This window comes from Scyliorhinus canicula, chromosome 9 (assembly GCF_902713615.1).
Source record: "Scyliorhinus canicula chromosome 9, sScyCan1.1, whole genome shotgun sequence".
NCBI classification, from domain to species: domain Eukaryota; kingdom Metazoa; phylum Chordata; class Chondrichthyes; order Carcharhiniformes; family Scyliorhinidae; genus Scyliorhinus; species Scyliorhinus canicula.
The window spans coordinates 121,293,769-122,314,483 of NC_052154.1; the positions used below are offsets into that span (position 1 = coordinate 121,293,769).

A 1,020,715-nucleotide genomic window follows, 5' to 3' on the forward strand; every position below is an offset into this window, starting at 1 on the left:
AGGGGGTAAGAGGCAGGAGGGGGAAGAGGCACGGAGGGGGGAAGAGGCACGGAGGGGGGCAAGAGGCACGGAGGGGGGCAAGAGGCACGGAGGGGGGCAAGAGGCAGGAGGGGGGCAAGAGGCACGGAGGGGGGCAAGAGGCACGGAGGGGGGCAAGAGGCACGGAGGGGGGCAAGAGGCACGGGGGGGGGCAAGAGGCACGGAGGGGGGCAAGAGGCACGGAGGGGGGCAAGAGGCACGGAGGGGGGCAAGAGGCAGGAGGGGGGAAGAGGCACGGAGGGGGGCAAGAGGCACGGAGGGGGGCAAGAGGCACGGAGGGGGGCAAGAGGCACGGAGGGGGGCAAGAGGCACGGAGGGGGGCAAGAGGCACGGAGGGGGCAAGAGGCACGGAGGGGGCAAGAGGCACGGAGGGGGCAAGAGGCACGGGGGGGCAAGAGGCACGGAGGGGGCAAGAGGCACGGAGGGGGCAAGAGGCACGGAGGGGGCAAGAGGCACGGAGGGGGCAAGAGGCACGGAGGGGGCAAGAGGCACGGAGGGGGAGAGGCACGGAGGGGCAAGAGGCACGGGGGGCAAGAGGCACGGAGGGGGCAAGAGGCACGGAGGGGGCAAGAGGCACGGAGGGGGCAAGAGGCACGGAGGGGGCAAGAGGCACGGAGGGGGCAAGAGGCACGGAGGGGGCAAGAGGCACGGAGGGGCAGAGGCACGGAGGGGGCAAGAGGCACGGAGGGGGGCAAGAGGCACGGAGGGGGCAGAGCACGGAGGGGGCAGAGGCAGGAGGGGGCAAGAGGCACGGAGGGGCAAGAGGCACGGAGGGGGCAAGAGGCACGGAGGGGGCAAGAGGCACGGAGGGGGCAAGAGGCACGGAGGGGGCAAGAGGCACGGAGGGGGCAAGAGGCACGGAGGGGGCAAGAGGCACGGAGGGGGCAAGAGGCACGGAGGGGGCAAGAGGCACGGAGGGGGCAAGAGGCACGGAGGGGGCAAGAGGCACGGAGGGGGCAAGAGGCACGGAGGGGGCAAGAGGCACGGAGGGGGCAAGAGGCACGGAGGGGGGCAAGAGGCACGGAGGGGGCAAGAGGCACGGAGGGGGCAAGAGGCAAGGAGGGGGCAAGAGGCACGGAGGGGGCAAGAGGCACGGAGGGGGTAAGAGGCACGGAGGGGGTAAGAGGCACGGAGGGGGTAAGAGGCACGGAGGGGGTAAGAGGCACGGAGGGGGTAAGAGGCACGGAGGGGGTAAGAGGCACGGAGGGGGTAAGAGGCACGGAGGGGGTAAGAGGCACGGAGGGGGTAAGAGGCACGGAGGGGGTAAGAGGCACGGAAGGGGTAAGAGGCACGGAAGGGGTAAGAGGCACGGAGGGGGTAAGAGGCACGGAGGGGGTAAGAAGCACGTAGGGGGTAAGAAGCACAGAGGGGGTAAGAAGCACAGAGGGGGTAAGAAGCACAGAGGGGGTAAGAAGCACAGAGGGGGTAAGAAGCACAGAGGGGGTTGGGGATAAGAGGCAAGGAGGGGGCGTGAGAGGCATGGAGGGGGGTGGGAGGCCAGGGTTCAACAGAATCTTGAGAGACGTCACAATCTGGATCACACCCTCACTGGGCGAGATCCAGATTCACATTTCTAACTGGGTTATTAGGCTCATTTAAATTTATCCTTTCTGGGAACTAATGACCGCACCTGGGAGACCTCGCAATGGCATTGTTTCACACTGGTTTCCACACTCGTGATCCAGGCGTAATGGCACTTTTGGAGGGCTTGGACAGCACTGTGGTGAAGTGGGTTAGCACTGCTGTCTCACGGCACCGAGGTCCCAGGTTGGATCCCGGCTCTGGGTCACTGTCCGTGTGGAGTTTGCACATTCTCCCATGTCTGCGTGGGTTTCGCCCCCACAGCCAAAAAATGTGCAGGCTAGGTGGATTGGCCACCCTAAATTGCCCCTTAATTGGAAAAATGAATTGGGTACTCTAAATTTATAAAAGAAAAGAAAACAAATGAGCAAAGAGGCCGTAAAAGATGAAGTCAAATGATGTTGAAGTGAATATGGCAGCGTTAGACGGACATACTGACACCATTAACAACCTTATGGTGAATCAATGATAAGTGAGCTGACATTAAGCAAGAAATTTGGCATCCTTCCAAAAGGGCTCTCATCCAATAGTTAACGCATCATCTGCCACTTTAACATATATTTAAAAAGTCACCGACTTAAAACAATTTAAAAAACAATAGTACGTACCCGTTTCTGCAGGTTTCTTAGTTTTAGACTTCAGAGAAACAGTAGTACCAGACTGCTGCTTCTGTTTTGCCTTCTTCTCTCGCTTAGCTTGTTCCCGCTGCATCCTTTCCATGTACAGGGTCTTTAAGTCCAGCTTTGACTGAGAAACACAAGGAGCACAGTCTTGTGGCCCTTCCATTTCAGTAAGAGCCCGTTCTTCTGCTTTTTCCTGGGGAATCTGTGGGGCAGGATCGCTGGATATCGGGGGCATTTCCGGCCTCTTTTGGTCTGATTGGCCCTCAAGCTGCCTTTGCATTTCCAAGCAACCTGATTTAGCGACGACAATGAAGCGGTCTTTGCTTTCACCAGTACTAAAATGCTGAAGGCCAAGCTCTTCCGCTATCTGGTGGACCAACAACCGATCATGAGAATTCAAAGACGCTGGGAATTCAAACTTAGTCCTTGCGCAATCCTCGATAAAGTGCGTTATTTGTTCCTTAAGTTTCTCAGAATTATCTTTTACAACCATGGTTTTGGTGGTTTGCTCTAATATTCCAGCACCACCACCTTCTTTCTCTATCGAGGATCTACTGTCATTTGCAGCCTTTTTTTTACAAGCAGGCTTTTCAGTGGATCGGTTTTGTGTGTCTTTAGGTATTTTTGCAGTTGCTACATTCCTGTCGATGGTTGAACTCCCGCTATGTTTGCATACTGCTGAAGAATCTTTTGCTCTCCTTTGCTCGGCCTGAGGGGCTGGCCGGGAGTAATTTTCGGATACAATGTCGTCGCAGTACTCAAACGCAGTCCGCATTTCTCCGTGTTCAGTCATGTAGTCAGTCAGGGATTTCAAAAACGGGTGAGTGCTGACTGTGCGTACGTCACAGACCACCATCAAGTGGCGGCGCGCGCGAGTCACCGCGACATTTATTCTTCGGTCTTCAGCCAGGAAGCCCACCTCACCTGAACAACAGGATTCAAAATGTGATTAAACTGAACAAAATGGTTTGCCCGTGAGACAATGGGGCAGGGATTGGTCTAGGTAAGAAGCACTAAATTAATGGTTTTGCTTGAGTTGCATGATATACACAACATTTGATATTCAATTCTATTAAAGTCGATGGAACTGACAGTAGTGCAGAATGTACAACAGATGTGATACCATGTTAATATGAAAAAACATCCAGTTTGTGCTCGTACCCAATTAAAATACCTCATCATTTTTGAATACCTTTATTAAAACTCTACCAGATTATCCAAGGACACTGCGCTAGCTGTCAAATACAGATTGAACCTCCTTCCTTCCTGCTTCAGTTTTTCTGAACCGTAACCCAGTGTAACATTTCTTCATTTTCTACACCATCCCAATCTGTGAGGTTTAGTGCTAAACTATGCCAATTTAGGGATGGTTTTATTAAGTCGAGCATGTCCAAAAAACCTGCACATAGGACTTTGCAAATGTATTCCACGTAGAAACCTTTGACAGGGTAAACCTCAAGCACAGCAGTCTGCATTAACATATTGCTGTAGCACTCAAGTCATCACTTACTGGAACCTGCAGCCTGAACACAGAAAATGTAGAGATCTGCAGTTTAGTAGGTGAGCAAGAGTGGGGTAGTTGGAATAAAATGCGGATAAATGTGAGGTTATCCACTTTGGGTAGGAGGAACAGAGGCGCAGAGATTTTCTTAAATGGTGAGAGATTGGGAAGTATTAGGGATCTGGGTGTCCTTGTTTTTTAGTCACTGAAAGCTAACATGTCGGTGCAGAAAGCAATTATGGAGGTAAATGGTATCTTGGTTTTTATTGCAAGAGGATTTGAGTACAGGATGTCTTACTTCAATTATATAGAACCTTGTTTAGACCACACCCGGAGTATTGCATACAGTTTTGGTCTTTGCTCAGGAAGGATACACTTGCCACAGAGAGAGTGCAGCAATGGTTTACCAGACTAATTCCTGGGATGGCAGGACTGTCCTATGAGGAGAAATTCAGAAGACTGGGTCTGTGTTCTCGAGAGCTCTGATGACTGAGGGATGATCTCATTGAAACTTACAATATTCTTAAAGGGTTTAAACAGGTTTGATGTAGGAACGGTGGCTGGGATTCTCTGATCCCGCGCCGGGTCGGAGAATCGCCAGGGGGGGGGGGGGGCGCGGTGCAGCGGCCGACTGTTGAAAGCGGTCCCTCGGTGATTCTCCACGGTCGACAGGCCGAGTGCCCGTCGGCGTCGTTTGCGTATGGTCTTACCGGCGAGACCTCGGCATTCTGGCTGCGGGGGCCGTTGACTCCGGGGGTCCTATGCTCCTCTGCGCCGGGCCCTTGTATGTTCCTCCACGCCGGGCCCCGCCATATTGCCTGGGGGGTTGGCACGAAGACGGCCGTGGCGCACAGGCGCGGTCCCATGCCAGCTATGGCACGCATGCGCGGATTTGCACCGGCCGTGGCACGTGCAAGCGCGGATCTGCGCCGGGCTGGCTTTCGGCGCCGGAGAAGCACACCGCACTCCGCCACTGTTCTAGCCCCCGAGGAAGGAGTGAATGCCTGGGCCTGGAGGCCCTTTGACACCGGTGTCGCTTGCGCCTGTTTTGACGCCGGCGTCAACACTTGGCTGGGATTTCGGAGAATCCCGGCCCATGTTTCCCCTGGGTGGAGGGTTCAGAACCAGACAGTACAGTCTCAGAATAAGGGCAAAGCCATTTAAGACAGAGATGAGGAGGAATTACTTCTCTCAGAGGGTTGTGAATCTTTAGAGTGCCCAATTCCAAAGGGTTGCGGAAGATCAAGAATTGAGAATGTTCAAGACAGGGATCACAAGACAGGGATCACAACAAAAGCTTATGTCAGGGTGGTGGCCTCTGCCAGCAGTTTTTGCAAAAAGAAATTCCAATATTCTTTTCACTGAAATTTATGGGTAATTATAACAATACTGAATAAATACTGGGTTATTTCAATTCATTTATGTAATATCTAAAACCTACCCGAATACATTTTTAAATAATCATGTACAAATTCAAATGCCATTTTTGAAAACATTCAGTATTGTTTCCAATAAATGTTAAAATCTTTTACTTCTCCCTACCAAAGACTCATTGTTGTGTTCCTGAGGAATAGCCCTAAGTTTTCAATTAATATTCAGTGCCTCCAGTGAATCAGCAGTGATCAATAATGTGCAGCCGTCAGACGCGTTGAGTAGAGTCAACACAACTGCAACTTGTGCCAGACTCAGCCCGATTCAATTCAAGGTCATTCACCGGGCCCACATGACAATGGCCCGGATGAGCAGATTCTTTGGAGTGGAAGCCAGTTGTGCAAAGTGTGCAGGGGGGCCAGTGATCCATGTCCATATGCTCTGGGCATGTCCAAAGCTGAGGGGATTTTGGCAGGGGTTTGCTGAATTCATGTCCAAGGTGTTAAAAACAAGGGTGGCATTGAGTCCAGAGGTGGCGATTTTCAGGGTGTCGCAGGATCCGGGAATCCAGGAGGGGAAAGGCAGACGTTCTGGCCTTTGCTTCCCTGGTAGCCCGGAGACGGATATTACTAGCATGAAGGGACTCAAAGCCCCTGAAGTCGGAGACCTGGCTATCAGATATGGCTAGCTTTCTCTGTCTGGAGAAAATTAAGTTTGCCTTGAGAGGGTCACTGTTAGGGTTCGCCCGGAGGTGGCAACCATTCATCGACTTCTTTGCGGAGAATTAATCGTCAGCGGTGGGGGAGGGGTTAGGTTAGCGTAGATTAGGGGGTTAATTAATGGTGGGACCTGTTAGGGAAGGAGGTGGTATGTTTATATTTCCATGTGCATTGTATATATTGGGTTGTTACAATGCCAAAAAAAAACTCAATAAAATGTTTATTAAAAATAAATAATGTGCAGCCGTGAGTCGATCTCTGATCGAATGAATAATCCTGATTTATTACTGTGTGCCAGGGCCTGGAAACAACACATTCAAATTAACTTTACTCACCAAAACCAGGTTCGGAAGATTAACTTCACAATGAAGCATATGAACATTCGCTTTTTTAAATGGTGTGTTAGATTCACCCAACGCTGTTAGAAATATTAAAAATATATTGGCCCAGACCTTCCATTCTCCGATTGTCAGAGAATGGATGTACCCTGGAAGATGCGCGAGGGCAGGCATTTTCAAAGTGGGGGTCGCGACCAGTAGGTGGGTCACGGGCAGGCGTCGGGAGGGTTGTGGAGCCAGCCATCGTGTCGTTCCCGATCGCGGAAATTCCCGCGCAACGGCAGCAGCAGCTGGCTTTTAACAATGCTGGCTGCGGTTGGCTTTAAAAATGCCGGCGTGACTAGCTAAAAAAATGCCGGCACACTGCGCGTGCGTGTCCGCTCATTAGTGCGCGTGCAGCTCAGGAGTGTTGGGACCTGAACCCGGGGTCAAAGTGCGATCGCGGCATGCCGGTTGACTTAGTGGTGATCACCGATGATGAACAAGGCTATGACCTCGATCTGTTTTGCATCCCTAAACTAATGATCTGGAGAGAGTTTCTATTCCTCATGGTTTAATCATGGACAGAACTGAACGTTTGGCAAGGGATATAATGAAAGCATGGGAAATCATCACATCAGCGTCCTCTGTGTACTGAAGGTACAAGTTTCTGCTGACCTTTTATACTATATTAAAGCATTGAATCAAAACTGACCAGTCAATCCCAATGATGGCAGACTTTATCCGCTTGAACAGTTACTGCAATGATCAGTCAACAGGGGAGCTACTCAGAGTTCACGAACTGAGGTATGAAATCCACGCACTCCTCCTGTGAACCTGATTGGAGTGAGATCATGAGGACCAAGTAGGCTCACCTCCGCATTAGAGGTAAGAGAAAATGTGGGTCGCGAATGTTGGATGGCACGGGTCGCGAAGGTCGGCCGGCGTGGGTCGTGAAGATCGACCGACGTGGGTCACGAAGGTCGGCCGGCGTGGGTCACAGAGGTCAGCTGGCATGGGTCACAGAGGTCAGCCAGCGTGGGTCGTGGAGTTCAGCCGGCATGGGACGCGAAGGTTGGCCGGCGTGGGTCCCGAAAGTTGGCCAGTTGGTAAAAATGGGTCCCCGGAAAAGAAGTTTGAAATTCACTGCGATTGGGGACCCCTCTCATCTCAACACAAACTTTTATGTGGGAATTGACAAGGAAGTTTCAATTTCCAAATGGCAATGCACTAGTTCCCTGGGACCCCACAAAAAAGTCTGCAGCTCTCAGTCAAAAGTCGCACACTTCAGACAATTCTTCTTTACTTTTGACCTGGAAACAAAACATGTCTTACATCTGGGTAAGTACACAACTGGCCACCCCTGACTCTCCACAGTCAGATATAGACACACAAAGACTCTCGCACACACAAACGCGCGTACATGGATGCATACACAAAGACACATATGCACACAGACGCACAAACCCAGACTCGCACAAACACACAGCGCACGCACACACAGACGCAAGCGCACACAGACGCAAGCGCACACAGACACGCGCACACACAGCACACAGATGCACACACATAACCAGGCGCGCATACACAGATTGACGCATGCACACAGAAGCACGCACATAGACACGTGCACACACAGACGAACACACACAGATGAACGCGCACACCCATTTGTACACACAAACCCAGATGCATGCAGACACACACAGATGCATGCATGCACACCCACAAGCACGCACACACCCAGACGCACACACATAGACGCGTGCACACAGACGCATGCATACATACATGCGTGTACATACAGATGTACGCACACACCCAGACGCGTACACACATACACTGAGGCGTGCGCACACAGACGCACGCATTCTCACAGATGCGCACACACCCAGATGTGCCCACAGACTCAGGCACACTCACATGCGTGTACATACAGTTGCACACAGGCGCACGCACATCCGCATGCACACACTGAGATGCGATCACATACACAGGCGAGCGCGCACACATACACAGACGCGTACACAGATATGTACACATACACAGGCACACAAATAGACACGCACACAGACGTACGCAAGCACACACACGGACTCGCACTCAGGCGTGGGTACACACACTGACGCGTGCCCACACAAAGACGTGAACACACGATACACACAGACACGTGCGCATCCACGACAGTCGCGTGCACACATGACACACACGCACGCATGACACACAGACGCGCACGCACACACCCAGACACACGCACACACACTGACACAAGCGCACACAGATGCATGCACATACACGCGCGCACACACAAAGATGTGCACACAGACGTGTGCACCGATGCGCACACACACACAGATGCACGAGCATGCACAGACACATGCGCGCACACACAGATGCCCGCACACATTCAAGATGCACGCGTACACACAGAGGCGCACACACACAGACGCGTGCGCACGTGGATGCACCACGCACACACAGGCGCATGCACAAATATAGAGGCATGCACACACTCAGATGCGCACACAGAGTTATGGCACACAGACGTGCACACATACAGGCATGCACAGACACGGGAACACAGTTGTCTGCACGCACATATATGCACACACAGACAGACGCACATACAGACACACACGTGTACAGACAGATGCACACACAGATGTGGACACCCAGGCATGCACATACAGACACGTGTGTACACACAGATGTGCAGACAAATATGCACACACCGATGTCCACACAGACACACAGACATGAAATTTCGACTCCTCACTGACCTACCAATCCTCACTGACCTTCCAACACCGCTCTGACCCGAGCAGATCTGACCTCACCGCCCTACCCACTTATGTCACTCACACTCATTCTCTGACACACTGATGAGCTATTTGATTATGCAAAAGGCTTTTCAGTGTGTTAGGGAATGAAGACTTACCAGAATATGGCAGCTATATTGCTTGGGTTCCCCCATAAATCCTGCACTATAAGGAAGGACCTCCAGAACAGGTATGCTCCACATTCATGAAGAGGCTGAGGGTTCGAGGTCCAGGTCAGAAATGCTGAGCTCTAGCACTGTGTAAAAATAATACATTCCAGTCGCAATTTGACTGTGACTGCAACTCATCGGATGTGTAAAACATTACACCGAAGTGATGCAGCGTACAAAAAAGATCACACTCCTCCTAACATAGGACTATTGATTTTCATGTACTACTGTTTGTGTGTGTGTGTGTATGTGTGTGTGTATATGCCTCCTTTGTGGGTGGCACAGTGGTTAGCACTGTTGCGTAACAGTGTCAGGGACCTGGGATTCCCGGCCTGGCTCACTGTCTGTGCGGAGTTTGCATGTTCTCCCCATGTCTGTCTGGGTTTCCTCCCACAAGTCCTGAAAGCTATAGCAAGACTTCATCAGTTTTATGCTCCATCTCCATTGCAATAAAGGTCATTACTTGCTTTACCTGCATGCTAACGTTTTGTGACACTTTTCCGAAGATATACAGAACCCTCCATGCCACAGTATTTTGCAGTCTCTCACCATTTAAATACTATTCTGCTTTTCTATTCTTCTCACCAAAGTGGACAACCTAACATTATACTCCTCCCTCTGCCAGAGGGAGGCGGTGGCCTAGTGGTATTGTCGTTGGACTAGTAATTCAGCCAGCAATTTAGAATGGCCAATCCACCTAACCTGCACATCTTTGGACAGTGGGAGGAAACCGGAGCACCCGGAGGAAACCCATGCATGAGAGAACGTGCAGACTCCACACAGACAGTGACCCAAGCTGGGAATTGAACCTGGGATCCTGGAGCTGTGAAGCAACTATGCTGCCACTATGCTACTGTGCTGCCTTTCCGTACCGCCCTTGTCAACCTGCAGGTCTTAGGTAAACGCATCTATCCTGGATCCTAGTGTGGTTACAGAACTGAAATATCTATAATTGCAATGGGCCAGAATTTTACATCCATTCACGCCGGTGGGAATCTTTTGGTCCCGCCAACGGCGCACCCCTGCCATGGTTTCTTAGCGACTAGGGATGCATTGAACAGGAAACTCTGTTGACAAAGTTGGCCCCATTGAAACACGCGGGGGATGTGCAGAAAATGCTGCCCATGATCTTCTAAGTCCAGCTGCTGCAAGAAAAATGCCATGAACAAAAGAGTCTACTATATATTGCCTTCATGGATCTGACCAAGGTATTTGGGCTTATAGCCGAGGCAGCCTACTTAAGCTACTGGAGAAAACTGGGTGCCTGTGAGGCTGCTCTATTTTTTCCATGACAACATGATGGGTACGGTCAGCTATGACGGGGAAACATCAGAACTCTTTGAGATCGCAGTTGGTTTAACAGTATCTGCCACCAACACTCTTCGGGATATTTTTTTCTTTGCTGCTGTCATATACCCTCACGTCATCTACAGAGAGTGCATACTTACATACCAAAGGGCCAAAAAGCTGTTCTGCCCTGCTGTCCTCAGATTTAAGACAAAGATATGCCCAATCCTCACTAGAGTTGCTCGAGGCTGATGATGTCTTACGAATATTTTTTAAAAACATATTTTTATTCGCCATATTTTCATCATTTTCACCATACAAAAGAAAAACAGAAACAAGAACAATCCCAACAATATTTTTAAAAAGTCCCCCCCCAAACCCACACCCCCTCCAAAAGTCAATGGCAACCAACTCCTGAAAGTACACAATAAACAAACCCTAAAAATTGTAGAACCCCTCCTTCGCCCCCCTGAGCTCAAACTTCACCTTCTCCAGGGTCAAAACACCAGCAGGTTCCCCCCGCTACGCTGTGGTACAGGGTAGAGAGAATGACTTCCACTCCAGCAGGACCCGCCTACAAGCAATCAGCAGGGCGAAGGCTAAAACGTCTGCCTCCGCTTCCACCTGCAACTCAGGCCAGTCTGACACCCCAAAAATGGCTTCTAGGGGACCGGCTCCACATCCATGTGCAAGACTCCCGAGATTGTACTAAATACTGTCCTCCAAAACCTTTCCAGCTTCGGGCAGGACATATGAATGTGGTTTGCGGGGCCCTCCCACATTGTTGACAGGCATCCTCCACCCCCTCAAACAACCGGCTCATCTTTGATTTTGTGAGGTGCGCCCTAGGTACGACTTTCAACTGCATCAGCCCCAGCCTCGCACACCAAGTTGAGGCATTCACCCTCACACCACAATCCCTCCTTCATTGCACCCCCCCCCCCCCCCCCCCCCCTCCAGCTCCTCCTCTCATTTGGCCTTAATCTCCTCCAGGATCCTCCTCTTGATCGCCGAAACAACTCCCTCTCCAGCCCGCCAACTGACAGCACCACCTCTAGCAACGGGTAGGCCAGCACTATTGAGAAGGTCGGGTAAACCTTCCTTGTGAAATCCAGAGCCTGCAGTTACCTAAACCCTCCCCTCTGCACCAATCGATAATGCTCTCCCAAATCCTCCAAACTGGCGAACTGCCCCCCCCCCCCCCCCCCCCCCCCCACCCCCCCACAAATCCTTCATTTCCTTGCCTCCCCTCTCGTCCCATCTCCAAAACCTCGCATCCATCCTCCCCGGCTCGAACGCATGATTCCCTCTAATTGGCATCCCCCCCCTGACCCGGCCCTCAGCTTAAAATTGCTGCCTCAAACGTAGCCTTGACATCACTCGGCAGGACAAGTTCAGCAACTCAGAAGTCACAAAATATTCCGATTCCATCAGTATATACTCATTGCTAAGCCAACGATGTCTGCGCTGGCTTGAAAATGTTCATTTTCGTCCTTATACCAAAAAACCTTCTAGATGGCGAACTGGCCCCGAGTCACGACTTTCTGGGCATCTATACCTCCACTAGGGGGATATCAGAGAACGAGATAGGAAGACAGTGGCATTGACAATTGGGAGATATTTGCTGATGGCTATGATCTCTGGAGGCTGACTGCCTGGAGATGCATTGGAAGAGGCGAGTAGAAATGAAAAGCTCAGCTAGCCAATAGGAGGGTTCAGGGAAAACAGAGGCCAGTGAATGGTGCACCTTCTCAGCCCTCTGCAGCAAATGAGGCAGAGATTGCCATGCCAGAGTGGGGCTCCTGAGCGACACCTGGCAAAGTATAACACAGAGACGACCAACATGGTGCAAAACATTGCCTATACGAGATGAATGGCTGCCACAGTGCAACCGAATTGTCCAAAATGTCAAATGCCCTTGAGTATTCAGTCCCAGCCATGATCAAGTGGTTGCAACCACATTTCTGTAATGGCTATCATATAATATCTACTTATTCCATTTTGTGCTATCAATTCATCCACCTTGTTACAAATGCTGCGTGAATTCAGTAGAGACACTCATTCTGTCTTTTTTCCACTTTTCCCTACTTTTTGAGTTATCCAACGACCAACATTCTGAATTTTGCATCATTTTAGTAGATGTTTTGTGGCAGTCACGATGACACAGCACAAAATATGATGCTAAAATCTAAATTTCATAGAATTTACAGTGCAGAAGGAGGCCATTCGGTCCATCGGGTCTGCACCGGCTCTTGGAAAGAGCACCCTACCCAAGGTCAACACCTCCACCCTATCCCCATAACCCAGTAACCCCACCCAACACTAAGGGCAATTTTGGACACTAAGGGTAATTTATCATGGCCAATCCACCTAACCTGCACATCTTTGGACTGTGGGAGGAAACCAGAGCACCCGGAGGAAACCCACGCACACACGGGGAGAACGTGCAGACTCCGCACAGACAGTGACCCAAGCCGGGAATCGAACCTGGGACCCTGGAGCTGTGAAGCGATTGTGCTATCCACAATGCTACCGTGCTGCCCTTGAAGGTGATGTTCAAGTCTTTAAGTAAATTATCTACACTGGCATCTAGGAGCATCACAATAACTCCAGAAATACAATACAACATCAAAATTCATAATAGAGTCAACTTTTGTTGATAGCTAACTTGGGTAGACAATGGATTTTCATGATGGGATTTCATTCAAATACAAGCACTGAGTTACCTGTTCGAATTGCAGTGCTTATAGAATCATTGAATTTACAGTGCAGAAGACCATTCAGCCCATTGAATATGCACCAACCCATTAAAGTGCACCATACTTAAGCCCATGCCTCCATCTATCCCTGCAACCCAGTAACCCCACCTAACCTTTTGGATACGAAGGGGCAATTTAGCAAAGGCAATCCCACCTAACCTGCACATTTTTGGTCTGTGGGAGGAAACTGGAGCACCCAGAGGAAACCCACGCAGACAAGGGGAGAAAGTGTAAACTCCACACAGAGAGTCACCCTTATAGGCAGTTGGCTGTTGATGGTGGAAAATCAGACAAGACTGCTGCTTTTTAAATGGGCGAAGGGTTGTCCAACAAATTAGCCAGCAGAAAAGGAGAATGGTAGCTAAACATTAATAGTATTTTGCTCAGTCCGCCTCACACATCCGCACAGTCCTTTAACATGACAGACACTAACCAATCTTCTTGCAGAAGAAGTTGGCACACAATTGGAAGCAGTCTTCAAGAACAAGTGGGCAACTTGCCAAATGAGGGTGTGATGATGAACATTATTAGGCAAGGAAGGACATGTAGCACTGCAGTTAGGGAGTCCGAAAGCCATGCATGGTAGTGGCGATTGGGCGTTTTCTGTTTCTTTCCTCTTTCCATTCACTCTCCAGCTGACATACCATGAAAACGTTGATCAATGTGTCTACCGTTGGACGATGAATACACTTCAAAAATACTTAATTCATTGTAAAGTGTTTTGACCTATCGTGAGGTTGAGAAGGACGCTACATAAATGCAAGTACTTTGTTGATTGTGCATAGGTGGATTGGCCATGATAAATTGCCCGTAGTGTCCTAAAAAGTAAGGTTAAGTGGGGGGGGGGGGGGGGTTGGGTTACGGGTATAGGGTGGATACGTGGGTTTGAGTAGGGTGATCATTGCTCGGCACAACATCGAGGGCCGAAGGGCCTGTTCTGTGCTGTACTGTTCTATGTTCTATTATGAATATGCATAATACTCAAGTAATTATATACAAAGTAACTCAAACATCAATCAACTAATCCAAATTTAGCACTATATATGCTCCAAGATTGTAGATTCCTAAAAAAAATTGTCCTTTATCTATTCTTCAAGAAACATACAGCATCGTATTATATGTAACGCCAATAGCAGATACCTGTCCTGTTGGATCTCACAAGTGATAAAACAACAGCCTCTTTTTCTCTTCCTTGAAAACCATCAACAGACTTGATTTCCAACTCTGGATATTTGTTGGATAACTCTTTTCTCAGGAGTTGTACCTGTTTAACAAACAATCCCTTGTTAAAAAATGCAGTTCAGTTACAGCTTCTGTATTCAACACCATCCTCCTTCACCATAATCTGGCTCATCTACATAGAACATACTGTGCAGGAGGAGGCCATTCGGCCCATTGAGTCTGCACCGACCCACTTATGCCCTCACTTCCACCCTATCCCCGTAGCCCAATACCCCTCCTAACCTTTTTGGTCACTAAGAGCAATTTATCATGGCCAATCTACATCTCTTTTTTTAAATTCCTCTGTTCCGTCCCCAAACAAAAAAGCCAACCGGTTTCCATTTCTGATACACCACCCTTCAGCTGATCACCAGAATGAACACAAGAACAGTTTAGAGAGACCATGGTCCCGTTACTTTTAACAGGGAAGTATTTCTCACATATAACACTGCAAGATTGCGGAGTAAGGATGTGTCAAAGCTTTTTGTCTTGTAATTATCAGGACACTTTGCAAGAATACTAGATAAAGGGAAAACAACACTTTATACTGTATGAGAAGAGAATGGTTATTGTTTGGCAAGTGGACTCTGGTAGAGACATTGCCATGGAGAATGCACCAGTTGGACAACATTTGCTAAATAATCCTCAGTATGCTAAGAATTATGCTGAGAACCAATTTAAGATTGTTAGTCGGACTCGCAGTGTGGTGTACTTGTGTGTACTGGAAGCTACATAGATTAATGCACAAGGTCCTGTTCTTTGCAGACAGAAAGAACATGTACACATATTGCGCCTGTTCCAGCTAAACAAAATAAGTGACAGCCATTCACTGATTCATTCCACAGGGCACTGCCTTGACCAATTAATTGCCTGGTTTAAATTTCAATCAATGCCTGGCACATATCTGTTAGTTAACTGATGCATTCACCATGGCAACACCTCTACCAATCAGAGTCCACTTGCCAACCTACCAACATTCTCTTCTCATTCAATATAAATTACTGTTTTCCCCTTATGCTGGTATTCTTGCAAAGTGTCCAGATGAATTCAAGACAAAAAGCTTTGAAAGTCTCTTTTTCATCAATACTCAAGCTCTGTACTGCCAAACGACTACTGACAAGATTGGGAATCCACTTTATGAAGGATTTTGGTCATGAAGCCATGCATTAAAATTCTACTAGATAAGTAGGTGTGTTAGCTCCCTGTTGTCTGGTCTTCAGGACTGTATTAGGGGTTAGAGGTAAGAGTTCAGGTCATCAAAGAGCCAGATGCAGATATGTGTTGCTCTCTGCTGCATGTACACCGGTAGCACAGGATGGTATAACCATGGCTAATATTGTGCTGAGACCTGGAATCTGCCTCCAACATGCTGAGCTATGGCGATGATGTAATGCAGCAGTTAGAAAGCCTATCTTCATCCAACCTTCTCGTAGGGCGCCTCTTCAATTTCAGCAGTAGTGAAAGAGGGCATTATTTGCCTGCAGACCCATGTCTTAGATTTCCTGTCCCTCCATTTTTATCATTTACTTTGTGAACATTGTAGTGCTGCATTCGCTATGTATGTCTAGCCTCAGCAATGATAACCAACCAAATACTGAAAATTGGATGCAAACAGTATATTAATTTTTGGGTCAGTATACTGCCCCCTTCAAACCATTAGGGTACAAACTGCACCCATAATCAGAAAAACTAAGTATTGCATTAAAAACTCACATTCAGTTTTAATTATTTTTAAATTAAGATGTAACTTCTAAAATTTGAATGTTTCAAAATCAGAAATCAAATGGCTACTTTGCCTGTACAGAAACATTGGAAAACGATTAGGACATGTACCTGCAAATTGTATGGTGCTATCACAGCAACATCCTTAGGGCTGACACCAGCCTCAGTTAGGGCTTGAATATGCATTGCCACAATTTGAACTTCCCCTGGAATAAAAGTAGAATGAGTTATGACAGACTCAACTCTATCATCAATATATTTTCATTCACATTAATTGCTTTTATGAATGGATTCCAAGCTCCATGCTGAAGTTGGTGCATGCTGCCCAATATCTATCAATATAATAGTATAACTCAAAGACAGAACAACAGTACTTCTGCGATCAGACACTTATGTCTCTCCAATCTTTTCAAAAGGTGAGGAAACATCTGGCAAGGTGAGGGAAAATTTAAGAAAGTAAGCAGTTTACTTCATGCCAAGTAAGCCTATAGAGCACCAGTTATTTAATTCAACCAGGACAAATTGTGTCCATGCATTAATACAAAATAACAAACAGCTTCTGCTTCCTTGTACTGGTGGGTTATCAGGTTTGATTTAAATAGAATAACTACACTTCTGTATACTACAGTTCTATCTGGCAACAACTTGCCATTGCAGCTTTCTACTTAAATACCTCACTGACCATGGCACAGAATTTTGATTTCCTCACGATCACAATCCAAGAGACGGGTCTACTGAAGAGCCACTACCAATGATTTAGAACTAGGGATTTCTCAATCCAGCAGATGAGATGTTCCAAGTTTATAGTATTAGTGACAGCAGAATTAAATCTAATATTTTAGTCCCCTCCCGTATATTTCAAAATCTTGGCCTGGATTTTCCCAGTCCAGTGGAGACTAGATTACAGGATTCAAGTGGGGACAGGGAAATAAGAGGGATCCAAACCAGCCCACCCAGCATATTATCCAGAACTTTCCTGGGAGGTGGACAGTCAATTAGGATGGTGAAGGCCTCAAATAGAGGCAGAATCCACAGAGCTTTCCCACCAGCAGAGAGCCACTCTGGTCATGTGCAGAGGCCGCCAGCTAATTTGGGGTGCAAGAACAGAAAGACCCAAGAGTGTTTGTGCACAAATCTTTGAAAGTGGCAGGACAGGTTAACAAAGCATTAATGAAACATGGGATCCTGAGCTTCATAACTAGACAGTACAAAAGCTAAACATTTATAAAACAGAAGTTCTGCCCCCCAGCTAGGTATTATGTCTTATTCTGGGAACAACGCTACTTCGGAAAGGTGAAGGCTTTGGAGAGGGTACAGAAGAGATTTACAAGAATGCCTCAACAGTTGAAGGATTGGAGTTATATGGATAGATAGAGCAGCTGGAATTGCTTTCACAAGAGCAAAAAAGGCTGGGAGGAGATTTAATAGCGGTGTTTAAAATCTTGCAGGGTTTAGATAAGAGTAGATAAAATATATTGTTTCCAACGGCTGAGAGAGTGATAATCAGATGGTACAAATTTAGTGATTGGCAAAAGAGTCAGCATGAAGGAAAACATTTTAATGCAACAAGTGTTTAAAATTTGGAATGCATTGCCTGATAGTGTGGTGGTTGCAGATTCAACAGTAGCCCTCAAAAGGGAATTGGATAAATATTCGAAGACAAAATGTAGGGATACATGGAAATACTGACACTAATGGAATTGTTCGAAAGCGCCAGCACAAACTCAAGGCCAAATGGCCTCCTTTGTGCTGTAACATTCCACGATACCCTTTTCAGCATAAGATTTCGCACAGGAAGAAAATGCCCATCAAAAACCGCAAATGGTTGGCTCAGTTCACACTTGGTGCGTGGACCATTATAGGTTCAAAATAAAGCTGCCAAATTTGTGCACAAAGATATTTGGCTTGGCTGCATTAACTATCAAAAATTGGTGTGTGAAGGAGTTTTAACTCTAGCTATGGTAGATCTAACATAGAGGAGAAATATACTGTAAATGGCAAAACTCTTAGGAAGATAGAAAGTCAGAGCGATCTTGGCATGCAGATCCACAGATCATTGAAGGTGGCAACACAAGTGGACAAGGTAGTCAAGAAAGCATATGGAATGCTTGCCTTCATTGGATGGGGCATTGAGTATAAAAACTGGCAAGCTATGCTACAGTTGTATAGAACTTTGGTAAGGCTTTGGAACTTTGGAATATTGCGCACAATTCTGGTCTCCATACTATCAGAAAGATGTGGATGCTTTGGAAGGGTGCAGAGGAGGTTTACCAGGATGTTGCCTGGTCTATGCGGAGAGCCTGAATAGACTTGGACTGTTTTCATTAGAATGACGGAGGTTGAGGGATGACCTGATAGAGGTCTACAAGATTATGAGGGGCATGGATAGTGTGAATGGGCAGGCACTCTTTCCCAGGGTGGAGAAGTCAATCACCAGACGGCATAGGTTTAAGGTCCGTGGGGCAAAGTTTAGAGGAGGTGCGCGAGACAGGATTTTTTACACAGAGGGTGGTGAGTATCTGGAACACATTGCCAGGGGAGGCTGTGGAAGCAGATACATTAACGGCGCTCAAAAGACATCTTGACAAACACATGGATAGGATGGGTAGAGAGGGTTACAGCACAAGGAAGTGCTGAGGGTTTTGGCCAAAGTTTGCATCATGACCGGTACAGGTTTGGAGGGCCGAAGGGCCTGTTCCTGTGCTGTACTGTTATTTGACAGTCACTTTTGCAACAACTCAGTTGCATAGAAGAAAGCCATATCAGTGTGATTACTTCCAACCAATCACCAATCAAATAGCACCTTTATTTCCTTTAGATTGTTCATCTTCTTCATCAAGTTCAAGCAGACCACATCCTGAGGTGTCTATTAGAAGCATTGGAATCTTTGTCTCTTCTGTGGAAGCAACCCCAGGCAAATCCCTAAGAATTATGGGAGCAACAGTTAATAACACAGCAAAACTACAGCTGCATAAATATAGTCATCCATCACAAAGATTGTATTACTGGTACAGAGAAATCAGCCCACACAGAATAGTCAATAAAGATGATTAATTGGAGTACATGTCTATGTATGGGGTCTGCTTTACTAAAATTGCTACAGAAACATTCTGCTAGGATGCAATTAATTTTGGGGTAGTACTCATGTCTTGATTAGTCTTTGAAGCTTAGAAAGAATGAAAATAATTTCATCCTCCCTCCCACCTCCTCCTCAGTTCATCACCTCACAGTTGTCCGAGCTATTTTCAGAGAGGCATTTTGATCTAGTTCAATATTTTAACAGTTTGATATTACCAGAAAGACATTTTACAACTCTTGTTCAATCTCACTCTCAATTATATGTCTGTTGTGCACGCATACTTACTGAATAGCATTAGCTTTAAAAAATATTATCCAGACCTTGAATCAGGATTCTGATTTGTCAAAAGTCAACCAGATTACCAAGTGTCATTTTACACCACAAATAAACACGATTAAAAGTGGCAGGCTGCATCATTTTTTGTACATCAGCGGGAGGAGGTAAAGTCACAGCTGGGAGGATGGACCGTGGTTATATTTAGCAACTGATGTGTGCAAAGGCCACAAGTAAATGCAAGGCTTAAAATTAGCTCTGAGAAACTGCAGAACCAAGCTCCGCAGGTTAATAACTTAAAAACAACTCATATAGGAACACAGGAATAGAAATATGCCTGTTCCATCTTTACGAACTGAACATCTGAACAAACAATGTAATCTTCCTTGTGAGTGGATGACCACACAACTATTGTTATTTTTAACAAAATATTTTGGGGGAATATTGCATTATCCTATAAAGAAGGCTATGTCTGTTTGCATAAATGATTTAATTAAGCTGGAGAAAAAGTAATATAAACAACTTGTCTGGGAGAGTTGAGATGAGGGTAAAGGTGCTAAATTTGTAATAAGAGGCTATGGTGAACTGGACTTATAAGTTAATAGGGTAGGTTTAGAAAGATACATTAGGAGGTATATAGAAACTTAGCTTTTCAGTTGCTACATTTCAAAGGGGAGTAAGGAACCTTTACAACTTATTACAAATGTTGCAAGGGGAGATTATTAAATATTATTTAACCCAAAAGGGGAGGCAATAGGAAAAAATAAAGCTTTTTATATTTAGGAAAAGTTGAGTTCAAAAAAATGCTGAGGAGAATGGAAATGCAAGGGAAAAGGATATTTAAGGAAAGATGTGTTGAGCGTTGTTGGTGTGGAGAACAAATAGAACATAGAACGCTACAGCGCAGTACAGGCCCATCGGCCCACGATGTTGAACCGACATGGGAAGTCAAAAACTATAGGCCATCTAACCTACACTATGCCATTATCATCCATATGTTTATCCAATAAACTTTTAAATGCCCTCAATGTTGGCGAGTTCACTACTGTTGCAGGTAGGGCATTCCACGGCCTCACCACTCTTTGCGTAAAAAACCTACCTCTGACGTCTGTCCTATATCTATTACCCCTCAATTTAAGGCTATGTCCCCTCGTGCTAGCCACCTCCATCCGCGGGAGAAGGCTCTCACTGTCCACCCTATCTAACCCTCTGATCATTTTGTATGCCTCTATTAAGTCACCTCTTAACCTTCTTCTCTCTAACGAGAACAACCTCAAGTCCATCAGCCTTTCCTCATAAGATTTTCCCTCCATACCAGGCAACATCCTGGTAAATCTCCTCTGCACCCGTTCCAAAGCTTCCACGTCCTTCCTATAATGAGGTGACCAGAACTGTACGCAATACTCCAAATGCGGCCGTACCAGAGTTTTGTACAGCTGCAACATGACCTCATGGCTCCGGAACTCAATCCCTCTACCAATAAAGGCCAACACACCATAGGCCTTCTTCACAACCCTATCAACCTGGGTGGCAACTTTCAGGGATCTATGTACATGGACACCAAGATCCCTCTGCTCATCCACACTGCCAAGAATTTTACCATTAGCCAAATATTCCGCATTCCTGTTTTTCTTTCCAAAGTGAATCACCTCACACTTCTCTACATTAAACTCCATTTGCCACCTCTCAGCCCAGCTCTGCAGCTTATCTATGTCCCTCTGTAACCTGCAACATCCTTCCACACTGTCTACAACTCCACCGACTTTAGTGTCGTCTGCAAATTTACTCACCCAACCTTCTGTGCCCTCCTCTAGGTCATTTATAAAAATTACAAACAGCAACGACCCCAGAACAGATCCTTGTGGTACGCCACTCGTAACTGAACTCCATTCTGAACATTTGCCATCAACCACCACCCTCTGTCTTCTTTCAACTAGCCAATTTCTGATCCACATCTCTAAATCACCCTCGATTCCCAGCCTCCGTATTTTCTGCAATAGCCAACCGTGGGGAACCTTATCAAACGCTTTACTGAAATCCATATACACCACATCAACTGCTCTACCCTCGTCTACCTGTTCAGTCACCTTCTCAAAGAACTCGATAAGGTTTGTGAGGCATGACCTACTCTTCACAAAACCATGCTGACTATCCCTAATCATATTATTCCTATCTAGATGATTATAAATCGTATCTTTTATAATCCTCTCCAAGACTTTACCCACAACAGACGTGAGGCTCACCGGCCTATAGTTACCGGGGTTATCTCTACTCCCCTTCTTGAACAAAGGGACCACATTTGCTACCCTCCAATCCTCTGGCACTATTCCTGCAGCCAATGATGACATAAAAATCAAAGCCAAAGGCTCAGCAATCTCTTCCCTGGCTTCCCAGAGAATCCTAAGATAAATCCCATCAGGCCCCGGGGACTTATCTATTTTCACCTTGTCCAGAATTGCCAACACTTCTTCCCTACGCACCTCAATGCCATCTATTCTAATAGCCTGGGTCTCAGCATTCTCCTCCACAACATTATCTTTTTCCTGAGTGAATACTGACGAAAAGTATTCATTTAGTATCTCGCTTATCTCCTCAGCCTCCACACACAACTTCCCACCACTGTCCTTGACTGGCCCTACTCTTACCCTAGTCATTCTTTTATTCCTGACATACCTATAGAAAGCTTTTGGGTTTTCCTTGATCCTACCTGCCAAAGACTTCTCATGTCCCCTCCTTGCTCGTCTTAGCTCTTTGGGACCAATTCTGTGCTGAGAGGTGTAAAATCTGAAACGCCCATCAAGAAATCAGAAAAGTCTTTGGTTTCAGAAAGCATTCTTGTTTCTGAATTTTCTTGGATTTCCACAGCAGAGTGGAATTGAGTTGAGTAATCATGTGGTATACCTTCATGGCGGTACCAGCAGTTTTGCCTTGGGTAATGTTGCTCGATTTTTAGAGTTACAAATCTACAAGGGAGAGTTTCTAAGAGAGTGTATACTTGTGTGTTGTGACCAAGCGGGTTCTTTTGGGGAGGTTGTGAAAGACTGTTTTAACTGTGTAACTTTGATCTTATGTGCTTGAGTTTTTGTTTCTGAGGGATAAATCTTTTCATTGTTCAAATCCCAGAAGTGTAACTGTAATTCTATTCTCCTCGGATCAGCAGTTCGCTCTCTTGTTTCAGAATACAAAAAAGGGTTATGATCAGTAAGACAAGTTTTCTTCTGCGATTTGGCTTGCTGAGCAAATAACAACCGTCATGTTTGCAACGCTGTCCAGTGCTGTTCATTTCAATGCTGATCCCCAATTTTATTGCTTTGAGATCGCCAATGGTCATCCTCCAGTGCTGGACAATTTGACACTGCAGACCTAATATTTAGGATCATCAGTGTGTGAAGTTATACATTTTGACAGAAAGGGTGAGGAGAGGTCACATGAAGTAAATCAATATCAATACAGTCCAATAGAATTTTGAAGCTCGTCAAACTTGTGGCCATCAGGTAACCACATTCACCACATGACACAAGATATTCGCAACGTTAATAAAATACACAATCTTTTGAAAGCAAATTTGAGGTTTTAAAGCATCAGCAATCAGGACGAATACACTTCCTGCCAGAGCCAGAATACTTCAAAAGGGATTTGCAATCCATCTGCTTCACTAAGTAAGCCTGTTGTATACACTCTCAAAGAGTGGGACCATCTGTGAAGTGATATGTTCTGTTTCTGATGGTGCACTCCAATTTATTTAAATAATTTTGTTCAAGAGTAAACTGTCTCTATTTCATCAGAATTCATAAATTAGGAGACTCTGGGAAGGAAAATAATTACCAAATCTTTACATATTGGCTTTTGCGTTCAGACTCTTCCACTGCTTACGCTCTGTCGCCTGCCATTTCAGAACGCAATGTCGGGACAATGAATAGACTTTTGGCTCAAGACCAACCTCCTGTAATCTCTCTTTTTATGTTAGTGCCCTGTTCCTTTCAAAGGCACGTTTCAAGAAATCTAATAAGATGAAGTCAGAATATATTTGAACGGTGCCCCACCATCCCAGTTTGCTGGAAAGGCACATTTCAACCCTCATTGACAGCCAATTTCGGCGTCGGAGTCCATTCTCCGCCCGATTGCCAAACCCGATCCAAGATATAGAGCGTTATTTTCCAGAAAAATCTCAAAGCGTGGTAGCGAGCGCGAATTGCCGCGAGCTTCCCGGCACTCGACCCAGCGAGGCCGGCAACGCAATTCAACATTCATCGGTCCACTTAACGAGGCCTCACGGTATCTCGCCGCAAATGAAGGCTCGCCAGCTGATTCGCCGGATCGCACTCACCAGCACCCCGCTAAGGTTCAGCAACACATATGCTGCACTTGCTCAGCCATCCCCAGAAAGCCATCCCCAGAAAGCTTGCAATAATGGTGCCCAGGAGACCAGCTCCAAGATTCGGAGATGCTGACCTGGGGAGGCTGCTAGACGCCATGGAAGCCAGGAGAGATATCCTGTTACCCTGAGGGTCTGGGAGTCATCCACAAGGCAGCCAATACTGCCTGGGATTTGGTGGTGGCAGCTGTCAGCTTGAGGAGTGTGACTAGGAGGACAACAGTGCCAGAAAAAGGTGAACGACCTACACCGGGCAGGATGAGTGAGTAGATACCAAGGTCCCCCCCCCCCCCCCCCCCCCCCCCCCCCCCCACCACCCCCACCAATCCAGGCCACTCCACTCTCCGCAAATATTTGTGCAAATACATTTCCTTCACTCAAACCTCAAAGAATTTATCTTTATTATAATTTCCACGACAGATGCTAAATGCTTCTTCTCATGGGGGGCAGCCATGATCTTATTGAATGGTGGAACAGGTTCAAGAGCCAAATGGCCTCGTACTGTTTTTATTTATTGTGTTCTTATACTCTTAAAATGTTCAAAGGTTTTTCCACAGGAGCTTTATCAATCTAGCATTTGACCTAACAGGCCAGAATGGGAGGAGTGTAGAGTTGTATGAGGCAAGTAAGTTGGGAGGAAGTTACAGAAATAGGAAAAGGTGATGCCTTGAAGAGATTTAAAAAGGATATGAATTAAAAAACATGCAACATTGTTAACCAGCAGCTAATGCAGGTCAGTTAGCACAATGATAATGGGTGAACAGGACTTGGTGCAAGTTACGATACAGGCAGCAGGGTTTAGGATGAATTCACATTGATGGAGGGTGGAAGACAGGATGCCAACCAGGCACACTGGAACTGTTATAAACTGTATATTCTTCATCTTCCGGTTCGGAGGTAAAGTTATTGCCCTGAAATATTAACCATTTCTCTCTCCAGGGATATTGCCTGAGTGTTGCCAGGATTTTCTGCTTTCGTTTCATTATCATACTTACTTTAGCAAGTGTTCTGCCACCATCTTGTGAGCTGTGAGTCGTCCATAATACATCTGTTTGGAGGCCCATTGCATTATAGCATCGTGCATTCGATACTGTACAGTCAGCATTCTCACCACCTGTTCACCAAATCTCTGGATTAGCCGTTCCATCAAACTGAGTGATAGGCCATTAGCTGCAGCTCTGTTGGGAGTGTGCAAAGGACAGTTAAGCTGTGAACACCCAAAGATGACAGACAGATATATTCAATTAAGAACAGAGCACAACTCAATAACTTTTAGGATCATGCTAAATTTTCAAATTTGCTGATAATCTGCAAAACTAATCACACCTAAGAAAACTTACCAGACTCCATTAGATTGCAGAAGACATTGTGAAATAATTAAGCATTTTAAACTGAACACATTCAGTCACACAACTTTAATGGAGCTTTATTAAACGGTGTTTATGCGATGGAATACTTCCCTTTAACTCATCATCCAAAACGTTCCTGTACTTTGCAGCTGCTGCTGTGACAGGCTGATAATGTGAACTTTAACATCATCACCAAGTTAGCCGTGCAACAGCAAACCTCGATTTTTCTTCCCCCAATTTCTGTACAAAAGTTTTCAGTTTTACAACTAAACTTAAACTGTGACTGCCTGAAAGAGTTCTGCCCAACCCAACCAACACAGCCTCTAGTGAGGTCCTCCATGTGATATTAGGTGTGCACAGGCACTTACTTCCCCAGAAGATACTGCACCCTCAGCGTCAACCTATTTAGTTAAGGAAGGACAAATGGCTACTCCCAGAGCTTCCTAACGTTGCTCATAAACCAGAAAGTGCAAGGTTGCAGTCGTCATTTTTAATTCAGTCTTAAGGTATCGGTGGTGTTGGCAAGTCAGGCATTTGTTGCTCATCCCTAGTTGCTCTTGAGAAGGCACCGCAGTGCTTATGATGGAGGTACACCCTCGATATTTTTAGGTAGGGATTTCAAACGTTTTGACCTAGCAATGTCTTTCCAAGTTGAGATGAGGGGAAGGGAACTTCAAAGTGATACTGTTCCCATGTATCAGCTGACCCAAGTACTTCGACAAGGTGGAGGTAGTGGCTTTTGCATCCATGATGATTCAACCTCTCAAATTCCATGCGTCCGTCTGACGAGGTGTCTAACATTCACTCAGCACTTGTCGACAACGGGGATGAGGAGCTCACTATATGAATGAAAACCTATGCTCTATCACACAGCAACATAATTTTCTACTTTGAATTATCTGTTCCGATCCCTTTCCAGAAGACAGTGACTCATGCTGTGCTATGGTTCCAAAGGCACCAACAGTACCTCATCCATCGAATCACAGAACGGTTACAGCACAAAAGTCGACCATTCGGCCCATCCTGTCCATTTCAGCTCTCTACAACTCCCATGCCTTTCCCTGGTAGTCCTGCAAATTTTTTTTCTCAATATAATTATCCAATTCCCTTTTGAAAGCCACAATTAATGCTCCCTCCACCACCCTTCACACAGTGTATTCCAGATTCTAACCACCTGCTGCATAATAAAAGATTTTACTCATGGCTCGGTTATCTCTTTTGTCAATCCAGCCAGTCATTCTTTATCCGGAAGCTTGTAAAATGTACTTTGTAATCCATGTTAATCTTTAAACCCATGTATATTCATTTTTTCCAATTAAAGGGCAATTTAGCATATTCAATTCACCTACCCTGCACATCTTTGGATTGTGGGGGCAAAACCCACGCAAACACGGGGAGAATGTTCAAACTCCACACGGACAGTGACCCAGAGCCGGGATCGGACCTGGGACCTTGGCGCCGTGAGACTGCAGTGCTACTACTGCGCCACCGTGCTGCCCTCCATCATCCTTTTAAACATGGAAAGGACAGGAAATGGAAAGAAGAAAAGAAAGGAAATAGTCAAGAAAGAAATGGAACAGTTGGGAATAGTCAGGACATTTCACCTCAGGAAATTTCACCTTCACAAAGGAAATTGCTAAGGGTGGAAGTGGCATTCGGAAGTTTAAGCGTTTCCATTCTAACAAAGGGGGACATATTCGGGCAGAATGTTGGAAGTTAAATGAAGACCAGTTGCAGCTGTGGGAAAGAAAGCATCTGAAAACGAAATGGCTCTTAAAACTGTCGCAATGGTGCAGGTGAAATGTATTCCTTCAGAATCAATGAGAAAGGGAGATAAGTCTCAAGGTAGTTCAGAGCATTATTTGAGTACTGGTGAAGTAATTCAGGTATTGAAGTTTCTGAATGTTTTGTTTCAAATGGAGAACTTTTCCCTTACTCGTCTAACAAAATAAGTAAACAAAATAAACGTTTTGAGTGATAGTGGAGCAGATCAATCATTGATGATAGCTGATGGTGCAATTTGTATTCCAGGAGGTTTGATGAAAGAAACTGTATTAATAAGAATTACTGATGGAAGGAATGATCCTGTTTGTTTGTGTGAAGTTAATGTAAGAAGTAACTTTGTAAATTGGAGTTGCTATGGTGGGAATTATTGCTAAATTATCTATTGGAGGAATAGATTTCATCCGAGTTTATGATTTGGTTTGTGGAGACAGTAATGTGATGACAATTGATCATGGCGATCTTTTTCCACTGATCTGCTGCCAAGGTTACTGCAGCTGATCAGCAGACCCCTGACCAAATTCCTAGTGAGACTGTCTTTAGTATACCAGTATTTTTGATCATGGTGATTTCAACAAACCTTTGAAAACCAATGTGGAGAAAAATGAGGGGCGCGATTCTCCACAAATGCGGCGAATCATAAAGGTTGCCGTAAAACTGGACCCAAATCTCCCCCCCGGGTGGGGCTAGCAGCGGGACCCCGTGAAGCACGGCATCTCCCTTGGCCGCCCCGCGGACTGATCCTGCGGGGCGGCGGAGGGAGAAAGAGCGCGTCCGTTACGGACGCACTGCCCGCGATTGGTGGGCACCGACCGCGGGCCAATGCCCTCCTTGGCACGGCCGTTCCACGGCCGTGCCAATCGGGGCCCTGGATGCCCAGAACGGGCATGTTGCGGCCATTTTTACGACAGCAGCAAGCAGGTGTGTTTGATGCCGTAAAAACGGCCGTAAAGGCCTGGGAACTCGGCCCATCGGCCTGGGGAGAATCGCTGTTCGCCGTAAAAAACGGCGAGCAGCGATTCGTGTCGTGGGGCGGCCGTGGGGGGGAGAATAGCGGGAGGGCGTGAAAAATGTCAGGGACGCCCTCCCGCTATTCTCCGACCCGTCGTGGGCAGCGGAGAATCGCGCCCGAGACACTTTGTGCAGATAACAAGCAATTGAAGGAAAATCTGATTAACACAGAAAATCAACTTTCACGAATTAAAGAGGAGCTTGTGAGTGATAAAAGAGAATTGATGAGAACAAATTTGAATCAGTTCGGGTAAGTGGGACGTTTGACTGAGGAATTGGCAAAAGTTGATCTTCAGTTAAATATTGGTGAACTTCAAACACTTATGAAGTGGAAAATGCCTTGAACAAGAAAAGGAGGTTCTGGTAAATCAGAATAATTGGTTAAATGCAGAATTCAAAAACAAAACAATGGATTATTAGAACTTCGCCGCAAAAAGAAAATGAGTTTATTGAACTTCAAAGCAAAATGGAGGAATTGAAGATGGATGGTATGGAATGGCACAATTCGAAAGTTGTTCCCGATTAAAAACTCATTGTGAAATACTAATACAGATGAGCAAAAAAGAGATCCAAGTGATATTTCTCATGTATCAAAGTCAATAATGAACAATATGAAAGCAACTGAAGTACTTGCAAAATTGGAAATTACGAATTGTCAATCAAAAGTGCTGAAATTGCAAAGTGCTCTTTCTGAGTCAATGATCAGAGACTGTGATTTTAAAATGCTTGTCGGTGATACTACACAAGATATAGTAGTTGGAATAAAGGCAAGTATACAGTTGACCAAAGATCATTCAAACTCTACTGAGAATTGAACGAATGAGAATTATGATTCAACAGGATTGATCCTGTGATGGATTGATCTCGAGTTAGAACTTCTTGACAGATTCAGAAAGTTATTCCTGGCACAACTGAACAACGAGAAAGAAAGAAAGAATTCTGAGATCCAGAGAAAAAGGGTGTAAACTACAGAATATTAAATAAAATAGGTCCCTAATCGTGTTTTGGTTAGGTCGAAACAAAGAGGGCTTGTGATGTAATGACGTCCAGTTAAAACCAAACTCGCAGAGAATTAACCCTTGCCTGTTAACAGCTGAAGATGTATTTATGTTGCACAGGAATTGGGAATGACAACATTTTAGGTTTGAATTGTCAGACATACCAAGATTAATTAACCCACTTTGGCCCAATCAGAATAGATATTTTGTGTTTCGCTTTATAAGTAACTGCAAGTGGAACACGATTTGCTTCCAGAATGCGCGATGGGGGGGGGGGGGGGGGGGGGGGCAGACATCTCGCGGGAAGTTACGGAAGACAGGTTAGTTGAATGCGAGGTCGCATTCACCAGTCTTAAACAAGTCCTAGCAACAGCGTCGGCATTAGTGTTGCCACATTTGACTTGTCCCCTTCCACAAATCTAGCCATAATAATGGGAATCTACATTGCCGTACTGACCCAACAATATGGAAATTATAAGCGACCTGTAGCCTATTGCCTCAAACAAGAAATCAGCAGTTGCAGCTAGACGTAGGAAATCCATATAGAACAGTGCAGATTCTGAACATGGAAAGATTGAAAATGATCTCAGACTCCAGAAGGTCTCATTGGGGGGGGGGGGTGTCTATATTACTTAAATGAGTGGATTACAGTCGCAGTTAAGGACAAACTAAACAATCAAGTGGGATATATGAACATTGAAGAAAGGAATATGTAGGTGTTGTATAGATGGGAGTTTAGAAAGTAAATAAGTTCAGGAGAAGTGCCATTAGATGCCATTGTGACCCTGTCTGTCAAGGGCTACGGCGATACAAATGGAGAGTCAAGAACAAGGCGGGACAAATTAAAAGTGGAATCCACTTGATGGGTAACGAGAACAACGAAGATAGAAAATAATTGAATTTAAGGGGGTTTAAGACCATTTTTAAAAATACATAGAGTTTAGGTGGTTCCCTTGGATATAAGGACAGAACTTCTTTTGAGGAAGAGATGAACTAACATTAATGAAAATCTAAAAGACAACAACACCATATGAATTTCTGGGGTCTGAAGAAGCAATGTAATTTAGCAAATTACCTTAAAAATCAAGGGGCGAGAATCACTCCGGACTTTTTCCTCAAAGGTCCAGGGTGATTCTCTGTTTTCAAGGGGGTTAGCAGCGCCCTGGCGTGCATCCCGCAGCTCTGGCTGCCGGCGGGGCCCTGCAGTTACGCCCGTGCGACTGCCAATGCACACGGCGGCCATCCGCAGGTCCGCAAGTGTGCGCGGCAGCCGTCTTCACACCGGCCCCCGCGCAACCTGGCAGAGCTACAGGGGCCCGGCGCGGATGAACATAGGCCACCCCCGGTATGAGCGCGCCCACCGATCGGTAGCCCCGATCGTGGGCCTGGCCACCATGGAGGCCCCCCACCCCCGGAGTCAGATCCCCCCCCCCCCACCAGAACGGCCCATGCAGCCAGAATGCTGAGGTCCAGCAGGGTGGGACCATACGTGAACCATGCCGGCGGGACTCGGAGGGCCCTCGGCCAGACGAGCACGGAGAATCGTCATGGGGGGCGCTTTCAACGGCCCCCAACCAGCGCTGCGTCACCCGCGCGCGGGGCCTTGGCTAGACCACGAACTTCCGGCGTGAACGGCTATTCTCCGCCCCCGCGCCGGGCGCAACTCCAGCGCGGAGGGTCAGAGAATCCTGCCCAAGATGTCAGTTAAGTCAAAGAACCAACAATCAAAATGTTACTGCCTGGAATCAAATCGATGCTTTTTAAGATATTATGAAGGTATTTCATAGGATTGCAAACATTCTCCAGGGCACGTGATTGGGATAGGATTCAGTAATTGAGGGGAGACAATCGAGACAAGAAATTAATAACATAGCATCAGGTCAAGTTTTGTATGTTTTAAATGATTTGTGAGTTACAAAGACTGTGAAGACAGTCTAGTACTCACACTTTCAGGAGGAAACACAATAGAGTTAATAAACACAAACAGCAGTAGAGTTATTTTTGTGGTGCATCAAATGCCCACACAACCTCAGACTCAAGGTAGAGAAACCAATGTTAAATGTATTAAGTATGCCAACTCAATACAATTCTATACTGAATCCTGGGTCACAAAGGCATCCCATGACTCAGTCTTAGCATCATGCTCAAATTTGACAAAAGAAAACCAACATATGGCCTTAAGGCAGTGACGCAAGATGTCAAGTTTGAACAATCACTACGGGCACAGCCTATCTACCTCCCTCAACAATCCACGTCTCTCACAATTAAGTCCGTTGCGCTAAAGAAAATAAGTATTAAAACATTCAGTCTCATGGATTGAATTAGTGCAGTTTAACTTGTGGTGTTTAGGGAAGTGAAGTCATACTAATCAACCATTATTGATTTTGTAAGTTTAGAATTAAGCTCTCTAATTAACTCTTGTAATTCTTCAGTTTTGCAGATTACTGAATCACTGTTGATTTTATACAGATTTTGTGTACTGTTAAAGGTAAGAAACTCGTTCCAAATAAGCACGGAGAGAAGTCAGGGCAACCTTCCAATAACCTGTCCAAAAACAGAATGTGCAAAGACAAAGTTCAGAGGAAGCACACAACCGTCCAAACAACCTATCTACCAACCCTTCAGATGTGGGAGTTCACAAATTTCAAATTGGATGAACCAGCCATCACAGAACCCATCAAACCAGGCTGGAAGCATGTCTTCCTCAATACCAAGGAACTGGCAAGAGGTCAACAAAGTAGATTTCAAGGAGAGTCTTAAAAGGACAGTGAGATAAAGAGATGAGGTGAGAGTGAATGCCCTTGATTTCAAGGACGCATTTGTGAGAGTGTGGCATCAAGAAGACCGTGTAAAATTGAAATCAAAGGGAATCCGGGAGAAAAGCTCTCTACTGATAATGAGTCATACCAGGCATAAAGTAAGATGGTTGATCTGGGAGGGTTGTCGGGCGAGGAAGCCAGAGATAGGAAAGAGCAAGGCCATGGGAGAAATTGAATACAAGGATGAGAATTTTAAAATCAAGGCATGCTGGACCAGGACCCAAAGAAGGTCAGTGGGGATAATTGATGAATAGGATTGGTGTGAGTTAGGGCATGAGCAACAGGGTTTTGGATGAGTTCAAGTTAAAGAGGGTGGGAAATGGAAGGCTGGCCTTCAGTCTTGAGGTAATAAAGTCACGGAACAGGATTTCAGCGGTAGGTGAGCTGAGGATAAGGCAGACTGCTTCTGTTAGAGTTGCAAATAGGCAGTCTTAGCAATGGAGTAGGTATATGGTCAGGAGCTTATCCCAGAGTCAAATATGATGCCAAGATTGTGAACAATTTGGTTCAGCCGTAGACAGTAGCCAAGAAAAGGGAAGGAGTCTGAAACCAAAGAACAGAGTTTGTGGCAGGGATTTAAGACAATGTTTTCAGTCTTCCCAACACTTAATTGGAGAAAATTATGCAGCAGTAGGACTACCTTTATATTGGTTATAGAGCAGTGTTAGTAGAACTGGTTTGCAAAGTGTTGGCTCCAAAGTGGCAAATCTAATGTATTAGATTAGACCCAACTGGATTAGATACATCTGATAAAGCTAAATTGGGATTGCTGCTTACTGTGTATCACCCATGTGATGATAATAGGCACCGCCAGCATCTTGAAGGAAAAAGCAGGCAGCGCATTGGACACAGATTGATTTCAACTATGATAGAGTTTGAAGTTGTTGCATTCAGGGAGCACCAGTGGATTATGCATCTGTATAGATTTTCCAATCTGCCTTTGCATGCATTTTTGCACAATTAAATTTAAACAAGTTACTCATTTCTTCAGATTAGAATCAGGTTCAGAGCTGTGCTCTAATTTTTGTTCAAGTAACGTCTCTTTATGACCCCTGAAATGTTATTTTGCCAGGGGTATCCAATAAACTAGAGGGAATATGCAGACAAAGTTTGATGTGAGGGAGAGGGGTTTTGCTAGGTAGAGAGCCTCTCACTACTTTTAGTGCACTTACTTGTGTGAAATGATGGTTGGAGGAAGCTGTTTGTGGTCCCCTGCCAGGATGCATTTTGGGGCTTTCAGTAATGGTATCCAGCAACTTGCTTCCAGAGCTTGTGCACACTCATCAATCACCACAAGATCGAAATAGTCATTTGACAGGAGTTTTAATGGACCATCATTAGATGCACCTGGAAAACCCAAAGAGCAGAAGGGAATAGTAAAACTGTAACAGTGGATAAGCTGGACACATAAAGCAACTGATGTACTATACAACAATTCCATTATATTGAAAACCTGAATTCTTATCCTACCTTGAATTCATTATCAGAGAATTACAGACACTTTTGAGGTTCTCTTTATTTTTTAAATGGGCATCAACGATAGATACGTATACAGTTATTGTTGTAATGGTCTCCCCTCAGTAGCTCACAGTAACCTGCTGTTTTATATGTGTAGCCATCTGGGATGGCCACTTTCAGCATATAAAATGGACACTCGCAGAGCATACAGGGAAAATGGACAATGCAAAGTAAACAAGCAGGCACAGAGCCCGAATGTGTATTTGGGAAGACAGTCTGCAGACGTAACCAAAACTCTTGGCAATTTGCACATTGATGGCCCATCTCCAAGAAACAAAGAACTAGAGCTCAGGTAGCCGATACTGTCACAGACATTCCGGCGCCACTACCCCAACAAGAAGACACAAACAAAGCAAGGCCAATGGACACTTAGGACACGCCCAGCCATCAAGGCACCCGCCCCTTTATTGGCTCAGATCGATGCCAGTGATCAAGAAGCTGCCCAAATAATTGGTACTAAGTTTAATGCCCGCCTAAAAGCGCGCAATAAGAACGAGCCCTCACCATGTGTTCCCTCTCTTGGAATTGGCTCTCAATCAGAGAGACCCTTCCACCTGCACCACCAGAAGCAAGTAAGTTCAAGTTCAACGCTCGCTACCAGACGGACGACCTTAGCTGTGCTCCTGTTACCTCTTCGCACCCAACAGCCTCAGATCCGAACAACGGCCATTGTTCCTCTGACTGAAGCGGGCACCCGAAGTTAAGTATAGTGATAGATATACTTTAGCCTGTAGTGTTATTGTGCATGAGCAAATCATACTGTGTGTAAATAAAGCAGTATTGACTTTGAACTAACTAACTGGTGCATTGGCTCTTTGATCGGTATTCGGCTGAACCTTGTGGCGGTATCGAGAGATATCTAGAGACTCTGAAAGCATATTCATAATTAAGATTAAGAAAGACAACCTTATCAATCGCCATATTTAGAGCCACAAAAGAGAACAACATTATTGGCGACTCTGGTGGGACTCGACCAAGAAGTGACTTTGTCACTCCGAGAAAACCTAACTTTGAATTAGAAGTCCAATTGGAAAAAGTAAAAACCACAAGTGTAAGACCAGTATCAATCAAACCTCCAAGGTTCGGAAGTGTGTAATTTGCATGCGTACTAACAAGGGATATCAGGTAACCTCGATATATTTTGTTGCGTAAAACTGTCGGGAGTTTTGTAGACCGGAAAATAGCTTGAGCCGTACCCATGTTTGCATCACCGCTTTATTCCCCCCTATTCCAAATTTACGGTAGAAACCCAGAGATTACAGTAGAAACGGCAATGAAGGCAATGGAACGCCTTATACACTCCCAGGAATTCAAGATCACAGCGACCAATAGAGCAGAGCAGTGTCCCATATGGGAAGTGGAAATTCGGAAGTATCTAAAAGGGAAAGGATGGCCCCTTTGGAGGGAATTTTGTGCAAATGAAGAAACAGGTCCCGGAAGCATAGGACAGACTTGGTGGGATAACCTGACCGAGATTAACAAGAAAAACTTAGGAAAAGTTCGTAAGCCGATGGTAATCGTGTCCTGCTTGGCACAATTGCGAGGCACAGAGGAGGTCGCACAGATCAGGTCGTGAAGACGCTCCGCAGAGAGATTCAAGACAGAGAGAAGAATAGTGAGGGAGATGTTAGCGAGTGCGAGAAAGTTAACAGGCAACTTAGAGAGCAGTTAGCAGCGAAGGACAAGGAGATGGCGGATGCCAAACGGGCACACCAATGTTGTCTCGCTCACCTAAGCAGCTTTCAGTCCCAGTATGATATGGCCTACCAAGCACGCAACGCACAGTGTTGGGAAAAGAAGAAACAGAACTTCAAATCGAGCAATTAAAGAAACAATGTACCGATTTAAAGCAGCCCTACGAGCACTCAACAGTTCCACGAAGGAACAAAGGCAGAGTTTGGTCGACCACTCCAAATGCCGAAAGCAAATTGCAGACCTGCAATCCCTGCTCTCAGTACAAAATGGTTTCCAAGATACATTCGGACCCCAGCTAGGGGATCAGGAAAATGGCCCCGATTGGCAAGAGTTGAATGAAACTGCCCATCGCTATGTACATGGAACATATACTCAAGATAAAACCCAGAAAAGGAAAGCACCCCCACTCCCAACTGCACAGGTAGTGCACAATCCCATGAACCCGGTCACCACACAGCGCAGGGCCACACGACCACATTAACTGTCACCCAATTAAGGGACGCGTTTGACAAAATCGAACCATTCCAACCCACATCGGACCTGCACCATTATTTTGCAAAAGTTAAACAACAGGCGACCATGTACGGCCTGGACGAAAACGAGCAAGTTAAGCTTGCAGTTTTGAGCCTCGACCCCTCAATCGTGGCAGCGCTTCCCGACCCACAAAATGTAGGAGGAGGTACCCTTAAAGAAATGCATGCAGCGATCCTAGATGCGATCGGCTACAATAAGGGCGATCCCGTAGAAGGACTCAATAAATGTAGGCAGAAAAAGACCGAGCACCAACAGCATTTGCTGGACGCCTTTGGACCCACTTTACTGCAGTATTTGGAGTTAGTCCGCGCCCATTTGACACCAGTAAATATGGCCAAATGGACTTGTATCCTAGTCTCTCACGCAACCGATGCAGGACAGAGAGCTTGCGCCAATTATGATCCCTCAGACTATACGCATAATGAGAAATGGGTATTAAAGAGATTATCCCGAGCTTGGGAACAGACACTTTAAAGAGGGTCAGAATACGGAAAAGTAGAGGAAGAGCAGGCAGGTGCTAACATGCAGTCAGGACACATCAAAACCCCGCATGGGTAAACGAGGGAAGAAACAACCCACAGCAGCCTAAATCCCAAGAATGCTACAATTGTGGACAGTTAGGACATTACGCCCAAGAGTGCAATGCACCCAGAACCAGCAGCGAAACCAGCACGCAAATGCCCCAAAGAATAGGACCAAGCCCATTCACAGTGTTAGCGCCCGTTCCGAGAACGCAGACATGAACAGCACCGATTGGCGGTGTTCGGACTCCCCAACTTGGGTCTGCGACACGCTTTGGGACAAGTCCGGAAGACCAGTAGTAGCAGGCACTGTCAGGGAAAACCATCGAATTTCTTTGGGACACAGGAGGGTCCTGTACCACGCTAAATTCCTCCACAATGTTCCAATGGGATACATGGCCTACCACAGACACCATTACCCTCAGCGGCTTCACAGGGCACTTACAGCAGGGACACATTGCGGCCCCTGTGGCGATTCAGATAGGCAACATTAAGACGAAACACCCCGTTGTCCTAGTAGATCAACCCCAGACAGCCGAACACATTTTGGGAATACATTTTATGAGCTCCCACAATCTTTGTTCCTGTACCAGCCTCCCCGGACAGGCGCCGGAATGTGGCGACTAGGGGCTTTTCACAGTAACTTCATTGAAGCCTACTCATTATAATAAGCGATTTTCATTTTGTTCGACCCCGTCAATAAATGTATGTGGAGAATGGCAAAGGCAGCACAAGCCCCTGCCACGCTCACAGTTGGAGACTACGCTCACAGTTGGAGACTACGCACACAGGATTAGCGCAGTAGGAGACTTCTGGTTTGATTCACGAACCATTAGTCTGGACAAAGACATTAGAGATGTTTTACAGAAACACAAAGCAGCTTTTGACCAGCACAAGCACGACTGTGGCAAGATCGCTGGTTCAGTTAATATCACAGGGCCCGACCCCAAACCCCAAAAACAGTACGGTTTCCCCCAACAAGCAGAGGGAGAAATTGCAAAAGTCATCCGAAGTTTACTTGACCAAGGCGTACTTCGTTCAGTAGCCTCAACTAACAATGCCCCATTTTGGCCCGTCAGGAAATCCGATGGCTCATGGCGACTGACCATCGATTATAGGGAACTAAACAAAGTGACCCCATTAGCATCCTCCCACCGTAGCCACGAGTCCCGAGATAATGTTAAAACAGGGACTTCAAACAAAATTTTTCATGGTTTTGGACAACAGTAACGGCTTTTAGTCCATTCCATTGGATAAAGCGTGCCAATACAAATTTGCTTTCACCTTCCAGGGACGGCAATACACGTGGACGTGCCTACCACAAGGCCTCCACAACTCCCCCTCCATTTTCCACCGACAGTTGGCAAATGGATTAGCTAAATTTTCCCGACCCGTTTGCCTCATCCAGTATGTAGAAGACTTACTTCTACAGACGGACACTAAGGGAGAGCACACTGAATTATTAGGATTCCTTCACGAAATCGGATGTAAATTTAACCCCAAAAAGGCCCAGATTATGCAGGAAAAGGTCATTTATTTAGGTAAAATAATCACCCACGGCAAATGCGAGATCGAGCAGAAACACATTGACTCCATTGTTAAATTACCCTTGTCCCATAATGTTACAGCCCTCCGGTCATTCCTAAAACTGGTTGGCTACCGCAGGAACCACATAGACGGTTTTGCCATAAAGGCAGCCACTCTTTCCAAACTCATGAAAAAACAAGCCCCATGGAATTGGCTTCCACAGCACACGGATGCGTGGATGCATTAAAACGTGCCCCGAGCACAGCTCCCGCATTACAGGTCCCAGACGCGCTCGCCCCATACGCAATTGAGGTTGCAACCACTGACCGAACCCTTACGGCCGTGCTCCTCCAGGAAAGACACGATCGTTTAGGCCCTGTAGCATACGCCTCACAAGTTCTCGATCCGGTAGAGCAAGGATTTTCTGCCTGCGAAAGGCACTTGCTCGCAGTTTTTTGGGCTATTCAGTACTTTGCGTGCATAACAGGTTTCAACCCCGTAACCATTTTAACAGAGCACACCCCAACCCAACTTCTACTAGACGGTAGACTAAAGGATGGCACAGTCAGCCAAATTCGCGCAGCACGATGCACCCTACTCCTACAAGGACGGGACGTTACGATTAAAAGGACTAAGACACACACGTTTCTTACCCCCCCCCCTACCCCCCTTCAAAAATGGTTTTAAATATGTGTTGGTAGTGATCAACACCTTCACGAAATGGGTGGAAGCTTTTCCATCTAGGACTAACACGGCTAAAATGACAGCCAAGATTCTAACACAGCACATCTTCACAAGATGGGGATCAACCAAGGCTCACATTTCACAGGATGCATCATGAAAAATGTCCTCACAATTTTTGGCACATGACAAAAATTTCATATTGCCTATCACCCCCAATCAAGCGGAATGTAGAACGCATGAATAAAACCCTCAAAGCAACCCTTAGGAAAATGGTGTAACATACAATACAACATGGGACATAGTCCTCCCATTTGCACTCATGTTCACTAGGAACACGGTATCGACTTCGACAAGACACACCCCCCACACCCTCAAGACCAGACGACCCATGAAGGGAACAGAATACTTGTTAGGGCTTGATTTGGACAGCCCCACGGTCACCACCCTCACCCATGAGAAAGCAGTACAGCAGATCCTCGAAAACGTTAAAGCAGCCCAGCTCGCCGCAGCTGTTAGGCTTGGCACACGGAAAAAACAGAGTAAAGTATGTTTCAATAAAACGGTACACCCCACGGAATTTTCAATAGGACAGCAAGTCATGCTCTCCCTGTATAACCCCAGTTCATTTCTTTCCCCCAGATTCGCAGGACCCGACTCAATTTCAGGTAAAGTCAGCCCCTCCGTTTATAAGATCACTTATCCTAATGACAAGTCAGGATGGTTTCACATGAACCAGCTTAAGGCTTATGGCACACAGAGCAACTACTCCTACCACATCTCACTCGTAGCAGCAGACGAACGCGCCCCGCTCATGAACGACCTATTCCTACCCTCCCCCAACCAGTCCAGCCCGTCCTCGGACATCACTTCGACTCCACCCCCAGAGGCACGACTCCGCCGCTCCCTTCATTCGACCAGCACTGACAGCGACAGCGCCAGCACTGATACATTAGACCCCATGGAACCGCCACACGATTTGAATTCTGCACCAGGCCCCACTCCCAGCGACTCTGGACAGGATGCGTTCGACCCCTTCGAGACCACTTACATAAAAGCCCTGGAACCGGACCCACATCCCGATGATGATGGATTGCCCCATATGGCCTCCAACCTAGACACTAAGCATTAGCACCGCGATAATTCCTACAGACTCATCCGTAACGATGAGATGGACCCCACGTTGGCCCAGGCCGCCTTGGCACACCTACTTGAGTCACGAATTTGGCAACCGGGAGAAGATGATGACTCCGAGTCTGACTCCCACCAGCCCAGCTCCTTTGCGACTCTTTTTGCAATGGAACAATGAGGTGTCTAGATGATGGTAGAAAGGAACCGATTGAGATTTACGATGTCCTTCTTTCAGATGAAGCCTGCCCGTTTGGTTATTTTAGTTTGCTATTTTACATGTTGAACGTTTGTATTGTGTACGACCCCTTTGCTACAGCTTATTCATGGCCACACGCCAAATTTTGATGCAGTCACGACTACTCTTTTAATCTCCATGGCAGTTAAAGGAACAAGTTTGCCGGCAGAAACCAATTGATACAGTCATAACTACTCTTCTGATTCGACGGCAATCATAAGAGGCAGTTTATCCACGGTGAACACAAATTCTTTCCGTTCTTGTCTGGTCACCCAGGCAGTGGAGTAACGGTACTGGTCCCCGTCCTGCCCGAGGACCCCCATCTTTTCAGCTAAGCTCGGGTAGTGCACCTACGGCACTATTCACCTCCCTACCCGGGGATTCCACCCATTCTTGCCCCGCTGCAGCCCACACACATCTCATTCGGAGCTTTTATTTTGAAACTCTTTTACTGTTTCTTAGTTTTTGCTTTCCGGCAACCCTTAGGTCGCTCTCCCACATGCTATTTACATCCTCAAACACTTGGATGAGACAAGTGGCTGCTGGACAGAGAAATTGGCCGCCCACTCAGCGCATCGACCGCAGGCTACGAGATTGCTCGCACTGTGACAGTATTTCTTTTTCGGATGTCTTGTCCCCAAAAATATTTGGTTTTTAAAAAAATGAGGGAGTCACATATGGTGACAATTCTAATGGGAAATTGATGATAAAAGGAGAGACAGACAGATATACGAGATCTTAAACATGGTGATAACAGATATTATGCTTGTGTCCACAGGAAATCCAAAACACCAGAAGATAGAGGAAGACCAAGAGAAAAATGAAGACGAATATCATGATCTACCTTTGGATCATCGTGGGATCACTACAGTTGAGCGCAGAAGCGACCCCCCTGACCCACACCACACAGGCCATGAATGTTTCCCATCACTGCCATATACCACACCCAGAGACAGCCACTGAAACACCAACCTGGTGCTACAACCTTATAAAATGGTATTCCCTTTCATACATCGTAGCAGCCCTATTAGTGATAGCAATACTCTGTAGTATCATCCAGACACTGAGACTTCGGAAATGGCGAAGGAAAGCCTCCCGCACTCCGGTATACACACTTAGACCCCTTATTTTTGGACTCCAGCAAACCCCCTACTCTCTCTAAATGAATAAAGTGCATCAATTACCTTTTTGTTTGTTCCAATAAAGAAAGGATGTGAATTTTCTGTACTTGACTGACAAGATACAGAGAAATGTAATGCTGCTACTGTATAGTTTTACACTGTTTGTAAATACTTTTTATTGACTAAACAGCCTGAAGATAGTTTACACAAGGATAGTTAGAGGTTCCCGTATATAAAAGAAAAAAATGTAATTCATGCTTGAATGTTATAGTGCCCCTTAGAATTTTATAATGATATGATGTAAATAAAAGCAATTTACGTAAAGGTTCAAATCCATAGGACAGAGTAGGATAGGACCTGTCCTTGATTGCGGGTGCTCGGCTTGGGCAGAGGACAAAGAAGATTCAGTGATATGATCATTCACGCTTCGCGTTGAGGATCACAAGGAGGGAGTGTAGCTATCTGGGATGGCCACTTTCAGCATATAAAATGGACACTCGCAGAGCATACAGGGAAAATGGACAATGCAAAGTAAACAAGCAGGTACAGAGCCTGAATGTGTATTTGGGAAGACAGTCTGCAGACGTAACCAAAACTCTTGGCAATTTGCACATTGATGGCCCATCTCCGAGAAACAAAGAACTAGAGCTCAGGTAGCCGATACTGTCACAGACATTCCGGTGCCACTACCCCAACAAGACACAAACAAAGCAAGGCCAATGGACACTTAGGACACGCCCAGCCATCAAGGCACCCGCCCCTTTATTGGCTCAGATCGATGCCAGTGATCGAGAAGCTGCCCAATTATTTGGGACTACTTTTAAGACCGCCTAAAAGCGCACAAAGCCCCCATCTATGAGAAAGAGCCCTCGCCACGTGTTCCCTCTCTTGGAATTGGCTCTCAATCAGAGAGACCCTTCCACCTGCACCACCAGAAGCAAGTAAGTTCAAATTCAACGCTCGCTACCAGATGGACGACCTTAGCTGTGCTACTGTTACCTCTTCGAACCCAACAGCCTCAGTCTGAACAACGGCCATTGTTCCTCTGACCTAAGTGGGCACCCAAAGTTAAGTATAGGTGTTAGTGATAGATATATTTCAGCCTGTAGTGTTATTGTGCATGAGTAAATCATACTGTGTGCAAATAAAGTAGTATTGACTTTGAACTAACTAACTAACTGGCTCTTTGATCGGTATTCGGCTGAACCTTGTGGCGGTATCGAGATACCTGGCGACTCTGAAAGCATACTCATAATTAGGATTAAGGAAGGTGACCTTATTAATCACCATATTTAGAGCCACAAAAGGGAGCAACATATACCAATAGGTAAACAATTTCTTCAGAAAGTTACAATAATCTGCCATTCTGAAAACATAGCCCCCAGTCTTCATAATTTAGTGAAAGGACAGAGGGCAACATTGCTGGGCCATTTTCAAATCATGACATATGAGAAAGTGGAGCTTTGCAAAAGGTGCCTTAAAATTAAACATCACAATAATGGGTCAGCTTTGCACACTTCTTTGAATCAGAAGCTTGTGGTTTCAAATTCCACTTCAGGACTAAAGTACATACATTAAACCCACACTTTAATGTGGTACTGACCTGCACTGTCAAAGGTGCGTCTTTCAGATAAATATATTAATCAAGCCTCTATTTACACATCACAATTTAAAAAAAAATATTCCATTATGAGTTGTGGGCATCCTGAATTACTCCTGAGAAGGTTGTATGAGCCATTTTTTGAACCGCTACAGTTAATGTGGTGTTAATCCACTGAAAGTGCTGTTAGGAAAGGCGTTCCAAGATTTTGACCCAGCAACAGTGAAGAAATTGCAATATGGCTCCAAGTCAGTATGGTGTGTGACTTGGAGGGGAAGGTGGTGGCATTCCCACGCATCTGCTGCCCTTGTCCTTCTAGACCAGGGGTGGGCAAACTTTTCCGTGCAAGGGCCACATTCAGAAATTCACAATTCACAAAGGGCCGCATAGTATATTAAGTAAAATAATTACTTCACCCGGTTATGATTCTGGGCGCCTCATATAGAACATAGAACAGTACAGCACAGAACAGGCCCTTCGGCCCTCGATGTTGTGCCGAGCAATGATCACCCTACTCAAGTCAACGTATCCACCCTATACCAGTAAGTAACCCAACAGCCCCCGCCATTAACCTTAAAAAAAATTTAAAAAAAAAAAAAAAAAAATTTAAAAAAAGAATTTTTTTTTTTTAATGACTTGGTGGGCCGCAGAAATACCTTTGGCGGGCCGCATGCGGCCCGCGGGCCGTAGTTTGCCCACCCCTGTTCTAGACGTTAGAGGCCAAGGGTTCAGAAGGTACACTCGAAGAAGCCTACTGCAGTGCATCTTGCAGATGGTACACATTGCTCCCAATTTACATTGGTGGGGGAGGGGGTGAATGTTGAAGGTGGTGGTGGATGGTGTTCCAATCAAGTCAGCTGTTTTCTCCTGGATGGTGCTGAGCTTCTCGATTGTTGTTGGAGCTGCACCCATCCAGGCAAATGGAGAGTATTCCATAACGCTCCTGACTTGTACCTTGTATATAGTGGACAGGTATCAGGGAGACAGGAAGTGAGTTACTTGCCACATAATTCCCAGCCTCTGACCTGCTCTTGTCGCCACAGTATATTTATAGGTGGTTCAGTTAAGTTGACGATCAATGGTAACCCTTACGATATTGATAGTGTGGGAATAAGCAATGCTAATGCCACTGAATGTCATGGGAAGATGGTTAGATTCTCACTTGTTGGAGATGGTCATGCCTGGCACTTGTGTGGCACAAATGTGCCACTTGCACACTATCAGCCTAAGCATGAATGTTGTCCAGGTCTTGTTGCATTTGGACACGGACTGCTTCAGTATATGAGTCATGAGTGGCGCTGAACAAATCATCTGCGACCATCACCACTTGACCTGATGATGGAGGGAAGGTCATTGATAAAGTAGCTGAAGGTGATTGGGCCTAGGACATTAGATGGAGAAACTCCTGCATAAATGTCCCAGGACTGAGATAATTAACCTTCAACGACTACAACCATCTTCCTTTTTGCTCGGCATGACTTCAACCAGTGGGGAGTTTGCCCATTTATTTCCATTGACATCAATTTTGCTAGGGCTCCCTGATGCCACCTCAGTATGGATATTAAGGAAAAACAAAGTATTTTCAAAGAAGAAAATACAAAACACAACCAAAAAACAATTCTCCAAATCTTAAAACAAATAGAAAATGTTAGAATTCAGTAAGTCTGGAAGAACCTGGGACCTGAAATTTCAACAGCAGGTCTAGAAATGCTGACTGACCTACTGAGTAGTTCTATCTTTTTAATTTTTAGTTTTCAGTCCAAAAACATATTTACTGGCCATTCATCTCGCTGCCATTTGTGGGCTCTTGCTTTGTATAAAATGGCTGCCACATCAAGCTGAAAACAATTCGTTGCTTTTCAAAATAATCTGTTATTTATGAAACATTTGGTATTTTTCAGATATAGGGACAGACATTCGACTAATTCAAATTCTTTCCTGTAAGCTACAATTATTTTGTACACTTTAAATCTATAAAGCAGATTTTGAAAGAAGTACCATACAGCAAAAATAGAAATGCCTCTGATCACAGGCAATCTAATCAATTATGCCAATTACTATAATTCACATGCAATAAAGCCTTGAGAAATCCTACTGTCCTGTTTTCCCTCAATTTACCTTCGGTTCACAATGCTGCAGAATTGTGCATATTGGAAAATTTAAATCACAGTGTTTTGTGTGGAAAGCTTCCACATTGTGTTTGCTGGTTTACGAGGCTGATCCCAGGGATGAGGGCTTTGTCTTGTAAGGAAACATTGAGCTGGTTAGGCCTATACACGTTTGGAGTTTAGAATAATGAGAAGTCATTCTCCTGAAATGCATAAGATGTTGAGTAGACTTAACAGGGTAGATGCTGAGAGGATGTTTTCTCTTGTGGTTGAATCTAGAACTAGAGGGCATGATTTCATTTAAGAATAAGATGATAAGTAATTTCTACTGTGATAGGGTCATTGGTGTTTTGAATCCTCTTCCACAGACAGCAGTGGCTTGTCATAATAATAATAATTTTTATTAGTATCACAAGTAGGCTAACACTGCAATTAAGTTACTGTGAAAAGCCCCGAGTCTCCACATTCTGGCACATTCAGGTACATTGAGGGAGAATTCTGAATGTCCAATTCACCTAACAAGTACGTCTTTCGGAACTCGTGGGAAAAAAAACCAGAGCACCCAGAGGAAGCCCACGCAGATACGGGGAGAACGTGCAGCCTCCGCCTCCACACAGACAGTGACCCAGGCCAGGAATCGAACCCGGGTCCTTGACGCTATGAAGCAACAGTGCTAACCACTGTGTGACCATGCTTCCATCAAATATATTCACGGTTGAGTTAGGCAGATTTTTCATCCACCATGGAGTCAAGGGTTATTTGGGAGGGGTTGCAGGCAGGAGAGTGGAATTCAGCCATGATGCTATAGAATAGTCAAGCAGACCCAAGGGGCTAAACAGCCTACTTTCGCTTTTATATAAAGTTTGTGTAGCCTTGATCTTTGGGATGGATATATTGAGCAGAAAATCACTGTACAACATAAATTGCTGTAAATAAGGCTATTATTGGAGGGGGGAAATGTCAATTTAGAAACCTAAGCTGAGGGCCAAGGCTTCTAGTAAAAGACACCAAGATTGAAAAGAGTAAGAGAGAAGTTGTGACAGCCCAGGAAATAATGATTAGCTGATAGCAATTTTGAGTTTTTTTTGTAAAGACTAATCTAGGTAAAGAATTATCTAACTTTGAGATTGTGTGGAAAAGTGGAAAAATGGGGTTATTTAAGAAATCAAATGTTTTATCAATTAAATCCCTCGTTTGGCCTTTATTCCTTATGTGGTTTACCTGTGTTAGTTGCCAAGACAACACTGGCTTTTTTTAGTATTTGTACTATAGCTGTCTCCTCCCTTGCTCTCAGCTCCTTTTTCAAAGTCTTGATCTCACCACGAAAGTGCACCTTCTCTCCTCTCTCTTGTGCCTTTTTCAATTTCCCCTTTGAACAAAAAAAAGAGGTAATTATTTTTGCTCTCTGCATTGAACATAAAACTTGCAGAAAGTAAATCAGCTTTAGTAGTGCAAGGTTTATTTACTTATTTAGCGAATGCAAAATCCCTAAGCCAAGTATTTTCTTCTGATCCTTCTGTGTTGAGTGCAGACTGGCCTCTGCTGAGTCTGTGGATTGGGCATTCTTCTATGATATGGTGTATAGTTTGCTCCCTCCGACAAGCACGTTGGGGGCTGACACTAATGTCCCATCTGTGGAGGTTGTCAAGCAGGGGCCATGGCTGATCCTGAGCCTGTTAAAGGTGGACCATTCTTTCCTTGGAAGGTTATAACCAGGCAGCTGTTGGGTTGGGTTTGAGACCAGGTACTTGTTTGTAACATCCAATGGTTCCCATTCATTTGTCCAGGTGGAATTAGCATTGAAGTCCTATGTGTATGTGATGATCTTAACCAAACAGGGGCACTACTGTTGAGTATGAGAGTACGAGTGCTGTGGTTAGGAGGGTGGTGGCAGTAGCTCCCATGTTCAGCCGGCTAGTTATCGATCAAGTTGTTTCTGGCCTTGACCTTGGCCACATTTGTTTTTAGGTATTCTCGGAAGGTCAATGACCTATCTAAAGTCACTCCAAGGTATGTTGGGGTTGGGTGGTGCTTAACTTGTACCCATTCATTTTAATGTTAATGAGAGTAATGAGAGAGAATTATAAGACCATAAGACATAGGAGCGGAAGTAAGGCCATTCGGCCCATCGAGTCCACTCCACCATTCAATCATGGTTGATTTCAACTCCATTTACCCGCTCTCTCCCCATAGCCCTTAATTCCTCGAGAAATCAAGAATTTATCAATTTCTGTCTTAAAGACACTCAACGTCCCGGCCTCCACCGCCCTCTGTGGCAATGAATTCCACAGACCTACCACTCTCTGGCTGAAGAAATTTCTCCTCATCTCTGTTCTAAAGTGACTCCCTTTTATTCTAAGGCTGTGCCCCCGCGTCCTAGTCTCCCCTGCTAATGGAAACAACTTCCCTACGTCCATCCTATCCAAGCCATTCATTATCTTGTAAGTTTCTATTAGATCTCCCCTCAACCTCCTAAACTCCAATGAATATAATCCCACGATCCTCAGACGTTCATCGTATGTTAGTCCTACCATTCCTGGGATCATCCGTGTGAATCTCCGCTGGACCCGCTCCAGTGCCAGTATGTCCTTCCTGAGGTGTGGGGCCCAAAATTGCTCACAGTATTCTAAATGGGGCCTAACTAGTGCTTTATAAAGCCTCAGAAGTACATCCCTGCTTTTATATTCCAAGCCTCTTGAGATAAATGACAACATTACATTTGCTTTCTTAATTACGGACTCAACCTGCAAGTTTACCTTTAGAGAATCCTGGACTAGGACTCCCAAGTCCCTTTGCACTGTAGCATTATGAATTTTGTCACCGTTTAGAAAATAGTCCATGCCTCTATTCTTTTTTCCAAAGTGCAAGACCTCGCACTTGCCCACGTTGAATTTCATCAGCCACTACTTGGACCATTCTCCTAAACTGTCTAAATCTTTCTGCAGCCTCACCACCTCCTCAATACTACCTGCCCCTCCACCTATCTTTGTATCATCGGCAAACTTGGCCAGAATGCCCCCAGTCCCGTCATCTAGATCGTTAATATATAATCGTTAATATGTGGGTTCACTGAAAATTATATAATTTTTTAAAGTACAACTCCGCAAAAGATGTAAAACAAACCAAAGTGCAAATACAATCTAGTTAACTGTTGTGCAGGTACTCACAAAAGCCTGATCGATGTCCTTCCGGATATCCATTACTATTTGTGTGTTGTCACTGTGCGCCAACACAGCATCCAAAGAATGGCGATGTATGGACTCAAGGAGTCGTGCAGGGTGACCTAAACGCAAAACCTGTGCTTTAAATTGAGCCAGGCGTTCAACAAGGTTGTCAACAGCAATGTTGGATGGCGCACAGCACAGCACCTTGGAAAATTTAAAAAATCATCGATAAGACATTTTTTGACATCAGATCACGTAAACAGACTAATCAAATGAGAATCACAGGAATCACAAAAACTTTGCAAATATGCAAAGTGCATAAACATGTGATGTATTATGAGGTTTATTTTTATGAAACCAAGCCTGGTCAGATACACGTAATAATGCAAAGGCACAGACTTGCTGATGTATACTCCTAGCTCCACTTGTAGCTGATTTTAAAGTTGGAGAAACGTACAAAGCTACTCCAGAATTTCAATAAAATACAGAATTTCAACTATAAAATATGCTATAATAGTATCTTGGGGCTGGTTTAGCACACTGGGCTAAATCGCTGGCTTTTAAAGCAGACCAAGGCAGGCCAGCAGCACGGTTCAATTCCCGTACCAGCCTCCACGAACAGGCGCTGGAATGTGGCGACTAGGGGCTTTTCACAGTAACTTCATTTGAAGCCTACCCACGACAATAAGCGATTTTCATTTTCATTCATTTCATTTCTTGCTATGAGATGTAATTAGAATCAATGCGAGTGTGTGAAGTTGCAGTACTTACCTCCTAAACCCACAAGAACAAGTTGGTCGGGTCTGGTGCATCCAGGAGAAAGTGAATATTTAATGGTGTGATGAGTTATAATTACTGTCAATCATCATCTCTGGTCCTGAAAGCTTTAGACTGCATTCTCCGTCCAGCGATTCTGAAATCGCGAAACATGATCGGGTGTAGAATCAGGCGTGAGCCAAAATTCGAGGCTGGGCGCCAAAGGAATGGCATGCTCTGGTGTCTCGACAGCGGCATTAATGCATGGTCATGCCAAATGCACAAGAAAGGTCATTGGCATATCATTAACGGGCCTGATCCGGCATTCACGGGCCTCCTGCAATGCTCCGCCTCCACCAGGTGGAAGTACCGTTAGCGTGGTTCACTTGTGATATTTAAGGTTGGGGAACAGGCACCATGGCTGATGAGGGTGAGAGAGGAGAGGGAAGACATGGTCCCAAGGTTCAGCTGTGGAATGCCAGTCAGAGGCACCTGCGGGGGTGCTACCAGGGGATTGGCCAAAGGACCAGAGTGTATCCCCAAGACTGGAATGTCCAGGCACGTACCGTCACTGCCGCGGCCTGCAAGGCAGCCATTTGGCTGCACAAACCTACTGATGGGGCATCACACGACCCATCCAAGGAGGTCGCCCACAGCAGACCCCACAGAAGGGCGCAGGACAGGGGTCGCAGAGAGCTCCACGGTTATAGATTGAGCCAGCCACCAGTACACCTGCTGGCAGGGATGGGTGCCGGGGTCAGAGGCCTCCCCCACTCCAGTGCCAGGCACAGACGAGGCCAGGGGAGCGGTGCAGAGGGTGAAGCGTCAGGGGAAATGACATGGGCGCTGCAATACAGGCCACCACGGCCACCGTGTAGCCCGCTGGACCCAGATGGACACGGGGGTAACCACCATGCTAACATGTCTGCCCTTTTACCCCTGCAGAGAATGGATTGCTGTATCAACCAGGAGTGTTTGGCATCTGCCTAGACACAGTTGGGCATCGAAAAGGTATGCCGTGTTGGGTCACTGATCTGGTAGCCTCTACCATATCGTGCACTCACATATCTGGCTTTGCCTCCTGCTAGCCCCAGGGCCGACATCGTGGGTGGCCCTGCCTGCCCCAGAGGCCCTGGCCCGTGCCCCCAACAAGCACACCCTCTGCATTCAGCCTAGCCCATCCCTTACTCCCGTCAGAGCGTCAGTGAACAAGTGTTTAAATATTATGCCCTAGCCCCTATCGCTAACCTATATGCTTCACACATGCAAACTTAACTGGTGTCTAACTTTCTAGCCTTGCGTGTCCTAATGCTCTGTCTCAGTGGGTCCCCAGGCGGTACATCAGATGTGGAGGCGGTCTGCTGCGATGCAGCAGTGAACCTCAGTGTTGCCCTTAGGTGGGGGCATCTTCTTACCTGGAACAAAAGTGTGTGGGGAGAAGAGTGTTTGTATGTGGCTGCAGATTGTGCCAATTCCCACACCGGTGAGTTACAAGCCAGCGTTCAATGAAATTGCACTAGTTCCACGTGGCGCCTGTGCTAGTCCATTAGGGTGTCCTGAATCGCTCCAGGACCGGCACTCCTTTTGGGGCTAGAACTCAGTTGATTCAGTCTCAGCGTCAGCACATAGACTCTGAAATCTCATCCTTTAATTGAACTGGTGTTGAAGATTTGCTTTAAGTGTTAAAATAATTCTCAAAATTTTTCTTTCTGTCTAATCTAATTTATACTTCCTGATTAGACTTTGCATGGACAATGATGATTCTTCAATCTGATTGATTGAAGAGGAGTACTTTTTTGTTTTATTTCAGATTTCCTCCTCAGTTTTTTGCTTTTGGATTTGTGTCACCATTGTTTGTCTCGCTTACAGACAACACAGATCCCCTGCCGTGGGTGCTGCAACTGGTGTCAGTCCAGTAAACAGCAAGCACCATTCCTTCGCGGCTGGCTGCAAAATCCACGTCATTGCCTTACATAATAGGTTGGATAAATGAATCCCACACCACTCAACTCCTTTTGGTCACACCATCCCTTCCTATTAAGGTCAGCTGCGAACTGAGGACCACAATAATGTGCAGATCAGTAGGTTTTTAAAAAAACACAAAGCAAGTCATAATGATTTTGAACAAATTACCTGAAATGGTGGTGGAAGCATATTTAATATGAACTTTCAAAAGGGAATTAAATACACTTTGTTATCCCAGTTAACATCTGTTAACTGCTTTTTGTAGAACCAAATCACAATGATCAACATGCACATAACCACAACCACACAAAACCTGCCCTTGCCACTTTGGTTCTCGTCAGTACACTAAAAGAGATCAGCCATGATCTGATTGAATGGTGGAGCAGGCTCGAAGGGCTGAACTGCCTACTTCTGCTCCTAATTCCTATGTTCCTATGTTTGTTCCTAAAAGCAGTTTGGCTCGCTTTACTATCCATGCTCGAAATGAAGAAATCAATCTTTGTTTCAAATGATGAATCAGCTTCCACCTCATTTTTCCTGTATTTGGGGCAGCTTTTATCTTTGGGTGATTTGTTGTATGCGCTGGTTCAACAAATGCAATGCGTATTTAGTCAATGCATATTCATTAAAATAACTTTTCAGTTGCATTATTTTTTTTTAAAAAGCAATATAATTGTCACAAGCTATGGAATCTAGCATAGCGGAATGACCATCCTTTCTATACTTCCTTTTAATCAATCTCTTTTATTCTTTCATTCTTGATGTCTGCAATAAAATCTTTTTCAAAAAATGGCTGAAATATTCAGCACAAAAGGGGACTATTCAGCCCATCACATCAATGTTGACACTCAGGGATTCACTTAGTCTCATTCACCTGTACTTTTACGTACCCCTTTAACTTTTTCTTTTTGAAATATTTAAACACTTCACTTTTAAAAGCTATTATGCATTCTTCTTCCACAAAATGCCAGACTCTCAACTGTACAAAAGAATTCTTCCAACCTCTCCCTTTCCTTTTTGTTGGTCTTCAGTTTGGTTCCTGAATAACTTTTTAAAAAAAGTTAAAGTATTCTGAATGATTTCTAGTTGCATTTTTACCTTGGCTGGAATTCTCAGGCCGTTTGGATTCTCTTTACATGCCGGCAGCCTGCCCCCGCCCGCGGGTTTCCTAGGGGGTAGCTTCAATGGGAGTTCCCATTGACCAACAGCGGGAATTATGGGCGCGATTCTCGCAGACAGGGAGAAATCGTAAGGCTGGCGTCACATCCGGGCGGGTTTGACGCCAGCACCCCCCTCCCCGACCGGGAACCGATTCTGGTCCCCGGTCGGGGCTAGTATGCCGTGGCCGTGAACTCCGGCATCGCGGGCTTAACGAATTTCGTTAAGCCCTCTTGCCAGAATTTGCGCCGGCTGACGCGTCACATGACGTCAGCCGCACATGCGCGGATTGGAAGACTCCCACCCGCGCATGTGCGGATGATGTCATCGCGCATTTGCGCGAAACCCACGCATGCGCGGGCCGGGATGCCCCTCAGCCGCCCCGCGAAGTGATACAGCGGGGCGGCAGAGGGACAAAGAGTGCGCGGGCGTCGGACCCGCTGCCCGCGATCGGTGCCCACCGATCGCGGGCCCATGGCACCCTTGGCACGGCCGTGGTACTGCCGTGCCAATCGGTGCCATGGTTTTCAAAATCGGGACTTTACGGCCGTTTTTACGAACGGCCAGACCAGGTGTGTTTGCCGTTCATAAAAACGGCTGTAAAGGGCTTGGAACTCGGCCCATCGGCCAGCTGTGAATCGCTGCTCGCCGTAAAAAATCGGCGGCAGCGATTCGTATCGGGAGTCGGGCGTGCGTCGGACTAGCATGGCCGTCAAAATTTACGAACCCAGCTATTCTCCGCACCGTCGTGAGTGCGGAGAATTGCGCCCAGAGAATCTCGCTATGGGCAAATGGCACACCATGTAGAATCACGCAGCCGGGGCACCAGAAAATCTGGCCTCTTGTGTGTAATCCACATAAAATAATCCATGTACAATTCAAATAAGTATCCCCAATCATTGCCTCACCTTCAGACCTTGCTTTATAGCCTGTAGAATTATTTCTACAACTGTGGTCGTCTTTCCAGTGCCAGGAGGCCCATGGATAATTGCAACTTCCTTCTGTGAGAGTGCAAAATGTACTGCTTCCTTCTGAGAGTCATCCAGACAAGGGTTGTACAGCTCTGGGCTTTCTTAAGCAAAATAAACCAGCAATCAACACTTCTTATTAAGGGAAACAACTCACATGTACATACATGAATTCTATATATGCGTAACAAGAACCATGAATGCAGCTACAACTACCCTTCATTTCTGAAGCTTTCAACATCTTCATTCTATGGGGAGGTAAACAATGTATAGAAAAAAATTTAACGATTTCTCAGTTTCAGTATCATCCAGCCACCTGCGTGAGCTTGAAGCTGAACAATAAGAGAATGTAGGGTTACATTTCTGTAGAAAATTATAAGTTTCTACATTGAAAACTAAACTTGTCACAGCAGTCAGTAAACACATCCTTCATATGTTCTCAATGCCAGTGCAATGCAAAGCTAAAATAGAACTAAATCTTCATTTTCAAATTGTAAGGACAGCGAACAAATGTTGTGCAAGAAATTGGTCTTACTTAGATTTTCTGAGGGAGAACTAGGTTCTGAAGCACCAAACAGGACATCAATGAGATTAGAAGTAGGTCCAACATGATACTGGCTCAAGGCTTTTAAAGCACTGGAAATAAAATAATAAGTGAAGAAAAAAATTGAGTTGGCAGAGTCAGACCGTTTTACACACAAGTCTGAAACACAAAATAAAAATACAAATTAAGATATCACTTTATGGGGTGCAATGCAGAAAAGAATCTGACGTTTTATGAGAAAAAACTTTACATATTTCACATTAAGATGCTTTACACTGCTATTGAAGAAGAGGTAAGAGACAACATAAAACTAAAAAAAGAGTCATGGACAAGAATGCCTCAAAGTACTGATCCTGGTGAGTGGGAGAGATATGAAGAACAGCAAAGAGTGTCACATAGTAAGAGCTATGAAAAAGGTGCAGGAAAAGAATGTGCATGGGTTAACAAAATCAACATTGAAAAAATGACTAGTTTGAAAAAGTGGGAGGTTGAGAGCAATGTGAGCCCCTTATAAATTGTGGCATTAAGGATGAAAATAAAGAAATAATTAATTAGTAAATTACTTTGCATCGGTGTTTACAGTAGAGGAAGATGTTATGAAGAGGAAGGAGGATTTCTCAAGGAAACTATTATTAAAACCAAATACGGACAATTCATAGAAGAGACCAGGACACCACTGAACGAAACGCGACGGAAATAGGGGTAGGAATTAGGTATGGGAATAGGGGGAGTCCTCTGGATCGAGGCACTGCAAAGAGTCAACCTCGTGCGCAGGGTTAAGCCTGCTGCAGCTCAAGGTGGTGCACAGAATGCACCTAAGCAGGTCATGCATGAACGGATTCTTCCCAGAGGTGGAGGACAAATTTGAGCGGTGTCAGAGAGGCCCGACTAACGATACCCACATGTTCTGGTCCTACCCCAGACTCAATGGGTTCTGGACTTTTTCAAAGCCAGGATCAGGGTTGTATGGTTAAGATGGAACCATGCTCATTTGTGGCGGTCTTCGTAGTGTCAGAGCATCCCGAGCTCTTCACAGGGAAAGGAGCAGACACTCTAGCCTTCACCTCTGATTGCCCGGAGGAGACGTCTGCTAGGATGGAAGTCGGCAGCACCTCCCAGAGCCTCTCAATCAGTGGGTGCGAGGAGAGATTCCATGACACATAGAGAAAGTTTGCCAACCTCGGGAGGGGTGGGGGTGGAGAGATAGCCGCTGAGAAAAAGGGAAATACGCACTCAATACGGGGTGGTGGTGGTGGGGGGTGGGGGGGGGGAAAGAGAGACAGAGAGTAAGGCCCTACACCAGGAGGGACACAGGCTCCTCTCGTATGTAAGAAACTGGGGGAGCAGTGCAGCCTACCGACCCTCGAAAACGAAAGGTTCAACATGGCTCGCCCTGTCACGATAAATGTAAATACAACATTCTGTGTGTGTCTACCATTGCAGATGAGGAAATGTGACCGTGGGGACTGGCGTCACAGACATTGTGACAATCTGTAAATAATATGCTGTTTCGATTATTGTTGTTTTTTTCTTTTTTCTCTGTATGTTCTGTCTTTTGTTAAGTTTGATATTTTGTTAAAACTCCAATAATAATACTTTTTAAAAAGAAAATTTAAACAGGACAGGGGTCTCATCAAAATGAATGTAAGCTAACAAAATAGTAATAAAGAGAACTGAGATGTTAAGAGTGATAAATCCCCAAGACCAGATGGCTCGCATCTCAGGGGATGGAAGCATTCAGATACCTTAACTATGATCTTCCGGGAGCAGCACGGTGGCGCAGTGGTTAGATCCCGGCTCTGGTTCACTGTCTGTGTGGTGTTTGCACATTCTCCCCGTGTTTGCGTGGGTTTCGCCCCCCACAACCCAAAGATGTGCAGGGTAGGTGGATTGGCCACGCTAAATTGCCCCTTAGTTGGACAAAATGAATTGGGTACTTTAAATTTATTTTTAAAAACTATGACCGTCCAAAGTTCTCTTGACTCAGATATAATTCCTTTAGATTGGAAAATTGCACAAAGTTCCACTATTTAAGAAAGGTCGGGCAGAGAAACCAGGGCATTACAGACTTTTTTTTTAAATGAATATACGTGATGTGGGCATCACTGACAACAGTAATATTTATTGTCTGTCCCTAATTACCTTAGAAAAGGTGCTGATAAGCCATCTTATTGAACTGCTGCCGATTTTGTTGTGGAGATACACCCACATCAATTGAATTTGACCCAGGGATGATGAATGAATGGTGATGTACTTTCAAATTAGGGTAGTGCGTAGCTAGTATTCCCATGCAACTGCTGCTTTTGTCTTCTGGGTGGTAGAAGTCATAGGTTTATTCATGAGAAAGAGCATCAGCAAGTTCCAGGAGTCCATTTTGTAAATGGTACACACCACTGCCACATAGTTTGTTGTGGGTGGACCAAATGTTTAATGTGATGGATAGGGTGCCAATTAACTGGGCTATTTTGTCCTGGATATGAGTATTGTTGGAGCCTCATGGAGTGTGGCAAGTAGCGAGTATTCCACAACATACCTGACTTGTGCCTTGCAGATGGTGGGCAGGCTCTGAAGAGTCATAAGGTGAAATACTCGGCACAAAAATCCCAACCTTTGACCTGCTCTTGCAACCGCTGGATTTACGTGTCTGGCTCAGTTAAGTTCCTGGTCAAGGGTAACCTCTAAAGATATTGACAGTAGGATAATTCAGCAATGGTAATGCCATTGAATGTCAAGGGGAGATAGTTAGATTCTCTCCAGTTGCAAACGGACATTGCCTGGCACTTGTGTAACATGAATTTTGGCCTTGCATCCATTATCAAGAAATTACTGGAGTTTATGATTAAGGATGGAGCTATCGAACAATTTGAAAATTTTCAGATAATCAGAAAGGCCGAACATGGAACTGTAAAGAGTAGGTGATGCCCAATGAACCTAATTGAATTTGTTGAAGAGATTACTACAATAGCGGACAGTAGAAGGTCTATGGATGTTATTTATATGAAGTTCCAAAAGGAATTCAATAAAGTACCTCATAAGAATCTAGTAGCTGAAATTGAAATTATTGATCTAGCCAGGAGATTGTCTCCTGCTGTGAACCAGAGTAGGGACAATGGATCGATATTCTAATTGGCAAGATGTGACTCGTAACATCCCACAGAAATGTGATGTTGCAGCCTCAGGTAGTCACCGTATTTATTAACAAAATAGATCATGGTTTTTCAAACTCAGGGTCGCACTCGCGGGCGGGTCGTGGGCACGTGTCAGGAGTGTCACGGTGCGATTGGTCATTGAGTCCTCCCACCAGAAGTGGCAGTAGAGAGCAGGTCACGTGCCCCATACACTGATATCACGTTCTGGGCACAAAATCACCAAGCGGGGATTACTCCATTTTGTAGCTGCTAGCACGGAAGAACTGAAGATGGCTAATTTTGTAATAAGGAAAGAGGGCCAGAGACACAAGCATGCCAGAATCTCACAACTAAATCTGCTGGAGAGAGCTGTTCAGGAAAGAGCAGGTCAAAGCAGTGCTGGTGTGAGTTCCAGGGCCATTGGTGAATAAGCCATTAAGAAGAAGCTGAAATCAGGAACAAAGCATATAAAGATGATTTTTTTTGGTATGGCTTTATTAATTGTGCTAATGCAAATCAGGATGACGTGCCCGTGTGCGTTGCATGCAGGGAAGTACTGGCAAATGGAAGTTTAAAACCTTGAAAACGTTAAAGGCATCTGAAGACTAAGCATGGCAAGTTCGAGGACAAACCTCTTGAATGTTTTCAAAGGATGCAGTGGGAAATTGTCAGCTGAAGTCTTCAGCAGAAATGTTACATTGAAAGACAAAGCAAATGGTAGCTTACCGTGTAGCAAATGAGAACATTTCCCACACTATAGCAGAGAGATTAATTCTCCCTGCAGCAATAGACATACCGTATATACTCGCGTATCATGCGACTTTTGAAGACCTAAATTGTAACCTACATTTGGGGGGGTCGCATGATACGCGAGATACAAAATTCGCGGGTGTTTTACTTGCTGTTTTTTCTGATGGGAAGATGTTCAGCCACTTGACGTTTCCATTCATAAAAACGTGAATGGAAACGTCAAGTGGCTGAACATCTTCCCATCAGAATGCTGTGGTCAAAATCTGAAGAGTAGTATTCCTGGTCATATGGGTAGTTTATTCAATACATGGCCGTCTTTTTCCGATACAGAATTCGCGGGTGTTTTACTTGCCGTTTTTATGAATGGAAACGTCAAGTGGCAGAATGACGCTAGTAAAGCCAGCTGGAAAGCTGTTCGATTCGCGAACAGCTTTCACAACAGAATCCACTCTGCAGAATCCACAGACAATGATACCATTTGGAAGTTTTAGTTTGGGCATTAATTTCCAAAAAAGTGACTCGCATGATACATGAGATATAGCATAAAATCATGTTTTGGGGACGAAAATTTAGGGGTCGTATGATACGCAAGATCGCATGATACGCGAGTATATACGGTAGTTTGTACAGTCTTAGATGAGAGGTTAGCTGAAAAAGTGAAATGCATACCAGTTACCGATAACACAGCTGAATTTGTGATATGCTGAGAATTTAGAAGCCCAGTTTATTTCTCATTTAGAATCAGCACAGGAGTTCTCAATACAATTGGATGGAAGTACAGACATATCAAATTGTGCAACATTGCTAGTTTACATTAAGATTGTTTAGCACAATGAATTTGTTGAGGATTTGCTGTGCTGCCTGACATTATCAACAGCCATGCCTGGTGCAGAGATTTCTGAAGCATTAAATAGTTACGTGGTTGGAAAGTACAGGCTAAACTGGGTTTGTTGCAAAGGCATGGGTTGAAAACGTCGCCCGATGTGGGTCGTGAAGGTCGGCTGGCATGGGTTGCGAAGGCCTGCCGGTGTGGTTCCCAAACGATAGCCGGTTGGTTAAAAATAGGTTCCGGGCAAAGTCTTTTGAAAAACACGGACTTAGATGACTGGATATAGGACTAAATAGCCAAGTTTGTCAATAAGACAAATATAGTTGGCATTGAGGTGGAAGTATAAAATTAGTTTTTGATAGATTAAGTGAATTGGCAAAACTGTGACAAATGGATTTCAACATAGATAGGTATGAAGTTATCCACTTTGGACTGAAAAGGGATAGAGCAGAGTACTTTCTAAATGGTAAAAGACGAAAAGCAATGAAGGTCCAAAAAGATCGAGGGTCCAACAACATAGATTAAAATATCATGAACAGATATAGACAAAAACAACTTGTGGAATACCGGCCTTTATATCTCAAGGGCTAGAATAGAAGTGGTTAGCAGTCAGGCTACAACAATACAAAGTCCTCCGTAGACCATAACTAGAGTTATTTGAGCAGTACTGGGGATCACACCCTAGAAAGGATATAATGCCTTGGAGGGAGTGCCACGTTTTATTAGAATGATGCCTGGACTCCATGGGTCAAGTTACAAGCAGTGATTACACACATAAGGATTGCATTTCCTGGAATTTAGAAGATTATGGGATGACTTGACTGATGATTTCGAGATATTAAGGGAAACTAATAGAATAGAAATGAGTAACAATTTCCACTATGTAGTGAATCTAGGACTAGAGAACCAAGCCTGCAGCAGTGAAATTAGGAAAGATATCTACATCCAAAGAAGGGCAAAAGTTTGTATTCTGTAAATGGTAGTTGATGCTGTGTCAACTTTAATTTTAAACCTGAGATTGATAGATTTGTGTTAACCATATGTATCAAGGGATATGGGGTAATGCAGACCCATGGAATTTGGTAAGAGAACAACTGTGATCTCACTGAATGGTGGAACGAGATAAATGGCCTTGTTGTGTTCCTGTCTCCCTATGAAATTAGAATATAGATCTGAACTTGCTGCTGGTAGATTAGATTGATCCCAGCGTAATAATGCAAGGACCTTCAGCAATCTCTATGTGCACGTTGAAATATATTAACAGAGAAGAAATTATTCATTTCCATTCCTGCAAGCCTTTGTTATATTCCAGCTGAATCTAATGAGGAAAAAGTGAGCATTGCAAATGATCCTGGTATATATTGCTGATGCATTTAGCAGTTATCTGTCTTTAATTATTTTGCTGACAAAAAAAAACATTAATTAATTCACCTTTTAAGGAAAACACTGTTGAAGGTAAGATAAATTTTCCTTACTTTTTCAGTCTTTTGTAAGTGACATCATTAGCCAGTTTCAAAAGTTTATAGGAGCAGTTACTGTCGAAGTTTAACTTGTCACTGGGCTCATCGAAAGCTACAGTGATTGAGTTTTGCGTGATGCGCGTCACAATGCCAGATGCAAGTTGGTCCAATGGGGCGGAGCCTTGACTGTCATACAGACCCACAATATCCCCTGAACAACAACAACAAAGAATGTTAATTCATTTTCTTTACCCCTACCAAACCATTATCAATTCCACAATAAAGAAGTGTTTCACAAGCGGACTTACACTAGCGTACTTGCGCTGCAGCCATTCATGAAGGTGGTTTATCAACACATTTTCAATGGTAATTAGGGATGGCATCAAATGCTGGCCTTGCCAGTGATGCTCACATCCATAAATGTTGGCGTGTAGGTTGAGCTTTAAAACTCCAAAATTCTTCCCAAAAACGGATGTCAACTTATGTGCAGAGTATAAATTGAGAGTATAAACTCACACAAAACATCAAGTGGGCTGGCAGACATTTTTCCATTCTTTGTGAAGGTTTTTAATCTATTAACCACCTACTTATTCTATTCGGCATGAACATGATCCTTGAATGACATGTTGAGGTGCGCACCCAAAGGTTGAACTATGAAGTTAGACCCTGCTCCCAGCATAACTGCAATGTGGGCGTTACTTCTTTACAGGCGCCTCTTGATCTCATTGGTTATATGGGATTTGAACGTGTCCCACATTAGTAAACTGCAATCTTTATGCAGGCCATAATGACACCTATTCCACACAATATGGATCCTTAACTTTATTCCACCCTTGAGCACAGTGGCACAGTGGTTTGCACTGCTGCCTCACAGCACCAGGGACCCAGGTTGGATTCCGAGCTCGGGTGACTGTGGAGTTTGCAGATTCTCCCCATGTCTGCGTGGATTTTCCTTGGGTGCTCCAGTTTCCTCCCACAGTCCAAAGATGTGCAGGTTAGGTGGATCGGCCAGGATAAATTGCCCCCAAGTGTCCAAAGGTTGGGCGGGGTTACAGGGGTAGGGCAGGGGATTGGGCCTAGGTAGGGTGCTCTTTCAAAGGGTCCGTGCAGATCGAATGGGCCAAATGGCCTCCTTCTACACTGCAGGGATTCTAGGATTGATTCATCCGTATCAAACTGTTTTAATGGAAATGTCCCAGTTCCTGCAGAGAATCCAATTTTCATCATGATTTTATGTTTGAAAATTAACATCGGCTTTCATTTTGTTCCATCAGCCATGCAGGCTAGTATCACCGTGACTCTTATACTCTCACATCCTGTAATTTTCACCAGAACTGTTTTCAAACATTTCCACTCCACAGTTCAGTTGCTGGGCATATGTTGAAATTCACTGGCGCATCATCGGTGTTGCCGATGTGACTTCATGGGTACAATTGACTGTGCCTCAGCCTGATGAATCTTTTCAAATTGGTAATTTTGACATTGAGGTTTTTTCATAGACTCTAAGCAATCTTGGCCTTCTGTCTCAACACTTGCCATTTAGTTCCATAAACCAGCTGCGCCAACTAACTGTACTCTGGAATCTTTGCTGGACTCCGGGTTTAATTTGGCCCACTTAAGTGCGCATATTCACACTGCATTTCTGGTGATGAGGAGACTACTTTCGAGGGGCCTATTCCGATACATGCTTCCCAAGATCAGCCCAGTCACAGGCCCTGTTCTCATGGCGCATTTGGTCTTGGGCATCATCTTTAGGGTGGTTTCCTTCTTGTACGCTTCTCGCACCAGTTTTGGAATTCTTTCGCTGCAGCACAGTTATTTTAATGAATTAACAAATATTACGACTTTTAGCTTGTTTTGTTGGAAGACACATTCTTTATCATTTACCACATGGGGCTTTATCTGTGAGCATGACTAAAACTCCTGCACATCTTTGCAACACAGTCTATACAGTGTTATACGGCAAGTAAAATACTGAGGGTGAAGTACAGCACGAATGGCTGGAAAGGTTGGGGGTGGGGGTCAACTTACATGCCATGTATATGCAAAAACACGATTTTTGGGGCCAGCTTATGCGCTACATCACGTTATAAATCGCAATCTATGCTAACTAAAAGAAGCTCTAGTACAGTTAAAAATATTTGTTATGGCAAACAACTTGCTGCAACAGACTTCTGCAACTGACTACGAAGAACACACAGCTTGGCCATTTGACTTGCAACATTTTGAACTGCAGTTTCTAATTGCTTGTCGGGTACAGTGTCGAGTTGCAGTTTCAATTGCCATACTGTGGAGCCAGTGATCTCAGCAGTACACACAAGGGAAACTAAATAGTGCCTTAGTATCAGTCTGTGGGGAAGGGAAAAGAAAATACAATTCTGCGGATACTTGTTGCCACGGTCAACAGCTATGTTCACGGCAGCTCATTCGATTGAAAAAGAGAGAAGCTTATACAAAAAGTGCAAATTAATGTGGTTTGAAAATAAATGACTGGTGGCTGTACAAACAAGAGCTAGGAGGAGACCTGACTATTTAAGTAAATATGAAACCTGGAAAACATGTTGAAAATCTACACGCATGAAGTTGGCCATTTTGAAAACTTTGAGAAGAGTTGGAGAAGACTGGAAATTAATTATTGCAGTATTCTATATGATACACTTTCATTGCAATGAATGTGACAGTATCAAGAACAAATGAAACACACCAGAGCTAAAGTTATTGCTGGGTAGTGCCGCATTGGTCTCATGCCTCCTCGGTTCAAAGTTAACAAGAAAGCGTCCATATAATCCAGTTTTCTGGCTCACCACCTGAAGCTTCAGTAGACAGACACCACGCCGCTGGAGCTCTTTAACAGAGATGTTTTCCTGCCAGGCCCTAACAAACAATCACATGAAGATAAACTCTGTAAAATAGTCAACAACTTGCATGCATAGCACTTTTAAAGTAGTAAAATTTGCCAGGTGCTTCACAGCGACTGCTTCACAGGAGCACAGAAGCTTACAAGGGCTGTCAAAATCAACACAAAATATTTTTACAATTGCATTAGGAACAAGAGGATGGTCAGGTGTGATTTGGTTTCTAACCCAAGGTTTGAATGGAAATAGGTGAGAACATTGTAGATTTCATAGCTATGATCTTCCAAAGTTCTCTCAATTCAGGAATTGCTTCTTTGAAAAGGAAAATTGTGCACATCACTGATATTTAGGAAAGGAGAAGGAAAAATTACTAGAGTGTATATTTAAAGGTATTTAGGTCGACCCCCACCCCCAACCTTGAAAATTTCCAGCTGATCAGAATCAGCATGGACTTGTAATGAGTAAATAATGTCTCAGGATTCTGACTGAATTTTTTGAATAGGTCATTAAATTAGCAGACAGAGGAATAGCCATTGATATTATGTATATGATCTTCCAGTATGTTTTTGATAAGACCTCTCTGACAAGACTGTTAGCTGACTAAAGCTGAAGCTCATGGAATTGAAGATAATTCGGAAATTGGCTGCGTGACAGGAAACTGGGAAGAGGGATTCTGGGCAGGGGCGTTCCGCGCCAGGCCCAGAAATGGAGCAGAGTCTGGTTTTACAGCAGGGTCGTTATTGGCACAGCAAGTGCCGGGAAACACCTGGCTAAACGCACCCAAAACGGGACTCTGTTTCATTTCTGAGTAGATAGAAACAGACTATTTCTACTGGTTGGGGAGTCTTGGACTAGGAGTCATATTTTAAACATTGCAGACAGACCTTTCAGGTGTGAAATTAGGAAACAATTCCAAATGCAAAAGGTAGCAGGAGTTTGGAACTCTTCTTTCGCAAACAAAAATTGATTCCAGATCAATTGTTCATTTACTGTTATCCAAAGATATTCCGAGATATGGGACAGAGGCAGATGTATGGATTTCAATCACAGATCAGCTACAATCTCTTCAAATGTGGAATAAGTTCAATAAATAAATGGCCTACTGCTATTTCCGCATCTCTATAGAAATAGAACAAAGATCTGAATTTGGTGCTGGTCGATTAAATCGATCGAAGTGTAATAGTGCAGGGACCTTCTGCAATCTCGACATGTTTGTCTATGTGCATTAGCAGAGAAGCAGTCATTCATTTCTATTCCCCACCAAGCCTATATATGGCAACTCTTATCTAATAAGGATAAAAATATAAAAATAGCAATTTAAATACAGTATAAATGAACCTGGATAATATCACTGATTTACCAGGAATTTTTAACTTTATTGCTTAAAAAATAAAATACATTAATGCATTCGCTTCTTAAGGTGTAACGCTGTAGAAGATAAAATAAATCACGCTTACCCTATCAGTTTTTTTGTATTTGGGGTTTGGTCATAGGCCTCAATACTTGAACAGGTTTGAGAAACTAAATTGTCTATTTTTGTTCCTATGTGTTTTAGGGGAAAATTTTAGAGTTTATGACCTTGCAGTTTAAGGCACAGTTGCTAATGGTGGAGTGATTAAAGTCAGGAATGTGCAAGAGAGGGCAGCACAGTGGCACAGTGGTTAGCATTGCTGCCTACGGCGCTGAGGACCCGGGTTCGAATCCCGGCCCTGGGTCACTGTCCGTGTGGAGTTTGCACATTCTCCCCGTGTCTGCGTGGGTTTCACCCCCACAACCCAAAGATGTGCAGGTTAGGTGAATTGGCCACGCTAAATTGCCCCTTAATTGGAAAAAATAATTGGGTACTCTAAATTTATTTTAAAAAAGGAATGTGCAAGAGGCCAGAATTAGAGGAACACAGAAGGTAAAGGCGAGAGGAGGTTAAAGAGATAGGGAGGGACAAAGATGTAATACAAGTTGAAAAGAATGATTAATATTCTAAAATTGATGTAGAACTGGACGGGGCCCAATGTAGAACTGTGAGCAAAAGGTCGATGAACGAATGGAACTTAGTATGAATTGGGACATGAGTAGCAGAGCTTTGGATGAGCTGAAGTCCCATCATTACCTACCTCAGAAGAATTGACAGAAGTTTGGGCGAACTACAGTCCTATTGGAGAAAACGGTCACAATTCTAAACTGGACCACAGCTGTTTAAGGGTTGGAAGCCATTGTCTCAATACAAATATTCAACAAAACTTCCAAATGAACATATTTGTCACTAACTTCACAGTGTGGGTTATCTGTCGACTGCCTTCCATTTCGTAGGCATGTACTTTTTTAAAAAAATAATATTTTATGAAGATATTTGAAAATTTTTATAACAATAACAAAAACAATGAAATCAACATGGTAAAATAAATAGTTTCTTCCCCCCAGCCCAATCTTCACACACATCAACCATACAACAACAAACCCCACCCCCCTTGGAATACTGCACCTGCTGACATTTTTAATTTTCCCCATGAAAGTCGACGAACGGCTGCCACCTCCGGGAGAACTCTAACATTGACCCTCTTAAGACAAACTTTATTTTCTCAACACTGAGAAACCCAGCCATGTCACTAACCCATGTCTCTACACTTGGGGGCTTTGAGTCCCTCCACATTAATAAGATCCATCTCCGGGCTACCAGGGAGGCAAAGGCCAGGACATCGGCCTCTTTCGACCCCTGAACTCCGGGATCTTCTGACACTCCAAAGATCGTTCCCTCCGGACTCGGCACCACCCGTGTTGTTAGTACCATGGACATTGCCTTAGCAAAACCCTGCCAAAACCCTCTAAGCTTTGGGCATGCCCAAAACATGTGGACATGATTTGCTGAGCTTCCCGCGCACCTCACACACCTGCCCTCTCCCCCAAAAAACTTGCCCATTTTAGCCACTGTCATGTGTGCCCGGTCGACTACCTTAAATTGTGTCAGGCTAAGCCTGGTGCACGATAAGGAGCTATTAACCCTGCTTAGGGCATCCGCCCATAGACCTGCTTCTATCTCTCCTCCTAGCTCGTCCTCCCACTTGCCCTTAAGCTCTTCCACCGGAGTTTCCTCCGCCTCCGAAAGCTCCTGGTAAATATCCGATACCTTCCCCTCTCCCACCCAGGTACTGGAAGCTGCTCTATCTTGTATCCCCCGTGCGGCAGCAGCGGAAAGGCCGGCACCTGTTTTCTCAGGAAGTCACGCACCTGCCATACCTCAAACCATTCTCTACAGGCGATTTAAATTTATCCTCCAAAGCTTTCAAGCTGGGAATGCTCCCATCTAGAAATAGATCCCCCATCCTTGCAATTCCTGCCCTCTGCCAACTCCAGATCCCGCCATCCAGCCTACCCGGTCCAAACATGTGGTTGTTATAAATTGGGGTCCAAATCAATGCTCCCTCCACTCTCTTATATCTCCTCCACTGCCCCCAGATGCTCAGCTACTACCACCGGACTTATGGAGTATCGGGCCGGCGAGAACAGCAGAGGTGCCTTTACCAATGCTCCCAGACTGCTGTCTTTACATGACGCCGCCTCCATGCTGACCCCTCCCCCACTACCCACTTCCTAATCATGGCTATATTAGCCGCCCAGTCGTAATTGCAGAGGTTCGGCAGCGCCAACCCATTGTTCTTGAAAATACAGAAAAATGTGTCATTTGAAACATGGAAGTCTGGCAATATCTGGTTTGAGAGGATACAGGGAAAGATCCCACAAAAGTTTCATAGCAGCTTCAAAGAGCAGGGGTGTAAAATGCAGATTCTTGCTCACAAACAGGCTTAGCAAACACACAGGTTTCATGTGGTAAGCTAAAACAATGGCTCACACCTTCATGGAATGTAACTATCTCAGGAAGCATCTGAAAAAGCATGGATGAGAGTTTCAATTGCATTAAGTGACGAATGTTTAAAACAGGCAAGTCTTTCAAGTCATAACCAAGTTAAATTTTAGCATACAGCTAAAAGCAAAGTTTCACACCTTAACTGAAATAAACTCTCTTAGTAAACAGCTGGAAAGGATGGAAGATGCCCAGTCGAATTTGGTGTCAATTTTAAAGTGTAAAATTCTATGAACATCAAGTCAATTAAAAGAAAATTGGAGACGACCTGTCTACGAGAAACATAATTTAAGTCAAAATCAAAGGCAAAGTTATGAGCTGGGGACAATTGGAAAATTAAACGATTCGAAATCACAGAAATAAAAGTTAACTATTGAAACCAAAGCATTTTTTAATCAGATCTGAGAGGAGACGATATGCCCAAAATTAATAATTAGTTGTAGTAAGATGTTTACATCAAAGATACTTTTAAACTATCAAAGTGAAACAAGCCCATTTACAATAAAGTCGTTAAAACTTAATAACTCTTCGAAAGAGAATATAAACCACCGGAAGAAAGGGTAGAGCAGAGCCAGCTCTCACAGCTCGGTGCATGGGAAGAACAGGACACAGCAACCGAGTTCACCAGCGAATACAACTCAAGAAGACCAGAATTTAAAGAAGATTGAGTGTCGTGGGCCTGAAGGTCCCTTCAACCAACCAGCAGCCAAAAGCAAGATCTTTTTTCCTTTCTGTAAAGAAAGTGTTTGCAGCTTTTAAAAAGAAAAAATATAATAATAAAAATAACTTAACCTGAAAAAGTGGTTATTAGCTTACTTCACTTCCTTAATAACGCAGGACCCAGGACATCAATGCTATTAAGGGGTAAGTAGGTAAAATTCTTCGGTGAAGGTATGGGTTATACCGGGGGATAACTTGAAAAGATAGTTTGGCCTGAATAGCACCCACAGAAGCCTGCATTGGAGTCAGGGAGTGAGAATCCCTGTTTACCATTTAGAATATCGACCTTTTTTGGTATGGGGGAATTCTAAGAATAGTGGTGAGTTTTAACTTCACCACCCTCCCCCCGACTGCGCTCCAGCAACACTTTCTTCACTCGCAGGGTTTTACCCGCCCACACAATGCCCGAAATAACCTTATTCACCCGCTTGAAAAAGGCCTTCGGGGTGAAGATGGGGAGGCACTGAAAGACAAACAGAAATCTGGGGATTTCTGTCATTTTCACAGACTATCATTTTCATAGTCTGTACCCTCCCCGCCATTACTTACCCCATCCCCTCCAATGGGTCCGAAATGTACAAGAGCAGGTCATCTGCGTAGAGCGAGACCCGGTGCTCTATCCCCCCACCCCACCCCGCCCCACGAACCAGCCCTTTCCAGTTCCGAGAGGCTCTTAACGCCATGGCCAATGGCTCTATCAAACAGTAACGGGGAGAGGGGGCACCCTTGCCTCGTCCCTCGGTGTAGTTCAAACTACCCCGACCTCAGCCGGTTTGTGCACACACTCGCTACTGATGCCTGATAGAGCAACCGCACTCAGTCAATAAAGCCCTTACCAAACCCAAACCTTCCCAGCACCTCCCACAGATAATCCCACTCCACCTGATCAAAAGCCTTCTCCGCATGCATCATTACCACCACCTCCGCATCCTCCCCTTCTGAGGGCATCAGAATAACATTTAAAAGCCTTTGAACATTGGCCTTGAATTGCCTGCCCTTAACAAATCCAGTCTGCTCTTCCCCTATCACTCCCGGGACACAGTCCTCTATCCTTGTGGCCAATATCTTAGCCAGCAGTTTGGCATCCACATTCAGTAGAGAAATTGGTCTGTATGCGCGCATTGCTCCGGATCCTTCTCCTGTTTCAGGATCAATGAAATCGAGGCCTGCAACATTGTTGAAGGGAGGACTCCCTTCTCTTTTGCATTGTTAAATGTCCTCACCAGCAGTGGGCTCAATATCTCTGAAAACTTCTTACAGAATTCCACCAGTTAGCCGTCTGGCCCCGGGGCCTTACCCGACTGCATGTCCTCCAGCCCCTTGATTATTTCTTCATTCTCAATTGGGACCCCCAGCTTCTCCACCAGGCCCTCCTTCACCCTCGGGAACCTCAACTGATCCAGAAATTGCTTCATCCCCTCCACCCCAGCCAGGGGTTCCGACACACATAATTTACTATAAAAGTCCTTAAACACCTCGTTCACCCCCGCTGGGTCCAGGACAGTATTACTGTCTCTACTCTTTGCTTTACCTATCTCCCTGGCCGCCTCTCTTTTCCTGAGCTGATGTGCCAACATTCTGCTTGCCTTTTCCCCGTACTCATAATTCACGGCCCCCCCTTGCCTTCCTCAACTGTTCCACTGCTTTCCCTGTGGTCAACAGCCCAAACTGTAACCTCCGCCGCTCCCTCAGTAGACCTGCGTCCAGGGCCTCTGTGTATCTCCTGTCCACCTGGAGTATCTCCTCCACTAATCTATCCCTCTCAGCCCATTCCACCTTTTCTCTCTGGGCCTGTATAGAGATTAATTCCCCTCTGACTGCTGCATTCAAAGGTTCCCAGACCGTCGCTGCTGAGACCTCCCCCGTATCACTTGTTTCCAGGTAGTTCTGGATGGACTTGTTGACCCGCCTACGGACTGCTTCGTCTGCTAACAACCCCACATCCAGTCTCCACAGCGGGCGTTGCCCTCCCTCCACAATAACCCGTAGATGCACCCAGTGCGGGGCATGATCTGACACTGCGATTGCCGAATACTCAGTATCCACCACCTTCGGTATTAGCGCCCTGCTCAAAACAAAAAAGTTGGCGCGAGAGTATACCTTGTGGACATGTGAAACACGCGAGCCCTCTTGACCGGCCCATTCAGTCGTCTCACATTCCATGTGATCAGCCTGGACAGAGGGGCTTCCAACCCCCTGCTCCCCCGCCGACTAGCCATCACCCTTCTTCAGCCAGCCTCGAGCTTGCGCTCTCCACTTCCTCGAGTCCCCACTTGGGCTGTCGCTGTACATTTATCCCCTAGTAACAGTTCCTCTCCTGTCAGCAAAGAAGCTTCCCCCCCCCCCCCCCCCCCCCCCCCAAGCAACAACACTAAAAACCCAATCCCCCCCAAGTCAAACTCCAGCTTAACACCTGTTCAACCTGCCTCCTGCTTCATTTCTTTAATAAAGGTCCGTACTTCGTCTGGTGTTTCAAAGTAGAAGTCCCGTTCCTCATGTGTGACCCACAGGCGGGCTGGGTACAGCATCTCAAACTTCACCCCCTTCTCAAAGAGGGTAGTTTATGCCCGATTGAACCCAGCTCGCCTCTTGGCCAAATTCGCTCCCAGGTCCTGATAAATGCGCAACCCACAGTTCTCCCACTTGCTGCTCCGTTCTTTATAGGCCCACCTCAGAATGTGTTCCTTGTCCATGAAACGGTGAAAACGGCGGTTTGTGCGCTCTGGGCTTCCTCGCGAAGGTTCTGTGCGCTCTGTCCAATTCCAGAGGCCGAGGGAATGCCCCAGCCCCCATCAACTTCTCCAACATGTCCATCACACAGGCCCTTGCATCCGATCCCTCGCTGCCTTCAGGGAGGCCAACAATTCTGAGATTCTGCCTCCTAGACCTATTCTCCAGGTCCTCCAGCTTCTCTAGCATTCTTTTCTGGCAGTCGTTCATCATCCCCACCTTGCTTTCCAGCATGGTTATATACTCCTCGCGCTCAGACAACTTTTGTTCGACCACCTGGATCGCTCTCCCGTGAGTTTCCTGATTCTGAACCACTTGATCAATCGAAGCCTTAATCGGGACAAGTGTGTCCTTCTTCAGCTTGGCGAAGCAATCCTCGAAAAACTTCACCAGCTGCTCTGTCGACCACTGTGCCGTCTTCCCGCGGCCCTTGCCCTCCGCCATGCTGTCCTGTGTTACCAGCTCTGCTAGCGTCTCCCTTACTGGACTGTGTCGTCTCGCACGGCCACTTCTGGTCCAATTCTCCATACACAGGATGGGGATTTCTCCTTACTGTCTCACTCTTCACTGCTTTATCCCATAAAATCCTGAAAAAATGGGGGTAAAAGATCCAAAAGTCCGTTACAGGCGGGAGCTATCAAATGTGCGACCTACCCCTCCATGGCCTCCACCGGAAGTCGGCATGTACATTTTAAGATTTCTGCAGATGGCATTGAATAAGCGTTACATCAAATTGTAGAGCCCACAACAGCACATTGCAAACTGATCATAACTTTGTGCTTCTATGAATTACGAGCCTCTGTTCCACAAGCATTTAACACTAAAAACCTCCGAGTAGGCTGTTTGAAAGCAGTGCCATTACAGGGACAGATCAATATTTATAGCCATCAAGTATGTATACGAGCATTGCTATCATTTAGAAATCTACTGCAAATTATAGATAATGGGGCCAGAATCAATATAAAGTCTTCCACAAATAATAAACTCATGAATATACAACAAAGCTGGTGGACTTGAATAGAAATCCTTAGGTCAATGATTTTGGTTCTTGGACCAATTAAGTGGGAGGTATTGGCGAAACTAAACTGCTGCCTATAAATTATTCAATTATTGGTTAAATCTATAGATTGGGGCTCTGAGGCTGAATATCACATACTACAAACTCTTATATTAAAAGCAGGAGATGGAAGAGCAATGCTGGGAAAGTATACCTGGTCTCTTCAATCTCTGCCGCTCTTTCTTCTTGTAGTAGCTCTAGATTTTGAGACACAAAGATCTCCATTGCTGCACCTATACAAGAAGCAAGAAAAAGAAAATGGCAACAGTTAAAATTATAAGGAAAACTTCACTTCAAGTTACTTGTGTGAGAGGTAAGTAAGGCACTATTATTGCAATGACTTGCATTCAAATCTTTGATGGAAAATTAAAACTTCCAAAAATACTTTGCACACGCAAACAAGATTGGGAAAGTGTGACATGTCATAGCGGTAAAGATTAAGTGTGTACAAAAGCCTATCAAAATTGGAAGTTTGAGAAAGTTTCTGAATGGAGGAGAGAAAGGGAGAGGTGAAGCAATTTAGGGAGGAGATTATAGGGGATGGGGCTGAGGTAATTGAAGGTTTTGCCACCAAGAGGAGGGTGAAGGGAGTGACACCTGGGGAGGAGAACTCTGTGACAACGGGTCCATGTATGAAGAAAGGTGGCACAGATGTGGAGAAATAGCTAGTTATCTTAAAAATAAAAACACCCAAGAGTATGACTGCTCTGATAAGTACAAGAGTTCAGCAAACTCACCCGACATAAGACGTTGTGCAGGTAGGTGAAAGGTCTAAGCTTTATGTTATCCCAGAGGCATCCCAGGTTTACGTTACCCCAAGGGCATTTTACTACATTATTCACAAAACTTAATTCAACACATTAATGAGACAAGGCAGTTCATAAGCTAATCATAGTCATTAGCTCCGGGAGGGGACTTGCTCTAGTAAAAGACAACTCCTCAAAGAGAAACACCCTTCTACTTATTCAAAGCTATGAGCGACTGGATACCATTCAGGCTTGGGCTGATAAGTGATAAGTAACATATGTGTCAGGCAGTGACCAGCTCCAACAAGAGAGAATCTAACCATCTCCCCATGACATTCAACAGCATTGCCATTGTTGAATCCCTAACTATCAACATCCTAGGGTTTACTATTGACCAGAAACAGAAATGGACTCACCATATAATAAATACTGTGGGTAGAAGAGAAGGCCAGAGGCCGAGAATCTTGCAGAGACCAACTCCCGACTCCCCAAAGATTGTCTACCATCTACAAGGCACAAGTCAGGAGTGTGATGGAATACTCTCCACTTGTCTGGATGAGGAAAACTCCATCAATACTCAAGAAATTCAATACCATCCATGATAATGGAGCACACTTTATTGGCACCCACCACCTTTGACAACTATCCCCTCCATCACCAACTCACAGTGGTAGCAGTGCGTACCAGCTATAAAATGCAGTACAGCAATTTACCAAGGCTCCTTCAAAAGCACCTTCCAAACTGGTGACCTCCACCACCTAGAACAGGGGTGGGCAAACTTTTCCGTGCAAGGGCCACATTCAGAAATTCACAATTCACAAAGGGCCACATAGTATATTAAGTAAAATAATTACTTCACCCGGTTATGATTCTGGGCGCCTCATATAGAACATAGTACAGCACAGAACAGGCCCTTCGGCCCTCGACGTTGTGCCGAGCAATGATCACCCTACTCAAGTCAACGTATCCACCCTATACCAGTAAGTAACCCAACAGCCCCCCCCCCATTAACCTTAAAAAAAAATTAAAAAAAAAAAAAAATTTTAAAAAAAATTTTTTTTTTTTTTAATGACTTGGTGGGCCGCAGAAATACCTTTGGCGGGCGGGCCGTAGTTTGCCCACCCCTGACCTAGAAGAAGGGCAGCAGATGCATGGGAACACCAAGGCCTGCAAGCTTTTCTCCAAGTCACTTAACATCCCAACTTCAAACTACATCATCATTTCTGCAGTTGCTGGGTAAAAATCCTGGAAACTCCCTTCCTAGCTACATCTCATGGGCTGTAGCAGTTCAAGAAAACAGCTCACCATTACCCTCTTAAGGATATTTAGGGATGGGCAATAAAAATGCCCATGGCAGCCAGTTCAAATATACAAATCGGGTTTACCAGCATGTAGTTTTCAGGTATGTGACACATGCTACTCATTTGCTGCAGCCTTTAATAGCCTAAAAGGTCCTTAAAGGATCTCCAAGTTCACTATTCAAAGCACAATCCCTCGCATCTCCCCAGGGTTGGAGCCAGACAATTTCCCACAACTGGTGACTACAGAAAGGCATTCTCCTGACAGCATATGGAAGAGGCAGAGCCTGGAAATGCTGCAGGTCTCCTCGAGACAGCTTCAGTCAGGCAGTATGGCTACTAAAGGTATTCCGCACCCTTTCAAAAAGGACGCTCTCCAAAACTCTTTATTGATAGCACACAGGGCTAGAAAGCCTCAGCATGTCATGTGGGGTATTTTACAGGAAAGACACATTTAATATTGTTTCCAGTGGTACTGCTGTACAAGATGCCAGATTGTCACAAATGTCACAATGGCAGAAGTGCCACCTTCCTCCAAGAGGGAGGGTGCTGTATTGTCCTCTCATGATGACAATCAAGCACTTCATTGGAGAAGCGTCATGGATGTCTGGGATGACATGTCCATTATTGCCCATAAAATTTGATGCAAATTCGAGATTCACTGAAGAACAAAGGGTGTTTTATATGCAAAACGTGGTTCAGCTACACAAATGGAAGTTGCAAACATTCCCAGGGAGATTGCTTTCCCGAATCTTTCAAGCATTGCTTGTTGTCTTGCATGTTTGTTCAGGACAAATTTTTAATGGGACTGATTTTACGTCAAAGAAAAGAATACCCTTAAAATCCACGGAATCTTTCAGAGTTTATAACTGTAGTTTATTGCATTATTATATTTAATGAGGGCAAACAGACACACTATGGGTGGCCTTAACTTTTTGTTCATCCCAGGGATGTGCGTGCTGCTCGCCAGGCCAGCATTTATTGTGCATTCCAAACTGCCCTTGAGAAGGCATATGTCAGCTACTCTCTTGGACCAGTGAAGTCCATGTTGGATAGGCACTTCCGCAGTGCTGTTAGGGAGGGAGTTCCAGGTATGTGATTCAGTGATAATGAAGGAATGTTGATAATAATTAAAGTCTGGATAGTGTGCGGCTTGGAGGAAAATGTGCGGGTGGTAATGTTTGTCTACCGCCTTTGTCCTTTTAGGTGGTAGAGGTCACAGGTTTGGAACGTGCTGTCGAAGAACTTTAGTGAATTGATACAGCGCACTCTGTAGACAGTGCACAGTTAGGATACCCATGGAGACCGACAATTGGAAGCTTGAATTTCTATTCGAAAGTTAATAGCTGAAAAAATGACACAAGCTTTTATATTTTAAGCTGTTTACTGTAACAAAAGATGAACAGCTCTACTGACGAAACACTAGTTTTGTAGATTACATATAATATAAACCATAGAACAGAATGTTTCCCAACTTTTTAAACTTTATCACAACTGAAAAAAATACTTCACAGTTATGCGTTGCATTGTCTTTTAAGTAGACTTTAAATTCGCCAGAAATCAGTTCAAAACGGTTATTAACTCCTGAGGGTTTAATTCTGTTCTTTTCCTTTCTCTGCTCAGTAACATCTAATCCCCAGTACTGTCCTTCACAGTGAAAGTATTAATGGAGATCCCCATCCCTCTAGCTCAATCATAATAATAATAATTGCTTATTTTCACTAGTAGGCTTCAATGAAGTTACTGTGAAAAGCCCCTACTTTCCACATTCCGGCACCTGTTCGGTGAGGCCGGTACGGGAATTGAACCCGCGCTGCTGGCCTGGTTCTGTAGTACAAGCCAGCTATTTAGCCCACTGTGCTAAACCAGCCCATGGTTCAGCACCAATTGATGGCGAATCTTCCAGCTCCGTTCTAACTTCTCACAAGTTTGATCTTTTCAATCTGAATGCAAACTTCCACCCGCATTCTGGAATGGTGACCCTTAGACTTTGAGCCTCTTGCTGCTCTCTTTTATGGACCCTGACAGACTAACGTGTCTGTGATATTCAGTGATATTTCAGTGAAGTCTAGAACGGTATATCGCAATGGTTTCCTCTGTACCCTTCCCATCTCAAAACCCATCACTATGCAATGCGTATTACATAGGCTTTGTATCCAAATAAAATACTGATTAGCTATTTTTTAGGCCAGACAACCAGCAGGGTGCGCAAGGCTCTGCTGCAAGGATTCTTGCAAGTGTGACATGGAAGGCCCCAAGCATCGACTATCGCACCTGGGAGTCACACCAGCTGGCAAAAGAGGGAAATGGTGACACCTCCTGGGTCTAGCATGCACTACCTTGACAACCACTGGCTACAGCAGCTTAGAAACTGATGTCAATGCTGAAAACACTATTACACAACGTCACCTGGCAGCTTCCATTTACGACACTTGTAGCAGAACAAGCCTGTCAAGAATTGGTCTTCACAGCCATCAGCAAGTTGCACCAAATTAAGACACCCCAACTAAATTAGTTCCTTTCTGCATGTCCATCATTTCCCATAAATGGACAAATGCCAACTACTATTCTTTAGTCCCCAATTCTATTTTATAATGGAATTAATTTTTAAAGCACAACTGTCTACAAACTAACATTCTCAATACTTTCTGGGACTTTGAAGGCTCAGTCAATCCACTGTTATTACAGGGGTTGTTGCCGTTGTCTCCAAGCATGAACACCTTGTACCTTCTTCCCAGTAAACCAATCTCTGCCCCCTTTAACCTCTAGCCATCAAGCCATTCAGGATTGCTGTTGGCAGTCTTCAGAACAGGTCACATGACCCCTTCATTTTTACCTTAAAGACTCAATCTCTTCGCCCTGTGTTTGCGTGGGTTTCGCAAAGATGTGCAGGGTTGGTGAATTGGCCACACTAAATTGCCCCTTAATTGAAAAAAATGAATTGGGTGCTCTAAATTTATTTTTAAAAAGACTCAATCCCGAAACATAACATGATAAACCTCAAACTTGTAACAAGACTGCTGCCAATATACAACAATGATAGAGTAAGTGAATATTTGAGGGGTTGGATGGGATGCAGATCAATTGGGATGCTTTTTCCGGACTAGTATTGGGTTTCTTGAGTGTTGTTGAAGTTGTTCATCCTGGCAAGTGGAAAACATTCCATTATGCTCCTGACTTGTGCCTTGTGGATGGTGAATAGGTTTTGGAGAATCAAGACATGAGTTACTCTCCACAGAATTCCCGGCCTCTGACCTGCTCTCTTGTAGCTATAGTATTTATATGGCTGGCAGAGTTCAGTTTTTGGTTAATGGTAACCCATTCAATTCTAATTTTCTGAGGGAGAAATCGAAAGGGTTTTGAAGTTTGTCTTTTCTAGTTTTTAAACAGGCCAGTTCAAATATTGTGCAAGATTAATTATTGTATCACTATAACACCAAGTTCTGAGGATGGCTCTTGGACCCAAAACGTCAGGTGACTGGCTGACTTGCTCTTTCACAGTAACTACCTAACCGGTCTATCATTTCCAATTCTTTCTGTTTTTCGTTTCCAGGGAAATTAAAGGTGGACAAAAATTGTATCAGCCCGAGAAATTCATGCACCAAATACAACAGAGATGATACTAATTTGCTGTAACAGGACAGAGATAGGATAGCTGAATGGGCAAACAAGTGGGAGATGGAATTCAATACAGAAAAGTGTGAGGTTCGGCATTTAGGCAAAAGTAATCGGCTGAGGTAATATAGACCTCGTGCCACAGTTTGAAAGAGTGTGCAAGGACAGAGGGGGTCTGGATTTGCATTGATCAATGAAGATGACAGGTGGCATATTAAGGGAGTAGTTAGCAATGTATATGGAATCTTGGGCTTCATAAGTAGAGGCATTGAGTATTAAAGTAGCTTGGATGAACCTTTATATATTTTGGTTAAGCCACAGCTGGAGTAGGGGGTGTTCATTTTATGGTCCCACACTGTAGGAAGGACGTAAGACGTAAGAATGCTTGAGAGGGTGGAGAGGAGATTTACCAGAATTATTCAATGGATGGGGGACATTAGTTACAAGGAGAGGTTGGAGAAGCTGGAGCTGTGCCCTAGGAGCATAGAAACTAAAGAGAGATTTGGTAGAGGTTTTGTGCTTTGAGGATGATGTCTACTTTGGGCAGTGGGTTTTTTGCCATGGATCTTCTTATGACTGAACAAGCCAATTCTTGACCCACAGACCTTTGGACACATGGAGCATGATATTCCACAAGATAGTGGGATCTGAAGTCCAGGATTGTTTCTTTTTTCCTTCTCAGCCCCATTTGACCTCATCGTTAAGACATTCGGATACAGCTCGACAAACAAATTGTCACCACTTTGAATGATTGCGAACAAGCTCCAAGGGGTGTTTGATTTGATTTGATTTATTATTGTCACATGTATTAATATACTGTGAAAAGTATTGTCTCTTGCATGCTGTACAAACAATGCATACCGTAGATAGGGAAGGAAGGAGAGACTGCAGAATATAATGTTACAGTTATAGCAAGGTGTAGAGAAAAGATCAACTTGATACGAGGTAGGTCCATTCAAAAGTCTGATGGCAGCAGGGAAGAAGCTGTTCTTGAGTCGGTTGGTACGTGACCTCAAACTTTGGTATCTTTTTCCTGACGGAAGGTGGAAAAGAGTATGTCCGGGGTGCGTGGGGTCCTTAATTTTTTGGCTGCCTTTCTGAGGCAGCGGGAATTATATATAGTCAATGGATGGGAGGTTGGTTTGCGTGATGGACTGGGCTACATTCACGACCTTTTGTAGTTTCCTGCGGTCTTGGGCAGAGCAGGATCCATACCAAGCTGTGATACAACCAGAAAGAATGCTTTCTATGGTGCATCTGTAGAAGTTGGTGAGGGTCGTAGCTGACATGCCAAATTTCCTTAGTCTTCTGAGAAAGTAGAGTCGTTGGTGGGCTTTCTTAACTATAGTGTCGGCATGGGGGGAACCAGGACAGTCTGTTGGTGATCTGTACACCTAAAGACTTGAAGCTCTCGACCCTTTCTACTTCCTTCCCATTGATGTAGACAGGGGTATGTTCTCCACTACGCTTCCTGAAGTAGATGACAATCTCCTTCGTTTTGTTGGCATTGAGGGAGAGATTATTGTCGTCGCACCAGTTCACCAGATTCTCGATCTCATTCCGATACTCTGTCTCGTTAATGTTTGAAATCCGACCCACTACGGTGGTGTCATCAGCAAATTTGAAAATCGAGTTGGAGGGGAATTTGGCCACACAGTCATAGGTGGAAAAGGAGTATAGTAGCGGGCTGAGAACACAGCCTTGTGGGGCACCGGTGTTGAGGATGATCGTGGAGGAGGTGTCGTTGCCTATCTTTACTGATTGTGGCCTGTAGGTTAGAAAGTTCAGGATCCAGTCGCAGAGGGGGGAGCTGAGGCCAAGGCCACGGAGTTTGGTGATGAGTTTCGCAGGAATGATGGTGTTGAAGGCTGAGCTGTAGTCGATAAATAGCAGTCTGACATAGGTGTCTTTGTTATCTAGGTGTTCCAGGGTAGAGTGCAGGGCCATGGAGATGGTGTCTGCTATTGACCTGTTGCAGCGGTAGGCGAATTGTAGTGGATCAAGGCAATCTGGGAGGCTGGAGTTGATTCGTGCCTTGACTAACCTTTCGAAGCACTTCATGATGATGGATGTCAGCCACTGGACGATAGTCATTAAGGCACGCTGCTTGCCTTTTTTTGGTACAGGAATGATGGTCATCTTCTTGAAGCAGATAGGGACCTCAGATTGTTGTAAAGGGAGGTTGAAGATGTCTGCGAATACTTCCACCAGCTGATCCGCCCAAGACCCGAGTGCTCGTCTGGGTACCCCATCCGAGCCAGTGACTTTCCGTGGGTTGACCTTCAAAAAGGTTGCTCTGACGTCTGCAGTGGTGATCTCAGATACAAGTTCATCCGTGGCTTCTGGGGTGGAGGGCTCGCTCTCGCTGACCTCTTGCTCAAAGCTGGCATAGAATGCGTTGAGCTCATCAGGGAGGGGTGCGTTGGAGCCGGCGATTTTACATGCCTTCATCTTGTAGCCTGTTATGTCTTGCAGACCTTGCCAAAGACGGCGGGAATCCGTGTGGCTAGCCTGGGACTCAAGCTTGGTCCGGTACTGTCTTTTGGCATCTTTGATGGATTTCTTCACATCATATCTGGCTTTCTTGTAGATCAGGGTCGCCTGACTTGAACGCCTCAGACCTAGACTTCAGCAAGCAGTGGATATCCCTGTTCATCCAGGGTTTCCGGTTGGGAAACACGCGGATTTGCTTCTTTGGCACACAGTCCTCTACACACTTACCAATGAAGTCAGTTACTGTAGTGGCGTACTCGTTCAGGCTGGTCGCAGAGTATTTAAATACTGACCAGTCCACTGACTCTAAGCAGTCCTGTAGGAGATCATCCGATTCCTCAGACCAACAAAGCACAACTTTCTTTGACGGATTCTCCCGCTTCAGTTTTTGCTTATAGGCCGGGAGCAGGAGCACAGCCTTGTGGTCAGATTTGCCAAAGTGTGACCGGGCGATAGAGCGGAAGGCATGTTTGATATTTGTGTAGCAGTACTCCAGGATGTTTGGGCCTCTGGTGGAACAGACAACGTGTTGGTGGTAACTTGGTAGTATGCTCTTGAGCTTGGCCTGATTGAAGTCCCCAGCTACAATGAACAAGGCCTCAGGATGTTTCGTTTCAAGGCTATTTGTGGTGGTGAATATTTCGTCCAGTGCAATTTTCACATTCGCATGGGGTGGGATATAAACTGCCGTCAGGATAACGGAGCTGAACTACCGCGGAAGGTAGAAGGGGCGGCATTTTAGCGTCAGGTATTCTAGGTCCGGAGAGCAGGTGTACAGGATTAAAACAGATTTGGGAAAGGCAGGCAAGGATATAATATCCCTTTGACAAAGCTTTTGACAAAGAGTCATTGGGCTCGAAAGATTAGCTCTTTTCTCTCACTATAGATGCTGCCAGACCTGCTGATACTTTCCAGCATTTTCTTTTTGGTTTCAGATTCCAGCATCTACAGTAATTTGCTTTTATATAATATCCCTATCAGCTGAAGGGATTCAGATTTAAGGTTTAGGACAAGAGATGTATAGAGAATATGAGGAAGAACATTTTTTGTCAATGCAGCGAGTGGTAATGACCGGAACACTCTTTCAGGAGAGTGGTGAAAACAGACGATCGGTAATTTTAGTAATACAGAAGTCTGAGAACATGCATTAACAGATTCCAACAGCTTTCCCCCCCCCGCTGTTACGACATCTGAATGACCCTCTTATGGAATGAATTGATCTCTCTATGCAACTTCTCTACTGAGTGGCACTACACTCCATGGGCGGGATTCTCCAACCCACCGCTGGGGATGGCGTGAATCCCGCCCCGCCGCCAGCTGCCGGATTCTCCGGCATCGGTTTTTCGGCAGGGGTCAGGAATCGTGCCGCGCCAGTCGGGGGGCGTTGGCAGTGGCCCCCCCCGGTGATTCTCCGACCCGTGAGAGGCTGAGTGGCCGCCCGTTTTCGGCGGATCCCTCTGCCGTAAAATGCACTAGGTCCTTACCGGCGGGACCTGGCTCTGTGGACGGCCTGCAGAGACCTCGGGGAGACACGGGGGGGATCTGGCCCTGGGGGGTGCCCGCACGATGGCCTGGCCCACGATCGGGGCCCACCAATCCACAGGCGGACCTGTGCCGTGGGGGCACTCTTTCATTCTGCGCTGGCTGGTGTAACGGTCCGCCATGGCCGGTGCGGAGGATTCCGCACCTTCCAGGCAGCCAGATGCCAGAGTGGTTCACGCCACTCCTCGGCGCTGGTATGGCCCACCCCTTATGCTTCACCCAATGTCTATTAATACATGCTTGAAAATCTCAGCAAGTCTGGCAGCATCTGTAGGGAGAGAAAAGAGCTAACGTTTCATGTCCGATGACTCTAAGCAGCTTTGACAAAGAGTCGTCGGACTCGAAACGTTAGCTCTTTTCACTCCCTCCAGATGCTGCCAGACTTGCTGAGATTTTCCAGCATTTTCTCTTTCGTTTCAGATTCCAGTATCTGCAGTAATTTGCTTTTATTTTGTCTATTAATACATTGCGTATTTATCATATGTTATGTTTTTCACATATGGAACAATCTGTCTGGACTGTATACAGTACAATACTTTTCACTGTACCTCAGTACACGTGACAATAAATCAATTTTAATTTCAAAAGGAACCTGAATGGCCGCTTCAACAAAACAAACTTGCAGGACTACAGGGGTAGAAAGGGGTGTGGGTTTGACTGGATTACTTGACAGAGAGCCAGTATGAACCCGAGGGGCTGAATTAACTCGTTATGACTATATATGATGAATGAGTCATAAAATCATAACAGTAAGTGGGTTTTATGATCAAAAAGAGCAGATTAATATCCTGCACACTGTACAACATTGCCCACCATCATCACACATTCAGATTCATAATATCTATACAGCAGCCCTCAGGACTCCTGAAACCCGGCCTTCCGCCTCCCTCACTCACTCACTCACCCAGCTCTTACTCATGTCCGTCCTTCCATCTCTTCCCCATTCCTCACACTCCGGGTCCGTCCCTCTATTTCTTCCCCATTTCTCACACTTCAGGTCCGTCCCTCTATCTCTTCCCCATTCCTCACACTCCGGGTCCGCCTCTCTATCTCTTCCCCCACTCCGGCTCTGTCCATTTTTTTGTTTCCCCCGGAGCCGTGGCTGTTTTGCTCCCTGAGGCCCGGGAGGTGTTTCGATCAGGATGATGGCGTTGAACTGCGTGCGGCTTCTTGGCAGCTGGAGCCGAGTCGGGGCCTCCGGTAAGAGCGACGACGCAGGGCAGGTGGGATCGGACAGCCCTGGGATTCGGTGTTGGTTATAGTGTTGGGAAGCAGAGGGACATCCTGCCTGCTCTAGCCCCATGTAAAAATTGAAACCAGAAAATGCTGGAAATACTCAGCAGGCCCGGCAGCATCTGCGGAGAGGGAAACGAAGTTAACGCTTCGGTTCAATGACCTTTTCAGTAGAACTAGGAAATAGGTTTTATGTCAGAGGAAGAGGTTGGGTGGATGAAAAAAGGGAAAGCCTGGGATGTCGAGTCCTTCGTGGTGGCATCACTCTGCAAAGTAGCAGAGGTTGGTGGATAGGTGAGGACAAGGGGAATTAGTCATGGTTGTGGGAGGGAGGGGAAGGGATGAGAAGCAGGACATGATAGGGGTTCCTGTCAACCACCGTAAGGTGGGAGGGGGGTTGAGGGGCAATCCTCAGTTGAGGAAAAGGAAAAATGTGTCAGAAATGCCGGTACTGACGGATGCATGATCAGAACAGATGTGACAGAGAAACTTTGGAGAATTAAATGTAGTCCAAACAGCAAGCAGAGTGTGATGAGCCATAGTTGAACCAACGGTTGTTGTGAGTGTCAATGAGCTTGAGATGAACATGAACTACAACTTGGGGGGGGACAACAACACCTTTCATACTTTCATAACATCTCAAAGTGCTTTGCAGCAAATGATGTATTTTTGAAGTATAGTCACCATAGCGATGTCGGAAACATGGCAACCGACTTCCACATAGCAAGGTCACACAGCCAACAATACACAAATGACAAGATTATGTGTTTTAAATGTTGTTGAAGAATAAATACACTGGGAAACGACCCCACCCCTTAAAAATTGTGCCCTTGGGATCTACAGCATTCATCTCAGAGGGTGGACGAAAGCTTGGTTTAACATTTTGTCTGAAAGGTAGCACCAGTGACAGTGGAGCGACTCCCACAGCATTGGAGTATTATCCTGGATTGAGTGTTGCAGTCTCGAGTAGGACTGGACCCAGCAACCTATCTGACACAGAGGCCAGATGCCACCACTGAATCTAACAGTCCACTGTTTTATTAAAATTGTTTGCTGTTCATTGTTGAAATTGATGTTACTTGATGTTGGCCTTTATTGTGTCTATAGATTGATAGGTATAATTTCCACTATCTTCAGTTAATCCGTTTGCTATTTTAGCATCTGTAAGTTTATTCAGCAGTACTTTTCTTAGATTTTTAGAGCATTGAGATCCTGACCACCAAAACATTTGACACTATGATTTAGAGACCAGTGGATTGACGACAAAGCAAGTCGAGCAGGGACCTTGTTGTATGTTGTATCTCTGTGGGATCTCCAGGTAACTTAATGCATCCTTGATAAACATTTAAGGAAAAAGTGCTTCTCATTGCTTAAGCTCTGGGTTTTGGAGCTTGGGGAGCGACAGGAGTTACTGCAGTTCACTTGAAAGTCTCCATGAACATACATTCCAGGAATTGGACATCCTACAAAGGTGCAGGAGGTGAGGTAATGGGTGACTATCGGACACAGTAGGAGGAACACATAGGCAGTGAAGGAATTCCCCAAACTAGTGACATTGACTAATTATCCATTTTGATTATGGGGAGGAAGCTGACTCGGGGGTGGGGTTGGGGGGGTGGGGTTGGGGGGGTGGTGGGGGGTGGGAGTGGTGGGTTGGGGGGGGGGGGGAGAGGTTGGTGATGGGAGAATTGCTTGCACAAGATGCATGGGTTGCGCCTCAGCAAATCTTAAGAGTTTAACTGGCACTGGTGGAGAAGGTTTGAACTGACGTGGCAGGTTGATTGAAACGAGAATCTAGCAGAAATGAGAACTGAGGACAAAGAAATATAAACAGCAGTAAAATTAGAAATATCTCAACAATTGTAAGGTCCAGGTTAAAATGACACAGAAGGTATTATTTTATGTGTACCTCAATGTCGGTAGAATAACCAAGGTGCTTGATAATCTACAGATAGGTATTGTTACCTGAGGGTTATGACATGGTTGTATTGACAGAGACATGGCTCAGGCTAGTCCAAGACTGGATTCTTAATATTCCAGGTTATCAAGTTTTCAGGAGTGGCAGAGGAAGAAAAAGAGGAGGTGGGGTAACAACATTGATTAAATAGAATGTTATTGTTTTAAATTTGACATGATTCTAGGACTGAATCTATTTGCCTTGAGTTGAGGAACAGAGGGGAAGCTGTTCCATTTTTGGGATATTTTTATAGAGATCCAAACATTAAGAAGGAGATTGATGAGCAAAATGGTCAGAACATCTCTTAAGATGTAGAGTGCAAATTGAGTAGTAATATTAGAACGCTTTAATTGCCCTAACATAGAATGGGCAAATTATGCTGCTAAGGAGAACTTTTTTTCGATACACAGTAGACCTTAATCAATATGTCTCTGGTCCAACAAATTAGGCAGAGGTTTTGGGTCCGGTTGTGGGAAATTAAGTAGGTCAAGTAGGGTATGTTACAGTCGGAGATAATCTGGTTTTACAAAAGCCCTAATATAATTAGGTTTAGATTAATTATGGAAGGGGAGCAGAAAATATCACAGTTGGAAATGCCCAACTGAGGTAAAATTAGAGGTAGATTGTAAAAGATTGTAAAACAATAACGGGGCTATGGAAGACATGCAAAGAAGAGATAGTTCAGATACAAATTCGGCATATTCCTTTTGAAGGGAAAGGATAGAGCATCTTAGGCTAATAAGCCCTGAAATAAAAGGTAAAATAAAACAGAAAAAGGAGGCTTATGACAAGTGTCAGAAGCAAGATTCAGTTGATAGCCAGGAAGATTATGAAAAGAACAGGAAGAAATTGAAAAACGTAATGCGGAAAGCAAAGAGAGATTACAAGAAACGATTAGCAGGCAACTCTCAGCCTAAAACATTTTATGAACTTATAAGTGTAAGTGGTTTGCTGGGGAAAAGGGTGGGCCAATTAAGGACCCCAAGGAAAATCTTTGTGGAGTCAGAGGACATGACAAAAGCATTAAGTGAGTCCTTTACATCAGGATGTAAATGATATGAAAATTGCATTAAAAGAAGTTGTAGATAAGATAATGAACAGTCCCAGTGAAGATGTACATATCGACATTCTACAAAGTGCCGCACAGGAAGCTTATCAAGAAGATGGAAGCTGGCAAAAGTGCAGGATGGATACAAAATTGGAAGCAAATGGTAATGATCGATGGATGATTTTTAAGCTGGGAGTTGGTTTCCAGTCGTGTTCCCCAAGCTTCAGTTTTGGGTCTACTACTTGTAATTTGTCTGAAAGACACAAGTGTAGGCAGCAACATTATCAAGTTTGCAGATTAAGAAGTCTTAAAATACCAGGTTAAAGTCCAACAGGTTTATTTGGAATCACTAGCTCCTTCAACAGGTGACTCACCTCTGTTGTAAGACTTCTTACTGTGCCCACCCCGTCCAACGCCGGCATCTCCACATCAAATTTGTAGATAATATAGAATTTGGCAAAGTGGCATTCCGGACTTCAGGATGACATAGGCAGGATGGTGCAATGGGCAGAAGCATAGCAGGTGGAAGTCAATGCAGAGCAGTGTCAAGTGATGCACTTTAGGAGAATTAATTCATAAAGATGACACACTGTAAATGACACGATTTTGAAAAGTGCAGCTGAGCACTTTGATATACATCAAAACTTAAGTATAACCCAGCAAGTTGATAAGGTGGTTAAGAAGGCATATAGGGGGGACATCTGGTGGCGGTATGTAGGAGAAGGTCGCACATAAGGTAGCTCCTGCCAGAGTCCTTGTTTTTTGGCCCTTTTTGCCTGGTTCCCAGACGGAATTGGTTGGAAAACCCCGACCCATCTAATAGTATTTGAAGAAAGGATGTTGAAGGCCTTAAAAACGAATTGGAAAGAAGGGTATGAGTGGTAGTCCTTTGACGGAGCCTGAGAGTGCGAAGCTCACTGGGAGAACAGTGGGGGAGGTGACCTCGAAGGGTGTGGCTGCTCCCTTCATAGTAGAAACTACTGACATGGGTTATGCCAATTCAATTTGAAAAACAATTTGGTGAGCAGTTTGAAAGGCAAGGGAAGGAGATGATGGAGACCCTCAAAAAGTCTAATGAGGGAAATGCTGAGCCTGATAAAAGAGAAGTTGAGAAGGACTTTGGAGGCTGTGAGAGAGCATGCAGAGGTGCTTAAGGGAATGGAGGAGACCTTGTTGTGGAATATCAATCGGGTAATAACTTGTGAGAAGTCAAGATGCTGGTGGAGGAGAAGAGGAATAAAATCCTGAGGGCGAAGGTCGAGGACCTGGAGAATTGGTCGAGGAGACAGAACCGTAGGATCATAGGGTTGCCAGAGCGGGTAGAGGGCCCGGGGCCAACCGAGTACTTTGCTCAGATTTTTGCCCTCCTGAATTAGATAGGGTCCACCAGGCAAATGCCTGGCTCAATGAGCCAACACGGGCAGTGATAGTCTGTATCCACAGCTGCCAGAAGAAGGAGCGGGTCCTGAAATGGGCCGAAGAGAGTCACAATGTGAGGTGGAAAGGAAGCAACATCCAGATTTATCAAGATGTCGGGGCAAAGCTTGCAAAGAGGCATGTGGCCTTTTATAAGGTGACTTTGGCGCTGTATCAAGGTGGAGTGCTTTTTGGTGTGGTGTACCCGGCGAGGCTGAGAGTTACACATAACTCTTTTTAATTTAGCGTACCCCATTATTTTTTTTCCAATTAAGGGGCAATTTAGCATGGCAAATCTACCTAACCTGCACATCTTTAGGTTGTGGGGTGAGACCCATGCAAACATGGGGAGAATGTGCAAGCTCCACACAGTCAGTGACCCGGTGCCGGTATCTGAGAGTTACACTTTGGATTTGGGCCCTGGCGGGGGTTGCCTCACTACCAGTTAGATTTTAGCTAGTGAACAGGAGTGAGGTGGGGGTGAGGCTGCGGCCTGTTGGACCTGTTTGGACAAGTTTCGATGTGCGTAGCATGTTTCTTTGGTGGGGGGAGGAGGATGGTAAGGAGGCTGCAGTGTTCGATAGGAGGTAGTTTACAGGTTCTTGAGTTAATGGAGGGGTGTTCGAATGCTAATAGTGACCAGGAGTTTTTCTTTGTATCACCTTATAGGAGGGGCTAGCGGCCTACTTGAATGGGCCTTGATTTGAATTGCATTTTGAGGATAGATTGTTTTTCCTGACGGAAAGGCCTCCTCTGCCTGGGGTGAAGAAAGCTGAGTACTCGGTTATAGTCATTTCCGACCGAGCTCCACATTTAGTAGGCTTGGCATTGAGGTACGTCAGATTCAACGCCCAGCATGGAGGCTGGATTGGGGTTATTGGCAGACCTGGAGTTCTATGGACAGATATCGGGGGCGATAGACAATTAAGTGGGGTTTAATGGGAATGAGTCAGTCTCACCCTTTGGGAGGCCCTGAAATCAGTGATCAGAAGGGAGATCATATCGCAAAAAGGGCATGTAGATAGGGAGGAACGCCAAAAGTTGGTGGATGTCATTTTGGAAGTAGACCGCAGGTATTTGAATGACCGAACCCCAGAGCACCTGGCAAGCAGGAGAAAGCTGCAGATGCAGTTTGGCCTGTTATCCACAGATAAGGAGGTGCACCATCTGCGACGCTCGAGGGGAGTTCGTTTTGAATATGGGGAGAAGGCCAACCGTCTCTTGGCTTGCCAGTTAGGGCGGCCTCCCGAGAGATTATTCAGGTCGGAGACTTGCGTGGCCGGCTGTTGTTCGCTCTGGACAAAGTTAATGAATCATTTGAAACATTCTATAGGAACCTTTATAGGTCGGAGCCGCGGAAGGTCAGGTATGTCGGAGTTTTTAGAAGGCTTAGTTCCCGGAGGTGGGAAGGGCTGGAGGAGACTTGGGTATGGAGGAGGTCTCAATAACAATCGGGCGGATGCAAACAGGGTAGACCTCGGGGTAAGATGGGTTCTTGGTGGAGTTCGACAAGAAGTTTGCAGGACAGCTGGTGCCGTTATGAGTGGGAATGTTTGAAGACTCAGGAATAAGGGGTTCGCTGCCGGAGATGTTGATGCAACATTAATTTCATGTTTATTAAAGAAGGACAAGGACCTCGTACAATGTGGCTCATACCACTCTATCCCATTGCGCAACATTGATGCCAAGATACTGGCCAAGATGTTAGTGCTGCCGTTGGAACCATGTCTTCCTTAGGTTATTGGGGAAGATCAGATGGGTTTTGTCAAAGGCCAGCAATTGTCTAATGTGCGCCGATTGCTAAGTGTGGTGCTTACCCTGTTGGATGGGCCTATTCCAGAGGTAATCGTCACGTTGGATGCCTAAAAGGCATTTTATAGGGTAGAATAGGTTTTCTTTTTGTAGTTTTAGAGGTTAAACTCCACGTCTTTATACGTGAGGCTTGGTTTACAAGTTTTCAAGACACCAGACCAAGTCCAGAATGAGTAGTTTCTTTATTAGGGTGGAGGACAGGTGCTCAAAAGGTCTGGCTAACCACGCGCACATGTTCTGACCTTGTCCCAGGTTTGTGGGATTCTGTGACTCCTTCTTTAGCACCATGTCAGCAATTCTGAAGATTACGCTGGAGCTCCGTCCTTTAGTGGCCTTACGGGCTGTCAGACTTGTCGGAACTGCAGACAGGGGCAGGGGCCGGTGCCGGTGCCGTGGCCTTTGCCTCGCTGATTGCTCAGAGGCGACTGCTGGGGTGGAGGTTGGTGTCTCCATCTCGCGCTTCAGTGTGGCTGGGACACCTGATGGAGTTCCTATACCTCGAGAAAGCCAAGTACACCATGAGGGGAGGAATTGAGTGGTTTTACTGAAGATGGCAGCTGTTCATTGTTTATTTCAAGAAATTGGTCACGTTAGCTGTTTGGGGGCAGGGGGGTTAGGCTGTGTGAAGGTTCTGTTTTAAATATGTATTTGTGTTTATTCTTGTTAGTCTGTATTATATAAAATAAAAAATTTGAATACAAATATAAAAAAATAAGAAAGCATAAGGGTTACTTGGATTTAGAAACATAGGAATAGAATATAAAAGTCAAGAGATTATGCAAAGCTTTAAAAATGACTGATTAGGCCTCTGCTGAAATATTACGAACGGTTCTTAGATTCACACTTCAGGAAAGGTGGAAAGCCTTTGGAATAGGTACAGAAGAAGTTTCCCAGGATGTTACCGGGATGAGGGGCTTCAGTTGAGGAAATTAGGACTGTTTTCCTTGAGCAGTGGAGGTTAAGGGTGACTTAGCAGAGATTTACAAGATGACGAGTATAATTGGAGAAAATACACTCCCTCTGGCTAGTAACTAAATGTTATGTGCTCAAAATCATTCACAGGAAGAAGAGGATTTTTTTTTTTTTCTGTTAGTTGTCTGTATCTGGAATGTTCCCCCGAAAATGTGGTGAAGCCGATTCTGTAAATAATTTTAAAATGGAGCTGGCCTGGTACTTGAGAATGAGAAACTCATTGGGGACAAGAAGAGGGATGCAGGATGAAACATGAATTCTTCTTCAGAGAGCTAGCGCAGTAAGATGGGCAGGATGACCACTTGTGCTGTCCGTTTCCATAATTTTGTGTTTTGCAATCCACAGATCCATTATGATGCAAGACTTGCAATCCGTCTATTAAGCAAAATACATTTCAATTTATTCTGTATCTGTGGAGTTCCTTTCTTATGTGATCATGATGCCTATTGACAGCACATCCTCATGTGAGGGGCTGCATCTGGTTTCTGTCACCTCAGTCTGTTTTTGATGTTGTTTCTTCCACAATGTACATTGCTCTGCATGGAATATTTGGCATGGATCACCAACAATAGTCAAAGAAGCTTTGGGTGAAAATTCAACCCAGGTTTACTTGTGGGTTTGGCAAAATGTTCTATTCCAGAAAGGCAGGTGGTGGGACAGAATTGGACACACTTTACAAGCTTTTATTTACAAAGATGTGACAAACGTGTATCTCCGAAACCAACCAACACATTTTCAGTTTTCTTCTTTATATTTATACCATTTTGTGTTCAACCAATTAAACATTTTTCCTTTATATAGGAGCACAAGTGAATCCCCAATTACTGCTCCCTACATGAATACAATTGCACACTCGATTAATTTACAATTAAATAAAAAAGAGTAAATTCTGTATTAGAGGAATCTGGCACCAGAAGAGATCAACTAATTTTTTTTATTTCATAGCACTCCCCTGGATTGTTCTGACTGTGACAACCTTAATGGGAGATTAACACTGACACAACCTGTAAGGAAACCAGTGATATTTTATACTAAGTATGACTAGTTTCCTCATTAAGTGCTGGTTAGATGGGGTTACCGGGATAGGTGGGGGATTAGGCCGAGGTAGGGTGCTCTTTCAGAGGTTCGGTGCAGACACGATGGGTCGAATGGCCTCCTTTTGCACTATAGGGATTATATAGATAATCTATTCCGTAATAATTGTGCATTTTGTTTGATGTAATGTAACTTTTGTGGACTGTATTTTAGCACAATGGACTGGAATAAATTGAAGGTGTATTAGTCATAGAATAGAATCAAAGGAAAATACACCACAGGAGGTTGTCATTTAGCCCATTGAGTCTGTGTCAGCTCATTGATAAAACAATCCAATTAATCCCATTCCCCTGCATTCTCCCCGCAGCCCTGTAAAATTGTCCTTTCAGGTATTTATCCAATTCTGATTTGAATCTGCTTCTATCGTCTTTACAGGCAGTGCATTCCAATGTACAGTACATTTTCTTCTGTTGCGTCTTATCCTTCCGCCATATAAACAGTTTCTCCTTATTTACTCTATCAAATCTATCAAAGAGTTTTGAATGTTTCTATAAAATCTCATTTGTACCTCTCTGCTCGGTGGAGATCAACCCCAGATGCTCCAGTCTATTCAAGTTACTCATCCCTGATATCATTCTAGGAAGCTGCTCCTGGGCCTTGACATCCTTCCTAAATTGTGGTGCTGAGTCCTAACCAGTATTTCATAAAGGCTTAGCATAACTTCCTTGTTTTTGTAATAGTAAAGTTTCTCTAATAGTAATGCCTAGGATTTCCCAAGCTTTTGTGTGATGGCCAGTGTTATAGACAGTGCAGAAAATGAAACTGCACAGTATAGAAAATATTCTCTCTATAATGAACAGTCCTCCATCTTGAAGTTGGCCTCGGATGCCGGATGGGGAGATGGGGGGAAAAGTGAATAAAATCATTTAATTTTGAAAACAAAGACTTTGAACATTGTATTGGGCTGAAAGAAGCACAGTAAGTACTCAGATTTCAACAAAGGAAGACACAAAAATAGTAAATACTTTTTAGCATAAATGTTCCAAGAAGCAACAAAAACAGAACGTGTTGTATTCAAGCAAATGTGACTTAGCAATTGTTTACACAAATTCAAAAAAGCAGTTTTTGATTCAGATTTTATTTATGTACACTGTGTAACAAATACTATTCTCTTTTCTCAGTGTCTTCATTGTCATCTGCAGCAAGATACCAGAGTTCTCAAAGCAGTGTGATTCAGCCAAGGTAATCAGTCTTTTAGTCGCTACTTATAAGCCAGTGCCTCTCCACTGTTGTCCAGCTGGGTCGGACTGGTTCCATAGAATCTATAGAATCCCTACACTGCAGAAGGAGACCATTCAGCCCATCGTGTCTGCACCAACCTATTGAAAGAACACCCTAACTAGGCCCACATGACCACTCTACTCTCCTAACCCCATCTAACCTGCACACCCTGGACACTAAATGGCAATTTAACATGGCCAACCCACTTAATCTGCACATCTTTGGACTGTGGGAGGAAACCCATGCAAACAGTCAACCAAGGCCTGAATCGAACCCAGGTCCCTGGTGCTAAACACTGTGCCACCATTCCATTCTTGTCTATCTAATTATGGCCAAAGGATCACTTGCAACGGCTTCTCTTCCCAGTCCTGCACCATTGCTTCTGGTGTCCCTCAAGGATTCATCTTTGACCCACTCCTATTTCTCATCTACATGCTGCTTCTTGGCTACATCATCCAAAGTCATAGTGTTAGTTTTCACATGTACACTGATGGCCTCCTCTTTTACTTCACCAGCATTTCTTTCGACTCCTGCATTGTTGCTGAATTATGAACTGCTAATGCAACTTGCAGTACTGGATGAGTAGAAATGTCCTCCAACCGCATATTAAGGAAACTTGTTTTCAGTACCCACTCAAAACTGTTCCTTAGCTTGCAACCCTCCCAATCATCAGTCCGCTCCTCCTCCTAATTCATATATGTGAGTAGATAGATTCTTGATTTATAAGAGAGTCAAAGGGTATAAGGGGGTAGACAGGAAAGTGAAGTTAAGATCATGGAGGTAATGTTCTGTTGTTAATATTCTGCTGACACTCTGAAGTTGTCCATAAAAGAGTCTGCCAAAAAAAGTGAAAAATCAATCTAAATCCCAGAGATTAATTTGCAAAGCTTGACTAGTCCTCCTTGGCAGAGAAATGAGGGAGAGCCATAAATTGCATTCCACGGAAAGATGAGATCTGCCAAGCTCTTTTCAAATGGCAGAGCAGCCGTGAGGGGGCCGAATGGCCTGCCCCTGCTTCCAATTCATGTGTTTGTGGGAGAGTAAGCCATCTAGTCATAACATTGGTGTCACAGTTGATCCCAAGATGGCTCAAAGTCACACTTTGGAGCACTTTGAGAAGTTTCATTATTTTAATGGCACAAACAAGTTGTTGTTGTAATTATAGCCAATTATTCAGTGCACAGCAGGAGGAGGAATTATTTCCACTACCGGGTGAGTTAATAACTCACCAACACAGATTTAATACAATTGGCAAAAGAAGCAGAAGGGAATGATTTTTTGAAACAAAGAAAGATAAGGGGTAGAATTCTCTGATAATGGGGCTATGTCCCCACACCCGCGAGAAAACGGGCGTGAATCACTCTGGACTTAGCTGGAGAAAGTCAAGAGTGACTCTCTATTTTGAAGGGGGCTAGCAGGGCCCCGGAGTGGTCCACGCAGCTCCCGCTGCCAATATGGGGCCCTGCACTTCCGGTCGGAGGTCCGTGCATGCGTGCGGCAGCAACATGGCGGGCCCACAGAGCGGACCGGCCCCGAGAACAGGGACCCCGCCTCCCGGAGATCACGTGCGCCCGCTGATCGGTGAGCCTGGCCGCCCTAGAGGCCTCCCCCCGGTGACGGATCTCCCTCCCCCCCCCCCCCCCCCCCCCCCACCACCAGGGCGGCCGCGGACCGAGTCCACAGCCGCCACTCCGAGTGCCCGCCGGGTGGAACCATGAGTGAATCACACTGGCGGGAATTCGGCCTGTTGCCGGCGGAGAATCACCGCAGGGACCTCTTTCAATGGCCCCCAACCGGCGCCGCGTCGACTGCGCACGCGCGATTGGCTGTGATTCTCCGGTCCCCAGAGAATGGCGGGAGCGGCGTCGGACCTGATCGCGGGTCTGATGCCCATTCTTCGCCCCCTCGCCGAGAGCAATTGCAGCCGGAGGCTCAGAGAAACCCGGCCCGGGTCTGAATGCACTATCTGAAAGGATGGCAGAAGAAAATTCAATTATAACATTCAAAAGGAAATTGGACAAAGAATTGAAAGAGGAAATTTTACAGGGCTATCGGGAAAGAGCAGGATAATGGGACAAATTGGGGAGATCATTCAAAGACCGGGCATGATGGCCAATATGGCCATCTGACTTTCTCTGACTTATAAGGCTATGATATCTCAGGAGCAATGATGGGCTAATTTAACGTTCATTGTTTCTGAGATCTGTAACTCTGTTGTTCCATTTGCTTTGAGCTACACAAAACTGCAAGGAATGTGTACCCACTTTGTTCAAAATAAACTCCTTTTCTCCAAGGTGACTATTACTAATTGCTGCACCATATAGAGTGATTGGCAGTTGAAATCTCTTTGCTGTCTGTGCGCTTAGGTCAACAGCTTTTAAACCTTTCTTTGTGGGCCCCACTGTTACGACACCCGAGGTAGGATGTGGTCAATTCCAGCCTCCCATGACCCGGAGTCGCAACACAATTAAATTAACCAATAATTTGTAGAAAAATACCCAAAGTCGTTGGCCCTTGGCTGCCCAATAATTACAGTCAACAGGTTTGTAAGTTTAGAAACAGTATTTTTATTCATAACAAGAACTATAATAAAATATGCTGTAAATACAATTGGTTAACTGTCATCTAATTCCTAATCCCCCACTTTAACTCATCCCCTCCCACCCTCTATATGTGTGTGTATGTGTATATACACACAGACACAAGGCAGACAAACAAAGAGGGGAGGAGAGGGGTGAAAATAATAAGTAAAAGGAAAAAGAGTCTTTGTTTCAGATGGTTGTGTTTAAGCAGACCTTCTTCAAAGTAAGCTTTCAGGTCCATGTCCCTGTTTGCAGCCTAGAATAGTTTCACAGCAGATTCATTCTGTCAGGTTCTCTGTAGGTTTAGAAATACATCAACTCACAGCCTTTCTGGATAGAGAGGGGACAGGTCCTTGTCCCTGTGTGTCCAGGTGTCAAATCTGTTTTCCTTAGGTCTCTGGAAATCATCCCACTCAAGCAGGATCTGATCATCACCTGTTACCGGGCAGAATATAGCCTTTTGGTCAATTAATTGGTTCCCAGCCAACCAACTGAAATGAGTCCCACCCTATCGCTTGTGTACCACAAAGTCTATGTTCTGCTCTCCAAAGCTAGCAGCATCATATACTATGTTGCAACTTCTTAAATTCCTCATTCTCTCAGCAGCTTGACTTAAAGTAATGTCCATTAAGCATCCATGGATCAAAATGATAACAGCAAAAATGAAGGAAAAATAATGGAATCAACAGGAAGGATCCTTACACCACTATAAATATTGGCACAATTCGAGATGATGTATCTAGACCTAATTTCAGAAAGAGAAGGTCCTGAATTTTCTCAAACATACCTACCGTATGTGCAGGTTAGGTGGATTGGCCGTGCTAAATTGCCCGTAGTGTCCTAAAAAGTAAGGTTAAGGGGGAGTTGTTGGGTTACGGGTATAGGGTGGATATGTGGGTTTGAGTAGGGTGATCATTGCTCGGCACAACATCGAGGGCCGAAGGGCCTGTTCTGTGCTGTACTGTTCTATGTTCTAAACATGTTTCCAGTGCAAAGATCTGAGGAAGTTGTGACATGAATTACACTGATTTTCACAGTACTCTGTAATTTCATGTGGCCTTTGCACTGCTTCACCAGGACCCCCTCCAAAGTGCCATTTCCACATTCTTTCACATCAACCATGAGTGCAAATTTTTGGATTTACTTTCCACATCCAGTTGCGGCAAGAAATAATGGCAGAGGTGGGATGGAGAAGTCACTTGCGAACGGAGCAATTTATGGCTCTCACTTGTTTGTCTGCCGGGGGAGGAGCACCATTCAAGCTTTGCAACTTCATCTCTAGGGTTTAGATTGATTTTCCACTCGTTTTGGCGTACTCTTTTACTGAAATCTTCAAAATGTCAGTGGAATATTAACAATAGAACATTATTTCCATGTGAACTCTATCAGAGATGTGGCCACCGATAAAATTTGAACCATTAGTGAATCGGTGTAGAGGTAATTAAACACCAAAGATCAAACTGGGAGCAGTCAAGTCTGTGGTCGCTGTCCTGGAAGGTGCTGCACGTCACAGTCAATGCACCACAGTCCTTCTTCTTGGAGCATTCTTCTCATCAATCATTCACTCATGCCACTAATGAGGTCTCACATCGGGACAACTTGGACACGAAGAGTTATGGCACAACTTGTCACAGGCAGCAATTCAAGAGATTCCCAGCCAGTGTCAGCTCCCTAAAGGAGGAGAATTCAAAAAACATATTCCTTTTAGTGTCTGGTAACACAAAACACAGCCAGAAACTGAACAAATGAAATTGGATACAGAATTGCGGCAGAGGTAAGGTCGGCGTTTCAGATATTCATTCAGTTTGAAAGCCACTTACCATATATACCCGTGTAAAATTTGAATATTTGAGACCAATTATATAGGCTAATGTCATGAGGCCAACCTTTGCACAGGTACCATTTTTGAGATTAACATGCTTGATTTGACCCCCAATTTTAAAAAAATATATTTTTATTGGTATTTTCAATTGTACACAGTTGCATTTTATGTTTAATATATACAGTACGTGTGGTTCTTATACATACATTCTGCTACTTTCTATCTTGGTGCGCTTTCCTCCCCTCCCCCCTATCTCTCTCTCTCTCTCTCACTTCTCTTCCCCCCCTCGCCACCCCCCTTGGTACCCTCCCTGTTCGTTCAGGGTGTACTGCCCTCTGGCTTCTGCTCTCCCCTTTCCCCCTCTTTCCTTTGTGCTTTCTGCTGTGTCTGCCTTGTGGGTTTGCGGGGGGGGGGGACTTCCACCCCCTCGCCCTCCCTCTGTGGTGTTCCCCCGGGTTCCCTTCACTCTTCCTCCCCCTGCCCCCAGAGTTGTGTCTTCCTGTTTGTCTTCTCCCATCTCTTATTTTTTTCCCCTAGTTACTGTTGTCTTTGAACAGATCTTGGAACAGGCCGACGAATTGCCCCCATGCTTTGACGAATCCTTTCTCCGACCCTCAGATGGTATATTTGATCTTCTCCAAGTGGAGAAATTGGACCAGGTCTGCGAGCCAGTCTGCAGCTGTGGGTGGTGCTGCTGATGGCCAGCCAAGCAGGATTCTCCAGCGTGCAATTAGGGAAGCGAAAGTTAGGGTGTCGGCCCTCTTCCCTGTGTGTAGCTCTGGCTGCTCGGATACCCCGAAGATTGCCACTCTTTGGCATGGCTCTACCCTCACCCCCACAGCCTTGGACATTGGCTCGGAGAAGGCTGTCCAGAACCCAGCAAGTTTGGGACAGGCCCTAAACATGCGGGTGTGGTAGGCTGGGGCTCCCTGGCACCATTCACATTTATCCTCCATCTCCAGGAAGAAGCTGTTCATTCGGGTTCTGATTAGATGTGCTCTGTGCACCACTTTGAGCTGCATGAGGCTGAGCCTTGCAAAGGAGGAGGTGGAGTTTGCCCTGCTCAGTGTTTCGCTCCAGTGTCCCCAACCCACTTCTGTCCCCGGTTCGTCTCTCCATTTCCGTCTGGTCTCGTCCAGTGGTACTCGAGCCCTGTCCAGTAGTTGTCCATACATTTTCCCGCAGTTTCCCCCTTACTGTCCATGTTTATCAGGTCCTCTAGTAGTGTGGTCTCCAGGGCCCTGAGGTATCCTACTGTCTCTTTGCGGAGGAAGTGCTTTATTTGTAGGTGCCTAAGTTCTTGTCCTATTGATAGTTCCAGCTCCTCCGTCAGTTCTCCCAGTGTCACTAGCCCATATAAAAGTCCCTGACTGTCAGCCCCCCCCCCCCCCCCCCCCCCCCCCCCCCGGTCCTGCTTCCATTTTTTGAAGGTGGTGTCTTGCATGGCTGGTGGGAACTTGTGGTTTCCGCAGATGGGGGCCATGGGAGACATATTGGTCAGATCAAAATGTTGCCTCTTTGATTCCACGTCCTTAGTGTGGCTACCACCACTGGGCAGGTTGTGTACTTTGTCAGGGGGATGGGAGTGCTGCCGTGGTGAGAGCCTGGAGGGTCATCCCCTTGCAGAAGGCCACATCCATCCGCACCCATTCCATATTAGGTTCATGTACCCATCCCCTCATTCTTTCTGCAGTAGCTGCCCAGTGGTAATATTGCAGACTTGGTAAAGCCAGGCCACCTCTATCTCCGCCAGGCTGGTCAGAACCCACTTGTGGATCTGTGTCCAGTTCTTAACTATTTGGAAGCCCAGGAAGCGGAATTTGTTTTGGGCTAGTTTCAATGGGAGTCCCTCCAGCTCTGTCCCTCCCCGTTTGGGATTTACCGGGATTGACTCGCTCTTGCCCAGGTTAAGTTTGTAACCCAAAACAGTTCCAAACTATTTCAGGATCTGCATGATTGCTCTCAGTCGTTCCTGTGGTTTTGAGACAGCAGGTCATCTGCGTAGAGTGTGACTTTGTGCTCTCTGCCTCCCCTTTGGATTCCTTTCTAGAATTTTGCATCTCGCAGAGCGAATGCTAGGGCAAAGAGGAGTGGGAACAGTGGTCATCCCTGCCTTGTACCTCTGTGCAGCCTGTAAGTATTCAGAGCTAATTATGTTAGTTCGGACACTCGCTTTGGGAGCGTTATACAAGAGTTCACCCAGGCGGTGAATCTTGCTCCTAGCCCAAACCACTCCAGTATCTCTAGGTACTTCCATTCGACTCTGTCGAAGGCCTTTTCTGCGTTCAGGGAGACAATCACCTCGGGTGTTCTCTCCCTGGGGGGTTGTCATTATTACATTCATCAGCCGCCTGATGTTCACAGTGAGTTGCCTACCTTTTACAAAGCCCGTCTGGTCTTCTGCAACCACCTCTGGCACACAGTTCTCCAGTCTCTTGGCCAGGACCTTCGCGAGTATCTTCACGTCTACATTCAGTCATGAAGTGGGTCTATACAAGCCGCATTCCGCCGGGACATTGTCTTTTTTGGGTATCAATGATATCGTGGCCTGTGCTAGCGAGTCTGTGAATGGGTCCGGTCCCGGTGCTTTCCCCGCCTGCATGGAGCTGATGCTCTCCTTGATGTCTCCCAGATCTATTGGTGCTTCCTGTTCCTCCCACCTGTCCTCTCCCATAACTGGCATATCCAGTCCGTCAAGGAACTGTTTCATCCCCATCGAGGGGCTTGGAGGTGTACAGTTCTCGGTAAAAGGTCTTGAATGCTCGATTAACCTCTTTTGGTTCCGCTACCAGTCTGCCTCTGCTATCTTTTACCTGCGCTATTTCCCTTCGTGATTGCCTGCTTTCTCAGCTGGTGAGCCAGTAGCCTTTTCCATGTGCTTGTAAAAGGTCCCCCGTGTCTGGCAAAGCTGGTACACTGGTTTCCTAGTGGATAGCAGGTTAAAGTCCATTTGTAGCTTTTTCCTCTCTGCCAGCAGCTCCAAGGTCGGGGCCTCGGGAGTACTTTCTGTCGACCTCCAAGATGGAGTCGATCAGCTGTTGCCTGGCCACCCTCTCTTCCCTGTCTCTATAATTTCCCCTCTGATCACAGCCTTTAATGCTCCCTAGACTTGCCCAATTCTGGGGCTTGATCGGTCGGTCAGTGGATCCTGTACACAGTTAAAGTCGCCCCCCCATTATCAGTTGGTGTGTGTCGATGTTGGAGATTTCCGCCATGGTCTTTTTTATAAAGTCTGTGTCATCCCAGCTGGGCACACTTGCCAGGACTATAGACGCCTCGTCTAGGACACCGCTGACCGTCCTTGATCCATAACCGTCCTGGTCTCCATAAACCTCATCCTCTTACTAATCAGTATGGCTACTCCCCTGGCCCTCATCCTGTAACATGAATCATACGTCTGTCCCACCCAGCCCTTCCTTACCAGCAGTTGGTCCTTCTCCCTCAGGTGTGTCTCCTGCAGGAAGATTATGTCAGCCTTCAGGTTTTGGGCGAAGACTCTGGATCTTTTCGCCGGCCCGTTAAGTCCCCTTGCATTCCAAGTGACTATGCTGATGAGGGGCTTCTGACCCTCCCCTTCCTGTGGGATCAACTATACTTACGTGGTGCACACGTCCCTGCACTCTGGGGTTTCCCTTTGCTAGCTGGCAGTCCAAAATAACCGCAGTCACCGTTTTCACCATGAGGTCAGGCCCCTGCGCTCCGGAGTTTCCCTTTGTCCTGGGGCACTCAACAGTGCCACCAATGGTGTGTATGCCAAGTGGGTGCGCCTCTGCACTCCGAGTTTTCCTTTGTTTAGGGACCCTCCAAAGTGGCTGCTTACGGCACTATCTTGATTGCTTGGCCTGCTCCTTGCATGCCAAAGCCAATCTTGCTGCCAACTCTTTTCCCCTGTTCTGTCTCCTGTCTGTTCTGTGCAAATATCTGTTACCTGGCATTCTACCAATCTGAATTCTCTATTGCTCGGAATTCTTGGATTAAGTCTGTTTTTTGAATGGAGCGGTCAAATTCACCAATAATAGTAATCGGTGGCCTGAAGTCGCTCTGCAGCACCATCTCCTCTCAGCTTCACATACTCAATTTGCACACTTGCACACCTCTCGTCAGACCACAATACCCGCCAGATCATCCTGGAGGTTTCTCACTGTATGAAAACTCAGAACTCATCAGTTAACCAGCATATTTGATCAACCGGCACCTCTGATTCCGAGAGTGTGCCAGATAACAGAGATTTTCCTGTCTACACATTTCATCCAACACTTTAATTATGTACCATAATTAATTAACCACAGCACTTCACATTGAAATCATTCAGATCACCAACTGAATCACCAAACAATTCATGGCATGCCGAAGTCCATTATTTCATCCAAATTTCCAATGCAGCCCAATTGATATGCAATTTTCTCTCTATGTCGGATGACTAAAAAGTGGAATATAATGTTTTTAGTATCGAGTTCAGGTGGAAAACACTGAATTCATTCCAATTGCCTTGTTGAATATCATCATCATATGGATCTTCATTGTCACCATTGTTCGTGTTAATAATGGTAACTTTAGCATCGTCATTCTACAAGTAATCGTAGTCGGCATAGTTGAGTGCATTCGATATTCCACATTTTAGAAATGATTTTTGGACAATATTGGGATCTAACATGCATCTATGTCCCATTGACCTAATGTTACTGGTGAGGGTGCTTTCATATTTCTGCCTTTAGTGAATATTTTCCACCTTTTTTTTGGATACTGTTTTTGAGTGTATTTATACACATCTCCAAGGGCTGACTAGCACCAGTAAGATCGCTGGGAACAACTGCCTCATCAGTTTTGGTTGATCTCACATTGTGGTCTGTATCGTCGAACAAGATTTGAACATGTCCCAGATCAGCAAACATTTTTCTTTGCAGAGTCCTCAGATTCTCAAATTCCACACACGGTAGCACAGTAGTTAGCAAAGTTGTTTCACAGCTCCAGGGACCCAGGTTCGAGTCCGGCTTGGATCATTGTTGTCCCCGGAGTCTGCACGTTGTCCCCGTGTGTGCGTGGGTTTCCTCCAGGTGCTCCGGTTTCCTCCCACAGTCCAAAGATGTGCAGGTTAGGTGGATTGGCCATGCTAAATTGTCCTTAGTATCCAAGAAGATTAGGTGGGGTTACGGGGATAGGGTGGAGGCGTGGGCTTGTGTGGGGTGCTCTTACAAAGGGTCAGTGCAGACTCGATGGACCGAATAGCTTCCTTCTGCACTGTAAATTCTATCATTTATTTCTGCGACCCATTTCTTGCAGCCGCCTTTGTCCATCCAGCCATTCTCGTGAAAATGGATGACAACCCATTTCTGAAATTTCTCTTTGGGAAGAGCTTTGCACTTGGGTATCACCATCGACTTTAATTTTGTGCCATCAAGGTGGAATCTCTGTGAACCATGTCTTGTGGCTAGTCATCTTTACAAGGTCTTTTTTTTCAACAGTCTTGGAACAGCCTTGTTTGCTGGCATGTCAAAGTCCATCATTGTTTAATCCACATTTCCAATGCAACTCAATCGATATACAATTTTCTCTCTATGTCAAATGACAAAACGGTGAAATGTAATGTTGCTTTAGCATCGAGTTCAGGTAAACACTGTGAAGTTATCCGTTTTTGACTGAGTGCTAAATCATGCTTTTTCATGAATCTTGTGTGACACCTGAATTCTGGAATGCCATCTGACTTCACTTCTCTGAGGATGTAAAGTCAGATGACTCTGTGGATAATAATATGACCATTTTGCCGATGCTCGTTCTGCCACTTTTTACTCCAGATGAGGGCACTTGTATGGCCTACTGGCACATTTATTTTTTGGCATCTTTTCTAGTTCATTGGATACCTTTCTACAGTCTAATTATTTTCTGTGAAATATTAAACTCCCTTGCCAACATGCTAAGGGGAGGACAAGACATCCATGGCTGATGAAGGAAGTCAAGGACAGCATAAAAGCAAAAGGAAAAGCTTACAAATTGGCAAGGATTATTGAGAAGCCAGAGAATTGGGAAACCTTTAAAAGTGAGCAGAGGACAACTAAAAAAGCAACAAGGGGGGGAGAAGATGAAATATGAGTGTAAGCTAGCTAGTAATATAAAAGAAGATAGCAAGAGTTTTTTTTTCAATATATGAAAGGTAAGAGAGAGGCAAGAATAGACATTGGACCACTAGAAAATGTGACTGGAGAAGTAGTAATAGGAAACAAAGAAATGGCAGAGGAACTGAATAGTTATTTTGCATCAATCTTCACAGTAGAAGACACCAGTTGGATACCAGAACTTCAGGAGAATCAGGGGGCAGAGGTGAGTGTAGTGGCCATCACTGGGGAAACTGAAAGGCCTGAAGGTGGGTAAATCACCTGAACGTGATGCACTACACTCCAGAGTTCTGAAAGAGATAGCTGAGGAGATTGTGGAGACACTGATGGTGATCTTTCAGGATTCACTGGAGTCAGATCTTCGGATCATTCGGGAGGCGGAGGAGGTTATTGAGAGGAGTTATAGGGAGGTAGTCACACCTCAGGTAAAAGAAGAAGGTAGATGGGTTACCGTCAGGGGAGGGAGAGGGAACCAGCAGTCAGTGCAGGGATCCCCTGTGGTCGTTCCCCTCTATAACAAGTATACCGTTTTGGATACTGTTGCGGGGGACGACTTACCAGGGGTAAGCAATAGGGCACAGGTCTCTGGCACAGAGTCTGTCCCTGTTGCTCAGAAGGGAAGGGAGAAGAGGAACAGAGCACTTGTCATTGGGGACTCCATAGTTAGAGGAACAGACAGGAGGTTCTGTGGGAACAAAAGAGACTCACGGTTGGTGTGTTGCCTCCCAGGTGCCAGGGTTCGTGATGTCTCTGATTGTGTTTTTGGGATCCTTAAGGGGGAGGGGGAGCAGCCCCAAGTCGTGGTCCACATAGGTACCAACGACACAGGTAGGAAGAGAGATGGGGATTTGAGACAGAAATTCAGGGAGCTAGGGTGGAAGCTGAGAGCTAGAACAAACAGAGTTGTTATCTCTGGGTTGTTACCCGTGCCACGTGCTAGCGAAGTGAGAAATAAGGAGAGAGAGGAGTTGAACACGTGGCTACAGGGATGGTGCAGGAGGGAGGGTTTTGGTTTCCTGGATAATTGGGGCTCATTCTGGGGTAGGTGGGACCTCTACAAACAGGATGGTCTTCACCTGAACCAGAGGGGTACCAATATCCTGGGGGGGAGATTTGCTAGTGCTCTTCGGGGGGGTTTAAACTAATTCAGCAGGGGGATGGGAACCTAAATTGTAGTCCCAGTGTACAGGATGTTGAGAGTAGTGAGGTCAGGGATAGGGTTAACAGTTCGAAAGAGGGCACCGGCAAGCAGGACGCTGGTTTGAAGTGTGTCTACTTCAACGCCAGGAGCATCCGGAATAAGGTGGGTGAGCTTGCAGCATGGGTTGGTACCTGGGATTTCGATGTTGTGGCGATTTCGGAGACATGGGTAGAGCAGGGACAGGAATGGTTGTTGCAGGTTTCAGGATTTAGATGTTTCTGTAAGAACAGAGAAGATGGTAAAAGAGGGGGGGGTGTGGCATTGTTAATCAAGGAAAGTATTACGGCGGTAGAAAGGACGCTTGAGGACTCGTCTACTGAGGCAGTATGGGCCGAGGTTAGGAACAGTAGAGGAGAGGTCACCCTGTTGGGAGTTGTCTATAGACCTCCGAATAGTTCCAGAGATGTAGAGGAAAGGATTGCAAAGATGATTCTTGACAGGAGCGAGAGTAACAGGGTAGTTGTTATGGGGGACTTTAACTTTCCAAATATTGACTGGAAATACTATAGTTCGAGTACTATAGATGGATCAGTTTTTGTGCAGTGTGTGCAGGAGGGTTTTCTGACACAGTATGTAGACAGGCCAACAAGGGGCGAGGCCACATTGGATTTGGTACTGGGTAATGAACCCGGCCAGGTGTTAGATTTAGATGTAGGTGAGCACTTTGGTGATAGTGATCACAACTCGGTTATGTTTACTTTAGCAATGGGCAGGGATAGGTATATACCGCAAGGCAAGAATTATAGCTGGGGGAAAGGCAATTATGATGCTATTCGGCAAGATTTAGGATGTATAGGATGGGGAAGGAAACTGCAGGGGATGGGTACAATCGAAATGTGGAGCTTTTTCAAGGAACAGCTACTGCGTGTCCTTGATAAGTATGTACCTGTCAGGCAGGGAGGAAGTTGTCGAGCAAGGGAACCGTGGTTTACTAAGGAAGTTGAAGCACTTGTCAAGAGGAAGAAGAAGGCTTATGTTAGGATGAGACATGAAGGCTCAGTTAGGGCACTTGAGAGTTACAAGTTAGCCAGGAAGGACCTAAAGGGAGAGTTAAGAAGAGCGAGGAGAGGACACGAAAAGTCGTTGGCGGATAGGATCAAGGAAAACCCTAAGGCTTTCTATAGGTATATCAGGAACAAAAGAATGACTAGAGTAAGATTAGGGCCAATCAAAGATAGTAGTGGAAAGTTGTGTGTGGAATCAGAGGAGATAGGGGAAGCATTAAATGAATATTTTTCGTCAGTGTTTACACTGGAGAAAGACAATGTTGTCGAGGAGAACACTCAGGTTCAGTCGACCAGGCTAGATGGAATTGAGGTTCAAAAGGAGGAGGTGTTAGCAATTTTGGAAAATGTCAAAATAGATAAGTCCCCTGGGCCAGATGGGATTTATCCTAGGATTCTCTGGGAAGCCAGGGAGGAGATTGCAGAGCCTTTGTCCTTGATCTTTATGTCGTCTTTGTCGACAGGAATAGTGCCAGAAGACTGGAGGATAGCAAATGTTGTCCCCTTGTTCAAGAAGGGGAGTAGAGACAACCCTGGTAATTATAGACCTGTGAGCCTTACTTCGGTTGTGGGTAAAATGTTGGAAAAGGTTATAAGAGATAGGGTTTATAATCATCTTGAAAAGAACAAGTTGATTAGCGATACTCTACACGGTTTTGTGAAGGGTAGGTCATGCCTCACAAACCTTATTGAGTTTTTTGAGAAGGTGACCAAACAGGTGGATCAGGGTAAAGCTGTTGATGTGTGTATATGGATTTCAGTAAGGCGTTTGATAAGGTTCCCCACGGTAGGCTATTGCAGAAAATAAGGAAGTATGGAATTGAAGGTGATTTAGCGGTTTGGATCAGTAATTGGCTAGCTGAAAGAAGACAGAGGGTGGTGGTTGATGGCAAATGTTCATCCTGGAGTTCAGTTACTAGTGGTGTACCGCAAGGATCTGTTTTGGGGCCACTGCTGTTTGTCATTTTTATAAATGACCTGGAAGAGGGTGTAGAAGGATGGGTTAGTAAATTTGCAGATGACACAAAGGTCGGTGGAGTTGTGGATAGTGCTGAAGGATGTTATAGGATACAGAGGGACATAGATAAGCTGCAGAGCTGGGCTGAGAGGTGGCAGATGGAGTTTAATGCGGAAAAGTGTGAGGTGGTTCACTTTGGAAGGAGTAACAGGAATGCAGAGTACTGGGCTAATGGCAAGATTCTTGGTAGTGTAGATGAACAGAGAGATCTCGGCATCCAGGTACATAAATCCCTGAAAGTTGCCACCCAGGTTAATAGGGCTGTTAAGAAGGCATATGGTGTGCTAGCCTTTATAAGCAGGGGGATTGAGTTTCGGAACCACAAGGTCATGCTGCAGCTGTACATAACTCTGGTGCGGCCGCACCTGGAGTACTGCGTGCAGTTCTGGTCACCACATTATAGGAAGGATGTGGAAGCTTTGGAAAGGGTTCAGAGGAGATTTACTAGGATGTTGCCTGGTATGGAGGGAAGGTCTTACGAGGAAAGGCTCAGGGAATTGAGGTTGTTTTCGTTAGAGAGGAGAAGGCTGAGAGGTGACTTAATAGAGACATATAAGATAGTCAGAGGGTTAGATAGGGTGGACAGTGAGAGTCCTTTTCCTCGGATGGTGATGACCAACACGAGGGGACATAGCTTTAAATTGAGGGGTGATAGATATAGGACAGATGTCAGAGGCAGTTTCTTTACTCAGAGAGTAGTAGGGGTGTGGAACGCCCTGCCTGCAACAGTAGTAGACTCGCCAACTTTAAGGGCATTTAAGTGGTCACTGGATAGACATATGGATGAAAATGGAATAGTGTAGGTCAGATAGCTTCAGATGGTTTCACAGGTCGACGCAACATCGAGGGCCGAAGGGCCCGTACTGCGCTGTAGTGTTCTATGTTCTATGTTCTATGTTCAGGGAGGGTCCCAGAGGACTGGAAAGTGGCGAATGTAACACCACTGTTTAAGAAGGGAGGGAAGCAGAAGATGGAAAATTATAGGTCAGTTAGCCTGACTTCGGTCATTGGTAAGATTTTAGAGTCCATTATTAAAGATGAGATCGTGGAGTACTTGGAAATGCATGCTAAAATAGGACTGTCAGAACAGCTTGATCAAGGGGAGGTCATGATGACTAATCTGTTAGAATTCTTTGAGGTGGTCACAAGAAAGTTAAACATGGAGAACCAGTGGACGTGATCTATTGCCCTTGACAAGGTACCATATGGGAGGCTGTTAAATAGGGTAAGAGCCCATGGCGTTAAGGTAAAGATACTGGCATGGATAAAGGATTTGGCTGACTGGCAGAAGGCAGAGATTGGGGTAAAGGGGTCTTTTTCAGGATGGCAGCTGGTGACTCGTGGTGTGCCTCAAGGTTCAGTGTTGAGACCACAACTTTTCACAATATATATTAATGATCTAGAAGAAGGAACTGAGGGCACTGTTGCTAAGTTTGCAGATGATACAAAGATATGCAGAGGAACAGGTAGGATTGAGGAAGCAGGAAGGCTGCAGAACGACTTGGACAGGCTAGGAGAGTGGGCAAAGAAGTGGCAGATGGAATACAACGTGGAAAAGTACGGTTTTGCGCTTTGGTAGGAAGAATGGAGGCATAGAGTATTTTCTAAATGGGAAAAACGTAGGAAATCCGAAGCACAAAGGGACTTAGGTGACTATGTTCAAGATTCTCTTAAGGTTAACGTGCAGGTTCAGTCGGCAGTTAGGAAGGGAAATGCAATGTTGGCATTCATGTTGATAGGGCCAGAATACAAGACCAGGGGATGTACTTCTGAGGCTGTATAAGGCTCTGGTTAGACCCCATTTGTAGTATTGTGAGCAGTTTTGGACCCCATCGCTAAGGAAGGATGTGGTGGCCTTGGAAAGGACTCAGAGGAGGTTCACAATGATCCCTGGAATGAAGAGCTTGTCATATGAGGAACGGTTGAGGACTATGGGTCTGTACTCATTGGAGTTTAGAAGGATAAGGGGGAGATCTTATTGAAACTTACAGGATACTGAGAGGCCTAGATAAGGTGGACGTTAGAGGAATGTTTCCGTGAGTAGGGAAAACTAGAACCTGAGCCTGAGACTGAAGGAACGATCCTTTAAAACTGAGATGAGGAGGAATTTATTCTGCCAGTGGGTGGTAAATCTGTGGAACTCTTTGCCACAGAAGGCTGTGGAGGCCAAATCACTGAGTGCCTTTAAGACAGAGATAGATAGGTTCTTGATTAATAAGGGGATCGGGGTTATGGGAAGAAGGCAGAAGAATGGGGATGAGAAACATATCAGCCATGATTGAATGGTGGAGCAGACACGATGGGCAGAATGGCCTAATTCTGCTCTTATATCTTATGGTCTTCTATTGTAGACTTGATATTCTGTCTCAAAGGCATTGTGTTAGATAATGTGGTGCTTGTCCGTCGACTGTGAGATTGCCGCAAGAATTGGCAAAGGCAAACTCTGAAGGTTCCATGTGTGACTTTAGATTAATGAACCAAGATAATTACAGATAGGTAATTAATAAGCAAAATGCAAAAACTCAGGTGAATTTATATGCACAATTGACTTTAACATAAGTAAGTATCTACAGGTTGTGACAATGTTTTTAACACACACCATAGTAACGTATCACAGTGCCTGTAATCACTTCAAATTATTGAGAGAATATGGTTTATCCAATTAAGTTTAAAGATTATACATGTAGTATTTACCAGACCATCAGAAATAAAGCCTGTCAATTATTAATTGTAAGATCAATTGGTACTCCATCACAATGGCTTTGAATGCCATTGGTCTTAATAACTGTAAAATCATTTTTGAAAGCTTCACTGCAATACATGATTCATAAATTTTGTGTTTATAAGAAAGACTGTGTTCATTAAATTTACTGGTGACTTAATGTTTTTTGTCATTTTAAATTAAATCTAACAGAAAAGAAGCCATAACATCATTGTCAAAACCACCATGGTCTGAGGTTGAATTGCCAGATCCTGCAGAAGAGGCCAAACATCACATTGGTAAAATTTGAATTGATGCACTTTGGCATTATCTGATAGATTGTACCTTAATTGGAATGTCTGAAAGGCTTCCCTTGTACAACATTTCTGGGGTATAATCTGATAAAATATTCCCATAAAGCACTTGAGGCACAATCTCATATTAACAACCCCTGCCAACGCAGCACTTAGATGTAATTGAATATTCAATTCCTCATGACAAAATTGAAAAGGTAGCATTAGATTTGGCCCAAATAAGCTACTATGATTTGACAGACGTTGAGAAAGTTTCTAAAAGTCATATTTGCAGTCTATGGTGCCAAAAGGCTTGTTTGATCAGTTATCTCTGTTTTGTTTGCAGAGGTTGTACAGAATGTAAAGACTCTGATCTCCACAGGAGCATACGGCAGATTGTTTGCAGTCGTCCACTTTGCTAGTCGGCAATGGAAAGTAACCAATGAAGACTTGATCCTGATAGAAAATCATATTGAAGCAGACTGTGGAGACAGGATCAGGTTAGAGAAGGTAAAAGGATGAGAACGACCTTCTGAAAGTGTTCATCTAATTAGATAAAAAGTAACTTCATTATTGGGAGCTCTGATCATAATCTGATCAACAGCTTGTAGAGATTAAGTGCGTTATGATAAATGTTGATGTGGAGATGACAGCATTGGACTGGGGTGAGCACAGTAAGAAGTCTTACAACACCAGGTTAAAGTCCAACAGGTTTGATTTGAAACAGACCTGTTGGACTTTTACCTGATGTTGTAAGACTTCTTACTATGATAAATGTTGACATTGTCCTTGAGATGATTTTTTAAAAGATACGATGCATGCATTTTTTTTAGGTTCTGTTAGTTGGTGGAGATGACTTCACGTTAATCGGGCGACCGGTTCTTGGGTAAGATTTAGTTTATAAAAATCAAAAAGATGCATGAATACACTTAATTAATCATGTTTAGATCATCTAGATTAGATTATTTAGATTACCATGAAGAAGGCACCTTTAAATTTTGAAGTGTGTCGAGGAAGCGCTAAATAATGAAATGAGTTTGAATATGCAGAAATTGTTCTAACATATCTTTTTATTCCGCATCGTTCATATTTTCCCCCTCTGATTCCCCAAAGGGCATGTACTGTTCTGAATATGGGAGGAAAGGTCAAATATTTGTTCACAAGTCTTTACTCATGTTGAAGTGCTTGTTGGATTATTTGGGAGATGTAATTTGCAATTGTTTTAACTTTGCAATGGAGATCTGTTTTCTCGAAAGTGATTACTTTTTGTTACATAGGAGACTAGAGTAGAAACAGAGAGATGGACAGATTCTTTAGTCCTCCGGCTATGAGCATGAGTTGGAACCATTTCTGGGTCCCAACCCCACTCTAACCATTACAAGATCTTCCCAAACGCAGCCTCTGGGTCCACGTTCCAATTAGGGATGGTGCGCAGGTCCCTGAGGCTGCGTTTGGGAAGCAGTACTTCTATTTTTACAAAATAGAAAAGAAGTACTTCCACTGTCAGAGGAGGTGACTCCATCTTGGGATGCCCTTCGAAGAGCCATTAAATTAAACTAAATAAACAGTGGTTGCAGGTGCATGGAGGGGAAACACCTGGGGAATCTGGTGGGAAGGGAGCTGTTAATACGGGGGACCTTGTAGGCCCTCCAAGCCAGCCTCCAGACAGGCTGCCTCGAGGCAGTTGCCAGGCATAACATTCAGTGAGGTAGCCCGAGGATTCTGTCGGCATGCCCAATCAGTCTGGATATGGATACTAAACTATATAATGATGGATGAAGAAATTCTTGTATATTATAATTTATATTCTGTTGCAATAATGTTATTAAAAACCCAGTTTTAAATATATACAAGCAGTGTGCTTACTAAAGTTGTATTTAAGGTTTTGTAAAAGATGAGGTAATCATTCATTCCAACCACGTACTTGGTTACAGAGAAAGATCTAATGGAATTGTGCTTTGATTGCTGAACATTCCCTGGAGCGTAGATAATTTATGAGGGATTGTATTTAGTGGATACTTAGTGGGATACAGATGGTGTAATTAATGGAAGGAGCCAGGTCTGTCTGTAGTTTTGCAGTCTGTTATCGGATTCTAAGTTGATCAGCAGCTTTTCCAAATGTTGATAGACTGAGCAGAAGTGTATTGGATCTGCCCTTGAAAGGAACTCTCTAAAAGTATCTATATAGCTAAGCAAGTAACCTGTTTTGTTAACTTTATTTACAATTGGCATTTGAACTGCATTTGGTTGTTTCATTAAAATAATTGTAAAGCTATTTCTTTGATGTTAATGTCGTTAATTCTGTGTTTATATTAAAGTTTGTTTTGACATAAAACGTGCCTATTGATCAGAGTCATCTGGGGTGAAGTATTCTTTCCTCACAGTTTTACAAAATAGAAAAATTGTTTGGGGTTCTCATCCGGCATCCTAACAAAAGTTGGGGTCTGATCCAGTATCCTAACAACAAATTGGCTAGCTGCTGCTGCCAGGCAGGTAACCTCTGCAGGTGATAACTACCTCTGGCAACTTTGCCTGGAGGCGGAAAAGTGTTAGGTCAGTGGCCCGATGGGGTATTTCTCATTCCTCCCAGTTCCTCCTTGAAATCCAGCATGATTCCATCCACTAAGAGCCAACAGTTTGAATTTAACCATTGCTTTAGCAATAGAGAAGTATTTTGAGTTTGCAACAATACCCAATAGAGATTTTGATACACCTCCTAGGGTTTTGTAATTGGACATACATTTGTGGCCAGAGAAAGCAATTAGTGAAGCCTATGTAGCATCTGCATTAACCAAAACTCAAAGGTGACTTTTGGCCATCAAGTATGACTGATGGAGACATTTTAATGATTGGATACTCCCAAACTTAAAATCTGTAAACATTGAGAAAAGTTTTCTCCAGCTTGAAATGCTTACCGCTGCTGGTTAGAATGTATGCGCCTTTTAAGGGATTTGTTTGGTCTGATCACAACAGTGAGTATATTGTGACTTTGTGAGTCATGGTGAGCTCCTAAATCTGGTGTATTTCACTTCTTGTGAAGCTCCTGGAGAAATATTATTATGTTAAAGATGCAATATAAATGCAAGCTGTTGTTCTTAGGCGAGACCTCGTGAGAGTGGAGGCAACTGTCATTGAGAAGACAGAATCTTGGCCAAAGATACATTTCAGATTCAAACGGAGAAAGCGTTACCGGAGAACAAGGAGTAAGTATAGATCCTCAGTCGAGGATAATGTTAACAAGATTTTTGGTTTTGATATATTGTAGTAACAATTAGTGTTTTGTGTGGTATTTCGAAGAATCTCTCGCAAAAGGCAGTGTAGAGTTTAGTTTTGCTGCTTGTATCACTTCCTCAACGTACAAGAGTGTAAAATCCCTCTGCTGCTTTTATATAGCATATTTCTGTCACTTACTTTCAGCATGTGACATCATATATGAATGTGGGCACTATGAAGCAGCAACAATGATTCATTAACATTTTTTTCTGAGAAACCTCAATGCTAGCTGCATTCTTTTTACCGCTGAAAGTATTTTTTATGTTCCTCTCTTTTATGTGCCTTCCCGAACTTTGTTTGTAATAATTTTGTGCACTTTTGTATTGAATCTATTTATCCTCCCTCGTGGATTCCCTTGTTTGAAGCATTTTTCTTTCTTTACCTCGTTACGTTTCTGTTTTCTTTTGCTCCACATTCCTAACAGCATTATCCAATGCTGGGTTTATCATTTCTAAATCTGATTTTAATCCCTTAAAAGTTTTCAACAGCTATCATCAGGCTTTGTTTAAATTGAGTCGTCACACCTTTTTTTCTTCTTTCACAGTAAATGTGCAACCACAGACTGTTCTTCGGATCAACACAATTGAAATTGCTCCAGCTCTGGCTTGACAGTACAGACAGCTTCATATCATCCAAATGGTATTTGTCAAATCATGAGGTTAAAGTGAAAGGGCAGTGTTTGTCAAACCCAGGGATCCAGGCACAGGATCTGCATTACTATGGACTCTCAATCATGTGGTATTATTTAACATGGAGTTTGTTTCCAAGCACGAGTGTTGGTGTTTGAAGTTTTTCTGAAAGAATTTTGTGCTTGATCAATTATATCTTATGTTGAAAGAATGTACTTCATGTGAAAATAAATCTTTTTATCAAAACGATTCCAGGTGACCCTTTTAAACATTGTTAGGTAGCCGACCTACCATGGAGGGAGGACAGACTCACTTGTCCACCCACAGCACTATGGTAAGGATGCGGATGGAGCAAAATCTGCAAACCTTTATACTAGCATTGTTGCAAAAGAGTGTTGATGTCTCGTTTCATTGGAGTTCATGGGTCTCTGTCGGGCTGTGTAGTATTCTTCAAGAACCTAAATACTGAATGCCAGAAGGCTATTTAATTAGGTAAAGCTTGTCCGTGCATACACGTTCCAGCAGCAGCCACTTGAGCTGGAACTGTCTAACGTCTATGCAGTTTTTAATAGGGTGCCTCCTACTGCAAGTAGAGAAATACATAAATAGTTCTGTTAAAAAGGGATTAGTCCACGGGTTTTCAATGTGGGGGTCGCGATCCACAGATGGGTCTCGGGTCTCGGGCGGGTTTCCGAAGGGTCGCAGAGGCAGGATCCAATTGCTGCTCGTTATGCCTGTCAACAGCTAATGCAGTTTCCCAACAGCAGCATTCAGAAGTTGCAGGGAAAATTCTACCTAAAATGTCAGTTCAGTCCACTCCTTAAACAATTACAATGAGGACAGATTTGACAGTTAGGAATTCTAACTTATTGCACCAGATTCATGTTTATCAATTTTGCTCCTTTAATTATTTTGAAGAAGTAATTTTAGTGCACTGTAATTGGTTTCAGGGACATAGGAGCTGATGGTTGTACATTTATCAGGAAGATCACGCTAGAGTGAATGCAACTCAGGGGAAGTTAACGTCTGTAGGTGAGAACAGAATGGGGCTTCACAGCTTAAAATCCTTCCCTAATTTGTGCTCAGCATTTCTGTCCAGAAATGGAATAAAGCCGGGTGCTGATGAGTGAGGGGTGTTTAAGGTGGCATTTGATTAACCAACCAAATTGTTAAAGCACGGGAGGTAACTTCTGTATTGAAGAGACAGGAAAACTAGATGATTTTCATTCTCTCCCTTGTCAAGGAAGCTTTAGTGTCCCAACAATTGCCTAAACTCGGAAAAACTGGGGAAGCGAACGGGATAAGGATTTTGCAGGTCGGCCAGCGTGGGTCCTGAAGGTTGGCCAGTTGGCAAAAGGGTTCCCAGGAAAAAAAAGTTTGAAAAACACTGGATGAGTCAACATTTTCATGGGGGAGAAAAACAGACTGGTAAAAGCAATGAAATATCCATGATTCCAGTAACAAAGGAAATTGACTTGTTCAGCAACTGAAAAGCAGTGGGCCTGTTGATTATAGTTGCGTCACAACTATAATCTTTATTAGTGTCACAAGTAGGCTTACATTAACACTGCAATGAAGTTGCTGTGAAAATCCCCTAGTCGGCACACTCCGGCACCTGTTCGGGGACACTGAGGGGAATTCAGAATATCCAATTTACCTAACAAGGACTTGTGGGAGGAAACCGGAGCACCTGGAGGAAACCCACACAAACACCGGGAGAATGTGCAGATTCCACACAGACAGTGATCCAAGCCAGGAATCAAACCTGGATCCCTGGCGCTGTGAAGCAACAGTACTAACTATTGCTACTGTACCGCCCCCTATCCTAGTACTGACTTAAATTTCTAATTGGTTGCTAACTGTTGTATGCACCCTCAACGGTAAAGATGAAGGTATAATGGGGAAAAGGGAGTCATTATCATACTGTGGAACAACGGAAAAAATTAAATTCTAACCAAACTGAGAGAATTGAGAGGTGCAATGGTTCATTTGTCTCTGTTCAGTCATGGTCTTGAGGAGTAAACTAGCTGTTTTAAGACAAAAAAAATGTAATTAATGCTCTTTATTACTTTTCTACACTTTTAAAATAACGTTTTCAATAGGATCAGCCCCTTCTAAACAAGTTGAAGTAGAATAAACAAGAATCCATGGAATACATTTTCAATACTGTTCAATTTAGCATGTTACTATGTTAAAATAAAAGAACTTGGATTTATTTGGACCGTGTCACATCTGGAAGCGGATTGCAAAATCCAAACAGCAAATGAAATTAATACGAACCATTGAATCAATATTTGGCAGTGGTGATTCTGGAAGAAATGTTACGAAATGATTGGGACACAGAGAGCCCTCTGTTCTTCATATAGTGCCATAGGATCTGTAAGATCCATGAGAACAGGCCAGAACTTCTTCAGTATAATTCAAAATTGTATAACACACCAACCCCTCTTCCCTGCATTGAAGTATCAGCCAAGATTAGGTACTCCAGTGCTGGTTTGGGGTTTGAACTCTCAACCTCTTCTAACTCTTTCAATCGTATCAGGACAGAATGTAAACAGTCATTGAAACTTTTAAAAATTGAACATTGCCTGAATTTCCTGTCAGAGGATGATTCTAACATAAGGGCAATGTATTAATATAGACTTGGTACAGTCTTTATTTAAAAATGAAAAGTTTCCTAAAAATCAATAAGTATTCCTACATTATACACTTGTACCTAAATATAAATAGTCTTCCACACTTCAAAAAAAATCTACTGGTTGTATAGTGCTTTTGGAAATCTCCAAGGTGTGATAAGGTGCTAATAAATTCAAGTTCTTTTTTACAAAGATCAACACTAATATCCAACACAGCTAAAACGAAAGCATCTGAAAATATAAAAGATGACTGGCAACTAAATCCATGTTACTGTAAGTAGAGTCTTAATGTCTCTATGACAGTCACACAATGATTGTTTATTCCTGTTAAAGCGCAATGATATATTTCAAGTTTGAGGAAAGACATCACTTTCTGACAACTGCTAGATGGCACATATGAAACATTAAAATGAAAATACTTGAAACACTGAACAGTTAGTCAGGATTTGTGGAGACAGAATAATAGTTAACGTTTCTGAATTAAATATATTGGACCTGGAAAATTACCTCTTTGCCTACAATTGCTGCCTCTCTTGAGTTTCCAGCATTTTCTAATTTTATTTAAGGGTTACAGCATCTGCAGTATATTAGTTATCGTATATATGAAGCCTGCTATTTTCTGTAGAATTGCTGGGTCAACAACTGCTCATTGTTCATTATGCTTCAGATAAAGTAATTGATCGGGCAGGTTTGCATAGGGTGGAATTCTCTGGTTCAGAGACCAAATGCTGATGCCCGGTCTGAATCGCGGGAGTTCCACGGTCAGGAAGGGGGCGTCAGTCCCAGAACAATTCAGGACATACTAATAGGCCAGCACCGGCGCCACATGGAACAAGTGCAATTCCAATGCACGCCAGCATGTGATTCAACGGGATTGTGATTGTCACTCGAGAGGCTGTCGAGCCACAGCCGCATATAAGCATTCCTATCAGCACACACTCACATGTCAGCAAAGAAGATGGCACCTCGAAGAAAGGCACCGTGGTTCGCCGATGCAGAGCTCGAGACATTGCTGGATTCCATGGAGGAGAAGTAGGACACCCTGCTCCCTGGTGTGGAAAGAGGTTGCTGCCTGCTGATGCCAACCAGACCTGGGCAGAGGTCATGAGTGCCGTGGACCACACCGCGAGGGTCAGCCAGCAGTGCAGGAACAAGCTGCACAAACTCCTCAGGGCAGCCAGGGTGAATCACCATCACCGCCTCTCTGCCTCTGGCACCACCCCCCATCCCGTACACCCCATCACCCCCACCCCCTCCCACCCGCCCATGTGGCTCCCACAAGGTGGACCAGCAGGCAGTGCTGGGTGAGGATGGGCAACCCCCCCCCAGACCAGCCTGCGTGCGCCATTACCACCACCGTGCCCTTGGCACCACCACTCTGTCCCACACACCCATAACTCTCCACTCGCATCATCCCTCCCCCTGAGCACAATCGAACCCCACCCGTCAGCAGGCTGCTCACCACAGACCAACACCAATGCCGCTCACCATGGCCGCGTGCCCTGCACACACAGAGGCCACCAGCTTCAGACCCCTGTGCTGCCTGCATCACACTGTGCATTATCTGTCCGCACAGGAGACTGCGGCCCACAGCCATAGGAGAAGACCGGACAGGGCTCGCCTGACCTGGGGCCCCTCATCATCGCAGTGCAGAGGGCAATGGGCCTGGTCGGTGGGGTTGGAGAGCAGAGGTCAGCATCGGAGAACCAAGAGAGCCCGCAATGAAAAGCAATGTCCGTAAAGCACGTGAGCCAGCCCTTACCCCCACACCACACCTACCCGCAATCTAACAATGTGTCTTGTCTTTTGTCTTACCTGGTGCCGAGGCGGGTCTGTCTGATGTCCCACGCCCAGCTGCGACCCCGTGACTCACCAGCTGACGAGGCAGGGCCTGCTGGCGGCCCTAGCCGCAATCCCGCAACACCCTGGGGACAACCCTGACTTTTTACCATTGTTGTCGCCACACCCTTCACCACCCCAAGTAAAGTCGCCATAGACCGAGATGACCATAGGCTGCTTTACCCTTAGAGCTGACTGATGGTGGTTTAACCTGAGGATCGCCACACCTCAGGTGAGGGGCGAGGTTGAGAAGGCTGGCATTCAGAAATAACCTCAGCAATATGGGAAGTGAAACCACGCTGCTAGCCTTGTTCTCTATTACAAACCAGCTGCCTAGTCACAGGGGGATATGGCACAGTCCCTGTGCTCCATAGCATTGAGACCCTGGTTGAGACGAGAGTGGGTCTCCAGGACTGGTGGCGCCAGGTGACAGCGGAGCCCCGGGCGCATGCTCCAATCACCCTCTCCACCTGTCCCAAGTAATAGCCCGTTGACTATCGGGCACCTTGAGGGAGCAGGAGGTGATGGGGCCCGTGCCAGTGACTTCTGCAGGGCAGGTGCTGGTACACCACAGCGGCTCTGAATCCCCCCCCAAATGTCATTAGCACATCTGATGGGCAGCAGGCAGAACAGGGTGGCACCACCCCACCTGTGACACCTGCAAAACCTCCGGGCCCATCTCAGTCGCTCCAGAGGATGGGAAACGCAGCAGGCCGCCTCCACTTCTGATGTGCCACCTGGGGGACCAGCTAGAAGGAGCATTAGGACATGTAAAGTTATAGACACCAGTTAAGTTGGCACCAGTGAAGCACAAAGGTTAGCGTTAGGGGCTAGGGCATAATACTTGTAAATGGCACGAATAAACAGCTGTTCACCAACATTCCGAACTGCTTTGGTCCTCCGTCTTAAATGTGTGAGGAATGGGCTGGGTGCAGAGGGTCTGCCAGGTGGATGGGGGTGGGGTGGGGTGGGGTGGAGGGCAGTGGTGTGGAGTGCGGATGGTGGAGGAGGACACGGGCCAGGGCAGGGATCAGATTTGGTCAAATGAGATGCAGCACCAAACCTCATTGCACCGCGGGCCGTCATCATCCTCCATCCCCTGGACAAGACCCGCTGATACTGACAACCTAGGTCCAACATCCTGTTGAGAAGCTGGAGGGAAGCACAGAGGAGATGCAGATGGGCTGGTTTAGCACACTGGACCAAATCGCTGGCTTTTAAGGCAGACCAGCAGCACAGTTCAATTCCCGTACCAACCTCCCCGAACAGGCGCCGGAATGTGGCGACTAGGGGCTTTTCACAGTAACTTCATTTGAAGCCTATATATAACAATAAGCGATTTTCATTTCATTTTCAGATGCCAGAGTAGGAGAAGGGAGGCGCGGGCGTGGAGTGCAGGAATGGGGACAGGGGAGGGGGTGGTTTGCCTGGGGTGGGGTTTGTGGGGGTGTATGTGAGGGTTTGACGGGACAGTTGGCCTGCTGGTGTCCAGGCCGCCTAATCGCCTAATCGCCGAGCCTAGTAGTGATTAGGCTCTCTTGTGCGTGATGGTTCCTGTGGTTGATCCGGCCCCATATCCTGTCCATCCTGGCCCTCTTCCACATCCTCCTTGTCGGACGAGGCCCGGTGTTAATCACCCTGCTTGGGCATGTCAGCCCTCTGCTGGAGGACGCAGCAAGCCACCACATGTGGGAGACCCTCCTAGGGCTACACTGGAGGGCCCATCCACAGAGGTCTGGCACCTGACCGCATCTTCAGGAAGCCGGTGTACCACTCGATCATGCCCCTGGTTGCAGCATGCGCATTGTTATAGCGGTTCGTCAGTCTGGGACCTCCGGTTAGGTGCATTAGCTGCGACCGTAATGAATAATCTCTGTCGCCCAAGAACCAACCCTTCATCCAAGGGAGCACCTCAAAGGCTTCGATACTGTCAAGTCCGCCAAGATTTTTTTGTTTATAAACTTAGAGTATGATATAAATTATTTTTTTCCAATTAAGGGGCAAATTAACGTGGCCAATTCACCTACCCTGCACATTTTTGCGTTATGGGGGTAAAACTCGCAGACACGAGGAGAATGTGCAAACTCCACACGGACAGTTACCCGGGGCCAGGATCGAGCCCGGGTCCTCTGCGCCATAGGCAGCAGTGCTAACCACTGCACCACCCTGCCGCCCATGTACGGCAAGATGAACGCGTCACATACATTGCCTGGGTACTGGGCGTGGACATGCATCATTTGCAGCCGATGGCCATACACCAACTGCGCGTTCGTTGAGTGGAAGCCCTTCCGATTTGTGAAGCGCACCTCCTCAGAAGGTGGTGCTGGTAGGGGGACATGTCACCCCTTGGACCTGGGCATCCCAACGAAGGCAGCTAACTGAAGTATTGTGCTGCCCGGGTATACAGGGCCTCTTTGAACATGCAGCTGCACCTGTGTATGGAGGTCTGGGAGATTCCGGACAGATCGCCACTCGGTGCCTTGAAGGACCCCATGGCAAAGACGTTCTGGTCGACCGTCACCTTGACGGCCATCAGAGCCGAGTGTCCTCCACCATACCCCCACAGTTCAAAATGCTCCATAATCCGCCAAATATGCCGTCCGTTCTCCTTGGTCAGCTGGAGTCTTCGGCAACACATTCGGTCTAGCAGTTCCTCAATTGACAGGCGCTGCTGTTATACACGGGGCCTGATGTGGCGTTCCTTCCCATCTTCTCCTCGGCCTGTTAGAAGGCTACCTCTCCATCCACACCAGCTGACCCCTGCGTGCCTGGGGCAGGCCCCTGTTCTGCAGGGTCCTTACTGAGCAGCTCCTCCTCATGCAGCATCAATACATCCGCAAGGGCTGCAGCGGCCAGGCAGATGATGCCAACCATGAATACCGAACTCCATTAACTGCAGGGTGTGAAGGAAGACATGTTAGCATGGAGAGTACTCCCATGCCCACTCAGGTCCAATAGTCTACACAATGATCCTGACTAGCACTGCAGCCCCTGCCTGCGCCCCCGCATTCCCCCCCCCCCGCTCCCAATACCACCCGAGGCCCCTGTTTTGTGCCCTACTGTGCGGTCCTCTGTTGGTGAGCCATGTGATGCCTCACCAGCAGGGAGGTGGCACTATGCTCCATGCTTGGCGACGTGCATGCGGGCAGGGCCCACGGATGGGGCTCAGCCTCGGGGGTGGGCAGCTGCTTGGATCATAGATGCAGTCTGCTGTTGGTCCTTTGTATGACACACAAGTTGTGCCTACTTGTCTGGAGTGCAATGAGCAGGCAGGCCTCGGTGACAGCCGGTGGTCCTGCGGCGTGGACTAGCTGATGGTGTTACTGGCGGGACATCTGCCTTGCATGGGGTAGTGTGCCAGGGAAGATGCCAAAGGCCACAGTGCATGTGCCTGCCGGTCGAGGCACGTTCTGAAGCTCCCCTGCTGCCCCTAAAATGGAGCAATGCCTCGGATGGGTGCACTGAGGTGTGCTCGCACCTGGTGGGCCACAGACTGCGTTAGACCACCTCCATCCTGTTGATGGGTTGGCTGGGCTCTGAGAGTTCATGTGGGAGGTGACCTGGTGGGGATGGGGTACCTATACGCCCGGTGGCGCCTTGCACATGTACAGGACACAGTGGCCAGTCAGTGGAGGCTGCAGTAATGGTGGCCCCCTGCCCGGACACCCTGGTCCTGGCGAGGCACCCCAACGCCACGGTCCATCCCCTGGTCGCCCCCCTGCTCCCCAGACCTGGCATATATCTGCCAACTACCGGCAAAACTGGTGGCCCACATTGCGCTTTTGGGAACTTTACCCCCTTCAGCAACCGTGGCGCCTGTCCCGATTTTAAATACCACAAGTGAATCTCATCGTTGTCACTTCCACCTGGTAGAGGTGGAGCATTAAAGGAGGCAGAGACTACCGGGTCAGGCCCATTAATGACATGATAATGCATGCTACTGTATATTTAGCATGCCCACACCGTTATCGAGGCACGGGGGGGGTGGGGGGGGGGTGGGGGGGGGGGGGGGGCAACCCGGCAACCTCGATTTTCGGCTGACACCGTATTCTCCGCCCGATCGCGATTCGTAATTCTGGCATCGGAGAATCCCGCCCATAGGCTTTTTTGTGTGGCGTTGCAGCAGATGATGACTCAGGAGGACTATCAATCGGTAGGTAACCCACATCTACTTATAAAAATTAAAATATTCAGTCGGATGGAGTAAAGTATTTTTTAAATGAGGCCAGTGTTTTTAATTGTTTTTACTGTGAAATGCTATTTGTTCACAAATTTAATTGGACTATCGAATCTGTTATGTTATTGTGAGATTCCGTGAGGAAAATGTAAACTTTTTAAAGAAAAAATACATTTTTACCTGCTGCTCAAACTGTTCAGGTTCATTTTTATCCCCTATTTAAATTATTTTTGGTACAACATATTAAATAAATAATTTAAAAAGGTCTAAACCTTGTCTATAAATTAAATTTCAAATGTTGAAATAGACTCCCCATTACTTGTTAAGTATCTTTCCCGTGTAAACTTGGGGGGCACCAAAGGCAGTTTGCTGTGAAATTTTATTTAATTAACCTTTATTTAGCCAGATAAGTCAATTCAGAACAATAATGACCTGGCCAAGAGGCTAACCCCACAGCAACAGTATAATTCATTTAAACATTAAAAACAATAAAACACAAATTATCAGTGAAAGAGAATTGACAGTTTAGCAAGTACAAGTATCAGTCAACAGAGCCTTAACCCTTTGGCAAAAGACATCCAGGGTAATAAAATTAAGCAGCTTCACCTTTAGTTGTACATCGTTTCAGTCACTGTGCAGCCACAAACTAAAACGAGTTACGACCAAAGATTGCGCTAACCTTTTGAGTAACCAATTTGATCAAGTCACATGACCTCATTAAAGGAGGAGACAGTAACAAGCTTTTCAAATAAGGAGGTGTTTTCCTTAACAAGGTTTGATAAATTAACAGAAGCCAGCAGACTTGGCCCCTTGTGTGCAATGAGGACCAGTTAATCAGGGAGCCAAAACTACATTGTGTGCTCTTTCCTGGAGTCTCCAAAAGTTTCAAGAGGGCTCAATATATGTTGGCCTTTTATTAGAACTAATTTCACATTTTGTTCATTTAAGCAGCGTCAGTCACTAGAATTGTTCTCAAAAGATATATTCTACTAGGCTGCATACTAGATCTTATTAACATCCTAAAGGTATGCTACCAGTACATTATTGTAAAGTGAAGGAACAATGAATGTCATATACAAGTCAAGACTACCTTGAATATCTTTTGAAATCAGTAGATGCATTTGTGGAGCAGGTTACTGTTTCAGCAAACACACCTCTTGCCACAGGATATTAGTTTAGCATCATCGAATAATCTATACATTGAAAATGTAAATGCCCTAATTTAAACTGGTTTATTCATGAACGAATTCTACTTCATACATCAACAGCTGGAATAGGCAGCGCACTGTCAATTCTGCTGCCTTGTAGCAATATATAGTCATGTCAATTCTAAGGTCACATGTTTTAGAATGAATCTGTTATCAGGATCTTTACCACAGTGTGCTGCACAAAGGAGAAATTGGTGAGATACTGGGAACGAGGCACACATCAGTACAACACATACCAATAACAAAGGATTCAAAAGGCAAAAGTGGTTCAAAAGGCAAACGTGGTAAAACAAGAGCAAGTTCCTGTAGCTCAGAAATGTGGAGTGAGACCGCCAGTTCATTCAAGCACCTGTTCACTCTTGTGACTGTGGTGAGTAGTCCTTTATTCATATTCATTTGCAGCAGCCTTTTTTCTTGTTAGAGTCTTCATCTAAATGCAAAGCATCTTCTCTCTGTTTGTCTTCCTGCTCGCTCAGTAATCTGCAAGTAGTTTTTTTAAATGAAAATACAAACTACCAGTCATAGAATCAGAATTTACAGTACAGGAGGCCATTCGGCCTATCGGGTCTGCACCGGCACTTGGAAAGTGCACCCTACTTAAGCCCACACCTCCACCCTATCCCAGTAATCCCACGTAACCTTTTTGGACACTATGGGCAATTTATCATGGCCAATCCGCCTAACCTGCACATCTTTGGACTGTGGGAGGAAATTGGAGCAACCGGAGGAAACCTATGCAGACAATGGGAGGAAGTGCAGACTCCGCACAGACAGTGACCCAAGCCGGGAATCGAACCTGGGAAGCAATAGTGCTAACCAATGTGCTACTGTGCCACCCCATTCACCATTCCTCTGCATTTTTCAGTGTTTTATCAAGAGTATTTCTAACAACAATGTTCAAATTACTACCCATGCTCTTATTTCAGTAAAACACATTTTCATATTACATGCCTGCTGGTTGGGATTTTGAAATGTCTTGAAACAATTGTTACGCAATCCGCATTGTTTCCTGCACTATTTAATTATCAATTCACTGCAATTTGAATCATGGAATGCAAGTATAATTGGAGTTTTCATAACTTGGTCCGGTAATAGTGCAGGCTAAACTTTTCCCCATCATTTAAAGCACTTGTTAATAACCTATGTAGTTCACCAAGTTTTGGTCACCTGTCCTAATGTTCCCTTTGATTCAGTGTTAATTATCTTACTGACTGTGCTCCTGTGAAGTGCCTTGAAATGGCTGCTATTTTAAAGGTGTCATATAAAAGCAAGTGTTATAATCATACAGACTAGTATCCCAGCAGTTTGAATCAGGGGATGCATTTGCAAGTATAGTTTTTATCTGCCTTTACACACCCTGTCAATTAATGCTCAATCTGCTACTCCACATTTTGGTAAATGACTTGTCAACTTCACTAAATTAAATGTTCAGCCTCTGCATGGGACTGGAAAATTATCAGGTAGTTTGGACCCATACTTAGGATGGGATTTTCCTGTCATGCCTGTCCGAAACTGGAAATTTCACCCAAGATCAACAGACCTTTAAATTGTCCATCAAATATTCCTTCCTGCCACAATGATTCCCACTACAGGCGAGATGGGACGATTTACCCCTTGGAAGCTTAGTCAGCACAGACTCACACTCTGCACAACCACTTGTGTACAGGCCCTTCTCCCCTACTCCTGATCTCCTAGCGCAAGAAATTTCCCAGAAACCAAGAACAAAAGAAGGCTGCCTCAACAGTTGGACCTGCATATTCAACCTCTTGCGCACATTACTCCCAGCACAGATATGCTGAGAAATTTCAGGATGGAGCAGTGCAGTCTGCAATCAAAAGTGTACAGTGGCTTTATGAAACATATATAAATTAAAATACGTAAGTCTATTTACCATTAAAAGCAGCATTCAGTAATTTAACTCCCAAGCTGTCCTATACACACAAAGTTATTTAGATATTTAATTTGTTTGGAATGATCGAGGTGCAAAAGCTCCATTTTCATGAGTTACAGCAGGGTGTGCCTTCAACACTTTTTCATTCATTACCACATTGTAATGCTCACTCAGCTCTCGGCTGCCCTATAGGCTAAAGAATTTTGAAATGTTAGCATTTGATAACTCCCGAGTCAGAAGGCCATGTGTTCAGGTCCCATTCCGGAGACTTGAGGTCATAATCTTGGCTGATATTCTGGTAGTGCAGCAGTAGAGGGAATGTGTCACTGATGGAGGAGCCATCTTTCAAATGAGATATGTTGAGGCGATGCCTGCCCTCTCGGGTGGATGCAAAACAACCAATGATAACCTTTTAAGTGTTTGTCTATAGACTATGAAATGCTGGATAATCTTTATTCTTTCTTTTACTTCTTTACCAATGGAAAGTCTGACAGATACAGTGGAAGAACAGACAGATTTTAAACACTTTTATTTCTTTGAGCAAACATACTTTAAATGCACAATTAAGCCAAGGGAATAACAGAGAATTTACCTTGCGACATCCATCAGTGGTTCCATTATATTGTACCCTGATTTGGCACTGCATTCATAGAACACTGCATTGTATTCCTAATTTTAAAAAATAGTTTTGTTAATCACTTTTTATATGCGTGACATTGAAATCTGATTTCCACCTACAAGAAAATAAGGAAGTATGGAATTGAAGGTGATTTAGCGGTTTGGATCAGTAATTGGCTAGCTGAAAGAAGACAGAGGGTGGTGGTTGATGGCAAATGTTCATCCTGGAGTTCAGTTACTAGTGGTGTACCGCAAGGATCTGTTTTGGGGCCACTGCTGTTTGTCATTTTTATAAATGACCTGGAAGAGGGTGTAGAAGGATGGGTTAGTAAATTTGCAGATGACACGAAGGTCGGTGGAGTTGTGGATAGTGCTGAAGGATGTTGTAGGATACAGAGGGACATAGATAAGCTGCAGAGCTGGGCTGAGAGGTGGCAGATGGAGTTTAATGCGGAAAAGTGTGAGGTGGTTCACTTTGGAAGGAGTAACAGGAATGCAGAGTACTGGGCTAATGGCAAGATTCTTGGTAGTGTAGATGAACAGAGAGATCTCGGCATCCAGGTACATAAATCCCTGAAAGTTGCCACCCAGGTTAATAGGGCTGTTAAGAAGGCATATGGTGTGCTAGCCTTTTTCAGTAGGGGGATTGAGTTTTGGAGCCACAAGGTCATGCTGCAGCTGTACATAACTCTGGTGCGGCCGCACCTGGAGTACTGTGTGCAGTTCTGGTCACCACATTATAGGGAGGATGTGGAAGCTTTGGAAAGGGTTCAGAGGAGATTTACTAGGATGTTGCCTGGTATGGAGGGAAGGTCTTACGAGGAAAGGCTCAGGGAATTGAGGTTGTTTTCGTTAGAGAGGAGAAGGCTGAGAGGTGACTTAATAGAGACATATAAGATAGTCAGAGGGTTAGATAGGGTGGACAGTGAGAGTCTTTTTCCTCGGATGGTGATGACCAACACGAGGGGACATAGCTTTAAATTGAGGGGTGATAGAAATAGGACAGAAGTCAGAGGCAGTTTCTTTACTCAGAGAGTAGTAGGGGCGTGGACCGCCCTGCCTGCAACAGTAGTAAACTCGCCAACTTTAAGGGCATTTAAGTGGTCACTGGATAGACATATGGATGAAAATGGAATAGTGTAGGTCAGATAGGCTTCAGATGGTTTCACAGGTCGGCGCAACATCGAGGGCCGAAGGGCCCGTACTGCGCTGTAGTGTTCTATGTTCTATGTTCTATGTTCTATGAAAGAACACTTGTCATCCCCAAAAATACATTAGTATGCATGGGCCAAATGGCCTTTTCTTGTGCTGTACATCCTATATAATTCATGTGAAAGATGAGATCAAAATTCCAAGAGACTATTACTAAACTGTTTATACTTAAAGTGGTCAAAGGATATATTTTGAATCCAGTCATTTCCACCATGAGACTAGCTTATAATGTAGTTTCACCAAGTCAAGTTACATTACATAAAGAATACCGCTCAAGACAACCCAACATCATTGTCTCAGGCAACTAGGGATAAATATGGTCTTACCAGCAACATCATATCAGAGAACAAATATTTTTTTTAAATAACAGGATTAATCGTACCAAAATAATACAAGCCTTGTTGAATTCAAATACACGTGACTTGTAGCTTGCATCACTGCCAGCATCTTTATCAGATGCAGAAACAGGCAGTTTGCCCAACCAGTCTCTGCCAGTGTTTATGCTCCATATGAGCCTCCTCCCAATCCATATACCTCCTTTTTTTAAAAATAAATTTAGAGTACCCAATAAATTTTTTCCAATTAAGGGGCAATTTAGTGTGGCCAATCCACCTACCCTGCACATCTTTGGGTTGTGGGGGCGAAACCCATGCAAACACGGGGATAATGTGCAAACTCCACACAGACAGTGACTCAGAGCCGGGATCGAACCTGGGACCTCGGCGCCGTGAGGCTGCAGGGCTAACCCCTAACGCCACCGTGCTGCCCCCATATACCTCATCTAACCCTATCAACATAACCTGTCCCTTTCTCCCTAGTGCACTTCTCTACCTTCTCCTCCTCAAAGGCATCCACCTCAGTATTCTTCATCTCGCCATTCCATGTGGTACCAAGTTCCACGTTTTGCCTGAATTTCTTGAATTGTTAACAAAAATAGTCACAAAGTCACCTGTGTGCAGCGAGGTTTCTCTGATTGAAGTATGTCAATCACGCCTAATTAATTCCCTCAGCAGAACCATCTACAAATATGAATTTCATTCACTCCTGGTGACTTTTTTCAAAATAATGTATAAACAACACAGTAAATGTTTATTCCATGCTCATTATCTTGCCGCACTAGATTGATTGCTTCTGGCCTAATGGAAGCAATGACGACACCAGAGAAAGTTGCAAAATTCCACAGATATTTGTCATTTTACACCCAAAATAGTCAAACTAAGCAACACATTAAAAAATGGATTAAAGTGAAAGATTGGCCAGTCAACTGGAACCAATCCAGTCAATAATACCAACAGATTTAAATAACTGTCCCACAATTATTAATTGCAGAATAGATCATCCAAAATATGGTCGCAGACTTGAAGTAGACATTCTGCTTACCTCTGCTAACCTTTCACCATCTGCTTTTGACACCTGTCGTGGTTCATAATCTAGAGCATCTATCTTGTTGCCAAGTAGACAAATAGCTGCCCTCTCGTCCATTCCTTCCTGTTTAACCAGAAGAGTAAGAAGCTCCATGTAATATCATCCAAAATGGGAATAAAACAACAGGTAAATTTTAATGCAGAAGAGTTGAGTGAAGTGTCATGTGGTGCTCATTTCTCAGCGAGTAGGACACAGGTCCACGGTTTCCCATCAGTCAGATCTATATCCAGAGGATCTCCATTTCAGGATGGGTGGGGAGGTCGCTTGACCCCAGGAATGCAAGAAACCAGAGCAATGGATCACATGGCCTGTTGAACCTGCTCGGTCATTCAATGCAATCATGGCTGATTTGGGCTTCAACTCCACTTTCCTGCCCTCTTCCTTGATTCCCCGAGGGACCAAACGTCTTTTTTCTAGCCTTAAATATATTAAACTATGGAGAATCCACAATCCTCTGGGGTAGAGAATTCCAAAGATTCACAACCCTTTGAGTGAAGAAATGTTTCCTCAACCCAGTGGTGTGGGGGCAGCAATGGAAGAAAAATATATAAATTAGTACAATATTACAATCTATTCCAAGTTCTTTCTTCCAATCCACTCTTCAAGCTGGCTGTCTTGTGGCATTACCGTCTTTAACTCTGAGGCCTAGTTTTGAATCTAATACTTCCCAACAAAGACCAAAGTAAAGTACTGTGGATTCTGGAAATCTGAAATTGAAACCAAAAATGCTGACTCAGCAGGTCTGGCAGTGTCTGTACATAGAGAAACAGAGTTAACATTTCAGTTCAAAGACCTCCAGAATAGAAAGAAGGATGATAGAAATGTAAAAACAAAATACTGCAGATGCTGGAAATGTTCAGCACGTTTGGCAGCATCTGTGCAGAGAGCAACGACTCGAACTGGACCATCAGTGTTGAGTTCAGAAAGCAGTCAGTTGCCTAATGGAGAGATGAGGTGCCGTTCTTTCAGCTTATGTTGAGCTTCACTGGAACAGTACAGCAGGCTGAGGATAGAGATGTCCACATGACAGCAAGGTGGCGAATTAAAATGGCAAGCCACCGGAAGCTCAGGGTCATCCTTGCAGACTGATCGGAGGTGTTCACCCAAAGCGGTCACCCAATCTGCATTTGGTCTCCTCAATGCAGAGGGGAGGGTGCCAGCCTGGCAGTGCCAAGGATCTCGGGTGCCAGAGGGAGAGCCAGGGTGTTACCCTGCCCTGTCCCTGACCACCCAGGGATCTCCAATGACATGGGAAGTCCCCCAGCTGCTGTGACACTTGGTCCACATTTGTGGGGGGGCGATTATCATATCATAGAATTTACAGTGCAGTGCAGAAGGAGGCCATTCGGCCCATCGAGTCTTCACCGGCTCTTGGAAAGAGCACCCAACCCAAGGTCAACACCTCCACCCTATCCCCATAACCCAGTAACCCCACCCAACACTAAGGGCAATTTTGGACACTAAGGGCAATTTATCATGGCCAATCCACCTAACCTGCACATCTTTGGACTGTGGGAGGAAACCGGAGCACCCGGAGGAAACCCACGCACACACGGGAAGGATGTGCAGACTCGCCACAGACAGTGACCCAAGCCGGAATCGAACCTGGGACCCTGGACCTGTGAAGCAATTGTGCTATCCACAAGGCTACCGTGGTTAGATCTGAAACCGATTTGCGCCCGGCCCGGTTCCCGATTTCAGCGACGCGGCCATTGTGTGAAGAACACCATATAAGGTGCTCGGAGATACAGGTAGTGGTTCAAGGTCTTTGACAGTCCTCAGCCCAGCCACCACTTAGCAAAATGGTAGAGGAACTCAGCCCTTGATTATTGCATTATAAGAAGCTTGCCCTTTGACTTACAACTAAGATTAAAATCTCAATGGAGGGTGATCCATTGAATACAGAAGCTAGTGAGTTGGAAGATGAAGACAAGGGAATACTACCACAATTCTGAGAGGGAGGTGTACAGGGTGAGAGGGAGGGGTAAGGGGTGAGGGAAGTAGAGGAAATATGGCGGACACGGTGGAGGGCCCTGCCAATAGTCACAAAACACTCAAAATGGGAATTATGTGTGTAAGGCCCTCTCTACCACACATCAAAGAACATATTGCCGCACCAAATATTCTGCACCAGACTCTCTTCAAAGATAGCAGTTCAAAGGAAAAGCAAATAGACGTTTTCTTCGTGCAGCCACCCTTGGCAAAAAAAAGTGCTAAAGCATAACAAATCGTCACAAAGTGTTTTGTCAGTGTTTGAAGCACACTACCTGCACATTCACTCTCCTACCTGGACACTGGTCATCCAGTTCCTGACAGCAGTGAATGAAGTCTCAGAGGTGATGTCGTACACTACCAGCGCACCATCAGCTTTGCGGAAATACTGCTTGGTTATGCTGCGAAACCTTGATAAAACAAATCACAATGTGTTATGGCTGAACAAGAACAAGATCCCATGTTCAATTCCCGGCTTGGGTCACTGGCTCTGCGGAGTCTGCGCGTTCTCCCCGTGTCTCCGTGCGTTTCCTCTGGGTGCTCCGGTTTCCTCCCACAGTCCAAAGATGTGTAGGTTAGGTGGATTGGACATGCTAAATTGCCCTTAGTGTCCAAACAAAAAAAGGGTTAGGTGGGGTTGCGGGGATAGGGTGGAGATGTGGGGTGTTCTTTCCAGGGGTCGGTGCGGACTCGATGGGCCGGATGGCCTCCTTCTGCACTGTAAATTCTATGTCTGTGTCTATATTTTAAATCATGTGAGCATCACCACAGGCCATAAAGGAACAAACCAAGTACATAAAGCATTATATATTAAATGTATAAATTTATCATATCCAGTCTGTAGTCTCGCCTTGTTTTATGTCAGGGTATAACCCAGGATGAGATTACTACCTTGCCTCTAAAATATTGTTCTATATTTATATCAGGAAATGATAAAGTAGATGTGAGTGGATGAGATAAGCTAACACTGAGTTTCTAAGTTGGAATCTATTGGATTTTTCAGCTGAATATTTTAACACATCAGCTACAAATTTAAGATACACAGCTGCAGTTTAGAAAGGCTCAAGAGACATTGTAATTAGTTTTATGCTTAGCAATAAAGTTTTACTCGTGCACATTGCTCATTTACATTGTACAGTATGCAATAAGGCAGATGTTCAATGCCATTTATAGAGATACAATATATGTGAAGTTGAGGTTTTCATTCTGCCATGGCTCAGGTATGGATATTGGTCCATTTACTTGTTTTCGTATGCAGCTAGCATTACCACCAATTCTCCTCCTACCTACAATCTTCATGTTTACTTCCACATTCCCAAACAGGGAACTGGGTGCCCCGCCTCTCCTCCACGGCATCCAGCAGATTCTTGAGCTCCGCATCTGCAAAACGGGGTACTGCTCTTCGGAGTGCCATCTTTTTGGCTGGACTAAGTGTGTGTGGGGAGTGGAGTGCTTATATTCAGCTGCAGCTTGTCAGCCTCTTGAGTGCCTATTCCGACCCCGGCAAATCAGATGCCGTTTTGCACTGGAATTGCACTAGTCTCATGTAGCGCCGGTTCTAGCCCATTAACGGATCTTAATTGCTCCCGGAACCGGCGCTGCTTTTGGGGTTATAGAACACCACCAATTCAGTCCCGGCGTCAACACTTAGGGCAAGATTTTCCGCAAATGCGGAGAATCGTAAAGCCTGCCGTGGGACAGGCCGTGACCCACGGCAGCCTTCACGGCCACTTCCGGGGCCGATTCTCCCCCCCCCCCGGGCGGGGCTAGGAGCGCGGCCCCTGCGTCACGGCGGCGCGGCCTTGACGACGGTCGTCAAGGCCGCACGTCAAGCATCACGCCGGCTGACGCAGCTGATGACGTCGGCCGCGCATGCGCAGGTGGCTTCATCTTGCGGGGCGGCGGAGGGAAAAGAGTGCGTCCGTTACTGACGCACGGCCCGCGATCGGTGGGCACCGATCGCGGGCCTATGCCCCCCTGAAACGCATCTGCCGCCCGTTTCATGACGGCAACGAGCAGGTGTGTTTGCTGCCGTGTTGAAACGGGCGTGAAGGCCCAGCCGCTCGGCCCATCGGCCTCGGAGAATCGCCGCTCGACGGGGATTCGTGGCGTGGGTCGGGGGTGGGGGTGGGGGGGGGGGGGGGGAGAATAGCGGGAGGGCATGAGAAATGTCGGGAGGCCCTCCCGCTATTCTCCCACCTGGCGTGGGGGTCGGAGAATCGCGCCCTTAGTCTCTGAAACGAAGAATCCGGCTCTACATTTTTCACACTGATGTCACTATCTTGCTGCATCACAGCCTGTTATGGCAACTGCTCGGCCCAAGACTGTAAGAAACCAGAGAGTCGTGAACACAGCCCAGTCCATCACGCAAAACCACCTCTCATCCATTAACTCTGTCTACACCTCCCACTGCCTTGAGAAAGCGGGCAGCATAATCAAAGACCCCTCCGACCTAAATTATTCTCTCTTCCAACCTTTTCCGTCGGGCAGGAGATACAAAAGTCTGAGATCATGCACTAACAGGTTCAAAAGCAGCAGCTTACCCGCTGTTAGCAGATTCCTGAATGACCTTATGGACTGAACTGATCTCTTCACACATCTTCTCTGCTGAGTAATATTACACTCCGAATGCTTCACCCAATGCCTGTGATTATGTATTTATGTATGACTGTTTTTCATGTATGGAACGATTTTCTGGACTGGACGCAGAACAATACTTTGCACTGTATTGTACCTCGGTACATGTGACAAAAATAGAATCCATTGGAAAGAACAAGCATATCTGTCATAACACAAGTCTCCAATAACTGAGGGAAACCTTTGACTCTCCCCTTTATCAATAAGAATTCTCTCCCTCAATTCCTAGGGCTAATCAGAGGTGAGGGGGTTGAGGGTATGTTGCTTGTGGGGAAATATTAAAATTAAATTTTAAAATATTGCGACTGTGGGAAAATATACTGTGGGAACACATCAGCTTTTCGGAATCCAGACCACAAATGTGACAATGAAACAATGTATGCACAGCCAGCAAGTTAGATACAAGTATGAATGCTGGTATGGCGTGCCAATCAGATTTACAATTCAGAATTTGTAAGCCAATAGGGAGCAGAGAAGGGGCAGGACCAAAAACGTGCAGGTATAAAACCCTTTGTGCAAGCGGTATTCTGCTCTCTTTTTTCCCTTCCCATTGTTCTTTTTCTTTTGCCCTTCTAGGCCTTTTGTTTCTCTTGTTTATATTTGAAACTGTACTAACCATGTTTTGCAACAAATTCAATCTGAACCTACCACTGGACCATGACTCTTATTAGAAAATAAGAGATCCCACAATTTGGTGCTGCGAGCAGGGTCTCTGGAGGAAAAGGAACCAGAGATCTGGACGTCAGACGTATAGTGGGACCCGACGGTAAGGACACCACTTTATTAAATAAAGTCCTCAGCCATTGCTTAGACTCGGTAACACTCTTGCGCGACTTCAAACTCCTCCGGTTTGGTAGTCGGCTTAAGCCCCTACCCAACATCTGCATTTCGGCGGTATAGAGGATAGGTATACTGTCCCGATGAAAAGCCCCACAGCTTGAGTCCTCTAAAATAATTGGTATTATGGCAGAGGAAAAGAACAAGCAGTTGCCTACCACAGTCAAAGGCAGGCAGGCCCTGTCGGATATCTCCGAAGACGAGAACCTTCAGCAATTAAAAGAATATATAGAGCAGCAGTTTGACATATCCAAAACCTGTGCTGAGATTGAGCAAAAAATATGTTGCTTCCATGGGACAATGGTCCTTGGAAGATATTAAAAGGGTCTGGGAAAAACGACCCTTATGAAAGACCAACTGAAAGTTCTGCGCAAACATATCCAGAGGATGTCTGAACAATGCGTTTTGCTGCTGCGGAGAGAAAAATGTCATAATAAATTGATCAAATAAAGAATTAGTTGGGTTGTAGATGAAATACAAGCTTGTATTGATCTGAGTCATGCTCAGATTCTAAGCTTGCAGTTCGGCAATGATCCAATTTGAATTCTTCAAAGCAAGTTAAAGTGAAATGTTAAGATTTCTTTCAAATTTGGTGAAGTCGGTTTGAAGGAAAAATAAAGGATATAGGAAAATAAATTGGAGCACAAAATTTAACTATTTCAGGAGGCAATTGATTGGTTTTTAAATTGTCCAGAAATTTATGTGTCTAAATTACTCGACATAAGGTTTAACTGTTGGGAACTCAAATGATGCAGTTAAAAGTACAAAGTTTAAGCACACTCTGGAGGAATTTGGAATAAATGGGAGAATGTTATTGTGCTATCACATCACCCCTTCAGGACACAAAGCTTTTCTAGGTCATAATGAGTTTGGGTGAAAATGTCTTAGAGATCTGAGTTTGACAAAGGATAGGCGATGCCTGTGAAACAGATGTTGAATATTGGCTTAAATGAAAAAGATAAATGGATCAATGTAACCAACTAGACCGGGATATGAGATCTAAACTCCAAACCATGCAGGCAGGATAGAAACCCAAGGATCCCAACAACACACAAGATAGACAGTGTGCAAAATGTTACTACTATGGAAAGGAAGGCCACTGGGCCATGAGATGCAAAGAGAAAGGAAGAGGACGTCAGGGAAACATCCTGACACACAAACCAGGCACACCATCTGATGCCGATAACCTCTTGGAAAGACTCAAACAGCTTAAGCCACGGCAACAGATGGAGTTACTGGAGGTTGGAAGAAACTAGGGGAGCCGCCTTCGTGCTACCAGCATCTCTCCTGGCACTGCGCCAACATTAAGCAGATGGATTGTATATCACTACAAGGGTGGGTGATCAAGATGTAGACACTCTCTGGAGGAGCTGAAGGGTAAATGGGAGGAGGAGCTGGGTGAGGAGATTGAGGAGGGGACGTGGGCGGATGCCCTGGAGAGAGTGAATTCCTCCTCTTCCTGTGCGAGGCTTAGCCTCATACAGATCAAGGTGCTGCACAGGGCCCACATGACTGGGACGAGGATGAGTAGGTGTGCTAAGTGCTCGGGGAGCCCAGCGAACCACGCCCATGTGTTTTGGGCATGCCCAGCGCTGGGGGAGTTCTGGAAGGGGGTAGCAAGGACGGTGTCGAGAGTGGTAGGATCCAGGGTCAAGCCAGGCTGGGGACTTGCAATGTTTGGGGTTGCAGTGGAGCCGTGAGTGCAGGAGGCGAAAGAGGCCGGTGTTCTGGCCTTTGCGTCCCTAGTAGCCCGGCGGAGGATTTTGCTTCACTGGAAGGATGCGAGGCCCCCAAGTGTGGAGGCCTGGATCAATGATATGGCGGGGTTCATCAAATTGGAGAGGGTGAAATTTGCCCTGAGGGGATGAGTACAGGGGTTCTTTAGGCGGTGGCAGCCTTTCCTGGCAGAACGGTAGGAAAATAGGCCGGCAGCAGCAGCAACCCGGGGGTGGGGAGGGAGGGAGGAGGAAGGAGGGGGGGGGGGGGGAGGGGGGGGGGGGGGTTTGTTTCGGGGGAAGGGAGAAAAGTGTATATGTGTTTATTGAATATGCCGGGTGTTTATCTATTTCTTCTTTTTGTAGTTACGGAGGGGGGGGGGGGGGTTTGGTTTTGGGGGTTAGTGTGTTTTTCTTTTTGTTGTTGTTAATACTGGTTTCTTGTTGTTATTTTCTGTTTTGATATGTTTTGGAAAATCTCAATAAAAATTATTTTTTAAAAAAAGTTCTAGACACTCTCCTGGATACAGGGGCAGAATTAACATGTTTGCCCCTACGATATAAAAACGCTCGATGACAGGGTGCAAATTGCCCACGGGACTGGGGGCCATGGATTGGTAATCATAAGAACTCAACCTATGCTCATTGCACTTGACCCACACAAATTGACCACAGCAGTTTGGGTAGGCCCACTGGACCAAGCCCTTCTCGGCATGGATATCCTGAATCAATTGAATTCCTCATTGCATTTGAAGACAGCCAGGTAACATGCTCAATCAGAAATCTGAAGTAGGAGGAGTTGAAAGAACGCTCAATATGGGCCAAAGATAAGAATGCTTATGGCATACCCCGGATGGAACTGGCATCATTTAGTGGGATTGCCCCACCGTGCACTAAATACCCTATTAGCCAACCTTCATTGCTGGGATCTTGCCAGTCTTCCAACAGCTCCATATGGCCAGTACGGAAACCCAACTGGACTTGGCGTCCGACCGTCGATTACAATGTATTGATCAAAAGGCACCTTTGGTAGCCAACCCCTCCGCCATTTCTAATGCCCTAACGGTGGAACATAAATGGTTCTCGGTCAATTAAATGGCCAATGGATTTTGATCGGTGCCATTGGCACCTGAGGTTCAACCATGGTTCGCCTTTACCGTCCAACAGCAACAGTACAGCTGGACATGACTGCCATGACGGAATTTCACATGGCCTTAAAAAAAAAAACCATTTGAGGGAATTACCTACCATGCACTCCATGGTTATCCAGTTTGTGGATGATATTCTGTTGGCATCGAACACTAAAGAACAACACGAACAACACCTATGAAAATGATGCTAGGCCACCTCCACCTGAGAGGACATAAAGCCAGCGTTGCTAAAGCACAAATTGCCTAAGAAGAAGTTGTGTACCTGGGACAAAAGATTTTGGAAGGAAAGCGAGAACTTACCCAGGATAGGACCACAGCTATTCGGGCTGCCAAACAGCCCACTACTATCCAAGAACCCAAGTCATTTTTGGGTTTGTGTAACTTTAACCGAAATTGGATCGACTCCTACACATAGCTGGCTCAGCCATTGAATGATCTTAAAGGAGAAGCGGAAATTCAAGGAAGCTGTTGCCCTCACGGAAGAAGAACAAGAGGCCTTCATGAATCTAAAAAAGGCCTTGTGTTCGGCACTGAGGTCCCCTACTCCTGTCGGACTATTCCAACATTTGCAGGTCAACTATATCTCCCTTCCTTCATGTCAAGGATACACCAATGTTCTCCTGGTGGTTGGCAAGGTCTCAAGGTGGGTGGAAGCTGTTCTAACTAGAAAGGCCACAGCCAATCACATGGCCACGGTCCTTTAAGGATTACATTCCCCAATGGGGAGTCATGACCAGCATTGACTCTGACCAATGAAACTACTTTACAGGTGCTGTCTGCCAAGAAGTCTGTAGATTACTAAACATTACCTGGGACTTACATTGTCATCCTCATCACCCACAATCTTCAGGGCAAGTGGAACGAATGAACAGAACTCCACATCATCAGGAAGGAATGCCGTGGCCCCAGGCACTACCAATTGTCCTGTGCCATATTAGGGCAACTCCGAATGGAACTACAGTCCAAGACCATTTGAAATCATAACAGGGAGACCTACGTCTCTGCCAGGAACCATTCATTTGCGAAAAGCCGATTGTCACTTGATGAGTGATGCCTTATTAGAATATTGTCAGATTCTAACAAGTGCTATTAGTTCTGCTTCTCAACAGGAATCGGCGCCCTGGGGAGATCCACCAAGGGAAGACTCTTTATTGTCCCTGGAGTTTGGGTTTATGTGAAGAAAATACTTAAAGAACCTCTGGATGCCAAGTGGGAAGGACCCTATCAAGTGCTACTGACCACCCAAGCAGCTGCTAAAGTCCAAGGGAAGAAAGCTTGGATTCACGAATCTCACATTAAAACTTATGTTTAACCATATTATTACACCCGTTGCGTGCCTTTTAAGTTTTTGCATTCCTTGCTTTCCCTTGACCAACTATACCAGCTAGGCCATGCCCAGACAGGTTCCCAAGGAGTTAAATGTCAACACCTTCCTTTTACATGTCTTATATTTCTCTTGAATGTCTCAAGTGCATAGGTATGTTGGGTATGTACTTACATTCCCATCTAATCTAAGGGAGGCATTCTCTTGAGACGGCTGAATGGTATATCTTCCAGAACGTCTCCCGCTCATTCTCCTCCGATGAAGGGGGGGCGACCACATTTGCAAGGGATACTTACCTGATCAACGTAACAGGTAACATTGAAACATGGCAGTCAGCTGGTTATCCTTTGACTGCTTTTTTGGGGTGGTAACACCCTACTCACAATCAGAGCCATGGGCACCCATATATCGAACTTCCCAGAACCTCGAGTCAGAGAGGACCCATATACTTAATTATCAATCAGTCGGGGGGGGCGAGAGGTAGGATACAGTAATTGTGTTCACTATTTTGACATGAGCAAGGTACAGAAATGTGCTACATTACAGAGCAAACTATCACTAAGAGAGGGTTGACGTTGCCTCCCTATTGGCAGGTCTTTGCAATCTCACCAGTTGCAGCAACTTCTCCGAGACGGTGCCCTTCTTCACCTCTTAGAATGGTACTTCCTTTATCTGTGGCCAGAGGGCCTATCCCTGGCTACCAAGCTTTTGGGCGGGACCTTGTTATTTGGGGTACGTTGTTCTCTTTATTCATCATTCTCTCTCCCTCAGAGGATCTAAGATGAGGTGCACCATCACGGAGATGGAAAGATTCTTCTCCATCCTGGTCCCTTTTTATGGGACCTCTAAGCTGGCAAGGGAGTCCATTAACATTTTTTTTTTTTTTTTTTTTTTAAATTTAGAGTACCCAATTATTTTTATTTTTTTTTTTATTTTTTTTTATTTTCCAATTAAGGGGCAATTTAGCATGTCCAATCCACCTAACCTGCACATCTTTTGGGTTGTGGGGGCGAAACCCACGCAGACACGGGGAGAATGTGCAAACTCCACACAGACAGTGACCCAGGGCCGGGATTCGAACCCGGGTCCTCAGCGCCGTAGGCAGCAATGCTAACCACTGTGCCACCGTGCTGCCCCCGGGAGTCCATTAACATGACATCTCTCCTGGAAAAGGTGAGCAATGATACCTCTGAAGCCCTAATTAAAATAAATGCAGAAATGGCAGCCATTCATACCATGGCCCTGGAGAACCAAATGGCTCTTGACTACGTTCTTGCTGAAAAGGGAGGAACTTGTGCTTTGATAGGGGCAGAGCTCTGCACCTATATCCAAGACGGCTCAGAGGAAATTACTAATTTGGTGGAGCACATCCAAAAAGAGGTAGAGAAACTCAAACAACCACCATCCACCACCTTGTGGAGTTGTGCAACTGGATAGCTGGCCTCTATGGGAACCTCATTAGCTCAGGGCTTGATCTTATTCTTAATTATTATTCTTCTTCTGAGTTGTGTTTTTATGTTTATTAAGTGCTGCTGTAAACGATTAAAGCCCCTCCTAAGTTCATGCCTCTCAAGACTACCTGACATCCCCTCTTGCCAATAAGTGAGCTCCCTATAAAGGATTGTAAAAGTAGATCAGCTTGTCCATTCTAGTGTTGAAGGCTGTCCTTAAACAAAGGGACCATCAAAGACATATGTGATCAGTCAAGTTAAATCAGAAATCTAGTTGTGTTTGAATATTTTCCCTATAAGTGAAATGATAGTCAGAGCTGAGGGTGTTGGGGGTCAGTCACCTTTCTTGCCCAGCAGTGTCCCAAAGCTGTAATGCCACACGCGTTTTGTCTACGATCAAACTCTTCACTTGGAAATCGATGCCTAAAAATAGAAAGAAAAAAAAGTTAATTGAAAAGAATGGCACAGAAAAAACGATTTTAACACACTGTTAATCTCTAGAGAAATGATGGGCGGGATTGAATGGCTTCATCATGCCTGACTCAGTGGTGCCACAAGGCCATTAAATCTCGCGGGACGCCTCGCGAGATCTTGTTAGATCTCTCAATCTGGATCTAATCCTCACTGGGCGTGTTCCAGATTTGAATATTTAAATGCGCAGTTAGGCTCACTGAAATATCTCTGCACCAGAGTTTCCCAAGGCCAGGAATTGAACGTCCATGCCTGGGGAACCTCACCATTGTGCCATTTTGTACTGGTCCCACAAACGTGGGCCAGGCGTAACATTGCCTGAGGGGGTCAAACAGGCCATCGGAGGCCCCTGGGTGGTTGGGCTCTGCGCAGTGTGGTACCCTGCCACCTGGACACTGTCAGGGTACCCGGGTGGCACTGCAAGACTGGAAGAATGCTGCCAGCATGCCAGGCTGGCGGTGCCCAGGTGGCAGGTTCCCTGTGCCAAGGATAAGCCGGGTGTGTCCTATCCTTATGAAGTGGGATGAGGGGACTCGAGGACCCCCTAACAAATAAGTTGGTGGAGAGGTTCATGAGATTGGGGCGGCATTTAAAAATGGTCTTCCCAATCTGGTCCCGTGCTGACAAGTGAAGGTAAGTGCAGCCTCAGCCGTGTGTTGCTCGTTGATACCAAAAGAAAAGAGTCGCCTTTGATAGCAGGGTTGTTCTCGGCACTGCGGGGTCATTTTCGGCACTGTAGTGCCAAGGAACCCATTGCTGAATGCTCCCAAAACGAGATGCTACATTTGGTTCCCCTTTAAATCACTCCCAATATTGTCTGGTCATTTCAATGATCCAAATTTTATTCCTCAGGCAGACATAAAAGGATAGATAGATATAAAATGATGGAGGCACTGACAAGTCAAAACTCTTCGATGCTCTTTTATGTACTGATTGAAACATCCATGACAAATTTATTTTTATTAATTTGATGGAGCCATTTATTAAAACAGGATGCCTAAATATGACACTTAAATAAGAAATATGCATTTGTATGGCATTTTTCCAATACTTAAATATTTCCTATTCATGGAATTACTTTTTGAGGACTGGAGCTGGCAATTTATACACAATGGCAATGGCCTTTATATTATTATAAAAACATGACATGGTATATGTGGTGAAGATATGCTATTACAATTCACCACTGTACTGTTGTATTTTGTTGATGCCCTTGTGGGCTCTGCCCCCTCGGGGGTGGTATATAAACCTGTAAGCCTGTAGGCGGCACTCAGTACAGAGCAATCGCAGGCAGGCACAGATCTAGCGTATTAAAACTACTGTTCACTTCTACTCTTCGTCTCGTGTGAATTGATGGTCGCATCAATTTAACACGCTAAGCTATCGCAGTGGAAGCTGCCCTCAAACCTGACCAACTGGAACTCGACCCACAGGCAACCGAAGCCAAGGGGATCTGTTCACACTGGCTCCGCTACTTTGAGGCCTACCTCGCCTCATCCTCCTCGCCCGGCCTCACCGAGGCACAGAAGCTGAGCCTCCTCGACGCCCGGGTGAACCACAGAATCTCGGTACTAATTGATGCGATCGCGACCCTAAAGACATTATGTGAGGCCGGTGAATGAAGTGTTCGCGCGGCATCTCCTCATCACTCGTCGTCAATGCACCTCAGGAACTCGGTGATGACCGTCCGGGTCAATGGGCAGGAAACGCCCTGTCTGTTTGACTCTGGGAGCACGGAGCGCTTCATACATCCAGACACGGTAAGGCGCTGCTCTCTCCAGATTCCCGCCGCATCCCAAACAATCTCCCTCGCTTCCGGATCACATTTGGTGCAGGTCCAGGGCAAGAACGTCGAGTACGCCAATTTTAAACTTATGTCCTCCTGCATCTCTGCGCTCCTCTCTTGTTAGGACTGGATTTCCAGTGCAACCTCAGGAGCCTGACCCTGAAGTTCGGCAGGCCCCTACACGCTCTCAACGTATGTAGCCTCGCGACCCTTAAGGTCACCCCTCCCCTGCACTTGGCGAACCTCACCGCCGATTGTAAACCCGTCGCCACCAGGAGCAGGTGGTACAGTGCCCAGGACAGGACTTTTATCAAGTCAGAGGTCCAACGGCTCTTGAGGGAGGGGATCATAGAGGCCAGTAATAGCCCCTGGAGAGCCCAAGTGGTGGTCGTCAGGACCGGGGAAAAGAACGGGATGGTTGCAGACTACAGCCAAACCATAAATCAGTGCCTGCAACTCGATGCGTACCCCCTTCCCCATATAGCGGACATGGTGAATCAGATTGCACACTACCGGGTTTTCTCCATTGTAGATCTGAAGTCCACATACCACCAGCTTCCAATCCGCCCGGAAGACCGCCACTATGTGGCCTTTGAGGCAGACGGCCGCCTCTTCCCCTTTGGCGTCACCAACGAGGTCTCGGTCTTCCAAAGAACGATGGACTGAATGATGGGCTAGTGCGGGCTGCGGGTCACGTTCCCATACTTGGATAACATCACCATCTGCGCCCATGATCAGCACGACGCTAGCCTTCAGAAGTTCCTCCAAACCGCCCAAGCCCTCAATCTCACCTACAACAAAGAGAAATGTGTTTTCTGCCCAACCCGACTAGCCATCCTCGGCTATGTCGTGGAAAACGGAGTTCGAGGGCCCGACCCCAACCGCATGCGACCCCTCCTGCAACTCCCCCTCCCCAACTGCCCCAAGGCCCTGAAAAGATGCCTCGGGTTCTTTTCATATTACGCCCAGTGGGTCCCCAACTATGCGGACAAAGCCCGCCCACTTATCAAAGCCACCATCTTCCCCCCTGACGACTGAGGCCCGTCTGGCCTTCCCCCGCATCAAGGCAGACATTACCAAGGCCGTGATGCACACGGTGGACGAGTCCACGGTGGAGAGCGACGCGTCAGATGTCGCCCTAGCCTCTACCCTTAACCAGGCAGGCAGGCACGTGGCCTTTTTTTCCCGTACCCTCAACGTATCCGAGATTCGACACTGCTCGGTCGAAAAATGGAAGCTCAAGCCATTGTGGAAGCTGTGCGGCATTGGAGGCACTACCTGGCGATAGGAGGTTCACCCTCGTCACCGACCAACGGTCGGTAGCCTTTATGTTCAACAACACACAGCGGGGCAAAATCAAGAATGTTAAAATCTTGAGGTGGAGAATCGAACTCTCCACCTATAGTTACGATATTGTGTATCGTCCAGGGAAGCTCAACGAGCTCCCAGATGCCCTGTCCCGGGGTACATGCGCCAGTGCGCAAGATGACCGACTCCGGGCCATCCACAGTGACCTCTGGCACCCGGGGATCACCCGGCTTCTCCACTTCATCAAGGCCCGCAACCTGCCCTACTCCACCGAGGAGGTCAGGGCCATGACCAGGGACTGCCAAGTCTGCACGGAGTGCAAGCCGCACTTCTATCGGCCAGACAAGGCCCACCTGGTAAAGGCATCCGGCCCCTTTTGAGCACCTCAGCATCGATTTCAAAGGGCCCCTCTCCTCCACTGACTGCAATGCATATTTTCTTAACTTTGTTGATGAGTATACCGTGCCCCGACATGACCGCGGCCACTGTCATTAAGGCCCTGCATAGCATCTTCTCCCTGTTCGGTTTCCCCACTTACGTCCACAGTGACCGGGGCTCTTCGTTTATGAGCGACGAGCTGCGTCAGTACCAGCTCGGTAAGGGCATTGCCTCGAGCAGGACTACCAGCTACAACCCCCGGGGAAATGGACAGGTGGAGAGGGAGAACGCGACGGTATGCAAGGTCGTCCTTCTGGCCCTACGGTCTAGAAGTCTTCCAGTCTCCCGCTGGCAGGAGGTCCTCCTCGATGCACTCCACTCCATTAGGTCGCTCCTCTGCACAGCCACGAACTAGACCCCTCATGACCGCCTGTTTGTCTTCCCCAGGAAATCCACCTCCGGGGTCTCGCTTCTATCCTGGCTGATCACATCGGGCCCTGTCCTCCCCCGAAAGCACGTGAGGAGCCATAAGTCCGCCCCCTGGTCAAGAGGATCCAGCTCCTTCACGCCAACCCTCAGTATGCCTACGTGGCGCACCACGATGGCCGACAAGATACAGTCTCCCTCCGGGATCTGGCACCCACTGGTTCCCCTGCGACCATTACCTAGCCCCCCCCCCCCTCCCCCCCCCACCCCGGACACCGCCCCTACTTGGCCTACACCCTCTCTCCCCACCCCCATCGCCGACCTGCAGTGATGAAGCTCCAGACGATACGCTCCCGGAGTCAACAAGCCCAACACCCGTGCGTGCAGCAACAAGTTCAACACCTGTGCCCGCAGTGAAGCCGGAGCTGAGGCAATCACAGAGAACAATCATGGCACCAGACAGACTTGATTGTGAGCCTGCTTCACCCCTACTGGACTTCAACTTTTTAACACTGGGTGAATGTGGTGAATGTATTCTATTACAATTCACCACTGTACTGTTGTATTATGTTAATGCCCTTGTGGGCTCCGCCTGTGGCTCCACCCCCTCGGGGATGGTATATAAGCCTGTAGGCAGCACTCAGTACAGAGCAGTCGCAGGCAGGCACAGATCTAGCGTATTAAAACCACTGTTCACTTCTACTCTTCATCTCGTGTGAATTGATGGCCGCATCAGTATACAGCAGTGGTTCCTTCTGAATCATAAGGTGCTCAACCTAGCAGAAAGATTAATACAAGTGCAACATGGTGACCAGCCTTAGATCGTGCCACATGGCGTGAAATGACCCTTGACGTTTTGGTCAGTCCACAATGAAGCCACAGCGTAGAAGAGTGTCGAGTCACGGCATGGTGACTGCACAGGAAAGCTTTGAAGACAGTGGCGAGAGTTTTCAATTAAAAAGCTGAAGCAGATAGATCCCTTGCTGTTGTGTTTCTAACATAGGAAAACACATCACTTACGATTCATTGCAATCGTCTGCTCCTCTCAATTTGGAAGGCCCTGATAGGTCCTTCAGCTTTGAGAGACTAGCTGCCACGTAGAATTCAACAGAGAAACTGTCTCCGTGTCAATTAAAGCCCCTGGTGATCTGGGAGTGACTGTTGCCCCAGGGCTGGGTTCAGGGCACAGAGACAGTTCAGGCTCCTGTTTACCACCATGAAAATGAAAAATCAGTCCCGTGTCTTCATTAAGTATTCATTAAGTTTCCCTACTGAATTCTCAGCTTCCAAGTCAAAAAAGAGTATAGCCACACAGTCAGTTGACAGAATACTAACAGAAAAATATAATCTCTGAAGAATTCCAACCGGTGGTGAAACCATAGTTAAGATAAACCAAGAGCTATCCCCTCGAACACCAGTTTACATGAAGCAAATCTTGAGCTCATGCTCAGTAATGTACTGCATCACAAAGTGACAAGGCAGTTTGAGCCCTTCAATAATAATAATCTTTATTAGTGTCATGAGTAGGCTTACATTAACACTGCAATGAAGTTACTGTGGAAATCCCCTCGTCACCACACTCCGCCACCTGTTCGGTACACAGGGAGAATTCAGAATGTCCAATTCACCTAGCAGCATGTGTTTCAGGACTTGTGGGAGGAAACTGGAGCACCCGGAGGAAACCCACGCAGACACTGGGAGAACGTGCAGACTCCACAGTCACCCAAGCTGGGAATCGAACCTGGGACCCTACTGTTGTGAAGCAACAATGCTAACCACTATGCGAACATGCCGCTCAATTAGTCAACCTAACAGTTCCTAACACAACCTAGGGCAGTAAGCGAAGGGGAAACGTTTTGCCGAGCAGGGGGGCCATAATGGGAGTTGAGGGGGTATATAATTTATCAAACACTCTCAAACAGTTCAAGCAAGAGTGTTGATTGTCAATATGTAATCTCATCATTGTGCACTGTTCTGCACTTGTCTGACCCTCAACCCAGCCTTCCAGCTTCAGAGATGAGGTAAAGACAGTGGGCACGATCATATGGGCTCGTTGCATCCGACATGGGATGCATCAAGGCCATTAAATCTCACGAGAGGCCTCGCTGGATTTGTGAAGCTTGGGATGCCTCGGGAGATCTAATGAGATGTCCCGATTTGAATCTCGTCCTCACTAGTCAGGATCCAGATTTGTATATTTAAGTGAGCAGTAAGCCTAATTTTAATATGTCTGCACTGGAGTCTCCCAAGGCCCAGGATCGAATGCCCGTGCCTGGGAGACCTCACCATGGCAACGTTTAGCACTGTCCCACACAAACATGGGCCAGGCATAACAGCATCTTGGGGGTCTCCAAGACCATTGGAGCCCCCCTGGTGGTCAGCCTCTGGGTAGTGTGGTACCCTGGCAATCCCACTGTCATCTTGTCACTGCCAGGGTGCCAGGCTTGCAGTGCCAAGTTACTCGGGTTTCGGGTTGCCCATGCCGCCGATCAGGTCCGGAGGTGCCTTGCCTTTAAGAGGTGGGGTGAGAGGGGCTCAATAGCTGGCTTTTAAAGCATACCAAGGCAGGCCAGCAGCACGGTTCAATTCCCGTACCAGCCTTCGCGGACAGACGCCGGAATGTGGCGACTAGGGGCTTTTCACAGTAACTTCATTTGAAGCCTACTTGTGACAATAAGCAATTTTCATTTTCATTTCATTTCAGTTTCGTTGAAGCAGCTGAAGATAGTTGGAAGTAGGACTCTGCCCTGAGGAACTCCAGCACTGATGTCCTGGGACTGAAATGATTGACCTCCAACAACCACAACAATTTTCCTTTGATTTCTGTCTGACTGACTCCAACGAGTGAAGAGTTTTCCCTTCGATTCCCATTGACTTCAGTTTTGCTAGGGCTCCTTATTGCCACATTTAGTCAAATATATATGCCAAGGGCAGTCACTCTCACCTCACCGTATCTTATAAAATATTTAAAATTCATTAACCTTCCGTCTACCAATTCAAAAAATAAATCACAGCTCTCCAAAATTCACTCTGATTTTTCTTCAATGTTCCGGCTATTTATCAAAGTATAGGATTTCATGGGGATCATTTCTTTATCTTTTGGCTAAGTGACCCCACAGCTCCAGCTTCGGCCTTCCTGCAACTTCTGTGCAGTGGTTTCAAACATCAGAACCTTGATTTCCAATAGCCCGTCGCTATGGTTTCAAACTGTAACCAAGCTGATTACCTCCACAACTCCAACTGCAGCAAGGTTAACCGCCTTTCACTGGGAGGATTACTGGAGATTTCGTTCTTTAGCTTCTAGCTTAACAAATCCTCCAGTCATTTTTCGCCTTTCCAACTTTGTCTGAATCCCAGTTCTTCGTCACAGGTGTCATGCGCAATAGGTCAGTATTTACTCTACTTCTGGTGTGGATCTGGTTTTATCTCTCAACTTACAAGGTGCTGCAAGCTACATAAGACCCAAACTTGGCGCAGGCTCTTAGCTGCCACTTTTCCGAACATTAACCAGTCTTGTCTGCTGGCTATATTCTAACTGGCACAAAACAGACCTAATTCAAAATGAAGCATCTCTGTAAGCTCCACCCATCTTCATGGCAATCTGACATACACTGAGTTTTCAGGTAAAATTAACTACCTTTTCATTACAAAACTGTACTTTATTTTGGGAAACCATGTGAATAATTTATATACTCTATTGGAATAACTGCAGACGTCATGTCTCCAGTTCTTTAGTGAAGCAAGACCAAGAGCCATTTTGTGACTTTCACCCTTCATCCAGTCACACAAATTATCTTTTGAATTGTAATTACGTTAAGTATGTGTAGATTGCCAGCCTCTAGATATCCACCAAGGTTTTTTTCTCCCCAATGAAATTACATTCGCAATTTAGTTTAGAACTAAAGAGCTATACCTCTAAATCATATGAACTATGACATTAAGCATACATAACAATGGAGCGGCAAATATTGGCCAGGACACTGGGAAAAATAACCTTACTCTTCATGTTGGTGGATCCTTTCAACTTGCCAAAGCCCATCATTCCTGACCGAGAGGATTCTTCTTTGGGCGGCACGGTAGCACAGTGGTTAGCACTGCTGCTTCACAGCACTAGGGTCCCAGGTTCCATTCCCGGCTTGGGTCACTGTCTGTGCAGACTCTGCACATTGTCCCCGTGTCTGGGTGGGTTTCCCCAAGGTGCTCCGGTTTCCTCCCACAAGTCTTGAAAGACGTGTTTGTTTGGTAAATTAGACATTCTGAATTCTCCTTCAGTGTACCCGAACAGGCGCCGGAATGTGGCAACTAGGGGATTTTCACAGTAACATCATTGCAGTGTTAAGCCTACTTGTGACAATAGTAAAAGTTATTATTAAAAATAGTGTCCGGATCATTTATGTTCACGTGAAAGGCAGATGAAAGATTGATTTAAGGGGAGGAATTCTGCTCTCCCCACTGCAAAGATCAGAGGCTGGATTCTCCGATCCCCGATGCCGAAATCCCGTTCAGCAACGGGGCGGAGAATCCCCGATGAAGCCAAATCGGGGGTGGCGGTGCTATCGCGATGCTCTGCCTCATTAAAAGCGGTATACTCGGAGAGTACACCACATGCTGTATCCATGGCCTCCGAACATTGGCTGAGGCCCGCTCTGCGATGCTCCGTCCCCAACGGCTTGGGTCTCTCATGGTCTCACCCGTCGGAAACTCAGCATGGCAGCTGCGGACTCAGTCCAACGCCGCCACAAGTGGGGGAGGGCCAATCCGCGGGTAGGGGCGGCATATTCGGGGCTGGGGGCGCTGTGGTGGGGCGGTCCGAGCCCGCCGAAGGGGGGGGGACTATTACATGGATCCGTGAGAGGAATCCGCCGTCGTGTGCATGTGCAGCCACGGACCCAGCAACTCTCCAGGCCATATCGGCAACTAGAGCTGGGAGTTCTACACTGCCTGGCTGCTAGACCGCCCAGAACAGGGAATCAGCCATTTTGCGCCAGTTTTCCTGACGTAAAACACCACTGTTTTCACGCCGCTGTGGGGACTTAGTCTCCAGAACGGAGAATCAGCCCAAAGAATCCCAATCAGGTGGAGAATTCCGCATCAGGCCAAAATTGGGATTGTCACCAGGCGTTAGACTCGTCCCTAGTCTCGGGTCCTGCCACACCAGCCATAGCGGGCTTCCCACCCAGTACCATCAGGTAGGTGTAAACAGCTCATATGCATTCATTTGAAATCAATTAACGAGCTGGAAACCTGAATCCCCACCCCCTCCGTCATTCCACCCCCATAGTGCTCAAAACCCTCAGCGGGAACTCCACCAGGCGGGCTATGGTGCAAGTATTGATAAGCGCTGTCCTGCCAAAAGGAACCTGGAGGAGGGTCAAGGAGATGGCCCATTGTTCATGTGCCCCTCTGACACTGCCAGGCTCCAAGGGGCCTCGGAGTTGGGTGGGCTCAGGCTATGGGTAAGGAAGGGGTTGACCCCGAGACCCACCCCAGGGATGGGGCCTGAGTCTCGACTACCCCTTCCAGCTCTGGGCAACTTGAAGATCATGCTGATCTCAGCCCTCTGTTCAAGATCTTCATCCTGGTCTGATCTGTTCAAACTCTGAAGTCCCTCCTCACTCTGAACTGTTCTGCCTGACAGCTGGTGAGTGGGTCAGACAGTTCAGGGAAGATTCAAACCAAAGGACTTTCCCTTTCCTCACGTCTGTTCCCTCAGCCCTATACTTTTATAACTGCTGATATTTTAAAGTGTCAGAGCCTTCTTAGAAAGCCATTAGCTAGCCTTAACAATAATGCAGTTAGAAAAGAGGAAGTGAAAGCACTTAGTGTTTTTGAATTGGCCAGCAGCTATCAATCAGAACAAGATTGTTCATAAACATTGAGATTTAGATCAATGGAGGGTACTTCAGATGCATTCCAGCATAAAGAGAAAGATAAATTATCAAACCTCCTGCCTGCTGTTTTCAAGCCATTAAGCTGTCAATCAAAAGCTAGTTAAAGATACTGCACTGTGAAATTGAGTGAATGCTTAGCATTTCAAAGGATCTCAGGGGATTTCAAGGTTTTTCAATTGTTGTGGGCTTTCTAGAAAGGGTCTGACACTTCAAAAAGCAGCAGGATGATGGTTTTGAACAGAGGGATGCCCCCGATTACCATGCCAAGAGTGATCTTCAGGTTGCCCAGGACTGGAAGAAGCAGTCCAGACATGGGACCCCCATCCCTGGGGAGGATCCCGGGGTCAACCCTCCCTCTGTTGCCAGGCAGAGGCGAAGTGGGACATGAGCAATGGGCTGCCCCCCCTCCCTCAGGATCCAACCTGCCAGGCTAAAGTCAGGTCATCCTCATGCGTGCATGGTGTTGGCGAGTGTGAGCCGTTTTTCTGTGGTGGAGGGGGGCGGGGCAGCTTGCTCCTCCTTGAGGAGGGGTTGGGGATGCTCCCCTTGTCAGTAGGGGGGGGGTCAACAGTTGCTTTGTGGGGTGGGGGCTTGTCTCTGAACGCTAGGCTAGGGGTGCCCATTCAAAATGGCAGCCAGAGTCCAGTAAGTGGAGAGAAACCGGTTTGTTCGCCACTCTGCATAATTTAGCATGGCAAAGATATATGAATATTACCTTGTGGACATTCCTAGCACCAGCGGCCCTGATTCGCTACTCTTACTCTCTGAACCAGGGAATACCACCCAAGGTCTCATCAACAGGTGGCACTTTGGTTAGCATTGTTGCTTCACAGCACCAGGGTTTCAGTTTTGATTCCCTGCTTGGGTTACTGTCTGTGCAGAGTCTGCATTTTCTCCCCATGTCTGCATGGATTTCCTCCGGGTGCTCCATTTTCCTCCCACTAGTCCTGAAAGACTTGGACATTTAGACATTTTGAATGCTCCATCAGTGTACCTGAACAGGCGCCGGTGTGTGGCAACTGGTGGATTTTCACAGTAACTTCATTGCAGTGTTAATGTAAGCCTACTTCTGACAATAAGGATTATTATTATTATTTTGATGCTGCAGCACATCTTCAGAATTGCACTGGGGTATTAACCATGGAGTATCAATCTAGGTTTTGTGCCCAGGTTTCTGGAGTAGATCTTGAACCCACAACTGGTTGTTGCAAAATTCAGAGTACTACCACTCAGCCACAGCTGTCACCCCCTTTAATTTATGCACCTGTCATGAATAATTTTTATTCTTAAAGCTCTGAAATGAAGCTTCTCAATGTCTCTTTGGTGACTGCACTGCCCAGTATTATACAGGGTACATAAAGCTCTTGAGTTTGCATCAAGTCAGCTAATTGTTCATGCTCACAAAAAGAGCTGATTACTGCAGCCACAGCAAGAACAAAACTAACAAAACAGCTAGGCCCTAAAGTGTTACCATCGGATATTGTTTATAAATGCACAACACATTCATTGAAAATTCCTCTCTATTACTTATTTGGAAGACGTCCAACAATACACAGAGGACAGCAGCACGTTAGCATAGTGGTTAGCACTATGGCTTCACAGTGCCAAGGCCCCAGGTTCGATTCCCGTCTTGGGACACTGTCTGTGCGGAGCCTCCGCGTGTTTGCGTGGGTTTCCTCCGGGTGCTCCAGTTTCCTCCCACAAGTCCTGTAAGACGTGCTGTTAGGTAATTTGGACATTCTGAATTCTCCCTCTGTGTACCCGAACAGGCGCCGGAGTGTGGCGACTAGGGGCTTTTCACAATAACTTAATTGCAGTGTTAATGTAAGTCTACTTGTGACAATAAAGATTATAAAGAGTATATATAAGGAGGATGAATTTTGGACAAGTGCATTAAGCATTTGTCCAGCAGTATTGTGGTGCTGGGGCACCATTCCTGATTATTTAGCTGGAAAATGCTTATCTCTTGAGGGCATTTCATAAGGACAAAATGAGACTTAACTGTGACATAAGTAAAATAGCCTAAAGGCAAATAAAGTCTAGAAAGAAAGACTTATTTGATATAAGTGCCTTTCACGACCTCAGGCCACCCAAAGTGCTTTAGAGCTAATTAAATCCTTTTTGAAGTAAGTAGAAAACATGGCAGCCAATTTTCACATTGCAAGGTCACACAAGTGTGAGTGAAATAATAATTTGTTGGTTGAGGGATAGACACTCAACCGAACCCCAGGGGTAACATCCTGCTCTTCCTTGAATTATGTTGTGGTATCCTTTTGGTTTCTTGAAAGGGCAAAGGAGGTATTGGATTATTATCTTATCTGAAAGATGGTTCCTTTCACAGTGCAGCATTCCCTCAATTTTGAACTGAGGTGTTTGTGTTGATTAAGTGGGACCTACGATTATAGATGAAGAATGGCCATTTTGGTGGGACAGCTGTTGGAATAATACTCCAGTACAGTTCAACTCTTTCACAACAGAAAAAACAAGACAAGTTTTTTTTTATTAAGGTACACAGTTAAAAGTTCAATTTTTACCAATTGTGGCATTAATTTCTGTGAGAAATCGGTCATAGCAGAATCGATGGATAAAGGAGCTCTTTCCAACACCGGAGTTCCCAACAAACACCACTTTAAATATTCTGTCAGGGGAAGAGGCCAATGCCTCAGACTCCTGAATAAAAAGAACAAAAGAAGAATCAGATTACCTCCTTCATAATTCCATATCCCACCCATTTCCAGGTACCACAAATTTCTTCATAGTTCTGTAACCCACCCATTCCCAGTTCCGCTTACTTCTTCATAGTTCCATATCCCTCCCATTCCCAGGTACCTCTCATTTCTTCATAGTTCCATATCCCACCATTCCCAGGTACCGCTCACTTCTTCATAGTTCCATATCCCACCCATTCCCAGGTACCTCTCATTTCTTCATAGTTCCATATCCCACCCATTCCCAGGAACTGCTCATTCCTTCATAGTTCCATATCCCACCCATTCCCAAGCACAGCTCATTTCGTCATCCATTACCATTTCCAGATAACCCACATCTTTTCATAGACCCATATTTGTAAGCTTTGACAGCACAGACATTTACTGGATCATAGCTTAGCCGTCTTCATTTATTACATACCATACTTGTCCAACATTGAATGAGCACCAGAATCAAAATTTATATAAGCAATCTGCTGTGAGAGGAATACTTTCAGTTTTATACTAAGAGGAAGCCCAAAGCAAACATAGCAGAAAACACAATGAATCAAAGAACCTTGTAAAAGTAATTATTGCAATGCAATTGTCCCAATTGGTATTATTAAAAACACAACTAAAATGTAACATATCCATGTAAAAAGAAACAGATTGTGTTCCCCTATAAACTGATATATTGATGGGAAATTAAGACCAACTCAGATAAAAATTATCTCTGCTGGAATTTGACCTGAAGAAGAGAATAGTGAAGACCCAATAGCTCACGCAATAGACAACAACCTCCAAGTCAAAAGATAAGTCAAAAGTTCAGGAGCCAACATACACCATTGCCCATAGACGTTTTATTGGCCTTCGAATGAAAAGTTCCTCTCAACCAAAAAGAATTTTGCCCCTCTACAGACATCAGGGACCTGTGTGCCAGTGGGGTTGCTTGGTAATTTTTAAGACTTGTCAAACCATTAAATGGGTACTTGCACTGGAATAGGCAAACTCTAATTATTTTCAGGGGTACTTAAAAGTGTGTGTATCAAGTAAGTCCAGCAATTTGAACAATTCAATGTACTTTAATGGCGAGGTTTTCAGCAAGGTGACATTATCATGCAGCAGCTAGAGGAGCAAGGCAGCACAGACAGCAACTTGAAACCTATAAAATACTGTGGAGATGCTGGCGTTGGACTGGGGTGAGCACATAAGAAGTCTTACAACACCAGGTTATAGTCTAACGGGTCTGTTACAAATCACTAGCTTTCGGAGCACTGCTCCTTCCTCAGGTGAATGGAGAGGTAGGTTCCAGAAACACTTATATAGACAAAGTCAAAGAGGCAAGAAAATACTTTGAATGCGAGCATTTGCAAGTAATTAAGAACAAAGAACAAAGAAAACTATAGCACAGGAACAGGCCCTTCGGCCCTCCCAGCCTGCGCCGATCCAGATCCTTTATCTAAACCTGTCGCCTATTTTCCAAGGATCTACTTCCCTCTGTTCCCCGCCCGTTCATATATCTGTCTAGATGCATCTTAAATGATGCTATCGTGCCTGCCTCTACCACCCCCACTGGCAAAGCATTCCAGGCACCCACCACCCTCTGCGTAAAAAACTTTCCATGCACATCTCCCTTAAACTTTACCCCTCTCACCTTGAAATCATGACCCCTTGTAATTGACACCCCCACTCTTGGAAATAGCTTGTTGCTATCCACCCTGTCCATACTTCTCATAATTTTGTAGACCTCAATCAGGTCCCCCCTCAACCTCCATATTTCCAACAAAAACAATCCTAATCTACTGAACCTTTCTTCATAGCTAGCACCCTCCATACCAGGCAACATCCTGGTGAACCTCCTCTGCACCTTCTCTAAAGCATCCACATCCGTCTGGTAATATGGCGACCAGAACTGCACGCAGTATTCCAAATGTGGCCTAACCAAAGTCCTATACAACTGTAACATGACCTACCAACTCTTGTACTCAATACCCCGTCCGATGAAGGCAAGCATGCTGTATGCCTTCTTGACCACTCTATCAACCTGCGTTGTCACTTTCAGAGTACAATGGACCTGAACTCCCAGATCTCTCTGTACATCAATTTTCCCCAGGACTCTTCCATTGACCGTATAGTCCGCTCTTGAATTGGATCTTCCAAAATGCATCACCTCGCATTTGCCTGGATTGAACTCCATCTGCCATTTCTCTGCCCAACTCTCCAATCTATCAATATTTTGCTGTATTCGCTGACAGTCTCCCTCGCTATCTGCAACTGCACCAATCTTAGTATCATCTGCAAATTTGCTAATCAGACCACCTATACCTTCCTCCAGATCATTTATGTGTATCACAAACAACAGTGGTCCGAGCAAGGATCCCTGTGGAACACCACTAGTCACCCTTCTCCATTTTGAGACACTCCCTTCCACCACTACTCTCTGTCTCCTGTTGCCCAGCCAGTTCTTTATCCATCTAGCTAGTACACCCTGAACCCCATACGACTTCACTTTTTCCATCAACCTGCCATGGGAAACTTTACCAAACGCCTTACTGAAGTCCATGTATATGACATCTACAGCCCTTCCCTCATCAATTAACTTTGTCACTTCCTCAAAGAATTCTGTTATGTTTGTAAGACATGACCTTCCCTGCACAAAACCAAGCTGCCTATCACTGATAAGTCTATTTTCTTCCAAATGTGAATAGATCCTAACCCTCAGTATCTTTTCCAACAGTTTGCCTCCCACTGACGTCAAGATCACAGGTCTATAATTCCCTGGATTATCCCTACTACCCTTCTTAAACAAAAGGACAACATTAGCAATTCTCCAGTCCTCCGGGACCTCATTCGTGCTCAAGGATGCTGCAAAGATATCTGCTGGCCCCAGCTATTTCGTCCCTCGCTTCCCTCAGTAACCTGGGATAGATCCCATCCGGACCTGGGGACTTGTCCACCTTAATGCCTTTTAGAATACCCAAAACTTCCCCCCTTCCTTATGCCGACTTGACCTAGAGTATTTAAACATCCATCCCTAATCTCAACATCCGTCATGTCCCTCTCCTTGGTGAATACCGATGCAAAATACTCATTAAGACTCTCACCCATTTCCTCTGACTCCATGCATAAATTCCCTTTTGTCTTTGAGTGGGCCAATCCTTTCTCTAGTTACGCTCTTGCTCCTTATATACGAATAAAAGGCTTTGGGATTTTCCTTAACCTTGTTAGCCAAAGATATTTCATGACCCCTTTTAGCCCTCTTTATTGCGCGTTTGAGATTTGTCCTACTTTCCCGATATTCCTCCAAAGCTTCATCAGTTTTAAGTCGCCTAAATCTCATGTAGGCTTCCTTTTTCAACTTAGCTAGTCTCACAATTCCACCCATCTATCCCTCATTTTCACAGGGACATGTCTGTCCTGCACTCTAATCAACCTTTCCTTAAAAGACTCCCACATTTCAAATGTGGATTTATCCTTAAACAGCTGCTCCCAATCCACATTCCCTACCTCCTGCCGAATTTTGTTATACTTGGCCTTTCCCCAATTTAGCACTCTTCCTTTAGGACCACTCTCGTCTTTGTCCATGAGTATTCTAAAACTTACGGAATTGTGATCGCTATTCCCAAAGTAATTACCGACTGAAACTTCAACCACCTGGCCGGGATCATTCCCCAATACCAGGTCCAGTATGGCCCCTTCCCGAGTTGGACCATTTACATACTGCTCTAAAAAACTCTCCTGGATGCTCTTTACAAATACTGCTCCATCTACGCCTCCAACACTACATGAGTCCCATTCAATGTTGGGGAAGTTAAAATCTCCCATCACGACCACCCTATTGCTCCTACATTTTTCGATGCAGCTGGACACACTTCCCGCACATGAAGGAGTCAGGGGCATCGGCCATGTCCCTGAACTCCCACATTGAGCACGAGGAGCATAACACGGGTCTAGTATCTCCTGCCATTTTTACACTTTACCTTAACTGATTACAAATATATCAAATAATGAATAAGTGAAAGGAATAAAGATTTTACTTACCAATCACAATACTTACCAACACACAAAGAGTTAAATTTCTCCCAGCTACTGCTAATTGGAACACTTTCCTTACCAGCCAATCAGTTCACTGCTTTGATGTGATGTCACTCTTCAAATGTATCCCCAAAGCCCCTGTGGCCACTGTTAAAGCAGCTAATTTATATACTCACCGCTCGACTCTGTAGCTCCGCCCACTCCAACAGCTGAATTCCCGCCGAAAAGACTCGAAACCGCGAAACAGCTGGTTTAAATACTCACCACTCGACTCTGTAGCTCCGCCCACACCACCAGCTGAATTCCCGCCGAAAAGACCTTTAAGTCTTTACAGAGCCAGAGAGAGGGGTAACCCCAGGTTAAAGAGGTGTGAATTGTCTCAAGCCAGGACAGTTGTTAGGATTTCGCAAGCCTAGGCTAGATGGTGGGGAGTGAATGTAATGCGACATGAATCCAAGGTCCCGGTTGAGGCGCACCCCAGCTGGGATGTCTGGGATTCCCCGGCAGCATGGGGTAGCTTCAATGGGAAATCCCATTGACAGCGGCGGGAGCAGGGAATCCCACTGCAAGTGAACAGCGCGGCATCTCCCGTCATCAAGAAACACACGGCTGAAAGGCTGGAGAATCCGTCCATGAACATATTAAACAGCGGAGAAGACTTGAACGGCCAAATGGCCTACTCTTGCTCCTAGTTTCTATGTTTCTACATTCTTGATTGATGCATTTAACTGTGTATGTACGATCACTGGTTGCAGTATTGTCCAATTTACAGGTCTATAGCGATGAAAGCTATTTGCCTTACTGTTATTTTGACCACATCCAGCGCAAGGATTTTGTGTCAGTCACTTCACTTAGTTCTCTGCTGTGCGGCCTGGAAATTGAGAAAAATTGCCCAATATTGGAGGAGAGGCAAGATAGGATGTGGAGGGGAGAGGAGGGCTATGAATGGAAAGGAGAGAAGAGAAGGGAGGAAACAGAAGTATAGGAGAGCTGGCGAATGAAGTGGTAGAATGGAAATGAAAGAGGAGGCGAGAAGAGTGGGGAGCATTGGTGAGGAGGGTTAAAACAGAATCATGAATGAAGAGGTGAAAATAACAGGTGAAGTGCAGGGTTGAATGGGCAAGAAGTAATTCTAAATAGTGAATGGAGATAACAGCAGTGGAAAAACAAACGGCATGGAGATGAATCGAGAAGTGAGGAAATGAATGAATGGGAGAGAATGACCGAGGCGAGGCGAAGATTAAGAGGAGTGGGGATGAACTGAGGGGTTTGGAAAGGGGAGCTGTGGAGAGGAATGGAGAGGTATTCCTGCTACGCATGTTCTATGTGGAAGAGATTATTGGTTTCTAAGATTCAGTGAAAGAGGACTTAGGAAGTTGCTACAATTCATCTTGTATATGATACACACTGCAACTATGGTGTTCAGATACCAAGATTGCCAACATATGAATTAGGAGCAGGAATAGGTCATTTGGTCTTTTGAGCCTACTCCACCATTCAATAAGATCACTGCACACGGTTATTTCTTGATATCATGCGTAATGATTTGAATTTGCCTAAGATGGCATCTGTGATGGTGAGGACATCAATAGGGGGCAGGGCTGGACTATCCACATGGTATTTTTGGCTAATAAATGGAGACGAGCAGAGAGGCGGATAGAGAGGAGAGCAGAGACTACCGGAGACAAGAGGAGATAGGGAACGGTGAAGGGGAGCAGGGACGAGCAGAGAGGGGAGAGCGGAGGTGAGTATGGGGAGGCAAAGTGGATGTAGGAGTGGAGAAGACAGCAAGAAATGACTAAAGAAATAGTATTGGAAGAAATCAGAACCTTATTAGTAGGGATTTTTTAGACAAAAAACATGTTTATCCAATCTCAATTACAGAAGGGAAAAAACAGAAAAATAAATTTAACACTGCATATCAAGAGGATCATTAAATGGTATCATTAGATATACTGCATTATATTTGCCAAGAGATAACCAGACAAAGGACATGTACATGAAAGCTTCCAAGGCTATTGCCTTGTTAATACATTGCCTGTATTATCTGTTAATACATTGCCTGTATTATCTATTAATACATAGAGAAATATGTCCATTACAGAATCATAACATTTTGGGAATCTGGTACAGCTCCTAACCACAATGTACAACACTACAAAATTCACTTCTGAAATCATGGACTCGGCAGAACAAATGAAAACTTTGAATATCCCTAATCTTATTGCTGCTTCCCTATTCTTATTTTTTTGATAAAACTCTTGCATAAACAGTAGCTGAAACCGAGGCAACTACTTACTTTGGGCACGGGTTGCGCTGGAACAGTAAATTTAGGAACAATGGCCAACTTGTAAAGTACGGCTGCCCCTACTCACCGCTGTTTCTATGCCAATAGGCTGGCCTCTGGGTGAAAGTGGAGCCTCAGCCAATTCTTCATCTTCTTGTTCAGAGGCATGTAAAGGTAGTCCATCTGCCCTGCATCCTGCAGCCTCATCTGGCAGTCTTTGATCTTCTGTCAACTTTGGACTGCACGGCCCTCCAGCACCAGATTTGTCTATGCCCGTCTCCTTGGATACGTATTTACAGTTTTTCTTGCTGGGCTCCGATGTCACTTCCTCTGTAGTGATGAGAGATTGATCTGCAGCAACGAGCTGTCTGCGCAAAAGTCCATTTGTCACAGATACAGAAATGAAGACAGCAAAATCAAAACCAACTGACAGTAAATTTTTGGACCAAAATCAGAAACGCATTCCATGCAAGTAATTTAAAATAGAAGTCCAATTTAATGCATTTAATCTGAATGATTATTTGCTAATGCCAGACATTTCAATTTGTTTTACAAACAATATGTCCAAGAATAAGGATGATTTGACTATGGGAGTTTCACAGGAAACTTATGGAAAACTTGAAAGCATTTTGAAAGGGAATGGATGCGGGCCACCTTAGCTTGCTTAATTAAGGCAACAGCAGTAATGGCACGAAAACAAAATGAAGAGAAGCAGGGGGATCATACAACCAATCTGATTCAATTCTAGAGGAAACTCTGATGATCTCAAATTACCCACAGGTTCCTCACATAATACGTTCCTCTGAAATTACTCTTTAATGTGTGAGCCAAGAGGCGAGAACATTTATTTTAGGTGGATTAATAGAACTCAGTGAAATATTGGCGGCACCCCAGGGTCCCAGGAACGATTCCTGGCTTGGGTCACTGTCAGTGCAGAGTCTGCATGTTCTCTCTGTGTCTGCGTGGGTTTCCTCAGGGTGCTCTGGTTTCCTTCCACAAGTCCCGAAAGATGTGCTGTTAGGTAATTTGGATATTCTGAATTCTCTCTCCATGTACCCAAACAGGCGCCGGAATGTGCCGACTAGGGACTTTTCACAGTAACTTCATTGCAGTGTTAATATAAGCCTACTTGTGACAATAAAGATTAAACTATTCGTAACAAAAGCGCCGAAGGGTGTCCCTTCAAAATTGATAGGTTACTTGCAAATTAAAAGTCAAAAAGATATCAAAAAGCTGGGAATTCTGAACGTCGTGCTTAGTTTATCTGGTGTTTGATATTGTTGGTGATATTGAACCATTTAGAAATTAAGCTAGTCATTTGATTTTTGACCTCAATTTCTAGTATTCTTAGAGCAGAATGGTGAAAACAATAGTTTATTTTGAGTTGTCTGGCTCAGACCTTCCCACCCCTGGTTTATAGGTGTCAGGTGGATGGGCAAACATTTTCCAATCCATCCAATTTCTTGTTTGGAGGGGCGGACACGCTAAGCGTATGTATTTATGTTTTTTAAATATGCAAATAGCAAAGATGCACTATTGACGCATTTAAATTTAGCAATGTCCTGAACACCTGCTTGGCCTCTGTTACTATGGCAGTGAGGCAGGGCAGGCCTAAAGTTTTGCATTCAGAAAGCCTCCCAGGCCTACATGCACACGTCGATTTCCATTTTCAGCCAGACATCCTGCGAGGGCCAAGAAACCATCAATTGGCCTCTGGGAATGGGAGATCGCTTGAGATCAGGAGAATATCCTTGCACTAGGTCAGAATCTTCATGTTTTAGGGACGCACCCTATTTCCAAGAAAGCAGAACATTTGAACCACTGCATCTAAACTGGAATTATAGCCTTCAACCTTAAATTTAGACTCATTTGAATTTATGGCATATTTACAATCTTTATTTGTTTTATAGAAGTTAAAATTCAGAATAAAAAAGGTAATCAACAAACTGCCATAAAAAGTTTTAAATTATAATATCATCTCATGGAGCAACTACATTGATATTTCTAAAATTGAGTTCCCTCAAGAAAATATTCACAGGCATTTTATTTGAATTGACATTTATTAGCAGAGATTTAACAGGGTGTGTTCACTACATCCATGAGGTGGTGGGTAGTTTTCAGACACTGTAATATTCGGAACACCAAAGCTCTAAACAGCATAGGCCAGGGTAAGTTTGGGTATGCATTTACACCAACTCCCCCGCCCCCAGCAACCCCCATACTTCTCAAGTGACTGGGACATCCTGCTGAGCCACTGAGGCAAATCAGGTCCTAGGTACAATACCTAATCTACACCCAGTTAGCCAATGTCATCTTAAATGACATTAAATGACATCTTAGCACGGTGGGGTAAACAGCTGGCTTGTAAAGCAGACAAGGCCAGCACTGCAGGTTCAATTCCCGTACCAGCCTCCCTGAACAGGCCCCGGAATGTGGCGACTAGGGGCTTTTCACAGTGACTTCATTTGAAGCCTACTTGTGACAATAAGCGATTTTCATATGGCGAGTGAAACTACAACAATCGTGGTCTCGGTTCCAGTGTACCTAAAGAAAGTGTAAGGCATCAAGGGAAATCAGGTACTGTGCCTGTTTCTGAGCACCCCACAGTGTGCATGTGTCAGAATATGTTTCGTCATATTACCATGTTCAGTCAATATTGTCTGTGGTTCTCTGCCTAGCAGATAGTCCCAACATTCATTAATGTAAGAACCTGATAACAAGGGAACTCCTGTGCCATTTTGGAATGAGATAGTGACCCATTTTGTAACCTGCAAACCTCATGTCAAAGGGGAGCAGAATCCAGAACCATGCCAAAAAAAAACATTGGCCAGATTTTCTACTCTTTTTCTGGCGACGTAGAAAATCCAGCCAATAAATATTAGGGAGGGAAGGGGGAAGAGAAATTTAGCTAATTCAGTTTGTAAATCAGGTTGAGATATCTGGCAGTTGCTAACCCAACCAATATAGACCCAACCCATATTGTAGATAAGATGGATGAGGTAGGAATCTTTTGATTTAAAGTTTCAGTAATGCTACAGGAACAATTTTAAGAATTAGCCAGAAACCATCAAATCTGTCTGAACATCAAGGAGTTTATAGGACCTAAATAATAGTGCTACTGCAAAAAAACTCTGGTGACCTATTCAACCTGTTTGGCCAGGTTACGAACGGAGCTTTGTTGGGAATGGTCTAATCCTGCTCCATATTTCCATTTTTGTATTTCTAACTACACTAAAGTAGCCCCTACTCTACTACTGTGACGTTCCCTGCACAAACCTTTCATAAGTACTTTTCTTCACTATTCCATCTCCACCTAAAGTAGACTGATCCTGTCCTAAATGTGTTTCGCTTTGTCTCCTTAGCTATGGAAAGCTTGGGAAAACTTCATCCCATCTGGTCAGGCCCGGATCTGAACAGAAAAGGCAAGGGTAGCGTGTACTAACTGTAACTTCCAATCTCAAGAAAAGTGCCCAAACCTGAAAAAAAAAATCACACCTGAAGTAGTCAGCAGTCTTTTTACTCATGCATGTTTTCAGAATTTTCTGTTTTTGTTTCAAAGGACAGGGTCCAGCATTTTCCCGCCTGCGGCTGCGGCCAGCCACATGTCCGCTAACCTGGGAACAATCCCAGCAGCAGGAGGTGCTGAAAAGTCCCACCCAAAGTGACAGAGCTCTTGAGGAAATATGAAGCTGAACAGATAGAGAGATGGCTTTGTTAAAGATAAGTCATGTCTGGCTAATCTAGTTCAATTTTGAGGATGTCATCAATAAATTAGTCAAATTATTTCCTCTGACAGGGAGTCAAGAATGTCAGGACATGATAATGAGATTAGTGTCAGAACATTTAGGAGGAAAATCAAGAAGCATCTTTTCCGCACAAAATGATTCGGAAATCTGAAAATCTTTTCCTCAAAAGGCTATGGATGCTGGGATGATGAGAAAAAAATGGGAGCAGACTTGAGGGGTTGAATGTTTTACCTCCCTGTTCTATGATCCTAAAACTAGTGGGTGCTGGTTTTCTTAAAATGTTGCATTTATATTGTCTCCTTTTCCTATTCTTTCTGAAGGTGCTTACTCTCAAATGTCCCTTCCTTATTTTCACACAGTTTCCGTGTGGCTGCAAGTGCCATTCCACGACAAGAGGGTAAAATGGCGACCAGCACTCCAGCTTGTTCCATAACAATCCTTGGAGCCAGTCCCTATAAGCAGCTGAGAACAACCTGGGGGTCATGGTTACAAACTTCCCTCCCTTTGCATTTCACCCTGATGGTGCTGCAGAGTTTTGGAACTTGCTGTGCTGCTCCACAGTAGACATGACCCTATCTCCGACCACTTCCAAATTTAGCAGATCAGCAGAGAGCTCCCTTGAAAAATTTGCTAAATGTTCACTTGAAGAATGTTAAATGGTCTCCATTTTTGGCATCTTGGTTACATGGATCTATAAGCGCAAAGCCGTTAGGAAACAGCAAGCCTACACATTCATGAAATGTTCACAAGAATATCTCATGCAATACTTTGGATGAAGTAGCAGCAACTTTAGGAAACATCAGTGACTCCATCAATATGGGACACAATTCATTGCATGCATTTATATTTGCATTGGCAAGAGTCTAACCGTTTGACTGGCTTGTCCTCCACCAGGTAATTGCCTATCACTGAACCTCTCTTCAACAGAGGCTTTTTGCTGGGGGGGGCCTGAAAATCAAAATTAATCCAGAACAGTTAATCCCAGTAAGTCTGTGGTGGAAAAAGAAAGAAATAACATTATTATCAACAGACAACAATACATAAATAGTCACAGACCAAAAATAAATACTCTCAACATCCCAAAGCTTCTCGAAGACCTATCTACATATATTCAATCAGTCACTTCTTATTTTCTATGGGTACTGATTGTTGCAGAAAGGTTTTGTGCCACCAGAATAATGCCATTTAAAAAAGGACGGAATAGGTCACATCATCCTGGGAAGGAGGGCTGCCTGTGATCATTATTGTTGTTATACAAGTGGTTTTGACAATGTTTGGAAACAACGACATAATGAGGATGACATGAATGTCAAACTCTACCTTGGTGCGGAAACAAGTTGCGTGACATCATCAAGTTCTGCTGCTCTTCAAACAATAGGAGGGACATGGAAGAGAAATCGCCCACAGCTTGCCGGTGTATCTGATCACCAGTCCTTCTTCAAACACAGTTGCCAAAGCAAGAGTTTTAACAAGGCACATTTGGATGAACAATTTTCCCTCAGTCTATGTGCGGCAATAGATTTTTAAAACATTATTCCGCTGAGGTGACAAAGAATTCAGATCAAAATTTGGCATACAAAGCTGAGGAATGGGAGAGTAAATATTTTTTTTCAAAAACCCTGTGCCTCAGTTCTGCCTTTACTATAGTTCACAGATTGGTCATGGAGGTTAACACAACACAAATCCATACCTTCATGTCCCCCTCCCACTGAAAAACAAAGGGAGGACTGTGGAGAATGAGAAAGTCATAGTAACCCTTCAGTGGATTCATGGACACTAACAGCCACACACTGGCTGTTTACACCAGTTTAAAGCTCTCATTCTATTCAAAAAGTGTTTGGTTCTCTGGATTCGAGCATTATTATGCAAGTAAATCCGGGCAGTTGGAATAGGTGTTTGCTTTGGAAAAACATCACAATTTTTAAAATGGTGAGCATCACCATATGACATTGACATGATCAAAGAGTGCAAGAACATGACACCTCTCCAAGCCACTGGCTCAAGGCCAACACTGGCAAATACCTACAAAACAGACTCGTCGACTGGGAATGGTGATGGGACACAGATGAACAATGAAATAAACAGCACAGGGTATAACATACAAAGAAATACCAACATGTAAAGAAAATTGGCCCACTGCTGATAAACATGATGGAGACTCTGGGTTTGTTTTGTCCATTTCAAAATTAGGGCATTGGAGTAAAATACTGCAGATGCTGGAAATCTAAAATAAAAGCAGGAAATTCTGGAAATACTCATCAGGTCAGGAAGCATCTGTGTAGAGTGAAACAGAGCAAATATCTCAGGTTGTTGACCTGAGTTCTAGCACATTTAAGGATACCAGCTTCTAAAACATCTAACGATGGTGACAGCAATGATATTGGGTTTATTTTCCAATCCATCCAAATTTAATTTGGATATCTCGGAATCAATGACCGCCCCCAACACAAATTCCACACGTTCAATTCTCTGGAAACGTTCTCCATTTTAAATCAACGCCCTGTTGATAACATTTCATTAGAATGCCTTTTGGAACTCAGTCTTGACCGTCCATTATCCAATGTATAAAATCTTCTGAATCCTCAATTAGATCCCAGACTGTAATATGTTCTTGAGTTTCCATTATATTGTAGAGAAAATGGGCCTGATTTGAAGTCATTCAAAGTCCACCGACTTACACAGCGTTAAAATCAGACCCAACGTTCTGACTTTACACAGCCTCTGGAGAACCTTTCCTGTTGAAAGCACAACTTGGAAAATTTGACTATGAGCTGTGCACAATTAATTCTGACCATTAGTTTAAATGGCAAGAAAACATACAACGCAAGTACAGAAAGTTACCCCTTGTATCTAAATTGATTCCAATTCATAACTTCTTAACTTTGTCATTGTGCCAAGGATCGACTCTTCGATCTTTGAAATGAGCAGACGCCATTTTAAAGCATTTCTCTCATTTAATGATCGGGATTCTCTGGCCTCACAGACGCATGTTTCCCAACGGCGAGAGGCGGCGTGCCATTCGCTAGCAGTGAGATTCTCTGTTCCTACCACTGTCAATGGGATTTCCCATCGAGGCCACCCCATACCGCTGGGAAACCCACGGACGGGTTGTGCTGCTGGTGGAACCAGAGACTCCCACCACTCTGGAACTGTCCAAACATTCCGTTCAATATCTTATCTGGCTCGGTGTTGAATCTTCTCTAACACCCATGAAAGTTGCCACAGGAGGTTTACAACATTAAGGATGTTATATAAATGTAAATTGTGACTGTTGATAAGAGAATTCTATTGAAAACAGATCAAGATTTTACAGTACCACATGGAAGCTATGCTACAAGCGTGGCAAATTAAAAGAGATATTACACAGTTGTTGACATCAAAAATCTTTATTATCAAAAGCAGCATATTTGGGGATTTCCCTCAAATAATTTTACACATGGAAGTCTTCATTTATAAATCCTTCATCAAAATATGTACACGTTATGCCGTCCTTTGTAATTTAGTATTTTATGCAAATAAAATATAATCTAGTATAGTTTGAAAATTTAATGTGTTATGTCTAGAAATGAATAACATTTTAGCTATTAAATAAACAGCTTTATTTTCATCATATTTGACTGAATCAATTCATCATCACTGAGTGTTGACTGGACCAGTAGACATTGGGAATATGTTAATATACCAACTTTGTTAATGATGGTCGAAGCAGCTAAATCAGTTCTCTCTAATCATGGCGGGGAAGGGTAAAGATATAATTCCGAATTTTAAATATGTAAGATTTATGAGGTAGATTAAAGGATGTTCTTTATGCTGAAAGTCAGAATTTGAGAAAATTATTGCAAGCAGAAAAAAAAGCTGGGAAAAATGACATGCGCTGACCTAAGAGAAGGAACTCGCACTCCCTAGAGTTTGATGCCACAAAGTGCAATAGAGTCATGCTGTGTCAAACATAATTTATGAAAATATTCTCAGTAGATACCCTAGATCTCCAGATCATTTACTATAATACCTATTTGGAGTTAAGTATAATTAGTGCATAGACAGTCTCTACAGAAGGTTCTCAGAACATTCAAATTGTAACTAGCTAGGCAGAGAGCTCAGTCACTGAAAGTGGCTGCTGTGTACACATCTGGAACAAGTTCATCTTTAATGCACTGCTAGGATCTGTTTCACAGCTGAATGCCTGGATCTTAATGATAGGAATAGGCAAACAAATATTCATTAAGATATGCCCTTCATCAGTATAAGGGTGGGAATTAAGTATGTAAGAATTAATTGTTCACCATCTTAAAACTGGAAGTTATAATTTAACAGCTCCAGGATCTATATTAGAAAAATACATCCTCCTCTTTGGAACAACTGGGAGGAAAAAATAATTTTGTTTTCTCCAGGTGTCTTGTGGTTAGCACTGCTGCCTCACAGCGCCAATGAACTGGGTTCAATTCTGGTGGCCTTGGGTGACTGTGCGGAGTATGCTCTTTCTCCCCGTATCTGCGTGAATTTCCTCCGGGTGCACCAGTTTCCTCACACAGTGGGATGCACAGGAGGGTGCATCCAGCCTGATGACTGGGAAATCCTCAGTCAACACAGCTTCATCAGATGTGATAGTTACTGGCAGAGGGGCGGAGGAGCTGCTGCCATCCTCCAGAGCAACCCGAGAGGTGTTCTCAGTTGACATTCAGCTTCTCTACAAGCATGTGACACGTTAGGACCTCCCTGCTCACCATTGATGGACAGCCACCCAGCAGTGAGGTCAGGTGCCTCATCCACCTCACACAGGCAGTGACCGTGGCAGCCTAGCTGAAGGTGCACATTTATCAAGGCTTCCCTGCCTGGTGTCCTTGTCTCCAGGTCTTCACCATTTTCCTCCTTGGGCTGCTCATCAGTGCCATCAGTAGATTCATCCTCCACAGCATCTGAAGTTGCCTCGCAATCCTCGGCCTTCATTCGGTCCCCTTTGCCAGAGCCAGATTGTGAAGAGCGCAGCAGGCAATGACTATTAGTGACATATTCTCTGGAGGATACTGTAGTGCTCTGCCTCATTAGTCTCAGTCCAGGCAACTGAACTGCATCTTCAACAGCCCAATGGTCCTCTCTCCCACTGTCCTTGTGGAGTCGTGACTGTTGTTGCACCTCTCCTCTGCTGCAGTTGTTGTGTGCCAGAATGGAGTCATGAGCCACCTTTTCATGGGATAGCCCTGGTCACCCAGGAGCCCAGGTAGCACAGTGGTTAGCACGGCTGCCTCACGGTGCCAGGGACACTTCCGGCCTTGTGTCACTGTCTGTGTGGAGTTTGTATGTTCTCCCCGTGTCTCCGTGCGTTTGCTCTGGGTGCTCCGGTTTCCTCCCACAGTCTAAAGATGTGCAGGTTAGATGGATTGGCCATGCTAAATTAGCCCTTGGTGTCTAAAGATGTGCAGGTTAGGTTATGGGGTTTCGGGTATTAAGGGGACTGGACATGGGTAGAGTGCTCTTTCGAGGGGTTGGTGCAGACTTGATGAACCGAATGTTCTTCTGCACTGTAGGGATTCCATGATCTTATATGATCCAAACAAGCTGGAGCAATGATCAGCCTTGACACCTGTGTGTGTTGCATGATGTAAGCATCATGTGAGCTACCAGGGTAACGGGAACAAACTTGCAAGATGTATACCTTGTGGTTTCTGGTGACCTGAATGTTCATTGAGTGGAACCCTTTCCGGTTCATGAAGGTTCCCAGGCTCACCTGTAGGTGCCTTCATGACCACATGAGTGTAGTCAATGGCACCCTGAATGCGGGGGAAACCAGCAATCGCGGCAAACCCTCTGCTTCTCTCAGCCTGGCTGACCTCTTCTGGCTGGCAATGAATGAATGTCATGACCCGTCTGAAGAGAGTGGCATTAATTAACTTGACTTAACTGTGGGAAGCAGATTGGGTCACACTACACAGATCCTTCCACTAACCCCAGTGACGCAGAGGCAGAGGGCCACTGTGACCTTCAGAACCACTGGAATAGGTAGGCCATCGTGCAGTTGGATGTGACCTCCGGCCTAATCATCGGGTATATGGTTGTAACAGTGTCTCTAGCGAGGCAGAGCCTTCTTCGTAATGGACCTCGGACATATTGAGGTATTTGGTATGCTGTCTGTTGAGCTAAGAGACTGACAGTGTCTCCTGTGGACACTTCCACCTTGAGTTCCCTGCTGATCCTCACCATCTGTGTCTGTGACTCTCTTCCCACAGGTTGTACCCTGAGACACTGCCTGCCTCCTGCCCCTCTAGGCCCTCTCTTCCTTCTCAGAGGCAGTCGCACCAGCTGGATGTACAATCCCCGTGATCTGAAATGCACAAGTTCTACTTCATACACCTAAGGGTGCAGTCTGCTGAAATCTTCAGACAAAGATCGCAAGGAAAAGTATTCAAAAAGAAAGCTATCCACCCATAGAATGCACCAAAAATGACAGAGAAACCTCTCAAGTCACATAAATGTTGCAGCAAAAAACTTTTAATTTAAAGAGACAGAGTATTTGCTCCAGATGCCTTTTATCCCACCCTCGGATGAGAACTCGAGGAATGTGCATCAGTTGCCTGCTGGTGCGCCAAATGCAAAATCGCACTGACAATGTAAAATTCCTTCCAATTGATAAATGAATGGCCTTGACTGGCCGTTTAAGTATCGGCTGCATGCATCCAACTCCTGATGTGTGCATTAATATTGTCTGTAATATTGCACGCATGTACAATGATGTGGGGATGCTCGTCTGAGTTCAGTTCAGGCTTGTGTCCATTTTGCCATGTTAAATTCTGCCCCTTGTGTTTGTATACAACTTGTTTTTTGCCCTCTGAATTTTTTGTAGTTTCTTGGATCAAAAGTAATCAGCATAAGCAGCAACCACACAACTCTTATCTTCAACACAGCTCTGGTTGGAAAGAAGCAGTGCAAGGTATTCCTACTGGACAATTGCACCAGAATATTATGCATCAGCCCAAAGGTGACAAATATTCAACAATTAATGCTGAATTGTTGAGAAAAACTTTACCAGGACTGTAACCAACCACAGTGTGTAGAGAAAAGGCAAAAATTAAAATAGTTAACTTTTTCTCACCATGCAGACAGCAACTGAGACTGCTGTCGAAAGCAGATAGTGAATCAAAAACGCAATTCAGAATAAGGCTTTGAACACAGAACAGAATGGGGTCACAAGAAATCATCAAACCAGAATGGAAGGATATGCATCCAAGTTTCTTAAAGGGACAGAGTTATGAAGTGAAATTCTTCACTCCCGCAATAAGCATCGTCAATCAAATAATTCCTTGCTACAGTCTTCGCAAACAGAGGTGCAATATCTGTCCTGCCTTGGTATGGTCTATTGCTATGGTACGTTTATTTCAAAACTAGCTGCAACATTGGCACCATTACACCAGTTATTAAGGAAGAATCAGTGTTGGCAATGGAGGGAGCCTCCCGAGTTGTGAAGCATTAGTTGTCAAACCTCTTGGTGCATTTTGATCCAAGGAAACCAATCATACTAACATGTGGGGCGCGATTCTCCGCCCACCCATACCGGGTGGGAGAATAGCGGGAGGGCCTCCCGACATTTTTCACACCCTCCTGTGTGGAGTCTGCACGTCCTCCCCCTGTGTGCGTGGGTTTCCTCCGGATGCTCCGGTTTCCTCCCACAGTCCAAAGATGTGCGGGTTAGGTGGATTGGCCATGATAAATTGCCCGTAGTGTCCTAATAAAAGTCAGGTTAAGGGGGGGTTGTTGGGTTACGGGTACAGGGTGGATATGTGAGTTTGAGTAGGGTGATCATGGCTCGGCACAACATTGAGGGCCGAAGGGCCTGTTCTGTGCTGTACTGTTCTATGTTCTATGTCCTGCTATTCTCCCCCCCCGCCCCACGCCAAACCCACGCCACGAATTGCCACTCGCCGTTTTTTACGGCGAGCGGCGATTCTCCGAGGCCGATGGGCCGAGCGGCCAGGCCTTCACGCTCGTTTCAACACGGCAGCAAACACACCTGCTCGCTGCCGTCGTGAAACGGGCGCCAGATGCCCGTTTGGGGCATCTCGGGGCCCAATTGGCACGGCAGTACCACGGCCGTGCCAAGGGGGGCATAGGCCCACGATTGGTGCCCACCGATCGCGGGCCGTGTGTCCATAACGGACGCACTCTTTTCCCTCCACCGCCCCGCAAGATCAAACCGCCACGTCTTGCGGGGCGGCTGAGGGAAAAGACGGCAACTGCGCATGCGCGGGTTGGCGTTGTCCAACCTGCGCATGCGCAGCCGACATCATCGGCCGCGTCAGCCGGCGTGACGCTTGACGTGCGGCCTTGACGACCTAGCCACGCCCGGGGGGGAGAATCGGCCCCGGGAGTGGGCGTGAAGGCTGCCGTGGGTCACGGCCTGTCCCACGGCAGCCTTTACGATTCTCCGCATTTGCGGAGAATCTCGCCCGTGGTGTTTCCCCTTGCAGTATAGGGGCAATTTAATCCCACATAATGGTAGATGGTTCAGAGCATTCCATCATCTTTGCCTCAATGACCCTTTCTGAAGCTGAACAAAACTCTGCCCAGATTAAGAAGGAGGGCTTAGCAGTTATATTCGGTGTGAAAAAATTCCACTCAGTACGTGTACAGTCGGCGGTTCGACATCGAACCATAGATTATTGGGCCTGTTAAGGAAAGATAAGTCCATACCGCCCATAGCCTCATCAAGGGTGCAGTGTTGGCCCCTGCTATGGGAGGCTTGCAACAATGCATTTCAGCACCAACCCGGGATGCAAATTGCCAATACCGATGCATTAAGTCACCTGCCTCTACTCAAGAGCATTCCACCACCTCTGGTACCCCAGGGGATTCTAGCCCGACACTTTCTAGACACCCTGCTAGTGTCTGCAGGGCATATTTGCAGCTGGACCCAAACATAGAACATAGAACATAGAACATTACAGCGCAGTACAGGCCCTTCGGCCCACGCTGTTGCACCGTCCTGTGAAACCGTTCTAAAGCCCCTCTACACTATTCCCTTATCGTCCATATGCCTATCCAATGACCATTTGAATGCGTTTAGTGTTGGCGAGTCCACTACTGTTGCAGGCAGGGAATTCCACGCCCTTACTACTCTCTGAGTAAAGAACCTACCTCTGACATCTGTCCTATATCTATCTCCCCTCAATTTAAAACTATGTCCCCTCGTGCTGGACATCACCATCCGAGGGAAAAGGCTCTCGATGTCCACCCTATCTTTTTTTTTATAAATGTTTTTATTCAGTTTTCATATTTTATATTGAACAAATTACAAATTGTTAGGAGAGAGAAAAAAAAAACAAACACGCAAAAATTAACATACATATTTACAGGTAAGCATCTTCGTAGTAGTAACTGCGCCCCCCCCCCCCCCCCCCCCACAACATGTTTATTTAGTTTGGTTTTGGGCCTTAGCTAGCCATCGAACCCCCGTAGCGAACCTGTAGCCCCCCCCCCCCTCCCGCTACCTTCCCCCGACTATTCTTCCTCTTGTACATTGGCCACAAATAGGTCCCGGAACAGTTGCATGAATGGCTCCCACGTTCTGTGGAAGCCGTCGTCCGACCCTCGGATGGCAAATTTGATTTTCTCCATTTGGAGAGATTCCGAGAGGTCGGACAGCCAGTCCGCAGCTCTGGGCGGTGCTGCTGACCGCCAGCCAAACAGGATTCTACGGCAGGCGATCAGGGAGGCAAAGGCAAGGGCGTCCGCCCTCCTCCCCAGGAATAGATCTGGCTGTTCTGAAACCCCGAAGACCGCCACTATCGGGCATGGCTCCACCCTCACTCCCACCACTTTGGACATAACCTCGAAGAAGGCTGTCCAGTACTCCACGAGTCTGGGGCAAGACCAGAACGTGTGGGCGTGGTTGGCCGGGCCTCTTTGGCACCGTTCACATCTGTCTTCCACCTCCGGGAAGAACCTACTCATACGGGTTCTTGTTAAGTGGGCTCTATGTACCACTTTTAGTTGCGTCAGGCTGAGCCTTGCGCACGTGGAGGTGGAGTTGACCCTATGCAGTGCTTCGCTCCAGAGTCCCCACCCGATCTCCATCCCCAGGTCGTCCTCCCATTTCCTCCTTGTTGCGTCCAGTACGGTGTCGTCCCTATCTACCAGTCGGTCATACATGTCACTACAGTTCCCTTTCTCTAGGATACTTGCGTCCAGTAGGTCTTCCAGTAGTGTCTGTCGTGGCGGTTGTGGGTACGTCCTTGTCTCCTTTCGTAGGAAGTTTTTGAGCTGCAGGTACCGTAGCTCGTTCCCCCCAGCTAGCTGAAATTTCTCTGTCAGTTCGTCCAGTGTTGCGATCCTGTCGTCCGTGTATAGGTCCCTGACTGTCAGTGTCCCCCCGTCCTGCCTCCACCTTTTGAAGGTGGCGTCGGTCAGTGCTGGTTTGAACCTATGGTTGTTGCAGATGGGAGCCCTGTTCGACATTTTGGTCAGGCCAAGTTGCTGCCGCAGTTGGTTCCAGGATTGGAGGGTGGCTGTCACCACTGGGCTGCTGGAGTGTTTTTTGGGTGGGGATGGGAGTGCTGCCGTGGCAAGGGCCCGGAGGGAGGTTCCCATGCAGGAGGCCTCCTCCGCACGCACCCACTCAGCTTCTGGCTCCTGGATCCATCCCCTTACTCGCTCGGCTGTTGCTGCCCAGTGGTAGAATTGTAGATTCGGGAGGGCTAACCCTCCCCTGGTTTTTGTTTTTTGTAAGACCTTCTTTGGGATCCTAGCATTTTTACCCCCCCCCCCCCCCATACGAACGCCATGATGAGTTTGTCCAGCGCTTTGAAAAAGGCCTTGGGGATGTAGATCGGAATGGATCTAAGCAGGAAGAGGAACCTGGGCAGTACGTTCATTTTGATCGTCTGAACTCTCCCCGCGAGGGAGAGCGGGAGTGTGTTCCATCTTTGCAGGTCCTTTTTAACTTCCTCCGTCAGGCTGGTGAGGTTCCATTTGTGGATCCCTTTTCAGTCATGGGCTATTTGGATCCCCAGGTAGCGGAATTTATGTTGGGCTTGTTTGAACGGCAGCCCCTTTAGTGCTGCCCCCCCCCCCCTTGCGGGTGTACTGGGAAGATCTCACTTTTGCTCATGTTGAGTTTGTAGCCCGAGAAGGCTCCAAACTCTTTCAGGAGCGCGATGATTCCGTCCATGCTGCTTTGTGGGTCCGAGATATAGAGGAGCAGATCATCCGCATAGAGTGAGACTCTGTGCTCTCTACCTCCCCTTCGGATCCCCCTCCAATTTTTTGCTGCCCTGAGCGCGATTGCTAGCGGTTCAATTGCTAGTGCGAACAGCAGCGGGGACAGTGGGCATCCTTGTCTGGGGCCCCTGTGCAGCTGGAAGTATTGGGAGTTGGTATTGTTGGTCTGTACACTCGCCATGGGAGCGTTGTACAGGAGCTTTACCCAAGCGGTGAACCCTGTTCCAAGCCCGAACCGCTCCAGTACCTCTATGAGGTATTTCCACTCGACTCTGTCGAAGGCCTTTTCTGCGTCCAGTGAGACGATCACCTCTTGTGTTCTCTCCCCGGAGGGGGTCATTATCACGTTCAGCAGGCGCCTGATGTTCGCGGTCAGCTGTCTACCTTTGACAAAGCCCGTCTGGTCCTCTGTGACCACCTCAGGTACACAGTCTTCTAGCCTTTTGGCTAGGATTTTGGCGTCTGCATTCAGCAGAGATATGGGTCTGTATGACCCACATTCCGTTGGGTCTTTGTCTTTCTTAGGTATCAGCGAGATTGAGGCCTGTGCTAACGTGGGTGGCAACGTGCCCCTAGCTAGCGAGTCTGTGAACATCTCCCGCAGGTGCGGGGCCAGCGTTGTCGCAAATTTTTTGTAGAAGTCCGCCGGGAATCCGTCCGGTCCCGGCGCCTTCCCCGCCTGCATGGAGCTAATGCTCTCCATGATCTCTCCCAGTGCTAGTGGTGCTTCCAGATCCCGTTTTCTGCCCTCTCCCACAACTGGTATGTTCAGTCCGTCAAGAAACCGGTTCATCCCAGCCTTCCCCGTTGGGGGCTCTGAGGTGTACAGCTCTTGGTAGAAGGCCTTGAAGGTTTTGTTAATCCTCTCTGGTTCTGTTTCCAACGTGCCTCTGGTATCTCTGATTTGCGCAATTTCTCTGCTGGCTGCCTGCTTTCTCAGCTGGTGGGCCAACAGGCGGCTGGCTTTGTCTCCGTGTTCGTATAGGGCCCCGCGTGCCTGGCGGAGTTGGTGTACTGCTTTCCTGGTGGAGAGCAGGTCAAAGTTCCTTTGTAATTCTTTTCTCTCCGCCAGGAGTTCTACAGTCGGGGCCTCGGAGTATTTATGTGTCCACCCTATCTAATCATCTGATCATCTTGTATGCCTCAATTAAGTCCCCTCTTAACCTTCTTCTCTCTAACGAAACAGCTTCAAGTCCTTCAGCCTTTCCTCATATGATCTTGCCTCCATACCAGGCAACATTCTTGTAAATCTCCTCTGTACCCTTTCCAATGCTTCCACATCCTTCCTATAATGAGGCGACCAGAACTGCACACAATACTCCAAATGCAGCCGCACCAGAGTTTTGTACAACTGCAACATGACCTCATGACTCCGAAACTCAATTCCCCTACCAATAAAAGCTAACGCACCGTACGCCTTCTTAACAACCCTCTCAACCTGGCTGGCAACTTTCAGGGATCTATGGACATGGACACCGAGATCTCTCTGCTCGTCCACACTACCAAGAATCTTACCATTAGCCCAGTACTCTGCCTTCCTGTTATTCCTTCCAAAATGAATCACCTCACACTTTTCTGCATTAAACTCCATTTACCACCTGTCAGCCCAGCTCTGCAGCTTATCTATGTCCCTCTGTAACTTGTAACATCCTTCTGCACTGTCCACAACTCCACCGACGTTAGTGTCATCTGCAAATTTACTCACCCATCCTTCTACGCCCTCCTCCAGGTCATTTATTAAAATGACAAACAGCAACATACCCTATTCTTTTGAAGGTCAAATGATTGATACAGTCTGGCTGGCCGTTATGAGAAGTCTGAACAGCTGAGGCCCTACTTCCTTGTCAAGATGAGTTGATAAGTGAAGAATGTGATTCTGTGGGGTTCACGGATGGTAATCCCACCTCAGGCCCCTCCTTTAAGAGCTACACAACGCTCACCCAGGGCAGAAAAAGATGAAGATGTTGTGCAGTTACGTATGGTAGCCAGGCATAGACAAAGCCATTGAAGAACTAGTAAAACAGTGCAACCCCTGGCCAAATCAGCAATCTTTGCGCCTTCCGCCACACTTCACCCCGGGAATGGCCAGGTTGGCCATGGACCAGGGAAGCATTGATTACGCAGGCCCATTCCTGGGTAAGATATAAGTGGCTGTCGGTTCATAAGATGGGGACCACTACCTTGGTGGCCGCGGTAGATGCCATGCTCTGAGCGTTTGTCATTCATGGGCTTCCAGTGTCAATGTTTCGGGCAATGGCACCCCTTTCGCCGACAATGATTTCCAATGTTCTGTGAAAGCAAATGGCGTAAAATGTACAACAATAGCCTCCTAGCACCGGGTGTCGAACGGTCTGGCTGAGAGGGCCATTCAAACTTTCAAGAATGCCATAAAAAAGCAATCGATAAATCACTTCACCAGAGGTTGCCAAATTTTTTATTGTACAACTCAATCCTTCATTTAACCACGGGGCCACACCAGCTGAGCTGCTCATGGGCTGTCAGTTGAGAATCTGATTGGATCTTGTAGTTCCAAATTTGGCGGGGAGGGTGGAGGCACGTCAAGCCTCCCAGAAGAGTCATTAGTCAGAGCAGAGAGGTGATGGATCGTTCCAGGTGGGAGACCTGTTTTTGGTCCAGAATTTCGTTGCCAATTCGCCTTGGTTAGAAGGGTGGGTTGTGGCCCAGTTGGGACTGGTGTTATGTGGTCAATGCTAACAGAAAGACCGTCAAAAAGCACTTGATCACCTGAAAAGTCACGAGGTGGTGACCCACAATGGCAAATCCAGCAAGCATCATGAATACTCGTGCAATGCGGTCCAGCCAAGGGGAGCCAGGGATTCCTGTTTCACTTTGGTCTGTTGCATCTTTTGAGGTCATTGAGCCTAGTTTACCTGTCGCCGAAGTGGGCCCTCCTGAGGAGCAGCGACTGTGGAGCCTGTGGCTGGGCAAGAGGTCTGGGAGGACCCAGAGGTCTGAGAGCACCCAGAAGTCTGAGAAAATCCAGAGGTCTGAGAGGATCCAGAGGTCTCCAAACCGATTGGCTTCTTGACAGACACACTTTCCTTGGTTGTCCTTGTTAACCATTGTAACTTTTGTACAAAGTTTAGAGATAGCATGCTGAGGGACTCAAGGGAGGAGGGATGTGGGAACATGGCCTTTTTAAGGGGGCGGGCTCCATGGACCATGTGACTGGCTCGGGCCCATGTGCAGGAGCGTGCAAATCGCGGCCAATGGGAAGTTTGCGCGGGGCCCTGGGAGCAGGACCCAGGGCAGTGTCGACCAGGGAGCTGAAGTGCTAAGACCTTTGTATTGTGTGCTGTGCCTGTTATCTAACAACCTTCGCATTTCATCACTAAACCTCTTTATTTACTACTGGAAGCCTCCAGTATGTCGCGAGCTCACACAGCATCTTTCAAATTCAGTCAGTCATTTTGATGGAAGAATCTATAATTACTGCAGAGGGCAATAAAGTAAGTTATATACAAACTGAATAATTATTGCCCACAAAACACCTGTCGAAAATTAGATTAATTTTTTTCCCAGGAGTTTCTTGTAATGTCGCTCCTGGAGCTGTGAAATTAAAATAAGTCTTGTTTCAATTCAGTGAGTAATGGATTCCTACATCCTTCATTCCCACCCTTATACTGAAGAGCAGATTTCAAACAATATTTGTTTACCAATACCTTTGCACTAAAATCCAGACATTCAACTGTGAACTGGCGCTTAGAAGTGCTTAAGAGACGAACTTGTACTGGATGTTTGCACACCAGCCACTTTCAGAGGACACTTTTAGAGACAGCAAAGAGTTGGCAGAAACATTAATTTTGGACGTTGCATTCTGGTATCTCACTAACCTTCTAGCAATATAATCAATACTGAAACTATCTACAGCTCTGCATACACCCTTTCTCGTGTATCTGAGAACAGAGGCACTAATGCAGAGGTAGTGATAATGCACTTGACATCAGACTATTATCTTTCCAAACGGACCCTGTCCACAGTTTCCAAAAATAATGGACAAGATTCTTTGTCCCACCAGACCTGATTTCTGGCGTGATGCACCCGCCGGCAGCGGGATCCTCCATCCCGGCCGCCACCAATGGGGTTTCTATTGTGGCCACCCCCACACCGTCGGTAAATCGGCGGGCGTGAGTGCGCTGCCGGCGCAGCGGAGGATTCCGCCGACGGAGAATCCCGCCCAACATCTCTCCTTTTGGAAACTGTTAGGAAGGTGTAGGGAGGTGAAAAATAAATGTTATAAACAATTGCTCTTCTTGCAATACTTCTTCAAAAATCCAAAGCGTAAGGGAAGCAGGCCAGTTCAATTCCCGCACCAGCCTCCCCGGACAGGTGCCGAAATGTGGCGACTAGGGGCTTTTCACAGTAACTTCATTGAAGCCTACTCGTGACAATAAAGCGATTTTCATTTTTTTCATTAAGGGACTTAAAAGTAAGGTTTAGTAAGAAAATGACAACCCATAGTTAATAACTCAATTCGGATGCCATACTTATGATGGTCACCTAAACGACTCCCTAAACGAACAAAAGGATTAACTGCTCATGTCGACAAAACAAAACACTGTAGATGCAGAAGTCTGAAATAAAAACAGAAAATGCTGGAAATACTCAGCATATCAGGCAGCATCTATTGGGAGGAATGGAATTCATCTTTCAAGTTGATGATGACCTGAACAGGGCAATTAGGAATGGGCAACAAATGCTGGCCTTACCAATGACACCTACATCCCATCAAAGAATAAAAAGAATGTGGATGTTGTTTTCCATCTACCATTCAACATACACAAAATTTAATTATTTTTCATGTATACATAATTTGTATTGATACACCATTTTGTATGATGCATACAAATCATGCCAAAGCTCAATAGAAGTTCAAATCAGGAGGCATGTTGGTAAGATCAGAACCTTGATACCAAATTTGATATGCTGAACTTGCTAACGGTGTTTGTGACAATTTGCAATGCTTTTGCACATCCACGTGATACTTTATTTTAGCAAGGGAGGAAAAAAAGAGCCAGATTGAAAGAACAGTCCATTGTGTGATATGAGTCACCATGACTTACTGAATGGTATACAGTTGCCACTTTTCAAAAAGTGAAACCTTTTCTGCCCCCAAAGAATCTTAGGTGGGGAGAAAGGCTTGGATTCCTTGCTCTTGACTAGCAGTCATCTTTACTTTCACCTTACTCCCCTCTCCAGTAGAGTCCTGATCTCGTCACCACGCTGCTATTACCTTTCTGGACCTGTTAACATCACTGCAACCGCTTCCTACTCGCAGTCTCACCACGCTCCTTCTCCTCATGGTGGGAGCACCTGACCCAGTGCAGCTACCCCAACAATAAAGACAATGGCAAGAGGTGACTCCCACATTGTCACCCTGGCGACCACAACTTCTCTGCCCATCAGCAGTACCAGACCACAGGCACAATGGAAATGTGTTCAGGAAAGATTCCCTCTGCGAGTTCGGACAAATATTAGAAATACTTGACTATTCTGGAAAATAAACCTTCTATCAAGGTAACCACAATGCAACATGACCCTTATAGTGTGCAATGCGCATAGAGACAGCTCAGATGTGATGTGCACGCATCTCCAAATTCTATGTTCTGTGTAGAGGACAATAGGGAAACATCGGCAGGGACCAAGGGATGGATGGAGGCCAACTTCCAAAGTTTAGGAGGAAATCAATTTGAACTGATTCATCATCCAAGAGTTATCCAGGAACATACTGGTGAAAGAAAAATGGATTTTAATGGTCTCTAGTTACAGAAGGAAAAAATAAACAGCCGATAATGTTACTCTGGCTAAAATGTCTGTGTCATCCAAGGATGAACAGGAGCAGAAGTTCCACTGGGATATTATCCAGCTGGAATTGCCAGCTGCTCCTGCTGGCATGATCTCTTGATCCCACTGACGGCGGTCCCCCATCGTAGGTTCCCCGGCGAAGGGGGTGCCTACAACAGGAAACTCCATTGACAGTGGCGGGACCAGAGGTTCCTGCCACTGGCCAATGGGGGGTACACCTCTGTGTCAATACGCTTTAAACAAACATCAGTGCACCTATCTTTTAATACCCCCACTCCAACTGGCCTTTGATTGTTCTGCAAATTAGCCCACTTACTGTGTGCAAGATGAAGCAGGAGCTGAAGATAATAGCAAAATCTTTGACCTCACTTTGCAAAACCTTCATGTAACAGATGTTGAACAGGATTGGATTTCATCCTTCAAACAAATATGTGCACCCTCAAGATGCAGAATCCCATTGAATTAGTGCACACAACCAGCATTTTAAGATGTTCTGCTCATCTCTGCGCATTATATAAATATCACTTCTTGAGACTAAAGAGATTCTGTCTGCATGTTGTGTGTTTACATTTGTGAGAATGAAGCTATCTTAAAGCTGACTGGAATTAACCTGCTTATTGAGTCCAATTCTGTAAATAACCAGCAAACTAAATGAGTTGGCATTAATTAGTCATGCTGTTTGGTACCCACACAATGATACAGCTAAAAAGGTGTGGAGTTTGGCAGAACTTGTTTAGAGTGGCCCCAGGGAACATAGTGTGGACACACAGGAGGGCAGCAGCAGCAGCAGCAGCAGCAATTGTCACGTCTCTGCGCTACAACTCGATTTTTGAGACTAACCAGCTTCTTGGCTTCATAGGCATCTCTTTCGTCTCGGAGTTTCTTGTTCATCTCCCTGATTGAAAGAAAAAGGATGGATTTGCAGTCAGTGATCACAGACAGTGAATTATACTGGTGACACTCTACATAGTTAATCCCACTAATAGTGAACACTAACAAGTATTCAATGTTTATCTCTGCTGAGTTAATCTCAAGTAAAATCTCTATTTCAGATCCACATCCACTGTGTTGGTGTTAGCTTAAAAGTGTCAATACTCTTCTGAGTTAGATGGCTCCTAAGGTACAGGTGATCATCTGAACATGAAGGGTGAAATTTCACAGCCACAGCGAGGGTGGGGCCATAAAATGCAGCGAGCCTTTGACTTCAGGGAGACTGAAAAATCCCGCAGGTGGGAGGAGTTGTAAAATTCCACAAGCACTGCTTGATTCTATAAGACCCACACATTCTTTATTTAAGGACACAGTTAATCTATTACAGAGGTGCAGAGAAGAGAGGTTGCATGATCAGTCCACAGTATCTGACCTGGTTGGGTCATATGTCATTCATCCAACCGTAATGCCCTTGAAGAGTACACATCAAGCAGTTTCAGTACATATGCTACCGCAGCAAGCATATGCCTAGCTTCCTGCCATTAGAGCAATGACAGGGCGACTCCACTTGGACAGACTCTGCCAACATCACCATGAGAAGTGTAGCCCCTATCCCACAATGTATCTGTAATATGGATATGGAAGTAAATGGAGTTGAGGTATAAATCAACTGCGTTATAACGCAATAGCAGATTCCAACCGTGTCCCGTGCTCCTTGTCTCAATCTTCCTATGTTTCCAAATATGTACTTTGCTTGGTTCATTTATTTTCAAGTACAAAACAGAGAATATCAGTTTATTGCCAGAGTCGTGGCTAGGCCAGCATTCATTGCCCATCCCTAATTGCCCTTGAACTGACTGGCCAGCTAGACAAGAGGGCCATTTCAGGGGGCATTTAAGAGTCAACTACATTGCTATAGTTCTGGAGTCACATGTAGGTCAGGCTAGGTAAAGATGGCAGGTTTCCTTCCCTAAACAACATCAGTGAACGAGATGGGCGCTTACAACAGTCGGATTGGATTGGATTGGATTTGTTTATTGTCACGTGTACCGAGTTACATGAAAAGTATTTTTCTGCGACCAGCCCAACAGATCATTAAGTACATGAAAAGAAAAAGAAATGAAAGAAAATACATAATAGGGCAACATAAGGTGCACAATGTAACTCCATAAGCACTGGCATCGGATGAAACATAAAGGGATGTAGTGTTAATGAGGTCAGTCCATAAGAGGGTTGTTTAGGAGTCTGGTAACAGCGAGGAAGCTGTTTTTGACAATAGTTTCATGGTTTCAATCGACAATGGTTTCATGGGAGTCATTAGACTTTTCATTCCAGATTTCTATTAAATACAAATTCTACCATCTGCCAAAGTGTGATTTGAACCCAGGCCCCCACAGCATTACCCTGGGTATCTGGATTACTAGTCCAGTGACAAAACCCTATTTTGAGGTAGATCAAGTAACCAAGTAAACTAAATCAAACATACCGCGGGACAAATCAAAGGGACAGCCCCTTAAAGTGATACTGCCTCAAACAAAAACAAATCACAAATGAAACTTAAAACACACCAAAACATGATTAAGAGGGTTGATAATTCACCCTAGTCCCTGCAGTGCCCACCTCAACGGTGCCTGTGGGTTCCACATACTCCCTCTCCAGGGAAGAATGGAGCCGTTCTGCACAGTGACAGCGACAACAAAAGAATTGCAACTAAATACAACAGGAGCCTTGATTGTTTTAAGATACATGACTTTCATTGGCCAGCATGCAAAATAAACCAAGCTCTAACCATCGGAGCTAATCGCCCAGCTTTTTAAAATAATCCTCCTGGTGCTATGGTGGGATTTGAACCCAAATCCCCAGAGCAATACAGTGGATCTCTGGATTACCAGTCCAATGATGATACCACTACACCACCGCCATCACCCCCCCCCCCCCCCCCCCCCCCCCCCGGCTTGCATTAATATTTTACTAAATTTAATAAATGAGAGGACAAATACCTGAGCAGCAGTGAGAAAATAACCTACCAAATGTATTATCTATTGAAATAATCTCTTCTTTATTACAAGAATGAAGAAACATTATTGTAATTAATTTGCAATCATTTAGAAAATCAAACTTTGATGTTTGAGCTGTTATTTGGACTCTTGCCATAATTACCTGAGAAGTTCCAGCTGTCTCAGTAGACTTTCTCTTTCCTTTTGCATGTTCTTTGACACCTTCAGGACATCCCTGTTCAGAGAAAAACCTGCTTAATGGTTTCAAGATTTAATTTCTGAAGCGGATCAGCCTAACCAAATGAGAGCTCCATGGGGACCACCAGAGCCACGTTTGCTCACGTTGCAAGGAGTTACATTTGAATAGCACAGCAAGTATTCCCAGCTCTCCACTTCCACTATTGGCAGTTATCACTCACTATAGAAATACAACCAACCTCAACTAAGCAGTGGGGAGGTCTTGTGGTGCAATGGGTAGAGTTCCTGCCTCTGAGTTAGAAGCTCCAGGTTTGAGTCCCACCCCAGGACGTTATGATCAAGGAAGGTGCAATCATAATGTATAAAACCACAAAGTCCTTCCACACACACCAATGACTGGCGGTAAAAGTGGGAAAGACTCCCGGTCAGCTATTCTTGAAGCAGAACAGTGTAGCACCCCCCCCCCCCCCCCCCCCCCCTTCCCCCAAGCTGTAAGCCTTTGGCGACAGGCTAGCAACCTGTTCCAGGAAAGACCGCGCTGTAGGAACAGATGAAAGTCAACATTACGTGCCATTAATCATTAATCACCAAGCAAAATATCATAAAAGATTAATCACCAAGCTAAATAGCAATTGGGTCATATGATAATAAGTCTTGCTCCCAGAAATTCCCCAACGAAATAAAAGGATGTCTGGTGGACAGTGGCTAGCACTGCTGCCTCACAGCGCCAGGGACCCAGGTTCGATTCCAGACTTGGATGACTGTATGGATTTTTGCACATTCTCCCAGTGTCTGCATGGTTTCCTCCAGGTGCTCTCCCACAGTCCAAAGATGTGCAAGGTCGGTGGATTGGCCATGCTACATTGCCCTTCGTGTCCAGGGGCAAGTAGGTTAGGTTACAGGGTTATGGGGATAGAATGGGGGATTACACCTGGGTAGAGTGGTCTTTCAGAGTGCCGGTGCAGACTCGATGGTTTGAATGGCCTGCCTCTGAACTGTAAGCATTCTACGCACGCCGTATGTTTATAACTTGAATTTCTTGAAGCATCCCTCTATCAGAATTTAGAATCATATATAATTAAGAATTCTACAATATGTTAAGGATTCATGAGGTTTACAATGTGAAACTACAACCTGTTTAATGAGTACTATAACTCTTTCTTTTCAGTATAGATTACAAGATTGCATTGAAATATTATTTTGAATACTACTAAGTACAAATACAAACTATGTTAATTCCTCGAAGAATACTGACATGAATTTTTGCATCCAGTTAAAAATTTAAATGATCAATATATCCTAACAAACATTAAACATCTTATACTTACAATTCAAAGAACAATAGATACTCACACATCAAATCTTACTATGCCTGCAAAACTGCTAAAATTTATATCACACCGTGACGGTCCGGGCCCATTTCAAAGGGAACCAGAGTGGTGTCATTTGCATCTAATAATCCCAGGGTCAGTGGTCCCATTGCTAGCAGGGTCAGTGGTCTGCCTAGACAATGTCTTCCCAACTCCAGACCCTCAAAATGGACAACATTCTTTCAGCAATTAATGACTTGTTAACTCCAAATGCAAACGCATCGGAACTGAACCCTGCCACAAAGGAAAAACTGTAGAATTTGAGTTCTCGGACTCAAGAAATCACGTGAACTAATACTAATTTCTATGATCTTTTTTCTGTCACGTGTGTTGTGTGTGAGTGTTGTGTGTGTGTTGCGGACACTGGTCCCTTGGGTACCCAACGTTTTGTGTTAATCATAATGCAAATTTGCAGCAGATTATTAGTGAACTGGATCACACAAACTAAAGAGATTGGGAAACCACACCAACACATACTTTAAAAACAATTTAAACACCTTCTGCTTTAAACAGCCCATCTGTGGGTCATACATGAGGTACAGGACTTCTACTTCAAAACACCAGATGAAGTATGGACTTTTATTAAAGAAAGAAAGGCTGGAGGCGCTGAAGACTAAAAGACACTGAAGCCTTGGAGAGTACTGTGGTGGTGATTTGTTGTGCTGGGCTGTATTTGTGTAAGTATTGTTATGTGTAATAAGGGGCTATTTTGATGGCTAAAGTTAACTTTGTCTTGCAGAGGGCTGGTTAGAGGGGGGGGGTGGTCTTTGGGGCTGGTTCTGTTTTTGGGTGTGTTTTTTTTTTCTAAAGTGGCTGTTTCTTCACTGTTTTTTCTGATGTTTGTTTACTGGGGAATGTGATGCTTTTAATACGTTTGTCCAAGTGGGGGAAAGGGGAGAGAACAATGGGGAGACAAACTGTTTAGTGCCATGGGCGGGCGCTATCAAGTCAGCATGGGTTAGCTGACTCACGGAAGCACAGTGGGGGGTGAGCAGGTGTTAAGCTGGAGCTTGACTTGGGGGATTGGGTTTCTAGTGCTGTTGCTGGCTGGGGGGGGAGGGAGTGGGGGGGGAGCTGCTTTGCTGACAGGGGAGGAACTGTTACTGGGGGACAAATGGGAGGTCGGGAATGGTAACTGCCCGAGGGGGGGCTCGAGGATGCGGAGGGCACAAGTTAGTGGCTGGCCTAAAAAGGGTAATGGCTAGTTGGCGGCGGGCGGGGGTGGGGGCAGGCTGATTGCACGGAACATCAGAGGGTTGAATGGGCCGGTCAAGAGGGCTCGCGTGTTTGCGCATTTGTGGGGGCTGAAGGCAGATGTAGCAATGCTACAAGAGACACACCTAAAGGTTATAGGCTAGACGAGATTGAGAAAGGGGTGGGTTGGCCAAGAATTCTACTCAGGGTTGGACTCATGGACCTGGGGGGTAGCGATCTTGATCAACAAACGAGTGGCATTCGAGGCAGGGAGAATCGTGTCAGACAAGGAGGTCAGGTACATAATGGTGAGTGGGAAGCTGGAGGGGATGCGGATGGTACTCGTGAACATATACGGTCCAAATTGGGATGATGTGGAATTTATGAGGCGGGTGTTAGGTAAGATCCTAGACTTAGAGTTACATAACCTGATCATGGGAGGAGATTTTAACACAGTCATTGATCTGGAATTGGACTGGTCAAAATCCAGGACAGGGAGGAGGCCGGCTACGGCAAAGGAATTGAAGGGGTTTATGGATCAGATGGGGGGGTGTAGACCCAGGGAGGTTTGCACGGCCAAGGGCGAAGGGGTTTTCTTTTTTCTCACATGTCCACAAGGTATACTCTCGCAATGACTTTTTTGTTCTGAGCAGGGCGCTAATACCGGGGGTGGTGGATACTGAGTACTCGGCAATCGCAGTGTCGGATCATGCCCCACATTGGGTGGATCTACGGGTTAGTCTGGAGAGACTGGATGTGGTGTTCCTAGCGGATGAAGCAATCTGTGGGCGGGGTAAACTACCTGTAAACAAATGATATGGGGGAGGTCTCTGCAGCAACGGTTTGGGAAGCTTTGAAGACAGTGGTCAGAGTGGAATTAATCTCGACATGGGCCCACAGAGAAAAGGCGGAACGGGCTGAGAGGGATAGGTTAGTGGAGGAGATACTCCAGGTGGACAGGAGGTACTCGGAGGCCCCGGACGCAGGGCCTGTGGGAGCGGCAGAGGTTACAGGCGGAGTTTGGGCTGTTGACTACAGGGAAAGCAGTGGAACAGTTGAGGAAGGCAAGGGGGGCGATTTATGAGTATGGGAAAAAGGCAAGCAGAATGTTAGAGCACCAGCTCAGGAAAAGGTAGGCGGCCAGGGAGGTAGGAAAAGTAAAGAGTCGAGGCGGGAATACTGTCCTGGACCCAGTGGGGGTGAAAGAGGTGTTTAAGGACTTTTATAGTAAATTATATGAGACGGAACCCCCGGTTCGGGTGGAGGGGATGAGGCAGTTTTTGGATCATTTGAGGTTTCCGAGGGTGGATGAGTGGAAGGGCAGGGAGCCCCAATTGAGATTGAGGAAATAATCAAGGGGCTGAAAGGCATGCAGTCGGGCAAGGTCCCGAGGCCTGATGGCTATCTGGTGGAATTCTATAAGAGGTTTTCAGAGATATTGAGCCCACTGCTGGTGAGGACATTTAATGAAGCAAGAGAGAAGGGAGTCCTCCCCCCAACAATGCCGCAGGCCTTGATTTCAATGATCCTGAAACGGGAGAAGGATCCAGAGCAATGCGGGTCATACAGGCCAATTTCTCTACTGAATGTGGACACCAAACTGCTGGCTAAGATACAGTCCCGGGGGTGATAGGGGAAGATCAGATGGGATTTGTAACGGGCAGGCAACTCAAGACCAATGTACGAAGGCTTTTAAATGTTTTTATAATGCCCTCAGAATGAGAGGAGGCAGAGGTGGTGGTAGCAATGGATGCGGTGAAGGCTTTTGATCAGGTGGAGTGAGTGGAATTACCTGTGGGAGGCGCTGGAAAGGTTTGGGTTTGGTGAGGACTTTATTGACTGTGTGCAGTTGCTCTATCAGGCACCAGTAGCGAGTGTGCGTACGAACCGGCTAAGGTTGGGGTATTTTAAACTACACGAGGGACGAGGCAAGGGTGCGCCCTCTCCCTATTACTGTTTGCTCTGGCCTTAGAGCCATTGGCCATGGCATTAAGAGCCTCGAGGAACTGGAAAGGTGGAAAGGGCTGGTTCGGGGTGGGGGGGGGGGCACCAGGTCTCGCTTTACGCAGATCACCTGCTCTTGTATATTTCAGACCCTTTGGCGGGGACGGGAGATGTAATGCGAATCCTGGGGGAATTTGGCAATTTTTCAGGGTATAAATTGATCATGGGGAAAAGCGAGATGTTCGCGATCCAGGCAAGAGGACAGGAGAAGAGACTGGGAGAGCTGCCGCTTAGAATGATAGGAAAGCACTTTCAGTATCTGGGAATCCAGCTGGCCTGGGAATGGAAGGCACTGCACAAGTTAAACCTATCCCGGCTGGTGGAACAAATGGTAGGGGACTTTAAGAGATGGGACATGCTCCCGCTATCACTGGCGGGTAAGGTACAAACCGTGAAAATGACGGTCCTCCCCAGATTTCTGTTTGTCTTTCAGTGCCTCCCCATCCTCATCCCAAAGGCCTTTTTCAAGCGGGTGAATATGGTTATTTTGGGCTTTGTGTGGGCGGGTAAAACCCCGCGAGTGAAGAAAGTGTTGCTGGAGCGCAGTCGGGGGAGGGTGCGTTGGCGCTGCTGAACTTCTGCAATTACTACTGGGCGGCTAATATAGCCATGATTAGGAAATGGGTAATGGGGGGGAGGGGGGGGGGGGGGGGAGGTGTGGGAGCGAATGGAGGAGGCATCATGTAAAGACACAAGTTTGGGAGCGCTAATAACAGCACCTCTTCCGTTCTCATCGGTTTGTACCAGGTAGGCTGGATGGTGGGTTCCGGAGTTGGCAAAGGGCAGGAATTAGAAGGATGGGGGAATCTATTTATAGACCGGAGCTTCTCCACCTTGAAAGCCTTGGAGGATAAATTTGAATTGTCAGCAGGAAATGGTTTTAGGTATTTGCAGGTGCGAGACTTCCTGAGAAAGCAGGTTCCAGCCTTTCCGCTGCTGCTGCCATCACGGGGGATACAGGATAGAGTAGTATCCAGTACCTGGTTGGGAGAGGGGAAGGCATTGGATATTTACCAGGAGCTTTCGGAGGCGGAGGAAACTCCGGTGGTGGAGCTTAAGGGCAAGTGGGAGGACGAGCTAGGAGGAGAGATAGAGGCGGGTCTATGGCCGGATGCCCTAGGCAGGGTTAATACCTCCTCATCATGTGCCAGGCTTAGCCCGATACAATTTAAAGTATCCACCGGACGCACATGACAGTGGCGAGGATGAGCAAGTTTTTTGGGGTAGAGGACAGGTGTGCGAGGTGCGCGGGAAGCCCAGCAAATCATGTCCACATGTTTTGGGCATGCCCGAAGCTGTGAGGGTTTTGGCAGGGTTTCGTTAAGGCAATGTCCATGGTTAAATGATCAGTCGAAGCAAACACTAAAAAAGTCAGAGTGTTCCAGATGAATGCACATTTTAATCTCTTCACGGCAATAAATAAGTGACATTTAAGTGACAGCACAGACACATTTGGCATAGCACCCATTTCAGTTTTACTGTTGATCACGCTGAATAAAGAATTTCCATATACATAGTACTTCATTGTCACATCAAGTTGTGCCAGAGCTTCACATCGGATAAATAACTTTAGTAGTACAGCTTAAATACTGACCACCAGAAATCAATTTTACAATTCTGTTTTGTTTTCCAAACCTATTTTTTTTGTGACAAGATAGCTTTAAAGGAGAATCCTGCTTGGAAACCAGCAGGGCCCAAATAGACAGTGGACAGGAGGGGTGGTGAAAGGTGAAGAAATACTTGTTTCCTTTTTCTCTGAGGCAGTTGTTAAAAATCTAACCTCAAACCATAGACTACTTCAATGGGTAGTGACCTCGTTTCTCCTTGACAATGATTGGGAGCTGTCAATCATGTCCAAGAGCTCACCCTCGGGTTGTCAACTCTGACTGGATGTATTCCCAGAGGTTTCATAACATAATCTCCCCCACCCAATTGCCCTGTTCCTCACAAAGGCAATCCAATATGTTCAACCTCACAGTATCCCGTCTTCCCGCGATGAACAATTTTCCACAAAGCAAAGTTTTCATTTCCTGATTGCATGTTTCCTGATCGTCACTTAAACATTTGTTTTTTCCTCCCCCCTTCCTGGCCCATCACGAATAAGGTTTGTAACTATTAGACAGAATTGTTGAAAGAATTTGTTTTCAAATGCTCCTATAATTCTTCTCCCCAGGTTTGGTCCCAGCAATATCCTGAGGAATAGTATTGGATTTCCAGGGGTATCCTATCTGGTCACTGAATGACCAACAGAAATGAGGGTTGGGGAGACTACAAGATTTGAGGAAAGTACAGGAGCTATCCTGAATCCCACTGCAAGTAATACATGACTCAAAAGTATTTTGCCTATAAAACACGAGTAGTGAAGCGTCCCAGCCTACCTGGCTTTCTGCTGATGATCATACCGGGCCTCATCCTGGAGAACCTGTAGGTTGAATTGCGTAGTCTCCAAGTCCTTATTAGTCCTATCCAGCTGCTCCTGCAGGTCCTCATTCATTCGCCTCAACTTTTCATTCTGAATCCTAGTTTCTGTGTGTTCATAGTTAAACTCCTCAAGTTGATGTTCCAACTGCAAACGCAATCAGTCAGTCAGACAGGATTCTTTAGTGCAGTATGATAGAATTCATTTTTATTTAGTGACCTTCCCTTTTTTATTTCCCCAGCCTACCCATCTCTTGATCCTTCCCTGACTTGCTGTGGGTTTCTCCCTTCCTGATCTGCACCGAGTTAAGTTTCTAACTTACCACAGAGGGATCAGCAATCAAACACTGAGCCTTCTGGGCTGGTATGGCTGAGCCCTGCATTACACAGCATTTCTTTTAGCCAATTATGCCTATTGGAGACCAGCTGCAATGCATAAAGTCACATCATCTTCCATGGTCAGTGAGCACAGGTTGATAGGTGAATGCGATACGGTGTGAGTAAGAACATAAGGAGAAGATTTTACGATGGCTACACAAAGCATGTCCACCATCGACCGTGCAGAAGTCAGGAGTGTGATGGAATATTCTCTACCTGCCTGGATAAGTGCAAGTCAACAACACTCAAGATGCTCAACACCGTCCAGAACAAATTAACCAGCTTTAAGAGTCACTCCCTCAATCACCCGTGCATAATGACCGTAGTGCGCACCATGTAGGTATACTGCAACAACTGACTGAGGTGCCTTCAACAGCATCTTTCAGACCCATGACTACCACCACCTCAAAGAACATGTGCAGCAGGCACATTGAGAAGATTCCCTGAAAGCCATGCAAGGTCACCTCAATTTTAAAACTCTCACCTTTGTTTTCAAGTCCCTCCATGGCCCCCCTATCTCCATAGTCGCCTCCAGCACCACAGCCCCCTGTGATGCCAGCAGTCAGAGCTAGCATGGCAGCAGGCTGACTTTGTGTGAGAGCTGTCCAACGCCCACTGCAGCACACCGACTTTTGCCGGAAGGAGCTTACGCTGCACAGAAGCCAGGATTTTGGCCACCATACAAAAGAGATAGGGAGTATAATGAAGCATATAGTATGACAATGTCAGGTTGGTAATACACGAACCAGGCTGAATGTAGAAATTTCAGAGGGGAAGTGAAAAAAGAGAGTGAAAGAGAAAGTACGAGAAGGGAGTGTCAGCTGACATAAAAGCGAATTGGAATCCAAAAGTCTTCTCCAGGCATTAAATAGTTAAAAAGCAATGAGAGGAATGGAACTAATTAGGTAGATTTACACATGAGGCAGAGGGCACAGTTGAGGTACTAAAGAACACTTTGGCAGCATCTTCCTTGATAAAGATAGACGCAAAGTCACAATGAAAGAGGAGGTAGCTGTGATACTGGATGGAATAAAAATTAATGACGAGGAGACATTATAATAATAATCTTTTTATTGTCACAAGTAGACTTGCATTAACATTGCAATGAAGTTACTAGGAAAAGCCCCTAGTCGCCACATTCCAGCGCCTGTTCGGGTACACAGAGGGAGAATTCAGAATTCCCAGCCAGTACGGGGATTGAAAGGCTAGCTGCGTTTGAAGTTACTAAGTTGTCAGGACCAGATCAGTTGCATCTGAGGATTTGGAAAGATGGAAATTGTAGCGATACTGACCATAATCTTCCAACATTAGAAACAAGGGTGGTGCCAGAACTGCCAAATTGCAGATATTACACCTTGTTCAAAAGATTGTTGTAAGGGCAAGCCCAACAGTACAGGCCAGTCAGTTTAACCCCCACGGTAGGAAGAATTTAAGAAACTATAAGCTGGGCCAAAGTCACTTGCACAAAAGTCAATTAATTAGTGTGAACTGGCAAGGATTTGATGCCATCAAATTGTGTTCAACTAATTTGACTGAGTTTTTTGGTGAGTTAACGGAGAGGATTTTTGAGAATAATGCAGCTGGTGTGGTGTACATGAACTTCCAAAAGGTGTTTAATAAAGTGCTACCAAACAGGCTAGTCGACAAATTTGAAGCCCATGGAATACAAGGTACTGTGGGAACGTGGATGCAAAGTTGGCTGAATGACAGGAACCAATTGTGGTGAATGATTGCTTTTGACAGCAAGAATGATAGAATAGGGTTTACAGGGAATGGGCTCGGACCGCTGCTTTTCTTGATCTATATTAGCACAGCCTTGGGTCTATAAGGCACCATTTTGAAATTTGTAGATGACGCAAAACTTAGAATTATTGTAAACTGTGAGAAGCATAGAAAAACTTCAAGAGGACAGAGGCATACTAGTAGAATGGGCAGTCACCTGGGTGCGGTCCCCAGGCCAGCCAGGGGATAATGTGTGCGGGGTCGGGGGTTATTTGTGGCAGGGGATGGGTTGTGTGTGTGTGTGGGGGGGGGAGTCAACATTTGTGCACTGGAACAACGTTTAAAATTGGCGCCCTGATCTTCAAAATATACGTTGCTAGCAGGGCGGGCTCTGTCATGGGACCCGCCTCATGCTATTTTTTTCTCTATGTCCTGAATGGCGTTCCGTTTTTCCTGCCTGCTATCGGCCTTTGATGATATTCTGGAAATTTCCGCCGATAGTAGATTGATTTTAGAGCACAGTCTGAAGTGATACATTTAAGAATCAGGAGAGGCAATATAAAATAAAGGGTGTAATTCAAAAGAGGTATAGAAGCAGGGAGACCTGCAGGTATAACATTATGAAGATGACAGGGAAGGTTGAGAAAGTGGTCAATAAGGCATATGGTATTCTTGGCTTTATAAATAAAGGCATAGGGCGCAATCCATCGGCCACACTGGGACAGAAAAGCATCTCGTGCGGCGCAGCGTGGCCAATGAGCCAGGAGACCTTGCTTGCTGAATCTGCCCAGCTTGCAATGCTTCGCAAGATCCAACACAACCTCGCGAGACGTCGCGATGTGAATCCTGTCCATAATTGACAGGATCACATTTTGGCAAATCTGCATATCAGAGCAAGGCCTCACTCTAATATGCAGATTCCCGAGGTACCTGAGACTTTGGGATTCAAGGCCTCAGAGACCTTGGGAAAGCGCTGTTCAGCACTGGTCCCCACAAACAGGGATCAGACAGAACAGTATTCATGGGGGTCTCCCAGGGGATCAGAGGCCCCCAGCTGCATGCCGTTTGGGCAGGGTGGTGCCCTGGCACTTTTGGTGCCACCTGGGTACCCTGGCAGTGCCAACCTGGCATTTTGACAGTGCCACTTGGGTGCGAGTTAGGTACTGCCAGGGTAGCACTGCCAAGGTGCCAGGCTGACATTTTTTGCACATACGCGATTGGGCCAGGGTTGCCCAGCCTGTGTGATGGAGGGGGTGTGGGGCCTCCCATAGTATGCTTGGGCTGGGATGGGGGAGGTCAGGGATTATTTCGGAAGCCTCGGAGTTTGGGGCGCATTTAAAAATGTTCCAGCAAGTGGAGCACCCCACTATACAAAACAGTGCAATGTGCGGGCTCGACTGCGCAGTCTCTGTTCAGGCCCCTTATTCAAATCGAGTTGCGTTGAATAACCATGTGTTTCTTGTGCTAAACGTGCTCACTCAGGGACTTTGTTCCCTTTTAGGAGAATCGCGCCCAATGAGTACAAATGCAAAGAATTTATGATGAATCTTTCTAAAACACTGATATGGCCGCAACTAGAGTACTGTGTCCAATTCTGGGTACCTCCACTTTAGAAAGGAGGACTTTAGAGAGTGTGCAGAAAAGATTTACGACGACACCCAAACCGCTCGCCGGTGCAGTAAACGCCGCCAGGATGCCTCCTAAATTCGACCCCAACGAAATTAAAATCGTATACCTCCGATGCACTGGGGGTGAAGTTGGTGCAACCTCATCTCTGACCCCCAAGATTGGCCCACTGGGTCTGTCTCCCAAGAAGGTAGGAGATGACATTTCCAAGGCTACAGGTGACTGGAAAGGTCTGCGAATCACGATCAAGCTGACTATTCAGAACCGACAGGCGCAGATTGAGGTTGTTCCATCCGCCTCTGCTCTCATCATCAAGGCCCTGAAGGAACCACCCCGTGACAGGAAAAAGCAAAAGAACATTAAACACACTGGCAGCATCACGTTTGATGAGGTGGTTAGTATTACTCGACAGATGAGGCACCAGAACGGTGGCCAGGGAACTTTCAGGAACAGTGAAGGAAATCCTTGGAACTGCTCAGTCCATTGGTTGCAACATTGATAGCAAACACCCCCCACAGTATGATTGAGGATATCAGCCAGGGCAAGCTTGAGTGTCCTTCTAAATGAAGTGGAGGTGTAATAAAACTAATTACCAAATAAAGTTTTTTAAAAATGAAAAAAAAAAGATTTACGAGAATGGTTTCAGGGATAAGGGACTTCAGCTACATGGGTAGCTTGGAGAAGCTGGGGTTGCTTCCATCAGGAAAGGAATGCTGAAAGGAAACATGATAGAGGTATCAAAAATCCTGAGCGGCTCCAGTCAAAATAGATAGAGAAAAAACATTCTCATTGACAGAAAGGGTGAGAACTAGTGGGCAGCAATATAATGTGAATGGCCAAAGAAGCAATGATGACATGGCGAAAGCCTTGTTTTTAATGCAGAGCGCTGTTAAATCTGAAGCACAGTTGCCCAAGAGTGTGTTCGTGGCAGGTTCAATCATGGCTTTCAACAGGGAATTGTTCCAGCACCTGGAGAACAAAAAACATTTCAGGACAAAACGAAAAGGTAAGGCAAACGGGACTAGCTGAATTGTTCTTGCAGAGAAGCAGCACAGACATGACAGGCTGAATGGCCTCCTCATGCGTTGAAACCACTCAATGATTCAATGGTTGCACGAGCAGCACAATTGCACAATGGTTAGCACTGCTGCCTCACGGTGCCGAGGACACGGCCCCGAGTCACTGTCCGCGTGGAGTTTGCACATTCTCCCCGTGTCTGTGTGAGCCTCACCCCCAAAACCCAAAGATGTGCAGGCTAGGTGGATTGGCCATGCTAAATTGCCCCTCAATTGAAAAAAAATAATTGGGTACTCTAATTTTTTTTTAGTGTTTGATGGTTGTGTCCTCTGGTTCCATGCTGAAATGGATGGGCTCATGCTGAAAAGGATATGCGCCAAGGTCTGCACAAAGCCTTGTGCCAAGTTGGTGCCAGATTCCTCGATGCTCTTCATATTTCTTTCCAGCAGGCTGCCCGATGCACCAATGACTTTGTTGTGTACACCAATCAGCCTTCTTTTTTAGCTTAGTTCCTCACAGTCCTCATCTAAGTCCTGTCCAGCATGGCTCGTGCACTTCCTCACCCTCTGGCCAACTGGCCTGTACAGTTCTTGTGCCTGGGTCTGGACCCAGTACACTAATTGTGCCTGGTATCTCCTCTGTGATTCTGCCTCTATACTGACCTCTTAGATAGGAACTAAGATTGGTGCTAGTGACTGACTGTGAAATCATGCGGCTGTGTCTTCATCATCGCTGCCTTATTGCTTTTCTTCCACTTACTGTGCAGATTGCAACTTTGTGGGTGTGAGTGGAGAAAGCGATGAACATGAGGCTGTGGTGAAGGGAGAGGGGAACTTAAAAGAGATACATGCTTACACCTTTGCAACTTGCAAATCAGAGGAGATTGTGGGATGTGGGAGAAGTGGGATGAGAGAGGAAAGATTAGGAAGGAGTATACCATCATTAATTAATTAATTAATTTAGTCCTCTTGGTGTACACAGATCCAACAATGTTCCTTCCCATAATGGCCAGTACTGCCTCCTTCATGCGGATTAAGACATTCAATCACACCTCTTTCCCCTATGCTTAGCTCCTGCTGCTTCCAGCTGTGCACCACTTAGTGCTGCCAAAGGGAGGGAAGTGTGTTAGTGAATACTGTGCAATACATTCAGTGAAGTGACTCATATTTGACCAGCTGGCAATGTGGAGTTTGACCACAGTACCAAATGCTGAGAGTGAGCGAAACTGTGCATATTGAGTATGAGCCATGATTAATAGAGATTGTTGGTAAGTGAGTTATAGGGGTGTGTTGAATTAAGGAGTTTGTTAGGTTAAGTGTTTCAGTTGGTAGGATGCGGCATTTTGAAAGGCATTCGCTGATCTGGACAACCTTTTGGGAAGCCATTGAACTTTTGTGGCAATGCATCTAAGTCCTGGGGGGGGGTGGGGGGGGGGGGGGGGGGGGGGGGCAAAACCTCTAGCATTGATCTCCTTGGTACATGCACTTTCTGATGCTCCGAGATTGTTGTTTGTTTTACAGTTCTGTTGCAAGTCACCTACCTTTTAAGAAGTGTAGGCTACCTTAAGTATTGCAGGCTATCTTTAAGTAATGCTAACAAGTAGAAATATTGGGCCCTTTGCTGATGCATGCGACCAAAGAAGAGCATGATTATTGTTGGCCGCATTCAGCAATTAGTATAATGTACAGGCAGCACAATGTTGGCCTGCTGCCTGCATTATGTTGAATAGATATGGAGCAATCAGATAGCACATGCCCATTTTCAGAGGCTATCCAGTTTAGGTTCTTCTGTAACAAGTCAGTAATTTTCCTCTCATGTCAAAACTTGGTTAATAGGAGTGTCCTTGAAAGGACACAAAGAAAGTAAATGTCCACCTGGATATTAATTCACATCTCTATTATCTCAAATTTCTCACCATTCAACAGCTCAATTTCATTATCCCCTGTGGCAAATACTCAAACATTTCTAAGTAAACAACTTTATCGACTTAAATTAGAAAGTAGTTAGATGCGATTCACTGCTAATTAAATAATTGCCAAGTGCTGTTTCAGTTTTTGATTTCTAAGCTTTTGTTTCCATTGATGTTTCTCCCATTTCAGTCTTGGTCTCACACACGAGGCCATTCCATATCTGATTGCTCCTTCAGTCAGAGAGGCTGCAGCATCTTTTCCAGTTGTTTCACAGTACCCTCATACTGTGAAGCTATTGTGCTTTAAAGCAGGTAATTAAGGGATAAAATCTTCCTGACTTCACGCAGCTAATTATTCTTTCTTCCCCCAAACTTTATCTGGAGGGTGTTGGATTTTCCCTGGTGTATGATTCCATAGAGGGCAGCACGGTGGCACAGTGGTTAGCATTGCTGCCTACGGCGCTGAGGACCTGGGTTCGAATCCTGGCCCTGGGTCACTGTCCGTGAGGAGTTTGCACATTCTCCCCGTGTCTGCGTGGGTTTCGCCCCCACAACCCAAAGATGTGCAGGTTAGGTGGATTGGCCACGTTAAATTGCCCCTTAATTGGAAAAAGTAATTGGGTACTCTAAATTTATTTTTAAAAAGTGTATGATTCCATAGGAGTTAGTTGCCCTCTGGTTTCTTGCATAAGTGGTTAGTCTTCCCAGTATGAGCCAAACACTGGGTATTGCAAACCTTTTGCACCTGTGGCATGACAGTGTGTAAGGCTAGCCAGTTCTAATCCTAACCATATTCATTGGAATATAAGTGAAATACTGCAAATGCCGGAGATCTCAAAATGAAACAGAAAGTGATGCAAACTCAGCAGGTTCTGAAGAAGAAAACGTTAACTCGGTTTCTCACTCAATTGGAACTCAAGTGAATTTCATTCTGCCTTCCCTGAAAGCACTTTAACTGAAATCAGTTCATCCAACAACTTGCATTTATATATAGCTACTTTACTATATAGTAAAACACCCCAAAGTACTTAATAGGATTGATAAATAAACAAAATTTGGCATCAAGCCACAAAGAGATATTAGGGAAAGGTGACCAAATGCTTGGTCAGAAAGGTAGGTTTTGATAATTGTCTTAAAGCAGGAGAGAGGGCGAGAGAGGTGGAGAGGTTTACTTCCTGCACAGAAGTAAACCTAAGACTTTTGGATATTAATAACTGGATTGTTGCAACTGTATAATGTATGGTGTGACCGCACCTGGAGTACTGTGTACATTTTTGGTCTCCTTATTTGAGGAGGGATATAATTGCATTAGAGGTGGTTCAGCGGAGGTTCAGTAGATTGATTCCAGAGACGAGAGGGGTCTGTCTTATGAAGAGAGATTGAGCAGTTTAGGCATTTCTCTCTCCAGTTTAGAACAATGAAAGGAGGTCTAATTGAGGTATGTAAGATGATAAAAGGACTTGACAAATTCCAAAGTGACAAACATAGAGCAGATGTTGCCTCTTGTGGGGCAATCTAGACTGAGAGGATATGGGTAGCAGGTGTAATACAGAGACAGGGAGAAATTACTTCTATCAAAGGATCGGGAATTTGTGGAATTCACTCCCCAAGAGTGCAGTGGATGCCAGGACATTTGAGTAAATTTGAGGAGATAGACAGATTTTTAATGAATAACAGGTTGAAGGGTTATGGAGAACGCGTGGGAAAATGGAGTTGAGGCCGTGAGGAGATCAGCCACGATTGTATTGAATGGTGGAGCTGGCTCAAGAGGCTGAATTGCCTATTCCTCTACTGGTTTTTATGTTATGTATTTACAAAGTGAACCATTGGCTGCTTGAGTAATTTTAAAACCAAAGGATCATTTTCTCAGACCCCAATTAATTCATGAAGTAAATGGGCTGCCAGTTATTATAATTACGTAGACTGAGATGTGTTACTTCTGTAAAGGTCCAATGTGTTTTCAGTAATGCAATTCATTCACTGTTGTATCAAACATCAATTTCCGGCGTTTAATCACTTGTTTGGATCACCACCTCCAGCAGTCATAGATATCAATCAACAGGTTGCTTGTGACAATATCTGAGGCCCATCCAAGTATATAACAGTATACATTCCTTTTTAAGTGAATACATTACTGATGTTTCCACAGGAGTTACCTTGACCAAGAATGATGACAGCCCGTGAGACACTAGCAATGACCGACCCACTTTAGAGGTGGCACGACAGGATTCGGTAAAAATACTAAGATATTGATTTTGTTTTTAAGAAGAGCGGGCCTATAATGTGGAAGGGATTTGTTCAAATCATATTCTCAAAAGGTCCTTCTCAAAACCACTGGTAAGAAGAGCTTTGGAAACACAGGCTTTTATCACAGCAGGATTATCAGAGCACATAAATCAGAGCTCGAGGATGGTTTTGGGACCATCGATCGCAGGCCAGTCCCCTCCCGAGCACGGCCGTGGTGCTCACTCCCCTCTCTGCCCCCCACAAGCGCCAAACCAGCGTTTGGCACCATGTTCACGACGGCAGCGACCAGGTGTGGTTGCCGCCGTCGTGAACCGGTTGCAAACGGCAGGCTGCTCGGCCCATCCGTGTCGGAGAATCGCCGGTCGCCGTGAAAAACGGCGAGCGGCGATTCTTCCAAGCGGGAGGTGGGAGAATCGCGGGAGGCGCCAGGGGGGCGTGTTATGAGTCACCCGGCCCTCCCGCAATTCTCCCGCCCAGCGTGGGGAGCGGAGAATCGCGCCCAGTAGGTTTTGGACAGAGGCTAACATCTGCTTAGTAGAATTTTTAAGATGATTTGAGTGTGTTTAAGATGAATGATTTGTTGGTTAAAAAATATAATTATCAGTAATTAAGTCACATCTTTGCTCAACCAATTTGGTTTGCATTTCTCTTACAGTTAAATGCACAACTTGCCTCATGTTTTACAGCTAGCATTTGTTTCAAATAGAGGCGAGAGGCCTCATTCATATTTTATAGCTGTCAAAATCTTTAACGAGGTGAAGGAAAGGAATATCCAACAGTCCACAAAAGAGAAAGGAAAGATTGTAAATACTTACTAACACGGAAGAGACATTATTTAAAGCCCATTCTACAGAGGAGTATTGCTTTCAAAATACTTTAAATTTACTATTTTTACCTGAACAAAATGTTATTTTCCAAATCTGGCCGCAAGCAATTGAACCTCCACTTCTACTGTGCCCTCCCTCTATCACACAAACATTAGAAGCATCAACTAGGACTTGCACCTAGATACTTGCAGGCTTACCTCACTGGTAACAGTGGTATTGAGCACTGCCCAAAGAGAAGGAAAATAAAGCTGTGGTATTAACATAATGAAGGCAATGCAAGGGTTAATCAAATGTATACAGACAGCCACTCGAGGGAGCTAGTCCCATATGTATGTAAGGGGTAGGGGTAAGCCTTGTGGGTCAGAGAGATGACGAAGAGATAGAAGATAGTAAGGCATGAGAGAGAGAAAGCAGTTGTGTACTTGAGAGTTCTGCAGTTGGAGATAGCATAGTTTAATACAGTAACCTTCTACTTTAGGTGCGTGGGTTTCCTCCGGGTGCTCCGGTTTCCTCCCACAGTCCAAAGATGTGCGGGTTAGGTGGATTGGCCATGCTAAATTGCCCGTAGTGTCCTAAAAGGTAAGGTTAAGGGGGGGTTGTTGGATTACGGGTATAGGGTGGATACGTGGGTTTGAGTAGGGTGATCATTGCTCGGCACAACATCGAGGGCCGAAGGGCCTGTTCTGTGCTGTACTGTTCTATGTTCTATATAGTAAGTAGTGTAAATAAATTTATAGTTTTGTTTGTTAACAAGACTTGTTGTTCTTTGTTCAACACTACGCTTCCAAGCCATCCAGGTGAAGCAAAATGGTGAACAACATAAAGCATTCCTAGTTCATCTTCTCCTAACAAAATGACTATAAGACCTTGCCTTCGCTATTCTCTCAGCTGCACCAAAATGGCGGCATGGTGGCACAGTGGGGTGGCATGGTAGCACAGTGGTTAGCACTGTTGCTTCACAATGCCAGGGACCTGGGTTTGATTCCCAGCTTGGGTCACTGTCTGTGCTGAGTCTGCACGTTCTCCACGTGTCTGCGTGGGTTTCCAGTTTCCTCCCACAAGTACCAAAAGACGTACTGTTAGGTAATTTAGTCATTCTGAATTCTCCCTCTTTGTACCCGAACAGGAGCAGACATGTGACGACTAGGGGCTTTTCGCAGTAACTTAATTGCAGTGTTAATGTAAGCCTACTTGTGACAATAAAGATTATTCTATTCTTAAAAGCAGCCTTGATTCTGTTTCAACGTGTATCCATCTTAGCCAATACCTAACTATGCAATAACCAGAAGTATCCATTTGCAATCAGAATTGAATACTAAGTCTTTCAGTCATGCCCCAACATGCTCTATAAACGTTTGGAGGTAGACTGAGAAAAAATATAGTACGGCAAAGCCAGACATAAATAGTTAAGTTTCTTTATTATATACTCAACCAGGATTCTCCATTTGGGAGACTAAGGGCTATGTGGTGACATCATACTTGTGTTGTAATTCACCAACTGACCACTAGGAGTCTCATTAGTATATAAGTGAATGTTAGAGTCAGGTGGCCTCAGACTGACAGAAGAGCTGGAAGAGAGAGGTTTCTTGTGCATGATCATACTGTTATTCATCTGTTGACTTGTATATAGTTGACCCACAGTTAAACTTAATAAATAGTTTATAGGACTTCCGGTGGCGGCCATGGAATGAGAGGTCGCGTATTTGGTAGCTCCTGCTCGTGACGGACCGTTTGGACCTTTTCTCCCGAATTTTTCGGGATTTTGTTGGAAAAGCGGGGGAGTGAGACAGAGAGGAGAAATCCCCACCAGTATATGGAGGCGTGGATCAAAAGTCGTTATATAAAAAGAAATAGTCGAGCAAAGAAGGCGAGTGCAGAACCCGCAGCACTAGAAAGTATGGCAGAGGGGCATGATCCCTGTTTGGTGGCACAGTGGTCAACGGTACAGCCGGTGGAGTTCATTCATGAGAGCTTCGCCAAGCAAAAGAAGGAAGGGTTAGACCTGATTAGGGCAACGATCGATCGAGTGGAACAGGGGCTGGGAGCCCACGGACTGGCGATTCAGAAGGTAGAAGAGAAGGTGGCCGAGCACAAGGACTATTTAATCACGTTGGAGGCGGAGGTGGGTTTGATGAGGGACCACGAGAAAAAGCTGCAGGAGAAGGTGGAAGGCCTGGAGAACAGGTCCCAGAGACATAACCTGAGGATCGTCGACCTCCCGGAGGGCAGCAAGGGATCGGACGTAAGGGAGTATGTGGCGAGTATGCTGGAAAAGTTGATTGGGGATGGAGCGTTTGTTCGACCCTTGGAAGTGGACAGAGCGCATAGAGCACTTGCGAGTAATCCGCGAGTAAATGAACCGCCGAGGGCGATAGTGGTGCAAACGCACCGGTTGCTGGACATGGAACAGATTTGGCAGTGGGCCAAGCAGACACGGAGCTGCAAATGGGAGAACTGTGAGTTACGTATCTACCAGGACCTGAGTGCGGAACTGTCCAAAAGACGAGCTAGATTCAATAGGGTAAAATCATCCCTCTTCAAGAAGGGGGTAAAGTTTGGAATGTTATATCCAGTGCGTTTGTGGGTCACCTATGAAGGTCAGGAACATTATTTTGAAGTGCCGGACGAAGCGATGGATTTTGTCAAAGATAAAAGGCTGGCAGGTATTTGAGGGCATTGAACCTTGGGGGAGGCTATTGCGGTGTCGATTCTGTTAAAGTTATTTTTGTTTTGAACTGTAAGAATTTTTGGGCCATTGCTCAGATCTGTAAGTTAACTTTGTTCCAGTGGGGGAGGGTGGATAGATGATTTTCTTTTGTGTGGTTATTGGGGACTGTGATGTTTTAAATATGGATGTTCAAGCTACGGGAGAGGGAGGACATTAGGAGTTGGATGTCTGGTGCCATGGGCGGTGTCTACCAGGCTAGCTGGGTGGGCTAGCAGGTGATAAGTGTGTTAAGGGGGGGTTGGGACTGTGGTGCTGCTAATAGGGGTGGGTGAGGGCGGGGGGGTGGGGGGAGCTCCCGACTAGGCTGATCACATGGAATGTTAGAGGGCTGAATGGACTGGTTAAGAGGGCTCACGTGTTCGCGCATTTGAGGGGTTTGAAGGTGGACGTGGCAATGCTACAGAAGACACAGAGGGTAATAGATCAGACCAGATTGCGGAAGGGGTGGGTCAGCCAAGTGTTTCATTCAGGGTTGGACTCTAAGACTAGGGGGTCGCTATCCTGATCAACAAACGGATGGCATTTGAGACAAGGAAAATAGTGGTGGACGCGGAGGGTAGGTACATCATGGTGAGCGGGAAGTTGGAGGGGATGCCGGTGGTGCTTGTGAATATATACGCACCAAACTGGAACAATGTGGAATTTATGAGACGGGTGTCAGGGAAGTGTAGCCACCTAAGATGGACATTGGGCTACCAAAATGGAGAACTGCTAAGGCTGCAGGGAGAAAACAGTCTTAGTAAGGACAAGCAGTTTGCAGAAGGCTAATTAGGATTCTGCACGTACAAAACCAGTTTATGGCCAGGTGCAGGATCTCAGCTTAAGGTGTAAATGGCAACAACGATTTGCATAGTAATGAGGTGATCCAGATCTGGGCCCACACAATAGAAACATTTGGGTTTGAATGGATACTTTGAGTGGACGCCCAGACGAAACGGCACCAGAAGTATCCATCACAAAGAACCCTAGAGACCGCCCCACCCATCGAGAAGAGACCCTCAGATTGGGGGGTTTGGAAAATATCGATTCGGAGAAGACCCAATTTTGTTTTGCTCCGGCTCTGTTGTTTGGCTCCGACTCTCTGCTGTCTTCATCGCTTTGCTGATACATCGCATCCTGACTCCAGTTCCATCACCAGCCGTTGAGCACCAGCCATCGTTCAGTAAGTGCCAAAACAACGCTCGCTACGTGACCCAGGCATTGCTTATACTCTAGCCGACTATTAGTGAACAGAAGGTGCAGTCCAGAAAGGAACAAAGGCCTTGTCCCCTGACCTTGCTGGTTCCTACTTAGATAAGTATTTAGTCGTTTAATAGTAGAAATAAGTATTAGTCTTTAGCGTATGCATGCGTATTTATTATATTGGTTATAATAAATATCAATCGTTTGAACTTACTAATCGGTGTACAGTTTTATTACTTTGAACCTGACCTTGATATACTTGTGAGGTGTCTAAATACGGCACCTGGCGACTCCGAGCAGAATTACATACACAGAGCTGTAGTAGTGTTAAGCACACGGCCTTTAAACGGAGGCGGGTTAATACACTCCAATAAACGCATAATACACTCAAGTAAAACAGAAGATCCCGGACCTAGATTTGCATAAGCTGATCATGGGGGGGGGTACTTTAAATACGGTCATTGATGCAAGGTTGGACCGGTCGAGGTGAAGGACAGGGAGGGTGCCAGCCGTTGCAAAGGAACTAAAGGGAATCGTGGAGCAGCTGTGGGGGGTAGACCCATGGAGGTTCGGATGGCCAAGAGTGAAGGAGTTTTCTTTATTCTCCCATGTGCTCAAAGTATACTCCCGGATCGATTTTTTAAAATTTTGAGCAGGGATTTATTGGCGGGAGTGGCTGATACCGGGTATTCGGCGATTGCTGTGTCGGACCATGCCGCACATTGGATGGATTTACGGGTGAGCAAGGAGGGCGGTCAGCACCCGCAATGGAGACTGGACATGGGGCTGTTCGTGGATGAGGGGGTGTGTGGGCGAGCGAGGGAGTCCATCCAGAACTATCTGGAAATAAATGGCATGGAGGAAGTCTCGGCAGCAACGGTTTGAGAAGCGCCAAAGTCAGTGGTTAGGGGGGGGAGCTAATTTCGATACGGGCCTATATGGAAAAGGTGGAGCAAGCTGAGATAGATAGGCTGGTTGGGGACATACTCCAGGTATATAGGAGATATTTGGAAGTCGCGGAGGTAGGGCTATTGAAGGAGCGGCAGAGGCTACAGATGGAGTTTGGTCTGTTATCAACAGGGAAGGCGGTGGAGCAATTGAGGAAGGCAAGGGGGCTATGTACGAGTATGGAGAAAAGGTCAGCAGGATGCTTGCACACCAGCTGAAGAAAAGGGAGGCAGCCAGGGAGATAGGAATAGTTAAGGACAGAGGAGGGCACACAGTCTTGGACCCAGCAGGGGTGAACGGGATGTTTAAGGAGTTTTATAGCCAGCTATACGAGTCGGAACCCCCAACTGGGGTTATGGGGATGAGGCAGTTCCTGAGTGAGTTTAAGTTTCTGAAAGTGGAGGAAGGGTTGGCGGAGGGGTTGGGAGCCCCGATTGGAATTGAAGAAATAGTAGAGGGGCTGGAGGCCATGCAGTCGGGTAAGGAGCCGGGACTGAAGGGCTACCCAATGGAATTCTACAAGAAGTTCTCGGAGATCCTGGGCCTGCTGCTGGTGAGGGCATTTAATGAGGCAAGGGAGCGGGGTGTCCTTCCCCAAACAATGTCTCAGGCCTCGATCTCACTGATTCTGAAGCGGGAGAAGGACCCAGAGTTATGTGGGTCATACAGGCCAATCTCCCTATTGAATGTTGATGCTAAACTGTTGGCTAAAATCTTGGCCTCAAAGATAGAAGACTGTGTCCCGGAGGTGATAGGGGAAGACCAGGTGGTGTTTGTTAAGGACATGCAGCTAACAGCCAACTTTAGAAGGCTTGTAAATGTTATCATGATGCCCTCAGAGGGGAAGGAGATGGAGGTAGTGATCGCTATGGACGCAGAAAAGGCCTTTGACCGGGTGGAGTGGAATTATTTGTGAGAGGTGTTAGGACGGCTCAGGTTTGGGCAGGGCTTCATTGATTGGGTTCTGCTGCTGTACCAGGCACCAATAGCAAATGTATGAACGAATCGTCTGATGTCGGTGATGTGTTGGGTACTCTGGATCTGTGGAGACTGCGTTTACCCTAGCAGTAACACATACAGGCTACCAACAATTGAAATAGTACAACACTATTTTATTAAGCTTGGAACTGTTGAACATACTTTCACCGTGGGTCGACACTATGTTAGATTAAACTGAAGACCTATGCCTATCCTGAGCAGTCTAGACTATCAGCACATGGTGAAGATCTGTGCTACAAGCTGTGGGCTCTATCCTTCTCAGAGGCTGCATCCCGAATGAGTGGGAAAACTAGTGCCCTCTGGCTTTATAGTGGGCGTGCTCTAACTGGTGATTGGCTGCTGTAATGTGTGTGTTGATTGGTCTTGCAGTGTGTCAGTCAGTGTGTGTCTGCACCATTATATACTAATGTGTATATTATGACAGTCGGGGCTATTTTAAGCTGCACCAAGGGACAAGGCACGGGTGCCCCCTCTCCCTGCTGTTGTTTGCCCTGGTCATAGAGCCACTGGTGATGGCACTAAGAGCGTCTAGGGACTGGAAGGGAGTGATCGCAATCCAGAGGAGGATCGTGTGGGAGCGAGTGGAGGCGGCATCATGTAAGGACACAAGTCTGGGGGTATTGATAACGGCACCTCTGCCGTTCCTGTTGACACGGTACTCCACAAGCCCGTTGGTAGTGGCGGCCCTGAGAGTCTGGGGGCAGTGGAGGAAGCATGTGAGAGTGGAGAGAGCATCAGTTTGGGCTCCAATTTGTAACAATCATCGGTTTGTACCGGGAAAGCTGGATGGGGGGTTTCGGAGGTGGCAGAGAGCAGGGATCGAGAGGATGGGGGATTTATTTATAGATGGGAGCTTCCCCTGTTTGAAGTATTTAGAGGAGAAATTTGAATTGCCAGCAGGAAACGGATTCAGGTGTCAGCAAGCATGGGATTTTTTGCGAAGGCAGGTTTCGACTTTTCTGTTTCTACCACCACGGGAGGATACAGGACCAGGGTAGTTTCTAGAACAGGGGTGGGAGAGGGGAAGGTATCTGATATCTACAAAGAACTCATGGAGTCAGAGGTAACTCAGATAGAGGAGCTTAAGGGAAAATGGGAAGATGAGCTAGGGGAGAGATGAAGGCAGGTCTGTGGGCGGATGCCTTGAGTAGAGTCAATACGTCCTCACCATATGCCAAGCCCAGCCTGATACAATTTAAGGTGGTTCACCGGGCACACATAACGGTGGCCTGGATGAGCAAGTTTTTTGGGGTAGATACAGGTGTGTGAGGTGTACGGGGGGGGGGGGGGGGGGGGGGGGGGGGGGGGCAGCAAATCATGTCCATATGTCTTGGGCATGCCCGAAGCTTAGGGGATTCTGGGAGGGTTTTGCAGATGTCATGTCCAAGGTACTAAAAACACGGGTCCAGAGTCCAGAGGTGGCAATATTTGGACTGTTGGAAGATCCGTGAGTCCAGGGGCGAGAGAGGCTGACGTCTTGGCCTTAGCCTCCCTGATAGCCCGGAGACGGATATTGCTAGCGTGGAGGGACTCGAAGCCCCCGAAATCAGAGACCTGTGTTAGCGACATGGCGGTTTCTCAGTCTTGAGAAAATCAAGATTTCCCTAAGAGGGTCAATGCTGGGGTTCGTCTGGAGGTGGCAGCCATTTGTCGACTTCTTCGGGGAAAATTAACTGTCAGCAGAGGCAAAAAATTTAAAGAGAGTTAGGCTATTTTCTGTTTAGGGTAGGAGAGACTTGTTAGGGATGGAGATGATTTATGTAATATGTTTATATTTGGATTTGCATTGTTCACTGTTGTTGTTACTGTTATTATTATAAAATTACAAATACCTTAATAAAACATTTTCCGATCTTCCCTCCCACCCCAGTTTTGACCCCTCCCCAACCTTAGGGAGGCTGCTGGGAATATCCCTTCACCCTCTCCTCCTGGTCGTAATCCCGAGTGCACCCTCTGGCACCTGGGAACCTTGGCACTGGCACTCTGGCAGTACCACCCAGGCACCCTGGCAGTGCAGCGGCACCTTGTCCTGTTCCCGACCACCCGGGAGTCGCTCATGGTCTGGAAGCCCCCCCCCCCCCCCCCCCCCCCCCCCCCCCCAGGTGCCATTCCGACTGGCCTACATTTTTGAAAACCAGTACTAAATGGCGCCTTGGCAAGTTTTCCCAGGCGTAGGCATTAGGTCCGAGATACCGGGAAAATCCCACATAGACATATTTAAATGAGTAATTTAAATATGCTGATCAAGATCACGCTCAGTGAGGGAGTGATCTATTCGTGATGTCTCGCGAAATTCCATTAAAACTGGTGAGGCAGTTCGAATTTGCAAATCACGCGAAAGGCCTCTTGCGAGATTCAACAGCCTTGTCCCGACACCAAGTCAGGAACCGACGAGGTCGTTAAATCATGTTTAGCTCACTGGGCTAAATCTCTGGCTTTTAAAGCAGACCAAGGTAGGCCAGCAACACGGTTCAATTCCCATACCAGCCTCCCTGAACAGGCGCCGGAATGTGGCGACTAGGGGATTTTCACAGTAACATCATTGAAGCCTACTCGTGACAATAAGCAATTTTCATTTAATTTCATTTTTTTTTCATTGAGCACTCAGGACCTAAGACCAACAAAATGGATGTTTAGTGCTTACTGCAATAGGCTAACAAACATATTGGGCTGGGTTCTTCCGCCCTGACCACTGCAAGATCACCATGAGCGGGACGCGGACCATGTAAAGGTCCATTGACCTCGGGTGGACATTCCGGTCGCCTGGCGGGCACATCCGGATTATGCCGTCCATTGTTTACAGTTTTTGTGTTTCAATTTTAACATGTAGCCCAATTAACATTGTAGCCATCTTTCATCTGGGAACATGTAAAATAAAACACTTGTGAAGAGAAATTATTTTAAATTCCAACATGTTAAATGGAACTCTGTTTCTCCCCCTCCCACAAAATACTCTTTATTGTCAAACAAATCCCAAAGTGAGACTAATGAAAATGTATAAAGGACCGATGAACATTTATATAAGCCACATCATACCTTCTTCTGCTTTAGAATGATGCTTTCTAAGTCCTGCTCCTTACTTTTCAGTTCTTTCTGCAACTGATGGTTTCGATCGCTGTGCTTCCACACATCCTGTGGAGACATATAGCAAGAGCAAGTTAAAATGTGCACTAGATAGCCTTTCTTTGAATTCCTCCAGTAAAATTGAATTGGTTAAATACTCTGTCCTTGCTTGAAGTAACCATGTGCGCAATTCTCCCAACGGGAGACTAAGTGCCGACGCCGGAGTGAAACACTCCGGTTTTCACTTCGGCATCGGAGGCCGCTCCTCGCCCCCTATTCTCCCACCCCCAGAGGGCTAGGAGCGGCGCCGCGTCAATTTCACACGCCGGGCCTTGGCGCCGCGTCAAAGCGGCATCGCATAAATGACGCGGCCGGCGGCGCTTAAATGATGTCACCCGCACATGCGCAGGTTGGCCGGCGCCAACCCGCGCATGCGCAGTTGCAATCCTCCCTGCGGGCGCCCCACAAGACATAGAGCATTGATCTATTGATCTTGCGGGGCGGCAGAGGAAAAAGAGTGCGTCCTTTACAGACGCCGGCCCGCCGATCGGTGGGCACCGATCGCAGGCCAGACCCCTACTGAGCACCCCCCTGGTGCTCGATCCTCCCTTCCACCCCCCCCCTCCCACAGGCTGCACACGCAGCGTTCGCGTGCTGTTCACGCCGGCAACGACCAGGTCTGGTTGGCGGCGGCGTGAACCCGTCGGATTGGGCAGGCCGCTCGGCCCATGCGGGCCGGAGAATCGCCGCTCGCCTGTTAGAAACGGCGAGCAGCGATTCTCCGAGCGGCCTGTCGTGAAACGCGCACGCCGTTTTGGGGGGGGGGGGGTGGAAGAATTGCGTGCGGGTGCCAGGGCGGCGTGGCAGGAATCGCCCGGCACTCCCACAATTCTCCCGCCCGGCGTGGGGGTCGGAGAATCACGCCCCATATTTTTTAAATCAAATCCAGAGTCCTATTTGTGTATAGTAAAGTCCCACAAGCAAAAGTGAGATAAATGTCTAGATTATCTGCTTCACTAATGCTGTTTGAGGGTTTAAAATTGCTTAGGCCACCAGGGAGACCTCCTCTGCTTTTTAATATTTGGGTTAATTGACCATGCTAAATTGTCCCTTTGTGTGCAACGGTTAGGTGACTAATGAGATTGCAGGGGAGTGGGCCTAAGTAGAGTGCTTTTCAGAGGGTTGGTACAGACTTGGTTGGGCCGAATGGCCTCCTTCTGCACCGTAGGGATTCTATGAATACTGCCATGAAATCTTTGATGTTCACATGTCAGGCAGATGGGAGCCTCCTTTTCATCCAAAAGATGACAATCCAGCACACATTTAATGTTGTGTTTAGTTTGCGCACTCAGGACTCTGGAGTGAGAATTAAAGCAACAAACCTTTGGACTTTATCCTCCTTCATATCCGTTCTGTCAAGATATCTTTGGTTGCTTTCAAAATTCAAAGATTGGTTTTGGAAATAAAAAGGGAAATTACTGCAAAAATACTTCACTCCATTTGTCTCTCTCCTAGGGCGGCACGGTGGCGCAGTGGCTAACACTGGGATTATGGTGTTGGGGACCCGGGATTGATCCCGGCCCCGGGTCACTGTCTGTGTGGAGTTTGCACATTCTCCCTGTGTCTGCGTGGGCTCCACCCCCACAAGCCAAAGATGTGCAGGTTAGGTTGATTGGCCACACTAATTGCCCCTTAATTGGAGAAAAATAATTGGGTCCTCTAAAATTTAAAAAACAAATTGTCTCTCTCTTTCCCTTATATATGTATCATCAATTGGGGACTTCTGTTTCTCAAATGCATAAAGCTAAAGCTAATTTCTTAATCCAAGAAGTAAAAAAGGGGAGACAACAATTTGAATTTATAGCGCCTCTGAAATAATAAAATATTTCAAGAACAGTGAGTTAGTTAATCAATGGATCTCTCTACCATAACAGTCCCCTGTCACCCCCGTTTGATCACCCTCCACACCTCCCCCTACCCTTTCCCCATGCAATTCTCTCATCCACAGAATATCTGACACATTCAGTGTAATATTTTTATTAATTTATAGACTAGAAAACAATAGAACCAACAAGGTGTGCAATCAGAATGCTGCTACTATTTCTCACCGATTCTCTCATTTAAGAAAATGTTCACTATAAGTTGAAGTTTTCGCTCAATGCTTTTGAAATATATGCTTTCATTTTTCAAAATTATTTAAAGGAAAGCTACTGAGTAAAAGGTATTAAAGGCCAAAGAAAAATATTCCCATCATTACAGTTTACTGAATATTGCCAAGGCAACCCAGGGAATGAGGTACGCTGCACACACATATTGCACAATCCAAATTCAACCTCACAAATATCACAGCTCGGGACAAAATCATCAAGTCCTTACCACAGGCTTTTGGGAGAGATTGAATCCTTCAAAAACCTTTAGAGGGCGTTAAATGACAAAAAGACAATACAGCAGATAATTCTAACATGGTATTGTGAAAACACAATTTTGTGATCAGTATTATTTGCTTAAACCATTATTTTGGACTTTAGTATTTTCAGTTACTGAAAAAAGAGCAAATAATAAAAATAATTAATAATAAAGAAAATGTATTTTGAATGACTTGCGGGAACCCAGCAGTCAGATTCAGCAATCTCACTAAAAATAGCAGCTATTTTGAGTCACACAACACTTGTAACATCGACCCATCACAAGAATGCCTGCAAGACAAACAGGCAAGCATGAGTCTTGAACAAAACATATCTGCCATGTGACAAAATGAACATATATTGAATAGGTTTCTAAGGATGCGCCAAAGCATATGCTCATATCCAGAGTTCTGAGGGGATGAACTTTATTCGAGGTTGTTTAACAGAAATTAAAGGTGTATGAATTAACTGTGCCTCCAAAATAAAATAAGTTACCTGACTCAACAGCTTTTCTTTCTCTTTCTTAATCTGTTGCTCCATTTCTTCATATAAGTATCGTACTTCTCGGTCATGGTCACATTCCTTCCTGTATTTAAGGGAAAGAAAGGAGCTTCAGGGTAGAAAATAATGCATGCATACTTTCGCACTACTTGGGGCAAAAGGCCTATACTCAACAAAATGATTCATCTTGGAATAACTTTCTCTGACTTTAATGCAGAAATATTAGTGATGAACAAAGAAAATTGTATTTTAATTTAATGGTGGGAATGCAGAGAGGCAAGCGTACAGGCAGAAAGCCTAATCTTTCTTGAGTTTCTGACACCTTTGCATGACATTTCAATTCCCTTGCTATTTTCTCTCCTCATCTCATGAATTTAATGGTCTAAGTGCTCATACTTCCTTTGCCAGCCTGGAAGCTGGAAGCCAGCCAGGGGCTGGTTTAGCTCACTGGGCTAAATCGCTGGCTTTTAAAGCAGACCAAGCTGGCCAGCAGCACGGTTCGATTCCCGTAACAGCCTCCCCGGACAGGCACCGGAATGTGGCGACTAGGGTGTTTTCACAGTAACTTCATTGAAGCCTACTCGTGACAATAAGTGATTTTCATTTTTCATTTCAAGTGAGTATTAACTTCTGTGCCCATTCATTATGGGTGCAAAAGACATTGTGGGCTAATTCAATTCTGCTTTGCCTGGAACCTGTAAGTAAACATTCTACAATGGGGATTGCTTGATAATGGTCATGAACCAAGTCTTTGAATGCAAGGTGCAGTCTGTGCTTATTAATAACCGCAATTGATTACCGCTTCAATGCCTGTTCCATGGTTTCCTTGTCGTGCTGCACCTCCTGGATGTGCGTCGAAACTTTAGATAAAAACTGTTCAAAGTTAGCCAGCAGCTCAGGCTTGTCCCTCCTTAACCTGGTCCATAACTCCCTTACTTCATATTGACTGGAGGGGAAGAAAAGGAAGACTTTACAGAAACAGTACGTATCTAATATGAACTTGCTGCCTGAAAGAGTGGTGGAGGCAGAAACCCTCATAACATTGAAGTATTTAGATGTGCACTTGCAATGCCAAGGCACACAAGACTATGGGTGAAGTGCAGGAAAATGGGATTAGAATAGTTAGGTGATTGTTTTTGATCAGTGCAGATGCGATGGGCCGAAGAGCCTTTTCTGTGCTTTAGACCTCTATGACTAGATTGTTTACTTATCAATCCAATGCTATTAAATGAATGGATTACGTCAGTATTCAATTTCTAGATGTTGTCATCAATATATCATCAGAATATTCTATCAGAAACATTGGCACAGTGGTTAGCACTGCTGCTCCACAGCACCAGGGACCCGGGTTCAATTCTGACCCGTGTGTGGAGTCTGCACTGCCTGTGTGGAGTTTGCACATTCTCCCATGTATGTGTGGGTTTCCTCCAGGTGCTCCGGTTTCCTCCCACAGCCCAAAGATGTGCAGGTGAGGTGAACTGGCTATCCTAAATTGCTCCAACGGTTAAGGGAGTTACGGGATTAGGACGGCGGGGGGGGGGGGGGGGGGGGGGGGGGGGGGGTTGTGTGGCCGAGGTGGGGGGGTTGTGTGGCCGAGGTAGGGTGCTTTTTCAGAGGGTCTTGACTTGATGGGCCAAATGGTCTCCTTCTGCAGTGTAGGGATTCTATGATCAGCTACAGTAGTGTTGATCAGTCTATTAAATTGTTTAACCACATTATGTTTAGGCTGTGCTGTACTGCCCAAATTTTAAACTACATGTGTGGGTAACCCAATTGATGCAACAATAACCTTTCCTGCTCTGAACTTATTTATTTTATACATGGGCTTTCCCGATCTTTGAAGGCAGACTGAGCAAGCATTTGGCAGGACAAGGCCAGACACAAATCACACTTTGTGAGCAGAGAGGGCAACAGCTAATCAGATTCAAATGGGTGCACCTTTTCCATATCTAACCATACAATATTATGCATGTTCTTTAGCTTCCCCCATGAGTCACCTATCTTGACTTAAAATAACCCCTAACTAACCATATTCATTTTTCTCTTAACCTAACCAAAATGTACCGTTGCAACTTTTAATATCAAAACCTGACTAACCGTATCCTTTGTTAGGTCTAATTGCCTGTCATAGAACATAGAACATACAGTGCAGAAGGAGGCCATTCGGCCCATCGAGTCTGCACCGACCCATATTAAGCCCTCACTTCCACCCTATCCCCATAACCCCAATAACCCCTCCTAACCTTTTTGGACACTAAGGGCAATTTATCATGGCCAGTCCATCTGACCTGCACGTCTTTGGACTGTGGGAGGAAACCAGAGCACCCAGAGGAAACCCACGCAGACACGGGGAGAACGCGCAGACCCCAAGCCCCCTTACAGCATCCCCTCCCTTCCAGGACCCCCACCTGTCACCCACACAACCTCCCAAAGGTCCCTACTTACCTGCCCCGCACACCCCCCACGGGGAGAACGTGCAGACTCCACACAGACAGTGACCCAGCAGGGAATCGAACCTGGGACCCTGGCGCTGTGAAGCCATAGTGCTATCCACTTGTGCTATCATGCCACCCATTTGTCTTTCCATTGCTGCTTTTGTCACATCACCAACATATAAGGTGCAACCTGTCCACTGAATAAAGTAGTGCTCTACGGTTTTTGTTGTAATGCCTTGCGATTGGAAAATGAACAATGGCCAAACTTCAATAAATTTTCAGTGACAGCCACTTCAAGCCATATTGAATAATATACAAAATATGTTCTGCTGATCTTTGTGTATATTTACAGTCCTGGATCTGATTTTTCAGGATCTCACTATAAGCCTTGCGTATGTATATTCCCACCATCAGATTAGATTTAAGATTGTATCCTCCATCTCTCTCATCTACACAAGAGCTTTCCATCTCTCCCTCTCTCTAACCTATGTCTGTTCATTAACCTTTCGAACAAAACTATTACTTGATGAGAGTTTGTTCCTTCAGTGCCTGCGTGCCAGAGGAAGGCTATTCTACTCCCTGCTTCTAAAATACAGGTCCTCTGAGCTCACTCGGTTTTGTGCCTGATTAAGGGGTTGGGTCAAGTTGTATCAAGCATACTCAGAGAACAGACGTTGCTGCAGAGGAGTGAACACAAAGATGCTTTCATGAACATTTGCTCGGCAACCTGCTTTTGTTCTAATATGGAGATGCCGGCGTTGGACTGGGGTGAGCACCTCAGGAGAAAATGTCCCGAAGCGTGGTACATTGGCGAGACCATGCAGACGCTGCAACAATGAATGAACGGGCATCGCGCAACAATCACCAGGCAGGAATGTTCCCTTCCAGTCGGGGAACACTTCAGCAGTCAAGGGCATTCAGCCTCTGATCTCCGGGTAAGTGTTCTCCAAGGCGGCCTTCAGGACGCGCGACAACGCAGAATTGCCGAGCAGAAACCTATAGCCAAGTTTTGCACACATGAGTGCGGCCTCAACCGGGACCTGGGATTCATGTCGCATAACATGCCAGCAACTGATAGAAATGAGGCTATGACAGGTGAGGACCTTGAGAGGATTGTTATCACTAAGGAGGGAGTGATGGGCAAGCTAATGGGGCTAAAGGTAGACAAGTCTCCTGGCCCTGATGGAATGCATCCCAGAGTGCTAAAAGAGATGGCTAGGGAAATTGCAGATGCACTAGTGATAATTTACCGAAATTCACTAGACTCTGGGGTGGTCCCGGTGGATTGGAAATTAGCAAACGTGACGCCACTGTTTAAAAAAGGAGGTAGGCAGAAAGCAGGAAATTATAGGCCAGTGAGTTTAACTTCGGTAATAGGGAAGATGCTGGAATCTATCATCAAGGAAGAAATTGCGAGGCATCTGGATAGAAATTGTCCCATTGGGCAGACGCAGCATGGGTTCGTTAAAGGCAGGTCATGCCTAACTAATTTAGTGGAATTTTTTGAGGACATTACCAGTGCAGTAGATAACGGGGAGCCGATGGATGTGGTATATCTGGATTTCCAGAAAGCCTTTGACAAGGTGCCACACAAAAGGTTGCTGCATAACATAAAGATGCATGGCATTAAGGGTAAAGTAGTAGCATGGATAGAGGATTGGTTAATTAATAGAAAGCAAAGAGTTGGGATAAATGGGTGTTTCTCTGGTTGGCAATCAGTAGCTAGTGGTGTCCCTCAGGGATCCGTGTTGGGCCCACAATTGTTCACAATTTACATTGATGATTGGGGACCAAGGGCAATGTGTCCAAGTTTGCAGATGACACTAAGATGAGTGGTAAAGCGAAAAGTGCAGAGGATACTGGAAGTCTGCAGAGGGATTTGGATAGTATAAGTGAATGGGCTCGGGTCTGGCAGATGGAATACAATGTTGACAAATGTGAGGTTATCCATTTTGGTAGGAATAACAGCAAACGGGATTATTATTTAAACGATAAAATATTAAAGCATGCCGCCGTTCAGAGAGACTTGGGTGTGCTAGTGCATGAGTCACAGAAGGTTGGTTTACAAGTGCAACAGGTGATTAAGAAGGCAAATGGAATTTTGTCCTTCATTGCTAGAGGGATGGAGTTTAAGACTAGGGAGGTTATGTTGCAATTGTATAAGGTGTTAGTGCGGCCACACCTGGAGTATTGTGTTCAGTTTTGGTCTCCTACTTGAGAAAGGACGTACTGGCACTGGAGGGTGTGCAGAGGAGATTCACTAGGTTAATCCCAGAGCTGAAGGGGTTGGATTATGAGGAGAGGTTGAGTAGACTGGGACTGTACTCGTTGGAATTTAGAAGGATGAGGGGGGATCTTATAGAAACATTTAAAATTATGAAGGGAATAGATAGGATAGATGCGAGCAGGTTGTTTCCACTGGCGGGTGACAGCACAACTAGGGGGCATAGCCTCAAAATAAGGGGAAGTAGATTTAGGACTGAGTTTAGGAGGAACTTCTTCACCCAAAGGGTTGTGAATCTATGGAATTCCTTGCCCAGTGAAGCAGTTGAGGCTCCTTCATTACATGTTTTTAAGGTAAAGATAGATAGTTTTTTGAAGAATAAAGGGATTAAGGGTTATGGTGTTCGGGCCGGAAAGTGGAGCTGAGTCCACAAAAGATCAGCCATGATCTAATTGAATGGCGGAGCAGGCTCGAGGGGCCAGATGGCCTACTCCTGCTCCTAGTTCTTATGTTCTTATGTTCTTATGTACATTCACCCCCCACCATCTGGCATGGGCTTGCAAAATCCTACCAACTGTCCTGGCTTGAGACAATTCACACCTCTTTAACCTGGGGTTACCGCTATCTCTGGATCTGTAAAGACTTGTTTACCTGCAAATACTTGCATTCTAAGCATTGTCTGGTATCTTTGAATATGTGTATCTATATGTTTCTGGAACATACCTCTTCATTCACCTGAGGAAGGAGCAGTGCTCCAAAAGCTAGTATTTGAAACAAACCTGTTGGACTTGGTGCTTTTGTTTTGTAAACATTTTTGTTCCTCTTTGGGTCAACATTTCTGTAGAACTATAAATCTAAACAATACACTAACTACTGTTTTATTTTGATATAAAGGTAAAATTCCCATCATTCTTCATGAACACCGTGAAAGGTCAAAAAGGTCCATTCCTTATCCAATTGAGAAATTATGGGTCTTCAATTCACTGAATTGTGCTTGACGCAAGATTCCATTTGAAAGTCTACACCAAGTATGTTCTACGGACTACATATAATCGGTTTTTGAAAGTTTCCAATAACTTTCTTTCCTCTCTAACTTACAAATCATGCTCATCTCATTAAGAGTTTGACTCTGAACACCATTGAACGCAAGATACAAACAAACAGTCGAACAGAATTACAAAACACTTACTCCTCGAAGATCTGCGAAGCGCCGAGGGCTGCATCATGACACAAAATCGCTTCTCTTCCTCATCATCTATGATGTCCAGATCATCAGACCAGCCAGACTCGAACGTTTCCTCAAGCTTGGAGCTTTCTAGCCTTTCCATTGCTGGTGATACCTCGATGCCGAGGAATTGTCCTGTATTTCAGGAAATATCTTACAAGCTACTCACCAATGGATCAAAAAAACTCAAACTTGGACAAGCGAAGTCCTTTGGGCTCCTACTGGTCAGACAGTGGTTGAATTGAACATATTGGAACTGGTGTACTAAAGAGAAAGAACGAGCAGCAACTGGAAAATCCCGCTGCCGACCAAAGGCAAGCCACCTCTGCCACTGGAGAAGGGAGCGAGCAGCCTATGGTCCTTGGGGACTATGGCAGCCTTCTTTGGAGGTCAGTTATTTAGTATTGCGGAGAGATAAACTTTAAGAAAATTTTCCCTAAAGATCGGAATGCATTATTGACCTTTTCACTTTGTTACAAATGCTGGGCTTTACAAGACAGTTATGTTTTAGAATGTCTCCTTTAACTCCGAATATTCTGGATGAGCGGGATGGTGAGGTCATTCTAAACACCTTTGCATGGAAACAGGCATACGTGGTCTGCTTACCTTGGAGAAGAAACCACAACAGAAACCTTTTGAAATCAAAGGACAAGCTTTTGCATCTAGAGTACCTCACATAAAGAGGACAGCAGCTCTGTGTAGAGAGAGACAGAAAAGGAAATACTCCGGTGTGAAGGAACAAAACAGCTACTGTTGTGAAGAGCAAAGGCTGTTTTTGTGTTAGCAACCAAGCAGAATGCTTGTGAGAGCTGGTTTTCTGTTCGAAAAGAATGGGACAGAACAGGTGGGACTTTTGGAGATTTAAGGAACAAGGAAATACTGAGGTGGTCTTGCTGGTGAAAGTCAGTTCTGGAAAACTTGGGCTAAGTGGAACAATTTTCAAAAGCTTTGACCAAGTACAGCAAGGAGAAGTAAATCTGTTGGAAAGCTGGGGTAAGTCTAGACCTGTTCTTGTAATGCTGCACATCTGCCAAGGTACTGGGCATAGAAAATATTTGTAAGTAAAATGATAATGGCATGAATTAGTTAATGCAAAAGTTCCTTTCCTTTGTTGAGTTTATTGGATGCCTGCTAAATAATGTTGAGTTTAGTTTGTTCATTATAATACAAGTCCTAAAAAAATGAAATTGTGTCCTTTTATTATTACCATCGGTCGCTGGGAAATTCCCCTGTTAAAAAATTATTGATCTCTGTGGTGATCGTAACAACTTGCTTAATCTTCCCCATAGCAAGAGATGAAAGGGTTACAGTTGTAAGCAACCTACCCCAACTTCAGCAGCATGCAAATGAAAGTTAAACACGCACCCTAATATCACAACTAATTAGTTTTGAATCCACTCTGAGTGACATCAGGGACATTAAAGGAAAATTAGGATGAATTCAGAGCTGCCAGTGTTGCCAATGGTTTCCAGCCATCCTTATGTAACATTTCCTATTCAAAATATGCCTGCTATATCCACGCAGAACCTTTAATTATAACCTGTGTGGGAGTTGAAAGGATCGTTCCAATTATAAGAAGAATTGATTTGTAGCTGAGCAGTTCTATCCATAATATCTTTGTTTTCACTTAGAGGGTGAGTGCGCCTGCTTTTTATATAGAAGAGACAAAAGGTATAGTGGCTGCTGGTCTATTCCTCTCATTCTATCCTTTTAAATTCAATAAACCTCTTACCATAATTTATTATGGAACGATGAGGCTTGGTGGATATAACTATTTCTGTATCTGTCCCAATATTATTTTGACTTTATTTTAAAAAGAGTCCATGCATCCTCTATTTTCAGTATGCCTTCATTTCAATTACTAAGAAAATGTTGAACTCATCAGCTCTCTGGGGGAACACTTTCAACAATTTTGGGTGAAAAGCCACAAAGTACTTTCTGCCTAGAAGGAGCCCATTGTGATTGCATTGGCTCTTTGCTAAAGAAACCTAAAACTAACCTTATTTCCCTGACCATTACCATAGCCTTGAACATTTCTCAGCTTAAAATATCGACCCAGCTTTTTCCTCAGATGAAACAATGTTGACGATCTCAACAACACTTTGTTGCAAAGAATTCCACCTGAAGAGATTTCTCTTAATCTCAATGGCTGATGGCCCTTTGACATTGAAAGTGGGGCCATGAGCCAGCATTGTGTATTATAGCAACTGGATTTATTAAAACCCATTCCAACCCTTTTTATCCAGAGACCTAGATTGGAATTTAATGCCATTCTGGAGGTAGGAGGGTGCAGGGTGAGGACCTCACCACAAGTCCCTCTCCCCCCCCCCCCCCCCCCCCCCCCCCCCCCCCCCCGTTCAAGCTTAGAGTGGGAAGAATGGAGGGCAGTCTGCTCACTCTGAAGCCAATTGAGACCCTTACATAGCCACTTAACATGGTATTTTAGCAGGAGTAAGCAGGGGACTCAGCATGCAGGGAGACCACCCAGCAAACCCCAGCAGCTTTGCCTGTGGCCTAGTAGTGGGGGGGTTCTCAGGCACTCCATTCTCAATTGAGAGACCCAGCATCATAAAAGGAGGGCCCACTGAAAACCTCCCCCTGCCCTTATTTCCAACCAGTCTCCCCTCCCCAGAAATCCCATCCCTGTCACCCCCACCCCGCCCACAATCGCTTCCGAGGACCCTGCGCAGATCCTCAGGGTCTTCCCAAATGTACCGGCAGTAGTCATCTCTCCTGATGGCATTGCTGGTAATGGAAATCCTCCAGCCTCTCAGGGGAAGAATATGCACCCGAGACACAGCAGTGCAGCAATTAAATGACCCCCCGTGTATCCGGGAGCCCCAGTGGCATGGTTCCCACTGCAAATTAGGGACTTGATCTCGACAGGGCTTCAGGAAGTTGAGTCAGTGGGGTTACTACAGGTCTCCATTCCAGTGCTGGGGTCCCCGGCCACCTGTATACGTCCCACCATTAGAATCCAGTCTTCCGATTCTTGAGTGCATTGAAGATAAAGAGACATGGCTTATTTCAATCATAATACCATTGTCTCAATTTACAAGAGGGTTTGTGTTACATACCAAATCCCATGCTGAACTCTGCTGGTGTTAAGTAGCCATTGTTATCCTGATCCAGACTGTCGAAGACAGCTTCCAATTGTTCTGGGGTCAGAGGCAGTTCATTCTGTAATCTCTGTAACATTACAAAGCACAGTTCCACAAAATCAACACCAAAATAATCAACCGCATTGAAATAAATTATAACATAGTGCAAGGGCGCTTCAAACCATTCCTCATAATTAAGTGTTCAGTAAGTGTACACTTCAAATAGGAAAGAAGTATATGCACTTTAATGGCTTTGTAAACAGCTGGCTTGTAATGCAGTACAAGGCCAGCAGCGTAGGTTTAATTCCCATCCCGGCCTCCCCGAACAGGCACCGGAATGTGGCGACTAGGGACTTTTCACAGTAACTTAATTGAAGCCTACTTGTGACAATAAGCGATTATTATTATTATTTAGGAATAGACCTGCCGTTTACTTTTGTTGAAAATGTATTCCTGAAAAGAATTAATACTTTACGTCCAAATCATGTGCTGTATAATGGATTGCTGAAAAATAAAGTATTGCTTTGGCTAACCATCTCTTTTTCTCAATTTGCTCCTGCATTAGAAATTTGTGAAGCTTCTCTGCTTCCAGTCCCATGATCAGCACTGAGTCAGATTTAACCAATGTCTGTGATGGTAACAGTGGTGCATTATCCCCCTAGTTACCCTCCGCAACATCTAAACAGCCCTCGACATGGGCAAGCATATTTTTCCCCTTGAACACTTCTCCATTGTCCAGTTCAGTGGAATGGTCTTCACTTGGTTTTACTCATCCATCCAAATATAGCTAGAGCACCGCTACCAATCTTCTTGCCCTCCTCCACTCCCACATTGTCACCAGTCAGGTCCCAGGATCTACCCTCCACTTCCTCATCTACATAATTATCATTGGCGGGAGCTGCCAATATAAGGAGTGCTTCCACCTGTACACTGTAGATAGCCAGCTGTACTTCTCCATCATTTCTTTCAACCATTTATTCCTGGCTGAGCCACAATTTCTGCCAGCTATACATTTGAAGAACAAAATGATTGTCTTCAGCATCACCATATCCCCCAAAGTTTTACATCTTTGGCAGTGACACTCTCTCCTTCTGGAAATCATTCTGGAACCAAATCCCGACCCCCTGCACAAACTCTCCTCCATTGTGACCCATTGGGAGTCAATCCCTCTGACCCAGCTCCGCACCTTCTCCACATTTGCCGCCCAATAGTAATACATCAGATTCGGAAGACCCAAACCCCCTGCCTGCCTTCCCCTCTGTAGCAGCACCTTTCTAACTCTGGCCACCTTCCCTCCACATATGAACGAAGTAACCATTCCCTCAATTTCTCTGAAAAAAGCCTTTGGCAGGAAACTCGGCAGGCATTGGAAAATAAACAAAAATCGCGGCAACACATTCATTTTAACCGCCTGTGCCCGACCTGCCAGTGACAGAGGGAGACCATCCCACCTTGCCAGATCAGCTTTCACTCTCCCCATCAAACTAGAAATGTTGTACCTACAGAGCGCCCCCCTCCCACTCCCAGGAAACCTGCACCCCAGATACCTAAAGTGAGTCCCTGCCCTATGGAACAGCAGGCCCCCCACCCCTGCCCTCACCCCCGGCCGAGACACCACAAAATACTCACTCGTCTCGATTTAGTTTGTACCCCGAGAAAGACTCAAACACCCGAAGCAGCTCCAATAATCTCCCTATCGACACACTCGGTTCCAACACGTATAACAGCAAGTCGTCGGCATATAAGGACACCCTATGCTCTTTCCCCTCCCCCCCGCACTATTCCTTTCCATACCCCCAAACTTTTTAATGCGATAGCCAACGGCTCAATCACGAGTGCAAACAGCAGGGGGGACATAGGACATCCCTGCCTAGTCCCACGGTGGAGAGAAAAGTATCTCGAGCTGATGTTGTTCGTGCGGACACTCACACTCGGCTCCTTATATAGTAACTTTACCCAGTTCACAAATCTGGGTCCAATCCCAAACCGCTCCAGAACTGCCATCAAGAACCCCCATTCTACCCGGTCAAACGCCTTCTCAGCGTCCAATGCCACAACCACCTCTGTTTCCTTCCCCTCCGCCGGTGCCATAACGACGTTCAATACCCTTCTAATGTTTGAAAACAGCTGCCTCCCTCTCACGAACCCCGTCTGATCTTCACCTATCACCCTCGGGAGGCACTCCTCCAGCCTACCCGCCAGTACCTTTGCCAATACTTTTGCGTCCACATTCAGAAGTGATATGGGCCTATATGACCCACACTTCGTCGGGTCCTTATCTTTTTTTAAGCAACAGGGAAATCGATGCCTGCCCCAAAGTTTGTAGCAACACCCCTTTCCCTATCGTCTCTTCAAACATTCCCACCATCAGGGGTGCCAGCTTATCCTTGAATTTTTTAATAATATTCCACCGGAAACCCATCCGGCCCTGCCACCTTCCCCGACTGCATCCTCCCAATCGCATCTTCTAACTCCTGCTCCACTATCGCTCCTTCTAATGTACCCCTGTCCCCCTCCCCTAACCTCAGGTACTCCAACCCATCTATAAATTCCTGCATCTCCCTGTCTCCCCCAGGTGGCTCTGATCTGTAAAACCTCTCATAAAATTCTTCAAAAAACCTTGTTAATCAGATCCGGAGCCACCACCAACATTCCTGCCCTGTCCCTCACCGCTTACCACTGCCTCCCTCCGGAGCTGACCTGCTAACAGACACCTTAGCTCCATGCTCGTACACTGTACCCCTTGCTCGTCTCAGTTGGTGCACCGCCTTCCTGGTAGATAGTCGGTCAAAGTTCGCCTGTAGTTCCTTCCTCTTTTCCAACTTCGCTGGGTCCCCACCTTCTGTATAACTCCTACCTCCAACATCTCATCTATTACCCTCTGCCGCTCCAACCTCTCCTCTTTGTCCACCTTGGCCTTAAACGAGATCACCTCACCACTGCCTTAGAGCCTCCCAGATAACTGCCTTCGACACCTCACCCGTACAGTTGAAACCTACATATTCCTCAATTACCTTTTCAATTTTGTCACAGAACTCTTGGTTCCCCAAAGTCTCACATCTAATTTCCACCCCGGCTCTGCGCTACCCCCTTCCCCGTACCATATCTACCCAATGCGGAGCATGATCTGATACTGCAATTGCCGCAGTATTCCGGCCCCTTAACTCCAGCCAGCAAAGCCTTCCCACCATGAAAATGTCGATCCACGAGTATACCTTATGGACTGCTGAGAAAAACGAGTACTTCTATCCGTTCCCCTGGGTGCAGAACCCTCCAAGGGTCCACCCCATCCATTTCCACCTTTAGGCCCAGCTATGCCTTCCGCCACCCCGCTGATGGGACCTAGCGAGCGTGGCCGTAGACCTGTCCAACCTTGGCTCCGGCACCAATTCCAGTTCCCCCCCCCCCAACTATCAGTTCGGGTGGGTCCAAGTCCGGGGAATGGCCCCAAAACACCTTCTTTGCAAAATCCCACAATCGTGTCCAATTGGGACTGGGGGTACAACGTTAACATCGCGCACTAACCTCCCCTCCAGTGCCCCTGTCACAATCATATATCTACCCCCCTGATCTTCTCTGGAAACGTACTCTTTTGCTGACCATTACCGCTACCCCTCGAGCCTTCCGTCAAATCCAGCGTTAAAACACCTGATAACCTAGCGCTTTTTAAGTCTCTCCTGGGCCTTCACCACTCAGTGAGTCTCCTGTAGCATTGTTACATCAGCTTTCAAACTTTAAGATGCGGCAGCACCCTTTGACCGAACCACCTAACCCCCTCACGTTCCACGAGACTATTCTAAACTAGGGTTCTCTCACCCTCCCCCACCCTTCTTATCCACCATCATCATTACACTGGACCCTGCCCCACATGCCTGACCCACCCCTATCCATTATTAAAATGGTCCCCCCTTCACCCCCTCCCAAAAAACCCCCCCTACATTTCCTCTCAAAAAACATCTCCCGCATCAATCCCTCCCCCCCCCCCCCCCCCCCCCCCCCCCTTGCTTGCCTCGTAGGCCCATCGAAACCTGCTAACCAGGCTCCGATGTCCGCAGCCCTCCACTCACCTCACCTCTGTTCACTAGCCGACTTTAGTTAGCTAGCACGGATGGCTCCCCCCCGCCAAGGTACAGTCCCCGCCCACCCAGTCCCAGAGAAAAAAAAACAACAATCCAACCCATACAATTCACTAAAATAAGATATAGCCATCCCAACACAGAATGCTAATTAACCCAACCAATAACTTGAACTCTGTAACAATGTGAAATGAAGTAAATGAACAATACACGTCAATGAAAAGAAAGTTATAAAATTTATACATTTTCCAGCTCCCCAATCACAGTCCAGTCTCTCTTCCAGCTCCGCTCCTCACACCTGTCCCAAGCCTTCTGCCCTCACAAACGCCTCAGCCGCCTTCGCAGTCTCGAAATAAAGGCCTTTAGCATCATACGTCACCCTCAGCTTCGCCGGGTGTACCATACCACATCGCACCCCCTTGTTGTACAGTGCCACCTTCACTCGCCCGAACGCCGCTCGTCTTTTTGCCAACTCCACCGTCAAGTCCTGGTAGATCCGAACTCTAGCACCATCCCACTGCATCTCGCACTTCTGCTTCGCCCAGCTTAACACCCTCTCCTTCATGCAGTACTTATGGAAGCAGATCATTACTGCTCTTGGCGGCTCATTCACTTTGGGCTTCGTCCTTAATGACGGATGAGTTTGGTCCAGCTCATACAGGGAGGGGTTCTCACCCTCCCCCATCAACTCCGCCAACCTCTTATCGAAGTACTCTGTTGGCCTTGGACCCTGTTTCCCTTCGGGCAAGCCCACAATTCTCAGATTGTGCTGCCTCGAGCGGTTCTCCAAGTCCTCAAGCTTTGCTCGGAGTCCTCTGTTGGCCCCCCACCTCCCTCCGCAGCTCGTCCCCCATGGAGGTGAGCTAGTCACTGTGCCGTGACACGGCCTCCTCCACTTCCTTCATCTTCTCGCCCTGCTCTCTCACCTCAGCCGATGTCTTTGCCACAGCTACCCTCACCGGGGTGATTGCCCCCTCCACCAATGCGACCGCCATCTCCTTCTTCAAAGCCTCCATGTGCCTCGCAAACTGCTTTTCCAGCTCCACAGCCATCGCCTCGGTCATCTTCTCCACCGTAAGCAGTGGGGCCCCACCATGCGGTCCGGCACCCGCCATCTTGTCTGCACTTTTGGTGGTCCTCTCATTCAACAGCGAGCCCGCATTTCCTCCCTTCTTCAACTCTGCTTTTCGCATCCTTTAACGACTTATTATTTTTCCCTTTTTCTTTTCCCCGTTCTTTCCATCTTCAATCTTTTTCTCATGAAATAGCGACAAAAAATTCTTCCTTCAGGAACAAAAAAAATTTGACAGACTTTCTTTAAAATTTCTTTCTCTTCTTTTTTGTATTCCTCAAGAATTCCCCTGGGACTGGATTTCAGACTTCTTGGAACATTCTAGGCGGGAGCCACCTGATGTGGGACATCTCACCTACATCGCGCCCTGGCTTCGGGCCTGCCGCCACGACCTCCGTTTGGCTCCGCCCCCGCTGCTCCGACCTCCGCGTGCGCTGGGCCCGACGCCTCAGCACCAGCCGCCCGACACCCGCGCGGGTTTCCTTACCGGTTTTCAAACCGGCCCCGCTTGACACCCGGGACAGCCCCAAAGGCCGACAACAATCAGGGGGAGAGCGAAGAATCGGGGAAACCCCCGAAAGCGCCACAAATAGTGGCTACCAGCGGAGCTCCTCTCGATGCGGCCGACCCGCTCACAAACGCCACCGAAGTCATAGAGGCAATTACGGCAGCACTTTAAATCGGGGAGAGGGTCGTGGATGATACCATGGGCTGAATTCTCTGTTTCTGAGACTAAGTGTTGATGTCAACGGAGAATCCATGGACTTTTACGGCAGAAAAATCGCACCGCACCTGGATCGTTTCCGCTATCGTTGATAGGCTAGCACTGGTGCCGCGTGGAACGCACTCGATTCCACTGAAAAATGGTGTGGATATGCCGGTCCATGATCGATGATCAGGAGGCTGACAAGCTGCAGCTGCACATACACATTACACTCTCTACACACACCTATCCCAACTGAAAAGCTGGCACTGGTTGTGCTGGAGCACGCCCATCCAGCTGATGGGTCAGCCGGGGCCAGAGGGCACCTAGGGAGGTGCCCTGGGGGTGGGATACCTATATGACCCGTTATACCAGGTTCAAAGAGGGCTGTCAGCGGTGTGAGCAGTTGCATGGCTGCCTTGCCGGATGCGGCAATGGTCCTCCGTGTCCATCCACCCTGACCCCACAGCCCACCTCCTGGCCACCCCCATTACTCCCCCCCCCCCCCCCCCCGCCCTGGCATAAGCCCCCCAGCCAGCGGCACAACTGTCAGCAAACAAAGGCGATGTTGGACACCTTCCGTACCCCATATCTCTCCCTCAGCAGCCGCTACACCCGTTTCACAATTTTTAAAAACACAAGTGAACCACGTCGTTGGGAGTCGGAGAATCGCGGAGGCCCTGGAAAATACCAGGTCGGACCCTCTAATGATATGCAAATTGTGCCTACTGTACGTGCGGAGCGATGCCGTTTGAGGTAACGGAGAATCACAATTTGACATCAAATCTTCGCCAGCCAAGATTTTGGCGCAGGAAGCTACTCTCCGCCAAATCGCATTTCCTGATTTCAGCGTCGGCTAACGGATAATCGCGCCCCATATGTTTGAGCCGGGTAGGGTGGACGCCAGGTTTAGGGGATGGGAGGATAAGGGGGTGTCAGTAAGGGGATGTCAGTAATGGGAGATTTGTTCCTTGATTGGCGGTTTGCGAGTTGGGGGTGTTAATGGAGAAGTACGGTCCTGGGCAATCGGAAGCGTTCAGTTACTTGCAAGTCCAGAATTTTGCGAGGAAGGATTATTTGAGTTTTCCGCTTGCGCCACCCACGTTGTTGGTGGAGAGGATACTGTCGATGGCCAGGTCGGAGGAGGGCAAAACTTCAGGTATCTATGGGAGGCTGCTGGTGGAGGACGATGCCTTGCTAGAGGGGATTAAGGCAAAATGGGAAGAGGAGCTGGGGGATGAAGTGGAGGAGGGGGTGTGGTGTGAGGCCTTCAGGAGTGCGAATGCCACGTCATCCTGTGCGAGGTTCAGGCTCATCCAATTGAAGATGGTGCATTAAGCACACTTAACGAGGGCAAGGATGAATCGAGTGTTTGAGGGAGTAAAAGATAAGTGGGAGTGGTGTGGGAGGGACCCAGCGAATCACGTACATATGTTCTGGGCGTGTCTTTTGAAGAACAAACTTTTGGGGCTCTTTCTTTAGCACCATGTCGCCGATTTTAAACAGGGAGCTGGAGCCTGGTCCCCAAGAGGCCATATTCGGGGTGTCAGAGCTGCTGGAGTTGTTGGCAGGAGCAGGGGCAGATGTTTTAGCCTTCCATCTCGCCGATTGATCGCAGGCAGATTCTGGAGGTCAGCTTCTCCACCCAGTGCCTCAATGTGGCTGGGGGCCGCCCGGATTTTTTGTATTTGGAGAAAGTTAAATATATGCTGAGGGGGTCGATTGGGAGGTTCTATGTAAGATGGCAACCATTTGTTATGTACTTTAAAGAGCTGGTCGCGATAAACTGTTAGGGGGGAGGGGATAGGGGGTTCTGTTCTTGCTTTTGTGTTATGTTTTTGAATTTGTATATAAATTTTAAAAAGTTCAATAAAAACTTTGACAAAAAAAAATTTCAGCCCCAACCTTTAACCCCAAAACCTTCACCTGTGCCTCTACTAACTCCAGACACTATTCAGAATCTTTCCTGGTGGGCCTCCCATTATCAACCTTTGTAAACATCAGTAGATCCAAAGTAATGTGCCCATATCCCATCCCACAGAAATCCTGCTCACTGATCAACCTCCCCTCAGTGAAATTCAGTCGACCCTGGTCCCCCAATACCTCTAGTTTAAATTGTGTTCTTCCTATGGCCTTGCACACTCCCCATTTTGTAACCTTATCCAACCCCCAAACTTGTTTTTCACTGGTTCTGGGTGCTTGTGTAACTCTTCCCCTTTATCCCACTGTTTGCAGCCATGTCTTCAAACATCTGGATCGAAAGTCCCGGAATTCCAATTCTTTTTTTTTTAAATAATTTTTATTGAATTTTTCAAAATACAAACATTTTAACCCCCCCTACATTTACATTTAAATTATAACAAAACAAAGTCAAACCCCCCTACTTAACAAGAAAGAGAAAAAGAATCCCCCCCCCCCTACCCGCGCATTCCCCCCCCCCCCCCCCCCCCCCCCCCGCCGGCGAACCGACAGTCAGACCAACTTATCATTTCTAGCAGCGTCCTCGGGCAGGCCTTGCCCGTGCCACCGCCGCTACCGTACTTCCTTCGTCGTTTTCCCCCCTCCCCCCCCCCCCCTCCCCCCCCTCCCGCCCTCCCCTCCCCTCCCGGGTTGCTGCTGTCATGGCCTCAGTTTCTATCTCTGATCCAAGAGGTCTAGGAAGGGTTGCCATCGCCTGGAAAACCCCTGCACCGACCCTCTCAGGGCGAATTTGATCCTTTCCAATTGGATAAAGTTTGCCATGTCGTTTAACCAGGTGTTAACACTCGGAGGCCTTTCGTCCCTCCACTGAATCAGGATCCTCCTCCGAGCCACCAAGGACGCAAAGGCTAATATTCCAGCCTCCCTCGCCTCCTGTACCCCCGGTTCCACCCCAACCCCGAAGATCGCAAGTCCCCATCCTGGCTTGACCCTGGACCCCACCACTCTCGACACCGTCCCTGCCACCCCCTTCCAGAACTCCTCCAGTGCCGGACATGCCCAAAACATATGTGCATGATTCGCAGGGCTTCCCGAACATCTAATACACCTGTCTTCACCCCCGAAAAACCGACTCATCCTTGTCCCCGTCATGTGGGCTCTATGCAGTACCTTAAATTGAATGAGACTTAGTCGCGCACATGACGACGACGAGTTAACCCTCTCCAGGGCGTCTGCCCATGTCCCGTCCTCTATCTGTTCCCCCAGCTCTAACTCCCACTTATCTTTCAGCTCCTCTACTGGTACCTCCTCCACCTCCTGCATAATCTTATAGATGTCCGAGATCTTCCCCTCCCCGACCCAGACCCCTGATAGCACCCTCTCACTCACCCCCCTGTCGGGGAGCGCGGGGAACCCCGCTACCTGTCGTCTGGCAAATGCCTTCCGGAATTCCAATTCTATCAGCTCTGCCTCTCTCTCACCCTCTCCTTGATGAAAACTTTCCTCTTTGACCAAGATTCCAACAGTCCACTGCCTCTCCATAATGGTATTACACAATTCCCCTTCCATTAATGTCAAGTGCATTGGGACATTGCTCTACATTAAAAGTATTATGTAATTGCAAGTTGTTGGGGTGGCACAGTGGTGCAGTGGTTAGTACTGCTGTCTATGGTGCTGAGGACCCGGGTTCGATCCCGGCCCTGGGTCACTGTCCGTGTGGAGTTTGCACATTCTCCCCGTGTTTGTGTGGGTTTCACCCCCACAACCAAAGATGTGCAGGTTAGGTAGGATTAGCCACGCTAAACTGCCCCTTAATTGGAAAAAAAATAATTGGGTACTCGAAAAACATTTTTAAAAAGTAATTGCAAGTTGTTGTCAGTCATTCAACAAAAATGATAATAGAAAGCAATTGAACTTATTAAAAATTGTATTTATTCATGGGTTGTGGGAATGCTGGCTAGGCCAGCATTTATTGCTCATCCCCAATTGTACTCGAGAAGGTGGTGGTGAGCTGCCTTCTTGAACTGCTGTAAGCTGTATGAAGTAGGAACACTCACAGTGCTGTTAAGAACCGAGTTCCAGGACTTTGACTCAACGAGAATGAAGGAACAACAACATATTTCCAGGGTGGTGTGTGGATTGCTGAGGAACTTGCCCCTGATGGTGTTCCCATTCACCTCCTATTATTGTCCTTTTAGGTGGTAGCAGTTGCAGGTTCAGAAGGTTCTGTTGAAGGAACCTCGCTGAGTTACTGCAACGCATCTTGCAGGTGGTACACACTGCTGTCACTGTGCATTGGTGGTGGATCGGGTGCCAATCAAGTGGGCTTTGCCCTGGATGATGTCAAGCTTCTTGAAAGTCTTTGGAGCTGCACCCATCCAGGCAAGTGGAAAGTACCACAACACTCCTTGCAGATGGTTGAGAGGCTGTGGGAAGTCAGGAGTTACTCTCCTCAGAATTCCCAGCCCCTACTCCAGTAGCCACAGTATTTATATAGCTGCTCCATTTCAGTTTCTGATCAATGGTAATCCTGAGATCTTGATAGTGGGGGATTCAGCAATGGTAATGCAATTGAATGTCAAGGGATGATGGTTAACTATTATTAACCAACAGAAAGATGAGAAACAGCAGCAAAAGACGAATACTGTCAAATTTTGGATAAATTGGATAATTATTGGACATGTAATTTGTTAGTGGATCCTCTGAATCCCTGAACAGCAACACACTTGCAACCACTATATTTTATTTATATTTGTACAAACGTTATGAGCTGGCAGTAGAAATGTTACATTCACAACCCTCATACTAATGCTCCACACCTCAACAAGTACAAACACTGAAATTATATCTTCCTTCTTCCTACACCCCTAAAATGTTTCTCTCAAAGAGGTGACTCTCACTGTATTCTACCAGGCTCATGCAAAGCTGTGCACCTATTTGGTTCAATTAGATATTGGGCAATGGATTCACACTGAACAGTGTTAGGTGTGGTGGCTTCTGTAAAATTATGACTTTTAAGTTACACAGCAGAAAAAAACTATACAAAGATTCAGATGTGAAGGGTTGAAAAATAAACCTGTTTTATTTTAACTTTGTGACTTTTCTTTACCATTAAAATGTCGATGCCACACTGCAACAATACAACCTGCATAAGCGACACCTTGAGGCAGAATTCGTAAAAGAACAGAAAAAATTGGGCTGGAAACGCACATGTGGCTCTAAATCAGGAGGCTCTGGTTTTGAGCCTCACATCAAAGTTCACACTGAAGCACACATTGTGATGCAATGCTGAGGAAGTGCTGAAATCTCAGATGAAATGTTAAATTCAGGGCCTGAATTTTCAGGATGGCATGCGACAAGTACTCACCATCCTCAGAATCGGCAGGGAATACATCCCGGCTGACTCTAACAGTCCTGCTGTACTTTACATTCAATTAAGTATTCATTGTCAGCAGGTGGGACTGCCATAATCAGATTAGCTGACAGCTCACCAGCCCCTCTGGACATAGCACTGCCGGAGTCCCAGGACCGCACTTCAATCAAGTACCAGGGGTCTCGGGGTCGGGAAGGCATATGGGGTGGGCAGGCGATCTGTGCGTCAAGGAGTAGGCTGGGGGCAAGGGAAGGCCGAAGCTCCCAGGTTCCTGAGGAGAGGGAGCCCCAAATCTGATGGGGCCTTCCAATTGGAGTATAAAAGTTTTGGTCCAGGTCGTCATCAGTTGCTCTAAAAGTCCTGTAGCATTATTGTGGAAAGGTAGGGAGGTCTCCCAGCACCTTGATCAAAATGCTGCCTCAAAATGCTGCCTCATTATAAACCTAAAAACTGGCCCTTGATTTCACAGCTGTTTTGAGATTCCACTACACTGGAATATGTCACATATTTGTCTACTCAAAAGTATTTACTTCAAAAATAAATTTTATGTTATCTACTAACCACCACATGTAACAAAAATGAACGAAATGAAAAAAAACTGTCATTTGCAATGCACACAGAGCAATGCTCCTCCAGAAGAGAATACTGGAGTAGGTAGGTGAAATCAAGAAGCTATGGACAACCACATTTAAAAAGATAGAAGTGATAAATCCACATTTCTGACAGGCATTCTGAACTTCAATTAGATTCTAAATGATCACAACCCACTGTTTATTTAAGAATTGACTGTGGCCTCAATAGAGTCCCAGCTACCGCAAAGTGCTGGTAAATGGGATTAGCATGGGATTAAGGATAGTTATTATTGGGCACAGACTTGATGGGCCGAAGGGCCTTTTCTTCATGACTCTATAATATGACCGTTGCGGATGAGTACACATGCATTACAAGACACGGCAGGTCAGTCTTCATTGAACGGCATATCTGGTTTACAGGAGTACAGCTGTACAATGTACTAGACTCTGAACTGTGCCTGTATACACACATAGGAATAGTGCACTTTTACAAGTTATGTTGAGGATAGTTTGTAATTCATGTGATTGGCTCAACTTGAAAAACACACGGTGCAGGCCTGATGAAGAAAAGGCTTTTTACTCCTGAAGTGTAATTAGGTGAATTTAATAGCTTAAGCTGTTTACCAGAATCATTGTAAGATTCTCTCAAAAAGATGGACTATCTGGAGGTCACAGAGTTAGCTACTTGTAGTCTGGTTACCAAGAAGTCAGTTTGCTGTATTGGTGGACTTAATAAGGAGCAGGCTTGGAGACCTGACAATGTCGCAGTCTCCTACAAGGCACAGTGTCGCTATTCTTTCTCAGTAAGAAGTCTTACAACACCAGGTTAAAGTCCAACAGGTTTGTTTCAAACACGAGCTTTCGGAGCACGGCTCCTTCTTCAGGTGAATTCTTCAGATTCACCTGAAGAAGGAGCCGTGCTCCGAAAGCTCGTGTTTGAAACAAACCTGTTGGACTTTAACCTGGTGTTGTAAGACTTCTTACTGTGCTCACCCCAGTCCAACGCCGGCATCTCCACATCATGGCTATTCTTTCTGACGCTGCTGTTGTTGTTTTTGTGTCTTTTTGGAGACAACACTTAAAGATATAAATAAATAGGAAGACCAACACATCTGCCTCATCATTTAGTTTCTTGCAGGTCCCTTCCAAATATGGTGCAGGTCTTACCTTATCCATAGCTTGGATTATTATTTGCAGATATTAACCAGAGGGTTTGAGACAATTACGGTTTAGTTTCAGAACAATCCAATTAAGTCAGGCAATATCTCTTTTGATGGTTTCAGGAGATGGGTAGTGGCATCTCTAGTCTGCAATGTGCCATTTTCAGACAGTGTGGGAGTACATAAATCCACAGAATTCAAGTCAGACAACTTGTGGCAGCCATCCTTTTTGCAGCATTTTATTGTCCCTTTTGAAGAAGAGTCAGTTCCGGGGATTTCACAATGTGCACAGATTATGTTTAAAATGTTATGAATGGCTTCCGGTGTGGACCATGGACAAGGCAGCTCCTGCCAAAGGTTATAGAAAAGAGCTCTTTTTAATCAATACGGGGTGGAATTCTGATGAAAAGATGTAGGTGAATGTTGGAGGAGTACTTTCCCCCAGGAATGGCATGTCTCTTGGTTACCAGACCCGGCAGAAACAGTGAGGGATTTGGCTGGAGCTGCAGCAAAGACAAAAGCCTCTTCAAGCATGCAGGCGGGGGAAGGGTGAGCTTAAAGGCTTCAAATTGATTTGAGGGCCTTTATTAAAGCGAAAAGATCTTGCAAAGGCCATTGAAGAAGCGGTGACGAGACTTCTCATGGTCGCCATGGAGGAGTAGGTCGCGCATTCGGCAGCTCCCGTCTGGAATGGACTCTCGGACCTTTTTTCAGGAGTTTTCACGGACTTTTTGGGGCAGATTGGTGAAGCGAACACTTCCAAAAGGATTACCTCTCTGTTGTATGGATAGCTGGACCAGGAATGGCTGGGTGAAGCGTTTAATTCCCAACAGACAGAAGCGTGTGGAGCGGGCGCCGAGGCACGGCATGGCGGCCGGTATAGACCAGGGTGCATGGGCGCAGTGGGCACAGGAGCAACAGGAGTTCCTTAGGGGCTTCTTTGCTGATCTTAAAAAGGACATGCTGGCCTCGATGAAGGCATCAATAGACCAAATGATCGCAACTCAGGCAACACAAGGGAAAGCGATTCAAGAGATGGAGAAAAAGCTATCCGACCATGAGAATGAGTTGGTCGTATTGGCCCTTAAGGTGGAGGCGCAGGATGACCTCCATAAGAAGTGGCAGGAGAAGCTGGAGGACCTAGAAAACAGATCCAGGAGACAGAACTTGAGAAATGTGGGACTCCCCGAAGGTGTGGAGGGGTCGGATGAAGGAGCATTTGTATCCAAGATGCTGGAGACGCTGAGAGGGATGGGGGTATTCCCACGACCCCTGGAGCTGAACTTCCCCTCGCAAGAAAGCCCAAGGCGAATGAGCCGCCGAGGGCCATAGTGGTGAGATTTCATCGCTTCTCGGACAAGGGACTTGTCTTGTGGTGGGCAAAAAAAGAACGGAGCAGCAGGTGGGAGAACAGCGTGATACACATCTACCAGGACCTGGGTGCGGAGCTGACCAAGAGGCGGCTGGATTCAACCGGGTGAAGGTGACCCTCTTCAGCAAGGGTGTGAAATTTGGGATGCTACACCCAGCGAGGCTATGGGTCATGTACAAGGAATGGCATCACTATTTTGAGACGAAGGACGAGTCATGGTCATTCGTCAAACAAGAAAAGTTAGACTCGAATTAAAGGACAGTTAGGCTTTGGTGGAATGCGGCGGTGGGGCTGGGTAACACGGTACCATTGCTAATATCAGATTGTATACAATGTTGGGTGCATGTAAGGGCTGTGGTGGTGGCTGGAGGGTGCAGTGTTTCCAGTAAAGTTTTTGATACGGAGGGGGGACGGGCCCTGTACTTAGTGCGATTTTTCGGGAAGTGGAGCCTTGGTTCAACAAGTGTCTCCTCACGGAGCAATGTTAGTGTCTTCTGTTTATTTTTCATTTTGTATTACTATTTACTCATTGGGGCTGGAGAGGTAGTTTAATTGGTTTATTCATGTGGGAAGAGGGGTCCGGACAATGAGGCGACAGTCTGATCAGAGCAAGGGGCGGGAGCTTCCGGGGTCAGCATGGGTCAGCTGACTCTCAGGAGCATAGTGGGGGGTGAGCAAGTGCTCAGCTGGTGCTTGGCGGGGGGTTTTTGGTCGTGGGGCTGTTGAGGGGGGTGGGAGTGGATGCTGCTTTGTTGACAGAGGAGGTATCATTTTAAGGGGTACCAATTGAGGTCGGGGGCAGTGGCTCCTTGTGGGGACACTCGAGGAAGCGAAGGGCGTGGACTCAAGGTTAGCCAAAAAAGGGCGATGGCTAGTCGGCCGGGGGGTGTTAGCCTCCAGTGCAGGCTGATCATGTGGAATGTTAGGGGTTTGAATGGGCCGGTCAAAAGAGCGCGCGTGTTCGCCCATCTAAAGGGGTTAAAGGCAGACGTAGCAATGCTTCAGCAGACACATTTAAAGCTCGCAGATCATACGAGATTGAGAAAGGGATGGGTCGGCCAGGTGTTCCATTCAGGGCTGGATTCGAAGACCAGAGGGGTAGCAATTCTGATCAATAAGGGTGTGGCATTCGAGGCTGGGAGAATTGTGGCAGATAAGGGGGGCAGGTATATAATGGTGAGTGGAAAGTGGGAGGGGGTCCAGGTGGTGTTTGTGAAAGTCTATGCTCCGAATTGGGAAGATGTGGAATTTATGAGACGCATGCTAGGCAAAATCCCGGACTTAGAGTCACACCACCTGATCATGGGGGAGACTTTAACACAGTCATTGACCCCGAGCTGGACCGGTCGAATTCCAGGACAGGGAAGCGACCGGCAGTGGCTGGAGCAGATGGGGGGGTTTGGGGGGGAGTGGATCCCTGGAGGTTCGCGTGGCTGCGAGTGAACAAGTTCTCTCTTTTCTCCCACATTCTTAAGGTTTATTCCCACATAGACTTCTTTGTCTTGAGTGGGGCGTTAATCCCAAAGGTGGCGGGGACAGAATACTCAGCATTCACAGTCTCGGACCATGCACCGCACTGGGTGGACCTGCGGCTTAGTGAGGAGAGAGGGCAGCGCCCACTCTGGAGACTGAATGTGGGGCTGCTGGCGGACGAAGAGGTTTGCGGGCGGATTAGCAGGAACATCCAGGATTACCTGGAAACAAATGATACAGGTGAGGCAGCAGCGGCAACAGTCTGGGAGGCTCTGAAGGCAGTTGTCAGAGGGGAGCTCATCTCAATTCGATCCCATAGGGAAAAGTGAGAAAGAGCGGAGAGGAAGAGACTGGTGGAGGAGATACTCCGAGTGGACAGGAGATATGCGGAGGCCCCGAGGCGGGGCTACTGAGGGAGCGGCGGAGTCTGCAGGCGGAGTTTGAACTGCTGACCACAGGGAAAGCGGTAGCACAGCTGAGGAAGGATAGGGGGGCAGTCTATGTGTACGGCGAGAAAGCGATTAGAATGCTGGCACACCAACTGCGAAAGAGGGAGGCGGCCATGGAAATCGGGAAAGTAAAGAATAAGGAGGGTAACAAGGTAATGGATCCAGGGGGAGGTTAACGAAGTGGGTAAGGAGTTCTATAGTAAACTATACGAGTCGGAGCCCCTGACGGGAGCGGAAGGGATGAGGCAATTTTTGGACCAGTTGAGGTTTCCAAAGGTGGAAGAGGACCTGGTGGAGGGGCTGGGGGCCCCGAATGAATTGGAGGAGATTGTCAAGGGTACAGAGGGCATGCAATCGGGTAAAGCCCCGGGGTTGGACTATTACCAGGTAGAATTCTATGAGAAATTTTCGGAAATATTGAGCCCACTCCTGATGAGGACCTTTAATGAGGCTAGAGAGAAAGGAACCCTCCCCCCAACAATGTAACAGGCCTTAATCTCACTCATTCTTAAGGGAAGGACACGGAACGTTGTGGGTCATACAGGCCGATTTCATTTTTAAACGTGGATGCCAAATTGCTAGCTAAGATTCTGGCCACAGGAATCGAGGATTGCGTCCCAGGGGTGATAGAGGAAGATCAGCAGGGCCGGCCCAAGGTACCGGCAACTCGGACAGTCGCCCGGGGCGCCATGTGCTAGGGGGCGCCAGAGACTCGGGTCCCGCGCATGCGCAGTTGGGCCGGTGCCAACCAGCGCATGCGCGGCGGCCGCCCTCCCCCAGGGCGGCCCCTTCCGCCCCCCCACCCTCCGTCCCCCTTCCGTCCGCCCCCCTCAGCCCCGCCCCCTCACCCCCCCCCTCGGCCCACCCCCCCCCCTCCTCGCCCCCCCCCCCCCCCTCCTCGCCCCCCCCCCCCTCGGCCCGCCCCCCCCTCCTCGCCCCCCCCCCCCTCGGCCCGCCCCCCCTCGGCCTCTGCCCGGCCCCGGGCCCCCCCCTCGCCCCCTCCCTCAGCCCCCCCCCATCACCCCCTCCCTCGGCCCCCCCCTCCCTCGGCCCTGCCCCCCTCCCTCGGCCCCACCCCCCCAAAGGGCGCCGAAGTTCAGCTTGCCCGGGGCGCCAGCAACCCTAGGGCCGGCGCTGAAGACCAGACTGGGTTTGTTAAAGGCAGACAACTCAATACCAATGTCCGGAGACTTTTGAATATTATTATGATGCCCTCAGAGGGAGGGGAGGCGGAGGTGATAACAGCGATGGACGCAGAGAAAGCCTTTGACCGGGTGGAGTGGGAGTACTTGTGGGAAACGCTGGGAGGTTCGGGTTTGGTGAGGGCTTTATTGGCTGGGTGAAATTGCTATACCAGGCGCCTGTAGCAAGTGTATGTACAAACTGGCTGAGGTCGGGGTACTTTGAGCTTCACCGGGGAACAGGGCAGGGATGTCCCCTCTCCCCGTTACTATCTGGCCTGGCTATAGAACCACTACCTATGGCGCTGAGAGCCTCGAGGAACTGGAAGGGACTGGTTCGGGGGAGGGGGGTGGAACATCGGGTCTCGCTATACGCGGATGATTTGCTCCTGTACATTTCGGACTCTGTGGAGGGGATCGGGGAGGTTTTGCAGATCCTGAGGGATTTTAGTAGTTTTTCAGGGTACAAGCTGAACATGGGAAAGAGCCAGTTGTTTGTGATCCAGGCCAAGGGGCAGGGGGAGAGACTGAGGGTAGCATGGTGGTTAGCATAAATGCTTCACAGCTCCAGGGTCCCAGGTTCGATTCCCGGCTGGGTCACTGTCTGTGTGGAGTCTGCACGTCCTCCCCCTGTGTGCGTGGGTTTCCTCCGGGTTCTCCGGTTTCCTCCCACAGTCCAAAGATGTGCGGGTTAGGTGGATTGGCCATGCTAAATTGCCCGTAGTGTCCTAATAAAAGTAAGGTTAAGGGGGGGGGGTTGTTGGGTTACGGGTATAGTGTGGATACGTGGGTTTCAGTAGGGTGATCATGGCTTGGCACAACATTGAGGGCCGAAGGGCCTGTTCTGTGCTGTACTGTTCTATGTTCTATGTTCTATGAAAGAGCTGCCGTTCAGGATGGTAGAGAAAAGTTTTCATTACCTGGGTATACGGGTGGCCAGGAAATGGGATGTCCTGCACAGGCTCAACCTGACCAGATTGGTGGAGCAAATGGAAGGGGATTTTAAAAGGTGGGACATGCTCCCGCTGTCACTGGCAGGGAGGGTGCAGATCGTGAAACTGACTGTCCTCCCCAGATTTTTGTTCGTCTTTCAGTGCCTCCCCATCTTTATCCCTCAGGCCTTTTTTAAGCGGGTGAGTAGGATCATTTTGGGCTTGAGGTGGGTTGGTGGTGCCAAACTTTCGCAACTACTAACTACTACTGGGCGGCCAATATAGCTATGATTAGGAAGTGGGCAATGGGGGGTGTGGGGGCGGGGGCGGGGGGGGGGGGGGGGGGGCGTGGGAGCAGCTGGAGGCGGCGCCATGTAAAGGTTCTAGTCTGGGAGTTTTGATAACGGCTCATTTGCCGTTCTCGCCGACCCGTTACTCCACAAGTCCGGTGGTGGTGGCAACACTGCGGATCTGGGGACAGTGGAGAAGGCGCAAGAAGGTGGAGGGAGCGTCGGTCTGGACCCCGCTATGTGGTAACCACAGGATTGTCCTGGGTAGGATGGATGGTGGGTTCCAGAGCTGGCAGAGGGCAGGCATCAGAAGGATGGGAGATCTGTTCCTAGACGGAAGCTTTCCCAGTTTGAAGGCGCTAGAGGACAAATTTAATCTGCCGCCAGGAAACGCCTTTAAATATCTGCAAGTACGAGCCTTCCTGAAAAAAGTTTGTGGCCTTTCCGACGCTGCCACCACTGAGGATACTGGACAGGGTGGTCTCTGACACCTGGGCGGGGGAGGGGAAGGTGTCAGATATCTACCAGGACCTACAGGAGGTGGAGGAAACCCCGGTGAAGGAGTTCAAGGGCAAGAGGTAGGAGGAGCTAGGTGAGGAGCTGGAAGCGGGTCTGTGGGCAGAGGTCCTGGGCAGGGTTAATTCCTCCTCATCATGTGCCAGGCTCAGTCTAATTCAATTTAGGGTCGTCCACCGGGCACACACGACGGCAGCGAGAATGAGCAAGTTTTTGGGGGTAGAAGACAGTTGTATGAGGTGTAAGGGCAGCCCTGCAAACCATGTCCACATGTTTTGGGCATGCCCGGAGCTTAGAGAGTTCTGGCACGGGTTCGCGAGGGCAATATCTAAGGTGCTTAACACGCGGGTGGTGCCGAGTCCAGAGATAGCGATCTTTGGAGTGTCAGAAGACCCGGGAGCTCAGGGGATGAAAGAGGCCGACGTCTTGGCCTTTGCCTCCCTCATAGCCTGGAGACGGATTTTATTAATGTGGAGGGACTCAAAGCCTCCGAGTGTAGAGACTTGGGTTACCGACATGACTGGGTTTCTCAGCCTCGAGAAAATAAAGTTTGCCTTAAGAGGGCCTACGGTAGGGTTCCCTCGGAGGTGGCAGCCGTTCGTCGACTTTCTCGGGGAAAATTTAAATGTCAGCAGGAGCAGCAATCCATGGAGGGGGGGGGGGGGTTTGCTTCATTGGAATGGTGTGGGAAGACTGAGTCGCGTGCGGTAATGTCTATTTAATTGTTATTGTATATTCTCTTTTTGCACTATGTTAATGTTCACTCTAGTTAATTTTGTTATTATTTTTCTTTAAATAATTTTTATTGAAATTTTTACAAAATTTTTACAAAATATAAACATCTCAAGAACAATTCCCACCCAACTTCAAAAGCAATTACAAACTACAAACAAGAGAAAAAAACAAAAACAAAAGAACACCCAACGACAAAAGGGAAAGAGATAACACCCGCCACATCCCACAGACCCATTTACACAGTTCTCCCTCCCCCGATCCAAACCCCCCCCCTCCCCCCACCCCCCCAGGTTGCTGCTGCTGCCGGCCTACTTCCCTACCGTTCTGCCAGGAAGTCCAGGAAAGGCTGCCACCGCCTAAAGAACCCTTGTACTGATCCCCTCAGGACAAATTTCACCTTCTCCAATTTAATGAACCCCGCCATATCATTGATCCAGGCCTCCACGCTTGGGGGCCTCGCATCCTTCCACTGAAGAAGAATCTTCCACCGGGCTACTAGGTACGCAAAGGCCAGAACACCGGTCTCTTTCGCCTCCTGCACTCCTGGCTCCACTGCAACCCCAAAAATTGCGAGTCCCCAGCCTGGCTTGACCCTGGATCCCACCACCCTCGACACCGTCCTTGCTACCCCCTTCCAAAACCCCCCCAGCGCTGGGCACGCCCAAAACATATGGCCGTGGTTCGCTGGGCTCCCCGAGCATCTAGCACGCCTGTCTTCTCCCCCGAAAAACCTACTCATCCTCGTCCCAGTCATGTGGGCCCTATGCAGCACCTTGAACTGTATGAGGCTAAGCCTCGCACAGGAAGAGGAGGAATTCACTCTCTCCAGGGCATCTGCCCACGTCCCCTCCTCAATCTCCTCACCCAGCTCCCCTTCCCATTTACCCTTCAGTTCATCCACCGAGGCTTCGTCTACCTCCTGCATCACCCGGTATATGTCCGAAATCCTCCCTCCTCCAACCCACACCCCCGAGAGCAACCGATCCCGCACTCCTCGTGGGGGCAGCAAGGGGAACCCCTCCACCTGCTGCCTGGCATACGCCCTCACCTGCATGTACCTAAACATGTTCACCTGGGGGAGCCCAAACTTCCCCTCTAACTCCCCCAAGCTCGCAAACCTCCCCCCCACAAACAGGTCCTTCAGCCTCCTAACCCCTGCCCTGTGCCAGCCCAGGAATCCGCCATCAATGCTCCCTGGGACAAACCGATGGTTCCCCCGTATCAGGGCCTCCATCGAGCCCCCCACTTCTCCCCTATGCCGTCTCCATTGCCCCCATATTTTGAGGGTAGCCGCCACCACCGGGCCCGTGGTATACCTCGTTGGAGGGAGCAGCAACGGCACCGTTACCAGCGCCTCCAGGCTCGTGCCCACACATGACACCGCCTCCATCCTCTTCCATGCTGCCCCTTCCTCGTCCATTACCCACTTATGCACCATCGCTGCGTTGGCAGCCCAATAGTACCCACAGAGGTTGGGCAACGCCAGCCCCCCAAATCCCCCCCCATGCCTCATTCCAGGAACATTCTTTTCACCCTCAGAGTCCCATGCGCCCACACAAATCCCGTGATACTCCTGTTGACCCTCCTAAAAAAGGCCTTCGGGATAAGGCCTTCGGGATAAGCATGGAGAGGCACTGGAACAGGAACAAAAACCTCGGGAACACCGTCATCTTAACGGACTGCACCCTCCCCGCCAGTGACAGCGGTAACATATCCCACCTCTTAAACTCCTCCTCCATCTGCTCCACCAACCTTGTGAGGTTGAGCTTGTGCAGGGCCCCCCAACTCCCAGCCACCTGGACCCCTAGGTACCTAAAGCTCTTCCCTGCCTGCTTCAGTGGGAGCCTACCAATCCCCTCCTCTTGATCCCCCAGATGCACCACAAACAACTCACTCTTGCCCAGGTTCAACCTATACCCCGAGAAACCCCCAAATTCACTAAGAATCCTCATCACTTCCGGCATCCCCCCCACCGGGTGCGCCACATACAGCAACAGGTCGTCCGCATACAGCGACACTCGATGCTCCTCCCCACCCCGCACCAGGCCCCTCCAGTTCCCTGACTCCCTCAATGCCATGGCCAGGGGCTCAATCACCAACGCGAAGAGCAAGGGGGACAGGAGGCACCCCTGTCTCGTCCCCCGGTACAGCCGAAAGTACTCCGACCTCCTCCTATTTGTGGCTACACTCGCCATCGGGGCCTCATAGAGCAACCTCACCCAATGGATAAACCCCTCCCCAAACCCAAACCTCTCCAACACCTCCCACAGATACTCCCACTCAACCCTATCAAAGGCCTTCTCCGCATCCATTGCCACCACTATCTCCGCCTCCCCTTCCATGGCCGGCATCATAATGACATTGAGGAGCCTTCGCACGTTCGTATTCAACTGCCTTCCCTTCACAAACCCCGTCTGGTCCTCGTGAATGACCCCCGGCACGCAATCCTCTATTCTAGTGGCCAGGATCTTTGCCAGCAGCTTAGCGTCGGCGTTCAGCAGCGAAATCGGCCTATATGACCCGCACTGCAGAGGGTCCTTGTCCCGCTTCAGGATCAAGGAAATCAGCGCCTGTGACATAGTTGGGGGCAAAGCCCCCCCCTCCCTTGCCTCGTTAAAGGTCCGGACCAACAGGGGGCCCAACAGGTCCAAATACCTTCCCCGACTGCATGCTCCCTATCCCTTTGACCACCTCCTCCAGCTCGATCGGCGCCCCCAGTCCCTCCACCTGCTCCTCCTCCACCCTCGGGAATCGCAGCTTGTCCAAGAAGCGCCCCATTCCACCCCCCTCCACCGGGGGCTCCGACCGGTACAGTTCCCCATAGAAGTCTCTGAAGACCCCATTAACATCTACTCCCCTGCGCACCACCTTCCCAGCCTTATCCGTCACTCCCACAATCTCCCTGGCCGCGTCCCGCTTTCGGAGCTGGTGTGCCAGCATCCTGCTCGCCTTCTCCCCGTATTCATACACCGCCCCCTGTGCTTTCCTCCACTGAGCTTCCGCCTTTCTGGTAGTCAATAGGTCGAATCTGGCCTGAAGGCTACGCCTCTCCCCCAGCAATCCCTCCTCTTGAACCTCCGCATATCTCCTATGCACCCGCACCATCTCCCCTATCAGTCTCTCCCTCTCCCTCTGCTCCCCCCTCTCCCTATGGGTTCGGATGGAGATCAATTCCTCCCTCATCGCCGCCTTCAATGCCTCCCAGACCATCCCCACTCGGACCTCCCCGTTGTCATTGGCCTCAAGGTACCTCTCAATACACCCCCGAACCCTCTCGGCCACCTCCTCATCTGCCAGCAGTCCCACCTCCAAGCGCCAGAGCAGACGTTGGTCCCTCTCTTCCCCCAGCCCGAGGTCCACCCAGTGCGGGGCATGATCTGAAATGGCAATGGCGGAGTATTCCGCATCCTCCACCCTCGAAACCAACACCCTACCCAGGACAAAAAAATCAATCCTCGAGAAGGCCTTATGTACGTGGGAGAAAAACGAGTACTCCCTGGCCCTTGGCCTCGCAAACCTCCAGGGGTCCACCCCCCCCCCCCCACCTGGTCCATAAATCCCCTCAGCACCTTAGCCGCCGCCGGCCTCCTACCCGTCCGGGACTTGGACCGATCCAATGGGGGATCCAGTACTGTGTTGAAGTCCCCCCCCCCCATGATCAGGCCCCCCACCTCCAGGTCCGGAATGCGGCCCAACATACGCCGCATAAACCCCGCATCGTCCCAATTTGGGGCGTAAACATTCACCAACACCACCCGCTCCCCCTGCAGCTTGCCACTCACCATCACATATCTCCCGCCACTGTCAGCCACCACATTTAACGCCTCAAACGACACCTTCTCCCCCACCAGGATCGCCACCCCCCTACTCTTCTCATCCGGCCCTTCAGCCCCTTCAGGTGCGCAAATACCCGGGCCCGTTTGACCGGCCCATTCAGCCCCCTCACATTCCAGGTTATCAGCCAGATCAGAGGGCTCCCTGCCCCCCTCCCCTGCCGATTAGCCATACCCCATCCCTTGCCCACCCCCGGCCAGCGTCCCCTGCTCTGCCAGTTTCCCACGGCGGCAACTCCCCCCTGCGTCCTCCAGCTCCTTCCTGACCGTTTCAGCAGCAACCCTGTACCCCCCCCCCCAAGGTTAGGACCCCTCCTAGCCGCGCCCCTCCCTCCATAGCAATCCCGTGAGCCAGCTAACTTCTGCTGACTTAATTTTGTTATTATTGTTACTACCTTTGTATTATGAAAAATTCTGCAAAACCTTAATAAAAATATTTTTTGAAAAAAGGTTATGAATATTAGATGCCTTGATTGGGCATGAGATAATCCAGAGGTTGATTTTACTGCCGAGTGATCACCATTTTAGGAATTCAGCTGCTATATTTGGTTAAGGTCGAAAGCTGAGAAGTGTGCTTTGCTCGGTCAATTTTCAAATGATTGGCAGAATTCTTGCCAGTGAGATTGCAACCACTTAAAAAGAAACTTCATCTATTATCAGCGCTGCACAAGAAGGAGTGGATACTGAAAGGAACAAGTTGGGTAATCTATGGGCTCTCTAATTCAATTAGCATCTGCAGGAGAGCAGCAGTAAATTGGCTGCTAAGTGACACAGACTAGAATAGAAAAGACCCTAAGAAGAAACAAAATTAAAAGGGCAGCACGGTGGAGCAGTGGTTAGCCCTGCTGCCTCACGGTGCCGAGGTCCCAGGTTCGATCCCGGCCCTGGGTCACTGTCCGTGTGGAGTTTGCACATTCTTCCCGTGTCTACGTGGGTTTCGCCCCCACAACCCAAAGATGTGCAGGGTAGGTGGACTGGCCATGCTAAATTGCCCCTTAATTGAAAAGAATGAATTGAGTACTCTAAATTTATGAAAACAAAAAAAGAAACAAAATAACATAAAATGTTATTTTATTGTACATAAATGTACAATATATAGGAGCTAATGTTAATTGGGGAATTGCATTGAATTTCAAAGAATTTCTTAAACTTCTAAAACTGTTGGACAATAAGCTTAGTTCCGGTCTTAAAGAATCAACAGCATTTTTCCATATATAAAAAATATTGAACACGCTTTTTATGCCTTATATTTGTATCTTAATATTTTCTATATTTCTTTGTTCCCTTTCATATGCGGTATAATTCCACATTTAATTCACTTTGGCCATTCTTCTTATCAGCCAGGCCAGTAAAGTGTGAACTGATTATATGCCATAAGGGTGGATGGATGGAGGGCATGGTACAAGGGAGTCCTTATGGTTAAGCACAATCCTCCTCTCATCCATTTTGCTCACTCTTTTGTGCAGACGGCAATGGTTAAAAATGAGAAGCCTGGCTCATATTTTAAACTTTCCTTGGACTGTGACCACTTACGCCAATGGGAGCACTCCAACGCCACACCCACCAAGAAGAGCAAGCCCCCTCTCAAACCCTCACCTTTGGATTGACCCTACTGCCTTTTTGGTCTGTATAGGTCAGTACAACACCAGATACCGGACACTGAACCTCTAATTTTCTATTCATTACCAGGAGGATGAATTCAGGACTGGTTACAAATGGTGGTTAGCAATACTACCTCACAGCGACAGGGTCCCGGGTTTGATTCCGGCATTGGGTGACTGCTTATATGGAGTTTGCATGCTCTCCCCATGTCTGCGTGGGTTTCCTCCGGGTGCTCCAGTTTCCTCCCACAGTCCAACATGTGCAGGTGAGGTGGCCGTGATCAATGCTCAGAGTTATGGGGATCAGGCGGTGGAGTGGGCCTAGGTAGCGTGCTTTTTCGCAGGGTTGGTGCAGATCCGATGGGCCAAATGGCCTTCTTTTGCACTGTAGGGATTCTATAAATTCTTGTTACTAATTAGCAAGAAACAGACTGCACATTATATGATAGGTTGCAAATAATCAAAGGCTTAGAAGTAGTGTTATGAAGCAGAGCCAAAAAACCATACAGCATAGGAAGAAGCCATTTGGTGCAATGTGTCTGTTCTTGGTCTTTGAAAAAGCTAGGTAATTATTCCTTCTGCTCCTTCTCCCCGAGCTTTCTCCATAGCCCCCCAATTCTTTATATATTCAATTCCCATTTGGAAGTTATTGTTAAATCTGCTTCCACTAACCGTTCAGGCACTTTATTTTAGATCATTATACACTGCATTAAAAAAGATTCACATCTTTGCCCTGACTCATTTGTCTCCTCTGTTTAGTGACCCTCCTGTCAATGGAAAGAGCTGTGAAAAGCCCAGAGGATCAAACTGTGTTGCAAAATTACACTTGAACACCTCAGTTTTTAAAAAAAATTATTTAATTTGTTCATGAAATTTCTAATTATATTTTGAGTAATGTTGGCAGGCATATGCTGAGCAAGTGGTCATAAATGTGCAAGTGCATCCCCAAAAGAATATGAACCATTTTCATTCAATCAATTGCACGGTATCAGCAGTAGTGTCGAATCTGTCATATTCACAAACCAGAATATAACCAAAGGGGTCAGAAGATTTACATTCAGATTCTCGGTGTGACTTGTTGTTCATTTTTAAACCCCATCCCACCCTGAAATACCCAACAGACCATCCTAAAGAAGAAATCATTCCCTTTAATCGTACCTTAAAGACATTTATTCCATGCACTTCCCAATTTTACTGTCAATCTTAATTTAATTTCAACAACAACCTCTATTTTCATAGTACCTTTAACATAATAAAATATAAGATCATAAGATATAGGAGCACAATTAGGCCACTCGACCCATCGAGTCTACTCTGCCATTCAATCATGGCTGATATTTTTCTCATCCCCACTCTCCTGCCTTCTTCCCATAACCCCTGATCCACTTATTTGATCAAAAACCTATCTATCTCGGTCTTAAAGACACTTAGTAATTTGGCCTCTACAGCCTTCTACGGCATAAAGTTCCACAGATTCACCACACCACTCGCTGAAGAACATCCCTGTTTTGTTATGCACATACAGTGGGTAGAGCCTCAGTGTCTTCTTGTCGTTCACTTGAGTGTGGTAGACTGTCATAGTCTTCTTGCTGTGCACTTGAGTATGGCAGACTGTCATAATCTTCTGTTGTTCACTTGAGCATGGCAGACTTGCATTGTCTGCTGCTAGTTGCTCAGAGGAAGTTGCTAGACCCTCATGGTCTTGTTCATGCAAGGACTGCGCTCTGGAGTCTTGCGTTCCTTCAATCATGGAGTCTGTCCACGAGCTCGCTGTGTGGAGTCGGGGACTCTTTGCGGTGCGTGGACCACTCACTGTGTGGCAGCAGGCCGCTCTCTGTGGGCTTGTACCGCTCTCTGTCTCTTGGCATCAGGCCGCAGCATAATCCTGCTCTCACGAGTCGGGATGTCACATTTGCTGGGCTGAAGATTCCCCAATCCGAAGAACTCGTCGTCAGGGTCGTCAATGTACAACACGTCTAGTTGTGGTTCGGATTTGGTACTGGGGTAGCCACCTCCCAAGGTGAAATCTTCGTCTGAGTCGTTGTCTTCCAAGACCATATCATCACGTTTTGTGTCGGAGCTGGCATTGGGCTCGCGATGTCCAAAGAAGAATTCAAGGTCCGAGTCATAGTCTTCAAGGACTGTATCATCTCTACGGCAATGCTAGCTGCTTGTTGCAGGGTTCTGCGGAGGTTACTTTCAGCTACTGGTTGAATTTCAGGCATTGTGCTGTCATTCCAGGTGAAAGAATCGGGTTTTACGGTTTCAAAGCTTTTTTTCCGTGTTTTGGGACATTTCCCCTTTAAGTGGGCGTGGTCCGGGGCCTATGACGTCATGACGCGTGTGACATAGGTCGTAGGAAGCGATTGCACATGCGCATATCGCTGTACCTTTACTTGGGGCCTTTTTCGCAATTGCGGATGCGCGGCTACTCGGACCTTCCCGTTCTGTGCGCTCTTCGCGCAACTGCGCATGTGCATCAACTTTTCCAAGATGGCTGCAAATCAAAACTGCCATTCGTTGCTGCAAGCCTACCTCGTGGTGAGTTTTGCCACCTCTTTTACCATTTTATCTTGTATGTTCCTCGCAGAATTCTTGGAATTTGTCCAGGACTGCCTGAAAGTCGCTCTTGTTTTTCCCCTTTGAGTATTTGAAGGTCTGGAGGATTTCAGCTGCTTTTTTACCCACGATGGTAAGTAGAAGCTTTATTTTATCTGCATCCGCCACGCCATCTAGGTCGGACGCTACCAGGTAGATCTCGAATCTCTGCCCGAACACACGCCAGTTTTCACTGAGATTGCCTTGGTACCTGAGCTGCTGTGGAACCATAATCTTGAACATCATCTTGCCTGGCTGCTGTTGCTGTTTGTCACTGTTTGCTGAGTTGTAACTATATGGATTTAAACAGTTCACTCACTGGTACCATGTTTTGTTATGCTCTTGACGTAGCATAAGCTGCTTCCTTGATGTGCACTCTGACAAAGGAAGGTTCAGACTTGGAGATAGCTTTAACACATTTATTAAACTGTTAACAATTCTCCTACTTGGATTCGACTCTCCTGTTAATCCTGCTATAGCTACTCAGACTAACTAACCAGACTGCTACAATCCAGGTGGTGGGTGTGATGTGTTCAATCAACCCTGTGTACCCACTGAGAGAAAGATCATGTGTGCTGTGTCCTTATATATGGGTTGGTGTAATGCCCTCCTGTGGTAGTGTCACCTCTGTATCTGTCTTGAATGCCCATTGGCCGTGTCCTATCTTACTGGCCAATTGGTTGAATGTCTGTGTGTCAAGTCTCTGCTGCTCCCTCTAGTGTCTAGCTAGTCTACGTGTATTTACAGTGATGCATATCACCACAATCCCAAGGCTCTTCAGAAATATTACTAAGTAAATTTTGGAAGCCACATCTGGCAATGTGAGGGCAGATGGCCAAAACATTACTCAGAGGCAGATTTTAAGAAGCATCTTTTTTAAAAAATAAACTTAGAGAACCCATATAATGTTTTCCAATTAAGGGGCAATTTAGTGTGGCCAATCCACCTGGCTTGCACATCTTTGGGTTGTGGGGGCGAAACCCACGCAAACACGGGGAGAATGGGAAAACTCCACACGGACAGTGACCCAGAGTAGGGATCGAATCTGAGATCTCGGCACCGTGAGGCAGTAATGCTAACCACTGCACCATCATGCTGCCCCTTTAAGGAGCATCTTGAGGAAAGAAAAAGAAACAAAGAGTCAAAGACGTTTAGGAAGAGAATTCCAGAGCCTTTGGGCCTAAGGCCCAGGAGGCATTGGTGGAGCAATTAAGATTGGGGTTACTCAAGAGACCAGAATGAGTGGAGCTATCTTGGAGTTGTAGCTCTGGAACAGGCCAGAGACATGATGGGGTGAGGACATGGAGATAGTTGAAAGCAAGAATGAGATTTTTAATGTCATTCTTAATAGCATTGTTTGACCAGGAGTTAACGGGCACAGGGCTAACAGGGGAATGGGGACTTGGAGCGATACGAATGTGGGCAGGTATTTGGACGACTTTAAGTTTAAGGAGAGTAGAATGTCAGAGGCTAGCCAAATGTACATTGGTGTAGCTAAGTATGGGGCTAGCAAAGGCATGGGTGAGGGTCTGAGAGGATGCGCCAAGTCAGGGGCGAAGTAACAGAGGTCATAATAGACAGTCCCAGTGATAGCATGGATGCATGTTTGGAAACTCAACTCGGGGCCAATTCTGAAAACCAATCTGTAAACAGACACGTTTAGCCTCTGTAAATTAGCAGGCAGAGGGGTGAAGTCAGTAGCTGAAGAATGGAGTTCGTCACAGGGATCCAAAGATAATGGCTCCAGCCTTCTCAATATTTCACTGGAGGACATGTCTGCTCATCCAGCAGTGGATGCTGCACAAGCAGAGTGATTTAGCAACATTGGAAGATTGAAGAAAGGAATGGTGATGTAGAGTTGTACATCATCAATGTATATGTGAAAGCTAAACACTGCTTTTGAATGATGGTGCTGTGGGGCAACATCTGGTTGAGAATTAGGAGGGGACGAATGATCAATCCTTCTTTAATTAGTAAATGGCAAGTACTCAGACACTTATTGAACAATGTACCTGAATGTTGATATTCTAGAACAACCACTTCCTACCCAAACTATTCTGCATAACAAGCCTCACAATGTCCTGTGTTATGCATAACTACCAAATAATCCACCCGGAAAGAGAATTGCAGGGATCTATTTTTGTCACCCGCCCTGAACTAGGTGACCTGATCTCTTATTCCATCATGCCAAATCAGCCAGTAACTTACTTTTTTTCCTTTGTGAGCCTTATTGGTTAGCCAGGCCCTAGGCCTTACTTTAAAGGTGTATAAGGACCACTGTACTTTGTCAGTGTATCTCAGTGAGAGGTCTTTATTGAATTGCTCTTTAAGATGTCTGCCTCCAGAGGTAGCCTCATGGCATAGCCACACGAGAACAGAAAGCGGGGACGAAATTCTCTGAAAATGGGGCTATGTCCCAATGCCCGCGAGAAAACGGGCGCGAATCATTCTGGACATTCCTGGAGAAAGTCCAGAGTGATTCTCCATTTGGTAGAAGGCCAGCAGGGCCTTGGAGTGCTCCTCGCAGCTCCGGCTGCCGATACAAGGCCCTACACATCTGGCCACGGGTCCGAGAAATGTGGCCCGAACCCTCCCCCCCCGCCCGACATCGCGCGGCCTGCCGATTGGTAGCTCCCGATAGAGAGCCTGGCCGTCCTGGAGCCCCACCCCCACCAGGACAGCCGCAGACTGAGTCTGCAGCTGCCACTCTGAGCTCCCGCCGGTTGGAACCATGAGTGCACCACGCCGGCAGGAACCAGTTGTTGGTGGGAATAGAGGGATACGGACCCCGGAAGTGTAAAAGATTTTAATTTAGACGGGCAGCATGGTCAGCGCAGACTGGGAAGGCCGAAGGGCCTGTTCCTGAGCCGTACTTTTCTTTGATCTTTGTTCAATTGTCGCAGGGGCCTTTTTCAATGTAAAAGCTACGTTGAACTCGCGCGATTGCCGGAGAATCGCGGGGGCGGCGTCAAACCCGATCGCGGGTCTCACATCCAGAATCCCGGCCAGATGTGTCAATCGGTCTGGTTACATTTAAAAACCCAACCACCCTCTTTTTCATTTCAAACAAAAGATACAACTATAGCACTTTTCTTAGTGAACAAAAGACACCATTTTCTCGCCCGATCCTGTGTGACTGAATTCTCATTTACCCACTATACACTCACTGTTCTCATGCATTAACAATGGTTTGTTCTACAAAGCAGTTACTACACATGCATTGCACACATAGGACGGGGACTTCTTGTCTGGCCGATGGTACCTCCCCCACTGTGGGTTCCCTGGCAGCGGAGGATGCAAACAGAAAATCCCATTGATAGCAATGGGACCAGAAGATCCCACGGCCAGCCAAAGGCAGCTGCCTCCGCCGCGCAAAACATACTGTGATGGGGTGAATGGCGGGGGGCGGGGGGGGGGAGACCACCCACAGTCATTAAATTGTGCAGTCTCTTAATAGTCCATGTGCACACCGACATTGGTTGTACATCTGGGTGATGTTCCTTGTCCATAGAGGGTCATTCCAGTGGTACCTGTCACCTTGGTAATTTGCACCTTGGTAGTTCTGTACACTGTACAGCTGGTGAAATGCCTTCTCCCTGACTCGCCAATTGTGGTTAAGGAGCAGCTTCGCTAGTCGAGTACTGTATATGCTTTTGTATATCTGGTTTTGTTTTTTCAACTTCCACTGGAGTTGTCAACTGTGGAAGTGTAGGTCATTCTTTCCTCCTCGTACCATTATGCCATCAATGAAAGTTGTTTGTTTTGATCTCGTGCAGTTTGGTTCATTGAAGACTTCAGTTTATTGTGCGTTTTCAACAGTATACACTCAGCTCGAATTGTGCTCTTCAAATCTTCCAGTTCACCTTTGATGTGCACATTTTCCGGCAGAACTGTTTCATTTACTTTCTGCTCGTGCATTTCCTTGAACTGACATGGTCGGCAACCATCCTGTGGTTTATGTACATTTTGGCTGCCTCACTCTGAATTTTTTGTTGCCCCTTCTCTGTTGGCACATTCAGAGTTACAAGCCCAAGCCCCAGCTGAGGGGAGTGGCTGTTGCGTCCCATCTATGATCTGGAACTCAAACTTCCTTTTGCCATTACACTGGACTGTCAGACTAATTTGTCCTCTCAGCACGAGTACACTGCTGTTGTATAATCTCAATCTTACTTTCAAGGGCATAATTTTCAGATGGCCTGTTGAGCCACTTCACATATTCCCGTGAAGGTCATTATGTTGCATGACACACTAGTGTCTATTTGGCATTTCTTGTCTACCCAATGTTCTCTATTACTCTTTCTGCAGTCTTCATGGCAACAGTCACAAACTATTTGTAACCTACAGACTTGATTGAACAAAGCTCTTATATGGCATATAGTTATTCATCATTTTTTTTTTTTCCCTATGCATGCTTTCTTCCACAATATCTGCATCCTACCCTTTGTCTGCAATTGCTCCACTCTTTCAGCATAATGTTATCGCCTGATCTGCTCTGACACCAGCAAAATGTATCGCCTGATCTGCACTGACACATATATGCCCCAGCTGATCTTCTGCAGCTTCTGCATTTTGACATACGTTTTCTTTAGCATCGGTTTCTCATCTTTCTGTAGATTTGTACTCACCGAGGATTCTTATACATCTAAGACTAATATTTCCTTAATTAGATCTTTTAGTTGTCCAAATTAACATGATTCTGCCAGCCTCCATCACATATTGTTCGGTGGTCTCATTTTCATTCTGAACTCTAGCGTTGAATGCATATCATTCATATGTAACATTTACTCAGGGTTCAAAAAGGTGCTTTTCAAGGCAGTCAGAATTTCTGCTGTTTTCAGTGCTCATCAGTTATATTTACGGTGGTATACTCTTTGTAGCATTCCAGACCCAGCAATGTTAACAGTGTAGCTAATCTTATCAGTTCAAACTTGTTCATTAAATCAGTTGCAATCTTATAGCTTTGCCATTTTAAGCGGAAGAACTGTCTGTTTTACATGCATCACTTTTCAATTCAAATGGAGAAGGGAACGGAAAATTTAGTGCAGCCATTTTACTCAAACAGTAATTTACTTGCAGCCTTTGTCTGTGTTTCCTTTCTCCTTTTTCTGCAGCTCAGTGCTTTTCCTTTGTTCTATTTTAGTACCTTTCTGCAGATTTGAATGTTTGTGTGTGTCTTTCTTAGCTGTGTCTTCTCTCTTCATCCTGTATTCATTTGCAGCCTGTGTGCTATTTTATTTTGTCCTTTTTTTCAGATTTGAACCTGCATTTATGGGATCTCAGTGTCTTCTCTGCATCATTTCTGGGGTTCAACAATCTATCTTTTTCTTCACTTTCTGATACCATGTTCCGTGTATAAGGACAGCTGTTCTTCCTTGTTAAACAATCTTATTGCACACTAATTCATGAATTTGAATTAGCATGGTTTCCATTTGAGGATTTAATTAAAACTAGCTGTGGTACTACGATAGAGTCCCTTGAACCAATTCAGCATCAAATCTGTGTGCAATTTAATTGAATTAAAAAGGAACATGCTGGATGTTTAAATGTTTTGCAATGCCTTCACATTCTCTCTTCAGAGAAGGGCCAAACTCCCTTCAGTAGATCAGTGTTTATTATTATAAATGTATTCAGCACTCGGTCTAAGGCTGTCAGAGCTTATTAGCTGGGTTTTAGAAAGACTCTCGTGCTGCTGGAGTTTTACATTTTCATTTGGAATATTAGCTTGTAATCTCTCTCATCAGGTATCACTGCCTAATTACACAAAAGACTTATATATTTCAGGTTTACTCTACATGTTCTTTCCGGTTCAGCATCTCCAGACATGTCCTGCAAATTGAGAGCATACCTTGCTGCTCGTTTGACTAGACAGGATACAGCAAATGCTAAGGGAATATCTTCACTTCCGAATTCCTCCCTCAAGTTACATACCATTCCTGACAAGTTTGCATCACCATTCCTTTAGCACTGGATCAGAATCCTGGAATACCCATGTGGGAGTCCCGTCACCACAACGAGTGCAGCAGTCAGTTTTGCAAATAAAAAAGGATGCAAGACTTGTACAGTAAATATTACATGGACCACAATTCTATGGATGCACCTCATCAGACCTATGTAGACAACTTAAATATCTTTGGGCCATCGATAATGACCATTTTGAAATGTTTGTAACAATTCTTTGACTAAGGGCACGAACTACTGGCCTTGCCGTCCGCGAGAACAAGCAGGCCAGTTAGATAGTGGGAGAAGCCAAAATCGGGAACCACGCCAGGTGCTGATCGCTTTCCAATCTAACCTGCCCGCTCCCGTTGGCGAGATCAGGAAACCAATAATCCCCAATTAAGACCAATCTCCATCCAATTAATGGACCCCGTGTCGAATAACCTCCCATGATCTAACCGTCTCCCCAACGAGCAGTCATGTGGGCGCTGTTTAATACCCTTTTTTAAAAATATGAAGTTGGCAGAGTAGCAGCTGTGGGGATCTGAGGAGGTGGGTAGCCATCTTGGAAATCGGGCAGTCAACCCATGGGCACTGGGGCTGCTCCCTTTTTACCTTGGACTTAATTGCTGCTTTCTGGATTAAGGGGAGGAAGAAAGAAGGTAGTTGCCTTTCAGTCTCTTTTACCTAGACTGTGGCAAGGGGAGGATTTTGGCAGGCCTATAGCCGGGCTGAGGATGCAGGAGGGCTTGCTTGAGCGGTTTGTGGCTATTTTCCTTTTAAAAGGACTGTTTTGGATGTGTGGGGCACCTGTTAATGGCCCTCGTGTTCCTGTGGCCCAGTCCTTAGGCAGGCTGGTGATGGAAGATCAGATGCCGATACTCCAGGAGAGTAGGGGCAGCAGCCCGGCTTGACTGCGCAGCCCGGAGGTTGCGTCGGGACACTTTCATGGACTACCAGTGACATTTTATGTTCAGTGGCCATCTGCTGCTCCTGCTATGGAAGCCTTGCCGATGCTTGGAGTAAGGTTGGTTTGTGTTTCTTTCGGTGGTTGCTCTGTACAACGTGATGAACCTGTTCTGGGCTGAACTGTGCCTCTCCCGGGAAGGGTGGTATGTTGTTCTCTCTGTCCTCCGCCATGTTTGGTGTCCTCATTGTATTGTCTTCTGTATTTTAATACCATCAACAAACTAAAATATTCCCAAGTGGCTCCCTGTAGGCATACCAATCAGACTGAAAGGCCTGAACACTTTGCCTGAACTCCGGAGTCATCAAAACCACTGAGGCAGCAGGCAATATTCCAACACCCAGGAGCTGGGTCACAGCACTGGGGACAATTCCACGACCAGCGGGCGGGTGTGTGGGCCGGGGAGGGTACCAGCATCCGGTCCAAGTCACGGTCCGGGGGGGGGGGGGGGATATCTTGGGTCCATTTCCCAGGGGACCCTGTTGCGACTATATAAACTTTGACTTGGGCCAAGCACAAGATGCCCGGGCAGCAGGATTCTCCGCCATCGCCAGGCTGCCCCAGGTCCAGGGGGTAATATATGGCACGCTTGTCACCTTGCGTTCACCGGATAGTCCAGGTGTCATTAACAGGAAGGGATTCCACTCTCTGAACATCCAGCTTGCGTGTGACCACCACATGAAGATCATGCACGTGTGCGCTTGCTTCCCAGGGGGTATGCATTACAGCTACATCATGCGGCAATAGAAGATCCCCGGCATCTAGGTGGATGACCTCAAGCTGAACGGCTAGCTCTTGGTGGATAAGGGACACCCACTGAGGACCTGGCTGATGACGCCAATACAGAGGCCGGAGACCGATGCAGAGACCCGATATAATGAGGCCCACGTGGCTACCCGGTTGTCATTGAGCGGTGCATCGGAATGCTCAAAATGCGGTTCCGATGCCTCAACCACTCTGGTGGTGCCTGCAGTACACCCCTCACCCCCGGAGGGTCACCCGCTTTGTGTGGTCTGCTGTGTCCTCAATGTCAGTGATCTACAATCTTCCTCGCCCTCCGAGCTCTACTGCAATGTCTGGGTGTTTGCCCAGAATGCACATCAGAGGTGGAAGCAGCCTGCTGCCCATTGCATCTTGTGGTAGGCGTCCTCTAGAGGGCTTGGGACCAGAGGGCCCCCGCCACTTGCCGGTGGCACATGCATTGCCACCCTATTCACACATGACCCTGAGTCGTGCCATTGTTCGGGGGGGGGGGGAATGGGGGAGGGTGGACTTGGGAGGGCTAGTAACCACCATCATCTCCCTGTAGGGAGAGACTTTGGGTCAGTCTCCAGCACACCCTCCACCTAATCGGTGCCCATAGGGCCCTGGGGGTCAACTTGGAATGGAGGGACAGCTGAGTTGGGCTCCGACTGCCCTTGGAACATCTGGTTCTGCCAGCCCTGGTGGCTCCCCAATGTCTGCACCATGGTTTCGATACCCTCAGCGATGCTCCGCTGTGAGCGGGCGATGCTCTGCAGTGCCTTACCAATGTCCACTTGCGTCTGGGACATGTCCCCCAGTGACATGCTGCTGAGGCACCCAGCCATGGCCGCCACTGACTGAGCCACTCCTTGGACACTACCACTCACGACGCTGACGTTGTGCTCCAGGCTCTACATTGTGGTCACCACCCTACCAGTGTTGGCCCTAGTGCCACGAGTTGCCGGCGCTATCTCTGCGCCCATAGTCTTTGGAATCGGCTATTGAGGGACTGGTTTAGCACAGTAGGCTACACAGCTGGCTTGTAATGCAGAACAAGGCCAGCAGCGCGGGTTCAATTCCCGTATCGGCCTCCCCGAACAGGCACCGGAATTTGGCGACTGGAGGCTTTGCACAGTAACTTCATTGAAGCCTACTTGTGACGAGAAGCGATTATTACCTGTATTGTCACTGACATCCCACTCTGAATCTCACGGCCACACCCTATCGAGTTCATCAGCTCTGTGTAAACCTAGTCCAGTGGCTCAGCATCTGACTGGGACTCAGCTGGGAGCTGGGTCATGGAATCCAGCAGGCCTCAGACTGCTGCCTCCCCTGGATGTTCCTGGCTCCACCTGATGTGCATCAGCAACTGTGTGCTACTCACCAGTATGTGCCCCAGAAGCCTGACCAGTACTTCTGCCCACCAAGGTGTGTGTGTGTGTCCTGTGCTGGAGCGTGGAGATGACAACTGTGATGTGGTGGCATCCTTGGAGCTCTCTTCCGAGATGCTCCCATGGGAAGCTTTGATGGTGGCGGGGGGAGGGGGAAGCATGGCAGGGGACAGGTGTGGGCACCGACGCTGGTCACAGGTGGGGTGTGCTGGTGGATGCCAGGGTGTGCTATGGCATGTCGCAGTTTGCGCTGGGGGGAAGGGGGGGGGGGGGGGGGGGGCTGCGCGACTGTTGCCAGGAAGCCAATGCCAACTCACCGTGTGGTCAGGTGGAGGTTGATTAGCTTCTTCCGGCATGGAGTGGCGGTTCTCCTTGTCACACTCTGCCTCGCCCGTTGCCTCCCAGGCGGCATTGGTTGTCCTGTGGCTGACCCTCCGACCCCCCCAGGGGAACAGGATGTTCTATCTTGACTCCACCGCGTCCATTAGTCTGGTCAGGTTGGCATCCCCGAATTGTGGTGCAGGTCTGCGGGGTGGCATGGCTGCATGTTGTCTGGGATTTGTTATGCGGGATCAGTTTAAATGCTGCTCCCCCTTGTTAGCGGGGAGCTGCTGGGCGTGGTCCCACGAAATCAGCTGGCGGGACAGTAATTTGTCTCGTGAAACCCATGGGGCTCGATTAAATGGCCTAATTAACGTTAGATACCAGTGGCAACCTCACCTGGTCAGCTGTTAGGAAACTCCCAGGATTTCCCACTCACTACCACACTTAGAACAAATTTAGTTAGATCACGGCCTATATCGAAGAGTGCAGCATGTATGGATGTAGGAAACCTGAATATTACTACACTTTGTGCGATGGCCACTTGGAAATATTTGTAATGTTCTTGGAGATATTTTAACGAATAAAGTATATTTTTGCGAAACATAAGACAGCAACAAACTTTGGGCTAAGATCAATTGGAGGATCAAGCCTGAGGTCAAGTGTAAAGCCTGTTCTTGACAGCTTGGACCCAGTATGTGCCTTTTCATGGGGATCATGAATTGGATTCAACTTGAATTAGTTTTTGGAGCAAGCAAGGAGATGAATTACTGACTGGCCCAATCCACTCGGTGTATTAGCTTTCTAACGGTGAGAAAGGAATAATATTTGTAAAGGAGGGCAGCAGTCCAAAAAGAAAGTCCATCAGTTCTTTCACAGGGCAATGATCACAACCTTGGCAGCATTGCCCATTGGCAGGGTCTAATTTGAAACAATTATAGCTTGACCATCGATGATAATAAGACTCCTTGTTGCATGTATGGGATTCAATTGTGCACAGAGACAAATAAGCAGTCTAGTGAGAAAATTCAACTGCAAACAAAGATTTATTTTGCATGCAATGAGTGAACAAATGCAACTTCAAACCATTTCATGTTATTTTTTGATGCTTCAAAAGTAATAAGTGCACATTTTAGTCCATAACATCAGCCCTGACCCGGATTCATCTTCCAAATCAATATTCACTGTAATGATTTCAGAGGAAAAAAATCTCTGCTGACCATTTCAAATCCAGCCTGGTTTTCCCATGTGAAATAAGCAACAATATTGACTCGCCCCAACACACTGTGGAGGACTGACTCCTCAAGCAGCCAATCAAAACTGGAACCTCAAATCAAATTAGTGTGGACATTTGGAGTCTGCACGTCCTCCCCGTGTGTGCGTGGGTTTCCTCCGGGTGCTCCGGTTTCCTCCCACAGTCCAAAGATGTGCGGGTTAGGTGGATTGGCCAGGCTAAATTGCCCGTAATGTCCTAAAAAGTAAGGTTAAAGGGGGAGTTGTTGGGTTACGGGTATAGGGTGGATACGTGGGTTTGAGTGGGGTGATCATTGCTCGGCACAACATCGAGGGCCGAAGGGCCTGTTCTGTGCTGTACTGTTCTATGTTCTATGTTCTAAATGCCCCCTCCAAAGAGCTCTGATTTATTCAGCCGAGACACCGGTCTCGCTGTAGATTTATTCAAATATACTGGACACCAAGGATTTAAGATACAAGAGGACTTCAGGTGGCAGCCATGGAGTGAGTGGTCACACACAGGGCAGCTCTGGCTCGAAGGCGTTGGTTTGGGCATTTCATACCCGCTAGTGTGGTAGCTCCAGGAGGGAAGTCGTGCAGAAGGTGTAGAGGGAGAGGTTCTCCCCAGGATTGGTATGTCTACTGGCTACCAGACCTAGCAAAAGACAGTTAAAGAGGGGACCTGTGGTGCAGCAGCAATTTACCACTGGCAACAGGGCCTTCGCCAGTGGGGAAAGCCCCAGATGGAGCAGTTGATGGCCTTCATTAAGGAGGAATTTCACCAGTAAAGGAAGGAGATGCATAGCGACTGGCCGAAGTCCATTCAGCGAGCAGTAGCACTCTTGCGAGGATATTTAGACCATGTAGAGAAGTGCCTTGAGGCACAAGGGGTGTCGATGCGCGAGGTGGGGAAGGTGATATCTGACTAGAGCCATTGGATCATGTCTCTGGAGGTGGAGGTGATGATCTTGGGGATCTATCCAAGTCGCTGAGAGTGAAGGTTGAGGAGCATGACAACAGTTCAAGGTTGCAGAACCTGCAAATTGTAGGTTTGCCAGATGGTGTGGAAGGAACGAGCACCACAAAATATGTTGAGGATGTTGGCCGAGTTGGTGGATGAGAGGGTAAGGCCCCACAGGTGGACAGGGCCCTCAGATCTTTAAGGCAGATGCTGAGAGCATAGGAGCTGCCACAGGCGATGGTTGTTCAGTTGCACAAGTTCTTGGAAAAAGAGAAGATCCTACGATGGGCCAGGGAGAAGCGAGACTGTGAAAGGGAGGAGAATAGTGTCCAAATATACCAGGACATTGGCACGGAGCTGGCGAAGAGGCATGCTGGATTTAACAGGGCCAAGGCGGTGTTGAGATTCAGTTTGGGGAGCTGTACCCTACGATGGGGTTGCTGTCTGGGGGCATTCAGCTGTTTGCATAGGTTAAAGAGGGACTCATGGGGGGGGGGGGGTGGGGGGGGTGGGGGTGGGGGGTGGAGAGGTGTGAAGAGGTGTGTGCGGGAGCTGCCGTGCTAACAGGTAATGCTGGTGAACAGAGGTGGGGGAGGAAGCTACAAGAGGTGGCCAGGCGGAGGGATGGGTGGAATTGCGAAGTGGCAGTGTTGGAGACTGAGCGTGATCATAGGCGGAGGGGGGGGGGGGGGGGGGGGGGGGGGGGGGACTGAGCGTGATCATAGGCGGAGGGGGGGGGGGGTGGCATCTGGTATGGGCTCAGTTTAGGATGGTATATGAGGAGGGAGAGCTGAAGGGGGATGATGGCATATGGTACAGGGAGTGGAGGCTTAAGCCTCCAGTAAGATTTGTAACGTGGAACATCCGGGAGGTTAAATGGGCCGATTAAGAGGTCTTGGGGTTTTGCACACCTGAGGAGTTTGAAGGCTCAGGTGATCTTTTTACAGGAGGGATTTACTCCTTCTCACGTGTATAATGCGTGTTCGAGAATTCATTTCTTTGTGGTGAGTCAATTGATGTTGATGGGGTTGGTGGGGGTGGAGTTTGGCTTTCCAGCGGAGTTTTATAAGGCGTTCACGACAGAGTTGGCACCGCATTTGTTGGGGATGTTTAGTGAGACATTGGAGAAGGTGGAGCTGCCAGAGACACTGACACAGGTGTTGATCATGCCAATCCCAAAGAAGGGAAAGGATTTGGAGTGCGAGTCATAAAGGCCCATTTTGTTGTTGAACACAGACGTGGAAGGGCTGGCTAACATAGTGGCGGGGAGGATAGAGGGATGTGTGCTAGGGGTAGCCATTGAGGATCATACGGATTTTGCAAAAGGCCGGCTGCTCTCCAGTAACATCAGGAGGCTGTTAAATGTGGTCATGTCTCCACCGGGGGATGCGGGTGCTGGAGGTTATTGTCTCTATGGATGCAAAGAAAGTTTTTGATTGGGTGGCATGGATGAGTTTGCGATATTATGTAGGTTTGGGTTTGACCCAAAGTTTATAGTGTTGGTGCGTCTATGTAGCCCCTGTGGCAAGTGTATGTATAAAGTTCACAGAGTTTTGGACTGCACAGGGGTGTCCACTGTCACTATTGTTGTTCACGCTGGCAATTGAGCCCTTGGCGATGGCCCTTCGGGTGTCTGTGGAGTGGCAAGGGATGCGAGGAGGAGAGGGAGCACCGGGTGTCTCTGTAGGAGGACGACTTGCTTTTGTTTGTGTCGGGCCCTCTGGAGAGTATGGGTAGGATCATGGGAACATTGGAGAGGTTTGGGGCCTTCTCTGGGTACAAGTTAAATGTCGGGAAGAGTGAGGCGTTTCTGGTGAATGCAGCGGAGCGGGGGGCCAACTTGGGGGTGGCCATTCAAGATAGCTAGGGAAAGGTTCAGATATTTGGGGATTCAGGTGACAAGGGAATGGGCTACAATGTACAGATGGAATTTGACAACGTTGGTGGAGAAGATTAGTGGGGGGATTTTAAGAAATGGGATACATTACACTGAACACTGGCAGGGATGGTGCAGGTGGTAAAGATGAAAGTGCTGCCAAGGTTTGTGTTTGTTTTCCAGACCTTCCCAATCTTTCTCTCCAAGGCCTTCTTCCAGATATTAGAGATATTGATTTCAGAGTTTATATAGACAAAGTGCCACGGGTAAAGAGTGCCCTGCTACAGTGGCAGGGAAGGGGGTTGGTGCTGCCAAACCTACTGCACTACTATTGGACAGTGAATGTGGAGAAGGTGGGGGGGGGGGGTAAAAACTGGTGAGGATGGGGGATTGGTACTTGGAAGGGACATTTACAGGTCTGGGGCGGCATTCTCCCCTACCCGGCGTGACGGAGGGTGCCGGCGGAGGGGAGTAGCGCCAACCACTCAGGGGTCGGGCCTCCCCAAAGGTGGGGAATTCTCCCCACCATTGGGGGCCAGCCCCGCGCCGGAGCGGTTTGCAAAACCGGCACCCCCGGCAGCGGGGCTGGCCGAAAGGCTTTCGCCGGTCGACGCATGCGCCGACAGTGACGTCAGCGGCAGCTGGCCACTGACGTCAGTGCCGGCGCATGCGTGATGTCGGGTTCTCTTCCGCTTCCGCCATGGCGGCCGCGGAAGGAGAAAGAGTGTCGCCAGGGCACTGGCCCGGAGTCTGTCTGAGCGGGGTGCCCCGATCGCGGGCCAGGCCACCGTGGGGGCACCCCCCAGGGTTCGATCGCCCCCCGCCCCCCCCCCCACCCAAGGACCCCGGGGGCCCACTCGCGCTGCTGATCCCGCCGTTCCAGAGGTCGTTTAAACCTCGGTGACGGGAGAGGCCTCCCAGCGGTGGGACTTTGGCCCATCCGGGCCGGAGAATCACCGCAGGGGCCTCTCCGATCGGAGGGGCGAGATTTCGCCGCCGCCACTTTCCGGGTGGCGGAGAATCTCTGCCACGGCGGGGGCGGGATTTTAGGCGGCCCCAGGAGATTCTTCGACCCTGCTGGGGGTCGGAGAATTTCGCCCCTGGATGAGTTGTGGGAGACGTTTAAGTTGCCAAGGGAGAGTAAATTTAGATATATGCAGGTGAGGGATGTTATAGTGCTTGGGAGTAATATAAGTTACTCATTTGTTTATGCCGAGTTGAACTTAACTTTGATAATGATGAATACTCAAAGTCGTCCAGTGATAACAAATAATGTATTGAGTAACTAATCAATTAACTTGCGAGTTCCATTCTTTAATGTTTTTACTAGTAGTCAAATTAAACAAGATAGAATTAGATTAACTATATGATTATACTATACACTCTGAGCTTACTATACTTCCGTTCTGTAGCTACAACATACCCGAAGACAGCGGGAAAACAGATTGAGCTTGTTATATACTCCCTGTTAGTGTTGCCCTCTCGTGATCATCTGACTGTATTGACTGCACCTTAACCCTTCATGTATTTACATATACAGAGATCACTACAAGAGACTTTGCACAAAAGGAGTGGAGGATGTTTTTCAGGTTGCCGGAGTACGCCTTATTGGAGCAACTGCTGCTCCCGGATGAGGTGGGGGTGGGTAGGATTGGAGATATATACGGATGGTTGGGGGAGGGGGGGATGGCGAGGCTAGGGGGGTGCGCAGGTGGTGAGGATCAAGAACAAATGGGAGGAGGAGTTTGAAGGGGAATAGGCTGGGGACTGAGGTGTGAGGCGATGCGCTGGGTGAATTCAACCTCCTCCTGCACGAGGATGAGCTTGATTCAGTTCAAGACGGTGCACAGGGTACATATGACCCAGGCGAGGATGAGTGGGTTCTTCCAAAGGGTGGTTGATGAGTGCAAGAAGTGTGGGCGAGGGCCGGTAAATCATGTGCATATGTTCTGGGGTTGCGAGAAGCTGGAAAGGTACTGGGATGCGATGTTTGGGACATTATCTAAAATTGTGGGGGTGGGGGTCAGACCGGACCCTATGGTGGCGATCTTTGGGGAATCGTAAATTCCGGAGCTGCTGATGGGGAAATGGGGCCGATGTTGTGGCCTTCGCCTCTCTAATTGCCTAACAAAGGATCCTGTGAAATTGGAGGTCGGATACGCCGCCGGGGGTATCGGCCTGGCTGGGGGACTTGTACAAGTACAACTTTCTCCAGTTGAAAATATTAAATTTCAATTGAGGGGGGTCAGTGGACGGCTTCATGGCAATGCTTGAGGAACTGTTCATCACGGTGGGTGGGGAGATGGGGGGTAAAAGGGGAAAAATTGTACAAACTATGGGCTGTGAGTTTGTGGAGTGTGTTTTTACATAGAATTTACAGTGCAGGAGGCCATTCGGCCCATCGAGTCTGCACCGGCTCCTGGAAAGAGCACCCTACCCAAGGTTAACACCTCCACCCTATCCCCATAACCCAGTAACCCCACCCAACACTAAGGGCAATTTTGGACACTAAGGGCAATTTAGCATGGCCAATCCACCTAACCTGCACATCTTTGGACTGTGGGAGGAAACCGGAGCACCCGGAGGAAACCCATGCACACACGAGGAGGATGTGCAGACTCAGCACAGACAGTGACCCAAGCCGGAATCGAACCTGGGACCCTGGAGCTGTGAAGCGATTGTGCTATCCACAATGCTACCGCTATGTTACCGTTTTTTAACACGCTTGCAATAAAATACATTAAAAGGGTTAAGATACAAGGAGGCATTTAAAAACCAGGGTTATGCACAACACGCCTTTCAATTTATTTTTCTAATGCTCAACCTATTCATTTAAATGCATGGACCCTTAAATTGGTTTGCACAACAGCATTCTGAGGATGCACAGCTTAGAGTAAACATCGGCTATGTTCTGTAGAATTCAGAAAGTTACGAGGTGATTTGACTGAAATTTAAGATATTAAGGGGTACAGATTGGGAGAAACTATTTGCATTGGTTGAGGAGTCCAGGACCAGGCCTAAAATTTAGAGCCACATACTTCAGGAATGAAATTAGGATATATTTTTTAAACACATAAAGGTGACAGAAGTTTGGAACTCCAGCCCATAAATTGATGCAAGATCAATTGTTCGTTTTAAATCTGCAATTAATTGATTTATCAGCATAGGACATGAAATGACAAGGCAACGATGGGTAGATAATCAGCCATGATCTCATTGAATGCTGGATCAGGATTAGCTGGCCTCCTCCTGTTCCAATGTTCCAAAAGTCAACATTGTCAAAATGGGGATAATCAAAAAGCAATTTTCCTCTAATGCTCAGTAACATTGTTGTGCTAGTGAACCCTCCCCATTGAATCATTGAAAGATTATGGCACAGAAAGGGGCCACTTGGCCCATCATGTCTGTGCCAGCCAAAAAAATGATCGCCCAGCCAGCCTAACCCCAATTTCCAGCATTTGGCCTATAACCCTGCAGGTTACAGCACTGGAGGTGAATTTCCAGACACCTTTTAAATGAGTTGACTGTTTCTACCTGGACTACCCTTTCAGACAGTGATTTTCAGACTCCCATAACCCTCTGGGTGAAAAAACTGTTTCCTCATCATCCCTCTAATCTTTCTACCCATCTCTTTAAATCTATACCCCCAAGTCACTGATTTCTCTGCTAAATTAAATAGACCCTTCCACTTCATCCAAGTCCTTCACAACTTTAAATATCTCGATCAAATCTCCCAACGGCCTGCTCTGTTCCAAGGAGAACAACCCCCAGACTATCCAATCTTTTCTCAACAGCTGCGTGTTCACCATACCCTCCGACCTTTCCCTCTCTAAGGCTGAGCGTTCTGTTCTCAGCAAAGGACTCAGCTTTGTACCCTTACGTCCCCACCTCAATCAATTCCGGGCTCGACATGATGTTGAACTCTTCTTTCGTTACCTTTGTCTCCGTGCCCATTTCTTTGGGCAAGAATCCTCCCCCCGTTCCACTGATCCTTTCATGTGCCTCCAACATTCTGCCTCCATGTGGACCCCCATGCCGGGACAATTACCTGCTCTTGATCTTTTCATTGAGAACTGTCGACGGGACATTGGCCGTCTTACTTTTTCTGCCCCCCTCACCCATTCCAACCTCTCTCCTTCTGAACTTTCTGCTCTTCACTCTGTCAGGTCTAACCCCGACTTTGTCATCAAACCTGCTGACAAAGGGGGCGCTGTTGTCGTCTGGTGCACTGACCTCTACCTCGCAGAGGTTGAGCGCCAACTCTCAGATACTTCCTCTTACCTCCCCCTGGACCATGACCAGACCACTGAACATCAAACCATTATCTCCAACACCGTTAGTGACCTCATTTCCTCCGGTGCCTTCCCTCTACGGCTTCCAACTTCATAGTCCCCCAACCCCAGACAGCCCGCTTTTACCTACTTCCCAAAATCCACAAAAAGGACTGTCCCAGCAGGCCCATTGTGTCAGCTAGCTCCTGCCCCACCAAATTTATTTCCTCTTATCTTGACTCCATCCTCACTCCTCTGGTCCATTCCCTCCCCACCTACATCCGGGATTCCTCTGATGCCCTGCGTCATATTGACACTTCCAGTTCGTGGGCCCTAACCGCATTCTATTCACCATGGATATGCAATCCCTCTACACCTCCATCCCACACTAGGATGGCCTGAGAGCCCTTCGCTTCTTTCTCGAAAAGAGATCCGGACAATTCCCATCCACCAACACTCTCCTCTGCCTGGCTGAACTCGTTCTATCTCTCAACAACTTCTCCTTTAACTCATCTCACTTTCTCCAAATCAAAGGTGTAGCAATGGGTACCCACATGGGTCCTAGCTACGCTTGGCTTCTTATGGGGTATGTGGAACATTCCTTGTTCCAGGCCTATCCGGGCCCCCTGCCACAACTCCTTTACCGATACATTGATGACTATTTTGGTGCAGCATCATGCTCTCGCCCGGACCTGGAAAAATTCATCAACTTCGCTTCCAGTTTCCACCCCTCCATCACTTTCACCTGGTCCATCTCAGACACTTCCCTTCTTTTCCTTGATCTTTCTGTCTCCATTTCCAGCAATAGACTATCTACTAATATCCACTACAAGCCCACTGACTCCCACAGCTATCTGGACTACAGCTCTTCACACCCTACACCCTGTAAGGACTCCATCCCTTTCTCTCAACTCCTTCGCCTCCGTCGCATTTGTTCCGATGATGCCACTTTCCAAAATGGTGCTTCGAAAATCTGTTCCTTCTTCCTCGACCGTGATTTCCCACCTACAGGTGTGGACAGGGCCCTCAACAGCGTGCGGTCCATCTCCCGCACCACTACCCTCGCCCCCTCCACTCCCTCCCAGAACAAGGACAGAGTCCCCCTCGTTCTCACGTTTCATCCCACCAACCTCCGTATGCAAAGCATAATCCTCCGCCATTTTCGCCAACTCCAGCGTGATGCCAGCACCAAACACATCTTCCCTTCACTCCCTCTGTCAGCATTCTGCAGAGACCATTCCCTCTGAGACAGTCTAGTCCACTCCTCCACCATATCCAGTACCTCTCCCATCACCCATGGCACCTTCCCATGCAATCACAGAAGGTGTAACACCTGCCCCTTTACCTCTTCCATGTTTAACATTCCAGGCCCAAAACACTCATTCTAGGTTAAGCAGCGTTTCACTTGCACCTCTTTCAATTTGGTCTATTACATTCGCTGCTCCCAATGTGGTCTCCTCTATATCGGAGAGACCAAACGCAGACTGGGCGATCGCTTTGCTGAGCATCTTCGGTCTGTGCGCATTCAGGACCCTGACCTTCCTGTTGCTTGCCATTTTAACAAAAGACCCTGCTCCCATGCCCACATGTCTGTTCTTGGCCTGCTGCAATGTTCCAGTGAAGCGCAACGCAAACTGGAGGAACAACATCTCATCTTCCGGTTAGGCACGCTACAACCTTCCGGTCTGAACATCGAATTCAACAACTTCAGATGATAAGCCCCACCTTGACCCATTTGTTTTCATTTCATTTGAACTGTCTTTTACCATTTCTTTCTTTCCTGCACCTTTCTCCTCTTTGCTTTCCCCCTTCCCCTCCCCCACACCTACAGTTCATCCTCTGATGTTAGTTTCCCTGCTGTTTGACTTTTCACATCTTTTGTCCTCTCTGGGGACTGCCATTAACACTCTTTCCCCTTGGTTTCTGTGGCCATTAGCACCAAGTTTCCCTGGGTTTCTGTGGCCATGATTCATCTTTGATTCTCACTCCACAGTATAAATATTTCCCACTCTCTCTGTCTGTTAGCTTTGACAAAGAGTCATCGGACTCTTTTCTCTCCCTACAGATGCTGCCAGACCTGCTGAGATTTTCCAGCATTGTCCTGTTCGTTTCAGATTCCAGCATCCGCAGTAATTTGCTTTTATCCAGAGAGACAGGAGGTCCTGGGAGGATCTACCCACCCACCGACTCATTAGGTGTGACCACCCCCTACGTGACAGGGCTTACTACGTGGAAGATGCAGACAACTCCTACCAGCAGGTACACTACATGGCTGCACGAAGAGTAGTGCCAATCCAGATCTCCCTACGGATTAATGGACAGTCAATCTGCATGATCCTGATCTCCCTGTGGATTAATGGACACCCAATCTGCATGGGACTCGACATTGGAGCAGCAGTGTCGGTAGTCAGTTGGCGTATGTTCAACCCCATCCCGTCTGACTTTCTCTCACTGACCCTGTCGAATACAAACATGAGGCTGGCCACTTTTACAGGGGAACCGCTGGCAATAGCGGGTACTTCAACTGTTCCAGTTAAGTAAGGTCAACAGTCTGAAAAGCTTACTCTGGTGGAGGTTCACGGGAGCAGTCCGAACTTGATTGTGGCGTGACTGGCTATGCCACTTATGGTTAGGTTGGCAGTGTGTGTGCGCAACATGCACCCACATGGCCCTGAGGGAGTTCTGATGAAATTTCTATCAGTATTCCAGGATGGCTTGAGCACCATAAAAGGAGTCATGGCCCGAATACGTGTGGACCCCATGGTCCGACTGCACTACTTCTGCACCCAACCTGTCCCCTAGGCCTGATGACCCAAGGTGGACATTGAGTTGGACCGGATGGAGAACTTGGGCATCATCCACCCGGCGGTACAATTTTCCAACTGGGTGGCGCCGGTCGTGAAACCGGATGAAACCGTACACTTGTGTAGCGATTAAAATATGACATTACCTGGTTCCTCAGGTCAAGGACTGCTACACGAACCTCAACAGAGGGCGCACGTTTATGAAACTTGACATGAGTCATGCTTACCTCCAGTTGGTCCTGCCCCCCCCCCCCCCCCCGTTCAGATGTTTTGTAACAGTGAACATGCACAGGAGGCTATATGAATGCGCCCGCCTGCCCTTTGGGGTTTCCTCCACGTATGCGATATTCCAGTGAGTAATGGAGAACATCCTGCGAGACCTGCCCCGGGTGGCAGTCTATCTCAACAACATTCTGATCACGGGCTCCTCCAACTAAGAGCACCTGCAAAACCTGGCCAAGGTGCTGGAGTGTTTTGAGGCTGCTGGTGTCCACCTCCAGTGGGAGAAATGTGTATTCAACGCTGCCGAAGTAACGTACCTCGGCTACCGCGTAGACTGCCAAAACTTGCACCCGGTAGAAGAGAAGGTACAAGCAATTCGACAGTACACGAGAAGGTACAAGCAATTCGGGAAGGAGACCATTAGGGGAGTGGAGGAGTATTATAATTGTATTGAAATAAACCTTGTTCAGTAATTTCTACTGTATTCTATGCGTTCTGCCTACCATAGATTCGACAGAATGGTAAGCAACCAAGGCCACATATACATAATGCAAAGTTTCCAAGAAATATGGAACCATGCTATTTTTCACAGAAAGACCTCAACTGCATCAGAACATTACATTCTCCACATCATCATTGAATCCAATTAGATAGAAGTTCCCCCATAGACCTACAGGTACACAGCTGATGTGGGAACGATTTCATTCTGTGGTGTGCTCATTCCCATTGATGATTCATGTGCATTAATTATTCATTATCAGTCAGGAGAGCAATTTGAGATTTTAATAGATAGCTACAGCAGGGCAAAAGCCGTGCAGCAGGCGTTTCACCAGTCTTGTAATGTACAACTGCCTTTCTGGTTAATTACATGTAGGCGCAGGGCCCTCCAGCAGCTGCACACAGCATAATTGATCAACCTGCTTCAAGAAAGATGACATTGCTGGATTCTCCAGGCCCCCAGCTGTGTGTTTCTCAGCAGCACGCCATTCACTGGCGGTGGGATTACCTCTTCCCGCCACTTGTCAATGGGATTTCCCATTGAAGCCGCCCCACGCCGCTGAGAACCCACAGGTAAGGGAGCACTGGCAGCGGGAACAGAGAATCACAACAGGTGGAGAATTTTGGCCATAATCTATATAGAGATCTTTATGAAAAGGATTTCTGGGACAGCAGGGAAGGAAACAGGCTCTTTCAGTTGTTAATATACAATCAAATGAAAGCAGAAAGAGGTGCCATTGTGGTGGAGAACATGAGTCAGACATTAATGGCCCAGATCCTGCTATTAGTGGCGAAGGAATGGATTTCACTGTTCATATTGTGTGCAGGTATCCAAAGACTTTTGTGGGTTTGACAGCTGGGATTTTCACTAATTGGGTATCTGATTCAGTGTGGCACGCTCTACAAGGAATCTGTGATGTCCGTGAGCAGGGAAAGCAACAATCAGTCAGATTAAAGCAGTGTTTTTCAAACTTTTTTTCCGGGGACCCATTTTTACCAACCGGGCGACCTATGCAACCCACCATTTTTGCTTACCTTTAATGTGACAGGTGAGCCTGCTTGGTCCTCATGATTTCACTTGCTTTGTCATTCAATGTTACATTTCTGTATGAGTTTGTTCATCAGAGGTCCTGGATCTCACACCAGCACTACTTTGTCCTGCCGCGGACTCTTCTAGAAGCTCTCTCCAGCAGATTCAGTTGTGAAATCCTGGCCTGTTTGTGTCTCTGGCCCTCTCTTCCTTCTTCAGTTCTTCGCACAATCCTGCTGTTTGCTTGCTGGCAGCAGTAACACGGAGGAAGCTCTCCTCAGTAATTTTGTGCCCAGAGCACTTGACATGTGTGTACCGGGCACGTGACCTGCTCTCTGCCGCCGCTACTGGCGGGAAGACAATCGATTTTTAAAACAAATCTACGACGGGCCTACGCACTGCTACATCCAGCTGAGGGTGCTGATATTCTTTAAAGTCAGTCGCAGCCGACATGTGTAAAAGTCACGGCCGTCGGGCACTTCTTCCCACAATCGGGAACGTCGCGACTGATGGCTCTGCGACTCTCCCTGTACGTGCCCGTGACCCACCCACGGGTTACAACCCTGAGTTTGAAAATGACTGGATTAAAGAATACTCCTTCTGACTAGCAGACTGCAAACCAGGAAGATTTTTTCAAAAACTTGAAATTTAAATTACATTCAAATATTTGCACAGGAAACACTAAAATATTGCACAGGAAACACAAATGAAAATGGGCATGCAGATGGGATCAAGGGAGAGAGACATGGAGTGAGATTTTCCAACCCTTCCTGCTGGAAGCATCTCCTGGTCCCGCTGAAGGTGACCCTCTATGGCGGGTTCCCTTTTATAAGGACATGGGAAGTCCACACTGGGTAAGATAAGAACAAAGTTGCATTTACACAAAGGATATATACATTACCCACGAGTTGCCTACGGGGTTCCTCTCTGGTCGACCTTCTATGCGTTGGCTAATTGAGATACCTCGCCACTAGCGGGGAGCTCATATTCCGCAAGGAGCACAGGGAAGACCAGCATTCCCATCCTGTAGGTCCCATGTGGGATATTACACCAAAGTCTACGGCCGGACCAGAAAATCTGAAACCTTCATGCTCTTGCCTTACCTTGCACCAGGTCCCGTTCCCCATCACCTCAGCGCTCACTGACTTACATTGCTTAACTGGGAAGTCATGCCTCGATTTTATCATCCTAGTTTTAAAATCCTTCAATGGCCTTGCACCCCAATCTCCTTCAGCTACTCATCTCTCAGAAAAGATCTGTGATCAACTATTCCTGGCCTCCTTGCACATCACAGATTTTAAGACACTTCTTAAAAGCTACCTCTTTGACCAGGCACCTCAGTATGTGGCTCAATGTCACCTTTTATTCTATAACACTCCTGTAAGTGCAGTGGGATGTTTTATTAGTTGAAGGTGCTGCATAAATGCAAGCTGTTTATATGTCATAGTTCAGATCCTGAGAAAGCAACTTCAAAAAAGGTGATACACCGCTCTGTCAGCTTTAAAGGGTTAGTCCAATACCCACAATGTACACCATAAGACCATAAGACATAGGAGCAGAATTAGGCCACTTGGCCCATCGAGTCTGCTCCGCCATTCAATCATGGCTGGTATTTTCTCATCCCCATTCTCCTACCTTCTCCCCGTAACCCCTGATCCCCTTATTAATCAAGAACCTATCTACCTCGGTCTTAAAGACACACAGTGAATTGGCCTCCACAGCCTTCTGCGGCAAAGAGTTCCACAGATTCACCGCCCTCTGGCTGAAGAAATTCCTCCTCATCTCTGTTTTAAAGGATCGTCCCTTTAATCTGAGATGGTGTCCTCTGGTTCTAGTTTTTCCTACAAGTGGAAACATCCGCCACACATCCACTCTATCCAGGCCTCGCAGTATCTTGTACGTTTCAATAAGATCCCCTCTCATCCTTCTAAACTCCAACGAGTACAGACCCAGACTCCTCAAACGTTCCTCATATGACAAGTTCTTCATTCCAGGGATCATTCTTGTGAACCTCCTCTGGACCCTTTCCAAGGCCAGCACATCCTTCCTTAGATATGGAGCCCAAAACTGCTCACAGTACTTAAAATAGGGTCTGACCAGAGCATTATGCAGCCTCAGAAGTACATCCCTGGTCTTGTATTCTAGCCCTCTTGACATGAATGCTAACATTGCCTTCTTAACTGCTGACTGAACCTGCACATTAACCTTAAGAGAATCGTGAACAAGGACTCCCAAGTCCCTTTGTGCTTCTGCTTTCCAAAGCATTTCCCCATTTATAAAATAGTCTATGCCTAAATTCCTCGTTCCAAAGTGCATAACCTCACACTTTTCCACATTGTATTTCATTTGCCACTTCATTGCCCACTCTCCTAGCTTGTCCAAGTCCTTCTGCAGCCCCCTTGCTTTCTCAATACTACCTGTCCCTCTACAGATCTTTGTATCATCTGCAAACTTTGCAACAGTGCCTTCAGTACCTTCTTCCAGATCATTAATGTATATTGTAAAAGACCCCTGAGGCACACCACTAGTCGCCGGCTGCCATCCTGAAAAAGACCACTTTATCCCCACTCTTTGCCTTCTGCCAGTCAGCCAATCCTCTATCCATGCCAGGATCTTACCCTTAACACCATGGGCTTTTAACGGATTTAATAGTCTCCTAAGCAGCACCTTGTCAAAGGCCTTCAAGAAATCTAAATAAATCACGTCCACTGGTTCTCCTTTGTCGGACTTCCTTGTTACCTCCTCAAAGAACTCTAACGGATTTGTCAGACACAAACTCCCTTTGACAAAGCCGTGCTGATTCAGTCCTATTTTATCATGCACTTCCAAGTGCTTCGCGATCTCATCTTCAATAACAGACTCTAAAATCTTACCAATGACCGAAGCCTATAATTTCCCGTCTTCTGCCTCCCTCCCTTCTTAAACAGTGGTGTTACACTAGCCACCTTCCAGTCCTCTGGGATCCTTCCTGCCTCCAGTGATTCCTGAAAGATCATCACTAATGCCTCCACAATTTCCTCAGCTATCTCTTTTAGGACCCTGGGGTGTAGTCCATCTGGTCCAGATGACTTATCCACCTTCAGACCTTTCAGTTTCCCCAGAACCTTCTCCTTGGTAATGGTCACTGCACTCACCTCTGCCCCCTGGTTCTCCTGGAGCTTGGGCATCACTGCCCACACTGGTCTACATATGCTCAGCTGATCCTTGCTCTCCAGAAAATGCCAAACCACTTTTAGTTTTTACTTTATTTCTTAGAGCATTCAACATATAATCGCTTCAACGTGCTGCAGTTGTTCAGAAAGGCACACCACCATTAAGTCACCTTTAGAAAGATCACAAGGCCACACTTAAACAGTGGAAAAACCAGAATGCTCCAGAATATCTCAGTTCTGCTGCTGCCTCATGTCGCACCTGTCTTACACGTGATAATTCAAAGTAATTGCATGAACTAGGAATATTTGAAGTGTCCTGTAATCAACGCTAAGCAATATAACTAATAGTAAAGTGGGAAATTAGGATTAAATAAAACACATTTTTCAGATAATTTCCAATGACTTTCAACTGAAAATATAAGCAAAGATAGATGGAAAAATAATTTGGGAAAAAATGGGGATGAAAGCATTGCTAAATAGAATTTGAAGAGGCACTGGGTGAAATAATTTACATGCAAATACTAAGGCAGCTCAAAGCACATGAGCCTCATCAAAGCTGTACTTTTCTATTCAGTGACCTCTATTTAATAAATTCAGAACCAGACAATTGCTTCCCATGACGGAGTGTGCCGCACAGAATAGCTAACCTTTCTGAATGCATAATACAATCTCTGCAAATTAGTCTAATAAAGGTCTTCCAAATTGATAAATAATGGGCAGATGGAATTAGATCATATAAAATAAATGGTGTTTCTTCTGGTCTTTCGCTCCTGCAGAAATACAAACAACTATTACTTCATGATCAAATTAGAGTCTGCACTGCCCTTTAATTGGAAAAAAAGAATGAATACTTTAAAATTAAAAAAAAGTTAGAGTCTACAATATGGTTTAAATGCATTGCCAATGGCACAAAACATCACACAGGTGCAATAAAATGTGGTGAAACAGGTCAAGGTTAACCGCTGCCCTCAAACAAAGGGGCAACTTTTTACAGTGGGGCAGTCACCAATATTTGCTGACTTTCAAGTCAGGATGCATTGGCCTATAAAAGGGCAAATGAACCACTAGGTATGGTCGCAAGCTGAACAGGCATTTCAAATTACCACCTTTAGTTTTACGCCCCTCCCCCAGACCTCCGCTCTTTGCAAAATTAGGTCTTAATCAAAGCATCAATTTGGATACTGCAATAGTCGGAGTTGTTGGATGAGGTAAAGTGAGAGGGAAAATGAGCCTGGACTCTGGTAAACATGCTGGAAAACGCTGGATGTTATGACAGGATGAGGATGATTTTGTGATGCCCCCTGCTGTCAAATAGTATGGCTTTGTTCTTTTGTATAAACGGGAGTGGGAAATCAAACTGGGAAGTCAAAACTCACCAGTCAGGCTCACACATTAATGGCTACCCAAGGCAAAGTACTATACCACAGTGACTGTTAAGACATTTAGCTGCTGTTGTATAGCCAAAGGTTCTGCTCCTTTTCACCAACACCTTTATTTCAGTTCAACAAACTCTGCACCAAACTCTAAAGTCACATCACCTGACACAAAGGCCACCTGAAGCCCCTTTACATAGCAGTGTCAATTATTGGATACTTAACATAAATAAGACAACTAATTGGAATGTCTCTTAACCCATTATTTAACAAGTGACAGCAATATCTCCGAGACAGAAGCAGAGAGAGAAGAAAATAATCACTTTCTGATCAACCAATTTATTGGAAAGCTCTTTCAAGGGAACATTTTGGAGAACGATTTGCTTCCTATTAGCTTGGACAGGCATCTGAAACCTGACAGCCACTGGGCAGCTTTAGGAATATGTTGAAATAGATCACAACAAATAATCCTGACACCACAAATCACTGAAATGTATTCACCTCCCTATTCCCCAACAATTTAATGCATCAAAGCTGCATTATCTCATAACCAAACCAGTCTATTCAAGAAGGTCAAGCAGCATTTGTGGAGACAGAAACAGATGTAGCATTTCAAGTCAATAACCTTTCATCAGAACTGTGAGAACAGAGATGTCTTCAGCAAGGAAAGAGGGTGGAAGAAGAAGAAAAGGTAAAGAGCGGGATTCTGTAATCCCCCAGCTGCGTGTTTTCTGGCGGTGGGCCATTTGCTGGTGGTGGGATTCTCTCTTCCAGCCACTTGTCAATGGGATTTCCCATTGAAACCACCCCATGCCGCCGTGAAACCCATGGGCAGGGTTCCAGCAGGAAAAGGGAATCGTAATGTCTGGAGAATTCCGGCCAAAGTCTGTGATAGGGTGGAAGGCAAGGTTGATAATACAAGTTCAAAAGGGAGAAGTTATAGGACAGGTAAAGAAACAAAAATTGTGTCCAGAGGTGGTGTTAATAGCAGAAATGATGAACAGCTGCCATCCAGAAGCAAACAGAAAGAAAAATCAAGAGAAAAAAAAAAACCCGAAAAGAAGAAAGAAACAAAATGGTGGCCAATTATGACCTATAATCTGTTACGGACACCTGGTCATCTCTCAGCAGTGGCAAAGATATTGGACCAGAAAGTTTTAAAGTTTTAAGGTGGAGCAGAAACATCAATTCGTTCCACGAGTGATAACAATAGGGCTTGTGGCCGATTATGACCTATAATCTGTTACGGACGCCTGGTCATCTCTCAGCAGTGGCTAAGATAGTGGACCAGAACGTTTTTAAGTTTTAAGGCGGAGCAGAAAGATCAATTCATTCCAGGAGTGATAACAATAGGGCTTGGTTATTTTATAAACAAACTTTGTCAAAACAAAAAAACAAGAAACAATATTTAAACTTTTAAACTTCAACCCTAACAATAAAATATGATATGTAGTTTCTTAACCTTAACATGAGTTCCCATTAAACGCACTTCAAAAGGAACATGCAACTTTAATTCCATTTACACAGGAGGGCAAAGGTGACACTTGCATTTACAAAGCAATTTTTCTGCATTAGTGAAGTTCCTTCAGAGCCCTTTTTAACAGCCTGTCTCTGGGGCAGTTTGCTATGACCTTCTTCAGTGGTTTTTCAAATCCTTCTCCTCCCACCTGTCCAAACAGGATTACTTTTCTCTCTCTCTCTCTGAGTTCCACCCAGCCCCTCAAGCAAATATTCTCTCCTGGAGTGTCCAGACTTGAACCCATCATCATTATCTTGATGTTTTATTTCCCACTCCCGTTTATACAAAAGAACAAAGCCATACTATTGATGTGCAACAAACCTCCCATTTATGGATAAAAGAGGCCAGACTCTCTAATGGGCTAATGGCTGGTCAAACAAGAGTGTCCCAAAAGACAATGGATCTAGAGTGAATCATCTTGGCTGAACAGGGGCATCCTGTACATTCCCACTAATGAGGTTATGCCTGAATGGGACAAATTCAGGACAGGTGTCAGCATATCCCTCTGACTCAGTGCCAGCAGTTTTTTCCTCAGACTGCTTAACCACTAAATTGCCTCCATCATCTTCAATCCCATTTCTGGACCGAATTGCCAACCGACTCTCTCTCGTATGAAATCACTGAACTAATGTTGAGTTTTCAAGTGTCTAATCGAAGGACAAGGAGTTGTTCCTCGAGCTTACACGGGAGATTCATTGGACCGCCATTGGATCCTGACTGGAGGATTCTGAAGTCAGAAATAACAGAGTGGGAACAACGTGGAGCATTAAAATGAAATGAAAGGCTGCCAGTGCCCATCCAAAAAATCTGCTGCCAGTCAAAGCAAAGTGTTTGCAGCCAATAATAGCCCAACAAATTGGATTCCAGCCCTTGTACCACTATTAGTGGCAGTCGGACTGTCTGCTGCCCGTGGGTCACCGGGTTCCAATGATGTTCAGTTGTTCTCCAATATAATTGCCAATCTGGCCTTAAGTACGTGCAGATTTAATGGTAGGATTCCATGCAAAGCTGGTGGAAGGTGTGCTGATCGGTGATGGAGACAGGAGCCACTGTATCTATCTCCATTACTATGCCTGCTCTACCCAAATATGTGCCACTTTAAGGGCTGTGATGCAGTTCAACTGCATCATGTCATCCTCCTTAGGATGGGCCATGTGCAAGGCCCTGGCTTGAGGCAGCGTTATAGTCTGTCCAGGGCAATGTGTTCTTTGTCGATTCTTGCGGCTTTGTTGCCACACGTTCTGCAACCGCAAGCTTGGCAATGTCGCACTTACTCCCCATTGTCCTTCGGGGAGGTATCATGTTTGTCTGTGGTGGCCCTTGGCCATTGGGTCGGGATGCAGCATTGCCCAGTTGTTTGCTCTTTTGGCAGTAATCTGGTCAGAGAGCCTGAGGACACTGGATTCCAGTACAAGGGTTGACCAATACTATGGGTGCTGTAGTCCACGGACCCTAGGGAGTTCTTGAAACCCCTTCTCCACGATCTTGCAGGACTGCGCTAGTTCAATGGCTCGTTTCAAATCAAGTGTAGCAAATAACTTCCTCTGAATTGTCATATTATTTATCCCACCAACTGGTCTCGGAAAGGGATGGATCAAATTCACAATGCTCAGCCAGCCTTCGGAGTAGAGTTAAAAAGTCTGTAACTGACACCCTCCGTGTCTGCACAGCAGTAGTGAATCGGTATTGTTTCATAATCACGAACAGTTTCAGGGAACAACGGTTCGATACCAACTCCACAAATCTGTCAAATATTTTGAATCCGGGGCGGCCGGGTACATGAAGCTTTTAATTACGCCAAAGGTTGGGTTACCGCAGACAGTCAGGAGGACTACCCTGTCGGTCCTCTCCACTGATGCAGTTAGCCTGGAAAAAGTACCATGGAAAAAGTACCACATCCACTGAGCGTACTGGGCCCAATCTTCCAGGCCTGCGGAGAAGGCCTGTAACTTCCTAAAGAGCAGCATTTTTAAAAAGCATGCCCAACACATTGCTGCAGAGCAATATCCTAGACGCCCAGAATCAGAATCATGGGGTTGTTTTTTACCTCGTTGCCAGTATAAAGACCCAGGAAGTTGACTAGTCGGGTGAATGCAGGTTTATTCACAGTTAAATTAATTCAGCCCTTTGACAGCAAATGCACACACATTATTACTCCCATTCTGGACTACCAACATGCTCGTCTCTGTCATGGCTGATCTTTATACAAGATAATTATAAGCCCCAGCTGGGAAGGTCTCCACTCATGGGCAGGGAAGCTCATATTCCGAATCCCGTAGGGAGATCAACGAGAGTATCCCCGTGGACCTAATTCGTGGTTATTGCAGGAATGCTGAAAGTGGAACGGAGGAGAGGAGGACGGGATTTTCTGCCTCCCTCTCGCAGCAAGTTCTCCCGAGGTGGAGGCAGCTCATTAGCCGTCGATGGGTACTTCCGGTTCCGGCGACACCTATGCCGTTCTGATGGCTTGCCTGTCCCGCCGCCAGGGAATCTACTGCAGGGAGGGACCGCCTTTGGCAAGACTGAAAGGTCATGCTGGCTGGAAAGGCCAGAGAATGCCACCTGATGTGGTTACTGGTGGCAGAAGTGCAGTGTGACTGATGATGTAACCTTTCATACTAGTGTTTCCAATATTTCTCCCTTTGTCAGTGCGGAAGGATGTTGCAGGTTACAGAGGGACATAGATAAGCTGCAGAGCTGGGCTGAGAGGTGGCAAATTGAGTTTAATGTGGAGAAGTGTGAGGTGATTCCCTTTGGAAAGAATAACAGGAATGCGGAATATTTGGCTAATTGGCTAATGGTAAAATTCTTGGTAGTGTGGATGAGCAGAGGGATCTCGGTGTCCATGTACATAGATCCCTGAAAGTTGCCACCCAGGTTGATAGGGTTGTGAAGAAGGCCTATGGTGTGTTGGCCTTTATTGGTAGAGGGATTGAGTTCCGGAGCCATGAGGTCATGTTGCAGTTGTACAAAACTCTAGTACGGCCGCATTTGGAGTATTGCGTACAGTTCTGGTCGCCTCATTATAGGAAGGACGTGGAAGCTTTGGAACGGGTGCAGAGGAGATTTACCAGGATGTTGCCTGGTATGGAGGGAAAATCTTATGAGGAAAGGCTGATGGACTTGAGGTTGTTTTCGTTAGAGAGAAGAAGGTTAAGAGGTGACTTAATAGAGGCATACAAAATGATCAGAGGGTTAGATAGGGTGGACAGCGAGAGCCTTCTCCCGCGGATGGAGGTGGCTAGCACGAGGGGACATAGCCTTAAATTGAGGGGTAATAGATATAGGACAGAGGTCAGAGGTGGGTTTTTTACGCAAAGAGTGGTGAGGCCGTGGAATGCCCTACCTGCAACAGTAGTGAACTCGCCAACATTGAGGGCATTTAAAAGTTTATTGGATAAGCATATGGATGATAAGGGCATAGTGTAGGTTAGATGGCCTTTAGTTTTTTTCCATGTCGATGCAACATCGAGGGCCGAAGGGCCTGTACTGCGCTGTATCGTTCTATGTTCTATGTTCTATGTCCTCAACCAAGAATTTCCCCCCAATATGATTGACAAGACCTTTGACTGTATATTTTCCATGTCATGCATTTCAGCTTTCATTACTTCCCCTTACTCCCAGAACCACAATAGAGTCCCAATGTCCTCACCTTCCACCTTAAACTTACAAACCCGGTGACTGTGATTAATGGTCAGGCAAGGGCCAAAGATGTTGGATATTTTTATCAGAATTACTGGTTAATTCACTCGTGTTGTGACTCCGGGATGAGTGGGAGTGGAATTTACCGTGCACGTCCAGTGTGTCGTAACAACATGGAAAAACATAAAACCTTTGATAAGGGACTGTCCTGAAGATGTTTAAGTTAATCTCATTGTGGAAATAAAGGAATTCCTCACTTATATAGTAAGGAAAATGTTGCAGGTAAAGGACATTTAAGACACCTGGACCTGTATTAAGTCATCATCCAAGATAAGATTCAGTTGACATTCTCCAAAAGCAACATTGCAGCTATCGTTGAATCTAATTAACAAACTGCTCAGGGGAAAGGTCATTTTCACAACTGAAAAACATCAAGAATGAACTTGCAAGGACAGCTATTGGCCCGAAGCATCATGTAATAAACTTCGTAACTCATCCATGATTTTTCGCTCCAAAAATTACAAAGGAAAATGCTTTAGATGTTTAACTTCAATGTGACATAGATAGACACAGTTGTATAACTCCTTCTATTTATTAAGCTACTGATTTGTGTAACAGCATTTCTCTTAGTGTTAATTTTCCGTTAGTGTTAACAATAGGTTTTCATATATAATTAAGACTTCACTAAAATATTTTAATTTGTAATTATGATATAATGCAAATAGGTATTTTGTAAAATGTATTTTGTTTATATTTTCTGCCTTTTTTTGCCTTCGCTTTTGTATATATGCGAATATAAAGCTTTCAACATTTATATCTTCAGTGTTCTTTCTGAGAGAATAAAAAAGGATTATTTTTATTGTTTATACCTCTTAAGCTCGACACACAGCTAAGGACCTCAGCATGACTCAATCTGGTCCTGCCGGCTGGCCACCAGCTCTTGTATGTTCCAACATTGCCACACTACCCATTCAGGCACTGTGAAAACTGCAAAACAAGCTAGATTCAGCTCTGCAACTTGAAAATAGAAGCAATTCTTTGTAGGGTTATAATAAATGCAAAATACTGCAGATGCTGGGAATGTGCTGGAAATACTCAGCAGGTCTGGCAGCATCTGTGGAGAGAAACCGTTAACGTGTTGGGGTAGGTATGATCTCTTTGGAATGCCAATTCATTACAACTCATAACATTTTTTAAAATCAGCAATTAGATCAGCAGTAAATTCACATCTCAGCTTGGTAATGTGAAGGTTACAGTATTAGACAAGAAACTCCGGAACGGAGAGTTCAAATCCCACCAAAGGCAAGTTATAAAATAGAACCCCATAAATGTGCTCATTTGTGGGCTTGTGCCAGAGAAAAGGAAAATGAGCATAAAAGCTGCCAGGTTGCCTTCTCTCTGCCATTGACAGCTTATCTCTGTTCGTCAGACTCTCGCCGCGAACTCACAATGTCGTGGGTTCAAGTGCTACTTCAAGGCACTTGAGCACATCATGAAAGCTAGCCCTTTTAAGGGAGCACTGTGTTACCAGAGGAGCTATGTTTTGCAGAGGAGATGTGAACCAAGATGACCCATCGGCCTCTCAGTCAAGCGCTGACCTACTCTCACTATCAGTGGTTCGTTGCATTCACTGGAAGGGAGCCATGCATGCCGCACTGCCCGCCCCCCCCCCCCCCCCCCTCCTCCCCATCCCCACGGCCCTATATCCATCCAGAAGTTGGAAATGCCACACCAGTTAATTTCAGGTTACAAATTGATTATTGCAATTTACAGGAAATTGGAGATCCAAAAGCACCGTTCAACACAGTAACTGGTTACTAAATTCCACACCTTTTAAATTACACTTCTGCTGCAACAGTCAATGGTCCATGGTGTTTTGCACCACCAACAACTGCTCATATCAGCCCATTTCCAGAAACTCTGTGTTATGTCCTTCTTCCGTTAGCTCTTAGTCACCCCCCCCCCCCCCCCCACCCTGTTTAGATTACTCAGTCTGAGAGATCACAGGTAAATGGAACTGAGAGGTGAAATGCCAATCTGCTCTTCAATTGCTTGTCTCCTTAACTGTCCCTGACAATGTCCATTTCAAAGTGGATTGAGCACAGATAAGTTGTTGAGATCTCGGAAATGTGTCAGAGCACCATGAGCATGGAGCATTTACAGCAGTACCAGCAAGTCGGCAGCCGCCAGTCATCGTAAAGGTTTCTAGGCACATGTCTGGCACTGATCTTTTCTTGTTGGATGTTCTCCTTCACTCATGATACTGAATGATTCATGTTTTCTGTAGTCCTGACTAGTTAGCTTCACTTAGCTGTCAAGACTTCTCCATCACCCTTCACTAAATCACTTAGTGCAGCTCCTAGAGCTTCTATGCCTGTTCCCAATGCTACATACTTCCAGATATTGAATGCAACATTTGCCCAAGGCCTGTTCATTTCTGAATCAGACCCTAACCATCCACAATCTTACTGTGGATCATTCCATGGACAACATGGCTTTGACTGAAAGTTTCCTCATCGGCAGCAAAGCCTGGCCCATTACTCAAAGCTATGCGCCCAGCTATACTTTCCATCACCTGTTCCATCAAAATCATCATGCTGACAGCATAACGCCAATCACCCAAGACACAATTTGGTCTTTTCCTATTCCTCTGGCACCTCTCTGTGCCCAATCTTACCCTTATTTCCCAACCTCTTTCTGTCCTCAAGTCTCCGCACTGAAAGCCTGCTTAGCCAGTGATTTTCACCCAGCTTAATTTGCCTTTTATTCCCTCTATTCTGAATTCACTTCCCTTCCCATTCTCCCCAAAATTCAACCAGCATAGAAATTCTCCCGCTCAAATTCACAATCAACCTCTCGATGTTGCCATTTTGCACCTCTCAAAATCTCCATCACTCATCTGTCTGTATTGTCTAACCATTAGCAACCCAAAAGCATCAGTAAATTGTATCATAATGCAAATGTGATCCCGTCACCATCTGACCAGGAGTAGGAACAGAGTAATGTTACTTTCCTCCTTTCTCCACCTCAGATTATTAAAAAATCAGTAGCTAACTACAAATATTTGTAAAAACGTAATCCACAAACAAGGACTCAGATAGTCAAGGCTCACTGGCCATTAAAAACTGGTAGATATCCATCTCTCTTAATTATAATTTGCTCAGTAACTAATGCATAAATATCTGCAACGATTCCAGCTTCTTTCAATATCAGCTTTCGTCAGTAGATGTTTGTACACCTAGATATGTTTATTCCATAGTTAAATAATAAATAGAATCGTAGAATCCCTACAGTGCATAAGGCAGCCATTCGGCCCATTGAGTCTGCACCGATCCTCCCAAAGAACAGCCTACTAGGACTAATCCCCACCCTATCCCCAGGACCCCACCTAGCCTTTAGACACCAAGGGGAAATTTAGAATGGCCATTCCACCTAACCTGCACATCTTTGGACTGTGGGAGAAAACCGGAGAACCCAAAGGAAACCCATGCAGACCCAGGGAGAAAGTACAAATTCCACAGTCACCCAAGGCTGGAATCAAGCCCAGATCCCTGGCGCTGTGAGGCACTAGTGCTAAATACTGTGCACCGTGCTGCAAGGTGGTTGGATAAATCTCAGCTTGGCATCCTTGTGTTAAATTATTCTTCAGGTCAAGAGCATGGTTAGATATCATTTGTAGCTGTTGCTCTATTATAAAGTGGACTTGTGATTTTAATCTTCTGAAATGTTTTATTTCCGAAGTGATCCCTTAAAAAGTTAGAATAGCAAAATATTTGGATTTCGGATAAAAATATTTTGATAATCAAGGCTTGAAAATACATGAACACTATTAAACCCGTGGTACCTGTGGCTCTTTAGTGTATGTATGTAGTTAAACCAAAACCTGAATAAACCAGTTCAATTGGGCATTAGAATGCACCAGTTTTCATAATATACACCAGTATATCATGGTGCAGACACACACTGATGGACATACACTAGGACCAATCAACATGCACAACACCGCAGCCAATCATCAGTTAGAACATACGCACTATAAAGACAGAGGGCATCACTTTTCCCGCTCATTCTGGATGCTGCCTCTCAGAAGCACAAGAGCTCATCAAGTACAGTACAAACTCACACCACGTGCTGAGAGATTCAACTGGTTCGGACAGGCACAGGTCTCTAGTTAAACTAGCATCGTGTAAACCCAGTTATAGTATTTCTAGTATTTTATAAGAGTTAATAAAATAGTGTTGAACCTTCTTCAGTGTTGGTGGCATATGTCTGCTTCACGAGTCCACAGTGCCCAACACTTCACCAGTGTTTTGCCCTGCCAAGATATCACAATTATGGAAGAATGAACTTGCATTCATATAGTGTCTTTTAAGGCCTCAGCAGCCCAAAATCGGTTTAACAACCAGTGAATTCAATTGATATACAGCAAGATCCGACAAACAATAAATGAGATGAATGACCTTCAATCTATTAGTTTTTTGGTCCAGTGAAGAATTTTGGCCAGGGCACCAGGAGGCCTCTTCAAGAAAGTATCAGCCCTCCACCCAAGCAGGAAAACAGGGCCTTAATGTAACACCTTGAGAACAGTTTCAACAATTCAGTTCTGAAGCAGCAGCCGAGAATAACTACACCTAGATCGAATATTAGAGAGACTGAACATCTTTTCTTGGATAGGGTCGGCCATACACAATGGCAGAGACTGAAAGATACATTTCTGTCTTGTGGTCAATGCAGTGGTCAATGCAGTAACTAGTGTAACTCCAGAGCACAAGGCGTTTTTAGTTTAGGTCAGTCACAATCACACTTATGCAGCATTGATTTAATGAAGTGCTGCTCGGGAATTAATAACTCATCTCAGTTCTGTTACCTGCATAATGCTTATAAACAGCTTCCTTGTTTGAGGTCCTTGGAAGGTCTGGATTTGGGCCGAAATCCATGGCCTGGGTATTGTATGTGAGAACAAACAGGACAAATGTGAGGTATTTTGGGCTGTCTAGAGGAACAAGACAGGGATGTCCATTGTCACCATTGCTGTTCCGCTCCGAGCCGCAGGGGATTGTGAGGAGTGGGTGGGAGGGGGTGGGGGGGGGGGGGGGGGTAAAGAGCACATGGTTTCTCCATATGCCAATTTATGCTGTTATGATTTATTGTTGTATGTGATAAATCTACTGGAAAGTGGATTTCCCAGGGAACGGTCTGGGGCGGCATGCAAATTTGGAGGCCCTGCCATTCAAGGTGCTAAGGTTAGATTACAGGATTTAGGGATTCAGGTGGCGTATAACTGGGCCACCATGCACAAGTGGGGCATTATTGCAAATAAGGAGGTGGTATGTGGGGGGAAGCCGGGGGAAGGGGGCTGCTGGCGCTCCCTAACCTGCTGCATTATTATTGGGCGGCAAATGCTGAGAAGATGAGACAATAGTGGGTGGGAGGGGGGGAAGTGGGGTGGGACTGGATCCGGTTGGAGGAGGAATCTTGGAAGGGAGCGAATTTGAGGGCTCTGCCGATGGCCCCACTGCCTTTTTCCCCCTGCGGAAGTATAACAGCAGCCCAGTGGTGGAATCTTCATTTTAGATCTGGAATCAGTTGAGAGACATTTTAAATTAGGGCATATAAGTCCATAAGATATAGGAGCAGAATTAGGCCACTCGGCCCATCGAGTCTGCTCCGCCATTCAATCATGGCTGATATTTTTCTCATCCCCATTCTCCTACCTTCTCCCGAAAACTCCTGATCCCCTTATTAATCAACAACCTATCTATCTCTGTTTTAAAGACACTCAATGATTTGACCTCCACAGCCTTCTGCGGCAAAGGGTTCCACAGATTCACCAGTCTCTGGCTGAGGAAATTCCTCCTCATCTCTGTTTTAAAGGATCGTCCCTGTAATCTGAGATTGTGTCCTCTGCTTCTAGTTTTTCCTACAAGTGGAAACATTCTCTCCACATCCACTCTATATCCAGGCCACGCAGTATCCTATAAGTTTCAAGAAGGTCCCCCCTCATCCTTCTAAACTCCAAAGAGTACAGACCCAGAGTCCTCAACCATTCCTGATGTCGCAATTAACCCCATTGTGTGGAAACCATAGGTTTGTACTGGGGGGCAGGGAATGGAGAGTTGTACAGGAGATGGCGGGAGGAAGGGATAGAGCGGGTTAGGGACCTGTTTGCGGAGGGTAAGTTTGCAGAGTTGGAGGAAGTGCAAGAGAGCTTTGAGTTCCTGAGGAGGAGCAAGTTTAGATATTGGCAGGCGAGGGAATTTGCTCGGAAGGAGCTGCCCTCGTTTCCTCGATTATACGCTACTAGAGAAGTTGTTTGTCCTGGATGAGTAGGGGATGGGGGTGGAAAAAGAGGGAGGATTGGTGCTATCTATGGGTGGTTGGGAGAGAAGGGGTCAGCCCTATTGAGAGGAAGAATTGAGGATTAGAATAGGGTGGGGAATTTGGAGTGAGATAATGCATTGAATCAAGTCAACCTCCCGTGTGAGGATGGGCCTTATACAGTTCAAGGTGGTACATAGGGTTGTGAGTCAGACCGGGATGAGTGGGTTGTTCCCAGGAGTACAGGGTGTGCACGAGAGGTGTGGGAGGAGCCGGCGAACCATGTTCACATGTTCTGGGGGGTGAACAAAGTTGGGCAGATTCTGGGAGCTGGTGTTTTTTTATTAGAAAATATTTTATTGAGGCATTTATAATTTTAACAATTTTAAACATAAAATTTCAACAAAAACACCATAATATAACCAACCAACCCCCTGGGCACAAACCCCAGCTAACATGGCTTACATAAACAATTCCAGCTTCCCCAACCATCCCATTGTTGGTTCTCCTACCCTTACTCGTCTCTCCCATGCCTCCCCTTTAACCCCCTCCTCCCCCTCCCCTCCTGCTGACAGCTTAAGTTTTCTCAAAGAAGTCGATGAGCGGCTGCCACCTCCGGGCAAACCCCTGCAATGAACCCCTCAAGGCGAATTTAATTTTTTCGAGCCTGAGAAACCTCGCCATGTCGCTAACCCATGCTCCCGACTTCAGGGGCTCCGAGTCCCTCCACCCTAGTAAGATCCGTCTCCTGGCCTGTAGCCATCTAAGATGGCCACCTGCAAAGGACCATGGGAATTATGGCCAACCTAGGACTCAGACAGATACACAGTCTATGTGTATCTAAAACACAGGTAACCAGACCTGATCGAAACCCCTGCTCGTTTGCATTTTAATGGCCCATTTTCCCAGGACAACAGAACTCAATCAAGCAACCAGTATAGCCACAGACTGATTGGCGCCACTCCCCTTACTCAGAAAGCACAACTGCCAAGGTCAATGACCGCTAAGGACCCGGCCAGCTACCAAGGCACCCGCCCCTTTATTGGCCGAAATCGAAGAGAGTGATCAGAGCCCCGTCGAACTATTGGGTCCAAGGTTAAGGACCGCCCCAAAGAGCGCAAAATCCCAGAGGGATAAAAGAGAGCACAGCCCTGTGTTCTGTCTTTTTTTGGATCCGACCTGTGCCAGCCCAATTGCAGCAGGAACAGCCAGCCAAGTTCAAGACCAACGATCGCTACCTGATGGATGAGCCCAGCAGAGACAGAGCCACTTTCTTCAAACCAGACAAGTGAAATCCAGATAAAGGCCTTATCCGTTTTCACAATGCCAGTTGCCCTGAAGTTAAGTATAGGTTATTGTAGCTGATTGGTGTAGTTTAACTCATAGTAGATATTGTGTTTGCATTTTGAGATAACTCTTGTGTATGTGAATAAACCATCTTTTGAACTGGCTAACTGGTTGTGTGGTCATTTGATCGATATAAGGGAAGGTTTGTGGTTCACAAAGATAGATAGAAGTGCCCACAGTATTGGTGACGCTGTTGGGACCGAAACAGAGCAACAGGTCACCAGGGAGGCAAAGGACAGGACGTCGGCCTCTCTCAACCCCTGGGCTCCAGGATCTTCCGACACACCAAAGATCACCACCTCTGGAGACTCGGAACCACCGTCACTTGTATGACCTCTGACATGACGTCAAAAAACCCCTGCCAGAAACCCCTCAGCCTCAGACACACCCAAAACATATGGACATGGTTCGCAGGACACCCCGCACAGCGGCCACACCTATCCTCCACCCCCTCACACCTATCCTCCACCCCCTCAAAAGAACCTGCTCATCTGGGCCTCAGTCATGTGTGCCCTATGGACCACCTTAAACTGTATCAGGCTAAGCCTGGCGCACAACGAGGACCCACCAACTCTCCTCAGGGCCTCCTCCCATAACCCAGCCTTCAACCCCACCGAGCTCTTCTTTCCACTTTCTCTTCACCTCTCCCATCGAGGCTCCCTCCCCCTCCATCAGCTCCTTATGGATCTCGGAGACCCCCCCCCCCCCCCCCTCTCCTACTCCAGTTCTTGAGTGGAAGACTTTGTTTGAGAGTCTGTCAGGGGTTGAGGATGAGCTGCACCCTGTGGTGCAATCTTTGGGATGTCGGAGGCGCCGGGGCTGCAGGAAGAGAAGGGGATCAATATGGTGGCCTTCACCTTCCCGATTGGCCGGCAACGGATATTATTGAGTTGGAGGCCTGCTTCGCCGCTAGAAGTCATGGCTTGGTTGGGAGATCTGTATGAATTTCTAAGGCTGGAGAAGATAAGGTCCGTCCTTAGGGGGTGGAGGAGGGGTGTTATGTGCATTGGAGGCCGTTTCCATCCATATTTGAGGAACTGTTCATCATGCAGGTGAGGGATAATTGCACAATCTATATGTACTTTGTTTATTTTGTGGGTTTGGAATAAAATATGTATTTTTTTAAGTAAGTAGCTTCCTTGATTTAAAATAAAATGTCTTAAAATCTCCAAAGCTCTTTCTCTTTGAAGCAATAGATTGAGTTTGAAATTTAAACAAACGAGCACAAACAGAAAGGTATTAACAACTCTGCTTCTCGTTGTTTTTTTTTTAAAAAGGTGTGTGGGGTGGATTAAATATTGCCCAGAATACCAGAGATCTTTCCTGCACTTCAAGTAGTGCTATAAAATATTTCAAGTCTATTTGAGAGTGCAGACTTGCCTCCAATTCACGTCTCATCTTAAAGATAGCACTCCCTCAGTATTGAAAGTGTCAGCATAGATCCTGGACTTGAACCTCTGGTGTGGCACTTGAACTCACAACTTACATTCACCTGAGGAAGGAGCTGTTCTCCGAAAGCTCGTGTTTGAAACAAACCTGTTGGACTTTAACCTGGTGTTGTCAGACTTCTTACACAACTTACAAGACAGAGAGAAGAATGCTATCAACTGATCCAAGACGAAGACCTGGGACATACTGCACAATAAAAACTGTTAAATTTACACACGCTCCCGCTCTCTTAGCAGTGTAAGATTTCAAGAAGAATAATGCAGGATCGCAAACCTTCAACCAGAAACCTTTATAAATAATATTTGACATTTTTGATTTTTAAAATTGGTGTTGGCAGGAAAATGGGAATATAATAGTGAGCTCATTACCTGCATGTCCCGCTTAGTGATGAAGCCCTTCTCCTCTTTGTCACACAGCTGGAAGATCTCACGGGCCTTTTCCAGGGTCTCATGGTGAGTGCCTCGTCCATTTGGATTTGCCCTGGTGTCCCTGGAAGTCCCTCCCGAATTGGAATCATCTCCTCCTGTGGGCCAAACGTCAGCCCGGGTCTCGCGTTTCCTGGACATCATCTACGTGCTCCGCCAGCCCAGCAAACAGCACAGAGCTCCGTGAGCTCGCCACTGTGAGGGACAACAAAAAGGTGCCTATGTTTACATCATTCATTGAGGCTTCCTGATATTAAGTAGCATCACTTAGCAACAGCCCACTTAGTGCAGTTCTGAAGGTACTGTGAGTATTGCTGTTAAATCAGTCTTTTCTTTTGTCCAGCAGAGAAGGCGGGGAGAAATTAGGGAGCTGGCAATCGATGTTCTATATCAAGGCAAGCACAACAATTAGTGAGCCGGCAAACCGAGGAACAGAGGGCGAACATTTCGACCTTGTTTGCCATATAATTAAGTTGGCGGGTCAGCACTTTTAACTCCATCTACCTGCCTCAGTTCAGCTTCAGTCCTTCCCCAACAGCTTAGATTTTACATTTTCAATTGACTTAGCCAAAATAGGTTTCTGTAGGAGGTCGTTCAAGTTATCGCAACCCTTTATGTTTGCTGATATCGCCCCTGCGCCGCCTAACTTTAAATTTTGAGCTTGAGCTTCAAAGAGACAGAAAGAAACATGGAAACAGGTTATTCAGGAAAAGACGTCGTTGACAATCCTATCCAAATCTGATCCGACAATGCTACTGATGAGACCATCAATTCACGCGACATGGGGTTAGAAGTGAACAGTGGTTTTAATCGACTTACAACAGAGCCTGCCTGTGACAAGATGAACTCTTGATGAACTGGCAGGCAGGCTCACAACAGCAACCTTCATACTTCTGGTTAGGGGAGGAGCCATGGGCGGAGCCAAGTACAAGCTCCTCATCTCCCCCTATGGGTAGAGCCGCGCAACTACACATGATCTGATACAAGGTACAGGCTCAACACATGTTGTACAATACAGTGTGGATTATTAGTGTTTATAATTCACCACAGCTACAACCAAGGGCAAACCACACCATACTTACTGAAAGGGTTGACAATGCACAAGACAGAACCTATGAAAATTTTACATTCACACGCCTAAATGTTGACATGAGTGAGGTTTCATTGCTTACCATATGTAAAAGCTACTTCTATCCATTACCACTCACTTTAAACATAGAATAACTGGGGCTGGGTAAATTCTGTGGGCAGGCACCCTCCATTTTGTGGTGCTGTGAATGGTGGTAGTGCAGCCATATTGCTCTAAGTGCATTCAGTCAGTTTTTTAACGATTTAAGACGCACAAGAAATGGTTCAGAATACGGAATCCCAGCTGTGTGCCACAGTGTCACGTACTTTCGATATCAGATCCACACATCAAATCTAAATGCCAGGTTTGATAAACAGTCAAGGAGTCAATCACCAACTAGATCTCCCAGTGGCTCCACGAGTAGGTGTACAGACCAGGAACATCCTGATTCACTCCCTTGGAGCCGAGATGTTACGTTCGCTAATCATGGCCTGCACGTAGGGTGGACATTTGCTTCACCATATTCAGACATTTCTCCTAAACATGTGTGTGAGATCTCAACTGGTTGAACAGACGACCCACACTCACGATCTTGGCTGTTCCATTTGAAAGGAGCTACACACGGTAATAGGCATCTCTGGGCATTTAGCCCGATCAACAGACAGCAGCTTCAGGGGAAAAACGGAAGAGAAATCTGGGAAAGTCCACCTGTGGATTGGAGTATCCTTTAAGCTACGAGTGCAAGGGAAACAAAGGAAAGCAATCGATGATACCATGGATTCTACAATAATGGACACAGGAGAGTGAGAGAGATAGAGAGAGACACACACACACATACAGAGACTGCACAATACAACCTCTGAAAATACCAAAGCATCCTCCAACCAAGAAAGCATTTTCTGAAATTTCACCACTGGTCTAATGTATGCAACTTCACAAATTTGCACTGAGCAAGCTTGCACAATCAGCAATAGCTAACGACCAGATAATCTGATTTAGTGGCATCGGTTGAAGGTTAAATAAAAGCCAAGACACCAAAGGGAACTCCCCTACTTTTCTTCAGAATAATGGCATGAGAGTTTTCACATCAATCCCGGGGAGCTTGGGATATTTCCTTGGATACCACCTCCAGGAGTATCCCAATGTAGCCTCATCAAATTCTGTATAACGTTTAAATCTAAATTTAATTTAAAAAAATGAATAGTAACCTAAGAAACCAAATAAATATTTGTGAATTTCCACTTAATAGCCGTGAACAACATTGTGTGGTTTTGGGGCCGCAGACGGTCAGCGTTGGCTGTCATTGGCCCTCAGGGTAACCAGACGTGCAGATTAGTGCTGAAATCCTGACTTTGCAGTCGGTCACTCAGGGATCTGACACAAGAGTGCAATGTGGACCCCACCTTCCCAGTAATCATGGAAAACCGAGAGAATTTCAACTTTCCTGCTCCCACATCGCGGTTTCAAACCCCTTTGCACCTTGCTCAAGCAGGTGTAATTACATTTTTAAAAGCAATGTGATTAATAACATTTGGTGAACTAGCCCTTTGGACTGCAGTTAGTGATTAATTAGTTGATATTTGGATTTGGATTTTGTTTATTGTCACGTGTACCAAAGTACAGTGAAAAGTATTTTTCTGCGAGCAGCTGAACAGATCATTAAGTACATGAAAATATAATAAAAGAAAATACATAATAGGGTAACACAAGGTACACAACGTAACTACATAAACACCGGCATCGGGTGAAGCATACAGGGGTGTAGTGTTAATCAGATCATTCCATAAGAGGGTCGTTTAGGAGTCTGGTAACAGCGGGGAAGCAGCTGTTTTTGAGTCTGTTCTCAGACTTTTGTATCTCCTGCCCGATGGAAGAAGTTAGAAGAGTGAGAAAGCCGGGTGGGAGGGGTCTTTGATTATGCTGCCCGCTTTTTAAAAAAATAATCTTAAAGTTCGTCTAAACATTCTAGCTCCTACTTTTCCCAAGTGCATACCCCAACCAAGTTTCCAAATGAAAAAACTGCTTTCTCAATTATTTCATGGTACATGGGGTCACAAAGCTTGTCCTTGCCGTTTCCAGTGCCTCAGTCAATGGCCCAATGGTCTATCCATTTCAGACTTTTAGCAGTTTGACACAACTGAGGGGCTCACTAGGTCATTTCCGAGGGCAGTTAAGAGTCAACCACATTGATGTGGGTCCGGAGTCACATGTGGGCCAGACCAGGAAAAGAAGGCAGATTTCCCTCCAAAAAGGGCATTCGTGAACCAGATGGGTTATTTTTTTAAAACAACAACCGTTGTTAGCTACATGGTCATATTGCTGTGTTTTTACCTTTATATTCCATATGTATTTATGAATTTAAATTCCACCAGCCCCCCCTGACCAGGTTGGTCACATGGAATGTGAGAGGGCTGAATGGGCCGGTTGCGCGTGTTCGCGCATCTGAGGAGCTTGAAGACGGACGTGGCCATTTTGCAAGAGGTCAGGGACCAGACTAGGCTAAGGAAAGGGTGGGTGGGGCAAGTCTTTCATTCAGGATTAGGTACAAAGACGGGGGGTGGCGGTGCTGATAAGCAAGCGGGTGGCGTTTGAGATGGGGAATGTAGTTGCAGATTTGGGAGGAAGGTTTGTGATGGTGAGGGGGAAGCTGGAAGCCAGTGATCTTGGTGAACGTCTATGTCCCAAACTGGGATGTTGTTGTTTTCAAGGGGCGGGTGCTGGGGAATATCCCAGACCTGGACTCACACCGGTTGATTATGGGGTGGGGGTACTTTAACATGGTCGTTGAACCAGGTCTGGACCAGTCGAGCCCGCTGTCGGGGAGGGTGTTAGCTGTGATGAAGAAACTGAAGGGATCCATGGAGCGCATGGGAGGGGGGGGGGGGGGGGGCGCGTGGGGGTGAACCCGTGGAGGTTTGGGAGGCCGAAGGCGAAGGAATTCTCCTTCTCCCATATGCACAGGGTATATTCGAGTATCAATTATTTTGTGGTGAACAAGATGCTGTTGGCGGGGGTGGTTGACTCGGGGTACTTGGCGATTGTGGTCTCTGACCACCTGCCACATTGGGTGGACTTACAAGTGGACCGGAGTTTTGGCGGGGGGGGGGGGGGTGAAGCAGCGTATGCAGTGGAGGCTGGACCTCGGTTGCTAGTGAACAAGGTGTGAGAGCGGGTGTGGGCCGACATCCGGGGGTATGTGCAAATGAACGATGCGGGTGAGGTTTTAGACACCACACTATGGGAGGCCCTTAAGGCAGTGGTCAGCGGGGGCAAGGGGGGGTGTGGTTGATATGATCCAGATGCATAGGGAGAAGGAGGAGCGGGCAGAGATGGCAAGGCTGGTGGATGAGATTCCGCGGGTAGACAAGAGGTACTCGAAGGCCCTGGAGCCTGGGTTGTTGAAGGGGTGGCAGAAGCTTCAGATGGAGTTTGGGTTGGTGTCCACAGGGAAGGCAGTGGGGCACTTATGAAGGGCCAGTTGCGGCGGGCCAGAGGGCCTGTGTACGAGTACGGGGAGAAGTCAAGTAGGATGCTGGCTCACCAACGTCGGAAGCAGGAGGTGACAAGGGAGATCAGAAAAGTGAAGGGCGTGAGGTGAAGAGTGAAACTGCACCCGGTGGGGTGAATGGTGCTTTTGAGGAGTTTTAAAAGAAACGGAGACCCCGGCCCGGGAGGGTGGTGGTGGGGAGGAGGGGGGGACGTGGGAATGGGGGGATTCCTAGATGGTTTGGAGTTCCCCAAGGTGGAGGTGGGCCAGGTGGAGGGGCTGGGGGCCTCCTTTGAACTGGTGGAGGTTATAGAGGGTATGGGGGCGATGCAGGCAGGGAAGGCCCCAGGCCTGGATGGGATCCCTGTAGAATTTTATAAAACATTTTCCGGAGGTCTGGGGCTCCTGCTGGTAAGGGCATTCAGTGAGGCAAGGGATAAGGGGGAATTCCCCCCTACATTATCACAGGCTTCCATATCCCTAATATTAAAGGAGGAAAAAGACCCAGAGAAGTGTGGATCCTATCACCAGATATTGTTGTTAAATTGAGACGCCACACTACTGGCAAAGACATGGACCTTGCAGATTGAGGACTGTGTGCTGGGGGTGATAGGGGAAGACAGCTGGGGTTTGTAAAGGGGAGGAATCTGTCAGCGAATGTCAGGAAATTACCGAATGTGATAATGATGCTCCCGAAGGGACAGGATGTGGAGGTGGCGGTCGCAATGGATACGGAGAAGGCGTTTGATCGGGTGGAGTGGGAGTATTTGTGCAAAGTATTGGGACGGTTCGGGTTTGGGCAGGGGTTTGTGGACTGGGTCCGTTTGTTGTATAGGGCGCCGGTAGCGAGTGTACGGATAAATCGGGTAGGTTTGGGGTAGTTCAGGCTACACCATGGGACAAGGCCCACTGTCCCCCTTGTTCTTTGCCTTGGCAATAGTAGACACTGGCAATGGCGCTTAGAGCATCAAGGAGTTGGAGACAGATAGTGTGGGGTGGAGCATAGTGTCTCGCAAAATGCGGACGACCTGTTCCTTTATATCTCGGACCCTTTGGGAGGCATTGGGGGAATTTGAATATTCTCGGAGTTTGGCCAGTTTTCTGGGGAACTTGGGAAAGAGTGAAGGCTTCCCGATTGAGGCCAGAGGGCAGGAGAGGAGGTTTGGCGAGCTGCCATTCAGGGTGGTGAGGGTGAGCTATATATATTAGGCCATCCAGGTGGTGCAGGGATGGGAACAACTACGCAAATTGAATCTAGCGTTTGGTGGAACAGATTAGGGAGGATTTCAAGAGGTGGGATGAGCTCCCACTATCACTGAGGGGGGGGGGGGGGGGGGGGGGGGGGGGTTGCTGTCAGTAAAAATGATGCTACTCCCGAGGCTCTTATTTGTTTTTCTGAACCTCCCGAACTTCATCCCAAAATCATTTTTCAAAAAGGTTAAAGCTTTGATCTCGGGGTTTGAGTGGGCGGGAAAGTCTCTTTGGGTAAAGAAGGTGCTGTTGGAACCGGGGTCTGGGGTGGGGGCAGGGGGTGGGCTGGCCTGGAGAACTTTTACTGGGCAGCGAATATAGCCATGGTTAGGCAGTGGGTAGTGGGGGAGGTGTCAGTATGGGAGCGGATGGAGGCGGCTTCTTGCAGGGGCACAAGTTTAGGGCTTTGTTGACGACGCCTCTCGCCGGCCAGTAGCCCGGTAGCCCGGTAGTGGTGGCTGCCCTACAGGTGTGGGGACAGTGACAGACCCGGGAGTCCAGGGGGTGAGAGAGGCCGACGTTTTGGCCTTTGCTTCCCTGGTAGCCTGGAGACGGATTTTGCTGGAGTGGAGGGACTCTGCTCTGCCAAAGCCGGGGGTGTGGGTGAGCGACCTGGCGGAGTTCCTGAGACTGGAGAAAATTAAGTTCGGCTTAAGAGAGTCAGTTAATGTTGTTACCCGGAGATGGAAGCCGTTCATCAACTTCTTCAAAGAAAATGAGGTGTCATCATGGGGGGGGGGGGGGGGGGGGGGGGGGGGGCAGAAGATAAAGTGGTTAAAATGGGGAAGGCCGGATGGGTGGAGGGGAACAGCAGGGAGTTTGGGTCGTTCGGGTAGATATTTATTTGTTATGAGGTTTCTGTCTGTTCTTACCCTTGTGTTGGGTTGTTTAGTGTTTATACAAATGCCTTAATAAAAATATTTTTTTTTCAAATGCCACTTACCTCAGCGTTGAGAGTTTTCAACCCACCAGAAATCTCTTGGGTGACCTTCTGGTGGCACAGGTGTCAATGAGAGCAAGGCCTGAGCGAGGGCAGGCCATTGATAACAACTACCTGTGAGGGTAACCATTTTTAGTGGTTGTGAGAGTGGGGCTGACAGAGATTACAGAATTCCTGAATTCATTTTTAAAAGTGAATTGTCATGGGTTGTGGAAAGAGTCAGGCTGAAGGTTTGCCAAATACTCTTGCATAGGCCCTGACTGCACAATGACAGATGTAAAATACTCCCCCGTGCGATCCTACTTCTCCAAGTGAGACTTACCTTTCTGGGTCAACAGCAACATCTTGGCTTCATCATTGACTGAAACGCAGGCTATTCTGCCACAAGGTGGAGACCAGGACTTAAGTGTGAGTTCCGGAACAGAGCCCGCAGTGGAACCAGAAACTGGGTGCCACTGAAGAAAGACCCCGACACAGGAAGTCCCCGTTTAACGTTGACTCATTTAAACTGGTTGCATTTTAACATCCTTAATAGTATCAATATATCTGTTCAATATTGCCAGTTTCAATTTAATATCTTTTGACACAGACTGCTTCTGTGGCCCGCCTGCTCACGTGACTTTTCCCACAGTGCTTCCGCCTTCACCCTCAGTCCCGCTTTCTCCCGCCTCTCCCAGCTGTTGTGTTCTATGGTTTCCCTGATCATAAAGGCTCACATGTAATAAGTATTTATTCTTGACACGCAGAACGGTAACTATGCAATTCTATGTACAAACACTTATGTCTACGTTACTCTGAAGCTAAGGAGAGATGTGACTGTCCCATTGTCTGTCCTACCAAGTGCCCCTGTCTTGTCCACCCCCCCGGTACATATATATATGTCTCTATGGGTGTCTGGTTCCACCTCCTGGCCTGAGGTCATAACTGTCATTACATGTATTGATCAGTGGCTATGTGCACTGGTACTGTTATATACACAGATATGTACATTGGTGCAACTACGTACAGTTATACATAGATATGCCTGTGTCCATATCATCACACCAGCCTCTGTTCTTACCTTAATCCTCGGGGTCTTTCTTCAGTGGCACCCAGTTTCTGGTTCCACTGCTGGCTCTGTTCCGGAACTCACACTTAAGTCCTGGTCTCCACCTTGTGGCAGAGTTTGGTGGTTGCAGGTAGTCCCAGGATTTCAGCTGCTACTTGCACCAACCAACCTTCTGTCACTAGATGGACCCTGGTCAATTTATAAAGTACTTATAGGTGCACCCGTAATTTTTATTGTATTTTTTTTAATATTTAATGGTGTATTTTTTTCCCCCAAGTTATTTAAGCTATCACAGTGCTGCATATACATGGTACAGTATTTTAAATTGTAAATTGATTTTTTGATGAAGAAAAGTCCAAAGGAACCTAACTCTGACTTCGTAAAGTCACTTCAATTAAAGTTGTGGGGCTGGAGACTCCGATCCCCGATGCCAAAATTGCATTCGGCGATGGGGCGGAGAATCCCCCATGAAACCGAAATCGGGGGCGCGATGATCCACCACCTGAAAAGTGGCGTATCCACGGCCTCCGAGCGTTGGTTGAGGACCGCCCCGTGATGCTCCGTCCCCAACCGGCTGAGTTCCCAACGGCATGGATTGTGTGTGCTCTCACCCGTTGGGAACTCCATGGCAGCTGCAAACCCAGCGTGGTGGCTGTGGACTCAGTCCAGCGCCGCCACAGTCTGGGGAGGGATGATCCACAGTCAGTAAGGGCTTTATTCGGTGCTGGGGGCAGTGTGTTGGGGTGGTCCGGGGCACGTGAGCCGGCCGAAGGGGGGGAACTATTTTGCGGGCCATGTCGGCGAACAGCATCTGCCATGAAGCACGGCACGGCCGCTTCAGGCCATGCGCACGCACGGCCACGGACCCGGTAACTCTCCAGGCCGTATCGGCAGCAAGAGCTAGGGGTTCTACGCTGCCTGGCTGCTAGCAGCCACCCCCCTCGGGAACAGGGAATCAGTGGCCATTTTGCAGCAGTTTTCCTGGTGTAAAACGCCACCGTCTTTACACCAGATAGTCCCCAGAACGGAGAATGAAGCCCGTGGTCGAAGTGAGAACAGTGTCACCTAACTGTTCCTGGGAGGGGACTTCCGGTGTGCAGCATGGAGTGAGTGTGCACACAGAGACAGCTCCTGCCTAAGGTTGCAGAAAAGAGCTATTTTTTGGGCGGCATGGGTTGGAATTTCGATGAAAAGGCGTAGGTGAAGGTTCGAGGAGTACTTTCCCCCAGGAATAGGATGTTTCTTGGTTATCAGACCCTCAGAAACAGTGCAAGATTGGGCGGAAGCAGCAGCAAACAAAAGCCTCTGCAAGCAGGCAGGCGGGGGAAGGGCCAGCTTATAGGTCTCAAGCTGACTTGAGGGCCTTTATGAAAGCTGAATTCTAGCAGCAGTCGACGCTGTCCCGACGAATCCCAGTGGGGGAAGGTGTCTAGAGGAGCATTCCCCATAATTTATGGTGCTCACCCGGAGTGGGGCAAAGGAAAAAGCTGCAGCAGCTCCCCAAGAAAAGCAGGGGAAGAAAGACAAAATGGCGGCCGGCGGAACACCCGAGGACTGGTGGAAGTGGGCGCACGAGCAGCAAGCCTCTCTTCTGCGCTGTTTTGCGGAGCTGAAGGCTGAGTTGCTGGACTCCCTGAATGCGACTACCAACAGGCTGCTTGAGACCCAGACAGCCCAGGAGGTGGCCATTCAGGATTTGCAGCGGCAGGCCGCTGAGCGGGAGGAGGAGGCCGTGGTCCTCGTGGGGAAAGTGGAGTTGCACGAGGCACTTGACAAGAAGTGGCAAGACCGCTTGGAGGAGCTGGACGTTCGCACGAGGCGAAAGAATTTGAGGATCCTGGGCCTGGCGGAGGGGCCGGATCTCCCGTCGTACGTGACCACGATGTTGAGCTCGTTGATGGGAGCGGGGTCCTTCCATTTGCCCCTGGAGCTTGAGGGAGCTCACAGAGTGCTGGCCAGGAGGCCTAAGGCAAATCAACCCCCGCGGGCGGTGCTGGTGCGGTTCCATCGATTTAGTGACCGGGAGTGTGCGCTGCGCTGGGCCAAGAAAGAGAAGAGCAGCAAGTGGGAGAATTCAGTGGTGCGAATCTACCAGGACTGGAGTGCGGAGGTGGCAAAGCGGCGGGCCGGGTTCAACCGGACGAAGGTGGTGCTGCATGCCAAGCTGGTCAGATTTGGAATGCTGCAGCCTGCGCGTCTGTGGGTGACATATAAGGACCGGCACCACTACTTCGAGTCCACGGAGGAGGCGTGGACCTTTGTACAGGCGGAGAAGCTGGACTCGAACTAGGGTCTGGGGACACACTATGGCCGTTGCTGTTTTCGCTGTTGCTGTTCTTCAATTTTGACAGGTGTTATTTTTATGCTGGTTTTCTTTTTGCTCTGTTTCCGGGTGGGTTTGTCTGTTGGGTATGGGTGTGGGGAACGTTGGGGGTATGTGCTTTATATGTTCTCTTCTGTACGGGGCTGGGGGTTTGGGTGAAACTGGATTTTGAGGAGCTGCGTCAGAAGGGTGGGGTGTGGCAGTGTGAAAGCGCGGGCTTTCCTCTGGATGTCCGCGCTGCGGGGCGGGGGGGCGGAGCTGGAGGTGGGGGCGTGGCCTTCATTGGTTTTCTTTCCCCCGCTGAAGCAGTGCCAAGGAGGTGTGGCAAGAGGGGGATGACCCCATGCCGGGAGGAGATGGGTTTTGGCGGGAGTTGCCGGGTCAGCAGAAGTCAGCTGACTCACGGAAGTACCATGGAGGGTACTTCGCGGCTAGGAGGGGTCCTAGCCTGGGAGGGTGGGGGGGATACCGGGTTGCTGCTGGAATGGCTAGGAAGGAGCTGGTGTGGGCCGGGGGGGTAGAGGAGAGGCGTTATCGCCATGGGGAACGGGTCAGGCGGGGCGAGCTGGCCTGGGGCGAGCAGTCGATAAGCTATGGCTAGCCGGCGGGGGAGGGGAGCGGGTTGCCCTCTGATCCAGCTGATTACCTGGAACGTGAGGGGGCTGAATGGGCCGGTTAAGAGAACTAGGGTATTTTCTCATCTGAAGGGGCTGAAGGCGGACGTGGCTATGCTCCAGGAGACCCACTTGAAGGTTCGTCTGAGGAAGGGGTGGGGCAGGTTTTTCACTCAGGATTGGACACGAAGAACCGGGCGGTGGCGATTCTGGTGGGGAAGAGGGTGGCGTTCGAGGCGGCTGAGGTGGTGTCGGACAAGGAGGGCAGATATATTATGGTGAAGAGTAGGCTGCAGGGAGAGAAGATGGTGCTGGTTAATGTATATGCCCCGAATTGGGATGATGCCGGCTTCATGAGGCGCTTGTTGGGCCGCATTCCGGACCTGGAGGCAGGGGGCTTGATCATGGGGGGAGACTTTAACACAGTGCTGGATCCCCCACTGGACCGTTCCAGTTCAAGGACGGGTAGGAGACCGGCGGCGGCCAGAGTGCTGAGGGGGTTTATGGACCAGATGGGAGGGGTGGATCCCTGGAGGTTTGGGAGGCCGAGGGCGCGGGAGTATTCCTTTTTCTCCCATGTCCATAGGGTCTATTCCCGAATAGATTTTTTCATCCTGAGCAGGGGATTGATCCCGAAGGTGCAGGATGCAGAGTATTCGGCCATAGCGATTTCAGACCATGCTCTGCACTGGGTTGATCTGGAGATGGGGGAGGCGCGGGACCAGCGCCCGCTCTGGCGCCTGGATGTGGGGATGCTGGCTGATGAGGAGGTGTGTAGGAGGGTCCGGGAAAGTATTGAGGGGTATCTGGATACCAACGACACGGGGGAGGTCCGGGTGGGGATGGTCTGGGAGGCTCTGAAAGCAGTGATCCGGGGGGAGCTGATCTCCATCCGGGCCCATAGGGAAAGGAGGGAGAGGAAGGAGAGGGAGAGACTGGTGAGGGAGCTCCTGGATGTGGACAGGAGATACGCGGAGGCACCGGAGGAGGGGTTGCTGGGGGAACGGCGTAGTTTGCAGGCCAAATTTGACTTGTTGACCACCAGAAAGGCTGAGACACAGTGGAGGAGGTCGCAGGGCGCGGTATATGAGTATGGGGAGAAGGCGAGCAGGATGTTGGTGCATCAGCTCCGCAGGCGGGATGCGGCTAGGGAAATTGGTGGAGTGACAGATAGGGGTGGGAATGTAGTGCAGAAGGGGACAGAAGTAAATGGGGTCTTTAGGGACTTCTACAAGGAACTGTACCGGTCAGAACCTCCAATGGGGAGAGGGGGGATGGAGAGCTTCATGAACAGGCTATGTTTCCCAAGGGTTCAAGAGGAGCTGGTAGAGGGGCTGGGGGTGCCGATAGAGTTGGAGGAGCTAGTCAGGGGGATTGGACAAATGCCGTCAGGTAAGGCGCCGGGGCCAGACGGGTTCCCGGTGGAATTTTATAAAAAGTATGCGGATCTGGTGGGCCCCCTGTTGGTGCGAGCCTTCAATGAGGCATGGGGAGGGGGGGGGGGGGGGGCTTTGCCCCCGACGATGTCGCGGGCACTGATCTCTCTGATCCTGAAGCGGGATAAGGACCCCTTGCAGTGTGGATCATACAGGCCTATCTCGCTCCTCAATGTTGACGCTAAGTTGCTGGCGAAGATCCTGGCCACCAGGATAGAGGACTGTGTGCCAGGGGTGATACACGAGGATCAGACAGGATTTGTCAAGGGACGGCAGCTCAATACAAATGTGCGGAGACTGCTAAATGTTATTATGATGCCGGCAGTGGAGGGGGAGGCTGAGATAGTGGTGGCGCTGGATGCGGAGAAAGCGTTTGATAGAGTTGAGTGGGGGTACCTGTGGGAGGTGCTGGAGCGGTTCGGATTCGGGGAGGGATTCATCAAATGGGTGAGGCTGCTCTACGCGGCTCCGATGGCAAGTGTAGTTACCAATGGAAGGAGATCGGAGTACTTTAGGTTCTACCGTGGGACCAGGCAGGGGTGCCCCCTGTCCCCCTTGTTCTTTGCACTGGCGATTGAACCTTTGGCTATGGCGTTGAGGGAGTCAGGGAGATGGAGGGGTCTGGTGCGGGGTGGGGAGGAACATCGGGTATCGCTGTATGCAGACGACCTGCTGTTGTATGTGGCGGATCCAGAGGGGGGAACGCCGGGGGTGATGGGGCTGTTAGCGGAATTTGGGGGCTTCTCGGGCTAGAAGTTAAATTTAGGCAAGAGTGAGGTATTTGTAGTACACCTGGGCGATCAGGAGGAGGGAATTGGGAGACTCCCATTTAAGAGGGCAGTGAAGAGTTTCAGATACCTGGGGGTGCAGGTGGCCAGGAGTTGGGGGACTCTCCATAAGCTTAATTTTACCAGGCTGGTGGAGCAGATGGAGGAGGAATTTAAAAGGTGGGACATGGTGCCGCTATCATTGGCGGGTAGAGTGCAGTCCGTCAAAATGACGGTTCTCCCAAGGTCCTTGTTCCTTTTTCAGTGTTTGCCCATCTTTATCCCTAGGGCCTTTTTTAGAAGGGTGACTAGCAGCATCATGAGCTTTGTTTGGGCGCATGGGAACCCGAGGGTGAAGAGGGTCTTCTTGGAGCGGGACAGAGATGGGGGGGGCTAGCGTTACCCAATCTCTCGGGGTATTACTGGGCGGCCAACGTGTCGATGGTGCGTAAGTGGGTGATGGAGGGGGAGGGGGCAGCATGGAAACGGATGGAGAGGGCGTCCTGTGGGGATACAAGCCTGGGGGCCTTGGTAACGGCGGCGTGGCCGCTCCCTCCTATGAGGTATACCACGAGTCCGGTGGTGGCGGCTACCCTCAAGATTTGGGGGCAGTGGAGGCGACATAGGGGAGAAGTGGGGGGCTCGATGGAGGCTCCATTAAGGGGGAACCATAGGTTCGTCCCGGGGAACATTGATGGGGGATTTCAGGGTTGGCACAGAGCGGGCATCAGACAGCTGAGGGACCTGCTTATTGATGGGAGGTTTGCGAGTCTGGGGGAGTTGTAGGAGAAATTTGGGCTCCCCCGGGGAACATGTTCAGGTATCTGCAGGTAAAGGCATTTGCTAGGCGGCAGGTGGAGGGATTCCCTTCGCTTCCCGCGAGGGGGGTGATCGACAGGGTGCTTTCGGGGGTCTGGGTCGGAGAGGGGAAGATATCTGATATCTACAAGGTTATGCAGGAGGCGGAGGAGGCGTCAGTAGAGGAGCTGAAAGCTAAGTGGGAGGGGGAACTGGGGGAACAGATCGAAGACGGGACATGGGCTGATGCCCTAGAGAGGGTTAATTCTTCCTCCTCGTGTGCGCGGCTTAGCCTCATCCAATTCAAGGTGCTGCACCGGGCCCACATGACTGGGACGAGGATGAGTAGGTTCTTTGGGGGTGAAGACAGGTGTGTCAGGTGCTCGGGGAGTCCAGCGAACCATGCCCATATGTTCTGGGCATGCCCGGCACTGGAGGAGTTCTGGAAGGGGGTGGCGAGGACGGTGTCGAGGGTGGTGGGATCCAGGGTCAAGCCAGGATGGGGACTCGCGATTTTTGGGGTTGGGGTGGAGCCGGGAGTGCAGGAGGCGAAAGAGGCCGGTGTGCTGGCCTTTGCGTCCCTAGTAGCCCGGCGAAGGATCTTGCTACAATGGAAGGATGCGAGGCCCCCAAGCGTGGAGATCTGGATCAATGACATGGCGGGTTTCATTAAGCTAGAGAAGGTCAAATTCGCCCTGAGAGGGTCAGTACAAGGGTTCTTTAGGCGGTGGCAGCCTTTTCTCGACTTTCTGGCTCAACGATAGGGTACAGGGACAGTAGCAGCAGCAACCCGGGGGGAGGGGGGAAGGGGAGGGAAAAGGGGGAGGGGAGGGGGCAGACAATGACTATTTGTTTGTTTATTTAATTTTAATATATTTTTAAGTTCTTTTGTTGTTCATTGGGGTTGGGGGGATGTGATACATGCGTCGATACGGTCTGGGGGTGTCACAGTTATTATGGGTTATTTTGTTGCATTTCATTGTTTGTCGTTATGTTTTATATTTTCTGTAAAAAATTCCAATAAAAATTATATTTAAAAAAACTGTTCCTGGGAGTAGACCAACATGCAAATCGTTAGTGTATAAGCACTGAAACTCCATTTCCATCCCTTTGATACTTCATTTTGCCCTTCCCTTATTTTTTCCAATTAAGGGGCAATTTAGCATGGCCAATCCACCTAGCCTGCACATCTTTGGGTTGTGGGGGCAAAACCCATGCAAACACGGGGAGAATGTGCAAACTCCACACGGACAGTGACCCAGAGCCGGGATCGAACCTGGGACCTCGGCGCCGTGAGGCAACAGGGCTAACCCACTGCGTCACTGTGCTGTCTTGCCCTTCCCTTATAAAGATGATAATCCAGTTTTGGCTAATGCCTTTGAGGAAGAGTCAAGTGCTGCCAAAAATGCTCAAATCAAGCCTGAGTGAATGAAAGAACTATAGGAGTCAACACAGGGACATGGGGAAAGATTAATTTTGAAATAATCATTAAACACCACATCAAGAAACATTTCCTGATGCTATTAATAGAAATGAACAGGTTGATAATCCAACTACCATCCTATCGGAGGCACTCTTTTATGGTCAACCTGTGAAAATATTTAGGAAAAGTGATATTTAAGTTAGGAAATTAATATGTCAAAATAACAAAGAACAAAGAAAAATACAGCACAGGAACAGGCCCTTCGGCCCTCCAAGCCTGAGCTGACATGCTGCCCGTCTAAACTAAAATCTTCTACACTTCCGGGGTCCGTATCCCTCTATTCCCATCCTATTCATGTATTTATCAAGATGCCCCTTAAATATCACTATCGTCCCTGCTTCCGGCAGCGAGTTCCAGGCACCCCCCTCTGTGTAAAAAAACTTGCCTCGTACATCTCCTATAAACCTTGCCCCTCGCACCTTAAACCTATGCCCCCTAGTAATTGACCCCTCTACCCTGGGAAAAAGTCTCTGAATATCCACTCTGTCTATGCCCCTCATAATTTTGAAGACCTCTATCAGGTTGCCCCGAACCTCCATTGTTCCAGTGAGAGCAAACCAAGTTTATTCAACCGTTTCTCATAGCTAATGCCCTCCATACCAGGCAACATCCTGGTAAATATCTTCTGCACCCTCTCTGAAGCCTCCACATCCTTCTGGTAGGGCGGCACCAGAATTGAACACTATACTCCGAGTGTGGCCTAATTAAGGTTCTATACAGCTGCAACATGACTTACCAATTCTTATACTCAATGCCCCGGCCAATTAAGGCAAGCATGCCATATGCCTTCTTGACTACCTTCTCTACCTGTGTTGCCCCTTTCAGTGACCCGTGGACCTGCATACCTAGATCTTTCTGACTGTCAATACTCTTGTTTTTAAAAAAAATTTTAAAATAAATTTAGAGTGCCCAATTATTTTTTCCAATTAAGGGGCAATTTAACGTGGCCAATCCATCTAACCTGCACATCTTTCGGTTGTGGGGGCGAAAACCCACGCAGACACGGGGAGAATGTGCAAACTCCTCACAGACAGTGACCCAGGGCCGGGATTCGAACCCAGGTCCTCAGCACCGTAGGCAGCAATGCTAACCACTGTGCCACCGTGCTGCCCGACTGTCAATACTCTTGAGGGTTCTACCATTCACTGTATATTCCCTACCTGTATTAGACCTTCCAAAATGCATTACCTAACATTTGTCCGGATTAAACTCTATCTGCCATCTCTCCGCCCAAGTCTCCAAACGATCTAAATCGTGCTGCATCCTCTGACAGTCCTCATCGCTATCCGTAATTCTACCAACCTTTGTGTCATCCGCAAACTTACTAATCAGACCAGTTACATTTTCCTCCAAATCATTTATACATACCACGAACAGCAAAGGTTCCAGCACTGATCCCTGCAGAACACCACTAGTGACAGTCCTCCAATCAGAAAAGCACTCTTCCATTGCTACTCTCTGCCTTCTATGACCTAGCCAGTTCTGTGTCCACCTTGCCAGCTCACCTCTGATCCCGTGTGACTTCACCTTTTGTACCAGTCTGCTATGAGGGACCTTGTCAAAGGCCTTACTGAAGTCCATATGGATAACATCCACTGCCCTATCTGCATCAATCATCTTTGTGACCTCCTCGAAAAACTCTATCAAGTTAGTGAGACACAACCTCCCCTTCACAAAACCGTGCTGACTCTCACTAATACGACCCCTTGCTTCCAAATGGGAGTAGATCCCGTCTCGAAGAATTCTCTCCAGTAATTTCCCTACCACGGACGACCGGCCCGTAGTTCCCTGGATTATCCTTGCTACCCGTCTTAAACAAGGAACAACATTGGCTATTCACCAGTCCTTCGGGACATCACCTGAAGACAGTGAGGATCCAAAGATATCTGTCCAGGTCTCAGCAATTTCCTCTCTTGCCTTCTTCAGTATTCTGGGGTAGATCCCATCAGGCCCTGGGACTTATCCAACTTAATATTTTTCATAACGCCCACCATCTCATCTTTTTGGATCTCAATGTGACCCAGGTTATCTACACACCCTTCTCCAGACTCAACATCCACCAATTCCTTCTCTTTGGTGAACACTGATGCAAAGTATTCATTTAGTACCTTACCCATTTCCTCTGGCTCCACACATAGATTCCCTCCCCTGCCCTTCAGTGGGCCAACCCTTTCCCTGGCTACGCTCTTGCTTAACAGATAAAAATCTCCCAGTGTGCAGAGGCCATTAAAATCATTCAGTCACTCAAAAATCTATAACAAAACCATTGAACAAAGTCACACATGGGCACACACACATCATATAAAACAAAATGCATATCAGCATTGTACTCACATCTGCCTGAAATTCAGCTATTGTACATGCTGCATATTAACTAAGATTCATAATGGCTATTTTTGTTCTTCTTCACTCAAGAAACTTGAATCAGCTGTGTCCTACCTTGCTAACACAAGTCATTTTCTTTTTTTAAAAACTATTTTGTGAGGAAAACCAGGTCAGAATATGTTCATCAGAAAACTCAAGTCTGCGATTCATGAAACAATTTATTTTCATTAATTGTTCTTGGGAGGCAGATGCCAACACTGCCAAGCCCACAGTTATTGCCCTTTCAAAGTAGTGGTGGTGAGCGTTCTCCTTGAATCACTGCGGCCCTTGGAGCAATAGTGCACCCAAAATGCAATGGTTTGGTGATAGTTAACTTATGAGCATCTTATCTTGGCTCTCCTCCACATTATTTAAATTTCTAAACCAAATACATAGGAACTAGGGGAGGCGGGGTAGGGCACTTTTTATTTTAAAATGTCATTCATGACACTGATTATAAATCACCTCATTATCTTTCACTCGTGAGCTCCCTAGCTCACTCCAGATATAAATGAAATAGAGCTGGGGCAGCATGGTGACGCAGTGGTTAGCACTGCTGCTTCACAGCACCGAGGACCCAGGTTCAATCCTGGCCCCCTGTCACTGTCCGTGTGGGGTTTGCACATTCTACCAGTGTTCGCGTGGGTCTCACCCTCACAACGCAAAGATGTGCAGGGTTGGTGAATTGGCCATGCCAAATTGCCCATGCCAAATTGCCCCTTAATTGGAAAAAAAATAATCGGGTACTCTAAATTAATTTAAAAGAATAAATTAAATAGAGCCCAAGGTTTCTTTTATGACACTCTTGCACAAGCATTAAAGATATTGAATATTGTGGAGATTTTAAAATCCCAGACTGATGCAGCCATTTTAATCTTACAAACATCTCATGGAAGCATCTGAGGAACAATTGATTTGCCATCAATATGGTTGCAGGTGACTCAGCACTTTTCTTTTGTACAAATTGCTATTTGTTCTTGCAACCCAGACAATGCAGTGTTTATTGACCACCTTTTGTTGGCTTCAACGTCAGTCACATGGTGTAGGATTGGACTGGAGTTAGAGGCGTCTTTCCCGAATAACATTAATCAATCAATTGGATTTTCACAAAAATGTGTCAGGTTTATTGATTTTATTTTCACAACACATCATGACGGGATTTGAACACCGACATCGGGGTTGCTTGTCCGGCACTATAATCAATGGACCACCGCCAGGAGAACATGGCTGGTTTAGCTCAGTAGGCTAGACAGCTGGTTTGTGATGCAGGACAAGGCCAGCAATGTGGGTTCAATTCCCGTACCAGCTGAGAATTCTGAATTCTCCCTCCATGTACCCAAACAGGTTCCGGAATGTGGCGACCAGGGGCTTTTCACAGTAACTTCATTGCAGTGTTAATGTAAGCCTACTTGTGACAATAAAAGATTATCTGGGTCTGTTTAGCTCAGTGGGTTACACAGCTGGTTTGTAATGCAGAACAGCGCAGGTTCAATTCCCGTACCGGCTTACCTGAACAGGCGACAAAATGTGGCGACTAGTGGCTTATATCAGTAACTTCATACTTGTGACAATTAAAAAGATTATTATTATGTCTTGTGGGGTCAGTCCTGGTCAAAAATTCCTTTCTCACCAGAGTTAATTTGTGTTTTCGTTCAAAATGGAAGCATTACTGCCAGCTTCTGCATAACCCAGGCACTAGACGAGAATTGTAGCACAATGCCCACTGGTCGAGCAGTGAAGAGGCCCAGACTAGTACCCCAGAGAAACAAATTCAAATCCCACCAAATGAACCTGGGGAAATTTAAATTCAATTAATGAATAAATCTGGAATTAAAAAGCTAGTCTCAGTATTGATGCACATTTGATTCACCAATGCCCTTCAGGGAAGGAAATCTTTGGTCTGGCCTACATTCTACTCCAGACCCACAGCAATGTGGTTGCCCTCAGAAATACCCAGTAAGCCACTTAATTGTATTTCAGAAAAGTCGAAGAAGAATAAAACCAGATGGACCTTACAGCAGCGACCTGTTCAATTAGCCCTGCAAAATGTACTAATCATTAGCGTCTGAACTTGTGCCAAAGCTGGTAGAACTATCCCACTGACAGGTCAAGCAACAATCTGAAAGTGTTATTCACCAAATCACACCTTAAACCCTGATTCCACCATCATCATGATCCCAGATGTATCCTGCACCAGTGGCAAGACGGACCAACCAGAAGTGGCGGTTCAATGATATACAGACAGGAGGGAGAATGACATTGGCTGAGTATTTTCTGCTTATATTTTAGACTGCTTCTGGGGGGGGGGTCCAGCTTTCCTGGGTTTATTACAAGCAAGTAAAAGCCTGCCTCACCATATACCTTGCAAACTTCCCAAAACGTAGACAATTCTGGCTAAATGATAACAAAAACAACAACAGGCCACCAATTCAAGTCCGTTAAAAGAAAAGATGCATTTTATTCATGGGCAAATTTGAACAGGACATAAAAATGTTTTGATGTTTACACCCAAAGGAGCGGCAGCTACCGAGCAGTTTAAGAAATGCTCATTAGAAAGGTAATGATGCAATGCAACAAATTAACTTCGGACTAAAATTATCAACTGCATCTTGGGTTTTGTAAGTAAATCACTGCTAGGAATTGTGCAAACATAGTTTCAGGTGTCTTCCAAAAACAGATAGTCCCCATCATTCAACCATTAAGAGAGGGAGAAATCTGCTCTGGTGGTTGTGTGATGCAGCATCAATCCATTCTGAAAGGATGCATTATACGACAGCAACAAGGAGCAACCTTTTTGGCACATAAGGGATTGTGACAGCAAATTTATGCCTCCGACCATGTACCAATATATTTTTCTAATTTGTCAAAAAGAAAATCAAGTTTCTCCCATCACAGTATGTTCGCTATCATACATGCATCACCCTTCAAAAGGTGGAACAATCTTCGAACACAAACCTCTCCACATCAATATCCCTCAGGAGATGCAATTCAGACTGGACAAGATTGCTGGCATGATCAAACACGGAGAAAATTGACCAAATTCAGTGACTAAAGCCATCAGAAATATTCTGTCATAAAACCTCAAAAAATATATATTTCAAACCAGATACCCTGGTTTGTTGTTTTATCTAAATTTAGAGTATCCAATTCATTGTTTTTCCCCAATTAAGGAACAATTCAAAGTGGCCAATTCATCTAACCTGCACATCTTTAGGTTGTGGGGTGAGACCCACGCAGCAACAGGGAGAATGTGTAAACGCCACAGGGACAGTGACCCGGAGCCGGGATCGAACCCGGGTCCTCAGCGTCGTGAGGCAGCAGTGGTAACTACTGCACCACCTTGTCATGCGAGAATCGTTACTAAAAGCAGTTCAGTTCCCCTATCTCATCATGCTAGAAAAGGATTCTAAACTGCAGCCACCATTTGAGACTTTCTTCCATTTTGCCAACTGACAATCACAAAATAATCCAATTAAGAGAGGCCATTCAGCCCATCTTTGTCATCCATCCTGAAAGGGCCTCAAGTGCCTGCTAATTACACCTCAATCTGGGAGCTCATTTTACATTTATGAAGTTTCAAACTCAAGTTCTAAATTTGCCTTGCATCAGTTTGGATCAGTTTTGACCCATTTCGGCACTGCACAGCAGCAACCAACCGGTTAATACTTTAACATTTAATTGGGATATTTAAAAACATTCCTCAGCTGAAAGCTACTGGCATCAGATTTCAATGTCAGGTTGTCTGCTCAGCTTTTGCAAACAGCCAAATCTCAGAACAAATTTGCATTAAATTTCCCTCAAGATAACCTGTTTGTCCTTCAATTTAACAAATGAATGTGCTCTCACCCAAAACAATCCAGCATTTTGACAGCAGTATTGGTCCCCGATTCTGCCACAGTGTAGTCCCACAGAGCAACTTGTTCCTCTGAAGTGTGCACCCACCATTACCAGTGCCCGATCAAACCCACATTCCAACAGTAATGCAGGGACACCCAGCTGAAAGTAAAGAATTTGTAGGCTAACAGAAGGTGGTAGATATGATAAGGGAGTCTACCTAGAGATAACTGGAATGAGGGTATGGTAGCAGAGTGGCTATATCACTGGATTTATAATCCAAAGGTCAGGATGAATAATCTAGAGAGAAGTTCAAATCCCACCATGATCGGTGAGCAATTTAAATTCAGTCAACTAAATGAATCTGTAATGGTGGCTATGAAACGAATGGACTGCCATAATTGTCTGATTTACTAATGTACTTTTAAAGGAAGGAAATCCGGCACCCTAACCCGATCGGACTTCAAATGTGATTTCCATCCCACGGCAACATAGTTGGACTGACAGCAAACTAGACATACCAAACCACTACAACAACAAAAAAAATCTATTGCAAAATTGGACGGCCGCCTGGCATCAGCTTATGCACAAACACGACATGGGCACATCCTGCCTTTTTGATTCTGCTAAATGTCATCCTTATTAGCACCTGGATACAAAGCAACACTGGGAGAGTTATCTCACAGGCTGGCCAAGCTACTGCATGCCAATGTCATATTCACCAAGTCAGAGCTTTCAAACAATGTCCCGGACTCCTCCATCACCATCCCTGGGCAGGTCCTCTCCCACCAGCAGGACAGAATGACCAGAGGTGCTGGAACAGTGGTATACAGTTGGGAGGGAGTGGCTTAGGGAGTCCTCAACACTGACTCGGGCCCGCATGAAATTGCACTGCATCAGGTTAAACATAGCAAGTAAACCTACTGCCGATTACCGCCCACTACCCTGCCTCAGCTGATGCATCAATACTCCTCCACGCGGAGCACCATTTGGAAAAAGCAAGGAGGATAACAAGGGCACAGATTGTGTGCTGGGTGGGAAATTTCAATGCCCATCACTAAGATTACCTCACGAGCAGCACTATTGATCAAGCTGCCAAATCCTGAGGAATCTTGTTGCCAGTCTGAGCCTCAGAAAGGTGGCAGGAGAAGTTACAAGGGAAAGCCCCATTTGGCATCATCCTCACCAATGTACTTATCACAGATGTGGGCAAGATGTCTATGGTAGCAGTGACCACCTGCAGTCTTTGTGGAGACAAAGACCTTTCTTGATACTGAGGACAACTTCCACTGTGCTGTTTGGCAATTCAATCATGCCGCATAGGATAGATTTAGAACAGATCCAACCAGCCCTCAATGAGACTATTTTCACATCTCCTGGAGGCTAAACAGACAATGCTGACAAGAGGCCTGGGAGGTATCTCTCTTCCAACTAGAATAAAAAGAATAAAAATGGAGTGTTAACAGCTAAAGTAGCTATGGAGATCACCAGCGGTTCAGCAACATCAAATTGGCTAGAACTTGGGAAAAGGAAACTACTGCTACATGTTCTTGTCATCAATCACATCCCGATAAAATAGACACCCACGCATCAATGTAAGCTTTCCAAATGTAAACAGAGCTACATAGTGTACATGGGGTATGGCTAATTCTTTCAAATAGATTTTGGGTGTCAAGTGCTTGTGCAAGAGTTTGGTATTGTCCGTTTGATTTTGTGGTACAATAAATTGGGCTATGCGTATTCCAATTAGAATCCCTAAATGTTATTAGGAGGAAGAATAGGAACAAAGGGATGATAGACAGACAAGTTTTCATCAAAGGTCTCCTGCTATCATCCAAACTGCACAAAGAACGGGGACACAATGCCAGGGGAAAATAGCTAGAGTAAGGATTATGAAAGACATGCCAGAGGTATCTTCAAGGTGTACATCATGAACCTTGATGGGTTGTCATTGTGCTCCAGGACAATCCAATATACATCTCCCAGATCACTGGATTCTGCGGCAAATTGCATAATGCTATCACCCAATGAGGTATAATTATGCAGCGGGTGGGAAAAAGTGAATTGGGACCAGAGATGGTTTTTGATGTTTGAGTGAAAGTAAAGAAAGCAGTTAAGGGTTATCGTGTCACTGTATTGATATAGCTTCAATGGCATTATCATCGCTGGATCCTCCATAGTCAAAATCCAGGGTGTTACCATTGATCAGAAACTAAACTGGGCTAGCCATATTAATACTGTTGTTACCAGGGCAGGCCAAAGGTTAGGAATCCTAAGGCAATCCTAACAGACCTCCTGTCCCCCCCAAAGCCTGTCCACCATCTACAAGCCACATGTCAGGAGTGTAATGGGATACTCTCCACTTGCTTGGACGAGTGCAGCTCCGGCAACACTCAAGAAGCTCGACACCATCCATGACAAAGCAGTCCACTTGATTGCTCCCCTTCCACAAACATTCACATGTTATTGGGGGGTAGGTGGTATGTTATTGGGGTGATATGTTATTGGTGGGTAGGTGGGATGCATATTTGAGGTTACTATCAGATCAACCATGATCTTATCAAATGGCAGAGGAGGCCGGAGGGGCTGAATAGCCTAATCCTACTTCTTGTTCATATACTTTCAAACCCAGAAGAGGGCTGAATGCAACAAGGCTGCTGACCGTACATTATTTTCAGGGATTTAACCCTTTGCCTGCACCCATTCCTGCCTCCCTTTGCCTGGGAAATTCCCACTTCTGCCATCGGAAGGGAAAGAGCCATTTCCCATGCATCAATCTGATGAGCAAGAAAAACAAAAGATGCCAGATTTAGTACAGGAGCAGGGGTGCTTCTTTGTATTTATTCCTTCATTCTATTACTCCGTTAAAACATCCGGTTCTTTAGTATTCAGGAGTATCATCTTCCAGCTTTCAAATATATTCTGCAGTTTGATTATATTGTTCATCTGCGCATGACTGTAAACTGTTACCTTTAACCTTTATAAATGAAGCAATTAGCCAGCCACTAAAAGGGGATCCATAGGACAGTCTGCTACTTCAGCTGTCAATGGTCTTCCCACTCATAACTAGAAATAAAGCCAAATATATCACAGCATTGCACATGTGCCGTTTAGAAAACACTTATCAATGCTAGTACACTTAACCTCTCTGAGGAGGCAAAAAAAGCCCCAGAAAAATCAAGAACATTAATTTGGAGACAATTTCCATTGTATTGAAGGTTAGATTTCCATGTTACAATCAGCATGCAGGCAACATTTGAGAATAAATTTCCTATGTCTTTCTTTTGGGCAGCACGGTAGCATTGTGGATAGCACAATCGCTTCACAGCTCCAGGGTCCCAGGTTCGATTCCGGCTTGGGTCACTGTCTGTGCGGAGTCTGCACATCCTCCCCGTGTGTGCGTAGGTTTCCTCCGGGTGCTCCGGTTTCCTCCCACAGTCCAAAGATGTGCAGGTTAGGTGGATTGGCCATGATAAATTGCCCTTAGTGTCCAAAATTGCCCTTAGTGTTGGGTGGGGTTACTGGGTTATGGGGATAGGGCGGAGTTGTTGACCTTGGGTAGGGTGCTCTTTCCAAGAGCCGGTACAGACTCGATGGGCTGAATGGCCTCCTTCTGCACTGTAAATTCTATGATTTACCAAGTCTTAAAAGGAAAATTATGTTCCAGTCAACTCAAGAGACAGAGGACAAAGCTCTACGAATGCTCCTCACTGCATCTCAACCAACTGAGTTACTGCGTTTTGTGCTCGAAAAACTGCAGATCCAGAGCAACATGTGGCTTTTCTGCAGAATGTTCCACAATGCAACATCATAATGGGAATGACGGGCTGACGAAGCGCTCTCCATTCACACTGCTATCTCAAAGAGAGCTCTGAACTTATTCTCTGCTCGTGGACTGCCTCCAATTGACAAATTATGGACACAACATTGATATTTAGTCATCGAGAGGAAGAGGAGCATGGTTTAGTGTTAAGATATTCTTCAACCAAGAATTTTACACTTTTATCATCATGCATTTCTTAAGTAATCACTAGAAAATTTAGAAAGCAAATCTACACGTAGTTTATATACACACATACAGGAGCACCCATGTACACCAACACCCAATGGTGGAATTACCCAGTTGCTTGGAGTATCGAATTTAAACTTGGCAATTCATCAAACAGGCACTAGATATGAAATGGCTGAAGTCTGAGTGATTTATAAATTGGTGCAGTTATTTTAAGCTGCAGAAAATCCAGAAAATTGCATTAGTGAGCACCAGTTCTGATGGAGTTAACCTTGGAAGTAACCTTGGAGAGTTTAATATAGCAATTGTCAAAGCACACACGATACAGTAACCATTTATAACAAGGTATCTTCCAGTATCAGTCATGTAATGAAAGATTCAAAGACATTAAATTAATTGTTCTGTTGCATTGCCTGGGTGCATGTTCATGAAAGAGAGATAGGCATCATGAACAATGGTATAGAATGAAATGAGACATCCTGTTCTCCTCAAACAACAGTATCAGACTGAACTAAATGTTATTTCACCCACCCACCCCCCTCCCTCAACTATATTAATGAAACACCCTTGAGAACAAGAAGCGCTGGGTAAGATTCGGACATGTGCTGAGGAGGGCCCAAGAATGAAGACCGAAGGTTGCTCTGAGACAGACACCAACTGGGAAACTTAGATGAGGCAGGTGTTACAGGCCAGGGGGTAGAAACTCCAAAGTTATTGTGAAGTTCACCTGACTATAGCTTTTAATTGAATTTGGCTAGGATGAGCACAAGAACCTTCACTTCAGGTGTGATTCATCAGACTTCGCAGGCACTTTTATCAAAACAAAGTTTATTATAGGAATGTAGTTAACATATGTAAAACACAGAAAGAATTTATCAATTACAACATAAAGAAACGCAACAGCTGCAGTAATCTATGTATATAACATTTAATGAATCCCTCTGGGTAACTGTTCCTATTCAATACAAATTCCAATAAACCAAAACTCCTTTAAAGGGCATGGCCCAGCAGACTAATCTCAATTGAATGGGACTGGCCCTTTCCCTGAGATACAGCCTCCAACCTGATGTGTTATCTGTGTTGGTCTGACATCGACTGCAACTGGATGCAGTGAAACGAGAAACAGGCTTCCGACACAGGAGATGGTCCAACACTGTTTTATTCAACCTGTTGATTGCTGTACATAATCTGCTGTGGGTTGACACTCTATTAACCTAACTGATAACCTCCTACTGGCTTGGCCAGACTAGCTCTCTACCACATGGTGATGATGTTCATTGGCCTGTGCACTGTGACTATCTCCCTAGCCGCGCCCTGTGAGAGAGGAAGAGACTTAATGCCCTGTGGGCTTGATAGTGGTGGTGTCCTGTCTGGTGATTGGTTGTTCTGTGTCATGTGTGTTCATTGGTTATCCTGTGTGTTAATCACTGCCTGTCTGCACCTCATGATATACACGAGTGGATATTATGACACAACCAACAGATTCAAAAACTCCTTCCGAAAAGAAACTCTATCTTTACAGTTACTAAGGGAGTTTGCCACACCCAATGTGCTTTCAGTTCCCTGGAACAGCTTTTAAAATGAAAACAGGGGAACACTGCTTCTCTTCTGCAGTCCAAAGCAACAAAGCAAAACTGAAAGCCAAAAACCTAGGCCCCCCTCTCACCTGGGAGCCACAGCCCAGCTTCACCCACAAATGACATTACTGAAGCTGTGCTACAGGTCATGTGGCAAGACCAAAGCGTTCTTAAAGGGACACTCACATGACAGGTCAAAAACCACATGGCATAGGACTGTCTTGACTAGACTGGAAGGGATGGGTTTACATGGGGCAAGGCACAAGACAAGGAAGAACACTGTTGCAGATTTATGCCCCACCAGGAACAGGGTGAATAACTCACTAACTAATGGAACATCACCCAATTTTCCTCACCAACCAGTCACCATTAATATGCTGCTGCCTCCCACATTTTTTTCATTGACTACCTTGCTCGAGCTCCTCTAATTTGATGTCCACCACTGCCACAGTCCTCAAAAGGCTCTCATCAGTCACAAATTATATCCTGGGTGACTGTGACAAAAGGTAAACTATCCTCTATGTCTGCACCCTTTGGCACGGTTGACCACACCATCTACCCCAACACCTCTTCACTCTCGTCCAGTTGGGTGGGACTATACTGACCTGGCTCCATTCTAATCCAGTAGCAGCCAGGGCACAGGCTGCTAAGGCTCATCTTCCCCCTCATACAGCATTACATCTATATCCCCCTAGGATCTATCATTGTCAGTCTTCTATCTCTCAAATCTTTGTGCTGCCTCTCAGCAACATCATTCAAAAACACAATATTAACTTCCACATGTTACTCACAAGACCCAGTTCTACCCAATCACCACTTCTCTTAATCCCTCCAATAGCTCTTGTGAAACTGCTCGTCTGACATCCAGTCCTTGATGTGCAGAAATTCACTCCACTGTCCATGCCCAACACAAACTGTTCCCCAGCTACCAACGCCATCTCTCTGCCCGGCAACTGTCTGAGGCTGTTCGCAACCTTGCCGCCATATCTGACTCAGAGATGTACTTCCAACCACATCTGCAGCTAACATTTTTCACATAAAAGCAAAATGCTGAATATCTGAAATAAAAATAGAAAATGCTAGAAAAACACAGCAGAGGAGAGAAAAACAGAGTTAGCTGCCCGTCTCTGCTTCAGTGCTGAAGACGGGAAGGAATATGATGGGTTTTATACTGTTGGAAAGGGCTTGGAGGAAAATAGAGGGCAGGATTCTCCCAGCTCTTGGCCCAGCCGGAGAATCCCATGACCGGCCCAAGGAGCTCCGACGCCGGCACGCAGAGCAGAGAATTGGCACCATTGGCACCGGCGTGGTTGGCACGCGCCGGTGGCAGGCCGCTCTCCGCGGCCCCCCTGCGATTCTCCGGCCCGTATGGGCTGAGCGGCCGTAAAAAAGAAAAACTAGTCCCGCCTGCGCCGTTCTAGCCTGCTCTGAGCTGGCAGGACCTCGGCTTTGAAGGGTCAGGTGGCGGCCTGGGAGGGGGGGGGGGGGGGGGGGGGGGGGGGGGATCCGGGGGGGGGGGGACTTCCGATGTGGCTTGGCCTGTGATCGGGGCCCACCAATCGGCGGGCAGGTCTCTCTGGCTGGGGGCCTGCTTTTCTACGTGCCAGCCCCTGTAGCCGTGCAACATGTTGCGTCGGGGCTGGCGCGTTGAAGGAGGCCACTGCGCATGCTCGTGTTGACGCTAGCGCCTCTGCGCATGTGCGAGTTGGTGCATGCGCAGGAGCACCGGTGTGTTCTGGCGCATGCGCAGAACCGCTGCCGTGATCCCGCAGGGAATTTCCTCTCCGCGCCTGCCATCGCGGAGCTTTACACAGGCCGGCGCAGAGGGAAAGGGTGCCCCTATGGCACAGGCCCACCCGCAGATCGGTGGGCCCCGATCGCGGGCCAGGCCACTGTGGGGGCCCCCCTCCGGGGCTGGATCCCCCCACGCCCCCCAAGGACTCCGCAGGTCGCCTCAGAGCCAGGTCCCACCGGTATGGACCTTGTCCATTTGACTCCGGCGGGACCGGCCGAAAACGGCGGCTGCTCAGCCCATTGGGGCCCAGTGATTCGCCGGGGGGGTGGGGGTGGGGGTGGGGGGGGGGGGCATTGCCAACGGCCCCCGACCAGCGCGGCGTGATCCCCACCCCGCCAAAAAAAACAAACGGCACCAGAGAATTCGGCAGCCGGCGTCAGAGCAGGATTCACGCCGCCCCCTGGCGATTCTCCGACCCGGCGAGGGGGTTGGAGAATCCTGCCCGAGGGGTTTGTCGTATGGAGAGAGATTGAACAGTTTTAGAGTTTAGAAGAATGTGAAGGGATCAAATTGAGATCTACAAGATGATAAAAGGATGCTTCCTCTTGTGGTGAATTCTAGAATGAGAGGCCATTGTCTCAGGATAAATTTAAACAGAGTTGAGGAGAAACTTTCTCCCAAAGGGTGCAAATCTGTGGAATTCACGACCAGAGTGCAGTGGATGCTGGGACAGTCAGTAAATATAAGGAGTGAGACAGACGTTTAATTGGTAATGGGTTGAAGGGTTATGGAGAAGGCCAGGATCAGATCAGCAATGTTCGGATTGCAAACACGATGGGCCAAACAGTATGACCAGTGTTATGGGCCAGGGATTAGAAAACTCCAAAGTATATCATGGAGTTCACCTGACCGACAATTGTTTATTGATTTTGGTTACGATGAGCACAAGGGCCTACCTTTCAAGTGTTATTCAACAGAGCCTTAAGCACTTTTAATCAAAAACAAATTCCGTTAACATTTTTACAACCACACACAGTAAGCATTATTATCGACTACAAACATAAATATCCCACACAGCCACAGTACTCATGTATAATACTTAATAAATTTCCCCCTTAAGCTGTTTCAATTAATAACAGGATCCCATAAACCAGTGCCCCCTTTTCAAAGGTGTGGCCCAGCACACAGCACTCTTACTGTCTTTAAGACAAGCATATGGATACTCTTGTGTCCTTTCCAAAACAGCAGGTTTGAATTCCTTCCAGAAGGCAGTTATCTCTTTTAAGTTATCAAGCAGTTTGGGAACAGCTTTTCAAATGAGGATCGAGAGACACGACAAGACTTCTCGGTCTGAATCCAGCAGCCAAATGTGAAAACGAAAGCAAAAAACTCAGAGCCACAAACAAGCCCAAACCAAAGCGAAAGTAAAACTCAGAGCCACAGCCCAGCTCCACCCACACAATGACATCACTGAAGCCCTGAATAAGACAAAACATTTCTTAAAGGGGCACTCCCATGACACCAGTGTCAAATGCATCAACACTTCTCGTCTACGGTCCTCATGCACGCAGGCCACGCCTGGCTAAGACCACATATCGATTTCCCTGGCCCGTTTATCGGCTCCATGTTCTTGCTTATCAATGATACTCACTCCAAGAAATGCACAAAATGAAATCCACAAGCTCATCAGCAATGGTCGAGAAAATCCCCACCCATGGGTTGTCTGAGGTCCTGATCACAGATAATGGGACTGCTTTTACAAGTGAAGAACTTCAACATTTTATGAGGACCAACAACATTCAACATATTTGAACTGTCCCCTTCCATCCTGCTTTAAATGGACTGGCTAAGAGAGCCATCCAAACATTCAAGGCTGCCATGATAAAGCAGTCTTCAGCCCCTTTACAACTCCAGGCCTGGTTCCTACTCACCTATCGTGCCTCGCCTTACATCACCACAGGTGTTACACCCACCAGCTGCTAATGGGAAGGCGCTTTAGAATGCAATTGGACCTTACTTTTCCAAATTTGGTGAGGAGGGTGGAGGCAAAATTAAACAAAAAGAAAAGGCACCAATTTCAAAGAAAGTTGAAAGATTATTTGCTGTGGGTGATTTTGTTTACATGAAGAATTTCGGTGCTGACCCTAAGTGGGTCCCGGGAGCGATCATGACCAAAATAGGCCCAGTATCACACAAATAGAAATACAAGGGAGACGGTTGAAAAAAACACTTGAACCACTTAAGGAAAAGAGAACCACACACCCAACGAATGGAGCAAACTGGCCCGAGTTGATACGTCAGTGAGATGGATGCAGATGAAGGTAACGCTGCAGCAATGGGGGAATGGGGGGAATTACCTGTACGGATAGAACCTCACCTACTGAGAATCAGCCACATTGAGTGCCAAACAGCAGTCACCTCTATTGCTGAAGCACCAGTCAGTGAATTGCGTCACTGTCCTGACTGACTGACCCTGTAAGAGACTGTTTTGAGAGATTTGTACATTTTTGTAAATAGTTCCATAGTTATTTGAGAATATTAATCAGGGACTTAAAGGGGGACAGATGTTATAGTGTTCCCCTTTAAGGGAGGGGTGGCATGGATCTTTGGCCAATGGGGCCATAGCAGGTAAACCCTGGGGGCAGAGTGCGAGTTCCCAGTCAGTTAGGAGTTTGGAAACTTGGAATATGGTAGCTTTCACCTCACTCACTGTACATAGGAACAGTTTGTTAAAGTAAAAACTGTGTTAATCCATCTGGTGGTCGTCCATCTGTCAGGATATTACAAAAAACTTTATCAGAAACTAATGTGTACATAGTCAGACTTACAAGCAGCCTTTAGATCTTTTACCACCTAGAATGCTGCTTATCTGTCCTGTATCGAGGTAAACATAGTGAGTCTCAGAAGTTAAACAGAGAACTCATGACACTGCACTCCACCTTCCCAAGGCTTTATCATGTGTCACCACATAATCCGATCCTCATTATGCAGAGTATAAATGCTAGTAAACCATTTGATTGATTTATTGAATTGGTAAATGAAGAATGCTTGCTACAAACTGTTTATTCAAAATCATGTTAATAAAGGGAAAGGTTAGTGAAAGTAAACGTAGGCCCCTTAAAGGCAGAATAAATTATACTGGAGAATAAAGGAAATGGGAAAGACATTAAACAAGCACTTTATAGCAGTCTTCAAGTTGGAAGATACAAAACAAATCCTAGCAATAATGGGGAAGTAGAGTGAGGATGAGGATGAAGAAATTAGTAAGGGAAGTGATGGAGAAATTAATGTGACTAAAAGCCGATAAACCCACACACACAACCCCCCCCCCCCTCCCCCCCCCCCCGGTGCAATATCTGAATTGGTTACCACCGGGTTTGAACAACAACAACTATTTATTGGAACTATAACAGCATACAGAGCACGAGGAGGTGCCTACGACTTCTGCAGCTCAGGATCGAATCCACCAGGAAAGCCTGTGGGGCAGCACGGTGTTTAGCACTGCTGCCTCACAGCTCCAGGGACCCAGGTTCAATTCCGACTGTGGGTGAAGTTTGCACCAGGTTTCCTCCAGGTGCTCCGGTTTCCTCTCACTCTACAAATGTGCAGGTTAGGTGGATTGGCCGTGCTAAATTTCCCTTAGTGTCCAAAACAGTTAGGTGGGGTTACGGGATTACAGGGATAGGATGGAGGTGTGGACTTAAGTAGCCTGCTCTTTCCAAGGGCCAGTGCAGACTCGATGGGCCGATAGGCCTCCTTCTGCACTGCAAATTCGATGATTCAGACCCCGATGGGGTCTGGCCCGCGATCGGGGCCTACCGATTGGCGGGCCAGCCGCTCCCCGCACCCCCCCCCCCCCCACCCCCCCCCCCCCCCCCCCCCCCCCCCCCCCCCCCCCCCCCCCCCCCCCCCCCCCCCCCCCGGGCCTACTTTGTTGTGCGTCGGGCCCCAGAACCCCCACGCCATGTTGCGCGGGCCAGCGCGTTTTGTAAAGCCACCGCGCATGCGCGGGTTGGCGTGTTACCACTGCACGTGCGCGAGTTGGCACCGCCCCCAGTGCGTGCCAGGAAGTGAGGCTGGAGCGGCGTGAACTGCTGCAGCGCCGTGCTGGCCCCCTGTGGGTGCCAGAATCGTTAGTGCCCGCGCCCGTTTCGCACTGTCGTGAAACGTGACAGCGGACACTCTGTCCCGCGATCGGAGAATCGCGCCCGGATCTTCCAAAACACTTTAGATTTCAGAATTGTACCCAGATTGCAAAGTAGCATACAGAACTCCGTTATTTATGTCCAGTGTTTTTTTTTCCAATTTACACTTCCACAAACCTCTTGGGATATTTTTCCATGTTACGGGTGCCATATAAATGCAACATGTTGTTGTTGAAAGTAACCCAAGTAAAAATAAGTTTGGGCAATGTCAACTCAGTTCATAGCAAACACGCCCACAGGTAAACGTTGCTCTTAAATTGGCACAAACTGATATTAAGATGATCGATAACTCCCTACAAAACGGGGATTGGGTGGAATGTTGTTTTTACAGCCCACCCAGTATTGACTCAGTGAAGATTAAAATCATGTGGGATGTAAAAAAAAAAGTGTTTTGTAAAAAGTGTTGCACCCAGTCTCATCATCTTGTCGGGTGGAAGAGATTAAATTGCTCTTGGTGACTGATCTGGGATATGCAAACACGATACTGGTTCAGTAAAGGGGTTAACCACCGAATCAGATCTTTAACACCACTTTTGGCGGTGCTGGACCTCTCCTGAGAGGAATCAATGTCATCTCCAGCTGCCAATATGGACAAGTGTTCTATTCTCCAGGACCGCAATCAAATCAACCTTGTGAGGACAAAAATTCGAGTACAGCGTACTTAGCATCCCTCCGATTAAAGCTGCCTGGCTGGATACATTCTCATGTGAGTGACAGTCAACCTCACAACTGAGAATCCGAGCCAATCTGCTCTGGGGGCCCCCAAGCATCCAATGATTCACAGCTCGCTGGAGATTTTCCAGACTTCAATTAATTTGTTCTGAAGCCAGAACGGTTGATAGATTATTTGTCATGGTCATTCATCAGCAGTGGATTTCCCAGCCATTTGTGATTATAAATGAGAAGATTTCATGCTGGCAATAGCGCAGAACTTTCCCACTGTAGCGCATTCCTCTGAAGTTGCTGTTACAAATCTCTTTCCTGCTCCTCAAGGTACTGATCCATTCCCTTTGAAATTCACTATCATCACCCACCTCCCCAAAAAACCCACTCCTGATTGTTGTCTTAACCACTGCCCAATTTAAAACCTCCCACTCTTTTTTTTATAAATTTAGAGTACACAATTAATTTTTTCCAATTAAGGGGCAATTTAGCATGGCCAATCCATCTACCCTGCACATTTTTGGGTTGTGGGGGCGAAACCCATGCAGACATAGGGAGAATGTGCAAACTCCACACGGACAGTGACCCAGAGCCGGGATCGAACCTGGGACCTCAGTGCCATGAGGCAACTGTGCTCACCACTGCGCCACCGTGCTGCCTACCTCCCATTCTATTTGAAAGGCCTTGAATGTGCCAATGTGTCTCCCATATCTTTGCAAAATGTTGCCACATTTTTTAACTGGCCCAATTAGATTCCCACCCCTAAATGACAGTCAGAAATTACATTCTGTGTAACTGCGGCCATTGTATCAGAGAAGCCAGAGCTGATGGAGGGTAGGAGGGCCGATGTCATGGCCTTCATCTCTCCGATTGCCCGGTGAAGATTTCTGCTGGAGTGGCGGTCAGCAGCACCGTCGGGAGTGGCGGGTGGGCTGTGGACTTATACCACTTTCTTTGGTTGGAAAAGATTAAGTACGAATTGAGTGGTTCAGCAGAGGGTTTCAAGGCAAGGTGGGGAATATTTGTGGCAGTGTTTGAGGAGTTGTTCATCATGGGGGTGGTGAGAAAGGGGAATAAAATATTAAAAACTTTAAATCCATGAAGGTCCCACCTGCTGAAACTTGCTCCTTGCCCAAGCTGTGGTGACCCTCAGGCTAAATCACCACCAGTCAGCTTTCTCTCTCTCAAAAGGACACATCAGCCTATGGTCTCCAAGGAGTATGGCAACTTTCATTTCAGTTTCACACGCACCTCCCCCACCTTCCCTGATGGCTCCAGCAATCCGACATTCGTGTTAATAGCATAAAAAATCCTACAGTTGACCACATGATGATATGTAGTGATATACAACTGTGTTAGTCAAAATTGGCAAAGTTGCACAGGCCGCTCTTAATTAGTAACTGCGACAGTAGAAATTTGAGCAGCAGGCAGCTTCTTAACCAAGATAAGCAGTTAAAGGAGGCTTGCATACCTCTTATTGGTAGAAAACAAAATTTTGCAACAAATATTACCTTCCACTGTCACAAATTAGGGCCACTCTCTTAATACTTGCTTTAAATGAGACTTGTGGTAAAAAGTTAAAATTTGCCCTGTTTGGGAGGCGAGCAGCTAGTAACAAGGACATTCTTGCTTTTAAGAGCGAGAAAAAGCAGAACGAGAAAGGGACAGAAAAAGATAAAGAGAGATTTGCCTGCTAGATTTAAAGTGGCGCTACAAAAGCCATGGACCCCAATATTTCCAGCTGCTTGTCAGCTTAATTGAAATTGTTTTCATCCCGTGACTATCACAGCAGTATCAGACTATTAAAAGGACTTCAGTGGCCTGCCCATGACCACCGAATTCGGCAGCCACAAATTTGCTTTGTTCTCCCCACCCCCAACCCAACAGTTGTACTTAAAATTACGTATCCCCACACCTTCAATGGGTTCGTTCAAAAAGACAATACAAAACTGACCTTAGTACGATCATGTTGGATTGAAAGTGCAACACCATTCCAACATTCAGCTTTAATTCAGAACAGTTTTGAGCATTTTGTTTGCTTGAGCCTTTGATTTGGGTGTGTTCAACCAAAGGACTTAACAAGTTTAGCAAAGCTTGTATATCTTTAGGTGTTCATCAAGGACTCAGGTCCAGGAGCACTGGCAATGCAGAGAGCCACGTGTCACTGATAAATATTTTTCTTTTGGGAAGAACTGCAAATGAACAATGATACGGACACCTCCCGAATAATCAACAGGCATAACTCCTCCGTGGTAATTGGTTACCACACAAGACATTCCTCTTCAACCTAATTTAGAGTTATTTAACCCTGAAACTATCTACAAGACTAAGGACAGATTCAGAGGAAATTTAATTAGATTGTTTTCAACATTTAAAACAATTTGCCCTTGGGCTTTTAAGAAATATTTTATTGAAGGCATTTTTAATACATACAAAAATACAAAAGCCAAACCTCTACAAGAGGTAACAAAAGCAAAAACCTACTTTCCATCTCGCCCTGCACCCCCCAGCCCTCCTGTCACCCCAAGCCCGCCTCCTTCTCTTTTTCCCCTAATACCCCCTCCAAATAAAACAAAAACACACAAAATCTCCCCCAGAAGCCTCAATTCACTTTAAAGACGTCAATAAATGGCTTCCACCTCAGGGTTTCACTCTGCTTTCACTCCATGTGTGGCGAACTTAACTTTTCCCACAGTTGCAAAAAATCTGCCAGGTCACTCACCCATCCCCTCGCCTTCGGCAGCTCGGAGTCCCACCAACTCCACTAAATCCGTCTCCGGGCTTTCAAGGAGGCAAAGGCCAAGACATCAGCCTCTCTCCCCACCTGAACTCCTGAATCCCCCGACACTCCCAATAATCACTTCCAGACTCAGAGCCACCCCTAGGCCCAGAATTTCGGACATTACATCCAAAAACCCCTTCCAAAGACCCCTCAACATCAGACATGCCCAAAACATGTGCACATGGTTCACGGGCCCTCCTGCACACCACCCACATATATACTCCATCCCCCAAAAAAACTGGCTCATCATGGACACCGTCATGTGGGCTCTGGCAGCACCTTAAACTGGATGAGGCTTAACCTCGCACACGATGAAGAAACATTCACCCTCCACAGGGCTTCCCTCCATATCCCAGACCCAACTCCGCCCCCAGCTCTTCCTCCCATTCACGGTACCCTCACCATCCACCAGCTCTCCATATATATCCGCCACTCTCCCTCCCAATGTCATCCTCGGAAAACAATTTGCCTTGCAGCACCAGAGGTGGCAGCTCCGGAAAGGACAACATCTCTTTTCTAACAAAGTCCCTCACCTGCAGGTATCTGAACCCGTTTGCCTGAGGCAACACTTCAAGCTCCTCCAGACCTGCAAACTTTCCTCCCTTAAAGAAATCCCTGAAGCACACTATCCCCACCTGCCACCACCCCCGCAACCTTACATCCAGCCCGGCTGGCGCAAACTATGGTTGTCTCGCATATCGGCGCCCACAGCGACATGCCATCAAAACTGATACCATCACTGGCCTCACAGAGTACCAGACCAGCGAGAATGGCAGGGGCGCCAATAATAGCGTCCTCAAACTGGCCCCCCCTACGCGACCCCTCCTCCACCATCCATTTCCTAACCATTGCAACATTTGCTGCCCAGTAGTAATTCAACAGGCCTGGCAAAGCCAGGACCTACCCCCTCGATCCCATTCCAGGAACACCCTGCTCACCCACGGGAAATTTGCCCTTGGTTAACACAATATTGTGGGTTGAGCTCAACCCCAAACAAACTTGGATGGAATTCTCTCCACTTGCCTGGAGGGGTGCAGCTCCAACATGACACTGTCCAGGACAAAGCAGCCTGTTCGTTCGACCTCCCACACCACCTTCAACATTCACTCCCTCCACCACTGATGCACAATGGCGGCAGTGTATACCAACTACAAGGTGCACTGCAGCAACTCATCAAGGCACTGCGACTTCTACCACTGCAAAAGGGCAAGGGCAGCAGATGCATGGGCCCACCGCTACCTGCAAGACCCCTCCCAAGCTACACACCATCCTGCCTTGAAACTATTCCTTCACTGTCATTGGGTCAAAATCCTGTACCTCCCTCCTCAAACGCACGTACCAACACATGGACTTCAATGGTTCAAGGCAATGCCTCACCACCATCTTCTCAAGGACAATTAGAGACAGACAATTACTGGCCTAGCCAATGATGCCCACAGGTCATGGAAGAGTTTTTAAAAACTCTGCCTATATACACTGGATTTCCTCTAAAGCATAAAAGGGGTTGGAGAAATGTAATGGGGCTTGTGACATGAGAATGAGTTTTAGGAATCAAAAGCAAAACTTTTTTCAGACGAGTCGCTCCATATTTCATATTGCACCCCTTCCTTTATCATTATATGCTTAGGGATCTTTCACAAGACATTGAACACAATTGCTGATTCCAATATATCCCCCCCCACACCCCCCACCATGCCATATTGAGCTGTAACAGGTGATATAGGTTTCGTAACTAACTCCAGATTATGGGTGCAAACCTGCTATCTAACAGCATTGAGTTTTTTTGGGACTCAATGGGGAATGTCCCACCACGGTCGAACTCAGTCACATTTCCTGCACTGAGGAGCTCTGCTCACCAGTGTAGGAAGAGATTAAGTAGCCATTTCTAATTGGCGCCCCAATCTCGCGACTCCCCCCAACCCTGCCCCCCCCCCCCCCCATGTCCCCACTCACCTGTTGTGGGTCCTCAAGCCCCCTGCACCCCACCTCACAGGGGCAGGGCAACCCCAGGCCCGATCCCCAACTTAGGCAAAATGCTACCTAGTCACTGCCAGCCTGGCACCCTGGCAGTGCCTCTGTCAGCTCCACCTGGGCACCTTGCCATCCGGTTGGCACTGTTAGGGTGCAAAGGTTGGCAGTGCCAGGGTGCCCAGGTGGCATCAGGTGTGTCAGGGTACCACCTTTCCCAGATACCAACCACCCAGGAGCTTCCAATTGCCTGGGAGACCCCCCCAAGTCGTTCTGCTTGGTCCCCATTTGCAGGGACCAGGGCTGAACAGCATCCAGTTGGGGTCTCCTCAGTGAGGCCAGTAGATTCTGAGAGCTGGTTCGATCATGCGTTGGCAGAGTTAAGTGAGCTTTTAAAAACTCACTTAATTCTGCAAGTCTGAGTCACACCCATTGTGGATCCAGATCGCAACGTCTCACTAGATCTCACGAGGCGTCACAACCGTCGGGAATCCTGCAATTGGCCTCTCACTGGATTTACTGACCACATCCTGTCTTGATTCCAGCGGGATGCAGCCGGTAAAACACGCCCCATCACTCAGTAAAATTAGGTGCTCTGCAGGAAGACTAGTGACTGGTAGATGTATTGATTTTTGGAGCAGGGAAGATAGATAGGGGGCAGGGTTCTCCACGAGAAAACAGGCATGAATCACTCTGGACTTTTTTCTAGAAAGTCCGGAGTGATTCGCCAATTTTAAGGGGGCTTGCAGAGCCCTGAAGTGCTCCACGCAGCTCCGGCTTCCGATACGGAGCCCTGCACTTCCGGCTGCGGGTCCACGCATGCGCGCGACAACCGCCTGCGGTGCCAGCGCCGCACGACATGGTGGACCACACAGTGAGCTGTCGCCGAAGAAGTAGGCCCCCACAGATCACGCACACCTACCAATCAGTGGCCCCCAATCGTGGGCCTGGCCGTGGTGGAGGCCCACCCCCACCACCCCCCCCCCCCCCCCCCCCCCCCCCCCCCCCCCCCCCCCCCCCCCCCCCCCCCCCCCCCCCCCCCCCCCCCCCCCCCCCCCCCCCCCCCCCCCCCCCCCCCCCCCCGCCCCCGGTGACAGTTCCCCCTGCCCACCAACAGGACGGCCACCGTAGCCGCGACTCCAAGCTCCCACCAGGTGGAACCATACGTGAACCATGCCGGTGGGAACTTGGCCAGACATCCGCGGAGAATCACCGCGGGGGCCTCTTTCAACGCCCCCCGCCCCCCCCCCCCCCTCCCGGAACGACGCCGCGCGTGCGACTGGCGGCGATTCTCCGGTCACCGATGCCCCATTCTCCGCCCTCGCACCTGGCACGATTGCGGCATGGAGGCTCGGCGAACCCCGGCCTATGTGTTTGCCGCTGAGCTTTGGCACTCTGATAAAGGAAAAAATAAATTCTGGGTACTTCCGGGAATGCTATCCCCACTATTTTCATTGAACGTTTCTTCAGAATTATTTTATAAAAATGGAGAGGGTTAAAAACAAAGGTTATTTGATGAAGTGGATGATTTAAAGATGGTAGGTGACAAGGTGGAATCGTCAGGAATAACTCCAAGCAGAGTTGATGACCCTATTTTATCCTATTGTGAGGAAACAGGGAGGATCCCTCTTCGATGTAGGACTGTTCATGGGCAACAAAGGAGCAACATTTCAGGTGTGCCTCTCAAGTCATTGGGAGGCACTATTCACTGCAGTTTGGAATTTGTCCAAAGGGAGACCACGTGCTCACTGATCTCTGTCCCCTTGCAAAGGGGTAAAGGAATTATAACAATCAGATTTTATGGCAAAAAAATTCCCAAGTTTAAACACACCAAATTGGAATCAGTGCGCCAGTTCATTTCCCAGCCCTGTTGAATCACAGAGTTTTACAGCACAGAAGGAGACCATTCAGCTTATCGTGTCTGCACTGGCTTCTGAAAGAGCTATCTAGCTAGTCCCATTCCCCAGCCCCAACTCCGTAGCCCTCTAAAATTCATCACTTTCAAAAATATATCCAGCTCTCTTTTGAAATCTCCTAATTGGATACTCTAAATTTATATTTTAAAAAGTTGGACCATTGAGCCTGTATGGTCTCCCCATGTTTCTTCTCCAAAATGCATTACCTCACATTTCCCTGTATTGTCTGCCCATTTGGCCAATTTGTCAATGTCTCTCTGAAGTCCCACAGCATAATCCTCACAATTCACGATTCTCTCTTGGTATCATCTGTAAATTTAGAGATTTTGCCCTCAACATCCATCTCTAAATTGTTTATATAAATCAAAAAAAGCAAAAGGTTCCGACATGGAGCCCTGGGGAACATTACTTTCAACTGGTCTCCAGTCTGAGAAATACCCATCTATACCTACCCTTTGTTTCCTATCTCTGAGCCAACTTCTAACCCATCACTCCCAAACATTTCTAATTTGAAAACCAACCTCCAAGGTATTGAATGCTTAAGTACACATACAACATCCACAGCACTACTTTGGGTGGCACAGTGATTAGCACTGCTGCCTCACAGGACCAGGGACCCGGTTTCAATTCTGAACTTAGGTGACTGCCTGGAGTTTGCACTTTCTCCCCGTGTCTACATGGGTTTCCTCCAAGTATTCCGGTTTTCTCCCACAGTCCAAAGATGTGCAGGTTAGGTGGATTGGCCATGCTAAATTGCCCCTCATGTCCAAAAGGTTAGGTGTGGTTGCTGGGTTACAGGGATAGGGTGGGTGGAATGGGCATAGACAGGATGCTCTTTCGGAGTGTCGGTGCAGACTCGATGGGCCAAATGGCCTCCTTCTGCACCGTAGTGATTCAATGATCTAGTGCCCGTGTCACCTTGTCAAAGAACTCAATTAAATTTGTCAGACATGATCTGCCCTTGACAAACACATGTTGACTGTCTGATATTAACGTATTTTTGTCAAAGTGTATATTCATCTCATCCCGTATTATGGCTTCCCAAGCTGACAGGTCTGTAGTTTCCTGCATTTTCCTTTGCCCCCTTATTAAACAACAAAATCGTATTTGCAATCCTCCAGTCCCCTGGAACTAATCCAGTGTTCAGTAAGGCGTGGTAAATTTCTGTCAACGGCTCTGCAATTTGCTCCCTTACCTCTTTCAGCAATCTAGGATGCATCCCATCTGCATCTGCGAATTCTGGAGTGCTGCCAGCCTTTTTTGCGCCTCTTCGCTATCTATCACTATACTGCTCAGTCGTTTAACACCCATATTTTCAACTGGGCCATTGTCACCATCTTCTATTTTGGTAAAGACAGAAGCAAAGTACTCATTTAGTACCTCTGCCATACCCTCTGCCTCAGTACGCCCCACTTATGGGCCCCACTCTATCCTTCATGAATCTTATACTATTAATATGTTTGAAGAACATTTTACTATTTGTTTCAGCACAGCCCGCCATTCCGTTCTCATAATTTCTCTTAGCCTTCCTTACTTCAGCCTTAGCCTCTCTCCTGCATCCTGGTATCTATTGCTATTATTATTCCAGAATGTATCATATTTAGACACACCAAATTGGAATCAGTACACCAGTACATTTCCTGGCCTGTTGAAGTGGACAACTTAAAGCTAATTTACCTTAACCATGGTGATTTGCATTTTGGTTTTCAGAATAATCCTAATTATAAGATCTATTTAGCTCCCTGCAAGAATATTTTAAGTTGTGGCTGGTGTGTATTGACACAACTTGAGTGCAAAGTTCATTGCCAACTTGTAGCACACTGTAAATTCCCACTGCAGGTTTCTCAGGTGTTTGGAGTCGAGCCTCGCAACTTCCAGGGAGGCAATTACTTCCCACTGTTCAGGAAAGTGTGACTAACAGACATTTCCAAGCCTAAAGGTGATGGGCTGGATTCTCCTTCCCCGCCGACCGCAAGAATGCCACAGGCGTACCGCGTAGAATGGAAAAATCCACTGACCTCGGGCAGGACTCTCCAGCTGCTGTGTGAAGGCTGGCGGATAATTCCACCCGATGTTTCTCTTACCTGCAAGATTACGTCAATCTCAAACTAGTAAACCTCTCATGTCCATAAGACCATAAGACATAGGAGCAGAATTAGGCCACTCGGCCCATCGAGTCTGCTCTGCCATTCAATCGTGTCTGATATTTTTCTCATCCCCATTCTCCTGCCTTCTCCCCATAACCCCTGATCCCCTTATTAATCAAGAACCTATCTCTCTCTGTCTTAAAGACATTCAGTGATTTGGCCTCCACAGCCTTCTGCGGCAAAGAGTTCCACAGTTTCACCACCCTCGGGCTGGCTGAAGAACTTCCTCCTCATCTTTGTTTTAAAGGATCGTCCCTTTAGTCTGAGATTGTGTCATCTGCTTCTAGTTTTTCCTACAAGTGGAAACATCCTCTCCACGTGCACTCTATCCAGGCCTCGCAGTATCCTGAAAATTTCATCAAGATCCCCTCTCATCCTTCTAAACTCCAACGAGTACAGTCCCAGAGTCCTCAACTGTTCCTCATACGACAAGTTCTTCATTCCAGGGATCATTCTTGTGAACCTCAACTGGACCCTTTCCAAGGCCAGCACATCCTGCCTTAAATACAGGGCCCAAAACTGCTCATAATACTCCAAAGGTATCTGACTAGAGTCTTATATAGCCTCAGAAGTACATCCCTGGTCTTGTATTCTAGCCCTCTCGACATGAATACAAACATTGCATTTGCCTTCCTAACTGCCGACTGAATCTGCACGTTAACCTGAAGACAATTGTGAACAAGGACTCCCAAGTCCCTTTGTGCTTCCGAGTTCCTCAGCATCTTCCCATTTAGAAAATAGTCTATGTCTCCATTTCGCCTTCCAAACTGCATAACCTCACACTTTTCCACATTATATTCCATCTGCCATTTCTTTGCCCACTCTCCTAGCCTGTCCAAGTCCTTCTGCAGCTCTCCTGCTTCCTCAATCCTACCTGTCCCTCTACAGATCTTTGTATATCTGCAACTTAGCAACAGTACCTTCTGTTCCTTCTTCCAGATCATTAATGTATATTGTGAAAAGTTGTGATCCTAGCACCGACCCATGAGGCACCCCTTGTCGCTACACATGGAGTCAGGATCAACTATAGTCTTTGGGTCAAATAGTATATAATTGAACCAAACAATTTTGGAAGTGGAGTTGGTTGGAAAATAGGCATTTCTCTGCTGTGCAGGGTTAGCATTTCAATAGCGTCACCGAGGAGATCATCACTTTCCTTCCAGCATCACGTGTGACTCCCCAGATACTGAAACAGTCCGGATCCAAATGCAGCAACACCTGGACAACATCCAGGTTTGGTCTGAAAAGTGGTGAGCAACACTCCTGCTACTCAAGTGCCAGGCAATGACCACCTCCAACCAGAGTGTGATCCAACGTTGTCTCAGTGTCATATGTGGCAGGTTTTGCCGGGGGTTTCTCCCTGGCTCTGTTGGCGAGTTCCCCATCACTATCCACACCAAAGTCACTTTTTTGGGCCCTGGAAAGTTTGTCCCCAGTCAAGCCCACACTTAGAATTATTTTCATCACTGGGGAGCTGAACTCGCTGGCCAGACTGACTCCTCAGAGTTTGGGTCACCATTTTGAAAGAGTGCCCCAGTCTCCAAGTGGGCGTGGGGGTCCCCCACACCATTCACCATCGGTACTGTCACCCTGCCCCCATACAGATGGGTATTACCCCCCCCCCCCCCTCCAAGAGATGACCCTGCTATGGGGTCATTGAGGAACCCCCTTTTCAGACCTTCCCATGCCCCCTTTTGGGCCCCCCACCCATCACCTGCCCAACCTTCTGGAGACCACTTCATACCAGCCCTGCAGCCCTCCCCCCAACACCCCGTCCATCCTCCTTTCATGGGCCTGGCTACCGTCAGGATCTGACCCTTAGCAGTGCCACCTGGCGCCTGGGCACCCTGGCACTGCCACCCTGGTAGTGCTCCTGCCAGCTTTGCAGTGCCATCCAGGCACTTTGGCAGTGCCAAGATGCCCACATTCAAGGGGGTAATTCTCCAAAGCCTGTCCACCATCTACAAGGCACAATTGCAGTTCTTTTTTTTTAAATATTTTTTATTAAAGTTTTGCAAAATTTTTCATAATAAATAGTAATAATCCTAACACAGCAAAATAGAGTACAATTGCAGTTCTTAGGTTTAGATGGGCAGTTTGCAATATAGATGTGAAGATAGGTATTAACAATGGAGAAGGTTGGTATAGGAAGGACTTACAGCCAAGGATTTTACTATAGAAGGTGTTCTAGTTGGCAGTAGTAGAGGTTCCACAATAACCTGTAACATTCAAGTTACCTTCAGCATAATGAGGATGTTCAAAAATCTGCAATTTGTTCTTGGAGTTTCCACACCATGTAATTTAGTGCAGCTCAGATCCACCTGCATTTGCAATCTCTGGTTCAATACAAGTTTAGCATAGCTTCCCAACTTTTCAATTCTATCCCTCTAGGAGATAAAACCTAATACTTAGTTTGCTTTCGTTTTGCCAAAGCTAAATTTTAGTGATCAATGTATTTGTGCTCAAATTCCTTTGTTCCACTATCCCATGGAGAGTCCAAGTTATAAGTGACCTCCATATTCTTCCAATCAAAATTGTGCGGCCTCACATTAATCTGTATTGAACTTCATTTGCTAATTATTTGCCCATTCTGCAACCTTATTAGCATCCTCCTGTTACTTGTTGCAGTCTTCGTCCTCCACCTTCAATTTGGTGTCATCCACAAATTTTGATTACAAAATCCAAATCATGAATAGAATTGTAAATTGTGAACAGCAGTGGTCCCAGCACGGAGCTTTGTGGAACTCCACTTTCTATTTTTTGTCACTCAGAATAACTACCCGCTACTCCCATTCTCTGCTTTCTGTTCTGAAGCCAGTGAGCAATCCATTCTGCCATTGTCCCCAGATTCCCCAGACGGGATTCTCCGAGCCCGCATTGGGTCGGAGAATCATGGGGGAGGGGGGGGGGGGGGGGTGCGAAACCCGCCACGCAGCTCCGACGCTGGGCTGGCGGCAATCACGCCAGAGCGGTTGCCGCGGCACCGGTCAGGGGCCATTCAAAGCAGCCCCGCGGCGATTCTACACGCTCGACGGGCTGAGTGCTCGCCGAATTCCACCGAGTGCTGCCGGCGTCGTTTGTGTATGGTCCCACCCGGCGGGACCTCAGCGTTCTGGCTACGGGGCCGTCCTGGTGGGGGGGGGCAGAGGGAGTCGGCTCTGTGGGGGGAGCTTCCACAGTGACCAGGGCTGCAATCAGAGACTACTGATCGGCGGGCGCGCTCATTCCGGGGTGGGCCTATGTTCCTCCGCGCCAGCCGTGGTGCACGTGCGCGGACCCGCCAGCCGTGTAGGGCCGGCTTTCAGCGCCAGAGCAGCGCACAGCACTCCAGCCGTTCTACCCCCCGAGGAAGGGGAGAAGGACTGGGCCTGGAGACGCCGGCGTCGCTCGCGCGATTTTGACTCTGGCGTCAACACCTGGCCAGGATTTTAGGGAATCCCGGCCCTCATCTCTGACCTTATTTATTAGCCTATCATGGGATACCTTTACAAGGCAGATAAATTGCTTCTACTCCTGTACCTTTATCTACTCTTTATAGTTACCTCACAAAATTTAATAAGGTTGGTCAAAGATTCTCCCTTTTGAAATCCATCCATTCATTATTTTAATTTTCATTTCCAAATGTTCTTCTACTCTCTCATTTAGTGAGGGTTTTATTATTAATCCTAGACCTTTAACTCAATCTCCAACCTTTGACTAGATGCACGCCATAAAATCTTATTTATATTAATAAGGTGCTGCATAAACACAAATTGACATTATCTCGGGCAGCACAGTGGCGCAGTGGTTAGCACTGCTGCCTCACGGCACCGAGGTCTCAGGTTCAATCCCGGCTCTGGGTCACTGTCCGTGTGGAGTTTGCACATTCTCCCCATGTTTGCGTGGGTATCACCCCCACAACCTAAAGATGTGCAGGGTAGGTGGATTGACCACGCTAAATTGCCCCTTAATTGGAAAAAAAATGAATTGGGTACTCTATATTTATTTAAAAATTGATATTATCTCGAACGGGGACATTTGATCCAATGAGAAACAAATACCCATGTTATAATACTGGGTCACATCAGCTTGAGGGTATGATTCTGGTTAAAAGATGCTTTCAACTTTGCTCGTTCAAAATAAGGGATTAAATGCCATCCAGAGCCCGACAGAAGAATTTAATTAAATTGTAACCCAGTCAAAGGATTTTACGGTCACCAAGGCAACGAGTTAAAGATTGTGACATTCAAATAGGAAAACAATCTCAATACAGGTCACAGTTCCAGTGGTGCAAATGACATAACGGAAGTGCGAAGCCCAACTGAGATATGAGACAGCAGAGGAAACAAAGAGATAGTTCAGCACAATCCCAGCAACACAGATTGAAGAAGAGGAGGAAAGATTTACAAGACTGCAAGAGCTGGGGGGGGGGGGGGTGTTGGCACAGTGGCACAACGGCTAGCACTTCTGCCACTCAGAACCGGGGACGACTATGTGGAGTTTGCATGTTCTCCCACTGTCTGCGTGCATTTCCTCCCACAGTCCAAAGATGTGCAGGTTAGGTGGATTGGCCGTGCTAAATTGTCCCTTGTGTCCAATGATGTGTAGGTTAGGTTACAGGATAGGGCAGCGGACTGAGCCTACATAGAGTCGGTGCAGACCTAATGGGCCGAATGGCCTCCTTCTGCATTTGTAAGGATTCTATGTTTCTAAGGGTGTAACTTATTGAAATACTGATAATTACAGGAAGGAATCAACTAGCTTTCAGGTCTTTAATAACGGAGTTAACTTAAGAGAAAGAACTACATCCATTAATGTAAAAATAACATCCAGTAATCAGAAGGTTTTGCAGCCTTGAAGGATGCTTTTATTAATTAACCTTTGGAAGATGAGGGGGTTCTATTCTTTCTGATGTGAAGACTGAGGTCATAACATACGTTAAGATGGTTGGAACCTGCTCAATTGCTCCTACTGATCAATACAAAGCACTTAGAAAGTCTTTTGATAGTTAATGGTAGACTAGCTGCATTCATTTCAAATGAGTCTTATTGGAAATTGTCTTATTGGCTCCTAACCTTAACATGAAGGTGCACTCATTTAACTATTTGTTTTCAGTATTTTTCAATTCCAGAAGTCTGGTGATGAAGCAACATGTAGGAAATTTTATATCAACGTGGCAGCCACTTCACAGCAATTTCCAGCAATGGTCAGTGTGATAATGACCAATTGATTATTTGAGAATATACTCTCGGTTGGGACTCCAATAAAATACTGCTAGACTGTTGGACTGTCAGAGGTGCTGCCTTTTACAGGACAATTCACAAAGTCCACGTCTCACTCTCGAACAGACACGCAAGGTCTCTACTCATGTCATAGAATCAGAAAATCACTACTGTGCAGAAGCAGACCATTCAGCCCATCAAGTCTGCACCGACCCGCTGAAAGAACATCGTACCTAGGCCCACTCCCCCACCCTATCCGCAAAACCCCACCTAACCTGCACATCTTTGGACTGTGGGAGGAAACCCACACAGACAAGGGAAGAAAGTGCAAAATCCACACAGTTACCCAAGGCAGGAATTGAACTGTGTGCTTTGAGTCAGTAGTGCTAACCACTGCACCACCGTGTCCGGCCCTATATTTTCCTTCATCCCACATTAGCAAATGTTATCTCCCTGCTGCCTCTGGGACCTTGTTATGTGCAGTGGGCTGCTTCATTACCCTTCATTACAAAAGTCATTGCCCTTTAAAATGCATTTAATTGGCTATGAAGCACTTTGGGACATTTGAGGTGTAAATGGCATGCTATAAATAGACGTTCTTTCTTAGGCTTTCCATCAGGACTCCATTTTTGCCAATTGTGTTATTGAGTAATTTACATTGAAAAACATTACTGTGAACTTATTTTCTGGAAACTGAAAGGCTTCAAGGCAGCTTGAGTCACTATGGAAACACGTCTGACTCAACACACGAGGGTGAAGTACATGAAATGAAAATATGTACCTGTGATGAATGTTATCAGTAGCTGCTATGGCGGGACCTGGCTTGGAGGGCGGCTAGCAGAGCACTCAGGGGGGCGCGGGAGGATCCGGCCCCGGGGGGGGCCCCCACGGTGGCCTGGCCCGCGATCAGTACCTACCAATCTGCGAGCGGGCCTGTGCCGTGGGGGCACTCTTTCCCTCCGCACCAGCCTCTAAGGCTCCGCCATGGCCAACGCAGAGAAGAAACCCCATGCGCACATGCAGGAAACACGCCGGCGGTTCTGCGCATGCGCCAGAACACGCCGGCAGTCCTGTGCATTTGCCAACTCGCGCCAGCCCACGTCAGCCTTTCAATGCTGATTGGCGTGGCACCAACCCCTCCGGCGCTGGCCTAGCCACCGGAAGTGCGGAGGAATCCGCAACATCCGGGCGGCCCAACGCCGGGGTGGTTCGCGCCACTCTTGGCGCCGGTACGTGCCACCCCGCCAATTGCGGGAGAATCCCACCCAGTGTTTTTCAAACGCATTTGCCCAGGACTCATTTTTACCAAATTGGCCATCCTTCGGGCCCCACACCGGCCGATCTTTGCGACCTACGCCGGCTGACCTTTGGGACCCACGCTGCATCCATTGTAAAGAATAAAGAGGCTTGTCCTTGAACTCGCCATGTTTAATCTTCAAATGTCTTCAACGTTTTGAGGGTTTTAAACTTTCATTTGCCAGTTCTTCCCTGCATATAACACTCATGAACTTTGAACCCGATTTGCAGTGGAATAAGTAATGCTGGTACACTGCCCGTTGGCAATTGCCCTACCGTCTTCTGTGCACACTAACCCAAACTCCATCTGGCGCCTCGGCCTGTCCTTTAACAACTCTACTCTGGTGTCACTGAATACTTCCAATCCATCTTCAGAATCTCAACTCCCATCCTTGCTCTCTCCTCCAACTCCACCCTCTCCCTGTGCGCCTGGATCAAAATAAATTCACCGCTAAATATTGCAGTGGCCTCCCCCATGTCATTCAGCTCCACATAACACCGGATCACGACCCTCACCCTCATCCACCAACAACCCCATATCCAGCCTTCACTGTGGGCATTGGGCCTCCCCCACCCTCCTCACCTCTCCCCCGTGCCACCCGCAAAGCCACCCAGTGCAGCACATGGTCGGAAAACACAATCGCCAAATACTCCGAGTCGGCCACCTCCGTCAGCAGCGCCTTATCCATCACAAAGAATCGATCCAGGAGTACACCCGGTGCACATACGGGATGAACAAAAACTCCTTCACTCTCGGCCTCCCAAACCACCACGGATCTCTTTCCCCCACCCCCCCACCCCAATATCATCCATGAACTCCCTCAGCTTCCTAGACACTGCCGACTTGACCGGTCCATCCTCGGATCCAGAACAGCGTTAAAATCGCACCCTCACACCCCCCAATTATCAGCTGTGTGTGTCCACACTGGGATCCTCCCTAACGCCTGCTTCAAAGTTCACATCATCGCAGTTCAGGGCATAAACATTCACCAGGACTACTGGCATCCCCTCCAGCTTCCAAATGACAATCACATACCTACATCCCCCCCCTCAAACACCACTTTCTTATTAACCAGCACCACCACCCCGCTCGTCTTCATGTCCAACCCCGAGTGGAACATCTGCCCAACCCATCCATTCCTCAGCCTCATCTGGTCCCCCAACTTCAGTGCACCTCCTGCCGGAGCACAATGTCCACCCTCAAACTCCTCAAATGCGCGTAAACACGCAGCCCCTTAACTGGCCCCATTCAGCCCTCGCACTTTCCAAGTAACCAGCTTGGTCGGGGCAACTGAACATTTCTGTTTATAGATGGTCAGATGAGATAGTGTGGGGGACAGAAGAGGAGGGGGGAGGGTTACAATATTGATCAAGGAATCAATTATAGCAGTGAAGAGGGATGGTAACATCAAATGAGGCTATATTGATTGAAATAAAAAAGATACTGAAGGGGCAAACACGCTGGTGGGTGTGTACTTATAGGCCCGCAAGCAGTCAGGGAGAGGTAGAGGATTAATTATATAAACAAATTTCAGAAATGTGTAGGACTAATAAGGCCGTAATAGTTAAGGAATTTTAACTATCCAAACATTAATTGAGATAGTTTTAGTGTGCGAGATAGGTCCCGGGGGGGGGGGGGGGGGGGGGGGGGGGGGGGGGGGGGGGTTGGAAATAGTGGACATAATTCAGTTAGGTTTAGGGTAGTTCTAGAAAAGGATTAAGATGGTCTGGGAATAAAATTCTTAACTGGGGACAGGCTAATTTTACTCAGATGGGATAAGATTTGGGCCAAGCGGACTGGGAGTAGCTACTTGCAGGTAAATCTGTGTCAGAGCAATGGGAGGCCTTCAAGGAGGTGATAACGAGAGAACAGGACAAATATATGTTCCATATATGTTCCCGTAAAGTTAAAGGGTGGGACAAAGATCAGAAAACCCCTGATGTCAAAGAACATGAAGGTCAGGGATTAGGGAAAAAAAAGGAGAAGCTTAAGGTAGATACAGCGGAGTCCCTGGAGAAGTGTAAAAAGTTCAGGGGGCAACCTTATAAAGGAAATGAGAAAATTTAAGAGAATTCATGAAAAACTTTGGTGAAGGAAACTCAAAATGGACATTTTAAATATGTAAAATGTAATGTAAAGAGCCAGAAAATAACTAGGGAAGGAATAGGGCCAATTAGAGATCATGTAGGTATTCTGTTTGTGGACTTGGAAAACATGAGTACAGTCCACAATAAATTTGGGCAGCACGGTAGAACAAGTGATTAGCACTGTGGCTTCACAGCGCCAGGGTCCCAGGTTCAATTCCCTGCTGGGTCACTGTCTGTGCAGAGTCTGCACGTTCTCCCTGTGTCTGCGTGAGTTTCCTCCGGGTTCTTCCCACAGTCCAAAGACGTGCAGGTTAGGTGGATTTGCCATGATAAATTGCCCTTAGGTGACCAAATAAAAAGGTTATGACGGGTTATTGGGTTACAGGGATAGGGTGGAAGTGAGGGCTTAAGTGGGTTGGTGCAGACTCGATGGGCCGAATGACCTCCTTCTGCACTGTGTTCTATGTTCTATGTTAGACTTTGCGTCGGTCTTCACTATGGAAAAGGAAGGTGCAGGTGTAGACATCAGGGTGGAGGACAGAGAGGGATAGGGAGAGAGAGAGAGAAGGTACTAATAGAATTAGCAGACTGAAAATTGGGTACATTTGTAATACCCCATGCAGTTGAGGAGGCAAGGGTGGAGATATCAGGGACACTGGCAGTAATTTTCAAATCCTCTCTGGTCACAGGTCGAGGTGTCAGGGGACTGGAAGACTACTAACATCGTCTCATTATTAAAAGAGAGAAGTGAGGATAGTCCAGGAAATTATAGGCCAGTCAGTCTAACCTCAGTGATGGGGAGGTTGCTAGAAAGAATCGAGGGAGAGAATATATCTGCACTTGGATAGTCAGCATGGATTTGTTAAGGGACAATCATGTTTGATGAATTTAATCAAATTATTTGAGGAAGAAGTAACCAGGAGTATGCGGGTAATGCATTTGATGTGGTCTATATGGACCTGATATGGAGATACCGGCGTTGGACTGGGGTGAGCACAAAGAAGTCTTACAACACCAGGTTAAAGTCCAACAGGTTTGTTTCGAACACGAGCTTTCGGAGCACGGCTCCTTCCTCAGATGAAGAAGGAAGGAGCAATGCTCCGAAAGCTCGTGTTTGAAACAAACCTGTTGGACCTTAACCTGGTGTTGTAAGATGCCTTACTACATGGACTTGAGCAAGGCTTTTGCTAAGGTACCTTTTGGCAGACTGTTCAAGAAAGTAAGTGTCCATGGGATCTAAGGACAAGTGGCCCATTGGATCCAAAATTGGCTGAAAGGCAGGAAGCAGCGGGTGATCATACAGGAATGTTTCTGTGACTGGAAGTCTGTTTTCAGTGGAGTTCCGGTGCTGAGACCCTTACTATTTATGGTGTACATAAATAAGTGTGTAGAACCGCCCCTTTAAACATAAACAAACAGATAAATGGAACTCGTGATTCTAATCCGCACCAATCCATCAACACTACCTAGCAACAAGACAATCAACCTCCTCGTGACCCTCTCCCAGCTTAAGCCCAAAGAAAAGCGGTTTGCGACAGCTGGATGTAGTTACAAGCCGGAGAAATGTCAACTGCAGCCTTTCATAACAAATACTTGTAGATATCAGGTGACTACATTCCTCTGCTGCACCTGCTATTTATAAACGCCAACACCTATTTACCTTTCAATGGAATCATCCCACCCAGCTCTTCAACAGGACCAAATCAATTTATCAAAAGTTGATAGTTAGTGAAAAATCATTCTTTAACTGGTTAGCAGGGCCAGCACAAAATATAGTGCCAGAGCAGTCAGCTGTGGCTGAAGATAGCCGAGGATATTATGGTATAGGATTCACGGCATTGCTCTTCAGGAAGGTGTTAAGTGATGTGTGAGGAGGGGATGTCTTTCAAACTCGCTGCACGTGGTGCTCTTACTTTCCATTGTCCTGCAGCTACTCATCCCAGTTCATTGCCCACATTTGGACCAGTTTTTATGTTCCAGTGAAAGTTTCCATGGAGATGGGTGTCTCAGTGATGGGAAAATAGACACTTCAGTAAAAAAAAAATAAGTGTTGAAAATATTCAGCAGTTCAGGCAGTATCGGGAAAGACAAAAAGTTCACAATCTAGGTGTAGCCAACTTGCCTTTTATTGACCTGGTCATGGCAAAAACATTGGGCAGGATTTTACCGGCTGTTCATACCGGCGCGAAATTCCGGTCCCACCCTAGCGCATAGGTTTCCCGGCGACGAGGGGTCTGTCAACGGGAAATTCCATTGACACCGGCGAGACCGGTAGATCCCGTTGGGCCGGCCGCCTCACCTGCCGAAAACCACAGAGCGCAGTGGGCGTTAAATGCCACCCATTAAGTCCGTTTCTCTCTCCAGATGCTGCCAAGCTGGCTGAGTATTTCTGGCATTTCCTGTTTTCATGCCAGATTTCCACCACTCATAGTACATTGCTTTTGTAGTAGATGCTTTCATTGACTTTGTCCCTCCAGCTGTTGTTAAAATGTTGAATATCCAGTGTACTCACTCTTGTTAAAAGGTAGATATCCGGGGCGCGATTCTACGAAATGGAGACAGAGTGTTCGTGCCGTCGTAAATGCCGTCGCGAATCACGACGGCGTGAAACAGGCACGGGCACTACCGATTCTGGCCCAAACAGGGGGCCAGCACGGCGTTGGAGCGGTTCACGCTGCTCCAGCCTCCCTTCCCGGCGCCAACTGGGCACCACGCCAACCGCGCATGCGCAGCTGGGCCGTGCCAACCCGCGAATGCGTGGGGAACTTCCTCAACGCACCGGCCCCGACGCAACATCGCGTGGGAGTTCAGGGGCCGGCCGCATAATAAAATAGGGGTGGGGAGGCCAGCCCACCGATCGCGGGCCAGACCCCATCAGAGGTCCCCCCTGGTGAAGGAGCGCGTTTCCCCGCCCCACAGGCCACCCCCCGACCCTACACGCCGGCTGCGAGCAGGTGTGAACGGCGGCGGCGGGACTCTGCCGTTTCCGCGTGGCCGCTCAGCCCATCAAGAATCGGAGAATCGGCAGACCAGCCGCGGAGGGCTGCAAATGGCACCGATTCTCCACTCCTCGGAGAAACGCCTACTGGCGTCGGACTGGCACCACGGGAAAAAATGGCGCGAACGCCAATTCCCCCATACGGTGCGGCATGGGAGAATCCCGCCCTCTGTATTTCAGCAAAATGTTTATGTTTATTAGACTTTTTTCATAAGAATCAACAGAAACCAGATTAGAATGCAAAAATCAGAAGCAAGTCACACCCCATAATTAACTTAAATACTAAACTAATCTAAACCGCCTCACAACTGACAGGGACTAAATCCTTAAAAAAGGAAATAAACGGCTGCCATCTTAGATATAACCTCTCCACCGACCCCGCTATGGTGAATTTGACCTTCTCCACATGCAGGAACGACATTTGTCATTGAGCCAAGCAGAGGCATTGGGCAGAATGGGAAATCTCCAACCAAGCAATATCACCTCAGGGCTATCAGCGAGGTAAAGGTGACAGCAACCGCCTCCACCCCAGAGTGAATCACTGCCGAATCCAGCACCCCTATGATCCCAATGAAACATATCCTCAACATTTGCGGGGGGGGGGGGGGGGGGGGGGGGGGGGGAGAGAAAGGGGCAGCACGACAGTGCAGTAGTTAGCACTGCTGCCTCACAGTGCTGAGACCTGGGTTCGATCCAAGCCGCAGGTCACTCTCCGTGTGGAGTTTGCATGTTCTCCGTGTCTGCGTGGGTCTCACCCCCACTATCCCAAAGATGTGCCACATAGGTCGATTGGCCACTCTAAATTGCCCCTTAATTGGGGGGAAAAAAAGGATTGGGTACTTTAAATGTTTTTAAAAATTGGGGAAACCCCACTCATTCTTGCCCCAGTCAAGTGGGTCCTGTGTAACATGTTAAACTGAATCAGGCTCAGCCGAGCACATAATGAGGTGGAGTTTACCCTGGGAAGGGCCTCACTCCAAACCCCATCAGTAAGAATGGGGCCCCAATTCATTTTCCCATTTCGCCCTCACACTGCGTAACGGTGCAGAATTAGACAAGAGAATATGGCCATATAGGTCCGAAACAGAACCTTCGCCAGGCCAAGCTGGGGACAGAATCCTCTTCATCGAGGAAGCAGGTGACGCCAAAGAAAATGCTTTAAACAAGAAGTTGTTGAAAGTACTGACAAAGGCTGCAATTGGGCAGCTGGAACTTCTCAGCCAACTCCCTAAAACTTGCAAATCTCCCCTCCGTGAACAGATCCACAAAACACCCCAGACCCTTCACTTCCCAAGAGTTAAATGTTGGGTCCAAACCAGAGGTAGGAAAAGGTGACAGTTGCAAATAAGGCTGGTGAAGATAGGGAGAGGAGCATAAAATGCTGTCAAAACCGTTTCCAAATTCTCAGACAAGAGACCACCACTGTGTGTGAGGAAAACCTAGCAGGAGAAAAGAGTAATGGTGCAGTGACTGTGGCAAGTAGAGTAGAAGTACAGCAGGAACAAGCCTCTGTCTGTCCCCGCAATTGATTTGGGGTCACTAATCCACAAACTTTTTTGAATGTTAGCGGCTAAGTAATAAAATAATAAACTGGGGAGGGCCAACCCCCTCCCTGACTGTCTATCCCTTTGGAGCAGAACACTACAGAGTCTTACTCTCCCAAATAAAAGAGGATATCAATTTGTTCACCTTGATAAAAAGGTATTTGAGGGAATGATGGGAAGACATTGAAAGAACAATAAAAACTTCTGGAGCATATTCATTTTAGTAGTTTGAATCCTGCTCGTCCAAGGATAGAGGAAGGTGTTCCACCTCTGCAAATCTATTTTGACACTATTAATCAGACTGGTGGAATTCAACTCATGAAGTGAGGCCCAGTTGTAGGCCACGCGGACTCCCAGATAGCGAAAGCTCGTGTTAGAAAGGCAAAAAGGTATCATCCCCAATTGGGCTCGCCTCCCATGGAGGTTAACCGGGAAACATTAACACTCGCCTCAATTCAGTTTATACCCAGAGAAGGAGCCAAAGGTGTTAAGCAACTTCATTGTGCTGCCAATGGAGGGGAGTAGGTCATCACATAGAGAGACACCGGATGCTCCACACCATCTCAACTAATACCCATCCTTTGACGAGAGCACTTCAATGCTATAGACAGTGGCTCTATTGTTAGGGCAAACAAGAGTGGAGAATTGAGCTGTCCTGCCTAGTACCCCTATTGAAAGGAAAATAATCAGAGTTCAAAGCTTTTGTACGAACACTGGCCATAGGGACATTATAGAACAGGTGAATCCAGGGAATTAAATTTACGATCAAATCCAAACTTTCCAAGAATCTCAAATAAATACTCCCATTCCACTCTGTCAAATGCCTTTTCAACATCAAAAGACAGTCACCACAGGTTTTGGCACTAGGGAGGGGGAAATTATATTCAACAGGCACCGTATATCCACAAAGCCTGTTTGATCCTCCAAAATTATTATTTTTTTAAATGTATTTTGTTACAAACATGTATCAAAACAAATTACAGCGAATAAACACCCCGGGAAACATATTTTCCAACAGTCAACTATACAGTCTGTACAGAGTTTTCCCCCTTTTCACCCGCTCTCCCCTCCGACGAACAGCCCCTCAAACACGGTCACAAACATCCCCCAACTTTCCTCAAACCCCCCCTGGAGAGCGAAGATGGTGTTGAGTGCTTTGGTGATGGTGGCAGGCGCCATATCGGGACATGGGACAACGAAGGGGAATCTGGAGTATTCGTCGGCCACGTTAAGGAAATACGTGTTTCGGTCGGTGGAGGGGAGGGGCCCTTTGAAGTCCACGCTGAGGCGTTCAAAGGGATGGGAGGCCTTCACTAGGTGCGCTCGGTCTGGCCGGTAGAAGTGCGGTTTGCACTCCGCACAGACCTGGCAGTCTCTAGCAATAGCACTGACCTCCTCAATGGAGTAGGGCAGATTGTGGGCCTTTATGAAGTGAAAGAACTGGGTGACCCCTGGGTGACAGAGAGCGTCGTGTAGGGTCCGGAGTTGGTCTACTTGTGCGCTGGCACATGTACCTCGGGATAGGGCATCGGGGGGCTCGTTGAGCTTACCGAGCTGCGTGTATCGATTGATGGTCTGACTGTAGTCAGCGACCATCCTATTTTTCTCCCTAATTGCTGGCCTCGATGATGCCTTCCCGTAGCAGCCGCTGGACCTCAGACCTGATGAAGGTCCTGTCCTGAGCGCTGTACCGTCTGCTCCTGGTGGCGACGGGTTTGCAATCCAGGGTGAGGTTTACAAACAGGGAAGGTGGGTCGACCTTAAGGGTCGTGAGACCGCAGACAGTAAGGGGTGGTAGGGGCCCGCCGAATATCAGGGTTAGACTTTGGAGGTTGCACTGGAAATCCAGGACGAGTAGCGAGGCATTGCAGAGGTTGGGGAGGACGTGGAGCCGGAAGTCGCTGAACTCTATGCCCTGCATGGTGAGGGTGGCGGTGCAGTACCCCCAGGTCACCACGGAGTGGGATCCACACTCCAGGAAGATTCTCCGGTTAATGGGGTGTACCACGAGGGAGCAGCGCCTTACCATATTGGGGTGGATGAAGCTCTCCGTGCTCCTGGAGTCAAGAAGGCATGATGTCTTGTGCCCATCGACCATTACTGTCGTTGACACGGTCGCGAGGTTGTGCCTTCGGGACTGGTCAACCGTGATGGAGGCAAGACGCGGCTGGTGTTGGAAGGCCCCTGGCTGGTCGGCGACGGTTGCAGACGATGAGCGGTCCGATGAGGTGCCCGACAAGCAGGGATCCTGAGGCGGGGAAGATGGCGGCGCCCACGGGGCGCACGTGGCGGGCGGTGTTAAAGATGGCAGCACCCACGGGTCGCACGTGGGTGTTGCAGGGACAATGCGCCTGATCACAGCGGCGATCGAGTGGGCCTGGCACCCAGCAACCTTTCTTCCCTCAGGCCTGTCCGCAGAAGTAGCATTTGGGTCTCCCGAGGTTGGTTGGCTGCCACGCGGCGCAGGCTTTGGGTCCACGATGTCCGGGAGGGGGGCGCTGTGCGGTCAGGGGCGTACGCTTGTACATTACGGGAGACGACCGTTAGTGAGATCGCGAGTTTCTTGGTCGCCGCGAGGTCGAGGGTAGCCCCTTCTAAGAGGCGCTGGCGGATGTACGCCGACACTGTGCCCGTAACGAAAGCGTCCCTAATTAGGAGTTCGGAATATTCAATGGCCGAAACAGCCTGGCAATCGCAGTCCCTCGCCAGGGCGTGCACGGCACGCCAGAAATCTTCCACAGACTCACCGGGGAGTTGATGCCGCGTGGACAGGAGGTGCCTGGCGTAGATTTTGTTGATCTGCTGAGTGTAGTTCTCCTTCAGTAGCGCCATGGCCTCAGCATAGGTAGGCGAGTCCCGGATGAGGGGAAAGATATCGGAGCTCAGCCGCGTATACAGGATCTGGAGCTTCTGTGCCTCTGAGGGTGGTTCTGTCGCAGATCCTATGTAGGCTTCAAAGCAAGCTAGCTGTGGTGGTATGAATGGGAGCACTGCCATTGGTGCAGAGTATTGGTTTCTCATTGGCTCTGGCTGGTCATGTGCCTCTCGTCTGATTGGCTGGGACTAGTCATGTGACTGCTCACCAATTGGTCGAGAGGCAAGTAGACCCCGCCTCCGAGGCGGGATATAAGTACCCAGAGTTCCCGACGGTCGGCCTTTCTCTGTAGTCGACCACCGGGCTAACAACTACTGATTAAAGCCACAGTTTGGATCTTCATCGTGTCTTGCGTAATCAGCTAGAATTTTGGAATGGAGCTACGCATCAAGCCTGACTGTCTCCGCACCAGCCCGCATGCCTCAAATGCGCCTGCAATCTTTAAACATTGGCTGGCATGTTTCAACAGTTATCTGACAACTGCAGCGAGCAAACCCACCAAGGAGCAGAAACTCCACATCCTCCACTCGCGCATGGGGACGGCGGTATATTCAATGATTGAGGACGAAAGCGATTATGACGCGGCCATGGATATTCTGAGAGGACACTTTCCCCGGCCGGTCAACAAAGTATACGCACGGCATCTCCTGACTACTAGACAACAGTTCCCTGGTGAGTCACTCGACGAATTCTACCAGGCCCTCACAGCTCTAGGGAGAATGTGCGCCTGTCCCCAAGTTTCGGCGACTGAGCACATGGAACTTTTAATTAGAGACGCTTACGTTGCCGGCATGCAATCCTACTCTATCCGCCAACGATTGCTGGAGAAGAACGCCCTCAGCCTAGCTGAGCCACGGACCCTCGAAACCTCCCTGGAGGTCGCTGACCTGAACGCCCGCGCATACGCCCCCGGCCACGCAGCAACCCCCTGGACTTCATGGCACAGGCGCCCCCGTCCTCCGCTGACCCCGAGCCCCCCCCCCAGGCCTGCGCTGCAGGATGCTCCGACAAGCTAGCGGGGCCCCGCTGCTATTTTTGCGGCCTCTCCAAACACCCCCGCCCGCGCTGCCTGGCCCGCTCCGCTCTGTGTAAGAGCTGCGGGAAGAAGGGCCATTACGCTGTGGTCTGCCAGACCACGTCGGTCGCAGCTGTTCCACGCAGCGACAGGGGATCGCCCCCCAGGGCCCTCCCAAGGCCCAGCGCCACGCACCGACCTCTCCGGCCGACCTCCCGGCCCCCGCAACAGACCCACGGTCCTCCCGACCCCGGCTGCCCCGCAAACGCCGCTGACACTGCCCCCAGCTGCCACGAGGTTCCCATGGGCGCCGCCATCTTGGGTCCCGGACGCCACGGCGGGTCATGGGCGCCGCCATCTTGGGGCCCAGGCTCCATGTGCGGGTCCTGGGTGCCGCCATCTTGGGACCCCGATTCCACGTGCGGGCCCTGGGCGCCGCCATCTTGGGCCAACACGGAAGGCCCTGCCAGTGATTACTCTGCCACCGAGGATGACCTGGAACTCTCGCCACGACTGGCTGCCATCACACTCGACCAGTCGCGACCACGCACGCTCGCCAAGACTACGACAACGATCCAGCTCAACGGACACAAGACGAAATGCCTACTGGACTCCGGGAGCACGGAAAGTTTCATCCACGCCGACACGGTAAGACGCTGCGCGCTCCCCATCCACCCAGTTAAGCGCAAGATCGATTTGGCCTCGGGTTCGCACTCCGTCCAGATCACCGGGTGCTGCATAGCGGACCTCACGGTCCAGGGGAGGGTTTTCAAAAACTACAAACTCCTCATTCTCCCCCGTCTATGCGCTACGGCACTCTTGGGCCTGGATTTCCAGTGCAACCTGCAGAGCTTGACCTTCCAATTCGGCGGTCCTATTCCCCCCCTTACTGTTTGCAGCCTTGCGTCCCTCAAAGTGGACCCCCTTCCTTGTTTGCTAATCTCACCCCAGATTGTAAATCTGTCGCCACAAGGAGCAGACGATACAGTGCCCAGGACTGGACCTTCATCGGGTCCGAGGTCCAGAGGCTCATTAAGAAAAGAGTTATCGAGGCCAGCAACAGTCCCTGGCGAGCCCAAGTGCTGGTAGTTCGGACTGGGGAGAAAAACTGGATGGTCATTGATTACAGTCAGACCATCAACAGGTTTACGCAGCTGGACACGTATCCTCTCCCCCGTATTTCTGACCTGGTTAACAGGATCGCGAAGTACAACGTTTTTTCCACGGTGGATCTTAAGTCTGCCTACCACCAGCTCCCCATCCGCGCAAGTGACCGCAAGTACACCGTGTTTGAGGCAGATGGGCGCCTCTACCACTTCCTCAGGGTTCCATTTGGTGTCACAAATGGGGTCTCGGTCTTCCAACGGGAGATGGACCGAATGGTCGACAAGCACGGGTTACGATAATGCACAGAGGGGCAAGATCAAGAACGACAAGATCTTGCGGTGGTGGATCGAGTTGTCCACATACAACTACGATATCTTGTATCGTTCTGTTAAGCTCAACGAGCCTCCCGATGCCCTGTCCCACGGTACCTGCGCCAGCGCGCAGATTGACTGCCTCCGCTCCCTCCACACGGACCTCTGCCATCCAGGGGTCACCCGTTTTTACCATTTTATTAAGACCCGCACGCAACCTGCCCTACTCCGTTGAGGAAGTCAGGACCGTCACCAGGGACTGCCACGTCTGCGCCGAGTGCAAACCGCACTTCTACCGCCCCGAACGAGCGCATCAGATCAAGGCATCCCGCCCCTTTGAACGTCTCAGTATAGACTCCAAGGGTCCCCTCCCCTCCAACAACCGTAACACATATTTCTTGAGTGTTATTGATGAATACTCCCGCTTCCCTTTCACCATTCCCTGTCCCGACATGACCACAACAACCATCATAAAGGCCCTCCTATCCATCTTCTCCCTGTTCGGTTACCCCACGTACATCCACAGCGACCGAGGGTCCTCCTTTATGAGTGACGAACTGCGTCAATTCCTGCTCAGCAGGGGCATAGCCTCTAGCAGGACGACCAGTTATAACCCCCGGGGTAACGGTCAGGTCGAGCAGAAGAATGGCACCATTTGGAAGACCATCCTACTGGCCCTACGGTCTCCCTATTCCCCGTTGGCAAGAGGTTATCCCCGACGCCCTCCATTCAATCCGGTCTCTCCTCTGTACTACCACTAATCAAACACCTCATGAACGTCTTCTTGTTTTCCCTAGGAAGTCGTCCTCAGGATCCCCTCTCCCGACCTGGCTGGCCACCCCCGGGCCTATCTTGCTCCGGAAACATGTGCGGGTGCACAAGTCCGACCTGTTGGTTGAGCAAGTCCAGTTACTTCACGCCAACCCGCAGTATGCGTACATGGAGTATCCCGACGGTCGTCAGATTATGGTCTCGCTTCGGGACCTGGCACCCGCCGGCGTGCGGCCTTCTCCTCTTACATCAACACCTCCCCCCAACCCCAATTCCCCCCAGCGCCCCCGCGCCCCCACGACCCAGTGCACGGACCTCCCTCTTCCCCAAATACAGCGTCTCCACCACCGGCCTGGGGTACGGAGACACATCTATGACCGACGCTCCCGGAGGCAAGGACGTCCATCGGCCCGATGTCACCGGCTCCACTGCAACGGTCCACCAGAACATCATGGGCACCCGACAGGCTGATCGTGTCCATCTGATGCAACCATGGGACTTTATTGGACTCAGTGTAATTTTTTTTGCATCCTAATGTAGTTAGTATTGTTCATCTTTGCCATGAGCCAGCGGGCAGCCCACATCTTCTCGATTGTCTCTACTCATACCACCAGTCCTCGGACCCCCCTCCACCTCTTTCTCTCTCTCTTCCCCTTCCCCGCCTTCTTTCTCCACAAGGGGTGAATGTGGTGGTATGAATGGGAGCACTGCCATTGGTGCAGAGCATTGGTTTCCCATTGGCTCTGGCTGGTCATGTGCCTCTCGTCTGATTGGCTGGGACTAATCGTGTGACTGCTCACCAATTGGTCGAGAGGCAAGTAGACCCCGCCTCTGAGGCGGGGTATAAGTACCCAGAGTTCCCGGCTGTCGGCCTTTCTCTGTAGTCGACCACCGGGCTAACAACTAGCTGATTAAAGCCACAGTTTGGATCTTCATCGTGTCTTGCGTCCAATTGATGTTACATCACTAGCCAATGAGCGAAGGCCGACTTGGCGTTGTCTGCTTGAGGATGCAGCTGCAGGCGATCCGGCTTGATGCGGAGATCCATCGTGTACAATCTCTGCTTAATAAATTTATGCAGTATCAATTACGATGACACACACCCCACACACACCTGTTCCGACTCATCAAGCTGGCTATAAAATTCCCGGAACACTTCAGCCACTGCCCCTGGGTCCTTCACCATCTTCTCCCTCATATTACCGCACCTCGGTCCTTCACCATCTTCCCCCTCATATCCTTTATTTTCCCTATTTCTCTCGCCGCCCCCTGTTTCCTCAGCTGATGCACCAGCATCCTGCTGGCTTTCTCCCCATGTTCATATATTGCCCCTTTTACCCTCCTCAGCTGACCCTCTGCCTTTCCTGTGGAAAGGAGCCCAAACTCCATTTGAAGTCTCTGACGCTCCTTCAGGAGCTCCTCATTTGGAGACTCCGAATATCTCCTGTCCACCTTTAAGATTTCTCCTACCAACCTGTCCAGCTCCGACTGCTCAGTTTTATCCCTGTGGGCTCAAATCGAAATTCTTTTCCCCTCTATTAACCACTTTCAGTGCCTCCCAGACCACTCCTGCCACAATCTCTCCCGTGTCATTGATCTTTATGTACCCCCGAATGGCCTCTCTCACTCACTCACAGATCTCCTCATCCGCTATCAGCCCTGTATCTAGTCTCCCCTGTGGGCATTGGGACAGTCCTGTGTCTGCCCGTCGATCTATCCAGTGTGGTGCATGATCTGAGACCACAATTGCTGAGTACTCGGTGTCCTCAACCCCTTCTAACAGTGATTTATCTAGCACGAAGAAATCTATCCTGGAGTACGCCTTATGTATATGGGAGTAGAATGAATATTCCCTGCTCCTTGGTCTCAAATCTCCAAGGATCTACCCCTCCCATGTGCTCTATGAACCCCTGCAGTTCCTTCAGCCTAGCACTCGACTGGTCCAATCTTGGGTCCAGGACCATATTAAAGTCACCGCCCATGATCAGCCGGTGCGAGTCAAGGTCTGGGATCTTTCCCAGCATCTTCCTGACAAATGCAACATTATCCCAGTTTGGGGCATATATATTCACCAGCACCACTGCCATTCCCTCTAACTGATTCCATAACTTCACCGTGGATTGCACTACTGGGCTCCTTCAATACCTACTCAGAGCCATTGGCAACGCTGCCGTCACCATAGCCCTCAAACTAGACCCGTTACAACATTCCTCCTCCATTCTAACCCACTCTGCTCCTTCTCCTTCCCACCACCACACCTTGTACACATTCGCCGCCCAATAATAATGAAGCAAGTTTGGCAACGCCAACCCCCCCTGCTGCCTCTGCCTCTGTAGCAGGGTCCTCCCCACCCTCGGCACCTTCCCCGCCCACACAAAGTCAGAGATGTTTGTGTCTACTTTCCGAAAAAAGGCGTTCGGTACAAAGATCGGGAGAGCCTGAAAAATAAACAAGAACCTCGGCAGAATATTCATTTTCACCACTTGGACCCTCCCCGCCAACATTAGGTGCAGCGTATCCCACCTCTTAAGATCCTCCCTGGCCTCCTCCACCAGCTTCGTTAAGTTCCACTTATTGAGTCCATTCCCTCTCTACCTGGATCCCCAAATACGTAAACCTATCCCTCGCTACCGTAAATGGCATCCCCCCTAAATCAGCCCGCTGTCCCAGCTCATTCACCGGGAATACCTCGCTTTTTCCTACATTCAGCTTGTACCCTGAGAACCCTCCAAACCTCCCCAACAGGCCCATAATCCTTCCCATACTCTCCAACGGATCCGAAATATACAGCGAAAGGTCATCGGCATAGAGTGACACCAGAGACTCCCTCTGTCCCCTCATAATCTCCTGCCACTCTGCCGACCTCCTGAGAGCCATCGTCAATGGCTCTATGGCCAGCGCAAACAGCAGTGGCGACAGCGGGCACCCCTGCCTCGTACCCGTGTAAATCAAAGCTTCGAGAGCTTATATCATTCGCCCTCACCCTCGCCGTTGGTACCACATACAGCAACTGTACCCATGCCACAAATCTCAGCCCAAACCCAAACATTCCCAAAATCTCGAACAAGTACCGCCCAATCAAATGTTTTCTCCGCGTCCATGGACACCACCACCTCGGGTACCTGAACCCCTGACGGATTCATCACCACATTCAGCAGCTGTCTTGTATTACTTGCGAGCTGCCTGCCCTCCCGAAGCCTGTTTGATCTTCTGCCTCCACCCCAGGGACACACTCCTCCATCCTCCCCGCCAACAACTTAGTCAATGCTTTCACATCCGTGTTCAATAGTGATATGGGCCTATACGATCCACATTTCACCGGGTCCTTCCCTTTTTCGGGATTAGTGTGATTACTGCCTGCATCATCACTGCCTGCCTGGGAGGATGGAGGAGTATGTTCCTGGGGTGGTGGCAACTCCACCTTCTCCAGTGCTTCATTAAAACGCCCCCAGCAGATGTGGTGCCAGATCCGTCGCAAATCCCTTATAAAATTCCGCCGGGTACCCATCCGGCCCAGGTGCCTTCCCCGACTTCATACCGTTGACACTCTCCAGCTCCTCCTTCAGCCCCAGGGGCTCCTCCAACGCCTGCCTCTTTGCTTCCTCTACCTGTGGAAATTCTAGCTCATCCAGAAACCGCCCCATGTCCCCCTCCTCTCCTCCCGGGTCTGCCTCATAAAGTGCCTGGTTATACTCCCTAAATGCCTCATTTATCTTCCCTGGCTCTGACACCGCATCTCCATCCCCAGTCCGTATCTTCAATATTTCCCTGGACGCAACCTACCTCCGCAGCTGGTGCGCCAGCATGCGGCTCGCCTTCTCCCCATACTTATATTGCATCCCTCTTGCCCTACGCAGTTGCCCTACCGTCCTCCCTGTTGTCAGCCTGTCAAACTGCCCCTGCAACTTTTTCCTCCTCGCCAATCCCTCCACAGTGGACAACCTCGAATATTCCCTGTCCATTTCCACTATCTTGCTCACAAGAGGGTCATGTTCCTCCCTCCATTCACTATCTGCATGAGCCTTAAACAAAATTATTTGATCCTCCAAAATTATATTAGGGAGGCAAGGCTCCAACCGGAGCGGCAACACCTTAGTAAGTCGCTTGACGTCCACTTTCAAAAGCAAGATAGAGTATTGTCATGTCCTAGTCCCTCTTTAAAAGCAAGGAAATAGAGGCTTGAGTGAGGGTCGGAGGCAGCGACACCCAAGATAGGAAATCATTGAACACTTCCAATAATAAAAGGTACAAGCTGTTCCGAGAACCTCTTATAAAATTCAATCAGAGAGCTACCCGGACCAGGAGCCTTGCCAGACTGCACCAACCCGATACATTTTAAAATCTTGTTGGGGCGGAATGGGGAGTCCAACTCACTTCTCTTAGCCATCTCAATCGTTGGGATGGGTAGATCGTCCAAAATGTCAGACATGACAGATTTACCTGCTGGGGACTCCGATCTGTAAACGTGGCTGTAAAAGGATTTAAGAGCCGAATTGAGCTGGGGGAAGGGCGGAACGAGATTGTCGCCCAATTTGAGTATCTGCGTGATCTCCTGGGAGGCCGCCTGCCATTAGAGACAACTGGCCTTTTCCCTGTACTCATAAAAAGTGCCCCTGGAGCTCTGTAGCACCCTGCTCGTAGACAATAACTAACTGGATCTGTAATTCTTTCCTATTTGCCAATAGCTCTGTATTAGGATCAAGCGAGTACTGGTGATCCACCTCTCGAATGGAATCCACCAGCCTGCTTGCTGTCTTCAACTATGTGCTCTGTAAGAGACTACTTGCACCGTGACGGCCACCTTAAAGCCTCCCACAGTGTGGAAGGTAAAATTGGATCGGACAGGTAAAATTTTCTATAATCGTCGATGGAGGTGGACGCCCACTCACAAAAATTTTAATCAGCTAACAATATAGCATCTAACCTCCAGGGTGGACGTTGGGTGAGGCCAGACTCTAAGTGCTGGGCCGCCACCACCAAAGGGAGAAGAACCCGATCCAAACAAACAAAAAACAAAATCAATACACGAATACACCTAGTGGACAGGTGGAAAAAAACGAGAATTCTCTATCGTTCGGGTGTAGAAAGCGCCAAGGATCAATCCACCCCCCACCCCAATCGGAGTCATAAATTAAGACAAAGCACTAGCCATCCCCGACGGGAAAAGCGATTTAGGTTTGGAACGATCCAATCTCGGGTCCAAAACAGATGTTCAGGTCCGCACATAAAATAAGCGGATGTGAGTCAAGGTTAAGGAGGGAGGCCAGCAAGGAGTTCATAAAATTAGCATCTTCTTATTGGGGGCATAAATATCAACCACGACTTCCGGGGTGTTCAACAGGGAGCCACAAACAACATATCGACCACTGGCGCCGGCTATGGTTTGAGGGGAGGAAAACTGAACCCTCTTATTAATCAGAATTGGCATACCTCTGGACCTGCCTTCGAATCCAGAATGAAAAACCTGCCTGAGCCACCCCTTGTGCAGCATGTCTAATCCCTGATACACATGTGGGTCTCCTGCAGAAAAATCACATCGGAGTTTAAACTCCCAAGATGAGTAAATGTCCTCAGTTTCTTCACTGGCCATTCAAACATTCCAGGTGACCAAACGGATTGGAGGTCTTTCGCCACTCCTTAACCCGGAGTCAGCCATTCCCAACAAGAGAGATTATCCAAGGGACACTGAAAGGGTAAAGCAAATAGATCCACCCAAAATGGCCACCACCAAGCCACGTCAGAGGAATTGCCAAAGGAAAATCAACAGACACCTTCAGCAAACTCCTATCATCCACTCCCAACAATGCCATCACATGTGATCACACACAAAAGCAAATAAAAGGCAAATAAAAACTTATCCTAAACCTCAAATTTAATATATGGCAATAAGAACTCAACCCCAACAGGAAGAAAAAACAAGAAATACAAACAAGAAAAACAAACAATACACATGCCCTTTGACAGAGCCATAAACCAAATTACATAGCGCACAACTTGTGCCTTTTAATAAAAAAAAGAGTCCACATCTCCCAGCATGTTGAAAAAAGTACATTCTCTCAAATGTGACTCTAGGATGAGCTGGATAGACTATCCCGAACTGGATTCCACTCTTGTACATGGCGGCTCTTTTTTTCACTAACTTCTCACCCATGTCCTGATACAGCCTAATGAAGTGGCCTTCCCACATGAAATTGCGGTGTTCCCTTGCCCATCGCTCATTTTCCTTAAAACTGTGGAATCTTACAATCACCGCAAGAACGAGGAACAAGGTTTCGGCCGAAGTGAGTGATGGGCCCGGTCTAGTTCAGGTGGGGTTGCAAATCCATCCTCACACACCTTTTGGAGAAACATGTCCGAGAAATATTCCGTGGGGATATGGCCCTCGATCGCCTCTGGCAACCCCAGAATCTGGATGTTCTGCCTCAGGGGCGGGATTCTCCGACCTCCCACCGGGTCGGAGAATCGGCGGTGGGCGGCGTGAATCCCGCCCCGCCGCTCCGATGCCAGCTGCCGAATTCTCTGGCGCAGCTTTCAGGCAGGGGCGGGTATCCCAGCGCACTGGTTGGCTGCTGTTGGCAACAGCTCCCCCGGCAATTCTCCGAGCCCCGATGGGCCAAGAGGCCGTGCCACCCGTTTTTTGGCCAGTCCCGCCGGCATGAAATGGACATGGTCCATCACGGCGGGACCTGGCTTGTAGGCCGGCTAGGTGAGTCCTCGGAGGGGTGGGGATCCGGCCCCGAGAAGGGGGACCCCACGGTGGCCTGGCCCGTGATCGGGGCCCATCAATCTGCGGGCGGGCCTGTGCCATGGGGGCACTCCTTCCTTCCGCACTGGCCTCTGTAGGGCTCCGCCATGGCCGGCACGGAGAAGAACCCCCCTGCGCATGCGTAGGAATACACCGGCCAGTCTGCGCATACGCCAACTCGCGCCGGCCCTTCGCCGCCGGTTGTCGCGGCACCAACCCCTCCGGCGCCGGCCTAGCCCCTGGAAGTGCAGCCCCCATCCGGCCAGTTGCGGGAGAATCCTGCCCCAGTTCTCTAGCGGGAGCCACCTCATGCACGTCTTCCCCTTACATCGCGCCGGAATGTTCCAGCCGTTCGATATCCAGTGTTCCAGCTATTAGTAGTTGGATATCTACCATTCCAGCTTTTGTTAATGTTAGCTATCCAGTGTTAGATATCCGGTGTACTTGCTATTGTTAAAGTTAGAGATGACTTCCAGTGGAGACATGTAGGTGAAGGTCGCACGTTGGATGGCTCCCGCTAGAGTTCTCAGTTTTAGCCCTTTTCACCCAGGTTTTGAGGGAACGTAGATGAAACTTTGTTTCCAATAAGGTTGTAGGTAACAGAGGATGCAAAATCCCAACAGAAAAATATGGGACGTAAGGGAAGAGGCATTACTCAGCCTGTGGTGTCGAGCAAGGATCGGAGGTCTGAGGGAGGAATGATGGTGGGTGCAAGCTCGTTGGGTGGGGCTGCATCTATCACATTGGATACATTAGTAGAGGTGATGGGTGGCAGAATTAGAGCAGTAATTTGCCAAGCACTTCGAGCTGCATGGGAAGGAGATGATGGGGTCTCTTAAACAGTCGGTGGAGGATGTGCTTGCCCCAATAAAGGAGGCACTTGGAAAGACTACAGAGATGGCATGGGAGCATGGGGAGGTGCTGAAAGAAGTGTGGGAAACACTATAATGGCATAGCAACCAGCATTCCTCATTGGAAGTGGAGCTGGTAAGGGTGGAGGATAACAATAAAGGCCTGAGGGGAAAGGTGGTGGACTGGGGAATAAGTCACGACGACAAAATCTTCGGATTGTGGGGCTGGTGGAGGGGCTGGAGGGCCAGACCAACGGAGTACTTTGCAATGTTCGCAAAGCTGTTGGGGGAGGATGAAGATCCCACCCCCCTCAAGCTGGATAAGGCCCATCGGTCGCTTCGGCTGAAACCAAGAGCAAATGACCCACCAAGGAGAGGAATGGTCTCATCAGGCAAAGGAGAAGGTCTTAAGATGGGCCCTGCAGAACCGGGAGGTGAGGTGTGAAGGCAGTGGTATTTGTATACATCAGGGTGTCACAATGGAGCTCACAAGGCAGGGCACAGCCTTTAACAAGGCTGATGCAGCACTCCAAAAGAGTGGTGTACGATTCAAAGAGGTCTACCCGGCAAGACTGAGGGTCACATACAACTCCAAGGATCATTTCTTTGATAGGGCATAGGCATTTGTGAAGGATGAAGGACTGGGATTGAATGGAGTTTGGATTAAGTGGTCTGAATATATGTTTGGGTTGGTTTGAGGAAGTCGGGATAGTGTGTGCCTTTCTTTTGATTGCTTGGTTTTGCTCTGTACTTGATCTGTGTATCACTATATAGAAAAGTAGTTTGATTGCGGGGGCAGAGGGGTTTCGGTGTTCAAGGTAGAGAGAGTGGGTGGAGCGGGTGGTGTATCTGAGGGTTCTTTGTGTTTGATGGGGGGGAAAAGAGGGCGCTTTGGTGGGGTCACCTCGTGATGTGACCATCAATTCACACGACACGCAGTTGGAAGTGAACAGTGGTTTTAATGATCTTACAACGGAGCCTGCCTGTGATGAGATGAACTGGCAGGCAGGCTCAGACCGCCAAGCTTTATACTACCGGTTAATGGGAGGGGCCATGGGCGGAGCCATGGGCGGAGCCCAGTACAAACTCCTCATCTCCCCCTATGGGCAGAGCCGCGCAACTGCTCGTATACCGAGCTTACACAGACACAGTACATCATATATAATAACAGTGTGAATTACATGAACTGTGATTCACCACACCTCGATAGCAGGAAGGTGGTGAGAAATCTCCAGTCCAAATGGGGACGTGGATTGCACAAGGATTGGGTGGTCCAGTGAAGAGGGCAAGAGCCTTTTCGCATTTAAAGAGCTTGAGAGCTAATGAGGTGCTGCTGCAGGAGACCCCTCTGAGGGTGAAGGACCAGGTACAGCTTCAGATAGGTTGGGTGAGTAGAGTGCTCCACTCGGGCTTTGATAGCAGGGCCCAGGGGGTAGCAATACTGGTGAGTAAGAGGGTTAGATTCCAGATGGAGCAGATAGTGGCTGATCAGGGGGCAGACATGTTATAATTAAGGGCACTTTGGAGGAGAAGTTGGTGGCGTTGATTAGCATGTATGCCCCAAATTGGGATGATGTGGGGCTTATGAAGAGGATGTTGGCGACCATTCCAGGCTTGGACATGCATCAATTAGCTTTGGGTGGGGGCCTAAATATGGTGTTGAACCCAGAGATTGAATCGGTCGACGTCACGCTGACTGATCACTTCGGACGTGGGGCGAAGTTGTTGGCACCGTTCCTGAAGATGATAGGGGGAGGGACCCTTGGCAGTTTCTGTACCCGGGTAAAGGGGGACGAAGTGTTTCTTTTTTCTCAGTGCATAATGTATATTCGAGGGTCAATTTCTTTGTTGCGAGAAGTGCGTTGCTGCCAGGGGTAAGGAAAGCTGAATATTTGTCTATTGTTATTTCTGGTCATGCACGGCACTTGGTGGATGTCGTCTCAGAGAGAGGGCCAGTACAGAGGCTGGCATGGCTAATGGAGGTGGGGGTGCTGATGAATTTGGGTTTCTGTGCGAGGATGGCAAGAGTCACAGACGATTATGTTAGATTTAATAACAACAGGGAGATCGCCGTCGGTGGTATGGGAGGAATTGAAAGTGGTGGTGCGGAATGAGATTATCTTGTTTAAGGCACAGGTTGACAGCGAGGAATGCCAGCGGTTGGTGGACGGGAAGTATGCAGAGGATCCCATGCCCGAGTTGTTCGTTAGCAGGAAGGAGCTGCAGAAGTTTGATCTTTTGTACACGGAGAAAGGGGTGTGCCAGATGTGCCAGTTGTAAGGAGATAAGGCAAATTGTTTGTTGGCGGGAAGGTGAATAGGGTATTTGAGGACTTCTATGGTTGGAGACCCCAGGGGATGAATAGGATACATGGCAGGTTTAGAGGGATTGGAGTGTCCCACACTGGGTGAGGAGGGCAGAGGCGAATTGGAGGAGCCAGTAGGGACTGAGGAGGTGTGGATGGCGATGGGGAAATTGCAGACGCAGAAGGTGCCTGGGCCGGATGGAATTTTATAAGAGGTTTGTGGACAAGTTGCTGGTGGAGATGTTAGAGGATGCGGTGGCGAAGGGGGTGCTTCCAGAAACTATGGGACAGGCGCCTAATTCACTTTTGTTAAAGAAAGATAAGGGCCCAATCGAGTGTGGGTCATATTGGCCGCTATCCCTATTAAATGTGGACAGCAAGATACTTGCCAAGGTATTAGTACTTAGGCTGAAGAAGTGCCTGCCGCAGATGGTTGGCGAGGACCAGACGGGTTTGTAAAGGGGAGGCGGTTAGCATTGAATCTGCGGTGCCTGTTAAATGTGGTTCTGTCCCTGACAGAAGGGGAAGAGCAGCAGGATAAATGGAGGGGTATATTGATGGAGGGGGCGGAACATCGGGTGTCATTGCATGCTGACAACCTTCTTTTGTACATCTCGGGGCCCGGTTGGGTGGGAATGGAGGTAGATTCGTGTAGGGCTCTGGGGGTTGGCTACGGCAGGGCTCCAGTATTTGAGCAGCCTAGTCGTGTTGCTGACCCTGAAGATACGGAGGCAATTTCGGCAGCATTTTAAAATAGGCGCGGCGTAGAAATTGATGCCAGTCCATGAGAATCGCTTGTTTGAACCAGCTAGATTGGATGAGAAGTTTCCGGGCTTAAGGAGAGGGGGTGGTACATCATGGTAGGATGTTTCGCAAGTTTGGAAGAGTTCAGGGAGAAGTTTGGTATCACGCAGACCAAGGGTTATAGGTATATGCAAGTGTGGGATTTAGTCAGGAAAACATTCCTGACATTTCCAGCGATGCCTACTCCCCTCTTTGCTGGAGGGGGTGCTGTCAGTGATGGGGTAGGAGGAGGGAGTCACCTCAGCTATTTATGGAGGAAGATGTGGTGTCATTGGAGGGGGTGCTGCAGGAGGTGTTATGGTGCGGGGTGTTGCGGATGGTGAATGAGTTAACCTCTTGTACGAGTCTGGGGCTGATACCAGTGGAGTTGAATGTAGTGAACAGGACATAGCTGACAAGGTTGAGGAGGAGTCAGTTGTTCGAGGGGGTGGAGGACATTTGCAAGCAGTGAGCAAGGGGGCCAGCCAACCACGTACATATAGAACATAGAACATAGAACAGTACAGCACAGAACAGGCCCTTCGGCCCTCGATGTTGTGCCGAGCCATGATCACCCTACTCAAACCCACATATCCACCCTATACCCGTAACCCAACAACCCCCCCCCTTAACCTTACTTTTTAGGACACTACGGGCAATTTAGCATGGCCAATCCACCTAACCCGCACATCTTTGGACTGTGGGAGGAAACCGGAGCACCCAGAGGAAACCCACACACACACGGGGAGGACGTGCAGACTCCGCACAGAGAGTGACCCAGCCGGGAATCGAACCTGGGACCCTGGAGCTGTGAAGCATTTATGCTAACCACCATGCTACTGTGCTGCCCTTATGTCAGGTCGAGCCTGAAGTTGAGGAAGTTTTGGGGCTCCTTCTTCAGCACCATGTTGGCAATTTGTAAATGGACTTGGGAGCCCAGTCCCCTGGGGGCCATATTTGGGGTGTCAGACATGCCAGAGCTGCAGTCAAGGGTGGAGGCAGATATTTTAGCCTTCGCCTAAGAGGTAGGTCCTGTTGGGGGAGGTCAGCTTCTCCACCCTGTGCCTCAGTGTAGTTGGGAGACTTGCTGAAGTTTGTGTTTGAAGAAAGTTAAGTTCACCTTGAGAGGGGGAATGTGTAAGGGTTTCATAAGAGAGCGCTTGTTTATTTTGTTCTTTAAGGGACTGGCCTGTCAGCTGCTGGAGGGGGAGGAGTGGGTTCATTTCTGGTTTATAAGTGTTGGTTGATGGGAGTGGGTTAATGTTTGTATGTTTGGGGTCTTTTACCTTAAGTTTATGAATAGAATGTTGAAAAGGTAATAAAAATATTTTCCAAAAAAAAGTTAGAGATCCAGTTTACTGGAGTAGGAAGGAGAAATATGTATCGAGCCCATGTGTCCAGATGTTCAGCACTCATGACAGGAACAGATGTTACACCTGGAAGATTTTAGGAAAATATTGGAATAAGAGTTATAGTTTATTTGGCTGCAGTGGTCAGGGTTTTAAAAAGGACTTCAGTAAATAGAAGGTGACGTTGACAAAGAATGCGTTTTCCACACTAGGATAATGGACTGTGGATGTCCCTGGGGAATTAATGTGCTTTAGCAGCCTGCGGAGATAATTTGTTTCGCTTGGTGAGATGAGGAGATTGCTGGGTGGAGCTCATAAAGGCAGAGTGGCACTGAGCTTGGAGAAGCTTTGAAAGAGCGAGAGAGAGTGATAATATTTTAAAGCACAGCTGTCTCGTCTGAAGAGAAGGAAAAGGCTGTAACAATCTAGTTAAAAATATTCAGCCAGAGTCTGAAGAGGTTCCAACCGGAGCTAAATCTATTTTATAAAGAAAGTATTACTCATAGGCCCTGATAATTTTACGTAAGATTAAGAGCTGTACATTTCTTTTTTTTGTTGTTTAATGGTAATTTGTAAACTTGTGTTAAGGGGTAAGCTGTATTTTTTGGGTGTGAAGTTAAATGTTTAATATTGTGTTCAGAACAAAGTTCTGTTTACAAAATACCAATGCCCTATTTTTGATGCAATCATTCCTGGTACGAATCATTCTTTCAATACAGTCTTAACCCAAACCGGAAGTGAAGCCCCGACCTCGATTTGAAGCCGACCCGGGCTTCGGAGCTCCAAACCCGGCCTAACAACCGACGCAAGCCCCCGGATCGCCCGGCCTTGTCCCCGGAGCTCCCGACCCGACCCCCGACGGCAAGACACGGCTCAACGCGACCCCGAGAGACCCGCCCAGCGACCCGACCCGGAGAGGCCCGCCCAGCAACCCGACCTACCTGGTGATGGAAGAAAGAAAAATCCACATGGAGGCCCCACCGTGCCGACTTCAAGATCCGACCCCAGGAGCGCCCAGGAAGGGAACAGACCATGGGACCTAGCCCAATCTGCCCCAGGAAGACCCTGCCCACGACCCAGGACCCCAAAAACAACGGAGACCGCGCGCGAGGACCCGAACACGCTGCAAGGTATTCCCGCGCCCGCAGAACGCCGGGACCCGTCCGGATCGCAGACTCACCCCCCCAGCAACCCCACTACCTCAACCAGTGCCCGGGGCCCTGCCAGACGCGACCCCGGAAATGTAAACAGCGCCCTGGACCTCGCTAGCACCCTGGACCCCGCCAGCGCCCTGGACCCCGCCAGCGCCCTGGACCCTGCCAGACACAACCACCTACCTTCCACAAGGGTTGACGTCTCCCATCGGATCCCAGGATCATCCAGCAGCAGCCGCCGACCGAGAAAGCGAGGGAAACGCAGCGGTCTGCAGGTTAGACTGAAGCAACGTGGTTTCAAGACCCCTCTCCCCAGCATACTCCTAGCAAACGTCCAAGCGATTGAAAACAAGCTGGATGAACTTAACGCCAGACTTACCTCTCAGAGGGAAGTAAGAGACTGCTGCGTGCTCTGTTTCACAGAGACATGGCTCACCCCCGCCTCACCGGACTGTGCCATACAACCTGAAGGCTTCTCTATTCACCGGGCGGACCGCACGGCATCTTCAGGCAAAGCGAAGGGTGGAGGGGTTTGCCTCCTCATCAACTCCTCCTGGTGCTTGGATGTGGTGACCCTGGCAACCTACTGCTCCCCAGACCTGGAATACCTGACCGTAAAGTGCCGCCCATACTATCTTCCACGTGAGTTCACTTCAGCCGTTATCACAGCGGTCTACATCCCACCCCAGGCAGAAGTGAGGAAGGCGCTGGATGAACTGTACACAGTCATAAACAACCATGAAACAGAACACCCGGAGGCCCTGTTCATTGTGGCCGGAGACTTCAACAAAGCCAACCTCAAGAGTGTACTGCCAAAATTCCACCAGCACATCTCCTGTACCACCCGGGGCGACAACACTCTTGACCACTGCTACTCAAAAATCAAGGGCGCCTACCGTTCCATCCCCCGACCGCACTTTGGGAAATCAGACCATAAGACTGTGCTCCTTCTCCCGGCTTACAAGCAGAAACTCAAGCGGGAGAATCCAGCTAAGAAGGTTGTGCAGTGCTGGTCTGAGGAGGCAGAAGAGCTCTTACGTGACTGCTTGGAGACAGTGGACTGGTCCATATTTAAGAACTCAGCGACTAACTTAAATGAGTATGTCACCACCGTCACAGACTTCATCAGCAAATGTGTGGACGACTGCGTGCCAAAGAAAGCAGTACGTACGTTCCCCAACCGGAAACCATGGCTCAACCGCGAGATTGACTCCCTACTGAAGGACAGAGCTGAAGCGTTCAAGGCAGACGACCCTGTCCTATACAAGAAATCCAGGTACGACCTCCGCAAAGCCATCCGAGATGCCAAGAGAGAATATCAAACTAAGCTAGAGTCACAGACAGACTCTCGGCGGTTGTGGCAAGGACTAAGCAACATAACGGGCTACAAAGCGAAGCCGAGCAGTATCTCTGGCAGCAGTGCACCCCTCCCCGATGAACTTAACGCATTCTATGCTCGGTTTGAGCAGGTAACCAACAACCCGCTATCGAGTGCCCCAGCAACCCATAATTCACCCATACCCACCATCACAGTTTCCGAAGTCAGATCGGCCTTCCTGAAAGTGAACCCACGGAAGGCGATGGGCCCGGACGGGATCCCTGGTCGTGCACTCAGAACCTGCGCGGACCAGCTGGCAGAGGTTTTCACAGACATCTTTAACCTATCCCTACTCCACTCCGAGGTCCCCACCTGCTTCAAGAAGACCACCATCATACCGGTACCAAAGAAGAACCAGGCAACGTGCCTCAATGACTACCGCCCGGTGGCCCTGACATCAGTTGTAATGAAGTGCTTTGAGAGGCTGATCATGAAGCGCATCACCTCCATACTCCCGGAATGCCTTGACCCACTTCAATTCGCATACCGTCGCAACCGGTCCACATCAGATGCCATTTCCCTGGCCTTACACTCATCCCTAGAGCATCTCGAAAACAAGGACTCCTACATCAGACTGCTATTTATTGACTACAGCTCCGCCTTCAACACCATAATCCCAGCCAAGCTCATATCAAAGCTCCAAAACTTAGGACTTGGCTCTCCACTCTGCAACTGGATCCTTGACTTTCTGACCAACAGACCACAGTCAGTAAGAATGAACACCAACACCTCCTCCACAATAGTCCTCAACACCGGTGCCCCGCAAGGCTGCGTACTTAGCCCCCTACTCTACTCCCTGTACACACACGACTGCATGGCAAAACTTGGTTCCAACTCCATCTACAAGTTTGCTGACGATACGACCATAGTGGGCCGGATCTCGAACAACGACGAGTCTGAATACAGGAGGGAGATAGAGAACCTAGTGGAGTGGTGCAATGACAACAATCTCTCCCTTAATGCCAGCAAAACTAAAGAGCTGGTCATCGACTTCAGGAAGCATAGTACTGTACACACCCCTGTCAGCATCAACGGAGCTGAGGTAGAGATGGTGAGCAGCTTCAAATTCCTAGGGGTGCACATCACCAAAAATCTATCCTGGTCCACTCATGTCGACGCTATCACCAAGAAAGCACAACAGCGCCTTTACTTCCTCAGGAAACTAAGGAAATTTGGCATGTCCACATTAACCCTTACCAACTTTTACAGATGCACTATAGAGAGCATCCTCTCGGGCTGCATCACAGCCTGGTATGGCAACTGCTCGGCCCAGGACCGCAAGGAACTTCAGAGAGTCGTGAATACCGCCCAGTCCATCACACGAACCTGCCTCCCATCCATCGATTCCATCTACACCTCCCGCTGCCGGGGGAAAGCAGGCAGCATAATCAAGGATCCCTCCCACCCGGCTTACTCACTTTTCCAACTTCTTCCATCGGGCAGGAGATTCAGAAGTCTGAGAACACGGACGAACAGACTCAAAAACAGCTTCTTCCCCACTGTCACCAGACTCCTAAACGACCCTTTTATGGACTGTCCTCATTAATACTACACCCTGTCTGCTTCATCCGATGCCAATGCTTATGTAGTTACATTGTATATATTGTGTAGCCCTATTATGTATTCTCATGTATTTTCTTGAATTTTGTTTAATTCCCTTTTCTTCCCATGTACTGAATGATCTGTTGAGCTGCTTGCAGAAAAATACTTTTCACTGTACCTCGGTACACGTGACAATAAACAAATCCAATCCAATCCAATCCAATAAACGAAGTTTTGAGGTATCGGTCCAGTATCTTCGCGATTGTTGGAGTATGGTCTGGGATCGTAATACAGGGGACTAGTCATTTCATCTCCCCTGATCCTGGAATCCAATTCCAGGAACACGTGAATGTAGCAGAGAAGATTCGGAGCTGGACACAACATCGGCCTTCCTCCTTTCCATGAGCTCCGGCTTCTCTGAAACCACAAATACCACCAAAGGGTCCGGGGTCCACCTCTTCCTCCACTATCCTGGCTAAGACCGCAAACACTCCTGCCCAGAATCTTCCCAATTTTTCACAACCCCAAAATATGTGCGCGTGATTCACTGGCCCCTGCCCACACCTCTCATACTCATCTGCTACCCCCTGAAAGAACCCACTCATTCTCGCCCGAGTCATATGCACCCTGTGCACCACCTCAAACTGTATCAGGCTTATCCTTGCACATGAGGAGGTTCTGTTTACCCTACGCAGTGCCTCACTCCATACTCCCCAATTGATCTCCTCTCCCAACTCCGCTTCCCATTTCTCCTTGATCTTCATCACCCACTCGCCTTCCTGATCCCCCAGCCAATTGTAAATATCCCCAATTCTTCCCTCCCCTTCCACATGCAGGAGTCGCTCCAGCAGGGTGTATCCCAGCAACGGAGGGAACCCTCTCCAGACCTTTCACACAAAGTCCCTAACCTGCAGATACCGGAACTCATTCCCCCTCGGCAGCTCTACCCTCTCCTTTAGTCCCTCAAGACTGGCGAACCCTTCCTCCAAATATAGATCCCTCACCTTAACCAGCCCCACTTCCCTCCACCTCCTGTAGACACTATCCATCCCCCCCAGCTCAAACCCATGATTCTCGCACAGCGGCGTTAGCACCAACATCCCTTCCACCCTAAAATACCTCCTCAGCTGATTCCGTAACTTCACTGTGGACTGCACCACCGGGCTCCCTGAATACCTACTCGGGGCCTTTGGCAAAGCATCCATTACCACAGCCCTCAAACTAGACCCCTTACAAGATTCCTCCGTCATATTTTATTTGTAAATGCCCCTGTGAATTAAGATGCTTGGGACATTTCATTACGTTAGTGCTCTTACAGAAATACAAGTTGTTGCTGTAGATTTTCAATTTTCAGATACATCACAAAGCAGATGAGAGTTTGCAACCAGTTTTCACGGAAAAACAGTCAGGAGATGTGCCAAGTCACTATCACCGATTTTGCACTAATCGCCACAAAGTCATAACAAATATTGGAAGCTCATCAACAATTCTGGGACGTCTGGGGTAGCACTGCTGCCTCACAGCGCCAAGATCCCAGGTTCGATCCCGGCTCTGGGTCACTGTCCGTGTGGAGTTTGCACATTCTCCCCGTGTTTGCTTGGTTTCGCCCCCACAACCCATAGATGTGCAGGGTAGGTGGATTGGCCACGCTAAATTGCCCCTTAATTGGAAAAAGTGAATTGGGTACAAAAAAAATTTTTTTAAACAATTCTGTAACATGACTGAAGTCAGATACCACATTGAGCTCTTGGGGAGTTCATTGGGCAGAGGTTTAACTTAAGTTACTAACGCAATAGCTACAATACTAGAATAGGTTTAAATCAGCTAAAATTTGTATCACATCACCATCACCCCTTGCCCCAGTCCCAATATTTGGGAATAGGAATAATAATTTTAACTGCTTCTGCAATTATTATTATTATTCTGTGAGAAATTCTGCTCAGAGTATGAAACACCACAGCTACAGAATTCTGGGATGCATTCAGACTTGTTTTTTAAAAAAAGGAATAAACTAAAAAAGGTGACACTAGGTACCACAGAGATTTCCAAACTTAGTTCAGTCACCTTATTCACAGGGTGATTATTTTAAAAGTGACTGCGACGCAAGTACTGGCACTTCAGACACTGAACAACTTATTAACAGCAGCACCATTACTAAGCAGGAAATCCAGGTGAATCACTGTGTCCATGACCTTGACATGAAAATGTAACTGTGGAAATTGCTAAAAGGTTCTCAACTTAATATTAACCATTTCAGAAGGAAAAAGTGGATTGATAACAGATTTGAGAGGGCAGATAACTATACACAAAATAAAAACAGAATATTCTGGATAAACTCAGTTGAAGAGCTCGGTCGAGGAGTCACATTGGACTTAAAACATCTAACTCTTGTTTTATTCACCACAGATCCTGCCAGGTCTACCCAGCATTTTCTTTTCATTTTAGATTTCCACCATCCACAGTATTTTGCCTTAACTATTCAAAAATGCCTCCCAAGATACAGACAAGCTTTACAAAAGTATCATAATCTCCATGGAGGAAGCAGATGATTTTTTTTAACAAGCACTAAATCTCAGAAAACTCTAGGAGGTGAAAGATCTTGGGCTGGATTCTCCATTCCTGCGTCGAAGTGCTGATGCCAACGACGGAAAGATTGGTGTCACACCCCCACCGATTCCGCTACCAGTGAGCGGCTAACACCTACACAGCGTGAAACACCTGCGGAACATGCAGGTGGGGGAAAAAAATAAAAAATGTAAATTTAAATTTTTTTTTTTTAATTTTTTTTTTAAAAAATCGCTGGGTCCGTGCTGGACATGCGCAGAGCTGACAATCTGCAGCCAAGTGTACGCCTACACCCCTCTCACACGCAGCGATCGCGCCAGAAAAGACTGCGCCAGTTGTGCTGGACCACGTACCCGTCCATCCCGACCCCATAGCCCACCTCTTGGCCAACCTTCACTACTCCCCCCAGCCCTGGCAGAAGGCCCCCTGGCCAGCGAAGCGGCTCTCGGCGGAGTATGGTGGTGCTGGACACATCGGAGGCAGAGAATCACAGATGGGCCCGATAATGATATTCAAACGGGGTTGCCACTGCATACTGCATGCATCTGAATGACGTTGATTTGGAGTGGTGGAGCATCGCGACCCAGCGGCAAACCGGCACCTACTGCAATTTTGACATCAGCCATTCTCCACCAGATTGCTGTCAGGCAACGAAGAATCCAGCCCCTTATATATTTTTGTCTGCTGTTACAGTGAATGCAAAGAAACAGCCAATCATGGAAGCAATGACCCATATTACCTCGGCAGCAGATATTACCTTGGGCCTCAAGGGGCCAAATGACCTACTCCTGCTCCTATTTCGAAGGCTTTGGCCTTTCTTGCACAAAAAGTTTTTAAAACTTTTTAATTCCATGTAAAAAAAACCTTCAGCAAATCCTATAGTCTGGTGTGAGCCATGGCTTCCGTGTCCGAAGGGTGAGAATTCAAGAGCAAGGGAGCCCAGATACGGATAACATGATGAGTTTAATTTCCCCAAACAAAAAGTTTCTAAAACACTTTTTCGTGGATGTACTGCCATTGTGAAAGGAGCCTCCATTCCTCACTTTGATCTCAGCTGTACCAAAGGTTAAAAGGAAGATTGGAAGAGCAATAGTGATCGCCAATTTGATAGCTGGGGAATAGACATGTGTTTCCGCAGCTACAGATGTGATTAGATTGTGCTCTGTTGCCTCCTTGGTGCCAGGGTGAAGGAGCGAGGAGATAGGACATGATGAAATGGGGGTGCAAAGAAAAGACGACGGAGGTGGGGTGAGGACACAACAAGATAGCAGGGGTGGTGGGAGTGAAGACACAACCATAAGGCACGGGGGGGGGGGGGGGGGGGGGGGGGGGGGGCATCAGGTGGGTGGAGCCGAAGGTCAGCTCAACTGAAGGAGATGCTTGATAATCTACACTGACAATGTAAAGGTCCCTCTATGGACTCAAAATGGCAGTGGAGAGAAGGGGAATAGTACGACATGACGGCTTCTGGCACATTTTGCTCAAGCTTGGCAAAGAGCGATGCCCCAATGCGCAGGTCTGATTTGGAGGGATGTAGACCCCTGGGGGTGTGTAGAATACACACAGGAAATGACACATGCAGAAACAAGTGAACTCCATGAAGTGCAACAGTACAATACCTATTTACAATGATTGTACACCTATGCCACTTGTGAGAACTTAATTATCTTACCCTACCACCAGGTCTAGGTGCTTTCCTGACACCTGCAGGACAGGTGGAGGAAGCCGGCTGACTACTACACACTCTTGTCTCTGATGCTTTTGGTGGGTATCTTCTGAAGAGCTGAAGACTGGAGGCGCCAGCCTTCTGAGGGTCTGCTGTTGGAGCAGGTGAACCCTCAGCGGCCTCAAAGGCTAGAGCTGATGGGGTCTCAGGCAGAGGGGACAGGGAGCCCATGAACACCCTGGTAGAGTTCTGGGTGGCCAGATGTTTCCCTGCGTCTCACTAATACTCCAGCATCTTCTCCATCACTTCTTCCAGTGACTCATCGTCTGACTCAGATTTAGCCTTTTCTCCAGCAGTCCTTCAAGTGCTGGAGACCTTGGCTCATTCTGCCTCCTCCTGTTGTGGACACACATCTGTGGGGTGCCAACCATAGTGTGAGCCCAAGCCTAAATTAGTTCCATGAGCCACCAAGGTGTTCATCTCTAGACTGGTGGAGGGTGCAGATGAGACCTGTGAAAAGTCATCCTCGTGCTCTTCCAAGGTCAGCTATAGGTTAGGAATGACTTCAGGCCCAGTGTCTGGTTCACCCTCTCCCTTATGGCACCTAAAATAGCAAGAGGAAAGAATGAGTGACTGCCTCGGTTGCCTCGTACAATGCCCATTGCCTCACATTCAGGTTGAATTGTTGGGGGAGCTGCTCATTCTGTGTAAGGGACCAGGTGTTGGGAAATCCCCACCCTTATCTATTGGCCGCTGCCTCCTCTTGCACAAGGATAGCAAGATGGATTGTGCGCGCATCTGTAGCAGGTGCAGGTCACATGCTGCTAATTCTGTGGCTGCTAAATGACCTTGTGACTCCCCAAAGCCTGTTCACCATCTGCAAGTCACAAGTGAGGAGTTTTGGAGGGAATTGCCTGTTTAAGTGTAGTTCTAATAGCACTCAGGAAGTTGGACATTATCCAGGACTACGCAGGCCACTTGATTGACAACTCATCTAGCACCCCCAACATTCAGTTCCTCCACCATCAACCCATTGGGAGTTGATGTGAACAGTGCACTGCTGCAAGTCCCCACGGTTAGGTCAGCATCCCCCTCCGGACCTGCAAGCTCGAGTAGCTAGACAAGGGCAACAGAGACTTGGCATCAGCAGCAACTGCAAATTGCCCACTACTCCAACCATCTTGACACCCTCCCTCCAACTCCCTAGCAAAGGCTGCGCCTTAGGTATGGCTTGGTCAGCAACCTGCAGTTTCCTTCCCACCAGCAGACTGTAGTAGGACATTGATGCAGCAGCTTCTGAAGGGGTTTTAGGGATGGGCAGCCAAAAAACTGGCCTTGCTATTGATGCCCACACCCCATGACAAGTTCAGAGAACTTTGAGGTGAGTACAGAGAGTAGAGGGTTCACTCACCCTGGGGGCACAGATCAAGGCATTCATACATTACCTGCACTTCAGGGTGGTCCTCTTCTGTACTCCTGTGGCACTCATCACCCTGGCAACCTCCTCCCAGGCCACTGTGGTGAATTGGGTGGTCGTCCTGCTCCCATCGCTGGGAAACAAGATGTCCCACCTGTCCTCCACAGCCCGAAGTGGAGTCTCTAGGGAAGTATCACTGAACCTTGGGGTTGGTGCTTGCTGCTTTCTGGAAGCCATCTCGATGTCCTGGTGCGATGAATTACTTGCCGTCTGGCAGCTTTCTAAATATAGCACTTAGATACCAGGGCGGTTGTGTGACTTCCTGCCTGCCCTGTGATGTCATCCTCCAGGCTGCATAATTAATCAGGTGAGTGATGTACGGTTGAACACGCTCGCACACCCCATTCTCTGGTGGAAGTCGCTCTGATATCTCACTCCAGCCGCTGGACTTAGGACAGGAATGGAAAATCTCGGCCTGGATATTTTTCGGGATGAAGGTTTGCAGTGATGTTCTCCAGGGGTCAGTATTGGAACCCTTGCTTTTCCTGAAGTACATTAATGACATAAACTCTTGTGTACAGGGCACAATTTCAAAGTTTGCACATGATACGAAACTTGGAAGCATTGTGAGCAGTGAAGGGGGTGCTGTGTAGAACTTCAAAAGGACATAAATAGTTTGGCAGAGTGGGAAGTCAAGTAGCAGATTAAATTCAATTGCGACACATGTGAAGTAATTCATTTTGGTATGAAGGGCATGGAGAGACAATACAAAATAAAGAATTAAACTGAGCGACCTGGAAGTATCTGTGCATTAATTATTGAAGGTAGCAGGACAGGTTTGACAGCACAGTTAATAAAGCATATAGCATTTCGTGTTAGGAGCTTTGGATACAAGGGCAAGGAGGCTGAACTTGTATAAAACATTAGTTTAGCCTCAGCTGGATGTGGTAGTATGACTAGGGGTATTACGGTACCTGGGAGTGTGAGCTGCCATTAATGCAGAGGACTCGCTGTCCATTGGCCCAGGTATTGTGTGTCTCTTAGCCCGATTGGCTAAGAGGAAGGTAGCTCCGCCTATGAGGCGGGGTATAAGAACCCGTGTTCCCCGGCAGCCGGCCATTCTCCTGTACGTCTGCTGCCGGGTCCACTTCTTGCTAATTAAAGCCTTTCGTTCGGACTTCACCTACGTTTCGTGTCCATTGATTGTGCATCAATTTAATTAGCAAGATTTTAAAGGATGGAGCTCCGCATCATGAGGAAAAGATGAGGAATAGGGAGAGAGAGCAATTAAACACGTGGCTACAGGGATGGTGCAGGCGGGAGGGATTCAGATTTCTGGATAACTGGGGCTCTTTCTGGGGAAGGTGGGACCTCTATAGACAGGATGGTCTACATCTGAACCCGAGGGGCACCAATATCCTGGGGGGGAGATTTGTTAGTACTCTTTGGTGGGGTTTAAACGAATTCAGCAGGGGCATGGGAACCTGGATTGTAGTTTTGGGGTACGGGAGATTGAGAGTATAGAGGTCAGGAGCACAGATTTGACTTCGCAGGAGGGTGCCAGTGTTCAGGTAGGTGGTTTGAAGTGTGTCTACTTCAATGCCAGGAGTATACGAAATAAGGTAGGGGAACTGGCAGCATGGGTTGGTACCTGGGACTTCGATGTTGTGGCCATTTCAGAGACATGGATAGAGCAGGGACAGGAATGGTTGTTGCAGGTTCCGGGGTTTAGGTGTTTTAGTAAGCTCAGAGAAGGGGGCAAAAGAGGGGGAGGTGTGGCGCTGCTAGTCAAGGACAGTATTACGGTGGCGGAAAGGATGCTAGATGGGGACTCTTCTTCTGAGGTAGTATGGGCTGAGGTTAGAAACAGGAAAGGAGAGGTCACCCTGTTGGGAGTTTTCTATAGGCCACCTAATAGTTCTAGGGATGTAGAGGAAAGGATGGCGAAGATGATTCTGGAAAAGAGCGAAAGTAACAGGGTAGTTGTAATGGGAGACTTTAACTTTCCAAATATTGACTGGAAAAGATATAGTTTGAGTACATTAGATGGGTCATTCTTTGTACAATGTGTGCAGGAGGGTTTCCTGACACAATATGTTGACAGGCCAACAAGAGGCAAGGCCACATTGGATTTGGTTTTGGGTAATGAACCAGGCCAGGTGTTAGATCTGGAGGTAGGTGAGCACTTTGGAAACAGTGACCACAATTCGGTGACCTTTACGTTAGTGATGGAAAGGGAAAAGTATACCCCGCAGGGCAAGAGTTATAGCTGGGGGAAGGGCAATTATGATGCCATTAGACATGACTTAGGATGTGTTGGTTGGAGAAGTAGGCTGCAAGGGTTGGGCACACTGGATATGTGGAGCTTGTTCAAGGAACAGCTATTGCATGTTCTTGATAAGTACGTACCAGTCAGGCAGGGAGGAAGGGGTCGAGCGAGGGAACCATGGTTTACCAAAGAAGTGGAATCTCTTGTTAAGAGGAAGAAGGAGGCCTATGTGAAGATGAGGCGTGAAGTTTCAGTTGGGGCGCTTGATAGTTACAAGGAAGCGAGGAAGGATCTAAAGAGAGAGCTGAGACGAGCAAGGAGGGGACATGAGAAGTATTTGGCAGGTAGGATCAAGGAAAACCCAAAAGCTTTCTATAGGTATGTCAGGAATAAAAGAATGACTAGGGTAAGAGTAGGGCCAGTCAAGGACAGTGGTGGGAAGTTGTGTGTGGAGGCGGAGGAGATAAGCGAGATACTAAATGAATACTTTTCGTCAGTATTCACTCAAGAAAAAGATAATATTGTGGAGGAGAATGCTGAGACCCAGGCTATTAGAATAGATGGCATTGAGGTGCGTAGGGAAGAAGTGTTGGCAATTCTGGACAAGGTGAAAATAGATAAGTCCCCGGGGCCGGATGGGATTTATCCTAGGAATCTCTGGGAAGCCAGGGAAGAGATTGCTGAGCCTTTGGCTTTGATTTTTAGGTCATCATTGGCTACAGGAATAGTGCCAGAGGACTGGAGGATAGCAAATGTGGTCCCTTTGTTCAAGAAGGGGAGTAGAGATAACCCCGGTAACTATAGGCCGGTGAGCCTAACGTCTGTGGTGGGTAAAGTCTTGGAGAGGATTATAAAAGATACGATTTATAATCATCTAGATAGGACAGTCAGCATGGTTTTGTGAAGGGTAGGTCATGCCTCACAAACCTTATCGAGTTCTTTGAGAAGGTGACTGAACAGGTAGACGAGGGTAGAGCAGTTGATGTGGTGTATATGGATTTCAGTAAAGCGTTTGATAAGGTTCCCCACGGTCGGCTATTGCAGAAAATACGGAGGCTGGGGATTGAGGGTGATTTAGAGATGTGGATCAGAAATTGGCTAGTTGAAAGAAGACAGAGAGTGGTAGTTGATGGGAAATGTTCAGAATGGAGTTCAGTTACGAGTGGCGTACCAAAAGGATCTGTTCTGGGGCCGTTGCTGTTTGTCATTTTTATAAATGATCTAGAAGAGGGCGCAGAAGGATGGGTGAGTAAATTTGCAGACGACACTAAAGTCGGTGGAGTTGTAGACAGTGCGGAAGGATGTTGCAGGTTACAGAGGGACATAGGTAAGCTGCAGAGCTGGGCTGAGAGGTGGCAAATGGAGTTTAATGTGGGGAAGTGTGAGGTGATTCACTTTGGAAAGAATAACAGGAATGTGGAATATTTGGCTAATGGTAAAATTCTTGGTAGTGTGGATGAGCAGAGGGATCTCGGTGTCCATGTACATAGATCCCTGAAAGTTGCCACCCAGGTTGATAGGGTTGTGAAGAAGGCCTATGGTGTGTTGGCCTTTATTGGTAGAGGGATTGAGTTCCGGAGCCATGAGGTCATGTTGCAGTTGTACAAAACTCTAGTACGGCCGCATTTGGAGTATTGCGTACAGTTCTGGTCGCCTCATTATAGGAAGGACGTGGAAGCTTTGGAACGGGTGCAGAGGAGATTTACCAGGATGTTGCCTGGTATGGAGGGAAAATCTTATGAGGAAAGGCTGATGGACTTGAGGTTGTTTTCGTTAGAGAGAAGAAGGTTAAGAGGTGACTTAATAGAGGCATACAAAATGATCAGAGGGTTAGATAGGGTGGACAGCGAGAGCCTTCTCCCGCAGATGGAGGTGGCTAGCACGAGGGGACATAGCCTTAAATTGAGGGGTAATAGATATAGGACAGAGGTCAGAGGTGGGTTTTTTACGCAAAGAGTGGTGAGGCCGTGGAATGCCCTACCTGCAACAGTAGTGAACTCGCCAACATTGAGGGCATTTAAAAATTTATTGGATAAACATATGGATGATAAGGGCATAGTGTAGGTTAGATGGCCTTTAGATTTTTTCCATGTCGGTGCAACATCGAGGGCCGAAGGGCCTGTACTGCGCTGTATCGTTCTATGTTCTATCAAGCCGGAGTGTCTTCGACTCAGCCCGCACGCAGCAAATGCAACAGCCGCATTTAAGCATTGGCCGGCTTGCTTCAATAGTTACCTGAGCACAGCCAAAAACATCCCGACGAGGGAACAGAAATTGCACATCCTCCACTCGTTTGTCGGCACCGCCGTGAACACGCTCATAGAGGACACGACAGACTACGACGCGGCTATGGACTTACTGAAAGGACGTTTCATACGGCTGGTGAACCAGGTCTACGCTCGGCACTTACTAGCCACGAGGCAGCAGATACCTGGTGAGTCACTGGATGATTTTTACCGTGCCCTCCTCGTGCTGGGGAGGAACTGCGGCTGCCCACAGGTGTCTGCTGCTGAGCATACCGAACGTCTGATCCGAGACGCCTTCGTTGCAGGTATGCAGTCCTCGCAGATCTGCCAAAGACTGTTGGAGAGAGAAACTTTAAGCCTCACGGAAGCACGGGCCCTCGCCTCCTCCCTAGACGTTGCAAATCGTAACGCTCGTGCGTACGCCCCCGACCGCTGGTCCAGGGGAGGGAGTTTAAAAACTACAAGCTATTCGTCCTCCCTCACCTCTGCGCGGCAGCACTCCTGGGGTTAGACTTCCAGTGTAACCTCCAGAGCTTAACATTCAAATTCGGCGGCCCTATGCCCCCCCCTCACTTGTCTGCAGCCTCGCGTCCCTCAAGGTCGATCCCCCGTCCTTGTTTGCAAACCTCACCCCGGATTGCAAACCCGTCGCCACCAGGAGCAGACGGTACAGTGCACAGGACCGGACCTTCATCAGGTCCGAAGTCCAACGGCTTCTGAAGGAAGGGGTCATCGAGGCTAGCAACAGCCCCTGGTGAGCATAAGTGCTGGTGGTAAAGACCGGGGAGAAAAATAGGATGGTCATAGACTACAGTCAGACCATCAACAGGTTTATGCAGCTGGACGCGTACCCTCTCCCACGTATCGCCGACCTGGTCAACAGGATCGCGCAGTACAAGGTATTCTCCACGGTGGACCTCAAGTCCGCCTACCATCAGCTCCCCATCCGCGCGAGTGACCGAAGGTACACTGCGTTCGAAGCGGATGGGCGAATCTACCACTTTTTAAGGGTTCCCTTCGGTGTCACAAACAGGGTCTCAGTCTTCCAACAGGAGATGGACCGAATGGTCGACCAATACGGTTTACGGGCAACCTTCCCATATCTCGATAACGTCACCATCTGCGGCCATGACCAGCAGGACCACGACACCAACCTCCGAAAATTCCTCCGAACCGCAAAACTCCTGAACCTGACCTACAACAAGGACAAATGCGTGTTTAGCACCGACCGTCTAGCCATCCTCGGCTACGTAGTGCGTAACGGAGTGATCGGCCCCGACCCGGAACTCATGCGCCCCCCGATGGAGCTCCCCCTTCCCCACTCCCCCAAAGCCCTCAAGCGCTGTCTGGGCTTTTTACGCCCAGTGCGTCCCCAATTACGCTGACAAAACCCGTCCCCTCATCCAATCAGCCACATTCCCCCTGTCGATGGAGGCCCGCCAGGCCTTTAGCCGCATCAAAGCAGATATCACAAAGGCCACGATGCGAGCTATCGACGAGTCCCTCCCCTTCCAGGTCGAAAGCGACGCGTCCGATGTAGCTCTGGCGGCCACCCTCAACCAAGCGGGCAGACCCGTGGCCTTCTTCTCCCGTACCCTCAATGCTTCTGAAATCCACCACTCTTAGGTCGAGAAGGAAGCACAGGCCATAGTTGAAGCTGTGCGACATTGGGGGCACTAAATGGCCGGCAGGAGGTTCACCCTCCTCACAGACCAATGGCCAGCGGCATTCATGTTCGACAACGCACAGAGGGGCAAGATAAAGAACGACAAGATCTTGCGGTGGAGGATCGAACTGTCCACCTACAACTACGACATCTTGTATCGTCCTGGGAAGCTAAACGAGCCTCCCGATGCCCTGTCCCGCGGCACCTGTACCAACGCACAACATTCGACCTTCGAACCCTTTACGTGGACCTTTGCCACCCGGGGATCACCCGCTTCTTCCACTTTATAAAGACCTGCAACCTGCCCTACTCCATTGAGGAGGTCAGGACAGTGACTAGGGAATGCCATATCTGCGCTGAGTGCAAACCGCACTTCTACCGCCCCGAACAAGCGCATCTGATAAAGGCTTCCCGCCCCTTTGAACGTCTCAGCATGGACTTCAAAGGTCCCCTCCCCTCTACCAACCGCAACACGTACTTCCTCAACGTGATGGATGAGTACTCCCGCTTCCCGTTCACCATCCCCGGCCCCGACATGACCACAACCACAATCATTAAAGCCCTACACACTATTTTCTCCCTGTTCAGATACCCGCTTACATTCATAGCGATAGGGGGTCCTCCTCTATGAGTGACGAGCTGTGTCAATTCCTGCTCAGCAGGGGCATGGCCTCCAGCAGGACGACCAGTTACAACCCCAGGGGTACGGACAGGTCGAGAGGGAGAACGGTACGGTCTGGAAGACCGTCCTGCTGGCCCTACGGTCCAAAAATCTCCCAGTCTCCCACTGGCAAGAGGTCCTCCCAGACGCCCTCCATTCTATCCGGTCACTTCTCTGTACATCCACTAACCAAACGCCTCACGAATGCCTTCTTGTTTTTCCCAGGAAGTCTTCCTCAGGGACCTCGCTCCCGACCTGGCTGGCTACCCCCAGGCCCCATCCTGCTCCAGAAACACATGCGGGTGCACAAGTCGGACCCGTTGGTCGAGAGAGTCCAGCTGCTCCACGCGAACCCGCAGTACGCGTATGTGGAGTATCCCGACGGCCGACAGGACACGGTCTCCCTACGGGACCTGGCACCCGCCCGATCCCGGCCACCCCCCCCCCCCCCCCCCCCCACCCCACCGACACCCTTACACGCGCTGCCTAGTGGACAGGACAACCCTCCCCCGGCTTGGCCCCCGCTAGCTCCAACTAGGGGTACTGACGCAGCCGCAAGGATCATCGCTCCCGGAGTCACGGACGACGACCACTCCAACGTCGCCGGCACAGTTCCGCAGGTCGCACAGGACGTCCAAGGCACCCGATCGGCTGATTGAATCCATGTGAACTGCTGATGGACTCTTGTTTTTGCTTGTTCTCTATTTTTTTTGTCCATTTTCCAAACTGTACATTGTTACTGTGTTTTGACTCAACCCTGTAAATAGTTGCGGGCCAGTGGGCAGCCATCCGTGAAATGGTACGATCCAACATCTCTAGTCATACTACCAGTCTCTTATATACTCGCACGGGACACATTGGCCCAGGTATCGTGTGCCTCTTTGCCCGATTGGCTACGAGGCAGGGTCTTAGAACCCGTGTTCCCCAGCAGCCAGCCATTCTCCTGTACTTCTGCTGCTGGGTCCACTTCTTGCTAATTAAAGCCTTTCGTTCGGACTTCACCTACGTTTCGTGTCCATTGATTGTGCATCACTGGAGTATGTGTGTCCAGTTCTGGGCACCGCACTTTGACATTAGAGAGTGTGCTGGAAGGATCCAATGGTTCCAGGGATGAGAAACTTCATTTATGTAGATTAGAGAAGTTCAGTTTTCCATGGAGAAAAGGCAGCCGAGAGGAGATTTGATAGAGGTATTCAAAATCAAGGAGGATGTCGCAACAAAGTAGATAGGGAGAATCTATTCCTACTCATGAAAGGATCAGGAACAAGGGGGCACAGATTTAAAATAATTGGCTAAGGAAGCAAAAGGGAGGCAAGGAAAGACTTTTCCACACTGGATGTGGTTACGATCTGGAATGGGCTGCCTGAGCGCGAGGTGGAGACTGGCTCAATCGAAAGTCTAATTCTCTTTTGAACGCTATCCCAAAAGGAATAATGTACTGGGTTACAGGGAGAAGACAGGATAATGCACAAGGTGAACTGCTCACTCAGAGTTGGTGCAGACATGATGGGCCCTGTCTGCGCTGCGACAATCCTGTGATTCTGTCACTGACTGACAAGTATTTTATCACGTCTCACCCCCTCCCCCCACCCCTCTCATTACAACCCCAACCCCAACGGAAAGGGCAATTGTCAACAAACCTCATAGTATGTTCCAAAGCAAACCCCAGTATATTCTAGGAGCTGCTTTTGTCACTTCTGCTAATGCCATGGCTACTTTACAGTACATTCTGACTTCATTCTATTCTCAAAGCCACAAGAGGAACAAAAAAAGTAAAGAAAAAGTGAAATACGAAATTTTACAAAATTAGAACTATTTCAACCAGCACTTTTGCAAACTGTACTTTTTACTATGTTGTAGATTTGATGGGGGGGGGGGGGGGGGATGAGAAAATTAACATTTGAATTTTAATTGAACTCCAAAACCAGGAATCGCTGGAACCTGTGACTGGACAGCAGGTGATTGACAACCCTTGACTCTCACTGACATAACCCCACGCTCAAAATGACATTTCCAGCAGTGGGGGTCGAGGGATTCTGACAGAAACTGGAACTACCACAGCCCCAGCCAAAATGAGCTGGGAACAAGCGGAGAGATCACACACAACCCAGGCAGCAAGCTACAGTTTGAAAGCAGTCGCTGCGAGTGTGTTCCCAGCAGCGCGGGGCATGTGTGGAATAAACGCGTGACCTTATTTCCCAGTTGTCGAGTCTTACCTGGCTCAGCACTGGTGGTGCTGTTGTTGGTTACAGACGGACAACTCGCTGGGAATTATTGTCGACTCCTCTGCTGAACTATACCGAACCACCTCTTCGAGAGGGGAAACTGAAGTCTCTCAATTTACAAAGCAGGTTATTGGTGCCAATTTCCGGAAATGGGCCGGACAAACCTGGCGGCTAAAAGACAAGCATTCCCCCCTCCCCGCCCCCAAGTCATTCTTGTTTTTTAACCACTCAAGGTCCACACGACTCGGTTCTCCCTACTAACTGGGTCGTATGTTACTTCGCCTGGTTAACCGCAGTCTGGAAATTTGCATTGGATTAGTATTCAAATTAATTTGCTCATTTCGGAATATTTATTTCTTAGCCACGATTTCCTTCACCCTGGACCTGTCACTGTCTGGAGGATCTGGTCAAATCCCAGGCGGCCATGGAGGTCTCGAGGAGGGGGAGATCAATGGTTTGACCCCGTGAGTCCCTTTGATCTGCAGTTTAAATAGGATTGTTTCTATGGCGTGAGGAGGTGAAGCAGGACTAAGAGAGGACAGGGGTAGGAGTTGCCACTAACTTGACCAGTAGCCAACACAGAGACAATGGGCTGATGTGGCCTCCAACAGTAGATGGGCGGAACACTGGATATACACAGTGGAGTGAGCGTTGGCCTGAATTTGTGCATTTATTTTACAGAATACTAGTCCAAGATACTATCAAAGGAGCTACATACAAAGTTTCGTTATAAAATGCTCACACCTGCCTGTTTTTTAAAACAGTAATTTTATTAACTGAGTTCTAATGATTGGTTTTTTTAATGTCATGATTCAGGCAATTTTCCAAAACTCATTACGCAAGCATCCCTCAAAACGTAGTTTTTTCATAATCAGCCCCTTACGTGTGTGTAATAAATACATCGATGAAGTGTTTCGGGCGTAACAACTTACATAACTTGTAACTGGAACAGGTTACCCATTGAACAATCCTAACCTCAACAGGTAAACGAATGCTATGTTGACAGGTCATGTAGCAGGCTAGCACTAAAATAATTTCATTTTTGTAACATAATTACTGATATGCCAAAAGTAAATCACAGATGTTTCATCTGATATACAGATATTATACATAAGCAATGCTGGTGTTTAGAGAGTTGCAGTCGCCCAGATATATGATGAAACTAAGACGAGCATCACCTCAAGGCTTTTGCGCTGGAAGAAGCTGTTCTCACATGTGTCAGCTTTGAGGTGCCTTTCCCTGCTGGAACGTATGTTTGCACAACCAATGCAGATGATGTATCTGGCAATCTTACTCAGCAGGAGGAAGTTGTGGATTTTTTTGGTTAGATGTTTTAACCCAACAGGAATGAAGTCACAACCTCAGAACAAATCAGGTTGGTATGGCCACATAAATTCTTTAAAAAAACATTTTCAGTCGAGGTTCAAATTTTAAAAACGCCCAGTAATGTGGATTTGGTGACATCTACAGGAGCAAATGGCAAATGCATTCTGTCACAGATTTACATACTGCCAAGTTGAATGACTTCAGCAATTTAAAATTGGTCGGAGAAAAAACACGTGAAATGTAAATAAGGTGGAGGGGGAGGGGGAGACGTTCCGGTCATTCTCGTCAGCGGGATCTTCCGGCCCCACCGACGGCAGGTTTTCCGGGAGCGGGCGCGCATCCAATGGAAAATCCCATTGAGAGGAGCGGGACCAGACGATCCCGCCATCAGCTAACGGCGAGCCGCATCCCGCCGCCGAGAAACATGCCACGGGGCACGTGGAAAATCTCCCCACTCCACCCTTGTCGTCTGTCAGGAATGGATCATCCTGTCCCCATGTGGAAGTCTTGCACAGTATGTTCAAAAACTAACTATTTTATAAACGCAGGATATAAATATTTTAATACTAATGTATTTATAGACACTATACTCCTAAATGATTTTTAGTAACAAGTTCAGAAGGGAAAGGTCCCACAGAGAACTTTACAGCTTAGTAACTTCAATGTGGGCTTACTTTCCTTTTGAGGGCCATTTTCCCTCATAGTTCTCACATCTTGGTCTGCTCAGGTTTTGCACTGACTGTAGCAGTGGTAGTTGGTGAGTGACCACCTTTAAGGTCTTGACTTGGACTCAGCCACCAGGAGGCAAATAAGGATCAAGTGACATTAGGCTGATTTTCTTTTTAGCTCTTCCCTCGGCACATCTCCACATGCGAGGATAGCATAGAACTTCAAAAGGACATAGAAAAGGCTGGTGCAAGGGACAGACACGTGGCAGATAAAGTTTAATACAGAGAAGTGAGAAGCGGTTCATTTTGGGAGGAAGAAAATGCGTAAGTAATACAGAATAAAGAGCTCAATTCTGAGGGGGGGGGGGGCTGCAGCAGGAGAGGAAATTGGGTATATGAAAGTGCTGGAAAACTCAGAGGGCATAACAACATCTGTGGACAGAGGGGGGGAAAATAACATTTTAAGTCCAGTCTGACTGTTCCCACAGGTTGAAGAATCAAGAACAAGAAGACACAGGTATATGATAATTGGCAAAACAAGTAACAGCCATGAAGAGAAACCTTTCACAAAGCACGCGGTTAGGATCTGAAATGGGCTGCCAGGGGCAGTGGTGGAGCCAGGTTCAATCAAGGCATTCAAGAAGGAATTGGATGATTACCTAAAAAGGAAGAATGTGTAGGGCTACATGGAGCATTGCTCATTCGGAAGCTTGGCACAGACACGATGGACCAAATGGCCTTCTTCTGTCCTATAACAATTCTGTGATTCTGTGCTTTCTCAAATATGGAGCATCTTAATCAATGTCAGTTACATTACCCTCCTCTGACACATCCCCTCCATCATTCAGCTCACTGGGACCACTTTTACTTGGTTTTATTTTTATCTAACCAATTGTAGCAAGAATCTCCAACAGTGACTTCTTTTCTTATAACATTACCTTGCTGGCTTCTTCCACCGTATCTACTTTCTACCTCCTGACTATGTCATCAGAAGATATGGGGTCAGTATTCATATGTATGGTGACTGCTTGTAACAAGTACAATCTCTGCTTGTCCAGTATCCAGTACGGAAAGAGCCGCAATTTACTTTAGTTAAACATTGGGAAAACAGAAGCCTCTGGCTTCCACCAGTGGCGTGAATCAGCATGGGAAAAACCAGGGCCAGAAGATTTGGAGAGCAGCCAGATTTATTTTGACCTTGGTGAGAATTTCCAGTTTTGCCACTGGCAAGACCAGAAAAATCACAGCCCATCTTGGCCACCTGCCACAACCCCATCCTTGCCAACAATTCCCTCCACCTTTGGGCAGCATGGTAGCATAGTGGTTAGCACAGTTGCTTCACAGCTCCAGGGTCCCAGGTTCGATTCCAGGCTTGGGTCACTGTCTGTGTGGAGTCTGCCTGTTCTTCTTGTGTCTGCGTGGGTTTCCTCCGAGTGCTCTGGTTTCCTCCCACAGTCCAAAGATGTGCAGGTTATGTGGATTGGCCATGATAAATTGCCCTTAAGTATGGTGGCGTTACGGGGATAGGGTGGAGATGTGGGCTTAAGTGGGGTGCTCTTTCCAAGAGCCGGTGCAGACTCGATGGACCGAATGGCCTCCTTCTGCACTGGAAATTCTATAATCTATGACCTCAGTGACCATTCTCTCAGGCTGAACCAGACAGTTTGAACTCTCACCATCTAATGTGATCCCAAACAGTGTTACCTATCCTCTCCATCATCAGATCTATCTATTTCTACTTCCATATTAAACAAATCCAACCCTAGGCCAGCCCAGCTGTATTTGAAATCCTCTTTTGTCACCTCTGGGCTAGATTATTTATAAACAAGGAGTCGGCCATACAGCCCCTTGAGCCTGCAGTGCCATTCAATAAGGTAATGGCTATTCTGATAGTAACCACAAATCTGCGTACCACCAACGCTGATATCCTATCACCACCTTGCTTACAACTTCTGCCTTCAAAATATTCAAAGACTCTGCATCCACATCCTTTTCAGGAAGACTCACGACACGGAGAGAAAAAACTTTTGCCTCATATCTGTTTTAAATGGGAAACTCCTTTGGCCATATTCGCCGTTCCTGAGACTAAGGGTTAATGCCGGGCAGGATTCGTGGAGTTCTACGACAGCAAAACTGACATCTGGACCGATTCAGAGACGGTTGAGGGGCTAGCACTGGCGCCACGAGGAACACGATCGATTCCAATGGAAAACGACGTTGAATTCGTCAGGGTTTAGATTGACACGCGCGAGACTGACAAGCTACAGCCAGATGTTAGCACTCCACTCCCCACACAGTCTTCCCAGCCAACAAAATGGTACTAGTTGTGCTGGAGCTTTCCCATCTAGTTGATTGGTCGGCTGAGGCCCGTCGACCCTGACCCCAGAGCCCCCTGGCACCCCACTCCCGCCAGGCCTGGCAGAAGCCCCCTGCAACGGCACAACTGCCAGCACGTAATGGCGATGTTGGAGACTTTCCGTACCCCCTCTCTCCCCCTCAGCAGCCACGCCTGTTTTCCGATTTTTGAAAGCACACCGGCAATTCCCCCAGTGGAGACGGAGAATCGGGGAGGCCCCGGAGAATACCGGGTCAAGCCCGTTAATGTCGTGCAAACGGCATTTACTGTACGTATGAGTGGAACACATTGCGATTTGGTGTGAACCTGGCGCCTGCCACAATTTTGGCGTCAAAACCAATTCTCCGCTCAATCTCCTTTCCTGATTTTAGCGTCAGCCCCTTATTTTTAAACAGTGACCCCTAGTTCTAAATTCTCCCTCATGAGGAAACATTCTCTCCACATCCACCCTGTCAACAATGCTCAAGATCGTATGCCTTTCAATCAAGACACCTCTCATTCTTCTAAACTCCAGTGGAAATGAGCCTAGCTTGTTCAACCTTTCCTCATAAGACAACCTACCCATTCCAGGTATTAGTCTGGTAAACCTTCTCTGAACTACTTCCAACAACCTTCCTTAAATAAAGAGACCAATATTGTCCACACACTCTAGATGTGGTCTCATTAGTTCTCTGTATAACTGAAGCATAACTTCTCTACTTTTGTATTGAATTCCTCTTGCCATAAATTCCTAATCACTTACTATATATGCATACTAGCCTTTTGTGATTCATGCACTAAAACACCCAGATTCTTCTGCATCTCAGAGCTCTGCAATCTCTCACCATTTAGATATATACTGCTCTTTATTATTCCTGCCAAAATTGACCAGTTTCACATTTTCCTCACATTATACTCCACTTGCCAGATCGTGGCCCATTCGCTTAACCTAGCTATCTCTTTTTGTAGCCTTGTTATGTCCTCTTCACAGTGTCTTGCAAATTTGGTGACTGTCCTTTCAATCCATTTTATATTAAGCCATGTTGTGTGTAAAACATCAGAAACTTTGACCAATTTATTACAAAATGTTTTACCCAAGTGCCCTTATTTGCGAGATGAACAAAGGACAAGCACAGGTTCACGGTTTAACCCAATTTTATTCATAATTCTCTAATTCATACAAAATATGATGACTCAGACTTACAGCTGAACTCTAGATATGAGCCACACTGAATAAAGGAGGCTGGCCAGGCTACAATCACTCAGATATCTTCTCTGGGCTACGAACCCGGAGAGCCGCCTTCTTGCAGTAGCTGTGCCTGGGGGACTCCCAGGTTATTGCTGAAGGTATGTTCCGATGTTCCTTCTTTTACAATGGTTCTGCTAACACTTAGTCATACGTATACCCTCACATTTGGCCTGAGTTCAATTGTCCCATCCCGGCCCACTGGGGGGTGGGCTGGGAGTGGTGAGCCTGGCCAAAGGGGGACGATTTGGCAGGTCGGGTCTAGGCATGACTGGCGCCATGATGCAAGGCACGGCCGCTGCAGGCCGCACCGTGCGCATGCGTGGCCACAGACCCGGCAATTCACCGGCCTTATTGGCGGCTGGAGCCGGGTGCTCTACGCCGCGTGCTCGCAAGCCCCCAGCAAACGGAGGATCGGTCGCCCCTTTGTGCTGATTTTTCGGTGGTAAAACTCCGGTGTCGGAGAATCGGAGAATCCAGCCCACTATCTTTAACTTTTCCAGTGAACCATGGATAGTTGGTCCATCCTTTGGCCCTTTTCTTACTCGTTAGAACAGTGTTTTTCAAACTTCTTTGCCAGCGACCCATTTTTAGCAACTGGCCATCCTTCGGGACCCACACCAGCCAACCTTCGCAAACCAGCATTTTCACTTAACTTTAATGCGACAGCTGAGCCTGCTTGGTCCTCACAATCTCACTTGCTTTGTCATTCAATGTTACATTTCTGATAATAACTTCAGCTTATGATCTAAAATCTCACTTCATCTGTTGAAAAAAATCAAGAGGTTTGGCTTGAACTTTCCATGTTTAGTCTTCAAATGTCTTTGAAGTTGTTTTTTTTATAAATTTAGAGTACCCAATTATTTATGTTTTTTTTGTTTTATTTGTTTTCCAATTAAGGGGCAATTTAGCATGACCAATCCACCTAACCTGCACATCTTTGGGTTGTGGGGGTGAAACTCACGCAGACACAGAGAGAATTGCCCGGACAGTGACCCAGAGCCGGGATCGAACCTGGGCCCTCAGCGCCGTAGTTCCAGTGCTATCCACTGCGCCACATGCCGCCTTGTCTTTGAAGTTTTGAGGGTTTTAAACTTTTGTTTGCCAGTGCTTCCCTGCAAATAACACATGAACTTTGAATCCTGATTTGCAGGGGCACAATTAGTAAACTCACACCTCAAGTACTCATCTTTCCACTGCTTTGTTCCTGCTTTCAGCCTCTTGGGTTGTTCACCAGAGGCCCTGGAGCTCACACCAGCAATGCCGGCAGCTACAAAATGGAAAAATCTCTCGCGCCCTGATCACATGATGTCTGTGTATAGGGCACGTCGTAACCTGTTCTCTGCCACTGCTCCAGGCAGAAAAACTCCAGTGATTTAAAATAAAAGCTCTGCTTCTGGGTCAACGCACTGACGTCAGGAGATGTTCTGTCCCCTTGGGCTCCGGGATGTGCACTGCTGAGGGAGCTCGCCTGCACGGAATGGCCGGCATTCTGAAAGCCAATTGTGGCCAACATTTTCAAAAGCCGGCCGCACTATTTCTTGTGATCCGGAATGCCGTGATACATGGCCCCGCAATCGGGAATGCTGCAACGCATGGCGCCATGATCGGGAACGCCACGACGCTTGGCCCTGCGACCCTCTCAACACCCACCTGCGACCCATCCACGGGTCACAACCCTGGGTCTGAAAAAGGCTGTTAGAATGTATCCATTCTGTGTGTTCTGAAATATCCCTTTAAATAGAGAGGGGGGGGGGGGGTGCGTGAATCACGTCCATTTGTTTTGGGCATGTCTGAGACTGAGGGGGTGCTGGCAGGGATTCTCGGACGTGATGTCCGAGGGGTGAGGGTGACCCCGAGTCCGGAGGTAGCGATATTTGGGGTGTTGGAAGACCCGGATGTGCAAGGTGGGGGGGGGGGGGGGGGGGGGGGGGGGCAAAGAGAGGCTGATGTATTGGCCTTTGCCTCCCTGATAGCCCAGACACGGATTTTGTTATCTTGGCGGGACTTGGAGCCGCCGAAGGCAGGGGTGTGGATGAGCGACCTGGCATTATTCCTGTGGTTAGACAAGATCAAGATCGCTCTGCGGGGGTCGGTGTAAGAGTTCACTCGAAGGTGGAAACCATTCACTATTTCTTCAACAGGATTGAGAGGTCAGCGAAGGGGGAGCTTAAGGGTGTGGAAGGCAGCATGTGGTAGGGAGTCGGCGTCAGAGGGGCTGGAGAGTGAGACTTCTCAGATACTGAAGCTGTTTATGGCCAAATGCAGCAAGATCTGGACAATATCCAGGCCTGCGCTGACAAGTAACTATCAGACCACACAAGAGTGCCAGGCAATGACTATCTCCAACAAGAGGGAATCTAATTCTCGCCCCTGGACAATCAATGGCAAACCCCATGCTACCAACTTCCTGGGGGTTACCATTAACCAGGAACTGGACTGGACTAGCCATATAAATGCTGCAGAGCAGGTCATATGCTAGGAATCCTGCAGTGAGAAACTCACCTCCTGACCCCCACCCCCCCCCCCCCCCCCCCCCCCCCCCAAAGCCTGTCCACCATTTAGAAAGCATATCAGGCGTGTAATGGAATACTCTCCACTTGCCTATGAGTGCAGCTCCAACAACACTCAAGAAGCCTGACACCATCTAAGATAAAGCAACCTTTTGATTGGTTTCCACAAACATTCACTCCCTCCACCGCCGATGAAGTGGCAGCAGTGTGTACCGTCTCCAAGGTGCACTGCAGAAAGTCACCAACACCTTCCAAGCCCACCATTACCATCTAGAAGGACAATGGCAGCAGGCACATGGGAACAGCACCACCTGCAAGTTTCCCTCCAAGCCACTCACTATCCTAACTTGGAAATATATAGCCGTTACTTCACTGTTGCTGGGTCAAATCCTGGATCTCCCTTCCTAACAGTGCTGTGGCTGCACCTACACCACACAGACTGCAGCGATCTAGAAGCAGCTCACCACCATCTTCTCAAGGGCAACTATGGATAGGCATAGCTAGCCTAGATGGCAGCGGCCGCATCTCATGGATGAATTATAACACTCATCCGAATTCTCCATCTAGATGTATATCTCTTCATCACACCATTGGTCACGGTGTCATCTGCCAACTCGGTTTCTGTGCATGGGATTCCCTTCCTGTGCCGTTGCCTATCCACCTCCCCCTTCGAGATATCTGGGGCTGGATTCTCCGCCCCACTGCGCCACATTTCTGCCCCGACCCGCCAGCAGGATTCTCCGTTACGCCGGCCGGTCAATGGGGTTTCCCATTGTGGGGCCGCCCCATGCCATTGGGAAACCCCCAGGCGCCGGCAAAACGGAGAATCCCGGCAGCCGAGAATCTAGCCCCTGGTATTTAGGCAATATGCTTTGTCTTTCCCTTCGCATGCATCCTTGTGTTTAGGAATATCAATTTGAAGGAAGTAAACTCAAATGCCTAAACAACAGGCCTCCGGGTTAAAAAAACATGTAAAACCAGATATTGTTTATGACGATATTCTGACGAATCAATAAACTAACTACTTCAAAATAATTCCTATTGTGTATTTCACAACATCATGATGTGACAAAGCACTTTACAACAAATGAAATACTTTTGAAATGTGGTCACTGTTTTAGGAAACAGTTTTGCATAGCAGTCTTCCACAACAGGAATGTGATAACGACCAGGTAATCTGTTTCTATGATGGTTAAGGGAAAAAATATTAGTCAGGATACCAGTGCTAACCACCCTACTTGTCTTCATTCATAGGATCTTAGAGTCATAGAATCCCGACAATGCAGAAGGAGGCCATTTGGCCCATCCCTCTGCACCAACCCTCTGAAATAGCAGCCTACCGATACCCACACAATACCACCAAACTAACCTGTACATCCCTGGACACTAAAGGGCAATTTAGCATGGCCCATCCACCTAACCTGCACATCTTTGGACTGTGAGAGGAAACCGGAGCACCCGGAGGAAACCCACGCACACACGGGGAGGATCTGCAAACTCCACAGTCACCCATCTGGGTCCCTGAGACAGCAGACAGGGCTTCAGTTTAACATCTCATGGTACCTCCAACAATGCCACACTCAGGTAGTACTGCAGTAAAATGTCAGCTCTGATTTTTGTATTGAGGTCCTGGAATTGGTACTTGATCCCACAACCATCTGACTCAGAGGCGAAAGAACTACCCAACTGAGCCACAGCGACACACAAATTATCCAGGAAATTCATAAGTCATAAAGAGGTTCACAGATGCCAGTTAATTGCAACATTTTATTATTAATTATTAACTGAAAATAAGCAATGAATATGACAATACAGCAACTGAAGAATACACACTGGATCAGAACAATGTCACATTCAAAATTAATATACATAAAATTATAGAAAATTTGGCTTCCCTGATTGTCTATTGGATAAAGTTTATTGCAATGTAGCTGCAAGATTATACCCACCAGAAATCTACAGTCTGATTTGTTTACTGGTTAGCTCTCAGGTGTCATTAGTGGGCTCAGGTTTGGTGGTAGGGTGGTGGATTGAGTGCACTTTATAGGCGAGGATTGAAAAAAAAAATCAACCAGCATTCCTGCTTCCAGTTACCACTGACTCGAGAGAAAAAACATTTATGAAAAAGGGAAAAAGAAGTTTGCATTTTTGTATGTGCACAGGCAAGCAACCAAAACTGGAGGAGAAAGGATCACACTTTGGTGTGATGCACTTGAAAATTGAATGTGCTAACATGTGGGGAATGGGCATGCTGGAGCAGGAGTCGGTGCCTATATATAGAGAGTTGAGGAAGTTAGCAAGGTATGTAAATTAGGGCCATTTACTGCTTTCTAAAATGGGAGCTTTCTGCAGAAAGATTTCACAATGACCATCAAGTCCCAACATGTTCAAAACCCTATATATTAAATTTCCTGTGCAACTATTGACACACTGTAAATGAACTGCAGTCAATTATTTACAAGTGAGAATCTGCAAATAGAGCATGCAGAGCAGACTGACCTTCAAGCCAGTTTTATGCTGTGCGTGCTTCTGGTGACTCAAAAAGACAAAACAAAATGGAACAATGAAATAAGCCTTTCTGTTGTTTTGCAGGGCACAATATAATGTCACAAGAGAATTTAAATGGATCACTTTTACCGTTTCAATATCTAGTGTCATTTCCATAGAGCTTTCTCGGACTGTAGTGCCTGGATCAAAGTTAGCCTCCTATATCACAGAATAGGTTTAGTGAGTTGGTGAGCAGCATTTTTATAGGTCACTATGGTCTCCACCCCTCCAGCAAAAGATCATGAGGGGAAGAGCACACTCATGATTCTGACAGCTCTCCTGCAGCAATTTAATGCTGGGAGCAGCGTTAATTGCTTTCAGACAAGGCTTCCATCCCTGTTGTCAGTCGAAGGCCCACCTGAAAGAACTGCAGTTCATAGGATGGCGGACAGCTCTGTAGGTCCAGCAACACCACCAGGAGCAAGAGGCCACTGCTGGGACTACAAGCAGCTCCACCATGCCGAGGGGCCCAGGATCAGAGGTCAGGTTCAACAGTAACTTCATTGCAGTGTTAATGTAAGCCTACTTGTGACAATAATAAAGATTACTATTATTATTATTAAGTGGTCAAGAGAACAGTTAAACTGGGGCATGACCTTGGAGTGGATGCCTTTGATGGGTTAGGGGACCCACAAAGGAAGTAATCCTTTGCCTAACATCAGCCCCCACCATTGGTAAAATATTGGCAGTAGTGGCCACCTAAGGGTTTCAGTTGGACCAAGGGTGGGTAGGAAGCCTGATGTCTCCTGTAAATTTTCAGACAGGTCGTAGGCGGGTAGGTGAGTGGTGGGAAGGCCACCTGCCAAATTTTACCAATCACCAGCCCGATCGCTCTACCGCCCCTCCCCCCACAACCTTCAAATCTGCTGGCAGGAGAGTGTAAAGTCCAGTCCTATGTAATTTAATGCTTCCTTCAAATATCTTTCAAATGAACTTGCATTTGTTTAACTTTTATATTTCAGGAAATCCATAAACGTCACAGCCACTTCACAGTTAAATAATGAGCAGAGATTTCCTCCAATATTCCCCACCACAAAGTCTCTTCCTTAGCCAGCGGCTCCAAACCTCTCCCTCGCTATAGTCTGAGACTGAACCAGACTGTTCACAACCTTGGCATTCTATTTGACCCTGAGCGGAATTTCCAGGCCATCATATCCTTTCCACTTTCACCTACTTGATATTGCGGGTGCCAGCTGTTCTGCTGCTGAAACCTTCGTCAAGCCTTTGTTCCTTCAGACTACACTATTCCAAAGTTCTGCTCTTTGGCTTCCCACTTTTCAAGGTGCACAAATCAGATTTCATCCAAAATCCTGCTGCCGGTACCCTAACTCGCACAACAGTCAACAGTCAATCCTGTGCTCACTGACCACATCGTCATTTGTTTCTTCCCAGTTCATCAATATTTTAATTCTCCATCCTATTTCCAAATCCCCTCCCATGGCCTCACCCATTCGTATCTCAGTAACCTCCTCCAGTCCTACTTCCCTGCACAACTTCCTGCACTCTACCAATTCTCATCTTGATTATTCCCAATTTACATTGTTCCACCATTCGCACCCATGCCGTCATCTCTAGAATTCCCTCCCCAACCCTCTCTACCTCATTACCCACCTTTATAGATGTTCCTTAAACCTATCTCTTCACCAAGTTTTAGGTCAAATCTTAATATCTCCTTATGTGGGTCGGTGTCAAATTATGTTTAATAATTGTTCCTGTGAACAATTTTAGGACATTTTAACTACACTAAAAAGGTACCATATAAATGCAAGTTGTTGTCATGACAAGAAAAGACTCAGCGCACAAGTCAAGCTCCACGCTTAACTCAAGTTTAAATTACATTGCTTAAGTCAACTATTGTTACATTGCAGACAATAAATTGAATATTGGATGATTTAAGGTTTGTGTGGCAGAGAGGATGGATGGGGGTTGGGAGCAAATCATGATTTTATCTCACTGAGCTAAAAGATATCAACACAGTCAATTCAGCAAACTTCCAAAAAGCATTTTTCTCCAGCAAGCAGACAATTCAAGAGAGCTGCTAAATTCTGAAGAAATAAAGTGTACAATTAGTCTTCGCAGTCTGGGCAGTGAATTGGCAGAATACGCACTTTGAACTTGCCCTGATTTTTGTTCCATTAACTTCAACCAAACGAATACATCAGTGCCCAGGGGATGAAGATGAAAATCTACTTCCAGAAGGAGAATGTAAAGTAAAATCACACTGCAGATATGCAACGGAAGATTTGATACAAGGACAGAGAACCTGCGCCACCTCCACAATTTGATCTGTCCCAAAGCAAAATTAATTTTACAGTACTAGTAGCTATTTGATCCATCATACACTGCCAGTTATTTACAGATACTAATTCCGCCTCTTTTTCCCTGAAGCTTTTCAATGTCTCTTTACCAAATATTTAATTATTTATTTCCTTCCTAAAAGTTGCTATTGTACCCTCATTGTTATTTCTGGCAGGGCATTCTGCACCCTCAATCTTCCAAGTAGAATAATTTCTCCGAGCCTGTTGTCCTTTTGGTAATGATCCTTAATTGCATGTTCACCAGTTACTCAGTCATTGATCAGTGGCAATAGTGTTTCCCAATTTATCTGTTTAACACTCCTCAATTTTGAACACCTCTGTCAAATATAAACTAAAGGGGGCCTCACGGTAGCATGGTGGTTAGCATCAATGCTTCACAGCTCCAGGGTCCCAGGTTCGATTCCCGGCTGGGTCACTGTCTGTGTGGAGTCTGCACGTCCTCCCTGTGTGTGCGTGGGTTTCCTCCGGGTGCTCCGGTTTCCTCCCACAGTCCAAAGATGTGCGGGTTAGGTGGATTGGCCATGCTAAATTGCCCGTAGTGTAAGGTTAATGGGGGGATTGTTGGGTTACGGGTATACGGGTTACGTGGGTTTAAGTAGGGTGATCATTGCTCGGCACAACATCGAGGGCTGAAGGGCCTGTTCTGTGCTGTACTGTTCTATGTCTATGTCTAAATCAAAGTCCCTCCCCCCCACCGCCCCGCCACCAACTCGACACTAGTCCAACGCATCTGGGGGTCTGCAGCAGGAATTGGTAACAATATAATGTGCAACGGGACATTTTGCTCAGCGAATGACGACCGCACAAAACTCCGCATCCTCTACACATTATAGAGGATGCCAAAGTCATATAAATTTAAATGAGGAAGTTACACATGGCACAAATGTCTCACCAATTGAACTTGTTCTAATATATTTATTATCCAAAGCCATTCTTTACAAAGGTATACAAAGGCCAGGATTAAATGCATATTAATAATCTTTGTAAAACATAAAATAGTCTTTTGAGTCTCCTATTAATGAAAAACCTCCTCACTGCAGAGTAGTTTGATATCAATGTTTAGAGATTCCAGAAGTCTGCAATTATTAATCAAATTATACAAAATAAAAGCATTGTCCACAACAGCAGCGGAATGCAAATTATAGTGGAATATTATAGTGAAATGCAGGACAAAAGTTCTTCAAGAAAGGGTAGCAAACTACAGTAATATAATAGAGGAGTTGTCTAGAGGAGATGTCTAGAATTCATAATTGAAGAAACCAGCAATACTTTTCTCTTTCCTTTGTATCAATTTACTGGAAGTGCAAAATTAAGATCAGCATTAGATTGTAAATAAATGATCTAGAATAGGTTCCTTCAGCAGGTTCACACTGTATTGCTCATTCGATAGTTACGTGCAATGTGTTAATGAAATTTTGTAACTAAATTACAAAATCATTGGAAATGTAAAATCATGAGATGATTTATCATATTGTTTGCAATGCCTTCCAATATATATGAAACACATAAATAAATTAGAGCGATATGGACCAGATTTCCAAGTTTGAGCACCGACTTGTGTCAAGTTAGCTGAAGCCACCTGGGGCACTTCAAACAACCTCAGTACCTCCACACTAAAGAAGAAGTTGGTTTTCAGCTCTTGCTGGCTACTCAGTGACTGCTGTGAAATGCATTGGTGGAGTCAGTCTTAGTGACGTGTTTGGATATCTTAATGTTGGGGGGGTTACACTTGGATACCCACGGGGCACCAAAGGGCATCTCACAGTTTAGTCAACCATATCCCCCGAAGGGTCATTGCCCTCAGCAGAGGAACCTGGAAGAAGGGTGGAAAGAGTTTCATTTCAACATGAACTAGTGCAATCCTCCTCAAATTACAGTCCGTCCTCCATCAAATGTGCAATCCAGTCAGTTACAATCAACAACTGTAACTTTCATTACTCACCTCAGAGTTAAGACTAAATTTAATAAGTATATATTTTTTCAGAAACAAATCCATTCTTCTTTCGGCCATTTAAAATGAATTACATTTTTGTGAAATCTACATATTTTAGGGTGGAGCCTATGTACTGTCTATACAAATATTCTCAAAATTTATTTCAGCACAAAAAAGACATCTTTTGAAATTCTTATAATGCAAATACATCACAGGGTAGTATCATCTTTACAAGGTAATATATTATAAATATACTATTTTTATTTAAACATTAGGCAGTGCCGGGCATGATAAGTATTCAGACATGGGAAATGGGGTTGGCAGGGGGGTGAAATTGATCTAAACCAGTGTCAGATGCTTTTATGGTGAATCAATTCCAATGGGAAAGGAAATTGGGTGTGGTGTAAATGAGGAGGCAAATTAGCTACAAGCACTGCTAGCAAAGAGCAATGTGCCACTGAACAGGCCTGACTGGTTGCACCACTAATTTCCAATAGTTATCAATTATATTCAGAGAATTAAGAGGCCCTAAAGGGCAAAGAGTGAAAATTGTAGTACGTGTTGGCCGTGCCATCACATCTCCAATGTGAAAGGTTTATGTAATAGATCACTTACCAATTCATTCAACCAAGGATTGGGAAAGATTTAAAGCAGGAGAGAGAAACAAAGGAAAGAGCGTCTATTAGTTTTCCAAAATATAAATTCTGCATTGGAGATTCAAATCAAGTCTTTCACTTTTTTCAGTTCCACAAGTCTACAAAACAAACAAGTTTTAACAGTGGTTATAGTAGGAGATTACTTGAGAAATAGTGGATTCTCTACACTGTATTTACAGACAACCCGTTCCCTATCTGTCATAGTGCCTTATATACATATTCAAAAACGAAACAAAAATCATACTGCATGCATAAAAGGGTTACTACACAAACTCTGGGTTCAGAGAATTGCGTATACTGCTTTAGCACACATTATTATTACTCAAGTGAATTATATAGAACAGTTACTAGAATATACCTTTAAGGAAATGTAGTCCTCCCAACTCATTAACATATAGTGGCATAATGATAACATAAGTGATGGATATTACATAGCAAGAAACAAATTTATATTGGGCAGTAGTGCAAGATATACAACATTGTGTTGGTACCCCAGCAGATATTCAGGAGTGAATATCAACAGGAGTGAATATCAAGTGGGTTACATAATAGGTGCCCACTTTATGCTATCAAGTGAGGTGAATTTTTACCCTGACGTTTCTAAAATAATCAACCATCTGCTAATCAGAGATCTGCATGTGGCCTATTGCTGGGCTTGGCTGTCTAGATGTGCGAGGGCTGTTCTTTACTTTTGTTTTCCATCTAATGGAACACTGCGTATCTACAAGCAGAGGTAAGTAACACATTTTGACAGATTCACACAAACCACACCCACATTGAAGGAGTCTCAAAAAAAACAAGTGGAGTAGAGAAAAAAACAATAACATGTGTTTAAGCTGAGATATGAATCTAGTTGAAGTACATCACAAAAAAATCTTATCAAAAGAATCTATAAATATAGACAGCTGCATTTGTTTTTGAAATGCAGCAAAATTTAGCAAGAAATCCATTTCAAGGTTAAATAAGCAAGAAATTTAAACTAAAGGATTTTAAAAATTCCACTTTTAAATAGCTCCAACTAAAATTAATCAAAGACTTAAAAAAAGAAGAAACAGTAGCTGGGAGCTGCATTGATTTGACACAAGAACATTGCATTGATCTTTCAGTAAAGTGATGAGGTATGAATACTTATTTATGCAATCTTCAGTTAGCCACTTCACTAGAAATTGTAAATTTTGTAAATATTCTCTGCTCCGCCTCCACTGTCCACAGTCATTTATGACATTAAATCATCTTTGGTCATATTAAACTTTCCATTTAGGGATTCATGATTCCGTTCAGAGATTCAATCCACTGTCCCACAGCTAAATATAGCTTCCTCATTCTGATTGAAAAAAATCCACTTTCTCTGAATAATTAAGATTTTTCAATACAAAAAAAATTGATTGTAAAATTTCTATTTATGTTTCTCAAAGCAATAAAAGTACATTAAAATAACAATGACCACAATTTAGGCTATTTAGGGCTCTACTGAAGTTACAACATGGTGCAGCCTCAACAATCAGACTAGTCACAAACAACGACAAAGTGATTAGCAGAAAATAATTTGTTCAACTGGAAGAGGTATGTTGTGAGAGGCCGTTTGCATGTTCCACAAGTTTTCAAACAGATTTTTTCCATGTGGCGTTCTGGTGCATGAGAAAAAAACTATTTTCAGGTAACATGACACCTAGAGGAAGAAATGTTCTGCATGGAAGGAAGGTCCATATGATGGTCAAATCTGGTCCCCGTGGACAGCAAAGGGCTTCATTTCTAAGCCGGGATCAAGATCCTGCTGATAGAGAGAGGCTTGAACATTCCAGTTAATAGGGGGCAAGCTCGGCCACAGGTGACGCTGGTATGCTTCATATTTTGAAATCAGATCCATCACTGAGGTATTGCTCCGGACCCATTTCTTAACAGACTTGTAGGTAGATGGTGCCTGTAGTATGAAAAGGCTCTGGCTCTTTTGTAGCCTTGTACTATTTTGCAACCTAGAATGGAGAGAAGAAACAAAATTATTAGCTTCTGCTTGTTTACAGGTTTTTTTGCAACTGATTAAACAAGCATTAATATGGGAGCGAGATGAGCTAACTGCCTCTTCTTGACTTAACTTCACTTCTGAGAATCTCCGGTGAAAAATATGTCCCCCATACTGCTTAGTGGGTTAATGCACCATTCAGTACCATTCATTGCCATACAGATCAAAAGGGTTCCAGGCTTGATTTCACAGAAGGGAGTAAGCCTGGGTTGGTGGGGGGGGGGGGGGCAAGTCCATTTAAGGTTCTATATTTGATCTTAGCGGTTGCAGAGAAGGTGAAGGAGAATCTATGCTGGGTTGCAAAGAAGGAAATTATCAAAGAATGGGGGTAAAGTTTCTAATGATGACTATGTTAGAGAGAATTCCACAGGGATATGGGAGTGAGCAATCACTGAATTTAGGTTAATTCTTTTTAAAAATAAAATTAGAGGACCTAATTCTTTTTACCAATTAAGGGGCAATTTAACGTGATCAATTCACCTACCCTGCACATCCTTTTGGGTTGTGGGAGTGAGAACCATGCCGACACTGGGAGAATGTTCAAACTCCACATGGACAGTGACCCGGGTCCGAGATCGAGCCCGGGTCCAAGATCGAGCCCGGGTCATCTCCGCTACGAGGCAGCAGTGCTAACCGCTGCACCACCGAGCTGCCCCTCGACCCAAAAATGAATTTAATGTCATATGCAACCGAATAAGTTAATGAATGTATATAATGCAGTTCAGCTGATTTCAGCCAGAATAATAGCTCGAGTGCTACAATTAGCCTCATCAATAGAGGAGGAAAACACAAACAGCTAATCCTGGTCAGTGTAGTGTAATGGTTTTCTGCTTCAGCTGAGACTTGGGAAAAAGTACTGCCCATATCTTTTTATAATTCATTCATGGGATGTGGTGTCATTACCTAGGCCACCATTATGATATAAAGAGTCACATGCTGGTAGACTGTGGAGAGAGAGAGTGTGGGAGAAGTCGGCATGAAGATAGTACCTCGTCAGGGCTCTACCTTGGAGATATGTATATAGTTAACAGTAAACAGTTTCTGTTCAACCACACAAACCTCCAAATGAGATATCAAGTAATCGTACAACAATCATTATCCAATACTGGTGTCATGAGTGGGGTGTTGGCTGTCAGAAGTATTTAGCAGGTTGGGATAGACGAGCCTCCTGATGGAATTTTTCTTTTTTTTAAAAATACGTTTATTAAGATGTTTCCTTAACAATCAATACAAACCAGAACAAAAGAATACAAAAAAAATCACAATCAAATATAAAAGTTAAACCGAAACACACCCAATAATTAATTGAATTTTTTTAATAAACATTTTATTGAGGTATTTATGGTTTTACAACAACAAAATAAACAATGTACATAAATTTATAAACATAGTGCAAAAGCCGTCTTCCTTCCTTACGGGTCCCACCTTTACTAACCCCCTACTCTAAACTAATCTAATCCCCAGCTCCCTCCACCCTCCTTCTGCTGACGGTTAATTTTCCGCAAAGAAGTCGATTAACGGCTGCCACCTCTGGGCGAACCCTCACATTGACCCTCTCAAGGCGATCTTGATTTTCTCCAGACAGAGAAAGCTAGCCATGTCCGATAGCCACGTCTCCGACTTCGAGGGCTTTGAGTCCCTCCAAGCTAATAGAATCCGTCTCCGGGCTACCAGGGAAGCAAAGGCCAGAACGTCTGTCTCTTTCTCCTCCTAAATTCCAGGATCTTCCGACACACCGAAAATCGCCACCTCTAGACTCGGTGCCACCCTTGTTCTTAACACATTGGGCATGACATCCGCAAACCCCTGCCAAAATCCCCTGAGCTTCAGGCACGTCCAGAACATATGGACATGGTTCGCTGACCCTCCCGCACACCTTACGCAACTTCTACTACCCCAAAGAACCTGCTCATCCGGGCCACTGTCATGTGGGCCCGGTGCACAACGTTAAATTGTATCAGGCTAAGCCTGGCACATGTTGTGGATGCATTGACTTTACTCAACGCGTCCGCCCAGAGACCGTCCTCTATCTCTAATCCTAACTCCTCTTCCCACTTGCGTTTCAACTCCTCGGTCTGCATCTCGTCTGACCCCATGAGTTCCTTGTAAATGTCAGAAACCCTCCTTTCTCCCACCTACACTCTAGAAACTACCCTGTCCTGTATCCCCCCTTGGTGGTAGGAGCGGGAAGGTTGAGACCTGCCTGTGTAGGAAGTCCCGCGCCTGCAGGTAGCTAAATTCATTTCCCCTCGCCAATCCAAATTTCTCCTCCAGCTCCCTCAGGCTAGAAAAGCTCCCCTCCATATCCCCCATCCTATCAATCCCTGCTCTCTGTCATCTCCGAAACTCTCCATCCATCCTTCCCAGGGCGAACCGGTGATTATTACAGTATGGAGACTACACAGATGCTCCTTCCGCTCCCACATGCCTCCTCCATTGCCCCAAGACCCTCAGGGCCGCCACCACCACAGGGCTGGTGGAGTGCCGTACCGGCGGGAATGGCAGAGGCGCCATTACCAACACTCCCAAATTTGTGCCCTTGGATGAAGCTGCCTCAACACGCTCCCACACCGACCCTCCCCCCACCACCCACTTCCTGATCATGGCTATATTCGGCACCCAATAATAATTGCTAAAGTTCGGCAGTGCCAGCCCGCCCCCCCCCCTCCCGGCTCTGCTCAAACACCCCCTTTTTTACTCACGGAATCTTACCCGCCCATACAAAGCGAGTGATTACCTTATTGACCCGTTTAAAAAAGGATCATGGAATAAAGATGGGGAGACACTGAAATACAAACAGGAATCTCGGGAGGACCGTCATTTTCACTGTCTGCACCCTCCCAGCTAGTGACAACGGGAGCGCATCCCACTTCTGAAAATCGTCCTTCATTTGGTCTACTAATCGGGCCAAATTTAACTTGTGTTGCCGTTCCCATTCCCGTGCCACCTGGATGGCCAGGTACCGAAAGCTTTCCCCTACCACCCTAAACGGCAGTTTCCCAAATCGCCTCTCCTGCCCCCTTGCCTGGACCGTGATTATCTCACTTTTCCCCATATTTTGTTTATACCCTGAAAACCGGCCAAATTCCTCCAGAATCCTCATAATTTCTTCTATCCCCTCCAGTGGGTCCGATACATACAGGAGCAGGTTGGCTGCGTAAAGTGAGACTCTGTGTTCCACTGCCTCCCGGATCAGCCCCTTCCAGCCCCTTGATGTTCTCAGCGCAATTGCCAGCGGCTCTATGGCCAGCGCAAACAGCAGTGGGGAGAGGGGGCATCCCTGTCTTGTCCCCCGGTGCAGCCTGAAATAGTCCGATGTTATCCTATTTGTGCATACGCTTGCGATAGGAGCTTGATACTAACAACATGACCCAGTCAATAAAGCCCCGCCCAAATCTGAACCATCGCAGTACGTCCCACAGATACTCTCATTCCACCCGATCAAAAGCCTTCTCTGGTCCATTGTGACCACTACCTCCACCTCCCTACCTTCTGGGGGCATCATGATCACATTTAACAATCTTCTTACATTGGCCATCAACTGCCTACCCTTAACGAACCTCGTCTGGTCCTCCCCAATCACGTCCGGAACACAGTCTTCAATCCTAGAAGACAAGATTTTGGCCAGCAGTTTGGCGTCCACATTCAATAGGGATATCGGCCTGTAGGACCCACATAGCTCCGTGTCCTTGTCCCGCTTCAGGATCAATGAGATCATGGCCTGTGACATCGTTGGGGGAAGCACACCACGCTCCCCTGCCTCATTGAATGTCCTTATCAACAGCGGCCCCAATATCCCAGAGAACGTTTTATAAAACGTTTACAAAGTCCAGCACCGGGGCTTTATCCGACTGCATGGTCTTCAGACCCTCTGCTATCTCTTCCAACCCGATCAGGGCCCTAGGCCCTTCTACCAACCCTCCGTCCACCTTCGGGAGATTCAGATGGCAGAAAATGGTAATTGTTGCAAAAACAGGCTAGTGTTATGGGCCAGGATTTAGAAAACTCCAAAGTATATCATGGAGTTCACCTGACCCACAACTGTTTATTGATTTTGGTTTTGATGAGCACAAGGGCCTACCTTTCAGGTGTTATACAACAGAGGCCTTAAGCATTTTAAATCAAAAACAAAGTTTATTCTACAAATTCAGTTAACATTTCTATAAACATACAGTAAGCATTTTTATCAACTACAAACATAAATATCCCACACAGCTACAGTTATCTATCTAGATATATATATAAAACCCTTAATAACTTCCCTTTCAACTGTTTCAATTTGATAACATCCAATAAACCAGAAAAACCCCTTTTACCAAAACTTTGGGCGAAATTCTCCCCCCCCCCACGACGGGTGGGAGAATAGCGGGAGGGCCTTCCCGATTTTTTTGACGCCCTCCCGCTATTCTCCCCCCCCCCCCGCCGAAATCCCGACACGAATCGCTGCCGCCGTTTTTTACGGCCGGCAGCGATTCACAGCTGTTAGAAGGGCCGAAGTCCCAGCCCTTTACGACCTTTTTACGAACGGCAAACACACCTGGTCCTGCCGTTCGTAAAAACGTCGTGACCACCTGGAAAAAATTAACCATGGCACCGATTGGCACGGCAGTACCACGGCCGTGCCAAGGGTGCCATGGGCCCGCGATCGGTGCCCACCGATCGCGGGCAGCGGGCCCGATGCCCGCGCACTATTTGTCCTTCCGCCGCCCCGCAGTATCAATACGCGGGGCGGCTGAGGGGCAACCCGGACCGCGCATGCGCGGGTTTCGCGCAAAAACGCGATGACGTCACACGCGCATGCGCGGGTGGAGTCTTCCCACCTGCGCATGCGCGGCTGACGTCATATGACGCGTCAGCCGGCGCTAAGTCCGACAAGCGGGTTTAACAATTTTCGTTAAGCCCGACTTGTCGGAGCCTCCGACGTCGGGCTGCTAGCCCCGACGGGGGACCAGAATCGGTCCCCCGTCGGGAAGGGGCGCGATTTGACGATTTCTCCCGTTTTGGGAGAATTTCGCCCAATAGGTTTGAATTCTTTCCAGAAAACAGTTATTCACTTTTAAATTATCAAGTCAGCTGGACACCTTTTAACATGCAGAGAGAGAGAAAACTTATTTGTCTGAATCCAGCTTCCAACTGTGTAAAACAAAAGTAAAACTCAGAGCCACAGCCAGGTCCCAGCTGAAAACAAAAGTAAAACCCAGAGCCACAGCCCCGCCCCACCCACACAATGACATCACTGAAGCCATTTGATAAGATACACGTTTCTTAAAGGGACACTCCTGTGACACGAGTGAAGAAAGAGAAAAGAGCTCAAAATGCTGTCTAAACTGTTTCCAAATCCTAAGACAGGAGACCACCACTGGGTTTGAAGAAAACCTGGTGGGAGAAAAAGACAATGGTGCAGTGATTATGGCCAGAAGAGTAGAAGTAGAGCAGGAACGATCCTCCATTTGCCCCCAAATAGACTCGGGACCACTAATCCACAACAATATTTTTTGAACGTTAGTAGCCCAGTCGTAGAACAATAAATTGAGAAGGGCCAAAACCTCCGACTGTCTTTCCCTTTGGAGCAGAACTCTGCAGTTTCTAGGATTCTTACCCACCCAAATGAAATTGATCTTGATTTTAAAAAAGACTTGGAGAGAAAATGGAAAGACACTGAAAGTAAAATAATAACTTTGGGAGTACATTCATTTTAATAGTCTGAATCTTATATGCCAAGGATATAGAAAGACTATTCCACCTCTGCAAATCCGTTTTGATACGATTAACCAGATTCATGTAATTCAAATGCAAAGTGGGGCCCGGTTGTAGGTCACCCAGACGGCCAGATAGCGAAACCTTGTCAGGGAAACATGAAAAAGTAAGGGCCCCAATTGGGCTCACCTCCCAGGGAGGTTAACTGGGAAACATTCCTTCTTACCCAAGTTCAATTTATACCCCGAGAAGGATCTGAAGGTGTTAAGCAACTTCATCATGTTGTCTATGGAGGGGGCTGAATCCATATAAAGACACCCGATACTCTACCCCATTCCGACAAACACCCTTCCACTAACTTGAGGACCTCGGCGCTATAGCAAGCGGCTCTTTTGCCAGAAGTGAAGTAAGTGGGCAGCCCCTATTCAAGGGAAAATAGTCAGGGAGTTCAAAGCATTCGTACAAACACTGGCTGTAGGGGCATTATATAACAGGCAAATACTGGATGCAAATTTATGACCAATCACAGACCTTCTAAACATCTCAAATAAATGCTCCCATTCCACTCTGTCAAATGCCTTTTCAGCATCAAGAGAAACTATCATCTTTGGCTCGGACACTGTGAGGGAAGGGGAAAGGATCACACTTAACAGGTGACATTTCACGAAGCCTATTTGATCCTTCAAAATTATATTTGGAAGGCAAGGCTTCAACCACAGCACCAACACTTTACCTGGTAGCTTGACGTGCGCATTCAAGAGTGATATAGGGTGGTAAAAACCATACTCTGGCGGGTCTTTGTCCCTCTTAAGAAGCAGGGAAATAGAAGCTTGAGTGAGGGTCAGAGGCAGCGATCCCTGGGATATCATTTAACATGTCCAATAATAATGGCACAAGCTGCTCCAAGAACTTCTTATAAAATTAAATCGGAAAGCCATCCGGACCATGGGCCTTGCCAGACTGCATCAGTCCAATACTTTTTAAAATCCCGTCCTGGTGTAACGGGAATTCCAACTCACTGCTCCTAACCACCTCAACTGTTGGGATGGGTGGACCGACCAGAAAGGCGACGTGGTCAATTTATCTGCTAGGGGCTCGGACCTATAAAGATTGCGGTAAAAGGATTTAAAAGCCGCATTGACCTGGGGAGGACGGAAACCAGTTTGCCGCCCGGATTAAGTATCTGAGTGATCTCCCAGGAGGCTGCCTGCCATTTGAGTTGGTGAGCCGGAAAATGACTGACCTTCTCCCTGTACTCATAGAATGTACCCCTGGAGTGTTCTAACTGACCTACCGCCCTGCTAGTAGACAATAGCTCAAACCGGATCTGTAATTTTTTTCCTGTTTGTCAGTAGCTCCGAACTAGGATTAAGCAAGTACTGGTGATCCACCCCGAGAATGGAATCCACCAGCCTCTGCTGCTCCAAACTATTAGATTTTATATAATTATCTATGCCAGTGGTAATACGTTCACAAAATGTTTCATCATCTAACAATGCAGTATCTAACCTCCAGGATGGACGCTGGGTGGGGCCAGACTCCAGCAACAAATCAATAAAGTGTGGGGCACAATCTGAAATAACAATTGCGAGTACTCAATCACCTAAAATGAGCTGGTGTGAGTCTAGATTGGGGAGGAATTTTTCTAAGTATGGTAGCAAGCGGGAACAGCCGCAATCTTTCCTGCGCTCGGCCCAGCGAGACCGGCAATGCAATTCAACATAAATTGGTCCATTTAACAAGGCCCCAAGGGCTTCCCGTCGCAATTGAAGGCTCACCGGCTGATTTGCCAGGACCAAGCGCGCCAGCCCCCCGCTAACAAGGTCGAGCAGCACTTGCTCAGCCAAACCGAGATTTGGAGATGCAGACCATTTTTTTGTCTTTTTTATAAATTTAGAGTACCCAATTCATTTTTTCCAATTAAGGGGTAATTTAGCATGCCACCCACCTACCCTGCACATCTTTGGGTTGTGGGGGTAAAACCCATGCAAACACGGGGAGAATGTGCAAACTCCATACGGACAATGACCCAGAGCTGGGATCGAACCTGGGATCTTGGCGCCATGAGGCAGCAATGCTAACCACTGTGCTGCCCGGAGATGCAGACCTAGGGAGGCTGCTAGACACTGTGGAGGCCAGGAGGGATGTCCTGTTCCCCACGATGGTCCAGGTGAGTCAGCAACAAGGCAGCTAGTGCTGCCTGGGATGAGGTGGTGGCAGATGTCAGCTCAAGAGTATGACCAGGAGGACTGGCCTTCAGTGCCGAAGAAAGGTCAACAACCTACACCAGGCAGCAACCCCTCCACCCCACAAGTTCCAAGGATGCAACCATAGTTGCAGCACAGTTGTCATCCCCACCCTTCATCAGTACAGCTACATGCAGCACGGTGGGATGTGTTAGGGGACAGGCATCAGGGGCACAATCTGGTGAGAATCACATTGCTGATGATGTACATCAGATGGAGCAGGAACCCCCAGGCAAGACAGCTGTCGGCGGGCTGCTGGATCCCAGGACCCAGCTGGTCCCAGCCTGATGATGAACCTGTGGTACAGAGGTACTCGGATTTGATGGAGACGATAGGGACCAACCTGGGCGTTCAGAGGGAGATGTCAGCATCACTCCAGCAGATTAATAGTCACTTGGAGGAGTCCCAGAAGCTAGGGACGCAGGAGATAGTGTAGGCAATGAGTGGCACCAAGGCCAACACTGTTAGGGTGGCGACTGCAATGGAGGGCCTGGTGCACGACGTCGACACCATGAGTGAAGATATCCATGGCCTTGCGCATTTGGTGATGGCCACAGCCGAAGGTCTCGCAAAATTTCTGACTCGCTGGGGGATGTCACCGAGTACCAGGCTGACCTGGATGAGGTTCTGCGGGACATGACCCGCTCTCAGATAGGAATAGCCGAGGCGCTGCGGAGCTTGTCCCAGTCACAGGTGGGCATGGCTGAGGCACTGCAGAGCATAGCCCAATCACTAAAGGGTATCGCTGAGAGATTCGACACTATGATGCAGACCATGGGGAACCACCAGGGCTGGCACAGCCAGATGATGCCGAGTCAGCTGGTGATTGAATCAGCTATCCCTCCATCCCAAAGTGAACCCGAGGGCCCTATGGGCAGTGATCAGGAGGAGGGGGCGCTGGGTGCTAAACTGGACCCTTCCCATGGAGTGGGCATGGTGGCCACCAGCTTCCCAGAGTTCCACTCCTCTGATGAGGCTGCGTCTTGAGTTCAGCACATGGGACATGGCGACATGGCTGTGCATGTGCCACCGACAAGTGAGCCGGGGTCCTCTGACCCCAGAAGACGCCTGACGGGGCATCGAAGGCCACGAGACGAGATAAGCAACTGGCTGTCTCCACCTCAGATGTGCATCCTAGGGAAACACCAAGATGTAGTGGTAGAGCTAGGAGGGCAAAACATGTTGAGGAACTAAAATCTGCATGTAACAAAACCAAACAAAACAAAAACTCCAAGCTCATTTTTTACCTTCCAAAATCACTCCCGATATCAAAGTAACTTCCCAGTTAGCAGGGAGAATCCCACTGCAGAAAAGGGAAAATAGATCAAATAAACCACAACCAAAACCCCATTTAACTTGTGCCCCACCAATGACTAATTGTCACTCCAAACAACTTTCTTCTTTAATAAAAAACATATAATATAAAGAACAAAAGCCCAGATAGTAGAGAACCTCCAATATATTTAAAAACATAATGAGCGCAACCCCAACAAGAACAAGTTTAAAAAAAAGAACAAGAATTAGAATACAACATGCCCGTCAACAGGGACGTAAACCAAATGACACCGTGCATAACTTGTGCCTCTTAACAAAGGAGCCCGCATACCTCGGCATATCGAAAATATAGTCTCTTCCCTCGAATGTTACTCTAAGACGGTCCTGATCACAAAATATTTTACCAGCTAACAATACCATATCTAACCTCCAGGGTGGACTCTGGGTGGTGCCCGAACCTGACTCCACTCTTATACAGAGCGATCTTTTTTTTTTGCCAACTTCGCACCCATGCACTGATACAACCTAAAGCGAGTGGCTTTTCCACTTGAAATCACGGTGCTCCCTCGCCCATCACAGAACCCTCTCCTTTCCCTTAAACTATGAAATCTCACAATCATCGCACGTGGTAGATCTTCAGTTCGAAACTTCGGCCTAAGCGAGCGACCCACCATATTGAGGAACATGACCGAGAAGTATTCCACAGGAGTAAGGCCCTCAATCCCCTCCAGCAACCCCACAATCCGGATGTTCTACCCCATGGATCTGTTTTCCAAGTCATTCAGCTTGGCTCTCACAATTTATTCATTTCGGCTTCCAAAGTCAGGTCGGACTCCAGCACAGCAATCTGAACATTGTGGGCCAATAAAACCACCTCCATACCCTTGATCAGGAGGACTCCCTGGGCTTTGACGGCCCCATTAGTTTTTCCCAGAGCTGCACGAAAGGGGGCCAAGGCCTCATGTCCTGATCTATTAAGCTCCTCTGATTTGCCAGTGCTTCTCAAACTTCTCGGCAAGATATTAGTGAGGACCTTGGCCATTAGTGGCGAGGTCAGAGAGAACGAATACGACTCTCTTACTTGCCGTTGAGACCCAAGAAGCCTCAGACTCCATTGGCGAGTTTCTGCTCGAAGCTTTCTTATCTTTGTTTTTCTGCATTATGAAATTTAACAAATGCTTCGCATTTCAAAGGATCTCAGGGGATTTCAAGCCTTTTGAAATGTTGCGGGCTTTCTAGGAAGGCTCTGACACTTCAAAAAACAGCAGTTTTAAAAGCATAGGGCTGAGGGAGCAGATGTGAGGAAAGAGAAAGTCTTCCTGGCTTGAATCTTCACTGAACTGTCTGATCTGTTCAGCTGTCAGGCAGAGCAGTTCAGAGTGTGGAGGTTACTTCAGAGTTTGAACAGGTCAGACTAGGATGAAGATCTTGAATAGAGGGCTGCCTGAGATCATCATGGAAAGAGTGATCTTCAGGTTGCCGAAGGCTGGAAGGGACAGTTCAGAAACAGGACCCCAACCAGGGGCGGGTCATGAGGCTATATCCCCTTACGCACAGTGCAAGCCCAGCCAACCATCAAGACCTTGGGGAATCCTCACTCTGCAGCCTATGGCAGAGGGGCGCATGAGCAAAGGGCTTGACACCCACCTCGGGGTTCATTGCGCCAGGACAGCACTTGTTAATACTTGCACCAAAGCCCATCCGGTGGAGTTCCTGCATTACGGGGGCGGGGTGGCGGGAGGAGGGGGGGGGGGCAGAGATTCAGGATTCCAGCCGGTTATTGGAAACAAATCCATGCAAATCAGCTGTTTGCATGTTCGCTCTGGCACGTGGCAAGAAGCCTGTTATGGTCGGCAGGGCAGGTGTGGAAAAAGGGGATGGATCTGACACATCCTGTTTTTGTCCTGACATGGAATTCTCTTCCCAATCGGGATTCCTGGTCTTAGTGGTGGGAGAACAGAGAACCCTGGGCCTGTATGCCCTCTTCCCATTTACAAATGCTGAAGCCATGGGACTGACAAGTTGGGTACATGGAAAATGTATATTTATGAGGAAAAGTTCAAATCTCCAACACTGCAGTTCATCTTTAAACAGTTATTCTATAAATCACTGTCAGTACCTCGTTGAAATATGATGTCCCACTTTTGTCTTGGCATTTGTGACAACGTACCACAAAATACTGGCAATCTGGCCTTTCATCCAGTCAATATCTTCTGGGAGATCAGGTAACCATTCCAACATTCTGTCAGGTACAAGTATGAAAAGAGACACAATTAATTAAATGCCTGTGCGCACATCGGCAGATTAGACAATAAGGGCAGAGTAGGTCATAGATATAAACTTGCAACACGTATAAAGCACTTTCCTTTCTCAAGCAGTGTGCTATCTCCTTAGCCAATGTACTTTGTCCAGAGCACATTCTCAAAATGCCATTCCAATTCTAGCCTAACTTTTCTGAATCCAAATGTCACGACAATGTAGTCACCTTTGGAACAGATACAGCATACTAGAGCACAAAAGAGTGAGTTTGTGATCTATATCAACATGGTTCGGACATGCAAAAGGAGAAAGCAACCTGTAATTTCTAAATGTATCCAGGACAATTCTAAACCCGTCTCTACGAAGTTCTTGGTTGTTGATAATGCTCCTGTGAAGAGCACCAGGCATTTTACTACATTAAAGATGTCCTATAAATACATGTTGTGGCTGTATATGAAAACTCTGTCAAGCAACAAGGTGAAGGCAAAGGAGCTTCAGGTAGGCAAATGTAATTCATTAATTTATTCGTCAATGTGTACTCTGCTCCAAGGCAGGTTCTATGCTCATTGTCTGCTAATGCATCATTCTGAGCAGTTTCCGTGGCTGTTTTTTGCCCCCACTGGTGTTTTGTTATTGCCTCCCACTCCCAGGGGTAGGGCGAGGAGGCAGATCACAAGTCAACCATAGCCAAAGTAGGAATCCAACCCACGTTGTTGGCTTATTTCTGAACCACAGCCTTGCCATCTCACCAACTGACCAATCCAGCTCCATCAAATGCAATTAAAAGCATTGTGGTTATCCATTCCTCCCTTTTCAAGCGAAAGAAACCACAAATCCAACTTATCTCTTGGACTGTCAGCAACGCCGTGGAATTCCAGGTTCCCTGAGCCAACTATTTTTTATTTTAATTATCAGCTGATGCACTGCAACACTGAAAAAATAGTCTAATCATACAGCACTGAAGCTAATCGAAAAACATGATTAGTTCCAATATTGAAAGATTAACTCTAAACCCCAAAATAAGCATTAGAAGCAAATGTCTCCTTGTCTCTATTTCTCCCACTGGACAGGTAGCCCCATGCCTTGAATTGTTCTGATAGCTTTTGATAGCTACAGTGGCAATCAGCACTGTGCAAGCTTAGATTTGCTAGCGCTAATTCTACAACCTGATACTCCACTGGAGAAGTCAGTGTTGAAAGAAGGAGGGGCCAGAGGTGTGGCTATGAGATTACACTCTATTTGTCTCAGCCTTGCTCCCTGTGAATGGGGTTCTCGACTGGGAGCACAGGATTAGGGAAATAGCTACTTTCCTGTGAGCTGAACCTCAAAATAATCCTGAGGTGCTCCACCTAGAGGCTGCGTTGATAATAGCTGAGACAAGCAGTCAACTCAGGCTTCAACTGATTAGCTACTGTTGGCCCGAAACGTAGGAAAATATTCCCAAAATGGAACAACAGAAAGTGCAAACTTACTTAATGGTGAATGAGACTGCGGATTCCAGGGGCAAGGTGTACGGAAGCATCATGGCGGAAGCTAGGCGGACTGGAAGTGTGTTTGAAAAGACTTGACGGAAACCTCTTTTTTCAGCACAGGCTTCAATCAATGCTGAGGAGAAAAAGAACATAATTACAGAAAATCAAACCAACTGCCAATGAAAACATGTTAACTCAAACAAGTGCAGAGATTGTTTTTTTGTGGGGGAGGGAACGTGGTGTCAGAATAAAAGGCCCAGGAAGTTGAAGAGACTGCTTAACACAGAAGGCTAGGGCAACTTCAGAGAACCTATGTCAGAATAGAAGGATGGTTCCAGGATTCTGGATCGAACGGAATCTGACCGTTTTCCATCCGGTTCATGGTGAACAGAAAATGCAATTATATTCGTATTTTGGAAATTCACAATCAAAGAGTCGCAGGTTGACTGGTGTAAGAAACTGAAAAAAATTATTCTTTTGAAGCTGGGAATTGAAGCTTCTGAAGCTGGGCTTATTTTTGAGTAACAGCAGAAGGATTTGTAACGCCATCAGTGTTATTCCAGATGCCACACGGAGGTAAAAGAAAATGGGAAAATACTCCATTATCCAGAACTCACATAATGCTGTCAATAATTTCAGACGTTTACATTGTGGTAGGAAGCTCAGTAGCAAACTCACAGTTTCATTAGAGAGGGAGAGAAAGCTGGTTAGCATAGAACCATAGTGGGCAGCAGTTAGCACTACTGCCTCATGGCGCTGAGGACCCGGGTTCAATCCCGGCCTTGGGTCACTGTCCATGTGGAGTTTGCACATTCTCCCCATGTCTGTGTGGGTCTCATCCCCACAACCCAAAAAAGATGTGCAGGGTAGGTGGATTGGCCAAGCTAAATTGCCCCTAACTGGTAAAAAAGAACTGAGTACTCTAAATTTATTTTTTTTAAATGCATAGAACCATAGAATTCCTACAGTGCAGAAGGTGGTCATTTAGCCTATTGACTATTGATGAATAGAAAATCATCATTGGATGGGTGCATTTTCTTTAATGGGTGGATGATCAGCTCACGAGTGCAGCTCCCAATTCTCGATAAATAACCACAACCTGACCAAAGCTGGTCCAATAGGATCATCAAAATTGGGAAAATAAAATAAACTGGGCTGTCTGGACGATTAAATTTCCACCATCCTAACAAGAGAACACAGAAATTCACATCTGAACCAATGTAAGGGAGTTTTTAAAAAATGTGGCAAGTTTACAAAATTAGATCTATTTTTATAGAGTTCATCAGCATCGGCAAATACTAGGAGTGAGATTTAATTTTTTTCTTAAATTCAAACTTGAATCATGATCGCTATATAATATATGGACCTTCCTGAAAACCCACTGATGAAAAAACTGCTTAGCAGAGTATTAAACCACATTAGAACAGAAACTTCATTTAATTATCATCGAGTGGCTAAAAGGTTATAATATTTTAGACTCATTATTTTAGTAGAAAAAAAAGAAAATCAATAAATTAAACTAAAGTCAGTAAATTAAACCATTGTCGATTATCGTAAAAACCCATCTGGTTCACTGATGTCCTTTAGGGAAGGAAATCTGTTGGTCTTTCCTGGTTTGGCCTACATGTGACTCCAGATCGACAACAACGTGGTTGACTCTTAATTGCCCTCAGGGATGGCCAATAAATGTTGGTCCACCCAGCAAAGCCCACATCCCATGGACAATTTTTTTTAAAATTGAGAATGGGTGATGACACCTGGTGAGGTACTGCAACTAAAACAAAAATATGAAAGGAAACTTAATCAATTAAAGCAAAAAGTTACTTACAGGAGTGATGATACACCCTGACCCATGCAACGCCTACAGATCGCGGAAAGCCTCAAGCAGACCAGCACACACTATGTGCCACCCGGACCTGAACATAACCATTGCAGAGGGGCAGAGAGTCGGGTCAGCTGACCCCCTCGACTACACATTGCCTTGACCTGTTGATAGGAACAGGAGTAGGCCATTCAGCCCATCAAGCCTGCTCCGCCATTTAATATCATGGCTGATCGGCCACATTTTACATCCACTATTCTCATAACCCTTTACATCATTGTTAATCAGAATTCCATCAATTTCTACCTTACCCACGCACAATGACTGAGCTTCCATAGCCTTCTGGATCGAGAATTCCAACGATTCACAAACTTTGGTGTAAAGAAATTTCTCTTCATCTCGGTCCTACATGGCACGCCACTTATTTTGAAATTGTGCCCCTGGTTCTAGACTCCCCAGCAAAGGGAAACATTTTACCTCTATCTACCCTGTCTATTCCTTTAAGCATTTGGTACGTTTCAATGAGATCACCTCTCATTCTTCAAAACTCTAGAGATAAAGGCCCAGTTTGCCCAATCTCTCTTCATAAGACAGTTCCGCCATGCCTGGAACAAGGGATGTTGAATCTTCATTGCACTCCCTCTATAGCAATCATATCCTTTCTGGGGTAAGTGGACCAAATTGCACACAGTGCTCCAGGTGCAGTCTAACCAAGCTTTTATACAATTGAAGCAAGACCTCACTACTGCCATACTCAAATCCTCTTGCGATAAATGCTAACATTCCATTAGCCTTCTTATAGCTTGTTGTACCTGTTTAGAACAAAGAACAAATAAAATGACAGCACATGAACAGGTCCTTTGACCTTCCAAGTCTGCACTGACCATACTTCCAGCGGAACTAAAACCCGCTACCCTTCCAGGGACCAATTCCCTTTTACTCCCATCCAATCCTGTATTTGTCAAGACACCCCTTAAAAGTTACTATCATATCTTCCACGACCTCTCCTGGCAGCGAGTTCCAGGCTGCCACCACCCTCTGTGTAAAAAACATGCCTCGTACATCTCCTTTAAACCTTGCCATTCGCACCTTAAACCTATGCTCCCTGGTAATTGACTCTTCCACCCTGGGAAAAAGCTTCTGACTATCCACTCCGTACATGCCCCTCATAATCTTGTAGACCTCCATCAGGTCGCCCCTCAACCTCTGTCATTCCAGTGAGAACAAACCAAGTTTTTCCAACCTTTCCTCGTTGCCAATGCCCTCCATACCAGGCAACATCATTGTAATATTTTTCTGTACCCTCTCCAAAGCCTCCACACATTGAGAGTGTGGCGACCAGAGTTGAACACGATATTCCAAGTGCGGCCTAACTAAGGTTCTTTAAAGCTGCAACATGACTTGCCGATTTTTAAACTCAATGCCCCGGCCGATGTAGGCCTTCTTTTTATAAATACATTTAGAGTACCCAATTAATTTGGGGTTTAAACATGGCCAATTCACCTACCCTGCACATCTTTTGGGTTGTGGGGGCAAAACCCACACAAACACGGGGAGAATGTGCAAACTCCACACGGGCAGTGACCCAGAGCCAGGATCGAAGCTGGGACCTCGGTGCCGTGAGGCGGCAGCACTAACCACTGTGCCACATGCTTTTTAAACTTTCTACCGAACTCCTTAAACTGCTGCTGCAAGACCTCATCACTCTTCCTACCTATGTCGTTAGCACTAATGTGTACCATGAACTCTAACTGTTCACCCTCTCCCTTCAGAATGCTTTCTGCCCATTCAGAGACGTCCTGGACCCTGGCACCAGGGAAGCAACATATCATCCTGGAGTCTCTTTCACATACTCCAGGATGATATGTTGCTTCCTTGGTGCCAGGGTCCAGGACGTCTCCGAATGGGCAGAAAGCATTCTGAAGGGAGAGGGTGAACAGAAGCGCCTAACCAAACCCCTAACTTTAGAGTGCCCTATAACTATTGCTCTAGTGCTCTTTGCCCCTCCCTGCTTAACAACAGAGCCAGCCGTGGTGCCACTGCCCTGGCTGCTGCTGCTGTTATCCTCTGATAGGCCATCTCCCCCAACAGTATCCAAAACGGTATACCTGTTAGAGAGGGAGAACGGTGGGTTTAAGTGATTTATTGACAAGGAAAAGGACAAGGACATATACATTTTTAAATTTCTTATCAATTAGGAAATACTCTGCATATCTGTTCGTTCTACCAAAGTGGATTATCTTGAATTTTTCTACATAATATTCCACTTGCCATGTTCATACCCACTCACTAAGCCTGTCCAAATTCTCCTGTAGCTGCTTTACATCTTCCTCACAACACACATTCCCACCTAGCTTTGTATCACCTGCAAATTTGGAAATATTACATTTGGTTCCTATAACCAAATCATTGGGCACAATTCACCAGAAAATTTTCAAAGTGTGATTCTGCATACATTTGGCAGAACGTTTCACGGTAGCTGCAATGTCAAGATAGAGACTGCTATTCAACGACACTTAGCCGTTCTTTTGGGCTCTGGGGAGTTTCTCCCCACTGAGGCCACACCTTGACATTTTTCCGGCATTGGTGAGCTAAACATGCTGGCGAGATCGGCTCCTCAGAGATCAGGGCGGCATTTTGAAAGGTTGCTAGAATCTCCACCCTTTTCAGGAATCACTCCTCTACCCGTCCCTCAACCTTTATGCAGCCAGGCTGGCGCTGCCTGGGTGTCATGCCCTGTCCTCGACCACCCACAGGACTCTAATAGTCTCCGAGACCACCCCCCCCCCCCCTCCTCGCATCCCCATCACATTTGGTCTACGCTTGTGGAGACCAGTACTAATTGGCACCTGGCTGAAGCTTTGTAGTCATGGTCATTCCAGGCAGCGGGTGAACGCAGCATCAGGATATTTAAATAGGCCCAATGGCTCGTTTAAATACAATTATTTTGTGCACACCCTCCTCAAAGGAGTGATCGGATGACTCACAATTGACTCGACGCAAAGACCAACTTGGGGCTCTCCCAGGATTCATCCTTTGTACCTGGCTCCACAGCGGTGCAATGCGGTGGCTGAATCCCTCCCATTGATATATATTATGAACAGCTAGGGCCCCAAGTACTGATCCTGGTGGTACCCCACTAGCCAACAGCCTACCAATGTGAGAATGACCCGTTTATTCCTACTCTCTGTTATCTGCCTGTTAGCCAATCCTTAATTCATGCCAGTGTATTCTGTCCTATCCAGTGTGTTTTTATTTTGCTTTTCAACCTGCTATGGGGGACTTTATCCGGAATCTTCTGATAATCAAAATATACCTCGTTCATTGACTTTAAGCCTGCTCCACCATTCAATAAGATCAGATTGTGGTCTCAACTCCACATTCACACCTATCTATCTTCGATAATCTTTCACTTCCTTGCTTATCAAGAATCTGTCTACCTTAAAAATATTCAAAGTCTCTGCTTCCACTGTCTTTTGAGGAAGAGAATTCCAAAAACTCACGACCCTGAAAGAAAAAAATCTGTCCTGGTCCACCCATGTCGCTGCTACCAACAAGAAATGATGTGGAGGTGCCGGCGTTGGACTGGGGTGAGCACAGTAAGAAGCCTTACAACACCAGGTTAAAATCTAACAAGTTTGTTTCAAACGCGAGCTTTCGGAGCACTGCTCCTTCACCTGAGGAATGAGCAGTGCTCCGAAAGCTCGTGTTTGAAACAAACCTGTTGGACTTTAACCTGGTGTTGTAAGGCTTCTTACTGTGACCACCAAGAAAGCGCAACAGCGCCTATACTTCCTCAGGAAACTAAGGAAATTCGGCATGTCCACATTAACCCTTACCAACTTTTACAGATGCACCACAGAAAGAATCCTATCTGGCTGCATCACAGCCTGGTATGGCAACTACTCGGCCCAAGACCGCAAGAAACTTCAGAGGGTCGTGAACACCGCCCAGTCCATCACACGAACCTGCCTCCTATCCATTGACACCTCCCGCTGCCTGGGGAAAGAGGGCAGCATAATTAAAGACCCCTCCCACCCGGCTTACTCACTCTTTCAACTTCTTCCATCGGGCAGGAGATACAGAAGTCTGAGAACACGCACGAACAGACTCAAAAACAGCTTCTTCCCCGCTGTTACCGGACTCCTAAAGGACCCTCTTATGGACTGACCTCATTCACACTACACCCTGTATGCTTCATCTGATGCCAGTGCTTATGTAGTTATATTGTATATCTTGTGTTGCCCTATTATGTATTTTCTTTTATTCCCTTTTCTTCCCATGTACTTAATGATCTGTTGAGCTGCTCGCAGAAAAATACTTTTCACTGTACCTCGGTACACGTGACAATAAACAAATCCAATTCAAAAATGCCTCCTCATATCGGTCTTAATTGGATGACCCCTTATTATCTAGAACGAATAGGGGAGTCATAGCGAGCTGTGTTTGAATGGCTATTATAGAACTATTATATCAGCAGGTAGCCATCTTCCTCTCTCCACCAAATATCCAACATCGACCACATTGTCCTTGCATTGACCATACTGTCCTTGCCCCATCACCTTGACCCATTGCCTTTTCTCACCTCAATACTTGAACGCGATGCCGGCTCCCAAATCCAATCTTATCTGTAACTCCAAGTTTGAATCTCTTCAATCAGGTTTCTATCACTGCCGCAACACTGAAATGGCTCAAACCACCATCAGAAATTACATCTTGTTTGACTGTGGTGCACTATTCCTCCATAGCCTTTATCTCAATTGCCCACTCCAACAAATTACTTCTGTTGTCCAACTCAATTAGACTACCTGTACTTGGTCCCAACAGTTATGTATCAAATTGTAACTGGTGCATCTCTTCACATTCTTGCACTCTAAGCTCACCATTATCCTTGCCCATCACACCCCCTTCCTCATCTACCTGCCATACCTTAGAAACATCACACACAGATATGGGATCAGCTTCCACACACTGACAATACCCAGTTTTGCCCATCCCTGAGTTTAACTAAAGTAGCTGAATCATACAGAACAGAAAAGTTCCAGATATTCACCCCTTTGAGCTATCAGGCTGTAAGTGACCTTAACATGGAGTGGTGGCTAATCTTTAGGAACAGAAGTAGGCCTTTGAACTCAAGCCTATTTCAATTGTATCGATAAACATAGAACAGTACAGCACAGAACAGGCCCTTCGGCCCTCGATACCGTTGGTGAACGTTGCTCACCTTGGTGAAGTCGTGGTGACAGATGTGCCAGGATCTGGTCATCATTCTTATTGACCCTGTCTAACACTTCCATTTGGTCGCCCTCGACCACTTCCTCATCATCAGCTGTGTCACATTCGTTTGAAGCTGGCTGGGAAGGGTTGTGCAAAGGTCGTGGTTGATTCAACAGAGCTGCATTGTTGGGAATAGTAAAAAAATATATTGTCAGTTATTATTCTTCTCGTGTGGAAAAATATGTTCTGCGGGTTGAAAGAAACAAATCCTAATTACTGTTTTATCAAACTGCTTATATAAATGTAGGTAAACCCAATGTGGAAGAATTACAGGAAAACAACATGGCAATTCGGAATCACACCAGAAACTATTTCTGAAACTCAGCTCGGAATGCTGCACCCATAAGCAAATTCCAACTTTCAAATGAATCCTGTGCAGAAATATCTGGGGTGTAGTTGTGTCTAATACTCAGTGAGCGACACACCTTGATTGAGATGACTCATCTACCCTTTATGTGGCTTTTGCATTTATAAAGTGCCTTTGACATCTATAGTGACCCCGGACCAGACCCCAACAGTGGGTAGGATATTGGCCAGAAGCCCCAATATTTTTATTAACTTTGTAAGACCATGAGGAAAAGATACTTTGCTCCAGGAATGACTCCCGCACAAATACTAACACAGTACTTCATTTAAATAAATTTCAAGTACCCAATTGGTTTTTTTTCCCAATTAAGGGGCAATTTAGCATGGCCAAGTTACCTACCCTGTACACTTTGGTTGTGGGGGTGAGACCCACGCAGACCGAGAGAGAGAACGTGCAAACTCTACACGGACACTACTAACACAGTATTACAATATCTTTAATTTCTCACAAGAAAATAGCGTTCAATTACCCCAAAAACAATGCTAATCAATACAGTGATGCATAGCCCTTAATTGCTATTGTTACTTTCACTCAAACAACAAAACCATCTCAGATCCCATTCAATTTTTAAATACAGTTAGCACTCCGGAATCTTTGCAGTACACATTGTCTTGATACTCCACTTTGGAAAAGAGAAAACTCATGAGACTGTTTTAAAGAAAAAGACTTGACCCTGTCAGTACAATGCAGGATCGTTAATTGAATCTTCAGAAACTGCTTTCATACTTGACTTTCAGCTCCAAACTAAAACTAAACCCTTAACGCCTGACTGCTTCCATTATCTACATCATCTTACTAACTGAACACAATGGGCTCGATTCTCCAGTCCCCCAGCTGGCTGTTTCTCAGTGGTGTGATTCTCTCTTCCCGCTGCTTGTCAATAAACTCCCCATTGAAGCCACCTCACACCGCCTAGAAACCCGTGGGCGGGGGTGGGCTGCCGGCGGGAAAAGAGAATCTCAAACGCCAGAGAATTGTGGCCAATGTCTCTAACGAACGACTCCATAAGAAACTGCGTAACATCAACAAAAATACATTTGCCCAAACATTTACGATGCGTTAATTGCACCTCTGGTTCCCAAAAAGCCCAGCTGTCTTGCAAAACAGGATTCTTTAAAAACAATACTGCAGCTGTCGTACACACACCAACCCAGGCTTTTAACACTTACTGTACCAAATACATATAATAGAATATATATGAAATACCTACATTCATCGCACGTACAATGACATTTGAAGGGAATTTAAGGAGGCATAAGGAAAAGTAGGCACTGACACAAAATACAAAGTCTCAGGAGGGGTGTCCAAAATCATGGTCAGCGGTGGAGTTTTGATAAAGTGAGCCTTATAAGTAAAGAGAAGCTTAGTGAAGTTGAGTATATGAATGACCTTTCAGAAGCATTGGGCCCAGAGAGATGAAAGTGCAGCCACCGATGGCGAGGTGAAAATAGGGGAAATTCACACAAGAAGCCAGAGGCAGGGAAAAAGAGTGCAAAGGGAATGATTTGTAGGGCAGGAGGAGACCACGTAAATAGAAATGAATCTAAACATGAATGGGAATTTTATATTTGAGGCATAGTGAGCCACTGAGAGAATAGAAATGATTGGTGAAGAGAATTTGGTGCCAGACATGACACAGGCGTTATGGGCATACTGAAATTTACAAAGAGTGGAGAAAGGAAGCTGGGTTCGGACAGACAGTCTTAGTACAAATTGGATCTTGCGGCACCAAAGGCAGAAATACGAGCTTCAACATCAGATTGGCTAAAGTAGGGGTGGAAGAGGAGGTAGGGGACCTTGGTTTAAAGTTAAAATTTAAAACATTACACTCAAATTAGAAGTGACATGTCTCTTATATCTAATGCACAGGATAAACTCATCTGCTATACTCCTTTAAAAAGGTGAAGTATTCTCAAACTAAAAGATTTTCATTGCAAAACCGGCAAAGAATGAAAATACGAATAGAAATGTATTAAGGGAAGGTACTTTAGTGTGGTCCCGAATGCTTCAATTGGTGATAATAAAGCATATTTGGAAGACTCTAAGCACTTACATTTCTCTTTTCATCATCCCTATATGTTTATAGGTCGTGGTCGGCCTGTGAAATTCGCTACCAGAGAAAGTGGTTGAGGCCAAAACATTGTATGTTTTCAAGAAGCAGTTAAATATAGCACATGGGGCAATGGGGATCAAAGGATATCATGCTGGGGGGGGGGGATCAGGCTATTGAGTTGGATGATCAGCCACGATCATAATGAATAGCAGAGCAGATTCGAAGGCCTGAACAGCCTCCTGCTGAACCTATTTTCAATGTGAAGATTATTGTCAATGTTGGGGAGATGGTGGTGCAGTGGCAATGTCACTGGATTAGTAATCCAGAGGCCCAAACTAACGCTCTGGGAACACAGGTTTAAATCCCACCATGGCAGCTGGTGAAATAAAATTCAAGTAATAAATCTGGAATATAAAGCTATTCTCGGTAATTAATTGTCGAGTAAAAACCCATCTGGCTCACTAATCCCCTATAGGGGAGGAAATCTGTCAGCCTTCTTTTTCCCTTTAAAAAAAATTAATTTAGAGTACCCAATTCATTTTTTCCAATTAAGCGGCAATTTAGCGTGGCCAATCCACCTAGCCTGCACATCTTTGGGTTGTGGGGGCGAGACCAATGCAAACACAGGGAGAATGTGTAAACTCCACACGGACAGTGACCCAGAGCCGGGATCGAACCTGGGACCTCGGCGCCGTGAGGCAACAGGGTTAACCCACTGCGCCACCGTGCTGCCCTGAAATCTGTCAGCCTTACCCTGCAGTTATCTCAGGCCTCTGAAATAGCCTAGCAAGCCAGTCAGTTCAAAGGAATTAGGGATGCGCATCAAATGCTGGACTTGCCGGTGACACTCACATTCCATGAGAGAATAAAGAAACAGTTACCTCTATCTCAGGTTGACCTTCAACGCATTTTGTGACTATAAAAAAATAAATGCATACAGTGTGCGCATCAGCAGTTTCAGCTAGCCTTGCAAATGCAGGACCACAGTGTGTGTTTTTTTGGTTATGTCTATGGAAGACCTGCAAAGATTAAAAGGAGACTATTATCTGTCTCAAAAGTGTTCATCCTAAGCTCCGCAAGAAAAAGTTTCTGCTGACTAGTTTGCCGTTAACCCTTCATGAACTGTTTTCAGGCTGTTGTATTTGTATTCATTTAATATCTTGTGCTTCTGGGAATAACTTGTTTGGGAGGCTCGTCCAATATAAAATGTGAATGGCATGGCCAAGGATATGTCTTCTGAAGTGAAAAGAGACACGATATAGAGATTTGGTAACCACAGAAGCATTCATTGCTTGCGGGGGCAGACTACCGGGCATTATTTTATGCTTAAAGGCACAAAGTGGGTGAGTGACGGCTTTCATTTGGAAGTGCTGGACAGTTCTTATTGGAAATAAAGAAAAGGCTTATGGAGTGAGCTCAAACTGGAACCAACTGAGAAACATAATAAACACAAGTTGAGCAAAGGCATACGGTCAAGTCGGCCTATAGGTGGAATAGGATTGAGAAGTTGTCCTGCTGCAGCACCTGGGACCCTAGGACCAGAAAGCCTGATGGATCTACACGTAGATTCAGATGATGCCACAAACTTCAAGAACACAATGTTATGAGCTATTTAATTTTGTCCAAAACAATGGAACCAGAGGACACAGCCTAATCTGGTTTAGCACAGTGGGCTAAATAGCTGGCTTGCAATGCAGGACAATGCCAGCAGCGCGGGTTCAATTCCCGTAGCGGCCTCCCTGAACAGACGCCGGAATGTGGCGACTTGGGGCTTTTCACAGTAACTTCATTGAAGCCTACTTGTGACAATAAGCGATTATTATTATTATATCTTGAAAGGAAGTGATCTCAAAATGAATCTGTGGAAATGTATTTTGAGTGCGAGTGGCTAGTCTATGGAGCAGATTTCCCGAGGGAGCTCATAGAAGCAGGGAGTATCGATTTCTTCAAATGCAAATTTCAGGATACAGTATATGAGTAATTTAAGCCATGGCATTTGGTCAGTGGACCTTGCTTGGGAGAGAAAAGACTGGCAGATATTTTCTCACATGGAAAATAGTATTTTACTATATAATAGGGCAGCACGTTAGCATAGTGGTTAGCACAATGGCTTCACAGCGCCAGGGTCTCAGGTTTGTTTCCCGGCTTGGGTCACTGTCTGCGGAGTGTGCACGTTCTCCCCTGTCTGCGCGTGTTTCCTCCGGGGGCTCCAGTTTCCTCCCACAGTCCAAAGATGTGCAGGGGTAGGTGGATTGGCAATGCTAAATTGCCCTTAGTGTCCCAAAAAAAAAGGTAAGGTGTGGTTACGGGGATAGGGTGGAAGTGTGGGGATAGGGTAGAGGTGTGGGCTTCGGTAGGGTGCTCTTTCCAAGGGCCTGTGCATACTCGATGGTATGAATGGCCTCTTTCTGCTTTGTGAATTCTGTGATGTACAATTCATCAATATCAGATGCCATTTCAAATTTTAGCAAAGCTGAAGTAACAGCTATTTGTATTTGTTGAGGGTTTATGTGGAAGTCCCTCACCATTGCATTTATATGAATATACTTCCTCATTCTCAATAGCTAGCCACAACCTGACAAAGGTTGAATAGAAACATCAAGGTTAGGGGTAGGAAAAATAAATGGGCTGTCCTGATATTTCTAATTTCAACCCAACCAGAGGGGGCAAAAAATAAAAACTAGCATGTTTAGAAAGCAGAATCAATTTTGATAGAATAGGCAGAGACATTGGCATCGAGAATGTGGACTATAAAAAACTGTAATATATGGAGCCCCATCCACCCCACATACTGATAGCCCAGTGAGTATAGCCACTGCTCAGAATAATTAAAATGCATGGACTAAATAATCTCAAACTTCAATTCCCAGGCTGTGCCAAGTTAACCAAACACAGGTGAGACTAAAGTCACATCCAGCCAGAATTTCTGTTCTTGAACGCAATCCAATGCCCCCTGCTGAAGACCAGCTGCGATGCAACATTCAGTTAAATTATTCAGCTTCTGATTAATAGTGCATCTACAGGGGCGGCATGTGGCGCAGTGGTTAGCACTGGGACTGCGGCGCTGAGGACCCGGGTTTGAATCCCGGCCCTGGGTCACCGTCTGTGTGGAGTTTGCACATTCACCCCATGTCTGCGTGGGTTTCACACCCACAACCCAGAGATGGGGCAGCATGGTAGCACAAGTGGATAGCACTGTGGCTTCACAGCGCCAGGGTCCCAGGTTCGATTCCCCGCTGGGTCACTGGCTGTGCGGAGTCTGCACATTCTCCCCGTGTCTGCATGGGTTTCCTCCGGGTACTCTGGTTTCCTCCCACAGTCCAAAGAAGTGCAGGTTAGGTGGATTGGCCATGATAAATTGCCCTTGGTGACCAAAAAGGTTTAGGAGGGGTTATTGGGTTACGGGGATAGGGTGGAAGTGTGGGTCGGTGTAACTCGATGGGCCGAACGGCCTCCTGCACTGTATGTTCTATGAGCAGGGTAGGTGGATTGACCACGCTAAATTGCCCCTTAATTGGAACAAAAAAATAATTGGGTACTCTAGATTTTTAAAAAATAGTGCATCTACAGATAATTTTTGTGCTGCATTCACTTCAGCTCTTTACAATAAATCTGTTCTTCAGTCTGCACGTATGTTAGTTATCTCTGAAAACATTCATATATTTGACGCACTCAGCAGGTCTGGCAGCACCTGTGGGGAGAGAAACAGAGGCAAACATGACTCTTCTTCAGAGCTGAAGAATCATATTCAACTTGAAACATTAACTGTGTTTTGCTCTCCACAGGTGCTGTCGCACCTACTGTGTATTTCCAGCATTTTCTATTTGTATTTCAAATTTTCAGCAACTCCAGCATTTTTGCTTTCATATTATTCAGCTCACAAAGATACAAACAACTGCCAAATTTGTTTTGCTAGAATTTAAAAGGGTATTTGGTGCCTGATAAACCAGGAAAAAGCCAATGGGCGGAATTCTCCGACCCCCTACAGGGTCGGGGAATCGCCCGGGGCCTTCGTAAATCCCGCCCCCGCCGTGGCCAGAATTCTCCACCACCCAGGAATCGGCGGAGGCGGGAATCACGCCCCGCCGGTCGGCGGGCCCCCGTGGCAATTCTCCGGCCCGCCGCTGTCAGGCCTATCCCACCGACGTGGTTTAAACCACCTCTGTGCCGGCGGCGCGAGCGGGCCCTGGGATCCTGGGAGGGGCGCGGGGCAATCGGACCCCGGGGGGTGCCCCCACGGTGGCCTGGCCCACGATCAGGGCCCACCGATCGGCGGGCGGGCCTGTGCTGTGGGGGCACTCTTTTTCTTCCGCCGCCGCCACGGCCTCCACCATGGCGGAGGCGGAGGCGGAAGAGACCACCTTCCACCGTGCATGCGCCGGTGGGGACGTCAGTGGCCGCTGATGCTCCAGCGCATGCGCAGACTCACGCCGACCGGCGAAGGCCTTTCGGTCAGCCCTGACGCTGGCCGGCGTGGCGCCAAAGACCGTTGGCGACAATCGGCAGAGCGGGAGCGACTCCGGCGCGGACCTAGCCCCTAAAGGTGCGGAATTCCCAACCGGGTAGGGGAGAATACAGCCCAATATTTCTGAAGGAAACGGGAGGGGAAGTAAATTGGTAACCAAATAGTGTGGGAGTGTGGTTGCTTAGCATCACCACAAGATGGCAAAAAACAAACCGAGAAGTAATCTGATTTGAAGTATGCAGACAAAATAAATGTAACAAAGGAGATTGAAAAGCCTGGCGATTCCTATTGAGCAAGTTTATCCCTTCATCCTCCTTTCACTTCCCAAAGGTTTGCACTATGATCCTCAGGTGAATACATGAAGTTATCATTGCGAGAGTCCATTGCTAGATATCATCAATGCCACAATTTAGTTGATCCAGTTAGAGGCAGGTTAGAATGTGAAAATACACGAGCTGTTCAGCCTCCTTTATGTCAAATCAGAAGGTTAGTAACGTCTCCTAGCAAACTGTTCCAATATGTATGTAAGAAGACTGGGATTATGTCAGGGTTTCTCACAGTTAGGGTTACCAATGAAAGCTGAGTCAGCGATATTTTTTTCCAGATATACAGGGCGCGATTCTCTCAGCCTGGGGCCGGACCGGAGAATTCCCACGACCGGCACGAATCGCGCCACATCGCCCCGATGCTGGCACGCGATTCTCTGCAGAGCGGAGAATCGGTGCCATTAACGCCAGCATGGTTGGCGTGACACCGATCGGGGGACGGTCTACGCGGCCGGCCGCCAATTCTCGGCCTGGAATGGGCCAAGCGGCCATCGTAATACCGCCGGGTCTTGCCGCCGCCATCCACACCTGCTCTCAGCAGGTGGGAACTCACCGTTAAACGGTCGGGGAGGCGGCCTGTAGCTGGGGTAGGGGAGGTCCGACACCGGGAGTGGCCTCCAATGTAGCCTGGCCTGCGATCGGGGCCCACCGATCGGAGGGCCAGCCTCTCTGACTGGGGCCTCCTTTCCGACGCACCGGCCCCTGTGGCCCTGCGCCATGTTGCGTCGAGGCCGGTGCGTTGAAGGAGGCCACTGCGCATGCCCCGATCCAGCCGTGCCCAGGTCATGCTGGGTTCAGGAGCTTCGCCACATTGAAGCACAGGTACAGTTGTGTGCCAGCAACCTCCCAGCCACTGATGAACGAGTTATCCAAATAAGTGAAGAAACTGCCAAAGATCCCCTACTGCAGCGCGTGATGAAGCACCTCGCCATGGCTGGCAAAAGGGGCAGTGCACCCAGTTCTTCAACGTTAAGGATGAGCTGACGGTTGTTGAGGGGATCCTTCTTAAACTAGATAGAATCGTCATTCCCCAAAGCATGCAAAACATGGTGCTCAGACAGATCCATGAGGGTCACCTGGGGGTCGACAAATGTCGACGCAGAGCTCGGCAGGCAGTTTACTGGCCTGGCATCAGCCAGGACATTGCCAACACGGTCCTCAACTGCACAACATGCCAGAAGTTTCAACCAGCTCAGCCCAAGGAAACATTGCAACAGCACGTGATTGTGACCTCTCCGTGGTCCAACGTAGGGATCGACCTCTTTCACGCAAATGGGCGTGATTACGTGCTCCTGGTCGACTACTTCTCCAGCTACCCGGAAGTGGTGAAGCTGTCGGACCTCACATCCAAGTCCGTCAACAAAGCCTGCAAAGAGACGTTTGCCAGGCATGGGATACCACTCACAGTAATGAGTGACAACGGTCCATGTTTCTACAGCCAAGAGTGGTCCGACTTTGCACGATCCTACCACTTTAGTCATATCATATCCAGTCCCCATTACCCGCAATTAAACGGGAAGGCCGAGAAAGGGGTCCATATTGTCAAGCGGTTGCTGTGCAAGGCTGCAGACTCAGCCTCTGATTTTAACCTGGCGCTATTGGCATACAGAGCAACCCCTCTGTGGACTGGTTTGTCTTTGGCGCAGTTGCTCATGAACTGCAAACTGAGGAAGACTGTTCCAGCCATCCATGTTCCAGACCTTGACCACCTCACGGTGCTGCAGAAAGTGCAGCGATGTAGGGACCAGCAGAAGATCGCGTATGATGCTCATGCCACGGATCTGCCTGCGCTGGTTCCAGACGATGTTGTTCGCGTTCAGTTGCCTGAGGGAGATTGCTCAGCCCCAGCTGTTGTCGTCAGACAGGCTGCTCCTAGGTCTTTCGTTGTCCAAATGGCTGATGGCTCTATTTTACGGCGCAACAGGAGGGCGGTGCGTAAAGTTCCCTGCCCATCACCCGACCGCACGTCTCCGCATGTCATCATGCCTCCTCCAGACGTCTTGCACCACGAGGTCACCGATCTGGCAGCGATCCCACCTGTCCACAAGACCACCGAGATGGCAGCTATCCCGCCTGTCCAGGTGCCGGCGTTCCCACCTCCACCTCTGAAGCGATCGACAAGAATTTGTCGCCCACCACAAGACTGAATCTGTAGACTTAAATCTTGTAAATTTTGTTCAGTTTGCTCTGTATCTGCACGATCGACACCTTCCCATGTACATATGTTCATTAATTCCCCACTTATACATAGTTATGCATGTAGCCACGTTCCAAAATTTATTTTTAAAAAAGGGGAGATTTCATAATATCCACTCATGTATATCATGAGATGCAGATAGGCAGTGATTGATACACAGGATAATCAATGAACACACACGACACAGAACAACCAATCACCAGACAGGACACCACCACTATAAAGCCACAGGGCATTAAGACTCTCTCTCTCTCACAGGACACGGCTAAGGAGATAGTCACAGTGCACAAGCCAGTAAATATCATCACCATGTGGTGGAGAGCTAGCCTGGTCAAGCCAGTAGGAGGTTATCAGTTAGGTTAATAGAGTGTCAACCCACAGCAGATTATGTACAGCAATCAGCAGTTTCAATAAAACAGTGTTGGACCATCTCCTGTGTCGGAAGCCCGTTTCTCGTTTCACTGCATCCAGTTGCAGTCGATGTTAGACCAAGACAGATAACACATCATTGCCTTCTTGAACCATTGCAGCACTACTGTGTTGTGAGGGAGAGAGTTCCAGGATGTTGCCCCAGTGACATTGAAGGAGTTGGGATATACTTCCAAGTCAGGGTGGTGAATGACTTGGAAGGAAACCTCCAGGTGGTAGGGTCCCCAGGTATCTGCTGCTCTTGTCCTTCTAGATGGTTGTGGTCGTGGGGTTGGAAGGTGTTGTCTAAGGAACATTGGTGAATACTGCAGTGTATCCTGTAGATGGTACACATGGCTGCCACTGTTAGTCGGTGGCGGAGGGTTTGAATGTTTGTGGAAGGGGGAGCATTCAAGCGGCGGGGGGGGGGGGGATCAGGAGGTGAGTTATTTGCCATAGAATTCCTAATCTTTGACCTGCCCTGGTAGCCACAGTATTAATGTGGCTAGTCCAGTTCAGTTTCTGATCAATGGTAAACCCCAGGATGTTGATTGTGGGGACTCAGCGATGGTAATTCCACTGAATATCAAAGTGCAGTGGTTAGATCCTCTCTTGTAGGAGATGGTCATTGCCTGGCACTTGTGTGTCACGAATATAACTTGCCACTTGTCAGCCCAAGCTTGGATATTGTCCAGGTTTTGCTGCATTTGGACATGGACTGCTATTATCTGAGGATTCACGAACAGTGCTGAACATTATGCAGTCATCTGCAAACATCCCACTTCTGACCTTATGATGGAAAGCAGGTTATTGATGAAGCAGCTGAAGATGGTTGTGTCTAGGACACTACCCTGAGGAACTCTTGCAGTGAAGATGATTGACCTCCAACCACCACAACCATCTTCCTTTGGGCCAGGTATGACTCCAACCAGCGGAGAGTTTTCCCTCTGATTCCCATTGACTCCAGTTTAGCTAGCGCTCCTCGATGCCATACTCGGTCAAATGCAGCCTTGATGTCAAGTGCAGTCACTCTCACCAAACCTTTAGCATTCAGCTCTTTCGACCATGTTTGAACCAAGGCTGTAATGAGGTCAGGAGGCGAGTAACCCTGACGAAAACCAAACTGAGCATCCATGAGCAGGTTATTGCCACTTGATAGCATTTTTGATAACTCCTTCCATCTCTTTGCTGATGATGGAGAGTAGGCGGATAGGGCGGTAATTGGCTGGGTTGGATTTGTCCTGTTTCTTGTGTACAGGACACACCTGGGCAACTGGTTAGGTGGATTGGCCATGACAAATTGCCCTTAGTGTTGGGTGGGGTTACTGGGTTATGGGGATAGGGTGGAGGTGTTAACCTTGGGTAGGGTGCTCTTTCCAGGAGCCGGTGCAGACTCGATGGGCCGAATGGCCTCCTTCTGCACTGTAAATTCTATGTAAATCTATGTAAACTTACCGCATTGTTGGGTAGATGCCAGTGTTGTAGCTATACTGGAACAGCTTGGCTAGGGGTGCGGCAAGTTCTGGAGCACAAGTCTTCAGTACTATTGCTGGGATATTCTCAGGGCCCATAGCCTTTGCAGTAATAATCAACTGTATGACTTTTCTTTGACAGAATATTAAACATTACAATGGTGGCAACGGTGAATGATGTGGCAACCATAAAGCAAACATGGTTGCCACCAATTGGATTGCCTCAACATATTCTGCAATTGAAACAGTTTTAGAAGCAATTACCAGCACCATAACCTTAAACCTAAATGGGAGGGGGGATTCAGGCCAGTTGTGTGCGAATATGAAATGAAATGAAATGAAAATCGCTTATCGTCACAAGTAGGCTTCAAATGAAGTTACTGTGAAAAGCCCCTTGGAGCTTTTGTTCCCTATGAAGCGATTTGTAGGTGCAGTTTTTGTTTTCAAATTTACCAATAGGAAGTTTTGTGACCTCAGAAGAGGACAAAATTTGGCAGGCAGGCTCGTTCATGGAATTTTGCCTCCATTAATAGTAGCAAGTGTGTGTGAGCTGAGCAATACCAGGACCTTGTCCATCTTTCACATTTTTCAGTCCCTCCACTGAATTAAGGGATGGTCTATTTATTTGTATGTAGTTACTGTATGATTAAATGATAAAGAATTTGTGTTGGGTGAGGTTACTGTCTGATCAAATGATAAAGAATTAGTGTTAGGTGGGTTACTGTGTTATGGGGTTATGGGACTAGGGGAGAGGTTTGGGCTTGGGTAGGTTGCTCTTTCCAAGAGCCGGTACAGACTCACTGGGCCGAATGGCCTCCTTCTGCACTGTAACTTCTATGAATGCAAAATACAGCCCTTTCATAGACTACCCTGCATTTTATTAGGGCATAAAATTGTTTCACAAAACGAGGAATTATTCTGCTATCCTGTCTGTCACGTTAGAACGTACAAAACAAGCACATGGTGATTGCATCATTTGGCATACACATGGAAAGAAGGGCAATGGGCTGGAATCTCCATTGCTAGTCCACTCCATGAGCCTGACTGCACAGTTGGATATGCAAATTTAGGTCCCATCCATTGTGGGCGGGATCCAGATTGCGATACCTCGCAAGATCCCATTCGATCTCGCAAGGCGTAATGTGTTGCATCATGAGTCAGGAGCAATGCCATCGTTAGATTGTGCACTTGATTTCAGGGATGGTGGGCCACCGGGATGGTGTATGCTCTCTGACATTCACACTGAGAATATCCAGGCTAAACTTTGTTTACTTGGTTTTCGACCAATGGTTGCTCCAAACCTAATCCCACCGAGGAACAGATGGAACACAATCACTAAATAGATCTTAACCCTCCTACTTCCTTTGTCTATGCAAATAGGCTTAAGATTCTTGTCATCTCTTTAAAGACAAAATTACTGGGAGCAGCCAACAGTGATTTTGTTTTAAAATCACTTACTAAAAGAATTTCAACTCTTCTTTAGACTACATGATGTGCAATATTTATGACTGCCTCGATTAATTAAATCTAATTTTACTGAATACCATTCAGGAGACAGCAAATAACCTGCATCTTTTAAAAATATAACAGGGAAACCCAGGTCCACACTCACCATTCCTCTTGAGGAAGTCAAATGCATCACTGTAGCCCTGTTTGCACATATCCCGCATCACCTGTCAAAAAGATTAAAACATATTGAGAGAACAAATCTGTACTGGATTTGGACATGCCAACTGCTAGCTTTTGCAAATTTTCATTCTTTTCATTAGTATTTAATATGTCTATTGTGGAATGTTTACTGACATTCAATGAAGCAGTTCATTGCGTTTCTCCACCCTAATCCGAGTCCCTTGTATACATTTCTATCACTTGGTGTTGTGTTCAAAAAGCATCTCCATTTGGTCTGGGCACCTCAATCTCTTCAATTTTTCTGAAGAGAAGTCAGCGCCTGTTGAATCTGAATTTGGACATTTAAAAAAAAAACACTTCTGGAACTGAAACCTGCATTCAATGCTTCAAGGGTCAACAAAATAGGAGTTGTGCCGGTGAACCACACAAAAGTAACATAGCTTTGTATCTACTTCAATGCAAAGTTTCCCATCATACAGTCTACTACCCATGCCTTATTACGTTGAGACCTTGCTGCATCAAATAATCTTAAACTCTGATCTGAAAGCAACTCATCTGGCTCATACAAGGCAAGTGTTGCATGCATTTGCCTGCTCGGAGAATAGCTCACATTGTGCAGTAGATTTTGAAAGTAGAGTTCATGCTGGTTTTAGACAGCCTGCAATGCCTGTCCCTCTTTGCCATATTAGTTCATGATGTATCAGGAAAGGTACGAGGGTTAAGGATCCTTTCCAGAGTACAGATGGCATTCAACTGACAATAATGATCCTTCCCAGGGTAAATATGGCATTCAACTGGCAACTCAAGGAACAATAAATTAAGCTAAATTGCTTACAGTCTAAAAAATAGTGCTTCATCCGCCAAATCAAAGTTGCAGGTTTGAGATTGTTAGTCATAGTTTAACTGAGCCAGATGCACTCCGATGTAATCCCTTCTAAAAACGCAGAACACCCGTTATGCAGGGTTATAAAATGTCACCAGTCGGACAGCACAATGGCACAGTGGTTAGCATTGCTGTCTCCCGGCGCTGAGGTCCCAGGTTCGATACCGGCTCTGAGTCACTGACCATGTGCAGTTTGCACATTCTCCCCGTGTTTGCGTGGGTTTCGGCCCCACAACCCAAAGATGTACAGGGTTGATGGATTGGCCATGCTAAATTGCCCCTTAATTGAAAAAAAATGAATTGGGTTCAACAGCATCAACATCTTTAATTCCCCACCATCAAGATCCACATTGGTCAATGACTTTACTAACTGGCCATATAAATACTGGGGCTTGTGATGAATGCAGGAATTTCAGATATATTTTGTATTTCACATATCTGGTTCTGTAATGGTTAAAAGCCTGGGATAGTGTGTGTACGTATCTGCTGCAGCAAGTTATTTTAAAATCCCAGTTTAAAAGACAGGCTGACATTGTGGCGACAGAAGGGGTAAATAGGGCATTGTAAAAATGTGATCATCCTTATTTCAAACCATGCTTATGTGTGAAACCATCAATATCCACATTGGCCAGCAACTTAACTGGACCGGCCATATAAATACTGGGGCTTGTGACGAATGCAGGAATTTCAGATTATACTATATGTATCTGGTGCATAATAGTTAAAAGCCTGGGAAAAGCCTGGGTTAGCGTGTGTATGTATCTGCCCCAGCAAGTTATTTAAATCCCAGTTTAAAAGACATTGTGGCAACAGAAGGGATAAGTAGGGCATTATAAAAATGAAATCATTCTTATTTCAAACCATGCTTATGTGAAACGAGCCTAATGGAACAGAAGCTTCTGAAAAGTGTTGTCAAGTTAAACAGTGATTTTAACACAGACAACAATCTTCCTGAAGGTTATCCCTCCCTCTCTCCAAGACATCTCTGACAGCATGTATTCCTGTGTTTGCTAACTGTATTTAAAAGTATGTTTTGACCGGAGATGGGTGTTGCTTAATTGGAAGGATAGCAGTTAGGATGTTGAACTGTTTACTTTATTGCTAAGTATTGTTTAACTAGTAATTTTAAGCTATTCTTTAAGATGTTATGTTAATTTAATACTGCATTCATAATGAAGTTTGTTTAAGACTACTGGGCGCAATTGAATAACCTCATCGTGCCCGACGTGGTGACGCAACAAGGACGCTAAATCTCACAAGAGGCCTCTCACAAGATTTGCGACGCTCAAAACTCCTCACAAGATCTACCAAGATCTCGCGAGACGTCGTGATCTGGATCTTGCCCAGTGAGGGCGAGATCCAGATTAACGTATTTAAATGAGCCATTAGGTTATTTTCATTATGTCTGCGCCCGATCATCCCAAGGTCCAGGAACTAATGGCTTCGCATGGAAGGCTTCACCATGGTGCCGCTTTGCACTGGTCCACACAAACCTGGATCAGGCACAACGGCACCTGGGAGCTCTCCCCCAGCATCAGCGACCTCAGTCGGGTTCTGGGAAGGATGGCATCCCTGCTGCCACTTGGGCGCCTTGGCACTGCCAGCTGTGCATCATAGCAGGGGCACAACCAAGGTCCCGGAAGCTGATCTCGTCAGCGCAGGGAATGAGGTAAGTGTGGCCTCAGTGGGGCGCTCCCTGCAGAGCCCCCCCAAAATAAACCAATGTCCTGATCGATAGCAGGGCCGCTCTCGGCAATGTGGGTGCCAAGAAACACCCTGCTATTTACCCCCCAAATGAGACTCTTTTTTTTTTTTGCTCTCATTAAATTGCACTCGCCATATCCCTACTTGTGCGTGGAGTCGCTCCTGGAGCAGTATCCTTTTCTCACAGCTTTACAAATAAACAAATGGGGGTTTCTGTCTGGTGTCCCAGCAAATGTCGGGGTCTGGTCCAGGATAGACTACAAGAACAGGTCAGAGGTTGTAATTTACAGTCAGTAACTACACCTCCTGACACCCAAAGATTAGGAGGGCCTTGTGGTCGCGCCCTACCTATGGAGTAGAAGTTCTGGGTTTGATCCTATGCCAGAACCTCTTGGTCACTGAAAGACGTTTATAATACTGCTCGACTGGCAGATAATCAGCTCAGGAATCCTTCCACTATACCCCCACTATTCCCAAAAGGTAAAAAAATTGTGGGTGTGAAGATACGCTAAAGGAAATTCCCAAAAGTCGGTCCAGCACCAGCAAGGCACAAACCATGAGCATGATAGAATACTCTCCAATTGCCTGGATGACTGCAGGCCGAACAACACAAGAAGCTCAACACCATCTGACAGGAATCAGCCCGTTTGGTTGTCAGCCAATCCAATACCTTAAACATTCATTCCCTCCACCACCAGCTCACCACGATTTGAGTGTATACCATCCACAAGATGCACTGCAACAGCTCTCCAAGTCTTCTTCAACAATACATCACAAACTCATTACTTCCAGCACCTAGGCAGCCAAGGGCAGCAGGTGCATGAGAAGACCATCACCTCCAATTTCCTCTCCAGGTCTCCTACGCTCCGCTCCTGCCAATCTTCATCACAACTGGGTCAAAATTCTGAAACGCCTGACCTAACAGGAATATAGATACCCTTCACCAGACCAAATAGATCACGTCCACTAGTTCTCGTCCAACGTCCTTGTTACCTCCTCAAAGAACTCTAACAGATTTGTCAGACACAACCTCCCCTTGATGAAGGCTGTGCTGACTCAGTCCTATTTTAGCATGCACTATCAAGTACTTCCGCAATCTCATCTTTAATAATGGGCTCTAAAATCATACCATGAGCAAATCAGGCTAACCAGACTATAATTTCCCATCTTCTAACCTCCCTCCCTTCTTAAACAGGGGTGTTACATTAGTCATTTTCCAGTCCTCTGGGAACCCTCCCTGCTTCCAGTGATTCCTGAAAGATCACCACCAATGTCTCCACAATCTCCTCAGCTAGCCCCAATCCCGTCCAGGTAATTTATCCACCCACAACTCCAAAGATGTACACGTTAGGTGGATTGGCTATGATAAATTATCCCTTTGTGTCCAAAAGGTTAGTTGGGGTTACAGGATAGGGCAGGAGTGTGGGCCTAGGTAGGGTGCTCTTTCGGAGAGTTGGTACAGACTCAATAGTCCAAATGCTCCATCTGTACTGTAGGGATTCTATGATTCTAATGCGAAAATCACAGCCAACATTTGTTTGCTTAAATTTTTCCAGGAACCGTCAATAGAGCTGAACTCAGGACAAGGAATGGTAGAACCTTTGCTGCAGTTGGTTAATGAATGATTATTCCAATGTGGGAACAGTTGTAGCCGTAACATAATAATAGTAATAATATTTATTGTCACAAGTAGGCTTCCATTAACATTGCAATGAAATACTGTGAAAGCCCCTAGTCGCCATATTCTTGCACCTGTTCAGGTACACAGAGTGAGAATTCAGAATGTCCAAATTATCTAACAGCACGTCTTTCATGACTTGTGGGAGGAAACCGGAGCACTCAGAGGAAACGCACGCAGACACAGGGAGAATGTGCAGACTCCGCACAGACAGTGACCCAAGCCGGGAATTGAACCTGGGACCCTGGTGCTGTGAAGCAACAGTGCTACCCACTGTGCTACCGTGCCGCCCCTATAATCTTTATTGTCACAGGTAGGCTTCAGGAGAACATCAATCATTTATAAGTCTGAAGCATCCCAAGGATGGCTCATTTCTTGGATGTGGGGTCCCTTCCCTGCAGACGGTTTCAAATTTGATTCACACAATTCATAGGACAGGTCACACAGGATCTTTTTAGGAATGAATCAGCAGATTAGTTCCTCTGCAGTACTATATTTGATAAATCACCTTCAGACAAAACTATTTCTGTATTACAGGTTTAATTGTCTGAACATCTAGCAGGAATCTCCCCAGTAATCAAGAATGAAACATTTTGCGCTCTCCAGAATATTACCCCTCAATATCCCAGTTCTTTACCCCTCTGTCACTTTAATTCAGCAAATTGAGGGTACTTTCTATATAGTACACTATTATTTTTAGTTACCAATACTTGGTGTATTTCATGGACATTCCGTTCCAATTACTGGAACATTTTCTTCTTTTGACGATTTGTACAAAGAAAACATTCAACTAAAGCACAGCGCACAAAATAAGCTACTTAGCGTGGCTGAAGTTATAGCAGAGCCCCATCATTAAAAACCATTTAAAGTTCTTTATCACACACTAGTGGAATATGTTACATGATCCTATAGGAATAGAAATTTTATCCCCGTTACCATCTTTAACAATTCAGCTAGGGAAACTGGTCCTGTGATCAGACTGACTTTCCAAATTCCAAGACATTCTCTGATTCCTTGGGATGAAAGTTGCCTATTTAAAGCGGTCCTTCTATAGTTTAAGATTCGGAGCTTTACTGATCTTTGCAACACCATGCCTAGAGCATACAGTTTCACAACCACTGGAACAGAAAAAGGTTTAAACCTGATGTAACCTCTGTGGATGTCGTGCAAAATTGGAATGCCCAAATCCTCTGGAGAGGTTGGGTTAAGTGAAGCATTCCCAGGGGCACCACGGTGGCCTAGTGGTTAGCACAACCGCCTCACGGCGCTGAGGTCCCAGGTTCGATCCCGGCTCTGGGTCACTGTCCGTGTGGAGTTTGCACATTCTCCCCATGTCTGTGGGTTTCGCCCCCACAACCCAAAAACGTGCAAGCTAGGTGGATTGGCCACTCTAAATTGCCCCTTAATTGGAAAAATGATTGGGTACACTAAATTTATAATAAAAAAAATAAAAAGTGAAGCATTCCTGTATGGATTTGCAGCACCAAGGGCGGCACGGTGGCGCAGTGGTTAGCTCTGCTACCTCACAGCTCCGAGGACCCTGGTTCGATCCCAGCCCTGGGTCACTGTCCGTGTGGAGTTTGCTCATTCTCCCCGTGTCAACGTGGGTTTCGCCCCCACAACCCAATGCAGAGTAGGTGGATTGGCCATGCTAAATTACCCCTTAATTGGAAAAAAATAATTGGGTACTGTAAATATTTTTTTTAATGAATCTGCAGCACAGTTTGTAAATAGGCCCGATCATGGTTTGAAGTACCCTGTAATATCAAAACAAAACACAATGGAACGTCGTCCTCATTTATTTATTCTTACCTCTGGTTCAGGGGGAAATAATGCCTTGGAAAGTCGGTACAAGTTCTGTAGGTTGAACTGAATGCTGGTATTAGTTATTCTTAGCTCATGCATATTGCTTGAGCAATCACGAGGACAAATGTCACTTTCGCCAGCGAAGGGAGACACTGAAATTGTGTTTTTAAGTTCATACTGAGGTAAGTTATCTGTAATTCCACCATCGACATATCGCTGAGAAGAATAAAAATACATGTCAAAATTGTAGAAGAACATTTAAGATGATTAATACAATGAACAATGACTAAAATGGTTACCTTGTATGGTCTTGAACATAATAAAGGGCCGAAGCCAAAATGCAGTCTCAACTCACCCCCTCCCCCCAATCCAACACAGCCCCAAATAAATTTTGTGAGACAGACTGTTCACCCATAACTATGTCAGGAATTGGAGATTACACCACTTCTTCTGAATTTGTCTCTTCTGGTCACCATGTGTTGCTATTAATTTCAGGAATAATTACATTTTTTTAAGCAAGCTGTATACACATGGGATAGTGCAGGAGAACAGAATAGAGATGGAAGATCAGCCAAGATCTTGTTGAACGGCAAGCCGGCTGGAGGGGCTGCATGGCCTGGACCTGGTCCTATTTGTTATGTTCTTATACTTGCCTGTGTGCAAGCTTTACCTGGTCAACGTTATTAACAAAGAAATAAGTGGACACCTCAAAATGCTAATTAGTTCTGTGACAAATAGAGTAAATGTGCCCCGTGAGAAATAATCATAGCCAGGGTTCCCACTCCTCATCGCTAGGAAACATGCGGCTGTGGACAGCAATAGGCTCAGTTGGCTTTCCCCATAATTGAATAGTTTGCTGATACCAATGCCTCGGCTCACACATGCAGACCGGCCTCTTGTACAAGATGCTGTGGGTCAGCGGGACTGTCTACCAACATGTTACCCCCTTCAGTTTAAGGGGAAATGAAGAGACACTTCAGCCTGGCCACAACTAGTGCAACTTTTAAAGTGGTGTTAGTGTTTGTGGATGAGTTCATGAAATAAGAGAGATCTCTGCACTGAGAAAGCCTGTAGACATCTCATGCATGAACTGTATGTGTGCAACAATAATGACTGCACGCAACAATAACCCTCAAACCTTCTGACGTTCAACTATTCAGAGGAGATCACAAGACAAATGTACAGCAACCATCATGAACACTTTTTTTGTCCAACATAATAAAGTGGAGTGTGTTAGCATGGTGGCACTTTGGCCTTGAGCTCCTAAAATATCTATTCCATATGATACTGGTGCACAAACTCTGAGAAGCCTGAGATAAGTGGTGAACCCCTATATGTGCCCATAAAAATTAAAAACAGAACAGCAGAGAGTTATCAGGTGTTTCTTAGTTATGATCTCTTTCTGGAATGTACTATTCCATGAACTAATGCTATATTCCAAAGTATGACTCAGGGGTGACAGTCATGTCCTGTATTTCAACATTGTAACACCAAGGTCCCTGGTTAATTATTTACCATACTACTGTTCAACATTGGTGAATTGTTATCCCATGCCAATCCAAGCATTGAACCCTGTACACTCCTCCCTTCATTTTGGAAAAATACTTGGGAGGTCTGCCGAGGACTCACATTTCCAGTTAATTCCTTTATCACTGTATCATATGACTGCCAGGATGGTGGAAGATTAGATTATTGCAAGGGTTTTTTGCATACTTCAGTCACCTGAACTGAACCAAGCAGCAACAAATCGGGTTCAAAGGATCAGAATATGTCTTCAGTAACAAAGTTAAATTGAACATACCACCCATGTCGAATTGTGCGTCTTAGTTCAATAATCAGGAATTCCGCGCACTTGATAGAGTCGACAGAAAATAATTTGCAGAAAAAGAAGGCCCCATTGGAATGCCCCAAACGCAAACACTCAAAACAAACACTGGGGGTTTCCTCCGGTCCCCCAGCCGCATTTTGTCAGCGGCACACCATTCGCTGGCGGCGGGATTCTATCTTCCCGCCGCTGGTCAATGGGATTTCCCATTGTAACCACCTGGGCTGCCGGGAACCCCGTAAGTGTGGGTGTGCTGCGAAACGTGAATCGCAATGACTGGAGAATTCCGGCCACTGTCTTGAGGATTGGCAAACTCTGAACAATAGTACATGAGATGAGCATTGTGAGGAATAGTCTGCGTGGCTGCCTCATTGCCATAACTGCTATGTTAGCTAAATGGCAGTTACCACCAGCTTGTCCAGTCATTTCACATCCTCTTCCCATCATGGCAAAGGACTGCCTAAACCGCGGGTTCAATGAACAGAAAAACAAAGCATTCAGTGGTGGAGAAGAATTAAGAAATATCGGTAATAGCTATGTTACTGGACTAATAGTCACAGGGCCTGGATTAATAATCCAGAGTGTTCATATCCCATCATAGTAGAATTCGATTTCAGTATTTGTTCTAGACTACAACGCTGTTGGATTCTTGTAATAATCTAACTGCTCATGAGTATGCTCCAATTTTTACCCAGTTTGTTTTTTTATAGAACACTATAGAACAGTACAGCACAGAACAGGCCCTTCGGCCCTCGATGTTGTGCCGAGCAATGATCACCCTACTCAAACCCACGTAACCCGTATACCCGTAACCCAACAATCCCCCCATTAACCTTACACTACGGGCAATTTAGCATGGCCAATCCACCTAACCCGCACATCTTTGGACTGTGGGGAGGAAACCGGAGCACCCGGAGGAAACCCACGCACACACGGGGAGGACGTGCAGACTCCACACAGACAGTGACCCAGCCGGGATTCGAACCTGGGACCCTGGAGCTGTGAAGCATTGATGCTAACCACCATGCTACCGTGAGGCCCCTTATGTGAAGCTAGTCCCAAGCCAGCGTGCCTGGTTCTCAACTCTGAAGTAGCCAAGTGAGCCACTCAGTTGTATTCAAGTCACTATAAACAACTGTAATGGTTCTTCTAAAGAGCAACTAAGTATGGCAATAAAGTGTCATTTTCCCATGACAACTACATCCCATGAACTCTCCTGATCAAAATGAGACGATTTAACTATTTTGTGGATAAACCTGGCCAAATCCAACAACTGCTATTACAAATTGGAGCAATCTGCTTCTCACTAACCCTAACCCTACAGGGCAGGTCGGAAATCTGCATCAAGAGAAACAGACAGGACAAAGAAATTGTGGTGCAGAAGAACAAACAGAAATGTTGGGCGCAATTCTCAAGCGAGAGTACAACACAGCCAGAGAATCCCAGGAGTGGTCTGCAGTGAGCCTCCCGACAGCCTCCACACCTCGCGGGATTCACCAAAGTCCTGCGAGACGTCAGAGTTAGAACCCCGCCCCAATTGGGCGGGGACAGAACGACGCTTGGGAAATAGGTTTCCGATCTACCTGCACGGGATCCACCAGCCTCCTTCGATTCACCAGCCTCCCGGGGGGCTGCAGCTGGGCACTGATCAATGCTGATCCACACAAACGTGGACCAGGTGGAATGGCACTTGGGGGGGGGGGGGGGGGGGGGGGGGGGGGGGGGGAGGGTCACCCGGGCCATCGGTGAGCCCTAGGCGATCAGGGTAAGAACAGGGTGGCTCCCTATAGCATGCCCCCTGGAACACTGGCACCTTGGCATTGCCACCCTGGCACTGCCAAGGTGACCGGATGCACTACCAAGCTAGCATGAGCAGTGCAAGGGTGCCTGTGCCAGGTGGCACTGCCAAGGGTCAGGGGTGAGGGGGACATGACCATGAAATGAGGGTGGAGGAGTGGTTTTGAAGGGTGGAGAGTGTAGGTTAGGTAAGTATGGGCAGTGTCTGTGTGTGTGTGTGGTGTGGTGTGTGGTTGGGGGGGGGGGGGGTGACACACAAGCTTACTTAGAGATTGGGGCACCCCTTCAAAATGGCGGCCGGATCTCGGAGTTCACCTCCCCAGTGCGAAAAAAATTCTAAGTGTGGGCTAAACCGGTGACAAACTCCCCAGGGCCCAAAAAAGTGACTACATGTCATTGACTAGCGGTGGGGAACTCGTCGGCGGGAAACCCCCTGAAAGACCCACTACAAATTAACTTAGAAATTTTTTGGGAGAGTTGCGCCCGTGGTGTGGGGTTTAAAGTGCAGAAAGTCAGAGAGCATGGTGAAAAAGACAAGAAAGCAAGAATGGACTGTTAGGGAAGGAAGGAAGAGCTGTATTGAACAAGAATGTGCGTAAAGTGTTCGGTGTATATAGGACATTATCATATAGCTCATTTGCTATAATACACGTTCAAGGGAGTTAAACATTAAAATTCTGGTATTAACTATTAAATGAAGATAATAACCCACGACCTCTTACATGCAGTGAGGCAGGTATCAACTTCACATAATAACCCAATTACCAAGGACGCCTTTAGGAGATAAAAGCCTGTCGCCATAACTGCTTGCACTAGATTCAGCGAGACTAGAAAAGTCCTGAAGGAGTTCCCTGTTCCATATCTTTTACATAAGTAATTATCTCCTGAAATAATGCCATTATGTCAAAGTGTTCCTTTTGAGTTAATGAGTCTCTGCAATGTGTTCTGTTTGCGCACCAATGAGAAATCATTGATGTCAGTAATAAACTTACATTTCACCTACTCTCAGCACAAAACAAATTACTATTCATCCTACATTACATCCCAACAACCACTTTGCTGATTTACCATCTATTCAAATGGATGGTTAAGGAGGTAACGGGCAAGATTCTAATTGAGTTTAAGTCAATTCCAATGTCCCCAAGATATACATATGCCATAGTTAAGAAACATAGGGCGCGATTCACGAGCCGCAATGCACTCTCCTTGAGCACGCTGCAATCCTCGTCGGCTTCCCGGCAGTCTTTGCGCCTCGCGGGATTCACCCAATCCCGCGAGCATTCAAATCTGAAACACACCCAGAGGGGTGTGACCAAACGGCACGCACCAAAGCTGGTTTTAAATCGACTTCGGCAAACTTACCCGGTATCCACCGCAACACGGGATCCACCACCCTCCCCACGAGACCACAGCCGAGCGCCTGTCAGTCACTGGTCCACACAACGTGAACAGGCGAAAACGGTACCTGGGAGTCTCCAGGGCCATCGGAGATCCCCGGGGTGTCAGGGTCAGCACAGGTAACCACCTGGCCCTCCCCCTGGAACATGGGCACCTACGCATTGCCCATGCTGGCACCTTGGCACTGCCACCCTGGCACTGCCCAGGTGTCCGGCAAGGGGGTGAGTGGGCCATGAAAGGAGTGGTGGGGTTTGCAAGGGCAGGTAAGTAGGGAGTCCTCAGGGAGGTTGGGGAGTGTCAGGGGCCTGAGGGGTCCTGAAGAAGGGGTGCCCCCAGGAACCCAATAGCGGGGGTGTTCTCACTTGGGGTGTGTGGGGTAGTTGCCCATGTGTGTGGGGGGGTTACATTGCCCATGGGGTGGGGGCTGGGACCCACAAGCTCCTTAGAGAGCGGGGCACCCTTTCAAAATGGCAGCCCAACCTCGGATTACTGGTCGAGTGAACATTACCCGCAATGCCACCTAATCCCCACAAGGTCAAATAAGAATATATTAATTATAATAGTTTTTATTAAGTGTCACAAGTAGGCTTACATTACACTAAAATGAAGTTACTGCGAAAAGCCCTAGTCGCCACATTCCGGTGCCTGTTCTGGTACACTGAGGGATAACATGAGCCCAACCTCGGGAGTTCAGCTCCCCGTGCTAAGAAAATTTCTACGGGTTGGATTCTCCGTCCTGCCGCGCCAGATTTCTGGTTGCAAGCACGCCGTCGAAATCCCCGGGTTGCCGGCAAAAACGGAGCATCCTGACGGCGGAGAATCCAGCCCGAAAGTGTGGGCTAAACCAGTGAGAAAACTCCACAAGGCCCACAAAAGTGACTAAGTGTCATTGAATAGTGGTGGGGAACTCACCGGCGGGAAACCGCCTGAAAAACCTGCCACAAATTAGCTTTGAAGTTTATGGGGAGAATTGCATATAGCTATTTGGGTGGTACAGTAGCAGTGGTTAGTACCGTTGCTTCACAGCACCTGGGACCCGGGTTCAATTGTCAGCTTGGATCACTATCTGTGCGGTGTCTCCACAAGTCCCAAAAGACGTGCTTGTTAGGTGAATTGGGCATTCTGAATTATCCCTCAGTGTACCCGAACAGGCACCGGAATGTGGCGACTAGGGGCTTTTCGCAGTAACTTCATTTTAGTGTTAATGTAAGCCTACTTGTGACACTTAATAAAAACTATTATTAATTAATATTATTATTATTTGACCTTGTGGGGATTAGGTGGCATTGCGGTAATGTCACTCGACCAGTAATCCAAAGGCCCAGACTATTGCTCTGGGGAAATGGGTTCAAATCCCATCATGGCAGCTGATGAAATTTATATTCAAGCAATAAATGTGCCGTTACAAAGCCAATCTCAGCGATGTTGCCCGTGAAGCGACCAGATTGTTGTAAAAACCCATCTGATTCACTAATGGCCATTAGGGAAGGAAATCTGCTGTCATTGCCTGGTCTGGCCTTCATGTGACTCCAGATCCATACCAATCATCCTCTGAAATGGCCTAGCAAGCCACTCAGTTCAAGGGTAATTAGTGACAGGAGGCAAATACTAGCCTTGCCAGCGATGCTTACATGCCACAAAAAAAATATTTTTGCACAAGGCCATATATATTCAAGGTTTTTTTAAATCCATAGTTAGTAAACACGAAATGAAATGAAATGAAAATCGCTTATTGTCACGAGTAGGCTTCAATGAAGTTACTGTGAAAAGCCCCTAGTCGCCATATTCTGGCGCCTGTCCGGGGAGGCTGGTACGGGAATCGAACCGTGCTGCTGGCCTGCTTTAAAAGCCAGCGATTTAGCCCAGTGAGCTAAACCAGCATGATCCAAGAGTACAACTGGGTAGAAGCAAATATCAGCTAACACCAATCTTGTAGAATGGTGCACTTGTACTGACTCTCCACATTTATGCTACTGTAACGGTCTCACTTATTCCAGGAATAAGAGGATAAACTTATTGTGGTGGAAGTAGGGAGCTGCTCATGAACACTGCTCTCCTGCAAACCAAACTAAACACGGTCATTGTAAGATCCACTATTGGCTGCCCATGAAGTGAAGTGCACAGAAAACTCAATGGAAGTTACTGTTGGTCAAGATAAACAACGGCAGCATTTCATAGTTGTAGTACATGACTGCAGTTGGTTGAAAACAGTGCAAATTTCCATCACAGCTTAAATTCAACAGCATTTTTTCTAACCTAGCTGTTTTTAAAAAAATCAGATTTGGTATTTCTGTAAATAAACTATTTGTAATTAACAGAAAAATAACTGGTTTAATTGCCATTCCATGTGATTTCTAAACATCCTGAACCCTCTGCAACATTTCAGAGATAAATGCAAATGTATTTAAGGGTAAATCCTACTTTTCCCATCAGTTTTGTGACATTTGTTCTCTGAAAGAGACGGGATATTTCTGGTGTACTGCTTCGATAGTGTTGGGGCTGAAGAGGAGGCATCACATTTGAGCGCAATCCTATTCTCAAATGTTTACTTCCTATTAAAGTGGTTGAATAGTGTTAAGAGGCCAAAACCCCTTTTCGCCCTTAATCCAGGAGTGTCAAGACAAATTGATTCACTATTACAAAAACTTTGCCCATAATCAGATAACTCCAACTGCAGCAAGGTTCAAATCTGGGACAATTTAGCCATGGTTCGATGCCAATAATGCATCTCATTCTTAAGGGAGTGGATTCAAGTCCCAACTCCAGAGAATCAAGTACAAAACCTAGGCTAATACTCACTGAGGGTATACTGTACTGAAATAAATGATTTCCACTAAGTGTCCAAGCTCATATTTACCATCATCATTAAAATGCAGATTATCTGGTCATTATCTTATTACTGTTTGTGGAACTTGCTGAGTGCAAATGAGTCATACAGTTTTTACAGCACAGAAAAAGGCCCTTTGACCCACCGTGTCCATGCTAACCATCTACTCTACCCCATTTTACAGCACTTGGCCCATAACCTTGTATGCTATGGCATTTCAAGTGCTCATCTAAATACTTTTTTTTAAATTTAAAGCACCCAATTCATTTTTTTTTCCATTTAAGGGGCAATCTAACATGGCCAATCCACCTACCTGCACATCTTTGGGTTAAGGGGATGAAACCCACACAGACACGGGGAGAATAAGAACATAAGAACTAGGAGCAGGAATAAGCCATCTGGCCCCTCGAGCCTGCTCCACCATTCAACGAGATCATGGCTGATCTTTTGTGGACTCAGCTCCACTTTCCGGCCCGAACACCATAACCCTTAATCCCTTTATTCTTCAAAAAACTATCTATCTTTACCTTAAAAACATTTAATGAAGGAGCCTCAACTGCTTCACTGGGCAAGGAATTCCATAGATTCACAACCCTTTGGGTGAAGAAGTTCCTCCTAAACACAGTCCTAAATCTACTTCCCCTTATTTTGAGGCTATGCCCCCTAGTTCTGCTTTCACCAGCCAGTGGAAACAACCTGCCCGCATCTATCCTATCTATTCCCTTCATCATTTTATATGTTTCTAGAAGATCCCCCCTCATCCTTCTAAATTCCAATGAGTACAGTCCCAGTCTACTCAATCTCTTCTCGTAATCCAACCCCTTCAGCTCTGGGATTAACCTAGTGAATCTCCTCTGCACACCCTCCAGTGCCAGTACGTCCTTTCTCAAGTAAGGAGACCAAAACTGAACACAATACTCCAGGTGTGGCCTCACTAACACCTTATACAATTGCAGCATAACCTCCCTAGTCTTAAACTCCATCCCTCTAGCAATGAAGGACAAAATTCCATTTGTCTTCTTAATCACCTGTTGCACCTGTAAACCAACTTTCTGTGACTCATGCACTAGCACACCCAGGTCTTTCTGCACAGCGGCATGCTTTAATATTTTATCGTTTTAAATAATAATCCCGTTTGCTGTTATTCCTACCAAAATGGATAACCTCACATTTGTCAACATTGTATTCCATCTGTCAGACCCTAGCCCATTCACTTAACATATCCAAATCCCTCTGCAGACTTCCAGTATCCTCTGCACTTTTCGCTTTACCACTCATCTTAGTGTCATCTGCAAACTTGGACACATTGCCCTTGGTCCCCAACTCCAAATCATCTATGTAAATTGTGAACAATTGTGGGCCCAACACGGATCCCTGAGGGACACCACTAGCTACTGATTGCCAACCAGAGAAACACCCATTAATCCCCACTCTTTGCTTTCTATTAATTAACCAATCCTCTATCCATGCTACTACTTTACCCTTAATGCCATGCATCTTTATCTTATGCAGCACCCTTTTGTGTGGCACCTTGTCAAAGGCTTTCTGGAAATCCAGATATACCACATCCATTGGCTCCCCGTTATCTACTGCACTGGTAATGTCCTCAAAAAATTCCACTAAATTAGTTAGGCACGACCTGCCCTTTATGAACCCATGCTGCGTCTGCCCAATGGGACAATTTCTATCCAGATGCCTCGCTATTTCTTCCTTGATGACAGATTCCAGCATCTTCCCTACTACCGAAGTTAAGCTCACTGGCCTATAATTTCCTGCTCTCTGCCTACCTCCTTTTTTAAACAGTGGTGTCATGTTTGCTAATTTCCAATCCACCGGGACCACCCCAGAGTCTAGTGAATTTTGGTAAATCATCACTAGTGCATCTGCAATTTCCCTAGCCATCTCTTTTAGCACTCTGGGATGCATTCCATCAGGGCCAGGAGACGTGTCTACCTTTAGCCCCGTTAGCTTGCCCGTCACTACTTGTATCTTGTGCAAACTCCACACAGACAGTGACCTGGGGTCAGGATCGAACCTCGTCCTCAGCGTTGAGAAGCAGCAGTGCTAACCACTGCACCACCATGCCGCCCTGTCTAAAGACTTTTTAAATGTTGTGAGGGTTTCCGTCTCTACCACCCTTTCAGGCAGTAGTTCCAGATTTCCACACCCTCTGAGTGAAAAAGTTTTTCCTCATATCCCCTCTAAACCTCCTGCCCCTTATCTTAAATCTATGTCCCCTGGTTATTGATCGATCCTGTGGGAGGAAAGGTTCCTTTTTAACCACCCTATATGTGCCCCTCAATTTTATACACCTCGATGAGGTCTCCCTCGAGCTTTTTTTTCTGCCGGGAAGACACATCCCTAACCCTAGCCCAGACTGAAAGTGGGAGTGCTCCATCCCAGGCAACTAACTACCTGGCAAATCTCCTCTGCAATCACTTCCTTCCTATAGTGTGGTGACCAGAACTGCACACAGTACTCCAGTTATGTCCTAACCAGTATTTTATTCAGCTCCATCATAACCTCCCTATTTTAAAATCCAAGCCTCGGCTAATAAAGGTCAAATGGACATGCATACCAAGGCCCTTCTGATCCTATGTACTTCCTAGGATCCAACCATTCATTGTATACTCCCTTGCTTTGTTGGTCCTCCCAAATTACATTACCTCACACTTTTCAGGGTTATATTCCACTTGCCACTGTACTGCCTATCTAACCAGCCCATCTATATCATCCTGTAATCTAAGGCTTTCCACCTCACTACTTACCACATCATCAACTTTTGTGTCATCTGCGAACTTACTGATCATGCACTCTACGCTCACGCCCAGATCATTAACGTACACTACAAACAGCGAGGGACCCAGCATTGATTCCCATGGGATAGGCCACTGTGTTTGCTACTTTACAACAGTCACTGAACTTGAAAAGTACTTAATTGGCTGTAAAACACTTTGGGAAGTCCCAAGGTTATGAAAGGTGCTGTGGAAATGCATGTCTTTCATTACTAAAGTCTTAACCAGTTAATATCTTGACAGAAGGCTTCATCATGTGTTTCAGCAGTTACAAGCAATGACCCTTATGTTTTAGTTATTTCAAGAGCAAGATAATTAGAAAAGGCATTAACCCACTGAACAGCGACACCGGATTGGCGTTAAATTTACTGCTATGCAAGTGAGGTAGGGAGCTTTATCCCCCGATTTGCATATTGCATGTGCAATACATTATTTCCAGTATAAGAAACATCTGTCCTGAGGCATGTATTATTAGAGGCTACTTTATTAAAACTAGCATTAGATTGACAGCAAAAATGCACACAGGCAGTAAGGCTGAAAGTTTACATCATGCTGAATTTCGAATGCTTTAGTTCACTTTTTGTTTGTCATTGGATGCAAGCCTTTGTCAGCTGAAGCACCAGTCATCCGCACTGGCAAGCAGCCATTTGCTTTTGCTTGTATTCGGAATTAAACAGCAGTCAGCAAATCCAGTTCAAACAGGGATTTCATTTGTTTTAAATGCACAAGATTCACAAAGGAAATAATTGGTGTGCCAACAGGTCGACATGGTTCCAGTTTTACTCCTCGTTTTCTCACAAAGTAAATTGTTGATTTTGGCTAATCTGTTTGGGAAAACTGTCGAGCAGAGATAGAACAAGATGGAAAAATTAAACAACACTTGGAAGGTTCTTCACTTAATGATATCGCCCATACTTCCTGATCGCCAGTTCAAAGATTGCTGGAAAGCAGATGCCCATATTAGCTACCTAGTCAGATGTACAATACAGGTTGAAGTAAAAGAACAGGAATGAAATAAATAAAGTCCAATTTATGGTTAACTGTATCAATTTCAGTAGTAAACGGAAAACACAAAAACTGATTGCACTTTAACAAAGAACAGACATTATCCTTTATAACCTCAGAGCTTCCCAAAAGTGTATTACAGCCAATGAATTGCAGTTTCCATTGTTATGCAAGTAAAACCCTCAGCAAATCTGTACATAAGACCTCACAACAGCAAGGACATAAATAATCAGATATCGGTTTCCTTAATCGTGTCAGTTGACAGATAGATGTTAGTCAGGAAACTTGGAAATCTCTCTTGCCGTTCTTCAAATGTGTCCAATTTAGCAAGTAAACAGTGCCTCAGTTTAATGCCTCATTGAAAAGTGTTTGTTTCCCCAACAACAGTGCAGCACTCCTCAGTACCACACTGAAGACTGGATTATTTGCTCAAGTCCTGATATGGGGCTTGAACTTTATGAGGCAAGAATCCGGCTGCAGGCCGAGCTGTGACTTACAAATTTGAACAAAAATAACTCAAATTCAAAGAACCACATACTCTTATTTTCTTCCCATTCTATATTGTGCATCTGGCTGGATCGCTCATTTTATTACATTCAGAAACTTTGCTTTCTTTTAAACTCAATCACCAAACAATCTGTATCTCACTGTAACTATCCCAGTTGTTTCCAATTAGTTATAACGTCACTATTGATGTCACTGACAAATTTTGGAAGCCTGGTCACTGACCCTTCAGGATATCAGAACGGGTCCCAGTGCTGCCCATCTCTTACCTATGTTGACACTGTCCCTTAACTTCTAAAACATCTCTCATGCTGTGTTTTTTTTACCTTGTAATTCCCATATTCCAAGTTTAATGAACTCAATTATATGCTCAGAGATTTGTCAAGTAAAATCTAATGTTTATACAGCCACATTGTGCCTCTCCTGGTTATTTCCCTGACCTTTATTTCAGGATGCTTTCTATTATTTTGTCCACTAATGATTCAAGTTCACTGTTCGATCTTTCTTCGATCTCGTAACAAAAAAATCCTGAGGTGTTTCACAATGTTGAAGAGTCTAGACAGGGCAGCACAGTGGCACAGTGGTTAGCACTGCCGCCTCACGGCACCGAGGACCCGGGTTCAATCCCGGCCTCGGGTCACTGTCCGTGTGGAGTTTGCACATTCTTCCCATGTCTGTGTTGGTCTCACCCCCACGATCCAAAAATATGTGCAGGGTAGGTGAATTAGCCACGATAAATTGCCCCTTAATTGGAAAAAAAATTGGGTACTCTAAATTTTAAAGAAAGAGTCCCGATAAATGCAAGTTGTCATTGTGGTTCATGTACCCTCATGAAGAACGGCACTTTAGCGAGCTGCTGGAAACTTAAATTGTTTGGCAAGTCCTGCTCTAGCAAGAGAGCTTTTAAATTAAAATGAAAGGTGGCTAGTCCCTCCTAACTAAAAAAATAAATAAATAAATAACTACATTCAATACTGGCTGTTCACATTATCTGTTGGAGAGATTAGTGACAAAGCATAATGCAGACATGGAGGACAAGCTACCGAGATAGATATTAGGTCAGAAAGGCACTTTGTACTCTACCAAGGCTATGTCGTTTGACATAAGCCAACCTGCCCTCAATAAAAGAGAGATAAAAAACACCATGGAATGCACAAGGCTACTGTGCATATGAGCGGATTAACTAACATCCAATAGTGAGAGTGAAGCTGGAATGGTTTACACAATGACTCATGCTAAACTTAAACCCCTTCAAAGTTAAGAGCTTTAAACAAACTTTCATAAATAATTTGATATTGCAGGAAGTTGAAGGCCCAATTGGCTTGCAGAGTTTACACACATATTAATGTGGGAGAGGAAAGATTGACAATACTATCAAATTTCATACAAGTTGGAACAGGATCGGAATAATAACAGGACATTTACTGAGAAATAATTTTCTCAGAACCTGTGCACTGTTGCATAACATTGTGGTTAAGCACATGTTACTGCAGTTCAAGTTAGGAGCTAAGTTAGATCTCATTAGTTTCACACGTTCAGTCATTCATGAAAGCCTTAAACCATTAAATCACACACAAAAAAAAATCACAATTCATTGGCAGCAGCACAGATCATCGATATCATAGAATCTACAGTGCAGAAGGAGGCCATTCGAGTCTGCATCAGCCTTAGAAAGAGCACCCTACTTCAGCCCACACCTCTGTAACCCAGTAACCCCACCTAACCTTTTTGGACACTAAGGGCAATTTAGCATGGCCAATCCCCCTAACCTGCACATCTTTGGACGGTGGGAGAAAAAGCACCTGGAGGAAACCCGCGCAGACATGGGGAGAAAGTGCAGACTCCACACAGACAGTGACCCAAGTCAGGAATCGAAACTGGGACACTAGAGGTGTGAAGCAACAACGCTAACCAATTTCCTGCCGTGCCACCTAAATAATTTTCAATTCCAGATCGTTTCATTGATTACATTTAAATTCCACTGGTCTGCTGTGGTGGGATTTGAACCTGTATCCCCAGCATTAGCCTGGTCCTCTGGATTACTTGTTCAGTGATATTACCACTACACCACTGTCTCCTGATATATTAGATTCCATGGATTATGTTTCTGAGGACACTTTCTTTCCAATTCACTGAATATTCCCAAGATTACACTTGAATATGCTTAATAATTGGTCATTAGCCAATAATCTATTTCGTAACTTTGAGCAAGATTCTGAAGCTGAGAAAGGATAGAAATCATGTAGTTGAATCATGGAGTTATGGGTTGGTGAGGGGCACTGAGAAAGTTTTGAAGATGGATAAAGCCTCTGGGCAAAGAGAGGCATTGACAAACTTCACAAGGATAAATAATGGAACAGTCAGAAATGTAGCACAGAGAGGAGAGGATTGAGTGACCAGAGGAGGTTTATGGAAAATATAAATTTGAAAAGCAGGCAGAGAAGGACAAGATACAGAATGATAGGAAGATTAAATGATTAAAGGTGTCAACTAAAAGTAGTTTCAATCTTCACAATAAGCAAGTTGTAAGATCTATGCATTTTGCAGTGGAAGTAAAGTGAGCATTCAATCTGTATGCAAATAGGTGACAGAAAATACTTTGTATATTAGCAGAATGACATACACCTGGCAAAATTCCAGCAACCAGGTGGTTTAAAAATTGTATACAAGAAAGGAGAAGGCTTTTCTCCATATTGAAAATTCACAGAGAAGACTGTGGGAAGACTAACTGAAATTAATTCTCTGTCTTTAGAAAAACAAATTTTAAATCTTAAAATTATCCATAAAATCTACCTCTTTGACAAAGCTTTTGGTTACCTACTCTAACATCTCCTCACGTGACTTGGTGTCAAATTCTGTTTGCCAACGATCCTGTGTGGTGCCTTGGGATGTTTTACCATGTTTTAAAATGATTTATATAAAGGAGAAAAGCGAGGCAGAGAGGTGAAGAGGTTTAGGAAGAGATTTTCAAGGCTTAGTTTGGTCTGGAAACAAATGTAGCTAGTTAACTTCAGACTTTAACTGCCACACCTTGCTCCATGTCATGTTACAAAGCAAGTGCAAGCCAGCAATGGTAGAGTGGCTACAATCGAGGATGCTCATAAGGCCAAAAGATGGAGTCCTGGCAATGTCGCAGAGAACTGGAGGAGCAAGGCAACAGAGGAATTTGAAACAAAACACTAGAATTTTTAAAATCGAGGCATTGTTGTCGCAACCACTGTAGTTTAGTGAACAGAAGAGAGAAGGTTGAATGAGACTTGGGGCTTAAGGAAATTACCTCAAGAGGGTAGAAAGAGGAAGGATGGCTAGAGGTGCACTGGAAAAGTCATGTCCTGAGGTAACAAAGGCATGGACTTTAGCAGCAGGTGAGCTCAGGCAGGATGGCGTCGGGGTGACATTAGGCGATCTTAGTTATGGCACAAATGCGTGATAGAATGTGTGACTGGAAGCTTGTCTGAGGTTCAAACATGACACCAACTTAGGGTCTGGTTAAGATAGTTGCCATGGGCATGGATGGAGTCGGTAGCTAGGGAACAGAGTTCAATGGCTTTGGTCTTCCCAATACTTAGTTGGAGGAAATTTCTGCTCATTCTCTACCGGATGTCAGGTAAGCAACCTGACAAGTTGGAGAGAGACAGTGGAGGATGTGGTGGTGAGGTAAAGCTGGATGTTGTCAGCATACATATAAAAACTAATATTATTTTCTCAAATGTCACCGCCAATGGGCAGAACATAGATGCAGAATAGAAGGGTAGATCCTCGAGGTACATGTAATTGCACCAAAAAAACTAGCACAAACTCTCAGAACTCCAAATTTTGAGGATTGCTAAAAAAAAGACATGCTGCTGAAGTTTTTCATCTTGCTCTCATCAGTACAGATGCAAGAAGGCAAAATTTCAAAAAGAGCAATTAATTAACTGCATGAGAAAAGGGTGCTGATTGGTTGTAAATTGACTGATTGAGGCATTACCATGGAGAATGCACCTTGGAACTACTGACCTTACACTTCTATTTAATTTAAAAAGGCAACAATGAACATGTCATGACAAAGGAATGCTGATTAGTTTTCAAGTCAGCTCTGATTGGCTGGTGGGGGGGGGGGGGGGGGGGGGGGGGGGGGGTGTGGATGGGGATGACCATGGAGAAAGCAACGGGCATGTTCCATTTGAATTGCAGATGGGGTTTACCATGAATGGTAGATGGAGTTTAATATGAACGGCAGATGAGTTTAATTTGGGTAAATGTGAAGTGATGCATTTTCGTAGATCAAATCAGGGCAGGACGGATTCAATTAATGGTAGGGAGTTGGGGACAGTTACAGAACAAAGAGATCTAGGAATACAGGTTCATAGCTCCTGGAAGGTGGAGTCGCAGGTGGATAGGGTGGTGAAGAAGGCATTCAGCATGCTAGGTTTTATTGGTCAGAATATTGAATATAGGAGTTGGGACGTCTTGTTGAAGTTGTACAAGACATTGGTAAGACCAAACATGGAATACTGTGTTCAGTTCTGGTCAATCTATTATAGAAAAGGATATTGTTAAACTAGAAAGAGTGCAGAAGAGATTTACGACGATGCTACCAGGACTTGATGGTCTGAGTTATAAGAAGAGGCTGGATAGGCTTGGACATTTTTTTACCTGGAGCGTAGGGGTGAACTTATGGAGGTCTATAAAATAATGAGGAGCACCGATAAGGCTGCTTCACAGCTCCAGGGTCCCAGGTTCGGTTCCCGGCTTGGGTCACTGTCTGTGCAGAGTCTCCCCGTGTCAGCGTGGGTTTCCTCAGGGTGCTCTGGTTTCCTCCCACAGTCCAAAGATGTGCAGGTTAGGTGGATTGGCTATGCTAAATTGCCCTTAGTGTCCAAAAAGGTTAGGTGGGGTTACTGGTTTACGGGGCTAGGTTGGAAGTTTGGGCTTAAGTGGGGTGCTCTTTCCAAGGGCCAGTGCAGACTCGATGGGCCAAATGGCCTCCTTCAGCACTGTAAATTATATGATTCTAAGGTAGATAGTCAACATCTTTTCCCAAAGGTAAAGGAGTCTAGAACTAGAGGGCATGGGTTTAAGGTGAGAGGAGAGAGATACAAAAGAGACCAGAGGGGAATGTCTTCACACAGAGAGTGGTGAGCATCTGAAATGGGCTGCAAGAGGCAGTGGTAGAGGCGGGTACAATTTTGTCCTTTAAAAAGCAGTTTGACAGTTACATGGGCAGGGTGGGTATAGAGGGATATGGGCCAAATGCAGGCAAGTGGGACTAGCTCAGTGATAGAAACTGGACGGCATGGACCAGCTGGACCTGTTTCCGTGCTGTAAACATCTATGACTCGATGAACAAAGAACAATACAGCACAGGAACAGGCCTTTCGGTCCTCCAAGCCTGTACCAGTCCCGATACCAACCTTTGCCAAAACCCTCAGCACTTCCTTGTGCAGTATTCCTCGGTACCCATCCTATCCATGTGTTTGTGAAAATGTCTTTTGATCGCCATTAATGTATCTGCTTCCACAACCTCCCGTGGCAGCACGTTCTGCGTAAAAAAACTGTCTCGTACATCTCCTCTAAACTTTGCCCCACGGACCTTAAACCTATGCCCCCTGATGACTGACCCCTCCACCCTGGGAAAGAGTGCCTGCCCATTCACTCTATCCATGCGCCTCATAATCTTGCAGACCTTTATCAGGTCACCCCTCAACCTCCGTCTTTCTAATGAAAACAGTCGGAGTCTATTCAGTCTCTCCACATAACTAGCACCCTCGAGACCAGGCAACATCCCTGTACACCTTCTCTGCACCCTCTCCAAAGTCTCCACATCCTTCTGGTAGTGTGACAAACAGAATTGTGCGCAATATTCCAAGTGTGGCCTTACCAAGGTTCTATACAACTGTATGACTCTATGAATTAAACAAAAGCATGGGGGACAATAGTTCCCTGGTGCATTCTCCATGGCAATGCTGAAACCAATCAATCAGCACCCTTTTCTCATACAGTATAAATTGTTGCTCCCTTTGAAATTTGGCACTCTTGCATCTGTCCTGATGAGTGCAAGACAAAAAGCTTCAACAGCATGTCTCTCTTTTCGGCAATACCCAAGTTCTATACTACCAAGTAACTATTTGTAAACTCCAGATTCTTATGCTTAGTGTCTGGAAGGGAAAATATAAAAATATCAGACGTTCCACAAAGGCTTACCAGAAGAATGCATTGAGTAGCTGAGACACAAGGCCTGCGATTGATTCCCTGTCTGTGAAAGCTGGAATGGAGGCTCAGATGCGACAATTAGCCTAAGCCTTTTTGAATAAGGAAAGGAAAGAAAACTGTGACAGAACCATATCTTGGCCCGAGGTGGAAATGTGTGAATGGACATCAGCTGAGAACTGGGTTGCACTGGCAGTGATATTTGCTGCAACTTGCCAATAATTCCTGCGTGTGTGTGCTCCTTTCCAAATAAAGTAAATCAAGTAACTGCTGTATGAATTGAAACTGCAGTTTCTTGAAGAGATACTGCATCAAAGCAAATAGAATCTCAAAGGACTCTTAAAACATCAAAACTAAATATAATTCCTCTGTGTGTTTATGTGTGCGCATATATGTGCAGGCAGCTAAATATGGGCAAGTTATTGGAAGATACCTTCTGTCCATTGATCTGTTAGTAAGGAGGCAGAAAAAATAGAAAAGAAAAAAGGAAAAATAAGAAAAGATGAAAGTTAACCACACAACAGTAGTAATTCAACTTACTCGTCGTTTGGAATGCAGAGGAAGATAAGCCCAGATCCACTCGGATTTGCATGCAATTTGATACTGAACAATGTTTTTATCATCCCGGTCAAATTCCAGATCAACAGTCTCATATTTTCCAGTAACAGTCCAACTTACCACTCCTTGCAGAATTGGTGGTATTAGTCCACAGTACACAGGAATGAACATGCTGCATATACAGGCCTGCAAAACAGATCAAGAGTTATTTTTAATGATATGCCAGTGATACAACTTTTATGGCTGCCCAAAATTTATGCCTTCATAATCTACTGGAAATCGAGGGTAATTGGTAGATTAGGGCAGTATTTTGACTGGTAGAGTGCCCAGGTCAAGAAAGCTTCTTTCTTTGAATCATTAAAGGAAACCAGGTTTTTGGCTTCTGGTGCATGGATGTGGTATCTGTTCCCATAGTCACAATCAAATCAGGATTTGGGCATCAAAGAGGGAAATTCTGAGACATTTGAAGCTTTCCCATGCAAGCAGAAACACTGGAACAAATTTAACAATGTATGCATCACCTGGATAAGCTCCTCTTTGTTGTTGAAAACGGTCACTAGAACATTCTCACCATCAGACACACGGGTCAATGAAATGCCCAGTCGACCTGTCGCAAGCTCATGTGCATTGTCTGGAAGTCCTTTGTAAAGTCGGCTACGGATTATCTTCATCAAGTTAAAAGAAGGGTGGAGTGGACCCAGGAACCTCTTACGTGCTTCTTTGGAAACGTCAATAATATTTGCACCAGATTCGCCTGAAAATTAGATTTTTAAAAAAGAAACAAAACATTAGTTCAGCATAAATTTATCAAATCCTCCACAAAAGATTCTTCCATGTGTCCTACCAGTCACGTGTTCTTACCCTGTGACCTATTTTTTTTAAAAGGTAGATTCCCAGTATCTGCTGTTAGCTGATCTTAACAGGACATTGGTCAGAAAGTGACATCAGCACACTTGGGTTGCGAAGGAGAAATTCATTCAAGAGACATTGCTGTGGGTTTATATCTGGTCACCCTTGCTTAAGTGCATGTATGCTGACATCGGATGAAAACAGAATTGGACCCAGCCAGGTTACTATCAAATAATATTTGATATTCACTAACATTGCTCACTCATGAAAAAAATAGTTAGGCCATTTCCAGGGGAGAACCCATCTTTGCACAGCCATTCCAGCAAGATGGCATCTGCAAGAGATAATCCCAAACAAAATGCACACTCGCTATATAATCATGCATAAAAAGTTACGTTTCCTCAGCAATAACGATCACTTATAAATAATGGCCATTTAGGTAAAGTTATCAGGAGTGGGGCAATAACAAAAAAATAAGAGCTCGACAATACTACCTAAATTTTACACTCTAATTAGGCATTCATTTTCAAGACTACTATCTGTTGAATAACCAAATTAAGGCTTTGAGAAACGTGCATGTAAATGCAATTGTATGACTGTAGTTGTTTAACCTGAAAATAAAGGAGACAACGCAAACTTTAAATAAATGAGCCAAAATGATTTCTCAGATCTACTGCAATATCAATGTGTTCCCTGGTTCAGCATTTGCTTCAAAATGAATAATAATAATATTTATTATTGTCACAAGTAGGTTTACATTAACACTGCAATGAAGTTACTGTGAAAATCCCCCAGTCGCCACACTCCGGCGTCTGTTCAGGGACACTGAGGGAGAATTCAGAATGTCCAATTCACCTAACAAGCACGGCTTTCGGGATTTGTGGGAGGAAATGGAGCACCCACAGGAAACCCACGCAGACACGGGGAGAACGTGCAGACTCCGCACAGACAGTGACCCAAGCCAAAACTGGGACCCTGGCACTGTGAAGCATCAGTGCTGACCACTGTGCTATTGTGCCACCCCTTAATGGAATAAAGAACAGGAAAAGGCCATTTATTAATCAATACATTCTACATTTCTGGTGCTCTTTGTTTACATTGTTTCAGCAAGCTTGACTGCCTGAATTCAAGGAGATACACTCCAAGACCCAAAGACCTCACACTGTGGTTACTAACGCCTCCTGCTGTAACTGTGCAAAATAGTTCTGGGTGGAGTCCTGGACTGATTGACCACAGATAGAATTCCACAAGCGCTGACATAGTGCTAACTCAGTCCAACTTTAGCCTGTTATTGTACTGAAATACAAAAATAGAACAAGTCCACAACAATCCCTGCATTTATTTTGCCTTTTACAAAGCTCCCATCCAGGGTATGTTGGCATATTTGAAGCATTTGGCCTATTTTTCCAGTCATTCTGCTGCCAATTTCCAGAAAAGTGCTTTGAAACATGCCCGGGAGCAGGCTGCTGCCATTCAGCATAGACTATTACATCAGTAGAATGGAGTCAACAACTAATGGATGCTAACAAATATAAATCCAAATCAGGAAGTGCAGTGGCATTGTGAACCCACATTTTCCAGCCTTGCAGAGCAATTGAAAATAAATTGCTAAGTGCAGCAGCTCATGGCTGAGTGCAGCTTGAGACACATTGCAAGTTTGGGGATTTGGTAAATGAGGCAATTCGGTGCACCGACGGAGGAGGTGCTGTGTAGCCACCGAAGTTGGCCGTTCCCTAAATAGAAAATGGAGGAACGCAAAGCATATAGGATAAAATGAACAATGTTTGCAGCACCAGCAGGCTGCACCTAGCAGGTGTGGATTCTGTCTGCTCAGAAAGCAGACAGCACCGAAACGAACATTCCGCATACTAATGAGGCAATCTCCGAGTTTGCATGTTAATGGAACGATTCCAGAGACATTCGACACAAATGGGGAAGTAACTGCAACATTGTAAAGGATACCAGACACTCAGGCACCAGCAGGATTCGAAAACAAAGAGCCTGAAAGCCCGCCCAGTAGCTAAGGAACAGCCTCAGTATTGGGGGGATTCAAACATATCGATTGGGAAGAAACCCAATCGATTCTGAGCAGGTAAGGGAGTCCGCCCAAAAGGGCACAGATCCCTGGGACCTATAAAAGACAGGTCCCACACATGGTTCAGTCTTCTTGTCCAGCCCTCCTCTCTCCTTGACCAGCACTCCTCCGTGGACCAGCACCTCGACCAGCTTTTGCCAAGAAGACCCTGAAGGAGAGAGAGAGAGGTTCGGACAGCAGCCGCCAGCAAGTAAGTGTCTCACAACGATCGCTACCAGAGAGAGACACTCCTGACCCCTTTTAACTTATACCAACCTGAAGTCTGCAGACCAGAGCAGAGCAAGAGGCCTTGTTCCCTGACCCGGCAGTTCCTTTGAGATAAGTATTAGTTTATCTAGCGGTAGGAATAGTTTAATCCTTCTAGCGTGTGCATGGATAGTTATTATAATTGTATTATAATAAACTCAGTTGTTTGAACTTACTAATTGGTGTATGGTTTTATTGCTTTGAACTTCACCTTGAACTTGTGGCGGTATCTTAACAATACCTGGCGACTCCAGAGCTAAGTAAAGAAACAGAGCCAAATTGAGTGTTAAGCACACTCACCCAGAACGACCAACAGCTGTTCTGGCCCTTTACAAAACAGGAACAATCCGAGACAAGGAGCTGGAGACCAATAGCAGGACTGGAGCGCTGAAGCCCAAAAACATTAATTAGGTGAGCAGATAGGTTAAGTGAGTTTAAGTTTCTTTTGCTCTAAAATAGGGCGCTAGTTTAAATGGGTACTGGGGAAATACAATTAGTGTATGAAAATTTGTAGCTTAAATTAATTAAATCACTTGAAACAACTACAAATAATGATGGTGTGATATTTCTAAACACAATTTGTTAAATCAAACACAGCAAAGGTGGCAGGGCAGGTGATCTGTTGCACCTGTAGCAGGTGGGAGCTGGTGGACACCTGTGTGATACACAGTATCCACATGGGCAATGTCTTTGGCTTGAGGAACCTTGGCTCAGAGTTGATGAGCCAAAGTCTGAGTTACCGATACTGCAATGCATCAGAGAGGGGGGATAGGTTACCTGGTCCCTTTGTTAGAGGAGGCAGTCTTAGACTAGTTACTTCCACTCTGGTGTATGGTGATGGACAGGAAGGTGCGATTGTGAGTGAGGCAGGTATTGGTATCCACTGGAAGAGCCTTGGCCTTTGTAACTGTCAAACAGGTTTAAGCACCTTGCAGCTTGTGAGGACAAGAGTACGGGGTGTTTTAGCTCATTGACCGTGGCAGCATTATGCAGGGAGTCCATTCATGTTGGTGATGGGAGGTGGGAGGTGGGGGGGGGGGGGGGGGGGGGGGGAAGAGAGTGTTAAAGAGATGGAGTTGTAGTAGGGGACAGTACAGTTAGGGGGGATAGATACAGTTTTCTGCAGCAGAGAGCGGCTCTGAAGGCTGTGTTGTCTGCCTGGTGCCAGGGTCAAGGGCATCACCTCAGGCTAAAGAGGAACTTGGGAGTGGGAGAGGACGGGTTCAATTGTTGTGGTTCATTTGGGTACCGAAAACATAAGTAGACATTATGCTATAGGGAGTATGAGCATCTAGGGGGCAGATTAAAAAACAGAACAACAAAAGTAATAATCCATGAATCACTACCTGAACAACAAACAAACGGGCAGAGGGTAAATAAGATCAAAGAGTCAAAGACTGGCACAGGATAAATGAGTTTCAATTCCAAGAGCAATGGAACTAGTTCTGGGGAAAGAGGGAGCTGTACTGTTGGGACAGCCTTCATCTGAAGCAGACTGGGATCAGAGTACTGGCACATTGTATAACATGGGCTGTCGAGAGGGCTAAATAGTTGAGTGGTGGGGGAAGGTTCACATGACAAGAGATTTGGAAAGCTAAAGGACAAGGCAATTTTGCAGGGAAATTCATAGAATCCCTACCATGGAGAAACAGCCATTTGGCCCATATAATCTGTACCAACCCTCCAAAAGAGCACCATAATCTAGGCTCACTCCTAAAGGCTTGTTAGCTGAATGTTCACAACGTTTGTAATGAGATGGATGAATTGATAGCACAAACAGAAATAAATGACGAGCGTGATAAGATATTTGTGACAGAGATATAGTTGCAAGCTGACCAGGCTGGAATCTGACTATTAAAGTGCATATTTAAGAAGGTGAGGGGGAAAGGAAAAGGAGGCTGGGTAGCTCTGTTAATAAAAGAATATATCAGTACAATAGCAAGAATTGATCTCAGTTCAGAAGATCAAGATGTAGAATCAGCTTGGTAGGTGATAAGCAAAAGGAAGGGAAGGAAATCAGTGGTGGGAGTAGTTTATAGGCCCCCTAACACTGTAGAACATAATGGTGGCCTCCATGAAAGGTACGGTAATAATTATGGATGACTTTAATCTTCATATTGATTGGCAAAGGTAGCATGGAGGAAGAGTTCATAAGATTGTATTTGGGACAGTTTTTTCGAACAATACATTTGGAATTATATTCATTCATGGGATATGGGTATCACTGGCAAGGCCAGCATTTGTTACCCATCCCTATTTGGCCTTGAACTAAGTAGTTTGTTTGGCCATTTCAGATTTAACCATAATGTGGGTTGGGAGTCACATGTAGGCCAGGTAAAATGGCAGATTTCCTTTCCTGAAGGACATTAGTGAACCAGGTGGGTTTTTACAACAATGGACAGTAGTTTAATGGTCATCATTAGACTTTTAATTTCAAATGTTATTAAATTCAAATTTCAACATCTGCCATGGTGGGATACAAACAGGGTCCCCAGAACATTGCCCTTGGTCTCTGGATTACTACCCCAGTGATAATACCACTACACCACCATCTCCCAAAGGAACAGGCTATTTTGAGCCTGGTAAGATCAGATTAATTGAAGACTCATAGTAACGGATCCTCTAGGCAATAGTGATCATAAATTGAATGTGAAATTCATCACATTAAGACCGAGAAATGTAGGTCCATAAATAGTGCCTTAAAATTAAGTAAAACCAATTACAAGTCAGAAGTCAGTTGAGTAACGAAGACTGGGTAAATTGTTTAAAGGGACGATAGTAGGAGACAGAGGTAAACATTTAAGGAGATATTTCATTAATCTCAACAAAGCTTTATTCCATGAAGGAAGATAGACTCTATCAGAAAATTGAACCATCAATGGCGAACTAAAGACATTAAGGATGGTATAAAACTGAAAGAAAAGGTATAAAATGCTGCAAACGTTAGTGGTAGACCTGAAGACGAGATGCTTTGGACGCCTGGTCAGCCCTCAACAAAGGTTAAGATACTGAACCAGGTGCCATGTGAGAGTATCTTTAAGAAATGGGTGTTTACTTCTGCAATGATGTCTGTCAGCTTTTTACTTTCATTTTAGGCTGTTTGCTGTAGGGTGTGTTTTAGTTTTGTTTTCAGAGCTGGATAGCTGCAGTAACAGCCAGAAGGTGTATGAGTCTCTCTCTCTGTAATCTAAAAACTGTAAATCGATCCTTTGGTGATTTAAAACTAATAACTGCTCTCAGTAGTGACTTTAACCTCATGTGCTTCTGTTAAAAGTTTTTTTTAAAAGTTTTATGGATGTTAAAAGGAAAGCTTAAAGGATTACGTAGTGTTGTATTATTTGGGGGTTATATTTGAATTAATGGTTGCTAAGATGTTCACTGTATGCTTTAAAAAGGTTAACTTGAGTTCATAAAATAAACATTGTTTTGTTTTTAAAAATACTTTTCCATTTCTGCTGTACCACACCTGTAGAGTGGGTGTGTGCTCCCCATACCACAATCTACTGAAAGTTGTGGGTCAGGTGAACACCATGATACACTTTGGGATTCTCTAAACCCTGGCCCATAACACAGGTGCCTTATGTTTTTTAAGTGCAGAAAAGATAAGATTTGTTCCAGGAGTGATAAGAAATTGGGCTTTGTTATTTTATAAACAAAATTTATTAAAACTTAAGAAAACAATATTTACTTTCAAACTTCACAGTTCCAACACTAATAGATTATATGCAGTTTCTTAACTTTAATACACAAGGTCCCATTAAACAACTCTTATACATCCAGACAACGGCAGAATTTTAATTTAAGAAGCAATCTTTCTTCTGTTAGGATATTTCTTTCAGAATATTTTTTCAAAGTTTGTGACAGTTTCCATGACCTGTTCCATGTCTGTTGACATCTTTAAGCTAGCAAACCTCACGTCCTGGCTGGCTGTTGTCCACAGCCTTCTACCTTCCAGGTTTCCTGTCTTCTTGGCAGCTCATCTGCTTCTGTCTTTGTTTCCAAAAGGATTTCTCCCTCTCTCTAAGCTCTTCCCAGCCCTTTGAACAAAGCGGCCTCCCTGATGTGGTCAAACCTATCCTCGATATTTGGCTGGTAGCCCATTCCCGTTTACACAAAAGGCCAGAACTATGCCATTCATATGCAATCACCTTCCATTGCTAGACCATTAGGTCATCAGACTCTGTCAATGGCATAATGGATAGTCATGCAGGAATATCCCAAAAGACAACGGTGCATCACATTATCCATTCCCTAGCAAGTATACGTCTGAACGGGAATGTGTGACTCAATTCGATATGGGGTTTTCCCTTTGAGTTCGGGCCAACAGCATTTTCCTTCAAATCTGTTTAAACCTTTAAATTGCTTGCTTCATTTTTGGACCCCATTTTTGAACCTAAATTTCTAATATATGACACAAGACAAACCAACAAAGGATGACTCAAAAAGAAACAGGAGAAATTGGAGTATGAAGAGAAAACTAGCAAGAAATATAAAAAAGACATGAAAAGTTTCTACACCAACATAAGGAGGGAATGGAGGAATGGGGGGGGGGAAAGGAAGAAGCGTTAGTTCCTTGGAGGGTGAAACTGGGGAATTAATAAATGGGAAACATGTAAATGGCAGAGACTTTGACCAAGTACTTTATATTTGTCTTCACAGTAAAAGACAGAAATCATCCCAAGAATAGTAGAGGCAAAAGGAATGTAAAGAGGTTAAGTGAGTGGGCCAAACAATTGACAGATGGATCACAGTGTGAGAAAATGTGAGGTTGTCAACTTTGGCAGGAAGAATAGAAAAGTTAAATATTATTTAAATAGGGAGATTGCAAAATACTGTGGAACAGAAGAGTCTGGGTGGCCTTGTACGTGAATCATAAAACATCAGCATGCAGGCAAAAGTAAAAATGATCTTGAGATGACAACACAACAAAAAGGTTCCCATCACTTAAACTGAATTCAATATTTGTACCAAATGTATCTGGAACCAAGGGGATCCAAAAGAAATGGTCTTTACAGTAAACTGGTTGCCCTGGACCTCTTCCCATTTTAGTTTTACACTCCCTTAGTTTGAAGCAAAAATGAAACAAACTATACTACAAACAGAAAGTGGAGTCTTTCAGAATTGATGAAGGGATAAGACAAGATATCAACTGAGAGACAGGTAACGTTTTTGGACATTTACTGTTATGGCTTGGAAAGGAACTTGTTTTAATGTGCATTATAATATTCGGCAATGGTTAAATTCAGCTTACATAAAGGTGAGCAGCATTTTTGAAAATATAATGTTCAAGTCATTAAGGATACCACTTATTAATCAATTGATATACTGCATTGCAGTTTGCACCATGGTATTGGAATTATCTTTAATCCTTATATTTGGCAGAAAACCTAGCGGAAAGGACAAATACTGGGGGCAGAATTTTCCCTACGGGTTCTGAACCCTGCTGCCTGGCTGAAACTGGGGTCAGACTGTGTGGGAAGACACTTGCACTACGTGGTGATTGTCCCTTTAAAGGGCAATACAACTGAGTATACGTGTTACTTAGCCTGGAGGACCATGGTGACTCACAGTATAGAATCACACTAGTTGCCCTCTCAGGCAGGAGGCATATAGGGAGCCAGGTGCAGCCTTGAGGCTGTTGTTTTCTTATTAATAAAACCTTTTAGTACTCACAAAGAAAGTCTGTGAAAGTGCATCATCATAGTCACTCACTGTGATATTCTCCAGGACAGTCAAATATTAACAAGAAGGCGGGATCAGTGTTCAATTTCAGAATGGCAGATGGGTTCTTGAAGCTGGAGGATCAATCTTTCTTTCAGCTTGAAAATAACAGCAGGCAGGTAGGGAGTGAGTCAAGGCCTGCCTGGTGCACTGGACACCTGGTCTGCTGCCATCAGGCCACTTCTAGGAAGTGAAACTTCTCCCCACCATCTGGAAATTCCCATCAGCCTCCTTTAATTGGCCTCAAGTGGCCCTTAATGAGCCATGTTGGCTACCCGCCACACGCAGGAGGGTAGCACTGCCAGCCCCACCTCCCTTATCACACCTTCGCAAAAATAGTGTTGGGGCAGAGCCAGGGAACCAGCGTGCTGGTCAGTGGGGCTATTTTCAGCTTCTGCCCACCTCCATTCCCAGCCCTGACAGAGGCTCACAATCCTGCCCTGAATATGGTGGCCCAAATGGTTGGGGCTTTTTGTTCAAAGTAGTAAACAGTAAGCAGTGCAACAGCCAGTGACACCAAGCGTTTAGCGAGATCGAGATCAAAGGGCGGTGTCTTCTTTTTCTTTCACCCTCAGACAGGGGATTGAACAGAATGAGAAGAAGAAGAGATTTCCTCTGGGACGTCAGTCAGAAACATCGTGGGCTTGAGGGTGGCAAGGTACGCCCCTATTGCTTGAACTTTAAAGTTAGGATCAGTTAAGAGAGGCTACAGACATGTGAACTTGCACTCAGAAAGGGACAAGTTCACATGTATGAGGAGCTATAGGAAATGGATGCATCTCCTTGGAAAATTGAATTGCATTTGTACATTCTATATAAAATAAACTAGTTTGTTGGGTGACAAATCACACTGCTCCAGAGAAAGGGCTCTTCAATATGTCTCAAAAATTTCAGATGGCCCACATGACACCACAGGCAAATCACAGCATCTAGTATACATATGAAAGGAGCCTGTTACAAACCACTGGGTCATGCTATCATTTACCTCGAGGACTCGGTTACAGGAATGACTAGGAATGCTCAATACAAGAATGTTTACCACAGACATCTGTGATGAGAGAGAGAGAGAGAGGCTTGATTGCTCTCCTTGGAGTAGGGTGTTAAGGAGATTTACCTGTGTTCAAAATGGTTAGGGGTTTTAATACAGTAAAGAGATAGCGAGAACACACACACCTATTTCCACTCGCAGAACTGCCAATAACCAGAGGAAATTCAACAAGAGCAGAGAGGAGATTTTTTTAAAGCAGCAAGTTATCTAGAAGTCACTGTCTGAAAGGATAATAACTTTCAAATGGGAATTGGGTAAATAGTTGAATAGACTGTGGTGAATGAGCAAGGGCAAGCAGAGGCCGATGGACTGAGTGGCTTCCTCCTGTGCTATGTAATTCTATTCAGTAGGACTAAACAAAATAGGGGAAATAAATATTGGAGTGAGACAACCTGAACGTAAGCTGTGTTTACTGGTATCACATCGGTCATGGGACTGTACTCAAAGAAGAAAGTTAAGAGAAATGATAGGGAGGAAGTACTGCTGAGAAGGAAATTGTACAGGCTCAACAACTGAACCAGCAGAAATATTTTTTTTCTCATGACTGCAAAGCATAAGGATTTTGTTTTATTATGCTCTGATCAAATTCTGGTATATCAACTGTTATTATACTGGGACGGCAAACAGTGGCGTGCCAGACAACAGATGCCTTTCCTTCCCTATTATTTCAGTTTCCACAATTTCCGTTCAGCTGCTATCAATCTCTGCATGTCTTCCTTTTAGATCCCTGCAACATTTTCATATTGGCATCCGGCAATCAGAACAATTGCTTGTTTTCCTTCTTAAAATGAAATGAAAATCGCTTATTGTCACAAGTAGGCTTCAAATGAAGTTACTGTGAAAAGCCCCTAGTCGCCACATTCTGGCGCCTGTTCAGGGAGGCTGTTACGGGAATCGAACCGTGCTGCTGGCCTGCCTTGGTCTGCTTTCAAAGCTAGCGATTTAGTCCTGTGCTAAACAGCCCCTGATAGCCCCAACAGCCAGAGGAAGGTGGTCAAAATGAAGAAACAGTTTGACAATCTGTGTGTCATGGAACTGAAGAGGCCTCTTTTGGCTTTTCTTGCGCAATAGCTTTTCTTTTTGAGTGGCCGTTAGCGGCAGGGTTATTTAGGAGGGAGGCAGTTGAAGTCACCAAAGCAAATATGCAAGGAGAGAACAAAGGGCGAAATTCTCCCAAAACGGGAGAAATCGTCAAACTGCCGTAAAACCCGGGCGGGTTTTACGGCATCGCGCCCCTTCCCGACGGGGGACCGATTCTGGTCCCCCGTCGGGGCTAGCAGCCCGACGTCGGAGGCTCCGACAAGTCGGGCTTAACGAAAATCGTTAAACCCGCTTGTCGGACTTAGCGCCGGCTGACGCGTCATATGACGTCAGCCGCGCATGCGCAGGTGGGAAGACTCCACCCGCGCATGCGCGGGTGACGTCATCGCGTTTTTGCGCGAAACCCGCGCATGCGCGGTCCGGGTTGCCCCTCAGCCGCCCCGCGTATTGATACTGCGGGGCGGCGGAAGGACAAATAGTGCGCGGGCATCGGGCCCGCGATCGGTGGGCACCGATCGCGGGCCCATGGCACCCTTGGCACGGCCGTGGTACTGCCGTGCCAATCGGTGCCATGGTTATTTTTTTCCAGGTGGTCACGACGTTTTTACGAACGGCAGGACCAGGTGTGTTTGCCGTTCGTAAAAAGGTCATAAAGGGCTGGGACTTCGGCCCTTCTAACAGCTGTGAATCGCTGCCGGCCGTAAAAAAACGGCGGCAGCGATTCGTGTCGGGATTTCGGCGGTGGGGGGGGGAGAATAGCGGGAGGGCGTCAAAAAAGTCGGGAAGGCCCTCCCGCTATTCTCCCACCCGTCGTGGGGGGGGGAGAATTTCGCCCAAAATATGTACTTTGTAACTGGGCTTTTTGGCATTATTTGCAAAGCCTAGCTGGCTGTGGGTGAATGCAGGTCTCCAAATCTGACAGGCAGATTACTGTGCCGGTCTTATAGTGTGCTGCACATTGCAGTTGAAATGCTGCTCTGTTTAAGAGACGATGCTGAATTGAAGAATGCAGTAGTAATAAGACCCTCTGTTAGAGGTGAGAACACCATCTACATCAGTCAGATCAAGAGATCCAGGTATTCTGTATTCTCTGCTTCCAATGTGGCCTCCTAAACGCTGGGGAGACTAAACGCAGACTGGGTGAGCAATTTGCAGAACAACGTCGCTCAGTCTGCAAGCATGATCCCAACTTTGCTGTCGCTTGCCATTTAAATTCAGCATCTTGTCACCATGCCCATCTTTGGCCTGCCGCAATGTTCCAGGGATGACCAAGGCAAACTGGAGAGTTGGCACCTCATCTTCCAAATAGGCATGTTACAACCCTCTGGACTCAATCGGAGTTCAACAACATTATTAGACAGTGACCCTTCTCCTCCATCTTGACCCCTTTTTTTTCTTTCAAAGCCAAAGCAAACACCCACTAGGTCATCGTTCACTTGTACTTAAGTTTTGCTTTCATGGAGCACTGACCATGGGCGGGGTTCTCCGCCGGCAGGATTCTCCGTTTTGCCGGCGCCTGGGGGTTTCCCGACGGCGTGGGGCTGCCCCACAATGGGAAACCCCATTGAACGGCCATCGTAACAGAGATTCCCGCCGGCTGGTCGAGGCACAAACATGGCACGGCGGAGCGGAGGATCCAGCCCCATGTTTTCCTCGTAACATATTCTGCTATCTTACCTTTATGCCACTATCAGCCATAGTCCTTCACACTACAATCAACATTTCCTCTATCTTGTGCTATACACATCTTTGTTGTAATCTCTCCTATCTCTCACCTGTCGTCATTGATCTAGTACCATGGTCCATCCCCTTATACAGTATATAATCGATCATGTTACCCCTTCTCTTTAGCCCTGAAGAGTCATATGGACTCTAAACATTAACTCTGTTTCTCTCGCCACATACGCTGCCAGATTTGGCTGAGTTTTTCCAGCATTTTCTGTTTTTCGTTCAGATTTCCAGCATCCAGTGTTTTGCTTTTAACCAGGTACTCTGTTGCCTCCCACACCTCAGTGCAGCACAGCGGCACAATGGTTAGCACTACTGCCTCACAGTACCAGGGACCCTGGTTTGATTCCGACATTTGACTGGAATTTGCACGTGCTCCCCATGTCTGTGTGCGTTTTCTCAGAGTGCTCCAGTTTCCTCCAAAGAAGTGCAGGGTGGTGAACTGGCTCTGCTAAGTTGTCCCTTAGTGTCCAAAACGTTAGGTGGGGTGACTGGGTTAAAGGGTCGTCTCAAGAAATAGTGGTACTTTGGGGGGGGGAGGTAGAGAAAGAGAGGTGAACTATTGGATACATCTGAACAAGAAAGCTAAAAGAGCTGAGCCAAAATGGATCTGAATGAGATGAGCAATTTTAAAAAGGGGCAATTAAATCAATCTGAAAGAGCAAGTAGTAGAGAAGATAGTAAAAATTTATATCAATGTACAAGTATCAAATTTACCAAGACAGATAGCACACATAAGAAAACAATCAGAGTCGAGGAGGAGATCAAATTGATCAGTTACGAGAGGGAAAAGGCAGAAAGAAAGAAGGTTGTTAGGTTGAACAAAGATGACAAACAAAGAGTAGGAGCATAACATAGAAATTAAAGGACCAGAAGAACTAGGAACAGGAGTAGACTATTCAGCCCTTCGAGCCTGCTCCATTTAATAAGATCGTGGCTTAATAAATCCACTTTTCTGCCTTATCTCCGTAACCCTTAATTCTTCTACTGATTAAAAACCCATCAATGTCAGCCTTGAAAATGTTCACGCACTCGCCTTCCACCTGGGGTAAAGAATTCCAAAGATTCCCCACTCTTTGAGAGAAGAAATTCTTCCTCAATCCATCTGAAATGAGCACCCCCTTTGCGACTATGCCCTCTGGTCCTATACTCTCCCATGAGTGAAACTTCTTCCCAACATTTATACTGTCCCTAAGAATTTTATATATTTCAATCATATCGTCTCTCATTCTTCTGAACTCCAAGGAGTCCAGACCCAACCTCATTCCTCAGATCACAGTCCCTCCATGCCCGAGATCATCCTAGTAAACCTCCTCTGTAGTGCCTCTAATGATAATATATTTTTCCTTAAACAAGGAGGCAAAACTGTACACTGTATTCTAATGGGACCACGTTAGTACATTGTCCAGTTGCAGCAAAACCTCTATTTTTAAACTCCAGCCTCCCTTGAAATAAAAGCCAGCATTCCATTTGCCTTCCCTATTACCTTCTGCACCTGTTTCTGGGTTTCAGCAACAAGGACCCCCAAGTCCCTTTGTGCTGCAGCTTTCTGCAGTCTCTCTCCATTTAAATAATAGCCTGCCTTCTCATTCTTTCTTCCAAAGTAAGCAATCTCACATTTTCCCACATTGAATTCCATTTATTTTCTACCTCTTTCACTTCACCCTCCAATATCTCTCTGTAAACTATTTATACCCTCCTTACATTATTTCATTTTCATTGTCTTCCTGCCCACATATGTATCATCCACAAATTTGGCCACAATACACCCTGTTCCTTCCTCCAAATCTTTAATATATATATGGTGAAGAGCTGCGGTCCCAGCACTGAGCCCTGTGGCACTCCACTGGTTACCGCCCTCCAACCTGAGAAAGACCCCCTTATCACTACTCGCTACTTCCTCTTAGTTCGCCAATCCTCTAACCGTGCCAGAATATTACCTCCAACACCACAAGATCCTATTTTGCGTAGTAACCTTTTGTGTGGCACCTTACCAAATGCCTTTTGAAAGTCCAAATGTACAACATTGACTGGTTCTCCTCTATCTACTCTGGCTGACAGCTCCTCAAAGAACTCTAGTAAATTTGTCAGACATGATTCCCCTTTCATGAAACCATGCAGATTCTGCTTGATCAGATTATGACTTTCCAAATGCACTGCTATTCTCTCCTCAATAATCGATTCAATGTTTTTCCAATAACTGAAGTTAGGCTCAATGGGCTGTAATTTCCTGTATTTTACTTTTTTCCCTTTTTGAACAAGGGTACCACATTAGCAGTTTTCCAATCCTTTGGTACAATTCCAGAATCCAAAGACTTTTGGAAAATGACTACGGATGCATCCACGATGCAACCTCCTTTAAGATCCTGGGGTGCAAGCCATCAGGTCAATAGGACTTGTCAGCCTTTAACCCCAATAGTTTGCCTGAAACTAATTCTCTGGTGGTGATGACCATAATGAATTCCTCCCCTGTATTTTCTACTATTTCTGGGATGTTTGTAGTACCCTCTAGAGTAAGGATCGATGCAAAATACCTATTTAACTCCTCTGCCATTTCCTTGCTCCCCATAATTGTTTTCTCAGTGACATTTTATCAGCGGCCAATGCTTCCTTTTACTTTCTCTTCCTTTCACGAATTTAAAAAAAGCTCATAGTCTGTTTTAAAGTTTTTTGCTAGCTTGCCCTCATTGTTTATTTTCTCCTTCCCAATTTTTGTTTAGTCCAGATTTGCAGCATTCTGAATCTATCCCACACTTCTGGATTATCACTCACCATTTCCATCTTTATATGTTTACGTTTTCAAAAAAACGAGAGATGAAATAGTAATGTTGCAAAGCCAGTGCGGGGAATTAGAAGCAATTCGGTCACAAAAGGTATAAATTTAATAGCATGAATAAAAAACTTAACATAATTTGGACAGGAGTGGCAAACAAACTAATTAAATGTTTTTTTGATCATAGAATAAATCATAGAATCTGTATACTGCAGGAGGCCATTAGGCCCATCGAGTCTGCACCGACCCTCTGAAAGAACTTCCGATCTCAGCCCACACCTCTGCCCTATCCCCGTAACCCCACAACACAACCTAACAGACACGGAGAGAATGTGCAAACTCCACACAGACAGTGACCCAAGGCCAGAATTGAACCTGGGTGTCTGGCAAGGTGAGGCAGCAGTGCTAACCACTATGCCACCATCAGTCAGAGTAGGTGAGGGAAGAAGCAATTACAATATTGGGGAAGGAAGAATACATGCTGGGGAGAGCACCAATGTGCATTAAAAAACAAACAGAGTCAATCTTGTACAGGATCACAGATAACAAATAAATGTAAATATTAGTGGAGTTTTTTCCCCAACAGCAAAAAGGAAATAGAAGAGGAAATCTGCAAATGGATAAGCTAAACAAAAAACAATAACTAAAATTGGGACAGGGAGGAAGTGGAAACAGAATACGGAACAACAGTGTCTATATCCTGCAAGTATGTTTGCAAGGGGAGGCATTGCTAAATCTAGTTAAGAAAGATTAAATAAGGGCAGCATGGTGGCGCAGTGGTTAGCACTGCTGCCTCATGGCGCCGAGGACCCAGATTCGATCCCAGCCCTAGGTCATTGTCTGTATGGAATTTACACATTCTCCCCATGTCTACGTGGGTCTCACCCTCACAACCCAAAAGATGTGCAGGATAGGTGGATTGGGCACACTAAATTGTCCCTTAATTGGGAAAAGAAATAATGGGGACTCTAAATTTATTTTTAAAATAGATTAAATAGATCCAATATTCGTTAAATATGAGTGAGTGCCTCAGCACCTTTGACCATAATGTTTTAAAGAGTTCTACTCAGTGTGGATACAGTGCTGGAAAATGAGAGAATGATCAAAGTAATATCAATTCTTAAAAAGATAGCTAACCAGAGTAATTACGGACCAATTAACCAACAGCTACGGTAGAGAACATTTTGAAATCTTAGATTTACAGATGAAATGACTAAATCTGTAACTGGATAATATGATTAGAAGCAGCCAAAATGTCTCAAAAAGATCATATTAAACAAATTTGATGGCGTTCGTTCGAGGTGACAGATACAAGGGAAATGCTGTAGATATGGTGAACTTTCGCAAAGGCACCTCGCAGGAGATTACAGGAGGAGGAGAATATTAAAGTGCCTGGAATTTGGGGGAGGGGAGCAAACCCATGTAAACTAAAGGCACATCACCAACAATGTCAGAAATCAAAAACTAAAACAGAAAGTGCTGGAAAATGCAGCAGGCCCGGCAGCATATGTGGAGTGAGAAACAGAATTAATGTCGAGTAAAATAGGAACCTTCTTCAAAACTGGAGTTCTGACGAGTCAAATGACTCTAAATGTTAACTCTTCCTATCTAAACCATTTAAAATCTGGTTAGAAGAGACATTAAACATAGTTCTCAGAGTGGTTGTTGTTAATCGAATGCTAATTATATTACTACGGTTAAGGATACACAGGTGAAGGGCACTTACTGATTAAGTACCTTGAGCACATATAAAGGGAGACTGGGTTGGTTAGCTCAGTTCTCTGGAGTATAATAAAGAATGATACCAAAGGTTCAATATCTACACCAGCAGTTCATTAAGACCCGCTTCCTTGCCTTGCCCCACACTTGTGAAGGAATGGTACCCCTCAAGCTATGTATAACAAATTATCTCTCTCTCTCTCTAATGGTCTTTTGTGGGCATTAGTAATTACCTTACTTTACAGGTAGCTCAGAATAAGGATATAAAGAGAGATTTACCCCTGGAACTATATTTTAATTTGATATTTCCTTTGTTGTTTTAGTTACAGTACCTTCTTTAAAGGGTTAATTCGTTCATTTGATTGTACTCAAAAGAATATAAAAGACTTCGGGGAGTTGGTGATGTAATGGTGATGTCTTACCACTTCTGCAAAAAATATATAAAAAGAGAGAGACTTGTGGGACACTAGGCAGGAGGCAGATATTTGTAATGTTGCATTCTGTAAATAAATCAGGAGAACCCTGATAAAGGACCTGCTGCAGAATCCAGTCATAATATACGACAGCTGAGGTACAGGTGGATAATTCAAGGGTACCATGCAATAAGCCAAACCCCTGGACTGCAGACAAATGTGAGCCTGCAGCATGGCATCAGACAGGCCTGCAACACTGGTATATCCTCAGATTCTCCCAAATCAGTACCTCACACTCAGCAAGAAACTATTTTAGATCCTCAAAAAAACACATGATCCTTTTCTTATCCCAGAACCAGCTAGAAGAAGAACTCAGCCCACTTGTTATTAAATACGTCCGTACAAATTAGGGGCAGCCGTAGGCCATTCAGCCCTTTGAGCGTGCCCTGCTATTCAAAAAGATCATGGCAGATCGAATTGTGGCTTTAACTGTACATCCTGCCTCCCCTTGATAACTTTGACTCCCTGGTTAGTCAAGAATTTATCTACCTCTGCCTTAAGAATAGGATTCGAAAGACGTGCAAGTTGGGTGGATTGGCCATAATAAATTGCCCCTTAGCACCCAGGGATGTGCAGGTTAGGTTATAGGGTTACAGGTATAGGGTGGAGTGGATTGGTGCAGACTAAATGGGCCGAATGGCCTCCTTCTGCACTGGAGGGATTCTATTTTTCAATGATAGTATCACACATGTTTATAAATACAAATCATTGTTAACAGGTCTGTGTCATTTATAAAGTGTTTCAGAGATAAATACATTAGAGATAGACAATGTCACAGGGTTGACCATGAGACATCTAGATATTCATAACAACTTTGCGTAATAATTGAATCTTACCCAGTAAATTAGGGACAGAGAGAACTTTATTCTTGACAGAATGTTATCCTCAGACAGACAACGCAGAATCAATTTGGTACACAGTAGCTTATTAAGAACTCAGACAGGCAGCCAAAAATAGGAAATAAGGTATTATTAGTACTTGGCATGTTATCAGTCAGTTGGTACCACATGGGATGTTTTAGGAAATAGCACTCAAACACACAGCCTTGTATCCAATTACAGTGCTCCTCCCTTCACTCTCTGATACACTGGACCTTCTACTCAGTCCTCAATTGCTTTGGCACATTGATTAAGCTGGAACTCAATGTTATCCCAGTTTATTTCCTTTCTTTCCAGTAGCCAATAAAAAGTAGAATAGAGTTCCCATCAGCAAGAGGAGTGCGCTTGTAACAAAGCGATTTCCTCTGAGGGGAAGCCCTCACCTCCATTTGAGAACCACCTTACATTGGTAAGTATCAAAATGAACTCCCTGTGTAAGATCATGATATATTATTAGAAAGAAAAAATATATACCCAAAACACCTCACAGCCAAATTATTTTTGAAAGGTAGTCACTGTTACTTGTCACTTTATGTCTCTTAACACAATTGATCCTGACATCAACTTGTGTCAGCAAGGTCCGATAGGCAGAAATGAGGGAGCTGACCAGCAAAGGTTTCTGGTGATGTTCACTGACCAGCAAAACTCCCTAATTTTCCTCTAATGTTTGGGATTCTTTATATCTGCCTCAAAAGATACAGTTTAATATATTATTTGAAAGAAAGCATCTCCAACTGAGCAGCAGTCCCTCAGTGCTGCACTGAAGCATCAGCACAAGTTGTGTGTTCAGGTCTTGGAGAGTGACTGAGGATAGTTGTTACCATTGATGTTGGCTGACAGTGGGCATCAGCAACTGGTTTGGGCTCAGTTTAGAAGACATTTGGCTCTGTCTATGAGCAGAGAAATCAGTTAAAGTTCACTTAATTGCAATGAATCTCCTTATTTGTAGCACACTCCTCTGGGAGCTTAGCAAGCAAGATAGCAAACTTGCAACCATCTGCAATACTGTACAGTGCGCTAACATGCTGCTTATTTTTCATTACTTTCACATTGAGTAATTAACAACATCGTCTGTATTCAGCACCGTGCTTCTTTTATCTACCGCAGTTCTGCAAAGCATTCACATTTCTCCTAAGCATTGGCCGTCGACCAGCCAGCACAATGATTGCACATTTCAACAAGTGCAAATACTGGCAGAGACTCAACTATGATTAGGATATTATTGGCTGTTTACTGCATGTATTCTACTCAATTCTGTAAACAATTCCTCTCAAGTTTTGGGCAATGTTTTCTTTAAACAGAACTTATTCCTCCCACACTCCAGCCCCATTCCTCCCGCACTCCCACCCCCTTTTCACCCAGCATGTTGCAAAACTAAGGAGAGTGAGGTCACAGGGCATGGACGTACTTTGTAGCACATTGCGTTCCTTGCTGCCCTTGAGATGTACCTGCTGAATGGAAAATAGCCAGTTCCCCAGAACTAGGGAAACAATGGGTGGAGCTTCAAGGTATTGAATGGACAATAGATAATATTCATGATCACATCAACAGGGCTTAGCCAGTAGAAACCCGAGCTTTCATGTATCACCCAATGTCAATACGGCGTTCACCTCCATTACTTATTTTTTATACAGCAACTCTTATTGAAAATGTACACGAGAGGAAGGTCATACACTGCCCATCCCTCATCTACGGTTCACGGCCTCAGAGTGGCTACGTGAATTAAGACACCTTTGAAAGTATCCAGCTTGCTCAATTCCAATAATAACCAATTGTAGCCCAGCATGGACATAGCCTCCCTGGACTCTATTTTTTAAACTCATGCACATCAACACAATATGGATCCGCAAACCATTTAAGCATTGTCCTTTAAATAGTTAGGTTTAGAAAATAATTTGTACGAGCGCTGCCTTTCTTTTTCTTGTCTGTTGGACCCAGTGGAAAGTCCACATCTCTAGAATGGTGAATGTTCTGTAGCACCAAAACAAGGAAGGTGATTAGGAAGATCAGGATTTCTCTGCTCAGTAATCATGAGACTCTGCTAGCAGTAGGCAGGTTGTCCAGTTCATTCCAGAGATATGCACACATAATGCTCATCACAAAAAGGGTTTTGTTAAATAGAAAACAAAAGCCGATTTTAAATGGTTCTTTCAATTTGGATTCCAGAAACCCCGCATTAGTAAATTATCCCCTAATGTTTACGTTGCCAAGTTCATTTCTCTGCAGCTCCGTTGGATTCAGTTTTACTTGGGCTACAGAAAATAGACTTAAACAGTTGAGACCCAGAAATGCTGGGTCAACCCAACTTAAAACATTGAAGCATCTACAATTCATCCTTAATCCTTTCAGCACATACTGGATGTCAGAGGCAGGTTATGCAAGGTATGGAAAGGGGAGAGAGGTGGAAATTAAATGTTGTCAAGAAAATAAGCCATCATGTTGAGCTGTTATTACGGTACTCTGCCACTCAGGTTAGCATTTTAAATGTTGTTCTAAAATTGCTAAAAAAGGTAACAATGCTTGTAGGGTGCAACATCCAAAATGCAACCCTCACCATAAACGTGGATGAGTCTGAAATATGGGCAACAATACCATAAGTCAATATGCCCTCATATACCCAACTAATCATCAGTCTTGACTCAATGTTAGCACTCCCATCTTGAGTCACACTATTGCAAGTTCAAGACACACTCCAGAGACTTGGGCACGTAATCTAAGTTTGAACTTTGGTACAGTACAAAGGGAGTGCTGCATTGTTAGAGATGCAGTCTTATGGGGGACTTCCGGTTGCGGCTATGCGGAGCTAAGCCGCACGTACGGCAGCTCCCGCTACTAAAGGACTTTCGGGCTTATTTGAGGGCCCCAAACGGCGCTGTTTCGACAAATCCCGGTGGGGGAAGGTGTTTGGAGGAGCATTCCCCAAAATTTATGGTGCTCACCCGGAGTGGGGCATAGGAAAAGGCTGCAGCAGCTCCCCAAGAAAAGCGGGGGAAGAAGGACAAAATGGCGGCCGGCGGAACACCCGAGGACTGGTGGAAGTGGGCGCAGGAGCAGCAAGTTGCTCTTCTGCACTGTTTTGCAGAGCTGAAGGCTGAGTTGCTGGACTCCCTGAATGCGACTACCAAAAGGCTGCTTGAGACCCAGGCGGCCCAGGAGGTGGCCATTTGGGAGTTGCAGCAGCAGGCCGCTGATCGGGAGGGGGAGGCCGTGGTCCTCGTGGGGAAAGTGGAGTTGCACGAGGCACTTCACAAAAAGTGGCAAGACCGCTTGGAGGAGCTGGACGTTCGCACGAGGCGAAAGAATTTGAGGATCCTGGGCCTGGCGGATGGGCTGGAGGGGTCGGATCTTCCGTCTTATGTGACCACGATGTTGAGCTCGTTGATGGGAGCGGGGTCCTTCCATTTGCCCCTGGAGCTTGAGGGAGCCCACAGAGTGCTGGCCAGGAGGCCCAAGACAAATGAGCCCCCGCGGGCGGTGCTGGTGCGGTTCCATCGATTCAGCGACCGGGAGTGTGTGCTGCACTGGGCCAAGAAAGAGAGGAGCAGCAGGTGGGAGAATTCGGTAGTGCGAATCTACCAGGACTGGAGTGCGGAGGTGGCTAAGCGGCGGGCCGGGTTCAACCGGACGAAGGCGGTGTTGCATGCCAGGCAGGTCAAGTTTGGAATGCTGCAGCCTGAGCGTCTGTGGGTGACATATAAGGACCGGCACCACTACTTCGAGTCCCCGGAGGAGGCGTGGGCCTTTGTACAGGCGGAGAAGCTGGACTCGAACTAGGGTCTGGGGGCACACTATGGTCGTTGCTGTTTTGTAATTTTGACATGTTTTTTTAATGCTGGTTTTTTGCTCTGTTTCCGGGTGGGTCTGTTGGGTAAGGTTTTTGGGTTATGTGGGGAATGTTGGGGGTTTGTGTTTTTTATTTTCTCTTCTGTACGGGGCTGGGGGTTGAGGTGAAACTGGATTTTGGGGAGCTGCGTCAGAAGGGTGGGGTGGGGCAGTATGAAAGCGCGGGCTTTCCTCTGGTTCCCGTGCTGCGGTGCAGGGGGGGTGGAGCTGGTGGCGGGGGCGTGGCCTCTACTGGTTTTTCCCACGCTGAAGCGGTGCCAAGGAGGTGTGGCAAGAGGGGGATGACCCCATGTCGGGAGGGGACGGGTTTTGGCGGGAGTTGCCGGGGTCAGCAGAAGTCAGCTGACTCACGGAAGTACCATGGAGGGTGCGTCGCGGCTAGGAGGGGTCCTAGCCTGGGGGGGAGATACCGGGTTGCTGCTGGAATGGCCAGGAAGGAGCTGGTGTGGGCCCGGGGGGGGGGGGGGGGGGGGGGCGGAGGAGAGGCGTTATCGCCATGGGGAATGGGTCGGGCGGGGCGCGCTGGCCTGGGGCGAGCAGTCGATGAGCTAGGGCTAGCCGGCAGGGGAGGGGAGCGGGTTGCCCTCTGATCCGGCTGATCACCTGGAACGTGAGGGGGCTGAATGGGCCGGTTAAGAGAACTAGGGTATTTTCTCATCTGAAGGGGCTGAAGGCGGACATGGCTATGCTCCAGGAGACCCACTTGAAGGTGGCGGACCAGGTTCGTCTGAGGAAGGGATGGGTGGGGCAGGTTTTTCACTCAGGATTGGACGCGAAGAACCAGGGGGTGGCGATTCTGGTTGGGAAGAGGGTGGCGTTCGAGGCGGCTGAGGTGGTGTCGGACAAGGAGGGCAGATATATTATGGTGAAGGGTAGGCTGCAGGGAGAGAAGGTGGTGCTGGTGAACGTATATGCCCTGAATTGGGATGATGCTGGCTTCATGAGGCGCATGTTGGGCCGCATTCCGGACCTGGAGGCAGGGGGCCTGATCATGGGGAGACTTTAACACAGTGCTGGATCCCCCACTGGATCGATCCAGTTCAAGGACGGGTAGGAGACCGGCGGCGGCCAAAGTGCTGAGGGGGTTTATGGATCAGATGGGAGGGGTGGATCCCTGGAGGTTTGGGAGGCCGAGGGCGCGGGAGTATTCCTTTTTCTCCCATGTCCATAGGGTTTATTCCCGAATAGATTTTTTCGTCCTGAGCAGGGGATTGATCCCGAAGGTGCAGGATGCCGAGTATTCGGCCATAGCAATTTCAGACCATGCTCCGCACTGGGTTGATCTGGAGATGGGGGAGGCGCGGGACCAGCGCCCGCTATGGCGCCTGGATGTGGGGATACTGGCTGATGAGGAGGTGTGTAGGAGGGTCCGGGGAAGTATTGAGGGGTATCTTGATACCAACGACACGGGGGAGGCCCGGGTGGGGATGGTCTGGGAGGCTCTGAAAGCAGTGATCCGGGGGTAGCTGATTTCCATCCGGGCCCATAGGGAAAGGAGGGAGAGGAAGGAGAGGGAGAGACTGGTGGGGGAGCTCCTGGATGTGGATAGGAGGTACGCGGAGGCACCGGAGGAAGGGTTGCTGGGGGAACGGCGTAGCTTGAAGGCCAAGTTCGACTTGTTGACCACCAGAAAGGCGGAGACACAGTGGAGGAGGGCGCAGGGCGCGGTATATGAGTATGGGGAGAAGGCGAGCAGGATGTTGGCGCATCAGCTCCGTAGGCGAGATGCGGCTAGGGAAATTGGTGGAGTGATGGATAAGGGTGGGAATGTGTTGCAGAAGGGGGCAGAGGTAAACGGGGTCTTTAGGGACTTCTACGAGGAACTGTACCAGTCGGAGCCACCGATTGGGGGGGGGGGGAATGGAGAGCTTCATGAACAGGCTATGTTTCCCAAAGGTTCAAGAGGAGCTGGTGGAGGGGCTGGGTCAGGTAAGGCGCCGGGGCCGGATGGGTTCCAGGAGGAATTTTATAAAAAGTATGTGGATCTGGTGGGCCCCCTGTTGGTGCGAGCCTTCAATGAGGCATGGGAGGGGGGGGGCTTTGCCCCCGACGATGTCGCGGGCGCTGACCTCTCTGATCCTGAAGCGGGATAAGGATCCCTTGCAGTGTGGATCATACAGGCCTATCTCGCTCCTCAATGTTGACGCTAAGTTGCTGGCGAAGATCCTGGCCACCAGGATAGAGGACTGTGTGCCAGGGGTGATACACGAGGATCAGACAGGATTTGTCAAGGGACGGCAGCGCAACACGAATGTGCGGAGATTGTTAAATGTTATTATGATGCCGGCGGTGGAGGGGGAGGCGGAGATAGTGGTGGTGCTGGATGCAGAGAAAGCATTTGATAGAGTTGAGTGGGGGTACCTGTGGGAGGTGCTGGAGCGGTTCGGATTCGGGGAGGGGTTCATCAAATGGGTGAGGTTGCTCTACGCGGCTCCAATGGCGAGTGTAGTTACCAATGGAAGGAGATCGGAGTACTTCAGGCTCTACCGTGGGACCAGGCAGGGGTGCCCCCTGTCCCCCTTGCTCTTTGCACTGGCGATTGAACCTCTGGCTATGGCGTTGAGGGAGTCAGGGAGGTGGAGGGGTCTGGTGCGGGGTGGGGAGGAACATCGTGTATCGCTGTATGCGGACGACCTGCTATTGTATGTGGCGGACCCAGAAGGGGGAATGCCGGGGGCGATGGAGCTGTTGGTGGAGTTTGGGAGCTTCTCGGGCTATAAGTTAAATTTAGGCAAGAGTGAGGTATTTGTAGTACACCTGGGTGATCAGGAGGAGGGAATTGGGAGGCTCCCGTTTAAGAGGGCAGTGAAGAGTTTCAGGTACCTGGGGGTGCAGGTGGCCAGGAGTTGGGGGACTCTCCATAAGCTTAATTTTACCAGGCTGATGGAGCAGATGGAGGAGGAATTTAAAAGGTGGGACATGGTGCCGCTATCGCTGGCGGGTAGAGTGCAGTCCGTCAAAATGACGGTTCTCCCAAGGTTCTTGTTCTTCTTTCAGTGTTTGCCCATCTTTATCCCTAGGGTCTTGTTTAGGAGGGTGACTAGCAGCATCATGAGCTTTGTTTGGGCGCATGGGACCCCGAGGGTGAAGAGGGTCTTCTTGGAGCGGGGTAGAGATGGTGGGGGGCTGGCGTTACCCAATCTCTCGGGGTATTATTGGGCGGCCAATGTGTCGATGGTGCGCAAGTGGGTGATGGAGGGGGCAGCTTGGAAACGGATGGAGAGGGCGTCCTGTGGAGATACAAGCCTGGGGGCCTTGGTAACGGCGCCGTGGCCGCTCCATCCTACGAGGTATACCACGAGTCCGGTGGTGCCGGCTACCCTCAAGATTTGGGGGCAGTGGAGGCAACATAGGGGAGAAGTGGGGGGCTCGATGGAGGGGGAACCCGTTAAGGGGGAACCATCGGTTCGTCCCGGGGAACATAGATGGGGGGTTCCAGGGTTGGCACAGAGCGGGCATCAGACAGCTGAGGGACCTGTTCATTGATGGAAGGTTTGCGAGCCTGGGGGAGTTGGAGGAGAAATTTGGGCTCTCCCCGGGAAACATGTTCAGGTATCTGCAGGTAAAGGCGTTTGCTAGGCGGCAGGCGGAGGGATTCCCTTCGCTTCCCGCGAGGGGGGTGAGTGACAGGGTGCTTTTGGGGGTCTGGGTTGGGGAGGGGAAGGTATCTGATATAAGGTAATGCAGGAAGCAGAGGAGCCGTCAGTAGAGGAGCTGAAAGCTAAGTGGGAGGGGGAACTGGGGGAACGGATCGAAGATGGGACATGGGCTGATGCCCTGGAGAGGGTTAACTCTTCCTCCTCATGTGCGCGGCTTAGCCTCATCCAATTCAAGGTGCTGCACCGGGCCCACATGTCAGGGTCTAGGATGAGTAAGTTCTTTGGGGGCGAAGACAGGTGTGTCAGGTGTTTGGGGAGTCCAGCGAACCATGCCCATATGTTCTGGGCATGCCCGGCACTGGAGGAGTTCTGGAAGGGGGTGGCGAGGACGGTGTTGAGGGTAGTAGGATCCAGGGTCAATCCAGGCTGGGGACTCTCGATTCTTGGGGTTGGGGTGGAGCCGGGAGTGCAGGAGGCGAAAGAGGCCGGTGTGCTGGCCTTTGCGTCCCTCGTAGCCCGGCGAAGGATTTTGCTACAATGGAAGGATGCGAGGCCCCCAAGCGTGGAGACCTGGATCAACGACATGACGGGTTTTATTAAGCTAGAGAAGGTCAAATTCGCCCTGAGAGGATCGGTACAAGGGTTCTTTCGGCGGTGGCAACCTTTCCTCGACTTCCTGGCTCAACGATAGGGTACGGGGTCAGCAGCAGCAACCCGGGGGGAAGAGGGGGGGGGGGAAGAGGGGGGGGGGGAAGAGGAGGGGGGGGGAAAGAGGGGGGGGAAAGAGGGGGGGGGAAAGAGGGGGGGGGGAAAGAGGGGGGGGGGAAAGATGGGGGGGGGAAAGAGGGGGGGGAAGAGGGGGGGGAAAGAGGGGGGGGGGAAGAGGGGGGGGGGGAAGAGGGGGGGGGGGAAGAGGGGGGGGGGAAGAGGGGGGGGGGAAGAGGGGGGGGGGAAGAGGGGGGGGGAGAAGAGGGGGGGGGGAGAAGAGGGGGGGGGAGAAGAGGGGGGGGGAGAAGAGGGGGGGGAAAGAGGGGGGGAAGAGGGGGGGGGAAGAGGGGGGGAAGAGGGGGGGGGAAGAAGAGGGGGGGGAAAGAGGGGGGAGGGGGGGGGAGGGGGGGGAGAGCGGGGGAGCGGGGGGGAGGGGGAAGAGGAGGGGAGGGGGGGGAAGAGGAGGGGAGGGGGGGGGAAGAGGGGGGAGGGGGGAGGGGGGAAGAGGGGGGGAAAGAGGGGGGGAAAGAGGGGGGGGAGGAAGAGGGGGGAAAGAGGGGGGGAAAGAGGGGAGGAGAAAAGAGGGGGGAAGGGGGGGAAGGGGGGAAGAGGGTGGGAAAAAGAGGGGGGGACAAGAGGGGGGAAGAGAGAGGGGGGAGAAAAGAGGGGGGGATAAAAGAGGGGGGAGAAAAGAGGGGGGATAAAAGAGGGGGGAGAAATGAGGGGGGAAGAGGGGGGAGAAAAGAGGGGGGAAAGAGGGGGGAGGAAGGGGGGAGGAAGAGAGGGGGGCAAGAGGGCGGGAAAAAGAGGGGGGCAAGAGGGGGGAGAGGGGGAGGAAGGGGGGAAAGAGGGGGAGAAAAGAGGGGGAGAAAAGAGGGGAGGAAGAGGGGGGAGAAAAGAGGGAGGGAGAGGGGGGAGAAAAGAGGGAGGGAGAGGGGGGAGAAAAGAGGGGGGGAGAAAAGAGAGGGGAGAAGAGGAGAGGAGAAAAGAGGGGGGAAGAGGGGGAGGAAGAGGGGGAAGGGGGGGGGAGGAAGAGGGGGGGGAAAGGGGGGGGAAGGGGGGAAGAGGGGGGAGAAAGAGGTTGGGGAAAGAGGGGGGGAAGAGGGGGAAAGAGGGGGGGAAAGAGGGAGGGAAAAGAGAGGGGGGAAAGAGGGAAAAGAGAGGGGGGAAAGAGGGGGGGAAAGGGGGGTGGGACGATGACTATGTTTGTTTATTTAATTTTAATTTATTTTTAAGTTTTCTTGTTGTTTACTGGGTTTGGGGGGGTGTGATACAAGCGTTGATACGGTCTTGGGGGTGTTAGTTATTATGGGGTTATATTGTTGTTTTTCATTGTTTGTTGTTATATTTTCTGTAAAAAATTCCAATAAAAATTATCTTAAAAAAAAAAGAGATGCAGTCTTATGGACGGGATGACCCCTCATCTGCCTTACCAGATTGACAGAGAAGACCCAATGGCACTATTTGAAAAAGAGTAGAAACGTTCGTTCTCTAGTTCTCTTCATCAACATTTATCCCTCAACGGACAACAAACTAGATTGTCTTGTAATTTATTATATGCTAATTCACTGCCACTTTTCAGTAGGTTACAGGTGATTTTCTTTCCCAAAAAGGACTCAATTGGCTGTGAAATGCTTTGAGATATCCTGAGGTAATTAAAAGACATTGAATAAAGATTTTTCTTTCTAAATAATGCTGTTGGAGAGACTGGCCAAAATGTTGTGCAAGGCAGTTTCTGTATTCACTAGGCCCAAAGTGACAAAAACGTGAAATAATGTTTACACATTTAAATTAAAGCATTACATTTCAGTGTCTTTTTCTCATCCCTCTTTTCTAAAATGTTAGTACAGCCAGTCTACTAATGTTACAAAAGGCAACTATAAGTTAGAAAAAAAGGGCAAAGAAGCAAAGTTCACTGACTTGCAGTATGCTCAGTGACACAAACATTGAGTGGAAGGTCAAGTTGTTCAAACTCACATGATGGTGAAGTTGCTTTGAAAACGCAATCAAATGTTTACTAAATAAGATCAGGGACGGAATTCTCCGATCCCCAAGCTGCCTGTTTCTCGGCCGTGCGCCATTCACTGGTGGCGGGATTCTATTTTCCCGTCACTTGTAAATGGGATTGGCACTGAAACCACCGTAAAACCCACTGGTGGGGGTGCGCTGCCAGAAGAAAAAGTGAATCCCGACGACCAGAGAATTCCAACCCAGAGGTTTACGCTGCAAAATACTCCAACCCAATTTCCATGCACATGTGCCCAGTGACTTACACACTCAGATCAGTTGTTCAACAACAACCCACATTTATATCGCACCTTGATGTACTTAATTGTTCAAAGCTGCTTCACAGGAATGTTTATCAAACAGTTTTTGACACTGAGCCATAAAGCAATCTCCAGACAGGTAAACAGAAGCTTGATCAAAGAAGTAGGGATTAAGGAGCATCATGGAGGGAAAAGGTGACTTAAAAATGAGGGTGTTATGGAGAAGAAGAGGAACTCAAGCTTCAGCCTTGACAACTGAAGGCATGGTCGCTAATTATGGGTGAAAGGTTGGGGGAGTCCAGAATTCAGTTGTATAAAGGCAGTTGTGGGTTTCAAACCACATCCTTTTTCAAAAGGGGTGGTTCTACCATTCTAGATGGTGGAATTAAATTAAACTGCTTCATAGATCATAGAATTTACAATGCGAAAGGAGGCCATTCAGCCCATTGAGTCTGCACCGACCCTTGGAAAGAGCACCCTACTTAAGCCCCCATGCCTCCACCCTATCCTCTTTATCCCGTATCCCCACCTAACCTTTTTGGACACTAAGGGCAATTTAGCATGGCCAATCCACCTAACCTGCACATCTTTGGACTGTGGGAGGAAACTGGAGCACTCAGAGGAAACCCACGCAAACACGGGGAGAACGTGCAGACTCCATACCGACAGTGACCCAAGCCAGAAATCAAACCTGGGACCCTGGAGCTGTGAAGCCACTGTGCTAACCACTATGTTACCATATTTCAGGCTATGGTACAAATTGCAATAGGGGAAACTTGTCTAGGGATATGAAAGGCCCATGTTTGGTTTCAGACTGGTAATGCTAAACATGCTGTCACCAAGGACCTACCAGATCAAAGAATCAAATTACTCAACAAATGTAAAGTATAGTTGCTCGAGGCTGAGATTTGTCAGACATTTCAGAAATAATACATGTGCAAACACTACAGCTGAACAGTAATAATCAGGTGCGTGTCTAGCCCCACGTTATCTGAAAGCAACCTGGTGAAGCTACGAGAACCAGACAGGGCTACCTGCATCCCAAGCACCAAAGAACAACAGACAATAAGCAGCCTCACAATCACACTTTCCATCCTCACTACATCCACTCAGAAATGGAGAGCAATCAGGCAACTGAACAAGAGGAAACTCCACGAACATTGTAATCCACAACAATAGTGAGCTCAACACAAAGAGAGAAAACGCTGGAAAATCTCAGCAGGTCTGGCAGCATCTGTAAGGAGAGAACAAAACAATGTTTTGAGCCCAAATGACTCTTTGCCAAAGCCTTGACCCTTGGTCATCTGGACTCGAAACGTTAGCTCTTTTCTCTCCGTACAGATGCTGCCAGATCTACTGAAATTTTCCAGCATTTTCTCTTTTGGTTTCACATTCCAGTATCTGTGGTAATTTGCTTTTATTTTAATAGTGAGCTCAATGTGTGTGAGGGACATGGATCAAGGCTGAGCAATTTCAGGCATCTTGGGTCAACAAAGCACATAAGCGATCCCACTGGGGATGCTCCTGAACTTCCCACCATGACTAGACGTCAGCCTCCAGCTAATTCAGATTATTTCACTAGGAAGACTATGGATACAAATAACTTTCTAACTATAGTCCTGAAGACTCATGCATCAGAGGTAGTCACACCACAGGCCAAACAGCTTCAGGCAACTATACCAATCCAATCAGGCTTACATTATGTCCTATCCAGCAACAAATAGCACAAATCTAATCAAGTCAATTATGTTCCTATATCGTTGCTGAATCAATGTCTCAAAATTCCCATCACCACAAGGGCTTCAAAGAGCAATTTTAACTCACTCACACAATTAAAATGGAGATCAATAGTTCACAGTGCCCTCACAGTAAACCTCCTTTCCTCAAAACTGCTTTGGTTTACACATCTCTGTACAGCTTCAACATTGTCCAAGACAAAGTACAGAGACCCAGACCTCACCTATTCCTCTTCAGCTCTGACTTCCAAATATGAAGGGGCATGTTGCCACAGTAAAAGACTTTACATAAAGCGTAGACTGTTCTTGTAGGCCCCCAAAACCACCTTGCTCGTGATTCAGCCGACCAGTTGATGTCACTGCAGGAGTTGCGAAATGCGATTATATCTACATATTCATTTAGCTGAATATGCTGAAAATATATCATCTGATATAATGTTTTGGTTAATAAACCACTGCTGGGAGTAGCTAAATCCTACTGAAAACATGTGATAAAAGGAGGGAAAAAAATCTGGCCTTGCTCAAGTTCTGTAAATATTACTGAGAATTCACTCAATTTCCCTTACACAGCAACATCCTTTAATTTGGACCTAGACAGTAAACTAGCATTCAACTTTTAGGATAAGAAATCTGTTTGTATGCTATGTCTGGAAAACAGAAGAACAGGATTTCCACATGTGCAAATTGTAAAAGTTGAATTTCCCCGAAAGCATTCATTCGCTGTTGAATCTTTGATTTTGTACATTATGAGAGACTAAACTTCAATGATGTTTGTTGAAGGATCCTGTATAAATAAACACAAGTTATTTCTTTGCAATACACAGGGCAATTAATATACTGCAGGTCTACGATTATAAACTAACCTCAATCTAAAATGGCAGAGGGGGATTAGCTCATTAAGAAAGCTGCAGAATGGGAAGCACTGAAGGCAGTGGTCCGGGGGGGGGGGGGGGGGGGGGGGGGGGGGGGATTATTTTTAAGGCTCGTGCGGGTAGGCAAAGGAAGGAGAAGCATGACTGTCGAGTGAGCAAGATAGTGGAGGTGGACAGGACATATTCGAGGGTGCCCACCGTGGAGGGATTGACGAGGAGGAAAAGGTTGCTGGGGCAGTTTGACAGGTTGACAACGGGTTGGGCGGTAGGGCAACTGCTTAGGGCAAGAGGGGTGCAATACGAGTATGGGGAGAAGACAAGCCGCATGCTGGTGCACCAGCTGCGAAGGCAGGTAATGTCCAGGTAAATATTGCAGATAATGACTGGGGCTGGATATGTGGTGTTGCAGCCGGAGAAGATAAACGAGGTGTTTAGGTAATGCTACCAGGGACTATACGAGGCGGACTTGGGGAAGAGGAGGGGGACATGGGGCGGTTTCTGGACGAGCTGGAATTTCCCCAGGTGGAGGAAGCAAAGAGGCAGGCGTTGGAGGAGACCCTGGGACTGAGGGAGGTGCTGGATAGTATCAGGGGTATGAAATCGGGGGAGGCCCCAGGGTCAGATGCTTACCCGGCGGAATTTTATAAGGAATTTGCGATGGACCTGGCACCACATCTGTTGGGGGTGTTTAATGAAGCGCTGGAGAAGAGGGAGCTGCCGGCAGTAATCACTCTAATCCCAAAAAAGGGGAAGGACCCGGTGGAATGTGTGTCGTATAGGCCCATATCACGACTGAACACGGATGTGAAAGTATTGGCTAAGTTGCTGGCGAGGAGGATGGAGGATTGTGTTCCCAGGGTTGTTGCAGAAGATCAGACAGGCTTTGTGTCGGGCAGGCAGCTCGCAAGTAATAAAGACAGCTTTTGAATGTAGTGATGAATTCGACAGGGGCTGTGGTACCGGAGGTGATGGTGTCCAAGGACGCGGAGAAGGCATTTGATTGGGTGGAGTGGCGGTGCTTGTTCGCGGTTTTGGGAACGTTTGGGCCAGGATTTGTAGTATGGGTGTGGTTGCTGTATGTGGCACTAAAGGAGAGTGTCAGGATGAATAACATGAGCTTGCAGGGAAAGCTTTGTACAGCTTGTATAATTATTTCTGGGATGTATGTTTGCCAGGGTGTTTGTGTGTTGTAATGTCTGGATACTTGTTTGTAATAAAATACATTAAAAAAAGAATGCTGCAGAAGAGAATAGCTGAAAGTATTTACAGAACTTAAAAATTAGATGGTTAAGTGATTTTTTTTAACAAATGAAGGACAATGGATTTCTGGAATAACTAAGTTACAGTCGAGGTCAATAAAAAGGTTTGAGAGGCAATTAAACGTGTTCCTAAAAAGAGATATGGTAGCATGGCCCCTTTAAGTGGTGATCATTCGCGGGTCACGTGACCAACCTGGTGCCTATTGTTTGGAAGCGCGCGAACCTCGGCCAATGGTAAGAAAGTACACAGGTCCAGGGAGCAAGCAGACCCAGTGTGTGAACCCAGGAGTCAAGAGTAGAGTTGCTGTTCCTGTATATAGTTTTACCTCATTTGTGTTTGAATAAGTCACTGTGATTTAAGCAGCCTCCTCATTGCTATCTCACGCTATTGCAGAGGAAATTGAGGATATGATGAGGAAGCTCAAATGATGAACTGCAGTCTTTTCCCCATTCCCAAGAAAGATTATTCAGTCTGTTCTGCCATTCAATAAGATCATGGGGTTATCTAGAGTTCAACAACATTTACCCACTTTGATCCACACCCCTTGATAAAATCCTTTATTAAAAAGCTGTTCATTTCCATTTTGAAATTATTAATAGACCCAACAGCTACATCTTTTTTGGGGTAGGGCTGGGGTTGGTGGAATTACAGATTTCCACTATCTGCTGTGGATAAATGTGCTGCTTGATTTCACTTTTGACTGGTTATGTTCCCTTAGAACAGGGGTGGGCAAACTACAGCCCACCGCATGCGGCCCGCCAAAGGTCTTTATACGGCCCACCAAGATCAAGTCATAAAAAAAAAATGTTTTTTTAAAAACAAAAAAAAAATTTTTTTTTTAAATTTAAGGTTAATTGGGGGGGGCTGTTGGGTTACTGGTATAGGGTGGATACGTTGACTTGAGTAGGGTGATCATTGCTCGGCACAACATGTGTTTCATGTGAAGTTTCTACTTTAAAATATTAATTAATAAAAATTAATTGCTTTTTTTTCTTTAAACTGAGTTACTTTGTTTTTCAAATAAATGTGTTTCATGTAAAGTTCCTACTTTAAAATATTAATTAATAAAAATGTATTGCTTTTTTTTTCTTTAAAAACCTTTTATTTTGGCTATTTTAAATATTAATTATTTTACTTAATATACTATGCGGCCCTTTAAAATTGTGAATTTCTGAATGTGGCCCTTGCACGGAAAAGTTTGCCCACCCCTGCCTTAGAACATAGAACAGGGGTGGGAAAACTGCGGCCCGCCAAAGGTCTTTATGCGGCCCACCAAGTCATTAAAAACAAAATATTTTTTTTTTAAATTTTTTAATTAAAAAAAAATTTTTTTTTAAGGTTAATGGGGGGGGGGGGGCTGTTGGGTTACTTACTGGTATAGGGTGGATACGTTGACTTGAGTAGGGTGATCATTGCTCGGCACAACATCGAGGGCCGAAGGGCCTGTTCTGTGCTGTACTGTTCTATGTTCTATATGAGGCGCCCAGAATCATAACCGGGTGAAGTAATTATTTTACTTAATATACTATGCGGCCCTTTAAAATTGTGAATTTCTGAATGTGGCCCTTGCACGGAAAGATGCCCTCCATTTCCCCTCACTGGGGAGTCTCGAACATGGGGTCACTGTCTTATAATAAAGGGGCTGGTCATTTAGGACTGAGATTAGGGAAAAACAAATTTCACTCAAAATGTGTGTATCTTTGAAATTCTCTACCCGAGAAAGTGGTGTACGTTCAGTCATTGAGCATATTCAGGACAGAAGCTAACAGGTGTTGTGGTAACAAGGGAATTAAGGGATACCCGGATGGTGCAGGAAGGTGGATTTATGGTAGTCAGGCCAGGATCTTGTTGAATGGTGCAGCAGGCTGGTACAGGCAAATAGTCTCCTCCTGCTCCTGTTTCTTATAATTCTTGATATACATAATTGAATCCCTTTAACATTTTAAAGACCTCAAATAGATCACTGCTCGGTCTTCTAAATTCACATTGAATCCAATCTATCCAGACAATTTAAACCTTTTAAGCCCAGTATTATGCTTGTGAATTTGCACAGTACACCTTCTAAAATCATTACATCCTACTTGGATGTGTTGTCCAAAGCTGAATGCAGTGCTCCATGCGAGGTCTCGTCAAAGCTACTAACAATTGAAGCAGAAAATTAATTCCTTTTGAATTTCAATCCCCTTGAGCAATCACAATTAATAATGTCATGACAAACCACTTATATATACCACTATTGAACAGATTTTCATTTAACTGGGCAAAACATTCAAAATAATTGTAACTGTATTACTATTGACACTGCAGCTATCCTGCAACCACAATGTTGTCAATGACTATTGGCCATTCCCAGCCTAAATAAACTTGTATAATAGTTAGTGTAACTAAAGGTGTCCGCAATTTTAGAAAATCTCCTTCCCACCAGCTGACCCTTCATTACATCTTCCATTAGTTCCGTAACAACAGTCTGTCAGTCTATTTATGTCCTTCTCCCAGCTTTATAACTAAATAGTACTGCCTACATTTTAATGAGGCTATAAATCATGTATATTATGTGAAACTAAAATGGAAATAGAGTAATAAATCTGCAACTTAATTGAGGTGTACATGAATTCAAGGCAAGTAGGTGCAGTCAAGGTACAGATCAGTCATGATCTCAATGAACAGCCCAACAGGTTCAAGGGGCTGAGTGGTCGACTGCTGTTCCCATGTAAACTATAAGGGAAAACCCATCTTGTTTAAGGAAGTTGTGGAGACACAAAAAAATTATAATTTCATAAGCATAATTCTAACTATTTCATCGGCATGTATTGGTTAGGACAAACATTACTTATTGGAACCACACTAGCACTAATGATCACAGGAGGCTAACCCACTCTGCAGGGACATTGACAAGAGGTCCTATCTGCCCATTCAAATAGTTTTGAGCTATCCCCAGTCATTTATGTAATTGCTGTTTGTGTGATCTTACCGTGCACAAAATTGCTGGCCCCGTTTACTACACTACAGCTGACTGCCCTTCAAAAGTACTTCACTAGTTATGAGGAGCTTGGGGATACCTTGGGGCGGTGAAAGGCGCTTTTTTAACCAGATGTCGCTGTTATTTTGTTCCTGTTCGAATTTGTTTGAGCTCTCTTCCTGGATGGGTGAGCCGGCTTTCCCTGGGCCAGTAGAGGGAGAGTGAATAGCGGACACTTACCGAGACAGGCTCTGCTGACCAGGACACAGGCTGTCAGTGCTCCGGCTGATGCCCCGTAGATGTTCTTGGCGTTGTGCACCAGGTGAGGAGCGTGCTCACACAGGCAGCTGGCCACCCCGATGTGGTAAATGCCCAAAAACCCGCAGCCGGCGAACGAGATGCTCCAGGAGGTCGAGTCGTCAAGCGGCAGCATCTCCCCCCTCGACAACAACTGGCAACAGTGTACAAAACCCCTGGGACAGGTCGGACTGGTGGAGGCTCCTCTCAGCCAGCGCTGCTTCCCCCGCCACTACTCATATCTTCCAGCAGCTCTGCTCGCTTTGCCCCTTGCTTCGCTCCTGCCTGCTTCCCCAAACACTCTCTCTTGTTTTCCTCTACTCGCCCTCCACCCAATCGGCCCCACGTCACACCCTGATTGACAGCCACCTCCCACCCTCTCTCTCCTCTGCCAATCGCTTCACTGCCCTGGCCGCTCCTCCCTCCCTCCCACACGCACAGGGATTCTGTCCGTCAACAACAATTTATATTTGCACATCATCTTTTACGTAATGAAACGTCAGGGGTCCCTTCACATCAACGTTCTAAAGCAAAATCAGATATCGAGCTACCTCAGCATTGTTCTGTCATGTAATTTGGAATAACACAAGCTGCCACTTGATGCAGTTTTGAGTAAAAGATGCTCCAGACTTTGAAGTGAGTTCAATGTGTTTTATTGAACTATTAGTACGGTTCTCAATGAGTTCCACTCTCTGCTAATCTACATGTAGTAACTCAGTCTAACTGAACCAGCCTTGCTCTAAGCCACATGCTGGGGTGTGATGCTGAGGATACACCCTGTCTCACTCTGTAGATGTTGAAAGTTCCGGTAGGGTACCCGCAAGGCACGCAAGAATTCTGCTAGTGATTCCCCAGGGCATTGTTGTCTCGTGGCAAGAAGGTGCCTAGCATACACCTCGTTTACAGACTTTACATATTGTCCCTTCAACAGCATTATCGCCTCCATATGCGAGGGGGCGTGCCTGATGAGAAGAAAGACTTGCGGGCTCACCCGTGCGTGGAGGATCTGCTTCTTTTGGAGGTCGGTGAAGTCTTCGGTGAAGGATCCGAGCTACGCTTTGAAGCAGCTTAGCCAGTGCTCGAATGTTGCAGTGGCATCAGCTGCCTGTGGGTCCAGCTCCAGGCGATCAGGCTTGAGAGATGAATTAATTTTAGAAGTTTAGTTTATTATTTTGATATGCCATCAATGAACACACGACAAGTAGTGAACGTAACTGAGGCTTTAATAAAGTAAACAAAAAGCCTCCTGGCCTCAGATCCCGAACAGGATCAGAGGCGGAGACCAGCCACCTTTATACCGGGCCCGAGGGGAGGCGGAGCCATCGGGCAGTGGTCCACCACACCACATACAACACAGTGGCCATTCACTACAACACACATATTATACACTACAGTGGTTTGCCACATCTGTAAGAAACTACAGAGAGTCATGAACACAGCCCAGTCCATCACGCAAACTCATCTCCCATCCATTGACTGTCTACACCTCCCCCTGCCTTGGGAAAGCGGGCTGCATAATCAAAGACACCTCCCACCCGGGCTATTTTCTTTTTTAACATCTTCCATCAAGCAGAAGATACAAAAGTCTGAGAACACGCACTAACAGATTCAAAAACAGCTTCTTCCCCATTGTTACTAGACTCCTAAATGACCCTCTTATGGACTGACCTGATCTCTCCATGCAGCTTCTCTACTGTGTAGCACCACACTCCATGTGCTTCACCCAATGTCTGTGTTTATGTATTTACATTGTGTATTTATCGTATGTTATCATATTAGGGGCTGGTTTAGCACAGTGGGCTAAACAGCTGGCTTGTAATGCAGAACAATGCCAGCAGCGCGGATTCAATTCCATTACCAGCCTCCCCGAACAGGCGCCGGTATGTGGCGACTCGGGGCTTTTCATGATGTTGTGATGCACCTTGGGATGTATTTCTGATTAGGCTCCTCACCCCCGTAATCAGAAAGCTGTGTTGGAGAATAATCTGTGCCCACGCTATTAACCTACATTTTTGCTTCCACCAGACCAGACAAAAAAGCATGTTTTATTTTTGTCCATTTTTTTTAATGCTTTCCATTTAACTTAAATATCCCTCCTTATCCTGCATTGTCATTTATTTAATTGATTCGATTTGTTTATTGTCACGTGTACCGAGGTACAGCGAAAAGTATTTTTCCGCAAGCAGCATTTAGTACATGAAGAGAAAAGAAAATACATAATAGGGCAACACAAGGTACACAATGTTAACACATAGACACCGGCATCGGGTGAAGCATACAGGGGTGTAGTATTAATCAGGTCAGTCGATAGGAGGGTCGTTTAGGAGTCTGGTAACAGCAGGGGAGAAGCTGTTTTTGAATCTGTGCGTGTTCTCAGACTTTTGTGTCTCCTGCCCGATGGACGAAGTTGGAAGAGTGAAGAGCAAGGAGTCTTTGATTATGCTGCCCACTTTCTCAAGGCAATGGGAGGTGTAGATAGAGTCAATGGATGGGAGATGGGTTTGTGTGATGGACTGTGCTGTGTTCATCACTCTCTGAAGTTTCTTGCGGTCGAGCAGTTGCCATACCAGGCTGTGATGCAGCCAGATAGGATGCTTTCTATGGTGCACCTGTAAACGTTGGTAAGAGACAGTGTGGACATGCTGAATTTCCTTAGTTGGTTTAGCACAGGGCTAAATAGCTGGCTTTTAAAGCAGATCAAGGCAGGCCAGCAGCATGGTTCAACTGCCATACCAGCCTCCCCGAACAGGCGCCGGAATGTGGCGACTAGGGGCTTTTCACAGTAACTTCATTTGAAGCCTACTTGTGACAATAAGTGATTTTCATTTCATTTCATTCTTGGTGGTAGCGTTGACGTGGGTGGACCAGGACAGAATTTTGGTGATGTGCACACCTAGGAATTTGAAGCTGTCAACCATCTCCACCTCGGCCTCGTTGATGCAGACAGGGGTATGTACAGTACTGTGCTTCCTGAAGTCAACAACCAGCTCTTTAGTTTTGCTGGTATTAAGGGTAGATTGTTGTCATTACACTACTCCACTAGGTTCTCTATCTCCCTCCTGTATTCTGAATCGTCGTTGTTCGAGATCCGACACACTATGGTCGTGTCGTCAGCAAACTTGTAGATGGAGTTGGAACCAAATTTTACCAAGCAGTCGTATGTGTACAGGGAGTATAGTAGGGGGCTAAGTATGCAGCCTTGCGGAGCCCCGGTATTGAGTACAATTGTGGGGGAGGTGTTGTTTATTCTTACTGATTGTGGTCTGTGGGTCAGAAAGTTGAGGATCCAGTTACAGAGTGAGGAGCCAAGTCCTTGGTTTCGGAGATTTGATATGAGCTTGGCTGGGATTATGGTGTTGAAGGTGGAGCTGTAGTCAATAAATAGGAGTCTGATGTAGGAGTCCTTGCTGTCGAGTTACTCCAGGGATGAGTGTAGGGCCAGGGATTTGGCGTCTGCTGTGGACAGGTTGCGGTGGTATGCGAAATGCAGTGAATCTAGGCATCCTGGGAGTATGGAGTTGATGTGCTTCATGACCATCTTTCGAAGCACTTCATTACGATCGATGTCAGGGCCACCGGATGGTAGTCATTGAGGCACGTTGCCTGGTTATTCTTTGGCACCGGTATAATGGTGGTCTTCTTGAAGCAGGTGCAGACCTCGGAGCGGAGTAGGGACTGGTTAAAGATTTCAGCGAATACATCTGCCAGCTGGTCTGCACAGGCTCTGAGTGCACAACCAGGGACCCTATCCGGACCCATCGCCTTCTGAGGGTTCACTTTCAGAAAGGCGGATCTGACTTCGTAAGCTGTGACTGTGGGTATTAGTGTGACCGGGCTGCTGGGGCACTTGACAGCGGATTGATGGTTTAATGCTCGGACTGAGCATAGAATCCTTTGAGTTCATCAGGGAGGGGTACGTTGCTGCCGGACAGCGCCGGCCCTAGGGTTGCTGGCGCCCCGGGCAAGCTGAACTTCAGCGCCCTTCGGGGGGGGGCGGAGCCGAGGGGGGGGGGCGGAGCCGGGGGGGGGGGGGGGGGGGGGGCGGGGGGAGGGGGGGGGGGGGGGGGGGGGGAGGGGGGGGGGGGTCGGGACAAGGCGGCGGGGGGCGGCGGGTCGGGCCGAGGCGGCGGCGGGGGGGGGGGGGGGGGGCGGGTTGGGCCGAGGCGGCAGGGGGGGCGGGGCGGGCCGAGGCGGCGGGGGGGGGCGGGTCGGGCCGAGGCGGCGGGTCGGGCCGTGGCGGCGGGCGGGGCCAAGGGGCGGGCGGGGCCGAGGGGCGGGCGGGGCCACCCTGGGGGAGGGCGGCCACCGCGCATGCGCTGGTTGGCACCGGCCCAACTGCGCATGCGCGGGACCCGAGTCTTTGGCGCCCCCTAGCACATGGCGCCCCGGGCGACTGCCCGAGTTGCCGGTACCTTGGGCCGGCCCTGCTGCCGGAGATACCGCTTGGCTTCACTTTGTAGCCCAATATGTTGTTTAGGCCTTGTCACAACCGACGAGAGTCTATAACACTAGTCTGTGACCCAAGCTTGGTCTGATATTGTCTCTTGGCATCCCGGATGGCTTTGCGGAGGTCGTACCTGGATATCTTTTTTTTTAATAAACATTTTATTGAGGTATTTTTGGTTTTACAGCAATGACAAAATAAACAATATACATAAGTCTATAAACATAGTGCAAAAAGCCTGCTTCCTCCCTTACAGGTCCCATCTTTATTAACCCCCTCCTCTAAACTAAACTAACCCCCCCCCCCCACTTCTTCTGATGATTAATTTTCTGCAGAGAAGTTGACGAACAGTTGCCACCGCCGGGCGAACCCTAACAGTGACCCTCTCAAGGCGAACTTGATTTTCTCCAAACAGAGAAAGCCAGCCATGTCCGATAGCCAGGTCTCCGACTTCAGGGGCTTTGAGTCCCTCCAAGCTAATAATATCCGTCTCCGGGCTACCAGGGAAGCAAAGGTCAGAGCATCTGCCTCTTTCTCCTCCTGGATTCCCGGATCTTCCGGCACTCCGAAAATCGTTACCTCCGGACTCGGTGCCTCTCTTGTTTTTAACACTGTGAACGTGATGTCTGCAAGCTCCTGCCAGAATCCCCTGAGCTTTGGGCATGTCCAGAACATGTGGACATGGTTCGCTGGCCCCCCGCAGACCTTGCACACCTGTCTTCTACCCCAAGAACCTGCTCATCTGGGCCACTGTCATGTGAGCCCGGTGAACGACCTTGAACTGTATCAGGCTGAGCCTGGCGCACGATGTGGACGCATTGACTCTACTCAACGCATCCTCCCAGAGACCATCCTCTATCTCTTCTCCTAACTCCTCTTCCCACTTGCGCTTCAGCTCCTCAGTCTGCATGTCCTCTGACTACATGAGCTCCTTATAGATGTCGGAGACCTTCTCTTCCCCCACCCACACTCTGGAAACTACCCCATCCTGAATTTTCCTTGGTGGTAGGAGTGGGAAGGTTGAGACCTGTCTACGCAGGATGTCCCGCACCTACAGGTACCTAAATTCGTTTCTCCTTGCCAATCCAAATTTCTCCTCCAGCTCTCTCAAGCTAGGAAAGCTCCCCTCTATAAACATATCCCCCATCCTCTCAAACCCTGCCATCTCCGAAACCCCCCGTCCATCCTTCCTGGGGCAAACCGGTGGTTATTGCAGATTGGAGACCAGACTGATGCTCCGTCCGCTCCCACATGCTTCCTCCATTGCCCCCAGTCTCTCACAACTGCCACCGCCACGGGGCTGGTGGAGTACCGTGCCGGCGGGAACCGCAGAGGCGCCGTTATCAGCGCCCCCAAGTTTGTGCCCTTGCATGAGGCCGCCTCCATACGCTCCCATGCCGACCGTCCCCCACCACCCACTTCCTCATCATGGCTATAACTATATTCGCCGCTCAATAATAATTACTGAAGTTTGGCAGTGCCTGCCCGACCTCTCCCCGGCTCCTTTTCAATCACCCCCCTTTTTACTCACAAGGTCTTGCCTGCCCATACAAAGCCCGTGATACCTTTGTTAACCTGCTTAAAAAAGTTCCGTGGAATAAAGATGGGGAGACACTGGAACACAAACAGGAATCCCGGAAGGACCATCACCTTCACGTACCTGGATATCTTGTATAGGTCAGGGTCGCTTGACTTGAACGCCTCAGATCTGTTGTTCAATAGGGAGTCAATCTCCCGATTAAGCCATGGTTTCCGGTTGGGGAATGTACGTACTGCTTTCTTTGGCACACAGTCATAGAACATAGAACATAGAACAGTACAGCACAGAACAGGCCCTTCGGCCCTCAATGTTGTGCCGAGCCATGATCACCCTACTCAAACCTACATATCCACCCTATACCCGTAACCCAACAACCCCCCCCCCCCTTAACCTTACTTTTATTAGGACACTACGGGCAATTTAGCATGGCCAATCCACCTAACCCGCACATCTTTGGACTGTGGGAGGAAACCGGAGCACCCGGAGGAAACCCACGCACACAGGGGGAGGACGTGCAGACTCCACACATTTGCTGATGAAGTCTGTGACAGTGGTGGCATACTCATTTAGGTTGGTCGCTGAATTCTTAAATATGGACTAGTCCACTGTCTGTTGGAGCTCTTCTGTTTCCTCGGACCAGCACTGCCTATATCATCTCTGCCCTTTACATTCTTCATCCCCAACTAAGCATTTTACAGGTCAATCTATACTTTTTGTAGTTGAGTTAGTGTTCTCTCCCCATTCTATTCCTGTATATAAATATTGCTGATCTGTTATTGCCTGACCCCAGTGTTTCCAGACATTTGGTCTTTTAATGATTTTCGGTATCTGTTGTATTTCTTTCACACAATGTTATTGTGTGCTGGGGGAATGGTCTGGAAAAAGCCAACTCTTATTGCCCTTTGAAGGTGAGCCTGACTTTCACTCTAACCACTTCCAAACCTCACATAGTATACTGTTCTCGAGCTCAGCAGGAGACAATGGCACAATGCCACTGTCACTGAATTAACAGCCAATGAAGTATTTTTGAAGTTTAGTCACTGTTGTCATGTAGAAAACATGGCAGCCAACTTAGGTTCTACAAACAGCAAATTGATAATAACCTGAAAATATTGATAATTAAGTGTAGCAATGGAATTGTACCACCAGGAGTGACCATCAATAGCGGTGTTTCCCGATCATTTTTTCCAGGGACCCACTTTCACCAACCGGCCAACCTTTGTGACCCATGCCAGCCAACCTTCGGAATCCATGCTGGCCGGCATGGGTTCAATTTAAAAGCCTTTTGCAGCCGGCAATCTTAAAAGCTGGTCACAGCCATTGGGTGCTTCTCCCACGATCGGGAACGCTGCGACCCATCGTTCCGCAACTCTCTTGATACCTGTCCATGACCTGGGCCCACAGTTTGAAAAACCCTGATCTATAGGAAAGGTGAGAGGAAAAACTACACACTAATCCAGTGAAAAAGGCAAAACAAAATGCTAGCCTGGTTTTACTATTGCATTGACATGTCAATTTCGGAGATTATTTGATAGCAGTTACCAAACTCACCTTTGTAACACATTGTGACATTCATTACTAATGATGCTTTTTATCTGAATTAAATAGATTCAATGTGTAAAGATATTACTGAAAAACTCATATGAACACATGCAGATTGGAGTATCATGCTGCATTGCAACTTGTTAATGTTGACACATGACTAGCCCATTCGGTGAGCCACCATAACTCAGCAAGGAATTAACATAGAACATACAATGCAGAAGGAGGCCATTCGGCCCATTGAGTCAGCACCGACCCACTTAAGCCCTCACTTCCACCCTATCCCTGTAACCCAATAACCCCTCCTAACCTTTTTGGTCACTGAGGGCACTTTATCATGGCCAACCCACCTAACATGTACAGGAGATGGTAGAAAAATATGCATTCGTCCAAAATACTTAATCCAGTTACAAACCAGGGACAGGTGTGATAAATTTCTAAATCAAGTATGTTTGTTTAATCTGGACTATATTCCTGCCAATTAAGTCCTGCACCATCTAGCGACCTGTATGTGCATGGCAGCTCTTTAATAAAGCTGGTAAAAATCAGTAGGGCAACACTAATGGGATAAATTGAAGAGGTCAAGAACATTAAATTGGTAGTCAACTTTCCTCGGCTCTCTGCAGATCCAGTAAGTGGCATTGAGATTTGTCCATTCAAAAATTGAACTTTTCTTCAAATTTGTGATATGGAATCTTTTATGTCCACTTGAGGGGGTAGACAGGGCCTCAGTTTAACAGTCCATCCAAAAAACAAACGTCTCTCAGTACTGCACCAGAATCTCAGCCTAGATATTTGTGTTGAACCTTTGAGTGTGACCTGGACCCATGACATCAGAACTGAAGAGGTGAAAGTGCTAGCCGCTGAGTGGTGGCTAGCACACCATGCTGAATGGACCAACCAGGGAGAAAATGGAGCTTGACTTCACATCCAAAATCCCACATTTAATGTTAGCTTGTTGCAAGCACAGCAGTTATTCCCTTATGTGCCTAGACATAGCGTATTATCATAAAGGCTTGCCGCCATCAACTGGTGAAAGAGCCATAACAAGTTTGACTTTTTCCTCCCACAACCTTGGAGCTTTTTAGTTGTATGATCCATAACTTTGGCCTGATTATATTTTATTGGGTTGCATATACAAAGCAAAATGTATCAATGTTTCAAGGCCACATCATAAGACTCAAATATATTCAGGGCCAAGTTCAAGCAATCTGAAACTCACAAAAAAGCTGACATGAGTCACATACAGCCTACACAAAAAAGGAGTGCATGAAATTCAGTACAACCAGGATTCAAAGGCAGAGCAAAGGGACTTCCAGAAGACACCAGATAGTTGATCAAGAATGCTAATCCTCCCCTTCATTACTCTAGGGGCCAATTGGCAGCACAGTGGCACAGTGCTAAGCACTACTGCCTCGGTGCCAGGGGCATGGGTTAAATTCCAACCTTGGGTGACTGCCTGTGTGGAGTTTGCACTTTCTCCCCTCTCTGCGTGGGTTTCCTCCGGGTTCCTCCCACGGTCCAAAGATATGGAGGTTAGGTAGATTGGCTGTGCCAAGTTCCCCCTTACTGTCCAAGAGGTTAGTTGGGGTTACGGGTATAGGAAGGGGGCCTAGATGGGGTGCTCTTTCGGAGGGTCAGTGCAGACTTGATAGTCTAAATGGCTTCCTTCTGCACTGTAGGGATTCTATGAGTTGCCAAGGCCCATCTTCTACTCTGGCTCAGTCAACAGAATAAATCTGGAGCCTATTGGTTGCATGCCCCTCAAAAGGAATATTTTCCCCAATGAACTGTTGAGAATTATGAGAGTTTGGAATAGAAACAGACTTGTCATTATCAAATATCTGACCCTATTCTTGCACATCCACTTTACTGCATACATAGGCCACTTGGTCCAACTGGGCTACACCAGTGTTCATACTCCACACAAGTCTCCTCCAACTTGACTTCATCTGTACCCATTTTTATTTAGAAGCCAGCTGGTATGTTCCTGTACGGTTATCGCTGAGGATTCTGGATGATAGTGAGACCGCTCATGGATCCTCCCTCCCCAAACCCAAGCACTTGGTCAGTGATATGCAGGATATTCAAGAAAACAGTCCAACTGTACAAAATAAATGCACAATCCTTTCACGACCTTCAGTCTCCTGACAAGACGAACATTGTTTTGGAGATATACATCTTGCCTGCATAAAGTCCTCCATCACTATCATGAAATGTACTCCTCTCCTTCCATTTAGCTCAATTCGATGCTGTTATTCTGCATTGTTCAATCTTGCTCAGATCTTTTAAGAGACACCCTGCTCACCCTATTCTGTGATCATACAAGTGCACATTTCACACGACTCCATATTTTAGACACATAGTCACAGAGGTCTATAGCACAGAAAAGGCCCTTTGGCCCATCTTATCTGTGCCAGTCAAAAGCAACCACCTAACTATTCTAATCCCATTTTCCAGCACTTGGCCAATAGCCTTATATTCCTTGGCGTCACAAGTGCACATCTAAATACTTCTTAAATGTTATGGGGGACTCTGCCTCCACTAGCCTTTCATGCAGAGTTCCAGACTCCAACCACCCACTGGGTGAAAATGTTTTTCCTCATATCCCCTCCAAACCTCCTGCCTTAAATATTTGCCCCCCCAGGTCATTGATCCCTCCATCAAAAGGAAACGTTTCTTCCTGTCTACTTTATCTATGCCCCATATAATTTTATACATCAACATAAGGTACCCCCCCCCCCCCCCCCCCCCCCCCCCCCCCCCCACTCAGTCTCCTCTGCTTCAAGGAAAACCCCAGTCTATCCAATCCCTCTTCATAACTAAAATTGTCTGGCCTAGGGAATATCCTGGTAAATCTTCCTTTTCCAGCTTTCCAATCCTATTGCATCCCTATAATGTGGATTTCAGAACTGAAAATAATACTCTAGCGGTGGCCAAACCAACATTTTATACAGTTAGAGCATAACCTCCCTGCTCTTATACTCTGTGCCTCGGCTAATAAAGGCAAGTAGCACAGTGGTTGGCACTGTTGGTTCACGGCGCCAGGGACCCGGGTTCAATTCCCGGCTTGAGTCACTGTCCGCATATTCTCGCCGCGCCTGTGTGGGTTTCCTTGAGGTGCTCCGGTTTTCTCCTACAAATCCCAAAAGGCATGCTGGTTAGGTGAATTGGACATTTTGAATTCTCCCTCAGTGTACCCGAACAGGCGATGGAGTATGGTGACTAGGGGATTTTCACAGTAATTTCACTGCAGTGTTAATGTAAGTCTACCTGTGACAATAATAAAGATTATTATTATTAAAGTATACCATACACCTTCTTAACCACTTTGTCCATCTGCCCTGCTACTTTACAGGACCGGTGTATGTGCACACCAAGATCGCTTTGATCCTTGGTGGTTCCCAGGATCCTGCCATTCATCATGTATTCCATTGTGTTGTTTGTCCTGTCCAAGTCTCACCTCACATTTATCTGGATTGAATTCATTGGCGACTGATCAGTCCACTTGACCAACCAGTCTGTGTCCTCCTGTAATCGAAGGATATCCTCCTCACCATCTACTAGCCCCACCAACATTCGTATCATCCTCCTGCATTCAAGTGAAAATCATTTATATAAACCACAAACACCAAGGGCCTCATCACTGATCCCTGTTGACCCTGCTGGACATGGACGTCTAGTCAGAGAAACACCACTCAACCATAAGAACTAGGAGCAGAAGTAGGCCATCTGGCCCTTCGAGCCTGCTCCGCCATTCAATTAGATCATGGCTGATCTTTTGTGGACTCAGCTCCACTTTCCGGCCCGAACACCATAACCCTTAATCCCTTTATTCTTCAAAAAACTATCTATCTTTACCTTAAAAACATGTAATGAAGGAGCCTCAACTGTCTCACTGGGCAAGGAATTCCATAGATTCACAACCCTTTGGGTGAAGAAGTTCCTCCTAAACTCAGTCCTAAATCTACTTCCCCTTATTTTGAGGCTATGTCCCCTAGTTCTGCTGTCACCCGCCAGTGGAAACAACCTGCCCGCATCTATCCCATCTATTCCCTTCATAATTTTAAATGTTTCTATAAGATCCCCCCTCATCCTTCTAAATTCCAACGAGTACAGTCCCAGTCTACTCAACCTCTCCTCATAATCCAACCCCTTCAGCTCTGGGATTAACCTAGTGAATCTCCTCTGCACACCCTCCAGCGCCAGTACGTCCTTTCTCAAGTAAGGAGACCAAAACTGAACACAATACTCCAGGTGTGGCCGCACTAACACCTTATACAATTGCAACATAACCTCCCTAGTCTTAAACTCCATCCCTCTAGCAATGAAGGACAAAATTCCATTTGCCTTCTTAATCACCTGTTGCACTTGTAAACCAACCTTCTGTGACTCATGCACTAGCACACCCAAGTCTCTCTGAACAGCGGCATGCTTTAATATTTTATCGTTTAAATAATAATCCCGTTTGCTGTTATTCCTACCAAAATGGATAACCTCACATTTGTCAACATTGTATTCCATCTGCCAGACCATCACCCTCTGCTTCCTGTCACACAGCCAATTCTGGATCCAGTTTACCAAATTTCATTGCTCTTACCTTCACTATCAATCTACCATGTGGGGACCTTATCAAAAGCCTTGCCGAAATCCATGTAGACTATATCAAAACCTCATCTATACACCTTTGAAAAATTCAGTCAAATTGGTCAAATATGACCCCCCACTTAACAAATCATGCAGACTTATTATTAATCCCTGCCCTTTGGAATGCAGATTCTTTCTCAGAATTGCATCCAAGTTTCCCCACCACTGATGTTAGACTGACTAGCCTGTGGTTTCCTAGTTTATCCCTGCCTCCCTTCTTGAATAATGAAAGCACATTGGCTATCCTCCAGCCCTCAGGCACATCTCCTGTGGCCACAGAAATTGAAAATTATTGCCAGCACTTTGCTCTTTCCTCACTCAACAGCCTGGGATACATTTCATCTAGCCCTGGAGATTTGTCTACTTCAGAACCGGGCAGCACGGTAGCCTTGTGGATAGCACAATCGCTTCACAGCTCCAGGGTCCCAGGTTCGATTCCGGCTTGGGTCACTGTCTGTGCGGAGTCTGCACATCCTCCCCGTGTGTGCGTGGGTTTCCTCCGGGTGCTCTGGTTTCCTCCCACAGTCCAAAGATGTGCAGGTTAGGTGGATTGGCCATGATAAATTGCCCTTAGTATTGGGTGGGGTTACTGAGTTATGGGGATAGGGTGGAGTTGCTGACCTTGGGTAGGGTGCTCCTTCCAGGAGCCGGTGCAGACTCGATGGGCCGAATGGCCTCCTTCTGCACTGTAAATTCTATGTAAACCTATGATAATTTTAAAAATCTTCTCCCTGATTTATATACCCACATCATCACCTTCAGTAGTGAACACCGGCACAGAATAGTCATTCCCCTACCCATGTCCTCTGGTTCCACACACAAATTACCACTTTGGTCTTTGATGGGCTGTACTCTTTCCCTAGTTATCTGTTTACTGTTAATGTACTTGGAGAACTTGCACCCTACTCAAGCCCATGCCTCCACTATCCCTGTAACCCCACCCAATCTTTTTGGACACTAAAGGGCAATTTAGCATTGCCAATCCACTTAACCTATATGGCTTTAGACTGTGGGAGGAAGCCAGAGCATCCAGAGGAAACCCACAGACAGAGAATGTGGAAACTCAGCAGTAACCCAGGCCAAAAATCGAACATGGGACCCAGGTATCTGAAGCAACTGTGCTGCCCAGGATTTGTTGGTCCCACCATTTTTCTTTATTGGAACATATTGGCCCTGTACTCTCCCAATTTCATTCTTGAATGCGTCCCACTGTTTTGTCAGATATATCTAAAAATATCTGCTCCCAGTCTACTCTGGCCAAATCATATCTGATCCGAGAGACAGCTGATGCATTGGTTTCAATTTTCCTAAACTCCCTAGCTTTCAGAGATGGCCCTATTAGATTTGAAGTTGCAAATATAAATAAATTATTCAAAACAGGAGTGAAACAGAAAACTACAGGCCATAGAACATAGAACAGTACAGCACAGAACAGGCCCTTCGGCCCTCAATGTTGCGCCGAGCCATGATCACCCTACTCAAACCCACGTATCCACCCTATACCCGTAACCCAACAACCCCCCCCCCCTTAACCTTACTTTTATTAGGACACTATGGGCAATTTAGCATGGCCAATCCACCTAACCCGCACATCTTTGGACTGTGGGAGGAAACCGGAGCACCCGGAGGAAACCCACGCACACAGGGGGAGGACGTGCAGACTCCACACAGGCAGTGACCCAGCCGGGAATCGAACCTGGGACCCTGGAGCTGTGAAGCATTTATGCTAACCACCATGCTACCCTGCTGCCCCTAGCCAGTTAGCTTAACATTCATTGTAGGGAAAATGTGAGAAGCTATTATTAAATAAGTTATAGCAGTGCACTTCATAAGCTCAAGGTAATCAGGCAGATTCAACATGGTTATGTGAAAGGGAAATCATGTTTAAGCAACTAATTGAAGGACTTTGAGGAAGTAATATGCTGTGGATAAAGGGGAACCGGATGTACTGTAGTTAATATTCCCAGAAGGCATTTGATAATGTGCTATATCAAAGGTTTTTATTTAAGGGGGACATGGATATGGGATTGGCTGGCTATCAAAAGGTAGGTGCTTTCCAGGTTGGCAAGATGTAAAACATGGTATGTCACAGGAATCAGTACTGGAATGTGAATGGTTTAATTTATATGAATGACTTGGATGAAGGGCGGTTGCCATATTTTCTGATAACACAAAGAAAGGCAAGTTGTAAAGAGCACATTAGGAGGCTACAAAAAGATGGAAATGTGCATGGGCAAAGATCTGGCAATGAAGTATAATGTGGAAAATCATTCATTCTGGTAGGAAGAAATAAGTGGCGAGAGATTGGAGGGCAAATAAGTACAGAGGGATCTGGGTGACTAAGTGCATGAATCAGAAAAGACTAAACAGGGGCAGCAGGGTAGCATGGTGGTTAGCATAAATGCTTCACAGCTCCAGGGTCCCAGGTTCGATTCCCGGCTGGGTCACTGTCTGTGTGGAGTCTGCACGTCCTCCCCATGTGGGTTTCCTCCGGGTGCTCCGGTTTCCTCCCACAGTCCAAAGATGTGCAGGTTAGGTGGACTGGCCATGCTAAATTGCCTGTAGTGTCCTAATAAAAGTAAGGTTAAAGGTTGTTGGGTTACGGGTATAGGGTGGATACGTGGGTTTGAGTAGGGTGATCATGGCTCGGCACAACATTGAGGGCCGAAGGGCCTGTTCTGTCCTGTACTGTTCTATGTAATGTGGAAAGCTAGAATGTTATCATTTATTGCAAGGCAAATTGAATAAAGGAATAGGGCAGTTATGCTTCAGTTTACAGAGCACCAGTGAGACCACATTTGGAGTACTGTGTATGGAATTGGTCTCTTGTTTAAGATGCAAAATGTGGTAGAAGCAGTTCAGAGAAAGTTCACTAGAATGGTGGGTCATTTTGAGGAAGAGTTAGACAAGCTAGGCTTGTAACCACTCGGGTTTAGATAAGAGGCAACTTGATCAAAACAGGATCCCGAAGTGTCTCGACAAGGTGGATGTGGAGAGGCGGCACGTTGTGCAGTGGTTAGCACTGGCAGTACAGCACTGAGGGCCCGGGTTTGAATCAAGGCCCTGGGGTCACTGTCCGTGTGGAGTTTGCATTCTCCCAGTGTTTGTGTGGGTTTCACCTCCACAACCCAAAGATGTGCAGGTCAGGTGGACTGGCCATGCTAAATTGCCACTTAATTGGGGGGAAAAATTGGGTATTCTAAATTTATTTAAAAATCTAAAACTGGGGTCACTGCTTAAAAATAAAGGGTCGCCCATTTAAAGTGGAGATGAGCCCCCCCCCCTCCCCCAGCTCCAAATTTGTAGTGATGAAGGCAGAGCACTCCAACAGGAATCTTTAGATGCCTCTATCAGGATGGAGTTAACAGCTCTTCAACTTAAGTTCATGTCCCCAGTCTGCACAAGTGGGAGCACTCGATTACCGAGATGACCAACCCCATCATCCCTTTGCACTGACCCAGCTGTGATGAACAGACAACAGTTGAATAGGAATTGAGTTTCAAATCATCTTTGCACGGCTCAGTTCCAACACAGTATTGTTGCATACCCCATTAGGAATCGAAAAATATATGTTCCTGATTGTAGACCCGTTGCCCAATTTGGAAAATACATAGTCAGCATATCCAAAGACTTCAACCCATCATTTTCCAATTCCCTCCATTTATCTCAGTCTGTATACAAGGTAGACACCAGTCCACCCATTTTATTGCTCATTCATTAGCTTGCCCGTAACCCCATATTATACTCCAACACTGTACAAATACAAGGGACATTCTATTAGGACACAGAACAGTTTATTTTAAAGACAGTTTTGTATTTAATCAAAAAGACCAAAGCCCATGTCATCATCTGATTCTTCAGACTCTTCTTTCTTCTCTTCTTTCTTTTCTTCAACTGATAAAGAATGGGGAAAGAAAAGATGGTCAAAACCAAGATCTTCATTTTCATACTATAACACATCTTAATGAATTTATTTTATATTCACAGAAATGTGGCTCCATTAATTGCCCACCTCCAAAATAAGCAAGACGAGCAAAAAAAAAAACACCTTTGTTCTAAAGATGATTGAACCACCAGAAGTTACCAATCAATTTAACAGACTTTGCTGAGCCAGCGTACATGTCGCAGTGGCATCAGTTAATAATAATAATCACTTATTGTCACAAGTAGGCTTCAATGAAGGTACTGTGAAAAGCCCAGAGTCGCCACATTCCGGCACCTGTTTGGGGAATTGAACCAGCGCCGGCCTTGTTCTGCATTACAAGCCCAGATGTTTTGCCCACTGTGCTAAACCAGCCCTATACCACTAATCACAGGCACCCTGGCCTCACACAAGTGGCCATTCTTAAATGCCACCAATTCCTAAAGGCCAATGCTGGGCATGTCACATTGTCAAAAACAATTAAAGCCAGTGCTTTACATACTGTGCATCATGAAAGTGGGCACGAGACAATTGTCGCCACAAGCCTGTAAACCAACCCCCACCATGCAAAATGTACCAGGATAAAGCACTGCAACATTCAAGTGTTGACTTAAGTGCTCACATAGCCCTTTCCTCCTTTAAGAACCAAATGCAAACAAAACCCCTGTCCAAAGTAACTTGTGCAAAAAGTGCAAGTAAATCAATAACGCTTGGCACACACCGGTGACATTTCTCCCACTGTTGTCAAGCGTGAATCTATACAGTTGCAAGTTAACCAAAGCATTAAATTCTACCACACATTTATATTTGCAACCCCCCCCCCCCCCCCAAAACAATCAGGCTGAAGTTAATACAAGAGATCGAGCACTTACCAGCAACAGCTGCAGCAGGAGCAGCACCACCTGTAGCACCAGCAGATACAACACCTCCAGCAGGGACACTGGCAAGCTTGGCATTCCCTAAAGATAAGGCAATTAGTCAACATAATATATCCATATTTGTGAAGATTCAGCTCATCTCCCTCCGCACCCCCAACACTTCCAAATTTCCACATTAATCCCAATTACAAGCATGCAGATAGTATGGAGGATAGGCTTCTCCCCCAACTCACCGTATATTTAAACAAACATTTAAAAAAAAAGAGATCCCAATTATGGGGCAGTTTAGCATGGCCAATCCACCAAATCTGCACATCGTTGGGTTGTGGGAGAAATCCCACCCAGACACAGGGAGAATGTGCACACTCCACAAAGACAGTGACCTGGGGCGAAACCCAGGTTCTCAGTGCCATGAGGCGCAGTGCTAACCACTTCACCACCATACAGCCCCTGCGACCATCTTCAACACAACATTTACACAAGATTAGTGCTCGTGAGATTGGGGCAACATACTAGCATAGATTACGGATTGGGGCAACATACTAGCATAGATTACGGATTGTGTTTGGGTGCCAGCTATTTAACAATCAGTTTTTGTTTAAATGTAGAGCCCCGATCCAGGTTCGCTGACTATGCATATCCGGGTGGGACACTAATCTGGGAGGACATAAAAACTGTTGTAAAGTGATATCGTGATGGGAAAAAAATGAAAATGAAATGTTCCATTGGGAGAAATAGAAAACGTAGATTTTCCTATTTGAAAAGATAACAAGTAAAATGTTGGTAGTTGGGAGAAAATGGAGGCTCTTTGCACATAGATCAAAGTTAAAATGCAAGTATGACAAGCAATTAGGAAGCTAAATTGTATGTTAACTTTATTGGTTTGCACTAGAGTGCTGAACTTGTGGCATTTGAGTGCGACAGTGAGAGTTTGGTGACTGAGGGAGTTAGGTGAGGAGGGAGTAAGGTGCTCCTGACATTTAATTTCCTATATTTATCAAAGAGCGTGAAGGGAGCCAGGAGTTTAGATACAGCTGACTGGAAGCAGAGTCAGAGGGCAGAGGTCCAGTTAGTCTACAGGGCAGCTAATTCTGTAAAGTAAGAGGGGATGGAGGCTAGGGCAGTTGCATGCTCCTGTAGGATGTGGGTGGTGAGGGAAACCACTGGTGTCCCCGCTGACTATACCTGCGGGAAGTGCACCCAGCTCCAGCTCCTCAGAGACCGTGTTAAGGTACTGGAGCTGGATGAACTTCGGATCATCCGGGAGGCAGAGGGGGTTATCGAGAAGAGTTACAGGGAGGTAGCCACACCAAAGGTACTGGACAAGAGTAGCTGGGTTACAGTCAGGGGAAAGAAAACTAACAGGCAGACAGTGCAGGGATCCCTCGTGGCCGTTCCCCTTCAAAATAAGTATACCGTTTTGGATGCTGTTGGGGGGGGGGGGGGGGGGGGGGGATGACCGACCGGGGGAAGGCCCCAGCGGCCAGGTCTCTGGCACTGAGTCTGGCTCTGGGGCTCAGAAGGGAAGGGGGGAGCATAGAAAAGCAATAGTGATAGGAGATTCAATGGTTAGGGGAATAGATAGGAGATTCTGTGGTCGCGAGCGAGACTCCCGAAAGGTATGTTGCCTCCCGGGTGCCAGGGCCAGGGATGTCTCGGATCGTGTCTTCAGGATCCTGAAGGGGGAGGGTGAGCAGCCAGAAGTCGTGGTGCACATTGGTACCAACGACGTAGGTAGGAAAAAGGGTGTGGAGGTAATAAACAAGTTTAGGGAGTTAGGCTGGAAGTTAAAGGCCAGGACAAACAGAGTTGTCATCTCTGGTTTGTTGCCGGTGCCACGTGATAGCAAGGCTAGGAATAGGGAGAGAGTGCAGTTGAACACATGGCTGCAGGAATGGTGTAGGAGGGAGGGCTTCAGGTATTTGGATAATTGGAGCGCATTCTGGGGAAGGTGGGACCTGTACAAGCAGGACGGGTTGCATCTGAACCAGAGGGGCACCAATATCCTGGGGGGGGGGGGGGGGGGGGGGGAAAGAGGTTTTCTAGTACTCTTGGGGAGGGTTTAAACTAATTTGGCAGGGGAATGGGAACCGGATCTGTAGTCCAGCAACTAAGGAAGCCAATATTCAGGACGCCAAAGCACATAGTGCCGCAGTGGGGAAGGTAACACTGACAAAGGAGAGTACTTGCAGGCAAGGAGATGGGTTGAAGTGTGTATACTTTAATGCAAGAAGCATCAGGAATAAGGTGGGTGAACGCAAGGCATGGATCGGCACTTGGGACTACGATGTGGTGGCCATCACGGAAACTTGGATAGAAGAGGGGCAGAAATGGTTGTTGGAGGTCCCTGGTTATAGATGTTTCAACAAGATTAGGGAGGATGGTAAAAGAGGTTGGGGGGGGCATTGTTAATTAGAGATAGTATAACAGCTGCAGAAATGCAGTTCGAGGGGGATCTGCCTACTGAGGTAATATGGGTTGAAGTCAGAAATAGGAAAGGAGCAGTCACCTTGTTGGGAGTTTTCTACAGGCCCCCCAATAGCAGCAGAGATGTGGAGGAACAGATTGGGAAACAGATTTTGGAAAGGTGCAGAAGTCACAGGGTAGTAGTCATGGGTGACTTCAACTTCCCAAACATTGAGTGGAAACTCTTTAGATCAAATAGTCTGGATGGGGTAGTGTTTGTGCAGTGTGTCCAGGAAGCTTTTCTAACACAGTATGTAGATTGTCCGACCAGAGGGGAGGCCATATTGGATTTAGTACTTGGTAATGAAGCAGGGCAGGTGATAGATTTGTTAGTGGGGGAGCATTTTGGAGGTAGTGACCACAATTCTGTGACTTTCACTTTAGTTATGGAGAGGGATAGGTGTGTGCAACAGGGCAAGGTTTATAATTGGGGGAAGGGTAAATACAATGCTGTCAGACAGGAATTGAAGTGTAGAAGTTGGGAACATAGGCTGTCAGGGAAGGACACAAGTGAAATGTGGAACTTGTTCAAGGAACAGGTACTGCGTGTCTTTGATATGTATGTTCCTGTCAGGCAGGGAAGAGATGGTCGAGTGAGGGAACCATGGTTGACAAGAGAGGTTGAATGTCTTGTTAAGAGGAAGAAGGAGACTTATGTAAGGCTAAGAAACAAGGCTCAGACAGGGCGCTGGAGGGATACAAGATAGCCAGGAGGGAACTGAAGAAAGGGATTAGGAGAGCTAAGAGAGGGCATGAAAAATCTTTGGCAGGTAGGATCAAGGAAAACCCCAAGGCCTTTTACACATATGTGAGAAATATGAGAATGACTAGAGCGAGGGTAGGTCCGATCAAGGACAGTAGCGGGAGATTGTGTATTGAGTCTGAAGAGATAGGAGAGGTCTTGAACAAGTATTTTTCTTCAGTATTTACAAACAAGAGGGGCCATATTGTTGGAGAGGACAGTGTGAAACAGACTGATAAGCTCGAGGAGATACTTGTCAGGAAGGAAGATGTGTTGCGCGTTTTAAAAAACTTGAGGATAGACAAGTCCCCCAGGCCTGACGGGATATATCCAAGGATTCTATGGGAAGCAAGAAATGAAATTGCAGAGCCGCTGGCAGTGATCTTTTCGTCCTTGCTGTCAACATGGGTGGTACCAGATGATTGGAGAGTGGCGAATGTCGTGCCCCTGTTCAAAAAAGGGAATAGGGATAACCCTGGGAATTACAGGCCAGTTAGTCTTACGTCGGTGGTAGGCAAAGTAATGGAAAGGGTACTGAGGGATAGGATTTCTGAGCATCTGGAAAGACACTGCTTGATTAGGGATAGTCAGCACGGATTTGTGAGGGGTAGGTCTTGCCTTACAAGTCTTATTGACTTCTTTGAGGAGGTGACCAAGCACGTGGATGAAGGTAAAGCAGTGGATGTAGTGTACATGGATTTTTGTAAGGCATTTGATAAGGTTCCCCATTGTAGGCTTGTGCAGAAAGTAAGAAGGCATGGGATAGTGGGAAATTTGGCCAGTTGGATAACAAACTGGCTAACCGATAGAAGACAGAGAGTGGTGGTGGATGGCAAATATTCAACCTGGAGCCCAGTTATCAGTGGCGTACCGCAGGGATCAGTTCTGGGTCCTCTGCTGTTTGCGTGATTTTCATTAACGACTTGGACGAGGGAGTTGAAGGGTGGGTCAATAAATTTGCAGTTGATACGAAGATTGGTGGAGTTGTAGATAGTGGGAGGGCTGTTGTTGGCTGCAAAGAGACATAGATAGAATGCAGAGGTGGGCTGAGAAGTGGCAGATGGAATTTAACCCTGACAAGTGTGAGGTTGTCCATTTTGGAAGGACAAATATGAATGCGGAATACAGGGTTAACGGTAGGGTTCTTGGCAATGTGGAGGAGCAGAGAGATCTTGGGGTCTATGTTCATTGTTCTTTGAAAGTTGCCACTCAAGTGGATAGAGCTGTGAAGAAGGCCTATGGTGTGCTAGCGTTCATTAGCAGAGGGATTGAATTTAAGAGCCGTGAGGTGATGATGCAGCTGTACAAAACCTTGGTCAGGCCACATTTGGAGTACTGTGTGCAGTTCTGGTCGCCTCATTTTAGGAAGGATGTGGAAGCTTTGGAAAAGGTGCAAAGGAGATTTACCAGGATGTTGCCTGGAATGGAGAGTAGGTCATACGAGGAAAGGTTGAGGGTGCTAGGCCTTTTCTCATTAGAACGGAGAAGGATGAGGGGGCGACTTTATAGAGGTTTATAAGATGATGAGGGGAATAGATAGACAGTCAGAGACTTTTTGCCCGGGTGGAACACACCATTACAAGAGGACATAAATTTAAGATAAATGGTGGAAGATATAGAGGGGATGTCAGAGGTAGGTTCTTTACCCAGAGAGTAGTGGGGGCATGGAATGCACTGCCTGTGGAAGTAGTTGAGTCAGAAACGTTAGGGACCTTCAAGCGGCTATTGGATAGGTACATGGATTAGGGTAGAATAATGGAGTGTAGGTTAACTTCTTAAGGGCAGCACGGTAGCATTGTGGATAGCACAATTGCTTCACAGCTCCAGGGTCCCAAGTTCGATTTCGACTTGGGTCACTGTGTGTGGAGTCTGCACATCCTCCCCATGACTGCGTGGGTTTCCTCCCACAGTCCAAAGATGTGCAGGTTGGGTGGATTGGCCATGAAAAATTGTCCAAAAATCTTTGATTAACCTAGGACAAAAGTCCGGCGCAACATCGTGGGCCGAAGGGCCTGTTCTGTGCTGTATTTCTCTATCTATCTATCTATCTATCTATTGGTGTTAGGTTGGTGGACAAGAGTAAGGAAAGTGGACTCAATTAATTCTGCATTTTCTTGTAATTTTGTTGCAAAGAACTTTGGTATCCAAACCGATCGCGCGCACGCACGCACACACGACTCCAGGTCTGTGTTAATGTGGTTGACTCTTAAATGCCTTTTGCCACAGAGGGCAGTTGGGGACAGGCAATAAATGCTGGTCCAGCCAGAGACATTCATGTCCCATAAACTTAGTTTGAAAATACAATTGTTTTGTCCAAGGTCCTGTGACGTGGCACTACAATCCAACATGGTCACCAAATTAAAGTCCCTCAATCAGGTGAACACTACTTCCTTCTACAGTCGGGATTCTATGAGAATCGCTTTTGCAGTCAAATGAGATAATCTCTTCAGGCCAACTCGATAACCAAGTGCTTTTAAATTAAGAATCTATCCCAGCTACTGTTCTCCACATTATGCCAAAAGTACACAAGCAACGACCTGGCCACACCTCTTCAAACGGTTCAAACTTGGTCCATTGCTGAAAAATCACTTCAACCCATTACTTTCTCCTCAAACCTGCAACATATCCCACCTGGCTTGCAAATAGTCTCTAGGACCTACACTCAGTTTTCTTCCAGATTTCTGGATTTTGCAAGTTACTTCCCATTTAAAAAAAAATGGAGATGCAGTCACTCAGTGGTATTGTCACTGGATTAGTAAATCAGCAACCCAGAGCAAGATCTGGGGACCCGGGTTGACCAGCTGTATCAACATGCCCTCTACCAGAATTGCACACATTTAAGCAGCTTGATAGAACTGCCTGCAGGACCAGAGTGGACATGCTTTGGAATAGGTGTGTCAGAGGCAGGTGCGGGCAAAGGCAAGTGTGTATAAAATCTTCTAAATTGCTGAAATGGTTATTTGTATGTAAAATGTGTCATAAATTTAAGTTGTTACTCTAACCTCAATCAAACGCACATCATTTGGGGCCCCAAGTTTACAGTTTGATTACATCCATACTATTTCACTGTTGGTGCAGGGATCGCATTTAAGATTTCCCCCCCACCCCACTACCTTCACATTCCTGTGTACATGAGCACAATGAACACTCCAACACCAAATGCTAATTAACTGATTTTGGCAAGAACCCACATTTTATACAAGATTGCTTACCAGCTGTGATAACATCATCCACGTTCTTGCCTTTCAGCTCACTGATGACCTAAAATTCATTTAAAAGAGCATTATCTCCACTGAAATTGGGAATTCAGACTATTTCAGCACTCGCGTATCTATGAAAGCCCAATACCTTATTTAATCGCTCATCATCAGCTTCAATACCAACACTGTCAAGAATCTTCTTGATGTCCTTTGACGATGGGGCTTCATTGCCGCCCAACACGGCGAGGAGGTAAGCTGCGACGTAACGCATTCTAAAAGAAAGCACCCAAATTTTAGTTACATTGGCATTAAAAAATCTACTCTTATGTAAGAGTCCTTTCCTACTTGTCTTCTCAAAGATGCAACTCCTGATCTCTCTCTGCACTTTCATCTTCACTTGTCTCTAGTTTCTTCTTGGAAAAACTTGTTGTCTAATCAGGTTATTTTTCTCTCGGACCATTAACACCCTTCTCCTGGAGGTACTGAACCAAGGTTATTAGTTGCCCTGGCATTTTGGAGGGGGATTGAAGAGAGAGCACAATGAGTCGATGCACACTTTCAGATACAAATGTATACTATATACATACAAACATACTAATTAGTAGGTCATTCAGCCCCTACAGTGTACTCCACCATCCAATAAGGTCACTGTGGATCTGACTGGCCTCAACACCACAGTATTGTCTGTGCCCGATTCCCATAACCCAATCTCCACCGGTCTCTGGGAAAGACGGTCTCGACGCTCACATTAACATTTAGAGTTGACAACATAACAAAATACACTTTGATCAGTGATACATTAAGAAGGCACATGGGAAAAGCTTTCATTAACTGACACATTGAATACAAGAGCAGGGAGGTTATGTTGGAGTTTTATAAAATGCTGGTTAGGCTCCTGCTGGAGTACTATGTGTAGTTCTCATCACCAACTGCAGGAAGGAAGTGATTGCATTGGAGAGGAGATTCACCAGGATGTTGCCTGGGCTCGAGTGTTTCAGCTATCAAGGAGAGACTGGATAGGCTGCGTTTGTTTTCCATGGAGCAGAGAAGGCCAAGGGGGACTGGATTGAGACGTGCACATTTATGAAGGACATAGATAGGGGGATAGAAAAGTACATTTTCCTTAGTGGATGGGTCAATTACCTTGGTACATAAAGTAATAGGCAGGAGGTTTAGATGAGATGAGAGGACAAACGTTTTCAGCCAGAGGGTGGTTGAAATCTTGAACTCGCTGCCTGAAAGGATGGTAGAGGCGATAATCCTGAACTTTTAAAGTAGTTAGATGAGCACTTCAAATACCATAGCAATCAAGGCTACAAGCCAAGTGGTTGATGGCCAGGGTGGCCGCGATGGGCCAAAGGGCCATCTTCCATGGCGTGTAACTATATATACCTTCAGCAGTGACACTTCCCTTCTCGACCATACTGTTACTGAAGTGCTCCAGGACCTCAATCTAGTTGTTAAAACATCTCCAGTAGCAAGACCAGGCAGCTGCTGCTGGAGCAGCACAGGTAAAACACAAATTTATGGACGACAGAATTGTGCAAAAACAGATTATTTCCTGATCCACTGTAAGCTCTCTACACAACAAGTAACAAAGATGATAAAACCACAACATACAAAGAGCAATCAGGACCCGCCATCATCTTCCTTTGCGGATCAGCTCTGCAGCTTCTATAACCCTTTCGCAGACTGGTCCTTGATATTCAATTTTAAATCAACTAAGGAGTTGTGACAATTTTTGTGCACAATCTCACTGGGCAGAGACAATTGACTTGACAGGTCTCAAAGCCAGTGAGAGACAAGGTATGCCAACAGCTTGCCTCAACACCAGTAGTTAGCACTGTGGCTTCACAGCGCCAGGGTCCCAGGTTCAATTCCCGCTGGGTCCTTGTCTGTGCGGAGTCTGCACGTTCTCCCCGTGTCTACATGGGTTTTCTCCGAGTGCACCGGTTTCCTCCCACAGTCCAAAGATGTGCAGGTTAGGTGGATTGGCCATGATAAATTGCCTTTAGTATCCAAAAGGGTTAGATGGGGTTATTGGGTTACGGGGATAGGGTGGAAGTGGGGCTCAAGTAGGTTGGTGCAGACTCAATGGGCCGAATGGCCTCCTTCTGCACTGTATATTCTATGAAAAAACTCAGACTGTGGCAAGACATCACAAAATCAGAACAAATTTGCATAGATGGGTAAAATTTTCTCCACTTGGATGCCAAAGCACCGAACCCAGTTCCCAGCCCATGTGTCTACTCACTAACCATGAGTGCAATTTTGCTGAGGTAGACTTATTCATTTTACGAAAGTTAAAAGTTCAAGCGAGCAAATTAGAGCACCAACATAAGAGACCCAGCAAAAAACATTGTGGCAAACAAGAGACTATCTGGAGTAGGTGGGAGGTAAAGGAAGATCCTGTTAAAACCTGGGGTAGGACTGGCACACGAAAAAACCTCATATCATAAGCCTAATAAATATTGTGATATGGTACACGTGGATCTGTACAAAATTCTCCCAGAATAAGATTTCCTGACAGGAATTAAACGGCATTCATTTGTTCGAAAATGAGGGACTTGCTTCTTTATTCAACACCATCCTTTCATAAGCAGAGCTTCAAGCCACCTCTGCTGTTAAATGCTTAATATAACACACTGTAAAACAAAGCTTAAGAGTCACAGCACAGAAAAGGCACTTCGGCCCATCAGGTCTGCGCCGGTAAGAAAATAGGAGAATAATAATCGGGTCGCTTTAAAAAAGAAATCTATCAATGCCTAAAGTTCAAATAGTAACCTACCTAAACTGCCTTCAATTGGCAGGAAATAGATACGTATAACATTTTTATGCAATGGCTATAGAAATTACATCAGAAAGTGCTTCCCTGTGTGTACAACTGGACGATGCAGGATTACAGAGTGGAAGCAATGCGCTGGAGTATTAAGACTGCCCAAGCGGGGCACGGAAAGCAGGGCCTGCCTGGAGCCGCTATCCTGTGGGGAGAGGGACGGGCTGAGGAGGATCAAGGCCGAAGAGGCTTCGCAGCAGCTGGCTGCTCCCACGCTGCACGCGAGGCCGCCCCGTGGCGCGGAGGCACCGCCAACGTTCGATAACCGAACTCGGGGACACCCTATCTCCAGCTGCGTAACAATCGAGGGCCCTTCGAAAGCACGTGGAGGCCGCGCGCGGAGAGGAGTAGGGCACTCCACCCGCACCTCAGGCCAGCAGCAACTACAGAACAGCACACAAATAAATCACCCCCCTCCCCGGTATAAATACTCCGGGGAGGCGGCAGCCTGGGCAAAGCCTCGAGTGATTCGCTCTCCCTCCCCTCTGAGGCCTCCTTTCTAGGCCTCAAGCCGCCCTCACAATCCCTTTGAAACAGCCGTGAGCACTGCCGTCGGACCGACCCCGGACTGAGGAGTTTATTATTGAGGCGGGGATTGGGAGTGCGGGCCGCCCGGGGAGGATGGTGCTACGTGGGGAGCTGGACTTACTTGTGCAACGGGGCGGGCAGGCTGGCTCGGCTCTTGCTGTTTCCTCACACACTCGCTCGGAGCGGAAAAGAGCGAGCCTCGTCTCGACTCCCGGACATAAAGATGGACGTGCCGGCCTCCTGCAAGATCATTGGCCAGTCCCAACTGGCTCTGAACCAATCGTACAGCCAGTTGAGTAATCCTTTACCCCATTGGTCTGAAGTTTGGAACCCTGCACTCGGCAGCAGGGGAAGAAAGTCAATCTCACACTTGAATGTTTCACGAGCTGTCAACGTGGAAAGTAAGAAACATTGTAAAGCTCAAAATGTCACCGTTGGTATGTTTATGGTGTATTAATGTTAAAGGCGACTGTTTGACCTTCCCGTCTCAGAGTAAACAGGAAGGTGAGAAAAGTTTTAACTGTGACTGGCAGCAATTCTTTAGTACGAACTTTGATTTTACCAAAGGGGCCAACGTACCAAGATTAGTAGACCCCCTCCGCATAAGAATCCCCATTCTATTAAAATCTCTTAACAATGGACATGCAGAAACCGAATGCACCCCCAAACGACCTGCAGAAGTTGAGATTTGGGGTGGGGTGGGGCGGGGGGAAGGACTGTAAATTAAGTAACAATTTGTAACCTAGTGAAATCCTTCAAGTTCTCGTTGTACATTGTTATGTCTGTAATTATCTATGTGTTAGTTCAACACGTCAATAATGCTTCCCTGTTTGCAAAACTAGATGATGCATAATACAGGAGAACTGGAGGATGGCTCAGAAATTCCAAACCCTTAACTCCTGTTAAGGAGACCACCTGAATGTCTCCATGCACAGGAGCACAGAAGAGGAATAATAGCAAACATGAAAGCAGAGACGTCTTCAAAACTCAGGTCTGGTATAATCCTCATGCCAATTTCCCTTTCTCATTTTTTGTAGAGGGAACATGAAGCTACTAAATCATATCAATCCAGCTGATTAATTATGTCCTTTAGAGAATAAAACCAATTGCCCTGACCTGATCTGTCTATATGTGACTCCAGTCTCACACAAATCCTGCTGTTTTTTCACTGCCCTCTGCAGTGACCAAGTAAGCCAGTTGTGTAAAATTGCCTAATCAGGGCAACCAGAATTAACAGCACATGCACAATCTGAGAATGAATAAAAATAAAAAAACACACCCATTTAATACAAAATCTTGCAATGAAAGCTTTTTCGTGTTATTTCAGGTAGCCAGCATTCTAAGGCTTGGGAGGCTGGCTTGTCAGTATTGTCAGGAACCCAGAACAAAACAGTTCCTGACAGCACCATGCATTTCTGTTAAAATATCTGTGATGAATGTAAAAATTTGTATATGTTTAATTTCATATTTATGACGATAATGTTATTTTTTAAAACCCTGGTTTAAAATACATGTAGGCAGAATGTCTGCTAGAACTGAGTCTTAAAAGGTGCGGTCATGATTGATTCCAACCATTTACTTGGTTACAGATAAAGGGTTAATGGGGTATTGTTCTGATTGCTGGAGATTCCCTGGATAATAGATAATTTATGAGGGGTTGTATATCGTCCTAGCTGAGCAGTTCATGTGACATCTTAGTGGATACAGATGATGTAATTAATAGGAGGAACCAGGTCTGACACAGTTTTACAGTTTCCCATAGGTTTTGTGTCTGACAGAAGGATTTTAAGTTGGAACAGCAATTTTGTGAAATGCTGCAAGGTTGAGCAGCAGTGTGTTGGTTCTGCTGCTTGAAAGGGTCTCTCTCCAAATGTCTCTACACAACTAAGCAAGTAACATGTTTGTTAACTTTATTTATAAGTGGCATTTGAACTATATTGGGTTGCTTAATGGGAATTAGTGGCAGATGTAGTTAGTAAGTTGAAATCGGTAGCACAAGTGGATAGCACTGTGGCTTCACAGCGCCAGGGTCCCAGGTTCGATTCCCGCTGGGTCACTGTCTGTGCGGAGTCTGCACATTCTCCCCATGTCTGCGTGAGTTTCCTCCGGGTGCTCCGGTTTCCTCCCACAGTCCAAAGACGTGCAAGTTAGGTGGATTGGCCATGATAAATTGCCCATAGTGACCAAAAAGGTTAGATGGAGTTATTGGGTTACAGGGATAGGGTGGAAGTGAGGGCTTAAGTGGGTCGGTGCAGACTCGATGGGCTGAATGGCCTCCTTCACTGTATGTTCTATGTTTAAGAACAGTTTACCTGACAATTGTAAAGCTATTTCTTTGATGTTAAAGTGGTTATTCTGTGTTTAAATTAAAAATTGTTTTAATATAAATTTAATATAATTGCTACATATTGCTTAGAGTAATCGCTCCTGGGATGAGGTACATTTTCCTTACAGTTTTACAAATTTAAAAAAAAATGTTTGGGGTTCTTCTCCAGTAACCTAACAAATTTGGGGGTCTGGTCCCATATCTTAACATATCACAAGTTTTACACTAGATAGTGTCTTGGGTACAATATTACCCCATGCAAATTAAAGTGGACATCACACTCGTATGATTTGAACTGTACGTTTAGCACAACGTACAGTTAAACAGGGGCTGTTTAGCACAACGCTAAATTGCTGGCTTTGAAAGCAGACCAAGCAGGCCAGCAGCACGGTTCGATCCCCGAACAGGCGCCGGAATGTGGCGACTAGGGGCTTTTCACAGTAACTTCATTTGAAGCCTACTCGTGACAATAAGCGATTTTCATTTCATTTCATTTCATACTTCCCATTATCCAGTTAATCAACAATGTGAGGGAGGGCATACGTTGAATACCTGTTGCTGTACCGGATACTGAATTCTGACATGTGCATTCCACTGAATTCAGAAAGATGGACTGAAAAGTAGTCGAGCAAGACAAGGCATCGTAAACCAATACAAAACACATTAATGAACAGAATAGTTTCAGCTGTAAAATTTATGGTTTCCTACCAATCATTGTTCAATAAAAATAAAGAGCCATTATTCTCAACTCACTTTTAAATTAACTCTTCATGATTTCCTCTGAAGATGCTGTCTCCTCAGAAAGCGACAGCCAAAGAGAGTCCTCTGACCGCTCATTCTTTTGGGTGGAGGATTAGCCTGCTGATTTGTCATTCGAAGTTTCCATCTTGAACAAAATGCCTTCATTTTAATTAAGCAGCTAACCACATCTGTATTTCTGTTTACCAGGGACATTGACAGGTTGACTAAATTACATCCGCGTTATTATAGTGAAAATTGTAGTTGACAATTCTCATTGTGGCAAGGTCACGGTAGCATGCGTAACTAAACAGCTTGATACCTGACTGACTTGGTATCACCCCCAGAACCATTCTATCACCATGCCATTAACTTCAGAGAATATATTAAATGATTTCCCAAATAACATTCAGAATTGCTGTGGAAATATTCTTGTCTGTCCCTTGGGAGTTAAGTATTTTGAAGGTGAATGTAATGCTAGAGCAATATTGAAAACAAGGTTACGACAGGTAGGTTACAGGCTCCACTGGTAAAAGTAAAACTTCAGATCAGTTCCCCTCTCCATTCACACAACCCATGGTTAAGTTCACGTGTGTGAGTCCAATGCCTCGCTATGAGTACTGTGCCCTTTTCCTGTCAATTCTGGAAATCATAGGCCAAAAGGAAACCTGACCCACCACATTCCTAATAATGTTGTCAAGCCATGATTCCACAGATTGGGTTGCAGGGTCCGCCATCAGAGTCTAATTCATAACAAAAGTTTTGTGGATTCCCTGTAGCCAAAACCATTATGCGCTATCACCTGTGACTCAACTTGAGCCGGCCTGTCTTCACAATTTGCCCACCACCCACTGAATCAGCGAAGAATGGTTTGCTCAGGTCTCTGCCAGGTGAAGTACCATATCATCTCCCTCATCTGTCCCTTAAGCAATTTAGATACATAAGCTGTGTTTTAACATTAGGTGATAAAGGCAGTGGTATTCCATAATATTTTCACGTTCTATCTAAAATTCCCCTAATATGAAGCAAATTTTACCCACAATTTAAAAACATTTTCCCGCAGATATCACTGCAGTTAGCATGGCTGCCTTACAGCGACAAGGACCCAGGTTCGATTCCAGCCTTGCGTGACTTTGCAGTTTGCACTTTCTTCGCCGATCTATGTGGGTTTCCTCTGTGTCTTTGCTTTCCTCCCACAGTCCAAAGGTGTGCAGGTTAGGTGAATAGTCCACGTGCTAAATTGTCCCTGAGTGTCCAATAGGTTAGCTGGGGTTACAGGGATAGTGTGGGGACATGGGCCTAGATAGGCGCTCTTTCTGAGGGACAGTGCAGACTCATTGGACCGAATGGATTTATTCTGCAGTGTAGGGATTCTAAATCAGGTATGAAGAACAGCTTGCTTTATAACATCATCACATGTTAACTGGATTGGCAAGTGAAAACGCAGCAAGTGCGTTATCGCTAAGTCATATTATTAGTTAATTCGGCTTTTAATTTTGCCTGCTTAAAATGTCAAGCCCAAATACAACTATCAACTTCACCTCCTTCCTTGAACATCAGTTCAACCCAAATGTACAGAAGCTGGCAGTGTTCTGCAGTTTAGCTGTTCACTTGCTGCATTGTAATATAATGCCAGGTTAAATTCCAACAGGTTTGTTTGGAATCGCTAGCTTTCGGAGCATTGCTCCTTCATCAGGTGAGAAGGACCAACCTTTCGAATGCTAGTGATTCCAAACAAACCTGTTGGACTTTAAACTAGTGTTGCAAGACTTCTTACTGTGCTCACCCCAGTCCAACGCTGGCATCTCCACACCATTGTAATATAACAGTAGTATGGGGGTGTCATATGATGCAGAGGAGGGCAGCTGAGGGCAATGGTAGGGAATCCATGAACCTGATCAGGTAAATTTCAGCACGTATAAGTTTTTAAAGGTATATGTATCAAATGTAAAAATGCAGATGTTCACTTACTGTCAGTTACTAGTACTATTGTAATGACAAGAAAATTATTATAATAGGATGTCTAGATTGACTTATCCATTCTATAGCCCCGAGATGCAGAGTGGAGAAATGAGGTCCTCTAGATCTAGAACACATCTTATTGAGTAGGTTAATGTGATGTGTTCCACAGTCTGAGAATCAGCCATCATCACACGGTCGTCCCTCATCTTTCATCCCTACAGCATGTGACCCCATTGTATGTCTGTTGTGTAGATTCGGTTGAGCACAGGAGAGGTGGAAGTCAGGGACGTCAGCTTTTAGCCCAGTGATGAGGTGGGTTTTTTTGCACTGAATGTGTCCCACGATTCCCACTCCACAGCGGATGGCAGGTGAGGCAATGTGGGATACTCGATTGGATTGAGTTTACTACACATTCCTGGCACTATCCGCATGGCACCGTTTGCTGCAGGACCGTAAGGCAATGTTCCAGCTTCACGCCATGTCTTCTGTCAGTTGAAGGATAGGAACATTATCTCAGCGAATTACTTACACAACCATGTCATCTACAATAAGTTAATGTTATGTAGGGAAATTCACACGCTAACATTTATGGCACAGAAGGAGGCCATTCGGGCCGAAAAAGTGTCCTTGTGGGCCGAAAAAGAGCTATCGATCTTCCAGTTGGTGGTCCATAGCCCTGTAAGTTGCGGCAATTCAAGTGTATATCCAACATAAAAAGTAATTGCGGAATGATCCGGTCTGGTCCACTTGCTTGGTGCACACACAAGCACAAATAAACACATTTAACGACATCTACAACTCGTTGAGTCGCTGTTTTCAAAGCCGGTAGCGCGGGAACGTTCGTCTGAGCTGGGGTATTGCCATCTGTCACTCTGGGACTTGCCTGAGCTCAGGTGCGGCACATGGTAAGATCTTTTGGCGGCTGAGTTGCTGTCAGCGTGTGCCGGTGACTGCGGGCGACAGTGGGCTGGTGTTCGGAGCCAGTGAAACCTGCAACTTCGGCAGCAAAGGTTGTTCCAGCCGCTTTGGAACGTTTGTAACGTTGTGACATTCTGTCGTTGGAACATTCTAACATTCGAAAATTGCAACATCGCCTGCTGGGTAGTGATTGTCATGAGGCGGGAAGAAGAAATTGCCTCGCGGGCGCTTTCCAAGAACTAGAGGAGACAGCAATGTAACCACATCTCACAGTCACCCTCAGACTGCCTTAAACATGACCGATGCAGGGCTCCTTCAACTTCGGAAAAGATTCTGGCAAATCACCATAACTACCGCTGAATCACTGGCTCTCTGGTTTGGATTTAATTTGTTTTGTAAGTGTTATTTCGCTGATGTGCTGACCTGGAATCAGGAAGTGTTTCGCCCCCCCCCCCCCCCCCCCATTACCTTAAACTTTATGTGTGAGCCGAATGCTTCGGTTCCTTCTCGTGGGGCGATTGCAGTTTGCGAGATAAAACTGCCCGTATTGTTTTTCTGTGTTGTAACAATCTGCGTTCCGAATGGTTATTTCGGTGCTGTGTATAGTGTCACCGTGCGACTTCCTGAACAAGAACACAAATTGACGCTTTCTTAAAGGGACTTCCTGTTTTAAACCGTTAAATAAGCTTTGTAGCGTCGTTGGACACCAGGGAGATGGCATTGTGCCTCTTGTGCATCAACAGCTTGCATTTACATGGCGTGTTTAATGTGGAGAACTGTCCCAAGCTGTTTCATTGGAAGACATGAGGAAAACAGGCTGGGAGAGATCAGGAGGGACAACCGAAAGTTGAACAAAGAGATTAGTTTGGATAAGGAATGAATTAATTCATTTACACATGTAGAATGCCTTTCGTGTTATTAGTTCATTCCAAATGAAGTACTTTTGAAATATAGCAATGGTTGTAGGCAAATGGGCAACCAATTCCAACATATAAACAAAAAAAGGTTGGGAGGGGTTATTGGGTTATGGGGTAGGGTGGAAGTGAGGTCTTAAGTGGGTTGGTGCAGACTCGATGGGCCTCCTGCACTGTATGTTCTGTTATGTTTATGTATTAAGGTGCCATGAACAGCAAATAATTAATAAATGTGTTTTAGTCATTGCTGGTTGAGAGATATTATTCGGTACAGTTGCTGAACTCCATTTTCACTAGCTGAGCTTCATACCACATGTGCTGTGCTAGAAATCCCCTAGGAACAGGGGTTCAAATCCCACCTTAGCCATGGCAGCTGATGGCATTTAAATTCAATAAATTTCAAATCATTAAAAAAAATCTGGAATGAAGGCTAGTAAATTCCACCTGGTTCACAAATGTGAGATCTGCTCTCCTTGCTTGGCCTGGCTGATATGTGACTCCAGACCTGCAGCAATGTGGTTGACTCTTCAGGCAATCAGGGCTGGGCAATTCTATGATGCTCATGAAATAATTCAAACAAATTTTAGGTCTTCACACATTACCTATGTTGACTTCCAGTTAAGCAACCTATCATTGTTAAAATTCTGTATTTGTTTTCAACTCACTACATGGTCTTGTCCCTTCCTATCACTGAAATATTTTCCAGTCAACAACCTTCCAGAATATATACACCTCTAATTCTGGCCTCTTGCGCATCCGTGATGTCAATCATTCCACGACTGGTTGCTGTGTTTTCAGCTGTCAAGACCCTGGAAAAGCTCTGGAAAATCCTCCCTAAACCTCTCCGCCTCCAACTCTCCTCCTTTAGGATGTTTCCTAAAACGTACCTCTTTCCGTCATCTTGACAAGTAGTACCTCTTTAAGTGGCTTGATGTCAAATTTTGCTTTATGACATTCCGGGGAAGTGCTCTGGGGTAGTTGATTAAAAATTAAAGGCACAATTTAAATGCAAGTTACTTTTGAAGAGGCAATCAGAGGCTTTGGTTTTGCAATTCCCTTGAAAAGCTAGCACTCTAATTCTGCAGCACCTCTTCAATATTGCACGGAACTGTCAACCTAGATTATGTGCTCCAGTGCTACTGTCGGGCTTGAACCCTTGAACTTTGATTCAGATAATGCTGTTTCCACTGAGCCAAACTAACACTTAAAAAAAAAAATTTAGATGCCCAATCATTTTCTTTTTCCAATTAAGGGGTAATTAAGGTGAAACCCACGCAGACACGGGGAGAATGTGCAAACTCCACACAGACAGTGACCCGGGGCCGGGATCGAACCCGAGTCCTCAGCGCCGTAGGTGAAGAGGTGAAGTTTCACAGAGTGGGGGTGAAGTGGCTGAAAGGTCTGCTGTCACCGATGGAGAAATGGGAGGCAGATACACAAAAAAATTGGAATTTAGGAAAGGAGCTTGGAGAGGATTTAAGGATGGAGGAAATACAGAGATGATAGAAGAGAAAGCAGGGGCTTCCGGTGGCAGTATGTAGGAGAAGGTCGCGCATAAGGTAGCGCCTGCCAGAGTCCTTGATTTTGGTTCCTTTTAGCCCAGTTCCCAGGGGAAATTGGTTGACAAACCCCACCCACCTAATTGTATTTGATGAAAAGATGTCGAAAGCTGTGAAAAAAATGTTGGAAAGAAGGGTACGAGTAGTAGTCCTTCAGCTTCGGCAGAGTAGGTATGAAGCTCAGTGAGAGGAAAGATGGCGGAGCTGACCTTGATGGGTGGGACCGCATTCATCACAGTAGTAACCCTGTGCAGCACTGTGGCGCAGTGGTTAGCATTGCCGCCTCACGGCGCTGAGGTCCAAGGTTCGATCCTGGCTCTGGGTCACTGTCCGTGTGGAGTTTGCACATTCTCCCCGTGTTTGCGTGGGTTTCGCCCCCACAACCCAAAAGATACGCAGGGTAGGTGGATTGGTCACGCTAGTTTGCCCCTTAATTGGAAAAAATAATTGGGTACTCTAAATTTATATTTAAAAAAATTTTTTTTTTAAAGGAAGGAAAAAAAATCATAGTAGAAACCCTGACTGATGTGATGGCATTCTAGTTCGAGAGACAAATCGGTAAGCACCTTTGCATGGGCGGCAGCGGGGGGGGGGGGGGGGGGGGGGGCTGTGGCCTGTTGCACCTGTTTGCATCGGTTTCAGTATGTCTAGAGGGAATTTTGGTTGGGGGAGGAGGATGGTAAGGAGGGAGAATTATTTGTTGGGAGCTGGCAGGTTTTTGAGCTAGAGTGGGGTTGGGGGGGGGAGAGAGATCTCACCTTATAGGTGGGGCTGGTGGCCATCTTGGGTGGGCCTTGGTTCCAGGAACTTAGAAGAAGGAGGCGATAATTCTTTGTGGTGGAAATGGTTGACTTGAGAGTGAGTGGGGGTTGGAAGGTGAGAGATCCCCGATCAGACGTGTTACTTGGAATGTTAGAGGTTTGGGGAGTCCCTGTGAAACGATTGAGAATTTCTGCTCATTTGAAGAATTTAAGGGACGATGTGGTGATTCTGCAGGAGACCCACCTGCGGCTGAGGGGGCAAACTAAGTTGCAAAAGACTGGCTGAGCCAGGTATTTCTCTCAGGCTTTGATTTGCCCAGTGGCAATCTTAATTAACAAAAGGGTCCGTTTTCTTGCTACAGTGATTGTGGCGGATCAGGGAGGTAGGTTGTGATAGTCACTGGGACGCTGAAGGGGACATTAGTGGTGCTAGTGAATGTGTGTGCTCGAAACTGGGACAATGTAACATTCATGAGGAGATTGTTAGCCACAATACCAGACGTGGACATGCACCAGTTGATTCTGCAAGGAGACCTGAACAGTGTCTTGAACCTGCAACTGGATTGGTCCTAGCTGAAGTTGTTGGCCCCTTCGCCAAATGGCAAAGGTGTTGCTGGCATTTATGGAGGAGGGGGGAAGATCCATGGCAGTTTAAGGGGGGTAAGTAATGTTCCCCAGTACATAAAGTATATTCGAAGTCTCTTCTATCTGAGTACTCAGCAACAGTCATCTCAGACCATGCTCCACATCCAGTAGATTTGGTAGTAGAAGTAGGCTTAGTTCAGCATCTAGCATGGAAGCTGGATGTGAGGTTATTGCCGGATTTGGGGTTCTGTCTACGGATATCGAGGGTGATAGACATGTACATGGGGTTCAATGGGAATGGGCCCGTCTCATCCTTGGTTCTATGGGAGGCCCTGAAAGCAGCGATTAGAGGGGAGATCATATCGCGCAAAGTGTGTATAGATAGGGAGGATGGGGAGGAATGCCAAAAGTTGGTAGATTACATCTTGGAAGTGGATCGCAGGGACTCGAATGAACCAACCCAGAAACTCTGTCAGGCAGGAAGAAGCTGCAGGTGCAGGTTGACCTGTTATCTATGGATAAGGCAGTCCGCCAGTTGCGCTCGAGCAGTAATACATATGAGTATGGGAAGAAGGCCAGTCATCTCTTGGCTTGCCAGCTGAGGCAGCATGCAGCTTCCCGAGAGATTATCCAGGTAAGAGACTCGGGCGGCAGGCTGGTGTCCATTCCAGACAAAGGTTTTTTAAAAATATTTGCATTCTGTTATTAATATTTTATACATAAAACAAAACAAAAAGAATAGCAGAAGGAACTTCCCCCCCCCCACCACACTCGACCAACAAACGCCCATATGACTCAAAGAATAACCCCTCCCCATCCCTACCCCCCCCAAACTCCCTTCCCCATAGCAGCTGACAGTGACCAACTCTTTAAAGTGAAGAATAAACTGACCCCATCTCTTATGGAACCCCTCAAACGCCCTCAAGGTGAACTTAACCTTCTCAAGATGCAGAAACTTCATCAGCTCCCCCAGCCACACTGAGGCACAGGGCAGGGAAGATGACCTCCAACCCAACAGGACCCGCCTGGAAGCAATAAGTGAGGCGAAGGCTAAAACATCTGCCCCACCCCCATCTGCAGCTCCAGCAGGTCCGACACCCCAAACATGGCCCCCTGGGGACTGAGCTCCAAGATCAAGATCACCAACATGGTCCTGAAGACCGATCCCCAAAATTTCCCCAACTTCGGGCAGGACCAGAAAATATGTACATGGTTGGCTGGGCCTCTCCTACACCGCTCGCAAGTGTCCTCCATCCCCTCAAACAACCGGCTCATCCTCAACCTCATCAGGTGCATCCTGTGCACCACCTTTAATTGTATTAACTCCGGTCTGGCACATGAAGCTGAGACATTCACCCTCCGCAACACCTCACACTGCGATCCCTCCTCCAGCACCACCCTCAGCTCCTCCTTCCCTCCAATTACACTGTATCCTCCTCTAGAATCCTATAAATCGCTGAGATGACCTCCCCATCACCGACAACACCCGTTCTTGCAAAGTTAAAGGTGCGTTTGAAATGTTTTATAAGAACCTTTATAAGTCGGAGCCGCTGGGTGGGAGGTCAGTTATGTTGGAGTTTCTGGAGGATGTAGAGTTTTCCGATGTGGTGGAGGAAGAGCCTCCAGGGTCGCAGGAGCTGTTGGGCACAGAGAGGTCCTGGCAGCAATATGGAGGATGCAGTCAGCTAAAGCCCTGGGGCAAGATGGGTTCCCGGTGGAGTTCTGCAAGAAGCTTGCTGATCAACTGGTGCAGATATGGGTGGCACTGTGGCGCAGTGGTTAGCACTCCTGCATCACGGCGCCAGAGACCTGGGTTCGATCCTGGCCCTGGGTCACTGTCCATGTGGAGTTTGCACGTTCTCCCCGAGTCTGGGTGGGTCTCACTCTCACAACACAAAACATGCACAGGGTAAGTGAATTGGCAACGATAAATTGCCCCTTATTTGAAAATTAAATTTTTTAAAAACAGGTGCTGTTATGAGTGGGGATGTTCGAAGACTTAGTAATGCGGGATTCCTTGCCTGAGATGCTGATGCAAGCATCAAATTCATTTATATTAAAAAAGGATAAAGACCCATGGAATGTGAGTCATACCAACCTATTTTTCTACTTAATGCAGATGCCAAGATACTGGCCAAGGTGTCAGCACTGAGGTTGGAGCCGGGAGATCAGACGGGTTTTTATAAAGTTTGGCAATTGTTATCTAATGTGCAGCGATTGTTAAATGTGGTGCTTTTCCTGTTGGAGAAGTACGGTCCAAAGGTAGTCGTCGCACTGGATGCCGAAAGGCAGCCGAAAGGGTAGAATGGAGTATCTTTTTGCGGTCTTGGAGAGGTTTGGGTTGGAGACCAAGTTTGTGTTCTGGGTGCGACTGTTGTACAAGGCCCACCAGCTAATGTCCACACCACTAACTTGAGCTTGGGGTACTTCCAATTAAACAGGGGAATGAGGCAGGAGTGCCCTATGACCCCTCCTGTTTGCATTGGCGATAGAGCCTTTGGCCATCACCTTGAGGGTTTCAAGTAAGTGGAGAGGAATACTGAGGGGAGGGGTGCAACAGAGAGTCCCTGCACTCTGACGATCTTTTACTTTATTTGATGGACCCAGTCCCCCCCATGGGTGATAGAATGTAGCTGCTGAGGCGCTTTGGCTCTTCTTCAGGATACAAGCTAAACACCTTGGTAAACTCCCCTAGTTCCAGCTTTAGGTATCTGGGGGACCAAGTGGCCTGGGATTGGGCCCACCTCTGAGAACTCAATTGTACTAACCTGGTATATAGGGTCAATCTGCAAAACTGGGATAATCTTCCCCTATCCTTGTCAGGTAGGGTCCAATCAATTTAAGATGAACATTTTCATAGAATCCCATCGGTGTAGAAAGAGGCCATTTAGCCCATTGAGTTTGCGCCGATTCTTCATAAGAACACCCTACCTAGGCCCAACCCCCCACCATGTAACCCAACCCTAGGGGGCAATTTAGCATGGCCATTCCACCTAACCTGCACATCTTGCAAAATAGAAAAATGAAAATCGCTTATTGTCACGAGTAGGCTTCAATAAAGTTACTGTGAAAAACCCCTAGTCGCCACATTCCGGTGCCTGTTCGGGGAGGCTGGTATGGGAATTGAACCGTGCTGCTGGCCTGCCTTGGTCTGCTTTAAAAGCCACCGATTTAACCCAGTGTTTGGACTGTGGGAGGAAACCGGAGCACCCGGAGGAAACCCACGCAGATACGGGGACAATGTGCAAACGCCACACAGTCTCCCACGGTCAGAATCAAACCCAGGACCTTGGTGCTGAGAGGCAGCAGCGCTAACCACTGTGCCACTGCCACCCTAAATGAGTGGGATGGGAGGGGAAGGGGTTGGAGAGAATGCGTCATCTGTTCCTAGAGAGGCGGTTTGCTAGTCTAGAAGAATTTTTAAAGAATATTTTCATTCAAACTTTCAACATTTTTACACCACACAAACCCAACCCCAACGCCACCCCCTCACCTCAAACTACACCCCTTACCCCTTGATGGCAAAATTCAAGACAAACAAACCCCATCTCTGGTGGAATCCCTCATCTGCCCCTCCCAGAGCCAAGTTCACCTTCTCCAAATCCAAATACAGGAACTCCATTAGATCCCCCAGCCACGCCAAAGCACTGGGGGGAGAAACCGACCTCCACCCCATTAGAATCCGCCTGCAGGAATCTACGAGGTGAAGGCTGAAATATCTGCCCCCACACCCGTCTGCAGCGCTGGCAGGTCTGACACCCCGAATATGGTCTCCAGGGGACCAGGCTCCAAGACCACGTGCAGAACCTTAGATATGCTGCTGAAAAACGACCCACAAAATTTCTCCAACTTTGGGCTGGACCAGAACATGGTTGGCTGGGCCACTCCCGCACCGCCCTCTGGTATCTCCCCTCTCCCCCTCAAAAATCCGGCTCATCCTCAACTTCGATTAGTGAGCCCTGTGCACCACTTTTAATTGAATTAACCCCAGCCTCGTGTACGAGGTCGAAGCGTTAACCTGCCACAGCACTTTGCACCATAGTCCTTCCTCCGATACCATCTCTTTTTAAAAAATTTTTTATTTTTTATAAATTTAGAGTACCGAATTATCTTTTCCAATTAAGGGGCAATTTAGAGTGGCCAATCTACCTACCCTGCACATCTTTGGGTTGTGGGGGTGAAACCCACGCAGACACGGGGAGAACGTGCAAACTCCACACAGACAGTGACCCAGGTCCGGGATTCGAACCCGGGTCCTCAGCGCCGTCGGCAGCAATGCTAACCACTGCACCACCGTGCTGCCCTTTCCGATACCATCTCTAACTCTTCCTCCCACTTGACCATAATCCCTTCCATGGGCTCTTTGTCGTCCTCCATAATCCAACCATAGATCGGCAAAATGACCCCACTCTCCCTGCTGACAGCAGTTCCTCCAACAACGAGGAGGACGGTTCCACCGGAACGTTCGGGAAGACTTTTCTTGTGAAATTATGCACCTGCATATAGCTGAAGCTCGCTTCATACTAAAGCCCATACTTCATCCCCAACTCCTCCAAGCTTGCAAATCGCCCCTCCAAAAAACAGATCCATCATCTCTTTCACCCCCCTCTCCTCCCATCCCTGAAACCTTGCATCTATCCTCCCTGGCTCAAGCCCATCATTCCCTCTTATCAGCATCACCCGTGAACCTGCCCTCAACTTGAAGTAACCCTGACCCTTTACAAGAATATGCCTCCATCCACTCCCACAAAGCCTCTGTCTCTCTACTCCAGCCCCGCACCTTCACCACATTCACTGCCCAGTAATAGTGTGACAAGTTCGGAAGGGCCAAACCCCCCCCGACTGCCACCCTTTTGGAGCACCGCCTTCCTTATACTGGCTACCTTTCCTACCCACACAAATGACGAGACCGGCCTGTTGTCATGTGAGAGTGCCTTTAAGAAATGGGTGTTTATTACTGCAGTGATGTCAGAGAGTGGGTGGAGCTGGGCTGTCTGTCAGCTTTTTACTTTCGCCTTAGGCTTTTTGCTGCAGGGTGGGTTTGGTTTCATGTTAGTTTTGGAGAAGCTGAAATCACAGCAGGATGTGTATGACTCTGCAAGCTTATGAATGTTCATTTGGGGTTTCCAAAGGGATAACTGCTCTCAATAGTGAATTTAAACCTGATCTTTGTGTTAAAAGGGTCTTTTGTCTTCTGAATGTTGTTTGTGAATTTATTAAGGATTACTTAGTGTTGTATTCTTTGGGGGTTGTATTTGCGTTGATGGTTGCTAAGATGTTCACTGTATGTTTTAAAAAGGTTAACTTGAGTTCATAGAATAAACATTGTTTTGCTTTAAAAAGTACTTTTCGATTTCTGCTGTATCACACCTGTAGAGTGGGCCATGTGCTCCCCATAACTACAATCAATTCAAAGTTGTGGGTCAGGTGAACTCCATGATACACTTTGGGATTCTCTAAACCCTGGATCATAATACTGTCCACTCCTCGAAAGAACAACTTTGGCAAAAGGACCGGTAGACACTGGAACAGAAACAGGAACTGTGGCAAAATGTTCATTTTTACTGACTGCACCCGACCTGCCAGCGACAAGGGGGGACCTCCTTTCACCCTCTTCACCAGGCTCGTGAAATTAAGCTTATGAAGTCATGCCCAGTCCCGCGCCACCTGCACCCCCAAATACCTAAAATGAGTTGGCGCTGCCCAGAATAACAACCCTTTCACTCCCACCCCTGTACTTGGAGAAGACACCACAAAATATTCACTCTGCCCTAAATTTAACTTATACCCCGAAAACGCTCCAAATTTCATTCGTAACCCCATTATGTCCCTCACTAATGAGCCCGTGTCCGGGATGTACAGCAGCAGATAGGCTGTGCACAGAGGCACCCTATGCTTCCCCCCCCCCCCCACTATCCCCTTCCATAAGTCCGAATCCTACCCCCCCCCACTATCCCCTTCCATAAGTCCGAATCCTACCCCCCCCCCACTATCCCCTTCCATAAGTCCGAATCCTTCAGCGTTATGGCCAAGGGTTCTATCGGCAGCACAAACAGAAGAGGGAACATGGGTCATCCCTGCCTCGTTCCACAAATTAGAGGAAAGTACACCGAATTCATATCATTCGTCTGCACGCATGGTCTTGGGTCCTTGTATAACAATTTCATCCATGCCACAAACTTAGGCCCAATCTCAAACTTCCCCAGCATGACTAACAGATAACCACTCCACTTTGTCAAATGTATTTTCCGCATCTAAAGCCACCACACCTCCAGCTCCATTCCCTCTGCCGGAGAAAGGGTCAACATTCAGCAGCCTGCCCTTGACGAACCCTGTCTGATCCTCCCACACCACCTTCGGAAGGCACGCCTCCAACCTCACCGGCAACACCTTCGCCAGTATCTTAGCATCCACGTTCAGTAGAGCTATGGGACTATATAACCCACACTCCACCGGATCCTTCTACTTTTTGAGTAATAGTGAGATGGATGCCTGCCCCATCGTCTCTGGCAATCCTCCCCTTACCATCAAAACATTTCTACCATCAGGGGTGCCAACTTATCCTTGAACTTTTTATAAAATTCCTCCGGGAATCCATCAAACCCTGGTGCCTTACCCGCTGCCTGTACATCCTCCAACCCCATAGGTTCCAATCCCGCCTTTTCCTCCTCCCCCACCTTCGGACACTCCAGTCACTCTCGAAACTCCGTCATCTTCAACTGGTCCTCCGGCGGCTCTGACAAGCTCTTATACAAGTTCTCAAACACCCTATTCACCCGCTCCAGAGCCACCACCACCTCTCCCGTTTCATTCCTAAACGGCCCAATCTCCATCGCGGAGTGGAGTGGCTGCCTGCCGATGGAGCTGGCCTGCCAACAATCGACTGGCCTTCTCTGCATACTCATAAACAACTCTCCTCGCTCGCCTCAACTGCCAGTCCGCCCTCCCTGTTGGTAGAAGATCAAACTTTGCCTGCAATTTCTTCCTCCTCACCAAAAGCCCTGATCCGGATCCTGCGCATCCCTTCCAGCTACCTCCAATCGCATCTATCAGTCGCTGCCGTTCCTCACGCACCTCCCTATCCACCTTCGCCTTGAATGAAATGGCCTTACCCGTCACCACTGCCTCAACGCCTCCCAAACCACCGACGACTAAACCTCCTCATTTCAGTTAAACTCCATATACTCCTCAATTACTTTCCCCATCTCAATGCAAAAATTTGGGTCTGTCAACAAACCCACATCCAGCGTCCACATCAGCCTCTGGGCTGGACTGTTCTCCAAGACCACATCCATCCAGTGCAAATCATGGTCCGATATCACGATCATCGAATACTCTGCCTTCTTTACCCTAGCTAGCAGTGCATTCCCCACCACAAAGAAGTGGATCCTTGATCCCCCCCCCCCCCCCGACCCATTTCCGCTTCCAGGTACTTTTAAGTGCGACAAAACACATGCTCTCTTCACCAGCCCCTTCGAGCCTCGCAAGTTCACGTCACCAATTTGATCGGGGTTTCCCACATTGAAAAAACACACCAACTCCAAAGCCCTCCCATGCCCACCCCCTCCAAACTCCCAACACCCCACATCCAAACAAACTCTGAAACCAAAACTACCATAAATCCTCACCGTGCCTCTCAAACTACCCCAAGCCAAATACACAAAACAGTTAACCATAACATCCATAACAGGAAAGAACAACATAAAAGAAAAACCCAGTCCAAAGCAATGAAAGTCCAAATTCAGTCTAGTCCCAGGCCTTCTGCCTTCACCTCTGCTGCCATCTCAAAGTAGTAGTCCCTGCCATTGTGCATGACCTGAGCTTCGCCAGGCAGACCACACCAAACCACACGTTGCATTTATACAACACAACCTTAGCTTGACTGAAGGCCGCCCTTCTCCTTGCCACCTTCATTGTCAAGTCCTGATATTTATACATATATCATTTACATCACACTCCACCTCCCTCTTCTGTTTCTCCCACCTTGGCACCTTCTCCTTCACTTGAACATTGTGAAAGCAGACGATCACAGCACTCGGCGGTTCATTCGTCCTCAGTTTTGCCAGGAGCAACCGGTGTGCCCTGTCCAATTTGCACTGGGAGGGACCTCCCCCCTCCCCATCTGCGTCGCCAGCATGTTGGCAAAGTATTCTGTAGGCCTTCGGCCTTCCACTCCCTCGGCTACACCCATGATCCTCAGATTTTGCCTTTGTTCTCCAGGTATTCTACTTTGGCTCTCAGTCCTCTGTTGATCTCTGCCACCCTCTGCAGCTCCTCACCCACCAAGGTGAACTGGCCGCTGTGCTGCGACAATGCCTCCTCCACCCCTTCACTTTCTGTCCCTGCTCCCTCAACACCGTCAAAGTCTTCACCAACACCTCTCTCATCGGGGCAAGGGCTGTTTACCACAGGGCTAAATTGCTGGCTTTGAAAGCAGACCAAGCAGGCCAGCAGCACGGTTCGATTCCCGTAGCAGCCTTCCCGAACAGGCGCCGGAATGTGGCGACTAGGGGCGTTTCAGAGTAACTTCATTTGAAGCCTACTCGTGACAATAAGCGATTTTCATTTCATTTTTCATTTCATTTCATTTCATTTCATTTCATTTCACCCACCCAATCCTTAAGCGAGGTCATCATCTCTGCCCGATGCCTTTCAAAATGTTTTGAGAATAACCGCTCAAATTCCCGGCCATCACTCCAGCCACCTTTTGCACCGTGATGGGCATGGCTCCACCTGACGGGCTCTCTCCCGCCATCTTTAACCCGCTGCACTCCTCGCCACGCTTGGCAGCGGACGTTTGCTCACTCCCCTTTCCCCTGGATTCTTTTTCCTGGTTTTTGATATTCTATAAATGCCTCAGACCTTCCCGCAGCTTCTCACAAAATAATTTCCCCCCAAAACTGGGTGCAAAGGGCCTAAAAAAGACTACTCTGGCAGGAGCCACCAAATATGCGACCTCCACCTACATGCCGCAACCGGACATCCCCAGTCTGGAGGAATTGACGGATAAGTTTGGGCTCTCGCATTCAGACTTTTTTTAGATATTTACAAGTTCGCAACTTTGCAAAAAGGATTTTCCTGACATTCCCCGTGGCGTGCCCAACTTCGCTCGCAGGGTCGGAGGAGGAGGTGGGGAGCACTACCGGACTTTATGAATGGATTATGTCAGAGGTTGGAGGTGGAGGCGGTTAAAGCTGGGTGGGAGGAGGAGTTAGGGTCCGTATTAGATGACAAGGTGTGGAGTGTGGCCCTGCACAGGGTGACTCCATGTCCTCGTGTGCGAGGCTTGGTTTAATCCAACTCAAAATGGTTTATAGGGCACACCTGACCAAGTCCAGAATGAGTCACTTCTTTGCAGGGATGGAAGACAAGTGTGAGCGTTGCTCTAGAAGTCCCCTAACCACGGGCACATGTTCTGGTTGTGGATTTCTGTGTCTCCTCCTTTAGCACCGTGTTTGTGATTCTGAAGATTGAGCTGGATCCCTGCCCCTTAGTGGCCATATGTGGGGTGCTCGCCGGAGCTGCAGACAGACGTGGGGCCGATATCCTGGCCTTCACCTCGCTGATTGCCTGGAGGTGAGTACTGCCGGTATGGAGGTCTTTGTCTCTGTCCAGTGCCTCGGTGTGACTGGGAAACCTGATGGAGTCCCTACACCTCGTGAAAGTGAAGTACACTGTGAGGGGAGCAATTGAGGGGTTGTACAGATGATGGTATCTGTTTATTGTTTATTTTAAGGAATTGGTCACAGTTAATTGTTTTAAAAAATAAACGTACGAATACCCAATTCTTTAATTTCAATTAAGAGAGAATTTAGTGTGGCCAATTGACCTACCCTGTGCATCTTTTTTTGGGTTGTGGGGTGGGGGTTAGACCCACGCAGACGGTCACCCTTAGTTACTAAAGGGGGAAGAAGAGAAGGGGGGAGGGATTGGGTTGAGTGAGGGGTCAGTTTCTGTTTTGGGGGTTTTATGTGTGTATTTGTTATTTTTTCCTGTTATTTTGTATTCTATGAAGTGAAAAATTTGAATTAATGTATATTTTAAAAAAGGGATAGAACCTTTACAATGAATATTGCGGAAGACAGCCATGATAGTTCAGCAAGACTGGGGTAATAGATGAGTTGGACAGAATATATGCCAAGAATTTCATACATATTGGAGCTCAGGTGACAAAAGCATGGATGAGAGTTTCTGTAGCCAAGGGACTAAAGTAGGCACTCTTCCACTGCCCTCTGCTACTTTAACACTTACCTGTTTCCTGTAGTGATATGCATCACTGTATGAACACAAGGGGTTAATGTAAATACACTAGAACTAAGTAACCACTAGAGGGAACACGAGAGATGTCATGACGTGCAGACATACAACCAAGGGGTCATTAGAACAGGACACAACCAATGGGTAATCAGGGCACCCAGAGGTGGCATTACCACAAGGGGGCACTACACGACCCATATGAAAGGATAGAGCACACAGGCTCTGCCTCTTTCCACAGACAGACATCTAGAGAGTTAGACAGGGTTGATCAGCAGCATCACATCCAGCACGTGGCTTAGAGCAAGCTGGTAAACTTAGATTGAGTTACTACAGTTAGATTAGCAGAGAGTCAAACTCATTTGAGAACTGTGTTAATAGTTCAAGAAACACGTTGAACTCACTTGAGTCTGGAGCACCCATTAGTTAAGACTGCATCAAGTAGCAGCCTGTGTTATCTGAAGCAGCATTACACAACATGATACCAGGAGTGACTGTTCAATCTATTTAGTTCAACTCAGCAAGATCTGTGACAACCCATTACTGAATACAGGCACAATGGACAAGATTTAGGCTCCTCATCAGCTCAGGACCACCGGCAATCTTAGTGCCAACTGGCGATCATTCAAGCTGAAATTTCAACTATACGTGGAAGCATCCGACCTCAATGGCGCGGCCCTTGCTCGGAAGATAGCTCTTCTACTCACCATTGCGGGTGATCATGCAATAGAGATTTTCAACTCCTTTAAATACTCCGACGGGCAGGACAGAACGAAATTCCAGACTATCCTGGACAAATTTGACAGCCACTGCGAGGTAGACACAAACTAAATCGGTAAAACTGGGGCGAATACTCACCACGAGGCAGAGGTAGGGTTGCAACAGAAGCAGATGGCAGTTTTGATTCGCAGCCATCTAGCGCGTATCCAGCCTGACAAGTCCGCACATGCGCATTTCCCTCGAAGACTGAACCAGCAAACAATGTTTTGCACTTGCGCGAGAAGCCGCGCATGCGCAGTTGCGAAAAGAGCGCACAGTAAAGGAACTTCGGTGTGCGCATGCGCAATGGAGTCCTACGCATGACATCACGAGCGCCATGACGTCAGTGGCCTCGGACCACGTCCACTTAAAGGAGAAATGTCCGAAAATTAAAAAGAAGAGTTTAAAAACCACAAAACACAATTCTTTCACCTCGAAAGACGGAACAATGCCTGAAATTCTACCAGCAGTTGAAAATAACCTCTGCAGCACCCTGGCACAAGCAGTTAGCACCACCCAAAGAAATGATTTGTACATTGAAGAATACTACTCAGAAGATGATTTCATCATTGGACATAGCGAGCATAATAACAAATCCGAACCACAAAGAGATGATTTGTACATTGAAGAATACTACTCAGATATGGATGAGTTCTTTGGATTTGAGGATCATTGCATCAGCAACACGGTTGTAAACTCAACACGACTGTAGTCGTGGTAGACGAATCCAATACCATGATGCCATGGCAGCTCGTCGATACATTGGTTGACAGCAACCTGTTAAATAGCCAAGAAGAAGACGAAGCCTACAGAGAGCGGCCTGACGCCAAACCAGTGGTCCACGCACCACGAAAAGTGGTCCACGCACCACGAAGAGTCCCCAACTCCACACAGAAAGCGATGACAGACTACACAGCGAGACCACTGCACGACTCCGTTGAGAGCGTACAGATCGACTCCACAGCGAGACCACTGCACGACTCCACACAGGGAATGATGCCAGACTCCATAGAGAGAGTGATACAAGACTCCACAGCAAACCCGTTGACAGACTCCACAGTGGAAGCAACTCAAGACTCCATAGCGCAGAACATGCATGAACAAGACCGCGAAGGTCTATCCACCTTATCTGAGCAGCCAGCAGCAGACGATGCAAGTCTACCATGCTCACGTGAACAACAAAAAGACTATGACAGTCTACCCAGATTATTTGAACACCAGAACCAGACAATGAAAGTCTACCCAGCTCATTTAACCAACAAGAAGACACTGAAGGTCTACCCACTGTATGTGAGACAAGTGACAAAGGCATCACAATTCCCATACAAGATTTTCAACATCACAGCGGACTGACAGATCGCAGCTCGTATGTACAGAGGCACTCGACAATCAAAGTGAAACTGCTCGTGAGTCCAGTGAGACCACGCCAATTAAAACCTCATCCACTCGAGCCTACCGACAAGAAAATGGAATCTTGAAGATTTTGACTCCAGACGAGGAACATCAAGATGCCAAAGATGATTCAAGTGAATCAGAAATGACTCCAGAAAAGGAGCACCAAGGAATCAAAGAGGAAGCACATCAACCACAAAGGAGTGATGTCACCAAGAGCAATGCCACATCAGGTCATTCTCACAATTCTCAAGAAGAAACGCTCAATGAAGCATCAGATACCACAAAGGACACTGACACAAGTAACTTGGCGAATGACTCAAATTATCCACATGGAACGGTCATTGAGCGCAACAAGCACAACAACAACACCTACAAGAACAACGACAAGAAGCATAACAAAGGCAACAACAAGCACGACAAACACCACAAAAACAACAACAATAGAACAACGACTTATACAACATGGTACAACTCTGCACATGAAGGACAATGTGATAGCACAGCTCAAGACAATGGCAAGAGTGTAGACATACCATGGCATGACACCGAATCTCACCGATTCACGTTTGCTCCACGACAAACAAGCAAACCAGCTTTCAGGAAAGATGACATACAGAATCGCTACCACAAGCATAGAAAAAAAGAGTCCAAATCAGACAACGAAGTGAATCGACCATTCGAACACCTCCATGATCACAGGAACACTTGACGGCGTTCACAAGAAAATGACAGCATCAACATCACCATTTCAACAACAAAACAAGCAAGCCACTCGACTGTACCAATTCCTAAAGTTTGGACTCATAAATGTTAATTGGTCTGTATAATCATCAATATCATCACAACTTGTACATGTCATCATTTATCTACCTGTTTTGTACAATTTTATTTAACAAAGTACAGAAAATATGTAACACGAATAAAGGGGGGATGTAGTGATATGCATCGCTGTATATACACAAGGAGTTAATGTAAATACACTACAACTAAGTAACCACTAGAGGGAACACCAGAGATGTCATGTCATGCAGATATACAACCAATGGGTCATTAGAACAGAACACAACCAATGGGTAATCAGGGCACCCAGAGGTGGCATTACCACAAGGGGGCACTACACGACACATATAAAAGGTCGGGGCACACAGGCTCTGCCTCTTTCCACAGACAGACATCCGGTGAGTTAGACAGGGTTGATCAGCAGCATCACATCCAGCACGTGGCTTAGAACAAGCTGGTACACTTAGATTGAGTTACTACAGTTAAATTAGCAGAGAGTCGAACTCATTTGAGAACTGGGTTAATAGTTCAATAAACACGTTGAACTCATTTCAGAGTCTGGAGCATCCTTTAGTTAAGACTGCATCAAGTAGCAGCCTGTGTTATCCGAAGCAGCATAACACATTTCCCACCTTGATTGTCTCTTTTTCACCATGGATATCCAGCTCCTCTACACCTTTAGTCCCACATGTGTGAACCCTCCACTTCTTCCTTGAACGACCAGACCCACTACCCTCCTCTCCCTGGCCTAACATTAAACAGCTTCTCCTTCGATTCCTCTCAATTCCTCCTGTGATGAATTTTGGAAATTGTTATATATTATATTGTATATTTGTTGCAGTAATGTTATTAAAAACCCTGGTGTAAGATACATACAGGCAGTATGTTGCAGGAGTAAGATAAGGTTTTTCCTATTATTTAAGAAGTGTTTTAACTGTTACTTTGTTGCTAATGCGATTGATTCTGTGTTTAAATTAAAGTTTGTTTTAACATAAAAAGATACGGTAACGGTAAAGTAGCTAGCGTCCCAGATGACCATAGGCTGCTTTCATCTTTTGAGGGGGAGAGCTGACTGTTGGTAATTTAACCACAGCTCAGGCGAGGGGCAAGGTTGAGACAGTGGGGCCTTCATGAATGAACGTAAGATAACATAAAAGGTACCTATTGATCAGTGGCGAAGTATCCATTCCTCACAGTTTTAAAAATTGCAAATGTTTGGGTTCTCGTCCGGGATCCTCACACCCCAAAGTAAAGGTCTGTCTCCTTGGGAACTAGTTTGAGTCCGAACTGTACTGACCTTTTTGTGGGGCATGTGAAACAACCCTGCTTCCAGCCCTGGTCAGGTCCTCTCTCTCACCTCAGTTTCTGACACATCGATGGCTGTATTGATTCCACTTTCTGCTCTTGCCCTGAATTGGAAAATGTCCTCAGTTCTACTTCCAATTCTCACCTTTCCCCCACCGTCATAAGATCCATCTCCAATTCTTCCCATCCTTTCTTCAATTTCTCTGACTCGGTTTATGGAGATAGGCTGTTGACCGTTGGCACTAAAAGCCCACTTCCACAGTTGCCTTGATTACACTTCCTTCCTTCCAACAGGCTCCCCAGTAGCACATCTCTCAATTGGGCAATTTAGAGCTTTCTGGTCATAAAGTGCAACACGTTTAGTGGCACAGTAGTTAGCACTGCTGCCTCACAGCATCAGTGACTCGTGTTCGATTCGAACCTTGGGTGACTGTTTGTGTGGAGTTTGCACATTCTCCCTGTGTCTATGTGGGTTCCCTCCGGGTGCTCCCACATTCCGAAGGTGTGCAGGTTAGAACATAGAATTAGAACATAGAATTTACAGTGCAGAAGGAGGCCATTCGGCCCATCAAGTCTGCACTGGCTCTTGGAAAGAGCACCCCTTTTATGCCCCACATCTCCACTCTATCCCCGTAACCTAGCAACCCAACCTAACCTTTTTTGGACACTAAGGACAATTTAGCATGGCCAACCCCACCTAACCTGCACATCTTTGGACTGCGGGAGGAAACCGGTGCACCCGGAGGAAACCCACGCAGACACGGGAGAACGTGCAGACTCCGCACAGACAGTGACCTAAGCCGGGAATCGAACCTGGGACCCTGGCGCTGTGAAGCAACCATGCTAACCACTGTGCTACTGTGCTGCCCGTCAGTGGATTGGCCATGCTAAAATTGCCTCTTAGTGTCCAAAAGATGTGTAAGTTAGGTTGCGGGCATGGAACGGGTGTATGGGCCTTGGTAGAGTGCTCTTTTGGAGGATCGGTACAGATTCACTGGACCAAATGGCCCCCTTCTGCACTGTAAGGATTCTATGATAGTCATGATTCACATTTTTTTTCAGACAGCATCTGTTGGTCATGATTCTACTGCTGCCATTTACAGCTCTTCCGCACTCATCTTCTATTGACAGAAAACAATAAAGCGATAGTAAGAGCTACATAAAATAGAGTACGAAAATAAATATTCAGAAAATTTGAAGATCAACACATTTTTATGATTATATTAGGAAAAAGAGGGTAGTGCGATTGATAATGGCGATGGAAACAAGGAACTTGGCAGATGAGGTCAAACATCCTAAGCAAACTAATATTGAATCATGGACAATAATTCACAAGTTTAAAGTAAGCAAAATAAAATAACGGAAAAAAAAGCCATTAAAGATTGACAAATCCGCAGGACCAGATGGTTTATAAACCCAGGTTCTAAAGGAAATAAGTGAGAACATCGCAGGTGCCCGAACTTCTCTTATAAATTCTCTTGATTCGGGAACTGTTCCCTTAGATTGGAAAATTGTGGCTGTCACTTCACTATTTAAGAAAGGTGAGAGTGGGAAATCAGGGAATTATGGACCAGTTTGTCTAACTTCTTTTACCAGGAGATTATCATATTGTAATTACGGATAGAGGGCCAGACCTTCATCCTCAAGACAGGTAGCTGGAATTGGAAATATCCCCAGAACGCCTCAGGAGAAAGTACTGCAAGAATGTGATTTGGGTTGTGGGGGAAGGTGAGGTGGGGGTGATGCGAGCTGCAATCAGGCTAGCTGATCCTGGAAACATTTCAGAGGCTATTACAGGGGCTGGCACGAATGGAGTTGAGCCTTGTCCCAGTTGTAATGAAAACAGACATGAGCTCTAGCCCTCACTCCTCACATATTCCCCATGTCCCATCCATGTCACTTCATGCTCCCAACCCAACCCCTATACTATTTTGTTACCGCAGCCTAATAGAAGTGTCAATCATCTAGGTCCTTTAAAGTGTCAATAGCTGAATCTGCAACCACTTGAAACCTCTTCATCTTGTGTAAATAAGCATCATGAAATTGCTTGCAAAGATCATAATGTTATTTGTACAGGTTTCCAGAAGGTTTTTTATGAAGTCCCTCAGAGATTGTTCTCATCAAGTTGAAGCATATGGAATTGAAAGCATGTTATTAAGCTGGTGAAGAAATTGGCTGAGTCGCAAAGTTGTAGAAGGGATAATGGGCAGGCGCTTGCTGGCAAGATAGAGATCCCCACAAAAGATCTGTCCCGGGTCCTCAAACATTCACCTAATTTACAAAGAAGTAGGGTGATGGGATGTGTCCGATTTTAGCGATGACACAAAGGTAGGTGGCAATGTAAGTAGCGTAGATGGAGTGAATGGGCTAAACTATGGCACGTAGATTTCAATGTAGTGAAGTCGGGGTTACAGTCAGATCAATCATGATCTTATTGAATAATGGAGCAGGATCCACGGGCCAAGTAGCCTACTTCTGCTCCTAGTTCATATGTTTGTATGTAGGCAAATGTGAGCTAATTCATTTTGAACCCTAAAAAGATAGGACAGAGTACCGTCTAAAATGGTGAAAGGCTAGACTCAGTGCTGGTTCAAAGAGACTTAATGATCCAAGTACACAAATCATTAGAATGTCATGGACAGATACAAAAATATTCTTCACGGAATGCTGGCTTTTATAGCTGGATACCAGAATACAAATGGGTGTAGGTTATGCGAAAGCTACACAAAGTCCTGTTTAGATCACACCTGGAGTGCCATGACCTTTAGAAAGATAGGTTAGCCTTTGAGGGGGTGCAGCCTAGATTTACCAGAACGATAGCTGAGCTCCAAGTTTTAAATCACAAGAAATCAGACATGAGGGTTGTATTCCCTGGAATTTAGAAGATTGAAGGATGATTTGAATTAATTTTTCAAGGTATTTAAGGTGAATTGAGGATTCACTGCAAAGATCATAAAGATCGTTAAGGATAACGAGAAACTATTTCTGCTAGATAAGGAGTGTAATACTAGGGCGCATAGTTTAAAAATTAGAACAGGATCTTGCAGGAGTGAAATTCGGAAACACTTTTACAAAATTGGAAAGCTACTGCAAACAGTAATGTTTGATCAATTGTTAATTTTAAATCTGGCATTCACAGATTTTTAAAAAATTATTTCATGGGAAATGGGCGTCACTGGCTAGACCACCATTACTTGTCCATCCCTAATTGCACATGAGGGGGCATTTAAGAGTCAACCACATTGCTGTAGATCTGGTGTCACATGCAGGCCAGACCAGGTAAGGATACCAGATTTCCTTCCCTAAAGGACATCAGGGAACCAGATGGGTTTTTATGACGATTAACAATGGTTTCATGGTCATGATTAGACTTTTAATTCCAGATTTTTATTGAATTCAAATTTTGCCATCTGCTGTGGTGGATTTCAAACCTGGGTCCCCAGAGCATTACCCTGGGTCTCTGAATTTCTAGTCCAGTGACAGTACCACTATGCTGCTGGTAGTAAGGGAGATGGGAGTTAGATCGTAGATCCACCATGGCCTCATTGAATGGCACAAAAGACTTAAGGGACTGATTGGCCTGTTCCTATGTTCCGTTGGTTATCCCATTGTCATTTCCTTTTGCCATTGAAATCACTCCTGCACTCCACCATACCCCTTTAGTTTTTCATCCTTGCCAACCCTTCCCCATATCCGTACTTGCTTTATGACTGTTATATTTGTAACATTTTCCAGTTACAGACCTGATACATTAACTGTTGTTTCTCTTACCACAGATGCTACCTGACCCATTGAATCTTTCCAGCATTTGATGTTTACGTTTCCTATTTCCACCAACTTCGGGATTTTGTCTTCTGAGGTAGGGAAGAATTTTTTTAGGAATCCCTCCATTGCCTCACTCCTCCCTATCTCTGTGAACTCCTTCAGATGTCCAGCCCTCCATGATCTCTGTGCTTCTGAAATTCTGGCCTCTTGTATAACCCTGATTTTTAATGCCCGACCATTGATGGCCATGTCTTCAGGTGACTTGGGCCGCAGTTCTGAATTCCGTCCGACCGACACCTTTCCTCCTCTCTCTTCTCCTTTAAGACGCTCCTTGAAATCTATTGCTTTGGCTAACCTGTTCTTTTTTAAAATAAATTTAAAGTGCCCAATTTTTTTTTTCAATTTAGTGGATTTAGTGTGGACAATCCACCTACCTTGCACATGTTTGAGTTGTGGGGGTGAGACTCATGCAGACATGGGGAGAATGTCCAAACTCTACACCGATTGACCGTTTGGGGGGGGGGGAGCTAACCTGTTCTAATATTTCCTTATGTGGGTTGCTTTTTAAAGCAATTTCAGCGTTTCGGCACGTTAAATGCAAGCTGTTTTTGTTGAGTGGTGAGAAATGTTGCAGAGGTGGAAGTAAGTGATTTGTTGATGGTCATGGATAGGAACCAGGGTTTGAACTTCAGCTTTGGGTTGAACATGTGAAGAATGCAAATGCTGCACTGTATCTGAGAGTGTGGGTGAGGAGGGGAATGAAATTCATGGCAAACGTGTGCCGACTGTTAGGGGCAGCACGGTAGCATGGTGGTTAGCATAAATGCTTCACAGCTCCAGGGTCCCAGGTTCGGTTCCCGGCTGGGTCACTGCCTGTGCGGAGTCTGCACGTCCTCCCCGTGTGTGCGTAGGTTTTCTCCGGGTGCTCCAGTTTCCTCCCACAGTCCAAAGATGTGCGGGTTAGGTGGATTGGCCATGCTAAATTGCCCGTAGTGTCCTAAAAAGTAAGGTTAAGGGGGGGTTGGGTTACGGGTATAGGGTGGATACGTGGGTTTGAGTAGGGTGATCATTGCTCGGCACAACATCGAGGGCCGAAGGGCCTGTTCTGTGCTGTACTGTTCTATGTTCTGAACAGTGCAAGACTAAATATTGTCTAAACAGTGTGGCAGCATCAAGGCAATGAGGGACTGAGAGAAGTAGAGAGACACAGTTGGATACCATCAGCATATGTTTGAAAGCTGAAATGCATAAAAGCATGATATTCACCAACTGTGCCTCATTACGTTGATGAACTGGAGAACACAGTTACAAATTTGTACTTTAAATGTTTTATTCATCAAAGTGAGAGATATCAGTGCTGTTAGATAGAACATCTTACATTTCAGACGTTGTGTTTCAGCATCCAGCATTGTCTGGCCTTTACTCGGTGCTATCGGACAGCCTGCCGTCCTTCATCCTGCAGCATGAGTCATAGCTTTCTCCAACCTGACATTGGGAAGGTCAGGAACTCCTTTTTCCAGCTCCTAAAACAAACTCCATTCCCTTGCTACTGAACAGGGCAGCACGGTAGCACACGTGGCTAGCACTGGTCAGAAGTGGGGATGTTCACACATGACTACACTGTTTGCAACTTATCAGAGACTGAAGCAGTCCATGTCCAAATGCAACAAGACCTGAACAATATCCAGACTTGGGCTGACAAACAGCAAGTAACATTCACACCACACAAGTGCCAGGCAATGACAAACTCCAAAAAGAGAGAATGTAACCATCACCTCATGACATTCAAAGACATTACTATTACTGAATCTCCCATTACTGAATCCCCCATTATCAACATTGTGAGAGTTACCATAAGACATAGGAGCAGAATTAGGCCATTCGGTCCATCGTGTAATAATAATAATCGCTTATTGTCACAAGTAGGCTTCAATGAAGTTACTGTGAAAAGCCCCTAGTCGCCACATTCCAGCACCTGTTCAGGGAGGCCAGTACGGGAATTGAACCCGCCCTGCTGCCTTGTTCTGCATTACAAGCCAGCTGTTTAGCCCAGTGTGCTAAACCATCTCTGCCATCAATCATGGCTGATATATTTTACATCCCCATTCTCCTGACTTCTCCCCATAACCGCAATTCTCTTCTTAATCAAGAACCATTCTATCTCTGTCCTAAAGACACTCAGTGATTTGGCCTCCACAGCCTTCTGCGGCAAAGTATTCCACAGATTCCTTGCTGATGAAATTCCTCCTTATCTCAGTTTTAAAGCATCGTCCCTTCAGTCTAAAGCTGTGTCCTCCGGTTCTAGTTTTTCCTAGTAGTGGAAACATCCTCTCCACGTCCAGTCTATCCAGGCCACTCTACCATTGACCAGAAACTCAACTGGACTAGCCATATAAATTCTGTGGCTACGAGAGCAAGTCAGAGGCTTGAAATTGGCATCCCTTCCACAAACATTCACTCCCTCCCTCCACCACCGATGCACAATATGTACCAGTAGTGTGTACCATCTACAAGATGCAATGCAGAAACTCATCAAACTTCCTTCGACAGCACCTTAAAAAATCTCTCATCTCGAAGGACTAGGCCAGCAGATGCAACATCTTCGGTTCTGGGGTAATTTTCTTCAGAACAGTTAAGGTTAAGGGGAGATTTGATAGAGGGCATTCAAATGGTCATTAGGTAGACATATGGACAATAAGGGAATAGTGTAGATGGGCTTTAGAGCGGTTTCTCAGGTCGGCGCAACATCGAGGGCCGAAGGGCCTGTACTGCACTGTAATGTTCTATGTTCTATGTTCCAGGTTTCCAAAATCATGAAGGGTTTTAAAGAGTAAATAGGAGAAATTACTTTTAGTGGCAGAATGGCCGATCACCAGAGGAAACAGATTGGAAAAGAAGCCGAGGTGACATGAAGAAACATTTGTTTCAGAAACCAGTTGTTATAATCTGGAAGGATACTGCCTGGAAGGGTGGTGAAAGCAGATGTAATCATAACTTTTAAAAGGGAATTGGATACATACTTGAAGGGGGGAAATATTACTGGTCTGCGGGGATGATTCGGGCGGATGGGACAAAATTGAATAATTAAGGGAACAGGAGATAACCCTATCTCATGACACTAGTCAGGACAAGATGAATCTGAAGAGAATTGGATACGTGGGTTTGAGTAGGGTGATCATTGCTCGGCACAACATCGAGGGCCGAAGGGCCTGTTCTGCGCTGTACTGTTCTATGTTCTATGAGGTAAAACCCACCTATTTGACTATGCATTGATTCACCTGTCTTCATATCTCCTTATTTGGTTTACTTTCGGATTTTGTTTGATAATGGCCCTGTAAAGTATCTTGGGATGTTTTATCATCGTAAAGGAACCATGGGCGGAATTCATCGACCCCCCGGGGCTGGCGTCAATCCCGCCCCTGCCATGTCCTGAATTCTCTGCCCCCCCCCCCCCCCCCCCCGAGATTCAGCGGCCCGCAATGGGCCGAAGTCCCGCCGCTGACAAGCCTTTCCCGCCTTTCCCACCTACCTGACTGGCGGAATTGGCGGTGCGGGCGGGCTCCGGGGTCCTGGGGGAGGCGCGGGACGGTCTGAACGCCGTGGGGGCATTCTTTTTCCTCCGCCATGGCCTTCACCATGACGGAGGAGGCAGAAGAGACCCCGTCCCCTGCGCATGCACCGGTATGACGTCAGCAGCCGCTGACGCTCCGGCGCATGCGCGGACTTACGCCAGCCGGCGAAGTCCTTTCGGCCCCGGCTGGCGTAGCGCCAAAGACCGTTCACGCCAGCCGGTGGAGTGGAAACCACTCTGGCGTGGGCCTAGCCCCTCAATGTGAGGACTTGGCCCCTAAAGGTGCGGAGAATTCCGGAACACCCGCCCTGCCAAGTAGGGGAGAATCCCGGCCCATATAAATGTAAGTTGCTGTTGTTATAAATTGGTAATTTTCCTAAATTATGTGCTCGCTTCAGCAGCACATATACTAAAGTTGGAACTATACAGAGAAGATTAGCATTGCCCTGCACAATGATGACACGCAAATTCGTGAAACGTCCCATATTTTTTTGCTGGCAGCATGGTGGCGCAGTGATTAGCACTGCTGCTTCACGGCGCTGAGGACCCGGGTTCAATCCTGGCCCTGGGTTACTGTCTATGTGGAGTTTGCACACTCTACTTGTTTGCATGGGTTTCGCCCCTATAACCCAAAGATGTGCAGGGTGAGTGAATTGGCCGCGCAAATTGCCCCTTAATTGAAAAACAAATACTCTAAATTAAAAAGAAATAAAATCCTAAATTACAACGATTTCGTATTTGTTGGCTTAAGACAGGGGTGGGCAAACTTTTCCATGCAAGGGCCACATTCAGAAATTCACAATTTTAAAGGGCCGCATAGTATATTAAGTAAAATAATTACTTCACCCGGTTATGATTCTGGGCGCCTCATATAGAACATAGAACAGTACAGTAAGAAGTCTTACAACACCAGGTTAAAGTCCAACAGGTTCGATTCAAACACGAGCTTTCGGAGCGCAGCTCCTTCCTCAGGTGACTTTAACCTGGTGTTGTAAGACTTCTTACTGTGCTCACCCCAGTCCAACGCCGGCATCTCCACATCATAGAACAGTACAGCACAGAACAGGCCCTTCGGCCCTCGATGTTGTGCCGAGCAATGATCACCCTACTCAAGTCAACATATCCACCCTATACCAGTAAGTAACCCAACAGCCCCCCCCCCCCCCCCATTAACCTTAAAAAAAAAAATATTTTTTTAAAGATTTAAAAAAAAAAAATTTTTTTTTATGACTTGGTGGGCCGCATAAAGACCTTTGGCGGGCCACATGCGGCCCGTGGGCCGTAGTTTGACCACCCCTGGCTTAAGATGATGATGAGCTGGATTGATACTGTCCAAATTCATTTCACACAGGACTCTTATAGCCAGAGGATAGAAGGTACTTTTATCCTTTTAGCTGTCAGCCCTGACCCACTGACACCACTTTCACTTCTGAGGCAGAATGCTCATTCCAGAGACATGAGCACCTAAGCTTGGCGGACACATGCGTGCAGTACTGAGTAGGTGTTATAGCGCTGCAGGTACCATCTTTAGAATAATGGGTAGAAACTATCTTGTGACACTAGTCAGCCTCTTACGACAGCACCCACTAAACCCAAAACCTCACCTAGAAGGAAAAGGGCAGCAGACATGTGGGAACACCACCATTGTGCAAGTTCTCCAAGTCTTACACAATCCTTTTTTTTTTATAAATTTAGATTACCCAATTATCTTTTCCAATTAAGGGGCAATTTAGCGTGGCCAATCCACCTACTCTGCACATTTTTGGGTTGTGGGGGCGAAACCCATGCAGACACGGGGAGAATGTGCAAACTCCACACAGACAGTGACCCAGGGCCGGGATCGAACCTGGGACCTCAGCGCCGTGAGGCGGTTGTGCTAACCACTAGGCCACCGTGCTGCCCTTTCTTACACAATCCTGACTTGGAATATATAGTCGTTCCTTCACCGTTGGTCGGTCAGAGTCCTGGTGCTCCCTCCCAAAGCACACTGTGAGTGTATCTACACGACATGGACTGCAGCGGTTTAAGAAAGCGGCTCACTAATACCCTCTTGAGGGAAATTAGGGTCGGGCAATAAATGCTGGCCTAACCAATGACGTCCATATCCCCTGAAAGAATAAAAAAGTCTAATAAGAGCTAGTAGTTCTCACTGATGTCCTGGACAATACCTATCCCTTAGATGACAATTAAAACAGGTGATCTGGTCATTTATATAATTGCTGCTTGGGATTTTGATCTATGTAACCTGGCTGCCACATATCCAATATTAATATAACTGTAATCTTTATTAGTGTCACAAGTAGGCTTACATTAACAATGCAATGAAGTTACTGTAAAAATCCCCTCGTTGCCACATCCGGTGCCTGTTCGGGTATACTGAGGGAGAATTCAACACCCGGAGGAAACCCACACAGTCACGGGGAGAACATGCAGATTCCACACAGTGACCCAAGCCGGCAATCGAACCCGGGTCCCTGGTGCTGTGAAGCAACAGTGCTAACCACTGTGCCTCCGTGAACTACTGTACATTCAACTGTAGTTTATTGGCTATAAAGCACTTTGATTGTGAAAGGTGCTGTATAAATGTAAGTCTCTATCATCACACATATAATAGTAATAATCTTTATTAGTGTCAGAAGTAGGCTTACATTAACACTGCAATTAAGTTACTGTGAAAATCCCCATGTCGCCACATTCCAACGCCGGATCGGGTACACAGAGGGAGAATTCAGAATGTCTAATTCACCTAACAAGCACGTCTTTCAGGACTTGTGGGAGGAAACCGGACCACATGGAGGAAACCTGCACAGACATGGGGAGAATGTGCAGACTCCAGACAGTGTCCCAACTGAAATCGAACCCAGATCCATGGCGCTGCGAACCAACAGTGCTAACCACTGTGCATAAGAGAACAGGATTGAGCTGGGCTATCTTACTTTTGTGATTGAATAACCTGTCCATGTCTCCCCGTGGACAAGTTACTGGAATGCTATGGAAAGTGCCCCAATATAGATCATACTCTCCAAATGGGGAGGGAAGAAAACTGTAATACAGACAATTACCAGGGACTCTGGTTCGATTCCAACCTTGTTTGATTTCTGTGTGGAGTTTGTACCTTCACGTGTCTGCGTGGGTTTTCTCCGGATGCTCAGTTTCCTCCTGCAGACCAAAGATTAGGTACATTGCCATGCTAAATTGCCCCTTCGCAATGCCTCAACCTTGTGTGCAAGGATAGGGTTAATACAGTTAAAGGTGGCGCACAGAGCGCACCTGACAAGGTTAAGGGTGAGCCTGTTGTTTAAGGGGGTGGAGGACGCATACGAACAGTGTGGAAGAGGTCCGGCCAACCATGTGCATATTTTCTGGTCCTGCCGAAGATGGAGAAATGTTGAAGGTTGTTTTTCAGTACCATGTCAGTGATCGTGCACTTGGATTTAGAGCCCTGGGGACCATATTTGGGGTGTCGGACTCGCTGGAGCTGCAGATGGGTGTGGGGGCAGACGTTTTAGCCTTCCTCTCGTTGATTACTCGCAGGCGGGTCCTGTTGGGATGCCTCTCCATCCAGTGCCACGGTATGGCTGGAGGATCTGACAGAGTTTGTGTATTTGGAGAAGGTTAAGTTTACCTTGAGGGGTTCCACAAGAGATGGGGTCTGTTTGTTCCTCATTTCAAAGAGTCGGTTACCGTCAGCCGGCATGGGTGGGGAGAGAGTTGGATTGGGGGTAGGGATGGGGAGAAGATTCTTTATTGGTTGTGAGAGTGGGGGGGGGGGGGGGGGGGGGGGGGATGTTGTTCTTGTTGTTTTGCATTGTTTTATATATAAAATGTTAAAAACCAAATTAAAATATATTTTTTTAATAAGTGTGCCTTGGTGTCCAAAAGTTTAGGTGGGGTTACTGGGTTAAGGGGATAGGGTGGGTGCATGGGCCTAGGTAGGTTGCTGTTTCGGAGGGTCGGTGCCGACTCAATGGGCCGATTGGCCTCCTGCACGGTAGGGATTCTATGATAATATCATTTGGAATATATAATATAATTTATGGTAATAATTTTGATGTACAATGAAAATGTTAATTTATGGCTGTCTCATTTTACCGATCATTTATGTTGCAGCCTATTCTTGAGGAAGTTTTGTTGTGAAAAAACACCTATGTCTGACCGACTTGTTGGAACATGCACCTCACACAGCTGAGCAATGGTAAAAGATGGCCGAATTGCTGCTCGGGGGAACCGGCACCATCGGCGCTGCAGATGTGTACTTAGCAGACAACAGGCTGAATTTAGACGTGTTTCCAAACAGCTCCAGCCATTTTTCTGCACTTTACAAAACACGCAGAGAAGAGGTGCGACAGATTGAGTTTCTACGACTAAACTGCAATGAGGAGCAAATTGGTACATCACTCGCCATCATTCCTGAACTAAGGAGGCTGAAATCACTTGTACTTAAAGGTAGTGGATGTTGTTACAAATAGATTTCCATCAGTTCTCCCTCCCTTGTAGTTTTATTTAATTATGAGTAATTATTTTTAATTTTTTGAAGTGATGTCTAACATGATTTTCTTTGAGTAAATGAGTTTCTGCTGGAGTAATATACAAATTTCCTGCAATTCCTGGTACATCTAATCTTTTCCACAGCTAAGTACCATGTGAAATGAAGCAATCAGTGTGACTTGGATTGCACCAATTATTTTCTAAGTTTAAATTACTTTCTTGGTTCTGCAAAGTTTCACTGTTTGGTCTGAGGCTACATTTTGATGAGCAATGCGTATTTCAGAACTTACTGGAAAAAATTGGATCCTGAAATATTCTTTAGATTATCTAGAGCTGCTGATGTGCTTGTGGTGATAGTGTAACCTCTTGATTTCCTTTCACATATGACAGAATTACTTGGATTGATATCTTACAGTTCTAAAAGTTGGGAGGAGCTATAGGAAGTGCTGTGTACACAGGCAAGCAAAGATCTTGGAAAACATCTACTAATCTATTGACTTTATAGCTCCAATCATTGAGATCGCTGTCATTATTCTATATTTAGTATGCCAATCTTATGCAGAAATACCTGAGTGTATTCCTGAACATTGAGACACTGCGCTGTTCTTGCTCTAATGGCGTTTATTAAATTTAATTCACTAGGCGGCCACCTTAAGGATGAATATGGTGTGTGCCAGCGTGGTCTGGTGACAACTTTGCCTTGGGAGTTCAGCCATCTCCAGCACTTGACCCACTTGGATTTGAGCTTCAACAGCTTTACTTCTTTACCTGAATGTGTGACTGAGCTGAAGGAGCTAACAATGCTTCAGCTGTGCCATAACCAGCTGGCTGCACTACCCAAAAGCATTGGCAAGCTGGTAAAACTGACTTCCTTTTTACTGATGAAAAACCAGCTGAGAGAGCTGCCTGGGAGCTTCGGTCAACTTGCAGCACTTCAGACAGCAGATATATCTGAAAACGAACTGGAACGGCTCCCTGACGAGATAGGAAATCTTCACAATTGTTTGCGGTTGGACCTTTCGGGCAATAAACTAACAACTGTACCAGCCTCGCTCGGTGAGTTTAATTGCAAAACAATTCCAATCACGAGAATAATGATGTACCTTGATGTAAGATTATACATCATTAATGTGAGATAATAGTGAAGGTGAACTGCTAAAAGATAATAACGTAAAATGTTTGAATTATTTTTCACTTGTCTGATCATGTAACATCCAAGTTCTTTTAGTATGTTTGATTATATGTTCATGCTACAGCATGTTTAATGTTTACGGTTCCAATCTATCTGTCTATATTTATAATTAATAAATTGGTTGCAACCTGTTGATAATCTTCACTAGTCTTGCAATATTCCAGAATTTTGTTTGTATATTTTCATTTTTAATATGTTGGGAGAGTGATGCGATGTGATTTTAAATGCTCATATAACAATGCATTTTAAGCAGCAGTTATAAATGACACAAAGCTTTATGTCTCTGCACACAGCAAACCTGACGTCTCTTAGGGAATTGCATCTGCACAGCAATCAACTTGTTGCTGTCCCAGCATCCCTTGCTCGCCTTCCCGACTTGTCTAGACTTGACCTGCAGAATAACAGCCTGCGCTTCGTCCCTCCAGAGATTCAGAATTTCCCCTTTGTGCATTTGAAGGGCAATCCGATAGGGGTACCAGATAGCCCTGAAAGACAAGGTATCGAATTTGTGTTTAATTTCACTGTCTGCAACATTGCACCTTGATGGAAACTTGTTGTGTATTTATGTATTTCATGAACAAAATTCTTACTGTCTCTTTAAGCTCACTGACTATTGTGAACCATGAAATGTGCTGTGTATGTTTCCAATTCTGCTTTGAAATTTACAAGAAATGATGTATACAGGTGTCGCTGATTGATCATCTGGTAGCTCATTCCAGCGGTCCTTCATCATGCTTTGAGCTGAAACAATGAACCATTTAATTATGGGAGGAGGAAGGTGCCCCTTTTATAGCAGCTGGGTGTTGATCGGGAGTGGAAACTTTGGATGTTTGGTTTGATTTGTCCCTTTCTCCCAAGCTGGGAAACATGAAGATAGAATCATCGAATGGTTTGAAGCATAGAAATGGACCTTCAGCCTGGCTTAACTGTGCTGGCTGTCTGTAAATGCTACTCCGCTGGTCCCACTTCCCTCCCTATTCACTGTAGACCTGCAAGCTTTTTCTCTTCAGATAATTATCCAATTCTGTTCAGAAAGCCACAACTGAAAAATTCTGACCTGTGTTTCTAAATAGTCATTTGGTACTACCGAACTTAAGTATTACCGAAAAAGACACATATCAAAGCATTTCTTCTTGCCCTCATCCAGATTTCATAAGAATACTAAATGTAAAGGGAACAACAATTTATGGTTGGCAAGTCAATTCTGTTTGGTAGATGTGGTGCCATGGAAAATGCACTAGTTTGGGGCAGCAGGGTAGCATGGTGGTTAGCATAAATGCTTCACAGCTCCAGGGTCCCAGGTTCGATTCCCGGCTGGGTCACTGTCTGTGTGGAGTCTGCACGTCCTCCCCCTGTGTGCGTGGGTTTCCTCCGGGTGCTCCGGTTTCCTCCCACAGTCCAAAGATGTGCGGGTTAGGTGGATTGGCCATGCTAAATTGCCCGTAGTGTCCTAATAAAAGTAAGGTTGGGGGGGGGGGGGGTTGTTGGGTTACGGGTATAGGGTGGATACGTGGGTTTGAGTAGGGTGATCATGGCTCGGCACAACATTGAGGGCCGAAGGGCCTGTTCTGTGCTGTTCTATGTTCTATGTTTATACATCAGCATGTCCCGTTGGCTGTTCACAACAGCCAATTTACTGACTGTGTCCAACCAGCCCAAGCATGCAAAACTCAAAACACAGTGTCCAACATTAGCTGTAAATTGGACAACAATTGAGTGTGCTCAGAATTATGCTGAAGACCATTTTGAGATTATCTGTCAGGCTCGCAGTGGAACGCACTTGGGCGTGCTCGAAGCTCCATACATTAGCACACAGAGACCTGTTCTTTGTACACACATTGTGTCTATTTCAACCGAACGTAAGAGGGGACAGCCATTCTCTGGTTCATTCCCCAGGGCAATGACTTGATCAATCAGAGCTTGCCAGGTTTGAATTTCAACAAAGTTTGGCAGTTAACTGCCAGCCAACAGTTAATTGCTGCATCTTCCAAGAAAGACCTCCACCACCCGGAGTCCACCTACCAACCAATCAGCACTCTCTTCTCATGAAGTATAAATTTACATTTAGTATACTTACGAATATCCTGATGAGTGCAAGGTGAAAAGCTTCGACTGATGTCTTTTTTAAGCAACTGTGCTTCTCTTCACGGATGCTGCCTGACCCGAGTAGAGGAAATGAGAGACCTTGGAGTAAATGTTCACAGATACCTGAAGGTAGCAGGATTGGTTGATAAGGTGGTTAAGAAGGCATATGGAATCCTTTCATTTATTGGCCAAGGCATAGAATATAATGGCAGGGAGGTGATGCTGGAACTGCATAAAACATTGTTAGGCCGCAACTAGAGTTCTGTGCGCAGTTCTGGTCACCTCATTACAGAAAGGATGTAATTGTACCAGAGAGGATACAAGGAGATTTATGAGGATGTTGCCAGGACTGGAAAAATGCAGCTGTGAGGAAAGATTGGATAGATTGGGGTTGTTCTCCTTGGAGCAGAGGAGGCTGGGGGGAGATTTGTTTGAGATGTACAAAATTGTGAGGGGCCTAGATAGGATTGACGGGAAGGGCCTAGTACCTTTCACAAGGAGGTCAGTGACAAGGGGGCACAGATTTAAAGTGATTGGTAGAAAGATTAGGCGGGAGAGAAGGAAAATGTTTTCACCTGGAGGGTTGTGAGGGTCTGGAGCTCTGCCTGAAAGAGTAGTGGAGGCAGAAACTCTCAACTTGAGTTTGGATGTTCACCTCAAGTGCCGCAACCTGCAGGGCTACGGATCAAATGCTGGAAAGTGGGATTAGGCTGGGTGGCACACAGGGCCGGCTCAAGGCACCGGCAACTCGGGCAGTCGCCCGGGGCGCCATGTGCTAGGGGGCGCCAGACTCGGGTCCCGCGCATGCGCAGTTGGGCCGGTGCCAACCAGCGCATGCGCGGTGGCCGCCCTCCCCCGCTGTGGCCGCACTCCCCCAGGGGAATGGGACAGTTCAGCGCTGCCGTTTCAGCGCCTGGACGTTTCAGCGTCAAAAATTTCAGCGCTGCCGTTTCAGCGCCAAAAATTTCAGCTGGCCAGCGCTCATTCATTCACAGGTCACTTTACAAGCGCAACGAGATTAACAGGGGAGCCAAAAAGCTGCAGTGCAAAGGTGGTGACACAGGTATACTTAGTTATAACACTTAGTTATTTGGCCTTTTTTGGAGTTTTATTACTGTGTGCTAAGTGGTGTGCAGAACCCAGATACAGAAGCCTCACCCCCAAGGTCTGCTTAAATGTCATGTCTGAAGCTTTTAAAATTTGCTTCTCTTTAAACATGGGGATAAAAATCCCATGCTCTTTAAACATAGGGGAGAAAAAGCTGAAACTGTCAGTGAGAGTTTTGAAAAACCCTCCGTTGAACTACATGTCATCTGGTGTAGGTTAGAAAACAATTTACCATCTGCTCATGCGGTTTCAATAATCAATAATCAATTATCACTCCCCCCAAGGACTATTATTATGACTGCATCCCGCTCCTTTCATTCTTTTCGTCTCTCTTGAGGGTGTTATTTCTAATCATGGTGCACTCTGTTGGTCGGGTTAGTTTCCCGGGGTCCCCCTGGCTGGGGCTGGAGTGATTATCCTTTTCCTCTTAATATGAATGGGGACAGTACATTTTCCCTGCTGGGACGGGAGAGGTTTGGATTTGGATGGGGTGCAGGTCCAATGATATGGCCAGTATCCTGTTGTCCCTGGGTACTTGGGATGTTCCTTCTGGAGGATGCTTATGAGGGGCAGTTCCCCAAGGTCTTGTTTTTCCTGCTGTATGATTTTTTTTTCTGGTGCTGAAAAGTCCTGTCGCTGAAAAGTCCTGGCGCTGAAGCGGCGGCACTGAAACGTACCGCACCCCTCCCCCAGGGCGGCACCCCTCCCCCAGGGCGGCACCCCTCCCCCAGGGCGACCCCCCCCCTCGGGTCCGCCCCCCCCTCGGGTCCGCCCCCCCCCCCCCTCGGGTCCACCCCCCCCCCCCCCTCGGGTCCGCCCTCCCCCCGGGTCCGCCCCCCCCCCCCGCCCTCCCCTCGGGTCCGCCCCCCCCGCCCGCCCCCCCCGGGTCCGCGCCCCCCCCCCCCCCCGCCCTCCCCCCAGGTCCCCCCCCCCCCCCGCCCTGCCCTCGGGTCCACCCCCCCGCCCTCCCCTCGGGTCCGCCCCCCCCCGCCCTCCCCTCGGGTCCGCCCCCCACCCTCCCCTCGGGTCCGCCCCCCCCCCGCCCTCCCCTCGGGTCCGCCCCGCCCTCCCCTCGGGTCCGCCCCCCCCAGGCCCCGCCCCCCCCTCCCCCCCCCAGGCCCTCCCCCTCCCAGGCCCCCCCCCTGCCCGCCCCCCCCGGGTCCGCACCCCCCCCGCCCTCCCACCGGGTCCGCCCCCCCCCGCCCTCCCCTCGGTCCGCCCCCCCGCCCTCCCCTCGGGTCCGCCCCCCCCCCCCGCCCTCCCCTCGGGTCCGCCCCCCCCCCCCCCGCCCTCCCCCCGGGCCGCCCCCCCCCCCCCCCCCGCCCTCCCCTCGGGTCCGCCCCCCCCCCGCCCTCCCCCTCGGTCCGCCCACCCCGCCCTCCCCTCGGGTCCGCCCCCCCCCCCCCGCCCTCCCCTCGGGTCCGCCCCCCCCCCCCGCCCTCCCCTCGGGTCCGCCCCCCCCCCCGCCCTCCCCTCGGTCCGCCCCCCCGCCCTCCCCTCGGTCCACCCCCCCCCCCCCCCCCCCCCGCCCTCCCCTCGGTCCGCCCCCCCGCCCTCCCCTCGGGTCCGCCCCCCCCCCCCCCCGCCCTCCCCTCGGGTCCGCCCCCCCCGCCCTCCCCTCGGGTCCGCCCCCCCCGCCCTCCCCTCGGGTCCGCCCCCCCCAGGCCCCGCCCCCCCCCTCCCCCCCCAGGCCCCCCCCTCCCAGGCCCCCCCCCCAGCCCCCCCCCAGGCCCCTCCCCCCCCTCCCAGGCCCCGCCCCCCCCTCCCCAAGGGCGCCGAAGTTCAGCTTGCCCGGGGCGCCAGCAACCCTAGGGCCGGCGCTGGTGGCACAGACACAATGGGCCAAGTGGCCTCTTTCTGTGCCATGAACTTTCCATGATTCTAGGAACGGCTGATTATTTCCAGCACTTCTTGCTTTTAATTAGGATTTACAGCTCCCACAGTACTTTTGTTTTTATTTTAAATCTGAGTCTTTCCTGGTCATTATGTTCTCTTACCACTGGTGGTCATTTGGCACCAATTTTTAGAAATACAACATCATTGCAAAGAATGCGAACAGTAAGGGCAGCGCGGTGGCCTAGTGGTTAGCACAGCTGCCTCACGGCGCTGAGGTCCCAGGTTCGATCCCGGCTCTGGAGTTTGCACATTCTCCCCGTGTTTGGGTTTCGCCCCCACAACCCAAAAATGTGCAGAGTAGGTGGATTGGCCATGCTAAATTGCCCCCTTAATTGGAAAAAATAATTCGATAATCTAAATTTATAAAAAAAAAGAATGCGAACAGTTTGGGAGAGTCCACCCTCTCTTGGGCCTTCTCCTTATCCTCCACCCCAACTAGGGGCAGCACGATGGGGTTAGCCCTGCTGCCTCACAGCGCCGAGGTCCCTGGTTCAATCCCGGCTCTGGGTCACTGTTCGTGTGGAGTTTGCACATTCTCCCCCCGTTTGCATGGGTTTCGCCCCCACAACCCAAAGATGTGCAGGGTAGGTGGATTGGCCATGCTAAATTGCCCCTTAATTGGAAATAATGAATTGGGTACTCTAAATTTATCCTCCACCCCAACTCCTGCCATGACCTTACCCTCCACACACTGTACATGTAATACATATTTGAGATCACAACTGGGGTCTGCTGCTTTCAAGCTACAGCTGATGGGACTGTTACCCATTCCTGAAATGGGAATGGTCTAGTGAAACTTAAATATCTGGGGCTGGATTCTCCATCGGTGGGATCCTCCGATTCGTCGGCAGCTCACTCAGGCCCGTGGATGTCCCGATGGGGTGAGATGCCCACAATGGGAAACACCATTGACCGGCTGCCGGGACGGAAAATCCCTCTGCCGGCAGGGGAGCGCCGCACCAGAAAACGGGTGCGGCGGGACAGGGAATCCCGCACCTGATTGTTTTCTCCTTTTTTTCTCTCCTGGTTCTGCTTGACCGATGCCCATATATGTTGACTGTGATTGACAACTGAGTGAAGGGCAGTAGGTTGACCCTTCCACTGGTGCAGCATCACTCAGCACCATGATTCATTTGAAAGATCCTTTTATTCTGTCTCTCTTCCATTTCTGTAGCCACAGTCTCACCTTGAGATCCGTAGAAATCATAGGACCCCTACAGTGCAGAAGAAGATCAGTCGGGCCATCGAGTCCGCACAGACCACCCTACCTCGGCCCTCTCCCCTGCCCTATCACCATAACCCCGTAACCCCAGTTAACCTGCACATCTTTGGACACTAAGGAGCAATTTAGCATAGCCAATCCACTGAACAAGCACGTCTTTCAGGACTTGTGGGAGGAAACCGGAGCACCCGGAGGAAACCCATGCAGACACAGGGAGAACGTGCAGACTCCGCACAGAAGTGACCCAAGGCCTTGAATCGAACCCAGATCCCTAGCGCTGTGAGGCAGCAGTGCTAACCACTGTGTTACTGCACCGCCCCGATACAGCTCGTCACTCCCTTGTCCAATTAGTTAGCCAAGCCGGTAAATCTCAACAGTCCATAGCAGGCATTACAGCCAAGCCATATTCTGTGCTTGATTGATAGGTTTAGCTCACTGGGCTAAATCGCTGGCTTTTAAAGCAGACCAAGCAGGCCAGCAGCACGGTTCGATTCCCGTACCAGCCTCCCCGAACAGGCGCCGGAATGTGGCGACTAGGGGCTTTTCACAGTAACTTCATTGAAGCCTACTCGTGACAATAAGCGATTTTCATTTTCATTTCATTTCAATTGCTGTATCTGTTCTTTCAAACAGGCTGATGAGGACTTTTTTTGTAAATCACCCCTCTCAGGGATGTTCACAGTCAGTGTGATTGGCACAGGTGAAGGGTTGCACCTGGAACCAGAGTGGTCGTACACCTAAATTCCACACTGGGCCATACATTTACCAACCAAGTCACTGGTGACACCCCTTGTAGCTCTGTACCACTGTTTATATCCATTCAGTTTCCTCCTTATATAGTTGCCCATTTAATATGTTATGTTGTACAAATGTCTCTAATTTCTCCCATTTTATACTGGATGAGTATCCAGATATCTTTGCAGCATAGCTTTTTAATAAGTGTTGCAATGACTTGCTTTTTACATGGCGTAATATCAACATACATTACAATGATGGAGATTGATGTGGAGATTATTGAAAATAATCCTTGCATGGTTACCTTGAATTCAGTTGAAAATGATTGTAAGTCTTTTTTTAATGATCGTAGGTATCATAATTTACATTTTTAAATAAGTCTCATTGAATTTCTAGAGCTGGGAATAATGGTGTTGCAATGTACAGCCTTAATATTTCTGTTGTTTTCGACTCTCCAGTAGTAATTGAACATACCACTTGAGGGCGGTATATACCATCCGTGTTGTTGGGTGGTGGATCTCACATTGTGTACTGTCTGTAGAGAGGCTTGGAATGAAAAACCGGGGGACTTTGTAATGTTCATAGTGTCAAAACCCCTCCCTGTGACATTTTTGTATGGGTCCACTGCAGCCATATCAGATTAAGTCACCAATGAATGCAGGAAAAAAGTAAGATTTCCAATGCAATTTACCCTCGGAGGAACACACTATTCTGTGCTCTCAGCCACCTTCCATCTTATACTGTTATTATGCATAGTGGAAATGATAAAGACGATTAAAAAAATATATATATACAACACAAAGGGACCCCATGTTAAGTGAAGAGAAGACAAGCATTTTTAATGTCAGTTTTCACTGATGTGATTGGCCCGCACCTGTCACTCGTGGTTTAATTGCTTTGGGACTTATGGGGTAATTCAGGTTAGTGAAATGGGAAATTATACTCCCAAAGCAATAAATATACTGACAGTTGCTTGAAATTAACAGAAATTTGTACAAAGGAGGTGATTATGTTCTACAACAGTTGATATTCGATTTATTTTCTCATTTTATACAGATCACGCCAAACCCAAACAAATCCCGGTCCGATGCCTTGCATCCGATGCAGACAGGTACACTCAGCTGTTGTTTGATTAAATCGGATATAGTTGGTTGTTTGTGGTTATGTGATTAAACCTTTGCATCAATTACATGTTCCAGCTTCACTGTCACCGCTGTAGGCTGCAATATTGTGTTGCCCTGTGGGATTGAAATCCACTTCCCACCTGAGGCAGTGTCCTTGGCAGTAATCACGTGTAGAGTCACAACCCCTGACCCACAGCAGGTGAAACTGAGGCATCATGACTTCTTACTGAGCCGGATCCTGGAGCTTCTACCTCATGGGGTACAGTTTGAAAAGGTACATTTTGGTCTAAATTACTCGATGTTGCCTGGCATTGCTCATAATAAGTTGGCTGATAAACCTTTGTAGGGGCAGAGGCATGAAACCAGATTGTCCGTCATTCTGATGCTAAATTGGAGTGACCCTCCCCCGCCAACCCCTCCCCCCCCAAAGCTACAAAGGCCAATTGGTGCTAAATAAACACAGCCTCCTATTACGATCTCGGACCAGACCGCAACAGTTGCTAGGATACTGGACAGAAGCCTCAATATTTTATTTCATTTGTAAGACTTTGAGGAAATGATACTTCACTTGAGGAGTAATTCCAGGCACAAATATGGTGCATTAAAACAAACTCACTGTACCAAATACAGATATATATATATACAATATATCTGAATTTGATTGAAAGATGCTTGAAAATTTCAGGCTGCATGTTCGAAGCTTGACCCCATTCCCCTCTTCTGATTGTTTTGTGTTGAAGAAAGGATGACACCTTGAAGTGTGATGGACACATGCTGAGGGCAAGAGTATTGTGCCTATTCCAGCAGATCCCCTGTGGCATTGCTCATAGTGAACATATGCTATTTTTAATAATTCTCTCTCTGCCACTTTCCCTCTATCTTTGATTTCTACCCTTTCTCTCTTTGATAATTCATAGCAGAGTTCTCCTCAGGCAGCTTCGTCAAAAAGTACTGTGGCATATCCTTAATTAGGACATAGATATTAGTTAACGGGGATATTCTGCGATTGATAATTATGAAGTGACAATGGAGGAGTGATTGTGGAGACATTTAAAGTGATGTCAAAACAATAACAAGCTGTCTAATGATGAGGAAAACCATCCTACCCAGACTTATCCTTCTTGAAAGAGCCGAAGTACCTCCTCTGTGCAGCTTTCAGATGGTTTTTAAATGATTCCACGATTTTCACCTCTATCGAAAAGTCCTGTCCACACATTTATCGTAGAGCAATAGAAATCCTACAGTTCCTGCTGCCTCACGGCGCCGAGGTCCCAGGTTCGATCCCGCTCTGGGTCACTGTCAGGAGTTTGCACATTCTTCCCGTGTTTTCGTGGGTTTCGCCCCCACAACCCAAAGATGTGCAGGCTAGGTGGATTAGCCACACTAAATTGCCCCTTAATTGGAAAAATGAATTGGGTACTCTAAATTTATTTTTTTTTAAAGAAATCCTACAGTGCAGCAGGAGGCCATTCTGCCTATTGATTCTGCACCGACCTTCTGAAAGGACACCCTATCTGGGCCCACTCCTCCACCCTATGCCCATAACCCGGCAACCCCACCTAACCTTCACATCTTTGGGGACTAAGGGGCAATTTAGCATGGCCAATCCACCTAACCTGCACATCTTTGGACTGTGGGAGAAAACCGGAGCACCCGGAGGAAACCCATGCAGTCACGGAGAAAATGTGCAAACTCAACACAGACAGATACTGTGAGGCAACAGTGCTGACCACTGTGCCATGGGGACGCGCCTGTATCTTAAATACATCTTATGTACATCTGTCAGATCCTGCATCTGAGAATAAAAGCCCAAGCTTCTCCAATCTTCCCTCATAACTTTCAGCATTAGTCTTCCTGTGTCTTAATGGACGAAAGGGACGATCGTAATCTTAGCCTTTAAATTCCTGTGTGTTCTCACTTTACTCTAGATACGGCGCACATCAACGCTTAGAAACAGCTCAAGCCCTCTGCTTTGTTACTCAGCTTTTTTTTACTTGCCAACCCTGAGCAGCCCACGCCCTACTTCATAACTGGATGTGCCTCTGATCTCTGGAGTTCACTCTGAAGACGACGTGACCCTGCTCCCTTTCTAAGTCAGTGTTCAACAGCTTGCTTCAGTCCTGTATCTTGTATTAGTTCTTCAGTCCTCCAAATCTGCACAGTGCCCACTGTCTCCTTTTTCTAAGTGCTTTCAGATATTCTTTCAGCTGGCAAGCACCACAGAAATGACAGTTGTATTGCAAGATAGGTGGTATTGATTACGCAATAATCACAATTCCAAAGATTGGGAAATGCTGAGCAGAAAATTAGATTAGGAACTTGGTGGTTGTGAATTAATTTATGAACAGTGGGGTTGACTCTACCTTGATCTGATCTGATGACAGTTGGAATAAAGTGGGCACCTGGGCTGTCAGGAGTCCATATTGTGCAAATATTGAGTGGTGAGCTGCTGCTGATTCATGTGCGCACATTGTAACAAAAAATTTTGAAAGGCACATTATTGATCAAGTCTATTGCCTGATTTAACATAATTTTCCTTGTGCACGGGCAGGAAGTGCTTATCCGGATGCCATATATTCCTCCTCAGTCTGATTGCCAAAGGGAGGTTGTGATGCGGACATTTAGCGAGAGCTGGAGTGATGTGGATACCAAGGTGTTCAAGGTATTTTCCTCAGTCAGGCTCATATTTTTAAAACTGTAGTTTTGTTTGCTTTTTCAGTGATCCTTTAAATGTTACAACGGGAATCATCCATATGTTTACTTGTGTCTCTCACTTGTTTCTTGATTACCACATTTACAAATGATAGTTAGACATCACCTCTGAGCTGCCTAGATAAAATCTACCATGTCAGCCTTGTCCAGAACAGTAGAAACCGAGGGCATGGCACGGCTGACATGCAACATGGGGCTAATTCAAAACCAATATATGGACACAATGTCTGGTGAGTGACTGATCAATCTATGGCAGTGTTTTTCAAACTTTTTTTCCGAGAACCCATTTTACCAACTGGCCAACCATCGGGACCCAACCTGGCCGACCTTCGGGACCCGGGGCCCACGCCGGCCGGTCTTCGCGGCCCATGCCGGCCGGCCTTTGCTGCCTATGCCGGCTGACCTGTGCGACCCACCATTTTGTCTTACCTTGTTTGCTGCTGACAAAAATGGAGGAAACGGTTTAGGGTCCCTTTGGCCCTCATACCCGCTCCTCCTGTTGGATGGAGGTGAAGCCTTCCGGTGTCGTAAAGTATGGGGTCTCCATCTGTCCAAAGTTCTGCATTTCTTTCCTGGAAATTTTTACCAAATAAAACCCCCCTCGAACTTGTAAAAGAAAATAAAAATCAAATAAATGAATAAACCCCCCTCGAACATGTAAAACAAAAAGCTGCGACCGTTTTTTAAAAAAAAGCGGCCGCAATATGCATGCATACCCGATCATCGGCGCACATGCGCATAGTTTTGCGCATGCACACCAATGATCTGGCACGCATGCGCAGTGCGGCCGCATTGTTTTTACATGTTCATGGCCATTTTGAAGGTCGCTTGCAGCCGGCTATTGCGCGCAGATTTGCATGAACGGGAGTGCCGCGACAGACGGCTCTGTGACCCTCCCGACACTCGCCCTTGGCCCACCCCCGGGTCGCGCCCCCGAGTTTGCCAATGCCTGGACTATGGGGCAGGCTCTCTGGGGAGACTGTAGCAGCAGTTAGTATTGAGTCAGTACAGGAGAACAAAACATGCCCTATTAAGAGCAAACTTTCTGCAAGTATCACAGTCTGATTTCTCTTCAGCTAACAAGACAACCGGGGGATGTAGTTTACGATTGCTTGTGGCTCAGGGTGGGGTGGTTCCATGGATCATGTCTAAACTGAGCACACGTTAATTTTATCCTCCCTGTCGGGTGCGTGGCTGAGGGAGACCAAGGAAAGGCTAAATAAATATAGCTGGGAAAAGATTGTCGATGGGACTATAACCCAGCCCCCCCAGGGTGTTGGATCCCCACCCCCACCCACAGCATTTTGGATTCCCCCACCCTCCTCTGCAACATGTTGGATTCCTCCCTCCTTCCCCGTAACGTGTTTTGTGTACCGGAGGCAGCCCGCCATTGACCAGTGGCAGGATCTCCTGCCCCCACATATATCAACAGCGTTTTGTATGGCTTGTGCCCTTTGACGCTGGGGATCCCATGGGGAAGGTTTGCCATTGGTAGGACCAGAAGACCCTGCGGTGGGATGGGCAGGAAAAGTTTGTCCGATGAGATGGCTTTGTTCTGTTCCTGTCAGATGTTGGCATCAGCCATGGGCGACTGGCTTGCTCTACTTGAGGATTGTACAGTAATATTATTTAATTTACAAAATGAACCATTATAGCTGCAGGTTTATTGGTAAATAATCTAAACTGACAAGCTCAGACTTTCTATACATTGTAAAGCATTGTATACTGACTGAGAAATGAATACGAGGCAAATACAAGTGAGTTTTATTGATAAACTTTATAATTAATCCTTCCACTTGTTTAAAGACTATAATAATCAGACTTCTACTGTGGCACTGTGACGAAGTTGCTAAATACAATATTTATTTCACAAATGAAGGTGAGCATTTGATTCACAGTTAAAGTTATCAGAGGCTTATATGGGTTTCCTTCAGCAGTACACATTGGAAAGGATTCACTGTCCGTTCACGGCAGTGGGATGCTCCGGTCCTGTTGCAGCGAAAGGGAGATTTGGCCAAATTCGCCATCCTCGCGAGCAGCAGTAGCGGGGCTGACTCGCAACCGGGAATCCCGGCCATTGCTTTCATCAATGTTTTTAGCTGCATTTTATTTGAAAACCTTTGTGTGGTGTATTAGTTTCAAAGGTTAGCAGTAATTAAAGCAGTTGTGGGTCAGTATGGCTCGAGCAAAACTCACACTTTGCTGACTGTAACATCAACTGAAATGCTTTGGGGAGTGGGTCACTCTCTGAGTCATCACATTGGTGGAATGTATCCTTTCTTGTATTTACATATGGCCTTGGTAGGGGAGGTTTGACAAAGCTGGTTTCTTCCAGTTTTTGGTTGTGGGTTGCCTTTCCGTGTGTCTTTCTCTCGTGGTCAGTCATGTGATGTTGGCGAGCTTTTTTATTTTTGTTTGCACTATGTTGAAGCCACAGAATTCTTCAAGGGTAGTCATGGTGATGGCGTTCCCATGGTTACAGGAGTTTGCTGGTGCCAAGAGCCAACAAATGATGGATCATTGCCTTCGAAATGTCGAATAAATTCCATTCTCCAACGCAGGCATAATCATTATGTTTCCAGTTCTGCTCAGTGTCTGGTGATTTAATTAAACTTTTATAATTTTACGTGCACATAAACAGTATTAATATTTAAAAGCAGAAGAAACCTCACAGTCATCCTTTTGATTCCAATTATGCCTTGCATTCTCTCCCCATTTTTCTTTAAATTAGCTTAAATAAATTCACATAAATAAGAACAGGGTGTAACACAGCATGTGTTGATCAGGAAAGTCTGACTTCTCATATTTTAAATTTTGAGGTTCCGTCTTTGTTGAAGCAACTGAGATTTTAGGGCTGAAGTTAACAGATTTTTGCAGGGCCGCGGTTGTGCAAGAGAAACAGAGAAAGTGTGATGGCACACCTGCTCCCGCACTGCCCCCTTTACCCCTCTGCGAATAAGCAGTGCTCAGCCAATTAACAGCAGCCAATTGTTGGCTAAGGACCGGACATCCTGCAGCAGTGGAGATATACAGTGGCTCGGAAAGATGCTCTGGCACTCAATTCAAAGGGAAGTTGGCATTGTCGCTGACACAGACAGGGGCAGGGTCCGACATTCAACTGCCCATCCGCTCAGGGGTTAGGCAGTGCTGTGGGGAGAGAGGAAGGGGAGCCTAAAATCACTGGGCAGCACATCCAACCTTGGCCTGTGCCAGTTGCCATCTCTGTGATTCCCCCGCATTTTAAAGATGGAAATCACAACTGCTTCCCCCCCCCCCCCACCAGCTCAAAGTGACCGACCCAAGAGCATCGTCTACCATGAGCAGTGAAGGAGGTGAAGAGCCAGATGGGACCTGCGGTTTGATGACTCCTTGCATGCCCTCCTGTCGGCTGTGACTGAATGGTGTGAGGTTCTCATACCACAGAATGAGAAGAGGAGACCTCCCCACAAGACCTGGGGAACCTGGATGGTGGTGGCAGAGGAGGTCAGTAATTGTGGGGTCATCCACAATGACCGTCTCCATTCTGCTAGGATGAGTGGCAAACCTCACTTGCAATGAGGGTGCACACAGATGAGAGAGTAAGTGGTTAATGTGTGTGGGCGGTGGGTGTCAGGGAAATGGAAGAATGGACACTACGTGGCCAGAATGTCAACTGGACGAGCCTCGGCACTCTGCCTGGCTGGGAGTCGAAAGGTGGGGTGGCATGCAAGCAACACCGGCATATGGAGGACCAAGGCACCATAGGTTGTGGATTCCATGCTGAAAGCATGATCCTTCCAGGCATGGCACTCTTCCATTGTCTTCTCAGGAGAAGAGGGCCCATAATGTCCGAGGCAAATCAAGGACCAGTGAGGGAGTGCCCAACCTGGCAGTGATGACTCTGAAGGATGAGGACATCCTACAGCCGGCCAGTCACTGGGACTATGAAGAGCTTGAAGTGTGTGCCGCGTGTGGTAAGCATCTGAGAACTCTCGCATGGTTCAGTGGAAATGCTTGTGTGGTTGTGGCAGTGGAAGGATGGGTATGTGTTGGACAAAGGATGAGAGGGCATTACTCTTGTGTCATGGGTTACATGGTGGAGGTGTCTGTCTGAGATGTAGCGATCTGCAGTGTCTTCATCTGCATAGAACAATGCTCATCTTTCTGTTTTCTCCAACAGGTCAGTCATCAGCCATAGTAGCCACCATTCCCAAGGGACAGGCATTGATCTCTGAGGAAGACCTGCACTGTCCTATCCCTGCTCCACACCTTCCACCAGCCCAAATACTCCTCACTCAGTGGATAAACAGGCGTTGGCCAACACAGTAACAGACCGGTTTGCGCACCATGCAAACGATGGACCAGCTATCAGAGACTCTGACAGCCCAGGTCTCAGATGCTTGGAGGAGATTTGGAATTGCAGGTTGTGCTGAGCCCCAAGCTGATAATGAACCTCTAGAGGCATCCTTAAGGTGGCAGATGCTGGATGTAGAACGGGAGGTGCTTGAAGATCTGGCAGTGATTCCAGGGGATATATGCGCCCTGACATGGACAGTGGAGGAATCAATTCAGGCCATGAGTGTTGCAATCCCTTCTTGTCTGCACATGTGGCTTCCACCATCAAGAGATTGGCGACTCATGGAGAGCCAGAACAGTCAGTGGTGCTCAGTATATGGGTGCTCTTGTAAATGACAGTGGCTCTTCCTGCCCTCTGCCAGTGACATCCGTGCCTCGGGGTGCTGTGGTGATGGAGGAAGCTCTGTCATTGTGCAGGAGTCCTTCAACACTGGAGACCTCCTGGATTAAGGTGATTGAGGATCCCGCCAGTGTCATCCCAGGCAAAGGGCCATGAATGTCAGCAGCCTGCCTCCGACACAGGGGAAGCACCATGGCACGGATAGAATTGAGAAATCACTGGGCACACACAGCTCATCACGACAGGGAAGGTCATGTCCTGCATGAGACACCTGGTGATGTTCCTGGGGCAGAAGATTGCAGAGCCCACAGCCAGCAAAGCAGAAAAATAGCTTACATTGCAGTTAGGTGCACAGGCACTATCTGCAGGTAGTCTTCTCTCTAAATGTCGGAAAGATCAAGGAACTGATCATCAACTTCAGGAAGCGTAGCATGACACACACTCCCGTCTGCATCAATGGCTCCGAAGTGGAGATGGTCGATGGGGGGGGGGGGGGGGGGAGGGAGGAGGAGGGGGGGGAGGAGGAGGGGGGGGGAGGGGAGGGGGGGTGGGGGGAGGGGAGGGGGGGAGGGGGGGTGGGGGGGGGGGAGGGGGGGTGGGGGGGGGGGGAGGGGGGGTGGGGGGAGGGGAGGGGGGTGGGGGGAGGGGAGGGGGGGAGGGGGGGTGGGGGGAGGGGAGGGGGGGAGGGGGGGGAGGGGGGAGGGGAGGGGGGGGAGTGGTGGGGACGCCATGCCATCACCAACAGTCCGTCCTGGTCCACTCACATTGATGCAACAGTCAAAAAAGCCCAACAACGTCTCTACTTCCTGCAGAAGCTAAAGAAATTTGGCATGTCTGCATTGACTCTCACAAACCTCTACATGATGTGGAGATGCCGGCGTTGGACTGGTGGGAGCACAGAAAAAAGTCTTACAACACCAGGTTAAAGTCCAACAGGTTTGTTTTAAACACTAGCTTTCGAAGCACTGCTCCTTCCTCAGGTGAATGAGAAGGTATGTTCCAGAAACATACATATAGACAAAGTCAAAGATGCCAGACAATGCTTAGAATGCGAGCATTTGCAGGTAATTACATCTTTACAGATCCAGAGATAGGGGTAACCCCAGGTTAAAGAGGTGTGAATTGTCTCAAACCAGGACAGTTGGTAGGATTTTGCAAGCCCAGGCCAGATGGTGGGGGATGAATGTAATTCGACATGAATGCAAGGTCCCGGTTGAGTACGGCCTCAACCGGGACCTCGGATTCATGTCGCATTATATTACTAACGGGAACAAACATGCAACAAACATGGTGCAGGTTCCATCACAAAGGACACTGTCTCTCTCCATCGGTTCCTTTTTACCATCATCTGGACACCTCATTGCTCAATAGCAAACAGAGTCGCAAAGGGATTCGTTTGGTAGGAGTCAGACTCTATGTCATCATCCGGCTGCCATACTCTTGACTGGAGTAATTTTGCTAAAGCTGCGTGGGGCGAATTGGGGTCCATCTCATCATTCCGGATGAGCCTGAACGAATTGTCTCGGTGCCAGAATCGTGTGTCGAGTTTGGAGATACCGGGGTTTGATCCGTAATCATCGGGCGGTGGGCCTGGGTCAGGGGCTTTGATGTACGTAATTTCGAAGGGGTCACTGGAATCATGCTCAGATTCGCTGGGAGAGGGGCCTGGTACAGGGGGATAATCATAACGTGGTGTGCTGTGGCTGTCGTTATCGCTATCACTGTCGCTGTCGGTTGAAGAAAGGGCGGAGTCGTTTCTCTGGGGGTGGAGTTGAAGTCGTGCCTGAGGACGGGCTGGACTGGCTGGGGGAGTGTAGGAATGCGTCATCTGTGGGCGGGGCGTGCTTGTCTGTTGCTGCGAGCAAGACGTGTGTATGGTTATTCTGCGAGCCATAAGCCTTGAGCTGGTTTATGTGAAACTACGCAGACTTGCCATTGGGATATGTAATCTTGTATACAGAGGGGCTGACTTTGTCTGAAATGGAGTACGGTACGGAAAATTTAGGGGAAAGGAATGAACTGGGGTTGTATAGGGAAAGCATCACTTGCTGCCCTACTGCAAACTCAGTGGCGTGTACTGTTTTGTCAAAACAAGCCTTGCTCTGTTTCCTCCATGTCCCAAGTCTCTCAGCTGCTGTGAGTTGGGCTGCCTTTATATTCTCAATTAGCTGCTGTACAGCGTTTTCATGTGTGAGGGCTGTGACTGGGGCTGGCCAAATCCAGTCCTAATAAATACTCTGTCCCTTTCATGGGGCGTCCGGTCATGAGAATGTGGGGGGTGTATCCTGTGGATGTGGATACCATGTTCCGTAAAAACATTAAAGCAAATGGGAGAACTGAATCCCAGGTGCTGTTATTCTGCTGCACCATTTTCCTGAGGGTGGCTTTTAATGTCCTGTTCATCCTCTCTACAATACCACTTGACTGGGGGTGGTATGCTATGTGAAACTTTTGTCTATTGCCGAAAATTGTGAGGACGTTTTTCATTACGCGTCCTGTAAAATGGGAGCCTTGATCGGACTCTATACTGCGGGGGAGTCCCCATCTTGTGAAGATGTGGTGTGTTAGGATTTTAGCTGTTGTTTTCGCCGTATTCGTTCTTGATGGAAAAGCTTCCACCCATTTTGTGAAGGTGTCGATAACCACCAACACATACTTATAACCATTTCTGCAAGGCGGTAGGGGTCCTATGTAATCTATCTGTAGGTTCGTCCGGGGGCCATTAACGGGCGGGTATGACTAAGTTGAGCGTTTTTTGGATATCTGTCCGGATTGTTCTGGGCACAGATCAAGCAATTCTCAATATAGTGGCTTACATCGGCTTTTAAATTCAGCCACCAGCAGAGCGGTCTGAGGTGGGCTAAGGTGGGTTCAATGCCTTGGTGTCCATGATTGTCATGGAACTAACAAGTGATCTGGTTCCTATCCTGGCTGGGAACTACATAAATGCCTTCTTTCAAAATCACACCGTCATGTGTGGTTATTGCATTTTAAAACTTATCATAAGGGACTGGGAAGGTTCCCGTTAAAACTTCCCTAAGTTTCCCATCTTTCTGTGCTCTCGCTAGATCCTGAATGTTGGTCTGTGAGACCTGAACTGCGTGTACTGGGGTGCTTTCGGGAGGGGGGGGGGGATTCCAAAAATAACCATGCCTGGAACCTGCCTTCGCTAGGGTGTCTGTTTTAACGTTACCGGGGGGGAAGAACGGTGATGACTGCGAACCTTCATGATACCATATTTTCTATCTTTCGCTGTCTCTAAGATACGTTGGAGCAATGGGGCTAAGGTAGGGGTTTTCCGTCTGCGGAAACAAATCCTCTCGTTTCCCACAGGGGTAGGAATTCTGTTCAACTATTACGGACATACAAGCTGTCCAAATAGATGTCTGCTGGGGTCGGGAACGAGTCAGGGTGGTCTACAATATAAGCGATTGCTGCCAGTTCTGCTGCCTGCGAGCCTAAGTGCCCTGGCAACTTTAGTGAAATCTCATCTAGGGTGCGCGTCCCTATGCGTCCTCTACATAAATGCCGCAACCGGTGATTCTCTTTCCATTTAAAACTGTGGAGGAGCCATCCACATAAATTTTCAGGGGTGCGCACGTGTCTGTGGGCTGGGGTCTCTGGGGTGTACTACCTGCTTTCCTGGGAGGTGTCTTCGGTATAAATGGGCCTGTGTTGTGTTTTGTGGTGATGATCTCACACTCATGAGGGGTGCCTGCACACTGCAAATTATCGGCAAGGAAGGTGTGGGCCGTGGTTCTTTTTACTGTAATGTCCCGTCCCTGTAAAAGAAGGGTGCAATGGGCTGCGCGTATTTGGCTGACTGTGCCATCTTTAAGTCGGCCGTCTAACAATAGCTGTGTTGGGGTGTGCTTGGTGAGAATGGTGATGGGGTTGAGTCCTGTAATGAAGGCAAAGTACTGTACTGCCCAAAAAACTGCGAGCAGGTGCCTTTCACAGGCAGAAAATCCTTGCTCGACAGGATCTAAAACGCGTGAGGCGTATGCTACGGTGCGTAATTGGTCATGCCGTTCCTGGAGGAGCACGGCCGAAAGGGTTCAGTCGGTGCTTGCTACTTCGATAGCGTACGGGGAAAGTGGATCTGGGAACTGTAGTGCGGGGGCTGTGCTGAGTGCTCTTTTTAAAGCATCCACGGCATCCATATGCTGTGGAAGCCATTCCCAAGGTGCCTGCTTCTTGAGAAGTTCGGATAGGGGCGCTGCTTTAGTGGCGAAACCGTCAATATGGTTTCAGCAATAGCCAACCAGTCCCAGAAATGACCGGAGGGTTGAGACATTGTGGGGAAGGGGCAATTTGACAATCGAGTCAATTCTCTTCTGCTCGATCTCGCGTTTACCATGAGTGATTACTGTACCCAAGTAAATCACTTTTTCTTTCAAAATCTGGGCCTTCTTGGGGTTGACTTTGCATCCAATCTCATTTAGGAGTCCTAGGAGTTCGGTGAGAAGCGCAATGTGTTCTCCCTTTGTGTCTGTCTGTAGTAGCAAGTCGTCTACATACTGGACCAATCGGTGCGGGAAAAATTTTCTAATCCATTTGCCAGCTGTCGGTGGAAAATGGAGGGCGAGTTGTGGAAACCTTGTGGAAGGCACATCCACGTATATTGTTGTCCCTGGAATGTAAAGGCGAATTTGTACTGGCACGCTTTATCCAGTGGAATGGACCAAAAGCCGTTGCTAATGTCCAAAATCGCAAGGAACTTTGACTGGAGTCCCTGTTTGAGCATCGGGACTCGTGGCTACGGTGGGGGCTGCTGCTGGGGTTACTTTGTTCAGTTCTCGGTAATCAATGGTCAGTCGCCATGATCCATCCGGTTTCCTGACGGGCCAAATGGGTGCGTTGTTTGTGGAGGCTACTGATCTGAGTACGCCTTGGTCAAGTAAACTCTCTATTACCTTCGGGATTTCTCCCTCTGCTTCCTGGGGAAATCCGTACTGCTTCTGGGGTCTGGGGTTGGAACCTGTAATATGCACAAGCCAGCCAGTTTGCCACAGTCATGCTTGTGCTGTGCAAATGCTGCTTTGTGTTCCTGCAGGACTGCCCTAACCTGTTTGCCTGGAGTAATGGCTCGAGGTTCAAACCAAAAGTCTCCTCCTGAGCTAATCCTGTTTGCATACTCTCCAACTGTGAGCGTGGCAGGGGCTCGTGCTGTCTTTGCCATTTTCCAAACACACTTGTTTACCAGATCAAAAGAAAGGTGTGGGAGCTCATAAAATCGATCCCTAGGATATGTTCAGCTGTCTGGGGCAGATCAACCAAAACTATGGGGTGCTTAGTTGTAATGTTACCTATTTGTATCGCTACAGGGGCTGTGATGTGTCCTTGTTGCAAATGACCTGTAAAGCCGCTGAGTATGATGGTGTCTGTTGTGGGCCATGTGTCTCGCTGAAACATCGTGGAGGAATTGAGTATGGTGCGGGACCCTCCTGTGTCCCAAAGAAATTCTATGGGGTGTCCCCGGACTTTGCCTGCTACGACCGGTCTACCGGACTTGTCCCAAAATGTGTCACAGACCCAAGTTGGGGAGCCTGAACACCGTCAGTCGGTGCCGTTCATGTCTGCATTGTCTGAACGGGTGCTAACACTATGGATCGGCTTTGCCCTATTCCTATTTAGGGTGCCTGTCTGTTGGTTTCTCTGCTGCTTTTGGGGCGCGTTGCACTCTCGTACAAAGTGTCCTAAATATTCACAATTGTAACATTCTTGGGATTTGGGCTGGGGTGGGCTGTTCCTGCCGTCATTTACCCATGCAGAGTTCTGGTGTGCTTTAACTGTATTCATAGCTGCCTGCTCGTCATCTGGTTTTATAAATGCAGTTTTGCCTTGGACTGATTGCTCCAAGCGTGGGACAACCTTTTCAAAACCCATTTTTCATTGTTGTCCTCGTCTGAGGGGTCATAATTTGCGCAAGCTCTCTGTCCTGCGTCTGTCGCATGAGAGACCAGGATTCAAGTCCATTTGGCCATATTATCTGCGTACAATTGGCGGATGCGGGCTAACTCTCCGAAAACTACTGTGAAGTGTATCCACAAGCGTCCAGCAAACGCTGTGGGGTGCTCTGATTTCTTTTGCCTACACTTGTTTAGGCCTTCTACTTGGTGGTCTCCTCTGTTATAGCCAATCGCATCAAGGATCACTGTGTGCATTTCTTTGACGGTGCCTCCTCCTACATTCTGTGGGTCGGGAAGCGCTGCCACGACTGAAGGGTCGAGGCTAAAAACCGTGAGCTTTACCTGCTCCTTCTCGTCCAGGCCATACATGGTGGCCTGCTATTTAACTTTAGCGGAAAACTGGTGGGGTTCTGATGTGGGAAGGAATGGTGTAATTTTTCCACACGCGTCCCATAATTGGGTTACGGTTAACGGGGTCGTATAAAGGAAATCTGCGTCTCCTTCTGCTGCAGCCCTGCGGTGGTTACAGGGTTCATGGGGTATGTTCTGCCTGTTCAGTGGGGGGTTGGGGTGCTCTCCTTTTCTGGGGTTTTCCTGCGTACATGTCCCATGCACGTATCTATGGGCAGTTTCGTTCAATTCCTGCCAATCGGGGCCGTTTTCCTGATCTAACTGGGGTCCAAATGGACTTTGAAACCCATTCTGAACGCAAAGCAGAGATTGCAATTTGCTTCCGGCACTTTGCGTGGTCTACAGAGCTCTGCCTTTGTTCCATCGTGGAAGTGTGGAGCGCTCGTAGGGCTGCTTTCAAATCATTTGCACTGTTTCTGCAATTTCTCTACCTGTTGCTCGGTCTCTTGTCTTACCAAGACCACACGTTGCATGTCCTGGTAGGCCTTATCATACTGGGTTTGGAAACTACTCAAATGCGCGAGACAAGACTGGTGTGCCCTCTTGACATCATCCACCTCTCTGCCCCTCGCTGCTAACTGCTCTCTTAAATCCTTATTCTCCTTCTCAACTTCACTCACATCTACCTCTCTATTTCTGTCTCTCTCCTCAATCTCTCCATGGAGCGTCCTAACGACCTCCTTGTGCCTCACAATTGTGCCAAGGACTTCCAGTTGCGGCTATGCGGAGCTAAGCCACACATTCGGCAGCTCCTGCTATTTAGGGACTTTTGGGCCGTTTCGAGGGCCCCAAACGGAGCTGTTTCTACGCATCCCGGTGGGGGAAGGTGCCTGGAAGAACTTGCCCCACACTATATGGTGCTCACCTGGAGTGGGAAGAAGAAAAAGGCTGCAGTAACTCCCCCAAAAAAACGGGGGAAGAAAAACAAAATGGCGGCCGGCACTCCTGCTATTTAGGGACTTTTGGGCCGTTTTGAGGGCCCCAAACGGCGCTGTTTCTACACATCCTAGTGGGGGAAGGTGCCTGGAAGAACTTGCCCCACATTATCTGGTGAAAAAGGCTGCAGTAACGCCCCCCAAAAAACGGGTGAAAAAAAACAAAATGGCGGCCGGCGCTCCCGCTATTTAAGGGCTTTTGGGCCGTTTTGAGGGCCCCAAACAGTGCTGTTGCTACATATCCCGGTGGGGGAAGGTGCCTGGAAGAACTTGCCCCACACTATATGGTGAAAAAGGCTGCAGAAACGCCCCAAAAAAAACGTGGGAAGAAAAACAAAATGGCGGCCGGCGCAACACCCGAGGACTGGTGGAAGTGGGCGCAGGAGCAACAGGCCTCGCTCCTACGTTGTTTTGCTGAGCTGAAGGCTGAGCTGCTGGACTCCATGAATGCAACTGCGACCAAGCTGCTTGGGACCCAGGCGGCACAGGAGGAGTCTATTCGGGAGTTGCAGCGGCAGGCCGTTGAAAGAGAGGAGGAGGCCGTGGTCCTCGTTGGGAAAGTGGAGTTGCACGAGGCACTTCATAAAAAGTGGCAGGACCGCTTGGAGGAGCTGGACGTTCGCACGAGGCGAAAGAATCTGAGGATCCTGGGCCTGGCGGAGGGGCTGGAGGGGTCGGATCTCCCGGCGTATGTGACCACGTTGTTGAGCTCGTTGATGGGAGCAGGGTCCTTCCATTTGCCCCTGGAGCTCGAGGGAGCGCACAGAGTGATGGCCAGGAGGCCCAAGGCAGATGAGCCCCCGAGGGCGGTGCTGGTGCGGTTCCACCGATTCAGTGACCGGGAGTGTGTGCTGCGCTGGGCCAAGAAAGAGAGGAGCAGTAAATGGGAGAATTCGGTAGTGAGGATCTACCAGGACTGGAGTGCGGAAGTGGCTAAGCGGCGGGCCAGGTTCAACCGGACGAAGGCGGTGCTTCATGCTAAGCAGGTCAGGTTTGGAATGCTGCAGCCTGCGCGCCTGTGGGTGACATATAAGGACCGGCACCATTACTTCGAGTCCCCGGAGGAGGCGTGGGCCTTTGTACAGGCGGAGAAGCTGGACTTGAACTAGGGCCTGGGAACATACTTTGGCCGGCGTTGTTTCCGCTGTGGCTGTTTTGTTCCAACTGTTTCAACTTTTTCAACTTCGAAATGTGTGTTATGTATGCTGGTTTTCTTTTTGCTCTGTTTACGGGTGGGTTTGTCTGTTGGGTATGGTTGTGGGGTAGGTGGGGAGTGTTGGGGGTTTGTGTTCTATATGTTCTCTTCTGTACGGGGCTGGGGATTGAGGGGAAACTGGATTTTGGGGAACTGCGTCAGAAGGATGGGGTGTGGCATTGTGAAAGCGCGGGCTTTCCTCTGGTTTCCCGCGCTGCGGGGCAGGGGGGTGGATCTTGCGATGGGGGAAGGGCCTCTACGGGTCTTTTTTCCCGCGCTGCAATAATGCCAAGGAGGTGTGGCAAGAGGGGGATGACCCCAAGCCGGGAGGGGATAGGTTTTGGCGGGAGCTGCCGGGGTCAGCAGAAGTCAGCTGACTCACGGAAGTACCATGGAGGGTGCGTCGCGGCTAGGAGGGGTCCTAGCCTGGGGGGGGGAGGGGGGTGGGGGGGGATACCGGGTTGCTGCTGGAACGACTAGGAAGGAGCCGATGAGGGCCGGGGGGGAAGAGGAGAGGCGCTATCGCCATGGGGAACGGGTCGAGCGGGGTATGCTGGCCTGGGGCGAACATCTGCCAAGCTATGGCTAGTCGGCAGGGGAGGGGGGCGGGTTGCCCTCTGATCCGGCTGATTACCTGGAACGTGAGGGGGCTGAACGGGCCGGTTAAGAGAACCAGGGTGGTCTCCCATCTAAGGGGGTTGAAGGCGGACGTGGCTATGCTCCAGGAGACCCACCTGAAGGTGGCGGACCAGGTCCGTCTGAGGAAGGGGTGGGTGGGGCAGGTTTATCATTCAGGATTGGACGCAAAGAACCGGGGGGGGTGGCGATTCTAGTGGGGAAGAGGGTGGCGTTTGAGGCGGCTGAGGTGGTGTCGGACAAGGAGGGCAGATATATCATGGTGAGGGGTAGGCTGCAGGGAGAGAAGGTGGTGCTGGTGAACGTATATGCCCCGAATTGGGATGATGCTGGCTTCATGAGGCGCTTGTTGGGCCGCGTCCCGGACCTGGAGGCAGGGGGCCTGATCATGGGGGGAGATTTTAACACAGTGCTGGATCCCACACTGGACCGGTCCAGTTCAAGGACGGGTAGGAGACCGGCGGCGGCCAAAGTGCTGAGGGGATACATGGACCAGATGGGAGGGGTGGATCCCTGGAGGTTTGGGAGACCGAGAGCGCGGGGAGTATTCCTTTTTCTCTCACGTCCATAGGGTTTATTCCCGGATAGACTTTTTTGTCCTGAGCAGGGGGTTGATCCCGAGGGTGCAGGATGCCGAGTATTCGGCCATAGCGATTTCGGACCATGCCCCGCACTGGATTGATCTGGAGATGGGGGAGGCGCGGGACCAGCGCCCGCTCTGGCGCCTGGATGTGGGGATGCTGGCGGAGGAGGAGGTGTGTAAGAGGGTTCGGAGAAGCATTGAGGGGTATCTGGTTACCAATGATACGGGGGAGGTCCAGGTGGGGATGGTCTGGGAGGCTCTGAAAGCAGTGATCCGGGGGGAGCTGATCTCCATCCGGGCCCACAGGGAAAGGAAGGAGAGGAAGGAGAGGGAGAGACTGGTGGGAGAGCTTCTGGAGGTGGACAGGAGATATGCGGAGGCACCGGAGGAAGGGTTGCTGGGAGAACGGCGCAGGTTGCAGGCCAATTTTGACTTGCTGACCACCAGAAAGGCGGAGACACAGTGGAGGAGGGCGCAGGGTGCGGTATATGAGTATGGAGAGAAGGCGAGCAGGATGTTGGCGCATCAGCTCCGTAGGCGAGATGCGGCTAGGGAAATTGGGGGAGTGAAGGATGGGGGTGGAAATGTAGTGCAGAAGGGGACAGAAGTAAACGGGGTCTTTAGGGACTTTTACGAGGGATTGTACCGGTCGGAACCTCCGAGGGGGAGAGAGGGGATGGAGAGCTTCATGAACAGGCTATGTTTCCCAAGGGTTCAAGAGAGGCTGGTTGAGGGGCTGGGGGCGCCGATAGAGTTGGAGGAGCTAGTCAGGGGGATCGGGCAAATGCAGTCAGGTAAGGCCCCGGGGCCGGACGGGTTCCCGGCAGAATTTTACAAAAAATATGCGGACCTGGTGGGTCCCCTGCTGGTGCGAACTTTCAATGAGGCGTGGGAGGGGGGGGCTTTGCCCCCGACGATGTCGCGGGCACTGATCTCTTTGATCCTAAAACGGGATAAGGACCCCTTGCAGTGCGGATCATATAGGCCTATTTCACTCCTTAACGTAGACGCTAAGTTGCTGGCGAAGATCCTGGCTACCAGGATAGAGGATTGTGTGCCAGAGGTAATTCATGAAGATCAGACAGGGTTTGTCAAGGGGCGGCAGCTCAACACGAATGTGCGGAGACTGCTCAATGTTATCATGATGCCGGCAGTGGAGGGGGAGGCGGAGATAGTGGTGGCGCTGGATGCAGAGAAGGCGTTTGATAGAGTTGAATGGGGGTACCTATGGGAGGTGCTGGAGGGGTTTGGATTTGGGGAGGGATTCATCAAATGGGTGAGGCTGCTTTACGCGGCGCCGATGGCGAGTGTAGTCACAAATGGAAGGAGATCGGAGTATTTTAGGCTTTATCGTGGGACCAGGCAGGGGTGTCCCCTGTCCCCCCTGCTCTTTGCACTGGCGATTGAACCGCTGGCCATGGCGTTGAGGGAGTCAGGGAAGTGGAGGGGTCTGGTGCGGGGGGGGGAGGAGCACCGGGTATCGCTGTATGCAGACGACCTGCTGTTATATGTGGCGGACCCAGAGGGGGGAATGCCGGGGGTGATGGAACTGTTAGCGGAATTTGGGGGCTTCTCGGGCTATAAGCTGAACTTAGGAAAGAGCGAGGTATTTGTAGTGCACCCGGGAGATCAGGAGGAGGGAATTGGGAGGCTCCCCTTCAGGAGGGCAGTGAAGAGTTTCAGGTACCTGGGGGTGCAGGTGGCCAGGAGTTGGGGGGCTCTTCATAAGCTTAACTTCACCAGACTAGTGGAACAGATGGAGGAGGAATTTAAAAGGTGGGACATGGTGCCGCTATCGCTGGCGGGCAGAGTGCAATCCGTCAAAATGACGGTTCTCCCGAGGTTCTTGTTCCTCTTCCAGTGCTTGCCCATCTTTATCCCTAGGGCCTTTTTTAAAAGAGTGACCAGCAGCATCATGGGATTTGTTTGGGCGCATGGCACCCCAAGGGTGAAGAGGGTCTTCTTGGAGCGGAGTAGGGATGGGGGGGGGCTGGCGTTGCCCAACCTCTCGGGGTATTACTGGGCGGCCAACGTGTCGATGGTGCGTAAGTGGGTGATGGAGGGGGAGGGGGCAGCATGGAAACGGATGGAGAGAGCGTCCTGTGGGGATACAAGCCTGGGGGCCCTGGTAACGGCGCCGTGGCCGCTCCCTCCCACGAGGTATACCACGAGTCCGGTGGTGGCGGCTACCCTCAAGATTTGGGGGCAGTGGAGGCGACATAGGGGAGAAGTGGGGGGCTCGATGGAGGCTCCGTTAAGGGGGAACCATAGGTTCGTCCCGGGGAACATGGATGGGGGATTTTGGGGATGGTATAGAGCGGGCATTAGACAGCTGAAGGACCTGTTTATCGACGGAAGGTTTGCGAGCCTGGGGGAGTTGGAAGAGAAATTTGGGCTCCCGCCGGGAAACATGTTTAGATATCTGCAGGTAAAGGCATTTGCTAGACGGCAGGTGGAGGGATTCCCTGCGCTCCCCGCGAAGGGGGTGAGTGACAGGGTGCTGTCGGGGGTCTGGGTCGGGGAGGGGAAGATATCCGATATCTACAAGCTTATGCAGGAGAAGGAAGAGGCGTCAGTAGAGGAGCTGAAAACGAAGTGGGAGGGGGAACTGGGGGAACAGATCGAAGACGGGACATGGGCTGATGCCCTGGAGAGGGTAAATTCTTCCTCCTCGTGTGCGCGGCTTAGCCTCATCCAATTCAAGGTGCTGCATAGGGCCCACATGACTGGGACGAGGATGAATAGGTTCTTTGGGGGTGAAGATAGGTGTGCCAGGTGCTCGGGGAGTCCAGCGAACCATGCCCATATGTTCTGGGCATGCCCGGCATTGGAGGAGTTCTGGAAGGGGGTGGCGAGGACGGTGTCAAGGGTGGTGGGATCCAGGGTCAAGCCAGGATGGGGACTCGCGATCTTTGGGGTTGGGGTAGAGCCGGGAGTGCAGGAGGCGAAAGAGGCCGGTGTGCTGGCCTTTGCGTCCCTAGTAGCCCGGCGAAGGATTTTGCTACAGTGGAAGGACGCGAGGCCCCCAAGCGTGGAGACCTGGATCAATGACATGGCGGGCTTTATTAAGCTTGAGAAGGTTAAATTCGCCCTGAGAGGATCGGTGCAAGGGTTCTTTAAACGGTGGCAACCTTTCCTCGACTTTCTGGCTCAACGATAGGGCACTGGGACAGTAGCAGCAGCAACCCGGGGGGGGGGGGGGGGGGGGGGGTGGGGGGGGGGGGGGTGGGGGTGGGGGGGGGGGGGGGTGGGGGGGGGGGGGCGTTGATTATGTTAGCTTATTTTATTTAAATTTGATTTATCTAATTTTAATTTATGGTTAAGTTCTCTTGTTTGGGGGGGGGGTGGGGGAATGTGATACATGTGATGTTACGGTATGGGGGGAATTGTGGGTGTTATGGGGCTGTTAGTTGCATATCACTGCTTTTTGCTATACTTTTTGTTATATTTTCTGCAAAAAAAAATAAAAATAAAAAAAAAATAAAAAAAAAAACAATTGTGCCAAGCAGGACACGATTGCCATCGGCTTGCGAGCTTTCCCTAAGCTCTTCTTGTGGATCTCTGACAGGTTCTCCCACCAAGTATGTCCTATACCCCCGGGACCTGTTTCGTCATTGGCGCAGAATTAATTCCAAAGGGGCCATCCTTTCCCTTTGAGATATTTTCTGATCTCATCTTCCCATATGGCACACTGTCCTACTCTACTGGTCGCTGCGACCTCTAATTCCTGGAGGTTCATAAGGCATTCCATTGCCTTCATTGCCATCTTCTCTACCTAGGTTCTCTACTGAAAGTGGTGGTGTAAACATGGGTACGGCTTACGCTATTTTCCGGCCTACAAAACTCCCGACAGTTTTACGCAACAAAATCTCTCAGGTTTAACTTATATCCCTGTTAGTATGCATGAACACAGAACATAGAGAAATACAGCACAGAACAGGCCCTTCGGCCCACAATGTTGTGCCGAACTTTTGTCCTAGTTTAATCATAGTGTCCAAAATTCTATGATAATCTAAGGGCAATTTATCATGGCCAATCCACCCAACCTGCACATCTTTGGACTGTGGGAGGAAACCGGAGCACCCGGAGGAAACCCACGCACACACGGGGAGGATGTGCAGAATCCACACAGGCAGTGACCCAAGCCGAAATCGAACCTGGGACCCTGGAGCTGTGAAGCAATTGTGCTATCCACAATGCTACCGTGCTTCCCTTAAGAACAAATTAATCGGGTCACTGTCTGTGTGGAGTTTGCACATTCTCCCCGTGTTTGCGTGGGTTTCGCCCCCACAACCCAAAGATGTGCAGAGTAGGTGGATTGGCCACGCTAAAATTGCCCCTTAATTGGAAAATGAATTGGGTATTCTAAATTTTAAAAAAAAGAACAAATTAATCTACACTATATTATTCTACCATAATCCATGTACCTATCCAAAAGCCGCTTGAAGGTCCCTGTTTCCAACTCAACTACTTCCACAGGCAGTGCATTCCATGCCCCCACCTCTCTGGGTAAAGAACCTGCCTCTGACATTCCCCCCTATATCTTCCACCATTCACCTTAAATTTATGTCACCTTGTAATGGTTTGTTCCACCCGGGGAAAAAGTCTCTGACTGTCTACTTTATCTATTTCCCTGATCATCGTATAAACCTCTATCAAGTCGCCCCTCATCCTTCTCCGTTCTAATGAGAAAAGGCCTAGCACCCTCAACCTTTCCTCGTAAGACCTACTCTCCATTCCAGGCAACATCCTGGTAAATCTCCGTTGCACCTTTTCCAAAGCTTCCACATCCTTCCTAAAATGAGGCGACTAGAACTGCACACAGTACTCCAAATGTGGCCGTACCAAGGTTTTGTACAGCTGCATCATCACCTCACACTCTTAAACTCAATCCCTCTGTTAATGAACGCTAGGCCTTCTTCACAGCTCTATCCAATTGAGTGGCAACTTTCAAAGATCTATGAACATAGACCCCAAGATCTCTCTGCTCCTCTACATTGCCAAGGACCCTGCCATTAACCCTGTATTCCCCATTCATATTTGTCCTTCCAAAATGGACAACCTCACACTTGTCAGGGTTAAACGCCATCTGCCACTTCTCAGCCCAGCCCTGCATCCTATCTATGTCTCTTTGCAGCCAACAACAGCCCTCTCACTATCTCCAACTCCACCAATCTTCGTATCATCTGCAAATTTACTGACCCACCCTTCAACTCCCTCATCCAAGTCATTAATGAAAATCACAAACAGCTGAGGACCCAGAACTGATCCCTGCGGTACGCCACTGGTAACTGGGCTCCAGGCTGAATATTTGCCATCCACCACCACTCTCTGACTTCTATTGGTTAGCCAGTTCGTTATCCAACTGGCCAAATTTCCCAATATCCCATGCCTCCTTACTTTCTGCATAAGCCTACCATGGGGAACCTTATCAAATGCCTTACTAAAATCTATGTACACTACATCCACTGCTTTACCTTCATCCACATGCTTGGTCACCTCCTCAAAGAAGTCAATAAGACTTGTAAGGCAAGACCTACCCCTCACAAATCCGTGCTGACTATCCCTAATCAAGCAGTGTCTTTCCAGATGCTCAGAAATCCTATCCCTCAGTACCCTTTCCATTACTTTGCCAACCACCGAAGTAAGACTAACTGGCCTGTAATTCCCAGGGTTATCCCTATTCCCTTTTTTGAACAGGCGCACAACATTCGCCACTCTCCAATCCCCTGGTACCACCCCTGTTGACAGCGAGGACGAAAAGATCATTGCCAACGGCTCTGCAATTTCATTTCTTGCTTCCCATAGAATCCTTGGATATATCCCGTCAGGCCCGGGGGACTTGTCTATCCTCAAGTTTTTCAAAACGCCCAACACATCTTCCTTCCTAACAAGTATCTCCTCGAGCTTACCAGTCTGTTTCCCACTGTCCTCTCCAACAATATGGCCCCTCTCGTTTGTAAATACTGAAGAAAAGTACTCATTCAAGACCTCTCCTATCTCTTCAGACTCAATACACAATCTCCCGCTACTGTCCTTGATCGGACCTACCCTCGCTCTAGTCATTCTCATATTTCTCACATATGTGTAAAAGGCCTTGGGTTTTCCTTGATCCTACCCGCCAAAGATTTTTCCCAGATTTTTGCCAAAGATAGCTCTCCTAATCCCTTTCTTCAGTTCCCTCCTGGCTATCTTGTATCCCTCCAGCGCCCTGTCTGAACCTTGTTTCCTCAGCCTTACATAAGTCTCCTTCTTCCTCTCAACAAGACATTCAACCTCTCTTGTCAACCATGGTTCCCTCACTCGACCATCTCTTCCCTGCCTGACAGGGACATACACATCAAAGACATGTAGTACCTGTTCCTTGAACAAGTTCCACATTTCACTTGTGTCCTTCCCTGACAGCCTATGTTCCCAACTTCTACACTTCAATTCCTGTCTGACAGCATTGTATTTACCCTTCCCCCAATTGTAAACCATACCCTGTTGCACGCACCTATCCCTCTCCATTACTAAAGTGAAAGTCACAGAATTGTGGTCACTACCTCCAAAATGCTCCCCCACTAACAAATCTATCACCTGGCCTGGTTCATTACCAAGTACCAAATCCAATATGGCCTCCCCTCTGGTCGGACAATCTACATACTGTGTTAGAAAAGCTTCCTGGACACACTGCACAAACACCACCCCATCCAAACTATTTGATCTAAAGAGTTTCCACTCAATGTTTGGGAAGTTGAAGTCACCCATGACTACTACCCTGTGACTTCTGCACCTTTCCAAAATCTGTTTCCCAATCTGTTCCTCCACATCTCTGCTGATATTGGGGGGCCTATAGAAAACTCCCAACAAGGTGACTGCTCCTTTCCTATTTCTGACTTCAACCCATACTACCTCAGTAGGCAGATCCTCCTTGAACTGCCTTTCTGCCGCTGTTATACTATCTCTAATTAACAATGCCGCCCCCCCCCCCTCCCCCCCACCCCCCACCTCTCTTACCACTCTCCCTAATCTTGTTGAAACATCTATAACCAGGGACCTCCAACAACCATTTCTGCCCCTCTTCTATCCAAGTTTCCGTGATGGCCACCACATCGTAGTCCCAAGTACCGATCCATGCCTTACGTTCACCCACCTTATTCCTGATGCTTCTTGCGTTGAAGTATACACACTTCAACCCATCTTCTTGCTTGCAAGTACTCTCCTTTGTCAGTGTTACCTTCCCCACTGACTCACTACACGCTTTGGCATCCTGAATATCAGCTTCTTTAGTTGCTGGACTACAAATCCGGTTCCCATTCCCATGCCAAATTAGTTTAAATCCTCCTGAAGAGTATTAGAAAACCTCCCTCCCAAGATATTGGGGGCAGCAGGGTAGCATGGTGGTTAGCATAAATGCTTCACAGCCCCAGGGTCCCAGGTTCGATTCCCGGCTGGGTCACTGTCTGTGTGGAGTCTGCACGTCCTCCCCCTGTGTGCATGGGTTTCCTCCGGGTGCTCCGGTTTCCTCCCACAGTCCAAAGATGTGCGGGTTAGGTGGATTGGCCATGCTAAATTGCCCGTAGTGTCCTAATAAAAGTAGGGTTAAGGGGGAGGTTGTTGGGTTACGGGTATAGGGTGGATACATGGGTTTGAGTAGGGTGATCATGGCTCGGCACAACATTGAGGGCCGAAGGGCCTGTTCTGTGCTGTACTGTTCTATGTTCTATGTTCTATATTGGTGCCCCTCTGGTTCAGATGCAACCCGTCCTGCTTGTACAGGTCCCACCTTCCCCAGAATGCGCTCCAATTATCCAAATACCTGAAGCCCTCCCTCCTACACCATTCCTGCAGCCACGTGTTCAACTGCACTCTCTCCCTATTCCTAGCCTCGCTATCACGTGGCACCGGCAACAAACCAGACATGACAGACCATGACAACTCTGTCTGTCCTGGCCTTTAACTTCCAGCCTAATTCCCTAAACTGGTTTATTACCTCCACATCCCTTTTCCTACCTATGTCGTTGGTACCAATGTGCACCACGACTTCTGGCTGCTCACCCTCCCCCTTCAGGATCCTGAAGACACGATCCGAGACATCCCTGGCCCTCGCACCCGGGAGGCAACATACCTTCCGGGAGTCTCGCTCGCGACCACAGAATCTCTTATCTATTCCCCTAACCATTGAATCTCCTATTACTATTGCTTTTTTATTCTCCCCCCTTCCCTTCTGAGCCCCAGAGCCAGACTCAGTGCCAGAGACCTGGCCACTAGAGCCTTCCCCTGGTAGGTCATCCCCCCAACAGCATCCAAAACGGTCTACTTATTTTGAAGGGGAACGGCTACGAGGGATCCCTGCACTGTCTACCTGTTAGTTTTCTTTCCCCTGACTGTAACACAGCTACTCTTGTCCAGTACCTTGGGTGTGGCTACCTCCCTGTAACTCATCTCGATAACTCCGTCTGCCTCCTGGTAGATCCGAATTTCATCCAGCTCCAGTTCCCTAACACGGTCTCGGAGGAGCTGGAGTTGGGTGCACTTCCCGCAGGTATAGTCAGCGGGGACACCGGTTGTATCCCTCACCACCCACATCCTACAGGAGGAGCATGCAACTGCCCTGTGGACCAACTGGACCTCCGCCCTCCGACTCTGCTCCCAGTCAGCTGCACTCTGTAAACTCCTGGCTCCCTTCTCGCTCTTTGCGGAAATTAAATGAAAGTAGCACCTTGCTCCCTCCTCACCTAACTCCCTCAGTCACCAAACTCTGACTATAGCACTCAAATGCACCAAATTCAGCACTCAGCATGCATTAACACACTTCCGAATCTCGGAGGATTGATCAGTATTGTTCAAGATTACACTTGTGGTTTTTCTGTTTCTAATTGGATTCTCAATTCCAATTTGGGTTCTCTTGGAGTGGTTAGGCCTCTTCTAAATCAAGTCCCGTCAGAGGTCGACAGTAAATGTTGCTCGTTGTGTTCTCTCTTTAATTGGCTCTGTTTATAGCGGTTAATATGGTCGCCTTCCTTAATTCTAATTACTTTTGCTCAAGAGTCAGCAGGTATCTTTCGATACTGCCACAAGGTTCAAAACCGAATACTGATCAAAGACTCGATACATCAGTTAGTAAGTTCGAAATCAATGCTAATTTATTTACACACACAATCAATTATACTCATGCACAAAACTCTACCAACTAAACTATCACTACTGCTAAAGCCTATACTTAGCTTCGGGCGCCCACTCAGTCAGAGGAACAATGGCCATTGTCCGGTTCTGAGGCTGCTGGGGTCGAACTGGTACGGAATAGTAGCAAGGAGCGTCTGTCTCGTAGCGTGCATTGACTTTGGACTTACTTGTTCTGGTGCAGCTGCTAGGCAGGCCTCTCGTCGCTGAGAGCCAAGGCCAAGAGAGCGATTCTCTCTTGGGGGCTTCTTCTTATACCCAAAGGGGCTTCGGCGCTTTTGGGCGGGCCTTGAACTTGGTCCCAATTAATTGGACCGCATCTTGATCGTTCCTATCGATTTCCTCCAATAAAGGGGTGGCTGCCCTGATTGCTGGGCGGGCCCTAGGTGGCCGTTGGCCTGCTTTGTTCTCGTCTCCTCTGGCACCGACCGGGGTGTCTGCCTTAGTATCATTTACCTAAATGTTACTCTTTTGTCCCCGGAGTTGGCTCATTAGTATGGTAATGGCTTTGATGTATCGGTCTTGTCTGGGAGCTACAGCTCCAATCAACAGGCAAACCTTGCTCCAGCTTGCTTTCTCAGCATTGTCCATTTTCCCTGCATTCTTTGCAAAGTGTCCATTTTGTAATCGGGACGTGGCCATCCCAGATGGCCACACATTGTCTATATATAAACTTCTACAGATAGAAAGCATCCTATACGGCTGCATCACAGCCTGGTATGGCAACTGCTCGGTCCAAGATCACTAAAAACCGCAGACTGCGGTGAACTCAGCCCAACGCATCACACATTGATTCTGTAACCACTGCGCCGTCATGCCACCCTGCATTACCCTGAGAGATTCACCCTGGGATCAATAAATGAAATGCCTCTCACCTCAGTGCTGCTGTCATCTTCTCACAGCGAGTCCCTCTCCATGCTCCGGATTGCTGTCCATGAAAAGCTGCTTTGAATCCGTCCCCTTGTTTGGCCTGTGCACTCCTTGAAGAATTGTGCGGGGGCCACGTATAATTTGAGCGCATTGGCAATTTAATTGCCCTAATTAGAATTTAATTGCTGGCTTCCAGAAAGCGGGCAGGCTTCCGATCACCTTCCATATTGTTGCAGACTGGCGTCATGACATTGGATGCCGGACCCTGGGTCATGACATCTGATTTTATGGAGGAGCAGGAGTGACTGCCGCCCGATTCATCCCCCAGTGTAGAAATAGTTTGTGGATTTATGTGGTGTCCGGGCTTGTGGTTATACTGCTACGTTTAATTCTCATACTATCTGCAGCTTTTTCCACTCATTCCTTATGCAAACCAATTTTTTGTTCCTTTCTAGTCACGACATGTAGCCTGTTGCAGTGTGCTCCATTTCTCCTGGTTCCTGGTCATTTCTCGACTGAAGGAGAATAAATGTACCGTCCCCCTTGAGGGAACCCGATTATTCTCTTCTGTGGATCCCAACATAAAAGTGACCTTTCCACCTGGGGCAGTGAATGAATCTCGCAGTGTGAAAATGCAGGTGTGTGTATCATATTAAATATTACACCCTGGAAAGAAAGTATCTAACATCATCTCTGTCCAGTAAACAATGTTTTGTTTTCTGATTGTATTTACATCTGTTTTCTTGCTCGACCGGATACTTAAAATCCCCTTGAATTTACATACAGGTGTTACCAGTTGCCGTAGATGAATTACGCGAGCTCCTGAATGATCAGGACTCTGTTGCAAGTCCTTTGCTCTGTTTATCACAGAATGCAACCGACAACTTCCTAAAGCCAGTCAAGATTCAGCTTCCATTACCGAGTGGAGTCACAGGTCAGTGTTTTAATACCACTGCAGGGAATGGAGTGTAATTGGGAGATTAGGGGCGTGATTCTCTCATGCCACGACGTATGGGAGAATCGCTGTTCACGCCATTTTTTCTGGTGGCGCCGGTCCGACTCCGGCAGGCGATTCTCTGCTCCTCGCCATTTGCGGGGGCGGCCTGTGGGCAGCGAAAAGCGCTCTTTCACCTGGGGGGAGGGGGGGGCCTTTGATGGGGTCTGCCCATGATCGGGGCCCACCGATTGGCGGGCCGGCCTCTCCAGCCCCGACCCTACTTTATTATGCGGCCGGCCCCTGAACCCCTCCGCCATGTTGCATCGGGGCCGGTGCGCTGAGGAAGTCCCCCACATATGCGCGGATTGGCGCGGCCTAACTACAGATGTGCGGGTTGGCACGGCGCCCATTCGGCGCCGGGAAGGGAGGCTGGAGCAGCATGAACCGCTCCAGCGCCGTGGGGCCCAGAATCAATAGTCTCCATGCCCGTTTTGCACCGTCGTGAAGCGTGACGGCGTTCACGACGGCGCAAACACTCTGTCTCCATTTCGGAGAATTGCGCCCCTGGCGTATTATGGATGATAAGAGCTTTGTTTCATCTCTGAATCAAATTTAAATGCAACAATTTAAAAGAGACCTAGAAGGGTAGGCAGACAGCTCTTTGAAGGTGGCAGAACAAATTGAGAAAACAATTTTATTTATTAATCATGGGATGTTGTGATTGCCGATCCGTAATTGCCCTTATGAAAGTGGTGGCGAGCCGCCTTTTTGAAATGCTCATGTCCCGGCGGCGAAGACACTCCGACTGTGCTGTTAATAGTGAAGATCAGGATTTTTGCCCAGCCCCTGTGAAGGAATGATGCCAGAGTTTCAAACCTGGAAGGTGTGTGACTTGGCTAGGAATGTGAGGTGGCGGTACTCTTGAGTACCTGTTTCCCTTGTCCTGAGTGGTAGAGGTGCTGTTGAAGGAGTCTTGGCGAACTACCACAGTACATCTTTGTAAATGATACACACTGCTGCTGTTGTGTGTCAGTGGTGGAGGTAGTGAATGTTTCAGCTGATGGATGGGGTGCCTGCCAAGCAGGGTGCATCATCCTGTATGTCGAGCTTCTTGAGTGTTTTTGGAGCTGCACTCATCCAGGCAAGTGGAAAGAATTCCAGCACATTTCTGAGGCCTTAGAAGGCAGGAGGTGAGTCTCTCACTGCATGATACCCAACTCCTGACCTGTGTTGTAGCTATATTGTTTATGTGGCTAGTCTAGTTAAGTTTCTGGTTATTGGTGACCCTGAAAATGGTGGGAGATTTGATGATAGTAATGCCGTTGAATGTCAAGGGGAAGTGGATTAGACTCTCTCTAATGGCAGATGGTAGGTACGATCCTTGGCTTTATAAATAAAGGCATAGAGCACAAGCAATGAAGTTATGATAAACCTTACAAAATACTGGCTCGGCCACAGCTGGAGTATTTTGGCAATTATGGGCCCCACAATTTAGTAAGAATGTCAAGGACTCATTCAGAGTGGGGACAGGGGAGATTTCTTGGACTGATAGTAAGGATGGACGATTCTGCTTACACGGAGAGACAAGTGATACTGGGCTTGTTCTTCTTCAAACAGATACGGTAAGGGCAAAATTTATTGATGCTTTTAACATGGTTAAAGATTTCCTGTTAATGGCATAAATAGCACAGTCAGGTCACAGATCACACCCAGCTATCAGCCAAAAAGGTATTAACTGTTGTCTCACCCCATTTGGTAGCACAGTGGTTAGCACTGTTGCTTCACAGCACCAGGGACTCGGATTTGATTCCCAGCTTGGCTCACTGTAAGTGCGGAGTCTGAACGTTGTCCCCGTGTCTGTGTGGGTTTCCTCCGGGTGCTCCGGTTTCCTCCCACAAGTCCCTAAAGATGTGCTTCTTTGATGAATTGGACATTCTGAATTCTCCCTCAGTGTACCCAAACAGACCCTGGAGTGTGGCGACTAGGGGATTTTCACAGTAACTTCATTGCAGTATTAATGTAAGCCTAATTGTGACACTAATAAAGATTATTATTATTATTTAGGTGCCTAACTGGTCAAAGCAGGTTGCTATTTTAATCTCACAAAACAACTTCAGATAAATATACCAGTTTACTTTTCTCCAATTTTAGTTGAATGTGGCATTCTCAGGAATATTCCACAGACCTGTACAAACCTGGCTCAGTTTCTCAGTATTACTTATCTTATTTAGAAGCCGAGCATTCGGGAGCTTTGGGATTGGACATCTTGTCAGTTACTTGTATGGGACTAACGGTAACTACCATTAATTTCTACAATGTGGGTGACACGCCTTTTTAAAAACCTTTTTATCACCCTTTTGCTTTTCACTTTATCTTTCTTGCCAGAGGAATTATTTCACAGACCCCGGAAAGTCTCAATGGACCCCTGGGGTACCCCAATTTGAGAATCACTGGATAGACTTCTTCCAACTTGACCTTTATTGTTCTGGCTGTGTACTTCAGTTTTCAATTTGCTTTGTTAAATGGTATTTAGTGGTTAGAGATGAGCAGCAAGTCTACTAAAGCTCTGAGATCACTTTCAGCAGGAACCATAGCTGCTTCAGCACCATTCATTAAATGCTTATATTGAGCACTTTTTGCTTCCTACGTGTGGTTATCTGCATTGAATGCCGTCTACCTTTGACCTGCCTTCATGCATGATTTATCAAATTAATTTTCAAGTTCCCGAACGGACTCCTCATGGTTGGCATTTTGTGCAGAAAATTATTAGGTGACCTTTGGAGGCAAAAGAGTACGGTTATCTCGTTGTTGTGGCACTGGATTAGCAACCCAGAGGTGTGAGTTCAATTCCCATTTGGTTGTGAATCTGGTCATTTTCTTTAGATGGTATCAGAAAAATAACCATGACAACTGCCGGATTGTTAACAACCCAACAGATTCACTTGTTCTACAGTTAAGGGAGCCTCTCATTGCTATCAATTTAGTCTACCTGTCCCCCTTCAATGGATTGATTAGTACCCCTCCATATTCAATATCGCTTTCAGGAAACCAAGGGAAGCAAATACATTGAATGTACTCTTAGCCGGGACTTCATTGTTCTCCGCCAAAGGTGGCTTGATGATACTTTAAACCACGCTAGCTGAGACTTGAAATACAAAGGTGGCAGACTGGGCCTATATTACGAGGTAAATGAATCAACACAAGTATAAATAATGAGGATTGGCTGAGAGGCTAGAAAACCATTAACTTGATAAAGCACCTGAACCCCAGAGAAAATATTGCTTTATTAACTACTCTGGCTCTCTAAGCTATGCCATCAATTTCACAATGTTTGTTTGCACAAGACAACAAGGTTTCAAGTGCTTTCAGTTTCAGCTGTTGAAACTTTAAACAGTCTAAATGATTGACACTTTTATTGGGCTGTACTAAAAAAGAGGGTTCTCTTTATAAAAGTGGAAAGTTATCAATGAATGACTGTTTTTGTTTTAAAGCTTCTTTTACACATTTAAAAAAAAATGAATTTAAAGTGCTCAATTCTTCTGTTTTCCAATTAAGGGGCAATTTAGCGTGGCCAATCCACCTACCCGCACATCGTTGGGTTGTGGGGGTGAGACCCATGCAGACACTGGGAGAATGTGCAAACTCCACGTGAACAGTGGCCGGGGACAGGATTGAACCCGGGTCCTCGGTGCCATGAGGTAGCAGTGCTAACCACTGCGCCAATGTGCCACCCTTCCTTTACACATCACTATAGGGTTCATTGTTCTATACAGTGTATAGTGAGTGAATGGGCATGCAAGCGCCATAGCCTGGCATGAGGAGCCAAAGGGGTTGTTTGGGGACGACATACCTTGGCATGGAATGCATGAGGTGCCAAAGGGGGTAGGTGGGGAACATCAATTGGTATGGGGGCATGAGGAAACCCTTTGGAATTTACCTTTCAAAAATGTTCCTTCATGCATACTATGATTCACCGTACTAATGTAAATATATTAATGGGTGCCCGCTGGATCATGCTGCATTTGTTTTGCACAATTCACTTGAAATTAGTCAAACCAAATGCAAAAATCATGAAATTTTGAGTGCACATTACTTCCAGCCTATTCGAATTTCCACCAATTTTGCACGGGTTTAACAAAACACTTGCTAGATGCCCATCTTATTTAAAATGTTTTATCCAAGGCATTTTTACATGTATACACAAAAAATCAGAAGAACAAAACAACTCAATAAACAACCACAACTACCTGCCCCCTGACACCAACACCCTACCACATCCTCCTTAAAGAAGTTGATAAATGGCGAACCCCTCTGACAACCCCCTCAGAGCGAATTTGGCCTTTTCCAGCTTCAGGAATTCTGCCAGGTCGCTCACCCATATTCCCAGTTTCAGGGCTCCAAGTCCCACTGCCCTAGCAAAATCCGTCTCCGAGCTAGCAGGGACACAAAGGCCAAAGCACCTCCTGACTTCCAGGTCTTCCAACACCCCAAATATTGCCACCTCTGGTCTCGGAACCACCTTCACACCCAACACCTCGGACATCACATTCGAGAACCCCCTGAGTCTTGGACACAGCCAGAACATATGGGCATGATTCGCATATCCACGTACTGCCCACACTTATCTTCACCCCACAAAGGACCTATTCATCCTTGTCACCGTCACATGAGCCCTATGCACCACCTTAAACTGGATGAGGCTTAACCTCGCATATGACAAGGATGCATTCACCTTCCACAAGGCCTCCACCCACGTCTCAGCCCCCATCTACCCTCCCAGCTCCTCCTCCTATTTACGCTTATTATCCTCCACCAGGGCTCCATACCACTCCATCAGTTCCTTATATATATATACCTCCCCTTCCCTTATCTCATCCTGAGATAGCACCTTGTCCTGCAACCCCAGGGGTGGCAGCTCAGGAAAGGACAGCACCTCTTTCCTCATGCAGTCTCGAACCTGCAGGTATCTAAAGCCATTCCCCTTTGGCAACACATACACTTCCTCCACGTCCTCCAGGCCCGAAGATTTTCCCCCTATAAAGAAATCCTCAAAGTGTTCTGTCCCGCCTGCTGCCATCCCCTAAACCTCGCACCCAGCGCCGCCAGTGCAAACCTATGGTTATCGCAGATTGGCTCCCACACCGAGGCACCGTCCAGCTCCAAATGTTGCATCCACTGTCCGCACACCCTTGGGGCCAACACCCCCAGTTTGGCTCGCAGAGTACCTGGGAGGCGACAACTGTAAAGGCGACAACGGCAAAGCCCTCAAAAACGTTGCCCACCACCCTGAACAGCAACTCCCCAGACCCCCCTTTCTGCCCTCTGGCATTGATCGGGGACACATCACTCTTTCCCATGTTTAATATGTATCCCAAAAATTGGTCAAGTTCCCTCAAAATCTCCACAATACCTCCCATGCTGCCCACCAGGTCCTGGATATACAATAACAGGTCATCGACATACAAGAGACCTTGTGTTCGATGCCTCTCCCGCTCTAATCCCTTGACGCCCTAAGCACCATTGCCAACGGCTCTATTGCCAAGGTGAAGAGCAACGGGAAGAGTGGGCACCCCTGCCTCATCCCGTGGTGGAGCTCAAAGTACCCTGAACTGACTCGGTTTGCCTCCACACTCGTAACCGACGCCTTGTATAGCAACTGGACCCAATCCACAAACCCCTGCCCAAGTCTGAACCGCCCAGCACCTCCAACAGATACACCCACTCCCGATCAAAAACCTTCTCTGCATCCATTGCCACCACTACCTCCATCTCCTGCCCCTCCGAAGGCATCATAATTACATTGAGTACTCGCCACATATTTACCAACAACTTCCTTCTCTTCACAAAACCTGTCTGATCCTCGCCTATCACCTCCAGCACACAGTCCTCAATTTGCGATGCCAACACCTTCAACAATAACTTGGCATCAACATTCAATAACAATTTTGGCTGGTACAACCCACACTGCACCGGATCCTTATCCTTCTTCAAAATCAGGGCGATGGAAGCCTGCGGCAATGTCGCGGGGAATTCCCCCCTCTCCCTCGCTTCATTAGACACCCTCACCAGCAGTGGCCCCAGGTCATCCCCAAACTTTTTATACGCGTGGTGGTTCAGGAGGCCGAGGGCAAGGAGGTTTCATACTTCTCTCACGTGCACCGGGAACTCATCTGCCCCGGAGCCTTCCCTCCTTGCATCGTCCCCATACCATCCATTACTTTCCTCAGCCCAATTCGGGCCCCCAGACACTGCATCAGCCCCTCCTCCACTTTGGGAAACTCTAACCCATCCAGGAACCGCGACATCCCCTCCTCCCGGCCGGTAGCTCCGATTTGTAGAGCCTCCTATATACGGTCTCAAACACCACATTCACCCCTTCGGGTCCATCATGGACTTACCCTTATCATCCCTAACTCTGCCGATCTCCCTCGCTGCCTCCAACTTCCTCAATTGATGGGCCAACATCCTGCTTACCTTTTCCCCGTACTCATACACTGGCCCTCTGTAACTGTCCCACCCCTGACCATCAACCCCCAAAGAATAACAAATAGCACACTCACCATCACTGCTCCCCCGCCCAGACCTGTCCCAAAATAACCACCCCCAGACTCTTAACAAAGCACAAAAAAACTCATCCCAGTTCATTGCCCCTCTTAAAGACCACCGCCTCCTCTCGCCTGTCAAAATAAAACTCCCGTTTCTGGAAAGTCACCCACAGTCGGGCAGAGTATAATACCCCAAGTTGCACCCCCTTCTCAAAGAGAGCAGCCTTAATTGGGTTGAACCCAGCACTCCTCTTCGCCGCCTCTACTCCCAGGTCTTGGCAGACCCGCCGTTTGCTTCCTTCCCAGGTACACCTCTTGGTCTGCCTCGCTAATCAAAGAATCTTTTCCTTATTCAAAAAGTGATGCAGCGGCAGCACCATAGAATTTACAGTGCAGAAGGAGGCCACTCGACCCATCGAGTATGCACCAGCCCTTGGAAAGAGCACGAAGCCCACACCCCCAGCCTATCCCCGTAATCCAGTGACCCCACCTAACATTTTGAACACTAAAGGGCAATTTAGCATGTCCAATCCACCTAACCTGCACATCCTTAGACTGTGGGAGGAAACCGGAGCACCCGGAGGAAAGCCACGCAGAGAACGTGCAGACTCCGCACAGACAGTGACCCAAGCCGGGAATCGAACCTTGGACCGTGGAGCTGTGAAGCGACAGTGCTAACCACTGTGCTACCGTGCCGCCTACACCATCAACCTTGGCGGCTCGCCCACCTGCGGCCTTCTCCTCAGTGCCAAGTGCAATCGGTCCACCTCGAGAGGACAATCAAAGGTCACCTCCCCCATCAACGTCTCCAGCATACTCACTTCATACACAGCGGCCTCTGCACCTTCAATGCCTTCAGGAACCCGACAATCCTCACATTTTGCCTCATGGAAACATTCTCCACCTTCTGTCTCAGCCTCTTCTGGCTTTCCCGCATCACTTCCTCCTCTGCCACCAACGAGGCCAAACGCTCTTTGTGCTCCCCCAACGCTTCCTCCACTTTCTGAATCGCACAGCCCTGGGACTCCAGCGTCTGCGCAACTCGCTCAATCCCAGATCTCAGCGGTTCCACCACCTTGGCCAGGCCTTCCAGGGCCTCTTTCCTCTGCTGCTGAAATTTGTTGTTCAAGAACCCCACCAGCTGCTCCGTCGACCACTGGGCGGGCAGCATAGTCCCCTTGCCCTCCATCATCTTTTCCTGTGGCGCACCACCAAGACTCTCCTGCTTCAACTGCTCTTTCTTTCTCATGGCGCTCCTTGTCCGTGGATCGATGCATCAACTACACCAGAGGAGTATTGCCTTCCCTGAGCACTGCTGTACCGTTTGCCCTCGAATACTACACCATTTGGGTGGGAAAAGACCTAAAAAATCCACCTTGAGCGGGAGCCACCAAATGTGAGACCACTCAGCCCATGTCCACCACTGGAAGTCTCGGGCCTTACCCATCTTACTGATCACTCCCACAGCTCAAATTAACCACCAATGCATTAGTAAAACTGCAGCAAGTTACCACTCTTAAATATATCAAGGAATAGTTCTCAAAACAATTTTTTAAAAATCACATGCTAAACACTGCTGGAGCGTGCTGTTTCATGGCAGATTTGATGTTTGGCAATGGAAATAAAGTAACTTTCGGCATTGTTTGCACCTGGATTGAAAAATTCGCCCAAGATGAAAATGCCAAACACTCTGTCCCTGGGGTTTTAAAGTCATTTATATTGGAGTCGTGAATTCTTATGTTATTGCAGTTGGGATGGGTTTGTTGCTCATATTTTCCATAGTGAATATTCGGAATATGTAGTCCACTGTTTTGGTTTCGTGAGCATCTTCAAATACCCTCCAGCTGCCTTCTTACTGTTCTGTTTTGCAGTTGTGTTTTTTTTCCATGTTTTGCTTTGCTCTGACATCCTTGTAAATTTTCTGGTTGTCTCTATTCATCTCCTTCAACATTCGCTGTACAGGATTTTGAGAGGTTATTTTTCATTTCTGACTACTTAGTGAATCCATTTAGGATCATACTTTTTCATCTACATTTGCTAATGATGGATATATATTTTGAATTTCAGTATTTTGATTTTAAGGAAGTTTAATTGTCCTTTATTGACATACCATTGAACAAATTCTTCCTCCCTAACCAACAATTTGCTGCACCTTAAAGGCTGATTTTTTGAAACTAATGTGCTTGATTCTCGATCATTGGTATTTCTGAATCTCAGATTATGTTGAAATTGGTCATTCTGTGATAACTATCCTCCTCGGGTGCTTTACGTTTCATCAACATCCATGGAATTTGGGTCACTTCATTGCAAAGACAAATCCACAGTCACACATGACATTTGTTAAAATAGGTCAGAATTCTCTGGCTGTTTGCTGGTGGTGGGTTTCTCTGTTTCCACTGGCAGCCCCATCCTGCAGGTTTTCCCAAGATGGCGTGAGGTAGCTTCAGTGGGAATTCCCAGCGGCAGGAGCAACCAACGAATGGTGTGCCACCTCCCACCACCGAAAAACATACAGCTGTGAGGCCTTGCATGTTGTTTGATAATGCTTCAATGAAAAGCCTTGGGACATTTTACTGTGTTAGAGGTGCCATATGAATACAATTTGTTGCTGTCGCCCGTGTCTGCCTAACTTTAATACTCAGTATTTATTTTCCTTTCTTCCCCACTTCCAAGCATGATTTTCTGTACCAGAGTCCTGCACAATATGTAGTTAGAATGGGTGGTTAGGGACTCTGAGTCATACCTCTGCTGGTTGAGGAGTGATGAGAAGAGCTTTGGATGGCTGTTCACCTACTCCATGGAAATATGCATAATCTCCACTAAACGATACCTGCCTGGATGATTTGGAATTTGTGTACCTTTGACTTTTCTAACTACTCAAGCCAAAAAATAAAATCACTTTTGAATCACGTACCATTTGGATTTGGATTTGTTTATTGTCACGTGTACCGAGGTACAGTGAAAAGTATTTTTCTGCGAGCAGCTCAACAGATTATTAAGTACATGAAAAGAAAAGGAAATAAAAGAAACTACACAATAGGGCAACACAAGGTACACAATGTAACTGCATAACACCGGCATCGGGTGAAGCATACAGGGGTGTAGTGTTAATCAGGTCACTCCATAAGAGGGTCGTTTAGGAGTCTGGTAACAGCGGGGAAGAAGCTGTTTTTGAGTCTGTTCGATCGTGTTCTCAGACTTTTGTATCTCATTTCAGGACATTTCTGTTTTGATAACTTACGAGGAATTGGTAATTCTATTCAGCTTTAAAAGATCTGAAGATTTGATTTTTAAAAAATTAACTCCTCATCCAGGTTCGAATATGGATCGCTCCAAATTACACTTACTTCTTGGAGATCCAGAAGTCCAAGACTGGATGGATATTACGAATCAGGTGGCGCTGGAATTCACTCACTTGTATGCTCTTTTTGAAGTTAACCATTTCTCGTGGTAAGATTTTGTAAAGTTTCACTTTCCCGACTCATTTTTTGATTCTGACAACTTTTGAACATTCTCTCCTCCTTGTCGATGTGAGGGAGCCAAGCAGGCTCTCTTGTGATCACAGTGGATCCATATATTTTTATTTAAAAATATGCAAGGCCAAATGGTACAAACACAAATCTTGTGTTGGAGAAACAGGGTACCCTCCCCTCAGTACCAATGTATGGGGAGGGGGGGGTTGGTAAGATACTCTGATTATTAAAACTGTTCACAACACAGTTGTACTAAAAACGAAAGGTACAAGCACTAAACTTTGCGCTGGAGAGACCAGATACCCTCGCCTCTGTACCAACAGAAGGGAAAGAAAGGGGGTGTGGTGGGGAGAGAGGGGAAAGGAGGGTGGTGGGGAGGGCCCAATAGGACACTGCCTGAACTATCTATGTCTTTTTATTAAAACAGTAAAAAATATATACAAGGCCAAACGGTACAAACACTAATTTTGTGTTGGGGAAACAGGGTACCCTCCCCTCAGTACCAATGTACGGGGAGGGGGGATGAATACTCTGATGACTAAAACAATTCACAACACGTTTCTACAAAAAGCAAATGGTACAAGCATTAAACTTTGCGCTGGAGAGATCAGATACCCTCGCCCCTGTACCAACATGATGCACGATCAATCACGACTGAAGCGAGATTGTAGTCCAATTGAAGGCTTTAATGAACAAGTAGTTACCCCAGCAGCTCCGGTACAGAATGACTGCTGTGGGTGAAACACAGACTCTTATGCTCTGCCTGCTGGGCGGAACCAGCAGGCAGGTTCTACCACTCATATTACAGTATAAGGTACATCCCACCTAGGTACCACGATACCCCTAATATAGCCTACCACATTCACCCCCTGTTTAAAAAAAGAGTCCGATGGAGGTGGTGGCCTTGCTTTTCCAGTGGTATTGCTTTTACATGCAATACACATATTTACAGACAACTATTTACCAATTCATTTTACAATGAAACTATCAACTGGTCAGGGGCCTTGGTCGTCCTCTGCGATCGTCGCAGTCCCGGCGGTGATGCTGGCGTTGGCTCGGGCATCCGTGGCACTGGGAGCATGTCGTCTTCAGCTTCATCGCATCCGGATGGGGCCAGTGGGAGGACGGATCCTCCTGGGAAGGGGGCTGTGGTGGTGTGCGCTGGTGAAAAAATGGTTGGAGTTGGTGGGGAGGGGTGGGGAGATCCAGCGGGGGCCAGATCCCGGAGGGAGGCCATGTCTTGTCAGCCATCGGGGTGCTCCACATAGGCGTACTAGTCAGCCATCGGGGTGCTCCACATAGGCGTACTAGGGTGTTCAAAGGGGCGGGAAGGCTTCACTAGGTGCTCTTTCTCTGGCCTGTAGAAGTGCGGCTTGCACTCCGCGCAGATTTGGCAGTTTCTGGTTATGGCCCTGACCGCCTCGATGGAGTAGGGCAGATTGCGGGTTTTAACAAAGTGGAAGAGCCGGGTGACCCCCGGGTGGCAGAGGTTGTCGTGGAGGGTCCGGAGTCGGTCTACTTGTACACTGGCACAAGTGCCGCGGGACAGGGCATCAGGAGGCTCGTTGAGCTTCCCGGGACGATACAGGATCTCGTAATTATAGGTGGAGAGCTCGATCCTCCACCGTAAGATCTTATCATTCTTAATTTTGCCCCGCTGTGCATTGTCAAATATGAAGGCTACCGACCGTTGGTCAGTGAGGAGAGTGAATCTCCTGCCGGCCAGGTAATGCCTCCAGTGCCGCACTGCTTCAACGATGGCTTGGGCCTCCTTCTCGACGGAGGAATGGTGGATTTCTGAGGCGTGGAGGGTGCGTGAAAAGAAGGCCACGGGTCTGCCCGCCTGATTGAGGGTGGCAGCCAGAGCTACGTCTGATGCGTCGCTCTCGACCTGGAAGTGGAGGGACTCATCGATTGAGTGCATCGTCGCCCTGGCGATGTCGGCTTTGATGCGACTGAAAGCCTGGCGGACCTCTGCCGATAGGGGAAAAACCGTGGACTGGATTAGTGGGCGGGCCTTGTCCGGGTAATTAGGGACCCACTGGGCGTAATAAGCAAAGCAGCCCAGGCAACCTTCCAGGGCCTTGGGGCAGTGTGGGTGGGGAAACCCCATGAGGGGGCGCATGCGTTTGGGATTTGGGCCTATGACTCCATCATGCACTACGCAGCCAAGGATGGCTAGGCGATTGGTGCTAAACCCGCATTTGTCCTTGTTATAGGTTAAGTTAAGGATTTTTGCGGTATAGAGGAATTTGCGGAGGATGGTGTTGTGGTCCAGCTGGTCGTGGCCGCAGATGGTGATATTGTCGAGCTACGGGAAAGTGGACCGCAGGCCGTACCAGTCAACCATTCGGTCCATCTCCCGTTGGAAGACCGAGACCCCATTTGTGACACCAAAGGGAACCCTTAGAAAGTGGTAGAGCCGCCCATCTGCTTTGAATGCAGTGCACTTGCGGTCGTCTGGGCGAATGGGGAGCTGGTGGTAGGCTGATTTAAGGTCTACTGTGGAGAAAACCTTGTATTGCACTATCTGGTTGACCATTTCAGATATGCGGGGGGAGAGGATACGTGTCGAGCTGCGTATGGTCTAACTGTCGTCTATGACCATCCCATGTTTCTCCCCGGTCTTTACAACCACCACTTGAGTTCTCCAGGGGCTGTTGCAGGCCTCGATAATGCCTTCCTTTAGTAACCGTTGGATGTCCGACCTAATGAAGGTCAGGTCCTGGGCACTATACCATCTGCTCCTGGTGGCGACGGGTTTGCAATAGGGGGTAAGATTTGCAAACAGGGAAGGCGGGTCGACCTTGAGGATCACGAGGCCGCAGACGGTCAGGGGGAGGGGGGGGGGGGGGTATGGGACCACCGAATTTGAACATTAAACTTTGCAGGTTACACTGGAAGTCCAGTCCCAGGAGTGTGGCAGCCCAGAGATGGGGGAGGACGTAGAGTCGGAAGTTATTGAACTCCACGACCTGGACCGTGAGGTTGGCTGTGCAGTACCCCCGGATCTCCACAGAGTGGGACCCAGAGACCAGGGAGATCTTTTGTTTAATTGGGTGTACAGCGAGGGAGCAGTGTCTTACCGTATTGGGATGGATGAAGCTCTCCGTGCTCCCAGAGTTGATCAAGCAGGATGTCTTGTGCCTGTTGATGAGTACCGTCGTCGTAGCAGTTGAAAGCGTTCGGGGCCGAGACTGGTCCAGTGTCACTGAGGCAAGTTGTGGCAGAAGCTGAGCGATCTCGTCGGGCGATACACGGCCACCCGAGTCAGGGTCCTGAGACGTCATCCAAGATGGCTGCCCCATGAATCGCACATGGCCTGAGGAGACGAATGGCAGTGGGTTCAGTTCGCCTGTGGAGACAGCGGCGGGCCGACCGGACCTGGCATACTGCTTCTTCCCGCAGCCTTTGCAGATTGTGGATCGGGCCGGGCACCGTTGCCGGGAGTGTTTGTTTTGCCCGCAAAAATAGCATTCCCCCCCCCCCCCCCCCCCCCCCCCCCCCCGGGGTTTCCTGGCTGCCGCACTGCGCAAGCTTGTGGGGAATTTAGGAGTGCTTTGGAATCTGCCGCGGGTGGAGTCCACCTTGTCCATGCGGGTACCGTGCGGTCGAGAACGTAGGCCTGGGCTTTGCGGGAGCCTACATCTAGGGAGTGCGCAAGTTTCCATGCCTCTTTAAGCCCTAGCATGTCGTTTCCCAGCAGTCGCTGGTGGATTTTAGAGGACAGCATGCCCACAACAAAAGCATCCCGTATTAAGAGTTCGGTGTGGTCATTGGCTGAGACATGTGGACAGTTACAGTTTCTACCGAACACTAACAATGCGCGTTAAAAATCGTCCAGTGATTCCCCTGGGATCTGCCGTCTGGTAGCTAAAAGATGCCGAGCGTATACCTGATTCATAGTGCGGACGTAGTGCTCTTTTAACAAAGTCATTACGTCCTCGAAACCGTCCACGTCTTCGGGTAGATTTCTGGGCTCACCCTTGAGTGGAGGACTTGCATTTTCTGTTCCTCCGTGGGGGTAGTCGGGGCCGTCCTGATGTATCCGTTGAAACATGCCAGCCAATGTTTAAAAGTTGCTGCATTTGCCGCGTGGGGGTTGATTTGTAGACACTCAGGCTTGATGCGGAGAGCAGCCATTCTTCAATTTTGTTCATTAAATTGATGCACGATCAATCACTACTGAAGCGAGATTGTAGTCCAATTGAAGGCTTTAATGAACAAGTAGTTACCCCAGCAGCTCCGTTACAGAATGACTGCTGTGGCTGAAACACAGACTCTTATGCTCTGCCTGCTGGTCGGAACCAGCAGGCAGGTTCTACCACTCATACTACAGTATAAGGTACAGCCCACCTAGGTACCGCAATACCCCCAATATAGCCTACCACACAACAGAAGGGAAAGGAAGGGGGTGGTGGGGAGTGAAGGGAAAGTAGGGTGGTGGGGAGGGAGGGAGTTGGAGTGTTGGTGAGGGGGGGGGGGGGGCAAATAGGGAACTGCCTGAACTATCTATGGAGGCAGAAAAACAAAAGACCCTTCAATTATGATGTGCCAGATTACGGAGTCCCCCAGAGGGGGTCACAGTGGGTACAAACTAACACCCCTGGTGCTGGTAGATTGGATTTGAACTGACCTTATCTTGTGATCTTTGTGGCCAATGCATGAGTGAAGCAGCTCAGCAATCTTCCAATATCCTGTCAATGATTAACCAGTTAACCCAGTTTATTGAGAGGATCTGTAGTGGCAAACATGTCATTGGGAGCTGGATTGTTCACCTTGTCACTCTGAATAATTTAAAAATGAAACAATGCCCTAAGTGGACAAGCAGAGGGAAGTTTACCAGTGAATTATGCTAGTATGCTATGCAGGATGTCACCTGCAGAAGTATTCATGTGGAAACTCAGGAGCCTTTAGCCTTGGCTAAATTGGCTTAGGCAAAGGTTTTCAGGGCTTAGCTGAATGCTGGATATTTGCTTTGGTTGCAGTGGGAACTCCATATCGAGTAGATTGAAATAGCTGCAGTGGAATTCTCAGTCGTTGGTTTGGAAACTCTGAAGCAAGGCGATAGTTTCCAAATGTGTCTGTCAGCCAGCTAACCAAGGAATAATTGACCAATAGTATCTTCTGGAATGTAATGGAAATTATTTTGTTAAAGGAGTCCTCTTAGATCTCCAACTCTAAAAGTCAAATGTCAACGTTCAAAGTCATTTTAGCTAAACAGCCTTGGACATAATTCTGTTTCTCTGTTTTCAATATGAGTAACTGCCCAGGAATGCGGACTGAACATAATTTGGACATAGAAACCCAATTCTTATATGGAAGGGAGCTGATTTGTTTTCCCCATGACTGCAATGAAGTAATTACTGCTGTTCTGAATATGTTAAATAAAAGTGGCTGGTTCTAATGTCAAATCTCCTACACACAAATTGCGTCTTGACTATAGTTGACTAGAATTTCCAAAGTAAAAAGTGCTGTTAATAGGGATGGGTGGGGTTGAAAAACTAAGCCAGTTGACCTATTTCCAGGAAAGTATGATTACTGCATTGGAAAATATGTGCTTGACATTTGTGCTTTACCTGCTTTTCATTGGATAATTAAAACCATGTTTTCTCAAGTTATTTTTGCCTTTTTATGTCGACATAACAGCAGTGGCTACATTTCAAAAGTATCTCAGTTAATGGGAGGCACTTTGGGACATCTGCAGAGGAGGGAAACTTATCCCCCAAGACCGTATGGGTGGGACTGATAAAATTTTAGATTTTTCAACTGGGAATGCAACTATTCATGCTGTTTACAAACAACATGCTTGACCTGAATTGCAGTGCATTCACAGGCTGAATTTGCCCAGTCAGGTAGTGGCAAACATCTGCAACCTCCAACGGGAAAACCTGCTGGACACGCATTATCAGTGCGCAACACCCAGATCATCCCAGGGCACTATCAGAGATATATTCAGGATCACCCAGTTGGCAGAACAATTATGGATTGCTTTGCCAGAACAGCCAGTTAATTAAATTTGCCCTGTCATGATGCTTCCGCGTGGCCACAGTCAAACATTCCAGACCTTTTCATTACAGGAAGCAGCCTTGAAGACTGCTGGGAGACAAGTGGGGTCGGGGGGGGGGGGGGGGGGGAGGGCAGAGATTTTGCCCTCTTGTTTTTCGGGACGGGATCAGCGACAGGAGCGGGAAATCCCACAGGAGTCCCAAAAGGTGGTTTACACCGGCAGGATTTCCCATTCCGATTGTCCCCACGCCTCCACTTGGCGTAACAGGAATCCCAATGTTGAGCATCAGGATGCCCATTTGAATATATTTGATTATAATTATTAGGCTTTTATGCCTGATTGTCTATTAATGTCAGCGGAATCACAACAGGTCCCCAAGACATGAACCTGCTGGCGAGCAGAATCTGCTGGAGGCTCACAGATGAGTATAGCCCCAGGGGGTAGAGGGTCATGATAGTACCCTGGCACTCCACCTTAGTATGTGTGTGTATGTGGGTGTCACAGTGACCAATTCTCTGAAATACGATATAAACGGCCGCCATCTCCAGTAGAACCCCCTCAAGGCACATTTGACCTTCTGGAGGTGCAAAAATCTCATAAAGTCCCCTAGCCATGCTGAAGCACTCAGCGGTGTTACCAACCTCTAGCCCAACTGGATCCGCCTCTGCACAACCAACAAGGCAAAGACCAGGACATCCGCCCCGCACCCGTCTGCAGCTCCGACACATCCAAAACCCCAAAAGTAGCCATCAGTGAGCAGGGATCTAGCTCAATACGGTTTGAAAATCCCTTATTTGAGTATGTATCGGTTTTCTGAATTTTACAGATTTTGGAATACTACGCATATGTGGTGTGCGTTGGGAACGGCGCGTGTTCTGCATGCATTAGAAACTGCGCCTGTGCGGTACACGTTGAGAACTGTGCCTGTGCGGTACACGTTGGGATCTGCGCCTGTGCTGTGCACGTTGGGATCTGCGCCTGTGCGGTCGCCGTTGGGAACTGTGCCTGTGCTGTGCATGTTGGGAACTGCTCCTGTGCGGTCGCCGTTGGGAACTGTGCCTGTGCGGTACACGTTGGGAGCTGTGCCTGTGCAGTGCACGTTGGGAGCTGCGCCTGTGCAGTGCACGTTGGGAGCTGCGCCTGTGCAGTGCACGTTGGGAGCTGCTCCTGTGCGGTGCACGTTGGGATCTGCGCCTGTGCGGTGCATGTTGGGAACTGCTCCTGTGCGGTCGCCGTTGGGATCTGTGCCTGTGTGGTGCACGTTGGGAGCTGCTCCTGTGCGGTGCACGTTGGGATCTGCGCCTGTGCAGTGCACGTTGGGAGCTGCTCCTGTGCGGTGCACGTTGGGAGCTGTGCCTGTGCAGTGCACGTTGGGAACTGCTCCTGTGCGGTGCACGTTGGGAACTGTGCCTGTGTGGTGCATGTTGGGAACTGCTCCTGTGCGGTGCACGTTGGGAACTGTGCCTGTGCGGTGCACGTTGGGAACTGTGCCTGTGCGGTGCACGTTGGGATCTGCGCCTGTGCGGTGCATGTTGGGATCTGCTCTTGTGCGGTCGCCGTTGGGATCTGTGCCTGTGTGGTGCACGTTGGGATCTGCGCCTGTGTGGTGCACGTTGGGAACTGCTCCTGTGCGGTCGCCGTTGGGAACTGTGCCTGTACGGTGCACGTTGGGATCTGCGCCTGTGTGGTGCACGTTGGGAACTGCTCCTGTGCGGTCGCCGTTGGGAACTGTGCCTGTACGGTGCACGTTGGGATCTGCGCCTGTGTGGTGCACGTTGGGAACTGCTCCTGTGCGGTCGCCGTTGGGAACTGTGCCTGTACGGTGCACGTTGGGATCTGCGCCTGTGCGGTGCATGTTGGGAACTGCTCCTGTGCGGTCGCCGTTGGGAACTGTGCCTGTGCTGTGCACGTTGGGAACTGCTCCTGTGCGGTGCGCGTTGGCAACTGCGCCTGTGCAGTGCACGTTGGGAACTGTGCCTGTGCTGTGCACGTTGGGAACTGCGCCTGTGCAGTGCACGTTGGGAACTGCTCCTGTGCGGTGCGCGTTGGCAACTGCGCCTGTGTGGCACGAGTTGAAAATTGCGCATGTACAGTACGCGTCAGGAACTGCATGTGTGCTGCGCGTTGGGAACAGCGCATATGTAGCGCGTATGAGAACTGCTCATCGCCCAGGAGCCTTGTGGAATTTCCCACTCATGGCATATATCTGCGCTCGAAAAATAGTCCCGATTTCGGAATTCTTCCATTTTCAGAATTTCGGATAAGGGATGCACAGCTGTATTTAAGATTGCTGACAAGGGGCGGCATTCTCCCCTACCCGGCGTGACGGAGGGTGCCGGAGTAGGGGAGTGGCGCCAACCACTCAGGGGTCGGGCCTCCCCAAAGGTGGGGAATTCTCCCCACCTTTGGGGGCCAGCCCCGCGCCGGAGCGGTTCGCACCAGAAGACTGGCGCAAACACCCGGCGCCCCCGCCAGCAGGGCTGGCCGAAAGGCTTTCGCCGGCCGGCGCATGCGCGATGTGGTGTTCCCTTCCGCCTCCGCCATGGTTGAGGCTGTGGCGGTCGCGGAGGAACATAGTGCATCCAGGGCACTGGCCCAGAGTCTGAGCGGGGGGCCCCGATCGCGGGCCGGGCCACCGTGGGGGCACCCTCTGGGGTTCGATCGCCCCCCGCCCCGCCCAGGACCCCGGGGGCCTGCTCGCGCCGCTGAGCCTGCCGTTCCAGAGGTGGTTTAAACCTCGGCGGCGGGAGAGGCCTCCCAGCGGTGGGACCTCGGCCCATCCGTGCCGGAGAATCGCCGCAGGGGCCTCTTTGATCGGCGGGGCGAGATTCCTGCCCCCGCCACTTCCCGGGTGGCGGAGAATCTCTGCCACGGCGTAGGCGGGATTTTAGGCGCCCCCAGGCGATTCTCCGACCCTGCTGGGGGTCGGAGAATTTCGCCCGTGGTGTCAAAAAAGTTCCTCCAGAAAACCACCAGCTTTGAACAGGACCAGAACATGTGTGTGTGGTGTGCGGGGCACCCTCTAACAGCGCTCGCACCTATCCTCTACACCCTCAAAAAAACGACTTAACCTTGCCTTCGGGAAGTGTGCTCGACACACTGCCTTTAACTGGATAGGGCTTAATCTCAGACACGACGAGTCAGCATTCACCTTCCGCAGCGCCTCACTCCACACCCCACCAGTATTGGCCCCAGCTCCTCACCCATTTCGCTTTCACCCCTTCCACCAAACTCAACTCTTCCCCCACTATCCACACAAAATGCCGGACCTACTGCCCTCCCATGACCCCGAACAGGAGAGAATCTGCTCCAATAAGGAAAATGACGACACCACAGGAAATGTGAAAAACCTCTTAATAAAGTTCCGTACCTGGAAGTACATAAACATGTGTGAACCCAACAGCCCAAATTTCTCCTTCAGCTCCTCTCAGTCCCTCCAGAATTAAATTCCCCAATCTATCCTGCCCCCTCTACCTCCATGCATCGAATGTGGCATCCACCCTTGCTAGCTCAAACAGGTGGTTAGCACAAATGGGATCCAGCCTTGAAGCTGCCCCCAACTCAAAATGCTTTCCGAGTTGCCTCCATATTTTGAGAGTGGTCGCTACCACTGGGTTCTTTGAGTACTTTGCCAGCGCAAAAGGAAGTGGCACTGTTACCAATGTTCCCCCCACATGACGCCGATGCCATCTAAACCCAGAGAGCCCACCCAGGTCCCCGCACCGCCCAACACCTTCTCGCCACCCAATAATAGTACAGTAAATTTGGCAACTCTAAACCGTCTGCCTATCTCTCCCTCTGAAGCACCTCCATCCAAATCCTCAGGGCCTTACCTGCCCAAATAAAACCGGAAATAAGCTGCTTGACCTTTCGGTAAAAATGACTTGGGCAGAAACCCTAGGAGACACTGAAATAAAAATAGAAATCCCAATAAACTGATTGTACCCGGCCCGTCAACGATAATGGGAAACTATCTCACCTTTGCAATTCTGCTTTAACTCTACCCACCAGGCTTGTATGGTTCAATCTCTGAAGCCGTCCCCAGTCTCCTGCCACCTGGACCCCTAGGCATCAAAAATTAGTTCCCGCCAACTGAAACGGCAAACCTATAATCCGGCTCACCGCCCTGATGGACCAACCACAAAATATTCATTCTTCCCTATGTTCCACTATGAAGGCAGCAAAGTGATGCAAAATACTCAATATTCCCAATGGACAATCCCAGGTCCCTAATGTACAGCAGCATATCATAAGCGTATAGCGACACCCTGTGTTCCACCCAATTTCTAGCAATCCAAATCCAAGCACTTGAGGCCATCAACGCAATGGCCAACGGCACGATTACCACCACAAACAACAAGGGAGACAAGGGCAGCACGGTAGCACAGTGGTTAGCATGGCTGCTTCACAGCTCCAGGATCCCAGGTTTGATTCCCGGCTTGGGTCCATGTGGAGTCTGCACGTTCCTCCCATGTCTGCATGGATTTCCTCCGGGTGCTCCGGTGTCCTCCCACAAGTCCCGAAAGGCGGGCTGTCAGGTGAATTGAACATTCTGAATTTTCCCTCTGTGCACTCGAACAGGCACCGGAATGTGGCAACCAGGGGCTTTTTACAATAACTTAATTGCAGTGTTAATGTAAGCCTACTTGTGAAAAGAAAGATTATTTTACATCGGACACCCCTTCCTCTCGTACCCCGAGAAAACCGAAAGGACCCGGAGCTCATGGTGTTGGCACAAACACTAGCAAATGGAGCCACATACAGCATCCGCACCCTCGACACAAATCCAGGACCAAACACAAACCTCTGCAACACCGCGAAAAGCTATCCCCACTCCACCCAATCAAACACCATCTCCATGTCCAATGATACAATGATCCCCTGTAACGGCACAGCCGCAGGGATAAGCACCACATTCAGCAACCAACGCAAGTTCTCCACCCCTTCACAAACCCCATCTGATCTTCCCCTATTACCTCCGGGAGACAAGTCTCCAACGTTAATGCCAATATCTTGGTCAGTAACTTGGTACCCACGTTTAATAGGGAGATTGAATGATTCGACCCACATTCTGTGGAGTCCTTGTCCTTCTTCAGGAGCAGCATGATGGACGCCTGCCCCAGTGTCTCTGGAAAGATGCCCCATGCCAAAGCATCCCTAAACATTCCCAACAACCATGGACCCAACTGATCAGAAAACATTGTATAAAATTCCACCGGGAACCCATCCAGTCCTGGTGCCTTCCCTGCCTGCATATGCTTCAACTCTGCCAGAATCCCCTCCAGGCCCAATGTTGACTCCAGCTCCTCCCACAACTCCTGCCCCTACTTGGGAAACTCCAAACCCCCCAGAAACCCTGCATCCCTCGTTCGTCCCCCGGCGGCTCCGACCAATACAGCCTCTCAATGAAAGCCCTAGACTCTCCATTCAGCTTCCCCGAGGCCGAGACCATCCTACCCTTCAAATTCCTAACCTGAACAATCTCCCTGGCTGTCTCCTGCCGCCTTAATTGGTGGGCCAAAAGAGACTTGCCTTCTCCCCATACTCATACGCTGACCCTTTCGCCCGCCTCAATTGTTGCACCACCCTATCTGTGGATAGTCAAACTGTATTTTCAGTTTTTCCTGCACGCCAAAAGTTCTGGGGTCGGGTCTCTCGCATACCTGCAATCCACCTCTACAATCTGGTTTAGCACAGGATTAAAGGGGCTGATTTAGTACAGGGCTAAAGAGCTGGCTTTTAAAGCAGACCAAGGCAGGCCAGCAGCACGGTTCAATTCCTGTACCAGCCTCCCCAAACAGGCGCCGGAATGTGGCGACTAGGGGCTTTTCACAATAACCTCATTTGAAGCCTACTTGTGACAATAAGCAATTTTCATTTCATTTCATTTTCATTTAATTTCAATCTGATCCACCAGTTTCAGTCGCTCCTCCCTCACCCCGGTATCCACATGTGCCCTAAACGCTATGATCTCTGCCCCGATCACCATCTTCAGCGCCTCCCACAAAATCGAAGGTGAAAGCCCCACCCTTCATTATCATTATTTTCCACATACTTCCGTATGGTCCTCTAAATCCTCACGCAAAACCCCAAGTCTGATAGCAACCCTACATCTAACCGCCAACCCCCCAAACAAACCTTTTAGACTCATCGAGCCTCTCCAAACTAGCCCAAGAAGTCGCAGCCCCCACCCCCACACCGCACCTGTTCACTAATCTACCTCTTAATGCTGGCAAGATGTCTCTCTCCCATATGGGCCTACAACTCCATCCCTCAGGCCCATACTCCCTCCTCTCTTGTCCCAATGCCAACATACCCACCATGCTCCTCTTTCCCTCCAATTAACATGTCAATCCTCTCACTCTACCATCCCGCATGGCCCTAGTCTCCAGGAAAGAATTCCTACCACCATCCTCCTGGAAAAAAGAAGAGTAAAAACATAACACACTATAGTGCAATGTTTACAGTCACCCCAACCAAACTTATGCAGACAGAAAAAAAAAGTCCCACCAACCCTCCTCAAATCAATCCCAGTCCATTGTCCTTGATAAAGGCCTCAGCCAGCCCCAGTGTGTCAAAATAATGATCCCTTGATTCCAACGTGACTCTCGGCCTCACTTAATACACCACCCTGAACTGCACACCCTTATTGTACAGCACTACCTTTGCCTTATTAAAGGCTGTCCGCCTCTTCACCAGTTCAGTATCTCCCTGATAGATGCGCACTACGTACGCGTCCCAATTGATGTTCCGACTCTTCTTGGCCCACTCCAGGACCCGCTCCTGGCAACTGTGAAATCGGACAATCGCCGCCCGTGGTGGCTCATTCAGTCGCAGATTCTGCCAGAGGGCCCAATGTGCCTGTGCAATTCCAGAGCGGCAAACACTTCATCCCCGCCCACCAACCGAGAGAACATTCCTGAAAAATACTCAGTTGGCCTCAGGTCCTCTGCTCCCCCGGCACACCCACCACTCTGAGGTTCATGCACCTGGATCTTATCTCCAGATCTTCCACCTTGGCCTTCAGGTCCTTATTCCAGTCTGACATAAGCGGCATGTCAGCTTCCACCGAGGCAAGTTGATCATCGAGCCTTGACAAGGGCTCCTCCATGCCCTTCAGAGTCTCCCCTTGCTCCTTTACAGTTTTCGCAGTCTTGCCCAGCTGCTCGGGCCCAATGCCTTCTAAACGGTGGCTTTCAATGACTCCTTAATCTCCTTCTCTTGTCACTTAAATTGGCCACCCATCTGGCTGCCAAACCTCTCCAACTCCTGCCCCATCACGCCAGCCAATGTTTCTAATGTGATGGTTACGGCCGCCTCCACCATCTTTTATCCCCCCAGATTCCTTTGTCAGGCTCCCACTCGGGTTTTATTTCCCGTGGCCTTTCTCGCCAAGGCTTTTGACATTTCTCAATAACCTTTCCATGTTCTACACCAATCTACTGGGTTAGAATCCAAAATCTCCCAATGGCCAAAAAGGATCAAAATACCGGGACCTTGTCAGGAGCCACCTTTTGTACAACTTGCTTTCACATGTGGCATCAGAAGTCCTCCGGGAGGACTGAATTTCTAGTTTGGTGATTGGCCTACCAATCAAGCAGATTCATTTAGCCTCGATGTTAGTGGATTCAAGACTGGGAATGGCAGACTGCTCTTCTCCTCACGGACTCTCGCCTCGAGGTGTCATACCTGTGCAGTTGAACCTCAGAATCTGTGGCCTAATTCCATCAAATCCCAGTCTGAACACTCAATGCACATAAACCTCCACGGTTACAACTAAATGCTAGGCCCAAGCTATGTCCCTCCATGGTTTCATCAAACTTCAGAGTCACCCAGTAATACTGAAAAGCCACAAAGTTCCAATATTATCCTGCCTCAGTGGGCAGGGTGGGTATAGAGGGATATGGGCCAAATGCGGGCAAGTGGGACTAGCTGAGTAATAGAAACTAAGTGGCATGGACTAGCTGGGCCGAAGGGTCTGTTTCAATGCTGTAAACATGACTCTGTGACTCTAATCCCATTTTAGTTCAAGCAGCCTCCTTGTGATCCAGCTGCAGCCAAGGGTCATGGATCAGGAGCATTTGGGGGAAGATGCAGCAACAATGTTAGGATTAGGATGTTGGTTAAGTCAGGAACTGTTGGGAATTAATTTGTTCAAAGTCTTTCCTGTAGGACTGTGTTCCATTTTAACTATGGTGCTTTGTTTTATTTTAAACAATGGAGGTTTCTGTGCTGGGAAACCCCCATAACATTTAATAAATGATTAGGATTTTTAGAAATTCATTCTCCCACTGGACCTGCCACTAATCCCTCCCCATCATACTAAAACCTCAAGCCCTGTCCTTTCCTCTCATTGTTTTTGTCCCCATCACCGCCCTAACTCTCCTTCCTGTTTGCCTTATCTACCCAGACTTCCATCATCATCACTCAGCACTGAACTCCCGCTAATCCCAGTTTTCCTCATGCTTCAGCTCCTAACCTTCCTGCTCTGTGCTGTCATCAATCCAACTCCCACCTTACCACACATTCTCCGCAAATAGAAGAAATAACGTATGTTATTGTTCAAGACCACTTCACAAACAATGAATTCTTTTTTGAAGTGTGATCTTTCTTATGTAAGCAAATGAGAAGTCAATTTTCAGTCCAAAAATTTTCCACAAGTAGTAAGTGAGATAAATGACCTTGCTGTCAGTTAATGGGGGGGTTATTGACCTTCTGAGGAGTGTTCAACATGTGTCCCAACTTCCTGCCTCATGTCACATTCGCTATCACTTGCCAGCATAAACAAAACTTGCTGCTTCACACAAATACTCGTAAGTACAAAATATTTTTGTTATATCTGTATACAAAATCCATATAGTTATATTTCTTTCATATAATATTACTGCGTATGAATTACGTATGTACACATACTGTATTTACATAACAAGTATACAGAGGAGATTTCAATGATATAATTTCAAATACTTCACATATAGTTACAATGTGCAACTCCTGTGCCCTTTATTCATAGGCCTCTTGAGTTTGAAAGAGATGGGTTCAATGCACATTCAAGGACTTGAGTGTGTAATCTAAAGTGGTATTTTCCTGCAGTACTGTGGGATTGTTGCATGGGGCCATTTTCTTTTGGCCGAGACATTGAACTGAGGTCTCATCTGCTTTTTCAGTTGGACATAAAAGATGCTATGGCTCGATTTGAAGAACAGGTGAGTTACTTCCTGGCCAATATCTATCTGAACTAACATCACCAAAATTAGTTAATTAGTCGTTATCTCATTGCTATTTGTGGGGTCTTGCTGTGTCAAAATCGGTTGCCAGGTTTGCTGATATCACAGTGACGACACTTCAAAAATATTTATTGGCAAAAGATGCTTGGGGCATTCTGACGGTAGGGGGTGTTATATAAGTAAAAGTAGTTATTCTACAAATATTTTAATGTTTCCATTTACAATTACATTTTACATTAATTATTATAATTAATTATTATTAACTCTAACATGAATTCAATTTCTATATAATTTCTCTTTACCACATACTCCATTTTAGATTTTTAAATTTTGAAACAATATTTCTTCTCAATAATAATTAGAGTAAAATACTTTCTTCCTATTTCTTCATATTTTACACACTACAAATGTGCACAAAATCGTAGAATCTAAGCCTGTAAAATATCAAGATAAAAGCAAATTACTGCGGATGCTGGAATCTGAAACAAAAACAGAAAATGCTGGAAAATCCCAGCAGGTCTGACAGCCTCTGTGGAGAGAGAACAAAGCTATTGTTTCGAGTCAGGATGACTCTTCATCAGACCTGGAGAGAATTGGAAATAGGATTAGATTTATACTGTTGTGGGGGGAAGGTATGTAGAGCAGTGGGGATGCATAGAGGGTGGAGGCTGGGGGAGAGATTGACAAAGATATTGTGGACAAAAATACAAAGGGAATGTAAATGGTGGTGATCAAGGCTAAGAAGGGGGCTGATAGTGGCACATTAAGCGATCAGAATGTGTTAATGGCGGAACAAAGATAAGCAGTATGTCAAAGGACAACCCAAGACAGGGAACAGGTGACCCTATTATGGGGGGGGGGGGGGGGGGGGGGCGGCAGGGGAGACAGTGGTAAGGGAAAATCAAGAAGCAAAAGGGGGTGGAAAAATGAATCAATGAAAGGAATGAAAACAAATGTTAGAAACAAAAATGGGGTGAATGGGGAACATTGTAGCAGGCCAAGGACGGACATGTGGACATGAGAGCAGGATGGAGTTTTGAAATAGCAAGCGACGGAAGGCCCGGATGCTGCTTACGGATGGACGGAAAGTGTTCTGCAAAGCAGTCACTCAATCTGCTTACAGTCTCTCCAATGTAGAGTAGAGCGTATTGGGAGCAGCACATGCAATAGGTGAAGGAGGTGCACGTGAAGCGTTGCTTCACTTGAAAAGACTGTTTTGGTCCTTGGATGGTGAACAGGTAGGAGGTAAAGGGGCAGATGTTGCATCTTCTACAATTGCATGGAAAAATATCATAGGGAGAGGGTGAGGTTTGGGAGTGATGGAGGATATCTTGGAGGAAATGGTCCCTGCAGAATGTTAATGGAGGAGAGAAGGGCAACATGCTGGAGTTGGCGGAATGGGCAGAGGATGAACCTTTGAATGCGGTTGCTGGTGGGGTGGAAAGTGAAGACAAGGTCCCTGTCCTGGTTCTGGGAGGGAGGGGAAGGGATGAGAGCAGAGGTGCAGGAGATGGGTTGGACACGATTGTGAGCCCTGTCAACAACAGTGGATGGGAAACCACAATTAAGGAAGAAGGAAGACATGTCAGCGGCAGCGTTTTGGAAAGTGGCACCATCGGAACAGATGTGATGGAAGCAAAATTGATTTTAAAAATAATTCCAGGTCCAGGCGAGAATATGAAATGACACCGAAACAGTCGCTAACGTGCCAATGTATATAAAATAGCAACCCTACACTCCCAAAGTTTAACTTTTTTTTTTAATTTAGAGTACCCAATTCATTTTTTCCAATTAAGGGGCAACTTAGCATGGCCAATCCACCTAGCCTGCACATCTTTGGGCTGTGGGGGTGAAACCCACACAGACACGGGGAGAACGTGCAAACTCCACACGGACAGTGACCCAGGGCCGGGATTGAACCTGGGACCTCTGCGCCGTGAAGCAGCAGTGCTAACCACTATGCCACCATGCTGCCCCTAACTTATTAATTTGCTATAAATAAGTTGTTCTGAAATTTAACTTAAATTTTTAAAAATAACTCAGAGTACCCAATTATATTTTTTCACAATTAAGGGGCAACTTAGCGTGGCCAATCCACCTAACCTGCACATCTTTGGGTTGTGGGGTTGAAACCCATACAGACATGGGGAGAATGTGCAAACTCCACACGGACAGTAACCCAGGGCTGTGATTCGAACCCGGGTCCTCAGCCCCAGTGCTAACCACTGCGCCACATGCCGCCCTAAACTGAAATAGTTAATTAATAAACTGACTCACAGTCAGCTATGCCGCAGGAATTTTTGTTAATAAATGATGTATGTATTCATGGACTGGTCAGCCAATCTTATTTTTGATATCATGCACTAATGAAAGCAAGATACTGTACCACATCCTTTACAAAGATGTGTGAAGAGCAAAGATAAATCACATGTTTTGGGGTTGCGAAAATTTGGGAAGGTTCTGGTGGGAGTGTTCACGGTCTTAACCAGGATAGTGGAGGAGGAGGTGGACCTTTTGGTGGCGATATTTGGGTTTCAGAGAAGCCGGAGCTCATGAAGAGGAGGAAGGCCGATGTCGTGGCCTTCGCCTCTCTGATTGCATGGCAGCGAATTTTGCTGGAGTGGCGGGCGGCATCGGGTGGCCTGTATACTTTCTTCAGGGGGGGTTTGAGGAAAGGTGGGGGCGTTTGTGACTGTGTTTGAGGGGCTGTTCGTCACGGTGGGGGGCGGTGAAAAGGGGGAAAAATCTGTACAGACTGTATAGTTGATTGTTGGGAAGTATGTTTCGCTGTAACCTGATTTGATACACGTTTGTAATTAAATACATTTTAACAAAAGAACAAAGACAAAGCCGACCCAGGGCACACAATACCAGACTTATAGGTCGCAATTCTCCCAAAAGATATCAAAGTCCCCAAGCGAGCACATTTAACCATGTGTTTCCTGACGCTTGCAGTGCAGAGAAACACATGGCTATTCAACACGACTCGTGTAAAAAAGTGGCCTGAACAGGAAACACGCAGCCGTGGTTGCACATAGCCCCGTTTTATACAGTGGGGTGTTCCACTAGCCGGAATTCCCCATTTTTAAATGGTGTCCTGAACTCCGAGGCCCCCGAAATGATCCCCAACCCGCCGACCCCACCCGAATGTATGAGCATTGGTTCACACAAGGCATGGCGAGCTGGGTAGATCCAGGGAGCAGGCTCTCCTGGCTTTCAACAATCACATTGCACCGTGGCAAGCTGCTTTTCTGGTGCAGAGTGGCCATTGGATCGTGCCCTCAGTGACTGCAGGCATTAAAACTGACCTTCTTACATATAAAGCCAGAGTTCTGATCTTCAAACTTACAGGCAAGCAACCTTTGAATAAATTAATCTAGGGCTCGATTCTCTTGCCGCGCTGCACTCAAGCGAGAGCACAACGCAGCCGGGGAATCCCGGGAAAGGCCTCCAGCGGACCTCCCGGCAGCCTCCGCGCTTTGTGACATTCACCAAAGTCCCATGAGACGTCGGAGCCGGAACTCTGTCCAGAATGGGTGGGACCAAATGACGCTCGCGGAAGTAGATCGTAAACCTTCTTACGACTTACCTGCCCGAGATCCACCACTCTCCGTCCTGTCGATTCTCTGGACACCCCAGGGAGGCTGCAGCCAGGCGCTGACCAGTGCCCGTCCATACAAATGTGGACCAGGTGGAATGGAACCCAAGGGGTCTCCTGGGCCATCGAAGACCCATGGGTGGTATGGGTGAATGCAGTGTGGCTCCCTGGAATGTGGGCACCTTGGCACTGCCCAACTGGCAGGAGCACTGTTTAGGTGCCAGGGTGGCAGTGCAAGGGTGCCCGAGTGCCAGGGTGGTACTGCCAAGGGGGGGGGGGCATGCCCATGAAATGACCATTTGGGGGGGGGTCTGAAGAGCGGGGAGTACAAGGCAGGTCGGAATGGACCTCTGGGAGGTTGGAGGGGTGATGAGGGGTGGGAGTCCTGGAAGGGTGGGGGTTGCTGTAAGTGGGCTTGGGGGGGCCAGAAGAGGAGGAACCCCCAGGAACTCCATAGCAGGGTGTCCTCGCGGGGGTGGGGGGGGGGGGGGGGGGGGTTGTGGGGTAGTGTCCATGTGTGTGGGGATGACATTGCCCATGTGTGGGGAGCATGGAGGACCCACAAGCTCACTTAGAGATTGGGGCACCCTTTCAAAATGGTGGTCGAATCTCTGAGTTCAGCTCCCCAGTGCTAAAACAAATTCTAAGCGTGGACTAAACCAGTGAGAAACTCTAAAAAACCCACCACATATTAACTCAGTAGTTGTTCGGGAGAATCGCGGCCCTAGTGGTTACTGAACATCAATTAGACTAAAGGAATTCTTTTTCCAAAAATATACTTTATTCATAAATTTGTCAAAGTGCATTATGTAACATTTCAAATTTGACAAAGTAGAATAGATTACTTCAATACAGTACATGAGGTGCCTCACTATGCTGCCATTACAGGTTATATTTCCATTTCATGTCAAACATTCTCTATGCATACAGCCTGAGAGATTTTACAGTTCTCAGTCCCTCGCTATCTTATGGTGGGAGGGCCTTAGATAGTGGCCTTTTACCACTGAGCCTTTGTGGTAGCTGCCCCAAACGTGGTTTCATCCCTCAGCACATATTCCCGGATCTTGGAATGTGCCAATCTGCAACATTCTGTCATCGACAGCTCTTTGCAGTTGAAGATCAGGAAGTTTCGGGCAGATCAAAGAGCTTTCAGCAAGTTGATGGTCTTCCAGCAGCCGGTGCTGTTTATCTTGGTGTACACACTGGGAACAGCCTGTGGAACAATTAGTCCTGCGTTATGGAGCTGCTCAGGATGAACCTCAGGACAAACCACTGCAGCTCTTTCCAAACCTGCTAATGCAACGGCACATTTCAGAAGGAGGTAGGCGACAGTCTCTTCCCCACCAAAGCTGGCTTGAAGGCAATGTGTGGAGGCACTGAGACTAGGCATGTCGGAAGGATCTAAACGGGAGGGTCCATCTCACTACCAGCCAAGCTATAACTTTATAATATATAATACGAAAGGAATACATACATACAATGTAACAGAGAAATATTTTATTGCGGTCGATATTCATCATATGGGCAGCAATCTGACACATGCTAACGGCATTGAAGAAGTGCTTTCACAGATTGCTGATACTTTTGTTGGCTGGTGTGGTGAGTGCTGCATGTAACTGGCACATCACCATGGATTAAATACGCTGGAAGTCAAGGATGTTCAACTGCACCTTGAGTGCCAGTAGAAAATGTGGATCATTGAATCATAGAATTTACAGTGCAGAAGGAGGCCATTCAGCCCATCGAGTCTGCACCGGCCCTTGGACAGAGCACCCTATTCAAGCCCCACGCTTCCACCCTATTCCCTTTATCCCCATAACCCAACATAACCTTTTTGGACACTGAGGGCAATTTAGAATGGCTAATCCACCTAACCCGCACATCTTTCGACTGCCAGGATTTGGTTCTGGTGAGGTTGAGCCATGTGGGAGGGCTTGCACAGTTGCAGCTCCTGGTCAGAGAATGGCATTCATACATGGAGCAAGTTACACATTGATGGACAGATCATTTCTGCAACAAAGTTCTGGACATGATAAGACATTTTCAGGCTTATCCTCCATTTCTGTTGAGGAACCTGGGAGGGGTGATACCATTTGGTTTTTTTTGTCAAAATGAGCTGACATAGCATTGTATTGGCAACAATATGGAACAGTGACATTTCCTTGTTGTTTAATGGTTAGTGTGATATGTGGAATGTTCCCTGGGGACCCAGAGGAGGATGCCAGTGACGGGCCAATGTGTACAAGCGTTGTTGTTCTTATTTTTTTAAAGATAATTTGTTGATGGTATATCCAGAAAATACAAAAACAGGAAGTAAAAAAAAAAATCAAACAATCCATACTCGAGTAACAATGCATCAAACAACACTATAGCGACATAACACAGTAGGAACCCCACCATATATACACATGCATCAGCCACAACCCCAAGGAATTTTATTAACCAAAGTAGAATAACCCTCGACCACTTAATAACCAATAGTTGCTATACCCCGCCACTCTCTCTCACGTTCCACCATCCCCCCGTTGACGTTCTAATACTCCTTGAAAAAGTCGATGAACAGCTTTGAATAACCCCTCATCCATTCTTCTAATGGCGAACCTAACCCTCTCCAAATGAAGAAACTCAGCAAGGTCTCACACCCAAGACCCGATACTTGGTGGATCCGAGGAACACCAGTTTAGCAAAATTCTCCTCCAGGGCAACAGGGAGGAGAAAGCCACATCGGCTTCTTTCCCCACGAAGATACCCGCATCTTCGGAAACTCCAAAAATAGCTACCCATGGAGAAGGCGTGACCACCATTCCCACCACCTGAGACAAGAAATCTGTGACTCCTTCCCAGAACCTCACCAATTTTGGACAGGACCAGAACACGTGGGCATGATTAGCAGGGGATCAGGCACATCGTGCACACTGGCCGACCACTTCTGGCAAGAATCAGCTCAGCCTTGCCGACATCATATGTGCTCTGTGTACAACTTTAAGCTGAATAAGACTAAGTCTGGCACATGACAAGGATGCATTAATCCTTCACAGTGCGTTTTCCGCAAATCCATAATCGCACCGCGCCTCCCATTTACGTTGCATTGCCACCATTGAAGCATCCTCCCTCCTTGCATACACGTCAGAGATCTTGCCATCCCCAATATCATCCTCCGAAAGGAGCTTATACTGTAAACCTGATGGCAGCAACATTGGGAATGAATCCACCTTTTGACCCAAAAAGGCCCTGATTTGGAGGTATCTAAACCCATTACCGCTGGGCAATTGATGAACCTCTGTAAACTCAGTCAGGTCCGCACATCTCCCACTCAGAAACAGGTCCTTGAAGCATTTGATTCCCAAATAGTCCTATTCCTTAATCCTGGCACCCAATCTCGTTAAGACAAATCTATGGTTACCACAGATCAGGGCCTTTCTATACATGCCTTCGAAGCCAAAATATAGTTGCCATTGATTCCACACCCTTAAGTGTGGAAACTACCACTGGATTCGGCGAGTAGCTCTTCAGTGAGAATGGCAGAGGAGCTGAAGCCAGTGCCCTTGAGGCCTCGCTACACGAGGCCTCCTACACACCGATCCTTGGTCTAATACCCATTTCCGGACCACGACAATATTATTTTTTAAAAAATAAATTTAGTGTACCCAATTCATATTTTCCAATTAAGGGGCAATTTAGTGTGGCCAATCCACCTACCCTGCACATCTTTGGGCTCTGGGGGCGAAACCCACGTAAACACAGGGAGAATGGGCAAACTCCACACGGACAGTGACCCAGAGCCGGATCGAATCTGGGACCTTAGCGCCATGAAGCAGTAGGGCTAACCCACTGAGTCACCGTGCTGTCCCTCGGACCATGACAATATTGACAGGCCAGTAGTAACTCTGAAAGTTAGGGAGAACCAAGCCACTACCCTGTCTACCCATCTTTGGACAAGCTCTCTTAATACGAGGAATCGTCCCCGCCCACACAAAACGCAGAATAAGCCTATTGACCTTTTTGAAAAAAGATTTGGGCAAAAAGATTGGAAGATACTGAAATACAAAAAGGAACCTCGGTAGGATCACCATTTTTATTGTCTGGACTCCCCCAGACGGAGACAGCGGCAACCTGTCCCATCTATTTAACTCCTCTTTCATCCCCTCCACTAAATTTTGCGAGTCCCGTGCCACATGAGACCCAGATAGCAAAAGCTCTTTCATGCCAAGTGGAGCGGAAGCCTACTCAAATACCCCTCCTGCTCTCCGGAGCCAATCAGGAACATCTCGCTCTTTATTGTATTGAGCTTGTACCCGGAGAATGAGCCAAACTCACTCAGAATCCCCAGAATCATGTCAAATGATTCCGTGGGATTAGAAATGTACATCCACCTACAAAGAGAGGCGATGCTCCATTCCCACCACCCCCAATCCTCTCAATACCCCTCTATTCCCCAAACGCTCAAAGAGCCATCGCCAATGGCTCAATCGCAAGGGCGAAGAACAGAGGAGAGAGTGGGCATCCCTGTCTCATCTCACAGTGCAAGGTGAAGTACTCACCCCTTTAGTGGAGATGATTGCTTTCGGGGCTTTGTACAGCAGTGTAACCCAGTCCATCCCTGTCTAAACCCAAACTGTTCCAAAATGTCAAACAAGTACACCCATTCCTCTTGTCAAATGCCTTCTCGGCATCCATTGACACCACAATCTCCATCTCACTTCCTCCTGCGGGCATCATGGTTACGTCCAATAGCCTTCTTTGATGGTTGCTAATAATCTGCATTTTACACACCTGGTTTGGTCATCTCCAACCACGTCCGTCACTCACCCCTTAATACATGTAGCCAAGATCTTAGCCAGGATTTTCGCTTCCACATTCAGGAGTGAAATCGGATGATAAGATACATATTGTTCCGGATCTTTGTCCTTTTTTTGGATGAGGGAAATGGAGGCCTGTGACAACGTTGGGGAGGGGGGAAGCACACCCCTTTCCAGAGCTTCATTGTATATCCGCACCATAAATGGATTCAGCAATGCACCAAAGTGTTTGTAAAATTTGGCTTGGAATCCAAACCCGGACCAAAGGGATTGAATTCCAAAGCCTCAGGTACCTTGGAAATCTGCACATTAGAGTAAGGCTGACTGCCTCGCTCTAATATGCAGATTTGCTAAAAGGTGATCCTGCCCATTCTGGGAGGGATTCCCCTTGCAAAGTCTCATGCGATTGCGTTGTGAGCTGGGTAGATCCCGGGAGCGAGGTCTCCCAGCTTTCACCAGCCACGCTGCACGGCGGAGAGTTATTGATCCGGCGCAGCATGGCTGGAAGATCGCGCCCATTGTCTCTTCTGCGGTTGACTACAGTGTTTTAAGTTCCCAAAACCCAGTAGAGAAGATTGGAAAGGCTTGCTGTCTAGCAAAAGCTGCTCCGTAATCAGGTAAATCAAAGGTGAAGGGGGCAATCCTTCACAGTACTCCATGCTTGGGAAGTTTAAATACTAAAGGCAGTATTAGAAGAAATTTATGCACAGAGACATGCAAATGAGAATCATGTGACTGTGGGATTGGAGGATTGAATGGAAGGAACTCACTTGTCAGATCTGGCCAGTGGCTGTTTCTTGGATGTTTCTGTTCTGTGGGGTTATAACAATGGCCTGGAGCTGGCTCCCCTTCCAGATATGTTTTCTCCTTTTTCAGGAAGGGGTCCATGACATTCATGCAGTATTATTGGAGAACCCAACTACTTGTTCAGAACTAATATCTTGATGATGAATTCTGCTTTGTTTTTGGGTTGAACAGGTACTGGCTGTGGTACACAACTAAGACATATGTCGGTGGTATTGCTAAAAAAGTGTACGAACGCTTGCGGAGGTGGCAGGTCAATTTTTTGGCGCTGCAGAGAAAGAAGGACCCAGAGCAAATTTTCCTGCAGTGTGTTCCCAAACACAAGGTATGCCTTCCTTACAAAAAGAAGAATGATCTGCATTTAAATAGCGCCTTCTTGACCTCAGTGCATTTCAAAGTGCTTTACAGCCAATGAAGTACTTATGAATTATAGTCCCAGTTGCAATTAAAGTCAAGGTTGCAATTAAAGTCACAGTGAGTTTAATCTACATGTATATTATGCAAATCAGATCAGAAAAGGTAGCCTGGAAAATTAGATTATAGAGTATATTCAGGATATTTTCTTAGGGCAGCATGTTCTAGCACCAACCAGAGACTAGTCCAGACCTGGAAATGTGCAATCAGACAGGATTAATTAATAACCTCATAGTGGAGCCGGTTACCTGACAGCAATCATAATATGATAGAATTTGATTTCAGTTTGAAAGTGAGAAGTGTAGGTCTAAGATTAGTGTTTTGAGCCTAAATAAAAGTAATTATATGGGTCTGAAGGCAAAGTTGGCAAAAGTGAACTGGGAAACTAGGGACCAGATTTTCTGTCCCTGTCCGCTGGCAGGATCTTCTGGTCCTGCCAAGGGCAACCCCCTGCAGCAGGATAGCTGGTGGTAGGACGGACGATCCACGCAAAATGCCATAGGCATCGCAGGACCAGAAGACCCCACCAGCAGCCAATGGCGAATCACCTCTGCCGCTGCGGGGGTGGGGTTAGAAAATACTAGCCTAGGTAGAACAGTAGAGGTGCAGTGGAAGAGATATTTAATAACTCTCAGCAAAGATTCATCCCAGTGAGAAAGAATGATTCTAGGGGAAGGAGTCTGGTGTCGGTCCTCTGGAGGGTGCATCTAGGGATTTAATAAAGGAAAACACGGAAATGTAGAAAGCATTCAACAGCCCTTTTTTGTGATTGTAGTCACTTTGGAAGACTTCGAAAACTTCTCAAAGATACTTGACAATCAAGAAATGAATTGGAGGGAGGGACTTAAAATAATCATCATCACCAGAGAAAAGGTACTGGGAAAATTATTCGATCTAAAGGCTGACAAGTCTTTGATGGCCTGCATCCTAAGATTATAAAAGAAGTGGCTGCAGAGATAGTAGAGGCGTTGATTATCTTCCAAAAGTATTTTGATTCTGTAAAGGCCCCAGCAGATTGGAAAATAGCAAATGTAGCCCCTTTATTCAAGAAAGGAGAGAGACAGAAAGCAGGAAACAAAAAGCCAGTAAGCAAAACATCCATCAGTGGGAAATTGCTGGAATCCTTTATTAAGAAGGTTATGACAGGATACTTTGAAAATCATAATGTAATCAGGCAGAAGCAACATGATTTTGTGAAAGGGAAATCATGTTTAACTAATTTAGTTATTTGAGGAAGTACCAGACAAGCTGGATAATGAGGAACCTGAAGATGCGGTGTACTTGAATTTCCAAAAGGTGTTTGATAAGGTGTTACATCAAAATTACTGCAAGTAAGAGCTCATTGTGTCGGGGCAAACATATTGGTACAGATAAAGGATTGATAAGCTAACAGGAAGCAGAGAGTAGGGATACATCGGTCTTTTTCAGGTCTGCAAGCTATAACTAGTGCAGTACCACAGGGATCAGTGTTGAGGTCTCAACTATTTAAAATCTATATCTTAAATTTTTAAAACATTTTTCCAATTAAAGGGCAATTTATCGTGGCCAACGCACCTACCCTGCACATCTTTGGGTTGTGGGGGTGAGACCTATGCAGATACAGGGATAATGTGCAAACTCCACTCGAACAGTGACCTGGGGCCTGGATCGAACCTGGGGTCTCGATCGAACCCAGGTCCTCGGCGGCGTGAGGCAGCAGTGCTAACCACTGCACCACCGTGCTGCCCAAAATCTATATCAATGTCTTAGATGAAGGCACCAAATATATGATAGCTAAATTTGCTGATGACACCAGATAAATAGAACAGTAAGTTGTCAAGAGGAGGTCTTCAAAGGAATACAGACAGGTTAAGTGAGTGGGCAAAAATCTGACAGATGGAATATAGCATGGGAAAATATGAACTTGTCCACTTTGGCAGAAAAAATAGAAAGGCAGTATGATCGTAGAATATCTACAGTGCAGAAGCAGGCCATTTGGCCCCTCGGTTCTGCAATAACCCTCTGAAAGAGCACCCCACCTAGGCCCAATCCCCCACCCTATCTCCGTAACCCCACCTAACCTGCACATCTTTGGACACCAAGGGGCAATTTAGCATGGTCAGTCCACCTAACCTGCACATCTTTGGACTGTGGGAGGAAACCGGATCATCATAGAGCTTCACAGTCAACGTAGTACTTTTGAAGTGTAGTCGCTTTGCAGTGTAACGTATGAAACATGGCAGCCTATTTGAGCTCAGCAGCTTCTATAGCAGCAATGTAATAATAACTGGCTAATCTATTTTCTGATGTCCATTGAGGGATAAAGATTGGATGGGACATTGAGGATGACTCACTTGCTTTCCTTCAGAATAGTGCCATGGGATCTTCTTCATCCACTTGAGAGGGCAGATGGGGCTTCAGTTTAATTTCTGATCCAGAAATGGCACCTCCGACAATGCATCTCATCCTCAGTATTGCACTGGGATGTCAGCCAAGATTTTTGTGTTCACATTACTGGAGTGGGGCTTGAACCCAGAACCTTGTTACTCAGAGGCAAGTATGCTTCCAACTGAGCCACAACTGGCAGGTAAAAGATAGCACCTCTGGTAGCACATCCTCTCCACCATATTGCATCAGGATGTAAGCTTTAGATGTTGTGCTCATGTCTCCCAAGTCGGACTTTAGCTCAGTCAGTTGGGCCATGGCTGACACCATTTGACCACACAATTTATGAGAAGGACAGCTTTGTGGACTATTTTTTTAGTCTATTTGTTCACGGATGTTGATGTCACAGGCTAGGTCAGCATTTAATGATTGTCTATATTTCACAATGCTTGTGAGATTTAATTTGCCTGTTTTTGTTAATGTGACCTTAGGTTGAATCTGTTTGCAAGAAGTTGGAGCCCAGGTATTGTGGTCCTGAGCCATCTGAAATTGTCGAAATGTTTGAAGGGGAACAGTTTTTTGCTGGATTCGAAAAAGGGATTGAAATAGATTCAGGTAATATCATATGATGGAATAGTGTTCAATCCAATGATGTGTGAGCTTTGAGGTTCCCAATGTCAGTAGGATTTTGCATTGGGAACTACAGCTCTTTTCTAAGTATATTCATTTTGAAATACATCTAGATTAAAGTTATATACTGTGTAAAGAACCACACTGATGTTAAATGCAAGAGTATGCCAAAACCCAGGATGGTACCTTGGAACACAAGTTCATTGCAGTACATGTATTCTTTTTGGTATAATGTGAGGAACGATGTACACCCAGTGAGGAACAGTCCAGTCGTTGTGTGACCAATTAATAAAGAATATTTATTTACCTAAAAGAAAAACAAAAATGCAGATGACAAGAAGGACTATAAAACAGTATGAGACGTCAGTATAGTGACGACTATACACACATAATTTTACATGAAATTATCCTTTGGTCCCCAACTACCTACCAACTAAACTCTGAGACACACCTTTTCCCAAACAAGATCCAGTATTAAGTAATTCTTTGAGCTACGTCCATACAATAATTACCACACACAAGTTAATTTGGCCACTTCTGGGAAATAGTCTTCAGGTTCAGTGAAGGTGAAAAATAGCTAATTCCTTTAGGAGACTATATCTGTAACTGCTGAAGTTTGATGCTAGCTGTCTCTCCCCCTTTTTCCCCTTAGTGTTCTACTTATATTTTTTATTTCCCTTTTATGTTATTCACCCTGTGGAGTTGGCTTTTGGCAGGTACATGTCAATTTTCGTACCCCTCCACTTTGAAGTCATCACCTCGAATGCCCCATTGTTTTCACTGGTCACATATGTAAAATAGGGCAGCACGGCGGCACAGTGGTTAGCATTGCTGCCTACGGCGCTGAGGACCCGGGTTCGAATCCCGGCTCTGGGTCCCTGTCTGTGTGGAGTTTGCACATTCTCCCCGTGTCTGCGTGGGTTTCACCCCCCACAACCCAAAGATGTGCAGGGTAGGTGGATTGGCCACTCTAAATTGCCCCTTAATTGGAAAAAATAATTGGGTACTCTAAATTTATAAAAAAAAGAGAAAAAAAACATATGTAAAATACTTGTTTTCCACTGACAGGCGAATTTGCATCTCATAATTTCTGCAGACGTCTGCCATTAATCAACTCCCTGTTTTACTTTGTTTTTTAATCTTACTTTTCGCCAATTCCTAACGACTGTCAAATGAAATTGCATAGTTCAGCAGGAGCTGTATTTCACCGATCCACTAGCTGACTTTCATGTGCTTTCAAAGCAGACAGACAGCTGGAGGTATTTATTGTATTGCAAAGGAAGAGCAGTGGATTTTCTCTCACATTACACTACAGGCTGATTGCACAGCTGCTAATTCAAGGTCACATGTTGAGAAATGAGAGAGGCAGTTTACAATACTTATTCCAGATGTCTCTCGCCAAATTTGATGCTTGTATTCTGAAACGATAGCAAAGATGTTGAATACGAATCATTTTAAGGTGGAGATTTGCATTTTAATCGCTGCTTTCAGTCAACAACGGTTCAAGAAGAAATTGAATACTATTTTTAAAGTTGTATTTGCAGCTCTGTTAAAGCAGAGAAACATTTGTGTTTCAAGGCTATATTACATTGTTGTGCAGTTCTGATTAAAAATGAGAATAAAATTCGAGTGCTTCAGAACCATCTGAGCATGGTCAAGATTGAATTACAAATCATAACTCTATCGGGCATCTTATACCTTTTTAATAATGCATAGGTTTCTATGTTTTTAAAAAATATTTTTTATTCTCCTCCTTTTCACATTTTCTCCGAAATTCACACTCAACAATAAACAATCAGTAACGAATGTAGTGTCAATCCCCATATCAATAACAACAATCCCATCCTCCCACCAAACCCCAGACATTAGCCTGCATGTTAACATAAACAAATGACAAAAAGGAATCAGGAATCGCCCATAGTCACCATTAACACATACAGTCTCTCCCCGCCCTAATGTTCGATATGATCCAATTCTTGAAAGTGCATAATGAATAACGCCCATGAATTGTAGACCCCTCCATCCTTCCCCTCAGTTCAAATTTGACCTTTTCAAGCATCAAGAATTCCAGCAGGTCCCCCCGCCACGCCAGGGCACAGGTGGAGAGGTTGGTCTCCACCCTAACAGGATCCACCTTCGGGCGATCAACGAGGCGAAGGCTACAACATCTGCCTCCCCACCCGTTTCCAACCCCGGCTGGTCCGACACCCCGAATATGGCCTCCTAGAGATTAACCTAAACACCTCCTTCCAGTAATCCTCCAGTTTTGGAAAGGACCAAAGCATATGAACGTGGTTAGCGGGCCCCCACCCGCAACGTTCACACACATCTTCTACCCACTCAAAGATACGGCTCATCCACGCCCTTGTGAGGTGTGCTCTATACACCACCTTCAGCTGTATCAGCCCCAACCTCACACACAAGGTGGTGTTCACCCTCTGGAGCACCTCACACCAGAACCCCTCTTCCATACCCTCTCCTAACTCTTCCTCCCACTTTGCCTTCATCCCTTCTAGCGGCGCCTTCTCCTCCTCCCAAATAGCCCCGTAAACCGCCGATACTACCCCCTTTTCCAGTCCCCCTGTCGTCCAGCAATGTGGAAGCTAGCTCTACTGGGAAGCTATGGGCGCGATTCTCCGCAAATGCGGAGAGTCGTAAAGGCTGCCGTGAAACTGGCCGTGTTTCATGGCAGCCTCCGTGCCCCCTCCCGGGACCCGATTCTCCTCCCCGGTCGGGGCTAGCAGCACGGCCCCGTGAACCACGGCATCGCAGGCTTAGCGACCGTCGCTAAGCCCGCGCGCCAAGGGTCACGGCGGCTGACGCGCACGATGACGTCAGCCGCGCATGCGCGGATTGGCCGGCTCCAACCCACGCATGCGCGGATGACGTGATCACACATATGTGTCAAACCCGCGCATGCGCGGGCCGTCATGCCCCTCAGCCGCCCTGCGGACTGATCCAGCGGGGCGGCGGAGGAACAAAGAGTGCGCGGGTTTCGGACCCGCTGCCCGCGATCGGTGCCCGCCAATCACGGGCCCATGCCACCCTTGGCACGGCCGTGCCAATCGGTGCCATGGTTGTCGGGAACGGAACTTTGCGGCCGTTTTCACGAACGGTGAGAGCAGGTGTGTTTGCGTTCGTGAAAACGGGCGTAAAGGCCTGGGAACTCGGCCCATCGGCTAGGGGAGAATCGCTGTTCGCCGTAAAAAAACGGCGAGCAGCGATTCGTGTCGTGGGGCGGCCGTGGGGGGGGGAGAATAGCGGGAGGTCGGGAAAAATGTCGGGAAGGCCCTCCCGCTATTCTCCGACCCGTCGTGGGGGGCGGAGAATCGCGCCCTATGTATCTCCTTTCTGGCAAAGTCTCGAACCTGCATGTATCTAAATATTTCCCCCTGCTCCAGCCCATATTTCACTCCCAACTCCTTCAATCCCGCAAACCGACCCCCAAGGAACAAATCTTTTAGTGTCTTGCTTCCTTTCTCCTCCCATCTCTGAAAATTTCCATCCCACCTCCCTGGCTCAAATCTTTGGTTCCCCGAATCAGCATTTCCTGTGACCCTGCCCCCAACCCGAAGTGTTGGCAAAACTGCTTCCAAATTCTCAACGAAGCTATTATTACCGGACTCCCTGAGTATCTCCCGGGGCCGTCGGGAGCAGCACTGCCGCTGGCGCCTTCAATCCCGACCCCCTACCCAAATTCTCTTCCATTCTGACCCATTGGGAGTCAATCCCTCTGGCCCAGCTCCGTACCTTCTCCACTTTCGCTGCTCAGTAATAATACATGAGGTTCGGAAGACCCAAACCCCCTGCCTGCCTTCCTCTCTGTAATAGCACCTTTTTAATTTTGGCCATTTTCCCTCCCCGTATGAACGAGGTAATCATCCCTTCAATCTCTCTAAAAAATGCCTTTGGCAGAAAAATCGGCAGGCATTGAAAAATAAACAGGAATCGTGGCAGCACATTCATTTTAACCACCTGTACCCAACCCGCCAGTGACAGAGGGAGACCAGCCCACCTTGCCAGATCAGCTTTCACTCTCCCCACCAAACTAGAAATGTTGTACCTACAGAGCCCCCCCCCCGAATCTCGAGCAACCTGCACCCCCAGGCAGCCCCCCAACCCCTGCCCCCACCCCTGGTCGAGACACCACAAAATACTCACTCTTGTCTAGGTTTAATTTGTACCCCGAGAAAGACCCAAACACTCGAAGCAGCTCCAATATTCCCCCTGTTGGCACACTCGGTTCCGACACGTATAATAGCAAGTCATCAGCATATAAGGACACCCTATGCTCTATTCCAACACCCCCCCCCCCCCCCCCCCCCCCCGCACTATCTCTTTCCATACCCCCAAACTTCCTAATGCCATGGCCAATGTGGGTTTGAGTAGGGTGATCATGGCTCGGCACAACATTGAGGGCCGAAGGGCCTGTTCTGTGCTGTACTGTTCTAATATCTCATTCGCGAGTACAAATAGCAGGGGTGACATAGGACATCCCTGCCTAGTCCCACGGTGGAGAGGAAAGTATCTCGAGCTGATGTTATTTGTGCGGACACTGGCCCTTGGCTCCTTATATAATAGCTTTACCTAGTCCACAAATCTGGGTCCAATTCCAAACCGCTCCAGAATTGCCATCAAGTATCCACATTCTACCCGGTCAAACGCTTTCTCGCCGCCCAATGCCACAACCACCTCTGTTTCCTTCCCCTCCGCCGGTACCATAACCATGTTCAATACCCTCCTAATGTTCGAAAACAGCTGCCTCCCTCTCGCAAACCCCGTCTGGTCTTCACCTATCACCTTCGGGAGACACTCTTCCAGCCTACCTGCCAGTACCTTCGCCAATATCTTTGCGTTCACGTTTAAAAGTGATATGGGCTTATACGACCCACACTCCGTCGGATCCTTATCTTTCTTAAGTAACAGGGAAATCGATGTCTGCCCCAAAGTTTGTGGTAACAACCCCTTCCCTCTCGCCTCCTCAAACATCCCCACCATCAGCGGCACCAGTTTATTTTTTTATTTTTTAATAATATTCCACCGGGAACCCATCCGGCCCTGCCACCTTTCCCGACTGCATCCTCCCAATCGCATCTTTTATCTCCTCCACTATCGCCCCCTCTAATGTAGCCCTGTCCCCCTCCCCTAACCTTGGGTACTCCAGCCCATCTAGAAATTCCTGCATCTCCCGACCTCCCCCAGGTGAGCCCCCCCACCCCTCCCCACTGCTGGCGCTTACTCCTCCGCGAAGAAGTCAATAAATGGCTGCCACCTTTGGGCGAACCCTAATAGCGAACCTCTCAAGACGAACTTGACTTTCTCCAGACCAAGAAAGCTCGCCATGTCCGATAGCCATACCTCAGCCCTCGGGGGCTTTGAGTCCCTCCATGCTAACAATAATCGTCGCCGGGCTACCAGGGAAGCAAAGACCAGAACGTCGGCCTCTCTCTCTGCCTGGACTCCCGTGTCCTACGAAACCCCAAAGATTGCCACCTCAATGCTCATTACCACCCCAGTTTTCAATACCCGGGACATGACATCTGCGAATCCCTGCCAATACACCCTAAGTTTAGGGCACGACCAGAACATGTGTACATGGTTAGCCGGCCCTCCGGCGCATCTAGCACACTTGTCCTCCAGCCCAAAGAATCTGCCCATCTGGGCCCTCGTCATATGGGCCCGGTGCACGACCTTAAACTGGATCAGGCTAAGCCTGGCGCATGTTGCTGTCGTGTTTACTCTGCTCAGGGCTTCTGCCCAAATACTGTCCTCCAGCTCTCCCCCGAGCTCCTCCTCCCACTTAAGCTTCAGGTATTCGGTCTGCATATCCTCAGCTCCCATTAGTTCCTTGTAGACGTCTGAGACTCTACCCTCTCCCACCTCTCCTCCAGAAACTACCCTGTCCTACCTCCCCTTCGGCGGGCGACGTGGGAAGGACGGCACCAATCTGCGTACAAAATCCCGCATCTGTAAGTATCTAAAGTCGTTCCCTCTCGCCAGCCCAAACGTCTCCTCCAGCGCCCTCATGCTCGGATAATTCCCTTCCAGGAACAGATCCCCCATCCTCACAATTCCCGCCCTCCTCCACAGTCGATACCTCCCGTCCATGTTCCGCAGGGCAAATCGGTGGTTGCCGCAGATTGCGTTCCACACCAATGCTCTTACCTCCCCTACATGCCTCCTCCACTGGCCCCAGATTCGAAGAGCCGCCACCACTATCAGGCTGGTGGAGTACCGTGCCGGCGGAAGAGGCAGAGGTGCCGTGACCAGGGCTGCTAAGGTAGTACCCCTGTACGAAGCAGCCTATGTCTCCTATTCGAATATGTGTTATTCTATGTCCTATTTTTGATTTCTTATTGCACAATGGGAAAAACAGGCGGACAAAAATATGTTTTGACATTTAAATGGAAGGGTCAGTTTTAGAATCAAAGAACCTTACACCATAGAAGGGGGGCCATTCGTGCCTGCCCCAGCTCGTTGAGAGAGATGTCCCATTTAGCCCCACACACGAGCTGTCTCCCCCCATAACCCTGGAAATTAGTCATCTTCAAGTACATGTCCAATTACCTTTTGAAATTCCGTGTTATGTCTGATTCCACTGTCCTGTCAGGTACCGTAGTGCATTCTGGATCTTAACAAGACTCAATATGTGAAAATATTTCTCTTAATTTACCCTCTAGTTATTTAACCAGATTATCAACCCATTTGCCAAAGGAAACATTTTGTGCAGCAAAATTCCTCATAATTTTGAATAGGTCCATTCGGTCTCCCTTAAAAATTTCCGCTCCAAGGAGAAAAATCTCAGCTTCTCCAGTCTCTCGACATAACTGAAAGCCACGCATCCCCGGTTTGATTCTGGTAGACGTCCTCTGTGAGCTCTCTCAAGACCCAGATTTGCTGAAAGTAATGTGTGTATATTTACGTTAGGATGTTGATGCAATCTATTATCCACATCCCACAGTGGTCTTGTTGCTGCTCATGTTTTGGAGTTTACATTCGCAATATACCAACACTGGATTTCACAGAGAGAGAGAGAGATGTGTTTTTTAAAAAATAAATGGAGTTTAACTTACTGACAAGCAGTAAGCTACTGCTCATGTTCTAGCACTCAGTGAAAAGTAACTGAGTGCTCTGATGCATAAACTATTGGATATCTGGCACATAAACTGTGAGAGAGAAGCAAGGATTGTTTGCTCAGAAAATAAGCTTCAGATTTGGGATTCCGACTTCAATGATTGACGCATAACTTAAAAATAAATCATGGTAACTTTTTTCTTTCCCACATTGTGACATGAGATGTTGTGGAGTACTGAGTTACTTTGGATCATGAAATATAAATAATTCAGTGTCCTCCATATCGTAATATGGTATTTCCAAGAGAATCTTTGATGTTTTGTGTTGTGCACAGAAAATGAGATGACGAAGATGCCAGGATTAGGAAATCTTTTATTAAATTTATAATCGATCATGGCTCGGACCAGTGCACAAGTTTAGGAAGAGCCAGAGAAAATGTGTGCAGGAGTCATGATTAATTATTTGCTGATTAATATTTAATATTTTAAATGCTGATTTGCACAACAGATCATAGAATTTACAGGGCAGAAGGAGGCCATTCGGCTCATCAAGTCTGCACCGGCCCTTGGAAAGAGCATTTAAGTACTTGCTTTTTTTTCCAGATCGGCCAGACTGTGTAGACGGGAGGATTGGGTTCACCTTTTACTCGCATCTAAAGAACAGTAAGGAAGTTTATGTCTCCACTGTAGCAGACAGGAAAACAAAAGCTGTGAAAGGACAGGTGAATGATGTTTGCTCTTTTTAAAAAAAGATTGCAGTGAATCCGCATCTCCACAGTCAGAATCTTTACTTCTTGATGCATTATATTTGCTTCCAGAATCCGGGATAGCTTCTGCATTTTGGGGCCTCTGTTGGTTGAGTTGCCAGTTTAGGGGTTGTCTTTTTTTTGGAATGTGAAACACAATTCCCAAATTGGACTAAATGGTTGAACACCCTGAATGGAAGCAGCATATCTCATGCTTTCGGTACTCCAGTCTTGAACAGCTTGAAAGGATTTTTCTTGGCATAAGGACCCAGATACAAGCTGTTGTCAGGTCTTTTACTGGTTCTGAATTTGCCACCTAATTGAAGGCAACTGAAGGGTGGCTGATACAAAGTTTGTTTCTACTTTAGAGAACACAGAAGTGTGTTCCACCATTTGCAATAGCTAAATGAATCACATTGAGTGGCAGAATTTACAGCTCTGTGGTAAAGTCTGGCTTGGAGCCAGTAACATTTGTTTCAAGTAGATGAAATTTGAAATCCCAGGTGCTTACAAAGAGAATAAAGTCACACGACTCCACTCAAACAGAAGAATTTTACCTATACATGTCCAAAAAGGTTAGGTGGGGTTACTGGGTAATGATGATAGGGTGGAGGTGTGGGCTTGGATAGGGTGGAGGTGTGGGCTTAGGTAGGATGCTCTTTCCAAGGGCCGATGCAGACTCGATGGGCCGAATGGCCTCCTCCTGCACTGTAAATTCTATGTATGTCTACAAGAGTGAACAAGGCAAGCAGTCAATACTACCTATCTTCTACTCCAACATCTAGAATTAACATGATGTTAAACATGACTTAGCTAGCAAACTGTGGTTCAATGTACTATAAATTGCACATTAAATGGCAAACAAAACTAAGACGAATCATGCAGCACGGTAGCATAGTGGTTCGCACAATTGCTTCACAGCTCCAGGATCCCAGGTTCGATTCCAGCTTGGGTCACTGTCTGTGTGGAGTCTGCACGTTCTCCCCGTGTGTGTGTGGGTTTTCTCCGGGTGCCCCGGTTTCCTCCCACAGTCCAAAGATGTGCAGGTTAGGTGGATTGGCCATGACAAATTGCCCTTAGTGTCCAAAATTGCCCATAGTGTTGGGTGGGGTTGCTGGGTTATGGGGTAGGGTGGAGGTGTGGGCTTGGGTAGGGTGCTCTTTCCAAGAGCCGATGTGGACTCGGTGGGCCGAACGGCCTCCTTCTGCACTAAATTCTATGATCTATGATAAAAATGTTCTCAAGTAGCCCACCCAGATGTCTTCTGCATTCAGGATTTCAGCTCCTCACCTTTGAGGTTTAGCCTCTGATATCCTTTCGACAGCAGCTCCTCTTGCTTCGCTTGCCTACATTTAGTTGTAGGGCAACAATAATGCTCCAATGACAGAGGCAGTGAACAGCTTAGTGGCTCCCAACTGCTCAATCTGCTCTCCCGAGATTGGTTGCTGTGGCTACAAGAGCAGGTCAGAGACTGGGAATTCTGTGGTGAGTATTCATTTCTTCACTCGCCAAACACTGTCCACCATCTGCAAGGTCCAGGTCTGGAATGTGATGGAATACTCTCCGCTTACCTGGGCGAGTTCAGCTCCACCAGCACTCAAGAAGCTTGATGTCATCCAGGACAAAGCAGCCCGCTTGATGAGCAACCTATCCACCACCTTCAATATTCACTCCCTCCATCACCTTCATACAGTGGCAGCAGTTGTGTACCAGCTACAAGATGCATTGCAGCATCTCACCAAGACTCCTTTGATAGTACCTTCCAAACCCACGATTTCTACCACCTATCCATTAGGTTCTAACATTTTGTCCTATCTCAGCTAAATAAATTTCTCTAATTCTTTTTATTTATTATGATATTTCTCATCTTTATGTTACCGGGGTATTTGAAAGCAAATAAGAAAATAACTTGTATTTATATATTGCCTTTGATAACCTGGGAATGTTCCAAAGTTAACAGGGTAGGTTTTGAAGTGTTGTAATGTCAGAAATTAGACAACAGATAGGTCGCAAAAGCAGGAATGAGAAATACAACCATTGATCTGCATTTAGTGGTGTTGGTTGATAAATATTGACTGGGGAGAACTTTCTTGCTGTTTATAGTAGTGCCATGGAATTTTCGACAGACACCAAAGAGGACAGATAGGGCCATGGTTTATAAAATGTACATGTAAAATGGAATTGCTTTCTTTAAAATCCCTGGATTATGCTGATCATTTCTCTACTGACTGTTATCTGATGAGACAGTATGCATTTTCCTGAAGACACATGTGATCTCACATCAGTCCTTTATTAAGAATGCAGAGGGATAAGATCAGGATTTTATTTCCCCCATTTCCTCCAAAGGTTGGTTGTTGAAGCAGCTGCAATTCAGACCAATTCACTTCATATCTCTGATTTGTCAGTTCAGTTAAATTTACATGGATTGCTTAAATTTTAGTTCATCCACTGTTTGTAAGGCAGGAGCTCTTCCATTCGTCTCCTGCTGTATCTTCATCCTTGTTTTCGAGAGAATGAATATCTTTTGTGTTCAGTGCGGTGTTGTGGATTATCCATGGGTTCACTCTTGTTCCCTGTTTTCCTCTTCAGAATGAGACAGTTACTGTTCTGCATGTGTGGTGTGTGTGCATAGATTTGATCTGTGCTGAGGTCTAGGAGAGAGTGGGTCAGACAGTCAGCATTACAGTTGTGCAGATACTCTTTTGCGTGTGGCTCCCCGCAGGGACTATGTGTTTGGCGAATTTACCCTTTGACGTTTCAGGGATTGCAGCAGTATGGAGTAAAACATTGCAGCATCCTCTGCTGTAGAAAAGCCTTTTTAACTTATTTATTCATGATGGATGGTCGCGGCTTAAGCAAAATAGGCAACACATTGGCAACGAAATGTCAATCATTTGGCTTCATTTAAAGTTTTGAGAATGTATTCATCATTTTCTTGACTGACTGTGTGGATTAGCTAATGGGAGTGCAAGGTTATGGTCAGGGAAAGTGGAGTTAAAGCTAAAGTAAGATCAGCCAGGATCTTACTAAATGGCAGAATAGGTTCAAGGGGCTGAAGGGCCTACACCCTATTATATTTCCTAGGTTTTTATTGCCCTGGGAGCACACATGATTTCACACAGGCATTTAGTAAGAAAGAAACAAATTGAGAAAGTATTCTTGTCATTAATTATTTTGTTTATTCTTTTGAGTAACGTTTTCTGATGGAGACGGTGAACAGCTTAGTGACTCTCAGACCTTCACTTGAGGCAGAACTATAAGGAGGTACACTGAAGTGCTGAGGTCTTCTTTGTAGAGAACCATCTGTTCTCCACTGTTGGCACTGTCAGATTGGTACCTTGCCACGAGAGGAAGTACACATTTGTATCTGTGCACTACCCTTCCATGATACTGTTTAGCAGCTCTAGATTCAGCCCACCTGCCACGACACAACTTCCTGTCAGGATCTTCTAAATGACTGGGTCCTGTGTTCGAAGCAGAGATTACAAGATGTAATGGTGTTTTACTGATCTTTATTCTAGGTTTCCTTTTACAGAGGATCCTTGCCAGAAAACATACCTGAGGAAGCTGCTAAGAAGCGAAAAGGCCCAGATTCGATGTGGCTGGCCACCTTGCCTATCAAATTGCCAGTAAGCTGCTTCATTTTCATAATGTTGTATTTCCTTAGAGGATTAAAACAAAACTAAAAGCTCCCGCTATAGAATTACTTGACACATTTTAACAGAAGAGAGAAGGGATGGCGTTTAGTGGCACTTTATTGCATTTCAGGAGTTACTTTAAAGTGCAGTGACTGTTATTATACGCAAATATAGTGGCCAATTCGTGGACAGCAAGGTCCTATAAATAGCAGTGAATGACAGCAGTTAATCTGCTTTTTGTGGGGCAGGTTGAAAACAAAGTGCTAGCCAGAAAACTGGAAAACAAGTCCTTTTTTTGCTTAAAGCAGCGACATGCGATCTTTAAAGTAACGTAACAACCAAAGAGATTCTTGATTTGATCTCTCGCACTGAAGGCTAGCATGTCTGACAAAGCAGCACTCCCTCAGTATCGCAGGGCAATGCCCACCTAGAGTACAGGCTCAAATCCAGGAGTGGGGCTTGAACCGATAATGTTCTAAACCTGACCTTTGACTGCTCTCATTGGAGAGGTTGGGACTGTTCTCCTTGGAGAGAAGAAGGCTGAGAGGAAATTTGATAGAAAAGTCCAAAATCGTGAGGGGGCTGCACAGAGTAGAAAGGGGCAAACTGTTCCCCCCTCGTAAAAGGATTAAGAACGAGAAGGCACAGATTTAAGGTGCTTTGCAAAAGAAGCAGATGTGGTGTGAGAACTATCTTTTTCGCAGAACGAGTGGTTCGGGTTTGGAATGCAGTGCCTGGAAGTGTGGGGGAGGCAGGTTCAATCGAGGCAGTCAAGAGGGCATTAGATCATTACTTGAATACAAAGAATGTGCAGGGTGCTGGAAAAGGCAGGGGAATGGCACTGAGTCATAATGCTCATTTGGAGAGCAGGTGCAGACAAGGTGGGCCTCTTTCTGCACTGTAACAATCTGTGATTCTCTGATTTCTGCTTGATGTGACCATCAATTCACAAGACACATGGTTGGAAGTGAACAGTGGTTTTAATAATCTCACAACGGAGCCTGCCTGCGACGAGATGAACTGGCAGGCAGGCTCAGACTGCCAAGCTTTATACAACCAGTTGGTGGGAGGAGCCATGGGCGGAGCCAAGGGTGGAGCCCGGTACAAACTCCCGTACACTCCCAGTACATCTCCCCCTAGGGGCCGTGCCACGCAACTGCTCGTGTGCCGAGCTTACACAGACATAGTACATCATATGTAATAACAGTGTGAATTACGCTACTGTGACTCACCACACTGCTTACGTCAAAGTGTGGCTTTTTAAAAATCTGCTGCATTTTCTCTAGAAGCAGAAATCAAGGCTTCATACTGAGTCAAGAATGGAATCATCCTATCCACCATTAAATCTTGGCGATGAAGGTGAGGCTGTATTACTTTCCAAACATTTAATTTGATTTTTCTTGTGCTTGCCAAAGTGTTGGACAATGGAATAAGTTTTCTTTTTTTTTAAGTACTTTTATTCAACCAATTTTCAACGTTTTCAGAATTCAAAAACAATTGCAAAAAACACCCCAAACAAACAAAATAAAACAACCCCTACCCCCGCTGAAATCCCTCCCCCTCAGCAGTCAACGTAACCAACTCCCAAAAGTGCATATGGAATAGGTTTTTTACTTTTGCAGCCCACCGTCTGCCAATGCCATGAATTCCCAGATCCAGTAAGCTTCCTCTGCTGTGTCTGCATCTTAATAAGAGCCTCACGACGATCACTGCAGCAGAAATCTGGGTTCTGCTATTTTTAATATCATTCAACTCTAATGCTGTAGCTGCATTCTGTTCTCAATAGTGATGGTAAAAATTGGAGCATTTTCAATGGTGGTTTTCTACCAAATGTTTCCCCCTTCTGCCAGAAAATCTTTTTAAAACAAAGAGAAGAGGATTTTGTTACAAGAGAAGTGTTGTTATTTAGTTGGTGTTTATGCCTTGTTCTTCTTCTGCATCATCTTTGATACTAGTTAAGTGGGAAACACAAATTGGTAATCCAAATGAAATCATGATGAAATCGCATAATGTGATTTGAGTAGCTGTGACTGCAAGACTGAGCTCGCATAACATTACAGCTTTGAAATGCAACTTGTCAAATTTACAGCCCATGTGCTGCATCCAGTCCCCCTCTCAGTGGTCCCCGGAGCCAGCTTTTAAAATCCATGTCAAAGAGGTGAGTTTCAAATGAAAACTCTGCATGGAGCTGCTCCTGCAATCAAAGGCTGTTTTTCTCCCATGTTTGCTGTTGCTAGGCTAACTAGTGAACCTATCAGCAACAAATGAGGGAGAGGAACTGCTGTAGTGGCCACTAAGAACATGGTGGAATTGGCAATAGATCTCCCCATGGACTTTGTGGAATATGAATTCCCCTGTTAAGCGGGCAGAGCTTCCCCAATGAGGCCGGAAGCAAGAATCGCGATCGGGCGGAGAATCACGCGAAATGGAAAAAAAAACATTTTTACGCCTGGCATGGATTCTGATGCCCTGCTCTGGCCGCTCCCTGGTGGCAATATCGAAGTTTGAGCCCCATGTCGGAGGATCCATGCAACATCATCAAGAAAGATTAACTCATTGTGAGGACGGCATCGTTCTTTGGGGATCTCGAGTAGTTGTCCCTCGTCCAGGGTGGCGCACGATACTAATGGAACTATATAATGGCCACTCTGGGGTATCAAAAATGAAAGTGCTTGCCAGGAGTTACGTTTGGTGGGCAGGCCTGGACACAGATCTCATGGGCCTAGTAAAACAATGTAATCTATGTCAGGAGAACCAAAAATTCCCTCCCTTGGCCTCCCTACTTCCATAGGAGCGGCCGGGCAGGCCATGGGTGTGAGTGCGCGTGGACTGCATCGGGTCTTTTATGATTCCATTTTTATGATCCTGGTAAATGCACACTCCAAATTGTTGGAGGTACACGGCATGAGCTCTACCACTTCCCACGCTACAATCGAGAGATTACAGCAGAGATTTTGTACATCTGGAATGCCAGAAGTCCTGGTTTCCGGCAGCGGCACTGCCTTCACCGTTGTGAGTTCCAAAGCTTCATGCTATCCAATGGCATCCGACACATCAGGACAGCACCCTATCACCTGTCGCCAAGTGGGCTGGTGGAACAGGTGGTGCAGACTTTTAAAACCGGCATGAAGAAAGAACCTGGGACATCCATCGAGATCAAATTGGCACATTTTCTGTTCGACTATAGGACCGCTCCAGTGGAACTGTTAATGGGACGGCGGCTTTGTTCGAGACGAAGCCTAACATTCTCAAACCTAGCGGGGAGGGTGGAGACCCAAAAGGAGAACCAGAAAAGAAGTAAGGACCGGAAAGAACTTTTGAGCTAGGTGATCCAGTTTACACAAGGAACTTCAGAGATGGTTCTAGCTGGGTCCTGGGACCGTAATGGAGAAACCAGGATTAGTATCTTACAAAGTGAAGGTCCAGGATAGAGTTGTAGGGAAACACTTGGACCAGCTCAGGAGCAGAGAGTCTGCCTCTGAGCAAGCCTCGTTATCGGCCATGGAGCTGGCCACCGCGAGTGCCGGGCCACAACTTGAAGCTCACACTGAGCCCGGCATGCCGAGAACGAGGACACAGACTCCAAGATGGAAGCATCAGACTGATCGGCAAGCAGTGAAAGGGATTTCTTCACATCAGGGATACTGAGAGGGAAACAGACTGGGGCTGCGGTGGGGGGGTGGGGGGGGGTGGATGATGATACAGTGCCCATAAAGGACACAGGGACTCGTCAACAGATCTTCCTGTGGGTTTTGTGGAATATGATTTAACCTGTTAAGCGGGCAGGTACTTGTCCAACGTGGGATGATCAGCAGCAGCTTAAACCCGGTTGCTTCGACCCGGAGCAGCAAGCTGTTGGTCTCCCAGGATTGTGACCTGAGTGCTGTAGGCCATGGCAGCTGCCTTTTCGGTTATTTCAATAAAGAGCTCGATAAGGTGCTCGAAGACTGGCCTTGGCAAAGTTATTACAGAAACAGTTTCATATAGGAGTATCAGCTTGATGTACCATCAATTGGACTCGAGTCGTGAAGAAGTTCCATATATCAGGCTTTAATCAACTAGTTGTGTGCCCGACAGTCGACTTACAGAGAAAGGCCGACGGCCGGGTCCTACGGGTTCTTATACCCCGCCTCGTAGGGGGGACTACTTGCCTCTCGGCCACATGACTATCCTCAACCAATCAGCAGAGAGACACATGACCGACCTGAGCCAATGGGCAGCGAGTGCTCTGCACCAATGGCAGATAGGTACCGTAAACCTCCTAGTCATACCACCACACAGCTGAAATCAGTAATGGTGAGTGTGCCGAAGGAAACCAAGGTGTAGTGGGCTGGAACGTGGGGAGACAAGTAACGGAGAGGCTGGAGCCTGGGGAACCTAGCAATGGCGGAATGCAGCCTGGGAACCTAGCAATGGCGGAATGGAGCCTGGGAACCTAGCAATGGTGGAATGCGGCCTGGGAACCAAGCAATGGCGGAATGGAGCCTGGGAACCTAGCAATGGTGGAATGCGGCCTGGGAACCTAGCAATGGTGGAATGGAGCCTGGGAACCAAGCAATGGTGGAATCGAGCCTGGGAACCTAGCAATGGTGGAATGGAGCCTTGGAACCTAGCAATGGTGGAATGGAGCTTTGGAACCTAGCAATGGTGGAATGGAGCCTTGGAACCTAGCAATGGTGGAATGGAGCCTTGGAACCTAGCAATGGTGGAATGCGGCCTGGGAACCAAGCAATGGTGGAATGCGGCCTGGGAACCAAGCAATGGCGGAATGCAGCCTGGGAACCAAGCAATGGTGGAATGCGGCCTGGGAACCTAGCAATGGTGGAATGGAGCCTGGGAACCAAGCAATGGTGGAATGCAGCCTGGGAACCTAGCAATGGTGGAATGCGGCCTGGGAACCTAGCAATGGTGGAATGGAGCCTGGGAACCAAGCAATGGTGGAATGGAGCCTGGGGAACCTAGCAATGGTGGAATGCGGCCTGGGAACCTAGCAATGGCGGAATGCAGCCTGGGAACCTAGCAATGGTGGAATGCAGCCTGGGAACCAAGCAATGGTGGAATGGAGCCTGGGAACCAAGCAATGGTGGAATGCGGCCTGGGAACCAAGCAATGGTGGAATGGAGCCTGGGAACCTAGCAATGGTGGAATGGAGCCTGGGAACCTAGCAATGGTGGAATGGAGCCTGGGAACCTAGCAATGGTGGAATGGAGCCTGGGGAACCTAGCAATGGCGGAATGCAGCCTGGGAACCTAGCAATGGTGGAATCGAGCCTGGGAACCTAGCAATGGTGGAATGGAGCCTGGGGAACCTAGCAATGGCGGAATGCAGCCTGGGAACCTGGCAATGGCGGAATGGAGCCTGGGAACCTAGCAATGGTGGAATGGAGCCTGGGGAACCTAGCAATGGCGGAATGCGGCCTGGGAACCTAGCAATGGTGGAATGGAGCCTGGGAACCTAGCAATGGTGGAATGGAGCCTGGGGAACCTAGCAATGGCGGAATGCAGCCTGGGAACCTGGCAATGGCGGAATGGAGCCTGGGAACTAAGCAACGGCTGGGCTAGAGCCTGAGGAAATGAGCAAGGGCGGAACCCGGAGAGCCAAACAGTGGTGGAGCTCAGAGACCCAGGTACGTTGAGCATATGGAGCGTGCAGCTTTGTCAGCCCAGAGAGGGCAAACCTACATGGGCCCAGGGAGGGCAAAGTTTTGGTTGACCTGGGGAGGAGATGATGTAGGAGTGAGGGACTAACTGTGTGTATATGTGTGTGTGCCCATTTATGTGTGTGTGTGAATGAGAGGCTAATTCTGTGTGTGGGAGTCTGCATGTGTGACTGTGTGTGGGCAGGAGTGAGGGACTGATTGTGATCATGCGGAAGTGACTGAGTGAGTGGTATGGAGGGGAATGAAAGAGACAGAGTCAGTGTGTGGAGGGGAGTGTGAGAGACTGAGGGGTCAATTCTCCAAAATGGAGACCAAGTGTTTGCGGCGTTGTGAACGCCTTTGCGTTTCACGACGGTGCAAAACAGGCATGGGGACGACCGATTCTGGCCCCCACAGGAGGCCAGCACAGCGCTGGAGCAGTTCACGCCGCTCCAGCCTCCCTTCCCGGCACCAAATAGGCACCGTGCAAACCCACGCATGTGCAGTTGGGCCGCGCCAACCTGCGCATGCGCGGGCGACTTCTTCAGCGCGCCGGCCTCGACTCAATACGGCGTCCAGGTTCAGGGGCCGGCCACAGAACAAAGTAGGCCCGGGGGGGGGAGAGGCCGGCCTGCCGATCGGTAGGCCCCGATCGCAGGCCAAACCCCATTGGAGACCCCTCCCCTTCCCTCCCACAGGCCGCCCCCCGACCCTTCGCACAGAGTTCCCGCCGGGGTGAACGGTGCTGGCAGGATGCTGCCATTTCCGCGCGGCTGCTCGGCCCACCCGGGCCGGAGATTCGGCGGCCCCGCCGATCCCAGCGGCTGGCGCCGCATTGGGTGCACTGGCGCAAATGCCGCCGATTCTCCGCACCTCAGAGAATCGGGCTCCGGCGTCGGGGCGGCGTGGCGCGATCGCGGTGATTCTCCGGCCCGGCGCAGGGCTCGGAGAATCACGCCCTGAGTGTGTGTAAGGGGGTGGGGGTGACTCTGCCTTCCACCCAGCCTCAGATTTCTCACTCACTCTCACCACCACATACCAACCCATAAACACGCACCCAGACACGCTCCCCCACCACTAACACTGACCCTCCCACACTTATTGCTTACTCTTCAGTGCTGTCATAGCAATAAACTGTTCAGTTTAAAAGTGAAATGAAATGAAAATCGCTTATTGTCACGAGTAGGCTTCAAATGAAGTTACTGTGAAAAGCCCCCTAATCGCCACATTCCGGCACCTGCTCGGGGAGGCTGCACGGTTCGATTGCCGTAACAGCCTCCCCGAACAGGCGCCGGAATGTGGTGACTAGGGGCTTTTCACAGTAACTTCATTTGAAGCCTACTCATGACAATAAGCGATTTTCATTTCATTCATTTCATTTTTTAACTGAACAGTTTATTGCTATGACAGCACTGTACTTTAGTTCAACAATTGTTTCTTTCCTTAAAACCTTGACATTTTTTTTGAAATTCATTTTATTATTGTGCCAAATTTTATCTTCCAAAATTTGCTTATTGGCCCCATGCATGGGAAAAATATGCAAACTTAGCCCCTCTCGAGCCCAAAGGTTAGACAAGTTTAGTCTAAATATACAGGAGTGCTTAAATATCCATTTAACTACAGCACTTCATAAATTATTGACACGTGAAGTCAAAGTTAAACGAGTAATGTCGACAATGCTATTGTCTTTCATTGCTTGCTAGATCATATCAGTGTCTGGCCATGATCTCAGGGGGATGAGTCACCAAATATATTTTCAATTTATAGCTTTGGCTTAGCATGGTTAAAAATATATTATGTCCCCATTGAGGAGTAGGTTTTTTTTAAGTAAACTTGCTGATGAACATTTTTGTTTCTGTTACCTTTAATTTGCATTACAAAGTACCGAGCAATTTATCTTCCTGTCTTTATCTTAATGGCTTTTGCTATCTTGAATGATGTAAATTGACCAAGTAAGTGCACAAAAGCAAGGTCACTGAGGGGCTGTCCCCCAAGCTATTGGGTCATTAGCAGTTGTGCCTGAGAAGAATTATAAACTATTCCACAATGGGCGAGATTTAACAGAAAAGTTTCTAAGTGTCACTTGTGGCGGTTTTGCTGGGAATTTCCTGCCGGCGAGTTCCCCACCGCTATCTAAAGACACTTCGTCACGTTTTGGGGCCCTGGGAAGTTTCTCACCGTTTAGTCCACACTTTGAATTTTTGTCATCACTGGGGAGCTGAATTCAGAGATCGGGCCGCCCTTTTGAAAGGCTGTGTCGATCTCTTAAGTGAGCTTGTGGGTCTCCCCACACTCCCACCCATGGGCAATGTCACCCCACACACACGTGGGCATTAACCCCCCCCCCCGAAGTGAGGATGCCCCCCTCTTCCAGGACACCCTTAATACCCTTTTTCATGGGCATGGCCCCCCCTCTGGCCCTAACCCCTGGCAGTGCCACCTGGGTACCTTGGCAGTTTTAGGGTGGCAGTGCCAAAATCCAAGCCCAGCAGTGCCAAGGTGCCCACGTTCCAGGGGGTTACCTTGCACTATCCCTGACCACCCAGGGGCATCTGAGGGCTTGGGAAACCCCCTGGGTGTCCAGAACAGCGCCCGGCTGCGGCCACCCTGGGGAGGCCGGTAGATCCTGGGAGGCCGTTAGATACCGGGTAAGTAGGTCTTGAGTAATTTTAAGGCCTACTTATGTGAGCACAGCTTGGTCCCGTCCATTGATGGGGGGGGGGGTTCCTGACCCTGACACCTCGTGGGACTTGGGTAGATCCTGCGAGGCATTGTGGCTGTCAGGAAACCTATGGGAGGCTTCACCTGGGATCTACTCGCCATGTCGCGCTCCCATTGGGGTGTGACATGGCTGGTACTGTACGCCCATTGTTTCAGTTAAAAGTGGCAGATGAATTCCACCTGGAATTAGGTTCTAACCTGACACCAGCACAAGGGATGAGATCCTTTCTGGAAAGTTATCTCACAAGCTATTTCAGGGTTGATACCGACTGAGCCTCCAGACTCTTTTCTCAACTAACATATTGGGCAGAGTTTTGCTGAGACGAGAACACCAGCATGTAGCTCTCCAGCTGCACAGCCGAGTTTTCCCTCCAGATTCTCTGGTACTCTGTGCACAGGAAATCTGGGGGCAAGGCTTTCACCGTCACACTGGCAGGGCGGGGCCTGACAGAGCTGGCAACGCTGGCTCTACCGAGATTGGTGTGCCGTTTAAAGGGTGTCCCGGATCTGTGCTGCTAAATATACCCCACCCCCAATGGGTACAGGGCAACACACCCCATCTCCCATAATCACCCCCAATAAGCACTGAGGCAACTCCCCCCAGACACATGCACTGGGTCAAACCCCCCCTGATAGCACTGCCAGGTTGGCACTGCTGGGGCCAATGCCTGGGCATGTTCCTCTCCTGTCTGGGGGCTACATTTATCTTTATGCCCACGGGGGTTCCCCTCGACTGCGGAACCCTTTTCACCTCCCAAGTGTACTGACGGAACAGTTGAGAAACATTCTGATTGCGTTGAAGAGCCAAACCACAAAATAATAGGTACAAACATACAAAAACCTAATTTGTAGAAGTCTTTTCTGTATCATAGAATCCCTTCAGTGCAAAAGGAGACTATTCAGCCCATCGAGTCAGCACCAACCCTTTAAAAGATCACCCTACCGAGGCCCAAACCTCTGGCCTATTCCTGCAACCCAACCCTAAAGGGCAGTTTAGTATGGCCAAGCCACCTAACCTGCACACCTTTGGACTGTGAGAGGAAACCGGTGCACCCGGAATAAAACCCATGCAGACACAGGGGGAAAGTGCAAACTCCACACGGACAGTCACCTGAAGTCAGAACTGAACCCGAATCCCTGATGCTGTGAGGCAGCAGTGCTATCCATTGTGCATACATATTCTTTTCTTTTTAAATTTAGAGTGGCCAATTCATTTTTTTTAAGGGGCCGTTTAGCACGGCCATCTACCTACACTGCGCAGCTTTTGGGTTGTGGGGGCAAAACCTATGCAAACACGGGGAGAATGTGCAAACTCCACACAGGCAGTGACCCAGAGCTGGGATTGAACCTGGGACCTCTGCGCCGTGAGGCAGCAGTGCTAACCACTATGCTACCATGCTGCCCTTGCTTACATGTTCTTATCTGTACAGACACACGCACTCACCTCTCCTACACACACAGACTCTTGCACAAATACATATATTCACTCTCACCTCTCTCACACACACTTCGCACACACACTCACCTCTCACACTCTCAGACACACACAGAATTTCACACACACAAATACGTATACTCACTGTCACCTCTCTCACACAAATACCCAGACAATCACCTCTCTCACACATGCTCTCGCTTCCACTCCCGGGCCTGCTTTCCTCAGCTCCTGCTCCGAGAACCACTTTCCCCCTCTCCACTGCCCACAATCGCCCCAATCGCCCGCTCTGATGCCCGCTTTCCCCCATTCCAAGGCCTGCTTTCCCCGTTCCCTCTCCGAGCCCTGCTCTTCCCCACTCCGAGGCCTGCTTTCCCCCTCTCCGAGCCCTGCTCTTCCCCACTCCGAGACCCGCTTTCTCCCTCTCCACCGCTCGCAATCGCCCGCTCTGATGCCCGCTTTCCCCCATTCCAAGGCCTGCTTTCCCCGTTCCCTCTGCGAGCCCTGCTCTTCCCCACTCCGAGGCCCGCTTTCCCCCACTCCGAGATCCGCTTTCCCCGCTCCGAGACCCGCTTTCCCTCTCTCCGAGCCCTGCTTTCCCCCACTCCCAGGCCCGCTTTCCCCACTCCGAGACCCGCTTTCCCTCTCTCCGAGCCCTGCTTTCCCCCACTCCCAGGCCCGCTTTCCCCCACTCCGAGACCCGCTTTCCCTCTCTCCGAGCCCTGCTTTCCCCCACTCCCAGGCCCGCTTTCCCCCACTCCGAGGCCCGCTTTCCCTCTCTCCGAGGCCCGCTTTCCCCCACTCCGAGGCCCGCTTTCCCCCACTCCGAGACCCGCTTTCCCCGCTCCGAGACCCGCTTTCCCTCTCTCCGAGCCCTGCTTTCCCCCACTCCGAGGCCCGCTTTTCCCCACTCCGAGACCCGCTTTCCCCGCTCCGAGACCCACTTTCCCCCACTCCGAGGCCCGCTTTTCCCCACTCCAAGACCCGCTTTCCCCGCTCCGAGACCCACTTTCCCTCTCTCCGAGCCCTGCTTTCCCCCACTCCGAGGCCCGCTTTCCCCCACTCCGAGACCCGCTTTCCCCCACTCCGAGGCCCGCTTTTCCCCACTCCGAGACCCGCTTTCCCCGCTCCGAGACCCACTTTCCCCCACTCCGAGACCCGCTTTCCCCCACTCCGAGGCCCGCTTTCCCCCCGCTCCGAGCCCTGCTCTTCCCCACTCCGAGACCCGCTTTCCCCCACTCCGAGACCCGCTTTCCCCCGCTCCGAGACCCACTTTCCCCCGCTCCGAGCCCTGCTTTACCCCGCTCCGAGACCCACTTTCCCCCACTCCGAGACCCGCTTTCCCCCACTCCGAGACCCGCTTTCCCCCGCTCCGAGACCCGCTTTCCCCCGCTCCGAGACCCGCTTTCCCCCACTCCGAGACCCGCTTTCCCCCACTCCGAGGCCCGCTTTCCCCCACTCCGAGATCCGCTTTCCCCGCTCCGAGGTCCGCTTTCCCCCACTCCGAGGCCTGCTTTCCCCGCTCCGAGACCCGCTTTCCCCCGCTCCGAGGCCTGCTTTCCCCGCTCCGAGGCCTGCTTTCCCCGCTCCGAGGCCTGCTTTCCCCGCTCCGAGGCCTGCTTTCCCCGCTCCGAGGCCTGCTTTCCCCGCTCCGAGGCCTGCTTTCACCGCTCCGAGGCCTGCTTTCCCCGCTCTGAGGCCTGCTTTCCCCGCTCCGAGGCCTGCTTTCCCCGCTCCGAGGCCTGCTTTGCCCGCTCCGAGGCCTGCTTTCCCCGCTCCGAGGCCTGCTTTCCCCGCTCCGAGGCCTGCTTTCCCCGCTCCGAGGCCCGCTTTCCCCCGCTCCGAGGCCCGCTTTCCCCGCTCCGAGGCCTGCTTTCCCCGCTCTGAGGCCCGCTTTCCCCCACTCCGAGGCCCACTTTCCCCCGCTCCGAGGCCTGCTTTCCCCGCTCCGAGGCCTGCTTTCCCTGCTCCGAGGCCCGCTTTCCCCCGCTCCGAGGCCTGCTTTCCCCGCTCCGAGACCCGCTTTCCCCCGCTCCGAGGCCTGCTTTCCCCGCTCCGAGGCCTGCTTTCACTGCTCCGAGGCCTGCTTTCCCCGCTCCGAGGCCTGCTTTGCCCGCTCCGAGGCCTGCTTTCCCCGCTCCGAGGCCTGCTTTCCCCTCTCCGAGGCCTGCTTTCCCCTCTCCGAGGCCTGCTTTCCCCGCTCCGAGGCCTGCTTTCCCCGCTCCGAGGCCTGCTTTCCCCGCTCCGAGGCCTGCTTTCCCCGCTCCGAGGCCTGCTTTCCCCGCTCCGAGGCCCGCTTTCCCCCGCTCCGAGGCCCGCTTTCCCCGCTCCGAAGCCTGCTTTCCCCGCTCCGAGGCCTGCTTTCCCCCGCTCCGAGGCCTGCTTTCCCCGCTCCGAGGCCTGCTTTCCCCACTCCGAGGCCTGCTTTCCCCGCTCCGAGGCCTGCACTCCCCCGCTCCGAGGCCTGCTTTCCCCGCTCCGAGACCCGCTTTCCCTCTCTCCGAGCCCTGCTTTCCCCCACTCCGAGGCCCGCTTTTCCCCACTCCGAGACCCGCTTTCCCCGCTCCGAGACCCACTTTCCCTCTCTCCGAGCCCTGCTTTCCCTCTCTCCGAGCCCTGCTTTCCCCCACTCCGAGGCCCGCTTTCCCCCACTCCGAGACCCGCTTACCCCCACTCCGAGACCCGCTTTCCCTGCTCCGAGACCCACTTTCCCCCACTCCGAGACCCGCTTTCCCCCACTCCGAGGCCCGCTTTCCCCTGCTCCGAGCCCTGCTCTTCCCCACTCCGAGACCCGCTTTCCCCCACTCCGAGACCCACTTTCCCCCGCTCCGAGCCCTGCTTTACCCCGCTCCGAGACCCACTTTCCCCCACTCCGAGACCCGCTTTCCCCCACTCCGAGACCCGCTTTCCCCCGCTCCGAGACCCGCTTTCCCCCGCTCCGAGACCCGCTTTCCCCCACTCCGAGACCCGCTTTCCCCCACTCCGAGACCCGCTTTCCCCCACTCCGAGATCCGCTTTCCCCGCTCCGAGGTCCGCTTTCCCCCACTCCGAGGCCTGCTTTCCCCGCTCCGAGACCCGCTTTCCCCCGCTCCGAGGCCTGCTTTCCCCGCTCCGAGGCCTGCTTTCCCCGCTCCGAGGCCTGCTTTCCCCGCTCCGAGGCCTGCTTTCCCCACTCCGAGGCCTGCTTTCCCCGCTCCGAGGCCTGCTTTCCCCGCTCTGAGGCCCGCTTTCCCCCACTCCGAGGCCCACTTTCCCCCGCTCCGAGGCCTGCTTTCCCCGCTCCGAGGCCTGCTTTCCCTGCTCCGAGGCCCGCTTTCCCCCGCTCCGCGGCCTGCTTTCCCTGCTCCGAGGCCTGCTTTCCCCACTCCGAGGCCTGCTTTCCCCTCTCCGAGGCCTGCTTTCCCCACTCCGAGGCCTGCTTTCCCCGCTCCGAGGCCTGCTTTCACTGCTCCGAGGCCTGCTTTCCCCGCTCCGAGGCCTGCTTTGCCCGCTCCGAGGCCTGCTTTCCCCGCTCCGAGGCCTGCTTTCCCCTCTCCGAGGCCTGCTTTCCCCTCTCCGAGGCCTGCTTTCCCCGCTCCGAGGCCTGCTTTCCCCGCTCCGAGGCCTGCTTTCCCCGCTCCGAGGCCTGCTTTCCCCGCTCCGAGGCCCCGCTTTCCCCCCCGCTCCGAGGCCCGCTTTCCCCGCTCCGAAGCCTGCTTTCCCCGCTCCGAGGCCTGCTTTCCCCGCTCCGAGGCCTGCTTTCCCCACTCCGAGGCCTGCTTTCCCCGCTCCGAGGCCTGCACTCCCCCGCTCCGAGGCCTGCTTTCCCCGCTCCGAGGCCTGCTTTCCCCGCTCCGAGGCCTGCTTTCCCCACTCCGAGGCCTGCTTTCCCCGCTCCGAGGCCTGCACTCCCCCGCTCCGAGGCCCGCTTTCCCCGCTCCGAGGCCTGCTTTCCCCGCTCCGTGACCTGCTTTCCCCGCTCCGAGGCCTGCTTTCCCCGCTCCGAGGCCTGCTTTTCTCGCTCCGAGGCCCGCTTTCCCCCACTCTGAGGCCCGCTTTCCCCCGCTCCGAGGCCTGCTTTCCCCGCTCCGTGACCTGCTTTCCCCGCTCCGAGGCCTGCTTTCCCCGCTCCGAGGCCTGCTTTCCCCGCTCCGAGGCCTGCTTTTCTCGCTCCGAGGCCCGCTTTCCCCCACTCTGAGGCCCGCTTTCCCCCGCTCCGAGGCCTGCTTTTCCCGCTCCGAGGCCTGCATTCCCCCACTCTGAGGCCCGCTTTCCCCGCTCCGAGGCCTGCTTTTCCCACTCCGAGGCCTGCTTTTCCCGCTCCGTGGCCTGCACTCCCCCGCTCCGAGGCCTGCTTTCCCCGCTCCGAGGCCTGCTTTCCCCCCCTCCGAGGCCTGCACTCTCCAGCTCTGAGGCCCGCTTTCCCCCGATCCGCGACCCGCTTTCCCCGCTCCGAGGCCTGCTTTCCCCGCTCCGAGGCCTGCTTTCCCCGCTCCGAGGCCTGCTTTCCCCCCCCCCTCCGAGGCCTGCACTCTCCAGCTCTGAGGCCTGCTTTTCCCGCTCCGAGGCCTGCTTTTCCCGCTCCGTGGCCTGCACTCCCCCGCTCCGAGGCCTGCTTTCCCCGCTCCGAGGCCTGCTTTCCCCCCCTCCGAGGCCTGCACTCTCCAGCTCTGAGGCCCGCTTTCCCCCGATCCGCGACCCGCTTTCCCCCCCCTCCGACACCTGCTTTACCCCGCTCCGAGGCCTGCTTTCCCCCACTCCGAGGCCCGCTTTCTCCCCACTCTGAAGCTTGCACATCCCTGCTTCGAGACCTACTGTCCCCCGCTCTGAGGCCTGCTCTCCCACTCTGAGACCCGCTTTCCCGCACTCTGAAGCCTGCATTCCCCGCTTCGAGGCCCACTTTCCCATGTTCCACTTTCCCCCACTCCAAAGGGAAAATGAGTTTCTTGCTGTTTCCGGATCGTCCAATCAGAGACTGGAATCTGGAGAAGCCAGCCTTTGATTGGACGAACAGCTTTGTAGCATTTTCCCAGCTTGGCTTGCTGCGGAACCTCTGCGGAATCTCAATTGGAAAGAATAGAATGTTACCTAGAGTAGCATACTTTGAGCTGAGTTTTTAGTGTTTAGTTAACTTCTTTCCCTCTTACATGAGAGATGTCAGCGGTGCACCATGGACTTCCACCACATAGAAAGAAGCCACTCAACTCATTAAATCTGAAGCAGTCTATTACTCCAGCTAATAATAATCTTTATTATTAAGGAGGCCACCAAGTCTGCATCGGCCCTCGGTAATAGCACTCTACCTAAGCCCACACCTCCACCCTATCCTCGTAACCCAGTAACCCCAACAAAGCTTTTTGGACACTGAGGGGCAATTTAGCATGGTCAATCCACCTAATCTGCACATCTTTAGACTTTGGGAGGAAACTGGAGCACCCGGAGGAAACCCACGCAGAACATGCAGACTCCGCACAGACAGTCACCCGAGGCCGAAATTGAACCCAGGACCCTAGAACCGTGAGGCAGCAGTGCTAACCACTGTGCCACCATTTATTGGAGCACCAATCGATTTGCATTGATGTGCAATTAATAAATTTGATTTCAGCCACAGCGATGTACAATTTGATTTCATGTATGTTACTTAGAGTAGCATACTTTGAGCTGAGTTTTTAGTGTTTAGTAAACTTCTTTCCCTCTTACGTGAGAGATGTCAGCAGTGCACTATGGACTTCCACCACATAGAAAGAAGCCACTCAACTCATTAAATCTGAAGCAGTCTATTACTCCAGCTAATAATAATCTTTATTAATGTCACAAGTAGGCTTATATTAACATTGCAATGAAGTTACTGTGAAAAACCCTTAGTCGCCTGTTCAGTACACAGAAGGAGAATTCAGAATGTCCAAATTACCTAATAGCACATCTTTTGGGACTTGTGGGGGGAAACTGGAGCACCCGGAGGAAACCCACGCAGACACTGGGAGAATGTGCAGACTCCACACAGACAATGACCCAAGGTGGGAATTGAACCTGGGACCTGGAGCTGTGAAGCAATAGTGCTAACCACCCACCTCATCTAGTCTAGCTGAGCCACCTAATCAAATCTCACTCTGCAACATGCTCCCTTTGCACATTAAAGCTCTCCCACTCTGAGACCTGCTTTCCCGCACTCTGAGGCCTGCTCCCCCGCTCTGAGACCCGCTTTCCCGCACTCTGAAGCCTGCATTCCCCCGCTTCGAGGCCCACTTTCCCATGTTCCACTTTCCCCCACTCCAAAGGGAAAATGAGTTTCTTGCTGTTTCCGGATCGTCCAATCAGGGACTGGAATCTGGAGAAGCCAGCCTTTGATTGGACGAACTGCTCTGTAGCATTTTCAAATTTTATATCCCAGCTTGGCTTGCTGCGGAACCTCTGGGAGCCATCCGCGGAATTCCCAGGGTTCCGCAGAATCCAGTTTGAGAAACTTTGCATTCAGGGCACATGATGTGGATTTGACATTTCCAATTCGGTGTTTTTTGCATTCTGCAGCTGCTGGTCTTGAGCTGCCAGCACATTACAACCTTTTTCTGAAGTTGCCTCTCATTGACAAGAACAGGTGGTGGTTTTGGCAAATATCCTTCTCCGGGCAGGTGTCTCGCGATCTTTCTGACGATTATTATTTTTTGGTGTGGAGGAACCCTACTTGAAAATTGTCACTTATTGTTACACAATGTGGCGAAACCGTGTTTCTGATTATAAACCTAAAAATGGAAAGAGCTATCTGAAATAAATTCTACAAGTACAGAGTGGACACAGGTTCTCAATACTGTTACACATTTATCTGAATGGTTTCTTACTTTATCTTTGGACAGAAACTGGCTACCTCACTGAAGCTAATCTTTTGAGTATCGCAAGGAGAATCGGGCTAGAATGGAAGAATATTGGTATAAATCTTGGTCTATCCTATTCGCAATTGGAAAGAATAGAATATAGCAATAGGTGAGTCAAACACTTCTTCATAACAATGGTCAATAGTTTGTTTCACTTTACTGTATTTGTACAGTGATGGTTGTTAGATTAATTTAGAGGACAGCAGCAATCTGCATTCCTCCGTACAATCCAATGCCAAATGAATTAATACACAGAAGAAATCTGCAATTGTAACGTTGATAGTCAAGCTCAGCAAAGTGAGCTTCGGCTAAGTTCTCTCTTCCTTTCTTGTCCTCATGCACAGCTTGGCCTTTTGATGTCTGCCACCCTTTATGCAAATAGCTGCATGCCAACTCACCCGGCATGTGCAGCACATTCCCGGTATGTCACTGACATAGCACAGTCGCTCTTGTTTGGGCTTGACCTTGAATGCCAAACTTATGTTTTCCCTAAAGGACAACAGATAAAGGTGCAGCAGCAATGGATCGTCCACTACCACCACATGGCTGATCCAGTATTACTCCACCTTTATCAGTTTTGCCTTAATCTCAATGATACTCACCCCTGTAGAACCGTCACGTTGGTTGCCTTGACTTTCAGGGCAGTGAATAGCTTGCAGCCTCCTCAGTGTTTATGTGCTTGCTGCAGCAGTGGCAAAACTGCCAGCTGCACAGTGAGGTGAATATTTGATTTCTTAATGACAGACTTTAGCACACATCTTTATGCTGTGTTGATTGAACATATGCTTCCTGAGATCGTTAATTTCATGTACATCAGCAATACTTTCACTCATAAGCAAAATGATCACTTTCTTAAAATCGGTTAACTTTCTTAAAGGCGCAAAATGCAGAAGTTTGAGAATTTACTAGAAAAATATGCAGCCTATAAATATGTATTATATAATGTAATACAAAATGTATATTTTATCAATGTCTTTAGTACATATAATTTTTCATGAGAATTATGTCAGGTTATTTTCTGTCCCTCCATCACGATATGTGATACATAGCTGAGCTGTGTAAATGAGGAAGATCCTTGCCTTGTGCTCAGTTAGCTGTCCACACAGGTGGAATACTGTTTAGGGTGCAGTAGTTGCTTTGGTGCTGTGGGCTCACTTTCCAGATATATGCTGATGAAACGCTGCTTCACCCTTTCCCACCTCAGCCAATCTCTCCACTGTCTTTGTATTGTCAGGCTTCCTACTTGTCATCAATTTGTGGATGAGCCTTGATTTATTCCACTTAAAATTTGGAGAGGCTGAAACCATAATTTTCAGCCCCTGTCACAAATTCTGCCCCTTGTCATGTCTCTATTCCTCCCCATGGCCATCATTTGAACAAGTCCATTCACAACCGTGGCACTCTGTTTGATCCAGAGCTCAGATCACAATCTCGTATGCACCTCTATTTCCTATTTCCACTTCTGAAACACTGCCTGTTTCTGTTGCTATCATTGACCTTCAACAACTGAAATCTTCATCCATACCTTGGTCATCTCTAGACTTTCTTCCATCAGTCAGTCTCCCATATACCCCAGGGTCGGCAAATTTCTGCTAATTGAAAACATGCTAAATTTCTCAAACCTTTCACCAAGTCCTGCTCTTGTATCAACTCTTTTTTTTTTTTTTTTAATTTTTTTATTGGAATTTTTTGCAGAAAATATAACAAAAAGTATAGCAAAAAGCAGTAATATGCAACTAACAGCCCCATAACACCCACAATTCCCCCCATACCGTAACATCACATGTATCACATTCCCCCACCCCCCCCAAACAAGAGAACTTAACCATAAATTAAAATTAGATAAATCAAATTTAAATAAAATAAGCTAACATAATCAACGCCCCCCCCCCCCCCGGGTTGCTGCTGCTACTGTCCCAGTACCCTATCGTTGAGCCAGAAAGTCGAGGAAAGGTTGCCACCGTTTAAAGAACCCTTGCACCGATCCTCTCAGGGCGAATTTAACCTTCTCAAGCTTAATAAAGCCCGCCATGTCATTGATCCAGGTCTCCACGCTTGGGGGCCTCGCGTCCTTCCACTGTAGCAAAATCCTTCGCCGGGCTACTAGGGACGCAAAGGCCAGCACACCGGCCTCTTTCGCCTCCTGCACTCCCGGCTCTACCCCAACCCCAAAGATCGCGAGTCCCCATCCTGGCTTGACCCTGGATCCCACCACCCTTGACACCGTCCTCGCCACCCCCTTCCAGAACTCCTCCAATGCCGGGCATGCCCAGAACATATGGGCATGGTTCGCTGGACTCCCCGAGCACCTGGCACACCTATCTTCACCCCCAAAGAACCTATTCATCCTCGTCCCAGTCATGTGGGCCCTATGCAGCACCTTGAATTGGATGAGGCTAAGCCGCGCACACGAGGAGGAAGAATTTACCCTCTCCAGGGCATCAGCCCATGTCCCGTCTTCGATCTGTTCCCCCAGTTCCCCCTCCCACTTCGTTTTCAGCTCCTCTACTGACGCCTCTTCCTTCTCCTGCATAAGCTTGTAGATATCGGATATCTTCCCCTCCCCGACCCAGACCCCCGAGAGCACCCTGTCACTCACCCCCTTCGCGGGGAGCGCAGGGAATCCCTCCACCTGCCGTCTAGCAAATGCCTTTACCTGCAGATATCTAAACATGTTTCCCGGCGGGAGCCCAAATTTCTCTTCCAACTCCCCCAGGCTCGCAAACCTTCCGTCGATAAACAGGTCCTTCAGCTGTCTAATGCCCGCTCTATACCATCCCCGAAATCCCCCATCCATGTTCCCCGGGACGAACCTATGGTTCCCCCTTAACGGTGCCTCCATCGAGCCCCCCACTTCTCCCCTATGTCGCCTCCACTGCCCCCAAATCTTGAGGGTAGCCGCCACCACCGGACTCGTGGTATACCTCGTGGGAGGGAGCGGCCACGGCGCCGTTACCAGGGCCCCCAGGCTTGTATCCCCACAGGACGCTCTCTCCATCCGTTTCCATGCTGCCCCCTCCCCCTCCATCACCCACTTACGCACCATCGACACGTTGGCCGCCCAGTAATACCCCGAGAGGTTGGGCAACGCCAGCCCCCCCCCATCCCTACTCCGCTCCAAGAAGACCCTCTTCACCCTCGGGGTGCCATGCGCCCAAACAAATCCCATGATGCTGCTGGTCACCCTTTTAAAAAAGGCCCTAGGGATAAAGATGGGCAAGCACTGGAAGAGGAACAAGAACCTCGGGGGAACCGTCATTTTGACGGATTGCACTCTGCCCGCCAGCGATAGCGGCACCATGTCCCACCTTTTAAATTCCTCCTCCATCTGTTCCACTAGTCTGGTGAAGTTAAGCTTATGAAGAGCCCCCCAACTCCTGGCCACCTGCACCCCCAGGTACCTGAAACTCTTCACTGCCCTCCTGAAGGGGAGCCTCCCAATTCCCTCCTCCTGATCTCCCGGGTGCACTACAAATACCTCGCTCTTTCCTAAGTTCAGCTTATAGCCCGAGAAGCCCCCAAATTCCGCTAACAGTTCCATCACCCCCGGCATTCCCCCCTCTGGGTCCGCCACATATAACAGCAGGTCGTCCGCATACAGCGATACCCGGTGCTCCTCCCCCCCCCCCGCACCAGACCCCTCCACTTCCCTGACTCCCTCAACGCCATGGCCAGCGGTTCAATCGCCAGTGCAAAGAGCAGGGGGGACAGGGGACACCCCTGCCTGGTCCCACGATAAAGCCTAAAATACTCCGATCTCCTTCCATTTGTGACTACACTCGCCATCGGCGCCGCGTAAAGCAGCCTCACCCATTTGATGAATCCCTCCCCAAATCCAAACCTCTCCAGCACCTCCCATAGGTACCCCCACTCAACTCTATCAAACGCCTTCTCTGCATCCAGCGCCACCACTATCTCCGCCTCCCCCTCCACTGCCGGCATCATGATAACATTGAGCAGTCTCCGCACATTCGTGTTGAGCTGCCGCCCCTTGACAAACCCTGTCTGATCTTCATGAATTACCTCTGGCACACAATCCTCTATCCTGGTAGCCAGGATCTTCGCCAGCAACTTAGCGTCTACGTTAAGGAGTGAAATAGGCCTATATGATCCGCACTGCAAGGGGTCCTTATCCCGTTTTAGGATCAAAGAGATCAGTGCCCGCGACATCGTCGGGGGCAAAGCCCCCCCCTCCCACGCCTCATTGAAAGTTCGCACCAGCAGGGGACCCACCAGGTCCGCATATTTTTTGTAAAATTCTGCCGGGAACCCGTCCGGCCCCGGGGCCTTACCTGACTGCATTTGCCCGATCCCCCTGACTAGCTCCTCCAACTCTATCGGCGCCCCCAGCCCCTCAACCAGCCTCCCTTGAACCCTTGGGAAACATAGCCTGTTCATGAAGCTCTCCATCCCCTCTCTCCCCCTCGGAGGTTCCGACCGGTACAATCCCTCGTAAAAGTCCCTAAAGGCCCCGTTTACTTCTGTCCCCTTCTGCACTACATTTCCACCCCCATCCTTCACTCCCCCAATTTCCCTAGCCGCATCTCGCCTACGGAGCTGATGCGCCAACATCCTGCTCGCCTTCTCTCCATACTCATATACCGCACCCTGCGCCCTCCTCCACTGTGTCTCCGCCTTTCTGGTGGTCAACAAGTCAAAATTGGCCTGCAACCTGCGCCGTTCTCCCAGCAACCCTTCCTCCGGTGCCTCCGCATATCTCCTGTCCACCTCCAGAAGCTCTCCCACCAGTCTCTCCCTCTCCTTCCTCTCCCTCCTTTCCCTGTGGGCCCGGATGGAGATCAGCTCCCCCCGGATCACTGCTTTCAGAGCCTCCCAGACCATCCCCACCTGGACCTCCCCCGTATCATTGGTAACCAGATACCCCTCAATGCTTCTCCGAACCCTCTTACACACCTCCTCCTCCGCCAGCATCCCCACATCCAGGCGCCAGAGCGGGCGCTGGTCCCGTGCCTCCCCCATCTCCAGATCAATCCAGTGCGGGGCATGGTCCGAAATCGCTATGGCCGAATACTCGGCATCCTGCACCCTCGGGATCAACCCCCGGCTCAGGACAAAAAAGTCAATCCGGGAATAAACCCTATGGACGTGAGAGAAAAAGGAATACTCCCGCGCTCTCGGTCTCCCAAACCTCCAGGGATCCACCCCTCCCATCTGGTCCATGTATCCCCTCAGCACTTTAGCCGCCGCCGGTCTCCTACCCGTCCTTGAACTGGACCGGTCCAGTGTGGGATCCAGCACTGTGTTAAAATCTCCCCCCATGACCAGGCCCCCTGCCTCCAGGTCCGGGACGCGGCCCAACAAGCGCCTCATGAAGCCAGCATCATCACAATTCGGGGCATATACGTTCACCAGCACCACCTTCTCTCCCTGCAGCCTACCCCTCACCATGATATATCTGCCCTCCTTGTCCGACACCACCTCAGCCGCCTCAAACGCCACCCTCTTCCCCACTAGAATCGCCACCCCCCGGTTCTTTGCGTCCAATTCTGAATGATAAACCTGCCCCACCCACCCCTTCCTCAGACGGACCTGGTCCGCCACCTTCAGGTGGGTCTCCTGGAGCATAGCCACGTCCGCCTTCAACCCCCTTAGATGGGAGACCACCCTGGTTCTCTTAACCGGCCCGTTCAGCCCCCTCACGTTCCAGGTAATCAGCCGGATCAGAGGGCAACCCGCCCCCCTCCCCTGCCGACTAGCCATAGCTTGGCAGATGTTCGCCCCAGGCCAGCATACCCCGCTCGACCCGTTCCCCATGGCGATAGCGCCTCTCCTCTTCCCCCCCGGCCCTCATCGGCTCCTTCCTAGTCGTTCCAGCAGCAACCCGGTATCCCCCCCCCACCCCCCTCCCCCCCCCAGGCTAGGACCCCTCCTAGCCGCGACGCACCCTCCATGGTACTTCCGTGAGTCAGCTGACTTCTGCTGACCCCGGCAGCTCCCGCCAAAACCTATCCCCTCCCGGCTTGGGGTCATCCCCCTCTTGCCACACCTCCTTGGCATTTTTGCAGCGCGGGATAAAAGACCCGTAGAGGCCCTTCCCCCATCGCAAGCTCCACCCCCCCTGCCCCGCAGCGCGGGAAACCAGAGGAAAGCCCGCGCTTTCACAATGCCACACCCCATCCTTCTGACGCAGTTCCCCAAAATCCAGTTTCCCCTCAATCCCCAGCCCCGTACAGAAGAGAACATATAAAACACAAACCCCCAACACTCCCCACCTACCCCACAACCACACCCAACAGACAAACCCACCCGTAAACAGAGCAAAATGAAAACCAGCATACATAACACACATTTCGAAGTTGAAAAAGTTGAAACAGTTGGAACAAAACAGCCACAGCGGAAACAACGCCGGCCAAAGTATGTTCCCAGGCCCTAGTTCAAGTCCAGCTTCTCCGCCTGTACAAAGGCCCACGCCTCCTCCGGGAACTCGAAGTAATGGTGCCGGTCCTTGTATGTCACCCACAGGCGCGCAGGCTGCAGCATTCCAAACCTGACCTGCTTAGCATGAAGCACCGCCTTCGTCCGGTTGAACCCGGCCCGCCGCTTAGCCACTTCCGCACTCCAGTCCTGGTAGATCCTCACTACCGAATTCTCCCATTTACTGCTCCTCTCTTTCTTGGCCCAGCGCAGCACACACTCCCGGTCACTGAATCGGTGGAACCGCACCAGCACCGCCCTCGGGGGCTCATCTGCCTTGGGTCTCCTGGCCATCACTCTGTGCGCTCCCTCAAGCTCCAGGGGAAAATGGAAGGACCCTGCTCCCATCAACGAGCTCAACAACGTGGTCACATACGCCGGGAGATCCGACCCCTCCAGCCCCTCCGCCAGGCCCAGGATCCTCAGATTCTTTCGCCTCGTGCAAACGTCCAGCTCCTCCAAGCGGTCCTGCCACTTTTTATGAAGTGCCTCGTGCAACTCCACTTTCCCAACGAGGACCACGGCCTCCTCCTCTCTTTCAACGGCCTGCTGCTGCAACTCCCGAATAGACTCCTCCTGTGCCGCCTGGGTCCCAAGCAGCTTGGTCGCAGTTGCATTCATGGAGTCCAGCAGCTCAGCCTTCAGCTCAGCAAAACAACGTAGGAGCGAGGCCTGTTGCTCCTGCGCCCACTTCCACCAGTCCTCGGGTGTTGCGCCGGCCGCCATTTTGTTTTTCTTCCCACGTTTTTTTGGGGGCGTTTCTGCAGCCTTTTTCACCATATAGTGTGGGGCAAGTTCTTCCAGGCTGCAGCCTTTTTCACCATATAGTGTGGCTTGTATCAACTCTTTGTTCGCTGATCTGCATTGATCCTGAACCTCTTGCATTTAAATCCTTTGATGCCTGCTATCTGCTCCAGATCTCTACATTCATCTGACTTGAGAGCCCCATGTGCATCCTCCCCTCAATATACCAATTGTTGACAATCGGCGACCCCTGTTGCCTAAGCTTACACTTCAGGTCTCTCTCTCTCTCTAAAAGCTCTCCACTTCCCTCTCCACTTTAAAAAACCCTGCTTAAAGTCCACCTCTTTGACCAAGCATGTGTTACACTCTTTGCACTTCTGGGGCGGGATTCTCCGACCCCACGCAGGGTCGGAGAATTGGCGGGAAGCGGCGTTATTTCCGCTCCCGCAGGTTTTTGAATTCTCCCGCCGGTCATAAACCGGCGTTGTGCAAATCCCGCCGGCAGCCTGTGAAAACAGCTGGCGCCGGCGGGATTTCATTTTTTTTAAACTTACCTCAAATCTCCGGCCCGGATGGGCCGAAGTCCCGCCACTGGGAGGCCTTCTCCCGTCGCCGAGGTTTAAACCACCTCTGGAACGGCGGGCTCAGCGGCGCGAGCAGGCCCCCGGGGTCCTGGGGGGGCAGGGGGCGATCGGACCCGGGGGGGTGCCCCCACGGAGGCCTGGCCCGCGATCGGGGCCCCCCGCTCACTCCGCGGGGCAGTGCCGTGGGGGCACTCTTTCTCCTTCCGCGCCGCCACGGCCTCCGCCATGGCGGACGCGGAGGAGAACCCCGCATCGCGCATGCGCTGCCGCTGACGTCACTGCCGGCGCATGCGCCGACCGCCGAAAGCCTTTCGGCCAGCCCCGCTTCCGACTGTGCCGGGTGTTTGCGCCAGTCTTCTGGTGCAAACTGCTCCGGCGCGAGGCTGGCCCCCAAAGGTGGGGAGAATTCCACCTTTGGCGCCACTCCCCTACGCCGGCACCCTCCGTCACGCCGGGTAGGGGAGAATCCAGCCCCTGATCTGTCTTTGGATTTTTAAAAATTAATTTATAGGATGTGGGCATTGCTAGCTAAGCCAGCACTTGTTCCCACTCTTTAACTGCTCTTGGGAAAACGGTGGTTGAGCTGTCGTCTTGAACTGGTGCAGTCCATGTGTAATTCGGGATGCTAATGTGCTGTTAGGGAGGGAGTTCCAAGATTTTGACCCAGAATTTTCTACATTGGATCTTATGTAAATGCAAATCCTTGTTGTTACAAGATGTTTTTCTTTCCAAAATATGAGCAACAACTGGTGCAAAAAAATGAAATGAAAGCATTGCATTCATACAGTATCTCTTCAAGTGCTTTATTTGCATTGGGTTACTTGGATGTCCACTGACCGGCACTGTTGGCTATAAAACAATAGGCTCAGTCGTACCCCACAAACAACAGTTAGATGCACGACCAGTTGACTTTTCTTTTTTTTAAATAAATTTAGAGTGTCCAATTCATTTTTTCCAATAAAGTGGCAATTTAGCGTGGTCAATCCATCTACCCAGCACATTTTTGGGTTGTGGGAGCGAAATCCACACAAACACGGCGAAAACGTGCAAACTCCACATGGACAGTGACCCAGAGCCGGGATCGAACCTGGGACCTCAGCGCTGTGAGGCAGCAGTTGCATACATTGCGCCACTGTGCTGCCCCATTGACTTTTCTTAGCAGCGTTAGTTGGTGGAGGAACTTTATCTGGAACATGAGGAAGCTCCCCATTCTATGATAGTGACATGGGAATTTTAATGTTCACCTGAGTCAGTGGAAGAAATGGTATCTCCGTTTAGTAGCTTGTTTAATACTTCTGGCAATTTAGCTCTGTCTCAGTACTCCAGATCACTCTCAACCTAGTTAAGAGTGTACAAGGTTTTAGTGGACCTTGAAACCACCACCTTCTATCTCAAGAAGTGAGAGTAGGTACAGAACAAGATATTAGTTAGGTCTAAATAACCTAATAATCCAAAGCTTTGAATCATTTCAGAGATACATACATTTAGTGCACTTTGCAAATCATGTTGTTCAGCACTATATAAATTGTTGTGTTGATAAACAAACATGGGGGGGGTGAACTGATATTTTTCATATTTGCTTTTCATTTTTGAAAATATCGATTTTACTTTGAGCCTTCACAACGACTTTTGTGGTAAAGTTGTTTCACAAAGGATGCTATTTTTTGAGATCAGGACAGATATCTTTCTCAATTTGTTAAATTTCACAAAGAACACTGCTTATATCTCCGTCCTTGCCATTTTTGCTGAACGTTACAGGTGAACACTCTTAAGTACTATTGATAAAATCATTGTTAGGTCTTCTTGGATTATTGCATATAAAAGAAATGTTTTTTTTGAACCACTTGTCTTTTCAAGTTATTGCTTTATTTTCTTCAGGGGTGATCTGGACAAGCAAATCTTAGAGATGCTGTTTACATGGGCGCAGTGCAACATGAGTGTACCAGGCTGCATCAGTCAGCTAATTCAGGCAATGAAGGAGAGTGATCGCGAAGATATCGCTGAAGAAGTACATTGTATTATTGAACTGGGCAAGAAGAAATATCATGATTCCATTCGCCGAGTAGGACTAAGCCAAGAAAGCAGCAACGAAGATTCAGCTATAGCAATGGAATAACCTGGAAATCATTGCTCCAGTAGGCAATGCATCTGAACCTTCCTGGTGATGCTTGAAGACAGGGAGGTTCTTATTTATTTATTCATTCAGGGGATGTGGGTGTCGCTGACAAGGCCAGCAGTTTTGGCATCCCTAATTGCCCTTGAGAAGATGGTAGTGAGCCACCTCTTTGAACCGCTATACTCTGTGGTGTTGGAACAACCACAGTGGTACACACACTTCCTCCTATTGTGGAGGAAGTTCTTGGATTCTGTTTTAGACTTATTTCTCCTGGCAAGAGGTGTCATGGGGAACAGAGTTATTCCACATAATTATCAAGAATCACTGTGGTTTTGCATTATATGAAATACAGAAGAGGCCAACAAACTTTCCATTGAATCATAGAATTTACAGTGCAGAAGGAGGCCACCAAGTCTGCACCGGCCCTCGGTAATAGCACTCTACCTAAGCCCACACCTCCACCCTATCCTCGTAACCCAGTAACCCCAACAAAGCTTTTTGGACACTAAGGGGCAATTTAGCATGGTCAATCCACCTAATCTGCACATCTTTAGACTTTGGGAGGAAACTGGAGCACCCGGAGGAAACCCACGCAGAACATGCAGACTCCGCACAGACAGTCACCCGAGGCCGAAATTGAACCCAGGACCCTAGAACCGTGAGGCAGCAGTGCTAACCACAGTGCCACCATTTATTGGAGCACCAATCGATTTGCATTGATGTGCAATTAATAAATTTGATTTCAGCCACAGCGATGTACAATTTGATTTCATGTATGTTACCTAGAGTAGCATACTTTGAGCTGAGTTTTTAGTGTTTAGTAAACTTCTTTCCCTCTTACGTGAGAGATGTCAGCAGTGCACTATGGACTTCCACCACATAGAAAGAAGCCACTCAACTCATTAAATCTGAAGCAGTCTATTACTCCAGCTAATAATAATCTTTATTAATGTCACAAGTAGGCTTATATTAACATTGCAATGAAGTTACTGTGAAAAACCCTTAGTCGCCTGTTCAGTACACAGAAGGAGAATTCAGAATGTCCAAATTACCTAATAGCACATCTTTTGGGACTTGTGGGGGGAAACTGGAGCACCCGGAGGAAACCCACGCAGACACTGGGAGAATGTGCAGACTCCACACAGACAATGACCCAAGGTGGGAATTGAACCTGGGACCTGGAGCTGTGAAGCAATAGTGCTAACCACCCACCTCATCTAGTCTAGCTGAGCCACCTAATCAAATCTCACTCTGCAACATGCTCCCTTTGCACAATAAAGCTGGAAAATGGGGGGCGGGATTCTGCTGGAATCAGCGGGGCGGGCATCTCCGGCGCGAATGAGAGGTGTGAACCACTCTGGCGTCGGGCTGCCCCGAAGGTGCGGAATCCTCCACACCTTCAGGGGCTAGGCCGGCGCCGGAATGGTTTGCGCCGCGCCAGCCAACGGGAAGGGGCTTGGCGCCACGTCAACCAGCGCCGAAGGGCCTCCGCCAGCCGGCGGGAGTTGGCGCATGCGTGGGAACGCCACCGTGTGCTTGCATCATCCCAGCACATGTGCAGGGGGGATCATCTCCGTGTTGGCCATCACGGAGGACTACAGCAGCCGACGCGGAGGAATAGAGTGCCCCCACAGCAGGGGCCCGGCCATAGATCGGGGGGCCCCAATCGCTGGCCAGGCCACTGTGGGGGCACCTCCCAGGGCCAGATCCCCCTGAGGAACCTGGAGGCCGCCCGTGCAGCCAGTTCCTGCCGGCAAGTACCTGGTGTAATATATGTCGGCAGGACTGGCCTAAAACGGGCGGCCACTCAGCCCATCGCGGGCCAGAGAATCACCGGGGGGGGGGGGGGGGGCTGCTGCCAGCGGCCGCCGATCGGCGCAATTCCCACCCCCATCAAAACATTGGCGCCAGAGAATTCGGCAGCCGGTGGGGGCGGGATTCACGCCCCCCCCCCCCCCCCCCCCCCCCCCGGACGATTCTCCGACATGGCGGGGAGTCGGAGAATCCCTCCCGGGGTTCTTTGCATTTAAGCCCTGGTATTACTGAGTTTCACGATCATGGATTTGGAATTCTGGTGCACCATCCGGCTCTTGGTGAGCCTGCAATGACAGACAGCCTCTGCTTCCTTGCAAAGGATTTAAATTCATGTGTTTCCATGCTAAAATATGTATTATTTGGATGGTCACCGTCCCAACCAATGAACTGTTAAGCTGGGTCTGGTGAAGCTGGATTGCTGAAGGTGCCAGTGGCAGTTCCCACACAGCCCCGACACTCTACTTTTTCCCACTTCTGGCTAGTGTGGGGTTTTTTTTCATTTTCATCCTTTTTGATTGTTACTTTTGCAAACTAAGGAATTCTTTTTTTTCCCTACTTTTGGGTACAGTTAGCGACCTTGAAAGTTTACTGCAATTAACTGCAGGGTTTAGTGGAGATTATAATTAACGTTAACGATTCGGCATCCGGCGGGGAAGAGAGCGGACGTGGGTGGAGGAGCTCCTGGGGGGGAACAAAGTTGCGTCCAACTCCTCCCCGAGAACTTGCAGCCAAGCGTGGAAATTCACCGGTTGGCACCCCCGCAACAAGAGAGTGGGGACGAAGAAAAACCCGGACTGCAAAGCTCATTGAGCGGGAGAACTGGGCGCTCGGGAGCGGAGCGGCCCGGCAGCCCCCCCCCCCCCCCCCACGCACGGCAGCAGAGCGCAGGGGCAGGACGAGCGGCGGCCCGGACCAAAGCGGGGACCGAGCCAGCAGCAAGGACACCCGCCGGAAGCCGAATCGTTAACCCCACCACCCCCCGGGGGCGACCACCACGAGGCAGGAACAAAGAGGGACTTCCAGCCAGAAGCCTCTCTCTCTGCCCCTCGACCCTGGGCGAGTGAGGGAAAAGAAAAAAGAACTTCCCCTTTTTCCAAAACAAAACTTTGAAAAGAAAACTTTTAAAGAGAAAGAAATGTTTTCACTTTTAAAACAAAAACCAAATTCTCATGAAAAGAATTTTATATAAAAAAAGTGGTAAAGGAGAGAGGGGAGGGGAAAAGAAAAGTGGGGAGGGAAATGCCAGAAGGGAGCCAAAGCAGAGGGAGAAGGGGCACCAAAAGCAGACGGGGCAATGTGCGCACCCGTTCAGACAAGCTAATCAGCGCACAAAGCGGCGGAACGGAAGGTTTGCCGCAACCAATGGAACTGAGCAGACGGGAGCATTTTCCCCCTGGGCCGGGAGGGAACTGGAAGGCAACCTTTGCCGAGGCGCTGAAGGAACATCAGCAGGTAAACAAGGCAGAGGCTAGGGCAGACATAGAGGCCACAATACAGGGAGCAATGGCCAAGGCCCTGGCGGAGGTGCAGCTCGGCCTGGGCAGAGCAGAAGAGAAACTGGAAGCTCGAGAGGAGAAACTGGAAGCCCAAAAGGCGCCTATTGAGGAGCTGGAAAAAGCCGCGACTGACATGAGTGACCGGATCACGGCCCTGGAGAGGGAGATGGCGAGATTGGGCACAACACGGGAGTCTGAAGGGCAGAGTGGACAATCAGGAAAACCGCTCGAGAAGACAAAATGTCAGGATAGTGGGCCTGCCAGAGGAGATCGAGGGTAGAAACTCCATGGCATATGTGGCCAAGATGCTGGGCAACTTAGTGGGGAGGAAAACTTTCCCCAACCCACCAGAAATGGCCAGAGCACATCGGTCACTGCGTCCGAAGCTCAAGGCAGGGGAACAACCGAGAGCAGTTATAGCTAAACTGCACCGGTACCTAGACAGGGAAACAATCCTGTGCTGGGCCAGGAAAAATAGAGCCTGCAAATGGGAAGGTCACTTCATTAGAATCTACATTGGGGCAGACCTAGCCAGGAGATGGGCCAAATTCAATGGAGCAAAAGCACCTCTTCACAAAAACGAAGTGCATTTTGGTATGCTGTACCCAGTGAAACTCTGGGTCACATACCAAGAAAGAGAATGCTTCTTCACAGCCCCCGCTTAAGCAAACATGTTTGTCGATGAACATGGGCTGGAAAACCAACAGTTAGGGTAGAAATAACGGCCCCCCGCAAGGGGCAACAACACGCCGACGGTGGGGGGATTGGGGAGGGGTGAGGCAATGCCAGGCCCCCTCACCCCGCCATGGCGAGCGCACCCTGTAGAAAAAAAACACTGCCCGAGGGACTGCTTCAGGTGGAAGACCAGGCCCCAGCACGAGGGAACGAGAGTAGCGGAGAAGGGAGAGCAAGCAAGTGGAGTGCAGGGTAGGATGGGGGAAGAGCGGGCAGAAACCCGCAGAGGCCAGGCAAGGGAGAAGCGAGACAGAAATTCCCGAGAGGGGGGTCACCGCACTAGCAAGAAAGCTAGCACTGGGGACATGCAACAAAGCAGGGCCGCAGCCCGCCCCCAACAGGGGGGAAGGCGCCAGGCACAGAGAGGGGGGGGGGGGGGGGGACCACTCAACAAAGACGGGAGAGCAAACAGGGATAGGAACTGGGGAAAGAGGGACAAAGGAGGGGTATACGGGAGAGGGGGGATAAAGTGGGGGGACGGGGACGGGGGGAGACACAGGGAGGGAAAGACCGGGGGCGGGGAGACACAGGGAGGGAAAGACCGGGGGGCGGGGAGACACAGGGAAGGAGGGACAAACAAGGCTAGAAAAGGAATAGCAATAGGGCTGCAAAGTGCCACAACCAAGGGCCCGAAACAAGGAATCGCTACAAGCACCCACACAGTACGGTCTCTGGGCGAAGGGAGACCCCAGAGTGCAGGGGACTACCCGCGTGGCGGACGCACAGTGGGCGGCCATGTCCGGTGCCCCCTGGACAAAGGGAAACCCCGGAGCGCAGGGACCCGACTGCATGGAGAGAGCAGTGATAGCGGCCATCCTGGACGGCCCCCTAACAAAGGGAAACCCCAGAGCGCAGGGACCCGACCGCATGGAGAGAGCAGTGACAGTAACCGTCCTGGACGGCCCCCTAACAAAGGGGAACCCCGGAGGGCAGGGACCCGACCGCATGGAGAGAGCAGTGATAGCGGCCATCCTGGACGGCCCCCTAACAAAGGGAAACCCCGGAGCGCAGGGACCTGACCGCATGGAGAGAGCAGTGATAGCGGCCATCCTGGACGGCCCCCTAACAAAGGGGAACCCCGGAGGGCAGGGACCCGACTGCATGGAGAGAGCAGTGACAGCGGCCATCCTGGACGGCCCCCTAACAAAGGGGAACCCCGGAGCGCAGGGACCCGACCGCATGGAGAGAGCAGTGACAGTAACCGTCCTGGACGGCCCCCTAACAAAGGGAAACCCCGGAGCGCAGGGACCTGATCGCATGGAGAGAGCTGTGCCAGCAGCCACCCTGGACGGCCCCCTAACAAAGGGGAACCCCGGAGGGCAGGGGCGCGTCCACCAGGTAAGTATGGATAATTCCACAGGAGCGAGGGGGCAGAAGCCCCCCACCAGGATAGTCACCTGGAAGATAAGGGGACTAAACGGCTCAGTGAAAAGATCCAGAGTCCTCACCCACCTAAGAAATATGAAGGCCGACATAATCTTCCTCCAAGAGACGCACCTGAGAGAGCAGGATCGACTGCGGGTAAGAAAGGGCTGGGTGGGACAAACCTCCCATTCCTGCTATGGGACAAGGGTCACGGGGGGGGGGGGGGGGGCATTACTGATGAGCAAGAGGACAATGTTTAGGGCGACAAAGACGGTTACGAACCTAGGGGGACGGTACGTCATGGTCAGCGGGGCCCTGAATGGGGCACCGGTAGTACTAGTTAACGTGTACGCACCCAACTGGGACGACACGAGCTTCATCAAGAAGACCATGGCAGAAATCCCAGACATAGCAACGCATCGACTAATCATGGGGGGGGGGTGGGGGGGACTTCCAACTGTGTACAGGACCCAACAACTGACAGATCGAACCCCAATACAGGGAAAGCCACAAACATGGCAAGGAAACTCAGTCACTTTATGGAACAGATGGGAGTGGTGGACCCCTGGAGGATCGCCCACCCAGGGGAGAAGCAGTTCTTCTTCTCCCCAGTACACAACGTATGCACCAGAATTGATTTCTTTGTAGTGGGGAAAACTGTGCTTCCGGGGAGAGACAAAGTGGAATACTCCGCAATTGTGATATCAAACCACGCTCGACACTACATGGAGGTTGGACATTGCCCTACTAGCAGACAAGGTCATCAACAAAAAGATATCGTGGGCCATAGCAGAGTACACAGAGAACAACCAGAACGTTCTGGGAAGCACTAAAGGCTGTACTAAGAGGGGAAATCATCGCTTTCAGAGCGCAAAGAGATAGGGAGGAAAGGGCGGCTAGGCAGCAGCTGGTCAACTCCATACTGGAGGTGGACCGTAAATACTTCGAAGCCCCGACCATAGAGCTCCTGGCGGAGAGGAAAGAACTACAAAGGAACTTTGATCTGCTCTCCACCAGAAAGCAGTGCACTAACTCCGCCAGGCATGTGGGACATATACGAACACGGAGACAAAGCCAAGCCACCTGTTGGCACACCAGCTGAGAAAGCAGGCAGCCACCAGAGAAATTCCACAAATCAGGGATACCAGAGGCACATTAGAAACAAACAGAAAAGATCAACAAAACCTTCACGGCCTTCTACCAAGGGCTGTACACCTCAGAGCCCCCAATGAGGGAGTCTGGGATGAAATACTTCCTTGATGGACTGGACATACCAGTCGTGGGGGAGGGCAGAAAACGGGGCCTGGAAGCACCACTGTACTGGGAGAGATCATGGACAGCATTAGCTCCATGCAGACGGGGAAGGCGCCGGGACCAGATGGGTTCCCGGCGGACTTCTACAAAAAATTTGCAACAGCATTGGCCCCGCACCTGCGGGAGATGTTCACAGACTCACTAGCTAGGGGCACACTGCCACCTATGCTAGCACAGGCCTCAATCTCGCTGATACCTAAGAAAGACAAAGACCCAACGGAATGTGGGTCATACAGACCCATCTCACTGCTGAACGCAGATGCCAAAATACTGGCCAAAATCCTAGCCAAAAGGCGGGAAGACTGCGTACCAGAGGTGGTCGCACAGGACCAGATGGGCTTTGTCAAAGGTAGACAGCTTACTTCCAACATCAGGCGCATGCTGATGTGATAATGATGCCCTCTGGGGAGAGAACACCAGAGGTGATCGTCTCCCCAGATGCAGAAAAGGCCTTCGACAGAGTCAAATGGAAATACTTCATAGAGGTACAGTTCGGGCTTGGAACAGGGTTCACCTCCTGGGCAAAACTCCTATACAATGCTCCCATGGCGAGCGTACGGACCAACAACACCAACTCCCGATACTCCCAGCTGCACAGGGGATGCCCGCTGTCCCCGCTGCTGTTCTCTCTAGCGATCAAACCACTAGCAATCGTGCTCAGAGCAGCAAAGAGCTAGAGGGATGTGGTAGTCACCGCTGTTGTATTGTATATTTTGCATATTAAGTGTATTAAGGTAAGGCTCCTGTACTACAGAGTATAAATGTGTGGGCTCTCTGAGCTGAAGCCATTTCGGCAGCAGCTGTGGGAGGCTGCACATCTCTGCGTAATAAAGCCTCAATTACTCTCTACTCTCGTCTCGTCGTAATTGATAGTGCATCAATTTATTACGCAGAGATTTTACACAATGGCTCTCCATATCAAGCCTGATCGCCTGCAGCTGCACCCTCAAGCAGACAACGCCAAGTCGGCCTTCGCACATTGGCTAGCTTGCTTTGAAGCATACATCGGGTCTGCGACAGAACCACCCTCAGAGGCACAGAAGCTCCAGATCCTGTACACGCAGCTGAGCTCCGAAATCTTTCCCCTCATTCGGGACGTGCCTACCTACGTTAAGGCAATGGCGTTACTGAAGGAGAACAACACTCAGAACGACAACAAAATCTACGCCAGGCACCTCCTGTCCAAGCGGTATCAACTCCCCGGTGAGTCAGTGGAAGATTTCTGGCGTGCCCTGCAAGCCCTGGCGAGGGACTGCGATTGCCAGGCCATTTCAGCCATTGAACATTCTGAACTTCTACTTAGAGACGCATTCGTTACTGGCATAGGGTCAGCTTACATCCGCCAGCGCCTCTTAGAAGGAGCTACCCTCAACCTTGTGGCGACCAAGAAACTAGCGATCTCGCTCAGTCACCTCCCGCAATATACAGGGGTATGTCCCCGACTGCACGGCCCACCCCTCCTGGGCATCGTGGACCCCGACAGCGAACACCCCATCGTGGACCACACCAGCGACCGCTCCCAGCCAACCCCAGGCTTGCGCAGCACGGCAGCCAACCAACCACGGGGGACTCAAGTGCTACTTCTGCGGATGGACAAAACACCCCCGGCAGCGCTGCCCGGCGCGGAGCGCACTCTGCAAGGCCTGTGGGAAGAAAGGACATTTCGCTGCTGTGTTGCAGGCCTGCTCGATTGCCGCTATTGTCCCTGCACCCCCCACGTGCGATCCATGGGAGCTGCCATCTTGCTCGCCTCACAACCCGTGCCGCCATCTTGCCTCAGCACACGTGCGGCCCGTGGGCATCGCCATCTCTAATGCCGCCCGCCATGTGCGCCCTGTGGGCGCCACCATCTTCCCTACCACAGGACCCCTGCTTGTCGAGCACCTCATCGCCTGCAACCATCGCCGACCAGCCGTGCCTCGCCTCCCTCACGATCGGCCAGTCCCGACTGCACAACCTCACGACCGCGTCAACGACAGTGAAGGTCGATGGGCACGAGACATCTTGTCCGGGAGCACTGAGAGCTTTATCCACCCCGATACAGTAAGGCGCTGCTCCCTCACCTGGATGGTGAGGGTGGTACTGCAGCACCACCCTCACCATCCAGGGCATAGAGTTCAGCGGCTTCCGGCTCTATGTCCTCCCCAATCGCTGCGCCACTTTGCTACTCGGCCTGGACTTCCAGTGCAACCTCCAGAACCTGACCCTAAAATTTGGCGGACCCCTACCACCCCTTACTGTCTGCGGCCTCACGACCCTTAAGGTTGACCCGCCTTCTCTGTTTGCGAACCTCAACCCGGATTGCAAACCCGTCGCCACCAGGAGCAGATGGTACAACGCCCAGGACAGGACCTTCATCAGGTCTGAGGTCCAGCGGCTGCTGCGGGAAGGTATTATCATGGCCAGCAACAGCCCCTGGTGAGCCCAAGCGGTAGTTTTAAAAACAGTCAGAACATCAATCGGTACACGCAGCTCGAAGCGTACCCCCTCCCATGCATATCTGATATGGTCAATCAGATTGCACAGTACCGGGTCTTCTCGACAGTGGACCTAAAATCTGCCTACCATCAGCTCTCCATTCGCAAGTTGGACCGCCCGTACACCGTGTTTGAATCGGACGGCTGCCTTTACCATTTCCTTAGGGTACTCTTCGGCGTCACTAACGGGGTCTCGGTCTTCCAACGGGAGATGGACCGAATGGTTGACCGGTACGGACTGCAGGCCACCTTCCCATACATGGATAATGTCACCATCTGTGGCCACGACCAGCAGGACCATGACGCCAACCTTTCCAAATTCCTCCACACCACCAAACTCCTCAATCTAACTTACAACAAGGAGAAGTGGGTGTTCAGCATAAACCAATTAGCCATCCTCGGCTCTATGGATCAAAATGGAGTTCTCGGGCCCGACCCCGATTGCATGCGCCGCCTGATGGAACTCCCACTGCCCAAAGGCCCTCAAACGATGCCTGGGGTTCTTCTTGTATTACGCCCAGTGGGTCCCAAACTATGTGGACAAGGCCCGCCCATTCATTCAATCCACCACTTTCCCACTGACAGCCGAGGCTCACCAGGCCTTCAACCGTATCAAGGCCGACATCGCCATGGCCGTGATGCACACGGTCAACGAGACGCTCCCCTTCCAAGTCGAGAGCGATTCATCAGACGTCGCTCACACCGCCACCCTCAACCAGGCAGGAAGGTCTGTGGCATTCTTTTCACGCACCCTCCATGTCTCCGACATTCAGCACTCCTCCGTCGAGAAGGAGGCCCAAGCCATAGTAGAAGCTGTACGGCATTGGAGGCATTACCTGGCCGGCAGGAGCTTCACTCTCCTCACTGATCAATGGTCGGTTGCCTTCATGTTCAACAACACACAGCGGGGCAAGATCAAAAATGATAAGATCTTGAGGTGGAGGATTGAGCTCTTCACCTACAACTGTTAAGTAATGGGTTAAGAGACATTGCAATTAGTTGTTTAATTTATGTTAAGTGTTCAATGATTGTCTCATATATGTTAAGTGTTCAATGATTGACACTAACGGGGCTTCAGGTGGACTCTGGAGCTTGTGATGATCTGTAGAGTTCTGTGCAGAGTGAGTTTGAACCATTAAAGGTGTGTTGGTGAAAAAGCAGCTGAACTCTTGCCTCTTCATACCACAGCATCTAGTACATGTTAACAATGGTAGCAGAGGATGGGTGCTGTGAAGGCTTGAAAGATACAATTTTTCCAGATCAAACCAAGGAATGAAAAAAAAAAGGGAAACATGGCTGAACCCAGGACAAAGATGGCTGGTTATGATTATCCTCCCCTATTTTCTGAAAGGGAATCATACGACCAATGGAGAAGTGCAGTAGTTATGTGGACTAAGGTGACTGCTTTAGGAAAGAGAAAACAAGGAATGGCATTGGCTCTTTCTTTACCATATGGCAGTAAAATCCGAAACAAAGTGCTTTCTGAGCTGGAGTTGGAAGAGTTAGACTCAGAAGAAGGTCTGGTGACTTTATTACTTTATATGGACAAGATTTATAAGAAAGATGACTTGTTAAGTGAGTATGAAGCATGGTCGGATTTTGATAAGTTCCGGAAAATGGAGGATTTATCAATGGAAGACGAAATAATGGAATTTGGCAGACTATATAAAAGGTTACAGAAACGCAACCTGGAATTTCCACAGTCTGTGTTGGCCTTTAAGTTACTTGACTGTGCTAGAGTGAGCAACATGGATAGACTCCTGGTTTTGACAGGAGTTCAGTTTACGGATAACGATACCTTATCCGAACAGATGACAAAAGCATTAAAACAAATTTCTGGGGAAACATTAGATTTCAATGGCTCTGATGACCCAAATAGGTCAGTCTGCTATAAGGCAGAATATGGAAGATACACTACTAACAGTATGGCAAAATCATATAGCTACGAACAGGCCTCAAGACTATAAAAGAAGACAGAGACAAGGAAATTATGAAGACAGAAACCCAGTTAGAACCTACAATAGGAGGATGAACCCCAGAAATGCACGGGGCATGATAAATCGATGTTTTCGATGTGACTCTCAATACCATTATGCTTTCAACTGTCCAACTCGTTATGATAGAGTATCTGAAGTGACACATGACACGGAAGAGTCAGAAGAGGAAAAAGATAGTGACCAGAAAGAAGGCATTGTCCTATTAACAAGCTGTTTTACGCCGGTAATGAGGGTGTTGGTTGCAGAATCTTTTAACTGTGCTGTATTGGACAGTGGCTGCACATCTACTGTGTGTGGGATTTACTGGTTAAAATGTTATCTGGGGGCAGCATGGTGGCCTAGTGATTAGCACAACCGCCTCACGGCGCTGAGGTCCCAGGTTCGATCCCGGCTCTGGGTCACTGTCCGTGTGGAGTTTGCACATTCTCCCCGTGTCTGCGTGGGTTTCGCTCCCACAATCCAAAAAAATGTGCAGAGTAGGTGGATTGGCCATGCTAAATTGCCCCTTAATTGGAAAAAATAATTGGGTAATCTAAATTTATTTTAAAAAAATGTTATCTGGAGGGCAGCGCGGTAGCATAGTGGTTAGCATCAATGCTTCACAGCTCCAGGGTCCCAGGTTCGGTTCCCGGCTGGGTCACTATCTGTGCGGAGTCTGCACATCCTCCCTGTGTGTGCGTGGGTTTCCTCCGGGTGCTCCGGTTTCCTCCCACAGTCCAAAGATGTGCGGGTTAGGTGGAGTGGCCATGCTAAATTGCCCGTAGTGTCCTAAAAAGTAAGGTTAAGGGGGGGTTGTTGGGTTACGGGTATAGGGTGGATACGTGAGTTTGAGTAGGGTGATCATTGCTCGGCACAACATCGAGGGCCGAAGGGCCTGTTTTGTGCTGTACTGTTCTAAATCTTCTAAATCTAAATCTGGACTCATTGGATGCTGAAAATCGTAACAAGGTTAAGGAATTTAAAAGTTCCACAAGTTTCAGGTTTTGGGATGATAATACTCTGAAGTCACTGAAAAGAGTGGTGATCCCTTGCAATATTGCTGGAGTGAATCATTTTATTAGCACAGATGTTGTATCAAGTGAGATACCTTTGCTTCTGAGCAGACCGTCGATGAAGAAAGCACACATGAAGCTGGATATGGAACAGGATAAGGCAACAGTTTTTGGAAAGACGGTAGACTTACAATTTACACAGTCGGGACATTATTGTATTCCATTATTGACAAATAATGTTTCAAGTAGAGTGGTTAAGGATGTATTAATGACAGTTGATAATGCGACTTTAGCTGGTAAAAAACTTATTGTAGTAAAACTGCATAGGCAATTTGCACATCCGTCTCCTCGGAGGCTGAAAAATTTATTAAAGGATGCAGGGGTAAGGGATGATGACTCTTCTAAGCTGCTAGAACAGGTTAGTGATTGCTGTGAAGTTTGCAGGAAGTACAGAAGGACACCAGCACGACCGATAGCAACCCTACCTTTGGCCAGGGATTTTAATGACATTGTGGCCATGGACCTTAAGATCTGGGATAAAGCAAATAATATATTTATTTTGCATTTTGTAGATTTAGCTACTAGATTTAGTCAATCAACGATTGTACGAAGTAAAGAAAAGCGAATAATTTTGGATAAAATTGTGGAAAAATGCATCGGGACAGGAATGGGTCCACCAGCAAAATTCTTTACGGATAATGGGGGAGAATTTGCTAATGATGAGTTTAGGGATATGTGTGAAAACATGAATATCAGAGTTATGAACACGGCTGCCGAAAGCCCGTTTAGTAATGGTGTCTGCAAAAGAAATCATGCTGTTATCGATGACATGCTTCGGAAAATTTGGGGAGATCGACCAAACTGCACGCTAAATTCAGCTTTAGCATGGGCGGTACATGCAAAGAATTAATTGCAGATGGTTGGGGGGCTATAGTCCTTATCAATTAGTGTTTGGTAGAAATCCTAAGACATTTTGGATGACCAGCCTCCAGCTTGGGAAGGGACTACAATTAGCTCAGGTTTTGCTGAACATTTAAACGTGTTACATAGCAATAGAAAAGCTTTTTTGGAAGCAGAAGTCTCTGAAAGAATTCGCAGAGCTTCAAGACATAATGTACGGCCATCAGATGCCGTTTTTCAACAAGGAGAAATGGTATACTATAAGAGAGACAATTCTAATGAATGGAAAGGCCTAGGGAAGTTCATAGGCATAGATGGCAAAACATTTATTTTGCAACATGGTAATCAAACTGTTAGGGTACATTCATCAAGGATAACGGGTACCGATTACAAATTTTCAAATTTAGACAGAGCAGACAGACAAGACGAGGAACCAGAGTCGTCTGGTACACATGTGTTACAGAACTATGAGGACCAGTTAACTGATATAGACAGGGTTTCTGTAGAGGAACACAACACGTCTGATAAATTAGAACAGGCCATTTTTCCGAATGGGCAACTGCCAAAGGTTGGTACAAAAGTGATATACTCGCCTGAAGGGTCTAGTCAATGGAAGGATGCAACTGTTATTAGTAGAGCAGGGAAGGCCACTGGAAAGTATAAACATTGGTTGAATGTACAGCATTCAGGGGAGGAAGTTAAGACAATGGATTGTGAAAACGAAGTTCAAAAATGGAGGGCACAGAAACGCAGTGCTAGTTTAGATAGTACATCGGATAGTGAACAGGTTCGCAGGAAAAGGTTGAGAATTATTGAAAGGACATCCCGCTACAGAAGAGAAAGATCAAGCAGTAGCAGTACAGAACGAGATACCAGGCAGGAAAGGGGACGTAGTTTATCAAGATCTCGGAACAGGAGTAAGACTACGAATACTAATAGAAGTAGAAGCCCACATGCACGTGGGATTTTGGTGGCTTCAAATAAATTAGATGAAAAAGTTATCAAAGATGCTAAACAGCAAAAATTGCATAGTTGGAGTGAATTTGGGGTATACACGGAAGTACTGGATAGGGGACAAAAAGCTCTATCCCACAGATGGATTTGTACAGAAAAGGTTCTTCCAGATGGAACTTATAAGGCAAAGGCCAGGCTTGTGGCAAGGGGATTTGAAGAAAACTTAGACGATCAGGACTTAAGGGTAGATTCACCTACAGCAGGAAAGGTTATTTTAAAGATCTTCTTGGCTCTATTAGCCACAAAGGCATGGGACTGCAAATCTATAGATATAAAAGCTGCCTTTTTGCAGGGGCATCAGCTCCAGAGAGACATTTTTCTCCGTCCTCCTAAAGAAGCAGCTAACACAGAAGGGGGTACTGTGGAAGTTGAACAAATGTATATATGGATTAAATGATGCATCTAGAGTGTGGTACTTTTCGGTAAGGTCAGTCTTGTTAAAGTTAGGCTGTTGCCAGTTGAAAGCAGATCCTGCAATGTTTTACTGGCACTATAAAGGAAATCTTGCTGGCATCTTCATGATGCATGTCGATGATTTTTTGTGGGGTGGGAAAAGTGATTTTGAAGCTATTGTAATCTCTGGTTTGAGGAAAGAATTCAGGGTTGGAAGTCAGGCTTCCGGTGCATTTAAATATATTGGTTTAGAAATCGGACAGACTCAGTTAGGGGCAACTTTACGTCAGCAATCTTACTTGGAAAGCATCAGTCCAATAGCAATTAGTCATGGCCGGGTTTCACAAAAAGACGCAATGGTTTCGAAGATAGAAAAAGAGCAACTGCGAAGTTTAATTGGGTAACTGAACTGGTTAGGAAGACAGACTAGACCGGACGTGAGTTTTGATGTTTTAGAGTTGAGTACAAAGGTGAATGATCCCAAAGTGGAAGACATAATAAGAGCAAATAATGTGTTGGCCAAACTAAAAATGCAGGAGTGTGTTTTGAAGTTCCCTGTTTTAGGTGATCTTAGGCATTTGAAACTCATAGTTTATAGTGATGCGTCCTATGCAAATTTATGTGATGGAGTTTCAAGCGCAGGAGGTTTTATAATTTTTCTTTTGGGGACCAATGGTAAATGTTGCCCTCTTGTGTGGGAAACAAAGAAAATAAGGAGAGTGGTCAAAAGCACTTTAGCTGCTGAGACATTAAGCTTAGTGGAAGCGGTGGATATGGCCTTTTATATAAATCAGATATTGGCAGAAATTTTGGGATTAGAGGATTTAGGTAATATGCCTATTGACTGTCACATTGACAATAACTCTCTGTGGGAAAATGTGCACTCTACAAAAAGTGTCAATGAAAAGAGGTTACGGATAGACATCGCAAGTTTAAAGCAGATGTTGGACAGAGGGGAAATAACAAAAATTAAATGGGTTGACAGTAGCTATCAACTGTCAGACTGTTTCACGAAAAGAGGGGCTAGTTCACAGAAACTTTTAGATATCGTGAATGAAGGGCGCCTGTTTCTGTGAATGTTTTTTTTTCTTCTACTTAAAAAAAAAGGGGGAATCAGGTGTGTGTTTTAGTTTCTTGAAATTTTAGTGTCTTGAAATTTTATTTTTACCTAATTGTTTTTTTTTCTCTAAGGAAGGGGAGACTGTTAAGTAATGGGTTAAGAGACATTGCAATTAGTTGTCTCATTTACGTTAAGTGTTCAATGATTGTCTCATTTATGTTAAGTGTTCAATGATTGACACTGATATGTAAAGGGGCTGCAGGTGGACTCTGGAGCTTGTGATGATCTGTACAGTTCTGTGCAGAGTGAGTTTGAACCATTAAAGGTGTGTTGGTGAAAAAGCAGCTGAACTCTTGCCTCTTCATACCACAGCATCTAGTACATGTTAACAACAACTATGAGATTTTGTATCGCCCCGGAAAGCTCAACGAGCCCCCCGATGCCCTATCCCGAGGTACATGTGCCAGCGCACAAGTGGACTGACTCCGGGCCCTGCACAACGATCACTGCCAACTAGGGGTCACATGTTTTTACCATTTCATCATGGCCCGCAACCTGCCCTACTCCATCGAGGAAGACAGGGCTGTCACCAGAGACTGCCAGGTCTGCGCGGAGTGCAAACTGCACTTCTACCGGCCAGACCGAGCGCACCTGTTGAAGGGCTCCCACCCCTTTGAGCGCCTCAGCGTGGATTTTAAGGGCCCCTCCCCTCCACCGACCGAAACACGTACTTCCTCAGTATGGTCAACGAATACTCCAGATTCCCCTTCGTCGCCCCATGCCCCGATATGACGTCTGCCACTGTCATCAAAGCCCTCAACACCATCTTCGCTCTGTTCGGTTTCCCCACCTACATCCACAGCGACAGGGAACCCTCATTCATGAGCAATGAGCTGCGTCAGTACCTGCTCAGCAGGGGCATTGCCTCGAGCAGGACGACCAGCTACAACCCCCGGGACGACGGGCAGGTGGAGCGGGAGAACAGGATGGTTTGGAGGGCCATCCAGCTGGCCCTACGGTCCAGAAGTCTCCCGGCCTCCCGCTGGCAGGAGGTCCTCCCCGTCGCCCTTCACTCCATTTGGCGCTCCTTTGCACTGTGACTAACAAAACTCCCCATGAACGTCTCTTTGACCTCCCAAGGAAGTCCACCTCCGGGGTTTCGCTCCCAACGTGGCTGGCAGCTCCAGGACCTGTTCTCCTCCACAAGCACATACGGTTGCACAAGGCGGACCTGCTAGTTGAGAGGGTACAGCTACTTCACGCGAACCCGCAGTATGCCTATGTGGCGTACGCCTACGGCCGCCAAGACACAGTCTCCCTTAGAGACCCGGCACCAGCTCGGTCCCCACATATCCCCCCACCTCTGCCCCGGCACCACCCTCCCTCCCCCCAGCGCACCCCACCACAGCCCCCACTCCAGGAAGATCCGTCCTCCCCTTTGTCCTACCCTGGGATGAAGATGAGGTCGACACGCACCCGGAGCCACCGATGACCGAACCGATGCCTGCATCACCACCAGGACTGCAGCGCTCGCAACGATGGATCAAGACGCTCGATCGTCTGAATTTGTAAACTTTTCCTAAAATGTTAAACACCTGCATGTAAATAGCCTTCCACCACCCCCGCGGGACTCTTTTTAACAAGGGGTGAATGTGGTAGTCACAACTGTTGTATCCTATATATCACACGTGGTGTATTACGGTAAGGCTCCTGGACTACAGGTACGGGGGTACATCCCAGCCTGCTGGCTCCGCCCAGTAGGCGGAGTATAAAGGTGTGGGCTCTCCGAACTGCAGCCATTTCGGCAACAGCTGCGGGAGGCTACACATCTCTATGTAACAAAGCCTCGATTACACTCTACTCTTGTCTCGTCATAATTGATAGTGCATCAAGGGGGATCCGAAGGGGCGGCAGAGAGCACAGAGTCTCACTCTTTGCAGATGACCTGCTCCTCTACATTTCGGACCCACAAAGCAGCATGGACAGAATCATCGCGTTCCTGAAAGAGTTTGGCATCTTCTCAGGCTACAAACTCAACATGAACAAAAGCAAGATCTTGCCGGTACACCCACAAGTAGGTGGGGCAGCACTAACGGGACTGCCATGTAAACAAGCCCGACACAAATTCCGCTACCTGGGGATCCAAATAGCCCATGACTGGAAAGGGATCCACAAATGGAACCTCACCAGTCTGACGGAGGAAGTAAAAAAGGACCTGCAAAGATGGAACACACTCCCACTCTCCCTCGCGGGGCAAGTCCAGATCATTAAAATGAACGCACTGCCCAGGTACCTCATCTTACTTATATCCATTCCAATCTACATCCCCAAGGCCTTTTTCAAAGCACTAGACAAATTAAGCGTTCGTATGGGGGCAGGGGGGAGAATGCTAGGATCCCAAAGGCGGTCCTACAAAAAACAAAATCCAGAAGGACTGGGGGTGCATTCTACCACTGGGCGGCGATGGTCGAGTGAATAAGGAGATGGATCAAGGAGCCAGGGGCCGAGTGGGAGACACTGACAGTCAGGGACCTATACACGGACGGCAGGATTGCAACACTGGACGAACTGACAGAGAAATTCCAGCTAGCCAGGGGGAGCGAGCTAAGGTATCTACAACTCAAAAACTTTCTACGAAAGGAGAAAAAGACATACCCACAACCGCCACGGAAGACATTACTGGAAGAGTTACTGGACGCAAGCATACGAGATAAAAGGAAACTTTAGTGGCATATATGACCAACAGGTAGAAAAGGCTAACACCGTACTGGACACAACAAGAAAGAAATGGGAGGAGGACCTGGGGATTGAAATAGGGTGGGGACTTTGGAGCGAACCACTGCACAGGGTCAACACCACCTCCACGTGCGCAAGGCTCAGCCTGACGCAGCTAAAAGTGGTACATAGAGCCCACTTAACAAGAACCCGTATGAGTAGGTTCCTTCTGGAGGTGGAGTTTAGATGTGAACAGTGCCAAGGAGGCCTGGCCGACCACGCTCACATGTTCTGGTCTTGCCCCAGACTTGTGGGTACTGGACAGCCTTCTTTGAGGCAATGTACAAAGTGGTGGGTTGAGGGTGAAGCCATGCCCGAAAGTGGCGGTCTTCAGACCAGCCAGATCTATTCCTGGGGAGGAGTGCAGACGCCCTTGCTTTGGCTCCCTGATCGCCTGCCATATCCTATTCGGTTGGCGGTCAGCAGCACCACGCAAAGCTGCAGACTGGCTGTCCGACCTCTCGGAATCTCTCCAAATGGAGAAAATCAAATTTGCCATCCGAGTGGTGGCGTGGGCGGGCAGGGCGGCTCCCGCCAGTGGCCTCGAGTCGCGGCATTTTCGGGGAAATCCCCGAGTCCAACGTACCCCCCCCGACTACCGTCAGCCTTTGGGGCCGTCGCGAGCAGCCAGTGGGGCCGGTTTAAAAACCGGCGAAGAACCCCACGCGGGTGTCGGGCGGTGGGGGCTGAGGCCCTGGGTCCAGCGCGGCGTCGAGACCAGAGCAGCGAAGGTGGAGCTACGAGGAGGCTGAGGCGGCAGGCCCGAGACTGGGGCCCCACATCGGATGGCTCCCACCCAGGAGGAAGAAAGAAGGCTGAAGCCTGGTCCCAGGGGAGCTCTGGGTGAATGTAGAGGAGAAGGAAGTTTGGTAAAGGATTTTTTTCTCTCCCCCTTTTGTTTTCTCAAAAAAAAAGAATAATTCAGATTGATGAAGGACAGGAGGGTGAAGGGGGAGAGAGGAGAAAAGAAAGAAAATAAAAAACAAGAAGCCGTCAAAGGATGCGAAAAGCAGCATCGATGGTGTCAAGGGGTCGGATTACTCTGCAATTGCTGTGTCAGATCACGCGCCACATTGGGTGGATATGGTGCCGGAGAAGGGGATAGCGCAGAGGCTGGGGTGGAAACTGGATGTGGGGCTTTTGGGGAACCAAGTATTCTGTGAGAAAATTGAAAAGATAATTAAAGAATATGCAGGTTTCAACTGTACGAGTGAGGTATCGAAGGCAGTCGTCTGGGAGGCTCTAAGGTGGTAGTGAGGGGTGAGGTAATTTTGTTTAAGGCCAGGGTGGACAAAGAGGAGAGGTTGGAGTGGCAGAGGCTAATAGATGGGATGTTGGAGGCAGACAGGAGTAATGCAGAGGATGGGGACCCAGCGATGCTGAGAAAGAGGAAGGAACTATAGACGAGCTTCGACCGACTATCCACCAGGAAGGCGGTGGCCCAACTGAGGCGTGCGAGGGGTACAGTCTATGAACATGGAGACAAGGTGGGGTGTATGTTAGCGGGTCAGCTCCGGAGGGAAGCAGCAGCAAGGGAAATTCTTCAGGTAAGGGTTAGGGCCGGGAAGTTGGTGGTGGCTCTGGAGCTGATTAACAAGGTTTTTTGAGGAATTTTACGAGAGGTTGTACAGGTCAGAGCCACCCCGGGGGAGACCGTGAAATGCTGGAATTTCTAGATGGGTTGGAGTCCCGAGGCTAGGGGAGGGGGACAGGGCTACATTAGAAGGAGCAATACTGGAGCAGGAGATACAGGATGCGATTGGGAGGATGCAGTCGGGGAAGGTGGCAGGGTTTCCGTGGAATGTTATAAAAAATGTAAGGATAAGTTGGCACCCCTGATGATGGGGATGTTTGAAGAGGCGATAGGGAAGGGAGTGCTGCCGCAAACCTTGGGGCAGGCATCAATTTCACTGTTGCTTAAAAAGGATAAAGATGCAACGGAGTGTGGGTCGTATAGGCCCATATCATTTCTGAATGTGGACGCAAAGGTATTGGCGAAGGTACTGGCTGGAGGGATGCCTCCCGAGGGTGATAGGTGATGTTCAGACAGGGTTCGTGAAAGGGAGGCAGCTGTTTTCGAATATTAGGAGTGTTTTGAACGTCGTTATGGCACCAGTGGAAGGGAAGGAAACAGAGGTGGTGGCGGCATTGGATGCCGAGAAGGTGTTTGATCGGGTGGAATGGGGGTACCTGATGGCAGTGCTGGAGCGGTTTGGGATTGGACCAAGATTTGTGAACTGGGTAAAGTTATATAAGGAGTCGCAGGCGAGTGTCCGCACGAACAATATCAGTTTGAGATACTTCTTTCTCCACCGTGGGATGAGGCAGGGATGTCCTGTGTCCCCCCTGCTGTTTGTGCTTGCGATTGAGCCGTTGGCCATCGCATTAAGAAGTTTGGGAGCATGGAAAGGAATAGTGAGGGGGGACAGAGCATAGGGTGTCCTTGTATGCCGACGACTTGCTGCTGTATGTGTCGGAGCCGAGTGCGTCGATAGGAGGAATATTGGAGTTGCTGCAGGTATTTGGGTCTTTCTCTGGGTACCAGCTGAACTTGGACAAGAGTGAGTATTTTGTGGTGTCTCAGCCGGGGGTGGGGGCAGGGGTGGGGGGGGCTGCCATTCCGTAGGGCAGGGACCCACTTTAGATACCTGGGGGTGCAGGTTGCCCGGGAGTGGGGAAGGCTTCGCAGATACAACATCACTAGTTTGGTGAGGAGAGTGAAAGCCGATCTGGCGAGGTGGGATGGTCTCCCTCTGTCACTGGTGGGTCTGGTGCAGGCGGTTAAAATGAATGTGTTGCCGCGATTTCTGTTTATCTTTCAATGCCTACCAATTTTCCTGCAAAAGTCTTTTTTCAGGGAGATTGAGGGAAGGATTACCTCATTCATATGGGGAGGGAAAGTGGCCAGAGTGAGGAAGGTGCTGCTACAGAGGGGGAGCAGGCAGGGAGTTTGGGTCTCCCGAACCTGATGTACTACTACTGGGCGGCGAATGTGGAGAAGATGTGGAGCTGGGTCAGAGGGGTTGATTCCCAGTGGGTCAGATTGGAGGAGAGTTTGTGCAGGGAGTTGTGGCTGAAAGCACTAGCAACAGCTCCAGGGAAATGCTCAGGGAGTCCGGTAGTAATAGCTTCATTGAAAATCTGGAGGCGTTTCGGTAACATTTTGGGTTGGGGCAGGGTCGAGGGAAATGCCGATTCGGGAGAACCACAGATTTGAGCTAGGGAGGTGGGACGGAAGTTTTCGGAAATGGGAAGAGAAGGGGATTAAGACCATAAAAGATTTGTTTCTTCGGGGTCGATTTGCGGGATTGAGGGAGCTGGAAGCGAAGTATGGGCTGGAGCAGGGAGAAGTGTTTAGATATATGTGATGAGACCATCAATTCACAAGACACGTGATTGGAAGTGAACAGTGGTTTTAATAGTCTTACAACTGAGCCTGCCTGCGACGAGATGAACTGGCAGCAGGCTCACGACTGCAGAGCTTTATACTTCCAGTTAGTGGGAGGAGCCATGGGTGGAGCCCAGTACAAACTCCTCATCTCCCTCTATGGGCAGAGCCACGCAACGGCTCATATACAGAGCCCACAAGGACACAATACATTTGATACAACACAGTGTGAATTACTAGGTTTATAATTCACCACATTCACCCCCTGTTAAAAAAGCCGGTCCGGCGGCCGAGTCGTCCTTTGGGATCGGTGAAGCACCGGGGCTGCAGCCTCTTCTGGTGGCTGTGGGTGACGGTTGGTGAGGGTACGATAGTGGACTCCAGGGGTGATACGGTCCGAGCTTCGTACCCGGCTGGTTCAACTGGCGACGGGGAGTGCCGGAAACCCATAGGCGCGGGGGCGTGGAGCACAGGCAGTGAACCTGTAGGTGCGGGGGTGCAGGTCGCGGAAGGATGTGCGGAGTGTAGTGTGAGGGATACCTCGGCGGTAGTGGTGATGGGACTGGATCCTGCAGGCGCCAGGTCCCGGAGGGAAACAGTGTCCTGACGGCCATCAGGGTATTCGATGAAAGCGTATTGGAGGTTCAAGTGGAGTAGGAGCACTCTCTCTACGAGTGGGTCAGTTTTGTGTGCCCGGACATGCTTCCGGAGGAGAACCGGGCCCGGTGTCTTCAACCATGCTGGGAGCGAAACCCCCGTGTAGTGCCCCTAGAAAAAACAAATAGCCGTTCGTGAGGGGTCTGGTTGGTGGCTGTGCATAGGAGGGACCTAATAGCATGGAGCGCGTCGGGGAAGACCTCCTGCCAATGGGAGGTCGGGAGATTCCTGGACCGGAGGGTCAGTATGACGGTCTTCCAGACCATCGCATTCTCCCTCTCCACCTGCCCGTTCCCCCTGGGGTTGGAGCTGGTAGTCCTGCTCGAGGCGATGCCCTTGTCGAGCAGGTACTGACGCAGCTCGTCGCTCATAAAGGATGTACCCCTGTCGCTTTGTACGTAGCTGGGGAACCCGAACAGGGTGAATATACTGTGCAGAGCTCTGATGACTGTGTGGGAAGTCATATCGGGGCACGGGATAGCAAAGGGGAAGCGGGAGAACTCGTCGATGACGTTCAGGAAGTACACATTCCGATTGGTCGAGGGGAGTGGCCCTTTGAAATCGATGCTTAGGCGTTCAAAGGGCCGGGAGGCCTTTACCAGGTGGGCCCTGTCTGGTCTATAGAAGTGCGGTTTGCACTCCGCGCAGATCAGGCAATCCCTGGTGATGGCTTTTACCTCCTCAGTGGAGAAAGGCAGATTTCGGGCTTTGATATAGTGGGCGGGCCGGGTGACCCCCGGGTGGCAGAGGTCATTGTGGATAGCTTTCAGGCGGTCGTCTTGCGCGCTGGCACAGGGCATCTGGGGACTCGTTGAGCTTCCCCGGTCGATACATAATATCGTACTTGTAGGTGGAGAGTTCAATCCTCCACCGCAGGATTTTATCATTTTTTATTTTGCCCCTCTGTGAGTTGTCAAATATGAAGGCAACCGATCTTTGGTCGGTGATGAGGGTGAACCTCCTACCTGCGAGGTAGTGCCTCCAGTGTCGTATAGCTTCCATGATGGCTTGTGCTTCCTTTTCGATTGAGGAGTGTCGAAGTGGAGAAGGTTCGGGAGAAAAAGGCGACTGGTCTCCCTGCCTGATTCAGAGTGGCGGCGAGAGCGACCTCTGAGGCGTCGCTCTCCACCTGGAAGGGGACGGATTCATCCAACGCCCACATGGCCGCTTTGGCGATGTCCTCCTTGATGCAGGTGAAGGCCTGGCGAGCCTCATCTGACAGAGGAAAGAGTGTGGCCTTAAATTGTGGGCAGGCTTTGTCCGCATACTGAGGGACCCACTGGGCATAATACGAGAAGAATCCTAGGCACCTTTTGAGGGCCCTGGGACAATGAGGGAGAGGGAGTTGTAAGAGGGGGCACATACGGTCCGGGTCGGGGCCCAGGGCTCCGTTTTCCACGACATAGCCGAGGATGGTTAGCCTGGTCGTGCGGAAAACGCATTTCTCCGTGTTATACGTGAGGTTGAGTTTCTGGGCAGTCTGGAGAAATCGATGGAGGTTAGCGTCGTGGTCCTGCTGATCATGGCCGCAGATGGTGACGTTATCCAAGGACGTAAACGTGGCCCGCAGCCCGTACTGGTCCACCATTTGGTCCATTGCTCGTTGGAACACCGAGACCCCATTCATGACGCCAAAGGGAACCCGGAGGAAATGGAAGAGGCGGCCATCTGCCTTGAACGCCGTGTAGTGGCGGTCCTCCGGGCGGATTGGGAGCTGGTGATATGCAGACGTCAGATCCACCGTAGAGAAAATTGCTGTGGGTCTGGATGCACATATAGGACAGACTCGAATGGCAGATTTCCTTCCCTAAAGGACATTAGTGTACCAGATGGGTTTTTACGACAATCAACAATGGTCATCATTAAACTTTTAATTCCACATTTTTTATTGAATTCATATGTCACCATCTGAAGTGGTGGGATTCGAACCTGGGTCCCCAGAACATTACACCGGGTTTCTGGTTTACTAGTCCAGTGACAATATCATTACACCACCACCACCCCTGGTACCTATGTATCTTGATAATGATGGCCCATGGTTGCTCCCCTGATTTGGGCCTTGGCTGGAGTGACCTGCGGGCCCTGTCTATTTCTGGGGGCTTGGGTAGGTTTTCCCCCTGACCAGCTTGCCCAACACCTGAGCCATGTACTCCATGGGTTTCTGCCCTCATTGCCCTCTGGCAGGCCCAAAATGCAAAGATTCTAGTGGCACAATCGGCTTTCCTGGTCCTCCACTTTTCCCTTGAATGTTCCCTGGGCCGCCACCAACTTCGTTACCTCCACTTCCAATGAGGCGATTCACACGCACATGTTCTGGTCCTGTCCCAAATTGGTGGGCTTTGGGTGTCTTTCTTCAGCACCACATCGGCAATCCTGAATATTGATTTAGAGCCCTATCCACCAGCGGCTATATTTGGGATTGGTGGGTGCTGCGGATGAGTGCAGGGGCGATGCCCAACACAGTAACTATGCGGGCATTATAAAACAATAACCTAATCTTGTAAGGGGTCTAGTTTGAGGGCTCTGGTGACGGCAGCATTGCCAATGGCTCTGAGTAGGTATTCAGGGAGTCCGGTGGTGCAGTCAAGGTGAAGATATGGAATCAGTTGAGAAGGCATTTTAGGGTGGATGAGATTTCGGTGTTAACACTGCTGTGCAAGAATCATGGGTTTGAGCAGGGGGAAGGGATGGATTGTTTATTCAGGGGGTGGAGGGAAGTGGGGCGGGTCAAGGTGAGGGATCTGTATTTGGAGGAAGAATTCGCCAGTCTGGAGGAGCTAAGAGGAGGGTAGAGCTGCCGAGGGGGAGTGAGTTCAGGTATCTGCAGGTTAGGGACTTTGCACGAAAGGTCTGGAAGGGGTTCCCTAGGTTGCCGAGATACACCCTGCTGGAGTGACTGCTGCTTCCGGATGTGGAAGGGGAGGAAAGAATTTGGGATATATACAAGTGGCTGGGGGAGCAGGGGTGCGAGCAGGTGGTGAAGATCAAGGAGAAATGGGAAGCGGAGTTGGGAGGGAGATCAATAGGGGAGTAAGAAATTAGGCACTGCGTAGGGTAAGGGTGAGCCTGATACAGTTTAAGGTGGTGCACAAGGTGCATATGACTTGGGAGAGAATGAGTGGATTCTTTCAGGTGGTAGCAGATCAGTGTGAGAGGTGTGGGTGGGGGCCAGCGAATCACACGCAATGTTTTGGGGTTGTGAAAAATTGGGAAGATTCTGCGTGCCAGTGTTCGCAGAGCTAGCCAGGATAGTGGAGGAGGCGGCAATATTTGGGGTTGCAGAGAAGCTGGAGCTCATGGAAAGGAGGAAGGCCAATGCCGTGGCCTTCGCCTCTCTGATTGCAGGGCGGTGAATTTTACTGGAGTGGCGGTTGGCATCGTTGCCGGGGGTAGTGGCTTGGTTGGGTGACCTGTATGACTTCCTGCGGCTGGAGAAGATAAAGTTAAGAGGCTCTGAAGGGGGTTTGAGAAAAGATGGGGGATGTTTGTGACTGTTTGAGGAGCTTGAGGAGCTGGGGGGGGTGGGGGGGTGAAAAAGTGAAAAGATTTGTACAGACTGCATAGTTGATTGCTGGGAAGTATGTTTCCCGGGTGTTTATTTGCTTTAACCTGTTTTGATACATGATTGTAATAAAATACATTTAAAAAAAAAGAAAACAATAACCTACTCAAGAGAGGAGTTTTTGTGCTGCACGTCTGTTCACTTTTACCATTTTGCTCCGGTAATTGTGATTCACTTGTAATGTGATTTCTGACATATTTGCGATTGATTCCCCAAACTAGTACTTTCCCCCAAATAAACAGCATATCAATTAGTTGGTGTGGTGGGAACGTAATCTCCTGTTCAGATGTTGCAATAAACAGCAGGAGTGAATCACTTCCAGCCTATATCTGAAACCTGCACTGGTGTTGAGTGATGACCAATGGAATTGACAGAAGTTTGGTGAGGAGAAATGAGAGGATTTGCCATTTAATGTACCTTCTTTGTTTTTATGCATGGACGTTCAAGACAGGCATTGAGTAAATTACATTGTGATATAAAACATTTACATTAAACTTCCACGCACGTTCCAGAAGATAAAGGTTTAAAATTACAAATCTCGTAGCGGGGGGGGGGGGGGGGGGGGTGGGTGGGGGGTTGTTTTGTTCCAAAAACATACTCCATTCATAACATTTGTAGCGTTGCATTGCAAAACATTTCAACTTGAAAATTGCAGAAAGTGCCACTGAAGCCCGACTTGTGTCCGTCCATTCCTGGCTGCCTCTGTGCAATGCCTTTGATATCTACAATGCACATTCCAACGTCAGGCAGACATCTCAGCAGCAGAGGGGGTGGGCGCAACATTTCCCAATTGAAAATTACAAGAGGGTGCGATAGAATGCATTTTTTTGTTTGTTTTCCCCTTCAAGGTGCCTCGGAACAGTTATTCATATTTAGTGTTATGGGTGGTGGTGCTTCCACAAATGGGAACAATTGGGATGGAGGACGCATTTATATGGCCTCCTCGGCTGCAACAGTGAGCAAAGGGGATGTGTGTGAGGACCGTGACTGGAAGCTTGGACAAGTTGCAAAATAAGCACACACACAACCTGCTGACTGACCAATGGTGGCGCGGGGCGCCGCAGTCTCGCGCTACTTTCCTGCAGAACGCGCGCGCCCACTCACCCACTCACCCACAAGCGCGGCCGAGGCGCGAGAGGCGCGTCGCTGCCAACCGGTGTGCGCGGACGTGGCGCGCGCGCGCGCGGGGGGGGCGGAGCCAGCAGTCAGAGGCAAGGCTGTTGAGGTGGTATTTTGTCCTCGCGGGGAGAGAGGTTACGGGTGAGAGGGGAGCAGGCAGGCTGCTGGCTAAAGGTAAGAACCGCCGGCTCGGAATGCAAATGGTAAATAGCAGCAGCATAACGCAGCAAGTGAGGAGCGGAGCGCTCTATCATTGATATCCCCCTCCCTCCCGGTCCAGTTACCGCTCACCTAGCGGTTTTATGAATCAATTTGCTTGCAACACAATTCCACACAATTGGAAGTCCCGAGTGAGGGAGGGAGGGATAGCGAGAGAGAGAGCAGCGGGCTCACACATATTCGAGTGACCGGTAACCCAGTCATGGAACCGTTGGCAGAATATGTGTCTTCAGTAAATATGAACTATTTTGTTTTCGCGTGGACCCCCCCCCCCCCAATGTCAACATTTAATCTAACGGCAGCCCCGCAATCCCGAGGCGATTAAAGGTGGGTTATTATTGCTGGACAGTAGAAAGCAGCAGAGGGAAAGGGGGAGGCACACGGACTGACTGAGACGGCGGAACCGGCCACACATCTCCTACATGTTAACCAGCAGGAGACGTGTCAGTCTGTTTCATTCACCTTTCATTTATTATTGGTTTTTTTTCGCTTGTGCTTGACGGGCTTTTTCGAGTGTTTCGGTTGAGCCCTTGCAAACCGAGTTGGCAAATGACTGAGTGAGGGCAGGAACAATGGCTGCTGTAGGATTTACTGAGGGGAGAGAAGATTGAAAGAAATACTCTTGTGTTATGCCAACATCACACCGTACTATGTGAAGAAACAAGGTTGTCCTGCATTTAGGCTTTGATTCCAATAATTTTGTATTTGCAAGGGCTGTCTTCCCCCCCCCCCCCCCCCCCCATCGCAACCTGACAGGTTAGTTAGTTTGTTTTATTATACTGCCTTGTTCTTATTTTGCTTTGAACCAAAAGAAAATACTGACACAGGATTGATTGGAGGAAGCAGTGTGTGAAATCTCGAGAATTCCAGCAACTAGGCTTGGCATTTGGGCATAGTTTGGAATTCCACTCTGAAAGTCAACAAACATTTCCTCACTTCACACTAGCAGTAGCATTCCAAGGATGATGAAATAAAACGAAATGATGAACATGCAGTTTCTCCCCCTCTTGCAATCATTAAACTTTAATCAACCCGCTAAACGGTGGAATAAAGGTCAATAGTGACAATCTGATGAAAGATGATAAGATAGCTTTTATTACATCTTGTGTAATCTTTCCCACCTTTCTAAATGGGAATTTCCATGTTGAGGTATTTAAAGGCAAACTGCTTTGAATGTTTTAGATTAAGTGAAAATTTGAAGGGAACATTGTGAGAAGGGTTTACATCTCTGTGAACCGCACTGAGGTATGTTTTAGTTATTGGAATTTCTGTGCTAATATTTGACATTTTATTTGCAGATGGTTTACCCACATATTGTGGTGATCGCAGCCATGATATTCTGTGTTTTATTTTAAAGAGCAACGCAATGGTCCGACATCACAGCAATGGCTGATTTTTATTTTCTTACTGAGATTGCTTCATTGGGGGGCATGAGTGTGGGACCTCACTAAGGTGGAAAAGAGAGAGAGGATACAAGATAATTTGAGAAGGAGTGGGTAGGAGGTAGGTGATGTCAAGGTTGGACTTCAATTGTCTGCAGGAGGAGGACGCTGAGGGATGCAAGAAGTTTAGTTTTGAGATCCTGGAAAAAGATAAATCAAGATATTGTGGCATTGGTCTTGACCATGGATGCTGGTTTCTCATAGCTGAAGATGTTAGATTCTGCTTTCAATACTGTTCTTTAAAACATGTTTTAGAAATGGATTCTGTAACTTGGTTTCATCTTGTGAAAACATGAAAATCGGTAGCCTTGGTTGAGAACGTAGGCAAGGAAAAGGACGTCTAGAGTGCTTGAAACATAAAAAGGAAGCAAGAGGAAAGTTCAGAAGAACGCTGACAATATTTTGATAAAGACAAAGATTGCATGGTGGTACGGTGGCAAGTAGTTAGCACTGCTGCCTGCAGCGCTCAGGACATGGGCTTGATCCCAGCCCCGGGTCATTGGCTGAGTGGAGTTTGCACATTCTCCCCTTGTCCATGTAGGTTTCACCCCCATAACCCAAAGATGTGCAGGTTAGGTAGGTTGGCCATCCTAAATTGTCCCTTAATTGGAAAAAAAATAATTTGGTATTCTAAATTTATTTTAAAAAAGACAAAAGAGATTGTGACATTGCTTGGAGGGAAGCGATGAGCAATTTGCCCGTTAGTAGATAAATCTTCCTTTTGTATCCTCTGTCAGAGAGGTGTTCAAAAGCTTCCCTATATAAAGCCCCACTGTACTAAACGTCTCTTACATTCCTTTAACTGAAGAACTGGAAGGATGTGATAGTTGCAATTCTGCTGATATATGGTCGTAATGCATATAATTTTTTAAAAACTCAAGAAATTGGAGATAAGGGTTGGCATTAGCTGATATTTGGAATTTTTTCTCGGGATGTATTTGCTTGTGTCTTTTTTTTCGAGCTGCTTAAGATTTTAAAAATTATTTCATGGAATGTGTGCAGTGTTGGCAAGGCAGCATTTTTTTGTCCAACCATAATTTCCTCAAGAAGGTGGTGGTGAGCTGCTTTCTTAAACCGGTGCAGTCCGTCTGTTGCAGGTACACCCTTAGTTCTGATAGGAAGGGAGTTCCAGGATTTTGATCCAGTGACTGAAGAAATGGCTGTGATGTCAGAATGGTATGCAGCTTGGAGGAGAGCTTGCAGATGGTGGTGTTCCCATGCATTTGCAGCTCTTGTGCTTTAGATGGTAATGGTCAAGGGCAGTCAGTCACTGACCTCACCTCTGGAGTTAGGCTCTTTTGTCCATGTTTGAACCAAGGCTGTAATGAGGGCAGGAACACTGTGGCCCTGGTGGAACCCAAACTGAGCATTGATGAGCAGGTTATTGCTTAGGAAGTGCTACTTGATAGCTTTGTTGATAACCCCTTCCAACACTTTACTGATGACGAGCATAGTCTGACGGGGCAGTAATTGGCTGGGCTGGAATTGTCCTGCTTTTTGTGTACAGGGCATACCTGGGCAATTTTCCACATTGCTGAGTAGATGCCAGTGTTGTAGCTGTACTGGAACAGCTTGGCTAGAGGTGCAGCAAGCTCTGGAGCACAAGTCTTCAGTACTATTGCCGGAATATTGTCGAGGCTCACAGCCTTTGCAGCATCCAGTGCCTTCAGCCGTTTCTTGATATCACGTGCAGTGAATCGAATTGGCTGAAGACTGACACCTGTGATGCTGGGCACCTCCGCAAGAGGCTGGAATTGATTATCCACTCGGCACTTCTGGCTGAAGATTTTTGCAATTGCTTCAGTCTTCCGTTTTGCACCGATGTGCTGGGCTGCCCCATCGTTGAAAGTGGGGATATTTGTGGAGCCTCCTCTAGTGAGTTGTTCAATTGTCCACCACCATTCACGGTTAGATGTGTCAGAACTGCAGAACCTAGATCTTGATTCATTGATTGTGGGCTTGCTCAGCTCTGTCTGTTACTTGCTGCTAAAGCTCTATGGCATGCAAGTATATCCCATGCTGTAGCTTTACCAGTTTGACACCTCATTTTTATGTATGTGTGGTCCTGCTCCTGGCATGCCCTCCCGCATTGAAGGGCTGTAATCTCACTCTGGTTCAAAATCCAGTTTAAAACATCAGGGTAAAGCTCACTCATTTTATAACTGCCATCTAGTATAGATTAGATTAACCTCAACATTGTTTTTATGGTATTTATTACCATGAAGTTGACCTCCAACCCCCCCACAAAATTGCTGAAGTCACTGTCTGTTGCTGTGGTGCAGTTCAACATATGCAACATTCCCTTCCCTTCAGTACTCTATCTCACCCCAGAGATCCATTTTGATATGTGAACATATGGTGTTATTGGTTGGCTATGTTATCATAGAGGCCTGTACAGCCAGACTGGTTTTGTACCACACACACACCCTATCCCTTAAAGTGCACTGCATTGTGATCAGGAATTAATTTGGCCGAGGCTGATTGGGATGCTGCAGGTGCTGCTTTTCTGAAATTGATGTAAAGCAAGAGTCTTTGAGGTTTACAGCATGGAAACAGGCCCTTCGGCCCAACTTGTCCATGCCGCCCAGTTTTTACCACTAAACTAATCCAAATTGCCTGCATTTGGCCCATATCCCTCTATACCTATCTTACCCATATAACTGTCCAAATGCTTTTTTTTAATAAACAATTTTATTGAGGTAGTTTTTGGCTTTATAAACAGTTACAGACATCATCAGGAAGGAAGCAAAAAGGGCAAAAATGTGCAAACATCCACGTACTTTCAATACTTCCATCGTAACATATTGCACAAGCCCGCTCCCCTCCCACCGGTACTACCCGCCATATTTTCCCTCCTACTCTACTCTACCCCCCACCCCCCTGCTGACACTCACTCTCCCGCAAAGAAGTCAATAAATGGTTGCCACCTCCGGGTGAACCCCTGCACAGATCCCCTCAAGGCGAACTTAATTTTTTCCATCCCCAGGAAACTCGACATGTCCGCAAGCCACCACTCCGTCTTCGGGGGCTTTGAGTCCCTCCACGCCAATAATATTCGTCGCCAGGCTATCAGGGAAGCAAAGGCCAGCACATCGGCCTCTTTCTCCCCCTGGACCCCCGGGTCTTCCAAAACCCCAAAAATTGCCACCACTGGACTCATCACCACCCTTGTTTTTAGCACCTGGGACATGACCCCCCGCAAATCCCTCCCAGTACCCCCTCAGCTCAGGGCATGCCCAAAACATGTGAACATGGTTCGCTGGTCCTCCCGCGCACCTAGCGCATTTGTCCTCTATCCCAAAAAATTTGCTCATCCGAGCCACCGTCATATGGGCCCGGTGAATGACCTTAAATTGGATCAGCCCGAGCCTAGCACATGTCGCGGTCGAGTTTACCCTACTCAGGGCCTCTGCCCACAGCCCATCCTCCATTTCCCCGCCTATCTCCTCCTCCCATTTAAGTTTCAGTTCCTCTGTCTGGGACCCTTCCTCCCTCATGAGCACCTTATATATACCCGAGACTCTGCCCTCCCCTTCTTCCCTCCTAGAGACTATTCTGTCGAGGATCCCCATTGGCGGGAGGCGAGGGAAAGATGGGACCTGTCTACGAACAAAGTCCCGCAACTGTAAGTATCTAAAATCATTTCCCCTTACCAACCCAAATTTCTCCTCCAAGCTCCTCAAACTCGCGAAGCTCCCTTCCAGGAACATATCACCCACCCTTCCCGCCCCTGCTCGCCGCCATACTCGGAACCCCCCACCCATACTGCCGGGGGCAAACCGATGGTTGTCGCAGATTGGCGCCCAGACAGACGCCCCCATCTCCCCCACATGCCTCCTCCACTGGCCCCATATCCGCAGGGTCGCCACCATTACCGGGCTGGTGGTGTACTTGGCCGGCGGCAGCGGTAGAGGAGCCGTGACCAGGGCTTCCAAACTGGAGCCCCTGCACGAAGCCGCCCAAATGCTTTTTAAATGACACAATTGGACCTGACGCTAATACTGTCTCTAGCAGCTCCTTCCAGACACTCACCACTCTCTATGTGAAAAACATTGCCCTCTGGACCCTTTTATATCTCTCCCCTTTCATCTTAAACTAATGCCCTCTAATCAAACTAGGTTGAGTCCAAGACCATTTAGAGGCTTATTATTTCTTCTATAGTAGTAAATTCTGTTAAACTGTTGGTGTGATTATACTTCATTGTGTGCTTCTTGCAGATTCTATGGCAACTATCAATGCCTACTGCATGCTGTTATCATTGATGTGCAGTAACCTCCATTTTGACAAGATTAGCAAATATGACAATCAGTGCAACGTTATCACTTGATAGATTACTGGGAAATAATGCCTTTAGTACACATTTTGAATATGAATGCAGAGAGATGCAGTCTGAAAAGCACAGAGGTTAATTATTAATTATTATAAGTTGTAAGACTTCTTAATATGCTCACCCCAGTCCACTGCCGGCATCTCCATAGCATGGCATTATTAACCATGCTTTATTAACCATTATTAACAAGGAGTGTTGTGACCACTCCATTATCGTCACATTTGCATCCGATTTTGGCAGAATCCACATATTGCATGCAAGGTGAATTGATTTGTCACAGCATTCTTGACATTGGTAAAATTTCCTTCTCCGAAAATGTAATTCTTCAGATCTGATGCAGCAACCAACACAGAAAATTGTAAGGAGCATTTGCTGCTGTGTAGCACAAGTGTAATTCTGTATTCATGCCCTGAGTGGGCGCAGTCAAAGTGGGCATATGGGAGTGACGGAAGTTTGTTTACACTCTGCAGTACAGAATGCGAGGGGGGAGGCCATATTAGATCTCATTCCACAATGCAACTCCCAAGTATCAAGGTCAAAGATACGTTTAGTTCTGTTTCACAAGTTGAAGATGCTAACATAGAGAAACTTTCCCAAATGTTATGTCAGTGACATTTCTTTAATTCTCAATGGAGGAATTTATGTACCTAATAATAATCTTTATTAATGTAACAAGTAGGCTTACGTTAACACTGCAATGAAGTTGTTGTAACAATCCCCATGTCACCACATTCTGGCGCCTGTTCGGGTACATAGAGGGAGAATTCAGAATGTCCAATTCACCTCATAAGCACGTCTTTAGGAAACCCACGTCTGTGGGAGGAAACCGGATCCGGCACCTGGATGAAACCCACACAGATACGGGAGAATGTGCAGACTCTGCACAGACAGTGAGCCAAGCTGGGTATAAATTCCGGGCCCTGGTGCTGTGAAGCAACAGTGCTCAATACTGTGCTACCGTACCGATGGTAAGCACTTCACAAGCAATGAAGTGCAGCAAAGGATTGAAACAATTTCACCGATCATTAGGGACCCTTATTTCCTCCTGATCTTTGGTTAAGAGAAATAGTTGGGCAGCACGGTGGCGCAGTAGTTAGCACTGCTGTCTCGCGGCGCCAAGGTGCCAGGTTCGATCCCGGCTCTGGGTCACTGTCCGTTTGGAGTTTGCGCATTCTCCCTGTGTTTGCGTGGGTTTCGCCCCCACAACTCAAAGATGTACAGGGTAGGTGGATTGGCATGCTAAATTGCCCCTTAATTGGGTGCTCTAAATTTATATTTAAAAAAAAGAGAAAGAGCGATGGGAGGCCAGCCAATTGTGATGTAATAAGGAACAGGTCTGAAGACCATGCTAAATGGTTCTGTTTGCAGTTTAATATTTTTAGCACAATTTAACATTTACTCTTAACAGTCCACCAGTTACAGTTTGCGTACTTAACCCTTCCTGCAGAACAGTGAGGGTCTCAGTGATGTGTAAGAAATCATTTATCCTTGAAGGCAAATTTGATAATTTCTTACCCCTTGGATGCTACTTTTAACAGTCTTAGTAGATTTATCCACTATTGGAAGTAAACAGCCATCTTAACTGCATCTGTGAAAATATTTCTTAAATTGGAAATTATGTTTGCATATATTTAGGTTGTTTGTATGAGATGCTACCTCCCCTTCAGAAATTGCAGCAAGTGGCTGCCTAAAACAGACCTTTGCTTACAAATGAAGTGTCCAATGCCTGTTTTAGGTTCCTTTGTTGGAATTAGTTGGCGATGCGCAGAGTAGGACCTGATCTGCTTCAGATTCTTCAGAAATTGTGCATCAATCTGATGAACAGAAGTAGTACTGCAAGTTCAGAGCACTTGCAATAAACTCACACTTTTCTGGTGCAACTACACCCTTGCTCCCCAGGACTTGCCTTCAGGCTGCTACAGCTGACACAAGTGGCCTCTCATTTCACAAAAGAGGCTAACTACCTGTAGAAATTTGTCAGGCACCAGCCTTTCTGTGTGGCACAGTGGTTAGCACTGATGCTTCAGCGCCAGGGACCTGGGTTAAATATCGGCCGGGGTCACTGTGTGGAGTTTGTACGTTTTCCCGTGTTTGTGTGGGTTTCCTCTGGATGCTCCAGTTTCTTCCCACAGTCCAAAGTTCAAAGAGTGCAAGTTAGGCAGACTGACCATGCTAAATTGCCTCTCAGTGTCCAAAGGTTAGGTGGGGTTACGGGGATAGGATGGGGGAGGTGCCGAGGTGGGGTGCTCTTCTGGAGAGTCGGTGCAGATTTTATGGGCTGAGTGGCCTCCTGCAATGTTGGGATCCTATGAAGATTCTATTTAAAAAAAAAAAAAAATTGGAGCACCCAATTCTTTTTTTTCTAATTAAGGGGCAATTTAGTGCGGCCAATCCACCTAACCTGCACATCTTTGGGTTGTGGGGGTGAAGCCCACGCAGACATGGGGAGAATGTACAAACTCCACAGAGACAGTGACCCAGGGCCGGGATTCGAATCCAGGTCCTCAGCACCGCAGTCCCAGTGCTATCCACTGCGCCACATGCTGCCCCCTATGAAGATTCTATGATTGGACCTCGTGTACAATGTAGCTGGTTGCGGAGCTAAGCTTCCTGTGCCCAGCAATGTCACTTACCTCCAACTTCAGAATGGAATTGCGATTCCAATTGTGTTATAGCACAAGCTGTGTGAGGTCAAATGAATTGTCCCATCTCATTGGCATTCAATAGGCTCCATTTTCTTTTAGTCCTTTGAAATATATGCTAAGAGTTTGTGAGAGGCTAGGGAGGAAATTGACGGCCCCATAGCTGAGATATTTGACATCGATAGCCACAGGAGAGGTGCCTGAAGATTGGAGGGCTGCAGGGATAAACCTGGGAACTACAGACCAGTGAGCCTTACTTCTGTAGTGGGTAAATTGTTAGAAGGTACTCTGAGGGGCAGGAACTGCAGGCATTTAGACAGGCAAGGGCAAATTAGGGAAAGCTTTGTAAGGGCAAAATCATGTCTCACAAATTTGATTTGAGTTTTTTGAAGGGATAACCAATAAGGTAGATGAGGGCAGTGCAGTCGACATTGTCGACATGGACTTTAGCAAGGCCTTTGACAAGGTACCGCATGAAAGGTTGTTGCAAAAGGTTAAATCTCACAGACGACAGGGGGACTGGAGAAGGGGTAGAATCGGCGGCTTATGGGGCTAATTTGAAGAAGGAGAAGGTGCCGCTAGAAGGGATCAAGGCAAAGTGTGAGGAAGAGTTGGGAGAGGATATGGAGGAGAGGTTCTGGTGTGATGTGCTCTGGAGGGTGAACGCTTCCACCTCATGTGCGAGGTTGGGGCTGATACAGCTGGAGGTGGTATATAGAGCGCAACTTACAAGGGCGAGGATGAGCCGGCTCTTTGAGGGGGCAGAAGGTGTATGTGAATGTTGCGGGTGGGGGTCCGCAAACCACGTTCATGGCTGGAGGATTACTGGAAGGAGTTGTTTAGGTTAATCTCTAAAGTGGTGCACATGAAACTGGACCCGGGCCCTCAGGAAGCCATATTTGGGGTGTCGGACCAGCCGAGGTTGGAAACGGGTGGGGAGGCAGATATTGTAGCCTTCGCCTTGTTGAGCGCCCGAAGGCGGATCCTGTTAGGGTGGAGATCAACCTCTCCACTCTGTGCCCTGGCGTGGCTGGGGGACCTGCTGGAATTCTTGATGGTTGAAAAGGTCAAATTTGAACTGAGGGGAAGGATGGTGGGATTCTACAATTCATGGGCGTTATTCATTATGCACTTTCGAGAAGTGGATCACATCGAACATTAGGAGGGTTTGGGGAGAGGGGTGACTGTATGTGTTAATGGTGACTATGGGTGATTCCTGATTCCTCTTTGTCATTTGTTTATGTTAACATGCGGGCTAATATTTGGGGGTTTGGTGGGAGGATGGGATCGTTGTTATTGATATGGGGATTGACAGTACATTCGTTACTGATTATTGTTTATTGTTGAGTGTGAATTTGGGAGAAAATGTGAAAAAGGAGGAGAATAAAAAAATATTTTTTTAAAAAACAGGTTAAATCTCACAGAATCCAGGGTGAGGTAGCCAATTGGATGCAAAATTGGCTTAGCGACTGAAGCCAAAGGATGGTTGAGGAGGGTTGATTTTCAAACTGGAGGCCTGTGACCAGCAGTGTGCCTCAGGGATCGGTGCTGGGTCCACGGTTGTTTGTGATATATAAATGATTTGGATGAGAATGTAGCAGGCATGGTTAGTAAGTTTGTAGATGACACCCAAGATTGGTGGCAAAGTGATGGTGAAGAAGGTTATATAAGATTGCAATAGGATCTTGACCAATTGGGCTAGTGGGTCGATGAATGGCAGATGGAGATTAATTTGGATAAATGTGAGGTAGATCAAATCAGGGCATGACCTACTCAGTTAATGGTAAGGAGTTGGGGAGAGTTACAGAACAAAGAGATCTAGGGGTAGAGGTTCTTAGCTCCTTGAAGATGGAGTCACAGGTGGACAGGGTGGTGAAGAGGTCATTCAGCATGCTAGGTTTTATTGGTCAGAATATTGAATACAGGAGTTAGGACGTCTTTTTGAAGTTGTACAAGAATTGGTAAGACCTCTCATGGAATACTGTGATCCGTTCTGGTCACCCAATTATAGGAAGGATATTGTTGAACTAGAAAGAGTGCAGAAGAAATTCACGAAGATGCTACCTGGACTTGATGGTCTGAGTTATAAGGAGAGGCTGGATAAGCTGTGACTTTTTTCCCTGGAGCTTAGGAGGCTTAGGGGTGAACTTATTGAGGTCTATAAAATAATGACGAGCACTGATAAGGTAACTGTCAACATCTTTTACCAATGGTAGAGGAGTCTAGAACTAAAGGGCATAGGTTTAATGTGAGAGGGGAGAGATACAAAAGAGATCAGGGGGACACTTTTTCACACAAGAGGGTGGTGAGCATCTGGAACGAGCTGCCAGAGGCAGTGGTAGAGGTGGGTACAATTTTTTCCTTTAAAAAACAGACAGTTACATGGGCAGGGTAGGTATAGAGGGATATGAGCCAAATGTGGGCATGTGGGCCTAGCTTAGTGATCAAAATCGAGCGGCATGGACAAGCTGGGCCGAAGGGCCTGTTTCCATGCTGTAAACATCTATGACATCTATTTATGAGATGTGAATGAAACAAATTCTGATGGGGGCTGGGTATCAGTGACTGATTGTGTGCAGCAGGGAGCTGAGACTGTAGCAGAGAAGTCAAGGGAAGATTGCTGACCATTGTACGAGAAAGGATTCAGGGTAAGAATGGCTGTGCAGAGGCTAGAGTGGATGATGGGCGAATATTGTGCTGTTTTTGACTTTTGAGCAGGAGAAACGACAACATTATTTAAAAATGCCCATTGACCTGGATGGTAGGGAGGTAGCTGTTTTGCTTTTATTGTAATATGATATTGTATGCACAGAATCATATGTTAATTAATTAACAGACCAACCTGATTAATTGACCATCTGATCAGGACTGTCATACTATATTAACTAGATTTGGTTGCATTTAAGATGAAAATGACTGTTCTTTTTTGAGTGAAAAAATGGTTGGATTGTGATTCACTGGAATTCTACTTATTTAATTATGCACAAAAGCTGCCTTTATCTATTGCAAGTCATCTGTAAAACAATCCTCCCAAACAGGAGCAGAACCCCACCTTCCCCCAAACAAATTGGAAAAATAAAATAACACCACACAATTGGGGCAGTGTTTGGTTTGTGATATGATTTAGTTGCAGTGAAATTGTACACACATTTTATCTGGAGCTGGCTTTCCATTTCATTGTGCAAAAAGTCTCTTACTTTAGAATGACTACCCGAGCATATATCCAGATCACTGTTTGTTCTGAAAATAACTTGAATTCGTTCGTGTGCACATTTCCAAGTCTGCAGAACTTTCATTACATGGAGATTTTGAATTTTCAGATGGAGCAGTTGCTCCACTTAAAATTAAAACCAGGGCCATCACTGCGGCGGTATGTATCCAATACATCTTCCATTATTCTCTGGTTCTTGAAGGTTCAGCTTTTTGCTGGACTGTGCTTCCACAGGGCTTGGTACATTCCACTACCTTCATCCAGACTTGTCCAGTTGTGTGTTAGTGAGTAGTGGAATTGTGATGTACACATCTAGGGGGCAGCACAGTGGTTAGGACTGTTGCTTCACAGCTCCAGGCTCCCAGCTTCCGATGCCCGGCGTGGGTCACTGTCAGTGTGGAGTCTGCACGTTCTCCCCGTGTCTGCATGGGTTTCCTCTGGGTGCTCCGGTTTCCTCCCACAAGTCCCAAGAGATGTGATGTTAGGTAATTTGGACATTCTGAATTCTCCCTCTGTGTACCCGAACAGACGACTAGGGACTTTTCACAGTAACTTCATTGCAGTGTTAATGTAATGTTACTTGTGACAATAAAGATTATTATTATTTATTATTACTGGAATAGTGGTTGCGGGGGAGATTAAACACTGTCCTGAATGTGTTGATTTTCTTGTATGGAGTATTTTGTTTTTTTAACTCGATTTTAGAAATTGTTTTTTTTTTTTAATTTAGAATATCCAATTCATTTTTTCCAATTAAGGGGCAATTTAACGCGGCCAATCCACCTAACCTGCACATCTTTGGGTTGTGGGGGTGAAACCCACGCAGACACAGGGAGAATGTGCAAACTCCTCACAGACAGTGACCCAGGGCCGGGATTCGAACCCGGGTCCTCAGCGCCGTAGGCAGCAATGCTAATCACTGTGCCACCGTGCCGCCCTTAGAAATTGTTTTAAGATGACTTGGGATAAATAAAAACAGCATTCATATGTGGCGCAATGGTTAGCACTGCTGCTTCACAGTACCAGGTACCCGGGTTCGATTCCGATCTCGGGTGACTGTGTGGAGTTTGAACATTCTCCCTATGTCTGTGTGGGTTTCCTCCTGGTGCTCTGGTTTCCTTCCAGTGTCCAAAGATGGGAATGTTGGTGGATTAGCCATGCTAAATTGTCCCTTAGAATGGGTTGCAGGAATAGGATGGGGGATTGGGTCTAGGTAGTTTGGTCTTCCAAAGGGTTGGTGAAAACTTGATGGGCGAACTGGCCTCCTTCTGCACTGTAGGGATTCTATGATTCTTCTGTGATATTACATCTATGTGTGTGTATGAATCATCGTCTTAGTGAATCACAACCCCATTACTGATCGTCCAATAAAAATAGAATGTTGTATTATACATTATAAATTAGATGCAGTGCAAAACTCACTGAAACCAGTGTAACTGTTCTGATTGAAGGTTCATTTAAGTAGATATTTAATGACCTAAATGTTAAGCTCGGATCGTATAGTGTTGCTGAACGTCATCGCAATTTCTGCTTCTTCCCAGCTAATCTTGTCACTGAGATCTTGACATGCATATTTGTCCAGCAAGAGTCGTGGAATATCGATTTTTATTTTAAATTCATATATGGGATGTGGAAACTGCACCCTAGCTGCCCTTCAGAAGGTGGTGGTGGTAATTCCTGGCAGATTTTGTTCCCAACACCTCTTGTTCTCCCTGTTTAGGACTTTGAAGCTTATAGTGGCACTCTACCTTCCTCCAAAGCTAAAATTTGCTGACTTGGATAGATAGCCTTCCTGGCATGGGCTAGTTTTAAAAAGGCAGTGAAATGATGAGGGGAGCTTAAGCTCACAGAATTGTAAAAGCACTGATTCAGTTTTACAGAAATTTGTTCCATAAATCTTTACGTACCTTTACAATCGGGTTTCTCCATTCCATAGTCTCACTCTACAAAAACAGTAAAGAACATTTCTGATTTATTACAGTGCTCAGATATGCTCCTAGTCCCATCACAGCATTTACAAACCTTAACATTTCATGCAGGTTGTGTTACTTAAGAGTTGCAGAACATTACATAATTCACACCAATCTTTGAATAGCCTGTATTGTTGAATCTTCAATTTTGGGGCAAAACTGTTTTTTCAGTCATTGGAGGAATAAGAATTTAGGTCCAGACTGCCTACCTCTATTCTCACGGTTGAAAGTACATCTCCCCACTCTATTCTAGCTCTTGTGTAATATAATTTACAACAAATATTATCATGCTAAGTCATTTTATTTTAGATATTAGAAGTGAGATGACTTAAACGAACGTTTACCTTTATAGCTGGCATGAGCTGACAGTGAGTTGTGTTCTTGGGGGGGAAAAAAGCAAGATGAGTTCCTCTTTAAGAGATCTCCAATATCCTGGCATACAGAGAGACATTAGCGGGGTCTCCAGTGTGACCTGTTCTCTCACTCCATATGTATGCCTTGGCATCTTCGATTCAATTTTTTATGATGAGTGAAGGAGATTGTGCGACAGTGTTGGAATTGTGGCGGAGGAAGTGTCGTCATCAAGTTTACCTTCAGCCCAGAGCTGTGACAGGAGAGAGGGAGTAGGGGAAGAGTGGGGAAGTCACCATGCTCTTTTATTATATGTTACTGTAACCCCAACCCCGTCTCACAAAGGCGACTCAGCCTGTCATGACCTCAAAATAAAGGAGTACTTTCTATTTTTTAATAAACAATTTTATTGAGGTATTTTGGCATATAAAACAATGACATTGTATAGTACCGTACCAAAGGAAAAGTAGATAACACAGTGCAAACCACAACTCCATTCGCGCAAGTACCTGCCTAAACCCTAGTCTACACGATCCTAGCCCCCCCCCCCCCCCCCCCCCCCCCCCCCCCCCCCCCCAAGAAGTCAATGACGAACCCCAATAGTGAACTACTCAAGGCGAACTTAACCTTTTCTAGACCGAGAAAGCTTGCCATGTCCGATAACCGTGCTTCGGTCTTTGGGGGCTTTGTGTCCCTCCATGCCAACAGTATTTGTCAGCGGGCTACCAGGGAAGCAGAGGCCAAGACGTCGGCCTCCTTCTCCTCCTGGTCACCTGGGTCCTCCGACACCCCAAAGATTGCCACCTCAGGACTGATTACCACCCCAGTTTTCAAAACCCGGGACATGATGTCCGCAAATCCCTGCCAGTACCCCTTGAGTCTAGGGCACGACCAGAACATGTGCACGTGATTAGCCAGCCCACCGGCGCATCTGGGACACTTGTCCTCCAGCCTGAAAAATTTACTCATCCGGGCCACCATCATGTGGGCCCGGTGCACGACCTTAAACTGGATCAGACTGAGCCTGGCACACGTTGCGGTCGTGTTTACTCTGCCCAGAGCTTCTGCCCAAATACCGTGTCTCCCCCCCCCCCCCCCCCCCCCCCCCCCCCCCCGAGCTCCTCTTCCCACTTCAGCCTCAGGTCATCAGTCTGTGTATCCTGTGCTCCCATTAGTTCTTTGTAAATATCTGAGACTCTACCCTCACCTACCTCTCCCCTAGAAACTACCTTGTCCTGTCTCCCCATTGGCGGGAGGCATGGGAAGGACGGCACCAGTCTGCGCACAAAATCCCTCACTTGTAAGTGTCTAAAGTCATTCCCTCCCGCCAGCCCAAACTTCTCCAACGCCCTCATGCTGGGAAAGCTCCCTTCCAGGAACAGATCACCCACCCTCACAATCCCCGTCCTCTGCCACAGTCGATACCCACCATCCATGTTCCCCAGGGCAAATCGGTGATTGCCGCAGATTGGGGTCCACACCGATGTTCTCACTTCCCCTATATGCCTCCTCCACTGGCCCCAGATCCGCAAAGCCGGCACTACTATAGGGCTGGTGGAGTACCGCACCGGCGGAAGTGGCAGAGGCGCCGTAGCCAGGGCCGCCAAACTGGTGCCCCTGCACGAAGCAACCTCCATCCGCTCCCAGACCTACCCCATGCCCACCATCCATTTCCTTATTTCCTTATCATCGCCATGTTGGCCGCCCAGTAGTAGTTGCTAAAGTTCGGCAACGCCAGCCCCCCCTCCCCTCTGCTCCTTTCGAGCATCACCTTCTTCATCTGTGGGGACTTCCCTGCCCAGACAAATCCCAGGATAATTTTATTCAGCCTCTTAAAGATGGACCTCGGGATGAAAATGGGGAGACACTGAAATATGAGCAAGAATCTCGGGAGAATCATCATCTTAACAGTCTGCACCCTCCCTGCTAGTGACAGCGGGAGCGCATTCCAACTCCGAACCTCCTCCCTCATTCGGTCCACCAATTGGGACAGGTTGAGCTTGTGAAACCTGCCCCAGTCCCGTGCCACCTGTATCCCCAAGTATCAAAAGCTTTCTCCTACCAGCCTGAACGGCAATCCCTTCAGCCTACTCTCCTGCCCCCGCGCCTGAATTACGCACAACTCGCTCTTAGCCATGTTCAATTTATATCCTGAAAACCGGCCAAATTCCCTCAGGATTTCCATGATGCCGTCCATCCCCACCATTGGGTCTGCTATGTATAACAACTGGTCATCCGTGTATAACGAGACTTTATGTTCCTCCCCCCTTTGCCGATCAGCCAACCCCTTTCCTTGGCCAGCCCCCAGCCATGTGTCGCGCTTCCTCTGGCCCGCCTCCTGGCCAGCTCCACCCATGACCTCCTCACTGTTGCCATGTCCAGTTTCCATCCTCGTCAGCAAATCAATACCCCCCCGCCTCCCACCCAGTGACACCATCCTACCACCTAACCCCTGCTCTAGTTAATCTGCATGAATCCCCCTCACCTGGCTTCTGTTGACTAGCCCACCCAGCTAGTCTGGTGGCTCCCTGCATTGGCACCAACGTCTCTCACCCATTGTTCCCTGCCCCCCCCCCTCCCCTTCCCCAAACCAGCCCTGCTTAAACACACACTCTATACAAGTCAAAGACGTCCCCTACAATAGTGCAATTTAAATCAAACAGATAGAGATAAGAAGTACCAGGCACTCTTAGCCCTTCCCCTCCACACACACAAAAAGATTGCAAAAAATTCCCCTGAAACCCCCATCATAACCACACCTTTTCAGCTATTTTCTCTTTTATTTTCCTCTGACCAAACCTCTAACCAAACAAGAGACCCAAAAAGGAAACATTTCTGGAAACCACGAAAAAGAACAAGAAAAACACATCGCAACCAAAATACATCAACATAAAAAGGTCGAAGAAACGAAAAGAATGGATCCAAGCATGCAGGCATCTCTCAAAGCGAGAGAGAAACAAATTAGACTTAAGTTCTACCATAAATCCAAGAGTCCTCAGCTCAGAGCTAGCCCTTGCTTCTTAACAAAGCCCATCACCTCCTCGGGTTCCTCGAAATAGTGGTGCTGGCTCTCATAGGTAACCCACAGTCGTGTCGGAAAAAGCAGCCCGAATTTCACCTTGTTCTTGTACAAAACCTCCTTCAGCTGCCTGTAGCCTCTCCTCCTCCTGGCCACCTCAGTGCTCAGGTCTTGGTAAACACGCAGGGTGCTATTGTCCCAGGTACAGCTTTGTGAGCTCTTGGCCCATTGCAGAATCCGCTCCTTGTCCAGGAACCTGTGGAACCGGACCACCATCGCTCGTGGGGGACCCCCTCGTCGCGGCTGCCTCACCTGCACTCTGTATGCCCTGTCCACCACCAGCGGGAGAGGGAACACCACGTTCCCCAGCAGCTTCTGAAACATACCCTCCACATACGTGGCAGCATTCAGCCCCTCCGGGTAGCCAACAATTCTTACATTCTGCCGGCGAGATCTGTTGTCCAGCTCCTCCAGCCTTTCCAGGAGCATTTTTTGCTGATCCTTCAGCCTCCGAATCTCCACGTCCGCCACCGTTTGAAAGTCTACCTGCTCCTCCACCGTCTTCTCCAGCTTCTGGAGCTTCTCAGCCTGATCATCCAGCAATTTTTCCAATCAGTCCATCGACTTCTGGAGCGGCTCCAAATTATCGCCCTTCAGAGCTTAAAAAGCCCTCCTGCATGGCCTGTAGCAGCTGCTCCATTGTAGGCTGGGCTGTTAGCGCCTTGCTCTGGACACCGGCCATATTGGTGTCTCTCACAGCCTCCACCGTGCCCTTGTTTGACCACTTCTTCTGCTGTTTACGGTCCCTCCGCCTTCTTAAGTCCATACAACTCTGTATGGGTTCAGTGCCTGAGTACTATTGCTTTCCAGTTCCACACTCAAAAGCGCAAAAATGTCGGGGAGAGGGGGGGGGGGGGAGGAGAGAGAAAAGGTCCAAAAGTCCGACCGAAACGGGAGCCACCAAATCTGCAATCTACTCCCTCATAGTCGCCACCGGAAGTCCCAAAAGGAGTACTTTTTTTTTTAAAGGAAGCTTTGCCCTTTCCTCCAGTGATGGGGAAAACCATGAGGTGATGTTGATTTTTCTTTTCAAGTTTTCTAATCCTCCCTTACTTGACGATTGTCTTATCATTCACTATCAAGAGAAAGATTTAAAGTTGATATTCTTAGGGAAATGTGATAACTGTGATAGATGATGGAACAGGATATCTTGAGTAATTCACCAAGCACGTCTAACGCCGAGGGCACTGATGGTTGTAGATTGCTACCATAAGGCTTTCAACAGCAGGAGAAGATGTTTTAGAGCACATTAAAGATATTCTTGGGATGAATGTGCAGAAAGATTGTGACACCTCCAAAGTGCAGACTTCCCATGAATAAATCTAAATCTGTCCAATGCAGAATGATGAACATTTCATAGGAACTTAGGACTTGGGATCAGGAGTAGGCGATTAGCCCTTCAAGCTTGCTCTGCCATTCGATAAGATCTTGGCTGATCTGATTATGGTCTAAACTCCACTTTTCTGTCTGCCCTCCATAACCCTTGACTCGCTTCTCTTTTAAATTTTTTTTTAGACTACTCAATTTATTTTTTCCAATTAAGGGGCAATTTAGCGTGGCCATTCCACCTACCCTGCACATCTTTGGGTTGTGGGGGCGAAACTCATGCAAACACGGGGAGAATGTGCAAACACCACACAGACAGTGACCCAGGGCCAGGATTCGAACCTGGGACCTCGGCGCCATGAGGCAGCAATGCTAACCACTGTGCCACCAATCTTGCCCTTGACTCGCTTCCCTCTCAAACGAAATCAGCCTTGAATAAATTCAATGATCTAGCCTTGGAAACGTCTTAGAAGGGAGACCTCTTATTTTTAAACTATGTCCCCATGTTCTCCCACAAGAGGAGACACCTTCGCGGTATCCATCCTATCAAGTTTCCTGAGGATCAGGGCAGCACGTGGGTTAGCCCTGCTGCCTCACGGCGCCGAGGTCCCAGGTTCGATCCAGGCTCTGGGTCACTGTTCGTGTGGAGTTTGCACATTCTCTCTGTGTTTGCGTGGGTTTCTCCCCCACAACCCAAAGATGTGCAGGCTAGGTGGATTGGCCATGCTAAATTGCTCCTTAATTGGAAAAATGAATTGTGTACTCTAAATTTTAAAAAAGTCTTCAAAGGATCTTGTATGTTTCAATAAGTTCACCTCACATTTTTCTGAACTCCGTTCCCCACAGCCCTTTTACTGTTTGGAGCCTGTTTCTCAACTCCTCTCTTTTTCCTTCACTGAGGCCTGTTTCTATCTCCTGTCTCTGGCCCCTACCTGGGAGGGTAGTCCCTGTCCCCTCTCCCCATTTTTGAACTTCTCCCTGTCCATTCTCCTTGTTCCCTTCCTGGGACACAAGTCTTTCATAATGCTCTGTTCCCAGTCACTTGATCTGGATTTTTGTGCCATCCTTTTTTTTTTCTCCCTTTATGCGCTTGCCGCATGGGCCTGACCTGGGCCCGAAGAACTCAAAGATGCAGATACATTTGCTGAATTGCATCCCAGTCTGCGCATTGTGGGAAATCGGAGGTTTGTTGATACTTTTGAGTTCTTGAGCTCCGCACTCAACATTAAGTTAAGCTTAGGTTTCATAACACCCGGTGGTGAGTGCCAGCAGGCTGTCAGACGCTGGAAGATATCACGGGTGAACCTAATCCTACCCCGTTTCTTGGATTTGAGCTGAACCCCCTGCACAATGATTAGCAACTGAAACTCTAGCTGTTTTTTCCTGCACATACTGGGTGGCCAACTGTTGTGTCCTATCTAAGGTCAGATAATATGATAAACTAGCTGCTTGTGAAATGGTACATCAGTTGCATTAGACGAAAATGTTATGACTTCAACATCTTTGTGCTTATCATAGAATTGACAGTGCAGAGGAGGGCATTCGGCCATCGAGTCTGCACCAGCCCTTGGAAAGAGCACCCGACTTAAGCCCACCCCTCCACCCTATCCCTGTAACCCAGTAACCCTACCTAACCTTTTTGGACATTAAGGGCAATTTATCATGACCAGTCCACCGAACCTGCACATCTTTGGACTGTGGGAGGAAACCGGAGCACCCAGAGAAAACCCAAGCAGACATGGGAGAACGTGCAGACTCCGCACAGATAGTGACCCAAGCCAGGAATAGAACATGGGACCCTGGAGTGGTGAAGCAACTGTGCTAATCACTGCGCTACTGCGCTGCCGTATGTCTGTATAATATATTGTACAATATTTAGGTTGATGAGCACGTTTTAAAACATGAAATTGAATACAAATCCACAAACTGGCTTTCTTCAAAACACCTCAACTATTTGCTGATGTCACATTCCTTTATTCCTAAAAGCTTGACAGTCAAATGTTAGTTACATGATTACAGTTTATCATGGAATTTTATACCATAGGCTGTGGATTAAGGAAATATGTGTAAATGTTTTGAGTCTACATAATCAGGTATTATACCTACAGAGGCATCCCATTAGTAGTGTAAATGAGTTGATGTCAGTACTTTTGGAGGCCTCTAAGGGAAAGATTTCAGAAGATGTGCTTCTTAAGAAACCTCCTGAGACAAAAGGCAAACAAAAACGGCAGCTTATTGTACCATTGGGTGCTGTGGGTACATTGACATGTCTAATATTCACATTACTGGACTGTGTGGAACCCCCCCCCCCCCCCCCCCCCCCCCCCCACCACCACCACCACCACCAATGGAAGCTTAAAGGTGACATTGCAGAGGGTGGCATTGTGGTGCAGTGGTCAGCACTTCTGCCTCACGGCACCGAGGATCCGGGTTCGATCCCAGCCGGGTCACTGTCCGTGTGGAGTTTGCACATTCTCCTCGTGCTGCGTGGGTTTTGCCCCCACAACCCAAAGATGGGTAGGGTAGGTGGATTGGCCACGCTAAATTGCCCTTTAATTGGAGAAAAAAAAATAATTGGGTACAATAAATTTATTTAAAAAAAAAGAAAGTTGACATTGCAATCTTTCCATGATCATGTACATTGTTTCAAATGCATATTTTTATTTTCAGTGTTACATTGCGGAGTGTCAACTAACTGGCACCCAACAATTACAGGGTACATATAATTCTTCCCACCAGCAGCCTCAACTTTGCAGAATGTTTTAGTTGATGGTTTGTATTGCGAGCATACCAGAAGATGCTTCCTTTCCTCTTCTACCTATTTGGTGTAACAGTTTTACTGCATTTGTGTAAAGTGATTCTGAAGACCAACTGATTTAAAAAAAAAAAAAAATTTTTTTTTTTAGTGTATCCAATTAATTTTTTTGTTTCAATTAAGGGGCAATTTAGCGTGGCCAATCCACCTACCCTGCACATCTTTGGGTTGTGGGGGTGAAACCCACGCAAACACGGGGAAAATGTGCAAACTCCACACTGACAGTGACCCAGAGCCGGGATCGAACCTGGGACCTCGGTGCCGTGAGGCAACAGGGCTAACCCACTGCGCCACCGTGCTGCCCAAGAACAACTGATTTTAATCCGTTTTTAATAACCTGAATGCCAGTCATGCAGATAATATTTGCTACAAATACAGAATTTAGTTAAGAACCTATAAGAGTAATGCATTACTCTTATGAGTTAAAAAATAATTTAGAGTATCCAATTCATTTTTTCCAATTAAGGGGCAATTTAGCATGGCCAATCTGCCTACCCTGCACATCTTTCGGTTGTGGGGGTGAAACCCACACAGACATGGGGAGAATGTGCAAATTCTACACGGACAGTGATCCAGAGCTAGGATTGAACCTGGGACTCGGCGTCATGAGGCAGCAGTGCTCACCACAGCACCACCGTGCTGTCCTGTTATGATAATTACCACAAATTCAGTATTTGGATGGCAGAGTGTAGAGTTTTGTCTGGCTAGAGAATGATGCAGACCAGTATATAACACTGTTATGGATGACTGGTCAGCTCTTAACAATGGCGAGAGACTGGACCAAATGGCATAACTTTTTTAAGTTTCAAGACTGAGCAGAAAGATCGATTCGTTCCAGGAGTAGTGATGTAAGAAATAGGACTTGTTTATTTTATATACCAACTTTATTAAAACAAAAGAAAATAAAACAATATTTACTTTTGCTTCAGCTCTAACACTAACGGATTACATGCAGTTTCTTTTTTTTTCTTAAAATTTTTTTTTCCCTATTTAGGGGCAATTTAGCCTGGCCAATCCACCTACCCTGCATATCTTCGGGTTGCGGGTGTGACACCCACCCAGGCACGGCGAAAATGTACAAACTACACATGTACAGTGACCCAAGGCTGGGTTTGAATCCAGCTTCTCGACGTCGTGAGGCAGTAGTGTGCCACCGTCTGACTTATATTTAGTTCCTTAACCTTAAAACGCTAGTTCCCACTAAACATCACTTTAAATAACCATACCGCTCTCTTGGCTTACACAGACAGGCGATGGCAATACTTACATTTGCAAAGCAATTTTTCTTCTAATAGTGATATTTGTTTAGAACCCTTTTCCAAAGCATGTCTCAGTGGCAACTTTCATTACTTCTCTCGGCGATTTCCACAACAGTCTGCCTGTAAATGTTCAGTACAGCATTCTTTCTCTCTCTCTCTCTCTCTCTCTCCCTCACCTCTGCCCAACCCTACAAACAAAGTTTCTCCCCTGAGGTGGCCAGACTTTAATCCATCATTATTATCTTGGCTGTCTGATTTTCCACTCCCGTTTCTACAAAAGAACAGAGCTATGCCATTCATAGGCAACTAACCTTCCATTGACGGATAAATAGGTCATAAGACTATGAAGGGATAATGGCTGGTCAAACCAGGGTGTTCCAAATGACAATGGATCTTGAGTGGATCATCCTGGCTGAGCCGGGGCATTCCGTGTATTTCTACTAACAATGTTAAGTCTGAATGGGACAAGGCAACCAGGCTGTGGATGTCACCCTCTGACTCTGCTGCTAGCAGTCTTTTCCCTCAGTCTGTTTAGCCTCTAAGTTGCCATTGTATCCTGGAGCCCATTTCCAGACCTAAGTTCCTAATATCTCCCTGTCATGACAACACCTCTGCTGAACTTGCATCACCGTTGGCAGATATTGTTCTGAAACTCAAGGCTGCAGTATAACCGTGTTTTGCAGTTTGATTCAAGTGTAACTTCATTGTGTAAGTACTTATTTATTGAAAAGCTGTTTGTTCAATAAAGGTATAATTCGTAAGGCTGATTTTACAATATTAAAAATGAGTGCAAAAAGACTTTGGCTGTGTGCCATGCTCCAAATACTGTTATGGTCTGAACCTCTGGACCTCAGATACTTTCATTGTAATCTGTTGTTTCAAATGGACTGGCTTTTGGAAAGGAACTGCACCATAGGATATCATTGAATCTTTAAATCATTAAATCACAGGATTGCAGGCAATCATATCAATATAGTTTCGTTATATTGCAGTTGTAACACCACAGATTGTATTCTGGTACCTTGTTTTTTCCACAATTAGAATTTCCAAACCATTATCTTTCAGCTAATGTGTCAGTGTGTGTCTTTTGATTATATGCTTGAGTGAGCACAATGGAAACTGGTACAGTGTTGACCTTCAGAATGAGATCTCATCTATAACAGCCGTTTCCAATATTAGCAGCAGACTGCTCATTAATTAGCAAAATACAAGGCTGACCAAGTACAGAAAGCGATAAGTTTAATTACAGTTTAATGATTTCAAGCCATGATGCTCACCAATATTTGATGAGCATCATGACGATAACCAGTGTCTTGCTCAAGGGCTGTTTTCAGGCATGTTGCAACATGTTGTACTGTATCTGAGTGATGGAACATTCGGCTGTACCTGCTATTCCCTGCACAGTGAACTTCTTGTTTCACTTTAGGCTTTTGGCAGGTGGAGGATGGGTACTTTCCTACAGCAGTGACTCCTGAGACACTGAAGCAGTCCCTGTCCAAACGCAGCAAGATCTGAACAATATCCAGGCTTGGGCTGACAAGTGGCAAGTAATATTAATGCCACACAAGTACAATTGGCACCCCCAACAAGGGAGAATCTAACCATCACCCCTTGACATTCAATGTTAATCATGACCATCACTGAATTCCCCACTACCAACATCTTGGGAGGGGGTTACCATTGACTAGAAGTTGAACTGGACGAGCCATGTAAATACTGTGGCTCCAAGAGCAGGTCAGAGGCTAGGGATCCTGTGGCAAATAATACACGTCCTGACTCCCGAAAGCCTGTCACTCACCTTGAAGGCTCAAGTCAGGTGTTTGTGCTCCACTTGCCTGGATGAGTGCACTTTTTACTGGAGAGCAAAAATGAGAGGTAACAACATTAAAGTCATACTTGGTCACCATCCTTCAATGGGAAAGTTTGTGATTGGTTTCTCAGATACTATGGATTATTGCTGAATAAAGACATTTTGTCAAAGTTTTTCAGAAATACTCAAGCCCTCTACTACCAAATGACTAGCTAGTAGTGAGTCTGGTAGGGCAAATAGTTCCCAGACTGAACCGTGAGTATAAGTAACTATATGGAGCAATTCCAAGACCCCATGCAAGGAAGTTACTGAATTATCAGTGTCTTCAGACTCATAGTTCACAAAATTATTTTAACAGAGCGACTGACTCCTGAACAGGAAGAAATTCTTTACACAATCTGGATTTGTGAGAAATATCACCCACAATTTAAGATCAGCGCAACAAATGCAATATAACTGCAATCAATGCGGAACAAGCTTTTTAAACTTGAGTTTTTCCTTTTTCAGTGTTGGGAAAGAGCAGACTCTTCCTCGCTCCCTCTCCAGTGTTAGCATTAAATCCATGTTTTGATGGCAGAGTGAAGTTTGCCTCATTGGAGAAAGTTGCAGACCCCAACTATGAAACTCTCAATTGCCGACTGCATCACTTTATCAGGTACTCTTCTCAACCCCATAACTGTGCCATATGTTGCTTTGCCGTTAGGTTAATTACAGATCCGGGTTACCTAGAACCAATTTGCTGAGAGAGACCTTCCTGCATTCAGTGGCTTCCCAAAAATAGTCTGGGTGCCTTACATTTATGGCAGTTGACTCAAACTATCTTGCATCTTCTTGTATGGTACTGAGACCTTGCGATTTGATCATATACATGTCTTTCATGAGTGTTTTTCTTTTAGCCTGAAATACTAACTCTGCCACCTCCTCTCCATAGATGCTGCCTAACCTGCTGAGTATTTCCTGCACTTTTGTGATTATTTCAGATTTTCAGCATCGGCAGTATTTTGCTTTAAGTTAACCTGCGGTGAGTTGAAGCTCAGTGTTAAAGAACTGAGTATTCCCACGGCATAGGGAGCAACCAGAGTACTGAGTTCAATGATGTGATTGAAGAATAATGAACAAGCTGCACTCCACCCTTTTGTTTGGTTACCTTGCTTAACTTAACCTCTCTGGTTTTGTTCTGCACCCTCCCTCTCCCTCTGCAGATTCCTATCTTTTCTTTAGCCGTGCTGCATTTTGCTGGTTGATCTGTTTCATTTGTAATCCAGGTTTAAAGCTTCTCTTTGCAACAAAAATCCCCCCCCCATACACCTGACAGAATGACAGGATCAAAAGCTTTTCCAGTGCAATGGTGACAGGCAATTGTCTGATAACCCAGGTCCACTATTGAATTTCTAATTGTTTCATCATCGAGGAAAACAACTTCATATTGCCACCTTTTCTCTGATTGGCACTGCACTGAGAAGCTGATCTGTTTTCAAAATGAGCTTTAGCTCAGATATATTTTTAAATGACTCCAATCTAAAACCTCTGGAAAATTTGTGGGACAAATGACCATAGAGTCAAAAAATGGCCCTGTAGGATGCCTTTTAAAAATACTTTGGATGAACATTTCCTTTGAAATAACTTCCAAAGTACTTAACACAATTCGATCAAAATGTGAAAGGACTCTATAAGGTCCGTTCCTCTTTATGCTGAATAATGCTAAATAAAGTCTGATTTTCATTAGAAATAGCCACAACCTCATCATAACCATGTTTACTCATGGGTGAACAAATTAGGTCAATTTTTCTCAGTAAACAAATTCATCCAAATTCACTCAACAGTGCTTCACTCACTCTATCAGTCCACTTAGTTAAAAGAGAAAAAGTGAACAAGAAATCGTATTGAAGGATTTTATCACAAGTGCAGTCTTTCTGATGATGTACAAGGTTGCTGTTGGAGCTACGTTCTGAGTGAGTGTAGCAGCTGCCAAACCACCATCTGGAAAAAAAAATGTACCTTGACACATAACCTCTTAGACGGCCTCTACATTTGTGGTCACAATTGAATATTCTTGCCATACTTCTCTTTCCTCCAGCATGTCTTTCCCTTTTCCAACTACTGTTTGTTTCTGATTATTTCCTTTTCTCTCTGTGCTAAATGTATTCTTGAATAGTGACTGACACATTACCTGTTCTTTCCTGCTAACGTTGAATATTGAATACCTTGGCTGCAAAGTTTTGCCCTGGCCTCTGCTGGGCATGCACTGTAGTTTGGTCTAATTACTATTCTGTTTTTGGAAAGCATCCCACAATCTGGGAAACAAGTCACATAAACAATTTTGTAAGCTTTTAAAACTTAGGAATGTGCAGCATCTCAGCTGAATACTTTGTGGTGTGGTGGGTTGGGAATTTGTCACATGATTGTTTCTTGTATTGCTGTTCACCTTTGTTTCTTGGGAGTCAGCATTGCAGAAATACATCCTGCTGGGTCTGAGGCAAAAGTGCATTCGAAAACTGCAATCTAATGTATTTCTCAAAGTCATTTTGGTGTTAAATCATGAGCCACATTTCCCCCCAAAATCTTTGTGCCCCCCCTCCCACCCTTCTCTGACAAAGGTGACTCTTGCTGGATAAGGTGCCAGACACATTGACAGCCTTTCAGTGTGCCTTCCAGATGACCACTTTACGTGTGCAAGTTTGAAAATTTTCATTTACAAATTCCTCGAGACTTGCTTCACGCACTTCGGCAATCTTCTCTAAATTTGTAACCTGACTCTTAACTGTGATCAAGTGCATGGCACTCCCCTCCCCCCACACTTCACCTTCTTCATTCCAGTATTGTTAATGAAATCCTCATTAACCACACTCTTGCACTTTTAGATCTCTTTTTAGACCTCTTTTAATATATGAACTTCCCTGGTAAAGGGGCGGGGCTTCCCCATAATAGTTGTAGTCCCTCTAGTATAAAAACCCTGACCTGGTTGTAGGTCAGAGAAGGAGACCCTCGGGGGAGTGGTGGCGATTTGACTGTAAGTAATAATAAACCTCTTCCTACTCGAATGTACGGCTAATGTGCAGCTGCTTACCTCTGACCTAACACTGGCGACAAGGATTCAGTGGAGCTGCCATCGCCACCAGTTGCTGTGTGCCCAGTCAACATCATCAAGGCCTCATCAGATCCCACTAGAAGCCATCACCGTGCCGCATATCGGGACATTGGAGTCATTCAATACTGGTGCGGAATACTGGGGACAGTGCATAGAGAGGATGCAATTCTTCTTCCACACGAACATGATTATTGGCGATGAGTGCCAAACAATAGCCTTGCTGACAGCTTGTGGAGAGCCCATGTACAGAATTATAAAAAGCCTAACCCACCTGGACCCTCCGGACACCGCTCGTTCGCCTCCCTCGTAGACTTGGTAGGGGAACATTTTGACCTGAGCTGAGATGGCGGTCTGCTTAGATGACGTATTAATAACTGGTTTTTCCGAACAGGAGCACCTCTTGTTGCTCGTTGTGTTCTCTCTTTAATTGGCTCTGTTTATGGCAGTTAATATGGTCGCCTTCCTTAATTCTAATTACATTTGCTCAAGAGTCGCCAGGTATCTTCCGATACCGCCACAAGGTTCAAAATCGAATACTGATCAAAGACTCGATACACCAGTTAGTAAGTTTGAAATCAATGCTCATTTATTTTCACACACAGTCAAATATACTCGTGCACAAAAATCTACCAACTAAACTATCACTACTACTAAAGCCTATACTTAGCTTCGGGCGCCCACTCAGTCAGAGGAACAATGGCCGTTGTCCGGTTCTGAGGCTGCTGGAGTCGAGCTGGTATGGAATAGTAGCAAGGAGCGTCTGTCTCGTAGCGTGCGTTGACTTTGGACTTACTTGTTCTGGTGCAGCTGTTAGGCAGGTCTCTCCTTGCTGAGAGCCAAGGCCAAGAGAGAGATTCTCTCTTGGGGGCTTCTTATACCCAAAGGGGGCTTCGCACGCTTTTGGGCAGGCCTTGAACTTGGTCCCAATTAATTTGACCGTATCTTGATAATCGGTATCGATTTCTTCCAATAAAGGGGTGGGGGCCCTGATTGCTGGGCTGGTCCAAGGTGGCCGTTGGCCTGCTTTGTTCTAGTCTCCTCTGGCGCCGGGGTGTATGCCTTAGTATCGTTTACCTAAATGTTACTCTTTTGTCCCCGGAGATGGCTCATTAGTATGGTAATTGCTTTGCAGTATCGGTCTTGTCTGGGAGCTACAGCTCCAATCAACAGACAAACCCTGCACCAGCTTGCTTTCTCAGCATTGTCCGTTTTCCCTGCATTCTTTGCAAAGTGTCCATTTTGTAATCGGGACGTGGCCACCCCAGGTGGCTACACTCTGCAACTTGGCAGATGTGCTGCAACGCTTTGAGGCAGCTGGGTTCGCCACTGCTGAGAGAAATGCATCTTGAACGCAGCCGAGGTGGTGTACCTCGGGTACTGCTTGGCCTGCATCCCATGAGGGAGAAGGTCCAGGTCATCTGCCAAGCCCCGTACCGGGAGGCCAACACAACTTTGGGCTTTCCTGGGGCTGGTCAATTATTATGGAAAGTTCCTCCTGGGATTAGCCACGACATTGGCTCCCCTCCATTAACTACTAAAGAAAGGACCACTCTGGATGTGGGGCGCCGAGCCACGGGTGATGAGGTAATAGCTGCCCTCCATTTCATTGGCTCACTACTGGTCATGGCATCTTGCATCTGCGGCTGAACATAGACCGACCTACAGCTCTATTGCATTAGGCACATAGTGCAGTACGTGGCCCAGCACCAGGTTCTGCACGAGAAAGATGCAAGAACTGAGCATTGAAGACCGTGTGCTCTTATAGGGCACCCGCATGATGGTCCCTGTGCGTGGACATGCAGTGCTCTTACTAGACCTCCAGAATGGGATCTAGAATGAAGATGCTTGCCCGGAACTATGTCTGGTGGCCCAGCATCGATGTGAACATTGAACGAGTAGCCCAGTGATGCCCCTAATGTCCGGCGCATCAACCATTACCCCCGGCAGCCCGACTCCACCTTTGGGCCTGACCTGGAAGTCTTTGGGCCCAGATTCATATCGACTCTGTGGATCCTTTCCAGGGGCAATATTCTTCCTCCTGGTAGGAGCTCACTTTAAGTGGCTGAAAGTGCTGTACATGGAAAAACGACGCCTAATTTTCAGTACGCACAGAATCCCCGAATTATTTGTGTCTGATAATGGCACGGCATTCAGAAGCACATAATTTGCTTCCATCAACGGGATTCCACACGTGAGGACTGCTCCTTACCACCCGGCTTCGAATGGACTGGCCGAAAGAGCAGTCCAAACAATTAAGCTGGGCATGAAGAAGCTGACGGCTGGATCCTGGGATACTCACCTGGCACATTTTCTTTTCTTCTATTGCACAACACGCATGCTACGATGGGCATTGCGCCAGTGGAGCTCTTGATGGGCTGTGGATCACCTTCAGAGTGGTGTGCTGGATGTCCCCGCCGACCCCCCCCCCCCCCTCCCCCCCTCTCCACCAGGCTTGCCGCTGGCCATAACATCCCTATTGCCACCACCACCGGCCCTGGTCCCAGTTGTGTCCGGATTCAAGCCTTCCAATTGAGGACACAGATATTGGACGAGGATCTACTCCGCCCTGAACAAAGACGAAAATAGACATGCTGCCCACGCCCGAGGCACCTGCAGCAGCACCTGCCGCCATGCCAACAACACTGCCTCCACCTCTGTGATCGTCTCGCAAGTGCCGTTCTCCAGTCCAGGCCAACCCAGGGGAGCCTAAAGGGGAAGGTCGAGGGCTAGGAGAACCTGATCCGGCGCCAAAATATACGGATCATGGGCCTGCTAGAGAGGATCGAGGGCAGGACCGACTGACTATGTGGCCCAGATGCTGAGCAACCTGGTCGGGAGGTACAGCTTCCCCAAAATGCCGGAGATTGATGGGGTGCACAGATCGCTCCGACTGAAGCCCAAAGTGGGTAAGCAGCTAAGGTCAATAATTGCCAAATTACATCGGTATCAGGACCCGGAGAGGATCCTGCGGTGGGCATGACAGAAAAAGGCGAGCAACTGGGTTAGACACAGAATCCGGGTTTCCCAGGACATTGGGCAGACCTGGCAAAGAGCAGGGCTGAATTCAACCAGGCAAAATCAGCCCTGTACAAGAGTGGAGTGAAGTTTGGAATGCTGTTCCCAGCCAGGCTCTGGGTGACGTTTCAAAATCAGGAACACTATTTCAACACCCCAGCAGAGGTGGATGAGTTTGTGTGGAAAACGGCCTGGATAAGGGCCAGCCAGCACAGCGTTGAGGGCGAAACAGAGTAAGAAAAAGGAGAGAAAGAAAATAACTATGATTGACTTTATACCATGTTTGCGCAGTACTGTACTTCCTTGCTCTGAACAGAAATGTTAAACCACATGAAAGGCCGATGGCAGCAGAGCGCAAGAGAGGGTGAAGAGGAGACAGAGAAACAGAAATCTAGCGGGCACAGGAAAGGGGTAAGATCAGCCCCGGGAGGGGGGCCACCACACTAGTTGGGAAAGCTAGTGCAGGAAGTATGAGAACAAGAGGAGGCTGCGGCTCACCACCCGGCAGGGAGGGAGCATCTAGTGGGGAGGAATCACAGGGGCAGGGGATGCCAAGAGGAGATGGGGGACAGCAGGGGGGGGGGGGGGGGGGGTGAAGGGGGAACGCAAGGGAAATACGAGGATACAAAAGGGATGGTTTTAAGATTGGCTTCAGCAAGTAAGGTTCTAGGTTGAGGGAACAAAATGCGACGCATGCAGCCACTTTGGAGGGCCCCTGGACAAAGGGAGACCCGGTTGCACTCATCTGGCATACACACAGTTGGCAGCATCATGGGTGTACCCGGACAAAGGAAAACCCCAGAGTGCAGGGGCCCGGTCTCGTGGTGAGAATGGTAATTGTGGCCATTTTGGAAGGCCCCCTAATAAAGGGAAACCCCGGGGTGCAGCGGCGCATCCACCAAGTAAGTATGGTTGATCCTGCAGGAAAGGGGGGACGGGTGGTTGCACTTGGGAAGGCAATGAGCTCCGGGTGTACCAGGACTTGGGCACGGAACTGGCAAAGAGGAGAACCGGGTTCAACCGCGTCAAGACTGTCCTCTTTCCGAATGGGGGAAAATTTGGGATGCTGTACCCGACCTACCTCTCGGTGACTTGCAATGGTTGAGAGCACTATATTGGGACGCTAGAGGAGGCAATAAAGTTTCTGAAAGACAATGGACTGGCCGGAGAGGGACGACATTGAACTGTGAAGGAAATGTGAGAAGATGTTGGTTCTCTCAGCCTTTTTGTTTTATTGCTTTTGGTTTATTGGTTAGGGAGAACCTCTCTTCTTTGAGATGTTTTGTTTGGTTCTGTGGCGGGATGTTTGGGAAATGTAGAGGGTGAGTGCATCTTTTTCTTATTTAATTGTTTGTGCTATGGAGGTGTGAGAGCGGTGGGGGTGGGGGGGGGGGGGTAGGAGGTTTGGCATCATGAGCAGGCTGTCCAGGCTAGCTAGGCGGGCTAGTTAACGAGAGCGCAGTGGGGGGTGAGCAGGTGGTTAGTGTAACAGAGGGGGATGGGAGTGTTGCCTTGTTTAAAGGAGGGGGATCTGCTATTGTGGAGTAGCAAGAAGGGAGGTGGTGGCAGTGGACATCTGAGGGCGGCCCAGGAAGGTTGAGTGACGTGGACCGGAGGGCTGGCCCAAGAAGGTATGGTTGATTGGCATGGGAGGGGGGTGGGGTTTTTCCCAACCAGGCTGGTCACATGGAACGTGAGAAGGCTGGATGGGATGGTCAAACGCTCGCACGTGTTTGTGCATCTGAGGAGCTTGAAGGCGGACGTGGCCTTTTTGCAAGAAATGCACATGAAGGTTGGGGACCAGACTAGGCTAAGGAAAAGGTGGGTAGGGCAGGTCTTTCATTCTGGATTAGTTAGGAATATGTGGGGGATGGCTGTTCTGATAAACAAGCGGGTGGCGTTTGAGGTGGGGAATATAGTAGCAGATTTGGGAGGTAGGTTTGTGATGGTGAGTGGGAAGCTGAAGGATATGCCAGTGGTCTTGGTGAATGTCTATGTCCCAAACCGGGACGATGTTGAGTTCATGAGGAGGGTGCTGGGGAAGATCCCGGACCTGGGCTTGCACCGGCAGGAGAGGAGGTTGGGCAACCTGCCGTTCAGGGTGGTTGGTGGGGGGGGTGGGAAGCCTCAGATATTTGGTCATCCAGGTTGCGCGGGGATGGGATCACTGCATAAATTGAATCTGGCATGCTTGGTGGAATAGATGAGAGGCAATTTCAACAGGTGGGATGTGCTCCCGCTATCATTGGCGGGTGGATGCCGACAGTAGAAATGATGGTACTCCTGAGGCTTTTATTTGTGTTTCAGAACCTCCTGATTTTCATCCTCAGATCATTTTTCAGGAAGGTTAATGCTTTGATCGCGGGGCAGGGTGGTGGGCGGGGAAGTCCCCATGGCTATGCGGGAATGGGGGTCCGAGGGGTGGGCTGGCTGGGCTCTGCCACATAAAATGAACTATTACTGGCCAGCGAATATAGCCTTGATTAGGAAGTGGGTAGTGGACGAGGGGTCAGCGTGAATGGAGGCAGCTTCTTTCAGGGGCACTAGTTTAGGGGCATTGTTAACGACACCTCTGCCGTTCCCGGCGGCTAGGTACTCCACAAGCCCGGTGGTGGTATCTGCCCTGTGGATGTGGAGACAGTGGCGGCAGCATTTGAGGTCGGAATGTGCCTCGGTGTGAACATCGATTTAAGGTAATCATAGATTTGCACCGGGGGTCTAGACGTGGGATTGCGGGGGTGGCAATAGGCAGGGATCGAGCGGTTTGGGGACCTGTATCTGTGGGGTAGCTTTTTGAGTTTAGAGGAACTGGAGGAGGAGTACGAGTGCCCATTGGGAACGGTTCTGGTACTTACAGGTATGGAATTATGTGAGGAAATAGGTGCTGACCTTTCCTGATCGACCGTCTCCGTGGCTACAGGATAAGATGATATCGAAAGCAAGAGTGGGTGAATGTAAGATGCCTGAGATTTACAGCGAGCTAATGGACTGGGATGGAGCCCCCATTGGGAAAGTCAAACGGAAGAGGGAGGAGGCACTTGGGGGGGAAAATGGAAGCTGGGTTGTGGAAGGAGGCTCTGAGGAGAGTAAATACATCTTTGTTGTGTGCCAGGCTTAGCATTGTTCAGTTCAAGGTAGTTCACAGGGCCAGAGAACCCCCTCTAACCAAGACATAGGGGCAACAGCAACAATTCCAAAATGAAAGAAAGACTACAAAAGCCCTGGTGGAAGAAGGGGCCAAGGTGGACCCCAATTAATAATAGGGAGGGAAGGGGTGTGGCGAGGGAGGGTGGAGGCCAATGAAAGGGGAACATGTAAATTTTACCGAAGTACCATCTCATTCTTTACATGTTATGTGTTTTATATGTCCAATGTTAAATTGTTAAAATTGGAAAATTCTGATAAACATACTTATAAAAGAATAATTCCATAGCAAACTCCCGGAAGGATGATCTCAAAGGGTTAGTTTATTCAAAACGCGAAAGGAGTGCTGTAATGTTGCCTCCACACTCAGACAGTAAAGAGAGGGATAGAGAAAGAAGGATTTATAATATAATAATCTTTACTATTATCACAAGTAGGCTTACATTAACACTTCAATGAGGTTTCTGTGAAAATCCCCTCGTCGCCACACTCTGGCGCCTGTTCGAGTACACAGGAAGAATTCAGAATGTCCAATTCACCTAGTTTGGATCGCTTCTTGACCTTTTGGCTAAGATGAGCGTGTGATCAGGCGTAATGCCTGGATCTGGTATGTCTCTCTTGTAGGCACCATGATTTTGATTCAATTTGAATTGGTTTTTGGAGCAGGCAAGGAACTGGAGTAAGGGTTTGCCCCTGTCCACACACTCAACTCTGGCTTTGTAACTCTGATAAAGTAAAAAGAAAAATCCTTCCTGGGAATGGTTCTCTATTATGCCAGGTGCATTCCAAATTGGCATAACATTGGTGCCACTGCACCAGTTACTAAGAAAACAACAATGTTGGCAATGTGGCACTGAAGGAGCAGCAAGAGAAAGCTTTCCACACGGTAAAACAAGCTCTGCAATCTTTGAACATTTTAGTCTCTTTCGACACAGGGAAGCTAATTGTTCTCACGTGACGCGTTGCCATACGGGATGAACAGTGCTGCCCCATAAGATAGAGGACAGATCAGAATGGCCAATTGCCTTTACCTCGAGGACTTCCTCAGAAGCTGAACAAAATTACGCCCAAATCGAAAAAGAGGGACTAGCTGTCATGTACAGCGTTAAAAGGTTCTACCAATATGTTTACAGATGGTGATTCAGGATAATAACTAACCATAAGCCGTTACTGGGTCTTTTGAGAGAGAATAAGCCAATGCCCTCAATTGCTTCTCCCAGTGCAATGTTGGGTCTTGCTGAAAGTGGCCTACGACTATCTCTTCCAACACAAGCCTTAGCACCCAAATCTCCAGTGCAGACTCATTGAGACAACTTCCCTTGCCAAAGACTTTGGCACCACTGCCAGTACCTCAAGGAATCATCCTGGCACTGAACCTCTTGGACACCTTGCTGGTGTCGTCCGGAGGAGAGATTGAATAAACTGGGATTGTTCTCCCTGGGAAGAGGGAGGCTGAGGGACGACCTAATGGAAGTTTATAAAATTATGAGGGGCATAGATAGGGTGAACAGTTGGACAGGGCAGAAATGCCAATTACAAGGGGGGCACAAGTTCAAGGTGAGGGGGGATAGGTTCAGGGGAGATGTACGGGTGGAAGTTTTTTTTATACAGAGGGTGGTGGTGGCCTGGAATGCACTGCCGAGTGAGGTGGTTGAGACAGACATGTTAGTGACCTTTCAGACTTATCTGGATAGACACGTGAACAGACTGGGTATAGAAGGATACAGGCAGTTGTTCTAGATAGGACACGTGATCAACGCAAGCTTGGAGGGCCGAAGGGCCTGTTCCTGTGCTGTACTGTTCTTTGTTCTTTGACATACAAAATTGGACCCAGCGAGATTTGGTATTACCCAGGTGAAAGGAATGATATACAGGTTGGCACCACGGGAAGCCTGAACAGTTGGGGCCCTCCATAACCCAAGAGGATGGGGTAATACTTTGGGGCTCGCGAACTGTTGTTCCATCCCATCGAGGTAACCCTCTCCAAAAGAATTACATACCTCCCATCTGAGCTAAACAAAGATGAATATGCTGGCTCACAGTTATATGTGGTTGGCTTGATTTGATAAAGCTGTTGAAGTGTTGCGGCAACGCATTCCCTGCCAGACTCAATAATCATTATCTCCTTCGGCCAATCTTTATCCCTGGGAGTGGCTGGGTCGCCCATGGACCAGAATGCACATCAACTAGCCAGGCTTCCGACTTCGGGGGTTTTGAGTCCCTCCATGCCAGCCGTCCGATACCTAATTTAATCAATCGATCATTTGAGGCAGAAGGTTAGCAAACTACTTGACTGAAGAGATAGCTGATCGCAGCCAAACCTGATCATATATTCATTTCTTACCCACATGCTTGTTGTTAGGAACAAGAATAGACCACCCAGCCCCTTGAGGTAGCTTTTCTGCGAGATCATTCTGATCTGTACCTAAAATCGAATTGTCTGATTTTTCTTATTCTCTCATACCCTGTGCTAACACGGTTTTAGTCTTGAAAATTAAAATTGTCATTCAAATGACATCTCTGACTGCCACTGATTATTAGAATCAAATTGTGTGCAGTTTAGTGCTTTGGTCAGTGTCCCTTCCTTTAAAAATGTTTAATCTGAACCATACTTCTTTGCAACCACCAGAAATGAGGAACTTAAATTTCTCATGTTGTTCTAAATTCTCAAGGTAAGATGAGCTTTCTAACTGATGCGTGTCCAGCCTGTGGCCTCCAAACCCTGGCAGTCCAGCCCTCAAAAGCCAAGAAAACTTGATCTAATTTGTGATACTATTTCTTAGTTGCTAGTTTGCATTCTTGGAGGTTTTGAGAGGGTTGTTTTAAGGCTGTTGCCTCATTGGTAAATTAATCCTGATCTGAACACTGAGATGTGTTAATCGGCACCGGGTAGTGCACTAACAATGTAGCTAGCCAATGATGGAGCCACCTCTCCTGATTTTAACTCTATTAAGTGCTTTAGTTGAAAATGTGTGTACGTGGAAAACACGAACAATGATAAATTTGTGAGTAAACTCGTAGAAAATAGTGAGAAACATGGAATGTTTCATTCGATCGATTTCTCTAAATTGACTTTGCAGTTACCAGTGAGAAATGACAGAACGTTAATGGAGGAAGCCAAGTGCATCCCAGTAATCTACTGCCTGATGATTTAATGCAGGTACTACCTTGATGAATTAATATGGGGTAATACATCTGCAAAAATAATAGGCAGAGAAGTATAAAATGTCAGTGCACAAGACACTAATGGTCACTCCTTGGCTCATTATTCATTAAAATCATCACATACAGTTCTTATCAGATCTGAAGTCCATCTGGTACTAACTTGTAAATATTAACACTCCCTCTTTCAATATTTAATTAAGTTATTTAATGTTCTGTGCAGATCAAGAAAGCCCAGAAAATGTGTGTGTGAAAAGCTGAGAACATTAGGGGAACTGGCTTTGAGGAAGGGCAGTGAGGGGAAGCTGGCTAAAGTGTCACAGTTCATCTTTTTATCTGACTGGTCTGACTACTGTATTACCTTTAATAACTTCAGACTAGCCTCACCTGGTAACATCAGCATTTAACTCTTTGAAATTCTACTACTACAATCTGCATGTGACTCTCTTTAAAGAATGTGGCAGTTGCCATCATTTTTAGAGGATCTTGATGATTCTCTCTATTCATTATTGCGTTCATGTACGTTACATGCTCGCTTTTAACAGGAACAGTGAAAGGTCAATTCATAGAAAGCAAATGTGCCGCACCTTAGAATTTGTTTTTCCTACTATGAGCATACAAAGAAGAAGCAGAAGTAGGCCATTCAGCCCTTTGAGCAACTCTGCCGTTTAATAAGATTATGGTCGATCCGATAGTGACCTCAAATCTGCACCCGCCTGTCCCCAATGACCTATCACCCCCTCTTGCTTACCAAGAATCTATCCACCTCTGTCTTTAAAAATATGCAATGACTCTACTACCACTGAGAGTTCCAAAGACGCATGACCCTCAGAGAAAGAAATTCACCTCACCTCAGTTTTAAATAGATAACCCTTTATTTTTAAACAATGACCTCCTAGTTCTAGATTCTACCAGAAGAGGAAGAGTCTTCTCCACATTCACCTTGTCAAGACCCCTCAGGATCTTTTATGTTTCAAGCAAGTCACCTCTTACTACTCTAAATTCCAGTGGATACAAGCCTAGTCTGTCTAACCTTTCCTAAGAAGACAACCCACCTATGCTGAGTATTAGTCTGGTAAACCTTCTCTGAACTGCTTTCAAGGCAGTTATTACCCTTGCTATTACCCTTCCTGCCTCAAGAAACAGCCTCCCAGGGCAGCACGGTGGCATAGTGAGTAGCACTGCTGCCTCGCGGCGCCGAGGTCCCAGGTTCGATCACGGCTCTGGCTCACTGTCCGTGTGGAGTTTGCACTTTCTCCCCGTGTTTGCGTGGGTTTCGCCCCCACAACCCAAAAAGATGTGCAGGGTAGGTGGATTGGCCACGCTAAATTGCCCCATAATTGGAAAAAAATGAATTGGGTACTCTAAATTTAAAAAAAAAAAAGAAAAAAAAAAAGAAACAGCCTCCCAAAAATTAATCTGGTCAACAAAATATTCATTCTCCTTCCCGCCCTGTATTGTTTCTCATTTGGAGCACCACACTGAGAACGACAAGTTAATCATGGCAGTAGAATCCTAACATCCTGATTCTTCACCCAATGTGAGGCCATGAAATTATTGTTGGTTGATGCTGTAATTTATGTGCATGTATAATTTTTTTGTTTTGCATAAGCCCATCCTTGAGCAATGACACTTGCTGATTGGTGTGCTCAGGGCTGTAATTTGAATGATGACATTGTTGTGACTCACCATTCCAGTGCTCCATTTTTAATTACAATTTCACGGTTCGTTTTTGGGGGAAAACAAAGTCTCCACTGATCAAGAAACTCGTAACCAATGAGACTTCAAGATTAAGAAATAGCCCCGGTTGTACATAGAGCTCAAAATGCACATAAGTCATCAGCATTTACATTGGTGGATTGTAGGAAACACAGCCCAAGAATTTACAAAGAGTTCCACCTCTCCACGCTTCCCTAGGCCTGTCTGTACACAGCTAGAAAGAACTTTAGGAAAACCCAGTGAAGACTAACTGATGCTGGCAATGTATGATGTTGTATGGGTCAAATTTCACCAAACTAATGAGTTATATTCTTTCAACTGAAGTTCAATTGCAGCTCAGATTCTGTCTGTCACAAAGATCCTACATGAAATGTGTTTGGACAGACTCGCTGATTGTTGTGAAAACTGTCCAACACAACCAGAGGTCCCACTCCAGAGAAGCTGCATGATGAAAGAGCAGAGGAAACCGTGATCTGGATGTGAATGAGCTGGGAGTTTTGGGCATTGATTCTAAGGGCTTGGTAGTGGACTTCCATGCAGGAACATGACCGAGCCATTAACTTTAGGTAGCAGGAAGCCACCACCTGATCTCAGCTCAAGAGAGGGAATCCTGTGGGAGAAGGGGAGAGAAGGCAGGGGAGTCCATGAGAGCCTTCCTGCTTCTCTTGACCAAGAGGCAACTCTGGCTTTGGCTGACAGCATTTTCCTAGCTGGGAGGCCACCCGCTACCTGCACGTAGGCCTACACATTTAAGGAGGTGCCCACTGGCTTGGAACAGTTGTCCATGCCCCATGCAATTTGGTCTTAAAATAAGAGAAAGGAGGGAGTAAATCTTTCAAATTGCCTCAACGCCAGGACAAGCCAGCTATGGGAAGTTAAAACCAAACCGTAAATAAATTTAACAATAATGTCTTGCGCTGTTTCATTTCTTAAAGCTCCCTTGGTTCTTCATAGTCTTGGTACAGTATATCCTTCCAAACGTCTTTTGAACATAGCATTCTTGAGCATAGACCGGGGAACAAATCTAACTTTTTTCATTGTCTAACAAGGTTAATATTCTGTAATACAGAGATCTGTACTTTTCCCCCACCCTTGCCTATCCATTGCAAGTGCGAATCGATTAACTTTTTGTTTATTGCTAGTGTAAATAGTTTGCACAAAGTCTTTAAGGAATCATTAGCTCTTTTATTACAAACACTCTTGTAAAATCTGCAAGTATGCCTTATAATAATTAAGCGCCAAAGTTACGTATATCAGTGCTAAATATTGTGGCTTTGATTGCACCATAAGAGATATTGTTAAAATAAGGTATAGTAGGGAAATATTTGGGTGTGTAAGTTGAACAAATATTGAAAGTGTTACATCTCAAGGTGACAGTTGCAAAGGCAAATATTAGAGTGTAGTTTGTGGCAGTGCTTTTAACTCTGAAACCATGGTGAGAGGGCAGTGATTGTTTGGATATCCTACTTCTAAAAGAAAGAAGTCCAAAAGAGGAAAAATAAATCACTCTTGGTGGTGACAGGTCTTAAACCAAAGAAGCAGAAGGAGGTAAATCGGAGCTTATTCAAAGAGACTCTCAGTAAATCTGTACTATATGAAGCTTTGGTTCCAGCTTTTTGCATGAGTTAGTAGTTGGACTGAGCTGAAACTATGAATCTGGGCAAAGGATGCTGTTCCTGATACTGCTCATGGCAGATAGCCTGCAGACAGTTTACTATGCCACCCACCTGGGTGAAACGCTGTAGGACAGAGTATACAGGAAGAAATAAGTAGGATGTGTAAGAAAGGTACTGCAACAATCATGAGTGACTTTAATCTACATGCAGATTGGGAAAATCAGATTGGCAAAGATAACCTGGAAAATTAGTTCACAGAGTGTACCTGGGACAATTTCTTAAAGCAGTGCCTTCTAGCACCAACGAGGGAGCAGGCTATTGTAGTTCTGGTAATGTGCAATGAGACCGGGTTAATCAATAAACTCATATTAAGGGAGGCTCTAGGTGACAGCGATCATAGAATGATGGAATTTCACATTCAGGTGGAAGATGAGAAGTGTTGGGTCTAAGGCAAGAGTTTTACACCTAAATAAAGTTAATTATAAAGAAGTGGCACAGTGGTCAGTACTACTGCCTCAAGGCACCAGGGACCTTGGATTCCATTCCGGCCTTGAGTGACTGTGTGTGGAGTTTGCACGTTTTCCCTGCGCCTCCATGGGTTCCTCCGGGTGCTCAGGTTTCCTCCGACAGTCCAAAGGTGTGTAGGTTAGGTGGATTGGCCATGATGCAAATTGCCCCTTAGTGTCCAGGGGTGTACAGGTTAGGGGGGTTATGGGGATAGGGCAGGGGATGGGAATGGGCCAAGATAGGGGGCTTTGTCGGTGCAGACCCGATGGGCCAAATGGCCTCCTGCACTGCAGAAATTTTATTATTCTATTCTATTCTATTCTATTCTGCAGGTTAGGTTATGGGATCACAGGGAAAGGTAGGCATGGATACTTGTAAATGGGCAAGAGTGTTCATTCGAAGGGTTGGTGCAGACTCATAGAACATACAGTGCAGAAGGAGGCCATTTGGCCCATCGAGTCTGCACCGACCCACTTAAGCCCTCACTTCCACCCTATCCCCATAACCCAACAACCCCTCCTAAACTTTTTGGACACTAAGGGCAATTTATCATGGCCAATCCACCTAACCTGCACATCTTTGGACTGTGGGAGGAAACCGGAGCACCCGGAGGAAACCCACGCACACACTGGGAGAACGTGCAGACTCCGCACAGACAGTGACCCAGCAGGGAATCGAACCTGGGACCCTGGCGCTGTGAAGCCACAGTGCTATCCACTTGTGCTACCGTGCTGCCCATTGGTCTACTCGATGGGCCAAATGGCCTACTTCTGCACTGCAGGGATTCTATTCCATTCTATATAAGGCTATGAAGGCTGAGTTGGCTAAAGTAAACTGGGAAACTAGCTTAAAAGGTAAAATGAATTGGCGAACATTGAGGGAGATATTTAGTAACTCTCAGCAAAGATTTATCTCGGTCAGAAAGACACCTTGAGAAGGGTGCTTCATCCTTTAATCAAGCAAGGAGGGGAGACTGAAAGCCGGAAACTGTAAGCTAGTTAGCATCACATCTGTCAAGGGAAATTGCTAAAATCCATTATTTAGGATGTTATAACAGGATAAATAGAAAATCATAATGTGATCAGGTTCAGTCAGTATCGTTTTCTGAAAGGGAAATCATTTTTAACCAATCTAGTGGAGTTTTTTTAAAAGAAGTCACAAGCAAGGAGGATACATTGGAGCCTGTAGATGTCGTGCACTTGAATTTCCAAATGGTATTTGGTAACATGCCACATCAAAGGTTTTATTATTGCCATTCAATGAGAGCTCATGGTGTAGGGATAGCTGTTATGGGTCTGGGTCACTGTCCGTGTGGAGTTTGCACATTCTCCCCCTGTCTGCGTGGGTCTCACCCCCACAACCTAAAATTTGTGCAAGGATTGGCCACATAAATGAAAAAAAAGAATTGAGTACTCTAAATTTTAAAAACTGTTATGGGTCTGGACCAGAACCCCAATTTTAGTTAAGGTCCCGGATTAGAGCCTAACTAATGAGGAAATGTTAATGCTCCACAGGAATGATAACACTGACCAGTAGACCGCTTTTATGTTAAAAACAAACTTTGATTTTAACACAGAATTAAGAACATTAGTAACAAAGAAATAGTGCTTTACAGTCACAACTTGTATCCAGAAACCTGCCTCTACATTCTAATTCAACAAGCCGTATATTTCAAATATTACTTTTGTGTAAAGTTAAAAACCAGGTTTTACTTGCTTATCTTGGTGCTTATCCTTGGAGAGAGAAACCTTTTTGTTTAGGACCAAACTTGAAAACCTTCTCAGCTTAAGAACCCTGGAAACAACTTCAAACTTGGCATTCAGCTGCGCAGCTGTTGACCGCTATGATTCCACTGATCAATTATTGCCATAAGAGACCTTGATGTCCACTATTTTGTCTAGTTCTAGACACTAATCATGAGAGGAAATTGACTTCAAAGTTTGGTAATGGTTGATAAAGTCTGTACATTGTTCCTGCTTAGTTACTGGTTTGGGAAACCCAGAACTAATGGCAGCTGATTTTGAGAAGCAAAATGGCAGCAGTCTTGGAGGATGTTTGGTGTGTCATGTATTAAGCATGTAAAAAAGGCAATATTAAAATAATCATGGGGGACTTCAATATGCAAGTGGACTGGGAAAATCAGGGTGGTAGTGGATCCCAAGATAAGGAATTTGTGGAATGTCTAAGATTTTTCTTTTTTGAGCAGCTTGTGACAGAGCCTACTAGGGAAAAGACAATTCTGAATTTGGTGATGCGTAATGAGGCAGACTTGATTAGGGAACTTAAGGTGAAGGAACCCTTAAGGAGCAGTGACCTCAATATGATAGAATTTAATCTGCAGTTTGAGAGGGAGAAGCTGGAATCAGATGTAACAGTATTACAATTAAATAAGAGTAACTACTGTTATGTGAGAGTACCTTTAATAAATGGGCATTTAAGAAATGCACCTTTAAGAAATGGGTGTTTATCAGTGAAGTCAGAGTGTGGGTGGAGCTGGGCTGTCTGTCAGCTTTTTACTTTCATTTTAGGCTGTGTGTTGCAGGGTGTGTTTTTGGTTTCGTTTTCAGTGTTGGAGCTGAAACCAGACAAAGCAGGTGTACTGTTGATCTCTCTGCCATGAAAAGACTATCTCTTGAACACTTGGTGAATTCAGAATCATAAATGTTCTCATGACTGAATGTAAATCTAATGCGCTTCTGTTAAAAGGTGTTTCTTTTGTCTTCTGGATGTTGTTTGGGAAATTATTAAGGATTACTTAGTGTTGTATTCTTTGGGGGTTGTATTTGAATTGATGGTTGCTAAGATGTTCACTCTATGTTTTGAACAGGTTAACTTGAGTTCATAGAATAAACATTGTTTTCCTTTAAAAAATACTTTTCCATTTCTGCTGTACCAAACCTGTAGAGTGGGCCGTGTGCTTCCCCATACCACAATCTATTAAAAGTTGTGGGTCAGGTGAACTCCATGATACACTTTGGGGTTCTCTAAACCCTGGCCCATAACACTAAAAAGACATGAGGGAGGAGCTAGCCAGAGTTGATTGGAAGAGGAGCCTAGCAGGGAAGTCAGTGGAATAGCAATAGCAGGGGTTTTTGGGGGGTTATTCATCCCAAGGAGGAGGAAACATACTAACATACAAGACATCATGGCTGACGAGGGGTGTCAAGGGCAGAATAAAAGCAAAAGGAAAAGCATAAGAAGTGGTTAGGATTAGTGGGAAGCCAGAGGATTGGGAAGCCTTTAAAAGCAAGTAGAGAACTTACAGTGGCGGCCATGGAGTGAAAGTCACACATTTGGCAGCTCCCGCTCATGGTGGTCTTTTTGTGGATTTTACGCAGGATTGTTGTTGGAATTTTGTGAAGTAAGGGTGTAGAAGTAGGAACAGAAGGAGGGCACCCTGAGTTTATGGAGCAGTGCCCCAGGAAAAATCGAAAAAGGAGGAATCAGAAGTTGGTGGCGATTGAGGACCAGATTTTGAGTGTGGCAATAGCGGATGAGCAGGGTCCGGCCCTGTCAGCTCAGTGGGCGATGGACCAGTTGGTGAGATTCTTGAATGAGAAGTTCTCCCAACAACGTAAGGAGTGTGTGGAGGACCTGGTCTGGGCGGTGGACTCGATTAGAACGGTGGTTGACCGCGTGGAGGCGAGATTGTCGACCAGGGACAGGCGATCCAGAAGTTGGAGGAGCAGGTGGGGACGCATGAGGAGCAGTCCGTCTCGACGGCAGCGGAGATCGGGATGCTGCAGGACCAGCAGAAGCGACTGTTAGAGAAAGTGGAGGACCTGGAGAACCGTTCACGGAGGCTGAACATCCGGATTGTGTGTCTGCCGGAGAGAAAAGAAGGATTGGATGCTGGTGCGGATGTGGGGAAGATGCTGGAGAAGCTGATGGGGGAAGCGGGGGAACCAGTGGGGGTAGGGGGGGGGGGTAGGATGCTAGGTGCAGGGGCTGCCAGGAGGGAGGGCTAGTTCACAGAGGCATAGTGGGGGATGAGCTAAAGACCAAAGGAGGGGGGGGGGGGGGAGACTGTTGACAGGGAGGAAACTTTTAGGGTGGTGGAGGAGAAGAGCTGATTACAATAGCTGCCGGAGGGCAGGCCACGTGAGATGTGGGGCATAGGCCAAGGCTGGCCTAGGAGAGGCTATGGCTGATCGACAGGGGAGGGAGGTGGGGGGGGGGGAAGGGTAGGGTGCCCCGCAACCGGGTTGGTCACGTGGTATGTTCGTGGACTGAATGGGCCAGTCACCAGAGCCCGTGTGTCCGCACACTTTTGTTTTGAAAATCTTTTTATTGGCTTTTCTCATAGTTATAAACAGTTGTTGTGTATATACATTACATTTTTCTTGTCTGCGCTAATTTACTTTATTTGACAGAGTTTTATTTTATCCTTCATTTAACTAACTCGAACTGCCCCCAAGTACCCAGGAAGCCTTCCTCTGACCCTCGGATGGTGTACTTAATCGTCTCCAGGTGGAGAAATTCCGAGAGGTCAGCGAGCCAGTCTGTAGCTTTGGTGTATCCGCACACTTGAGGCAACTGAAGGTGGATGTGGCCATGCTGCAGGGGACACACTTAAAGCTGGGAGACAAGGTTACATTGAGGAAGGGATGGGCCGGGCAGGTGTTTCACTCGGGGTTGGACTTCAAAACAAGGGGGAATGGGAATTCTGGTCAACAACAAGGTGGCATTTGAGGTGGTGAAGATAGAGTCAGACCCGGGTTAGTGGGAAGCTGGAGGGAATGGCTGTGGTGCTGGTGAAGATATGTGCCCAAACCGGGATGATGTCGAGATCGTGAGGAGGATGCTAGGGAAGATTCTGGACCTGGACTTGCACCGACTGATTATAGGGGGGGATTTCAACATGATGCTGGATCCGAGACTGGACCGGTCGAGTCCCAGGTCTGGAAAGGTGTCAGCAATGGCGAAAGAGCTGTGGGAGTTTGTGGAGCGCATGGGAGGGGTGGATCCGTGGAGATTCGGGAAGCCAAGGAGTAAGGAGTTTTCATTCTGCTCGCATATGCACAAGGTGTATTCCACGATAGAATTTTTAGTGCTGGACAAAATGCTGCTGGTGGAGGTGGTGGATACGGAATATTCAGTATTTGTGGTGTTGGACCATGCCCCACACTAGGTAGACCTCCGAGTCAGTAAAGGAAAGGCCCACAGGCCGCAATGAAGTTAGATGTAAGACTACTAGTGGAGGATGGGGTGTGTGAGCGGGTGAGGGAGGCCATTCGGAGGTACATAAAGAGTAATGATACGGGTAAGATCTCGGCAGGGGTGGTGTAAGAGGCACTGAAAGCAGTTATCGGGGGAATTCATCTTGATTCGGGCTCACAGGGAGAAGACTGAATGGGCGAATTTGGACAGACTGGTAGGTGAAATTTTACAGGTGGACAGGATATATGCGGAGTCTCGGGATGAGGGGTTCCTGAAGGAGTGCCAGAAACTGAAAATGGAATTTGGACTCCAGTCAGTCCACAGGTAAGGCAGAGGGGCAGCTGAGGAGAGTAAAGGGGGTGGTGTATGAATATGGAAGAAAATGGCAGAAGGACGTTGGTGCATCAGCTGAGGAAACTGGAGGCGGCAAGAGAAATTGGAAAGGTAGTTGTGGACCCAGACATGGTGAACGATGTGTTTCGCGAATTTTATAGCCAACTTTATAAATCAGAACCCCCAGCCGGGGAGGAGGTTATGAAGTGATTCTTGGGGGGGCTGGAGTACCTGAGGGTAGACGAGGAGTTGGTGGAAGGCTTGGGCGGCCCAATCAGGCTTGGGGAGGTAATAGACGGGCTGGGGGCGTTGTAATTGGGTAAGGCTCTGGGACCAGATGGATACCTGGTGGAGTTTTACAAAACGTTTTCTGGGTTACTGGTGCCGCTCTTGGTATAGGCCTTTAAATGAGTCCAAGGAGCTGGGAGTGCTCCCCTCAACGTTATCATGATTTCCCTTTATTTTGAAGCGGGATAAGGATCCAGAGAGAGCTGTGGATCGTATAGGCCGATCTCTCTGTTGAATGTAGATGCAAAGTTGCTGGCATAGATCCTGGCCACGCGTTTAGAGGACTGTGTCCTGGAGGTAATAGGGGAGGACCAGATGGGATTTGTGAAGGGATGGCACTTGACGTCCAACATTAGACGGCTCCTAAATATTATAATAATGCTAGTGGAGGGGCGTGAGATTGAGGTGGTAGTAACCATGGATGCAGAAAAAGTCTTTGACTGGGTAGAGGGGAAGTACTTGTGGGATATTTCAGGAAAGTTTGGATTTGGGCAGGGATTTGTGAACTGGGTCCGGTTGCTATACCAGGCACTGGTGGTGAATGCAAGGACCAACCGGGTCTGGTCAGAATGCTTTAGTTTGTGTAGAGTTACAAGACACCCTACTGTTTGCCCTGGCGATAGAGCCCTTGGCAATGGCCCCTTAGGTCATTGAATGTTTGGCAGGGGATAGTGAGAGGGGGCTTAGAACATGGGGTCTCGCTCTGCACAGACGATTTGCTCCTGTACATAACAGACCCGCTGGGGGGGATGGCTGGAATTATGGAGATACTGGAAGAATTTGGTCGGTTCTCAAGCTACAAGTTAGATATGGGTAAGAGCGTGGTGTTCACGATCCAGGCACCGGGGCAGGAGAGGAGACTGAGGGAGTTACCGTTCAAAGTGGTGGGTAGGAGTTTTAGGTACCTGGGGATTCAGGTGGCAAAGGACTGGGGTCAGCTCCATAAGTTAAATCTGGGCAGGGCGGTCAAGCATATGAAAAGAGACTTCCACAGGTGGGACACTGTCCTGCTGTCATTGGAGGGGGAGGGGGCAGACTGTGAAGATGACAGTCCTCCCGAGGTTGCTGTTTGTTTTTCAATATCTCCCAATTTTTATCCCCAAGGCATTTTTCAGGAAGATGAACACGGCGATCTCGGGTTTTGTAGTTGCTGGTAAGACCCCGAGGGTGAAGAAGGTACTTTTGGAACGGGGGCATGGTGGTGGGGGAGCTTAGCCCTTCCGGATTTTGTGAACTATTACTGGGCGGCCAACATATTGATGGTTAGGAAGTGGGTAGCGGGGGAGGGGTCGGTGTGGGAGCGAGTAGAGGTGGCATTGTGTAAGGGTACGAGTTTGGAGGCTTTGCTAACAGCACCCTTGCCGTACTCGCCAGCTCGGTACTTCACAAGCCCAGTGGTGTTGGCAGCCCTGAGGGTGTGGGGACAATGGAGATACCACATGAGATTGGAGGGGGCGTCAGTGTGGACACTGATCTGTGATAATCACCGGTTTGTTCCGGGGGGGGAGGGGGGGGGGGGGGCTTTTGGGACATGGCAGCAGGCAGGGATTGAGAGATTTGGGGATCTCTTCATTGAAGAGGCCTTTTTGAGTCTGGAGCCATTAGTGGAGGAGTTTGGTTGCCAGCTGGGAACGGGTTTCGGTACCTACAGGTATGGGACTGTGTCTGGAGGCAGGTTCCAAGCTTCCCTTTCCTCCCCCTGAGGGGACTACAGGATAAGGTAATGTCAAAAACGGGTGTTGGGGAGGGGGTCTCGGAGATATAGATGGAATTGATGGAGCGGGAAGTGGTCCCAATCGGGGAGGTGAAGAGGAACTGGGACGAAGAATTGGGAGGGGAGCTGGAAATCGGACAATGAGAAAAGGCCTTGAAGAGAGTCAATTCATCCTCATTTTGTGCCAGGCTTAGCCTGATCCAGTTCAAAGTGGCTCATAAGGCCACATGACGGTAGCCCGGATGAGTAGGTTTTTCGAGGAAGCGGAGGATAGGTGCGGATGCTGCGGGGAAGCCCGGCGAATCATGTGCATATGTTCTGGGCGTGTCCGAAGTTGATGGATTTCTGCAGGAATTTGCGGACGTCATGTCAGAGGTCCTGGAAGGGAGGGTGTCTCCGAATCCAGAAATGGCAATATTTGGGGTATAGGAAGATCCGGAGAACTCAGTGGGGGAGAGAAGCTGATGTTTTGGCCTTTGCCTCCCTGGTGGCCCGGAGATGGATTTTGCTGGGATGGAGGGACTCGGAGCGACATGGCAGGGTTTCTCAGGCTGGAAAAGATTAAATTTGCCTTGAGAGGTTCAACTCAGGGGTTTGCTCGGAGGTGGCAGCTAGGTTGATTAGAATGTTAATTTGTTAAATTTGTTAAACTGTGAAAATTACAAATACTTCAATAAAATATTTTCCAAAAGCAAGCAGAGCTCAACTAAAAAGAACAATAAGGGGAGAGAAGATGAGATAGGAGTGTAAGCTAGCTAATAATATAAAGGAGAAGACTGCAAGAGTTTTTTTTCGATAGATAAAAGGCAAGAGAGAGGTAAGAGAAGGGCAAATATAGACATTGGACCACTGGAAAATGTGGCTGGATAAGTAATAATAGGAAACGAAGAAATGGCAGAGGAACTGAATAGTTACTTTTCATCAGTGTTCATGGTGGAAGACACCAGTGGGATCCCAGAGCTCCAGGAGAATCAGGGGGCAGAAGTGAGTGTAGTGGCCAGACATTGGTAAGACCTCTCATGGAATACTGTGTTCCGTTCTGGTCACCCTATTATAGGAAGGATATTGTTGAACTAGAAAGAGTGCAGAAGAAATATACAAGGATGTTACCTGGACTTGATGGTCTGAGTTATAAGGAGAGGCTGGGTAGGCTGTGACTTTTTTCCCTGGAGCTTAGGAGGCTTAGGGGTGAACTTATTGAGGTCTATAAAATAATGAGGAGCATTGATAAGGAAGCTGTCTGTCAACATCTTTTACCAATGGTAGAGGAGTCTAGAACTAAAGGACATAGGTTTAATGTGAGAGGGGAGAGATGCAGAAGAGATCAGGGGGACACTTTTTCACACAAGGTGGTGAGCATCTGGAACGAGCTGCCAGAGGCAGTGGTAGACGTGGGTACAATTTTTTCCTTTAAAAAACAGACAGTTACATGGGCAGGGTAGGTATAGAGGGATATGAGCCAAATGTGGGCAAGTGGAATTAGCTTAGTGATCAAAATTGAGCGACGTGGACAGGCTGGGCTGAAGGGCCTATTTCCATGCAGTAAACATCTATGACATCACTGAGGAGAAGGTCCTGGGAAAACTGAATAATCTGAAGGTGAATAAATCACCTGCCCCGGATGGACTACAGCCCAGGGTTCTAAAAGAGATAGCTGAGGAGATTGTGGAAGCATTGGTGGTGATCTTTCAGGAATCACTGGAGGCAGGGAGGGTCCCAGACGCCTGGAAAGTGGCTAATGTAACACCGCTGTATAAGAAGGGAGGGTAATTATTGGCCAGTTAGCCTGACTTCGGTCATTGGCAAGATTTTAGAGTCCAGTATTAAAGATGAGATCGCGAAGTACTTGGAAGTGCATGGTGAAATAGGACTGAGTCAGCACAGCTTTGTCAAGGGGAGGGCATGCCTGACAAATCTGTTTAGAGTTCTTTGAGGAGATAACAAGGAAGTTAGACAAAGGAGAACCAGTGGACATGACAAGGTGCCGCATAAGAGACTGTTAAATAAGTTAGGAGCCCATGGTGTTAAGGGTAAACTGACATGGATAGGGGATTGACTGACTGGCAGAAGGCAGAGAGTGGGGATAACGAGGTCTTTTTCACGATGGCAGCTGGTGATTAGTGGTGTGCTTCAGGGGGTCGGTGCTGGGGCCACAACTTTTCACAATATACATTAATGATCTGGAAGAAGGAACTGTTGCTAAGTTAGCAAATGATACAAAGATCTGGGGCTGGATTCTCCGACTCCCAGCAGGGTCGGAGGGGCGGCTTGAATCCTGCCCCTGCCGTCTCCCGAAGTCTCCGGCACCAGAGATTCGGCGGGGGCGGGAATCGTGCCGCGCCTGTCGGCGGCCCCCCTCCCCGGCGAATCAGCGGCCCGTGATGGGCTGAAGTCCCGCTGCTGTCATGCCAGTCCCACCGGCGGGAATCAAACCACCTACCTTACCGGCGGGTCTGGCGGCGCGGGCGGGCTCGGGGGTCCTGTGGGCATGGGGCGATCTGGCCCCGGGGGGGTGCCCCCACGGTGGCCTGGCCCACGATCGGGGCCCGCTGATCGGCGGGCCGGCCTGTGCCATGGGGGCACTCTTCCTTCCGTGTTGGCCATAGCATTACGATGGCGGACGTGGAAGTGACCCCCTCCCCTGCGCATGCGCGAGGATGACGTCAGCAGCTTCGCCGACCGGCGAATTCCCTTCGGCCCTAGCTGGCGTGGCACCAAAGGCCTTTCCCGCCGGCTGGCGGGGCGCCAACCATTCCGGCGCGGGCCTAGTCCCTCGAGGTTAGGGCGGCCAGATGCCGGAGAGGTTCACGCCACTCCATCCCGCCGGGACCCCAGCCTTGCCGGGTAGGGGAGAATCCCGGCCCTGTAGAGGGACGGGTAGTATTGAGGAAGCAGGCGAGCTGCAGAAAGACTTGGACAGGCTAGGAGAGTGGGCAAAGAAGTGGCAGATGGAATACAATGTGGAAAAGTGTGAGGTTATGCACTTTGGAAGGAGGAATGGAGGCATAGACTATTTTTGAAATGGGGAAATGTTTCGGGAATGGAAGCACAAAGGGATTTGGGAGTCCTTGTTCAAGATTCTCTTCAGGTTAACGTGCATGTCCAGCCGGCCGGTAGGAAGGCAAATGCAATGCTGGCATTCTTGTTAAGAGGGCTGGAATACAAGAGCAGGGATGTACTTCTGAAGCTATATTAGGCTCTAGTCAGACCCCATTTGGAGTATTGTGAGCAGTTCTGGGCTCTGTATCTGAGGAAGGATGTGTTGGCCTTGGAAAGGGTCCAGAGGAGGTTCACAAGAATGATGCCTGGAATGAAGAGCTTGTTGTAAGAGGAACGGTTGAGGACTCTGGGTCTGTATTCGTTGGAAGTTTAGAAGGATGAGGGGGATCTTATTGAAACTTACAGGATACTCCGGGGTTTGGATAGAGTGGATGTGGAGAGGATGTTCCACTTGTTGGAAAAACTAGAACTAGGGGACATAATCTCAGATTAAAGGGACGGTCCTTTAAAACAGAGATGAGGAGGAATTTCTTCAGCCAGAGGGTGGTGAATCTGTGGAACACTTGCCGCAGGAGGCTGTGGAGGCCAAATCACCTTGAGTGTCTTTAAGACAGAGATAGATAGGTTCTTAATTAATAAGGGATCAGGGGTTACAGGGAGAAGGCAGGAGAATGGGGATGAGAAAAATATCAACCGTGGTTGAATGATGGAGTAGACTTGATGGGCCGAGTGGCCTAATTCTGCTCCTATGTCATATGGTCTAAGCTTGACTTCCAGGCAGGGAAAGATAAAAATAGCCAGTGCGAGTCACAACAAGGGAGGAAAAAAGTAGCATTTAAGTAGCATCTTTCATGGAACAACTTTTAAGGTATTGTAATGCAAGAAATGCAGCAGCCAGTTAGTGCACAGCAAGATTCCACAGCTGTGAGATAATGTTCAGATATAACTATCATGCTAAAATAAGTAAATTAATTGGGATGAACTACTTAGCTTTCTCTGTGCCGGGTATGTTTGCAGACATATTTTCAAGTTGTGCTTTAAAAGCTCATTGAGTAAGAATATTGTGACGACTACTGTCAACAGTTCCGCCGTTAGTCCATATTTGCACTACCAGTAAAAAGCCTGGTTTATAGATCCCGTCTATTATGTACACCAACCAATATACTGTGACTAAGTTTTCACTCTCTCTGCCTTTAGATAATAACAGAAATACTATCTGTGGTCAGATGTTCCCTCTGCTGTGTTCAGATTGAAGTGCCTTTAAGAATTAGCCCCTCTCATCTTTAGAGTGGCCACTGAGTAGTGATGTTGCAAAATGGAAGACTTTCTGATAAATGTGTGCACTGAGGTATTATATTGGTATTTATAGTGTTTCACATGTGCTGTTGGGAGTTTCTGGCTTTTTATTCTATAAAATAAAGGTCCTAAATTGGTGAATTTTCAGTCAACTAATTGAACAAGTTAATAGGTCCTTGTGCAAGCAGGTTGGACTTGTCATCTTGCCTTTTTTAAATTATTAGGTAATATATGTAAACCATTTAATCATTGAATGACAATTTGTCTGCATTTCACTTTCTTTTTCCAGACTCCGTTTTCCGTATGGCTGTTTGAAAAATAACGTGCAAATATTTAGCATTTAATCCCTTGTGAGCCCATTTCCTTTTCCTTTCTCAGAGGCTAGGATTTAATGATGGCGCCTAAAGGCAGGCTTCTTCACATCCAACTATAGATTAGGTTGCTGTTTTTCACAACATGACCATGTTAATCCCTTCAATGAAAAGTGTTTTTCCTTCTAGTGTTTCTCTTTGGCATCTATGCTGTCATATGATTTGTCAGGTAAATTATAGCAAAAGGAAAGTTGTTTCCTTTGATATGCTTTTGTAGCTTCTCATTTGGAGCAGCATTTTCTCACTCTGAGGTAAATCTAAAATAGTTAATTAATGCTGAACAGTACGTCACGGTTGACTTGAAATAAAACTTTATTGTTTACCAATTATCCACTCTTTAATCAGATTGTGCACTGCTAGTTCTTAGAATAGGAAAAGTAGTTCTTGATTTATCACTCTTTTTCACAAGACCATAAGATATAGGAGCAGAATTGGGCCATTCGGCCCATCAAGTCTGCTCCACCATTCGATCATGGCTGATAGGTTTGCCATTCTCATTCTTCTGCCTTCTCCCTGTAACCCCTGATCCCCTTATTAATCAAGAACCTATCTGTCTCTGTCTTAAAGTCACTCAGTGACTTGGCCTACACAGTGTTCTGCGGCAATGAGTCCGCAGATTCACCACCCTCTGGCTGAAGAAATTCCTCCTCATCCCAGTTTTAAAGGATTGTCCCTTCAGTCTGTTGCTGTGCCTTTGGGTTCTAGTCTCTCCTACGAGTGGAAACTCTATGTAGGCCTCTCCGTATCCTGTAAGTTTCAATTCCCACTCTCATCCTTCTAAACTCCATTGAGTACAGACTCAGAGTCCTTAACTGCACCTCTTATGACAAGTCTTTCATTCCTGGGATAATTCTTGTGAACTTCCTCTGGGTTCCCTCCAAGGTTAGCACACGGATATGAGACCCAAACAGCTCACAATATTTGAAATGGGGTTTGACCAGACCTGTATACAGCCTCAGCTGTACATTTGATGCTAGCCCTCTCGAAATGAATGCTAACTTTGCATTTGCTTTCCTAACTGCCAACTGAGCTTGCATGTTAACTGTAAGAGGATGCTGAACTAATATTCATCAATCCATTTGTGCTTCAGATTTCTAAAGTCTTTTCCCATTTAGAAAATAGTCTATGCCTCTTTTCTTCCTTCCAAAGTGCATAACCTCACACTTTTCCACATTGTATTCCATCTGCCACTTGCCTACTCTCCTAACCGTCCAAGTTCTTCTGCAGCCTCCCCAATTCCTCAACACTACTTGTCCCTCTACATATCTTTGTATCATCTGAAAACTTAGCAAAAATGCCCTCAGTTCCTTCTTCCAGATCGTTAATGTATATGGTGAATAGTTGTGGTCCCAACACTGACTCCAGCGGAACACCACTAGTCACTAGCTGCCATCCTGAAAAAGACCCTTTTATCCCCACTCTCAGCCTTCTGCTAGTCAGCCAATCCTCGATCCATGCCAATACCTTGCCTCTAACACAGGGGTGGGCAAACTACGGCCCGCGGGCCGCATGCGGCCCGCCAAAGGTATTTCTGCGGCCCACCAAGTCATTAAAAAAAAAAAAAAAAAATTTTTTTTTAAAAATCTTTTTTTTTTTTAAATTTTTTTTTAAGGTTAATGGGGGGGGGGGGGCTGTTTGGTTACTTACTGGTATAGGGTGGATACGTTGACTTGAGTAGGGTGATCATTGCTCGGCACAACGTCGAGGGCCGAAGGGCCTGTTCTGTGCTGTACTGTTCTATGTTCTATATGAGGCGCCCAGAATCATAACCGGGTGAAGTAATTATTTTACTTAATATACTATGCGGCCCTTTGTGAATTGTGAATTTCTGAATGTGGCCCTTGCACGGAAAAGTTTGCCCACCCCTGCTCTAACACCATGGACTCTTAACCTATTTAGCAGTCTCCTGTATGACACCTTGTCAAAGGCCTTCTGCAATCCAGATCGATCATGCCCACTGACTCTCCTTGTCTAACTTCTTTGTTACCTGCAATGAAGTTACTGTAAAAAGCTCCTAGTCGGCACATTCTGCGCTTTTTCGGGTACACAGAGGGAGAATTCAGAATGTTCAATTCACCTAGCAAGCACGTCTTTGGATCTTGTGGGAGGAAACCGGAGCACCCGGAGGAAACCCACGCAGACACTGGGAGAACGTGCAGATCCCAGTTGAGGTCGTCTTGATACGTGCAAAACGTGGCTAATGAAATATTATTTGATAAGGCATTTCACGTTCCTGTGAAATGCCTTGGGACATTTTACTATGTTGCAGGTGCAATATAAATATAAGTTTTTAGTTTATGAAGAACTGGAGGTTTTGTGGGATGTCTGTAACACTATTGCCTTCTACAAAACAGTCAATACCAACCATGTTGTCAAACTGGTGGATCAGGTTAAAACTAATGTTCTCCAGAAATATGACAATTGCATAAGCAATAAGAATCGGTGAGAAATCAGTACAAGAAATAAAACAGCAAAGATGGTATCTTAGGGTTTAGATCATTGTTTTGAATTAATTTCTTACAATCCAGTCGCTCGAAAGATCAATTTGCTGAAAGAACCTTCTCAATACAACATTGGAATTGAGTAATGTGATTTCTATGTCAACCTCTCGAACTTTAACTCGCCAATCCAACTGAGTTAAAGCTGATTGGCTACTGGGTTTTTACACCTGAAAAGGTCTGTTGTGTCTTAAGTTTTAAATAGTACTTTAGGGGGTAAAATGTAACACACAACAGCAGTTTCCTTCTTAACAGATTCTTTATGTGCTTTTTAAACTTCCTCCAATCAAGCTTCAGCACTCTTTGCCTCCATTTCTCTCCCGCCCCCCAAACCAGAAATGTTCTCTGTGACTGGTGGAGCATTACTCCTCTTCCCCTCACTGCAGCTTTTGATGCAGTTCACCAGAAATCCTCCTCTACGAAGTCTATTTTACTCTAATACTACTCTAAGTCTATTACTGTTCCACTCTTACATTTCCGAACAATGCACCTTCACTGCCTCCTTTGCACTGATTTCTTCAGGATCTATCCCTGGACCCCTCTTCTTCCTCATTGATACCTTTTTCCTCTTGGCAATTTTTTCTGCAGAAGCAGGATCAAATTCTACATCACATCTCAATTCCGTTGCTGCCTCTTTTCTGTTGCACTCCTTGCCTGAGATTCAATCTTGGATGTGCTACATTTTCCTCCACATGACTATCGAAAGACTGAAGCTAGTGATTTCAGTAATAGAAACAGAAAATGCTGGAAAAGTTCAGCAGACCTGTTACTGTTTAAGAGGGGTGGAGCAAAGTAGAAAGCCAGGGATAGGGGAGCTAGAAGAGATTGGACAAAGATGGATAAGACAAAGGAAATGTTGATGGTGGTGTTAAGGATGAAATAACGTGATCACTGTGGCATAAAGGCAAGGTAGCGGGTCAAAGGTCGGGGCTCTGTGAAAGCAAAACCTGAGAACAAGTGACAGATGGCTGGGTGGGGGGAGATGCATTGGGACAAAAAACATTTTTGCATTGAAAAAGAGGGTCATGGTGGAACTCAATGTTGAGTCCAGAAGGCAGTAAAATGCCCAATTGGAGGTTGAGGTGCTGTTCCTCCAGTTTGCATCGGGTTTCACTGGAACTTTGCAAAAGGCCAAGGATGGACATGTGGGGATATAAGCAGCGCGGTGAGTTGAAATGTCAAGTTACAGGAAGGTTGGGGTCATAATTGTGGACTGAGCGAAGGTGTTCCGCAAAGCAGTCACCCAGTCTGTGTTTAGTTTTCCCAATATAGAGAAGACTGCATTGGGAGCAGCAAATACAGTTGACCAAATTGAAGGAGTGCAAATGCTTTCAGTCCTCTCCACATACCTATAACTTCAGCACTGATTACAGTCCTCTTCCAGGCCCCACACTCGGGTTGAATCTGCAAGTTAGCAACTTTGCCATTCTATTCAGCTCCAAACTATGTGATCCCATATCTCTGCATCGTAAACGCAGTCAACTTTCACCCTCCAGCAAATCTCAATTCATCTTCCATTGAAATCCTCATCGGTGAAATTGTTATTGACTTGATTATTCCAATGTTCCCAGTCGTCTTGCCAGTCTCCACACCCTATAAATTTCACTTCACATCACTGTACCAAAATTCAGCCTCACTGAAATCCTCCCCAAAAACTCAGGTTTTCTAATGTTCTCTATTACATCTCCCTTCATCCTACCATTGATAATTTTGCTTTCAGCGACTGTGTGCTCTACAATTCCCTCCCTAAATTTTTTCGGCGTTCGACCTCCCTTCAAGAAGCCCTTGAAAATTCACCTCTTTGATTAAACGTTAGGTCTTGTGTCCTATTATCTTCCCTTTTGGCATGGCATTTTTAAAAAATGTCTCCTTGAAGAGCTTTGATATATGTTTCTTCATTAGAGTCACTAAATAAATGCTGTTGGAGAGAGTCATAATGAGAAAACTGTTTAGTGCTATTCTCTAGTGTGACTGAAATGCATGTCACTTAACAACTTGCAAGCTATGCCCAGCATACCCTCCAATTATATCTTATACTCTTGTTCTATGCTTTTAAAACTTCATTCTAACTCTTTTAAACTCTCTTTAATCATTTCTCTACACCCTAGCTATGAACTGTAACATTACATTCTGTAGTCTCTCCTTCCTTCCCTATGTACAGTATGCGCTGTCTGTATAGCATGCAAGAAACAGTACTTTTCACTGTATACAAATACATGTGACAATAATAAATCAAATCCAAAGAGAAAAAATTGGTCATTCAAACGGGTTCGCTCAAGAGTTTAGGGTTCTGCAACTCCTTTTTCTGTTTCAGATGCAGATTGACTTTTTGTGCCATCAGTATTAATTTAGACTTCCAATTTGTTGGGGTTTTTTTCTTTTTTTAAATTTATTTACGGGATGTGGGCATCGCTGGTTAGGCCAGAGTTTATTGCCCATCCCTAGTTGCCCTTCAGAAGATGCTGGTGAGTTGCCTTCTTGAACGCTGCAGTCCTTGAGGTGCAGGTACACCCACTGTGTTGTTAGGGAGGGAGTTCCAGGATGTTGCCCAGCGACAGTGAAGGAACGGTGATATATTTCCAAGTCTCAGGGTGGTGAGTGACTTGGAGGGGAATCGCCAGATGGTGGGGTTCCCAGGTATCTGCTGCTTTTGTCCTTCTCTAGATGGTAGTGGGTGTGAGTTTGGAAGGTATTAAAAGGAGGACATTGGCAAAGAGATTTCGGGAGATGTCTTTGAGCAAAAGGCTGTTGAAATAAATTGTTCAGAAGTTGGGACAATTAGTTACAATTAGAATTTATTTCATAGTGTAATATCTCTTGTCTATCTAAAGATGCATATTTGTGCGAGTGTAACATCTGCATGAAAAATATAGGCCTATCCCTTGTTGAATTTTAAGGTAGCACTGGAGGATTGCTGTATGAAATAGGAGGAAGCAATGATTGATCTCTCTTTATTATGCTGCTTGCTAGGATGAATCTACTTTTGAAATGTAGTCTCTGTTCCTACATTACAACAGCAAGTACACTTCTAAAATACCTTGTAGGCTGTAAAGCACTTTGAGATGTCTCGTGGTCTTGAAAGATGTTGTATAAATGCAAATCTCCTCCTTTTAGTTAGAAAGCGGATTTGTTTCTGGTCCCTAAGGAGCTTCTAATCTCCGATGTCAGGCGGGGGAGGGGGATGTACAGAGCGGGAGATGTACCGAGTCAAGGCAAGCTGCTCACTCCCAGAAAGAGCAATCTGAATTTAGTCCACCTCGGGGGACACGCACATCTGCGAGCAGATGGTTGCGCAGTGGAGTTGGCAAAAACCTGGTCGTGCGTCACGTCACCATGGCCCGCACAATGGGTGTGTGATGCAGCAAGTTTAAAAATAGCTCTTTCCCCCACAAAATACTCAATGTGAGATGGTTCTGCACTGTAAAACTACATGTTGCATCTGCTTTGTACTTGATATATTTGACTCCCAAGTGTCCAATATAACAAGGTTAGCAATGAAATCCTGAAAGTTTGATTCTGGTGTGCATTGCAATCTATTCAGTTCCTCGCTGCTGTAACTACCCCATCTTCATAAAGACAACTAAACCCCCTCGGGGAAAACGCACTTTCTAAGCAGCAGGACAGATACTTAAAACATTTGAAATTTAAGTCAGCTAGTTCCATTGTTTCTGTGTTGTTGACTTTGGCTCACTCCCAGTCAATCTTTATAGATGTTCATAGATCAACTAAAATAACCTAAACATGGAATAGTTCTATCATATCTTTGGGCTGCATTCAAACTAGAATCTTCATGATCATCTTTGGAAATTTAAAAAAACTTCTTCAGATTCTAATTGAAATAGATAACCAACTGGTTATGATGTGTAATTTAAAGCGAACATTTCTGCATGTTCAGCCTGTCTTGTACACCATATTGAAGATGAATGAGTCATTTTGCTATGGCTGGCACTGTAAATCACAGTCCACCAAGGCTTGTAGTCCTGCAGCACCCAAGTTTTATTCTCGGGCAGTTAATTGATCACAAATTAGTGTTTTTTTAAATGTATTTTATTCCAAACTTGTATAAAAGGTTACAAAAAATAAACAGTTTGGGGAGCAAACACCCAACACAGCTATACAGTTTGAACAAATTTTTTCCCTTTCTCCCCCCTCCCCTGCAACGATCAGCTCGTCGAACACCTGCCACGGAGAGGCAGAGGCCACAATGTCGCTTTCCTCCCCTCCATTAGCTCTGGCTTCTCCGATATCCCGAATATCGGCACCAAAGGGTCTGGCTCAACCTTTAGGGAGGCTGTGGTGTAGTGGTATTGTCACTGGACTAGTAAAACAGAAAACCAGAAATCAAGGTTAATGCTCTGTGGATCTAGGTTCAAATCCCGCCACTGCAGATGGTAAAATTTGAATTCAATAAAAATCTGGAATTAAAAGTCTCAATGATGACCATGAAACCACTGCCGATTGTCGTAAATACCCATCCGGTGCACTAATATCCATTAGGAAAGGGAATCCTAGAATCCCTACAGTGCAGAAGGAGGCCATTTGGCCCATCGAGTCTGCACCGACCCTCCGACCCCCTGAAAGAGCACCCTAGCCTAGGCCCAATCCCCCATATTGCAACCCTTTATAAGGGCAATTTGGCATATCCATTCAACCTAATGTGCACATCTTTGGACTGCCATCCATACCTGGTCTGGCCTACACGTGACTCCAGATTCATAGCAATGTGATTGACATTGAGAATCTTTACTTCTCCCTCAGGGTAATTAGGGATGGGCAATAAATGAACGAATAAAAAAACCCTCCTCCCCCACTATCCTTGTTAGCATCGTAGGCACTCTTGCCCAGAACCTCCCCAACTTCTCACAGCCCCAGAACATATGTGCATGGTTCGCTGGTCCCTGCCCATACTCCTCACACTTGTCTGCCACTCCCTGGAAGAACCCACTCATTCTTGCCCGAGTCGTATGTACCCTGTGTATGACCTTGAACTGTATCAGGCTCATCCTTACGCACGAGGAGGTCACATTTGCCCTTCATAGCGCCTCACTCCATACTCCCCAGTTTATCTCCCATCCCAGCTCCCCCTCCCACTCCTTAATCTTCACCACCTGTTCACCTCCCTGCTCTCCCAGCCACTCCGTATATGTCTCTGATCCTTCCCTCCCTTTCCACATCCGGAAGCAGCAGTCGCTTCAACAATGTGTACCTCTGTAACCTGAGAGACTCTTTCCAAACCTTGCAAGCAAAGTCCCTTACCTGCAGGTACCTAAACACATTTCATCTCGGGAGCTCTACCCTCTCCTTCAGTCCCTCTATGCTGACGAACCTTTCTTCCAGGTACTGATCCCTCACCGTATCCAGCCCCACTTCTCTCCACTTCCTATACATACCATCTATCCCCTCAGCTCGAAACAGTGGTTTTCGCACAGCGGTGCCAGCACCGACCATCCCTTTCATCCTGAATTGCCTCTTCAGCTGGTTCCAGACCTTTACTGTGGATGCACCACTAGGCTATCCGCGTATTTTCTTGGTGCCATCGGCAATGTCCCTGTCACCATAGTCCTCAAGCTAGACTCCCTAGAGGATTCTTCCTCCATCCTAACCTATTCTTCCCACTCTTTTTCCCACCACTGCCTCACCTTCTCCACATTTGCCGCCAATAATAGTGTAGCAGGTTCGGCAACGGCAACTCTCCCTTCTGCCTCTGTCTCTGTAACAGAGCCCTCTTAACCCTTGGCATCTTCCCTGCCCATACAAAGTCTGAGATAATCATATCTGGTTTTTGAAAGAAGGCCTTCGGTACAAAGATCGGAAGTGTCTGGAATATGAACAGGAATCTCGACAGTGTTCTTCACCACTTGAACCCTCCCTGCCAGAGTCAGGTGTACCTCTTCAGATCCTTCCCAACCTCCTCCATCAGCTTAGTTAGATTCCATTTCTGTAGCATCAACCATTCCTTTGCCACCTGAATCCCCAGGTATCTAAACCTGTCTCTGGCCACCTTGAATGGCATCTGCCTTGGTTGGCTCGCCGACCCAGTTTGTTCACTGGGAACCCTTCACTTTTCCCTACACTTAGCTTATATCCCGAGAACGCCCCAAACTTCCCCAACAGGCCTGTGATCCTCTCAAGCGGGTCGAAACATACAATCGTACGTCGTCGCGTATAGCGACACACAGTGCTCCCTTCGTCCCCTCGTAATCCCTTACCACTCTGTTGGCCCCTAAGAGCCATTGCCAGAGGCTCTATAGCCAGCACAACCAAAAATGTGATAGCGGGCACCCCTGCTTTGTTCCCCTGTGCAGTTCAAAGTTTTGTGAGCCCGTGTTGTTGGCCCGCACACTCTCCTTCGGTGCCACATATAATGGGCGCATCCAGCCTCTACCCAAACCTTCCCAGGACCTCAAACAGGTACCACCACTCCACCCGGTCAAATGCTTTCTCCGTGTCCATGAACACCGTTATCTCCAGTACCTGAGTCTCAACGGGGGGGGGGGGGGGGGGGGGGCATGAATAATAATAGTCGCTTATTGTCACAAGTAGGCTTCAATGAAGTTACTCTGAAAGGCCCCAAGTCGCCACATTCCGGCACCTGTTCGGGGAGGCTGGTACGGGAATCGAATCCGCGCTGCTGGCATTGCTCTGCATTACAAGCCAGTTGTTCAGCCCACTGTGCTAAGCTCCCCCTTCCCCAACGCCTCATTAAACGCCCCCAAGAGATGTGGCTTCAGATCTGTCACAAACTCCTTATAAAATTCCGCCAGGTAACCATCGGTCCCCAGGGCCTTTCCTGACTTCATACCCCTTATACTGTCCAATATCTCTCTCAGCCCTGGGGTCCGCCCTGTACAGCTCCTTATAATAATTCCTAAATGCTTGTTTATCTTCCCTGACTCCGACACCACATCCCCTGCCCCAGTCTGTATCTTTAATATTTCCCTGGGCGGGTCCTGCCTTCGTAGGAGAATTGACTTGCCTTCTCCCCGTATTTGTACTGCACCCCCTTGGCCCTATGCAGCTGCCCAATTGCTCTCCCAGTTATCAACCTATCGAATTGCCCTGTAATTTTTTTCCTCCTCGCCAATCCCTCTGTGGTGGGTGCCCTTGGGTACTCCCTGTCGACCTCAACTATCTTCATTAGCCATTCATATTCCTCCCTTCTTTCCCTATCAGCCTGTGCCTTGAACGAGATAATCTCCCCTCGGACCATCTCAAAATGTGGCCGCCGACACCTCCCTGTTTTGGTTCAATTCCACATAATCTTTACTCACCGACCGCACTTTATCACAAAACCCTCTGTCTGCCAACAATCTCGAATCAAGCCTTCACCCTGGCCACTGCTCCCGCATGGGGTGAATGGTCCGAGATTACTATCCCTGCGTACTCAGCCCTCTCCATCCCAGAAAAAACCTCCCGGCTCACCACAAAAAAGTCAATTCTTGAATGCACCCTATAAACATGTGAGAAGAAGGAATACTCCCTTCTCCTTGGGTTCTTGAAGCGCCACAGGTCCACCATACCCATCTTTTCCAGAAACCCGCCAAGCTCCTTTGCCATTCGTATCCTACCCATTGACCTGGGACTCGATCTATCTACCCTCAGCTCAAGGACACAATTAAGAGCTCCTCGTATAATCAAGTGGTGTGTGGCCAAGGGGTTGTGGCGAGGATGTCTTCGTCTCCCAGAATTGTTCAGTTTCCCCCCCAGTTTATGCGGCTTGATAAAGTCATTGGCTGCTTCTGGGGTCTCCAAAATAATATACCCAGTCCTCATAGGTCAGCCATAGTTTCGCCGGGTAGATCACCCCAAACCTTTTTTTTCTATAAATTTAGAGTACCCAATTCATTTTATCCATTTCAGGGCAATTTAGCATGGCTAATCCACCTCATCTGCACATATTGAGTTGAGGGGATGAAACCCATGTAAACATGGGGAGAATGTCCAAACTCCAGACGGACAGTGACCTAGAGCCGGGATCGAACCTGGGCCTTTGGCGCCGCGAGGCAGCAGTGCTAACCACTACGCCACTGTGCTGCCCAGAGCACCCCAAACCCGAGCTTCCGGTGATATAACACCGGCTTAGCCCTGTTGAACTGCGCACGTCATTTTGCCAGTTCAGCTCCAATGTCCTGGTATATTCGGACTTTGTCGCTATCCCATTTACAGTTCCGCTTCTTCCTGGCCCACTGCAATATCTTCTCTTTCTCCACAAGTGGAGTCTCACGATCACCACCTGTGGCGGTTTCCCAGCTCTTGGCTTCTGCCTCAGAGACCTGTGCACTCTGTCCACCTCAAGGGCCGTGTCCAGCATCCCCTCTGCCATCAGTCCTGCCAGCACCCTCAAAACATACCTCGTGGCACTCGCACCTTCCACACCTCCAGGAAGCCAAGTATTCACAGATTTTGCCTCCTCAACATCTTTTCCTTCTCCTCCACCTTTGCTCTCAATGTCTAGCAAAGGTCTCTGAAGAGCCTGCCACCGCCTCCAATGCCACCACTCTATCGCTGTATTCAGAAATCACTCCATCTCTCGGTTCTGCAACTCCTGAGCATTCAGACATTTTTCCACCCTCTCCATTGAGCCCTTCAGGAGTGCCGCAGCCCCTTCAATGGCCTTCGGTCGATCCTCCTGCATCTCCTTCCTCTGCTGGCAGAACTGTTCCTTGATGAAGGCCATCAGCTGTTCCATCTGAGGCCTTCACTGACCTTTCCCTCTCCACCATCTTTCCAATAGCTGCTGCACCACAGGTCTCTTCCAACTCCTTGGCCTGGTCTTTCACCTTCTGCCGGATTTGGTAACCAGCAGACATGACGAGGCGAACTTCTAGCAAAGCTTGCTGGAGCCCTGTCCTATTTTCCCCTCTCCGAACTAGGTCACTAAAACAATGGATTCTTCCAACCTCAATCCAAATGAAGAACCACACAAACTAAATATCCATCCTGGATCCTCCTGTGACAGACGTTCTCACCAGATAGAATCACTGAGTCATTGAGGAGTGTATGTTTTTAAATATTTCAATCCAACTTTAATTTTGCATGCGCAGGGGGTTAATTTCCAATGATTAATAAGCTTGTGTAAGTTTGTTCTTGTAGCCATTAATCTATTGCTTGAATGGATATTTCAAAAATTGTCAAACTATTGTATAATAGAATTTCACATGTACAGGTTGACTTCTGTGGTACTCGTGTGTCCTGGTAGCGGCGCAGTATGCCGAGACACATTCAACAAAAGACCTCAGTGATACATTTCACTTTGTCAATGTTTGATCAGATGCTTTTTTCTGGTTTTGCACGAAACAGAAGTCTACTTACAGTGTAGCAAGTAAGTAGGGGGTTGGTTTAGCTCAGTTGGCTCGGCAGCTAATTTGCGATGCAGAGCGAGGCCAGCAGCGCGGGTTCAATTTCTGCACCAGCTGGGGGTTATTCATGAAGGCTTTCTCAACCTTGCCTCTTGCCTGAGGTGTGGTGATCCTCAGTTTAAATCACCACCAGTTAGCTCTGCCCTTCAAAGAGGAAAGCAGCCCATGAACATCTGGGACGATGGTGACTTTACCGTTACCTACATAACGAGGAGAATTGTGCGTTTAAAGACTCTTTGGATCACTCTGGCTATTTGCCAACTGTTAGAAAATCATGCTGAAGTGAATAGTTTGACTCGCACTAGTTATTGCACACCTAATCAATGGAGATAACTGGCCTTGTGCTTAAATTAGGGATGTGTATAAACCATAGTTTAAATGAAGTGACTTAATCAAACAAACTTCTACAGAAAAAAAATTGAGATTCCTGTTTTGACTAACCAATACCCAACCATCTCAAGGTCAGGTGGTCACCTAGAATTTGATTAAAAACTAAAACTCACTGGTCTGTATCCCATCCAAGTGTCTTAATCTCACCCTGAGAATGTACCACCACCTGTACCAGTGTGACTTTTTATCCTCTGCACAGGCCATCTTTATTGCCTCCTTGAGTTAGATAACGACAAAGAGGTGCTGCATTTGGCTTTTTTCCCGGCCAGTTCATGTTAGTCTTGGATTAAAACTGTCCCAATTTGACTCACATTGGACACTTCACAGTCAGAGGAAGGTATATTGTCACAAAAGTAGACTCCAGCTTCTCCAACTACCTCCGAGCATATTGAACTTTTAAAGGAAGACCTGTATTTTTTTAACGAAATACAAGTAAAGACACTAATCATAACATGGCTGATACTGTAAGGTGACCACTAGTTGGACAATTCCTGTGTGACAGACCTGTCCTGCGAACATGTCATGTCACACCGAAGAGGTGTCAAGACACGCTTCAAACAGACACTTGAAAGAATAGTGTGGAAAATGCAAACAGCTTTTTCTGTGCTTGTGGAGACAAAGAACAATACAGCACAGGAACAGTTCCTTCGGCCCTCCAAACTGGTACAGGTCATGATACCACCCTTGGCCAAAACCCTCAGCACTTCCTAGTGCTTATCCCTCTATCCCCATCCTATCCATGTATTTGTCGAGATGCCTTTTGAATGGCTCATTCCCCAATACGAGGTCCAGTACTGCCCCTTCATCAGTTGGACTATCTACACATTGCATCAAACCTTCCTGCATACACCTTACAAACTCTAAGTGAATCCCAGTCAATGTAGGGGAAGATAATGGACTTTTTCCAGACATTTTGTCAGACGATCCAAAACCCATCTCCTATTGATTGATATCGCAATGTTCTGAGATGAAAGCAAAACGGACTATGGATGCAAGACAGGTCTATTTCCCTCTCCTGGGAGTACACTGAGAAAATGGGTTAAAATTGGCTGAAGACCAGTAAGCTAACAACTATCTCCAACAGACTACAGAACCAATAAGAACAGCTCCAACGTTCCACTGGAATCATCCAATGGCTGCAGCGTACCACCAGCTACACCTCACTGACAAGTCTAGAACTGATTTGTGTATTATTTTAACTTTGATTTGGACTCTTAACTTGTGTGCATGTGGCACCTTTATTGTTTTCTTTGTGTTTTAGTAACCAATAAACTTACTTTTTCTTTGACTCAAGAAAGACTGGTTAAATTGGCACCTTATAAAAAGTAAATACTTTTGAATGGGGAAAAGGTATCCAATAATAACAATCTTTTATTGTCACAAGTATGAAGTGCAAAGCCCCTAGTCGCTACATTCCGGCGCCTGCTCGGGTAACCAACAGAGAAGGTTGAATAAAAAGGGGAGCCAGCTTGCTGCTCCTCCTTGCCCAGTCGTAACAATATTTTGTCCCCTTTTCGGATTGGATTCAAACTTGAAGATGAAAGACCCAGTGTATTATGCAGCCCTCAAACAGGCAGCTGTAATGCTGTTCACAGAAACCCAGGCTGCAGAACCTCCTACTGCTTGTCTCATGATGAGGTTGGAGTAGCTGAAAAGAACAAGGACAGTGTTGAAATGTTAATTTCGAAGCATATCGGCAGCCTGCTAGCACAGAGAAGTAGTGTTCTAAAAGCACTGTTGTGGCAGAGCACTGGGTTTGTGCACCCCAACCACAGTTGCTCTTCTGACCCGCTGTGTTGCCTCTTGAGAGGGAGAAAGGAAAATAATTGCACCTGATTTAGGCCAGGCCAATCGTGCTCTTTCTTCAATCCATGTGGGAAAACATTGACCAGGAGCATGCCGTTTATTTGGCAGTTTCCTTTCCTCGAGGGCATATTGGTGATTTGTCCCCAAACTGCTGTTGGTGTCATCTGTAACCTGATAGGTGCACCTAAGTGACAGGAGTTGATGTTCTAACACTTTTTGTTTCCTCCTCTACAAAGTAAAATCTTGGATTCCGTCTACAGTTTATGTTTTATTCATTCTTGGAATGTAGACTTCGCTGAGTAGGACAGCATTTATTGCCCATTGCTCAAGGGTGTTCCTTGAATTCCAAATGTGTGTGTGTGTGGTGAAGTAATGCTGCAATACTGTTGAGTAACATGTTCAATGACTTTGTAGCAACTTAATACAACCAAATAGCTCATTAGGCCACTTTAGAGGGCACTTAATCGCTCCCAACTGGAATCATGTAGGTCAGATTGAGACAGTGCAGTGGAACTTTAAAAAATATTTTTATGGACATTTTTGTTGTGGTTTATTGAGTTTACAGAAATAGATCATGTATTTATGCCAAATCCTCCCCCCCCCCCCCCCCCCCACTGTTCAGGTGTTTCCCTGCTGTCTTGAGTTGTTTTGCATTTTTAGAGTTTAGCTTGTATAAGGTAGGGGAACTGGCAGCATGGGTTGGTACCTGGGACTTCGATGTTGTGGCCATTTCAGAGACATGGATAGAGCAGGGACATGAATGGTTGTTGCAGGTTCCGGGGTTTAGGTGTTTTAGTAAGCTCAGAGAAGGGGGCAAAAGAGGGGGAGGTGTGGCGCTGCTAGTCAAGGACAGTATGTGGCGGAAAGGATGCCAGATGGGGTCTCTTCTTCCGAGGTAGTATGGGCTGAGGTTAGAAACAGGAAAGGAGAGGTCACCCTGTTGGGAATTTTCTATAGGCCACCTAATAGTTCTAGGGATGTAGAGGAAAGGATGGCGAAGATGATTCTGGAAAAGAGCGAAAGTAACAGGGTAGTTGTTATGGGAGACTTTAACTTTCCAAATATTGGCTGGAAAAGATATAGTTCGAGTACATTAGATGGGTCATTCTTTGTACAATGTGTGCAGGAGGGTTTCCTGACACAATATGTTGACAGGCCAACAAGAGGCAAGGCCACATTGGATTTGGTTTTGGGTAATGAACCAGGCCAGGTGTTAGATCTGGAGGTAGGTGAGCACTTTGGAGACAGTGACCACAATTCGGTGACCTTTACGTTAGTGATGGAAAGGGATAAGTATACCCCACAGGGCAAGAGTTATAGCTGGGGGAAGGGCAATTATGATGCCATTAGACATGACTTAGGATGTGTAGGTTGGAGAAGTAGGCTGCAAGGGTTGGGCACACTGGATATGTGGCGCTTGTTCAAGGAACAGCTATTGCGTGTTCTTGGTAAGTACGTACCAGTCAGACAGGGAGGAAAGGGTAGAGCGAGGGAACTGTGGTTTACCAAAGAAGGAGAATCTCTTGTTAAGAGGAAAAAGGAGGCCTATGTGAAAATGAGGCGTGAAGTTTCAGTTGGGGCGCTTGGTAGTTACAAGGAAGCGAGGAAGGATCTAAAGAGAGAGCTAAGACGAGCAAGGAGGGGACATGAGAAGTCTTTGGCAGGTAGGATTAAGGAAAACCCAAAAGCTTTCTATAGGTATGTCAGGAATAAAAGAATGACTAGGGTAAGAGTAGGGCCAGTCAAGGACAGTGGTGGGAAGTTGTGTGTGGAGGCTGAGGAGATAAGCGAGATGCTAAATGAATACTTTTCGTCAGTATTCACTCAGGAAAAAGATAATGTCGTGGAGGAGAATGCTGAGTCCCAGGCTATTAGAATAGATGGCATTGAGGTGCGTAGGGAAGAAGTGTTGGCAATTCTGGACAAGGTGAAAATAGATAAGTCCCCGGGGCCTGATGGGATTTATCCTAGGATTCTCTGGGAAGCCAGGGAAGAGATTGCTGAGCATTTGGCTTTGATTTTTATGTCATCATTGGCTACAGGAATAGTGCCAGAGGACTGGAGGATAGCAAATGTGGTCCCTTTGTTCAAGAAGGGGAGTAGAGATAACCCCGGTAACTATAGGCCGGTGAGCCTCACGTCTGTTGTGGGTAAAGTCTTGGAGAGGATTATAAGAGATACGATTTATAATCATCTAGATAGGAATAATATGATTGGGGATAGTCAGCATGGTTTTGTGAAGGGTAGGTCATGCCTCACAAACCTTATCGAGTTCTTTGAGAAGGTGACTGAACAGGTAGACGAGGGTAGAGCAGTTGATGTGTATATGGATTTCAGTAAAGCGTTTGATAAGGTTCCCCACGGTCAGCTATTGCAGAAAATACGGAGGCTGGGGATTGAGGGTGATTTAGAGATGTGGATCAGAAATTGGCTAGTTGAAAGAAGACAGAGAGTGGTGGTTGATGGCAAATGTTCAGAATGGAGTTCAGTTACGAGTGGCGTACCACAAGGATCTGTTCTGGGGCCATTGCTGTTTGTCATTTTTATAAATGACCTAGAGGAGGGCACAGAAGGTTGGGTGAGTAAATTTGCAGACAACACTCAAGTCGGTGGTGTTGTAGACAGTGTGGAAGGATGTTGCAGGTTACCGAGAGACAGAAATAAGCTGCAGAGCTGGGCCGAGAGAGGTGGCAAATGGAGTTTAATGTAGAGAAGTGTGAGGTGATTCACTTTGGAAAGAATAACAGGAATATGGAATATTTGGCTAATGGTAAAATTCTTGGTAGTGTGGATGAGCAGAGGGATCTCGGTGTCCATGTACATGGATCCCTGAAAGTTGCCATCCAGGTTGATAGGGTTGTGAAGAAGGCCTATGGTGTGTTGGCCTTTATTGGTAGAGGGATTGAGTTCCGGAGCCATGAGGTCATGTTGCAGCTGTACAAAATTCTGGTACCGCCGCATTTGGAGTATTGCGTACAGTTCTGGTCGCCTCATTATAGGAAGGACGTGGAAGCTTCGGAACGGGTGCAGAGGAGATTTACCAGGTTGTTGCCTGGTATGGAGGGAAAATCTTATGAGGAAAGGCTGATGGACTTGAGGTTGTTTTCATCAGAGAGAAGAAGGTTAAGAGGTGACTTAATAGAGGCATACAAAATGATCAGAGGGTTAGGTAGGGTGGACAGTGAGAGCCTTCTCCTGCGGATGGAGGTGGCTAGCACAAGGGGACATAGCCTTAAATTGAGGGGTAATAGATATTGGACAGAGGTCAGAGGTAGGTTTTTTACGCAAAGAGTGGTGAGGCCGTGGAATGCCCTACCTGCAACAGTAGTGAACTCGCCAACATTGAGGGCATTTAAAAGTTTATTGGATAAGCATATGGATGATAATGGCATAGTGTAGATTAGATGGCCTTTAGTTTTTGACTTCCCATGTCGGTGCAACATCGTGGGCCGAAGGGCCTATACTGCGCTGTATCGTTCTATGTTCTACGTTCTATTTGTGTCATCCCTGCCAGAGCCCTAGGCCATGCAAACTGGCTCTGCTTCTTTGCCGGCTAGGACTTTTCCCCTGGGGAGGGGGGCGGTGCGGGTGGGGGTGCCCCCCCTTTACCGGGTTGGTGCCCCTCCCTTTACCGGGTTGGTGTCCCTCCCTTTACCGGGTTGGTGTCCCTCCCTTTACCGGGTTGGTGTCCCTCCCTTTACCGGGTTGGTGCCCCTCCCTTTACCGGGTTGGTGCCCCTCCCTTTACCGGGTTGGTGCCCCTCCCTTTACCGGGTTGGTGCCCCTCCCTTTACCGGGTTGGTGCCCCTCCCTTTACCGGGTTGGTGCCCCTCCCTTTACCGGGTTGGTGCCCCTCCCTTTACCGGGTTGGTGCCCCTCCCTTTACCGGGTTGGTGCCCCTCCCTTTACCGGGTTGGTGCCCCTCCCTTTACCAGGTTGTGCCCCTCCCTTTACCGGGTTGGTTCTGTTGCTATATTTATCTGCTTATAAATATGGCAGTCAATATGGTCGCCGTTCTTAATCCTAATTATGTTTGCTCTAGAGTCGCCAGGTATCTTTCGATACCGTCACAAGGTTCAAACCCGAATACTGATCAAAGAGCCAATACACCAGTTAGTTAGTTCAAAGTCAATACTATTTATTTATACACACAGTAATATCTACTCATGCACAAAATACTACAAACTAAACTATCTCTAACGTTAACGCCTATACTTAACTTCGGGTGCCCACTCAGTTAGAGGAACAATGGCCGTTGATCGGGTCTGAGGTTGTTGGGTTCGAAAAGGTACAGGAGAACAGCTTAGGTCATCCGTCTGATAGCGAGCGTTGACCTTGGACTTACTTGCTTCTGGTGCAGCTGGTGGACGGGTCTCTCCATTTTGAGAGCCGAGTCCAAGAGAGCGATTCTCTCTCGGGGTTTCTTGTACCCGGAGGGACTACGCGCGCTTTTGGGCGGGCCTTGAACTTGGCCCCACTTAATTGGGCCACATCTTGATCACTGGTACTGATCTTGACCAATAAATGGTGGGTACCCTGATGGCTGGGCGTTTCCTAGGTGGCCGCTGGCCATGCCTTGTTTACATTTTCGGCTTGGGGAACTGGCACCGGGATGTCTGGAGCTAGATTGGTTGCTTGAGTGTCTTTCCTTTGCTCCCGGAGATGGGCCATCAATACATCAATTGAACTATAGTTTGAGTCTCGTCTGGGAGTTGCCTTCTCCAATATGCATACAGGCTCTGTGTCTGCTTGCTTTCTTAACATTGTCCATATTTCCCTACAGTCATTGCGATCATCCATTCTGTATTCTGGAAGTGGCCATCCCAGATGGCTACAGTTCAATCTTAGCTGACCTCCATTCTGATCTTGGACCCTTTGGCCCTGCCGTTGGGCCCGACCTTTGTGACCTTGTTCTCGGCCCCCCGTTGTCTATCTCGGCTGTGTCCCTGCCCTCTCCTTCCTCTTCCTATTTCCCTATGCGCACTGCCCCTCTTCCTTTCAATCTTTTGGCTGTTGGCTGCAAACAGAGCTTGAGCAAGTTGGTGAATGACTTCCATGTTTTGTGGAAACCCTCTTCTGACCCTCGGATGGTGAATTTGATGTTCTACAGGTGGAGAAATTCCGATAGATTGGTCAGCCAATCTGCAGCTTTGGGTGGTGCTGCTGATCGCCAGCCAAGCGGCATTCTTCGCTGTACCATTAGGTAGGCAATGGCGACGTCCGGTGACAGCGATTTGCTGAGTAGTCACACATCAGGTGGCTCTCCTACGGAATACAGCAATATCGGCACTTTTGGCCGAATTTAACCCGAAAATTCAGACTCATTCATCTTCTCAACTATAAAGGCAAGGATCCCCTCCTATGCCTGCGGTTTTGATTTCCCCTCTGTCTTCTCCTCGCACCCTCCTTTCTGTGAACTAGTTCACTGGTTCAGAACGAGGCGGTACAGTCACTCGCAAATTGTCCTTTAACTTTCACTGTTTCTCCAATGTCTGCTTCACCGCTGCCTTCTCTGTTGTGTTTTTTTACACTTGGATTTAGAGTACCCAATTATTTTTTTTCCAATTAAGGGGCAATTTAGCGTGGCCAATCTACGTAGCTTGCACATCTTTGGGTTGTGGGGTGAAACCCACGCAGACATGGGAGAATGTGCAAACTCCACACAGACGGTGACCCAGAGCTGGGATCAAACCCGGGTCCTCAGCGCTGTAGGCAGCAGTGCTAACCACTGCTCCACCGTGGTGCCGGCTCTGTTGTTTATCTAGTTCGTCCTTTTGGGCAAACGCGTTCCCATCTGCAGGGATGGTGAAATAATGTTGCCTGCCCTGGTATGTTACCCAGAGCCTGCCTGGGTACAGCATCCCAAACCTGATTTTGTTCTTGTACAGGGCAGACTTTGCCCTGTTAAATTCTGCCAGATGCTTTGCAGGGTCTTCCCCAAAGTCCTTGTACACCTTGATCCTGTGTCCCTCCCAGCTGCAGGCCTTCTTTGCCTGGCCCAGTATAGGATTCTTTCCCAGTCCTGGTACCAGTGTAGCTTGGTGCTAATCCCTCTTGGCTGCTCCCCAGTCTTGGGTTTTGTCCGGGGCGACCTATGGGCCATGTCAACCTCCGGTGGTTTGGGGAAGCTGTCTCTCCCCACCAGGTTGCCAAGCATCTGGGCCACATAGTCCATTGCGTTCCTGACCTCGGTTGCTTCGGCAGGGCCACTATTCTAACGTTTTGGCATCTTGACCTGTTCTCCTGGTCCTCCACCTTCCCCTTCAGGTTTCTCTGGGTTGCCACCAGCCTCTTTATTTCAGCCTCCAGGACGGTGGTTTGGTCCCTCTGGTCTGTCAAGGCTTTTTTCTGTTCTTTGATTGTATTTCCCTTGCCTCCAATCTCTTTTCCACTTTGTTGACGGCCACCTACATGATGGCCAGCGCTTCCGGGCGGGGTGTGTGTGTGTGGCCGGGGACCCCCGCCTAATGGGTCCGCTGACTTGCTGCTCCTGTCCTTTGCTGCTGTATTTTGTTTCTCTGTGGCTTCTGGAGTTGCTGTTGCCTGGCATTTTTGCCAGTCTTTGTGTTGGTGAGGGGATAGAACAAAGAACAAAGAAAAGCACAGGAACAGGCCCTTCGTCTCCGTAAGCCCGTGCTGACCATGCTGCCCATCCAAACTAAAATCTTCCACACTTCCTGGGTCCGTCTCCCTGTATTCTCATCATGTTTTTGTCAAGATGCCCCTTAAATGTCACCATCGTCCCTGCTTCCACCATCTCCTCCGGCAGCGAGTTCCAGGCACCCGCTACCCACTGTGTAAAAAACGTGCCTCGTACATTGGATTGGATTGGATTTGTTTATTGTCACGTGTACCGAGGTACAGTGAAAAGTATTTTTCTGCAAGCAGCTCAACAGATCATTCAGTACATGGGAAGAAAAGGGAATTAAACAGAATTCAAGAAAGTACATGAGAATACATAATAGGGCTACACAATATATACAATGTAACTACATAAGCATTGGCATCGGATGAAGCAGACAGGGTGTAGTATTAATGAGGACAGTCCATAAAAGGGTCGTTTAGGAGTCTGGTGACAGTGGGGAAGAAGCTGTTTTCGAGTCTGTTCGTCCGTGTTCTCAGACTTCTGAATCTCCTGCCCGATGGAAGAAGTTGGAAAAGTGAGTAAGCCGGGTGGGAGGGATCCTTGATTATGCTGCCTGCTTTCCCCCGGCAGCGGGAGGTGTAGATGGAATCGATGGATGGGAGGCAGGTTCGTGTGATGGACTGGGCGGTATTCACGACTCTCTGAAGTTCCTTGCGGTCCTGGGCCGAGCAGTTGCCATACCAGGCTGTGATGCAGCCCGAGAGGATGCTCTCTATAGTGCATCTGTAAAAGTTGGTAAGGGTTAATGTGGACATGCCAAATTTCCTTAGTTTCCTGAGGAAGTAAAGGCGCTGTTGTGCTTTCTTGGTGATAGCGTCGACATGAGTGGACCAGGATAGATTTTTGGTGATGTGCACCCCTAGGAATTTGAAGCTGCTCACCATCTCTACCTCAGCTCCGTTGATGCTGACAGGGGTGTGTAGAGTACTATGCTTCCTGAAGTTGATGACCAGCTCTTTAGTTTTGCTGGCATTAAGGGAGAGATTGTTGTCATTGCACCACTCCACTAGGTTCTCTATCTCCCTCCTGTATTCAGACTCGTCGTTGTTCGAGATCCGGCCCACTATGGTCGTATCGTCAGCAAACTTGTAGATGGAGTTGGAACCAAGTTTTGCCATGCAGTCGTGTGTGTACAGGGAGTAGAGTAGGGGACTAAGTACGCAGCCTTGCGGGGCACCGGTGTTGAGGACTATTGTGGAGGAGGTGTTGGTGTTCATTCTTACTGACTGTGGTCTGTTGGTCAGAAAGTCAAGGATCCAATTGCAGAGTGGAGAGCCAAGTCCTAAGTTTTGGAGCTTTGATATGAGCTTGGCTGGGATTATGGTGTTGAAGGCGGAGCTGTAGTCAATAAATAGCAGTCTGATGTAGGAGTCCTTGTTTTCGAGATGCTCTAGGGATGAGTGTAAGGCCAGGGAAATGGCATCTGATGTGGACCGGTTGCGACGGTATGCGAATTGAAGTGGGTCAAGGCATTCCGGGAGTATGGAGGTGATGCGCTTCATGATCAGCCTCTCAAAGCACTTCATTACAACTGACGTCAGGGCCACCGGGCGGTAGTCATTGAGGCACGTTGCCTGGTTCTTCTTTGGTACCGGTATGATGGTGGTCTTCTTGAAGCAGGTGGGGACCTCGGAGTGGAGTAGGGATAGGTTAAAGATGTCTGTGAAAACCTCTGCCAGCTGGCCCGCGCAGGTTCTGAGTGCACGACCAGGGATCCCTCTAGAGGGACATCTCCTCTAAACCTTGCCCCTCGCACCTTAAACCTATGCCCCCTAGTAATTGACCCCTCTACCCTATGAAAAAGCCTCTGACTATCCACTCTGACTATGCCCCTCATAATTTTGTAGACCTCTATCAGGTCGCCCCTCAACCTCCATCGTTCCAGTGAGAACAAACCGAGTTTATTCAACCTCTCCTTATAGCTAACGCCCTCCATACCAGACAACATCCTGGTAAATCTCTTCTGCACCCTCTCTAAAGCCTCCACATACTTCTGGGAGTGTGGCGACCAGAATTGAACACTAACTAAGGTTCTATACAGCTGCAACATGACTTGCCAATTCTTATACTCAATGCCCCGGCCAATGAAGGTAAGCATGCCGTATGCCTTCTTGACTACCTTCTCCATCTGTGTTGCTCCTTTCAGTGACCTGTGGACCTGTACACCTAGATCTCTCTGACTTTCAATACTCTTTAAGGTTCTACCATTCACTGCATATTCCCTACCTGCATAGACCTTCCAAAATGCATTACCTCACATTTGTCTGGATTAAACTCCATCTGCCATCTCTACGCCCAAGTCTCCAAATGATCTAAATCCTGCTGTATCCCCTGACAGTCCTCATCGCTGTCCACAATTCCACCTACCTTTGTGTCGTCTGCAAACTTTCTAATCAGACCAGTTACATTTTCCTCCAAATCATTTATATATACTATGAACAGCAAAGCGCCCAGCACTGATCCCTGCAGAACACCACTAGTCACAGCCCTCCAATTAGAAAAGCACCCTTCCATTGCTACTCTCTGCCTTCTATGACCTAGCCAGTTCTGTATCCACTTTGCCAGCTCACCCCTGATCCCGTGTGACTTCACCTTTTGTACCAGTCTACCATGGGGGACCTCGTCAAAGGCCTTACTGAAGTCTAAAGACAACATTCACTGCCCTACCTGCATCAATCATCTTTGTGACCTCTTCGAAAATCTCTATCGAGTTAGTGAGACACAGCGTCACTTTCACAAAACCATGCTACCTCTCACTAATATGTCCATTTGCTTCCAAATGGGAGTAGATCGTGACTCGAAGAATTCTCTTCAGTAATTTCCCTACCACTGGTGTTAGGCTCACCGGCCTGTAGTTCCCTGGATTATCCTTGCCACCCTTCTTAAACAAAGGAACAACATTGGCTATTCTCCAATCCTCCGGGACATCACCTGAAGACTGTGTGGATCCAAAGATTTCTGTCAAGGCCTCAGCAATTTCCTCTCTAGCCGCCTTCAGTATTCTGGGGAAGATCCCATCCAGCCCTGGGGACTTATCCACCGTAATATTTTTCAAGACGCCCAACACCTCGTATTTTTGGATCTCAAAGTGATCCAGGCTATCTGCACACCCTTCTCTAGACTCGACATCCACCAATTCCTACTCTTTGATGAATACTGATGCAAAGTATTCATTTAGTTTCTCGCCATTTCCTCTGGCTCCACACATAGATTCCCTTGCCTTTCCTTCAGTGGGCCAACCCTTTCCCTGGCTACCCTCTTTCTTTTATGTACATGTAAATAGCCGTGGGTTTTTCTTTAACCCTATTTGCCAATGACTTTTCGTGACCTCTTCTAGCCCTCCTGACTCCTTGCTTAAGTTCCTTCCTACTTTCCTTATATTCCACACAGGCTTCGTCTGTTCCCAGCCTTCTAGCCCTCACAAATGCCTCCTTTTTCTTTTTGTCGAGGCCTACAATATCTCTCGTTATCCAAGGTTCCCGAAATTTGTCGTATTTATCCTTCTTCCGCACAGGAACATGCCAGTCCTGAATTCCTTTCAACTGACATTTAAAAGCCTCCTACATGTCAGATGTTCATTTACCCTGAAACATCCTGCCCCAATCTAGATTCTTCAGTTCCCGCCTAATATTGTGATAATTAGCCTTCCCCCAGTTTATCACATTCACCCTAGGGCCACTCTTATCCTTGTCCACCAGCACTTTAAAACTTACGGAATTGTGGTCACTGTTCCTGAAATGCTCCCCTACTGAAACTTCTACCACCTGGTCAGGCTCATTTCCCAATACCAGGTCCAGTACAGCCCCTTCCCTAGTTGGACTGTCTACATATTGTTTTAAGAAGCCCTCCTGGATGCGCCTTACAAACTCTGCTCCGTCCAGGCCCCTAGCATTATGTGAGTCCCAGTCAATATTGGGGAAGTTGAAGTCTTCTATCGCAACAGCCCTGTTGTTTTACTCATTTCCAAAATCTGTCTACCTATTTGCTCCTCTATCTCCTGCTGGCTGTTCGGAGGCCTGTAGTAAACCCCCAACATTGTGACTGCACCCTTCTTATTCCTGATCTCTACCCATATAGCCTCGCTGCCCTCTGAGGTGTCCTCCCATAGTACAGCTGTGATATTCTCTCTGACCAGTAGCGCAACTCCGCCACCCCTTTTACATCCCCCTCTATCCCGACTGAAACATCTAAATCCTGGAACGTTTAGCTGCCAATCCTGTCCTTCCCTTAACCAGGTCTCTGTAATAGCGACAACATCATAGTTCCAAGATCTGATCCTAGCACTGTTCATCTGCCTTACCCGTAATACTTCTTGCATCAAAACATATTCACTTCAGGCCCCCAGACCTGCTGTTTTCAGCAACATCTCCCTGCCTGCTCTTCCTCAGAGCCACACTGGCCCTATTCCCTCGTTCTCCATCAATGCTTTCACCTTCTGACCTATTGCCCCGGTACTCACACTCCTGCCATACTATTTTAAACCCTCCCGTGTGACACTAGCAAACCCCGCGGCCAGGATATTTATGCCTCTCCAGTTTAGATGCAACCTGTCCTCCTTATACAGGTCACACCTATCCCGGAAGAGCTCCCAGAGATAATGGAAACCCTCCCTCCTACACCAGCTGTTTAGCCACGTGTTTAGCTGCTCTATCTTCCTATTTGTAGCCTCACTGGCACGTGGCACAGGGAGATGTTTTAGTCTGTTTTTTTGCGGGTTAATTTAGACTAAAAGTGCCTATTTTCTTGTCCTTCGGAGGAGTGCCACTTTACGTGCGATTGCTCAGCACATCCCCATCACCGGAAGTCGTCGCAGTAGAACAGTTTTAAAGCAGTGATGCTCAAATTTTCTTTGGCTGAAGTACCCTTTTCAAATGGAGTAATAACCGTCCCCCTATGCAAATTGTAATGCTACATAATAAATAATATGAAAGTGCTCCATGGGAGAATATTGAAATAATGTTTTCAAGAAAACCTATCTAGTATCTAGTTTCATTTCAGTTGGTGATGATCCATGCATGCTCCCCTCCTGTTTGAGACAACCAAACCACGCGGTATTGCCCATGTGGTGGCTGCCCTTTGCCCTATGTAACCCAGAGGTCAGCCAGCCCCAGTTTGAGGATCACTGCTCTAAAGGACATTTGTGAACTTGTTTATTTAAATGAGAAGCTGGCAGCTTCCTGGTGACATTTTATTTCCAATTTTCTTTGTTTGGAAATCAAATTCAGCAATTGTCGTGGTGGGATTTGAGTTTTCATTCTTTTGATTTTTGGTTCCAGGTGGGGCAACAGAGCTTGATTAACTTGCCAGATGGTGGTCATTTTATCAGTTCATATCCAGATAAATCCAGGTGCTATTCATTTGATTGGCATATATGTATTTCAATGCCCACAGTATCAAAACAGCTGGCATTGCCAGCAGTGAATATGGAATTTTATAACAATGGTGATGCTGTGGCAGCTAGAACAGCAGTTCTGATTCATGGCGCCTGAATCACTCCATTTCCATTACTGTGAGTGCCATGTGAGTGCTAGGGTAGCACAGTGGTTGGCACCGTTGCTCCATAGCGCCAGGATCCCAGGTTCGATTCCCGCTTGGATCACTGTCTGTGCGACGTCTGTAGGTTCTCCCCGTGTCTGCATGGGTTTCCTCCAGATGCTCTGGATTTTTCCCATAAGTCCCAAAAGATGTGCTTGTTAGGTGAATTGGACATTTTGAATTCTCTTTTGGTATACTCGAACAGGCGCCGGAGTGTGTTGACTAGGAGATTTTCACCGCAGTGTTAATATAAGCCTACTTGTGACACTAATAAAGATTATTATTATTACTGTGTGTTTGAGAATCTTTAAAAAAAAAGTTAGTGTCCAATTCATTTTGTTTTCCAATTAAGGGGCAATTTTTAGCGTGGCCAATCCACCTACCCTGCATCTTGGATTGTGTGGGCGAAACCCACGCAAGCACAGGGAGAATGTGGAAACTCCACACGGACAGTGACCCAGAGCCGGGATCGAATCTGGGACCTTGGCGCTGTGAGGCAGCTGTGCTAACCCACTGCGCCACCGTGCTGCCCATGAGAATCCTTTTTTAAAATTTGGACCGCCCAATTCTTTTTTTTTCCCAATTAAGGGGCAATTAAGCGTGGCCAATCCACCTACCCTGCACATCTTTGGGTTGTAGGAGTGAGACCCACGCAGACACGGGGAGAATGTGCAAACTCCACACAGACAGTGACCCAGGGCCGGGATCGAACCCGGGTCCTCAGCGCCGTGAGGCAGCAGTGTAACCATTGCTCCACCATGCAACTCCATGTCTCTGAGAATCTTACTGATAGTTAGAATTAAATTCTGCACTCTGTTTAATATTCCGTGCACACTGTAAATGACTGTTTTCTCATTTATACCTAATATTTTATGTTTTTATTGTTGCTGGGATATACAAGTTAGAACTAATTAAAAGTAGGTATCTGAAATGTTAGCTGCATGGGAAAGGGGATTGCCGATATTTGGCTGTACTATAATTGAGTACTCTGGGTTAGTAGAATTCTTGGGTAGAGGTTAGGATTTGGCTCACTGGCCAGATTCATCAGCATTTGTATACAAATGAAATCATACTTGGATCATATATTTTACAAAATAGAACCAATCACAAGTGATCAGAGAGGGGATGCGTGAACCCCCCACACCCCCTGCAAAAACCCACTCCCACAAATATCATCCTGATTGAGCCTTCCTTCACATGGCACTTGTATGCAGTCTTTAATGCTACCGAAGCTTAGCATCCCTTTCAAATTCACTGCTGAATCCCATTTCCTTATTTTATGTCTGCTACATGTTGTCCACTAACCCCCAGTGTATCTGAGGTTTGTAAAAAATGATAATGAAAAGATTAATATAGAGTCAAATCATTCATTTACTGTTTCCTCAAACCAGTGAACTGATTTGTGGACAGACCGTCCCAAAGTACTGTGTTAATAAAAGCAAAATTTGACTTATTTAATCCTTAGATATTGATGACTCAAAAATAAAGATGTCATCGTAATCCTATTATTGCACATTGTGTATCCTCCAACTCGGCATATATAACACGGTGGAAGAGTGTGTGTGTGTGATATATCTTATTCTTCTTCTCTCGTGATCACTTGTTAACACGTATGATTGTCCACCTAAGAACCTCCATATTTTTGTGGGTTCTTGCACGGCTGATGAGCCCATCTTAGAGCCGCTTCTTCGACCGCACACTTGGGCAGGCATTTCCAGGAGATGGGAACAGTCCTTGGACTCTAAATCGCTGCTATTCCTTTCTCAGACTCCTTTTCCGGGGCTTCCTCTTGCCATCTGGTATCCACAAAGAATTGTAGCCTGAGCATTTTCTCCATTTAATGTTTTGTGTATATTTAGACTTCCTAATGTGCTTTAGTTTTTAGATGGTGAGGTTTCTGATTTGGCTCCATTCTATTTGCAGGTGACCGAGTTAAGTAAATAACCCATCTCCACCTGGCTGCACAAATCTGAGATCACTGCGGATTTAACATCGAGCTGAGGAATCTTTCTCTCCGTAGAAGACTTGTGTTTTGACTTAAATGGCTGATAAACAAATCAGGTATTTGCACTAATGTTATTTTCACCATTGAAAATTTTAAAATCAAATTATTATTATTAACCCTGTGTTAAGTAAATTTGATCTGAAATTGATAATTAAATAACCTACACCCACATCTGTAAGCACTACAGCATGAATGATTGAATCCTTCCTGAAGGATCTGCTTCAACTCTAGGTGGCATTCATTTCTTTTAATCTTACCACTTATCTCTGCTCCAAATGCAGGCTCTGCTCCAAAGTGCAGGAGCACACCAGGATACAGTATCAATGATATTGGTTAGCTATGCCTATTCTTCTGTGGATGTCCTCACATTTATGTTTTCCTTTCCTCACCCGAAATCTACATCTTTAATAAGTCGTGCTGGATCATGAAAAAGAGTGAACCTAATTTTTCTTCCTCGTGCATCATCACCTTGTCCTCTTCCAGCCCCAAGAACAATGAGCTAGCTGTAGCACCATGGTGGTGATTAGCACAGTAGCACAGTGGTTAGCATCGTTGCCTCATTGCACCAGGTACCTGGGTTCGATTCCGGCTTGGATCACTATCTGCGCGCAGTTTGCACATTCTCCCCATGTCTGTGTGGGTCCCCTCCAGGCCCTCAAGTTTCCTCCCACAAGTCCCGAAAGATGTGCTTGTTAGGCGAGTTGGACATTCTGAATTCTTCCTCCGTGCACTTGAACAGGTGCCGGAGTGTGGCGACTGGGGGCTTTTCACAGTAACTTCACTGCAGTGTTAATGTAAGACTACTTGTGACACTAATAAAGATTATTAATTAAATTATTATCTACAATTTGCTTCAATTAATTGAAAATCACTTAATTTGAATATTAAAATTATGCAAAAGTAAGCCTATTCTACTAATATATAAACAATTTATATCACTAAATAATTCCTTTCTCAGGAAAAAAAGACTTCAAATTAACTATTGTCTCTTATAACTCAGCATGGGCGAGAGATTAAATCCCAAACCTGCCTGATCAATATAACATGTGATATGCTTAGCTCCTTAAAAAGATCTCATGAGCAGATGTTTAAGCATAAATTGTTTTACTCATAAGTGACTTTGACAGGCAAACTCTAATTTCCCAGTTGCCTGATACAACTCAGAACTGCATCACAAAAGTAATGTTACACTGATGATTTTATCTCCAAGATTCACCTGATTACTTTTCGGAGAGGATTTTTCGCAGCTCTTTTTATATATATATATATATCAAATGTTGTTTGGAGCTTGGAAAAGATGCCTATGGTTTCTCTGAACACTTTTCTCCTACAATGATTTTTTTTGTAGCCTGTATATTTGTGCTGAGAAATGGAATACTTCACATTTTAGGTGATCCGTATCAGCAAGTGTACTGGCCATGGTTGGACACAGTTGAGCTCCATCTTGTCTCTTCTCTCCTCCCTTTCAATCCCATTACCAGACTAGTGTGACATTACCCTGCCAAGCATGATGATAGGGATATGATGTTGTGGTAATAAAAAATGACAGAACTGGGTACTAAATATTTCTGGCTATAAGATGTTCAGGAAAGATAGGGAAGGAAATAAAGCAGGGGTGGTAGCTGTAATGATTAAGGAGAATACTCTGGTGCTGGAGCAAGAGAGAATGTCCTAGAGAGGTCAAGGGGATAATCTGTTTGGTTAGAGTGAACAGCAGAGTGATATTACAAATACTGGGTATATTTTATAGGGAAAGATATGGCGGAGAAACCTGGTAGGGAAATTACAGAGCGGTACAAAAACTGAGTTGTGATAACTGGGGACTTTAAGTATCCAACTATAAAATCGGATAGGGATAGCAGTAGGGTAAAGGGCATAGAGAAAGAATATTTTTTACTGGATAATTATCTTAATCCGTATTTTTCCAGCCCAATGAGGAAGGGGGCACTGTTGAATCTGGTTCTGAGGAATGAGGTGAATCTAATATCAATAGAGGAACATCAGGGGACAGTGATCATAGCATTGTAAAGTTTAAGTTAGCTATGGAAAAGGATTCAATTCAAATGTCTTTCAAAAGGGGATTGGATAAGCACCCAAAGAGAAAATCTGCAGGGATCAAGCAAAGGACAGTGGAGGGGAATAGCTGAATTGTTCTTGCAAAGGGCCAGCACAGACATAGTGGGGCCAAATGGCTTTCTCCTGTGCTATAACCATTCTATGGTTCTATAAACTATAAACCCAGTTTCCAGAACTCAAAGATTAGTGTGTAACACCCAGAGTTCTGCTTTCTCCAGTTTCCATTGTGTAACCATCTGCAAAAATATACTTTCGATAAATTACTGAGCCTGCTTTGCTGACAATGATGGTCCTTTTGAATGCACAGTATTAAATCCAGTCTGGTGCTAAATTCAGATTACTGGGCTTTGTAGCTGGTTTGGATCAGCTTTGAGTTTGTTTCAAAATGAGTGATTGCTGAAACCAAATGGGATTGTGAAACTGAGAATTCTTCTTAAACTCAATGATAAAGGGCTGAACATCATATCTGATTTTTGGTAGACCTTGACGTCAGCTAGAATGTACTTTTCTTTGTTGCAAAACCCAGGTGAAAGGTCAAGGCCTGCAGTGTAGGACACTACCAGGGCTGATAAGTTAGATAGAAGATCTCAGTGAGCACGTGGCCAATCTGTGGAGCAGACTCCCTATGGAGACGATGGAAGCGGTTAGTATTGATTAATTCAAATGCAAATTAGATAGATTTCTTTCAGAAAATAACATTTTGACATACCATGTATGAATATTCTGAGACATGATGTGGGATAATTTCAAAGAAAATGGTGACTTTGGATCTACAATTCCCAAAGATCTCCACCACTGCCATTTTCCTTCTCTAACTCCATTATTATGGTATCATTACAAAGTATGTTGTTTGTACCATGTTGGTAATTAATACTCTTCATGAGCCTCCTGCTGCACCTCTTTGTGTCAACATATCCTAATTTTCTTTCTCTCATGTTTCCCCTTGCATGCATCTATGCTATTTTCCTCAATGACTTCCTGTTGCAGTGTGTTAATGACCTCTTTCCAGGGAAGTAAGTTTCTCTTAAATTCCCCCTTGAAGTTGTTAGCGACTATCTTATCTGTATGGCTCCTAGTTCTAGCCTTGCTCACAAATGGAAAGAACCTCTCTATAGTGTAACTACCAGGATAGTACAAGGTGAGCTAGATGGAGTGTAGTCATACATAGAATAGTACAGCACAGAACAGGCCCTTCGGCCCTCGATGTTGTGCCGAGCAATGATCACCCTACTTAAACCCATGTAACCTGTATACCCGTAACCCAACAATCCCCCCATTAACCTTACACTACGGGCAGCCAATCCCTATATTTATTTCTATGAGAACGACACTGAGAACCCGGGTTCGAATCCCGACCCTGAGTCACTGTCCGTGTGGAATTTGCAAGTTCTCCCCATGTGGGTTTTACCCCCACAACCCAAAAGATGTGCAGGATAGGTAGATTGTTCATGCTAAATTGCCCCTTAATTGGAAATAAAATAATTGGGTACTCTAAATTTATTTTAAAAAAATGAAAAACAAAAATATTTCTGAGATAAATAAAGAAGAAATGAGTGAAGCGGAAATAATTAGAGTGGTGCAGTTTGGAGGTCATGGGAAAGAATGGGTTAGAATAGGAACAAAAGTGATGTTAATTTGGCATCACTACTTAATATAAAGCCAAATCCATACCCTTTGGAGCAAATAAGTGGCAATATGAATAGTACTAATCTGTTATAAATTGTGGGCCAAATCATAAAAAGCCTCACGAATGCACCTGTCACTATGCCTCACAAAACCAGTTCCTTTAATATTTTTTTCCCACACTCTCTTGCTGTCCTCTAACATGAACTGTTATTCGTACTTTGAATTTCAGGTTTTCAGTGAGTTCTGAACTCCTTTGGCAACGCCACAGTTTGCATCTGTTCTTGCTGTGTGGCCAGATCACTGTGGAGAATAGTAATGAAAGATAATTAAGGCTCTTGGCAGCATGACCATTTTCCTCACTTCATCGTTAATCCTGTGCCTGTCCAAATGACTTTTGAATCAGTTGGTCCGCAGCCCAAAAGTGGCTTTGCAGGTCCACTTGCTCCTCTGGCACTTGCTCTTCCTTTTGGGCATTTCATCTTGTTCCACCCCTCTCACCTGTCATTTAAAATCCTGTAAAATACTGCCCATCCAAGTATCATAAAAATTAGTAGAGATTCTAACTTTCATCTCAATTCGGAATGTGTTTTAAATTGCAAGAAGAGATTACACAAGGTAGGTTTCTATTCCCTGGAATTTAGACGGCTAAGAGTTGATTTGATTGACGTTTCCAGATATTAAGTGGAACAGTTTAAAATAGATGGAGAGAAACTAATTCTGCTGGTTGGAAAGTCTAGGGTTAGGGAGCTTAGTTTAAAAATTGGAACCAGACCTTTTAGAAATGAAATTCAGAAACAATTCTACACCGCAAATTTGGAACTCTCTTACACAAATGTCACTTGGTAGTGAGTCAATTGCTAAATTTAAATTTGGGATTGATGAATCCTTTTTAGCTGACAATATTAAGTCGCAGATTAACCATGATCTCATTGAAATGGAACAAGCTGAAGGGGTTAAATGGCCTATTCCAGCTCCTATGTTCTGTCTCTTGAGTTCATTGACCTCTTATTCTCACTTGATCCCTTCGTCTATAACTTACATTCCCAACTTACATTCACGGCTGTGTCTGGAATGGTTTGTTTCAGTGATCTCCTTTTCTTGTTATTGTACTCATTTATGTGGTAGTTACAGTTCATCATTGCGAGTTACAGCTATGTTATTGGTTGTAGAAGCATGATCTGTCAGAAACTTTGACCTTCTGTTTGCTGTACTGTGGGTTTATGCTGAGCTCACTATACTAATGTAAAAAATCTTGAAAATTAACATTAAGACTAATTGGAGTGAACAGGTTCTTTTTTTGCTTGGCAGAGAAACTTAATTCTGACCCAGCTCAAATCTGTATCCTGTACAAAGAAATGAAAAAGGAGTTGATTTTTTCCAATTAATTTATCTGCTTACTGCTACAACCAGTTTCAATCAATCCAGGCTGAGTTGATGGGACAAGATAGGAAGGAGGGATTAGCGGATAATGTCCTATTTAGTTAGTATAGGTTGTCACTTCTGGCTTATGAATTTATCGCAAGAGACGTGATTTCTAAGTAAAATCAAGCTTCACTCATGATCTTGCACAAGGACTCTGAAATCCTGGATTCATCACAGTCATTTAAAAATGGACCGTTTGTAGGCCCTTGTGTCCTGCTCCCAGCTGGGTCTCACAATCACAGCAACAGGACTGCCATGAAGCCAGATAGGACAGGGAGAAAAGGGGGAGGGGTAGCAGCATTGATTCATGAGAGCATTGCAGTGCTGGAGAAAGAGGATGTCTGAGAGGGATCAAGGGCAAAATCTATTTGGCTAGAGATCTGGAACAAAAATGGCATAATGACATTGCTCTGTATCATCTATAGGACACCAACTATTGGGAAGAATGTAGAGGAACAAATTTGCAATTAAATTATGGAGAGGTTCAAAAATTATAGTGGAGGGTGTGCTTTATTTATCCAAATATAGACTGGGATAGTAATAGTTTAAAGGGCAGAGTAGGGCAAGAATGCCTGAAAATTTTCTGATGTGTTCAGGAGAATTTTCTTCCGGATATTTCCAGTCCAACGATTAGGGAGGCACTGTTAGACCTGGTGCTTGAAAATGAGGTGAACCAAGTAGATCAGGTGTCAGTGGGGAAACATTTAGTGGGCAGTGATCATTGCTTCATACATTTCAGGCTAACTATGGAATGGGACAAAAAACAGTCCAGAGTAAGAAAAATTAATTGGGTGCAGAGCCAACTTCAATTTGGGCAGCACAGTAGCATTGTGGATAGCACAATGGCTTCACAGCTCCAGAGTCCCAGGTTCGATTCCTACTTAGGTCACTGTCTGTGTGGAGTCTGCACATCTTCCCCGTGTGTGCGTGGGTTTCCTCCCACAGTCCAAAGATGTGCAGGTTAGGTGGATTGGCCAAGATAAATTGCCCTTACTGTACAAAATTGCCCTTAGTGTTGGGTGGGGTGACTGGGTTATGGGATAGGGTGGAGGTGTTGACCTTGGGTAGGGTACTCTTTCCAAGAGCCGGTGCAGACTCGATGGGCTGAATGGCCTCCTTCTGAATTGTAAATTCTATGAAAAAAAAACAGATCTGAGTCAAGTAAATTGGAGTCAAAAGTTGGCAGGAAAGAAAATGTTAGCTGTTCAATGACCTGTCTTCAAAGAAAAGATGATTCCTGCACAGTCGAGGCATATTTCCTCTGAAAGAAAGATTGGACAAACCAACCCAAAGCTCCCTGGGAGACGGAAGTTATTATTTTTTTAAATTTAGAGTACCCAACTATTATTATTTTTTCAATTAAGGGGCAATTTAGCATGACCAATCCACCTAATCAGCGCATCTTTTGGTTGTGGGTGTGAAACCCACGCAGACACGGGTAGAATGTGCAAACTTCACATGGACAGTGACCCAGGGCTGGGATTTGAATCCAGGTCCTTAACGACGTAGTCCCAGTGCTAAGCACTGCGCTGCTCTAGGGAGATGGAATTTGTGAGAATGAAGAAAAATTGTGCTTATGCCTCGCTTGCAGCCTTGCGCAGCGACTCCAAATTAGAAACAGAAGACCACCTGGCTCCTTATCATGGCTGCTGGCACATTCTCTTGCTGCCTGTTTCAAGCTGCTCTGGACACACTGCCCTCTTAAGGACAGAGCCCATGTTGACTGCCCCACAATGAAACAGCAGAGATGTATCAAAGCAAAGGAACCTTCCCCTCATAACCCATCTTAATGATAACATAGGATCCTTGCTTTCTGGGCAATTTGTGAACAGTTTTTACTTTCTCCCGAGCACTCGTGGACAGGCTGTCTCTTCAACAGAAAACCAAGCTGAATACAGAAGGTTCAGAAGAGAGGTGAAGAAGCAAATAAGAGAAGCAAAGGGAGAGCATGCAAAGAGACTGGCAAATAACATAAAGGGGAATCCAAAAGCACTTCTAGTTTAAACCAACATACTGAACAGAAAACCCCCCATTCTACTTCTAATTTCAATTAGAAATTACTTTTTTACATTAGCTTTGTGAGTGGTCACTAAATTCTCCTGCAACCAAAGATGTGTTATAGCGCCATGAATTCACTCTGACTCTTAATTTCAGGACCACCTTCCGAAGTGAGGGGGTTTCCTGGAGATTCTCCCTCTAGCATTCATCTAGGGAAACCTTCAGCCTTGCTTCCATATCTCAAATTTGGATTCCCCAGCCTGAGCATGGGCCTCGCTTGCAGCCTTGCGCAGCGACTCCAAATTAGAAACAGAAGACCACTTGGCTCCTTATCATGGCTGCTGGCACATTCTCTCGCTGCCTGTTTCAAGCTGCTCTGGACACACTGCCCTCTTAAGGACAGATCCCATGTTGACTGCCCCACAATGAAACAGCAGAGATGTATCAAAGCAAAGGAACCTTCCCCTCATAACCCATCTTAATGAAAACATAGGATCCTTGCTTTCTGGGCAATTTGTGGAAAGTTTTTATTTTCTCCCGAGCACTCGCGGACAGGCCGTCTCTTCAAAAGATAGCTAACCAGGCATCCGTTGATTTACTTTTTTTTAATAAATGTTTTTTGATTGGGTTTTTGAACAAAGTATATTTACAGTTTTGTACACAGAATAAGCTATATAGTATATATAGAAGAGAAGGGCACACACAAACATACCAAAAAGAAGTAATAATAAAAAAGAAAAGAAAAAAGAAAATTAAATAACTGGTAGGGTATTATGCTCAACAGCAGCAACTGTACAACTGGCAAAATTATTTACAACACATAAGTAGGCAACTGTTAGTTTGGGGGGGGGGGGGGGGGGGGGGGGGGGGGGGGGGGGGGGGAAACTGGGGAGGTAGATATACATTTGGGTGCCGGAGAAACAATTGCATAGGGCAATAATCAAATAGGTCGGGTGTTGATGTTGTTACTTGCTTCTCCCGGATGGATCTCGCTGCTGTTGTTGTCTCACGCTCACCTCCGCTTCAGTCTTTCCACCTGTCTTTTGCCTGTGTTCTCCTTGTTCTCTATTCCTATAGATGCCAAGTTTGTTATCGTTTCCCGTGCCCTCCTTCCGGCTATCATTTCCCCACCTCCCTGGTTCTCCTCTCTTGTTCCCTGTCTCTTACCTCTTCCCCCTCCCCCCTGGTTCTGCCCCCTCCCTCCTCCTGTGGTTGGCCTTTCTTCCCTCTTAGGTTTAGCTGTCCCCCCTGCCCCCCCATCTCCCGGCCTATCTCTCCCTCTCGTGCTTTGGCTACTTTCCCCTGATTCCTGGCTATTCTTCTGCTTGTTCGTTGGCCGCAAACAGATCCCGGAACAATTGGGTGAGTGGCTCCCACGTTCTGTGGAAGCCGTCGTCTGACCCTCGGATGGCGAATTTGATTTTCTCCATTTGGAGAGATTCCGAGAGGTCGGACAGCCAGTCTGCAGCTTTGGGTGGTGCTGCTGACCGCCAGCCAAACAGGATCCTACGGTGGGTGATCAGGGAGGCAAAGGCAAGAGCATCCGCCCTCCTCCCCAGGAATAGATCTGGCTGGTCTGAAACCCCGAAGATCGCCACTTTTCAGTCATGGCTCCACCCTCTCCCCACCACTTTGGACATTGCCTTGAAGAAGGTTGTCCAGTACCCCGCAAGTCTGGGGCAAGACAAGAACCTGTGAGCGTGATTGGACGGAGATCCTTGGCAACGTTCACATCTATCCTCCACCTCTGGGAAGAACCTACTCATACGGGTTCTTGTTAAGTGGGCACTATGTACCACTTTGAGCTGCGTCAGGCTGAGCCTTGCGCACGTGGAGGTGGTGTTGACTCTATGCAGTGCTTCGCTCCAGAGTGCCCTACCCCGTTGATTTACTTTTAAGACCCTATGGCTTCACTAATATAGCATGGGCCTCTATTTGATTCGTAATTACCCCAGACCTAAGTGCAAAACCCGCCCCCCCCTTTCCATGCTTTAATTTATCCTATATTAATCCTATATTAAAAATTTACAATTTCTGTTGTGGCTCGAGGCAATAGTAGAGAGATGTCCTGTATAACTGAATAAGGGCTTATAGGTCACAAATGAAGGCAAATTATGTACAGGCACAGAATCACAAAACAGGTCTTCACTCTCTGGCTCCAAGGTCCACTTTGCCCAGGACTCGGCTCCTGGGACCCTGTGCTTTTTCCCCATTAGTTGGGCTTTGCACGCTCCCATGTAACAGGCCATGGGGGCTCTCCCATTAAAGGGGCTGCAATATCGCAATTTCCAAACTAAAAATAATCTTATCAGCAATTGTAATATCAGGCAGAGCTCTCAATAATCAAGTAAATTTTAAAAGGAGTAAATCAATTTTTCTGGTGGTGGCTGCTCCTGCCTAGGGATAAAATTGAATGGGCCCCTTAGCTGCATTTGCAATCTGAAGTCAGCCACTCAGTGTCTGACACTCACTGATCTCCAAGTTGCCACCACTCGGATCCTCTGCTTTTACACAGCCCAGGCTTTGGGCCATCTTCATGCCCCGATTGTCACTCTGGAATCTTCTGGCTGGTGGAGCATTCCTTGTAGGATTGTAGGTCGGGATGGTTCATGAGCAGGAGGGAGGGATTGTCCTGAAAAAAAAAAGGGAAAACGCTGGTCGTTTAACACCGGCTTGTCCAAAGTACAGCCTACTGGTCGGATATGGCCTGCAAAAGACCCTCTATGCAGGGGGCCGGATTGAGGTCCTTTGGGGTTGGGATCAGGTCAGAGCCCATAGTGGCCGGGGCTGGGTCAGGTCCCGTGATGGCAGGAGTCAGGTCCCGTGATGGCTGGAGTCAGGTCCCGTGATGGCTGGAGTCAGGTGGGAGCCGGGTCAGAGACCATGGGGTTTCAGGGTTGGGTCGTGCATAGGTCGGGGCCCGTGGGGGTTAGGTTGGCGCTGGAGTCGGGGCCCCTGTGGGTCGGGTGGAGCCGGGGAGGCTGGGGTTGAGTCTTGAATGTAAAAATAAATGACAGGGTTATGGGGATAGAGTAGGGGAGTGCGACTAACTGGATAAGCTCTCCCAACAAGCTGGTACAGACACAATGAACTGAATGGCTTCCATCTGTGCTGCCACAGCACGGGTAGCATGGTGGTTAGCATAAATGCTTCACAGCTCCAGGGTCCCAGGTTCGGTTCCCGGCTGGGTCACTGTCTGTGCGGAGTCTGCACGTCCTCCCCGTGTGTGCGTGGGTTTCCTCCGGGTGCTCGGGTTTCCTCCCGCAGTCCAAAGATGTGCAGGTTAGGTGGATTGGCCATGATAAATTGCCCTTAGTGTCCTTAAAAAGTAAGGTTAAGGGGGGTTGTTTGGGTTACGGGTAAAGGGTGGATACGTGGGTTTGAGTAGGGTGATCATTGTTCGGCACAACATCGAGGGCTGAAGGGCCTGTTCTGTGCTGTACTGTTCTATGTTCTAGCTAATCCTCTTTTAGCATGTCCAGGGATAGGGAGGATTTTTAGTATTAGCAATAATATTAGTCCATTGGAAGTAGCTCAGAGAAGGTTAACTGCAGTGTTTTTCCAGCTTTTTTTCCGGGGACCCATTTTTACTAACCGGCCGACCTTCGCGACCCACGCCGGCCGACCTTCGCGACCCACGCCGGCCGACCTTCGCGACCCACGCCGGCCGACCTTCGCGACCCACGCCGGCCGACCTTCGCGACCCACGCCGGCCGACCTTCGCGACCCACGCCGGCCGACCTTCGCGACCCACGCCGGCCGACCTTCGCGACCCACGCCGGCCGACCTTCGCGACCCACGCCGGCCGACCTTCGCGACCCACGCCGGCCGACCTTCGCGACCCGACATTTTCTCTTACCCTGTTTGTTGCTGACAAAGATGGAAGAAATGATTTTGGGTCCCTTTGGCCCCCCAAAAAGGCTGCGAGCATAAAAGAAAAAATGCGGCCGCACTGCACATACTTTCGCGCATGAGCACCGATGATCAGGCATGCATGCGTAGTGCGGTCGAATTTTTTAATGTGTTCGTAGCTATTTTGAAGACCACTTGCAGCCGGCATAGTTGAAAGCCAGCTGCTGCGGCTAGTGGGCTCGGATTTGCGCGATCGGGAGCGCCGCGACGGACGGCTCTGCGACCCTCCTGACACCCGCCCTTGACCCACCCGCGGGTTACGCCCCCGAGTTTGACAATGCCTGGTTTACCGGACTGATACCTGGAATTGGCAAGTTTTCTTTTGAGGTAAGGTTTGACATGTTAGGCTTTTATTACTGGAGTTCAGAAGGCTACATGATTGAAACACAGGATCCTGAGGGGTCGTGACAGGGTAAATATGGAGAGGATGTTTCCTCGTGTGGGAGAATCTAGAACTAGGGTCGCTGTTTAAAAACAAGGGGTCGTCGAATTAAATCTGAGAGGAGGCAGAATATTTTCTCTAAGGGTTGAGTCTTTGGAACCCTTCTGAAAAGGTGGTAGAAATAAGAGTCTTTGAATATGTTTAACGCAAAGGTGAATAGATTCTTGGGAAGCAGTGGGGCTGATAGATTATTGGGCGTTGGCGGTATGCAAATTTAAGGTTACCATTAGATCAGCCATGATCTTGCTAAATGCAGAGCAGACCCGCTGGGCAGAATGGCCTATTCCTCTGTGTTCATATGTTCATAAGTTTTTTTTTTCGTAAAGTGTTTTCAGATTCAGTAATATAGTTTTTATTAAAATTAAATAAACGAGAGGTTTATAAACCAAATGTTGATCTGCATTGGTTTATGTTTGGGGAAACAAAGCATGATTTTAATACAAATCTGTTGGTTTTTAAGAGTTTGTCGATTGATTTATGAGATATTAGGGTTGGCATGCCTCTTATGGGCTCAGAATTATTCCCTGTACCCCGTGGAGTTTCTGTGTAAAAGTCTGAATAGCTAGCTGCAGTGATCCATGTCTCTGTGTCTGCCTTTCTTTCAGTTAGCTGTGGTCAGGACTGGCCACTATTACACATGACCATGATTACTTGAATTGTCATTACTTTTCAAGAAAGTGTTTTTTTGTAAACTTTCCTTGCAAAGCGTATAAAACTGACCGTTCCGCTTTTGTACTAGGGTTTAACCATGCACCCACTTCCCTACCTCAACAACTCACACCCGCCACCATCACCTCCGTAGACAAATGGGGTGAATAGTCATAGAACATACAGTGCAGAAGGAGGCCATTCTTCCCATCGAGTCTGCACGGGCACACTTAAGCCCTCACTTCTGCCCTATCCCCATAACCCAATAACCCCTCCTAACCTTTTGGTCACTAAGGGCAATTTTTCATGGCCAATCCACCTAACCTGCACGTCTTTGGACTGTGCACCCTGAGGAAGCCCACGCAGACACGGGGAGAACGTGCAGACTCCACACAGACAGTGACCTAGCGGGGAATCAAACCTGGGACCCTGGTGCTGTGAAGCCACAGTACTATCCGCGTCTGCTACCATGCTGCCCTATGCAGTCATCTAATAATCTGCACAGACTCTGTCTGGTTGCCAGTGCTGTTTGGATTTGACTCTAATTTGGAATTTTCCTCTCATCCACTCCCCACCCCCACTAAGTTTCTGTCCCGTTCGCTCAAAGAAATGGACTTGCCGTCCATTACAACACTGACTTCACTTCATAAGTACTTCATTGACATGAAATGCAAGTTTTTTTTCTTTGCTCTGAATGCGCCAATGCTGGCTTTTGATCTTTAACCAAGCGGGTTCTTCATGTGTGATGATTGACATTAAGTGGTGATGGGCAATTTTTACTTTGGAGTGGCTGGAATAGAAACAACATGCAGGGTTACAGAGGAAAAGACAGGAGAATGCTTTTTTAAGGCATTTGTACGTACGTTAAACACAAGCCAACACAAGAGTAAGAACAAAGATAAACCTTGTAACAAATAAATAACTCCCGAAATGCCCCAACCTTACTGCTGTTCCCCTTCACCCAACCTGCCTCCCCCATACCAACACCTCAATTTTACGGCTTCCATCTCCGGACAAACCCATCAACCGGCCCTCTTAAGCCAAACTTAATTTTCTCCAGTCTCAGGAACTCCACCAGGTTGCTCACCCAAACACCCCAGCTTCGGCAGCGCCTCGTCCCTCCAGGACAGCCACCACCCCCCCCCCCCCCCCCCCCCAAAAACACGGTGCCTCCCAACGGGTCCATCATATAAAGCAACAGGTCATCCGGGTATAGCGTGACGCTATGCTCCAATCCCCCGCCCCGCTCTATCCACCTCCAAATCCTTGACGCTCTAAGCACCATTGCCAGTGGCTCTATTGCCAAGGCCAAGAACAACAAGGAGAGTGGATCTTGTTCCACGGTATAACCAGAAGTACCACAAACTCACCCGATTTGTTTCTACACTCGCTACAGGAGCCTGTAGAACAAACGGACCCAGTCCACAAATCCCTGCCCGAATCCGAACCGCCCAACACTTCCCACAAATACTCCCACTCCACCTGTCAAACGCCTTCTCCACATCCGTTGCGACCGCCACCTCCACATCCTGTCCCTCCGGGGCATCACATTAAGTAATCTCCTGACATTCGCTGACAGATTCCTCCCCTTTACAAACACCGTCTGGTCTTCCCCTATCACCCCCGGCACACAGTCCTCAATCTGCGAGGCCAAGATCTTTGCCAGTAGTGTGGCGTCCACATTTAACAACGATATCAGGCGATAGGACCCACACTTCTCCGGGTCTTTATCCTTCTTTAATATTAGGGATATGGAAGCCTGTGATAATGTAGGGGGTAATTCCCCCTTAACCCTTGCCTTGTTATATGCCCTTGCCAGCAGGGGCCCCAGATCCCCAGAAAGCTTCTCATAAAATTCTATAGGGAACCCATCCGAGCCTGGGGCCTTCCCTGCCTACAATGCCTTCATACACCATCACCCCCACCAGTCCTTTGGGGCCCCCAGCCCCTCCACCAGTTCCTCCACCTTGGGGAACTCCAACCTGTCTAGAAATTGCCGCATTTCCTCTTCCCCCAGTTTGGGGGGAGATCCGATTCGTAGAACCTCTTATAGAACTGCTCAAAAACCCTATTCACCCCCACCGGGTCCAGTACCACTCTTCCCCTCATGGCTTTCACCTGATCTCCCTCGCTGCCTCCTGCTTCCTAAGTTGGTGAGCAAGCATCCTGCTTGACTTCTCCTCGTACTCGTACGCTGCCCCTCTGGCCCTCCGCAACTGCCCCACCGTCTTCCCCCGTGGATGCCAACCCAAACTCCATCTGAAGCTTCTGCCGCTCCTTAAACAGCCCTGCTCCGGGGCCTCTGAGTACCTCCTATCAACCCACAGAATCTCGTCCACCAGCTTTGCAATCTCTGCTCGTTCCACCTTGTCCCTTTGTGCCCGGATCGATATAAAATCCCCCTGACCACTACCTTAAGCGCCTCCCATAATGTGGCAGCCGTAACATCACCCATATCGTTCAGTTCCACATACCCACAGATGGCAGACTTCACTCGTTCACAGACTACTTCTTCCGCTAGCAACCTCACATCAAACCTCCACCGCGGGAGCTGGCCCCCCCCCATCTTCCCTCCCCCCCCCCCCCCCCAACACACCAGGTGGTCACACCCCGAGTCGACCACCCCCTCCAGCAGCGTCTTGCCCACCACAGAATAATCGATCCGCGAGTACACCATGTGCACATAGGAGAAGTATGGAAATTCCTTCACCCTCAGCCTCCCAAACCTCCATAGGTGTTTCCCCACCCAAATATCACCGGTGTGGGTTCAGGTCCGGGATCTTCCCCATCAAGCGCATCATTAACGCAACATCATCATCCCAATTTGAGACATACACATTCACCAAGACCACTGGCATCCCCTCCGATTCCCACTCAACCATCACAATCTACCTCCCGAACCTTCCACTATATTCCAAACTTAAACCCACCCACTTGTTTATCAGCACCGACACCCCCATGTCTTCATATCTATCCTGAATGAAAGACTTGCACCATCCCCCTCTGTTACACTAACCACCTGCTCCCCTGCGCTCCTATTAACTAGTCCGCCCAGCGAGCCTGGCACTCCCATTCATGGCGCAAAATCTCCTACCCCTCACTGATTTCTCTCCCCCGCTCGCACACCTCCATAGCACCAACAGTGAAATATGAAAAAGGTGCACTCACCCTCCACTTTACCAAACATCCCGCCACAGAACCGAACAAAACATCTCAAAGAAGAGAGGTTCTCCCTAACCAATAAACCAAAAGCAATAAAACAAAAAGTGAACATCTTCTCACATTCTTCCTCCCTCTCCTGCCAGTCCCATTGCTCTTCGAAACTCCATTGCCCTCTCTGGTGTCCTAGAATAGTTCTCTAACCATTGTAAGTCACCAGAGGCGTACTGGGTACAGCATCCCAAACTTCACCCCCTTAAAGAGGCCTTCACTCGGTTGAACTTAGCCCTCCTCACCGCCAGTTCCGTGCCCAAGTCTTGGAACACCTGGAGCTCTTCACCTTCCCAAGTGTCTGCCTGGCCCACCGCAAAATCTTCTCCTTATCGAGGAATCAGTGGAACCATACCACCATCACCCTCGGCGGCTCAGCTTCCTTATCAGCTCCCTATGTGCCTGGTCGATCTCCCGGAGCTGGATGAAGGCCCCCATCCCCATCAGCTTCTCCAGCATCTTGGCTACATATGAACCAGCATTCCCTCCCCCTATGCCCTCTGGCAACCCTACAATTCTTAAATTTTGTATCCGGGAGTGTTCTCCAGATCCTCCACCTTCTCTTAGCTGCTTCTGGTCATCTGCATCATCCCGATCTCGATCGCCAACAAGGTAAGTGATCCTCGTGCTCCCCCACCACCTCCTCCGCTTTCTGGATTGCCTGACCCTGGGTCTCCAGCCTCTGCCCCACCTGGCCGATTCCCGCTTTCAGGAGTTCCACCACCATGGCCATGTCCTCCTCGGCTTCCCTCCTCTGCTGGCTGAAATTCTAATTTAAGAAGTCCACCAGCTGATCTGTCGACTTTTGGGCTGGTAGGGAAACGGATAAGGTGGATTAGGAGAATCTCTACCCTCTGCCATCTTCAACTGTGGCGCATGAAGAATTTCTTGCTCCCAGCAGCTCCTTCTTTCTCGACCCACTTCTGGTCCGTGGATCCGTCCACCAACACCACAAGTGGAGTTTAACTTTCCTCCACCAACTTTATATCTTTTTCCACCAAAACATCCACCCAGCAGACGGGGAAAAGGATCGAGCAGGAGCTGCCAAATGTGCGACCACTCACTCCATGGCCACCACGGAAAGACCTTCTTCGGCACCTCAACAGTTCTGTGATACCTATGGCGAGCAAAAAATCGAACAATTCCAGTTTTAAAATTAACAACTGACCTAGTGACAATTGCAGCCTGAGGAAGAGAGTTCCAAACTTCAATGACCTCTTTGCCTGGAGAAATATTTTCTAATTTTATGATTGAAAGATGGTGTACTAAATTTTGACTTGTGTCCTCTATTCCTTGACTCCACGACTGGCAGAAATTGTTTCTCCTAATCCACCTTCTCTGTTTCCCGTAATATTTTCCGAACTTCAATCACGTCACCCCTTAACCTTCAAAATCCCAGAGAACACGACCCTAAAGGCAAAGTTAAACAATTCAGGTGAATGATCTTTCATCCTCTTTGTCAACCATAGTTCAGTGCCACTTCCACTTCTGAGTAACAAGGTCTCAATGCAGAGGCTCGAGTACAAAATCCAGGCTGATACTACAATGTATGACTCCAGAGAGCATTGTACTGTCAGAGATACTATGCTATCTTTGGGATGTGACATTAAACAAGGCCCCGACTGCTGTCTCAGGAAAATGTAGAAAGAAATCCATCTCACTGTTTCAAAGAAGGGGATTGGAAAATCTCCCCAGTATGCAGGCAAACACATATCCCTCAACTAACATAATTGAAACAAGTTATCTGGGCATTATCTCATTGCCTTTTGTGGGGGCTTGGTCCGCGCAAGTTGGCTGCTGCATTTCCTACATTATAGTAGTGCCTACCTATCAAAAGCACGTTGATGGTTATGAAAGGTGCTATGTAAATGCAAGCTGGTATTTTCTGTGGACAACAGCTCATCTTATTTTATCTTTCTTTTTCACTTTTTTAGCCAGGCGGCATTGGAGCCAAATTTAGCATCCCGATAGCTATCTCGGTTGAGACCAGAACTCAGCACAGATCAGACATGTGAGGCTCATCAGTATTTTACTTGCCGACCAAACCTTTAGAAGCGAAAGCAATTCAGAGTTACTGGCTATATGGATGGCTCGAAAAAGGAGAAATGCTACCCAAGTTGGGAGCTTTGCTTTGCAACCACAATATGCCATGATTCAATGCTTACTTTGCTGCAAGTTGAAATATTTACAGCCCTTTCCTCCTCTCTCTCTCTCTCTCTCTCTCTCTCTCTCTCTCTCTCTCTCTCTCCCTAGCTCTCTTCTCTTCCCCTTCCCCTACCACCCAGCATTTGATGTCTTTTTATTGGAGGGCAGAAAAATATTCAGCAAATTGAACTTAGTTTTAATAACTTAGCAATTCTAAATTATTGATCCTACAACTCATGATATCAAGTTCATTTTGTATATTCTTCGTGCTGTGGCATTTTATTGCAAAATGCTCTTTTCCTTGAAATTTTAATATCTTCCAAAATATGGAATTCAACCAGGCAGCTTCTGCAAGAGTAAACTAAGACTTCTAAGAATCTCGTGGTCAAGGCGTGTATTTCCCACATCCTCGTGCACACTCCTGCACTGTAAAGCATACTTATTTAAAAAAAAAGATATTTATTCTCCTTTTTCACATTTTCTCCCAAATTTACACCCACCAACAATAATCAGTAATGAATATGTCAACACCCATATCAGTAACAGTATCCAATCCTTTCTCTCTCTCTTCTCTCTCTCTCTCTCTCTCTCTCTCTCCCCCCCCCCCCCCCCCCCCCCCACGGCAACGTTCACACACATCTTCTACCCTTTCACCTCGCCCTCGTCAGGTGTGCTCTATATACCACCTTCAGCTGTATCAGCCCCAACCTCGCGCACGAGGTGGAGGCGTTCACTCTCCGGAGACTTCACACCAGAATCTCTCCTCCATATCATTTCCCAACTCTTCCTCCCACTTTGCTTTGATCCCTTCCAGTGGTGCCTTCTCTTCCAAACTAGCTCCATAAACCGCCGACACTACACCCTTCTCCAGACCTCCTGTCGTCAGCACTCCTCCAGCAATCTGGAGGCCGGCTCCACCGGGAAGTTCTGTATCTCCTTTCTGGAAAAATCTCGAACCTGCATGTATCTAAACATTTCCCCCAGCTCCAGCCCATGCTTCGCTTCCAGCTCCTTCAATCCTGCAAACTGATCCCCAAGAAACAAATCTTTTAGTGTCTTAATCCCCTTCTCGTCCCATTTCTGAAAATTTCCATCCCACTTCCCTGGCTCAAATCTGTGGTTCCCCTGAATCAGCATTTCCCTTGACACTACCCACAATCGAAGTGTTGGCGAAACTGCCTCCAAATTCTCAATGACGCTATTATTACCAGACTCCCTGATTATTTCCTCGAGGTCATTGGGAGCTGCCTGTTGCCTTTTTTACTTGCTATGAATATGGCAGACAATAAGATTGCCCTTCTTTTATCTAGATATCGATATTATATTGCTTTCAGAGTTGCCAGGTATCAAATGATACCACCACAAGGTTCAACCGGGTATCGATCAAAGAGCCAAACAACCAGTTAGTTAGTTCAAGATCAATGGTACTTTATTTACACACAAGATTAACTTACACATGCAACATTAACACTAATAGTTAAACTACACCTAACAACTATGACCACCTGTATTCAACTTCAGGCACCCAGCTTGGGTCAGAGGAACAGTGGCCTTTGTTTGAATCTGGATCTACTGGGTCTGGAGAAGTAACTGCTGCTCAGCTGGGCTCATCCATCTGGTAGCGAGCATTGAACTTGAACTTGCTTCTGGTGGTGCTACGATTGGAGATGGACATTGCCGGAGCGCCAGGTCCAAAAGAAATTGAACACATGGCAGTGTCTCTCTTTATCCTTGGTGGGTTTCACGCTCTTTTGGGCGGTCCTTAGATTTGGACCCCATTAATTGGACAGTTCTCGTTCACTGTCTCCGATCTGAGCCAATAAAGGGGCGGGTGCCTTGATGGCTGGGCGTGTCCTAAGCGGTGATTAACCCTTTTGTTGATGCTTTCTGAGTAAAGGGAGTGGCGCAGAAATGTCTGGGATTGTATCGGGTACTCGAGTATCAGTCTTCGTCTTACGGAGATGGGCCATCAAAATGCTAATCGGCTGGGGTTTCGATGCTGTCTGGATTCTTTGCTCACAAATATACATTCATGCTGTGAGCCTGCCTGAATCTTGCATTGTCCACATTTCCCTTTAGGCTTTGCAGACGTCCATGTTTCTTGTTGTAAATGGCCATCCCAGATGGCTACACTAGTGCCTTCAATCCTGACCCCTGCACAAACTCTCCTCCATTCTGACCTACTGGGAATCAACCCCTCTGACCCTGCTCTACACCACCTGCACATTCGCCGCCCAGTAGTAATACATCAGGTTCAGAAGACCCAAACCCCCTGCCTGCCTTCCCTTCTATAGCAGCACTGTTCTGACTCTGGCCACCTTCCCTCCCCATATGAATGAGGTAATCATTCCTTCAATCTCTCGGAAAAATGCCGTTGGCAGGAAAATCGGCAGACATTGGAAAATAAACCGAAATCGCGGCAACACGTTCATTTTAACTGCCTGTACCCGACCCAACAGTGGCGGAGGGAGACCATCCCACCGTGCCACATCAGCTTTCACTCTCCACCAAACCAGAAATGTTCTACCTGCAGAGCCCGGCCCCCCTCCTGGACAACCTGCACCCCCAGGTATCTAAAGTGAGTCCCTGCCCTACAAAATGGCAGCCCCCACCCCCGCCGAGATACCACAAGATACTCACTCTTGTCTAGATTTAGTTTGTACCCCGAGAAAGACCCAAACACCCGAAGTAGCTCCAATAACCCCCTATCAACACACTCGGTTCCGACACGTATAACAGCAAGTCATTGGCAAATAAGGACATCTTATGGTTTGTTCCCCCCCCCCCCCACCCCCTCGCCCCGCACCATTCCTTTCCATACTCCCGAACTTCTTAATACGATGGCCAACGGCTCAATCGCGCGTGCAAACAGCAGGGGGGGGATATAGGACATCCCTGCCTAGTCCCACGGTGGAGGGAAAAGTATCTCGAGCTGATGTTGTTTGTGCGGACACTCGCCCTCGACTCCTTATATTGTAACTTTACCCAGTTCACAAATCTTGGTCCAATCCCAAACCGCTCCAGAACTGCCATCAAGTGGCTGGTCAAACGTTTTCTCAGGGTCCAATGCCACAACCTCCTCTGTTTCCTTCTGCTCCGCTGGTGCCATCCCTTCTAAAGTTTTAAAAGAGCTGCCTCCCTCCCTCAAACCCCTCCTGATCTTCACCTATCACCTTCGGGTGGCACTCCTCCAGTGTCTTCGCCAATACTTTTGCGTCCACGTTTAAAAGTGATATGGGCCTATACGACCCTCACTCAGTCAGGTCCTTCTCTTTTTTAAGCAACAGGGAAATCAATGCCTGCCCCAAGGTTTGTGGTAACACCCCCTTCTCTATCGCCTCCTCAAACATCCCCACCATCAGGGGTACCAGCTTATCCTTGAATTTTTTACAATATTCCACCGGAAACCCATCCGGCCCTGCCACCATCCCCGACTGCATCCTCCCAATTGCATCTTTTATGTCTTGCTCCACTCTCGCTCCTTCTAATGTGGCCCTGTCCCCCTACCCTAACCTCGAGTACTCCAGCCCATCTAGAAATTCCTGCATCCTCCGGTCTCCCCCAGGTGGCTCTGACCTGTACAACCGCATAGAATTCTTCAAATACCTTGTTAATCAGATCCGGAGCCACCACCAACTTCCCTGCCCTGTACCTCACCTGAACAATTTCCCTTACCGCTGTCTCCCTCCGGAGCTGACCTGCTAACATACTTATCTCCATGCTTGTAAACTGCACCCCTTGCTCGCCTCAGTTGGCGCATTGCCTTCCTGGTAGATAGTTGGTCAAATCTCGTCTGTAGTTCCTTCCTCTTTTCCAACTTTGTTGGGTCCCCATCTTTTGCATAACTCCTACCTCCAATATCTCATCTATTACCCTCTGCCGCTCCAACCTCTCCTTTTTGTCCATCCTGGCCGTAAACAAAATCACCTCACCACCGCCTTAGAGCCTTCCAGACAACTGCCTTCGACACCTCACCCGTACAGTTGAAACCTACATATTCCTCAATTACCTTTTCAATTTTGTCACAGAACCCTTGGTCCCCCAACAGTCCCACATCTAAATTTCCACCCCGGCCTCTGCGCTACCCCCTTCCCCAGTACCATACCAATGCGGAGCATGACCTGATACTGCAATTGCCGAGTATTCTGACCCCTTAACCCCAGCCAGCAAAGCCTTCCCCACCACGAAAACGTCGATCCGCAAGTATACCTTATGGACAGCTGATTATAAACGAGTACTCCCGCTCCCTTGGGTGCAGAAACCTCCAACGGTCCACCCCTCCCATTTCCACCATTAGCCCAGCCAATGCCTTTGCCCCCCTGATGGGACCAGCGAGCACGGCCGTGATCACTGTAAAGCATACTTAACCCAGTTGTCTTGATTTTCCCAGATTGGTTAGTGCAATGTCAAAGGCTGGAATTTTCAAGTGCAGCTGAAAGTCAGTGGACTTTTGACGGACTCACTGAATTTTCCATAAAATCCCAGTTAGTGTTACAGATTTTCAGACACTGTGCCAGCCGAGCCTGACATACTTTTATTTTATCGATTTAAGATCCAGATGTAAAGGGTTATGTATTTGTAGTCCGCAGAAGTGGCTATCAGATTAATAGGGACGGGTTGGCCATTGAACTCCGTGAACCAGCTTTGCTATTCAGTTAGATCACGGTTGTTCTTTATCAACTTCATTTACTGACCATAGGCCAATAATAATTTTGGTATTTATGTGCGAGTGTGTAAGTTTAATCTTTGTGTGTGATCTTGCATTCTCTTTAAATTTAAGGGCAGCTTGTTTGTTGAAGAGCCTTATTTCTCTCAAGTCATGACAGTAGAACAGCGGAGGGACTAGCATGCAGAGATATTGGATTTATGGAAATTGCGTGATGTTTTGACCAGTGCGTGATTTTCTAGTTTCCTTAGTGCCTATTAAATGACTGTGGCATGTGTTTTACCCCCGGGTGAATAGTGTGAAGCATATTTTTTTGCGGAGACATGATTGGTTTGCATCACTGCACACAGTTCATTCATGTTGTTGCGTTCTGCATGCTCCGAAATTAAAGAGTAATTAAGTCATCCTGAATCTTCAGTGAAACATCAAGCCAAAGTTTACACACGTCACGGAAATTACTTCCAGGTGGAAAACAAACTGCTGTTGTTTCCAGATTGAAGACCATGTGCCGTGTGTAAAACCGAAGGGTGAAAGCATCTCAATGTTTGAATGTAAGGTTAAGGGGGGGGGGGGTTGTTGGGTTACGGGTATAGGGTGGATACGTGGGTTTGAGTAGGGTGATCATTGCTCGGCGCAACATCGAGGGCCGAAGGGCCTGTTCTGTGCTGTACTGTTCTATGTTCTATGTAAATTAACCTCACCTGGTTACTGCAACACCTAGTGAATGAATTAAAGGCTGGATTGATTTTTGGTGTCTCAAGGAACCGAGGGAGTGGACAGGAAAGTGGAGCTGAAGCCGAAGGTCACCCATGATCGTATTGAATGGCGGAGAGCTGGCTCAGCGGCTGTTTCATTTACTCGTGCTCCGTTTTCTCATGTTCTTATGAAGTAAACATTTCTCTTTACTCTCTTGCAGTTTACCCGCCAAGCTGTTCAACGGAGGCATTGCTGGTTTAATTGGCGTCACCTGTGTGTTCCCAATAGACTTGGCAAAAACACGGCTTCAAAACCAGCAAAATGGCCAGCGGATGTATTCCAGCATGTGAGTATAACACAAACCTCACCAACAAACACACCACCTCAGCATGATCATGGCAGCAGAAGTGAGGATTATATACACTTGATAATCTCTACTTCATGCCCACATCATGCACTTGACTTCAAAGAAAGCAAACTAGGTATTTAAAATGTCTCGGTTCACAATGATTAGTGATCACTTTTCTTTAATTTAAAAAAAAAATAGATTTAGAGTACCCAATTCTTTTTTTCCAATTAAGGGGGAATTTTAGAGTGGCCAATCCACCTACCCTGCACATCTTTGGGTTGCGGGGGTGAAACCCACGCAAACACTGGGAGAATTTGCAAACTCCACATGACAGTGACCCAGAGCCGGGATTGACCCTGGGACCGCAGCGCCGTGAGAAAGCAGTGCTAACCTACTTTTCTTTAATGTTGAGTTCCTCTGAGTGTGTACTCTTTCGAAACACATTGCTACTTTGTTAACCATATCACACCCTGGGGGTCACCATTGAACAGATACTGGGCTGGATTGGTCATATTAATACTGTAGCTAAAAGAACATGCCAAAGCTCAGAATACTGTGGAGAAAAAAAATCACTTCCTTGCTTCCCAAAACCTGTCCACCATCTACAAGGGAAAAGTCAGGAATGTGATTGAATGTTCTCCACTTGCCTGACTGAGTGCAGCTCCAACAACATTCAAGAAGTTCAACCTGGGATACACCCTGCTGGAGTGACTGCTGCTTCTGGATGTGGAAGGGGAGGGAAGAATTGGGGATATATATAAGTGGCTGGGGGAGTAGGGAGGTGAGCGGGTGGTGAAGATCAAGGAGAAATGGGAAGCCGAGTTGGGAATTGGAGATCAATTGGGGAGTATGGAGTGAGACACTGTGAAGGGTAAACGGGACCTTCTCTTGTGCAAGGATGAGCCTGATACAGTTTAAGGTGGTGAGCAGGGTGCATATGACTCGGGCGAGAATGAGTGGGTTCTTTCAGGGGGTAGCAGATGAGTGTGAGAGGTGTGGGCGGGGGCCAGCGAATCACATGCACATGTTTTGGGACTGCGAAAAATTGGGAAACTTCTGGGCGGGAGTGTTTGCAGTCTTAGCCAGGATAGTGGAGGAGGAGGTGGACCTGGACCCTTGGTGGGAATATTTGGGGTTTCAGAGAAGCCGGAGCTCATGGAGAGGAGGAAGGCCGATGTCTTGGCCTTCACCTCTCTGATTGCACGGCGACAAATCTTGCTGGAGTGGTGGTTGGCATCGCCACCGGGGGTAGCAGCATGGTTGGGTGATCTGTATGACTTCTTGCAGTTCGAGAAGATAAAGTATGAGTTAAGGGACTTAGCAGGGGAGTTTGAGAAAAATGGGTGGATGTTTGTGACCGTGTTTGAGGAGCTGCTCGTCGCAGGGAGGTGGGGTTGGGTGATGCAGAGAGGGGAGTGAAAAAGTATAAAAATCTGTCCAAACTGTATAGCTGATTGTTGGGAAGTATGTTTCCCAGGGTGTTTAGTTGCTGTAACCTACTTTGATACAAGTTTGTAATAAAATGCGTTTTTAAAAAAAAGAAAAAAAATTCAAGAAGCTCAACACCATCCAGGAGAAAGCTCACTTGATTGGCACTACATCCCTCCACCCTCATGCAAAGCGGCAGCAGTGTACACCATATGTGAGATGCACTGCGGGAACTCGCCAAAGCATCTTAGACAGCATCTTCCAAACCCACGACCACTACCCTCTAGAAGTACAGGGCTTTGGGAACACCACCGCCTATGTTAGGATACTGGACCAGAACCCCATTTTTGTTAGGATACCGGATGTGAAACCCCAAACAATTTGCAATTTTAAATGTGAGGAAAGGATACTTCATCCCAGGACTGTTGACTGACCAATCAATATATTTTATGTTAAAACAAACTTTAATTTAACCATAGAATTAATCACATTAACATCAAAGAAATAGATTTACAAGTAACCATTCTTAAATAAAAGGAAACATTTCAACTGACTATCTACACCTGCCGCTATATATATGTTCCAACAAAGTAACCCAATACAGTTCAAACACGACTCTTAAATCAAGTTAGCAAATCAGGGTTATTTACTGTTCTCTGTGTGGACCTTTGGAGAAAGACCCTTTCAGCCTCTTTGAAAATCCTTCTGTTCTTGTCTGACTCAAATTCTAATGTCAAACTGCCAAAACCACAGATAGACCTGGCTCTTTCCATTAATGACATCATCTGTATCCCACTAAAATGTCTCATGACCTACTTCATTCGGACTAAACACCACCCCTCATTAATTAACTACACCCCAGGGAACCTTGTTTCAAAAACACTATTCCATTAGCCATCTATATGTAAACAAGTAAATGGTTAAAATCAATGATTACCTCACCTTTACTTCTCCTAATCACAGCTTTAGCAGATATAATTCCTGTATGCATTTGACCCCAGTGTTTTTAATAATGTTACCACAACAAAATATAAAATATAGTTTATAACAATTTCCTACATTCATCACACCTGTAAGTTTCCCTCCAATTACTCACCATGCTGACTTGGAAATGTATCACTGTTCCTTCACTGTCGCTGGCTAATAAAATCCTAGAACTCACTCCCGAACAGCACTGTGGGTGTACCTACACCACATGGACTACAGCAATTGAAGAAGGTGACTCACCACCGCCTTCCCAAGGGCAATTAGGGATAGGCAATAAATGCTGTCCTAGCCAGCAACCACCCACCTCACATGAATGAATAAAATAATATGTTATGGAGAGAAAACCATTTATCAAGTTCTTGCTTGTAATAGATTCTATCCACATTGGCTTGGTTATTTGTGAATAGATGGTAGAATGTAATTTACAGTGGCCCCTAAGCAGTCATCTGTTTTTCTTATTCAGAAGTAGGTTGTTAAGTTTGCTTCCTCTCATGGTGTAGAGGTGGTTGGATTTTATGAAGCTTATAAAATATCTTTTAACAATATTAGACATCTGTATCACGTTATATGTTGCTTGGCCAATGTAAACAATGATCGGGAAAGGTTTTCAATGGTTAGTTGAGACGATATTGCAAATTTTGTATTATCATCTAAAGTTAAAATTATCTTGCAGTATTTGTAGTTTTAAAAAAAAATTAGAGTATCCAATTGTTTTTTTCCAATTAAGGGGAAATTTAGTGTGGCCAGTCCACCTAATCTACACATCTTTGGGTTGTGAGGGTCAAACCCATGCCGATACATAAGAACTAGGAGCAGGAGTAGGCCATCTGGCCCCTCGAGCCTGCTCCGCCATTCAATGAGATCATGGCTGATCTTTTGTGGACTCAGCTCCACTTTCCGGCCCGAACACCATAACCCTTAATCCCTTTATTCTTCAAAAAACTATCTATCTTTACCTTAAAAACATGTAATGAAGGAGCCTCAACTGCTTCACTGGGCAAGGAATTCCATAGATTTACAACCCTTTGGGTGAAGAAGTTCCTCCTAAACTCAGTCCTAAATCTACTTCCCCTTATTTTGAGGCTATGTCCCCTAGTTCTGCTTTCACCCGCCAGTGGAAACAACCTGCCCGCGTCTATCCTATTATTCCCTTCATAATTTTAAATGTTTCTATAAGATCCCCCCCCCCCCCCCCCCATCCTTCTAAATTCCAACGAGTACAGTCCCAGTCTACTCAACCTCTCCTCATAATCCAACCCCTTCAGATCTGGGATTAACCTAGTGAATCTCCTCTGCACACCCTCCAGTGCCAGTACGTCCTTTCTCAAGTAAGGAAAACCAAAACTGAACACAATACACCAGGTGTGGCCTCACTAAGACCTTATACAATTGCAACATAACCTCCCTAGTCTTTTTTTTAATATAAATTTAGATTACCCAATTATTTGTTCCAATTAAGGGGCAATTTAGCGTGGTCAATCCACCTACTCTGCACATTTTTGGGTTGTGGGGGCGAAACCCACGCAGACACGGGGAGAATGTGCAAACTCCACACGGACAGTGACCCAGAGCCGGGATCGAACCTGGGACCTCAGCGCCGTGAGGTGGTTGTGCTAACCACTAGGCCACCGTGCTGCCCACCTCCCTAGTCTTAAACTCCATCCCTCTAGCAATGAAGGACAAAATTCCATTTGCCTTCTTAATCACCTGATGCACTTGTAAACCAACCTTCTGTGACTCATGCACTAGCACACCCAAGTCTCTCTGCACAGCGGCATGCTTTAATATTTTATCGTTTAAATAATAATCCCGTTTGCTGTTATTCCTACCAAAATGGATAACCTCACATTTGTCAACATTGTATTCCATCTGCCAGACCCTAACCCATTCATTTAACCTATCCAAATCCCTCTGCAGACTTCCAGTATCCTCTGCACTTTTCGCTTTACCACTCATTTTAGTGTCATCTGCAAACCTGGACACATTGCCCTTGGTCCCCAACTCCAAATCATCTATGTAAATTGTGAACAATTGTGGGCCCAACACTGATCCCTGAGGGACACCACTAGCTACTGATTGCCAACCAGAGAAACACCCATTAATCCCCACTCTTTGCTTTCTATTAATTAACCAATCCTCTATCTATGCTACTACTTTACCCTTAATGCCATGCATCTTTATCTAATGCAGCAACCTTTTGTGTGGCACCTTGTCAAAGGCTTTCTGGAAATCCAGATCTACCACATCCATCGGCTCCCCGTTATCTACTGCACTGGTAATGTCCTCAAAAATATCCACTAAATTAGTTAGGCATGACCTGTCCTTTACGAACCCATGCTGTGTCTGCCCAATGGGACAATTTCTATCCAGATGCCTCGCTGTTTCTTCCTTGATGATAGATTCCAGCATCTTCCCTACTACCGAAGTTAAGCTCACTGGCCTATAATTTCCTGCTTTCTGCCTACCTCCTTTTTTAAACAGTGGTGTCACGTTTGCTAATTTCCACGTTTGCTAATTTCCAATGATAAAGGGAGAACATGCAAACTCCACACAGACAGTGACCCGGGGCCAGACTGAATCCGGGTCCTCAACGCTGTAGACAGCAGTGCTAACCACTGCGCCACCGTGCCGCCTGTGCAGTATTTGTAGTTAACCATTATTAACCCGTTTAGACCACCTTGTGTTATGATAGCTATTATGGCCACGTTTTGTGTGGATCTGATTTTCCTTATATTGCCTTTCCTTGTGTCATCAACAGAATATGAATGGTAGCTCAACTTAATGACTAACACTTGGCATAACTCAAATGCATTTAGGCTGACAGGCAACTATATCATAAATAGGCAATTTAAAAAATCAACTTTCTTATTGAGCTTGAACATTACAATGTGTAAGAAAATGCAAGTAAGGATGTTGTGATGTTGGCCTTGTGGAGTATTATTTGTCATGCAGGCTGCAAACTTGTTATAGTAGAGTGAAAGTGCCATTAATCATTGGTGAATATTTGGCCTTCAACTGGAGCTGAACTTTGAATGCAAAAAGGCAAGTGACCTATCCTTTAAAAAAAAAAAAAAAAATTTTTATTGAAATTTTTACAAAATATAAACATCTCAACTCTATTAACAAAACAACCGCGGTAACACCTCCAGAACAATACCCCTCCCAACTTCAAAAGCAACTACAAACAAAAGAAAAAAACCCAAAAGAACACCCAAACAACAAAAGGGAAAGAGATAACACCCGCCACATCCCACAAACCCATGTACACAGTTCTCCCTCCCACTGATCCAAACCCCCACCCCCCCGGTTGCTGCTGCTGTCGGCCTATTTCCCTACCGTTCCGCCAGGAAGTCCAGGAAAGGCTGCCACCGCCTAAAGAACCCTTGTACTGATCCCCTCAGGACAAATTTCACCTTCTCCAATTTATTGAACCCCGCCACATCATTGATCCAGGCCTCCACGCTTGGGGGCCTTGCATCCTTCCATTGGAGCAGATCCTCCGCCGGGCTACTAGGGACGCAAAGGCCAGGACACCGGCCTCTTTCGCCTCCTGCACTCCAGGCTACACTGCAACCCCAAAAATTGCGAGTCCCGAGCTTGGCTTGACCCTGGATCCCACCACCCTTGACACCGTCCTTGCTACCCCCTTCCAAAACTCCCCCAGCGGTGGGCACGCCCAGAACATATGGGTGTGGTTCACTGGGCTCCCCGAGCACCTAGCACACCTGTCCTCGCCCCTGAAAAACCTACTCATCCTCGTCCCAGTCATGTGGGCCCTATGCAGCACCTTGAGCTGTATGAGGCTAAGCCTTGCACAGGAAGAGGAGGAATTCACTCTCTCCAGGCATCCGCCCACGTCCCCTCCTCGATCTCCTCGCCCAGATCCTCCTCCCATTTACCCTTCAGCTCCTCCACCGAGGCCTCATCCACCTCCTGAATGACGTGGTACACGTCCGAAATCCTCCCCCATCCAACCCACACCCCTGAGAGCACCCGGTCCCGTACCCCACGTGGGGGCAGCAGAGGGAACTCCTCCACCTGCCGCCTGGCAAACGCTCTAACCTGCATGTACCTAAACATGTTTCCCGGGTGGAGCCCAAACTTCCCCTCTAACTCACCCAGGCTCACAAACCTCCCATCCACAAACAGGTCCCACAACCTCCTAATACCTACCCTGTGCCAGCCAAGAAACCCGCCATCGATGCTCCCTGGTACGAACCGGTGGTTCCCCCATATCGGGGACTCCATCGAGCCCCCCACCTCCCCCCATGCCGCCTACATTGCCCCCAAATTTTGAGGGTAGCCGCCACCACCGGGCTCGTGGTATACCTCTTTGGAGGGAGCGGCAACGGCGTCGTTATCAGCGCCTCCAGGCTAGTGTCCACGCAGGACGCCATCTCCATCCTCTTCCATGCTGCCCCTGCCCCGTCCATTACCCACTTACGCACCATCGCTGCGTTGGCAGTCCAGTAGTACCCACAGAGGTTGGGCAGCGCCAGCCCCCACCTATCCCTGCCCCGCTCCAAAAACGCCCTTCTCACCCTCGGAGCCCCATGCGCCCATACAAATCCCGTAATACTCCTGTTAACCCTCCTAAAAAAGGCCTTCGGGATAAGGATGGGGAGGCACTGGAACAGAAACAAAAACCTTGGGAGCACCGTCATCTCTACGGACTGCACCCTGCCCGCCAGCGACAGCGGCAACATGTCCCATCTTTTAAACTCCTCCTCCACTTGCTCCACCAGCCTAGTGAGGTTAAGCTTGTGAAGGGCCCCCCAGCTCCTAGCCACCTGGACTCCCAGGTACCGAAAGCTCCTCCCCGCCCTTTTCAGCGGGAGCCTATCGATCCCCGCCTCTTGATCCCCCGGGTGCATGTCGAACAGCTCACTCTTACCCAGGTTGAGCTTGTACCCAGAAAAGCCCCCAAATTCCCTAAGGATCTGCATCACCTCCGGCATTCCCCCCACTGGGTCCGCCACATAAAGCAAGAAGTCATCTGCTTATAATGACACTCGGTGCTCCTCCCCACCCCGCACCAGACCCCTCCAATTCCTCGACTCCTCAACGCCATGGCCAGGGGCTCAATTGCCAACGCAAAGAGCAAAGGCGACAGGGGACACCCCTGCCTCGTCCCCCGGTACAACCGAAAGTACACCGATTGCCTCCTATTTGTGGCTACGCCACAAATTTGTCGCCAACGGGGCTTCATATAACAGCCTCACCCAACTGACAAACCCCTCTCCGAACCCAAACCTTTCCAGCACCTCCCACAAGTGCCCCCACTCAACCCTATCAAAGGCCTTCTCCGCGTCTAGTGCTACCACTATCTCTGCCTCCCCTTCTACCGCCGGCATCATTATAACATTCAGAAGCCTACGTATATTGGTGTTCAGCTGCCTTCCCTTCACAAACCCCGACTGGTCCTCATGAATGACCCCCGGCACACAGTCCTCTATCCTTGTGGCCAAGATCTTCGCCAATAGCTTGGCATCCACATTTAATAACGAGATCGGCCTATATGATCCACACTGCAGGGGGTCCTTGTCCCATTTAAGGATCAAGGAAATCAGCGCCTGTGACATAGTCGGGGGCAAAGCACCCCTCCCTTGCCTCGTTAAAGGTCCTAACCAACAGGGGGCCCAACAGTTCTGCATACATTTTGGAAAATCCGACCGGAAACCCATCCGGCCCCGGCGCCTTCCCCGACTGCATGCTACCTATCCCTTTAACCTGCTCCTCCAGCTCAATCGGCGCCCCCAGCCCCTCCACCTGTCCCTCCTCCACCTTCGGAAATCTCAGCCTATCCAAAAAGCACCCCATTCCACCCCCCTCCACTGGGGGCTCAGACCGATACAATTCCCCATAAACGTCCCTGAAGACCCCATTAATGTCCACCCCCCTTCGCACCACATTACCTCCCCTAGCCGTCACTCCACCAATCTCCCTGGCCGCGTCTTGCTTACATAGCTGATGCGCCAGCATCCTACTCGCCTTCTCCCCATATTCGTACACCGCTCCCTGTGCCTTCCTCCACTGAGACCCCGCCTTTCCGGTGATCAGCAAGTCGAACTTGACCTGAAGGTTACGCCGCTCCCTCAACAGTCCCTCCTCCGGAGCCTCCGCGTATCTCCTGTCCACCCTCACCATCTCCCCCACCAACCTCTCCCTCTCCCCCACCAACCTCTCCCTCTCCCCCACCAACCTCTCCCTCTCTCTTTGCTCTCCCCTCTCCCAATGGGCTCGGATGGAAATCAACTCCCCTCTAATAACCGCCTTCAATGCCTCCCAAACCGTCCCCACCCGGACCTCCCCATTATCATTGGCCTCTAAGTACCTCTTGATACACCTCCGAACTCGCCGCCCACCTTCTCATCCGCCAGCAGTCCCACCTCCAGGCGCCAGAGCGGGCGCTGGTCCCTCTCCTCCCACAGCTAAAGGTCTACCCAGCGCAGGGCATGGTCCGAAATGACTATGGCTGAATACTCTGCATCCTCCCCCCTCGAAATCAGCCCCCTGCTCAGGACAAAAAAATCGATCCGGGAATAGGCCTTATGCACGTGGGAAAAAAATGAATACTCCCTGGCCCTCGGCCTCGCGAACCTCCAAAGATCCACCCCTCCCATCTGGTCCATAAACCCCCTCAACACCTTAGCCGCCGTGGGCCTCCTGCCCGTCCTGGACATGGATCGATCCAATGGGGGATCCAGCACTGTGTTAAAGTCCCCTCCCAGTATCAGGCCCCCCGTCTCTAGATCTGGAATGCGGCCCAACATGCGCCGCATAAAACCCGCATCATCCCAATTTGGGGCATAGACATTCACCAGCACCACCCGCTCCCCTTGCAACTTGCCGCTCACCATCACACCTCCCTCCACTGTCAGCCGCCATCTTTGACGCCTCAAACGACACCCTTTTTCCCACCAGAATCGCCACCCCCCCGATTTTTTTGCATCCAGCCCCGAATGAAACACCTGGCCTACCCAACCCTTCCTCAGTCTAACTAGGTCTGCCACCTTCAGGTGCGTCTCCTGGAGCATAGCCACATCCGCCTTCAGCCCCTTCAGGTGCGTAAACACCCGGGCCCGTTTGACCGGTCCATTCAGCCCCCTCACATTCCAAGTTATCAGCCGGATCAGAGGGCTTCCTGCCCCCCTCCCCTGCCGACCAGCCATAACCCGTCCCCTGCCCGCCCCAGGCCAGCGTCCCCTGCTCGGCCCGTTCCCCACGGCGGCAAACCCCCACCCCGGCTCCCCCTGCATACTCCAGCTCCTTCCTGGCCATTTCTGCAGCAACCCGGTACCCCCCCATCTCCTTCTCCATAATCCTGCCGTAGATCGCAGACACGACCCCGCTCTTCAGCCCCCGCCGACAGCACCTCCTCCAACAACGAGGAGGCTGGTGCCACCGGGATGGTCGGAAAAACGTTTCTTGCAAAATTCCACACCTGCGTATACTTGAAGCCCTCCTCGTGCCTGAGCCCGTACTTCACTCCCAGCCCCTCCAAACTTGCAAACCACTCCTCCAGAAACAAATCCTTCATCTCTCTTACCCCATTGTCCTCCCATTCCCGGAACCTTGCATCCGTCCTTCCTGGCTCAAACCAGTGATTCCCTCTTATCAGCATCACCCTCGACGCTGCCCTCAACTTGAAGTGCTGCCGAAATTGTCCCCAAATCTTCAGCATGGCCACCACTAGAGGATTACCCCCAATACCTCCCTGAGGTGAATGGTAGCGGTGCCATTGCCAGTACCTGCAACCCTGACCCTTAACACAAAACCGCTTCCAACCGCACTCACAGAGCCTCCATCTCCTTACCCCACACCTGCACCTTCTCTGCATTCGCCGCCCAGTAATAGTGCAACAAATTCAGAAGGGCCAGCCCCCAACTGCCGCACCTATGGAGCACCACCTTCCTTATCCTTGCGACCTTCTCTGCCCACACAAACAATGAGACCAGCCTATCCATCACTAAAAAAAAAACGCCTTTGGCAAAAAGATTGGTAGAGACTTGAACAAAAACAGAAACTGTGGCAAAATATTCATTTTGACTGCCTGCACCCGGCCAACCAACGACAAGGTAAGACTATCTCAGCTTCCCAAATTCTCCTTCACCTTACCCTTCCACTTTGGGAACCCTTCCACTCCCGACCCTGCACCTGAAAACGACACGACAAAATGTACTTCCCTAAATTCAATTTGAACCCCGAAAATGCCTCAAATTTCCCTAGTAACCCCATTATGTCCGTCACTGATGAGCCTAGGTCCGAAGTATACCACAGATCATCTGTGTACTGAGACACCCTATGCTCCACTATCCTCCTCCACAGACCCAAACCCCTCAGCACAATAGCCAAGGGCTCAATCGCCAACACTCACAAAAGGGAGGGCATGGGACACCACTGCCTTGTTCCCCGGAACAATCTGATGCACCCCGGCTGCGTGGCATTCGGGTCGGCCACACACATGCTGTTGGATCCTTGTATGACAATTTCATCCAAGCCACAAATTTAAGTCCAATCCCAAACTTTACCGGCACCCAAATACATATAACTCCTCTCCATACTGTCAAATGCCTTCTCTGCATCCAACGCCACCACCACTCCCTCCCCTCTGTAAGAAGTCTTACAACACCAGGTTAAAGTCCAACACTGAAGGAGCAGTGCTCCGAAAGCTAGTGTTTGAAACAAACCTGTTGGACTTTAACCTGGTGTTGTCAGACTTCTTACTGTGCTCACCCCAGTCCAATGCCGGCATCTCCACATCATCCCTCCCCTCTGCCAGAGAAAGCACCACATTCAATAACCGCTGCATGTTCAACAACAGCTGCCTGCCCTTGACAAACCCCATCAGATCCTCCCCCACCACCTTTGGAAGACACTCCTCCAGCCACATTGCCAACACCTTCGTCAGTATCTTGCCATCCATGTTCAGTAAAGAAAAGGTTCTGTGCAACACACACCACCGGATCCTTCTCCTTGCTCTTACAATGAAATTCATGTCTTCCTCATTGTCTCCAGAAACCATCCCTTTACCATCGCATCCTCAAACATTTCCACCATTAGCGGCGCCAACCTGTCCTTAAACTTCTTAGAAAACTCCACTGGGAGCCCATCCGGCGCTGATGTCTTACCTGACTGCATCTTCCCTATCGCTGCCAATATTTATTCCACACCCAATGGCTCCTCTAACCCAGCCCCCTCCTCCTCTCCCACCTCCAGTCACTCCAGAAACACCCTCATCTCTGATTCATCCTCCGGCAGCTCCGACTTATATAAGCCCCTATAAAAGTCCTCAAACACCGTATTTACCTGCTGTGGAGCCACCGCCACCCCTCCCATTCCATCCCTAATTCGCACAATCTCCCTCACAGCTGCCTGTTGACGAAGCTGGCCCGCCAACAATCGACTGGCCTTCTCACCATACGCATACACAACCCCCTGCGCTCTCATCAACTGCCGAACCGCTCTCCCTGTCGACAGGAGATTAAACTTCACCTGGAACTCTTTCCTCCTCACCAATGGCCCCGGCTCTGGATCTGCCGCATATCTTCCACCAACCTCCAAAATCTCCTTTATTAGCTGTTGTCACTCATCCCGCGCTCCCTGTCCACCTTCTCCTTGAAGATGAGATGACCTCGCACTGCCTTCAATGCCTCCCAAACCATCGACGACGAGACCTCCCCATTTTGGTTAAACTCCACACACTCCTCAATTACGTTCCCCACCTTGATGCAAAAATTCAGGTCTGCCAACCAGGCCACATCTAGCTCCCAGGCCGGCCTCTGGACCGGACCTTTCTCCAAGACCACATCCACCTAGTGTGGAGCATGATCCGATATCCGGAATATGGCAACGAGGGGCTTTTCACAGCAACGTTATTGCAATGTTAATGTAAGCCGCCTTGTGACAAAGATTATTATTATTATTATCACAATCGTCGAATACTCTGCCTTCTTCACCCCAGCCAGCAACGTCTTCCCCACCACAAAAAGGTTGAACCTCGAGTACACCTTATGGACCGGTGAGAAGAACGAATACTCCCTATACTGCAGGTACTGAAACCTCTACAGATCCCCCCTCCCATCTCCTTCATAAACCTGGCTAGCACCTTCATCCCCCCCCCCCCCCCCCCCCCCCCCCCCCCCCCCCCCTCCAACCCGCCCAAAGGAAACAGTGAGCGCGCTGGGACCTGTCCACCTTCGGGTCCAACATCATATTCCAGTCCCCCCCCTGGTGAGTAACCAGGTCACAAACCCAGCGACAACCCAGTCTTTAGGGGGCAACAGAAAGCTACTAAAAAAGCTATAAAGAAGAGTAAGATAGAGCATGAGAGTAAACTTGCTCAGAATATAAAAACAGACAGTAAAAGTTTTTACAAATATATAAGACAAAAAAGAGTGGCTAAGGTAAATATTGGTCCTTTAGAGGATGAGAAGGGAGTTTTAATAATGGGAAATGAGGAAATGGCTGAGGAACTGAACAGGTTTTTTGGGTCGGTCTTCACAGTGGAAGACACAAATAACATGCCAGCGACTAATAGAAATGAGGCTATGACAGGTGAGGACCTTGAGAGGATTGTTATCACTAAGGAGGGAGTGATGGGCAAGCTAATGGGGCTAAAGGTAGACAAGTCTCCTGGCCCTGATGGAATGCATCCCAGAGTGCTAAAATAGATGGCTAGAGAAATTGCAGATGCACTAGTGATAATTTACCGAAATTCACTAGACTCTGGGGTGGTCCCGGTGGATTGGAAATTAGCAAACGTTACGCCACTGTTTAAAAAAGGAGGTAGGCAGAAAGCAGGAAATTATAGGCCAGTGAGCTTAACTTCGGTAGTAGGGAAGATGCTGGAATCTGTCATCAAGGAAGAAACAGCGAGGCATCTGGATAGAAATTGTCCCATTGGGCAGACGCAGCATGGGTTCGTAAAGGACAGGTCATGCCTAACTAATTTAGTGGAATTTTTTGAGGACATTACCAGTGCAGTAGATAACGGGGAGCCGATGGATGTGGTAGATCTGGATTTCCAGAAAGCCTATGACAAGGTGCCACACAAAAGGTTGCTGCATAAGATAAAGATGCATGGCATTAAGGGTAAAGTAGTAGCATGGATAGAGGATTGGTTAATTAATAGAGAGCAAAGAGTTGGGATAAATGGGTGTTTCTCTGGTTGGCAATCAGTAGCTAGTGGTGTCCCTCAGGGATCCGTGTTGGGCCCACAATTGTTCACAATTTACATAGATGATTTGGAGTTGGGGACCAAGGGCAATGTGTCCAAGTTTGCAGATGACACTAAGATGAGTAGTAAAGCGAAAAGTGCAGAGGATACTGGAAGTCTGCAGAGGGATTTGGATAGGTTAAGTGAATGGGTTAGGGTCTGGCAGATGGAATACAATGTTGACAAATGTGAGGTTATCCATTTTGGTAGGAATAACAGCAAACAGGATTATTATTTAAACTATAAAATATTAAAGCATGCTGCTGTTCAGAGAGACTTGGGTGTGCTAGTGCATGAGTCACAGAAGGTTGGTTTACAAGTGCAACAGGTGATTAAGAAGGCAAATGGAATTTTGTCCTTCATTACTAGAGGGATGGAGTTTAAGACTAGGGAGGTTATGTTGCAATTGTATAAGGTGTTAGTGCGGCCACACCTGGAGTATTGTTTTCAGTTTTGGTCTCCTTACTTGAGAAAGGACGTACTGGCGCTGGAGGGTGTGCAGAGGAGATTCACTAGGTTAATCCCAGAGCTGAAGGGGTTGGATTATGAGGAGAGGTTGAGTAGACTGGGACTGTACTCGTTGGAATTTAGAAGGATGAGGGGGGACCTTATAGAAACATTTAAAATTATGAAGGGAATAGATAGGATAGATGCGGGCAGGTTGTTTCCACTGGCGGGTGACAGCAGAACTAGGGGACATAGCCTCAAAATAAGGGGAAGTAGATTTAGGACTGAGTTTAGGAGGAACTTCTTCACCCAAAGGGTTGTGAATCTATGGAATTCCTTGCCCAGTGAAGCAGTTGAGGCTCCTTCATTACATGTTTTTAAGGTAAAGATAGATAGTTTTATGAAGAATAAAGGGATTAAGGGTTATGGTGTTCGGGCCGGAAAGTGGAGCTGAGTCCACAAAAGATCAGCCATGATCTAATTGAATGGTGGAGCAGGCTCGAGGGGCCAGATGGCCTACTCCTGCTCCTAGTTCTTATGTTCTTATGTTTGGGGCATATATGCTAAAAACACCACTAACCTCCCTTGAATCACACCTGGCACTATCACATACCTTCCCCACCTCCACCAGAATTGCCACTCCGGGCCCTGTTATCGAAACCTGAATGGAACACCTGGCTCGCCCAGCCCTTCCTTGGCCTCATCTGGTCCTTAACCCTCAGATTGTATCCTGTAACAGCACCATGAACGCTTTCAGGCCCTTTAAATGCGAGAAAACACGCACTTGTTTCCTTGTACCACTTGTTCCACGTCACCACTCTGACTGGGGGTCTCTTCCCCCCCCCCCCCCCCCCCCCAAATCCGTCCTACCTGCCATGACCATACTGCCAGGCCCTGCCTAGCCAGCAGAACACAGCCCCGGCCCTGGTCATCACCGCGCACACCCCCGCACGCGCACATCCCCGCACGTGCACACCCCCGCCAGCAATTGCTGCCAGAACACCCTCACCCACCTCGAAAACCAAAACACATCAGTTCCAACTCCCCCCACAGCCATTCCGACTCCCCATACCCTGTGTCCTAACAAACCCCCCAAACCCCAACAACCATAAATCCCAATCTACCCAGGCCCAAACCCCGTGACATTAAAAATGTGAACCATAACACCCACACAAAAAAAAGCAAGAAAAAAAACAAAGAAAAACTCGGTCAAAAACCATTGAATCCCAAATTCAGTCAGTCCCAGGCCTTCTGCCTTCACAAACACCTCCACCGCCATCTCAAAATAATGGCCCCTGCCATTATGCGTGATGGAGCCACACCAAAAGGCATGCTGCGCTTGAATAATGCCGCCTTGGCTCGCCTGAACTCCACCCTTCTCCTTGCCAACTTTGTTGTCAAGTCCTGGTATATGCATATACTCTTGCCGTCCCACTCCACCTCGCACTTCTGCTTCGCCCACCTCAGCACCACCTTCACCTGAAATTTGTGGAAACTGACGATCACAAGTCTCCTGTGTTCATTTGTCCTCTCTTTCAGCCAGATCGACCGACCGGTGAGCCCTGGCCAATTCATACTTGGAGGAATCCCCCATTAACTTCGCCAGCATTTTGGCGAAGTACTCTAGGCCTCCAGCCCTCCACCCTCTCAGGCACACCCACAATCTCCAAATTATGTTTTTTCGACCTGTTCTCCAAGTCTTCTACTTGGGCTCTCAGTCCTCTGTGGCTCTCTGCCACCCTCCGCAGCTCCTCGCCCATTGAGGTGAACTGGCCGCTGTGCCACGGTAATGCTTCCTCCTCCCCCCACCCCCCCCCCTCTTCATTTTCTCCCCCTCGCCGTCGAAGTTCTCACCAACTCCTCACTCAGCGAGGCAAGGGTCTGACCCACCTACGCCTTGAGCGAGGCCATCACCTCTGTTCAATGCCTTTCAGAATGCTTCGAAAACAATGGTTCGACCTCTCCAGTCATTACTTCAGCCATCTTCTTCATCGTGGTGGGCTTGGCCCCTCCCGACAGTCTCTCTCCCGCTATATTTCCTCCTAGTGCACCTCTCCCCACATTCGGCGAAAGGTTTTCGCTCACTTCCTTTTTCCTCGGATTCTATTTATACCCCAAACCTTCCCACAGCTTCTCACGAACAAATCTTCCCCAAAGCCTGGGCATAAAAGAGACTACTCTATCAGGGGCCACCAAGCATGCAATCTCCACCTACTTGCCACAACTGCAAGTCACCAAGATGCATTATTTATATGATGATTGATATTTATTGTCACATATACCCAAGTACAGTGAAAAGTATTTTTCTACGGCCAAGGGAACGTACACAGTATGTACATAGTAGACAAAAGAATAATCGTCATAGTACATTGACAATGGTACATCAACAAATGGTGATTGGTTACAGTGCGAAACAAAGGCCAAACAAGAGCAGCATAGGGCATCGTCAATAGTGTTCTTACAGTGAACAGATCAGTCCAAGGGAGAGTTGTTGAGGAGTCTAGTAGCTGTGGGGATGAAGTTGTTCCTATGTCTGGATGTGCAGGTCTTCAGACTTTATCTTCTGCCTGATGGAAGGGTCCGGAAGAGGGCAAATCCTGGGTGTGGGGGGGTCGCTGACAATGCTGTCTGCCTTTCTGAGGCAGCGGGAGGTGTACACAGAATCGATGGAGGATGGCAAACTTGTGTGATGTGTTGGGCTGAGTTCACCACACTCTGCAGTTTCTTGTGATCTTGGGCCAAGCAGTTGCCGTACCAAGGTGTAATGCAGCCGATAGGATGCTCCCTGGCACATCTCTCAAGGTTTGTGAGAGTCGATGCAGACATGCCGAATTTCTTTCAGTTCTGTAGGAAGTAGAGACGTTGTTGGGCTTTCTTGGCTGTTGCATCAACGTGAGTGGACCAGGACAGTCTGTTGGTGATGGTGACCCCCAGGAACCTAAAGCTATCGACCATCTCTACTTCAGAGCCATTGATGTAGACTTGGGGGGGGGGGGGGGGGGGGGGCTGCTGTTGTGCTACGCTTCCTGAAGTTGATCAGTTCCTTGGTCTTTCCGACATTCAGAGAGAGGTTGCTTTCGGTACACCGTGCAACCAAGTGATCTATCTTCCTTCTGTAGTCTGTATGACTGGTCCAGTTCAATTTCTAGTCAGTAGAAAGACCTCAGGACATTAACAGTTATGGATTTGGCACTTGTACTGTCAAGGGCAAGCTATTACATTCTCTTTTATTTACGTTGATAATTATCTAGTATTTGTGTGGCATGAATGTTTCTTACTAATTATCAGCCAAACATGAATACTCCTAGGCCTTGCTGCACAACTTTATTATCTGAGGAGCTGTGAATGGAATTGAAAGCTATAAAATCATCAGTAGATGTACTAAATTCTCACCTTTTGATGGAGGGAATTCTGTTGATGAAGCAGCTGATGGTGTTTGGACTGAGGACACTACCCTGAGGAACTCTTGGCACAATTCCTGGAGCTGAAATGATTGGCCTTCAACAAGGTGCTATTTACTATCTTGTGCATTTATAAGATGCCTGCCTCCTTTCCAGGCTGAAAAGTTGAAGGGGTAGATTTCAAATCAGTGGAAATTAAAATGGACAGTTTTTATATATTTAAAATTATTTTATTTCGGCATTTTCATAGAAACATACAAATGCAGAAGAAAAATCATACAACATTTTAAATGACCAACACCCACTTCTATCTCCCCCCCCCCTTCTCCCATCCAACCTTCCCCATTTTAACACTCTTACCCACCATACAAACTTTGCTGACCTCTCAATCCTCCTTAAAGAAGTCAATGAATGGCTTCCACTTCCGAGCGAACCCCTCAACTGAACCTCTCAGGAAGAACTTGACCTTCTCCAGCCTCAGGAATTCTGCTAGGTCGCACACCCACACCCCCACTTTTGGCAGCTCAAAGTCCTTCCATCCAAGCAAGATCTGTCTCCGGGCCACCAGGGAGACAAAGACGTTGGTCTCTCTCACCCCTGGACTCCTGGGTCTTCCGACACCCCAAATATTGCTACTGCAGGATTTGTGCCCATCTTCACCCCCAGCACCTCAGACATAATGTCCAGGACCCGTTCAGCTTCGGACATGCCCAAAACATGTGGACGTGATTTGCAGGCCTCCCCACGCACCACCCACACCTATCCTCTACCCCCTCGAAAAACCTGCTCTATGAATTACCTTAAACTGAATGAGACTTTGCCTCACACATGACGAGGACACTTTCACCCTCCGCAGGGCTTCACGTCCCGGCCTCCACTTCCTCTCCCAGCTCCTCCTCCCACTTGTGCATAATATCCCCCACCAGGGCCCCATCCCACTCCATCAGCTCCTTGTAGACCTTGGACATCTTCCTCTGCCCTACCTTCTCTTTCAACAGTACCTCATCCTGCAACCCCAGGGGAGGTAGCCCAGGAAAAGATGGCGCCTCTCTCCTCACAAAGTCCCGGACCTGCAGGTACCTAAAACTGTTCCCCCCAAGGCAGCTCATATTCTTCCTCCAGCTTCGCGAATCTGCTCCGTATAAACAGATCACCAAATGGCTCAATTCCCTGTCTGCCGCCACGCCTGAAACTTCACATCCAGCCCCCTCGGCTCAAACCTACGTGTCACAGATCGGTGCCCACATTGAGGCACCCTCAAATCCCGAATGCTGCCTCCACTGCCCCCGCACCCTTGAGGCTAACACCACCACCGGGCTCACCCAGTGTCTGGCCAGCGAGAATGGCAGAGGCGCTGTGAACAACGCACTTCAGGATACATTTCCAGTTGGGATTTGTGCAGTTGGAGTTTCCAAGGCTGCACAATGTTTAAAAAACTGGATGAAAAGGAAAGTGTTTCAAACTGTCTGTGCGGAGTCTGCACGTCCTCCCCGTGTGTGCGTGGGTTTCCTCCGGGTGCTCCGGTTTCCTCCCACAGTCCAAAGATGTGCGGGTTAGGTGGATTGGCCATGCTAAATTGCCCGTAGTGTCCTAAAAAGTAGGGTTAAGGGAGGGGGGGGGTTGTTGGGTTACGGGTATAGGGTGGATACGTGGGTTTGAGTAGGGTGATCATGGCTCGGCACAACATCGAGGGCTGAAGGGCCTGTTCTGTGCTGTACTGTTCTATGTTCTAAACTGCATTCAGCTGAAAATATCTGTTATTAAAGGCATTAAGAAGCAGTTTGTGAGCCATGGTTAAACCAAATCATGCCAAAGAAGGACTCTGTAAAAATAGCAACATGCCAGGTACATATAGAGATCCTGACTGTTAATGGAGAAATGTTGTTCTTCAGACAGAGGGAGGGACCTTTCTACCCCACCTTACAATTACTTCACAAATATCCCACTATCTTGTCACATCAACAGGTTGATAAAGGGGCCATCAAGTTTGTGCTCAGTAGGGCAGCACGGTGGCCTAGTGGTTAGCACAGCTGCCTCACGGCGCTGAGGTCCCAGGTTCGATCCCGGCTCTGGGTCACTGCCCGTGTGGAGTTTGCACATTCTCCCTGTGTCTGCGTGGGTTTTGCCCCCACAACCCGTAATGTGCAGAGTAGGTGGATTGGCCACGCTAAATTGCCCTTTAATTGGAAAAAATAATTGGGTGATCTAAATTTATTTTTTAAAAAGTTTGTGCTCAGTGGGGCCAATATCAAATGTATTTGTCTAACTTCCCCCTGGAGCTAAGCTTCACCCAGCTGGCACTGACACTATAGTTGCTATAATGGCAGAAGACAAACAACATGCCCTCTCTGAGGGAGTTATGAAGGTGCCAGCAGACAAAATTGAACAGGTCAGCAAAGGTATTGGAATTGAGAACATGCATTATGTAAATAATGTTCTTTGGCACATGAAGACATACAAATAACACACATACCAGCAATGTGTGAGATCTGCTGGAAGGGGAAAATGGACAGACCCAGGTGCGAGACATGTAGACGTTGGCAGTGTTGGAATTTAAGAGTTGTATTTTTTATTTTGCTTTGCGTAAACCCAACACTTCAAGGTGGGGGAAGAAAACAATTTTGTGTTGCATCTGTCCTGGATTTATCTCGCCCTATTTAAACCTGTCCAAATTACAAAAGGATTGTAATCACATCAAAATGCAGCAAAAACAATTGGCAACAACTTGACTCAAAATCAAGTATCACAATGCAGCTGTGTTTAACTAGAACAGTGGGTTTGTACAAACATGGTGCATAGTTCATTTCTAAATATGTTCATTAAATTAATGCAAGATTAAAAGAAAACGATGCGCTTCAGCTCTGATGTATCATCAATTGAACGCGAGACGAGTTGCTGAACAAAAGTATGGCTTTAATCTACTAGATGTTAGCCCTGCGGTCGATTACAGTAGAAGGACGACCGCAGGGAATACTGGGTATTTATATCCCGCCCTGGAGGCAGGGTTAACTCAGCCTCTCGACCAATCGGGGAGCCGGCACATGACTGGTCTCAACCAACCGGTCGAGAGGCACATGACCGACCAGGGCCAATGGTAAGCCGGTGTTCTGCACCAATGGCAGGCAGCTATGCTAATCATACCACCACATTCACCCCTTGCGGAGAAAGAAGCCGGGGGGGGGCGGGGAGAACTGGTGGTATGAGTAGTGAGGAGAGAACAAAAAAAATGTATCCTTGGCTTCCCACTGGCCCAGACATTTCGCAACAGTACATAGTGTCCATACAAGGTTCATGGTGGTGTTGAAGTTAAATGGACTCGATCAGCCTTTTCGTTGCCCATGACGTCCTGGCAGACCGCCGCAGGGGAGTTGGTGACGTTGGTTCAGCCGATGGTGGTGGTTCAGCTGATGTCCTCGACTCCGGGAGCGACGGTCCTTGAACTGTCTCTGTACCCCAGGCTGGTGGTGGAGACGCCATGGATGAGGAAGGGTGGCCAGGGTGGGGCGCTGGGGGGAAAAGGGGCGGGGGGGGTCTGTGGTGAAGGGGGCAAGCTGGCGGGTGCAAGGTCCCGAAGGGAGACGGTGTCCTGCCGACCGTCGGGGTACTCCACATACGCATACTGCGGGTTAGCGTGGAGTAACTGGACTTGTTCCACCAACGGGTCGGACTTGTGCACCCGCACATGCTTCCGGAGCAAGATGGGTCCGGGGGCGGCCAGCCACGTCGGGAGAGGGGATCCGGAGGACGACTTCCTGGGGAAAACCAGAAGATGTTCATGAGGTGTTTGGTTAGTTGTGGTACAGAGGAGGGAGTGGATAGAATGTAGGGCATTGGGGATAACCTCTTGCCATCGGGAAATAGGGAGATATCTGGACCGAAGGGCCAGTAGGATGGTCTTCCAGACGGTACCATTCTCCCGCTCGACCTGTCCGTTACCCCGGGGGTTATACCGGTCGTCCTGCTAGAGGCAATGCCCCTGCTGAACAGGAATTGACGCAGCTCGTCGCTCATAAATGAGGACCCCCGATCGCTATGTATGTACGCGGGGTAGCCGAACAGGGAGAAAATGGAGAGGAGAGCCTTAATGGCGGTCGATGTGGTCATGTCGGGGCAGGGAATGGCGAAGGGGAACCGGGAGTATTCATCGATCGCCGTCAGGAAGTAAATGTTGCGGTTGCTAGAGGGAAGGGGCCCCTTGAAGTCAATGCTGAGACGTTCAAAGGGGCGGGATGCTTTGATCAGATGCGCGCGCTCGGGGCAGTAGAAGTGCGGTAGCACTCTGCGCAGATGTGGCAGTCACGGGTTACAGTCCTGACTTCCTCGATGGAGTAGGGCAGGTTGCGGGTCTTTATGAAATGATAGAAACGGGTCACCCCTGGATGGCAGAGGTCCGCGTGGAGGGAGCGGAGGTGGTCCATCTGCGCGCTGGTGCAGGTACCGCGGGACAGGACATCAGGAGGCTCATTGACCTTCCCAGGACGATACAAGATATCGTAGTTGTACGTGGACAACTCGATCCGCCACTGCAAGATCTTGTCGTTCTTAATCTTGCCCCTCTGTGCATTATCGAACATGAAGGCTACTGACTGTTGGTCTGTGAGGAGGGTAAACTTCCTGCTGGCCAAATAGTGCCTCCAATGTCGCACAGCTTCGACTATGGCCTGGGCTTCCTTTTCCACTGAGGCGTGGTGGAGTTCGGAAGCCTGGAGGGTTCTGGAGAAGAAGGCCACTTGGTCTGCCCGCTTGGTTCAGGGTGGCCGCCAGAGCTACTTCTAATGCACCGCTCTCGACCTGGAAGGGGAGGGACTCGTCGATGGCGCGCATCGTGGCCTTTGCGATGTCCGCTTTGATGCGGCTAAAGGCCTGGCAGGTCTCTGACGACAGCGGGAAGGTCGTGGACTGAATGAGGGGACGGGCTTTGTCGGCGTAATTGGGACCCCATTGGGCGTAGTAAGCGAAGAAACCCAGGCAGCGTTTGAGGGTATTGGGGAGAGGGAGTTCCATCAGGGGCGCATGCGTTCGGGGTCGGGGCCTATCACTCCGTTGCGCACTACATAGCCGAGGATGGCTAGACGGTCGGTGCTCGTGTATCCTTATTGTAAGTTAGGTTAAGGGGTTTTGCGGTTTGGAGGAATTTTCGGAGGTTGGTGTCATGGCTGGTCGTGGCCACAGGTGGTGACATTATCGAGGTACGGGAAGGTAGCCCGTAAAACGTACTTGTCGACCATTCGTTCCATCTCCCGTTGGAAGACCGAGATCCCATTTGTGACACCAAATGGAACCCTGAGGAAGTGGTAGAGGCGCCCATCTGCCTCGAACGCGGTGTACTTGCGGTCACTCGCGCGGATGGGGAGCTGGTGATAAGTGAACTTGTGGTCCACCGTGGAGAAGACTTTGTATTTCGCAACCTCGTTTACCATGGCGGAAATACGGGGGAGAGGATACGCGTCCAGTTGCGTAAACCGGTTGATGGCCTGGCTATAGTCGATTACCATCCGTTTTTTCTCCCCAGTCCGGACCAGCACTTGGGCTCGCCAGGGACTGTTGCTGGCCTCGATGACCCCTTCCTTCAGCGACCTCTGACCTGATGAATGTCTGGTCCTGGGCGCTGCACCGGGTCGCAACGGGTTTGCAATCGGGGGTGAGATTAGCAAACAAGGAGGGGGGGTCCACTTTGAGGGACGCGAGGCTGCAGACAGTGAGGGGGGGGGGATATAGGGCCGCTGAATTGGAAGGTCAAGCTCTGCAGGTTGCACTGGAAGTCCAGTCCTAGGAGTGCCGGTGCGCAAAGGTCGGGGAGGATAAGGAGTTTATAATTTTTAAAAACCTTCCCCTGGACCGTGAGGTCCGCGATGCAGCCCCCGGTGATGCGGACGGAGTGCGAACCTGAGGCTAACCCGATTTTGTGTTTTACAGGGTGGACAGGGAGCGCGTGTCAGAGTGTACGAAGCTTTCCGTGCTCCCAGAGTCCAGCAGGCAGCCCGTCTCGTGCACGTTGAAGTGGATTTGTGTCGTCGTCTTAGCGAGCGTGCGTGGACGTGACTGGTCGAGCTGAATGGCCGCGAGCCATGGAGAAGATCCATCGTCGTCGTCGGCTGAGTGGGTGCTGGCAGGACCTTGTGTGCCAGTCCAGGATGGTGGCGCCCAGGACCCGCACGTGGAGTCGGGGCCCCAAGATGGCGGCGCCCAGGATCTGCACGTGGAGTCGGGGCCCCAAGATGGCGGCGCCCAGGATCCACACGTGGTGTCCGGGGCCCAAGATGGCGGCGCCCGCAGGACCCTCGTGGTCGCTGGGGACGGGGTTAGCACTGCCGGCGGGCCGATCGGAGCGGCTGAGAGCGGGGGCAGAGAGGCGCGCAGGCCGGGCGCAGGGGGGGGGGGGGAATTAGTGCGGTGCGCTGGAAGGGCCCGGAGGAGGAGATCCCCGGTCGCTGCGCGACACAGCAGCGACCGATTTGGCCTGGCAGACCGACGAAAAATGGCCCCCCTTCCCGGAGCTCTTACAAAGTGCGGAACGGGCCGGGCAGCGTGGGCGAGGGTGTTTGGCGAACCCACAGAAATAGCAGCGGGGCCCCGCGGATTTGTCGGGGTGTCCCACGGCGTAGGCCTGAGGGGGGTCGGGTGCGGCGGATGGCGGTGGGGAAGCATGCCAGGAGGCCCAGGGCGCTGCAGCGCGGCTGGGGACATAGACGCGGGCGTTTAAGTTGGCGACCTCCAGGGAGGTGGAGAGAGTCCGTACCTCAGTTAGGCTGAGGTCGTCTTTTTCCAGCATCCGCTGGCAGATAGCGGCTGACTGCATCCCAGCCACGCAAGCACTCAGTGGGTGAAACTTCGAGGCAGGCGCAATTCCTTCCCAGGACAGCGAGGGCCCGGTAAAAATCGTCTAAGGACTCACCGGGGAACTGTTGTCTGGTAGCCAGCAGATGTCGGGTGAACGGTTTACCGGCTTAAGAAATTGTCCCTTTAGCATATCCATGGCCACGTCGTATTCCTTTTCTTCCCCTTTCATCGCGTAGGCCACCATGCCCACGCTGGAATGGAGAATATGAAGCTTCTGTGCCATGGTGGGGGGGGCTACTTGCGGTCGCCAGATAGCTATCGAAACACACCAGCCAATGCCTGAAGATTTTCGATGCGTTCGGAGTTTGCGGGCTGATGCGGAGGCATTTGGGCTTGATCCGGAGCTCCATCTTCAAATTTCTAGTAGATTAAATTGATGTACCATCAATTGAACGCGAGACGAGTTGCTGAACAAAAGTATGGCTTTAATCTACTAGATGTTAGCCCTGCGGTCGATTACAGTAGAAGGACGACCGCAGGGCGTACTGGGCATTTGTATCCCGCCCTGGAGGCGGGGTTAACTCAGCCTCTCGACCAATCAGGGAGCCGTCACATGACTGGTCTCAACCAACTGGTCGAGAGGCACATGACCGACCAGGGCCAATGGTAAGCCAGTGTTCTGCACCAATGGCAGGCAGCTATGCTAATCATACCACCACAAGCTTGTTCACCTACAAGAAGCTGCCTCCACCCGCCCCCACACCGACCCCTTCCCCACTACCCATTTCTGAACCATAGCAACCCAGTAGTAGTTCATTATGTACGGCAATACAAGCCCCACCCCCACACACACACACACACACACCCTTCCCAGAAAACCCCCCCGTGACCCGCGGGGGTCAGTTTCTATATCAACGCCTGACCAAAACACAATACAGTTCGTCACAATGTTCTCCGATTTGTAATCTATTATTTCGGCATGGTTTTGCTAGTTTACATTGGTTGGGCATGTTGAGCATTGATTTTACTCACCCCCATGTCTCAATCAACCCCACCATAGCTATTTCAGTGCCATTCGCGGAGTAGATCTTTTGCCCATTTCTCCTGCCAGTAGGCAACACTCACTCTTGTCTGAGTTAAATTCCTCCTTCCATTGTATGGCCTATCACATTTTTGTTAACTCATTCTGGCATTTCTAACTGGCTTCCTTCAATCAACAGCCCTTTCGAATTTGGTACCATCTGCCAATTTGCTCTGAGTTTCAATCTAAGCAATTAATATAAATTACAGACAGTAGTGGCCTCAATATTGACCCAGGAACATCCAATTTCATGCTGTCCCTGGTTTCCGCCCCCTCAACTCTGGCAATACCCTTCAAACCAGTTCTTACCTACCCTTTACATCTAATTCATTTTCCATACCCAGGTTTTGCCTGAATCTGTGCAGTTTTGAACCTAATTAGTAACCTGTCATGTGAAACTTTTATCGCCTATCTTTTGGAACTTCAATTGCATGATATCTATTTGAGGATTTATTGATCAACTTGGGATGTCACTTCCTCAATGAAGTTCAGGGAGGTTTGGCCAAGAAGGATCTTTCCAATCTCAGTCCAAATTATCTGTTGTTTACCAGGTTAAGATTGTCTCTTTAATCCTCAATCCTTCAATTAGCAGTGGTGAAAATTGCTCCAATCAACGGCACAGCGAATAAGAGGAGCAATTCCACCACAAACTCTTTTTGCTCACTATTGAACCCAAACAATTTGATTTCAGTTTATTTTCATTTCCATTGAAATGAAGGTCGGGCATGTTATATAACTGCCGGACCATTCACTCCACCAGTTTACCCCTCAGTGGTGAAGATAAAAATTGCCACCAATATTTCCTTTTTATTTTAAAGAAATCAGGGCTTTCTGTACACGGTTGTTTGTCATGTCCCCCCCTGTCATGCCCCCCCACATCTCTTCTGCCACCCGCAGCCGCCATATTCCACAGGGCAGCACGGTAGCATTGTGGATAGCACAATTGCTTCACAGCTCCAGGATCCCAGGTTCGATTCCCGGCTTGGGTCACTGTCTGTGCGGAGTCTGCACATCCTCCCCGTGTGTGCGTGGGTTTCCTCCGGGTGCTCCGGTTTCCTCCCACAGTCCAAAGATGTGCAGGTTAGGTGGATTGGCCATGATAAATTGCCCTTAGTGTTGGGTGGGGTTACTGGGTTATGGGGATAGGGTGGAGGCGTTGACCTCGGGTAGGGTGTTCTTTCCAAGAGCCGGTGCAGACTCGATGGGCCGAGTGGCCTCCTTCTGCACTAAATTCTATGATAAAGATTCATTCTTTTTCAACTCTGCTTGAAGAAAACTCTTGCAAATTTATCTCCCATGACCAACATTCTCCTTTAAATAATAATGTTCGAATGAGGGAAAACATTACGCAGGAGCACCTAATCACTTGTTTCAGAATGTCCAAGTAATTCCCAGGTAACCCATGTATAAAAGTTATGACAAATAATCCAGCTCAAGGAAGGGGAAAAAATAGAGTTATTTTGTGGCCTGGTTAGGGATTATTTTAATGCAGCCCAAGGCTGCTGAATTACCATGTCTGGCTTTTAGTTATCTCGAATTTTCTGTCATGTAAATGGGACAGCAAAAGTCTTGTGTGTTTTAAATTAAGTTCCCTTTTTTAAATATTATTGGGGCAGACCGGGCCAAGTGCCCCGCCAAATTTAATACCACCAAGGCAGGCCTGTACAAGGGTGGGGTGGGCTGTGGTTCGGTATGCTGTGCCCAGCCTAACTGTGGGTAACCATCAGAGGAAGGAAGAGAATTCATTCGATTTGATTTATTATTGTCACATGTATTAGTATATAGTGAAAAGTATTGTTTCTTGAATGCTGTACAAACAATGCATACCGTATATAGGGAAGGAAGGCGCGACTGCAGAATATAATGTTACAGTTATAGCAAGGTGTAGAGAAAAGATCAACTTGATACGAGGTAGGTCCATTCAAAAGTCTGATGGCAGCAGGGAAAGAAACTGTTATTGATTCAGTTGGTACGTGACCTCAAACTTTGGTATCTTTTTCCTGATGGAAAAAGGTGGAAGAGAGTATGTCTGGGGTGCCTGGGGTCCTTAATTATGTTGGCTGCCTTTCTGAGGCAGTGGGAATTTACGGGAATTTATGGATGGGAAGCTGGTTTGCGTGATGGACTGGGCTACATTCACGGCCTTTTGTAATTTCCTGCGGTCTTGGACAGAGCAGGCTCCATACCAAGTTGTGATACAACCAGAAAGAATGCTTTCTATGGTGCATCTGTCGAAGTTGGTGAGAGTCGTAGCTGACATGCCAAATTTCCTTAGTCTTCTGAGAAAGTAGAGTCATTGATTGGCTTTCTTAACTATAGTGTCGGCATGGGGGGACCAGGACAGGTTGTTGGTGATCTATACACCTAAAAACTTGAAGCTCTCGACCCTTTCTACTTCGTTCCCATTGATGTAGACAGGGGGCATGTTCTCCACTACGCTTCCTGAAGTCAATGACAATCTCCTTCGTTTTGTTGACATTGAGGGAGAGATTATTGTCGTTGCACCAGTTTGCCAGATTCTCTATCTCATTCCTGTACTCTGTCTCGTCATTGTTTAAAATCTGACCCACTCTGGTAGTGTCATCAGCAAATTTGAAAATCGAGTTGGAGGGGAATTTGGCCACACAGTCATAGGTATATAAGGAGTATAGTAGGGGACTGAGGACACAGCCTTGTGGGTAACCGGTGTTGAGGATGATCGTGGAGGAGGTGGTGTTGCCTATCTTTACTGATTGTGGCCTGTGGGTTAGAAAGTTCAGGATCCAGTCACAGAGGGAGGAGCCAAGGCCAAGTCCACGGAGTTTGGAGATGCGTTTAGTAGGAATGATGGTGTTGAAGGCTGAGCTTTGTCGATAAATAGCAGTCTGACATAGGTGTCTTTGTTATCTAGGTGTTCTAGGGTAGAGTGCACGGTCATGGAGATGAACTATGGACCTGTTGCAGCGGTAGGCGAACTGTAGTGGATCAAGGCAATCTGAGAGGCTGGAGTTGTTTCGTGCCATGACTAACCTTTTGAAGCACTTCATGATGATGGATGTCAGAGCCACTGGACGATAGTCATTAAGGCACGCTGCTTGTCTTTTTTTCATACAGGGATAATGGTCACCTTCTTGAAGCAGATAGGAACCTCCGATTGTTATAAAGAGAGGTTGAAGATGTATGCGAATACCTCTGCCAGCTGATCCGCGCAAGACCGGAGTGCTCGTCCGGGTACCCCATCCGGGCCAGTGGCTTTCGTGAGTTGACCTTCGAGAAGGCTGCTCTGACATCTGCAATGGTGATCTCAGATAAAAGTTCATCGCCGGCTTCTGGGGTGGAAGGCTTTCTCTCACTGACCTCTTGCTCGGAATGGATGCGTTGAGCTCATCAGGGAGGGGTGCATTGGAGCCGGCGATTTTACATGCCTTCATCTTGTAGCCCGTTATGTCTTGCAGACCTTGCCATAGGCAGCGGGGGTCCGTGTGGCTAGCCTGGGACTTGAGCTTGGTCCGGTAATGTCTTTTGGCATCTTTGATGGATTTCTTTTTTTTATAAATGTTTTTCTTCTCCATTTTCACATTTTCCTCCAAAATTTACACCCCACCCACAAACAGTAAATGGTAACAAATACAAAATCAATCCCCTTAACAATAACAACGATCCCATCCTCCCACCACCCCAAACAACGGCCCACCTGTCAATATATACATCCAATAAACCAAACCCTCCCACGGTGGAAGCAAAAAACAAAGGAGAAAAAGAAAAAAGGAGTCCAGGACCGCCCATGGTCAACATAGAGTCCACTCCCCCCCCCCCCCCCCCCCCCCCCCGCCCACACACACACACACTTAACGCCGTCCAACCTCTGAAAGAGTGCCGTACATGATACCCAAGAGTTGTAAAACCCCCCCTAGGAAAGCCCAAAAATCCCCTTTTAGCACACAAACCCCTCATCCACCTACACCCCAAAGAGCCCTGACTTTGAGTGAAAGTCCCATCACTTCCCTTGTCCAAATATATACAACATCGGCTCCTTTAGCCCATACACCCGCATGCAGTGAAACAAACAAACAAACAAAAAAGAAAATACAGTTATTAGGTTACATCGGCACATGGCCATTTCTCAGTTTCTCAGTTCTGCCACATTCCTTCTGCCTTCGCAAACTCCTCCGCTGCCTCCGCCGTTCCAAAATAAAAGTCCTTGAGCTTGTAAGTCACCCTCAGCTTCGCTGGATAAACAATGCCGCACTGCACCTTGCTAATGTACAGTACCCTCTTCACCCGGTTGAAAGCAGCTTGCCTCCTCGCCAGCTCCACCGTAAAGTCCTGGTACACACGTATACCAGCTCCAGCCCACTGCACCACCCGCTTCTGCTTGGTCCAGCACAGGACCTTCTCCTTCACACTACCTACGGAAACACAGAGTCACTACCCTTGGCGGCTCACCCGCCTTTGGTACAGGCCTCCATGACCGATGAGCCTGATCCAGTTCATATCGGGAGGGATCCTCCCCCTCCCCCAATAGTCCCGCCAGCATCGCAGCAAAATACTCAGTCAGTCTCGGCCCTTTAACTCCTTCGGGCAGCCCCACAATCCTCAAATTCTGTCGCCTGGACTTGTTTTCCAGGTCTTCCAATTTTCCTTGCAGATCCTTGTTCACCGCCATAACCTTCCGCATCTCCTTCCCCATCGACGTAAGTTGATCACCATGCTGCAATAATGTCTCCTCCACTTCCTTCAGCGCCTCCCCTTGCTCCCACACCTCCACCACTGCACTCGCCACCGCCGTCGTCACCGGGGAAATCGCCTCCTCCACCAGCACACTCAAAACCTCCCTCATCTCCTTCCTCATTGTCTCCATGTATTTTGTAAACTGCCTTTCGAATTCCGCAGCTATTACCTTAGTTATTTCTTCAGCCGTAAGAAATGCGGCCTCCCCTGATGCTCCAGCCTCCATTATCCTTCGTGACCCCACGGTGACATTTCTACTCCCCGACGAACTTTCAGCTGTTTTCACAGCCGTTTTCTTACTGGACCTTGACATATCCCTTCCCTGTACTTTCTCCTGGCCTTCACAGCCTTCGCTGCCCCTAGAACCGGGCATCAATCCCTGACAATGCTGTTCCCGAACGGGAGCCCTCCAACGCGTGGCTGCCTCCCGCCCGCCATCAACGGAAGTCAGCCATCACCGCTTCTTCAATGGCCTTGGTGAGATCTTTTCACAGTTGTTCCCTCTGCTGCTAGAATTCAGCTTTCAAAAAGGCCCTCAAGTCAGCTTTAGGCTTTTAAGCTTGCCTTCCCCGCCTACATGCTGGACGAGGCTTTTGTCTCTGCTGTAGCTTCAGCCAAATCTTTCACTGTTTCTGCGGGTCTGGTAACCAAGAAACATACCATTCCTGAGGGAAAGTACTCCTCCAACATTCACCTACGCCTTTTCATCAAAATTCCACCCCGTATTGCTTAAAAAAGAGTTCTTTTCTGTAACCTTGGGCAGGAGCTACCTTGTGTGTGACCACTTACTCCATGGTGCACACCGGAAGCCTTTGATGGATTTCTTTAGATCATATCTGGCTTTCTTGTAGAGGTCAGGGTCGCCTGATTTGAACGCCTCAGACCTGACTTCAGCAAGCAGTGGATATCCCTGTTCATCCAGGATTTCCGGTTTGAAAACACGCGGATTTGCTTCTTTGGCACACAGTCTTCTGCACACTTACTAATGAAGTCAGTTGCTGTAGTGGCGTACTCATTCAGGCAGGAACTCTTCTTCACTGCATCGGCTGAGGTGGAAGAGTTTGTACGAGGACACGGGCTGGCAAGCAGCAACAGTGAAGGCAAACTAATTTGAAAGAAAAAGACACGTGTGGGACAAAACTGCCTTAGAGAAAAATAAGTTGGTACTAGGCAGTCAACATGGCTTTGTAAAGGGCAGGCCATGTCTGTCAAATTTAATTGAGTTTTTTAAGGAAGTGACACAGGCAGTGGATGAAGGTAGTGCTGTGGATGTTGCATATTTGGACTTTCAGAAAGCATACATTGCCACTTGACAGGTTGGTTAGCAAATTAAAAATGTTTGGGATTGATGGGTCCTTGGCAGCATGGTTCAGAGATAGGAAACTGAGGGTAGGTATAGATGGGTATTTCTCAGACTGGAGATGAGTTGGAAGTGGTTTCCCAGGACTCTGTGTTGTGCCCTTGCTTTTTCTGATCTATATAAATGATTTAGAAGTGGGTGTTGAGGGAATAATCTCTAAATTTGCAGATGAGACGAAGCTATGGAGAATAATGAATTGTGAGGATGATGCTGAGTGACCTCAGAGGGACGTTGACAAGTTGGCCAAATGGGCAGACACCGGGCAGATGAACTTAAATGCAGCAAACTGAGATAATGCATTTTGGTAGAAGAAACGTGGGGAGACAATATCGGTTCAACTTTGAGGGGAGTACAGAAGCAGAGGGACCTCTGGATTCTAGTGCATAATTCTCTGAAGGTGGTCAAGTTGAAACACTCGTTAAGAACGCTTATCGAATCCGTGGTTTTATAAATGGAGGCATAGAGTACAAAAGCAAGGAAGTGATGCTGCACCTCTACCAATAATTGGTCAGACCACATTTGGAGTAATGTGTTCAGTTCTGGGCACCTTATTTAAGGATGCTAAAGCCCTAGAGACAGTGCAGAGGAGATTTACTAGAATTATACCAGGAATGAGGAATTTTAGATACAAGGAAAGATTAGAGAAATCGTGCTTGTTCTCCTTGGAGCTGAAGAAATTAAGAGAAGACCTTATTGAAGTGTTCAAGATTCTGAACAATTTTGACAGAGTAAAGAAGGATATTCTGTTACCACTAGTTGGCAAATCACTGACTAGGGGGTCACAATTTCCAGATGGTCAGCAAGAGAACTAGGAGTGAGATGAGGAGAAACCTTTTTGCTCAGAGATTTGTTGGGGTTTGAAATGCGCTGCCTGGGAGAATGGTGGAGGTGTATTCCATAGGAGGTTTCAAAAGAGAGCTGGATAGCTGTTTTGGGAGCAGACATGGTGGGCCAAGTGGCCTCCTGTGCTGTAAACAAAAAACAAACAAACTAACAAAGAAGCATTTGACCTAGCTTTGAGTCATAGAAAGCCCAGAAAGGAGGCAGTGAGAACAGAGAGGGGCCGAAACAGGTGAGGGAGAGAGGAGGGGGGGCGTATACAGGACCCATCGACAGACAGATCCAGCCCCAAATTGGGGAAACTAACGAATATGGCAAGGGAGCTGAACACCTTCAAGGAGCAGATGGGGACTGTGGACCGTTGGAGGGTCACAAGAGTGCTCTTTTTTTCCAGGGTCTACACGAGGATCAACTTTTTTACATAGGGAAAGTGGTGCTTTCAGGGGTAATGGGAGCAGAATACTCTGCAATTGTAATCTCCGACCTTGCTCCCACACTAAGTGGATCTGAGATTGAAGATGGGCCAGATTCAGCGCACCCCCGTGGAGTCTAGACATTGCACTCCTCACCATCAAAACATTTTGCGATTGGGTGTCACAGGCCATAGACGGGTGTGTATCGAACAACCAAAATGGCCATCCACATTCTGGGATTCATGAAGGCGGTGATCGGGGGGGAATTATTGCATTCAAGGCACTCAAAGACAGGGATGAGAGGGTGGCCAGGTAACAGCTGGTTGACTCCATACTGGAGGTGGATTGCAGATACCCCATGGCCCCATCCGTGGAATTGCTGCGGAGAGGAAAGAATTGCAAATAGACTTCAACCTGCTCTCCACGGGGAAAGCAGTGTGCCAGCTCTGCCAGACACAGGAGACCTTTTATGAACGTGGAGACAAAGCCGCCTGCTGGCTCACCAGCTGAGAAAGCAGGCAGCCACGAGGGAAATAGCTCAGGTTAAAGTCAGAAGCGACAGGATAGTCGCTGCGCTAGAAAAGATCAATTAAGCCTTTGCAGCTTTCTACTAAGACCTGTACACATCCGAGCATCTGTAGGTGAAAATATTCACGAATAGACCTTTGAGTGAGTAAAGACGCAATTTATTAATTTTCAGAGCTCTGGGAGAAAAGGTCTTTGACCCCCACGGTCTGTGCAGCACTTTTTCTTGCATGATCTGAGGTCGCACTGGATTAATATACAGAAGGAAAGCGGAATTCGTTTGCATTCGCATTTATATATACCCAATCAATTCTGTTTACGTCACAATTCATAACATGCATCTTCAATGCCATAAATAGCTACAAGTTAGCTCCTATAACCTCTAATTGGCAGCTTGCCTTATCCAATCAATTCATTACATAGATAACGGTTACATAAAGTCATGGGGTCAATAGTCCAGCCACGTTGAAACATGTCCTTTCTCATTCCATGCTAGTTCCTTAATTTGGGGCCCCTTTGTCAGTTACAAATAGCAAAGAATGCAGACATTGGGCAAAGTTGCCAACGTCTCATTGTCTCTTCGGATGCATCTGGTTGTGGATCACTTGTTTTGCACAAAGCTTTACTACTTCAGCAGAAGATACTGATAACGTAGGGCCAAGAATATTGACAGAGTCTATTTTATATCAGGCGGCATCCATTTTGCATCTTCTGTAGTCCGTTCGGAATTCTACCTCTTCACACCGGAGGGGAACTCTAAGATGAAGCGGTTCTTCGACGGATGGGCATGTTGGTCGTGGCGGAAGATAAGACATGGGCCTGGAAGCACCACTAGAACTGGAGGAAGTCATGGGGAGTATCAACTTCATGCAGGAGGGGAAGGTGCCGGGGCCAAATGGATTCCCAGTGGACTTCTACAAACAATTTGCCTCGCATTTGCGGGAGATGTTTGTAGTCTTGCTAGCAAAGGGCACCCAGCCATCAACACTGGCACAAGTTTCAATATCGCTGATACCCGAAAAGGACAATGACCCAATGGAGAGCAGGTCCTAGATGTCCATCTCACTAATTAACGTAGATGCAAAGATCCTGTCAAGGCGGCTGGAGAGCCATCTGCCAGAGGTAGTCGCGGAGGACCTGATGGGCTTTGTCTCGAACAGGTAGCTTACATCGAGTGTCAGGCACCTGCTGAACGTGATAATGATCCCGTCCAGGGAGATAACAGCAGATATAATTCTATGATTCTAAAATTATCATCTCCCTGGATGCAGAAAAGGCCTTCGGCAGAGTCGAATGGAAGTACCTCATAGAGGTACTGGAACTGTTTGGAATTGGGACAGGGTTCACCTCCTGGTTGAAACTACTGTACAGCGATTGCATGGTGAGCCTATGGCAAACACCACCAGCTTTAGATACTTCTGCCCGCACAGAGGCAGGGATGTCCACTGTCCCCACTTCTGTTCGCCCTGACAATTGAACCACTGCCGATCACCTTCAGAGCAGCGAAGGGTGGAGAGGTGTCCAAAAGGGGTACAGAGACAATAAAGGCCTGGCCCTTCCGAACCTACAGTTCTACCATTGGGCGGCCACCGCAGAAAGGGATGACTTAAGGAACCGGGAGTATTGTGGATGAAAATAGAAGAGAGTTCCTGCACAAGGACACCCCTGAGCCCTAGCCATAACTGCACTCCCATCCCCCACGACCAAATATCCGAAGAGCCCAGTGGTAGTAGCCACACTCGAGACGTCGAGGCAACACTTCGGCCTAAGCAAAATGTCCATCATAGCCCACATCGTCAACAACCACAGATTCACACCTGCAATAATGGACGCCACCTTCAAAAGATTGAGACAGGACGGGGGACTCTGATAGTTAGGGACATGTACACAGACACAGTGAGTAACCTGGGGAACTCATGGAGAGGTTCCAGTTACCAAAAGGAAATGACTGAGATACATTCAGGTCAAAAACCTCTTCATCAAATAAACAACAATGTGCCCCCAAATACCAGGACACTTGTTAGTAGAAGAACCGCTGGACACAGGTGACCTGGGGAAGGGAAACTCTGCAGACAACTATGGGTGACTGTTAGAGGAGGTACGCTCCCCTGGACCAGACGGGGAAAAGGTGGAAGGAGGAACTAGGCATAGAAATAGGAGCAGGATTTTGGATCGAAGCACTGCACAGGGTGACCTTTACCTCCACATGTGCAAGGCTGAGCCTAATGCAGCTCAAGTTGGTGCACAGAGCACAACTTTAGCTCTTCAAGCACATTGAACAGTGTGTTGCTGCTCCAAAAGGGGTACCTTCACCCCTGCAGCATGGAGTCACCAACCTTCTGCTGCCTTCTTGGATCTCAGGAATGCTCCTGAACCCTCTTACCAGGGCTCCTCCTGAGTGCTCTCTACTTAGATTCTGCCACCTGCTGCCCTTTTTGTTTTTGGAGCCAGTTTCCCTGCTGTATTTTAATTGAACTGTGGCTGTTTCCTATCCCTGTCTCCTGTTGAGGTCTCTTCTTTTAGGACCTCTCCCTGTCCCCTGCCAGTGACCTTGCTGGCAATGGCGCTCTGATCCCGGTCATGTGATTCAGGTTTTTGCACCGGTGCGTTGGGCCCATCCTTTGCCCAAATAACCTTCGCTCCCAAACTCTGGTCTGCGCATGCGCCAAAAGTCCGAGGTTTGTCAGAAGTTGAAATTCCTGACCTCAACTGTCAACATTGAGGTCATATGGGGCTGGTTTAGCACACTGGACTAAATCACTGGCTTTTAAAGCAGACCAAGGCAGGCCAGCAGCGTGGTTCAATTCCCGTACCAGCCTCCCCGAACAGGTGCCGGATTGTGGCGACTAGGGGCTTTTCACAGTAACTTCATTGAAGCCTACTTGTGACAATAAGTGACTTTCATTTCATGTTGACGTTCGTAACAAATGGTATTAAAAAGCTGTGAAGTTATGTTGAATTTATATACAACCTCAGTTAGACCATGAGTAATGTGCACAGTTCCGTAGTATATAAAGAAGGGGAGGTGGTGCAATAAACTTGCACAAGGATGATTCCAGACCGGAGAAGGTATACATTACAACAGTGACTACATTTTAGGGAGAACTTTATTGGCTGTTGAAGTGCTTGGGATGTTCTGAGTGCAATTTTAAAAACTTATCATGAAAGCCTCAGCAGGTTGCGACTCTTTTCGGCAGAAAAGGGAGGGCTGAAGGATGATCTGATTGAAATCTTGAGATTTGATAAGATGGATTTAGGGAAGAAAATTCTTCCTGTGTTGGGGATCCAAACTAGGGGAATAAAAATAAGATAATTGACAATAAACCCAGCAGAGAATTCGGTTGGGTTGGGTTGGGGGGGAGGGGGGGGGGGGGGTTGGAATTGTTTACCCAGAGAGTCGTAATAATGTGAAAACAGTTGCCACAGAGTATAGTTGAGGCAAATAGAATAGCTGCATAGAAGAGGAAGCTTCATGAGAAAGGAAGCAAGGAAACAGCAAGGCACAACGCTGATGGTTATGTGCTGGTTCTCTTCAGAAAGAACAGGCGCAGTTTTTGCAGTAATCTATCGAGCTTTTCCAAGTGGTAAGCCAACATGTTATTGCCAGCTGGCATTAACTGTGTCAGTCACATTGACCCTGCTTGAAGTAGATAAATCCTGTATTAGGTAGTTGAACTTGGTGAAAGTGAAAACATGTGCAAGTTCCAAAGAATTTGTTCCTCAATTTAAAGTTGAAGGACCTTTTCAATGTGGATGTTATTAATGACGTTAAAATTTTAAATTGGGGCAAGACCAATTTCAAGGGTATGAGGCAGGAACTTTCAAAAGTTGATTGGGGGTGCCTATTTGCAGGCAAGGGGACAGCTGGTAAGTGGGAATCTTTCAAAAAGATATTAACTAGGGCTCAAAGTGAGCACTTTCTTCTTAGTGAAGGGTGAGGCTCGCAGAATGAGGGAACCCTTGATGACTCAGGATATTGAGGCCATGGCCAAAAGGAAGAAGGAGGCATATGACTTGCATAGACAGCTGGGATCAAATGGATCCCTTGAAGAGTATAGGGCTTATTAGAGCAGACTTGAGAGAGAAATTAAGAGGGCAAAAAGGGGACATGAGATTGTCTTGGCAGATATGGCAAAGGAAAATCCAAAGAGCTTTTACAGAGAAATAAAGGGCAAAAGAGTGACTAGGGAGAGGGTAGGGCCTCTTAAGGATAAATAAGGTCATATATGTGCAGATCTACAAGGGGTGGGAGAGGTCCTAAATGAATATTTCTCTTCCCAGTATTTACTGTTGAGAAAAGCACGAATGTTAGGAAAATTGGGAAAATAAAAAGTAATGTCTTGAGGAGTGTACATATTACAGAGAAGGAGGTGCTGGAGGTATTAAAGCACATCAAGATAGATAAATCCCCAGGACCTGATGAAATGTATTCCAGGACGTTGTGGGATGCAATTTCTGGCCCCCTAGCTGAGATATTTGAATCATCGACAGCCACAGGAGAGATGCCTGAAGATTGGAGGGTTGAAAATGTTGTGCCCTTGTTTAAGAAGGGCTGTAGGGATAAGCCTGGAAACTGCAGACCAGTGAGCTGTACTTCTGAAGTGGGTAAATTGTTAGAAGGTACTCTGAAGGACAGGACCTACAGGCATTCAGACAGGCAAGGGTTAATTAGAACATAGAACATACAGTGCAGAAGGAGACCATTCAGCCCACCAAGTCTGAACCGACCCACTTTGAGCCCCCTATTCCACTCTGGATGCTACCATGCTGCCCCGAATTAGTGAAAGTTAGCATGGTTTTGTAAGGGGAAAGTCATGTATCACCGATTTGATTGAGTTTTTTTTGAAGGGGTAACCAAGGAGGTAGATGAGGGCAGTACAGTCGACATTGTCTACATGGACTTCGGCAACGCCTTTGACAAGTACCACATGGTTGGTTGTTGCAAAAGATTAAATCTCACGGAATCCAGGGTGAGGTAGCCAATTGGATACACAATTGGCTTGGCGACCGAAGTCAATGGATGGTTGAGGTGGGTTGTTTTTCAAACTGGAGGCCTGTGACCAGCAGTGTGCCTCAGGGATCGGTGCTGGGTCCAATGTTAATTGTTATATAAATGATTTGGATAAGAATGTCGGAGGCATGGTTAGTAAGTTTGCAGATTACACCAAAATCGGTGGCATAGAGGGCAGCACGGTGGGCTAGTGGTTAGCACAGCTGCCTCACGGCGCTGAGGTCCCAGGTTCGATCCCGGCTCTGGGTCACTGTCCGTGTGGAGTTTGCACATTCTCCCCGTGTCTGCGTGGGTTTCGCCCCCACAACCCAAAAATGTGCAGAGTAGGTGGATTGGCCACAATAAATTGCCCCTCAATTGGAAAAAATTATTGGGTAATCTAAATTTATTTTAAAAAATAAAAAAATTGGTGGCATTGTGGGTAGTGAAGAAGGTTATATGAGATTGCAACCTTTTCAAAGGCCTTGCTAAAGTCCATGTGGACAACGTCGACTGCACTGCCCTCATTGACCTTGGGCCAGTGGGCTGATGAATGGCAGATGGAGTTTAATTTGGATAAATGTGAGGTGATGCATTTTGGTAGATCAAATCAGGGCATGACCTACTCAGTTAATGGTATGGAGTTGGGGGAGAGTTACAGAACAAAGAGATCTCGGGGTAGAGGTTCTTAGCTCCTTGAAGATGGAGTCGCAGGTGGACAGGGTGGTGATGTAGGCATTCAGCACGCTAGGTTTTATTTGTCAGAATATGGAATACAGGAGTTGGGACGTCTTTTTGAAGTTGTACAAGACATTGGTAAGACCACACATGAAATACTGTGTTCAGTTCTGGTCACACTATTATAGGAATAATATTGTTAAACTAGAAAGAGTGCAAAAGAGATTTACGAGAATGCTATTAGGACTTGATGGTCTGATGCTACCAGGACTTGATGGTCTGAGCTATAAGGAGAGGCTGTGACTTTTTTCCCTGGAGTGTAGGAGGCCCAGGGGTGATCTAATAGATGTCTGTAAAATAATGACGAGCATAGATAAGGCAGATAGTCAACGTCTTTTCCCAAAGGCAGAGGAGTCTAGAACTAGATCAGATAGGTTCAAGGTGAGAGGGAGAGATACAAAAGAGATCAGTGGAGAAATTTCTTCACACAGAGGGTGGTAAGCATCTGGAACGAGCTGCCAGAGGCAGTGGTAGAGGCGGGTACAATCTTTTCCTTTAAAAAAAACAGTTAAACTATGGGCAGCGTGGGTATAGATGGATATGGGCCAAACGCGGTCAAGGGGGATTAGCTTAGTGATAGAAACTGGGTGGCATGGACAAGCTGGGCCAAAGGGCTGTATCCATGCTGTAAATATCTATATTGTTGCTCGTTCTGGGTGAGTGTGCTTAACACTCAATTTGGCTGTTTCGTTTCTTAGCTTTGGAGTCACCAGGTATCGTTAAGATACCGCCACAAGTTTCAAGTTCAAGTTCAAAGCAATAAATCCATACACTAGTTAGTAAGTTCAAACAAGACACGTTTATTATATTACAGTAATCTACTAATCATGCATATAAAACTATAAGGCTAGGCTAATCCTACCACTAATAGGCCGAATACTTATCTGGATAAGGGAACTGCCGGATCAGGGAACAACGGCCTCTAGCTTTATCCTGGGTCCACAGGCTTCCAGTAGTTATGGACTAAAGGGGGTCAGGAGTGTCTACTCTCGTTGCATACGTTGTGACACTTACTTGTTGGCGGCTGCTGTCCAGACCCCTCCTCCTCCTCAAGGTTCTTCTGCTACAACGGTGTTCTGCTGAGAGGGCTGGCTGGTCAAGGAGAGGCTGCAGAGAGAGAGAGCTGGGGTCGGGGTCTCTGTTTTATATCTCTCTCAGGGTCTGGGCAGACCCTCTATTCACTCGCAATCGATTGGGTCTCTTCCCAATCGATTGATTTGAATTCCCCAATAACGGGGCAATCCCTCGATCACTGAGCGGTTCTTGGGACTTATTGTTTTGGACTTCCTTTGGCGCCGAAAATTCTGGCCTTCCATTTAATGTATCGATTTGTGTTAACTTGTTTCCATTGTACGTGGGGATCGCCTGGTATCGCCTCATTAGTATGCTAACTTGTTTTCTTTCACAGTGCTGTCTGGTTTCTGCAGCATTCAGAACTGGTTTCTGCAGTAGCTAGAATACACAAGCGCTTTGCAAGCTGCTTGCTTTTGCAACATGTCCATTTTCCCTGCATTCCTTGTAATCTTCCATTTTGTGTTGGGCAGTGGTCGCCCCAGGTGGCTACAATATGTAATCGAGAGAAACAGAGGATGGGTGCTGAGCTTGCATTGGCACTAGATCCAACACTAGCATTTGGATTATATCATCTGCTTTGCCTGGTAGTATCTAGTTATTATCAAACCATGCATGTCCCCTAAAGGAAAGGATAATGATGACTGAAAGTGACGCTGAATGAATGCCATCTACGGTAATAAACATAGTTAGGTGATCACGGATTGTGAACTGGAGAAATCTTGATCACATGAGTTTAAGAATTGACTACCCCAATGTGCACGCGAGTTTGATCTTCGAGAGTAGTAGCAGGTACATTGTGGGAAGGATATTGAGGTATAAGTTTAGATAGCTTTTATCTGTGCACGATCTGTAGTGAAATTATTAATGTAAGAATGGGGAACATGTTTTCAATTTCATCACAGATAACAATTTGAAGAAATCTTTGTGTCTTTTTTTTTGCTCTAGTTGATGTGAGTAACTGTAGGAGGTGCTGTGAAATAGACGTATTTTAAAATGAAGAGTACATGTGTGTTTTTTTTCTTTCCCAGATCTATACTTGCTGAAGTAATTCTCTTTTTTAAAAAAAATTTCAGGTCTGACTGCCTTATTAAGACAATCCGATCCGATGGCTATTTTGGGATGTATCGAGGTAGGTGTTTTAAAATTTTCTATTTTCATGTTGTCCTGTTATTAGTTTGCAGTGTAATTTATATCGCGTGAAACATTTTAACTCCCTATCCTTCTGTGTTTATCCAAATTTGTAAAGGATAACATTGTGTTTTGAGGTTATATCCTATGCCATTATAGTTGCTTAGAAAATCCTACCATCTCAGTCAAGCTGTCAGTGGGGAGTGGAGCAAAAATGGGCTCATAATCAGCTCCAATGCCCCAGCTGCCTAGGCACCTTGTTGGTGACCATTATTCATGCACGATCCTTGACACTGAACAGTGGCAAGCTGCACAATTCTCAGAGTGTCAAATCCACACACAACATCTCTGGTATCATGACATCAGTGTCCAACTTTTTTTATACAGGCCTCTAAAGTACTGAAATCTCCGAAGGTGCTACACAGAATCGTTCTCAAACATAACTTATCATGCTGAAACATTGGCCAAACCTTCCTCTCTGGCTTAGAAAACATGATCCTGGCCTATTTTGCAACTTCTGAAAGGTGCACCCAGCTCATGACTGACATTGCCCAAGATTTGTTTCTTCAAGCAAAAGGTGGGATTCAGATGTAGTTCCTGAGCCACAGTGCTCATAGGAGGAGTGTGTGGCGGAGGTGGGTTGGTTAGGAGACCCGCCTTGTTTCTTGGGGGAAGCAACCCATCTCCCAACAGCATTCATATGTACCCCAAATATCACCCCTCACACACCCGTACCCCCTCCTACATGTCAAGCCCCCTCATACCTCTCATATCCCACCATATATGCTGTATTAGGCACATTCTCAGGAGCTGTGCCAACATAATGGATGCAGGAAAATAAATTAAACCTCCTGCAATCTAATAAAACTATGCAAACCTCTATCATTGAAACTGCAAAAACAAAATTTACTCTTGTAGAAGAAAATTGTAATCCCTTCAGTCGCCAGTAAGCTGTTATACCAACAAGCATGCATTCAGGAGCCACATCAAAAGCAGATTTTATTTTTTACAACTTCTTAAAACTGTCAATCACTCCCTTGAGAAACTATACCAACAGAGCTGAGTACCCATTAATTAGCTTTTGGAACTCAGCCAAGCATTTATAATGGCAAAGCTATCAAAACAGTAGGTTTGAGCCACTGAATTTCAAAGAACACATGGTGCCTTTTTAGTTTCAAAGCAATTGTCAATCAGTGGAATGGAGCAAATTGTTCAACAGCAGGCAATTTTGTTCAAGGTAAATGATGTCCAGACATTTGAATCTCAGTCCAAAACATAACAAGAGTTGGTCAGCACATCTTTCTGCAAATATGGATGCATTATGGCACGTGCTGCATTAGGAAAAGTACTCTAATCCATGTCAACACTTACACATTATTGATCAATGTAATAGTGAAACGTCCTTTGCAGGATAGAGCCTCAGATCTATCACTGCATTAAAAAACATCTGTATTACAATAAAGCATCCACTAGTGACATTTGAAGCTATAAAAATTTGTTAAAAAAGTAGTGCTTGTCTGTCAGAACATTCCTGATTCCTCAGTGGTCACCAACTCTGCCAGCAGGTTTTTTTGTTTTTGTTTTTAAGACTTCCAAATCCCATACCACAACAGAGAAATAGCGTGGGAAAGGAAATTCAAATGTCTTATGATCCTCAAAATGGTGACTGCAACCCCTGAAGAGATACCTATGTGTTTTGCATCCAATGTCTTCCCGAACCCACAAAGGCGAGAGGAATATAGCATGGGATCAGGAAGACAGAGGAAATTTGTTTTCGCAGCCTGAAAAAAACCCACAGTTACATGTTTCCCGACCTGATTTTTGCCTCTATTGGAAATGAAAATCCAGTCCATTAACTCTGTCTCTCTATCCGTTGTGAATGCCTGATCTGCAGAGTATTTCCAGCATTTTCTGTTACTATTTTAAAATTTCATCAGAAGTCAATCGATGCTCTTTGCCTCAGCCGCTACATGTGGACATGAGTTCAGCGTGCCTAAATGTCTCAAAGTTAGAGCCATACCATACGCCATAAGGCCTAAAGCTGAAGAACTAGAAAGATTAGTAAGGACAAGGAGCTATGAACCTGTTGCTGTGATTGGGCGACACCAATTGTTCCTGCATTAAAAGGCAATGGATCAGTGAGAATTTGTGGCGATTTCAAAACTAGTATTAACCCAGTTTTGTGCGTAGATCATTATTCACTGCTGCCGATTGAAGACTTGTTTACTGGACCTTCTGGAGGACAGAAATTCAGTAAAATTGATCTTTCCAGGCATATCTGCAGATGAACGTGGCTACCGAAGCACAGCTACTACTTACGATCATAATACACAAAGGTCTGTTTCGTTACAGAAGACTTCCTTTTGGAATAACATCTGTGCCTGCTTTTTTCCAAAGATCCATGGATCAAATTGTAAGTGGATTGAATGGAGTACAATTATATTTAGACACTCGTCATCGGTTCAAGTGAACAGAACTTGGGAGAATTTGGAAGCAACCCTAAAGCAGTTACAGAGCCACAACCTGATAGTTAAGAAGGGGAAAAGTGTAACTTCTTCAAGTCATCAATAAATTACCTTGGTCATATCATTGATGAAGACGGTTTACACAAAGAATCAAGGAAAATGTCAGCAATCTTAGATGACCACGTCCTCAAAATGTGGCACAATTAAGGCTGTTTTTAAGTTTGATCAATTATTATGGTAGTCTACCAACATGAGTAAAGCCTTTACACATGTTATGTGTCAGTCAGGCATGGCACTAGACAGAAAAGAATTTGAAAACGCTTACAATGAAGTGAAAGTAGCTTTACTGAAATCAGAGCTGTTGGATTAATGAAATCCAAAAATGAAGTGCAATACGCTACTGATGCCTCACCCAATGGGGTTGGTGCAGTCATCTCACACATTTGCCTTCAGGAGAGGAATCACGCACTCCTACTACCACAGAAATGAATTACGCTCAGCTAGAAAAAGAAGCTTTGAGCATCATTCTCGGTGTAGGAAGGTACCACCACTAACTTTATGGGTGGCATTTTAATCTTTCGACAGACCATTGACCCTTGACTATTTTTGGGATGTATAAAGGTGTACCTTCTTTGGCACCTAGTAGATTGCAAAGATAGCCATTAATATTGTCGGCAACACTTTTGGTATCCAGTATCGTAAGTCCGAGCAGCATGCAAATGCTGATGCTTTGTCATGATTGTTGTTACAAGTTGAGCATGATCCAGAAGGAAATTCTGTCAATATCACTCCTGGATAGTATACCTGTGGCTTCATTTCAAATTCAAAGAGGTCCAAGAACCAATTCAGTGATAGGCAAGGTGATGGACTTGGTCCAAAAAGAAACACTGTTTTGGTAAAATCCAGACCTTGTGTCCTACATGATACAAAAACTTGAGTTGACAGTGCAGAATGGAGTTCTATTATGGGGAGTCTGTGTGATTATTCCTCCATGCTTACACAGTAGAATCCTTGACCAACTGCATGAGGGACATCCTGATGTGGCAAGGATGAAGGTATTGGCACCCGGTTATTATTTGTGTCTTCAATTTGAGCATCTAATCCTGGCCAAAGTTAGGTAACAGCAATCGTGTGCAAAACTAAGGAACACTCCACAATTAGAACCATTGTGGGTGGCATGGTGATGCAGTGGTTAGCACTGCAGCCTCAGCATGCTGTGGACCCAGGTTTGATCCCGGCTCCGGGACACTGTCCTTGTGGAGTTTGCACAGTAAGAAGTCTTACAACACCAGGTTAAAGTCCAACAGGTTTGATTCAAACACGAGCTTTCGGAGCGCAGCTCCTTCCTCAGGTGAATGGCGAGGTATGTTCCAGAAGCATTTATATAGACAAAGTCAGAGATGCTGGTCAATGCTTGGAATGCAGGCATTTGCAGGTAATCAAATCATTACAGATCCAGGGCGAGGGATAATCACAGATTAAAGAGGTGTAAATTGTCTCAAGCCCGAACAGTTGGTAGGATTTTGCAAGCCCAGGCCTGATGGTGGGGGGTGGATGTAATGCGACATGAATCCAAGATCCCTGTTGAGGCCGCACTCATGCGTGCGGAACTTAGCTATAAGTTTTTGCTCGGCAATTCTGCGTTGTCGCGTGTCCTGAAGACTGCCGCCTTGTGGAGTTGTGGAGTTTGTACATTCTCCCCGTGTCTGTGTGGGCCCCACCCCCACAACCCAAAGATGTGCAGAGTCGGTGGATTGGCCACATTAAATTGCCCCTTAATTGGAAAAGAATAATCGGGTACTCTGAATTTTGAAAAAAAAATCAACCATTGCATCTGTGGGAATGGCTGACTCAGCCCATGGCAGAGAATTTACATCGATTATGCTGGTCCACTGGAGGAACACATGTTCTTAATAAGTATAAGAACTAGAAGCAAGAGTAGGCCATCTGGGTCCTTGAGCCTGCTCAACCATTCAATAAGATCATGGCTGATCCTTTTGTGGACTCAGCTCCACTAACCCACCCGCTCACCGTGGCTTTTTATTCGTTTACTGTTCAAAAATCTATCCACCTTTGCCTTAAAAAACATTTAATGAGTCAGCTGCTTCACTGGGCAGGGAATTCCACAGATTTACAACCCTTTGGGTGAAGAATTCCTCCTCAACTCAGTCCTAAACCTGCTCCCCCTTATTTTGAAGCTATGCCCCCTAGTTCTAGTTTCAGCTGCCAGTGGAAACAACCTCACTGCTTCTGTCCTATCTATTCCCTTATTTGTTTCCATAAGATCCCCCCGCAATCTTCTAAATTCCAGTGAGTATAGTCCCAGTCTACTTGGTCTCCCCTCATCAGGGTTGCACAGTGGTTAGCACAATTGATTCACAGCTCCATGGTCCTAGGTTTGATTCCCGGCTTGGGCCACTGTCTGTGCAGAGTCTGCACGTTCTCCCCGTGTGTGTGAGTTTCCTCCGGGTGCTCCGGTTTCCTCCCACAGTCCAAAGACCTGCAGGTTAGGTGGATTGGAGATGATAAATTTCCTTTCGTGTCCAAAAAAAGGTTTGGTGGGGTTGCTGGGTTATGGGGTTGGGTGGAGGCAAGGGCTTAAGTTGGGTGCTCTTTCCGAAAGGCGAGTGCAGACTCGATGGGCCAAATCGCCGCCTCCTGCACTGTAAATTCTAAAATTCTATGATTAGCTAATACGCTGAACTCCGAAATCAACCTGTGAATCTCCTCTGCACACCCTCCAGTCCCAGTACATCCTTTCTCAAGTAAGGAGACGAAAACTGTACACAGTACTCCAGATGTGGCCTCACTAGCACCCTATACAGCTGCAACATAACCTCCCTGCTTTTAAACTCCATCCCTCTGGCAACGAAGGACACAATTCCATTTGCCTTCTTAATTACTTGCTGCACCTGCAAACCAACGTTCTGCCTTTCATGCACAAGGACACCCAAGTCCCTCTGCACAGCAGAATGCTGCAATTATTTACCATTCTTAGTGATTGTGGACACACATTCGAAATGACCAGAAGTTGTGAAAGTGAAGTCAACAACAACTGAGCAGAGCATTGAAAAACTAGACTAAATATTCACAAGATTTGGAACACCAGAGCAAATTGTCAATGATTATGTTAAACAGTTTACTTTGAGGGAGTTAGAGGACTACTTGAAAAGGTGGCACAGTGATTAACATGACTGCCTCATAGCGCCAGGCCTGAATCCCGGCTTGGGTGACTGTGTGGAGTTTGCAAGTTCTCCCCGTGTCTATGTGGGTTTCCTCCGTGGGCTCCAGTTTCCCCTCAGTCCAAAGATGTGCAGGTTAGGTGGGTTACAGGAATAGGGTGGGGGAGTGGGCCTAGGTAGGGATGGCCTTTTGGACGATAGTTTCAGACCCAATGGGCCGAATTTCCTCCTTCTACACTGTCGGGAATCTTGGGAAAGGGAATGGTATAATCCATATCAAGTCAGCTCCATATCATCCAGCAACAAATGAATAGGTTGAATGTTTTGTGCAATCATTAAAGCATTGAAGGACCAGGGAACATTATCAAGAAGAGTAAACAAATTTCTAATATTGTATTGGAACACTGTACATGCTGCCATACAAAGATCACCGGCAATGCTGATGTTCGAGAGGAAACTACAAACACAGTTTGATTTGGTAGCTTCACCTGGTACTTCAGAGAATGTCATGCAACAATAACAAACACAAATTGCTGGGAGGGAGGAAATCTCTAAAAAATTAGTATTCATCAAAGGAGAGAGAGTGCTAACTAGGAGTTAGACCACCATATGCGAAATAGGTACAGCTATGTCCTCGCAAAGATAAATCTAATATCATACACCATACAGACTGATGATGAAAGAGTTTGGCGATGTCATGCTGATCAGTTACTTGCTGCACAAAGTGAGTTTGCAGAAATATCTCAAATGGTTATTCAGGGGATATATAGAGCTACACTTTGGAAGGAGACCAGAGACAGTGATGAATTGAAGATTCTGTTTCTGAGGATACTTTCATGCCTATAGTGACAGATACTGAAATAACTACTCAATAAGTACCACAACGGAAAGAAATGAGGACATCTCCAAGGGCACAAGTAGCAGATTTCAAGAATGCCAAATTCTACCAAAAAGGAATAGATGCCCACAGAGACATTCTTATTGAACTGTATATATGTATAGAAATAACATATCAGGGGATCTGTTGTATAAATGTTAATTGTTGTCATTGCACTAATGAAGTAAGAAGGGAGAGACGTTATGTATCTGGGAATACATTCTTGCTGGTTCTGCATCACGTGATGTATAGTGACGCAGTAGAGAGTTTGTTGCAGACTTTGAGCACGTCATATTGATTGATTGTATTGAGTAACAGCCTTAATAAATCTCTGTGTTTTGCAAGAATCCAAGGAGGTGGGGGCATTGCCATACCTTTTCTCTTTGCGACAACAAAGAAATATAATAACATCTAAACCTGGCCAGCAAGAACAGAAGGGGTGCCAGCAATATTGCCCTCAAATTGGTCCATTTACGTGAGGCCGTCTCCATCTGCCCCCACACTAACTGTTCCTCCACTGGCCACTTCCTAACCATTGTAATGTTTGCTGCCCAATAAACATTTTGCAAGATTGGTAAAGCTAAACCACACCACGCTCACCGATCCCACTCCCAAGAACACCTCCAAGCCCAGAGTGCCGTAGCCACCGAAATGAACCTCAAGTATCCCACTAACCTTCTTAAAAAAGGGACATCCAAGGGTGGCCATGGAGTAAGTGGTCACGTATTTGGTGGCTCCCGCACAAGAGGGTTTCTTTTTGGTCTTCTTCCATGTGCATTGGATGTACCCCTGGATTGATTTTTGTTGTGTTGGATAAGACTTTGCTAGCGGGGGTGGCCGACTCTTGAGTATTCAGCAATTGTGGTTTCTGATTACGTGCCGTGCTGGGTGGAAGGGGGGGGAGAGAGTCTGTGCGTGCCTGAGACTGAGGGGATCTGCCAGGGGTTCTTGGACGTGATGCCAGAGGTGCTGGGTGTGGAGGTGGCGATATTTGGTGTTGGAAGACCCGGGCGACCAGAGGCTGAGAGATGCTGATGTTTTGGCCTTTGCCTCCCTGATAACCCAGAATCTGATTTTGCTAGGGTGGCGGGACTCGGAGCCACTGAAAGCAGGATTGTGGGTGAGCGACCTGGCAGAACTCCTGAGGCTGGAGAAGGTCAATGTCGCTTTGAGGGGGTTGGAAGCCGTTTATTGATTTCTTTGAGAAGGATTGAGGGGTCAGCATAGTGGGGGGGGGGGGGGGGGGGGGGGGGGGGGGCGGTAAAGGAGTTACCGCCCCAAATTCAACTTAAGCAGCTGAGCCCAACTCCGCGCCACTTGTACCCCAAGATAAAGAAAACTAGCCCATACCAACCAAAGCAGCAGCCCCCAAAACCCCCCTCCTGTCCCCAGGCATTAATTGGGAATATCTAATTTTTCCCCATGTTGAGCTTATACCCCGAAAAGAGACCAAACTGCCCCAAAATCCCATGATCCTATCACAACTCCCGACCGGGTCTGAAATATACAACAGGAGATGATCCGCATACAAAGAAACCTGATGCTTCCTCTCCCCCCCCCCCCCCCCCCTCCGCCCCATCCACTCAATATCCCTCCCCCCTCTTGAGACGCTGAGCGCCATTGCCAAGGGCTCAATCGCAAGGGCAAATAGCAGGGGAGAGCAGACATCCCTGCCTCGTCCGCCAGTGCAGCCCAGTCCGAGCTGACCTTGTTAGTCCGAACACTCACCTGAGGCGCCTTATACAACAGCCGAACCCAGTCCACAAACCCCTGCGCAAACTGCCCCAGCACCTCAAATAAGTACACCCACTTCACCAGGTTGAAAGCTTTCTCCACATCCATCGCTGCAACAACCTCTACTTCACGGCCCTCGAAGGCATCATAATGGCATTCAGTAACATTAGTTGACAGCTGCTGCACCTTCACAAAGCCCATTTGGTCCTCTTCTATCACCCCCCCCCCCAGCACACGATCCTCTATTTGCCAGTACTTTCGCCAGCAACTTTGCTCTACATTCAACAGAGAAATTGGCCGGTACGACCCACACTGCTCCGGATCTTTGTCTTTCTTTAAAATAAGCTTGAGACAACATTGGGGTAGCTCACGCCTCACCATCAACTCATTCTACATCTCGACTACCAGAGGCCCCAGCTTCAACCCACATTTCTTTTAGAACTCAGCTGGGAACTCATCCGCACTCGAGGGGGGCTCCCTCCCTCCCTCGTCTGCATCGACCTCACGCAATCGGTTACCTTGCTCAGCCCAATCAGGGCCCCCATCCCTGCACCTTTTCCGCCACACTCGGGAGCTCTAGGTCATCCAAAGGTCATCCAAAATTTGCCACATCCACTCATCCCCCACCAGAGGCTCTGAGCTATAAAATTTCCTGTAAACAGCCTTAAAAACCCCATTCACCTCCTTCGGCTCCGTTACCACCGTATCCTCGCCATCTCTCATTCTCCCAATTTCCTTTGCCGCCACTGCCCGCCTCCTCAACCGATGTGCAAACATCCTGCTGGCTTTCTCCCATTTCATATATTGCCCCCCCAGCCCTGCTCCAATGCCCCACCACCATTCCTGTGGACACAAGGTCGCACTCCATCTGGAACTTCTGTCTCTCCTTCAAGAGGGGCTGGTTTAGCACAGGGCTAAATCACTGGCTTTTAAAACAGACCAAGACAGGCCAGCAGCACAGTTCAATTCCCGTACAAGCCTCCCCGAACAGGTGCCGGGATATGGCGACTGGGAGCTTTTCACACTAACTTCATTTGAAGCTTACTTGCGACAATAAGCGATTTTTCATTTAATTTTCATTTCAAGAGCGTCTCCTTCAAGAGTACCTCCAGTCAACACTCAGATTGAACTCCACAAACTCAATCTCTCAGCCCGCTCCACCCTCTCCTTCCTATCTTCTCGCAAACCTCCTTATCCACCAATAAACCCACGTGCAAGCTCCACTGCGGCCGTTGGGGATCCTCCTTTGCCACCCGCAAATCTGCACAATGTGGCGCATAGTCAGAAACCACAATCGCCAAATTTTCTGGTCCAATCACTCTCCACTAATAGCACCTTGTCCAGGACAAAGAAATGAATCCAGGAATACACCCGGTGGATGTGCGAGTAGTGTGGAGATTCCTTCGCCCTTGACCTCAAAGTGCCATGGGCCTGCCTCTCCCATGCGCTCCATAAATGTCAACAGCCTCCTCAAAAACTCCACATTGTCCCAAGTACACATTCACCAACCCCATCCAACCTCTCACTCACCATCACAAATCTACCCCAGGGTCTGTCACTGCACTACCCAACTCCAAAGCCACCCTCTTCATAGAATTTACAGAGCAGAAGGAGGCCATTCGACCCATCGAGTCTACACCGGCTCTTGGAAAGAGCACCCTACCCAAGCCCACAGCTCCACGCTATCCCCATAACCCAGTAACCCCACCCAACACAAGGGCAATTTTGGACACTAAGGGCAATTTTAGCATGACCAATCCACCTAACCTGCACATAGAACAGCACAGAACAGGCCCTTCGGCCCTCGATGTTGTGCCGAGCAATGATCACCCTACTCAAACCCACGTATTCACCCTATACCCGTAACCCAACAACCCCCCCCCCCCCCCAACCTTACTTTTTAGGACACTACGGGCAATTTAGCATGGCCAATCCACCTAACCCGCACATCTTTGGACTGTGGGAGGAAACCGGAGCACCCAAAATATACCCACACACACACGGGGAGAATGTGCAGACTCCGCACAGACAGTGACCCAGGAGCTGTGAAGCAATTGTGCTAACCACAATGCTACCGTGCTGCCCCCAATGGATATCTGTGGAGTGAGAAAGTTTTTTTGAAATAAATTTAGAGTACCCAATTCATTTTTCCAATTAAGGGGCAATTTAGCATGACCAATCCACCTAGCCTGCACATCTTTGGGTTGTGGGGGCAAAACCCACACAAACACGGGGAGAATGTGCAAACTCCATACGGACGGACAGTGACCCAGATCCGGGATCGAACCTGGGACCTCGGCGCCGTGAGGCAGCAGGGCTAACCCACTGCGCCACCGTGCTGCTCTTATTGATCAACACATCAACACCGCCACCCTGCTCGTCTTCATATCCAACTCCGAATGAAATATCTGTCCCACCCATGCTTTCCTCAAACCCGTCTGGTTCCCCGTCCTCAAATGCGTCTCCTGAAGAAACGCCATATCCTACTTCAAAGACCTCAAATGAGCAAAAACGCAAGACTGCTTAATCGGCGCATTCAACCTCCAATCTGTTCCACGTAATCATGGTCGGGGGCCACACAAATTCCACACACGTCAGCATTCCCCCACCATAAACAAAGAAACACCTCCCCCACCCACCCATCACAAATCATTCCCCACTGCACTGCCGTTAACTAACCTGCCCGATAGGACAAAGGCCCCCTCTCGAGGTAACTGACTGCCCTCCTCTTTCCCATCTCCCAATTCTCACGCACGATTTCCCCAAAACAGTTGAACATACTTGCCCAATCCACACCCAACCATGGTAAATTCAACAATCCGTCTGACATACACACTCTCATTCACCATACTGGCATCTCCAAAGTTCAGTGTCCTCACAGACCTGCCAGTCCATGGCCCCTCATAAAATTACTCATTGCCTCCAGCATATTGAAATACAATTCCTGATTCTGGTGTGTGACCCACAGACGAGCAGGATACAGCACCCTAAACCTCACTCCTGTCTTGTCGAGGGTTGCCGTGATCCTGTTGAACCCAGCCCGCCGCTTGGCAAGCTCCGTACCCACGTCCTGGTAAATATGCAACACATTTCCTTCCTAGGCCATTCTCTCATCTCCTTTGCCCACCGCAGAATCTTCTCTTTGTGCAGAAAATGATGCAACTGCCCCACCATTGCCCTTGGTTGCTCCTCCACCTTCGGCCTCCTTCTCAATGCCCTGTGCGCTCTGTCCACCTTGGGAGGACGGTCAAAGTCCCCCTCCCCCACCAGCTTCTCAACTATCTTTGCCACATTAGCCTTAGCCAGGTCCTAAGGCCTCTTGCCTCTGCTGCTGGAACGTGGTGTTCAAAAAGTCCACCAATTACTCGGTAGACCACTAGACAGCCAATGACGCCCCAGAGCCCTCCGCCATCTTTCCCTCAGTAGCACTTTGAAAGTTCTCCCGGCCAAACTCTCGTCTGATGAGCCATAAACCATCCCCACCAGAGTAGAATTTCTCTCTCACTGTTCATGTTCTTTGCACCAGCAAGCACCTCCTATATCGGGTGAAAAAGGCCAAACAATTCCACCTGGAGTGGGAGCCACCAAATGTGCGACCGCTCACTCCATGGCCACCATCGGAAGTCAATAAAACCTACTAAAGGGTGGCACAGTGGGTTAGCCCTGCTGCCTCACGGCGCCGAGGTCCCAGGTTCGATCCCGGCTCTCGGTCACTGTCCGTGGGGAGTTTGCACATTCTCCCATGTTTGCGTGGGTTTCGCCCCCCACAACCCAAAGATGTGCAGATTAGGTGGATTGGCCACGCTAAATTGGCCCTTAATTGGAAAGAATGAATTGGGTATTCTAAATTTATAAAATAAAAAATAAAACCTCCTAAGTTTCGCACACAGAAAAATGGATTTTTTGATTTTGAACAGGACAGCACAGAACAGGCCCTTCGGCCCTCGATGTTGTGCCGAGCAATGATCACCCCACTCAAACTCACGTAACCACCCTATACCCGTAACCCAACAACTCCCCCTTAACCTTACCTTTTAGGACACTACGGGCAATTTAGCATGGCCAATCGACCCTAACCCGCACATCTTTGGACTGTGGGAGGAAACCGGAGCACCCGGAGGAAACCCACGCACACACGGGGAGGACGTGCAGACTCCGCACAGACAGTGACCCAGCCGGGAACCGAACCTGGGACCCTGGAGCTGTGAAGCATTGATGCTAACCACTATGCTACCGTGCTGCCCTGGAGTGTGATCAAAGGAGGTTACCGTGTCTCTACTGAGATGTGTCAGGCTTCACCTAATTTATTTTGAGGGAATCTCCTATATAAAGGATATAGCTGGGTTCCAGTAGGTGGAAAGAAAGCTTACCAAGATGGTAGGAACGCGTGGTAGTGGCAAACTGAAGAATTAAATATGGGTGTGTCGCCAAAGAATTGCAACTTTTTTTTGAGGAAGAGATAATTAAAGGGAGCAATTAAGAAGGCTTAGGGATATGGATGAAATAGATAGCTCAGATATACATCTACCTCCCTCAATCAAAACCTGTGGAGGCAACTGTCCTCCACCATTGCTGTGTGGACCTTTTGAAACTATTAGCAGCAAAATAACCTGTGATCAGTCATATTTGTGTCATCTGATATCTTTGATATTCACATTTGTTGTCCTTGATACTTTGAAATCCTGTAAAAGAGAAGCAATTCTCAAAGCATGCGGTGTATTTGAGAGCAAACAAAATGGTGCAGCTTTGAAGCAGCACATCTGAATAAGCGAGAACATTGCAGAACTGGACAAGCAGATATTTCAATAGATTGGCAGTTAAAAACTCGCATGTATTAAATTTAATTGGGGAATGAAGCTCTCTAACATTTCTGAGAAAAAGAGCAGGGAACTGGATGGCAGTTTTGTACAGTTTGTTGACGGGATGGCCATTTTCTGATTCCAGCTCAGCAGCTCCAGCTGGCAGTCTGGATGGAATTACATAGAACATAGAACAGTGCAGCACAGAACAGACCCTTCGGCCCTCGATGTTGTGCCGAGCAATGATCACCCTACTCAAACCCACATATCCATCCTATACCCGTAACCCAACAACCCCCCCCCCCTTAACCTTACTTTTTTTTTTAGAACACTGCGAGCAATTTAGCATGGCCAATCCACCTAACCCGCACATCTTTGGACTGTGGGAGGAAACCGGAGCACCCGCAGGAAACCCACGCACACACGGGGAGGACGTGCAGACTCCGCACAGACAGTGACCCAGCCGGATTCACTGCCTATTTAAAATGGTGGACTTAAACAGCAAATGGCAGAGGCTTTATTCACCTTGGATTGTTCATCCGATGTCTATCAATACAGCTGCATCTAATTAAGGTTGAACCCGATGACCCTTTTTTGTTTGTTGGTTTGTCCTTGCGCTGTGGAAGAATACACAAAGGCAGAATTTACTGAAAATCATAGAATTCCTGCATTATAGAAGGAGGCCATTTGGCCCATCGAGTCTGCATCCACCCTAGGAAAGAGTACCTACCTAGGCCCACACCTCCACCCTATCCCTGTAACCCAGTAACTGCACCTAACCTTTTTGGACACTAAGGGACAATTTAGCATGGCCTATCCACCTAACCTGCACATCTTTGGACTGTGGGAGGAAACCGAAGCACCCAGAGGAAACCCACGCAGACACGGGAAGAAAGTGCAAACTCTACAGAGACACTCGCCCAAGGCCGGAATTGATGTCCTAGTTGATGACAGATGAGTCAACTATGTTATGAAGTTTGGATGTTCGCAGGTTCCGATCCCTGGAAGATAATAGTGAATCAATTCGGTTTTTATTTTTTACCAAAATCTCACTGCTCGTTCCCCTATTCATTTTCCAGTGCAAATTTACGATATTGATCGATTGAATTCAAATTCACAGCTTGCCGTGTTTCAGTTTGAACTCGTATACTCTGCTAGTTGGTATCATTACCCCCACACGTCCATTCTAGTTATTGTCGCAAGTACATTGTGAAAAAGGTTATATTTTTAATGAACAACCAAGGTGAAGGAACAGGCCTATATAGAGAAAACAAGGTGAAGCTGTGTGATTAGATGATGTTCGGCTTGGATTTTGATATCCTGACATTTTGGGTAAAGGTTGCATGACAACAAAGTGGGAATGAAATGCAGAAAATGTGTGTAGATCGTACATTTGGAGCATGGAAGAAAGTGGATAGAAAGTTGAAGGAAATACTGAAGTACTGACCACCATAATTGTAGAGTGAGTTGAAAGCAAGAAAGTCTGCAACAACGGGAGAGGTTAGAAGTGAGGGGGCTTGTCCACCAAATGACATGCTTATTTCTCCATATCCAAGAAAATAAAAGAGGAAACCAAGATTCTTAGAGGCAGCTTTAGTTATGATGTGACTTAATTAAATATAATATAAATATGTATGCTTTATGTATGAAAAAATACTTACACTCTCTAAAAGGCGCTGACTTAGTTACAAGGAATCAACACACTCTTTAGCACCTAATGTAAGTTTCCTAGTCCACACATTTGATCTTTGGAGCATGGAACATTTTATACTCAAGCCCACTCCTATCTTTGCCCAACAAATGTACACTTGTTACTTTCTATTAATAGTCACTTTCGGGTCTGCTTCCTTCTCCCCACTTGCCTCCAGCCCAGACACTGACATTAATTGTCGTACTTCCTCTGTTCTTCCCCTTGACCGCAGCTGAGTTCAGTGCTAACTCAACACAGACCGAGCCGGAACCTTCTCTGTCTGTACAGTCCTGTATTCCACTGGGTGGTGTCCTCCACGTCACATATTGACAGAATTTCTGTATCAGTTTGAAATCCGTTTTGAAGCTAGTCATTGCTTATAATCTTTTTTTGGTAAAATTTATGTTTTATTCTGTAGTTGAGCTCTTTGAAGGTCCTTGTGAGATTTTATATGAATATGCAAGTGGGAAATGTATACAGAGCTGTTGTAAAGGACATCGTAAAATGTAGATGTGAAAATACCTTATTTGTTTTCTTTCAGAGGACGAGAAAATATGGGCACTCAAAAGACCAGTGCCACTTTTAATGGTATGGTAAATGCATATAAACGAAAGAACTTGTATTTTCCTTTTTTGGGGGAGAATGGGAATGTTGAATAAATGCTTTTTGTATGGAGTGGTGAAGGGACAATTTTGGAGAAGGGCGCATTTTCATACTAACTGGTGTTATGCATGGAACTCACTCACATTTTTCCAAGTTGATGGTCTTAAATGTTTTCAGTTGTTTAAAGCTTATGCATAAAGTTTACTTTTAAATACAAAAATGTTCATCTCTCAGAGTTACAACATTATGGACTGTTGCATTGACAAAAGTTATTTTAATACTTTATTTTATTTTAATACTTTGTTTATAAAAAATCATTCAGTGGTAAGGTTGCATTTATTGCACGTTGCAAGTTGTCTTGCTCAGGTGGTGGGCTGCTTTCTTGTTGAACCGTTTCAAAACATCCTTGTGGTGAGCTTGCCCCCCGGTTTAGGTAGGGAGACCATGATATTGATCCAGTAATGTTGAAGGACAAGTGATGTATGTCTACATCAAGATGGCACATGACTTTGAAATAGCTTCAAAATCAAGTCACATATCGTGACTTAACATCTCTGAATTGTTGAAGCGCAGGCACACATTTTATCTGTAAGAACCATTACCCAGAAACTGGACAATCAGTCCTGTGCTGGTCACATAATATGGTGATTCAGTCTTTTGGAAGAGCATTACTTTTTGATCTGACCTAATTCCATTGCAAATTTATTTTCTTCAATCCAAAATGATTATGGATAAAGATCTAAGTATCAGAATGTCACGGATAAAGGGAGATACTTAAAAAAAAAATGAACAAAGATCGGATGTAACATTATGCAGCTGATCATGTGACAGTGTATAATGATTTGTGTAATAGAGCAAAGAACAAAGAAAAGTACAGCACAGGAACAGGCCCTTCGGCCCACTAAGCCTGCGCCGACCATGCTGCCCGTCTAAACTAAAATCTTCTACACTTCCACTATATCCCGCTATTCCCATCCTATTTGTGTATTTGTCAAGATGCCACTATCATCCCTGCTTCCACCACCACCTCTGGCAGCGAGTTCATGGCACCCATTACCCTCTGTATAAAAAAAACTTACCTTGTACATCTCCTCGAAACCTTGCCCCTCGCACCTTAAACCTTTGCCCCTAGTAATTGACCCCTCTACCCTGGGAAAAAGCCTCTGACTATCCACTCTGTCTATGCCCCTCATAATTTTGTAGACCTCTATCAGGTCTCCCCTCAACCTCCGTCGTTCCAGTGAGAACAAACCGAGTTTATTCAATCACTCCTCATAGCTAATGCCCTCCATACCAGGCAACATCCTGGTGAATCACTTCTGCACCCTCTCTAAAGCCTCCACATCCTTCTGGCGACCAGAATTGAACACTATACTCCAAGTGTGGCCTAACTAAGGTTCTATACAGCTGCAACATGACTTGCCAGTTTGTATACTCAATGCCCCAGCCAATGAAGGCAAGCATGCCGTATGCCTTCTTGACTACCTTCTCCATCTGTCTTGCCCCTTTCAGTGACCTGTGGACCTGTACACCAAGATCTCTCTGTCAATACTCTTGAGGATTCTACCATTCACTGTATATTCCCTACCTGTATTAGACCTTCCAGAATGTATTACCTCACCTTTTGTCCGGATTAAACTCCATCTGCCATCTCGCCGCCCATGTCTCCAAACAATCTAAATCCTGCTGTATCCTCTGACAGTTCTCATCGCTATCCGCAATTCCATCAACCTTTGTGTCATCCGCAAACTTACTAATCAGACCAGTTATATTTTCCTCCAAATGATTTATATATACTACGAACAGCAAAGATCCCAGCACTGATCCCTGCGGAACACCACTAGTCACAGCCCTCCAATCAGACAAGCATCCTTCCATTGCTACTCTCTGCCATCTATGACCTAGCCAGTTCTGTATCCATCTTGCCAGCTCACCTCTGATCCTATGTGCCTTCACCTTTTGTACCAGTCTGCCATGAGGGACCTTGTCAAAGGCAAAAATGTGAGGATGTACACTCTTAATTACGTTCTCCCCAGTCTTGTCACGTGGCCCGTCTGAAAATTGGCTTTCAGGCCTTACTAATGCCTCTTTGTTGCACTTGTTGCTAAAATAAAAACCTCCAGCAATGCATCACACACCTTCCAATTTTTATTCCCTCTACAGGAAAGCAAACCGCCTTTTGCTGGATTGCAACTGCATTCATGAATTTGGTAACATGTGAAATTGAACTTTTCCCTATCTTTCCACATCACTGAAACTTCTGTTTTTATGTGTCCCATTGCACAGCTCTGAATTTAGTTAGACAATTTTCATCTGTAAACTAAACAAAGGAAACATGAGCCTGGGGATCCACCTCTTGGGATTCATCCTTTGTGGTCGGAAGATATCTTCACATCACTTTTTTGTTGTTACTGAAGGGCTACTGCCAAAAGTATTGAAATTGGCATCCATTACCTGGAGACTATTGGACATTACATAACCGATTGACTAATGGTGAGAGTGGTCATTTCTTCTCACTAGATTCCATCCTACCTGATTTCTTCTTAACCCATGTATATCTTGCAGTCAGAGAACTGGAGGGAGATGTTCACACGGGCTCTCCAATCGTCTCTGAAGCACCTGGAGATGACCATTTCTATTTTCCCTTTGGCATACACTAGTCTGTGAGACCAAGAACTCAGTAACCCTGGATATGCACCACCATATTTTCTACCTCCTGTGAACAAAGGAGGAGTCCTCCATCCAATTACAACATATGCATTTTGAATAAAGAGCATTCCTACTTGCACAAGTATAATTGAAGTAGAACAAAAATTGATTAGAATTTCCTAGTTTGAAATTTGATTAGAAAAGTTGAATTGAACTGGGAAAGATTTCACTCTCTTCACATCAGGATGCATCCCTGCCTCAGAGGGTACAGGAGAGATTGGCTATCCTACTTGATGTCTCTTTCCTATTTCTCCCATGTCTGGCTACCAGCATGAGTTTGCATGTGACTGTTCTTCCAACTACATTCTCTTTTCCTATAAAGAATTTTCTGGCTCCCAACCCACCTGATATTGGTATGTTATCATGAGCATGAAGCACTTCACATCATTGATTGCCTTCTACAAGTACACTCACTCGCTCTGAAAATTGGTGAGTTTAAAAAGTTGCCTACAAGATTTCCACTTTTTGGAAATAATTTCATCCTAGGCTTTGATGGAGAGGCCATAATTTATTGCTCATCCCTAGTTGATTTGATTGAGTGGTATGCTGGCCCATTTCACTGGACAGTAAGAGTCAGCCAAATTGTCGTGGGACAGTGCTTTTCTTTCCCTAAAGGACTTCACTGAACCAGTTACGTGTTCACAGCAACCTGATGGCTTCATAGTCATTTTTCCTCATTCTAGATATTTGTTTGCAGATGTTTTTTTGAACTAGATTTAAATTCTCATTCTGCCAAAATGTGTTTTAAATTGTGGATCTCTGCATTATTCGTTCCAGTAAGATTTTTAAAAAAGTTATTTCGGAGGACATGAATGTTGCTCACTCAGCCAATAATTTTATTGTCCGTCCCTAATTGCCCTTGAGCAGGTGGTAGTTAAGCTGCCTTCTTGAATCACTAGAGTTCATGAGGTGTAGGTCCACCCACCGTGCAGTTAGGGAGCGAGGTCCAAAATTATTATAGTAGGATTTGCTATACCATTGCAACTTTCCAAGGCATGCAGTAAAAACTATTGCTAATTAAAAATGAAAGATAAAATGAATTTATTTACAGTACATTTTTTGCAGTATAACCTGAGTTTTTAGAAGACTCAACATTCTAATGCACTTAATTTAAAGAGTAGTACAGTCTTTTGTGATTCTTCCAGATATTTAAACTACAGACCCCATGGCTACCTAAAGTGACAAATCATATTGCAGCAGTTTTCTGCTCATCAGAGATTGCTTTGCCTATCTATCCTTGATGTTGTTTGTAAAAATGCTTTTCCAGAATGGTCTTTTCCAAGAACACTCTAATCTGGCATCTATGCAGTTAACAACATTCTGGTTTCTGTCCTCCTGTAAATGTAGTGTACCGAAGCAGCTGTATCTTGTACCAGGGAGCAGTGGATGTGTGTTTGCAATACATTTATTTCCCCTCTCTCTGAGTCTCCTGTCTTTGCCATCCTATTTTCCCCCAAAAGACAGACCAATGCATCCAACCATTCCCACCTTGACATGATCTATATTTCATACAACATCACCCCATCCTACATTAGGGACCAGCAGTCAGACACTTATTGAAGGAGTGAAGCATAGAGAGAGTCACATGCTCCCAGTCCAGTTTGTGAATGAAACTCTTTGGAGCAGGATACCTGTCCAAAGCTGTCCTCCACCCACCTCCCGGCTGTGGTTCATCCAAGCCATCAGGAGACCAAAATCATTTGGATTAAAATACACCGCCAAGGAGTATAAAAAAGGTAATTGAGGATCAATAAAGGAAAGTCTTGTGTGTTTACAAAGACGACAAAAGATGTCAATGATAAATGGCTGTGCCTCTCTTAGCAAATTACAATTTATTATGGCACGATAGCACAGTGGTTAGCGCTGTTGCTTCACAGCGCTAGGGACCCAGGTTCGATTCCTGGCTTGGGTCACTGTCTGCGTGGAGTCTGCACGTTCTCAATGTGTCTGCGTGGGTTTCCTCCGAGTGCTCCGGTTTCCTCCCACAAGTCTCGAAAGATGTGCTTGTTAGGCGAATTGGGCATTCTGAATTCTCCCTCAGTGTATCTGGACAGGCGCAAGAATGTGGCGACTGTTTATTTTTTTACAGTAATTTAATTGCAGTGTAATTGTGAGCCTACTTGTGACTCTAATAAAGATTATTATTACTCAGGTTGCCCCACTTCTCCACCCTTTCCCTCTAGCTATGCAATTTTTTTTCTCTTCAGGTAATTAACCAATTCACTTTTGAAAGCTATGGTCGTATCCAACCTCATTTCAGTCTCGGGCAGAGCATTTCCAGATCCTAACCACGCGCTGTGCAGAATGAATTTCCTCATGCTGCTGCTGTTTCTTTTGCCATTCATTGTATATCAATGTCCTCTGGTTCTCAGCTCTTCTGTCAATGGAACCAGTTTCTCCCTATCTACTCTGTCCAGATCCCTCATGGTTTGTGGATCTCTATCAAATCTTTTCCCAACTTTCTTTTTTCTAAGGAGAACAGCCCCAGCCTCTCCCATCTGCCCATACAACTGGTAATGCTGGGTTTGTAGTCGTATTGTGACCATTTCAGTTCAAATTGTTCCTTGGCTACTAAGTTATCAAAGCCCCATAATGAAGTTCAGCAGCAGCAACAAAAAGAGCTGCATCCAAATTCAGAAATTCTAATGTTACTTGGTCAAAAAAAGTCTGAAAAATGTATTAAATATTGATACAATTGTTCAAATAATAGGCCTTGTATATGTAAACAATCCCTAAGTCACATCCCTACAGCTCCTCCTTGTGTTCATTCTTGGGCTTATAAAAATTCGGCAACCCAGATTGGGAGGGAAGTCGAAGGACAACATTGCCCTCACTTCCTCCATAACGTCTGTTACATGTCTGTGTCTAGCTAAGAGTTGACAATGAGCCAAGCATGCAATGTTTGAATGGTGGCCGTCCTGGCTCTCAAATGCTGTGTCTGGCATGGAGCTGAGGCTCCCATTTATCCTTCATTGTATATTTTTTACATATAGAAAACAGCTAAAATGATTAACAATTATAGGTGCATATTCTATATTTGATTCTAAAACTGCTCTAATGATGTACTCATATAACGGTGAAATCCCATCAGATTGGGTGCTCCTGCATATGTGTTTGCTGGATAATGTCCTGCAATCAGTCTTTGAAAAGAAGGAAGCTGGAAGTGCAGTGTCATAAGTCATAGTGCATAGTTGGCTATATGTCTGAACTCCTCACTTAAGAACTGCAGTCTCTTTCAAAGCTTTTCCATACTAACTGTATATTGGCCGTATGCTATTTCAATCCCCTGCTGTCTTTTTCTACCTTAAATTAATGCTTTCTTTCATTCTGCATTTGAAGTTGTGACTGTGAAGTCATAGAAGTGTAAATAGCTAAGTTAGTTTTAGTTTTATATAGGCCTACGTGCCGTATTTGCATTGTAGGTTTGAACAATTGTACGTTGCAGTTTTGGAGAGAGAAAATACTTTTCATAACTGGAAATGTTTTTTTTCCCCTCTTTTCCCTTCCATCTATATCGTTCTAGGAGCTGCTGTCAATCTAACCTTAGTTACGCCTGAAAAGGCCATCAAACTTGCTGCAAATGATTTCTTCCGTCAACTGCTCTCCAAAGATGGGTGAGTGGGAATTTACTATAACAAATTAAGACAAAGGTAAATGTACTGGGGAGAAATGGGGATTTCTCATCTGAAATGTAGCCAAAACAGCAGCCAAAACATGATGCTACTGACTTACTGCTTCAGAAATTATGCATTCTTCACCTCTTCAATGAATGCAATTCCAAGATTGCCATTAAACATATTGGAGATTATTAAATTCTCTCAGCTAGCTCAGACTGCAGCTGTAGATGTATTTTGAAAATGTTATTTGTTCCAATGCTAAATGCACAAATGAAACATTTCTGCATACAAATGCTCAGAGTTATCAAATTGCACCTGAATGCTGTGCCCGGAGTACCTGGGCAACGTTAAGGCTGCGCTTATTTGTCCAGCAGTATGAGGGGGAGCACTTCCTGTTTGATAATGTGGTTAACTCTGTTTCAATTCGGGCGGCACGGTGGCACAGTGATTAGCATTGCTGCCTACGGCGCTGAGGACCCGGGTTCGAATCCCGGCCCTGGGTCACTGTCTGTGAGGAGTTTGCACATTCTCCCTGTGTCTGCGTGGGTTTCACCCCCACAACCCAAAGATGTGCAGGTTAGGTGGATTGACCACGTTAAATTGCCCCTTAATTGGAAAAAATGAATTGGATATTCTAAATTTAAAAAAAAAAAAAAAAAACTCTGTTTCAATTCAAGTTTGTTTTAACATAAAAGATGCCTATTGGTCAAAGTCATCACTCTGGAATGAAGTATCCTTTCCTCACTGTTTCACAAATTTAAAAAGGTTGTTTGGGGTTCTCGTCCGGTATCCTAACAAATGTTGGGGTCAAGTCCGGTATCCTGACATTGCTTTCTGTCGCTGAATTATGCATTTTTAAAGCAAGTTTGTGACCTGGAAATGTCTCCTTTACCACAAAATCAGTTATTGGGAAAAGAATTGCAGCTACTCTGAGAGCAACCATTTTAACATCCAGGTTCTCGAAATGGCAGAAATAATGACAGTAAATGTTTTTAATTGTTTGTTTCAACATTGCTTCACCTCGAAATTTGTTATCATCGGATTTTGGACAGTGCGAGTTCCCTTGCCTAGCCAAATTGAAGAAATCTATCCAGTGAATTGCTGGAAATAGGACCTTTAGTGGAAGAACTTGAATGTGTGTTTCCTTAATGATTGTGAATTCTACTTGTATATCTTCCTTCCGTGTTCAGAATTTAACGGATTATGATGGACCTTAATTTGGAGCTTTATCTATGATGAAGGGTTTTATTTAAGGTAAAGGCTTCCATATGATTAAAGGCAGCAATACTGTTTTTCAAGTAGTGAAGTAGTGACTAGAAGATACCAGTGAGTGACAGAATAGATATTTTTTTGTGTGAGAGAGCATCTTGGAAACCAAACTTAGATACTCGACAACGGAGTTTCACCATTGGTAAATATCAGTACAAATGTATTTTGAATAAAATGTTTAAGAAAAAAATTATCAGCCAATATAGCGCTCAAAACCATGGCCCTGTGATTAAGAAAGAGTCTCATTGTCCACCATCTGAGCTAGCTGACTGTGTATGAGCTCACTGCACATAGCCATTTCAACCCGTTCCAATAAATCAAAGGTGAAATATCATTTAATAGATAAAGTTGCAGTGTTAAGCTGGCCTTTTTGGAAAATTCAACTGGCCTGGGAAAAAAACTGCATGCACCACTGCATGCATCCACCATCTTGTTGTAGAATATGCATGCAGCGCCGACTGCAGTGCAGGCTGAGTGTGGATGCACATCTGTTCCTGAAACCTTCTGGTTGAGAGCAGGAGTTACAGTACCAAATTAATTTCCCAGCATGCAGAGGTCTTGGGTGGGATTTTCCAGTTGTTCCCGCCAGTGGGATCATCTGGTCCCGCTGACGATGAGCCCCAAACCTGCGTTCACTAATGGTGGAGGGTGTGAACAACGGGGAACCCTGTTCCCGCCACCGGCCGATGGCAGGCCACATCTGCAGCTGTAAAACATGGTTTGAGGTGAGCAGAAAATCCTGCTCCTTTTATGTATTTTCATCACTTTTTAAGCTGGTCAGCTTGAACTTTCCATGGGAACCTAAATAACTGGATGCCAAACCTCTGGCAAAATTTTATCCTCCAGGATTGAGGACTGTGTACCGGATGTTATTGTGGAGGATCAGACGGGGTTCGTTAAGGGTAGGCAGCTGGGGGCCAATGTAAGAAGGCTGTTGAACATGATCATGATGCCCCAGGAAGGGAGGGAGGTTGAGGTAATGGTCGCGATGGATGTGGAGAAAGCCTTTGACCGGGTTGAGTGGGATTATTTATGCGAGATGCTGGAGCGGGTCGGTTTTGGGGAGGGGCTTTATTAACTGGGTTAGGTTGCTGTACCGGGCTCCGGTTGCAAGTGTACGGACAAAAAGGACGACATCGGATTATTTCAGACTGCACCGGGGGACGAGATAGGGATGCCCCCTCTCCCCACTACTGTTTGCACTGGCGTCAGAGCCGCTGGCAATTGCTCTGAGGGCCTCGAGGGGCTGGTCTGGGGGGGTTGGTGGGGGTGGTGGAGCACAGGGTCTCGCAGTATGCGGTTGACCTACTGTTGTATATCTCAGACCCAATGGAGGGGATGGAAGAAATTATGGGAATCTTATGGGACTTCGGCTGGTTTTCGGGATATAAACTCAATATGGGGAAGAGTGGGATATTTGTGGTCCAGGTGCGAGGTCAGGAGAAGCGACTGGAAGAACTGCCGTTCAGAGTGGTAGGGGCAGTTTCAGGCACCTGGGTGTCCAAGTGGCGAGGGATTGGGACAGGCTACATTAATTAAACTTGGCCCAGCTGATGGAGCAGATGAAGGAGGATTTCCGGAGATGGGATGCGCTCCCGCTGTCTCAGGCGGGCCGAGTTCAATCGGTAAAAATGACGGTCCTCCCGAGATTCCTATTCGTTTTCCAATGCCTTCCCATCTTCATCCCGCAGTCCTCTTTTAAGCAGATCAATAAGGGAGGGAGATCCCGCGAGTGAAGAGGGCAATGCTCGAGCGGAGTCAGGGGGGGGGGGTGGCGGGCTGGCGCTGCCGAATTTCAGCAATTATCACTGGGCGGCTAATATAGCCATTGTGAGGAGGTGGCTGATGGGGTGGGGGTGGGTGCGCATGGAGGCGGCTTCTTGTAAGGACACAAGTTACCAGCACCTCTGCCGTTCCCAGTCCAGTGGTGGTGGTGGAGTCTGGGGGCAGTGGAGGAGACGTGGGACCAGAGGGGGCATCGATATGGTTCCCAATCTGCGGTAATCACGGTTTGCCCAGGGGAGGATGGGCGGAGGGTTTCGAATTTGGCAGAGAGCGGGGATTGAGAGGATGGGGGACTTGTTTATAGAAGGAAGCTTCGCGAGTATAAGGGCGCTGGACGAGAAGTTTGCATTGGCGGGGGGAAATTAATTTCGATATCTGCAGGTGCGGGACTTTCTGCGGAGGCAGGTACCAACCTTCCCACTCCTGCCATTAAGGGGGATTCAGGGATTGGGTGCTTTCTAGAGGATGGATAGGAGAGGGGAACGTCTTGGACATATATAAAGAGCTTATGGGTTCGGAGGAGACGCAGACCAAGGAGCTGAAGCAAAAGTGGGAGGAGGAGCTGGGGGGAGAGATAGAGTAGGGCCTTTGGGCGGACGCGTTGGGTAGGGTCAATGCGACCGCAACATGTGCCAGGCTCAGCCTGATCCAACCCTGGTCGTTCACTGGGCTCACATGACAGTGGCCCAGGTGAGCAGATTCTTTGGGGTAGAGGACAGTTGTGCAAAGTGTGCGGGGGGGGGGACTGCGAACCATGTCCACATGTTCTGGGCATGCCCAAAACTGAGGGGGTTTTGGCAGGGGCTTGCTGGCGCCATGCCCAAGGTATTAAATATGAGGGTGGCAGTGACTCCAGAGGTGGCGATTTTCGGGGTGTCACAGGGTCCGGGAATCCAGGAGGAGAAAGAGGCAGATGTTCTGGCGTTTCCTTACCAGGTAGCCTGGAGGCGGATATTACTAACATGGAGAGACTCGGAAGCCCCCGAATTCGGAGACCTGGCTACCGGACATGGCTGGCTTCCTCTGCCTGGAGAAAATTAAGTTCGTCATGAGATGGTCTCTGTTGGGGGTCGCCCGGATGTGGCAACTATTCGTCGACTTCTTTGCAGAGAATTAATCATCAGCAGAAGTGGGGGGGGGGGTTTAGCTAGCGTAGATTAGGGGTCAAGTAATGGTGGGACCTGCGGGAGAGGGAAGTGGTATTTGCACTATGTTAATATTTTCCTTGTTATGTACATTGCTGTTACAATGCCAAAGAAATACCTCAATAAAATGTTTACTTTTTAAAAAAGTATTTGAGCACTGCTGGCCTCCATCATCTGTTGATGATCAGTGAGCTGCACTGTTAGAAAGACAAGCCTGTGTCCAAAGGGTGGGATTCTTTCCACTCAGCCCTGCAGGCCTAAGCCTGAATCAGATGGACCTAGCTGAATGTTGAGAAGCCTACAAATGACAATACTCTCATATAATGGGTGGTTTTAGTTGGTTAGACGCAGCAACACACTTGGGAAAATTTCTAGACCGTGGCAATGTCAGGAAACACTCTTCTCCCTAACCTTAAGTAATTGGGAAGTGTGTTATGAGGGAAAGATTATGTACTCCATTTTGGGCAAAGCAAAACCCTAACAATGGGTGTAGATTTCCAAGTCATTTATTTCCGACACTTTTTAAATATGTCTAAACACGGGACTTTCTCTGAGTGAACCCACATGAATGTACTTCAGATTACAAATTTTAAATGAAATTAAATTAAAATCGCTTATTGTCACGAGTAGGCTTCAATGAAGTTACTGTGAAAAACCCCTAGTCGCCACATTCCAGCGCCTGTTCGGGGAGGCTGGTACTGGAATTGAACCGTGCTGCTGGCCTGCCTGGGTCTGCTTTTAAAAGCCAGCGATTTAGCCCAGTGTGCTAAACCAGCCGGGTAGCATCTCCTGGTTCAGGTAAAACTCACAAAATGGCTGTAAGGCCCATTGCAGCAATATTTAAATAAGGGGTGCAGGATACTGTGACTTTCCCAAATTCTTAAAAACCTTGAGATGCTGTGTTCTTATGGACTATATAAGTTTACTGATCCAGGTAACGTGGGCAATATTTTGAAAGATCATGAAAAGCTGAATTTTTTAGCTTTGATTTTTTTTAAAGCCTAATTCTTTTGCTGTATCCAGGTTTGTTTGGTATTAACTTGTTTTAACCTTGCAGGCAATCAAAGTTATTTGCAGTTCTGGCTGGCTCAGATTCCTATGGAGAATCGAAAAGCGAGCAGATGCTCTTGCACGCAATCACTATGTATGGATGATGGCTGTTTCCGACAAATGAGAAGTTGGTGATTGGGGGATGGGAGATGTGGAATAACACAAAGAAGCTCTCCCTCCCTCCCTCTCAAATCTAATATGTAAAAATAAATCTTGTTGATTAAGCTTCCAATATGACTTGCTGGAATGGTCTATGTCTTCTGGTTTACCTGCGATGCTTGCTTATAGTTTAACCTTCAGTACTGGCATGCTATTGCATAATTGGAACAAAGCCAAATGTCATCTTATCCTTTCCATTGCAGATGCAGCAACCGTGGAGCTTTGTATAGAAAATATCTGAATTAATTAATTTTCTTAAGATGTGAGCAAAACCTTTTGAGCAAAGTTCTCAGGAAATGTGCCCAATACTTAATAGGGCGGGAAGTACTTCCTCCTTTACTTGTATTGATCATTTTTGTTAGTTTTCAAAAGTTTTTTAAAAGATTTTATTCCTTAAAATAAAATATAACCTTGGGAGCAGAGCCCTGGTGCTATCCATTTATTGTGGCTAAAGTCTTTCTTGCAGCCAGGATTAAAGGGAAAAGAAAAAGCCCCAGAGGACATTCTTCAGCATCACAAATTTAGTGCATTGCAAGGAAGTCAGTCCCATTTGCTTTTCTGCGTGACAGATCAAAACTTGAGTACTGACTTTACCAAACAGGACATGACCAAGTTAAATAGTGACAACCAAAGACCTGCTCACATTACTTTTTGAAATTACTTATATAATTGTTTTAGGCACACAAATATTAAGAAGGACTTATACATATCGAAGACTTCATGTGTCCTGAAACTTGCTTCCCCATTAAACATTGTTTGAAAGAGAGGACATGTCGATTGGGACTTTCCACCTCTCAACTAGAACTTGCCAGTCGATCATAATATCATTGTGTGTATAAAACACTAAGGTATTCCTTAATGTTATGCAAACATAAATGTACAGTTATACAGATGTCTCAAAATAATGAAACTTCATCCAAATGAACTAAGCGTAAATTAATATTTATGGGGCGCAGCCTCGAGGACAAAGGTTTTTCCCACTGCGTTCTCTGTTCATTTATGGATCTGGGGATCATTTTGATTGAATATGTGTATTTTGATTGTTTTATTGAGAATTATTGCAAGCATATCCTCTGATTCCTCACCACCCTGATAGTTGCTGTCAGGTGTCAAATTCCAGTATGTTTACTTTTCGCCATTTAATATACGGGATCTGTTACATTGTTAGAAAGTTGAGGTCATTTACACAGCCAACTACTCCAAAATTGGTCTTCTCATTTTAATTTAATCATTTTTTCTCCCTTGCTGTTCTGGAGGCCCTGACACTTAATACAGGTTAGATGCAAATTGTCATCATAATTGCGAATGGAACTTTGGCCTTTTTCAAGGGAGTTGGAATATAAAGGAGGGGAAGTGATGTTTCAGTTGGTCAGGTCCCATCTTGAATACTTTGTTCAGTTTTGGGCAGCATACTTTAGAATAGATAGCTTTGGAGGGAATGTTGAATAAATGAGACCGGTTATATAATTTTGACTTGAGTTTAGATGGTTGAGAGGTGATCTCAACACTTTTAAATGATGAAGGAATGTGATAGCGTAGATGCAAAGGATATACCTTTACCCTTTTGGGGGGCAAGATGAACGGGAACAACGTGGTATAATCTTTTAAATGAGAGCCTGGCCATTGAGAAATGAAATCCGAAAGTACCATTTCACACACAGCTGGTGGACATCTGGAACTCTATTTTCCAACCCTCTGCTCCTCAAAGTCTTTTGAAGTTTTCAAATCGGAGATTGAATTGTTGTTATGCAAGGATGTTCATGCATATGGATCAGAGACAGGCAAATGGAGCTGTTAAAATCAGCCATAATTTAACAGATTGGTGAAGCAGACGCAAAGGGGATTCTCCTGTACCTCACCAATGGATATTCTAACACGTGTACCTAGATATTAAAATTTGTAGGCGACCTACCTTTAAAGTGCAACGCAACCAACTCCAATTCCTTTGTATATGTTCCGGTGAGAAATCGCTGAATGATGAATAGGAGTTGATATTCACACCGGATTAATGTGCTCCAGCAATGGATGCTGTGCTTGAGGCATGGAGTTAATACACTGTATTTATATCATTAAATCAAAACCATAATCTTCAGATTCTCCAAAGTCAATCTGACAGTATTTAAAAATAGATTACTACTGTAACTTGAATATGTAACGCCTTTAATAATTTGATTTTAAGAAGCAAATTATATAACTTATTAAGTCTGAATGTGTGCATGTTGGCAAAAGATGCGAAATAATTTGTTGAGAAAAATGTGGTTAGTAATACAAGCAGTTGATAGAGGAAGGACTATGGGGATGGTGGTCGGTGAAAGTAAAATGGGCTGCCAGAGCACGAGCATCAGTTTTACACTGTTATACAGTCGGGGACCACTGTCCTTGTTTGTAATGAAAAGATTCCATGCAATATCTATCCGGTAATAATCCTTACAAATAGAGAAATACGGCTAATCATATTATTGACTACCAAAGGGACGCAGGTAATCAGGATGTTTTCTTTTAAATTTAAGACTGACATCACAAAATTAGAACCGCGAGGATTAGCTCGCTTATTTTGGCTGGCTTTAGTGTTGAAAGCCCCCAGAGATGAGTTGAACCAATCTATTTGGGTAGGTTGGCTAGATAAAGGAATCTGTGATGAGTTTGCTAATCTCAGTCTGACTAGAAGTATGGGTGTTAAAATTGGCATCAGTAACCTTGGGCTGCAGTGTAGAAATTCATCAGCCCAGGGTGCTTGTCTGGCATCTTGATAATTACCCAGTAACCATGCTGAAATGTGTGTGCTTGTGTTACGATATATAAGGATAATTTGCAGCTGCAAGTGCTTCACAAAATTGAATAGGTCACTTACATTCACTAGCTGACACATGGACAATAGCAGCTATGGAAAATCCGCCTGTAATGTTGACTGATAAAATTAAAGAGTGCGATCATTACCGTAAGGGATTTCTTTGATAATATAAAAATGTGGTGTCAGATTCCAGGTTTCAGTTGAGAGCAAGCTGAGCATTAATTAACCATGGCTGAATGCCCTCCTGCTCATTGTTGAAACATATGGTAAAACAAATTTTAAAAATAAATGAATTGCAGCAGTAACTGTACATGACATTTTTAAAATTCATTTTTATGTGATGGGCTTAGCTGGTTAGGCCAACATTTGTTGCCCATCCCTAATTGCACCTGACAATGTGGTGGTGAGCTGCTGCAGTCCATGTGGTGCGGGTACACCCACACTGCTGTTAAGGGAGGGAGTTCCACGATTTTGACCCTGTGACAGTGAAGGAACGGCAATATATTTCCAAGTCAGGAATGGCAAGATACTTCCAAGTCAGGATGGTGAGTGACTTGGAAGGGAAACTTCCAGATGGTGGTGTTCCCATGTACCTGCTGCCGTTGTCCTTCTAGATTGTAGTGGTTTTGGGTTTGGAAAGTGCTGCCTAAGAGGCCTTGGTGAGTTCCTGCAGTACATCTTGTACATGAAGCACAGCAGCAGAGGGAGTTAATGTTTGTGGAAGGGGTGCCAATCAAGTGAGATGCTTTTCGCCGGATGGTGTTGAGCTTCTTGAGTGTTGTTGGAGCTGCACTCATCCGGGCAAGCAATGCGTATTCCATCACACTCCTGACTTGTGCCTTGTAGGTGATGGACAGGCTTTGGGCAGTGACTTGCTGCAGGCTTCCTAGACTTTGACCTGCCCTGGTAGCTACAGTATTTATGTGGCTAGTCCAGTTCAGTTTCTGATCAATGGCAAATCCCAGGATGTTGATAGTGGGGGATTCAGTGATAATAATGCCATTAAATGTCAAGGGACGATGATTTGATTCTCTCTTATTGGAGATGGTCATTACCTGACACTTGTGCCGCAGCAATGTGACTTGTCAGCCCAAGCCTGGATACTATCCAGGTCTTACTGCATTTGCACTTGGATTGCTTCAGTGTCTGAGGAGTTGGAAATGGTGCTGAACATTGCACAATCAGCAAACATCCCCACATTCATCAGCAAACATCCCCACATTCATCAGCAAACATCCCCACATTTGACTTTCTGTTCGAAGGAAGGTCATTAATCTGTTTACGATGGTTGGGCCAAGGACACGTCCCTGAGGAACCGCCTGCTGTGATGTTCCAGGTCTGAGATAACTGATCTCCGACAAGCACAGCCATCTTCCTTTGTGCTCGGTATAACTCCACTCCATTACTTTACTATTGATTGAGAGTAGACTGATAGGGTTTGGATTTGTCCTGCTTTTTGTGTATAAGACACACATGGGAAGGTTTACACATTTCTGAGTAGATGCCAGTGTTCTAGCTGTACAGGAACAGCTTGGCTAGGGGTGTGGCAGTTTTTGGGGCACACGTCTTCAGTACTATTGCCAGAATATTGTCAGGGCACATATAAAGTAATATCATAGATGTTTACAGCATCAAAACAGGCCCTTCGGCCTAGCTTGTTCATGCCGCCTAGTTTCTATCACTAAGCTAGTCCCACTTGTCCTCATTTGGCCCATATCCCCCTCCATACACCCTGCCCACCAACGCACGTACATCATGCTGGAGATAATATATCCTCTACACTATCCACCACTCGGCCAATTTTTGTGTTGTCTGCAAATTTCCCAATCGTGCCCCCCATGTTCATGTCCAAATATTTAATATCTGACACAGACAGTAAGGGTCCCACACCGAGTCCTGTGGAACACCACTTGAAACAACTTTCCAATTGCAAGGGCAGCCATCGACCATTGCTCTTTGTTTTCTGTTGCGAAGCCAACTTTTTATCCAGTTTGCCACATTGCCCTATAACCCAGGGGCTTTTACTTTTTGGGCTTTTCTTTCTTGGGCAGAATCTAGAACAGGGGACACAGTTCAAAAATAAGTGGTCTTCCATTAAATCTTGGATGAGAACATTTTTTCTGAGGGTCATTAGTCGTTGGAATTCTCTTCCTTGTGGAGCAGTGGAGGCTGGGTCTTTGAATATAGTTAAGGCTGAGTTAGATTTTTGATTTACAAGGGCATCGAGAATTTGGATTAGGGGGTGGGATGAAGGCAGGAAAGTGGAGTTACGGCCACAATCAGATCAGCCATAATCTTATTGAAAGATTGTTCAGGAGCAAGGGTCCAAATGTCCTACTCCTCCCGTTTCTTTTGATCTTGAGTAATGGAGGAAATATGACTTTTTGCAAGTAGGTCCCACAGATGGCAATGAGATAATGATGTTTCAGTGATGTTGGTTGTATGGTAAATATTGGCCCAGGCATCAGGGAGAATTTCTGTGACTTTGAATAGTGTCATGGAATCGTCTACGTTCATGTGAGACAGCGGCACTCTGCCTTGGTTTAACCTCTGATCTAAAAGACACCACTTCTGACAATATAACCCTCCCTAAATGCAGACATGCCAACTGAGATTATGTACTTTTGAGTACCTGGAGTGGAATTTAAAAGACAACCTGTTCACTCAGACGAGAATAGTACCACCTAAGCCAAGACTGACATCTTTCTGCTGGGTATGTTTTTTAAAGTTTTTCTCTCGTGCTGAATTGCAATGCAATTTGCAAGATCATCTGTCTTTAAGACCATTTGTCTGTCATAACAAATTTCAGATTCCTCCAAGGAATTTATTAACTTTTTCCAATTAATCTGTAAATATAATTTGTAGTCCAACCAGTTGAATTGTCAGAAACTTCAAATGCATGACCCAAGCTGTAAAGAAAAATGCAATTCATATTTAATAATATTTTTGTGCACATCACGCTGAAAGATGTCAGTGCTCGGGAATGGAACACTTTGGGGCATTGTCAGCATCATACAGTCTAAAAGCAAGAATGTAATTTGGCTTGGATAAGTGTAACAGGCGTTCTGCTTTACCCTGACAAGGGTGAAAATGGAAAAGGCAGAACGTGGATGGAACTATATTTTCTGTGTATTATATGATATACTTGATATTCAGTGTTATCAAAGTTTATTTGGATTTATTGTCATTTGTACTGAGCTACAGTGAAAAGTATTGTTCTGTACACGCTGCAAACAGTTTGTTCCATACGTGAAAAACATATGATAGATACACAATATAAATACATAGACACACATCGAGTGAATCATACGGAGTACTGCTCAGTAGAGGAGTTGTGTGGAGAGATCAGTTCAGTCCATCAGAGGGCCATTCAGGAGTCTGGTAACAGTGGGAAGATGATGTTTTTGAATCTGGGCATGTTCTCAGACTTTTGTATCTCTTGAAAGAGGTTGGAAGAGAGAATAACCCTGGGTGGGAGAGGTCTTTGATTATGTTGCCCGCTTTGCCAAGGCAGCGGATCGATTCAGTGGATGGGAGGCAGGTTTGCATGATGGACTCAGCTGTCCTCAACTCCTTATGGTCTTGGGCCAAGCAGTTGCCATACCAGGCTGTGAGCAGCCAGGTAAGATGCTTTCTGTGGTGCACCTGTGACTCACAGGAATTTTTAATGTGGATGTGCTGAATTTCCTTAGTGTCCTGAAGAAGTATAGGCACTGTTGTGCTTTCTTGGTTATAGCATTGACATAGGTGGACCAGGACAAATTGTTGGTGATATGCACACCTAGGAATTTGAAGCAGTCAACCATCTCCACCTTGGCACTATTGATAAAGACAGAGGTGTGTACGATACTTCGCTTCCTGAAATCAATGACCAGCTTCTTAGGTTTGCTGACATTGAGGGAGAGATTATTGTTGTTACACCACGCTACTAGGTTCCCTAACTCCCTCCTGAACTCTGACTCATTGTTGTTCAAGATCCTACCCACTACGATTATGTCATTAGCAAAACTTTTGATGGCGTTGGAGCCAAACTTTTTATATGAGCTTGGCTGGGATTATGGTTTTGAAGCGGAGCTGTAGTTAATGAATAGGAGTCTGACGTAGGAGTCCTTGTTGTCGAGATGCTCCAGGGATGAGTGTAGGGCCTAGGAGATGGCGTCTGCTGGATCGTTTGTGACGGTATGCAAATTGCAGTGGATCAAGGCTTTGTGGGAGTATGGAGTTGATATGTCTCATGACTTGAAAGAGACTCTAGGATGGCAGGTTGCCTCCTGGTGCCAAGGTCAAGGATATCTCTGAACGAACACAGGACATCCTGAAGGAGATGGGAACCAGAATGAGAGTTTAGAAGGTCTAATAACTGAAGGGGAAATAGAGAACCAAAATAAAAGAACAACATACCCTTAGGCAGAGCAAACAAGGTGACAAGTGTGAAAAGGGAGGTGGTCAATGCAGGACTGAGGGTGTTGTACCTAAATGCGTGCAGTGTACGGAACAAGGTAAATGAGCTTGTTGCACACATTGAAATTGGCCAGTATGATGATGTGGGCATTACAGAGACGTGGCTGCAAGAGGATCAGGGCTGGGATTTAAATATCCAAGGATATGTGACCTATCGAAAGGATAGGCAGATGGGCAAAGGAGGCGGGGTTGCATTGTTAGTAGGGAATGAAGTTAAATCGATAGCAAGGAGCGATATAGGATCCGAAGGCATAGAATCTCTGTGGGTAGAGTGGAGGAATCGCAAAGGTAAAAAGACCCTGATGGGAGTTATGTACAGGCCCCCTCGCAGTAGTCAGGATGTGGGCCAGAAAATAAATCAGGAGATAGAAAAGGCAGATAAAAAAGGCAATATTGCAATAATCATGGGGGGCTTCAATACGAGGTGGACTGGGAAAATCAGGTTGGTAGTGGATCACAAGAAAAGGAATTTGTGGAATGTCTAAGAGATGTTTTTTTGGAGCAGCTTGTGACAGAGCCTATTAGGGAACAGGCAATTCTGGATTTGGTGATGTGTAATGAGGCAGTCTTGATTAGGGAACTTAAGGTGAAGGAACCCTTAGGGAGCAGTGACCACAATATGGTAGAATTTACCCTGCAGTTTCATAGAATTTACAGTGCAGAAGGAGGCCATTTGGCTCATCGAGTCTGCACCGGCTCTTGGAAAGAGCACCCTACCCAAGCCCACATCTCCTCCCTATCCCCATAACCTAGTTACCCCACCCAACACTAAGGGCAATTTTGAACACTAAGGATAATTTAACATGGCCAATCCACCTAACCTGCACATCTTTGGACTGTGGGAGGAAACCCACGCACCCGGAGGAAACCCACGCACACACGGGGAGAACATGCAGACTCCGCACAGACAGTGACCCAAGCCGGGAATCGAACCTGGGACCCTGGAGCTGTGAAGCAATTGTGCTAACCACTATGCTACCATGCTGCCCCTTTCTGAAATAGTGAATAAACAGTTTGAGAGGGAGAAGGTGGAATCAGATGTAACGGTATTACAATTAAATAAGGGTAACTACAAAGACATGAGGGAGGAGCTACCAGAGTTGATTGGAAAAGGAACCGAGTAGGGAAGACAGTGGAACAGCAATGGCAGGAGTTTTTGGGAGTTATTCGGGAGGCACAACAGAAATTCATCCCAAGGAGGAGGAAACATGCTAAGGGGTGGGGGGGGGGGGGGGGGGCAAGGCATCCATGGTTGACGAGGGAAGTCAAGAACAGCATAAAGCTTAAGAAAAAGCATACAAAGTGGTGAGGATTAGTGGGAAGCCAGGCGATTGGGAAGCCTTTAAAAGCGAGCAGAGGACAACTGAAAAAGCAATAAGCGGGGAGAAGATGAAGTATGAGTGCAAGCTAGCTAGTAATATAAAGGAAGATGGGAAGAGTTTTTTTCAATATATGAAAGAGAGGTAAAAATAGACATTGGACCACTGGAAAATGTGGCTGGAAAAGTAATAATAGGAAACAAAGAAATGACGGAGGAACTGAATAATTACTTTGCATCAGTCTTCAGGGTGGAAGACACCATTGGGATGCCAGAGCCCCAGGAGGCAGAGGTGAGTGCAGTGACCATTACTAAGGAGAAGGTTCTGGGGAAACTGAAATGTCTGAAGGTGGATAAATCACCTGGACCAGATGGACTACACCCCAGGGTTCTAAAAGAGATAGCTCAGGAGATTGTGGAGGCACTGTTGATGATCTTTCAGGAATCACTGGAGGTCGGACGGGTCCCAGAGGACTTGAAAGTGGCAAATGTAGCACCCCTGTTTAAGAAGGGAGGGAGGCAGAAGACGGGAAATTATCGGCCAGTTAGCCTGACTTTGGTCATTGGTAAGATTTTAGAGTCCATTATTAAAGATGAGATTGCAGAGTACTTGGAAGTGCATGATAAAATAGGACTGAGTCAGCACGGTTTCGTCAAGGGGAGGTCATGTCTGACAAATCTGTTCGAGTTCTTTGGGGAGGTAACAAGGAAGTTTGACAAAGGAGAACCAGTGGACGTGATTTATTTAGATTTCCAGAATTCTTTTGACAAGGCGCCGCATAAGAGACTGTTAAATAAGTTAAGAGCCCATGGTGTTAAGGGTAAGATCCTGGCTTGGATAGAGAATTGGCTGACTGGCAGAACGCAGAGAGTGGGGATAAAGGGGTCTTTTTCATGATGGCAGACTAGTGGTGTACCTCGGGGGTCGGTGCTGGGACCACAACTTTTCACAATATACATTAATGATCTGGAGGAAGGAACTGAAGGCACTGTTGCTAAGATTTTAAAAATATGTTTTTTATTGGGTTTTTGAGCAAAGTATATTTACCGTATGTACACAAAATAGAAGAGGTGGGAACACGTGCAAGAATCAACACAAACAACAACAAAAAAAAGTTAGAATAAAATAACTGGTGTTATGGGAGAGGTGTTTTCAGAACCCCAAAATGTATCATGGAGTTCAACCCACCCCCACCTTTAATGGATAGTAACTTTTGAAGCACACGGCTTGTTCCCTAGGTGTAGTATTACAATTATGGACACGTGGTTTTTAACACAAAACAATGTTTATTCCATGAACTCAAATTAACCTTTCAAATAAACATTGGATCTCTTAACACTCCTTACTTCAAAGATAACCCTGAAAATAATACAACACTACCCAATCCTGCAAACTGTTTCTTTACACATCCAAAAGACTGAACAAATCCTTCAAACAGAAGCACATTAGATTTATTTTCAATACTGAGACCTTTTTACAATTCCGATTTCACCAAAGGATTAAGAGATAGTCCTTCATGGCAGAGATCACCAGCAATGCAGCTCACAGCCACACCCAAGCTTTCTTCAAACTGAAACCAAAACCCCCGAAAAGCAGAAGTGAGCTCAGCTTCCCCCCTCTTCCCCCCCCCCCTTCCCGGTGACATCACTTCAGTAATATGATCAGCTTCATTTCTTAAAGGTACATTTCTTAAACATCCAATTCTTAAAGGCACTCTCACATGACACTGGTCAGGTATTATGTGCTAGCTCAACAACAACAGCTCTGTACAATTCGCAATGTTGTTTTTAGCACATAAGTAGGCATCTGTTTGTGGGGGGGAGGGGGGGGGGGGAGAGGAACTGGAGGGTACATTTGGGCGCCGGGGAAACAATTACAGAGGGAAATACACGAATGGATCTGGTGTTGGTGTTGTCGCTTGCTTCTCCCGGACGGTTTTCGCTGCCGTTGTCGTCTCGTGATCACCTCCGCTTCAGCCGTTCGTCCTGTCTAACGCCCGGATTATTCTCTGCTCCTGTAGATGCCAAGTTTGTTATCGTTTCCTGTGCCCTCCTTCCGGCTGTCATTCCCTTGCCTCCGCGCCCCCCCCCCCACCTCACTGGTTCCCCTCTATTGTTCCCTGTCTCCTCGCTCTCCTCCCCCCCCCCCCCCCACCTCACTGGTTCCCCTCTATTGTTCCCTGTCTCCTCGCTCTCCTCCCCCCCCACCTCACTGGTTCCCCTCTATTGTTCCCTGTCTCCTCGCTCGCTCTCCCCCCCCCCCCCCCCCCCCCCCCCCCAACCTCACTGGTTCCCCTCTATTGTTCCCTGTCTCCTCGCTCTCCTCCCCCCCCCCCCCCCACCTCACTGGTTCCCCTCTATTGTTCCCTGTCTCCTCGCTCTCCTCCTCTTCCCCCCCCCCCCCCCCTTCCTGTGATTCGCCTTTCTTTTCTCTTCGGTTTAGCTGCTATTCCCCCCCAGTCTATCCCTCCTTTCTCCTGATTCTTGACTACCTGGCTATTCTTCTGCTTGTTCGTTCGCCACAAACGGGTCCCGGAACAATTGGGAGAATGGCTCCCACGTTCTGTGGAAGCTGCCGTCTGACCTTTGGATGGCGAATTTGATTTTCTCCATTTGGAGAGATACTGAGAGGTCGGACAGCCAATCAGCAGCTTTGGATGGTGCCGCTGACCGCCAGCCAAATAGGATTCTACGGCGGGCGATCAGGGAGGCAAAGGCAAGGGCGTCCGTCCTCCTCCCCAGGATTAGATCTGGCTGGTCTGATACCCCGAGGACCGCCACTTTCGGGCATGGCTCCACCTTCATCCCCACCACTTTGGACATTGCCTCGAAGAAGGCTGTCCAGTACCTCGCAAGTCTGGGACAAGACCAGAACATATGGGCGTGGTTGGCTGGGCCTGCTTGGCACCGTTCACATCTATCCTCTGGGAAGAACCTACTCATACGAGTTCTTTTTAAGTGCACTGTTGCTAAGTTTGCAGATGATACAAAGATCTGTAGAGGGGGAGGTAGTATTAAGGAAGCAGGCGGGCTGCAGAAGGACTTGGACAGGCTAGGAGAGTGGCAAAGAAGTGGCAGATGGAATACCATGTGGAAAAATGTGAGGTTATGCACTTTGGAAGGTGAAATGTAGGCATAGACTATTTTCTAAATGGGAAGATGCTTAGGAAATCAGAAGCACAAAGGGACTTGGGAGTCCTTGTTCACGATTCTCTTAAGGTTAATGTGCAGGTTCTGTGAGCAGTTAGGAAGGCAAAGGAAATGATGTTAGTATTCATGTCGAGCGAGTTAGAATACAAGACCAGGGATGTACTTCTGAGGCTACATAAGGCTCTGGTCACACCCCATTTGGAGTATTGTGAGCAGTTTTGGGCCCCTTATCTAAGGAAGGATGTGTTGGCTTTGGAAAGGGTCCAGAGGAGGTACACAAGAATGATGCCTGGAATGAAGAGCTTGTTGTAAGAGGAACGGTTGAGGACTCTGGGTCTGTATTCGTTGGAAGTTTAGAAGGATGAGGGGGAATCTTATTGAAACTTACAGGATACTGCATGGCCTGGATAGAGTGGACGTGGAGAGGATGTTTCCACTTGTAGGAAAAACTAGAACCCGAGGACACAATCTCAGACTAAAGGGACGATCTTTTAAAATAGAGATGAGGAGGAATTTCTTCAGCCAGAGGGTGGTGATCTGTGGAACACTTTGCCGCAGAAGGCTGTGGAGGCCAAATCACCTCGAGTGTCTTTAAGACAGAGATAGATAGGTTTTTGATCAATAAGGGGATCAGAGGTTATGGGGAGAAGGCAGGAGAATGGGGATGAGAAACATATCAGCCATGATTAATTGACATAGCAGACTCAGTGGGCTGAATGGCCTAATTCTACTCCTATGTCTTATGGTATCTAAATGGGATTCTCAAGGTGAAGACAAATGGGTCATGACCCCAGCTTTTTGGTTCTGACAGTGCTAATTCAAGACTTTTGGGTGGGCCCTACATTCAATTTTCATTCAGATATAAGTAGGTTACTAATATTACCTTTTGGGGCAATTAGGTAAATGGTCGTATTCACTCTGTGTTCAGATGAATGAAGTGGTTCAGGTCCAAGACACCACATTTACCTAAGCAACAGATTAAGTTATTTACATAGGAACAATCACAAAATCTCTCTTCTGATAGTAAGCTTCATGTCTGATATCTCAGCCATTCCACTGATCCCACCACTTATCATTGAGCAGCAATTAATAAAGGTGACGATCTTCATGTTTGGTTATCCAAAACCTATGAATTGGCTGCAACCGAATAACCAGAACTTTCAACTCGATGTGTGTGTGAGAAATTCAACGTCTAATGTGAAACTAATCCATCTTCAAATTTCAGTGTTTGTTCAGTTATTTGATCTCCAATGGAATGCTAAAATTTGCCTTCATATGCCTGGGTCAGGAATGGGAACAAAAACCAACATTCCTGCCCCGACTGCTTTCCAGTGACCCCTCTGGAAATTGTATGTGTCTGAGTAATAGTGAAGGCAGGATCGGGTTTAAGAGTTATAATCTTCCATTGTCAAATAGGCTGAGGACTTACCCAGGCTCCTACCAGCAGCATGGATGCTTATGTGGGGTACCATGTCAGTATCAATCAAACTGTACTACAAAATGTAGACCACAGAACAAAGTTCTGCATGAATATTAGATGGTCAGGCGGCAGGGCAGGATAAATTTGTTAACTTGTAAAGGAAATACATCACTGGCGTACAAGATATGTATTAGATATCAGTGACGAGGAAATGCTGTGAAGCAACATGTTGGAGAACTATATATTGAAGTACGTTGAGCTCCAGCCCAGTTGTGACCCAATACCCGCTATAAATTCTCACAAGAAATGATGTAAGATTTTACGTTTCTGAACAAAGGAACCAGCATCAAAAGAGCAATAACACTCTGCGAGATTGGTCTCTGGCTGGCACAATTGTTAGCACTGCTGCCTCATGGCGCCGAGGACCCACGTTCGATCCTGGCCCGAGTCACTTCCATGTGGGGTTTGCACATTCTCCTCATGTCCGTGTGGGTCTCACCCCTTCAAACCAAAGATGTGCAGGGTACATGGATTGGTAACACTAAATTGCTCCTTAATTGGAAAATTTTTTTTTAAAAGAGTTTGGTCTCAATTCTTCACATCTGTTTTGATAAACATTTCTTCCTCTTGTGCACCTTCTACCTTTTAAATCTTATTCCCATCCACCATGGACTGAACCACTGTCTTTAAATTGAAGAACAACATTTAAGGCAAAATAGAAGCTCTCCTACCGCTGTGGATTTCGCCATTTAAAGAAAATAAGTAGTTGGGCTGTTCCACAGTAGATATGCAATAGTTTCTGCCTTTACTGTGGATGGTTTGAATATTTCTGCTTTATTGTTGACCATTGAGTGACCTTAGATTTATATGTCCCATCAGACGTAAATGACTTGCTGCCTTTAACCAATCTAAAGTCACTTCTTATAGTTTCATGTTTGATATTGCTCTGGTAAGGATGTGTTTAGTGTACACAAAGCAGTGTTTCAAAATGTAAGCTGCCAAAGGAGATACTGTGTTTTTATTGAATTTCTAGAAGTTGCATGGCTGGTTGAATGGCTTGGGATCCTGTCCGGCCAGGTCGGAAACCTAGCACAAATTCCAGCTCTGACTGATGCATTATAAGGTGACCATTTTTAACAGTACCAAACATCATAAAGCATGAGTCTGCAGTGCAAAATGCAGCATTGGTTGGCAATGAATTGAGAGTGCTTGAGGAGTTGGTCCAGGACAGCTTTACATGCAGTATTTTAACCCTTCCTGCATCTGTGCTTGAAGTTAATACTGGGTAAGCAAAGTGGAATCTGATATCAGTGCTCTTGAGTACAAAAATAGAAATGCACAAATGATCCGGTTCCCTCTGTCAAAAATATCTTAGGCAGAGCAGATTAAGAGCTAGATTTTCCCTGATCCTTTAAAGCTATTGATGTGGCATGAGGGGCTCAATTTTCAGTACTTAATACCTGATTCGCTGTTACCTTTTTGTTTGCTTCCTTTCATAGGAAGAAGCTGACCTTGATCAAGGAGATGCTGGCAGGTTGTGGTGCTGGGACATGTCAAGTTATTGTAACCACCCCTATGGAGATGCTGAAGATTCAGCTGCAGGATGCAGGACGTCTTGGTATGTAGCAGTAAAACAGATAGCCTGCACAGTGCTAGGGTCTCAGTCTTCCAAAGGTTGTCACCGAGTCTCAAGATTAGTCTCTTGGATTCTGCGGATTAGCCTCTTGGATACTTCTGTAAGAAACTGGGGATAAAAATTATATGTGTGAAAATACTTAATTTTTTTTTCTTTAAACACTTTGTTTATTGGCAATAAAAATATCAGAGATGGAAAGAAAGGCTGTTTTCACAGAAACTTCATTGCCGTGTTAATGTAAGCCAACTTGTGACACTAATAAAGATTATTATTGTTGACTAAGTGGGACAGTTTAAAGCAAGGTGTCAAGTGAAGAAACCTTTCAGTATAATTATGACCAGAGTTAACTACTTATTAGCAAGACATTAATGTCGATTGCTGAAGGATGTTTCAAAGCCATTTTTTGCTCGGCCCATTTTGTGGCCAAACCAACAATTAACTTGCTGAAATCTCCTTGTTCACGACTGAAGCCGCTGACTTTCACTTGGGTTATTGATTCCAAGGGATAAGCAGCACCACCCTTTACTATCTTACCCAAATGACCATTCTTCTTGTGTGAATTTAGTCATTGGACTATTCAACTGCAAGAGGCATTGTAGTTAACCCCAAACCTGCCCAACCTGATGTCTAGTCTTGTGCATTTCCAATGGTTTATTGTATTGCAAGTGGTACTCTGGTTTGAGGGGGTTGGCCAACCGTAGCTCTTCTCTCTACCACCCTACTATTATCCTGACTGAGATAATGAACTCATTACTGACTGGCGATGGAAGCTGGAATCTTTGCCATCTGTGCCACCAGGGGTGGTGTGGAAGGGGGCTGAATTCAAGTTTTTATTGTGGATGGGCAAAGAGTGAACGAATGATGTATTTTATAATGGCAGACTGCCAAGATAGTAACAACTGTGACTAACTCCTTGAACCTTGCACTTCCCCAGGAACGTCCCTGCTGTGCATCTAATTACTGCTGAGCCAAACTGACAATGACTTTTAATCATGGAACGTTGCATATGAATATTGGGTGTGCAGAATTATCTCAATGTTTTTACATTGCCAAAATGAAATCTACCAAAATGATTAACAAGTATTGGGGCTTTAGCATTTAATGCTTCCCCATTGGGTAGTTGTTTCTCAGATATCTTAATGTTACCTCTTCTGGACATAATTAATTGCTAGAAATCTTTTATACTTTGAACACCCCATATCTGAGAGGTGTGACCACACCGGTCTTGGATAGAACAGTCTCAGCATTACCTATGATGAGAGAAACTTCTGAATATCTTATTAACACTGCAGGCCACTTAACCTGGTATCTGAGATTTGTACCCCAGTGTGAGCCTGCACCTTTTGGCCTGGATAGGAGGGGAGCAAAGAAAATTGGAGGGTCAAATAATGCGGCATGTTTCATTGACACTGACCGATTCTCCTGTTCTGCATGGCTTGTTTAATCTGTTTGCTGTAACTGACCTACTTTCTGTATCTGATTATATGCAGCAGCCCAACGGAAGCTGATGGCAGCCGAGGCAGTGTCGAGTTCCCCCATGGGGAGCCCCATCTCCAGCACAAGTCACACTACCTCTACGAACAAATCCAAACAGACTGCTATACAGATCACCAAAGAGCTGCTGAGGAGCAAAGGAATTGCTGGTCTTTACAAAGGCTTAGGTGCAACATTGCTAAGGTAGCAACATGTGGCATTGTGTTTACATAACGCATAGTAATCGCTGCGACATACAATAAAATGACATCCACTATCACTGCAGTTAAAAGCCTATGACGCCTTTCCACCACAAGATTTTAGCTCAACTAATCACAGTTGACAAAAGCAACTGGGTTGGTAAGGAGTCACACAACAATGCATTCATGTGGTACCTTTAATGTAGAAGAAGGCTGCAAGGTATACATATATGTGTAATCAAAGAAACGTAGGCTGAGTGGAAAGAAGAGTTGTTCGGGATAGGTGACCAAAAGCGTAGTCATGGTTGTGGGCTTTAAGGAGAGTCTAAAAGTAAGAGAGACAGTTGAAGGAGGAAATTCTAGAGCCTGCAGCCTGTGGGGGGGCGAAGAGAGTGTCAGTTAGGGTCAAAAGAACAGAATTCAGGATGGTTGGTGAACTAAACGGCGAAGGGGAATCCAAAAACTTCATAAGAAAGGTGTTTATTCAGCATAACTGCAGTATTTACACAGGACCCAGTTACACATCGCAGGGTCCTCGCTCCTTTCTGTCAGCTGCTACTGCAGCTGACCTGTTACATTATTGCTGGTTAACTATCTGCCCAATCAGCACTAGGGAACAATCTTCCGCAGCTGGATGAGTCCCAGTCCAAAAACAACCATTGAAGAGAGGCAAACAAAAAAATTGAGAAGAACAAAGAGGGCAACAAAACCATAAAGGCCAGACAACAACAACAAAAACAAAGCATTTCGGGCCCACCAAGGCGCCACAAAACAGGGGAACAGGACAGCCCGGCGTACACCCCACCAAACGTTATATCCTGCCCAACACCCCCACTAACCACACAAAGGGCGAAGCCGCTAACAGCTGAACCTGGGGACGATGCACACCATAGCATCTGACCCATCAACTCGAGGCCTGACCAGCACCACCACAAGGGGACAAGGTTTGGGGGGGGTGGAATCGTCAGACAACGCTCAAAGCTACACCCCATACTCTTAAAAACACTCACCTCAGCATACAGGAAAAAAGGAATTAACTGCATCCACCGAACACCCAGGGAGCTGTTACCCCAGAATTTATATAGTACCGATGCAATCAGGCATATCACACACAGAAGAAATATGGGGTCCACACACCACAACTGTGCCCGTACACAAAATGTGTAGCCATACAGCATCATCAGTAGCCATGTAAAATACCACTTTAGTCCATCTCCTAGTCCCAACCGTCATGGAACAGTCTTTCCAAATCAACACCATACTCACAAACCCTAATGACAGCCCAAAAGGGCAACAGCCAACTCTAATAAGGACTCCCCAGTAAACCATTCTGCCACAACAAGCCGGCATTGAAAAAGGCCACAAATGGAAAACGGACGAAAAGATTGTGCGACCGACACCAGAAGCCACCCCGTTGACGTCGCTTCCAGTACTGCGGGATACAGCAGACCCCGGAACTCTCTCAGCAAATGTGCTCCACAGGCCGGCATCAATCCTCAGCCCGGCGTTCATCTGCCATTTCAATACAGGTTCTAAAAAAAAAAAGGCCTTGCAGCAACAAAAGTCCATACCTCACTCTACACTCTTAAAACAAATTTTCAGGGAAGGCAGCCAACAGCTCAAATTCATTCTCGTCACCAATGAAGTAAATGGCAAAGAGGAGTCGGAAGAGTTCATACGAAACACATTTATTCAGCCTAACAGCAGCATTTACACAGGACCCAGTTACACATCTCACATTCCTCACTCCTTTCTGTCAGCTGCTACAGAAGCTGACCTGCTACGCTAGTGCTGGTTAACTCTCAGCCCAATCGTCCCATGCAGGGTTATAACAGTGGGGGTAAATTATTATAGGACTGGAGGAGGTTACAAAAATAGTGAAGGGGTTTAAACACAAGGATAAGAATGTTAAGTTTGAGACAACAGTGCAGGTCAGTAAGTCAGCTGGCAATTTCAAAAGCCTGGCTGTGCCAATGAAAACCTGGCAGCTGTAGCCGGTAAACAGTACACCAAATGGCTGTTGTTCAAAGACTGTCATCAAAATACTTCTCTGAGTGATTCATAAAATGTAGTCACGCTGAAGATCAACTTAACAGTTCAAATACTTCTCAGCCATTGGATACCAGTGCCACGAGTAAATACCTTCAATAAAGAGTTGATGAAAAGGCCGAGTTATACACGCCAGGATTTAGATGTAATCAGCAGTGAAATCTGATTATTTGAACCGATTCTAATCTGTGTATCCGAAATATCTTTCAATGAATTGTCAATAAGAACATAAGAACTAGGAGCAGGAGTGGGCCATTTGGCCCCTCGAGCCTGCTCCGCCATTCAATAAGATCATGGCTGATCTTTTTGTGGACTCAGCTTCACTTACCGTAACCTTTTATTCCTTTACTGTTCAGAAATCTACCTACCTTTGCTTTAAAAACATTTAACAAGGTAGCCTCAACTGCTTCACTGGGCAGGGAATTCCACAGATTCACAACCCTTTGGGCGACGAAGTTCCTCAGTCCTCAATATGCTCCCCTTATTTTGAGACTATGCCCCCTAGTTCCAGTTTCACCCACCAGTGGAAACAACTTCCCTGCTTCTGTCCTATCTATTCCCATCATAATTTAATGTTTCTATAAGATCCCCTCCCATTCTTCTAAATTCCAATGAGTATTGTCCCAGTCTACTTAGTCCCTGCTCATAAGCTAATCCTCTCAGCTCTGGAATCAGCCTCGTGAATCTCCTCTCCACACCCTCCAGTGCCAGTGCATCCTTTCTCAAATAAAGAGACCAAAACTGTACATAGTACTCCAAGTGTGGCTTCACCAGCACCTATGCAGCTGCAACATAACCTCCCTGCTTTTAAACTCCATCCCTCTACCAATGAAGGACAAAATTCCATTTGCCTTCTTAATTACTTGCTGCACCTACAAACCAACTTTTTGCAATTCATGCAAAAGGACACCCAGGTTCCTCTGCACAGCAGCATGCTGTAATTTTTTATCATTTAAATAATAGCCCATTTTGCTGTTATTCCTACCAAAATGGATGACCTCACATTTATCGCCGTTGAACTCCATCTACCAGACCCTTGGCCGCTCACTTACACTATATCTATATCCCTCTGCAGACTTTGTGTCCTCTGCATACTTGGCTCTACCACTCATCTTAGTGCCTTTTGCGAACTTTGACACATTACACTTGGTCCCCAACTCCAGATCATCTCTGTAAATTGTGAACAATTGCGGACCCAATACTGATCCCTGAGGCACACCACGAGCCACTGATCGTCAACCAGAAAAACACCCATTTATCTCCACTCCTTTCTGTCTGTTAACCAATCTTCTATCTATGCTAATACATTACCTGTAATGCCATGCGCCTTTACCTTATTTATCAGTCTTTTCTGCAGAACCTTGTTGAATGCCTTCTGCAAATCCAGATACATCATATCCACCGGTTCCCTGTTGTTCACCACGCTTGTACTGACCTCAAAGAATTCTACTAAATTCGTCAAACATGACCTGCCTTTCATGAACCCATGCTGCATCTGCCCAATGAGACAATTTCTATCCAGATGTCTCACTATTTCTTCCTTAACGACAGATTTAATCATTTTCTCCACTACAGAAGTTAAGCTTCTATAGTTAGCCTATAGTTATATATAGCCTATATACCGGCCTATACTTATCCGCTTTTCGGCTACCTCCTTTTTTAAACAGTGGCGTCACATTTGCTGTTTTCTAATCTTTTTTTAAAAAATGTTTTTATTGGGTTTTTTGGTATACATAACAAATGTAAATATGAACAGAACAGTGAGAATTTTGCAAGGGAGCACCGAGGCAGTTATTTACATCGAGATCGGTTTTAACTATTTACATGGATTTTTCACCGTTTCTTTTTTCCTTTCTTTTGTCCTTTCGTCGCAGCATTTGCTATGGCTGTTATGGTCCCCTGTGTATCACTCCACACCTGTTTTCCCCTCTTTTTTTCCTGCCCTCTGGTTCCCGTTGTTGTTGCTCCTGTCCTCCCCACCCCTTTTCCTGTGGCCCCTGGTTCTCCTGTTGGGTTTGGTTGTACTTTCCTATTTCCCCAGACCCCCTCTTTCTTCCCTTCTGTGTTGTGGCAACTCTCCCTTTTGGCTACCTAGTTAATGGCCACAAATAAGTCTTGGGACAACCGAGCGAATGGCTCCCATGTTTTGTGGACGCCCTCTTCCGATGCACGCGTGGCTTATTTGATTTTCCCCATTTGGAGAAATTCGACAGGTCAGGCAGTCAGTCTGTAGCTTTAGGCAGTGCTGCTGTCCGCCAGCTGAGCAGGATTTTTTGGCGGGCGATCAGGCTGGCAAAGACAAGGGCATCAGCCCTCCTCCCGTTGAAGAGATCTGGCTGTTCTGATACCCCAAAGGCTGCCACTCTCGGGCATGGCTCCACACTCATCCCCACTACTTTGGACGTTGCCTCGAAGAAGGCTGTCCAGTACCCAGCAAGTCTGGGACAAGACCAGAACATGTGGACGTGGTTGGCCGGACCTCCTTGGCACTGTTCACACCTGTCCTCCACCTCCGGGAAGAACCTGCTCATTCGGGTTCTGGTCAAGTGGGCTCTATGTACCACTTTTAGTTGTGTTAGGCTAAGCCTTGCATATGTGGAGGTGGAGTTGACCCTGTGCAGTGCTTCGCTCCAGAATCCCCACCCTATTTTGAACCCCAAGTCTTTCTCCCATTTCTCCCTTGTCTCGTCCAGCTGGGTGTCAGCCCCCCCTATCAGTCGTCCGTACATGGCGCTTCAGTCCCCTTTGCCTAAAATGTCTGCGTCCAGCAATTCCACTAGTAGTGGCGGTCGTGGGTATGTCCTTGTTTCTTTTCCTAGAATGCTTTTAAGCTGCAGGTACCTGAATTCGTTGCCACCTGTAAGTTGGAATCTTTCTGATAGCTTGTCCAGCGTTGTTACCCTACCATCAGTGCACAAATCCTTAACTGTCAGCGTGTCCCCCCGCCACCGTCCTGCCTCCGCCTTTTGAAAGGGGCATCTGTGAGTGCAGAAGCAAACCTATGGTTGTTGCAGATGGGGGCTTTTTCAGTCATTTTGGCTGGGCCGAAATGTTGGCACCGTTGATTCCATGACTAGAGTGCTGCCACCACCACTGGGCTGGTAGAGTGCTTCTTGGGTGGGGATGGGAGTGCCACTGTGGCTAGGGCCCGGAGGGAGGTCCCCTTACAGGAATCCTCCTCCATGAGTATCCACTCGGCTTCCAGCTCCTTTATCCACCCCTTTATTCTTTCTGCTGCCACTGCCCAGTGGTAGTACTGCATGTTTGGGAGGGCTAGTCCCCCCATGGATTTTGTCGTCGTCCCCCCCCCCCCCCGCCCTCCATAAGCGCCATAATTAGTTTGTCCAGTGAGTTGGAAAAGGTCTTGGGGATATAGATCGGGATAGATCTTAGTAGGAAGAGGTACCTGGGCAGCACGTTCATTTTGATCGTCTGCACCCTCCCTACCAGCGAGACTGGGAGTGTGTTCCATCTCTGCAGATCCTTTTTAACTTCTTCCGTCACACTGGTTCGGTTCCATTTGTGGACCCCTTATCAAGTTGTGGGTGATTTGGATCTCCCAGGAAGTGGAATTTGTGCCAGCCCCTCCAGCTTTGCAGGTTCACCGGGAACACCTCCCTTTTGCTCATGTTACGTTTGTAGCTCGAGAAGGCACCAAACTCTTTCTTTTGTTTTAAAAACATTTTATTAGAGTATTTGTAGTTTTTGTTTTAAAAACATTTTATTAGGGTATTTGTAGTTTTTAGAATAATAACGATAACAGCAACATAAACATGGTACATAAAGCAATCATCCATATCCCGTTCTTCGCACCCCTAACAGTAAGATAATAGCCTAGCCCCCCCCCCCCCCCCCCACCCTTTCCCTAGATTTCTGCCTCTGTTGACATTTTAATTTTCTCTGAGAAAGTCAACGAACGGCTGCTACCTCCAGACAAACCCTAACATTGACCCTCTTACGGCGAACTTTATTTTCTCAAGACTGAAAAACCCAGCCTTGTCACTAACCCAGGTCTCTACACTCGGGTCTTCGAGTCCCTCCACATTAACAGTATCCGTCTCTGGGCTACCAGGGAGGCAAAGGCAAAAACGTCAGCCTCTCTCGCCCCCTGGACTCCCGACTCTTCCGACATTCCAAAAATCGCCACCTCCAGACTCGGCACAACCCATGTTTTAAGTACCGTGGACATAGCCTTAGCAAAACCCTACCAGATTCCTCATGTGGGTATGATTTGCTGGACCTCCCGCGCACCTCGCACACCTATCCTCTACCCCAAAAAACTTACTCATCTGGGCCACCATCATGTGTGCCCAGTGGACTACCTTGAATTGTATCAGGCTAAGCCTGGCACATGACGAGGATGTGTTAAACCTACTTAAAGGATTAGGTCGCATACACGGCAGCTCCCGCCGAGATCAGGGTTTCGGGCCTTTAAATGGGGCGGCATCGGCACTTAAAAGGCGAATACCGGCATGGGAAAGGACGCTGGAGAGGTTCCCCTCTCTGCTGTATGGAGGGAACCAGGAGCAGGGCCGTTAAACGAGCGATTGCGGGGAAGGGAGTGGGTCCGGGAGGACAAAATGGCGGCTGGCGCGGACCATGAAGCGTGGGCCCAGTTGTCGGGAGAGCAGCAAGAGTTTCTGAGGAGCTGCTTCGCAGAGCTGAAGACGGAGATGCTGGCCCCTATGACGGCCTCCATGGAAAAGATGGTGGAGGTTCAGAAGGTACAGGAGAAGGCGATCAGAGAGGTGGAGAGGAAGGTATCCGAGAATGAGGACGAGATCCTGGGCCTGGCGGTCAGGGTGGAGGCGCACAAGGCCTTACACAAGAGATTGCAGGAGAGACTGGATGACCTCGAATATAGGTCTCGGAGTCACAACCTGCGGATCCTGGGCCTCCCTGAAGGTATGGAGGGGGCGGATGCGAGCACGTATGTGACTACAATGCTGACTTTAATACGGTCTCGGATCTGGCGCTAGACCGGTCTAAGTCCAGGTCGGGAAAGAGACCGACAGTGGCCAGGGCCCTGTGGGAGTTCATGGATCAGATGGGGGCGGGGGTTGCGGGTGTGTACCCGTGGAGATTCGCGCGGCCAAGGGCGAAGGAGTTCTCCTGTTTCTCTCACGGATTCTACTCACGGATTGACTTTTATGTGTTGAGCAGGGCGTTAACCCCGAGGGTGGAGGGGGTTGCGTATTCGGTCATTGTGGTCTCAGACCATGCCCCGCACTGGGTGGACCTGCGACTGGGGGCGGATCGGGGTAGCGCCCTCTCTGGAGACTAGATGTGGGATTGCTAGTGTGGGCATTCAGAACTATGTGATAACGAATGACACGGGGGAGGTAACAGCGGCAGCGGTTTGGGAGGCTATGAAGGCGGTTATTAGAGGGGAGTTAATCTCTATTCGGTCCCACAGAGAGAAGAGGGAGAAGGCGGAGAGGGAGAGGCTGGTGGGAGAGATGCTTAGGGTAGACAGGAAGTACGCGAAGGCCCCCGAAGGGGGGCTGCTAAAGGAGCGCCGGAGATTACAGGCGGAGTTTGATTTGCTGACATTGGGAAGGCGGAGGCGCAGTTGAGGAAAGTGAAAGGGGCAGTCTACGAGTATGGGGAGAAAGCAAGTAGGATGCTGGCGCTCCAACTTCACAGAAGAGAGGTGGCTAGGGAGATCGGGGGAGTGAGGGATAAGGAGGATAATACGGTGTTGAGCCCAGAGAGGATCAATGAAGTCTTCAAGGAGTTTTATTGTAAACTGTACGAGTCAGAACATCCCAAAGGGAGGTGAAGGGATGAGGCAATTAATGGATCGATTGAGGTTCCCAAGGGTCGACGAGGATCGGGTGGAGGGACGGGGGCCCCAATTGAGTTGGAGGAGATAGTTAAGGGCCTAGAAAGTATGCAGTTGGGCAAGGCCCCTGGTCCGGACGGCTTCCCTGTAGAATTTTCTAAGAAGTTCTCGGAGCTGCTGAGCCCGCTCCTGCTGAGAGCCTTTAACGAGGCAAAGGAGAGAGGAACCCTCCCCCCGACGATGTCACAGGCATGGATCTCGCTCATTTTGAAGAGGGAGAAGGATCTGCTTCAATGTGGGTCCTACAGGCCGATATCGCTCCTGAATGTGGATGCCAAATTGTTGGCAAAAATTCTGGCTACCAGAATAGAGAACTGCGTCCCGGGAGTGATCGAGGAGGACCAGACGGGTTTCGTCAAGGGCAGGCAATTGAACACGAATGTGAGGAGGCTCCTGAATATTATTATAATGCCCTCGGAGGGAGGGGATGCAGAAGTAGTGGCTGCAATGGATGCAGAGAAAGCCTTTGACAGGGTGGAATGGGAGTACCTGTGGGAAGTGTTAGGTAGGTTTGGATTCGGGGAGGGATTCATAGGGTGGGTCAAACTACTGTATCAGGCCCCCGTAGTGAGTGTGTCCACGAACCGGCTCAACCGAGGTTCAAGGCAGGGGTGCCCCCTATCCCCGCTACTATTTGCCCTGGCAATTGAGCCCTTGGCCATAGCGCTAAGAACTTTGAGGAACTGGAGGGGGCTGGTCCGGGGGGGAGCACCGGATCTCCCTCTACACGGATGACCTGCTATCGTATATATCGGACCCACTAGAGGGGATAGGGGAGGTCATGCTGATCCTGGGGGACTTTGGGAGCTTCTTGGGGTACAAGTTGAACGTGGGGAAAAGTGTAATCCACGCTAGGGATCAGGAGAAGAGACTGGGGGAGCTCCCGCTCAAGATGGTGGAGAGGAGCTTTCGTTATTTAGGTACACATGCGGCTAGGAACTGGGATGCCCTACACAGGCTCAACTTATCTCGGCTTGTAGAGCAGATGGAGGGAGACTTTAAAAGGTGGGACATGCTCCCACTTTCACTGGCGGGAAGAGTGCAGACTGTAAAGATGACGGTTCTTCCCAGATTCCTGTTCGTTTTTCAGTGCCTCCCCATTTTCATCCCCAAATCCTTCTTCAAGCGGGTGAACAGGATTATCACGGGATTTGTGTGTGCAAACAAGACCCCACGGGTCAAAAGACTGTTCTTGGAGCGCAGTTGGTGAGGTGGGGGGGGAGAGGACTGGCACTGCTGAACTTTGAACTAGCTATTATTGGGTGGCTAATGTGGCCATGATTAGGAAATGGGTAATGGAGGAGGGGGCGGCTAGAGGCGGCGTCATGCAAGGGCACCAGCATAGGGGCACTAGTAACGACACCACTGCCATTCTCGCCGGCACGATACACCACAAGCCCAGTGGTGAGGGCGACACTGAGGGTCTGGGGTCAGTGGAGGAGGCACAGGAAGGAGGAGGGGGCTTCAGTTTGGACCCCGATGCGGAACAACCATAGATTTGCTCCAGGCAAGATAGACGGGGGGTTCCAAGGCTGGGATAGGGCTGGCATTAGAAGGATGGGAGACCTGTTTATAATTGGGACTTTCCCTAGCTTGAAGACGCTGGAGGAGAAGTTCAGCCTGCCCCCGGGAAATGCTTTCAGTTACCTCCAGGTCCGGGACTTTCTCAAAAAACAGGTGGGGACATTTTCGCGGCAACCCCCTCGAAGGATACAGGACAGGGTAGTGGCTGGCATCTGGGTAGGAGAGGGGAAGGTGTCGGACAGATACCAGGAGCTCCAGAAGGCGGAGGAAGTCTTAGTGGAGGAGTTGGAGGGCAAGTGGGAGGAGCAGCTAGGCGAGGTGCTAGATGAGGGCCTGTGGGCTGATGCCCTGGGCAGGGTGAATTCGTCCGCATCATGTGCCAGGCTCAGTTTAATTCAGTTTAAGGTAGTGCACCGGGCTCACATGGCGAGAATAAGCAAGTTCTTTAGGGTGGAGGACAAGTGCGCGAGATGTGCAGGGAGTCTGACGGACCATGTCCATATGTTTTGGGAATGCCCGGCACTTAAAGAATTCAGGCACGGCTTTGCGAGGGCTATGTCCAGGATTTTGGGCACACGGGTGAAGCCGAGTCCAACAATAGCGATATTTGGGGTGTCGGAGAATGCGGGTGTGCAGGAAGCGAAAGAGGTCGAGGTTTTGGCCTTTGCCTCCCTGGTAGCCTGGAGACGGATCTTGTTAACGTGGAGGGACTCGAAACCCCCGAGCGTAGAGACCTGGGTTAGTGATATGGCTGGGTTCCTCAGCCTGGAGCGAATAAAGGTTGCCTTGAGAGGGTCCTTGCTGGGGTTCTCCAGGCAGGGACAACCTTTCCTTGACTTTCTAGGGGAGCGGTAAAATGTCAGCAGCAGCAACTGGGGGGGGGGGGGGGGGGGGGGGGGGGGGGGGAGTTCAGTTGGGGGAATTGTCTATTTAATGTATATTTGAGTTTTGTATAATGATAACAGCCACCTGGTTTTGTTAAATATTTGTCGTTTCTTTTTCTGTTATGTAAATATTCTGGTTGAAAAAAGCTTTAATAAAAACATTTTTTTTAAAAACCCTCCTTAAAGCATCCGCCCACAGACCTGCCTCTATCTCTCCCTCTAGCTCATCTTCCCACTTGCCCTTTAGTTCCTCTATCGGAGTTTCCTCCGACTCCATAAGATCTTGACAGATATCTGATACCTTCCCATCTCCCACCCATGTTCTGGAAACTACCCTGTCCTATATCTCCCGTGGTGGCAGGAACGGGAAGGTCAGAACCTGGCTTCTCAAAAAATCCCGTACCTGCAGATATCTAAACCCATTCCCTGCTGGCAATTCAAATTTCTCCTCCAAATCCTTCAAGCTAGGGAAGCTCCCATCCATAAATAGATCTCCCATCCTCTCAATCCCTGCTCTCTGCCATCCCCGGAATCCTCTATCCGGTGTATTTCTGAATCAACTTTTCCTCAGCTGGTGCGCTAACGTTCTGCTTGCATTTTCCCCGTACTCGTACACTGCTCCCCTTGCCTTTCTCAGCTGTTCCACCGCCTTTCCTGGAGATAACAGCCCAAACTCCACCTTTATCCGCCGCTCCTTCAGTAACCCCACGTCCGGGGCTTCTGAATATCTCCCATCCACCTGGGGTATCTCCCCTACCAACGTAGCCCTCTCTGCTTATTCCACCTTTTCTCTCTAGGCCCGTATCGAAATTAATTCCCCTCTGACCACTTCAGAGCTTCCCCGTATCATTTATTTCCAGATAGTTCTGGATGGACTTACCCGCCCACAGACTGCCTCATCTGCTAATAGCCCCACACCCAGCCTCCATAACGGGCGCTGCCCTCTCTCTATACCAATCCGTAGATCAATCGAATGTGGGGCATGATCCGACACTGCGATTGCCAAGTACTCTGTATCCACCGCCCCAAGCAGTAGAGCCTGCTCAGAATAAAAAAGTTGATCTGAATAAAAAAGTTGATCTGGGAAAGTGGTCCCAGGTTCGATTCCCGGCTGGGTCACTGTCTGTGCGGAGTCTGCACGTCCTCCCTGTGCGTGGGTTTCCTCCGGGTGCTCCGGTTTCCTCCCACAGTCCAAAGATGTGCGGGTTAGGTGGATTGGCCATGCTAAATTGCCCGTAGTGTCCTAAAAAGTAAGGTTAAGGGGGAGTTGTTGGGTTACGGGTATAGGGTGGATACGTGGGTTTGAGTAGGGTGATCATGGCTCGGCACAACATCGAGGGCCGAAGGGCCTGTTCTGTGCTGTACTGTTCTATGTTCTCTGTTCTATGATCTGAGAATATACCTTGTGGACATGGGTGGAAAAAGAAACTCCTTCGCTCTTGGCCATCCAAACCTCTATGGGTCCACTCCCCCCATAAATCCCTTCAATTCCCTCGCTGGCACCCTCCCTGTCTGAGATTTTGACCGGTCCAATACTGGATCAATGACTGTGTTGAAATCTTCCCCATGATCAGATTATGTGACTTTAGGTGTGGGATCGTACCTAACACCCGCCTCATAAATTCCACCTCATCCCAGTTTGGTGTATAGACATTCACAAGTGCCACTCGCATCCTCTCCAGCTTCCCACTCACCATTATGTACCTGCCCCCCCCCCGCCTGACACGATTCTCCCTGCCTCAAATGCCACCCATTTGTTAATCAGGATCGCAACCCCTCTGGTCTTAGAGTCCAGCCCTGAATGGAATACCTGGCCAACCCACCCCTTCCACAATCTGGTCTGATCTGTAACCTTTAGGTGTGTCTCTTGTAGCATTGCCACGTCCGCTTTCAATCCCTCCAGACCCCCCGCATCAAACTTATCGCCTACTCGCCCCCCACTGTGCTTCCGTGAGCCAGCTGACCTGGTAGCTCCCGCCCATGGCACCAGACATCTTGGGCGAAATTCTCCCCTACCCGGCGGGGTGGGAGGTCCCGGCATTGCGGAGTGGCGCCAACCACTCCGGCGTCGGGCCTCCACAAAGGTGCGGAGAAAGCGCACCTTTAGGGGCTAGGCCTGCGCCGGAGTGGCTCCCGCTCCGTCAATGGCGCCAAAACTGGTGCCAACAGCATTTGGTGCTATGCCGCCCCGCATCGGGGCTGGCCAAAAGGCATTCGCTGGTCGGCGTGAGTCCGCACATGCGCCGGAGCGTCAGCGGCCACTGACATCACCACCGGCTCTTGCGTGGTGGAGGGGGTCTCTTCCGCCTCCGCCATGGTGGAGGCCGTGGCGGCGGCGAAAGAAAAAGAGTACCCCCACGGCACTGGCCTGCCCGCCGATCGGTGGGCCCTGATCGCGGGCCAGCCCCCCCCCCCCTCCCCGGGGGGGGCCCGCTTGCGCCACCAATCCTGCCGGCACAGGTGGTGTAAACCACGCCGGCGGGAGAGGCCTGACAGCAGCGGTACTTCGGCCCATTGCGGGCTGGAGAATCGGCATAGGGGGCATGCCGATCAGCGGGGTGCGATTCCCGCTCCCGCTGATTCCCGGGTGGCAGAGAATTCCGGCCATGGCGGGGGCGGGATTCACGCCGGCACCGGGCGATTCCCCGACCCTGGGGGGAGAAGAGTCGGAGAATTCCGCCCCTTATCTCTCCATTGTCCTTCCCCCCCCCCCAGCTTGGACATATATATTCAAAACATCACAGTCCCCAGTAAACAAACAGTAGAAAGAGAAAAGTCCCTCCATCCAACTCCCAATAGAACAAAGTTAACTTTAGAAACAGAAACAGCCCCTTGTTACACAGAGCACTACATATTCAAAAAAAAGCACAGTTCCAACCAAGCACAAAGTAAAGACAAAGAAGATCCATCCACCTACCCCACCCAGCACCAAGTTAACTTACAAACTGAGCAACAGCACAGGAATCAATATTTTTTTTTAAAACATTTCACAAACAGTGCAAAAGCATGAATAACATTAACAAAATCAGTACAGCATTACCCGTCTCAAGAGTTCAGTGATCTCAGTCACTTGCCAGCCCTGCACTTTTACAAAGTCCATCGCCTCAACTGGCGTCTCAAAATAAAGTTGCTACTCTTCGTAGGAGACCCATAAACGAGCTGGATAAAGCAGTCCAAACTTCACATTCTTCTTGAAAAGGGCCGATTTTACTCTATTGAATCCCGCTCTTCTCTTGGCCAGATCCGCACCCAGGTCCTGGTAGATATGCAGCATGCTGTTCTCCCACTTGCAGCTCCGTGTCTGCTTGGCCCACCACAAAAGCCTTCTGGAAGTCTAAATAAACCACATTCACCAGTTTTCCCTGGTCAACTCTGCTAGTTACATCTATGTCTATGTCCAGGAAACAGTGCAATCGCACCACCATCGCCCTGGGCGGCTTGTTCACGCGCGGCCTCCTCGCAAGCGTTCTGTGCGCTCTATCCACTTCCACGGGAGGGGCAAGCGCCCCATCACTCATTAGCTTCTCGAGCATATTTGGCACATATGCCCTTGGATCTGTTCGCTCGCAGCCCTCAGGCAAGCCGCCGATCCTCAAGTTCTGTCGGCAGGACCTGTTCTCCAGGTCCTCCATCTTCTCCTGCAGCCTTTTCTGCTGATCCCTCATCAGTCCCACGTGTAACTCCAGTGCAGTTAGGTGTTCCTCATGCTCGACCACCTTCTCTGCAACCTTCTGGATCGCCTGACCTTTGGCTTCCAGCCCCTGCTCCATCCGGTCGATCGATGCCTTGATCGGGTCTCGACCATCCTCCTTTTGCTTGGCAAATAAATTTCACCAGCTGCTCCATTGACCACTGGGCCGCTGATCCAGTGCCCTGCACCTCCGCCATTTTTTTCTGTACTGTGGGTTTTACACGTGCCTTTTCAAAACGATTTTTCCTTCTTATCAGACCACTTCTGATGCTGTATACTGGTGTGGGATTCCTCCTCGCTGTCCCATCAACTCCCGATTTTTCAAACGAAAACTCAAAAAAAGTCAGGCCAAAAGGTCCGTCACAAGCGGGAGCTACCAAATGTGCAACCTCCTATTCCATGTCCACCACCGGAAGTTGGGAAACTCTTTCAAGAGAGCCATGATTCCTTCCATGCTGCTTTGTGGGTCCGAGATGTCGAGGAGCAGGTCATCCGCGTAGAGCGAGACTCTATGCTCTCTGCCTCCTCTTCGGATCCCCTTCCAGTTCTTTGCTGTTCTGAGCGTGATCGCTAATGCGAACAGCAGCGGGGTTAGCGGGTATCCCTGCCTTGTGCCCCTGTGCAGCTGGAAGTACTTAGAGCTGGTGGTGTTTATCCAAATACTCACCGTGGGGGCATTTAACAGGAGCTTCAGCCAGGCGGTGAATCCTGTTCCGAGCCCAAACCGCTCCAGTACCTCTGAGGTACTTCCATTCGACTCTGTTGAAGATCTTTTCTGCGTCCAGGAAGACGATTGCCTCAGGTGTTCTCTCCCTGGATGGGGTCATGATCACGTTCAGCAGGAGCCTGATGTTCAATGTTAGCTGTCTACCTTTGACAAAGCCCGTTTGGTCTTCTGCGACCACCTGTGGTACGCAGCCTTTTGCCTAGGATCTTGGTCAGTATTTTTGCATCTACGTTTAGTGGCGAGATGAGTCTATCGGAATCTTATTCTGTTGGGTCTTTGTCTTTTTTAGGTAATAATAATCTTTTTCGTCACAAGTAGGCTTACATTAACATTGCAATGAAGTTACTGTGACAAGCCCCTAGTCGCCACATTCCGGCACCTGTTCGGGTACACAGAGGGAGAATTCAGAATGTACATATTACCCAACAGCACGTTTTTCGGAACTTGTGGGAAGAAACTGGAGCACCCGGAGGAAACGCACACAGACATGGGGACAACGTGCAGACTCCGCACAGACAGTGACCCAAGCCAGGAAGGAATCGAACCTGGATCCTGGCGTTGTGAAGCAACAGTGCCAACTAATGTGCTACTGTGCTGTCCATCTCAGCGAGATTGAGGCTTGTGCCAGTACGGCAGTGTTCAACCTCTTTGTTGGGCACTGTCTGTCTCCAACTTGACATCCATATAATGTGGAGCATGGTAGGAGATTACGATTGAGGAGTATTCCGCCCTAACCAGCCCTGGAAGCACCGATTTCCCCACTACAAAGAAGTCGATCCTTGAATATAGATTATGCACTTGGGAGAAGAAGGAGAACTCCTTCTCCCCTGGGTGGATGAATCGCCATGGGTCCACCGCCCCCATCTGCTCCATAAAAAGGCCAAGTTCTTTTGCCATGACTCTCGATCCTGCTTACAAAGGGTGCCATCTATCCACCTAATTATAGAATCCCCTACAGCTACCACTATCTTTTTACTTACCCCGCTTGACTGGCCTACTGATGGGATTGTTGAGGGCAAGGTGAATTCACAGGAGTAACAATGTAGCTGTTACTTTTCAAACATGAGACATCCTTGCATTTGCACTTAATAATATTAAGCTTCCCAAGACAATCTCCCCTCATCCAGCAATGTTAATCAATAGTTGCTGTTTAAACCAAAAGTATTGTGCAAATATCAGCAGAAATAGAAGTGTATCGGAGGGTTTGAAGTTGCTTCATTTTTAAAACAGCAAGTGACTATGGAGATTTTTTTTTTCTTGTTTTTCTCCACTATTTTCTCCTTGATTTTCCTGTGGAGTTACCCATGATACTTCTCAGCTTGCTGCCTTTGATTACAATGGAAGGCATCATCTGAAGAGAGATTTGGGAGTAGAATAAATGTATTGAGTTGTTTAACTCTTATAAATGTCATTAGAACCAATCCTTGACACTGATTCATCTTCGATGCCCTAGTCTCCAAGCAGCACTGATTCCTTGTTGGCATCGATGCCTTGTTAGAATAATTTCCATGGATACCAACTGCTCAAGTAATCATTTTTGATAAATGAGCCTTGGCAAGAGTGTTGGCTATTTGACTATATGAAACATCACAGCAGATCCTGACCATTTGCTTGTTTCCTTACAGAGTTGTGTGAGATAGTGGAAGAATTTTCAGACTGATTAACATGAATGCTCTTTATACCAGTCAATAGGGCGGTTAGGCCTACACAGCAGGAGGGTTTTATGGTGTCCTGCAACCTACATCATGAGGAAATGGACAACCCAGTATTTGAACCTTGCACCTTCTGGCCCAGAGGTGGGAATACCAGACGAGTGCTCTTTTAGACTAAGAGTTCACTCCTTTTTCTTCAGGAGTAGGAACTTTTGCCAGTTTTTCCATTCTTTAGTTCCTGGCTGCACACAATAAATTGAGCACAGACTGGTAATCAAACCGGATCTTTCCAATGTATATGACTGCTGTATTTCCCACAAGTCAGGCAGAGAACTGGATTTCTTAAAGTGCTAAACTGTTTGTCGTGAATCATTGACAATTACACCATGCTTGATTTAACAAAATAAATCATTATCGAAATATAATTTTGGTAGTGCAGTGTGCTATCAGTGTTGTCATATTCAAGATAACTGCTGTGGTTTTTTTTTTTATTTAGAGTACCCGATTATTTTTATTCCAATTAAGGGGCAATTTAGCATGGCCAATCCACCTAACCTGCACATGTTTCGATTGTGGGGGTAAAACACACGCAATAACTGATGTAGTTAATATGTGCACGCTTTGTTGAACTGTTACTTGAAAGTACTAGTCAGTAGCCAACACGACAAGCTCAGAGGAAGTCTCTCAGACTTCACCCACTGCCACCCGTTCAAAATACTTGGGGTGGGTCACTTACACTCACAAACAGCTCCCAATCTCAGCTGCCCAGCAGGACAGTGGGTATCCACTAAATGGAAACAATGGTGCTTTTTAAAAAAAAATCTTTCTTGTCATAAGTCGGCTTACATAACACTGCAATAAAGTTACTGTGAAAAGCCCCTAGACGCCACATTCAGGCACCTGTTCGGGTACACAGAGGCAGAATTCCGAATGTCCAAATTACCTAACAGCACGTCGTTCAGGACTTGTGGGAGGAAACCGGAGCACCCGGAGGAAACCCACAGAGAAACAGGGAGAACGTTCAGACTCCACACAGACAGTGACCGGGAATCAAACCTGGGACCCTGGCGCTGTGAAGCAATAGTGCTAAGTGCTGTGCTGCCCTTTTTCTCAGGAGTGGCTTAGTTTCTGGACAAATGCCACCAAACTACTGATGCCTGTCTGCAGAATGATGTTGGAGGTTTGGGAGCAAGCTCTTAGTCAAGAGGGAAGTAAATAAAATATCTTTAATGCAGTATGTGACCAAGGGTGCCATTCCCTTATAGTTCGGTGATTACAAAGCTACTTTGTTACTGGTTCAATTCACTTGTCGTCGAGGAGTCCATCGGTTACATATTTAGGCTTTATGTGAATGAGCACAATGGTTGAGCTACTGAATGTAGGGAGGAGGAAACGTTATAGGAGGAATATTGCACCCCCCCCCCCCCCCATCCAATTGTAGATAGCTATGCACTATGCAAAATTGTGGAGTTACCCATGATACTTCTCAGCTTGCAGCCTTTGATTACAGTGGAAAGCATCATCTGAAGAGAGATTTGGGAGTAGAATAAATGTATTGAGCTGTTTAACTCTTATAAATGTCATTAGAACCAATCCTTGACACTGATTCATCTTCGATGCCCTAGTCTCCAATAAAACAATTTCTTTCTCCTACCCTGGTACAGTCCTCATCCTCATTCTAAACTTAAATTGCACAGACATAAAAGGAAATGGTGGACAACTAGTTTAATTGTTCACCTGGCTGGACCTCAGAAAGTACTGTTGGGTTTCTACTCTCATCTGCCAAAACTGCTCAACCTGTTCCAGGATCAATCTGGAAGGCAAAGATAATGCTTGGCTTCTTTTCTCTATTGCAAACTGCCACCGTAAACCCCTATCCACTGTCTACTCCAGCTTATCTCCAACAACACATATGAGGAGCTCATGGACTTTTTATCAAGTTTAGGACCATCTGATCAGCTGTTTTGACCACTACTCTTCTCCTTCCCCCCCCCCCACTAGCCAAACCTTTAAATTCTCACCCTGCCCTCTCCCTGAGCTTGTATATTTCTCTAATTTCGCTCCTGTATTCTTTCCTCATGTCCTCTCGACCACTCTCCTGCTGCCACAGCCCTATTCCCATGAAACTGTTGACCATCCAACTTCCCCATCTCTCTCCATGTTAGCTGATATTGTTCATTATCCTCTCTCTGCAGGTGTCAACTCTCCCTGTTAAATCTGTCATCATCAACAGTCTGATTAAAAGGCAGCCCTTGGCATCTCCCTCCACACATACCCCTCCCCTTGTCTTCTCGCCTACAACCTTCCTTTCCTCTACAGCAGGGGTGGGCAAACTTTTCCATGCAAGGGCCACATTCAGAAATTCACAATTCACAAAGGGCCGCATAGTATATTAAGTAAAATAATTACTTCACCTGGTTATGATTCTGGGCGCCTCATATAGAACATAGAACAGCACAGAACAGGCCCTTCGGCCCTCGACGTTGTGCCGAGCAATGATCACCCTACTCAAGTCAACGTATCCACCCTATACCAGTAAGTAACCCAACAGCCACCCCGCATTAACCTTAAAAAAAAATTACAAAAAAAAAAAAAAAATTTTTTTTTTTTTTTTAATGACTTGGTGGGCCGCAGAAATACCTTTGGCGGGCCGTAGTTTGCCCACCCCTGCTCTACAGGATCCTTGCATTTTGGCATTGGTCTTTCCTAGAGTTCCATGTTTGAACCCCATCAGGTTTCAGTCCCTGCCACAGTGCAAGACAACTCTTCTGAAAGTCAAAAATCTTACATGACTGTGACAAAGATAAACTGACCTTTCTCATCCTCCTTGATCTGTCTGCAACCTTTTTGACACAAGTTGACACCATCCAATGCTTCTTCACTGTCATCCAGCTGGGTGAAACTCATCTTGCCTGGTTCTAATTTTAACTAGATCGTAGCCTGTGAATCACTTACAATGGCTTCTCTTCCTGCTTCCATACTGTTACCTCTGGTGTCCCCCAAGAACCCATCGTTGTACTCTTATTCCTCATCGACATGCTGCCCCTTGATGGAATCAGCCTAAAGCACGTGGATAGATCCAACTCTAAATCAGCACCATCATCTCTCTCAGCTCCTCCAAGGTTGAAAAACAATCAGGCTGCTTATCCAGCATTCAGGACATGGATCAACAGAAATTTCCTCTAATTAAATACGAGGAAAATTGAAGCCATCATCCTAGAATCACAGAATTTACAGTGCAGAAAGAGGCCATTCGGCCCATCGAGCCTGCACCGGCCCCTGGAAAGCGCACCCTACCCAAGCTCAGGCTTCCACCCTATCCCCGTAACCCGACCTAACCTTTTGGACACTAAGGGGCAATTTATCATGGCCAATCCACCTAACCTGCATATCTTTGGACTATGGGAGGAAACCGGAGCACCCGGAGGAAACCCACACAGACACTGGGCTATTGTTCATTATTCTCTGGAGTGGTGTCCACTCCAAACTCTTTCCCTTCGCTACTAATTCTGTCCCACTTTCTGGCAACAGTCTGAGACTGAACCATTTCACAATCATGGTGTCATAATTAACCCCAAGATGAATCTCCGATCATGTATCTTTTTTGTCACTAAGATCACCTATTTACACCTCCTTACATCCTCTGATTCGTCCTCTGCCTCAGCCCATCTACTATTGAAACCCTAAATCATGCATTTGCTACTCTAGACTTGATCACTCCCTACGTTTCTCCAGCTGTCTACCCTACTTTCTCCTTTAAGATAATCCTTAAAGCATTCCATGATGTCCTATGTATTTGGCCAACTGCTCTAATGTCTCTCAATGTGGCTTGATGTCATATTTTTGAGCTTTCATAACTTCTGTAAAATGCTTTGGGATGTTTTCTAACGTTAAAAGCGCTATTAGAATAGAAGTTATTGCTATTGATCAATGGTCTTTTACATTAATTCAGAATTACTATATTAGATTTTAGAGGTTATTTACAGCTCCCAATCCATCAGGTGTGAATAGTTGCTCCATCCTTCCAGACCTTTTCAATGTTAACTGTGTGTTAACTATGCTGTCATGTCTTCTATTGTCACAACTGAGTTGATAGTTTTATCTGCAAATTTTAAATTGGTTCAAAATACTTCCATAAACTCACCAGTGTTCAGTTTTAATTAGATTAAGTGCTTGTATTTATCTGTTTCTAAATTACTTAAACAAGCCGAAAGTTAAGGAATACATTGAGATAAAAGAGAAGGTGGAAGTGTTGATGTGCGTAGCATACTCTGGTTAATGTTGTTCTGTTTATTTAAAGGGATGTTCCTTTCTCCATCGTCTATTTCCCATTGTTTGCTAACCTTAACAAGCTGGGGCAGAAGAGTTCAGATGAGAGAGCTCCATTTTACGTATCCTTCATCAGTGGCTGTATTGCAGGCAGCACAGCTGCTGTATTAGTGAATCCTTGTGATGGTAAGGCACTTTTTCATCTTTCTCGTAAAAAGTTGCAGGAAAACCTACCTTCTTTTCATGTCTAACTGCCTCATTGTTCTCCATTGGTCTGACCGTCTGTCTCTGTCCATTAATCTCTCTTTTCATCTCGTACAAAGGAACTAGAGTAGAACATTCAGCCCTTCCAGTATACTCCACTATTCAGTTCGGTAGATCAGGGTTGATCTGCACCTTAATTCTGTTTACCCAATTTTGCACCATATCCTTTGACGCTCTTACCTAACATAAGAACTAGGAGCAGGAGTAGGCCATCTGGCCCCTCGAGCCTGCTCCGCCATTCAATGAGATCATGGCTGATCTTTTGTGGACTCAACTCCACTTTCCGGCCCGAACACCATAACCCTTAATCCCTTTATTCTTCAAAAAACTATCTATATTTATCTTAAAAACATTTAATGAAGGAGCCTCAACTGCTTCACTGGGCAAGGAATTCCATAGATTCACAACCCTTTGGGTGAAGAAGTTCCTCCTAAACTCAGTCCTAAATCTACTTCCCCTTATTTTGAGGCTATGCCCCCTAGTTCTGCTTTCACCCATCAGTAGAAACAACCTGCCCGTATCTATCCTATCTATTCCCTTCATAATTTCATATGTTTCTATAAGATTCCCCTCATCCTTCTAAATGCCAACGAGTACAGTCCCAGTCTACTCAACCTCTCCTCATATTCCAACCCCTTTAGATCTGGGATTAACCTAGTGAATCTCCTCTGCACACCCTCCAGCGCCAGTACGTCCTTGCTCAGGTAAGGAGACCAAAACTGAACACAATACTCCAGGTGTGGCCTCACTAACACCTGATACAATTGCAGCATAACCTCCCTAATCTTAAACTCCATCCCTCTAGCAATGAAGGACAAAATTCCATTCGCCGCCTTAATCACCTGTAAACCAACTTTTTGCGACTCGTGCACTAGCACACCCAGGTCTCTCTGCACATCAGCATGTTTTAATATTTTAATATTTTATCATTTATATTAATCCCTTTTGCTGTTACTCCTACCAAAATGAATAACCTCACATTTGTCAACATTGTATTCCATCTGCCTGACCCTAGCCCATTCACTTAACCTATCCAAATCCCTCTGCAGACTTCTGGTATCCTCTGCACTTTTTGCTAACGAAAGTCTAGTGATCAGCTTGGAAATCTCAAATATATTCATGGAGTCTGTCTGTTTGATCTTTCCATGTCTACCCTATGAAATGATAACTAAGGACTGGTTTTGACTTGTGTGCCAATACTTCAAGAATACTAATTCTTGTCTCATTGATCTGGACTGCATTGAACCTGTGTTTAAGAGGTCCAGAGCAGAGTGCTAACCCACCATAACACCCCAACCCCTGCCCAACACTGCTTATACCCAACAAAAGCCCTGGGGCGCAATTCTCCCAAAGGGAGACAAAGTGCCGACGCCGGAGTGAAAACCGGAGTGTTTCACTCCGACGTCGGAGGCCGCTTCTCGCCCCCTATTCTCCCACCGCCAGGGGGCTAGGAGCGGTGGCACGTCATTCTCGCGCGCCAGGCCTTGACGCTTGTGTCAAAGCGGCGCTGCCTGAATGACGCGACCGGCGGCGCTTAAATGACGTCACCCGCGCATGCGCGGTTGCCGTCCTCCCCGCGGGCGCCCCGCAAGATCTGGAGCATTGATCTTGCGGGGTGCCGGAGGGAAAAGAGTGAGTGCGTCTTTCAGAGACGCCGGCCCGACGATCGGTGGGCACCGATCGCGGGCTAGACCCCTCCTGAGCACCCCCCTGGTGCTCGATCCTCCCTCCGCCCCCCACAGGCCCCACACGCAGCGGTCGTGCGCTATTCACGCCAACAGCGACCAGGTGTGGTTGGTGCCGGCGTGAAGTGGTCGGATTAGGCACGCCGTTTTGGGGGAGGTGAGAGAATCGCGTGCAGGTGCCAGGGCGGCGTGGCTGTGAATCGCCCAGCACTCCCGCGAATCTCCCACCCAGCGTGGGGGTAGGAGAATCGCACCCCTGGTCTTCTAATGCATTATGCAGTTTTGACTTGGTTGTTAAGTGATCTTGCGACTGTGTCTGGTCTGCCAGAGAGTGCTGCTTCTGAGGATCGAGAGTCATTTATCCCATAGTCTTAATTGTCATTCTTTACCTTGAAGGCAGAATTAACCATTGCCAACCAAAAATTGTACATGGCATTTCAATATTTAAACAAAAAAAATCTCATGGCATTAAAAGATGTTTTTGGACACAGTTACTGCAGATCCAATTATGGTTCCTGGATAGAATTTATCATATGTATTGAAGTTGTAACCTACCATGTTAAATTATCTTCTACCATGAGCAGGAAGTGTATTAGTATTTGAACTTTCAGCTTTTATCAGACTTTGAGGTTTTTGAAGATGTTCATTTAGTTGTTCCCTCCCTCATTGGATTAATCATTTTGTTTCCTAAGTAAATAATCTTTTTTTCTCTTCTGGACACTTTCCTCCCAGAAACCCAATTTGAAAAGAGTGAAATTCACTGCATTCCATAACTTATGATGGCAACGGAAACATCAGAGTTGAAGCCAGCGCCCTGCCTCCAATCTGAGAGCATGGGATTTTGAATCTCAGCTCCATTAGATTAGCTTGCTTGATAACCAGAGAAAATGCAGCCTGATGTATTGTGTGTCCCTATAGTATAAGGATGTTACAGTAAGCCCCAAACACAGAATAAGTTCAAGCTTTTGATGGGTGATGCAAAGAGGTTTAGAATGCTACGGACAGTGTGAACGGCAGCCAGTGCAAATTGTGATTTATATTCGAGCTAAACTTTTACATTTCCTGTTTTATTGGACAATGGGAGTTTTCCTTTCAGAGGTAGCCCTTAACCAGAATATGAAGATGTTGCAAATGAGATGCTATAAAAGACAACAGATTGAGGGATATTACAATCCCAGACCAAACCCCAACAGTGAAGGATACTGAACTGAAACTTCAATATTTTAGTTTATTTGAACACTGTGCCGAAAGAATGATTCGCTCCAGGAAAAACATTAGGGCTTTGGTATTTCTAAAACAAAACTTTATTATGAATACAGTATTAAACTTTTGACTTCACACCTGAAAAGAACAGCTTACAATTACCCCTCAACACGGCGATACAAATTTCCATTAATCAACCGACCGCTGACTCACCAATTTCTCTTTGATCAATTTAAATGGTTCTCACCCCACGACCAAAAATCAATTCAAACAGACTGAACCTGTTGATCCATTAAGTGCATCCCTATTTGCAAATAGTACAAATGGAATTCCTTTATCCCAATCTTCTGGGATATATCTGATTTATAGGCCCTAAACATGACCTTTAGAGTTTGATGCCATCTTTCAAATGCCCTTGTAATTCCAGATGATACAACATTGAGTTAAACTGCTTTATTCCTAAGGTGATCCATAACTTTCTTGAATAATTTCAGCATAAAATTGGATCCCTGATCTGATTGAATTTTTTAACTTCATTGAAGCCTACTTGTGACAATAAGCGATTATTATTATTTTGGTAGCCCATATCTAGTAAAAAAAAAAAATTGGTTAACTCCTTTACAACCCTCTTAGATGTAATGTGTCTTAATGGAATTGCTTCCGGAAATCTAGTAGTCACATCCATTATGGTCAGTAAATACTGATTTCCACTTTTGGTTTTAGGCAGGAATCCCACACAATTAATTAGGACTCTGGTAAAAGGTTCATCAAATGCTGGAAAGGGTATTGAAGGTGCTGGTTTCTCCATTACCTGACATTTGTGATATGTAGTCCAGGCCAATAAAAATATTTTTGTATTTTTGCTTGAGTTTTCCTTACTCCTATAAAGACCCTTACTGGAACCTCCAGGAGTAATTGCATGACAAAAATATGACTTTGGTATTTCTAAAAAATATATATTTTATTTCAATCATGTGAACATCTTAACATAACACAAAATAAACTAAATGCATACAGTTTATTCAATTCTCTCTTTCCCCCCACCCCCGTGCGATGAACAATTCTTAAAACGTGGTCAGAAACAGCCTCCGATGTGTGTAAAACCCCTCCTCCGACCCCTAAGGGGGAATGTTATCTTCTCCAGTCTAAGAAATGCAGACAAACAAATCCCCCAACCAAGCCAGGACCCCCAGTAACACTGCTGATCTCCAGTTCAGGAGTATCCGTAGCTGGGCAATCCAGAGAGACGCATGCCACAACATTGACCCCCTTTCCCTCCTGTAACCTCGGTGCCTCCGACACCCCAAAGATCGCCACCATAGGGCCTGGCATCATCTGGGCCCCCACAACCCCAGACAAACTCTCAAACACCCCCTCCCAAAAACTACCCAACTTTGCACACCCTGAAAACGTGTCAACGTGGTTCACCGGCTCCCTCCCACACCTCCCAAAAACTACCCAACTTTTCACACCCTGAAAACGTGTCAACGTGGTTCACCGGCTCCCTCCCACACCTTTTGTATACAACCTCTACTCCCGGGAATAACCCACTCATCCGTGTCCGAGTCATTTGAACCCTATTTACCACCTTTAAACTGTATATGGCTCATTCTCACACAGGAGGAGGTCGAGTTGTTTTGGTGCATTAACTCGCTCCAAATTCCCCACCCCATCTACGATCCCCAACTCTTCCTCCCACTTCAGCTTGCTCCCTTCCCACTAGGGCCCGGCCCCCTTCTCCCAACCACCCATAAATATCCCTAATCCTCCCTTTCCACCACTCATCTGGGACCAACGGCTTCTCAGACCAAAGTATAGTCCGGCAGCCGATAAATAAGGGCAGTTCTTTCCATGCAAAATCCTGCACCTGCCAATATCTAAATTTGCTCCCCCATCGGGCAACTCGAAGCTCTCTTGCACTTCCTCCAACACCGCAAACTTATCCTCAAAAAACAGGTCCCTCAGCCGCTCTATCTTCCTTCCTCCCGCCATGTCCCATACATCCCATCCACCTTACCCGGTACAAACTTATGGTTTCCACACAGTGGAGTTAATGCCGACATGTGCCCCAATTTAAAATGTCTCGACTGATTCCAGATCCTAACTGAACATTCCACCACTGGGCTGCTCATATGCTTCCCTGGGGAAAACGGTAACGAGGCTGTGGCCAGAGCCCTCAAACTCCTACTCCTCCAGCCGGATCCAGTGCCCCCCTCTCGCCCCACCACCACCAGCATCTCATTGTCTCAGCATGCACCCTCCAATGATAGTGCAGCAGGTTAGGGAGCGCCAGACCCCTCCTCCCGCCTCCTTCTTTGCAGTAGCATTCTACTAACCCTCTGCGTCTTGCCTGACCAAACAACTCCAAAATCAGTTTGTCCACCTTTCAAAAGAAGGCCTTGGGAAGTTAATTTTGGAGGGATTGAAAAATAAACAAGAACTTTGGCAATATATTCATCTTTACCACCTGAACCCTCCCCGCAAATATCAAATGAAGGCCTCCCATCTTTTAAAATCCCCCTAATCCTCCCTATCAAACTCGTCAAGTTGCACTTGTGCATCGTTGCCCAGCCATGAGCCACCTAAATACCGGAATCTTAACCCTAGCCACCCCCAAATGGCAGGGCCCCCAAGTTCGCATTCCGACACAGAGCATTCACCAGGAAGATCTTACTTTTCCTGACATTCAATTTATACCCAGAGCAGGCCCCAAACCTCCCCAATAAGTGCATAATGCTCCCCATACTTTCCAGTGGATTTGTCACATACAACAATGAATCATCGGCATACAAAGGTACCCTGTGCTCTCTGCACTCTCCTCACAATCCCCTGCCACTCATTCAAAGCTTGGAGCCAACACAAACAACAATGGTGACAATGGGCATCCCTACCTTGCCCTCCCATACTGTCCGAAATATCCTGAATTTATCCCGTTTGTTCTCCCACTCGCCACAGGGAATGCGTACAATAGTCGTACCCAGGACACAAATATCAACACAAACCAGAACCTCCCAAGGACCTCAAACAAGTACTGTCACTCCACTCGGTCAAAGGCCTTCTCTGCATCCATAGATACAATCACCTCAGGCAGTCCCCCACCGAAGAGGTCATAATCACATTCAATAGCCTCCTAATATTACCAGAGGGTTGCTGCCCCTTCACAAACCCCGTCTGATCTTCTCAGACCACATCCAGCATAAACCCCTCCAACATCCTCGACAATAACTTAGTCAATACTTTCATGTCGGTATTCAAGAATGAGATGCCTATCAGACCCACACTCCATCAGGTCCTTGTCCTTTTTTGCACTCAGCGAAATAGATGCCTGCACCAGTGTGTCCGGCAGCTCCCACCTCTTCACTGTCTCATTAAACATACTCAAAAGGTGAGGGGCCAACTCCACCAAGAACTGTTTATAAAATCCCTCTAAAAAGCCATCTGGCCTCGGCACCTTCCCCGACTGCATCATACCAACACACTCCACTACTTCCTGCAACCCCCTAGTAGCTTCTCCAATGCCTGCTGCTTCCCCTCCTCCACTTCCGGGAACACCAACCCATCCAAAAACCGACTCATATCTGCCCCCTAAGCTCAGCCCTGTACAACTCACGATAAAATGCCTCAAAACACTTCATTTATTTTCTCTAGCTCCGTCACCGCCCCGTCCCCCCGCTCTCATTTGCACAATTCCCCTTGTCGTCGCAACTGGTGGGCAAGCAGTGGACTCACCTTACTGTACTCATACTGCGCCCCCTGTAGTCGGTGTAGCTGACCCACCGCCTTCCCTGTTGTCAACAGATCAAACTGCCCCTCCAGCTTCTTCCTTTCCACCAACAACTCCCTAGTCAGGGTGGTCAAGCACATTCAATTCATATCTATAATGCATTCCAGCAAGCTCTAACTCTCCTCCCTTCAAACTCTTAAGTTTCCCGAGCATCCGGGACATTTTACCTTTCAAGCACATTCAACGTTACAACCCTCTCTAGGGGCTTTTCTCCCACCAAGACCTGCCATCCCCGCTCAGCTCATACCCCACCCAAACCTCCATCCCCTCATGAAAGTGGGCCCACCCAAGATGGTCCCCCCACATCCTCAGCCAGCGTACCAACTGCGTCGCCAACGCATCCCCCTGACCCCTTCCTCTCCCCCTCCCCCCTCAAAAATCAGGCTAACCATCGCAGCCCCTACCCCCACTCTAATTCCATTCACTAACAACTCCTACTAGCATGGCGGCTCCCACGTGGAGGCCCTGACTAAGGGTTTGCACCTATGCCTTCCAACCTACCCAATTGCCCCAGTTCCGTTTGCACCGCCATGTCCCCTCCACAACCCACCCCCATTTTCCTCGCTGTATGTCACGTACTCATGATAGTACTAAAAATCACACTACAGACACCCCCATACACAAAATTATCAATTATCCCAAGATCCCATATATGTGGAAACATAACTGATCATAAACTGTATGCAAAGTACAAAAGGCACAAAAAGTATGCAAAACACACATTTCTCCAAAAAATACAGACGGTGCAAAAGTCCCTTACATCCGATGCCACCCCAGTACCCGCCTCCCTTTTCCAACTCAGCGCCCTCGCCCTCCACCCCCTAAACAATAAGCTGACGACTGAATATACCTTGAAGAAGTCGTTAAACAGCTCCCGGCTACAGGTGAACCTCTCGATTGACGAGCTTAATTTTTTCTAAATGCAGGAACTCTGCCAAATCACTCAGACATACCCCCTCATGGACCAAAACCAACAGTGGACATGAGGAGCCACCTCATGTGCAATCAATCAGACCACGTCAATTTCACTTGCTGGCTGCTAAAACCACTCAGGCTCTGCAAAATAATTATTTTTAAGCAAACACAACCCCAGGATTGTAACCCTTAAATTACTCAATACATTTATTATCCAATTTTCCTAACTTCTTCCAATCGTCACAGGGAGCAGGAGAAAAACCATGCAAAAGAGAGAATGAGTTGTACAAGAATTAATACAGAAAAGGAGATGCTTAGCTTGCAGACGTGATAATAGTGTAAGACAAAAGGAGCCACAATAAGGGAAAAACACAGGAATAAAACATGTTTACAAGACCCGGAGAATGTATGAATCGTTCGCAGGCCAACATGGCTGCAGACCACCGTATCGGCAGTATACCGATGGAAGAGGGATTGCAAATTTAACCAGCCATCCATTCCTTCCGCCCTGCCCAGAGGTGGCCCATCCTATTATATCCTATCTGAGAGAGAGAAGATGACCATTGTGGGCTAAGTCTGACATTGTTGAAGTCAACAGTAAGGCCAAACAGTGACAAAATGCCTGGTAGAAATCAATGAAATTGCAATGCTTCAATTCAGGAACTGCACACCAGTGAGCTGACCCCAACACAGTTTAGCATGAGAGATATTACAGGTGACCACAATACATCAAGGCTAAATAATAGAAAATCATTAAGGATCCTTTGTCAAGATCACTATTGTTTGTTTGCATTGGGAGGAGTGTGTGTCAATATTGAATGAGTACATGATGCGACTCAGATGTGATCATAAACATTCCACCATTTTGTGTCAGGATTCACACATCTAGGGTGACCACTTGGATGAGGTGCTGTTAAGGGCAGTCTGGATTTCACTGATTGTAGGGGCTGAAACTACTTTTGAGGTGCTGTTAAGGGCAGTCTGGATTTCACTGATTGTAGGGGCTGAAACTACTTTGGCATATTAAATTATTTCTTTTGCTACTTAGAATTTTAAAAAATTCCTTTTTTCTTCCTCATCAGTAATAAAGACAAGACTTCAATCTCTTCAAAGGGGAATTAATGAAGACTCATACTCAGGAATAGTAGACTGCACCAGGTAATATTAAAGATGTGCGTCTTCTTGATCACATCTTGCATTTATATGTGTTTAACATAGAATAAGACCCATAGCATGACACAGGGATATGAGGGGGAAATAACTGATGCCAGGGCGAAGGAGATATTTTAGGATGGATGAAGAAGAGCTTGCTCAGTGGTGGATATTAAGGAGGAGAGGGGTTTAGAGAGGGAACTTAGACTGAGGCCGAGATTGCTGAAGGCAGAGCTGCTAAGAGGAATGCCTAAGATGTTGGAATTATAAAAATGGGGATAGGGAGGCAAGGGAGGAAAGACAGTGGCTGATAAAGGAAATGTTGGTGTTAGATGGAAGGTACACAGAGGATCCAACACCGGGATTTCTGGTGAGGAGTAAGGAGCTGAAGGTGAGGTTTGATCTTCTGTCCACTAGAAAGGTGGTTCGGCAACTGAGACGGGCCAGGGGAGTTCTGTACAAGTTTGAGGCGAAGGCCAACCACTTGTTGACTGGCCATTTCCGCTGGCAGGCTGCTGCGAGAGTGATTGTTCGAGTCAGGAATTGGACGAGAGAACTGGTGGTGGCACTGGAGGAAGTGAACGAAGTTTTTGAAGAGTTCGACAGGGATTTGTGTAAGTCAGAACCTCTGGAGGATGAGTCACATATGAGAGACAGTTGGAGCGTTTGGAGTGTCCTGAAGTTGGAGAGGGCAGGATTGGAGGAGCCAGTGGGGCTGGAAGAAGTGCAGGTGGTGAAAGGGAGAATGCAGATGGGCAAGGCACCGGGGCTGGATGGTTTCTCAGTGGAATTTTATAAAACTTTTAAAGATAAGTTGGCACCGCTGTTGGTGGAAATGTTTGAGGACATGATGGGCAGGGGGGCATTGCCAGAGATGATGGGTCAGGCATCCATTTCATTGCTGCTTAAAAAGGACAAGGATCCGGTGGAGTGTGGGTTGTACAGGCCCATATCTCTTGTTGACTGTGGATGCCAAGATATTGGCGAAGGTGCTGGCGCTAAGGTTAGAGGAGTACCTTAGAAGGTGATTGGGGAGGGTCAGACAGGGTTCGTAAAGGGCAAGCAGTTATCATCATATCTGCGGCAGCTGTTGAATGTGGTGCTTTCTCTGGCAGAAGGGAGGGAGGTGGTGGTGCTGGATGCGGAGAAGGCTTTTGATTGGGTGAGTGGAGCTATCAGTTTGCAGTGTTTGGAGAGGTTTGGGATTGGCCTAAGTTTGTGGCATGGGTGAAATTGCTGTCTAAGGATCCAATGGCGTGTGTGCGAACAAATGAAATTAATTCAGGGTTACTTTCCATTGCACAGGCAAATGAGGCAGAGGTGCCTCATGTCCTCCTCTTTGCGCTGGCAGTAGAGCCTTTGGCCCTAGCATTGAAGGTGCTTGGATAAATGGAGGGGGATAGTGAGGAAGGGAGGGGTGTGGAGCATAGGATGTCCCTGTATGTTGATGATCTGTTGTATATTTCGGACCCAAGCTCTTATGTGGGGGGCATAACGGGTCTGCTTAGAAGATTTAGAGCATTTTCAGGCCAGAAGCTGATCTTGGGTAAAAGTGAGTGTTTTGTGGTGTCTTCTCCAATAGTCGGAGCAGCAGGGGGAGGGGGGGGGGGGGGGGGGTCCCCATTTCGGGTGGCAAGGACCCACTTCAGGTATTTGGGAGTGTTGGTGGCCTGAGATTGGGCCAGGCTTCATAAGTTGAACTTTGAGTCTGGTGTGTAGGCTTGAGACGGATCTACTGAGGTGGGATAGTTTTCCTGTGTCGTTGGCTGGTCAGGTGCAGGCAGTGAAGATGAATATTTTACCGTGATTTTTATTTTTATTTCAGACCTGCTGGTCTTTTTGCCGGAATTGTTCTTTAAGGGGGTGGATAGGTTGGTTTTGTCATTTGTCTGGGCAGGTAAGGTAGCTAGGATTAGAAAGATAGTACTTCAGAGAGGGCGGAAAGGTTGGACCTTCCAAACTTGTACTATCACTGGGCAACAAATGTGGAGAAGGTGCGAGGTTGGAGTTGGGAGACGGAGGTTTTGTGGGTGAGGATGGAGGCAGGATCTTGTAGTGGGTTGGGGGTGCGGATGATGGCAATGGTGCCACCCCCGTTTACCCCAGGTAGGTATTCGGAAAGTCCTGTGTGGTGGCCATGCTGAAAATATGGAGGCAATTTCATCAGCACTTTAGGTTGGGACGGGGTAGAGGTTGATGCCGATCTGAGGGAACAATGGGTTTGAGCCTAGGAGGATGGATGCAAGGTTTCGGGGATGAGAGGAAAGAGGGGTGATGGAGATGAAGGACTTGATTTTGGAAGGGTGGTTTGCAAGTTTGGGGGAGTCTGAGGTAATGTTTGGTTTCCCGTGTTGGGGAGGTTTAGATATATGCAGGTGCGGAACTTTGCGAAGAAGGACTTTCCGCCGTTTCCAGTAGCATCTTCCTACTCATTGCTGGAGGAGCTGTTGTCCATGATTAGCTTGGAGGGCGGGATCGTCTTAGTGATTTATAGGATGATTTTGAAGGCGGATAAGATGTCTCTGGTGAGGGTTAAGGTCAAGCGGGAGGAGGATCTGGGGATGGCACTAGATTGTGCTGCGAGGTGTTGCGGAGGGTAAATGCCTCAATCTCACGTGCGAGGCTGGGATTGATATAGCTACAGGTGGTACACTGAGCGCGCCTGACAAAATTGAGGATTGGCCGGCTGTTTGAGGGTGTAGAGGATATTTGTGAACGGTGTGGGAGGGGCACAGCTAATCTTGTGCATATGTTCTGGTCCTGCTCGAAGTTGGAGAAACTTTGGAGGTTTTTCAGCACCATGTCTGCGATCTTGCATGTGGACTTGGAGCCGGGTCCCCTAGGGGCCATTTTCAGGGTATCAGAATAGTCTTGACTCGCTGAACGCTTGCAGAGGGTTTTGTTGGGGTGAAGGTTAGCTCCTCCACCCTGTGCCTCGGTTGGCTGTGTGGCCTAATGGAGTTCCTGCATTTAGAAAAGGTGACATTTGCTGTAAGGTGGGCGAGTGAGGGGTTCCACAAGGGTTTGTTTATTTTGCATTTTTGAGAACTGGCCACCGTTAATTGTTGGGAGGATTTTGGGGGGGGGGGGGTGGTGTCCGGGTGGGGTTTGTGTTGGGTTTTATTTTGTATTGTAATGTTTTTCAAATGTTAAAAATTTGAATAAAAATACTTATTTAAAAAAATAATATAAATGGAGATTGGGTGGGAGCCTTTGGAACTGTAAAAAATAATAAATGAGGAGGGATTGAGACCAAGGAAGAATTTAAACAGAATTGCAAATTTATGGTGTTGTGGGAATGGAGTGAAGGTCAGTGACGAGAGAGATGATGACCAAGTACAACATGGTGCGAGATAGAATGTGATGCTGCGGGGATTTAGATGAACTGAAGTTTATGGAGTTTGGAGGCCAGCAAGAAGATCGTCGACGCAATCGTAGAAAATCGGAGCAGGAGTGGATCATTCAGTCCTTTGAGCCTGCTCCACCATTCAATCTGATCATGATGTGGAGATGCCGGTGTTGGACTGGGGTGAGCACAGTAAGAAGTCTTACAACACCAGGTTAAAGTCCAACAGGTTTGATTCAAACACGAGATTTCGGAGCGCGGCTCCTTCCTCAGGTGAATGGCGAGGTACATACCTCGCCATTCACCTGAGGAAGGGGCCGCGCTCCGAAAGCTCGTGTTTGAATCAAACCTGTTGGACTTTAACCTGGTGTTGTAAGACTTCTTACAATCTGATCATGGCTGATCATCCAGCTCAGTCACCTGTTCTCACCTCCCCCTATAGCCTTTGATCCCTTTTGCCCCAAGTTCCATATCTAACTCCTTCGTGAAAACATAGAATGTTTTGGCCTCAACTACTTTCTGTGGTAGAGAATTCCATAGGCTCATCACTCTCTGGGTGAATAACTTTCTCCTCATCTCAGTCCTAAATAGTTTAACCCTTATCCTCAGACTGCAAACCCTGGTTGTGGGCACCACCATCAGAAACACCTTTCCTGAATCTACCCTGTCTAGTCCTGTGGAATTTTATAGGTTTTTTTGAGATCCCCCTCATTCTTAACTTCAGCGAATACAATCCTAACAATCTCAATTTCTCTTCATACGTCAGTTCCGCCATTCCGGGAATCAGTCTAGTAAACGTTCTCTGCACCTCCCTCTATTGCAAGAACATCCTTCCTCGGATAAGAAGACCAAAACTGCACACAATATTACAGGAGTGGTCTCACCAGTCTGAAGGTTTCAAATTCTCAACTGAATGAAATAAGTATTGGCCTAGCAAGTGACGCCCACATCCCGTGAATGAATGCATTTTAAAAATGGCTTTCCATGATGTTTCCCACTACCTGATGGTCTATAGAACACACCCAGTAGTATAATGGCATTTCTGTTGCTTCTCAGCCCTAACTAAGTAGATTCTGTCCTTAATCTCTCTGGATATCCTCTCTTTTCAGCAGTGTAATATTCTCCTTCATCAATAGTGCTGCCCTTGCTCTTTTCTTTCCTTCTCAATCTTTCCTGAACATCTTGTGCACAGAAATATTTAGTACCAATCTGCCCTTTCTTGAGCCAAGTCTCCTGTATCGCCACAGCATGATGTCGCTGACTATGCTTACCGTTCACCAACTTTATTTAGCACACTTTGTGCGTTCATATACGTGCACAGTAAACTTAATTTAGACATAATTGCATTTTCTTTTACTGTGATCATAAAAATATCATCTTATTCCTGACTTTGGTGCTATCTATCTCTCCCCCTTCCTGGTGCACTTTATTTGATCTAATTTTACCCTTGGTTCCCACTCTCTTGCCAAATTATGTTAAATTCTCACCAGTGGCATTAGCAAACTGTCTCACAAGTATATTGGTCCTAACTCTGTTCAGGTGTAACGTGTGCAGCCTGTAATGTTTCATCGTACCCAGAATTGGTTGCATTGTCCCAGGAATCTAAAGCCCTCCCTCCTCCAGCATCTCCAGCTAGATGTTCATCTGCTCTAGCCTCCAATTTCCGTACTCACTAGCAAGTGAGTCTGCGTGTGAGTCACTGTGTGGAGTTTGCACTTTCTCCTGGTGTCTGTTTCTTCTGGATGCTCCGGTTTTCTTCCACAGTCCAAAGATGTGCAGGTTAGGTGCATTGGCCATACTAAATTGACCCTTAGTGTCCAAAAGGTTAGGTACGGTTGCGGGGATAGGGTGGAGATGTGGTCTTAAGTAGGGTGCTCTTTCCAAGGGTTGGTGCAGACTCGGGCTCAATGGCCTCCTTCTGCACTGTAGGGATTCTATGATTCTATAAATACACCAGGGGGAACCTTTAAAGTTCTGCTTGCTGGCACGGTGGCGCAGTGGTTAGCATTGCTACCTCACAGCGCCGAGGTCCCGGGTTCAATCCCGGCTCTGGGTCACTGTCCGTGTGGAGTTTGCACATTCTCCCCGTGTTTGTGGGGTTTCACCCCCACAACCCAAAAATGTGCAGCTTGGGTGGATTGGCCGCGCTAAATTGCTCCTTAATTGGAAAAAATGAATTGGATACTCTAAATTTATTTTTTTAAATGTTTTTAAAGTTCTGCTCGTTCCTTATAATTGGCCTTCACTATCTCAAACCTCTTTTTACCTATGTCTTTGGTACTGTTAATGGTTGAGACCTTTGATTTATTCACCTTTCCCCTCGGGATGCTTGTCAGCTGCTTAGTGACTTCTTTGAGCCTAGTGCCAAGGAGTATCACACTATCCTAGATTCATAACTGTGGCCACAAAAATGTCTGTTTCCCTGGCTTATAGCATCCCTTTCACTATTGCTCTCTCAATCCTGCTCCTCGCTCTCCCCCTGTATAGCTGAGCCAGCCATGGTACAGTGGACCTGGCTCTGGCTATACTTCCCAATGGAACCATCATTTACCAGTACTCAGAACTGAATGCAGGAGACCCTGCACTACCTGCCTCATCTGCCTTGACTGTCTAGTGGTCACTCATTTCCTCTCTACCTGCATACCCTGAAAATTTGGGATGACCACATCGACAAACATGTTATCCCGTTTGGTTCAGACTCACGGTCCAATCGCAGTTGCACTCTGCTGCTGGGTGGCTACTTTTGTGCTGCTGTTTTATAGCTTTATTGTTTATTAGGTTTGGGCAGCACAGTAGCACAAGTGGATAGCACTGTGGCTTCACAGCACCAGGGCCCCAGATTCGATTTCCTGCTGGGTCACTGTCCGTGCAGAGTCTGCACGTTCTCCCCATGTCTGCGTGGGTTTCCTCCGAGTGCTCCGGTTTCCACCCACAGTCAAAAGACGTGCAGGTTAGGTGGATTGGCCATGCTAAATTGCCCTTGGTGATCAAAAAGGTTAGGAGGGGTTATTGGGTTACGGGGATAGGGTGGAAGTGAGGGCTTAAGTGGGTTGGTGCAGACTCGACGGGCTGAATGGCCTCCTTCTGCATTGTATGTTCTATGTTTATTACTTTTTCGTGGATGTGGACACTGCTAGCAAGGTAATCATATATTTTATTTCCCATCCCTAATTGCCCTTGGAAAGGTGGTGGTGAGCCATTGCTTTGAATGGCTGCTGTTCATGTGGTGTTGGTACATCCACAGTACTGTTTGAGAGTTCCAACATTTTGACCCAGTGATGATGAAGGAATATTTCCAAGTCAGCATGGCATGTAACTTGCAGGCAATGAAGTGTTCCCATGCATCTGCTGATCATGATCATCTTTGATGCAACATTTCAGAAGACAGTTGAAGAAATCAATCACATTGCTGACCGTGTTCTGGAGACACACACAGGCCAGACTGGGTTAACATTATGGATTTTCTTCCTCAAGGACATAATGGGATTTTAGAGCAATATAGTGACTCATGTTAATACCAGCTTTTTATTCCAGAGGTATTTAATTATCCGGATTTGAATTTCCCAGTTGTCATGGTAGGATTTAAACTCATCTCTTCAGATCATTACCAGTCCATAAATATTACCACTATATTACCGTACCCTATTCGATAGCTTCCAATATATTAAAAAGAGTTTAGTAAAGTGTTTGCTTTGATTTAGAGTCCACCTTGGTATAAATGGTTCGACAAGAGAGGTTATAAATATTATTAATGGGCTTTTTCAAAGTAACTAGCTTCAGCATTTTGAGTTAATCAGAGAAAATAGTTGCAAGGGTTTTCTCCTTTTGACTGCTATCCAACAGCTGGCCTAGAAAGTCTATCTGCAGAGGAGAGGACTGGATCAGGCTTTGCTCTGATGCGTCCATGGCCAAATAGTTTACTGACGTGATGTAATCTTACAAAGGCTCCTTGGGTGAAATACTGTATTCAGCACTCATGGATCTGCCCCTCCCCCCCACCCCCCAAGAAAAAACAACACACAAGAAGGGGGAAAAGGGTGGACATAGATAATCTCCGAGTGCATCACCATTGTTCCTGTAAAAGCAAACTTTAGGTGGAGCATAAGTTGTGTTGCATGTGACTCTCCTATTACTCCCTGTCTTTGTCAGGAAGCACCCGGCCTCAGGTTAATAATATAATAATAATATTTTTTTTATTGTCACAAGTAGGCATACATAAACACTGCAATGATGTAATTATGAAAAGCCCCTAGTCGCCACAATCCGGCGCCTGTTCGGGTATACCGAGGGAGAATTCAGAATGTCCAAATTACCTAACAGCACGCCTTTCGGGGACTTGTGGGAGGGAAACCGAGAGGCCCAATGAAATCCATTGCAGGAGAGTGGGAGAACGTGTAGACTGCACAGACAGTACCCAAAGCCCGGAATCGAACCTGGGGCCCTGGCTCTGTGAAGCCACAGTGCTAACCACGTGTCCTACTGTGCTGGCAGTGACTCTGCTCGGAGACCTGTCTGAGATTGGAAAATCGCTAGCCTTGAAGGTCTCTTGTTGGGAGTGCACTGTTCCTCTATCACTTGGCCAATATGGTAATTTTGTGCATGTGCGCCCTGGTTTCAACGAGGAGCAGAGCTTGTCAACAATCATATTGATGTTTGTAATCTTGGGACAGTTCTTATTTCCTGTTGTGCGTTTGCCCATTATAGGAAAATCTGGAGGAACGAAGGAGTAGATGCTTTCCTGAAGGGAGGCATACTGCAGAGCCCTGGTTATCGCCCCTCTCTTTGGCATTGCACAAGTAGTTTACTTCCTGGGAATAGCAGAGACCATGTTTGAGATGCTTCCGAGCAGACAATATTAGCCCATGGAGCACCTTTGCAAGACATCCAGCCTGGTTCCACAGGATTAAGTATGTCGTTTGAAGAGCACAGTTTTTGGAGACAAACTCAAACCACCGTCCTTCTGCTTCCTGTCCCTACCCCACCTTCATCACGGAAACAGAAATTTATTCTGCTTCTCCCAATCATTCCTAAAGACCATCAGTATTTTTTTTGTTTTGTTTTTATTTAAATTGTTAACACTAGGCTGAAAATGTGTCTGGGGTCAGACAACGTGCACCAGATATTATAAGAATTATTGTAATTCTGTAACTCTTTAAGTTGATCAGTACAACAGAAATGTTTTAAAGGGATCACGTTCGCAGAAAACAGAAGGTCCTCTCATCTAGTCATTCCTATGTAGGATATTGAAGGAACAATGCAGGGCTTGAGTGGAGTTCCAACAGCAGAATATTGATTAACTGGCTTGTTAATGCTCGGATTTGGTTGGAGTTCTGCGTCCAGGTGCTGCATGACTTTGTTTTTAAAAAAGAAATGCAATGTGGAGTGTATCCTTTATGGTGCTGCCTTGAACATAGTATTGTTGGAATAACAGTTAATTTAGTCTTCTTACATCTTGGGGGTGAAATTTAATTTGGGAGGCAGACAAATGAGTGTTATTGCATTGACATCCTCTTGGATGACTTTCCTCCTGTTATTTTGATGTCGATATAATTGAATATGGACGGGGCATTTAACAGCCAGCTGATAATGCCATCTGCTTTGTGTCCCTTACCCAAGGAGAATTTCAACCCCCACCCTTCGCCCACCTCACCAAGTACCTGGCTATCTCTCCTTCTGAAAATGTAACTTGAAACAAAGCAAATTTGAAGTGAAATTGGGCATTGCAAAATTTGCATCTGTGCAAAATAATGTGGAGATCAGAATAGTCAGTAGTTGGTGGCTGGGGACGAGCATCCGGTTTGTATGAGCTTCCTGGTTGCCAAAGCTGGAACAGGAAATTGAGACACCTGAGATGGTGCAGACAGGCAGGCCAAACAATGATTAATTTGAAATACCTTGATTGCTTTTGAGCTTATATTAACTATTGGAAGCACAACATTTTACTTAAGTGGCTCCCGAATTATGTTGACTGAAAATGCAGGCTACCTGTCCTGAACCGGCATGGGGAGTTGATGGGGTTTCCTGCAAAAATGCACTGACACACTTTGAGCCAATCTCTTCATCGTTGGCTTCCAAAGGCCATCTTTGATGCCCTTGTGCTCTCGTTTGAACAACTGGTCATTTCCCTTGTGTTTCAATTTCAAAAATAATCCAATATCATAGGGACTGCTGTTGCATGGCATGAAAGGATCAGTCTCATTTGGTCACTTTAACTTGCTTGCGGTGTAGGGCGGCACCGTGGCACAGTGGTTAGCACTGCTGTCTCACGGCACCGAGGTCCCAGGTTTGTTCCCGGCCCCAGGCCACTGTCAGTGTGGAGTTTGCACATTCTGTCCATGTCTGCGTGGGTCTCACCTCCATAACCCAAAAGATGTGCAGGTTAGGTGGATTGGCCATGTTAAATTGCCCCTTAATTGGAAGAAATTTTGGATACTCTAAATGTATTTTTGTTTTAATTACTTAAAAAAAAAAGACTTGCTTGAGGTGTAAGAACAAGCAGCCACCATCAATTCAATATTAACAAAATCTATACATGAAACACAGGCTAACTGCCTCGGGGTTCTCGGCAGCTGTATGCCGTTGGAATTAATTAACATATGGTTACAAAAATATTTTCAAAATTGCAGAGAAGCCAATATGCTTTAACCTTCATTAAGACTCATACTTAATGTAATCAAATTGCTCCCAGTACCTACCAGCAACAGTGTCTGACCAGTAGGCACTAGTAGGTCATTCATGGGTGATATAGTTCAAAATATTTTCTCCAGTGCAACCTTAATTCACACAGTTCAAGTGGATATCGTGCAAGAATTTCAGAGACCCACCATTTCATTTTAAAATCCGGGCACAGCTGAGGCAGTGATTCCAGGCGTTAAGCAGCTGACAGACTGCTGAAGCTTTGTTGCAAAGGTTTTTGACATTACCTGAACTCTGATTGATTTACTACCTGGTAATCCACTGCCCCGACGTCTGATATACATCTGATATCTTCTGTCCGCCAAGCCTTCTGTACATTTATATAAATGTCTGAGGGCTGATATGTTTAAAAAGACGCTGCTGTAGACTGGAACTAGAGAGGGGCTTTTGGATATACATGCTGCTCGTATCCAATGGAAAGAGGAGACACGGGTACAATACACATAGGTTTAGCTTGGGAGAGCTTTGTTTTTCTTAAAAGAACAGAGTAATATTTTTGTAAAGGAGACCATTTCTTCAAACCCCTATGCATTAATTCCTTTTACAACCATATTTTTTAAATTCCTGACGCAATCCTTTGGGAATGCTGCAATGTAAAGTTCTGCTTTTTTTTTAAGTACGTCTACCTAGATTATCAGTATTACTTGACCTCTGATTCACATGGCTCAAGAGGATTATACTCCCCATCTTTTTGGAGGTGCTGAATACTTGTGTTTTAATTAACAATTAAATTGTATGCATATAGGCTGAACAGGGATTTGAGGTCAGTGTTGATTGTCTGGAAGTATTGAGCATAGTTGTAAGGACCATCCATTAAAGGGCTCATTTTGCACTTTGTATTGAGACCTCAAAAGGTTTTTCCCATAAACGTGCAATACAGATTTGAAAAAGAATCTGTGGGAGGACTGGGTAATGCAGTGCATAACACTGTCGCCTTAAACCTTGGGGACACGAGTTCAAATCTGGTTTACACATCTATGGTTTTACAGACCCAATGTGAAATGAGTTTAGGCAGTCTCACAAATTGCTGGTAATTGGCACTAAATTGCCAATCACACCAATATACACTACAGGCTGACTGCTGTGGCAAGTGGGGCAACCTCATAATGGTGCTACTAGTAGAGAGCAATTTCCAGGGGTTGTCACAGCAAAGTACTGGCATTACTGGATGCTGGTACTTTGTGTCCCACCAACCTCATTCATCTTAAAAAGGACAAGAAAACCTGAATGCTTAACATCTGAATTAAAAACAGACAGTGGAAGGAACGAAGTTTAACTACATCAGATGCTGGTTGACCTGTCAGAATCCTCAGCATTTGCTGTTTTTGTACACTACAGTGAAACTCCATTATAATGAAACACTTCAATAGACCCTGAAGGGTTACCAGATTAAGACTTGAGTATGCATAATGGATTGTTTATCAAATTTCACCCAGTGCAGTATCCTAGATCATACTAATCCTGTAGTACTCCTCGAGCCAGTCTTCTTGCCTTAATCCTGTTCTGGGACACTGCGATATTACGGATGGTCCTGCAGAATAGTTGGATAGCTTGTTTTGGTGGAAGTCGGTGTTGTTCAGGATTTGCAGTATGATGCTTAATTCACCATGGAACTAATGGAAGTGAAAGATAGTTGGTGGTATTATATATCATATATATATATATATTTTTTTTTGGAATTGCAGTCACAGGCCCAGAACTTTTTGATTTAGTTCACATATTTGCTATTCTGAACTCTGTCCTCTTCCTTAATTTCCGTTTGTTTGGAAAGGCAGATTAGTAAATTATGCATATACTTGATATCACTGCAAGAAAGATTCAGATAACCAGCAGTAAGATTGAATCAATGATGCATGTACAAAACAGCCTTTCCCCCACCCCAACCTCAACCCATATTGCTTGGATCGCGTGTATCATTGTTGTCACTTGGGACCATGCTAATTTCTGAGAGATACAGGGTTAATTTCTGGCTCTTGCATCAAACGGTGAGCAAGATAATAAACTATTACTTCATTTGTGTGTTTGCACACTTGTTTTGTAAAGTAACATCACTTGGGAGCAATCCATAGTTCTATTTTCACAATAGAATTTTTCAGTTTCTTTTTTAACTACTTACTATTATCATTTTAGTTAATCTGTTAATAATGCATATTGGAATATCACAAGTATAAAGTGTTAATTTTTATAATTTTATTTCGAATATATTCTATGCTGCTTAATAATTCCCCCTAAAATTATTTGGAAAATACAGTATTTCGTTTAAGTGTTATTTTGCATAATTCTGTTGGAGTTACATTTTTGCTTCTCCCGCTTCACTTAAAAGGAAAAGCAGTACAGTTGGTGGGAATTACTTTAGTGATTGACTGGATTGGTTCTGGATTAAAGACAGTTTGGTGATACTTTATTCTCTCATAGTTGTTTGCGCATAGTGAATCAGGCTGAGTGTAGGATCCTTCAGCTCGCAAATGTATTTCTTAAAATTTAGAAGTACCCAATTATTTTTTTTTCAATTAATGGGCAATTTAGGGGTTAGTGCTAACCACTGCACCAGCATGCCACCCTTCAGCTTACAAATAGTAGCAGCTTTGAATATCATTGTTTCGCCTACCGGAAGGCAGTGAAAGAATAAACTTTTTTTAAAAATATTTTTATGAAGCCATATATATGGCATATATATGCCTTAAACACATCATGAAATAATAAAGCTTGAGGTTTGGGTTATTGGGTAGTCTCGGACGATATTCCTCAGAGTTTACAAAGAATAAGATGTGATCTCGAAATACGAAAAATTCTTAAGGAACTTAACAGGATAGATGCTGGAAGGATGTTCCTGCTGACTTGAGGGTCACAGTCTCAGAATAAGAGGTCGACTATTTATGACTGCGTTGGGAAATTTCTTCATGAAGGGTTGTGATTATTTGGATTTTTCTACCACAGCGGGCTATAAATGTTCAGTCTTGCTTAGAAAATGCTCAGTCTTGCTTAGACTTTTAATATATTCAGCCCAACATGGATAGATTTATTGGGTATAGTGCAGAAAGTTGAGGTTAACACTGACCTATTTAAAGGTGGAGCAGACTTGAAAGACTAAATGGCCTGCCGCTGTCCTTATTTCATATGGAAAATGGATTTGAATTCTGAAATCAGAGTTTGTCTGGCATTGTCTCTGTGATATAATTTGGTCTTATCCATTTCCCCCTATAATTGGATATATTATTGAGCAGCTAATCCATACTGTGGGAATTGGTGATAGTTAGATTGAATACCATAACAGAAACAAGTCACTTGGCTCAATTGGTCAGTGCTGGTGTTTAAAAATCGCCACAAACCTCCTCCCATTCTTAATTACCTCTTGTCACTCTGTCCCGTATCCTTTGATTCCTTTGATCTCAGGATATATCAAGCCTCCCCTGAAATCCGTTTCAACACTCTACATGGCAGTGAGTTCCACATTCACCACTCTTGAGTAAAATAATTTCCCCTAAATTCTTTATTTGGTCTGTTGATAGCTGATTTATATTATTGCCCTTTGTTCTGGATTCACCCATAAGTGGAAATAAGTTTACTTGTGTTATCCACAAAGAGCAAGACATTTTTTCAGCCCATAATTTTCTTCAGTGTCATTGTTTACTAAGAGAATCATCATGTTTAAGTTATGTATTTTAAAGACTCCAAAGTTTATCCTGATGATAGATACACCCTTCCACTGTCATTTGCAGTGTTAACCTGAATTTGTCTACACTACCTCACAGTTTACACAATGGGGTGATTATAACTTCCAGTGGATTTCAGGGCAAGTGCAAAACACACTTGATTGCCCGAGTTTGAGGCTGGCAGGATACTTGGAATTCCTGGCCTCATCTGCCTACCATTGATCAACTGCCTGACCAACTTGGGGAAGAAAGGAGCAGGTGGAGGCCAGCACCACTTTGAAGGCAAGCAGGGAACAATGTTTCAGGAGGGTCAATATTCCAATGGTAAGACTGAGCACTCTGTTTTAAAAGGCCCTTCCATCCTGTTTCCCGCTATATTCACAATGGGATAAAATTCTCTGCTCGGCATGTCTTCACCCTACCATTTTGTGATCGATCATTAGTCTATTCGAGTTCAATTGCGCGCTCTTCCTCTACGTTAATCATAATAAATAGCTGCCTCGCGTCTTACAGACCTATCATTAAGCAATTCCATGAACTTAATGAGCAAAAAGCAGTAAATTATTTATAGTTTTCATGAGTCCTACCTTAGGAAGACTTGTGCAATAAAACTCCCCCAGAGACAATTTTGAACATAGCGTATGTCCATCAAGCTGAAGGTTTGAAGCTTGGCACTTGCCTCAGACACATTGCCAGATGACAGCACGTGCTGTTGAGAAATGAGCCCGTCGTCTCATTGACATAGTTATTTGTGATAACATACAGCAGAAGGGATAAACTTCTACTCTGCCAAATTTACAATACAACTGAAGTGCAGCAAACAAGACCTCAAGAACCTCAAACAAACCACTACAATGGATAGCGCTAAAGAATCAGACCATCCATAATTGAGGGGTGTCCTCATGAGGAAATGCTAAGTGGTGCCCCTCACATTTGGCTGACAACAGATATTGTTTAAAAACAGCGAGATATAGCAATTTGCTTCTGCAACAAGGGGAAATTGGACAATGATCAAAGCTGCATTTGACAGAGTGTGGCATCAAGGATCCCCAGTAAAACTGGAGCCAAGGGTATATCATAAGGAATACTTCTCAGTTGGTTGGAGATATACATAGCATAAAGGAAGATGGTTCCAGTTTTTGGAGGTCAGTGATCTCAGCTCTAGTACACCACTGCAGGAATTCCTCAGAGTAGTGTCCTAGACCCAACCATCTTCAGCTGCTTCATCAATGACCTTCCTTCTATCATAAGGTCAGAAGTGGGAATGTTCGCTGAAGATTGCACAATGTTCAGCACCATTCGTGACTCCTCAGATGGTGAAGCAGTTTATGCGCAAACGCAGCAAGACCTCGACAATATCAAGACTTTGTCTGACAAGTGGCAAGTAACATTCGCACCACATCAGGACCAGGCAATGACCATCTCCAACAAGGGAAAATCAACCCAACGCCCCTTGACATTCAATGGCATTACCATCGCTGAAACCCCACTATCACCATCTTGAAGGTCATTGAACAGAAACTCACCTGGTCCAACTATATAAATACTGTGGCTCCAAGAGAAAGTCAGACACTAGGAATCCTGCAGCAAGAACTCACCTCCTGACTCCCCAAAGCCTGTCCACAATCTGCAGGGTCAGGTCAGGAGTGTGATGGAATACTCTCCACTTGCCTGGATGAGTGGAGGTCCAACAACACTCAAGAAGCTCAATATCATCCAGGACAAAGCAACCCAATTGATTGGCACCCCTTCCACAAACATTCACTCCCTCCACCACTGACGGACAGGCGCAGCAGTATGTATCATCTCCAAGATGCACTGCAGGAACTCACCTATGACCACTACCATCTAGAAGGACAAGAGAAGCAGATACATGGGAGTACCACCATCTCCAAGCCGCTCATCATCCTGACTTGGAAATATGTCGCCATTCCTTCACTGCTGGGTCAAAAGCCTGGAATTCTCTCCGCCCCCCCCCCCCCCCCCCCCCCCCCCCCCCCCCCCCCCAGCAGCCTAGTGGGTGCACCTACACCACATGGTCTGCAACCATTCAAGAAAGTAGCTCACCATCTTCTCAAAGCCAATTGGGGATGATCAAGGAACGTCGGCCTAGCCAGCAAAGCCCACATCACTTGAATGAACTAATTTTTTAAAACTTCATTTCCGGTATGATCAAACTTGTCACTTCATTGGTCCTGCAGCCACCAGGGTTGCTTGCAAATTGTCACATATGTCTTTCTGCCATTGTTGTCTAAATGCTGGTTACAGTTGCATCACGTTATTGGACAATGAACTGCCATGTAGAGGTAGATGGAGTAACAAGTCTGCTCAGCTACTGGTGAAACAAGAGAATCATGAGTGGCTTCTGAGACTCCTCCCATGAATATTTTAAAAAATAATTTAAAGAATGTGGACTTTGGCTTTTAATGCCCGCCCTTAATTTGCCCTTGAGAGCTGCCTTCCTGAATGGAACTCATAGCTGTATCATTAAGAATGAACCACATTACTGTGGGTCTGTAATAGTTTGGACCAGCTAAAGACAGCAGATTTACTTTCATAAAGACGTTAGTGAAGGGAGGTGGTGGCATAGTGGTATTATTACTGGGATAATATCCAGAGTCCCATGATAATGTTCAGGGGCCTGGGTTCAAATCCCACCCTGGCAGATGGTGTCATTTGAATCTTGAAAAATCTGGAACTAAAAGTCTATTGATGACCATAAAAGCATTGTTGATTGTTGCAAACGCCCATCTGGTTCTTTAATGTCCTTTAGGGAAGGAAATCTGCCGTCCTTACCTGGTCTGATCTATATGTGACTCCAGACCCATAACAATATGGTTGACTCTTAAATGCCCTGAAATAGCTTAGCAAGACACTCAGTTCAAGGGTAATTAGGGATGGGCAATAAATGTTGGCCCAGCTGGCGACACCCACATCCCAAGAATGAATAAACAAGAAATAAATTTGTTTTTACGACAATCCTATAGTTTCATGGTGACCATTTTATTCCAAATCTATTTAATTAATACTTCACAATTAATTAAAGCTGCGCAGCATGGTGCATTTAGACCTGCCCAATTTAATGCCAAGTGCACTTATTGCATCCAGTGGAATGAACGCCTTTTGAATTATATGCAACTTTAAAATTGGTTTTCCTCTCAGGTCCGTTGTTTATTTATTTCATATATTCTCTGTTGGCCCATGAACAACCAGGCGATATGCACACTTGGTCTGGATTCAGTGACTTGCACTTCTCATTTGTGACGTTTGGTTAAATGTTGCCTTGTCAGTTACTGCATTTATGTGGAGACGAGACTTTGGAGCATGATCCAAATTGGACCAGTTTTGTCCCCATGTTGAATTGATGCAATTTAATAATGATTGCTGCGTGAATGTTTTTGTTGAGCAAAAGCAGAAATCAAATCATTTTGGACAGTAAATTCTACAAGACGTGATGTTGGGTGGTGAGCGGATGGAAATATTGATCTCAGAGTGCAGAATTTGGTAATTATGAGTCATGGTGCCTGTGGTATGTTTCTGGTATGTGGAATTATGAAAGAAATGGTGGGAATCATGATAGGACTATTACCAGGACAATGTTGTAAATTTGGTCAAACAAGGCAAGTCTGGAAAAGGATTAATTTTAGGTGAAATGGATCAATTTTAGGTGTAATGTTGTCTGAGAAATGAATGTACTTTGTGAACGTGATGCTGTTGATTGGTGACGTTTGTAATGTTGGCTTAAATTTGTTTCCCATTGCAACTGTTTAAAAATTATGCCATCATTCAGTTAATTCTCATACAAAATAATCTGCACTTTCTATGCCAGATCATTTCAATATCATGAAATATTAGTGTTGTAATTCTTCCAGTTTACAGTTTAGAAATCTGTGCAGATTTTGTTTCATCAGACATTTCCTTTTTTTTTTGCAACATGTGTAATTTGTGCAATATCCCTGAACTGAACTAGCAGCAGTTTGAAAAGTGAGCTTCGTAATTTTTATTTTGGCATATATGTACGTTGTTGAGGAAGATCGTTTTTGGCAAATATGCTGACCTCACTAGTTACATTTACACTTCTGCCTGTTTTACATCAACAAAGAGCTTATTATTGTCCTTCTTTTTCAGATGTGCTTTTTTATGATGTTTTGTAGCATGGTGCAACTGATAGCACACTCACCTATAACACATTCACCTACTGGGTGAGAGGTTTGTGGGTTTGCATGCACATAATCTTGGTGACACTCCAGTGCAATAGTGTGGGAATGCCACCTTTACTTTATTTTGGGTGCTGAGCTGAGCTGTAACCTGCCACCTCCCACAACCCGCATTGTTAATCTGTCCCCACGATTCAGTTGATCTTAGTCCCCTGCCACTATTTGAAGAAGACCGTGTACTTCTCCAGGTGTTCTGGAAAGCATTCCTCCCTCAACCAATACCACCAAAAGGAACAATTTCATTGATTGTTTATGTCATTGTCCATGTGACTTGGTGGATGAAAAATAGCATAATGAGACATTTTTCTGCAAAAAGTACTAAATTACACGAAGCATTTTGTAATGTTTTAATGACTTCCTATGGTGCTATATAAATGCAAGTCTGTCATTCTCTGTTGAATTATTTGCAAATTGCTGAAAGAAAATACATGCTACCGAAGCTTTTAGCCTTGCACTCATCAGGATAGATGCAAGAATACCAAATTTCAAAATGAGAAACAATTTATACATGAGAGAAGGGTACTGATTGGCTGGCAAATGGACTCTATGGTCAGGGTGTTGAATGTACCAGGGAACAGTTATCCCCAAGCTTTTGTTTAAATTCAAAAAAGTAGGTTATCTGTGATTAATTGAGACGTTGCCATGGGTAATGCTCCATTATCTCCCATGCTTTTGTTTAACTGAAAAACGTGCAATACCTGAACACGTTCTTTCTGTTTGCAGAAGACTGGGCCTTGACTGTGAACATATGTAGCTTCCAGCAAGTTTAGGTGAGCCACACTGCAAACCCAACTGATAGTGTTACATTGGTTGTTAGTGTGTAATATTTTAGCACAGTTGGGATTGTTCAGAAAGTGCTGCCCAACTATGGCATCACATCTAAAGTTGGCACTATGTTCTTAGTTTTGTAAGCATAGATTGGTTGAGTAAGCTCAGTACTCTGCCGATTGCAAGCAGCTGAAGGGGCGTGCTGTTTGTTAGGATCTAATCGAGGGCTAAGTGTTCCCTGGTGTATTTTCCAAGGTAATACCTCGAATAATCAAAGTCCATTGCCAACCAATCACCATCCTTTTCTCTTTCAATATAAATGATTGTACCCTTTGAAATTTGGTATTCTTGTGTCTGTCCTGACAACTGCAAGCCAAAAAGCTTGTACGGCATAACTTTTTTTTAAGCAATACTAAAGTTCTGTACTGCCAAGCAGCTATTTGTTTGCATATTGTTTACTGAGAGAAGGACAGTATGCCATGAATGCAAAGGGAGGAAAATAATGTTTGGTTCTTGTCCTCCATCATACTGCTGATAGTGGATAGAAATGGGATGGTTTAATTTTGGAAATAAACAGAATATTTAGTCTGAACTTTGAGGAGCATGGAATAGGCCTTTGTAGGTGGTGCAGTGGTTAGCACTGCCTCACAGCGCCAAGAACCTGGGTTCAATCCCTGTCCGTGTGGAGTTTGCACATTCTCCCTGTATCTGAGTGGGTCTCAACCCCACAACCCAAAAGATGTGCAGGGTATTGGGATTGACCACGCCCCTTAATTGGAAACAAATTGGAAAATAAAAAAGAGAAATGGGCCTTTTTTTAAAAAAAAAATTCAAGGAGGGAATTGATTGAATCAAAATTGTACCATGATTCTGTCAGCAGTATAAACTTTCCAAAAAATTACTCCCAATAGAGGTTTTGTTGGTGTGTGCAATTCCCAAATATGCTTCTGTGCAGGCTTAAGAACAGGTTGGGAGTGAGGCAATCACCCACAAGGGAGCTGTAAAGTTTGAAAGCAAACTTGCTGTTGGCTAAATGAACTAATGTAAAGATTGTCCATATTTTGTCATTAATTTTCTGGTTTTAAACTTTAAGGAATAAATTCAAATGTAGTTAATTATTGATCACATCATGGAATGTGAATTCAGAAATTTAATGTCATGCTTTCAAAATTTGACAATTAATTATCAAGGCCCGTTGTTTTAAAATGCACAATCCTGAACCGACACCTCTTTAAAATATGCAGCAAACAGTATGCCCTGTTCTGATAGATGATGGCACAGAAAGCGCCAGAGAAATAGGCTAAGTCAACAAATTACATAATCAGAGGGAGCAGTCACATTGGTTGGGAGAGGACTGCATTTGACAATCTTGGGACATAATTCAGGATCTGAATCTTTTGACAACTGTAACTTCAAGTATTTGTCGTGAGTTATGAAAATGGTTGACACTGACGGTTTTGATTGAAGATTTACTTCAGAGTTGAATAAATAATAGATAATATTTGAAGAAAAGTTAATTAAAGGTATTTAACAACCCTACATTACTAAACACTAGCTCCTAAATGATAAACAGTAGAGTGCAATTTAAAAATGTTTATTTTAAAAATGCTGGGAATATGTGCTGAACAATCTGCGCAAGGGTATAGTTAAAATTATATTTTTGGGTATCTGCCTACCATTGCAGAATAATGCAGGTAACAATGGATCTGCAAATCATGGCTTTGCCATGTTTCAGTTCCCACAATGGTGGGAAAGAACTCTTCCTACAATAATTGATGTTTCAAAATGATTTGGAGCTGACTTATTTTTGTGCTTATTGTTCTGAGCAGCACGTGTTTCCCCCTTTTTAGAAAAATAGTTTTTTTTTTATAAATGGATGCTTCAAAAAAATAGTATTTTCTGAAGTCTATGGAAATGTGAAATGTTTTCCTCAGCAGTGGGTTGTTTAAATGCAGTTTTAATTGAGATCCAAAGTTAACCTGCTGTGATGTGTGTAATATTGTGAATTGCTGTTATTTGAAGTGAAGCCCTGTACACTGCGTTCAGTAGCTGCTGCGTAATGGCGCTGTTTAAATCTGTAAATGGATCTGTATTAAAATAATCATTGAATCGTGTAATTTATGTCATGTGGCAAAATAATAAAGGTTATTGAGACCAAAGCACTCAGTTGGATCATTTATGCCTAATCTGTATTTCCATTTCTTATTCCTCATAATGGACATGATAGCAGCTTGGTTCAGACCGTAGCACGTTTTCTAGTCAAAAGGTTGAAGGCCCAGTCCATGTCTATATCAAGTGAAATTTGGCTGATGATTCAGTGCATTTTCTAAGGAAGTTCTACATTCAGATCAATCAGGTCCATGTCTGCCTGTTGTTCTGGTGAAAAATGCCGTGGCTCGGCTGAAAACAGGTGCCATGTTTTCCAATGCAACATTAAAATGTACCCATCCCATCACCCCACAGCAACAACAGATGTAATTCATAAGGCACAGATCGGAATATCGGCAGAACTTGGTAAAAGAGCTGTCGGGATATTAGGGGGGTTAGTAAAAGAGCCAACGGAACAGTGTGGGATCTTGTTAAGAGACTGGTTATTTAGCCAAGGATTGGCAGCCACAGCAAAGAATTGAGTAAGGGAGTTACAGGGTTAGCTGCAATTGTACAGGGCTTTGGTGTGACCACACCTGGAATACCGTGTACATATTGGATGTGTTAGGCAGGTTGGGTCGACGTGGACTGCACTTGATACAGTGTAGCGAGAGACAGACCTCTAACACTGGAGAAGATCCAACACGATTTTATTCAACGTATTAACTAACATGCTCAGCTGTGGGTTGACACTATACTGAATTTACTGGAGACCTGGTACTAGCCTGACCAGACTTACTAGCTACTGCATGGTGTTTGCACTGGCTAGCTCATGGACTCTGACTGTCTCAGTGGCTGAGTCCAGAGAGAGCGGGAAACCTAGTGCCCTCTGGCTTTATAGTGGTAGTGTCCTGTCTGGTGATTGGCTGCTCTGTGCTGTGTGCTTACTGGTCATCCTGTGTGTCAATCACTGCCTGTCTGCACTCCATTATATACATGGGTGGATATTATGACACACATTTGGTTCCCACAGCTAAGGAAGGACATCCTCGTCTTCGAAGTGATGCAGCATAAGTTCACTAAATTGATTTCCAGAATGAAAGGGTTGGCCTGTGATGTCAAATTGAGTACAATAGACCTATGTTTTCAAGAGTTTAGAGGGATGAGGCAATCTCAGTGAAACACAATTTTTTTATTTTAAGGGGCATGACCGGGTTAGATGCTGAGCGGCTGTTTCTCCTGCTGAAGGGTCTAGAACAAAGGGGTAATGTTCTCAAGATAAGGAGTGGGTAATTTAGGACTGAGGGTTTGTCGACCTTCGAATTCTCTACCTCAGAGAAGTGTTGACTCTCAGTCACTGAGTATATTCAAGGCCAAGATTAATGCACTTTGGATATCAACAGAGATGGGAATCAGATGAGAATGTGGCGTTGAGGTCAAAGATTGGCCATGCTGGCGCAGGTGAGGTAAAGCTGTGATAATTTGGTGGGAGTGGCCAATGTCATGTTTATGCTGTTGAAAAGCATTATAAGTAGTACATGTCGACACTAAACCATTGGCAAGGCAAATTGTACTGTCATTATGACTGACATTTGTCTCAATATTCATCATCTAAATGTAACACAGATTGGGCCCGTATTACAATTGTGGCCAGGGTTCAGACTGCTGACACCTTAATAATAATCTCTTTTTTAATAAACATTTTATTGAGGTATTTTTGGCATTGTAACAACAACAAAATAAACAATGTACATGAAACTATAAACACAGTGCAAAAGCCGTCTCCCTTCTTTACAGGTCCCACCTTTATTAGCCCCCTACTCTAAGCTAAACTAACTTCTGCTGACGATTAATTTTCCGCGAAGAAGTCGATGCCACCTCCGGGCGAACCCTAACAGTGACCCTCTCAAGGTGAACTTGATTTTCTCCAAACAGAGAAAGGTAGCCATGTCCGATAGCCAGGTCTCCGTCATTGGGGGCTTTGAGTCCCTCCAAGCTAATAGTATCCGTCTCCGGGCTACTAGGGAAGCAAAGGCTAGAATGTCTGCCTCTTTCTCCTCCTGGATTCCCGGGTCTTCCGACACCCCGAAAATCACCACCTCTGGACTCAGTGCCACCCTTGTTTTTAACACCGTGGGCATGACATCTGCAAACCCCTGCCAAAATCCCCTAAGCTTCGGACATGTCCAGAACATGTGGACATGGTTCACTGGTCCTCCTGCACATTTTGCACGCCTGTCTTCCACCCCAAAGAATCTGCTCATCCAGGCCACTGTCATGTGAGCCCAACGAACAACGTTGAATTGTATCAGGCTGAGCATGTTGCGGACACGCTGACTCTACTCAGCGCGTCCGCCCATAGACCATCCTCTATCTCTCCTCCCAGCTCCTCCTCCCAACTGCGCTTCAGCTCTTCGGTCTGCATCTCCTCTGACCCCATAAGTTCCTTGTAAATGTCAGAGACACTCCCTTCTCCTACCCATCCTCTGGGTACTACCCTGTCCTGAATCCCCCTTAGTGGTAGGAGCAGGAAGGTTGACACCTGTTGACACGTAGAAAGTCCCGCACCTGCAGAAACCTGAATTTGTTGCCCCTCACCAACCCAACCTTCTCTTCCAGCGTCCTCATACTCAGAAAGCTCCCCTCTATAAACATATCTCTCATCCCCTCAATCCCTGCTCTCCGCCATATCCGGAACCCCCCCATCCATACTTCCCGGGGCAAACCAGTGATTATTACAGATTGTGGACCAGACCGATGCTCCCTCTGCTCCCACATGTCTCCTCCATTGCCCCCAGACTCTCGGGTCGCCACCACCACGGGGTCTGGTGAGTACTGTGCTGGCAGGAATGGCAGAGGTGCAGTTACCAGTGCCCCCAGACTGGTGCCCTTGCATAAAGCCGCCCTCCATACGCTCCCATGCCAACCCCTCCCCCACCACCCACTTACTGATCATGGCTATATTCACCGCCCAGTAATAGTTACGAAAATTTGGCAGCGCCAGCCCGCCCTCTCCCCGAATCCGCTCAAGCATTACCTTCCTTACCCAAGGGGTCTTGCCCTCCCAAACAAAGCCAGTGATCACTTTGTTGAACTGTTTAAAAAGGACTGTGTAATAACGATGGGAAGACACTGAAATACAAACAGAACTCGGGAGGACCATCACCTTCACCGTCTGCAACCCTCCCGGCCAGTGACAACGGAAGCGCGTCCTATCTCCGAAAATCTTCCTTCATTTGGTCTATTAGTTGGGCTAGAATTAATTTATGCAGCCGGTCCCATTCCCGCGCCACTTGAATGCCTAGGTACCTAAAGCTTCCCCCTACCAATCTAAACGGCAGCTCTCCCAATCGCCTTTCCTGTCCCCTCGCCTGGGCCACAAACATTTCACTTTTCCCCATATTTGCTCATGATTTCTTCCATCCCCTCCATTGGGTCCGATACATACAGAAGCAGGTCGTCTGCATAGAACGAGACTCTGCTCCACACCCCCCTCGCTCTCCCTTCCCCCCCCCCCCCCCCCCCCCCCCTCCCACCCCTCGACCAGCTCCATGAGGCTCTCAGAGCAATTGCCAATGGTTCTATAGCCAGCGCAAACAACAGTGGGGAGAGGGGACATCCCTGTCAAGTCCCCCGGTGCAGTCTAAAATAGTCCGATTTTGTCCGTACACTTGCCACAGGAGCCTGATACAGCAACCTGACCCAGTCAATAAAGCCCCCACCCAAATCCGAACTGTCCCAGTACCTCCCACAGATAATCCCATTCTACTCAGTCAAAAGCCTTTTCTGCATCCATCTTAATAATCTTTATTAATGACACAAGTAGGCTGCGATGAAGTTACTGTGAACTTCAGCAGTTCACTGTGATCAAACAGTCCATGCTTAGAATGTATGATGTTTTGGTATAGAACTATTAAAACACAGAAGGATAAAGAAAGAAGCTGATTGAGATGAGTTTCCAGTCTCCGAAGGTGTAGGAGTCGTGAGTTCCTTGTCCGCAGTGGAATAATTCGGGTATTCGGATGATGTGTGGATTGTAAAAATTGCTTTTAAATGATACCATTGCAATTGCATTAAAAAAATGGAACCCATCTTTTATTCTGCAGCTGTGTCTGCTCGATGTTTTCTTTTTACATATGTTTCTGCAGTTTATTCCCAGAATACAAAACGTGACTAATTTATTCTATGAAAAATAGATGGAGTGGGTAAAGAATTTTTTAAAAAATGAAAGTTCTCCGGGGGTTGTGTCAACTTGAAACTCTCTGATGACTACCACAGAAATATATACATAGGGACAGAAGTGGACCATACAGCTTCTCGGGCCTGTTCCATCATTCAGTTAAAATCATGGTTGATCTGTGTCTCAGTTCTGTTTATCTGCCTTTGATCCCCCTATTTAATAAAGATCGATTGATCTAGGAAGCTTCACCTGACATAGTGGGCAGGATTCTCTGTTGGCTGGAGCCGAAATCGGGAAATGTGATTGGGCGGAGAATCGGTCCCCATGCCACAATCATGGCGAGCACCGATTTGATGCCAAGTTGCAATTCTCTGTTACCTTGACGCTGGCATCATTGTATTCTGGAATTAACATACCGTAAACACTGTTTGTATATCATTAGCAGGCCTGACCCAGTATTCTCCGGGGTCTCCGCGATTCTCCGCCTGTGATGGGCCATTTCCCTACGGCACGGCTCACTTGTGCATTTAAAAATCGTGGCACCGCCGTTGTGGCTGATGAGGCAGATAGAGGAGGTGGGACACAGAGAGGAGTGGCATTGGGCTGCTGGGCCAGACATTTGTCAGGCTAGCTGGGGTGGAGCTGCGGCCCTGCCAGGGCTGGGGGTGGGAGTGACAAAGGAATGAGCCAAATGGCTGGGGTGCCCCCTCCCACGGGACTGGTGGTGCCCAACCATGGACCTCCATTGCCGCGGCCTGCAAGCCAGCCATCTTTCTGCGCACCCCACTGACCATCCACCTTGGACCCTGGATCTGCAGAGTGACACCGGCCATATAGGTGCCCCCTTCCCCAGTCCTCTACCATACCCCCCACAACTCAACAGGCCCCCATCCGTCAACAGGGCACCAGGTGGCCCACCCAAGGCAATGCCCACTGTAGCCCCTACTGGGCGCTGGATGGGGGCCATGGAGCATACCACTGGCAAGGGCAGCGCCAGCTGACAACCCAGGTAGCAGGGATGGGTGCCAGGGCCAGAGGCCCCCATGGTATCGGGCACACACAGGGAAAGGAGTATGGAGATGGGGGGACATGTGGGGGCAAAGCAGTGCCAACTGGGCCAACCATGTTGCCCATTGGACCTGGCTGGGCACGGGGTTATGCACCATCCTAACATGTTGGCCTTTCACCCTCTGTAGACAATGGATATTGGAATTCAACCAGCAATGGGGGCCTTCTTTCTAGTTGCCTCAGCCCTGGGTGATGTCCTGCGGCTGTACGAGCTGGAGCTGCTCGAGGAGGAGGAAGCATGCAGCAGTGAGCTGTGCCCCAGAGGAGCAGGAAGCAGTCTCCCAGATTGGAGAGCTGGCTGCCCAATAGGCCGTGGGGGAGGTGTAAAGGAGGCGCTGCATGAGACCTTGTGTGTACTGGCAGCGCCTGCCATTCGAGGACCTTCTGGACCGGGCATGCCATCGAAGATTCCGGCTGAGCAGTGGGACAGTGCAACATATCTGCCAAATTATGGAACAACTGGCACCGGCAGGGAATGGGGGAGGACACCCGCTTCCTGTGGCAGTTGCCCTGAACGTTTATGCCACAGGATCCTTCCAGGGGACCTGTCTGGGATCTGTTGCTCGTTGTTTTCTCTCTTTAATTGGCTCTGTTTATGGCGGTTAATATGGTCGCCTTCCTTAATTCTAATTACATTTGCTCAAGAGTCGACAGGTATCTTTTCGATACCGCTACAAGGTTCAAAACTGAATACTGATCAAAGACTCGATACACCAGTTAGTAAGTTCGAAATCAATACTCATTTATTTACACACACAGTCAATTATACTCGTGCACAAACTCTACTAACTAAACTATCACTACTGCTAAAGCCTATACTTAGCTTCGGGTGCCCACTCAGTCAGAGGAACAATGGCCGTTGTCCGGTTCTGAGGCTGCTGGAGTCGAGCTGGTACGGAATAGTAGCTAGGAGCATCTAACTCCTAGCGTGCGTTGACTTTGGACTTGCTTGTTCTGGTGCAGCTGATAGGCAGGCCTCTCGTCGCTGAGAGCCAAGGCCAAGAAGAATAATTCTCTCTTGGGGGCTTCTTCTTATACCCAAAGGGGGCTTCGCGCGCTGTTGAGTGGTCCTTGAACTTGGTCCCAATTAATTGGACCATAACCTGATCATTGGTATCGATTTCCTCCAATAAAGGGGTGGCTGCCCTGATTGCTGGGCGGGCCCTAGGTGGCCGTTGACCTGTTTTGTTCTAGTCTCCTCTGGCACCGGGGCCTCTGCTTTGGTATCGTTTGCTTAAATGTTTCTCTTTTGTCCCCGGAGATGGTTCATTAGTATGCTAATGGATTTGCAGTATCGGTCTTGTCTGGGAGCTGGAAACTCCAATCAACAGACAAACCTTGCACCTGCTTGCTTTCTCAGCATTGTCCATTTTTTCCTTCATTCTCTGCAAGTGTCCATTTTGTAATCTGGTCATGGCCACCCCAGGTGGCTACAGATCTCACAGAGCTCGGTGCACAGCTGCATCCGTGCCGACATGGAGGCCCTATATGCCAAGTCAGCACAATACATCCACTTCAATGTGGAACAAGCCCACCAGGATGCCCGGGCAGTGGGGTGCGCCACCATCGATGGGATGCCACGGGTCCAAGGGTGATTAAAGCGATACATGTCCCCCTACAAGCACCTGTAGATGACGGGCCATTCCACATAAATCAAAAGGGGTTCCACTCGAACGTGCAGCTGTTATGTGACCATCAGGTGCGCATCATACGCTACTGCGCCCAATACCTGGGCACTGTGTACGACACCTTCATCATGGCATACTCGATCCCTGACATGTTCGAGCTGAACCCTGGCTGGGGTGCTGGCTCTTGGGTGACAGGGGTTATGCACTGCAGTCGTGGCTGATTATGTCTATCTGGAGGCCTCAGACCAAAGCAGAAACCCGCTACAATGACGCCCATACAGCAACCAAGAGTGTGATCGAGTCGTGCTGAACATACGGTTCAGGTGCCTGGACCTGTCTGGAGGCGCCCTCCAGTATAGCGCTGAGGGGATCGCCAATATCGTGGTGGCCTGCTGCGTCCTCCACAGCATTGTGCAGCAGAGGGGTGACATGCTGGAGGAGGAGGATGAACACCAGTCCTCGTCCGACAAGGGGGATGCAGGGTTGGGCAAGACATAAGGTACAGGCGGGCAAGGGAGGCCGCATGATGTGTGTGCCAGGGCCAACACGCACGGGTTGCTCTGATCGCCTCGAGGTTTACCGATTAGAGGGGAGGGTGGTAACTGGCTAGGGGCCCGGATACCAATTCCCACCCCAACACACAACCCCCTCCTGCGTCCCACGTGGCGTGGTGCTGCCCTGCTCTCGCTGTCGTGGAAGGCCACAAATTTTACGCCGGCGTCAACACTTAGCCTCAGCAATGGAGAATCCAGCCCAGTATCTTTAGCTTTTCTAGAAGAAGTAAACTCCTCATTTGTGTGAAGAAATGCTTTCTTTATCATTTTAAACATGGCAGACAACCCCTTAACCTACGAAATCCAAGGGAGCACAAGACAAGCTAATGCAACCTGTCCTCATAATTGACACTCGCTATCATTCTGGTGAAACTGCACTGCACACCCACCAAGGTCGATATAATTTTCCTGCAATAAATGTAGTACTCTGGATATACTTTGACTAAGACTTTGCGCACAGAAGCCTCTCTTCATATTCCAGCTCGGGTTAGGGTAACAATCCATCATCCCGAACCGAAAGAATTTTGACGGTCAAATCATCTGGAACACTATAAACCAAGTCATTGTGATTTAAGAAGACAATGTTCCAATCATTTCTAAAATATATCAGAGGGCGTGGAGATTGGAGGCCTGCTGGTGTTTGAATTGGAAGCCATCGTGGGAAGGTGTGGGGGTGAGATCGGGTTTTTAAAAAAATATTGAGGATTTATATATATTTACATATCAAACGCAACCATAAAATAAATAAAACAAGCCAACAGGGCGGCAAATAACCAAACTAGATAAATACCTAACATCCCGTCTCCCACTCCCCAACTCCCCTACCTCTCTCTCTCTCCCCCTCTCCCCCCCCCCCCCCCCCCCCCCCCCCCCCCAACCTGCTGATATCTTAACTGTTCTCAAAGAGGGCGATGAACGGCTGCCACCTCCGGGCAAACCCTTCCGCAGACCCTCTCACGATGAACTTTATCTTCTCCAGCCGAAGAAACTCTGCCAGGTCAATCACCCACACCCCTGCCAGGTCAAACACCCACACCCCTGTTTTTGGCAGGTCCCTCCATTCCAATAAGATCCGTGTCTGGGCTACCAGGGAGGCAAAGGCCAAGGCATCGGTCTCTCTCGCCCCATGGACGCCGGGGTCTTCTGACACTCCAGAGATCACCACTTTCAGACTCGGGACCGCCTTTACCTTCAAGACCTCCAACAAAATGCCGGCAAACCCCTGCCAGAATCCCCCAAGCTTCAGACAGAACATGACATGATTCACAGACCCATACGCACAATGCCCACACCTATCCTCCACCCCTTCAAAAAAACTGTTCATCCTGTCCACAGTCATATGTGCTCTGTGGAACACCTTAAACTGGGTAATGCTTGCACAAGGACGCGTTCACCCTCCTCAAAGCTCCCTCCCACACCCCAGCCTCCACCTCCCTCCCCAACTCTTCCTCCCACTTACGCTTCACGACCCCTATCGGGGCTCACTCCCAATCCATCAACTCCTTATATATTTCCGACACCGATTCCTGCAAATCACTGCCCAAACCGAGGCCCTCTCTAGCCGCCAATGTCCCCACACCCTCGAGGCCGCCACCTCCACCAGGCTCGTGGTGTACCTGGCCAGTAAGAACGGTAAAGGTGCCGTCAACAGTGCCCCCAAACTCGTGCCTTTACAAGAGGCTGCCTCCATCCCTTCCCACACCTACCCCTCCCCCACTACACACTTCCTTACCATGGATATATTTGCCACCCAGCAGTAGATTTAGATTTAGAACAGTACAGCACAGAACAGGCCCTTCGGCCCTCGATGCTGTGCCGAGCAATGATCACCCCACTCAAACTCATGTATCCACCCTATACCCGTAACCCAACAACTCCCCCCCTTAACCTTACTTTTTTTAGGACACTACGGGCAATTTAGCATGGCCAATCCACCTAACCAAGTAATTCATCAAAAAAACACACACACACACACACACACACACACACACATCCCCCCCCCCCCCCCGACCCGTTTCAGCATCACCTTCTTCACCCGCTGGACATTACCCGCCCAAACAAACCCCCAAATCAGTGCATTCATCCTCCTAAAAAAAAGCCTTAGGAATGAAGATCGGGAGATTCTGATACACACAAGAACCTCGAGAGGACTGTCATCTTCACCGATTGCACCCATCCCGCCTGTGTCAGCGGGAACAGCTGAAATCCTTCTTCATCTGTCCACCAACCGCGCCAGATTCAACTTGTGCAGCTGCTCCCACCCCGGCGTCACCTGAATACCCAAATACCGAAAGCTTCCCTCCACTACTTTAAACGGCAATTCCCCAGCCTCTTCTCCTGCCCCCTCGCTTTTCCCCATAATCAGTTTCTATCCCGAAAACCGGCCAAACTCCTCCAATATACCCATAATCCCTCCAATGCCTTCCAAAGGATTTGAAATGGAGAGCAGCAGATCATTTGTGTACATGAGACCCTATGCTGTACCCCCACTGCACTATCCCCCGCCAGTCCCTTGACGCTCTCAGTGCCATTGCCAATGGCTCCATAGCCAAGACAAACAGCAATGGGGAGAGCGGACATCCCTGCCTTGTTCCCCGGTGCAACCTGAAATATTCCGAATTCACCCGATTTGTTCATACACTCGCTACCGGCACCCAGTACAGCAACCGGACCCAAACTGCCCCAGCACCTCCCACAGATAGTCCCATTCCACAAGGTCGAAGGCCTTCTCCGCATCCATGGCAACCACCACTTCTGCACTTTGTCCCTCCAGGGGGTATCATTTTAACATTCAATAGCCACCTGATGTTGGTCGACGAATGCCTCCTCTAAACAAACCCTGTCTGGTCCTCCCCTATGACCCCCGGCACACAATCCTCAATCCTTGTGGCCAAGATCTCGACCAACAACTTGACGTCCACATTTAACAGCGAAATTAGCCTATAGGACCCACACTGCTCCGGATCCTTATCCCTGTTTAAAATTAAAGAGATCAAGGCCTGCGTTAATTTCAGAGGAGGCACCCCCCACTCCCTCGCCTCATTAAACACACTGACCAGAAGGGGCCCCCAAGTCCCCCGAAGACGTTTTGTAAAATTCCACCGGGAACCCTTCCAGGCCTGGCCCTTCCCCACCCGCATCGCCCCCATATCCTCCACTACCTTCACCAGCCCAATGGGAGCTCCCAATCCTTCCACCAGCTCCTCCTCCACCCTAGGGAACTCCAACCCCTCCAAAAAACACCTCATTTCCTCCACCCCGGCTGGGGGCTCCGACTCGCACAATCTCTTATAAAAATCCCCAAACACCCAATCCGCCCCACCGGATCCAAGACTGTGTCCCTCCCCCTATTCTTTACCTATCTGAGCTCCTTTGCTGCCCCCTGCTTCCTCAATTGATGGCCCAAAATCCTACTTGCCTTTTCCCCGTACTCATATGCCGCCCCTTTAGCTCTCCTCAACTGCCCTACTGCCTTACCCATGGATATGAGCCCAAATTCCATTTGAGGTTTCTGTCGCTCCCTCAACAACCCCAACTTCAGGGCCTCCGGATGCCTCCTGTCGACCTGCAAAATCTCTTACAATAACCTTGCCATCTCCGCCCGAGACGCCTTATCTCTGTATGCCTGTATTAAATTAAACTTTCCCCTTACTACTGCCTACAGTGCCTCCCGTAGCCTGGCGGTCAAAACCTCACCCGTGTCATTCAACATATTCCCGAATAGCAGCCCTCACCCACTTACAAACCTCCTTATCTGCCAACAGCCCCACATCTAACCTCCACTGTAGGCGCCGCCCCCCACTCCCCCGATTCACCTTCAAGTTCACCCAATGCGGTGCTTGATCCGAAACCACAATTACCAAGTACTCCGAACCGACCACCACCGCCAACAACTTTCTATCCAACACAAAATAGTCGATTCAGGAGTACACCCTGTGCACATGGCAGAAAAATGAGAATTCCTTCGCCCTCTGCCTACCAAATCTCCACGGGTCCACCTCCACATGCACTCCATAAATCCCCTCAGTGCCCTTGCCATCGCCGACACCCTCCCCAACCTCAGGCTCAACCGGTCCAATTTTGGCTCCAGCACCATGTTAAAAAAAAACATTATTGATGCGACCATCAATTCACACGGAACCAGGACTAGAAGTAAACTGTGGCTTTAATCAACTAGAACAGTGCCTGCCTGCGACTGATCTGTTAGTGGGAGCCGCCTACAGGGCGACTGCTCTTTATACCTCCCCTCAAGGGGTGGAGTCAGGGACGGAGCCCACACAGGCCCAGCATGCTACATTATAGGTAATACCATACAATGGTGGAGACCAAATGGGCAACAGCGTAATACAGATAATCATATGGTGAATTGTTACAGCAATACATTCACCACATTCACCCCCTGTTAAAAAAGTGAAGTCTGGCGGGGGTGACAGGTTCATAAGTTCAGCCTGTCCGGCGCACAGATTGTGCGCTGTGAACGCCGAAGCTCTGGTGTCGTCGCTGGCCCGGGCGTCGAACTCGTCTGCTGGCATCGGTAGTGAAGTCACCGGTGCGGTTACAGACATGGACTCCGGGAGCGTATCTTCTGGTGCTTCATTCCTGTGGGTCGGTGAAGGGGGAATGGCAGGCGGGAGGGGGTGCAGGTGCCACGTAGGGGAGGGGGTGCTGGTCAGCGTAGGTTAGGCGGGGTAAGATGGGGTGGCGGTGGTAGTGGACCCTGCGGGTGTCAGGTCCTGGAGGGAGACCGTATCCTGACAGCCATCGGGGTGTTCGATGTATGCGTACTGGGGGTTGGAGTGTAGGAGCTGGACCCTCTCGACCAGGGGGTCGGACTTATGGCTCCTGACATGCTTGTGGAGCAGGACGGGCCCCGGTGACTTCAGCCAGGGCGGAAGCGATGCCCCTGAGGTGGATTTCCTTGGGAAAACAAATAGGCGGTCATGAGGGGTCTCGTTTGTGGCCGTGCAAAGTAGGGACCTAATAGAGTGGAGTGCATCGGGGAGGACCTCCTGCCATTGGGAGACCGGGAGATTCCTAGACCGTAGGGCCAGGAGGACGACCTTCCAGACCGTTGCGTTGTCCCTCTCCACCTGCCCGTTTCCCCTGGGGTTATAACTGGTAGTCCTGCTCAAGGTGATGCCTTTGCTGAGCAGGTACTGACGCAGTTCGTCGCTCATGAACGATAAGCCCGGGTCACTGTGGACGTATGTGGGGAAACCAAACAGGGTGAAGACACTATGTAGGGCTTTAATGACAGTGGGCGCGATCATATTGGGGCAAGGGATTGCAAAGGAGAAGCGGGAGAATACATCGATGATGTTGAGGAAATATGCGTTGCGTTTGTTGGAGGGGCGGGGCCCTTTGAAATCGATACTAAGGCGCTCAAAGGATCGGGATGCCTTTACCAGGTGGGCCTTATCCGGTCAATAGAAGTGCGGTTTGCACTCCGCGCAGATCGGGCAGTCCCTGGTCATGGCCCTCACCACCTCAGTGAAGTAGGGCAGGTTGCGGGCCTTGATGTGGTGGAGAAGCCAGGTCACCCCCGGGTGGCAGAGGTCATCGTGGATAGCACGTAGTCGGTCATCTTGCGCGCTGGCGCACGTGGACAGGGCATCTGGGGGCTCGTTGAACTTCCCAGGGCGATATACTATATCGTAATTATAGGTGGAGAGTTCGATCCTCCACCTAAAGATCTTATCATTCTTGATTTTGCCCCGCTGCGTATTGTCGAACATGAAGGCTACCGATCGTTGGTCGGTGATGAGAGTAAACCTCCTATCAGCGAGGTAGTACCTCCAGTGCCGCACGATGGCTTGGGCCACCTTTTCGACTGAGGAGTGTCGAATTTCGGAGGTGGTGAGGGTTTGTGAAAAAAACGCTATGGGCCTGCCTGCCTGATTGAGGGTAGCGGCAAGGGCGACCTCTGATGGGTTGCTCTCCACCTGGAAGTGGACGGACTCATCCACCGGGTGCATCGCAGGCTTTGGCAATATCTGCCTTGATGCAGCTGAAGGCCTGGCGGGCCTCAGCCGCCAGTGGGAAGATGGTGGCCTTGATTAGTGGGCGGGATTTGTCCGCATAGTTGGGGACCTGCTGGGCATAATATGAAAAGAACCTGAGGCACCTTTTCAGGGGCTGGGGGCAGTGGGGAAGGGGGAGTTGCAGGAGGGGCCGCAAACGGTCAGGGTCGGGTCCTAGGACCCCGTTTTCCACGACGTAGCCGAGGATGGCTAGTCTGGTTGTGCGGAAAACGCATTTCTCCTTGTAAATGAGGTTCGGGCAGTTTGGAGGTTGGCATCGTGGCCCTGCTGATCATGGCCGCAGATGGTGACGTTGTCCAAGTATGGAAATGTGGCCCGCAGCCCGTATTGGTCTACCATTCGGTCCATCATTCTTTGGAAAACCGAGACCCCGTTCATGACGCCAAAGGGGACCCGGAGGAGGTGGAAGAGGCGGCCATCGGCCTCGAATGCCGTGTAGTGGCGGTCCTCCGGGTGGATTGGGAGGCTGGTGATACGCAGACTTCAGATCCACCGTGGAGAACACCCGGTAGTGTGCGATCTGGTTAACCGTGTCTGCGATCCGGGGAAGGGGGTACGCATCCGGTTCTTTTCCCCGTTCCTGAAGACCACCACCTGTGCTCTCCAGGGGCTATTGCTGGCTTCGATGATTCCCTCCTGCAAGTGTCGCTGGATCTCGGACCTGATAAAAGTCCTGTCCTGGATACTGTACCGCCTGCTTCTGGTGGCGACTGGTTTGCAGTCGGCGGTGAGGTTTGCGAAGAGCGGGGAAGGGTTAACCTTTAGGGTCACGAGGCTACATGCGGTGAGTGGGGGTAGGGGCCCGCCGAACTTCAGGGTGAGGCTCCTGAGGTTACATTAGAAATCCAGTCCCAATAGAAGAGGAGCGCAGAGGTCGGGGAGTACATATAATTTAAAATTGGCGTACTCGGTGCCCTGTATTGCGAGGGTTGCGGTACTGCACCCTCAGACCTGCACCAAGTGCGACCCGGAGGCGAGGGAGATGGTTTAATGCGCCGGGAAGATTGGGAGCGAGCAGCGTCTTACCATGTCCGATGAATGAAGCTCTCTGTGCTCACGGAGTCGAAGAGGCAGGGCGTTTCGTGTCCATTTACCCGGACGGTCATCATAGAGCTCCGGAGGTGTTTGAGTCGTGACTGGTCAAGGGTGACTGTGCTGAGTTGCGGGTGGCCGGCGTGGTCGAAGGTGCTGGGGCTGTCCCAAGATGGCTGCCCCCATTGGTCGCACGTGTCGGGCGGCATTGCAGATGGCGGCCCCTGTCAGTTACACGTGTCAGGCGGTGAGGAAGATGGCGTCCAAGATGGCGGCCCCCATGAATCGCACATGGCGGGCCGCATGGGCGAGGATGGCCAAGATGGCGGCCCCCGTGAGTCGCACGTGTTGTGCGGGCTTGGAGATGGCTGCCCCCACGGACAACACGAGGCCAATGACACATCCGGGGGGGTGGGGGGGGGGGGAGAGGAGCCGACAGACATGCTGCCACACTGCGGGATCTGCGGGCCTGTGGGTCAGAGGGTCGGGCCTGCGATTTAGAGTTTTTGGACCTGGCGAGGAAAACTTTAGCAAAATGTCCTTTTCTCCCGCAGTCACTGCAGTTCACGTTCCGGGCCGGGCAGCGTTGCCTGGGGTGTTGAGACTGGCTGCAGAAATAACAGGGTAGCCCCCCCATGGCGAGCGGGCTGCGTAGGTGAGGCTTCCTCGAGTTGAACAGAGATTCGATGGCTCACCCGTGCGTGGAGGAGGCTCAGCTTCTGATCGTCGGTGACGGAAGGTGAGGAGGAGGCACGAGGTAGGCCTTGAAACAGCAGAGCCAGTGCAAAAAAATCTCTTTCGCCTCTGCGGCCTGCGGATCGAGTTCCATTCGGTCAGGTTTGAGGGCCGATTCCATAGTGGCGTTGTAGTTGATTAAATTGATGTGACCATCAATTCACACAAAACCAGGAGTAGAAGTAAACTGTGGCTTTAATCAACTAGAACAGTGCCTGCCTGCGACTGGTCTGTTAGTGGGAGCCGCCTACAGGGCGACTTCTCTTTATACCTCCCCTCAAGGTGTGGAGTCAGGGGCGGAGCCCACACAGGCCCCAGCATGCTACATTATAGTTAATACCATACAATGGTCCATAGGTGGAGCCCACATGGGCAACAGCGTAATACAGATAATCATTTGGTGAATTGTTACAGCAATACATTCACCACAATTATCAACCGATGCGAGTCCAGGTCCAGGATCTTCCCCAGCATCCGCCTCATAAACTCTACATCATCCCAGTTCAGGGCATAAACATTCACCAACACACCGGCATCCCCTCCAATTTCCCACTCACTATAACAAACTTCCCCACAGAATCCGCCCCCACTATGCTTCCCACTTCAAAAGCTACCCGTTTATTTATCAAGACCGCCACCCCCCTGATCTTCAGATCCAGTCCTGAATGTAAGACCTGCACTCCCAACCCTTTCCTGAGCCTAGTCTGATCCCTGATCTTTCAGAGGCCATGTTGAGCATGATTGAAGGCCCTTCCACTGTTGTGGTGATTGTCCCTTTCAGGGCAACACAGGAGAAATTGTCACCTAATCACCCCAGGTGGTGGAGTCCACTCTTCAGCAGGGGGCATGGAGGAGGAACCATGAAGCCTGGGAAAGTGCATCATTACATCTGGCAATGAGGATAAATTTATGATGGCACTGCCTCGGGTACAACACCTGTGAGTACCTTAGTTGCAGTCATGAGGCTTCTGTAGAATTCTTCTTAATAATAAATCCTGCTGTGTTTCTAAGTCTGTGAAACTGCATCATTACATTAGGCGATGAGGATAAATTTATGATGGCACTGCCTCTGGTCCAACAACTGTGAGTATCTTGTTTTCATCAAAGCCTGAAAAATGAAGTACTCACTAGAATGCCTATCTTTGGATGAATAGACTCATTTGAGATATTGCCAGACCCTGAATAATGTAGAATCAGAAAAGATGGACAGTTAGATGATGTTCAGTGCAGTAAAGAAACTGAAAGACAAACATAGAAAAACAGACCTGTAAAATTGGCCGGCAGAGTCAAAGGTTTAAAAACAAACGTAGAGTAGAGACTTCCGGTGGCGCTATGAAGGAGTAGGTCGCACATTTGGTGGATTGCGCTCGGGTCGGAACTTTGGACCGTTTTCCCCGATTTTTTGTCGGATCTGAAGTGGAAAATTGATGTTAGATACAACTGTGACGAGGAATCCTACATCAGTGCATGGAGAAGCAAACCAGGAGTGCTTGCAAAGGAAGAAATAGGCGAATGGAGAAGGCTTGGGCTGAGGCGGCAACGGGAGAAAACATGGCGGATGACTGGAGTTCTGCCTTTATGACCCAGCGTTCGACAGAGCAGTTGATGCAGTTTATACAGGAGGGCTTCACCAAGCAGGAACAGGAATGCTTGGAGCCGATTAAGGAGTCGATTTTGAGACTGGAACTCAGACTGGATGCTCAAGGTCGGGCGATCCAGAAAGTGGAGAAGGCACTGACTGAGCAGGAGGAGCACCAAGCTGCAGTGGAGTTGGAGGTGTGGATGCTGAGAGACCAGCAGAAAAGGCTCCAGGAGAAGGTGGAGGACCTGGAGAATAGGTCCCGCCAGCAGAACTTGAGAATCGTGGGTATCCCGGAGGGATCCGAAGGAACGGATGCAGGGGCATACATAGCGGCTATGTTTGAGAAGCTACTGGGGGAGGGGATATTCTCCCGAGCTTTGGAGGTGGACAGGGCGCACAGAACACTAGCGAGGAAGCCATGTGTGGGTGAGCCCCCCCCCCCCCCGAGAGCAATGGTGGTGAGATTCCACAGGTACCTGGACAAGGAGTGCATTCGACGGTGGGACAGGCAGACGCGGAGCTGCAAATGGGAGAACAGCATCCTGAGTATATATCAGGTTCGGAGCGCGGACATGGCCAGGAGAAGAGCAGGGTTCAACCAGATAAAATCGACCCTTTTTAAGAAGAAGGCAAAGTTTGGACCCGGCCAGTCTTTGGGTTACGCACGAAGAGCAACATTTCTCCTTCGAGTCGCCCGAGGAAGCGACGGACTTCGTGAGAAGGAAAGAGCTGGTAGCAGACTGAGGTGTTTGGACTGAACTTTGCTGCAGTGCTCATGTGTTTTTTTTTCTCTTCTTTTTAGTAATTTTTTTTTAAGAACAGAAAGGTTTTTGTCTTTGGATGTTACTTGGAATGCCTTTTGTATTGATTTGGGATCTGTGGACGAGCTGCTTGAGTTAAAATTTGCATTTGCACTGATGGGGGATGGAGGTGTGAATGTTAGATGTTGGATCTTCTTTTTGATTTTCTTTGTGTTTTTCTTTTGGGCAATTGTGTTGGGATTGTTTACGTTTGCATATGTGTGTCGGAGATGGGGGAAGGAACAATAGGTGGGAAAATGTCTGGCACCATGGGTGGGGGCCACCAAGCTAGCTGGGCGGGCTAGCTCACGGAAGCGCAGTGGGGGTGAGCAGATGGTATGCTTGTTAGAGGGGGCTGTGTGTATAGTGCTGTTACTAGGGGAGGGGAGAGGGGAAATGTTCTGTTGACGGGGGAGGGACTTTGGCTGTGGGGACAATAGGGAGGTCGGGGACGGAGGCTGCCGGGGGTACTGGCCTGTGATGCGTGGGGCGTGGGCTGGACCTGGCTCAAGAAAAGCGATGGCTGATTGGCGGAGGGGTGTGTGGGGGGGGGGGGTGTGTGTGTGGGAGGGGGGGGGGGGGGAGGGGGTTGGGGCGAGAAGCCCCCCAACCAGGCCGAAGAGGGATAAATGGGCCGGTTAAGAGGGCACGTGTGTTCACGCATTTGAGGGGACTGAAGGCAGACGTGGCAATATTGTAGGAGATGCACCTTAGAGTAAATGACCAGGTCAGACTTAGGAAGGAGTGGGTTGGACAGGTTTTCCACTCGGGACTGGACTCTAATGCTAGGGGGATCGCGATCCTGATTAATAAGCAAGTGTCATTCGAAGTGGGAAGAATAGTTGCGGACGTGGGGGGCCGGTAAATTATGGTCAGTGGAAAGCTGGAGGGGATGCCAGTGGTACTCGTGAATGTGTAAGCGTCGAATTGGGATGATGTGGAGTTCATAAGGAGAATGTTGGGGAAGATCCCGGACCTGGATTCGCATAAGTTGGTTATGGGGAGGGACTTCAACAGTCATTAACCCAGGGCTAGACCGATCTAACTCAAGGACAGGCAGGGTGTCGGCAATGGCAAAGGAGCTAAAGGAGTTTATGGAGCAGATGGGGGCAGTGGGCCCATGGACATTTGGGCGGCCTAGAGTGAAGGACTTTTCCTTCTACTCGCACGTGCATAAAATGTACTCCTGAATTGACTTTTGTTATCCTGAACAGGCTTTACTGACGTGGGTAATGGACACTGAGTACTCAGTGATCACGATCTTGGATCATGCCCCACACTGGGTTGATCTACAGGTGAGCAAAGAGAGTAGCCAGCGCCTGCGCTGTAGGCCGGATGTGGGACTTTTAGCTGATGAGGAGGTGTGTGGGCGGCTGACGAAATGTATCCAGAATGATCTGGAAGTCAATGACACGGGGGAAGTTTCGGCGGCGGTGGTTAGGGGGAGCTGATCTCGATACGGGCCCACAGGGAGAAGGCAGACAGAGCAGAGACAGACCGACTGATAAAGGAAATACTACAGGTCGACAGGAGGTATGCGGAGACCCCAGAGGCAGGGCTTCTCAGGGAACAACGGAGGCGACAGGTGGAGTTTGGCTTGTTAACTACAGGGAAAGCAGTGGAGCAGCTGAGGAAGGCGAGGGGGCCGATCTATGAATATGGGGCGAAGGCCAGTAGAAAGCTTGTGCAGCAGCTTGGAAAGCGGGAGGTGGCCAGGGAGATTGGGAAAGTAAGGGACAGAGATAGGAACCTGGTCGGAGATTCAGCTGGGCTCAATAAGGCGTTTGAGGAATTCTACAGCAGGCTGTATGAGTCGGAACCCCCAGCTGGGCCGGAGGAGATGAGGCAATTCTTAGGGGGGCTGAAGTTCCCGAAGGTTGATGAAGACTTGGTGGAAGGGCTGGGGCCCCCGATTGGGTTGGAAGAGAAAGCAGATGGGCTGAAGGCCCTGCAATTGGGTAAAGCCCTGGGTACCCCGTGGAGTTTTACAAAGAGTTCTCTGGGATGCTGGGTTCACTGCTGATGAGGACATTTAATGAGGCAAGGGAGAGAGGGGGGCTGCCCCCGACAATGTCACAGGTCACTATCTCATTGATCCTGAAGCGGGATAAGGACCCGGAGTTATGCGGGTCCTACAGACCGATCTCCCTACTAATTGTAGACGCCAAATTTTTGGCTAAGATCTTGTCCTCAAACAGGATGACATCAGGCTATTTTAGGCTGCACTGGGGGATGAGGCAGGGATGCCCCCTCTCCCCGCTGTTCGCACTAGCCATTGAACCGCTGGCAATTGCGTTGAGAGCCTCAAAGGGCTGGAAGGGACTAGTCAGGGGGGTGGTGGAACATAGAGTCTCTCTATACGCAGACGACCTGCTCTTATATGTGTCGGACCCATTGGAAGTGATGGAAGAAATTAAGGGGATTCTGGGGGATTTTGGCTAATTTTCAGGCTACAAATTGAACATGGAGAAAAGCGAGATATTCGCGATCCAGGCAAGGGGGCAGGAGAGGGGATTGGGGGAGCTGCCGTTTACAGTGGTAGGGGGAAGCTTTTGGTATCTAGGCATCCAGGTGGCGCGGGAATGGGAACGGCTGCACAAACTTAATCTGGCCTTACTAGTAGACCAAATGAAGGAGCTTGTTCGGAGGTGGGACGTGCTCCCGCTGTCACTGGCTGGGAGGGCACAGACAGTGAAAATGACGGTTCTCCAAAGATTCCTGTTTGTGTTTCAGTGTCTCCCCATCTTTATTCCTCGGTCCTTTTTTAAACTAGTCGAAAAGGTGATAATGTATGGGTGGGTAAGACCCCGCGAGTTAAAAAGGGGATGTTGGAGCGCAGCCGGGGGGAGAGCGAGCTGGCACCCCCGAACTTTAGTAATTATTACTGGACGGTGAATATAGCCATGATTAGGGATTGGATGGTGGTAGTGGTGGTGGGTGGGGTGGGGGGGGGGGGGGGGGGGGGGGGGGGGTTGTCGGCGAGGGAGCGGATGGAGGCGGCATCTTTGAAGGGCATTTGGGGGCATTAGTAACAGCGCCTTTGCCGTTCCCGCCGGCACTCTACTCCACCAGCCCCGTGGTGGTGGCGGCCCTGAGAGTCTGGGGGCAATGGAGGAGACATGTGGGAGCAGAGGGAGCATCAGTCTGGTCCCCAATTTGCAATAATCACTGATTTGCCCCGGGGAGGTTAGATGGAGGTTCCGCAGGTGGCAGAGAGCAGGGATCGAGAGGATAGCGATATGTTTATAGAGGGGTGCTTTTCTAGCTTGAGGGAACTGGAGGTGAAATTTGAACTGACGGGAGGTGTGGTGAATGTATTCACCAGATGTGGTGCCTGTGTAACCTTTAACCTTTAAGGATTAAGCTGGAACCCCGGTGGGCTCCGACCCCCCAGGGACGGTATATAGTCCTGCGCCCAGTGGGTGGCGCTCATTCTGTACAGAAGTCACTGGCAGGCTAGTTCTTTGTGTAATAAAGCCTTCGTTCACTTGTTCATATGGTCTCGCTGTGAATTGATGGTATATCAATTTATTGCACAAACAACGTCACTATGGACGCCGCTCTCAAGCCAGAAAAACTCGACATAGACGCCTGTGCCCCAGAAGCCAAGGGGATCTTCTCTCACTGGCTCCGCTGCTTTGAGGCCTACCTCAGCTCCTCCGAAGTGCCTATCCCCGAAGCTCGCAAGCTGCACCTCCTTCACGCCCAGGTGACCCATTGAATTTCAGTTTTGATCGAAAAGGCAGTCACGTACGAGGCAGCGGGCGCGATTCTGAAGAAGAGCTTGATCAAGCCTGTAAATGAGGTGTTGGCGCGGCATCTGCTCACTACCCGCCGGCAGCACGCAGGAGAATCTCTGGACGAATATCTGGAAAACCTGACCCTACTCGCCAGAAACAGTTATTATCATGACGTGACGGCTGAGGAGCACATGAAGCGCAGATCCAGGACGCCTATGTGGCTGGGGTCCGCTCTAATTTCGTCAGGCAGCGACTGCTGGAAAACGGGGTTACCGACCTGTAGGACACGATAAAACTAGCTACTTAGTTAGAGGTGGCTTACCAGAGCCTCAGCGCGTTCCCCGCGGACCCAGCGGGCCCCACGTGGGCCCCGCAGACGCAGATGTCGTCAGACCCGGCCACGGCACAGGCCTGTGCCGCGCGGCTCCCCGGCCAGACCGGGGGACCGTCTTGCTACTTCTGCGGCCAGGCCAACACCCACTACAGCGTTGCCCAGCCCGCTCCACGACATGCAGCCACTGCGACAAAAAAGGTTACTTCGCCAGAGTCTGTCTGGCCAGATTGAAAGCCCAGAAGCCGAAAGCTCCTCAGACCCGACCCATGGACTCACAGGCCCACAGACCCCGTAATGCGGCTGCGTGCCTGCCGGAAGCGCCCCCTGCAGATGCGTCATCAGCCACGTGCAACTCGTGGGGACAGCCATCTTCAGCTCAATCCGACACGTGTGACTTGTGGGGGCCGCCATTTTATGAGCCAGATTCCTCCGACTACACTGATTACCCGCAGCTTGGCGCCGTCACCCTCGACCAGTTGCGGTCGAAGCACCGGAGGAGTTCCATGATGGTCATCCAGGTCAACGGGCATGAGACGGAGAGCTTCATACACCCTGAAACGGTAAGGTGCTGCTCCCTGCGCATCTAACCCCACATATCAAACGATCTCCCTCACCTCCAGATCCCATTCGGTCCGGATCCGGGGGTACTATGTCACAAACCTGGCGATACAGGCCTACCCTGCACATCTTTGGGTTGTGGGGGTGATACCCACTCAGAGACGGGGAGAATGTGTAAACTCCACACAGACAGTGACCCAGGGCCGGGATTCGAACCCAGGTCCTCAGCGCCATAGGCAGCAATGCTAACCACTCTGCCACCGTGCTGCCCCTTCCTTAGAGTATGCCTTTTTTAAGCTGTATGTCCTCCCTCACCTCTGCGCCCCGCTACTGCTTGAACTAGACTTCCAATGCAGTCACCGAAGCCTGACCCTAAAGTTCGGCGGACCCCAACCCCCTCTCACTGTATGTAGCCTCGTGACCCTTAAGGTCGCCCTCCCCTCGTCCTTCGCGAACCTCACCCCCGACTTTAAGCCCGCCGCCACCAGGAGCAGGCGGTACAGTGCACAAGATATGACTTTCATCAAGTCAGAGGTCCAGCGACTCTTGAGAGAGGGGGTCATCGAGGCCAGCAACAGCCCCTGGAGAGCTCAAGTGGTGGTTGTCAGGCCTGAGGAAAAGAATCAATGGTGGTGGACTACAGCCAGATCATTAACCGGTTCACGCAACTGGATGCGACCCCCTCCCCCGCATTGCAGAGATGGTCAACGCAATACCGGGTTTTCTCTCCAGTGGATCCGAAGTCTGCCTACCACCAGCTCCCAATCTGCCTGGAAGATCGCCACGACATGGCTTTTGAAGCAGCCGGCTGACTCTTCCACTTCCTCAGGGTCCTTTCCGGCGTCACCAATGGGGTCTCGGTCTTCCAGAGAACGATGGACCGAATGGTGGACCAGTACGGGCTACATACCCGTATGTCACCATCTGTGGCCATGATCAGCAGGACCACGACGCCAACCGTAAGAAGTTCCTCCAAACCTCCCAATCCCTCAACTTCACATATAACAAGGAGAAGTGCGTTTTCCACACAACCCGGCAAGCCATACTCGGCTATGTTGTGGAAAACGGAGTCCTGGGGCCTGCCCCCGACCGCATGTGCCCCCTCACGGAACGTCCCCTTCCCCACAGCCTCAAGGCTCTCAAATGGTGCCTGGAGCTTTTCTCATACTACGCCCAGTACGTACCCAACTACGCGGACAAAGCCTGCCCACTTATTAAGACCACTACGTTTCCCCTGATGGCTGAGGCCCGCTCGGTCTTCAGCCACATCAAGGCCGATATCACTAAGGCCGTCATGCACGCGGTGGACGAGTCCATCCCTTTTCAGGTAGAGAGCGATGCGTCAGATGTTGCCCTGGCTGCTACCCTCAACCAGGCGGGCAGGCCTGTAGCCTTCTTCTCTAGAGCCCTCGATGCTTCCGAGATTCGACACTCCCCTGACGAGAAGTTGGCGCAAGCCATTGTGGAAGCTGTGCGGCACTGGAGGCACTACTTTGCTGGTAGGAGGTTCACCCTCGTCACCGACTAATGGTCGGTAGCCTTTACGTTTGACAATGCACAGCGGTGCAAGATTAAAAATGATAAGATCTTGAGGTGGAGGATCAAACTCTCCACCTACACTTACGATATTAAGTATCGTCCTGGGGAACTCAACGAGCCCTCAGATGCCCTGTCCCGCGGTACTTGCGCCAGCGCACAGGAGGACCGACTGCGGACTCTCTACAATGACCTCTGCCACCCAGGGGTCACCCGGCTTGTCCATTTTATTAAGTCCCGCAACCTGTTCTACTCCACCGAGTAGGTCAGAGCCATGACCAGGGATTGCCAAGTCTGCTTGGAGTGCAAACCGCACTTCTATCGGCCAGACAAGGCCCACCTGGTAAAGGCCTCCCGGCCCTTTGAGCACCTCAGTATCAACTTCTTTTTCTTTTAAAAAAAAAAATTAGAGTACCCAATTATTTTTTTCCAATTAAAGGGTAATTTAGCGTGACCAATCCACCTAACCTGCACATCTTTGAGTTGTGGGGGTGAAACCCACGCAGACACGGGGAGAATGTGCAAACTCCACACAGACAGTGACCCAGGGCCGGGATTCGAACCGGGGTCCTCAGCGCCGTAGGCAGCAATGCTAACCACTGTGCCACCGTGCTGCCCCTTCAGTATCAACTTCAAGGGGCCACTTCCATCCACCAACCGCAATCTGTACTTCCTGACCATCATTGACGAGTACTCCCGCTTCCATTTCGCTGTCCCTTGCCCTGACCTGACCTCGGCCACAGTAATAAAGGTCTTGCACAGCATCTTCACACTGTTTGGTTTCTCTGCATACATCCACAGTGACCGGGGCACATCGTTTATAAGCGATGAGCTGCGTCAGTACCTGCTCGGTAAGGGCATTGCCTTGAGCAGGACTACCAGCTACAACCCGCAGGGCAACGGGCAGGTGGAAAGGGGCAACGCGACGGTATGGAAGGCCGTCCTTCTTGCCCTTTGGTCAAGAAGTCTCCCGGTTCCCCGCTGGCAGGAGGTCTTCCCCGACGTGCTCCACTCCATTAGATTGCTCCTCTGCACAGCTACGAATGAGACCCTTCACAACCTCTTGTTTGTCTTCCCTAGGAGGTCCATCTCCAGGGTCTCGCTTCCATTCTGGATGACAACTCCGGGGCCTGTCCTTCTCCGGAGGCATGTGAGGAGCCATGAGACCGACCCCCTAGTCGAGAGGGTCCAGCTGCTGCACGCAAACCCCCATCACGTTTCGGTCGCGCACCCAGACGGACGGCAAGATACAGTCTCCCTACGGGACCTGGCGCCCGCTGGTCCCCTGCCAACGTGCCCCCCCCCCGCACCCAGCACCGCCTCCCGCCACCAACCGTGTCTCTTTCACCACCCCTGGGGCTCCTGTGTCCTCCCGCGCCTATGCTGCCCCCTGCGCTTGCACTGTCCCCCGCTCCTTCACTGCCGCCACCCGCCACCCACCTGCCGACCACTTCCCCGCAACCATCTCTGACACAGCGGGCGGAAGCTCCAAACAACACGCTCTCGGAGTCACCGTCATCTACGACGTCCTTGCCTGCCTCACTGGCAGAGCTGAGGAGGTCTAAAAGAACGATCCGGCCTCCAGATAGACTGGACATTTGACCCACGTCACCCCGGCCAGACTTTGTGTTTTTTTTAAACAGGGGGTGAATGTGGTGAATGTATTCGCCAGGCATATGGTGTCTGTGTAACCTTTAAGGATTGAGCTGGAACCCCGTAGGGCTCCGCCTCTGGCTCCACCCCCCGGGGACGGTATATGGTCCTGCGCCCAGTTGGTGGCGCTCGTTTTGTACAGAAGCCACTGGCAGGCTAGTTCTTTGTGTAATAAAGCCTTCATTCACTTGTTCATATTGTCTCGCTGTGAATTGATGGTATTATCAGGAGGGAATTAATTTAGGTACCTGCAGGCGCGGGACTTCCTCCGCAGGCAGGTCGCAACCTTCCTGCTCCTATCACCAAGGGGGATACAGGATAGGGAAGTTTCCAGAGTGTGGGTGGGAGAAGGGGGGGTTTCGGACATTTATAAGGAGCTTATGGGGTCAGAGGAAACACAGACCGAGGAGCTGAAACACAAATGGGAAGAGGAGTTAGGAGGAGAGTTAGAGGACGGTCTCTGGGCGGAGGCGTCCACAACGTGTGCAAGACTCAGCCTTTAAGGTCGTTCACCGGGCTCTCATGACAGTGGCCAGGATGAGCAGGTTCTTTGGGGTGGAAGACAGGTGCGCAAGGTGTGCGAACCATGTCCATATGTTCTGAACATGCCCGAAGCTTAGTGGATTCTGGCAGGGGTTTGCGGACGTCATGTCCAAAGTGTTGAAACCAAGGGTGGCGCCGAGTCCAGAGGTGGTGATTTTCGGGGTGTCGGAAGACCCAGGAATCCAGGTGGAGAAAGAGGCAGACATTCTGGCCTTTGCTTCCCTGGTAGCCCGGAGACGGATACTATTAGCTTGGAGGGACTCAAAGCCCCCGAAGTCGGAGACCTGGCTATTGGACCTGGCTAGCTTTCTCTGTTTGGAGAAAATCAAGTTTGCCTTGAGAGGGTCACTGTTAGGGTTCGCCCGGAGGTGGCAACCGTTCGTCAACTTCTTTGGGGAAAAGTAACCATTAGCAGACGGGGGGGGATGGAGGGGGGGGGGGGGGGGGTGCACTGTGGGGTTAGTTTAGTGTAGAGTAGGAGGCTAGAATAGGTGGTACCTGTGAGAGAGGAAGACGGCTTTTGCACTATGTTTATAATTGTATGTACACTATTTCTTCTGTTACTGTTATAAAACCATAAATACCTCAATAAAATGTTTATTAAAAAAAAGAAACATACAGAGTAAAATAACAAGAAGCTGGCCATGAGGAGCTGGCAGCTGGAAGAGCTGTGGCTTCAAATTTAAAAAGATGGTATTTGGATAAAAGGCAAAGAATTGCTGCAGTTAAAAACAAATCAAAAGCTTAAAAACAGCTGTTACTGGGAAGCAATGCTGCAGCTTTAAGAGTAAACAAAAAAGAAACAGTCCGAGACACACTGTACCTGCAGTGATACATTTGTTGCAAAATACACCTGCAAAGGGAAACCAACTGTATACGAACAATTAGAGCCTGTCTGGGGGTAAAATGATTATGATGCAGTCTTAAAGCGGCAATACCCTTAAAAGAGGTAAACATTTAAAGTGGCAGTGCACTGAAAGCGGCAACCACAAGAAAGAACAAATAGCTATGAACAGGAAAATGAGAGAACCCCAAAAGGAAGGCAAAAGACAGACCCCCAGATAGAGGTCAACTCTCAAAAAAGGCCAATAAGCAAGATCTCAAAGAAGAGATAACGGAAGACCTCAGAGGAGGAAATGTGGACTTCAATGAAGAGGCAATGGAAGAATTTAGAGGAGGCAATGAAGACCTCAAAGAAGAGGCAACAAAGACCTCAGAAAGGAGCCAATAGAAAACCCAGAGAAAGGACAAAAGACAGACCCCAGTGTCATGGGAGTGTCCCTTTAAGAAAGGTTTTTGTCTAATCACATGGCTTCAGTGATGTCATTTTTGTGGGTGGAGCTGAGCTGTGGCTGTGAGTTTTACTTTCGCTTTTGATTTGGACTGCTGTGCACTCAAAGAGAAAATAAATATTTTCTTTGTGTTTTTTCTGTTATGGGGTGAAGGCAGGGGAATGGGGATAAGAAAAATATCAGCCATGCTTGAATGGCGGAGCAGACTCGATGGGCCGAGTGGCCTAATGGCCCAATTTTGCCTCTATGCCTTATGGTCCTTCTCTGTTTCTATTTTTTAAAAACTGTTCCAGTAAAAAATCACCTTGGTGGCCTTGGAGTTGCTTTCTGGAGGGAATTCAAATCTGCTGGTTGAAAAGTGGAACAGAGTTTCAGTAACACCAATATTAGTCAAGTGAGAATACAGTCTTCTGGGACGAGGCTTTGAAAAGGGGTTTCTAGTTTTAATTGGATTTTGTTATTGAATTGGAACAGTTAAGGGGGGATTCATTAAGGGTGATACAAAGATTACTGTAGCTGTGGGGTCTTTATGTTTATAATTGATAAAAAATTCTTGCTGTGTGTGTTTATACAAATGTTAACTAAATTCATAGAATAAAGCTTGTTTTTCCGAACCCAGGGGGAAGGGAGTATTCCTTCTTTTCACATGTCCATAAGGTGCATTTGAGGATTGACTACTTTATAGTGAGTCGGGAGATTTTGGTTGGGGCGGGAGGGTATGCGGGGATAGTTATGTCGGACTATCCACCCCACTGGCTGGAGCTTCGGTTTAGAACGGGATGAGAGAAGAGGCTGGGGTGGAGGTCTGATTTGGGGTTGTTGGTGGATGGAGGTTTTTGTGATGGGGTGCGGGGGGTGTTTGAGGAGTATGTGGAGTTGAATCAGAATGGGGAGATGTCGGCGGCCATTTTTTGGGAAGCACGGAAGGCAATGATCTGGGAGAAATTATTTTGTTTATGGCTCGTGAGGATAAGAAAAGGAAGGCCAAACATGACCATCTAGTGAGCGAGTTATTGGAGGCGGACAGGGAATATTTGAGGGTGCCCACGATGGAGGGATTGACGAGGAGGAAGAAATTGCAGGGGGAGTTTGACAGTCTGACAACGGGGAGGGCAGTAGGCCAACTGCATAGGGCAAGAGGGGTGCAATATGAGTATGGGGAGAAGGCGAGCAGCATGCTGGCGCATCAGCTAAGGAAACAGGCTGCACTAGGGAAACATTGAAGATATGGACTGGGGCTGGGGATGTGGTGTCGGACTCGGAGAAGATAAATGAGTGTGGCGCTAACAATTGCACACAAAGACGAGAGACATGTACAATCGAGGCTTTATTGCTGTGTGATGCTATTCCTCCGGCTGCAACTGTAGAATAGGATCTCAGTGACTCACACGCATATTTATACACAAGCTTCCTGTGGGCGGAGTTAGCCGGCAGGGGCTTACCGGAGGAACCTGTATTACAGGTACAGCCATACATCCCCCTAATGCAAGTACGCATATCTACAGTGGTTATCACCACATTCACCCCCTGTAAAAAATGAGTGCGGCGGGGGTGACGTGTAACTATAATACAAAGGATGATATATTTACAAAAGGGTTCAAACAAAGAAAACCAAGAGTCCATCCGGTTAGCAGGTTACAGGTTGAGCCGAATCGGCGGTCGAACGTTCAGCTGTGATCGGCGTAGCTGTGGTGGCGACGTCGGCCCAGGCGGTGTTGGCGACGATGGTGCAGGTGCTGGCGATGTTGGTGCTGGCTGCTGGCGGAATGACTCTGAGAGCGAGCCAAAATCTTCCGTGTCCTCCAGTGTGGGCAGGGGGATGAGGGATGGATCTGGTGGGGATGAATACGGGGGCGCCGGGGAAAAGGAGGGTGGCACGGGGGGGAGGGAAAGGGGCGTGGGCATGGGATCGGCACCTGAGGGAGCCAGGTCCCTGAGCGAGACTGTGTCCTGGCGGCCGTCGGGGAACTCCACGTAGGCATACTGAGGGTTGGCGTGGAGAAGGCGTACTTTGTCCACCAGGGGTTCCGCCTTGTGGTGCCGGACATGCCTACGGAGAAGGACAGGGCCCGGATTCGTGAGCCAAGTCGGGAGCAACACCCCGGATGTAGACTTCCTAGGGAAGGCAAAAACACGTTAATGGGGTGTACTGTTAGTTGCGGTGCACAGTAGTGACCGAATGGAATGGAGCGTGTCAGGGAGGACCTGCTGCCAGCGAGCGGCTGGGAGGTTCCTGGACCGTAGGGCCAGCTGGACGGCCCTCCATACCGTCCTGTTCTCCCTCTCTACCTGCCCGTTTCCCCGGGGGTTGTAGCTGGTCGTCCTGCTGGAGGCAATACCCCTGCTGAGCAGGAAATGACGCAGCACATCACTCATGAACGAGGATCCCCTGTCACTGTGGATGTAGTCGTGGAAACCGAACAGAGCGAAAATGGAATCCAGGGCCTTGATGACGGTGGTAGACGTCATATCCGGGCATGGGATGGCGAAGGGGAACCTAGAAAATTAATCGACCACACTAAGGATGTAGGTGTTGCGGTCGGTGGAGGGTAGGGGCCCTTTGAAGTCCATGCTGAGGCGTTCAAAGGGGCGGGATGCTTTCACCAGGCACGCGCAATCTGGCCGGTAGAAGTGCGGCTTGCACTCGGCACAGATCTGGCAGTCTCTGGTGACTGTCCGTACTTCCTCGACAGAGTAGGGCAGATTGCGGGCTTTGATTAGATGGTACAAGCAAGTGACCCCCGGATGGCAAAGGCTCTCGTGCAAGGTACGGAGCTGGTTCACTTGTGTGCTGGCACATGTACCTCGGAAGAGTGCGTCTGGGGGCTCGTTGTGCTTGCCGGGGCGATACAAGATCTTGTAGTTAAAGGTGGAGAGCCCGATTCTCCAGCAATAAATTGTGGCGTTAACAATTGCACACAAAGACGAGAGACATGTACAATCGAGGCTTTATTGCTGTGTGATGCTATTCCTCCGGTTGCAACTGTAGAATAGGATCTCAGTGACTCACACGCATATTTATACACAAGCTCCCTGTGGGCGGAGCTAGCTGGCAGGGGCTTACCGGAGGAACCTGTATTACAGGTACAGCCATACATCCCCCTAAAGCAAGTACGCATATCTACAGTGGTTATCACCACAATGAAGCATTTAGGGAGTACTACCAGGGACTTTATGAGACGGACCTGGGGGGAGAAGAGGGGGACATGGGATGGTTCTGGATGAGCTGGAATTTCCCCAGGTGGAGGAAGCAAAGAGACAGGCGTTGGAGGAGGCGCTGGGGCTGAGGGAGATGCTGGATAGTATCAGGGGTATGAAGTCGGAGAAGGCCCCTGGGCTGGATCGGTACCCGGCAGAATTTTATAAGAAATTTGCGATGGACCTGGCCCCACATCTGTTGGGAGCGTTTAATGAAGCACTGGAGAAGGTGGAGTTGCCGGAGATGATGACGCAAGCAGTAATCACACTAATCCCCAAAAAAAGGGAAGGATCCGTTGGAACGTGGGTTGTATCGGCCCCGATCACTATTGAACACGGATGTGAAAGTATTAGCTAAATTGTTGGCGGGGAGGATGGAGGACTGTGTCTGAGGGGTGGTTGCAGAAGATCAGACAGGCTTTGTGATGGGCAGGCAGATCGCGAGTAATATAAGACGTCTGTTGAATTTGGTGATTAATCCATTGGGGGCTGTGGTGCCGGAGGTGGTGGTGTCCATGGATGCGGAGAAGGCATTTGATCGAGTGGAGCGGCGGTACTTGTTCGAAGTTTTGGGAAGGTTTGGGTTTGGGTTTGGGTTTGGGCCGAGATTTGTGGCATGGGTGCAGTTGCTGTATGTGGCACCAAGGGCGAGGGTGAGGACGAATTATATAAGCTCACGAAGCTTCGACTTACACAGGCGTACGGGGCAGGGGTGTCTAATGTCGCCGTTGCTGTTTGCCCTGGCCATAGAGCCATTGGCGATGGCTCTCAGGGGGTCGGCAGAGTGGCGGGGGATTATGAGGGGACAGAGGGAGCATCGGGTGTCGCTCTATGCTGATGATCTCTTGCTGTATGTTTCGGATCCGTTGGAGAGTATGGGAAGGATTATGGGCCTGCTGGGGAGGTTTGGAGGGTTCTCGGGATACGAACTGAATGTAGGGAAAAGCGAGGTATTCCCGGTGAATGAGCTGGGACCGCGGGCTAATTTAGGTGGGATGCCAGTTATGGTAGCAAGGTATAGGGTTAGGTATTTAGGGATTCAGGTAGCGAGGGAATGGACGGGGCTCCATAAGCGGAACTTAATGAAGCTGGTGTACAAGGCCAGGGAGGATCTTAGGAGGTGGGATACACTGCACTTAACGTTGGCAGGGAGGGTCCAAGTGGTGAAAATAAATATTCTGCCGAGGTTCATGCTATCTTTCAAGCTCTCCCAAGCGAATGTGGACAAGGTGTGGCGGTGGTGGGAAGGAGAAGGGGTAGAATGGGCTAGGATGGAGGAGGAATCTTGTAAGGGGTCCAGTTTGAGGCGATGGTGATGGCAGCGTTGCCAATGGCACCGGGTAGGTATTCAGGCAGTCCAGTGGTGCAGTCCCAGTGAAGATATGGAATCAGCTGAGGAGACATTTTAGGATGGAAGGGATGTAGGTGCTAATGCTGCTGGGGAAGATCATGGGTTTGAGCCTAGGTTGCTGGGATACACCCTGCTGGAGTGACTGCTGCTTCCGGATGTGGAAGGGGAGGGAAGAATTATGGATATATATATAAGTGGCTGGGGGAGTAGGGAGTCGAGCGGGTTGTGAGGATCAAGGCGAAATGGGAAGCGGAGTTGGGATGGGAGATCATTTGGGGAGTATGGAGTGAGGCACTGCCTATGGTAAACGGGACTTACTCTTGTGCAAGAATGAACCTGATACAGTTTAAGGTGGTGCACAGGGTGCATATGACTCGGGCGAGAATGAGTGGGTTCTTTCAGGGGGTAGCAGATGAGTGTGAGAGGTGTGGGCGGGGGGCAGCGAATCACATGCACATGTTTTGGAGTTGCGAAAAAGTGGGAAGATTCTGGGCGGGAGTGTTCGCAATCTTAGCCAGGATAGTGGAGGAGGTGGTGGCGATATTTAGGATTTCAGGGAAGCCGGAGCTCATGGAGAGGAGGAAGGCCGATGTCGTGGCCTTCGCCTCCCTGATTGCACGGCAGCAAATTTTGCTGGAGTGGCGGTCGGCATCGCCACCGGGGGTAGCGGCTTGGTTGGGTGACCTGTATGTCTTTCTGCGTGTGGAGCAAGTATGAGTTAAGGGGCTCTGTTGGGGAGTTTGAGAAAAGGTGGGGGTTGTTTGTGATCGTGTTTGAGGAGCTGTTCATCGCAGGGGGTGAGGGAGGGGAAGGAGGGGGGGTGAAATTGAACATAAAGATTTTCTCCAACCTGAGAAATTTGTATAGATTCCCCCAGTATTATAGCCGACATCCAATTCAAAAGTATCTGTCGCCGGGCAATCGGAGAGGTGTAGCCACTGTAGCCACCTAAAATGGACACTGAACTAAACAAGATGGAGAATTGCTAAGACTGCAGGGAAAAGCAGTTTAGCCAAGGCAGCAGTCTGCAAAGACTCATTAGCATTTTGCAAGCAGCAAAACTAGTTTCTGGCCAGGTGGAAGATCTCAAACCAAAGGTGATAATAGCAAAACGCTTTACATACTAATGAGGCAGTCCAGATCTAGGCACACACAATGGCAACATTTGGGTTTGAATAAGATACTTTAAGTGGATGTCCAGACAGAGCGGCACCAGAAGTATCCACTATAGAAACCGCCCCCGCCATCAAGAAAGACCCTCACATTGGAGGAATTCAAAAGATATCGATTGGGAGTGATCCAATCGATACCTGAAGGTAAAGCCCGCCCAGGAAGAGGGAAGGACATTGGGAACCCCTATAAAAGATAGACCCCCACCCATGGTCCTGTCTGTTGTTTCGTGCTCCGGCTTTGACCAAGAACTCCAACCTGTATCCTGACTCCAGCCGTTGAGCACCAGCCGCCGAACCGTAAGTGCCAATACGACGCTCGCTACGCGAACCAGGCCCTCTAGACCCCCAGTGACCAGCACGCTCTCTGAAGGTTGCAGACCAAGATCGGAACGAAGGCCTCGCTCCCTGACCTTGCCTGTTCCTGTTTAGTTAAGTATTCTGATCGCTTAGTTTAGTCATAGCTTAGTCCCTTAGCGTGTGCATGCGTATTTATTATAATTGTATAATAAATATTGATCGTTTGGAACTTACTAATCGGTGTATCGTTTTATTACTTTGAACCTGACCTTGGAATATTTGTGAGGTGTCTATACGGCATCTGGCGACTCCTGAGCTGAAAATACATACATAGAGCCTAGTAGTGTTAAGCACACGGCCTTTAAACGGAGGCGTGTTAATACACTCCAATAAACGCGTATTACACCCATAGTAAAACGTGCAACAGAGGCAAAGTCCACGGCAGCCCCTTCCCCTCCAGAAGCTCCGACACCTCCGACACCCCAAAGACCACACCTTAGGCTCTGGCTTCATCTCAACCCCTATAATCCTCGATCGGTTCCTAAACACCACCTCCCAAATGTTCTCCAACTCCACGCATCCCCAGACCATATGGGCATGGTTAGCTGGCCCCCTCCCACACCTCTCACACCGATTCATTACCTCCAGGAAAAACCCACTCACCTGGGCCCGAGTCATGTGGACCCTATGCACCACCTTAAACTGTATAAGACTCATCCTTGTGCAGGAGGTTGAGTTCACTCTGCGGATTACCTCGCACCAAAGTCCACATCCTATCTCCCTCCCCAACTCCTTCTTCCACTTCTGCTTGATCCTTTTCTTTTTTTTTTAAATAAAAAATTTAGAGTACCCAATTAATGTTTTCCAATTAAGGGGCAATTTAGCGTGGCCAATCCACCTACCCTCCACATCTTTGGGTTGTGGGTGCGAAAACTATGCAAACATGGGGAGAATGTGCAAACTCCACATTCGGGGACAGTGATCCCGAGCCGGGTTCGAACCTGGGACCTTGTCGCCGTGAGGCAGCAGTGCTAACCACTGCGCCACCGTGCTGCCCTCTGTTTGATCCTTTTCACTCAGATCATGCCCTGCTCACCCAACTGCCTAATCGCACCATTCTGCCCTTTATCCCAGAGCAACATTTTCTCCAAAATTCCATATTTCGGTACCTGAGGGAATGAATGCAAAATCCCGCATCTGCCAGTATCTGAACTCACTCTCCCGTGGTAGCTCAAACTTCTCTCACAGTTTCCCTAGTCCAATAAACTTGCCCTCCACGTACATGTACCTGACCCGCTCTTACCCTTGCTCCCATATTTCCTGTACATCCCATCCAACCCTCCCCCCCCCAAGTGCAAACCTATGATTCCCCCACAGTGGAGTAATCACCGACGTGCCTCAGTTTAAAGTGCCCCCTCAGCTTTTCGACATTCGCTGCCCAATAATAATGCAGTAAATTTGGGAGCACCAGTCCCCCTTGAGTTCACTCTGCGGATTACCTCGCACCAAAGTCCACATCCTATCTCTCTCCCCAACTTCCCGTTTCACTTCTGCTTGATCCTTTTCTCTTTTTTTAAATAAAAATCCCCCTTCCCGTGGCGTCACCTTCTTCTTGGGTATTGCTGTCATCCAATGTATCGACGATCTGCCATGGCATCATGGTATTGGATTCATCTACCATGAGTGGAGTCGTGTTGAGTTTTTCAACCGTGTTGCTGATGCAATGATCATCAACACCGAATAACTCATCCATGTCTGAGCAGTAGTCTTCAAAGAACAAATCATCTCTTTTTTCGGATTTGTCATTGTGCTGTCTATGTCCAATGAAGAACTCATCTTCTGAGCAGTAATCATCAATAAACAAACCTTTTGCTCTGGATTTGTCATTGTGCTCTCCCCTTTGGGTGTTGCAAACTGCTTGTTCCAGGGTGCTGCAGAGGTAATCTTTAACTGTGGGTGGAAGCTCGGGCTTCATTCTGTCGTTCGAGGAAAAAGAATTTGTGTTTTGTCGCTTTAAAATTCTTATTTGTAATTTTTGTGCATTTCCTTTTTAAACGGGCGTGGTCCGGGTCTTAGAACATAGAACATAGAACACTACAGCGCAGTACGGGCCCTTCGGCCCTCGATGTTGCGCCGACCTGTGAAACCATCTGAAGCCAATCTGACCTACACTATTCCATTTTCATCCATATGTCTATCCAGTGACCATTTAAATGCCCTTAAAGTTGGCGAGTCTACTACTGTTGCAGGCAGGGCGTTCCACACCCCTACTACTCTCTGAGTAAAGAAACTGCCTCTGACATCTGTCCTATATCTATCACCCCTCAATTTAAAGCTATGTCCCCTCGTGTTGGTCATCACCATCCGAGGAAAAAGACTCTCACTGTCCACCCTATCTAACCCTCTGAGTATCTTATATGTCTCTATTAAATCACCTCTCAGCCTTCTCCTCTCTAACGAAAACAACCTCAATTCCCTGAGCCTTTCCTCGTAAGACCTTCCCTCCATACCAGGCAACATCCTAGTAAATCTCCTCTGAACCCTTTCCAAAGCTTCCACATCCTTCCTATAATGTGGTGACCAGAACTGCACGCAGTACTCCAGGTGTGGCCGCACCAGAGTTATGTACAGCTGCAGCATGACCTTGTGGTTCCGAAACTCAATCCCCCTACTGATAAAGGCTAGCACACCATATGCCTTCTTAACGTCTTCTGACGTCATGACACTCGTGACGTAAAGCGTAGGAATCGAGTGCGCATGCGCAATCCGACTTTCCTTTACTGTGCGCTCTTTTCGCATCTGCGCATTCGCGACTTCTCGTGCATGCGTGCAAGTGTATTTTGCCCTTTTTTTTCTTTTTGAGAAGTGCACATGTGCATACTGGCTGGAATGCTCTCGCTCAAGATGGCTGCCAATCAAAAAGTGCTGAGTGAGATCCTGCCTTCCAGTGAGATCCTGCCTTCGCCTCGTGGTACGTTTTTGCACCATTTTTGCGGATTTTGTTTTCCAGATAAAGATTCTGTCTTTGTAAAGACTCAAAGTATTGATTTTGTTTTTGTTCATAAGTAAGGCATGTTTGTATAGCGATTTCTAATGTTAAATATCTTTTTTGGGAGAGTTCTTTCCTCAAATTTTTATCAGATATTCCAGAAAATAATTGATCCAGTATTATAGCGTCTCTGAAATTAGCATAATCACAGCCTTGTGGTATTGACGTGAGATTTGTAACAAAATCAGTGATGGGCCCTCCATTTCTGTGGCATTTATGACAGGAGTTAAATTTTTTCAGCATATCACCAGACTGACCGTTACAGTGTTCATCAAATTGTTTGAGTTTTACTTCTAATTTGGTGTTGTCGTCACCTTCTAAGTAATTAAAGCAATTATAGATTTTTCAGGCTTCATACCCTCCTGCTGTGAGTAGTAGTGCTATTTTCGTTGTGTCAAAGACTGTGGTTAACTCATTAGCTGTGATACATATTTGGAACATCTGTTTAAACATTTTCCAGTTCAAACTTAAATTACCGGTTGTTTCCAGCTGCCATGGAACTCCAACTATTTCCATCAAATCAGGTAATCTCCAAGGACTCATTTTGCTGCGAAGTCTTCCACAGTCGAATGTCTGGCCTGAATTTTCTTGTCTTGTTGTCTAACCTTATCTAACTAGTTATTTTAAAGCCAACATGCCTGATACCATGTTTTGTTACCTGTGTGGTAGGTAACTCGTGCTACTCAATCCGTGGTTAATGATGAGGTCTTCTGAATCTCGATGAAGAAGACTCGAACTCGTCCAGTAACAACAAAGATTTATTGAGTAACTACAACAAGAAGTGCATGAGTTCTTTACTTTAACTTTGATGCTAGTGATAAGGTTAACAAGATCTAACTACAATAACTACACATAACTCCTGATATTGTCCTGGTCACAGTGCACCCGAGAGAGGGAGAGACTGAGGGAGACACATGTGGTTGCTTTTTATACCCCTGTTGGTCCGGCCCTCTAGTGATCATGTGGTGCTACTGATTACACATTAACCCCTTGTGTACATGCACATACAGAGATCACTACAGTCACTTCAAGATGTGACAAATTGTGACACTTTTTCACATTTTTCCTAACCACATTTTTACTGTGATTCCATTCTATGTTGAGTGCCATGTCTGAACCAAAGCATGTTTGCAACTGAGGCCCATCAATTTTGCACAGGAGCAGGGAGCTTGGCTGCTTTTCAATCCCTCCCCCACCTCGCCTCCCCTCGACCCGCTACAAACAATTGTTGCATCCTTCCTCTGGTTTTGTTGAGATCAGCTTTGTTGGATCCGGACCAAAGAGTGAAGCTAGCACTCAGTTTGCATGACTCAGTACTGAGTGGGGTACCTTCACCAGGGAAGGCTCTGTTTGGTGTTTAGCCAAACCAGCAAAGCATCATCAGACAGATTTTATTTTGAGTTATAAAATACGGTAAATTGAGTAACCTCATCAGTGAATCCAAAATGTAACACCAGCACAAGTACCAGCAAGAGCTACAATCTATTATTAAGTGTCTTTCAAGCTCCCTCTACTAAACAGGTCCCAATCTATTCACCTGTCGTAACTTCCATTCACTATTTCAAATTCCCCTCAGGAATTCTACAGAAATAATGATTGGACATTTCCATTCTAGTTGAGTGTATTTGCATTCTCCTGCAGGGAATTGTGAACAATTGATAACCCATCAGTGGCCACATTTGCTTACCTTGTAAAGAATACCTTTGTTACCTTGCTCTTGTGGTGTCAGGTTAGGTTATCAATCAATATTGCGATCAATGGCCTACTCTTAATCCCAAATTCATGGACCGATATTTTGAATTCAGCTATGAGGACAGAGAGCAATTTTGTAGAATCGTTCCTTACTTGTGTGGTGCAATGTCATGTGGAAATGTCTCAAAAGTGCAGCAACCATTGAATATAATGAAATGAAAATTGTTTATTGTCACAAGTAGGCTTCAATGAAGTTACTGTGAAAAGCCCCTGATTGCCACATTCCGGCGGCTGTTCGGGGAGGCTGGTACGGGAATTGAACCGTGCTGCTGGCCTGCCTTGGTTTGCTTTAAAAGCCAGCGATTTAGCCCAGTGTGCTTTATAAGCAGGAAAGGCAGGATTGGTCTCATCCGAGAACGGAATTAACTCTCTCTGTTCTCCATCACTGGTGTTTGTCAAATGCACTGTATGCACAAGAGACACATAGGGAAGAAAGCGGGGTGGGGAAACAGGAGAATGCAAACTTTTACACTTGGAATATAAACAAAATCTGTAATTTGGCAGCTTGTTCTCCCGCTGTTCAGTTAGATCATAGATGATCTGGGGCAGGATTCTCCGAGCCCACACAGGTCAGGGAATCGCTGGGGGGGGTGGGGGTGGGGGGGGGGGGGGGGGGTGGCGAGCGAATCCCGCCACGCCACAATGACGCTGGTCACTGGAGAACGACGGCAATTGTGGTGGCGCGGACGCCGCTGCACCGGTCAGCGGCCGTTGAAAGCGCCCCCCGCGGCAAATCTCTGCGTTCGACAGGCCGAGTTCCGCCGGCATCATTCGCGTATGGCCCTACCTGACGTGACCTCAGGGTTCTGGCTGCGGGGGCCGTCCTGGTTGGGGAGCAGAGAGAACTGACTCTGGGGGGGCCTCCATGGTGGCCAGGCCCACGATCAGGGGCAACCGATCGGCGGGCGCGCTCATTCCAGGGGGTGCCTATGTTCCTCCGTGCTAGACCCCTGTATGGCTCCACCATGTTGCCCGGGGGAGCTGGCACGGAGACGGCCGTTGCGCCCATGCGTGGACCTGCGTCGGCCGTGGCGCGTATTTGTTGACCGGCGCCGGCCGTGTAGGGCCGACTTTTGGCGCCGGAGCAGCGCACAGCACTCTGGCGCCGTGCTGGCCCACTGGGAAGGGGAGAATGACTGGTCCTGGAGGCCGTTGATGCCCGTGTTGCTTGCGCCGGTTTTGACGCCGGCATCAACACTTGGCCGGGATTTTGGAGTATCCCAGCCTTGACCTGCCATTCTATGTTCTTCATCGTTGACCATATTACCTTCTTTGGTATAATATTAAAATTCAGCCATGATTTGTCAAAGTTAATTCATGATCTTATGAATTGGCAAAGAAGACTTGAAGGCCCATATGATAAACTCCTGCTTCTATTCTTATGTTTTTTTGCCGTTCAAGTGTTGTCCTCCATTTCGCCTATACAATTTTAGCACCCAAGCTTGGTATCATCAACATTGTGCCAAGCCTCCTTTGGAAGGTTTCATTGCTAATACACATCTCTACCTCTCTTGGCTTTCCAAGAGGACAGGCTGGGAAGGTCTTGGAGGTGTAATAGACTGTGGTTGACTCACAAGAATTGTTACAGCACAGAAAGAGCCCATTCAGCCCATCGTGTCAGCACTGGCTCTTCGAATGAGCAATTCACTTTGCGCCATTCTCCTGCCTTCTCCCCATAACCCTGTATGTTCTTTTTTGGATAACAGTCCAATTTTCATTTGAATACTTCAATTGAACCGACTCAACAACACTCTCAGGCAGTGCATTCCAAACCTAGACCACTCAATGTGAAAAAGTTTTCCCTCACGTCACTTTTGCATCTTTTACCAATCACATTAAATCTGTGACCTCTCGTTCTTGATCCTTCAGGAATGGAAAGAGTGTCTTCCTATCTACTCTGTCCAGAGGACTCATGATTTTGGATACCTCCACCATATCTCCTCAGCCTTCTTTTCTCCATGGAAAACAGTCCAAATCTCTCCAATCCCTCTACATAACTGAAGTTCTGCATGCTTGGAACCATTCTTGTGACTCCTTTCTCTACTCTCACCCAGGCTTGTGCATCCTTCTAAAAGTGCGGTGTCCAGAACTGGATGCAACAGCTGAGGCAGAACCAGTGTCTTATACAAATTCAACAAAAGTTCCTTGCTCTTGTACTCTATTCCCCTATTTATAAAGCCCAGGATACTGCATTATTAACTGCCCTCCCAACCTGTCCACATGCACATATACACCCAGCTCCTTCTGCTCCTGCATTTCATTTAGAGTTGTATCCTTTATTTTATATTGTCTATCCATGCTCTTCCTACCAAAATGCATCACTTCATAATTCTCTCCAATGAACTTAATCTGCCATCTGTCCACCCAGTCCACCAACTTGTCTATGTTCTTTTGAAGTTCTGCACTGTCCTCCTCACAGTTCACTGCGCTTCCAAATTTCATATCATCTGCATACTTTGAAATGGTACCATGTACACCAAGTTCTAGGGAATATGTATCAGGAAAAATAAGGGTCATAGATACATAGAAGATAGGCGCAAAAGGAAGCCTTTTGGCCCTTCGTGCTGGTCGCCATTTATCACGATCATAGTTTCAACACTGAAACCAGGAAAACTCCACTGTAAGCTTTCCTCCAACATGAAAATCATCCATTAAACACTCCTCTTTGTTTCCTATTGCTCAGCCCTTCGTATCCATGCTGTCCCTTTTATTTCATGAGCTATAACTTTGCTCACAAGTCTGTTGTATGGCACTGTATCAAATGTTTTTTGAAAGTCCAGTTACAGCATATCAACAGCATTACCCCTATCAACCCTCTCTGTTACCACTGCAAATAACTCCAAATTAGTTAAACATGATTTTTCCTTAATAAATCCAGACTGGATTAATCTGCACTTGACTGTTATTGTTTCTAGCAGTTTGCCCACTGACTGGTTTCCCACCACCAAAGTTCAACCGACTGGCCTGTAGTTGCTGGACTTATCTTTGCACACTTTTTTGAACAAAGATGGAATATTTCCAACTCTCCCTTTTTCTAGCAACATCCCTGAGTCTCAGGAAGACTGGACAATTATGGCCAGTGCTTCCACAATTTCCACTCTCATTCCCTTCTCTCCTTTAGATGCAGCTCAGCCAGCCTTGGTATCTTATTTGCTTTTAAGCACAGACAGCCTATCCATTACTTCCTCCTTATCCATTTTAAACACTTCTAGTATCTGAATTACTTCCTCTTACACCTTGGGCCAGGTTACACCTTCCTTGATAAAGACATTTTCAAAGTATTAATTTAATACCTCAGTTATGCCCCTGTCTCCATGTGTAAATCCCCTTTTTGGACCCTGGTCGGTCCTACTCCTCCTTTTGTCACCATTTTACTAATTCATTCATTTTTTTTCAAATTATCTTTATTGTCACGAGTAGGCTTACATTAACACTGCAATGAGGTTACTGTGAAAATCCCCTAGTCGACACATTCCGGCGCCTGTTCAGATACACTGAGGGAGATTTCAGAATGTCCAAATTACCAAACAAGCACGTCTTTCAGGACTTTTTTAAAACAATGTATTTTATTACAAACATATATCAGAACAGGTTACAGCAAATAAACACCCCGGGAAACATACTTCCCAGCAATCAACTATACAGTCTGTACTGATTTTTTCCCTTTGTCACCTCCCCTCTCCCCCGTGATGAACTTCTCCTCAAACACGGTCACAAATATCCTCCACCTTTTCTCAAACTCCCCTGCTGAGCCCCTTAACTCATACTTTATCTTCTCTAACCGCAGGAAGTCGTACAGGTCACCCAACCATGCTGCTACCCCCGGTGGCGATGCCGACCGCCACTCCAGCAAAATTCGTCGTCGTGCAATCAGAGAGGCGAAGGCCAGGACATCGGCCTTCCTCCTCTCCATAAGCTACGGCTTCTCTGAAACCCCAAATATCACCACCAAAGGGTCTGGGTCCACTCCCTCCTCCACTATCCTGGCTAAAATTCCAGTCGAGGGTCTTCCCAATTTTTCACAACCCCAAAACATGTGCATGTGATTCGCTAGCCCCCGCCCACACCTCTCACACTCATCTGCTACTCCCTAAAAGAACTCACTCATTCTCGCCCGATTCATATGCACCCTGTGAACCACCTTAAACTGCATCAGGCTCATCCTTGCACAAGAGGAGGTCCCATTTACCCTTCGCAGTGCCTCGCTCCATACTCTCCAATTGATCTCCCCTCCCAACTCCGCTTCCCATTTCTCCTTGATCTTCACCATCCGCTCGCCTCCCTGCTCCCCCAGCCACTTGTATATTTCCCCAATTCTTCCTTCCCCATCCACATCCGGAATCAGCAGTCACTCCAGCAGGTTGTATCCCGGCAACCTAGGGAGCCCCCTCCAGACCTTTTGCGCAAAGTCCCTAACCTGCAGACACCTGGACTCACTCCCCCTCGGCAGTTCTACCCTCTCCCTTAGCTCCTCCAGGCTGGCGAACCCTTCCTCCAAATACAGATCCCTCAACTTGACCAGCTCCATTTCCCTCCACCTCCTGTATGCACTATCCATCCTCCCTGGCTCAAACCCATGATTCTCACACAGCGGCGTTAACACCGACATCCCTTTCACTCTAAATGCTTCTTCAACTGATTCCATATCTTCATCGCGGTGGAGCCATCTATGATGGCCACCTGCAAAGGACCATGGGAATTATGGCCAACCCAGGACTCAGACAGATACATAGCCGATGTGTATCTAAAACACAGGTAACCAGACCTGATCGAAACCCTCGCTCGTTTGCATTTTAATGGCCCATTTTCCCAGGACAATAGAACTCCAATCAAGCAACCGGTACAGCCACAGACTGATCGGTGCCACTCCCTTTACTCAGAAAGCCCAACTGCCAAGGTCAATGACCCCTAAGGACCCGACCAGCCACCAAGGCATCTGCCCCTTTATTGCCCGAAATCGAAGACAGTGATCAGAGCCCTGTCGAACTATTAGGTCCAAGGTTAAGGACCGCTGTAGCCACCTGGGGTGGCCATGCCCCGATTACAAAATGGACACTTTGCAAAGGGAAAAATGGACAATGCTGAGAAAGCAAGCTGGTGCAGGGTTTGTCTGTTGATTGGAGCTGTAGCTCCCAGACAAGACCGATACTGCAAACCATTACCGTACTAATGAGCCATCTCCGGGGACAAAAGAGAAACATTTAGGTAAACGATACTAAAGCAGCCACCCCGGCGCCAGAGGAGACTAGAACAATGCAGGCCAACGGCCACCTAGGGCCCGCCCAGCAATCAGGGCACCCACCCCTTTATTGGTCGAGATCGATACCGATTATCAAGATACGGTCAAATTAATTGGGACCAAGTTCAAGGACAGCCCAAAAGTGCACGAAGCCCCCTTTGGGTATAAAAAGAAGACCCTAAGAGAGAATTGTTCTTCTTGGCCTTGGCTCTCAGCGACGAGAGGCTTGCCTAGCAGCTGCACCAGAACAAGTATGTCCAAAGTCAACGCACGCTACGAGATAGACGCTCCGAGCTACTATTCTATACAAGTTCGATCCCAACAGCCTCAGAACCGGACAACGGCCATTGTTCCTCTGACTGAGTGGGCGCCCGAAGCTAAGTATAGGCTTTAGTAGTAGTCATAGTTTAGTTGGTAAAGTTTGTGCATGAGTATAATTGACTGTGTGTGTAAATAAATGAGCATTGATTTCGAACTTACTAATTGGTGTATCGAGTCTTTGATCAGTATTCGGTTTTGAACCTTGTGGCAGTATCAAAAGTTACCTGGTGACTCTTGAGCAAACGTAATTAGAATTAAGGACGGCGACCATATTAACCGCTATAAACAGAGCCAATTAAAGAGAGAACACAATGAGCGACACCGCCTCAAAGACCGTGAAGTCCCAGAGGGATAAAAGAGAGCACAATCATGTGTTCTGTCTCTTTTGGATCCGGCCTGTGCCAACCCAATTGTAGCAGGAACAGCCAGCCAAGTTCAAGACCAACGATCGCTACCTGATGGATGAGCCCAGCAGAGACAGAGCCACTTCTTCAAAGCAGCCAAGTGAAATCCAGGTAAAAGCCTTATCCATTTGCACAGAGCCGGTCACCCTGAAGCTAAGTATAGGTTATTGTAGCTGATAGATACAGTTTAACTCGTAGTAGATATTGTGTTTGCATGTTGAGATAACTCTTGTGTATGTAAATAAACCATCTTTTGAACTAACTAACTGGTTGTGTGGTCATTTGATCGATATAAGGGAAGGCTTGTGGTTACTAAGATAAATAGAAAACCCACAGTATTGGCGACGCTGTTGAGACTGAAACAGAGCAACAGTGGATTGCACCACTGGGCTCCCTCAATACCTACCCGGAGCCATTGGCAACGCTGCCATCACCATAGCCCTCAAACTGGACATCTTACAAGATTCCTCCTCCACCCTAACCCACTCTACCCCTTCTCCTTCCCACCACACCGCACCTTGTCCACATTCGCCGCACGATAATAATGATTCAGGTTCGGCAATGCCAACCCCCCCTGCTGCCTCTGCCTCTGTAGCAGGGTCCTCCTAACCCTCGGTACCTTACCCCCCATGCAAAGTCCAAAATGATCGCGTCCAATTTCCAAAAATAGGCCTTTGGTATAAAGATCGGGAGTGCCTGAAAGATAAACAAGAACCTTGGCAGAATATTCATTTTCACCACTTGGACCCTCTCTACCAACGTTAAGTGCAGTGTATCCCACCTCTTAAGATCCTCCCTGGCCTCCTCCACCAGCTTTGTTAAGTTCCACTTATGGAGTCCATTCCCTCGCTACCTGAATCCCCAAATTCCTAAACCTATCCCTCGCTACCATAAATGCCAGCCCCTCTAAATAGCCCGCTGTCCCAGCTCATTCACCGGGAATACCTCGCTTTTCCCTACATTCAGCTTGTACCCTGAGAACCCTCCAAACCTCCCCAGCAGGCCCATAATCCTTCTCATACTCTCTAACGGATCAGAAACATACAGCAAGAGATCATCGGCATAGAGCGACACCCGATGCTCCCTCTGTCCCCTCATAATCCCCTGTCACTCCGTCGACCCTCTAAGAGCCATCGCCAACGGCTCTATGGCCAGCGCAAACAGCAACGGTGACAGAGGGCACACCTGCCTCCCATCCCTATGTCAGTCAAAGCTTCGTCAGCTCATATAATTCATCCTCACCCTCGCCCTTGGTGCCACATACAGCAACCGCACCCATGCCATAGATCTCGGCCCAAACCCAAACCTTCCCAAAACCTGGAACAAGTACCGCCACTCCACCCGATCAAATGCCTTCTCTGCATCCATAGACACCACCACCTCCGGTACCAGAGCCCCTGTCAAATTCATCACCACATTCAACATCCGTCTAATATTACTCGCGAGCTGCCTGCCATTCACGAAGCCTGTTTGATCTTCTGCCAACACCCCCGGGACACAGTCCTCCATCCTCCCCACCAACAAGGTAGCCAATACTTTCACATCCGTGTTCAATAGTGATATGAGCCATTGCTTCTCAGCCTTTTGGCTAAGATAAGCGTGAGGTCAGGTGTAATGCCTGGGTCTGGTATGTCTCTCTTGTGGGGACCTTGAATTGGATTCAATTTGATTTGGTTGTTGGAGCAGGCAAGGAGCTGGATTAGAGGTTTGCCCCTGTCCACATTCTGAGCTCTGGCTTTGTAACTCTGATAAAGTAAAAGAAAAAATAGTGACCCACATTCAACCGGGTCCTTCCCTTTTTCGGGATTAGCGTGATTACTGCCTGGGTCATCGTCTCCGGCAACTCCCCCTTCTCCAGTGCTTCATTAAACGTCCCCAACAGATGTGGTGCCAGGTCTGCCGCACATTCCTTATAAAATTCTGCCGGGTACCCATCCGGCCAAGGGGCCTTCCCCGACTTCATAACCCTGATACTATCCAGCACCTCCCTCAGCCCCACGGGCTCCTCCAATGCCTGCCTCTTTGATTCCTCCACCTGGGGAAATTCCAGCTCGCCTCTCCTCTCCCCTCGGATTTGCCTCGTAAAGTCCCTGGTAGTACTCCTTAACCTAACCTGGTCCTACACACGGAGGTGCGTCTCCTGCAGAAAGACCACCCCCACTTTCAAGCTCCTGAGGTACACGAATAGCTGCAACCTTTTAAATGGTCCATTCAGTCCCCGGGCATTCAACGATACCAGCATCACCGGAGGCCTACGCCTCCCACCCCCTCTACCGTCTATCGTCTTCCCCACTTAATTCCCGCCCCTTTAATTCCACCCCATACCTAAACCATCCCAGATGGCCCCTTTCTCCGCCCCTGAACATTTCATCTCTCACCCCCTGCCACGTCTTGGCAAACCCTCCCCCCCAATCCCTACCCCCACTTCAAACATGCTCCTGACCATTAAAAAGTGCCAGCACGCCGGTTCCCAAGCATTGTCCGCTCAGTACTCCCCAGTTTATGCTCCTTAATGGAGTCTTTGGCTGCTTCTGGGGTCTTGAAATAATACTCCCAGCCTCCGAACGTCACCCATAATTTTGCCGGGTAGAGCACCCCAAACCTGATCTGCCGCCGGTACAGCACCACCTTGGCCTTGTTGAAGCCTGCCCGCCGCTTTGCCAACTCGGCTTCGATGTCCTGATAAATTCGGACATTATTCCCCTCCCAGTCGCTGGTACGCTTCTCCCTGGCATATCGCAGAATTTTCTCTTTCTCCACAAATTTGTGGAGTTTCACGATCACCACCCGTGGCAGCTCCCCAGCTCTAGACTTCTGCCTCAGGGTCCTATGCGTTCGGTTCACTTCAGGCACATTATCTAGCACCCCTTCTGTCACCAGCACCCTTCTGGCACTCACACCTTCCACTCCCTCAGGCAGGCCCACTATTCGCAGGTTCTGCCTTCTTGAGGTATTCTTCTGCTCCTCCACCTCAGCATTTTACAGAGGTCTCCTAGGAGCCCCACCTCCGCCTCCAGAGTCACCACACGATCGCTGTGTGCCGAGATCACTCCTTCAATCTCCCGAATCTGCAACCACTGCACCTCCAAACATTTCACCCATTCTAAAGAACTCTTCAGGGGTGCCTCAGCTCCTTCAATGGCCTTCGACCGATCCTCCCACATTTCCTTCTTCTGCTGCTGAATTCATCAAAGCCATCAAATGCTCTAGCTGGGGCCTTCCAGTTTGCATCAGCCCTTCCCCTGCCTCCATGCTTACAGTGGCTGCTGCAGTACAGGATTCCTTCAACTCTTTAGCCTGGTCTCTCACTGTTTTCTGCCGGATTTGATAACCAGCAGACATACCACTCCGGGGGGAAACTACTCCTCTAACCTCCACCTTATGTCTTTCATCAAAATTCCACCCAGTATCAGGTAAAAAGAGATCTTTTCTGTGCCTTGAAGCAGGAGCTGCCCTGTGTGTGACCACTCACACCATGGTCGCCTCTGGAGGTCACACCTTTTGGGACTTGTGGGAGGAAACCAGAGCACCTGGAGGAAACCCATGCAGACACAGGGAGAACGTGCAGAGTCCGCATAGACAGTGATCCAAGCCGGGAATCGCACCTGGGACCCTGGCGCTGAGAAGCGACAGTGATAACCACTGTGCTACCATGCAGCCTATTGACATTTTGGGATGCCCTTTTATGTTGACTGCCAACCTCTTTTCATACTCCCCCTTTGCTTCTCTTGTGTTCTTTTAGAACATAGAACATAGAACAGTACAGCACAGAACAGGCCCTTCGGCCCTCAATGTTGTGCCGAGCCATGATCACCCTACTCAAACCCACGAATCCACCTTATACCCGTAACCGAACAAACCCACCCCCCCTTAACCTTACTTTTATTAGGACACTACGGGCAATTTAGCATGGCCAATCCACCTAACCCGCACATCTTTGGACTGTGGGAGGAAACCGGAGCACCCGGAGGAAACCCACGCACACAGGGGGAGGACGTGCAGACTCCACACAGACAGTGACCCAGCCGGGAATCGAACCTGGGACCCTGGAGCTGTGAAGCATTTATGCTAACCACCATGCTACCCTGCTGCCCCTAAAAAATTTGAACAATTTTTTTTCCCCTAAATTTAGAGTACCCAATTATTTTTTCCAATTAAGGGGCAATTTAGCGTGGCCAATCCACCTATCCTGCACATCTTTTGGGTTGTGGGGGTGAAACCCACGCAGACACGGGGAGAATGTGCAACTCTTCACGGACAGTGACCCAGAGCCGGGATTCGAACCCGGGTCCTCAGCGCCGTAGGCAGCAATGGTAACCACTGTGCCACCATGCTGCCCTATTTTGACACATTCGCTTTACCTCACAAGATCTCACTAGAGACGGTACAGTGCAGATTTGGGAGAACATGACCTTACCTGGGCTGCAGAATTTTAGCTTTGAGGAAATATTGGATCAACTGGGATTGTTTTCCTCTGGAAAAGGGGTGGCTGAGGGATTGACAATTATGAGGAACCTAGAATTAATGCATTGGAAGGACCTACTTTTCCTTAGCAGACAGGTCAACAACAAGGGAGCATAGGTTTACAGTAGTTGGTAGAAGGATTAGTGGGGAGTTAAGAAGAAATATTTTCACCTCAATAATAGTGGGGGCCAAGAACTCATTGCTCAGGGTCATAGACGCAGAAACCCACACATTTAAAATGTACTTGGATACACACTTGAAGTGCTGTAAGCTACAGGGCTATGGGCCAACAGCTGCAAAGTGGTTTAAGGTTGCATAGCTCTTTATCCAGCTACCCAATGGGCCAAATGGCCTCCTTTATATGCTGTAAGTTACACTGAATCTTACGTTCTATGAGCATTCTTAAAACAAGCAGTATTAATGAGCTTTCTGGAAACTGAACACAAGTTTCTAAGTTGATTTGTCTCTGTTTTGGATGCACTCTGAAGTGCATGTTTCATATTATTTTAATTCGGACAGCAAACTTTAAAGCACAATAGCCTTGAGCCTACGTATGTATTCATTTTTTTGATATGGCTTTTTGCCTGGCAATATTTCTATTGTGGTTGTTGGATTATTTTCTGAATTTAAAAACAACATTCTCTTTCAACAGGAACGGAGAATGCTGGAAATACTCAGACGTTCTGGCAGCATCTGCGGAGAGAGGAAGAGAGTTTACATTTCAGGTCAATGACCTGACCTGCCGCCTCTCCTGTATTCCGTCTCTCTCACCAAGGACATTGTTGGAAAGCTTGGGTTGCATGCTCTCTTTATAGGTTCAGCCATTCATCAAATTATCATCACCCGGATTGTCTTTTCACACAACTGACATTGCTTCTTGCCGCCACGCTGCAGCTTCCTTTGAGAGGTGCAGGACGGTCTTCAACAGTCACCACTTGTAATATTGTGCCCCCTGCTGGTGAGTGCAGTCAGTGAACAGCTCAAGCAGCACTTGCCTCATGCAGCAATCATTTAAAGCAGCAGTCAGCGCCAACTTAATGTGTTTAATCGCATACCTTGATCCCCACACCCAAATTTCAGGGGTTATCCAAATGTAACTCCCAACAGGTGATCATCCTAACCTAACCCACTTGTTGGGCTGACCGATCCTTTGTCCCCTTCACCGTCAAGGGACAAAGTTGCTGGGGATATAGTTCGGAAAAGCCAGGTCAGTGTGCCAAAAGCTGGGAGGGGAGGAGCGTATTGCCAAGGTGAGGCAGAAACTGGGCATCTGGGAGCGGCGCCATTCAGATGTGAGGTGCTCTCGGTGTTCCCGTACCTGCCTCCCCGAAGAGGCGCCGGAATGTGGTGACTAGGGGCTTTTCACAGTAACTTCATTGAAGCCTACTCATGACAATAAGCGATTTTCATTATTATGTGGCGCAGGTCTGGCCCAGACACTGATCCTGCACTGCAGCAGTCACCCAAGCTATCTTCAACTTCATCTACAGTTCAAAGATGAATTGTGTCTGCACGGACACCATGTACAAAACTCTAGATAAGGGAGGGAAAAACATACCAAGCGTTTCCCTCATCCCGATAGCTACCATTTTATTGCGGCTGCATCAAGCTGTACGCAAACACCAAGTGTCATTGCTTATTCAGGTTCTACCTGTCTCCGGTGTTGCAAAGGATAGGCCTGGCCAAGTTGCCATAGAACGCTCAAAGTAGTTGGACCATGCCATATCACCTATCCCTCGTGGAAAACCTTTTCAGAGAAACACATTAAGCCACAAGTCTGTCAAGCAGTCATCTGCTGCATGTAACCTCCTCGAGACCCTGAGGGAAAAGGAGATGGTGGATCATGTTGATGGATCCCTGAGCAGACTGTCAAAGTCATTTGGCAGAATACCTCATCGCCAGAACTTTCAAACAAGCACCAAGACCGAGAGGAGTGAGAGGGATAGACTGGTGGGAAAGATGCTGGAGGTGGACAGGAGGTATGCAGAGGCACCAGAGGAGGGACTGTTGGGGGAGAGGCGCAGCCTGCAGGCTAAATTTGATTTGCTGACCATATGAAAGGCGGAGGCACAGTGGAGGAAGGCACAAGGGGCAGTGTACGAACATGGTGAAAAGGCGAGTAGGATGCTGGCTCATCAGCTCTGCAAGCGGGATGCGGCTAAGGAAATTGCTGGAGTGAGAGACAAGAGTGGGAATGTGGTGCGGAAGGGAGTAGAGGTGAATGAGGTCTTCAAGGACTTTTACGGGGAACTGTACCGGTCGGAGCCAACGGGGGAGAGGAGGGGAATGGAGAGGTTCCTCGACGGGCTTTCTTTCCCGAAGGTGCAGGAGGAGCAGGTGGAGGGGTTGGGTGCGCCGATTGAGCTGGAGGAGCTAGTTAAGGGGATCGGGCAGATGCAGTCAGGGAAGGCACCGGGGCCGGATGGGTTCCCGGTGGAATTTTATAAAAAGTTTGTGGACCTAGTGGGCCCCTTGCTGGTGCGGACACTCAACGAAGCGTGGGAAGGGGGGACTTTGCCCCCGACGATGTCGCGGGCGCTGATCTCGTTAATTTTAAAGAGGGACAAGGACCCCCAGCAGTGTGGTTCATACAGGCCCATATCTCTCCTCAACGTGGATGCTAAGGTGCTGGCAAAAATCCTGGCCACCAGGATAGAGGACTGTGTGCCAGGGGTTGTGCATGAGGACCAGACAGGTTTTGTGAAGGGAAGGCAGCTGAACACGAATGTGCGGAAATTGTTGAATGTCATCATGATGCTGGCGATTGAGGGGGAGGCAGAGATAGTAGTGGCGCTGGATGCGGAGAAAGCCTTTGATAGAGTGGAGTGGGGGTACCTATGGGAGGTGTTGGAGAGGTTTGGATTTGGTGAAGGGTTCATTAGATGGGTAAGGCTGCTATATGAGGCCCCGATGGCGTGCGTGGCCATGAATGGGAGGAGGTCGGAGTACTTCCGGCTTTACCGAGGGACCAGGCAGGGTTGCCCCCTGTCCCCCTTGTTGTTTGCACTGGCAATCGAGCCGCTGGCGATGGCGTTGAGGGATTCAGAGAGGTGGAGAGGTTTGGTGCGAGGTGGGGAGGAACATAGGGTGTCGTGTATGGCGATGACCTGTTACTGTATGTGGCGGACCCGGTGGGAGGGATGCCGGGGGTGATGGAGCTGTTAGCTGAGTTTGGGACCTTTTCAGGTTATAAATTAAATTTAGGCAAGAGTGAGGTGTTTGTGGTGCACCCTGGTGACCAGGAGGAAGGAATTGGTAGGCTCCTGCTTAGGCGGGCAGGGGAGAGCTTTAGGTACCTGGGGGTGCAGGTGGCCAGGGACTGGGGGACTCTTCACAAACATAATTTCACCAGACTTGTAGATCAGATGGAGGGGGAGTTCAAGAGGTGGGACATGCTGCCATTGTCGTTGACGGGGAGGGTACAGTCCGTCAAAATGACGGTGCTTCCGAGGTTCTTATTCCTCTTTCAGTGCCTGCCCATCTTTATCCCCAGGGCCTTCTTTAGGAGGGTGACTAGCAGTATTTTGAGCTTTGTGTGGGCACATGGGACTCCGAGAGTGAAGAGGGTGTTCCTGGAGCGAGGGAGGGATAGAGGCGGGCTGGCGCTGCCCAACCTTCTGGGGTACTATTGGGCAGCCAATGTGTCAATGGTGCGTAAATGGGTGATGGAGGGGGGAGGGGCGGCGTGGAAAAGAATGGAGATGGCGTCATGTAGAGGTACGAGCCTGGGTGCCATGGTAACGGCGCCGTTGCCGCTCTCCCCTAAGAGGTTTACCACGAGCCCGGTGGTGGCAGCGACCCTAAGCATCTGGGGACAGTGGAGACGGCATCGGGGGGAAACAGGGGGCTCAATGGAGGCTCCACTGGGTGCCAATCATCGGTTCATCCCGGGGAACAAGGATGGGGGATTTAGGGAGTGGCAAAGGGCGGGCATCAATAAATTGAGGGACCTGTTTATTGGCGGGAGGTTTGTGGGCCTGGGGGAACTGGAAGATAAATTGGGCTTCCCCAAGGGAACATGTTCAGATACTTGCAGGTAAAGGCATTTGCTAGGCGACAGGTAGAGGGATTCCCTTTGCTGCCCTCGCGGGGGACGATGGACAGAGTGCTTTCGGGGGTGTGGGTCGGAGAGGGGAAGGTGTCTGACATCTATAAGGTAATGCAGGAGGTGGAGGAGTCGTCAGTGGAGGAGCTGAAGGCTAAATGGGAGGAGGAACTCGGGGAGCAGATAGAGGACGGGACTTGGGCGGATGCCTTGGAGAGAGTCAACTCTTCCTCCTCATGTGCGAGGCTTAGTCTCATCCAATTTAAGGTGCTGCACCGGGCCCACATGTCCGGGACTAGGATGAGTAGGTTCTTTGGGGGTGAGGACAGGTGCACCAGATGTTCGGGGAGTCCAGCGAACCACGGCCATATTTTCTGGGCATGCCCAGCACTGGGAGAATTCTGGAAGGGTTGGCGGGGACGGTGTCGAGGGTGGTTGGATCCAGGGTCAAACCAGGGTGGGGACTCGCGATTTTTGGAGTTGCGGTAGAGCCGGGAGTGCAGGAGGCAAAAGAAGCCGGTGTCCTGGCCTTTGCGTCCCTTGTAGCCTGCCGAAGGATTCTGCTACAGTGGAAGGATGCGAGGACCCCAAGTGTGGAGACCTGGATCAGTGACATGGCGGGATTTATCAAATTGGAAAGGGTCAAATTTGCCCTGAGAGGATCAATACAAGGGTTCTATAAACGATGGCAGCCTTTTCTGGACTTCCTGGCTCAGAGATAGGTATCTTGGTCAATAGCAGCAGCAACCCGGGGGCGGGGGGGGGGGGGGTTCCTTATTGTAGTTTCTATTCTGTAACTTTATATTGTGTTAATTTGCATTGTTGTTAAAATGCTGTGTTGTTCATGGAGGTGGGGTGAATGTTTATGATTGCTAATATTATTGTTACTTTTGGTATTTTACTATGGTGCGTTATTGTTGTATAAATTCAAAATTTTTCAATAAAAATTATTTCAAAAAAAAAACAAGCACCAAGACTGAGCTTGGCTGGTGGTGAGAAGACCACTCCCTTTCAAATCCTTCATGTATGCCCAAAGTCTCTGTGGTGGGGGGGGGGGGGGGGGGGGGTGGGGGGGGGGGGGGGGAATGAATACCTCCTTGTGGAATGTCTTGAAAGAGATGCAGTGGTGTTTGTTGAGGTTCATCCAGCACAACTCCGTGACGTAGGGCTCAGTGCTGTATGGCTGCTCCCAGAAACACGAGACGAACATCAACTACTGCTGGAGGGTCATCAACTTGGTGAAAGATGCTCTTTTGTCTGCCCAAAATTTGTTGATCTTCCAGTGCAAAATTGTCCTCGACCCAGTGTTGCAGACTGGCATATTCCAAGGTGGAAGACTACGTGCTGAGGGACACTCAAGCTTGGGGCTGCTGCCACCAAGGTGCAATGGAGAAAGGCCACTGTGCAAGGCCTTACAGCCTAACTAGACAGAGAGGCTGCAAACCCTCTGACTATAAGCTTAATCCTGACTATAAATATTAAGTGTGACAGCACTGAAGCATGTTGGAATGCAACATGACCGATGTCTATAATTTGAACAGCATTGTGCTCTTTGTGAGAAAAATATTGGAATGTACTCTTTACTGTATTTAAGCACCTCAGAGTTGATCTTGATCTCAGCAGAGAATGTGAGTACCATTGCACTTTCCTGTTATGACAATTTGAAATGTTTTTATTGATGTGAATAAAGAACATTTTTGAAAAATGTCAGTAATGCGGCAGTTTGCTGATGGGAGCCAATTTATTTATCAATAAATACCCAGGCCTCACAACTGTCAGTGGGAAGTGGCGTGTTATCAGTACTTTTGCAGGAAGCTCACTGTCTATACTTTGCAGGTTTACTCTACCTCACGAGGATGAATATTGCTAATGCTGCCTTCAATTCAACCTTAGGTAAGAAGCAACACACTCAGCAGCAATTTGTAGATCATAAATCTGTAGCTCAACAGGAGAGGGGACAAGAGCAGTCAGGGGGCCAGCAAAGAAGTGCAGCTGACCTGAGGCACTACCCATGAAATAGGGTCCACAGGTAAACACTGAAGCTGGACTAGCGTTTAGGTCTGAGTTCTTGGCATCTCTTCTTTGAGGACTAGCTGCAGTCCCAGCAGCAGCCACCGCTTTTGGTGGCGCTCATTGGCCGATAGACTGCTAGCCATTTACTGGCCCACAGCTCCAGGATATGAACCTTCCTCCCATAAAGTGACAGAACTATCACCCTGAGCCAATCAATAGCCCAATAGTCATAAATGGCTCTGGGGCAACTGGGCAAATGGACGTGGGCTCACCCCTGAATTTTAAGATGGAGGCGGGGCCATGGTAAAACTCTGGCCTGGGTTTCCTTGTCCATGTTCATTCAGTGGTGTTTAAAGGGGCACAAGATGCCACGTAAGATGGCGGCAGATAAGATGGCAGCGTGATACAAAGTACAATATGCCAGGAGTGTTGCTTTTTGCACATGGTTGGGGGTTGTTTGTGGAGCCTCTCCTGCTATTAGTTGTTCAATTGTCCACCACAATTCATGACACAATGGGGGAAGACTGCAGAGTTTTCCTCTGGTCCACTGGCTGCGGGATTTTTAGCTCTGCCCATCAGATGCTGCTTCTGCTGTTTAGCATGCATGTAGTCATGTGGTGTTGCTTCACCAGGCTGATACCTCATTTTTAGATCTGACTAGTTGAGCTCCTGGTGTTTTCTTCTACACCTCTCATTAAACCAGGGTCACTGGTTTATGCTGATCCATGAGATTACAAACTGTGCCTGAATACAATTCTGTTGTTGTTGAAGGCCCACACCACCCAATTTTGAGATTATAGATTTGTTCTGAATCTACCAAATTCAATAAGGTGCTACACAACACGGTGAAATGAAAACAGGACTTCATCTCCACAGGACATGTTCAGTAGTCACTCGCATCAATACTGTCGTGGACAGATGTATCTGCAACAGTCACATTAGTGAGGACAAGGTCAAGTAGGCCTTTGGCTTGTTTAATTCTTTCACCACCTTCCATGGGTCCAATCTGGCAGATATAGAACCCATACAATCCCTGCAGTGCAGAAGAAGGCCTTTGGCGCATCAAGTCTGCACAAGCCCTCTGAAAGAGCATCCTACCTAGCCCCACTCCCCAGCTCTATACCCGTAACCCCACCCTAACCTCCACATCTTTGGTCTGTGAGAAGAAACCAAAGCCCCCGGAGGAAACCCATGCCAACACATGGAGAATGTGCAAACTCCACACAGTCAGTCACCAAGGCCGGGTCCCTGGCATTATGAGGCAGTAGTGTTCGCCACCGTGCTGCCCCATTCCCACAGAACTGGGTGAGCTTGGTCAGAGCTGGTGCTACTAAGTTACTCTTAATGATGGGCATTGTCTCTCACCCCTGAGCACATTGCTACCCTCAGTGATTCTTCCAAGTGCTGTTCAACATGGAGGATTCAGTTGGTGGGATGGGATGGGATGAGGGAAGTAGGTGGTAATCAGCAGGAGGTTTCTTTGACCTGATACGAGGAGGCATCATGGGGTCGAGTCACATATATTGCAGGACTCACACTGGCACGCTTCCCTATCTTGCTGGTGAGAGGTTGCTGCTTAACAGGAGGCAGCCAGGCATAGTTATAGAAGGAAATGTATGGTGGCCATCATTGGAAAGGGCATCGATAAGGCATAGCCACTGTGTAACTGCATATTTAACCTTTTTTCACTTCTCTCACATCACTACAATCTCTACTGACTCACAGTCTGAAGTTAGGCCTTCTAGGCTCAGGGTTGCTCAAGGTCGTCCTCAAAGGCCATCAGCAACCTTCCGTCAGTCACGCTGCAACTATAAGGGAAACATCTTGTAGGAGCACGAGCAGAGACAAAGGCAAGTGGCAAACAGACACGGAGGAGACGCACAAGGGTGACTCGGTTATTTTTACATAATAATTACGTCATGAGTGAATTTATAAAATTGGATTGAAATGTGCATTGACCATCAGTTTTTATTTTTGAATTGTTCAGGAGAGGATGACGTGATGGTGAGTAGTGGAGGAAAAGGTAAGAGGCAACAGTCCTTATACCACCTTGCAGGTGAGAACCCGAGGAGCAGAATCACCAGGAAGAGGAGAAAGGAGTGGTGGAAGGAAGTGCAACACGAAGACAGCAACGGGTAATAGTATGGTAATGGTTAATGGGAATTGTGATTCAGGTTACTGGTATCGGTTCTTTGCTGATGGAGAGTCCTATCAGAAAGGGAATGTGTACATTACAGTCACTCTTCCTGTCACATTTCCTCTTGCTGTTTAGCTCACAGGCTAAATCGCTGGCTTTTAAAGCAGACCAAGCAGCACGGTTCGATTCCCGAATACCAGCCTCCCCGAACAGGCGCCGGAATGTGGCGACTAGGGGCTTTTCACAGTAACTTCATTGAAGCCTACTCGTGACAATAAGCCATTTTCATTTCATTACCGCCTCCACCTCCTTCTCCATCTCTTCTTCATGTTTCTGATCCTCAGATCTTCATGGTAGGTGGTGTATAGGTTGTTCCCTCCGAATGGATGAATTGAACAGCAAGTGAGACATCATGCACTGCAAATACCCATTCGGTGAGTACTGCAGGGCTTCTCCAGAGCGGTCCAGGCAATAGTCGTGTTGCTTGAGGGTACCGACTATGTGCTCCATAATGTTCCTACAGGCAGCATGACTTTAATTATTAGGCGTGCATGAGTAAACCTTTTTACCAAGTGCTGCACACTTCCTGTGCCTCTATATAAGCAGAACAATGGTTTTAAAACTGATATTTCAGCTTCCAATAGAGCACCACCTGCTGGCGTCACAAGGAAATGTAACAGCTTAAAGTCAGGGTGTGAATTTGATTCACGTAGCACTAGCTATGCCCCCCGCATGCACCAGGAACCTCTGAAGGAACAGTATCCTGATATCACACAGCCCAAGTGTTGACTTCATAATTTGGGCCATGCAGTCTCTGAAAGTACTGTGCAGTGTTTCTGGAGGAGTTGTGGTGATTTCCTGGATTTAGCAGGGAGTGTTTCTGCAACCTCATAGGGAGGACAAACAAGTAAGTAGGTGACCTGTTCACACAAAGGCTGAAACAGTGGCAGGGCCTCTGGGTCAGCAGCACAACCAGGGGATGGGGAAAGGGCTGCGGAGAGGGCAAGTTCTGTGTGGTGGTCCCTGGCAACTGATGTGTTATGTACTCTGGGATAACACAGGCTGCAACTCGATGCAGCTTTGACCCAAAGATACTCCAGACTTTGAAGTAAATTCAATGTGATTTATTGAACCATTAGCACAGTTCTCTATGAGTTCGACTCTCCTGCTAATCTTGCTACAGTAACTCAGTCTAATTAACCAGTCTGCTCTAAGCCACGTGCTGGGTGTGATGCTTCTGATGTGCCCCTGTCCTACTCTCTAAGTGTTGCCTGTGGAAAGAGACAGAGCATGAGTGCCCTGTCCCTCTATACATGGGTTTTGTAATGTCCCCTTGTGGTAGTGTCACCTCTGGGTGTCTTGACTGCCCATTGGTCGTGTCCTATTCTATACGTTCATTAGCTGTATGCCTGGACATCATGACATCTCCGCTGCTCCCTCTAGTGTTTACTTAGTTGTAGTGTATTTACATTAACCCCTTGTGTACTTACAGTGATGCATATCACCACAATAACTTGGACATAGTCCCCTCCATTTTTTTCTGATAGTGACAGAGGCTGTCTTGTCACTCGGTCGAAGCACCCAGCAATGCAGTGTGCATGCTCATCAGAGTTCTCCTCCATGTCCCACCCCCTCTAGATCTTCAACTGCGTCCTAAAATGCAGAATCGGTCTGCTGCCTCGCCCTCCTCTGTGCTGGGATATGAAGCTCCCTTTTCCCCACCCTGCCTGCTGCCCCTTCATGTCCGAAGACACAACATGTCCTGATTTAACTTTATATTAAACCCCGAAGGTGTCACGATCTGAGAATGTGGCTGTGAGTGTCAGACTTGCAGGGCCTCTTCATTGGGGCTGGGCCAGTTGGGTTTTCTCCTGCTGCTGCTGGGTGTGCTGTGGCTGGGCAGCCGACAGTTCTGGGGTGTCCGAACGCAGCAAATCACATGGGGAAGTGGTTGGGTTGGAGAGCAAGAGGTTGATGGTAACACCATCAGCAGCATGGTCACCATGTCAGATAGCAGAATGAGGGAATTCTGGGAGCTGAAAAAGAGACATAAACCAGGAACATACCATCATCCTCGGTGTTCTCAGCGACACTGGATGCCATGGGCTTTGTTGTAGCTGGTCACATGATGCAGAGAGCCATCTCCTCAATGCATCATTGTAAAATTTTCCATTTGCCACGCAAGGCATCCCTGGTGACTTTGAATGAGACTGGAAATTTAGAGACAGTTTAGCATATGAAGGACTTTGATGGCCAGAGGAACAAGAGGAGACTTTAACCTTTTAATTCTGGGCTATCTCTGAGATCCGTTTGCAGGTGAAAAAACTGAGCGGCGGCAACAACTACCTTTACTGCCTTTATTTATCGAATTCTCAAATGTGCTCCACATTTTGAGGGGAATTTTAACTTTCAACACAGGTGTGTATAAAATTTTAACAATCTCATACCTGAACCCAATCTGCCCTATTTTAGTTTTAATTAAAGATTGTAGGCTGGACAACCAACCCACTCCAAAGAGTTGGGTCACTCGCTTAAATATTTTAATAAGGTTGTGAGGGCCATATTGTAGCTCCATTGTAAATTTGATGCTGTTGGTTGAGATTTCTGCTGTTGGGAACTGACTAGCTGAAAGGAGATGGGGATTGAGGAATGCAAGAGGCAAGTGCCTTTCCCAGCACTGCTTGTGGGCCAGGAGGAGCAGGACGAAACCCTCCCCCAGGCTTTTTCCTGAAAATATTTTTATTCAAATTTTAACATTTTAGCAATCACTCAACACAACATTTCCAACTGAAATAACACCAAAGCAACCCCATAATCCACCCCCCTCTCCCCTACCCGTGAGCGACAACTAGCTCTCCAAAATGTAATGTAAACAGACCCCATCTATTGTGGAACCCTTCACTCGTCCCCCTCAAGGTGAATTTCACCTTTTCCAAACACAGGAATTCCATTAAATCCCCCGCCACGCCGAGGCAGAAGGAGAGGAAGCTGACCTCCACCCCAATAGGACCCGCCTGAGGGCAATCAATGAGGCGAAGGCTAACACATCTGCCCCAGACCCCTTCTGCAACTCCAACACCCCAAATATTGCCCCCATGGGATTGGGTCCAAGTTCACATGTAAGATCGCCAACATGGTGCTGAAGAACGACCCCCAAAACTTTGCCAACTTCGGACAGGATCAGAATATGCAAATGTTTGGCTGGGCCTCTCCCACACCGCTCACACACTTCCTCCATCCCTTCAAACATTCGGCTCTAAAGTGGGTGAGGTATGAATTTGGGGAGAAGGCTAGTTGTCTATTTGTTCATCAGTTGAGGTGACAGGAAGCTGCTTGGGAGATTTTACAGGTGCGGGGGCTGGGGGGGGATGAGTTGGTCTCCATCCCAGAAAAGGTGAACTGGGCTTTATACGTCAGAATCACCAGAGGACGAGCAGGGAATGGCAGCGTTCTTGCTGCCAATTCCCTCCTCCAGAAGAAGGATAAAGACCCCACAGAATGTGGGTCGTACCGCCTGATTTCGCTGCTCAATGTGGGTCGTACCGCCTGATTTCACTGCTCAATGTGGGTCGTACCGCCTGATTTCGCTGCTCAATGTGGGTCGTACCGCCTGATTTCGCTGCTCAATGTGGTTGTACCGCCTGATTCGCTGCTCAATGTGAGTCGTACCGCCTATTTCGCTGCTCAATGTGGGTCGTACCGCTGATTTCGCTGCTCAATGTGGGTCGTACAGCCTGATTGTAAAGTTTTGATATAAAATATTAAAAGTCCAATAAACATATTTTCCAAAAAGTAAGGCAATGAGTCAATTTACAACTTCTAAGGGCAGCACGGTGGTGCAGTGGTTAGCATTGCCCCTTAATTGGAAAATTTGAATTGGGTACTCTAAATTTATATTAAAACTTTTTTTAAAATTACATCTTCTTAAGGAAATGTTCCTCTTTTCGTTCAGCTCTGACACTATTAAAATTTTGTGACAAAAGGGCCCTTCAGTCCATCCATGGGCTCCTCCCACAGTGTTCCAGACCCCTTCTATAAAAAAAATAATTTTCCAGTTTTGATCTTAAACTGCAATAACTTTGAGACTTCAGGATGGTGGAGCTGTACCTGTCCATGTGCGGAGTCCCCCCAATCTTTCTGGAACCCTAGTGTGCAGGTAGAGCTCCCTCCAGTTATTCACCACCCTCCCCTTGTAGCCCAGGATCCCATTGTCATCGTGATGGACATTCCAACCTTCCTATCTGAACCCATCACTGTTGATGTCCCCATACCCAATGTGGACCTCACACCTCCCCATCTTGAGACTGTGTGCATGGTCACATATGGAGGAGAACCCCACCCAGGAGAACTTTGAATACCCTCCTCGATTACCTTTTTCCCATTTACAGGCTGCAGATGCCTCCCCTAACCATGACCATGCCATCTGCAGCCCAGTACCAAGTCAGACAAGACCATCCCCAGTGACTGTGAACACACTCTGCCCATCAAGATGTGCCTTATCTCAATTGAGCACACAGACCTTGCCCCTCCCTGGAGCAGAATGATGCGTGTACCATGTATAGCCCTATGGCATGGCCTGTGAAGCCCCAGGACTACCTTCAATCTCTCAACGCGGCCCCATACCAAGGACCATGATTGTCTTTCAATGGCACTCCCATTCCTTCATGACTGATCACAACACCCCCACCCCATGGATTTCTGTGCAACCCATCTCTCTTGTGCTGCACTAACAAGACCTCCATTCCTATTCCAGAGTCTATGTCCATACCCTCCCATTCATACAGTTTGCTTCCCATCCACCCCTTCTGTGTCCATGTTCTAGTCTTCCATGTCAGGCTCCTACTTTCCCACCCTCAGCCTCCTATCTGCCTGCCATCGCTCCCCCCACCCCCCTGCCAACCCCATCATACCTCATAGTCCTCATGTGTCTGTCATCCTTTTCCTAACACCGCCCCCACCCCCACCCTTCCCAAGTTGCAATGCTCAATGCTGGTCTCTGTTTCAGAGTGCAGCCCTGTCTGAGACCCGCAGCACACACTTGAGTGTTGTTCTCCTGCAATATAATGGTGCCCATCGTGAGCAGACCTTCCCTAAACCTGAGGCACCCACAGTGGCCTCTCACCGAAGTTTCCGCTTCTGCCCGCTACGAAACCTGCCACTGGCAAGACCGGAAAATTCCACCCAACATTTCAGGTTGATGACTTTTCATAAGAACTGGGCAAAGTACAAATGTAATGGAAAGGTTGTATGCAAGTGAGGGGGTGGGGGAGGGGAGTGTGGTGTGGAACAGGGGGAAGAAATAACAAACAGGAAGGGTTGTGATAAGGAAGGAGAGAGGAGAGATTAAATTACAAATTAATTGGTGGTTCAGGGTCAAGGAGACTGGTAATATAACCAGAAATGTTAAAGGAGGCTCTTCAAGTGCAGCATTTAACAGATCGGTTGCGGTTTAAGCTCTTTTCACCTGGCTGCCAATGGAAATTGGAGGCCAGTCAATGGTTTAAATGTCCCACAGTAAGGGGATGTGGAATTGATACCTGTTGTATCCTGAACAGATGCTATTGAACAAAGAACAAAGAAAAGTACAGCACAGGAATAGGCCCGTCGGCTCTCCAAGCCTGTGCCGACCATGCTGCCTGTCTAAACTAAAATCTTCTACACTTCTGGGGTCTGTATCCCTCTATTCCCATCCTATTCATGTATTTGTCAAGGCGCCCCTTAAACGTCACTATCGTTCCTGCTTCCACCACCCTCTCCAGCAGCGAGTTCCAGGCACCGGCTACCCTCTGTGTAAAAAACTTGCCTCGTACATCCCCTCTAAACCTTACCCCTCGCACCTGAAACCTATGCCCCCTAGTAATTGACCCCTCTACCCTGGGAAAAAGTCTCTGACCATCCGCTCTGTCTATGCCCCTCATAATTTTGTAGACCTCTATCAGGTCGCCCCTCAACCTTCAACGTTCCAGTGAGAACAAACCAAGTTTATTCAACCTCTCCTCATAGCTAATGCCCTCCATACCAGTCAACATCCTGGTAAATCTCTTCTGCACCCTCTCCAAAGCCTCCACATCCTTCTGGTAGTGTGGCGACCAGAATTGAGCACTATACTCCCAAGTGTGGCCTAACTAAGGTTCTATACAGCTGCAACATGACTTGCCAATTTTTATACTCAATGCCCCGGCCAATGAAGGCATGCATGCCCTATGCCTTCTTGACTACCTTCTCCACCTGTGTTGCCCCTTTCAGTGACCTGTGGACCTGTACACCTAGATCTCTCTGACTGTCAATACTCTTTAGGGTTCTACCATTCACTGCATATTCCCTACCTGTATTAGACCTTCCAAAATGCATTACGTCACATTTGTCCGGATTAAACTCCATCTGCCATCTCTCCGCCCAAGACTCAAAACGATCTAAATCCTGCTGTATCCTCTGACAGTCCTCATCGCTATCCGCAATTCCACCAACCTTTGTGTCGCCTGTAAACTTACTAATCAGACCAATTACATTTTCCTCCAAATCACTTATGAACTGCAAAGGTCCCAGCACTGATCCCTGCGGAACACCACTAGTCACAACCCTCCAATCAGAAAAGCACCCTTCCATTGCTACTCTCTGCCTTCTATGACCTAGCCAGTTCTGTATCCATATTGCCAGTTCACCTCTGATGCCGTGTGACTTCACCTTTTGTACCAGTCTGCTATGAGGGATCTTGTCAAAGGCCTTACTAACACGACCTCCCCTTCACAAAACCTCTCGTTAATACATCCACTTGCTTTCAAATGGGAGTAGATTCTGTCTCGAAGAATTCTCTCCAGTAGTTTCCCTACCACTGATGTAAGGCTCACCGGCCTGTAGTTCCCTGGATTATCCTTGCTACCCTTCTTGAACAAAGGAACAACATTGGCTATTCTCTAGTCCTCTGGGACATCACCTGAAGATAGTGAGGATCCAAAGATTTCTGTCAAGGCCTCAGCAATTTCCTCTCTAGTCTTCTTCAGTATTCTGGGATAGATCCCATCAGGCCCCGGGGACTTATCCACCTCAACATTTTTCAAGACACCCAACACGTTGTCTTTTTGGATCTCAATCCCAGGCTATCTACACACCCTTCTCCAGACTAAACATCCTCCAATTGCTTCCATTTGGTGAATACTGATGCAAAGTACTCATTTAGTACCTTGCCCATTTCCTCTGGCTCCACACATAGATGTCCTTCAGCGGGTCAACCCTTTCCCTGGCTACCTTCTTGCTTTTATATACGTGTAAAAAGCCTTGGGTTTTCCTTAACCCTATTTGCCAATGACTATTTGTGACACCTTTTAGCCCGCCTGACCCTTTGCTAAGTTCCTTCCTTCTTTCTTTATATTCCACTTTGGCTTTGTCTGTTTCTAGCCTTCTAGCCCTGACAAATGCCTCCTTTTTCTTTTTGACGAGGCCTACAATATCTCACGTTATCCATGGTTCCCGAAATTTTCCATATTTATCCTTCTTCCTCACAGGAACTTGCCGGTCCTTAATATCTTTCAACTGACATTTGAAAGCCTCCCACATGTCAGATGTTGATTTACCCTCGAACATCCGCCCCCAATCTAGGTTCTTCAGTTCCCACTAATATTGTGATAATTAGCCTTGTCCCAATTTAACACATTCACCCTAGGACCACTCTTATCCTTGTCCACCAGCACTTTAAAACTTACCGAATTGTGGTCACTGTTCCCGAAATGCTCCCCTACTGAAACTTCTACCACCTGGCCGTGCTCATTCCCCAATACCAGGTCCTGTACAGCCCCCTCCCCAGTTGGACTATCTACATATTGTTTTAAGAAGCCCTCCTGGATGCTCCTCACAAACTCTGACCTGTCCAAGCCCCTAGCACTAAGTGAGTCCCAGTCAATATTGGGGAAGTTAAAGTCTCCCATCACAACAACCCTGTTGCTTTTACTCCTTTTCAAAATCTGTCTATCTATCTGCTCCTCTATCTCCCGCTGGCTGTTGGGAGGCCTGTAGTAAACCCCCAACATTGTGACCGCACCCTTCTTATTCCTGATTTCTCTCCATATAGCCTCGCTGCCCTCTGAGGTGTCCTCCCGCAGTACAGCTGTGATATTCTCCCTAACAAGTAGCGCCACTCCTTTTACATCCCCCTCTATCCCGCCTGAAACATCTAAATCCTGGAACGTTTTGCTGCAATCCTGTCCTTCCCTCAACCAGGTCTCTGTAACGGCAACAACATCATAGTTCCAAATACTAATCCAAGCTCTAAGTATTGGGTGGGGACAATTGGTTCTTGGGGAATATGAGCTCCCTTGATATAGGGTGGGGCTGAGTTAACCTTGAGCTGGTCAGTTAGGTACCAGCTAGAGAGAAGACCAGTAGCAAAATACATGCGCTGTGTAAATATTAGTGTAAATAAAGTTAAGTTTTGTTTGATTCCCAAACTCATGTTGGACTATTCTTGATCCTCACAATAGGCAACAGATGAAGAAAGAAACAGCTTCAAAGGTGGAGGCTACGAGTGCCCTGTTGGAGAAGAAAATGGCTGAGGTGATTGCAGTGCCATGGGCCAGCCACTAAATGCTAAAATATTAGCTGTGGAACTGCAGAAACTAGTTGCACGGTGACACAGTGGTTAGCACTGCTGCCTCACAGTGACTTGGACCCGGGTTCAATTCCAGCCTCGGGTCACTCTCTGTGTGGAGTTTGCACTTCCTCCTGGTGTCTGCGTGGGTTTCCTCCGGGTGCTCCGGTTTCCTCCCACAGTCCAAAGATGTCCAGGTTAGGTGGATTGGCCATGCTCAATTACCTCTTAGTGTCCAAATGATTGTGTGGCGTTACGGGGATAGGGTGGGATTATGGGCCTAGGTAGAGTGCTCTTTCTAAAGGTCGGTGCAGACTCAATGGGCTGAATGGCCAACCTCTGCACTGTAGGGATTCCATGATTCTATGAAACTGCGTCGAGAAGGCTTGGTAACCATGAGAAGGCGATCGAGGCAGTGGTTCACTTGATTCAAGGGCCCTGACTAAGGTGGACGAGATGGTGAATGTCAGGCTGCGGAGCTGCAAGAGCTGCCTCGACAGAGCGACCAGATCACGTCTCTGGAGGTGGAAATTGCAAAAGTGGTGGCCGACAACAAGTGTTTGAGTGCTAAGGTGGATGACTTTTAGAATTGGTTGAGAAGGTAGAATCTGAGGGTGGTCAGGTTGCCGGAGGGGCTGGAGGGCCTGAACCCAACAAGGTTTATGGTGCAGTTGTTCTGCAAAATGGTGGGGGAGGGGTAAACGTGGCCCCTCCCAAGCTGGATTGAGCCCACAGGTCGTTGAGGCCTCGTGCTGGTGGGTCACCTCCTGCGACCAGGATAAAGAAAAAGTATTATGCTGGGCGTCGGAGCATGAACAGTGCAGATGGGAAGGCCACAAGGTGAGCATCTACCAGGATGTTGGAGCGGAGCTGGCTAGAAGGCGTACAGCTTTTAATCAGAAGGCAGCTCTGGACCATAATAAAGTTCGGTTAGGCGTGGTTTAACCTGCATCCGTTTGGATGACCTACAGCAATAAGGACCACTACTTATGCTGAAGCATCCGTCCAAAGAAATGGACTGGGGTTGAAATAACTATATTTTGCACAGGTTATGGGATGTCTTTTTGGAAGAGGGTGCGGGTTCCTTGAGTTTTTGTCTGTTTTTTCTGATCAATGGTTGCAGGGATGTGGAAGGGGCTGTTTTGTAACTTTACATGCCGAATTGTTCTGTGGGGGTTGGTGGGATGGGTGCTGTTTATTGTTAATGTTGCTCTCTTTTGGAATTTATAAAGTTGGTTTTGGACAGGTGGTTGGTTTGGTGTTTTGGAATTTTGGGGGTATGAATGGTTCTCTGTGTGGGGGTCACCCCGCTAGCTAGATTAGTTAGTCAATGGAAGTGAAGGGTTATCTACGGCTCGCATGCTGGGAAGTGTATTAGGTAGGAGCTTAGAGGATATGGTTGGGGTTTGGTGAGGTGTGGGTATTTGGGGACCTGATTTAGGTTTACTTGGTTGTTTGGGTATGATGTTGGTGAGTGGTAGGGAGGGGTGAGTTAGTTTTCTGACGGTGGATGAGGACTTTTAGACTATAAGACCATAAGACATAGGAGCAGAATTAGGCCATTCGGCCCATCGAGTCTGCTCCGCCATTCATTCATGGCTGATATGTTTCTCATCCCCATTCTCCTGCCTTCTCCCCATAACCCCTTATCTGGTTATGTTGAGGGATCTGGTGGCTATCTTGGGTAGGCCTGGTGTTGGCCCTTCTCAGGGGGTTGCTGGAATGCTTCACGAGGTGGAAATGGCTAATCCAGGTAAGGGGAGTGTAGACGACCCCCCATCTGGCTGGTCACATGTAATGTAAGGGGGTTAAGTGGCCCAGTAAAGAGATCAAGGGTGTTTACACACCTGAAGACTTTGAACGCTGTTGCAGGAGACCCATTTGCAGGTTAGAGATCAGATAAGGTTACAGAAGGGTTGGGGGGGACAGGTATTTCATTCGCGGTTTGATAGTAGGACCCAGGGGGCAGTGATCCTGATTAATGAGAAGAATGGAAGGTACTTGATGGTTAATGGGTTGTTAGTGGGTGCACCGGTGGTGCTGGTCAATGTATATGTCCTAAATTGGGACGACAAAGCTTTGATTAATAATATGTTGACTTTGAACCCGGATTTGAACTTCCACCAGCTAATCATGGAGGGGACTTTAATTGCGTACTAGATTCCCAAATGGATAAGTCAAGGCCTAAGGCGTTGAAGCTTTCTGGAATGGCAAAGGCACTCTTGGCTTTCATGGAGCAGATTGGGGAGCAGATCCTTGGAGATTGCTACACCCAGAGGAGAAGGATTTCTGAGTATTTAATTAGTATTCCAGGATTGATTTCTTTGTGGTCGATAGGTCCCTGGTGCCAGGGGTTGCGTGGGGAGGGGTACTCAGCAATAGTGATTTCTGATCATGCTTTGATACATTGATGTTGGCAGATAGGGGGCTGGATTCTCCATGATTGGGACTATGTCCCCACGCCGGTGTCAAATCAGTAGAGTTTTACGCCAGAAAAATTTGTATCAAAGAGATACGAGTTCCAAGTCCTGCAGGGGGATAGCAAGAACCAGAGCAGGTCTCACAGCTTTTGCAGCAGATACGGGCCCTCGCGCTTCCGGGTCGGATGCCGTGCATACGCATTGCGGCAGCCTCCATCCGCTGCGCCGTGCTCCATGGCGGACTCGGACCACGGAGCTAGACCCACTAAAGAGATCGCCGCTCGCCCGACCCTCAACCCTTGCATAATCATTCCCCGGCCGCCTGTAAAGCCCCCCCTGGCCTCCAATCCACCCGCCCCTGAACAGGGCGGCCGTGGACTGAGTCCGCAGCTGCCACACAAGTATCCCGACCAGCTGGAGCACATTAGTTCTACGCTGTCGGGACTTCGGAGGCAGAGAATGGCTGAGCGGGCCTCTGGCAATGGCCCCGGTAGGTCCCAGGTGGTGCGGCGTACTCCCCGAGTACGCTGCTTTTCGGGGCCCGCAGAATTGGTGAACCGGCGCCGGTCCCGATTTCTTGCAGGAACATGAATCCCCCCCCCCCTCCCCGCACCAGCCGCAATTTCGGCGCGAGGGGGCGGAGAATCCATCCCAAGAGCTTTTGTGAGAGGGTCTCCTCTGACAGTATGGAGTATTTGAGATTTAATAGGAGGGAGGAGATTTCTCCTTCCACGTTGTGGGAGGCCTTGAAGATGGTTGTTAGAGGAGAGATTATTTATTTTAAGGTGCACAAGGAGAAGAGTGAAAGGGTGGAGAGGCAGAGGTTGGTGGATCCTATCTTGGAAGTGGACTGTCAATACTCAATCAATCAGACACCAGAATTGCTGGCTAGCAGGAAGAAACTACAGTTGGAGTGTGGGCTACCGTCAATGGATAGGGTGGTGCACCTGGGGTGACGTTCAAAGGAGGCATTTTGTATGACCATGGGGCAAAGGCTAGTCACTTGTTGGTGCACCAGTTGAGGTGAAGGTGACGTCTTGGGAAATTGTGCAGCTTAGGGACGTGGGGGGTGGACTTGTCTCTTCCACGGCCAAGGTTAATGACATATTTGAGAAGTTTTATCAGAACGTTTACGAATCCGAACCCCCGGAGGATGGGTCCCTAATGTTGGAGTTTATGGACAGTTTGGCTATTCTGGTGGTGGAACAGAGGAAAAGGGAACAATTGGAGGCTCCTCTGACTCTGGAGGAGGTTGTGGAAGGTATGGGTTTGATGTTGTCGGGGAAGGCGCCGGGCTAGACGGGTTACTGATTGAATTTTATAAAAGGTTTGCCGGGTTACTGGTCCCAGTGCTGCTTGAGATGTTTGAGGATACTGTGACTCAGAGGTCGTTGCCGGCCTCATTGGCACAGGTGACAATCACCTTGAAATTAAAGAAGGATAAAGATCGCTCCCTTCCCTTTGGCCGCACTGCCCTCGTTGATGGAGAGAGTTCTCTCGGTGGTTGATGGAGGGGAGGGTGTCGGAGATCTATCGTCGGCTGGTGTTGATGGAGCAGGTCGTGTTGGATGAGAGTAAAAGGAAGTGGGAGAAGTTGGGCCAGGAGTTTGAGGGAGGGGTGTGGAGGAGACTCTATGTAGAATCAACTCTCCCTCCTCATGCACTAGGCTCTGCCTGATTCAATTCAAGGTATTGCATATTTGACTAGGGCACGAATGAGTGTTTTTTTTGTGGACATAGAGGATAAGTGTGAGCAGTGTTCTGTGGACCCGGCGCGTCATGCATACATGTTCTGGTTCAGCACTCAGGTTGTGAGCTTCTGGGTCTCCTTCTTCAGCGCCATGTTGAGAATTCTTGGAGTTGATTTGGAACCATGCTTATATTTGTGGCTATTTTTGCGATCTCGGATTTACTGGAGTCGCAGATAGGGGCGAAGGTGGATGCTCTTGTCTTCGCTTCCTTAATAGTCCGAAGGCGAGTTCTGTTTGGTTGGAAGTCTTCAGCCCTGCCCAGTGCCACAGTGTAGTTAAGCAACCTGATGGAGTTTTTGTACTTGAAATAAAATCAAGTTTGTAATGAGAGGGTGGCTGAAAGCTTCTACCTGAGGTGGCAGCCGTTTACCCCAATTTCAGGGAGTTGGTCACCGTCAGATACTGGGGGGGGGGGGGGGGGGGGGGGGGGGGGGGTTATAGGGGGTTGGTTATTGTTTCGTTTGGGTTTGTGGGAGGGGGTTGGAAGGGCTGAAATATTATTAACCGTTGTACGTTTATGGATGTAAAGATGTTGCATTGAAGAATTTGTTTTTATGAAATTATTTTTTTCATCAGTTAAAAGAGATTTAAAAGTCCAAAGGTGATGGGTTAAGTGGATTGGCCATGCTAAATTGCCTCTTACTGTTCAAAGACGTGCAGATTAGGTAGGGTTACAGTGTTGCGGTGATAGGGTGGGGAAATGGGCTTAGATAGGGTGCTCTTTCAAATGGTCGGTGCAGACTTGATGGGCCAAATGGCCTCCTTCTGCATTGTAATATGAATTCTGAGTTGAAGAGGGGTAGAAATGTGATCAATTATACAGTTGGAGAGCGGGGTGGCGGAGGTAGAGCAGAATAGAAGGTCAGAGATAGGACAGAGCTACGGAAAGATTGACAAAGATGTGATAGATGCAAGACAAAGGGAGAATTAATGGCAGCATTAAGGACTAAAGAAGGTGCGTAATGGTAAGATAGCAGAATGCGTTAATCCGAATTCAAAGGTCAGTGCTCATGAAAGCAAAACTAAAGAATTAGTGACGGATGGCCCTGAGGGGTGAGGTTGGGGTTCCTACCCCTCTTCAGCTCTGAAGAAGAATCATATGGACTCAAAATGTTAACTTGGTATCTTTCTCCACAGATGTGGAGATGCCAGCGTTGGACTGGCGTTGGACTGGGGTGAGCCCAGTAAGAAGTCTTACAACACCAGGTTAAAGTCCAACATGTTTGTTTCAAACACTAGCTTTCGGAGCACTGCTCCTCCCTCAGGTGAATGAAGAGGTATGTTCCAGAAACATTCTCCACAGATGCTGCCAGACCAGCTTAGTTCAGACAGCATTTTCTGTTTTATTTCATATTTTCAGCATCCTCAGTGTTTTGCTTTTATTAAAGTTAAAGGCGATGTGTCTAGAGGAGGAGTAAATGGCAGAATAACGATCAGCTGCAGTCCATATGTGAAAAATGAGAGTACATTAGGGATTGTAATGGTATAAAGGGCAGAGAGGTGCATAGGTTCTTAGAGTGTGTTCAGAAAAATGTTCAAAAGCAGTCTGTTTTCAGTCTAACGATAAAGGAGGCACTGCTAGATCCGGTTCTTGGGATGAGATGGGGAAATTGCATCAAGAATCAGTAAGTGAACAATTAGGGAAGCGATCTTTGTATCATAAGTTTGAGCTAGCTATGGAAAAGGACAAAGTACAATTCAGAGGAAAAATAATTAACTGCAGGAAAGCCAACATTCATGGGGTGGGATGAATCTGGTCCGAATAAACTGGTGTCAAAAATAGGCAGGAACAATGTTAGCTCAACAGTGGGCTGCCTTCAAAGAAGAGATAGTTCTTACAGTCAAAGTACCCTTGAATGGGAAAGAAATGACCAGCAAATCCCTGGATGATAAAAGAGATAGAAATTAAGATTAGGGAGAAAACGTGCCCTTCTGGCTCTCAGACAGGAAATACAATTAATCCAAGCTGAATATAGAAGATTCAGAGGGGAGGTGAAAGCAAATAAGAGAAGCAAAGAGGGAGTATGAAAAGAGACTGGCACCCAACATAAAAGGAAATGCCAAAATTTACAAAATAGTAAAAGAAGGAGTAGTGCCAGTTAGGAGCCAAAGGGGGTTTACCCCTGATGGATAAGGGCACAGATGAGGTAGTAAATTAATACTTTACATCTTTCCTAACCAAGGAAAAAGATGCTGCACAGTTTATGGTACAAAAAAAGGGGGTAGTTCGGACACTAGGCGGCTTTAAAATTGATTAGGAGGATGAATTTGATCGTCCGTCTGTACTTAAAATGTATAAGCCACCAAAATGAGAAGAGATGCATCCAAGATACTGAGGGAGGTAAGAGTGGAAATTGAGGAGGCACTGACCATAATTTCCCAGTCTTCCTTAGACTCGAGGGTGGTGTCAGAGAACTGGAGAATTGCAAATGTTACACCTTTGTTCAAAAAAGGATGGAAAAATCTACAGGTCAGTCACTTTAACTTGTAATTAGGGGCAAAATTAATAGGCACAAGAACAAGTGTGGGTTAATTAAGGGAATCCTGCATGGAGTTCTCAAGGGAAATTGTCTTTAACTAACTTGCTGGAGATTTTGATGAGGTAACAGTGAAGGTTGATGAGGGCAATGGTGTTGTTGTGGTGTACATGGACTTCCAAAAGGCATTCAATACAGTGCCATAAAACAGGAATAACTCATGGAATAAAAGAGACTGTAGTAACATGATTGTGAAATTGGCTGAGTAACAGGAAACAAAGAGTTGTGGTTAATGGATGGTTTTTGGGCTGGAGGAAGGTTTGTAGTGGAGTTTCCCACGTCCGACGTCAACTCCTCCACTGCGGCGCTCGGCCAGGACGTCAAGGACCACCAAACGACTGATCGAATCCTTCTAGAGTTCTACAGCCCCATGGACTTTCTTTTTGTAAATATCGTTATGTCTGGGCCAGTGGGAAGCCCCCAAATTCGATAAGGGTACGGAGAGAAAATTTATTCTCCCGACGGCTACTCATATCACCAGTTCTCCCCCCCCTCCCCCCCACCCCACCCTGGGTCTCATTCACACCCCCCCCGCCTTCCTTCTCCGTAAGGGGTGAATGTGGTGATATGATCTGCATACTCGTCTGCCATTGGGCCAGAACGTCGGCTTACCATTGGCCCTGGTCGGTCATGTGCCTCTCGACCGATTGGCCGAGAGGCTGAGTTAACCACGCCTCTATTAACGAGGTATAAATGGTCAGACGCCTAACGATCGTCTCTTTCCATTGTAGACGATCGCAGAGCTGTGTTCTAGTCAATTAAAGCCAGACTTTGGTAAATCACTCGCCTCGCGTACAATTGATGGTACATCAATTTAATTGACTACAACTTTGAAGATGGAGTTCTGCATCAAGCCCGAATGCCTCCGCATCAGCCCGCAAACTCCGAACTCTGCAGAACTTTTCCAACTCTGGCTGACTTGCCTCGAAGGGTTCCTGGCATCTACAACCACCCCCCCCACCGGGACACAGAAGCTGCACGTCCTCCACTCCAGCGTGGGTATTGACGCTTACGCAATAATCAAAGAGGAAACGGATTATGATGACGCTATACAAAAGCTTAAAGGACAATTCATCAAACCGGTCAACAGGGTATTCGCTCGACATCTGCTGGCCACCAGAAAGCAGGTCCCCGGTGAGTCTCTAGGCCAATACGCCCGGGCCCTCTATGCCCTGGGGAGAGGTTGCTCCTGTGTAGCGGTGTCCGCTACAGAGCACATGGAGCTACTGATCAGAGACGCTTACGTGGCTGGGATGCTGTCTCCCGTGCTCCGCCAGCGGATGCTGGAAAGAGACAAACTCAGTTTAACTGAGACGCTGACTCTCTCCGCCTCCCTGGAGGTCGCAGATCTAAGCGCTCGCACCTATGACCCTGGCCAGGCCGCCTCCTGGCACGCTTCCCACCCGCCACCCGCCGCTCCCGACCTCCCTCAGGCTTGTGCCGCGGGACGCCCCGATAAATCCGTGGGGCCCCGCTGCTACTTTTGCGGGTACGCTAAACACCCTCGCTCGCGCTGCCCAGCCCGCTCCGCCCTCTGTAAGAGCTGCGGGAAGAAGGGCCACTACTCCACGGTCTGCCAGGCCAAAACGCTGGCTGCGGCGCTTCTGGAAGCTGCACAGCACTCTCCCCCCCTCCCCCAGGCCTCTGCAAACGGCCTGTGTGCCTCTCTCTCTCCCCCAGGGCCGCCCCAGCCGCTCCCGACTCGCGCCCCGCGGCCCGACAAGCACACCTCCCTGGCCCCTCCAGGCCTCTGCCAGCCTGCCCCGCACGTTTCTCCCCCCCGCCCCCGGGCCCCGGCGCCCGCCCGGCTCGCCTCTCCGGGCCCTCCCGGTCCCTGCCTGCCCGCCGCGCGAATCTGCTCCCCCCGCCCCCGGCCTCCCGCATCCGGCCTGCGCGCCTTACCTCCTCCCACAGCTGATGCATCTAATTGCCGTCCTGGAGCCGGCCTGCGCGTCCCCGCAGCTGATGCATCTAACCGGCGTCCTGGAGCCGGCCTGCGCGTCCCCGCAGCTGATGCATCTAACCGGCGTCCTGGAGCCGGCCTGCGCGTCCCCGCAGCTGATGCATCTAACCGGCGTCCTGGAGCCGGCCTGCGCGTCCCCGCAGCTGATGCATCTAACCGGCGTCCTGGAGCCGGCCTGCGCGTCCCCGCAGCTGATGCATCTAACTTACCTCCTGGAGCCGGCCTGCGCGTCCCCGCAGCTGATGCATCTAACTTATCTCCTGGAGCCGGCCTGCGCGTCCTCGCAGCTGATGCATCTAACTCACCTCCTGGAGCCGGCCTGCGCGCCTCACCTCATCCGCTCGCAGCGCATGCAACGCTAGCTCCGCCACCAGCGGCCACGAGGGCTTCCTGGGCGCCGCCATCTTGGGGCGCCGACCCCACGTGCAGGTCCTGGGCGCCGCCATCTTGGGGCCCCGACCCCACGTGCGGATCCTGAGCGCCGCCAACTTGGGGAGCAGACCTCACATATGGATCCTGGCCACCGACTTCCAGGTCTGCCACGCAAGGTCCCTCCAGCATCGACTCGGACGGCGACGACGGATTTTCTCCACGGCTCGCGGCCGTTCAACTCGACCAGTCTCGTCCACGCACGCTCGCCAAAACGACCACGCTGATCCACCTCAACGGCCACGAGACGGACTGCCTGCTGGACTCCGGGAGCACGGAAAGCTTCGTTCACCCTGACACGGTAAGACGCTGCGCGCTCCCTGTCCATCCCGTAACACGCAAAATCGATTTAGCCTCAGGTTCGCACTCCGTCCACATCACCGGCTGCTGCATAGCGGACCTCACGGTCCAAGGGAAGGTTTTTAAAAATTATAAATTCCTTGTCCTCCCTGACCTTTGCGCACCGGCACTCCTAGGACTGGACTTCCAGTGCAACCTGCAGAGCTTGACCTTTCAATTCGGCGGCCCTATATCCCCCCTCACTGTCTGCAGCCTCGCGTCCCTCAAAGCGGACCCCCCCTCCTTGTTTGCTAATCTCACCCCCGATTGCAAACCCGTCGCGACCCGGAGCAGACGGTACAGCGCCCAGGACCGGACCTTCATCAGGTCCGTGGTCCAGAGGTTGCTGACAGAAGGGGTCATCGAGGCCAGCAACAGCCCCTGGCGAGCCCAAGTGCTGGTGGTCCGGACGGGGGAGAAAAACCGGATGGTCATCGATTATAGCCAAACCATCAATCGGTTTACGCAACTGGACGCGTATCCTCTCCCCCGTATTTCTACCATGGTAAACGAGATCGCGACATACAAGGTCTTCTCCACTGTGGACCGTAAGTCCGCTTACCACCAGCTCACCATCCGCGCGAGTGACCGACTGTACACCGCGTGCGAGGCTGATGGGCACCTCTACCACTTCCTTAGGGTTCCGTTTGGTGTCACAAATGGGTTCTCGGTCTTCCAACGGGAGATGGACTGAATGGTCGACAAGTACGGATTACAGGCTACCTTCCCGTATCTTGATAATGTCACCATCTGCGGCCACGACCAGCAGGACCATGACGCCAACCTCCAGAAATTCCTCCAAACCGCAAAACTCCTTAACCTCACGTACAATAAGGATAAATGCATGTTTAGCACCGACCGCCTAGCCATCCTCGGCTACGTAGTGCGTAACGGAGTGATAGGCCCCGACCCCGAACGCATGCGCCCCCTGATGGAACTCCCTCTCCCCAATACCCCCAAATCCCTCAAACGCTGCCTGGGGTTCTTCGCATACTACGCCCAATGGGTTCCCAATTACGCTGACAGGGCCCGTCCCCTCATGCAAACCACGACCTTCCCGCCGTCGACGGAGGCCTGCCAGGCCTTTAGCCACATCAAAGCGGACATCGCAAAGGCCACGATGCGTGCCATTGACGAGGCCCTCCCCTTCCAGGTCGAGAGCGACGCATCAGAAGTAGCTCTGGCGGCCACCCTGAACCAAGCGGGCAGACCCGTGGCCTTCTTCTCCAGAACTCTCCAGGCTTCCGAATTCCGCCACCCCTCTGTGGAAAAGGAAGCCCAGGCCATAGTCGAAGCTGTGCGACATTGGAGGCACTATTTGGCCGGCAGGAGGTTTACCCTCCTCACAGACCAACGGTCAGTAGCCTTCATGTTTGATAATGCACAAAGGGGCAAGATCAAAAATGACAAGATTTTACGTTGGCGGATCGAGTTGTCCACGTACAACTATGATATCTTGTATCGCCCTGGGAAGCTCAATGAGCCTCCTGATGCCCTGTCCCGCGGTACCTGCGCCAGCGCGCAGACAGACCGCCTCCGCTCCCTCCACGCAGACCTCTGCCATCCAGGGGTGACCCGCCTACACCATTTCATTAAGGCCCGCAACCTGCCCTACTCCATCGAGGAAGTCAGGTCAGTAACCTGTGACTGCCACATTTGCGCCGAGTGCAAACCGCACTTCTACCGCCCCGAGCGCGCGCATCTGATCAAAGCATCCCACCCCTTCGAACGTCTCAGCATTGACTTCAAGGGGCCCCTTCCCTCTAACAACCGCAACATTTACTTCCTGGCGGTTATCGACGAACACTCCCGCTTCCCCTTCGCCATTCCCTGCCCCGACATGACCACATCGACCGTCATTAAGGCCCTACTCTCCATCTTCTCACTGTTCGGCTACCCCGCGTACATACACAGCGATCGGGGGTCCTCATTTATGAGCGACGAGCTGCGTCAATTCCTGCTCGACAGGGGCATCGCCTCTAGCAGGACAACCAGCTATAACCCTCGGGGTAACGGACAGGTCGAGCGGGAGAATGGTACCATCTGGAAGACCATACTACTGGCCCTCCGGTCCAGAAATCTCCCTATTTCCCGATGGCAAGAGGTGATCCCCGATGCCCGGCACTCTATCCGCTCACTCCTCTGTACTGCAACTAATCAGACACCTCATGAACGTCTACTTGTTTTCCCCAGGAAGTCGTCCTCCGGATCCCCTCTCCCGACGTGGCTGGTCACCCCCGGACCCATCTTGCTCCGGAAGCATGTGCGGGTGCACAAGTCCGATCCGTTGGTGGAGCATGTCCAGTTACTCCACGCTAACCTGCAGTACGCGTATGTGGAGTACCCCGACGGTCGGCAGGACACGGTCTCCCTCCGGGACCTGGCACCCGCCGGCGTGCGGCCCCTCCCACCACAGACCCCCCCCTCCCCTTTTTCACCCCAGCACCCCACTCAGCTTCCCCATCCCTCATCCATGGCGTCTCCACGGCCAGCTCAGGTGACGGAGACTACTCGAAGTCTATCGCTCCCGGACTCCAGGACATCAGCAGGACCATCAGCCGATCCGACGTCAACTCCTCCACTGCGGCGCTCGGCCAGGACGTCAAGGACCACCGAACGACTGATCGAATCCTTCTAGAGTTCTACAGCCCCATGGACTTTCTTTTTGTAAATATCGTTATGTCTGGGCCAGTGGGAAGCCCCCAAATTTGATAAGGGTACGGAGAGAAAATTTATTCTCCCGACGGCTACTCATATCACCAGTTCTCCCCCCCCCCCCCCCCCCCCCCCCCCCCCACCCCACCCTGGGTCTCGTTCACACACCCCCCCCGCCTTCCTTCTCCATAAGGGGTGAATGTGGTGATATGATCTGCATACTCGTCTGCCATTGGGCCAGAACATCGGCTTACCATTGGCCCTGGTCGGTCATGTGCCTCTCGACCGATTGGCCGAGAGGCTGAGTTAACCACGCCTCTATTAACGAGGTATAAATGGTCAGACGCCTGACGATCGTCCCTTGCCAGACTTTGGTAAATCACTCGCCTCGCGTACAATTGATGGTACATCAAGGGAAAATTCAGAATTCTCAGCTGGTACAGGAATTGAACCTGCGCTGCTGGCCTTGTTCTGCATCACAAACCAGCTGTCTAGCCCACTGAGCTAAACCAGCCCCTGGCCACCACCAGGCCGCTCCATTGTTGCAATTGTATAGGGTGTTGGTGAGACCACATCTGGAGTTTTGTGTCCAGTTTTAGTCTGCTTATTTGAGGAAGGTTCGCCAGATTGATTTCAGGGATGAAAGCTTGACGCATGAGGAGAGATGAAACAGTTTGGACTTATACTCACTGGAGTTTAGAAGAATGAAAGGGGACTTCCGGTTGCGGCTATGCGCAGCTAAGCCGCACGTTCGGCAGCTCCCGCTAACAACGGACTTTGGGGCTCTTTTCATGGCCCCCAACGGAGCTTCTTCGACGATTCCCGACGTGGGAAGGGATCTGTGGTAGATCCCCAGGGGTAAGCAGTAAAGCAGTGGAAGCGCCCCTGGAAAAGCGGGGGAAGGGAAACAAAATGGCGGCCGGCGGAGCCCTCGAGGAGCTGAGGCAGTGGGCGCAGGAGCAGCAGGAGACTCTTCTGCGCTGCTTCCAGGAGCTTAAGGTGGAGCTGCTGGAGTCGCTGAAGGCTACCACCAGAGAGCTGATGGGGACTCAGACAGCCCAGAGGGCTGCGATCTGGGAGCTGTAGCAGCAGGCCTCCGAAAGGGAGGATGAGGCCGCGGCCGTCGCGGGGAAGGTGGAGATGCACGAGGCGCTCCATAAAGAGTGGCAGGAGTGGTTCGAGGAGCTGGACAACCGGTCGAGGCGGAAGAACTTACGGATCCTGGGCCTCACGGAGGGGCTGGAGGGGTCGGACCTGGCGGCCTATGTGGTCGTTATGCTGAACTCGTTGATGGGAGCTGGGTCCTTCCAGGGGCCCCTGGAGTTGGAGGGGGCCCACAGAATTCTGGCTAGGAGGCCTAAGCCGAATGAGCCGCCGCGGGCGTTGTTGGTGCGGTTTCACCGGTTCGTTGATCGAGAGTGCGTGCTCCGGTGGGCCAAGAAGGAGCGGAGCAGCAAGTGGGAGAACACAGGGGGTGCGGATCTTCCAGGACTGGAGTGCAGAGGTGGCTAAGCGGAGGGCCGGGTTTAACCGGACGAAGGCGGTGTTCCACAGACCGAGTGTGAAATTTGGCATGTTGCAGCCGGCGCGTCTGTGGGTCACCTATAAGGATCAACACCACTATTTTGAGTCCCCGGAGGAGGCGTGGGCCTTTGTGCAGGCCGAGAAACTAGACTCAAACTGAGGGTCAAAGATGGGGGTTTTGTATGAAAATGTAACTGTGTTTAATTTTTGCTCTGGAGGTGGGGGGGGGGGTGGGTTCTCTGTTTAATGCAAGATGTGTGTTGGCTTTAGGGTGGGTGGGGTGATGTCTTTATGTCTTTTTGTATGGGTCTGGTGGACGGGTTCGGGCAGGGAGGTAAACTGGGAGTGCGGGGAGCTGGTGGTGGGGACTGTCAATGGGAGTTGCCCTAGAGGAGGCGGGGTTGGGCAGGGCGAAAGCGCGGGCTTTTCTCTGGTTTCCCGCGCTGCGGGATGATGGGGGGCGAGGGCGGGGTTGAAAAGCGCGGGCTTTTGCTGGCTGTTATTTTCCCGCGCAAGTTCAGGGGGGGGGGGGGAGAGGAGGGCCTGCTGATGGGCACGAAGGAGGAGGAGTAGTCCCACGTGGGGAGGGGTCGGAGGTATGGCGGGAGTCGCCGGGGTCAGCAGAATTTAGCTGGCTCACGGGAGTGCTGCGGAGGGGAGGGCGCGGGTAGGAGGGGTCCTAGCCTGGGGGGGGGGGGGGGGGGGGGGGCTACCGGGTTGCTGCTGAAATGGCCAGGAAGGAGTTGGAGTATGCAGGGGGTGCTGGGGGAGGGGGGGAGTTGCCGCCGTGGGGAACAGGCCGAGCGGGGGACGTTGGCCAGTGGTGGGCAGGGGATGGGTTATGGCTAGTCGGCAGGGGAGGGGGGCAGGGAGCCCTCTGATCCGGCTGATAACCTGGAATGTGAGGGGGCTGAACGTCCGGTCAAACGGGCCCGGTTGTTTGCGCACTTGAAGGGGCTGAAGGCGGATGTGGCCATGCTCCAAGAGACACACCTGATGGTAGCGGACCAGGTCCAACTGAGGAAGGGGTGGGTGCGCCAAGTATTTCATTCAGGGTTGGATGAGAAGAATCGGGGGGGGTGGCGATCTTGGTGGGAAAGAGGGTGTCGTTTGAGGCGTTAAAGGTGGTGGCTGACAGTGGCGGGAGGTATGTGATGGTGAGTGGTAAGCTGCAGGGGGAGTGGGTGGTGTTGGTGAATGTTTATGCCCCAAACTGGGACGATGCGGGGTCTATGCGGCGCATGTTGGGCCGCATTCCGGACCTGGAGGTGGGGGGCCTGATCATGGGGGGGGGGGGACTTCAACACGGTGCTGGATCCCCCATTGGATCGATCCAAGTCCCGGACGGGTAGGAGGCCGGCGCCGGCTAATGTGTTGAGGGGATTTATGGACCAGATGGGGGGGGGGGTGTGGATCCCTGGAGGTTTGGGAGGCCAAGGGCCAGGGAGCACTTGTTGTTCTCTCACGTACATAAGGCCTATTCTAGGATTGATTTTTTTGTCCTGAGCAGGGGGCTGGTTTCGAGGGTGGAGGATGTTGAATACTCTGCCATTGCCATTTCGGATCATGCCCCGCACTGGGTGGACCTCGGGCTGGGGGAGGAGAGGGACCAACGTCCGCTCTGGTGCTTGGAGGTGGGGCTACTGTCAGACGAGGAGGTGGCTGGGAAGGTTCGGGGGTGTATTAAGAGGTACCTTGAGGCCAACGATAACGGGGAGGTACGAGTGGGGACGGTCTGGGAGGCATTGAAGGCGGTGATTAGAGGGGAGCTGATTTCCATCCGAACCCACAGGGAGAGGGGGGAGCAGAGGGAGAGGGAGAGATTGATAGGGGAGATGTTGAGGGTGGATAGGAGATATGCGGAGGATCCGGAGGAGGGATTGCTGGGGGAGAGGCGTAGCCTTCAGGCCAGGTTCGATCTATTGACTACCAGAAAGGCGGAAGCTCAGTGGAGGAAAGCACAGGGGGCGGTGTATGAATATGGGGAGAAGGCGAGCAGGATGCTGGCACACCAGCTCCGAAAGCGGGACGCGGCCAGGGAGATTGGGGGAGTGACGGATAAGGCTGGGAAGGTGGTGCGCAGGGGAGTAGATGTTAATGGGGTCTTCAGAGACTTCTATGGGGAACTGTACCGGTCGGAGCCCCCGGTGGAGGGGTGGGGGAATGGGGCGCTTCTTGGACAAGCTGCGATTTCCGAGGGTGGAGGAGGGGCAGGTGGAGGGGCTGGGGGCGCCGATTGAGCTGGAGGAGCTGGTTAAAGGGATAGGGAGCATGCAGTCGGGGAAGGCGCCGGGGCCGGATGGGTTTCCGGCCGAATTTTATAAAATGTATGCGGACCTATTGGTCCGGACCTTTAACGAGGCAAGGGAGGGGGGTGCTTTGCCTCCAACTATGTCACGGGCGCTGATTTCCTTGATCCTTAAGCGGGACAAGGACCCTCTGCAGTGTGGGTCATATAGACCGATCTCGCTGCTAAATGTAGACGCCAAGCTGCTGGCAAAGATTTTAGCCACAAGAATAGAGGATTGTGTGCCGGGGGTCATTCACGAGGACCAGACAGGGTTTGTGAAGGGAAGGCAGTTGAATACCAACATACGAAGGCTCCTCAACGTCATTATGATGCCGGCTGTGGAAGGGGGGGGCGGTGATAGTGGTGGCATTAGATGCGGAGAAGGCCTTTGATAGGGTTGAGTGGGGGTATCTGTGGGAGGTGTTGGAAATGTTTGGGTTTGGGGAGGGGTTTGTCCGTTGGGTGAGGTTGCTTTATGAGGCCCCTATGGGAGGAGGTCAGAGTACTTTCGGCTGTACCGGGGGACGAGACAGGGGTGTCCCCTGTCCCCCTTGCTCTTTGCGTTGGCAATTGAGCCCCTGGCCATGGCGTTGAGTCAGTGATGGAACCATCAATTCACCAGACACGTGTTTCCGATATGAATCTAGGCTTTAATCGAATTACTTCAGAGCCAGCCTGTTACCCGTTGATGAATTCGTAGTGAACTCAGGCTGACTCTGGACAAGGGTATTTATACAGCGGCACTAGGGGGAGGAGTCGTGGGCGGAGTCAAGAGTGGAGCCCAGTACAAGTTCCTGAGTACTCCCAGAGCTACTCCCCCTAGTGGTAGGATAGCACCACAGCGCTTTACAAAGATAGCGTGAATTATCATATGTACACATATATTACATTCACCACATTCACCCCCTGCAAAAAAATCAAGTCCGGCGGGGGTGGTGGCCTACAACGTCAGTCTGTCCGGTGGTCGAATTGTCTGCAGTGATCTGTGGAGCACCGGGGTTACAGCCTCTTGCGGTGGCTGGATGGGTGTTGTGTGCTGGGGTACGATGGCGGACTCCAGGGAGGGTTGTATCCGAGCTTCATACTCTCCTGGTTCGACCGGGGACTGGGGGCGCTGGGGGCTGACCGGCACGGGTGCGCGGAACTGGTGGAGCGAGCTCGTGGGCTAGGGAGCGCGAGGGGGCGGCAGCATGGGGTGTAGGGTGAGGGGTCCTTCTGTGGGGGTAGAGGGGGCGCTGGATCCGGCGGGTGCCAGATTCCGGAGGGATACCGTGTCCTGACGGTCGTCAGGGAACTCGACGAAGGCGTACTGGGGATTGGAGTGGAGCAGGCGCACCTTTTCAACAAGGGGGTCGGTTTTGTGCGCCCTGACGTGTTTCCTCAGAAGTACGGGGTCCGGCGTCCTCAGCCATGCCGGAAGTGAGACCCCCGTGGTAGTGCCCCTGGAAAAAATGAAGAGCCTCCCGTGAGGGGTCTGGTTGGTCGCCATGCAGACGAGGGACCTAATAGCGTGGAGCGCGTCTGGGAGGACTTCCTGCCACTGGGAGACTTGGAGCTTTCTAGACCGGAGGGTCAGTAGGACGGTCTACCAGACCGTCGCGTTCTCCCTCTCCACCTGCCCGTTCCCCCTGGGGTTGTAGCTGGTAGTCCTGCTCGAGGCAATGCCCTTGTCGAGCAGGTACTGACGCAGCTCGTCGCTCATGAAGGACGATCCCCGGTCGCTGTGTACGTAGCTGGGGAAACCAAACAGGGTGAAGATGCTATGCAGGGCCCTAATGACTGTGTGCGAGGTCATGTCGGGGCACGGGATAGCGAATGGGAAACGGGAGAACTCGTCTACGACGTTTAAAAAGTAAACGTTCTTGTTAGTTGAGGGGAGTGGCCCTTTGAATTCAATCGCGAGGCGTTCAAAGCCTTGACCAGGTGGGCCCTGTCTGGTCTATAGAAATGTGGTTTGCACTCCGCACAGATCGGGCAGTCCCTGGTGACCGCTTTTACATCCTCGTTGGAGAAAGACAGGTTTCAGGCCCTGATGTAGTGAGCGAGCAGGGTGACCCCTGGGTGCCAGAGGTCATTGTGGATGACTTTTTTTTAAAAAATAATTTTTATTGGAATTTTTTACAGAAAATATAACAACAAACAATGAAATACAACAAAATAACCCTATAATAACTGTAACACCCCCACACCGTATCAACGCATGCCTCATATCCCCCCCACCCCCCCAAACCCAGTGAACAACAAGAGAACTTAAAAATAAATTAAAATTAAATAAACAAACATAGTCATCGTCCCCTGTCCCCCCTTTCCCCCCCCCCCCCTCTTTCCCCCTTTCCCCCCGGGTTGCTGCTGCTGCTGTCCCAGTACCCTATCGTTGAGCCAGAAAGTCGAGGAAAGGTTGCCACCGCCTAAAGAACCCTTGTACCGATCCTCTCGGGGCGAATTTGACCTCTAGCTTAATAAAACCCGCCATGTTGTTGATCCAGGTCTCCACGCTTGGGGGCCTCGCATCCTTCCATTGTAGCAAGATCCTCCGCCGGGCTACTAGGGACGCAAAGGCCAGCACACCGGCCTCTTTCGCCTCCTGCACTCCCGGCTCCACCCCAACCCCAAAAATCACGAATCCGCAGCCTAGCTTGACCTTGGATCCTACCACACTCGACACCGTCCTCGCCACCCCCTTCCAGAACTCCTCCAGTGCCGGGCATGCCCAGAACATATGGGCATGGTTCGCTGGACTCCCCGAACACCTGACACACTTGTCTTCGCCCCCAAAGAACCTACTCATCCTAGATCCGGACATGTGGGCCCGGTGCAGCACCTTGAATTGGATGAGGCTAAGCCGCGCACATGAGGAGGAAGAGTTAACCCTCTCCAGAGCATCAGCCCATAAAACATAGAACATAGAACGATACAGCGCAGTACAGGCCCTTCGGCCCACGATGTTGCACCGACATGGGAAGTCAAAAACTAAAGGCCATCTAACCTACACTATGCCATTATCATCCATTTGCTTATCCAATAAACTTTTAAATGCCCTCAATGTTGGCGAGTTCACTACTGTTGCAGGTAGGGCATTCCACAGCATCACCACTCTTTGCGTAAAAAACCCACCTCTGACGTCTGTCCTATATCTATTACCCCTCAATTTAAGGCTATGTCCCCTCGTGCTAGCCACCTCCATCCGCGGGAGAAGGCTCTCGCTGTCCACCCTATCTAACCATCTGATCATTTTGTATGCCTCTATTAAGTCACCTCTTAACCTTCTTCTCTCTAACGAAAACAACCTCAAGTCCATCAGCCTTTCCTCATAAGATTTTCCCTCCATACCAGGCAACATCCTGGTAAATCTCCTCTGCACCCGTTCCAAAGCTTCCACGTCCTTCCTATAATGAGGCGACCAGAACTGTACGCAATACTCCAAATGCGGCCGTACCAGAGTTTTGTACAGCTGCAACATGACCTCATAGCTCCGGAACTCAATCCCTCTACCAATAAAGGCCAACACACCATAGGCCTTCTTCACAACCCTATCAACCTGGGTGGCAACTTTCAGGGATCTATGTACATGGACACCGAGATCCCTCTGCTCATCCACACTGCTAAGAATTTTACCATTAGCCAAATATTCCGCATTCCTGTTATTCTTTCCAAAGTGAATCACCTCACACTTCTCTACATTAAACTCCATTTGCCACCTCTCAGCCCAGCTCTGCAGCTTATCTATGTCCCTCTATAACCTGCAACATCCTTCCACACTGTCTACAACTCCACCGACTTTAGTGTCGTCTGCAAATTTACTCACCCAACCTTCTGTGCCCTCCTCTAGGTCATTTTTTTTTTTTTTTTTAAATAATTTTTATTGAGAAATTTTGATTTTATACAACATTGACGCACCTTAGTAAAATACCGAAAATAACAATAATATTAACAATCATATACATTCGCCCCATCCCCATGAACAACCCAGCATTTTAACAACAACGCAAATTAACACACTATAAAGTTACAGAATAAACACTACAATAATGCACCCCCCCCCCCCCCCCCCCCCCCCCGGTTGCTGCTGCTATTGACCCAGTTACCTATCTCTGAGCCAGGAAGTCCAGAAAAGGCTGCCATCGTTTATAGAACCCTTGTATTGATCCTCTCAGGGCAAATTTGACCTTTTCCAATTTTATAAATCCCGCCATGTCACTGATCCAGGTCTCCACACTTGGGGGCCTTGCATCCTTCCATTGTAACAGAATCCTTCGACGGGCTACTAGGGACGCAAAGGCCAGGACACCGGCCTCTTTCGCCTCCTGCACTCCCGGCTCTACCGCAACTCCAAAAATCGCGAGTCCCCACCCTGGTTTGACCCTGGATCCAACCACCCTTGACACCGTCCCCGCCACCCCCTTCCAGAATTCTTCCAGTGCTGGGCATGCCCAGAACATATGGGCGTGGTTCGCAGGACTCCCCGAACATCTGGTGCACCTGTCCGCACCCCCGAAGAACCTACTCATCCTAGTCCCGGACATGTGGGCCCGGTGCAGCACCTTAAATTGGATGAGACTAAGCCTCGCACATGAGGAGGAAGAGTTGACTCTCTCCAAGGCATCCGCCCAAGTCCCGTCCTCTATCTGCTCCCCGAGTTCCTCCTCCCATTTAGCCTTCAGCTCCTCCACTGACGACTCCTCCACCTCCTACATTACCTTATAGATGTCAGACACCTTCCCCTCTCCTACCCACACCCCCGAAAGCACTCTGTCCATCGTCCCCTGCGAGGGCAGCAAAGGGAATCCCTCTACCTGTCGCCTAGCAAACGCCTTTACCTGCAGGTATCTGAACATGTTCCCCTGGGGAAGGCCAAATTTATCTTCCAGTTCCCCCAGGCCCGCAAACCTCCCGCCAATAAACAGGTCCCTCAATTTGCTGATGCCCGCCCTTTGCCACCCCCTGAATCCCCCATCCGTGTTCCCCGGGATGAACCGATGGTTGCCACCCAGTGGAGCCTCCATCGAGCCCCCTGTTTCCCCCCGATGCCGTCTCCATTGTTCCCAGATTCTTAGGGTCGCTGCCACCACCGGGCTCATGGTAAACCTCTTAGGGGAGAGTGGCAACGGTGCCGTTACCATGGCACCCAGGCTTGTACCTCTACATGACGCCATCTCCATTCTTTTCCACGCCGCCCTCCCCCCTCCATCACCCATTTACGCACCATTGACACATTGGCTGCCCAATAGTACCCCAGAAGGTTGGGCAGTGCCAGCCCACCTACATCCCTTCCTCGCTCCAGGAACACCCTCCTCACTCTCGGAGTCCCATGTGCCCACACAA

General features: G+C 47.4%; 7 protein-coding genes, 1 non-coding gene and 2 pseudogenes across 18 annotated transcripts in view; 6 read left to right on the forward strand and 4 right to left on the reverse strand.

The window, feature by feature from the left end:
- The window catches only part of ighmbp2 (immunoglobulin mu DNA binding protein 2), a 92,343-nt gene extending 11,205 nt beyond the window's left edge, over nt 1-81,138 (reverse strand). Inside the window, exons 1-14 of the mRNA XM_038807475.1 lie at nt 81,025-81,138; nt 70,581-70,659; nt 61,913-62,082; nt 59,224-59,419; nt 53,033-53,133; nt 52,438-52,601; nt 47,654-47,854; nt 45,708-45,855; nt 32,988-33,162; nt 24,852-25,034; nt 18,933-19,051; nt 16,241-16,335; nt 14,327-14,450; nt 2,229-3,167 (exon numbers count right to left, since the gene is read on the reverse strand). Coding sequence (XP_038663403.1) covers nt 2,229-3,167; nt 14,327-14,450; nt 16,241-16,335; nt 18,933-19,051; nt 24,852-25,034; nt 32,988-33,162; nt 45,708-45,855; nt 47,654-47,854; nt 52,438-52,601; nt 53,033-53,133; nt 59,224-59,419; nt 61,913-62,082; nt 70,581-70,651 — 2,686 coding nt within the window. The 5' untranslated portion in view covers nt 70,652-70,659; nt 81,025-81,138. The remainder of the gene's footprint in view (nt 1-2,228; nt 3,168-14,326; nt 14,451-16,240; nt 16,336-18,932; nt 19,052-24,851; nt 25,035-32,987; nt 33,163-45,707; nt 45,856-47,653; nt 47,855-52,437; nt 52,602-53,032; nt 53,134-59,223; nt 59,420-61,912; nt 62,083-70,580; nt 70,660-81,024) is intronic.
- On the forward strand, nt 81,099-111,756 carry mrpl21 (mitochondrial ribosomal protein L21). Its single transcript, XM_038807476.1, has 7 exons — nt 81,099-81,320; nt 90,775-90,835; nt 107,526-107,611; nt 107,952-108,115; nt 108,439-108,491; nt 110,705-110,808; nt 111,423-111,756. Exons 1-7 carry the CDS (start codon nt 81,263-81,265, stop codon nt 111,485-111,487), a joined length of 591 nt encoding a protein of 196 aa, XP_038663404.1. The 5' UTR covers nt 81,099-81,262; the 3' UTR covers nt 111,488-111,756.
- An 8,265-nt stretch (nt 111,757-120,021) lies between these two features.
- cracr2b (calcium release activated channel regulator 2B) lies at nt 120,022-295,525 on the reverse strand. The gene is given in 19 exon segments (XM_038807477.1): nt 120,022-121,847; nt 123,851-123,927; nt 126,469-126,576; nt 128,801-128,915; nt 137,962-138,043; nt 150,415-150,550; nt 156,978-157,257; nt 161,504-161,583; nt 178,510-178,564; nt 180,760-180,831; nt 187,741-187,928; nt 206,400-206,495; nt 209,327-209,417; nt 210,132-210,278; nt 215,181-215,208; nt 215,211-215,351; nt 218,294-218,405; nt 287,597-287,848; nt 295,461-295,525. Coding segments are annotated over 18 exon segments (2,097 nt in total). The 5' UTR covers nt 287,798-287,848; nt 295,461-295,525; the 3' UTR covers nt 120,022-121,759.
- Nucleotides 191,538-192,075, forward strand: LOC119971646 (annotated as a pseudogene).
- A 98,420-nt stretch (nt 295,526-393,945) lies between the features above and the next one.
- pnpla2 (patatin-like phospholipase domain containing 2) lies at nt 393,946-492,070 on the reverse strand. Of its 2 annotated transcripts, XM_038807480.1 has the most exons (10): nt 491,652-492,070; nt 456,118-456,350; nt 455,717-455,782; nt 436,702-436,911; nt 430,608-430,668; nt 417,655-417,825; nt 410,609-410,741; nt 408,997-409,119; nt 406,850-406,905; nt 393,946-397,612 (listed from the first exon to the last, which is right to left on the reverse strand). In XM_038807480.1, the coding sequence occupies exons 1-10, from the start codon at nt 491,842-491,844 to the stop codon at nt 397,506-397,508; spliced, it is 1,353 nt and encodes a 450-aa protein (XP_038663408.1). In that variant the 5' UTR covers nt 491,845-492,070; the 3' UTR covers nt 393,946-397,505. The 2 variants fall into 2 exon arrangements, with proteins under 2 accessions (XP_038663408.1, XP_038663407.1); XM_038807479.1 differs by lacking the exon at nt 406,850-406,905 and having other exon boundaries at nt 491,652-492,068.
- A 15,588-nt stretch (nt 492,071-507,658) lies between these two features.
- On the reverse strand, nt 507,659-518,781 carry LOC119971650 (60S acidic ribosomal protein P2-like). The gene is made up of 5 exons (XM_038807492.1): nt 518,575-518,781; nt 515,238-515,361; nt 515,102-515,150; nt 508,676-508,762; nt 507,659-507,775 (listed from the first exon to the last, which is right to left on the reverse strand). Exons 2-5 carry the CDS (start codon nt 515,358-515,360, stop codon nt 507,699-507,701), a joined length of 336 nt encoding a protein of 111 aa, XP_038663420.1. The 5' UTR covers nt 515,361; nt 518,575-518,781; the 3' UTR covers nt 507,659-507,698.
- pidd1 (p53-induced death domain protein 1) lies at nt 518,723-668,518 on the forward strand. Of its 10 annotated transcripts, XM_038807485.1 has the most exons (21): nt 518,804-518,957; nt 519,296-519,444; nt 530,186-530,299; nt 546,486-546,568; nt 549,276-549,377; nt 554,156-554,491; nt 555,176-555,589; nt 556,019-556,222; nt 563,827-563,881; nt 563,970-564,168; nt 566,446-566,556; nt 591,444-591,626; nt 591,775-591,922; nt 601,785-601,920; nt 626,556-626,706; nt 629,651-629,774; nt 637,466-637,584; nt 641,130-641,237; nt 642,533-642,605; nt 657,871-657,997; nt 667,530-668,518. In XM_038807485.1, exons 6-21 carry the CDS (start codon nt 554,248-554,250, stop codon nt 667,765-667,767), a joined length of 2,634 nt encoding a protein of 877 aa, XP_038663413.1. In that variant the 5' UTR covers nt 518,804-518,957; nt 519,296-519,444; nt 530,186-530,299; nt 546,486-546,568; nt 549,276-549,377; nt 554,156-554,247; the 3' UTR covers nt 667,768-668,518. The 10 variants fall into 10 exon arrangements, with proteins under 10 accessions (XP_038663412.1, XP_038663413.1, XP_038663410.1 ...); XM_038807482.1 differs by lacking the exon at nt 549,276-549,377; XM_038807486.1 differs by lacking the exon at nt 530,186-530,299.
- On the forward strand, nt 550,431-550,536 carry LOC119972062. Its single transcript, XR_005461991.1, has one exon. It is a non-coding gene; the product is annotated as a U6 spliceosomal RNA (small nuclear RNA).
- A 26,347-nt stretch (nt 668,519-694,865) lies between the features above and the next one.
- slc25a22a (solute carrier family 25 member 22a) lies at nt 694,866-925,477 on the forward strand. Its single transcript, XM_038807493.1, is given in 11 exon segments — nt 694,866-695,000; nt 775,850-775,987; nt 798,993-799,118; nt 840,187-840,242; nt 861,824-861,914; nt 881,965-882,083; nt 883,592-883,778; nt 904,447-904,601; nt 913,349-913,424; nt 921,469-921,511; nt 921,513-925,477. Coding segments are annotated over 10 exon segments (984 nt in total). The 5' UTR covers nt 694,866-695,000; nt 775,850-775,967; the 3' UTR covers nt 921,624-925,477.
- On the forward strand, nt 818,027-819,249 carry LOC119971652 (annotated as a pseudogene).
- Nucleotides 925,478-1,020,715: the final 95,238 nt, after the last annotated feature.

Excerpts from the sequence above, each read along its gene's own strand:
- pidd1 (XM_038807484.1), top strand. The coding sequence starts at position 554,248 with ATGGCCGAATTGCTGCTCGGGGGAACCGGCACCATCGGCGCTGCAGAT. Across the intron at positions 591,627-591,774 it reads CTCGCAGTGTGAAAATGCAG|GTGTTACCAGTTGCCGTAGA; the intron begins GTGTGTGTATCA and ends ATTTACATACAG. Across the intron at positions 601,921-626,555 it reads GAAGTTAACCATTTCTCGTG|GTACTGGCTGTGGTACACAA; the intron begins GTAAGATTTTGT and ends TGGGTTGAACAG.
- mrpl21 (XM_038807476.1), top strand. The coding sequence starts at position 81,263 with ATGATGGCGTTGAACTGCGTGCGGCTTCTTGGCAGCTGGAGCCGAGTC. Across the intron at positions 81,321-90,774 it reads GAGCCGAGTCGGGGCCTCCG|TGTCTTCATTGTCATCTGCA; the intron begins GTAAGAGCGACG and ends CTCTTTTCTCAG. Across the intron at positions 108,492-110,704 it reads ATCGGGCGACCGGTTCTTGG|GCGAGACCTCGTGAGAGTGG; the intron begins GTAAGATTTAGT and ends TGTTGTTCTTAG.
- LOC119971650 (XM_038807492.1), bottom strand. The coding sequence starts at position 515,360 with ATGCGTTACGTCGCAGCTTACCTCCTCGCCGTGTTGGGCGGCAATGAA. Across the intron at positions 508,763-515,101 it reads GGATGATGTTATCACAGCTG|GGAATGCCAAGCTTGCCAGT; the intron begins GTAAGCAATCTT and ends CCTTATCTTTAG. Across the intron at positions 507,776-508,675 it reads TCCTGCTGCAGCTGTTGCTG|TTGAAGAAAAGAAAGAAGAG; the intron begins GTAAGTGCTCGA and ends ATTCTTTATCAG.
- pnpla2 (XM_038807479.1), bottom strand. The coding sequence starts at position 491,844 with ATGCTGCCGCTTGACGACTCGACCTCCTGGAGCATCTCGTTCGCCGGC. Across the intron at positions 436,912-455,716 it reads CACCAATTCTGCAAGGAGTG|CGATATGTCGATGGTGGAAT; the intron begins GTAAGTTGGACT and ends TATTCTTCTCAG. Across the intron at positions 430,669-436,701 it reads TATTTCCCCCTGAACCAGAG|GTGATGCGGGATATGTGCAA; the intron begins GTAAGAATAAAT and ends TCTTTTTGACAG.